Here is a 981,140-nt window from a genome sequence, read left to right as displayed (position 1 = left end):
AAGGGCCTTATCATCTAGCTTCCTTCATCCATTATTTTTCCCCCCAAAACCAATCAGAGATACTGTGAGCAAAATTTCAAGAAGCTCCTGATGGCTGAGCCCAGTATCTCCCCATCATCACCCTATCTCACCATCTCACCCAGGTGAAGTTCAGGTGTTGTTGGTATGAGCCACAGGAGACTGTTTTCAGGTTGTCTAGCATAAGCCTATTGTCAAATGCTTTTTTCCTCTTGAAATCTAGAGCCCCAGTTCCAGAAGTCAACAAAGGGAGCATTACCTGTCCTGTGCCCTTCTTGTTCCAGGCCCTTAACATTTTTTATTTTACTAAATTTCCATTATAAGAGATAATATTAATTATATTTATGTAATTAAGTAATCAATATTAATGATATCAACAATGTATAGAATTAATAATTATATGTTATTGAAAATATATTTATTGTAAATATTATGATTTATTGTAGTTAATTTTTAATTTTATCGAAGTTTCCTGAACAGGACTTAGAGTCCCACGGGCCCTTCTGAAATGCTCGGGCCTCACTGTTGAGTGCTGGGAGAGGCCAGGGTCACACTGTGAGCTGGGCTGGAGCAAGGCACTTGCACATGAGCTTCGGCCTGTCAACACTGTTTGTCCCTCAAGAAGGCCTCCTGGGATGTTTCCGCCCTATCACTGAAAGCCACTTTGTTTAGCATATATATTGACCTTCTCTGCGTCACACAATAATCTCATCTTTGTTTTTGTTTAGCACCTACCTCAGTGCTCCTCGAATGGTGGTGCAGTGTGCAAATAAACTTCTGTAAGATGAAATTTTGACTCTGGGGTGCACACAGTTGAGTCCTAGCCATTACCCTAGCTTAATGGTAAGGCACCTACTATGCATCAGGCATGTTTCATACCAGTGCTGTCTGATGGATCAGTAGCTAGAGCACATAATAAATGATCAGTTTTCTCAAGACCAGGTTTGAAAAGCTTTAATGACATCTTGTTTGATCCAACATATTCAATCTAGTGTTATTCCAACATGTAGTCACTATAAAATTATTAGACCTTATACTTTTTCTTCTTACTGTCTTCAATTTTTCAATACGATACTTCAATTTTGATTGGCCGTATTTCAAGAATTCGAGAGTCACATGCCACTAGTGACCACTGTACTAGGCAGTGCAGCATTTTTGGGTGCTCTTTTTATGAAATCCCATAAGACGCTTATGATTATAACAAAAGTCTGAGTGGCAAGTAATTTAGGAAGATTGTTCCATCTAATCCTGTTCTAAATTGTCATCATTGGATAGGGAAACACGGGTTCAGAAATGATTGCCCTCAACCTCTCTACCACCTGGCAGAATCGGATCTTGAGTTTGAGCTGTGAAGTTGCCACTAGTTCAAGTGACAAAAGGCCACTGATAGGTGATCCTGAACTGGTCACTTGTATGCCCTCAGGTTCCCTCACCTATGCACTGGACTGGGGATGAAGTGTTGATCACTGTCCAGGGTGGACACTATCATTTTTTAAAAAGTTATTTATATTGGCATTATAATACTATTGTTAATGGTTTCTCTGGACATAATTTCAACACCACACCAATCACCAGTGTACCTCTCTCTCTCACCTCCTTCACGCCCAACTCTCTTTCACCACCACCCCAACTCAATTGTGTGGGTCAGTTCCCCTATTATGTTGCCTTCGGATTTTTGTTACTGCCTCACTGTGTATCTTTAAGTCCTATGAGAGAGAGAATTTTATATCTGTCCCTTTCATTCTGACTGACTTCAATCAACATGATAGCCTCTAGCACTACCCATGTGGCAGCTAACTCCATGAGTTTGTTCTTCCTTTGAGCTGCATAACATTTCATTGTGTATATAGATCACACCTTCTCGGTTCACTCATCTGCAGTTGGCATTTGGGTTATTTTCATATATTGCTATTGTACTAAGTTCAGAGATGAAATTGCTGTGCATATATCCTTCTGAATTAATTTTTGTGTGTGGGGATAGGTGCCAAGAAGTAGTATTGCTAGATCATATGGGAGTTCAATTCCTATTTTTTGGAAAAATCTCCATATTGTTTTTCATGGAGGTTGAACTAAGCAATATTCCCACCAACAGTGGCTGAGGCTTCCTTTATTACCACTATTCCACCAACACTGGCTGTTTCCAGATCTTTTGTTATGGGGCTCTTCCATCTTTAGCCACATACTAGTGTTTGACAAGCCCAACTCTCCTGGCTGTGGACTGTGGGCTTACATACAGTTTGCCTTATCTTCACAGCATGTTCCTCCCCACCTGGACCTCCCCATGAGGCTGCCCAGCCTCTGAGCCTCTCAGCAGATGGAGTCCCCAGCCCATGCCCAGAAGCAGAGCTGCCTTTTCACTGGAATTCCTGCTAGTTTCTGCCTACAGTCCAACTTCAGCTTCTTGATGCTTTTTTGAAAGACAGAAAACTTGTCTGTGCACTCGATTTTAATTTTCTATCTTCTTTGTTCTCAGGCATGTTGTAGAAAGCGTCTCTCTCACAAGGAAATTCTACTGTGTATTTCCATAATTTTCCTTCTCTCCCTCTCCAAGAAATGCAAAGAAAATAACTGTCAACTTTTTTTTTGCATATATAAATTTTAACAACCCATACATGTCAACTAATCTTTTATCCAGGAAAAAAAGGCTTATTTCAAGTGATTGAAAGTTGAAATGCTTAGGTTTTCATTCTTGTTATATAATGGAAGCACTGTATGGACATGCTACCTTATGATTAGCTCATCAATTTCATTCTCCAAATCCATAAATCTGAATAAGTGCCTACTGTGTGCAGGACAAGAAACCCTGTCTTTTCCGCCAGGGAGGGCAAGGCAAATATTTAATCATAAATGCAGGTATATATAGATAACATGTTCCTTAAGGAGGTGAAAAGCATGAAGCCAGTTAAAACATTATTTTGGGCTACATCAGGAAATGTTCTGTAGGGGAATGGAGACTATTCCTGGAGAACAGGCAGGGTTTCAAGGAGCAGAGAAAACAGGAAGGACTAAGGGTGGGAGATCTATGCAATTGTCCCTGCAATCTGGACTCCACGCAGGAGTGGTGGACAGCAGCATGCAGTCCAGTTTTAGGACTGTGCCTGGATTGCAGTGATTCTCTAGGAATCTATGAGTTTTCCAAACTCCTGGTCAGACAGTGGCACTCCCAAATCTCCATCTAGATGAGACAGCCCTCATCAGTCATAGCCTACATCTTTCCAAGCCAACTCAGGAGTTTCTTCAGGAGCCGAGATGGCTCTGATTTGCCACCTCTAGGGCAGGAGTGCAGCAAAAAGTGAGGTAGAGCTTTGAATGCTGTGTTGACTAGTTAGTACTTAATTGGGTAGGCAATGGGGAGCCATTAAAGGCTTGTAAGCAGGGGAGTGACATGGTGGGAAATGAGAGCTGTAGTTCAGGGTAATTAACTTGGCAGTGCTATCTGGGGTGGATCAGAATGGGGACAGGACTTACGACCAGTTATTTGGAAAGTTAGTGGAAGGGCTTCAGCGGCGGGTGAGCAATAATGCCTGGCACTAGTGGGCAGCTGCAGACATGAGGGGCAGACATCAGAGAGAGCATTGAAAGTGCCAGGGTGGTGTGTTTGAATGTGGAGAGGAAGGGGCAAGAGTGAGGCAGGAGTACAGGCTAACTCTGAGCCCACCAGGATGACCTTAGAATTAGAATTTTAGAAGTGCTGCCCTCAGAGGGCAACTCCGGAGTGCAGAGGTAGGGAGAGTCTTGGTGGAATTCAGAGAATAGGGGCTGTCACATAATGCAGACTTAAACTTCTCTGAGGCCTGGGTGTTCTGAGAATGCAGCAATGTAGAATAAACCAGTTTTAAACAACCAATGTTCTTGACCTTGGTCAACAAGCAGATTCTAAGGAAGGCTCCCCTCTGCCCAGTACTAAGGAATCGGGAAAGCCTTAATTAGTCATCAGAGATGGGGCAAGAAGGAGGTGAAGAAATGGAAAGCTAATCGTGGTGCTTTTTAGGTTCCAAATGCTTCCTCAATCCAGGTATTTCACACTTTAGTAACAATGATTGACAGTCAAGGAATGTATAGAACTTACTTTTATTTTTCCCTTGGGGAAAGCACTTGAGTTCCCAATTGTTTTAAATTGCAGAAGCAGTAATTGTTCTGGAGAGTTAGGAGAAATGACTTTGTGGGGCTGGAATCTATTGCTGACAATAACAGAGTCTTCCCTAATTGAGTGGGGTCTCTTAGTCCACCAGGCATTTCTAGGTCAAAGAGAGAGTTGAGAAACAGTTGAAGGCTCAGGGGAAGAGAATCAATAATAACAAAAAAAGACCCCCAAAACGTTAAGTGCTACCAATTTCTAAAAAATGAACTAAGGATGTATTTTAAACCACTTGCATCCCAAATAGAATTATTATTGACATTTAACATGAAAGTATGTTTTAAAATTATTCTAAAGTAAATAGGGAGCCATGGAGGTATTGTGAGCTATTTGCTGTCTGCAAGGAACTTGTTTATTAAACCATACAGTTTGATATATTTGTTTACTTGGAAAAGTCAAGTGTGACAAGGTAGGTCAATTGCATTAAGAACATTATTAACAGGCTAACCACTAGTAAATGGTGTGAAGTCTGCACTGGAAATCTGTGCTTTGATATAAGGGTAAACCCACACATCTGATCTGGGATGGAAGAGACAATCATGACATTGTTTGGAGGCGCCAACAGACAAGCTAAAGCCAGAGATCTTGCAGAGACTGGATTAAGGTATCAGAACTGTTCACATCTCATTTACATCACTCAGAGAGTGGACCACAGTGTTTGCTGATGAACACGCAGACCATGCAAATAGCATTGTGCATCTGAAACCACACCAAAACCTGTAACAATAATGCAAACCACGTGTAATGCTTGGCATGTGGAAGTTCCTCTTAAACGATGATGATCTAACTAGAATTCCACCCATTTTGTTTTTTGAAAAACCCCTTTCCAAACCAGGAAGTTTGCAATACCAAAATGTTCCCCAGTTCCCTCCCCCACGACACTCCCCTAAATACACATATTTATGCCACCTTCTGGTATAGAATAATATTTTCAATGGCCAAAATTTGTGAGCCTTCTGAAAGCAAAGAGGGAAAAGGTTCTGTTAAAAATGTACTGATTTCATTAGTGTCTCCGCAGACATAAAGGAATGACAACGGGTTGAGAGAATCAGAGGAGGGCCTTGCAAGGGTGTCGTCGCCGATCTAATTTGGGATTGTGGGGTCAAGGGAACCGACTACTCGCTGCTTTCCTTGGGTTCCAGTCACCCTGGGAGATGATGGGTGCACCGGAGAGGCTGGGAGTGTGGCAGGCCTCGAAGGAGTACTTTGGTTTGACTTGTTAGTGAAGCGCGTCTCACCGTGCCCAGGTTATTCTTGCCTCTCTAGTGATCACCCTTTATGGACGAGACTACACACTCAATGGCAAAGCACCCGTGGGATTCGACCCTCGGCGGCCGTGCACTAGCTGGATGCTGGGTGGCACAGGGCACCAGACCGAGCTAGGCACTCGCCAAACAGGCCGAAGTTTTCTTCAGCGCACAAAGACCTGCCAAAGGGTTTCTGGAAGCAGCGCCAGCCGAGAAGAGCCAAAGGAGCTGCAAGCGACCTCCCGAAGCACACCAGAAAGTGGCTTTGCACGGAGAGTCTAGACTCGCAGAATGGGTCTGGTTGGCTCTGTCCCCAGTTCTCCGCACTCCTGAGAGGCGCACAGCACCGTCCTGACGTCGGGGGACAAGCGGGCGCCCAAGACACCGACCTGCGCCCCGGGCCGCACCCGCGCCCTGTGCCCGGGGCCACGTCCCCGCCACGTCCCCGCCCCCTCCGCACTCCCTGGCGGGGGCACACGAGCGGCCGGGCTCTCGCGTGGAACGCGCAGCCCCAGGTCCCGGCGGGTCCGAGGCGCGTCGGCGCGCGGGGCAGGGGCGCGGGGCCCCCGGCTGGGCCCGGCCCGGCCTCCCGCTCCGCCTCCGCCCGCCCCCAGCCGCGGCCGCCGGCTCCGGGACGCGCCCGCCACCCGCGCCCGCGCCGCCCGCGCCCGCCTCCTCCCGGCCGCTCCGGGGCGCTCGGCCGCGTCGGCGCGGACCCGCCGCGCGCCCCCTCGCGCCCGCGCCGCCGCGCCCCCCCGCCGGCGCGCCGGGCGCCCTTTTTTTCGGGTACCATAGAGTCGCTCCGAAAGCAGCAGATAGAGGGAGTCTGCGCTCGGCCGCGCCGCGATCGCTGCACTGGGAAAAACATGGAGTCGGCGCCGGCAGCCCCCGAGCCCGCCGCCAGCGAGCCGGGCAGCAGCGGCGCCGCCGACGCCCCGCCGAACCCCGAGCCGGCCCGCAGGAGCGAGGCGCCCGCCGCGGCGCGCAGGCAGAGCTACGCGGGCGCCCACCGAGGTAGGCGGCGGCCCGCGGCGCGCGGGGGCGGCGGGGCGGGCGCGCGGGGGGCGCTGCGCGGGGGGCGCGGGGGCGCCCCGAGCCCGGAGCCCCCCGGGAACGTGGCAAACTTTTGCCGCCGCTTCTCGGGCGGGCGGGGGCCGCGGGGGGCGGGGAGCTACCGGAGGGGCGACCGAGGGCGCGCTCACCCCCACCCGGCCGGGCTCCGGGGCATTTCTGCTCCGGTTAGGGGCCGAGGAGAAGGTGCCCCCCACCCCGAGGAAACCCGGAGACCCGGGGAGTGGGGAGCCCCGGGAAAGAAACTTTTAAAGCGGCAGCGTCCTTTTAACGGGAGCTGGCAAACGGGTTTCTGGGCACGCCGGTCCCTTCGCTGCTCTTGACAGCTCGGCCCGGGCTGCCGGAGCCGGGAGGGGGGCGTGCGCTCGGCCCGGCGCAAGTAGGGGTGTGCGGGGCAGGGACGGCCGCGGTGGTCCCGGGTCCTGGCAAGGAGTGCCGACTGGGGTGCGGGGGCCTGGTGCGGAGCGGGCGCCCCGGGGAAGGGGCGCTGGGTCGGGGTGCCAGCGCCCGGGGCAGGGGCGCGGGGCCAGGATGCGGGCGCCCGGGGGCAGGGCCGGGGTGCGGGCGCCCGGGAAGGGGCCGCCGCTCGCCGAGTTGCGGGGCGGCTGCAGCGCGAAGTTGGCAGCCCGGGGCCGGCGGGGGGCGTGTGCGTGCGCGGACGCCGGAGCGCACGGGCCGGGCGACCCGGACCCAAACTTGCTAGCGCCGCCGCGCCGTGCCGGCGCTCGTGCTGGGGGCACCCGGGGACTGCCCGGGCTCTGCGCTCCTCGGCGGGCTTTGCGGGGCGCGTCTGGGACAGGGAGACGACCGGGAGGGGTGCGGCGTCCCCACTCGCCTGGCTGGACTTCCAGGGGTGCTGCGCAGAGAAGGTGCTGCCGGGGCGCGGGCGCCGGTGCCGGGCGCTCCGGGGAGCCGGTGCGGGCTCTTCGGGAGTTTGCGGAGACGCGGCGGTAAATAATGTATCAATCACGCCTGTCGCTCGCGTGTCGCTCCGGAGCCGCGAGCTCCCAGCCGTGAGGCTCTGCCCGGTGCTGCCCAGCCAGGGCCCCGCGCGCCCACCGCCCCCGGCGGCCCGAGGGTCTCGAGAACGCCTCTGGCCCCCGCGGCGACACTTGGAGTGGGATCTGGCTGGTCCTTGCTGTCTGGGGTTTACGCCCCCCCTTCCCAGCCACACCCCCTGTCCAGCACTCTCCCATTCACGGAATCCGAGTACTGTAACAGCCACCGGGATGACACACGCGAAAAACATTGGCTCCCAGGCGGCTTCCCGGGAGCGCACACGCTCGGCGACCCCAGTCTGGGCAGGAGGGCGCGGGGCCGGCTGGGGTCGCGACTGCCACGGGCCCGGCCGCCTCTGGCTGCGCGAGTTTGTGTATGCAGAGCTTTTGGCTGCAAAGAATATATTTAGACCCTGAGACGGTGGATTTGGAATGCGAGCGGGTTATGTAACAGGGTTAATCAGAAACGCTGGAGAAAATCCCCTTCATGTGTTTCTAAGGCTTTTCTTTTTCTTTTTTTCTTTTTTCTTTTGGAGTTCGGGGTAGAGTATAGAAGAAGCCACACTGATATCTGATTGTCCTGTGCCCCTTCCCTTCTCCCCCCTCCCCCCCGTGTTATTAGCATCTTCAGGTGTCATTCTTGGCAGGAGGTGTTCTTGCAAGAGATCAGGGTGGCAGGCTGCAGAACAAACTAGCAAATCCGTAACTTGCTGTTCTTGCAAATTATATAACACTGGGGCCTTCAGTGCCTCTAGCCCCCTAGGCTCAGTGAGAAGGAGCAGGAACAAAGTAGGCAGGAAATGAATTTTGCACAGCTGACCTGCTGACCCATATCCCTGACCCCCTGAAGGGACCCCTCCCTCATTCTCCTTCCAGCCAGCCCTTCTTCTCTTTCTTTACCCCCCAGATGCTTTCCGGGGGTTGGTGGGAGAGGGAGAGGAGGTGAGGCCCAAACACCCAACTCAAGCCCTGTACTCAGGCACTCGGTTATATAACAATCTGAATGGGGAAAGGAAGGTCAGGGATGGAAGCATCCTTTAGCTAACACAGCAGTAGTAATAGCTTTCAGAAATTATGTGCATTTGCAGACCCGGACCTCGCAGTAGCCTCTGCTCCTCAGGAGTCCCGGTCTGTGTGTGCGTGAGCTGGACACGAGAGGAGTGAATGTGTAAGTCTGCCTGGTGGATGAGAGCGATTTGAAATGGGAAATGTTTGGGTTTTCAGATGATGTAATGGAGTTGGCAGAAGATGCGAGTCGGCTCCCAGAGTGTAAGCAGCAAGAAAATTGGAGCTGGCATCCAGTATTAATGCTGCATAAATTACAATATCGGAAAGAAATTAACCTGCACGCTAGGTGGTGACGCCGCTTTGATACCTGACACAGAAAGGCACAGGGCTTGGGAGGAGGAGCAGACACCGTCGCCTCATCAGGTGCCTGTCCCGGCCCACGGAGGCTGGCAGATCCTTGCTTCAGGGGAAGCAGGGGGTGCTTTTCCAAGGGGCACCAGGCAGTGTTTGTGGGGCCAACATCCCAAGTGCCAGGAGATGGTGGTCTGGACCCTTGTGACATTGATGTCACCTCAGGAGGTGTCTGGCTATGGACAGTTCATGCCTGAACTTCCTCCACCAGCCCTACCACCTTATGGGCCCATGGACCCATCTCCCTGCCTCCTGGAAAATTAAGTTCTGTCCTCCAGGTGGTACCAGTGATGGCTGGTGCTATCCAGTCCAGTCTGCAGGGGCACAATGAAAGGGAATAAAGGAGGCGAGAGGGAAGTGGGAAAACCCACAGCAGGTCTTGAACAGGCCCTCAGCGCTTCGGCAGGCGTGAGCCTTGGAACATGCCTGTTACGGAAATCCTTTCTCCCGAATCCCCCTTTCCTCTGCTACCCGGATCTGACAGGGATCATCCAGCCCCTGGGAGCTGCTGCGCAGAAGGTCTAGGGCACACAGGTCAGAGGGGAGAGTGGAAACTGAAAAAATGAGATTAACATGGAAAAGCTAGGATAGGTTAAGATCAGCTTAAAATTGGTGAACAAGGCCTGGAGTTTGCTCCTGAGGCCTCCTGCTCTGGGCCTTTGACTGGGTGTGCTGCCTCTGCGCCCTTCCCCCGCTCGCACTGGGCGACCCTAGAAACAGAGTCTCATCTGCCCTTCCCTAGACTCTGCTCTATGCAGCGAGCCTGTGATGCCCCATAGTTTGAAAAAAGCTGCTGGCTGGATCAAGATCCTCTGCCGCAGGGATGGAATAATTATTTTTTAAACTAAGGAACTTTAATTTTCCGGTAAATTGCTCATAAAAACATTTATAATTATACCCTTTAAAAAATGTAATAGAATAATTTTAGAAAGTGCATTTGATGATAGTTGTGATAACCTTTTCTGTCGCTTCCCCCCTCCTTTATTTCTTACAAAGAGTTGAATTATTAATCCAGAAGTTGAATCCTGAGTGGCTGAAAACATTTGTCAGCCGACTCCTTGTATGTTTGTCACCTGCTGGAATTTTCCAATACCACCGTGAGGCCTCAAGCTTTAAACAGTGTCTCCATTTCTGAAAGGGACACGTGAGGCCAGAGACCCCAAGCCTGTGTGTCCTGGGAAGTGAGGCGGAGGCACCGGCTAACTGTGCCCAGGCCTCTGAGGTGGGGTGTGGGAGGTGGAAGCACCAGGGAGTTTTGGAGGCATCTGTAGGGGCCCTGGGGACCTGACTGAGCTTTGTGCAGAGCCCAAAGGGGCCTGTGAGTAGGACCAGACTAGGGGTTCTTGTTGGTGGGCCCCGCCTGTTTTCCTCCTGTGTTGAAGGTTCTCCTTCAGAGATAGTGGTCCCCCTGCACAGGCTGAGTCCTGGACTAACACGGGATCCGTGGGAAGATCTACCCTTTGAGGCCTCTCAAAGCACCTCCCCGCCCCCGCCCTGTGTCTTAAACATTAAAGATTAATGTTTATAATGTCTTAAACATTAATGTGTCTTAATCATTAGGGGTACCTCATGCCCCATGAGAGGGGGCCTCCATGGCCTTCTGCATCTCGAGAATCAGCATCCAGAGATGGGGGACAGGTGTCTGGGGAGAGGGTGCTGCGGCCGTCCCAGGCACACTGCATGGGTGTTGTTAGTAGAAACCGTGGCATGACGTAGCCTCTTTGTCTCCCAGGAGCCAAGGGCTTGAGGTAGACAGAAGCTGCTCCCTCACACGTGCTCCTGGGGTGCCGGGCTCTGCCCTAGCAAGAGAAGCTTGGGCAAGGCCCTGTGTGCTGGGGGGAGCCCGCCTGCAAATGAGCACTGTCTCCTTCACTGACGATGGAGGAGCCCCCTGTCTTTCCTGCTTCGACATTCTCGTCTATCATTCACAAAATTTTCTTTCTAAATATCTCATTTATAATGGCAAGCGTTGGTTTGGAAATGAGCTGTTAAAATTCTCACCCGTCGTACCAAACCGCCTATTAAGGAAAATAAAATGGAATCCTTTTGAAGTATGCTTCCCAAAAAAATACTCTCCAGATAATCAGTCTTCAAGTGTTGATTAATATACAGGAAACCATGATTTTTCTGTAAGAATGCCAACGCACCCCTGATGAATGGGGTTTTTCAGGCTAGCTTATTGTGCAGAAATATTTTGCTCTCTTCCCCTCCCCTATCAAAGGTGTTTTTTAAATGTGCTGACCCCCATCTGTACTTGAGAGGGAGCATCAGGGTGTAATTGCTCCTCTCATTGAGGTCTGAGATCTTAGGTACTACTAGATCAGTATTCCAAGGACAATTTCTGAGTATCCAATGTAGAACTGTAGGTGGAGATGGAGTCAGCAAGGGGACTAACTAGGTCCCGATCCAGCTTGGAAGTTGCTTGCTTGCTTTTGTCACATCCTTGATATGCCCGTGTTTAATTATTTGCCTCCCTGTTTGCTGTGTTGCGAGTAGCAAGGCATGTGCTCTCCAATGAGTTTGCTGCAATTACTTGAGGTTCTTACATTATTGGAAAAACGTTTAACTTGTGTCTAGAGCCTTACTTCTTTTTCTAGACTTATTCAGAGCATAGAGCCATTTTCAGATGATTCATAAGTGTTGTATGCCAGTGCCGTGAGATGAGGTGTCTTCTCTGGTAGAAGGCAGGGCCAGCAGATGTATTTCTTAGATATGGTGAAAGGTGGCTTCGGTTAAGGTTCCTGTGTCCTGGCAGCTAAGAAACCCACAGGCAGGGGGCAAGACTCAGGAGTGTCAACAGGGAGCCCAGGCTCTCCACAGGAAAGGTCCCTTAGACCTTTTCATAGGACCATGGGAAGGCATGCCCAGGACCTGGCTTGGGGCGGACTTTCCTGGGGCTGCCCACTGACTGGACGAAAGTCTGTGCTCACCCTGCGAATAACTTTGAAGTTCCCATGGTAGAAACTCAGTCTTGGTGTTCTTTTGGGTAACCCACTTCTACCTCCTTCCCTTCCTTCTTTCCTCCCTCCTTCCCTCCCTCCCTCCTTCACTCTTTCCCTCCCTCCCACCCCCTTCCTCCCTTCCCTCCTTCCCTCCTTCCCTCCCGCCCTCTCTCCCACCTTTCCCTCTCTCCCTTCTCCCCATGCAGAGCCAGGAAGCCTGAAGTGGGGTGGCGGAGGTGTGGCACCAGCCTCCAAGAGTGAGGGTTTCCCACACCTCCACCTGCTTGCCATCTCTGGAGCACTGCAGAACACTCCCCCAGCCCCCACTGCCCACCCCGGTGTTGTGGCCTCTGAAGGTCAGGCCAGAAATGCACAGGAAGGATTCCGGGTGGAGGCTTCATGAACCTCCTGGCCCAGGCCCATCTCTGTCAATGTTGGGGGGGTGGGGGGGGCTGAGTTTTGCTTCTGAACCACCTTCAAAGTTTTTGGAAATTGTTTGTAAGCTCCTGTGACCATGGACAGACCAGCATGGATGAGGCGCCCTCTGGGCCCAGGCAGGGATGACTCTTGGGGTAGGATCTCTGGCCTGCGAAAGAGGCAGCGCACGGTTAAAAATACCTAGCTTGCTTCGGGGGAGGACTTGGCTGAATACTGATGAAGTTTATGAAATATGAATGTAGTGAAGTTGCTGTACGTAAGTGGTAGGCGTGTGTGAGAGAAGTAAGAAGAAATAAAATTGTGTATAAATGACATGCCGAAACTTGATGGAATTGTATACGTGACGGGAATGGTGCTTAATGGGGGGAAATAAACTGACTCGAAATCCATATGTCAGACTTAATGCGGGCCCCAAAGTTATGGAAGACGAAAGCACTGGATTCGTTTTAGAAGCCGAGAATGCCAGTGGGCTCAGCAGGCAGGCAGCAGGGACTGGAGGTGAAGAGGTGGGGTGGAGTGCGGGGGGCGGGGCACGAGGGACCAACAGTCGAATTTATAATTAGGTATGGTAATCACGGTTTGCAATAATCCCAACTATTAACAAGTGTGCTGCTAGGTAGAGAATTAGTTACAGCCAAACAAAAGGCATACATATGAATTTTAGGTTGTGTGAGAGAAATCCTCTTGATCCCCAGAGCATAAATGCGTGTACCGAGGTGCAAAGCTGCGCACAATGTAATTTTTCCTGTCTTATCCTGAGTAATTGACAGCCCCACTCTACGCCTTTTTCCCCGAAGGTGACTTTACAATCTCCAGACACAGACATGTCCCTCGGAAGTGGAGTGAAGGAAGGAGAACCACAAGCTAAAGTGTGTTTCACTGGGTGAGGTATTTTGGAGGGAAAGATAAGGCTGATGGAATGGGGGAGCGGAACGGTGTTGGGGAGAGAAGGGCCTGCTCGGGGCTGGGGCGAGGGGCTGCGGATGGAGGCAGGAGACCCTTGAGGGGACAGACTTCTGTGCAGGCGACATGAAAGCGCTGACTCCAGAATGGCTGGGAATGTGACTTTCTCATTTTAAATGATCTCTAACAAGGGCAATGCAAAGAGGAGAAGTTGACGCTGAGAAGTTACGACGGACTTGTCGAGAATACCAATGACAGAGGCAGGTAAGGGGAACCCTCAGGCAGGCAGGGGAGAGCAAGCCTGAAGGGCAGTGCTGCCCACTCCCACCACATTTACTGGCTCACCTGATCAGTTCTAAGGCGACCTGAAGGGATGGGTGCAGATGGAGACTGGAGGACTGGGTGTGGCCCCACCCTTCCAGGAGCAGAGGCGGAGCAGCTTGTCCTGTCTGACACTGTGTCTCTCCCACCCCCCCACCCTCCCACCCCCCCCCCCCCCCCGTCACATAGAGCAAGGAACATGGACCAGAAACGATGTGCCACATACAGATCATAGAAGGAATCAGGCAGGGGTATATTTAAGCAAGGCCCAGAACTCTTGACTGAACCACAGTGCTTTTTGTTTCCACTGTTCAGTTATGGAGCCAGGGGTCACAAAGAAGGCCCTTGTGTGTGCCCAGGGTGGAGGTTATCACGTCTCAGTATGCTGGCCCTGAGTAGTGGGTGTTCTGGGAGATCATGGCCGAGGGCTCTGGGAGGGTGAAGCCCCCAGAATGAGCAATCATCCAGGTATGAAGCTCTGGGAGAGCAAAGGAAAATGAAATGCTTTCATCATCAAAAACGATTCTTCTTTTCGTGATCAGATCAGTTGTACTTGAGGACAGGTGTGAAATTGTCAGCGCTGTTTCACTGTGATGGACACGTGTGGTCTGCTTCGGGTAAGCTGTACTTGAGGCAGAAGGTGGGAACCGGAGCAGTTTCTGTAGACTTTGGGTGTTCAAATCAGGAGCGGGAAAGGTGAACACCAGCAAGGTTCTTAACGTTTTCCCAGGTGCGGTGGAGGAGCAGCAGGTGTGGTACTGCTGAACGTTCTCGAACCTGCTTTCTGAGCTTGGTCGTGTAGACCGTGTAGTTGGGTTGTGCTCCAAGGGCTGCCCTGACTCTAGCTTGTTCCATCTTTCTGAATCACCTGGCCAGGCCCCTGTCTGAGGTCCTGGTCTGGTATGCTGCAGGCTGCTCAGGTATTCTGGGAAGGTATGACAGGTTTCTAGCCCCGTGGGAGCCCTGGAGGTTATTCCAACATACATAGAAGCCTAGCGTTAGACGATGGATATTAGGAAGGAGTTTTGTGGCTGTTATTGTGGAACACTGTCAACAGCTGAGACTTTATAAGATTCCTTGAGCCCAGTGTGTGTCGGGGGGGGGGGACGGGGGCGGTGAATGATTGTACAGCAGTTAGCACACTTGCCTCACACACAGCTAGCCTGGGTTGAATCCCCAGCATCCCATATGGTTTCCTGACTATCACCAGGAGTGACTTCTGAGCACAGAGCCAGGAGTAATCCCTAAGTATTTCTGGGTATGCAACCCTCCCACCCGCCGCCCCCCAAAAATCCCCAAAAAACAAAACAGAAACAAAATTCCTTGAGCCAGAGACAGAGTACAGCAGGGGAGGCATGCATGCATGTGCCCAATCTGAGTTTGATCCCTGGCTCTACGTGGGGTCCCCTGAACACGACCAGTGTCATTCCTGAGCTACACTGGGAGTGGTCTCAGTGTACATAAATAAACTCCCCCTGGGCATCTTTCCTATGAACCGAAAATGAGTGCCTGACACTCAGGAAAGCCAGGGAGCAGCACTGTGAGGAGTGCCCGTGTCTAAATGTCCCACGGGCCGTCCCTGTGCTGGAGTCTGCTGCCTGCACCACCGACAGCTGGCCCGTGTGCGTGGTGCAGGAGGGGTGCCACGGAGGGAAATACTCTCAGCTGTGCCTTGCTTGGCCTGGCGTAGGGATGCTTGGTTCATCAGGGGACACCCCACAGCCAGAGTCACACTGCCCGGCAAAGTGTTCCTTGGCAGGGGAGATGCCATGATGTGTTGCCGGGGGAGTCAGACCTTGCATCTGACACTGTTCCCAGAATGACAGTCTCCTAGTAAAGTGTGTATGTCTGGAGGAGGAGGGTGAACATGGACCCACTGTTCCCTGAATGATGAATGACCGAGCCGTCAGCTCTGCAGGGTGGGATTCTCTTCAAGATTCTTAGTGAATTTCTGAATTTTCTGAGTTTCCCGCATTATGCATTCATTATGTTTATAACTAGAGACAAATGCTATTTTTCCCCCCTGAAAGCGATGGTGCGTTGTAAGACTAGGAGTATTTTGCAGGGCTGAGCTCTGATCTCGGTGTGGTGCACAGAATTCCTCGCCGTCCCGGGATGGGCCAGTTTGCAGGTCTCTGCTCTGCTTTTGATGATCCTGTTCATCCACGGAATCCAGCGTCACTGAGCCTGAGCAAGACAAGGAGTGCCTGGTTGTGGAAGTTCTGCCCTTCCAATCTCTTTCAAGTTATTTTTGTAGCAACACACACACATAATAAACTTTTCACCTAAAGTAGTTTCCTTTATCTGTGATGCACTGTTATTTTTTGCTCTGTTAAAGACAAAATACAGGCGATTTATCTATTTTTAGACTGTTGCTCCCCACTTGAAACCCCGGCTCTGACCCTTTGCATGGTAAGGTCCCAGCATCACAGAGCAGAGAGCCCTTCCTCCAGGGGATACTGGGGTGCTGGGGATTTGGGGGCAGAGGGGGTAGGACTCACGCAGCGCGGCAGGTGTTACTCATTAGATTTTCAGGGAGGAGGTGGGGGAAGGAAAATAATGTAAATACTTATTATTTCTAATCATATGGTATCTTTGTGCCACTTTTAGCACATGTTCATTAAAATCCTATTACTCCTAGACATGCATCTGCCTAGACTGGCCTAGAATTCTGAGATTTCCCCCCAGCACTGACAGCCCGAGGTGCCTCTTTCCTGCAGTCACTGTGTACTGAGCACTTCTTCTGTGTCAGGGTCTTTGCTAGGTGCTGGAGGGTTCTCAGGTCCTGGCATGTGGGGTGGCATCTCCCCGGGCTTCGGGACCAGGCACCTCCTCAGCACCTGTCTCAGATTCGTCCTTTCTACGTCGTGCTTGTGGTTCGCCTTCCCATCCTCCAGCCCCTCCCCCAGTCCCACCCTCTGTTCCTTTCAGTCCCCAAGAAGCAGCCCTGTCAGGAAGGCTCTTTCAGTAGACATATGAAGGTTCTTGCCAGGCCCACCAGCCGCTGCCTTGTCCCTGGGAGGAGCCTGTGTTCAGTCTTTTATTCTTTTCCTGTGCAGAGCCAGTGCTCATTAGCTATGCAGGGGAGGGATTCCCCCTTCTGGCTTCCCATCTTGTTCTGGAGATTTGGCTCTGCACCTCCCAGCCCTGCCTGCAGACCTCTGACTTGCTTGTACTTAAAACCAGGCCTTGGTTTGGACCCAGCCACCCACTGGTGCCCCACATTGGCTCGCAGGCTCCACCAGGCCCTCTCTGTCCTAGCAGGCCCAATCCTGACACAGTCTCGAGCAGTCCTGATCCAGGTGGGATATGTTGGGAGACAGCCCTGCCTGGCTACGACAGGCCTGCCAGGAAGGAGGTAGATAGACTCAGCCAGAGCTTGGGGCACGCTGAGCTTGACTCACCCCCTGGACCACTCCTCCATCACCTGGAAACTGGGGCCACTGCTTTTGTGGCCTTTCAAGGTGGCTGAGAAGAAGGGCCCGTGTAGTGCCTGGCACAGACACTGGATGTAATGGCGATGGAGCCGCGTGGCAGCCTCTGCCCAGACCCCTGGCTGGAGGATCTTCTTTTGCCTGGTGAATGCTATGAGAATCCAGCCACAGGCCCAGGGCACTGGCTCGTCCTGGCTGGGAACTGAGAGGCCATTGCTGGGGCTAGTCCAGAGACAATAGTTCACTTCAGTGCAACCCCCTGAGCTCCTTTTATTTTTTAGTTAATTCATTAATTTTAAGTTGAATTGCCGTGAGATACATGGTTACAAAGCTGTTCATGATTGGGTTTCAGTCATGCAATGTTCCAACACTCATTCCCCACCAGTGTACTTTCCCAGCACCAATGTCCCCCCACCAAATTCCACCCACCACAGCCTGCCTCTAGGGCAGGCACCTCTGTTTCTGTCTCTATCTCTGTCTCTCTCTCTTCTTTTACCCTTTGAGGTGCATTAGAAGAGGGCCATGTCTGGAATCCCTGCCCCACATTGGCTGGCTGTGCCTTTCTGGGGTTGAGGGAATGAAGCACCTTCCTTGCTGCATGGGGCAGCTCTCCCACACCTCAGCTCCCAGCGCCCTGGCACTCCTGGCCCCCTCTTCCCCAAGGCTTCTTTTTTCCTGCCTGCCAAACTCATGGGGCTGGTGAAGCTTGACTATAAGAGTTCCATTCAACCTGTTCTCCATTAATGCCGTGCTGCGGTGACCCCCCACTGCGCCTTTCACTTGTAATGTAATCTAATAATTTACATGCACTTTGCAAGCAATACACTCAGAGACTTGGAACCTGCTGGAAATTGCTCTGCCCTTACAGTATTTGAACCGATGAGAGCTGCGTGAGAACGAATAGTTGTTGGAACCACAGTGGTATTGGGTAAACCCACAGAAATCCTGTGCACCAAGGTGAGGATGCAATGATGGATTAGAGTATCCTTTCTTAGTGAATCAATGAAACTTGCTCAGGGTCTTTGATGGATTTTGGCCTGTAATTGGACGAGGATGGGTCAAAGCTAGAGTCAGGGTAGAATCACTGCCTCAGGAGGGGGAGTGAGCCAGAGTGGAATCAAGTCATTCTGAGATGCTGCAGAAATGCTTTAGTTTTGATGTATTACAGGACTTTTACAGAATTAATTGGCACTCTGATTAGGTTGCTTTATTTCTTCACTCAAACATGTTGGAAGTCAATTCTAATATGCAGTAGTGATGAAAATAGAGTAATGCTATAATAATAGTGCCATTGTCAAGTGGCTTACACCATTAAGTATCTATTTTGTCTAATTTGTATTGTGTTACTGTGGGTGATACACACATACAGATTTAGATAGAGTAGCTGGTCTTTAAGAAACACTCTTACTGAGAATCCTCAATCTCCTAACATCAAGCCATCACTGGGTGAAATCAGCTATTGTTCAGTGAAAAAAATGAGTTCTATCATAAACACCTAAGTGTGCACATACATGGATAATCTTACGTACATCATGATTGTACAGACACACAGGCACCTTATGCCAGCCAGGCAGATCAGAAAGAAAGTGGAGGACTGTATGTTGCCCTTTATCAGGCTTTGGGCCTGCTGGGCGCAGATAGCAGTGATGGCAGACATGGTCAGTATGAGCCCTAAGGCCAGGACCTGAAAACAAGGTCTTGTTTATTATCTCCACCTCTCCATCCTCATTACAGCTTCTGAAAACCTCTATTAACTGATGGTTCTCAAGATAGATTAAGAGCCCGGAAACTCGTCATCTTGTTGCTTTTTTCTAGAGAAAGGACATTGACCCAACAACTTTCTTCCCAGCAGACAAAGGCACATTTTCATGTGTTCAGCTAGCCCTAAGCGCAGCCACGGGATCTAGGAAGGAGCAGAAAATCAACTGCTGTTAGTGGGAGATGGGAAGGGAGAGTGGGAGAATGTGTTCTGCTTGGAGTGGGCTCCAGTGACCTTATTTATTCCTCCACCCAGAAGGCTGGACACGGGGGCAGGTGATCTGGCAGTGAATTCCTGCCTAGGTCTCTCCAGGAGGTCTTGAAGTCAGGTGTCTTGAAGATTTACTCCCTTTCTGAGTGGGACTGTGCCTGCCGCACCCCTGCCCATGCCTCTCAGCTGTGCATTCTGGGGAGCAGGGCCCGAGCAGCCGCCTCCACAGCTCAGCCGCCCTCCGCTCCGCTCTGAGATTTTGCTTCTGCAGCAATGCCCACACCACATCTGGTAGGCTGGAACCTCAGCAGCTCTACAGAGCGGAGGGTTTTCATGGTTAGACTTACTGAACTTCCACGTTCAGTTACTCTGACGAACCAGCATGGGGAGAGCTAAAGGGTAGGTGAAAGCCTGCCCTGTTCCCTGGGACTGGAGAGATGGCATAGCAGGTAGGGCACCGGTGTTGCATGTGGTCAACCTGGGTTGGATCTGCAGCACCCCAGGGGGTTGCCCACACCCTGCTAGAAGTAATCCCTGAAAGCAGAGCCATGAGGAAGACTTGAGCACTGCTGAGTGTTCTCCCCCAAAGCAAAACAAAAGCAAAAAATAAGCCAATCTCCATAGCTCAGATTAATCACGGTGCTTCATTAAAAATAATTATACATATGAAATTTGACCAGAAAGCATGATAAAAATTGAATGAAAAGATTTCTGTCATATTTTGCATAATAAAATGTTACAATGAAAGTTGCCACAGTGTTTGACATTGTCCCTTTATTAACCGGTCTTTTCTATGATTTATTGGTAGCAAACACACAGCTTTTACTGTGCCTTTGCTGATATCTTAATTGATTTTATATTTTGCTGGTTCAGCTGGGTGTATCTGCTCCCTGGCCTCAGTTTCTTAAGGGCAGCATTGTAATTGTCTAAATTGTCTAGAATTTTCTGTCCCATATCTCTTGGCCTCTTGGCCATTCACTGGAAGGCCCCTTGGATTTTAGGGGCCTTAGACATGCACTTGGGAATCAACATGTAAAAGACAGCCAGCTGTGGGAAAACTAAATGCTCTGAAAGCTTTAGAAGTTTAAAGGTGATGCAGTTTATGGCATCTTTTCATTGATCCGGCAAGAATATATTGAGCATTTACTGTGTCCCAGGCCCTAAAACTGTCAGTGGAGGTATATGACTCAATGAAGGCAATTAATAGGCAGGAAGACATACTAATATGTGCAGAGGGTCCAGAGAGATAATGCAGGGTTAAGGCATTTGTCTCGTATGCAACTGCCCTGGGTTTGCTCCCTGGCATCTCCTGTGGTCTCCCAAACCTTGCCAAGAGTGATCTCTAAACAGAGACAAATAAGCCCTTAGCATAGTTGGCTATTGCTCCAGAATCCACCCCTCCAAAATGTGGAGAGGGTTTGAAGAAATAGTACAGGGGTTAAGGCACTTGCCTTATATGTGAATCATCCCAGTTTGATCCCTAACATCACGTATGAGCATCCTGGCATCACCGGATGTAGTTCTCGAGCACAGAACCAGGAGTAGTTCCTTAGTACCATGGGTGGGTGTAGTCTACTCACCAAAAACATTAAGAGGCTGAAGAGTGACATAACAGAGGTTCTTAACAAAATACATAACTAGGAAGAGGGAGAAAATGCTTGAGCAAGAGTCAGGGAAAGCACACCAAGGCATGTTTATTTGAGATAATAGGGAAAAGTTGTTGAGAGAGTAGAAAGAGAGCTTTTTGGCCAAAGTGCACGTGGCGGAAGTTGGTGGCAAATTCAGGTAACATGGATGAGGTGCAGCCTGGCCTACAGATGGAGTTTGTAGGCGAGGAAATTGGAGAAAGCAGACAGGATGCAGACTAAATGTTTTGGACATTTTCCTGTGGGAAAATTTTGAAGCAGTGAGATATATCTGATTTCTCTTTGGAGAGTTTCTTGGGCATCTGCTAGGGTTGGGGGTGGAGAATTGACAGTGTAGATAAGGAACCAAGTTAGGAGTTCTCTGTGACAATTCTGGAGAGGTACTTAAGGCTGGCACTCAGATGGGGTAAGGCATTGGGCTCTGAAGTAGAGTTTCTCGTGAGGTGGGATTGGAGCCATCTGGTGGAATTGAGGGCAGGAGTCCATCCTGAGGTGAGTGGGGTTCCTGGGACACGGAAGCCCGTGGAGAGAGAAGGTGTGACTTCTGTCCTGAGGGCTGGGCATGAGGTGTGGAGAAAGCTCTGATGGGCCAGGCAGGGAGTAATTTAGAGTAAGTTATTTGTGGCATGAGGTGGGAAAGAAGCAGTATTTTAGCAAGGTCAGAACCCAAGAGTATTCAGACTGGAATCTTGGCAACTTAGCTCTGCACTGCATTTTTTTTCCTTTTTTGACAGGATTGTAAAATGAATTTTAATTTTATTTTACTGGTTTTATATTTTGTGCTACACCTGGTAGTAATCAGGGCTTTCTCTGACTCTGAGCTCGGGGATTATTCCTGATGGAGTAAGGGGACCCTCTGGGGTGCCAGGGATCTGACTTGGGTGGGCTATGTGCAACGCAAGTGCCCTACCAGCTGTACTATCTCTCCAGCCCCGCTAAGTGAACTTTCAGTCCCAGGCCATATTCATAGATCTCAGAGTGATCTTTGGAGAGAATCAACCCAAATCCCAAGCAGGTGTAGCTGAGAAAGCCAAGGGAGTAAAGATCTTTCCAGGTCAGAAAAATATCTCCAAATATGTGGATTAAAAACAAAAAAACCCAGAGAGCCTACATGTATTAAAGGCATAAAAAATTAAACCAGAAGGTCTTTAAATCCAGAGCGAGGTTCTAACACCAGGGCTGATTCGGGTTGCCTTTGAGCTGTCTCTGTGCTGATGGTGGTCCGCTTGCCAGCGTGTCCAATTGTTGATTGAAGAGTCTCCGCACCCCACCCCCACCCCCATCCTTAATCTTTCTACACAGCCCAGCATTGATTGATCCTGTCTCAGAAGGGAATCCGCCGCCCTCTTGGCAGAACCTCAAGGTTGGGAGAAACGGATGAATAGTTTGTGTGGGGAGGCCCCACGCGGCCCTGGGAGAAAGACTTCGTGGGAGAGAGAGTTGAAAGAGGGTCTTGCGAAGCGCGGTGAGATCTTCAAAGGGTGCGTCCAGCCCTGGGAAAGTAAATGGGAGATTTCTTTTCTTTTTATTTCAGTTGACTCGGAAGAGAGAAAGAAACGCCCAAGTGTTTGCTGACTTGGGTGCAGGGTTGCTGGTGCTGATCACAGTTGGGGGCCTTCTCTGTGCAGGGGTGCTCCTCTGTCCAGGGTGCTGTGGCAGGGACAGCTGACTCCGGAGGGATGAGAGACAGAGAATGGGGTGTGGCTGTGAGGTTTGAGGACTGAGAGCAATGCAGACCCCAACAGGCTAACGAGCCCTTTCAGGCTCCAGTGTCTGGCAGGAGGGGGCTGGGCCCTTCCGGAGAAGGACCTGTGCTTTGGCTGTCTGAGGGGGTGGCTGCCGGGTCCCAAGATTCACAGTTGCCTCCACTAATATGTCTTGTGAATGGCCTGTGTTATCTCTGTGCTGTGGGATCACCGGCCCTGGCCCATGGGGCGATAAGCTGGTTAAGACGAAAGCCTGTTTTGTACGGTCTGGAGGACCCCAGGCACATGGCAGGATGTGTTTTGTGTGTGTTTGATCTGACAGTGGGGAGGTCTCAATGCCAGTATGTGCTGAGCCCAAGGTGCTGAGCTCTGGCCCGAGCTTCCTCCAAAGCGCCTTAGAGTTCATCCCTGGGCACTTCGGAGGCGGCAGGCAGCTTGGGAGGGACTTTCTCTCTTATTTTTTTTTTTTTGAGCTGCAGCTGGCTGTGCTTCAGGATTACTTGTGGCCCTGTGCTCAGGGATTACTCCTGTAGGGCTCTGGGGACCCTAAACAGTGCCGAGAAATCAAACCCAGGACAGTCTTGTGCAAGGCAAGTGCTTAATCCCTGTACTGTCTCTGTAGCCCTGGTGTGCACATTTTTGTCTTTTATTTATTTTTTTAAGAAGTGGGTGATTGGGGGTATACCCAGAAGTTGTGGCTTACTCCTCGTTCTGTGCTCAGGGATCACTCCTAGCATGGCTCAGGACACTCTATGTGGTGTCAGATCAAACTGGGGTCAACTCTGTTCCCCTGTGCTATCTCTCGGCATGATCGTGATGCTCTTTCATTTGTTTTTTGGGGGGCTACATCCAGCTGTACTCAGGACTTACTCCTGGCTCTGCACTCAAGGGTCACTCCAGGTTAGGCTTGGGGGACCTTATGGGGATTAAATCTGGGTCTGCAGCAAGCAAGGCAAGTGCCTTACCCTCTGTAGGGTCCCTTCGGCCCCTTGGTGATGCTTTTTTGTGGCAGGTTTTCTGTCTCTCATTTTCACTTTGCACGCAGCCCTTGCAGCCCTGTGCTCAGACCCCATTCGGGCCGTTGGTGCCCAGACAGCCCCTTTTGTTAAGTGAGTGCTCTGTTTCTCCCTGATTTGAAAGGTGCCCTTCAGCACAGCAGAGCCTTTATTCCGGCTGTTGAGAGGCAGACGCTGAAGAAGCCTGAACAGAAATCACTCTGAACCCAGGCCAGTGTCTCCTCTGCCTCGGCGGCGAAGCTCCCCCCGCACAAGATGAAATCGAACCAGTTGGTTACCTGAGAACCGTCTTGGGGCCGTCTTGGGGGTTGTCAGCCTGACTGCATGTGCTGGCCCCTTGGCCTCTGTCCCAGGACCCGTGAGAGCTGAGGGTCACGGCCTCTGGTGCAGAGGCAGCCGTGGGTGGGGGTTGCTCTGGAGGGCAGGGAGGGCGTGCCACTTCGCGGAGCCCTGTGTCCACTTGGGAAGTGCGGAGCCCTGGCTCTGTGCATTCTGAAGGGAACTGGGCCAGCGACGGAGTGATGACCTCCAGTCTGGTCATCTGAGAGACAAACATTTATTTTATTCAATTTATTTGTCTTTTTTGTTTTGTTTCTTGGCCACACCCAGCAGTACTCAGGGCTTACTCCTGGCTCTGTGCTCAGAGAGCAAACCATATAAGGCCACCCACCCCCCACCACTTACTTTTCAAAAGAAGATATCCATTAGCTTTAGGTGTCCTCTGTTGTTTCAAGTTCTGCCTTATTCTTTTATAAATTAACTCGCCAGCTCATTTGTGAAAATGGGATGGGGTAAAATTCGATCACATAAAGATGGCCCAGTTTGAACTTTTGACAGTTACAATATTATAACTATTTTTGTAACAATAGCTGTGGGATTAACTTCAGTCATTCCAAACAGAGTCTTTGTCTCTCTTTTTTTTGTTTCCCATACCGACAGTGCTCAGGGCTTACTCCTGGCTCTGTGCTCGGGGATCCCTGCTGGCAGGCCATGGGGGACCTTGTGCAGTGCTGGGGACAGAACAGGGGTTGTCTGTGTGCAAGACAAGACCCCTACTACTGAACTATCTCCCTGGCCCAGACTGTGTCTTTCTAGCAAGGCCCCGCTGATGCAGTGCTCAGACAAGCCTCACTGCAAAGTTCTGATTCCAGTTTTGGATTTCTCTCTTCCCACTTTTTCCCTGGGTTGTTCAGGTGGAAGAGACGAGCTGGCTTTGTTAGACAAAGACTGTCTAGACAAGTTTTATCCCTGAGGGTAATGTGGAACCTTCTGGAGGGTGAGGTCACCTGTATTGGTCAGCTAAGCTCTGCCCCCACCCCTCCTTAACTGTGGAGAATCTTCCAGAAATGGAGACATGTGTTGTGTGGGGAACCCCAGCCTCGTGGGACCCTCTGTCCCACTGATTCTGGTATATACAGATCAGAGAAAAGTAAGTTTGGAGATAAGCATCACTTTCAGGCTAAAGTCATACATTTTAGAAAGTTAAGGACTGGTTCTGTACAGACAGGGACGTGGAGCTAAATATGCAGTTCTATTTTAATTTTCACTTTATGCCAAGGCAAAAGCATTGGGAGATAGGCTATAAATGTATAAGTAAGTCACTACGAGAATAGCCCCTTGCAAAATGCAGATTCGGGAAGGCTAAATATTTTCTCACATACTTTTTAATGCACATGAATAACCAAACCCTGATCAAGTTCCCGAGAGACAGATGTTGTATAAGCACTTAACCTTGATGGGAGTAATGAATCGTTCACAGGTCTGTCTCACAGGTCAGCAGGCCTTCGGTGGTCTCAGCTCTGCTGCTCTGATGGTCCACAGGGACCAGGTGACTTAACTACTAACATGCCTTTGCTCTGGTTCTGGAGGCTGCAAAGTTTAGACCCAGGTCTTGAATTGAGTTTTGTAACCTTCTTGTTTTAACTGCAAACTGCTGTCCCCACCCAGCCCCAACTCATTCTTACCTAGTGGAGAAAGGAAATTTTTCTTTTTGTAAGTGCACTCATCCCTAAAGTAAGATGCGGCACCCCAAATCTTTCACACTAGTGATTAGGACTTTATTCATGATTATGGAGATAACACGGACATGCAGACCCATCACACTGCTGGTCCTCAGAGCTGGTGATTACCAGGCTGGTCAGTTGTTTCAGATTCTTTTATTGCGCTTGTGGTTGAGGGTAGTATGAGGGATTGAACCCAGGGCCTCATATGTGCAAGGCAAGTGCTCTCCTGCTGAGCCATATCCCGGGCCCTGTTTCAGATTCTTAACTTGCTCATTTGCCTATTTACACAGCATTCCATCTTTATATATGTGTGTTTTATCTGGTTGTAAATAAATACTCTGGTGCCTAGGAAAGCTGCAGTAATCCAAACCCAATGTAACTAAGGTGGTGGTATCATTTGAAAATAGTGAGCGTAAGATTCTCCTTTTTGGCACTTAACAAGTTCCTTCCAATTCTGCATAATTGGATTGCATTTTAATTTTGTGGCAAATAAAGATCTATTTTACATTTCTATTAGACAGACAAGCCCCTGTGGCTAGGTCCGAATTAGGATGTTTGCTCTTGGTTGTACTGAAGTAGTGTCTCTCAGAGTTGATTCAGTTTCAGAAAATCTCTATGAATATTTAGGGTGAGCAAAGACTCCAATCTCAAGATTACATGCAGGCATAGATTTCACATCAAAACAAATATTGAGAAGATAAAAAATGAAATGCATGAGCACCAAGGCAAGGCAGAGACTAAAGAAATTAAGGATCATCCAGTCTGGCATATAACTGGAAAGACATACCGATTTCTGATTTCTGACGCAGGTGTGTGTGCATGTGGGAATCTGTTTTATGAAGCATGGGGTCCTGCCTTGGGAGCTTGCAGGGAGCAGAATGAAGCTGAGCCATAAGGAGCATAGGCCCAGAGAGGATGAGTTGTCAAGAGGTGTGGATTGTGGGTTCTGATCCGGTTCTAGCGCAGACATCAGTCTAGCGTGAGGCACTGAGCCATTGGGGTTCACCCTCCACTCCAGTGCTGACTTTTTTCAGGTGAACCCTGTGTCTCAGGAGCACCCCAAGCTGTAGGTTCCCTCAGGCACTCCTGTTCAGTGCCCTGACACCCAACTTTTTAATGGATCCCAAATGTTTCTTTAGTCTTTCTTTCTTAAATATTCAGGCACGTTGAGGCTGGAGTGAAATACAGCGGGGAAGTCGCTTGCAAGCAGCCAACCCGGGTTCAATCCTGGCACCATAGATGGTCCCCTGAGTAGTGCCGGGAGTAATCTCTGAGCACACTTAGATGTGCCAACCCCCTGTCCCCCCAGTTAGGATGGAGAAGTATCACAGGTTTGATCCTACTGACCACATATGGCTCCTGAGCATCACCAGGTGTGACTCCTGAGCACACAGCCAAGAATAACCCCCAAGTCTCACAATGCAAAACAAAACAACAGAAAAAAAGCAACAGGTACGGGGAACAGAGAGAAACCCACAGGCTAGTGTGTGTGCCTTATATGAAGAGGCCCAGGTGTGAGCCCGGCACTGCTTGCTCTCCTGAACCTGGAGGCAGGAATAGTCCTGGAGCATTCCCATGTGTGGCCACCCAGAAACATGGGGAAAATGCCACACACAAATCCAGGCATAATTCTGATCATAGAATTCCCCTTTGAAAAGTATACAGTTTTAGATTCTCCCCCCAATAAAACTAAAACATTATTCCATTGTGTGGATCCACTGCCCTTCATTTATCCATTCATCAGCTGACATTTCCTCTTTAGTCCTTTCTGTCTGTAGAGGCCTTATTCTCACTGTAACCTACTCCATTTGGGCCAAGGGTGGGTCTATCTGGAAGAAATGGAACCTTTATCTTGGGCCTGCTCTGTACAAGAGACTAGACTCTCCTGTGCCTTCACACATAAAAGCTTCTGTGTCAGTGCACGGAGCTGGCTGCCGCAGTGGAGACAGCAGATGTAGCTCTCAGGTATTCTCCAGCCACTGTACCTGGGAGAGCACCCGCTTCCCTGGCCCGTCTTGAGCATGGGTGGAGGTTTCCCATCCACCCTGGAGCTCAACTCAGAAGCCATCCAGAGACAGGTTGCTGGTTCTTGAGCATTTGTTTACATGCCGGCCCCCAAAATACTCAGAAGCAAGTTAGGGACATGGGCTGATCTCTGACTTAGCAATGCCACTTTTAGCATTTTCCTCTGGAAGTCATCAGAATCACCACAAGCAACAGGGAATCCCGAGAGGAAAAGAGTTGCAGAAAAATTTGAGCTTTGGTTTTCAGCTGTGCATCACAGTGACCACTAAGTCTGCTTGTGAAGAAAAGAGAGCATAAGAAGCAGGCAGAGGAAAGCGTTTGATTCATCTCAAGAGAAGTCAGAGGCTTGGAATCCCTAGTCAATTGGCTCTATATAGTTTTGCATGGGGGAAGCTATTCCCAGGGTTGGTTGTGGGTTTCTACAGCCCTGGTGCTTTGTGGGTCACTCCCAGAGTTGCTTCTGGGACTGAATATTACAGGGGTTTGAATTTGGTGCTCCAGTATGCAAAGCTTGCTTGCACTTAGCCCTTGGCATTGGCTCCTGGCCTGTGAATTATCAGGGTGTGTGTGTGTGTGTGTGTGTGTGTGTGTGTGTGTGTTTCCCTCTGGGAAGCTAGGAGTCTATGGAGAGAGCAACTAGGCAGTCTCAGGACTGCTCAGCCTAGCCTAGATCTGTCCTCACCTCCAGTCTGTCCCCACCTTTCTCTCTGCCCAGCTCCTCTCATTGTCCTATAATTCACTAGTGGTGCTTGTGTCATAGAGGACAAAGGAAGAGGGCAGTTCCATCGGCCCTTCTCACCCCATTTGGAGGACATTTCTCCACTGCAGAAAACAGAACCCACAGCTAGTGTGTGTGTGTGTGTGTGTGTGTGTGTGTACGTGTACCCCTGGGTGCACACACGTATATCCATACACATGTCCTCCCACCTGCAGACTGAGGCAGGGCCAAGGAGGACCAGCGAGCTCTGAGCATGCTCATTAGAAACAGCGTGGGAATACGCTGTGGAATCTAGATGGTGGTCGCCTGTGGACTACTCCCGCCGGTGGCAGTGAGTACCAGGGCACACCCCCTGCCTCTTGGGTGCCCGAGGGCAGTGCTGTGGCTGCGCCCAGGTGGTCAGCTGTTGTAGAGGAAGAGCAAGTGGGGCCGTATGGACTGAGCCCAGGACTTGCTCCTCCCTGAGCCCTGGGCTGAGGAGCTCCCGGGGCTGGTGCTGCAAATCGTCCTGAGTGGAGCAGCCCGGGCTCGGGCATCTCACACACAGCCTCAGGGAGCACGAGCCCTCTCACAGGACAGGTCAGTGAGGAGACCAGCCCAGTTGCTGGTGGTGGCTGAGCTGGGGAGCCACTGGCCTCTTTCCTTTGGACTTTTGTCACTGTGTTGTCACTGTGTATATAAATATATAATATCATGTATACACTTTGTGCTTGGGACTAGTCCTGGCTCCGTGCCGGAGGCGGCTCCCGGTGCTGCTTGGAGACCCTGTGGAGCTGGAGACGGGTCCCAGGCTTCCTGCACGCACAGCCCGAGCTCAGCGCCTTGAGCCACCTACCTGGGCCTTGCCAGAATTGTCTGTGTGAGCTGCCGTCTGTGATCCAGATCCAGGATGCAGCTAAAGTGTGTGGTGTGTGTGTGTGTGTGGTGGGTGTGTGTGTGCACGCGTGCGAGCGTGCCCCACCTGGACATCCTCACCGTTGTGAATGAGCACTTCTACACAAGCACTGTGGAGCCATGCTGGTGTTCATGAAGGTTCCAAGGAGAAAGCGAAGTCCGGCCTCCTCCCAGCCCCCGTCCCCTTGCCTCACTCCCTCTGCCCTCCCTGCAGTGTGGGCGCTCACCAGGTCCTGTCGCTGGCAGGGCTTCCAAAGTCAAAGTGAATTTGATCGGGGCTGGAGGGAGAGTTCAGTGGGTGGGGCACGTGCTCTGTGTGCCGGAAGCCCAGGCTTACTCCCTGCCACTGCATGGCATCCCCGAGCACGAGGCATGCTCCCAGAGCACTGAATCAGGAGTGCTCAACACCACCAACTGTGGACCCAGCCCCCTGCCCCCCAATATATGCATATATGTATGCAGATATGTATATTGTAAAATATATAACCAGTAAAAATATAAATATATTAGTAATTTCTATACTGCATATTTTATAATGATTTCTAGAAAATATATCATAATTTATATCATAACTATCCTCGTCTCTCAGAGGAGAATGATGCCCAGATCGCAGATGAGAAGGCTGAGGCTTTGAGAGGGGGTGAGGCAGAGGCCAGGGTGTGGCCTCATGCAGATTCCTCTGCCCTTCCCGGCTGCCCTGTGTATGTGAATCCACCCTCCCCCCCACTCTTCTCCCCTCCCTCTCCTCTCTTCTCTCCCTCTCCCTCTCCCCTTCCTCTCCCTCAGTACTCACGTGGGCACTGGGCTCCTCAGAGCCCGACAGCCCGTCAGCGGACCACAGCCTCCTGTGTCCTGCCTCGGCCCCTCTCTCACATGCTGGCTGCTCCCATGCCACTTTTTATTCTCCGGCTGCAGGTTTGCCTTCTCTCTCTGTTGCTTCTCCCTGGCCTGAGCCCGCAGTGACAGAGTATTTGAGCTTTTAGCCTCTTCTTTGCAGTCTTGGCCAGCTTGAGGCTGAGCTGACAGTGAGACACATTTGCTGGAGAGATTGCTGCCCGGGTTCTCACAGGTCCTCAGGACCAGGGGTTGAGAGCAGCTGCAGCTGCAGCTCAGCACAGATGTGCATGCTGTTGACTGCATGTCCGGGATAAGGCTGGGCCACGAGAGGGCTCAGGCCTGGAGTGGGCAGCCGCGCCCTTCCGCTCTGCTCAGCGCTTGCCATCCCAGCAGAGGCCACCAGTCAGTTTCTACTTGACAGTGGCTGGGCCATGGTTTTATGAGACTTGTGGGCTGCGGTTCCTTTCTGGAGCCTGCTTATATCCGGAAGGCTATGAATCGAGTATCCAGTCCTGCTCTCCGATTCCCTACCTGTGCCAGAAAGGGGAAAAGTGAAGCATCACAGAAGTTGCCTTCTGGGCCCATGGAGACACACAGGTAAGTCAGGACTGGCCAGAGGAGGACAGCGTGTGTGGATGTTGTCAGACGGTGGAGCCCGAACAGAATTTGCAGCTGGGCCAGGAGCTCTCCTTTCCTCTCGCTGCTGGTTGGACAGCACGCTCAGGGCAGCAGCCGTGGTGGCAGGATCTGGGGAGCCCCACTTGTTTATTTCTTAGGCCTGCTCAGCTTGGCCTCTCTTCTCCTGCCCCTCTCTCTTCCCCGCCCCTGCCCTTTCCAAAGCTGCTCACCAGTGAGGCAGTATTTCATCTCCTTAGAGAAAGGGGCTGGAATTTCTCTGACATTGACACTAAGACTCAAGTGCTGTTTGTCAATGCAAATCTCCTTGCTTAAAAGCATCCATTGAATTCCAATTGTTCTTGGAATAAAACTCCCAGGCCTTTAAGGTAGCCTAAATTGGTCTGGTCTAGCCTTCTAGCCTCATCTTTCACCAGTCTCTCTCTCTCTCTCTCTCTCTCTCTCTCTCTCTCTCTCTCTCTCTCTCTCTCTCTCTCTCTCTCTCTCTCTCTCTCTCTCTCTCTCTCTCTCTCTCTCTCTCTCTCTCTCTCTCTCTCTCTCTCTCTCTCTCTCTCTCTCTCTCTCCTTGGTACCCAGTTCTAGCCGCTCCCTCCATTCACTCCTCCACCCATGCATTCATCAGCCCTGTAAGTGAGAGTGCCAGGGTCTGTCCTGGATCTTGGGGACACATTGTGTGTGCCCATAGAGTCCCGCGGGCCTGGAGTTGAGGATTCTCCCTCGCTGACCATTCTCTTAGACCGGCTTCTGTCTGGACCCTTGCTCCAACCCTCCTCTCTGACTTTGGCGTCTTGCTGTCGCCCTGCAGGCCACTGTTTCCAACTGTTTTCTAATCATGGCTCCCTTCCAACCTTGTTTTTTTCTATGCTGCCCCACGGTCCCCCATACTATGGGCTGTCTCTCCTACTCCTGGGCTATGCCCCTCCACCCCTGCTTTTAGGTGATTTCCCCCTGGCTTAGAACATTCTCGGGCATTTCTTGCATCCAAGCCTTTGTCACTCACCCAAATTCGTACTTAACTACACACCCTGTGGGGCTCTTGACCTACTTCTGGCTCAGTGCTCAGGGGTTACTCTGAACTGTGCTTGGGGGCAGGGATTGTGCCAGTGTTGACCACAAGTGCCTTAATCTCTGTGCTAGCTGTCTTCATCCCACCCCCACCCCCAGTCCTGAGTTTTGAGCTTTTAAAAGCAGGAATTCCTTGTCCAAGTTGGCACATAATAAATGCTGAATAAAAACTTGTTGAAGAAGTGAAAACTGCTGTTAACACAGAAGGTCTTTCTGAAAAAAAAAAAAATCATTCTCTCTGTAGTCATTTCAAACAAAACTCATTTTCTGCACTGCCAGGAGCTAGGCGGTGGCCTTTGACCAGTAGGAGGCACTGATTGTGTGGACGATGAGTTTGCTGTCAGTCAGATCTTTACTTCTTTATGGGTAATTTGTCTTCCTGGTTGCTTTTAGATTTTCTTCCCTTGCTGTTTTGCAGGATCATTAGGCTATGCCAGGTGTGGATTCATGTGTTGATTTAGTGTGCTTATTCATTCTGATAGCTCATGCTTTCCTTTTATTCTGGAAATTTCTCAGACATTATCTCCTGTCCTCTCTGAAACTCCTTTAGGATGTGGAGAGATTGACTCACCACATGTCCTATTTCTCCTTTCTTCCATATCTTTTATCTCTGTCTTTTCTCTTCACATTCTGGGCCGTTTCTCTCCTACTTTGAGGTCACAAGCCTTCTCCATGTGTTTAAATTGCCCATTGAGTTTTTGTGAAGGTGTTTGAATTGCATAGATGAAGTAGTGGTGGTTTCCTCTATGGCCAGACATGTGTAATCCTCACCTCACCCCAATCAGGAGCAGGAGTGGGGCTGCCAGTGGCACTCCCTTCCAAAGTGCTCTTGTCTCTCTGGAGTTTCGTAGAACCGGAACCTTCCCAATGCTTTCTTTTGTGTCATAGCCTTTGTATCTTAAATGATAAATACTTTTCCCTTCTGGGATTTATTTTTTATTCAGATTTGTCTATTTTTGCCATAGTGTTCTGTTACTTTATAATTTTTCCTTATTCCTTTTCTAAGCCTCTTTGATAAGTTTAGACCCGCTTACTTTATATGATCAGCCATAAGCTACTAGGGAAAGTCTGCCTGGTACTAATTGTTTTGCTCTTTGTATCACATGCATAGAGGTATTTTTCCTGTATGTAACTGTAATTTTGTGGTTGTTGTTGTTGGTGGTGGTTTGTGTCATACTCCATGGTGTTCAAATCTTCTTCATGGCTCTGTGTCAGGGATCACACCTGGTGGTGCATGAGGAGAGAATTGGAACCAAATGTGTGTAAAGCATGTGCCTTAAACCCTATATTATATCTCTGGTCCCTCTGTAATTTCTATAGCAAGCTTATCTTCACCACCTGTCTTTACTGCAGGACTCTGTGTCTGGGGTGGCGGGGGTGTCCATGTTTGAGTCCATATCTGAGTTGTGCAAACTCAGAACCCAGAGAGGTTTACTCCTTGCACAGGTTTAGAATTTTCACTTCTTCCAAAAAACTTTTGTGCTGCTTGAAATTCTGTGTGGATGAATGTTCTCTCCATCTCTCCAGGTAATGGGCGGTATTTCTCTGTTTCTTCATGAAGGGGCAGCCGTATGGATCTCGGGTTCCAGGGGTCTGGTTGTAGCTTCCGGCCTGGTGAAGCTGTTGGGAGAGGTTTTGAGCCCCTCTGTGGGTAGGTCCAGCCCATTGCCTGCTCCCTGTAATGCTCCTTCCTCCTGACCTGGCCATGCCTGCACCCCGTGCTCAGGATGTTTCCGGATCTGACTTTTTGCTTTCTCTGGCAGCTGTGTTTTATCCCGGAAGCTGTGCATTTAAGAATAGACTGTTGATGGCCAGTCCAGTCCTGCTGAACCTAAGTCCTTATTAGAAGAACCTCACCCCCTTAGTTCTCAAAATGTTCCACATGGCTATTCATATCTGCTGAACTTGAAAGAATTAAAAAATTGTCGATCCTGATCTTTTGGATTCTGATTTGTGATGTTACTAGCATTTAAGTGTCCTTCCTGTTTGGGTGGTGGCTTCCTGATCTTACCTGTCATATCACATCCCTACTCAAGGACAGTAGTCATATCTAACTCAAGGAGAGTTGTGGTGGGGAGAAGAGTTCTTTCTCATCCTCCCAATCACCTTAGCTTCTCCCAGCCTGGGCTCAGAGTGGCCGGAGGAGGAAACACTGCGGGACAGCCAGTCCTCAGCCTGGACTAGTGTCCAAGAGGTGTTCTTCACCATGGAAATGATGGAAACTTCAGAGTGCGAGTTCCTGAAAATTCCTCTCAGTTCAGTGCCCACACAGCTGAGTCCCACTGCTGGACTAAGGATGAAGTCGTGTGCCCAGAGACCCCTTGGGAATCCCAGCCCCATGGAGAGCAACTACAAAGGCACTGGGGGAGGGTCCAGGACACTGTGGTGGTTGTGATAGTTGTACTAACTGCACATTCAGGATGTAGGCGTTAACACTGTGTAAACATGTCACCTCAGGAGTGATGGTTAAAACACGGAGAGAAAACTGACTTAGAGCTCGCAGAGACACACAGGCACACACACACTCATACACACAGTCATATGCACATGTTACACACACTCACACACTCAGATACTGCAACACTCACACACATACATTCACACACTCTTTCACACACATACACATACACACAACTCACATATTCTCACACAGTACACTCATATGTGCACACATTCACACCCCCACACTTACATACTCACACACTCACATGTATACTCAGATGTACACTCATGCACACGCACACAGAGTGCTCCTGGCAGATACACACAACCTGAGGGTGGGTCTCTGTCTCCGTCTCTCTCTCCACAGCCCAGTCTGTCCTGCAGTTGGGCCAGCTCTCTGAGTGTGCCCCTAGCCTGCCTGTCCCTGGCTCAGCCCTCACAGGTTCTTCTGTGGGAGCAGCTGTCTCATCTGCCCCCTTTGCTCTGGACCCACTGCTATTTGGACGTGCCGACAGATGCTCTGGGCTCAGACGCTCACCACATCGAATAGACAAACCTAGGGCTGGAGAGACAGTACAGCGGGGAGGCATTTGCTGTGCACAGGCTGGCCTGAGGTTGATCCCTGACACCCATATGGTCCACCAAGCCCTCCAGGAGAGATTCCTGAGAGCAGAGTCAGGAGGAAGTCTTGAGCACAACCACGTTTGACCCCAAACCAAAAGATACATAAAAGAGTCGATCCCCTTGGTCAGGCTGAGTGCAGGCACCGGGACCAGACCAGTCGCAGTGACTGCCCTGCACATCCTTGGTGTGTTGTGTCTTGGAAGATGCTGCAGATTCTTCTTTGTTGCACCCAGCGGTGCTGGGGGCAGGGATTCGCTGTGATGTGGGAGCAAACCCGGCCCTCCTGCCTGGTAGGAGCTCTGAACCTGGGAGCCATGCCCCAGCCCCGGCAGAGTCTAAAGATAAGGGCGTGCGTGTGCACAGAGAGGGCGGCTCAGAGATAGTGATGGTGGTGGAGGCCGGTTCGAGAACTCATTTTCCAGGCTGCTCAGCTGCTCAGAAAGAATGTTTTCCCTTGCACTGGATTTAAAAAAGAAAAAGAAAAAAGAAAACAAGCCGGCTTCTGCTTTCTGGTCTCCCAACACACTTTACATTTTTTTTTCCCTGGGACCGTCAATTTAATTCAGGAATGATCTAATTATGAGGAAGTGAATCCAGTCCTCGGGAAGCTCAGAAGTTGGCTATCTTGGGAGAAGCCCTGGCAGATGGTTAGTTCAGTGTGAATTTACCTGGGGATTGGGGCTTTAGACTGACAGCTTTTTTCACTCAATTAAGTATAACTGCCAAAAGAGCAATGCATCGAACTTGATGCAAATACCAGTGGCTGTTGGCCTTGCTAGAGTTTAAGCTTTGTACTAGGTGTCAACCGGACTTGGGGAAGGGCTGTAGGCCCCCCATTGTGGGGAAAGTAATGCCCAGGGAGGCACCAGGCCCACTGCCCGCCCCCCTTTTGAGGCAGGTCTTTGTCCTGTTTTCCAGGCCAGCTACTTTATTTAGGCCTCTATTTCGGCGTCGTGGTGGTCAGTGATTCATTAGGCATCTCCTGCACTTTGCCTCTGTCCCGGCCCCAGTGGTGCTGGGGGACTCCATGTGCCTAGATGTTTATTATCATTTCATCTGGGCTAGAGCATGGCCTTGGTCTGTTGTCCTCTGCTGATGCCCAAAGTTCTCTCTGCACCCCACTGGCTGAGGCCTCCTGGCCAGCCCTGTGTACATGGGGCGTGCAGGCCCCCGATGCTCCAGAGGTTTCAGAACCCTCTGTGGAACGCCATTGTGGGCATCTGGCCCTGGCACAGGGCAGGATGCTCTGCAGGCTTCAGTGCTCAGCTGGGCTGCCTGACGTCCCTCCGCTCGGTGGCCTGGCCCCACCCAGCTTCGTGCTGTATACCCAGAACCAGATGATGCTTTCCTGTGATAAAGGACTTTGAGGCAGGCCTCCTGGCTCCCCCAGCCTTCCCGACCATGCAGGACACGAGGCCACGTGTCCAGCTCTGTCATTTCTGGTGACAAACCCCTGGATCCTTAGTGGGAGATGCCATGACTGCCTTGTGGAAGCCTTTGTCAGCCTGTTATCAGGGTGCTGATTCCCTGTGTCAGCAGTTTTGATAATCCCTGTCATATGTGATTGCATTTCAACCCCTGTCCCAGAACATCTTGCTGTAATTGGTTTGATAAACTTGACCTCGGTTTAGTCATTGACTGGGAATATACTTTCACCTTCTCTGTGTGGGACTGAGGCGGTTCTGAGTGGGGGCGTGAGGCCTCCGCTGGGGACACCTGTCACCCCGGCTGCTGGCCCAGGCCTGGGTGCCTGGGAGCCTCTGGGTCAGCTTCAGGAGTGGAAGTGAGATTTCATACGCTCATCTTCTCAAGTGCGTGTGTGTCTGCATTCACGGGGAGTTCACTCATCAGCATGCGTGGCTGAGGCTTAGGATACAGCCCTTCTTTGTTCTTTGTCTCTCCCGGAAGTTGGATGTGTTCGTGAAATTGTTTCATGGAGTCCTGCTCTGTTCCAGGAAGACTCAGTGAGGAAAGGGGACCTTACTCAATTTTCCCTTCCCTCTCTTCCCCACGATGCTGCTGCTCCTGAGGGCAGGAGAAGAGACTGTTGGACTTCATCAAGGGGTACATTGGGTAAATTCAGCATTTTGGTTCACTGGGGGTGAAATGGAAATGCTGAAGCTACTTGGAGCTATTTTTTCTCCCCACTGACATTAGTTTGTCTGATAGCATAACTCTCAGAGAGCTCCATGGCATCTGGGGAAGTCAGTTTCAGAGCTGAGATGGGAGCACTGGAAAGGCTGGGAAAGGAGAGAAAGTTAGTACAATGAGGGAGTGTGTCTCTGGTCCTGGGCTGTGAGATTGTGGGGAAGTTTGGGCACACTGACATGAGGTAGGGACACAGCTGCAGGTCAAAACTGAGGGATTCGTGCTGGATTCAGGATCAGGATTCAAATTTAAGCCCTGGTGTCAGCCAGGAGTCACGTAAGTTTTGCGAGCACATGGAGTGGTGTGGTCTGAGCGACACATTCCGGAAGCAAACCATAGTGGTCCATGGAGGTGTCTTTGCTGTTCTTTGTTCAGAGGGAAGTGTACTAGGGTCTGAAGGCTTGCCACTTCCTGGAGTAATTGTTTCCAAGAACACGTCTGTGATGAAATATGGTCTTGGATCACCTTTCTCTCCAGGATGCCACATGCCTGGAGGTATCCCTGTGATTGTTTTGCTCAGCTTGGTCTCGAGAGATGGAGCCAGCAGCCCTCCTGGGGACGTGGAGCCCCATCCGATCAGAAAACTTGGCCGTTCTTGCAGTCCTTGTGGGAAGGCTTTGGGGATGCTGAGGTGGGGACAGTGAGGTGAGAAGGTGGATGCGTCATCAGTCCAGACTGACCCTGGTTGTTTCTGTAGAGTAAACTAAGTCTGGGGGGACAGGAGGATGTGGAGAAAGTTAATTTCGCATGCAACTGGACCAGTTTGTCTGTTCTCTCTTGGGCTGATGTTCTGTTTACAGTTTTCAGGTTTTGTTCATTGTGATTTTTTTCTTTGCATGATCATTAAGTTTTATCTTTTGCTTTAGCTGGTGCTCTGGGTTTGCTCCTGACTCTGTGCTTGGGGGTCACTCCTGGTGGTACTCAGGGGTGGGATGCCAGGCTTGAAGTCTGGTCGGCTGCACTCGAGGAAAGAGCCTTACCTGCTGTACTCTCTCCTGGCCCACAACATTCGATTTTTAAAATATTGCATGGAATGATTCTCCAGTTTCAGTCATTGTCTCTTTTTGACATTCCCTTAAAGTCAGTGCCTGTGGGAGCTGCTTGCTTGCCTTGCACAGTTCCCAGCACAGAGGGCGGGTTCTCTTGGGGCTTTCAACCTCTGTCCTACGCCGTTTCCTCCCTGACACCACACAGAATGGGCCACAAATAAACCCAAAGTGCTCCGAGTCTCCCTTGACCTCATCTCTGGCCTTCTCCGGCCCCAGGATCCGGTGTGCTTGCTCCACCCACTCTGTCTTCCCCAGGAGTGTTTCAGCTAGGCTGGGGATAACAGTGTATAGAATTCTCTGTCCAGGCTGGCGGGCCTGGCTGGGGGCTGGGGCTCGGGGCAAATCCCCTTTTCCTACGGTTCTGCTGGACAGCCATGTGACTCGGGAGCACTGCCCAGCACATTGATCTTGCTTTGACGCTTCGACAGTGCCCCGAGAGCACCCTCTTGGCCTCACCATGAGTGAAGAGGGAGAGGTGGGTGTCCAGTGCTTTGTTTGTAAGAATAAAGACCCTGATGGGAAAGGCTCATGAGAGGGCCTGGGTGTGGAAGGTCTCCTGGAACCCGCACCCCTGCCTTAGCAGTTGCTACCCCGAGACCCAGATGGGGGAGAAGACTATTTTCCAAGCCACTGGCTGGCGTGACAGCGGCAGGCTATGGCTGAGGCCCTCTCGGTGCCCTTGTGGGTTTCAGTGGGCCACTGGCAGGGGGGCGCCCTTGCTCAGAGCAGGGATCATTTGTTCTCACTGCAGAGCAACATGTCATTAAGGCCTCCCCCTGATTCTAGGTTTCTGTGCCTTTTCCTTCTGAGCTGCATTAGGCCCCCTAAGTGGCTTTATTGCCACGCAGGGAGAGGCAGATGCGGATAGCTTTGTAATTGAACAACCATGCTCTTGTCAGTATTCATTGTTCTCAAACCCGCTATTATGGGGCGCCTGCCCTGGCATGGCGCAGGCGAGCGGCCCTGGCTTCCTGCACCTAGTCGGCTGAGCAGCACCGAGCCATGTGCCTTTAAATTCCCCTGTTTCCTGTGTGCTGCCCTGGCAGGCGAGCCCTGCCTTAAACCTGCAGAGTTAAATTTACCCAGACTGACAACTGTACATGCGGGGTTTAGTTACATAACAGTGGTTGCTGCTTTTCGTGCTAATCCAAACACAGGCTCCAGGCGGCCACGGGAAAGCCACCTTCCGTTGGGTGCCCGCATCGCACCCGGGACTGGATTATGTGTCTTTAAATGTTTTACACGCGGCAACAATTATCCCATTATCCCGACTTTGGTTCCATTAGGTGACTTTTTAATAACTTAATTATTAGGTTAGCAGACACTGTGTGCACATGTGCGATCTGGTAATTTATGCTGTTTGAAATAAAATCCAGTTGTTTGCGACGGGTTTCATAATATTATGGCGAACTCAATGGTAGTGCTTCTGGCATGGAAAAGCTGCTCCCGGGACGTGCGTGAGACTCCATGGGCCCTGGCGAAGCTGTATGCTCCGACTCTGACTTCTCCTCGGCTCCCCCGCCCTGACTCTCCTCCAAGAGGAAGCCCTGCTGATCACCATGGGCCCGTGGGCACAAGCTCAGAGGTTTTAGAAACCTGGGCTGCCACTTAGAGACCTGGGGGTGTCCAGGAGACCGGTGACCCTACCTCCTGGGTGGTGGATGGCGTATACTACAGATATTCAGCCAACCTGCCCCTTTGCTAGTCCTGTTTATTGACGTGGAGCATTGGTGACTCAGAGGGGCAGAACACGTGGCCAGGGAGGTCAAATTTAGGTGAATCCAAACTCTTTGGCTGGACTCCATTGAGACTGGACCAAGTGATTGTATAACTGCTGTCTGTTTGGGGGCAATCAGTGCTCAGGGGCAAACCCTGGCTCTGTGCTCAGGAATGCCCCCTAGTGGTACTCGGCTGGTACTCATTGGTGGTTCTGGGATTTCAAATCATGGTTGCCGGTGATGCAGTCACCTGCAAGGCAAGTGCAAATGCCTTCCCTCCCATACTTCCTCTCTGGCCCCGATAACAATCTGTCTTCAAGACATCGTTTCTCAGAGTCGAATAGAAATGTTTATCTGATACGTAAATGATAGAGACCATGAAGGGATTGCCAATGCCCAGGGCATACACGTAGGCATCCAGTAAAGCTGAGACCCTCTTTTGCTGCTCATAGACACTTGCATATGATGGGAAGACAAGTGTGGCTGCGGGGGGCTGCAGACTAGCTGCGCTGGGCATGCATCCCTCCGTGTGGAGTGACGTAAAGGCTCCAAGCACCACTCTGAGACATGCCACACATCTGGACTCAGGCCAGAGGCTGCTTCAGACCTAACGTTCATTGAGCTCTAAAAAGGGACGAGATCACTGGTAAGTTGAGGTGCATGTAATGATTCATAAAGAGATGGCAGGCCAGCTTAGCGATAGAGCATATGCCTCACACACGAGGTCCTGGGTTCAATTCTCAGCAACACACACACACACACACACACACACACACACACACACACACACACACACACAAGAAAAGGAACCTGGCCAGTGTTTAAAGGATGAATATAATTCTGGCAAATGGGAAGACTGTTTTGTGTGTGTCCTGGGAGAGGGGACACAAACTGTGCTCAGGCACGGAGCTGAAGAGGCCTACAGTCTGTTTAGAAAACAAAGAATCTACAGTTGTTTGGGAACGATGGTTTGTATACATGGAGAGTGGGGTAGCAGGCCATAAACACAGTCTGACCCCAGCCGGAGAGCGCTCCTTGATGGCCTTGGAAATCCTGGCCTTCTCTGTGTGCTGCCTTCTGTGGTGCCCTGGGTTTCTGGGGAAGCCAGCAAAGCTGGGAACCCAGGAATGAGGCTGGACCTCTAGTGGCCGACAGAGTTACTGCAAAGCTGGATGGCGGGAATCACGCTCACGTGGTGCTGCCCATGGGAAGCTGAATGTAGACAACCTCCAGGCTGAGGCTGTGCTGGCTCATAGACCTCACAGAGCCAAGAGAACTAAAGGTCTCATGAAAGAAATATATGTAATTCAGCCTCGGGCCATGTAGGGTGGAGGAACACCCTCCCCCCATCTCTGTCAATCCTAAAGAAACCAGTTTTGCATCAAATTAATGATCAGTAACTTGAAATGAACCATGACTACCTTTTTTTTTTCGGTTGTGTTTGGGGCCACACCTGGCAGTGCTCAGAGCTTACTCCTGGGTCTGTGCTCAGAGTCACTTCTGGTGGTGCTTGGAGGACCTCTGGGGTGTTAGGGATCAAACCCGCATCAGCTGCATGCAAGGCAAGTGCCATATCTACTGTACTATCTCTCTGGCCCCAGTCATATAATTTTATAGTAGTAAAAGTGGACTAACATTTTTTGAACATCATGGAGTTAAGCATTCCACTTGCATTATCTTATTTAATTCTTGTGCTACTTCAGTGAGAATGGTGCTGCCACTCTCTCTGCAGTACAGATGCAGAAAATATAGCTTAAAGGGGTTAATTAACTTGCCCAAGGTCACAAGCGCTGGAAATTGTATAAGTGGGATAGAAACCTCAGCAGCAGGGCTTGCTACCTGAGCTTCTGACAAGCTCTATATAATCCCCGATAACCTCCAACCCTTTGGCCATGATGAAACAATGTCCAGGGAGCCCTTTGTACAACATGCCACAGTGTCTATTGCTTCTTTCAAAATCTCAGAGGATGAGGACACTCACCACTGGTTCTGTTACCTGGAATGGGGGAGGTGGGGAATAATGCCTTCTTCAGCAGGATGAAGACTAGTGAGTGAGGATTATGTGTTCTAAGTCAGAACAAGAATTACATGTTGGTTTGCTCCTCATCCTTCTTCTTGGGACTACTCAGGGGCATGAATTGTGTGTCTCTGAGGGGCACTGGCCTGCCTCCTGCTGTAGAATGAGAAGCATTTTCATGAACATTCCCTTTGACCATGGGGGACATGGGTGCCCTGCCTACCTGCCATGTGCTAGATGGCTCAGCCCCACGAGTACGTGGCAGCTGAATTGCACATGTGGAAAGTTCTCTGGTTCGAGCTATGCAAAGTGGGTACTGGGGTGCCCCAACCAGCTGGCCAGCAGCCTTCCTGAGAAGCACAGAAGGGTCCATTAGCAGAGCATCTCCAGGTGAGTCAGGAGGAAGCACATTGGCAGGAATCGTCGAGGTCAGCGGTGTCATAGTGTGAAGCAGTGAACTTAGGCTTATAGCCAGTTGGCAGAGCTAATGGTATTAGTGTTGGTTTTTGGTGTTGGTCATGACTCTTAGGGACTTAAAGGATGTAGTCCCCCAACCCCCTCAAACCAGCTTTAAGAGTGTGGATTGGAAAGTGTAATGGCAACTTTAAAAGGAAAGAGTAAGAGACTGTTTCAGAGATGGCCTTTCTGTGTTCTAAGCATATGACCAGCAACGAGATCTTAGTTGAAAAGGGCCACTTGGTCTTGCTGGAGCTGCTATCATGGATGGAGTTGTCTGTCGGTTGCTGGGTTTGTCCCTGACACCAGTGCATGGCTTGGGGAGAGACCAGGGCAGGGTGGCCTCTGGCTCAGCACCTGTGTGGGGAAACATGGAAAAGAAGGGGGAGATGAAGACTATGAGTGCATTTGTCTGCAAAATGCTGGGTGTGGCGGTGTAGTTTGGACAGCCTGGAAGACCCAATGCCAGCCTTTTAGTGCCCTGGGACCTCTCTAAAGGAGCAAGAGATGGACTGCGTGAGTAAGCCGCCTCCCTCCTTCACTTTCCACACTCTTGGTACCCTCTCGATCAGAGTTAAGTTTGTGCTTTTGCTGAGGACAGAGATGGTAGCTGAGGTGAGCTTTCTGTTTGGGGACCAACAGTTTGTGAAGCAGTAACATAGGTAGCCCTGGTAGAGAGTGTGCCAGGCTGCCGGAGTCCAACTGCAGATGTTCATGTAGTGACATCTCCTGCCTGTTCTTTAACAAGGAAATAGAGGCTCAGGTTTGCCCAATGCCGCAGCGTGTGAACCCATATTTCAACAAAAGTCTCATCAACTCTAAAGATTATGTTCATTCCAATACACAGCTCTGCTCCCCAGTGAAAACCCAAATACACCAGATACCTCTCTGATGTGCTTAATCTTTGTTTATACTTCATTAATTTCTGAGCAGAAAAGCTGAGAATCTCAAAACTATAGTTATAAGCTATTGAAGATCAATCATGTGTTTGTTTTCTTTTTTTAAAAAAGGCAGCCAATGGGAAAATAGGATTTATTTATACAAACAGAAGTATTTATACATTCACTTGTATCACTTGTCATCCCATTGATCTTTGATTTGCTGGAGCGGGCACCAGTAGCATCTCCATTCGTCCCTGTTGAGTGCTAGTGTAGCCCAATGGTATCTGCTTGCTGCAGGAACAGGAAGAGCCTCAAACCATTTTTTTTTGGCTTTTTGGGTCACACCCAGCTATGCACAGGGGTTACTCCTGGCTCATGCACTCAAGAATTACTCCTGGTGGTGCTGGGGATACCATATGGGATGCCGGGGATTGAACCCAGGTTGGCCAAGTGCAAGGCAAACACCCTACTCTCTGTGCTATCACTCCGGCCCCTCACTCAGGGTTTTGACAAAGAAGTCTGACCATCTCATAGGTGAGCGGCCACACGGTCTTTTGACGTCTCATGGAATCCAGTCGGTCGTCTCCAAATTGCATTATGTGTCCGGCTCATCTGATTTTTGATGCCTTGGCAAATAAGACAGCGTCCCTGATTCTTGATCATTGACAGAGGTCAGAACTCCGGATTCCTTCTCTCACTTGTGTGAAACATGATACTCCAAGCATAGCTCTTTCGATTCCTCTTTGGGATACCCAAATAGCGTTCTCATCCTGTTTTCGTAGGGCCCAGGTCTCTGAGGTGTATGTTATTGCAGGAAGAATGGTGGAGTCGAAAAGATGTGCCCAGAGCTGGAGTTTCTTTGTCCTCTTAACCACTTCTTTGACGATCTTGAAGGTATTCCACACTGCTCTCTTCCTCCTGCGCAGTTCTGGCGCCAAGACATTCCTCATGTTGAGTTCTCGAACCAGGTACACATAACTGCTGCATTTGGAGATGTTCATTCCACTGAGAGCAAATGGAACGTCAGGGACTAGTTAGTTTTTCATGAACATTGTTTTGGTGAGATTCAGCTGCAGTCCAAACTTTCCACATTTGAAGTCAAAGTCAGCCAGCATTTGTGCTGCTTGGCTAATGTTTTCGTTATTAGAATGATATCATCAGTGCAGAAGAGGTGGTGTAGTTGCCGACCGTCTATCTTCACTCCCATTCCTTCCCACTCCAGTCGTCGCATGACGTTCTCGAGGGTAGTACTGCAGAGTTTCGGTGAAATGATATCACCCTGCTGAACCCCTCTCTTTACATCAGTGATCACTTCCTTGTAGAATGTTGAGATCCTGGTGGTGAATCCATAATACAGCTCGAGGAGCATCTTGATGTACTGAGTTTCAATGCCCTGTTTGGTCAGGGCTTCGATGACCACTTCAGTCTCAACAGAATCAAAGACCTTCTTTAAATCAATGAATGTAAGAGCAGCATCTTGAACTCTTGCGAAACTTCAATGAGCTTGGTCACAGTGTAGATATGGTCGATCATGCTGAATCCTTTTTGGAACCCGGCTTGCTCGCATGGTTGTCCTTTGTCTAGTGTTCTGCCTATTCTGTTCAGAATGACTCGAGTGAACAACTTGTAGATGACGGACAACAGGCAGATTGGGCGATAGTTGCCGATGTCATGGATGTCTCCCTTCTTGTACAACAAAGCGGTCCTGCTGGTTTTCCATTGGGACGGAACCTTGCATGCGGACAGGAAACATGTGAAGAGCTTAGCCAGTGTATTGATGAGTACTGGCGTCAGATTCTTCAGATGTTTGGGTGTTCACATCATGGCATTTTCAACACTGGAGAAGAACTGTTCCTCAGAACATGCGACAACAGAGGCATTGATGGCATCAGTGTCCTTTTCAACACGAACTTGGCCATGAGCATTGATTCATTCGAATGCCTAACAACCTGAATCGGATGATTAAGCTTGAATAGATGTGGCTCACTGCTGGCTTTTTCTATCTTCATCGTCTACGCACCAACATCCAACTACAATAAAGAAGAAATTGAGAAGTTCTACATGGAGCTGGAGAAGTTCTATAAAGAAGATCACACCTTCTACAAGATCATTGTCGGTGATTTTAATGCCAAGATAGGACTGAGAAAGTCGCCTGAAGAACTCCACATTGGGACTTATGGCCTAGAATAGAAAGAACAGGGTGAGAGACTGTCTGAGTTCGTCATGTTGACCAAGACCATCCATGGTAACTCACAGCTCCAGAAGGCCAAATCTAAACGTAGGACATGGGAGTCTCCCAGTGGACAGTTCCACAATGAAATTGACCACATCATATTCAATTGAAGGTTTGCCTGACAGATGTGGCTGTTGTCCCAAAATTCCAAACAGGATTGGACCACTGTCTCTTTCATGCAAAATTCTACTTCACAGAGCGGGGAGAAAGGTCTGCAAAGTTTAAGTTTAAGAAGAGAACTCCCAGAATGACCATCAACTGGGAGGTCTTTGACACTATTGCAGCAATGTGGGAAGATACCGTCTTTGACAACATCAACGAGGAATATGATCGACTGGTTCAGCACCTCCATGACTGCGTGAAGAATGCCTAGAGTGGGAAAGTCACAAACAGACGCTTGTCTTCAGAATCTCTTGAGCTCATTTGCCAACATGGTTTGGCACGAGCCTCAGGCAACCACAAGCTAACATCCGAGCTTGCAAAGCTGTGCAGAGAGGTGATAAAAGAAGACCTCAAGGAGAGAAGAGCAGTACTGCTGGCTGATGCGGCAGAAACCGGGAAAAGTATTCAAAATGCTTGCCTGTCCTTCGCCAACTACAAGACCAAGATGACTGCCCTCTTTCATCCTGATGGATCTATCACATTTTCCAGAAGGGCAGTGGAGAGGATTATTCACGACTTCTACTCAAATCTCTTTGACAGCCACGTCCATTTGCCCACATACTAAATTCCGAAGGATGGATATGTCGTTCCCAATGTCCTCCCTTCCTAAATCCGACATGCTAATTAGTCGGAATTTCTATGTTATGTAAATAATATGTAAAATTATATACACAACATGCAAATATTCTGTTACATATCCATTGGGTGATGCAGTGATTTTAACCCTTGAATTCTTATTGAAACAAATCTTCCATGATTTAATATTTTAATAAAACCATCTATGCAGGAGTTGTCTCTTACAATGGTGTTTTCACGAGGTGTCCAGTTTTTCCTTTGCCTGTGAGACAGACATTTATTTTTGGGTAACCTACTGGTGTTGCTTTGTCTGTTGGGAATCACTGTATTTAAAATAAAAATAATTACTGCTCATTGGTATGTCTCTCCTTTTTTAGACCTGAACACACAGATGTTTGTAATGAAAAATGTACTTTTATTTTCTTTCTTTTTGTTTTCTGTTTTGTGGCCACACCTGATGATTCTTAGAGCTTTCTCCTGGCTCTGCACTAAGTAATAACTCCTGGCAGTGCTTAGGGTACCATATGGGATGCTGGGTTTCAAACCCAGGTGGCTGCATGCAAGGCAAATGCCTTACCATACTTTACTATCATTCTGGTCCTTACACTTTGATTATCTGTCTCTCTTACTAATCAATTATAGAATCATTTTCATGTCTAGGCATGAGAGTTAACCTCAGCTGGCTTTTGGGGAAAGCAACAGATAAACAGAAAAAAATGTATCAAGGCCTTTAAGTTGATGATGAGCTTCTTTTCTTTTGATTAAGAATTACAGAATTCCCATGGAATAGACATTGATTTATTCAGCTTTGTTGATGAATTTGTACATTGTTTCTATGGTGTATTTCATTGCACAGAGTGATGGGATAATTCCAGATATCACTTCTATCTTCAGTGTCCGGGTCCCTTTTGACTGTAGCCTTCTGTCTTGCTGGCACACTGACATTGTGCTGACCTTATGAGGGTCTCTTCTTCCACTAGTCTTTGGATAAAGAAGAAGGCAAGCTGGGAAGGTCATCTCTCTAAGTGGAGTGCCTGTTTATAGATGCAGTGTATTATTTATGCCTGTGTCCTTTATTTTCTCTGCCATTAGACCATTAACACGCTGAAGGCAAATGCCAATTTCTATTCATTTTTAAATCTTCTAAAACATCAGCCATAGGTGTGAAAATTAATTCACGCCAGAAAGAGTTGAGGGCTGTAATATCAGAGCTGAAGATTAAGATGCAGTTTTTAGAGGCCAGGGAGATGGCCCAATGGGTTGAGTGCATGTACTATATATGGGGGGCCTGGCTCTTGTCCCCAGCATCTCATGGTCCCATGAACACTGAGGTGGAAATAGCACTTGAATACTGCTGGATGTGGCCCCCAAACCAAAATAATTAAATGAAAGAAAGGAAAAAAGAGAAATAGGGTGACCTGATTTTTAGGTTCACTGAATTTCTCCTTATCACCCAGCAGGTTGTCAAGAGAAGCAAAGTCTCCTGGCTTGAGTTTTCCATTCCCAGCCAAGTGCTTTTTATTTTCATCTTGCTCCAGAAAATCTGGACCTGGGTTTGTCATGCCTTTGGTACGAAGGGGCTTGCCCAGCTGTTCCCTTCTCAGAGAGCAGACCTGACATTAACTCTTCATCCTAGTCAGCATGGTGAGTCGTGGACACGCTGATTTGCACTGGTCATGTGATAGGAGATGGTGTCTTACATCACTGAAGGTATTTTGACCCACTTGAGGGACTCGCCTGGAGAACAGTGGGGAAACAAGAGGGTCACTCCTATGGGCCTCCCGTTTTAACGGATCTTGATCCTTCAGCCCTGTATTGATGATGATGTTCCAGCCTTCATTACACAGACACTATGAGCTAGTGACCACCAAACCAGATACGGTTCAGTCAAGAGATTGGGGTACTGCATGCAGGCGAAGACATCGTTTTGCTCCCACATTTCAAATACTTGTGTACCCTCCCTCGGATCCTTAGCTGGGCATTTGCTGACTCAGAGAGTGGACTATGACCCACAGAGCAAACCACCAGTTTTGGAAAAGTGAGGCCAGCGGGAATGTGGGGCCACATCCGTTGGTTGTCACATCATGGGCAACTGATCCCTGAGCAGCTGCCACAGAGACCTCAGCCCGGGAAGATTGAAGTATTCGCCCCCTGGCCCGTGAGAGAAAAGCTGCCTCACCTCTGGCTGCCGAGGGAAATCTCTTCAAAGCAGAGGCCAAGTGGGGCTGAGTTAGCAGGTAGTAGGGGCCCCACAGGGCCTACAGCCCCCACAGGAACAGTGTGTGGGACAGAGGCGCCCTCAGAGCCTGATGGAAACTTTCCCTTGGTGAGGAGCAAGGCGGGAGGCCCAGGAGGCCTTCAGGGAGGCCCCGGGGCTGGTTGGTGAGCCTGGGGAGCAGAGGTGGAGGGTTCCTTTCAGTTTCTGTGGACCTGGGCAGGCAGAAGCAGGGACGGGGGCAAAGCCAGAGAGGCAGTTGTTTCTTCTCCTCACAGTGTGTCCACAGCACCCAGATGCTTCATGAAAACCACTGGATAAAGAGCAGCTCTCCCACCCCTGCAGGCCCATGTCAACGTCGCCCCTTCCTTTATGCCAGTGGCACTAAACATGTGCCTCGAAGCCTGAGATTGGATCATACTGTCTTAGTGCTCAGAAATACAAATGTAGTTCATGATTCCCAGTAGCAAGGTGGTGGAGGAAGACTCATTCTCAATGAGTCTGTTGGAGGCAGGGGCCCCTTCCGGCTCCCAGAGCCCATCGTCCTGCTCACACCCTCCACCCTTCTCTGGGATAATTAAACCTGGGGGCAGACACTGGGGCAAAGCTGAGCCAGAAGTCTGTGCAAGAGGCCTGGTGGGTGCCTGGAGGGGCTGGGAACATTAGGCCTCAGTCGGGACAATCTTGGGTTTCAGACGTTTCGGTGCTGCTCCCTCTCCCTCTGTCATTTTGCATTAAAGACCTGCCACTAATAAAACTAATTAATAACTGCTGGCTCGGTGTGGCATGGCTGGGCTTCTGGAAGCTGGCAGGCTGCCAGGGCCGCCTTTGAGAGAAGCACTTCATCTCTGTCAGGGACGGGGCGGGGGAGAGTTCTCTACACTTTTAGCTGGACAGAGGGCCCCTCGCAACCTCACTGGGTTTTCCGAAAGAGCAGAGAAGTATTCGGCACCAGCGAGTAAGAGCTGAGCAGGGGCGCAGGCTCTAGTGCTGCTGCTGAGGGTTTGGATCTTTCCCTCTTCCTCAGCGACCCTGGACTCGACCCACCTGTGGCCCCAGAGGACAAAACTCGAGAGACCAGTTGGGTTCCCGACTTTTGGAGGAGTTTCCGTGTTGAGGAGCCACACAGTTCACAGCAGCAGTTGGGGCAGAGTGGAAAGTTGATGTCTGGAACCGCCCCCAGTCCTGGGAATCAGCGTTGCAGGGCAGCACTGCACAGGCTGAGCCCCTCCTCGAGGGTCCCAGCGTTCCGGGCCCTGGCACGGGCAGGAGCTGACTCGCCGGCTGCTCACCAGCTCACCTGTCTCTTCAGACGGCCCAGGCTGCTCCCGCCCCAGCACATGCCACTCTGCCTGGTGCTGGGGGAGGCGGCAGGAGGGAGGAAAAGGAAAGGGTGTGTCTCTGACACGCAGCACAGACTCAGGTGCCATGGTCAGGGGACAGACATAACCTGGAAAACCAAGTCACCACTGTGTTTCCCTGGGAGATTGCCAAATACATCGGGGTGACTGTGAGGGGAGGCCCAGAAGACCCCCTTCCTCTCCCAAGGCCCCCTTTCCTGCCTGGGTCTGTGTCTGGGCCAGTATGAACTGCAGCCTCCTGCGTTCTGTACCTCCTGCTGTGTAGGGAACATGGGTGCCCTCTGCAGAAACTCCCAGGGCAGAAACTCTGGGTGAGCAAGCTTGGGGAGCGTTGCTTTATTTGTGTGAGAGAGCGCGCGGTCATGGGGATCTCAGAGCCGGCCACCGTCCCACGGCACACATCCGTATGTGTGCATAGGCCTGTGCTTGGGTGTTGGAATTGGCACAGAGCTGAGGAAGGAGACCCAGGATGAGTTTCTGAATGTCCTTAGCTATGTGACCCCAAGTAAGACCCCTGAGTTCTAGCCTCAGTTTCCTAAAGCACATCACACCATTCCTGGGGTCCCCTTCCACTAGAACATACTGTGGCTTCAGTGTGAGGTTGAGTTATGGAGTGGAGATGGTGAGGAGCGAAAGGCTGGCAGAATTCAGGGCACTCTGTGACCTTGTAGTCTCTCATAATTGAAACATCTCATAAAAGGTGGTTCTAAAGCAGACTAATGGATGAACGATAAATTGCTATTTTCAAAGTCTCACAAAAGGACCCACATCAGTTCTATGGCTGGTTGGTAGGAGGGGTGGACTCTGTGTGTCCTCAGACATGTGCACATTGGAGCTTTTCCTCAGATGCGGTTGCCTTTGGTTACCCTCTCTCAGATTCCCACCCAGATTCCCCTCTCCTTTGGGAGGCATGCGGGCATGTCTCCTCCATATTATATTCTGGGCACCATCCACCATATGGCCGTACTCTTAAAGCTAAACATGGAGGCGACCTACTTTCTCCATTTCTTTGCCAAAGCAAACCCTAGGCGTACAATTCTCTCTTTGCTCCGCTAATGAAAAACTGAGTTCTTTGCTGGTGGGCATGCCACTTAAAAGGTGGATCCGAAGCCCGATTGATTGATCCTAGAGCCCCACTCTCCAGCCTTTTTTGATGTCACCCAGGCATTTCCGATTGGTAACTGTCCTCTCTTCTCTGTCTTTTCCTGCTAATTGACTGGTTTGCACCTTAGGACTGTTTTTCTGCCTTGTGAGTTTTTATCTTGGTTTAACATATCATTTGAAATCTCTGCCGGTACAATTTACAATGGTATCCTTTTAGAAGGATGAAAAGAGCTATGTGGTGTCCGGGAGCTACATATTCAGGAAAGGGCTACCTTTTTCTGGTGGTTGATCTTCATTCTTAAATGCAACAAGAAGGACTCACCATTACTACAATGTACACTGAATTTCTAGCTGGGCTGGAAACAAGGAATTTCACCTCTTATTATTTATGTGTGATTCAGTAAGCGGCTTGTGTATCTGTCAGAAGAGTAAACTCTTTGTGGGTTATAAGTGTCTGCCATGTTGGGACCCTGGAATAGGTATTAGGACACAAAGTCGGACAATTCCTGGGCCCTGCCCTTTGGGGTTCATGGATACTAAGGGAAGCAGGAAAAAATAATGTATTTCAACAACATGTGACTTAGATACAAGTCTTTTTTTTTTATCATCACGATATACACAGTTAAGTTGTTCATCCTCAGGTTCAGTCATAGGGTGTTCCAATACCCATCCCTTCACCAATGTACATTTCCTGTCCCCAGTGTCCCCAGTTTCCCTTCTGCTTCCCCACCCCCAACTCCACTTTCCTCACCCCCAACTCTCTCTCTCTCTTTCTCTCTCTCTCTCTCTCTCTCTCTCTCTCTCTCTCTCTCTCTCTGTCACACACACACACACACCCCTTCTGTCATTATAGTTTGCAATAAAGGTACTGACAAGTTATCATATATGTCCCTTTACCTACTTTCAGGACTCAGTTCTTTTCCAGAGTGATCATTTCCAACTCTTAGATACAAGACTTAGACACAGACCTAGATAAGACTTAGATACAGAGGTAGGAGAAGAAGGAATTGTTAACCTTTCCTGGTAAAGCGGATTCACGGGAAGATTATGCAGGATGAACATGACATAACCAAAGAGAAAGCGGGGAGAAGCAGTAGAACTCTGACTGTGGCACCATCAGTGGGATTAAATTGGTCTGTTAAAATAGACCAGGACTTGGGGAAGGATTCTGAATCCTTAAACTAGGCAGGATGTGGGAACAGTCAACCTATGAATATTGTTCTCATCAATTCTTTCAGAACATGCTTTTTGAATTTGCTGATGATACTGTTTCTCTGAGATTAAGAAGAGGGGTTAGGATAGATTAAGGAAGCTCATAGATAATCAGAAATACCTTGTAGCAGTGGCTTTTAAGATGCTCCTTTTCCTTGCAGGTACCTGTCCTTGAATTGTGTCTACCTGTCCTCACTCGAGCTGTGATTGTTCTCTCCATAATGTGTTCTTGCCACCTCATGAACAGTCATGTTGTAGGGGCTGGGGAGAAACTACAAAAGGGAAGGTACCTGCCTCGCATGCAGCAAATCCTGGTTCAGTTTCCAGCACCATAAACATGGGGTTGGTTTCCCAAGGACCCAGCAGTGATTTCTGAGCACAGAGCCAGAAGCAGCCCTGAGCATCTCTGGGTGTGGCTTCAAAACAAAACAAGAGAGTCAAGTTGTCCACAGAGACAGAGAATATGAATATGGTTATCCAAGGGTCTTGGCTGACAATCTCCATTCACTGAGCTCAGGAGTCTCTTAGACTCTGAGACTTTGAAGCCCCCCTCGTATCCTGTTAGACTGTCAGCACACTGGGCACTTACAAACTGTCAGGCCCATTACTCTGTCTCTGCTTGGAGTGCTTTCAGGTATCAGGATCCCTTTACCCTCTTTCAACTTATGAAGGACACTCAGCACCTTTGGTTTATGTGAATTTTATTAAAAGGCTGGGCAGTAGCTCAGTAATGGAATTTATGATGTGTGTATATATAAGTTTGTAGGTTTGATCTCTGGCATCGCCAAAATAAATGAACCCATTGCATCTCAAACACAAATCACTGTATCACTGTATCACTGTCATCCTGTTGTTTGTCGATTTGCTTGAGTGGGTGCCAGTAACGTCTCCATTTGTCCCTCTTGCATGCTAGTGTAGCCGATGGTGTATTGGGGGCTCTCTCAGAGTCAGGGGAATGACTATTTTTGGCGTTGTTACTGTTTTTGGCATATCGAGTTTGCCACAGGTAGCTTGCCAGGCTCTTCCGGGTGTGTGGGATACTCTCGGTAGCTTGTTGGGTTCGCCAGAAACACAAATAATATATTGAAATAGGAAAAAATATTTTCCAGAATAGAACCAGAAGAGTGACATTCATTTTAAGGTTTTGCATAGAATATTCTTTTAATGGAAGACAGCTGGATTTCCAACTTGACTTCTGTGCTCAACTGTTGTCTCAGACATACTGTAGCCCCTGGAAAACTCCCCTGGTTTTAATATTTATCTTGTGATCAGTGCTCTTGTGAAAATCGTTCTGAGCTTCTGGGATCCCTTGAAAGCATTTTTGGAACCTCTAGTGTACCAAAGCCCACTGTTGTGGGGCTAGCAGTGTTAAGGGATGCCTGTCAGCTCCACAGTGGGGAGACGCTGAAGAGGGTTTGAAAGAAAGCTGAGGAACTGAGGAGAGGACGGGGCAGCCTTCAGTCCACATCGCTCTCTGAGAGATCAATCTGTACATATGCCATGTGAATATGCTTCTTTAGGTTTGAATCCACATAGGAAAAGAAAGCATGCTTTTAGATCTCTGCACAAAAATGGAGGGGAGGAGGGGAGTGGGAAAATGTCGATGATGGAAAGTTCTGGAAAAACATTAACCAAGAGATTAAGTATATTAAAATGTTTTCATCTCATCAAAAGGTATTTCAAAAGTTGTGTTTACTTCTGTACAGAATGCTGTTCAGCCTTCTATGCTTTCTGTAGCCGAGACACTCCCCTTAGCAGACGTCTCAATCTCACTGCTGTGTAGTCCTGTTTCCTAGTTTAGCTAATTAATTGTTCTTTTTCTGTCTTTGTGTGTGTGTTTGTGTGTAAGTTGATCAATTGTTATTATCATCTGTAGCTTTTAAATATTTTATCATTTATTTTTAAGAGGAATTTGCAAGCAAGGGTATATATTTGTGTTAATTAAACGAAGTTCCCCAAACATTTGACTCATTGTAATAGACGGTGCTATCAGTGTTTCTTCAATATCTCTGAAATAAATGGGTATGAAGTATTCTGGAGAAAATTGACCTATTTATCTATACTTTCCAGCTCCTAAAGTGGATTTTGATCATTTTTAGATTGTATTTTGAAATATTTAGGGCAAAGTATTTAAAATGTTTTAAAAGTTAACTAGGGAGAAAAGATGAAAGACTTAATTTCCTTGGACCTGAATAATTCAACTAGAAAGCTTCTGTGTTCAATTTTCCTTGACTTCTGTTCGTTGATTTGGGATTTTTCTTGGCCTGGAATTGAATATTTTGTATTACTTTAGAAAATTTGGGGTGTATCTAGCTTTTGAAGTCATGACTCAGATTTATAGTTAATGGTTATAGAGTCAAAAAATTTGAAAAATACACATTAGTTCTATTGCTTTAAAAAAATTCTGTTAGCAGTCTAGACACAGTTTTCTATTGGGATACTCTCCTAAGGCTAAGAAAAGGGAGGAAAATTTCCCCTCTTACTTCCCTTCTCTTTCTTTTTTTCTCCTATTTTTTCTTTCCTCCTTGATTTCCTTAAAAAACTTTGACTTTCCCCTGAGAATCGCAGCTCCCAAGTGCTCCTTTGACCTGAAGCCTGTGAGGAGCGAGAACTGGCCCTGGTGCTGAGAGGGCTTTCCACGCACAGTGGCCGTGTGTGCAGCCACCAGTCAGCCTTCCTTTCAATTATGTGTAGCGATCACACAATGATTTACGAAGTTCCCCTTTCAAAACAAAATCTGGAGTGTGCAGACTGCACACATTGCAGACATATTCATAGAGGTGGGGTGAGCACCCCAGCCCATTAGTATTTTTAAAAACAGATTTGCATTTTTCTGCCAGCCCCCCATGCGCATTTGGATTCTGTAGCTCTGATTTGGCTCAGTGACTTCTCTTGCTTTGCAGAAAGTAGCTGCGTGCAAGCTGCTGAAATAGTCTGAGTGTTGTGCTCCTAGGGCCCTTCCCCAGAAACCTCATCCCACTGAGAGGGGTTGCAGGATTACTCTGCAGTATCCAAGGACAGACAGCCCTGACTTCTTCTTCACCCCCTACCCCTTGGCTATGGAAGCAAACCTGCAGCCCAAGTAGGTGATGACTGTCTCAGAGACCTATATAAATTTTCTAGTAGCAGGACAAGACTTGTAAGTGTGAATATTCATCGTAAAATCTTTCTACCTCTTTTGACAGACCTGGATGGCAGCCCTCATTTAAATAACCACAGCAAGAATAGCCCTGTTTACTCAGCACTCATATTGGGGCTCTTCGAATGAACCAAGTTATCCCCACCCCCATTTTCTGAAAGTGCAATCAATTATTATTATTTTTTTAATTTTTAAATTTTGTTTTAATAAGGTTGTTCACATTAATTGATTACATTCAATATTGCAACACCAATTTCACCACCATTACACCTTTCCACCACCATTATTTTGATTTTTTCCACCACCATTTAAGCCTGCCTGCCACAGACAGATTCTAGATAATTTATTTTCTATTGCTTGTTATGAATATCATGAGAGGTCGTGTGGCTGCAAAAGTGGCCCCGTGCTCCTGGAATTCTAAAATTTTAAATGATTGGGTTCCTGAGACATCTGCATAGGGAGCTAATCCATTTTGAGATTCATTCGTGAGTCTCTGAATCAAGGCCACTAATGTGCTTAAATGGCACCCGGAGGCAGTTCGTGGGCATGACATCCAGGAACCCCCCAGCAGGTGAGGAGGTGGGGAGGGAGGCCACTCCATGTGGCCTGCAGTCTTTAGTCCCTGGTCCTCTGTATCTGGGTTTTTCTTCTAGAAGTTTTTGGCTGCCGGGGGTTCATCTGGAGTGGATGGCGAGAGGACAGCCACTCCATCTAAGGTGCCATGGTGAAATCAGCTCAGCACAGAGTTCAGAGAAAACTTCGGCAAGCTGCTGTCTTCTGGAATTCACTGCTGAGTCTCTGGGCCAATTATTTTTATGGAAGGTTTATATCGTTGAGGATTCTTCCTCTGAACCTAAAGACATTTGAAGTGGACATTAGTTTTTACGATGGAAAACTACAGAGTGTTCTGAGAGCTGAGCAGGAACCCCCCAGCCTCACCCCTGGGATCACACCCTCGAGTCTTGCATTTCTATCTTCATTCTCCATCAGCGTGGTGTGACCTTCCACATATTCCCTGGCATGATGTTGTAGGTGTTTCTCTGGCTTGGATTGCTCCAATACTTCTCCACATACATGAATGGCCATTGCTTCTTTACTGTCTGGCATTTCGGGAAGTTTTTGTGGGAACTCTGCTTCCGGATCGTCTGGGGGAAACTGAATGATCTCATTTTGTTATAAATTGCACAGCTCTGCAATGAAGAGGGAGGGAACTGTTATGTTCCCTCTTCAAGAAGCAGCCTCAAAGACTTGCTCCACCACTGTGCCTGCTCAGCAGGTTTCTAAGCGGGTGGTGGAAGGACTCCGTTTTCAGACTGGTTTGTGCTAAGACCATCCAATGTATCTGGATGTGAGACCTGTCTTCTAAAATTAAAGTCACTCCGCTCTTGAGACCAGGTCTTCATTCCAATCCATCTGAAGTCAGATGAGGGATAACCAACTTTTTCCTGCCATTGGCAGAGTTCATTGCTTTGGGTGGCACAGTCTGAACCACAAAGGACTGTTGGCCAGCAGGAGAATGTTTGAATGTGTGTAATCTTTTCACTGGAGTGGAAAGACTTTCTGTTGGTTTGTTTACATATGGCAGTGCTCACGGCTTACTCTTGTCTCTTGACTCTCTGCTCAGGAATCACTCCTCAGTGTGCTTAGGGGACCATATAGGGTTCTTGTGATTATAACCAGGTTGGCAGCATGCAAGCATAGCCCTACCCACTGTACTATCCCTCCAGCCCCCAAGCGCACAGCTTTTTTTCTATTTATTTATTTATTTATTTATTTTTTATTGAATCACCATGTGGAAAGTTACAAAGCTTTCAGGCTTAAGTCTCAGTTACACAATGCTCAAACACCCATCCCTTCACCAGTGCACATATTTCACCACCAAGAACCACAGTAAACCTCCCCCCACCCTCCCACCTCCCCAGCCCCCCACCCCGCCTGTGTAGCTGATAAAGTTCACTTTACTTTCTCCTTACTTTGATTACATTCAATATTTCAACAAAAAACTCACTATTAGATCCATATCTATTTGACTGGTGGATTTACTCAACAAATGTTAATTAACAGAAGTTTCAGAAGAGGCTGAAAAGGTGACACAGAGGGTTGAGCATGTGTTTTGCATGCAGGAAACCCAAATCTAGATCCTTTGCACCATATGATCCCTGAGCGTCTCTAGGGAGTGAGCCCTGAGACCCAAATGTGACTTGCACAAATCAAGCATTGGCAAGAGTGACCTCTGCAGGGCAGCTGCCAGGGATTAGAATGAGCTAAGGCAAGTTTATTCGATTGTATTTTTATAAAATCTGTGATCTTATTGCTCAAGGGATGCTAGTTTCTTTTGTGATTAAACAAAAATAAAGAAGATTGGAGCAATTGTACAGTGTGTAGGGCTCTTGTCTTGCACACAGGCAAGCCAGATTCTATCCCTGGCACCACATATGATATTCCATGCCCTGTCAGAGCTAGGGGTAAGCCTGTGAGCTGTGGCCCCCAAACCAAAACGAACAACAGCAAAAATAAAGAGAAAGAGCAAGGCTGACTCAGAGCAAGAACCATGAGCTAGAGCCCTACGTTTAGTGACTCAGTAGCTGTGTGACTTTAGAAAGCCTAACCTTTAAATTGTTTTGACCTCAAGGATCACACCCGGTGCTCGGGGCTTATTCCTGGCTCTGTGCTCAGGAATTACTGCTCGTAGACCCAGTGTGCCTTATGGGATGCCAGGGATTGAACCTGGGTCAGTTATGTGCAAAGCAAATACCCTAGCTGCAGTAATATCTTTCTGGCATCAGCAGTACCTAACTACTATGCATCTTAGTTCCCTCATGTAAGATGAGAGAATGAGACCTGGTATCTCCGAACCTCCTGTTCCCTTCTCTTCTGTGAGACTTGGGAAGATCCCAGGCCTGTAGGCACAGGGCACCTTGTGGAGGCCTGTCCCTCAGAGCCCTCAGCTTCCAGGGTTGAGGACAGGGCCCTGTGGTGGCCTGACTTCTGGGTGTCCCTGGCAGACACAAACCTTAGACCACTGGGTGAGCTCTTGGTGAGTGTCCTTTGTGACGGGCAGTGTCCCTTCTTCCAGGCCCTGTGCCTGCACCCAGAGTGTCCCCACTCTCCTCGTGTTGGCGTCTGCTGACATTTTACTCAGCAGAGCAGCAAGGGTCTTCAGATTGCAAAACCAGTGTAGTTCTGAACAGGGGCTTTCCACGTGTGGAGTCTGGGGAAGCACAGCATGGGATCAGACCGTCCCCGGTGAAAACCAACCCTGGTAAGTGTTGCTGTGGCTGGAGAGTGCTGAGGGGGATGGGCTCTTGGCACTCTGCTGTGCAGCAGTGCAGGAATACAGCAGCAATATTGGTCCTGTCGTAAAAGCTGGTTAACATAAAGAAGAGTATGACAGCTTTCAGTTCAGACTCCAGCCCTGCATGGAGATGTGCCCCTGTGGGCAAGTTACTCGACCTTTCTGAGTTCAGTTTAAAAAAATAAAAGGAAAGGAAAAGAAACGGTGTTGACAGCATTTTGGAGGGCTGCTGTGAAAATGAGTGGTCATGCTCAGAGAGAGAAGCTTCAGTTGTTGGAACATAGTAGGTCCGCAGTGGACATTAGTAGTACACAGTGATACTCTGTGTTCCCAAGAAGCAGAGGTCAGTTGAAGATGTAGAATTGGATGGTTGAGGCTCAGTGAGGTGGAAAAATATCCATCTGCTCTATTTCAAGTGGGATTGAGGTGGGTGAATGATAACAAAGCCTAAAATTTGATGCTTGAGTTTATTATAGAGACTTTTGGTCGAAGTGAAGTACTGGCTCCTGAGACCAGTTGGTGAATTTTATTCCTGGATAACGTTTTCTACAGGAGCCCCACCCAAGTGGTTCAGCAGGGCCTTGGGCCACTCCGTGATTCTCAGTTGGGCAGTGCTGGTCTACCCATGGCCCCACCTAACAGTGAGTGGCTGTGGAGGCTGGGAGGGTGTACCTAACTGTCATTGTGGAGGCTGCCTGGAGGAGCTGCTGCCTACCTGGGCCCACCCAGCAGTACTGGGGGTCTAGCTTAAGGCCTCACACAGGCCCTGCATGTGCTCTGCCACTTGAATTCTCTCCCAGGTGACCAAAGAATTTTTCTTTTCTTTTGTTGGCTGGTGATCAAACCTAGATCTCAAGCATGCAAGGCAAGCACTTGAGCACTGGGCCTCAGTCCCTGACCCTTTGGATAAGTTTTAAGAGAATCATTGACTGTTCTTTTTCTCCTTGTGTGTAAGCCTCTCTTCCCTTGTCTCTCCTCAGAGTCAGTAGGAGAGCATCTGGTGTGAGGATGGTGCCTCGTCCTAGTCTCCAGTGCTGATCAGATCCGTGCATTCCCCAGACGACATCAACCAAACTGAAAAATGTTTTAAAAGTGGTGCTGGAATGTATGCCTGAAACTATTGTGGACAACTTGTAAATCATGATGCCTTAATTAAAAAACTATATATGTACATATATCATAGTATCACATATCATAGTATTACAGTCATCCCATTGTTCATCGATATACTCAAGCGGGCACCAGTAATGTCTCTATTACAATCAGCCCTGAGATTTTAGCAGCCTCTCCTCACTCGTCTTTCCCAACGATTGGAAGCTCTTCCAGGGTCAGGGGAATGAGACCTATCATTACTGTTTTGGGCATATCGAATACGCCACAGGTAGCTTGCCAGGCATATATATGGCCACACACATTTTTAAATGGCAAGGAGGTCCAGTTCAAGAGGGGCCTGGAATGTCTTTCCTAAATTGTAGTTTCACCTGATTTTTCATCTCAGGACATTCAACATTGTTTTTCATAAGCCCATTTTTTTGCAGTGGCCTAGAAGATACACTTTGGTATTCAAATACCCAGTGCTTTGAATACCCAGTGGTATTCAAAGCAGGGGGAGGGTTCTGGGTCAGTGGCTCCTGGTAGGAAGTCTGGGACAACTGGGGTCCATGAAGACCATTCTGGTCTTCCTCCTGTGGCTATTTTGAATACTCTAAAAGATCCAGTAAAGTCATGCATATAACCTTCATAAGTTTGTATCTCGTTGAATTGGTCCTTTCTCTGGCCTGGAACCTGTGGTGCCAACACACTGATGGGGTGTATTAACCCAGTTCAGCCGAGAGACTGCAGATAGGGCAATGGAGGGAAGCAGGAATTTGGGAGACAGATCTGAGTGTTCGCCGGTGGTGAAAGCGGCGAGTCCATGGGGGTGAGATGGGGAGAGTGGCATAGCAGGTCCTCAAAGGACCTTGTATGGCTCCTCATCCCTCTCTCACTTTGATGAACAGGCGTCCTCCCAGGCGGCAGTCAACAAGCAGCTATCCGAGGCTCTGCCTTCATACTCTGCCTCAGCACTGCCAGGGTCTGTTTTCAAGATCCCATCGTGACCTTGAGGACCGAGGACCATCAAGCTGGGCACCGTGGGGGGGGGGGGGCAGGAGCGCCCACAGGGCAGGGCCTGGGCCAATGCCAGCCATTAACAGAGTCCCCGTGGAAGATTGATCTCCCTGGCTCCCTGGCATCACATCTGCTGGCACCAGTCAGGAGGAATAAGAACAACAAAGGGCCCAGAAGGTGAGCTGGGGCACTGCCCTCTCGGGCCGTACTGGGCACAGCCCCCGCAGCCCTGAGAGCCGGGCTTTGCCTGAATCAGCCCCGCCCCCAGCCCAGGATGGATTAGCACCCGAGCACTGAAACTCAGCCTCTGGAGCTCGCTTTGTCTTGGAAGTGGCTCTATCGGAACATAATAGAAAATTACTTGCCAGAAGGAGAAGAATCAAATGAGAGCGTCTATTTACTTTGGGCGAATTTCCCACTGCACCGGGTTAGACTGCCAAGAAGTTAAAAATAGTGGTGATCTGCAGTCTGTGAATTGGCCCCTCGTGGGAGGCAAGGGTCAACTGGAAGTAGAATTGTTCCTCCAGGCCCCGAACACTGTTTTATCCCCTTTCGCTGAGTCTGGGAGCCCTTGTGTCTGTCTGTCCAGGCTTCCCCTCTCCGTCTCAGCTCTGCCCGACTTCCTCTGTGCAGCCTCTTAGAGCGGCCGGTTCTGCATGGCCTCATGCTTAAACATGCTATTTATAGCCCATAATTTATGTTTTCATGATACTTCATGTAGCAGCTGGTCTCTGTGCCACTGAAATAAGGGAATAATGAACTCCATGGTATTTAGACGCGGGCTGTAGTGTTTGCTGTGGTGTTATTGTAGGAAGTATGTGAAATCAGAGGTCAGTTTTTCTCTTAAGGATAAACCTTTGCTATAAAGTCTTCATCTGTTGCATAAGAGACTAGGCTTTTCCACCCTTTTTTTCTTTCTTTTATTTATGTTTTGTTCCCTCCCCCTGATTTTCTCATAGAAATATATTCAGATGTCTACAATATGTATTGTTCTCATAAAACATTTCTCCTTGCAACCAGGGTCCCCTGAGCAAAGCTGAAAATCAGTAGCAGCTGCTGGGGAATAGGCGAGTGTGTGCCCCTTGGCCCGTTGGCGCGGCTAAGGCACACACCGCAAAGGCTTGAGGTCCACGCTGCCCCACCTGGCATGAGCCCTGGCAGAGCCCTGACTGCACTGGGGGTGAATGTTGTCCGGAACCAGAAACAGTTTCACCTTGTCACCTCCTCCCATGGGGCACACGGGGTCGGGGAGCCTTTCACTGTTTGGCCCAGTGGAGACTACTGGACAGGTGACCCCCACCTTTTTTCTGAGAATGAGGCCGAAAGGCTGCAAAGAGGGGTTCCTGGGAGGCGTGGGGCTGGGGAGGGCACGTGGCTGCTTGAGCAGCGGCCTTCAGCCCGAAGAACCCCGCGTGTTCCAGAGTGTGAGGTCATTCCGTCGGAGCCCCCACGTCCTGATCCATCAGTCAGCATCTTGGGGCGGTTGGATCTGGGGCTGTGAGCTCCAAAAGCGTTTACGCCGGAGAGCAGCAAGGAACTGGTGGTACTTTCCTTCCAGGTTGCTGGCCTGGGCTCGAGTCCCCAGCAATGACTCCTGAGCACAGAGCCAGGAGAAAGCTCCGAGCACTGCCAACTGTGGCTCCCAAAGCAAAGAAATAAAGAAAAGAAAACATGTGGCACATTGTCAATGTCCATGTCACAGCCTGAGAGGTGTACTTCCTCTCTCTGACTCTCCTTTCAGGTGTCTAAATAATTTTTTTATCTGTTTCTTTCATTTTTAGCGGTGGTAAGGGGGTCGCTCCTGGCAGGGCTTGGGAAACCATGTTCTGTGCTGGAGACTGATCCCTGGCTGACTCCATGCAAAGTCTGTGCCTTAGCCTCTGTACTATCTTTCCATCCCCCAAATAAAACTTAAAAAAAATTTTAAGTGTCATGATAACTAAACAAAAACAAAACAAAAGCCAAAGCCACTCTTTGTGGGCCCTGTGCGGTTCAAAGATGTACTACTTAAATGCACAGACTCACCTCCAGCCCCTCCCCCAACTCTGGGAGCTCATTACACGCGCAGTGGAGACCTGTTCTCCTGTGGGAGAGGACAGGAGGGACTGACCCGAGTCTGGCCCCCGGCACACTCTCAGACACACTGCTCAGGACTTATCTTACCAGAACCCGAGGGTCCCCCACCCGTTTGGGTACAGGGCTGTGGGAGAAGCTGCCTTGTGCACACCTTCCGAGGCTGACGGTGCAGGTGGGGGGGAGAGCAGGCACCCTGGGGAGGCTCAGGGATTTCAGCAGCCACCGGGCATTTATCTCTTCTCGGCATAGACAGAGGAGGCAGCCAGGGACCAGACAGATGGAGCCATTCCGGGCCACCACAGGGCTGGTGAGCGCTGCAACAGAAAGTGGCTTCCAGTCTGGCCCGGAGCGCACCTTTGGAACTCTAAATCTGGAATCCTGAACTTGGAGTCATAAAATGCCTCGTGCATTACTTAATGGCGCGGAACGTGGAGCTATGGGGCCAGATGAACACCAGTCGGTGGGTAGGTGCCCAGCTCACTCACACACCTGGACACCGGCGAGTGCTTCCTGCCGCTGGTGTCGGTCCAGTGTGTTCCATTCAAAATTCCTTTGTTTAATCTGTAGTTTAAAATAGAACTCCAGGGAGCAACACTTAACACATTTGCAAACACTCACAGAAAGCTGCACTTTTAAGACCCTTGGAAGAGGTTTGCTTGAGCAAATAGCAAATATTTCTGCATATTGCAGGGCCCAGACAGCGCCCCTCCCTCTGACCCAGCCCCTGGATTTGTGGCGGTTAGTATTGAGCACAGCCTCGGTCCCAGACTGGGTGCCTCATGCAGTCATGCTGCTGCCAGCTGGAAAGAGCTGGTGGCTTCTGTCTCCCACCCAGCCCCGTGCTGATGCCACATGCATCCCGCTTTCCCTTCTCCAAAGGCAGTTTCGGAGGTTTGGTTGGGGAAAACAGAAGTGAACATCTTTTAGCGTTCCATATAGATCAATCTGCAGGTGGGAAAAAGAACCTGTCCTCCCATTTCTCCTATGAAAGTTGGTGAGGAAATGAAAAGATAACCGAGGCCTGGAAAGCCTTGTGAGAGGGCCTCGGAGCAGGAATGGTGCTCAGAGGATGTGAGTTGTTTGGCAGTGGGGATATGGTTCTTTGTCCTGTGGGGTCAGATGGGAGCCACGAGATGAGGAGGGGCCGGCAGGAGATAAGCAAGGACGCAGTGGTGGGACCCCAAAGAACTGAGCCCCAACTTGATGAATAACTCATGAATTGGGCCACACCTGGCAGTGCTCAGAGCTTACTCCTGACAGGTGGGGGACAAGATGAGGTCCTGGGAATCAAACTCAGGTTGGCCACGTGGAAGGGAAGGACTATCACCTTGTCCAGCACCTCACCTCTCTGCCATCTCTCTGGGCTTAGACAGATATTTTTAGGCATCCTGTTCGCCCAGGGCCCTAAAGAAGCCCCCGCTTCCTTTGAAACGGTCCAGGGGTATCCAAGCAGGGCAGGGAAAGGGCTGGAATGAAATGGGGAAGGCCCATCACAGCAGGTTCCGGCCTGTGCCCCATGGCAGGCCAGCTGTGGGAGTGGACTGGCTTGGCCTTGAAGGAGCCTCTTTAGCAGGAAGACAACTCCCTTCAGGAGAATGGACAGCATAGAGCCCCCAGGAAAGACAGAGAATCAGGCTGGGTGTGGGGGGCATGGGGAGACGGAATCCCCATGATGACTGGAAAAACAGAGGCCGATATTCTCAGTGAGGTCAGTCGGGGCAGCTCCATACATGCTCCTAGAAGCTCCCCTATGTCAGAGACCTGATTGCTTGCAGACAGAGGCAGGGAGGCAGAGAAATAGGGCAGCACACACAGAACTAGCATTCCAGCTCTGCCTCTTCCTCACAGCCTCTACACTTTGCCTCTCACTGCAGGGACTTCCAGGGGATCATAAAATGCCTCATGTGCTAGTCAATGGCATGGAAAGATGCTCGGAGATGTGACTAAGTGGTTGGAGCAGGTTATGTGTTCTTGATCTTCTTAACACACACTTAGCCTAAAACACCAAGATTAATGTACAACACACCGTAATACCACCAAGGGTAATCTCTGAGTTTTGAACTGGTATGTATTTTTAATTTTTTTTAGTAACCTGTATTTTATAAATACTGTTCCATGAACAACACACATCCTCATGGAAACTAACGGAACTCTAGGCTTTTGAGCTCCCTTGGCAGAGCTTTGTCTGAGTAGTATTTCTGGGTATTTTAGTTTCAGTTCGGGGGCCACACCCTCTGGCTCAGAATTTGTCCTAGCTCTTGACCCTTTGCAGTGCTGGGAATTAAACCCAAGTCAGGCATGTGCCAGGAAAATGCCTTAACCATTGGATGGTCTCTGCGGCCCCCAGATATTTTTAGAGGTACCTGAAAAGGTGGGTGAGTTTTATTTAGATATCCAAGTATGGCAGCTTAAGAGCAAATGCTGGGTCTGTGGGTTTGTTTTTTCATTGTGTGTGTGTGTGTGTGTGTGTGTGTGCGCGCGCGCGCGCCTGTGTAAACATGCAGGGAACAAGGATTCCAGCATGTCTAGAATAGGGGGCAGTGTGGGAGATACTGAGGCAGGACCATGGGTCCTGGAGGTGATATGACCTTGGGGCAGGGGGCCGCTAGAGACTTGGTGTTCTCTGATCTTCGGACTGTGAGGAATGGTTTAGATAGCTGAAGAGCATATACCATGAGCACCCTGTTAAGTGTGGTAGGGGGTGAAGTGAGGGCTATGTTTAAGAGGTTGCTATTTTCAGTTATTTTGTTTTGCTTTGTTTTCAGGCCACATCCGGTGGCCTAGATTACTCCTGGCTCTGTGCTCAGGAATCATTCTTGACAGTGTTTGGTGAACCCTGTGGGGTGCCAGAACTGGACGCTGGGTTAACGGCATGGAAGGCAATGTTCTACTCACTCTGTACTATTGGCTCCTGTTGCCATTCCACCTTTAAAAAAACTTTCTGATTGATCGAGGCTCTGTGGTTTATAATTCTGCTGATGATTTGGCCTTTTGGTAGGGGACATGAGGAGAGGCCTGCAGAACTGGCCTGCTATTGCGACACTCTATCACCACCTAGTGGTTAGAGGTTCAAATTGCAGGGCCAGTAGGCGTGGTGCCCAGGGGCTAAACTTCTCCAAGGTAGAAGCCGTCTTGCCACTGTCTGTATTCCCAAGGATTTCTAAAGCCTTGTAACTAATCTCAATCAGAAATGGAGTGATTTCATGTTAACCCAGGCCTTTAGGATGTGGACATTGCTTCTGAGTAACCCAGCAGAGAAGAACATTTATATGCTCTGGAATGTACGTAAGTACATACATAAGTCCCTGGGTTCAGCAGGAAATGGAGAGCCAACAGCTCTGTGACCTGTACTAAGAGAAAAAACCCGAGGCAATGATTCCTGCCATGTTGTCATTTGGGAAACTCAATTGCATATCAAATGAACAGTGATTTTTCACGGAAGTCTTAATTTCAGCTGATTCCATGGCTTGATTAGATATCATTAGAACAAACATGATGTGGACAAAGGGAGAGTGAGAATGTAGTGGATTTTGTGATTTTTTTTCCTACTGTGACTGCAGCCAATTTGAGACATTTTCTGGAGTCTGTGAGTTTTGTGTCCCATTCATGTTCAGGGAAAGCTGGTCTCATGGATTGGAGGTGGGGCCGGGGGAGGTAATTGTTGGTAGGGAGGTGGGGAAATGGGATGGAGGGGATGCATCTGTACATGTGAGTGAGAGCACAGGGCTGTTTCCATGTTAGCTTTTGACAGGTGACATAGTACCTGTTGTGTGGAGCACACACAAAAAGCATCTGTCTGTCTCACCTTCCGCTCCAAGAATGCCCTTCCTGTCAGATGCTGGGTCCCACCCTAAGTAGCTCTGTGACTGTGGGTCAGATGACTTTCTTGAAGTTACATGTTTTTTAGTGCAGGCCTTGGTTTTATAGATGCCCTTCTTCTCACACAGCAGTGCTGTGGGCTCAGGCTGAAAGTCTGGAGTAAATATAAATGATGAGTAAAGGGGGCTGAAGAGGAGTACAGGGGTTGAGGGACTGTGTTTGTATCTCACTAATTCTGGTTCGAATCCCTGGTACTCTAAAATGTTGTCAGTGTTATCCCAATACATAAATAGATGTCTTTAAAATAGTCATCAAGGGGCTGGAGTGATAGCACAGCGGGTAAGGCATTTACTTTGCACATGGCTGACCTGGGTTCGATTCCCAGCATTCCATTTGGTCCCCCAAGAACTGCCAGGCTAATTCCTGAGTGTAGAGTGCCAGGAATAACCCCTGAGCATCTCTGGGTATGACTGAAAAATTAAAAAAAAAAACGTCATCAGGCCCTGGAGGCATAGTAGGGCATAGATAGGGCTCTTTTCTTGTCTGTGGCTGACCTTGGCTTGATCTCTGGAATCCCAAATGTTTCTCGCAGGACTTCCAGAAGTAATTCCTGAGTGCAGAGCCAGGAGTCAACACTTAGCATCATCTACTGATCCAAAATCAAAAACAAAAACAGAACAAAAAAGGCATCAGTGGATGCACAATGTCTTTGAGAGATCTGCGGGATCTGTGCAATGTGGAGTTCACTCCTTACTCTTTCTCTGCTTTGCTTTCCTTCTGTCATTCTTTCTTTCTCTCCCATCTCTGTTCTTTCTGATCCTGGCTCTTCTCCCTAGTAGATTAGCAGACAGACGAGGAACACACATGCGGGTGTTCATCTGTCTCCTCTCGAGCACTTGCGTCTCTGATGGGGGTTCAGCAGAGACAACCATATAACAGGTGCCCAGCACCAGCCCTGCTGTGCTGGTTTCTTTCTGTCAAGTTCCTCTGTCACCCCTCAGGATAACAGTCCTCAACATGTTTTTGTTTCACAGCCAAGTTTCAGTTTTTGAGTTTGTGGTGTTGCTCCTCCACCTACCAGAGTACCCTCCTCTTGGGCTGATACGAGTAGCTACTCTTAGGATCTCCTCTGACACCAAGTGTTGGAGAAGTGGTACCTGCTGTCAGCCCAGCAGGTAGGAAGAGCAAAATTTTCAGAACCCAACCTGGGGCCTCAGCAGAGCTGCATGACTGCCAGCCTCTGTCACTGAGCCTCTGTGCACATCTCATGCTCCTCTGTGAGCTGAAAACCTGCACGCCGCAGAGCCATGGTGGGGGTTCAATGAGCTGTCTGTGAGAGCCCATGCAAAGTGCAGGATGGCTTTAGTCTTTGTGAGGCAGGTCTGTATGCACGCTAGATAAAGAGGGATCAACTAATCATTCTAGGGAATGGTTACTTTACCCTCTTTCATTTCTCTGAAACATCCCGCCCCCACCCCATCAATTTGTTTGCACAGTCAAGGATTAATCCTGTGGGCTTAGGGAGTGGGCAGTTCTCCAGGGATCTCCAGATTGGGTGTTGGTGGGAGCTGAGTCCCCAGTTTCTAGTTCCACGAAGGCCACCCAGACCCCATATATTGGACATGGAGTTTGGAATGGGATTTGTTTGGAGTAAAGGCTCTTAATCAAAAAGAGTTGGGATATCCCCACCACTGGCTTTGGTCCAGGGTCACAGCAGAGACGGACAAAGGCCGGGGCTATGCTGAGGGAATAGCGAGAGCTTCAGGGAACTGTGCAGGGCAGCAGGTCCTGAGCCGGGTGCACAGTGCCTCCGGCCACCTGTGAGAAGACAGAAGGGGATTTTATAGGGAGTTACCCCCGCATATGAGCTCTGGAGTGAGTGCAGAAGCTGCCTCTCAGAGGAGGGCATTTTCCTCACCTGAGGCTTCTGGACTTTTGTCCTGGCTGCTGCGTGGCCCCGTCCTGAGGGGTGTGGGGAAGAATACCAGCATGTCACTGCAGCACATGCGGTCCTGGGTCTCCACTCGGCATCTGAGTCTGGGGGGCTTGCGAGGAAGCCTGGCGAGGAGAAAGGAGAATCCCTCTGAGCAGGAGTCATGCAGAGAAGCTGCCGGACCCCATGGTGAGGCTCCCCTCTGTCTGCCCAGCTCAGTTTCTCTTCCAGTGTTGGCACACTTGGCATTTTGTAGGGGACGTCTTTGAAAATTATTCCACCGTCACCTACAACTATTTGATTTTTCTGCTATACTTCTAGAGCTGGCTCCATTTTCCCCAGAAGTCAGCCGTTCACTTCCTCCGTTGCATTGGTTCTTATCAGGAGCCTTCGCTGTACTGCAGACCTGGTTCTGGAGAATGTGGCACTTAGGCCTGGTGGAGTCCCCTCTCGAGACACGCTCAGGAGAAGCGTGCCTGGGAGTGTTTTAGAACGTGTAGAAGTGATGCCCCAACATACTTCCTGCCTTTTCCTGAGGCCTGAGCATGGAGAGCGAGCTGGTGTCATCTGGGTGGAGGACATGCTTTTCAGCAGAGGGATGCCACCTGCTTGTTCAGGCCAAAGCAGACTTCACTGTGCTTCCATTCTGTGGCTCCACCACCCCTCTCTCCCTATGATTCTGAAGTCAAGAGGCTTTACTGCAGATGGAGATGATCAGCCTTTGGGGACTACAGAAAGACAGCAAATGGGAGGAGGAGTTTAGTGCTGATGGAACCTGATACTCAAACTGGGAAATGAAGTTATGACTAAGGAGTCCTCCCCACCTTTGATCTGGGGTGCAGTGGGGCTTACTGAGCTGCCTGGCTCACCTGTGGTGTGGTCCATCCTAGGCACAGATAATCTTGTATTCCCTTGACAGGTGTAGTCTCTTCTCAAGCGTAAGATCCTGTTGGCTGGTGGTTGTTTATTTTCGATACACAATATATTTGAATGGAGCCCAGCCTCTGATCCACTTAACCTGGATCAGATTAGACTGTGTTACCTTGGCAAGTCCTCCAACCCCTCTTCTCACACTCAATCCCAATCTCAGTTTCTCGATGTGAGCAGAGATAAAGATCCTTTGGGGAAGGAGGAAGTCTGGGGCATGTTGAGACTCTCATGAGGATGTGCTCATGGTTGAGCTCTGAGGTGGTTTGAGTAGGAGATGACACCAGATCTCTGAGGAAAAAACTCAGTGTCGGCCACTGTTGCACCACAGCATACAAGTAGCTCTGATTTCTCTGCTCTTTCAACCATCTACCATTGCTTTTAAGGCCCACTTGGGCACATAGCTCCAAAACCGGTATCAGTGTTCTTTCTCTTCCCTTGCATCTCCCTTTCCCTGGTAGGAAGTCAAAAGCATGAATTGTTTTCACATGAAGGTCAGGTTCATGACTTTGTATTGGGTGCTCCAGCTGTTTCTCATGCCTTGTCTAATTTATCAGGTACCAGAACCTTCTACAAGCCTTTCTGATACTTGAAATGAGCAGGTATTCCTTGGTGCCCTGCTTTACGAAGTTGCTCTCCAGACTTACCCTGACTAAGTGGCATATACTAGAATACTCTTTTTTATATTTTTAACTTTCGTTTAATTAAAGAATCGTGATTTATAAAGTTATTGATAATTGAGTTTTTAGGCATATAATATTTACATATCAATTCCACACTAGTGTCAACTTCCCTCCTAGTGTTCCCACATTCCATCCCCGTGTCCCCATTCTCCCTACATTCCCCCACCTGCCATCTTGGCAGACACATTACAAAGTTCGGTTGCAGCTTGGAGCTCATATTTTCAGTGTTGTTGGGCACAACAACACTATTGTTGGGGTGTATAGCTATGCCACTCCCGTGTTATCAGGACAACCAATGCCCCGGACCCTGTTTCCCATTACTTCCCTTTCTCACCTTCTCCTTTCCTCCTTGATTTCTTAACGTCTCTGCCCTTCTCCTCCATAAGTCCTGCTGTCAGAGGTGATATGGGCATCCTCTCTCTACTACACAACATTTCCCCACCCAGTTACTCTGTACACCACAGATAAGTGAGATCATCCTTTATTTGTCTTCCTTCTCTGTCTTACTTTGTTCAACAGGATTATCTGATATCTCCCAGTTCCACGCAGATTGCAGCAAATTGCATGTATTAATTGTTCCTTGCAGCTGCCTGGCATTTGTGTTTGTATCCCACATCGTCATAGTCTAGATGCTGGAACTGCTAATGATGCCCTTGCCTTCTGCACTGGCAAACGCTGGGCCTGATTAATCTCACTGAAGTCCTTGCTTGGTGGATACTGAAGCAGCTGACGTGTATGAACATGGACTCATGAGTAAGTGGAAAACAAGGCATAGTAAATAGAACTCTTACAACCCAGCACTGACCTGGATGGGAAGGAAGCACTGTGTCGGGAGTGTTTGACTCCAGGCAGCCATGAATGCCTAATAGACTGATCCCCAGCAGACTGTGTGTCTGTGCACTTTGTGCGGACTCTTCCACCAAGCACAGAGACTGACACATGGATTTGAAGGCTTGAATCAGATCCTATTAAACAGAGCAGAAGACAATTCTATGCTCTGCCAAATTCCTTAGTCATCTGGGCTCCTATCCACTTTTATGCTGAAGAATCTTATTGTGGATTTCAGTAGCTAGAAACGAATAAGTGGAAAGCCCAGGTACAGAGATTCCAGAGTATCATATGGGCAACCCAAGGTAGCGTGTCTGGAGACCTTGTTTATGGTCTTAGCATTTTTACTGTGTGTGGGCTTGTAGATAAAACATTTAGCCTTTGTCTTTGACCTTGGTTTCTTGAGTCATAAAGAGAGGCAGCTGGTCTAGTTGAACTAGTTCTTGAATTCTATCAGGTTATAAAAATGACTTTGAAATGTCAGAGGTGAAAGACCATGGGCTGTCCACACCTTGGTCCTGCAAGTCTCTGGTAGTTGGGGGCTCCTTTCCAGTGCCAGGCCCCCCAGCCCCGTGTGGATGTGTCGGGGACCCAGACATACCCCCTGGCAGCCTTTGCTTCATGAAACCTCCAGCCCCACCCCCCACTCTGGTATCTTGTGTCTGGCCTGGCAGGCTTTTTGCCAAGACGATTTCTATAAAAATATACACATACTAAGATGTTTCCTTTAGCTCTTTAAATATTTTCAGTGTTCGCCATCTGAACAGTACAATTTGCTGTTGAAACCTATCAGCAGTGTAATGACCTAGAACTAGCCAGGTTCTCCCTCAACACACCTTTCTGTCAGCTACCTGTGACTCGGGGAGTTGCTATAGACATACATACCATAGCAGAAAGCTGCTGGCTGCGTGCCAGAGCTGGTTCATGTACATTGATGGAAGCCTGTTAAAATGGATTTTAAAGCTATCTTTAAATTCCTTCTGATTCCAGATGACATGTGCCTAGATGGGGAACAATAACTACATAGAGAAATGACCATTTCTAACGTATTTGTGTGTATAAACATATATCTCTATTTTTATAGATCCACATTCTGCCTGTTACATCAAACACTTACAGATTTTTTGTATTTCCCGTATGATTAAAAATAGTTCAGAAACATAATTTTTAGTGGCTGTAAATATAGTCCCCGGTGGCTGTATATAATCTAACTGTTGCTGCTGTGTTTTCTTTAGACCTCATCCATCAGCACTTGTTGGGGTTTTGTTTGTTTGTTTTAAGTGGCCGTTGTAGGTGGTAAGACAGCTATATCTTTGGACTAACAGATTTGGATATTGGTTGTGAGAAGAAATTGCATGTAATTAGCATCTTCAGATTTTCTATTCTAGCCACATGCTAAGATGCTTAATGTTTAAATACTCAAACAATACCCAAGAAATTTTGCTGGTGGCTCTATTTTTGTACTTGTGTGCAGCAAGACTCAATAATAGAGACTCAACTGTCAAAGCGATCAGACCAGAGAGATAGTTCAGGGGTTGAGGTGCTTGTCTTGCATGCACCTACCCCCAATTCGATCCCTAGCACCATATATGGTCCCTGTATGCATGCAGGGACGAATCTCCAAGCACGCCTAAACCAAGACCAAGTAAAAAAGTCAAAGCAATAAAGAATTAAGAAAGGCTGGGAAAGGATGAATGCTTTCCCGGTATTTTTTTATATTTATGGGGCAGCTGCTGTGAGGGACACTTGTGTTACCTTATTCCATTCCCATGATGAGTTCTGTGGGAGAATTGTCCCTTTTCCCAACTTCACTGAAGACTGAACTGAGCTTACAGAAGTTTTGCTCAAATGTATGTCACTGGACAATGGCAGAATAGGCATCTGAACTCTGATCTAGCAAATCCCCACTCCAGATCTCTGGACCTGGCCCTTGTTCTACTACACTGCTAAATAGAACTGCATGCAGGCTTGAGGTGGTGTTTCCAGTCCTCCATCACTATAGCACTGTAGCAGTGTCGTCCCGTTGTTCATAGATTTGCTCGAGCAGGCACCAGTGACGTCTCCATTGTGAGACTTGTTACTATTTTTGGCATATGGAATACACCACAGGTAGCTTGCCAGGCTCTGCTGTGCAGGCAGGATACTCTCAGTAGCTGGGCGGGTTCTCTGAGAGGGACGGAGGAATCGAACCCAGGTCAGCCGCATGCAAGGCAAACACCCTACCTGCTGTGCTATCGCTCCAGCCCCTCCATCACTATAAACATGGAAAAAACATTTTTTTTTTTAAGAAATAGCTACTGGTGTAGTGATTTTCTGCTCTTTGGAACCACTTGGCACCAGGGAGCAAAGGACTTCATTTGGGGGTCCCTGATCCCTCCTCCTTAGTACATAGCATCTCAGATTTTCCAGTTTCACAATTTGGACTTCACTCAGATCCAGAAATGGTCTCCTGATTTCGCATCCACCCCCAGGCCCTGTCCCTACCCAGGAGAGCAGATTTCTTACTGAGTGTTTCACTGCTATGAGGTGGTCCTTTCTGGGAACTTGACTCTGAGAAAATCTATCTGCCGCAGTACCGGGTGTTTTTGTTCACTTGGTGCTTTCCCCTGCAGTGGCCCTCCCCAGACCCCGTGGAAATATTCATTCATGGACAGAATTATTGGTGGGGCCTCAGTGAAAAGCTTAAAAGACTTTCCTTTGTACTAGCTCTGCATTGTGACTTTTATGTCTTCATTTGTGGAGACAGTTCTCTTCAAAGCCCCCTAAGAGTTCCCACTCAGAGAATTCTCTGTCTTTACTTTGATCAATTATGATAGCTCTAAAATAGCATGCAGTTCTGAAACCCTCCGTTCGCTGCCACCTTCCTTATCAGCACTGCATCGCATTCACTAGTCCATGTATTCATTAGTCCTTCCCGTGCCCAGCTCAGGACCCACTGCGGGCCTCCTGCACGCTCACCCTTACCCTTTTCTCCCCCTGGTGTCTCAAGGGATTTTTGCTTTATCTGGAGTAATAATAGAAACAGGCTTACGGATAGCAAAGCCCAGTAATAAGATACAATAGTCTAAAATGTGGTTCTGTCCCAAACAGCAGTGCTGGGAAAATATATGTAACTTGAACTTGTGAACTACAGAGAGGGGAAAGGTAATCTATCTCACCTCCTAGTCACTTTACCTAGAATACTTAGGCCTGATGATCGCAGAAGCTAATATCTGTAAACAGGGGGAGGCTGTTACCAGAGGCAGATTTATGCTATTTCCTGTTTGTTTCAAGTAGATCTTGTCATGACTTGGATTGGTAACTCTTGTTAGGGACACTGTCACTTATCTGATGTGGGAACTTAAGTTGCAGAGAATACTCCCGCATCTTTTTTTTTTCATTTCTTTTACTTTAATTCCAGCAACCTTCTGTGGAGGTCAGTTGGGATTGGATTTGGGACCCCATTTTATAGACAGAGATGCCAAGACACATGTCACCACTAAGGGAGCAGAACGAATTCTTCTCTGCGTCCACTGCTTAATCTGATTTTTTAAAGCTATGTGGGAGAACACCTCTTATCATTTGGAGGGCCTGCTTGCAGTGCCTCACAAAATGAAAGTCATCAGGGAACATACCCATTCTTCCAGAAAACACACACACACACACACACACACAAGCATTGCGCTACACATGAAATAGTGATCCTCATGCCACAAGTTTGATCACAAGAGATCCCTGCTCAGGGCTGCTGCCCAGCGAGTAGATGCCATGGACACACACCTCATCGAGTGTATACTGTCCAACACAGGCTGGCATGAAGGTATACTTATCACCTCAGTCAGTATGTTGCTGGAGTGTACAAAAGCAAGGCTGTGGGGTATTTTGGAACACAGCGTTAGGTTTCCTGATTGGAAATGTTCTTGAGCTAAAATATCTTCTGTGACAAGATTTCTTTTGGTGGTTATAAAAAAAGATCCGCATCTCACAGGTTACGCGATTTGCTAATGACTTGGAATTCAGATCAGGTATCTGTGGTGAAATTAGCATGCACTAGCCCTCATCGGTGACACGGGTTTCTGATGGGACAAGGGGATCATCGCGGTGGCTGAGCACACGTGAGGAGAAGTCGGAAGTGGGTGCTCCGGGTTGCGTTTTATCACCCTGATGAGGTGGTGGCTGGATGTTGTGATGTTCTGCAGGAGCTGCCGAGTGGCTCGGCAAGGCAGAGGCGCTTCCTTGTGAGGAGACAGTGCCTCCAAGGGTTGTCTCTTCCTTCTCAGAGCAGATTTCTGCATCTCTTCTGTGGGCTGGGTTATCCCTCACTTCTCGTGTGGGAGGATCTGTAAGAGTTGGTTATTTTCCAATTATCAAAGGGGAGGAGGTTGTTCTTAATATATTTACTCAGTGGCCCCGCCCGGTGCATCTATTTCTATCCCTCTATTCCCAGCGCCTCTGCCTATCTGTGTATGCATCTGTGGTACTCTCCACTGCCGTTTCTGCGGCCGGGTCCCCAAGCACAGCTCTGTGTCACTCAGGAGGCACATGCTTCCCATAGCACCCGCAGAATATCAGGGTGATGCTCACAGTGCTGAGCTTTCCCCAGGGGCCTCTCCTCTTCATCCCTGCCTCCGGCCTTTAAATGTCATCTTGAATGCAACCGGGTGACTCACCCACATGGAGTGGAGTTCCTTTCTTCTCAAGTCTTTTCACAAAATATTGTTCCAGCTGACAGGACGGCGCCCACAGCCATCCAGATCACGAGCTGTTTTGCAGCCTTTTTGGGTTGCAGTGACTGAATCTGCAGACTGGGGGAGAATGATAGTACCTACTTCAGAGGGCTGAATGGAGAGAAAGTGAGAGGGTATATATGTACCATGCACGCCTAGACTCACAGTATAGGCTCAGGAAGTGGTTCCTTCAAACAGGGAAGCAATGAACATGGGGAAGTGGGCACCTCTGCCATCCTTTAGAAGCAGAGGGTCCATGAGCTGCTGCCTTGCAGGAGGAGTGGAGGGCACCTCTCTTTCAGTTAGGGTAGCAGAAGACCTCACCCCCCAGCCCCTCCTCACACTGTGGGGAGCTGCCTGCCTATGCAGGGTCCTAAAGTGGACCCGGCATCACACCCTTGTGGAAAGCCTTATCCCCAGGACTTGGAGCAACCACGCACGTGACCTCCAGTGGAAGACCTCTGAGACCATGAATAAGCCATGTCCCACCCACCCTCACATGTGTGAGGCAATGGAAAACTCCATGCTCTGACTCCCAGCGCTTGGGAGCTCACATCTTCCAGAAGGGGAGTTCTCACCCCACACTCAGCATTGGGGCTGGGCCTCTGAGTCTGCCACAACTCACCCCCCCACACACACTGTTTGGAAATGGGGTGGTGGTGGAGTCTTTGGGAAGGGAGCTCGCTGTCTTCCTCCAAGTCACTGTGTAGCTGGTACATTGGTGCGTCCTCCCATGGACTCAGCCATAGCTCTAGAGGTCCCCAGGGGCTGAAAAGTGGCGTTGACCAAGTTCCGTTCCCTTCCTTCCTTCCCTCCCCTCCCTCCCCTCCTCTTCCCTTCACTTCTTTTCCCTTCTTTTCTCCTCTCCTTCCATCTTCTCCTCTCTCTCCCACTTTTTCCCCCCTCCCTTCCCTTTCCCTTTCCTTTTTTTTGGTGTGTTTTCTGGTTTGGGGGTCACAGCTGGCAGTGCTCAAGGCTGACTCCTGGCTCTGTGCTCAGGGATCACTTCTAGCAGGGATCAGGGGACCACAAGCGATGCCAGGGATCAAACCTGGGTTGGATGTGTGCAAGGAAAATACTCTTTCTGTACGATCACTTCAGCCCAGTATATAAACTCTGAGGCCCCGTAGATATTCTCTGCAGCTTCAGGTATTATGGAGCTGTACTGACATGTACAGGACTGGAACGATAGCACAGCGGGTAGGGCATTTGCCTTGCACACGGCTGACCCGGGTTTGATTCCTCCATCCCCCTCGGAAAGCCCAGCAGGCTACTGAGAGTATCCTGCCCGCATAGCAGAGCCTGGCAAGCTACCTGTGGTATATTTGATATGTCAAAAACAGTAACAGGTCTCACAATGGAGACGTTTCTGGTACCCACTTGAGCAAATCGATGAGCAGCAGGATGACAGTGCTACTGACATGCACAGGGGGCCTAGGCGATAGTGTTAGAGCAGTTTTCCTTTTCATCACTTCCTTCTTCCACACATATCCATATCTTCCTGCTTATCCACCTGTCGTTGAATAGTGGCCCAGCATGTGGCACTCACAGTCAAGTGCTCGTCACTCCAAGTACTGGTGGGAGGCAGCAGCACCAGCCAGTCTGCAGGACTGTCTCTCACACAGTATGTCCATGGCACTGTCGTAGTGTGGAGCATCATGCAGAGGGGGGATGCAGAGTGTGTCCCTTCAGTGCGGAGGAATGGCTAACAACCCAGTGCTGTATTACAAGAATGAAATGGAAGTTGTCTCTTCGGCCCAAATTCTAGTTGTATCCAGTATTTCCAACCTTCCTATTTGATATCTTAGTATAGCACTTAGTTTATAATGTTTGAATTAAAAGGCATTTGGGGACCAGAGAGATTGTGTGGCAAGGAAGGCTCTTGTCTTGCATACAGCTGACCTGGGTCCAATCCCTGGCATCTCATAGGGTTCCTCTGAACCCCACCAGGAGTGATCCCTGAAGACAGAGCCAGGAGTCGGCCCCCATCACTCCCAGGTGTGACCCTAAATCCAAAAATGAAAAATAAGGTAAATAAATGCAAGATATTTGTCCCCTTTTCTTTGTAGATTTAGCCCAGAGGAGCAGTTACCTTACCATTATCGCACAGCTTTTTGACTGCTGTGCCCATCCTAGAGTTTGCTTTTTTCTCATCCCTGGCATTGCTTGGTGCATACCAAAAAGGCTCTTACTTCCTCCCCTGACCTCCCAAGAGGTGGTCAAACTTAAGGCTTAAATATTCTGTTTAAGACTCACTGCATGTGCCGTGTGGGGTGTTTCGGCTTTCTGAAGCTTGGAAAAGGATCAATTACACCCCGCCTTGACAAGGTATCGATCACACGGTGGCTGAGTGATTTAGAAGGGGCTCTGACATGCTCAGGTTCTTCATTAGGAACATCCCTCTTGCCATTCATTACAAAAGAGGGTGTTGATCTGATCTGCACTAGCTGTGTTTTACATTCTTGAAAATCCCTTTCGATGGCAAAGCCTTGATGCAGAGGCCAGAATTAAGTCATTGAAGGATAATCCTGAGTCAGTGTCCGTTGCCCTCTTTGCAGCTCCAGTTAGACAAGACTCTAGTGGAGGGTCTGGAGAAAAAGCTGTTCCTAAATTTTGTCTTCAGTCTCCCTGGCTGTGGCTGGAGTTCTTGGCGCTAAGCTGGATGATGGTACCTGCTCTCCCATCCTTACCAGAACGTCCCGCCCTCCCCAGCGGCCTGTGCCTCTGCGGGAGTCAGGCATCCCCGCTTGCTTTTCACTCCCACGTGTTCCTGCTGGGCTGTTCTCTGGCGCCATCTCTCTGGGTCTCTGGAGAAGATAAAAGAGAGGAGCCGAGAGTCTTCCAGAAGCGTTTGATGACTCATGTACTGCAGGGGGTGCTGGTTCTGTGGGGTGCAGAGGTCCAGGGAGAAGGGAAATGTTCTTTTGTTTCTCTCTGCTGCGGAGAAACAAGTCAACCTACCGTCTCAGATGGTCGCCTCCGCTCCCACACACGACTGCATCGGGCTGTTTGCAGAGAGTTCCAGAACAAACAAACAGATGCTCCAGAATCATCCTTAAAATTGTATAAGGATCACTTTTTAGACTTTCCAGAACTTCACTTCCATCTAGCACCCCTCCTGGCTGGTTTTCATCCATTTCCTTTGCTTTTCACTCTTCCAAGAAGGAAGAGAAGGTGACAGGCAACTGCATTCTCCCCAGCAGGAGCGGGAGCAGGAGCAGTTCTTTGGGTTTTGAGCATGTCAGGAAACATTTTCCTCTGCAGAAGTTCCGGGACTCGCTTCTAGAAAATCATGGGTGAGGAGGGTAAACGGTTGCTGCTGACTGACACTCTGCTTGCGGGATCCCGAGGTATTGCTGGCATCCTTCTCTGAATAATTGATCCTGCTTTTCCAGACTTAGAGCCTGCCAGGCACACTGGCCTGTCGCTGCCCCCCCCCCCCGCCTTGAGAAATCCACGGGGGTCTCCTGTCACCCCGTGTGGGGGAAGGAGAGAACACAGCCACCCTGAGGTGTCTGAATTCTTGGCCCTGTGCCCAGTCATTCACCACATTTGCTGTATCTAAACACATCGTCAGGCTCTGTCAAGTTTCTGCTGTGGTTGGCTAATTAATGTTATTGGGCAAAATGATGATTTTTTTTTCCTCTCACAGCTGAAGATGAGACAGAAAGCATTGGGCATTGCACACACACGAGTCCTCTGCTTAATCTTTCCTGTTTGAATATCTGTTGTCCAGGAGCCCAAGGATGTTTCCAAAAACCTTCCTGAGTGCCTAAGGACACAGCTCCCCATTTAGACTTAAGGGGAAAGTCAAGAAACTCTTCCAGCTTTGCTGTTTAACTTCCTTCTCATTCCCTCTCTTTCTTTCTCTCTCTCTCTCAAGAAAAGGCACTGTGTGCTTTGCTTGAGTTCAGTTTGGTATAAGGTTTCCATGCCTAATGAAGACAGACTCTTCTAAGACTGAACCTGGGAAGTGAAAATATCTATCAGTGATGAGCCCAATCTCTCTCTGCCCACTTTTTAAGGCAAGAAGCAGAACCAGTATTTTGGCCTACTTCTTAGCTCACAGTCTATTCTGGGGCCAGTTGAAAACCCCAGCATGTCCTTTTTCTGCCATAATACATGGTTGTTGCGATTAGAGACATGGTTCTTGGCACTTCCGCAGAGGTGTGCCTTAACTCCGATAAAGGCACAGCTACAGTGGGAACCTGAGTTCTAATGGCACCACTTCTCCCCTGGTAGAGGAGACATAGGGGCAGAGCTGTGAAAAGCTTGCTTTTGTAATAACTTAAATCTTCTCTAATCTATGTAGAAAAGCATAATTGCTTGAAAACAGAGCCACAGAAGGCGCTCAGTTTATCTGAAGAGCCCAGCCACTTGCAGAGACCCACTTCGCTGCCGAGGTGTTCCAGGCACATCTTGCCCAGCCCAGGAGCTGGGTTGAGAGTGGAGGTTATAGCTCGTGGTGTGTTAAGAACTGGATTTTTCACCTTGAAATTGGGGTTCTAGAAGGCTTTGGGGTCTGAGATCCAGAGACCTACCTGGCATGTTAGCATTTGGCAGAGGCTGGCCTTGGGGATATGTATAAGTAGTGAACTGAGTCCTTGTAAGTACTTGTAAGGTGAGTCCTTGTAAGTACTTGTAAGGTGGTTTCTTCGTCTTTCCTCTCATGAGTCTGCTTTGAAGCCCCAAATTAGATATGCCTGGAGCAGTGTTTCCCAAAGTGGAACGATGCTGCCTCCCAAGCCCGGGCTGCTGGGGTGACCCTGGGGGGGCATGTATTCTTAGGTGCAGGTGGGCATTGTGTTGGCTTAAAGAATGACTTTTTTTTTCTGAAAAGGGCAATAGGCCAAGTAAGTTTGAGAGCCTCTGTCTTAGGGGATGAGTCCTTTGCAAAGACCCCAGAGAATGAAGCAGGTTAGACTGTGAGGGCAGTGACTTCAGAGAGCTGCGGGGACTGAGCACGAGTAAAGGAGTACATCGGGGCCTTTGTACTAGAATGTGAATAAGAAGAGGATGTTTGGCTAAAACCCTTGAGATATCCAAGTTGCAGATCCCCTCCACCCCCCCGCCCCACCACACACACACTCAGCAGGCTGTATGAGCTCACTGTAGGTCAGACAGAGGGGCCAGTGACTACAAATGGATTGACCCCACAAATCTGCTGAACAGGAAGAGACCCCCAAGATGCTTGCTAGTATGAGCAATATAGCAGCTGAGTCTCAGTCCAATCTTGCTGTTTCTTACGTGTCCTCATGTAACTCTCTGTTCTGGCGGATTCTGTGCCATGGAAAGAGCCCAGGTATGAAGCCTGCAGACGGGAGTGCACGAGGTCATGGCTGATGTTTCCCAGAGGAAGGGCTGAAGGAGACCTGCGCACTTAAAGAAGAACAGGCCACTTCCTGCAGAATAAGTGCCTGCTTTTGCAGGTGTGGACAAAGCAACGCCTCTTCCTTGTATTCCAGGGAAGACACAACCACAGTCTCTTCCTGCTGGTCCTCTGGTTTGTTCTGTTGTTGTTTTGTTTGAGGTCGCTTCCATACGAAAGGATAACCCCTGCTCTGTGCTCATGGATCACATCTGGCACTACTCAGAAGGCCCATGTATTGCTGGGGATCAGACTGGGATGCAGCCTTGCGCAAGTGTCTTAGCCCCTGTTATTGCCCTCCTGCTCATGGAATTTAAAAATTTTGGAGCGTGCCATGCCCAAATCCCCTCCTGCAAACCAATTAACAAAAATTATATAGTCCCACATTCCTGTGGATGCCTGCAATTAGCAGCTGGAGTTAGAAGGGCTCAACAAAGTGGTAAAGCCTGTGAACAGCCGCCAGACGCAGGGAATGGGTTTGAGTGGGTTAGCAGCTGTATGCCGGGGGGGCGTGGCAGAGGGGAAGAAAGAGCTCACTCTCTCCTCCCAGGGTTCTGCTCCATCCCGCAGCGTCTCCTCTCCTGGGTGGGCTGGGGACGTACACAGTGGCTGAGGTCTGCTTTACACATGAGCCTTCATGTGGTCCCAGCACCCAGCCCACCGGCACACACTCACTCCTGGAATAAGGACAGAAGGTCACCCAGAACCCTTAAAGGGTGCCTAATAGCGGCTTATTTCCAAGGGGTTAATCGTCAGAAATGGCAGCATCATTCTGCCCTATAGAAGGGCAGACTCCTGAGCTGGGCTCTGAGAGATGCCCCGGGGATCCTATGCAGCGGCGCAGCTGCTCCTCCAGTCCACAGCCTTGATCCATGCCGGGGCTTCCTGGAGCTCTGCAGCCTCCTTCACCCTCTCTGGACTCTGATGAGATGGGCAAAGGATGCTCCTCTGCCCTTCTCCCCCTCTGTACCTGGGTTCCCACTCAGCCTGCAGAGGCTCTTCAGGGGAAACAAATCAAGGAACGTGCATTCTCTTTGTCCACACCTCTGTGGGAGCAGCTGGTTATTCTGCGTCAAATGGTTTATTCCTGGTTAAGTGCATGGATCATGGACCTCCTTGTATTTTCCAGGCCTTAATCTTAATATATATATGCATATATGTGTGTGTATATATATATATGCTATGTCTCTTTCTCTGTCTATATATAGAGAGAAGATGCTGGGCTCTTTTGTTCACTGTTAAATGTCCCAGCATCTAGAATAAGAATAATACATAATAACTTTCAGTAAAAAGCTTGTTTAATAAGAAAATGAAACACATCAGAATACTTTCCTTAAGGTTTTAACTTTTTAGTATTAGACTTTTGTTGTCAATGTAATAACTGTAGAAGAAAGTCTTTACTAGAACTTAGAGATCTGTAATGATTCTTTTGTTTAACTTGTTTTTCAGTTGCATCTGGCTCTGGTTAGGGCTCACTCCTGGCTCTGTGCTCAGGGAGCACTCTGGGCAATCTTAGGAAGACCACATGTGGTGCTGGGTATCGAATCAGGATGGCTGTGTGCAAGACTAGCACCTCAATGCCTGCACTGTCTCTCTGGCCTCTATTCTTATTTATTTTTGTATCAATATACACACCTTTCCCACACATTAAAATCTCTTCCCTTTGGGTGACTTTTCTTCTGTCTTCAATGTTCACTGCTCTTTCTTCAGTGGAGGGGAAGGGAAGATTGGTCACCTTGGGCCATACCATACTGTGCTCATGGGCTGTTCCTGGCACTTTGCTCAGGAGTGACTCCTGGCTGGTGATGCTCCGGGAACCATATTCTGTGCCAGGCAGGGGCCCTGGGTCGACTGTGGGCAGTGTAAGTGCCTTCCCTGTTCTCCTGTCTTTCCCTCCCCTCAGTGACTTCTCATGATCAGTCTGCTCAGCTGTTTCTCCACCTTAGGGACTGGGGTGGTTGAAAGCACCTTGGATTTGGATTCTGGCTCCAAAAATATGCCTATTTAAATCATGTATTTAGAACGTTCGCTTTGCTACTACGGCCTTTCTCAGCTTTATCATTCTCTACCAGGAGACTGGCGGCGTGGCAGCGAGGCACAGTATTTGTTTTCAGTTTGCATAGAGAGGGGAGAAGCTATTGAGTTTCAGAGAGTGTTTGAAATAGCACTGGAACTTTTCCCAAGCTAGTCCCACAGCTCGATGGGGAAAGATGAACAGTTATTTTCACCAGCACCAAGTGGGCTGCTTTGGGACATAACTTTGGCAGGTGGTAAGATGAGCCATGTGCTGAGAGTGGACCTGGAGACTGGGGGCAGTGTTCGAATTTCATTCCTAGGTAGATATTGCCCCTGTGTACAGTGGGCTCTTCATAAAAACTGCTTTTACGGGACTGGAGCAATAGTCTGATGGGCGGGGCATTGGCTCTGGCATGCCCAGTCAATCCCTGGCATCCAGTATGGTCTCCTGAGTTCTTCCAGGATTGATTCCTGAGCACAGAGCTGGGAGTAAACCCTGAGCACTGCCCATTGTGGTGCCCAAAACAAAGAACTAAAACATACATAAATGCCACTTCTGCAGTGTCTGTGTTGTGACAGAGTTCACGGGGTCAGGTCTCCGAAACTTCCCGTTTGAAGTTGGGAGTGGTCATAGCTGGAGACTGCAGGACCAGTGGAACTCGGAACGCGTCAGTCTTGGGGACAAAGTCATTGCTGAGGTGTGGCACCTTCCTTTGGGATGGAGCTTCTGGAATATTTGTCTTGTACTGGCGAGACTGTTCTGGTGGGATGCCAGGTCTGATGCCTGATCTGGTGTTTTCTGAGTCCAGGTGTGTGTGCTTTTCATTTGGTGACCTGGAACCACAGGTCATCAGAATACTATGACTTGGTAGGTGATTGGGGCTTTGTTCCAAACATTGCTTCCCCAAAATTAAAGGGGAAGGCAATAAAGAACACAAGGAGAAGATCCTTTGATTTCTTCATTCCAATTAATAATGCCTGTGGGGAGGGAGACGTACCCAGCAGTGCTCAGGGATGACACCTACATTTTGCTCAGAGGCCACACCAGGTCTGTGCTCAGGGGCTATTTCTGATTCTGTGCTCAGAGGCTATATATGGTGCCAGGACTTGAACAGGGGCAGGGTCGCAGCTTCGTGCTAAGCAAGCCTCTTCCCTCTGCACTATCTCTGTGGCATAGTGCTGACTGAGGGCATGGCAATGTGCCTGATGGCCCAGAGCACTGGATGAGGAGGAGTGAGTTTGGGGGTTGTTGCTCTCCCAACATCTGACTTGGTTGAAGTCATCACAGAAGACAAAAAGATTTTGATTCTTTTCCTGGCATTGGTATTGACTGTCTAGAGTACTTTATTGGAAAGAAAGCTGAGGCCGCTTTTGGTCCTAGGGTGAGCATATGTTCTGCTGATGGGTGAGTGATGTCTGGTGTGCTCATTGCTGTGGGTAGGGGTCACAGTGTGTGGACACATCAGGGGACACCCTGGGCCAGGTCCTCTGGGTTTCTAGTGCCTGGATTCTGCTGCCACCTGAAGCTGATTCTTTCCCTTCTAAGAATTCAAACAGTGTCAAAATGCATAGTTTTGTTTAGCTAAAAAGAACAAAACCACCCAAGAGAAACTAAAGCAATATAATGATAACAAATTCCTACTTAGAAGGGGAGGAATGGCAATTTTCCTATAACCACATTGTTATTTTATTATTTTTTCACACCATTGGCCTTAGAACAAAAGAATGGTATGATATTCCTGTCAGTCCAGTTTTTATGTGTTTCTACGACATGTATTTAAACTAACCCAAGTGAACTAGTTTCCAAGTTGGCCTAAATGAAAGTTTAGTCATCTCTATCTCATTTCAGTGAAAACCTCGTATCTTGAAGTCACATGAAGTTTAAAAATATAAGCAAGAGCCTTTTTGTATATTTTGGTCTAGGAGGCAGATTTAACTCTAATTTGAAATTGTGTTTCATTATATATATATATATATATATATATATATATATATATATATATATATATATTGGTCTGAGCTTAAATTAAAGTTCCATACATCATAGTGTATGGAACCATGGAGGGCCAAACAAGATTGTTAAATGTAGTGTCCGTTTATGAGATCTTTTCATATGCACATTTTATTTGTGCATGTTGTGCACATAAAGACTCTGTGAAAATGAAGACTCCAAACAATTAATTTTTAAATCTACATGCCATGGCAGGTGATAAGTGGCTTTAGCAGCCCAAACAGGATCTACTGAATGAGGCTAATTAGGATTTTGCAGCTGATTTTATGAGTGTACTTCTTTTGCTTTTAAGAAATAGCTAGATTGTCCCTAGTCACATATGAGTCATTGCTTCCTAGAACCATGGACAAGAATCCCATGATACCTCAAAACGTAAATGCTCAACAGTTAATATACAAGCAAATTTAGTCCTATTCCTCTATATCTAAAATAGCTTTACTGTATGCAATATTCCTAACGTCTTTAAAGATCAGTGGTATTGTGAACTGGAGATATAGCCCAGAGGGCAAGGTACTTGCCCATTACATCTGACTGACCTGGGTCCAATCCCCTGCACTCCATATGGTGCCCTCACCTCATCAGGGGTGATTCCTGAGTGCAGAGCCAGAGTAAGGCCTGAGCACTGCAGGGCATGGCTAAATTCTTTAAAGGGAGGCATTTATCTGTAAAGTCTTGTAACATTGGAATCGGAAAGACTGACGAATTTCTGCCCCCTGGTTTATTGGGAAGGTGAAGGTCTTTGCTTAAAGGGTCACTTGCTAGTAATTGCAGAGTGAGGCTCCTCATGGGAAACACTTGTCTCCTTGTCAATGTCTGTTCTTCTCTTAAATTATTAAGAAAATTAAAATTGTTTCAAAGTGTGCTGTGGGCATTACAGAAAAGATATGATCATTAGCCAATCTTAGCCATGATTTGTCCTTCCCTAGTTGTAGTGCTGGGAGGTGCCCTGAAATTTTCTCCAGGATATTATTACTTCCTCACTTCCAATCTCTATGTATAGGGAACTAGGCCCCTAACGCGCTGCTCCAGGTCATGGCTACCTCCATACTCTTGGCCGAGGGCCCTGTCGAGCTTCAGGAGTTGCAGTGATCGTTTTAAGGTCAGTGCACTGTGTTTCTCCTCTCCTTTGATTTGATTTTCCCTACAGCTTGTCTGTCCTTGTTGGTCAGCATCTTCAAATTCTAACCAGGAGAGAGGAGAACAAATGAATGCATAGAACAGAATTGATTTAGGAGGTATGGTGTCTCCTAGCAGCTGGAATCACTTAAAAAATCTTGTTGAGATTTATTTCAGCAATATTTATAATAGTGAAATGTCACCTAGAACAGTGCCTGTATTTTTTTTGGTTAATTTATTTATTTTTAATTGAATCACCTTGAGATACACAGTTACAAATCTGTTCATGATTGTATTTCTGTCATATAATGGTCCAGCACTCATCCCTTCACCAGTGTACATTTCCCACCACCAATGTCCCCAGTTTCACTCCCCAATCCCCATCTCCTGCCTGCCTCTATATCAGGCAGCTCTCTCTCTCTCTCTTTCTCTCTTTCTCTCTCTGTCTCTTTCATCACCTTTTCAGTTGTGGGGGCAAGAGTCTGCTTTGAGAAACATGTCTGATGAAACTAGATAGAGGAGAGAAGAGGAAGCCTCAGGGGTACCACGACTTCAAACCAAGAACATAGGTGAAAAAGGACAAGAGGGAGCAGAGATGGGGGAGATAAACCCAGAGATGGGGAAGGACCGTCTTTAGAAGGACGCCCTCCATTGTATAGATGTACCAGAGTTTCTTCAACCAGTCATCTGTTCTAGGGGACTCGGGTTTTTTCCAGATTCTGGCTATTGTAAACAGTGCTGCGATGAACATATAAGTGCAGATGTCATTTCGACTATACTTTTTGGCTTTTCTGGGATATATTCCCAGCAGTGGTATTGCTGGGTCAAATGGGAGCTCAACCTCTAGTTTTTTTGTCATGTGGGGGAAAGATGATGCGGGCCCAATATAGACTAGAGACTGAACACAATGGCCACTCAACACCTTTATTGCAAACCACAACACCTAATCAGAAAGAGAGAACAAAAGGGAATACCCTGCCATAGTGGCAGTGTGGGGTGGGGGGAGACAGGACTGGGGAGGGGGGAGAGGGATGTTGGGTTTACTTTTGGTAGAGAATGGGCACTGGTGAAGGGATGGGTTATCAAACTTTGTAAGGGAGAAACATGAGCACAAATATGTATAAATCTGTAACTGTACCCTCACGTTGATTCACTAATTAAAAATAAACTATTAAATTAAAAAAAATAAACAAATCTTTATATTATGCAAAAAAAAAATAGAAGGACGCCCTCCTGTGGCATCACAGATTTTAAGTGACAACCTTGCTTGTGCCACCCCTGGAACAGTTAGCTGATGAGATGGAGCCCAGTCCTCCCAAGGTCAGTGTCTTCCACAGACCTGGCCTTGGCATTGAAGGGTCCAGACGTCCTTCTGTCTGGCCCAGACGTCCTTCTGTTTCTGAGCAACATGGAGAGGGACTGAGTCAGCTGCCCCCCAGGCCCCCTTGTCAGAGTTGGCAGAAGGTCCACGTCTGATGGACACAAGAGTCCCTGAAGCCATTGTTCTCGCTGAGCTCTGGCACAAGAGGCTGTAAGAGGCTCTGGCGCCTCCCTAATCAGCTCCCCATGGCCCCAGTGGGGCTTCCCAGCCACTTCCCCTCTTGGACTTGTCACACCCATCACCTCCTTAGGGTCTGACTTTCAGTCAGAGGCTGAGTAGGTGTCTCAGAACCTCTTGAGAATCCTGGACATCTCTCACTGAGTGAATTGGCCATGAAACAGCAAGAAAGCTGGCGGTGTCCTTAGACCCTCCTCCCTGTCTTCCGTGCTTCTCTCTCTCCCTCTCCCTCTCCATCTCCCTCTCTTTCTCTCTCTCTCTCTTTCTCTCTCCATCTCCCTCTCTCTCTCCTTTGCTCTACCTCCCTCCCTCTCCCTCTCTCTCTCTTCCTCTTCTCCCTTTTCCCCCCTCTCTCTCCTCTCCTTCTCCCTCTCTCTCTCCTCCTCTCCTCCCTTTTCCCCCTCTCTTTCTCCATCCCTTTCTCTCTCTCTTTCTCCCACCCGCCCTCAGCTGTGGAGGGTCCTGCCCAGCAGTGCTAGCTGGGAGCCACCCCACTGGGCCTCACGTCTCATCTGTTTCCAGAGACGAGGAAGCGTGCTGAGGAGGCAGGAGGCAGGGCCCCCCTCTGCTGGCACGGCGGCCAGGTGGAAGGTTAGCACTTGAGGATGTTAAAGGACAAGGCAGACCCCAGTACTAGCTAATGAATCCCTCCACTGGGGGCTTCCGTAGGCTACAGGGGGCGCAGGGGAAGCCCACTTGCACCACTCGGGTCTCAGTCTCTGCGTTTGCTCCCCTGGAATCTCCGGGACCCTCTCACAGCTCCTCATTGTTGCTCACTTCACTCAGCCCTCTTTGGCCCCAGTCGCCTGAGAGTGATGCGACAGGCTTTGTGCTGGCCACCTTCCCCGCACACCCTCTCGCATCTTTCCCATTGTTTCACAGAGTGATGGGAAGCTGGCCAGTCCCTCTGGCCATTCTTGGTTTGAGACCCCTGGTGGCACTGTAGACCCTTTCGGTTGGATGCGTTTATGGGGAGTCTCCCCAGAGTGCCCAGGGATCGCTGCTGGGTGGGACTGGGGCCCCTGTGTGGTGCTGGGAGTGGGGGGCGGGGGAATCAGGCTGCTTGCAAGGCCAGTGCCCTCCCCACCTTCCCTACTGTATCCCCCTGGTCACTTTTAAAAATGTGACGGGAAAGGAATTTGCCCTTGTCTCCAGACCTCTGTGTCCCCCTCCTCTTCTCTGGCCCATACCAGACAGTCCATGCAGAGGAGCGGTGCGCTGAGCTGGGACGCACTTCTGTACACTGTCGGTCTGCTGACCTGGGGCTTCTGTTCTGGAGCTGCCCCGGGCATGACCCCAGCTCGGTGGCAGAGGCCTCCGCAGACAGCCACTCTCCTATCTGCGACGGGAGGCTGGTTTCTCCTCATGCTCTCAGCCCTGCCTCCTCCTGTCCTGTCTCCCCTCCTGTCTGTCCTGTCCCTGAGAGCTGGAGTCTGGACTCCCGAGCCACCAGAAGCAGCCTCTTCCAGCAAGAACTGGTCGCTCACTCCCACGTTGCTTCTGCAGCAGCGACAGCTCTGCGGGGGGAGCCAGGACCCTCTCTCCTCCACCTGGGTGGGAACTGGGACTCGCTGTGTCTGGTGGTGGTGGGGGACCCTTGGCCACCGAGCTCAGTGCGTGGGTCCCTGCAGGTGGGAGGATGCTCCTTGGGGCTGGCGAGCAGTGACAGTTCTGGGGACGGGAAGCAGACAGACCCCCCAAGGCCGGACTGCGCGAGAGTCTCCTGGGGGACCAGGGATGTGGACTCCTTCTCCTTCTCCTGTGACCACCGCCCAGCACGAGGCGCCCGGGAGGGCTTGCTGGCGAGAACCTTCGCACCAACCTTCTGCCTCAGCCCCTGCTTATTGTCTCCCTCCCCTGCCGCTGCCGTTTCTCTGCCCCCACCCTATTCTCTTGCTCCGTGTGTTTGCCCGCTTGGGTGTCTCAGCCACGTACCAGCCTCAGCTAATACATTAGAATTTGAATAAATGTATAACAGCAGGTAGCAAGTGACTGGTGACAGGGTGACATATTGACTTAATATCTTGTGTAATATGATATGAAGGATGTGCCTTTTGGTGTGTATTTTCATTTTAATTATTTTTTGTTGCTTTTCTTAGGCAGACACTTGTAGGCAGTTTTGAGTAATTGTCTGAAATCATTAACATGTTTATTAAATAAGGAAGCAGAGTGCATTATCCAGCGAATCAATTATGTAAATGCACAAAAAAGCATAAGAAATTAGTCTTTAACTATTGCTGAACTGCATCCGTGGTCTAAATTATAGATGAAGCGTGTGGCATGTGTGCGTGGTGTCAGAGAAGGAGGGGCGTTTGGAGCTGAGTCCCCTTCAGCCTTCCAAGGCAACAACAATTAATTGATGGTTTTTGTTTGGGAGGGGGTGTTTTGAGGTACAGCAACTGCGAGGGATTTATGTGGTCCTGCATGTGGATACAGCAGATGGTTGGCTGTGAAGAGTAGAGCCATCACAATGGAGGGGTCTGGGGGAGGTGGTGAATGTGCCAGGGACACACGACAACTGCATCTCTCCTCGGGATGACAACTCTCTAGCTTCAAAATGTTTGATACTTTTTTCCTTTTTGAAACACGAATCATTGTTCTTTCTTATTACCCATCAGTACAATAGCAGAATAATATATCTCTTTAACTATTTCTACCATTGGCTCAGGCAGATTTTTTTTGTTGTTGGCAATGGCTGTTTTCATTTGGTAGACTCAAAATCCCCCCTCCTCCCTCCCCCGTGTACAATTATTGGTTAATATTCGTTATCTTGACATTTGGAAGAAGCTTCCTTCCTTTCTGTCTCTTAATCATAGTCATGCCTCAGAATTTTGTGGGTCTTGTTTCTGCCCCAGATGTTTCAGTAGTCCACCCAGACATCTGGAAGTTTCCACGATTTGGCCTTGAGCTAAATGGGTGAGCTGAGCACTTGCTTGGCTGGCCCCGTTTCCTTGAGTCCTGCTTCTGAGGGCGATCTGAGAGTGAAGGTGGGGCAGCGCCCCAGCTCCTTTGGACTCTCTGAATCAAGTGTGCTCTTGGGGAGAGAGGGTGAAGTGTGCTCGGAGGTCAGCAAACAGAAGGCTGCTGTTGTATGGTGTGAAATCTGAGTTTTCCTCTTAGTTTCTTGCTTGCAACTGTTTCTCAGTCTTTCCTTTCTGAAATGGAGATCCACTTGATCACACCAGCCACGTAGTTGCCAAGGACTGCTTATAAAATATTTGGGAAGCCAGAAAAGGAAAGATTACTGCAGACTGGAAGGATGTTATGTGAAAAGAAATTGACTTCTAGATCTGTACAAGACTGGGACTCTTGATTCACATTACAGAATGGGTCATTTAACCCCTGTGGAAGTTTTTTTATTATTATTATTATTGGTAAATTGGGAATGATAAAATATAATTTCTATGGTTGTTAGGATTAAATTTGAATACATATTAGAGTGCCTATTAGCATAATTGGTGCATAATATTTCAGTAGTTTAGTTTTCTTTCCAAAAGTGTTAGGAACTGCTGGGATTTGAGTAAAATTAGTGTAGTTTCTATGAAGAAAACCAATACATCTATAGACTTTGTGCAGATTGCCCTCATATGGAAGTGTGCGTTAACGTGTTGATTTCTGCAAAATCTAGGATATACATTCTCTGCAGTAGTGTGAAAAATGAAAGAGCACTCTTTTAGATTAAAAAATAAGTTAAGTCAGTAAAATACCTTTGTAGTTGTAGTTCAATTTCAATCTTCTGTTCATATTTTTGTCTTAACTGTTATTATTTCACTTGGTTTTGGGTCTTAGTTTTTTCAGGGGCCATACCCAAGGCTCTCAGGGGTTACTCCTAGCTCTGTGCTTAGGGATTACTCTGGCAGTGCTCAGGAGCCGGGCTGCTGGGGATCAAACAAGGACTGGCTGCTGGGAGGCAAGAGCCTTATCCACTGTACTATATCTTAGGCTCAATTAGACATTATTATTTCAGAAAGTAACACCTACACAGGGAAAACCCTGGAATGGCACACAGTGAATTGGGAGTCTGTTCTTCGCTCCCTAAGAGGACCAGTATTAATAGTTGTGTATAGTTGTGCTGGGGAGACATATGGCTCTGTCTGAGAAATTTCCAGGAGGGTTGGGTGGGAGAGGGTGTATCCTAACCATCCATAAAGGTGTCCTCCTGCAAGCCAAGCCTTTGCTCTCAGGATGGGCCCTGAGTGCTCTGCTTCAACAACCCACTGAATAACTGCTTCTCTAAGACTAGTGTGACTCTTTGTTGTGGAATTAGCATCCTGTCAGCAGTGACTGAAGCTGGTGTCTTTTTTATGTTTATTAGAGGTTTGTGTTACTCTGTGAACTGGCTCTTCCCGGGGCTGCTGCCTGCTTCTCCCTCTAGGACAGGAATGCTGTGTGCCCAGCTGCTGCACACGCCTGACGGGCAGCCCCATGGTGGCTAAGGTACTTCTGTTGAGGAGAGCCCAGGCTTCAGGAAACCTGGGTCCAAGTAGTGATCCATTCAGGGTTTCAGTGCGAGGAGGCGCCTTTGAGCAGCTCCAGCAGACCTAGCTGAGAGCAGACTTCTGAGAGCAGCTGGGGTCTTTGTGATTTTATCACCCCAATCACTGTGCCCCTTTTCACTCTGGGGACATTGGAGCTTCTCTAAATGACTTGAAGGCGCTCATCTTCGGAGAAATTAGCCGCCAATCTAAGCTATAAATTGCAGATCATTTTACTGCTTTGTCATTTGCCAGTTGCTGTTGGTATAAATTTGCCATTTAGAAGTTTCAAATACTGATGAGATGTAACCCTTTACTTTCTTGCTATTTTATTGTTTAAAATTTTGTGTCATTTAAAACGTTGTCTAGTAAGTAGGTAGGGTCTTCCTTAAGCTAGGGCTCATTTTTAATGTTTCATTCTTTTGTTTTAGAAACTTAAATTTTTCTGCATTTAAATTTTTAAGTCAACTGGAATTTGTGTTTCTGTAAGGCATGAAAATGGAACTAGCATTATTTTCTCCCCTAATAACTGGCCAATTGTACCGGCATATTTATTGGATCATTCATCATCTACATCTGAAATGCCAACTTTATTATATTGTAAATTTCTAATGCATGATGTGTATTTCTGACCTATTCTTTTTACCTCTTTTTTCTGTCTCTTTTGCTAGTCACAAACTGTTTTAATTGTCTTAGCCTTATAGCATGTTTTAATATACTGTAGGATTAATATCTTCTATTTCCTGACAGTTTTTCATAGGTTAATTTTCCATATACATTTTAAAATTTAATTTTCATGTTTCAAGTTTCAAGTTTTTGTTTGCATTTTTACTATGATCACAGTACATTTATAGGATAATTTAGGGGAAAATACAGCTTTACAAAAAAATTTAAATTTACAAATGAAGTATGCATTTATGCCTATTTGTCATATTTTACATCACTGTCATCACTGTCACTGTCACTCTGTTACTCATCCGTTTGCTCCAGCGGGCACCAGTAACGTCTCCATTGTGAGACTTGTTGTTACTGTTTTTGGCATATCGAATATGCTATGGGTAGCTCGCCAGGCTCTGCCGTGCGGGCGAGATACTTGCTGGGCTCTCCGAGAGGGGGCGGAAAAATCGAACCAGGGTTGGCGGTATGCAAGGCAAATGCCCTACCCACTGTGCTGTTGCTCCAGCCCATATTTTACATATATAAATATTTTAAACTATAGGATTTAACTTTTTTCTTATCAATTCTATGTGATTTTAAATTTATTCCTTAAAAATCTGTGTATGGTTTTTGCTCTTTTAAGGCGTACCTTTTATCTATATTTTAAAAACGTTTTGACTTCTTTGGCCACACCCAGTAGTGCTCAGGGCTTACTCATGGCTCTGAGTCCTAGGATTGCTTCTGGCACTGCTCAGGGAACCATATTTAGTGCTGGGGATGTAACCAAGGTTGGCAGCATGCAGGGCATGCACCTTACCCAGGTGTCATCTCTCCAGCCCATCTCTATTTTTCTTTTAAATTTAAACTAGGTGCCATGGTTTACAATTAAGGTTTCTTGCATAAAACATTCCACCACCACCAGCACCAGCATCTGCTTCCCGCCACTATTGGCTGGACCCCCCAAAGCATCCTGCCAAGACTGGTTCTCAGTTTATGTTGCCCGTGGGCATTTGGGGGCATGTGTTACTCCTTTACGACATTTCTCTATATCCCACGTGTGAGGGAGAGCATTCTGTGTTTGACTCTCCTAGTTTCTTTCAGCAGGATATGCTTTCCATGTAGTAGCGAATTGTACTATTTCATTTTTTAAAGTGGAGTAGCATTTTGTTTATGCCATAGTTTCTTTATCCGGTCTTCTGTTCTTGGACACTTGGACTGTTTCCATATTTTGGTTATTGTGAATAGTGCTGCAGTGAACACAAAGTGCAGAGGTTCTTCCCGAATGAAGTGTTTGGGCCTTGGGGTAGATGCTGGGAGCGGAATAGCTGAGTCCTATGGAAGCTCAGTTTCTAGGTTTTTGTGACATGCCATATTATTTCCCAAAAAAGCTTGGAGCAGCGGGCATTCTCATCAGCAGTGGATTTTTTCCCCACATTCAGCCCATATATTTTCTACATTTTTTACTGCCTTTTGATTGTATAAGAAAAGCTTATGGTTGCAGTAGACTAGTTTTATAATAATTTACCTTACTTGTCAGTATTTTTGTTCTCTTTCAGTTGCTTCTCTTTGTCTTTCTGGGTGCATGCTGCATGTATCATAAAAATAATTTGTCTCTCTTTGATTTTATTATTTAGGATGGCATTTCTCTGTGAGGGTTGCAGTAGCTACTGAGGCTGGGAAGCTTCAATCACCTGAATTTGTATTTCTCAGTTTTAGAGGCTGGTAGAATGTTTTTGGAGTGGGTGGGAGTGTGGAGTTAGAGCATGAGCTGGCTGGGGTCTCCCTAGATGCACTAATCCTGGGATCAGTGTCCCATCTTGTCACATCCTTTTACCTTAATTTAGTCCTTCACCAATTGCAGAGACCTGGGGTTAGGGTGAGATAAGGAAGGGGGACCCACACAGCATCCAGTTTATAGTAGTTTTCTCCAAATTGTGTTGTCTTGTGCTGCCAGTTAGAAGGTATGAAAGGGGGTTGGAGTCGTGGTACAGGTTCTTGCCTTGCATGTGGCTGACCCAGATTCAGTCCCCAGCACCACATAAGGCCCCCAGGCCTGCCAGGACTGATCCCCGACTTAGAGCCAAGAGTAAACCCTGATCATAGCTGGGTGTGGCGCCAAACAAAAACAAAACAAAAAGCTAGAAAGTTTGAAATGTAAGAGAGTGTTGGTAACTCATTCATTGGTAAGAATGGTAACTACCCATGTCTTAGTGGTGCATGGTTCTCTGGAGTTGCTGGTGGTACTGACTCTGCCTTTGGGAGTTAAGCTACATCTTTCCCATTTTAAGAAGTATTCTTTGGTGCTTATATCATGTATGTGTTTAATCTTAGTAAATTTAGATGTTTATCAAGTGATTTTTTTTCTATCTGTGGAATGCTTGGATAGTCTTTTTCTTTTTAAGTTACTAATATAATGAATTATAGAAGAAGAATTTCTGTTCTGGAATGATCTTGGTATCCCTATAATTAGTCTTTTTGGGTTGTGGCATGTTATTCTTTTCTGGTGCTGGTGGATTCTGTTTGCTGGTGTTTGAGTTAATATTTTTACATCATTATTTATAAGCTAGAACTGTATTTTTTCCCCCTTAGGTTATTTTTGTCAGATTTGAAATCAGTGTTAAAACTGTTTTGAAAAAAAATAACTTGGAAGTTTTCTTTCCTGAATACATATTTAAGTATTTTAATGTGAATCAGCATGAAGCAGCTTATTGTTAGTCTTTTCCAGTGCTTCCCTAAGTATGTTTTTTAGAAGAAAATATTTGGGTTCTAATTAATAATCATCAGGGTTGGTCAGAGAGTGGAGGCCTGGCAGGACATTGCTAAAGCAGAGGAGCAGAGAAAGGCGTGGGGCAGCTTCGGACCATAGGAGCCGTGTGCACATTCTGGTGCCCTGTAGACTGGCCGTGTGCCGTGTGCTCTGAGACCAGAGACTGCTGTGTGTTTGTGTGGTTGCTCTGAGGTAGGATGGGAGTGGGGCTGGGCTGATGCTCTCCCAGATGTCTCTGCCTCCTGCCTGAACTTGTGCTGAGCCTTAGCCAGTGTCCCGGCCTTCCTCGGCTTCCTCTCCGGCTGAGGTTCCCTTTCCACACTCCTCAGCACCTTCCCTCCTCCTCCTCACCAAAGCCAAGGCTGGCAGCTGCTTGCTAGTAACTGTGAGGCCCATCCAAGCTCAAGTGCAAACTGGGGCTTTCATTTGACTTCGTACCACCCACAGCTCAGGCGGGTGATGGGCAACCCTGCTGTCCCACGACTAGGTTCCGCCTCTGATGTGCAGGATGCAGCTCCCTTAGTAGCCAGGCCCGAGAGCCTCTCTCGGCTGGTCAGCTCACAGCCCCGCTCTCTCAGATGGCCGGTGCTGCGGTGCCCTCATCACCTACAGTAGGTTTAGGAACGAAGCATGAGCATGTTGCTGCGGCTTGTCTTGTCCTCATGCTGGGCAGCAAAATGTAATCAGATTGCTTGTAGCTTTTGTCTCTTGTCTCCTCCTCTCCCCTCTGCTCCCCTCGCGCCCTCCCTTCCCCCCTCTCCCCTCCCTCCTCTCCAGTTGTGCTGACTATAGTAGAGCAGATTACATAACAACGTGTGTATTGGCTAAAACATTTCTTTGGCACACTTTATTTTGATAAATTCTACATCCCAGTTTCTACATGGATTTCTAGCTTAAATTATGATAAACATGTACTGAAGAATATCATGGATAAGCTAAACCTATGAACATTACATCAGCCTTAGATGTCAGTATGGATCCTTTCCGAAATGATTTATGTGATAAGTGTATATGTATAAATTACACATACACACATCTACATAAATAGACACCCGTAATATGAAATGTGAATGCAGCCTTATGAAATGTGGACAGTATTCCTTGATCAGTTTTTGGCATTAGAAAATAAAGAGGATTTTGGGGGTTCAATTTACACTTTCCCATTGTGATACGGTTAAGTATATGGGTACTGCAAATAGAATGGAAATCGGTAGGATTTAAGTCTGAAAGGAGGTTTCTTGTGTGAAAAACAGCTTTTCTTGACAAGCTGCTTGTCAAGATTTTCAGCAGCCTCTCTTTTCATTTATTTATTTGGTTTGAGGGAGTTAGGAAGGTGTTTGGTGTATTTTGTGCTGGCAGCTCACACGTCAAAAACACAAGACTAAAAATACTCCTCCAATATGAATATACAGTAGCTGCTTCTTCCTTTCTCTGCTCCCAGAGTGCCACACAGCCAGAAGGGCAGGCCCTGCTGGGACCCACAGCTAGAGCCCCTGGACGCTTCTCTGGGATTCCCGGGGTGCCGGGGCTGGGGGGCACCAGCAGCCTCACTCACTCTCAGGCTCCCTCGGGGCTTCCCGTCTCCCTTCCCTGCAGCTCAGGCTGTTTCTCATCTCTTCTCTCTGTGGCTGGGCTTATCTTTCTGATGGCATGGCTAGCTATCAGGCATGGTCTAGGGACCGAGAATCCTTCAAAAGTGAAAGACAAGGAGCCAGAGAAATAGGACGTGGGTAAGCACTGGCCTTGCATGCAGCTGACTCTGCTTCCATCCCCAGTATGACTTATGGACCCCTGAGCCCCACCAGGAGTGATCCCTGAGCACAGAGCCAGGAATAGTTCCTGTGCATGCCAAGTGTGCCCACCATCACCATTTAAAAAAATAAAGTGGAGAAGGTTCATCTTCAGGGGAACTCCATGCAGTGTTTAAGGCTGAGCAGAGTTTGGTGGACTGGGATGCTTTAGTCCTGCACATCTGTTTGCGTGGTAGCCTGTGAATAGCTCCACAGACAGCAGTGGACACACAGTAGCCAGAAGCCTTGCGGAAATTGTGTTGGTGACCGACCATTAGGGCTCTGCACTTGGCCTGTTGCCCAAACATAGAGTCAAAGAAGCCAGAACCAATCTTTCTCCCCGGGTCTTTGCATCTGGGGCAGTGAGCAGACTTGGGTGAGACAATTGACATGCTGTGGTGAGCTTTCTCCCAAGAAAAAGTTCTCCATTGTGCGTTCTGTGTACTGTGACTCTCTGTGCATTTGGTGGCTGCATTTAGAGCATCACAACTGAGAATGTGCAAATGAAGCCTGGGAGGGCCAAAGGGCGTCCTCCAGCGTCCAAGAGAACCTGCCTGGTATGAGAGGAACTTCCAATCAGGGAAGACTTCCTTTTGGCCCAGTTTATTTAACTGTTTCAAATGAGAGCTTAGGGGGAGTCTCAGATTGGGGTAGAACATAATAAATAGTTTCTTTTTTCCTTATTATTTTATTTTTAGGTTCTTTTTCTCTCATCAAATCTTTCAGCTCTGTCACAGCCCTCCCTGGTGCACCCAGTGTTGTGGCCTTTGTGGAATTCATCAAGAGGCTTTCTGGAGGGTTTACTCCAATCACACTCATTGATTTTTCTCAGTATTTTGGGTCCTCATCAGGATTTTGGGGAGCCCCCACCTGCCTCCTAGTACGTCTACATCTGCTAGCTGAGGTGGCCCTGGGTAGGAGTCAACCATATATCCTCACCTGCAAATGGAAACACTTTCTCGTCATTTATCCATTGGACAATGAATCTTGACTTCCTTTCCTCCCCGGCTGGCAGTGAATGGAGTGTGTTTACTTTCTTTCTTAGCATGTTCTTTTGTTTTGATTTGTTTTCTCCTAAAAAAATAGTTAAGAATCAGGACCTTTCAGGGAAAAATGTACTGATTCTCCTAAGAGGATTCTTCCTAAAGTCACATAGTTGTTCCCAAACCTAGATCCTTCTAATACAGGTAATTGGTATCAGAAGAGCACTGTCCATGTTTGGTGGAAGACATGTCCATCTGAGGTCAGTTTAGTTTGGGAAATCCTGCACCTTTATTGCTTTATCGATTACATAGTAAAGGCTCAGAAGTTTGCAGTTAAAACCAAACGTTTGGACTTTCTTTGATCAACTTACTAAAATTTTTCCTAGAATGGTTTCCCCCTCTCCTTTTATTTTATTTCATTATTATAATGTTTGTTTCGGGGGTTGTACCCAGCGGTGCTCAGGACTTACTCCTGACTCTGTTCTCACTCCTGAGCAATAGTTGAGGACCATATGGGGTACAGGGGATTGAAGCTGAGTTGACTGCAGTCAAAGCACATGCCTTCCCTCTGTACTCTGTACTGCTTCTCAGCCTAGTTTAGGTTATGTAGAATACTTTACTCTATACATACCCACCCTGACTAGGAGAGAACCTACCTGTGGTTCACAGGTTTATGTTGCTGGTGTGGTTTGATCTCCAGGGGTAAAGGGGCTGAATTTCTTGCTGTATAAGTAGCTCACATGTTTTGTCAGAAGATCTAGGCTTAAAACGGTCACCCACTGCAATTTGGGCCTTTTCAGAGTCTTCTTTGCCTCAGGGGAGTCAGGAGGCCAACCTGAAGAAGTCGGTTTTCATACTGTGTAAAGAGTGCTCTGAGTATTTTTAAGCCTACATCATTCAGCATACACGGAACTAGCTGCGGCCCACGTCTACGTGAGTCACTTTTTTTAAATACTTCTTTTTTAAAAAAAGTCTCATGCACATAGATAATTAGAGAGAGGGGGGAAACGAGTAAAAATAAATCATGTTGTTTAATTTAAAAGCTCAAATGAATCTTAGGAACCAAATACATATGTTCCTCACTTTCTTGGATTACCAAGAATTGCCACCTTTGTTCTGGTTGTATTCCAAGCATGTGAGTTAGCATTTTTTACCATAACAGTGAATGATAAGGAAAGAGCTTACCACAATAAAGGTGATGCCACATTTAATTCTCACATATAGCATGATGTAAATAAAGTAGGAAAAGTTCCTTATAACCAGTTAATGACTCCATGTATGTGACTTTTCAGGATAAGTTCTTAGTTGTTCTTATGGGCAATCACTTTCCAGTTTACCTGTTATTCTCTCAAGAGTGTTGCTCAGAAAATGTGATGCTTAAACTTATTCATTATTGCTGAGTAGATTTACTGATTATGTAATATTTTTGCTAGAACTGTAACCTGTTACTACATTCACCTATTATTTCATCATTAAATTTAATGCATAGAATGTGTGATTTTAGAGTTGTCCATTACTGTGTTAATTTAATGCAATGCAGATTGATTATTAAGCAAGAATGGGACTCATCTAAGCACACATTTTAGGTCTTGGAAACGCTCATTGTGGTCCAGCTCTGCTCTGAGTGCTGAGAGGAGACGCATAGGCTCAGGGAGAAATGCAAAATAGGCCGATCCTACTCAGGACAGCCAGTAAAGAGGAACAAAACCATCAGAACCCTTTGATAGCCTCGTTGGGGGCCTTTTTTGAGACAGTTGTTTTTTCCCCAGCCTCCCATTTTTCACTTCTTTACCCAACCTTTTGACACACTCATAGGTGAGTTTGACTAATGTCCAAGAGTGCTGAGCGACTGAATTTACCAGGATTTTCTTTGTGATGCCAAGAGAAGTTGCCTTCTTGTAGTTTGGAGTGAGGTATCTAGTCCTGCTCACAGTGTTCCTCGAGTTCAGTAGATTTCCCATCAGGCCAGTTTATTTCCTTAAACGATCTCTTTTAGTTTAGTTCTGTGGTTCTGCACTCAGCTTTCCTGGTGCCAGGCAAAAAACATTTGTGCTAAAGGATGTGCTGATGTTTTATAGTTACTTGGTTTTAGGACTTTGTGGTAGGAGGGTTTTTTTTTCAATTTTTTTATGTGGAAATACAAGTCTCTGACGTTACAAATGTGAGAATAACATCAAAGTGTGAGAAAAGCTCTCACACTTAGATATTATTCTCACACTTTGGGGAACAAAATAGGATTTATTGGTAGGTTGTGTCTGCACTTGCTGTAAGTGGAATATATCATATTATTCCTCTAAAGTTATGATATAAACAGATTAACAGCACAAAAGTTTTGTTAAAGCAAACATTTAACATCTGCTGGAGTCATAAGAATTTTAAGAAGAAAGCCATCTCATTACTATTAGGAAAAATATAGGTAAGGGAGAGTTGTCCTTGTGGTTCCTAATGTTTCTTGATTTCATCTGCAGGATTAATTGCCTGCCCCCCAAGAAATGTACAGACAGATTGCATTCTGCCACTGGGGTGATGGAGTCCGTATAACTGAGACTGGCCCTACTAGGAACAATGCTTCTTGGTTTAGTTCATTCCAGATTAAAAGGGAATACAAAAAGCTGATTTTTTAAGATTACTTAATTGCTAGGTATTAAGTTTGAGAAAAAACAACTTTGAGCTCATTTCACATATAGTATTATTGTACTTCTGTTTGAGAACTCGTGTAAATCAGGTGTGATCCATCATTTCTCAGTTTGGGGATGGAGTAGCATGTCTCTGTCCTTTCCTTTGATTTCAGATCCTATGAAGGATTCTCATACTTAAAAGGGATCCAATTACTAACTGAGACTGTTTACTTTTAAGGGTACCCCCCAATACCAAGGAGAGAAATCAGTAACTATGAGGATATCTAAGAACAAGAGCATGCTTCTGTTGATTAAATGGGTAATTAATGGGTAAGACCCAAAGAATAATTCTTTTCCTGTGCATTTGTTGTTTGTTTGTTGTTTCTGAATCACTCCCAGCAGTGCTCATTGCTTACTTCTGACTCTCTGCTCCAGGATCACTCCTGGTGGGGCTCAGAAGACCCTGTGGGATGCCAGAGATTGAACTCTGGATGGCCGTGTGCAAGACAAGAGCTTGTGTGCTATACAATAGCTCTGGCCACTTTCTGTGCAATTTCTAATAGACCACCCAATTGTTTAAATTTTTAACTCTTTCTACCACAGAGAAAAAGAACATCTCATGGTAAGTTTTAATGAAACATCTCAGGTTATTGTGTGTTGGGAGGAGCTGGTGTGTTTGGGGACTATAATCAGCAAAGAATGGGAGAGGTTGGTGGGGGGCAGTGATAGAGGAAGATCTCACTTTCCCACTGAACTGAAAGCCTCAAGATGTGACCATACCTTTCATAGGCTGTTGTTCCATCTGCGTATTGGCCCAGCAGCTCTTTGTCAGATTTGAAAAGTATGCTCGGCTTGTGGTTTCCTTGAGAGGAGGCACATATACATTTATATGTCTCAAACTTGGGCACTGTGTGGCTCTTGCCACATGCATCCAGTGGTCAGGCAGCTTTCCATCCCAAATGGTAGATGGAGAGAGACAAAAGAAGGAGGAAAGGGGGGTGGGGGCAGGTTGGTTGGTGATCTGTTGCCATTTATTCCAATCTCATCTTCCTCTGCCTCCTTCCAGTCTCACTCACTGCCAGTATTCCTTCTCCCCCAGCCCACTCTCACAGCCTAGTCATATAGAATAATCACCAAGGACTGGGGTAGCAGTCACACATAGGTGAGATAGCACAATCGATACATGAAAGCCCTTCCTTCCAGGGAAGCTCTTCTAAGACAAATATTTCATCCTGCTAGGAGATCTGCTCAAGGGCAGAATTCCATCTTGGGCATATTTCTCCTTTCTTTAGTCTATATAATTTAAACAGTCATTTTAAATTTACCTCTTACTAACCTTTCTAGTTATTTTGTATGGACACAGTAAGAGATATAGTAAGCTTATAGGGTGACTCTCCTGGGGACATCTCACTATAGATCCCAGACGGCAGTCCTCAGACCAAGTTAGTCCTTACTAACCCCAGCAGGTTTCTTGTCCGGTTACTTCTTTTTGGGTCATGGCAGAATCTCTCCAAGACTGTGCTCTTAACTTATAAGCTTTAAGGTACTTGGCCTGTCCCATTTTGATGCCACAGTAGCTTACAGCTTGCCCAGGGTCCATCCAATCCCTTCACCGGGACCCTCTTTGGAGGTGCTAGGAACTAAGGGCAACCGAGGCTTAAGTTGAGTAAATGTGACAGATGCTCAGGAGTAAATGTTATTCTGAGTATTTAACTCCCAAGTTACAAAAGCATTAACAGACTTCCTGCATTTGCATGTCATCACTCCACCATGGACACTGACATACCCACCACACGCAGCAGCCATTTTGCTCTTTAAGATTAGCTTCTGTCTTGCCAACCCTCAGACTATGGAAGACATCCGAGAGAGCTCTCAGGAATTTCAGTGAGCCTTGCAGAGCTCAGTCATAGTCTTCATGTGCCAGGTAGAGATTCTGTGTCCATGATAAGAAGCTGGGGCTCCTTGGTCACTGCACAGCAGTGCACACTGTCTACTTGACGCCTGCTGAAATCAGGCCCAGTGTGTGAGACACAAGACAGTGACTCCACAGACATGGCTTCCTTCCCTCAGTCGTATTCCCATGGTGGGGGGGGGGAGTAGAATTTGTTACAGTTGGAGATTTATCTTCATTTATCTTCATTTAGCCCCAGTGATAGGGAAAGCGGGGCTGGGGGCCGGGGGAGCAGGGGTGGTGGTGTCAGGAAAGAGAATGTTGGATTCAGGCACAGCCCGGGAACAGCCTTGAGCATTTCACCAGAACAGTGTGTCAACTGCAGTGTGGACGGGGGCTACTTGAGGTTGAAGGTGAACAGAGAAACTTGAAGTCTTGAGTGTAGTTGTACGCAGAGCTATGGCCTGGAAGTACCCTCAGGGGAGGCGACAAACCTCATCTGTCTGCACCTTCCTGCTCACTCCCTCTGAGACATGACCCTTCCCTCACCAACATGGCACTCCCCAGTCCACGGCTGTCTCCTGCCTCAACCACTCAGCACCTCGGAACTTTCTAGAATTCTTCATTTTAGCACCTGCTTTTCCAGTCTTGACTCGCTCCAGGGTCGGCTTGGTTTTGTTTCCTTCAGAAGATGGTTATGGTAATGAACTTAATGCGTGGTTATAATTATTCCTCTCAGCCTTGAAACAGTCACACTGTCTCCATACCTGACTGTCCCCTTCCTCAGAAGTTTCCGGAAGGTGTCAGAACTTCTCTCTCTTTATATTCTGGGCAGCCTTCGCCGGGCCCATCTGGAGACCACGAGAGACTCACAGCACCTCATGCCCCTCGGCAGCTCAGACAAGGCTTCCTCGTGGGGAGGGCGGGGTAGAGTCACCTGTTGTTTCTGCTCGAGATTACGAGTTTTGACAGTGTTATTTCCAAAGATCTTATTTTTCGAAGCTATGCTTAGTTACTATTGAACAATTGTGTTCCTGTAGTCAGATAATAAGAAGATAATAAAAAGCCGGCAGTTTTTATTACCTGCCAGGTTTCTCAACAGTGCAGAGTTCCATTTGGGTACAAAGAGATACCTGGCAGGACTTAGTGGGCAAGGTTTTTATATTTATAAATGTGTCAACAATGAAAGCATGGTACTTTATACAGGTCAGTCATATAAATGTACTGAGCAAATGGAGGGACCAAACTTAGGTCTGTGTTTTCCCAGCCGGCAGCACCATTTGACCTTATTTCTAGAACAGTAGGTAAAGTCGATGTTTGCTCTTTCAGCTGTTTGCATTTCTGACAGCAATACTGCTACAACAGAATGTACCCAACAGCCAAAGGAAATTCTATTTATGTTTATAATTGCTAAAGAACAAGCCCTTAATTATTGCACTTCATTTTCTTAGAATTGTAATTATAGCACATTGAAATTTACATTTTCATTATTCATCTTTTGACATTATTTATTGCAGTATCATGAGATTATTAACGATAATATTGGAAAGAAGGAGAAATGTGTGAACTGGAGTATCTGATGTCCATAAAGCATGACCCATATGGAGGGAAAAAACTTCAAGGCAGCTATAACAGCGGAATGTGATGAACACTGGGCAGCTCTAACAATGGGACATAGTGGACACTGGTGGAGCCATCTTTGTTTTGCTGTGACGGAGGTCACGGTCTACTGTTCTTTCAGACATTCATTAAGATATAAAAAATTAATACTTTTCCTGTTGCCGTGTATATATGCAAGAATTTAACGTGGTTATACTTTAGGGAAATTAAGATGAATTGAATTTATTTTTCCAGAATGGCATGGTTTCTGTAAACGGCTCTAAATTATGCATTTCAATGAATTTTCACTTCCATTTTCTACCCAGAATAGAGAGATTAGTGAGCAAATTCCATCTTTTTTTAAAGACTTGAATGCAAATCTGATTTCTCTTTTTTCATACCAAGGCAGGAGGGCCAGGTGGCCTGAGGGGAGTGCCCAGGGCCCTGGGACCTCCCCATTCCCACCCTCTTGTTCTCAGTGTCATCTCCACCCCTGGTGCCAGGGCCAGGCTGTTTCCCATGTGAACCGTTTTCTCCCAAACCCACTTCTCTCCAGCAGAGGAGAAGTGACTGGCCTAGATCGCTGGGTAGAAGAATGGAGGGTTGGGCCCTCTCTTCTCTGTCCCTGGTGCCTGCCCTTCTGTCCCGCTGCTCTCAGGAACAGGTGTCTGCAACTGTGCTTTGTTGTTTCACCCCATCTTCTCCCCCACCCCCTTGTACCAAATTAAGGCTCAGGTTTGGGGATATTGACCTTCATTTCCTCTCTAGTGAACTGAAATGAGAACAGTGTGCAGGACACTGTCATGTGGAGAGTGGGCACCAGAACACACTTGCTATTAGTCTCGACTGTCTCTCCAGCTTCAAGACATCTGTCACTGTTATCCTGTTGCTCATCGATTTGTTCGAGCGGGCACCAGTAACGTCTCTCGTCGTGAGACTTGTTGTTACTGTCTTTGGCATATCGAATATGCCATGGGTAGCTTGCCAGGCTCTGCCACGTGGGCTAGATACTCTCAGTAGCTTGCCAGGCTCTCCGAGAGGGGCGGAGGAAACATGGGTCAGCCTCGAGAAACTCGGACACCCTACCGCTGCGCTATCGCTCCAGCCCCAAGACATCTAATTTCACTTATTTTGTTTACTTATTTTTATTATGTTTGACTATTTTGACACACCCTGCAGTGTTCAGACCTTTTTTCTGGCTCTGTACTCAGGGCTTATAACTGGTTGTGTTTGGGAGACCATATGTTAGACCAGTAAGGAAACCAGATCGGCTGCATGCAAGGCAAGTTCCTTACCCACTGCACTCTCTCTCAGGTCCCAGAGACATCTGTTTTCAAACAAACTAAACTGAATAAATAGTGAAAAGATTTTGTTGAGACATGTGTAGAATCTTGTCATCTGGAGAACTGCTGAACTAGGCCCTTTAGGGGAAGGCTAAAATGACTGCCAGATCTACATTAATGTTCTAGAGTGGCACCGTCCTGATGGGCAAACAGCCCAAAACTTTATGTTTTGTCTCTCTGGATATTACAGAGGATTGAGTAGGAGGGGGTGATGTGGGTACTAAGGACACCTGTGAATCTGATTTATATGTATGGAACACGGAGCAAATGTTTGATTGGTATCAGGGGACCTGGTGTTAGCCACTGCTGATGAGATGTGTCTTGTTGCTAACATAGCTACACTGTGAAGAAAAATGCCAACCTTCTCTTCCCCTTCTCTTTTTGCAAGGCCCCAACTGTAAACTTAAAAAGAACATTCACTTTTTGACATTTTATCATGAATATGTTGTGTGTAGGAGAAAAAAACCACAGACTGAATATCAACAGTCGTAATGCCACCGACAATTATGATGAAGTACATGCTTATATTGAAGTCTCCTCCCTGTAATTGTATACTCTGTATTTAATTCTTACATGCTCTCATAGTTATATGCATCTCTTCTTGCTGAGTGGGGACATCTCAGGCAAAGGAAGTTACATTGCTTGCTCAGAGTAAGTTTTTGTCTTAAGTGACAAAACACAGTTTGAAGCCGTCTGTGAACTCTCTATTCTGAGAGTCTCTCACCCAAGTTTTTACTTGATTCTCCCATTTTCATAGACTCAGAATGTGCAAAGCCTACCATAATGTATTCTTTTTAGAATTTCGGGTTCCTAACCTGGTTGGGCCTCTCACTTTCCATCTGTGCGATGAGATACATGTAGAAATGTTAAAGCCCTTTTTAAAGACTAAGATCTTGTAGCCCTCAGATCATGTAGGGCCAGGGTCTGTTACCAGGGACCAGCTATGTACATGTCCTTTCCCAGGGAATGTTGTGCTCTCTCTCAGTGGAAAAAATAGCTTTGTTATTTTAGCATCATGACTGATAGTATGGTACCTTTTTGGAGCCATGGAAAATATTGGCTACTCAGTTCCACATATGGCTTCTGTGAATACAGTTATCTCCCTTCTCTCTCTCCTCTTACCTTCCTAATTCTCTCTTCCTTTGGGAGATAATAATCAGGGTGGAACTGTCCAGAGTGTTTTGGACTATATGAGCAGTCATCTTTAGCATTTGATTGTTTGCAAACTCTCTTAAGTGATAAGATAGTTTTGGGGCTGGAGGGATCGTAGAGCAGTCAAGGTGCTTGCCTTGCATGTGGCTAACCCCAGTTTGACCCCTTCATACCAGAACCACCAGGAGTGACCCCCTGATGCACAAAGCCAGGAACAGTGAACCCTGCAGGGTGTGCTTCACTTCTAATAGTCACCCAGCCCCCATGCTCTGAAGAAAAAGGAAATAGTTTTGAAACTGTTAGCTGGCTCTGAGTCGATCCCCACTGAGATGAATTTTGAAGATCCTTCAGCCCCAAAAGGCGGGAAAGGTGTGTGTCCTTCATTAGTCTCTTTTTAGTTGCAGATGGGTCACAGGAGTAACAACAGGTTAAAGTAGGAAGAAATCTGTGAAGGAACTTGTTTTTTCCTAGTCTTGCATAAATCCCGGGATGGAAAAGCGCGAGCACCAGGGTTTCCTTTCTGTTGATTCCTCATGTATGCAGACACAAACTTTGAAATTTACCATTTTGAGTATTCACAGTATCATCACTTTTTAAATTTATATACATACCATAAAAGTTACTATTTTTGTAACCATTTAAAACCCACCATTTAATCACAGTGGTATTAAGTCCATTTGCAGTGGTGCCTCTATCCTCACCATCTAGGTTCAGAATTCCTTCACCCACCAAAGAGAATTGTCAACCCCAAGTGCTCTCGCCCCTCCTTCTCTGGGCACCGCGAATCTCCTTTCTGTGTGTCTTTGCTTATTCTGGGAATTTCATGCAAATGGAAGCATATACTATGTGGCTACTTGTGTCTGATCTCTTCCACTGGGCATGTTCTCAACCTCAAATACTGACATTTAAAATCAGTTTTTTTTTCTCCTCTCTCTCCTCAATTCACAAATTGTACCTGATTTCCCCCCCACAGCTCTCCCAGGCCTTCTCTAACATTCAGAGCAGGAAAATATCTAGAAGTGAGGAAGGGGTCTAGAAATAGGAGATCAAATAAAGAGTAGACATATTTCCATAATGACTTGTAAAACTGCCAAATGCAGATTTTGATTTTCTGCCCAGCTGGAAAGTCATTTAGTGTTAACGAGACATGTGAATCCTTAAATTATTCATTTAAAAAATTATTTTCAGCTATTTTAATTCACGACACTAAATTATTATCTTACAAAGGGTCGGGCACCCTTGTTGTGGGGAGTGAAGTGGGCCCGGAACATTGGGCAAGTATTTCTTCTCAGTGGGATGCCAGTCCATATGTGGGATTCAGGAGCTGGTCTTACTCTCTGGGCCAGAGTCTGCTCTTGAGCACTAGTTTATTTGCTGTGACATTCTTCTCTTTGGATCCATTGGCAAGGCGGGGAGGTGCCTGCAGGGAAAACATCCCTTGTGATCTGCTTTCACATCCCTGCAGGAAATTCAGAAGCAATTCCTCTCTTGCCTTCTCTGATACCCCTGACACCTCTGCATCCACCTGTTGAGAACCCTAGAATGAACGTTTCTACCCATCTTTAAAGCTCGAAAGGCCAACGGGGTCTCTGTGACAAAATCATTGCACATCCCAGGATTTCTGTCTCCCCGTTTTCCTGAGTTATCTAACATCGTCAGCAGTCTCCTAGGTCTATGTGTATAAGATCTGTGATTAGATTCATGTGTGTGCTCAGGGAATCCCAGGGATGAGCTCCATGAGCCTTGTCTGAAAACAGGAGCCCAAGGAATTACAGGGGGTCATTTCCTGTCCAGATCTCCAATTCAGGTGATGCTTGCCTTGATGTTTTCTGGCTATATTCATAGTTAAAAAATAAAGGTAGGCCAATAATTATCTTGTCTGTCCATCATATTTTTGGTAGTGCTTTTTAAGGGTACCCCTATACAGGGACCAAAAAAAATTCCACAGAACAGCTGTGATCTAGGGAAAATATAGGAATCAATCCAATATAAGTGAGAAATGACAGGTAAGCGGGTTCCTGAAAATGCCAGAAGCATTTCCTCTCCAGTTTTCATTTTCTTTTCCTTCAGATTTACAATTATCTGGGTGAATCTCTTTCGGGGGTTGCACACCTAATTTCCACCTGTCCTGTAGCCGCACATCCAGTGTGGGCTTATCCATGCCAGACCACTTTGAAAGGAAATCATGGGTGCCAAAGTGATACAGTAGAGCATATACTTGGCGAACCTGGGTTCAATCCCTGGCTCCCCATGTAGTCCCCAGTCCCCACAGAAATGATCCCTTCGCAAAGAGCCAGGAGTTAGCCTCGAGCAGTACTGTGTTTGATCCCCAAACAAAAACAGAACAAAAGAAAACAAAACAGTGGGGAGCCAGTATCTGACCATTGGACATTTTCACAAGTTATACATATTGAGACCAGCCTTAGTACTGTGCCCTTGGTGGAGAGGTGGGGGGCGGGGGCAGTGGGTCCCCATGGCCCATGTAAATGCTGGCAATGAACCCTGGGCAGCTGATGAAAAATATTGATGCCTGAGTTCTGTAGTTGAAATGTTCTGTCAGATCATGGGGAATCAACTTCAATAACAGCAGCACACACCTTCAAAAAGGAACTCAGAGGAAATTCTTGGTTCATCTGATGTGTAGCTTATATGATATTGCCATTCATTCTGTGACTCATGAACAAGGAATGGAATTTTGAGTGGCAGGGGAAAGACCATGCATTGCTGTGGTGAGTTTTTCAAACCACTGAGCTAAGTGTTGCTTTATAGGCATTTGAGAATGTGATGGTCCCACAAAGGCCTTGGTTGGGACCCTTAGTTTCCAGACCTCACTCTAATTCCATTTCATGATTCCACCACTTTATGTGTTTAATTTGTTTCATAATCTTCACGAGGAGGACTTCATGGTTCTCATGTGGCCTCCTCCGGAGTCTACTGTAATGGTGTTTTACAGTAGTGACTCTGCCAGGAGGAATGAACCAGATCTGTCCCCTGCCCAACAAACTTGGGTGTCCTTGGTCACATGTGGGTGGAAGTACATGGGCATAAGTACACACAGCAGCAATGGGAGCCTGGGACATGCCGACTTGCAAAGAGGGTTCCCCGGTGGGTCTTTCAAGGGGAGGTGTCTTACTCCATAATAGATCTGTAATTGGATTTTAATTGCAACCTGATTTCAGTGTATGCTTGTTGTGGTATACTCCAAGACCTTTCTCCAAATGAGAATATACAGTTTCTCCAAAGGCACTTTGTCCTCTCTCAGAAGTCAATTGCACAGAAGATGCGTGCCAAGCCATTGGGTATTAACTGGACAACCTCGTCATTCTCACTTGTGCTGTGTGATTCGCCTCTGCCATGGAGTAGGACGAAGGGAGGGCCTGGGCTGTAGAGCAGTGTTGGAATTTCAGTGGTGCTGTTCCTTTTCTGGGCTGGAGCAATAGTGCAGCGGTAGGGCATTCGCCTTGCATGCAGCCGACCTGGGTTCGATTCCTCCACCCCTCTCGGAGAGCCCAGCAAGCTACCGAGAATATCTTGCCTGCATGGCAGAGCCTGGCAAGCTACCCATGGTGTATTCGATATGCCAAAAACAGTAACAATAAGTCTCACAATGGAGACGTTACTTGTGCCCGCTAGAGCTAATCATGAGCAACAAGAGGACAGTGACAGTGACAGTGTTCCTTCCTACAAAGAGTCCTCTTCAAACCTCAGTTTCCTTATCTGTAAATTAGAAAAGTAACCTGTAAGAGGCAAGAGGTGGGAGGAGGTTCAGTAGGCAAAGGTGAGAAATGCTCGCTTGTTCTTCAAGTCCCTGGAACACATATCTTACTTTCTTGTCTCTGTATTTCCTTGCTTATTTCCTCTCTGGAGATGTTCTCTCTTACACATTTCTTCCCCTCTCTCTCCTCTCACTTTTCTAAATAAGTTTCAATGAAAACAATTTAGGAAGAAAGAAAGAAAGAAAGGAAGGAAGGAAGGAAGGAAGGAAGGAAGGAAGGAAGGAAGGAAGGAAGGAAGGAAGGAAGGAAGGAGAAAGAAAATAAAGAAAAGAAAATAAGGAAAAGAAATAAAGAAAAGAATTTACCTGATATCTACACAGGGTCAAAAATTAGTCGTTTATAATTTAGAGTTCTTTGGGTATTACTGTTTCATTTTTCATTTAGTATTCTTCACTTTAGTGCCTGTACATTAATCATTAAAACAGAGCAAGGGGCTGGAGCGATAGCACAGCGGGTAGGGTTTTGGCCTTGCACGCGACCGACCCGGGTTCGATTCCCAGCATCCCATATGGTCCCCTGAGCACTGCCAGGAGTAATTCCTGAGTGCAGAGCCAGGAGTAACCCCTGTGCATTGCTAGGTGTGACACAAAGAGCAAACAAACAAACAAACAAAAAAAAAAGAGCAAGGCATTTGGGCTGGAGATAGGACGAGACCAAGGCTAAGGCTCTTGCCTCGCATGTGGATAACCAGGGTTTAGTCCCCACTACCACATGGGTCCCTAATTACAGAGCCAAGGATAAGCCAGCTGTGGCTTTAAAGACAAAAAAAAAAAAAAAGAAGATATTTTAGAGTTTTTGTGAGATATAGAGAATGAGTGTTTGGTTCTGGATAGGAGGGTGATTTCAGACATTCAGGGTTTCTACAAAAAAACTGACCAGTAAATGTTCTCTGTTATTTTCACTCTGCTGAGAAAATATGAGACTTGAAAAAATATCACAGCATTAATTCTTGTGTCAGTTGATATTATGGTACAGATTTCTGGTAGAAAATCTTGCTGTTCTGGATCGTGTGCCATAGTTCCTATGGCTGTTACAATATTGTTCACGGTAAATGTGCCAATTTTTCACTACCTTTTAGCTAATTGATTTTTTAAATGTGCTAATGGTACTGGGTTTTCTGTTTCACATCAAAAGCATTTCATAGTAGACTTCGATGGAAAACAGGAATTTTAAGTTCATGTTAGCGGTTGTACAGCTGGAAGGAGAAATGGGAAAGGAGAGAAAAAGAAGGAAAATGTTTATAGTATTGCTAAGGAATAAGAAGCATAGTCAGTTCAGAAAATAAATCTATTCATAGAAAAACTATTGAGATTGTATGATAAAGTCACTTCTAATAGAATTTTTACTAAAGGAGATCTTTGGGATCAAATAGCATCACAACATAATCATATAATCTGACAGAACAGTTTGATATATAAATGAAGTAAGCAAGAATTTGGCAGATCTTTGTTTGAACATCTTTCATAGTAGTAAAAAATAAATATTTGGAATTAAAAATACAATAGAGATATTTTGCTGTGCAGGTAGACTGCAGCAACCCCACTCATTTTTAAAAAATTTGATAGTAATACCTCCTACTAGTAATAATAAGAATATTACCCAAATCCTATAAGTTATATAAATACAGAGTATTTTAAATGTCCTAATTTATAGTATCACAACCCTTTTGCCCTCACAAGATGCAATTTTTGCAATAATGTGGTAATTGGATTTTTATACTAATGTTAATAGATGTAAAATATGACATTTACTAAAGGAAAACAAGGCATTTAAATATTTTATAGTTAATATTTTTACACCATCATTGTTGCAATAACAGGAAAAGTTGATAAAGATTACAAAAAACAAACAAGAAAAGGGAATGAAACATTTAAATATTCTGATTCTCTTTACATGCCATATACACTGTTTCTCCTTTTTTACCCTGGGTGGGGGCAGCAAGAATGCATTGTACGGGTTTCTTCATATCCAAAATAAAACATTTTGATTTGCTATAATTAAGTAGGTTATTTTTTTGAATCTGGGAATGTTATTCAACATTAAATCAAATAAATAAAAGAAGTTTGAGTGGCCAGAGAGAGCACGTGGATTAGGGCACTGGCCTCACGTTCTGTTGGTCCCGATTCACTTGACAGCCCCACATATAGTCCCCAAAGTCCCAGAAGTGACCCCTGAGCACAGAGCCAGGATTAAATCTTAAACATCACTAGGTGTGATCGTCCCCCAGCCCAGTCTTTTTTGAGCATTTTCAGACCTCAGAGAAACTTACTGAATCATACCAAGAGGCAGCCTCCTTTCTTTTAGATTGTGGGGTATGGCTGTGCATAGGAATTGAACATTTTTGGAGGGACACACCGGCAATACTCAGGGGTAACTCCTTGCTCAGTGCTCAGGAATCACTCCTGGTGGTGCTCAGAGTACCATGTGGGATGCTGGGGATCGAGCATGGGCTGGCCACATGCAAAGCAAGAGCCCTCACCATGTGGGATGCTGGGGATCGAGCATGGGCTGGCCACATGCAAAGCAAGAGCCCTATTCACTGTACTATCTCTCTAGCCCGAGGGGAAAAACATGGTTAATACCTGCTATGGATTGCGTGCAGGCGCCCAGGCCTAGAGTAAGATTCAGGGGAATTCCAGGCAGAGTCATGGAGGATCCAAATGGAGGATGAACCTCATCCTGTAAGCAGGAGCTCTGTGTCAGTTGGGGAAACTGAGGCCCAGGGTCTGTTGTTGTTCAGTGAGAAGTCTCAGGAGCAGTCAGAATAGGACCCAGGCTTTGTCACTGCTAGTCAAGATTTGAAACTTAAAGGAATTAAGGACAGGGATGCAGAGGGAAAAGCAGGAAGGTTGAAAACTACCGACGAAGCATTTGCTTGCAGAGTTGCTCATGTCAGAAGCTGCAGGGTTATTCTCTTGTGAACCTCCTGCTGGAAAGCCCTGTTCGAGTTTGTCTCTGGTGCTGGTGGTTCTTCCTGAGCTTCTGCAGAGGAACCAGACCCAAGAGGCCACCCGACCCCACAGCCTGTTCCTGCGCGAGCAGGGCCCGTTGCTGAATCGGCTCCCAGCGCTGGCGGGAGCCTCCCCTGCCACCTCCAACCACATCCGTTTTGTTCCTGCCTGGAGGAACATGCAGCCAGGATCAGAATATTCTGGAAACAAAACCTACCAGCATGACTTATGATAAGCTGTACCCACTAGAATATAAAAATAGTCTTTTCCTGGTGTCTGCATTATCTTGGAGCCCTGATAAGGAAGGCACTTAGAGGCAGAGGAGCTGATACCTTCGTGGTGGGGGGTGCCGAGTAGCATAATGGGCGCAGAGATGGGGGCTGGCCCCCGGGAGCAGCAGGGAAATCTTCTCTGAAGGGAAGCAGCCGAGCCAGCTTGGTGCTAGGTGCTTGGGGGCCTCCTGTGGCCGTTTGCCCGCCTGCACTCACTAAAGCCGGAGACCTGATAAGCATTTGGTTTAGTGGAATAAACAGAGACATGGGGAATTTTGGGCCCGTCTGAAGTGAGGGCCTCAGTCCTGTCTCCTCACGAGTGTTCTAGAGGGTCTAGTGCTGGGAAGGCCTCCCAGTGGAGGGGGGGGTGGGCGCCCAGGCGAGCCCGGGAATGTCTGGTCAGAGACTGCTGGGAAGGCCTTGCATAGGCCTCGGGGTCAAGCAGAGCTGACCACGCCCTCGTCGACCTGGTGGAATCTTCTCAAGAGAAGGGCCGGCGGTGTCAGTGTTCCGAGTGTGAACAACACAGGTGTGGGGCACGCACACAGTGGAGCACTGTGCAAGGAGGGTGCAGTCGGGCAGTGTGCTGCACAGGGGTGGATCGGAGGGCATCACGTAAAGGGAAGTCAGAATTACAAGGACAAATGTGGGCAGTCCTCACCCGTCCGTGGTTATGGACTGACATGGCAGGGGAACGGGAAGTGTCAAGAGGGGACAAAGGCTTGGTGCTAGATAACAGAGATGGGAAGAGTAGGAGGAAAGTGGAGGGGGAGGGAGAGGAGGAAGAGGAGGGAGATGGGAGGTAAGGCGGGTGTGCTAGACATCCACCCCCCCGTGATGTCCACGCGTGGTTCATGGGTTTATCTAGACCACGAGAGCCAATGCTGCTGTAAGCATGGGACGCGAACCACAAAAATTAATTTAAAGATATAAGTTTATATATTCCTGTGAAGATGTGTGGAAGGGCGGGAGGGAACCTGGGGGCTTGGAGGGAGGGACACTGGCACCAGTAGTGGGACAGGAGTTCTGACATGACATGAACTTGTTACTGACATCTTTGTAATCCCAGTGCTTGAATAAAATGTCTAAAAATGTTTTGAAATTCTGCTTCAAGGCTGAGCCCTGGTGAGAGACTGGGGTCCAATTCTTGACAATTCAAGGCTGCCTGAGTGCCAAGGGGTGTAACCCCCAGTCTGCCACCTCCACCATCACAGATAATCCTCCCGCCTGAGTGCTGGGCAGCTGCACGGCGCCTCCGGAGGCCCCCCCTACCCGCGTTGCTGTGAGGCTGCCTGAGTGTGTCCAGTCCGCTCTCGGTGTTAAGAATCAGAGCTCTAGAATATTCTGGGCCAGTAGGCAAGCGTGACCAGTGGTGCTTCAGCGGGATTTTGCAGGCATCGCTGCTTTAGGTGGGGCGGATCTTTAGGAGGCTTCTGCATGTCCTGGTGTAGCCTGGAGGGAAAAGGCTACAGCTGCCCTTGGCTGGGGGGGCGGGGAGCACTGCAGGCCTCAGCGCTGTTTGGACTCACATCCCAGCCAGGCCTCCTCTCCCCTAGCTGCTAATCAGCCTCTGGGAATTCAGAAAAAGTCCTCACTACCTGCGTAGGGAGCACTTCCCAGCCCTGCACAGCCCGCCACCCCCGCTCCATCCATCCCACCCACACCAGAGCCAAGACAGAGCAGTGGCGCTCCAGGAAAGAGCCTCATCACGAGTCGATTAAAACCCCAGCCTCCTGACCTCCAATCATAAGTTCCTGGCCCTGGGAAATAGCGCTGTAATGGGCTTCGGGCGATAAAGCAGCAAGGTTGAAATTGAGGTTACATTAAAGCCTAATTTTCTTATAAGGAAAAATGTGCAAATGAATATGAAAGTGATGCACCTTTGTAATACAGCTTCTTGCCTGTGCCCAAATCTTCTCAGCCCCTTTGTCTCAATTTTCTCAGTACAGCGTGGCCTGAAGGAGCCCAAATCTACCTCACTCAGCAATGCCATCTCCCACGAGAGGCTCACAGGCAGACGGGAGTGGCTCCGCTCATTGAGGGGCAAATCAGAATCGAAGCAGCTTGGAACCAGTTTTGACACTTCCAGAATTGTCAGATCTGAACCCAGGCTGTTTGGAGCCCGGACTGTGAGAACTGTCTCTGACAAGCTATGTAGGCTTAGGGAAGAAATCATGTTCACTTCAACTCAGTTTTTCCATCTGCAGAAAGGGATGTAGTGGAGGTAGAAGGGTAGCACGGTGGGTCGGGCACTTGCCTCACACGTGGCCAGCCTGATCCACCCTTGCCACTCTGTGCGGTCCCCCAAGCACCTTCAGGAGTGATTTCTGAGTGCAAAGCCAGGAGTCAGTTGTCAGCAGCACCAGGTGTGCCCCCCCCCCCACCAAAATAAATAATTAAATAAAGGAATTGGGTATTTGTTGACATGACATCTGGTGAAGTATTTTGAGCAGGAAAGAACCATAGATAAAATATAAGTCATGGCTTCCTTTCACCCAGTTCTGTGTAAGGACTTTGTAAGGTACCGTACTGCCAGGAGCCACCGTACGCCTCCATCTCCGAGGCAGGAGTTTGGAGGAGGCTAGTTCAGGGCATCCTGGTGCCGAGAGTTCCATGTCTGGGCTGTGAGAAAAGTGGTGAATTTTCAGTTTCCCAGAATACCGCCTTCCCGCTGCTTCTTTGGGTTGCAATCCTTCCCTTCCCCTGTCTTCTGTCCATGATGAAGTCTTAGCGATTACGTGGGGAGTAAATGAATAAGGTAGAATAAAGCTCTCTGGAACTTTTCAGCTTGAACAGCAGAGCCTGGCTTAAGAGACAAATTCTGAGAGTGCAGAGAAGTGCTGAGACGTCAGCCGGAAACACTGTTTACTCTCTTGCAAGCACTAAGAAAGGTGATCCAGAAATACCAAGTGAATATTTTCCCTCTTACACGCACTTCTTATTTCCCTGGTGCTTCTAGACAGTATTAGCCGTTGTGCTTAAGCTACGCATCTTATATTGTCCAGGCTTTCCTACATGCGAGATGACATTATGCTGGACCCACTTTTAATACTGCAATAATTTTCATAACCTTCGTCTGCGTATATGAATGCTTATTATAACTTCTGCTTGGCCCCTTTTATATAAGAAGCATTTTTTTCTTTTGGCAGCTGCATTGCTAAGGGCACTGAGGATTTCCTTAATGCCGTCACTCAGTGGGCGGATGTTTGGAATTGTCCTTTTCTGCTTTTGTGCAGTTTCTCCGGCTCCTAGGAGCTTTGTTACCTGTTCGTGAAGAATAGGACTCTCTCTAGAAGAGTGCACTGCAGCGGCCCGGCGGGGTCCCGAGTCTTGTTAGGGGGAGCATTTCTTTTTGCCCTTGGCATGACAGATTTGAGATGATGGTGCAGACTGAAGCGGAAATGAATTGCCGAGATGAGACCCCAAAGACAAAGAGACAAGCAAGTGGCTAAAGGCTTGGAGGGGCAATTTGATCATTGCTGACTTCAGAATCGCTGGTTTGCAGAAATCATTCCTGGAGCAGCAGAAAGTTCTTGCTTTGTCAAGTTGTTAGACTCTGAGTCAAAGCAGATTGTGGACACCCCAAAATCATTTAGTCAATGTTTAGCAATGCCCTTTGGAAGGGTATACAGATACACCACAAAATTACTGTTACTGGATTGTGTGCTTTCCTTGACGGGATATCTTCTGGCCCTCAGCTTTTTCATCTTTAAAACGGAACAATTTTAACTTGGCTTATTGTACAAGATCATGTGCGAGGATCAGGAATGGAAGTTACCTTTTTTTTTTTCAAATCACCAACAGAGCCCTCCAGAATCCTATGTTTTTGATAAATTCTTTCTAGCAGAAATTGGAAAAAGAATTTTTTTTCTTGTTAAAAAAAATGGTGGCCTTTAAACGAGGGAATTGAAGCTAATTCTGCCCCAAAGACAAGGCTGTCCCTCCCTGCTTTTGTCCAATTCTGACTTAATTAGTCTGGAAGGGGACTGAGAGTTTGTGTTTTCATTTTTCCTTGGAGGTGGGGATGGAGACAGTCGTGCACACAGAGCTTGGGCCTGTGGCCGAAACTCCTCCAGCAGCGCCTCATCAGGAACGCCTGTGGTCTGCTTCCCCACGCAGCACGCAGGCTTGTGTCCTCCTCCACGGTGCCCGGCTGTGGTGTGTGCGGTCAGCATTGAGCATGTGCCATCCCACACCTTTTTCTGCTGTTCCCACTGTGCTCTCTGTTCCCACCTGCCAGCCAGGGCTTCTGTCCTCTTATCTCTGTGCCCACACAAGAACAAGCGGGCATGGGCTCCCTCGGGCCAGGAACATCTCCAGCACAAATGTGCATCTCTCTAGCTCCCCGTATCAACTCGCAAGTACACTCAGGAGACCAATGGGTCTTCTTGGGGTCCTCTTGCCACTGGCCCATGAGAAGGAGCTGGGATGGAAACGGGCAGGGTGACCCCCTTGCCAGTGCCAGGGGAAAGCCTGATGATGTCTGCTGCTGTGCCTGGTCCTGGTCTGGGAGCTTGTCCTTCCTGTACCCAGTGGCTGTTCTTCTGCCCCAGGGGCCGGAGCTGTTGCTCTCCAGGACTCCTCCTTCCCAGGCCTGGGGGCTCCCTTTCCTTGGAGGCTACTGGGAGACAAGGAGGAGCAGCCCTCCTCCCTGGGAGAGAACAGAATCAGGAACCTGCCAGGTCTACATGGGAGAGAGTCAGAGATGAAAGGAGAGAGTCTGATATATAGTTGAAAGTGGTGGGCATGGATCCCTGGGTTTCCCCCACAGCCCTGATCTGGAGAAGGAGAGAAGGGAAAGAGGGAGGGAGGGAGGGAAGGACAGAGGGAAGGAAGGAAGGAAGGAAGGAAGGAAGGAAGGAAGGAAGGAAGGAAGGAAGGAAGGAAGGAAGGAAGGAAGGAAGGAAGGAAGGAAGGAAGGAAGGAAGGAAGGAAGGAAGGAATTGAGGGAGAGAGGGAAAAGGAAAGAATATGGTTGCAGAATTACCAAACTGAGGATATGCAGCCTAATTATTCTTTATCATTTTCTGACTTTTTTATTATTGACTTTTGAAATTTTATCTTTTTCTGTTAAATATGGTGGACTGTTGCTGTGTTTCATAGCACTGATCATTAAGAATACTTACAGTCTTATTTGGTAGGATTCTATCATGCCTCAAAGTAGAAAATTTGGAATTTCAGAACCCTCTGTACAGAAGCTAAACAGAAATTATCAACTCATTTTCTTTTGTCAGGGAATGACTTTGAAAGATTCAAGTGATTTCAAAACCCAGCTTTCCAGTGTCTGAGAGAATTTCTCAAACACATTTAGCAGTCAAAACAATTCTATAGGGTATAAAAGATGAAATGATGGCATTTCTACTCCAAATTAAACTTTGCTAATTCTGTAAATGAGAAAAGGTTGAATACTTGGTGGCAAAATATTTTTAGCAGTAAAGAATTTACTTTGGGAGGTACTCGAGCATATCCTATTCTACTAATGCAGCAAATTTTAACAATTTATAGTATAGAAGTAACCTGGATTAAGGTAAAAACTTACTGTTAACACAGTAAAGTCTATGAATGTGAATGTAACCAACCAGAACAAAACAAACAGGTTACAAGAACAAACTATCTGAATGGCTTTATTTCGGAATCACTTGCTTCCATTATCAGAATTGCTGTGCCTGCAACTCAGTGGGGTTTATTTTGTTTTAATCAGATTTGTTGGTTGAGGTGGTTATGTGGCTGGAGTGGGGGGGGGGATATAACTTTTAATATCCAGCTGCTTTTCTGAGAATTACCTATCTATGAAATGAAAAAAAAACAGTGGCACCATTAACATTTATGAGAAACAGATTTAACATTATCATAAATTATACAGTAAACTATCTTGGCTTTGGATTGAAAGGTGTGTGTTTGTCTTTGAAGCTGATGTATTTTGACAGCACACCAGGAAGCAGCTCACTCTGAATAATGGGCAAGATGAGAGCCTAGGAGGAAAGAAATCACTCCCTTAAGTGAGCGTAAACCAGATAGGGGGTAAATGAACTTCCCCACCTGGACACATTGAGATTTTAGAAGCCTTGATCACACAGAGAAGTCAGTGTTTGCGGGAACCCAGGAGTCATTCAGCAATGCCTATTCTATTTACAAATGCAGAATCCAAGGCTCAGAACTGCAGAGAGCCTTGGGCAAGAGAGTGGTTCTGGGCACGTTCTCTGCATGAAGGAATCCTGGGTTCCAACCCCAGCACTACAGGGTCCTCTGAGCTTGGCTGGGAGTGACCCCTGTAAGGAAGAAAGAATAGTGATTTTCTCCAGTGTGTCAATGGTGGAGCTGGGACCAGCGGACCATGACCCACCCTCCAAGCTGGGGAAAGCACATCTCACCACTTATATTTTCCTCCTTTATCAAATGAGAACATGGTCCACATTCTGTCTCTTCTACGACATGAAAATTCCACGCTTGCCACCGACTGTTTATCATCAGCTGGGCCTTTTCTCTGTCTCGCTGCCATGTCAAATGGGTTTCCTTCAGAGGAACTTTCAGGAACGGGGAACTCAGGACCAGGCCACTGCTGGCCAGAGGAGAGATCAGGAATGGTGGGTGTCCTTCACATTTGTTATCCTTTCAGGTCCCACCTCGGGCAGCGGCTGTGCCTCGTGCCCCCTCATGGTTTTGTCTCCATCTACCTGGGTTCCGAACCCCAGATATAGTCAGCCAGTAAGTCTAAAGTCTTCTTGGGTAACGCTGTCTCTTGGCTCTCTCTGTTGTTTCATGTATTCATATGTGCCACCATCATTTTAATACCATCTGCATTACAACGGAAAGAACTCCTCAGACTTTCAATCAAGTTTTCTGGCCTTTGAGAATCTCTCCCTCCTGCCTCATCCCCCACCCTGTCACATCCAATCCTTGAAAAAGGATTTCACCTTCTGTCTTTTAACATGTCTTAAGAAAGTGTTGGAGGACCCAAGATAGGCTTTTGTGGATCACCTTCATATAGGCCTTGGGCCAGAGAGGTTCAGGCCCGCACAAGGTTCTGAGTTTGATCCCGTAGCACTGCTGGGCTTGAGTGTTGGAACCCTAAGCCCTTAGCTTCAGAGAATCACCACAGGTTGCCCTTATCTACAAGGCAGTGAATTGTAATCAGTTAAAAGATGTGGCTCTCACAGGTTATTCCACTCATGGGGGGTCTTTCTCTGACACTGAACCACCTCATCTTGTGTGGTGAACCATCCCATCCTTGTCTCCCTCTTTTCCAGCCATTCAGGTAACAGTCGGTGCAGGAGTTAGCTCATGGACCCCCAGTGAAGGTAGTGCCATACTGAAGACTTCATGGCTTAATGGTCCTTGGAGGTCCCTGTTAAAGGGTCGTTGAGTACTGCCATTTGTACTAGGGGCAGTGAGGGGAGGGTCATTTCTGTATGTCAGTGTATTTGTGGTAGTGAGACTTACAAAGCCCCAGCAGAGGACTGGAGCAATAGTACAGCTGGGAGGGCATTAGCCTTGCATGTGACCAACATGGGCTTAATCCTTAGCATCCTATACGGTCCTCCAAGCACACCAGGAGTGATTTCTGGGTGCAGAACCAGGAGTAATCCCTGAGCATCACTGGGTGAGTCCCCACCCCAGAGAAAAGAATGCCCCGACAGCTAACCTGAGGTATGGCCCTACTCTTCAGGGTGCTTTTACAAGGAGGCCACCACCTGGAGCCGTGTGCCCTGTGGAGGGAAAGGAATCTACTCAGCAGTGCCATCTCTCTAATAAAGAGAAGCCTTACTTCGTGCTAAAGCCACAAAAATCTGCCCTGGGCTTTGTTGGATGGAGTTTGTTTTGGAAATTCCATGGTCGGAACCAGTGGGGTTGTGGTGTGGTACAGTACCGGGATCAAGTATCCCAGCAATCAGCTTCTCCTGGCTCCCGGCTGAGCCAACCGTGAACTGAGCTCGTGTGGGTTTCCTTATACAGGAAGCCTTAGGATTTGACTGTGCTTGTGTTTGCTGGGGGTATCTATCCCAGAGCCAGGGAGCCCAGTATCTCCCAGGCAGAGGGTCCGAGTGAGGAGAGGTGGAGGGCAGCCTCCAGATGGACGCTCTGCAGGCATGAAAGAGGCAAGTGTGATTGCAGCAGGCTCGGGATTCCCAAGTTGTGGGTCCTAGATCCCCTCACTCCTCTGAGCCTGAGTTGGGGTGTAGGGGTCCACATGCCTGTAACTGCCCAAAAGGGTACTAGTGCTGTGTCCCCCAGGTCTCCCTGAGTACTTGTCCTCAAATTAGTGTAGATGCTCGTGGGATCCATGTGCTTTTATTTGTGTATGTATATATGTATGTATGTATGTATGTATTCATTTCTTTATCTTTTAGAGCATTCCTAAGTAACCTGGGAGAGGTTTTCATTCATGAATTTCAAATGTTGACTTGACCAGTGTTGAGAGCCTCTGGATTATGTGGGCGTCATACAGGAGACTGGTAGTAGAGGAGACGGGTTCTAAGGATTATCGTGGTTTCTGTGGCTGTGCCCCAGTGGTGAGCATTGTTTGTGGCTGTGTTCAAGTGGCAGGCATTGGGCGAAAGGGGAGGTCTCACATGAGAGCACGGACCTAATAAGAATAAGGTGTAGGGATAGTTGTCCTTCCCAAGAAGCCGGTTATATAACCACCTGCCTCCAAGGGAGGTTTCAGGCCAGCGACTGGCTGAATCATTTTGCAGGTATAGCACTTGTCTGTCGAACTTTCAAGTTGTAGAATCTTTGTTTCTCTGTTTTTGCCAAGTGGGGAGGTGAAACAGAGATTGACACAAAGGCCCAATTTGTTTTAGTTATGGAAATAAAACATTTTTGTAAATGTAAATATGGTGAAGAGAATCAGGATTACTGGTGGGGTGTTTTTCTGCTAAATATATTTATACAGTGTACACACACGCACGTGCGCGCACACATGTTGTAGGAAAAAAGTATGACTTGTATCACTTGTCATCCCATTGATCTTCGATTTGCTCGAGCGGGCGCCAGTAATGTTTCCATTTGTCCGTGCCGTGTGCTAGTGTAGCCCAGTGGTATCTGCTCACTCCAGGAACACAAAGAGCCTAAAACCATTCGTTCAGGGTTTTGCCAAAGTCTGAAAGGAAAGAAATAAATGAAATAATGAGGAAAGAAGTAAATGAACTAAATTATCCGGTCTTTTCCTCACAGTGTATTTGGAAGCCAAAATGCACCTAGAGACCAATGATATTGGAATTCTGTGCCAGCCACAGGTCAAGCTGAAATTCCAGCCCTCTGCCACGCTCTCTGGAGTTCACTTGGGCTCGGGGCTTGGGAGGAGGTGACACTGGACAGACAGAGCGGTGACATCAGTCCCCAGGAATTCCTGAAAGGCCCCTCTGGTCGCCTCAGTCTCGAGGGCAGGGAGAGCCGGGAGGCGGGTTGGCTGTGAGGAGAGTGACATTTGTTTCAAGGGCTTCTGTGGCGCCCAGAGTGCCTGTGTCGGAATTCAGTCTCTCTGGGGCCAGAAACGGTTTCAGGCTCCAGTGATTTGTATTCCCCTGGTTCAGATGGAAAAAACACTGAAAATCACTACTGGGCCCTGTATGCGGGCAAGTCACAGCCGCCTTGGTTCACTCTGTCCCCACATCTGCCCTGCCGGCCCGGCCTCCTGGCCACAGGCACCTGGACCGCGTGACGCTTGCCGTGCCTGAGTCTGAGCCTGACGGAGCAGTGGGGAGGTCGAGCCTTCGAGGAGCTGACAGTGTGGGTGTAGACAGCGCCCTCTGCCCTCCGGGCCCACACCCACGCCAGCAGCACAGTGCCGCAGACTGCAGCCTGTGGCGAGCCCCGGTGTGCCTGCGCTCAGGGTCTGCCTCTCGGCCTTTCTGCCTCGCCGGTCATCCCGTTGCTGGGCGGCGCTTGACTGTCTGGGACTGTTGAGGACATTCTCCCTGGGAGTTGGTGCGCGCTGCTTCTTCACTCTCCGCCCTCCCGCTTCCTGCGGCCTCCTGGCCGGCACTGCTCCCCAGAGTGAGGGGTGTGTGTGGCGCGCATCTGAGCTGGGTGCTGCTAGGGCATGATTCGTCACTCTCCCCTTTGAGCTGACCATGGGCAGCCTCGGGTACTCCCCCACGTAGTCCCCAGCCACCAGGGCGGCTCAGGAAGGGACTGGGCGAGAGCTGCCTGTGACTCGGCCTGTTGCCTCCCTCAGGAGGACTGTGACCACATGCCACACGAGGAACTGTCACGCCCCAGAGCCCCATGCTCAGGCCTCCCGGGAGCCTGAGAGTCAAGGCCCCTACTGACCATCACTCTTCTGCACGCCCAACAGTGCTCCTGTGACTGCCAGCCTCTCCTGGTTGGGGGTGCTGGGTGCTACCAGGTCTGAGTTGGACTCAGGTCTGCTGTGATTGGCATTGCACTTAGCTGGAAGCATCTACAGCCTCTCGGACTACCCACACTTACATCTCTGAGGTCCCATGAAGGTCTGGTTCAGCGGCCTGGGGGATGGTGGCCCTGGTGGTGCCAACCCCATAGAGCCACCTCCCGGACACTTCATGGGGTCCAAAGTGGCAGTGTCTGGCTGGCCCTGGGAAGCACATGCTTCTTGCCTCTTGGAACACCATCCAAGGGACACCAAACCCCAGTGGGCTATCCATCGGGGCCAACCCAGCAATGCCCCCGTGTTGTCCCATTGAAGATGTGGTACCCGGTTGGCCCCTTCCAAGAGGCCCCCTCACCTTGGTTTAATGCCCTTCATCTGTCTGGAAGCCACCTACTCACCTCAGTGTTGCGATAGGGACCTGTAAGGAGCCAAGATGGAGGCTCCCAGTGTGCTCTCAGCAGTGAGTTCTGTGCTGACTGGCCGTGGGTACGAGGCTGAGAGTTCAGTCTCTGGCCCCGCCCAGTCCGTGCTTCGGGTGACCACTGCTTCACCTGAAAGTCCAAGGACCCCTCTTAGCATGTGTACAAATGCTCCGCCCCGAGTGTCTGTGCCCCAGCGGTACAGCCTGCAGCCTGTATCGGTCCCTTCCTGACTCCCCTTCTCCCCTTCGCCCCAGAGGCCCTTTCTCCCTCTAGATTCTGTGTTCTCTGCTCAGGCGTTGCACCAATACCACTTTCTCCAGGTAGCCTGTCAGATTACTCCTTGTCTCCCTTCCAGCCCGGAAAGGTGCTTGCTTGCCCTCCCTTTTGCTCTTTGTCTTACAGTCTTGACCCATTTCTTTTTCTCCAGCATGACTTCTAAAACTTCCTTCCTTCAGCGTATAGTGGATCAGGAATTTCACAAATTGCAATTGAAAGGAAAAAAAGCCATTAAAAAATAGAGCCCCAAGTTTTTATGGTTTAGAAATGCCAGGCCTAAAAGACCTTCTTAGTCTGGAGAGCTGGCACAGTGGGTAAGAGCTTGGCTGGCCTACGGTAGCCAGGGCCAATCGCCAGTTCCCCGTACGCTCCCTGAAGTTGGTCAGGAGCTCCCTGATCACTGAGCCAGGAGTAAGTCCTGGGCACCAATGGCTGTGGCCCCCAGTCTAACCAAACTACACAGTGAAAAAGACACTGTCAGATTTCTGTGGACGGTCTCAGCGCCGTCTTTCTCCTGCCCACGAGCAGAGAAGGTCAGTGTGCGCCCTGCCCCACACTAGAGAAGGGCAGCGCAGGCAGTCTCCGTCTCGTCTGTCCCCATCTGCCTGGTTATTTGACACATGTTGAATCCCGTCTCTGCACCCTGCTACATCTCACATAGACGGCATTTGATAAATTGGTTAAATTTTATGAAAATAAATCTAAACAAATATTAGTTGAATTGAAGGAAGGAATGGCTGAGCAGAACATATTTAAAACTCCAAATCATCAGGAAGAATTTTCTTAATGAATAGAATGCCAAAGGGATTATCATTTTTTCAATCCTTTGCCTTTCATAGAATGTACTCATTTGCATGGCATATTAAGGCTCATTCTTGCCCCCTTAGTTTTTCTCCTCTTCTTCTCCTTTGATAGCAAAATGGAGATAAGGTTTATGCTTTCGCCAGAATATGGGATTACTTGATAATATCCCGAGAGTAACACACAGATGAGGATCTTAAGAGAAAGCATTCCTTATGCTTTAGTGCAAATCGGAATTTCTGAGTTTTCTGAATTCAATCATTGCTAATTAGAGAGCAGGAGGAAGAGATTATCTACGATATGTGTATGACTTTGACAAGAGTAGTTACAGCTCAAGAACTGAATTTGAATTAGCCAGGGCAAAAGCTTGTTTTGTAATATTGCCATCAAGCACAGTAACCCCCTCCCCTCCCCTCCCAGCTTGCTGGCCTGCTCCAGGGATGGTGCCCCCTGGAGGAATCTTTTCCAGGTGACTTTCCCGAGACTTAAGCAAGAAGCCCAGGATTAAGCTGCTCCCAGTAATCTTTGCTTCCAACACCACAGAAGAGAAACCCAGCTCTGGCCTCAGTAACCACTTACAGGGTGTTTGGAGGGTTGCGGCTAGGCTGTGAATATTCTTCTGGAGAAATCACATACTGCTGATGTTGTTTTCCCCTTGCCTTACACACTGAAGGGAACATAGCCACTTTTTTGCCTTTTTTTATTTTTCAGTTTTACTTCCTGACCACCTCCAGACAGGGGTTTCCCTGACCCCACAACCCTCTATATTCCTCAAGACCTTAGGAATCGCCCCTCTTATCACTCCACGCTGAACCCTCAGCCCCCAGCCTTTTATTTTGTGGGCACGAAGCAGGAGTATGAAATTGCTGTTGATAGGCTCAGTGGGACAAGTGGGAGGCATCTGGAAAAAGATGTTCAGTGAGTGTGGACTCTGTGGGACCAGTGTGTGAGGGGGTGTGGCTTGGTCAAGGAAGTAACGTTCAGGCTGAGAAGGATGGCTGGGGGCCAAGGGAAGTCCCGGGAGAGAGCATCACAGACTCACACATCTTTGTATTCCTCAGTATTCATCCCTCCAAGGGGTGACTGACATGAGTTTCTCCTCCCAGTCTCAGAGTTAAATCAGCATGGCTGGGGTGGATGTCGGCCTCTCTGTGTTCCGTGCTTGTTGATCTGGCTCGAGAGACCACAGCAGGTGCTGCTCTGGTCCTGTACTGAGACCCTGGTGGTGCGAGGGAGACTGTGGTGCTGGAGACAGGGAGGGACTCAGCCACTTGTGAGGGGAGCAGGTAGCTGTTCTCTCTCTCCCTCTCTCTCCCCCCCATTCCTCTCCCTCCCTCTCCCTCTCCCCCCTCTCTCCCCCTCTCTCTGTCTCCACTCCCCCTCTCCTCTCTCTCTTCTCCCTCCCTCTCTCTGCCTTTCTCCCTTCCTCTCTCTCTCCCTCTCCCTCCCTCTTTCTTTTTTTTTTAATTTTTAAGAATTTTATTTTTTTTTTATTTTTATTTTTTTATTTTTTTGCTTTTTGGGTCACACCCAGCGATGCTCAGGGGTTACTCCTGGCTTTGCACTCAGGAACTACTCCTGGCGGTGCTTGGGGGACCATATGGGATGCCGGGGATCGAACCCGGGTCGGCCGCGTGCAAGGCAAACGCCCTACCCGCTGTGCTATCGCTCCGGCCCCCAATTTTTAAGAATTTTATTTTATTGAATCACTGTGATGTGGAAAATTACAATGCTTTCAGGCTTAAGTCTCAGTTATACAATGCAGAAACAACCATCCCTTCACCAGTGCCCATATCCCACCGCCTAAAAACAAACAAACAAACAAACACACAGTACACCTCCCATCCCGCCCCCCCCCCCCGCGCCCCCGCCTTGTAACTGATAAATTTCACTTTACTTTCTATTTACTTTGGTTACATTCAATATTTCAACACAAACCTCACTATTATTGTTAGGAGTACCCCACTAGAGTCAGATCTGTTGTGAAGAGATATGAGGCCGCGCGGTTTTGGATTTCTGTACTTTAGCAACAAAGTCCAGAGAGATTTCTTCCAGATATTGGATCATTGCAAGCTTGTAAACCCCATCTGTGGTCCTCATAATATGGCGGTCACCACGCCCTTCACTCCCGGCAAGGAAGAGGCGAGAGAGAGAAATACCTTTCCCCTCCTGGGCGGGCATGGGGCCTCGGCTTAGTTCTCAGTCTGGAGACATTCTGCGAGGAGCTGCCCATGCTGAAAAGTTTAGCTGGCGTCTGGAGTCACGCTCGTGCAGCTTCGGAGAGGCCGCACAACAAGTGCAGTGGCCTCCCTCCCTCTTTCTTCTTCCCTCTCTCTCCCTCTCTTCCCCCTTCCCTCCCTTCCTCTCACTCTCTCCCTCTTCCCCCCTCTCTCTCCCTCTCTCTCCTACTCTTCCCTCTTCCCCCTCTCCCTTTCTCTCTCCATCTCTCTTGCTCTCCCTCTCACTCATTCTCTCTCCCTCCTCTCCCTGCCTCTTCCTCCCTTCCTCTCTCCCTCTATCTCCCTCCCTCTTTCTTCCTCCCTCTCTCTCTCTTCCCCCTTCCTCCCTCCCTCTCACTGTCTCCCTCTTCCCACTTTCTCTCCCTCTCTCCCTTTCTCTTCCCCCTCTTCCTCCTCTCCTTTTATCTCTCTCTCTTGCTCTCCCTCTCCCTCTCTCTCTCACTTGTTCTCTCTTCCCCCCTCTCCCTGTCTCTTTCTCTCTCCCTCTCTCTCCCTCTCCCTCTTTCTCCCTCTCTCTTCCCCTTCCTCCCTCCCTCTCACTCTCTCCCTCTTCCCCCTCTCCCTCCCTCTCTCCCTTTCTCTCTCCATCTCTCTTGCTCTCCCTCTTCCTCTCTCTCCCTCTTTCACTCGCTCTTTTCCCCCTCTACCTGCCTCTTTCTCCCTTCCTCTCTCTCCATCTCCCTCTCCCTCCCTTTCTCTTCCTCTCTCTCCCCCTCTCCCTCTCTCTTTCCCTCTTCCTACCTCTTTCTCTCTCCCTCTCCCTCCCTCTTTCTCTCTTTCTCTCCCTCTCTCTCTCCATCTCTCTTGCTCTCCCTCTCCCTTGCTCTCGCTCTCGATTGTTTGCTCACTCTCCAGAGTCAGAATTTGTACTTAAAACAGCTCTTGTCTTCTGTTTGTGACTGGTCAATGGCACCTCTGACTTCTCTCTTAGGTTTACACTGCTAAGTAAATCTACCGCTCCACCCCCCATAAAAGCTAATCAGTTAGACTTATTTTATTTAATTGAAACTAGGTGAGCTGCAGTAGGACTTGCTGCCTGAATGGTAGGAGGAAAAATACCAAGACCACCTGGTTCCAGATCTCCACGGAGGCTCCTTGCCTGATACCAAGATAAACAGTCTGGAGTTTCTGGAGAACTGGCCCTTTTCACTCATTGCTCATGAATTCACTGGATGACTGCAGTGTGCTTGCAAAACTTCTCTAAGCAAGGTGGAGGGTTCAGTGGTGACCCAGACAACATCCTGGCCTCGGGAGCTCGCACCCTTGTTTCATCATGTAAGTGACGTGATGGCAAGAGACTGTGGTGCCTGTTACTTTCACTCTCACGCAGTTGCAGTTTTGTCCTCTCTGAGAGCATTGGCACATGTTTGGATGAGCCCGTCAAACGACATGGCAAAACAGGCGTTGGAGCGGAGGAAGCAAAGGAGATCATAGGGCAGTGATGGTGACTCTCTGAAGATCCTCATAACAACCAGTTACTCGCAAAGCAGCTGGGCTCAGCTTTCCTGTAGCCAGAGCACTCTCTCTGGATTCCGACACTGTGCATCTTGGTGAGAGCATAGTGTTGTTAACACAGGTCTTTCTGTAAAAGGTCCAGTGGCGTTTTGGGCAGCATGTGGCATTTCTCTACTCTGCCTTTCTCAGTCTTAACAACGCAGCCATAAACAGTGTCCATGAATGGGCACAGCTTGTTCCAAGAAAGCTTTATTTATAATGGGCCTTCAAGATAGATGTCCTCGCTGTGTAGCCTCTATTCCAGAAGAAAGTGGAGATTCGGTCAGTGACAGCACTTTGTCACAGCATTAGCTTGGGGGTTGGCCGCACCAATTGGTGTTGAGTGGCCCAGTGCTTAGGGGTCAGTGCTCAGTGGCTCAGGGCTTTGGGGTGAGGAGGAACATATGTGGTGCTGGGTTCAAACCAGTGTTATTTGCATACAAGACAAATGCCCTAAGTCTGTACCTGCTGACACCAAGTTATTAGCTGTATCTTGCTTTTGGTTGTTTTGTTTTGGCAGGGATGAGGGAGGATGGGGTGGAGTGGGGGGAGAGGGTGAGGAGGTTTATACCCAGCTGTGCTCAGGGCTTACTTACTCCTGGCTCTGTGTTCAGGAATCACTCCTGGCAAGGCTCTGGGAACCACACTGCATGCTAGGGATCAATCTCAGGTCAGCCTTTTGCAAGGCAAGCGCCCTGCTCATTGCCCTATCTCTCTGGCCTCCCATTACCTTCCTTCCTTCCTTCCTTCCTTCCTTCCTTCCTTCCTTCCTTCCTTCCTTCCTTCCTTCCTTCCTTCCTTCCTTCCTTCCTTCCTTCCTTCCTTCCTTCCTTCCTTCCTTCCTTCCTGCCTTCCTGCCTGCCTGCCTTCCTGCCTGCCTTCCTTCCTTCCTGCCTGCCTTCCATCCTGCCTGCCTGCCTTCCTTCCTTCCTTCCTTCCTTCCTTCCTTCCTTCCTTCCTTCCTTCCTTCCTGCCTGCCTGCCTGCCTTCCTGCCTGCTTTCTTTTTCTTCTTTCTTCCTTTCTTTCTTTCTTTCTTTCTTTCTTTCTTTCTTTCTTTCTTTCTTTCTTTCTTTCTTTCTTTCTTTCTTTCTTTCTTTCTTTCTTTCTCTCTCTCTCTTTCTTCCTTCCTTCCTTCCTTCCTTCCTTTCTTTCTTTCTTTCTTTCTTTCTTTCTTTCTTTCTTTCTTTCTTTCTTTCTTTCTTTCTTTCTTTCTTTCTTTCTTTCTTTCTTTCTTTCTCCCTTTCTTCCTTCCTTTCTTTCTTTCCTTTCTTTCTTTCTTTCTTTCTTTCTTTCTTTCTTTCTTTCTTTCTTTCTTTCTTTCTTTCTTTCTTTCTTTCTTTCTTTCTTTCTTTCTTTCTTTCTTTCCCCCATTACCTTTTAAGAGAAAAAAATGAGAACTAATAAACAAAACAACATTGACTTGCTTCACACTTACAACATGACTTTTTTGATTTTGGATTCTACTGCTGCTGGTATAAATTTCCTATTTTGTATGTCCTTCTACCCAGATTGGTTCAAGATTAAGCCCACTGCAAAAAATTTTCAAGAACCTGAAAAGGGCATACTTCCTGGAATAGAACAAGAGGTGATAAACATGGAAGAGTTTTCACTACTGAGTGCTTTGTAGTATTGAAATAGATTACAAGGGAGAGTTATTGCTGAAAAAGATTTTCCCTTGCAAGACATTCTCAGTAGGTTTCACTTCGGCAGTTAGTGAAAAAAATTACTAATCACGCACTGACCAAAAATCTTGACTTTTGGGGGCTGGAGCGATAGCGCAGTGGGTAGGGCATTTACCTTGCATGCAGCAAGATTCCCAGCATCCCTTATGGTCCCTGGAGCACCACCAGGAGCCAGGAATAATTCCTGAGTGCATGATTCCAGGAGTAATCCCTGTACCTCACTGGGTGTGACCGAAAAAGAAAAAGAAAATCTTTCTCCTTATCATGACTGAGGTAGTTCCTTCCTGATTTGGCCAGGGTGCTTGTGGATGAATTTAATGTGTTGTATGTTCCCTCTGGGATTTAGTGATCTGCTTTATAACATCAGCAAACTAGAATGAAACCTCACTAAATTGTAGCAAGGGAGGAGGAAGCCCTTCTGAAAACAGAAAAGGAAGCATTTTCTAATGTCTTTCAAGAAATAAAATTGTATTCCAGAGGCCAAAAGCACCTCAGGGTAATAGGACCAAGCCAGCCAACACCTATCCCAGATAAAAGTACATTTTAATTAACATATCAATGGTTTGTAGATCTTAGGTGCTTCCAAAGTGCTTGAGGGTGTTTGACAACTTTTTCTTCCCTTAAGCTCTTTTGCTTTCTCTTTGAAGAACTATTTTAAACAAAGAGAACCCCTGTTCCAATCTATTTTGATCTCAAGGATGTCTGATTTAATGTAATTTTCTCACGTTTCTACCAGCTTGCCCAAGGTGAGGAATAATTTACTTTGTTAGAGCAAAAGAACAAAGAACTTTTGGGGAAATGGAGAATAGTGGATTTCCTTTCAAAGGAATAAAGGTGCTGTAGTTTTGTACATATTGGCAAATCTGCTGCACATCATTTCTAAACTTCTGCGTTCTTGGATGCTTTTCCTTGCATTTTCGAGGTCTTTGTGGAATTTGTTCAAAAAAGGCAGTCATGCAGACGGAGCCTGTTTTCTTCTCTTTCAGTGCTCTCCTGTGCATTGAGATTCGGTTGATGGGTGTATTAGGAACACAGAGCAGAGGTGATTCCGGCCCAGTGGATGCAGCAAGTAATTGCTTCCGTGATTCTGGAAACAGTTAAATACACACCCACTTGAGAAATGAAGTCGCCCGGCCAAGGTGGGCAGCTGTTCAGTGACCGTGGTCAGGAAGATGTGTAGGAGGGAGCTGAACAGGATCAGGACTTTCTTCTGGAATGATCAGGACTTAATGAGCCTGTGGAAAAGAAGCTAGCCAGCCGCATGGTTTCTTTCTACCCATCAAGGTTACTTTCCATCCCTCACCTTTCTTCTCTCTGCTCACAGTTGCTCTTAGAAAGACCTGTTCTAATTCTGAAAAACATACAGCTGCTGTAAGTCAGCTGCCAGAGATTTAGGGGCCCTGGGCCTCTGTAATTAAAATGAGAAAATATTTATGGAGAAAGCACAGTGAGAGTTGCTCAGTACGAGATGACTCAGCACAGATCATACCAGTGTGGAGTGAGTGGAAAATCAATGTATAAAAGAGAAGTTTAAAGGTGAGAATGGGAGGTGTTGTAAATGAGCCACAAAGTTCTGAAGGCTTCATGGTGGAGGTGAGACATGGCCAGAGCCTGGAGGATGAGCAGGCTTGGGTGGGTGGAGAGGCAGGATCACGATGCTGAGCTCCTAAGAAGCTGGCTCAGACTCTTCTTGCATTTTCTTCTCTCTCTCTAGTGTTGAGCAGGTACTTAATAGGTTGTTATGAAGTGGATAAATGATGAAATGACTGGTCTGATTTCTTTGAACTTAGCATATTATGTGTAACTAAAATTGACTTCTGTGCTGTCTTCATTTTGGGGGATATTTTTTGCGGGGTGGGGGGTGCTGTTTTGGGTCACACCCAGCAACACTCAGGGCTTACTCCTGGCTCTGCACTCAGGGATTACTGCTGGTGCTCTGGGGACCCTATGGGATGCTGGGAATCAAACCCAGGTCAGCCAAATGGACTGTCACTCTGGCTCCTGTGCTGTCTGCTTATGTCAAGGCAGTTCTGCCTCTGGCTCCTCTGAGAGCGTGTACGCTGTTTCAGCCTCTTCTACAGCATTAAGACGGATGCTGTATATGGGTAAGATACTACACAAACACCCCTCGGTGAGCAGCACAGCCAGAAAGACAGGCTGCTGAGCCTTGATGGCAACGAAAGCTTTGTGGGACATTGGAGAAATAAAGCTATGTAACAAGATTTGCTTTTTCAGTACAGAGGGCAAGTGGCCCACCCTTGTCTGGTCTGCTACTGGATCTGAGCCCTTGTCTCTATAATGAGGGACTCCTTGTTAGTGAAAATAACCCTTGAGGAGTTTCTAGGTGGCTAGTATTGTGGATGGGCTTAGCTATGCTGTTACCATAGTAGTTTAACTTACAGGCATGGGGACTTTGATTTATTTCTGTTGGGGTTGAAGAATGGAAGGATTTTCTCCTGGGGTATCACACAGAGACAATAGTTAACTTGAATTCACTTTGTGTGGGGAATGTGTTCCATGCTTGAGAAGTGACATTAAATTGAGTCCTCACGATATCTTTGTGGATATGGCTATGGTCACACAGATAGTTGTGAAGGCAGATTTTGAAAAGTTCAACTAGGACACCACCCACCATGTTTAGCTGACTCCCATCCACCTCTTCATGGATGACTGGCAAGGATCTGAGTGGGCAAAGGGTAGAAAATAAGAGATTTCCAATGAGGAACAATGAGCACGGCAATGATTTTGGCAGGAGAATACCTTTGGGAGTTGATAAGAAATAATTTTGAATTCTTATGATCTGGTAGGGTTATGAAGGGTTCAGAAAAATTTCCTATTACGTGAAATATAATATGAATTAGCCTTTTTTTTTAACAAAAGGAAATAAAAATTCATTGAGCCAATACTTACGGAGCATACATTATATGCCAGCTTCAGCTTGTAGAACAAATCATGTCTTAGGCAAGTTCTCTGAAACGTTTGCTCTTTGTGAGAAGATGGCACTTAGTTAATAATCTCATAGACACTATTAGTTGATGCTGATTGTCAAACAGGGTTCAGAATAAACACAGAAGCACTGCTATAAGGTAAATGTCAGAAAATCTTGAGGCTGAGGAGGTGACCTTGAGTCGAGAGCCAAAGCGATAGGGGCTGGTGAGCTCAAGGAATGGAGGGTTCCATGCAGAGGAACAGTATATCCCACGTTACATCATGGCTGATAGAACTTGACCTTTTCCAGAGTGACCGCGTCATTCTTCAGGGTATGTTGGTGTCAGCTGTGGATGGGAAGCAGACAAGAGCCAGTGCTCAGGATCTGATGGTCTGTCCAGGTGGCTGCACTCCCTGGGTCATGGTGGGTGGTGTCTAGACGATGAGTATCAGCGTGACGACTCTCATCCCTGAACCTTGGTCCTGCCTCTGCATCCAGTGCAAAGGCCCAGCTCAGTGTCTCTGGTTCGACCCCGTCCCACTGGTATGCTTGCAAGCTGCTGTCCACCCCAGGAAACTTAAGTTTTTTCAAGAGATGTGTTGGAGTTTGTGCTTCATGGAAATTGACAGAGCCCTTGGGCCGGGGGTCCTCATTTTCTTGGAGACAGCGTCAGTGGATTCACTCATTTTCCGCATCCCCTTGGTGCCCTGTGTGCAGAGCGTGAAGGTGCTTTGATGTGACTGGGAGAGCAGAAGGCTGTTTTGTGCATAGCCAACCGTGAGAGGATAACTGATTTGGCAATAAGGAAGTGCACGGAGATGACAGGTGAGGTGTGTGCCAGGGGGAGATTAGAACAGGTGTGGCTTTTCCCACCTTCCCCCAGCCATCACCCTGTCCATCGAAGGGGCTGCCTTCTTTCAGCGTAGAATCCACTCTCACGGACTTGGCCTGCCCCGCGTCCCAAGACAGATAGGCGAATGGGCGGATTATTTTTTAACTGGCAGAATGTGGCCATCGGAGAAGCAGAGAACAAGCCCTTCTCTCTCCTGGGCTTCTTTGGGTCTGTTGTTGTTTTCCTTTGCTGCCGTAGGAGTTGTGGCACTGCAGCAGTGCCTGGTAGCGCCAAGCCTCAGGGCACATTCGGCCCTTGTCAACGAACAGGATGAGGATGGCAGCTCCCCTGCCTGCAGATGATCTCACTGAGCTCTCTGGGAGCTGCTCTGGGGTGAAGTGCCAGGACCTTGTGAGTGCCAGGGGAATTCACAAGGTCCTGGGCCATCCGTGCCAGCGTGGCCTGTCTTTGAGCACCCGAGATGCAGAGAGGGGTGGGCACTGACAGCCACCAGGGACCAGGATTGGGGCTCCTTCTTCCAGCCTGAGTGTTGGTTGCATGGGTGCTGCTTGTAAGTGTGTTCTCATGGAAGTGCTCTGCTTCTGGGGGCAGCGTCCGCCCCTGGGGAACCGAGACCGGTTCTGGTGTCTACTGTACATGTGGAAGTCAGGCGCCCACAGCACTTGGTTCAGGGCAGCAGAGGATAGCACAGCTCTGGGTGACCCTAACTTTGCATCTGCGTTATCTGCAGTGCTAGGTCTGCCCCTTCTGAGCCCTGGCCCTGTTCTGAAGCTCAGAGAATTCACTAGAAGCAAGGCTGTCAACCAAGCACCCAGGTGAGGGCAGCCTTAATTGCTGTGTTTCCCAGCCCCTGGCACTCTGAATTTCCCTTCTGTGATCTAGTCCAGCGATCCTAACCCGGAGACCCTGGGATACTCCAGGGCAGCCCCAGGAGAGCATCTTGTAACTGGGTGACCACAGCAGGAGAACGGGGGCCACAGGGAGGGGCAGGAGGCTACAGGGAGAAATGAAGTTCAGAAGGAGGCTGAGAAATCCTAGAGCACGTGTAGGGTGAGGGGAGCGCATAGGAGCAGGGTGGCGAGTGTGTGTGGGGATGAACAGAGATATTTAACAGATGGAGTCCCCTGGCCAGCATATAAGAAGAAGCACTTTTTTTTTCAAATGTTTTTTGCGAAGATACCTTGATTTATAGTTAGTCACAGGTGAGTTTCAGGCCTATAATGTTCCAGTATCAGTCCCACCATCAGTGTCAACTTCCCCCATCAGTGTTCTCAGATTCCCTCAACCCCTCCCTGCTTTCCTGCCTGCCTCGTTAACAGGGACATTCTTAAGTTTGGTTGTTGTGGTTTAAATCTCCTGCTTTCAGTGTCCTTGGCCCCATGATTTGGATATAGAGCGCTCCCGCCTCTCTGTACCACTGATACACAAAAGCCCTTGATTCCTGCCCTCTCTTAATTCCTGTTAGCTTTTTCTTGCTACCCCCTTGATATTTTTTTTTCCCTCTCAATCCTTCTCTTTTCTTTCTCTTCTTATTCTGGGGTCAAGGGTGATTGAGTGATCCTCCTTTAATACGTTGGATTCTTTCATTCCATTTTTTCTGTATACCACAGGTATAAACATCCTATGTTTGTCCTTTTTATTCAGGTTTACTTCACTTGACACAATATTCTCCAGTCTTGTCCAAGTTGCAGCAAATTGTCATTTTGTCATTGCTTGCAGCAGCATAATCCTCCATTGTAAACATTTACCACGCCTTCATGATCAGGCCGAGGGTGGACGCAGTATTTTCTGACTGTTCCTGATGCTCTTGCCATTTCCATTCCAGACAAGCCAATGGGAGGCCCATCTGTGTCTCTCCTGGAGGAAGAGGGTCTTGTCCTGGCCTCTGCAAGCACCGGGAGCTCTCACAAGACACACCTGTGCTTGCCTGGAGGGATAGGATTTTGTAAGATTTGTCATGGAGGGCCAGGGAGGAAAAGAGAGAGAGAACTGTTTTATTAGAAAGGAGGGGGGAAGAGTGGGTAGGACGTCTTTTCAGTCCGCAGTGTCCCTGGGGAGTGGCCATTGTGAAGGGCAGCCAGGCTGTGGTATGGCGCAGAAGCAGCATGTGGTGGGCTGCTGGGGAATTTGCATCTGTCCTGCAGCAAGGGACAGGAATGTGCTGTGGACAGTGGGAGCCGTGGCGAGGGACACTGGATATTCAGGGGTGTTTGAAGAAGAGCCTCGGCTGTGGGGTGGAGCAGATGGAACACAGAGCAGAAAGGAAGAGTTGGGAGGCCAGAGGTCTTCCGCTGTGGCCTGGAGAGCAGGCAGGAGGCCTGGCGCACAGTTGGAGTCAGGCTTTTATTTGTTATTTTAAAGGACGGATGTTTATAGGCTGTTCCAGGGAGAGCGGAGAGATTCGATTCCAGCGAGTGAGCGAGCATGTGAGCAAGCACGTGGCACTTCGAAGTTGCCACTGGCCCCGCAGAGCATGTGGCTGGGGCCAAGGCAAGGAGGGGCTTCTCCTCTGGGACCTGGCAGGGCTGAAGGGTGGTAGGGGTGAGCAGGAGTGGAGGGCTGTGTCCTGTTTGGTGACTGTTAACATTTATATTTGCTGGTTTTGTTTGGGGGAGGGTGTCACACCTTACAGTACTGAGGGCTTACTTTCGGGTCTACGCTCAGGGACCACTCCGGGTGGTGCTTTGGGACCCGATGGGGTGCTAGGGATCAAACCCACTTCAGCCCTGTGCAAAACAAGCACTCTGCCCACTGTGCTTTCTTCCCAGCCCCAGGACGGTAAATCAGTGTGTGCTTCTGTCAACCACCCACTTCCTGTAGTGGGCAGGGCTTTGGCAAGGGGAGGGGGAATGGATGTGTTTTGTGCAGAGCTGGGATGCATGGGTCCATGGGACTTGGTGTGGTCCCAGCCAGACCTCTTGCCTGGTGTGTGCCCGTGTGTGTCTGAGTGATGGGGTTCCAGTGCCCTTTGTGGTCAAAGATAGCCTTGAGATGTGGGAGCCCACAGACATCCCATGATGACTCACCCCCCAAGACTTACTCCCCATGGCTGCACGTGGCCATCCCTCTTAGACTCACTGCCCACCTGTCCCTCCTCACATTAGGAGCAAGAAGAATGACTTTTACAAAATGCTTGTGTGGTTCTGTCATCCATGCCTGTAGGATTTCTCCCACTCTGAGAAGAAAACTGAAAAGGTTTATTTAGTGGGTCTTCTAGAAGGCTGCTTACCAGACAGAATGGCAGATCAGTTCTCCACATCCCCCCTGCTCTCCTTCCTGTCACTGAGTGCTAACTGCGCTGCCCTGGCATGTGTGGGCATTTCAATGGACCAGGCTTTTTCTTGTCCACTTTTTGACCTCTGCAATGCCCCACATGCCTGGCAGACTGCAAGCCCTCGTTCTCTCTCCCCTCCTCCTCCGCTTTCTGTTTTGGCTAATGCCTACCCATTCTTGTGGCTTCAGAATAGATAGAATCACTTCCTTTGTGCCTCACTTTTCTCCCAGCTGCTTTGCCACAGTTTACAAGTCGATTTTCATTGGTTCTTCTCCCTGTGCAGCGTGTAGCTTCAGCATGAACTGTGAACATCTAAGAGCAGGCCCATACCTGTTAAACTCATTTCCATATCCCTAATACACCTTAACTGTTGATTGAACGAGAGAATGAATAATTGAGTGAATGTATTATAGCAGGCTGTGGTCTCCTGTTGGAGTGCCTGTGTAGATAAATATGCACAGTTATTATCTCTGTTCCGCGTGCATTTAAGTGAATGATATGTCCAGACCATGAGGAGGCATGGTTCTGTCTGTGAGGGGATGGCAGTGGATGTTATAGTCTCACTGGAAGCGAATGCCCCCTGCATCTGAAGTGTACTGAAGGAGTTTGGGTCTGAGGGTGCATCTTGGTCTTCCAGGTTCAGACAGGAGGATAGTGTTCTGAAGCACAAGCTGACAGCACTTATGCCATGGAAATACCATTCCCCAGTCTCCTCAGAATGGGGTGGATATACACTGTGGCATGTGGGTTGAGCCATAATCGAGTGGAGGGTGACAGGGGGACGTGTGTTCATGACAGATACTATTGTGGCTGATAAGGGATATTAAGAATGAGCCTCTGGAGGAACAGGAATGAGTCTTGTCCCCTCCCCACTCTCATTCCAAATGAACAATCTTGCCTTCCAGTTCACCCTAGAGTAGAACACACAAACTGTCCTACTGGTCTCCCCAAGAACTGACTTCTTCAAGTTGTGCAAAAATGTCATTACAAATTGGAGAACATGTGAAAATGACACCTTAGAATTCAACATTGGAGAGGAGAGGAAAGGAAGCAACTTATGGCTTTTTAAATCTTGCCTGTCATTTTAAGATCGACTGCCTTATTGCATGTAGTAAATTCAAGGTGTTTCCTCCTTTGTAACTTATGTTGGTTGAGATAATAGTCCCACATCCAACTTTGCTATAGCCGGAACTATTTTCATTAACTTCTGAAAAATGACCTTGAGCTGGTGACTTGGAGAGTGTCCTCAAAAGGAGTTTGCTCACGGCAGGATCAAGGGTTTGAACTTTATTTCCTGACTTTATGAGTATTTCATGATAAACCAGTTCTGGCCCATTAGCTTCATTTCTCAAAACACCAGTTTTAGAAGAGCATTTCCTACAAGAGTTGAGACTGAAAATGGAACAACTCCAACTTGCCTGAAATAAAAATGGTCTGAGCAGATTGTGGTCCACAATCACGAGAAGAATCATTATTGGTCGTTTGCTTTTGAAGTACATGCTTTCGTGTTGCAGTAATAAGTAACATCAATAACGATGCGTATGTGTCTGATTAGCAGGCTGATGTTCAGTGACTGTTCAGAACACTGGTGAAGTATGAGCCTCCCTTCTCATCCCCTTGCACCTTTCCTAATTTGTCTCTAAAATTAAACAAGGAAGCTAATGTTCCAAGAAAGTCATCCCCTCTCCTGCTGGGGATTCAGTGAAGGACAAGATAGCCTTTCCTCTTAGAAATAATGGAAACACACATTTCTAGGGGCATCTGCCTATGTAGAGAGATTTATAGACAGTCAACTCTCTGCGTTCCTGCACCGGGAGGCAGTGAAGTAGAACTTGGTTATCGGATTCCATCTTCCACTCCTGGAGTAAACAGGAAGTGTAAACAGGCAGATCTGAATGGTCACTGGGGTAAATGATAATTAGATGTGTTCCTGAGATTTTTTAATTCTTTCCTACCGTTGTTGAAGTCGATGCTCTCCAAAAGATGAATTCTATCCACAGATGTTTTAGCTAATTGCTCCTTCTTGGTAAAGAGTGGTCCCGTTTTGGGGTCTATCTGATGTTGACTTTTCATTTTTTTTGCCACAAACTAACCTAATTGGCAAATGAAAAATTTCACTGAAACAGAGGTTAACTTCGAGGGAACCACCGCCTGGCATCTTTGGATGAGTTCAGTAGAACACGCTATTACTTTTTAAACAAAAGACGGATGATCGGAATTCACAGTTAAAATAACAATTGCTCCTAAGTGGTACTTATTATTTTGAAAAGTTTAGACATTCCAATAACAGTAATCAAGAGGAGTTCTGTTCGCTTGAAAACAAAGCAAATGAGGAATAATGGTGAAGACTCATTTAGTATTTCCTGTTTATAGAAGGTTTTCCTCAAACCACACCACATTCCCCTGTGAGGTGTTTCACTGATGGTCTTTCTAGATGATTGGAGGCTGGAAACCCTTTACAGCCTGGCCTCAAGAATCAGAGTAATCAGAATAGCAAAACTCTTCCAATGCAGCGTGTCCCTGTCTCCTGGGGAGGCAGTCAGGATAGAGACCAGGCAGAGGGATTTTGTTGAGTCTTTGTTCCTGGTTTTATTTTTGTTTTGAGGCCACACCTAATGGTGCTGAGGGTGTACTCCTGGCTTCCTGCCAGGGGTCATTCTGGTGGGGCCTGGGGGACTTTGCTCTCTGTAGGGAATCTAAGTAGGGTCAGCCACGTGCAGGCAAGCGCCATTCCCCTTGCATTAGCTCTCTGGTCCTGAGTGTCTGCTCCTGCAGTGCTGTATCCACTGCTCCCCGGTCATTTGCCTTGAGTAAATACCCTTTCAGCTGTGAAGTCAGAGTGAAATGTCAAGCGCGCATGTGTGTGTGTGCGCGCGCGTGTGTACGTGCTGAGAGGGTCTGCATGGGAAGCTACCCAGGACCCTCGAAAGAAGGTATTTGTAGCTCAGGCTTAGTCCTTCTCCTCGTCTTTGTGGCTTAGGGCAGATGAAGGCATAGACCAGACGGTGCTATTTTAAATTAAAATAAAGAGCTCTAGGTCTGCTAGCCAAGGGATGTGTCTTATTTCTTTCCCGTTTCTACTCTATTTCTGAACTTGGTTCTGTCTGTTTCATATGAAGCTACGTGTCAAGCTCTGCTACGTGCTGGCACTGGGGTGAAGCTGAAGCAGATGCTAAGGGTCTGCTCTGCAGGGGTCACTGGCCAGACAGTGGGAAGCTGTTGGTGAGGAGCCCCAGCAGCTAGAAGTGGGGTGGAGGAGGTGGCGGGGGGTGGGGGTGGGGGCATTGTGCAAGTTGGAAAAGGGACTAGATCACCTGGGCCTTGTAACTTTGCAGGACAAAGTTGTTCTTTCGTTGTTGTTTGTTTGTTTTTGTTTTGGGGCCACACTTGGCGGTACTCAGAGCTGGCTGTGCACTCGGAGCACTTCTGGTGATGCTGTAGGACTGCATGGGGTGTGGGAGATCCAATCCGGTCAGCCACGTGCTAAGCGCACTTTCTGCTGCTCTCTCTCTAGGACCACAAGAGGGGTTCAGTTTTATTTTTATTTGATTTATTTGTGGACCTTCACTCAGCTGCTATGATTTAATGATCCTGAATACATTGTTCTGAGAAGGGTTTGGGTAACTCAGAATATGAGGTAGGTTTCTTTGTTTTGCTCTGTGTGCTGAAGGGCCTTTTGAGCAGCACACTGGGGCAGAACCGTACTGCAGGTGAAGCAGCTGCCTGCTGGCACCCTGTGCCGTGACCCACTCATAATCCCTTCCTTCCTTCCTTCCTTCCTTCCTTCCTTCCTTCCTTCCTTCCTTCCTTCCTTCCTTCCTTCCTTCCTTCCTTCCTTCCTTCCTTCCTTCCTTCTTTTCTTTTCCTTTCCTTTCTCTTTTGAGGGGGAACATATCAGGCAGTGCTCAGTGCTCATGCAAGGCTACCTGCATACTATCTCACCTACCTCACCAACTCTTGTTCCTTTGCAGAGAGCTTTTGTGGGGTTGGTTTTTAGAGCAGTCTGGGTGCAGGGGAGAATTCCCTTACTTGCCTGGGCCCCACAGAGGCTAGAGGAAGGCACACACTCACAGCACATCAGAGAAAAGAATGGGAGAAAGAAGAGTGAACCAGAAAATCCTTAAGAAGAATTCACGTGGGGTTTGATCTCAAGCTGGAGGGATGGAACTAGGTGTTCATGTCTTATGCTAGCCAGTCAGGGGTGTCAAGACGGGGGAGACACCACATGACCATGAGAAGATGACTTCTGGGTGATAAGGGTGTCCTTAGATGCTTGCCCTGTTTCAGAGCTTTTTCTAATTAAAAACAAAGCAACGTGTTTCTTGAGCTCCTCTAAGGATGCAAGTTCCTTTCACATTGGGCACCAGCTCAGGGGTTGTGTCCCTGGATGTGAGGGTTATGAAGGGTTATCTAGTGGCAGTCAAAGGTCTTGGGATATGCTATGACCTGAAATTCAGGATCTCCCATGCTGTGAATCCCAGGTGACTGCTGCATTTCTAAAATTCAAAGGGGCCACCAGGGGAAAAAATGTAAGAAGACCCAGCCTCACTTCTCTTTGCTCTCTTATCAACTATGTGTAACAGTTTCTCCCGATTGCCTCTCGGCCCCAGGCTGGGTGACACAGCAGCTGTCTTTGGGACACTGTCCCCAGTGCTTCCCCTCCTGTCCACTTTCCCCTTTCTGGGCTACTTCTCTGTTCTGCCTTATTTCAGGTTGTGGAGTGGGAGCCTGGAAGGTAGCTCGATGTCCCCACTTTGCCTTTTGTGTCCATGGCTGTGCGTGTTGCCCTTTTGTATCTGTGGCTATGCAAAAGATGATGTATCTTGATTGAGGTGAAGTGACTCCTTTTAATATTGGGTGATAGGGAATGTCCTACACTTGGCATCAGAGAGAAGTGTGTCCAAGCACCTGATGGACAGTATTATGGATTCTCAGCATGTGTTGTCATGGATATGCAGCATGGGTATGCACTATCATGGATACTCAACACATTATTGTGGATACTTAACATGTGTTATCATGGTTGCCTGATCCTGACTTTGCTTTTCAAGGAACTGAGTGCATCTGTTGTAGGTTGTTTCATTTATGTGGATTTGCTTGAGAGGGTGGTTAACCTGGAAATGTTCAGAATCAAAGTCCATGTCAAGGGAGGGCGTTTTAATTCATTTTCAAATTCTGAATATAATGCATATGTAATCCAAATGCTAAATTAAATGCTTAAAAATGGAAAAGTAAAAACCAACCCCATACCCTGCATTTGAGACATGCAATATTGTCTGTTTCATGATCACCTCCCTCTGCAGAGACAATCATTTCTAAGGGCTATTGTTCTTTTTAGACAGATTGGGGAATGTTTGCCTTTACCTGGCAGTCCCACCGGGCACTTCTGGCTCTCTGCTGGTGGGGGCACTGTTGGCAGTGCTCAGGGATCATGTGGGTCCAGATTGAACCCAGACTTCCCACACACAAAGCACGTGCTCAGTTCTTTGAAGTATCTTTCCACCCTTTGTTCTTTTTCCATATTTTTTCCCACCTGCCATTGTTTCCTTTTTCCCATGTCAGGAAACACAAATAACTGCCTCCTTGATTAATGGTTGCTTATATTTTCTCCTGGGGTCGTGTGTTAGTACTTTCTTCTCTTGAGAGCGAAGTAGATTGGTTCCGTCTCTTGTTTACACTTGAGCACCGCACTGGGTGGCTCCAGTGGCATGTTTTCCTGAGTCAGAATATGAGCGGGTTCTGTGTTTGAACATAGACCTTCAGTACCTACAGTGGGACTTGCACTCCGCTCCCGTGCTCTTTTGGATCACCCGGAGAGAAGGTAGATGCTGTACTTGCTGCCAGGTCCTCTTGCTCTGATTGGGTTTACCGAAGTTATTGCACGGTGAATGAGAATTCAGGGGCATGTCAGGCATCCCCATTTCCTGAGCAAGATGAGCAGAAAACCTGTCCAAAGAGGGGTGAAAGGCAGGGGGGTAATCTGGAGAATGGCATTTTTTAATTTATTGTGGGGAACACTCCTAGATGACGTTCCTAGGGAGGTAACCTCAGTCCCTGGCACCCACGCCTGCCAGGCCTGTGCTTTGCCCCTCGACTCATATTCCTGACTCTCAGAAAGGATTTTTTTGTGTGTGTGTGAGACAAACTAAGTGCCAGCAAAACAGCAAAAACTAAGTGCTTGGCTGCAGGATGCTGTGGAGAGAGTGAGAGGAAAAAGCAAGGTGAGGAGGGCAGACCAGAATCAACCCACAGGGCTTTACACAGGTCTTGAAAGAGACCTGTAAGAGTCTGGAGCTTTTCCTGAGCCTCTTTGCATGCTGCTGTTTCATGCAAATATGCAAGATTTTGCTGCATATTCAAATCAGTGTCAGAATGAGCTGTTTCAGACAGGAGTCCCTGCTCTTTCAAAAAAAAAAGCCTGGTTAATAAGCCAGTTTAGGAGAGCTGATAGAGCTTTTCAGCAAGGCAGCCCCTGTATTGTGGTATCCTGACTCAGGGCCAACAGCCGTCTTGCTTCCTCCCCATCTTGCCTCCCTCTGTTCCGAGGCTGCAGAAAGGCCCAAACTCCTTAGTGGATTCTGCACAGAATCGGATAGGGCTGGTCCCCAAGGATGCCAGCCTGCAACCTTTAGAGTGTGAAATCCATTTAAAAAGGATTCGGGAGAAGAAAATGAGAATGAGTGGTGAAAAGCTGTTTCGATGGGGTGCTTTATACAGTTCGTAGCTTTCATTATTATTTACTGGAAAAGGAAGAAAGACATGTAAGGTAAATTCGGGAAAGTGCCTATGGACTTACCAGTCCATGGGCAGGATAACACAGCCAGAGATCTGGGGTTGCATTTCTCTGCCCAGCCCACAGAAACCTCCCAACGCCTGTTTTTCCAGGCTTCCTTTGCCAGTCGGATGGCAAAGGATTTTTTGCATTGAATTTTTTGCCATCCTATTTTTTGCAACCACCTTGCCCAGGTCCTGAAGTCTGTCTTGCTGCCTGTGGAGTCTCCATGTGTGAGCTCCTGGGGCTCAGCTGGAAGGAGACTGGCCTCGGAGTCCCTGAGAAGCCCCCACGCCAGTCTCTCCATCTCTGAAGTGGGGATTGCAGCCTCTCTTACAGGCCCGCCTTGTAACACATCATTCTGTCAGGCTATTTTGTTAAGAAAAATAAAGATTTATGGAATTCTAAATCTGCATGTCGGAAATAGCTTCCAGTGCTATTTGGCTGTCTCAGCCTGGATTCCACCATGTCTGTAAGTGAGATTCAGCGTTTTCTTGCGGACTGTGAATTGTTGTGCTAAATGAACTTGTCAGTCTCTCAACAGAACAGAATGTCCTTGGAGTCACCCCACACTGCACTGCTGTGTGTACTTCCAGGGAGCACTGGATCGGGGCCTGTGCCCAACTCGGAGTTTTCCCAGAAGAGGGAAGCCCAGGATGGACCTCTGGGCACAGACTGCCCCACGCCGAGTGGCTGCCTCGAGCCCTCACTAGTTGCCCTCCGCAGAAGTGCTGCTTCCCCGTGACCTCCCTACACTTTCTCCTCCCAAGCATCTCCTTCAGGGCCTTCTCTGGAGAGCTGCACTCTTCCGATTCCCACTTGTGCAGTAACTTCTGGAGCTGTTCTTCATGGCCTGTGATTCATAATTCCCAGCCTCCTACTGATGATAAAATAAGCAGTGGGAAGTAACAAAGCAGATGTCTTGGGGGTGCATGCCATCATGCTTAGGACCGGGTCCTTGTTGTAAAAGATGGACCAGTTGGGAAGTTTCCCTGACTTTTGGAAAGTACTTCATGTCCCTGGAAACACCAGATTGTTCTTTCCCAGTTGTTTGTTTATCTGGGGGAGAGGGGATTGCCTCTGTCCAGGGCTGAGGAGGACACCAGGGCAGAGAGGACAGCCGCACTGTGGAATTCCCAAGCCCCCTCTACTCCATATCTAACAAGAGTGCTTATTTGGACTCCTATGCTGCCAAAGGATTTTGCCAAAATTGTTAAAGAAAGGGATTGGTTAAAGAAAATTTTTAAAAGGAAGCTGTTTAAGTGCTCCAGTTTATGTACTCTGATTTTGTATCCTTGAACAACCTTGGCGCTGTCTTATCTGGTTCTCCATGAAATTGGAAAATGCATTTGTCACCCGAGCCCAACCCCCAGACACTTGATATTTACAGAGTTGCCAGGATTCTTAAGACGGGTAGCCATTGACCTTGTTTAGTTGTATGCAAAGTCTTTTTGTTGGTCATTTTATATATGGCTTCCTTGAAAATCATTACTTATATATTACAAAGCATGCTTTCTTTCCAGAAAATAAACCTTTAAAAATTGATGTCTTTTTTTCCCCAATGCATTTTTAAAAGCTATCTTTTTGGCTAAGAAATTCCTATTAGAGATGCCTAAAATGCTTTAGAAAATTGTCTCCTATGATAATCTCTGCACATCTAGATTCTCTTTTCCCTTATCATTCCTCTTCCCAGGAACCCAGGAATTCTAATTTTTCTGGGGACAGTACCATCTCTGCCTCACTCTTCTGGAGCACTGGAAATATTTTTCAATTGCGAGTCTGACTAGCAATACTTATGACTGTGGCTCTTTACCCAGAAGGCCAATCTGTCCACTCATACCCTGAGTTTCTTGGATTCATGCAATAATCAGGATTGGGTGTCCAGGATGTCTCAAGCATTGTGCTGGGCATCATAGAATGAAGGTTGATGCAGAGAAAAGGGAAAAAATGATACCCAAGGAAAGGCAGCATCTTCCCCCAGAATTCTCTTCTCTGCTTGGTGGAATGTGAACTCACTATCTAATCACCAGCTCAAATAGCATCTCTTATAAATTCTTTATGCTGGGGGGCTGGAGTGATAGCACAGTGGATGGGGTGTTTGCCTTGCATGCGGCCGACCCGGGTTCGATTCCCAGCATCCCATATGGTCCCCTGAGCACCACCAGGAGTAATTCCTGAGTGTAGAGCCAGGAATGACCCCTGAGCATCACCAGGTGTGTCCAAAAAAGCAAAAAAAAAAAATTTATGCTGGAACAGGTGCTCTTACCCTCACGTTCTTTGCACATAAATCTGTTTTTCTCCTCCCTGAGACCAGTTGTAAAGAGTTGTCCTGTGGGCATACTAAGTCCCAGCAGCATCTGTACCTCGCATCTGACCTTGCCCCAGATACCTACTAGTTGTTTAAATAATAATTGGCTTTCTTCTTCTGTTTCTTCTGTCTGGGCTGGAATAACATTTCCCTTCCCTTGATAACACTGCTCTCTTTCTACTTTCATATCAGTGCTCTGTACAGATACTTTCTCTTTCCTCTGGAATGTAAGATCCCATAGTGCTGGTCTCTTGTCTGAACCACTTTATCCTTTTTCCTACACTCATGTGGGTAGCATGTACTTAGTGCATGCAGGAGCAGTGGTGTACTGTTTGAGAGAGCTGGGGTCATTGTGGACGTTCCTCTCTGTCAGCGTGTGGGCCTTGGCTCTGTCTCTCTTGAAGGGTTATCTAGTGGTGGGCAGAAAGAAGGTGTGCTCTGATCTGGTGCTCCTTTGAGTAGATGGCACCTGCCTAGGCACTGCGGTTTTTGTTTGTTTGTTTGTTTGTTTTTTGTGGGGGGGTTCTGCTCAGTTCTCTCTTGTATGAGCAAAACATCACTTGGTTCAATGCAGGGTCTTCTTGTAACTGAAGGACACTGCCAAGAGTTCTCACAATACCTTATAACCTGAGAACACTCACTTAAAATCAATGGAAATTTCTATTTTTTTGTTTATTCACCCAAAGAAAGCATCAATCCATGAAAAAAGTCTCATCAGGAGAGGAAGTTGGATCTTCCTGTGGCTGCCACTTCTGCACCTGCCATAGTTAGCAGCATGGAGTGCTCCCCTTAGAGTAAAGTCAACAGCTGAGCATGTTCCCAGACCAGTCGTAGAGATCCGTAAACACTGGGTCCTCTTAGGGCTTTGGGAGTAGGATGAGTGAAACTTGTGGTTCTCCTGCTGAAATCAACTTTGCTGTCTGAGAAATATGTGTGGTAGGCACTGCTGTGCTTCTTTTTAGCATCTCCCACTCATACCCAGTCTCATAGAGATCTGGACCCCTGTTAGCCATAGAGCAGGGCTGACACACAGATTGCTTCTGATCTTAGGGAACAAGAGAAATAGTGAGGTTGTTATCTTCCTTACTTTCTAGTTTAAGCTTAAAGATGCTGCTCAGTTATTGGGCATGATGAAAATAGCTTTGGCACTGTGGAAAGAGAGAGAGTAAGAGAGAGAGAATATACTTCCTTCAGGAAGAGCCACAGTCCCACATGTCCAGAAAAAAACCTGTTAACTCACCTCTGTTGCAGTGATATCACGTGTGGGCCAGTTCCTCAGATGGGTTTCTGTTGTCTCCACAGTCCAAGGTAGACTCTGAGTACCAGGATGAAAAGCAAACAGTACATCCATTGGTCCTAAAGAGGAAACTGCTAGTTTCCTGAGTCTCCAAGGTTGGGAATCATCTACAGTGTGGCTTTGTGCTGTAATTCTGCACCCCTCCCCCCGTCCCATCTTCTCCTTTACTGTTGTAGCTCTGATGACCAGGAGCCAGTATGGAGTTGTGGTGCTCGCCAGATGTGGTTGCAGAGGTTGAAAATCACTTGTGATGTCAGAACACATCTTGCATGTGGTCCCAGGAGTCTCACATGTGGGGTGGTGCTGGGATGGAACTCATGCCTGTAAGGCGGATGCTGCTCCACTCAAATCCCCGTGTCCCTACATCATTTGTGTGGCCCATGCGCTGGCAAACCCTGCTTGATGACCACCTGGCAAAGAGCTTCAGCTGTGTTGAGGACATGTCTAGTTGACAGTGGTCTCTTATGTCACCAAATGCTTTCAGGTGGAAAGGCTCTTTTCTCAGGAAAGAGAATGCTTATTGTGACATAAGAAAGTGATTACTCATGGAAAATGATTGCCCTATTTGTTCACCTTTCTTATGGGATACTTGAGGGCATTTGTGTCTCATGAGAATTGTACTGGCCTTCAGCTTCAATAAGAGTGACTCTTCAGAGGAGTCCAGGAGAATGACGGGACAGTGCTTATGCCAGGGAGGTGGGAGAGAAAATATGGGGTCCCAGTAGTCTGCTCCTGTTTCATCCTCCCTCTTCTCCCTCCAAGGAATCCCTGCTTTCTGTGGACTCTACCTGTGCCACAAGAGCTGTGGAGGAGGCCCCATTCTCCGGATTCAGCTCCCTTAGCACATGGATGTAAGCCTCTGATAGTATCTGGTGACTGGTTTGGAAAAAGGTTTCACTGTGGTTAGTATTCACCATTCCATGGGCAATGCTACTATCTCCCAGGGCAATTCCTAACATTTTCATTTCCTCTGAAAATGAGCTCTTGTTCCACTTTGCAGTATTTAATACCATCAGATTGTAGAGTTTTAAGTAACCCGAGAATGTTATTTCAGTGGAATCTCATGAAAGACACACCCAGCAACATTTTCATTCATATTTTTCCATTTCTTTTGGCAGTAATAAATGCAGTATTTCTATTTTTCATCATTATGTAGCGTTGTGGGGCATATTTTTTGTGGGTTTGGATTCCAGAGTAGCATATCTGATTTATACTTGATAAAGTAGAGTTTGCCAAGTATTCTTTTTTTTTTTTCTGAAAAGCAGCCACTTGGGCAGAGAGGGGGAAAATCTTCTAAAAAAGAGTGACAGGCCACAGAGCTCCTGTGGGATACATTGGGCCAGTAGACACTGGCTTTCAAGAATGTGGGACATTCAATTTTTTTTAATTAAATTTAAATCCAATTTTATTTTACAGGGTTTTTTTGGGGGTACGTATCTGGACAGCTGTTAAATGAGTTTCCTATTTGCTTATTCTCAAGACCCTTGATTATTTCTTCCCTGGAGATTGGTCACCAAGCTAAACAATAGAGGTGACTCTACTGTACATGGATTGTAACCATGGAAACCATTGTGTATGATTTATTAAGATTCTCTCCCCGAATCCCAAACAATCTATTGTACCGGCCCCAGTTCCCTGGAGACTTGGCTTGTCCCTTATTATAGACCAACTTTGACTTTATTTATACCTTGGTTTGTTCAAATGTTTGACCATGAAATCAGCTTCTGAAACATAAAAGCTAGTCTTGGGACTACCATCAAGGGTTCTTAATGTTTCAAAGACATTTTAATATATATCATTGTATTACAAACCAAGAAAGACTGAGCCTTCATTTACTCTTTCTGCTTCTACTGAATATGGGTCCACAGAAACGGGTGGGAAGATAATGGGGACACCTATGGCCCTTGAACCACCACTTGGGCACTCAGTCTTGGCGCCAGGGCATTGCTCTTCCTGAGGAGCTTCCCCTTGTGTGAAGGTGCTTACATGGAGATGAGATTATCCGTTAAAGCTGAGGAGGCTAAGAGGGGTGAACTGTTCAGTGCCAGGATCCCTACCCCTGTGAGCTCGATGGTGGCCTTTGTTTAAGCCCCACAGCTCAGCAGTGCCCAGGGAAGCAGACGCCTGCATGCCAAACCCCAGAGTGCACTGGGCTTCCTTCATTCAGCAAGCCCTTAACTTGAGCTCTCACTGTGCAAAGTAGCAAAGCGATCGGGTGCCCGATTTGCTGGCACTTTGGCAGGGAGTCAAACTTTGGCCCTAAAGCAGAGGTGGTGCAATTAGACAGCTGAGATGCATTCTCTAAACACACACTTTTAATTGATTTCAGCTTGTTCAGTTCACAAAGATAGAGCTCTGACACATAACAGCTTTCTTAGAGGGGCTTATTTTTACTTTTCCTTTATTCAGCAGCGTAATTCAACAGCAAACAGAAGCCACAATAATACAGAGCTCTACAGAGTGCGTATTTGGCATGGCTCAGATACAAAAAGTATTATTAAGAACTAATGAGTGAGATAGTTAGATGTTAACCGGAAAAGCATTAATGAGCAGAAGAGAATTCTGGCATAAACATCTGTTTCTGAAGCAGATGTTACCTTGTAAATCTGCTGAAGGAAAGCCTGTGTAAATGGAACAGTGGACTGTTTTAGGTAATAAGGGGGCCAAAAGGATATGGTGAGGTTTTCAAGCTCTTGGTTGTTTTAAGACTCACAAATAACTTTTTGTGTAGAGGCAGTGAACTTTGGGGGTGGGGAGAGATTTGGGAGGTGACAAAAGGTGTCAAACAGAAGTAAATTATAATGGTGCTTTGTTCTGAGTTGGAGACCACTGAACCCTGCTTTCTGGGGAGTGGGGGGTGGGGGCTTGGGGCCTCGTTGCACAGCATGCTTCTGACCATCTTGTTCTCTGTGTTATAGTTGTTTCTGTATGTGTGGTTGTAACTCCTGTCATGTTCCTAAGCTAGAGATCTCAATGCCGTTCTTCCCTAACAAAAGTGACCCAATGGTTGTCTGACTTCCGGACTAACAAGTCTGTTTTTGCAGATTGCTATGTGGTTGATGATGGGTTAATGGTCACATTCCAAGATCACACCATGAATACATCTTAGAAGCTTTTAATCCTTCTTCCAAGAATCACTGGGTGGCAAGATTTTCCAGGGATCCCCAGCGGAGGCCTTGGTATTTTTCAGTCTTCAGATGACAGTGTGTTGGCAGCTGCTTCTTTCGTATTCACATGGGGACAGCTTGATTTGGGTCCTTTGGATTATTTCCATTTAGCATCATAAAACAAATGTAATACTCTAAGCTTTGGGATCATTGAGTGGGTCCAAACCCTTTATTTGAACACGTTTTTTTAAAATGAGGTCTTGAAAGTGATTCTTCAGCATCACCCAGTAGTTGGTAAAAGAGTTTATTTACCTCCAAATGCAGGCTCATGCCTAACTTGTTTCCTTCCTTCCTTCCTTCCTTCCTTCCTTCCTTCCTTCCTTCCTTCCTTCCTTCCTTCCTTCCTTCCTTCCTTCCTTCCTTCCTTCCTTCCTTCCTTCCTTCCTTCCTTTCTCCCTCCCTCCTTCCCTCCCTCCCTCCCTTCCTTCCTTCCTTCCTTCCTTCCTTCCTTCCTTCCTTCCTTCCTTCCTTCCTTCCTTCCTTCCTTCCTTCCTTCCTTCCTTCCTTCTTTCCCCTTCCTTTCTTCCCTCCCTCCCTCTCTTCTCTCCTTCCTTCCCTCCTTCCCTCCTTCCCTCCTTCCCTCCTTCCTTTGTTCCTTCCTTCCTTCCTTCCTTCCTTCCTTCCTTCCTTCCTTCCTTCCTTCCTTCCTTCCTTCCTTCCTTCTTCCTCTTCCTTCCTTCCTTCCTTCCTTCCTTCCTTCCTTCCTTCCTTCTTCCTCTTCCTTCCTTCCTTCCTTCCTTCCTTCCTTCCTTCCTTCCTTCCTTCCTTCCTTCCTTCCTTCCTTCCTTCCTTCCTTCCTTCCTTCCCTCCCTCATCTCCCTCCCCTCCTCCTTTTCTTGTGCTATGTGGTTTACAAAGTTATTCTAGTTGAGGCTCAGACATACAGTGTTACAACTCCAATCCCACTAGCTGGGTCAACTTCCTTCCATCATTATCTCCAAGTTCCTTCCCAGCCCCAGACTTCCTCCTTGACAGGCACAGGTTTAATTTTGTCGTGGTTTGTGTCTCATGCTTATAGAGCTGTTGGCTTTGTGGTTTAGATATATCATATACCTCAGCTCTGCATCACTCATGACAGACGCCCCTGTCCCCCCTGCCCATGTTACTTCCCGTCCCTCTTCTTACCTGTTCCTCAAATTCCTTTTTTCTTATCCTCATTTCTATCATATAGGGTTATAGGTAACCAGGGTATCTTTTCTTTGACACCTTGCATTCCATTGTCCTGTTATTCTGTATGAGATAATCTGGTATTTGTCCTTCTTCTAACTTCACTTAACAGGAGAGCCTCCAGTTCCATTGAAGTTGCAGTGAATAGCATGATTTCATCATTTCTTGCAGCTGCATAGTATTCCATTGTGTATCTATACCTTTCCAACTCACTCATCTGTCATTAGAAAGTTGAGTTGGTTCCATATCTTAGCTATTGTGCTAAGTGCTGCACTGAATAATAGTATGTATTTGCGAATGTAGGGCACAACTTTTTCCATCCTTTCTCCACTTAAATCAGAAATAAGGAGTCCCCTCTAGGAAGGAAAATCCTTAGGGAGCATACCACACTTGATACTTTGTTATTTAGAAGTGGAGATTAGATCTAAATTTCATTTTGCAAGCCATTTTATAGTAAGACTTTTCTTCCTGTGGCTCATATGAATTACTTAGATTCTGCCTCAGAATGGTCAGAGGCAGGGCCATGGAGATTTATATGCTTTTTTTTGCCACACATCTTTGTTTGTTTGTTTGTTTGTTTGTTTGGAGGGGCATACCTGACAGGTGTGGTACCAGGAACAGACCAGGCTTACAGCATGCAAAGATTGCTCTCAGTGCTCTGAGCTCCCTCCACATTTGTCCTTGCAGATTCTGTTCACCACCAGCATGATGCAGTGGTGAAGTAGTGACTGCACTAGGGTCACCGGTAGAGCCGGGTGCCACAGAGGGACCCAGCCAACCAGTCACCAGATGGGAGACAAGGCTACAAGGAGGACTGTTGCTGTAACTGGAGGACTCTGCCTTCATTCTACAAAAGGGACATCTCTGAAACCATGAGAAGAAATGTCTGAGGGATCTTTCCTCTGGCTGTGCCAAGATTCTCTTCCTGTTCTCCAGGGTCTAAGATGTAGAAACTAATATGCAAGAATGAGAAAGGTGTCCACCTTGAACGTTGCTATGAGTGAGGTAGCTTTCATAACAGTTTACCTTTATCTGTTGTGTGCATGTGTTTTTTGTGCTAGAAAATATTTGAATTAAGTCATAGATGAGTAACAAGTATTCTCCAAGCTAGCTGGCTGCCTCTGTGGCAGACAGCCATAGCATTTCCAGAATCTCACGGAAAGAGTGAGAGCAAGAGAAGAAAAGTGCGTGCAGCAGAGGCAGACTGGAGCTGGGGAACGGAAGGAGGGAAACTGGGGATACTGGTGGTGGGAAATGTACACTGGTGGAGGGATGGATGTTGGCACACAGTATGACCAAAACCCAATCATGAGCAACTTTGTAACGGTGTATATTACAGCGATTTAATGAAAAAATAAAGTTAAAAATGAACTCACAGAATAAAGAAGAGCTTGATGAAGTGACCTCTGATCTTTGATTTTTTTTTCTCAGCACTAAGGCATTTGTTCATAGTCATGAGAACTTATTAGCCTCTATAGGATAAACTGGGAAAATTTGAGTTAACAAAGTTCAAAATTAATTTCTTTTGTTATTATTGAGGTGCTGATTAATTTCTTTTGAAAGAAACTTTGCCCCTAGTGTATTAGAAGTGGTTTCATTATTACTTCTGGGGAAGGTCCTGTCCTATACTCTGATAATACTGGGAAAGAAGTATAAAGAGACTTTGGGTTGTATTTAAAATTTTATTTAAAAAATTATCTCTATTATTATTGTTATTTGCCATACTGTGTCATGCTCAGGAACTGTTTCTGGCTCTGTGCTCAGAGGTGACCCCTGACATGCTTGGGGACCCTTTGTGGGTACTGGGGGTCAAACAGGGGTTAGTCTCATACAGGTAAAGCACCTTACCTCCTATACTGTCTCCCCAACCTTGGGTTTTATTTTAGACATTGAGAAGGAAGCTACTATCTTGAATGGGGTTGATTGTATTTGTGATTCATCATCCGCTGATGACATTTATTTCTTTTGCATGACAGTGACCCAGAAAAACAAGATTTAAGCAGCATAGCTATGCCTTAGAGCTTTATAAAATGATTTCTTATCTTGTTATTCAGTGTTGATGGAAGTGTCTATTGATTGAAATCACTGCACTGTAGCACTGTCAGCCCATTATTCATCAATTTGCTCGAGTGGGCACCAGTAATGTCTCCATTGTGAGACTTGTTACTGTTTTTGGCATATCAAATACGCCACAGGTAGTTTGTGAGACTCTGTTGTGTGGGCAAGATACTCTCAGTAGCTTGCCAGGCTAGAGGGATAGAGGAATTGAACCTGGGTTGGCCGCATGCAAGGCAGATGTCCTACCCACTGTGCAATGGCTCCAGTCATCTTTAAAATGAAAAGAAAAGTCACCTTTTGCTTTACAGAAAGGAGTATTTTCCACCCAGTCGCCCATTTGGCTCTCAGGACCTGGGCGATATTTCCTTTGAATCTCATGCAGTTTTTGTTGGAGAGGTGGAACACCCAGAGATGTTCAGGGCTTACTCCTAGCTCTGCGCTCAGGGATCATTCCTGCCAGACGCAGGGAACCACATGGGGTGCTGAGGATTGAATCTAGGATGCTATGTGCAAGGCCAGCACCCTACCTGCTATACTATCACTTCATCCCTCGTGCACATCTTTTAAGAACTCTGAAGCATCTGGAGACTCTGGAATGCAGGTAAGGTCTCATGCTAGCAGGTGATAAAACTAGAATTGGAACCAAGATCCTGATCCTGAGCTCATTCTTCCCCATACTATGGTGTTGTGTCTCCCTAACCCTCAACACTTATTACCAGCAGACATTCCAGGGTAAGTCATTCTGTTCCTTGCAAACTTATCTCTGTTTGTGCCTTTCTCTGCCTGAAAAACTCAACCACGTGTAAACAGTCAAACACACACACACACACATACACACACACACATGCATGTGCGCACATATACATACACACAACACATACAATACACGCACACACATATACACAACATACATACTTATACACAACACACACACAACACACACATACACACACCCCCTCTTTGCTGATGTTCTCTGTGTGCTCTTCCTTCTTTCAGACATTATACCCTGTGAGCAAACTTCCATGATCCCCACTTCGCCCTCCCATTCCCTGCCATCACTGTCATGCAAACCATGACACAGAGGTCTGTCTTAACACTTGCTTTGTCCCATTGTTATATGACTGATTGCCTTGGCTAATATGTGGGTGTGTACCTGCACATATAGCTTTATTAACTTTCAGGAACCTAGTTGATAGTGGAAGGTTTCACACCTGAGTGAAAGTCATTGCTGATCTAGACCACTGTTTCTCAACCAAGGCCCCTTTCAATCTTTTTTTCCTTCCTGCTGCCCCATCCTACTGGTTTGTCCCCTAGTATTATGCTGTAACACCCCTCCCCACAATTTGCATGATTTTTATCTGTGGCCCCCTTGGAATATCCTGGGGCTCACAGGGGGCCATATGGTTCCTGGTTGAGAAACACTGATATAGACGGCCTAAATTCTGGAGCTAGGTCTAAAAACAGCCTGCTAAACGAAGACATCTGTGTCTTTCCACTTTTCAAGCACTGTTACAATATCCACAAGCGAAAGGTTTGAAAAACTATAACGTTTATGGCTTTCTGGCCATAAATTCACTATGGAGCACATAAAATATGTCATTACCACAGGGTTATGGCAAAGATTCAGTATTGCAAACATCTGCATAGAAGCAGTAAAGCTAACCTCTGGTGTGCAGTGCTTGACTGTTACCAACATATATTAACATTAGTGACAATCAAATGCGCTTATCTGAGATAGCACTTTATCTGCCAACTGCAGACTTATGGCTTCTAAAACCCCAATTTGCCCTATTTCTGGTGTTGCTTTGTTTTTATTTGACTCAAGTCACATGCAATAATTTGTGATTAGTGAGCTCTCCTTTTCTTTGTTGGTTGATATGGGGGTCTATATAAATTTCCAGTTTTTAAATTGATTTTCATACTCTGCATAGAATAGGCTCTTAAAAGTTTGTTAACTAGTTGTCTGTATAAATTTCAAAGAATGATTATTTTACATTTGAAGATGCTACTGCATGGCTGAAAAAAAGGGATAGGATTCTGATATTGCCTGACAGGATTTTGAATAGCAGGCTTGTAGTTAGCTGAAAGGTAATTGCTTGGAAGATATGGTATTAGATACTTTGTTTGTGAGGCCACATCAGCTTACCCCGGGCTCTAGACTCAGGGATCACTTCTGCTGGGGTCTGCGAGACCATATGTGGTGCCAGGCTTTGAATCCAGGCTGACAAACTTCTTGCCTGCCGTCCTATCTCTCAGGTCCACATAGGCAAGGATATTAAGGTTTAAATTGCTGTGCCATTTCCTTGCCTTCATTTGAACCAGGGATTGGTGGAACAATTTGGTAACTGGCTACATAGTAAGTAAACTTGCAGATTATATGCTCTTTATAGCAATTGTTTTATTCTGCTATCATAGAATGACAATATCTAAACAAATACTATTGGTGTCCAATAAAATTTTATCTATAAAAATTTGGTGGTAAACTATTGTTTGCTACTCTCTGATTCTAATAATTAAAAAAGTTTTCCAAATGCCATTGGGAAATTTAGGGGGGTGGTTTGTATCTTAGAGAATGGATCAGACTTCTATTTCATTTGACAAAATTTGGTTTGGTCTTATTACTAAGTGGTCAAAGGAAAACTTAGCTTATAGAATACAATTTTAACTAAAAAGTACACCTCTCTTTAACTCAGTAAATTCTTATACTAATTTGGTTTTAATTCACTCAATGACTATAATACATTCATAGTAACAGGTTCTTTGCAGAAAAAAATATATATATACTAGTTTTGGACCACCTCAGAGTTTTTCAGCCTTTGTGCCCATGGGTCAGTCCTGTGGTGCTTAGGAAACCATGTTCCTGAGGACTGAAACTTCCTGCATGTTAAGCATATTCTCAGCCCTTTGAACTATTTATCCCACAAATGCACGGTGGTGTTTACTTTGAGCTTTTCCCTTCTAAATTCCCTCTCAACTAGCTTAGCATGTGCCTTTTCATTTGAATACGAGTAATGTCAGATGGACAGAAATACAGATGACCATGGCATTTGCTTTCAAGTGGCCAATCCGGGTTCAATATCCAGCATACTATATGGTCCCCCAAGCACCTCCAGAAGTAATTCCTGATTGCAGAGCCAGTGGTAACTTCTGAGCATCACTGGGTGTGGCCCTAAAGCAGAAAGAAAGAAATTCAGATGACCAGCTAGTGAGTTTAGGGGCCCTGACCCACATAGACAAAAATCTGTGTCTAATTTCATTGCCATAATACTCTAACATCCTCTGGGGAAGGGTGTACGACACACCCTAACACCTTTCCCAGAATGCTGCTTGGAGCTGGTAAGCTGTTCATGTAGATTGGTTGCATCTGTAGATGTGCATATGTTGATAGAAAAAGAAATCCATATGTAAGTGTATCCCCACATTTCAAACATGTGTTGTTCAGGGGCCCGTTGTGTTTGGAAAGTACATCAGAAAGCAAGTCTTAAAAGCATAGTACTTTCAGAACATCATCCCTGCATCTCCCGGACCTGTGCTTTCTGCTTTCTCCACTGACCAGACCTCATAATTCGGAGCATGGCCACATGTGGGAATGTACAGCATCTGATGGACAAGGGTCAGGTTGCTGGTTGGCAGAAAATGTTCTGATTTTACAATTTGAAAAGGATTATAGCACTAGGAGCCAGGCAAATCTTTGAGCATATGCCTCATAAAGCTTCTAGGTTTTCTGTGACTTTGAAGGTATTTTTCATGTCTGTCCAAGTAATGCACAAGAGCATCAAGCTGACTTTGCATTGTTCTGGGTAATGTAGGTGGTAGGGTTCAGACTGGGCCAGCGGAGTCTATGTAGTTTTCTAGTATTCCTTCTTTGGTTTAGGTGGTACTTTATTTTTAAAATCTCATTCTTTTCGCTGGTTTTCAAATGCCCACAAAGGAGTTGCTACCACTGAACCCCTTAAGCCAGTAGCTTTCTTCACCCTCAGCTTTGCTCCCTTTCTGTGAAGATATGTGAGCAGAAGTTGTGGGTAGGAGAAGAACTGGGTTATTTGGGGGAAGGACTTGGCATTTTGAAGACCATTCTGGAATATCCATAAAACTGGGTGAAGGAGTTCTCACTTCCTATGAGCCATCAAGTAAGGGGACAGAGCAGTTGAGTATTTGAGCTGGAAGCTTCCTTGATACATAGGCCTGGCATGTGAGATCTCAGGCAGGCACTGAGGCAGCATCTGGGTTTGTTCAAAATTCAGATTGCAAGGCTCTGTGCCAACTATCTGAATCAGACTCAGCAGGTGGGCTCAGGGGTCTGTTACATTAAAACGGCCTCCAGGTGTTCTTCAGCCCAAGTGTGAGAAGTACTGTTTGACTCACTGCTGCTGTAGCTCCTCTCCTAGCACATTGTTATGGTTATGGAACTGAGGGCAGGGGCGTTGGTGGTCTGACTCTTCTCCAGGCCTGCACCAGTCCCTGCTGACATAGGAAGCTCCCTTTCCACTTTGTGGTGCTGTGGTGGTGAAGAAGCCTGAATTCTCAGGTCAGTGCAAGCACAAAAGGGTTTGTGACTGAGCTCTCCTGAGATGCTGGGCAGCCTCTCTTCATTTGAAATCCCAGCGACCCTGCTGTTGAATCTCCTCTCTCAGAGAAACAGCTCCCTAGAGCATCCTTGGCTGAGCTTAGCAACCAGGGAGGAGAGAGGGAGGAGGGGAAGGAGGAAGAATGGGCTTCCCTGTTGTCATCATGTCAGTGCAATCACTGGGAATTACGGTTGAGGATTAAGAGTCACTCGGGGATAATTTATCCAGACTGGAGAAGGAAGTGTGTGTGTGTGTGTATGTGTATGTGTGTGCACATACATACATTCACACACATACACTGCGTGCGCACACATACACGTACACACACAGCATAAACAGATTGCTCAAGCTCATGGCAGAAAACAAACAGCATAGAAAAAAACAGGATGGGTGGAACTGAAAGGCTTGAATTTTGAATAGGTGGTATAGGTTCCAGAATGATCTGTTTCCTAAACACTCTTGGTGAAGTTGTATACACAGTGACTAGAGTGGAGCAGCTGCTTCCCTGACGCCGTGCATTGCTCTGTTTCAGAACTTCCAGCATCCTTCTCCTCCAGGCATCTGTTACTGAGAACACTCGAAGTTCCTGCCAAGAGAACTCAAACTGGTAATAGAATACTTGAAATTTAGAAAACGAAGCACATGCACACATATATACGCACACGCGCGAGTATTTCTGAAGAGATACATACGTACCCAAAGAGTGTCAGCTGTTCCCCTTTCCTTAAATACCTCTGAAATCATCCACAGGTATCATCCGTGTTTGTGTCTACTCTAGGCTTGGACCTGAGCCCTCTGCAAGTTGATGTTTTGCCTTTCCTAGATATGGTATGAAAATTTTGATATCGGCCTGCATGTTTGGTACCTGGCAGTTTTTCTCTTCCATGTCAGGTGAAAGTCCAGTTTTATGAACTTTTTCCAGTATGGTATGTGGAATGTAGAAGAACCGTGTTTCTCTAGTGGACCTGGAGGAAAATAGCACATGCCCCCCCCAAGACCCCCAGTGCTCTGAAGTAAGGAGAGAAAGTAGCATGTTGAGAGGCATGGTGAATTCTAGCAGCTGAAGACAGACCTTGCGAGACCAGTCTCAACAGGAGCTCCTTCTGATCCCTCTGTGACCCACTCTTCAGGTTGGTCACAAGGGAATGCCTCTGAGGTAAAGAGTACCTTGTCTTCTTGCACCTGGCTAAGTGTTGGACCTTATGCATTGGTGAAGTCAGTGAGGAGCAGAGATAGCAGACTCTCTCTGTGTGTCTTTCTCTCTGTGTTGTGTGTGTGTGTCTGTGTGTGGTGTGGTATATGTGAAGCATTTTGGGGTATCCACAGAGAAATGAGTCAAGGTACCTCTTATTTTTATCTTCTTCCTCTATCTTTTTTCAAGCTCTCGGACATGATAATCAGGAGAGGAGGGGAGGTCTGTGTTTCCCACCTCCTGTTGGTCCTGCATAATGAGACTGACTCCACCGTAGTCCCCACGGAAGCAGCCCTTCAGCAGGGAGAGGTAGGCTGTGCAAGGGCTTTTCTTTCTCTTTCCTACTTTCCAATTTAGGCTAAGAGCACTCCAGAAGCTGTTCCCAGATGAACAAACTCTGCACCAGATGTATTCTGGGGCTCTTTGGGTTTGTTTAAAATGCACTTTACTTATGCCAAAGAATTTTCTGAAATATATTGGACTTTTGAACATGGAGAAATTGCCGCCTTCAAATTTGGAGGGGCAAAGAAATTACTCACCTCCTTTCTGAACATCTGTGGGTGTGATGACTTAGCGCTGGGAAACTCCCTGCTCAGGTCTGAACAGTCTCACACAGCTTTTCCTTTCCTGCTCTGCCCTGGAGCCAGATGTCTCATAATCGTGATCTGTCCCTTAGATTCTACCTGGAGCTTAAATGGTAAAGTTCGGGGAAACAGTTGTGGCCAGTCAGAGGAGAAGGACTCCACAAGAACCTCAGAATGGGGTCTTGGTATTGACCTGTGTGTGTGTGGTGGGGGTGGGGGCGACATTTGGAGAAAGTCTCCTGAAGGAATTGCCAGCCACCACCACCCTCCACTACCACAAACAGTTCTAACAGCTTTTCAGTACCTTTTAGAGGGTATTTTCTGCCTTTGTGCTGACTTTTTGTGAAAGGCTGAGAAACATTTTGGTTTTGGTTTTGGGCCACACCTGGTGATGCTCAGCATTTTCTCCTGGCTGTGCTCCTGAAGATCATGCTTGGCAGTGCTGAGGGACCATATGTGGAATCAGGTGTGGATCCGGGGTTGGCTGCAGCAAGGCAAATGCCCTAACCCCTGTGCTGTCTCTCCAACCCTTGAGAAGGTTTTATTGAGTCTAGGGACCTGAAGAATCAGAGTGTTGAAAATTTCCCCCAGCACCCTTCCAGTTAAACCTAGTTCTGTGCTTGTCCAGGGAATCATGGCAGAACTCATTCAGCCCCTCTCTGCCTCCCTGACTTCATGAGTGAAATGAGAGGCATGGTTCAGAGGACAGGCTTTGAAAGCTTCTTCTAATGCTCTTTGATTCTTGGATTTACTATGAAGCTGGCTTAGTAAATTATTCTTGTTTTATATCTTCTCAGATTTTTAGACTGCTTTAGCCTAAAGTATGCCCAAGAAATAACTGATAGCCGTTTACTTATAACATGACTTAGCCTTTAGAAAAAAACTGCTAGTGTAACTCTTCCTGAAGGTTACCCATTGGCATTTGTCCCTCACCCCCGATGATGGAAAGAACATTCTAGTTCCCTGGCCAGGGAGATCATGCCAGTGATGTTATCCATCCCCAGCATGCAGGGGCCTGAGTACTATCCAGGCACCCCCAGCAGCACTGAAAGTGGTCATTTTCGACCCTTACAGAAAGTAGAAAAAACAAGACTCCATTATAGCACGGAAATACAGCAGTTGAAAAAATTTTGACACAGATGATGGTCCTAGCTAACCTGTGAAGTGACTGTGTGATTTTCTCTGACAAACTAGTGGTGAAGATGAAATCTAAAGTTGTGTCTCCTGTTTCCCAAGTTTCTAGTTATTATTCCCAAGGCAGATTCTCCCATCCAAGTACTAACCAGGCCCGACCCTGCTTAGCTTCCGAGATCAGACGAGATCGGGCGCGTTCAGGGTGGTATGGCCGTAGTCCAAGGCAGATTCTAACAGTTGAAGTACTGATTATTGATTATGCTGTAATTCAGGTGGGTTTTTTATCACTGGCTATGGATATGCTCAGTTTGCTTTGAGAAATAAGGTATAATTTGGGAAAAGTATTTGGACTGAAAATTTATTAAACCAATAAGACCAGTTCACAATCAACATCTGCAGATATGTATTTTGGTCCCATGCTTCTAAATAATTTTTGAAATGACTCACCCTCTTGCCTTTTTATAAGTCATATTTAGTTCATTTCCCACTTCCAAATATAAATCCCTAAAGGCTAAGGGTACAATTATTTTTAAGGCAATAAGAAACAGTGTTAGCCACTTCAGGTATTTCTGTGTGCTTAGATGAATTCACCGAACGAATGGGCTGAGATTACCTAGCACCTCCAACCCTTATAAGACTCCCCTGAGGCTAAGATCTTGGGTTACCTGCAGCACAGGAGTTAGCAGGTATGAGGGTGTCCCTGATGCTTAGCAGAAATATGTGTTGCTATGGGACAGAACTAGAGACCTTGAAGATGGGAGAATCCACTGACCCTATTGATTATTCCCTTGATTGCATTCTTCCTGTGCAAAATGTCTCCAAACCCAGAGGGAGAGGCATTGGCCAGTGAGTCAAATGACAAATCGACAAAATAGTTGTAATTCTAGAAGCTGCATTCCCATCCCAGGCTCTTTATGTAGGGGTAAGGATAAAGCCAGAATCTGAAACAGCTCCCCGGAGAGAAAAGAGATATTGTTACTGACCTGAATTCTTTGCACATGTGTTTACGCCAGGCATTGGAAGAAAGGTCTGAAAAATATCCATGCTCACTCCCATATCTAGCAGCCATGATCAGATTTATAGTTGCTCAGACATGCAATGCCCTCTTTACCTATCGTCTGCTCATGGCAGCTCAGCTTCCTGTCACATCCCAATCTTCCCTTCTTCTTGCCCAGAGACATGACAACATCAGATAAAAGAAATACCGGATGGCAGAATCAACACCACACTTTTACCAGGAAACACTTCTGATGAAAGTAAATTTGTGGAAGTTCAAATGTCCCTATTGAATGGTTTTTAGACACCAGAGCTGCGTGTTACTGAACTAGGAACTACAGATACAGGTTGGGGGAGTGGCTCTGCCTTTCATTTTTTCACACTCTCCTGGGTGATGGGGCAAAAAAATAGGGGCTTGGCAGACAGTGACAGGTGCTGAGGTCAGGATGTGCATAGGTGCTTTGAGAGCACAGAGGAGGAAGCATCACTCTTAGGATAAGATGGCATCTTCAGGAGGAACAAGGACTGAGGAGTAGGCTAAGCTGGAAGACTGGATAAGGGTTAAACTGGGTGGGGTTTTGGTGGGACTCAGAGGGTCCAGAGAAGTTGCAAAGTCTCAGGAGCCAGAGAGGATGCCCTGGATAATTTGGATTTCTCAACTACCTGTTAGGGCCAGTTGAACAAATAGCCTTCAGCATGACTGTACACATCTTGATTTTGACACTCCTTATATTATACAGATCATATGCTGGCTTTGTTATAGGTGTGACATACCCCAGTTCCACCAATTAAAAATGTCACTGTCTTCATTTACAAACGTGGAAGTTGAGTTTTTACAAGGGTCAGTAACTTCCTCATGGTTATACGGAAAAGAAAGCACCAGTGGCAGGAGAAAAAAACAGCACAAAAGGTCTTCCTAAGCACTGCTCCTTCATGACCTGGTCGGAAAGAGCAAAGCTTACACACTGATCAGTGGATTGTGTTTGTCTCTCCCCCGACTCCCCACCCGCACTTTGAGGAAAGGAGGGACTTGTTCTTCTATACGATAGAGTAGGAGCAAGATGCCATCTCAGTCAACTAGTTTGTTTTGTTTGGGGGTCATATCCAGGAGTGCTTACTCCTGGCTTAGGGATTACTTCTGATAGGGCTCAGGGCAACCATATGACACTGCCAAGAACTGAACCTGGGCCGACCATGTGCAGATATACTATCAGTTGCCTCAATCAACTCAATAACTGTTATACCCCTTGTTCCTTTCCCCATGTTTCCTGCAGTGCAGATAGTATCTGACACTATAATTGAACTTATATACTTTTCCATAATTTTTCTGACTCAGTAAAAACTGAATTGGTCAATGCAGGAGAGAAGCACCTATTAAGAGACTCTTGGAATCCTCTTTTGCGTCTTGGTTATGCAGGTTGGGTTATAATTGCTCAAGGAACAAGTGCATATCCTGCCTCTAGGGAAATAAAGTCAGGCTTATGCCATGGTGGAAAAAATTGAAAAAACTAGATGAACCATGTGGAACCGCTTATGAAATCTGGTAATGAGATGAATCATTTCTGTCTCTCATTGAACTCTTCATACCAGTTCTGTTGTGATTTAGGCACGATGTTCTGAAAGAATGAATGGCATTTATTCTGGTACTCCCTGGGTTAAAGTTCACCTGGTTTTCTACTAGTTAGGAGGGCATGGTCATATGTCTGTGATGGGTTAATAAGGGACCTTGGACAAGTGTTCTGTGAAGGAAGGTGAGAAACACATGGCTTTTAAAAATTTTTTTATTTTGTTGTATCACTGTGAGATACAGATACAAGCTTAATGTTTGAGTAACAATCATACAATGTTCAAACTTCCATCCCTCCACAAGTGCACGTTCCCCATCACCAATGTCCCCAGCATATGCCCCCTTTCCCACCCTCCCCCTGCCTCCATGGCAGACAATTTCCCACATACTCTCTACTTTGGGGCATGGGCTGGAGCAATAGCACAACAGTAGGGAGAGCTCGGCAAGCTACCAAAAGTATCTCGCCCACACGGCAGAGCCTGGCAAGCTACCCATGGCATATTTGATATGCCAAAAACAGTAACAAGTCTCACAATGGAGATGTTAATGGTGCCCACTTGAGCAAATTGATGGCAACGGAATGACAGTGACAGTGACTTTTGGGCATTACGGTTTGCAACACAGATACTGAGAAGCCATCACTTTTGGTTCTTTATCTACTTTTAGCACACATCTCCCATCCCGACCAATCCTTCCAACCATCATTTTCTTAGTGATCCCTTCTGTATCCCAGCTGCCTTCTCCCCCCACTCATGAGGCAGGCTTCATTCCTGGCCCTTGTGTCTACTGTCCTTGGGTGTCAGTCTCAGAAACACATGGCTTTTGAACTGATTCTCCTGTTGGCCTCTGGTCTATGCAAAGGGAGCAGAGGTGAGCTGCTCTGTCCCATGGATTCCTGGCTTTGTGACTATTCAATGAGCATGAATTATCCCCTTTACAGTTGCTACAAGGGTTGGACAGCATATGAAGAACCATCTCTTCACCCAACCTGTCATAGGCATTTAAGCGCTTGGACTTTCTGAGATTAAAAAAAAAAATAAAAAATGTTCTCCCTTAGTTGTTTCTTATTGTCATGATTGCTGCATGGTTGGGAAGATGAGAGCTTGGATTCTAAGATCACATGTGGACTCAGATTGTGACTTGTTTGTTATCAGGAAGATGCCTGCAGTCTGCTTGTTCCCTCTGTGTGTTGGTTTTCTCTGAGACGTAGGGATTCACGATAGCATCAGCCTCCTACGGGTATTGTTGGAACTGAATGAAAGAAACCCTCAGACACCCTTTGTGCGGACTCACACAGAGCCTTCCCCAGTGGCTGTTAATTACTGTCAGGTCCTTTCCTTATTGTGCAGTGTTTGCTCTGCTAGAGGTGGGGATCAGGCTTTGGCTGGTTGCAGAGGCTCATGCTCGGCACGGAGGCTTGACTTGGAACCAGGTTTGCAGTTCCATGTGCTTGAGCACGTGACAGAACCCAATGCGGAGTATGGAACTGAGGACCCTCATGCCCTCTGGGTACAAGGGTGTAGCACACACAGGTGGCCCCTGCTCACTGGACTTCAGAAATGGCAGGGTTCCATCAGGACAGTGGACGCAGTGCTTCTTGGAAGAATAGAGTCCCTGAGTGGGCGTGATGGAGAGTTTCAGAGCTAGTCTAGGCATTTCTCTTTACTTCTGGGGCCTCACAGAGCTGTGACAAGGCACATTTAAAAAATTATTTTGTTTGGGGGCCTCACCCAGCAGTGCTTAGGGCTTAATCTTGGCTCTGCACTCAGTAATTATTCCTGGCAGTGCTCGAGGGATCATATGGGATGCTGGGACTTGAACCTCGTCAATGTGCTAGGCAAAGGCCCTATCCACTGTACTATCTCTCCTGCTAAATGCACAATGTTGCTTGTGAGATTTTCTGCGGAGGCCTGCTTCCTTTTTACAGAGAGGAAGGTTTGCCAAGGGCACAGTGCTGGCAGCGGGCTTCTCCAGTGCTCATCCTCTTCAAGTGCCTTCTACCTGCGCTTCGTGAGCAGACACATCCTTGACTCGGCAGGGGATGGACAGCTGAGGCAGCTTGGACAGTCACTGTGGGGGGTGGCCCTGGGGGTGTGGATCATGCAGTGCCTGACTCCAGGGCCTGCGTTTGAGCTCCAGCACCACCTCACAGTGCCACATGTGGTGTGTATGTGTGATCCCTGGCTCCCCGGTATAGCAACCTAGTGTAAGAACCCCAGTGTACCCCCGAAACTACAACCAGTTGGCTCTGGGCACACAGCAGCCAAGTGTTCGGGCCACTGGTGCAGCCCAATAATAGCAATGACCAAGAGAAGACAAAGGGGAGATTAAATAAATGAAGTCAGCAAACAAACATTTTCTATCTCTCCAAGCCCACCCCCTTTCCAGAACTGTGTGGCGTTGGCAGGAGGAAATGACTCAAAGCCCTCTTCCCCCTCCCCCTCCCTGTCCCCCTGCTTTTGTGGACATGGCATATATCTGAGACATTGATTAGGAGAGAGATGGTGAGTAACAGACATGAGGATGCACAATCCCTTCGTCTCGTCCATCAGGCATCTGCTAGGGAACCCTCCATGCGATATCCTTCCAAAGCAGTCTCTGTTCCTCCTCCTCCTCTTTGTTTTCTTCCCCCTCGCTTGGAGAAAGACACCCACTCTGATAACCCTGTGAGATCTGAGTGCCACCACTGACCCCAGCCCAGGCTGTTCCTGAAGAACTCGTTTAACTTTGCCATGTCTGGGCTGCTTTGGCTTATTTCCGTTGAAGACATGGTCCACCAGAATCTGCTTCAGAGTTTCCTTTGCTTCTTCGTGCTGAATTACTGTTCCAGCCAACGGCCCACTTGTGCACAGTTCAAGAAGCACTTAAGGGCTCTTTACTTCCAATGAGCAAGGGACGGGGGTAGGATGAAAAATGATCATTATTCCAGTGATTCCTCTGCACAGCTAAACAGTTCACGGATCTCTGCTGTCACAAGTCCTGTAGCTATAAACCCAGCCCAGGAAACACTTTCTGCTGCTCTGTCTCTGGACAGGTTGAGGATTCCTGTTAGTTGATAGGGCAGTGTTGGCCGGCTTTAAGCTTGTGATTAAGTACAGTCATGCCGGCTCCAGAGATCCCTGGCCTGATGTGGCATCCTCGAAAACTGTGGGACACAAACTCCAGAGAGCTCCATGGAAACTTCAGTATTGTGTGTCCTCCTGGGAGTATGCTATAGGCTGTGATGCTCTGATTGTCCCTGCATGTCTGCCTGACAGCGTCTGCCCTGTCTCATCCTGGGAGTCGGGAGGGAGTTTTCATCTCCTTGACCCTGCACTGGTCTTGAACACAGCTAAAGGCAGAAGCTACTTAGCTCCCTAGAACTCCATTTCCCTCTGTTTTTGTAGATGTACCACGATTTAAAATTAGTCCATGGGCATTTCACACATCCACCATTCCAACACCATGCCAAATCTTTTGAAGATGATCAGTGATGATACGGTCAGATCTGCTCTGACCAGAGCTGGCAGCTCAGCCTGCAGAAAGGAAGGTCCCTGCATGTCTGTGGTCCCCAGAGGAGGATCCAGACCCACACAGCCTCAGCAACATTGTGGAACATGGTAGAAAGCACATTCTTTGGTGTTAACCCTCCAGGGCATTCTGACATGAGCACTGGTCTGCAGCCCTCGCTGTGACCGCCACAGGCTCCTTCTGCAAAGAGAAGACAAGGGTCCTAGCAGGCACCGAGGGGTGGGGGCTGCTCTTGCAGAGTGACAGCAAGATCAGACTCAGCCTCCTGTGTCTGTGGGAGTGACTGTACTGTGGTTTCCCTCAAGCATCCTCAGCTCGTGGATTCTTTATATCATTATAAAGCATCTCTATAACTTTTCACCCCCTACACTAGGTAATTCCTGGAAATTCTGTTGATGGACAGTTTAAAAGAATTGGTGTATTGTGTCTGCTATGCTGCCTGGCATCTCCCAGTGCTGGGAAGTTGGACAAGCCTATGTGGGCACTGGTTTGGGCAGCTGGTGATCATACAGGGCCCATCTCCTCTAAATATGTGTAGCAAGGCAGAGGAGGGCATTGAATCTTGCTGGAAATTCAAGCAGCTGTGGTGTGCTGAGTTTAGAGGTTGAAGACTGGGGTCGGGTCGCAGCTCTTCATGGGAGCTTTGGGACTCTGGGCCCATCCATTAACCTCACTAAGCTCAGGTGGACCTGAGTTTCTACATCTCAGAAATCAAGCTAATTTTAACTGCCCTGTTTCATAGGACGTTCTGCTCAATTGAGATAGAGGTTGAGATGGAACTTGGAGAAGAACTTAGATACTTCTCCCCCTCACAGGGTGCCCTACCAACAAGAAGCATAGCTCAGTGGGGGCGGAGAGCTTTGTGCATTTTCTGTATTCTTTGCCAGGTGCTGTGTTGTGCTCTGACATACATATGGAGATAAGGGGCACAACCAAGTATCTTGTCACTGAAATGCAGGGGGCCATTTCTTCTGAAGTTTGAATGATAAGCCATATGGTGATTCGAGTTCATGAATGCCTCTGACTTCACCCTACAAGGTCACCTTGAAGAGTAGAGATGCTCTTAAGCCACCTGATGATACTGGCAGCATGCAAAGTCTCTTCACCCCAAATTCCTAAGGTTCTCAACTTCCTCAGCTCATGGATTTTTTGTATCTCTATAACCTTTTCATCCCTACACTGAGGAATACCCGGACATTCTGTTGATGGACAGTTTTAAAGAATCAGTCGTATTGTGCCTGCTGTGTCTGGTGGAGCCTTCTGATACCTGGACTGTCTGTTGACCCTGTGACTTTCTGGTCAGCTTCTTACAGCTTGTAGCCTGGGTACCACATCCTTAAACCTCACTCGAGGCAAAGCTGATGGAGTAGAGACATGGAGAAACATTTGCAGGCATTTACCAGCTTCTTGGCTCTTTCCCCCGGGAGAGTGCTGTATACAGTGAGAAATTTTCTTGTTCCTCTGGGAAGAAGGTAATTAGGGGATTGGTGGGGAGGGTTGGGGTGGGGTGATGGGGAGTTTAATCAAGTGAAAGAAATTAGCAGGCAGGCTCTGTCTCTGAACAGGCATCTCATGATCCATTTCAGAAGATAGGACAAAGCCACTAGCCAGATTCTTGGTCCTCTTTTCCTGTGGGTTACATGAGCAGCAAAACTCTTTTTCTAGGATAACCTGCATTGCCCATATCTCACATCAGTTTCCTTTTCTGTTCAGTGAGACTCTGAATCATTGAGAACTTCAGGCTGGTAGAGAAGGCCCTTGATGCCTGCTCTTGAATTAGCTCATTGCTGTAGGGATGGCTTTGAGTTTCCATTCCTAAGTGGACATCACTGCTGTCATTCTTAGGTATTGTTATTTTTTTCTTTTTTAAATAAACACTATCTTTATTTTCTCAAATATTTGCTTGGTTGTAACTCATTTTTCTCATTGGGAAATGATGAAATAGTCATGTTTTAGTTTAGTTGTTATAGTGTTAACTTTGATTACAAATTTGCATATTTTTTAGGAGTACAGTTCTACACCTTGTCAGATGACAATATCACACCACAAGGTCATGTCACCACTGCCCATTGAACCCCTCCTCTTTCATGCCCCTTTCTGTCTGGTATCTTCAATTCTCTGCTGAGTCCAGGGGTTGCTTTTCTTTGGCTCTTCCAGCTGCCTTACTCTGGTTATTCATATTCCACATATGAGTGAAATCATGGCATTTGTCTTTCTCCTTTGGACTTGTTTCACCTGTGTCACTGAAAACGACAAGATGTCATCTTTTCTTAGAGCTGAGTAGTATTCCATCATTTGCACATACACAGTTGCATTATCCGTCATCCACTGTTGAGCACTTGGGTTGCCTTCAGACTTTGTTATGTAAACAGAGCTTCAGTGAACATAGTGTATATACATCTTTCACATTAGTATTTTTGTTTTGTCTCAGTTTCTTTAGTGTTCTCCAGGTAGATCCCTAGGAGTGAAATTGCTGAATCATATGGTGGATCTGTCTTTCATATATTGAGAAACCTTCACACTTAGCATAAAGAATGTGCCAGTTTATGTTCCCTAACAGTGAATGAGGCTTCTTTTTTCTCCACACCCTTGCCAGCACTTATTATTTATTATACATGTGTACAAATAAGTATATAATATGTAAATCATTCTTATGGGCATGATTTGATACCTTATTAAAGTTTTGATTTTCATTTGAGTATTACAAATGATATTTTTTCATTTCCCCATCCACATCGCTCTGTCTTATTTTTAAAAAATAGATTTACTCTCAGCTCTTCTTCCCATCTTTTGAGTGTTTTCTGTTGTTTATTTGGTTTTGAGTTTTGGAAAGTCTTTACTTGTCAGGGCCCTTGGTTGGCTATATGATCCAAGAATATTTTCTTCCCTTCAGTAGGATATCTTTTTTTCCAATGGTAGTTTCTTTTGTTATGCAAGAACATTTTTAGTTTTCTGAAGTTCCATTTGTTTACTTTTGCTTTTGTTTCCCATGACATTGAAGTCACATCTCCAAAATCACCCCAGAAGCCAATATTGTGTAGTGGTTTGCCTCTGTTTTCTTCTTAATGTTTGAAAGTCTTCAACCTAATATCTAACCACCTTCAGTTTATTTGTATGTGTGGGTTGAAAGAGCGATCTGGTTTCATATGTATGCATGTTTTCCAACATCATTTATTGAAGAGTTTTCCACCCTCCTTCTATCATCGTTTCATAAATTAGCTGCACATATATGTTTTTTATGCCCATAAGGAGGGGTTAGCATACATACACCCAGCATATCCTTAAGGCTACATTAGAGTGTAGGTTTATCCTTTCCAAGAGTTTGCAAGAGGAAGTGAGATCAAAGAGTGCTGGCTTAACTCTGGGGGTTCTGTTGAATTTCGGGTTTTTTTTGTCCACATATATTGTAAGCTCACCCTTGCCTGTTTGTACTTCTGCCCCATCCTCTCAGTGGTATTGTCCAGAGTAGAATGTCTCTCAAGCTTCCTGCTCCCCCAGGTTTGATGGTTAAGTTCTGCTATGATAAAGCAACACTGGGTAGTTTGTTAAAATAGACGATGTTATTCTGGGAAATGAATAGGTGCGATACCAATGAAATGGAGCTATGAATTTAACCACATTTGACATTTGCGAAGGGAAAGAAGGTTTAGAAATTGAGTAACTCCCCCAAAACCAACAGCTTGAGGAGGCAATATACCCAGTGTCTATTAAATTTACATATATTTTCATTTTTAGTTGAATCACCATGAAATACAGTTACAAAGTTGTTTATGATTGAGTTTCAGTCATGCACTGTTCCAGCATCCATCCCCTCATCAGTGCACATTTCCTACCACTAATGTCCCATTGCCCTCCCACCCACCAGCTGCCTCCCCAGCTTGCCTCTATGGCAGACACTTTTCCTCCCTCTTTCTCTCTCTCTCACTCTCTCTTATTTTCCTTTTAGACGCTGGTTTGTAATACTGTTACTGAAAGGGTATCATGCATACCATTTTACCTCTTTGCAGCCGCAGTTCTTGTCCAGCATGATCATTTCCAACTGTTATTGTCATAGTGATTCCTTCTCTGTCCTCCTCTGCACTCCCACCTCGCTTTTTGTGGTAGCTTCCTACCATGGGCCAGATTTCCTGGCGCTTGTTTTTTAGTTTCTTTGATTCTATGGTTCTATACTATGGTTCATTTTTTTATATCCCACAAATGAGTGCAGTCATTCTATGTTCGTCCTTCTCTCTCTGATTCATTTCACATGATATTAACCATTTCCACCGATGTATAAGCAAATGTCATGACTTCATTTCCCCTGTAAGTTGCATATTGTTCCATTATGTAGTTGTACCATAGTTTCTTTATCCATTCATCTTTTTCTGGGCACTTTGTTGTTTCCAGATTCTGGCTATTGTGAATTGTGTTCCAATGAACATGCAGTGCATATGGCTTTTCTGCATTATGTCTTTTGGATATATTCTCAAGAGTGGTATCACATGGTCCTGTGGAAATTCAATTTCTAGGTGTTTTTTTAATTGTTGTCCCACCAACAGTGAATGAGAGTCCCTTTCTCTCTGCACTCACACCAGCACTGTTTGATCTTTTTGATGTGTACCAGTCTCTTTGGTGTGAGATGATATCTCATTGTTTTGATTTGCATCTCCCTGATAATATAGATAATGTAATATAGAGAAACTTTTCATGTTAATTTTGGTCATTTGTATTTCTTCTTTGAGGAAGCCTCTGTTCGTCTCTTCTTCCCATTTTTTATGGGGTTATATATTTTTTCTTGTAAAGTTCTACTAGTGCCTTAGATATTTTGGGTATTAATATCAAATAAGTGCTGAGTAAGAAATTTTTCCAATTCCACAGCCTGCCTTTGTATTCTGGTCATTATTTCCTTTGAAATGCAGAGACTTCTTAGTGTAGAGGTTTTAATGTAGCCCCATTTGTTTATCTTTGCTTCCACTTGCTTGGTAGGTGGTACAGTGCTTCATTTTTAAAAGATGCCTTTAACTTCATTGTCATGGAGAGTTCTGCCTGTTTTTATCTGGTACCTTATGAAATCAGGTCTGATGGCATTAGAAAGAAGTCTGAAATGTTTTTTTTTTTGTTTGTTATTTTGCATGTAGCTTACCAGCACCATTTGTTGAAGAGGCTTTCCTTCCTTCACTTCATATTTTTTGCTTCCTTATTATATTAACTGATCATATACTTGAGAGTCTGTTTAAGGATATTTAAGTCTATTCCATTGATCTGAGGGTCTGTCTTTATTACAAGTACCATACTATTTTAATTACTCCTGCTTTCCAGTACAGTTTGAAATTGAGGAAACTGATGGCTACCATCTTCTTTTGCCCCAAGGACTGCTGTAGCTATTCAGGGGTGTTTATTGTTGTGTATGAAATTCAGGAGTAAATGTTTGATCTATTTCTTTTTAAAAAAAATGGCATGGGTATCCTGATAGGGACTGCATTGAATCTGTACAATGCTTTTGGAATTGTTGTCATTTTTTTGTTGTTGTTTTTTGGGTCACACCCAGTGATGCACAGTGGATACTCCTGGCTCTGCGCTCAGGAATTACCCCTGGCGGTGCTCAGGGGACCATATGGGATGCTGGGAATTGAACCTGGGTCAGCCACATGTAAGGCAAATGCCCTACCTGCTGCGCTATCGCTCCAGCCCCTGGAATTATTTTCATTTTGATGATATTTATCCTAATCCATGAGTAAGGGATGTGTTTCCATTTCCTCATATCCTCTTTTACTTTATGAAGTTGTGCTTTATGCTTTTCTTTGTATAGGTCTTCTACCTCTCCAGTTAAGCTAATTTCAAGGTACTTGATTTTCTGAGGCACAAATGTGAACTGGTTTGTTTTTTTTAATATATCTTTTCTTCTATTTCATTATTTGTATATAGGAAAGCCATGGACTTTGTGTATTAATTTTGTAGCCTGCCACTTTACTATATAAATCTCTTGTTTCTAGAAGCTTTTATATAGTATATTTTTGATTTTCTAAATACAGTGTCAAGTCCTGAGCAAATAGTGAGAGCTTGATGTCTTCCTTTCCTATCTGGATACCCTTGATATCTTTTTTAGTGCCTAACTGCTACAGCTAGTACTTCCAGTACCGTATGTAATATAGGTGGTAAGAGTGGGAAACCTTGTCTAAATAAAGCCAGAGCAGTAATGTAAGTGGCAAGAGTGGGAAACCTTGTCTTGTGCCTGATCTTCGAGGGAAGGCTGTTAGTTTTTCCCTGTTGAGTATAATGTTTGCTGTGAGCTTTGGTTATATTGGGAAAAGTTTCTTCAATTACTATTTTGTTGAGAGTTTTATCATTAATGGGTGCTGGATCTTGTCAAATGTATTCTCTGATGTCATCATATGGTTTTTATTTTTCCTTTTATTGATGTGGTGTATTATATTGATTGACTTGTGTGGTTTAACCATCCTTTCATCCCAGAGATGAATCCTATTTGGTCATGTTGTATGATCATTTTGATGAATTGTTGGATTCTATTTGCTAGTATTTTGTTGAGGATTTTCCCATCTGTGTTTATCAAGGAAATTGGCCTGTAATTCTCTTTCTCTTTCTCTTTTGTGGTGTCTCTATCTGCTCTTGGTATCAGGATGATGTTTGATTCATAGAAACTTTGGGGAAGTGTTTCGTTCTATTTAACATTTGCTTTAAGGTAGATATCTGATGAGTTGATATGAGAATTTCAGTTCTGGGATTTTGTTTGGTGCCTTGGGAGCCACAGCTGTGTTCAGAGTGTACTCCTGCTGCTTACTCAGTGACCGTGTCTGGCTGTGCTCAGTGAAGCATATATGGTGATGGAGATTGAACCCAGGTCAGATGAATGTAAGGCTAGTGCCTTTTTCACCCACTGTTCTATCTCCAGTGCCTGGTATTTTCATGTTTCTCTCGCCATAAGCCAACTTCCCTAATACCCCAGTGCAGCCTTCTTCAACCACCAGCTCACGGCTGGTGCCGGTCTGCTGTTTAGATATATTGAAAACCGCTGCTCCCCATCCTGGGTTCTAGCAGCAGGTCTGAACTGTGGACCAGTATCCAGCACTGGTGCCAGTCTGCAGGAGAGAAAAGAAGGAAGAAGGCCATCCTAGGCCACAGGATAGGGAAACTGTTTTGGATCATTGCATGATCCATTGCAGCACTGAAAGTAGTGGTGTTCTTGAAACCCAGTTCACACCCGTTGGGAAATTGGGAGCCCTGAGCACTGCTGGTCTGTCAGGAAGTGGGCCTGGACTACTTTTCATGTCCATCCCAGCCCTGGGAGAGGCTTTGCCACCGAGCTGTTAATAATATCACAGGGCCATTAAGTGTCTGGGCTCCAAATAAAGCCAGAGCAACAAGGAAGCTTGTACTCACTAGTAGTTCATCTTCTTGCCACCCTCCACCTTGCCTCTGCGTGTCAAACAAGTCATTTAGTGTAGGAATTTTAGCAAGTAGCTCTGAGGAACAGCAGTCGCCCCAGAGAGGAGAAGAGGGCATTTCCCAGTGCCTCTCAGCTGTAGTCCAAACACACACACACACACACACACACACACACACACGCACACACAGTCTGATTCCTGCTGCCTTTCTGTGCTGAGTTTAGGAAAGATGCATTGGATGGGTGTGAGAAGGACCCAGGAAGCCACACCTACCACTGTATAAAGGTACCCCCTTCCTTTGCCGTAACATCCCCTGGTATCTTCCCCAACCATCTTCTTTCTTTCAAGTGAATGGAAGCAGTGACAAGAAAGGATTGACATTATACTAACACTTTTGTTCTGCATATTCTAAACGGTTACTTAGCCATTTCATTTTAAAACAGTTTTAGAGGCCATGGTAAAGATACTGTTATTTGTTTTTGAATCTTAAGCTCTCCTGAGATCATTAAGCACAGTAGAAATTTTAAGGATCTATCCACAAAAAATACTGCCACCCAGAGGAAGGCTAGACTTTGTAAGTGGCATAGTTTATAAGGAAATAAGAGATGGACCCGGGGCTTAGCTCAGAGGTAGAGAGATTTCCTGCAGGTGTGAGACCTTGAGTTTGATCCGTAGCACAGAAATAAAAGGGCACTGAAACAGAGTGTGATGATGCATCATGGCTCTGAAGTTTACCCTGGTGACAGCAACAACAGCAAGGGGAAAGGTAGGAAAGAAAAATAACAAGAATGTCATAACTTTTTTTTTTTTTTTTTTGCTTTTTGGGTCACGCCTGGCGATGCACAGAGGTTACTCCTGGCTTTGCACTCAGGAATTACCCCTGGCGGTGCTCAGGGCACCATATGGGATGCTGGGATTCGAACCCGGGTCGGCCGCATGCAAGGCAAATGCCCTACCCGTTGTGCTATTGCCCCAGCCCTGTCATAACTTTTTATTCATAGAAAGTTCTGGATAAAAGGCCCCAGTTTATACTCAATTTCATTTGTGTTCCTTGAGATTGAATTTGGATGGACTCATTGGAAGGTCAAATGTAGTTCTTGGGACAGGGATTACTTAGAGTGTGTGTGTGTGTGTGTGTGCGCGCGCATGTGTCCATGTCTGTGTTTGTGTGTCTCTGTCTGTGTATTTGGGCCATATCTGCTCTGTGTTCAGGGATTACTCTTGGTGAGGCTCAGGGATCATATATAGTGCCCAGAATTGAACCTCGTTTGGCTGCATGCAAGACATGCTCACTGTACTGTCACCAGGACAGTTGATTTCTTACATTCAAGACTTAACCGTGTCTATTCTAATGATTATGAGAGTAGCTTGGTATGTGGAAATGTAAGTGATTTTGCTGCCATTTATCTGGGTATTGTCCCTGTTCTGAGATCAGAACATACAAATCTAAACTTCCGTTATGTTTCTTGTAGGCTTACCCATGTCAATGTCCATTGAGAGGACTGAGAGAAGGGGGCATGATGCAGGTAATGAAATCTTTTCATGAAAAGAAAGAAATGGAAATGCTTTGGCTTTCTTTCAGTAACATATAATTTGTAATGTTCTTCCCCTCATTTACAATCCTGTCCATGTATAAACAGTAATTTGCTCTTATAAACATGTACTGTAGTTAGAGTTCTGCTGGGAGCAATTGGTGTTCTTTATCTGTGACATCATGAGCATTTAAAAAGCAATAATTATAAATATCCTCTCGGGTAAAAAATAGTAAGAAGAGTTAGAAAATCTGTCTGGAGATTAATTTTTATTGCATGTGCTCTCTCTGTGCCTTGCCCTTTTTCCCCTCTCTAGAATATAGGCACCCTCAAATCCTGCCAAACCCAGTGCAGATATTACTTTTTACAAACCTGTAGACATTATTGTTGGGAGAACAACCGCTAGTAACAAACAATGCTACTTTATATTGGAAACACTTTGCTGGGTCTTCCAATTTGAAGGCCAAAGAATCAGCCTAGAGACCTTGGACACTGCAAATTGTGGGGTTTTATTCTTTTTTTGTTTTTCAAGTTTTAGGGGTATCCTAATGAAATTAATGTTTGGATATTTTGAGTGGTTTGAAATAAAGGGGCTGAAGCAACAGCACAGCCATAGGGTGTTTGCCTTTCACGCCGCCGACCCGTGTTCTATTCCTCTGCCCCTCTCAGAGAGCCTGGCAAGCTACCGAGAGTATCTCGCCCGCACGGCAGAGCCTGGCAAGCTACCCGTGGCATATTGGATATGCCAAAAACAGTAACAATAAGTCTCTCAATGAGAGACGTTACTGCTGTGCTCAAACAAATCGATGAGCAACGGGATGACAGTGACAGTGACAGTGAAATAGAAGTAATTGGTTTGTTTTGCTTTGTTTTTAGTAAGAGTTAGTTTTCTGAGACTCAAGCACACAAGTATTCAGTGTATCAAAAACTCTGTTTAGTAAAACTTGGAGCTGCCACAGAGTGGATTTCAACAGAGAAGGTCCTTCGATTACTTGTGGGTATTCAAAGACGAAGGAGCAGAAGTAGAGTGGTGTCTATCTATCCATCTACATATCATCACTTCTATTACTAATGCCTGATTTATGCACAGTTTTTGGATAACTTGGAATGCAATTCCCCATAGGAAGTATATATTTAGGTAATCCCAGCTAACTTATGAAAATTCTGCTGTACCACATTTTTTAATTATAAAAATCTGCTACATACACTACATACTATGTACTGTCATGAGTTTTTAAAGATAGCACAGAATTAGGTATATGACAGCCTTGTGTTTGAATACACATCGGAGCACAGGCTGGTTGTATTTTGTTCAGAAAGATCATTATAAAATCTTTCAGAGCTTCAGTTTATACACAAAACTCAAATGCTGAAAGCCATTGTTTGATGTAAAGTAGGAGTTCTATAAATTTTTGCTGAGTGAATGAATATATATATATTATTTAGGTGTGGGGCAGGGGTGAAAAATCCACCCGAAAGTGTGGAATGAAGTACTCCTATAATACTTGTAGCTGTATGTTGAAGATTTCCGTATATGACAAACAAAAATGGCAGTTCAGAAACCTCCATGGCCGATTACATGGCATTGGGGTTTTTGTCTGCAGCTTCCCGTGCTGAATGTCTAGTTGCAGTAACTCCAGGGTGCCTTCCCCAGATTTGGTAAATGTCTTTTCAGACTGGGGGGTAAGGGGAGGCATGTGGGAGGGGTATGTGGCCTTTATATGTCTGGTTCATGCCCAATTCAGGTTTTTTCAAATCAAGCTCTTGGCATATGCTTCTCTCTGAAAAGCCAGGAGACTTTCTGGTTCAGAAAATATGTTAACTTTAGGGCTGGAGAGATAGTGCAGGGGATAACGCATTTGCCTTGCACACAGCCAACCCAGGTTTAATCCCTGGCACCCCATGTAGTCCTTAAATCACACCAGGAGTGATTCTTGAGCACAGAGCCAGGCGTAAACCCTGAGCACACCAAGTATGGTGCCAAACAACAACAAAATACCTTAATTTTGAATGTTTTTATTGACGCAGAGGAAATAAGTTACTTCCTTTAAAATTATGTGCAGGGAGACCAGATATATACTTAAAAGGGGAAATTAAATGTGGGGCCAGGATGTGGTAACAGTGAAGCACTTGGTGCTCACTGTCTGAGGCTCTGGGTTCATTTCCCTGGGTCTGCCAATAAGCAGATAAATAGATGAGTGGAACACATCGGGCTATTCCCAGAAGGGAGAAGCCACAGGATTCAAGGCTAGGGCCAGAGAGATGGTTCAGAAGTTGGCGCAGATGCCTGGAAGCCTGACGCCTCCAGTTCCATCTCCAGCACTGCAGCACAGTCTCCCTCCAGCACTGCCAAAGTGTCCTCTGAAATGACCCCAAGCCGCAATAGCCCCTGGAGTCCCAGTCCTGCCCAAAAGAGAAGCAGGGTTGGGCTTTGAGATGTTTGTAGTCTGGTTTGGGGCATGAGCTTGGGCTTTCCGAGGACACAGGTAGGAGCAGTTGCAAAGCCCACTTCAGTGTCAGCATGCTTACCTTCTAAAACTCCCTCACATTTCAAGAGGATCTTTCCCTCCCACCGCCCTTAAGCAGTTGCTGTTTTTTGAGCGCCAAGGGCTGACAGCTGTTCTAGTTTTGCTTGGGGACTTTTTCACAATGTGGATTAATCAATGTTATGAACTGGGTCCGTAGGGTTTTGGGAATGTAATTGGTTTCAGATGACACTTTGCTAGTCAATCTGTGAAACAGCCGAATGTTGACACAGCTGAGCAATTCCAGCTGTTTCCACTCGCCCCTTCCTCTTTCCCTGGACGCTGCATCCTTTGCCTTTATTTTTGTCTGCCTTCTCTCATTGTGACTTTGCTAAACTAATTTGTTATCCTTTCTGAAATTTCTTTTTGCTTTCCTCCCTTTTGGGATAGCACAACTTCCCTTTTATTATATTCTTCCCTCGATTTTATTTTGCTAAAATTTTTTTTCTTGGCTGAGTTCTTCAGGAAAGAACAGTTCTATCATCAAGTTCCACTTGTTTGTGGCCATCACCTATTCAATTTAAGGGCATGTAGCCACAAACTTAGGATTTACACAAGAACTTGGATCCCTTGAATATTTGGTTCCATGACTTCTTGATTGACCTTTTAAAAAGATTCATCAGAGGCATCCCATTGAATAAACAATACAAGGCATTTGCTTCATTCAGTGCATAGTTTGCTGCTGTATATCCCTTTAGAACTTCAAGAAGAAGAAATTTAATGCTAGTATTGCTGCTACAAAGATGTATGATGGGAAGGGAGGAACCCAACGGATATAAGCTCTGAATTATATGTAGTATATTACGAGATTATATATTGTCAGGGGAATAGCTTGTAAATTGATTTCAGTAGTTTTTCATTATCAGGCTAATTTATTTGTTTTGTTTTTGTTTTTCTTAAGTATTCCTATTTTTTTTATCGTACACAATGGCGAGATGAGTTTAGCTCCTTGTGTATCCAATTAAATTTGGTCATTTTACTGAGTGATGGGTTGTAGCTCTACAGCTAAATGGGTTAAACTGAAGAACAGTATTTCACAGCTAGAGACCTGTAAAGGTCATTCTCAGTGAGAGCAGAGAAACTGTGTATGTGGACGAAGGAATTCCATTATTGATCTTTATTGCCTACCACGTGGCTCAGATTTAAGGCACAACCATCTGCAAAGCCATCTACACTGACTGGTGGACTCAGATGTACAGCTCAATAAAATTTTCTGGAATTGAAGTCTAAGATATCAAAAAATGTAGAACAGTTGTACAAGTATCATGAAAATTTGGCAGCAAAATGAAATTGACATAAAGAGGGGGTGGAGACTCGTAGAGGAAACAATGGGTGGATGTACAATGCCATTTCTCTGAATGAAAAACTATAAACAGATCAGGCCTGCAGGCATGAGTTAGAATTGATTTCATTCAACACTTTTCTTTAATCATATGTAGGGAAACTTCTGGATGAAACAGCAAAATACTAAGATGTCATGGGCTACATATGCTAAACAGAGGCAGAAGAGTATCTGTATGAACAAGCATATGGAAAAAATTACTCAAGTTGTGTTTAGAGATGAGCAGCCAGAACTATAGTTGATAAGACAGAATATGGTTTTATAGATTACTGTAGACAACTCTTGAAAGAATGAATAAAATATAGCTATAGTCAAAAAGGCTAACAATTGACTGTGATCATGGAAGTTGTTGGAAGCAAAGTCAAAGGTATTTCTTTGATCATTCATAATATAATTTAGAGTTGGACCAATTTTCATTAAGAACAACTGGATAAAACTAGAGAAATTGTTATAGGGGATACAAGTTTTTCCCATTTTCATTCATAGAACATTTCTGTTTGGTAGGATATGACAGGGTATATCAGGGGACCAGGGACAGGAAACATTAAAAAGCATTTCCTTGTAAACTAATAGTAACAATGTTCTTAGATCCAAAAAGTAACTCACCAAATCATATTGAATAGAGATGTTCTACTTTCAGATAGTAGGGAAACCTGTACTTATGATAGTAAAGGGATTTGGACTATTACCTCAGGAGGGCAAAAAAAGGTATTTAGAGGCATTATTTAGGAAGTAGAGAATGAGCAGAATAAAGGGCTTTAAGATCAGAAAGGACAGGATGTGTGAACGTGCTTCCATGCATGGCAATAATGCATGGATTTATATATAACAAACTTGGTAGTGTCAATTTTGTATAAACAAACATGGAAGCAGTATAGACTTATATATACCAATAAACATAGATCAGTATCAATTTTATGTATACTGAAAAACAGAAGCATGATTTGGTTGTTGATCAAGCATACCATTCTTGATCTGAATTCACCTCTTCGTCTCACTGTTTCCTTGACCAGAAACAGTTTTTACATAATCATTGATTGTTTATTCTTTATCTGAAGATGGGGGAAAGAACAGTCTCACACAATAACATATAGTAACCAGTAAAGATGGGCACGTGCCATCATTCTTGAAATTTATTAAACCATTTCACAAATGGCTCCTGTCATCTTACTTCTCCTCAATATTACTAGCCTTTAAAAAAAATAGAGGTCAATATTTTTTTCTGAGATTTGTAGAGGCACATTTCAATAAAAATATAGTAGCACTGTCGTTCATCAATTTGCTTGAGCAGGCACAGTAACGTCTCCATTGTGAGACTTGTTGTTGCTGTTTTTGGCATATTGAAAACACTATGGGTAGCTTGCCAGGCTGTGCATGCTGGTGGGATACTCTCGGTAGCTTGCCAGGCTCTCTGAGAGGGACAGAGGAATTGAACCCCGGGTCAGCCGTGTGCAAGGCAAATGCCCTACCCGCTGTGCTATCACTCCAGTCCTCAATAAAAATATACAGGTTCAAATTAGAGTGCAAGTCTTAAGTTGATGTGTAGATATTATGTCAGTCATAGTTAAGCTAGGGGGAGCTGGTCACAAGAGGGCTGAATCTTTAGCTTTTTGACCTGATAATCGTGATGTTGCATTCATTCCCATTGGTGATTCAGTGCAATTGCAAAGATGAAAGTGGATTAGGTGGATTAGGTCTTTTCTATACTTTTGTTTTCTCTGACCTATTAGCTGGATATTTTCATGAGCTGTGAATCCAGAATAGGAAGATCTGGTCGCCCCTTCTCCCCCACAACTACCTCATCAGGGACCCCAGACCAGGGTTCAGTCAGGGTTGCCTTGACTGGAACTAAGTTCATAGGCTCATGTTTGTCCTGGCACTTTCTCAGTCTCTGAGCCCTCTTCAAACCTGTACTCACTGGGGGACCCTGACAAAGCTCTCAGAATGGCCTCAGACAAGTCTTGTGAGAGATGTGGGAGGCTTGAACAGATTTCTGCTTGTCAGGTGAGTTTTGAAGCCATTTGACCCTTCTTGAGGTCGAGTTTTATAGGTCCGAGAAATCACATTTTCACCTACTTGGTTCTAAGGAGACTTGTGATTTCCTGACAGTAGCACTGTACTGTCCTCCCGTTGTTCATCGATTTGCTCCAGTGGGCACCAGTAACATCTCCATTGTGAGACTTGTTACTGTTTCTGGCATATCGAAAACGCGACGGGTAGCTTGCCAGGCTCTGCTGTGCAGGCAGGATACTCTCGGTAGCTTGCCGGGCTCTCTGAGAGTATTTTAGGTATTCTGAGGAACACATCTTCTCCTACCAGTGCGGAATGCCTCCTAGAATATTAGGCCTTCTGTTTGCTCCTTCCAAGAATAATCAGCTTCTCTTGGTAAAGCTTGAATATTACAGTCAACATTTAACATCATCACTGTTTTGTTTGGAAGAATTATTGGACTCAGAGAACTAATGACAACACCACCCCCACCACCCACCCCTAGCCCTCAACCCCACCCTGCTCTCTATTTCTGGTTCCACAGTGCTTGACTATTGTCTGCCCCCAACGAATCATTCCCCTTTTTTAAAAAAAAGCTGGTGGATAATTGGTAAAACAAAACCAAAAAGGAAGCTCATGTTGGATTTGGAATGAAGATGAGTTACAGGCAACTCTTGCAAAATGCTTGCAACCAAAACAAAACAAAACAACAGCAAAAAAGCCCCACCAGACTACTAGTAACTTCCTTAGACAAGTAGACACAAGTGAATGGTCCATTCTTGCTCCTAAGGTGCTCATTGATCCAATGGCTGAATCTCTACTGGGGTCATTTAGACTAGCGACAGCACCCCGCCATGGTGGAGAGCAGACAGTCCTGCTAATTGGCTACAGCCGCAATGTCATTGGAGACCAGAAAAACTAGCGCATCAAACTAGGGTCCTGCGAGAAGAATACTGACTGTGTGATGATGAAAACAAGGCCCTAGTACAGAATTCTACCATTCTGAAAGCCCCTTTCTCTCCCAGGCTTACAATCAAATTTTTACCAACACAAGCTTTATACTGAATTATGTTAATGTTAATGGAGCAATCAACCAATACAAGTCAGTTGGCCAGAGCTGGAACTATCCAAGTATCCAGTTCTGTTTATTTTTGTCTTAGGCTCTCTTAGGCTGACATCTCGGACCTCATAAATCCCTTTATTTATTCAAGAGAAACTTCTTTAGTACTTTATTTGTTGTGTTATCCTCAGACTGCTAGTAGAGGATAGAGATATCTATCATGAAGCAGTCAGTAAAACATATGACAAATGGCAGCTGTGTTCATGGTTATGAAGGAGGGAAGATGGTGCCATGAATTTCTGGGTAAGAGATTTGACTTGGATAAATGAAGACTCTTTGGGGTGGGGATAGGGGTTGGTGGAGTGATGTCGTTCACACCCACATTAGAATGAACCAAGCTAAGTAGTGGGGAACTGCAGGTGTGAAGTTGTTGCTTATGGTCTAGAACAGTTTCTGTGTACTCTGATACATACTACCTGAGCTTGGGGGCTGGAGGTTGATGTTATCTTCTAGGAGAGAGCCAAAAGCAGATTTGTCAGGGAGCGTCTACCTTACAAGAATGCCTCTAGATGAACTCATATTTTATTGAGCTCCGACTGGTAACTCTACTGTTAATTTGGGAAGCATCCTGGAACTCTAAATGCATTGTTTGTTCAATTGCTTTGGACTCAGATTCTCCATGCTTGATGTACTGGGAACATGGGGATTCTTTTTTGGTCAGCAGGGGGGAGACAGGGAAGAGAGAGTAACTAGCTCAGGGCAAGCAGTGAGGCAGCAATAGGTAGGAAGGGACAAGGGCTGGGGTTAGGAACCTGGGGAATGCTTAATTGCTCCCAAGCTGGCTGACATCTTAGAAATGCTAGAATTCCATTTCAGTGCCAGGAAGGCAGTGACTGGATTATGCACTCTATTTTTGTGTGGGGGGAGGGCTACCTGATGTCTAGGACTTCCCAAATTAGAACATGGTCTCCTCCGAATCATCAGTGGTAAATTTCAGAGCATTTTTCATATCATGGACCTTGACCTTAGAGTCTTTCAGGGAAGTTTTCAAATGCCCATGCCATGCTGCATAATAGAACAGAAGAATGTGTGCACTTGGGAGAGGAATCTGCAGTTTTAACATGTCCCCTAGGGACTCTAATGTCCCCCATAAAGTTTGCACTGGGATTTTCGGCTGTGTGGGAGTATAGGACTCGCAGCCCAGTTATAATGGAAACCGACTGGCTGGTAGAAAGCCAGTAAGGAGGGGCCAGGTGAATAGGGCCTTTGTTTGGCATTGCTAAAATATAAAGAGCTCTTCAAATATTTGATACTAAGAAGACATAGATCAGGATTACCTGGGCAACCTCAGTAGAAATCGTGGCTTGAGCAGTCCTAGTTGTTTTTGATGCTGGAGCCATGCCTCTCCCTTCCAGCTTTTGTATGCTTGCAACTCTGTAGCTGTCCAGAGGCTCAGCGCTCATCACACAGAGTGGCCAGCACACCCCATCCCTCTGGCCTCTCGCTGTGACTCAGGTACTGTACTGTGTAGACTTTTGTTGTACCAGCTATCCTAGAGGCTGACTCCAGAATGTTATGGCTGGAAGGAACTTGAGCCTTTGTCCAGCATCTGTTCTACTGAAGCCGTGTCCCAAAGTAAGAGGGAGGCCCAGCACGGCCAAGGGATATTTCAGAGTTTTCATGAAGAGGTCAGTGGGGCCTGGGCTGCAGTTAGCCTTTTAGAACATGATCCCATTTTCACGAGCAGGACAAACATGCCTTGCCTTGATTCCCATGTCTTCCATGTACTCTGTTTGATATCTGATTGGAATCACCAGAGCTTTTCCAGCTGAACGCTGTCATTTAGCATTCTTCTTCTTTTAGAATGACTAGAGTTTTTGTTTACTAAGCCTGTGCCATAATCCAAAGAGTGCATTAAATAGCATTCACCTTGACTGCCCAGTCCTCCTGCTGGGCCAGGCAGCCATGCCATGCCAAAGGTGAGTTGATGGAGGATTGTAAAATGTCTGATAACCTTCCAAAGGAGGTAGTAAATAGAAGATCAAAGATCTTATAAACAAGGTCCAGCCTTGTTTATTTTTTGTCTGACCCCTATCAAATGGTTTATTTATGTCTATTAGAAATGATCATATGATTATTAGATCATTGCATAGCAAAGTATATGGAAATAAAATATTTACTTGTTTTTTTTATTAGTTTATTTTTAATTAGAGCGTCATCGTGAGGGTACAGTTACAGATCCATACATCTTTGTGCTCATGTTTCCCCCATACAAAGTTCGATAACCCATCCCTTTACCAGTGCCCATTCTCCACCACCAGTAAACCCAACATCCCTCCCCCCCTCCCCAGTCCCGTCTCCCCCCACCCCACCCTGCCACTATGGCAGGGAATTCCCTTTTGTTCTCTCTCTCTGATTAGGTGTTGTGGTTTGCAATAAAGGTGTTGAGTGGCCATTGTGTTCAGTCTCTAGTCTGTATTTGGCCCGCATCACCCTTCCCCCACATGACCTCCAATCACATTTTACTTGGTGGTCCCTTCCCTGAGTTACCCAGAATGAGAGACCAGCCTCCAAGCCATGGAAACAATCTCCTGGTACTTATTTCTACTATTCTTGGGCGTTAGTCTTATAGTCTATTATTCTATATTCCTCAGATGAGTGCAATCTTTCTATGTCTGTCTCTCTCTTTCTGACTCATTTCACTTAGCATAATACTTTCCATGTTGATTCACTTATATGCAAACGTCATGACCTCATTTTTTCTAACAGCTGCATAGTATTCCATTTTATAGATGTACCAGAGTTTCTTCAACCAGTCATCTGTACTAGGGCACTCGGGTTTTTTCCAGATTCTGGCTATTGTAAACAGTGCTGCGGTGAACATATAAGTGCATATGTCACTTCGACTATACTTTTTGGTTTTTCTGGGATATATTCCCAGCAGTGGTATTGCTGGGTCAAATGGGAGCTCAACCTCTACTGTTGGTTGATCTTTTTGATATAAAAAAATAAAGTTTTTTTTTGTACAGATACAAGATCCAACATCTTTACTAGGATTGCTCATTATGTTCACACGAGGGTCTGTATCAAACATTTATGCCATAAAGATTGTACCATATGTCACTTAGCACTTGGTCATATCCCATGGATAGAGTATAAAATCTCTACGAGGCCCTCAGTTTTTATGGGTGCTGTTTGGCTTCGGTCTCTTTGCCCCATGCCTTTTTGTTTTCAAGTTAGAACTAAGATAATGTGACATCAAGAGAACAAATATATAAACCTGATGCTTAGGGGTGAGGCTGTAGGTCCCTGGGGACACAGATCTCCTGTAGGTCTCTGTGTCTTTGGGAAAGGAGAAAGTGACTTCAGGAATCAAAGGCCGCGCTGTAGTGCAGACTCCGCCCAGAACTCCTTCAGGCTCTCCTGAGAGCAGGAATCACGGAGATGTTGAGCGTTACCTGGACTGTTTCCTCTGCCTGAAGCACCTTCTTGCTCCTTTCTGCTGGACCTGAGCCTTATTTCCTACAATCCCCCAGGCCTGCCTGAGCTCGCTTTGTGGACCTCACCAAGCAGGTGTGCCCCTCCCCACTGCTCCCTGTTCTGTGCCCACCTGGGTCTGCCTCACCGCTGGGGGTGGTGATCGTCTGTCAAGTTCAGACTGGAATTTCTTGTGCCCTAAGGCTTCTCCAGAGAAATCCATGCCAGAGGAACTCCTCCTCCGAGGCAGGAGGTGAATGCCACGTCCCCATCCCCCCTCCTCATTCGCATCCGGGACACTGAGGTTTGGAGCCCTTACACCCTGCCCTTCGCTGCCAGAGCCATGCAGGGCCCCCCAAAACTGTCAGCTAGACAGGAGGACTGTGTTCCCAGCAGGAGACTCACTCAGACACCTTATCTGGCCCTGCCCCTAACCAGGCCTCACTAATGCAACTTTCCTACTCTAAATAGTCCTTACTAATGAGCCTTCCCTATCCTAGCTAACCATACTGATTACCCTACTCTAACTTGCTCTTATTATTGTGCCTTTCCTACCCTAACTAACCCTCACTAATGAGCCTTACCCCACCCTAACTAACAGATACTGATTACCCAAGCACAGCGGGTAGGGTGTTTGCTTTGCATGCAGCCAACCCAGGTTTGATTCCTCCATCCCTCTTGGAGAGCCTGGCAAGCTACCGAGAGTATCCTGTCTGCACGGCAGAGCCTGGCAAGCTACCCGTGGCATATTTGATATGACAAAAACAATAACAACAAGTCTCACAATGGAGACATTACTGGTTTCCATTTGAGCAAATCGATGAGCAACGGGATGACAGTGACAGTGACAGTGAACTAACTCTCATTAGTACACCTTCCCTACCCTGTTACTGATTAGCCTACCATAATTATTCACCTTTACTAATGCACCTTACCTGCCCTAACTAACCCTTACTAATGCATCTTACCCAGCCCTAACTCTTACTAATGTACCTTACTCCACCTCACTAGCCCTTTCTAATATTCCTTACCTATTCCTAACTAACCCTTACTGATGTCTTACCCTAAGTCTCTGCGGGTGCCCAGTGATAGCAACTAAATCTGCAGTTTGGTTGCTTTCCTTCTTTGCAATTTCAAAGAGTTGTAAATCAGATTTTTTTCATGTCTTCAGATAGGGGCGTCATAAATGAATTTCAGGTCTGGGGCAAAAGGAATCTAAAAGTCTGAGATTTACACTTTCGAATGGATAAAGATACTAGAAGCTTAACTGCTTCTGAACACCCACTTCTGGTCATTCCCAGTAATGCCAAATCCCAATACCTGTCTTTAGAGTGAGGACGCATCTTTGGTTATTTATTTATTTATGTATTTATTATTGGTTTGGGGCCACACTCAGTAGTGCTCAGGGATCACTCATGGTAGGGCTCTAGAGACCCTGTGTGATGCTGGGCATCAAACTAGGGTGGCAGGCATGAAAAGCAAATGTTTTGCCCCCTGCACTATCTCTCTGGTCACTAGTATGGGATTTTAAATTGTCTTTAATGTCAGTTTCTAGTCATTTTGCTGCTTTGCATAGAGAGAAGTGAGTGGTGTGACCCAGCTCCTTTCCTGAATGGATTTGGGTGAGAAAGTAGGAACTTGAGATGGAACCCTGTGTCTCTGATTGGCTTGAATGGTCCCGGGAGGTGTGGCCAACTGTGGGTGGGTGCAGCTTTCCTAAGGGCCTCTGATGCCTCTTGCCACCTGATGTGGCAGAAAGTCCCTTGCCAGTGACCTGACTTAGGGTGTGTTGTCTAGACAACCACCCGTTGCCTGACACCAGGTAGGACTGGGGTGAAGGGCCCCAAGCATATGAGATAGCAGCAGAGAACACGCCCACTTGCCCTAACAGCATGGGCCAGGATGGGGAGGGGGGGCGGATCTGAGGCTCATGCGATCCCCAGAGTGATTGCAGAGTCACCCTGTGGGCCCAGGGTCCTTCTGAGCTAAGGGTGCCAGATCATGTACACCCGCTGGAACTTCCGGGAAAGGAACAGCTGGGCAGTCCTTGCAGGAAGGAGCAGCCGCTTCCAAATGTGAAGCCAAAGTGTTCTCATCCATCTTTTGGGTTTATTCGGTGGTAGTGGGGTGGGGACTGAGTCATACCCTGGGGTCTTTCAGGGGCTACTCCCAGCTCTGTGACTGGGTCCACCCCAGGGGTGCGCAGGGGACTGTGCAGTACTAGGGATAGGATCCAGACCTCTGGCATGCAAGGCCTGTGCTGCAGCCCACTGAGCTCACCACCCAGCCCTGGACCCATTAGTATGAGTTGCTCTCAGGGCCAGCTAGGCCCCTTTGTCCTGGTGAGAGCTGCTGGTTGCCAAGGCTGGTACTTAAAGTCAACTTCAGTTTTGCTCCTTGATAACACTTAGTTTTGTTTCGCCTTAAGACTGGTCCCTGTTAGGGACAGCATAGGGCAAGAAAATAATGAAGACTGAGTACCACCAGGTGTAGCCCCAGTGCCTAACTCTCCTTCCCCCCAAATAAAATGGAGATGAAAAATCTATAATGGATGGTCGTAAGTAGCAGGAATCCTGGGCCTTAGGAGCCTTTTCCCCTGGGAAGGGAAGGTTTTGTTTATACAAATGACAATAGTATATTGGTACCTAGTGGCTCAAGGAAGAATTCTACAAACCTCTGTTCCTTCGTAAAATATGTGATTACTAGTACAATGGTCTCAGGATAAACACCTTGGTACATTACCACAAAATCAACTACCCTTTGAAGAGTGACAATTGAGTATTCAGGGCTAGAGAGATAATATAGGTTAAGGCAATAGTCTGGCATCTTGCCAACCCCAATTCAATCTCCAGCATCAATCACATCATGTGCTCCCAAGCAATGCCAGGGGGTATTGAGCACTCCTGAGCACAGAGTCAGGAGTATTCCCTGGGTTCATCCTCCTCATTATTTATCACTCTGATGTTCAGCCTGCATTTTCTGGGGACCTTTCAGTAAGAAGGGTCTTGTTAGTTCTGACTCTTGAAACAGCAGAGAATTAAATTTCTCTTTTACCCACTGTTGACTAGGTACAGTGGACCGATAGGCGCAGTGGGCCTCTGGGTTGCTAGCAGTGCTCTGTCTTCTGCTTTCAAGAAGACTCACCTACCCACAGAACTGCAACATTTACTTGCTCTTTTGGAAGGAAAAGGTGTAACTAACTGATATCTATCGGGAAGGAAGATGCAGGAGTTGTTAATTTTGGGAGAGAATGAAGTGGTGATTAACTGGTAGTTAAAGACAAGGAGCCAGGGAGGGTAGTACTTGGGGGTTAAGGCATATCACCTACACACAGCTGACTTAGCTTCCACCCCAGCACCCCGGAGGTCTCTGGGTCCCTGCCAGGAGTGATCCCTGCGTGCAGATCCAGGGGTAAGCCTCAAGAGCATGCAGAACCAGGAGTAAGTTTCTAGCGCTAATGGGTATCGCCGAAAAAACATAATCAAAAGAAAAGTCAAGAACCGGGAACGCCCCCCCTCCCAGGACCACCTACAGGCTACGTCACTAAAGGAAGTCCTACCTCCTGGTTGAGGGGTCTTAGAGGGTGGCTCTTACCACGTGGCTGCTACCGCTGCCGCCATTTTCGCTCAGAAAAATGGGGTGGAGAGGGAAAAAAAATCCCTCCCCGGGCTGCACGAGGTTGTAGCTCAGTTCACAGTCAAAATGGATGGCTGCAAGAATCCGCTCTGGTGCCAAAATGGGTTAGGAGACCTCAGGATCACAGTCAATAGGCGCAGAGGGTCTGCTTCTCGTGCCGCGGCTCTGGTTCATCTCTGGGCGGAAGGCGCGCCGGGAACACCTCCCCTCCCAGGACCACCTACAGGCTACATCACTAAAAGAAAGTCCTACCTCCTGGTTGAGGGGTCTTAGGGGGTGGCTCTTACCACGTGGCTGCTACTGCTGCCGCCTTCCGCCCAGAGATGAACCGGAGCCGCCGAGAAGCAGACCCTCTGCGCCTGTTGACTGTGATCCTGAGGTCTCCTAACCCATTTTGGCACCAGAGCGGATTCTTGCAGCCATCCATTTTGACTGTGAACTGAGCTAAAATATTAGAAACCCAAAACCGCGCGGCCGCGATAGCCGCGATAGGACTCAGAGTCTTCACTCTTACCAATGAAGAGAAATTATTAGATGATGCCTATTCAGCAGGCCTGATTGTTGAGGAAAATTTCCAATCAATAATAGTGAGTTCTGTATGGAAATATGGAATGTACTAAAGGTATATAGAGAATAATGGGAATATCATTAGCTACTTAGATAGGGGGTGGGGTGGGATGGGGGTGTATTGGGGTTCTTGGTGGTGGAACGGGTGCACTGGTGAAGGGATGGTGGTTTAATCAATATTTGACTGTGACTTAAATCTGAAAGCTTTGTATTTTTTTTCTTTTTTTCACGGTGGTTCAATAAAATATTTCTTAAAAAAAAAAAAAGAAAGAAAAGTAAAAAATGACTTCTCCTCCCTCCCTGTCAGCATTAGTCCTGTGTAGAAATGGTTTCTCATCATGCGTTTACCCTGTTTGCCAGCCAACCTCCTCATCTTTTCAAAACAGAGCCTGTGCATATGTCCTGGCTGTTGAACACAGCTGTGGTGCTCTGAGTTGTGCTTAAGAGAGCCGCAGACAGCGACCTCAGGAGACAATGAGAGGACTGGGAGAGGTGCTCGCCTGGCCTGACCTGGCCCCAGCTGGGTCCCCAGCACCACAAGTTCTCTAGAGCACTGCATTAGTGTACCCTGGAGAATCACTGCATCTTTAAGCACCAAACCATCTGGCTATGTGGCCAAGGATCACCAGGAGTGACCCCAGGAGCCCCCAAGAACTGCTTTGTAGGCCCCCTACAGCTCCTCTCCCCACCACTCAATACACCAAAGGCTTGTCAGTGGACAGCTTTGCCTTTGTCCAGCTTGAGGTCCAAAGGAGAGTGTTGATTAATTGTAACCCTCTGTGTTTTTATCTGGTCAGAATACAAAGTGTGGATCCTGTAATGGGGGCAGAGTACCCCAGAATTCCCTGTCTGTGCCCACTCTGCCGTGGTCCTCTACTCTTGCCAGAAGAAAGACCTACATGTCAGGAATTGTGCCCTCTCTCACCTTACCCAGCTCGTGACACTCACTGGTGATGCTCTACACCTTCTTAAAATTTTGTTTTTCACCTGATGGAACACAGGATTCACTCCTGGATCTGCACTCAGGGATCATTCCTGGTGGGCTCAGGCCAGTATGGGATGCCAGGGGTCAAACCCAGTAGGCTGTGTGCAAGGCAGACGCCTTTCCCATGTGCCATGGCTCCAGCTCCCGAGCCCACCTTTCTTATCTGCCTCGCCTCTCCTGGAACGCACCTGGCCAGCGCTGCGATGTTCCAGTCCCCAGTGTTTCCTCGCAGCTCAGACTGTGTGCTCTTGTTCTGTCTTTGCTTCTGTTTTGTCCCTAGACTGGGCCATCCGGTCCCCCGAGTGGGGCTTCTTTCCCCAGGCCTCCCTGGTGGCTGGAACCTCGAGGAGCAAGTACAGAGAGGGAATACACCTGCTTCATCCCCGGGACCTCTGGAAATCTGTGTCTGCGCCCCACTCTGCTTGACCTGCCCTCCGAGCCTGCTGTTCACATTCATTTTAGGGTCTGGCTCAGCAAGGACTTCCCCTCCCCATGCCTGATGACAGACACCCAAATAATAGAGCAGCTTGGCCGTTCCAGGTACCCAGGCCCATGGCTTCTAGCTGGTGTTGGCTCTGCAAGAATCTGGGAGGGTCTCAGATATAATGGTATGGAGGGTTTGGAGGTGACCTGGGGCAGACTTGAGTATTTTGGAGGGGGCGTATCTCACCCCCACCACCCAATTTCTGATTTTAAGGGAGTGAGAAAAAGTGAACTTACCCAGGTGTACCCTTCTCCCTGCCTCATGGTGCTGGTTAGCCTCTTGGGTATGGATACATGAGTAGAAGCGTTGCTGGTGATGAGTACTCTGAATCCTGCATCTGAAAATGCACCCTCACGTCAAAGCGAATATCCCAGGTATCCACCTTCCCTGCTGAGAACACAAAACACCATCATTGGGATCTCTGCTGGCAGTAAGATCAGATTTGCAGGTGCGGAGGAGAGAGCAAGGTATTGTGCACTGATGCACTGGGGGCTTGGTAGTTGGAAACGATGCTCTTTGTCTTTTGAACCATGCTCTTGTGTGTCACCAGAGGGTTTAAAGAACGAAGCATAAAGGAAGCTCCTAAATCTGACTAGGGAAGGGTTGAAATGCCCTCATGTCATGCAGAGGGTTCCCAAACTTGATCCTGTGGCTCCCTTGCTCCCCTGGCATAACTGATGGGCAGAGCAGTCCCCTCTGATGGGCTTTGCTTCCCGAGTGTCACATGCTGCTGGTTCTGGCAGTCCCCTGAACTGTGAGAGATTCCTTGAGGGTTGATTTTAGGCCTTCAGTAGGACAGATTGTGAGAAGCGCTGACTTTTGGGGCGCATTTTAGCAGTGCTACAGCAGAGGGAGGGCACTTGCCAAGGCTGGACCCGCTGAAAACAGCCAGTAGGCTTCCCACAACCCATCACACTGTTTATGTCTTCATTCCGCAGAGAAGCTATGGCAGCTGTTTGCAGAAGGAGTGTGGACGGACAGACAGATGACTGCCTCCCGTTCCCCCACCCTCCTGCCCTTAGTAAAATAGGCCCTGTCTACTCTTGGACTGGTTTTGGTAACTATTTTGCAGTCTTTGCCTTTGTTTTAGGATAGAATTGCCCATATTTTTTAAAAAATGGTTTTTATGTTTCTATTTGTTTTGATTTCTAGGATCGTGTTTAGATGACAAAAATACCAGATTGAAAGACGGTCCATCTGGTGTCTTTGGCGTTCAGAAAAGCCAGTTTGAATCACATCCTAGTTGATCCAATGGCTGGGAAATGCGTATTTACTCAAAATATGGTTGATCGGATGTCTCTGAATAATCTGGGTTTTGTCTTTGTGGCTGGGTCACGTTCTGCTTCTCCTCATTCTCTGGTGTGATGGGCAATGTGGACAGGTGGTGGGGTTCAGAGAAGCCCACTTTTTATTTTCTCACTTAAGTGTTTTGTGCCTTGTGTAGGCTGCAGAGCCTCTCCACACCTTATCACTTCGATAGTCGGATCTGTCTGCTATAAGGGTCAAGTGCTTGCTGAAACAGCACTTCTGCGCAGGAACTAACAAGGAAAGAGTGACTGTCCCAAACTAGCACATAATAGTGATACCACTGCTGAAGAGTTTATTTTCTTAATTTAGTTGTTTTTATAAACAATTTATTTCATTTTTTTACTATGTTTTTTAAAACAAAAATCCAAATCCAAGTAGAATATGGATTGATTGATACATTTCAGCTAAATATTCATGATTAATTGAATGTTTAATACTTGTTGATTGCTTCTTAATAGTTTGGTTTTCCTCAGACATTGTATTTGATTCAAGTATGCTTTTCAATAACACTGCAGTTACCTGCAACAGACTGGAATTATAGCCTCACGTAAAAGAATATTATTGTCAAGAGACACTTACTCTACTGCCTGAAGAAAGAGCACTGTAATGTTAATTATTTAAAGGCACTTTTTCTGGAAACATTTCTAAAACACGAATGATTCTGTTTGTGCCTACAATATTACCAGTGCTATTTTCCACTTGCATAGTTCTAAAAATGTAGGAAGTACATTTTGAGAAAAGTTTAGAATGATCAAACTTTGCTACTTGGATGCTTTTTAAAAAATTCTCTATTAAAAATAAAGACAATCTTGACAAATCTTACTAACCTTATTTCAACTGGTGCCCCACAGGCTGGAGAGGTAGATGTCCAATAGACTGTGCACATACATTGGATGTGGGAGACCCAAATTGGATCCCTGCACTGGGAGGAACCAGCACTGAGCTAGAAGTCACCCCTGAGCTCCCAAACAAAACTAAATAGTAAATGAATGAATGAATGAATGAATGAATGAATGAATAGTGTCATGACAGTGGACTTGCAGATACTCTGAGCCTCTAAGACCATAAGTAGCTTTAACGCCTCCAATGTCATGCCAGTGGGTGGTATAAGAAGGAAGCAGGCTATTATTAATAGTGCAATGAACTACAATGAACATACAGGTGCAGATGTCATTTCTGTTGTGCTTTTTTGCACCCCTGAGATATATTCCAGAAGTGCTATTGTGGGATCATATGGGAGCTCAATTTCTAGTTTTTAAAGGAATGCCCATATTGTTTTTTAGAAAGACTGGACCAGTCTGTATTTCCACCAATGAGAGTCCCTTTCAATGAGAGTCCCTACAATCATCTCAGCACTGGTTGCTCTTGTTCCTTTTGCAGTACTGTTCACAATAGCCATAATCTGGAAACAACCCAAGTGCCCGAGAATAGATGACTGGTTAAGGAAACTGTGGTATATCTACACAATGGAATACTATGCAGCTGTTAGAAAAGATGAAGTCATGAAATTTGCTTATAAGTGGATGGACATGGAGAGTACCATGCTAAATGAAATGAGTCAGAAGGAGAGGAACAGGCATAGAATGACTGCACTCATTTGTGGAATATAAAATAACATAAGTCTAACACCCAAGGACAGTAGAGACAAGGGCCAGGAAAATTGTTCCATGCTTTGAAGCCTGCCTCATGAGCTTGGAGAGAAGGCAGCTGGGATACAGAAGGGATCACTAAGTCAATGATGGTTAGAGGAGTTGTTCGGGATGGGTGATGTGTGCTGAAAGTAGATAAAGAACCAAACATGATGGCCTCTTAGTATCTGTATTGCAAACCATAAAGCCTAAAAGTAGAAAGAGAGTAAGAAGGAAATTGTCTGCCATAGAGGCAGGGCATGGGGTTGGGTGGGGATGGCGGGAGGGATACAGGGGACATCGGTGGTGTAAAACATACACTGGTGGAGGGATGGGTGGTCAATCATTTTATGAAAGCCTTGTAACTGTATCTCCCAGTTATTCAATAAATAAATAAAAGAAGGAAGCAGGCAAGTAGATCTTTCTTGGAAGATGAAGGGATTTTCTGCTGGATACTAAGGTGTTCGATAATATGAGCCACAAAACCAAAGCCCTCAGTTCTTCTGCCCCTGAGGACTCAGAGGTCAGACTTTGTGAGCGAGCGGCTATAATGAAAGCAGAGCAAAAGCAGCGTGAAAACCATGCTGGTCAGCTTCAGTAGAGGAAGGGTGCCTTCGTGTGTCAAGTTAGGAAAGGTCTAGTTTGATCCCCAGCACTATACGACTGTCTCCCTGTTCCCCTCAATACTTCTGGGAGTTATCTTTGAGCACTGAGCTTGGAAAAGCCCTGAGCACCCCTGGGTGGGTGTGTCTGAATTTCCTGTCAACAGCCCCTTCCATAGAGGAAGAATGGGGAAGCGGAGGAGAAGCTTAGGGTGATAGTCACGGTGCCATCTTTTACTTCATATGAGGAGGTGGGCTGGAAGGTCAGTAGTGGTTTCAGAGTGTGGCTTGAGAATGTGGCCTCCTTCAGAAACTGCATGGTTGGGTGACATTGTTGGCCTATGCTGCCCATGGGCTTTAAGCCCCTCAAAATTATAGTAATTCATATGGTTAAAAATGGGAAATGATAGATAGTCATTGCAGAGCCCCACTGTGTGATTTTGTTGTAGAGACCATAGCCACAATGCTAGGTAAGCCCTTCACTAGGGTGGCCTGAGATGGTGGGGACAAAACTCAGGCCCCACAACTGCCAGCCATTGGCTCTGCCTCTTGAACTATGAAGAGACTGGCCCATGAAGAGCCTTTCCTGTGGCCTCACCTTGGTTGGAGCCCATGTCAAGAGTCTTGAATTCCTTGTGCCTGAATTGGACGAGAACTGGAAGGCTCATTGGATTCTGGTGTTGTATCTGTCTGTGCCCTCAGCCTCCTGTCTCCGTCACCTCCTATTTCCATCTCTGAGGGAAAAGAGCCAAATATGAGACATCATAGAAATAGAACATGTCTTGTGTGAAGAAATGAAATGAAGGTTTTCACATCTTTGGGAGGCCAGTTGCCTGGCAAGTGAAGCTCCTTCTGAGGGTTTAGCCTTCTGCCTTATTATTCTCCCTCACCTTATCTCATGTCATCAGGAGAAAGGATGTCCATGCTGAAGCAGCCTTCAATGCAGATGCCAACCAAATCCACTGTTAACCTCTCTCCCGTCCTCACCATTCTTTCCACCTCACCCTGAGTGGATTTCCTTGAATCAGCTTTAGATTTCTCAACCAACCTTTCAAATAACAGTTTGGGAGAACAATGCAATGTGGTCTCTTTTCCTTGGAAAGGAGGAATTTTGAAGAGCATGAAACAAATAATGAAAGTTGTTTCTTGTGCCCCTTTGCCATGAGCACTATGGAGCTGCTGGAACTGTCCCCCCAGAGTGTGGCAGACGCAAAGGCACCCACGAAGGGAGGGGGGCTCAAAGATTGCTTTGCCACTGAGCAGATTCAGAGCAGTGCCTTCAAGGGGCACATTTGTCTAAACACATACCCAATTCTGGTTTCTTTTGTGTTGGGGCTATAAAAATAACCATCAGCTGTGTTGCCTCCTTACATCCCTCCCAAAAGGGTGATACAAGGGGTTTTTTTGTTTGTTTGTTTCTAAGAGGCATCCTCAAAGCTATGTGTCCCCAGGCTTGATTCTGAGAGACTTGGGCTCTCTCAGGCCAGCTCTTGCCTGGACACCAGCTGCAGAATAGGGCAGTGCAGGGGGCTCAGGAGGCCAGGCCGCTCTGCCATCTGTCTGTATTGTCCTAGAGCTCCAGGGTGGCCAAACTGAGGCTTGGTCCACCACAGTAAGCCCCTGCTCTGAGCCTTGTCTGCTGCAAGGGGTCCACAGCGCATTGCCTGGTTGTATCTACATGAGGAGGGGGTGAAGGCAACCTGTGTGTTTGGTGTCAGCGTGAGTCAGGAGACCACCATTGAGTTTCGGGGAAAGAGAGGGCAAAGGTCAGAGATTTGTGTCCAAAAAAGAATGTTTTCACAGCTGACAGCTGCATGCCAACAGTAACAATACCTTGCACTGAGCCTCCTAAAATATTGGGCATGGAGGTTATTGGCTTTGGGCAAAAACCAGGACCAATCCGGTTCTTTGCTCCCAAAAGTGTGCTGCCATTGGTTGTCCTGGGGACAAAGGCGGGAGTGATGTGCCACGCTAAGTTCTAATCATGTAAATGAATGTGCATGAACAGAATCTATTTGTCTCCTTTAAAGTGTGGTACTGGCAGTGCTCAGATGTTGGGGGTCCATCAGCATACTTGTGGCAATGCATGGGGGACCATGTGTTGCCTGGGATTGAACTCAGAGCCTTGTGTATGCCCGGCCTGTGCTCTGCCACCCCTTTGAATCGTATCCTCTGTCCATGACTGCTTTTTCTCTAGGGCCCTTTGAGATACCATGTTCTCATCTGCCCCCTGGTAGGTTCATTAAAAAAAAAGTGTCCCTGTGTACCACTGTCCCAACTGCGTCTGAAGACTTCATCTTCACCCCTGCTGGCCCTGTCTTACACTCTCGTACTCTTGTCTAATTGCTGAACTGTATTTGCAGTGCTGAGTGTCCCCAAAAGCACTGGGGCCTGGAGCAGGTGCGATGGGAGGACCAACCATGCAGCTTCTTGAAACATCACCTCGAATGCCCTAGCATGGGCCTCACAGCGTGGCAGGTGATGTGTAGAATTTGACAGCCTAGGCCTGGAAGCAAGTCCATTACTAGAAACTCCACTCTAATAAAGGGTAGCCAGTGTTTCTCTCTTGGCCCAACCTTTTCTTCCCGTGGGGAAAACACACAGCCACCACTTACTTTAATAGCATTTTTGATATGAGAACCACCACGTGAAAGGAGCATGAAGAGGTCCCCAAGGAGTCAGCTCTATTTTGAAGAGAGAAAAGCATTAAGCATGAGACGTTCCCATGCAGACTTCAAGGATTCTTCCTATTCAGCAGACTTCTTGCAAGGAAGTCTGAACTGGAGGAAATGGCATGGCGGCCACTTTGACCAGCATTGCTCCTTAGCCTTGCTATAGCTTAACAGACTGCGCCCTCCTTCCCAGCTTTGCAGTAGGAGGGAGCCATCTGCTCCAAATCCTGGCTGTACTCTGGCTGTGTGCGCTGCCCTCACATGGACTGCGCTGTCTCTAGGCACCTCTCTGCCTTGTCCCTCTGGACTCGCAGCCTAAGCCTCACCACCCTTGCTGGGTCTCGCCTGCTTCTGGCTGCAGTAGCATTTCTGTTTAGGAAAATGCAGTAGGTGTGGTGTGCAGATGGCTGCCAGGATGGACAGTCATAAAATTGGGTTGTTGCATGAACAGTAAGAAGTGGGACAAGATACATTTGCTATCTCTGCTTGAAGATGCAGTTGGCACGCCTGTGTCCATGGTACAGTCACCAGCCTTTGGTGCTGTGAGGTTGGGCTGGTAGGAAGTGCCTCCCAACCTCCTGGAAAATAGTCCCTGCAGCCACGAAGTATCCTTTGAAGTCCAGAAGTGAAATTCTTTTGTACGTGGAAGGTCTGACTAGAAATATCACAAGCCAGCCTGAATCCCTGAGTGCACGTGTGCATATGCGCGCGTGCACACACACACACACACACACACACACACACACACACACGTCCTCTCTCTCTCTCCTCAGGATGAGAACAGTACACGCAAGGATCACTAGGTGGCATAACTGCCCTGGTGGATCATTATCCTGGAACCAAGCTTGCTGAGATGGGGGCATGCTTGGGTGAGGTCCCCAATCAGATTCCTCTCCTGAGGCACCAATGCAAGCTCCTCTGGTCATATCAGAGACTCCATGAGAAAGAACCAGTCTGCACTGACCCAAGAAGAAAGCACGGTGGAGGCCAGGACTGGTGTCCAGATGCCAGCCCCCGCTCCTCTCACCCAGGATGCTGCCCGGACAAAGCTGTGGGGCAGAGCAGCTTAGGTGGGTGGGTTTATGGGTCTGTATGTGCCCTGACTTTTACTGCTTCAAAGTGTCTTTGAATCTGGGTGCTCTGAATAAAAGTACATACTTAGTATGTGGCTGTACTTTTTACTGAGTGCTGTGAAGTTCAAAGTCTCAAATTCACCCTTTTTTTTTTATTCAACTCTTCACCCATTTCCCTGAATCGCACTTGTTGTCTTTCCTGTGAAGGGTTCTGAAAACTGCCCAGTGCATGAGATCTGATCTCATGAACACGAGGAGCCTTTTTCTATCCCCCGCTCTTTGTCTATGACTGATGTCACACAGCAGCAGAACTGAGGAGTGAAATGGAGCCAGGGCAGTGACCATCTGGCCCTCTACAGAGGGAATTTGCTAACCTCAGTTCTAGAAGACTGCTTGGGGAACCAGCTTCATTCAGGATATGCCTGTTGCTAGTGCAAACTTCCAGGTACTGCTTAGGGTCACTGAAACTCAGTTATTAACAATGGTGAGTAGCTTGTGGACTATCAAGGCATTGGGGCACTGGCACAGGAAGGGCCTGTGCTCTTGCAGGTGGTCCCTGTCTTTAGGGAGCACTTGAGCGAGTTTAAAAGCACGTTTGTGAAAGGTGATAATGCAGGCACAGAGCGGAGCCTTGCCATTGGATTTTGGCCAGTCTCCACAGCAGGAGAAGGTTGCCACCACCAGCTCAGACCACAAGAGGAACCCATGTGGCCAATGGTAAGAACACAAGAGCATGGAAGAAAGGTGATGAGGGCTAGAGAGCCAAGTGTTGAGGTTTGGGCTTGGCTGGGAGCCTTTTTCTGTGATCACAGCGGCACTTCCTCTGTGTTGGTTAAGCCTTGGCGGTGTGCCTGGGCCCACCCGTCCTAGGCACTGGCTTGAATGATTTCTTCTCCAGAGGGAGGGTCTCCCCCAGCAGGTGTGGAGCCACAGGTGGTGCCCTGGAGGCCAGTACTACCAGGACATCGTGGCAGCGCCTGGCCTGTGCTCCGGCTTGGTGAGCATCCCCAAGGCTCATGAGCAGTTTCCTTTCATTTTCCTTGGGATGGAGGAGGCGATTAGTCCTTCTTCCAGTTTATTAGTGAGTAAACTAAGTCTTAGGATCCGTTCATCAGCACCACACACTTGCTTAGTGCATGTGAAAGCCCAGCACATATGCGTGACTGTTAAGTCCAGGTCACAGTGACTCCTTCAGATGTCATTAAATGTCCATGCTGCTCCAGTGGTGCTGAAGTGTCACTGTACACTCTTCTCAGAGATGGAGCATGGAGAGGATGCCCAGGGAGGGATAAAACACCATGCCCTCCATTTCTAAGAATCAGGAACATTCATGAGGAAAACACCTGCTCATGTACACATGCTAACAATGTTCTCCTCTAGTTACCTTATTAAAGGCTCCACAGTTAGTGAACCTCTTTCGCTGGGCTTACTCCTATGAGCACATAATGTGTTTTTCTAGTGTTTGAACACTCTCCATGGACCAGCACTCTTCAGAGTATCAGTTAAACACTGTTTGGTTTCATTTTTCATGCTGAAGCAATACCATCAAGTGGTAGGAGATTTGCTTTTGGATGATATTGTTGCTTTCATTTGAGAACATGAGATTGTATGGTGGCTGATGTGTACAGTGTTGTATTTGCCTCCTGAAAGAATATGGCGCAATCTCAGAGATATGCCTTGTGCACCAGAACCAAGGGAGGATGCGCCCAGAGAAGGAGCTGTGCATTGCTCCTCTCCAGCCTGAGCACCGGCATGAAGGACAGTGGTGGACATTAGAAGCTGTGTGGTTTTTATTTTCTTTTTTAGTGAAATAAATTGTGGGGGGAAGGAGAGAAAGAAGAACAGAAAGGGGAGGTGAGTGAGAGAGACAGATGCGGAGAGATGGAGAGAGAGAATTATGTATTCAAGAGAAAATGCAGCTTCTCCGGAGGGGAGAGCTCAGAGTGCACATCTCAGGGCATGTCCCCAGCAGACGGAATGCACCCACTTGCCTTTCTAAATTGTGTTTATAGCAGGGCTTTTCCCAAGTGCCCAGCCAGGGCTTTGTTGCCAGGCTGTGTTGGACTCTTGAAGGGCTTTTTCGTAATCATACGACCTTTTGTTCTTGGAGCTTCTTCTTTTCTGTGGGCTCCACCCTTCTCTGGATGGTGCTTCAGTTTCTGCATCTGGGTGAGCGCTTCTTGCCTTGGGCTAATTTGTGGCTGGTGGTGACTTGGCAGCTTTACTAAATCACTTCTTGATTTTATTACTTCCTGGCAAACTCATTGCTGGAGGCCCCTTCCTGTCTGTGGGTAACATATTCCCCCCCAGAGATTTCAGCCTCTTCAACCTTTAGAGGGTCCCTAGGTGAAGGGATAGAGACTTTCCTTATCTAATGGAGTGAAATCTCATGCTAACTCAGGTTTTTTGCTTTGTTTTTGGCTTGAGGCCACACCCAGTGATGCTCAGGGCTTACTCCTGGATCTGTGCTCAAGGACCACTCCTGGGGGATGGGGAGTTCAGGGGACCATAGGCAGTGCCAGCAATCAAAGCTGGGTGGCCTGAGAAAAAGGCAGACTCCTTACCCCTGGGCTGTCTCACCAGTCTATTGACATAGTTTTAATGACTTAGTACAAAACCAGGTAATCATTTATTAGGTTACAAATTTCTCATAGTCTGAAAGAGAGATCATAACAGAATGAGATTCACAAATCCCACTAGCCCCAGGTAGGGGTAGAAGAGACTCTCTGCTCAGGGAGGTCAGAGTTTTTATTTTGTGTGTTGGGGTCACACCTGGTTGTGCTTGGGGCTCACTCTTGGATCTGTTCTCAGGAGTCACTCCTGGTGGGTCTGAGGGGACTCTTTGGGGTACAGGGGATCAACCTGAGATCAGCCTATGCAAAGCAAGTGCCTCCCCACTATACAGTCTTTTTCAGCCCTAGGATAGAGTCTTTAAGAAAATAGTGGCCACAGCCTGAACTTGGGATTCTTCTCTTGCATATTGGTCACTCTACTCCTTAAAAAAAGAGTGTGTGTGTGTATGTGTGTGTGTGTGTGTCTGTCCATCTGTGTGTCTGTGTATGTTGTAGGGGAAGTCTTTATGGGTCTGATGGTCATTGGACAGTGATGAACCTTGAAAATGAAGCCCACTTTTTAAACCCTTAACTCTGTTTGGAAAATTGTGCCTTAGCAAGAGAAGTTCTTTCTGTGTCCTCATTCTCCCAGGAACTTTGATTCCCAAACAGAGTGGCGCGTAGAGGCCCCTGGAGTTGGACAGCAGGTAAGAATATTATCCACAGACTGGAGGATGGCAGCTCCATTCTTAGCTCCCAGAAGCCATGCAGGTTCCTACTTCTGTCTGGGTGGCCGTCATGCCAGCTGCCAGTGACAGCACCCTACATCACCGGGCAGTGGAACCACTTCTGCCCACAGCAGGAGAATCGTGGCAAGAGATCTCGGCACAGTTTTCCACATATGAAGCACTGGCTTCTGAGGACATGCAGTTTCTGCAGATGAGCTGCTGGGATAGCGGTGTGTAGCTCAGAGGCTTCCCCTGAGGGCTCGACTCACGGGCTTCCTCGGGAGGGGATCTCTGATCAAAGATGAAGTCTTCTTGTTAGTTTGGATGTGTGCCAGGAGGACTGGTCAATGGCTGGAAATTACCACAAGGATGTGGGGGGTGGAGGATAGTTAAGATAGAGGAGGGTCCATTATGACAACAGTAGTTGAAAATGATCAGCCTGGACAAGAACTAAGTGTTGAAAGCAGGTAAAGGGATGTAGATGATAACCTTTCAGCATCTGTATTGTAAACCATGATGCCGAGAGAGAGAGAGAGAGAGAGAGAGAGAGAGAGAGAGAGAGAGAGAGAGAGAGAGAGAGAGAGAGAGAGAGAAGTGAGGTGCCTGCCATAGAGGCAGACGGGGTCAGGGGGTGGTTTAGAGGGGTAGGCGGGAAACTGGGGACACTGGGAAATGTACACTGGTGGAGGGATAAGTGTTGGAACATTATATGACTGAAATCCAACAACCATGAAAAGCATTTAATGGCCTATCATATGGTGATTCAATAAAATTAAAAAATTTTTTTTAAAGATGAAGTCTTGTCCACAATAGAAATGTAATTAAAAAAAAAAAAAGCTTAGAGAACCTGGAGGGAGCCATGGAGATACTTCTTGATCCTGGGGTGTGGGGACCGGTTGTGGGGGTCTCACAGCTCTCACACCCCAGACCCTGTTGATACGGAGTAGAGCATAAGAAGCAAAGGGGCTTGCTGCACTCCAGCCCCTCCTTCGGTCTTCTCCAGGCAGCTTGAGACAGCTCTGGGCTGCGGATAGGGCCTGGCAGCACATGACCCGGGTTTGAGGCCCAGTACCTCACTGTTCCCTGAGCAGTGCGGGTTGTGCCCTGCAAGGCCCCCGAGTACGCCAAGGGCATTCCTGGAGACTTCAGTGCCCAAACAGTTCCACACTGGCAGCCACTGCATTGAACCATCCCTGCCACGAATCTCCAACCCCCAAATAAGAGAAAATCTCCCCATTGGTGCGTCGGCCACTCACACAGATGAGCCTGGAGTAGGGGCAAGGCCTCAGGGATATTGCCGTTTCACTGAGTTTGGGACTGTCTCTGCAGCACACGGGGGCTATGCAGCTCGGTTATGGTGCTGACTGGGCTGCAGGACATCCAGAAGATTTGGGGCTGAGGGTCGGGGTAAGGGTCCCTCCAGGAGCCCAGCTTTCATTTGCGGGGTGATCAGTGGTGAGTGTCAGTGGCCGCAGACAAGTTAGGAGCCAGAGGAGGCCTGAGGCGGGTACGTGTGGAGTAGAGTTCAGCAGTCAGTGGCGTCCCAGAACCACTCGCTGCCAGGGGGAGAGGAGGCAGGGCACACACAGTTGCCCCTGGGCCCTGCTGCAGGGATCCTGGTCACCGTCCTCCAGAGAGCCTCTAACTCGAGCCTGCATTCCCCTCTCACAGCCAGGGCTCGTCCCCGCTTACATAAATCCCTGACTCACTCCTGCCTTCTGGGGACGCTTCAAGTTAGCTGCAAGTTATTCGCTGGTTTCCTAGGGAACAGGAAGTCCATGTGAGGCCCCAGGTCTCAGAAAATGGGTGTTCAGGAAATGCCGACTGGAGACTGTCTCTCCCCCTCTTGTGGCTGAAACATGGCCCAAGGACCAGATCTTTGTGGCTTTTGTCTCGGAGTCTGCTCAGGATCTGAGCCCCAAGGGACCAAAAAGGAGCTGGACAGTCATGCAAGACCAAAAGGAGAACAAAAGGGTACTAGGTGCATGGAGCCATGGATGCAGTCATGAGAAAGACACACAGAGATAGAGACAGAGAGACTGAGAAAGAGACATAGACTAAGGCAGGCAGAGAGACGCAAAGGCAGAGACAGAGAGACAAAGCAAGATACAAAGACCAAACAAGGCCAGAGAAAGAGAAAAAGACTGATTGAGCCAGGGAGAAGTAGAGGTACTGAGACAGAGAGGTTGACACAGGGTGAGACAGACAGACACTGAGATAGAGACAGAGACTGAGACAGAAAATGACATACGAAGAGACAGAGACAAGGACAGAACCAGAGATATTGGTACAGGGAGAAACAGAGATATTGAGATGGAGAGATCAGGACAGACAGATGGGGACAGAGACAGAGAGAGGTCTCTGGTTTCTTGTTGTGTTCCGTGGCCACTCAACCTCCATCTGATTCATTTCTCCAGATGAAGGCACAGATAGGCCTCGTATTGGTGGGGAAGGCTGCTGCTTGCTCTGCTCAGTGGAGCTAACACCGACCCTTCTAGAAGAGAAGGAAGAGTCCCAGGGTCACCCCAGGTGTGGACATTATGGCCATTGGCCTGGCTGGTCAAGGCATGCAAGAAGCCAGTGCCCTGGCTGGAGCTGACGCCTGGGTGGCCTGGCAGGAGCACATCTGGCTGCTCTTGTGGCTGTCACTGAGGTGAGCCTGGGAGAAAATGAGCCCTGGGGAAGAGCTGGGCTGCAGGCCCGTGCCCTGTGTGACCCCGTCACCAGCACACCTGCTCCTCCCTTTCTGGGGGCATCTGTGCGGGCAGCGACTCTGGCCCCAGTTCCAGGGTGGGCTCCCACTCATCAGCGCTGCCCCTGGATCAGTCATCTATGGGTGTCTCCTTAGCGATCAGCTGGCAGAGGGCCCCTTGCCCTGGTGTCCACACTCTTTCCCGAGCGTGAATATTTGATGCTGACCTCTTGGACTCACGCTGCCCCAGTGGTGCCCCAGCTGCCAGGGGCTGTGCCCAGCCTGCCTGACCATTGGCAAGAGGCTGTCAGCACTAGGGAACCCACGTGCCTCATCCCAGCTCCCTGTCCTCCTGGAGCTCTCAACTCCTGTCCTCCTGGGGGACTGGACTGTGAGCCTCTGCAGAATGTATGAGCAAGATGGACCTTGCAGAAGGAGCATCTCTGTCGGGTTCTGCATTTCTTTTGGGGCCACATTTATGGTGCTCAGGGCTAACTCCTGTCTCTGGGCTCAGGGATCACTCCTGGCAGACTCAGGGGATCATGAGGTGCTGGGATGGAACCCCAGTCAGCCACCTGCAAAGCAGGCATCTTCCTCATTGTATTCTTTCTCTCCCTCTCCCTCTCCCTCTCTCCCTCTCCCTCTCCCTCTCCCTCTCCCTCTCCCTCTCCCTCTCCCTCTCCCTCCCTCCCCTCTCTCTCCTTCTCTTTCTCTCTCCCTCTCTCTCTCTCCCTCTCTCTCTCTCCTCTCTCTCCCTCTCTGTCTCTCCCTTTACTTCTCTCTCTCCCTCTCTCTCTTTCTCTCGTCTAGCATCTGTTTTTGAACCCTCTCTGACCACACAGAGATTATTGTTCCTCCTGTGCTGCTTGGAGGGAAATTTATCCAGGACCCGCCTTCATTCCCCACCTTGTGACCACGCACACATGCTTTTTCTTCCCACCCCTCCCTGGCTGCACACCTCCCTCTGTTGTCTTTCTGCTTTCTCTCCCTCCCTCTCCCTGCTCTCCTCCTGGTCTGAGGCTGGTTGGGAGGGAGAAGTCAGGGATAAGAACTAGGACTCATCTTCTGCCTGACACAGGATGCTTTTTTGGTTTTTTGTTTTTAACATTTGCTTCTGATTTAAGATGCAAACCAACTTTCTGAGTGTAGGTTTTCACAGTTGGCATTTTCAGACATTCCATCGCTGTTGAGGATGTTCCTTCTTGGTGGAGTGAAATGCGGAGTTGAGATGGGGAGGAGGGGGCTATAATGCATGGTAAGATGCTCACTCTGCACACAGCCAGCCCTGGTTCCATCCCCAACACCACATATGGCCCTGAGTCCCACTAAGAGTGATTTTTGAGCACAAAGCCAGGAGTAAGCCCTGAGTACTGTGTGGCATGTGGCCAAAACATACAAAATAAAAAGTATGCCTGACTGAGGTCAGGCAGCCTCAGTCAGGGTTTAGATCTGTTGCTGGTTTGTGCCACCAGCCTGTCTTCCCATCCTGGTCAGACCTATCGTCTGCGCCCTTCTCTGACCACGTCCACCCCTATCTGCAGTGCTGGATGACCCAGTACTTGAAGTCCTCCAAGAAGCAGCCCTGGCTCCCCAGAGTGCCCCCACTCCCTTCCCTGGTCGGTCATCTCGCTCTCCTGAAGCCTTTGTGAGGCCCCGGCCTGGCCTTCCTGTTTCTAATCCCAGTCTAGTGAGTCTGGGATCTGGAGATCCAGAGTTCAGAATTTTTTACCAGCCCCTGGGAATCCTGAAAGTGACGCTCCCTACTTTCTCTCAAAGACCTGAGCCACAGATTGAGTGTCCTGTGCACCTGTAACTGGTGGTGCTGGTGATAGTAGTAGAGCACCCCAACAGTGCTTGGGGTCACTGTGAACCACTTTTGTTAAGACTTGGCCAGACAGGGTCAGTCCATGAGACAGTGATACAGTACTGCTCAGGCCCAGTGGGGTGCAGGGGTGACTCTTCCTGAACAGGTGAGCTGTCTTGCTGGTTCTGCCCACAAGGATTTGTGGAAGGGGGTCTTCTGAGCTATACTTAGGGGGCCGGAGTATCTCTCCCGTGATCTCAGCTAAGTAGGCGGATACTTCAGTGTGCAAGCCTGAGCATGCCGCTGGGTTCTGAGGCACCAGGGGGGCCACACACAGTACTGCTGGGGGCATGTGGCACCAGGAATCGGGCCAGAGTCTTGTGAGTGCAGTGTCTGTGCCCCGAGCACTCGTAAATATATAGTATATATATAAATATATAGCTTCCGACCATATAGTCAAGTTTTAAAATGGTGAAATTCACTTTGAAACAACATATTAATGAACAGTATATCCCAAATGCCACCTCAGCAGTGTGCCAGGCGTGGCCATCACCTGGTCTTGGAGAGCAGGTGTGGGTTCACCCTGCAGCAGGTTTCTGTGACCTGGGGCCCCAGGGTCAGACATGCAGGGCCAGAGGAGCCAGACCCTCACTGGTTGTCACTGAGACTCCAGGGAAGAGCTGTCAGTGTCCCCTGAGGCCTGTGGCTGCAGTGAGGAGGCTGGGGACCTAACGCCTGCTCCTTCCCCTCCTCCTGCAAGTGTGAATCACAGGAATTTCACTGCCTGCCATTGGGGGGCCAGATTTCTCCTGATAAATGTCTCCCTGGTCCAAGAGGAGATGGAATTGACCTAACAGCTTTAGGGAAGGAGGTCGGGGAGCCTGGGAGCAGGTGCTGGGAGGAGCCAGGAGAGGTGTTTGGAGGATCCTGAGGGCAGGTAGGGGAGGAGCCTGGGGTGCATTTTTCTATCAGTCAAACCTCCAAACACAGCTTCTGCTGTGGGTACACAATTCCACCCTATGCCTGACTACACATTCTCCTGACGCTCGAGCAGGCTCAGGAAACCAGGAGAGGAGAGCAGAGAGCTCACGAGTCACCCCCACCCTATCAGCCACTTCGAGAGAGGGACCAGGTTTAGAGTTCTGGGACATTTGAAAATAGAAGCCTTCTGCATCTTTGACCCTCCCTCCCCTTCTTCACTTCTCTTTCCCCTTCTCCTTCTCCTTTCCTCCTTTCCTTCCCTCCTTCATTTGTCCTCCCTCCCTCCCTCCCTCCCTCCCTCCCTCCCTCCCTCCCTTCCTTCCTTCCTTCCTTCCTTCCTTCCTTCCTTCCTTCCTTCCTTCCTTCCTTCCTTCCTTCCTTCCTTCCTTCCTTCCTTCCTTCCTTCCTCTTCCTTCCTTCCTTCCTTCCTTCCTTCCTTCCTTCCTTCCTTCCTTCCTTCCTTCCTTCCTTCCTTCCTTTCTTCCTTCCCTTCCTCACACTTAACTATACTCAGGGCTTACTATAATCTCACTCACACTCAGGAATCACTCCTAGCAGTCTCGGGGGGACCTTATGGGATGTTGGGGATCAATCCTAGTTATCAGCATGCATGGCAAGTGCCCTACTGTTGCTCCAGCCTGTCTTCTTTTCTTGTCTCCATCCCTAAACTCCATATTTTATGATATTTTGAAGGTGTTGTTAGTTGACATTGCCTTGGCACGTAGCCCATGTGACCACTCCTGGGACACTGCTGTGTGGCTGACATTAGCCAAGGACACGGTGCGTTTCCACGGGCTGTGGAGTCTTTGAGGATCAGGCCTGATGTCCAAGTATTAAATGACTCAATTACAGTAAAATAAAATCTGAAATAGATTTTGTGGGAGGGTATACTGATAGTAAGTTGTAGTTAGCACTGATTGGGTTTTGTGGTTTCTTCACCTTCTCTCAACTCATTTGGAAGAAGTCCTTGAGGAAAGGGGGCAGCTAGAAGTTTCATATGATGAGGGAACATGTATCTCTAGTCACATTTGTCTTCTGACATTTACCTGACTTGTTTAGTGCTTTGCAGTGTCCAGGCCCTATTGGTCTAGGGCCAAATTACCTAGGTTGGACTTTTGGCATTTCCCCCCTTAGTCTCATTTTCTCCATCCTTAAAATGGGGGTGATCAGTGCACTGAGCACACAGAGTTGAGGAAATGAAGTGAGTTGTTGACATCAAGCATTTCCTAAGTTCTAGGGGGAGGGGGTGGGGTTCCATCTTCATCTTTGATGTCTCTCTTGGTCCAAGTAGAGAGCAATGTGAGGAGAGAGATCCTAGAGGACCTGCTCCTGTGAGCTCCTGGATTCCTCCTGCAGCTTTGCATCCCATTCTCTGATTCCTCTCTTTATTGTTGAGAATGGGAAGGTTCTGGGTATCTTTGCTAGTGTTTCTGTCCCCAGCAGAAAGAAATGACTAGAGGAGACTTTAGGATACAGTCAGAGTTCCTCTAGGTAGCTAAAATTAGGGAGTACAGTCAAGGCTGTGGCCGAGTGTCCCGGGAAGCTGGCTCAAGGAGCTGCAGGATCCAGCACAGGCCAAGGGCATCTCTGGACAAGCTCAGCTGGCAGAGTGCACATCAGTCTCTGTGGCTACTCGGTTATGCACAGTCTTTGTGAGAGAACATGTTAAGAGAAGAACGTTAGGTAAATAAAGGACTAAGGAGGGGCGCATAGTGTCAGCAGAGAGTTCGTTTCACATCTCTCATGGGGCAGATCTGATCAGAATGTGTCTGAAAAGAGCTTTGTCTAAGTAGAGGTGTCCGGCACTGTATACTGGTCACTAGGGTTCCCTGGAGCGGATCTTGCTATGGCTGTAGTTCTGGGGTACTTATCAGTGGCACTCCCTTTTCCATCTACACTACACTCTGTGGTTGCCTTAGTTGCCATGACATGTATCTGTGCATATAATGAAACCCATGATTTCTGGTGCTGGAAACTTCTGATTAGCTATAGTACATGTGCTTATTTGTCTTCCTCTGGGATTATAAATAAAAGTTGTATCTTGGGAAAAATGTTGACGTTTGGGAAAAACGAACTGTATTAAGGAAGATGTTCTGGGATGTGATTCAGAGAATTGGGTTCAAGACTGAGCCATCTGGGTCCCAGCCCAAGCTCTGCTACTCACCAGTCAACCAACTTGGACCAGTTACTTAACCACTCTGGGGTTGTCCTTTGGCCTCTTCAAAACCTTCCTGTGTGGTTAAGGATGAGGTGAGTAACTATGCATTGATCAAGCCCTCAGTAAATGTTTACTATTATTTTAGTCTCTGCTTGCCTGTTCTTTGGCTCTCTCAGTGCTGGCGAGTGCCCTCTCAGTCTCACTGTTCTCTATGAAACTCTTTTCACTTCCTGGAAAGGCCTCGCGTGTCAAGTGGGAGCATCGCCTGGAGGCGTTTCTAGGGTTGGTGGATGTTCATGTCTTTTGCTTTCCTTCTTTCCTCTCTTACCCGAACAGGTGGGGATGATCTCGGGTGGCTCATGAGGGCATCAATCCTTGCATGCTTGTTGTTTAAAATTGTTCTCTGTTATCTGTCCCTCATGAGGCCTTGGGAGCCCTTGGGAGTTCAGGAAACTTCCCTGGGGTTGTTCCTGAGTGTGAGTGAAGCACAGAGGCTGTTATCTGGGGTGTAGCCATGACAGCAACAAGGAATTTGAAAGATGTCTTCATTTTCACAGGTTTCATTGTGGAATTTCCCTGGTAAGATTTTTCCCTTTACTTTTCCCCATCCCTACTTTTGATTGCCCCTTTCCTCCCTTAACATTTCCTTCTCTCTTCCATCAGTGTCTCTGAGTTTTGGGGCTAGGGAGATAGCACGGTGGAGAAGGCACTTGTCTTGCATGTAGCTGACCCAGGGTTAGTTCTCAGGCACCACATGTGACCTCATGAGCTTGCCAGGAGTGATCCCTGAGTGCCGAGCCAGGAATAAGCCTTGAGCACTGTTGGGTGTGGCTCCCAAACAGAGCAAAACAAAATCACATAAAACAAAGCAACAGCAACAATGAACGAATGTCTGTGAGTCATTTTGGACTCCAATAACATTTCTATGTTGCACGTGAACCATTTTGAAGAGTGTAAAAAAAACCTCTGTGACATAGCTAAAATGACCAGGGAGAGCTTGTTTCAAATCCTATATTTGCTTTTGGCTTTTGTGAGGTTAAACAAAAATGTAAGCTAAAATTTTAATAATAAGAACAGTCTTTGAAAAATGAATAGTCAGTGGCTAACTCTCTAAACTTTGGCTCTTCTGACCAGCTTTACCCAGACCAGTGAAGATTTTACTTGCTGTCTTTTTACCATAATTTCTTCATCTATTAATTCTCCCAATATCTATGTATCCTTCAAATATGTATTGAGTACTTAACGTGTGCTTAATTTGAGTTAAAAATCAAACAAAATGTAACCTGTGTCTAGTAGGCCCTACTCATGATTGTATGATTGTCATCATTGGGCATATTTCAGTTCCTGTCAAATATCTGAAAACATTTAAGAAAAAGAATTAGTTTCAGAAGGAAAGGCAAAAATAGGACTTGTATTGCTGACCTAGAAATAAACAAAAGCCAATATCCATTCAAGTTGGTTGATCAGTCCTGAAACAGGAGCTGAGCTCTTGGTCCTGGGGAAACCCAGCATCTCTCTTGCTCCAGCTCTAGAATGCAGCCTCTCTGCCGGGGCGGGTCGTTCCCTATCTCTGGCCTGCACTGTGTCTGCTTTGCTTTCCCAGCTCATCTGTCTTGGAAAACCATGGGGTGGCCTCTGTACCATCCCCTGATTCAAGCAAAGCCCACTCACAACTGAGAGAAAATGCTTGTCTATCAGAGGGGTGATTGGAGCCATTAAAATTGTGTTCTTGTGACACATGCATCTCATGGAGTGGAAGGTGGCTGGGAAGGAATGTAATCAGACACTACCGTCAGACATTTGTCCCGATGGTTTCCTAGATATCATCAGTTCCCAGGGTCTTGGAAAATGGCCAGCCAAGAGAATGTTCCAGAATTATCAGGGCCTCCTTGCTTACATTATGGCTCTGGCCCCACACTGCCTGCTAAGTGAGGATTTCTGGAGGTTAGAAATGAGGCATCTGCAGTGTTAGCAGTTTGGGGAGCTTCTCCCATAATCTGAAGTGTGAGAACCATTGAGTTGTTTCACTTTAGCAAGAAAGCAAAGATGGCCTTGGAGGCACAGCTATAGGGCAGCATGGTAGAAAAACCAAACCAAACCAAAACAAACAAATAAACAAAAACATACAGAAGGATCTGGGAATATCTGGGCTTTCCCAGTCTCAGCCTCTGCTTAAAGAGTATTGTGGAGCCTAACACCTCCCTCATTCTTCAGAAGCTTCAGAATGTATTTTCTGATGTTTGAGATTGACAAGAGCTCAAATGAAAATAGCCAGAAGCAGAGTATTTTCCCCTCAAATTTTACCACTCCTTCCCTGGCAATATTAGGGAAATTTTAGTCCTTGTATTCTGCACATTTATTGAAGTGTCATTTCTGTTACTGTGATTTGTTTTCCTTATATTATTTCAAAGCCCTTTTTTCCCCCTTAAAAAATGGGAGTTGAATTTGGTCAAGAGCAATCTAACCCCCAACAGAAAGAGGTTTGGAGTTGTATCCAGAAAATGAAGCTTTCAAGAATTTCGAGAGACTCACACAGACTCTGGCCTCTCTGCTCAGAAATGGAACCTACCCTCTGATCACATACAATAAAGGCAGAGAGAGACACAGACAGACAGACAAACAGACAGACAGAGACAGACAGACAGACAGACAGACAGACAGACAGAGGGGGGTTAAGCTGCATGACTTGATGGGGGTTCTGATCCCAAACCCAAAGCAACCCAAACAAACAAGCAAAAATAAAAAAAAAAAACCACCAAAGATGGAGAAGGCATTTAAAAGCTGCCGCAGGACATTTGAATAAGCCTTTTCAGGCCAGTTTGAGGTTTTCCACCAGTTAACTGGAGTGGCTTTGAGCGGATACTTCAGCCTTTGAGGTTCCCCCTTTCTACGTGTCTGAATGAAGAGTTAAACTCCATGATCTTTGGATCTAAAGTACTGAAAACAGAAGTCTTGAGTATTAGAACATTTGAAAATTGCTTTCTCTAATCTTCCAGGACCTGGTGTACTTTGATTGGCCTGTGTGTTTATTACCCTAAAAAACACAATGCAGCACTGTGTCCTCGGCTTCTTGCCAGGAGAGAAGAACCAATTTGATTGTGTTGCTTCTGGATGTCAAAACATTCCCGTCTGACCATGGCACAGAAGAAGTTTGTCCAGTGTGTGACTGACTGACATAATGACTGATTGGCTGATAACAGTGGCTGACAGTGATTGATTGAGTGTAAAATTATCCGCTCTCATTACTTCTGAAATTGAATTCAGATTGGTTCTATCAGAGGGTTTCCATGGAGACCATAACCTGCTGTAGCAGGTGTTGGTGGGTGCTGTGGCTTATTGTGATCAATACCTGTTTCCAGGACGGGTCTGAAGAAATTATTAGTGGTGGTTGTCAGATACAGTGAGACAACCAGATAGGAAGGAAAGAGAAATAAAACTCTTACCTTTCTGTTTTATTACCACAGAGAGCAAACACAGGCCTCTGCTGTGGTTGACTTTTCTACGATACATTCAGTAATTGGCCAATTTTCGTGTTGTTATTAACTAAGATCAGTGTTTCCCAGACTGCCCCCAGGGTGCTGCCATGGTTAGGTGGGGTGAAAGCATTCTAGGAAGTGAGTGGGGGCCACTTTCTTTGTTCACTTAAAGAAGATAGATTAATTTCCAGGATGGGGGGTGCTGAGTGATTCGAAGTTTGGCGATCTATGGCTTAGAAAATTTGTTTTGGAAGAGGAAAATGTTCTAGAATATTTTTTCTCCTTGCAAATGAGAACAGTAGATCAATGTTAATGCTTTTAAAAAATATGTAAGTGTGATATCACAGTAACAGCAAACATTCAATCAAGTCTTAAACATACTCATGTAAATGCAGAGACAGAGCTGGTCCCTTAGGCCTTGGGGGGTTGTTTCCATGACTGAAAAAGTCATTAAACAATTTCATAGGCTTGCCTTATTGATCTCTTACAATGGCCTGCTCTGTCTGCTCCTCAGGGAATCCTTTCCTAACTGCCCCATCAGAGTTAATTACTCCTGCCTCTGTGCAACCAGCATTCTTCCATCTTCTGTTATAACCTTCATCTCGGCCACCTCACCTGGAAATTACTTGCATCTTTTTTGTCCTCAGGATTAAGCCCTCCTTTAGGACGTGGTCATTTTCTTTTTTGCCTCTTGATATTATCTTCAGAGTGGAGCTCATGATCCATCACAGGGGTTCAATAAAATGCTTGTCAGATTGAATTAACTGGGTTTGCTTTGCCAGATCATCTATTCTGAGACTGGGGCTTAATGGGGTGCTGTGAAGTAAGGCTGTAGAAATGCATTTGCCTGGTGGTTTGGTTGTTTTGTCTCCTTTCCCATGTCTGTGCCTAAGTGGGCTGTTAGAGAATTTTATGCTTAAAGGAGGTTTATATTGTACAGGAAATATGTACAGCCTCTGGACTGGCATTGGCCGTGCTAAGATTTTGGTGGAAGAGTGCCTGGGAAAGATTCTGTTTTGTTCTAAGTTATTTTTATGCATTTGGTTCAGTGGGACCCTGTTTCCGTTTCTTCTTTCTCCCTAATCTGGCCCATCAGTTGGACCTGGTTCCAAACGCACCCACCAACCAATAAAATAGCTGCTAATATTTTCTGAGCAATCACTACGTGTTTGGTGCAGTACTGAGTACATAGACTGCAAGTCTATCCACCTGCACCAGGATTCCACTTAAAGACAGGCATTTAGCATACTGTGAGTGGCTCAGTTGTTCTAAGTCTACCTACCTTGGGGGTAGTAGGGCAGGGATTGAGCCCCTATAATCTTGCTGCGCATCTATTCAAAAACCTACTGTTTTGCCTCTGAGCAAAAGAGTTTTGCTCAGAGGCTCAATTTAGTTCCCAGGCACTTGGAGGTATAGCTCAGAGGTGAAGCACAGCCCTTGTCCATGCCAAGTCTGCGTTTGATCCCCACTGCCATGTGGCTCTCTGGGTTCTGCCGCAACTGGCTCCCACAATAGCAAGAATAGAAAAGAGAAAAGAAAAAGTTCTGAATCAGCTGCATCAAAATAAGCTAGAGTGTTCATTATAATGGACCTACCCCATATTCTCATGGTTCAGTTCCTTTTTGCTGAGGCCAGCGGATCTCACCAAGATGTGTGAGTCTATATCAAGAACTTGACGTTGGTTTTCTCTTGTGAGTAGGAGGGATATGTGATTCTGTTGCCACAAACTCACCATTGAAGGCAGGCAAGCATGCTCCTTGAGACTTCTCAAGGCAAAGCTTTTGGATGTTTGTTTCTTTGTATAGCCTACCTTTACAAATAACTAGAAGTGGTGATCTAAAAACATTTTTAAAAAGAATTCTCAGGCCTTTCTGGTAAAATGAATGTTTAATGGAGCGGTCAGGCATCTCAGCAGAGATACTCACTAAAAGGCACAGATGGCCACCAGTAAGAGTCCTGTTGATGTTCAGAGGATGTTCCACTGGACTTACACAGAGAAGACTGGGAGGCTGAGACTTGCCCGTGAACACTTTGCCCATACACTTAAGCTTCCTGACTGATGTGTATTGTTACATCAGTTCATACATCCATACAAACAGACACATACACATAGATTTACACATGCTACATGAATATGAATACACACATATACATACATATATACATTCCCACAAACTCTAGTTTTATTTTCCTCCCTGTAGTAAGTGCAAATCAGTGAATATCTAGTGCAGTGGAAAGGTAGCAAGGCAAACCTCTGTGTCATCCAAAGATGGTTGTTTCTTCCTGTTTTATCTTCATTCATGCTTTCAGTATCCATATATATCTCCCACATCCCATCATCTCTCCTGTTTTTTTTTTTCTCTTTTGCTTTCTAGGCCACACCCGGTGGTGTTCAGGGGTTACTCTTAGCTCTGCACTCAGGAATCACTTCCACTGGGCTCAGGAGACCATATGGGTTCTGGGGATCAAACCCAGACTGGCTGCGTGCAAGGCAAGTGCCCCACATGTTGTACTCTTGCTCTGGAACCTGACTATCAAGAGCTGTCTTACTGGTAACATAAAGAGTCAATCTCTATCTATTTTATATCTGTCTGATATATTGCATCCTTACAATAAAGTAAGGTAGAGAAAAGAAAATGTTAAGAAAAATCACAAGGGGCCAAAGAAATAGTACAGCAAGCAGGTGGGTCCCTGGCTTTGCACGAGGCCAACTGGGCTCTATCTCCAGCACCCACATCTTGTCCCCTAAGACTGAAAGGAGTGATCCCTGAGTACAGTGCCAGGAGTAAGCCCACAGCACAGCTGGGTGTGCGCCCCCCAAAAAAATCATAAGGAAAATAAATTCACATTGCACTGTTATGTTTATAGATATCGGAAACTTGGGTGTCTTTCTCTTATTCTTTTTACTTTTGGGGTACTTTAGGGGAGGCTCCCAAGCAGGACTCAGGGTCTGGGGACTAGTCTTGGCAGGACTCAGTGAACTGGGGCTGACAGTTCCAAGCTTAGTCCTGGCGGTGCCGTTTGAGCCTGTGATGCTACTCAGGCTTACTCCCAGCCATGTGAGGAGCTTCAGAGCACACTGTGGTACTTAGAGGTCTCCAGAGTAACACCTGGCAGCGCTGCAGAGCCGTGTGGCCCTGTGCTGCCAGGTATGTGCTCTGCCCCCTGAGCATTCTCTCAGCATCTCCTGGAAACTTCATATGTGAGTGGGTCTGTGCAGTTCAAACTGATGCTGTTGCCTGGTGCACCATACCCCACCTTCTGTTGTCCTGATCTTGTCTTTCTGCCACACACATGCTATGGCAATTTTGTATGCGGCAAACACAGTTTCTGAAGGCCATTTCGTGGTGATTCAGACACTTGTCATTCAGCTTTCCACTGTGTCCTTTTCAAGTGAGCTGCAGACCTCTGTTTTGTTCCAGAAACTAGTCACCACTGGAATGCCTCTAGGCCATTGGCCCAGGGGTTCAGCACCTCCCTGCTGTCCAGGGACTCTTGTGTGATGCCAGCAGGGAGGGCCTGGCAGGATGCTGTCCTGTTCTTCAGTGAGATGGAACAGAAAATTGCTAGATGTCTTTTGCCACGTTGATACACTGAACTGCCACTTGATTTCTATTAATACTCTTTTTTTTGCAAGCATTTTATTATTTTTAAAATTTTTTTTAAAAGAGCTCTCCTAACATTGTGTGGGTAAGTAAAAAAAATACTCTTTCTATTTTCACTTTTTTTTTTAAATGGAAGGAAGGAAAAAAGTCTAGGCATTGTCAAAATATTTGCTTAATCTTGCAGATTTGGGAAGTTGTGTAGCTGCTTGCTCTGACAGACCAGAACAATGGTCATTAAATGAGAAGCAGATGCAATAAAGTATGCAGTAAAAGCCTTCTATTACGAGCTGTAAGGGGAAAAAAATTAGTTGTTAACAGAACACAGTAAGCGTTATGGAATAAATCAGAACAAAACCATTCCCAATTACTGTACAAAGATAATTAAAGTCTACAGCGCTAATTAAGGTCTGTTTATGTCTATTTCTGTTTGTGTACAAACATATGCACATAGTTAAATATTTTCTATTGTTTTTTTATGCAATGCTAACTTCAGAGTTGAATCTCTCTGAATGTAACTTTTGTTTTTATATCACCAGGAAGTACAAGCTCTAGAAACTGAAACTCTGTCTTTTCCTCTCTGATTTTCCTTTATTTTTCTTAGCTAGCTTCAGAAAATTCTTCAAATGTGTCACTCCACTTCCTTGAAGGAAGGTTCTTGGTATGCTGTAGTTGGGCTGCATCTCCCACCCCCTTTCCCCAAAGAGAATGGATTCCCTCTGAGCTTGACCAGTGCACCGGTTTATATGCACACATTTGCATGTGCTCACAAGATTACAAAATGTCCTTTGGATATGACTCCCAAGAAAATTCAGACTTGAAGAATGAGAAATTGATAAATAATCCTCCCTCCTGGCAGTTCCCCAGGCTTTTCTTCACAGACTATAAATATCACATAAATATTCCCTGAATTGTAAGCTATAATTTTTTGGATGGATGTCAATGATTTTTGAGAGGGAACAACAATGAGCTATAATTATCACTGAGAAGTGATCAGCTAAACAATTGGAAAGCCAATAGCTTCCAACCAAGGTTCAGAATAGTCTCTGGGTATACTGTACTTGGCGCAACCTTGTGATTTAGGAGGAGCTCCTAATTCTAAATCCTCACTTATTATTGCCATTCTTTTGAAAATCATCGGCCACCAACCAGATCAACAGTCACATTTAAAATATTTTTGTGGAGGCTGGAGACATAGTATAATGAGTAGGGTGCTTGCCTTACACATGGCTGGCCTGGGTTCAACCCCTGCCATCCCGTGTGGTCCTTCAAGCCCAGCCAGGAGTAATTCCTGAGTGTAGAGCCAAGAACACCAGTGGCTGTGGCCCCCACCGCAAAATAATAAGAAAAAGTATTAATGTGTGTGTGTGTGTGTGTGTGTGTGTGTGTGCTGCTGCAAACAGAAGCCAGATCTCATGTCTTCTGGGCATACTTTTTTTTTGCATATTTTTTTAATAAAATTACCATGAATTACAAAGTGACAAAGATATTTATGTTTTGAGCGTCAGGAGTTCAATGTTCCAGTAGCACCAGTCCCTTTACCATTGTCTGTTTACTTCCTTCCACCCATGCGCCCAGTTTCCCTCCCACTCCCCAGCCTGCCTCTATGATAGGCACTTGTCCCCTCCACCACTGTCCCGATGTTCCCTTTCCATGTCCCCACTACAATGGCAAGCTTCTTTCTGAAGACCAAGGGGTTTCCCACTAGATCACATCCTTCACCAATTGTCTTTCTGTTTGTTTGTTTTAATGAAAATTCTTGATCATCATTTCCTTCCTTTTCCTTCACACCTCTTTTCTTTTTTAAAAAAATATTTATTTTATTGAATCACCATGTAGAAAGTTACAAAGTTTTCAGGCTTATGTCTCAGTTATACAATGCTCAAACACCTGTCCCTTCACCAGTGCCCATATTCCACCACCAAGAACCCCAGTATACCTCCAATCCCCCCGACCCCGCCTGCGTAGCTGATGAATTTCACTCCATTTTCTCTTTACCTTGATTACATTCCATATTTCAACACAAAGCTCACTGTTGTTGTTGGAGTTTCCCCCCAAAAAACAAGGAAGCATTTGATAATTAGTTTTACATTGCTGAGAATGAAAAGATATGAAGTCGCAGGGCAGCGATAGCGGCTGCGTGGTTTAGGATTTCTGTATTTTAGTAATTAAGCCCAGGGAGATTTATGTTAGAAATTGCATCATTTCCCTTCCTGGGGCAGCATGAGGCTATGGCTTAGTTCACAGTCTAGAGACATTGGTGCAAGCAGTTGCTGGTACCAAAAGTGGTCTAGCTGGCCTCCGGATCGTGGTTGATCAGCAGCAGAATGGCTGCACAAACATGTGGCCACCCGGGTCGCATCTTGGTGGAGTGTGTGCACTGGTACCGCCCCTGGCCCTAGACTTCCCACGCGTCCCGCTGTTTCAAGTTCATACCTGTTTTTTTTTTTTCTTTTCCTTACCACGCCACCAAGTTTGTGCCTCCTCAATAGTCCTCATAATATGGTGGACACCACACCACTTTTCCCCGAAATGGGAAAAAAAAAACAAACAAGAAAGAGGGACCTTTCCCCTCCTCGGCCAGCGTGGGGCTATGGCTTAGTTCACAGTCTAGAGACATTGGTGCAAGCAATTGCTGGTACCAAAAGTAGTCTAGCTGACCTCCAGATCCAGGTCGATCAGCAGCAGAGCAGCTGCACAAACGTGTGGCCACCCGGGTCGCATCTCGGCGGAGCCTCTTTCACACCTCTTTTCAAACTCACCGACATTCTCTTTTCCTCCTTGGTCTCAGTTCACCAAACACTTACTATAACTGCAGTTTTTGTGTAGCTCTTCATTCTGAGATTGGCCCAAAACAAAGAGAACCTGCATTTGAACTTCTGCCACCTGTGAACAGCACCCACAAACCTTCATTCCTGATGACTGCTGTCCCATGAATATAATGTAACTGGCATGTGAAATTCACAGCTTTCCTTGTGCTTCTTTAAAGAAAAGTAAAAAGAAACAAGTGATAATTTTTAAAAAATGATAGTATTTACTCAACCTAATCTAGCCAAAATAGTTAAAGTTTGGCATGTAAACAATATAGGATCAATTTAAGATAGGCCCAGTTCACACACCCAACATAGGGTAGGAGGAGAGGGTCAGTAATTGCTAAATCTGGAGATCTCTTATCTTGTTGATATGGAATACTTATGACAATGAAAATGGACTGGAGTGATAGCACAGCAGGTTGGGCATTTGCTTGCATGTGGCTGTCCAGGGTTCTATTTTATCTCCCTGTTGGACAGCCCAGCAAGCTACCAAGAGTCTCCTGCCTGCTCCCCATGGCATATTCAATATGCCAAAAACAGTAACAAGTCTCACAATGGAGACGTGACTGGTGCCCGCTTGAGCAAATCCATGAACAACGGGGCAACAATGCTCCAGTGCTACTTATTGAGGCCACTTTGGAGACAGAGAAAAAAAGGTCACTCCCTGTTTCTCACTTGGTTATTGGATGGATTTGAATAAGGAAATGCAGGATTTCTTTCACATCGAAGGGAAGGGTCTCCTCCAAATCTTGCCTTGTGTATTAAGCATACTGGGGCCCTGTGGCTTAAATATATGGGAATTCTCTCTTGTTGGGTCTTATGTACTTGTTACAAACAAGCAAGGGTGGGAGTAGGGAGATTATTAGGAAGAAATAGCTTTGTCTGAGCAATCTCAGAACAGAAGGGCCATTTGGATTAAGGAGAACTCAGCACGCCGTCTGTTTGCCCGAGGCAACTCCTGCTGCATCCGTAACTCATGTTGTCTCTGCTTCACACCGGAGCTGTGGACTAATGCCTCCATCCTTTGCATGCAGACTCTTTGGGGTGCCGTCGGAAACACGTGGACTTGTAGAATCTTGTAGCTCTGGGGATGAACAGCTGGGTGGATTGAAGCAAATTGCACATCTGAATCAGTCGCCTCCTCTATAAAACAGAAAGAATGCCTACCTTGCAGAGTGGCAGCAGCTCCAATTCCAGAGTCTGACAGAGTGCCTGACACATAGTAGGCAGTCAAGAAACAAGCATGTTCATATAGCATCACTGTTACATAAACACACAATACTCAGAGCAACATAAACAATGGTAGCAATTATCCCAAAAGGCTGCCATGACCTGTGTAGAAAAATCTCTTGTGGGGTATGGCAGTTTATGAATGGAAACTGCTTTCTGCCTGGAGGGAGGTACATTTTGTTGATGCTGTGAAGGGAATTCATAGCTATGTGCACTGTGTGAGCAAACTCCTGTGTTTGTCAAACTAAGCTCCTCTATCACTTGATTTTTGCAAAAGGATTTTTAACTGTGATGACAGAATGGTATGAGCACCCATCTGGTCTCATCTGGTATATTCCTGTGTGATTGGTTTTCTTTCCAGGGTTGTCATCTGACCAGGTGGAAATAGGCATGCTTTGGTCATGCATGCTCTGTGTCTATATTGGATATAGATGAAAGTTTTGTTCTTTACTGTTTTTTAGACAGTTGTAACTTTCTTGGCAGCCAGCTTTTTATTACAGTATTTTCAGTCTCTAATTAACTCCTAGGGTTGCACATTTATCAACTTCTTGATATTAAATGTTGCACATTTAACAACCTTGATTTGTTCTCTGCTGAGAAAGGTACTATTTACTGGATTCTCTATTGTGGAAGTTATGACTGGGGGTGAAGGACAGGGAGGGGGTTCTTTGTTCTTCTATTTAGAGCTCTTCAGATGATGTTTGGGAAACATTTCATGACTTACTTTATGCTTCCTAGTTTTGGTAGCCATGCTTGGTTAGTGTGATGAAAGTCCTCCAAAGGGATTTCTGCAGTTTTGAGCACTCTGCATGTAACTTTGCTAATCAGTCAGTTCAGTGAAATGCGCTTCATCCATCGAGCAGAGAATGAGGTTAGCATGTGTAGCTCACCTGAGTTTAGCATGTGCAATCACCTGAGTTCCATCACTTTCACAGAACACTTCTCCTGTGACACACAAAGACACTGTCTTAAGACTTTTGTAGATAATGGTAGATCAAATGACCATTCTTGGAAGGCTAAGAAGGACACGTGTCCTCCAACTCTTCTGAGGGAAGTCAGTAATAATAAGGATAGAAATCAGAACGTCTTTATATTTTAATCAGAACATCAGTATATGGAAACATCTCTATATAATGTGTTACACAAGAAGGTTCACAAACCACTTCTTGTTCCTCCCCCATGCCCTCACCCCATATTCTGATCAAATGAGTAACTGATTGCCGTCCTTTCCCATCTTTCTTCTGGCTAACATAGATGTATGTACCTGGGTGCACACATATAGGTGTCTCTCTGGGTGCTTGGAGTAAAAATAGGATCTTTCCCTTTTATTTCTCAATACATTGCATATAACTTTAGAATTCAGTATATTTCTGATTCAGTCATTCACCCTCTAAGTTACTAATATGATTTCTGCCTCATATATGCAAGTCTAGAAGACACACACAACCATATTCGATCCCCAAGTCTTACTATAACAGTCCAGGAAGCATATCACTTGCTAAGTCACATGTGAGTCCACATGTGCATCTGAACAAAACTCAAATTAAAAGAATATTCTTGTTTCCCGTAGACCAGAACAACAACTGAGATAAGTAAGCCAAAAGTATTATCTTTTGTAATCAGTATAAATTCTAGGTGCAGACTTCCAAATAAAGGGACCTGTCATCCGGGTACCATATGCTTATAAATTATACAATCTTTTGTTAATGTTGTGTTTCTCCAAGTTTGATATTTAAAGAGAGTTCTTCTTTACATAATAATGGAGTTTTAGCTAAACAGTAACTACTTTGGATTTAGTGTTTGTCTGCAGTTGTTTTTATTGGGGGAGATGGCTCCCAGGTGGTACTCAGGGGTCTTGGGGGACACTCCTAATAATACTTAGCCAAAATGGTCTGGCAGTATGAAGATCAGAAGATATAGCGCCACTTAAGTCCTCGGTTGCCAAACCAAGAGGTCTCCAGGATAATACCTGGAAGTGCTGTAAGAGCATGTGGTGCCAGGGATCTTATCTGGCTTGTCACATGGAAAGCTTGATCCCTGACACTTGTACTTTTTCTCTTGACCCACAATTGGTTTTCTCTTCTTTCCCCATTGCTCAAGTATCATCAAGTAATGTTTTGTAAATAAAATTTAGTTGTGTTCAGAAGCTATGTAATTTACACAGTTACTAATGCAAATCCTGTTGTGAAGTATTTGATTGATACTGTGAACAACTTGTTGTATTTTACTGTGAACAACTTATAGCATTTTACTTAACAATATGTGGATATACATGTTACATTCATATAGAAAAACATGAGCACATACTGAATTTCACCTTATGGTTTTTAAAGTATACTTTTTAGTATATTTCATAGTGCTAATCTGAGTTCTTTTTTCAAAATTGAGGCATATACCATCTGAAAGAATTTCAGATGATTAAAGAATCAGTTTATAGTATAATATTTTTGACTCCTTGCATGCCATTCAAAGGCACAACATTGCCTGGTCTCTCATGGCCAACTTGACATGGCCTGTTTGCCTGACCTATTCTACACTGATCAGCTCATTCAACACAATAAGGATTTCATGTCTTTTATCAAATGTCCTTCTAGAGCCTCTGTGCTATGGATTATTTTTTTTTACCTGCTATAATCTGTTCTCTATGTCTAAGTGGTCATGCCACAGGCTTACAGAAGAATAATATAAAACTTATAACCAAAGAACCTTATTTTTCTTCAATAATTTGTGAGTACATTGCTATTCCAGAAAGTCTCTTGCCCACACACCAGGCTGTCTTCCCCGGAGCCCCTCGGAGGGGATGGGCTCCAGCTTCCCTCCCCACCCCGAGTAGAGTTCCCGGCAGCCGAAGACCACCAGAACCTAGCTACAGCCATGTTCGAGGCCCCTCTCCACACCTTCGGACGGGCCTCACACATGAAGGTACCAGCAGAGGAACCCAGGTGTGTGTAATCCCATCAATGGCCAACATCCAGAGACTTAAAAGCAAGCTCCCAGAAGCGATATCTTGTAGCCTTCTTCTCCCTTTGGGAGAAGCTGGCAAGTTTCTGAGAGTTTCCTGCCCACATGGGACAGCCTTGCAAGCTTCCCATGGTCTATTCATATGCTAAATACAGTAACAAGCTGGATTCCATTCCCCTGACCCTGAAAGAGCCCCCAGTGCAACATCACTGGGAGGGCTGTGTGGAGAGAGACTTCTAAGATCTCAGGGAAAGGACGAATGAGAGATTACTGAGCCCGCTTGAGAAATCGATGATTAACGGGATTTCGTGATCGTGATCGTGACATTACTATCTCTTGTCTCATCACCCTAGAATTATTTTCATGTTTAAGCTCTGCATATCCATGATACAGCCATCAAAATCAGGAAATTAGCATTAATAAGAATGACCTTCAAATCATTTGACCCTTTCAAATTTCATTAGTTGACCTAATCTTACAACAAATGCCTCATTCAGAATCATGTTTTGTCTTCCTTTAACAAGATACAGTTCATAAGCCTTTCTGTTATTCTTACCCTTCCATGGTTAAATATTAGGAACCGCTTGTAGCATAGAAGGCCTTCAGTTTGAGTTTGTCTTCAGATTAGTTCTCATTTCACAATATCAGGCTATTGTCATTCCTCCAGGCTTCTTCTCACTGACCCAACTTCATGTCTGGCTATGGTTATGCTTGTCTTTTTGTAGGTCATTCACAAATTCACATATCAAGTCTAGGTCCTTCTATAAGCTTTGGAATCATAGTACCAAGTGTCTCTCAAAGATCTCATATAAGTCAGCATCTGTCACTTTGTCCTATTGAGGTAATGCCTTAAATATCTCTGAACTCTGGTGCTCTCTGTCCATCCTCTCTTCTTGCCTAGGACTCTTGCAGCCTCTTATCTTGTCACTAGACTTGTTGCTTGGCCCCAGTGCAGATTCCTTACTGGCAACCACATTGTCTCCTTGAACACTTGCACTAGGTTGCCAATGTGCTTATGGTGAATAGAAGCCATGGTTCATACCAGGATGCCATGTGCACACCTCATTGCTTTGGCTCATGGCCTCTGCACATCTTTTTGCTCGTTAACTGGTGTAGAGGACCGTGGCAACTCAGCTTATCATCATCTCTGTCCCCCAATATTTTAAAGTAGCTTTGATTCCTATACCATATGATTTACTTGTGTAAAGTATAAATTTCAGTTTTTCAGTATACTCAGTTCTCCAATCATTATCATTCTCTTTTTCAATAAAATTTTATTGAGTTGTTATAATGTGCAATACTGCTAATGATAGTTTCATGTATCCATCATTTCAGTACCACACTCACCACCAGGGTAGCTTCTTCCTTCCACCAAGGTTCCAAATGCCCTCCCATTTCACCTTATCCCTGTGAGCTAAGTTCTGTGGACCAACTCTCCAGTTCTAACTTTGATTATTTATTTTTCCCTTACTGTGTGGCTTTAGCACTCACATGAGAGACATTATTCTGTGTCTGTCTCTTTCTTTCTGGTCAATTTCACTCAAAAAGATATCCTCTCATTCCATTGTGTCATAGCAAATGGTATAATTTTGTTTTGTCTTATAGGTGTTATGACACAACTTCTTGGTCCATTCATCTGCAGTTGGACATTTGGGCTGTTCCATGTCTTGACTATTATATTAAGTGCTGTGATAAACTTAGGTATGCATATATTCTTTCAAATTAATGTTTTTGTAACTTGAGAAAGATGCCAAGAAGTGGTATCTCTTGATTGTTTGAGAGTTCTGGTACTACTTTCATGAGAAATTTCCATATTACTTTGCATAAAGGTTGAACCAGGTGACATTCCCACCAACAGTGAATTAGGGTTCCTTTATCAGCAGACTTTTTAATATATTCTATTCACACTGGTGTGAGATATCAGTGTTGTGATTTGCATATGCCTAATCATAAATGATGATGAGTAATAGTCATTTTTCATATGACTATTGGCCTGTCCTATGTCTTCTTTGGGAAAGTGTTTGTTCATTTCTTCTCCCCATATTTGGAGCATTTGTAACCTTTCTCTATTAATCCTGATTTGTTGTCAATATATTACTAGTGTATTTAAATTAAAAGAGTATTTCAGATATTAAATATAATTCTCATACGTATGATTCAACCTCTCGGAGACCCCAGCAAGCTACTGAGAGTATCTTGCCCACCTGGCAAGCTACCCGTGGTGTATTCAATATGCCAAAAACAGTAACAAGTCTCACAATGGGGACATTACTGGTGCCCGCTCAAGCAAATAGATGATCGATGGGATGACAGTGATACAGTGATTTTTGGAGGGGGTGGTTGGATTTTTATTGTTATTTAATTTTTTGCACCTCGGATATTAGCCCTCCATCTCAGGTATTGTTTTCAAATATATTCTCCATTCAGTATGGTATATTTTCATTTTAGCTTGAGTGTCTTCTGCTGTGCAGAAACTTTTAAAATTTGATGTAGTCCCATTTGTTTATTTTTTGTTTTCTTGTCTTTGCCTCTGTGGTTATGTTGTTGAAGATACCACCTCTGAGATCCATTTCCTGACTACAGTTCTGCCTAATTTTTTCTTCAGTATATGTAATGGATTTGGGTTTTATCCTGAGATTTTTAATTCACTTTGAGTTTACTTTTGTGAGTGATGTGAGTTATGGTTCCAATTTCATTTTCTTACATGTGACAATCCAGTTTTCCCAACACCATTTGTTGAAAAGAATTTCTTTTCTCCACTTCACATAATTAGCTTGACTGTCATAGATTAAGTACTAATAAATCTGGAGGCTTAAATCAGGACTCTAAATCCTATTCCAGTAGTCTGTGGCTCTATCTCTAGTCCAGTATGAGGCAGTTTTGCTGTTATCACTATCTGTGTCAGGACATTTTTATTGTCCCAGAAAGAAATTCCAGACCCATTAACCTGATACCTCCCCTTCCTCTGTCCCTCCTACAGCTAATAATCAATTATGTCTCTACACTTCCTTTTTCTGAACATTTAAATATAGGATATCATACAATATGTTGTAACTTAGAGTCTAGAGAGATGGTCTAGAGGATAAGGCCTTGCATGTACAATCCTGGTTCACTCCTTTTTACCAAACAGTTCACCAGCACTGCCTAGATTCAACAAGCACACCAGCTGGTGACAACCCCAGTAACTAATACATATATCATATTTTATAATATTATTCTATAGCACGGACTGGAGCTATAGCACAGTGGGTAGGGCATTTGCCTTGCATGTGGCCAACTGGGTTCAATTCCTCCGTCCCTCTCGGAGAGCCCGGCAAGCTACCGAGAGTATCCTGCCCCCATGGCAGAGCCTGGCAAGCTACCCGTGGCATATTCAATATGCCAAAAACAATAATAAGTCTCACAATGGAGACGTTACTGGTGCCCACTCAAGCAAATTGATGAGCAACAGGATGACAGTGATACAGTGATTCTATAGCACAGTATCTTCAAAGTTCACTTATACTGTGGCATGAATCAGCACTTCATTCCTTAGTATAGCTAGGTAACTCACTGTGTGGATATATCGTATCATTTTTACCCACTCTTCAGCTGAGGGACATTCAGGCAGCCCTTCTGGTGGTGAATCAAATGTCTTTTCCAAGGAATTTCCCTATCTGCCTGGCTATACCCTGCTGTATACCAAAGAGTAGTCCATAGCATCTTGCCTCACAGTTGCTGTTCTACTTTGGTTTACATGGTCGGGACCAATTGAATGTTGCTTCCACCATACATTATTGACACAGAGGGTATAAGAACCAGATTGGTTTTAACTTACCCTAGTATCCCAACACCTACTCAGAGGTGGGGACATGGGAGCCCATTAGCCATTTGTTAAACAGATGAATGCTAATTCCATTCAATAAAACAAGATTGTTTCTGGCAATTTAGATATTTAAGCCATTTGTATGAATTTACTTTGGCATGGCCTGTGATGCACTTAGTTTAGAAGGGCCCTCCATAAACTATTCAGGTCTTTCTCCTGCCTCCAGCATGTCTTTGCCCAATTGTATTTCTTAATAGGATTCATCATTTATTATCTATATTTATTTAAGTTGCAGAAATATAGAAACAACTGTGAGAAGGGAAAGCAGAGAAACATGCATTAATACATTGCAAGCCAGCAGTAGAGCTGGAAAAAAGGCAGACTACTGCCAGCAGGGAAATGAGGGGACTATTGAGAGAAACTGCCCCAGTAGCTATACTTTCTGAATCAGCCCACGTGGCACAGCACCTGGGGCTTCACATGCGCTCAGCAGCTGACCCTGACACGGGAGCAGATGGAGGCCTGGAGAAACAAGAGCATGTTCTTGATGCCACAGTTTTCCAAATTCTTCTCTCATGTTAATTACCTGTCCAGTTTCACAGATCTGGAGTCTTTGATTAACTGAAATGTTTAACATAGAAATGCAGAGGGGAAGTAAGAGGAGGTGGTCTGGAGGAAACACAGGGTAGGGTCAGAGGCCTTGTTCTGGGCTGGGGGCAAAGGTGAGGGATCTGTATATATCTGAACTGCTAGCGTCAACACTGCAGTAAGCACAGAAGTCAAACTACAATATTTAAACTGGGAAATATGTCAGTGAAGGAGGTGGGATGCATGTGGGAAGGAACTCGGGGCAGCGATGGAAGGAAGTTGACACAGGTGGTGGGATGGTGTTGGAACATTGTATGCCTGAAACTATTATTAACAGCTTTGCAAAATACAGGGTTAAATTTGTTTTTTTGTTGTTTACTTTTTTTAAAAGAAAGAGCATTACAGGTTAAAATAAAATAGAATTAGAAAAAAATAGAAAATGAATAGTTCTTCCTGAGTTATACCTGAGTTGTACCTGAGTTGCACATCTTAGTTGTCAGGGAGTGGGGGAATGCCTGGCTCTGAGCTGGGCCCCACTTCCATCATTAGCTGAGTATGTTTCTTCCCCTGAGTCCCCAGTCTCCTGATTTTAAAAGTGGGGCTAATTATATTGATCTCAGTGGTATCGTCAGGATTAAATTAAACAAAATAAACAAAACTCAGAGCCAATATCTGACTTAAAGTGGGTGCTAGAGAAAAAATAAAAAGCCTATTTCCCCCAACCCACTTTTATCTCTTACACATTTTCAATGTTAATTCAGGATCAAGTGTCAGTCAATCTTGCCACTTAATGTTTTTTGAAGTCAACACTAGAAGGAAATTAAGTACTATATGGTAAAAGGTTAATTAGAAATAAAAATTTGTATCCTAACCCAAAATAGGCTCTTCTTTTCTCAGTGACCATTGCTTCAAGGAATACTATCCAAACCCAGAAATGAATATATAGTATTTTATATATGCACCTTTTCTCACATGGCTCATATTCTAACAGAACAGGCACAAACAAGCTTTTCAACTTAACCCCATGCAGCTCTCTTATTAGGGCAAATACTATTCGAGCTGCTGGCAGAAATTGGAGAACAATTTTTGCAATCCGAAAAGGCTTCCTTCTTACTTCTGTTGTATGATTACTTCTGATGCAGTTAAAACTCTGGGAGCCTTGCTTTTGACTGAAAGGCAATTTCAGGGGAGAAAAAATTTCAGCGTTTCCAATTCCATACTACAAGACTGTAGTAGCTAGAAACTCCGACAAAGGCAAAAGGCCATCATCAGGTCTAAGAACTTCCTAAGTCAGGTTTTAAAGCATTTAAAACAGGATTAGATTAAGGATAAATTTGGAGGAAAACTGTTGAAGTTTAATTCTCCCACCTGAGTACCCACTAAACCCAGACTTGTTTAACTTCAAAAATTCAACGAAATCAGGAAGATAGTATGGCCATAGAGTATAGTTCTATGGATAATCTTTTCTCAGAGTTTTCTGTGAAGGTGAATCTGAAGGATTATCAGGCAGCTTATTTAACTTTAGCAACACAAGCATGGTAAAGTTGAGATAGGTCAACTGGAATTGCCAGTGGTATTTTTGCAGAATAGTAGCAAACCCTGGAGACCAGGGGACAAGAAGTTGAAGCTTTACTTGACTTACTTGGGTTACTGTGCTCTACAAACCCAAATACCAAAAGTTTGAACACATTTTCTTGATTCCTTTTGTATAAAGAGCAAACATAATGGTTACCTTTGTGATTCTGCTGCTCCTAGCATTTCACCAAAGAACACATCCCGAAATAGCAGATACACAAAGCAGCATATGCTTTAGTCAATCTAGTAATCTCACAAACTCCTTCGCTTCTGGGTTAGTAATCTACATAGCTTTGATGGTGAACTTTATACAATTTGGAGCCTCATGAATCAGAAGGGATAAAACAAAAGTGGACAGTTTTAACAATGATGGATGAGTTGCTAGGGAGTAAAATTAAATGGTTGATAGTAATTGTGGTAGCTCACAAAGACTGATGTTATTTACAAAAGCTCCATTTTGCATGTAATCAGATGTCTATTCCCATGAGCTGGGTCATAATTCATATTCTACTTTAATGTTCGTGGAAAATGTGCTTCTCTCTGTGTATGTATTATTTTTAGGATGTTATGTTTCCTTGGTGCATACACAATGAGCCTGAAATCCTTTAGGAATGTGTTTAATTTGAAAGTTTTATCCTCTGGGTCTGGTTAATTCAAATACATGGCTAGGAACATTACTGGGGCCCCAAAAGAATGTCGGCATGGCATATCGTGTGCACAAAGGCAACCCCAGCTCTTGCTGTTGACACTCATTTGGCAAAAGATGTCCCCTCTAGAGCGACTGGTACCCACTTAGTGAAAGTAACAGCAATGCTGTTCCCCAACTTTCTTCTCCATGGATCCATTTAACTTTCCTGTATTTCTACTTTACCTTAGTAGACTTGTTTCTCTGCTTTTGCACTCAGAGCCAGCTCCAGTGGCTGTGTTGGATGGAAATGTTCTACCTAAAAGTGCTTTGTGAGATCCTGTCTTTGCCCAGTGGCACAGATATCTCTAGTCCCCTTTATTGTCTCTGTCATCCTTGGTTATGAATTTAGTGTTGGCCTCATCCTCATCACTAAACTCTAGGAAAGATCCCACAGAATGACAGAAGGCCCACAGGTCTCAGAGATGAGTAAATTTGACCCCACCTTGGGCCGGAGCAATAGCACAGCGGGGAGGGCATCCCATATGGTCCCCCAAGCACTGCCAGGAGCAATTCCTGAGTGAAAAACCAGGAGTAACCTCTGAGCATCGCTGGGTGTGACCCAAAAAGAAAAAAAAAATTGACCCCACCTTGAGCCCCTAGAGGGGGTCCCTGAACAATATCCTGGAAGGCACTGGGCCTGGGAATGTGACCCAGGAGCCCTTTTCTGTTTCTGCATCTCTCTGGGAACCAAAAGTTCTGTCCACAGAACTTTTCACAGGGATCCATGACACCTGCTTATACCCAGAACAGATACGAGTTATGAGAAGCTGAATTTTCTCTTTTTTCTTTACTTTTTCTAATTTCTGTTTATTTTCTTCTTTGCTTTACTTCCATTTTATCTTCATTTCTCTTCTTGTTTCTTCTCTTTTCATTTATTTGTCATCTCCTCTCCTCTCCCTGCCTCCTCTCCCATCCTCACCTCTCCCTTCCCTCTTTCCTTCTGTTTTTTTTCCTCTCCCCTCTTGCCTCTCTCCCCCGTCCTCACTTACTGTCCCTCTCTTTTCATGTTGCTTCTTTCTTTTTAACCTACACCTGATTCTGCTCAGGGGATACTCATGATTTAATACTTTAGGGTCTCTCCTGATGGTGCTCAGGGTTCCCCATGGTGTTGGGATCTGACCCATAGCTCTAGCATTTCCCGAAAGGAGCTCAGGCCGTTGAGCCATGTCTCTGGCCCAAGAGGTCAAGTTCAGCCCCAGTGTGCATGCTATACCCAGGGAGTGGTGTGACTGTCTTACATCTCCCAGTTACTTGAGATGACAGTTGCAGTTTTGGTACCTCATATACACAGGTCTTAGTCTGGGCTGCTTGATTTTGTAATATGCGCCCGATCTGAGACTTCTGAAATTTCAAACACTAAGAAAAGTTTAGTAGATTGTACTTTACCTCCTCCCCAACCATGTCATGCAAAAGAATAAAGAAAGCAAAACCTTAAACTTCAACTTAATGTAAAGATTCAATAAATTTTTATTCCTGTCACCCTTGACTAAGGCAGCTTGTGTAGTGTTTTCAATATCAGATTAGTTTCTCCCAAGTTTTGCATATGCTTATGTGATACATTTGTCCTCACTTCATATTTCATTTAAATCTCATCCTTGGCACACCCCAAACCCCTCTAGGTGCTTAGGCAACAGTTGGTCATGCCCCTGTGCAGTTCCAGGCCATACTGGGACCATACCCAAGCAGCACTCAGGATTACTCTAGCACTGTGCTTAGGGACCCGGATACTGCTCCTGGTGGCACTCTGGGGACGCTGGAAGCATGAACATCCTCTGTGGTTCTCATCCCCAGAAGATCCTTGTGCCGAAATTGAACTTGAGTTGGTTGCATGCGAGGCAAACACCACAATCAGCCTTTCCACAGATTCTTTAGAAACTCGCTTAATGGGATCCCAGGGCAGTATAACTGGGCTTCAATGTCAAGCTCAGTCAAACCAGGAGAGGCCCTTGGTGTGAGATCTCAGCGTATGCAATGGCCACTCTCAGTTTTTGTTCAGGCTACTGCTAAAGAGTACCTGTGACAGAATCCCTCATCCCGTGCAAAATCATGAATAGGAATGAGGCAACATTTAGGATTGTGATGGATAAATTTGCCCCATTGTTCATGTATTTCTATTTGATATATTTTATTTCTTTTTAAGGCACTGTCATTTCAAATTGTTTATAATGGTGTTCCAGGTATGCAGTGTTCCACTTCCAATCCTACCACCAATGTCAATTTCCCTCTGCCAACGCTTCCAGTTCTCTCCCAACCCCCAGCCTGCCTCCTTAGCAAGTACAGTTTTGCTTGTTGTGGTTGGGATCTCCTACTGGCACTGTTGTTGTCTCTGGGGTTCAGATATATACCTCACCTCTATACTACCCATGTGTCCAAGGCCTCTCACTCCTGCCCCCTTTTCTCTCCCATCTGTCTCTTTTTACTTTCTTCCTTCATATCATTTATTTTGCTTGTTCTTATTTCTGTCATCAGTGGTCAAGGTAATTTAGATTAGTTACATTTTTTAATGCCTTCTTATTCCTAGGGCATTTGCTAAAGAACATATGCAAGCTTTTAACCACAGGAATGCCAAGAGAAAGTTTATTGCCACACAGATATTGGAGGGAGGCCACCTTCTTCCCAGCCTGCAGAGGTCGGGTGTCCTTTGTCATTTATTACACACTGGTTGCTACCCACAATGGACCTCCCTCCTTGCACCTCTTCCCTTAGGAGCCAAAGATGAACCACAAACTTGGACTCAGATTCCTCATTTCTTGTCTAGACAGCTGAACTATAGATATGCTAATGAACCAGTAACTCAGTTTATAACTCTGGTTCAATCTGAAGAATCTTTGTCATAATATACTTGTGGGATTATCATTTTATTCCAGTTGTGAAGTAAGAAATCAGAAAGTAATAGGAAAGGAGTCTTTTTCACCATGGCAGATCTCAGGACCTAATTCTTATTCCCAGCCCCATCTGTTTTCCCAGGGCTTTGGTTTCAGCTCATTCTGAAGGGATTGTGAATCCACACACAAGTAGACTGTGTTGCTGCTTTCCCAAGTTTCCAGCAAATGTCACAGCCCCGTATCGTGTCTGTGTGGGCACTGTTGATGGTCTAGGCATGAAAGCAGAGTTACTGTACTGAAAGTTGAGCTGTGTTCTTCAGAACACTGGGAAGACGGGCTCCCTTTTCGGTCAAGCCCCGTAGCATGCATATCATCCCTACTTCCCTCCAATGCTAACACGCAAAGTTATACAATAACTGTGCACATTTTAGCTCAGGAATATGTTCACACAGATTAGTAAATGTGTGTGTATTAATGGTTGCTGAACTTGTGTTTTTTTTTATCAGGCATATGATAGGGAATACTAACTCATGCAGTGATTCCAACCACCCTTTGTAGTAAATATCTGGGTTTTATAGATAGGGACACTGAGGCAACAGACTAACAAGATACTTCAAATCATAGATGCCACCAGTCTTGACCTGTTATTTTAAGATGGGTGATACAGCTTTATCCACACACATACCACTTTGGTCCTTTGCCTAAGCAAATCTTATCCACACTCCAGCCTTCTGTCAGGTGAGCACAAACTCAGCTAAACAGGTTGTACATACTCTGCATAGAGTACCACATGAAACCTGCAGGAAGGCATGTGCCTTTGACCTTTGTGCCCTTGTTGCCTGAGTATGCTAGACCATGGCATGTCCACAAAGATCTGCTGGGGATAAGAACCACACAGGATGTTCAGCTGGGATGTTCAGCTATGTCACCGGGGTAGCCTGGGCCAGGCCACCTTCCTTGTATAATGATTCATTGTTCCTCTACTCACATCCATGCCTGCTTTAGATGATATCTTTGTCATAGCCCTTGAAGTACGTCAGTGGGTTGAAGTATAAAAATGTGAGCATTTGCAGGGAGTTGTAGGTCAGATATCCTTCTGGGGGAAGGTTAGGCTTAGGATGCTTCTTAGAAGGCAGCTTTGTTTTGAGGCTAGGAAGGGTACCATAGCTATGCAACTTTGAGAAGAAGGGTATGAGTTCAAAATGTGTGGGAGCTCAACACATGCATTTTGTGGCCAAGAGCAGTCTCCCCAGCGAGCCACATCCACAAATGCATGAAGCAGGGAATGGGGCTGCTCATCTGATTGGTAATCAGTCTCCATTTATTCCAATCTCCACCCCCATATCCCCATTCCAGCCTCATACTGCCCTGTATTCAGTCAAACACTCCCCTTTCCAGTCTCACACTGCCCCCCATTCCCATCTCACAGTGTTAGTTATAGAGGAATACAGAAGGATTGGGGGCAGCAAATACACCTAGGTGTGGTATCACAATCAACAAATTAAGCACTTCCTTCCAGGGAAGCTTCTAGGACAAAATCTCATCCTACAAAAAGACCTATCCAAGGGCAGAATTTCATCTAAGGGCATATTTCTCTGTAGTCCAAATCCATTTAAACAGTTATCTTAAATTTACTTCTTAATAGTGTTCCTAGGGGCTGGAGCAATAGCACAGAGGGTAGGGCATTTGCCTTGCATGCAGCCAACCCAGGTTCAATTCCCATCTTTTCATATGGTCCCCCAAGCACTGCCAGGAGTAATTCCTGAGTGCAGAGCCAGAAGTAAACCCTGTGCATTTCCAGGTGTGACCCAAAAATTTAAAAAAAAATAGTATTTCTAGTCATTTTGTATGGAAACAGTAAGAGATATATTAAGCTTAAAGGGTGGCTCTCCTGGGGACATCTCACTACATATCCCAGGCTACAGTCCTCAGGCCAGGTTAGTCTTTCCTAACCCCAGCAGGGTCCTTATCCAGTTATTTTTGAGGGGGGGGTCATGATAGAGTTTGTCCCTGACCGTGCTCTTAACTTATTATAGTTTTATGGCACTTGGCCTGTCCCTTTTCGATGCCAGGATAGCTTACAGCTTAATACTTAAATCTTGCCCTGGGTCCTTCCAAGTTCCTCATCAGGACCCTCATTTGGGGGCATTAAGAACTAAGGGCAACTGAGGCTTAAGTCAAGTAAATATGACAGATGCCCAGGAGTAAATATTAATTGGAGCCAGTTAACTCCCAAGTTACAAAAGCATAGCATTAACAGTCTTCCTGTGTCTGTACAGAAAGGACATTGCTCTGAAGTAAACTGCAAAGGACATAAAGGAAAGATAAAAGCAGTATTTCACTTACAAATCTGAGTCTTCTGAAGAATCTGACTTTACAAGTCACAAGTTCTGATTAGGGGAAGTGAGTGATGAACAGAGAGGGGAAGCAGAGCACAACGTAGGAGTTAAAAATGAATGAGAGTGCCTCAAGAGCACTGTAATGGGTGTTAAAAAGCCTTAGCTCCTTGTGGTGGGGGAAGGATAGACCAATGTTATCCACCAGGGGCAGAGGGCTTACAAAGGGGGTCTTTCAAGAAATGCTAGGCAGTCCAGGAGCCCCTTGTGGGATTGATTCTTAGCCGACTCCGTAAGAGGGCTTGAGGTCCTGTGGTGCTAGGATTACTCAGTCCTCCCTGGCCATGCTCAGGGCCCCCAGGATCACACCTGGCAATTCTCAGAGGACCATGTGGTGCCAGGGATCAAACTAGGGTCAGCCACATACAAGACAAGTGCCTTAGCCTCTGTCCTATCTCTCTGGCCCCCAAACAGGATGTCTTAAGCCCTGTCACTCTCAGTGTCCTCACTTGTGAGATAGGTATAATAATACTCTTATCTCGGGGTTCTTAGGAAGATTAAAAACTAATACCCTTAGAGCATTTGGAGCTCTGCCTGGCCCAGTGCGGGCTCTTCCTGACTGTAGGCTCTAATGATGTGGGTAGACGTGGCTCAGGCAGCAAGGATGGATGCTCCATGTTTACGCAGTGCCAGCCAGAGTGTGACTCGGGGCGTGCAGCATTGGCCTGCTCTGAGCCGTTCTCAGCCCTGCTCTCTCACCGGGCTGCCTTTGCTGGACATCTCATGCCTCTGCCCTGCCTCTTGGGCTGCCATTCTCCTGGTCACATTAGTGAGACGGGAGAGGGGCATGGTCGGAGAGTGACTCTGGCAGATTCTGCCCTGTCCAGCACTGGAGCATCCTCTTGCACCTGAGGCCACCATCTCTTCTCCTTAACCGAGACTTGGAGCATAGCCAGCTGTGTCCCAGAGCCCTGTCCTTGTGTGGTCACCACACAGTGACAAAGTCACCTGCCTCCAGATTTGGCATGACATGAAGATATTATTCGCTTAAGCCCTCGTCAATTGAGTTTCTGATGCTGTGCCCAAATTCATCATAACTGAGAGGGAACAAGAAATGATCTAATTTGGCACTAGGATCAGCTCCCCCTTGGGAACTGGAGCTAGGTGAGAGGGCCTCACTGTACCCAGGAAATTAGCGGGAGCCCGTGCTAGTTCCTTAGATGAGGAATAATGTGACTTGAGTTATGTTTCCGGAGGATAGTTTTGACTTCAGGGTCTATGATGGATGAGAACAGAGTCTCTTAAAAATCTCATTGTGAACTCATAGCCCCTAAAAAACTTTTCAAAATACTGATTCAAAGACCTTTCATCAATATTCTGCATCAGCATCTCCATGGGTGAAAGTTAAGGGCCATCTAAGTTGGAATAGAAAAACTTTGGTGGATGTGACCATAGTCAAGCTTTGTCATCTTCAATCAGTGATACCAAGGAGCCTCGTCCTATGGCAGAGATGGGAAAATTGAATCTGAAAGGAAGCAAATCTGTGTCCAAAGACAAATTTGTGAAAGGAGAGTGATTGGGAATTTGAATTCTAATTCATCTTTCTCTGGGCTCTGGGTACTGTCCACAGAAACATGCTTACTTCTGAGACTGAGGCTGAAGTGAGGCACTCAACATGAGTTTTAGGCGAGAAGATATGCCCCTGAATTGTGGCAGAGAGGGTGGAATGTAAGCAGCATTTGTGAGCAGTTAAGTGGGGTGATACTTGCTACTGACCTAACGTGGGATAACCCAAAGAAGAGAAAATAAGAAGACTTACAAGAATATATCACTTGTTAGAACTCTGACAAGTAGCCTGAGAGGATTTGTAGGGAAGATGTGGCCTTCAGAACTGGTTGTGTTCATAATTTTCTAAAGACCCTCCCCCCTCCATTAGTGATGCCATGAAAAAACTTGTGAATGTAAACCTGGAGCTCTTGAGAGAATTTAGCTTTGTTGTTCAGAATTATTGCATTATAAAAGTCCCAGCAAGGACATAGGAGAAGAGGGGACATCAGATCAATCACTATATCACTGTCATCCCTTTGTTCATTGATTTACTTGAGCTGACACCAGTAACGTCTCCATTCGTCCCAGCCCTGAGATTTTAGCAGTCTCTCCTTACTCATCTTTCCCAATGATTGGAGGCTTCTTTCAGGGTCAGGGGAATGTGACCTATTGTTACTGTATTTGTCATATTGAATACGCCATGGGGATCAATCAGTAAGGATATGTAAGTAGGCTTGGAGCTAGGGCAGTGATCCCAAGCAGGTTTTTTGGGCAAAAGAAGACTGGTGTGTGCTATGTTGTGGGGCTGAAGGGAGGTCCTGAAGCCACGGAGGCAGCCCCTGGAGAGGTTGGCGAGGATGCTGTGCAGAGACCTGGCCGAGTGAGCAGATCGCCACCATGGAGCAGTGTGCACGGTTATGGATGTGAGGAACATGTGAGGGAGCTCTGAGAAAAGCTGGTGTGGGACAAGATGGCAGTGAGGTTGCTCACATCCCATCTCTTCCCCAAACAACTCCAGTGTATTCTCATATGAGTGAAGGTTATTTTCTGAACACAGCTGAACACAGCTACGTAGCACTGAGTCTGCATCTTCCATTGGCCATTAAGTGGGACATAGGCCTTGTGGCCTAAAAGCAAGGGTTCTGTGGTGCTAGGGATGTAGCTCAGCTACAGAGCACAAGCCTGTCATAGGTATGAGACCCTGAACTTTATGCTTGACACCAAATTTTACACACACACAGACACTTAGTAGACAGTGGTGTTTTCTATGTACTTGGTAATTGGTTGGCTTGATAATAGTTCAGGAATTTCTGCACAAACATGGGGAAGGAACCTAGGGGAAGACCTTTTTTCTCTTTAAAGAAACGACAGATATGGGACATTTCTGTTACTTTAAAATGTGGGAAGAATAAGCCTGAGAACAAATGGGGTTATCATGACAATGTTAGAAATGTGGGGCGAGTGATGCCGGCAATATCAATTTCAGAGTTGCTGTTCGGGAGCGCTGTGTAATGTATTCCGCTGGGCATGTTCCGTGGAGCTGTGAAGCCAATGCAATTCTTGTGCCTTGCAGCGGGCCCTTTTGTATTAGAGAGCTTTGGAGATGTTAAGAGCATTTGGGGATCTTAGCAGAACTAAAAAAGATCTTTCCTTTCAGAGGGTGTATTAGATAAGATGGAAGAAACCTCAGAGGGGAATAGAGCCGGATCAGCTCTGCTTGCTTTAAGCCCTTCAGCCTAGACACACAGGTCTAGATTTAGTCTCGGTCGACCGTAGCTACTGCTGTTGCAAAGGACACATATGAACAGCCTCTGAGACCTTCACAGTGAATGTGTATGTTGGCACATAGAGACATATGTGCACATACATATGTCTAGATATATAGATGCTATAAATGTACTTCATATAAATATAGTTTAAAGTTGGTAGATTCAAAAATATAGCTGCACTTATCCCTGGGCATCTAGATTTGTGCACATGTGTGGTATGAGCACAGCAAACACATGCCTTAAGACATATTTGTGCAGAAATACTGATGAGTCTGTATATATATTTGCTTCACTGCATGTACAACCATGCAAGTGTGGATACTTGTCCCATCTTACAGATACAAAGTACTTTATCAGATTACCTTGGCATCCTTTTCCCCTCCTGTGGTTCCCAAAGCAGTCCAGAGTCACTGATGGGAGGGGGGAAACACCTTAAAATGGAGGGATATAGAACGCCCTGGAAGCTCATGGCCCTCTATGCTGGCTCTGGCTCTGAGCTGTCCAAATAGATGGTAAGTTACAGACAAAGCCATTGCCCTGAACTGGCGGCGTGAAGGCTACTGTACTTCCCTGAGAAATCAGAAGGCAAGGCCCACTGATTTAGTGTAGCTTGGGTTATGGACAATCATAAAGTCACTCCATTGTATCACTTTTCTACTTTGAGTAATGAAATATAATGGGCTAACAAAGTATTAAATGGAAGAATTCATCTGGGAATCCATTGTATTAAATGAAAAGGCAGTTGACTAGTTTCACCAAATTTCCATATAAATAATGCCTCTGAGTGAGCAGGGTTTGTTCCATTAGTAGGTTCATATGCATCATGGTTTGGTCCTTGTTATGATATTTATTTGCTTTGTCAGCCCTTTCACCCCTGAGATAAAGGTAAACTTCTGCCCTACCCCTGTCAGAATGATCAACATTGAGAATTAGTGGAACAGGATTTTATAAGGTTTTACTGTAATAGCAATTAGGAAGGAATGCACATGTGTTTGTCTCTGGGAAGGTTAGAAATGGAAATAAATGCAAAAATATGCTTTTCTGGCAAGTCATCATTTTTTGTACGAAGATGGAAAGTACAAGACAGCTTTGTTTTGCCTTTTTTCAGGGGTTGTGGTTGATTTTCTCTTCTTGCCTCCTGGTTTTTGCTAGAAAGAAACTTGTTCATTTCCCACCCACTCCACACCCCCTCTCCCAAACTGAAATATCTGTCCAAGATCATCCTTTCAAGTGTTCGGTCTTAGAGAAGGGAGAAGAAAAAGAACTGTGATTTAAAATATATAAGTACAACCATTTTTTTCAAGCATGCAAACTGGGATTTCTAGACTCAATTTGTGTTCTTGAGACATTGGAGTCAAGTTTATATATAGTTTTTGATGTAGGACCTAATTAGGCTCTCAGCATATCTTAATACTTTCTGCTACATCTGCATTAAAGATAACATTGCATATATTTGCATTTCATTTACATAAAAAAGTTAGCCATGCTGTATGTAACAATCACTTTAACCAAGTACCGTTGACAGCAAATATTTTGAATAAGCATGTGAGAATCCATGTCTACACAAAGCCTGTCCTGGATTCTGTCGGCTCTCTCTCTCTCTCTCTCTCTCTCTCTCTCTCTCTCTCTCTCTCACTTTCTTTCTCTCTCTCAACTTGTTTCTGTGTATCACATTCCAACCAACCCTTTGTGATTAAGCTGACAAATAGGCACCAAGGAATGGGAAGGATATGTGTCTGTGGAGGAAAGACTCCACCCATGCTGTCCTGGGTACTGTTTATAATTTAGTCATATGGATCATTAATGGTGATAATCAAGGTGTGATTTGGGGCTGTGCCTTAAATAAGGAGAGGATAGCCTTGAGAAGTGTGTCCATTCATTTCTCTGTCCATTCATAAGTGTTCAAATGAGTGTACATGGGGCGGGCATCGCCCAGGTCTCTCTGAGTGTCTCTCAGCTCTGCCTGAGCCATTTAACTTCCAAAGTGAGCTGTCACTGGGGAATGCTCTTCCCCTTTCCTTGGAATGAGCTGTTTCTGTTCCTCTGCCCAGCAGTCCCAGGCTCATTCCTTATCCTGGGGTGATAACTGCCTGCTCTTTCCCCTTCCTGGGTCCTCCATGTTTTGGATGTTTTGGGCAGTTTCTGGGGATGACAGTTCACCTCAGGCGTCTCGGCTGGAGGTATAACTTCCAGGCAGTCAGCCTTTCTGGAATCTTGAGACCTGAAGCTAATTGTCCAGAACACTCTCTTTCCAGGGAATGCTGGTGAAAAATGCTTCCTGCCAGACACATCTGGGAATTGTTACATAGTTTTGCCTCCTCTTGGAGAGTGCCCACAGTGCCCGGAGTAAAACCCACCTGGCTTGATTTTCCCTAAGTGGGTGTTTCCCAGCCTTTGGCTCACAAACGTCTTTGTTGCATCCCACGCATTGGCTCTGGGTGCTGTTAGCAGCAATTGTGTGATGTGAGAAGGGGCAGTGCCTGAAGCATGCGTGCCCTCCGTCCCTAAAGTTCTCTTTTGGGGTCAGGGAAGACAGCCACCATGCTCAGAGCAGCTCGCCACCACTAGGGCTAGCCTGCTGCTCCTCTGAGGACCTCGGGTTCCTCATGAAACCCCTTTGAGCTTAAAGGGCCACGTTGGTAGGATCTTAGAAAACTGAGATCTGCAGAGGATCAAAGCATGCTCCACATTGTATCGCTAACAAAAGAAAAAGATGAGGCTGGGATGAGTTCTGTTAGGCCACCAGCCTCTCTCAGAGAGGCTGGAGCACCTGCTCTCATCCGAGTGCTCCGCTAACGGCTGCAGTTGGGGCTCAGTTGGTACACACCCTTCCTCGCGCATGATTCCCCACTTCCCCTTGGTTTAGCCTCTTCCTGGGTGAGCTGTGCACTCTGCTGAGACACGGACTTTCCGTAGATCCTGGCAGAGAGCACTGGCTCCCCACTTTCCTGGGCTCCAGATATCTTTCCCCTGCTGTGCCTGAGACTCTAAGAGATCTTCTTCAAGCTAGGGGTATTAGGAACAGGGTCCTGACTCACTTCTCTTTCCCCATGCTTACAGCTGATTTTTAAAAGCTGAAGTGTGTACTCTTTAGCAAGTGTTTCATTCTCTTCCATCTCAGCTTTCCCGTGAATGAGAAGCTGGTAACGGTGCAGTGCTGAGAACACCTGGACTAGTGAGAGGGGAACAGACAGACACACGTGTGCCCACCAGCACCTTGTCCCCACAGCCAACTGTTGGATGCGCATTAACCAGTGTAAAATCATTATTATTAGATTGGAAAATTTGATATTACAGTGGAGCAAAAGTCTTCAAAACATTTTTTCTGGGCATTTCAGTGTAATTAATCTTTCTTTACTTAAAAAATTTAGAATTAATATCTCCATTTAAAAAAGCGACTTTGTCAGTACATTTGAACTGATTCTCGCAATGCTGATTTAGGCATTTTACATTTTTTATGTGCATTTTTAGCTGGTTTCAAAAATCACAAGACTCTAAGGGGGGGAAAAAAGCTAATCCTTAGTTGGCAGGCAAGTCCCCTCCTCAAATCCTGGGATTAAAAATAGAACCTGCCGCCAGAGCTCTTCTTGTCTCTGTGATTGAGATCTGTCTCAGGTGGGAAATCATCCCGTATCAGTGCATGGCGAGCATGCTCTAGGGAGAGAGTATTTGCAACTTTAATATTTATTGATAGGTGATAATTCTCTCGATGATGGTAATTAATGAGGTGCTTCTGTCTTTATTTTGCACTAGTTTAAGGTGCTGCAGGCAAGTTGAGGGATCTGGTGTTTGCTGTAAATGCTGAGAGTCAGGAATACTGGAGGAAAAGGCAAAAGCTGCAGCAGAAAAATGAAGGGTTTTTTTAGTGGATAAAATGTCTCAGGTTCAAGCCATCTCAAAATAAACCTTGAATAAGTGGTAGCACTGAAAACTGGGTGAGAGCTTTCTGGAGAGAAAAGTCTGTTCCACTTTCTTTTTCCCCAGCCATTCTGTTCATTTCTACCATTTTATCTTTCTACCCCTTTGGTCCGAGCTGCATTAACAATACAAAGGGGAAAATTCCTATTTTCCTGTTTTGCTTCTTGGGGCAAAGATAGTTACAGCCAAAACATTTTTGCCATATTGGGTTTTGAATAATTGAGTCAAATCTACACTTAATTCTGCCAGAGACAGCTAGCCTTATAACCCGAGTTAACCTGTGTTTTCTCCTGTTCATTTGCCCTCTGGAAATGAGGTTCATAGAATACAAATTCAGAAAGACATAAATTCTAGCTCCTCAGAAGACAGGAATAGAAGTCAAAGTGACCTCAATAAATCAAAAGCAAGTTGAAGTTCAATAGGAACAAATGTAAGCTAAGATCCTTATGGCTAATATACGGACTCACACATTTAAAATGGTATGAACACAATAGTTCTAGAAAGTTGTCTTGGGGGGCTGGTGATGTGGCTCAGGGGGCTGGCATCTGCCTTGAACCATTCCAACCAGGTTTCCCAAAGGCACTGCTGAATTCCAGCTGCCCTACCACTGAGATCCCTGCCCTACTGCTGAGACCTCCAGTGACCTGTGACCCGGACATGGAAACAGCAACAGCAGACAGGGCAGGGACAGCGGGGAGGAGAGTGAGGAGAAGTTTCAGACACTGGTGGGCTCATGTTAGGATCCACTATTCACCATTTTCCTTTGGCACAAACTGGAGTGTTTACAAATATACTGTTGGAATCTTTGCAATAACTCCCTGAGCTCTAGGTAATTTGTTCTTTCATTTTGCAGACGTGAGAGCTGAGGGGGAGAGAGGTTAAATAATTCTTTCAAGTGTTCACAGTTAGTCAGTGATTTAACTGCTTGTGGATGGTGCTCTTCCCGCTTGAGCAAGAGCACTTCATCACAGAGCTGTGATTTAGAAAGCCAGCCGAGTTCTTGGCTGCATTCACTTGGATTTCACTGAAGAACCAGAGAATCAGCTTCCCAGTAAACTATATATTAAATAAAAGTTCAAAGGAAAATGAAGAGCAGAATCTGGAGCAAGGCCAAAGATACCTCACCCAGCACCAAAGTTTGTGAAAGAAATAGAATACTAGCAAAACATGAAAAAAGTAGCAAAGTAGGTGGCTGTCTTGGCCAGCTTAGCTGGGAAGACCGCAAGGGGGGGGGGAGTGTGTGTGTGTGTGTGTGTGTGTGTGTGTGTGTGTGCGCGCGCGTGCGCATGAGTGTGTGCGCGCCTGTGTAAACATGCAGGGAACAAGGATTCCAGCGTGCCTAGAATAGGCAGCAGGTGTATATGTGTGTTTGTGTAAGCAGTCCACTGATTGCCTGTGAGCACCAAAAAGTCAGGCACCAGGCCTTGCAATGAACATAACTTTTCCTTTGCAGTGCAATCCCAATCAGTCATCTCACTGGACTCTCAGTCTAGATAAAGAGTTGGTCGTCTTTCTATCCAGGGTCTGATGGTTAAATGCTTGGCTTTGGGTATCATTATGGTTTCCATCACGGCTACCTAGCCCTGCTTTTGCAGCCCTGGAATTAGCCACAGACAGCACCTAAACAAATGTGTATGGCTGGGAGCTAATAAAACTTTATTTACCAAAGGAATTGGTGGGCCATTACTACAGCTCTGGGGCTATCGTAATTCGAGTGCTTCTTATTGTTCCTACAATGCAGGTGAAAAAATTGGAGCTCATAAAAGGAGTGCCTTGTTCATCATAATAAACAATAGTTCAGCAACTAGAATTGCTTCCCTGATTCAGTGTTTGGTGTGCAGTGCATAAGTTAAAGACATGTCACCAGAAGGTTTCAGGAAAGTTTATTATCCCAAAGTACTCCTTGCCTGTGATGATGATTAAAATTTGGAGCAGACTCATCAGGAGGCTGTGATCACCTAGTGTGGTAAAAGGGTATTTTCCAGGCACTTGAGACACAGTAATTTGATCAAAAACTATTTCCTAGAGGTCATAGAGAGAGTGCAGCTGGTGGGGCACTTGCCTTGCATGCAGACAACTCAGGTTTGATCCCCAGCATTCCATATGGTCTCCCCATCCTTGCCAGGAGCCAGTGAGCCCTAAACTTAACCAGATGTGACCCCCAAACAAAAATAAATAAGCATTTTTTAGGGTCTGAGGATATTATGCAGCTACTAAGCTGCAAATGACAGGGGTTCAACCCCCAGCACCCCAGGAGTGATCTCTGAGCACAGAGCCAGGAGTAAGCGCTGAACTCCAGATGGTGTTACCCCAAGTTCAAAATGAAGTGTTTACTCCTCCCAGCTTCTCTGAAATCTCCAATATTAAAATAATTACTTAAGGATTTTTTTATATAATGTAAGAGTACTGCTATTTATTCAGCCATTGATTAAGCTGATTGAATTGGGCATGAACTCCACATTACTTTCACTGTTTTATTCAGAATGTTATTTTTATTTTATTATTTTGTTATGATTTCCCCCACCACTCCTTTTTTTTTGATTCACCGTGAGATACAGTTACAAAGCTTTCATGTTTGAGCTTTGGTCATACAATCATCAAACACCCATCCCTTCACCAGTGCACATTTTCCACCACCAAAATCCCCAGTATTCCCCTCCCCCATCCCCATTCCAACCCTTCCCCTGCCTGTGTGGCAGACAGTTTCCCCCATACTCTCTCTCTACTGTAGTTACATTTGATATTTCGACACCGTCTCACCACCACTCAACACTACAGAAAAAGCAAAGCTAAACAATTTGTTTTGTATTGCTTGTTATGGATAGAATATAATGTCCAGGAAATTCTGTGTAGTTCTCTTCCAGGAGCTTTAGTTTATAGTCTCTGGGTCTTGGCCTTAAGAATCTTCTTCAGAGATAACTTATTTCACTTGAGTTGCAGCATTTCTGTATGTGGCTTACAAATTCAATTGTCTGCTCATCGTGATGGCACTGACTTTATCTAGTAAAGGGAGAATTGAGAGGTAATGAGAAATGGGACTTGGGGGAGGGAGGAAGGTGTCAGCAGAGATTCCAGTATCAATATGGGTGACCTTGTGAACAGAGGGGAGGACATTACGATCTGCTGAAGCTAATGGGTGCCAAATACCATATCTTTGCCCAGTGTCTGAGAGCTATTCTTTATTAATTTAATCCTCTAAATAATCCTGCCAGGTACGTTAAAGGTGGGAAAACAAAGCAGAAAGACACATGTGTCAGCTCGGTGGAGTGGCACATCACTACCAAGCAGTTTCCAATCGTCTAATGACAGTCTGTTCATGCTGGTGACCAGCACAGGAGGCCAGACACTCACACATTGAGGATGCCTGCACCAGACCTCCAGATTTCCACGCAGCCGCTGGACCACTTCATTTTCCAGATCTGTCTTTTTGAAGTAGCTGTCAGTTCAGGTAAATCATGGAGAAAACACAAGGCGAATTCTCTGAAGTTAAAACATAATTTCTGGAGAGGCTCTGTGGCTTGAACTCAAGCTAAAGAATGTTTCCTTTTGTTTGCTGAAAGAATCCTTAAGTGGGTACTTGTAGCAAGTTTGGTCAAACCTAACTTGCTCAGGGTTAAACCCTTAGAGATCAGAATAGCTCAAGTGACCTTAGTAAATGCCAGGTATTCAACAATGGCTGAAATAATTCAATCTGCTTTGTGTCAAGTAGCTAATGTGTGAAAAAAAAAGTGTGTGTGTGTGTATGTGTGTGTAGAGGAAAGCTTTTGCAGATAAAATTTCAAGAAGAGTATTTACCCAATAACTCCTTTGGAATAATAGAAGGAAATAGAAGAGGACATTTATTTCGTCTTCAGATTCCAGTTTTATTTCAAGTCACTATTCTAACATACTTAAAGTAGATAAAATGTATATATATTATATATTTAAAGATGACAAATTTACAACCTTTTGTCATTTTTATTGGTCTTGACATCATTAGTTGTAGAATATCATTAATATTTGCAATTTTCCTCAAATTTCTGCCCTCTAGGATTCAAGAACTGTAATACTATACAATAGGAGAGAACAGATCAAGGGATGATACAGTGTGTGATTCTAAAGAGAAGAAGGAATAGAGTTGGCAAGATCCCGAGAGTGGGAAGAGAGGATGGGCAGTGTGGGAATGAAATGACTGGTGTGTGTGTGTGTGTGTGTGTGTGTGTGCGTGTGTGTGCGCGAGTGCGCATGGTAGGCTGAGGAGAAAAGGCAGTGCTGGGTTTGGGATCAGAAGATCTGCGTACAGTTTGCAGTGTTACCTTTGTTTTGTAACGACCTTCATCAGATCCCTTCTCTATCACGTGAAAATAATCTTATATGCCCATATGGGTGTATGGAATCCAAGCCAGTGTCTCAGAATCACAGTCAAACAGAACCAGACGATCAAGACCGTGATCTCAGGAGGATGAGAAAGAGGCATCTTGGGGTGAGGGTGGGGCGTGGGAGGGGGGGAAGGTTGTATATTGAATACTCCCAGCCAAGAGTTGTCATTTTCAAGCTATGAAAAACCATGCAACGTTATTACTGTTTTCTGTGCATCACACACCACCGCTTTCAATGTCTGAATATCACCGGGTCACTAATTTACACTTGAGCTTTATAATGCAGAAGTAGAGTCTAGGACAGGTACCTCTATAGATTACTCTAAGGAAACAGTATTGGTATCTCAGGACCTTTTAGATATGGGGCTGAAGATAATTCTACACAGAGCATCTTCCAGGCTAGCTTAAGATACATGGGCCAGTGCACCTTGGCACAAGGTTTCGATCCTCCGCACCCACATGGTCCCCCAAGCCCACCAGGAGTGATACCCTGAGTGCACAGGCAGGAGTAAGCCCTGAGTACCACCAGGTTGGCCCGACCCCCACAACCCCTGCTCCCTCCCCTCAAAAAAGACAGGAAAAAGTCTCTATAGAAAAGAATCCTGCATTTTTTTAAGTATAGGCTTTTCTCCCCAGAGCTAGGGATTTTCATAAAGTAGATTTAAATTTCATTCTCCCCACCCAGAGCCTTTTACTTTTAACTCACCATCTGACAGGGAATGTTTAGTATATAACCCAGAGCATATGTAGTAGACTTGTTCCTATCCGCCTAAATATGAGTTTAATAAAAAATAGCAGTTAAACATATGTTTAAAATGAAGCAGTGCAGTTGGGGGCAAAGACTTAGAAGAGACACAACAGTTATTAGTTGTGTTTTTCATTTTCATGTTCAGAGAACTTTAAAAGTGATTCTCGCCCCACCCCCCTGCACTGCTGCCCATCCAAGCTGAGATTAGATCTGCCTGGTTATACACTTTATTTTTGGTCCTCATTTCCTACAGATAAGCAGCTTATTGATGGTGTTGAAGTTCTCATCTAATGAACATCCATTACCCAATTAATGAATTAGGTGCCTCTCTGTGTGTCAATTGTCCAGGTTAATAATGTCGGGGCTTATAATGTTTTACCTCAAGAGAGTGCTTTGGCATCACTCATTGAAATCAATTTACAAGAGCGTTAAGTGGCCTTGGCTTCCTGCATTGCTATTCAAGATTAGTAAGATCTCAGCATTGTCAGGGCAAATCAGATGTTTTCATTTCTCATTGTTGCTAATAGCTTAATTAAGACTGACCATCTGATTTAAAGTCAGTGATTATTATGGGCCTTACAGGTCAGTAACAACTCACCAGTTGTTTTTTTGCCACTCGGGTGAATCAGGAAGATTGTCTTTCAGCTCGGCAGAACTGACTACACCAAATCAGATCAGAGAATTGGACAGTTATAATTTTATTCCTTTGTAGGGAAACTAGGACTGCAAACTCTAATTTCTCATTGCAGCATGTTTTCTCCTATAATAAATTTTTGATTTTGTTTGACATAAGTGATGACTTTCTACATGTACTTATCCACCCAAATGAGCTATTATATAGGAAAAGCAGGACAGAAAACAAATTAGACAACAACAGGTTAAGGTTGTTCTTCCAAAACTGTTAGCCCAAAAGAGCTATCAATTCCCCAGAAGTTGAGTCAATAATGGCTTAGAATTTTCTTTTGGATTCATTCTTATTTACTCCTCTTAGCTTTCATGTCTTCACAAAGTATATGATTTAAACTTACTTCACTTTTAAGAAAAAAAAAAGAAAACATAACTCCCTGAAACTCTGGAGGTTCAACAGATGGCAAGCTATAGGACCTGATTCTAACGTGTTGGTGCCAGTGTGTACCACTAGTGGCTCACACTTGAGTGTGATTTAATTAACACAGATTGCAGTGCTGGCAGGTGTTAAGCCTCGAGTGTTTCTAACTGTGTTGGGTAGGTAATTTCTGAGAGCCAAAAAAGAGAAAAGGCAGTTTGTATATCTCTGGAATTCTGTATCATTTATTTTCAAGTTGTTCTCATTGTTTGGGAGTAAGTGTTGCATGACATAAATATAGTTGTCTGTGTAGTGTTTTTATTTATTTGTTTTGATTTTTTTGGCCACACCTGGAAGTGCCCAGGGCTTACTCCTGACTTGGGGATCAAACCTGGCCATTCTCTGTATGCAGGGCAAGCAACTTTCCTGCTGGACTATCTCTTACCACCCTGTCTATGTAGTATGTTATAGGAACAGGTGTAGTTCCATTAGAACAACATTATTTCTGGTTTTTAATTTCTGTATTATAAGCCCAAAACAATAGCCACCAGTAACAGTATTTACTTAACTCTCAGTTGGTGAACTGATTAGGTCCTTCTATAAATTTGTGAAAAGCAGGGAATCGGTGGGCACCTAAATTCAAAAGCATTTGCTAACAATTCATTAAAATCATCTACTTTCTTAATGAAAAGACTGTATTACCAAGTTGTTCTCAGATATTCATTATTTAAAATTATTTGTACTTGCACTTTAGTGAAACCTAACTGTTCACCGCATCTACTTAGAAAGTGTTGATTTGGAAATATTGGTAATTTCTTTAGTTTTTTTTCTACCAAACTATTTTTATGTAACTATGGTAAAGATGCTTTAAATTAATCAAACATTTGATCTGCTGGTTTAGTTCATATAATGCATAGATAATATACCCTAATTGTTCTCATTATTTAATCAGCCAGCCAAGTCAAATTTATTTTGTGTCATATAAGTCCAGCTTCTTATTTCAGTGAGCATATTTTTCAAAATATTAATGTCATTTTGAAATGCCTTTATCACTTCTGAATTAGAAACTGACATAGAATTTACTTAAATGTGGTTCAGGGAGGATGGGTTATATGTATTTTTTAAGAGGGAATAGTAGAATCATCTAAAACTCTTTGAGAGGGGGAGAGAGAGAGAGAAAGGAAAAAGAGAGAAAGAAGGAGATAGAGAGAGAGAACTCTGGACTGTGAGTCTGTGGTCCAGGTGAGGTAAGGCTGTAATGTTTTTATTGTTTATCAAGGATTCTTTTTGCTTTCATGGAGTCTCTAAGAATAGTGGAAAACAGATGAGGAGAGTATATGAAACCACAATCCCATTCTTTCTTTCATCCTCAGTCTAAATAACTGAGTCCTAAAATAGGCCCTAGTACACCATAATTAACTCTACAGAAGACCCAAAACCCTGTCAACCTTGGGTTCATAATTACCTGCCCACCTTGAGAGACCATATAGCAAACAAGTTCTCTGTTGCCATTCATAGCCTTGGGCAATGCTCCTTGGTATATTTGCTGTGGAAGAGTTGGTTTTCCTGCCTCAAAGAGGTCAGGTAAGAATTCTGGAGTGAAGTCCTAAGTACAGATGCATACTTAGATAAATTTAGAAAAGAATATTAGGGAAAGTGAGATTCTAGACGTCAGTTTATAAAAATTTCTTGTGGCCAGGTACTTCTTAAAAGATTCGGGGTGTGTGTGTGTCTTCAATGGCATAAATTTTGTAGTTTGAAGACCCCCGTAATAAAGGAAAAATAAAAACTTAAGTAATCAGACTGTAGTTCAAAGAGGGGTCAAATATAAAGAGGGACAGGCCAGTTCACCAGTGAGCACTGACAAAAAACTTCTGGCAGAATGTGTTTCTCAGGCCATAGCAATAGTACAGTGGGTAGGCATTTGCCTTGCATGTGGCCAACCTGGAATCAATCGCCAGCATCCCATATGGCCCCCCGAGCACCATCAAAAGAAATTCCAGAGCCAAGAGTAATCCCTGAGTATCACTGGGTGTGACCCAAAAGGCCAAAAGAAAAAGGTATTTCTCTTTGATATTGAGTCAATAATCTTCTGTAAGACAATGGAAATTCTTAGAGCAAGAGGAATTAATGTATTCCAAAGATTTTTAGGAGAAAGTGGAAGCAGCTCTCTCAAGCATGTATTGTCAGTGGTATGTTTTTAATCCCTTAGCACGTGTACTTTTCAGTTTTATTAGTGAAGTTAAGTCACACAAAAGCCAGCTTAGCTGTGCCTAGTTCCCAAGTCCTCCTGGCAAACAGAGTCCTTTAGCTACTTTGGGTATCTTCTTGAGTTCTCTTGAGTCCCAAGGAGTCAGATGATCATAGAACAGTATCACCAAAAAAAGGAGATAATTTATTGTTTCCTCAGTGGGAAAAGAAACACATACTCATAATAAAATTCATGAAAAGAACAGAGAGCACACAGTAGCAAACAAAAAGTATCATTTGTCAGCCTTTCATGCAGAGATGTCTATGAACATGCATGTCCACAAAAACACACACTCATTTTGTGGACATGTATGAAAATGCATGTCCACAAAAACACACACTCATTCTCATGGCAGGGAGAAAATCGGTGTGATTCATACCCCCACCTATCTGGGTTTCAATGCCTGGCCTTTTTAATCTGTGAAGAGATAAAACTATTAGATCTTAGGGTGTTATGAGAAAATGCAAGGTTGCATCTCTAAATGCTTTGCACATAGTATGTATCATGGATGGATGCTGGGTAGGTGGGTGGGTGGATGGATAGATAGATGGATGGATGGATGGATGGATGGATGGATGGATGGATGGATGGATGGATGGATGATGGATGGACAGATGGATGGAGGGATAAAGGGATTGGTATGTAGATAGATGGAATGGATGGAGGGATGGATGGGTGTGTATGGATGGGTGAATGGATATCTAGATAGCTTTTTCACATTTGGGGAGGGTTAACAACTTTTCATGAGTATTCATTTTATTAGGTATGCTTACTCTAGTATTATAGTCACATCCAGTGAGTGAATATTACACAGCTGACTTAAGGAGTTGTCCCATTGTTGAACATGAAAATTATATACAAGATACCCTGTTTTAAAAAAATACTGTGGTGGACAGCTTACTGTAAAATTGCAAATGCAATAAACTACTACAAGTGGAAATGCTACACATGTAAGTCATTTGCAATATATTCCCTTATTTTACTTCAGAAAGACTCAGACTAATTTATATTCCAACTCTACAGACAGGAGAGTGCCTGTTTGCATAAACCCTAACCAGCATCAGTATTATCTTTCCTTTTCATCTTTGTTAATTGGATAATTTTTAAAAAGTGTAACACGTTCTAGTTTGCATTTCTTTGATTGTGAGTGAGGTTTGACATCCCTTTTTATTTCTTTGGTCTTAAAAACAACCTAAAACTGTGTGAATGCATGCATGTTTGTTCTTAGGATGTGACTATTATTTACTCCCAGTCTTCCTCTATCTCCCTTTCTTGTACAAGGTGTAAAATTAAAGCTCTGCTTTCCAGGGAGCCAGTAGTGTGTGCAGAAGGGGGTTAATCAATAGCTGGCTGAGGAAGTAGCTTCAGAGTGCCTTCTCCCATATCTGTGGATTCTTTCTCTAGGAAGCCGGCTGCTGCCCCTCTGACAGGTAAACTTCTTAGCTTCAGAGACCTGAACCACATGGCCCTAGATCTGAGACTCATGATATGCCTTGGGACTTGATATTGTGGAGGTACATGTGACCTGGAGAATATGAAAGGTCACAAGCGTATTTTTAGATGGAACAAAACATCAGGCTGTGTTGTAAGTGTAAAGAAAACTTTAATAGGACGTGCCCTCTTGCTGTATTATTTGTATACTGATATTTCTCTCTGTCTGTCTCCCCCAGGCCCTCTCCTCTCTCTGTCAGTCTCTTTAGCAAATTATATTTTTCTGCAGCAAGAAATGCTGACTGTAGACTGGTACAGTAGACTGGAGAGATAGTACAGGGGTATAGGCACATGCCCTGCATGTGACTGACCTGGGATCGATCCCCAGTAACCCAGATGTCCCCCTGTGCACCACCAGGAATGATCACTGAGCTCATATGTAGAAAAAAAGAAGCCCTGAGTACAGCCAGGCATGCCCCCAAACCCCCAATCCACTCAGTGAACTCACTAAAGAAAGCACTTGCCTAACAAGAAATTTCAATCCAGAAGAACATATATTAAGCCTGAAAAGTCTTGTTTGCCCATTGACAGGGTGAGAGGGAGTTTTTCTCATTTTACATGGAGCTGAACCTCATCCTGTCTGTTCCTTCCTCCCTCAGGGTCTGACAGTTGTGGCAGTTCTCTTGGTCCTTCCACACTGGGATTTTTATCCTCAGAGATGTTTCTGACCAGGAGAGGAGAAGGGGGGCTGGAGCTGGCGGTGCTGGCCCTTCACTCACATTTCGACCACCTCTTCCTACTGAAAACTATGGAATAAGAATAATTCCTCCTGAGAGCTGATTCTGTTTTCCCCCACCTCCCAGGTCTGACTTTGTTTTGCATGTTGTAGTTGAAAGAACAGGAAATAAACTTTCAAATGTGCTCGGTTGAATCAGTCATCACAGGTCTCATGGAGCCCCATAACCCTCACGGTCCATGTGGCCAAGCAGAGCCCAGGAAGGCACCCACTGAAGATAAATCTGGCTTCCCTTTGAATTTCAAGTCTGCTTCTCCCAGCTGGAATTCTCGAGAGAGCCCTGCATTCATATAGATTCAATACAAGCATAAACGGGATCCTAATTAATGACTTTGTTCATTCTTGTTGCCAGCTGGGACAAAAACTATTGTTGGGTTGGCCTGTGTGTGTGTGTCTGTGTCTGTGTCTGTGTGTGTATGTGAAATCTCCAGATTTCAAATTACTGCATCAGCAGATTATGTAGTCACTTTGTCAAGAATGTTTTTTTAAGTATAGACATATTTCTTAAAATGGCCAATAAACAGAAATAACTAATATAAATATATGTATATGTTGGGGCCAAGTTTACCAAGAAATTAAACAGCCAAAAGTTAGGTATGTGGGAGATACACCCACTGACCACCTCAGCTCAGCTATATATGCTCAAAGCCTCCACCCCTCTCTGAGAGCCTGGCAAGGTACCGAGGATATCCCACCTGTACGGCAGAGCCTGGCAAGCCACCCGTGACATATTTGATATACCCCAAACAGTAACAACAACATGCTCTTCATGTTCCTGAGTGAGCAGATGCCATCAGGCTACACTAGCATGCGACGACGGGAACGAATGGAGTCATTACTGGCACCCACTCGAGCAATCCATGAGCAAGGGGATGACAGTGATACAGTGATATGTTTATATAGAGAGTTTATGTGTATATCATGTATGCATATGTATAGCTATATGCTATGAAGTTTCATCATAATGGTTGCTGAGAGTGATGGATGTTAGATAGTTCTGTCCTTGTATTTCTGTGACATTGGTAAACAAAAGGTAGTTCTGGTCCTCAGCTGAGTGCATCCAATAACTCTTTCAGACTGGACACCAGCTCCAAGGATGAAAGGCTCACTTCTCAGCATTTGAACCCTCCAGCTATCTCATCGGTGAGAATGATTTCTTGCAGATATTAGCTCTCTGAGGAAAGGCTGGAGTAGTGGATGCTTTGGATAAGAGTAGAGGTGGGCTGACTCACTTTAAATTAAGAGGCAGGCTGCCTCCACACTTGCTCGGGTGCTTTCTCAGTGTGCTGCAAGCCCTTTGCCCTCCTGGCACACCATTGTCTCAGCACTGAGCAGGACTTCTTCAAGTCCACATTTAAATTAGGAGACATTCCCCTGCTGATTCTATTGAATGAGTTCATACAATGAGTTCATTGTTAAACAAAGTGGAACTTGCCACATTGAGGAAATAGAGTGAAGACTGCAGTGGAATGTCCTTCCCTTCCCACCTGGTTTCTCAGGTGACCCAGAGGTGTCCCAGAGGCTCAGGCCTCCATCTCCATCCCTCTCTCTGATCCCCTCTCTCCAGCCCTGAAACTGAGGAAAGGCTAGTGACCAAGGGAAGTCGCCTTTGAGGGTGGGGAAGATGCATATGCCTTTCCTCTGGCCCCTCCCTTATGACTGACAGGTAATGTGTATTCAAAAAATGAATTCAAAGCCATGGTGCTCTCTCGCCACCTGTGTTCGGTGGTCTCAGGATACTTCCCACACCCCAGAAGGGCTAATGGCAATGGCAGATGAAGGAGGAAACGAGGGCCAGACTGGTTGGTCATCAGTTGCAGTTTTATTCCAATCTCATTTCCCTCTGCCTCCTTCCAGTCTCACCCACTCCCTTTTTTCTCCTCTATCCTCCTTGATTCTCCTCCATGCCCACTCTTACAGCCTCAGTTTTCTCCCCAAACCATGAAGGGCTGGGGTAACAATTACACATAGGTGTGGTCATACAATCTGTGGTCAACAAATGTAAAGTCCTTCCCTCAGGGGAAGCTTCTAGGACAAATACTCATCCAGCAAGATGACCCACCTAAAGGTGAAATAACATCTAGGGGTGTGTTTCTCTTTTCCTTAGTCCAACAGCCATTTAAACATTCATCTTAATTATTTTGTATGGACACAGTAAGAGATACATTAAACTCATAGGGTGGCTCTCCTAGGGGCATCTTGTTATAGGTTTCAGACTACAGTCTTCGGCCAGATGAGTTCTTCCTAACCCTAAGCAGGATCCTTGTCTAGTTGTTTCTTTTTGGATCGTGACAGAATTTGTCCACGACTGTGCTCTTGACTTATAGTTAACTATTATGGCTCTTGGTCTGGCCCATTTCGATGCCAGGATAGCTCACGGCTTGCCCTATGTCCTCTAGGAACTAAGGGCAACTGAGGCTTAAGTTGAGAAAATATGAGAGATGCCCAGGAGTAAATATCATTCAGGGTCAATTAACTCCCAAGTTACAAAAGCATAGCATTAACTGTCTTCTTGTGTGTCTACAGAAGGGACATTGCTCTAAAGTAACTATGCAAAGGACATAAGGAGAAGAGAAAATCAGTATTTCACTTGCAGATACAAATTCAGAGTCCTTAGAAAGATCTGACCTTGTAAGTCAACAGAGTTGGCTTTGGGGATAAAGGTGATTGACAGGTTGGAGAAGCAGAGCACAGAGAAGAGGTTAAAGATAAACACAGAGGAATGGGAGCACCTCGGGAGTACTGGGATGGGTGTAACCTAAGCTCCCTGCAGCCAGGGAGGAAGAACAAACCAATGTTAAACCTAAAATGTTTAGAGCTATATTACAACATGTAATCCCTATAAAATCTTTAAAATGAATCAAAGATCTTCCTCTTCTTAGAAGCATCTCAGAAGCCATTTGCTGAGATTCCCTACCTTAAAAATGAGGCGACTGAGGCTGACGGGCTTCACGTCCTCCCCCATGCTTGTCTTTTTACTGACAAATGGCTGCTTCCAAGCTCTTCCCTTCTTCCTGGCCTCCCTCCCACGGGGCCAAATGCCTGCTTGAATTTCTCCTGCTTTCTCTTAACTTCCCTTAGGCCTCTTAAAGAAGTCAGTATTTGGGGGAAAACAACCCAGTTATCCTTTATTATTGACTTCAAAAGTCCAAACCACTCTAAGTCACTCATCTCTACTCATCTAGCCTGTTTTGTTTTTTTGTTGGCTTCGCGGTTTCGTGCCTTTATGCCATCTCCTCTGCACCCACCAGCCCTCCCTCCTTTCTGCTTTCCCAGCATCTCTGGGTCATGGTCTCACTGTCCTCTTTGCCTGATCTCCAGATCTTTTCACCAGCATCACCACTGCTTCAGTGATGGAATTTTCATTTCACTGAGACCATTTCTAGCCTTCACCCATGCCTCTCACCTTCCCTACGAGTTTGCTGATCAGAAATAAGATCTATTTCTTAAAGAATGTCAGTTCCTTAAATCGTCTAGTTAATCACCTGCACAAGCTTCATGAGGCTGATTAAGGTCCAATGTAATGTTTGGTGCATATTTTTCTCTTGAGCATTTTTATTGAATGTACCGAACACTTGAATAATTCCTGCCATCGTCATCAAGATGTCGCAAACATTAAATGTATTTTCCAAAAAGATCTTCTTTAGCTAATAATAACAAAACCCTAAATTCTAAGTATATCCTATAATTTCACATCTGTTAAGTGGCTTAAACTGTGAAATGCTCTCACTAAAAGCCATTTTGCCTTTCCAGCTGTTGACACACTCTCAACATGGACCACACGGCACAGAAGATCTTCCTGGGAGCCTCTAACTGAGAGGATGCCTTTTTTTCCCCTTTTTTGAGGGTAGGGCAGTTGAGGAGGAGAGTAATTTTTCCGTATATAATTCAGCTGCTTTCATTTCCCATTTACATGCATCTGTTTTGAATCTGCCCTTGGACCGCCAGGCTCTTCTCCATCTCTCTGCGGATCAGAGGGCAGGACACTGCTCAGCTCAGACAGGGGCCAGTCTGGCTTGCAGCTTGCAGAAGAAATCCCAGAACTTAGCAGTGATCTTGCTTCCTGCCAGTATTAACCATGTACATGGTTAGAGCAAACCTGGGTGCTTCCAAGACGATCCACCCCTACTGCGTTTCATGAGTAGGAAGGTGCTGAGAAACGGGCATGTCCAGGCAAAAGAAAGTGTGTACACCAGCTGACCATGAATGCAGGTGGAGCCCACAGCACGAGTCTGCTCCTCCATTCCTCCTAAGATCTCTTCCTAAAGAGATCTAAGGGTTTGGGGTTTTATTTTTAGCCTTCTCCCTTTTATTAAACAATTGTTTTTATATACACCTTTTAAAACTGTTTAAATTTATTTTAATTGTAATTACATTTACAAAGTTGTTCATGATTGGGTTTCGGACATACAATGTCCCAGCACCCGTCCCTTCACCAGAGTGCTGCCTCGTCTGTGGCTATATGCACCTGACCTGATCTAAGGGCTTTCATATGGCTCTGGAGCTCAGCCACCTTCCCTGAGCAGAAGCTCGAGGAGACAGCTTTCAGCTGGGTGAAGGGAGTCAGCACCTCCAAGATGCTGACATGGACTGAACCTGGCAGGAGTTCTATGGAGTGCTTCCATGTCCATATATCTCTAGGACCACTGTAGAGCACTCGAAGCAATGAGACGACTTCCAATCAGACGGGGATTTTCACTTCCCAGCTCCTATTCTTCAGACTCCTGTTTTGTGTTCAAGGGTCCATCTCAGGTTGTATTTCTAAGGAAATTCACTTGGAAACCACTGTCCCTTACCGTGACTTCTTGATCCCCTTCCATACTGGGGTATTGTTTTGTAGGATACTCAGTACGGTTGGTTCCTGGGTTCCAGCACTCCCGAAAACAGCCAGCATGGACTGATTCCACCTTTCTTTCCCAAAGAGGTTCCCTCCCTGCTGATGGCAACTGCAAACTGAGCTGGCCAAGCTCTCTCTGAACCAATTCTCGCTCTGCTCCTTCATGTATGATGAACAGTGTCTGTCTCCTTGGGTCTGGCTGGCTCAGGAGGTGTGCTGGAGGCACGCTCACAGCGACATTAAGGGTGGCTCAGGGACATTACAGGAGCATCAGCCTTTCAAAGAACTCTTAGAACTATACTTGGAGAAGCCAGCAAGCTAAAATGAACTAAAAAAGCCAAGTGAATGCATGCATGCAGGGCTTCCGGAATGATCCTCTGACGTTTTACAACTACACTGAGTAAATCCATTTGCTCTAGAAGACGCAGTGTGGCTTGGGGGGGGAGGTGACAGGAACATACTCCTTTCTCTGATCCTTGTGGGCTCCCTCATCCTCTTCATGAACAGTGTGTCAAAGACATGAAGAAGAACACTGCTTTGGTCTTTTGTTATTAAGCACAATTATTGGTTTCCATGGGATTATAGTTCCTCAAATTTATCACTGGTACACTGGAAGCTACAAAGAGAGTGATCACTCACCTAGTCACGAAAGCCAAGTCAAAGGAAACATCGAAGTCCAAATAGGAGAAAATGTGGGTTTGTGGTGATAAAAAATGCCATTGAGATTCCTCTGTTATGGGGGTGATATATCAACACAGATTAGCATTTTTCAAAGCCATAATAGTCGTGAAGATCTACACTAGTACCTTCTAAGAAGGTAAGTATAACAGGATGGTGGTATAACAGCAGACTGAATTTTGAAAGACAGCTGGCTTTAAGAAGTAACTATTCTCAGGAGAGAGCTTTTTTTTCCTGAAGATAGTTTCCAGTATCTTAGGATCAATATTACTTAATAGAGAATTGATGATAGCTATTAATATTACTTACTTTAAAATGTTAGTACAGGATGACACTTAAAATAATAACAAAAAGGTGGACAAAAGAATGATGGACTTGAAATTCTACAGAGGGCGTTTAGAGAAAATGGATGTGTGTCCTTGGGAAAGTTGTTTTCCTTCTCTGAACCTCAGTGATTTAGTAAGCAGAACTGACCATAACATCCAGTGCCTTTTCACTGCTGAATTTCTCTTCCTGAATGGAGCAAATATTCTCATTTTACCTGCAATCTGTCTACTTAAGACAAACCAATTTCATGTCCTCTCCTACAAATTCTTAGCCAGTACTACCCTCTTCAAGGTTTTTGAGATCAACTCATTCAACATATTTTACTTCTGTAGTACCAGACTAGCAATAGCTAGTGAACTGTCTTATTATCCATTACCGTGTCATGATTCCCATCCCAAAACAAATTTTTTTGATTCAGGTTGGATTTTTCTAGGCTCCTAAAGGACATTATAGCCTCCTGCAAGGATTTCTTTGGGTTCTTCTGCATGCATCCCATGGAATAATGTAGAGTAGATGAAATGACACATCTGTTCTTCCTGTATATTTTTGTTATTATACTACTGTACTGTACTCAGTGCAACTGCTTTGTATGCTGGAATCAATGCACTGAGTAGACACAATGAGTTACACTGAAATATTGTCCTTGAAAGATTTTTATCAATATTTATTCATCAGCCTTCATTTCTGAAGGGAGAAGACATCAGATATAATTAAGCTACGAGTAAACACACAGATCTTGAGTGTCCAGTTCAATCCGTTTTGACTAGAGCAAACATTTTGTGCACCTGTGGAACTGCCACTGAATAGAACATATCTAGAATAGCACTAAATATAGAATATTTCTGTCTCTAGAAGCTGCATTGTGCAAGCCCAAATTTTGATCCTGTATTCCCTTATCCTTGTTATTGTAATTATGAGACAATTCATGAGTCAGAGTCACAGGAAAGTGCACAGCTCAATTTGGAAGGGTCTTGGAGTATGGCCTTGGCGAAGGCTCTCTCTACCTTGAACTCTATGCATAGTCTCAGTTGCTTTCCTTGAATGGAATGGGCTGATAGTACTTCCTTTCCTCATGTCTCTACTCTTGAGTGAGCACGATCATGTGGGAATAAATCTGGGGCATACTATTTGATATTATCAAGAATTTATTTATTTTTGCTTGTTTGGGGGTCATACCTAGTGGTGTTCAGTGCTTACTCCTGGCTTTGTGCTCAGAGATCACTCCTGGTAGGGCTTAAAGGACCATCTATGGTGCCAAGGATGGAAACTGGGTGTCCAAATGTAAGATTGGTGCCCTACCCACTGTACTATCTCTCTGCCCAATAGTGAGTTTTCTAGGATGTCTTCAGTGATCCTGGGAGGACACCAGGATATTCTGCTATGGAATGTGCACTTGGCCATCTGGTGTGGCCATCTGGAAAGGAGCTCGTGAGGGTCCAGATGTGTGTTCCGGCGTGAGGATCAGGGTCCTCTGACCAACACTTGCTCTTGGGTAGGCTGAAAGAACATGATACTGTGGAGGCTGTTGTGGCTGGGGAGGGCAGAGGGACGGAGAAGGGAGGCAGAGGTGGGGGCGCCACCATAAAAACAAATCAGATTGACACCTTCAACCTCCATCCAAAGGGGTTCAATTGCAGAGAGTGAGCCAAAACAAACACATGAAGAGACAAACACACAAGGACTGCGTAAATTTTAGGATTTCCTGGACAGATTCCAGCTTCCCGCTTATTCAATATGGTCTCTCTCCCACACCCTGGTGCCCAACATGTGAGCCTTCGTTTGAGTCGCCAGAGCAGCAAGGACAATTAGCAAGCACAGCCGCGTGCTGTAGGTAGAGAAGGCTGGGGTATTCTACATAGCCAGGCACCAGGCACCCTTGAAGTATAAAGTTGTGACAATATTCTATTCTGTTTTTGCTAAGGTTGCCCTTTCCATCTAAAATATTCTTTCCTAAGGATGTTTTCAGTCTATGGGCTCCCTTTTGCATGCCCTCTGTAGTCTAAAATACCTACATTTTTTCACCCAGAGGACTATCCCAACCTTGGGGTTTCTGTTAGGGAAATGACTTCCCACACTTTCAAGGTCTCCTTCCTAGGACTACAGAGCCTGGAGATGGGGGGCTAAGAGGGTCACTGAGCCCCTCATCCAGAGACCAGTGTCCCTCAGCCGGGGCTCAGAAGAGCCACTGCCATACCTGAAGCTGTCTTTGAGTCTCCAGGCCATTGCACCCGCCCTGCTAACTACAGCGAGGCTGGCCCATTTCTCCACACTTGTCAGGGAGCCAGCTGCACCCGTTCAGCTGAGCATCTGCAAAAAGGAAAGCAGAGGCCTAGGGAAAAAAAAAAAAGCTTTGAAGTCATTATTCTTATTCATCTCCCTATTCTCTGCCCCGTCCCTCACAGTCTCCACTGCCGTGCCTCTTTCTTCATCTCCTTCTTTTTTCCAAAATCTTTTTATAACAATCTTTTCCTTTATGTGGCAAGAGACCTTGGCATCCTTCCAGTGACCTGTCTGGAAAGAGATGCTCCTCCCTTATCATTAGGCCTTTGTTACCCCACTTCCTCATTTCCTTCTCTCACTCTCCCTTTGAAAGCTGCTAGCCCCTGACATAGCCGCACCCCGACTGAACAACCACACATGTTCAGACGAAGGGTCTTCGAAACAGCAATGAAGTCTCCTTCCCTGGGGAGATCTGTGAGCTCGGCCAGGCCCGTGGCTCCCTGGGTTGGGCCTGTGAGGACCCAGCTGGGGCCGGGTGGTGCGATGCCTTCATCTGTGTGCAGGCTTTAGAGTGCTCCCCTCTCTTTGCAGGCTACTTGCGTGATGATCCTGGTCTCCACGTGTCTGCATCTCTGGCTCACCATCCTGTCATTTCTTCTTACACAGTCCTGTGAAGAGGACAGGCAGGGTCCTGCCCTGTTCCAGGATAGCTGGGTCTGGAGAACAGGTGGAGGAAGATAGTACCTCAACCGTGGGGACCTGGAGTAGGGGCCAGATGCAAAGGGGCAACTCCAGTAAGCTCAGGGTAGGAGCCATTCCTGGTCCTTGAACAACCTTGAACCACTTGTGCCATTTTATTCCTTTTTGTTTGTTCTTGGTTTTGCCACACTCAGCAGTGCTCAGGGCTGACTCCTGGCTCTGTGCTCAGGAATTACTTCTGGTGGAATTCGGGGGACCTCTAGGGTATGCCTTTTCCCATTGCACCATCTCTTTGGCCCCCTTTCTCTTCTTTTAAAGAAGATCACTAATAGGATCTCCCAGACCATCCCACCACCCAGCGTGGTTGTGGCAATGTGGTAAACACTCACCATCCATCCCCGAGGCTGTGAAACATGAAGAAACTTTTAGAGATCAGTCCTTCCCACTTGGAAGCTCTCATCTTCCATTTTGCTCCCTTTGTTTTGAAACCTGTTGATTCAAAAACAAATTCCAAACAGGCCAGATTGCCACCCTCAGTGACCTCTCTTTTTCTAGGGTGGATTAGAAACAAACCTGTTTGTCCAGTCCAGACTTGGACCAAATCTTGAGCTTTTGTTTGCTCTGAAATCCATTTCCTCTATCGCAAAAGGTTACCAGTGACTCAAGTGCCTTAAAATTAGAGAAGGGATCTGGAATGATGCATTTCCACCCCACCCTTCTTTCATGGGTATGAGGACTTGGGGGTTAGAGATGATATTTTATTCCTTTTAGAAGGGCTGGAGCGATAGCACAGGGGTTGGGCGTTTGCGTTTCACGTGGTCAACCCGGGTTCGATTCCTCTGCCCCTCTCGGAGAGCCGGCAAGCTACCGAGAGTATGGAGCCTGTGCAGCAGAGCCTGGCAAGCTACCCGTGCGTATTGGATATGCCCAAAACAGTAACAATAAGTCTCTCAATGAGAGACATTACTGGTGCCCGCTCGAACAAATCGATGAGCAACGGGATGACAGTGACAGAAGATTATATGTCTGGAGGAGTATCACAGAGGGAAAATGTTTTATACTTCCCCAGTCCTCAGAGCAGGATGGCAAAGATGAATGAGAAACCGTATAAGAAGTGCAGCCATAGGATCCTGGGCAAGCGGCCTCTGGGAAGGTCACTTTTTAAAGTACCTTGTGGTCATGAAAGTCTCTGTCCAAACAAGAGCTGCACTTAAATGAGTGAGAATATTATAGGCAACCAAGAATTGCTGTCTTACTGAGCAATGAAGAGAGAGGCTATGTGGGAATTAGCTGTTTACTCTTTGTCATCCCTCTGTGATCAAGGATTATTTGGGGACCAAGGGCAGGAGTGATAGGCAATGGGTACATTCTTGCCTTGCATGATGTGTCTAACCTAGATTCAGTTTCTGGCACCCCAGAATGTACCCTGGTTCTCTTTAGGAGGGAACCTGTGGTTGTTTTTTTTTCTTTTTAATAAAAATGGGTTGGGTCAATTAGTAGTGCCTTTTTGCTATCTTGTAGAATGCTGATACACTATGTTTTTCTTCAAAGTGTGAGGTTTAGAATTCTGAAGATATGAACACAACTTCCCTAACACTGGAAAAGCTAAGAATGTTGCAGTGGTTTTTAATCTGCCCCTGGCAGATGTAGCCCTTCCTATGAGCTATCATGTTTTTCTCCTGAACATTCCAAGGGAATCCACATTTGCTGGTGATTCTTATTCACAGAGGACCTGTTGGGGAAAAGGAGAGAGCATTGTTGGGAGTGGTGGCGAAGGCTCAGGGACTCAGAGTGCTGCCACTCTTCTCAGATATTCATTACCCATCCCACACCCCTGCCCAGTTCCTAGTTTTAGCTGCAGCATTTATTCAACTTGAGTCCATGAGCCAGAGGGTGTAAAAGTAACTTCTCAGCCAAAAAAAAAAAATTTCTGTCACATCAATTTGCAGATGGCTGATCATTCCCCTCCCCCTCTTCTGGAATTAGTGGTTTCAGATGCAAACCTCTGGGAAGGCCTCATCTGACAGATGTTTGAAATCCAGCTGTGAGTTTCACGTGTTCCCTGTCCTGCACCTCATGCATGGCTTCTGAGGATATATCTTAAATGACAAGTCCCCACATCAGACTCAATGTCTTCTCCAAGAGCCTGAGACCTGGGAAGCTTCCCCACCACCGTAGACTTTGGGATTGTAACTGGCCTCTCTGAGGAAGCTGCTTCTCTGTATCCTTGGTATAGAACCAGAAACGAGTGTGACCTAAACTCTCTTATTAGAACTCTTTCTCTCTAATTCTCTCTCTGCCTTTTTTTCTGTCTCTCTGCTTCTGTCTCTGTTTCTCTGTCTGTCTCTCTGTTTCTGTCTCTGTCTGTCTGTCTCTGTCTCTGTCTCTGTCTCTGTCTCTGTCTCTGTCTCTGTCTCTCTCTCTCTCTCTCTCTCTCTCTCTCTCTCTCTCTCTCTCTCCCCCGCCCCGTCTCCTTTTCCTTTTCCTGCCTATCACACACCCCTGGGCCTTCACTGTGCCATCTCCTCCAGCAGGAATCCATTTTTACTCATTGTTTGAATCTTTTGTGTTTACTAGTAAAATGATTCTTAAATACATGCACTGTGGTATGTGCACATCTTTTATTCTGACCTTTTTTTCACTGGCCACTATTCATGTCTGCTCCCTGGGATCAAATGATTGAAATCATTTGTTCTGTTACAATGAATTTTTGATTGCTTTGTTAACTACTGTTGTTAGATAATTATTAATTACTAATATTAGCAATCTACAGTTTTATTGCTGATCATATTTATGGTTAGGTATTTTATCATTTATTATAGTGAAATTTGTATTTTTAAAACTTCACTACTTTTAACTTAGTTTATCTTTTGAGCCGCTTTCAGTAGGAGACAGTCTTGCACATAGTATTACTAGGACACAAAACTCTGAAAGTGCTTTCTGCTGTTGATAAGTATTGGCCACCAGTTTAATGTCTGCATGTCTTAAGTGACCATTAATGCCCTCGGTGACCTTGCTCACTCATGTCTATTCTTCCTCACCCAATCTTAGTCTTCAAATACATTCAGCTGGCACCAAGGAGATAATGAGGGGTTAATGTGCTTGCCTTGCATGCCGCTGATCCCACCTGATCCCTGGCGCCACATACGACCAGACCTCTGGTGTGGAAAACAAAATTATAAAAAATATATTCAGTCTATGTCTTTTTTTCTATGTCCCGTCCTTCACCTCTTTCCTCCTCTCTTCCTTAGTTATTGGCATTTCTAGTTTTGTTCTTTGATCTTTGACTAGAAATCAATTTAACACAGGAGATTCTGGACTGCTCATTATATCCTGAGTATAACTCATTACCTCGTCTCATAGGGACCCGTGCCCTCATTCACTTCTTAAAAAATTAAACTTTACAGTGAATATCCAGTAGCTATTAGTTAACGAGAAGCTGCTAATAATTTGGGGGAAATGGTGTTTTCTCTTTTAATGAGGATAATAGACATTTTTTAATTCATGTGTTTATTATATAGATACAATCTACATGATGGGATTCAGTGACAAAGAGTAATGCTAGTCTATTTGTAACTGATTTAAACAAGATTTAAAGTTTTTCATTTGATTTCAGCCCTACATCCCCTGAGATTTTGTTTCACTGTTACCACATCTGGGACTTGGTACTCTCCAATACTAACTATGGTTCAAGTCATGGACCAAGCTGGCTTTGTATTCTCAGGGGCCTGGGAAATGGGCACTCGTTCTTCGGGGAGTTTGAGAACAGGTGGGTGTGTGTTTCCATACAGGTTGTGACTGTCATATATAAATCTCTCTCTCTCACACACACAGTTAAGATCATCTGCTCCTACATTCAGAGAACGCATGTTCTTCCAGAATTCACTGTCTCACAAGTTTATCCACTTGATGCATGAATGTTCAAGATTGATGTGTTGGCAGTTTGGTCACTGGGATGTTCATCCAGAAACAATGAGCTATGAAGGACCTCACCTTTCCTTAACTGTGTGTGAATCTTCCCATTGTACTTCTTTTATATTCTTGAGTTACTGTGCAAAGAACAGGAGCAGAAATTTACTCATTTCCAACCATTTCATGAATGAATTACTGCCCAATCATAATGGGAGACAAGTCTAACTAGATCTTAAAGTAAAGTCTTGTAATCAAAGATTGTGCACAAGCCTTCCGATTTGCAGTGGGCTCTAACACTTTTAGACTATTCATTGTCCAATTAAAATGTCATTTATTTTCTCATTCAGCCCTTTATGTGCACAAACTTTGCATTAGAACAAAATTGGCACTTTTAAAAAGTAAATCATATTTGATTTAACAAGATATAGTTCATTGCTATCAATTTGCCTAGGAAATAAAAAGCTCACATCTTGAGCCACCTGACACTTCTGGTTCCTGACTTCCAACCAGTGTTAATAATCATGTGACCTGGGGGTGTTTGCTTTATGTTTAAAAGCATACTGGTATTCTTTACTGGTATTCTTCCAAATAATTATTCATTAACACAAGCCCAAGGAGTCTTGGTTTTAGAGGGCAGGCTAAAGAACTGGGAGGCCGGTGCTGATCCTGGCTCCACTTGACTGACACTGGGCAGGACAGTTTCAGTTTCCTTGACCCAAAGCAGGTTTTAGATCTGTAACTCCAGGGGCATCATGCATTGTCACCTAAAAGGGAAACCACCCAAGTGTCTGTTCATCACACTGATGAATGAATAAACAAATCATGGCCTTCACAGACCACGGAACAGTATTCAGCCATAAAAAAGTGTCCATATATGACTTGGAGGAATGCTGTTTCATTTGCTAAGTGAAAGGAAACCATAAACAGAAGCTCACATATGGTAAGATTTCTTTGATTTATCCCACAGACGTCAATCCATGGGGACAAAAAACAGATTACTGATTATCAGAAGATGAGGATAAGGGAAAATGCAGAGTGGCTACTTAATAGGGACTCATAGCGATTAGTTAATAGGGACTGTGAATCGGGATGGTGAAATTGCTTTGACTCTAGAGAGACAGAGACAACTACAGCTTGCTTGTCTGACATTACAAATACATTTCGTGCTGCTGTATGGTGCTCTTTTAAATGCTTAATTGTACATCATCTGCATTGCACCTCAATAACAAAACACAATTAGAAAACCTCACTGTGAAAATTATTAGGATTCACTTAAGGTGATATGTGCAAACCTGTCACTCACCAAAGACCTCTTTATCTTTATTCTGCCTTTATTACTGCTTTCTGAGCCCCACCACCTCCCCCACTCTCGCCACATGCCCCTCCTTCAAAAAGATGCCTTCCCTGTGTGTAAGAGAGTGAAATAGAATAGTCCTTTCCTCTGAAATGTGAGAGCGGTTGGTAAGGGAGCGTTGCAAGTACTGATTTCTGTGCACCTGGAATAGATCGATCTAAATGAGCCCTTTAAAAACGTCAGTGCCTCCAAGGCCACGTTGCATACCTGGTTTAGTGTTCAGGTGTCCTTTACACCTCATTGTGGATGGGAAAGGACAGAGGCAGCTGCAGAGTCTGGGGAACTTCATCCCAAGCAGGCATTTGCCAAGGAAGCGGCGAGTCATGATTCTAATCGTTTAGTAACATAGGATTTGCTATGGTCGATAGGCTGTTTGTCAGCGAGGCAACTGTTCTGCCTTTGGCTATGACTTTTATATATTCCTTCCAGCGGGGCTAAAACAACAGAACAAAACTCCCTAAACAGTGCATTCACTGCTGAAAACAGACTTTCGGGAGCTGAGTGAAAGCAACTGACTTCTGACCTCTGAGGTTATATAAGTTGATTATGAGACATTATGAGACACTGGGGTGGCTCCCAGTAGCATGCTCTGCCTGATTATGGGTATGTTGGCTCCTAATTTTCCAGCACAAGAAGGAGTCATATCTTGGCTTATTTTAGAAACAGGTAGTCCTTCACTTGCCCCAAGCACCTCTTCTCTTGGAAAACCCCCCCTTTTGACTCCTACAACTTGCCACCGTGTTATTTCCTTGGTCACTTAGTTGTCTTGTGAAACTTGGCCTGCTGACTTGCTGGGTCCTCAGAATTGTGCCTTTTCAGGTGCTGCTTAATGCAATTGTGTGAGTGGAAACAGAGTCAGAGCAGCAGGTGCTGCCCCCAGCAAGGAGGAGGCTGCTGAGGGTGCCCTAGGGAGGAGAACTCAATCTATGAGGGCCACAGGCACATGTCAGCTAATTGGTGGGTTATCAGTGCATCAATATTTGTATTTGAACATATACCCTTTGGAAAACACTTGCTCTAATTAAAGAAGACTTAGGTTCAAGGTCAAATGTGAGATTGGCTAACTGGGTATCTTTCAAGAACTCGCCACTGACTTTAAGCTTCAGTTTCCTCATTTTTCAACAGCACATAAAACAAATCTCTTCTGGAAATCACTTTGAGAATGAAATGAAAGTGACATAGTCCTTCTCAAGTCCCTAGTCACAAGAAGTTAAGACTTGAGAGCAATATTCTGTGAGTGGATGCTGAACATGACCAAATCTCTGTTTCAGAGACCCTGGATGTCCTTCCTCACTACCTTATAGGATTCTTAGGGAGATGACACCACCGATACTTCTGAATTACCACACCATCATACACTTGCTGAAGAATATAGCTGCAGCTCATGTACACGAGAGAAAAGCTGTTGCCAGATAGATGGCTGGAATAATAAAAGTTGCCATCCCACTGGTTTTGGCACTACTGATCCTCACAGTGACTCAGCATCTTTTGGTCTTGGAATCCATGACTCAGATTAAATTTTTTGCTGACCTCAGGTCAAGCCAGTCTCAAAGTTCCTTATTTGTGTTTGTTTCCTGCCCCGTGAAACCATTTTTGGAAAGAAAACTGTGTATAGAAGAGTTGATTCTTGAGGTGAAGCTTCAAATATGAGCAGATTGGGATAACCAGGGTGGCCAAACTAGCCTCCAGGCATGGAGGGACAGCTGGCACGGAGATGGAGAGAATGACATTGCCCAACAATGAGGAGATACAGTCCGTGCAGAGTGGGAGGAAATAATGACACACCAAGACTTGACATCTCCAAGTCTTCAGTCTTAAAATCTGTTCTGAGCAGGATTTTCCCCAGCTGACCACAGTGTGTTGCCAGCTCCATCCTGTCCCTTCTGATGTGATTAAAATCTTTCCATGGAGAAGCAAGTTTAGTCTCCACTGAAAGAAAATTTGTTCTTTCTGAACATCAGAAAGTAGCAAACCCAAACTGCTGTAACCACTGTGAGGGTTGTGTGCTCTGGATGTTCTGAAGACCCCGGAGAGTCCTGTGCTCTCCCGCACTGAGAGAACATTTCTGGGAAGACTATAAATTGCTCCTCCGCTGGCTCCACCAGACTCCCCATGCAGGCAGCTTTGAGACACGTTTCCTGGACTTCGGGAATCATGTCAGTAACACATCTTCCTTGTCTTCTGTGTTGCATAATTTAAACACTTTTAGAACCTTCCAGAGACTCAGGCTTTATGTGCTGGTGGCCAAGCAAACTTGAACAGCAGTCTTTACCCAGCCCTTAGCAGTCTTGAATTGCTACCCAGTGAGCAAGTGTCAGACACTCCAATGGTCAATGGCATCAGCCAGCTTCTTTCTTCTTTCCCAGCCAGCATCCTCCCTGCCCCGCCGATGTGACGACCACGACCTTGCTTGGTTGCTGATTCAGGTTATTGAGCAATCGGAAAGGCAATGCTGATTGAAGCCTACTTGTAGATTCTTAATCCTAACCTTAGAAAACCACAAAAGTAAATGCAAAAGTAGATTACAAAATAGGTGACCTCATTGCTTTTCTTCCCAATCCAGCCCCGTCTTGATCAATTGGGTCTTGCTCCGGGGACCACCTGGAAGAAAGTCTTCAGTTCTCTTAGGAGCTCTTCATTTGGAAGCTTAAGTGACTCAACATGGATAAGAGTGTTTTGCAGTTTTCATGGGCTTCAGATGTTGTGGAAATTTTAAGTTAAAGCTTTAGATTTTTGAAGAAATTGACTTAAGTACAATATGTCAGTGTGAGCTTAGAGTCTAACCTCGGCACAAGATTAGCTTTTCATAGATGAGAAAAGCATTTTCTTCACCCAATTGCAGAAAGAATTATGACTTTTTAGTATACAAGTAATAAAGTTTGAGAAGTACTTAATCTTTCTTGATTTGATTCAATATTTTGATTTCTTTCAGTGCCAAACATACTCATTTAGTTCTTCTCGCTCTTGAACAGGAGAAAACTCTTCTCCCTAGTTTTGAAAAACAAGAAGATAGTTAATTTAGACAAGTTACAATAGTAAATTCTAAATACCTTTCTTTTTTTCTTTCTTTTATATTTTATTGAATCACCGTGGGATAGATACAAGCTTTCATGTTTGGGTTACAATCTCACAATGATCAAACACCCAACCCTCCACCAGTGCACATTTCCCACCACTGATATCCCCGGTATATTCCCCCTTTCCCACCCTCCCCCTGCCTCCATGGCAGACAATATTCCCCATACTTTCTCTCTACTTTTGGGCATTATGGCTTGGAACACAGACACTGAAAGGTCATCATGTTTGGTCCATTATCTACTTCTGGCACACATCTCCCATCCCAACTGGTTCCTTCAGCCATCATTTTCCTAGTGATTCCCTTCTTTATGCCATGTGCCTTCTCTCCTCCACTCATGAAGCAGGCTTCTAGCTATGGGGCAATCCTCCTTGCCCCTTATATCTACTGTCCTTGGGTGTCAGCCTCATGTGATGTTATTCTATACACCACAAATGAGTGCAGTCCTTCTATTTCTGTCCCTCTCTTCCTGACTCATTTCACTTAGTATGATACTTTCCATGTCAATAATAGATATTCTTTTTTTATTAATTTTTTAATTAGTGAGTCACAGTGAGAGTACAGTTATAGATTCACACATTTTCATGCTTGTTTTTCCCTCATGCAATATTCGAGAGCCCATCCCTCCACCAGTGTCAATTCTCCACCACCAATGAACCCAGTATCCCTCCCATTTGTATCTCTTCCTTGGAAAAGTTTCTGTTCATTTCTTCGGCCCATTTTCTGATGATGGGGTTGGATGTTTTCTTCTTGTAGAGTTCAACCAGTGCTTTATATATCCTTGATATCAACCCTTTATCGGATGGGTATTGGGTGAATATCCTTTCCCATTCTGTAGATTGCCTTCTAAATACCTTTCTTTTTTTTTTTTTTTTTTTTTTTTGCTTTTTGGGTCACACCTGGTGATGCACAGGGGTTATTCCTGGCTCTGCACTCAGGAATTACCCTTGGCCGTGCTCAGGGGACCATATGGGATGCTGGGATTTGAACCCGGGTCGGCCGCGTGCAAGGCAAACGCCCTACCCGCTGTGCTATCTCTCCAGCCCCCTAAATACCTTTCTTATGGAATTCCAAAGACAAGAAGGAAATGAAAGATTTAGATTCACTTTCAGATTTTACCCATAATAATAGCAGATGTCAATATCTATATAAGCGTGCAAAATCTTAAGAGAATCTGTACACCTTCCATTTATAAATCTTGATTCTGGGGCTGTCCTCTATTGATACATCATTTGTTATAATATAAAGTCCCTCTTGTTCAAACCTCTGCTCAAACCTCTGCTCTAATCCATAGGGGTCTCTCTCTTACTCCAAATTCGAACAGTAAATGTTTCTCGAACCATTCATTTCTGAAACAATTTGCATAGATTGTCTGAACCCACACACTTCTCAAAGTCAGTAGTGAAAGTCTAGTCCCTCCTCCAATTGATTTATTGCTGACTAATAACTTTTGGAAAGGATAGTTAAATTGACCAGAAAAATTAAAAAGTAAGACATCTGAAATAAAAATTCCAGATGTATTATTATTGAATTTCACAGGCAAAGCTTTATTTTGGATGGAATGTGGAATGTGCCATATTCACAAAGTGCTGTTAAGTTTATGTAATACTTTCCAAATCTATACTGATCATTTGCCTTTTTTTTTTTTTTGGCTTTTTGGGTCACACCCGGAGATGCACAGGGGTTACTCCTGGCTCTGCACTCAGGAATTACTCCTGGTGGTGCTCAGGGGACCATATGGGATGCTGGGAATCGAACCTGGGTTGGCCGAGTGCAAGGCAAACGCCCTACCAGCTGTGCTATCACTCCAGCCCCTGAACATTTGTCTTAAACCAGTAAGAGTAAATGTGAGGGTTACTAGTCACCTTTGGCCCATGAACTGTACTAGAAAAGTTCTAGTTTTACGTGGAATACCTAGTTATTTTCTTCATTGTGGCCTATGTATTGTAAAAAATATATAGTAATGATAACTCTGCTTTTTGAAAATAAGTTAAATAGTTTCATTATTGGCCATATCATATAATTACTATTGTGATTACCATTATTTTTAAAAGACAAAATTTTATCTAGATAACCTACTCTTCTTTATCCCTATTTATAGTCAACTCATAATACATAATACTTACATTTGTTATTTTAGGGTCAGTGCAAATTTTTAAAGATTGCTTAATCTTGTTAAGTATTATCACTTAATCAGAATGCCATATTTTCTTATAAAATAATTTAAGTTTCAGAAACTAAAGCATATTCTCTGATCTGAGTTGTTATCCCACTAACATATGCTTAGCAAAATTTTAGTATGGTCTGTGGATATTTGAGATCCAGGTGTGCTTAAGAGTGAAGAAAACATAGGAGAATGGGAGCTTTGCTATATCACAAATAAAACAAAGAATAAAAGAGAATGCTATTTCTCAGAAAGAAATAGAAATGAAAGTGCCACTCCTAGCTCTCCAGGATTCTGGAGTACTGATTTGACATAAGGATGCAGGAGGTGCCTTCACATTCATAACACAGAAAAACAAAATAGAAGATTACAAGAGATCAAATCACTGAAGTCAAGATCAGAAGTTCACTTTTCCTTAAAAGAAAGAAGAAAAAATATCTGGCAAAAGCTATTAGAAACATCTTTTATAAAAATACTTAAAGCTAAATCTTAAGTCTCCCAGTAACCATAGGAGTATATTTGTGTGTGTGTGTGTGTGTGTGTGTGTGTGTGTGAGGATAGCGTGCTTTTATTGTACATGGCCGACCCAGGTTCAGTCCCTAGCACCACATATGGTTCCCCAAGTCTTACCAGGAGTGATCCCTGGGGAAAGAGCCAGAAGAGTGAGCCTTGAGCACTGCTAGGTGTCATACTATAAAACAAAAAAGAGACATTTCATGATAATAAGAGGAAACTATGGTGCTTTATTGTCCTCATCCAATCTCCCTCTCTCTAAGTCAACAGTAACCTGGAAAATAGTAGCCTATAATCTCTAGTAACTCCTTAAGACAGAATAGAACTGACTGGCAAAAATTCTTATTTGGAATGTCTTTCTCATGCCTATGAGAGGGTCAGATCAAAAGGTATATCTACTTATCCTAGCTGGGACCTGAATCTCTTCCAGGGTCATAGTACAAAACTTGTGGGGACAAACAACTAGAAAGTCTTGCGCTGAGAAACACACAACTAGAAAGTTTGAAAGATGGACTCATCAATGGATTTGATAGACTAAAGAGTTAACAGATTTGAAACAGGCCAACTGAGATTTTTTTCCTATTTGAAGAAAAAAGAAGGAAAAAGAATGTTATTTGTGAAATAACATTTCACAAATGTTATTTGTGAACCAAGATGATCAGAGACCACTAAGCATACTAACATTCCTTGTAGTCCTGGAATGAAAGAAAAAAGAGACAAAAAGATGAATTGAAGGTATAATGTAGAAATTTCTCCAATTTGATGAAAAGCATTAATTTACAGTACAAGGAGGACTAAGGACCCCAAATGAAATAAACTCAAGGAGCTCCACAATGAAACATATTATCATCAAACCATTACAAATAAAACAAGTGAAACAACTTACCTTATATAAAGGATTCTCAGTCTTTGTCACAGACCATACTTGTCTCAATACACTGAGATGCCATGCAAAGTACTGAAAGTAAAACACTATGAACCAAGAAATTATAACAGAACTGACCTTCAGGAATAAAGGAACACTTGAGGCATTCCAGAAAAGTAAATGTAGAGTTTATCACTAGAAGGAACACTTGAGGCATTTCATAAAAGTAAAGGTAGAGTTTATCACTAAGACTATCTGACTTACATTTTAAGAAAATGAAATGAAATGATCTCAAATCAATAACCTAGATACTGGCATAAGTAACTAGAAAAAGAGAAACAAAAGGATTTCCAAGGGAGTAGAAGAAAAAGAAAGAAAAAATTTAAGGCAGAGAGAAATTAAGTAGGCAAAAGGAAAAACAACAACCCCCCACCCCCCCAAATAAAAGAAACCCAAGAAATCAGGAAAGGCAGCAACAAGACTAAAATTCTTCTGGACCTACAAGCCACTTTATACCCAACAAGTACTTGAAAAATAATAAAGTTGAAGGATTCACATGTCTCAGTCTAAAAATACATTACATAAATATAGTCATCAAAATGGGGTTATACTGGCATAAAGATAGACAGCCCAATGAGTAGTATTGAAAGCTCTGAAATAAATGAATACATTAATTAATCTGATTTTTAACAAAAGTCCCAAGACTGTTTCACAAAGAAAGAGTAGATGAATGTTGCTAGGATAACTAGTTAACTGTATTCAAAAGAACGAAGTAGATAACCTTGTGTGCTCTATGAAAAAATTAATTAAAAATGAATCAAACACTAAAAATGCTTGATCCACTTAAAATTAAAATGACAAAACTTCAGGAAGAAATATAGATATAAATCTTTGTTACTTTGAATTAGGTGAAATTTTCTTAAGTATGAAACCAAAACTATAGGCAACAAAAGAAAACTGATGAATAAGATTTTATTAAAATGGATACCTTTACTGTATCAAAGGGCTCTTTGAACAAAGTGAAAAGCAACAGCATATTTACAAAGTAATTAGTTTTGAGGGAAATATTTTGAGAAATTATTTGCAAATTAGGTGTCTCATAGTGATCTGTTATTCAAAAGATCTAAGAATTCATACAATGCAAAAATAAAAGACAGCCAAATCAGAAACATGAAACAAATTGGGTAAATTATATGAATAGATACCTCTCAAAACAAAGACAAAAACAGTCACTATGAGAGAGCATAAAGATCCTCAGCAGCATTATTAGGCATATGTAAATCAAAATGACAATAAGATGCAACTTCACAAGGGCTAGGCTGGTGATGATAACAATAAATGGAAAATAAGACCTGCTGAAAAGAATATGAAGTGATTTGTATCATCAGAGATTTTTGCTAAGAATGTAAAATAGTACAACCTCTGTCTAAAGCATTTTGGCAGAGCCTCAAAAACTTTAAACATAGTTACCAATTGACCCAGTAATTCAAGTCCAAGGAACCTAAGATAATTGAAAAGCATATGTTCACACAAAAAGCTTGAACATGAATATTCATAATAGCTTCATTCAGAGTAGTAAAAGGACATAAACAAACCTAAGGTCTCTCCACTGATGGTGAGGAAAAGGTGATCTCTCTATGCAGGGATCGTTCTCTAACCAGGAAAGGGGGCCACGGAATGAAACCTGCTGCGACGTGGACAAGCCCTCACAGACCCATGCTCACCCCAGCCATGAGCGTCCCATCTGCACAGGAGCTCTGAAGGTCTGCAGCAGGCGAGCGAGAGCCCTGGAGACGGAGTGGAGAAGCGGGACTGGTGACCAGGCTGGAGAATAGGGGCTCCGGAGCTGGGGGCTCAGTTTGAAGTCATGGAAACATCCTGGAATTACCACGGAGAGTCCTACCAAATGTTTAATACTGAAAATGCTGGAGTATTTTACTTTCTTATTTTTTAACTTGGCTGGTTTGGGGCCATATCTGGTGGTGCTCGGGACTTACTATGGACGTGTAAGTAGTAAGAGATCACTCCTTGTAGGTTTCTCTGAGCCTGGCCTGATCCCTGAGCACAAAGCTTTAAGTAGCTCTAAGCACCTCTGGCTGTGGCCCAGAAAGCAAAAACAATAGCAAATAGTCACTAGATCCAGATTTATTCCTTGGCTCCGCATGGTCCCCAAACACCCCTTAGGTAGCCCTGTCACTTCCTGTGTACTGCAGGACCTAATGATACCTCCGTCTTGGGTCCTAACCCCAAAATGCTGGCCCAGTTGAATGAGTATTACCAGGAGTGGCCTCAAGGCCCCCTGCTGAGGCATGCATAAATAATAGTCATAAATAAGAAAAAGAATTTTATTTTAAATGTAAAGGAAGAAACAGCAACACAGAACAATACGCCGCAGAGATGTCTCTGGACCTCAAAGTTACCATCTGGTTAAAAAAAATTAAATTAACCTCAGCTGTATAACCACATTCAAAAGTTTAGAATTGGAGCATTTTATATGTTGTTAATCTCTTATACAAGGCTTACTGGCTCCAGGGAGGGCTACAACAATCTTCACAAACTTTCCTCTACGGAAACTTTTGGGATCATTTTTAGCAGATTATTCATAATAAGCAATACCAAATAAATTATTTAGGTCCTGCTTTGGGGGCAGGGCTTGGGTGTCAGGGTGGAAACATTTGAAATTAAGTGGGCATAATGCTGTGGGATTTTGGTGTTGGAATGTTAAATGTAAAAAATTATTGTGATCAACTTTATAAAAATAAAATTAAAAAGAAGCATTCCCACTGAGGATGTCCAGTGGAAAGCAGGTGTCCGTGTTGCCCTCACCTGGGAGAGTGTCTCGGGTTCTAGTTTAGAGAAAACACACACCGTGGAGCCGCAGGAATAAACATTGCTCTCCCAGGGCACCATGGGACAGAACAGAGGTCAGAATTCCTTGCCAGCAACTTTCCTCAGGTGGTGGAAATTTTTTGACTGCAAACATGAAGTTCTCAGAATGCACAGTCAGAATTTCTGATGGCCAGTTTATGCCCCAAGTCCATCAATATTGAACCTATGGGGTTATTCCAGTAGGAGCCTGTGCCGAAGCCCCGTGGCCTTGATGAGCAGCAGTGGGATATGTGGGAAGCTTTAGAGATGGCCAGTGCCCTGATGGGAAGCTTTAGAGATGGCCAGTGCCCTGATGGGAAGCTTTAGAGATGGCCAGTGCCCTGATGGGAAGCTTTAGAGATGGCCAGTGCCCTGATGGGAAGCTTTAGAGATGGCCAGTGCCCTGATGGGAAGCTTTAGAGATGGCCAGTGCCCTGGCCATACTACAGACCTGCAGAATCAGATGCTCAGAGTCATCATTCAGGTCCCAGCTCTGTTCTTTAACACATCGTCTTTGCCTCGTATGCCAGATGTTCAAGAAACACTGGTATGAAACCTTCCTCACTTGGTTAGTTTTTACTTGGGGGTCGGTGCTCCATGCTTACTCCTGGCTCTGTGCTCAGAATCACTTCTGGCAGTGCACGGAGATTGAACGGGTTCAGCCATGTGCAAAACGAGAGCCACCCCCCGCTTCTCTCTCTCTCTGACCTGCCTCCCTCATTCTTCTGCTCTCCCTGCTCCAGATTCTTCTGCTACAGGCAAGTCATACCTCCCATGGGGCCCTGAGCTTCCTCAGTCTCAGTGTTGACCTTGGGATCAGCTGTGAGGCTCCGCTCTTATGGCTGAAGCCAGAGTGCATCTGAATCTCCCTCATGGGGCCTGGTTCCTGGTTGCCTAAGCTTGTTCCACTGGCATCTTCTGTAGGACCTGGGAGGCTGGCAGTGATGTCCCCTGGTGTCCCACATACCTCTCTAGTCTTTGGAGGCAGGAAGTGATGTGTCTTGAGCTCCAGGGAATTGGTGTGGAACTCTATGGGGCGGGAGAGGGACCGCATTTGAAAGCACATCCACCAAAACCCTGGCCTTGAAAGGAGCCTTTCACTACAAGGTGCCTGCCAGCCCCAGGCCTCGTTAATTAAACCAGATGGACGGGGCCAGAGCTGATTAGATTCCTGACTTACTGGTCTTCCTTCTATTTACTCACATAAATGTGTTGATGAGCCTGAAACCATCTCGTTCAGAGAAAGCACCTCACTGAATATTTTTAGGAAATTAAACTCTTATGGATGACCCATCCTGTGAGCCACTAAAATGCCAAAGTCTGTTTCCGATGGCACTTAATGCTGGGAGCGAGAGTCTGTCTCTGCAAATGGGTGCCAAAGCTGCAACAGCAACAAATGACAGGTTCGGCAGCCTCGGGGGCTGCAGCGAGGGGCACAGAGGTGTTGTGATTGATGCAAACAGGGTTCAGATGCCACCTCTGCCTCTTCCAGCTCTGTTTCTCCCAGTCATGTTCAGCAGATGCTGCTTTCCAGTCCCTGCTGCTCCCCTGATTGCAATATTTGGAGGCAGGGGTGAAGAAGTAGCTACTGAAAAGAATACTCAGTACATTAAAACCGGGTATTAACCAGTATGTCAAATGCAGCTACATCTGCCCATGTACAAACAATTCTGTATCACACGCATTAAAAGCATCTCCTCAAGATTCAGTTACTTAAGTCACAAGGACGTTAGGTAATGATGGGGTGGGAGGATTCTGAATTTCAGGCTCTGATTATAATGTATATCCGTACCCTGTAGACCATATGTAGGTGGCCCAAATTGGACCCGTGGAAAATTACTTTGTGGGATGCATCGCTTGAGGGCATTTTGAGGATAATTCTGCCGACATGATGGAGTAGACAGTTCTCAAGCTATGATGAGGAATTGCTGGTCCAGCAGAAATACCAGGGAGGTCGAGAGCACAAACCTCCATCCTAGGGACTGCTATGGGCTTTGCCCTGTGAAGATCAGCAACTTTGTTGAATGGTATCATTATATCACTGTATCACTGTCATCCCGTTGTTCATCAATTTACTCGAGCAGGCACCAGTAACGTCTCTATTCCTCCCAGCCCTGAGATTTTAGCAGCCTCTCCTTACTCATCTTTCCCAATGATTGGAGGCTCTTTCAGGGTTAGGGGAATGAGTCCTATCGTTACTGTTTTTGGCATGTTGAATACGCCACGGGTAGCTTGTCAGGCTCTGCCCGTGTGGGTGGGATACTCTCGGTAGCTTACTGGGCTCTCCGAAAGGTATGTATATACCTTTCGGTATATATGTATATATATATATATATATATTACTCTCTGATTTGTTGCCTACTGTCTGAAATCCATCAAATATGGTGTGGTAATCATGGAAAATGTGTAGAAAGTGTCTTATAATGTCCTGAAAGTGGCCTAGAGTGTGGTGGCGGCTGCCAGGCTAGGTCCCTTGGGGCAGGGAGGGTTCTCACCCGTTCCCCTCTGGGGCACCCCGAGTGAAAACAGCCTGGCATGGAGTCCCTTGTTGAATGGTAGAATCAAAATTCTTCTTAGTTATACTCAACACAGTGCATAGTCTGTTTGCATTGCGGCCTGTGTTTGCTTCCATAGCTGATTCAACATGTCTGAAGCATGTATGAAGTTTACCCCAAAAAGAGGGACTAATTAGGCATCCCCTGTAACAGTGAACCCCAAGTGCAGATTGATCTACCAAAGCAGGTGGGGCAGAGCTGGCTGGAAGACGAGTGCTAGCATCCATTGTGGAACTTCCTGGTCACTCATTCATCTAGTCTTTAATGCCTTCCCATCCGATGCCAGACTCTGCTCTCAGGGTAAACAGTGTTAAATAAGACAGGCTCAGGCTCTTCAATCAGGGCACTTACAATTTTCAAGTGTTAACTAACCATTAAGTGTGGTGAAATTAGAGGGGAAAAAAATCACCTCGTTGAATTTGCTTCCTATCTAAAGAGATAAGATTCTTCTTGTAGAAATCTTTTATAAAGTCATCACTATAGAATAATTCTAGCAGCAGGATTGGGAACCCCCACAAATCTCTAAGGTGAAATCTTAATCCCTAGCAGGTCAGAAGAAGATCTTGTTTGGAGGGGGGGTCTTTATAGAGAAAATGAGATCCAAGAGGGATGATTAAGACAGGCTGTGGTCCAGAGGGACCAGAGTCATTGTAAGAAGGAATTTGGAGCCAGAAGCATTGTGGATTTCCAGGGAGAGGATGGATGCGTGCCAGCTAAGGAAAGGTCTGGGACAGGCCCTTGCTTCACAGCTTCTAGTCAGAGCCAACTTTGCCAATAACTGGGTCTCCCTCTCTCTTCCCTGGATCCCTGTGGCAGACACTCTGTTCCATGAATTCCCAGTCCTGTGACCACAATGCTGACAAGCCAATGAAATTCTATTAACTGCCAAAGTGTGGACAGGGAATGGACAGACCTGACATTGTCAGGGAGGGACATTGTGGATTTCTGGTCAGGTGTGGCATCTGGAGAGCCAGTGGCCTGAGTTTTGTTTTAGGGAGAGGAAAAAAATTAAGAAACAATCAGTGCTCACTAAAAATAAATAAACAAATACATGGAAACTTCTTGAAAACAAAGGAACAGAGACAAATCTCTCTTTGTGCCCGAATCACTTCATTAGCATGAAAGCAGCAGCCACGCTGCCCCGCAGACAGGCTCCCCTGGATGGTGTATTTATTGAGCTATTTTATGTTCCAAAGAAACAAAAATCCTTGATGTGCGGCTGGCTCCTTCTTTCGTTTGAATGCATTCAGTGTAAGACTCTTTCCGCTCCCTTGCCATGACTTACTTAGACACTTTCTGAATGCTGGGATTTTGAGGCTCAGCCCAGTGGGCAGAGACCATTGCTAATTCAGCCTCTGAACTCAAACCTCAGCTACTGGGGGCCCATGGGAGGTATTTAAAAAATATGCTGAAAAGAGGGAGTTCTTCTTTCCTCTTCTGTTAGTGGGGCACTCTTTTAATCTGGTGTTGAAAGATAAACTACAAAAGAAGGGTGAGCCTTGTATCACTTGTATCACTTGTAGTCCCGTTGATCTTACTCGAGCAGGTGCCAGTAACATCTCCATTTGTCCCTGTCGTGAGCTAGTGCAGCCCAATGATATCTGCTTGCTCCAGGAACAGGAAGAGCCTCAAATCGTTCATTCAGGGATTTGACAAAGAAATCTGACCATCTAGTTGGTGGGCGGCCACGAGGTCTTCTGACATCGAGTGGAATCAAGTCGGTAACAGCTCTAGTCCAGTGGTCATCTCTGAATCACATTACATGACCGGCCCATCTGATTTTTGATGCCTTGGCAAACCAGACAGCATCCATGATTTTTGACCATTGACAGAGGTCAGAACTCCAGATTCCTTCTCTCAGTTGAGTGAGACATGATATTCCTAGCATAGCTTTTTCGATTCCTCTTTGGGATACCCTAATAGCATTCTCATCCTGTTTGCGTAGGGCCCAGATCTCTGAGGCATATGTTAGTGCAGGAAGAACAGTAGAATTGAAAAGATGTGCCTGGAGTCGGAGGTTCTTCCTTCTCTTAACCACTTCTTTGACACTTTTGAATGCATTCCACACTGCTCTCTTTCTCCTTCACAGTTCTGGCACCAAGTCGTTCCTCATGTTAATTTCTCGGCCCAGGTACACATAGCTGCTGCATTCAGAGATGTTCGTTCCATTGAGAGCAAATGGAGCTTCAGGGACCAGTTCGTTTTTCATGAACATCGTCTTGTTGAGATTCAGCTGCAATCTGACCTTTCCACACTCATGGTGGAAGTCGGCCAGTATTTGTGCCACTTGGTTAATGTTTGGTGTTATGAGGACGATGTCATCAGCGAAGCGGAGGTGGTGTAGTTGCCAGCCGTCTATATTCACTCCAATTCCTTCCCATTCCAGTCGTTGCATGATGTTCTCAAGGGTGGCACTGAAGAGTTTCAGTGAAATGGTATCACCCTGCCGCACCCCTCTCTTTACATCAATGATCACTTCCTTATAGAATGGTGAGATCCTGGTGGTGAAGATCCTGGTGGTGAATCCACAATACAGCTCGTGGAGGATTTTGATATACTGAGTTTGAACGCCCTGTTTGGCCAGGGCTTCAATGACCGTCCCGATGACCTCAGGCCCTACATTAGCTTTATGGTACCAGTCTGGTATCAGAAGCTGACCCAATTGTTATCCTGCCTCAAGACCCCAGGTTGCTCTAGTTGGCCTGGCCACTTGTCTTCCTATAGGCCCAGGACAGGGTGTGAGCCTGTGTCTGTCCCCCACCATTCTTACCCTCTTTCTTTGCACTTTATCCTTCTCCCCATTTGTGCCAGAAGGTCCACCCAGAGGTCAGGATGGTTCCCCAGGAGTTGGAGGCAGATAGATGCTCAGGCCCTGGAAGAGAATGCCCCTGTCTCTTCCCCTGTTTGCATCTGGACCTTCCTGTTCTCCCTTAGGGGAAGTGCTCTGTTTCTGTTCTTGTGGATCTTGGCTTTGAGGATTGGGTGTTGAAGGTATGGAAAGACAAAGAAAGATTCAATGTCATCATCAGACCCTCAGAGAAGTTATAGTTGAAATGTCGCTGTTGAGCATGATGTATTCTGTACCAAGTACTAGACAGGGCACATGAGCAGATGTAGATAGAATTATTTATCTGTTCCCTGGCTTCAGAAGGCACATAGTCTGCCCACAAACCAGGCATTCAAAAACTGGGAGGCAAGGATGGGGCTTGTAAAACTGCAATGAATCAGGAGAAATTTGTATCTTTAAGAAAATGCTTCCTGAAGGTAAGATTTGTGTGTGGCCTTACTAGATTAGTCACCTTTGGAGGTGATTCCTTGAATCAAGCCTCTAGGAACTGGTGATTGAGAGTGAAGTCTCTGGAAACAAGGACTCAGGCTAAAATTTCAGTTCAGCTTCTACCCATCTGTGATATCTTGGGAGGATTACTTACCCGCATTTTCCCTTAGTCTTCTAAAGTGTAAAGTGATAATAATAGCATCTGCCCAACGGATCGTTTTGAGTATTACCTGAAATAACACCTAAAAAGTACAGGGCTTAAAAGTGATGGCCAAGGCAGTGGTGCAATGCAGGATGCGAGCGAAGCACAGGAGATGAGTGGGGTGGGAGTGGGGGCACCATGCGTTGTAAAGTGGAAGGACCAAGGCCAGCTGGCCTTCCAAGGCCTCCTCTGCAGTAAGAAATAAGGAACATTTTGGTGTGTGTGTGTGTGTGTGTGTGTGTGTATGTGTGTGTGCGCGCGCGCTTGTGCACACGCACTCTCATGCACTTAGGTGAAAGTGGATTTAGTGGGTCAGCAGTTCTTTCCTGGTCATTTAAAGCTCCAGTCTCTGTCTCCTCTACTAGGATCAGCTCATCAGGCATCCCAATGGCCACAATATCCACTGGACAATTTTGGAGCAGGTGTTCTATTGATCAGATGGACAAATGCCCTGTTGTGTAGACTTCAGTGCCATAGAAACTCAAGTGCCTGCGTCCTAAGAGGGCCACTCTCTTTTGATGCTGGTTTCTTAAGCTTCAGATCCTGTAAAATGATATAATATTTGCTCCTGGCAGCTCTCTTGTCCACAGGGATGTCAGAAGGGCAATATGCTTGTAAATGCATCCACCGCAAGCTGGTAATTTTTAGGCTAAAATCCATTCTCTTTTCTTTAACATGTCTCTATGGAGTCCTGTCATTTGGAGAGGGAAGGATGTGTCTCAACAGGAATCTAACTTTTGTAGGCATAGGGTGTCAAGTGATTCCATAAGCTGGAATAAAATGTCCAAACATCACATCTTGGTTTCACTCACTTTTTCCTCACTCCACCAAAAAACAAACTATCAAGCAAAAGTCCTGTTTCCGTTTATTCCTGAGGCTTTTGAGGAACTTCTGCAATACGGTTGACTGCGGGATGGAAGTGGAGCACTGCCTGCTGCACGACCACCTCCCCTGCCAGTTGCAGCCAAGGCAGTCGCTAGTGCTTCCCTGGGAACTGAGAGAGGAATGGAGAGGACCTTCCACTAATGTGTCTAGGGCAGAAGCCCAGAGAGAACACCGGGACCCTGGAGAATGATGGGGCTCAGCAGGCAACCCCTGGGCTATTTAATCCAGCATCTCTTTGCGTTGCTGACTGTTTTGAGGCCACACCCAGCAGTGCACAGGGGCTGCTCTCAGCTCCTGTTGGATTGTTGGAGGTTGATCTCCCAGTGTCCTAAGAATCATTGGGTGTTGGAGATCAAATCCCAGGCTTCTTGCATGAAAAGCCTGTGTTCATCTCCTTGAGCTACACGGCTGGCATAGTCTGCTGTTCCTTCAGGCATGTTCTATCAGCTTCACAGAACGTTCTAAAGGGCTTCATTCTGTGGGCCACTGGATTTAAACAGAACCTTGAATAATGACAGCTCTGTTTGTGCCAGGAATCACAGAATCTCTGAAGCCGTTCTTCCATTGGCATTGTGTCTCTCCGTGAAAAGAATATGTGCATAATCCCAATTTATGAGATTTTGTGGTTCTGCTGTCTTCCATTTTGTAAAGGCTTTTTTTTAAAATTAAGGTTCCTGGTGATATCTCTGAGAAAAAGTGTTTTCGGGAGTTTCAAAACATTTTGTGTGTAATCCTTTATTTTACAGGTGAAGAAATTATAGCAAAATTTCTTTCAAGTTGGTGGTTGAACTAGCATTCAAACCCTGGTCTCTTGAGCCTTTCCTGCCAGGTTCAAGTTAGGCAGATTTAGCTGTTTGTGCTAGTGTAGTTGAATGTTTCAGGGAATGAGTATATTTAAAAATCTTTCTTTGATGCATGCATCAGTGTCTCTGGATCTCTCATCTCTTTCAGTCAGTGTCTCTGGGTTTTTTATTTCTTTGCATCAGTATCCATTACAGAGACTGACAGCCATAGAATTTGACTTAGCCCCGGGGGCATAAAGAGAAAGGATAAGAAGACTTAATTTCCTGTTTTCTTGCAAAGAAGTGCCCAGTGGGAATGATTGTACTGGAGAGCAGGGTAATCCTGGGTCTTGTAGTTTCCCAAATCCTGTGCATAATTAACCGTGGGGGTCAAGGAACAGATAGAAACTTACTGCATGTGTCAGATCACTGGCATCTCCAGTGCCCGGAATCCTGTGATGTTCTGGTTTGTTGGACCCCTTTCTCAGGGGGTCCAGGAGGGCTAGGCCTGTGGCCTCTCCTAGATCTTGCCAAGAAAGTGCTTGTGCCAAGTAATTGTGCAAACCTGAGACATCCAGGGCTGTGTCACATTCTATCCAATCAGGAGCCTCTTCCCCTCAAAGCACACTTCAGCAGTTGCATGTTTTGTATTAGCAGAGTCCGTGTTTCCTAGTGATAACACTGGCTGCTGTTTTTGGTGAGCTGGCAGTCAGCATCCTCATCCTTTCACCTGTCTCTTATGCTGTTCCTCGTAGCAAATGCTGGTCAGGCCTGAGTTATATGACCTTCAACTCTTCAACTGGTGTTTATTCCCTTTGCATTTCACTTTCCTCTTCTGCAAAATGGGGATGAAATTTCAGCTTCCCCTCGGAGTGAGGAAGACTGATTATGATGAGGTGTGATGAATGAGTGCCTGTCTTCCCGCTTGACACTGTAGGCAGCTCATCAACAGTAGTATATGGGGGCAGACTTCCGTTATGTAAGATGCAAGATACCCCACTTCCCTCTTTCCCCGGCACTAGGGCACTAGTCAAGGCAATTATGCTGTAAGTAATATTTTAGTTGGTTATATGTTTTAGTGAAGAGCCAGTGGGCCCTCAGTAGCCTGCTCAATCCAGAAGGAGTCCCCAGGGCAAGCTCTTATCAGGTTGAAATGGAATTTGAAAGCTCAGGTAATTTGAGTCTAATGTTTAATCTAGCATGAACATCCTTTGTATGAAATCTCTGCCATCGCCACTTTAGTAAAATTAATATTTATATCAAACATCTTCTGTAATGATATCAGAACCTTTGCCCACCAACATTCTAGCGTGGATCTGAGATCTACCTTCTCCTGGCATCAGATTCCTGAATAATTTATTCAGTTGGAAAAATAAAGTCTGAACAAAAGCGACATTGAATCAAAAGTGATCACTCACGCTTCCTTTCCCCCATGCTCTGGGTCAGGAGAGCAAGACTGAAATTCTTCACAGATAATTTTGAGTGCTAGTTATATTTACTTTGTTTCTTAGAGGATGGATGTGAACACAGATAGCATTATGGGTTGTATTTTGAAGCCCAGGGTTTGCGTTTGAAAGGGCAGGCTGGTGGCTGGCTGGATCCTGGTTCCTCTTTAGTGATAATTTCTCTCTCCACCTCAACTTAAGCCCTTTGCTGCTCACCTGGTTCTCAAATAGGAGCACCTTTTCTGGGGTAACTAATCTCTGAGTCCATCTGCTTCCTCAAGACTGTGCAGGGCCCTTTCATTCTGCTTACACAGAATCAGGCTGTTGCAAGTGACTTGTGTGAAGTGGGGAGGAGAAATGACAGCCTGGAGTAGGGTACCTCCTGCCTTCCTCTCTGCCCACTAAGGGAAAGGCCAAGAAACTTTAGGGTCTGCAATGAGCCCCTGCACAGTACAGACCTCACATCCACCAGCCTAACAGGTAGTCAACCAGCCACGTCTGGTTTCCACTTATTCTACCTGGTATGGGAAACCAGATCCCCATCACCTGAATTCCCAGCGAGCCAAGGAAATCAGACTAAAATGAGAAATTGCTCTTTGCAGAAAAGAAAAGTAATCCTAAATCTTGTTCAGGCTTCCCAGGTCTGTCACCTTCCTTCATGTGGAAGAATTTTTGTAGGAGATGAATAGAGAAGTAAAACAGGTTTAGAGATGAAGAGAAAGGAAAAGGAAAAAGTAACTTGTTCAAGAGAGAACCAAGGCTTCTCCAATATCAGAGATAACTGAGAATTCACGTCTAAGGAAAGATGAGGGGCCGCCCCCACGCCCCTGATAATGGGAAAATGCCATCTACTTGCCTTTGCAGAGTTGGTTTTGTAGGTTTTCTCCCAAACTGCCCCACATGGGACTTTCTATTAAGAGACTCAAGTGCTTACCCATGCACTTATATCTGTTAGAGAGTAGAATGGAGATATGAGTTCATTGCTATGGTATTGCTTGGACTTTTGGTGTCCACCTTCATGTCCTCATCACAACCTTTGTTCCTGCTGAAGCTTCTCTCTGGAGGGGAATCCAACTTCTCTGGGGAAGGGGGTTGATGCCAGTTAGTCTAATCAAGCCTCATGCTCCATATCCACAAAGTGTGTTTGGTTTTCATGCTTTTTCCTACTGTAGGGCTAGTGACCAAGCAACTTTTTAAATTCCCATCTTGGTTTTATTACTCCCTGAATCTCCATGCCTGCTTCAAAACAGCTGAAAATCCTGAGACTTTGGTCCCCACTGCTTTGGTCCTGGGAGAAAGAGCAGAAGAGTTAGTTACTGGGAGTGGTGGAATGATGGAGTTATGCGGTATGATGGAAGAAGGGCTGAAATCCACATGCATTGACTCACTCTGCTATGTAGAAGGAAGATGACAGAGAGGAGCACTTGCGTGGTTTTCTTGGCAAAGTTCCTCTTGTGGGTGTTTAGAGAATGTTAGTTTCTTTCTTTAGCAGGATTGTGAGCCGTGTTCACATCTAAAAGCACTCCACTGTGTCTGTTTCAGAAAGGCAAATTGTAACATGACCTTCCTTGACTTCATGTCATAATATATCCGTTTATCATTTTACATGTCTGTCTCCCCCACCTGCTGACTCAGTTTTGAATCCTCCCTGTTTAGATAGTGCCTGGGCCTTAGTGGGCATGCCGCCGACAGGCTCTGAATGAGTGAATAGTGATGAATGAGTGAATGAGTGAATTTACATCACACCTTGGAGAGTACTTGGTGATTTCCCTTTCATCCTTACTTCTTTAATCCTTGTAGGAACACTGCATGACTGATAGGGCTGGAATGATTATCCCATTCCCTAAATGCAAACCTCAGCCGTGGTGGAGAAACGAGTCCTTGCCCATGCTCTCGTATCTGTTAGAAGGCAGAAGCACGATTCACACCCAGGACTTTTGGGCTGGAGCCACAAGTCCAGCTGCCAAGCCACAACTTCCTTGTTTGTTCATGATAGTATCAATATGTGTTTGATAGATAAGGAGCCTTGCTGAGATACTCTTTTCACCACAGAAAGAGCAATCATAATCATGAGAAGAGCTACCACTTACAGAACCTTAAGATGTCTACTCAGTTAATATTGGGAATTTTACATAGGAATTCTAACAAGTGCAACTACCCTGGGGTAATTACCTTTGTTTCATTTAAGCAAAAAGCAAGGCACAGAATGTATTTGTGTCCTGTGCGTGGTTCATAGTAGAGGCACTATTTGAACCAAGGCAGTCTGTGTTTAGAACCCTACTCTTGGGTAAGAGAGAGAGGCTCATGCTTTTTTGTGGGGCACCGAGAGTTCAATCTCAAGTACTGCGTGGTCCCCTGAACACCTCCATGAGCAAACTTCTACCACCACAGGTCAAAGCCAAGAATAGCCCCTGAGCACTGCCAGGTCTGGCTTCCAAACCACAAGCCAACAAGACAAAGGCACACCTACTCTGCCATGCTTTCTCTCTTGAAGTTTCTGAAGTTTTCTTCTCCATTGCCTATGTTTTCTAGTAGGTCAATGCTTTATGAGTAATTTTGACCTTGGGTAAATTATCTAACTTACCAGGGCCTCTGCTTCCTGTTTTGTGAAAAGAAGAAATTAATATATGGCTTTTGGAATTTCTATGAAAATAAAATGGTAATACATGAAGAATGTGCTTTGTAAGCTTGAAAGCACTATAAAAATGAAAGTTGTTATTGCCCCGTGGAGGGGAAAAAATAGCAACAAGCCATTGTAATAGTAATTCGATTGAATAGTGTTTTGAATAGTGTTTATTCAAAGTGTGGGCAAGGCATGGTCAAACTAAGAGAAATACTTCTATTTATCCCGAACATAATGCTATTAAAGTTTCCGCAAGAACATCTACTTTCGCTGCTTCTATTTGTGGCAAACCTATTGGTGAAGTTATCTAACACGGAAACAAAACCAAACCAAACCAGGTGAAGCAATCTTGTTTAAAATTATGCCAGTGATTAAAATGCTGTTCATGATTTTCTGCTTTCAGCAATACTCCACCCCACTTAGAAACTTCCCTACCATAATCATTCCAGTTTCAGATCTTGCCTGGCCACTTAAGAGAGTATATATATATATATATATATATATATATATATATATATATATATGTGTGTGTGTGTGTATGTATATATGTATATATGTATATGTATATATGTATATATATACATACATACTCAGTATGTATGTGTATATATATATACATACATACTGAGTAGAATAAACAAGATGCAAACTGAAAATGTGTTTGCATGTGGGGTTCAAAGAGGCATTGAAACAGTAAGGGTTGGAAGTCGAGGTTCATGATAGGCTCTGATTCTTTGGCCTCCTGACTTTATACCTTGAGCAAGACCTATGGGTTGATGGATCTTCCATTTCTTCACCAGCCAAATACCATCACTGAAACTTTGTAAAAACGGTTTACTAAACCTTTTGTGCAGTGTAAGTATGAGTTCTTGTTGTATGTGGAATTTCCACACCCATCCAGTGTCATTCTGAAAATGTTTGCAGGTTTGTTAGGACCAATAATGTTAAAAGGCAAGATAGCACTGTGTTCTGCTGAGAGGGAGCGTGAACACAGGTCACTGACTGACCAGTGCCTGGCAGCTGCTGTCTAATCTTCTGGGAATGCTTGTACATGTAATATTGAATCATGTTCACAGTTCTGGGTTTTCAATTTCAATGCTCAAGAACTTATAAATTAAGATAATCTTTAAAACAATTTAAAGTGCATCTTGGTGGCAAATTAACACAAGCAATGAATTGGGGGGGGAATACCCATTTTTTCTTTCGATGATTACCTCTTGAATTAACACCCACCAAGTACTAGGAGACCACAAAGGAAAAGTGGAATCTCTTTGCTATGTGGCTTGAAACAGCCCCTTCTTCCCAGGAAGCTAGAGAAGGAATTCAGGAAGGGGTTCTCTCTCCTAGAGAAGGAATTCAGGAAGGGGTGCTCTCTCCTAGAGAAGAAATTCAGGGAGGGGTACTCTCTCCTAGAGACTTGGAGATTAGCTAGGATTTCCCCACAAGTTTTTGGCAGCAGTCTGATCTCACTTTTTATACATCCAGTAGAAATAGGTCAGTAGTTGATGGACACCAGAGCCACCAGTCTGGGGCCCTATACCATCCAGACATGGGTCCAGACAGCCCAAACTCCCCCTCTTAGGTAAGGATTGGCCTCCCTCCAAGACTTGGATGGAGATTTTCCCCTCTAAGTGTGACTGTCTTTTCAAAGTATGGCTGAAAGTCTTAACTTCTAGCTAACTGAGTTTGAAACCATTCTGGACGCTTCCGTCCTCTTAAAACCACCCTTCTCATTCTTCTTGCAAACCTAGCATTTGTGACACATGGCAGATGGTATGAAGCAGAAGCTCTGTGAGTTGCTAAGCCAAGTACAGAGAAAGAGGCACGGAGCCGCCAGGTGGTAAACATAGAGAACGTTGGAAGGAAAAGTTGGAGAGAGCATGTCTCTGCATTTTGAACACCAGACACAGGATTTTTGAGCCACAGTACAAGCGTCAGAGAGACTGGCAGAGAGATGCATCCTTGCTGCCTGAGTCCTGTTGGGAGCCCGTCTCTGTAGCTGAGAGGCTGTGACCATCTCAGAGCTGCCCTTTATCCCTACACAGAGCCTGTCTCCAGTCAGCCCCTGGCTGTTCCCTCAGAAGCCATGTGTGCTCTGTGTTCAATGGGGCAGCTTATTTCCCCTGCTGAATGTCCCCCTCAAGCTTTCTGTGAAGAGGTTTTATCCTTGCAGGGCCCAGCTGACAACCAGCCTAACTGGAGAAGCCAAGAAACATTTTGGCAGCTTTCCTCATTCTCATGGCGGAGGGCAGGAGGCAATTTGGCTGAGCTGAGGAGCACACAGGCTTCCGCTGCCTCGCTGCCTCACCCCATCAAGATCTGAGCCTCTCAAAGGAGGCTGAGTGCTTAGGTACTTGCGTGCATGCATGTGTGTGTGTGCATGTGTGTGTGTGTGTGTGTGTGTGTGTGTGTGTGTGTGTGTGTGTGTGGACTCATAGGTATCCTGGTGCTGAGCCCTGCTTGGGTGCTTTAGGTCTGTTACTGAGATGAGATTGGATGCCCGGGTGCTGCCTTTGTGCTGTGGTCCAGGCTAGAAAGAGCTGGTGTGTTTCCTCTTCATCACTATGTTGGACATAGTGCCTCTGCCTCTTACAGCCTCAGATCTCAGCTTTTCTGAACCTCCCTGAATCCCCCACTCACCCCAGTCTCTTCCTGCTTGGGTCCAGGGTCCATGCCATCAAGCCTGGGTTCTGAGGTCTACACCATCCTCTGTGAAGAGAGAAGATTATAACCAGGTTCTGATTTTTTGTGGTTTAATGCCCCAGGCTCCTTGAAAGCAGGGAGTAGAACACTGTTTTTGAATTCTACGTGGGAGGTAGGTATAGGGGTGAAAAGAATATGGAACTTAGCTTGCAAGTTCAAGTGTGTGACTGATCTATCCCTTTGTGTCTGTGTGATAGTGGCCTAACAGCTAATTTCTCAGAGCCTCAGTTTTCTCACCTCTACAATAGGCATCACTATTTTAGATGGAGGGATGGGTATTGGAACACTGTATGACTGAAACGTAATCATGAACAGATTTGTGAGGATCTATCTAACAGTGATTCAATAAGTAAGTCATAAAAAATAAAAATAAAATAGGTACCAAGAGTGCTGTCACAGTGGGCTCCTAGGACTAGCTGAGGTTGTATGTGTAAGCGTGTCTGGTCTGTGTTCAATGCTGTTCCCATTTGCTCCTGATGGAAGCTCACACTAGCTGGCAGCTTCATCCCGGTTTAGTTATGTTTTATTGAATGATTGAGGAAATGAACCGTGAAGAGTAGCTTGCCTTCCAGAAGTGACTCCTATAACTCATTTGTAAATGTTGGCATTTTGGAGTGGAAAGCAAATGTGGGTTTGTTTCTCTTAAGTGATGGGGCTGTGTGTTTGTATCAACAGGGGGAAATAAGGAGAGCCATTTTTCTGCCTGATTTTGTCCATTTTGTTTTGTTGGGGCCCCACCCAATGGTGTTCAGGGCTTATTTCTGGATCTGCACTCAGGGGTCACTCCTGGTGATGCTCAGGTGCCCTGGAGGGTTCTGGGGATTGAACCTGGGTCAGCCACATCCAAGGCAAGTGCCCTGTGTACTATCACTCTGGCCCTGGTTTCATTTCTCTTCTTTCGCACCTTTTGCTTGTGCTTCTTGGATAACAGTTCCCTGCGAGTACAAACAGGCTCTCGCAGGAGCTCCTTTCCCATCCATTCTGGGAAGAGCTCAAATTCTTGCCATTCCCACATCGTAGTGCTCTGAGCACTGAGCACTCACTCCTGCTGGCGCCCTCCTTGGCCCTGTAGCCTCCACCCTCCGTGGTTCTTTGCAGCAGTGTCTCCTAAAGCCATGGGTATGGACGGGGGGAGCAGCAGCGTGGACCTGCCACCAAAGATGGCAGCATTCACTGCCAGAGATGCCCCAGAGGCCAGGTACAGGAGCTGCTGCTGCCTGCTGTGGGTACTGAGGCTACTGCAGGTGCCCATGGGTCACCACCCCCATAGCCCTGACACCCATGTCCTGTTCAGAATGCCACCGGTCACCTGGCAGAAGTACCAGCTTCCACAAATGAGGCACCTGGTACCCTCCATGGGAAATTTAGCTGTTTTGTTTCTGATTGTTCTACTCACCCTTGAAATGGCAACTTCTCCCTCAGGGGACACAGACAGGCCATGGGAAGGGACACTGGGCCCCACCAGAACCCCCCTTCTGCCCACCCAAGTTCATTTCCTTGGTTCAAGATGGAGCCCTTGGACTCGTGCTCATTGGAATGAATCTTCCTCCCAGGGACATACGCATGTGGCATAGCATATTGCTCACCTCCCGACCTCGACCGGCCAGAGACAGGGGTGGTCCCTGTCTCTGCTCCCCAGCTCCTCTCAGCATCAGATGCTGGGGGAGCTCCATGCTCCCTCCCACCAGCTGCTTGAGAATTGCAGGAAAGGTCTGAGTGACTGTATGTGTGTATGTCACTGCGAATGTGCATGTGATCATGTGATTGTGAGTATGTGTGAATGTGTGAGTATGCAGGTGTATGTGTGTGTCATTATATGTTAGTCCACCTGTGAGAGTACACATTGACTGTGTGTATTGTGAGAGTGTTTAATTATGTGTAGGTAATTTGAGTGTGTGAGTATATTTGTGTGTGTGCATGAGTGTGAGTACATGAGTGAGAATGAGCATGTGATTCTGTGAGTGTAATTATGAATATCTCTTGTGACTGTGAGATTGTGATTATGTTTGAGTGTGTGTAAGTGTGCAGGTGTGGGAATGTGTAGTTGAGGTGTCAGAATGTGTATTGTATGAGGTGTAGGAGTTTGTATGTGCGTAAGTACATGTTAGTGCACTGTGAGAGTGAATGTTTAGTGTGTGTGTATTGTGTGTGATTATGTACATGTAATTGTATATATATTTAAGTGAGTGTGTGACTGTGGCAGTCACTTATTTTACATCTGATCTGATGAGTTGGCTGATAGTTTTATCAGCACGTTACAGATCACCTTGCTCAATCAATCCCCAGCACAGCAAGGTGGCATCAAAGACATTGCACCCGCAGACAGGATGCAGCAGTCTCTCACCAGGTGAAGCCCCTTGTTCTCATGTCCTGGGTGCCATCTGCTGAAGCAGGGGCTGAGCCATAACACTGCAAACATCAGCTCTGGACCCTGATCAGAAGGAATGTTCCTTTTTCAGTATGACCTTGATTACATCAAAAATGAAAGTGGCTACAAGAGTCGCAGCAAGAATAACAAGAAGAAGTCTTGTTATTCTGATAACAAGACGGTTATCAGAAATGATAACCGTCCACTGCTTTGAAATGTCAAAGAACCAGAAGACGGAAAAACTGTCAGGTCTCACCCTGGCGGGCCTCTGAAGGTCCCATGGAGCCTGGCACCTGGGCGTGCCCACACCCTTGGAGAGGAGGTGCCTTCTCTCTAAGCCTGTAGACGAACTAGCAAGTTACAGAATCTGACTGCTACTTTGCAGAGCTGCTCAGGGCTGGGATTAGAACTCAGCATCAGCCAGGAAACATGCTAATAACCTGTCTCTCAACCACTAAGATAGAGAATTGTTTCTTTTTTGGCTTGCAGAGGGCACACCTGACAGAACCTAGTGGGGGGCTCAGGGATCAGATGCAGGGTGTCCATATTCAGAGCATGCATTCCAGCCCTCTGGGCCATCTCCCCAGCCTCTGAAAATAGCAGCTGCTATTCAACCATTCTGCAGGGGCAGAAACAAAATCCCAGAAAGTTAATTTTCAGTCAGCTGCTGCTGCTATTTCAACTTGAACTATACTTTGTGGCTTGGCAACATTCTTGTCCTGTTTCTTTTCTAACCTGGATGGATAGCACAGACACCTGTGAGTGGTCTGTCCATGTATCTTTTGCTCTTGTGTGCTCATCTTCCTGTATTCTGGCCAAGCCCAGTGATGGCCTTGTCTTTATCTCATGAAAGACTGTTTCTGAAGCAGGGGCAGGCCATGTGGCTTAATGAGAAAACAGAAGTGCATGTATGTATATGCATATCACATGCGCACAGAATTCCAGCCATGGATTTATAAGCATCACTGATGATAGAGAAATTCTTTTACATGATGGTCCCATGATTCGATTACAGGTCACTGCCCCCAATGTGCTTATGGCTGAGCATCAACATGAAGGAAAGTGTAATTCTGAGACATTCATGGGATCCAAATTGCAGGTCTTCTTGCAAAACACACATAAATGAGCCTGGTGAATAGAACAGCAAACAGAAGACTTTTGCTCAGATTGAAATAAGCAGCAGGGCAAAGAGCCCTGAGCCTGGACTTGGTCCCTCATGAGTTCCCCAGCTCTGCTCCTCATAGGCAGGTGACCTTGGCTTGCTGACATGGAACTCACCCACCTGTCTCCACATCCATGTTAGGCTTGCAATGTCTGCCGTGTTTTTCCACCTGTATTGGAACACTATTAGGGGGCTCATCAGTAGTTATTTTTATGATAAGCTGTCCATTAGCTCATTTTCAGCCAGGGTCATTAAGTAAAGACAAAACACAATAAGACGGTGCTTTCAGCAAAACACAATCAAACAATGCTTTCAGCAAGTTAAGAGGAATTTTCCCTAGATGATGACTTCAGTTTTCTTTCAGCCTTTTACTTGGAGGGTTTGCTTGAAGACTTCTCAAGTTGTGCACGTCTGCCGTGGTGTAGCTCACTGTGTGGGAAGATGAAGTAAAGATCAGGAGTCAGCTCTGGTCTTTCAGCATCATCTTCTTGGGCACAGTTTCAGTGGCTGTCTTCAATATGAGTTCTTGTGTCTTTGGTTTTCAAGGACAAACATTTAAAGTCTGTCCTTACCTCCAGGATCTTTGAAGAGATGAAAAGGACAGATCAGTCATGAGAGGGGGATGCTAATATGCAGAATGACTCATAATTGCATTAAAAAAGGGACATAAAAATTCCTCATCTGAAAAACTGATTGGTGGGCTTGGGGCTGTCACAAAATAAGCCCTCTCCAAGAAACAGAAAATAAAATTTGAGAAGGTCACTGAAGGTCTTTTCTGGGTGAGAGCAAAGGAAAGATTGGCTGTGCGCCCAGGTGGGGGACTGTGACTTGGGGTTTCTTCCCATTGGCACCCGCTGTTGGTGACCGTGGCGGGTCTCTTCTTCCTGTTTCACTCCACCATAGGGAGGTTACTTGGCAAACGGCTGTATTCAGTGAGGGGTGGAGGAGTGAACTTCCCAGGAATTAAATGAAATCTTGACTCTCACCTCATTCAAGAAATTGGAGAGCTCCAAGTTGACACACAGTGGCCTGGGGGGCTGTTTCCCCAGAGGCTTTCCAAGAGCTCATGTGACCTGAAAGCTGGGGAGTGCAGGGCTTCATCTCAGACTGCACTGCTTCATTATTCCCTCCATTGCTTTAGCACCTTGGGGTTCTAGCTGGGATTGAGCAGAATTGGAACCGAAGTGGCATATTCTCTTCTCTGATGCAGATGGTGCACCAGCTCCTCAGTGTGTCTGGGACAGAGAGGGAAGTGTTTGCTTTCCATGTGTTCAGGTCCAAGGTGGGTTTATTGCCTCTACCAGAGAGTATAGCTCGTCACCCTCTACCATTTCAGTGCTTTTGTGGGACATTGGTCCCATAGGGGAAAAACAGACAGTGAGGTTCCCTGTTGCCAACAATCTTTGTTTTTCTGTGTTTGTTTCTTCATGTTTCCACTTATTAAGGCACAATTTATTCTACAATGGTTTGACAGTTTAAATTATATGGGAGCATAAGTTTTAGTTGTCTCGCATCACTTCCCCACCACCACCATCAGTATCTAAGCAGCTCCTTCACGTGCCAACTCCCCTTACACCTATTTGCTCTCAAGCCCCTTTCCTTGCCCCTGACCTCTGGCAACCCCAGACCTGTTTTCCATCCCTGAAGTTTTGCTTTTCTGCAGATTGCCATGGAAAGGAAGTAGTGTTTGGTCTGTGGGCTTCAGCTTTTCTCTGGAGCATAATGCTTTTGAGAGTCATCTCATTATTGCATGTATATGCAGGTGTGTTTCCCCTTGGAGAGTTTGGGTAGTATTTTGCATCACACAGGATAGAAGTTTTTGTATGTTTATCCATTTACCCCATTGATGGTCATTTGGGTTGTTTTCAGTTTAGAGCCATTGCAGAAATACCCTGAACCACCAGCTTTATCCTGGGTTTCTCCTAATTATATACCTTCCTGGTCCAACCACTAACTTATGTGTGACCTTCAGTGGTTTTTCTCCATCATGATATTGAAGCATTTTCTGCTGGAGTGAAGGTGGTGGCCCCTGGTCCACCTCCCCTCCCCCCCGACCCTTCCCCCTCCCCAGCCCTGGAAGTGATTTCCTGTCCTCTGGAAGTAGTGGGGCCAGGCCCATTGCACACACCTGTCGGTTTAGCGCTAATGTCATTTGCTTCTGTGGCGGGCCTGTAGGGTCCTGACAGAGGGTAACAAAGCACTGTATCCTGTATTAAAGTAAATTGAGTGTGGTGGGTTTTTCTCTCACAGGGCAGAAGAGTTTAGGTTCTGCCTTTAATGTGGGTTCAGTGTTGGGGAGACATGAGGGGAAAGGAAGTCAAGGGGCCCTGCTACCAGGCTGACCCCCGGGGGCGAGGTAGCAGTCAGACCTAACCTGGGAGACTCTTCTGAAAAATGTCTTGCCCCTGTTATAACTCACCGTAACGAGCGGGGAACAAAAGGTTGTGAGGGAGAGAGGTGACGGATGGCAGCGCGGCCTCCCTGCTGCTGCGGCGCCATGCCCGCCCCAGGAGGGCCTAATATATTATGGCTCCAGGTCACTGAGTGGTAAATGAGCACTTACGGCCACGGTGGCAACAGGATTGATGAGTCCCACTATTCCACACCAACCTGGCGCTGCCCAGCGCTGCTGGGAAGGAGGGGAGGGAAGAACGCTCCCTCAGGCCATTGTAACCCAATGAAATCTCTGAAGGTGGCATGCTTGCCGACGCCACAGCCCCCACAGCTCATGAGGAGTGGGGACATGGCAGACCCAGAGGCCAGGCCTGTGGGGTTAGAGTGCAGGCCCACTGTTCTCCATCCCTGAATCCCTGTGTATTATGGGAGGTGGAAAGGCCTGGCTCACTTGAGAAGGCAAAGTCAACATCTTGTGAACTCGAAGAGTGAACAGAGCCATGACTGGATCCAGGCACGCACAGGTGAGCAATCTCTGAGCTTGCACTCAAGGCCAAGGTGGGCACAGGAGCCAGCAGGAAGCTGGGGAGGGTGAGAGGGAAGCAGGGGCAGCATGAAGAATTTGCACAGGTTGTCACCAAGAATGGGACTGTTCATGTGTTTGGAAAGAAATCAGCAACATAGAAATCAAAAGGCAGTCTTCTCCTCTCCTCTCCCCTCCTCTCCTCTCCCCTCCCCTCCCCTCCCCTCCTCTCCCCTCCCCTCTCCTCTCTTCTCCTCTCCTGTCCTCTGCTCTCCTCCCATCCTCCCCTCCCCTCTCCTCCCCTCTCCTCTCCTCTCCTCTCCTCTCCTCTCCTCTCCTCTCCTCTCCTCTCCTCTCCTCTCCTCTCCTCTCCTCTCCTCTCCTCCTCCCCTCCCCTGCCCTCCCCTGCCCTTCCCTCCTCCCCTCTCCTCCCCTCCCCTCCCCTCCCCTCCTCTCCTCTCTGCTCTCCCCCTCTTTCTCTCTCTCTCTCAACTCACATATACTGGTTGGTACTGGTTGAAACCTTTTTAGAAAATTCCAGTTGTTTCCAGTCACTGAAAGAAAGGCAGAGATATCTGCATCTCCATCAGTGGATTCCATCAGAGTTGTCATAATGTTCTAAACACACTCAATCGCACCATTTCCCGCATATTTAATTTAACATGTGAAAATGGGACGCCCTCTCCCATGTGCTAGTATAAGTGAATTGATCTGTTTCTACCACCGGGGGTAGAGAGTGGGTTGGCCGAGGACTGTCTCTATCTCTGCTTAGAGTATCAGAAGAATTGCTTTGTGCTCACTAAACACGAAGGTAGTTTTACTCTTGGGACATGGCTCCTGGCTTGTCTGAGGTGGCAATGACAGTGGCCCCTGGCATCTCTGTTTGCTCTGAGCCACCCACTGAAGGTGTCTGAGGATTTTGTAATAGTGGCCACAATCACTGTGTATTATGGGGGATGGAATGATGTAGTGAAATAGACAAGAATTTCCCAAATGTGTCTTCACTATTCCTAAAGAGCCTTTTGGAGTTTCCTAATTTCCCTCCCCTTGAAAATTGAAAACCACAAGTGTACTGTATAGTTCTTTATGTGCTGCACATATGTGTGTATGTGAGTGAGTGAGTGAGTGAGTGAGTGAGTGAGTGAGTGAGTGAGTGTGTGTATACATAAAACAGCAGTATTTCCCAAAGGAGAGGTGAGAGCTAGCGAGAGAGAGAGAGAGAGAGAGAGAATAAAAGTTCCTGCTATAGAAGCAGACTTGGGGAGGGGATGGGGGGTGGGAGGGAAAGTGGGGTTATTGCTGGTGGGGAAATGTATACAGGTGAAGGAAAGGGTGTTGGAACATTGTATGACTGAAATCCAATCATAACCAACTTTGTGACTGTGTATCTCATGGTGTTTCAATTCAAAAAGAAAAAGAGCCCTCCAAGAATCATTTACTTGGTGGTCCCTTCTCTGTCTCAGCTTGTTCAGGATGGTAGATGTGTGCTGAAAGTAGACTATAGACCAAACATGATGGCCATTTAGTGCCCGCATTTCAAATCATAACACCCAAAAGGAGAGAGAGAGAGAGAGAGAGAGAGAGAGAGTAAAAGGGAATGTACCCGCCACAGAGGTGGGGGTGGGGTGGGGGGGGTGGCGGGAGGGATACTGGGAATATTGGTGGTGGAAAATGGGCACTGGAAGAGGGATGCATACTCAGTCATTGTATGACTGAAATGTATTCATGAAATTTTGTAAGTCTATAACTGTATCTCAAGGTGATTCATTAAAAGCATTTTTAAAAAGAGACAAGTTGGGGGTAGAAGGGATGGTGGGAGGGAAATTGGGGGCATTGGAAATGTACTGTGATAGAGGGATGGGTGTTGGAACATTGTATGACTGAAACCCAACCATTATCAGCTTTGTAACTGTTTATTTCATGGTGATTCAAGAAAGAAAGAAAGAGAGAAAGAGAAAGAGAAGAAGAAAGAAAGAAAGGAAGAAAGAAAGGAAGGAAGGAAGGAAGGAAGGAAGAAAGAAAGAAAGAAAGAAAGAAAGAAAGAAAGAAAGAAAGAAAGAAAGAAAGAAAGAAAGAAAGAAAGAAAGAAAGAAAGAAAGAAAGAAAGAAAATGGGGTCGGGCCAGTATCCCCCCTCCCCCACAAAAGCCAAATTTCATCCCTCTGGAGATTGTAGCAAGCATGTTAAAAAATGCATCCCTAGGGCCTGGTGTGATAGTACAGCAGGTAGGGTGTTTGCCTTCCATGCAGCTGACTCGGGTTCAAATCCCAGCATCCCATATGGTCCCCTGAGCACCGCCAGGAATAAGTCCTGAGTGCAAAGCCAGGAGTAACCCCGGTGCATCGCTGGGTGTGACCCAAAAAATAAAAATATAAAAATAAATAAATAAATATACATCCCTAGAAAACCCTGACTTCAGATTATGCTTATGTTGATTCAAAGTCTCCGCTCCGTTTCCTCAACCAGCCATGGAAATATTAGGAGCCACCTCATGGGGTTACTGGTGCATAAAAAGAAAATAAAACAGAATTATCATTGCTGTTACTTATACTAATAAAAGCAATGTTTGTTATCATTGCTGTGCCTTATACTCACTCATGCATTTGTTCTCATGCACTCTTCCTTGGTCCTGTTGTGAGATGTGAGGGTTTCTGTGACATTATTACAGATATTATCCTCTCCATCTTACTGACAAGATCACAGGGGTCAAACTGGGACAGTCCTTTATTTCCCAGGCTTATCATGCAAAAGGTCACACTAGTTGGAAGTATAATTTGAATCCCAATGTCATAGTTCAAAAGTTTGGTTCATGTAAATAGCCAAAGCCAGGCTAAAAATATAAGAAAATGGGAAGTATTTCATTACCTAATTTGGAATTGTATTATAAAACTATAGTGATCAAAATTGCTTGTACTGGAATAAAGATAGATCCTCTTATTAGGGTGTCAGAATCAAATGCTCTATGACAAAACCTCATATATATGGACAGTTGATTTTTGATAGAAGAACTAAGAATAAGAAATGGAATAAAGATAGCCACTTCAACAAATGGTGCTGGAAAAACTACATAACTGCACATAGAAATTAAAGCTGGATCCATATTTTATACCTCACACGAAAGTTAATTCAAAGTGAATCAAATACCATCTCAACCAGAAGCTATAGAGTATGTTGAGAAACATGCTAGCAGAATATTTCAAGATTTGAACTGCGAAGGTGTCTGGAAAAGGCAACATTGTCAAAAATAAACAAATGGAACTACATACAATTCAAGGGCCTTTGCATGGTAAAAGAAACAAGGATTAAAACTAAAAGACAGCTAACTGAATGGGAAAAAATATTTGCTTCAACACATCAGATAAAGGTTTGATATCCAAGATACATAAAGTTCTCACATAGATCAACAGCAATAACAGCAACAAAATTCAGAAGCCCTCTCCAAAAATTGAGAGAGGAAATGAATAGACACTTCTCAGAGGAAGACATGCAGATGGTCAGTAGACACATGGAAAAGAAAATGCTCAGCATCTCTTATCATCAGAAAAATTCAAATCAGGACAACAATGAGATATCATTTCACAACAGTGAGAATAGCAAATATCAAAAATAGTAGGAACAATCTGTGATGGTGGGGATATGGTAAAAAGGACCCTTATCCACTGCTGTTGGGAACGTTGTCTGGTACAATCCCTGTGGAAAACAGTATGGATAATTTTCAGGAAACTTAGAATTGAACTGCCATATGATCCAGCACTCCCACTTTTGGGCATAAAAAACACTCTTAAAAGGACATATGCACACCATTATTCATTGCTACTCAGTACAAAGGCTAAGCTATGGAATCAACATAGGTGTCCAACAGATGAATAGATTGTGACTAGATTATAAATAGTAGTATATTATACATATAGATGTGGTATATGTACATAATAGAATATTATTCAACTGCAAGGAATGATGAAACCATGCAGTTTGCTACAACCTGACCAGAACTGGAAGAATAAAGTAAGCCAGAAGAAGAAAGACAAACACAGGATGATCTCACTTATCTGTGGTATATAAGTGAGGAAATGTAGTTAAAGAGGGTTGCCTAGATCATCCTTGACCCCAGTGTTTGGAAAGAAAGACAGAGAAGGAAAGAAATCAAAGGAGGAAGAAGAGAAATGGAAGTGATGGGTGAACAGGCATCAGGACTTCAGTTACACTGGTGGACATTGGTAAGTAGTACAGCCATACATCCAAAACACAGAGACTCAACAAAACTGAAAACATGAGATCTAAGCTACAAGCTGAAATTTTGTACTGTGCCTGTCAAGTTGACAGGTGGGGATGCGGTGGGGGCTGGGGGTGGGGAGAGAATATGGGGACACTAGTGGACGGAAGCTGACACTGGTGGTGGGATTGGTGTTGAAATATTTATATGCCTAAATCTGAACTATCAGTAACTTTGTAAATCACAGCTATTTAATTTTAAAAAGTGATAAAAGAAGAATAAAAAATGTTTAGTTGAGTACTCTTTCCACTGTGTCATTTGTCTATGCTAGTACCAGACTCTAGTGAGTCATGGACACTGAAGTTGGGGGGAATGGAATTAGGACCCTACCTCCACCCAAGAATAGGTCCTAAGGACTTATTTTTCCTGTGTTTCCTGTCTAATATGTATACAATAGAATTATCAAGGCCTTGACCTGAAGAGTCACACCCAGGTTCAGGAAAACTGGGATATGCTTTCCCTCTGTGGCTTGGCTACATGTGTGTTTCATGAAATAATATTTCCCCAGGCTTGGAAAAATCCAACAGGATAAAGATGAATTTTAGCTCACTAAGATAAAAAGTCTTATAATCACTTATACAGGAAATAATCCACCTTCAAGCTCAGTGCTCATTCCAGCTTTGCTATTTGTCCACCACTGTGCCTCAGTTTCCTCATCTGTACATCATCCTGCTGCCATACCATGATTGACACATAGGAAGTCTGTGTTTGCAAAGACTAGCATGAGATAAAAATAAGACACACATACTTGCCTTCAGAGCTTAGGGCCTCCACCTCCTCGGTCCAGTACTGGGAGCTGTCTCCTGTAATGGTGGCTTATAGATACACATTATGTCAAGACCTTTTTATTTGGGTGTCTTCAATGGCATCTGGAGAGTTCTGCCGTCTTCCCTGCCCTGTTTATCCCTCTTCCTCCCATCTCCAGTGTCCATTGCTCTTTTTTTTTATAGTGGCTAAAAAAGGCTTGTGGACAACAAGGCCAGTTTCCCAAAAGGGGCATCTGATGGCTGTCCCTGGGGTCCCTCCACACAGTGATGGATACAGCTGCTCATGTGCCTCTGAGCTGCCAACCGGGAAGAACCCTGACTTCTGCAGCTGACTCGGGGCAACACGGGTGAGGACATGTCCTGCCCTCCACCTCGGCTGCTTCTAGAACATACCGCTGTGCTGCCTGCACCTCAGTGCTCCAGCACAGCCACACAGGTCGCCTCTACCACATATGGCTTGGCTGAGTTGGGTTGGGTTGGCCACAGCAGGGCATCCTAGGAGGGGACCTGTGTCCTCTTCCACAGAGCCTCCTTCAGTCCCCTTTTCCCATGTCAGGCGCTGTGGCTTTGTCATCCCCCCATAGCAAACAAGAACTGCAAAGATCGAGAGCAAGTGTCTCCTAGGAGGGACGCGCATGCCTTGGGTATGGCATACTCACCCGTCTCACGGTGGCCACTCAGCCCATCACTGGAGCAGTGTTGGGCCAGGGACATTTGCCTGCTCCAGTGCAGGGCTCATGTATTTTTTAAAATAGTTTTTATAAAGATGTTCACAACAATTCATTACATTTAATATTCGAACACCAATCTCACCACCATTGCATCTTCCCACCACCATATTCTTAATGTTTCCACCCCAAAACCAAACTTTGCCCCCTAAAACAGAACCAAAACAATTAATTTTATATAGTTTGTTATGAATAATCTGCTAAAAATGGTTCAATAAAGTTTCCTTCGAGGAAAGATTGTTGCATTTCATCCTGTAGCCACTAAGCCCTTGTATAAGAGATTCCTAACATGTTTGTTAAAGGTTGAGCCTTGTATGCTTTTATATATATATTTCCCCATGAGATTTGTTGCCTTTTACTCTAAATCCCATCAAATATGTGTGCTACTCTTGGCACATCAGTGGTACAGAGTAAGAGAGGTCATTTGCAGCTGTGCACTCCAGGAGTTCTAAAATTTAGAATATAACAGATTAACTCATGGGTGAGGCTTATCCGAGCCTATGGAGAACGGCCATGAGTATGGCAGCAATTGAGTTCTGGAGATTTTCGGCTGTCAGGGCTCTGTTGGGGCGGGGAGGGAAACTCACCTGTCTCCCTCCAAGTTGCCCGGGTAGAGACAGTCTGGCATGGTGTCTGGAGGCATCTCTGTGGCATGTTGTTCTATGGTGCTCTCTTTTGGAGCTTTGTTTCTGAGTCCACTGATGTCTTATTGATCTGTAGCAGGAGCTTTGTGGGTTCAGTGTTTTCTCTGTGTGAGTCTCTGGGCTGGTGAAGCAAAGGCAGAAAGCATAAATAAGTGATGGCGAAGACTGTCCATTTTAGACCTCTGAAGATGACCTGGTTTTCGGCCTCCGTGCAGGCATTACTGTGCAGTCAGAGTGCTGTGTGTCCAGAGATGCTTTTTGCCAGTGCGTTTGGTGGGGGTGATCAGGAGGGAGCTGCTTGTATTCTATTTTAATAATAGAAGGGGAGGGGCTGGTTGGCAGTGCGGGTGGTGGGAACTTCTGCAGCGCGTTCTCCTGGGATGTGTAGGCCTCCTTGGCTTCCTTTCTGCTCTTCTCTAGTTTCTTGTTATTATTTAATTTTTTTTGGAATTTAAAGAACTGTGATTTACAAAGTTATCGATACTTGAGTTTTAGGCATACGATATTTCAACACCAATCCCACAACCAGTTTCTACTTCCCTGCAACAGTGTTCCCATATCCCCGCCCCACTCCTGGTCCCCACCCCATTCCCCACCTGTCAACCTGACAAGCATATTACTAAATTTTTTTAGTGGTTGCAGCTTAGATCTCATGCTTTCAGTGTTGCTGAGTTGTGTTTTAGCTGTATGGCTGTACCATTTACCCACGTCCACCATTGTAACTAAAGCCCTGATTCCTGTTTGCCCATTCTTCCCCTTTTTTCTTCCTCCCAGCCCCTTGATTTCTTTCCATCTCTGTTCTTCTCCTCTCTAAACACTGTGATCAAGGGTGATCTAGGCATGCCCCCTCTTCACAGTACATTTCCTCATCCAGAAATATATATGCCACAGATAAGCGAGATCATCCTGTGTTTGTCTTTTTTCTTCTGTTTTACTTCACTCAACATAATATTTCCCAGTTCCAATCATGCTAAAGCAAATTCCATGATTCACCATTCCTTGCAGCTGCATAGTATTCCATTGTGTTTAATGGCATATGAATGCAGTAGGGAGTTTCTGGTTATTATTGGGAAACTCTTTGTGGAAGGTGGACCCCGTCTTCCCTCACAGTAAATATTTGCCTACACAGCACCAGACTCCTGGCAGTTGTAGAAAAACGGTGCTATCTGGTGTGGAACAGCATGAGTAGTCATCTGACAAAACCAACCGCTCACGTTTTGATGGTGCCCCTAGGCCTGGCGGCAAACTTCCACAGAACATGGTGTGAGGCTTAGCGTGTCTCTTTAGCTGTCCTTTCAGAGCATCCTTGCTGAGGGCTTACGGGGATAATAACGGCACCTTCTTGCCAGAAGGGTGTGTGCAACCCGTGCATCCGTGTGGGCTTTGTCAGCGGGAACTCCGCACAGAGGAGCTGAGTGCCATCTTCTAGGCCACAAGGAGGTGGGGACAATGGCGTAGGCATGCACGATTCGTGCCCTGGAAAGTCGATTTCTGTGTGTGAGCAGGACAGAGGCTGGGCAGGAGGCAGGTCCTGCCTCTGAAGGTGTCTGCCTTCCCCTCGGTGGCACAGGGCAGGATTCACATCCTGCCAGCAGCCGCTGAACCTGAGTCAGATCTAGGAGAGACCCGGATTCCAGCTAGCAGTGCCTGTCCTAGCAAGGCATCTGGCAACCAAGCCCCTGCCTGGCCTGCAGGGCCGGGGAAGGAGACTTCAAGGAAGGCTTCCCTGTGTGGATACCCATAGCCCGGCCCAGGCTTGCGGGGGGTGGGGTGCGGCTGGGGCCCCAGGCAGGCCAGGTGGCTAGTTCCTTGTTAGCTGAGCCTTGTTAGCACTGACCTGCAGCTTGTCCAGCTCAGCAGTCCACACCACCAGGCTCTGCCTGGCTCGCAGCCAGCAGGGCGCCTAGCCCCGCCCCAGGGCAGCAGATGCTACGAGCTGCAGGGCCAAAGCGGGGCTCAGCTCAGCAGCAGTTCCTTACCAGATACTGTGAGCTGTCCGGCCGAGCCTTTGCGTCTCCCTCCCAATGCACCTCTTCTGCCCCAGAGAGCCGAGGCCGTCAGCCTCGATGCCCACCCTGCTAAGCCTAGTCTGCTGTCGGGACCCTGGGGTGCAAACACACTCAGAGGCCAGAGGCATTTTGTAGCTGACATTTGTGTCTTCCTCGTAGGCAAAGCAGATCCTTGGGCTGGTTTGTAATGCAGAGGTGCCAGCAGCCCTGGCTTAAATGCCGAATCTGTATTGGGACTTTATTATCATCATCATTATTATTTTTATTATTTTTAAGTAAGACAAGTTTGTTTGGGGAATAAAGGTGAAAGACAGAAAGATAAGAGAAAGAACACAGACTTCCCCAGGGATGAAAAGGCAGAGAATGGCCTTAGGGAGAGGGTTAGATACTGTTTCTTTCCTTAAAAAAAAAAAAAATAAAAAAAATAAAAAAATTATTGAATCACCCTGAGATAAGCAGTTACAGACTTGTTCATGACCAGGTTTTAATCAGACAATGTTCCAACATGTATCCCCTCACCAGTGTACATTTCCCACCACCAATGATACAGCTTCTCCAAAAATTCCTAGCCTGGAGTTCTCAGAACACATAAAGGTTGATCTAGGGGGCTGGAGCGATTATACAGCAGGGAGGGTGTTTGCTTTGCACGTGACTGACCTGGATTCTATCCCTGACACTGACACCCCATATGGTCCCCTGAGCCTCTTCAGGAATGACTCCTGAGTGCAGAACTGGGAGTAAGTCCTGAGCTCTTCCAGGTGTGACTGCAAAACCAAAACCCAAAAGAGATAACCGGGGCATTATTACAGGAAAGCCTTGGCCTTCTGTTGGCAGTTTCATATTCACATGTAGATTCTCTGGGATAATCTTTCCTGAGGGGCCTACCCTTCTCTTGTTGGTGCCTCAGTTTCCCCATCTCCATAGAGCTCAGGATTTGCATCTGAAAGGGATGCATCCCTCACTCCATTTGGCCTCCTTCTGGGCCAGGCAGCTTCTTCTTAGTTTTCCTTCTCAGTAATGCATCACCAGGACCTCCTATCTGCCTGCCAGATCCAGCTTAATACTCTATATTCACTCCTTTGTTCATGAGTGCAATTCTGCACATATTCCCGTGAGCCGCCTTGGCCTCAAGTAGGTCATCCTGTCCCTACTTGTCATTAGTAGGGACAGTATGACCTCACTCTCTCCCTTTCCAAAGGACATGGAAGGAAGAGAGAGGTGACTTCCACAAAGGTTGGTGTCTTTCTCAAAACAGGGTGCTGCCGACACAGGAAAGGCAGCCAACAGTGTGTGGTCTGAGAAGCCGAGGGGGCTTCCCAAGGGTTGACCCGGTGAAGCCGGTGGGGTCAGAAATAGCACTGGGCCGAGCCTTGCGTCGGGTGCAGAATTTCAGAAAGCAGAGACAGGCTCTCTGGTGAAGGGGCACAGGGCCATGACCACAGGGGTGCATCTGTGGGCTGGTTTTCTCCCAACTCAGGCGACACACAGAGTAAGTGACTTAAGAGGGTGGAGTTTGATTCAGATATCTGATGTCAGTGATGGAGTCCACCATGACTCCAGAGTCCAGGGTGCCTGCAGAGAATAGCTGAGGAGGGGTCATCACCATGGAGGATTATTGATGGTGAAATAAGATGGGGAGCCTCGAAGCCTCCACTTAGGGACATCCTTAGAGACCCCAAAGACACAGCAGAATCAGTGCTTTTAACTCGGCACTCAGTGCCCACTTGTCCTTGTAGGGTCCTGCCTGGAAGCTTCTGGGTGAGGAGGAGGATGAGCATTTAGGTGCAGGTCAGCTAACACAGACGCCATCCAAGCTTGGGATTACAGGGAAGGACAGCGAGCACTGTTTGCTGCTCCCGTGGCCCGTCTGCCTTGCTCACCTGTCCCAGAGAGCGTTTCCTCCCTCTCTCGGTGAACAGCAGAGGGCCTCAGCAGCTCATGCCCTGATGAGCATCCTAATGGGGCCCTGGAGCCTTGGGTGGTGACTCAGAGAAGGCAGAACCACCTAGTGAGTCATCTGCAGAGCTCTCTCCAGGACGCTTCCCCAGCAGCCCCGCCCACCAGAGCGCTGGGGGCGGGAGAGATCTGAAGGAGCGGCACGCGCCCTGTGCCAGGACTCGGGCCAAGTGCCAGTTGCAGGTCTCGCTTCCTTGCTCTGCAGAGAGCGGTGTGGTGGCTGCCGCCAGCAGATACGGGTGGAGCTGTCTCCTTGCCCGAGTGCTGCCTGGGCTTCGGGAGGCTGCGCATCCCCCCACCCCCGCCCCGCTGTTCATGGCAGCTCCGACCAGTGGCCTCTGATAGATCCAGCGGGCTTTGCTCGCTCAAGGAGACCCCACAGGCCTCGGTGGCTGTTGGACTGTCTCCCTCACAGCCACCAGCCAGGAGGGGAGTCTCGGGGACTGCCGATGGCGTGCCCGTTCTTACCTGCATCTGTTCCTCTGAGGCAGTTGTGCGTTCTCGCTGGCTCCTGCTCCTCTGTCACTGTAGGTGTAGGGCTCTCAGACCCTTCGGGAGCTTCCCACCTTGCAGGGTGAAATCAGACGCTCACGTTGCTGTGCTCATCTGTCCCTCCCACCCCTCACTCCCAGCCAGATCTTGGTTTTCTGGGAAACTTCACTCAATTCACTATCTTTGTGGGGAGATGGCTTTTAGAATTTAGGATTAGAATTAGGCCCTTCCAGACCCTAATTCCAGTTCCCAGCATGGCATTTGTGTTGAGCTGGAGAGCTAAGTCAATGCAGTGAGTTAACAAGGCTCCTTTCCGTGAGTTAATAGTGATCACAGTAATAGCTAGCTGGAAAACTCAGCCAGCTGGACTGAGTCTCAGCAAAAGAACTTGGACAGAGGAGAGAGCTGTCATTTTTGCCAGACCACCTTTTCTTCCTGCCCTTATGTTTGGTTAGGAGGGACTCACCACGCCTGGCAGTTTCTCTCTATCTCCTCCGTCCTCTCTCTCTCTCTCTCTCTCTCTCTCTCTCTCTCTCTCTCTCTCTCTCTCTCTCTCTCTCTCTCTCTCTCCTCTCACTCCTTCCTCTGTCTTTCTCTCCTCTCCACTCTCCTCTCTTCCTCTCTTTCCATCTCTCATATCTCCCTCTCCTTCTCTCTTCCTCCTCCTTTTCCTTTTTCTCCTTCCCTTTTCCTCTTTCTCCTCCTCCCCCTTTCATTCTCACCTTTTCCCCTCCTTCTTTCTTACCCTCTTTTTCCTTTTCCTCTCTCCCTCCTTCCCTCCTCTTCTATCTCTGTCTCCCTCTCTCCCCATTTTCCTCTCCTTCTCTCTCTCTTTTCTTATCCCACCCCCTCCCTCCTCCCTTCAGAGAGAGGGAGTTTGGGTCTTGTGTAAGATATTTAGGAGCAGTGCATCTTGGCATTGGTTGGATACCAGGCCTGTTTTCTGGAGGCAAATGAGGCCACTTGCCGAAAAGAGGAGGCCAGAATGGTGGAGACTTGAAAGCGCCCAGGAGCCTGGCAGCTTGGCAGAGTGAGAAGTCTGGAAGCTGAAGCCAGGCCCAAGTGTCTCCACCCTGGCTGCACCCCTGCAGCTGTGCACGCAGAGGGAGCTGGGAAGAGAGGCGGGAGCAGAGTGAGAGTAGGAAGGCACCAGTCTCCCCTGAAGACCCGTGGCTCCCCGAGTAGGTTGGTGGTGTGGGGAGGCTGCTCAGGGTGGCTCTTCCAGGGCCACCCACTCACTTATTTGACTCCCAACCTCAAGCTGGATGTTTGCGGTCCCACCAAGGCAAACAAGAAGTGGACTCATTTCAGTTCCTCCTGGCTGTACTTTTTTAGTATCTTCTGGACTCAGCCCTGGGACAGAGGATGACAGAGTCCTGCTACCTCTCTGTGAGCTGTGGCCAGCAGGGGAGTAAGTGATGAAACTTGGTGCAATATCAAGTGTGATTCTAGACATGGAGCAGACAAAGGAGAAATCTATCCTGGGTGCTCAGAGGAAGACGTTTCTAAGTCTCAGTTCTCTCGGTGAATTAGATGCCTTTAGTGACAAGGCCGTGTGGTCATTCCTTTCTCATAACTGGATATGTCCCTGACATTAGCTATGAGGCTGGAGCCGAGTTCCTGGCTGCTAAGGGTGTCCTTGGTCAAGATTTCAAGGCTGTGACAGAGCCTGTAATCACTGTGCTGTCTGTTTGGGGGCCACTGGTGTTTCTCTCCTCCCTCTGTACTGGGAAGGAAGGGACCGACCTGTCCAGGACTCAGGACAGGCACCCTGTCTTGTTCTCTGAGCTTGTCCTCACGTCTTGCACACAGGATGTTTAAGTGATCCTGGACTCTACTTCACTTGCGTCTTGGGAAGGAGGTGGAAGGCCCACTGCTCCCTTGTCTAAAGTAACTCAAAAAGGACACACCTAGGGGCTTGCAGTCTTTCTTGACTGGGAAAACCTGGGTGAGTGGGAGGAGGCTAGTGTGTCAGGCCTCAGGTCGGTTGAGACTGTCATGGGCTGCTCTCTGGAACTCCCACTTGTGGAGAGATGACAGGTAGGAGCCTCGCACTCCAGATGGTAGACACCAGCCACCTATGAGGACTTGAAATTCCCTTGATCTAAAATGAAATTGATATGAAGAAATTCTGTTTTTTTTTTTTCAAACTATACTTGTATGTCGAGTGCTTCCTGGCCCTGAAGGGCTGTCTGCTTGAGTCCTGGACAGTATGACCGAGAGCACTTCTATCACTTCAGAAAGTACTAGGGGAACCTGAAGATGTCCAGCAATATTTCTTGCTCTCTAGTGGTCCCTACAAATCCTCAGCCCCTGAGATATTTGAAAGACAGGAGAGAAAGAGCTTGGAAATGAACACGAGCTCAGTCCCTGGACCAGTGTTTGGAAGAGGATGGAGTAGATGCAGGGAAAGCTGGGCTGGGGATTTTTAAAATACTACCTTGGTGGTATTCAGACAATGCCTGGGGATGCTCAAGACACGAATGTGCTGTCAGGGATTGATCTGGGGTCAGCTTCGTGTGAGGCATACGCCTAGCCTGCTGCCCTATCTCTCTCGCCCGGGAATTTGTGTTGAAGAAGCAACCTTGGGTGCAGCTGGAGTACACTCATTTTAGGTTCAGAGTTTTCAGGGAAGCTCTCTATAGAAGAGAAAACTGGAGATCCTCCTGACTTCTGAGTACTTCTGAGATGGTCCTAGCACTTTCCAGCCCAGGGTACCATTTCTCGGTCTCACCCTTCACTTTGCCTCTGGAGTATCCAGATGGGCGGCCAGGGGCAGCATCTGAGGCAAGTTTTGGCTCTTGTTGCGCTGAGGGCTCAATCATGAAGGAAGAGGCCTCAAGCTCTCTCCCACTCTCCTCCTGCGGATAACCGTCCTGGTGCCCCTGGAGCATGTTTGAATCGCGAATACCTTCCCTCTCAAATAAATTTATTTCCCGCTGCCTTCCTCCCGACAAAGACGGGCCAGTGATGAATACCAGACTTCACTGCTTATTTGTCAAAGCAGCGCACCTGTGAGGATTCTTCTGCAAGATAAATTTTGGCGGGGGGCAGAGGAGCCCGGAGGAGGAGGGACCTGGCCAGGAATAAATCTTAACATGTTGCAGCAGACGGTGAATGAGCTTGCGCCTCACAAGGCTCGCCCTCCTGACAAGGGATGATAAATGACCCTCTTTGTTGACACCTTCATTGGGTTATTTATGGCTCATTAATTGAACCAAAAAGGGGCCTTGTCGCCCCAGCAGGGGCACCTTACAATGCTCCTCCTTGGGCCCAGCTCGAAGAGGAGAACAAAGGCAGGGAGGGGGAGGGCTGCGCTCCGGCGCCTGCTTCTTGGTCTGAGATGCTCCGCACCGAAGAATTCAAGATTGGGTTTTTGTTTATTTGTTTTTAAATAAACAGTTTTGGGGGCCAGCGCCAAGGACTCTATGGACAGGACACACAGTGTCGACCGAGGAACCATGCACTTCACTGCTGCCTGAGCTCCTCTCGAGGCTTCTGGCCTCATGGCCTCAGGCTTACCCAGAAAGTCCCCTGGCCCATACTCCGTCAGCACTCAGGACCCGTGTCCTCGTGCTTTTGAGGACTAACTGGGCCTTTTGGGACTGTCCCTTAGACTCTCCGAGCTTCACAGTTCCTGACTTGGAAATAAAGGGAGCCAGTCGAGGCCTTTCACTAGCGGGTCCAAGCAGACAAAGAAGTCTGCCCTTCATGGTCTGCAGCCTCCGCTAAGCACCTCCAGTGATGATTCTCGGCCAGGTTACCCGTTTAGCAGATAGACGCAGCTGGGCGCCATGGCCCCCACCCTTTCTCAGGGCCCCAGGAGTAGGGGAGAGTTAGAGTTAGCTAGGTGGAGTGGTTCTACTGTTCACATCTGTGATTTTTGTTTGGTTTTTCAAGAGCTGGTTGGCCTTACTTATTCACCAGTAGCAGTGGTTCCCAAGCTTAATTGGCCTACAGACTTTATTTCTAATAATAATAATAATAGCGGTAGGGCATTTGCCTTGCACGCCGCTGAACCGGGTTCAATTCCTCTGCCCCCTCGGAGAGCCCGGCAAGCTACCAAGAGTATCTCGCCCACATAGCAGAGCCCGGCAAGGTACCCATGGCGTATTCAATATGCCAAAACAGTAACAACAAGTCTCACCATGGAGATGTTACTGGTGCCTGCTCAAGCAAATCGATGAGCAATGGGATGACAGTGACAATAATAATAATAATAATAATAATAATAATAATAATAATAATAATAATAATAGGAAATATTTTAAGTCAGCACAACCCCCACCCCTAAGTCTGCCTCGTTCTAGCGTCCTCTCCAGGATGACATTTTCTTCTTGGGAAGCAGGGCCACGTCTCAGACACTCAGGTGATTCCAGGGAGCCTTCCCTGGGTCCTGCGGCCTTGAGGAACATTTCAAGGGATTTTTCAAAGGAAAGAGCTGATCAGATCAGTGTTTTAGGGAGATACTCTTTTGGCACAGCAGAGACTAGAGGAGGAAAAACCTGCTAGATGACTATTGCAGTGTTCAAGACAGAGAACCTCTGGGCTTACACAGAGCTCAGAGGCGAGAAGAGTGGAAAGAGCACAGGACTGGCCATTAGGGGCTTTGGTTCAGGCCCTGTCAAACCCACCTCCAGAGATCCCTGCAGGCTGAGTGCTTCCGTCAGGTGGGGGATGGGCTGCACCCAGCGAGTGTGTGGGCTCTTAGATACGTCCGATGTTTGGAAAAATTTTTGCACTTTATTTTCTCCTTCCAAGGTTGCTAATGAAATTCTTTTTTAATTCAAAAACAAAATCTGTTTTCTGCTATTAAAAAAGATCAAGCTTGTTATGGTAAGTTCAAACTATAAAGACAAACAGAAAATATAGCAGGCTGGGAGAGCACAAGAGGTGCAGTGCTTGTAGCTGCAGTGGTCCTAACCAGCTGGAATCCCTGATATCATATATAGTCTCCAGAGCACTGCCAAGGGTCACTCCTGAGCACAGAGCTGGGAACATCCCATGGGAATTTCTTGGACCGACACAAAAGTATAAAGTAAAATTCACCCCAAATCTCAAAGTCCAGGTTAAAAGGTCCGGTTAAAATTTCAGGGCCATAGAATAGGACACTTACCGAGCATGTGACCGATCAAGGCTCAATCCTGTGCACCAGATATCATCCCCTAAGCTCCGCCAGGAATGATCCCTGGGAGTAGAGCCAGGAATCACCAGGTGTACCCCCAACCCCCAAATTTAACATTCTCTGAGATTCATCCTAATCATCTGTGTATAAAATAATCTTGATATATTTGTGTATGGGCCATATCGTTAAACATTTATTCAGTGAGTAACCCTGTGGACTTCTGTGCATTTTGTTGATGCATAAACATGTGGCAAAATACCTTGTGACCTATCCAAACATCATCATTTTTATTACAACAAAATATTGTATAAACTATCATAGTATATTCACCAAATAGATTAATGGCCAGACACATTCATGTTTAGGCTGTTTCCATTTGTTCCTTGCCGAACAAGACTAAGAAACACCTCTGCACATATGTACATACATGTTCCAAGGTCTCTCCTACAGATAAAATACTGAAAAGATGGATGGACACTCTGGCCATGATTAGAAACATAATGGCTGAGAAATTCTATGGGGATTTATTCTGGTGAGCCCACGACTGGTCTCCCTGGTCTGACCTCAGTTGGCTTAACTCTTCACATTCCTACTGGGAAGTGAAATGCCGACCCCACTCAGCTCACTGCATCCTGAGTCTGCAGGTGGGAAGATGTTGCCCACCTGTGCAACCAAAGGAGTTGTGCAACCAAAGCGTGAGTTCTCTCTAGGGATTCTCTCCATGGATCATACACCCAAGGACAGCCAGTGTGTTGGGCCAGCCCCACAGATGCCACAAGTCTCTGTTGGATCAGGAGGTGCAGGGACACAGGAATGCATGGACTGACATGATGGAGGCATGTGTGGCTTCCATCTCTAGGCTGGGCTCCAGGTCCACTGTGCTCCTGGGGGAAGTGTGGGAGCCTTTCCAGCTAAGAAGCAAGTCCACTTAGAAAAGAACAAATGTCGTACAGGGACAAAATCCCTTTAAGAAATTGACAACTTCCCCCAACTACCCCAGTATGCCCCTCCTTAAGGCTGCTGCTTCCCTGATCCTTGGAGCACAAAGGAGCATTTTCAGCTGAGAAAGCCCGGGAATCTGGGGATGACTTCGCACCTCATCATCTCCCTGGGCTCCTCTCCACGGCTCTGAAAAGTGACACTGTGTGACAGACACTGGAACTTTTTAGGAAATTTCGTAAGAGGGTCTTGTCTCCTCTGCAAAGGGCCTGGTAGCCAGTTGCCATAGTCAGACTTGCTGAGGGAGAGATTGAATGATCGGGCCTTGAGTCTGCAATGCACAAGCTGCAGTAACCCCTGAACAGGCCCCGAGCACTGTCTGATCCCCCAAGCACCCAACTCTGACTAGACCCTGAGACTACTAGGTGGACCCTTCACCCCCAAAAGGGGGAAATGATTGACTAAATTAAAAGTGAAATTTTATCTAACACTGAAATCTTTGTTTTGAGCAAACCAGTTATAAAAAGAGTTTAAAACTAATCACAGAAATTTGATGATGGTGATTGTTAGTGATAACATTTAATGATAATTGGATTGTCGTTAAAAGGTATTTCTGATTTGTATCTCTAAGATGTCAACATAGGAGTATCCAGGTAAAGCAGACACGTGCACATGCATTCCGCCGCAGCTCAGCGAATTCCCCGTAATCACATCAGAAAATAGAACAGCAGGCTGCACACGTGAACACACCTTCAGCCACCATGCATCTCAGGGAACCACTGGCTGGCCTTAGATGAGTCTTGTGTGTGTTTGAAATTTATATGAAGGGAATGATGAGGGGTGTGTACTTTCATGTAAGATTTCTTGTCTAAATCATGGTGTGTGTGTGTGGGGGGGGGTGTTACCCACCCTTGTTGATGGCTCTGATGAGTTTAGTTTTTACTTCTGGGTATTTCTTGTTTAAAAATAATATGCAACTATTTCTCCATTCTATTGTTGGACAAGGTGGGGCTCTTTCTCCTTCCGAGTCACTGTGGAACTTCTAGCATCCTTGTCCTTGTCCTTTAGCGGGTCTGTGCTCACTAGTTGATGTACATTTAGGGTCAGTATGGTGGAAAGAAGTGTGGGCTCGGGCCAGAGACTGCTTATGTTCCTCTGAGCACCACCAGGAGTAATTCCCAAGCACGGAAATAGGACTAAGACCTGAGCACCACTAGCTGTGGTCCAGTCCTCCCTCCCAAATATGGGCTTTAGGTACAGGTGGGAATGGACTCAAATCCCAAGCCTACTGATTACTCCGAACCTCTGCTTACTTATGTACTAGATTTAGGATGATGAAATGAAGTTTATAGAAAACTTAGAAAAAGGGTTAACAAGAAAGGTGAATTGTTAAATAGAAAATGAATGGATCTCCTGAGCCACGTAACGCAACATTTAGCCATCCACAAAATCTAAGATGTTTTTCATTTCTTTTACCAAGTATTGTATAGCTACCTCTGATTCCACAGCTGCATCTAGTGTGGCTGCAAGGAAAGGGTGAGGAGATGGCCTGGGGCTGAGCTGCCCTTGTACCTTTACTTGCAAACTGACCCTTCCTCCCCTCAGATTTTGTATGTGGATATGTAGGAAGGGATGTTAGCCATCACCCACTCACCCATAGGTCCTTTAAGGTTGATTTCCTGTATGTTTTGTACCTCAACATTTAAAAGTACTTGCTCAGCTATATTTATTGATAGGTTACTAGCTCCATCTCCATCCAGAAACTGGAATTAGTACCCAGCTACCCAAGCTCACAACCATTTGCATGCAGCCAGAGCAGGTTATCAACCAAGGGGAGGGAAAGAAAACACTAATGAAAACTCCTGCCGGAGGAAAATTTGAGCAAATGAGCACACAGGGTGGTTCCCAGCCTCAGAGCAGCCGGCCAGAGAAGGGGGGGGTTGTGGTGGACCGTGGCGTTCTCATTATCTCCTCGCAGGAGGCTTTTAGAGCAGGGGTAACAGCTGTCACTCTGCTCCCCATCAAGGAATCTGATACAGGAGCTCTGTCGAAGGGGATTTCAGAAGGCACGGCAGGAGACCACGTGTTCTGGTGGCTGCAGAAGCAGCTACTATTTATATGGACCCACAGCTCCTCCCCGCTGACGGAATCGCTTGATGGAAAATTACTTGCCCCGTTGAGGTGGCTCTGCATGCTTACTCTGCCTTTGCATGCCACGGTCTCCCCTCTGGGCCCTTCCTGCTTTAAGAGCCAACAATCAGGCACTTTTCCTCCATCCACCCGCATGGCACTCCCAGAGGGCCGAGCGCCCCTCACTTGGGGCAGGTTTCTGCACCTACTGCCTGGTAACCGGCTACGATGGAAGCTGCCTGAGGGTCAGTGGGCTCCCGGGGAGCGGGAGAAAGTACCAGGAAGCTGTGTTGCCAGGAAACAGCCTGGGTTGTTATTGCTGTTTGAAGCAGGTGAGGGAGGGTGCGGTGCACCATAGTCATGTTGTCTGAACAGCTGGCCTCTCCTCCGCTGACCCAGACCGTAGAGCCTGCCGTCTCTCTGCCCCGGACATTTGCTCTGCTGTCTTTTCACCCTGCTGACTTCTGTGCACCCGCTGACCTGGGCCCTCTAAATGGCCAGCCGCATGTTCCCACGGAGCTGCTGACACTGGGGCACGCTTGCCAGGAACAGCTCCGTGCTTTTGCCCTCCACTGCAGCTCCCCCACTCCGAGTGTCCCCTCTCTGTCACCAGGGTGCCCCAGGTATGCCCCCGACAGACTAACCCTGCACCACTACACACTCCACTGCCGGAAATAGAAGGGAAGGAAACATTTCCGGTCTACCCAGACTCCTGTTCCTGCTCAGCTGGGAGTGGAGAGATACATGGTTCCTTACGTAACCACCTCTGCTTGCAGGGCTGCAGTAAATCATGTTATTAATGGGTTGTTCCAAGGAAGCCAGTTGTTGGTAAATAGGCACCTCCAAACGCCTAGTTTCTACATGGCAATACCAATCATAATTACCATGGAATGATCTAACTGCTAATTATCGTGCCCATGTATTATATGAGTAAGTATTCGCCTGCTGTGGGGAAATACTCCTGAGTGGTGTGGCTGGGGAATCAGTGGCCACTGGAAATTCACTCAAGTGCTCCCAAATCAGTGACTTTCTCCTCAGGAGGGAAGGAGCTCGTTGGGTAGCTGTAACTGGCCTTGATGAGGCCTGGGAATGGCCTGTCCCTCCATTCCTCCTGGACTGAGCTGTTGGGTGGTAGAAGGGGAACCTTGGCCTCAAGCAGGGCTGGGTGCCAGCTTCCCTCTTGACCAGTAGGGAGGCTTGGGGTTGGGACTCAGTCCCGTGGGTACCTGCTTTCTGCTTTGCTCACAGACCTGGACATGACAGTTCAGGTGCCCTGGGCTGAGACCACACCACTGGAGGGACGAGCATCTGTGAGGCCTTCCCAGGGTCCACTGTGGGCATCGACAAGGGCGCCAGGAAACGCTGTACAACTTCTGCACCCCGAGGGCCGGGCATTGCCTGCTGTGTGGAAGGGTCTGTGTAGAAACACTGAAGAAGGCCCGCACACCCACTCAGAATTTATGCCACATTCTGAATTGTGGGCACGATAACTGTCTCCACCAGAACACTGGGGGTGATGCCGCAGACATACCTGACACGCCCCCAACACAGGAGCTATTCTCAGGACACTCCCCACAGGCAGGGAAATCCCAGGGCTGCGATGCAGGCTGGTTCCCGGCACACTGCAGGGATGACTACACCCAGAGAATTTTTTTTTTAATCACCATGAGATACAGTTACAAGCTTTTATGTTTGAGTTTCAGTCATACAATGATCCAACACCCATCCCTCCACAGATTTTCCACCACCAATGTCCCCCAGTATCCCCACCACCACCATCCCACCCCTACCCCTGCCTCCATGGCAGACAATTTCCCCCATACTTCTCTCTACTTTGGGGCATTACGGTTTGCAATACAGATACTGAGAGGCCATCATGTTTGGTCCTTCATCTACTTTCAGCACAGTCTCCCATCCCAAGTGATCCCCCCAACCATCATAGCCTTAGTGATCCCTTCTCTATCCCCGCTGCCTTCTCTCCCAGCTCATGAGACAGGCTTCCAACTGTGGAGCAATTCTCTGGCCTTTCTCTCTGCTGTCCTTGGGTGTCAGTCTCATGTTATTTTGTATTCCACAAATGAGTGCAGTCATTCTATATATGCCCCTCCCAGAGAATTTTTCAATGCACCTAGACAAGGCAGCCACCTCCCCTGGTCACTTCCCAGAAGCCAGGCCTCTGTGCACAGAATAGCTCTGGTCTGGGACCATGGGTTTCTCCTCCAAAGTGCTGTTAACCTGGTCTCCATTGGAGCGAACAGAGTCAGCCCATGAATTGGCTTCCCATGCCAAAGCCATGATCCTAGGGGCAGATGGGAGGGCAGAGGGGCCAGGAGGCGGGTCAGTGCAGTTGGCACCTGGGGCGTGGGGTTGACCGAGTTTGGTGGCCTTTTCCTCCGTGGCTCGGCAGGCGCAGGCCAGGCACGGGGCTGAAGTTGGGTTCGGGCCCCACCAGGTGGCAGTGTGTGGAAATCTTGCTCAGCTCCTGCTTCTCCAAACTGGATTTACAGGGCTGCCCCTTCCACCATCCAGTCGCTGGGGAAGCCCCTGTCGACACGAGCCACGTGGAAAGGGCCACATTCGATGCTAGTAAAGAGAGTGCTGCCGGAGAAAGGTCCTGGTGGCAGCGGCATGCGCTGAAGGAAACCCCCGCCCCGTGATCAGGCCTGGGTGCAGGTTTCAGAGCAGAGCACGGCACACAGAAGAGCGACCTTCCTGCCGACCCCTGCTCAGAGCTCCACCCCTCCTTCTCAGTGCTCCTGCACACTGAGTCCTCCTGGAGCCCTGCTGAAGCCCTGGCACCATTTCCGGGTTTATGTAGCTGAGTTCCCTGGGCATTGGTGGTGGAGTGGTGTGTGTGTGTGTGTGTGTGTGTGTGTGTGTGTGTGTGTGTGTGTGTGTGTGTGTGTGTGTGTGTAAATCTTCCAGATGATCCATATCATGTCTCCAGTAAGGTTAGACCAGGGAGAGCTGTTGATTAAAAGGAGCTGTTGTGAATTACTGTGCAGTGGAATCTTTGGTGGCAAAGTGTGTGTGTGTGTGTGTGTGTGTGTGTGTGTGTGTGTGTGTGTGTAGTTGTAGTAGTAGTAGTAGTAGTCTTCTGATAATTTTTTCCTCTGAGTGTGAGGGGGCAACCACGTATAGATAATGTCATCACAGGACACCCACAGGGTTCCACAGAAACCGTGGTCCTGTCCAGACATTGTCCAAGAACGTCCAAGCCCTTCCTCAGTCCCTCCTGCGCCCTGCCTGCCAGAGTGGAGGCTTCCTGTAAGTGCTGTTCCTTTACATGGCCAGGACGTGCCAGCTCAGAAGTTGGACTCTCACGCTGGCTCTGGTGTAACTGACCCCAGCCAGGTGAGGCCCATGTAAACTTGACCAAGCTCTCTTAAAAGCTGTCTTCCCTTCCACCACTCCCATTCCAGCTATGGGCCTGCTGGCTTTTCGACCTCCCTTTTTGCCATTCAGTTTTATGGGTGACATGTTGGTCAGTGGAATCAAGGCTGATCAGAGGATGCGTCCCCAGCCACACGAAGATGGAGCCCCAGCTTGTGTGAGCAGCAGCAGGCTGGGAGCTTCAGCTCACTGCATTCTCACTTCAGGTGTGCACAGAAGCTTTTTCTTTAGCTCCGCTTGAGAGACACTGGGGTTTGAGGAGATGAAAGTCTATAGCTGGCAAATGCAGCTTGAACCCTCATCCCCGACAGCTGGCACCCATACTTCTGCCTCCCTCTTCTCTCTTCTGGAAGTTCCTTCCTTGGCCTGCAGTGGCCGCACCCCTAGCCACATGCAGTTCTTATGCAGTTCTTTAAATCAGAAAGACAAAATGATAGGAGATCAAGCTCCCACTACCTAGCCACTCTGCCCGCCTTCCAGGGGTCCGCGGTGGGGTGTCCCTGTCGGATTGGACAGGGCAGCCAAGGGCACAGAGGGATTTTCAGTGTTGAGACATTATCTGCTAGATCTTATTGTAGGACAGATGAGGTACTAAGACCCCAGGAGGGACAGGGACTAGTGTGGAACCAGCACCCCTCACCCCACCCCCTTGGGGAAACCAGCTCCACGGCAGACCTTGCTGCTCACCCCTGGTTTTCCTGACACTGGATGGGGAGTCAGGGGCTGTGTATAGTGTGTGCGAGGATGAAACCTCAACTCACTGCTCTTCCAAGGCTGCGAGCCCCTACAGCCGCCAGGGCTATCAGGAGGGTCTGTGCATCTCCAGAAGCTGCTAGGGGTGCAGGCTCAGCTGCATACTGTAGCACTGGCTGGGAAGTCCGCAGGTCACAGAGGGCTCGGTCCTTGCAGTAGATGGAGCCCGGGCCTGGCCTGGCAACTACTTGACCATGCAGGGACGTGGGACCTATGCAGTGCATCTCTGTGTGGGCCCACAGCTCCTCAGTATCCTCTGGATGCTTAGAGTAGGAAAATAGGAAAGTTTGTTGCAAAGTAGAAGAGAAACTGGATCCTCAGCTAGGAGGAAGCTAGCACCCCGTAACGTGGGGCTCACTCTGTGGGGAAGGTTAAAGGAAAATTGAATCTCTGTACTTCTTATCACGTGATAGTGTTGTTACAGAGTAGGCCCCACCTGTTCCCCAGAGACATATCGCTAGCTGGGGCCTTGTGTGTGTGGAGGCGAGTCTAACATCTGCCTCCCCGTAACCCAGCGAGACAGCCTTCTTCCTTCCACATGTCCCTTAGTCAGACCTCCCGCTGTTCTCCCGAGCACAGCTGTCCTTGTTGCTCAGCCTGCTCTGAGCAGCTCAAGGCCCAGTTTAATCCACTGGCCCCAAAGTGTGGCCTGGGGAAACTCCCAGTTTCCAAGAGAGCCTGGAAAAGGCAGGGATGTGGAGAATGTAGAAGGGGACAGCTAAAGTGGAGCCACATTCATCAAAGGGAAACCGAGGTTTCTCCTTTCCCTTCCATTCCCTCCCCTCCCCTTAGCTCCCCTCCCCCCTCCCCTGCCCTCCCTTCCCTCCCCTCCCTTCCCCTTCCTTTTACTCCCCTTCCTTTCCTTTCCCTTCTCTCCCCTTCCCTCTCCTCCCCTCCCTTTCCCTTTCCTCCCCTTCCCTTCCCTACCCTTCCCTTCTCTCCCATAGCCCTCTCTCTGCTCCCTTACCCTACCCCTACCTGTTCTTCCCTTTCCTTCCCTTCATGCTTCTACCCCCAATGACCTGTCAGCTCCCAGAATGCTCTGGTGTTTCTGGTGTCACCCGGAAACAGAGCTTTACTGTGGGGCATCTGATGTTTGAGTCTTCAGTGCCTTCATTTCTAAATGGTGGAACTCCCAGGTCTTGGTTCCTAGCAAGATGTTTAATGGAAAACCCATTCCTGGACATTTATATTTTTAGATCACAAGGGGGAAACACACATTCGTAGCACAAGAATCCAGCCAGCCCCCAAGATTCATTCCCCAAATGAGCACTTACTAAAGCTGCCAGGCTCCGGGCGCTCCGGACGGGCGGGGGAAGCAGCAGTGATTCTGATCCACACGGGACCCCAGCATGTCCCACTCTGGCTCACACTTGGCTGTGGCTTGATGACGCCAACTGTGGTCTTAAAGCCTGGAGGGCCACTTCGTAAGCCAGAAACTAGGGGGCTAGCCTGTGGGTCTCGGTTGTGGATAGAGCTCTGACTGTCCACGCTTACCGGGGAGCCAGCCAGGTCCTGCCAAGGCTCCCCTCCCAAGCTGGACTTTTTTTCTGCTACCCAGGAGCCCCATTTTCACCATCTCCGTTGGCTAGGATCACAGCAAAGCCCTTCCCCAGAGCCTTCCTCACTTTCTCTTGCCATCTGCAGGCTTGGTTTCATTTGTTGCTTTTGAATCCAGAACAAGTCCTTAACTCAACAAATTGCCAGAGATTGTTCCTGAGCCCTGTAAGCCTGGCAAACCAAGGCAGCACATGTGGAAGGAGGTGTGTACTCTGCACGTGAACCCCTTGTCCTTCCTGGCCAAGCAGGTGTGGACCTTCCACTTGGACCCTGGGGTTAAAGAGACAGAGAGGCCCATCCCCTCTCTGCAGGGCTCAGGCTGGAGCAGAGACACCCCTGCGCCGAGCAGCCGGAAGGGGTGATGGGGGAAGAAAGATGAACTGTCTGGCTTCAGAGACCTCCGAGCTGGAAGGGCCGATGGAAGAGGGGGATTCTCTCCACAGAAGTCTGTGACGGCCACAGGTGCCGTTTGTTCTGGCTCCTTTTCAGAGACCCCAAATGTGGAGCCAGAGGGTGGGGCAGGTTCGAGGTTCCACCAAGTGTTTGCTCTGACCCATTCTTAGTTTCTCGGTGTAGAAGGGGATCCAAGCTGGGGCCCAGGCAGACCCACATTTCACCCCATCTCCTGCTGGCAGAAGCCGGTGGAGGGCGGCTCTGTCCTGGGGCTGGTGCCTTCAGGCAGGCCCCGTAGCCAGCCCCCGCTGGCCTCACAGGTAGCAGAGCCTCACATGTGCCCGCAGGAGAATGCTGTGCTGACTCCCCGAGAAGTGCAGAAACAAAACGGGCTCTTGGCAGCCAGAATGGAGAGGAAGCTGGTGGCCAGGCCCCCGAGGCCTTCTGGGGGAGCCGGTGAGGGCTGTGGGGGCAGAGCCGAGCACTCCTGCTTCTGGAAACTGACCTGTGGCTCGGGCTTCTGTAGCCTGCCTCTCAAGCAGCCGGGGGGGGGGGGTGATGGTGGCTGCCGTCAGCTGCAGGCTGAGCTCAGCCCGAACCCTGGCACATCCAGGGATGGAGGCAGATCTTGGAAAGCGCGTCCGAGAATAGTCATGCCCGGCAGTGGCACATTTTCAAAGAGCTTCTTCAGTTTTAACTTGGTTCTAGAGTTGAATATGGGAGACACACACACACACACACACACACACACACACACACACACACACACGAAGATAGAAATATATATGGCCATAGGCAGAAATATATGGATAATCTTGGAACTGTGCTCTCATAACATGTGGGCTTTGGGGAATGTACATGACATCTCAATAAAGTGCTTTTTAGTTTCTTTTGGACCTCACCCAACAGAGCTGAGTTTACTCCTGGCTGTGTGTTCTGGGATAATTCCTCATGGGGCTCAGGAGACCCATGTGTTCCTGGGGATAGAACCTGGGTTGGCCACGTATAGGGCAAGCACCTTAACCCTTATATTGTGTCTCCTGTCCCAGCTCCATTTTTTTGGAGGGGGATGGGCACACCTACAAGTACTCAGGACTTACTGGCTCTGTGCTCGGGGGTCACTCCTGGCAATTCTTATAGAACTCTATGGGGTTCCAGGGATCGAACCCAGGTGGGTCACATGCCAGGCAAGTGCCCTGCCTGCCGTACTGTCACTCTGCCCCAACTTTATTTTTAAATTTGCACTCAGCTGTTTACAGACCCTCAGACCTTTTCTCTATCAGCAGTGCTCTTGGCCCCAGGTTCACAGACCATGGTTCTGAGAGGTCAAGGGCAGGTCTAGAACCTGAACCCCTCCCAGCATTGCCTTCGGCAGGAGCATACAGCCACGGCTGTCCTCAGGGTTCCCGTAAGCTGCTTCTGCTCCTTCCCCACCGCGCACCTTCCCCATCAGCCCCTCCTCCTCTCTGAAGGCCCCTGGCTCCCCAGAAGAGCAGCCTCCCATTCCACGATTCGGTAGTGAACCCCTCCGCCGTCCCAGGCTGTAGTGTGTGCACTCTCACCCTGCCCTCCTTGTACAGGGACGACCCCTAAAGCCCCATCAAAGTACCTGGAACCTTAAGGGAAAGGAGAGTAGAGGATGGGACGCAAAGCACTTTCCCCTTAGAATGTGGAAAGCACAGCAGGAAGCAAGCCCTGTGTTCTGTCTACAAATAAAGCCAGCCTCCCACAGACGAGGCAGGGGTGGGAGGTTTGATGTTCTCGCACCTGGCCGAGACAGTGGTCTTGGAAGCAGGGAACATCTTGCCAGACTGGTCCAGAGCGTCCCCCATCCGTCTGTTTGTCAGTGAGTCAGCAGGAGCGCCGGGTAGGCACAGCCAGCTGTGCCTTATAGAGATGGTTTATGCACCAGGAGGGAGCAGGGCCTCTTTACGACTGACCTGGCCCATGAGGTGGGGACGAACCTGAGTTCTTATTCTAGTGCTACATGTGTAAATCTGCCTTTGCCAAGGGGCAGGTGGTGCCTTCCGTGGAGAGAGACCTACATAAGCGGCAGCTTGTGCAGCTTGGGCCCTTCTCTGTTGCTTTGCAGGGGGCGGTGCACACCGGATGATGCTCAGGGAGTCACTCCTGGAGTATCCAGGGGGCATTTGGGGTGCCAGGGATTGAGTCCGGGTGTGCTGCATGCAGAGCAAGCACTTCATCCACCACACTGTATCCTCAGCCCCCTCTGTGGCTCCCTGATTGCAGGATTTTAGGTCAGCCACACCTCTCTAACAGCGGAGTATCCGCACGCACACCCAGGGGTATGTGGTCACCACCTGTATGCAGATATCGCAGAGTCGGGGCACTGCCCAGCAGGAAGCGGCCGGTGCAAGTTCAGATAATCTGCAGCTAGAAAATGTTCTCAGTCCCCCACCTCCCCACGTGCTAGAAGACGAGAATGCACGTGGTTATTACCCATCTGCCTGGCAGCAATAACTCCATGACTTGCCTGCCCAGGACAGATGTGAGCGTGTCGTGGTAAGAACACGGGGCTGGGGGAAAGCAGCATTTGTAGGACAGAGAGTTTCCACCCGGGCTCAGGAGACCTGTCAGGGAGGGCCATTTCAGAGGCTTTTCCAGCCTCAAGACTTCAGCTTCCTCTTGGCTCAGCACAGCCCAGAGTGGACCGGAGATAGAACACAAAGGTTGAGCTGCTGCCTTGCACACAGCCAGCCCTGGTTTGATCCCTAGCACCACAAAGCGTCCCCTGAGCTCCACCAGGAGTTAACCCTGAGCACTGAGTCAGGAGTAAGACGTGAGCACCACCAGATATGGCCCTAACCAAACACGAAAATAAAAAAGCAATACAACCCAGAAAGTAATCATTGGTTGGTAATAACCAGCCCTTGTTTAGCTTCATGATCTGACTCTGAACTCTCATGTCCCATGGAGAAAAGCCTACTTGCTTTTTATTGGCATGTTGAGTGGAATGGTTCTGTGCAGCTCAGAAACCGTTTTATTTTCCCCCCTTGCAACTCAATTATAAGGCTGAAGGGCACATATAGATTTTTCCACAGGAAGCAAAGGCCTCTCAGGATGACTTTATTGGTAGATTTCTGCAGCACCTCCACCGTGAAGGGTTAGCTACTGGCTTTTAAGAGGAAGAAATGTCTGGACTGAAACCAAGAAAGGACACATAATAATACAGCCCCCATTGCTTGGTAAACAAGAGAGAGGCTTCAAAATCTCAGCCTTTCAAAGCGGCCCCTCCTGAGGCTCCTCTTGAGGCCACTCTCCTTCCAAAAGCTTCATGAGTCAGTGGAGAAACAATGACAAAGGCCACAAGGGGGTGGTCAGGACCAGGAGACTGTCCCTGGCACTGACGCACAGCGGGCATGAGTCTTTCCAGGACGTCCTGCCTTCATTCCTCAGTGTCTTCCCTGGTCAGACCAGGACAGAGGCGGTGCATGTGGCGGGCTCCTTCGGGTCTCTGCTGCAGCGGTTTCCCCGCTGTTTGCTTCGTGCTCCTTTCTGCCTGTCAGGACTGACGGCTGTCCATCAAGACCGCATTTGGGAGGGCAGGGGAGTGTGACATGCATGAGGGTCCTGGCCTCACTGTTCACTGCAGCTCACACACACACACACACACACACACACACACACACACACACACACACACACACACAGCAGCTGAAGCATCAGCTCTGAATTCCTTCTTTTGTTTCTTCTACTAAAACCCAAGAAGGCCCCTGAGGCTGAAGCAGCAGAGCAAGTTGGGTGCCTGTGGCTGAGTGGAGGTGTTCAGTGTGGCCTCTGGAGCTGAAGCCCCACCCAGGCAGAGCAAGAGGTGCTGGGGGCTGAGCGGTTAGACTTTCCATGACGATTTACTTGGTCTAGCCGTGATGCAGGGGCCTCCAGAGGTGTTTGAACTTGCTGGAAGTGAGTGGTGTGACCCCTGCCCCTCACAGAGGGGGGAATGGAGGGACTTTGCCAGGCTGCATGGGTGAAAGGCTCCCTGACACAGGGAGAGCACTAGAGAAAGGCCAAATAGATCCATGGCAGCCCTGTGAAACACAGCAAGTGACAGTAGAAGAAAGGAACCTCCTTCCCCATGCCCCATGCAGCAGCCCCTCGCTGTCACCGAAGTGGTCACCTGTTGGCAGAACCCTGCATGCTGGTACAGATGACAAGCTCGGGGTGTAGCCTGCATGCCCAGGACAGCCATGGGAAAGGGGGGCCAGCAGAGAGACTGCAGCAGGCAGGAACATTGAATCCAGAGTATTACTGTTGGTCTCTCGAGAGAAAATGCCCCCGACGCACGGGATTTTCAATACAGTTTAAAGAAGGAATGACTCTTCTGCTTTTTCCACTTATTGTCGCTTCCCGGTACTTATTTTTAGTAGCACTAATAGTGCCGCCTACCCCTGTACTCATTTTCTACAGATTTTAAGATTTGGTATTATCCTGTTTCTCCAGAGGTGCCTTCTATTTCTAAAACACGAGTGTACCATGAGGGGGTGGGAAATAGGGCATCTCAGAGAGAAAGGGGCCTGAGGTATTTGCATTTTGTTTGAATTCGTGTTTCTGCTGCTCTCTGCTCATTCTGAATGGAGGAAAAATGCCAAGAACTTCTGGAATCCAAAGGTCCCTTAGTGCTTAGTATGTGCACGCATGCGAGCACGTACACACACACACACACACACACACACACACACACACACACACACCCTGGTCTGCCTGGACCTTGGCTGTGAGTGTCCCCACAGATATAGGCCACCAGAGACTTTGCCCAGAGGGATCCTAGCCCAGAGCTCTGATGGGGAAAGAAGCCACATATGCTCTGTGTGTCGGCGAATGTGAGTCGAGCATCACCATCACCCCCTGTGCTAGAACTAGGGTCTGCATAGGCCGCAGTCAAGAAGCTGCTCAGTGAAAGGCCTGCTGTGTTCTTCGGGAGGGAAAGCAGGGTTTGGACCTCAGGGTGCCCTTTGAGGAATTGCTCCCACTGACTTCTGACCACAGCCATTACCAGGGTGGCTTTGCCGAGTCCTGCCAGGAACTGCGCAGAGAGTGGATGGCTCTGCTTCTGGCTGACTCCCACAGGGCCGGGGAGCTCGATGTGGACATCTGCTCTGGGCTCTGCCAGAGACCCTGCAGTTGCTGTTTGGGAAATAATGCTGGAAGAAGACTCCGTGGATGGCTTATTCTACATCAAAGAGATCCCAGCCTAAAAGCCTGAAATGTCTCACCCGGCAGAGATTTAAGAGAGCTTCTCAATGAACTCGAGGTTACGTAGTGGAGGTTGTGGGGTCCTGTGGGAGAGGTGTGACCAACTCAAAATCACCAAGCAGGTGTCTGGTACTGGTTGATACTGGTCGGGACCAGAAATTCTCTGGATTTATCCATCACTCTTTCCACTGAGGTTTAAAGAGAAAATACATAAAGGTTTCTCTGATGGAATATACATGCATTGGCTGAGACAGATTTCACTGACATCTCCTAATAGTTTTTTTTCTCTCCTTTCCATGTATTCCATGGTGTGTGGCCCTGGGTGGTTGCTTTACCTCTCTGCACCACAATGACTGGCTGTGTAAAAGGTAGACGATGCTGGTGGTGATGGCAGTTGATGGTGATGAGCAGGACGCAGATGGGGTGGTGGCAGCAATGGGGAGCATGCCTATGCTGGTGATTCTGACGGGGGTGGCAGGGATGGTGGTGTTGGGAATGAAGCTTTGAGGATGATGGTGGTGAGGAAGAGGGTGGTGGTGGTGATGACGATGATGGTGAGATGATAATGTGGTGATGATAATAATGTGGCAGGGATACTACTGAGGATGGTTCTTCCCAACGTGGTCAAGTGGTCCAAAATCAACAGCCAAGTCAGAAAACTAGGTTCCTTACTGCTCGGAGCACAAGAAGTAGTTGCTCTCTCTCAGCATCAGTTGCCTTAGTTCTAAAGTAGGGATAAATCATTCCTAATTCACAGAGTTGTGAGGAGGATGAAATGGTGAAATGAATCCGTCAGGTCCTCAGTCCAGGTGCTCAGTGAGGGGGCACTGCTATTGCTGACATTAACAGATGTTATCGTGAATTCAAACAAGCTTTACAATTGTTTGAAAATCTAACACATAATAAAAATATTACTGATGATTAACCAGAATGGCCATCATTTCTATCCCAAGCACTTAAGATCCCTGACTTTGGAGCCACTGGCTTGGCCTGCTCAGGGTCCCAGGGTTGCTTACTCAGAGAGATGAGATCGCTTGTTTGCCTCTGATCCCATCCAGCTATTTCTGACATGGCCCAAAGAGCACTGAGGACATGAAACTGCAGCCACGAGACTCAGGACGAGACTTCAGAGGGAGAGATTTCCTCTAATGGTTGGGACCTCCTCCCTGACACTTTGATTTCCTGTGCAGATGAATGTGCAGAAAAGATTGATGTGGGCTCGACCTTCAGACCCTGTTTGGAAATTACACGGACAAATGGTACTTTAATGGGACGTGTGGCAGTTGGGGGGTGGTGTTAATTACATTTGAACAGAGAGATGGTGATAACTCACTAGCTCAGCTCCTGGTAGTTAATTTTGTTACATCCAGGGGAAAATTCTGTTGGGGTCTATGAGTAGCTGTGGTGCAATTAGGCGGGAAGAAGGTTTTCGTCGGTACAGTTGCTATTGATTAGTATTTACTTTAAAAAGAGTAAAAGCGATTCCCTCGCGCCCACGCTGCTCCGTGCTGCTTCATCTGTCAGGTCGAGGCTCCCTGCTTCAGAGATGCATGGTGGGCCTTTTCTTACGTTGTGTAACCCCCCAAAAAGAGAGTCCAGTGGAGAGATTTCCCCAGCTGGTTTTAATGATGCTCAAATAAAATGCATAGACCACAGCCAAGCTCTCATTAAAAGAGGGAAGTCTTTTTGTAGATTTGCTTATTTATTTATGAAACACCTCTGAAATATTTATAAATGCTTCCCTGATATTTGTCTGAAAACACATTTTAGGGCTGCTTTGGTGGAAGGCGGTGGTAGGCAGGGTAGAGGGGCGGGGGGAGGAATGAAGAGGAGAAGGGGGCAGGGAAGAGGTGAATTCTGCATAGGTTTCTTTATGTAGCACTGCAGGGGCCAGGGTATAGGAATGTGTCACTAGGGGGTGCCCCAGGCACTAGCAGCCACCAACCTACCCAGCACAGGTGACCCAGCTTGCCTGGATCTCTTAAGCAGAAGCCATGGCAATCACCAGCTCTGGGTTTCATTTTACTGACAGAACCAGGACAGATCCAGATGCTCCTGAGGCCTTTATCACTTCCTTCACTTTTAAAGCTATTTATTAATTGAAATAATAGTTATGCGCCCCTTGCCTCAGCCCTACTTTCATCTGTTTAGCAACTGCTCTCTGTGAACCAAAAAGAGCTCAGCCACTGCACCGAGTCTTAATTAACCATTGAATACCTTCTGCACAGCTGTCACAACTCTTGTCCCTTAAAAGAAAGCAAGGTGGTCCCTGTTTTAAAAACAAAACAAAACCCCCAAAAATACACATACAGAAAAAGAAAAAAAAGTGAGCTAATGAGCTGTCGGCTGTATCTTCAGAATTAGACTTCTTATCATCATATTTTGCACCAGATAACTGCTGTTTCGAGGATCTCAAGCAGCTTTGGAGGACAAGAGTGAATTGACTTTTCTTGCTGCCTCTGAGACCTGGGTTGCAGGGAACTTGCCCAAGATCGGAGATGATAATAGGGCTAAGGCTGCTTGTCAGTTACAAGAGGAGGGACTGATGGAAGCTTATGTAACCAAAATGCTTCCAAGCCTTTCCAGCCCAGGGGTATGAAAGAGTCTAGTTAGAACCTGAAGCTCGAGCCTTCTCCTATGAGTGCAGGTAATACAGTCCCTTGCAGACTCATGCCAGCCTCCCTGAAACTTAGGCTTCCCACGAGGTTTTTCCTGGGTGTTGAGTGATTTGTCTGGGCTTTCACTCATCGTGGTCTTGCTGCTCTCACTTCCACCAGCGTTGGATTTATGTGGCCCAGACCACACCACTCCGTTTCTTGATGGTTACTTTTGCATTTCTGCAGAATCTCCTGCCCTTACTACCACCCATCTCAAATCTTTCATGATCTCAGCATGGCAGCAACTGTATTGTATTGAGTGAAGAAAAAGGGACCATCACTTATGGGAGCATTAAAGCATCAGGCCTCTGAGTGGGGTGGAGATTTATCAGGGGGTCATAAGAGGTTCTGGGAGAGACCCCAAAGAAAGGGTCACGTAGACTACAAGTTGGTTTCTTTCCAATATATGACTGCAGTTATTTGGTATTTGAATGTTAGAGGGGACATGAGTGCCTACTAACTCACCTATAGAATCTCCCGTACTTTGATTTAGCAATCCCAAATTTGTAGGCACCCATAAGAAGACAGGGTTTGGGTCAACCACAGGTCATGTTCTTATGATCCTTTCATCCTTCAGAACAAACACAGACTTTCTCTATCTCCAAATATGGGAGTAGAAACCTGCCTCGGCAGACAGCACCGCACCGTGGAACGTGTTCGGAGATGTCAGCAGGTCAGGCGCATGGCCGTCCTGTCAGAATCCCTGTGCATGGACTCCTTGGACTGACCACCTTTGCTCTGGCCTCCCCCTTAACCCTTGTGCCCAGAGAGGGTGATCAGTGGCAATGCTGACTGTGTCACTGTTGTTAATTCTCATCAGAGCTTTGGAAATCTGGACCAGAACACGTGGCAGTAGTCTAGGGAAATAGAAGGTCACGGTGGCTGAGGGGGTGGAGTCGGGGCTTACCCACAACCTGCCTGCCATGCGCACAGCCATGCTGGGAGACCTTTTCTGTAAAGTGTCTTGCCCAGGAGGCCAGTAGACCCCAGCATGCTTCGAAGGCCACTAATCATGGATGTTGCCACTGTGTTGCTTGATTAACTCCTAGGTTACAACAGGAAGGGTCTGCAGAAGGTCTGATAATAAGCCACTTCCGGGTCTACTTCTCCCAGGATCCCCCAAACTACTGATAGAAATCTCGGGGCCTGAGTGAGTATTGACTGGCTGGGTTGCAAGAGCAAGAAAGGGAAAGCGGAGACCTCGAGCTGGTTCCCACACTCAGACGAGGCCCGAGCCCAATTTGGCAGGCCTCGCCAACACTCTGTTCTCTTTCCTTTCAGCTTTACTGATTGTGTCTGGGAGAAAGCCTCACTTAGAAGCAGTCAGCTTGGGTGTGCACTCATCTGCCTCTCGGGAGAGAGATGCCCATTGACACTGAACATCTCTCGAAAATGGTCACATTCCTGCCTGATGGTGGGGGGTGGGGAGGCTCTGCTGCTCCTCCTGGGAGCTTTGGGCCCCCACTGGCATGTTGCAGCCAGCTGGACGAGTGGGGAGAGTCTGAGACAGTGGTGCTTAGCATCCTCCAGGCCACCCTAGCTGTGCTTCAGGGCCACATGTGACTGTGCTCATGGGCCCTTGTGGTGCTGGGGATGAAATCTGGGTCAAGTTGCTGAGCATCCTGGCCTCTGTGGTGGAGGTTTCGCCCAGTCACACTGGCCAAGGCCACAGAGCAGTCACTTGGCACTTCCCTTGAGGCTTGAACAGCAAATCTTGCCCCAGACCTCTCTCTCCTCACTGCTCTTTCCCTAGGTTTGACAGCAGGCTCGCTCAGTGCTGCCTGCTATGACTCTTGCACCCAAGAACTGCAACTCCAGGAGCTAGAGGGATAATCAGGGTGAAGGCAAATATTTTGTACACAGTTGACTCTCGTTTTATCACTCTTACCCGCTTACTCCCCCTGACCTCCCCCGACACACATACAGCCTTTACCAGGAGTTATCCCTGAGCACAGAGCCAAAAGTAAGTCCTGAGCACAGTTGGGTACACCCCTCAACAAGAAAAAAAATAAAGAAGTGGGATAGAGCAATAGTGGAACTCCGCTGTAGCAAGTCTCACATATATTCAGATTTCTCAAGAGCGTGGCCCAATTGTGTACAGGAATGGAAAGTTGGCCTTTTGGGTCCCAGATGGTGGCACCCTGAACATTGCAGCCAACTCAGTAACAGGAGTTGGCAACTGGGAAGTAGCTGAGAACAAGACCACTCTGGACTCTGTCAGACCCCACGGGACTCTCAGCTCAGATCCCTCCACAACTTTGCTACTGAACTGCGGTGTGCTGGTCACTAAAGGTGCATCTTCGCAGAGCCGGGGTTAACCGTTGTTATGAAAGAGAGCAGCACCCTGAGGGCACCTCCATGGAACAGAAGGAGGGTGCCGGGTCTGTTCTGAGCATCAGTACTGGATGGTGTGGAGTCCCTTAAGCACCCACACCTCCTCAGCGCACTCTGTACTTATGGATGGTGCAAAGAAAATATTGCTTATGTCAATTGTTTTTAAAAAAGCATGGCTACATTGTTAGGATATAAGTGCTAGTTATCTGGGTCTAAAGAATGAAAACAAAGCAGCACTTTTGCTTTAGAGTGCTATTAAAAATTACTGATACGGGGACAGAAAGATTGGACAGGGAATAAGGTACTCTCTTTGCATGCCGCCAACCATGGTTTGACCCCAGCACTACATAGGATCCCTGGAGCTCTACCAGAAGTGATCCCTAAGCACAGAGCCAGGAGTAAGCCCTGAGCATGGCCAGGTGTGACCCCAGGCTTTTCCTTTCACCTTCAATTATCAATACAGGAAAGAACCCACAAGAGAAGAGTTTTTGGAACTTCTAGGCTTGAAACTCAAAAAAGTGAATTATCAGTATGTGTCACTGAGTAAATGACAAATGCATCATGTGGGACTGTTAGATCAAAGCAGCATTTTAGAACGAGACACAGACTCACATACAGACACAGGTCTTTGCCCCCATAGAGGAGAGCTGGTATTGTTAGGAAGTAGCATTATCCCAAGGCCTGTACTTGACATGTAATCTACCTGTCAGGATGCGGGGCGCTGGGGCGAGGGACAGTTATACAACCCTCACTTCCTAGATCAGATGGGTCTCACTTCTCATCGTAGGACTGAGGAAACAGCTGATACCCGACCCAGGTCTGTTGGTCCTGACGTGATGTCAGTCTCTCTGCTTCCAGCACTTTGGACTATGTCATAAGTGGCATTCAGATCACAGGTCTGTGTATCCATGTCCCTCAAGAAGATGCTCTTTTAGCATTTCTGTAGCAATCCAAGGAACCGTGTACTCTCAGGCTATGTACTTTATACCTCTTCCAACCGGTCAGTTCTGCAGACCCCCTTTCTGCCTGGGAGCACACATTCCCACTCTTCTTTCCTCATTACATGATGGACGCACTTGACTTAGAAATATTTCATGTGTCAGGCAGTAAGTGACCCTTTGAATCATGAACTCTGTCACTGATACCCATTCCAATTAAGAAGCAGCTAACAAGGCCCGTGGTCATGTGGTCGTGAGTTACGTGATTTCGAGCTTAAGGCACAGCAACGAGAAGCAGCTCAGAGCAGCAGCTCTTTTTTTTTTTTTAAATTTATTTATTTTTAATTAGAGAATCACCGTGAGGGTACAGTTACAGATTTATACACTTTTGTGCTTATACTTCCCTCATACAAAGTTTGGAACCCATCCCTTCACCAGTGCCCATTCTCTACCACCCGTAAACCCAGTGTCCCTCCCACCCTCCCCAATCCCATCTCCCCCCCACCCCACCCTGCCACTGTGGCAAGGCATTCCCTTCTGTTTTCTCTCTCTAATTAGCTGTTGTGGTTTGCAATAAAGGTGTTGAGTGGCCACTGTGCTCAGTCTCTAGCCCTCATTCAGCCCGCAACTCCCTTCCCCCACATGGCCTTCGACTACAATGTAGTTGGTGATCGCTTCTCTGAGTTGACCTTTCCCCGGAATGTGAGGCCAGCCTCGAAGCCATGGAGTCAACCTCCTGGTACTTATTTCTACAGTTCTTGGGTGTTAGTCTCCCACTCTGTTATTCTATATACCATAGATGAGTGCAATCTTTCTATGTCTGTCTCTCTCTTTCTGACTCATTTCACTCAGCATGAAACTTTTCATGCCCATCCACTTGACTACAAAATTCTTGACCTCCTTTTTTCTAACAGCTGCATAGTATTCCATTGTATAGATGTACCAAAGTTTCCTCAACCAGTCATCCGTTCTGGGGCATTCGGGTTTTTTCCAGATTCTGGCTATTGTAAACAGTGCTGCGATGAACATACATGTGCAGATGTTGTTTCGATTGTACTTTTTTGCCTCTCTGGGATATATTCCTAGCAGTGGTATTGCTGGGTCAAATGGGAATTCAATATCTAATTTTTTGAGAGTCGTCCAAATTGTTTTCCAGAAGGGCTGAACCAGTCGGCATTCCCACCAGCAGTGAAGAAGGGTCCCTTTCTCCCCACATCCTCTCCAACAGCGGTTGCTTTTGTTCTTTTGGATGTGTGCTAGTCTCTGTGGTGTGAGGTGGTATCTCAAAGTTGTTTTGATCTGCATCTCTCTGATGATAAGTGATGCAGAGCACTTTTTCATGTGCCTTTTGGCCATTCGTATTTCTTCCTTGGTAAAGTTTCTGTTCATTTCTTCGCCCCATTTTTTGATGGGGTTGGATGTTTTCTTCTTGTAGAGTTCAACCAGTGCTTTATATACCATTGATATCAACCCCTTATCTGATGGGTATTGTGTAAATATCCTTTCCCATTCTGTGGATAGTCTTTGGATTCTGGTCACTGTATCTCTTGCGGTGCAGAAGCTTTTTAGTTTAATGTAGTCCCATTTGTTGATCTCTGTTTTTACTAGATTGCTTAGTTCCGTGTCACCTTTGAAGATACCTTTATCTTCAATATCGTGGAGGGTTTCACCGACCTTGTCTTCAATGTACCTTATGGTTTGTGGTCTAATGTTGAGGTCCTTAATCCATTTTGATCTGACTTTTGTGCATGGTGTCAGGTCAAGGTCTAAACCCATTTTTTTGCATGTGGTTGTCCAGTTGTGCCAGCACCATTTGTTAAAGAGGCTTTCCTTGCTCCACTTCACATCTCTTGCTCCCTTATCAAAGATTAGATGGTCATACATTTGGGGTTGTGTGTAGGGATATTCCACCCTGTTCCATTGGTCTACGGCTCTGCCTTTGTTCCAGTACCATGCTGTTTTAATTGTTACTGCTTTGTAGTAAAGTTTGAGGTTGGGGATGGTGATGCCTCCCATCATCTTTTTCCCAAGAATTGTTTTAGCTATCCTTGGACGTTTGTTATTCCATATGAATTTTAGGATTGCTTGATCCATTTCTTTGAAGAATGTCATGGGTATACTTATAGGGATCGCATTGAATCTGTATAATGCTTTAGGGAGTATTGCCATTTTGACAACATTGATTCTCCCTATCCATGAGCAGGGTATATGTTTCCATTTCCTCATGTCCTCTTTGATTTCATGGAGTAGCGTTATGTAGTTTTCTTTGTAAAGGTCTTTTACTTCCTTGGTTAAGCTGATTCCGAGGTACCTGATTTTCTGGGGCACGATTGTGAATGGGATTGCTTTTTTCATGTCCCTTTCCTCTGCCTCATTGTTTGCATATATGAAGGCCATGGATTTTTGGGTATTGATTTTGTAGCCTGCAACTTTACTGTATAAGTCTATTGTTTCTAAGAGTTTCTTAGTAGAGGTTTTAGGCTTCTCTAGATATAGTATCATGTCGTCTGCAAATAGTGAGAGTTTGATTTCTTCCCTTCCTATCTGGATGCCCTTAATCTCTTTTTCTTGTCTAATAGCTATCGCAAGTACTTCCAGTACTATATTGAAGAGGAGTGGTGAGAGTGGGCATCCTTGTCTTGTGCCTGATCTCAGAGGAAAGGCCCTTAGTTTTTCCCCGTTGAGGATAATGCTTGCCGTAGGCTTGTGATAGATGGCTTCGACTATCTTGAGGAAAGTTCCTCCAAACCCCATTTTGGCGAGGGTTTTCATCATGAAAGGATGTTGGATCTTGTCAAATGCTTTCTCTGCATCTATTGATATGATCATATGGTTTTTATCTTTACTTTTGTTGATATGCTGCATTATGTTGATTGATTTCCGAATGTTAAACCATCCTTGCATCCCTGGGATGAATCCCACTTGGTCGTGATGTATGATCTTTTTGATGAGTTGTTGGATCCTATTTAAAGGCATTTTGGTTTTTTTTTTTTTGGCTTTTTGGGTCACACCTGGCAATGCACAGTGGTTACTCCTGGCTCTGCACTCAGGAGTTACCCCTGGCCGTGCTCAGGGGACCATATGGGATGCTGGGATTTGAACCCGGGTCGGCCGCGTGCAAGGCAAACGCCCTACACGCTGTGCTATCTCTCCAGCCCCAGAGCAGCAGCTCTTGATCCACATGGACTAGAAAAAGCCACCTTGCTCTTTTCAGAGAGCAATGTAAAGGATTTTGTAGATGCTCTTTCCTGCTCTCGGCAGAGGGGGATGGCTTGCACCGCTTGCCTTGCTCTTGCAGATGGGCAGGATTCCCGAGTCCTAAACAGCATCTCCAAAACCAGTGTGGCTTTGTGGGCTGACATTTGTAGGATGGACATTTGGTACACACAGTTCCTTAGCTTTCGTTGATTCATAGATTACTCCAACTCTATCCTGATAAAGCTGTATTGAATGTGCACATACTCAGTCATTCTTTGGGTTCAAGTGTGGAGAGGTTGTTTTGGGAAGTGGGTTGCTGCTTGCGCTGAAAAGGCTTTCTGCTGACGTCCCTACTGCGAGGTGGTTTCAGTAGATGGTCAAGCGCTGGGGCAGATATCTATCAGCCAGACTCCCCAGCAGAGACATGCGACTCAGAATTGCGTGCTGGCCAGCCCAGGAAACTCCCCTGTCTGGGTTACTTACCTTCTATTACTAACTTTTCACCCAGTCACTCTGCTGGATTTCCCCTTTCCCCCACCAGAAAATTAGTAGTCATGTTATTGCTGATCCACATTGGGGATTTCAACCTGATGAGCGCTGTGACGGGGCAGACTATATCTGTGTGGGGAGGTGGGGCAGGAGTTTGTCTGCTTGAGCCTCTGCCTTCCACTTACGTAGGTGGCAGGATGCAGAGTTCTGTGTGCTCCATGTGGAAGAGGCTTAAAGATGATGCCTTTGACTTAATTTATTGTATTCACAATCTCTCCAGGACATCCCAAGTCAAGGTAGAAGATGAGAGGGCTGGAGACAGTTCAGTGGGTAGGGAACTTGCCTATTCAATACCCAGCAACCCATATGGTCCCTATGCTCAGAGCCAGCAGTGATACCTGCACATTGGCAGGAGTAAGGCCTGAGCATGGCTGGGTGTCCTTCCTCCCCCAAAACAACATAGAAGATGAAGTTAAATAGTGACAGGTGCCAAACAGGTCTACATCCTGGCCGCCCTATCAAGACTAGGTCAGCATTTTCCCTGTGTTGTGAGCAGTTCCTGGTTCCTAGGGATGAGGGCCTGCTTTTCATCTGAGTAGGTCTGGGGGTTTGAGTAGGGCATGGACCCCAGCTCCAGTGCTGGTTGACAGTGGCCTAAAGATCAGGCACCACATGGGACTTCTCGTGGGAGGTTTTGGGAGGCTCATAGACCACCAGCCAAGGGCTTATTAATCCACACATCCCAGATTTTGCCTTGTTCACTTTCACATCCTTCCTGCTCTCATATCAGGTCCTTAAACATAGACAGAACTTCCTAGTGATTTTTAATCATTCTTTTAGAAAAAAATGTCATCATCCAGCCTATGTGACCATTCTCAAGGATAAATAAATCCAGAACTGTTGCCTTCCTTTTGGGGGCGCTGTATGTGTTGAGGGGGGTAGTTAAATTTATTTATTTATTAATGACTCACTGTAATTACAAAGTTACAAGGATATTTGTGACTGCATTTCAGCCATACTGTGTTCCAATATCAATCTGTTTACCAGTGTATACTACTCTCTACTACGGTCCTCAATTTCCCTCCCGTCGCATCCTGCCTCTGTGGCAGGCACAGTTCCCTTCTGCAGTTGTCCTGGTGTTCCCTTCCATAACTTAATCCTCCCCCAGCCCCATTTTTCTTCTTTTATGAAGAGTTGTGTTTTACTTACATTCCCACTCCCATCTTACTCACTGCATTATCCCCAAGTAATCAAGGGGGTTGACTTAAGAGCATAACCTAAGTCCTTGCCACCAGTGAATATAACACACCTATGGTCTAGAAGTCTGTCCTGATCCCACCCCACTTGAGCTTTGGGGGTCATTAGAATTTAAACCTGACTGGAATCTGTTCTGTTGCTTCCTTAAATGCATTTTGATCGAGCTGAACCTCTTGTTCTTTGACCTGTGAAGGGAAGAAGATAATTCCTCTCCGCTTGTTCTTCCATCAGATCTCGTATGCCGAATACATATTGGGTGCTCAGGACCCAGACTTTCCTTTCCTCATCTTACAGGCTCTTGACTACAGTCTAAGACTCACCTTCATCATTTGTTCATCCCAGATAAGGAGAGTAGAGGGGCAGGTGGGGAGACACACATGGTCTTTTCTGTAACTCTTCTGTATCTTGTCTGTCCTTCCCATGGCTCCCTCTTCTCTCTTTTCTGGGCCCAGTTTTGCTTTCTTGATGTATGGATTCATTCTTAAGAAGAGCCCTGTGAAGACAGAGGTGAATGAATCAGGATGCGAGCCAATTTCTCTAGGACTAAGAAAGCATTACCCGTGGGCAGATATTGTAAAGTGGCCACACTCAGCTCTTTTGTGTAAGCCTCATATTTTTAATTTAATGTGATTACATAGTTCTACATAAATAAAATTCACAAATCACTTGGAAAATAAGTACCCTCTTTGGAGAATTGCAAATGTGACTTTCTTCCCAGTGGACCTTTCTAGTGTATGGGGCTCAGAAAATCAACATTCTTCTTTGAGCAGTAGTAAATTCTATTGATGGGGACTGTTGGCTTCACCCCATCATTCCCAACTAGACTTCTGGTCTCTCGACATGGCACCAAGATCACTGGCTTGGAGCGCCCTTTCTTATGTATCCAGGGTTCATGCCTCTCCCCGGCAAGAAGCAGATTGAAGGCTACTGTTAACTTGATCTTCAGTGAAATGGAGATCTGTGTATATATCCTGATTACTCATCTGTCCCACAGGCGAAGATCTGGAGATGGCATTTTGGAGGTAATGAGCACAGAGCCCGATATGTAATCAAGTTAGGCAGAACTGGAGGGGAGGCTGAGAGTCTGTGGGAACCCTGACTCCTCAATGATTGGTGAAGGTGGTCCTCAGAAGCTGCTGCCTATAGCCTGCACTGGGTGACTGAGGTGATTTGTCCCAGTTGCTGCCTCACATCCCTCCTTAGCCAGAGAAGGCCACCTCTCCCTGCCAACCCATGTTGTTGAGCATGGAGTCTAGCCAAATTCCACTCCCACCCCCCAGAAACACACATATGCAGACACTCAAACAGACACAATCTCACACAAAGACACACACATACACCCTCATCTACACATATACTCACAAATACATATTCACACCTACACAGTGACGCAGACATACACACATTTACCTATACTCACACATATACACATCCTCACATACAGATACACTGATGCACACAGGCACACACATACACACTCACGCATCCACTTACACACTCATATACACACGCTGACACAGACATACATATTCACACATATGTGACATTCACATATGCGTATATTCACACTAACGTACACATACTTTCACACACACTCATTCACACAGTTATTCACTCAAACACACACTCGCATTGTGCTTGTTGCTGCTTCATTTTTCCCTCACAGGAAGGCAATGTCAGTCTCTCCACAATAAGGCCACGTCTTTTGGAAGTGACATGCCTGATGTCAGTTCAGTTTGAGGAAACCAGATGAGTCTTAGATTCCAGTTCAGGCCTGTCCAAGCCCAAGTCTAAACTCTCCTGGCCATCCAGGAGAATACAAGAAAGAAAAGTCTGCAAAATTTCCCCAGAGTCTTACTGATTAAGGGGATCTCAGTGGCTACCTCTCCAAGCAATTTAGTAATAAAAAAAAGCATGTTTCTCGGCTCCAGATATCTAGAGAATTTTTCAGTGTGCCGTTTCAGACAAAAGGTGGGCACGTTGATTGGGAAAGGAACTATTTGGGAGTAGGATTTTTGGTCAGATGTTAAGGATCAGCTTAGGAAATTAATACCCTGAAACCAGGTCTGTCCTGAAGACTCAGTGTTATGAATATCAGAAGAAATATTTTTGCCTGGAAAATGGATGTTTTTAAAGAGCTGAGTGGTGGTAAAGGAAAATTTATAAATGTTTGTAGCCAAGGGGGTAATATTACCATTAGTCACTTGTGGCACTCGTCTGCCAGGGTTACTTTTCATCCATTGGGAACTGCACTGTCCAGGGGGCCTTACAGGGCTTAGGGCACAAGATCTGGGCAGCAACAGCAGAGAGTAGCTATCTGGGAGGTCGATATGGAAAAAGCTCTCAGCGGCAGCAAGGTTATACAGGGTTAAGACCTTGCCTCGCTCATGGCCAACCTGGATTCCATCCCTAGCACCATGGATGGTCTCCTCAACCTCACCAGCAGTGTTCCCTGAGCACAGAGCCAGGAGCAAGCCTGAGCACCAGCGGGTGTGGCCTACCAAGTAAAATGGTGCTGCAGGGGCTCTCATCCCGCTGTGATGGCACCTGCAGTGTGGCTGGGTCTTCTCTGCACCCCAAGCACCACAGCAACCAGCCAGAGCTGCTCTGGCGACCACAGAGAGAGACCGCAGGCTTGGGAGTGACCAGTAGAGGACAGAAGAAGCCCCTCGAGAGACGGAAGCCACTGACCTCCTTTTCAGAGGCTGCCGGTGAGGTCTGGAGAGATCCACCACACTTGCATTTTTCTAATTCCCAAACCTAGTGGCTGGTGCCCTGTGAAGGCTGAGCTGTTCCACCCCAAGGAAAGACGAAAGCAAGACGGGAGGAGGCAGGAGGCTGGAGAATGGGGAGCGGCTTTGGAGCCAATGATGCTGCTCTCAGGGGAGGAAGATGACTCCTCGTGACTCTTCTCGCAGTGGGAGGAAGGGCTCTGCATGGACACCCACTGTGTGGACGGCTTTGAACCCAGCGGCTGTCGTGGTGGCCACCGCTTGCCAGCGACGTGGCCAGCACTGAGCGGGTTGATTTTATTTGGTAAGGAAGCCACAGCCTCAGCAAGACTGAGTTTCTGCTCCATGCCAAGCTGCTCCAGGCGCCATGGGTTTTGCGAGGGTGGGGGCATGGGTGATGCATTTTCTAAGATTTTCCGATACTAAAACCCATTTACGACTGTTGAGAAAAATCTCTCTGACGGAGGGTTTAAGCGGTTGCTAATCCTTCAGTGACTTGTTTTGACAAAGCCTTTATAGGGGCTTTTCTGGGGAACTTTGCTTGGCTCTAGAGGAGCGATTACGGATTTGTCCTCCAGCACCTTCTTTTAAATAAAGTGTGTTTTTTTTCCTGTTTAATGTCTGCCAGCTAATGAACTGCCCCCATGGTCCAATAGAGCAAGAGATGCCAGTCCCAGCTGTTGACTGTAGAAGATGCTGGAAGGCCTGCGAGATGTTCCTGGGTCTCCTCGTCTCTGGTTTGTGCCTCAGGGTGGAGATAGCACACGCCAGATTTCACGTGGGTGCCATCACTGGCTCTTGAGCAGTTACTGGCTCTTGAGCAGTTCCTTGGACTGAGTTTGTAGCAAGGACACCAGCTTTCTGGCTGCCTTACCCTTGTTCATTATAAAGACGTTTTCTCTTGTGTGAGGACCAAGCATGGGTCCGGCACTCCCACTGCTAAGGGATTGTCCCCACAGCTGCTTAGACAGGCAGTGTCTATACAGAAGGGTCTAAAAGGGCACAGCAAGTGCCATCACCCTATCCTGGGGATCACCTGAGGGTGATGTGGGGACACCGAGGTGATACTTGTGTCTGCAGGGCTGACTTCTGGCCCTAGCCTTCAAACCTGGGAACTGTGCAGCTCCATGCCTTGTCCCAAATTCTGGCTCCTGCGTGCTGCCCCATACCCGCTGGCTCACTGTCCGGTGCCCAGGCCAAGGAATCTGAGATTTGCACCTCCCCTGGCAGTTTGGGTCCAGCTGACATTTGAACAGCACACACTCTCTGCCCCCCCCCCGCCCAAACCCCAACTGCACTCACAGGAAAGGCCAAAGCAGTGTCCTCAAGAGGTAGTCCCGGCTCTCTCCCAGGCTCCCTCCAGCTGTGGTGCGCGCAGTTTCGGTCTGTGAGTTAGCCAGCCTCGTTGGCACAGAAACCCTGGTTTATGTCAGGCCTCTCCCTGCGTTTTTCCTTTTTCTTAATGGGCATAAACCTTTATGGCAGCAGTGGCATCAGGGTGTGGCATGGCAGATGGGTGAGTTTCTGTGGAAGTTCATGAAAGTTTCTCATTTGAGCCCCAGGTGTGTGCTTCGGATTATGCTTAAGATGCTTTTCCGAAGTTGCTGCTCTCATCCTCTTGCTGGGTGCTGCTGCATTCAGTGGTCCTGACCCAGAGCATTCCGTGGCAAGAGCGCTTCCCACTGTGAGCTGTTCTGTGCCTGCCTGACCCATGTGGGGGAGGCTAGAGAAGGTGGGGCCCTGTGACGCCTATGGGAGATGATAGAGAAGGTGGGAACGTGGGTCCCTGTGGTCACTATGGGAGAGGATAGAGCAGTTGGACCTGGGTCCCCGTGGCCCACATGGGGTCTCAGAGAAAGTGGGACTTGGGTCCCATGGCCCACATGGGAGATGACAGAGAAGGTAGACTGGGTTTCTGTGGCTCCATGAGGGGGATGCTAGAAGTGGGGCATGGTCTCATGGCCCATGTGGGGTATGAGAGAGCGTGGGTGATAGAGAAAGGGGCGCTGTGACATGGGCTGGAAGAGAGGACCCCTGTGTGTTGCTGGGGGCTGTGTGGCCTGGTTCATTTGGCTTCTTGGGGGACCCTGGCCGCTGTGCCCCTCCCACAACAAGAAGTGAACCTGCACTCCTCGGCCAGTTCCCCTCGGATTCTGAGTCCTTTCACAAGCTGTGTGGCCGTGGAAGGGCCACCAGAGGTTCTGACTTGGCAGTTCCCCACTTCTGAATGGGAAGTCAGTCCGTTTAAGGGTTCTTCACAATTCTGGTGTGTCTGCGCCCTCTGAGTGCGGGAACAGTGCCCACATGGCTCTGTGCCCCAAGGACCTGCACCCTTCTCCAGGCCCCCATCTTTCCTGGGAGCCTCCACCTGGCAGAGCTCGGAAACACAAAGCACAGGGCTCCGAGGGGCACCTTGTCAAGCTGCCTGGAAATGTGGCTGTAGTAAGTGCTTTGACTCTGCCCAAAGGGATAGGTGGGCCCAGAGATTGCAGTGTACAGGACAGGGTAAGGAAAGGGTGTCCAAAAACCCTCTAGAGAAGCCTGCCATGAGCATCGCCTGGGAGCAGGTCTGGGTCATGTCATTCCCTCATGCCCTGTGCTCTGAGGGAGCAGAGCTGCTGAAAGCCTGGCAGAGAGGAGCCCAGTCGGGGGGGGGGGGCACCCCGGGAGGGGCCGGGCCTGTCTCCTCTGCCCTCGCCTCTGCCTCTCGTCCTGGCACTCTCTTGGCTTTGCTTAGAGTCACATCCTCAGGAACCTGGTGAAGTCGTTCATCTGGTGCTGAACGCAGGTCATGAATGGCACATGGGGGAGGCCGGGGAACCCCAATGAGTCTCTTCAAACTGGTTTCCGGGGGCTGAAGTTTAAAGGTGAGATGACCCTTTTCAAGTTCAGATCACAGCCTGAGGCACCATCTCACCACAACCTTCCAGGTAGCTGGGGGTGGTGGCTGGGGCTGGCACACCACGTTTTCCAGGGCCCAGTACAATGTGAAGAGCCCCTGAGATGGTCCCCCGAAATTTCAGTCCAGTAGGAACATGACAGGTTTCTGTCAGGTTGGGACTATGCCAGCTCTCCTTCCTCCTTGCTTTGGCACCTCCTAAAATGGAACCCGCTGGAAAATTCCTTTCACGGTAAAACAGGGAAAGAGTTCATCTAATGAGACTCATTAAGAGTTTATCTCAGGCTCTCTCTTTGTGGGGAAAGTTTCCGCTTTGGGGGCAAGGTGGGCAGATGTGTCTTCTCCCCCCAACCCTGCACATCTTTCTGGGCAAGGAGAAGGGGCACAATTTTGCTGGCAAATGTGAATTATGGGCCAAGACAGCTATGTCTGTGATGGTGTGGATCATGGCCCAGGCAGTGTCAGAAAACTGACTAGTGATAAGCAGAGACATAGAACTTACGGAGGGTAAGACTTGGAGGAAATTGTATAGGGCAGAGGGGTTCTGGCTTGTGTGTCCCAGCAAAATCACGGACATCCCAAATTTCTCTGGTTCCATACCTATGTAATTACCTTCCTCATCTGGAAAGAGCTAAAAAAACAAAACACAAACAAAAAAACTAGTTAGAATTTCAATGTCCCATGTAAATAGCTACAGCAAACAGACTGGTGAACACCAAGACAATATGACTCAACTTCTGACTCTGTGAAAACTATGGCTATCACTGGAAGTAAAGGGGCAGGATGGGAGGGTAGGAAGAGGAATCTTTGGGGAGAGGGAAGATGCTAGAATTTGTTGTTTGTTTTTCGGCAGGCCGCATCTCATGACTTACTCCTGGCTCTGCAAACAGGGATCACTATTGGCAGGACTTGGGGACCAGATGGGGTGCCTGGATCAAACCCAAGTTGGCCACAAGCAAGGCCCTACTCAATGTCTCTAGGTAGACATTGAGAGGGCCTAGGCTTTACTCTCGGTTAACTATAGAAAGCTGTCAGTGAATGAGAGTGAGGATATATATGTAGCACTGTAGCACTGTCGTCCCGTTGTTCATCGATTTGCTTGAGCGGGCACCAGTAACATCTCCATTATAAGACTTATTGTTACTGTTTTTGGCATATTGAATACGCCACGGGGAACTTGCCAGGCTCTGCCATGTGGGCAGGATACTCTCGGTAGCCTGCCAGGCTCTCCAAGAGGAACAAAGGAATCGAACCCGTGTCAGCTGTGTGCAAGGCCCTACCCGCTGTGCTATCACTCCAGTCTGGATATATATTTATAAAGAAAAAAGTGGGGGTGGTATGTTTGGGGCGCCACCCCAGAAGTGCTTGGGGGTTGTTTGAGGGACTGCTGGTGCTGGGAAATGAACCAGCATGGGTTCCCTGGAATACTAGTGATCCCTGTGCTGTCTCTCCAGCTCCCTAGAAAAGAAGGATTTAAGATAGTTCTAAAAAATAGCAAAAAGAATAGTAATGTTCCTGATTTCAAACCTTTAGAAAACCTGTCACTCGACCCTAAGTTAGGAATCCCAAGGCATGAAGTCCCGCTCAGTTTTGCGCCTGGCATCTAGCACACCTTCCTCAGTGGTGGACGAGGTGGAGGGTGGTGCGGGAGGAACCGGCTGTGGTCCATACCCGTCGGGAGCTGGTCTCCGCTGCTGACTCCAACATCCTCCATTGCGGGTGCAAATGAGGCCTCAGAGCTTAGAGGTGGGACTGGTGTCATCCAGATGCCATCCCTGCCTGAGGGCAGGGCACAGGGAAGACTTAGGAAGGAAGTGACTCTGCGGCTCAGTCTGGAAGACGGGACATTATTGGGAGAAGGGAGGAGAGATTATGTAGGTCCAAAGAACAGAGAGCTTGGAGGCCAGAGAACCATGCCAAGCAGCTGCTTTTCTGTTTGTTTTTGGTGTTTGAGGGCTGCACCTGGTTGTTCTCAGAGCTGCTCCCATCACTGTGCTCAGGGTGGTCTCCAGTGGTACCCAGGGAACTGTGAGTGCTGGGGGTCAAACCCAGGTATCCTACTTGCAAAGCCTGCGCTTCAGCCCTCTGAGCCATCCCGCTGGTCCCTAAAATTTAAATTTGATGACATGGAAACTGTCCCATGAGGGTTGATCCCAGAAATGTCCAGCAGACAAGCAGAGACCAGGGACAGGAGCTCTTAGAAACCGGGATTTAGGGGCTGGAGAGATAGCACAGCGGGTAGGGCGTTTGCCTTGCACGCGGCCGACCCGGGTTCAAATCCCAGCATACCATATGGTCCCCTGAGCACGGCCAGGGGTAATTCCTGAGTGCAGAGCCAGAAGTAACCCCTGTGCATCGCCAGGTGTGACCCAAAAAGCAAAAAAAAAAAAAAAAGAAAGAAAGAAACCGGGATTTGGGGGAGGGCTTTAACTGACCTGTCCTTCAAGTCCACCCACCCTCTCCCTGCTGCCCGGTATTTCTGAGGCTTGTGTCTCTCTTCTTCTGCCTCTGGATGCCCACCTTCAGCCCTGCCTCCCGCCAGTGGGTGCTCTGGGCTGCATGCACATGCACGCGTGCACACGCGCGCACACACACACACACACACACACACACACGGGTACACACATGTGCAGGCAGATCTGAGCCTCCCGTCAAAAGCCCTTGGGGAATGTTACATAATGACGCTTCCTTCAGAGGACAGGGAAATGGCCTCGTCTGCAAGACAGCATCTGCCTGCGCATGGGAGAGGGTCTCTTTGGAGGTTCTAATGGGCAGCGGTTATTCTGACAGCGGAATGGTGGGTCCTTGATCTTCCCAACATGTCCCCCCCTCCCCGTTTTGAACATCAGCTGTGGTGTGGCTCCTTCCCAGGGAGAGCTGTGAATGCTATTCAGCTGCCTCCTTGTGATTCGGACACGAATGCGGCGCTTGCTGTGGCTCCTTAATTCCCTTTGAAAGCATTTTCAGCCACTATTGGGCACTTCACAGGGAGCGCAGCATTAATACCGTTTGCTTCGGTTTCAACTTGGTATGGTTTTGTGATCTTAAAATAGATGGAATTACCACAGTAAGCATTGTTCTGTCTTGAACTCAGACTCTCGAGAGCGAGTCCATCTAAAACACTCCGTCCTTTGCCTATCTGTGAGGCTTCCAGACCCCATTGACAGAGAAATGTGCTAAATGATGCATAATCTGAGGTTATTGCAGTATCCAAGATTATTGCAATACCAGCTTGGCTAAAATGGCCCCAACACAACCACCACATGGCAATTGCATCTCTGGGTCCATCCGAGCATAAAAATTCGGGATCCCCCTGTGTCACCTGTCCTCATGATATTCAGCGGGCACCTCTGGGCTGGCATGAACTGCACTTCACCTCTTAGTGCCAAGCAAGGATCTTCCTCCTCACTTACCACTTGCACAGGGAGTTTTCCCCAAGAGGTCTCAGAATGGGTTATTACGGGCGAGGGACAGCAGATAAGACTCTTAGTTCGGAAGCTGCTGCCAGCCAGCCCAGCCCTACTGGGGCCACTTGCAAAGCCTCTCCAGCTGTTTCCCAGGGCGAGCTAGGCAGGGGTGTGGGTTCCCAGTGCTGCCTTCAGTGCCAAGGTGGCTTCTGGGAAGTGGTGGCACAAGGCAGGATGCTTGCATGGGTGACCTGGGCACTGGCTGTTCCTCACTGTGCTGAGATGGCCTCCAAGACCCTCCATGCCTGAGAGTATCAGTTCCCCCACCCTCGCTGTTGCACCAATGTGGGGAATCGCTCTGGGGTTTCTTTCCTAGTCTTTTTCTCCTGATAAGGCATCAGCTGCCCTCAGAGTCAGTGCCCATGCAGGAACCAGAGGCCTTTCTAATATCACCCGCTTGAGGGACACTCCCAGAGTGGTGTCTGGGGTTTCTGGGTTCGAGTCCTGCGTGTGGATGTGGACCTGTGTGGACATATGTGTGCATATGCACACGCTTGCCTGTCCTTTCTCTCCTTTGTATTCTTACTTCATGGTGTTCGCACACACTCGCTGTGCTGCAGTGACATGGCAGGACAGGCTGTATGGGTTCCCTATGATGCCGCCACTGCTTCTGCCCAGGCTGGTGTTGCCACACTCCGAGGTGGGGAGCCCAGGGCAGGTGAGGCCATCAGGGGGCAGAGAAGGGCGCCCGTCACCCGCAGTGGGTAGGGGGGGTCAGCCAGTGCCAGGTGTGTAACAAACTACCCCCAAACTTTGGTGCTTAAACGTCCAGTCTCACACATTCTATCCTGCCTCACACATGTTTTGTAGATGAGGAATTCAGAAGGGGCCAGACTGAACAGTCTTCCATCCCACACCCCTTTACAGGAGGCTCCTTATTGGGACTCACCCAGAGTCAGATAGTTCTGAAAGGCCTTGGCATGAAGGTCTGGAAGTCTCTGGCTCAGCAGGACACACTCCCCGTCATGTAATCTCAGAGTGTCTCTCAACGGCTCTGCCCCAGTCTTGGACTCGGAGGCGGCTCTTCAGGATCCAGCAAGCTTAGTGGATGCCTCCAGTGCACTTAGACGCCAAGTTCCCAACTAGGCTTGGCATCATCTCTGTCACATTCTGTCAGTCAATCTCAGACCACCCTTTGTGGCCGACCTTAGTATGCCCAGCCGTGTATTCTTTTCCTGAACTCAAATCAAAATCACCTCTGTAGAGCTCTGCCTTCTCCTGGGCCAGCTGGTGGTGAACAGAGCTAAGCACGGTGGCCTGTCCTTTCACTCACTCCCACCTTTCCTCTGGCCCTCCCGCTATGTCCCTAAGACCCCACTGGAGAGAGATGAGATGTGGGAACTCCCCTACCCTTTGACATATGCAACTGCTCAAAGCAAATGGGAAGAAATCAAGAGAGTCATGGGCTGCAGAGATAATACAGTGTGTAGGGCGTTTGCCTTGCATGAAGCCAAGCAGGAGTAACCCCTGAGCCTTGCCAGGTGTGCCCCCCCGCATGGGCAGAGAGAAAGAGTTAACTCCAGGCCTCTTCCATCACTTTTTTTTTTTTTTTGCTTTTTGAGTCATACCCGTTGATGCTCAGGGGTTACTCCTGGCTCTGCACTCAAGAATTACTCCTGGCAGTGCTCAGGGAACCATGTGGGATTCCAGGGATCAAACCCGGGTTGGTTGTGTAGAAAGCAAAGCCCCTCCCTGCTATCTTATCACCCCAGCCCCGCTCTCACTGCTTATTCAAGCCCAGGATGGTAGCTTAGGAGCTTGCCAGGGCCTCTGTTTTATGACTTCCACATGCTGCCTCTCCCACCCTCTCTTTCTCTTGCTCTCTTTTTCTTTCTCTCTCTGCTTCTCCTTACTCCTCATCTCTCTTCCTCTCTTTACTCTCTCTCTCTTTCTCTCCAGTCATATTGGTACGTTTACATTTTGGATTTACTAGGTTCCTTTATAACCCCACCAAGGTGACCCACATATAGTCAAACATAAAATCACCACAATTTTATTGCTACTTTGGTGGCATATAGTTATTACAGGCAAAGGGCAGATGACTTTTCCAGGGTTGAAGTCAAAATGAGGCACTTGTGAGGATAAAAAGAGTTCTCCACAAGACGTGAGAATTAGATCCATGGGCCTAGGTTAACCTTGGCTTTTTAGGTTGTTCCAGAAGCCTGTCATGTCTGTTCCTGCCCTCTCCACTCGCTCCCCCCTTACCCTCTCCCTAGTTCTCCCTGCTACCCTCCCTCCTCTCTCCCGATCCCTCTTCCTCCCCTCCACTCTCCCAATCTCTCTCCCTATCTCTCCCCTCTCCCTCCCTCTCCTCCTTCCTTCTCTCCCCCCCTCCTTCCCTCTCCTCTCCCTTTCTCTTTCTCCCTCTCTCCCTGCCTCTCTTTTCTTGCTCTCATCTCTCTCTTCTCTCCTTTCTTCCCTTACCCTTTTTCCCTCTCTTCCTACCCCTCCCTCTCTCTCCTTCACTACCCCTCCCTCTCTCTCCTTCACTACCCCTCCCTCTCTCTCCTTCACTACCCCTCTTTCTCTCTTCTCTCTACTCTCTCCCTTCCTCTCATCCTTCCCTCCCACCTTCTCTTCCTCTCTTCTCTCTTTCCCTCCCCCCTTTCCCCTCTCTCCCCCCTGTTCTGTCTCACTCCCTCTCTCTCCTCTCTCCCTCTCCTCTCTCCTCACTCTTCCCCCTCCTCTCTCCTCTTTTCCCCCTCCCCCCAGGATCCTTTGCTCAGTTCTATTTTGAGCACCAGGCATAGTTCTTTGATTCCATTTGTCAGCCACAGACTCATATCCAGTTGAAAGCACCCCAGCCCTGCCGCCACAGTGCCTGTGATCTTGTGGTCACTGGAGCCTCTGACCACACCAGTCTGTTGATTTGTGGCTTCTCTGTTGTTTTAGCTCTTGGTGTGACCAGAGAGAGAGAGAAAACCTCAAATGAGGGAAGAATGCTGAGAGAGTAAACCAGTGAGGATAAGGACAATTGTCCCCCGCTGGAGCCTCTCAGATCCATGCTGCTGGAGCGCCAGGTCTGTCTTGGAGCTCGGGATGGAGCTCCCTACGGAGACACACACCTTCTTCCAGCTCTTTTGCTCAGTTCTCTTGCTTGCTTGCTCTGTTTAGCATCTGTTTCCTTCTTTCACTTTTTGTGACAACACAGTTATATCACTTTTCTGCTTACGAAAGTGACACCTGCTTAACTTCACTAGAATCTCTTTCAAATATAGAAAACTAGAAAGATGCTGATGATCGATAAGACTCGTTGCTAGCCATAGTCTTTCGTTCATTTTGTTCATGCAGCGTAAGTGTTACATAATAAATAATTGTGGGAATTGTTTTGGTCCCTAGAAATGCACAAAGTATTTAAAAAGCAGAGATCCCTGACTTCTTAGATTTATTTTAGTTTAATAAGGAGATGAGAACTAAAATGATAAAAGGGCATAATTTTTAAAAGCTGTATAAGCCCTCTATCTTTTGCATAGATTGGAGATTGCAGAACCTGTGATCAACTTTATTAAACCAAATGAGACTTTTATTAAATGAATCAAATTGCTAGCTACTTATCATATTATACTACTGGAGCAATACCAAAACGGGTAGGGCATTTGCCTTGCATGCGGCTGACCCGGGTTTGAGGCCTCTGTCCCTCTCGGAGAGCCTGGCAAGCTACAGAGAGTATCCTGCCCACACAGCAGAGCCTGGCAAGCTCCCCATGGCATATACAATATGCCAAAGACAGTAACAGCAAATCTTACAATGGAAACATTAGTGGTGCCCGCTCAAGCAAATTGATGTACAATGGGACAACAGTGCTACATCATATTATAAATAAAATGTAATATATTTTTGTACCTAAATCTTTGAAAATATTTTTTCCTTCAGATAATTTTTTTTCTTCTCTTTTTTTGGGCCACACTTTTCTTCTCTTTTTTAGGTCTTATTTCCAACTCTACTCTCTGCACTTGGGAATCACTTCTGTTAGGGTGCCAGGGATCAAACCACGTTCAACTCTGGATAAGGCAAGACCCCCTGCCTGCTGTACTATCCTTATGGCCCCCCTCGAAATAAATTTTTTCAAAGGGGTTATCAGGTCAAACACTGGGAAGTCTCAGACTCTGAACACATATTTTCAATATGTTTTCTAAGAGCCCTTGGTGGTGACACTCAGTGTCCCCACCCTCTCGCTGTAATACATTACACACTTTCATGACGAGAGCTATATTTGACTACATTTCATAGTTTTTTTTAAATAAAGAGTTCTGTTGTTCTGCTTACTAAACGCAGTAAATGTTTATTGTAAAAGCAGCATACAAACAGCAAATTAAATAAACCCAGACTGAAGACCTGAGAACTGAAGTAAGGCTAGTGCATTTGTAGTTTTCAGAGAGAATTATGGGCATGCTTCCTTTCCACCTTGCATTTTTTCCCAGTAAGTTTATTATTATTATTATTTTAAAGCACTGTGATGTACAATACCACTGCTGGTAGGGTATTAAGGGCATAATGTTCTATCACACACTCACCACCAGAGTGCCTTCTTCCCTCTCCCGTCCTACCTCTCCCTCACCCCTAAGCTCCATTCTCTAGACTAGTTCTCAGATTGTATTGCCTTTCACATTTGTTGTCCCCCTACTGTATTTCTTTGCATCATTCATATGAGAGAGATCATTCCATACCGAGCCTCTCCTCACTAACTTTACCCAGCACGGTCCTCTTCAGATCCATCTTTCTAGCAACAAATTGCATAACTTTGTCTTGTCTTATACAAGAGTATGTTCTATTTTGTTTATGTACCGCAGTTTCATATCCTATCACTGTTCTGGGACGTTCAGGTTGTTTCAAGATTTTGCCTATTGTGAACGGTGCCGTGCTAAACATAGGAGTGCAGACATCTTGAAAACTAAGGCTGGACCAGTGCGCATTCTCACCAGCAGTGAATAAGATGTGTCTCCCTCAACACACCAACACTGGTTGATTTTATTCTGTGTCATGTGCCGGTCTCACTGGTGTGAGCTGGCATCTCCTTGTGTTGATCTGCATGTCCCTGATATTCAGTGATGTCAAGCAGTTTTTCAATATCACTTGACCATCTTTATGTCTTCTTTTGAAAATTTATATTTATCCCTCCCATTTTTTGATGAAATTGTTTGTTTTCTTATTCAGTTTTACTTATGCTTTATGAATCTCAGAAGCAAATACTTTCATCTGAGGGTAAGCATAGGAGAACCGGCATGCTCCAGAGAGTTCTCCTGAGCTGCTAGCCTGAACACCGTGCTGGCCTCTAGCGGAGCTCTGGGTCTTTGTTCCCATCCCACAATTCCTGGTCTGCCATGGCTTCATGTGGAAAGGGAGGGGTTGGTGCACCAATGTGGGTGTGACAGTTTGCTTTCATTTGTTTTTTTCCTGTTCTCTTTCTTTCTCTGAATCTCACATATGAGTGAGATTAGCTTCTATTTGTCTTTTCTCCTCCTGACTTATTTTACTTAGCAAGATTACTTCTAATTCCATTATGTTCATGCAAAAGACAGATGCCATTTTTTTCTTATGGATAACTGATATTTTATTTTGTATGTTACTCCTGGCTTTGAACTCAGAATACTTCTTGTGCTGCCTAGGGACTACATGGTATGCCAGGAATTGAACCCAGGTTGGCCACATGCAAGGCAACACCCTGCTATCATCTGTCCCTGGCTAGAGCATTCTTTGTTGTGGAGGCTCTCCTGTACATTGTAGGGTGTTAGGGAACATCTCGGGCTTTTGCCCCACCAGTACTGTCTCAGCCAGATCAATCAAAAGTGTGGCTCAGGGGCCAGAGCAATAGTTCATCAGGCATTTGCCTTGCAGGCAGCTAAGCCAGGTTCAATCCCAGCATCTCATATGGTCCCTGAGCACCACCAGGAGTAATTCCTGAGTGTAGAACCAGGAGTGACCCCTGAGTATAGCCAGGCCTGACTCCCAAAATATGTCTCTGAAATGGTCTTGGCTAGAAAACTCTCTGACTCCACATCTAGTGAATGTAAGAACTGGTCTATACCGAAATCTGTGTGACAGTCAATATGAAGAGCCAGTTTTACTTATTTTGTGGAAGGTACAGAAACAGCAGGGCTGGTGGGGCAGCAGGACCCCTGGGGCCTGGCCAGATGCTTCCTGGGGCATTTCAGAGCAAGTGGGGATGAGGACAATACTCTGAGTCATATTTAAGTCTCAGGTGCCCATTCATGGTCAGTGGGTCCAAAAACAAATTTCCTTTGGCATAGTTAAACTGTTGTTAGACTAGGTGATGAATGATTGAATGAGCTTTCTTTCCTAGACATATTTATCATCTTTCTTTTTCATGAGCCTCTCAGAACAAGAGAAGGCAGTGACATGGGAACAGTTTGCAAAGAAGAGCTTCAAATAGTCCCTCCCTTGGGTGAATAGCCCCTGGCGTGAGGGCTTCTTTCCTGCCTAAGCGTGCTGTGCTGTTTAAAGCCGCTTTTGTTCTGAACAAGAGTCAGCCTGGTGGTGTTTTTGTAAACATGTCCTCTTTTGCTCTGTCTCTTTTGAATGTTGTTGGTAAAAAGATGCATAGGGGGTTAGTTTAAAAATAAAAAAAAAGGATGGCAGTACCCAATGGGCTATGTTGAATTTGGAAATGTGCACAGAGTCCCAGCATGGCACCCTGCCTCATGGGTGAGAGTGTCCATATGAGGGCAGGGGTGAGGGGATGAGCACAAAGAAGCTGTTTCCTACGACTGCTAGCATGGAGGTTGCAGAAGCACAGCCTGTGTGCAGAAGCCACGGGGCCGTGGGTCATGGGGGCGCATTGGCCTGTGTCTGTCAGGGCCCTCTGGCCTAGTAAGGGTCAGGTTTGCAGCAGCAGTAAATAAAATTTGAGGCATGGCAGGAAGTGGGCTCTGAGAGAGGCCTTGAGTTTGGCATCCAGGAGAAGAGAGGCACGTGCAGACCAATACACAGAGGCCAGGTTGGCAGACATAAAGATGGATCGAGTGGCAGAATATTCCCATCAGATTCCGTCAGAAGACACAGGCAGGCAGAAGGCGGGGCACTGTTCCCAGGGAGTACCCCCAGTGAGCACTGGGCTCTGAGGAGGAGCTGCTCAGGCAGGGCCGTGTGGCCATGTGGGATGGGGCTGGGCCCAGGACTGAGCAGATGAAGGTGGTGCTTCCTTTACATTCTAGACCTGACTTCTCTTTCGCTAATCAAGGGGTTCTCACTTCATCCCCACCAGCGGCTATTTCTCTTCCTAGTTTTCTGACAACAGATGCCCTAAGTGTGACCTTTCGGCTGGATCAGTGTCCTGTCTGTAGCAATTGGCCCTATATTTATTTTCTGTAAACCTAATCCCTTCCACAGTGGCCATGCCCTGATTTCCAACATGTCTGTCCACTACAAAATGATAAAATAGGTTGGCATAAATGAAGCTGTTAAAAATTGCATGAGTTTTGACCTACAGAAATGGCAGATGCTCCCCCACAAGTAAGAATGATTGTTTAGGAAGCAGAAGGAGTTCATATGCAGAGCAAAATACCAAACCAGTATCAGGAGGAGAGAGCGTGACGGGAAACATAGAAATACACAGCCCCACTAACCCCCTGCCTCACCCGGTTGCTGATATCTGAACCTTAAATGTTCCTGGACATGGGGGTATAGCATGAGGGGCGCTGGTCAGAGGAGGGGAAGGCAGTCTCTGAGGGAGACGTGTTTGTTCCTTGAGCTTTCCCTTTAAAGATTTCCACTGTGTGTGGGTCTCCTCATGGGGCCATGGCTAACAGCCTGTGTTGCTTCTTGACTTTGCACTAACAGAAGACAAAATCCCAAGTGTCAACTCTCTCTTTCCAGACATGCCTTCAGAACTCTTTCTGCTGAAGGGACACCTGGAGGGCTCCTTCTCCTGGACCAGGCCCTACCTGTGCTCATGACTAGTGTGTGGAGTTTTCATAGGAAACAGTCATTTAAAGTGACAGCAGTGCCAGGGGATGGTACAGCAGTCAGGCCCCGTGCCCATCCCTGGGTTGCCATGTACAGCCCCAGGGGTCCCCAAGCCCTGCCAGGTGAGGACCAGGGCTCCCCTGCACTGCTGGCAGACTTGGGTTATCTGGGATGAGCAGCGCCACATCCTTAGACCCTTGCATTCAGCCCAGGGCCTGAGAACCAGAGTGCAGTTCCCTAAATACCACTTCCCTACCCCTTAGAAATAAATGACACATAGAAAGTTTAGGTTTGTGTCTTATTAGGTTTGCATTGAGAAAGGAAGTGACTTACTGTTGCCATACAACGTGTCAAAGGCATTTCTATTTAATAAATAAAAAAAAAAGCATGCAGAACCCTAACCCTAAACCCAATAGTCTCCCTCTGTTAGTGATGTCCTCTTATGCCCAGTGTCCACTAATCTCCCTTCAGATCATCTTGCAGTGAATCCTCACACAGAAACAGCTGGAACTTTTCACATGGGAGCTCAAACAGTAGAGGGATTGAGTTTAGCTGGGCTCAGAATCATGCCACCAGGGGCCAGAAGATCTTCCAAATCCTGTCCTCAAAGCTGCTAGAACAGATGGGTCAGAGACCTAGTTAGAGCTTCAAGGGGTCTGGAATCCCAGGTGCGCAAATGAAGGTGGAGAGGTCTGTTCTGGAACCTAGAGGGAGAGCTCAGGGAGGCAGTTCCCTTCGCCAGCCCCCTGAGGTAATGAGGAAAGGGGCCTTGGCAATGGGCACCCGTGAATTGATTTGAAATGCTAAGCACTGAAGCTCAGTGGGTAACGCAGACTGGGGAAGCAGCTGTGTAGGGCCTGGGTTTCAGACTGGGACAGAGAAACTCTAGGAAGCCAGGATTTCATCGCAAAGCTGCAGAGCAATTACAGGGAGCATCTGTCTTCCAAGTCAGGTTCGGCGGGACCAGGCCAGCCAGGACGTGGCTGCCCAGGATGGGTAGGGGTATGCGGAGGAAGCAGCTCCGACGTCTCTTGTCTCTTCCGTTTCTGAGCTCTGGGCTTAGTCACGGCAGCCACCAGCTGGGGCAGCCAGGCGGCCGCTGCAGTGCGTGATCTCTCCCCAGAGGGGAGAGCTTTAAGGAGAAAGTCTTCCTTCATGTCAGGAAATTCTCAATGGACTTAATTTTAGCTTTACCCTTGGGTCTTCACCAACCCAAACTCACTTCAGTGGAGTTGGTGCTTCAGGTTTGTATGTGATGGTTAACTGTTAAAGTAGGGCATTTGACATGTTTAGTTTGCCAGGAATAGAAATGAAGCCAAATCAGGTCTCCCGAGAGCACCACTAGCGTATGATTTAGGCAATTTAACCATTATCTGCAAAGAGAAGTAATCATGGGTACATTCAGATGTAATTCTGTAGCATGAAAGTGAAATCTCCCTTTTATTGCTTTGCCTGCCGGATTTTATTTATTTTCCTTGCACTTCTGCAGTAGGAAGCATCAGGAACTACAGTGAATATGAATTTAAACTTGGAATGAATGGTTTTAAGACCTTGGAATTCAACGGTTGGTATTTAGGGTGAACTTTGATCTTTTCATGAAAAGTGTTTGTTTGTTGTTCTTGAATTCAGCAAAGGCAGTGATTTGTTAGTAATAGCCCTAAGAAATTTCCTAATTACCATGCTGGCCCCAAGCACTCAGCAGAGACTCCAGAGAGAAAGAAGGTCCAGAGTTACAATGCTGTTCCCTGAACTAATGTTTCCAGAAGAAACCCACATCAGCAGTTATATAGTCAAGTGTTTTGCTGGCGTGAGGTCACTGCCCAGTGACATTTGCTGCTATAATGGTGATAATAATGATGACAATGCAGTTGACAACATTTACTGAAATATAATTCACATACTATAAAATTCACCCTGTCTAGGTTTATAGGTCTATTCTGAGTGTATAAACAATATCACTATCTCATTCTAGATCATTCCCATCCCCCACAAAGAACCCCCTAGCCCATGCCTACCCTTTGCCTCTTTCTGGCTCCCAGAAGCTACTAATTTATTTTCACTCTCCACACATTTTCCTTTTCTAGGATTTTTATATAAATAGGTTCATACAATGTAATGATTTTGCATATACCTTGCCCCCCAGTTTTTGTTAATGGTCCAGCATGGATATCAGAAAACTACTTATGGCTATTATTCAAAAGTCAGGGTTTTTTTTTTTTCTGAATTCAAGAAAAAAAAATCCTAGCCTTTATTTTAGATTCAATTCTTTCACTTAGCCTATTTTGAGGGTTCTCTTTGTGGTCATATGTGTAGAGTTTATCATTCCTTTTTTATTGACTAGTAATATCAGCCAATGGAAATTCTATTGTGGATAGCTCATATTTTATTTAATTCACTAATCAGTGGATGAACATTAGGGTTGTTTCTATTTTTTTGGCAAGCTACCGAGAGTATCTTGCCCGCACGGCAGAGCCTGGCAAGCTACCCGTGGCGTATTCAATATGCCAAAAACAGTAACAACAAGTCTCACAATCAAGACGTTACTGGTGCCCTCTCGAGCAACTCGATGAACAATGGGATTACAGTGACACTGGCAGTGACAATTATGAATAATGCTGCTGGGATATACATGAATGTGTTTTTCATTGCCACCTAGGAGTGAAATTGCTGGGTCTTCTTAGTACCACTCTGCTCAGTATTTTGAAGAACTGCCACTTTATTTCCCCAAGTGACCACACCATTTTATAGTCTTGCCAGAAACATGAGGGTTTCAGTTTTTCTATCCTCTTGAGAAGGAAAACAGAAACATTCATTATAATCTGCCATTTCAACTTCAGTAAATCCTCGCAGATGTGGCCTGGGATCACACTCTAGTCTTGGTTCGCATGATCATTTATGATTTGAGGATCTTTTTATGTACTTAATGTCCTTTTGAATTATCCCTTTTTGAATGTCTAAATTATTTGCCCATTTTTAAATTGGGTTGCTTGGGTTTTAATGTATGGATCACCTGGGTATTCCGGGAGGTGAGGTGATGGGGCTTGTAGAGCACCCCCTGCCCCCAGCCCGCAGTGCTTAGGGGTAATCAGGGCCACAGCTATTGGTACTGGTACAGGCATTTGATTCCACTGGTTAAACATGAGGACTCATGCATGCAAAATATGGACTTCACTGGCCTTTATAGATTCTGAATATGAATTCTTTATCTAGTATATGACCTGTTAGTTTCCTCCTCCACCCTTTCTGTGGGTTCTTTTTCTCAATTATTGTCACTTGAAGCAGAAACATTTATCTACTTTTTCCTTTTGTTGCTTCAGCTTTTGGTGTCAAATATGAGAAACATTGCTTTATCAAGAGTAGCATTGTCAGAGCACTGTTGTCCCATTGTTCATCGATTTTCTTGAGTGGGCACCAGTAATGTCTCCATTGTGAGACTTGTTACTGTTTTTCGTAGATAGAATATGCCATGGGTAGCTTACCAGGCTCTGGGGAATAATCCACTGTTTTCTGTTTTATCTCTTAAATTTAGGTCAATGAGTCATTTTTAGTTAATTTTTTTATATGGTATGAGAAAGAATCCATATTCTTTTTCCATGTTACTATGCAGTTACCTCAGAACCATAGGTTGAAGACACTGTTCTTTGTACATGAAATTTGTGTCTAAACCTTAATAATTTTTGCTTACCAACTAAATCAACTAGGTACCCGAGGATCATGTCAAAGGAGTTTCAGCCATATTTTCAGAGAACGTACATTCTTCTGGGGAGAAGTGTTTGCCCAAAAAAAAAACCCCAAAAACAAATAAACTATAAGAACATTCACTCATTTATTCAACATCTTTGTTGCATGCTTACAAAATACCACACACTATGCTAGCTTTCAGAGAAACTGCGGTAACTGTATAATAAAGATAAATCAGTGAAGTTAATACAAGTTTTCAATTTTTGATAAGACTGCATTAAGTCCTAAGGAGTTCTAGAATCTGCCTTTATATATTCTATTTGCACTTCATTGTCTAATTACTTTAGTGAACTACTTCTCACCCTCCTCAGATTCAAAGTTTTTTTTTTCTTTTAAAAGATCTCAACAGATTGGGTACATATACACAATTGAATACCACTCAGCTCTAAGAAAAGATGAAATCTTGCCACTTGTGATGAAACCTCAGGATATTATGCTAATTGAAAATGAGTCAGATGGAAAAATACAAATGCCATATAATTTCACTCATTTGCAGAACAACAACAACAACAAAAGAACCAAAATAAAATAAATCCTTAGCCTGTGAAAATAAAATGGCTTCCAGAAGGGCTGGGGAAGAAGATGGGTAAATAGAGCAAAGATTCAATTCTCTAGTGCTGGCAATAGTTCAATTCTATAGTGCAGTCATCGTATAAGTAAATGTTCAGTTATAATGCAGCATATCTGGAATTTATATATTGTCATAAGCCAACGCTAGTTGGGTGAGAAATTTTAAAATAATGTGAAAGTTATTTTTTGTTTGTTTTTGGCTATACCCAGCACTGTTCCTGATTCTGCTCTTGGGGATAACTGCTGGCAGTGCTTGGGACTATATGTGGTGCTGGGGATCGAACCTGAGTAAGCTGCATGCAAGGCAAGCACCTTCCTCACTGTACTGTTGCTCCAGCCCCAATACAAAAGTTCTTTATGAACATCTTCAGAATTGAAATTGCCTCTGTTAAAGCAGTTAGCATGTTGAATTATAACTCCGTTTCTTTTCTTTCATCAAAAACCATGTGTTTATCTGCTGGTGGGAATGCCGGCTAGTTCAGCCCTTTTGGAAAACAGTATGGACGATTCTCAAAAAACTAGAGGTTGAGCTCCCATTTGACCCAGCAATACCACTGCTGGGAATATATCCCAGAAAAGCCAAAAACTATAGTCGAAGTGACATATGCACTTATATGTTCACCGCAGCACTGTTTACAATAGCCAGAATCTGGAAAAAACCCGAGTGCCCTAGAACAGATGACTGGTTGAAGAAACTCTGGTACATCTATACAATGGAATACTATGCAGCTGTTAGAAAAAATGAGGTCATGACGTTTGCATATAAGTGAATCAACATGGAAAGTATCATGCTAAGTGAAATGAGTCAGAAAGAGAGAGACAGACATAGAAAGATTGCACTCATCTGAGGAATATAGAATAATAGACTATAAGACTAATGCCCAAGAATAATAGAAATAAGTACCAGGAGATTGTCTCCATGGCTTGGAGGCTGGTCTCTCATTCTGGGTAACTCAGGGAAGGGACCACCAAGTAAAATGTGGTTGGAGGTCATGTGGGGGAAGGATGATGCGGGCCGAATACAGACTAGAGACTGAACACAATGGCCACTCAACACCTTTATTGCAAACCACAACACCTAATCAGAGAGAGAGAACAAAAGGGAATTCCCTGCCATAGTGGCAGGGTGGGGTGGGGGGAGACGGGACTGGGGAGGGGGGGAGGGATGTTGGGTTTACTGGTGGTGGAGAATGGGCACTGGTGAAGGGATGGGTTATCGAACTTTGTATGGGGGAAACATGAGCACAAAGATGTATGGATCTGTAACTGTACCCTCACGATGACTCTCTAATTAAAAATAAACTAATAAAAAAAAAGAATTTAAAAAAAAACATGTGTTTATGACACACCTAAGTTCTCACACTAGAAGATACCCATATGTGTATATTTAGCAAGCAATTTGGGAGGTGGGCACCCAGTGGTGATCAGGGCTTACCTGTGGTCCTGCATTCAGGGATCACTCCTGCTGGGACTTGGGGAACCAATATGGAGTATTGGGGATTGAACCCAGGTCAGGCACATGCAAAGGAAGTCCCCTTGCTGTACTATTGCTCTGACTCCCAAACAACTAATATTTGAAATCTTCCTGAAAGGGGTAATAAGAAAAGAGAATCAATCAATTGTTAACAGGTGTATCACCCTGTGATACAGGAGTATTGTGAGTTCACATTTCCTTGACATGCTAGAAAAAGTTGGGAGAATTTTTAGAAAAATTTCCCACATGCTGGGGGAAAAGGCAGCAGAGATAGAGAAGGGAACACCTAGTAGAGAATTTTGGGAGGACCCACTCAGGTTGAAAGCTGCACACCAAAGTAGACTATAGACCATACATGATGGCCACTCAATACCTCTGTTGCAAACTACAACACCCAACAGGATAGAGAACAAAAGGGAATGCCCTTCCCCTGCCGCAGAGGCAGGTTGGGGTGGTGGGGGTTGGGGTGGGGGTGGTGGGAGATAAGCTGGAAACATTGGTGGGGGAGAATGGGCACCGGTGGAGGGATATAAACCAAATGCAAGCATGAAAGTTCATAAGTTTGTAACTGTACCTCATGGTGATTAATTAATTAAAAAAGTAAAAGAGAAAAAAAAAGTTTTAAAAATGGAAGTATGGATAGTGTGTCCAGACACTATTGTAGCACCACACAGGACATGTTGTTGGCTTGGAAAGAAGGTCATAAAATCAAATTCAAACTCAGTACATCCCAGATGTATCAAGACAGCAGAAGCATTTGTCAAAAGGATAATACTACTGGCTCTAATAGTCTCTTTCTTCCCCTTTTCTGTCAGAATCCACAAAGGATAGATCCAAAAAAATACCAACCTGGGGGAAAGCAACACTTCCTTTGTACCAACCACAAATTCATCCTCTTTGTTCTGACTGTCAGATTCACAATTAATTAGTTTAAAGTTCCTCGAGAGAATGTTTATGCTGTTGTGGCTTAATGTGCTTGAAATAATAGAGGAGTGTGGGTCTTCAATAGGGTGTTTGATTCTGGTTTTTTCACTTTCCATGGAGATAACTTACATCCAATTTGCTGTACCCCTGGAGTCTTCCAAAGAGTTTCAGTTCTCAAAGGAGAACCTGATCCTTAAGTGAAATAATCAAAAGCTTGAAAATAATGGTTATGAGAAATAACATTTCCAAGGACTCTTTGGATGGTCTCACGGAGCCATAACCAGGAGCCTGCGTGCCGAACCTTACTTGTCCAGGCCTTCTTGCTCCCAGTCTCCTGCAGGCTTTACTTCATCCATACCCAGAGGAGCTGAGGTCTCTCTGACTTGAACTCTTGTCCCCCTTCAGCCTGCCTCACAGGCTTTGTTCTCTGATGACCATAACCTTTTCATGAATAATTTCTCAGCACATGGATTTCTAACAGAAAGGCTTGGGTGGGGCCATTTCCTCAGAATTTCTCTGTATCCATCAAAGGACAACCCCAAAGTTCATGGGTGCCCTTGAGCAGTGAGGTCTGCTACCCTTTGTAGCCATGTCTGGCTTTTATTCCTCAAAGGTCCTGGGAATCAAGCAGGACTGTGACCTCAGAGGCACAGGACCTGGCTTCTCATGGTGACTGATACCCACTGTGGAACCCTGTGCAAGTCTTGTCACCTCTCAGCTCCAGAGGCATTCATGTTACCATTGGTATTACTGCCATTGTACTGATGATAACCAGAATCTGTTGTATATTGTCCTTGAGCCAAAATCATGATAAATATTTTCTCGGATTATCTCAAGGGCCTCCTAGGTATAGGTATTATTCTTCTCATCCTTTTATCAATGATAAAAGTGAGCACTCGGGTAATTAACTTGCCCCCATTATCTGTGGAAGGTAGAAAAAGCAGCATTATAGTCCTGATTTGCTGGCCCCATGTCACTTTATTTAATTTTTGGTTTTGGGGACATACCTGGCTGTGCTCAAGGCTCACTTCTGGTTCTGAGCTCAGAGTTCACTCCTGCTAGGTTCAGGAGACCATAAGGGATGCCAAGAATTGAACCAGGTCTACCGTGTGCAAGGCAAATGCCCTACCACCGTACTATGGCTCCAACCCCAGCATGTCACGTTCTTCACCATGATGCTACCCCAAGTAAGGTTGCAGTAATTGGATGTCCTGTAAGTCATTGTCTTTTTTCTCTAATTTTTAATTTTTTAAAATTATTTATTTATTTATTTTTAAATTAGTGAATCACTGTGAGGTACAGTTACAGGTTTACAGACTTTTGTGCTTGTGTTTCAGTCATACAATGATCGAGTACCCATCCCTCCACCAGTGCCCATTTTGCCTAAATCTGTAGCACCATAAGTGACTTTCAGGGATTTTTAAGAAATTTCACAAGCTAATTGGCAGATGATAGCCCAAAGGCCAAATCAGGCTCTGATCTATATCTTTGTTGTTGTTTTGTTTTTAGGTCATACCTGGGTAGTGCTCAGGTATTACTCCTGGCAGGATTGAGGGATCACATGGCTGCCTGGGACTTAGCCCTATTTCACTCATGTGCAAGTCAAGTACTACCCACTGTACTATGCCCCAGCTCCCAAGGCCTATTATTTTAATAAAGTTTCACTGAAATACAGCTTCAGCACTTCTCATACTGTCTATGACTATTTTTGTACTAATAGCCATAGCCAGGCCAAGCATTATAAAGGACATACTCATTGCAGACCGACCCCCAAGTGTTTGTTCTCCTGACCCTTCACACAAGGAATTTGCTGACCCATACACCAGAATTTCAGTTTCTACCTCTGGAACCCTCCTTCTGTTCACTGTTACTCAGAACTGCACGGGGTATTTAGTAACTACTTGATACATTGTCTTGAAAAACATGAATTGACGTAAATTCTCAGGTTGGAATGTTTTCAAACTAATGATTTTTTATCAGCTTTGAGGAGACAAGAAAATGATAGATGTAAGCAGTTGTGGGCCAGAGCAATAGAAAAAGGGGTCAGGCATTGTGTTGCATGCAGCTCGCCCTGGTTTGACCCTTGGCACTGCATGTGCTCTACCTGGCACAGTCAGGAGTGATCCCTGAGCACAGAGCCGGGAGTAGGCACTGAGCACTGCTGGCGTGGCCCTGAGACTGAAAACACAAACAATTGATTTAAGTTTTTGTATTCCTATTTTGAAGAGGTTTGGAATTTCATGCTTTGATTTGGGGAAATTAATAATTGGCATTGAAAACTAGTTTTTTGTAGATGGGGTCCCTAAATTTAGGTGGGGGACGCTGATCAGAAGACATTCACAGAAGGGTAGACAGACTGTGCGCTGGACTCATCCTTCCTTGATCAGTTACTCTGCAAAAGGTAAATTCCCTAGTATTTTACACCTGTCAGTTTCCTACAAAATTTGCTTTTCTGCTCCAGAATGAATTATTTAGGGGTGTTTCAAACAACTTCTTGGTATCTTTTGTTGTGTCCCAATTTAATAGAGCTAATCCAGCTAATTAGAGGTAGGAGTTGTTCAGTGGAAAGTACTTTATATTCCAGAACAAACTTAGAAATATAATAGCGGTGATGGCTTTTCCCCTCCGAATTCTTACAGTCATTTATCTTAGTAGTGAATTAATTAATTTTCTTTCATTATCTGCTACTTAGTCATAAAGTGTTGTCATTCTCATTATGTCGTTTTGTAAAACGCCCTGTACATACTGTTAGAACTACTGAACTGTATGAGCTGTTGTGTGAGTGTGTTTGGAAATTACTCTGGTAGAAATTACAGTTCATGTTTAATACTCAAGTCTCCCAGTCTTAGAAGTATATGCATACTTTCTGAAATAGGCCTAACTGGTGTGATCATTTTATTTGTTGATACATGTATTTCAATAACGTGCTTTGTGCTAAATACTGAATACTTGGATAAATAGATTACCAGTAAACTCTCTCTATCCTCCCTCTCTTTCTCACACACACAACAATAACAACACACACATGCCCTTTAGTCATGAATGATCACAATCTGGGGTTGACAATGGAAAGGAAATAGAACATGGGTTGCACTGTTTGATCGTGGTCAGGGTAAGGACTTAACACAGTATGAAACCTGAGAACCCAAAAGAAGAAAATGGGGAAGACGGGAGACCATCAACAGGATTAGTAGAAAAGGAAAGGAAAGGGGAGGTGAGCAGGGGTTACCCTGATAAGAAAGCAATGGTAGGAGCCAGAGACAGGAGTGCTGAAAGGCAGAGCACATTTCACAACAGTTAGAGAGAAGAGGTGAGCAAGAGGTCATCATATGTGAGGGATTGGATTGAATAAGTTAAGGCCAGATCCCTTTGACAGAGGAATAACTCATTGGGATTGCCATGTAGCTCTAATATGAATAAAGTAGATCTCAAGGTGATTCCTGGAAGCTAAGAACACCTTGGCTCTGGTACCATCCAATTTTGCCCCTGAATCACCTCAATTCCAGAGTTTAACATTGCCCTGGTGCTGGCATTCTCTTCTCTCATACCTTGTTTGAAATGTTGCTCAGGCTACTCAATTCCAGAGTCAAGACCAAGTTGACTGGTCTTGACTGTCAAGACCATCTGCTTATAGGTTTGCCCGTATCTCTTGTCTTTCTAAGTTGTCAAGATCCCTGGTGGCCTCTCAGACCATCTTTCAAATGTCTTATGCCTTTAGATCTTCAATGACTTCTCCAAAGCATTGCTGTTCTTGGTCCTCATCATGCAGAACTGTTTACACACACAGATGTACATTATACAGGTCGAATGGTTGGCCCAGGTCAACCTCTCTTGGAAACTGGGCTCGGATATGGTATTCCATCCTCCTAAATGTCTCTTCCCTGTCACAGTGGCTTTCTGCATAAAGAGTTCCTCAGACACTATCTGTGAGTTACCCTTCAAAGCCTGCATTCAGCCATCACATTTGTTGTTTAGTTTGGATTCAGTCTAGATTGACAGAGTTACAGAGATGAGAGAAAATTACTGTTGTTCTCTCAGGTTCCATCAGGACTCACATAACTACAGTTCCTTTGTCAAAATTCAAAAATTGACACTGGTATATTATTATAAAGAAGAACTCAGACTAGATTTGGATTTCACCCCTTTTGACACCAACGCCTTATCCTGTTTCAGCACTGAACCCAGCATACTGCATTGCATGCATACATTTCCTTGTTGCATAGAAACCTTAAGAACTCTTAATTATCTAGTATTATGACCTCTGGAATTGACTTACAATGCATAAATTTTGAACCAGTGAGGCTAGATTGGGAACCCACTTATGTAAAGGGAAGGAATTTTCTCTTAAAGCAGAAAAACCAGTCAGCTTTTGAGATGTTGGTGTAACATTCTCTTATCAACTGTTCTAAGTTGAATGGTTGTAATGTGGTGAAAATTAACTGGCTACATCATAAATTATCTTGGTTGTATTTATTTGATGAGTGTCATTATGGTAGTCTGAAGAAATGATGCTTTGTTTTTGTTTTTTCTTTCTTTTTCGGAGGGGAAGGAGATAGTTTGGGGTCCCACCTGGCAGTGCTTAGGGTTCACTCCTAGTTCTTGCTCAGAAAACACTCCAAGCAGGGCTTGGAGGACCATATTCAGTGCCAGGGATCAAACCTGGATCAGTCATGTGCAAGGCAAGCGCCCTACCCTTGTACTATTGTTCCGGCCTCAGATGGTGCTTCTAAAGTACTTCCAACCTCATGTTGTTCTTCTAGTCCCTTAATCAAGGCTCAATTTGCCCGGGCAGGGGTTCAATGAGGGTTATTATTGAGCATACCTTGAAATTGTAAACTGAACTCCAAATTTAACAGCAAAGTTTCCAAATACTTCTTAAGAAGTTACCAAATGCTTACTTCTTTTTGAAGAGTTTGGCCTTCCAAAGAAATGTGCACTTTGGTGTGGTTTGAAAGAAGAAGAAGAAAAACCTTTTGATCTGTTGCTGGAATGTCATTTGGGAAATGCAAGACTGTGGCCTGAGTCTTCCAAGCCCATCACCTTCCCTAGGCCCGAGCCCCTCCCCCAGCTCTTTCTGATGGGCTGTTTCCAGAAGGTCACACTCAGATTGTATTCTCTCAGAGTAGCAGAGCTTCTCCAGCTTGAATGCTTGAATATTGAAATATTCAAAACAGTCATCTGTGGTAGGTATATCTTAATAAAAGGACCAGTTGGAGGGGCTGGAGAGCTAGTCTAGCAGGTAGGGCACTTGCCTTGCATGTGCGTGACCCAGATTGATCTGCAGTGCCATGGCACCGTATGTGGTCAACTGAGCACTGCCAGGAGTGATCCCTAAGCTCAAAGTCAGAGATAATCGAGGTGTGCCCTCTCCCCAAATAAAAGGATATCTGGAGTAACTGAGAGAGCTAGAGAATTGTTTCAAAGACACCTCTTGGCCTTTGATCATATTGATCTTATTGTAAGAGTATATGATTGGGGCTTCCCTCCCTCCCAGACCTCATGTAGGCATCATCTGATGTCATGGGGACAGAACCTTGACTCTGCAAGTGACCTGTCAGGGACTAGAGAGAGACAGATTTAGTTTTCATGTAATGTGCAGAATTACTGTGAACCAGATGGTCCAGTGGCAATATGGAAAAGCCAGGCCATTTTCTGAGTCTTTGTTTTTGGGGAACCCTCAGCAGGTTCCCCCACAGAAGTATTTGAGATGCAGCATCACATGCAGAGTCACACACTGACCTCCTTAGGCACTCACAAAAAGCCTCCTTATCCCACCAGACACATTTGCTGATGGAAGACTCTGTACTCATTGCTGCCACTCCACCCCGACCAGCGTCTCATGCCTGGGTTCTTTTGTTTCCACCAAGGACCAGATGAGCTTCCTGTCCCATGCAAGCTAATAGATGCCTGTAGGATGCAGATATCATTGCCCTCCCTTATCACCTGAAACTGGCTCTTATAGGTACACCGCACTGTTCAGTTCCAGAAATCAGTCCAGCTTATTCATTTAGTCCATCACTGTGAGTTTAATTTACCCTTGTAGCTTACCACAGTGCTGCTTGTGCTCCTTGGCATGTGACATATGAGTATCTCAATAAATAGCACCGGGTTTCCATAGCCACTTGTGCAGCTGATGACAGAATAGCCTGAGATTTTGCTCATCCCCTTCTGGGTGAAATACTGGCTAATGGGAAGCTCTTGTCAGATGTCTGATTGAATTCCAGTGCACAAACCACTTTATGTGGAGCTCGTCTTTGTGTCCAACATACAAACGCCTTCATGGAGAGCTCGTCTTTGGCTGAATCAACTACACTGGGCTTTCATGGTGGGTGAGGCAAGATAATAGGCAAGGGAAGAGAATCCCAGGTCACTTCTTCTTGACACTGCTGCAGGTTCAGAGCCCCACACCATGTTTCAGCCAGGTCACCTCCTGTCTCTGGGACAATAGGAGGTGGAAAAGCCACACACGAAACAGACAGCAGGGCCTGGAGGCGGGTGCCAGTGCCATCAGAGCCTCCTACTCCTCTGGCCACCAGTGGCTGTGCAGTTTCTTGTCCATGTGATGGTTCTTCAAGAGGAAGGAAAGTCTGATTCCCAACCCCCCCCCTCTGAATTCTAATACCCCTTTCCCCTGTGAAAGGCTCCAAGAGGAGCTTGGTATAAACTCTAACCAGGGATCAGCTGAGGCAACTTAACATAACAGACTTTTCTAACACCTGGTCTATAACTAGCCACATGCTAGACTCTCCTTTCCATTCTATGTCTCTTTTCTTCTTTTCAATGGGCCTTTCCTATTCCCAGCTCCAATACTGAGTGATCCCAAGATAGTGTGCCAAAACCTCTGCCCCTTCTTTATGGAACCTCTCCTCTTTCCTCCATCTAGACCCAAGCAGATGCATCCCCATCACCTCAGCATGGGGTTCCTTGGGGTTTACACCTGCGGCCTCACCTTCTGTCATAGAAGCTCTTCTGAAATTTTTGTAAAAACATAAAATTCATCTTCAACATCATGAAATCTATTTCTGGCCTCTGTCTTTCTTGATAACTTCCCACCCAGCCATTCTCCCCTGTCCTAGTGCCTATTCAGACATTGATCAGTGGAAAACATTTACTGGGGCTGTGTTGAGGACCTGTGATTTCATGACTAGGATATGGAGCTTTTCCCAGATGGAGCACCTTTTCTGAAAGATACTCCCATCCAGATACTGTAGAATAACGGGGTTGCATCATGAAGTGATTTGGGGGCGAGTTTGACATTAACGAAATAGGAGTGGTCATCTTGTTCTAGTTCAGCATACATTCTGGGAAGTTTTATTCTTTGAAATGTGCTGTGTGGGCCTCTGTGGAAATGGTTGCATTGGCAGCCTGTGCTTGGCATGCCGAGGCAGGTGCAGCTCTGTACTTCCTGCTAGGGAGCAGGGCATGAGGCACTCCTGACGTCTCTCAGTCCTCTCCTTCCCGCATGTTTCTGCAATGAAAATGCTTTAATATTCCAGTGATCAGGCTCCAGATGAAATATACATGTGAAAGAGGAGGAAACTTCTGTAAACTGACACTGGAATTTGTTCTTTTCCCAAACCCGTACTCTACATTGAATGGATTTGAAACTCAAGTCTCACAAACTCTGAAAAAAGTCTCAAAGTCATCCTATCTATTCCCTTGGCTACTTTTCTACACCCTCCTCACAGAAGCCGTACAAATTGGGTTGTTTCAGAATTCCTTGTCTGTTATTCTTCTCATGGCAGAGAGCTTGTTGACTCAATGAAATGGTCAGATTTGGATGTGAATTTAGTCAATAAAGCAGGTTTTAAGGCATAAGCCTCCTTAATAATAGCTGTTTTTCCCAAACACACACTCTACATGTCAGACAGTGCTAAGAACTTCAGGACATGACATGCAACAACTCATGCTATTCACAACAACTTTAAAGGGAGCTATTATGACCATTCCCATTTTGTAGCTAAACTGAAGCTAGATTAGTCAAGGTTCTTTTCCAGTTTCTTCACAGATATTTTTGTGACAAACCATGCAGTTATTCTTTATTTACTCTCACATGAAGAGAGTTTTTATCATCATCATCATCATCATCATCTTCTTCTTCTTCTTCTTCTTCTTCTTCTTCTTCTTCTTCTTCTTCTTCTTCTTCTTCTTCTTCTTCTTCTCCTCCTCCTCCTCCTCCTCCTCCTCCTCCTCCTCCTCCTCCTATTCTTCTTCTTCTTTCTCCTCCTCCTCCTCTTCCTCCTCCTCCTCCTCCTCTTCTTCCTCCTCCTCCTCCTCCTCTCCCTCCTCCTCCTTTTCCTCCTCTTCCTCTTCATCCTCTTCATCCTCTCCTTCCCCATCTCCTTCTCCTTCTCCTCCTTCTCTTCCTTCTTTTCCTCTTCATCCTCTCCTTCTCCTTCTCCTCCTTCTCCTGCTTCTTTTTCTTTCTTCTTCCATTGTTTTGTCACACTAAAAGGTTTCAGGTGCACAGAGTTCCAAGTCATATCTCTATACACTAGGCTATGTTCATCATTAGCTGCTTTTTCATAAGGTTAATTGTGTCTTATCAAGCAGTGTTTATTGAGCATGTGCTAAATATTAGGCCAATTGCTAGGCATTTGAAGTTTAGAGAAATAATATTTTAATATATTTTATCCCATTTCAAATACCTGAAATATATTAAAAGGAAATGTATGATAAGCAACAATGGCAAATATAATTAAGAGAAGTAAGATAGGAGAACTGAGATAAATAAAATAAAAAACTTATTAGGACTACATAAAAAAATCTGCTCTAAAAAGTGTGGAACAAGTTAAGATTATATTTATTCATTTCATATTTGACCTAGACTTCTTGAGAATAAAAATAAAAGGGAAGACACTGTTAATTCACATTTCTTATTAGGAAAATGATTGTCAGAATGGGGTAACTATGTCCCTGAAATGAAATCTCTCATAAGTCTTTATAGAAGGATCACTGAGACACTGACTTAGCTATTGTCTGAACAAACTCCTAGAGGACATAGGATATACATCAATACAGTTAGCACTGCTGTTTTTGTGGGATCTTTTGCTAAATCTCAAGAGCAGAAGATTAAAATAAACTTGGATAAGAGAGTGATAGAGATCAAACATGTAGCCTATGACCTTTCAGTTCCATCTTCCTCAAAGCATAAAATATGTCCGACCAATACAAAAGATCTCCCTTAGAGACCTCAGATACTGACGTATACAGAGATGCCTGTATCCCAAATATAAATGATAAGGTTATACTCACCCCTTGTAGCAAGATTTCTCTCCCAAAATGGAAATGATACCCATTACTTGGATGGAGCTGGATTGAACAACCATAGGAAAAAGATGGATAGAGATGAGCCAGGCTGATTGTGACCAGCTTGATTTATTCCTTTCACTTAAACTGTGTTGAGCATCCATTTCTTGTGTTGGTGGTGGACAATCTCCCTTGGCAGGAACTGGAACGTGAAACTGCAAGGCATCCATGGGCTCTAGCCAAGGAGCCATCAGCAATCCCATTACCAGTGCTTAGAGTGAGTCTCCTAAGACAAGCTTGGCTCAAAGCAGCAACCCCAGCTCTATTTTCATAAAGTAATTTCACTTGTTTGCCCTAGTTAATATTAATAAGCCCAGGGCTACATGTTTCTACTTATCAGAGCACAAAGATAATAGGATAATGGAATGTTCAGGCTGAAATGGACCTTGGAGATCTTCTCGTTGAACCTCCTTATTTGATAGATGAAGAAACAAAGGTGCCAGCAAGCAAAGGACCAGAGAGCAGGTAGTCATTTTTCTAGACTGGGCTGAGACCCAGTTTTGTTGAAAGCCAGCCCTGTGCAGGGAAGCTCTGATCTGTCGTCACAGCTTCCTGCCTTATCCCCGGGAACTGAAATGTGATCCGGTTGAAAGAACATTGAACTGGCCATGGGAGAACCAGAATTGAAACATACCTTCACTCAAGTTGCTTGGAGTTTCTCAAACCTCTTATTTCCTCCTCACCATGGCAGCTTCACTGTGAAAGAAGATCTCTGCAGAAGAAGATGAGGTAAAACTAAGTCTACATCATATGGAAACCTTGTAGCCTTTTAAAATCAACCATGTCTTGGACAAACCTGATGCTGGTGGAGAACGCTCTCTGAACAGATCTTCTGACTTCACTGAGCCTAACTCACTGGAGTTTTGTAATTATGGAGGGAATAAACATACACAGAACACAAAGTGCAGGGCCCAGCACTGAGAAATCCAAGTCATTCTCTTTCTTGTGTCATTCTCTTGCCTTCCACTTTCCCAACAGAGCAGATGTATGCAGGTCCATGGGTATTGCTGAGGTGGATGAGTCATCCAAAATGCCATGCGGTTTTTATGTCATGTAGCTCCATTTCTTACCTTTTCACACTAAATATGTAAACCTGCAGGTTTTGTTTCCATTTCACTTCATCTAGTCAACCATTCATTTTCACCTACATGGAAACTTCTTTTGGCCCAGGGACAAATAAATCACATTCTGAGTGGTCCCAGGACAATTTCAGCATTAAAGGAAGAGAAAAGATGGCAACATGAAGGACATTTGCTGTGTTGGATTGTCATCGGGTCCCTGTTGGAACCATGAAAAATTATGGCCAATAAAATAACATTTTTCAAACTGTGACACTACCCTTAAATTTGTCTTGGGCAATAAATGGATTTTGAAGAGAATATTTCAGGGTAATTTGTTCTTCAGGCACTCAATAACACATCACAGATGAATTGCATTATTAATTTATAATAGAATAATTGTTTTGTCTCAACAGTAATTTTCACAAGATCTGGCATTTTCTCTTTTTTTTAATCATCTGCAAATATTAGCACACACACCACCCCAGTATGCCACCAAGTCCTCTCCACCTCCTCTTCCAAGTACACAAATGATTCTGACTGGTTGTCACACAAAATCTTCTAAGCATCCTTTAGTGATAACTGAAAGAAAATGAACAAACAGGGGCTGGAGCAATAGCATGGCAGGTAGGGCATTTGCCTTGCACTCGGCCAACCTGGGTTTAATTCCCAGCATCGCATATGGTCTCTGGAGCATCACCAGGAGTAATTCCTGAGTGCATGAGCCAGGAGTAACTCCTGTGCATCGGGTGTGACCCCCCCAAAAAAAGCAAAAAAAATGAATAAACATAGCTTGAGTTGGTTACGATTATCTACCAAACATGAGATCCAGTATTTTTGCTGTGTTATTTCACTGGATTGCCCCAACAGTCCTATAAAGATTGTAAATAGAAGGGAATTGAGGCAGACTATTTTTTCTGAAATAAAACACAAGCCCTGTTCCATTTAGGATCATAAGTGCATATGATTTCATTAATTGTGTTTGCTTAAATAATGCTATGTTAGAATTTTATTCTTTTTCCATAGTACAAAAAGCAACTCCCATTTTTTAACTCTCATCGTAAAGTTTTAAATAGTGAAAGAAGGGCAGAGGAACATTCAGTATCTGATAAGAGCAACCAAACACTGTCTTTGGAGAGGAAATCCTTGTTGGGAGAGAAGTCAGTGTGAAGAGGACTAGGGGACTACTTCCGGCGAAGTCCACCAGCTATGATGGTTTAATACTCAGACCTGGAGATGCAGTGTGGCCTAGGCCCTGCAGAGCCAGGGACCAAACAGAACCACTGCGGAAGTCTTGGAGGCCACAGGGGTACACCTGGTTGCTCAGGTGGCTCTAGGACCTCATACAGAGGGGCTAGGGGGCTTGAACCCATGTCTCTGCACATGCAATGTAACTGCCCTGAGCAGAGTCTTCCTTTTTAATGAAACGATTCCACTGGATGGCTTGAATATGCTTCAGTGTGAGGATGAGTGTGCCAGGACCTGCTCAGGCATCTTAATGGGTTTGTTCCTATAAATGGGACTCCTGATAACCTTTGTCACCCCAAATCTCCATTTTCTCCATTGTATTGGGCCTGAGAATCCAACCTATCCTAAAGCTGCCATCACAGGGTACAGCCTGGCAAATGTTTCCCTACAAATCCTAAAGATGGTGAGGGGGGAACCAGCCTAGCTTCCAGGACCAGCACTTGACAGAGACACCCCTTTGCACTTCAACCTATCAAAAGGGAGATCTGTGTAATGCAGCTAGAGAGAAAGAAAGGCCTGTATGAAAGCTCAGTGATAACAATAACCAAGGAAAAGAAAAAGGCCGCCGTGAAGCATCCTGACACTAAAAGCTCATTAAGCTCTCTGTCCCAGCTGTTACACTCCTAATTGAACAGTTACACAAATAGACGTACAATACAACTGTGACTCTAATTAAGGCTCCGACCTCAGAATCTAGTCAGAGCCCTACTGTCCTTGCTCTCTCTTCACAGAGCTCTTCTAGGCGGGCATTGGGAAGAGACTCAGGACTACTGGGACTTTGCTGAAATAACATGAAACTCACACGAGGGTCTCTAGTTAGTTTCTTTTCCTACCTGCCAAACCCACCTCTGCTAACTTTTCTTCCCATCCCTCCCAGGTCTACATTCTTTGGCATGAGAGGGTACACTGGCAAACTCTAATAGTGCCTGACACATCACTTTACACCTGTTCTTAAGTGCTCCCCAACAGCGTCTGAATCTGCAGTCAAGGGCCTGAGACTCAGGGACTCTCAAACAAGGTTCATTCCTTACTGGGGAACTGACTTCCTGTGTATCTTAGTTTTACTTTCTCTTATTGGTTCCCTCCCCTCTCTCTCTTGCTCTCTCTCTCTCTCTCTCTCTCTGTGTGTGTGTGTAAAATCTAAAAATTTGGACAGGTGAACAGTTTTGGCTTCTCTGTCCATTTATTTTTCTTCTTCTTGCTAGTCCTGGCATTTGCAGGGAGAAGGGATGGATGCCCGTGCTCAGAGGAGGTGACCTTAGAGGAGGCAGAACATCAAAGACTGCCCTTTAGACAATGAAGAGTCCTCTGACTTAGAAAACTTCTGAAAGATGTCAGGGGTGAGGGGGGCAGTTGAGATTAAGACATAGAAGCTATTCATAGAGAACTATTCTATCACTCTGAACTGATTGTCTTCTGTGTTAGTGAAAGGGCTTGGGAGGGGTAGGGTGGGAATGATCATGATAAAATTTAGAGTGAGCATAATGTGAACTTAAAGTCGATCATCTCCACGAATCCTTTTCCTTTCAACCTGAAACTAGGGACCTATTTTGAGGAAACCTTAGTATGCCTATGAGGAGAGACGAGTGACCTAGAATTCCTTTTGCTCCTCTTGTTGCCTTAAATCTCAGTGCTGTGGCCTTCTTCATGGTCCCTTAGATGCAGGAGCTGTAGCACACCAGGGTATTCAAGGTCAAATTACATAAAAGGAAGGTCTCTTAGAGGGGTGCTTCCATCCTTGGCATTTCTAAAATTATTTGACACGCTTAAGGTAAGGAATAGCTGTCTTTTGCCTGACCATGAACCAACTAATTTTGGTCCACACAGTACTAGCAGTGGCTATTTTGTTTATTTGCTTATTTGTTTTTCATTTATGGGCCACACCTGCCTATGATGGGCTGGAGTGATAGCACAGTGGGTAGGGCATTTGCCTTGCACGCGGCCGACCTGGGTTTGATTCCTCTGCCCCTCTCGGAGAGCCCGGCAAACTACCGAGAGTATATCATCTGCACAACAGAGCCTGGCAAGCTACCCATGGCATATTTGATATGCCAAAAACATTAACAAGAAGTCTCACAATGGAGACATTACTGGTGCTCGCTCAAGCAAAGCGACGAACAATGGGGTGACAATGATACCTGCAGATGATTAGAGCCTACTCTTGTCTTTTCACTCAGGGATCATTCCTGGCAGTGCTAGGAGAACATACGGGGTTCCAGGGATCAAACCAGGATTGGTCATGTAAGGCAAGTGCCTTAATCTGTGCTCTCTCTCTGGCCCCACAATGGCACATTTTGACTTGCCACAAGACAACTCTAAGGACCCAAAAATGAGACATTTATGAAGAATACTTTTAGACAGGATGCTTTACTCATGTTAGCCACTGGGTGTTGCTCCAGAGAGAGCTGCTTTCCAAAAATCAAGAGGAAGTGCATTTTTCCCCCGAGATATGTGCTCACCCCTCAGCCACCTCTGATGTGCATGTTCCGCTCCAGGACGGACATAGCACAATCCATGGTATCTCGAAGGTTTTGTTTTATTGTTGATATTGAAAAGGTCTTTACAGGTGCTCAAGCTGAAGCATGATTGTTAAGGATACCCCTAAGGACTGGACATACATCATTATTAATGGGTATTGCCACCACACTAGTGGCCGATGCCTTCACTTCCAGTTATAATACAACAAGGTCATGAGGAGAAAATCTACTGCCTCAGGCTTGGAGAGTTTGGGTGACCCAGTAGATGGTCACAAAGTATTTAAAAAGAGAAAGACAGTGGGAGTAAGAGGGATAGTACAGTGGGTGGGGCATTTGCCTTGCGTGTGGCTGGTCTGGGTTTGATCCCTAGCATCCCATATAGTCCCCCAAGCACCGCCAGGAGTAATATCTGAGTGCAGAACCAGGAGTAACCCCTGAGCTCTTCTAGGTGTGCCCCCCAAAGAAAAGATGTTAAATATGGTGTGTGTGTGTGTGTGTGTGTGTGTGTGTGTGTGTGTAGGGGCGGGGGGGGGGGGTTAGAAGTTGGAATATCTCATGAATCCTAAATACCCAACATGCCTCTAGCACAATGATTCCCCAGGTTGCCCGGTAACTCTATATTAAGTTAATGGCTTTTGGATTTGTAGCAGACTTTGTCAAATATTGTACTTGCCACTGATATTACTGACATATCAAAATTTCAGAGGTAAAGACGAGGAACGTTGTCTTTGTTTCCTTAGATTTCCACAGGAGCCGTGTTCCTATTGGAAGGGAATGGAGTGGTTCCGTTTGCCACAGTTAGTCTGCTGTCTTCTGAGGCAGCAGGCACCTCAGAGCTGCATGTTTTCCTTAACACTAGCAAAGTTCTGCCATTTTAAAGGGCAGGAAAGCTATGTCTGTTGTTGCTAGATATTGGGTTAAATGGATGTTGGGTTAAACCTGTTTTCCTCACAAGGTTTGACTGAGCGCCTGTATTATTGTAAGCTTGAGGTTTGGCACCATCTTGAAAGCGTCTAGTTTCTCACAACTTTTGACCTTTGATGCTGCTCTTAGGTTTTCTATTGATGAGAAATTTTGCATCTGCTATTAGAGAAATGACTATGCACTCTTGGATTGGGTCGTACAGCACCCCAGCCAGTGATCAACACATTTGGAATGGTTTGAGAACACAGATTTGGTTTCAGTCCCTATCTCAGTCTGGATGGTTATCTGAACTTGACTCATCTGCTCTCAGTCTGGGGCCTTTGACCGCGCAACACAAGACTGGAAACCTCAAGAGGGAAGTCTCCTGACATTTCTCGCCCAACCAGCTTCCCATCCGTCCAGTCACATTTCAATGAAATGTCCTTGGGCATTCTGGCACATGTTTCTGTTCCGGGTCCAGGTTGTGGTTTCTTTGAAAGATGTAGGTGTTGGTGATAGAAACATGGAAACAGGCCTCTGAGCTCAGCAGAGTTCATACCCGGTGCACTGCAGGGTGAGTGGAGGGTAGAAACATTTGCCTGACCTCTCATTTGCTCTGTCCTTCTGGAGGACAGAGAACTTCAACAGGAATAGCTGGATTCTGCAAGGAAGTACCCCATCCAACATATGCTCGACATGAATCTGGCCATGAGTTTTATTAAATCAGAACTTCAGATTCAGTGGGACTGGGGTGGAACCTCAACTGTAAGCCCCTTACAAGGTCCTGATGTGATTCTGCGGCAGCCGCTATTGCAACTGCTGTGAAGAGCTGGTGCAGCAAGGCCACATGGGCAAAGCACTTCACTGAGTGGAGGCAGCAGTGGGCATGAATTTATTCTACAAGGCCCTTCTTTTTCCTAAGAGAATCACCTTGGGGATGAAGCAGACAGGTCAACAGCCAGCCTCCCTGATGCCTAAGGAAAACAGAAGTGAGGGTATCCCTATGAGAGTTGTGTAGGAAGCAAGCAAGTCAGAGAGGAATGGTTTAGGCAGAGGCCAGAGCCTGAAAAAAGAGAAATCACAGAAAGTTTTCCATGTTTCTGCAGAGCAGACACCTTTAAAATTGCTCAAATTAACAAGATGAATGAATGAATGGATGAATGAATGAATGAATGAATGAATGAATAAGAAAGCACAGGAAAGCACAGGCCATTCCTGTGGTAATTAAGCAGTTGCCCCTCCATCCCCACCCAACCCTCAAGGGCACCAGGCCTTCTTGCTGCTGCAGAGAGATTCTTTGTTGGAAAAGCCCCAAGCTGATGCCATCATGAACCCACGAATCTGTGATCACTCTCTTCCGTCCTCAGCACCATGCACAGCCTCTCTTGTGTTTCTGCGGAGAGACCAAACCTAGATTTCCTTTACCATCTTTTAAAAAAAAATTCATTAGTGAATCACCGTGAGGTACAGTTACAGACTTCCAACTTTTTGTGCTTGTGTTTCAGTCATATAATGCTCGAGAACCCATCCCTCCACCAATGCCCATTCTCCACCACCGATGATCCCAGTATCCCTCCCACCCCCTCATCCCATCCCACACCCCACCCCACCTCTGCGGCAGGGCATTCCCTTTTGTTCTCTCTCTCCTTTTTGGTGTTGTGGTTTGCAATAGAGGTATTGAGTGGCCATCGTGTTTATCTAGAGTGTACTTTCAGTGCACATCTCCCTACAACCTTACTTTTAATGTATTTCTTTCACTCTTTCTCTTCCATCTACTCTTCCCTCCCTCCTTCCCTCCCTTCCTGTCTCCCTCCCTCTTTCATTCCCTCCCTACTTCCTTCCTTCCTTCCTTCCCTCATTCCTTCCTTTTTCCTTCCCTCCTTCCCTCCTTCCTTCCTTCCATCCTTCCCTCCTCCTTCCCTTATTCCTCCCTCCCTCCCCCTCCTTCCTTCCTTCCTTCCTTCCTTCCTTCCTTCCTTCCTTCCTTCCTTCCTTCCTTCCTTCCTTCCTTCCTTCCCTCATTCCTTCCTTTTTCCTTCCCTCCTTCCCTCCTTCCTTCCTTCCTTCCTTCCATCCTTCCTTCCCTCCTCCTTCCCTTATTCCTCCCTCCCTCCCCCTCCTTCCTTCCTTCCTTCCTTCCTTCCTTCCTTCCTTCCTTCCTTCCTTCCTTCCTTCCTTCCTTCCTTCCTTCCTTCCTTCCTTCCTTCTTTCCTCCCTCCCTCCCTCCCTCCCTCCCTCCTTCCTTCCTTCCTTCCTTCCTTCCTTCCTTCCTTCCTTCCTTCCTTCCTTCCTTCCTTCCTTCCTTCCTTTATTCTTTTTCAATCTTAACAACCAGCATGAAGCTCAGGCATGTTGATGGAATTTCCAGGCTTTTCCTTGCTTTCCTGCTATTCACACACCTTACTTAATCTACAACATTCCCTGCAGATCCATCCCAGAATGAGACCCTCTTGTAGGCAGTTTTTGCACTCTTCCTGTGCTTGAACCCCACACCAGTGAAGTGAACATTCTGATCCCAACTTGGATGCTTCAAGCACAATGGTTAGTGGGGGATATACTCTCCTGGTCTCCTGACTTGACCCTGCCACTAGCCAGCAAGGAGACCGCATTTTACTGTGATTATAAGACCAATAGTGACTGATTTGGAGATGGACATAGCATTTGTCTTCAAGATTCCACTGACCCTGCGCATAATTAGTGAAGATACTAGCGCTCTTGGGTTTTTTGTTTGTTTGTTTGTTTGTTTGTTTTTCTATTTGGGGTATTGGGGAGTTTGGGTCATTTCTGGAGTTTCTCAGGTTTTTTTTTTCCTGTTTTCAAGAGTGAGCCTGGCAATGTCCATGGGGTCGTGTATAGTGCAAAAGGTTTGAATTGAATTTGGAAGGATGCAGGCAAGTACCTTAACCCCCGTCCTGACTCTGGCCTGCTTTGGGGTTTTGGTTCTTTGGGGAGTCTCCTAAGTGGAGCCTAAAGGAGCCAGACTTCGATCCTGAGAATGCTCAGTCACCAGGCAGGAGAACTTGGTGCTTCGCCCCAGCAGGACCACACCCAGTGGTACCCAGGCCCTAGTCCCCAGTGCTCAGAGGTTGTCTCTGGGGAAACGGTTCCTACTCGGACTCCGCACTTGCCAGGCCCCTCCCCTGCCCCTGCCTCTTACTCTGTCTCTGTCTTCGCTCTCAACGCTCTGCTTCATAGTTGGAGAAGGTGTGTCCCAAGCAGGGGCCTGGCTGTTGACCCTTGTTCTGTCCCCAGCCATGGGGACACCCATGTTTCAGTGGCCTTTGGGGCATTCTGCAGCAGCCCAGTTCTGGAAGGAACTCAGGAAATTGGAGCTGAGGCTCTTCCCCAAGGTCAGCAAATCCCCACACCAGGTCCCACATTCTCAGATCATAGGGTCCTCCGTCACCCCAGTGCCTGCAGGCATCGCAGGAGACCTGGAAGCCTCTCTGGCCTTAGACTGGGCCGTGCAGGGCCTGCGCTGGGCGTCTGGGCCTGCAGGCCTGGGCTGCTCCTGCCTGGTCTCAGGCGCCTGTCTCCTTCCCCGCCAGCTTCCACCTGGTGCTAATTATCTTGCTTAATCATGTTCCATTCCGGTTGTGTTTTCCTGCAGCTGTCAACACCCTCCATCGGGCTATGCGGCCCGGGTTGGTAGGGGTGTGTGAGTACCTGGGCGCTGTTTGGCCAGGGGTTCAGCAGCTAGGCAGGCCTCTCCTTGGCCACATGCTGTGGTGCCGTGCTGGATGCCAGCTGAGCTGCTCAGCCTATGCTGGAAAGTGGGTCCCCTTCCAGTGTAGATACCCAGTCAGCTGCACCATTGGCTGGATGCAAATACTGCTTATCTTCTAGTGCCTGGTGTCTAGTGCGACAAGGGTGTTGGGGTGAAGACAGAAGAGAGTCCTGTGGGAGACAATACCCTCCACTGTCACTGTCACTGTTGTCCCGTTGCTCATCAATATGCTCGAGCGGGCACCAGTAACGTCTCCATTGTGAGACTTGGTACTGTTTTTGGCATATCAAATACACCACGGGTAGCTTGTCACGCTCTGCCATGGGGGCGGGATACTCTTGGTAGCTTGCCGGGCTCTCCAAGAGGGGCGTAGGAATCAAACCTGGGTTGGCCACGTGCAAGGCAAACATCCTACCCACTGTGCTATCGCTCCAGCCCATGCCCTCCACGGTGGGTGCCCAGGCAAAGGCAGCCTCCATCTCAGGCTTCTCGGTGACAGTGTCCTCTCTGGAGATGCATCTAGACAGTGTATCTAGAAAGCTTTCCCCGGTACTTTCTGTCTGTACTCATGCTTCATCCCCATGCCCCTGGGCTCCCACTCATCTTGGTCCCTGTCTCACCATTGTGACAATCTCTCTATTAATTTCCTGACGAGGGACAGCAGCATTGTGTCACTTTTCTGGGTATGGTCCCTCTCAGTCTTTACTGATTGAATGAAGCCATAAAGTGAATATTTTGTCTGTGTTCACATACTCTACCCAGGGATTAAGAACTAGATTTTCCTTTGCCTTTTCAACTTTCTACCCTCTCCCCCTCTACTTCCTCTTCTGACAGCTTTGCTCAGTCTATCCCGTCTCCCATCCTCTCCTCCCAGCCTTCTCCTGGGCTCTTCTATGTTCAGAGCAGCATTCCTCACTCCTTCCTCCACCTCTGAGATGCTCCTTCTCCAAGTGTTCTATGAGGGTCCAGAGAAGCCGACACTCTCTGGCCCTTGGAATGTAAATGTAGCAGGTTTGCCCTCACCCCATCCTTTCTTCCCCCTTGTTCTATACATTGTGTAAAATTTGTCACCAGCTTTTCTCCAATTGTGAAAATACCAATTCCTTTGTATCAACAACTTCTAAAAATATCCATCATGCCTAGCTATTATTTGATAACATCAAAGGACCCTCTATTTCTGAAATATGTTTTAAAGTTGATGATTCTTTAAACCATGAATGGCTTTGTCCAAAAGATCCTGCTCAGGAAATCTGACAGCAGGTTGATATACTTAGCATTCAGAAGTTTGGGGATTGCTGCCGTCATTCTGGGCCAGAGGAACTCTGATTCAGTGCTCAGCCCAGACAATAGTGTACTGGGATCACCAGGGCCATGAACAGTTATGCTCAGGAGAACATGGGACTCAGGTCTCACACACACCGAGCATGTAATCAACCACCTAACCACTCTTCCCAGCATCCTCCCTCAGGATTTATAAGTCAGTGGGTAAATAGCCAGGTGAGGACACTGTGAATTTTGCTAGGGGAGCGCTAGTGCATGCTGGGAGGCATTTAGGGCTTCCACGTGAAGCAACAAAGTTAGTATGACCCTTGGAAGTGGCCTCAGTGCTAGGAACATCCTTTCTCCTGAAGTCTTCTCCCCATCGCCCATGTCTTCCTTCCTTACTCTCTTCAGACCTGTTTGGGTCTAGGGTTACCAAGGAGAGATCAACGTGACCGCACTTAACTCTAGTTGATTTTCAAGGCTCATCTGGTACTGATGAACATCCAGATCCCCCCAGGCCTCCCTTCAGTATTTCTGCATCATTTTATTTGGTTGAAGCCAAGACGTCGACATTTAATTTCTCTTTAACTCAAATGTAATACATGAACAGTTTCTTTAATAGGCTAAGCTTGCAGAGGCATAAACCATAAAATGTAAAAACCCCATTTTATGTCCAGAGTCTACCTGTCCCATGTGGTAACCGTGGCAAAAGAGATCCAAACCCAATTGTTCCTCTAGATCTGCTTTTGCTTGCCTTTGTGCTGGACTTCACTGCTCTGACAGCTCCACCAGGGAAGTTTCCTTGTATGTTTCTAAGCTTGAGGGGTGGGGATATATGGGGGGCCAATGACAAAGACTTTTAGAAAACATGATGAAAACACAAAGCCCTTAATAAGGTCTAGAAAGACAGTTACAGCAAGGAACGTGCTTGCCTTGCTTGTGACCAACCCCAGTTCAGTTCCTGCCATTACAGATGGTCCTCCAACAACCACCAAGGGTGATCTCTGTCACAGAGCCAGGCGCAAACCCTGAGTTCAGCCAGATGTAGTTCCCCAAAAGGAAAAGCTAACAGAAAGCTTGTAGGCCCAAGCATGGGTTCCTTTGGACAGGGGAAGCCAGAGGATCCGTACTTGCCCAGGGAAAAATCTTGAGACGCATGGTCTGTCGGCTCAGTCTGGTTCTGTGTAGCAGAGGAGAGCAGCAGCACCTGGGGGTGAGTCAGAAGTCACGCAGGCGCCTGAGCCACCTGTCATGTGGTTTTCCTATTACAGTAAATGTTGATCCTACATTTCAGCTGGTCCGCTAGACTGCGCGTGTGTGTATGTGTGCGTGTGTGTGTGTGTGTCTGGTTTGCAACATAAAAGGTCTGAAAACATTGTGTTCCTTTGATACCCAGTGCTCCAGGAAGCTGTAAAGAACAGATTTCTCCACATCTTACAAACGACTGTGTCTACACTGAGTTATATGCTGGCCAATAAAGGAGATGGCACCACGCATTTGTACAACACGGTCAGTCACACAACTGAACATGGTCGTCTCTGGCCTCCCCCACCTGAGACTGAGTCAGGTACTTTGGGATTGCCCTTCTATGCTCAAAATTACTCTAAGCGGCTTTCTCAAACCTGTACATGGGCTCAGGTACAAAAATTTTGAAAGAAAATTCCAACTGCTCCACGGATAATTTTCTGTGTTTTGGTGTCCTGATCCTACAGACTAAGCAAGCGGATACACACTCAGAACGTTCAATCTCTCTTTCTTGCCTCATCGTTCTATGTGGTAGGTTCAAGCATCAGATTTTCCATTACTGGTTGAATTTAAAAATGTCAAACATCTTTTACTAGAATACACAAGGAAGGGCCGGTACCTCAACCTAATGTTACAGTGCTTTTAGGGATTATTATGCTAAGTATTTGTTATGTGTCTTTATCTGTTGCTAGGAAGCTTAGCTGAAGGGCTACAAGTTGCTAATTTTGTAGCTGGTACCCACCCACCCACCCAAGGCCATAGAAGCCACATGTTTGTGCTTGTGCCTTGGTTTACTTTTCCTTTAGCCTTTGATATATCAACCTACCTTAATACTTGTGGGTGCAGCATTTCCTAGATTCCATTTAATCATCAACAGTAGAAAAATCTTATCTTCCAGGAGACCTGACTACAAAAAAACAGCATTACCTCAGGGTACATAGGAATAGGGATTACCTCAGAGTAGATGTTATTGCTAGCTAATAACTATCATAATTTCTATTTATACTATACTTGATTCATTTACAAGGAAATTTTTTCATCTTTCCTCACATTTAATACTTATTTGTTTATCACCCATATATCTTCAGATCATTCTGACTTATCATATGCCAACACTGTGGAATCATAATGTAGGAATGAAAAACAAGATTGTATCCACTGCCTATCAATAATTGAGCAATAATTAAGATTTGAATTGGGTCTCTCTGAATGCAAGTCCACTGGCCTTGCAGTTCTTTCTGCATTTAAACTTCCTGAAATTCTGGAAATTAGATCATTGTGGTGTTGCTGGTGTGGGACCATTGACTTAGAACTGTTCATGAGTTCCCATGACAAACAAGCACTGTTTTGCCCAGCCCATCCATCTGCATTTTGTGAGCCCGATACCCCCCTCCACACACACACACACACACACACACACACACACACACACACACAGTAACTCCAGAGATGTTTTAATCACCGCTTCTCCTTCCTCTCTGATGTATTTTTATTGGTAGTGGTGGAACCATTTGTTATGGGCTCAGTTAAGCTAGTGGTCTTGTAATCTTTTGTTGAATGTGGAAACTTCTCATTTTATGATTTGTGCCTCTGCTGTACAAGATTGACAAGAGAGATGGCGGAAAAGGTTACAGTCACTTCATTTCTCTACTGGCATCTTCTTCTGAGAGTTTATCACTAATTTTGTTTGGTGTCAGAGCAACAGTCATTGTTGAGGTCTAATGGAAACCTCCATACTCCCCAGAAATGCAGACAGCTCCCGACCTTTGCGACTGTGGACAATGGCCAAGGCTGAGGCACTGTGCCCTTTCAGCCCAGATTGGGTGGTAACACATGCTTTTTCTGTGACATTAATCTTGCTTTTGCCTCTGTCCATATTTTTAATTGGAAGCATGTACAACGTGGATCTCCCTGGCATGCACACGCTGTAAACTCAGAGTAGGCAGAGTGTGTCAGGTAGGAAGGCTCTGAATGCCAAATGTTGGTTTTCACTAATTGCCACAGTTATAGACACAGTGGTCATTATGGGCAACAAGCATGAGGAAGATTCTTGAGATTAGAGCCTTGTCATACTGGTTCAGCCCAGACATCTTAAAGGTCCCCTGCAATGAATCTGGTACTTGGATTTTTTCTTTCAAATGGCATGTTTTGTTCCCCTATCTCCCACTTTTTTTTTAATTGCATGTTTTATTACAGTAGATCCCTTGTTAGTCCAGGGAAAGCACCACTACTTAAGAAATTTTTTTCAAGCTCTAGTCCAGGTTTATCTACTCATTGAAAATGTTGGTTTCAGCCTCCACCAGCCCCCACCAGCCCCTCTATGAGCTGCTTCATCTCTGGTCCATACACAAGAGTTCGTCAGTTACTCTGTTTAGTTCTATTTTATTTGCCACCTCTATGGTGTTCTCGTTACTTTCTACATGTGCACTTGATTTCCTGTGAGAGATTCTTGTGCTGTTTCTCAGCTCGGAGCTGTCCACCCACATTTCCTGAGCGCTTTGTGTGCTGGCTGGACTAGGGGCTGGGTGTCTTGCTCTGATGCTCATTTCAACTCAGGAGCTGGGACTCAGGTGAGGTGGTCTCTGCTATATAAGTGAGAAGCTGGCCTTGGTGCAGTGATGTATGTCATGAACTTGCCCTCTCCAAGACAGCCCATGGATGACTCTTTCCAACAGGACCCTCCCCTGCCTCAGAGTGGGAGGGACAGCGATGCCCCTCACACCCACTCTCTGATGCTCACGCACAGGCCAGGCATCTCTCCAGCAGGAATTTTGGAATCGAGCAAAGGTCATTACAGGGCTACTGGTTTTCAGCTAAGACACAGAGTGGAGAATCACATGCTAGGGGCAGGGGGCCACAAGAAGCACACAGGGACCTGGCCCCAGAAGGTCAGGAAACTTCCTCCTTCCTCGGAGGCATCTGAGAAACAGGTTCTCAGAACTTCTGACAAAAGCTGGAGGGAAAAGAAATGAGTTGGGGGAAATCATGCACATACACAAGCATGCATAGACACTCAAACATACACAATCAAGCACACACACATAGACATGCAAACACACACAAAGAGACACCACATACAAATATTAACACACATATTCACATATAGACATTTCAGACTTACACACACTCATCCACAGACACATACCTAGACGCGCAAACACACAGTCACACACAGAACACATTAACACACTCAACACACAGACATCCGTATACAGACACACTAACAGACATATACCTACTCATACTTTTTTCACACACACATCCACACCCTACCAAACACAATCAGATACACAACTATAGCTGCTTATAGAATGCAAAGGTTTACTTTCTGCACCTATTGTATTATTGTTTCCTTTTAAGAACAGTCAATGCAGGAGGAAGCAGAATGGCTAGACTTGGTTCATGCTTTGTACATGGGAGGCCTACATTTGATCCCTGACACTGCATGGCACCCCAGAGAAGGCAGGCCTCATCCATGAGCACTGCCAGGTGTGCTCCAAAAGTGAAAAGAGAAAACTTGATGGCTCTCGAGAGCAGAGACGTGTTTTTATTTTCTCTTTTGCATTAGGCTGCCGTATTCTGAGCTCTTTCCCCAGTACCCTAGTGCCTAGGACCTTCCCTTGTCTTTCCTGCCCAGAACCCGAGCCCTCTGGAGTGAGGAACAGTGCAGCATCATCTTCCTCCGGGGGCAGGAGCCAGGCTGCTCAGTGTTCAAGAGGATGACACAGCGCCAGAGTCTTAGAAGAGTGCTGTGCTTTCATGCTCTGCCAACTTTTGCAATCCAGCTCCTGCTTGTAAACCATCAGGTTACCATGCCTGGGATTAGTGGGGTGGTTCTCTTCATGTTCGTGTGCACGCATTGCTGTTCCCGGTGATGGTGATTCACACTTCAGTGCTAGCGGGACCCAGCCTTGGCACAAAGTCCCCTCCTTTGCACGAGGTCTGGACCCTGCAGCACACAGTGGCAGACTAGATGAGAGGTGTCTTGGCGCTTTGTTTGGGGGTGCAGGAAGGGGAAGAATAGCCACGCAGGCAAAATACGGCTTCTCAGTGCCCTGGGAAGGCAGTTTATTTTCATGGTTGTCCCTTTGTCCACTGCATGGACTGAGTCAGCCTGTTCTACACTGAAGCCTGGCCAGATCTAGGAACATCTTCCTTCTGCACAGATGCATCTGCGGGGAAGGGATCATGGGCTGCTGGCCAGGGCTGCCTGGGGGGCTGGCTGAGCTCTCAACGTTGCCTCCAGCTCAAGGGAACCCACACCAGGCTGGAAGGTCTCTGAGTCCTCCCAGAGGCCCAGGCTCTCTGCTCCTGCAACCCTTCCTGCATCATCACACCTCGTGTCCAAACCCCTGACACCCCATATCGGCTTTGTCTGACTGCCCCTGCGACTTCTCCATGGTCACCAGGAGAGGGTTCTTGACTCCTTGCATCTCTATGGCTCTTTATTATTTTTTTCAGGGTTTTAAATAAAATTTGGTTTTCAGTGTTTTAATTGGGATATAATGCTATTAATAATGGTTTCTCGTGTAGATAATTCCAACCCCACATCAGTCACAGTGCACCTCCTGCCTCTCCTAAGGACCCCAACACCCCTACCTGCCAGTCCCCCCAGTCCCGACTCAGTTGTGTGGATCAGTTCTATAATTATGTTGCCTTTGGACCCTTGTATACCTTGCTATATATATATTAGCCTATATATAGAGAGAGATAAATCATCCTGTCTGTTCCTTTCCTTCTGGCTGACTTTATTCAACATGATATACTCTAGTTCCATCCATGCTGCTGTTTGTTGCATGATTTTGTCCTTTCTTGGAGCTGGAGAGTATTCCATTGAGTACACTACCATAACTTCTTGAGCTATTCAACCATAGTTGGACATCTGGGTGGTTTCCATATTTTGGCTATTGTGCTTAGTGTGGTAATGAACACAAGTATGCATATATCCATCTGTTGCCCTTTAGAACTGCTTTGAAAACAGTAAATGTGCAGGTGCCCGCCTTCATTTTCTCACCTGGAGCATATGCTTTTCCCCTATTCTAAAATGCTGCCTCATTATTGAGAGTGAACTTTTCTGGTTGCCTATGGAGAGTCCTTTGTTCGATGAGGACCCTCTGGGGTCCTCTCTGTGAGCCTTGGTGAAACTGGTAGGTGCTGTGTCCATCAGAAGAGTCCCACCTGCTAAACCCAGCATCAGAGCACCCTGCCCCTGCCCTTCCACGCTCCCCTTCTGCTTAAGATTCCGCTATGAGAGACAACAGACAAACAAGTAAACAAACAGACAGAAGATATGGAGAGAACCTTACTGCTGATGGCATGAGATTGTATGAAACAGGGCAGAAAGATGCTGGGAAGAGAGAAACAGAGTCTCCAGCTTCCTCTGGGTCCTGAGCAGGCTGTGTTTCCTGGCATTGCCAGAACCAGGTACCACAGGAGTGTGGACCTGAAATGGGACACATGGATTGTTTTACAGGAGGATAATCAACAAAGGATAGGGTCCAAGGGCAGCTTGCTTTGTGTTCCTGTGTTACTTTTTGGAAGCTCCAAGCTATTTCTTACCTTCTATATCTTTGAGGATGCATCTACATCAATTGGCTCCTGGCTCTGCACCTCTCTGGTCTTGACAAAGTTTGTCCTCACCCTTTCACTGCTCTGACTCTCCCATTTTCTTCTTTTACTTTTTTTTTCTTTTTGGGTCACACCCAGCGACGCTCAGGAGTTACTCCTGGCTCTGCACTCAGGAATTACTCCTGGTGGTGCGTGGGGGACCATATGGGATGCCAGGGATTAAACCCAGGTTGGCTGCATGCAAGGCAAACACCCTACCTGCTGTACTATCACTCCAGACCCATTCTTTTACTTTTTTATTTGGTGTGTGTGGGGGGAGGGTTGGGTAGAGGTAAAACACCTGGTGCTGCTCAGGACTTACTCCTGGCTCTACACCAAGGGATCACTCCTGGCAGCCTTGGTGGACCCTATATGGGATGGCAGGGATTGAGCCTGGATCAGTCGTATGCAAGGCAGACACCCTCCCTGCTGTACTGTGGCTCCAGCCCCTCTCTTTCCTCCTCCTCCTTGTGACACTGGGTCTACTCAGAGAATCCAAGTTAGGCCTTTCTTCTCAACTCTATGATGTCATCTCTAAGTCCTTTGTGGCCCCCGAGAGGCAGCTTAACACCTTGTTTCAGAGATGAGGAGGTGAACCTCTTTCGGGGACCAGGGTTCTTCCCATCCCAGGAAGGAGGGGCAGGCTTCCCATGGGAGGCAGCATTTGAGATAGGACCCAAATCTCACAGACCACAGGAGGCGGAGGTGTTCTAGGTACAAGAGCCTGTCGAGGTCTGACCCAGGGAGCTGGTAGCCTGGGTGGAGCCAGCGGGTGACAGTGGTAGGTGGGGCCAGGGCTTGGGACTGGCTCAGATGGAAGGTATGACCCACCTGGTGATTGTGTGGGGAGGAGAATGTGAGCTGCCCTTGCCATGGGAAATGTGTCCATCACAATTTTTAGAAAAGTCACATTGTAAAACATGAACAGGAGCTGGGATGTGGGCCAGGGGTGAGGGGACTCCTCCCCAGAAATTTGGTCTTTCAATGAGTAACTGAATACCAGACTCATTGACAAATTAGTTGGCATTCCATTGGTTTAGCACCTTTGCTGCCTCCAGAGCATGCTTAGTGCATGAAGTGCATCCCATCTGCATTGAACATGTTCCACTTGGCCCACCACCTCCCCTAGTCCACAGCAACCAGCTTGAACACCCAGAACTGTTCTGAGTGACTCAGGCAGTGTTGGAAAAGCAGTGAACACTGAGGCATTGTGAAAAAAAGTGAAGCGTAGTCCTCCCTGCCCCCATTAGCCATCCCCAGCGGCAGCATCAGAGGAAGTTATCGGAAATGAGGGCTAGAATAGGAGCTTCTAGAAGAGATTGTGTCTCCTGCCGAGGCTCCATCGAAGATCTTGAGTGCACTTTTGCCTCTCTGGAATCTCCACTGAACAACTGTCTCTGTCCATTTGGCTTGTCTTTAAATTCGCCTTGAGTCTGACCTTCATACCTTTAATGCTCTATAAGAGTTTTAGTCAAAAGGATGCGTTTCCCATTTCTTTAGAGACAGGGCCATGCATTCAACTCATTATACCAATAGTTCTGAAAACAAGGGCAGAGGTCAAGAGCTGGGAAAATTCAGTGAAGCACTGAGAAATCAGTTGCTAGGGCCAGAAGTCCATTGGAGTCACTTCCAAGCTATACTGGTGCTCATTTGTGCTCTAACTGTGACCTCAGTATTAACCACAAAAGTCCAGTCCCCAAAACTTAGTACCAACAGAACATCCTGTACATCCATTTAGGCTTTTTCCTGCAGTGATATTAAATTAAAGGGTGTATGAGACAGAATATAAAGATTTAAATTAAACATGTAGGTCATGGTGGTTTGCAAAAAGGTCAGTTTGTGAGAAGCATTCTCAATTCTGCATAAACAATAAAAATAATCACCATGTTTATTAGACCATCCTCCTTAAAGCCTGCAATCTGTGCCACACACACAGCTTTCTGGAGTAGGACTGGCACCCACCCTTGGAGTGTGGGTTCAGTTCTGGACTGTGGGTATCAGCCATCCCACCCAAAAGCAACTTGACCATTTTGACATGTAGCAACAGAAACTCTGGTGTACAGACACGAAGGTGTCTGCAGTGAGTTTTTGGGGGCTTTTGGCATCAGTCGAAACTAGTGATACCAGTGACTCTAACAGTGTCCCCATGAACTGGAGAAATCTATACCTGCATTTCAAAAATGAGTTTTGGGCTACTTTTTTCTGATAACATATGATCAAAATACTTGCTGGCAGTTTTCTGAAATTATAAGGTCGTTATCAGGTGGGGAAGAAAGAACTATTACATGCCACTTGCTGCTTTGAAAACTCAACAATGATCTTTGCCACCCACCGATTAATTAGTATTTACCCAGTACCTACATAGTGTTACACTCAGGGGCTTAAGATATTTAGAGCTTAAGAAGTACATGATCTCTTGGGTGTCAGAGAGATAGCACTTAGGGTAAGGCACATGGGCAATCTGGGTTTCATCCCCAGCACCACATATGGCCCTCTAAGCACTGCCAGGAGTGATCCCTGAGCACAGAGTCAGGGTAAGCTCTGAGTGCCACCAGGTGTGACCCAAAAACAATATCCCTAAATTTTAGGAGTGTAAGACAGGCTAGGGGGAAAGTTATGCAAAGATAAACGCAAAGAGACCATGGTACGAATGTCACTCATGGCACCTCTGGCTCCAGCATCAGATCAGATCCATTCTGCCCTTAATCTAGTCACTTAGGATTCAGAACTGCCATCCTCCTTCTCTCTGACACCTTCAGCAGGAGCAACAGCCACGGGTCCCACTCTAGCCCTTGGGACACATCATATTATATCTTTAGACCCCAGAATCCTCTTTGAGAAGTCCAGAGGGTTTGTGTGGATTTTCATGGTGGTGAAAAAAACAATGGGTCTATTTTGTGGCTTTTATTTATTTATTTATTTATTTTTTAATTTATTCTTTTATTGAATCACCAAGTGGAAAGTTACAAAGCTTTCAGGTTTAAGTCTCAGTTATACAATGCTCGAACACCCATCCCTTTACCAGTGCACATATTCCACTACCAAGACTCACAGTATACCTCCTCCCACCCCCCCACCTCCCCAGCTCCCCACCCCACCTGTGTAACTGATAAATTTCACTTTACTTTCACTTTACTTTGATTACACTCAATATTTTAATAAAAGCTCACTATTATTGTTTGGAGTTTCTCCCCCCTAAAGTCAGATCTGCTGAAAAGGAAGCATTTGATAATTTGTTTTCCATTGCTGAGAATGAAGAAATATGAGGTCAATTGGCCACACAAGCAGCCACATGGTTTTGTATTTCTGTATTTTAGCATTTTAGTAACTAAGTCCAGAGAAATATCTGCCAGAAATTGCATCATTGCAAGCTTAAACCTCTCAGCTACTTTATATTCCACATATGAGTGCAATCTTTCTATGTCTGTATCTCTCTTTCTGACTCATTTCACTCAACGTGATACTTTCCATGTTGATCCACTTATATGCAAATTTCATGACTTCATGTTATCTGGCAGCTACGTAGTATTCCATTGTGTAGATGTACCAGAGTTTCTTTAACCAGTCATCTGTTTTTGGGCACTCTGGTTTTTTCCAGATTATGGCTATTGTAAACAGTGTGGCAATGAACATAGAAATGCAGATGTCATTTCTACTATACCTCTTTGCCTCTCCGGGATATATTCCCAGGAGTGGTATTGCTGGGTCAAATGGAAGCTCAATTTCTAATTTTTTGAGAATCGTCCATATTGTTTTCCAAAAGGGCTGAACCAGTCGGCATTCCCACCAGCAGTGAAGGAGAGTCCCTTTCTCCCTATTTTGTGGCTTTTAGAGTCCATGAGATGGTCTAGCAGTAGGATGCATGTCTGTCTTGTGTCCACGGGGCTCCATCCCAGAACCACAAGGTCCCTGGGGCATCACTGGGTGCTTTCTGAGAAGTCCCCAGCACTGCCATGGTAACCTAATTATCCTGAGCATGCTTGGATTCTTGCAGTGAACCACAGAACAGCTTGGCTGCTGTGGAACCCCGGACCTCCTGAGCACCACTTGGGAAGCCCCCTACAAAGATAAAAAGGTTACCCTTTTGGACTCTCGATTGGGTGTTGTTTTATTTAAATGAATTAATTCCTGTATTTAGAGGAGCCCACTTCTCAAGAGGATGGGTTCTAGTATTCTCGATGCATAGGGGAGAATATGGAGACCCCAAATCCCAGGACAGCAATGGGTGGAAAGGTGAGATTCAGTAGCAGGTGAGGAGCTGAACGCCTGAATTGGCCCGTTCCAGCTGTCACAACTTGTCACTTGGGGGCCCTTAAAGAATCACAAAAAGGTGGTCTGGGGACAGAAAGCTGGTAAAGACAGACAGGAGGTGCCCTATTGCAGTCAAACATGGGATAGGCCTGAGCACTGAGCTTTGCAGAGGAGAAACTCAGTTGTCTGCAGCCCAGAGAATCCAGCCAGCTCAGAACACACGACACTGGGACACTGGAGCTCAGCCTTCTGGGACACTCCACACCCTGGACCGGCAATACGCAAGCCCTGCTGGCGACAGGCCCTGGGTGGGCCAGAGCCCTTTGAGTGACAGCAGGCGTCGCCATTGTGACCTGCTCGTTGTTATTTCTGTCTCGATCACAGGTGGGAGAGCTGTGACTCTCCCCTTGCCCGAGGCTCTGGGTGAGCCCCACAGACACACCCACCGTGGCACCCACAGGGTCTCACCCTGAGGGTGCAGCCACACTTCCTCTGTTTAGACAGCTCGAAGGCTGAGGCCACAAACGGTCCAGACCGTGTTACCTAATGGCCTTTGCTTCCTGGGGCATGGGGTCTCCCCCTTATCTCTGAGCACTATTTCCCTGCGCGTCGCCCCCACCACCAATAGCTTTGATACCATCGAGGCAAGGCCGGCTTCAAACCACCCTTTGCTGTCATCGTTTCTTTCATGCTTTCTCATGTCTGTTTCATGAAAAGCTGATGTGGTTAGGTGGAAGCTGGGCCATGCCTAGGGTATCGTTTGTGCCTGGGGTTACCCACATCATCACGTGGCTCACCTCCTTCTGCAGCCCCAAGATCTTATCTCCTTGGCTGCACCTTGCCACCGAACACCCAGCTACTGCCAGTGTCCTCCATGTGCACACTGGGGGGGCCACAGGGGGACACGTCATCTTTGGTTCATCATGGTAAGGAATAAAAAGGAAAACTACTTTGACTTTTCTGCTCAGGATTGGGAGCCCACATTTCCATGAGCCTACACATTACTCTTTCACTTCAGCAGGTAGCTCTCTTCTTTCCTCTCCATGCCAGGAAGAGGGCGAGCTGCTTGGGACACAAAGATGCGCCTCTAGGAGCACTGTCTAGGAGAGATTCTCACTACCTTTGGAAAGGAGAAACATGTTACCAACTAGCCTGGCTACAACCCAGGAAGGGCAGGGAGGAGGGCAGCAGAGTTCACGGGAGGATGGATGAGGGGCGCCAAGAGAGCAGGGCCTGTGCAGGATATGAAAGGGATAGTTTTTAAACTCTGTATGCCAAACTAAGGGCAGGTTTGTTCACTAAAGAGAAAGTAAGGACTGGGGAGGTGGTACCAGGGTTAAGGCAGTTGCCTTGCAGATGGATGACCTGGATTCAACCCACAGCACTCCATAAGTTCCCCTGAGCCGAACCAGAAGTGATCTTTGAGTGACGAGCCAGGAGTAAGTCCTATGTACTGCTGGGTATAACCCAAAAACTTAAGAAAAAAAAGAACAAAAACTGAAAATAGAAAGATGGTAAAGTCTGGGCTGGCACTCAGCGAGGGGCCCACAGAGGAAACAGGAGGAATCAGATGTGCTTTGAGGATGTGTCCACGGTGGCAGCGACCCCGCTGAGCTGTGCAGAGGCAGGAGGAAAAGGCCATTCTCTGTCTCTTATTGCTTGATTCAGGTCCCACGGCCCTGGAGGTACTGCATGGCACAGTGATAGGTGGGATCTGTTTTGTAAGGTGGGATCTGTTTTTTCCAAGAGGAGTTTGAGTTGGCTTTCCTGGATTCAGTAGGACTGACTGATAACCAACAAAAAGACAGACACCTAATGCTGAGGAGGGAGGTTCCGCATTAGTAATGGGTCTCTGTGTGCAGCAGAGCTTTGCACGTATGTGACCCTGGTTTGCTTCCTAGCTCTACAGAAACCAGACCCTAAACCCCCCATTATTCAGACTGTTAGAGTTTAGAAAGATAGTATGGGGGGAAAGTCAATTGCCATGAATGTGGCTGGTCCCAAGTCCACAAGGATGACACAAGAGTTGACTTGTGTCTACCTCACAACATTTATTTTAATTTGAGTAACTCCTGAGCACAACTGTGTTGGCCAAAAACCAACCAACCAAAAACAAATACAAAAAGCATGACTATGAGAGTCAGGGGTAGACCCCAAATGTCTTGGCCCAAGAATTACAAAATTCCATCATTTCTAGGACTAGGTTTTGACTCAGTGGCTGAGCCTGTTCTGGCACATGCAATGCTCTGGACTGGTCCCACACATCATTGGTTTCCCGCAGCATTGCCAAGTATGACCCTCGTAGAACCCCCAACTGTGTAACATTTGGACCATCCACCACCCCTCAAAGAAATTCAACCACTCTTTCTCATCTGCTCCCTGAAAGAAAGCCAGCTCTTAGCCCTCTTTCCTGACCCCCAGAGTAACGGCTGGGGTCTTTCCCAGCCGAACTTTTCATCTTCCTTTTTCTCTATCCAGTGACAGGGTTTAGAAGGGATCCAGCTCCCAGAGAAGGAGAGGAGCCGGGAAGAGGGAGAGCAGCGTGTGAGCACAGAGTGCCAGTGCAAGACGGGCCGGTGGGCAGCCCAGCGCTGCAGCTGCACAGCCTCGAGCCTATGGCTTTGCTTCCTCTTTCATTCTCTCTCATAGCCCAGCATCTCTCCACCCTGGGTTCCTCGGTGTTTCAAAGCCCATGAGGCCCTTCAAGGCCTTGGCCCAGCCCCCACTGAGCTCTCGCAGCTGCAGTCTGTGTGGGTACCTGGGCAAAGACTCATCTGTGGAGGGGCTGGTCGCTGGGCGAGGAGATACAGCTGCTTCCCCAGAGGCCTCGCCCAGCGTCCTCGGAGAGCGGTTCGGCCCGCGGTGAGTGCTGCGCCTGCTCCCTCTTCCCGTGCCCACACTGCCTGGGCTTCCTCGAGCTCGCTGCGGAGGAAGGACGCGGTGTTATCAGCCCCCTGTGTGGTGTGACAGCACCGAGATAGAGATCTTGACACTTGCTCAGCCTCGTTTCGGGGGCAGCTGGACTCAAGCTGCCGAGCGGTGATGGCAGCATCCAGGGTGCAGGCCCGGGCCTGGGGGCATGGAGGGGAGGAGGCACTTGGCCCCGACCCCTGTCCCAGAGCAGTGGGATGGATCGGGCGAGGGGGGCTGGGGAGGAAAGGATGGGGTGCAGCCTACCACTGCAGTTCTGGCGCCTTCCCCGTGAAAAGCCCGAGCCCAGGGACTGAGCTTGCTCTCTCCAGATCCAGCGAGGGCAGGCTGGGGCTGGATTCCTGGTGTTGGGCCTGAACCCTGCTGAGAGGCTGCTGGGCCCAGGGCAAACTGCCTGGCTTTGCCGCCAGAGGGAGCCGAGCAGATCCAGCCCGAGGACACAGAGATTTTGCTCTCTTTCCACCTGCGCGTCAAACCCCAGGCACCCCACCCATCCACCACTACCGAGGGCCCCATACTGAAGGTGTCTGGATGAGATGGCAGGACACCTCTCGGTCCCCTCCGTCCCAGCAGGCTGCCCCGAGAGGGGCTCCCCACAGCGACACAGCAGCCCCCTGCGAGACTTCGTCCTGGGCGGCCTGCAATGCCTGCGACTCAGGCCTCCTGTCTGCTCGCAGGCACCTGCCTCACCCAGTAACTGCCCCCCCATGAAACTCGGCTTCCCAATCCCTGGCCCTGCCAGCTGACCTCATCAAAATTGAAGCCCAGCTCGCCCCCCTCCATCCCTGCACTCTCCTTCTTCACAGACCTGTTGCAAGGCAGTGACAGAAGTTGACAAATGGTAGAAATACCCCCGCACCTCTGGGTGCCGGCTGCCATAGTAGACACTCGTGGTGAGATTTTCTGCCAGACTTGGGGTGTCTCTGGCTGTTCTGTGACTTCTGGCAGCTGCCACTACCGTGTATCCTAAAGAGCTGAGTCCCCATCAATGACAGGCTCACATTACTGCTTGCTGAGCCCTCTCAGCGGGTGTCACTGAACCCTGAGCCCCTCTGCTGTGGCGTCACTGCATTCTGAGCCCTCTCTGCCATGGCTCTCTTGTTTGACAGCAAGTAAAAGGGGTTCCCAGAGCTCAGGGAGGTGACTCGAGGTAGAGCATGTGGCTCATTTATATGAGGCCCTGAGTTCACTTTCAGCAAGAATGACCCTCACATACCCCCAGCACCACCAGGAGTAGCAAAAAATATTTGTATAAGCTGTCCACAAACTCAAGCAGGTTTGGATTCAAATTCAAGTACCACTCTAAGCTCTGTGACTTTGAGAGAATTACTTGATCTCTCTGATCTTCTAGGGAGATATGAATTGCTTCGGTGTTTTGAGAGTGATTTGAGAAACTAAAAGAAAAATACAAATCAAGAGGTTATTTAGTAGGCATAGAAAGAGCCAATACATTTTATCAGTTACCATCATCATTAGGATAATTACTGCTTGGTCTTATTGTCATTACATTCATTAGAATTATGATAAACTAAACTCACAGTGCCCAAAGCACATTTAGCGAGTAGGTGCTGCCTGAGTGTTTTCAAGGCTGGTCAGGTGAAAATCCTAATGCTCTCTTCCAAGAAAGAGGAGATGACGTGGTACTGAGAAACATGGAGGTTTGTTTAGTGGTGTCCTTTGGCAGTGATGGGGGGAGGGGGTGGCGGGGAGTCACTCCTGCTGCCCTCTGGCCAGGCCAGGAAGCTCTGTGCTGCTCGGTTCTGGGGCACGGGACGCAGAGAATCAGGGGTGCTGGGGATGAAACTCAGCCTCTGCTGTGTATAAGGCAGGTGCCCGGGCCCTGAGCTGTCTCCCGGGCCTGGTTCTGTGCTTTCTGAGGTGATTTTTGTTCCGTTGTGTCCCCTGAGAACAGAAATCGGAGAGCTATCTTGCCTTCTGCACTCTGACCCCTGCAGGTAACAGGCTGTGGTTTCCGGCGCGGGTGGGTTTGCTTGAGCTGGCAGCCGTTTCCTGTCCCCTGCCCCCTACCTCTCTTCTGAGCACAGAGACAAGGTGGCTGCCCTGACCCTTGGCGCTGGACTCCTCGGCCATCCTCAGGTGCTAGCCAGCCAGGCCCTGTGAGCCACTGCAGTTCTGCCGGGACACTGTGTGTAAGCAGAGCATGCCCGGCTTTTCCCTCTGCCTCTGGCCACACTCTGGATGTCTGGAACAGGGGGACCACTTTCCCTCATGTGCTGCAGACAGAGCCGGGGAGATGCCTGGGTCGGCCTGAGCGGTGTGAGGCCTCTGTGGTTTTGCCGGTTCAGGGGCTTCCTCTGTTGGTCGGGGGCAGGCCGGAGCGAGGGGGTGGGGTGATTCTCTCACACCTGTTTTCCTGGGTTGTTGAACATCAAGTCAGTTTGGGAGGTCTGCTTGCAGAGGGCCATGTGCTGGGGGCAGAAGGGCAAGAGCAAGCAGGCCAGGCACCCCAGACAGTGCCAGAAGACCTGGAGATCTCAGAGAGGGCCGGGCTGCCCTCTCATCCCTTCAGAGGAAAGCTGGCCAACTGAACCCTGAAAGGTTTGCAGGGTCCATCTCTCTCTGCCATCCCACCAGCGTTTGCTCAGTGCTCAGTGCTCCTGGGATGCTGTGGGCATTTTGATACAGTCCAGGGAGACAGACTGTCCTCCAGAGTATCCCAATGCAGGGAAGAAACGATCAGAGATTCACTTGTTTGAGGGCAGAGGGAACCCTTTGTGATGCCAAAAGGAAAGAGCATGGTGCTTGTGCCCCCAGTTAGTGCCTGGGAAGAGTGAGTGGCATGTCGCCCCTAAGGTGGTGGTCAGCATGGAAACAGAGGGCAAGGCGAGACTGGGCCTGGGACGGGTGTGTCCCCACCTCTGCACACGCAGCCCCTGGGGGGCAGGGCAGGAGGTGGTGCTCTGCCTGCTTTTCTGTCTCCACGTGTTAGACTTGCAGTACCTGCTACCAAGCCTTGGTTGGCGTGAGTGGGGAGGGGTGGGGCTGGCAGCCAGTGCCTCATTGATTGATATACGCGCTCTCACATTGCTGCATAATCATGGCAGCCCCGCCTGGAGATGAACCTGTTAGCCAAGCTCCAGCCCACATCACAACTACGTTTATTTTTACCTGGTCTCTGTCTTTCCTGTTCCAATTCACTGAGGAAGGGAGGCAGAGGAGGGAGGAAGGGGGAAGTGGAGGGAGGAAGGGAGAGAGGGGGAGAAGGAAGAGAGGAAGGAAAGGAATGAGGCTAGGAAGGGAGGAATCAGTGGAGAAGAACAAAACTCAGTTCAAGAGCAAGTTTCAGATGCAGAGGGCTGAATTTCACCCCCGTAATGCCTCGTTCCCAGAGCACCTGCCGGGGAGACTCCCAGCCCTCTGGAAGTGACCGCAACAGGAACACGAATGAACAATAAAAGCACAGAAAGAGATGATTGTGTGCTCAGAATCCCAGGCAGGCAGATAAGTCTGTGGGCTCTGACCTGAGATCTCCTTTCACGCCTGCTATCTGCTGCGTTCCTCCTGGGCTCCCCCCCCCCGCCCCTCCCTAGTCGGGATCCACAGTGGGAGGGCACAGCACAGCACCCGGGAGCACCAGGAGGATACAGAGCCAGCACCCAGGAGTACTGCACCTGGGAGCACGAGGAGGGCACAGTGCCTGCACCTGGGAGCTATATTTACATAGTTATTCATGGTTCAGGGCTGGAGCAATAGCACAGCGGGTAGAGCATTTGCCTTGCACACGGCCGACCCGGGTTCGAGTCCTCTGCCCCTCTCGGAGAGCCTGGCAAGCTACCGAGAGTATCTCGCCCACATGGCAGAGCCTGGAAAGCTACCTGTGGCCTATTTGATATGCCAAAAACAGTAACAACAAGTCTCACAATGGAGACGTTACTGGTGCTCACTCGAGCAAATCGATGAACAACGAGACAACAGCGCTACAGTGCTATAGTGCATTGATTGTTGAGTTTTAGGCATATAATATTTCTACACCAATCCCACCTCCAGTGTCAACTTCCCTCTGCACCTCCAGTGTCAACTTCCCTCTGCACCCCTAACCCTCACCCTATCCCAGCTGTCAACTTGACAGGCACATTACAAAGTTTCGGTGGTTGAGATTAGATCTCATGTTTTTGGTTGTGCTGAGTCTTTGCTTTGGATATGTGGCTGTACCACTCACCCATGTCCACCAGGGTAGCTGAAGCCCTGATGCCTGTTTTCCCATCACTTTCTGCTCTCTTCTTCTTCCTTGATTGCTTTCCATCTCTGTCCTTCTCTCTAAATATCGGGCTCAAGGGTGACCTAGGCATCCTCCTTTACAGCAACACATCTCCTCACCTAGTATCCTATATACCTCAGATAAGTGAGATCATCTTGTGTCTTACCTGTGCGTTGCTGGCACAGGATCTTTCACTTCCAGATACACCTCCAAAGAGGCAGGTGTCAGCAGAGATGACCTGGTCTCCAGCTGCTCACTGTCCCCTGGGACAGACCCAGACAAGTGCCAGGAGGCTGCTTCTCGGTTTTCCTTTTGGGAAATTACAGAAGTACACAAGCGGCCAGGGAGGTGGCTGTGGTGAATGCAGATTAGGGACCTATGTTAGTCCCCTGAGCACTGCTGGATCAGCCCTAGACGACTCAGAGCACCCAGGGGTGGTCCTGGTGATTCCCAGAACCTCATGGCCCATGTAACAACACTTTCATGAACCATGAAGTCAAACCACTGACCCAGTGAGAATCGCTGAGTTGCCCCAGGACTCGTGAGCACTATGTGAAAGGAAAAACATTAGGACTCATACATTCCCCTAGCTTGGGGGGGTGAAGTGAACTGACCAGCCATCTCTCGGTTGCCTTGAAGGAGGGAGGGCTGAGCCAAGGCGTGGCAGTGGTTAAGCACTCTCTGGAGTTAAACTGCAAACAGGCTGCCAAAACTTTTGTGGCAAGAAGTAGGAATCCGAAGACATGGGATCAGTTTCCACACTACCACCACCCAGCCGGCCCTCTCTTTCACTGGAAAAAAAGGCAGGATAGGACAAGAGAGGCAAGACTGGGGTGAAGGAACTTGCCTTGCCTGCAGCCACCTTGGGCTCCATCCCCAGCACTGATGTGGGCCCGCAAGCCCTGCCAGGAGAGATCCCTGAACCCAGAGCCAGGAGTAAGCCCTGAACACTGCTGTGTATAACCCAAAACTGATGCTGCTGGTGATGAAATGTATGGGGACACGGACTCTGTCTCGCAGGCTGTTGTCACAATTAAACATGCAGAGACATTGTCCTGTGCTGGTCCTTGGGTTGGCCACAGGAGGTCCCCTGTGCTTTCATTCCTTGAGGGAAAGAGCTGGCTCAGATGTGTCTTGGGCCCCTGGAAGGTCAATCAGGGTAGTTGCTCTACTTTCACAACCTTCTTTGTCACACACAGTTTTCTCAAACCCTTTTCTTGGTTTGTACATCAGAAATACTCTCCGATTGACTGATAGAACACCCGCAACCCAGAGAGATAGTGTACCACGGCCCAGGGCTACGCTTCCCATTTTTATTAAAATTCTTATTAACTTGTAGCCCAAGAGCCTCTCAGTCAAGCCTCTTCTCCTCGAGGGCCCCTTGATTTGATCAGAGCAATTTATGTGCAGTGTTCTGGCCCCACTTTGTGGAGAGGCAGCAAAAACAGCTGCCAAGGGGTGTGACTCTGAAGACACCAGGATCCCCTTTCTCTAAACCACCCTGGCCACATGGACACTGAGTACCACAGTGTCAAGCTATTCCTTGGGCTCAAAACCTGCCTCTGACACTCAGAATATGCCTAAAAAAATGTCACGAGCAGATGTTTCAGCTCGGCCGCATGTTTCTATTCTAAGTCCAGTGATAGGTCCTGGGGGCAGGGAACTCTGTGAGAATGAGACCCCAGATGGCCTAGAGGATGGTGACATGTAGGGGGAAGGAATAAAAAAACGTGGCTCATGTGCTAGAGCCCCCAACCTCACAAGGTGCAGAATGCAGGAGAACTCGCTGCTATTTGGGGCAAACACAGGGACGTGCATGTCTGTAGACCAGCGGGAGCATTGGGTTGGGATGGCATCACCCATGCACTGTTGGGGCGGCCAGGGAAGTCTCTCTGCTTTGCAATGTTCTGCCTAATAATTTTCAGGCTTCACTCGGTGTCTACTTACATAGCTTCCCTCAATGGCTCGCATTTATTTTTCCATTAACAGGCAGTCCCCAGCCTCATCTCAGCCCCTTGGCAGTCTGCTGAGCTGTGGAGTCTGAAAACAGTGCCCTTCTCTCAGCTGCTTGAGAAGGAGACTTTTCTTGCTGTCTCTGGAGCCTTTTTTCACTTTTTGGGGGGTGTTGTTGAGGACATACTCAACTTAGAGTTGAGACAGAGAAAGGGGGCCCCCTCTTCATGGTAACCTTGAATCTCTATCGCTGTTGACTTAAGTTTATAAAGTCTTAAGTCTGTTTCCACTTGGGGTGCCCCAGAGGGGGGTGGGTGAGAGCCCTCCCCACCCCAAGGGACCCAGCCCCAGCAGACAACCTCCACTACCCAATGGCTGCCACACTCCAGGCCGCTTTCCACAAGCTCGGGCCGAGCCTCAAGCATGAGCAAAGTCCCATGGAACCCAGGTAATGCAGAACTTTGTGATCTTGGACTCAATGGGACCCGGGACGAGAGATCCTCTGCCTGCTTCCCCCAGTCTCTGGCCACCAAGGGGTCACACCCATAAGCCACCTCCTGCCAGCACCAGATAATCTCCTGATTGGCCACCCTCTAGAACTCATGGCTGCTTGTCCCAGAAGGGAGCATAAATTGAGGCCCCCATAACCACGCCACCGGACTCCGCGCCAGGCTGTTTTCACTCATGGTGACCCAGAGGGGGCGGATGAGAGCCCTCCCCTCCCCAAGGGACCCAGTAACGGTAGCCGACCTCCATTACTCAACCACTGCAATACTCCAGGCTGCTTTCCACATGCTCAGGCCAAGCCTCACACATATTCCTGGACCGCGTGGCTGTGACACATCATAAGGCACTCCCTACCCATTTTCCATAAAATCATAGAGGGAAATATATATATGTGTTATATATATATATACCTCTCAGGGAGCCCGGCAAGCTACCGAGAGTATCCTGCCTACATGGCAGAGCCTGGCAAGCTCCTTGTGGTGTATTCGATATGCCAAAAACAGTAACAATAACAGGTCTCATTCCCCTGACCCTGAAAGAGCCTCCAGTCTTTGGGAAAGACGAGTAAGAAGAGGCTACTAAAATCTCAGGCTGGGACGAATGGAGACTGGTGCCTGCTCGAGTAAATCGATGAACAACGGGATGATAGTAATACAGTGAAGATGATGATGATGATGATGATGATGATGATGATGATGATGATGATGATGATGATGATGATGATTGTTTGGAGGCCGGGCTGGAGCGATAGCGCAGTGGGTAGGGAGTTCACCTTGCACACGACTGACCCCGGTTCGATTCCTCCGCCCCTCTCAGAGAGCCCAGCAAGCTCCGGAGAGTATCTTGCCCGCACGGCAGAGCCTGGCAAGCTACCTGTGGCATATTTGATATCCCAAAAACAATAATAAGAAGTCTCACAATGGAGATGTTACTGGTGCCTGCTCGAGCAAATCAACGAGCAATGGGATGACAGTGATACAGTGATGGTTTGGAATCCATACCTAGTGGTACTCTGAAATCAGGAATCATTCCTGGTGGGACTTGGGGGACCATATGGGTTGCTGGGGATGGAACTCTGGTCAGCTGAGTGAAAGGCATGTGTCTTATCCGCTGTACTATCTGCTCCTGACTTAAGTTTTATCACCCTGAGTCAATCAAAAAACGTGGCTCTTAAAAAACACCCCTTGAATTAGAGGTTAGGTTCTGGAGACATGAAACCCAGTGAGTGGCTGTAGTGAGAAGCGACCTGCGTGTGCTGGAATCCCAGCAAGGGAGCAGGTGTGCAAGTGTCCTAACCCTACATACACATGGAGTCGGGAAATGATGGGTACATGGAAATCAGTTCACCACGTATACTATATTGAAACACTCTGCTATATACTTTTTTTTTTAATTTTTTATTGTGGAAAGTTACAAAGTTACAAAGTTTTCAGGTTTAAATCTCAGTTATACAATGCTCGAATACCCATCCCTTCACCAGTGCTCATATTCCACCACCAAGAATCCCAGTATAGCTCCACCCCGCCCCCTCACACCCCAAACACCCCCACACCCCTAGCCCCCCCACCCTAAGCCCCCCCCGCCTGTGTAACTAATAAATTTCACTTTACTTTCACTTTGATTGCATACCATATTTCAACAAAACTCACTATTATTGTTTGGAGAGTCTCTCCCCTAAAGTCAGACCTGCTGAAAAGGAAGCATTAGACAATTTGTTTTCCATTGCTGAGGATGAAGAAGTGTGAGGTCGAGTGACCACACTTAGCGGCCTCTCAGTTTTGGGTTTCTGTAATTTAGTATTTTAGTAACTAAGTCCAGAGAGATATCTGCCAGAAGTTGCATCGTTGCCAACTTGTACTTCTCAGTTACATTATATTCCACATATGAGTGCAATCTTTCTATGTCTGTCTCTTTCTTTCTGACTCATTTCACTCAACATGATACTTTCCATGTTGATCCACTTGTATGCAAATTGCATGACTTCATGTTTCCTGACAGCTACATAGTATTCCATTGTGTAAATATACCAGAGTTTCTTTAGCCAATCATCTGTTTTCAGGCACTCTGGTTTTTTCCATATTGTGGCTATTGTGAACAAAGCGGCAATGAACATGGAAATGCAGATGTCATCTCTACTATACCTTTTTGCTTCTCCGGGATATATTCCCAGGAGTGGTATTGCTGGGTCAAATGGGAGCTCAATTTCTAACTTTTTGAGAATCGCCCATATTGTTTTCCAATAAATAAACATGTATTCTCTTTCAGTGAAAATACATACTATATTATAATTCTAGGAAGTTGATTCATTTAAAATCACAGGGACAAAAATGTCATTTTATGTGAAGATGCTTATAAAATCCATCATTTTCTGCCATCCCAGTTGAAACCACTGTGTATTCTCCCCTTTAGGAAGTTTTGACATAGGTTATGTTGGGTTTGAGTGCTTTAGATTGCTTGCTCTTTCATTTATTCATGAACCATTCTTGGGAACTCACAATATATCAGATATAGCAAGAAAGCTTTGGAGCACCAAGCATACCTCCAGAAGCCACCAATAGGGCCAGAGAGAGAGAGAGAGAGTTCAGTGGGGAGGGCACTTGCCTTGCAGGAGGCTGACCAGGGTTCAATCCCTGAATCCCATATGGTCAGCCCCCTGTGAACCACCAGGAGTAATTCTTAATTGTGGAGCCAGGAGTGGCCCCCAAACCACTGCCCGGAAAGAATCCACCAATAAGGTACTATGTTAGTCTCCACAGTGCACCAAGCAAAGCCACATTCCTGCATCCACTGCTGCTGTGTCTATAGGAGCTTCCAGGCTCCAAAATCTCTCCAAACTCCCTGCAGCAAATGTGAGTATTTGGGGCTTGCCCTGTGGCTGCTTGCTTCCTAAAATGACAGAATCTCATGAAAGAACTGTGTGGTTCTTTCCAGGGCCCATCCCTGCAGCTAGAGAAATGCAGAGGAAAAGGAGGAGTTGACAGTGAGCCTCCAGGGGTACAGTCTTGTCCCAGTTGAATTCTGGGAATTCCTGATAGCCAGAGCTGGTGGTAGAGGGACCCTGCCAGGAGACACATGTTCAGATCTCTAGGGTGTAAGAAGCCCCATCTCCAAGGTCACAGAGGCAGTAGCCAACCCAGGCTAGCCTCTATCAAGGAGTCCAGTGAGAGATGGGTTTAGCAGACCAGTGCTGGGGGTAACGGACCTTACTGAATTCCATTAGTACTGAGGTATGAACAAGTACCTTGAGAGACCAACTGGTCCTGCTGAGGAACTCCCTGGAGCCTGGGGGTCTTCAGACTGGCAGTCACTTAGCTAGTACAGAGAGGCGAGAGCACAGCAGCCGGGCAGAAGGAAACAGCCTCTCCTCCCGGCTAGGGCTTTCTCAAGGTTTTATAGCTCTCTCTCTCTCTCTCTCTCTCTCTCTCTCTCTCTCTCTCTCTCTCTCTCTCTCTCTCTCTCTCATGTGTCACCTCCCCCAGTGGGTCTGGGGAATCTTCTCAAAGCCCTGGGAGGAGGGGACCTCCTAATATCTTCTTTGCAGGCTCCTGGAAATCCTTAAGTGATCTAAGTAAATGAGTAACTCTGGATATTGCAAGATGAAAGTCAATGAGTTGCCTGAGACCATAATGAATGCAAATGAATTCCGAGCCCTGACACAGGATTGAGAGAGAAGAGAAGAGCTACTGCTCAACTTGTCTGAACATGAGAGAGAATCCGAATCAATGGGAATTGAGAAGAGAGGGCAGGAAATGGAAAGTGGTAGTCCTTGGAGAAGCTATTAGCCAGGACTTGGATTTTATTACTTGCTTCCTGAGGTTGGAAGAAATAACCTCAAGGGACTGGACAGATAGGGCAGGAATAGGCATTTGCCTGGCATTGTTGACTAGGGTTCTATCCTCGGCACTGCATTTGGTCCCTGAGCACCAACAGGTGTGACCCTTGAGCACAGAGCCAGAAGTAACCCCTAAGCACCTCTAGATGTGGCCAAGACCCCCACTCTCCATGAAAAGAAAGCATCAACCTCTATGGTTTCTGCCAGTGCCTCTCTGGAGCTTTCTCATGGAGATGGTGCTTGCCTTGGGGTCTGGGCAGGGTTGGGTACACCCACCCACATGAAGGGTCTGCAGAGGGGATGGCATGGCATGGCAGGGCCCCAGCCGTTTGCTGACTGGAGGTCTCTCAGGGGACCAGACTTCCCAGCAGTGAATGAGTCTGGATCCAGCTGCCACCCTTTGCCCTCCTTGTAGACTCTTTACCGCTGAAGGCCTGAGTCCCGCCTTCCTCTCCTGGAACTGACAACTTGATAGGCAGAACCAGGCCTATCAACCCCCACCATATTCCTACCCCTTCCTGCCCCTGAAGTCAGAACTGGGCATTGGAAAGGGCACCCCTCTCTCTCCAGAACCCTTTCCTTCTTCAGCAAGCCGCCTCTGCCAACTGCCCTGCCCTCTGTAGTGAATGGCCCCCAGATATGGGTGTCCCCCCCCCACAACCACACAGATCTCTCCTGAAGTGCCAGCTGCCAGCCCTGGTGTCGTCATACCAACAGCAAGCTGGGAACAGGGAGTACCTGGTGATAGCTTCAGTTGGGGCTCTCCCTGTAGTCATTGGGGCTCATGGTATCAGCTACAACAACTCCAGTGGAAGCTTCCAGAAGCCTCTGTGAAACTGCTATAAAGAGGCTCAATCGCCATATCCATGACTTCTGGGGAACTACAGATCAAATGGCCAGTTCTGCATTATCTCCATGGCAGTGCCTCACCCACCCCTCGCAGAAACCCCCTTTCATCCCAGAGTCAGCTCTACACACCCACATTCCCATCCAGAGGGTAAGGACACACTGTCTCCAAGAGCCTGGTTAAAGAAGGTGATTTCGGGGTCCCCTTTAGGCTTCAACTTGAGGTATAATCTTCCCAAATCTGAGGTGCATCCTTGCCTACGTTTTAAGACAGTTCTCCTAGAACAAATCAGTCCATTTTCAGTCTTTGTTTATTTTCATTTATTTATTTTGTATCGTTTATGATTCCTCTCATGCCTATTTATGATTTTGTACTTCTGGGGGAAGCTTTCAGGGCAGAAATGAGACAAGTGAGACTCTTGTGGATCTTTTTAACATTGGGCATTCGCTCCCTGCCTTCAGCTTTGCACACTCCTGCTCCTTTGCTTTGCTGCATGCTGCCTCACTTCTGTAATCATTCGTGTCAAGGTGTCTTTGGATGAAAACGTTATTCTCCTAAGTGAGCAGCATTTTAGTAGAAGCTTCTGAGTAACTTCACTGTTACTGTATCACTGTCATCCTGTTGCTCATCCATTTGCTCGAGGGGGCGCCAGTAACATCTCATTCATACCTGTCGCATTCAAGTCAGGGGAATGAGGCCCATTAATGTTACTGTTTTGGGCATATCCAGTACGCCACAGGTAGTTTGCCAGGCTCTGCCATACAAGATTCTGCATCGCTCTCTTCTGGGAACTTTGTTGTATAGTCTCTGGATCTTGGCCATTAATGAGATTACATGGCTACAGTTTGTAGGTGTGGCTGCCAAGCTACCAGAAAATGAAGGACCTGGGTGGAGAAGGCCCAGTCCCGATCTAAGCAGTCTTGGAGATCTCAGCCCCAGGTCCCGCATACCTGGGTTCCTCTTTCGGGTCCTTCATGGGTGAGGCTTGTTTGAGCATGTAGAGAATTGAGTAACTTATCTGAGTAACTTGTAATACTTAAAATAATAATGTCTTAACCTTAAAAAAATATAGGTAATTCCTTTCATTGCAGTAATTCTTTTTCTTGCTGGATTGGAAGGAATCTCAAGAGAGACAGAAGAACAGATATATATTTACTCCTGTCGCTTTGGGGGCCACACCTGCTAGTGCCCTCAGCCTCTTAGTTTTGTGCTTGTGTTCACTCCTGGCCCTGCTCAGGACTCAGATATGACAGGGATATATTCAGGACCCCTATCTGCAAAACATGTGTTCAGAACAGTGCACTCTCTCAGGCATTTGGGGAGAATAGCTAGAACCCTCTGAAATCACAGAGTTTTTTCTGGTATCCCATATGTGTAGACACAACACAGACATTGCTTTCCTCTCAGACTAACGCCATGCACCCACGAGGTCCTGAGCTTGCCAGCAGTCTCAGAGAAGGTGCATTAATGGTATACCCCCATAGGTGAGGTGCCCCCAAATATGAAATGGTATTGCATGGTGTGACATGTCTGAGCTGACTTTCTGTGGTGAAGTTAAGTCTTGGGAATCAAAGCTAAAACAATATTTATCAGAAGTTGAAATTTGATGGTAAAGGGGAAAGGAACAGTATGTCTTTAAGAACGGGAGAGCAGGTAGAAGCCTGTCCTCGGGCCAGGAAAGTACCAGTCATTTTCAGATCAATTATCCCCTCCTCCTCCTCCATGGGAAAAAAATCATACTCAGACTTAACTGTCCCTTTGGCACTTTTGTCAAATGAGTTTTAGTAGCAGGAGCTGCTAAAAATATAAGCCAATTTCTTTCTTCATTTAAATCAAGTGCTTAAAAAAAGTGTAGCGCCTAGAACTGGTGCAGGGCGGAGCATAGCACCAGCTGGTCTGCCGCGTCCCTGGTGGTTCTGGGCACAGCCAGGTCCCTGCAGAGCTCAGGGAAGTCAGTGTTTAGGTCAGAAGTCACCTCGGCAGGGTGACTGGCTTATAGCAGCTGGGATCCCAGTTGAAAAGGTGCCCTTTGTATCTGGTTCATACTCATCATGTCAGGTGAAGGAACTCTTGAGAATACTTTCTTGTTTGGGTAATCCTTCCTTCTTCCTTCATCCCTTCCTTCTTTCCTCCCTTTCTCCCTGAATCCCTCCCTCCCTCCTTCCATCCCTCTCTCCCTCCCTTCCTCCCTTCCTTCTTTCCTCCCTTTCTCCCTACATCCCTACCTTCCTTCCTCCATACCTCCCTCCTTCCCTTCCTCCCTTTATTCCTTTTCTTCTCCTTTCTTCCTTCCTCCCTCCCATCCTTCATTCCTTCTTTCTTTAGCCTGCCCTCCCTCCTTCCCTCCCTCCCTTTCTCTCTTCTTCCCTCCCTCCCTTCCTTCTTTTCTCCCTCCGTCCCTCCCTCTTTCTTTCCTCTCTCCTTTTCTTCCCTTCTTCTTTCCTTCTCTTCTCCCCCTTTCTGATTACTCTTCTTCTTCTCCCTCTTTTCCTCTTTTCTCTTCCTTCCCCCTTCCTTCTTCCATCCTTTCCTTTTTTTCCTTTTCTTCCCTCCCTTCTTCCTTCATTCCATCTAAAAGATCAAGATATTTTAAAACACTGAGCATGTACCAACAACTGCATCAATGCAGCACTTGGGGATACCAATGAAACTATGTCCCTCAGGCAGAATGGACCCACCCCATCTCAGTCAGCTCCTGGGTCACTTCTTGGTCACACTTCCCCACTGGGACTTACCCCCTTGGTGAGACTGGTGAGACTCTTCAGAGTGATCTGCCTTTCCGCAGGAGACTTAGAATGTGCAAACATGCAGGGATTGAGTCAGGATCTGAGGCAAGGATGATGAAGTGATTTTTTTAGCACAGCCTCCTTATACTATTCTGTGTGGCAGTTGTTTTTCTATACAAGAATCACACACATTCCATCTCCAGAAAACATATCAAAGATGATCTTAGATCCAACCTGGAAAATGGAAAGGTCTGAGGAATGAGCTCATCCAGTTCCCATGTGTTGAAGATAAAGAAATTCTGGAAGATTCAGACTCATGCCAAGCAGTATATGGGTCTTTCTCCCCAGGCTGTGCCCTTTTTTGTGGGTGGGAGACGTAGAAAGGGGTACAGACATGCTCAGAGCTCACTGCAGATTATGCTTGGATTTCACTTTCATGCCTCCAATTCTTGGCCCTGGGACTCATAAATGAGGCCACCTTGACTCAAACCCCTTATGGCGCCTCAGTGATTCAAACCTCCTGAATGAGACTCTGAGATTGCATTTCCAGAGTTCAGGTTCTGGTCTCTGATGATTAGTGAACACAGTTATTAATGTCAGTTATTAATGACTTCTATGCAAGGCTGCATCATTTTGCCCTTTGCCTATCAAACCTGACTTGGATAAATGCTCTATGAGTTTGTACAGCAGAAGCAGATGGGGCTAAACACAAGCATAGTTACAAGACAACCTTCCTTCTAGTTACCTTGTACCAAATTTGAGACAGATGCAGTTTCCCTGATGCTAAACTAGTCACAGGAGGGAATCAGTGGATTCCTTGTAATATTAACTCTATGACCCTTAGTTCCTTACAATAATGATCTGGGCATCTAGCTATCAGTACTAACTGACCCACAAAATATCTTACCCCATAGTTCTATTTTTAATTTCATTTTGTTTTGTTGATGTGGGGACCATACCTGATGACACGCAGGGATTACTCCTGACTCTGCTCTCAGGGATAATTTCTGGCCTGGCTTGGGGAACCCTTTGTTGGGGACTAAACGGTGGTCGGTACATGCAAGGCAAGTACATTAACCCCTACACTATCTCTTCGGCCCCACCTTAATCCAATTTAGATTTTTTAGTAATATTTTGTATTACAGAACAGAAGTCATACTGTGACCTTTTCAGTAGGCCATTCTCCTTGTGGCCAGCCCTCACCTTGTTCCGTGGCAAAATTACAATTCTGTTCTCATGGTCTTTTGGAGAAGCAAAAAGATCTTAGCAATGGGTTGGTTAAGTTTCCAAATAGAATAGTGATCACTAACATGTCTGTAGTATTCCTTACCTATCAGGTGCTGTTTTAGTACTGTACCTAAATCTCCTCACTTCATCTTTACAACAACAAAAGTACAACTGGTATAATAATTGTTCCCATTGTATCAACAGGGAAACACGGGCAGAGGAAGGTCATGTGATTTGTGCAATGCAGCACAGCTACTGAATGGCAGAAGGTGGGATTTGAGTCCATTCGATCAGCTTTACTTAGCACAGCCATAGAGCACTCAGATTTAAGAACGTGGATTTCATTATTGAATGAAACTCTCCAGTTGTTGGATTTTTAAGATTCTTTTTTTACAGAAGAAGATGTTATTGAAAAGAGTTAGTTGGCCTATCAAAAAAACTATATTTAAACCTCGCAGAGACAATGTCTCTCCTAATTTGAACCCCCAAATTATGTCCAAGAGTGAAGTGTGTCTCAGCTTCCTAGGAGAGCCCAGTTCTCAAGGCAAAGCTAAGAACTGTTGACTGAGTCGGCTTCCAGGAAGCTTCACTGAGTCAGGAGTCTCTGAATCCCAGAGTCTCTCTGAATCTGCTTCTGCAAAAATCCCCTGCAACCCCCGCTGACCTGTTCCTCGGGCCCCTTGCCTCTAGGCCAACCTCCAGCACCCTGTTCCTCGGGTCCCTTGCCTCTAGGCCAACCTCCAGCACCCCTTGAGGTGAATTTCCAATAGACCTGCAGTTTGGAAATGAGACCCGTCCCCCCTTCTTGCCAACGTGTTACCCTTCTCATAATTTCACATCGGTAAGCTCTGTTTTCACACAAACTTAAAGGCCATGAATCATGTCTTCAACTTCATTATTTCTTTCACAATGCTTATTAATATGCTGACCTGTCCCAAGCTACATTTAATAAATATTTAGGGACTCGATCTAATAAAGCAGCAGTGTCCTAAGCAAAGTCACTCTTGGAGCCAAAATTATTCTTTTTATTTTCTTGTCTCTTGGCAGTATTTGTTATTTACTTGTTTGTACCTGACTTTTCTTTTTCCTGGTAGGTGTCTAAATCCTCATAATCAACTGCTGCATAAGTTGAATTTACTATCATTTTCCTGAAGGAGAGTAAAACCTGTATCACATAATCTGGTGTTCTGTGTCCGTTATACCAGTCACAAAGTCAGAAAAACAAAGTAATGCATGCCTAACATCCTTTAAGTCATTCACTGTATCTGTGTGGGATTTTGTTTGTTTGTTTGTTTGTTTGTTTTGGGGGGGCACATATGGTGATGGTCAGAGTTTACTCCTGGCTCTGTGCTCAGAAATTATTCCTGATGGTGCTCAGGGAACCATAGGGAATGCAGGTCAGCTGCGTGCAAAGCTAAGTAAGGCTCTACCTGCCGCTAAATCTCTCCAGCCCCCATTCTGCACGTGGTCTTCATTGGCTTCCAGTTGGGTGGCTACTGGTGGCTGAGCACCAGCTAGAGCGCCAGTCCTCAGATGTGCCATACAAGCACTAAAGTGCTCACCTAGTGTGCCCAGTTGGGGAAGTTCTGCCTTCTGCAGCGCCAACCTCCCCAACACTGATTCTTACACGAGGCATGTTGATCTTTAACTCTGCTGGATCTGGATCTGCATGGCTGTGCTGTGTGAACACACATCATCTGGGCTGCAGACTGAGTCGTGGGCCCTTAGACTGTCTCACAAGACGGCGGTGGAGCAGGTCAGCCTGTGTGTGGCGGCACAGTGCGGGTCGGCGGCAGCAGCAGCACTTCTGCCCCTGCTTTTCCGCTCTCCTCTCTCTCAGCTGCAGTCGCTTCGTTGCAGAAGGAGGGATTCTAGGAGATCCCTGTGCTTCTTCAAGATACTCAAACACTTGCAGTGCTACTTGTGGAATTAAACATGAACAAGAGTCGCCGTTTCCTCCTCCATAATATAAAGGAGGAGGAAGATATATATAATAAAATAAGACTACTTATTTTCAGCCACAAGTGCTATGTGTCCACTTACAAGAGCTAACACTTACAGGCCATATATCTGTACCAGGAATTGCCCAAAGACATTTGCATCATCTCCTTTATCTTTTTGAGCTGTTGTTTTGGTTTTGGGGCCACACCCTGCCATACTCAGGGATTACTCCTGTCTCTGTGCTCAGGGATCACTCCTCACAGGGCTCAGGGTCCCTGTGAGGTACTGGGGATCAAACCCAGGTCAGCCACTTAGAAGGCAAGTGCCCTACCCACCGTACTATCATCTCTCCTGCCCCTCTGTGATCTCTAACCCAACAAAGTAATGAGATATATTCTAGAGGTACAGAGGCCAAAAGACTGATCCTGGTTCACCCTGATAGTAGTGTGACAGCCTGTTCTGACCCAGGCCATCTTTCTCACAGAAGGAAAGTCTGAATAACCACCTTGTGTTGACTGGGTTACCACAAACACTGCTCAAACCCTCCATTCCACCAGCATAAAACAGGGTTTGGGACGAAATGCCCCTTTGAGCCCTAAATGGAGATACTTGGATGGATATTTCCAGGCGTTCATGTGTTTTTCTTTTCTGTATTTCATCAGCAAACTGAGTGAGCCCCTTGTGTGGAGGTGGAGCCAGCATGCTCCGCTTCCTGACCTGAAATGACCGTTTCTGGCTGGGCCACTTGGGTCAAGTCACTGACCTCCACAGCTGCCCTGGTCTCGCCCACTCCAGGAGGATCAGCAGGAGCCCTGCTGGGTGGGCTTGTCGGCACAGTGAAGTGGCCTATGGCTTAAGGGCACCTCTCCAGTGACTCATGAGCACCATTTAGGTTCCCGTGGGTCACTGGGGATGCAAAGATGAGTGAATTGGTGGTACTCCCCAGGAAGTACACCTGGATGTGTAGGGAGTCGAGTGGTTGCAAGTCATTTGCATGTGCCTGCACTGAAAGATGTGCGTCCTCCTGTTCTGATCCTTTGGGGAAGGGGAAGGTAGGAGGGATTATTCCAGGGGTGGGGGTGTAAGATGGGATGAAGTGCAGGGATACCTGTGGGCCACTGGGATGGCAAGAGGAAGCATCAAAAGCTCCCCCATGAGCATGCGCCCCATTTTCCAGGAAGCAGGAAAGTTTGGGGATGCCCCAGCTAGAGGCATTGGGAGGGGAAGCTAGCATGAAGTCCAACCACTAGTATCCCTGGAGTCAGAAAAGTGCAGGAGACCCAGAGGGTGTGCTGAAGAGGCAGGAGACAGGACGGTCCCACAGGAACGGGTTGGGAGTGGGGCACAGGAAGAAGGTGGAGGGGAGGGGTCGGCAGAAAGTGGAGCCTGTGCTGGAGCATCACCGGGATACACTGAGCCCGGCTGCCCTCTTGCTGCTGCCCTTGCCCTGCTTTGGGGCCCTTCCTGGAGCAGGCAGGAAACGTCAGTCTCATCCCAGGCCCTGAGAGCCCTGAGAGGTCACGGGGGCCTGGTAGAGGTGGGGTCTACCTGGGCAGAAGCAGGGGTGGCGCTGCAGCTGCTGGCTTCACACCTGTCCTGGGGCTAGAATTGCAGATGCCAGAGTGTTGGCTTGGGGCTGGGCTCAGAGACCAGCCTCTGTCTCCTCCTCTCCCTCAACCCCCTCAGACCTGCTTGCTACTTGTAGAGCTCCCTGGGGTTCTCAGGGTGACCCCGGGTTGGCAGTTCTGACATCTGTGACCGCCCTGAAGAGGCTGTAGAGCAGAGCAAGAGGCTCAGGAAAGCCACAGCAAGACTCGGCAGCCTCAGAGAGGCCACTCAAGGGAAAGGTGAATTGTTGCGTGCCTGCAGTTCCCTTGGATCTGCGCCTCTGCCTGCAGTTCCCTTGTATCTGCCCCTCTACCTGCAGTCTCCTTATATCTCACCTCTGCCTACAGTTCCCTTGTATCTGCCCCTCTACCTGCAGTCTCCTTATATCTCACCTCTGCCTGCAGTTCCCTTGTATCTGCACCTCTGCCTGCAGTTCCCTTGTATCTGCGCCTCTGCCTGCAGTTCCCTTGTATCTGCCCCTCTACCTGCAGTTCCCTTGTATCTGCCCCTCTGCCTGCAGTTCCCTTGTATCTGCCCCTCTACCTGCAGTTCCCTTGTATCTGCGCCTCTGCCTGCAGTTCCCTTGTATCTGCGCCTCTACCTGCAGTTCCCTTGTATCTGCCCCTCTACCTGCAGTCTCCTTATATCTCACCTCTGCCTGCAGTTCCCTTGTATCTGCACCTCTGCCTGCAGTTCCCTTGTATCTGCTCCTCTACCTGCAGTTCCCTTATATCTGCACCTCTGCCTGCAGTTCCCTTGTATCTGCGCCTCTGCCTGCAGTTCCCTTGTATCTGCGCCTCTGCCTGCAGTTTCCTTGTATCTGCCCCTCTACCTGCAGTTCCCTTGTATCTGCCCCTCTACCTGCAGTTCCCTTGTATCTGCGCCTCTGCCTGCAGTTCCCTTGTATCTGCGCCTCTGCCTGCAGTTTCCTTGTATCTGCCCCTCTACCTGCAGTTCCCTTGTATCTGCCCCTCTGCCTGCAGTTCCCTTGTATCTGCCCCTCTACCTGCAGTTCCCTTATATCTGCGCCTCTGCCTGCAGTTCTCTTGCATCTGCCCTTCTACCTGCAGTTCCCTTGTATCTGCCTCTCTGCCTGCAGTTCCCTTACACCTGCCTCTCTGCCTGTGGTTCCCTTTAATCTGCCTCTCTGCCTGAGGTTCCCTTACACTTGCCCCTCTGGCCCCCGACCGATGACCCCTAGGCCCAGCATGGAATCTGCCAGTCAGGGGTACATATCCAACCAAAATGTCCTGCCACACATCATGACTCACATAACTCTGTCCTTGTTCTTGCTCTTCCCACATGTCAGCCTCAGAGCTACAGCCCTGTGACACCCTCAACTCCTATAGCCAGCTCCTGACTCAGATGGGGGGACTTTCAATGCAAGGGGGCTGGCATGTGACTTGCATTAGCAGTGTTAGCCTGAGCGTCGAGAGGCTGCTCTGAGCCACAGTTGCCCCTCAATTCCCTGAGCTCCCTCGGAGGGCGGGGATGAGTGCCGGCGCTTACAGCATTGCAGGTTAGTTGGTCCTCAGATTCTAGTTCCTGGTGCCTGCAGACCAGAGGTGTGACAGACTGCATGAGTTCTGGGCTGTATGGACGTTGGCTATGTGGACACTTCCACTGAGCTGCGTGGACATTAGGCTGTGTGGATGCTGGGCTGTGTAGATGCTGGGCTATGTGGACACTGGACTGTGTGGACGCTGGGCTGTGTGGTCTCTGGGCTGCATGGATGTCAGATGGTGTGGACACTGGGCTGTGTGAATGCTGGACTCTGTAAACACTGGGCTGTGTGAAGTCTGGGCTGTGTAGACACTGGCTGTGTGGAGTCTGGGCTGTGTAGACACTGGCTGTGTGGAGTCTGGGCTGTGTAGACACTGGCTGTGTGGAGTCTGGGCTGTGTAGACACTGGCTGTGTGGAGCCTGGGCTGTGTAGACACTGGCTGTGTGGAGTCTGGGCTGTGTAGACACTGGCTGTGTGGAGTCTGGGCTGTGTAGACACTGGCTGTGTGGGGCCTGGACCATGGAGGCTAGGGAAGCACACCTGCACCCACTTTCAGCGTAGGTCAGGGAGGTGGGAGAGGTGTGCGGGGCTGGTCCCCAGAGGCTTCCCAGAGACCAGGCTCCCTAACAGGCCAGTGCCTGTAGGAAACTCTCCTGCCCTCCACAAGGAACAGCCATGGCACTCAGTCCTTGGGTGGTGCAGGGGCCTCCCGCTGAGACCAGCACCAGGGCAGAGTGTGCATTCTGATTCTGCCTGTGTGTGCACACATCCAGGCTCGAGCTCAGCCCCGGGAAGACAGCACCAAAATCCAAGGAAGCACCTTGAGGACATCGCCCTGTCCCGGGGAAGAGGAGAAGCCGCATCCTCTTCCCTACTCTCAGCAGACAGGCCCCAGCACCGACGCTGTGGAAATTTCTCTAGGGAAATCTCACAAGCCTGTAAGAAACTTGACCTCATTTGCATTTTCTGATTGAATCCCAGATAGGTTTGGGTTCTCTTCCTTCCTTTTCCAAAGACAGGCCCAAGGATGAGGAAAGACTAAGTCACCTGTAGTGACCAGCAGGGGTGTATGATGGTTGGCGGGTCCTTTTGCACACATCTTCTTGGCTTTGACTCTTTCCAGAGGTGAATTAAGTCTGTCATGTTCTTTATAAATCTGTCCCTTCCCTATACATTGTTGTTTGATGCTGATCTCAACAGCTTCAGCCCATACTCCTTAAGGATTGTCTGGCTCAGTGACTCCTCATTCTCAGCATGGATGGGAGTGATGGGAGTCTCTAGGTTCAAGGTCCCAGTAATTCCATAAATCCAAGACAAGACAGTTGCTCTTCCTATGCAGAGACTCTTGTTTTTCATCTCTTTTCCCCAAGGTGTGTGGGGGATGAGTAGAGGGTGAACATTGGAGAGTATGGCATTTAGATGCCAGTCAGTGTCTGGAGTGGGGAGTTAGTTGTCTGTGTCCCAGAGTCTTTATGAGAGCCAGACTATGGCAGACGATTTGGGTTTGGGGATGCTGCTATTGTGGACGTGTGTAAGATTTGTTTAAGCCCATTGGCAAATACGGCTGTGATAGGGAATGAATATGCTCGCTGTGCCTGCTCACACAAAAGGACTTCAGGACATGCGCCTTGTAATAGGAAGGACAAACCAGCCTTAGTTCCATCTGTTTCCTGCAGATGAGAGGAAAGAGAAATACTTTGAATGCCAGTTAGAACTGAATCTTCCAAGAGCAGCATCTAACACCTCAGTGGGTACCCAGTGTTATTCTCTCCAGGGATTTAACTTTTTTTTTACTTTTTGGGTCACACCCAGTGATTCTCAGAGCTTACTCCTGGCTCTGTGCTCAGAAATTACTCCTAGCAGTACTCAGGGACCATATGGGGTCAAACTTGGGTCAGCCATGTGCAAGGCAAATGCTCTACCCATTGTACTATTGCTTCTGCCTCACCAGGAATTCCTTTTTGTTTGTTTGGTTGATTGGTTGGTTGGTCTTGGTGCCACCCTCAGCTCAATGCTCAGGATCTACTTCCATTTCAGTGCTCATGAGATTGCACTTGGAGGTGCATAGGGGCTGTTTGATGCCTGGTGTCATACCTGGAGCTGCTGCATGCAAATCCTGTGCTCCAGCCCTCAAGCCTCTGAAGTGATTTGACCTTTGTCCTCAGCATCCCATAGGCCCTTGCTCTGCTGAGGATAGCATCTCCTACCCAGTCCTAGACGCCACTCTGAGCTGCTGTTAAGTGTGAGAGGTATATCTGTGGTGGCCTCTACCATTCCTTAGCTTCGTGGCCTTCACCTCTACGAGCTCTCTTGTATGGGGGGGGGGGCTCTCACTGCTGGGGTGATGGAGCAATAAAGGACATAAGGATTGCAGAATCCTGCAGCTCACCCGCCTCCCCCTCCTCTGCGATATGGAAAATTCCTGAAAAATAAATTCTGCAGATGGTTTTAGTTTTAGCTTCTGAACATGCAGAACAGCTTTCCCTGTCCACGTCAGGCCTCCCCCCAAATCAACTCTTCTTTCCTTAACTTTCCTTGACCCTGATCACCTTCACCTACAATATTTCTCTCCGCTCATCTCCTCTTTTCTTTTCTTTTCTCTTGGTTTACCCATTTTACTTGCTGATGATTCACAAAGGGAAAGGATAGGAAGGATTAGGATTAGGGACAGTCATAAAAAAAATAATGAGAATGATAGCTGGGGAGATAGTACAGCAGGTAGGGCATTCACCTTGCATGCAGCTGACCTGGGTTTAATCTGTGGCAGACCATGTGGTCCCCTGAGCCCTGCTAGGAGTGATTGATGAGTATAGAGCTTGAAGTAGGCCCTGAGAACCTCTGGGTTTGGCCCCCAAGCAAACAGAAATAAAGAATATATAACAGGAAAGAGAGAAACACTCTTTTCTCATGCATGTAGCAGATATTAAACCTCTCCTGTGTGCAGATGCAGTGCACAGGATTGGCACCCGCACACTGCCCAGAATGTTATGAGCAGACTTGAAAATGAGTAGGTAAGTCAAGTTTCTTCTACTGAGTGATTCGACCAGGAAACAAAGATGCAGTGGGATACTCAGAAGGGCCTGGGGGCGTGGGGGAAGGGGGAGAGGACAGGTATCTGAGTCCTAAGAGTAAAGACAGTGGGGGGGGGGGTCTTGGGGTATTGTTGGGGTGGTGCTGTGAGAAGAGACACAGAGAGAGAGAGAGAGAGAGAGAGAGAGAGAGAGCCTAGTGACCTAGTGTGTGGAGAGAAATAAAAGATAGGCAAGGAGATGGGAGCAACTGGAGAACCAGAGCCTGAAGGTGCAGCTGAGCTGGAGGGTGGTCCTGCTTTCCCTGAAGGTGAGGCTGAGCTGGAGGGTGGTCCTGCTTTCCCTGAAGGTGAAGCTGAGCTGGAGGGTGGTCCTGCTTTCCCTGAAGGTGAAGCTGAGCTGGAGGGTGGTCCTGCTTTCCCTGAAGGTGAAGCTGAGCTGGAGGGTGGTCCTGCTTTCCCTGAAGGTGAAGCTGGGCTGGAGGGTGGTCCTGCTTTCCCTGAAGGTGAGGCTGAGCTGGAGGGTGGTCCTGCTTTCCCTGAAGGTGCAGCTGAGCTGGAGGGTGGTCCTGCTTTCCCTGAAGGTGCAGCTGAGCTGGAGGGTGGTCCTGCTTTCCCTGAAGGTGCAGCTGAGCTGGAGGGTGGTCCTGCTTTCCCTGAAGGTGAAGTTGAGCTGGAGGGTGGTCCTGCTTTCCCTGAAGGTGCAGCTGAGCTGGAGGGTGGTCCTGCTTTCCCTGAAGGTGAAGCTGAGCTGGAGGGTGGTCCTGCTTTCCCAGGAGGCTTTGCAGGCTGTGGGAGGAGCCTCGGGTGGGGAGCTGGGCTGCTTGCATTGGCCCTTGGCCTATCTTCTAATAGTTGTGGATCGGCCCTTTAGAGTTCCCCAGACCTGGGCTGTGGAAGCAAAGCTTCTTGCTCCAGTCATGTGCTCATCGGTCTAGGGGCTGGAGATCAAAAGAGCACACACTCCCCCCACACACACACACTTGGCCAAAAACTGTTTGAAAGACTCCACTGAAGGTTTAAACCGACTCATTTTGAAATGCAAGACCAAATGTAATTGCCAGGCAAATGCTCCCTTGTTTTGCCAGGGAGAGACATTTATAGGTATTAAATTAGATCCAGAAGGCCTCTAATACAGTTCTTTAAATGCAATAATAGCACAGAATTATTAGGGAGAACTATTATTATTATTTCAAGTAATAACATAATGTTGTGTCCGTGGAGGGCATCCAAAGTGCCAAGAGAAATGAGCATTGGTTAATTAAGCCTTGCCACTCCTCCACGTGGTAGGCGAAGTATCATTAGACTCCTTTATAGAGGAGTAAACGCAAATGCTGCTGGGTGACTTGGCTCCCTAAGGTCAAACCGTGGGAAGAGAAAGGAGGCATTTTCATATTTAATCAACGCCTTTGCTTCAAGACCCTCATTGATGAATATAATCCCATTTGCCTGGTACCTAAACAGAGGCTTCCTCTTAAGGATGGACACCTTTGAGGGGATGAGGAGAATCTCTGTGGACCACTGCTCCCCCACCTCCTGATCTGCCTGTGTGCACACAGTGAAGGTGATTCTTGGAGATGCCAAATGAAAATCTCGGCGCAGAGCACAAATGACAAACAGCCAATGAGCATGGACAGGATAGGGGAGAGATTGCTAGGCTATGCTTCATGATCCCATGGTGGAACTATGTACCACTGAAATTCTAAGGATTTAGAAAAGCCCCTTTCTTCTCTTTTACCAGTTTTCTTCAGCTTTGGTCTCCTGCCTCTAGGAGTCTCCTGCTTCTAGGATTCAGTCATAGAAAAGACACCAGCGTTGGAGAGATAGAGATAAGGGGGTAGGTATCTCCACAGAGCTTACCCTGCATTCAGTGGACCCAGTTCAACCCAGGCACCACGCTTGGTCCCCTGAATTCCTCTAGGAGGAATCCCTGAGTGCGGAGCAAGGAGAAAGCCCTGAGCACCACAGTGTGTGGCCCAAAAACAAAATGAAGGATTACGTAGGCATCTTAGAAAGTTTTGTCTTCTCTTTCCAATCCTTTCCTTTTCTTTTCATTATTTGAACCATCAGCTTTGGTGCACTGAGCTCTAGAGACACAGAGCAGAATAAGGTTGATTCTAAACCTTAAGAAATCAAAGATTTTTGTCCTGGATGAAAGGGGGAACAAACAAAAATCTTCTCCTTACCACTGCCCCTCTCCCCCAAACTCAGAAACAAAGGTACGTGCCTCTGAGCAGCCAGCAGAGGCTGCCAGATCCTCCCTGGGAGGTGCGAGCACTGGGGATGGGAGCCCTGGAACCTCTCATGGAAAGATGAGACTCCTGGCATGGAAAGAAGAGAAAGTCCTTTGTCGGAAAAGAACAAGTTAGACAAGATCATAGACACAATGCTAAATGAGAATTGGGGGCCATTTAGAACTTTTGCCTTCTTTGTGCAAAATTTATTCCCTTAGACTAGAGGAGCTAAACTCATTCCTACTTATAGATGTTTCCCTTTTTTTTTTAGATGTTTTCCTAATTTCCACAAATAGTTTTAGAAAACGAATTGGCTGGCCCAATAGCACAGCAGGTAGAGCGTTTGCCTTACACGTGGTGGACCCGGATTCGATTCCTCCGCTCCTCTCGGAGAGCCCCGCAAGCTACCGAGAGTATCTCGCCCACACAACAGAGCCTGGAAAGCTACCTGTGGCATATTCGATATGCCAAAAACAGTAACAAGTCTCACAGTGGCGACGTTACTGTGCCCGCTTGAGCAAATCGATGAGCAACAGGATGACAGTGACAGAAGTTTTCTGTATTCAAATCGATTATAAACTATGGTAACTCTAAGACCAGAGTTTTTCTCCTGGAGCACAGGATACACTTGAGTACCCAACATCTTCCTAAATTATATAAAGGAAAAGTCAAAAGTAGGTTCGGATTAAAAGGGCACAGGTTCAGGGGTCTCTTTCAGCTCCTGCTCACTTATGACCCAGAAATAACGTTTTCATTCTCTGAACCTTGATTTTCTTACATGTACTGTTGTAATCTGGAGCAATCGCACAGCAGGTAGGGTGTTTGCCTTGCACATGGCCAACCCGGGTTCGATTCCTCTGTCCCTCTTGGAGAGCCCGGCAAGCTACCAAGAGTATCCCACCGGCACAGCAGAGCCTGGCAAGCTACCTGTGGCATATTCGATATGCCAAAAACAGTAACAGCAAGTCTCACAATGGAGACGTTACTGGTGCCCACTCAAGCATATGATGAACAGGACAACAGTGCTACAGTGTTACTGTTGTAATGATCTTGCTACTTCCTTCCCAGAGTATTTTCAATGAGAAGCTACACTAAAATAAAGCAAGTGTAATTTTTAAAAATCCTTATCAACAATATAGGGCAAAATATTATTGTTGTCAGGTCAAATCTAATAAATAATCATATTAAAGATATAGCGCTGAAGAGAAATTTCCATTCTCTCCATTGTACCCAATTCCAATCTCTAAGTTTAGCTACAAGGCACAACTAATGGTCTGAGGGGCAAGGCCTGCAGGCAGGATTCCTGCTGAAGTGAGGTTTCAGTGAGCCTCCCCGCTGAGATGACAACTCCAGTGTAAAGCCTGCCCAGATGTGCATTGCTTTCAGCCTGGGAAGGCTGGGCGTGGAGGTTGTCCCATCTGTACCATCTCCAGTCTCCATGGGATTCCGGTTCAAAGGAGATGGAAGCCCCCCACACACGACCAGAGGAACCCAGTGAAGAAGTAGCAAAGTCTCCACTGGAAAGGCCTGTCCCTGTCCAGAGGTCTCTCCCTGAGGAGGTGGCCTGAGGCAGGCTGAAACAGCACCATCCTGCCTGACATCTTGGACACACAGGTCTGACATGGCTGGTTTCTTTGAAGCTCCACTGGGGTCCAGGAGACTTGAGTTCCAGCAGATGGACTCTGAGGACAAGGAGCTTGAGAGTGGATACACTTTCTGTCCCTCTTGGCATCCTTTGGTAACCAGAGGCTTCCCATTCCATTCGGAGAAGCATGATGGGGAGAAGCCATTAGAGGTAACAGAACTGGTGCAATCAGGGAATGGAGCTTTTCTCCTGCGAAGCTACCTAGATGCAGGGATTTCTCTGAAACCTACTAGGTGCTGAATTTACAGGATAATGAGCGGTGGGTACTGCTGTTTATCTTATATCCCCGAGGGTCGAGGCAGTGATCACCATCCTGTCATTTTCATATCTCATGTCTTTTTGTTGACTGCATTCCCAAGTTTTTAGAAATCCGGGATAATAATAACAATAAAAATAGCACTCTTGAGCATCAATGAAGTCTAGTTATGTGTCAGTCCCTGGGAAAAGTGCTTAAACCATACATTATTTTAGTTTCACGAGAAACGCATAGGATAGAGGTGATTATTGCTTTAATTTTACAGAGAGAAAATCTAAAGCAGTGAGTGGTAAATCAGTTTTTCCAGGTTCAAACAGCAGAAAGCGAGATTCAGGTAGGAATGAGACAGTAGAGCCAACTGTAAGCACACACAGTGTGCTTTCCTACGGGGCATAGATGGAAATTATAGACCCCGTGATCCAACATTGGGGTTTTCTAACAGGTAAGGAAGATGCACCTGAGTGTTTTTTTTTTTTAAATAACATGCAGATGATTCAGGCTCCTTAAATACCTGTGGTAGAAAATTGTTAGCTGCCAGGAGGCAGTAAGTGGAATTACATTCTCTGGTTTTTCACTGGCTTGGTACATCCCTCGCTGTGGACTAATGGTCAACAAAAGCTCTGGACATGTACAACCAAAGGGTAGATACCAAGCCAAAGTGAGAAATGAGATAAAGGCAATAATTGATGACATAAAGAAATGATCAGATTTTTTAGTTAAAAAATTAATATTTCTGGGGCCAGAGTGATAATACAGTGGGTAGGGTACTTGCCTTGCATGTGATTGATTTAGGTTCGATCCCCAGCACTTCATATGGTCCCCCAAGGCACCTGGAGTGTTCTCTAATCACGAAGCCAGGAATAAACCTTGAACATTGCTAGATGTGACCTGAAATAACAGAAAACAAAAAAAGAAATTAAGATTTATTGGGCCAAGAGATAGCTTAGAAGGCTTGAGTGCATGCTTTGAATGTGGGCGTTAGATTCCTTAGCACTGATTCATCCCTCAAACAGGCTTGGGTGTGCTTCCCCCCCCTCTCAGAATACTTTATCAATATTTCTTTTAAGGCAGTGTTATTATTTATTAAACAAAAACATATCTGATTGCTTTTACTATGTGAAAGACAGAGTGAGGGTGCTTAGACACCATGAGTAAAGGTAGCAGGAGAAACACACTTACTTAATCTGGTCTCTTTTCCACATCCATGTCTTGTTTTGTAAGGAGTGTTTCAAAGGCTAACTCACAAGACCACCCAGTACTGTGGAAGCTGAGCTGCTGGTGAAATGGTGATTGACCTATATTCAAGAGAGAGCTGAATGTCCAGTAGCAATGTGTCGGATGAAACTGAGAACCCCACAGAACTCCTTTTAAAATAAGTTTAAGAATTGTTGATAGTAGTTCTCTCCCGGAGTGGAGTAGAAGGTGAGCTGATCGTTAAATACTGGATCAAAGTCTAAGGGCAGTTTGATCCCAGATTCCCTCTAGAAAGCTATCTTATCCCTAAGAGCATACTTGTTGTCTGGAGAATGTGAGCTAAGCTCCTTGACTGGGCCCACCATGTACAAACTCTGGTGGTCAAAGTTCCAACCATAATTTCACAAGAGACTCCCGGATCTCTTCCTCCAACTTGACTCCTACCCAGTCTTCATCAGATATGTACCTCAAAGCAGCAATGAAAATCATTGGTGGTATATTTGACTAGTCTAAGAGGAATAAAACACTCTAAGAGCTGGCGTTGGAATGATTCAGTCACCTCAACTGTTATCATGCATCCAGAAATCAGAATCAGCTTTTTAAATGCCCTTTTTTCTGGCAAGAATGATAGTTCAGCAGGTAGGGTGTTTGCCTTGTACAAGGCCAACCAAGATTTCATCATCGGGCCCATGTATGGTCAACTGAGTACTGCCAGGAGTGACCCCTGAGCACAGAGACTGGAGTAATCCCTCTGCAAGGTGTAGCCCCCTTCAAAAAAAAAGTTCTCCTCTCAAATATGAGCAGATAAGAAAACATTATCAAGTATTTGAAGAAAGTATGTGATACAAAAGTTCAAGATATTAAAAACAATAATGAAATAATTACAATGTAGAGGAAATGAAAACTATAAAGGGAGAAAACTAGGCAAGAAGATAGTACTCATTTTTAACAAACAGAAAAATTAATTGAGATACAATATTTATGAAAGAATAGAATATATTTTAAACAAATAAAATTGATAAAGAAGAATGATCTGTAACAAATGGAAAATCTTAAGAGTACAAATGAAAAAAATGAGATAGGAAGAGAAGGTAGGTAATGGAAAAGATATTTTATCTTTAACTGGAAAATGGTTCAGGAAAATTTTAAAATGAGAGATTAGTATAATGGATGAAATTAGATCCACACCAAGGTAAGAATCATTATGAAATTTCAAAACATCAAAAGCTAGAAGACTCTAGATTTCAAAGAAGATGACAGGTTTACATAAAAGATCAAGAATGACACTGGTATTGGGAACTGGGGGATGACAGAATAAGATTTCAAAATTTAAATGAAAATGTTTCTCATGATAGAATTTTGTATCTAAAACAGCAAGTTGTCAGTTGTGGGTGAGATTGGAATGAAAACGTTTTTAGTTCTATGAGGTCTCCAAAATTTTACCTTAACATGCTTCCTTCTCAGGCAATGATCGAAGGAAGCCCCCTCAAAAGGAGGACACAAATCAGGGAAGATACAGGTTCTAAATAACGAGGAAACCAATAAAAATAGAGTCTCAAGCATGGTGGGAAATAAAGATCACATGGAACAGCCAGAGAAAAGCCAGTGCAGGTTGGAGAAATTGATAAAATGCTTTCTATGTTTGAGTATATTGAAACTTTCACGTCTAGTGGTGAGTTTGGGATTCAATAATGTATCAGGAGGTAGAAAATGAAGCAAGCAAAAACAATTCAATAATGACTTTAGAGCTGGCGCGATAGCACAGCAGTTGGGAGTTCGCCTTTCACGCGGCCAACCCGTGTTCGATTCCTCCGCCCCTCTCAGAGAGCCTGGCAAGCTACCGAGAGTATCAAGCCCGAGCAGCAGAGCCTGGCAAGCTACCTGTGCATATTCAATATGCCAAAAACAGTAACAATAAGTCTCTCAATGAGAGACGTTACTGGTGGCCGCTCGAACAAATCAATAAGCAAAAATGACTTTAGGAAAAACATAATACTTTACATGAAAAAAAGATCACTCATTGGATCGATGGCCTAACAGTGAATAGCATTAATGTTATTATTAAACCAGAAACACGGATTATTGATTCAATAAAATTTTGAAAGAAGTCCATGGCCATAATGAGGGACAAGAAACTCTGTGTGTGTGTGTGTGTGTGTGTGTGTGTGTGTGTGTGTGTGTGTTGGAGGTGGGAGTTCTTAAAAGATAGTAAAAGCCTCATCTCACCTAGGAGAAAGAAGGTTAAGACTAAACCCTAAAATGGTAAGGTCAGGAAGTATTTACCTAAAGTTGTGAGGAGATTAGCATCAAAGTTATCAGCTACAGGAGTTAAAAGCAGTTACCCTTGAGACATGGGAAATGGAAAGAGGGGGAATGTTGATGTTTCTTTGAAATTTTTGGAACTATTTGCTGTTTAGATATTGTGCAGATATAACCTTTAAGCATGGATTAAAAACAAGATAGGAATTAGCAGTACACATTTACGGTTATGACCTCAGTTAAAGGTACTGTTACTATAGTTTGCCCACCCCAATATGATGTCAGTTCTGTCATTTCAAGGAGGCATAGGATTTTTAAAGGAACTTAGAGCAGAGGAACATGGTTTTAGAGAGAAGAACCTCTCTGTGAAGTACACCAATGACTTACTAGCTCAGTTCGTTCACTGTCAAAGCTGGAACCAGGATCTTTCTCACCTGGCCTGGTTATATTTCCTTGACATCTATAAGACTCCATTTCTCTGCTTTTTGTGTAAGAAAGAGCCCCAGATAGTGGGGATGCAGGCCTGACCTAGGCCCCGCTCAGCTCCAGGTCTGCTGGCCCTTAACCTCACTCAACATGCTGGTGTTTTTTCATCTGTGAAATGGGGATAATAAAGCTTGTGTTGCCTACGCGGTAGCATTGTTGTGGGGATCAAAGGAGAGGATGGAGATGAAAGCATGTTATGAAACTGAAGGCTTGACAGATACTGGGAGGTGTTATTACTCTTATTACCACGTATGCTCTCTGGGAGAGATGGAGGGAAGGTAATGTAAACACTCCCGTTAGTGATGCGAGGAGAGCTCTTGGGCAGTATTTAAAGAGTCTCATTCCAGAGGGCCTGGCAAGAGGGTTGAGCTACTCAATGCTGGCCCAGCCCTGAGTGGATCTGGTGCCCCTGCTGTCATGGCAGATTGATGGAGCCAGCACACAGGGGCAGTTTCTCATCCAAGTCTCCAGCATGACGGATTCCGCCATGTAGTCGAGTGCAACGGCCAGCCAGAGCACCAACTTCCCTCTGCCTCTGAAGTGTCTGTTCAGTTCTTTTTTCTTTTTTTGGCAGGGGAGGAGGGGAGGGTGTTGGGCCATACCCCACAGTGCTTCGGGCTTACTTCTGGCTCTAGGGGGCACTCCCAGCAGTGCCAGGGTAACTGTATGTAGTGCAAGGGATCAGATGGGGTGGGCCACATGCAAGGCAAGTGCCTTAACCCCTATGCCGTCTCTCAGGCTCCTGCGGAAGATTTTTGATTATTATAATTAGGGAGTTCTGCTGGAGTCCAGTGTGTAGAGGTGAGCAGTGTCTAACTCTATTCTATCTCATGACCCCCTGTTCATCTTATAATGCCCCTAGCACTTTTCCCCTCTTTGGGTCTTTCCAACAAACCAAGAGACTTAGCCTTAGACTCCTTCTGACAATTCTGACTTTTCTACTGGAAAGGAACATTTTAGAACAGCATGTTAGCACCTCAGATGTTTATTAGAGAATCTATGGCATTGATTTGATTACTGGGAAGGGAGGCAAGCTTGACAAACAATTTTCAGGCCCCCAGTCCAACAGCCTGCCCTGCATCTGCCTGGGAGAGTAGCAGACTTGGTGGAAAAAAACTTGCACGGCTCCAAGACAAAGATTTCCTGCGTACCTGAGGGTGAGGTGCTCTCCCTCATTGCCACTTGTGCTGAGCTCCTGATATTGAACAGAAAACAGGACTATTAGAAAAGGCAGTAAGGAAATTTGGATAGGCCAAGAATGGCATTCTGTTTGTTTGTTTAATAATTTTGGGGGGACTTTTGGGGTCATACCTGGTGATGCTCAGGGGTTACACATGGCTCTGCACTCAGGAATTACCCCTGGTGGTACTTGGAGATCATATGGGATGCAGGAGATTGAACCCAGGGTGACCACATGCCAGGTAAATGCCCTACTAGCTGTACTATTGCTCTGCCCCAATACTTTTTTTATTCAATTAAAGAACTGTGATTTAAAAAGCTGTTGATAATAGAGTTTTAGGCATATAATATTTCAACATCAATCCCACCACAATGTCAACTTCCCTCCGCCAGTGTTCCCATATTCCATCTCCTCCACCCCTATCCCCTCCACCTTCCCTGTGTCACATGACAGGCATACTACAGTTTCAGTGGTTGCAGTTTAGATCTTATGTTTTCAGTGTTGTTAAAGGGAAGTTATGGGCAAACAGGGTTGGGGCTTTAGTTTTGCTGGCGGTGTGGGAGAATGGCATAGCTATATATTCAAACACAGATTCACAAGAATGGCGTTCTTACTAGCAGAGCTGCAACCTTGCCAGAGAATGGGACTGCATCCAGTTCTTCATCTGTGGAGAGGCAAAGCAGGTTGGAGTCCAGACCTCCTTTGTGGCCTTCTTAATGATCCAGGGTACAGTTTAGCAGAGAGGCGTGCTGGGCTCTTGAGTGCTGTGGACACATGGGCTGGCAGATGCCCCACAGGATCAGGTGGTAATTATGCAATAGGACACTAGCCACTGCAGACTCCATGCCTAACACCAATACTCAGGATCTTACAACTTCTCTGTGATTTGTTGCCCATCTCACCTAGTGGAGAAAAACAGACCAGAAGACACTTTCCCAAGCTGGCATGTTGAATCCCGAGCCTTGCTCCCTGCCCCTTCCTCATGCTCTCACTGCACTTCCATGGCACAGGTGGCTGCTGGCCAGTCATGTGCAGCCACTGCATCCCCTGCCTGCTACTGTGATTGTCTGAGATCCCAGCCCTGTCCTTGTGGTTCAGACAATGCCATGTCACCTCGAGGTGATTGGAAGGTGAAGTCACATGCTGGAGAGATGGTTGGGGGCAGGGACATGAGTAGAGAGGAGCTTGGGACAATGTGGTCACCACTGGTGAGGGGGGGGGGGTGACGTGGAAGCAGTGAATCAGCCCCTGATTGCTCAGGACAGGATCCCCAGGACTGGTCTCACCATTAAGTCCCACACTCTGGAGGCTGGGAAGCTGCTTGCCCTTGACTTACTTGGGCAATAAGGAAATCACATATCAAGCTGCACCCACAGAGGGGCCACCTGGAAGAGCAGTAAGCAAATTAGGAGTTGAAAGTTTAGGTTGCTTCTGTGGAAAGGGGAGACTCTTTTCAGAGTTGTAATCACAGACTTGGAAAGAAAAATAAACTCAGCCAGGATCTCCCCATTTACAATTCAAATAGATAGATACCAACTAAAATGCAACAAGCCTTGGTGTGTGTGTGTGTGTGTGTGTGTGCGCATGCTCCTGAAATCACTCGCCCTTCTCATACATATACAGTGTTATAGTCACACCTCTCCCTCCCCCTCTCCCCCTTGTCTTTCTCTTTTTCCCCTCCTCCCTCATGAAAATTCAGAAATATTTGTCATCCCCTTTGGCTACAGTGATGTTGGTCAGCAACCAGTTGAAACATCAAAAGCTGTGGGTCACTGTCGAAAGCTCTGGACCCATTCCTTTCCTGCACTGGCAAGCTGCCCCTGGAGTCAGGTGCCCCTGGATTCTGCTCCACTCTCAGCCTTTCCTTCTGTGTTCCTGGGCAAAGCACCTCTGCGGGTCTCAACTTTCTCATCTGCCAAGCACAAGAGCTCACGTGGGTCTGCATAGGCCATTTAAAGCATGATATGGGTTGATCCTTGCTTCAAGAAACTGGCCTCACTCCTGAAGGCCACACCCACCTTGAAGGGTGCTTCTTGCAGCACAACTGAAGGAGCTTGTGCGGGGCCCAGGGTTGATGGAAGAAAGAGACAGTGAAGTAGAGAGTGGGAGAAAGCAAACAAGAAATGATGTGGCCAAAAAAGGAGCCCAAATACAGATGTTCCCTCCTCTCTAGGTGTATAAAAACCACCTCTCCAGATTGTGGTTAGAAACCTGGGCTCCCATTCCCACCCATAGATTTTAAGGTTTTGTGCCTGGAGCAAATTATTGCAGAATGGGGCTCCTAAGTAGTGAGCAGTGCCTGGCAGAGAACAGCAAGTGGCAATAGTCTTCCTCCCTACACTGTGGCTTGTTGGATAGAGGGAAGGTCTTGGAGAACTTTCCTTTTATTACCAGTGACACCGAAGCCCAGAACCACCAGATACCTGGCCAAATTGACACAAAATATGCCTGCGTCCAGTGTTGGGGGAGAAGAGAGTTGGAATAGACTAAGGCAAAAATAATTGGAGATAATCACTTTTGATAAGAATCGCAAGTTGAAAATAAGTAAAGGAATGAACATATAACCTCTTAGTGTCTGTACTGCAAACGGTAATACCAAAAAGGGGGTGGGGGAGTGAGAGGAGGAAAGCGAGTGCCATAGAGACAGGCTGGGGGCGGGAGGGACGGGAGGGAAGCTGGGGACACTAGTTGGGGGAAATGTGTACTGGTGGAGGGATGGGTGTTGCGACATTGTGGGACTGAAACCCAACCATGAATAGCTCTGTAACTGTGTATCTTACGGTGATTCAATAAAAATAAATAAGTCAGTAAGTCAATAAATTAGCAGTGAAAGTAGAACTCGAGGCCACCTCCCTCCCCGTATCTCTCACACCCTTCCCACTGGACACTCTTTGTCACCCTCCATCTCGCTCCTTTCCAGTTGCCTGTCTTAGGCCCATGGAAGCTGAAACACGTCACTGGAGCTGGACTGAATGGACCATTTTGTCCAACATTGCATCCTTGGGCATTAGAGATTAAGCCCATGAACTGGAGAGGACCACTAGGCCCCAACTTTCTTCCCCCCAGATCTCCCTCCTCCTTCTGATGAGAGTAAAGAATCACAGAAACTCTTTCCTTGACCTTTTTTAGAGGTCCCTTGAAACTGCAGCTTGAAGCAAAACCATATGCTTGGAGAGCATGTTCAGACCCTTTGGTTCAAGGCTTTGATCTATGTGCCTTTAACTTCTTCCCTGGCCCTGTGCTGTGAGGCCAGAGTGGAGCGGCCCCTGTTCCAGTAGGCAGGCAAGAAGAAAGAGTTCAGCCAAATTGGGACCTCATTTGAGGCACACCCAGATGGGTGATGTTATCCAAATGATAAAGTGCTGTCTTCACTGGTCATTTGATTTGTGGCCCCAGTTTGGAAAGGAACAGAGAAAGACTTCAAACTCAAATTGTTAGGGATTTTAGAAGTAAAGTGTCTTTTCTCACAAACCCTAAGATGCTCAGAGTTTTTCAGAGTGACTTATAAAAACGTGTTCAAGAGCTAGAATGATAGTACAGTTGATAGGATGCTTGCCTTACATGCTGCTTGCTGGGGATCGAGCCCCGGCACTCTCTCAGTTCCCTGAAGCCAACCAAGAGTGATCCCTTGGCACAGAGGCAGGAATAAGCCCTGTATATCGCCAGGTGTGCCCCCACCCCCAGCCCAAATGTTCACAGGGGCAAAACATTTGTCTTAACTAGAACACATTAGTTTGAGAGAGTTTTTTTCCTTAATTTTTCACAGAACCTAGAACTCAGAATAAAACCTCTTGGAGCTGGTACACATTTTCTTTATTTAGACTTTTTCTCATTGTCTTGTCTTTTGAGGCTAAGCAGAAAATGAAAACCTTAATTGATTTCCTGCCTTATTGAATCTAGACAAAGATTTTTATCTCTGTAGACACAAAATTTTCTGGGAAAAAAAGCAGAGAGTTTGTCAACAGCAGGTGAAAATTTTAAAAGTAAAGTGGGATAAATAGGTCACTGGGCTCTTCTCTCTCTCTCTCTTCCCCCCCCCCACACACTATTTCTTAACAAAAGCATTTCCCCCATCTGAATATGGAAGCCAGATACTTGATATATTTGTAGCATTGTAAGCCCCAAGGGGTGGAAAGAGAGACGGGCCTCATAAAAATATTAGAATTTCCACCAGGAATAGCCACACAAGTACAAATGAAATTAGCCCCATTCTAGGGCCAAGAGCCCTCTATAAAGCTAGAAATGCTGATAAATACTAAAAGCAACTCCCCCTCCTGCCCCTGTCCCTCCTGATTGGTCCTCACAGACCTCCAGAGCAGAGGGCTATTTCCACATTGTCCAGTGAGGAACCTCTCCACCAGGTGAGGGTTGACCCAGACTCACCTACATGCCCTCACGAGGGCCCAGACCGAGTCAGGTCCTGCTCCGCTCTCAGATTTGCTCTGATTTCCAGGTGCCTCTCTTTGTCCAGCTCCCGCCGCAGCCCCCCTCTACCAGGTGTCACGGAAACCACCGGTTTCTGCTGCAAGATGGTGTCTGGCCCCACACGTGCCCCTAAGAGGCCACAACTTCTCCCTCCACCTCAGTTTCCACCTTGGGGTGTGGCTCCTTTATTCCTGGCCCCACCAACATGCTGCCCACAGTGAATCAAATGACAGACAATGCCCGTAAAGTCAGGGCATGACCCCCCCACTGCCACCATCTCCTGACTCTGAATCCGTGAGATAGGAATCTGCCCCACCATGTGCTGATACTCTCAGGAACATGTAAACGTCAGCGGACGACAGTGTAGCCGGCTCCCTCGGACGTGGCGTGTTTCACACATTACCATGGCGAGGGTTTGCCCACAGACCCCGCCCTCTGCAGAGCGGTTTCTCCTGGGCTTTGGGGCAGCCGCGTCAGGGGCATTTGAGGCCAGGGAACTGCAAGTCTTTATAACATTTTGCGTTAAAGTCATCTGTAAAATGAAGAGACATTCCAAATAGCCCTTATGTTTTTCATTTTTTCATTTTGGCACAGGGACATGGAGCAATTTTCCAGAATGTTTTAAATAGGAAAAAATGGCCATTCTCAAGACAGCCGTTCTGTATCCTTGAGCCTCTGGGTCATACGCATGTTCTGAAATATCGGTGCTACTAAAGGCTGTGCTCCTTTAAATGGGCTGTTTCTTTTATTAAAATAAATGAAGGCGGCATTTGGTGCTTTATATAATATCCTCACCTCTGTCTGAGCCCCTCGAGCATGGAGGGTCCTGGATTCTGAATAATGCTGTGGAGTACCCTGGGAGTAGGGGAGGAGGGGCACAGGAGGGGGAGGAGGGGTGAAACAGGGGGAGGAGAGAAAGGAGAGAAGCAGAGAAGCAGGGAGGAGAGAAAGGAAGGGGGAGAAGATGGAGGAGGGAGGGAGATGGGAGGAGGGAGAAGAAAGAGGGGGAAGGAGGAGGGAGAGGACAAGAGGAGGAGAAACAGGAGGAGGAGAGGGAGGAGGAGGGTGGAGGAGGAAGAGGAGGGGGTGGAAGGAGTTGTAGGGAGGGGTGGGGGAGGAGAGGAGAAGTTCTGGAGAAGGAGAAGGGAGAAGGGAGAGGAGGGAAGTTGGAGGGGAGGAGGGAGAGGAGCATGGGTGGAGGAGGCCACTCCTTGCTGCATCCCTCACCAGCTCTCACCCCTAACTGCTCCTCTCCACCCCACTGCTCTGGGGGCTGAGGAACCCCCCAGCAGCTGTGCATGAAGATGTTTCTGCAGGATCTGTGCAAGTAGCAATGGTCATCAGGTCTGGCAGCCATGTGCCTTTATTCTTTTTTTTTTTTTTTTGAGTGGGGAGCACACCCAGTGATGCTCAGGGGTTGCTCCTGACTGTGCACTCAGGAATTCTAGGGGGCGATATGGGATGGCGGGGACCAAAACTTGGTTGGCTGTGTACCAGGCCAAAGCCTCCCCACTGTGCTGTGGCTCTAGCCCTCGTGTGCCTTATTTTGTGAGGAAGTTGCCATTCATTCTAGTTCTTGACATTTGCCACACCAGGGCCAGATCTCAGCACTCCTTTGCTTATAGTTTTTCCGGGTTCATGTAAATAAACATGCACAATGGGCTTCTGTGCACACCTCATAAAGATGCTGCAGCATAGCGTCTGGGCACCACTGAAGCCATCACCAAAGGTGACAGGAGCCGAGAGTGGAGGGCAGGGATACAGGCGCAGTAGCCTCTCCAGGGAAGGACTGGAGCAGTAGCAGGACACACGTGCCCAGAAGTAGTCCTTCTGCAGAGGCTCGGATGGCCACATTAGGCAGCAGAGGCCTGAGAACTGGCTTCTGGAGGCTGACGAGGGCCTTAGTGGCCCCGGAGAGATGTCACTAGCTTCTCACACTAGGATGACAGGGAAGGCCATGGCCCCTGTGAGGAAGAGGAGATGTGAGGAAGAGGAGACTGTCTGTGACTACCCGTGACTGTAGCTGCTCTCCAACCTGGCAGCCTTCCTCGCCCCACACTGGCCGCTCTCTCGCTCTCAGACGCTTCTCATTTTCACATCAAAAGAAACAAGAAACCATGTGAAATCTTCACCTCTTCCTTGTGGGTTTATAAGGTTGATATTTTCCACCAGCGCTGAGTCAGAGACTCTCTTACCAAAGAGAGTTATTGTTTTAAATCAATCTTCTGGCATTTCTTTATGTACCTCACAAATCATGATGCTAAGCCTTCTGCTGAGGAGAAAGACCAATGGGATGTGGAAGGAGAGAAGTGTTCCAAGTGACCAGATTAAATCGGACAGCTGATCACTCTTCCCTCATTTTGTTAGAAAATATTTATGGACTGGGCCACAAAGATAGTTCTGTGGGTAGGGTGCTTACCTTGCACACAGCCGAGCTAGGTTCAAGTAGTGACATCACATATAGTCCGCCAGGCCCCGCCAGTTGTGATCCCTGAACACAGAGCCAGGAGTAAGCCCTGAGTACCACCATGCGTGGCCCAATCTCTCCAACCCCCAAAACAAACATATTTAGGGTAAACTTGATGTTGGTAGCTCCTAAGTGTCGAACACTTGGCATTCCAGAAAGAAGAGAAGCCCCAGTGCTCTAGTGCTTGCCCGTTTCTGTGACGCTACGTTCTGCTTATGACCAACATCAGCATCCCTGGGTGAAAGTTTGGGAGTTGCTGCTTAGAATTGTACTGACATGGGCTGCATGTTGGAAAGAGTCGAGGGACTGTGCACTGGATTCTTGTCTTCCTCATTGGTCAAACAAGATAGAAGCACTATTTTTAACTGATCCTAGCAATGATACCACTATTGTTTTTAAAGAGAAGAGGAGAGAGAGCAGTGAGAGTGAAACATTCCAGTGTTTTGATTTCTATTTTGATTAATTCTAAGAGCTTCAGCCTTTTCATGTGTACCTCCTTCCTTATCTACCTGTCTGCTCCAGTGATACCTAGCACTTGATATTTAAAAGAGTGCGGAGGATAGTGAGAAAAGAGAGAAGAAAAAATGAGTGCTACTTCTCCGCGCATTTCAGTGCAAGAGTAAAGGATACACTTGGTATATTGGTGATGGTCCTTCGAATTTGTAACTCATTTTCCTCGCCTCAGCACCTTTGCCCCGGTACACTAGGACCTAGGCCAATTACAGTTCAATAACTGAATCAGAAGAGCAGCTCGGGTGTTCTGAGTGGATACCCGTCACTAACTAACTACGTTCTGCTGCCTTCTTCGTGCCCCAGCTCCATCTGGTATTGTCAGGCTGACCATAAAACAAACTGCTTCCAAGGCAGGAGGGGAAGATACTGAGAGGTCCCTATCATACCAAATCCTCCTGGTCTATTCCCTTTGCTAAAATGTCCCTATGGGACAGGGAGCTCTTGAGCAGATGCATCAATACCCAGGAAAGCTTGACTTGGCTTACATGAATCATTGATACCTTAGGACAAACTACTTTATCAGATCATTTATAGACTGGTTAGCTGAATGTATGATCTAAAGGAGAGAGTGAGTCCGAGCACAAGTCTGGAGAGGGGCCAAAAGAGAGGGAGATTGGAGTACTGGGGTCCTGGGGAGGGAGGAGATGAGGAACCTTGTGGGAAACTGGATCCCTGCCTTCTCCCTGAGATCACACAGACCACAGCAAACTCTCCTTGATGACTCAAATTCTGTTCGTGAATATGAATAACTAGACCACACCATGATAGCTGATGTCCTTGGGTCTTCAGAAAAAAAATAGTCCTTGGTTGAGCAATCACTAGTTACCTTAGTTAATTTTCTACATTCTCTCATTTTCACAATAACCCTGCAAAGCCAATCAGCTTGTTCCCACTCCCAAATGGGGATATATCATTCCTTGATAGAAAGAAACTGGAGGTCAGAGAAGGGAAGTAACCCACCCAAGATTGCTCAGCTAATCACATCTGAACTTAGCCGTGGGCCTGCCTGATGCCCGGGTATCTTTGCATTGTATTTGTCACATTGCCTGTGAACTGGAGTAGGGTTGGCCCTTGTCTCACAGGACACCAGGCTATTTGATTTCTGAAAACTACTGCTTACTTTCAGTCTTGGGGTCTTCTGGTGATCTGTAACCCTGCTGTACATCTGGGTACCTTGCCCATGTGAGCAAGCCATGTCTTCAGCAGCTTCTTCCTCTTCCAAGCGAGGGCTTTGGGTTGAGGACTGGAATCTTACAGTGCTTCTCGTTGCCATAAGTATTCTCAGCCCAGTCTGAAGGGCTTCTCCATTTAAGTGCTTGCTTCTTGAGGAGCGTTTTAGGTAGTCTTCCCCCCTCCCTTGTTTTCTCATTTTTGCTATTTTCTAAATAAATGAAATTATGCAGTATAAACTTTGTTGATCAAACCTTCCTTCTATTTTAGATTTAATTTTTGTAGGTATGCTACAGGTGGAAAGGGAATGTGAAGAAAGAGCTCAGGAGCCCAACTACTTGTTTGGGGCTCATGCATTAAATAAGGATTAAATAAGTGTTTGGTTTTTTTTTTTCATATAAAATAATTGGGTTAGTGACTGATGCCAGCTGAAAACAATTACGTGTCTCCTGGATGCCAGAATTCAAACTCAAATGATCAAGCTTGTCATCCACCAGGTTGGGCTGGGGCTGGGCTTATGGCTTCGCTACAGCGTGGATGATCCTGTTCCTGTTTTAGATTATCTGGTTGATTGTCGTGTCTTCGGTCTGCCATGTAGAAATGACAGGCTGACTCCCGGAAAAGAAGGCTGGAACTTTTAGTCAAGCCAATTTATGGAGGCGAGTCCTTCATCCCTGTGGGTGGGGGCCCTCCTGTGGGAAGGTAGCCTGGTGGACTAAGCCATGGCTGAGGGTCCAGATCCCAGTTTGCCATAAGTCAAGTGTGGGTGTGGGTGGCAGGCAGTGAGGCTCCAACTTTTTGAACTACATGATATCCTTGGCCAGTAAGGAGTTAATATCTCATAGGCGCATGTGAGGAGGCTTATATAACTCATTCAGTCTCATCTCCTGGGTGTTTTTCTGTAAACTCTGCCAGAACTAATTTCACGGTTTTAAAACAACTCATGGTACCAAAAGAATGTATAATGAGCTGCCATGAGATATGATTGTTTCCTGCTGTAAGGAAAAGACCTGTAGCTCCTTGGGACTTATTAGGAATAATTTCTCAATTAAGCCAACAACTTGGGCCTTTGGAAGGGAGCACACAATACCTCAGACACAGTGTTAGAAGGTTCTTCTTGGAATGAAACTCCAAAACTTCCCTTTTCTTCCTTTTTCCCACATTTGTCTGCTTTTATTTTTTTACCTTTTTATCTTACTGTGGCATGACCATACCTGTAAGATTCACCACCTCAACAATTTCACTTTCTTTTTTCAGTGAAGCATATTTTAACCTGTATAATTCAGTGACATTGATAACATTGTGAACTTACAAAGCATCCTCAATAGCATGTTCAAGAACATTTTTATCACCCCCTTAAGGATCCCCTTTCCATGAAATAGCCATCCCCATCCTATATCCTGACAGAAAACATTTGCCTGCTATGTCTGTTTATCCACTTGGACTGTTCAAAGAGATAAAATCATACATTATGTGACCTTCACATCTGTTTCTTTCTCAGAGCAGAAGCTTGTCAAGATCCTTCCATGTTGTAATGTGTTTCTTTCCTTCAGTATTTGTGTGTATGTGTGTGTGAGAGAGAGAGAGAGGGAAGGAGGGAGAGAGAGAGAGAGAGAGAGAGAGAGAGAGAGAGAGAGCAAAGAAGATCCTCTTCTATGGCTCTACCAGGTTTTGGTTATTCATTGATAAAGCATGAAGATTGTTCTTACCTTTTGCAGATTGTGAATAGTGTTGCTATGAGGAGTCATAGTTGAGTTTTTGTTTGACCTGCTTGCAGCCCTTCTGAGTCTAGACCGAGGATTGCATCTGCAGGTGATTTCCATCTCTGTTTCATTTGCTGAGAAACTCTCTTCATAAATGGTGGCCTCAAAATCCATCCCACCAACAAGGTCTTTGAGTTTCAGCTTCTCCATGTCTTGGCCAACATTATTATCTTCTTTTTCCCCCCCATCAAACAATCATCCTAATAAGTAGTAAATGGTATCTGCATGACTTTCCTTTAGAGGAATTCAATTCTCAAACAACTTAAATGTTGTGAGTCCTAGAGACCTTGCACTGGCCCAGTAATTGCCGCAGCTCAGCATGACCATTCTGACTCAGTCAGCGTCTGTGCCGCCTCCATGTTGTGAATCAGGCTCCTGCATCTAGAGAAGTCGAAAATGTGTCCTACAGAATCACAGAGTGCAACAGAACTAGACAAGGCTCAGCTAACTCCTTGCACTGTGCTGTCTGGGAGAGTTCCTCCTCAGTGAAGTTGTGTGCATGGCCTCAGTATAGCTGGAACCCCAGGCTTTCTAGGATATAGAGAAGCACAGAGAACATGGAGCCAGTATCAGCAGAGAGCTGGAGATCCCAATAAAACCTCAGTCAGAACCAGCTTTCCCCACTCCCAGGCTGCCTTTCTCTCTATCATGGACCACAGACTCATTTCACACTTCCTTTCTTGAGGATGCAAAGCTTAGAAAAATACTGTGATACTGATGATACTATTTACATAGGGGCTGGAGTGATAGCACAGCGGTTGGGCTTTCACCTTTCACGTGGCCAACCCGTGTTCGATTCCTCCGCCCCTCTCAGAGAGCCCAGCAAGCTACTGAGAGTATCCCGCCCGCACAGCAGAGCCTGGCAAGCTACCCGTGCATATTGGATATGCCAAAAACAGTAACAATAAGTCTCTCAATGAGAGATGTTACTGGTGCCCGCTCGAACAAATCGATGAGCAGCGGGATGACAGTGACAGTGACAATGACAGTGACTATTTACATAGGCTTCCTGCATTTTAGAATTCACAGAAATCCTGGGATATCAGCCAGCCAGCAGCTATATCAATCCACATTATAGTTGACTCCCATCTTAAAGCTGAGGAAATCAAGACCTGGGACCATTTGAGTAACTGCCTAGAGCTATTGTTAACTATAACATAGTCTGCTAAATAATATAAATGTGGACTAATAGAGTGCATGGTGTTTCACTGTAGCACAACCCAAGGGCACCTTCAACCTGAGGAAAAGAGGAAAGAGAAGGGTGAGGTTGAAAATAAAAGGGAAGAGTGATATGTCGGTATGTAGAGGTGTACATGAGGGTGTTCTGCTGAGATCATCTGACAAACTCTCTGTTGATAGGGAGATGTGGGAAGCTGGTGGGAGAATTCTCCAGAGCCTTTCTTTCTTGGCACTGTGTCTGTAGAAAATGAGGTCAAAGGACAGAGCCTTCCATCCAGAAACTTCCATTCTAAGCAGTTGCCAAGTTTTTATTAATGCACACACTCATACTCATACACACACACACACACACACACACACATACACACACAAATGTCATCCTGTAGCCCGCCCCTTGTTGTCAAGGCAGACTATAAGAAGAGTCATATTCCTATAATGCAAATCATGTATCTACAGGCTGAGGTTTCATGGCTGCACTTGCTGCTGCATTGGTGTGGGCACCATTTTGAATTTTACATACCTGCCCCACTATCAACCACAAGATCCAAATTAGTTCTTTAGCAATAAGGATTTTTCAGCTGGAAGACAGCATATGGGTAGAGATTTGGGATAGCTGTTATCACCCCAGGATACACAAGTGGCCAAATGGAGGTGGATTATAAATGTCAATGCTTGTGGTGATGTTTGCTGGAGACCTTTGTGTGTTAGGTAAGTGGTGAGAGATGGTGTCACATTGTAGACACTAAGAGCCAGGATTCTTTATTAGACAAATCCCTCTCGAGCATTGTCTCACCACCTCCCATATCCTATACTACTTAGCTGAAGGACTGAAAGTAGAAAAGCAGATCTGTGAGTCTATATGAACTCAAGGAATGGTGGGTGAGCCACAGTACATCTTTAGAGAAGGCAGGCAAGAAAGCCAGGTGCTCTCTGATTTGCCTTAAGTTACATCTCCACTCTGCATGACCTGACTAAAAATATTATTTTTCTGTAACCAGCAACCAGTGACTTAAAAGGTTCTGGGAGCATTTTGAAAACATACTGGTGTTGGCTCTTATGGACTCCCAGGCAGCTCCTGGGGGCAGAAGGACCCGGCTGCCTATGAAGTAGAGATTTGTGTATCAGAAAGCAGGCTCTGGCTCACTGCAAACCCAGGATTTCTTACCAGGCTTGAGTGCTGTTGTCCGCCCCACCAAAGGAAAGCATGAATGCCTTGGCTGTGCACAGCTCTGTCTGAGAACCTATGCAGACTTAACAAGTGATCTGAGTTGCACGTTTTATACTGTCTCACTGGGAAGTTGGAGCAAATTAAAGAAGGAAATCTAACCTGGGATGTGTGTGTAGGAGGGAGAAAATGTTGATCAAGAATGCCACGAAGTAAGCAGAAAATTATTCAGCATTCCTTGGTGCCATTCATTACAGCAATGGCTTTAGTTTCAGAACTGCTCTGTGCTCGTCAGACCTTTATTTCTTTGGTGCCAGTATTTGTAAATAATTATATACACGTGGCATTTGGAGTCAACCTGTTTGCAAATAGCCTGTTCTGTGCAGTGACTGTTTTCTGGGTGAGAAAAGACAGGATGTGACACACTGCAGCCAGTAACGGGCCCCTTTCATTCTCCGCCTTTTGTTCAAGCCCTCTGAGAGGCAGCTGAGCCCAAGCCCTCCTTAGGCCTGTGTCAGAGCCCACAGTGTGCAGCGCCCCCAGGCTTTGCTGGAGCCAGCTGGCTCCCGAGCACCTAGGTAGGAGCAAAGAAGCCGCAGAGCATTAGAAGGGAGGATACCGCCTCCAGATGGCTTGGCCTGGCCCTGGGGTTTACCTGGCTGCAGTCCTGCTCCATGGCAAGTCACCAGAACACTCTGAATTTGCACAATTTCTCCCCCCACCCCTAGTGAAACATGGATACGCTGAATGTTGAATGAGCTGTTCCCAGTCCTGGAGGCGTCTTGCCTGCCCTGCTCTCGGCCGCTCACAGGGGCGGGACTTGTGCAGTGAACTTTGCTGCTTGGCTAAGCACATTCTGGAGTGGTTGAACGCAAGGCCCCCGTGTTCAGGATGACTAAGAACTGGGCATCCAGCACTAGCATGACAGAAAGGTGAGCGGGAGTCTGACAGGAGAGGGAATATGGACCTCAGGAGAATGTAGTCAGGGTCCTCTTGCTTCTCTCTGTGATGCTCCTCAGTGGACAAGCAGATACATGGTGGCTAGGGACTTTCTCTTGAGTTCTTATTGAATTTCCAGACTCAGAAAGGTTCTCTTCTTGGGGTGAATTTCATGAGGTTGTCTGAGCATCGAGAGTAAGCTTCAGTTACTCTAGCCATAATAATGATGATTGAAATAATAAGAGTGAAAATTCAATAGAAAAGACTACCAACATACAGCTTCAAAATTTAGTCATGAATTCATTACACATTTGGACCCAAGAGAACTTTGTTTAGCTATAGAATCCATCTTTTCACTTTCAAAATGGAAAAACAAGTGCATGCACAGAGAAGTCAACTTTTTTGCCCAAGGTCACAGATAATAGTTAAACCAAGCTAGGTCATGGGGCCAGGAGGCAGAACATTTGAGATTTATAGATTGTGTTGAGAAGCCATGTATAATTTGGAGTAGGTTTGATCAGATAGGATTTCTTTGCTGCCCACTGGAAAAATAAGTAGTTGTTGACATGAAAAACATCTTCAGTGATTGTCATTCTTTCCTGTCGATCTGAATTACTATTTAGTGTCATTTCCCTTCAAACTTAGGAACTTCCCTTATCATTTCTTTTACCATAACTATACTGTAATGAGTCTCTCAGTTTCAGTTTATCTGAAAATAACTTTATTTTTTACTTTCTTCCTGGATATGGGAGGCTGGGAGTATAACTCAGGTGGTAGAGAACATATGTAGCATGTAGCAGGCCCTAAGTTCAATTTCTGGTACCATACATCAGTCCCTGCCAAACATACCAGTCGTAGTGCCAGTGGTCTAAATCACTGAACAGTCAGGCCCACACCAAGAACAGCTCCAGTACCTTGAGCACTGACCACTGCAGAGCAAGGAGAATTCTGGCCAGACTTTATGACTTTATAGCTGTCATTTAGTAGTCTTTTATCTTTCATTGCTTTGTTGTTGTTCGTAGGATTGGTGGAAAGAAGTTTACTCCTGCATGTAATGTCTTCCTTTACGATTTTTTTTCCTTTCTTCTTGGACATTAGAAAATTGACTTTGGCATACATCAGTATGGTTTTCTCTATGTTTATCATGTTCAGGGTATGTTGAGTTTCTTGGATGTGTAAGTTGGTGTTGAGTTTCTTGGATGTGTAAGTTGGTATGTTACATCATATTTCAAAATTTTTCCTCCACTTCTTTCAGATCTATTTCTGCTACCCCATCTGTCCATCTGGGGCTTCAGCTTCAGCTTCACCTCTGCTGAACGGTTCAGTGGTCTGTGATGTCCAAGTCTCTGAGACTGTGTTCACTTTGGATTTTTCTCTTTGTTCCTAAGAATGGATATTTTCTATTGACCATGTTCATGTCCACAGTTCCTCTCCTGCCGTGTACAGTGTGCTATGAAGCTCAAAGAAGCGTTATTTTTCATTGTTGTTCTTTTTTCTTTCCACCTCTAGGGTTACCCTCCAGTTCATTTTTATGCTTTCTCTTTCTCATGGACGTTCCACATCTGTGCCTTCTCTATGCATCCATTTCTTTCCATTTTTTAAACACAGTTATAGCATCGTTAGAGGTTCTTGCTAAATCCATTACCCGAGGACTCTTGAGATTAAATTCTATTGAGTGGTTTTTGTTTTTCTAAAGTATGAGATAGATTTTAGTCTTTTCCTTATCTCCTGACTTTCGATTGGGTAACAGTAGTTACTGTCATGAAGACTCCAGACTCTGATATTTTCTACCTAAGACATCTGGCATCTAACTCGGTTATATTCAAACCTTGTTTTGTCTTCTCTGTGATCCATAGCATGAAGAGTCTCTATTTTTCATCTTTAGCTGTGAGGCCACTGGGATCCTCCTCGTGCAGGTATAATTATGCAGCCCATCACAGATTAGGTTGGCTCCTATGCACATATTTTGTGACTCACCCCTTCTGTATTTCCTACCCTTCCAGAATGTCTCACCTGACTTTCTTGTTCCTCTCCCAACCCTGAATTGATCCGGTGACAACTAGAGCTATCTGGAGCCCAGAGCTGGCTGGACTAAGGCATATTTGTACATATTCTAAGGCATATTTGTACACATTTGCGAAGTCCATTTAGCAGAGGCCTTTGCTTTTGGGTGAAGCCTTTCTTCCAGTTTCTGTTCACTTCTTACTGCACTCCATTGTCTTTAATTTTTTTCTTGATTTTTTTTGTAGGGAATTCAGGTATTAGCTGTGGGAGAAGGAGAACCTTACCAAAAACAAATGATCCTTATATTTAGATTTTCCTAAACACAGTGGCTCCATATCACAGCTCTCTGAGACAGCACTAATATTATTAAGCTCACATCATAGATGAGAAAACAGATTCAGGGGCATTAAGTGATTTGTCCCAAGTTGACATAGCTTTGTGGCAGCTGAACCATGACTGGAACCCAGAGTCCAAGACTTCAGCCTGGACACAATTCCACAATTCATTTTATTTAATTCTAAAGTGATCCAGAATTATATTTGATGCCAGAGCTATGAATATGTTCTCTTCCGACGAAACAATACCAATACCTCCAAACAAAGGATACTTCTGGCCCTTTGAAGACTTTTCATCCAAAGAAAATATTTTGGGCTTCCCTGGGTCGTAGAGATCCATCCTCAGACACTGTGCCATGTTGATACTGAAAACAAACATTGGTAATCCCAGAACCAACTGATACCTACAAGCCTCGGCATGTGTGGTTATGAAACTGAGGCCAGCCCAAGAGTTTCTTTGGGGGGAGGGGGTGGAACTCTGCAGCAACGGTAGGCGTATTGTCTATGACAGATCCAAAAGTACCAATCGCAGCTATCAGTCCAACACCACCAACAGCTCAACCTGCATTGGGCCCTGGGTTTGGAACATGTCCTCGTCCTTTCTATGTGGGAACTTGTGCAAAGTGTCAGCAGGTTGGACGTCAAAGTCACAGGCTTTGCTCAGGTAGTTTAACGTCAAGCCACAGTCTTTTTTTTTTTTTTTTTTTGGTTTTTGGGTCACACCCGGTGATGCACAGGGGTTACTCCTGGCTCTTCACTCAGGAATTACCCCTGGTGGTGCTCAGGGGACCATATGGGATGCTGGGATTAGAACCCGGGTCGGCCGCGTGCAAGGCAAACGCCCTACCCGCTGTGCTATCGCTCCAGCCCCAAGCCACAGTCTTTTCTCCTCCTGGTTCTAAAGGCTTCTAGACCTTCTGTCTGCACTGGGCCTTCTTTAAGGCATTCTGATACCTCACATTAGCTCTTGTGCCAGTTCTAAAGAAAACAGTTAGATGGTTTCTCCAACTATCTCTCTCTCAAGTCCCTCTACCCCCTCTCATTCCATATCAGCATTTGAATGTAGTCATCGTTTCTCATAGGTTAGTCTTCAATAATCTGTAGAGATTCTAAATGCTCCTTCGGGTCCATTGTGCACCCTGGGCACTGAAATTCATAATACTGGATCACAGATGTTAGTGTTGCATGGAGAAGAGGGCTTTAATTTCTCACCATCACAACAGCAAACAACTGGTGATTCCAGGAGGAGGACGATGTGTTAACTCATCTGATGTGCTTAACATAGAGATATGCCCACAGGAGCAGGGCTGAGAGGTGGAGAAGAGCATGCATAACTAAAATGCAGGTTATAAGGCCACAGTTCAGTTAAAGACATTGGAATATCCAGTGCTCAGGTAGGGAAGCTGCCACGGAGCAATATCAGTGGTGATCTGGATGTTTGTGAAAGTGGAAGAGCCACTGACCTAGGAAATGAAGCCCACTATGATCAATTTAATGTCTACAGAGGCGACCAAGATGAATCACCCTCATTGGGGGGTCCTTCTTCCTGTCCTTCCATTTCATGGCATCAGGTAGAGAAACACAGAAACATAGGTCAGGCCCTTCACTGACCAGCTGTGACATCAGAGTCTCCTTCACTAAAGTTCTTCCCTGCATCTCACACAGAGCCTTTTTCTTTAGCTGTTCAGCTCTTGCTACCTGCTTCTGTCAGATGCTTGTCGCGAGCAAGGAGCTGTGCTCAAGAGGCCAGAGCATGCTCACATCAGAGCTGAAAAAGCTCACCCAGCACATCTCATTTGTATGGGGTCTTCCCAGATTTGGAAAGGAACCTCCTTGCAGATTCTCCAGGGCACACAATTTTGAAAAGTGCAAAAATTAGACATTTGAACATTTTGTTCCCTTAGAGAAAGGTCCTCAATATAGACAAACTTGAAGTGTCCTAATCCCAGATCTGCCCCCTCAAGACCAATGGGAAAAAGAGACATAAGTATGGACTGTGGGATGGCCACCTGGTACATGCAATGTGTAGTCACATCTGGGAATATTTGTGAGGACAGAAGGTGATCCGAGGGATCCTCCTGGATGTGGCGGTGTCCAAATTTGTCCATGAAGAGATAAAAGGCTCTTCTAGATAAATATCTTGAACAGTCACAGAAGTGAGACTGTGTGTGCATGCATGTGCATATGTGTATATGTGTATGTACATGTGATATTAAAACACTTTGCTCTTTGAAGACTTTTCTCTTCAGGTTAGGGAAAATGGTAAAGAGGTTCTTTTCCAGGGAGCTATAAGACCTTGGGTTTGTTCGTGGAGCACACTTGAACCTCAGGTATGTGGGGTTCCTGGGACCCCACTCTTCCTTCTCCATGGCCTCTAGGGGACCTACTGGTATATTATACCAACAATGTTCTTCGAGGAGGAACTCTTTCATTTCTCGATTCTTCCTCCACCCACCCAACCCTTCATCATGAGCCTGGCAAATCAATATTTCATTTTGAAGAGCCATGCTTGATGCCAGTTCTGCTTATTTGCTTTGCAGCCACTGTGGGTAATGCTTTGTAGGTCTGTCAGTATGTAAATTAAACCAAGCGTAGATAGCTTTGTGTTGCTTAATGTTCAGCTGATAAAAATTAATGTGGTGTGAAATGAGCATTTTATCTGACTGCAGATACAGTGATGGAGTTAATTAGACAGGCAGAGGGAAAATGTTATTAAGTGGGATGGGGGCTTTCCCCGTGAAGGGCCCCGGCCCGTAGACAGCAGGTTTGGCCAGGCCGTGGGTGTGGTGGGGCAGGCTCCATCCGACTCAGCACAGGAGAGGGAGGGGGCCCTCTTGCAGTCATCAGGCCTGTGGAGCTGCTGATGACACAGATCGTGCCCAGGAAGGTGAGGAGGGAGGTGCAGCCCAGCCAGACCCGCCACTGTAGCTCTCCGTCCAACCAGTCAGCGTTTGCTGCAGCAACTTCTGCTCGGGGCCACATCCCTGTCACTGGTGGACAGTCATTTCCTTCTCAAGCAAAGAAGAGCCAGATGGTGTAGCCTACACAGCGTCCAGCTGGCAAACCAGCCCCCCTGCCCTGACCCTTGGCCCTGAAGTCTGCGTTCCAGCTATGGCACGACCTCCCCTTCTGACATAGTAACTCCCCCAGCGTCCGAGAGTCTGACCTCAGAGCACTGCAGAAAGGATACAGCCACACGAAAGTGCCTTTGCCTACACCCACTGCCTGTCACACCATTGGCCCTCACACCTGCCAGCACTGTGATAACCCCATCCTCACTGTGGCAGTGTGCTCCTAATATCCCTGGTATTCTGTTTCTCGATACAGGACCTCCCTCCATATGGTCCTTTTTGCCCCACTCCCACCCCCACTAGACTGCATTCACCGTGCAGGTGGGGATTGGGCTGGTAGATTCCCTGCTGTCCTCCAGTGCCCGACAGGGCACTGCAGCCACTTGAATGTGAGAGATGAGTGGACTCTCTGAGACGGATGGATCCATAACTTTGACTAATACCTTGTTTCATAACTATTTCTGGGGCTTTCTTCATCCAGTTCCCTCTTCCCCTGAGGTTCCCCTGCACCTTGAATGTTTCTTTGACAGGTTGGCCAAAGAGCAGCTGAAATTCTGGCCTTCTTTGCCTACTGACCTATTGGAATTTAGCTCCTTCCAAAGCAGCCATGGCATCTTTTTCAGCGTTGGACTCTCCGTAGGTACTAAGGCCTGCAGAGACAGGCAGTTCAGGTCTCTGTGTCCCAGCACTGTTAAACCAATATTCCCACTAAATGAGAACCTTTTTGTCACCACTGTTGACTCCCATTGCAAAGGGGCTGCCGGAAAAGATGACAGGCTGTGACCTCCATTGCTGACCCTCCATTGAGAATCACCAGGAGTTACCTCTGGGCCTCCTGAGCACCACTCAGGGGCAGGGACAGAACCTTAGGGTTTGCTAGTTCCCTGTGTGTTACCCCACAACCCTAAGTAGGTCTCTGGTGACCCTAAGTTGGCAGCATTCATTGACTTGCTGTAAACTTCTTGCAAAGCAGGTGACTTCAAAGTTTGAGTACTGTGTATAGGAAGTTTGGAGTCTCTGCAAAAAACACTGTTGAGGTTTCCCTCAAACCCCACCCAGCAGTTCCGAAGCCCCTGGATCCTGAGCAAAGCCTTGGGGTTCTCACTGCAGGTCAAGCATGGTATCCCACACGTCTGTTCCTGAGCTGGCTCTGTGGTTCCTACCTGCTAAGGGTGGAGCCCTGGGAAAGGGAGGGGCTTCCTGTCTGACGCCAAACCTGGCCAGCTGGAACAGCTTTGGGCAGACGGGTTAGTTGCTTTGCAAGGAATCTGACCCTTTGCCCAGCACAGATCTGTTCAGAATCCCTGTTTGAAGTTAGTCACCTCTTCCCCTTTTCCCCAGAAGGAAAACCCTTACATCAGTGTAGCACTGAACAGGACCCCCCCAACAGCCAGGCCCACTCCTGCCACACTGGCTTCATGGCGTCCAGGTCGGTGGTCTCCATCATGTTTGGTTGCTTTTGTTTTAGGGCCATCTCTCAGTGATGGTATGGGGAGGAACCCAGGGAACATACCTGGCAACAAGGGCCTAATGCTTCCATACTAGGGCTTGATTGTTGGGGGCACCAGATACCAGAGCTTGATGCTAGACTCGTGCTCTTATCTTTCATCTACCTCCCTCTTTCTTTGTCTTACTGGTTTGGTTTTGGTTTGGTTTGGTTTTTGGGCCACACCTGACAGTGCTCAGGTGTCCCTCACTCCTGGCAGACTATGGGGACCCTATGGGGTATAGGGTATCAAACCCATGGTTGCTGTGTACAAGGCAAGCACCTTACCTGCTTGCCTTACCTTATCACTTTGTCTCCATCATTTCCATCATGCATTTCTAGTGAAACACAAGACTCTTGGTAGAGGTGGCCAAGGAGATGAGTACCTACAGAAGTTGTGTCAATACTTTTCTCTCCAAGTTATTTCTGCTTTTACCACTCAGCAAAGGGGACATGTCCTTGTCACCTCTTGACCAAGGGGACACAGGGATAGACAGCTTGGTGGTCTGTCCTAACAGCTTGTACCATCTTGCAGCAAGTTTTTACAAGCATGTAACATGTGCAGATTCACACTCACAACACCCCATTCCACTCAAGCCCAGTGACATTTTTGTGTGAGAGAATAGCGTCTCTGGCTGGAGACACCCCCAGAGGCATGAAGCCCTGGTTTTTCCCTTGTTCCACTGGATGCCTTGAGAGGCATGTTATTAAAAATAGATTTTGGTGAGGTTGTCAGGGACCCATTCATTTCATTTACTCAGTACTTATATGTTTACTGAATGTCTGCTATGTGAGGGGCTGGCATAAGAGGGAGTCAGATGCAGGCACAGGCCCTGTTTTCCACAAATTATGGTCCCATAAGGGAAAGAGTCCATCAAGTTGTCAGGAAATACTGGGGTGGGGAGCTTGGTCCCTGGCCTAGAGCATAACCTTTACATACAGAAGACCTAGATTCCATCTCCACCAATGAATGCATCTCTGGGGGAGGGCCAAAGTGAGTAGTTCTTGAGAACAGAAAATTGCAACCCCCAATAAAAAACAACTACAAGTAAGTGCAGAAAAATATGACTGGTGTGATGAGAATATGACTTGTCAGACATCTAGTGAAAATATATAATCAGGAATTAATCTCAACATGAAGGAAGACAGGAAGAGATGATTGAGAACATAAAATGAAATGAAGTGGGCAAAGGAATGACATGTACAAAGGTCCTAGGGTGAGACGGAGCATGTGTTTGAGCAAACAGAGGAGACTGAGTGCAAAAGTGTGCAGCAAGAGCCCGGAGCTGGGGCTGTAGAGGCCAGAGCTTCCTCACAGCAGCAGGAAGAGCCTCAGCTCTGTGTGCCCCTGCAACACCATCTGCAAATGAACTGGCTCATATAGATGCACAATCCTGATGCTCACTGTGTTTTGGTTGTTTTTGTTTTTTTCCCTCATCCTTGGCAGAAGTTACAGTGGATTCTATTCTCTATACCTGCCTTTGTGCATGTAAAGTGTTTGTTACTGGAAAGGGTGACAGGAAGTCTCCATCCTAAGTTTTGTCAGTGCCCACAGGAGCCCCGATGGAGGACTGAGCCAGGCTGAGGGCAGGGATGACTCTCCAGGAGGTGTTCCCCTATTCGTATGTGTGTGTGTGTGTGTGTGTGTGTGTGTGCAACCAGACACTGAAACTGGGCAATGGAAATTCCTGTGTGTGAGTGAAAGAAAAGTCCGTTCAGAGGCCCTGTTATGAGAGTGCAGACAGGGGTAGGGATCCTGTCAGACACCAATAGTGTGAGTAAACCCAGCAGACTCTGCTTGTATTTAATTGTTGTTGGCTCAGGCTGATTGCTACCACTCATGGACCCCGCTCTTAGAAGGGGTACCATTTGGGATCTTGACTGATCGTGTGGAAGTCAAAGTAGAGCGTCCGGTTGGATAACATCAGTCTGGTTGGCTGCTAGTGACTAAAATCCACACATGAAATCTACACAGATCCACACACACATGCAAGCAGGAGCCTACACAGTGACACGTGTGCATGTATGCAGTGGTTTATACATAGGTGCGTTCACAAGTAGACATGTACACACAGGCACATACGCATATACACATACCCAAAATAGGCAAACAAATGGTACTTTGGCAGTGGCATTTTCATTGTAATTCATCCCCCTTTACCTTCTCTGAGCCTCTGCCCGATGAGCTAAGGTGTATGGTCCAGCACCACATGATCCGTTGGGTCCTGTGGCCCATCCTTGCACTATCCCAGCTCAGATGCCCTTAGAAGCCATTCCCACCATGCTTCTACCTGGCAGAATGCTCTGCACTGTGGCTGTGCAGTCAGAGCTGGGAACGGGTGGACAGAGCACTTGGGGATCGGCCTCTTCCTATGTCCTTCCTGCCCCACACCGCTACCCATGCCTGTTCCAGGGTCATTGGGGTTGGGGAAGCATGAAGTTGGGCACGGGCTAGGACAGAGAGTGCGTGGGTGTGTGAGGGCCGCACACACCAACAGCCAGACTCCGACACGGGCCTTTTCCCAGGACCTACAGGAGGAGCCCACGAGACCCAAGAGGTGTAATTCCACGAGAGCAACCAGAGCCCCCCATCCACGGGGGCCTTGGTTTGATGTGGATCACGAGGTGTCAGCGCACCTGCCAGGACTGTATGCGGCCTGTATGTCACTGTGAAGGAAGATGCCTGTCTTGCCGAAGCTGAACCAGGTCCTTTGAGCCTGGCCAGGAGCGATTCTTGAACACTGATGGGTGTGAACCCCCCCACACACATCAACACCACTCAAACAATCCCAGAGAACAGGAACACAGAGACTCTTGTTACTACCACCCCCCGCCCTCCTCACTACATACACACTGGAGCCTGATGTCTAACCAAGGACCGCACTTGCAGTAAGGACTGGTGCATACTGACTTCAGGAAACTCTCATCACTATTATCCTATATCCCAAGGGGACACAGCTGCACACAGCCACCTGGGCCTACTGGGGCCACTGGGGACAGAGGGAGGGGAGACATCACCGTCACACATAAAGGGTCAGTACCTGCTGGCCTCTTATGATGCACCCGAGCCTCCTGGGTAAATGACACAGAGGGTGATACTTGGACAGTTCTGACACCCCAGCATCGAGAGCTTCTCAGGCTCCCCATGTGGATGTGTGCCTAGATCTGAGTGGAAGTCAGCTGATGGATTTTGCTTTGGTTTTTGGTGGTGGGGTGGCAAGTGGCACAGAGTCACACTGTAGCCTCTTCCATGCCTTTCCTGTTTAGAAAACCCAATTTAGAAGTCAGGGTTTTTTCACAAAGGAGGCTCACAAGCCATAGAAAATTGAGGGGTGGGGGCGGGGGTGGGGCAGTCAGTCCTCCTTAGAATCCCAAATGGTCTCAACAACCCTCTAGATCTCCTTGTAAACTCTTCGTAAGAGTCCTTTGGGCAGTTGGTTGACCAGAGCAGGAAAAATAATTGTTCCACAGACTTCCTGGCATGTTCTCCAGAATATTCTTCATTGCTTTCCTATATTAAAAATGAGAAGAGAAGCATTCAAGCAAATCCTAACATTCTGGTAATATTGGATCCTCTGTTTCCTCCCTCCTTACCCCCATGTTGATGTTTAATGGCTGCATAATATTCCGTCGTCAGTAGCTACTGTTTGTTAAGCTATCGCCAATTACTGAGCATTAGGCTCCTTCTGGAATTCTGTGTGCCCGTGTATGATTAGATTTGATCATTAGAGACAGAGCTTCTGTTTGTGCAGCTTTTTGCTTCTGTCAGATTATTTCTTTACTATGAGCTCCCAGGAGAAGGATTACTGGGACAAAGTAAGCACATCTCCATGAGTCTGGTTACATATTATTTCTCTCAAAAAGAGTCATAATGATTTAATGCCATGCCCATAGCATATGAGTCTTTTGGTTTCATTGCAGCCTGAACCAGTATGGAGGTATTATTTAGCAATTCTGAAATCCTGCCCTTTTCTGTGGTGGGACGCAGTTAGTGGGGAGATAGGAAAGTCCAGACACCTTCAATGGCCCCTATAATTTATCCCTAGCCATTCTCTGTGATGGTCAAGGCTGTGATGCTGCTTGGGTTGATGGTGTTGGGAATTACACAGACCACCTAGCTTGGGACTCAGGAACTCATGCAGCATGGGGAGTGTTGAGCTGGAGTTGGCTGCATGAGCTCATGTGCCTTAGCCCTTGTATTATCTTTTTATCTCCAAATGCTACCTTTTCAATACTGCTCATATTTGCATTTCTTTCATTATCAGCAGGAATGGAAACTTTGTCACATGCTCACTTACCTAATACCATTCATCTGAAAAAATTTCGTGGAGTTTGGAGTCAAGAGATAGTGTAGGGTAAGGGCAAAGTATTTGTCTTGCACACAGGTAACCTGGGTCCCGGAACCACTCATGGTCCCCAGAGCCTCACCAGAAGTGATCCCTGAGCACCGAGCCAGAAGAAAGCACTGAGCACCTCCAGGATCAGGTGCTGCTTTTGTAGAACAAAAACAAAAACAGTTTGGGGCCACTTTGGGGAAAGAGTAGAGCTGGGAAACTTCGCTTCCTGTACCTGAAAGAATAGACTCTGGCTATGGATGAGTCCAGCCTGAGTGAATTTGTCTGCTATGACTTGATGCAGATCATTGCCACCTTTCCAGTTTAAAGAAACAAATAGATGGGGGGATTGGGGGGCTTTTGTGACCGACAGAACTCTCAAAATAAAACAGTTAATGGGAAGCCTCATGTTTATTGGAAGGGAAGGTTTCAAGGCACTTCTGAGGAGCCATTAATGCCCTGTTCTCTTAAGCCTTGCACTTGCTCATGTTAAGACTGAGAGCAGTTGAAAATCGACGGGGCATTCTTTCTCAACTGTGATGACGCAGTGCTTTCCGTAAACACTTTCAGGCATAAGGTTTGGTCTAGTGGAAAATCATTCTGCAGAGTGTCTGTGTATACAGACACACACTTTAATTTTTTCGCACTGCCAAGGATTGAACCCATGACCTCAACTTGCTGGAGGTATGTCCAACCATTGAGCCACATCCGTAACCTGGCAACAAGATGTTCTCAGACGACATCAGTTCCGTGCCCAACTTGCTGTGCTCAGGGCTCTCAGCTGACCAGACTCAGCCACTCGGGGTTAGAAGATTGTAGAACTGAATGGGAAGCAAACAGTCCAAAGGCGGGAGTCTCTGCGAGATTCCAGCATCTGTTGTCTTAGCCTTACTCCAAGGCCTGCCCTGTTCTCCCCGCCCCCAGGAGGCACAGGGCCCAGCAGTTATGTAACTGTGACTTGACACCACAGCCAAGGTACAGGGAGCTGGGAGCCGGTTCTCTGAGCTGTGGCCAACCGGAGGCGCGTTCTCCTCCCCTGCACTTGCCAGGAGGAGCACAGTTAGAGGATAAATGGGTGACTTCAAGTTACAGATCAGCTGCCCTGAGCTGTGGCCTGGCCGGGCTCTTTGTGCCACGGAAATGGTGGTGAGCAGGCGTGGAGCCTGTCCTGGGAAGGACACAGAAGGACTCTCCCAGGGAAGCCTCCCGAGAGAAGCCCACACTGGGCTGGGCTTTGTTCTTCCCCCTCCAGAGTGGCATTACCCACCTGCAGAGCTTCCCTGCTGGAGGGAGGAGGAGTTTCAGAGAAGGAGAATTCCTTAGCCCTGGTCTTGAAAGCAAGCAGCAGGCGCCCCATGAGTTTGCTCTGCTCTGGGTTAGCACCAGCGCAACAAAGGGAAGGGTGTGCTGAACGGGCCCTACTCAAGCCGGAAAGACAGCCAAGCCAAGCACATCCATCGTGCGAGGGCAACACACGCCCCGCCACACACACACACACACACACACACACAGATGCACACACACACGCACATGCACACACACACAGATACACACACACAAACACACACAGATGCACACACACAAACACACACGCACACACACACAAACACACACGCACACACACACAAACACACACGCACACGCGCACGCACACACACACACACACACACACACACACACACTGTCTGTGCCCCTGTGAAGCAGAGTACGATGAGTGTATGGCCTGCTGAGCTAGAAGGACCCAGCTCTCTACTCCTTACAGGTTTGATGCCCTTGAAGTCTCAGCCTACCCATTTGTGAAATGGGTATAGTATTACAACCAACTGAATAGGATTGTTGTAAGGAGGAAATGAGTGATCTGGACTAGAAAGCATCTTGAAATGCGTAGCCCACTGAAAAAGGAAGATAAACAACAGATTTTAGAACAGTACTTTTTTATTTGTGTGTGAAGAAATCAGATTCAGGCCTTACACATGCAAAACATGTGCCTCACCTCTGACCCTATGTCCCCAGCCCTAGGACACCACTTTGGGAGGAGGGATGTTTGGGCCAGACCTAATGGCGTGTCTGTTCCTGGCTCTGTGTGCAGGAGTGACCCCTGCCAGTGCTCAGGAGATTATGTGCAGTGCACAGATGGATTCGGGGTGAGGCTCGTGCTATGCAGTGCTTCTACCTCCTGTCCTCTCTTTCTAACCCCGACAGCCCTTTCTATGCCTTTCTTTGAACCCTCTCCTTTCTTAGTAGAGCCTCCTGGTGCATAGCAACCATACCCACTGCTTCCCAGCTCTGCTAGTATCAAAGACAGTTCCAAACCTCACCAGGCCTGCAGTCTGTCTGGGGCGCGCGCATGTGTGTGTGTGTGTGTGTGTGTGTGTGTGTGTGTGTGTGTGTGCGCGCGCACGCGCGTGCGTGCAAGCTCACTAAGGCGGTCTGGCCACAGGGAGCCTGGATGCAGTTGTGTGGGTTTGGGGGTTTTTAAAATACGTTTTCCATTTCATGTTATTTTTGGGTCAGTAATGTAATCCCTAATTCTGCTCATCGATCAAGAAAATTGTTTCTTTGGAATCTATTTAAATGAAAATAAGAATGAAGGATTTCTGGTTTTAAAATAGTTTCTCACATGAAACATCAACGAAAACTAAATTCCTAATTGAACAATGATGCTGGATGGAAGCAGTTGCCCACGTAGCCCAGCCTGATTGTTTTAGAAGAATCTCCCTTGCCCTTGCTCCAGGCCCCTCCCCTCCTCCCCCAGCCCTTCTCCCTCATCCCCCCAGCAGGACAGAACCAAGGTCTGTGCTTACTGCCTATACTGTGTTACCTGGAGAGCCCAGGGGTTCTGACTCTGGCTCTGCTTCAGACTTACTTGGAGCTGTGTTTCCAGAGTCCCCAGCCAAGCCCAAGTTCTGGAGAAGCAGGTTCAGTCAGACTGAAACAGATCTGGGAGTTCTGAAACGTTTTTCCGTGGGTTCAGCTCAGCCCTTCTATGCCCAGCATGAGAATAGAGATGAATTTCTCTCCTTTCTGCTTTCTTTAAATCCCCATAATCGCTCCGGCTCAACTCAAACTCTTGACCCATCCCCCATGCCTCCATCCCTGCTCCCCCCAATACCCCCCTCCCAGGCACCTAACAGACACACTTCATGTGCATTCCATGAGGGCTGAATGTGGTTGCAAAGTCCTTCCAAAGGACTTTTCTTATGAAGCACATTGAGATTTGCCAAACAAGCAAACAAAACCAAGTGCTTTAGAACATTTGACTCAAATGAAATCAGAGCGTCCCGAACTCCTAACTGAGATACCGTCTCCTGGGTGCATAGAAACACAGCCATTATTCCTCCTGGGCCCACAGCAGAAGGCGCTGTGTTGTTTTCATCAGCAGAATCTCATGCTCAGGAGTTTCAGGCAACTCTAGTGAAAACATAGAACCATTAGAAGCTCTCGGAGGTCCCGTTGCCAGGATAGTCCTGAGAAAATCTTGTGTAGTTTCTCACAAAGTGAGAGGAGCCTAGGTTGGCCTTGGCAGGGGCTGTGTGGGTGAGCGAAATGGCCAACAGTTTATATAATGAAAGAGCACCTGCTGACACATTCAGTTTGCCTATGATTGTCTGTCTGTCTGTCTACTTGAATCAAACAACAGGTGCAAGCTGGGATGGTCCATACCTTTTGCAGCCGAGCAAGGCTAGTAAAACTCACATTGGTTGTTGCAAGACTCTTATTAGGAGGAGCTGGACAGGCTGGGGCACTTAGATGACCCATTGGGGAGCCTTTGATGTGAGCTGCTCTGAGCTGGCTGGAGGAAAGCAACAGGAAACGAGCCCAGGAAATGCCAGCCGCCTTGTGGAGCTGGGAGATGCTCTCAGCCCACAGCAGGGAGCTGGAGGAGAAGGGCTGCTCCCCTGCTCTTGGCTGAGGGTCTTCACCTGTGCTGGTGAGAAGTTGTTCAAGCCCCGCTGCACCTCTGAATCCGATTGGCTGTTCACTCACTGCTGTGAGTCCATCTGACTCAGGAGGAGCCATTCAAGCTCCTTGACTAAATGTTCTCATCTATAAAATGGGACCAGTTCATACCTCACACGGGGCTGGGGGGAGGGGGAGGAGAATTGATAAATTAATGTTTACAATCTGCTTTGAACTTAAAAAGGGTTCCCTGGGAGTTGTTATTAAGCCTCTATCGTTGTTACTTTGAGTTCTGGGGTGTGTCTAAACCTGAAACTCAAAGGAAACCTCACAGTTTGTTGAACCTGCCAGGGGAAATGGCCTGAGATTAGAACTGGCTCCCTGGAAGTGGCCTCCATCTTCCCAGAGGGCAGTGTATCTCTCTCAGATACAAAGGCAGAGCAGTCCCCACAAAGAGGAGCAGAGAGGGATCCTTGGGACAAAGAAGGGACTGGAGTAGCAGTATTTGGTTCTGCTGTGAAAGGCACTAGCAGTTCTCAGAAATATCCATTTTTGACCCCTTGTGCCTCTGCCGGGTCCTCAGGAACCAGGTAGGAAGGCGTGCTCAGAGGGCATTCATGCCAGTTCAGTGAAACTGAGCTTCCAGATCTCCCTGCATATCCAGTTGTGAGTCTGCAGCAAAATAGTGAAATACAGAAACTCGTCTATTGCCGGGTAATTGGACTACATTATGGGGTAGGTCTGACCATGCCCAGCAGAGGTCCTAGTGGGTCTGGGTCACTGGAGCCAGGGCTGGTTAATGCTGCTGTGGGTAGAAGACAAAAGTGTGATAGCTTGAGCCCATCCAAGACCCCTAGTGAACCACCAAGATAGCAAGCCCATGCCCAGCTCATCAGCCAGATGCCAGAACTTTCTCCCCTCTTTATCCCTGATTGCAGACTGTTTCCACCAAGTGTAGTTTGGGTATCACTGTTCGTCATTGAAGAAATAACTATCTGTGATATATATTAGTGCTAGGCCTGCACGATCACATTAGATTTTTTTTAATTGCTGAAGGCAATAGCTTGAGTTTTAAGTCAATTGGGCCTATACAACAGAAGTTTTTATTGACTCTTGGATTAAACAAGTCAGTCTATTTTTCTGGGTTCAGTATTCAAGAATGCCAGAGAGCAGAGGCCCTCATGTGCTTTTGTGAGATGGTGGTGCCCATTCATCACGATGTGATGCTTTTTTAAAAAAGCTTCTTGAAATAATGTATTTTTCAGAGCTCTTGCTCAGTCATTGGGGTGGACCTGTGCCTCTACTGTAAGCATTTCATTCATTCCTTGAGAGGTGGGACTGAGCTCAAGTCCCCATCCTCTGAGGAGACTCTTTAAGCCAGTCCCTGGGGATCCACTGCATCCTCCTCTCAGTGCCTCACCTCTCAGAGAAAATGCCTGCACTGCCGAGTGAGGCTGTGTAGATGGAATCAGGCTGTGTAGACCTGGGGCCACCACCCACAGCTCTGGGGGCCGGTGCTAGATGGTTCTCTCTCCAGCTGAGAAATCATTGGATTCATGTGCAAGAGGCTAGTTTTGACTCTAAACACCGAGACTGGCTGACACCATTTGTGAGTGAAATGGGCACTCATGAGATGCTAAAATTAAATCAAGCTTAAGTTCGATGGAGAAACTAAGGCTCAGAAAAGCAGTGATCTGCCTGAGGTTACCCCACAGGTTTGTCGAAGCCTTGAGGGTCTCTGGATGTCAGGCTGGTTCCATTTCCCTAGCAAAGGAGGTAGACCTACCCTGGGTAGCTGGGAGGAAACACAGACTTCTCAGACTGGCCAGCCTCCTCCAGATCATATGATGTTCTGCCTTTGTTTCTTTGTTTTCATTTAACTAACAGGAAAAAAATGGTTAGAGAGAACTAAGCTATACAGATGAGATACTTTGTTTTCTATGTTTGTTTTAGTTCTTTTTCTTTCCAGTGTTATCTTGAAGGGTCTCTGATGGTGTAGGGTTTGAGAGCTGCTTTGATGAACTAACAATAGTCATTCAGCTCTTCAGTAAATATTGATTCAGCAGCCCCTAAGAGCCAGGTACAATGCTAGGTAGTAGGAATGCATCAGCCAACATAAACAGACAAATATCTAAGCCTCTGAATTGCTTATATTCCTGCAGGAAGAAAACAATTAGCAATACATTTAGAACACTGAAGTTATAGAGCCAGAGAGTAGGATGGGAAATGCTAAGAGCTAAGAGAAGAAGGAGAAAAAGTGCAGGAGGGAGCAGGTTTCAAGTGGATATTTCAGAATGGGAAGGGCTGCATAAACCCGGAGACAAAACGGCTTTCTTACACTGCCGTGTCTGCAGAGTGGTTGTTGCACATCACGATCCAACAACTCTTTAAAAAGAACTCCAAGCCCTGACCAAGTCTGCACCTCCAGCTCTGGCTACCCTATGTCTTGACTTTGCCCATTCCTCCCAAGATACAGTCATTGAGACATACCTTTCCCATGTCCTTTTTCCGCTGTGTGGAATCTAAAGGGATTCTCTGAAGCCTGTGGTACTCACTGCTTCCTCCCCAACGCTCAGGTTCTTGTCTCCTTGTCTCGTTGGTGCCCTCACTCCCCACACCTCACTCCTTACTCCTTACCTGGGAGTTATCGCTTCTTCCCAAAGCAGGACAGGGCTGTGTGGTTCCATCTCTCCTATTTAAGACCAGGCCGGGAGAATCCCTGTTCGTGTGGATGGTCTGCAGGAACACATCCATCTCTATGTTTGCATTTGAGCACAGATAACAATAGCAAACATGCATGTCCCTTTTGATGTGGGCTGGAGAGTATTCTGAGCATTTTATGAAAATACTAACTCATTTAAGACTTACAACAATCATAGACTATAATCAACCTCATTTTATAGCACCTGAGACTGAGAAACAGACTCACTTGCCCAAAGTCAAAGTCCTTTGTTTTTTATGGTGGTTGGAGCTGGGATTCCATCTCCGCCTGTCCAGGTACCACTCAGGATGTAAGTAGGGTTCAGTTTCAAGATCAGCTTCAGTGGATGTACCAGTTAAGGGGGAGGGAGGGGAAGTGGGGGGTGGGAAGTGCATCTGTGAGCAAGTCCGGGAGCTGTGCTTAGGGTTAACTGGAAGGTACTCTGTGATGGATCAGCACGGTCTGCTGTGGGTCCAGGATGTGGGTGAGGGGAATTTCCAGTGGTCTTGACTTAACACAAAGCATCATTTAAGAGGCCCAATGGTGGAGATTTTCAGAGAACTAGTCCTTATTAAATCATCAGGTTAGCTGGTTAATTTGTCAGTTAACTCTAAGTCTTAATCTCTTCCTATGGCCTTTTATTTTTTCCCATTTGCAGGTGTGTGGTGGGGGGAGGGGGGTTGAGGCCAGGAATGTGCAGGTTGGGTGTGACTTAACCCTCTGAATATGGCACAGGATGGCATATTGGAGCAGACACTTGTAGTCTCTCCTAGGTGCTGTCTAAACTCAAGTTTAATGGAACCAGTGATATTCCTTCCCCTCTAACCAAGGTTTAGGTTCCCTGAGGGAGAATGGTCAAGATGCAGCCATGGAAGCTGAGGTTGAGCTAGTGCACATATGGCTATTGTTGACCTCTTCACATGCCTCCTGCAGCCCCGAGAGATGGAGGGACTAGAGGGGACTGGTGAGAGTCCAAGCGCAGTTGTGGGGAACTTCTCCATCCATCATTGTGTCTGCCCCATAACAACCGCACTGTGATGGATCAGGGCAGGGGCAGGAACATTGCCAGATCCTTCTTCTGTGTCAGTGATTTTAAACCTATGGAGGGCTGATGTCCCATGAGCATGTGCATCTCACCATGTTTATTAAATTGTGCCCTCCATGAATCTGAAGCAACATTCTGTTCATTAATAGGAAAGAGACCGTTGTTCCTCCCATGGGAATCTGTTGGCTCATATCTGCTCCTAGGTAGTCAGAAATGAATGTGTGTATGTGCATGTGTGTGCATGCACAGACAGACAGACAGATACACACACACACACACACATACACACACCCTGAATGGGATAGAAAAGGAGGGGAAATGAGGAAAAGAAGGTTTCAACCAGAAATGTCCAAGAAGAGTTTTATCAGAGCTAAATCTAAGCACTCCTGGCAGAGTGCCAAGCAAGATATTAGTTTTTATAAGAAGAAACTGAACATGGAATTGTAGTGTCTCTATAGGAAGAAAACTGCAGTTCTGCTCAGGAGAACCCCCCCCACCATGCAGATTTGAAAATAGCTTACTTATAGGAAAATCAGTTTTTTAGTGCTAGCAACATTAACATGGGCGAACAACTGAAAAGAGAATTCGATTAACGAAGTCAGTCCCATCAAGTCAAAGCCTACTAATACCGCCATCGGGGCTCAGTGGGGAATCTGCTCATTTGCAGCTTGGACCAGAATAACGTGGAAATCCCATTCGTTCAGAATGTTACGACTAATGTTACTACTAATGTGAAGGCAGATCCTGGGAGCCCAGTGAAAGTGTGGGGATCTGAAGAGCGGAGGACTGAACAGAAAGGAAGGATAGAGATGTGTCGGCAGCCTTGTGAGGAGCCTGGGGAGGGGGTGGGGGCAGGGACCATTGGAGATCCCCCTGTGACTGGTTTCAGGACCACATGCTTTATACAGAGAACGTAATGATAATAAGCTCAGAATATCAGTCACAAAGGAAGTTGAGGAAATGTGTTGAGTAATCATGAATTGATACTACAATTACCCTAAATTTCCAAGTTTCCAGTGAAAGCCAATGGTTATTTTGCAATAGGCTCTAAGGAACATGGTTATCATGTGGGTTCAGTGGAGAAAAAGCATTCATCTCCCATCCTTCTGCTGGCTTTAAGAAGAAAAGCAGATGACCAGGGGACAGGGTGCCATTCACGCATTTAGAAAGAGCCTGCAATGGGCTTCTGTCTGCTCAAGTTCTGGTGAGAAACGTGGAGCTATCTCAGGAATTCAGTGTAAGAAAGGCTGAGGACAGGGAGACATAGGGTGTCCTCAATATGAGTGCACCCATTCAGACTCAAATGCTTCCAAGACTGATGAGTCAAGAGTAAGGAGGTGAGAGAGTTACTCTGTCTTTTCTGGCAGACTCTGTTCAGAAGAGAGGAAGCAGATATGTCATCCACCACGTGAAATAGAGTTTTTGCAGGGCATCTAGAGAACAGTCTGGGGCCCCGGTCTCACTTTCTGGTCTCTAGGAATAGGCTCTTGGGATGAAGATGTCACTTTCCTAGGTCAGAACAGACCCTCAGCTGAAAGCACAGGAAGTGGGGCAGAATGTTGGAGACTGCTTAGTAAGGCTGACTTTGGCATTGAACAGCATTTAACAGACTCCTTTGATCCAGATGCTCTGATCAGAGCTTATCTATCCCAAGCTATTAATTAGAATTCCTGGGGGTCTACCACTGGGGAGTACCTTATTAGGGGTCTCAGCTCAGACCTTGAATTCAAGTCAAACAAAAGGCAGGTACTGTCATCAAAGGCCTTGTGGCTGTATCCTCCCAGGGGACCCAACACTCCTGGTTCAGACCTCCCCAGAGAGTCATTCCATATTTCATTAACAGTTCGAAGTCTATATCTGGGAGCCAAGAAGGGTGTCATGACACAGGTTCAGCCATTATTATCACAGCCCTCAGCCCAGATGCTGAGCCCTTGGCACACTCAGAGAGGGCCCTGGGCCCCTGCCCTGGGGAGGAGCTATCTCTAGGAAGGGTTGGGCATGACTTCATAGGCAATAAGCTCTGGATGCTTCCAGAGTCCACATCCTCCTTGCCTTCCTGAGTGACTGGCTTCTCCAACCCCAGACCTGCAGCGATTCTGGCTAAGGAAAGATGGTGCACCCTTCTTCCACCCTGTGCACTGCCTTTCTCTGCCCCCACCCAAAGGGCCTCTATGATGGTGTGAGGGTGCATGGTTTAGAATCTCTAACAGGACTGGTGGTTCTCACTGGAGGTTCTGTGAATTTCTGCCTGAGTTCCTAACCCTGTCTTTACCTTTATATAGATTTTGTGGTTGACAGTACTGCTAGCAATGTTTTCTCATGCATATGATTCCAACACCACACCCATCGTCAGTTTATCCACCTCCCTCTCTCAAGTACCCCATTTCCCTCCCTCTCAACCCACCCAATTCAGTTGGGTGGGTCAGTTCTCCCTTTATGTTGCCTTTGGCCTTTTGTTGCTACCTTACTGTGTATGTATAAGTCCCACAGATGAGAGAGATCATTCTGCATCTGTCCCTTTCCTTCTGACTGACTTCACTCTGCCTGGGATTCTCTAGCTCCATTCATGTTCTTGCAGATGGCATGATCTTATTCTTTTCTTGAGCTGCATACTATGTACCACAACTTCTTGATCCAACTCATTTATAGTTGGGCATTTGGGCCGTTTCTATATCTCAATTATTGTACCAAACACTACAGTGAATATAGTATGTCTTGGTGTGGAGGGCAGGGGAGTGGGTTTTGCAGTGTGACTGCCACCATCTCTTCTCTCTGAGCCTCATTTCTTGCTGTTTTAGTGAAGAATCATTTCCCTTGCTCTTTCTGGGAAAGTAAATTTCTTCCTCTCAAGAAATCCCTGTCCTTCTCTTAATGCTAGATGCTAACAAGCTGCTCAGGGACTATTTGATGGCATTGGTGTCATGACCGTGGCAGGGAATTCAGTGCATTGATGACGAGTAAGGGTTAGGTGAGGGCAAAATTCTGTTCCTGGGTGTTATAGTTTGAAATATGCAGAGCGAAGGGACCACACGGTGCACAGCCTATCCTCAGATTACAGAAATCCAGGGATGTGTATTCATCTAGAAAGAAAGAGGAAAATTGAAACAGAGCAAGTCACTGAAAAAGAACAAAGACCGCCATGAATGTGTCCATAATATCATTTTTCAGGTCAAGGTTCACCATACAGCTTGGAAGCCAAAAGTTCCCCTCAAAGTCTTTGGTATCTGGGTTCAGGCTTGTGTAGACCTGTCAAAGGGATTCATTTGCTACCACCCCACTCCCATACTTTGGGTGCAGACGTGCTGTCAGAAAGGTTTTCAGAGAGCTCCAAAGGTTCTAGCAGAGTCGGGGCTCCTTATTTTAGTGGAAGAAAGTAAAAGAGAACTTGCAACCCAAAAGATGTCATGATTCACCCCTTGGTAATAGAAGAGCCCTGGAAACCTCCCTAGAGGGATTAATCTTAATCGGCAATTAAGATAAAGTCAGGGCACATGCTAATCCAGGGCTTAATCGGAGACATTTTAATGTGCTGCTGTGGTGTAGATGTAAGACTGGGATTCCACTAATTGAGGCTGGAATGTGTGTGCAAGGAACAGGAGTGGAGGAGGAGGAGGAGGAGGGAAAGGAGGAAGAGAGGTGAAGGGGAAGGAGGAGGCGGTGGCACTAAGTTTGGCAGGACTGTGTTTGCTGCTGGGTTGTGGGCTTGCAAGAGTGCTGGGCATTTGGGCCAGCCCTGCTGTGAGGCCAGCAGGTGGAGGAAGTCCTCACCATCTTTATCTCCAATCCCACAGAGCACAGGGGAATGTGAGTTCCTGGTGAGCTGTGCACAGTGAGGCCCTACCTCACCAGCCTGTTCTCAGCTTTAGCTCATGACACAGAGCCAGCTCAGAAATTGGTGGAATAGAAGCAAAGGACAACTCAAAGCAGGGCAAGTGTCTAGAACCTTCCCACCCATATCTTGTTTTCTTCCTGGAATTGGCTTCTCTTTGTGTCTCTCCACTCAGGCTAGAAGAGATTTGCAAATTTCCAGTGCAAACTTAGTGCCCAAGGTTGGCAAGAGAATCCTGCCCCCAACTTTCATCTGATTTTGTTTCCACCTGTGTTATCTCTAAATCCGACTGAGACACCAATGTTGTGATGGTTTGGAGTGGTTGGGTTTGGGTTTGGTTGGTCTTACTCACAGGTCACTGTCAGTGGTCTGGGGACTATGTCCAGCTGGATCTCTGTTTCGTGGACTCCAGGTGAAGAGCCTGTACCCCAGCCCCAGAGTTATCTTCTAGGTCTCTGAGTTGAGCTTTTGAGACTGACATGGGCCCTAAATTTCTCACGAGAAACCCACATACTCTGTTTCAGCAGTTTATGCTTGAGAGAATTTTACATGATCCCATGTAACTAACTGCATGCCAGGCTCCAGATTTTCCAAGGTCTCATGTATCCTGATGGTCCTGGCAGGTTGGTGAGTATAAGGTGAAAGACTAAGAGTGAAAGAGAACCAACACCTTGTTCACCTTACATGGGGCTGTGTGTGGCTTTCTTAGATGTCTGATCAGGGGTCCTGGCCATGAAAGTTCCCTTCTGAGTGCATGGAGGCAGAGGGCAAAGAAGGGCTCCTGCATGGTCCCCCAAGTTGATCTTGTGGAAGAGAAATTGAGCCTCCACTCAGAACTGTGAAGAAGAGAGCACTGCAGCCATAGAAGAGAGAAACTGGGTGACAGTGGACAGTGACTTTTATATCAGTGAGTGCCGCTGGGATACCTGGGTAACAGGCCCGGACTGTTACAGGTGCTCAGCGAGGAGGTGCTCACGGAGGAGGTGCTCATCGAAACCACATGCACACAAGAGCAGCTGCCTCGTGGAAAGGAGCGCATGACGCCTGGGAAATGGCAACTAAAGCTGCTGGGCAGGCTGGCGTGCCCGGGAAGGGCTCACGGAGAGCAGCGCTCTGGTCTAATGGGAGCACCAGATCCCTTTCCATGGAGTGTCTGGAAGCCTCGGAAAGAAGTGTGTTTCTGTGACCCAGCAAGAGAGAGGGGAGGGGGGCATTCCAAACGGAAAATCCACCCAAACTCAGACTTGCAGGGCTGGGAGTAACAGAGAGGTCGGCAGGGTCTCGGTATGGAGGAGAGAAACTCTGGCTTGAAAGTTAAACCCTTTCCTCATCTACACTGCAAAGAGAGTTACCAGACAAAGACTGCTTTTTTTTTTGGACAAAAATATATTCCAAATACTGCTTAGGTCAAAATTATACCCCAAATGCTCATTGTTTATCTGAAATTCTTGAGTAACTGGGTACCCTACATGTTTGCTGCAACCCTTACTGTGGATCTCTTGAAGACTTTGTGGTCCAAAGCTCCAAGGATGATATGTCTCTCCCAGAAAGAGGTCTGAGAGTCCAGTATTGAGAATGTGAGCCCTCACTCATAATATGCTTTTCCTTATCCAAAAGTTGAGAGGAAATCTCTTGCCTCACCTAAGGGGTTCCCTATAGCTGAGATAAACAAATTGCCTGGACATGAGATGTAAGCTTCATATGAACTGTTACTTCAATAGTGTCACAGAGATGTGGTGGTCTGCAGGAAAGCTGGTCAAAATGCAGCAGAGGTGGGCTCTGAAAGCCTCAGTCCTGGCGCCCTGGCTGTCCCCTGGCTCTCAGGCTTTCTGCACTTGCTCTGTATGCTGGATGGTTAAGAATGGAGCATAAAGTAGGAAGGTATAATAGGCATGACAAGAAGAAAAGGAAAATAATACTGTGCACTACAATTTCTCATTCAAATCATTCATTTTTGCTCCGAGAAAATGACTAATGTATGTTTTGAACATTTATAGTTTTCAGTATTTAAACGAAAAGCATTCAGAAGCAGAAAGCCCCTTCGTGAAGGTGTACATGGAGCCTTTTAAAATGACTTTCCTTCCCTATCCTGGTGGTACCCACAATAATGAACACTCCTACCCAATCAAAATATGAAAACAAAATTGGAGCTGTGTCAGCATCTTGGCTGCAAATAAAACTCAAAACAGGTTATAGCACATGCTAGGAATACAAAATAAGGTTAGAAATAATGCCTCAGCTGTGAGTTCTTCAGGCTGTGGAAATAATAGAGCATAATTTAGTAGAGGGGGATCTTGGGAGTCAGCATACACAGGGGGAAACGAGGGGGGGTGAAAGATAAATGCAAGAGGGTAGAAAACAAGATTGGAATAAATTTGAGGGGGACCTGAGTGGCATGTCCTTGGATGACAAGCTGGCCCAACCTGCTTGGAGAAGGCCCTGGATCTTAGAGTCTAGACCAGTGGCATCTCAAGACAAACAGCTTGTCCTAGGATTACAGGTGGTTCCAAACGGAGCTCAGACTGCAGAGGGACACGCCTGTCAGTCTGCCCTGGAACACTGATATCTAACTCCCAACATCAGCTGAAGGAAGAAATTCACTTTCCTTACTGGGGCCAAGAACGTTTGAGAACTGTTGGTTTTATGAGGCTAAGATTATCTACTAAACCTTCACCAAATTTGTAGAGCCACATTGTAAATATCTTGGTTTCAGGAGTCAGGTAGCAGTGCACAATGTTCCACCAAACCAGTTTTTTTTCTTCTTTGGTGTTTGCATCTTCATCAAGATATCCCTATCCAGATTTCCCCTCTCACCCCCTCTCGGCCCCCTCCCTGCCCCCAAGAACAACTGGACCCAGTGAATCTAGAGACACAAAGGTTTTCAATCTCATTTTGCTCTTGCAGCAGCCTTATCAAATCCGTTATCTTAAATAGTAGTCTGAACATTTACTTTCATTATAACTCAAAGAGTATTTTTCTTAACAAATATTGATCATGGAAGTTACTTTCCCTTTGTACCTTACTTCCTGCCACTAGTGATTCAGAAGCTGTTGAGGGAAGGGATATCTTTCTGTCCTTGCTTTCACAGCAAGAGAAAATCATTTACAAAATGTGACCTAGGGTCAGAGAGAGTGAATGCAAGAATAAGACACATACCATGCACAGAGCATCCTCAATGTAGTCCCTAGCATCACACAAGGCCCCTGAGCATCCACGGGGGTGACGTTTGAGCAGAGAGCCAGGAGAAAGCCCTGAGTACAGCCAAGTATGGCCCCAAGTCCCCTACCCTGCACACAACCATAAACATGCAACTATCCTGACCAGGTTCCCGGGAGGGGAAGGGGAGCCAGGACAGGCCACTGAGACTCTCTCTGAATCCTGCACGTGCCCCGCGAGAAGAGCCACTCGCCATCCGGTCAGTCCACGGTCCACGTGCCCTGAGCTCAGCAGGCCGGAGACAGCGAGCTCAAAGCACTGAACACATGTGCTGCATGTAGAGGCTCCATCAGTGGCACTACCTGGTCCCCTGAGCACCCCCGGGAGTGACTCCTGAGCACTGCCAGGTCTGGCCCCAAAATAAAACAAGAGAAGGTAGAGAACTGTGTTTTCTCCCATGTGCTCACGCTGGTCTGCTGGAGCACCTGCTCTGGCATTGCCGCCTCGTCTGGGGCTGGTGCAAGCGGGGCCCACTGCCTTCTGTGCTTGGGTTTAGTCTCCAGCGGGTGCTGTTCCCTGTTCATTCTGATTCAGCGGCCAGCTGCAGCACCAGTCAGCCCAGAGAGTGAAGGTGGGGATGGGACCATGAGGAAAGAAGTTGCTCCAGTCTCCATGCCTCCATGACCCGCCTGAGAGAGGAAGGTCGTTCTGACCTCAGGGGAGTGACCCTGCCATCCATCCGAGTCTTCCAGTCACTCCCCTGTCAGTCCCAAGCCTGTGGTGGCCGTCTGCCTGCCCCTCAGTGCCTGGGCCTGCCCCTTGAGCTCCTCCTGGGCTTCAGCAGAGTCACTAGTGGACGAATGTGGGCGCTGAGTGTAGTGAGCAGTCAGACACCTGGGAGGCACTGCCAGTGGCAGAGGGTTGTGAAGTGGCGGGTGGGCTGAGCTAGCACAGTGACAGGGCACAGGAAGACAGACCTCCCCACGCAGGGAAGTCTGGGGGACCCACTGTTTAACCTCACTTCCAGTGTGACCCTGGCTCGACTACCCGTGCACCACAGCCCGTTGCTGAGTATGTCCTGTGTGCCCAGGCTGTGCTGGGCACAGTGGGGGTAGGGTAAGGGGTGCCAGGGGGTGCAGGGGGAGAGTAACCAGGAGGACAAAACTGGCCTCCAGATGGAGGAGATGTGTACTTAGATCTTGGATGGTGGCTCCTGATTCGAGAGGGACTTCTCTGCTCTCCAAGGTCAGAGTGAGTGACTCAGATCATGAAAGTCTTCCCAAAGGTGCATTACTCAGTCTGGGTCTTGCAGGATAAGCCTGGGTTGGCGGGAGCCGGAGGAATGGTCCAGAGCGAGCACGCAAGGCAGAAAGAGATGAATGTGCCATGCAGAGAGTGAACCTGGGGTTCGCCTGTAGAGGTGTAGCTGTGGTTTGCTGGACTCCAGCTCAGCCAGGGCTGAATGAGGGCAGAGGGCAGAGTGGGGTCCGGCAGCCTGGTGCAGTACCTCTTGGGCCTGGCTGATCAGAAAGCTGGCTGATCCAGTCACAGCCAGTTGCTCTGCGTCCACCCTGCTCATCTGCTCAGCCACTGTGTGTCATCAGTACCAGGTGCCAGAAGCAGAGAGCCTCAATTTTTCTATGTGGGTAAGTGGGTACTGAGGCCCCTGCCTTTGATGTGTTGGGAGGGACATGTGAGCCGACGCATGCACTGTCTCTGCAGTGTTCCCTGAGTACGCACCTTCTCGCTGCTGCTAGCAGCCAGCATGAGTATCTCACAAAGATGGAGGGTGTCTCGGTCTCAGGAGGACCCCAGTGAGCACTAGAAGAATCCCCCGCCCCTCCACACAGTCACCTCTGCCATTCCGCAGGAGAAGCTGCACGTCGAGATTTCCTCATGGGGCTCCTGCCTGGTCTGTGCCAGCCGAGAATGCAGAGTGGAAACCAGTGCTGGCGAGGCAGTGTGTTGTCCAAGGGCCATTCAGGGCCCGGGACGGCCAGGGTCTGCCCTTTGGTCTCTGCCTTCTCTGAGGGCTTGGGGCCCGGTGACTAATGACGCTGCTCAGCGCCGGCTCCCGGGGGCCGCTGGGTGCTGGGAGGGCACTGACTGGAGGCACAGAGAGACGCTGGTGCCAGGGCCCAGGCAAAGGCAGCCAACAAGGAAGGTGTTCAAAAGGGACACATTCAAACAGTGACCCCGTGCCACAGCACAAGGCTGGGAATGAAAACTTTTCAAACTCGGCCCCAGCAAGAAGCTCCTGGGAGACAAGCCGATCCTTGGGGGCTGAAATGAGCTGTCTGTGCAGGGCAGAGTTGGGCAATCTATTAAACAGCAAGTTACAATAGGCGAGTGCGGAAGATCACAGAGGCTGGCATTCATGCACACACATCTCTGCCGGAGACTTTGATGCTTTCAAATGTCTGCTCGCCATCTGAACATCAGGCGGCAGGAGTCACCTAGATACCTCACAGCGGTCTACCTGCTGGGTGTTTGGGTCTGCCAGCAGGAAGCACTTTGAAATGTGCCTGAGACATTTCAAACACTTGTGCTTGAATATCCAGTTTGTATATTCTGCTGATGCCTTTAAATTTTATTTCATTTCTTTTTTTTTTAACTAATTTTGGAATCACTTATGAAGTCGGGAGTCTTCCAAAGTGTCTGTTCCAAACCTAAGACACCTTTGACAATCTCAAGTCAATCATCAAACACAGGCGCTCCCAGGCCCACACACAAACCCGAGTAATGAGGAAGGAAAGTAGTTTTATTCGCAGATCAGAACTATTTCCAACAACAGTCCAGTATAAAGTGCCAAATGTTTGAACCATTTGACTCCTGCCCAGATAATTTCATAATGGTTTAGGGAGGGATGTTTACAGCTTTCTATGAGTAATAAATTATTTAGAAGCTGTTCATTAAAACCTGCTAAATTACAGGCACTGCTGGCAAATTCCTTCTTTTAAGAAGGAAAGAAAGACCTAGGAATTTTCCCCCTGTCTCTTTCGTTCTTCTCTTTGATTCTCCTTTTCTCTCATTCATTCTTCTGACCAGTGGAGTGAGTGAAATGCTGGTATTAGACGTAATGGTGCCAGTGACAGTGAAGCTGGGCAAGTGGACCAGGGCAGAAATCTGAAGACCCCGCCATCAACCCCCAGTACATAGATGCACCGTTCCTCCTTGTCTGTGAGCTTTGCAGAGGAGGTGCCAGCATTAAGGCTGAGAGAGGGAGAATGGAAAGGTTTACATAGGCAGGTTCTGTGACTCAGGTTTTCAAAGCTGCCACATGGAAAGTAGAAAATATTATCCTTGTCCAAATCACAACGGAGGTGTGGTAGCTTGGCTATCGCTTCTAAAACTGCATCGCAAGGTCTGAATTGTGGGGTGTGGGGATTTTACGCAAGACCTGACCAAGCCAGAGAGGATTAGTTTTAATTTTGTTCAAAATCTGTAAGGAGGAGAAAAGGCTGTCAGCACCCGGAGGCAGTTCTGAGGAACAGGTAACAGTGGGGATGGTGGCGCTGAGCCTGGCAGGAAGCCGTGACCATGACTCGAGCCCCCAATGCTTTAGGGACAGACTCAGTGGATACACAAGTTGAATTTGTTTTCCTTTGGTTTCTGGAACCTCATGGGAACAACAAGGCATTCTGGTTCAGTGCATAGATAGAAAAGGTAAAAAAACCAACATTGACTTGAGCCACAGTTCTCCATTTCAGAGAGAGAGAGAGAGAGAGAGAGAGAGAGAGAGAGATTAGAAATGGTCCATGAATTCCAGAGTCTCCCAGATAGAGTCATCTCTCTCCATGATGTGGGCATTGCTAATTCCCACTGCTGTATCACCCTTCTAGAAATTGCTTCCTGCCCCCCCATACACACACACACACAATCACACAGAATCGAGGCGACTCAGGGTTTGTGCAGTCTCGCCTTTTGTTCAGATAGTCACTGTGCCACTGGCTTCTGGTTCTAGGCTGGCTGAGCAACCACCTCCAGCTAAATGATGAACACATTTATTTTCAAGATGTCCTTTTTATGGGTGCTTCAGTGACAAGCTGTTTTAAACACAATATGATAAAGGAGCACGAGCAGAAAGTGATGTGGATGGGAAGAAGGTATTTTTTGTGAACAGGCGTGTCAAAGCGGTGCTTTATCAATGAGTGGAATTTCCTGTAAGTAGAAAGATAAATGAATTAGTAACTCAGAGTAATTTTTAAAAAATACATAACCAGATGAAAGCTCGGATAAGTTTGATCCCTTTTAGCCAATGAAGTATGATCTCTAATTAGGTTTCCACGCAGGCGGTTCAGCCTTGGAGTACATTTCTGAATCTAGTTGACCTTTTCAGCTAGAGAAGCCAAATGATTTCCATTCCATGCTCTTTAATTCTGGAGGAATTTCAATTTGTTGCCAGAGATTTAAAAAAAAAAAACTCCAAACAGGAAAAAGAAAAGTTTTTAAGAACTCAGAGACCCATTTTTATAATATTAAAATTTTAGAACTGTGCAGTACTTGGAGACCATTCTATACAGTCTCCTTAGTTTGTGAAGGATCAAGCAAACCACAGGCTGGTTCCGGGTCATTCTGGGATTCAGGATCCAGCGCTGACCCTAGGTCTTGGCAACCCAGACTGCCCTACTCACTGTTTTCTTATCCACCCATCAGAAGTGCCCCAACCGATTTTAGCATGAACCGGCGGGAGAGAAACATCCACAGGCCAACGCCTACCCTCTTGCCTTTCTTAATTTCTTTTGGAAATTCTCTATTCTCTCACCTTATTAATGTTAAAACAAAACGGGTTCTGTTATTGCCACGGGCAGCGAGAAAGTGAACTTGGTGGTGGAGGAAAGTGTCTTCCCTAGCGAGAGCCAGTAAATTAGTTCTGAGGTGCTCTCCCTTGCTCTTGCCGTAATGAGAGACACCAGCCCTTCATTAATGAGATGCCAATCACAGAGGGAGCTGCCTTGGGGAGGGGGTGGCAGGGGGGAGCCATGATTGGCACCTTGGAGAGAAGGGAGGAAGCAGAAAGGAAAGGCTGTGGGCGGGAGGGGGTGGCCACATGGCCTCCCCACTGTGGATTCAGACACAGCCCTGGGAAGGCGGTAGTGCTGTGAGTGGCCAGTGTGTGCGTTCCGGGGAACATCTGGGAGCAGGAGCTGTGCTCGAGTGTGTGTGTGGGGGGGGTGGGCTGGGGGAGGGCGGCTGCCATAGGCCTGTTTCGCCACACCTGCTCCCTGGGAGTGGTGGCAAATGCATCGCAGTGGCAGTTGGTGTGAGTGGCTGGTGCAGCTGTATGCAAGGGCCAGCGTGCTGTGCACCTCCTTCCTGCCTTGGAGCCAGAGGCCGTCGTGCTGGGTGAGGTCATCAGGAGTAGAAGGAGGGACAGAATGATCTCTGGCATACATGGGACTTGAAGATATATGGGGTAGGGCAGGAAACTGACCCACACAATGGAGTTGGGGGGTGAAAGTGAGAGGGGCTGGGCTGGCTCCTCTGGGGAGCGAGACAGGTACTCTGGTGACAGCGGCCTATGCAGAGGCCTCTTTCAGGGCTAGCCTTTCTGTAAGATGGCACCGCCCTTCCCTCACTGCCCAGCCCGGGTCAGGTCTTGGAGGCACCTGGAGGGGAATCTCGGTGGCACCTGCCCACCCGTCACAGTCTGCAGCATGCTCTGCCCTTGGTGGACCCACAAGTGTCGGCATTTGAGGGAATGCCCGAAGCTTCCACTGGGAATTCAGTGCTCCCTCCCTGGTCCCTCCCCTGCCCTTTTTGTTTCTTCACCCATTGTTTTTTTTTTTCCTTAAAACACATTGGCTTCTTATGGCCCTGGGTCTCTATGAAGGTTAGGAGACTTTCAGCACGCAAAACAACTTAATAAAGTGTCTGAGCACACAATTAGGCATGCTTCTGTCCTTCAAGACTCAGGTAGTGCGAGTTCTAATTGGCAAAGCAGCATCTTGAATGTCATTTTCTAAACCCATTAGACCATGTCTAAGCGAGAAAGAGGAGCAGCCGCTGCCGTTTTACAAGATACCAGTAGTGTCCCTCTTGGAGACATGATTTCAGGGCAGCGTGATGGGAAGGGATTTGTAACCGTTACAAAATGTAGCTACAAAGCCACAATCTCTTCAAGCAGAAGGACAGCTGTTAAGATCCTGTCTAGTAATGGGAATGAATGTGTGTGCAAGCTACCTGGAAATAGAAATCTCCCTCCCCTCCCCTCCCCTCCCCGCCCTCCCCTCCAGTCCCCTCCCCTCTTCTCCCTTCCGGTCCCTTTCCCTCCCCTTCCCTCCCCTCCCCTCCCCTCCTCTCCCCACCCCCCATTAGGTAAGTCCTGAACTTGCCATTTGACAGACAGACAACACATCTGTCTTCAGTTACTCAGGCCTGATACCATCACCTTCATCCGGGTTTACCACCATTAAAATTAAATTAAGAAGAACTGGAATGTTTTAATATGTCCAGAGCAGAGTGTCTCCTTGAGATTTTAATTTGCCTGGAATCCCCACCTCTAGTTCAGCCTTTTGGAAAATCTGATGAGCCTGGTGGAGGAATCCCAGTGTTTGGTGAGGCCAAAAAGAGAACTCGCCACAGAAAAGAAAGATTCGGAAAACCAAGTGAGTTTTACTTTTGGCATTTTGTTTTGTAGAAACCTGTTTTTTCTACTACTTGGTCGACAAACCCTCATTGAGACGTTTCTCTCCCTTATGTGGGAGCCACCTGGTTTCTGAAGATAAGATCTTTACAGATGTTTCCCTTTAATTTGTTTTCCATCGTGTTGAAAACGTGATTCCAAGAGGACTGGATGTTTCTGCATTCCCAATCATTTTGGTTTGTGAGGAGGGAGGAACGCCGCGACTGAGTCAAGCCGAATCACATCCCCTGCATTTTAGGAGTGTTCGTGCCACTTGGGTCTACTCTGTCTCTGATGGGGCAGCAGTGCTTGGGAAACAAGGGGCCACTCTGGGCGATGTTCCCCCAGACAGGTGCTTGGGCTGGTCATAGTAAGGTCCCACAGGGCCACCCCAGGGAAGCTCAGAGGATTATGTGATACCAGGATATGAATCCAGGGGTCTCAAATATGCAAGGCCCCTCCACTCCCAAACTAATGTTTCCAGGGAAAAAAAAAACACCAAAAGAACCCCAAATTTGTTGATTCTGTCAGACCTAAGCACTTACCTGCTGACTCAAATTTAATTAGAAGCTTATTTCAGTGGTCAAGGAAGGATAGGCACATAAGTTCATAGAAGAAATGAGGAAATTTCACTTTGACTTCTTCAGCCATACCATAAATAGGCTTTTTCCAGACTGATTAAAGGATTTTTTTTTTTTTGCAGAGAAACAAAGCAAGAGTTTAAAAGTAGACAAGGGCGAGAATATTGTTTTTAAAAACCACAGTCAGAGAGGATTGGCCAGGACTTTCTTAATGAGTTTTTCTAGTGAACTGACTCGTCCACACTTACCATAAAATAATTGATGTTTGCAATGCTGCCCCTCAGGCACTGCCGGATCCCCAAGTGCCTTTAAATCATCAAAGAATGATTCATTGCATTCTGGGTGGTTTTCTTGTTGAGTCTATTTTATTGTATGCTAATCCCTTTGAAAATTGGTAACACACCTAGGACGGGTACCAGAGCTTTGCCATCAAGAGCGAGTGGGAAGTTTTTCTGGTTGCAGACTGAAAGGCCACCCCCACATCCTCATCTCTGGAGAGACAACACTTACTGGGGAACGGGTGTCAGTCTCTCTGGAAGGTTCCAACCAGATGCTCCTCTCTCCTCTGTTTTCTCCATAATTTGCTAGCTGGAACCCATAGGAGTCAAAATTTCATGTCCCCATCCCACCCCATGTTCCAGACACTGGGGCATGGGGGTCGGATAGCATTCATAGGTGGAACCATATGCAAATTAAGGTATTTGACGTCTTCCCATCTATAAAAACAGCCACTTCAGACGCCTAGTTTCCAGGGTATCAGATGTGTCTACATGCATGTATGTGTGTATGTGTGCCTATGTGTGTATCTCCCTGCATAATCCAGTGCATTATTCAGTGACTCAGAAGGTTCCATGAGGACCAGCCAAGCCCCACCAGGTCACCCGATTTGTTTCCCCCTGGTTTGTTGAGCAAATGCTTTTTCCTTCTGTGCAGCTCTGTAGTCATTGTGGCGATGGAAGCCCAGCGTGTCCTGTGCTTGGCAAAAGCGGCCTTCCTATTTCTCCGAGTGTTCTGTTTATATTTTAATGCTGTTTACAGATGGAGTGAGCTATAAATATTCATGGAGTGCCTGTACAGAGGAAAGGCTCCGAAGAGCTCTTCATTAACAAGCTCCCTCAAGTCTGGGTGGCTGTGGGAGAGGGCGCTTTAATCCACCCTCTGGAAGCCCTGTCACAAAACTGCACTCCCCTCTTTACACGGAATGTTGGGGTGACCTGGGATTTACCAGCTAAATTCACAGCTAAAAGTGTCAGCTAATGAATTATTCCGAGTAAAGCAGCAGACCTAGGGAATCCTTTTTCAGTCCCCTACCAATGTTCCCTTCGTTAGCAAATACTCTAATATAGGAAACCGATCTGCAGGGTGCCTGGTGACCTTCACCCCACATTCAGTCCCCCACAGTAGCCCCTCCCCAACAAACTCTGAATTTTATTTTACTGTCAGTTGAGCAGTGGACTTTGGTAAGAAGCGGTTTTTGTTCTCCAAAGGAAGGCTTAGAACAAGGAAATTAAGAATAACGAAACTCAGAGAGAGAGAGAGAGAGAGAGAGAGAGAATTCCTAATGAACTAGATCATCTTTTTAAAATATTTTTGTGCTTAAAATTTTAAAACATTTAAAAAACAATTCAGGGTAGCACATTAAACATTTTTGAATGTGGGGCGAGTGGCTAGCAATCTAAAGCATTCTTGGTACCAAAAGAATTCATGCAACAAATCATTTGGTAGCTGTTTAAGGGGGGGTGGATAAAATATCAAGCTACAACCCCCCTCTTATTGTTTTCCCTTTCTGTTCAATCTGTGTGTTCAATTGGTGAGCTAATATTTTGGGGGAAGAGTAGTTGGGAGGTGGGAGGGAGCTGGTGACCTCTGGGTCACATGGCCCCAGTGGCGCCCCATCCCTGAGGCCCCCAGCAATGGTTAGAGACTGGGAAGCAAATCCATTCCTCTGCAGAGTCCTCTGTGTTTATGGGCACATCTGAGACAGCCCGTCCATCAGGTCTGCAAGTGTGGTTACACACGAAGTGTGATCCTAAAAATGAAGCAGCCAGTATTTAATCCTTGCAGCAGCTCAGCTCCCTCCTTATTCCCTTGTGGGAACTGTGATTGCTAACTACTCAAAGCTGCTGCCCCACACCCACACCCAGTTTGGTGATGGATTAATTGCTAGAGGTGACTCCAGTGCTCACCTCAACCTGGATTCCAGCGGAGGGTCCTCTAATGAGAATTCAGTTATTCTCCAGATAAAATCCAGCCACAGGGGCCTGGAAGCTTTGCAGCGTCCCCTACTGCATATATGTCCTGCATGCTCTGATGGGTGCTCATCTCACACCTAGCCCAGGTCGGCCTCAGTGGGCCAGAACTTTCCGTGTGTTCTCTCCGGCCCTCCTCGGGAAATGTTTCTTTTTTTTTCTTTTTTTTTTTGATTTTATTAATTCTTTTATTGATTCACCATGTGGAAAGTTACAAAGCTTTCAGGTTAAAGTCTCAGTTATACAATGCTCAAACACCCATCCCTTCACCAGTGCACATATTCCACCACCAAGAATCACGATATACCTCCCCCCTTCCCCCCACCTCCCCAGCCCCCCACCACGCATGTGTAACTGGTAAATTTCACTTTACTTTCACTTTACTTTGATTACATTCAATATTTAAACAAAAAATTCACTATTATTGATTTGGAGTTTCTCCCCCCTAAAGTCGATCTGCTGAAAAGAAAGCATTTGGTAATTTGTTTTCCATTGCTGAGAATGAAGAGATATGAGGTCAGGAGGCCGTACCAGCAGCAGCATAGTTTTGGATTTCTGTATTTTAGTATTATAGTAACTAAGTCCAGAGAAATGTCTGCCAGGAATCGCAACATTGTAAGCTTGTACCTCTCAGCTACTTTATATTCCACATATGAGTGGGAAATGTTTCTTAGTAGAGCACATTTTTGTGACATGAGGCCATAGCTACATGTGGCCACTGAATCAACCCTTTTGACGTCAGTTAGTTCTTTCCAGTTGTTTTGATGGCTGTTCATAGAGCATTTGATTCTATCAGGGAAGGCTGATGCAGTTCCACTGAATCAAGATGTAGGAAGGAAAGAAAAGGGGGAAAGACATTTGTGGGGGCTGGAAAAAGTCCAGTGGGTAGAGCACTTCCCTTGCACACTGCTCACCAGGTTTCTATCCATGGCATTCCATGTAGTTTCTCAGGGAAACATCAAGGTTAATTCTTGAGTGAAGAGCCAGGAGTAACTGGCAATTTAATCCTTGCAGCATTGCCAGGTGTTTCCCCCACCATCACCACCCAAAGAAGGTGTTGGGCTTGTAAAGCTAACGAATGGCTTCAGCCTCAGTAAGCTCCTAACTTGCTGTATGATGCACAGATGTCTTGATCTCACTGCACCTGTTGCCTGCTGTATAAAGTAATCTGTTCTCTCCTCTCTTATCAATTTTAAGGATTTTTAATGAAGATTAAAAGACTCAATGACTATGAAAGCTCTTAATCTTTTTGCCTTCTCATCCTGAATTTTATAGCATTCATTGGGTGTCATGCTGCCAAAGATGATGTGAGGATGGTTTTGCAGGAAGCTCTATACCCTTCATAACTCATTTCTGTATTCTGCACCTAGGACAGTGAAAACGAAGAGAGTGGCACATCATGGGACCCAGTTGGTCACAGGGAGGCATGTGGTGGTGTCAGGGGTCTGACACCCATCCCCTTAAGATGGGTGGAGCTAGAGTAAGAGCAAGTTACAGCAGTCACCATTGAGAAATACATAGAGAGGAAAGTCCACACACACGCTGCAGTGGCCTTTGAAAGCAGAAGGTCTGAAGCCCTAGAACGCACTGTGGGGGATGGACAGGACCTCCTAGAAGGTCCCTGTAGGCGTAAACAAAACGCTTACCCTTCTGACATCTGCCGAAGAGTTCTGAAGGAACTCAGGGGTGAAATTGTGGAACTGTGACTTGTTTATACATGAGTTTTGTGCTCAGGATATGGCAGTGCCACCACAACTGAGAGGAGAGCAAAGAGGGGAGTCCCGCCTTTATACCCGCCAGGCTGCTAGGAACTATTTCTTAATATGTGTTCATCATTGCACAAAGAATGAAGCGTTTACTGAGTGCACTGTGCCCTAGGAACCGTGATCCATGATGGAGAGGGACAAATAGAAGACTCCACGAGACAGTTTGAGAGCAGAGGGGATGTCTGGAAACCCAACCCACCAGTGCTCCAAGTAGAGACTTGAATGTGCCAGCACCTAGGCATAAGGCTTTGGAAAGAGCCAGGCTCTGTGAGGGACACTTGCCCTGTTCTGTCATGAAGGTCTTGATAAGTCAGGCCTCTGCACTTATTACCTTCGCAGAGATGGTGCTCCCGCACTGAGGAGCACTGAGCCCGTCAGTGGAAGGTATAAAGAGGGAAGGGAAAATGTAGGAAGGCAGATTCCTGCACAAATAAGCATTGGAGGTGTGAGTGAGAATGAAAGAAACCAGAAATAAAAAGACTGAGATGGATCATCATTTATTCATCTGTTCATTTATTCCACAAATAAATCTTGAAGCACTCTCTATATGCCAAGCACTGTGTCATAACCTAGAGACACATTTCTGAGTTGACCCAAAACAAGTAAGAAAAATGTCAGGTAGTAATCCACAGTAGATCAGAAGCCCGTGATGTGGTGGGAAGGGACTAGGATTAGCAAGACTGGGACTTGGCATGATTGGGAATCTGTTGGAGGAGCTGAGACTAGAGTGACAAGATTTCAGTTTTTAGTGTCAGGATTTCTTTGGCCAAGAATTTTAAGAAGTTGGTAAAGACCAGTCCAGGCAGAAGGTGCTGCTTGTGCAAAGGTCCTGAGGCAGAGGAAGTTGCAGTGAAAGACTCTTCCCTGAAGGTTGGCAGCAAGAGAGGAAAACTGGGCTGAAGTTTCCTACTGCTGGTTGGAGCCAGTTGTCTGCTAAAGACAGGGAACTTAGATCATATTTGTAGACAGAGGAAAAAGAATGTGGAAGGGAAACATGGAGTGTGGAAGGGAGGTAATGAGAGAGATGGTACCAAGAAGGGGTGACTCACCTTACAGAGGAGCAGAAACAGTGAGAGCAGAGACAGGATCTAGACTCGTGTTCTTCCACCACTTTCAGACTTGCAAACTCATTTAAAGTAATATATATTATTTGGGAATTTTTTTAATCATCTGATCATTTTACATGCAATGCAAAATGAGGTGATTTAATGTTTTGAAAGATATGTCATTTTAGATCAGTGTATATTAAGCTTTTATTACAAAAATAATTGAATACAATGTTTACTAATATTCATGGATTACAATAATAAATTCTGAATGAGTTCCATCTAGCAAGTGATACACATGGTTTAATTTACTTTAATTATGTGAGAAACGACAATTTATAAAGCACACATTAAAATGACACTTAATGGTATGCTGAGGATAGAAACTAAATAAAGTGAAACTGTCACTTGGAATTTAACTGTAGCATCAAATGTAGACAAACTCCGCTTTCATAAGTACTTCTGGGAAACCTTTCATTTGGGATAACAAATATTTTTACTAAAATGTTTATTTGGGGTGGTTGGAGAGTTGTACAGTAGGTAAGAAGCTTGCCCTGCTTGTGGCACCCCCAGGTTCTGTCCCTGGTACCCCAGTGAGTCCCGTAAGCCCACGGGGGGTGGTCCCTGAGCATGGTCAGGAATAAGCCCTGGGAACCATCAGACTTGGCCCCCAAATTAAAATAAGTTTATTGTTTGTTTTATTTATTATTACTATTATGTATTCCTGATACCTCTGATACTTATATTCATGTAAAATTGGGTAAAATATACTGCTGCCAAATAGGGTAGAAGCAATATGGATTTTCTATCATTAAGGTGAATCTCAGTTGTGAGTACTCAGTCAGAGCAATCATGACCTGAAGCTAAACCTCCTCTCCATAAATGTTTCTAGTTTATGGAAACATTTAGCAGTTTATAGCTGCTATTTGCCTTTTCCCAAAGACCCAAGAGGTGAAAAATCGGACACTTTTGTTGAATAAGCAACCAATAGAAAGTAAACCATAGGAGCCAAATTAGCAGAGTGTTGGGTGATGTTCACCTCACCACTAGGCCCTGGGAAGCCTACCTACCCTGCCTGAATCTGCACTCTCGAGCCCAGGCACTGCTCTTCTCTGGGAAACATAGGAAAGTAACCAGCACAGGAGCCCAGGTGTTTCAGCACGATGTAGAGACAGACGCCAGCATCGCCCTGCATGGCAGGGACCCTCCAGGAGCTAGTTACAACCCTCTTGGGCCTCTCTTCAGTTTTGGACTGTGACTTGGAGGGGAAGGTCACACCTGGAAGATGTGGGCGTGCCCCATCCACACTGTACTCCCCACATGCTCAGATGGGGCCTATCCCAGAACGGGCCCTTGGCAGATGTTGCTAAGCAAGTGAGTAAAACCTGGGCAAGTCAGAGGCCAAGCTGAGCCCAGGTGTGCAGTGGGGCAGAGGAGGGATTTGAGAAGGGAGGCACTGTGGTAGGGACGACGGGGGCGGGAAGGGGGACTGAGAGGGGACAGCTTAGTAGACAGCCTTACAAACAGGCTAATGGCTTCCATAAAGGGTGCCAAAATGGCGTCTATAAAGGGCAATTGTTCACCCCTAGACTATCCCTGAAACAGTTGCTGGAGGTGACAGGATCTTTGCTATGATGTTCCAGAGACGGGAAAGTCTTAGCCCTTGCAGTTGAGAAGTTGAGGTAACCAGAGTGGGGAAGTGGGGGATGAGACAGGCATTTTAGACGTGCCTGGGAGGCAGCTGGCAGTGCCCCAGACAGCTGGCAGAGGCAGCGGGAGTCTGCAGAAGTGCAGAAGTGTTGTGGCAGTACAGGTGCCATGCATGGAAACCTTGGAGTCCCCTTCCCACTTCAGACCTGCCCTCTCCCATGCAGCAAGGACTCCGGGCTCATCTGTGTGAGAATGGGGGTCCACTGGGGTCTCCTCCAAATCCCTAAGAATCCTCGACATGATGAGCTTTGGAAATCAGCACAGGGAAAATGTCGGATCTGGAAGCGGTGTGTAGATGTGTGTCCAGGGCAGTTTGGGGAGCACTGGGAATGGTTGCCAAGCATCTCGGGGAGCAAGACCAGCCATGAACTAGGTCAGGAGGGTGAACCTCAGTGAAGAACAGGCAGGGTCTAGTGAAATGAAGGAATCAGAGTTGAACCTGATGACATTGTTTTGGTGACATCCAACAACAAGGTGATGTCACTGGAGCAATGGAGATTTTGAATGTCACAGCTGATGGGGTGAACAGACAGATATCCCTGTCTGTGAGTGGAGGACATACTTTACATTTTGTCAAGAGAAAAGCTCTGGGTTTCACAGGCACATGTGACAAGGAGCCCATGCTGTCTTTCCCCTGTCTTTCACCTAAACAGGGGCTAGGTGGCATTGAGGCAAACGACTGTCCCGTTTAGGAGCACCCAGAAACCCCTTGCAGCCAGAACTGGAAACCTTCAATGAATGCAAATGCCTGTGGGTGGCTGGCCCCAGGGCAGTATTTCTGTTCTGAGCCATGTCCAGCTATTCCCTGACCTTGTTCTCACCTGTCAAGTGGGACCATACTTGCCCTCTGCTTCTTGCCATGCCACTACCATTGCCAAGACCAAACACAATCATGCGGATGAATCTGCTTGAAAAAGAGCAAAGCGCCATCATTGCTGAGTTGAGGCAACAGAGAGCATTTATGGTACAGGATAACTTGTGCAAACACACTTCACATCATTCCTTGTGTTTCCGGAATGCTTTTGAATCTACTAGAAGACTCTAGAAACATAGAGAGGGGCTGAATACAGCTTCGTGTTTAGAAAACCTGGGTTTGAGTTCCAAGTCTATCACTTACTAACAGAATTTAGCATCGAGTTATTTCAACCATCTCCACTTTATTTATCCATTTGCAATAATGGGGATGGTGCCCCTCCCTCTTGCCCATGGGTGATGGAGAGAGTTAAAGATGAGGATGGAGGTTGGGTAATAGCTCCACACAGGCCAGCAGAGACACACTGTCAGAACTGTTTGTGTCCCATGATCCTAGGGCAAGACCTGGGGCTGAGACCAGTCAGCTGGTCTGGGTTGTGGCCAGGACCTGTTTCTGAGACTGAATGGGTCTAGATGGGGAAACAAGCAGAAAGAACGGATGGGTGCACACCAGCTCAGCAACAGCAATGGAACAAGGCACATCTGCTTTTCCAACTGGGAGCTCTAAGACTCGGAATGAGTGAGCGCAAACTTGGCTGTCTAGAACTGGGCATTGCAGAACAGGACCTGGAGCTTGAGTGCCTGGTCTAAGCCACAGTGCATGCCCTCTGTTGCAAACACTGGCCCACACACGCTGTGATCACTAGACAAGTGGAAAGAACCAAGGCCATTTGTCACTGCTTTATGTGGGAGACAGGAAGAGGGGGAGTGTTCTATTTGGGATTAGGCAGGCATCAAATGAAAAACTTAAGTCTCCACTGTGTTCTTGAAAAGGGCCAAGGGAGAAAATTCAAGAATATAAGCGGAATCTCAAGCGTCTTTGGTTATGTCAGCCCTGGGGTGTCTGGGTGAAGCCCGAGGAGAAAGAATCATCTTAAGACTGAGGTTCTGTGTGCTCTGGAAGGGTGTGTGTCTGTGGGGCGGGGGAGGGCAGATCGCGGGGCCTTGCCCTCAGCCTTGCCCCAGCCCTCTTCATTATTTACTCTGTTCCTCTTTCGTTTACAAGGTCAGAGTCGATGTTTTGGTTGTTTTCCCAGCAGTGCCCTACTGACCGACTTTGCTCTAATCCCTTGATGTCACTTAAATAAACTCAAGGCGGATGGGGGTGGGGGAGCGGGTAGGGGGGTGAGCAGTGATTTCCTGCTGCTGTTGTTCTCGGCGGCAAATTAATTTGATGCTGTTATGTAAGTGTAATCATCCTCTCTAATCACATCACAGGATTGGGAACTGCCAGAAATAACAGAAGGGAACATTCGAGGTATCAAAGGGGAGCCACTAAAATAGATTGTTTATTTAGGTACCAAATTGAAACGCGTTTATTGGGAGGTGGAGTGTGCCACACTTGGCCCGCGCCCGGCCCAGCGTTAGACATACTGTATCTGTCTGTGGGCATTGTCCAGAAGGAAAGCAGAAAGAAGATGAATCAGAGCTCCCAGCGTTTGCAGAAGAAAAGGAGGGAGGATGGCTGGGGAGGGAAGGGGCTGGGTGGCTGGGTTTCTGCTCTCCTCACACTCTCCCTCAGCCTGATGCCTTCCTCCGTGTGCTTTTCCTCACGCACCCCAGTCTGCCTCTTGCCTTCTCTCTTCCCACCTGTAATTTCCCCTTGCCTCGGGTGCTCTGTAGTGGCGCCAGGATAGAGGGGAGAGTTCAGGGCCCTCCTGGACTTAGGTAAGAACTGGGGTCACCATGACCATGGGGTGGCAGAGGCACGTGTGGCTCCCAGCTGTCCTCTCCACCCGGCTTTCAGGGCCTCGATTTCCTGCTCTGTATAAAGGGGGGGGGCGCCATCTTGCTGCTCTGAGGACTCAGGGCCGTGAAGAACCCCAGAAAGCCCGGTATAGACCAGCTCAGAGTAGACTCTGTGGTTGCCGGCTCGTCAACCCAGTAACCTCCGTCAGAGAGCTGACTCCTTGCTACCTCCCCATGCTGCGTTCTGTAAAGTGGGAGAACACAGCCACTGAGCACAAGAGCAGAGGCCAAGCAAAAACACATGTTATCAGTGCTTGGCAGAGTGCCTGGCTTACTAAATGGGAGCTTGTCGGCATTATTATCTCGCTCATTATTGTTATTTATTGTTATAATAGAAAACTGGGTGAAATCAAAACAATAAAGATCATCCTCACTCACTCCAGCCCCACTTGTCTTCACACAGTCGCAGATAACTCCTGACGTTGTTTGCAGGAAGAGGTGGAGACGTGACTCCACGGTGCCAGGCGGTGTAGGATGTGGACGTGGAATCTGCCAAGAAAAGAGACACTCAGTTAAAGGATCTAGGGGACACTTTCCTTGAGCCTCTGCCCATGGTCTCTGATATGGTGCCCTGCTTCTTGCCATCCTGTTTTCTTTCATGTTGGGTCCCTTGTCCCTCTGACTTAACTTCTCCTGCCTCTTTACTGCCCCTTTAACCTGACTTCCATCCACAGAGCTCGTGTATCACAGCCAAGTCGGTCTTTATCTTGGTACAAGGAAACTGGTACCCATCCAGGAGGCTGGAGCCTCCCAGCCCCATGCCCCTTGGTCTCTGAGCCTAGAGAGGCATCAGCTGTAAGCTTGCACTGCAGGGGATGACGCTGTGAGCCAGAGTACCAGCCAATAGACTGAGAGCTAAAACACAAGAAACAGGACCAGAGAGAGAGTACAAAAGGAAGTCACTTCCCTTGCAACATGCATTAGACCCAGTTGCAAATTCCGGCACCACACATAAATCCCTGAACCCCTCTAGGAATCAGACCCAGTTACAAATTCCGGCACCACATATGAATCTCTGAACCCCTCTAGGAGTGACCCCTGAACACAGAGACAGGAATCACCCCCTGAACAATACTGCATGTGACTGAAAGGCCAAATAAATAAAATATCAAAAGCTGCTTTCTCTTCCTTTCCTTAAATGGTATGTTGGTATTTTTAAAGTCAAAATTAACATTTCTATTTTAAGCTAGCTTCTATATGCTGTTCTACATGCAATAATCAGGGACAAGCCTAACAGCCTCTTGTTGGTAGCCGGAAGTCCGTGTTTCCCTTGTGGTGTGATGTGGTAGGTTATTGTATTATGTGTTGGGGCAGGAGGTGGTCTAGGGGATGCAGTTACTATTCATTTTTGTGGAAAATGTTTTCAGTGTTTGGCTTGTCAATCAGGCCAAGTGATGTTATTCCAACAAATATAAAAAGGAAGCTTTTCCTAAAGAAAATTACCTGGGACGTCATTTTCTTAGAACCACCTCATTCAACATGAACTTTTGATTCTGTGATTCTACAAGTTTCCACAAGCTTGTCCATGTCTGAAACAAGGGACTGTGTGGAGGAGACCAGTAGCAGTGGGTATAGACATGGCTATAATCGCTCAGACTTTGCAGATCAGACTCTAGCTGTGCTCCCTGGCAGGCTGGATGGCCTGAGGGAGCTTACTTACACTCCCTGAACCTCAGTTCCTTCACCTGTAATCTTAGTTCCTTCTCTTCATCTGTACACATCCATAGGGAAGTTGTGATGACAATCAGGAATGTTGGTAGGAGCTATAGTTCAGCGGGTAGGGCACTTGCCTTACATGCTGCCAACCCAGGTTTGATCCTTAGCATCCCATCTGGCCCTTGAGCACCACCAGGAGTAATTCCTGAGTGTAGAGCCAGGAGTAGCCCCTGAGCATATAAGGTGTGACCCTCCCAAAAAGGAACATGAAAAATATCAGGAATGTCAAAATGCTTGGCACATGTTGAAAGGGCTTGAATAATATTAGTAATTATTATCATTACTCTGGCTAAATCTTTAGATACTAAAACTCATGGGCAGATTTTCTCTCTGGCATACCCCTGATAACAGGAACCATCATCAGATATGCTAGTGGAACCTTGACACATTTCTCCTTGCTGGTCCAGCCCATATCTGAAACTCTTTCCTTCAAAAGTTGGTCCATGAAGATAGGTGCTACTTTGACCATCTCTGGTTCCCTTTTCTCATTCTGGGCTGTGGTAAAAATAGCTTTTCTAATCCCCTAAAATGCAGAGGGAAACTTCACCATTGGACTATATATCATGATTCCTCACTGTAGAATATTAGTTAGATAAGAAACACAACCAACTTTTACAGAAATCTCATTAATTTACATTTTCTTCATTCAAAAAGCAATTTGTGGTAATTCAGTCTGGATCAGGCTATGTTAACTTTGACATCTGCTTTACAGAAATAATTTGCTAACAGAATTAATGGTGCAAATAGGATTGTAGACAATTTGCTATATTTTTTAAAGACAGCAAATATTTTTCTAACAATAACGGTCTGCATAAACATTATGCTTGTAACTGATGCATAAGTTCCATTCAATCAGTCACCTTTCCTAAAGTGGGAGATAGCATCCCGGGAGGACCAAGGGTGAGTGTTGCTGAAATGATTGAGGAGGTGGTAACAGGTTTGCGGGCACTTGAGAGATGTTCTCTGTTTGTTCCCTTAAAGTAGACTTACAGACAACACTGAGTAAATTTTTTTCCAGAAAAGGGGTTGGTGAACCCAATATATCTGGAAACCTCTGAATTTAAACCCAGCAATGATTAATTCTCAAAATTTCATCTGAAGGCAAGAACCAGGGGGAGAGAAAGTCTAACACTTCATTCCCAGACCTCTGAGTTTGGAACCTAAGTGTGGGGCAACCTGAGAATGTGTATTTATCCCGCTTTGGGTTTGTGGCCCTCCCCTCATAGTGCAGAGGACTTCCTCCTGGCTCTGTTTCCAGGGATCACTCCTTGCAAGGCGCGGGAGACTGTTTGGTACCAGCAATTGAATCGAGGTTGGCTGTGTGCAAAGTAAGTGCCTGACCTGCTTTACTATTACTCCAGGCCAAGAATGTATTTTAACACACTTCCTTGGCAATTCTCAGAGTTACTGAAAGATAAGAAGAGCCATTTTATAGAATTTTTCAGAAGTTGCTGATTTCCTTAGTCTGATTCCTCACTGGAAAATACTGGGATCTCTTTTCTCTCAAAGAATTCAGGAGTTCAAGTCCTGCGGATGGAACGTCCCCTACAGTTGGGAGAAAAATGTGCCTCCCACCCCTGAGCTTAGTGCCAAGAGTTCCATACACTGGCACTCAGAATTCCACCAGAGCTCATGGCCTGAACATCAGGATGCTTGACCAGGCTCCAGGGAGCCGTGATGAGAGGGCCTGCAGGGAGAAGCCGCCTGAAGCCTGGCAGGAGCTTGGTCACAGGACCAGGCCAGGACCCCTGAGGTCCCCTGCCCAGGAGCCCAGCCCCGTCAGCCCCCCACAGAAACACTGACCTCACACTGACTGCACACTCAGCCCCTAAACCCACAGAGAGGCCTGAGCAAGGCAGACTTTACACCCACCTGAGGAGGCAGGGTCTAAGGAAGATGCTCTCTCTCTCTGCTTGTGCCACTGGGTGGGGTGGGGGAGAGTGATGGTATCTTGTCTGCAGTGTTAGGAGTCAAACCTAGGGTTTGACTTAAAACAAGGTGTATTCTTTGCGGGCCCTGCCCTGACTTTTAAAAGATGACTTGAACCCACTCACTTGTCAACAAACTCACCCCAGAGTTAAGGTGTGGCCTTGTTCCCTCCTAGAGCTTTTGCTTCCTAATTGCCCATGCTGTTGGGTTGCAGCCAGTCCCCAGTTCACATCTGTACACAATCTGTCACGGACAAGTATGTGGCATGCTGCTGCCTCAGACCAGCCATGTTCATAAGCAAATATTTCAGGTTCCACTTTGACTCAGAGCCAGCCCTTTAAATCTCATCTTATAATGGTAAAGCATGTGCAGCAAATCCAGAATTGACCGAGAGGCTCATTTATGCCACTCTTTGCCACAGATTAAGACCATGGGGCGAGCAGGCTTGCTTGTAACTAAAGCACAGACTCTTGGCTATTTGCTACATTTTAAACTTTAACAAGTGGGTGATGCAATATAAATGATGCTTTAAACATTTATGCACAGGGTGGGAATCTATATTAATTATAAAACAAAGGGCCAAGTCCTAGAAACAAAGAAACACTCTCCCCCACCCCCTTCTTCCTGCCTTGCTTTACTAAGAATTAGATCCCTAAAGGAAAGGCAGAGAAGCAAGGAAGGACCCACCTACTTAGCCGTTCTGGATCTGTAGCTTGCAAGGGAGCCCACGAACTAGTCCTCACACCCACGCTCTCTGCAGATTCTGGTCTTGGCGCAGGTCCCTCGGGCCTCACATGGGCCATGTCTGCACCCAGCCACCCCCCTTCCTCCCACTCCCCGCCACTTGCAGGTGCACAGGACGCCTTGTTCCCTTCCTCCTCACGCTGCAGCCTGGCCTGTTCTGCAGTCCTGAGGGGCAGGTCCCCAGGAAGACGGGCTGAGGAAGACCCTCTGGCAGGCCTGGGTCCTGCTAGCGTTTCTCTTCTGGATGGAAGAGCTGTGTGTGTTTTTCTGCAGCGGGCCAAGTTCAAATCCTGAGATGCCCGTTTCTGCAGACCTAGCCGGGCCCTGGTTTCTGCCCTGCCAGCTCCACTGCACACAACAACACAATCGAGCGGGTTGGGGTTTGTCCTCACTCTGCCCTCTCTCGGGGAATGTTCTGCTCAGTCCCCTGAAGCTGGTGCATGAGAAGGGCTGCGCAAGCCCAGCTCCAAGCTCAAGCTCCCTCTCACCTGCTGTCTCGGTGCCAAGGATTCTGACTTCTGTTTCTGTGGTTTTTCTTTTTGGGGGAGGGGGGCATGGAGGTGCTCAGGGCTTCCTCCTGGGTCTGTGCTCAGGGTTCACTCCTGGTGCTGCCCAGCAGACCCTGTGTGGTGCCAGGGATCAAACTAGGGGTCACCGTGTGCGAGGGAAGATACTCGCCCATGGTCCTATCTTCCTGGCCCAAGGACTCTGACTTCTGCAGGGGTGCTTCCTCTGGGACACTGAGCCACTGCTGAACTCTGGGGCCAGAATGTTTTCATTGCAATGATGCTACTCGCTTCTCAGAGAAGTAAACTCCTGGGGAGATGCCTAACAGGAGGAGGACCACCGCCAGCGAGCCACCAAGCTTTCATAGCGGGGCCCAGCAGTGGGAGCGGAGGCTGCAGCCGGGGCAGTGCTGCCCGATGCCTGGGGCCCAGCAAGGCTGTGCCCAGTCTTAGATTCCCAGGGACCTGGTGTCAGAATCCAACTCTTCCTCCCTAGAGATGCAGCCCCTCCGCCTGCCGCTGCCGGTTGGTCTGAAGTGTGTGGCCCAGTGTGAGTTCAAACAGCAATAATCAGGATCATCTTTTTCACTATCCCCTCAAGGTCGGGTATCAGCAGCTGCCGTGCTGAAAACACCTGGGTGGGATTATGTGTGCAATAAGGGGTACCCCCCACTCCCTCATCAGTCTCTTTGAGAAACTGTTCCATCCCAGGCACTGAGACCAGAAGCATCCAGTTCTGGAAAAGCTGCTGAGGGTTCTGTCTCCTTCACTTTCTCTCTCCAGAGGTTTTTGTTTTCTCCCGGGAAGCAGGCAGGGTCTGGAACCTGCACCACAGGTCTCTTAGATCAGCTCATTTTCCCTCTCCCTTCCCCTTCTCCAACTGCACTGGAACCCGGAGCCCTAGAGAAAGTCTTTCTCACCTCTCTCCACCCGCCCTGAGGCTTCGAGGCAACCTGGGACTTCCCCATGTTTCTGAGAGGCAGCCAGTGACACAGGCTCCAGAATCCAGAGTCCATTTGCTTAAAAAAATAATAATAATGAAAGAGAAGAGAAGCACATGCCCCTCCCAGGCAGCTGGCAACCCCTGTTTCTTTTTTCCAGCTGGGTTTTAGCTTAACACCTTTTAGGGCCGCTGTCTTCCAAAAGGATGTGTTTGTGCTTTTCCAATCTGACTTTTAGATTCAAAGAAATGGGGCCCAGAGACAGTCTTGGACCTGTGCTTACAAATCTGTGAAGGCTTAGCCTAAAGAAGCCACAGGAAATACTATGATATTTTGGAAAAGGTCGAGTTTCATAGATTCTGTATGGCACTCAGCAGGTTGTAATTATTGTTATTTTATTTCAAGTCCCTCCAGATCTCTTTTTCAGAGGGTCTCTGCAATTGAGGGAGTAGATGGTTTTCTTTCCTCATACTATACATTCCTTTTGGCCACGTACTGAAAATACATGGGGAATCAAGTGGTTTTGGAAGATTCTGCTGAGGCGCGGCCAATGTTTACAGCCGCCAAACAGAAGGGGAACCTCTGAGTCAGCAGCCCTGGGTTGGGACTGGGGAGAGAAAGGGATGTGGCCCCCTCGTTGTATGGAGGGCGTGGGGTGGGGGTTAAGTAGGTGAGTATCCACATCTGTGGTGTCCAGGCAGAAACCAATGGCCTCCAGTGCACCCACCTCACTGTGTGGCGAGGGTCACCCAACAGGCTGACTTAGACCCCGGCTGAGGAGACAGAGGCGTTGAAGGCAGTGTCTGTGGAAGGGGAAATGGGCTGCCTGCATCTGCGTACTGCTTTGGGTCCCCGTTTCTCTGGGCCTGGCTGTGTGCAAGAGCAGGAGAGGCCTGCCATGGCCAAGGAAAGCAAGCTGGTTCCTTGTCGCCTGCTCTCTGAGCTGCCTCTCAGGAAAATCACTTCTGAGAGCACTTGCCTCAGAGGGAGTAAAGCAGAGTTCAGAGTTTGGGTCACAAAGCAGAGATAGTACAGTGGGTAGGACACTTGGCTTCCTTGCAGTGAACCCTGGCTCATGCAGGGCCAGGAGGAATCTGAGCACAGCTGGACCTCAGAAACAAAATACAAAGAAGCCAGGATTGAATTCTGAGGTGGGAGGTGGACAGGCATCCCGACAGGCCCGGGTGGAGGAGCAGGGCCTCTGGGGGATCTTGGGGAAGGTGGGCTCTGGGCTCCAGCCAGGTTGTTGCTTTGGTCCAGCATGGGATTCACCCGGAAAGCAGGACTCTCCCGGGATCAGGCTCAGGACAGGGCCACGTCCACTCGTCAGGGTCTCTCGCTGCTCCACTGGAGGAGGCTTACCTTTGAGGCAAACAAGGAGCCATTTCTGCAGGCAGGACTGACGCCCTCTCAGGACAAGGCGGGGAAAGGCCTTCAGTGAGTCACCAGCAGTGGGGCAGGGCGTTCTGTCCCCAGTGGTCCTGAGGTCCAGCCCACCCCCCAGTGTTTCCATTGAATCAGCACAGGAAGTGAGAGGCTGTGCGCGGGTGTGAGGGTGTAAGCAAGGGTGAGTGGGTATGAGAGAGTGAGCAGGTATGAGGGAGTGTGAGAAGGCATGAGCAGTGTGTGAGGGTGTGAACAGTGTAATAGGGAATGGGAAGGTATGAGCAGGTGTGAGAGGGTGAGACAGGGCAAAAGGCGGGAACAGTGTGAGGAGTGAGCAGGCACAAGAAGTTGTGAAAGGGTGTGAGAAGGTATGAGAGGATTTGAGAGGGTGTGAGAGGGTGTGAGAGGGTTGAGCCATGTGGCTGTGTAAGAGGGTATGGGCTTGTGTGAAAGGGTATGAGTAGGGGTGAGAGAGTATGAGAAGGTGTGAGCAGTATCTGAGGGTGTGAGCAGTGAGAGATGGTGAGAGCAGATTTGAGAGGGTGTGAGCAGGTATGAGTGTGTGTGGGCAGTGTGACAGAGTGTGAGCAGTTTGTGAAGATGAGACGTGAGAGGTCTGTGGGTATGAGTGGCGTGAGCAGTTGTGAGAGTGTGAGCAGGTATGAAAAGGTGTGAGCAGTGTGAGAGTATGAGGGTGTCAGCAGCTGTGAGCAGTATGAGAGGGTGTGAGGATATGAGCAGGTGTGAGCAGTGTGAAAGAGTGTGAAGGAGAATAGGAGCAGTGTGAGAGAGTGTGAGCAGGTGTGAGAGTGTGAGCAGTGTGAGAAGGTGTGAACGTGTGTGAGGGTGTGAGCAGGTGTGAGAGTGTGAGCAGTGTGATTGGGTGTGAGGGTGTGAGCAGGTGTGAGCAGTGTGAGTGGGTGTGAGGGTGTGAGCAGGTGTGAGCAGTGTGAGTGGGTGTGAGGGTGTGAGCAGGTGTGAGCAGTGTGAGTGGGTGTGAGGGTGTGAGCAGGTGTGAGCAGTGTGAGAGGGTATGAGCAATGTGAGAAGGTGTGAGCACGTGTGAGCAGTGTGAGTCGGTGTGAGGGTGTGAGTAGGTGCGAGCAGGGTGAGAGGGTGTGAGTGTGTGAGTATGTGAGCAATGTGAGCGAGTGTGAGGCTCCCAGCATATCTCCAGCAAACCTGGATGCTCTACTCTGATGTATTCTTCAGTAAGGACTGTGGCACATGACATAGACCCAATTGTCACCATTGGCCATGGTGACAATGGTCTGTTTGTCACAGTTCTGTATCCCTGGCACCTCCCAGGGGCCGCCGTACAGAAGTCCCCAGAACAAGTTTCCATACCCAGCTCCAGGCCTCGCTGAGGTCACAAGACTCGGGGGCAGACAGGCCCAGGGCTCAGGGCTAGTGAGAAGGGCTCCCAAATGCAGCTCGGGGCTTGGGGCTTCTGTCCACCCTGCATCATGATGGGGTGCAGTCTGAAAGCTGGGGTGCAGCCAGTCCTTGCCTCCCACCTGTGTAGTTGCTACTACGTTGGTTGTATTTTGTTTTTGGTTTTTTAATTTCCCACCACCTCCAATCCCGGACTCTGTTGGGAACAAGGCCCAGGTTCCCTTTGACCTGAGGTTACCTCCTTCTTGGAGGGCAGTGGAGAAAGGCATGCGGTGACACCTCATCTATCAGCCACAGGGCTCCCGGCACAGCTGGAAACACGCTGTGAGAATTCTCATCCCTCTGAGAATGAGACTCAGGGTTTCAGGACGGATGCAGGGGCCCATGGTTTAACCTGTGTTGTCAACCTCAGTCGCTCCTTTGGTCAAACTCATGTTTCTGCTGTCATCACTCTTGGGAGCCTCGAGACTTAGACTCAGGCCTCACTCTCTGCTGCTTCACTCCACTTCTGCAAGTAAGACCGAGGGTTCCACTCAGGTGAACAGGGCTTTCCTGAGAGACGTCTATACAGAACTGCTGAGGGTTGCTGCTGACTCCTACAGCGGAAAGTTGTCTTCTCTTTTGCCTGGATCCACAGGCAGTGCCCATCCCAGCTAAGGGCATTGACATAGCATAGTGCCTCCAGTAAAAAAAAGTTCTAAAAATAAAAAAAAATTAAAAGTTCTGGGCGGCGGGGTTTAGGGGGCTTTCACATTCTACAGAGCCCTGATGTTTAGTGTGAGCATTTGGCATGGCTAGACCCTTGAGTATCAAAGTGACTTTTCCATTTCTAAAGAGTCATAGCATTCCCTGTGGGTGGCAGAAAGGGGACGCTGTGTACTTGGTGGCGGACGAATCACTAACTCCTAAAATTGTGCAAGCGTTTGTTTGGTGGCTGGGGCCCCTGGGAATCATTTGCATTTCTCCCTAATCAATCTAGACTGGCTTCCTGGAGGAGGTCGGGTTGCAAAAGTTACATAAATGCTGTGAGAGCCACTTTTGTTCTGCCCGGAGGGCAGGAACTGCAAGGGCACTTTCTGAGGAAGCTTGGCAAGGGGTGGCACTTGGGTTCCCAAGGAGATTTGTGCTGTGGGTCTGAGGCATGTGCTGGGCCCAGGGATGGGGGACAGGGGTCAGCTGTGGTCATGCAGGAAACAGGGAAAGAAGACAAGGAAAGACAGTGGCGGGGGCCATTCCCCGTGAGTCAGGGAGAGGCCAGAGAGGGGGGTTGGCCTATAGTGAAAGAAGAGGCAGCTGGGCCGGCACTGGACCCGGTTCTGAGTTCCTAGAGTCCATTGGGTCAGTGAAGCTGTGGCCTGGCCTGGACGAAGCTAGTGCCAGCGCCTGCGGTGGGGAATTCTGGGGTGTCTCTCAAGACCACCCTGTCATGCCCCCCCCCTTGGGGGAGCACCGGTCGCAGTCGGAGACGCCTGCTGCGCAGCGCAGATAATTCCCCAGTCCACCCCCATCTTCCACAGCCCTTGTCCAGAGTCTTGACGGTTCCCTGTCACTCTTTGCCCTGACCCTGGTCCCTACAGGAGAGTGAGGGCTGATGCAAAGCCACCTGTCAGGGGTCAAATGGGCAGGGCAGCTGCCTCCCTTCAAGGACAGGAAAGCCCAGGGCAGCCGGCTGCTGGCTTCTGCCAGGCCGCTGTGTGCCACCCAGAGTTCCTGGCTGGAGTCATTGGGTATCTGGACTTTCACTTCCTGCCCAGAATTGTTTGCTGACGGTCCAGGTCCTGGGTGACAGGTCAGCTGAGGTGTCGAGAGGCTGCTGGGAGGCTTCACGCAGCCTTGCCTCCCTGGGCCGCCAGCCGCAAAGCACCCTCTGCCACCTGAGCCTGGCTGGCCCTCGGCACTGCCAGACACCAGGCAGGAGGCACAGTGGTCTGGTGACAGCGCAGCAGCGCAGCTCTCTCTCACGGCTGCTGACCTGTGGGCACATATGCCGGGCAGACAGAGTCTGCTAGTCTCCTGACCTGCGACCTTCCCTAGGTCAACAGCAGTGTCACAGGAAAACTCCCCAGACCCAGCCAAGAGGACCCTCTGCCACTCTGTTATTTTAGTTAAAGCAGAGATAAAATACCTTTCTGGGCTTCTGTGTGTGTGTGTGTGTTTGTGTGTGTGTGTGTGTGTGTCTGTGTCTCTGTGTGTCTCTGTGTGTGTGTGTGTGTGTGTTGGGAGTAAGGGGAAGAGAGGGGGTGTGCAGGTTTCCGTTCCCCTCTGCTGCCCAGCCTGTGGCGGGCTTGGGCCCGCACAGCCTCAGAGTGCTTACTGTATTTCCACGGCCCTCTCTGAGAGAACTAGCACACAGACACTTGAGCTTTCCGCCTAGTCGCACCGGCAGGCATTGTGGCTGCTGCCTTTAATGATGTCCTCAGCTCCAGTTCACATCCCGCCTCTGAATGCTCTTGCCAGACCTGATTGTGTGTCTGTGAGTGAGCTGGGGCTTTTGGAGTCAAATGGACAGCCATGTTCAGGGCTAGGGAGCGGCTCTCACCTCCGCGCCCCTCTGGGCTGTTGGCTATATTTGGCCGTTTTTGTGGGAGGTGATGTCTCTCCTGAATGTGTGTGTGGAGTGGAGGTAGGGACGGGGTGGTTCCGGGAGGGTAGCCTGGACTTTGTTTGGGTTTCAGGAACCCTCTGGGAATCAAACCATTGAGTTACAGGCTGGGAAAGAATCTGGAAGCTTTTGTTGCAATGGCTGGTAGTACCTTTTAAAAACTGGAAAAAAGGGGGGGTGTATGTAAGAGAGCAGCTCAGCTTTCCACTGCAATCTCTCTCTCCCAATCAATCAATCAATCAGAAAGGAAAGAGGCCCTGTGGTGGGCAATGGGCAGCTCCCCTTACAGGAAGCCCCTCCATTTACGGTTATCAGAGACCCGGGGCAGGTTGGATGGTTCTTGCAGGGGAAGAAGAAAGTCCACACCAGGAGAATAGCACGAAAAGTACATTGCCCCTGTAAAAAGCAGATTAAAAAAAAACAACCCTGAAACTGTGTCTTCCTCAGTTCATAGGGGAACTCATCTTCTAAAGAGGCGCAAAAATGTGGGATGGAGAGCTGGGCAGAGGGAGTTTGGACCCTGGCTTGAAGCCCAGGAGCCTCTGAGCAGGCAGGCAGAAGTTGGACACTGTGTGACCTTAACTTTCCTTCAGATTTGGTTGATACACACATGTACATGCACACATACACATGCATACACATAAAACACACATGTGTATATGTTGATATGCTTACACACATGCACATGTACACATAAGCCTGCACATGCACACATGTACATGCATGCACACACGCACACATCTTCCCTCAAGTTTTACTGAACCTTAATCTTTAAAAACAAGATAAAATATAAAACTTCTCCCTCTCTCATGCCACGGCTCCTTCCTCTCTTTTGCTTTGGCTGTTCCAGATCTGCGTCTGCCTTTCAGATGTGCAGTGAAGGCTCTGCAGAATGACATCTCTAATGGATGTCATTAGAGGCATTTGAAGGGGGCCCTCCAAATGCCTGCATTGAAATACTGGCCCGGCCCCTCAGCCTGGTTCTGGGTTGGACCCCTCTGAGCACTGCAGAGGGGTTGAGGGGTTGAGCTACAGCAGGGGAAGGTGTTTCGTGATCACATCTCTTAAAAGGTGGGGGGGCTGTTAGGATATTTCTTTGTTTTGTTTGGAGACCATAGGGTTTACCCCTGGCTCTGCACTCAGGAATTACTCCGTGTGGTGCTTTAGGGACCATTTGGCATGCTGGGGATTGAATCTGGGCTTGCCATGTGCAAAGCAGCCGTCCTACATGCTGTACTGTCACTGCAGCCTCAAAAGGGAGGGATCTCAAAACAGACATCTAAATACGGATCATGAAAGCACAGGAGACAGGATTCAGCTGCCCCAAGTCAGGAACTGAGAAGCTGGGAGAGACTCCATGCAACGGCAGGTCCTATTGCATCCTGGACACAAATACCTTCTCTTTCTGACACTTCCTAGACAGCATTTGGTGCAGCAGCCAGGAAAGCATCCTATAAGACCCCCAGGACTTAGAGAGACCCAGTAAAGCATTTTAATTAGAAAAACTTGTCAAAGGAGAAGAAAAGGTACATGTAACAACAGTGAACATGGGTCATGTTTGTCTTTATACTCAATCATAATTCCACGTAGATCATTTTTTTGTGTGTGGAAGAAAGAGCTTGTGATGCATAAAGTACCCAGGGCCCACAAAAAGTATCATATGGTCCTGACACCCAGAGTTGCTCTGGACCGGGTGAGAAGTCAGAGTCTCGACTGTTCGAAGAAGCAGCTGAAGTGGAGTTATCCCTGGTCAGAAGGAAAAAGAAAATGCCCAATCTCCTGCTTAAGGTGGCATTCCCCAGTTGTGTATGTTGAGTTCTTTGACTTTTGACCTGTGTGGTAAGAAAACAGTCCCAAGGATGACTCCTCTAGGTCTTTGTCTTGGTTGGGATGTTGCTGACGCATGAAGTGTGAAACAGAACCCTTCACAGCCTCAGCTTATGCCCCATGGAACTGCCTGCCATGCTCAGTTGAGAAAAGAAAGCTTAAAATTAAGTCTAACTCTCTCATTTAGCTCCCAGTTGCTCTTTCTTTTCAACCGTCACTTCCCATTCACTTTCCAGTGCTGTATTACTTATTTATGGCCTGATCTAGTAGAACTCATATGCACTTAACTTGCACTTGTAGCTGTTATCCTATTAATTACTCGGTTAGAATCCATAACAGTGGACAACTGTCACAGAAGGCTCTGTTGAGGCTGAGGTTTCACAATGGAGAATGGCCCTTGACAAACTCATTAATTAGGATCTGTTATGGACAACTTCAAGGTCAAATACCCTGAACATCCGGAAGCCCAGTGGCCTATGAAGATTGTATCTGGGTCCTCTGCAGCTGAAACGTCAAACTATGGAGTTAGACTTGGAATCACTGTCTCCTGACAAGGGTCTATGAACAGAGTTAACTAAGACAAAACAAGTGAAACTGAACTTAAAATGCTCCACCCCCTCATCCCTTGCTGTATGCTAGTGATCAAACTATCGGGAGCCTCAGAGTGTCCTAGTCACCTCATTCAGCTGCAGGTTGCTAATTCCAACTACCCACCCCTATTCAGCTTCAGTAGATCTGGGATGAGGCCTGAGAGTTTGCCTTACCCAAGCTCCCAGGGGGATGAAAGGCTGCTGCTTTAGGGACGACATTCTGATTGGGTGAGGTAGGGAGGGGTTTCCACATTTGGCTATTCTCAGAGCTTACTTCTGGCTCTGCACTCAAAGATCACTCCTGGCAGTATTCAGGGCACCATATGTGATGCTAGGGATTGAACCCAGGTCAGCCACATGCAACACAACACCTTACCTGCTGTACTGTTGCCCTGGCCTCAAGGGGCCACACTTTGAGCACTGGTTGTCTGTACATTAGCTTTTTCTTAGTCTTCTCACTATAGGCAAAAAGGATGCTGCCCCACAGTTATGAGGGAAGGCAAAAAAGTTTGAACATAAGCCTGGACTGCCCAGAAATCACAGGCTTTCCTTTCCTTTGCCTGGTTCAAGTGAGCCCCTGGCTTTCCCAGATGGTTTCCATGAAGTCTGTCAATAGTACAATGACCCCACGATGGCTAGTAGCCTTCTCCCCTTCCAGGAGCTGCTCCCTGCTACATTGCCCCATAGGTACCCCTACAGTGCATGGGCATTGTATGGGTATTGTAGGATAATCCTGGCTGTAGGCACTTGTGAGGTTCGGCCTTGAAAGTGCCCTTGGAGGCTGAGGCACTGAAGAACAGTTCTACTGGTAGGATCTAAGAATGGCAGAGAGTGTGTAGGAAGGGGATCTAAAGGGTGAGCATGGCGTTGGTCTTCCGGGAATGAAATGTTGGAAAGGCTCTGAATTCTCTCACTGTGCTCCTTCAGTCAAGGGGAATATTCACTGCCTGCTTTCCCTGGGAGTGCCTGACATAATCAAAGTGTAAATGTGATGATGCTTCAGCTAGGGGAGCCGATATCCTGTGGGAAGAGACCATAATACACATAGGACAAGGCACCACAAAATCAGACTCACAGTCTCTGAGAGAGCCTTTGGACTCATCATCCTTCAAATGCAGTGTCTTTCAGGAAGGAAAGAGAGTAACTGATGAGACTGTGTTCAAATCAGAGAATATCACGTTAGAGTCCTGAGAAGTAAAGATGCAGACCCTACACTGAAGGCTGACACATGCAGAGGCCGTCTGCAATAGGACACCCTTCTCTAACCATATGAAATGCCAAATGGCCTCTTGGGAGAGGGAGAGGGAGGGTGGGGTTTGAATGTTGCTCTCACTGACTCTGATCTCTGGTTGATGGGGCAGCACCTCTCTCATCTGCTCTAGGTCCCTATACTGATCAGAATTATTACTATGAGGCAGTTAGGACACTGAGGGACCAGGGAAGAAAAGGAGATTGACCCTGAGTCCTCAGTGTAGCTAGCAGTGACGTGCCATTCCCACTCTCAACTAGCTCATCTTCTCCTTTATCCTCAGCCCTAACTTCTAATAGCATCTGCTTGATTCCTAGATGACTTCTTAGAGGTGACAGGTATGCAAAAATATTAGAAGAGGTGACAGCTGAAATGTGATAGATAATATGGAGGTCATGGATACTTCTAATGCACTGTGTGTTTCATGTTAGGAATTAAATTTGAAGCTGGGATTAGAAGACCACTATATATTTTGGCATTATGTCTTTCTATGATGATAACCTTGATGTCCTTCCTATTGATGACTTTGTTTCTGATATTTCATCCCAACTGGAAGGGAAGAGTTGAATTTTATATTTAAAAAACAAAAAACAAATAACAAAAATATGCTAGACCTTGGCCAGAGAGAGAGAGTACAGGGCCTAAAGTGCTTGCTTTGCATGCATATGACATCCCTGGAATCATATATATATATATATGTATGTATATATATGCACACACATATGTATATATATAGGTATATATGTGTGTATATACATATATACATATATATATATGGTCGCCCCATGAGAACTGCCAGGAGTGATCCCTGAGCACAGAACCAGGAGTGATCCCTGAGCATCATCAGGTGTGGTCCCCAAAAACTTAACCAACAATCACTAAACCTTGACTCAGTTGTACTCCTCTACAAACATCCTTGTGATGTTTGCCCATGGAAGAAAGCTTTTATCTCCCACTGAAACTCCTCCTGACACATTCTAATATGCATGGTCATCTCTAGGCACAAACATTTCAGTAGTGGACTTCTGTTTACCTTGTCTCTTCAGGAAACTAAAGTAGTACAGATTGTTGATTGTTATTCTTTTCCTCCTTTAAGCTGACTGGCACATTTGGAAGGTGGCAGCCCTCAGCAGTGCAGTTGCTTTTGTTTTCACTTTACCTAAATAGCATTATTTTCTGTCTCTGAGCAGATCCAGCAGGTGGAGTGTAGGTGTCCTGTGCTTTCCCAGACACAGATTAGAATGATGTCTGCCACTGGTTCAGTAACACTAACAGGCCTTTCTCTTCTTAAAAGAGCTACAGAAATAGTGTTTGGCAATATTATATAAAAAACAACCTTTCATAAAGCAAGCTATGTTTAGTTAGGGGTCAGAGGAGGCTTTGTTCAGTAGGCCTTATCACTGATGTCTTTTATCATAAGCAAGCAGCCTTGCTGTGTGACTTCACATCTCGGAAGTACATGTCCTGTGACCCAGGGAGGGGGTTATTCTTCATTCTGTGATATATTTGCCGTCTGGAATTGCAGGCTCAGTGACTCAGCCACTTTCTCTCTTCCAAAGAGAAGGCAATGACTGTTGTTTCCCTCTCTGATGCCCTAAAGCTCACTGAGATTGCTTCTGCACACTCCTCGGCAAAAGCACACCACTTCTCTGACACATGGAGTGCTTTCCTTTATACCCAGCTGTGCTGCCCCAGGATTGTCTGCAAGTAAATTGGATTACACGTAGCATAGAAGATAAAACAATAGAACCAGTGCAGAAGCAAATGCTAGATCCATGTTTTGGATAGCAGGAAAACAATTTGGCTACTGCAAAAACTACCTGAGAAATGTGCAGTGCCATCTGTCAGCTCCAGGTGTCCATATGCTGGCCACACATTTCACTGAAGCATGCTTAGTCCCTTCCTTGGACCTGGGTCAAACTCTGGTGCTTCCTAAAATCAGGGAAACTTGAATTTTTGTGTCTAAAGATGGAATAAAAGCGCTCAGGAGTCACGAGAAACTCCCCGTAGACCCTTACCTTGATTGTTCTCCCTTTAGCAAAGAACTACTCAGAACCCCAAAGATTCCCAGACTTGTTTTCACAATGCCAAGAAATGTGAGGACAATCTCTGAAGCTCCTAAAACTGCAGTAAAATACCAGAATGTGTCTGTATTTATTTAAAAGCAGAGATGTCTCCAGCTGCTTCTTTAATGGAGATCCAGATGCAACAGTCAACTTGTGTTTAGGGCAGTGGTTCCATAATGTTATCATGCATCAGAATCTTGAGAGAGAGCTTGTTAAAACACAAATTCTGGGGCCTCACCCACTTACTAAATCAGTTTCTGACAGGGGTGGGACCCAAATTTGCATTTTTAATAAATCCCTCAGTGATACTGATGCTGCTGGTGCAAGGACCGTGCTTGGAGAACACCGGATTAAGGGTGCTATGGATTAGACAATCACTATGATTAAGGCTGAAAGTCACCCCAACCACCAAGAGCTGCTCATAGACTCAAAAACTAGGCTAATGAAAGATGGACGCTCATGCCTCAGTCTCCCTCTCGCTGTTCTTTTGACTATGTTCTCCTGTCTTCCTCAGTCCCTATTCAGTCTCTGGTCTCTGTCTCTCTTTTTCTCTCTCTCCATCTGACTGATGTGAGTTAGATACAAGCAAATAAGACATAACTCAACTTCACAATGGTCCTTGGGAACATGGGAATATCTGGGTTCTTGATTCTGAATAGCCTTAGCAGAATTTCTCCCCTGTGTGTTCTCTGCCCCTTCCTTCTCTTTATTTCCACAAGCAGTCTACATTTTCATTCTTCCTCTTGATGCACTTGTAAATTCAAGTAGGTCTCAGTCAAATGTATCCTTCGGGGATGCCCCCTAAACTTAACTTTACATATCTTCCCATAACACTTTCTGGGCAATGATAGAATTTAACTTTCAGAGCACAATATTTTTTTCCTTCTAGTACTCCTTCATACTCCTTTTGGGGGATCACCCTATGACCCTCATTACTGTTGGCACTATGGTAAAAGTATAAAGAGCTCCTTTGCTGTTGTTGCTTCTTTGCTTCTTGCAGTAACACTGCTTTCTGCAGTCACCATCACTTTTAGTGAAGTAACTTGGCCCCATGGAGGTCCCTACTTGCCCACAGGGCCGCCAACATAATTTCATAGTATCTAAGTCTGGACTTTGTGTTCTTACTTGTTCCCTTTGCCATCTCGATATGATACTCTGTTTATGATTATGGTAATTTTACTAATTTAAAAAAACACCCTAAGAAAACAGGATGGGATACTGAGAAATGAGTCGAGGAGGAGGTTGGGAAGGACATTGACTAATGTATTTCCTTATTTAGCTCCATTTCCATATTTAGGGAACTCATAAGACATGTAATTGAGTCTCCTACTTATAAGAGTTCTGAGCTAGAATTCCTCCAGAGGTACAGGCTAGCTCCAGCTCACCAGAAAGGGGCCAAGCAGCACAGGAGTACACGTGTTTTGTGCAGGGACCCGGGACTGATGTTTAGATATGTCCCATTAGAAGAGGGGACCTGGGACTGATGTATAGAAGTGTCCCACTAGAAGAAGGAATTAGAAAGAGAGGAGTTTTTGTTGGTCTCTCTGTTTGGGGGTGGGGGGAGGGAGGGAGAACACCTGGTGATGCTCAGAGGTTACTCCTGAGTATGCGTTCAGGAATCACTCCTGGCAGTGCTTAGGGGATCATATGGGATGCTGGGGATCGAAGCTGGGTCAGCTGTGAGTAAGGCAAGTGCCCTCCCCACTATGTTACCACTCTGGCCCTGAAGGAGGGGCATTTCATGTAAGAGGAACGGAGGAGAAATGGAGGAGGGCCAGGGTGTGAGTCTGCGTTTCTGAGAGGTGATCGTAGGACAGTGAGTGGAGGCGTTGTAGAGGTGTGGGAGTGAGAGTGGGTGTGAGCGTACTCTCGTGAGAGAGAATGAGCATGATGAGCCTGTCTCAGACATACTGGGCAGGCTTGCTTGCCCTCTGGCGTAGGCGAATCTGGCCAGATCAGTGATGGTGGCTGTATTAGCTTCTGTCTGCTGATTGGGACAGTTCTGTGCTGAAGTGTGGAGGCAGACACTTCAGTGAGCCCTGAGTGTGGGTTGCTGCTGCCTGCTGAGTGGAGTGAGTGAGGGATGTGGAGTGTGCACGAGTGAGAGGAAAGTTGTGGCCTGCGTTCTGCTTAGGCAGTCAGGCTTAGCCACCACTCAGGAACCACTCACCCCGCTGCTGTCTTATGTAAGTTTGACAAGTTTGACGCTGAGACCCCCCCAGTTTGTTGTTTCCCTTTCCTCTTCTCCTTGCTGGTTCCCACAGTTGAAAATGTGACAACAAGTTTCCACCTAGTAGGTTCTTTGAAAGTTATCAAATTGGGGGGAGGAAGTTACATATATAGATAATGTATTATTAAAATTGAACTTTAGGGGGCTAATTTTATTTTTATTTGTTATTGTCTCATTTTGCTTTTGAGCTACAGCCAGTGGTGCTCAGGGGCTATTCCTGACTCAGTGCTAGGGAGCCACTCCCAGTGATGCGCAGGGGACCACGCAGTGCTAGGGTCAAACCACAGCTTGCAGACTGCAAAGCTTGTACACCGGCCCATTGAGCTCTCACTCTCTGGTCTCAAACTTTGAGCATTCTAATTCTCTAGAACTCTGTTATCTTTCCATCTGCTGGAAGTATGTTCTGTTCCCTTCTGTGACTAACTTACTTGACCACGAACCCAGAACCTGCTGTCAGGGCTCAAGGCCATCACCTTCACCTCCACAGGTGCAGGCTAGATGGGAAAGGATCCTCATTCATTCACTTGGAGAGACTTGGGTCTGCCCTGGAATTTAGCCTTCCACAGATCCTTGCTTGAAAAGGATCCCAACAACACTTTCAACTTACGTAATTCCTGTCTGTGAAATCCAAGCCCACAGATGATCCTGAAGATGATGACTCCTGTGATTGAGAGACAATGAGAAACTGGATTCCCTTTCACATAGGGCTCTGACATCCAGTATTACCTAGGGCATCACCGTCCAATAGTGGTGGCTGCCTGGCATGCCAGAGACAGAAGGATTCTGACTTGGGTTGGGTGGGAAAGAATGCCATCCTAGATGAGTGATGCCTATCGCGGGAAGGACTGGGGTAGCAGCCATGCTGTTTACCATCTCTGTTCCAGCTGACAAAAGCAAACTCCGCCTTCATCAAAAGCTGGTTCTGTCGACTTGATGAAGCTAATATTGGTTCTCAGCAGCTGGGCCATCTCCAGATGGGCTTTCCGAGCTCATTTGGAACTTGTTGTTCGTCTGTTTTCCTCTTTCTGAACATCCCACCCTCTTCAGTTTCACCGTCCCCACTTTTCGAACTTCTTCCACCAGAAGCACTCAACATTTTCAGGTTGAATCATACCTTCTGGGAAGGAAAACACCTGCTGAACGAAGTGCTTGTTCATTCCTGAAAACATGTGCGTGTTGAAAGAGAACACTTCAGAGTTGTCCAGGTTGAGACCAGAGGATTCCAAGTGGGGTCATCCAGTGGGTCTGGGTCTGGCCCTTCCCATGACACAGCTCATGTGACCTTAGTCACCATTGCTGGTCATTGATCAGTCAAGGTGGCTGCTCAGAGTTCTCGAGCCTCTGGGGAAGAGATGTCAGGTTACCTCTTTCAATCCTTGCTACCACCTGGCTTGAATTTACACATACTGATTTCAAGAGTCAATAAAAACACTCTTCTTTATGTTAAAAGAATTTATCCATGTTCAGTATAGAAGTAGCTAACTTGAGGCTTAAAAATATGGACTATACTCCCCCTTTCTACATCTCTCTATGTCAACGCATTTTAAAGCCTATATTTAAATCATAAAGGGTGGCCTAAAAGAAGTTTAATTTTTTAAGTCTTGCCTTAGAAGAGAATAAAGGGACTAGGGTAATTGGGATTATTGAATGAATTATAATATAATATATTAATAATTATTGTATAATCAATAATAATATGATATATTAATTATTATATTTAAATTTTTCTATCTCACTTTACATTTTTACCTTGCACAGTCATTCAATTTAAAGAAAGAATGATTTAAATTAAGTGGAAAATTAGCAAAAGAAAGCAAGACATAAGGCTTTGAGGGCCAGAGAGATAAGATGGTGGATTAGACTCTTGCTTTGAATGCTGCTATTAGAACCCTGGTTCTATCCCCATCACCACATAAGGTCCCATGAGCACTGCCAAGGGTCATTTCTGAGCACAGAGTCAAGAGAAGCCCTTTAGCAGCACCAGGTGTGATCCCACCCTTCAACCCCTAAAAAGATTAAGGCTGTTGGCCCAATTATGCTTACTCAGGGTGAAGGAAATGTTGTTCCTACTGTCCTCGAGAAGGTGTGTCGCCAGGTGCTTCTCCCAGAGCTCTGTGCACCTGTGTGGGGTGGGGGTGGGGGAAGCCTCCTTTCCCTGGGAGAAAGGCTGTGGCTAGATGAAGGAAAAGAAGTTGCTAGAGCTTCAGAGTGGCAAATGACAACACAGGCCACTTGGATTTCGAGCTGCTCATGTTGCTATTCCCAGAAACAGAACTGGAAAGGAGGAAGTCCTTAATGCAGTAACTGAAGCCATTGCCAGCAGAGAAGTATAAGGTCAGAGCAGAGATACTGTGTTCTTACCCCTTGTTCTTACCCCTTCCTCTGACTGTGTAAGGTGTGCATGGGATTAGAGCTCGGACGTCAGCAGTTAGCATCTGACTGGAGTGGATTTGGCACATTAGTCAGCCAGTGGTACGTTCCTTCCCGTGATAATATAGACAATGTACTATTGAAAGGGTTCCCTGCCAAAGAGACAGTGAGCAGGCAGGGTGCTTGCCTTGCATGTTCCTGGCCTGGCTTTCAATACTTGGTCCCCATGTGGTTCCCCCAATCACTGACAGGAGTGATCCCTGAGTGCAGAGCCAAGAGTAATTTCTGAGCATGGTGGGTATGGCCCAAACTACACCCCCAAAAAAAGGAAAAAAGAAAAAAAGTCCCATCACCTGATGAAATCCATCCCCTTAGCCATAAATAAATACATATATTTATGTAACTCATGAGAATGTTGCATAGGGGTTACTATTGCTGAGCTTTGACTGTGACAAAAATGGCAACTCAGAGAAGTAAATGGGTTTGTATAAGCCACGGTGTCAGTGAATAACCTGGGACAGAACACAGACTCTTGACCCTGTTCTCTACAACACTCCTAGTATGGAGTGTCTATTGGTTCAGGAGTCATACCCAGAAGACTTTATTTTATTTTGGGGGAAGCAGGCTACACCTAGTCATGCTCGGGGCTTACACTTGGCTCTGTGTTCAAAATTCACTCCTGAATAGTGCTGGGGGAAACACATGCAATTCTGGGGATTGAACCTAGGTTAATAGCATTCAAGGCCAATACTTTAATCCCTGTACTATCCCCGTGGCCCACAGACAATCTTTTTAAAATACATATTATTGGAGGTAGAGTAAGGAAAGTGACAGGATACTGGGCCTGTCAAGTTAAGGAGGTAGACTCTTCATTGGCATTCAAGAGATTCTTTAGCTCTGAAGTGCTGATGGAGAGTGAAGGGAAACAGTACAAAGTATGAGGTGGGGAAAGGAGGTGCTGGGAACGAATCCAGTATGGTGATGTGTCCCCAAATAGTGGTCCACAAAAATGGGAGGTGAAGACTAGCATTTGCTTTGTTCGACGTTCAGCTCTTTTTCTGTTAAAATCGATTTAACCCAGAATAAATGCCCCATCAAAGGGATTGATGAATATTCTCATTATATAGTGTGACACTTGGTTCATATAGAATGACATAAAAGAGACATTGCATGATGACATGAATGATATCTGAGACTGAAATTGCAGCTTCACCAATTCATTGCTTTCTGAACATCTCTTGAACTTCTCATGCTCTACACCTGTGATGGACAGGATCAGTGACTGACCTGTCCTTATGGAGTCAGTGAAGACCCACACTCTGTGTGTACTTGTTGCACTAATGAATGCATTGGAGATAAAACCAGAATTTTTACATTTACCTTAGTTCATTATATTTACAAATGCAGAACAAAAAAGTTTGTTGCTTTTTGTTTCAATCTGCTTGTTTAATACTATGAGTGAACTGTGTGACCTCAGAGGTCTTGGCATGAGGACGAAGATGACTGAGCTCATAGTAATATTTTAAAATGCCAATGGATGTTCTATGTGTTCTTGTGTTAATAAGTTCCAACTTGCTGTTCAATAAAATTGATATCTGAGTAGGAGATACAAAATGCCTGCATATTCAGGATCCCCGCCCCCCTGTTTCATACTGCCTGGCTCTGAGGGCAGAGAGCATATTGGAGCCCTCCGTCAGCATTGGTAAGAGAACCTTTAACTCTCAGTTATAGATTCTGGTTTCAAAAAGCACAAGATCTAGGAATGAGTGGCTGAGCTAGAATAGTGGCTGAGTGGAAGAGCTGAGCCCCGTGTGAAGCCCTGGGTTCAATCCCTAGCACCTTGTAAAACTACAGGGCAAAGAAAGCGTTTGTTTGTCCTGTGAAATGCTGCAGGAGGACTAACTGTCTGGACTTTCTTTCTGAGAGTATGCAAGGGAAACTGGCAACATTCCTGTGGCACGTGTTCTGTCCACGTGAGGGGAGAAACCAGACTCTGTATTTCATGGGCCTCGGTTTCCCCATCAGTGGGAATGTGGCCTCTAGCAAGCTGTAGGCTTTCAAGTGTTTGGTGAGTGTTTGTAGGGAGAAAGGTCCGTTTAGAGAAGGAACAAATACCTTGGGGCTGTTGTGAATGTCAGAAACCCTGAGCACCTCTGCTAGGGTTTCACTTGGCGGCAGGCACCCCATTGACAGTATCTCCCTGGGGATCTCATGAGATCCGGCTCCTTCTCTTACAGGGTGGGATGGGAGCTGAGGCTGGGTCATGTGAGGACAGAGGCAGATTCTTTTCATTATCCTGACTTAAAAAACTAATCCCCTTCGATGTCTACCAGGTCCTTCTCCCTTCAGCGTGCAGGTCCAGTTGCTTCGCTTCTGCATCTCTCCTCCCTGGGAGCGCGCCATCCACCTGCAGGGGCCAGCTGCCTGCATTCCTTCCCTGCTCTTTTGTGCCTAGACTTCTCTAGTTGACAGTCAGGAACTTTGGTTCTTAAAGGATCAACTGTCAGAACAAGGAATGTGAGGCTCTCATTTGAGACAGGCTTTGGGCAGTCTGCATCTTGGCTTTTGTCTGGAAACATCAGGACTCCAGCCATATGTGCCCAACACCAAGGAGTGGGCACCTCTCACAGGGTGGGGTGGTTGAGGAAGGTATGTTGAGAATTTGGTGGGTTTGCAAGCAGCAAAGCAGCCAAGTCCCATTCCTGGCTGAAAGGGAGCAGAGGGAAGCAATTACAGAGATGAGAAGGGAGGCGCATGTAAGGCTGTATTTCAGGCTGTTTCTGCCAGAAAGGAAAAAGAAAGGAAACAGCCATGGGTTGAGTTCTGCAGCACCACCGAGTTTGCTGAGGGTAGAAATCTCTGTCTCTGGGGTTGAGAATGGCCGTGATCGCCATGGGGGAGCTCACCAGCGAGGAAAGCTGCTGGCCAGGCGCTCACAGGAGTTTGCCATCACCACGGTTGTGAATGTGAAAGTTATTACTGCTCCAAACACACTTTATATCAGGGTTAATTATAAGGAGATTCTGGAGTATAATTAGTGTTCTTTCTATGGAGGATTAAGGGGCTCTCCTAAATGGCCTTTTTGATTGCCTTCTTCCCTTTTTTAATTTCCTCCTTGTCCTTTTTGATTATCTACCCCACGACCCTCAGGGCTCCTCAGTGTAACACAATTAAAATAACATTTTTGTGTTAGAGGGTTTTATTTTATGAGCTATTAACCCCCTGCTTGCCCACAGTCTGGCTCCATCTCCCCCATGCCCGCCCTGCACCCCCAGATGCCATGTGGGTGGTGGCACGTCTGTGCCCCTGGCGACGTGGGCCTCGGATGAGCAGCTGAACAGACCCACTGGAGCGAGCCCAGGGACTCCTCATGGGTCCTGCAGGAAGAGATTGGAGGCGACTTTCCAGCAGAACTGGAAAGGCTCTGCGACTCAAAGGCACATTTGGGCTGGCATAGAAGCTCAGGAGTTGACCTGAGTCTGCTTCGCTCTGCAGGTACTGATTGTCAGCACACAGTAGCTGCTCAAAGTGACCTTAGGATCATTGGCTCCCTCTGATGTCGCCTCACTAATGCAACCAGGAAGCTAAAACAATACACCTTCCCCAGGTGCTGGTAGTGAGGTGAGGTATTCAATCGAAACCCTAACCTCGGACAGTGTTGTGAACATGTGAGAATACTATAAGAAGACTGAAAAGAAAGAAGAAAGAAAACTTCCCTTCACTATCAGCTCTGGGCCATTCCTCTAGCAGACTTGCTGAATTGAGCTCACCAGTACTTCTCTTCTGGGGCCTTGAAGAAGGCCTCTCTCCAGTGAGGCATTTGGGAGTGATGTTGATCCTAGAAAGCAGCCTGGAAGAAGAAGAAAATTTCTAGAATTAGACCAATCTGGAGCCACACCTCATCTCCACCTCCAGCAAACTGCATGGTCCTGCTAAGTCTCCTAAGATACTCTGTGCCAATTTTAATCATGACTGGAAGGAGACGGTCACTAATTTGGTCTCAGAGGCTTATACTGATGAAGGAGCATGCAAAGAGTACATCTGAGCAGGGAATGTTGCAAAGGCCGGGGATGTGGCTCAGAAACAGAGCACACGCCTCACAGGTGTGAGACCCTGGTTCAATCCCTGGCATCTGGCATTGTGGAAAAATAAAAGAGAGAAATTTAATGCCTCCCTGTACTTCACCACTCCTATTAACCCCCTGCTTCCATCTCCTCATACCCTTCTGTCCCATTTACCTTGACCAGAATGTCAACAGTGGTGTTTGGCACTGATCTATAAAACTAATTTCCACATCACTTATGAATGACCCAGTAGTGGAGGGCATTTATATAACTAATCCTTGAATAACTAAACTGGAGAATTTCAGAAGGCATAAGTCACACAGGTGTCTTATCAAGAAATTTCTGCCAGAGATAGAAACATAGGTCTATGGATAAAAAATGCAAGAGTCAAAAACAATTAGACCTAGGACCCAGGAGTTTGAGGATCAGAGAGTAGGACAAGAGGACAAGAGGTCGTGCTCCTTCCTTGCCTATGACCAACTTGGGTTCCATCCCTGGCACTACATAGTGTCCCCATGTCCCACCAGGAGTGATCCTTGAGCACACAGTCAGAAGTCATTCCTGAGCATAGCCGAGTATGAACCCAAAACAAAACAGAAAAGTAAAACACCATTGGGCCCAATAATATACATCACTAAATCATTATCTTCCAAATATGGTTAACTGTCAGGTAAATAGACCAGGTTGTAAGAACACAGAAAGAGACAAAGATATGACCATGGGAAGACCAGGAAAAAGGAGGGAGGCTCAGGGCTGGAAGCCTTGCTTGGGTAAGCTGGCAAGGGAACGGGGGAAATCTCTAAAATATCTGATCTCCGAAAACACATGGAAGTCTCCATTCCAATTTTGAATATGGTACATTTGAATAAGTTAAGTTAGATAGAAACTGCTTCCATATTATAATCACTAACCAAGACCTTTTCCCCTTAAACCAGAGAGAGAAGGACAAATACTGGATGATCTTACTCCTCTATAGGCTAGGGAGAGACAAAACAAGGGAACAGACTGTATTGAATAATAATAAACTCATGGTATTTTGTGGCAGGCAAATCACCAAGCAGTGGGGAGGGGTAAGAAAGAAAGAGTGGACTTGAGAAGACATAAGGCCAGGGGTGGCAGGTCTCTTGCACTTTGGTGATGGTGAAGGTGCTTTGTACATCAAAGCCAGGAGAGTTAACACTATTATAAGCATGTTACCTAAACTGCAATTGAAAAGAAAACTTTACCTTTGAAAAACTCTATTTTCTTTCTGTTCCATAAAACCAGGCTACATATACTTTATGACACATAGGCTTATTGCTATTTAATTTTTGTTTAATTTAGTATCATACTTGTTTGACTTTAGAAGTCTCCCCTTTCAAAAAAGAAATACAAATGGCCAAACAGCACATGAAAAAATGCTCCACATCACTAGTCATCAGGGAGATGCAAATCAAAACAAAAGTGACATATCATCTCACACCACAGAGACTGGCACAAGTTCAAAAGAACAAAAGCAACCAATGCTGGCATGGATGTGGGGAAAAAGGGTGGGAATGCCTACTGGTCCAGCCTTTCTGGAAAACAATATGGACAGTCCTTCAAAAACTAGAAATTGAGCTTCCATATGACCCCGGATACCACTTCTGGGAATATATCCCAAGGATGCAAAAAGAGCACAGTAGAAATGATGTCTGTACCTATATATTCATTGCAGCACAGTAGCCAGAATATGGAAACAACCCAAGTGCCCTAAAACAGATGACTGGTTAAAGAAACTTTGGCACATCTACACAATGGAATACTATGCAGCTGTTAGAAGAGATGAAGTCATTAAATTTGCTTATAAATAGATAAATATGGAGAGTATCATGCTAAGTGAAATGAGTCAGAAAGAGAGGGACAGACATAGAGGGACTGCACTCATTTGTGGAGTGTGTGGTAGCATCACATGAGACTGACACCTAAGCACGGTAGATACAAGGGCCAGGGGGATTGCCCCATAGCTGGAAGACTGCTTCATGAGTGGATGGGAGAAGGCAGATAGAATAGAGAAGGGATCACTAAAAAAATGATGGCTGGAGGAACCAGTTGGGATGGGAGATACATGCCGAAAGTTGATAATGGACCAAACCTGATGACTTCTCAGTGTCTGTGTTGCAAGCTATAAAGCCCAAAAGTAGAGAGAGAGTATGGGGAATATTGTCTGCCTCAGAGGCAGGGGGAGGGTGGGAAAGGGGGGTTATACCTGGGATATCAGTGGTGGGGAATGTGCACTGGTGGAGGGATGGGTGTTTGATCATTGTGAGATTGTAACCAAAACATGAAAGCTTGTAGCTATCTCACGGTGATTCAATAAAATTTAAAACATAAAAAAAATAGAAGTCTTCCCCAGACAGGTGTAGCTAATCCAAATACAAGTAGGTGGAGCGATAGAGCCATTAAGGACTGTGGGGAGAGATGCCACGACCAGGGCATCTTTGTGGAAAGGGTCCACAAGACAGTGATTGAATCTTTGTTTATTCAGTCAACATGTTCCAACCTTTAATAAACATCCATGTGACCCATCTCTGTTGCCAGGAACTGAGAGCATTAAAGTAGTAGTTCTTCCTCCGAAATGGGTATGGGATAGAAGAAGGGGGTAGTAGACAGGCAACTGGGCAGTCAGAGAAGATGGACCAATTTTAGAAGAGCTCCAAAGACTAGCTAGGGTTCAGTGTCAGAGTTCTGAATTCAAATGATAAGGGAGACCTGGAATTAAGAGCAGAACCCAAGGGTCACAGCAGATTCCAAGATTTATACCAGATTCCATGGTTTGGACCAGATTCCAAGGATCAGACCAGATTCTAAGGGTCTCATACCCATCAGAAGACCTATATTGCTAAGTGTCTAGAAAAACAAGAGAACAATCCTGCAATCAAATTCAAGTCTTGGTTCCACTACTTACTAATTACAAGACTGTTTGTGTTTCGTTTTCTCCTCTGTGAAAGAGAGGTGATAACCATTACCAGTCTCAGACTATTTTGAAGAATAAATGAGAAAATATGTATTTCATGCTTAGAATGATTCCTTACCATAAGTCTGTGGTGAAAGGTACTTGTAATTATACAAATTTATGTCCTTGTTATTATTATGATATGACCCACAGGGTGCTTGCACTTATTGTTTAAACATTTATACACCTTCAGTTACCAAGAAAGGTTTTGCAGTAGCTTATAATACATACAGGACACAAGAGGAAAATGAAGACACAATGTCAGGGTGGAAAGAAAATAAGATGATAAAAGATGCACAGGTAAAGAAGGCATATTAATGACATGCTATCAGATCTGGTGTACTTGTGAACCTTAGGAGAATCACCATGTTTGCCTGCGTACAGAGTTAGTCTATATATGCCAGGGAGCTGGAGTTATTTGTGATAAATAACCTGACCCATCTAGTCTATGCCTGAGAATCCAACACATTCCTGCTCCAAGTTCCTGCCTCCTCTCACTCTTGTATGACTGAGAGCTTGTGCTGATCTTTCTTGTGGTTCCAAGTCCTTAGGACAGGAGAAGGCCTATGGTGAGCCCCCGTTACCCGTGTCTGGTTTGTTATTTGAACAAATGCATGTTTGGGTAGCAGGATAACTGGAGTTGTAGTTAAATTCTGACCCTGATAACCTTTATCTTGCCAGATTTTATGCTTTCTTTCTGGTGTGAAAAATCTCCAATAAGAATTATTGTTATTATTTTTATTATTTTTTTATTATTTAGACAGATTCAAATCATGTTTTCAAATCACTTCCATTGTGCTTTGAAATCAAATTACCAGAATGCTAAAAATCTAACTTATATCTTTACCTTTGTTTTTCCTCTCCTCCAGGCCAGAGTAGATTGTGTTTTCTAAACAAAAACTTTAAATAAAATGTGTGCATGTGTGTCTATGTGTACAGATGACTGAATACGGTCACATATGTTGATTTCCTCCAGTTTTGAGGTAACAAAAGGCCTTTATTTTTCTCTTTTTTCAGTAAATTGGTATCGCTATTCTAATGGACAGGTTTAATTTAATGTAGTAAAACATCCTATATCCAGCCACTTATTTATGCATACTTGTTGGAATTTATGAGATGTAGTCTTGATATTATCTTCTGAGTCTCCTGTGGTTCAGAAAGACTCTGCTGTGCTTGAGAAGATCATGGGGCCACCAGTCTGTTCCATCTTGGCCAAGATCTGCCAAAGTGTATAGCTCAGTGCTCTAAGTGACAGGCTCTCAGGTAGGCTTCACCATCCTGCATCTCAGTGTCCTTGTCCTGACTAATCCTCGGAAAAACGTTCTTGCTGTTTGTGAGACCTGGAGAGGGAAGGCAAGGAGAGGAGAGGGCAGCTGGAGCCCAACACTTGAGACGCCGTCCAGATGAGAAGGCCTCCAGCAGAGCAGGGTAGCCTCTTTTCCTATACTCTTCCTGGATGCCTGCAGGGCCAGGCTGCCTCCAAAGAGACCTGGGATTTGGCATAGGTTGAGGACAAGGAGGAGTGGGTTGAGGGGAGTCAGCTGAGCAGAGAGGACAGGCACATGGTAACCATGGTGGGCAGGGCTAGAGTCCAGGAGGTCGGCAGGTGTCAGGAGCCAAGAGCTGAGACTTCAGACGGGCGGTTTTCTGTTGTGGTATCCACCATGGTGTGTGGCGTTCTGGTCTCTTGGGAATTAAGCAGAGACAGAAGAGGTCAGAAAGATGCAGGTAAGTTGAGGAGGCAGAAAAGGCAGGACAGAAACACTATTTATTTGGCCATGTTAAAAGACGAAGCTTCTCTAAAATAGTGTTGTGGATGTATCTGCACCTTGGTTTGTGAGACTTTCTTTGTGATTTTTCCCCTCTTCCATCTGCTAACTGCAATATAAGCTCAGTTCTTTAAAGATATGTGGAAAATCACAGGCACTTGCATTGATGATGGAATGTGGCTGATGAAGAGTCTATGTTTTCTTGGAATTCAGGTCTTAAAGAAAAAAATTGTGTTTAACCAACTGAAAGAGAAGAAAATCAAACTTTAAAAAAAAGGAATCAGGGGCTGGAGTGATAGCACAGCGGGTAGGGCGTTTGCCTTGCACGCGGCCGACCCGGGTTCGATTCCCAGCATCCCATATGGTCCCCTGAGCACCGCCAGGGGTGGTTCCTGAGTGCAGAGCCAGGAGTGACCCTTGTGCGTCGCCGGGTGTGACCCAAAAAGCAAAAAAAAAAAAAAAAAAAAAAAAAGGAATCAAATCCAAACAGTGATAGCATGAGCTGATGTTATTTCCTTGACAGGTTTTGAGTCAAAGGGGTTTGGGAATAAATGGAAAAGGTTTTGTCTATGTAATGTCACCAACTGTGATCGCTTAGACTGGGCTAAATTGATAACAAAATAATTGGGTTAGCAAATGAATGCAAGGGCAGTTTGTATAAATAAGAGGTGCTCCTGAAGTGACTATTTTACACTTTCTCTACAGAATCCTTCAGTGAAATCAATCACCGACAAGCCATGGACAACCCCCAAAACTGAGCCTCTCCGAGTAGGTCAGGCACTTCTTACCAGACATGAAGAAATTATCTTTGCTTAAACTGCAAAGGGTTTAGTCTTTGATTTTAGTAAAGAGTACTGACCCCCAAGTCTCTGCTCTAGAAATGCTTAGTTTATGAATGTTTTATGTATCTGATATGTTTAAATAACCTGGTATAGAGAGAGTGTAAATAAGATTTGCAACAATTATTTTTTCTACCATAGGAGTGACATTTTTTTTTAAAATTAGCACTTAAGAAATAGCTATTTACCAGATTCTTCCAAGATATCAGTATCTAACTTCCCCAGGGTACTTCATACTGTAAATTGCATGTAGCGGTACTCAACAAATCTGGTGTGTATGAATAAATAAATATCCCCTTAAACAAAGCATGTAAGAATGCATAAGTAAGAGTATTATTGCAATGGAAGCAAAACCTCACTGTCCTCAGAGAGGTGCTTGGCCATTGTGGTTTCTATTTCCTCTTATCTGTTTGTGAATCAGAACCAGGCAAATGTACGCGCTGAGCTCTTGAAAGGGTGTATCAAACAACGAAGCTGTTTTTTTTTTATTATTTAATGTTTTTACGAATTTGGATTGTCCTCTCCCCAGTGACAAGTCCTTCAGAAAGAGGTTCTTTTTCTGCATAGGTTGACCACTCTGAGACCCATGGCCTCTTTTTCTCTTTTCTGCCCCTGACTCATTCCACAACTTTCACAGCAAGCATCATCAACCCAGAAAAGGTGCTTGTATTGATTGCAGTTGAGACCTGAGTTTTCAGCGTTTCTCTGGTTGTTTGATGGATGGGGTGCATTGCGGGGAAAGCAGGCGGGTGAGGGGGTAGGAGGTAGTAAGTTCAAGAGTGCCACAAACTTCTCCCTGCCAAACTGAGAGCTGTCTGGGGGTTTTGGTTAAATTGTGTTTGAAAGCCGTACTGAGCCCCCAGATGAAGTCTGGCAAATTCAAACTCAGGGAAGGTTGTTGCCTCTGGGGATTTCAGCCTACAGTTATTAATCATTCTTACGGGCAATAGAAAGTATTGGTTTAAAAAATATTTCAAACATGATACCATGACTAAAGAGTGATTCTTCCTGGACCAGTAATAATATTGCTGAGATCGATTCAACCCATCTGCTCTGGGCTGCCCCTGAGCCCCGTTTCTTGTCAGGCTACCCTGCTTGCGGATGTCTGTTGGGTGTGGGGAACCGGAGATCCATCTACTCCCATGGCATGAACTGATTTAGGCCGAAAAGCAGAGTTCCTGGGTGGAGAGGCTGCAGGAGGGCACGTGTCTGAGTGGAGGCAGTCATCAAGAGTGTATTTACATCGGACACAGGCAGACCTGCTCATTTTCTGCCCAGAGCCGGGGACATGGATGGTTGCTTAGTTTCAGGTCATGCAGGGTTCTTCTCTGCCATCTCTTCGCCTTCAGTGTCACAGCCCACACAGGATGCTCGTGTGCTCACTAGTTCCCAAATAGATCACAGACCATGCACTCAGGGCTCTAGGATCTCCCCCCACCCCCGCCCCGCTTCCAAGGTGGAGGCTGTGTGATGTTCCCAGGTCCCAGAGAGTGGGGTTATGCTTTGACCTGGTTAGCTCTGCTGCCTCCTTCAAAACGCCCATCTCTTTGTCTCGTGGGGCTTCCTAGCAGTGTCCAGGGGAGCTGGGGGGCCCTCCTAATAATTCTTGGCCAACCAAGGCAGCAGATCAGTATGAGGGCCTGAGGAAGCAGTGCTACTCAAGCCCTGAGGTTTCTGGAAAGGAGGAGACCTGCCCGGGAATGCTGGGGGTTGTTGGGGTGGCCTTTGTGGTGCCAGGATGGATTCCAGGTGGGGGCTTGCAAGGCCAGTGTCTCTGCCTTTAAACTCCCTCCTGGCTCCTTTCTCCATATGTTCACACACTGTGGGGGCAGGGGGCAGCTAAAGAGGGAGAGACTGTGTTAAGAGGGTCCCCTTAGCAAGAGGCTCTATTTTGCATTACTGAAGGGCCCTGCTGGGACGCAGCTGGGCCCCAGACCTCAGTGCTCTCTTTTTCTCCTTCTTAAACAAACAGCACCATCCTTTTACCAGCAAACAGCCACCTGGTCCTCAAGTCAGCTTTGTCAGTACCCAAGCACCTCCGCCCATCCTCGCCCATCCTCGAAGCGCCCATCTACAAGGTGAATTTCCTAACAAGCTGACTTTTCAAAGGTTTTCCAGCTCTCAAAAACATGAAAGTCATGTTTAAAAATTTAAGGGTCTGATATGTCCCGGTTCTGTGAGCAGCAGCAGGACGCAGCTTTGCAGAGCCAAGAGTCCCTAAACCCCAACTCTTTAAATTAAGATGTTTATGACAGCTGCTGGTACGTAATGGAATGCACATCGGATTGGCCATTAATTATTGCTCTTCAGGCTTGGCACTCACTCCCTGCTTCTCACTGCTAAGTCTGTATTGTTGTGTAAACTATTTTTAGTGCTTTATTTTTAGTAGAAACCCTCTTTATTTGCGGCTGGATTTTCTTTTGGCCTCACTTTTATTGTAGAAATCTCTAAGCATACTCATGAGTTGAGAGAAAATGCAGCCCCATAACACGCTCCATCACTCATCTTCAACAGCCCTTGGCATTGTTTCATAGGTACTTTGCTTTCTCCCCCCACCACACACACAAACACACTTTCTAATTGTGTTGGAGACATTAATAAAAATTCCAGACATCATCTCATTTATCAGAAAGTATTTTGAGGAACAGGGATGCGGAGATTGCTCAAAGGGCTGGAGCAGATGTCTAACCTGCTCGAGACCCTGAGTGCAATTCCTTGCACCTCATGGGATGCCATGGTTCATCTCCAGGCCCAGTAAACAAGCCAGACAGGTTGGATGGAAATGGTCTTGAGTGACTCTTGAGCTTCCCTGAGCACTGCTTGTGAGGACCAACACAAACAATACTTCAAGTTGTGAATTTTTTTTTATTTTTAATGTTCTTTTTCAATAGATTTGGGGCCACACAACATAGTGCCCCTGGCTTATTTCTAGTTTTGCACTCAGGGATCACTCCTGGAGGAGTTCAGAGGACTCTCGGCAGTGTTGAGAATTGAACCTGGGTCTGCTGCATGCAAGGCAAGCATGCTAACACTGCATTTTTCTGGTCCAGTCAATACTTGTACTTTTAAGGTATTTGTATGTAACCATAATCCTATTCTCATAGAAAGGAAAGAAAATTATTAATTCTTTAATAATGTAAAATATTGGATCCATTTTAAAATTTACAGTGGATTTGATCAAATAAAGACCCAAACGAAGAAGAAAAAGCATCAAGTCATAACTGAAGTATTTGCATAAAGGTCTTTCAGTACCTTGAGCTAAGTTGTTAACCATCCCCCAAAAATGCCCTTCCACTCATGTTCTCTAGTGTGTTCCTCCCATCTCCACCACACTGCTAATCATTTTGTAAAGTTCAGTAAAGGTCATCCTTGAACTCTGACCTCCACAGTTGACTGTCTGGAGAACATGGAGTTTGTATTAAACAGGGAGACGACACAGGATCCTGTTTCAATTGTGGAACTCCCTCTGCTTTGTGGCAAAATTTATTATTTTCTTGTGGTAAACATTTTGTACAATTGATTTTGGTTTTCATCAGCAAAGGACTGGTCTTGAGGAGTCTCAGAGAGAACCATTTCCCACATATGAATGACTTCCTTACCTGCTTACTTCTGTGGGCTGTATTTTGGGTTAAGAGAAAGTCCACATGTGGATGTTTAGATGAATTTCCAGCTCCTAAGATTTTGGTTGTTTTTTGGTTGTTTAGGTTTTGTCTTATTTGTTTGATCTTGGGTCACACCCAGCAGTGCTCAGGACTAACTCCTGGGTCTGTGCTCAGGGATCCTTCTAATGGGCTCACGGAACCGTATGAACTCAAGGGACATGCCAGGAATTGAACCTAAGTTGGCAGTGTGGAAGGCAAACTCCCTACCCACTGTAGTGTCTCTCCAGCCTCCCAGCCCCCTAAGTTTTATGCATTAAGTTCTTGCATTCCACTCTGACTTTAGTTATATTTTTCAAATCTATTACTTGGTGACAAGTATGACAGAAAAGGCCAGCAAGACTTTGCTATTCAAATGTGACTAAAGCATCTTAGATGATAAAATGTGACTTCTATCACTAGTCAGAAATCCCTCTTCTGACATGCTTTTTTTCTATTTGGCAAACCTGTTCATTTACTGGACTTGGGCTTACAAATGAATATCACCTTTCCTAGGTTAATGTCTCTGTTTCTTTGTTGTCACACTTGCTGAGGATTGCATGAGAGAAGACCCGTTAGGAAGCTGTGAGATACACTGGCAGCATCTGAATGTAGCATCAGGATCAAGCTGAGAAAGTTAAGCATTCTAGAATGATTCTCTGTTGGAAAACCAATGGATGAACAGGATAAATCTTTGCCTAGTGGTGTTCAAACCACTTTTTTTAAATCTACCTTATGTCAAACTATTTTCTATTGGGTCAACATATGGACAAGACATGGTGATGTATCTTCACAGATCTCAAGGTCCAACAATGTAACACCTGATTTTAGAATGGAAATACCATGTTTTTGAACAATTAGCCAAAATTTTTCTACACTAAGTTAAAATAATCTGAAAGCTGGTTACATCTGGTGGCTTCATCTGGACATTTGATTACGTGTCTGGCACATATTGGAACTTAATAAAAATGTTAATTAATAGACAAAGTCTAAAGAGGAAAATTTAGGAGTGATGACATATTTATTACTCACTGCCAAGAAAGAAAATATGTTCTTGTACTCCCATCCACCTTGCCTTCCAACTTCCAACATCCTGGGCAGACTTTATTACAAACCCCATTTCTTCCACAAGTCTCTGCTGTTAGGCCGCATCTGGACTCCTAATTCTGAGCAGGGCTCTTTAAAGGAAGCCTGAGAGAGTAATCAGAATCCTGACCTGGAAAAGACACAGTGCTAAGTACTGGTCATTCTTTTACTTATCCCAGACTACAAGTCCTGTGTCATAGATGTGTCTGGCTAGTAAGCAGTGATGCTAAATTGCAAGTTCATGTTTACCTGCTTCTCTCCCTGGGATACTCTAATAAACTGCCTCCTTTAGGGAAGTAATAGCAAGTATAATCAAAAGATAAGGAAGGAAGATGGTAGCTGAGAAGGATCTAAATGAGGGGAGATTACACAGGTGCAATGATAACTGAGAGAATCTGCTGTCATTGTCAGCAGTGATTGCTTGATGACCCATTTCCTGACCCAGTGAGAACAGTGTTAAAAGGGCTTGTTCAAGAATTTTTGTCCCTCCAAGTTGAGCCCATGAATGAGAAGTGTTGGCCTCATCTGGGAACTTGTAAGAATCTCAGAGCCCACTTCAGACCTACCGAATCAGAATCAGCATTTTTAACAAGATCTCTAGGCAATTCTTATGCACATTAAACTTTGAGAAGCACTGGCCTAGAGGCTTGTGAGAAATGATAATTAAAGATGCTGACTGAGTAGTTCTAGTGGAGTGTAAGATCATTTCTGGGTAAAGACAATTTTTCCTGTATTAGACTGAGAGGAAGAGTCATAATTTTTTTATTTAACAAAAGTGCAACAGACTTTTTTCTAACTGTAAATCTCAGTTTTAGTGACAAACTAGAAGATTGATCCCCTCCCCCACACAAACAGATTTCAGAATTTCGATTGCTTGTGGACTCCTAAAGCAAACTTGCATGTGCGCATGGGTGCATGTGAGCATGTATGTGCACACACACACGTGCTCTCTCTCTCTCTCTCTCTCTCTCTCTCTCTCTCTCTCTCTCTCTCTCTCTCTCTCTCTCTCTCTCAGGAAAAACTAGCCTAGAAACCACTGTTGGGCAGAGTTTGTATGGTTAATGGGAGTCCAATTACATTTTTATTATGTTCCCTTTCTAAAAATATATGTGACTTTTGTTGTTTTCAATACACGTAACAATTTGCACAATTGATGTGAAGACAAACCTTAAGGAATGAATAAAATTGTGGTTTTCATAGCTCCATTCACCCAGGCTGCTTCTGCTCGACTCAGACAATCTCTACCAAGCTCTTTTTTCTGTAGACCACAAGGCACTCTTGGGACAGTTTGGGGAAGACAGTGTGAAACTTGACCACCCACCTGTTGCCAGGAATCTTTCAAGAAAGAGAAGACAATGTTTCACTTGATTGTCTCATCTTATCATTGATGGGAGTCCTCAGTGTTCATTGGTTTCAAACTTGCAGTACAACTGAAGCCCTTTTCCCCCTTTCTTGTTCTTCTCTCACTCACAGTACCCTTCTCAACCTTCTCTTGAGAATGAGTCTCACAGGAGGCATGACTCCACCTCAGAGTGCTTGTCTGAGAGGAGATGAGCTGTTCTGTGTCAGTGTTACAAGAAAGAACAGGATTGGACGTGGGGGGGTCTTATGAGGCATCACACTTTCCAACAGCAGTGTAGGGCTGCCCAGCTAGGGGAAAAGGCTTGGTAAGGTGAGAAACGCAATTGAAAGGAAGTCAAAGAAATTGAATTCCTGTCCCACTGGGCCCCTAACTAGTTAAGAGATTTGGGTCATACCCCCTCAGCTCTTGTGGGCTGGGTGTTTTGTCTGAGAAAAGAAAGAACCTCCTACTGTCTATTCTCACTTCCTAGTTAAGATTCTGTTTTCTGGTCTACAGAAAAAGAACACATGCTGAAAGCAGCAATGGGCTCCTGCCATGTTCTTCTCTGTCTGGTCATGTCACGTCTGCATCCTCTGAGACAGAAAAGGCCAAAGTCCAGTTTGATATATCAAGCTTCATAAAAACGTTTTTTATGTGGGAAGAGTAAAACAGTCCTTCTTTTAAAAATAGGAACCTTTTGGAGATGCTAATCCGGTTGCACTTGGGTTTCTTTGGGCCCCTGTTTTGCCAAATGGGAGAGCGTCACTCATTTGAGTAGAACTTTGATTTAGAACTCTGTGAATTCTTGACAGGCTGGGGGCTTGAGGTATGCCAGCTGGTAGCTGCTGCTCTCAACTGTAAGTGCTGTTGTGAACTTCGAGACTTAGAAATCGAGTGCTTGGCTTGGACTGGATGATAGCAGCTCCTTAAGTATTGAGCTGCTATCTAGTACCTTCATGGCAGGTACTAGAGCTAGGTACTGATACAAACCTCACTTTACTGACATGGAGACTGTGGCCTAGAGAGATATCCAGTTCTTTATCTCAATATGCATGGCTATTTATAAAGGATGTTTGACTTGAATACTTTGTGTGTGTGTGTGTGTGTGTGTGTGTGTGTGTGTGTGTGTGTGTGTGTGTGTGTATGTATTGGAGTGAGGGACACATTGCATCACCTCACTCCTCTGAGAATATTTCTAGGGAATGAGTCTGACTTGAGTAGAGAGAACAGAAAAGCAAGGAGAGCAGAATAGATGGGAGAATCTATTTTAAAATGTTCTTTTAATTCTGGATCTTTTCCTCCTCATTGCCACTGTTCAGTCTCAGTTTCACAAAAACTCTTCAAACATCCATTTGGTGTTCTCTGAGATCTGGGAATGCTGACAGTAGAAACCAAGAATTTTAAGTGCAGAATGAAACATTCCTTTTGTCTTTTTGCCAAACTGATAAAAGGCGCCGTGGGTTTTCTCAGTGGGCAGAAAAGGAGAGAAGGAGGCAGAGGCATTTCGACAGACCCAATGATCTCTTCAGCCTGGTGGCTGTGACTGCAGGCAGAATGTACCCGCCCTGGGGTGGCTGGACACCTAATCAGACTTGACATTCTGGGCTTCCCTGGCAGGGATTGCTGGCTTTTGCACATTTGTTTTCTTATGGAAGATGATTGTATTAATAGCTATCATCTCCCTTTAGAACAATTTACTGTGATCTTCGATTACCGATGGAGGAACCCTGGCCAGAGTCTAAAAAAGTCAATGAGGCTGAAAAAAAAAAAAAGCAAAAAAACGAAAAACAAACTGCTTTGCCTCACTGCTGAATGTAACCCAAACTAGTATTTCTCTCTGTGTTTCTCCACATCCTCCCTGACTGTTGCGTAGTTTAAGTTCAGTGTTTAGGACAGAGAGGTATAAGGCCATCTAGTCTGAGAGACAGGCCCCTTTCTCCCAAAAAGCAACTGGATGACAAGGGGAATTCTTGCTTAGATCATTAGCTCGAGTGGCAGGAAATGTCACAGCAGGGAAAGAGGCCAAGCAGTCAAGAGGGGGAATGGAAGTAGGTGTGGGATGTGGGGGAAAGTTGGTTTTGTTTGTTTTGGGGGGCCTCACACCAGGAAATGCTCAGGGAATTCCTAGCTCTGAGTTTAGGGATTATTCCTGGCGGGGCTTGGGGGACCATATGTGATTCTCAGGGTTGAACTGGAGTTGAGTGCATGCAAGGCAAATGCCCAAACCACGTACTATTGTACTATTACACTGGCCTGTGCCCATTTCCCTTTATTAAACCTTTTGATACCCAGAGTCCTAAATGCAAGAAGCTCTGAGAGTAGGTGGGAACCTTACATAGGACTATTAAAACGTCAAAATAAAGGGAATCTCAGCCCTTGCATAGGCCCGATGATGATGAATGACAAGTGACCACATGACCTCTCTTCCACCAGAGAATGAAAAGCTGTGTCCCAGCTAAAGACAGCCTCGGCCCTATAGATCAGGTGTCATGGTGTAGTTTCTTAGTCTATATGGGATTGGATAGCAGAATTTTATGTGACCGTGGGTATATAAAATAGCTCTAAAAATCAAACTTTACTGATAATAAACCATAACATCATTTTAGAACAAATTTTTCACAGAACCCAAATTCTGTTACAAATCCCATAACCTACACAAGGCATGACTGACCCAGGTTTGATCCCTAGAGCCCTGCCTGGAGTGATCCCTGAGCACAGAGCACAGAGCCAGGATCCCTGCCATGTATGGCCCCAAAACAATAACAACAACAACAAAAAAACTTTCTCAAGCAATAAAGGTGCTGCAAGTGGAAAACATTTGAAAGTCCCTGATCTTGTGCTTGTAGTGGTGTAATAGCCACTATTTTCAAGAAATACACATCTTTAAAGGGAACATCCAGATGTTCACATAAATATTAGAATATAATTTCCTAATATAATTGAGCTTCTTAAAGCTTTGAGTTTCTGGACAGAGAGATCCAAGTAAATAGAACATGGGTTTGTCTCCACTGAAAGACATCTATACGCTTCGATCAACATAGACTGTTTTTCTGCAGGTTCCATTTAGGGAACAAATCCCATTTGAAAATAGCAGATTTCTAAGATCACTAAGCTCACTTTTAAAATCTGTAGAAGAAAAATAAATTATCATTGACATTTAAAATTTCTTTTATAAAAAAATCAATGTAATATTAGATCACTTGTCATGAAATAGTTTTATTGTACTGTTGCCACAAAAAGAATGGATACCAGAGCTGTTAATATTGACAACATCTTAAAAATAAGCAGCGGTAGTCTCAGGAATCTGGTGTTTTATAGGCATATTGGGTTGTTCTCGTATTTTGTGTCAGTCTACAGGTCATGGATGGAGGGTATGTTTCTAGTAGGGTAGCCCAGTGGAGCAGTGTGAGAATAATCCCACTGGCCTAAAAGAAGTGGTTGACTACTCATTGCGTTGGACTAGACTGGATCTCTCAGACCCAGGGGACACAGCAGAGTCAGACTAAAGGGGGAAGAACAAGGATATCTGGAACAGAAAGAAGCCACAGTGCGGGCTGCTTCTTAAATGATAAGCATCTCTCCATTGAACTTCCTCACCACAACAGAGCTCTTGCCAGTGCATCCTTCTCATCCACACACACACATCTGTGTGCAGGCCTGAAAGGCCGGGTCCAGGCCTGGGGAAAAGTCTCCTTCCAGCTGCCCTTTCACTCCTAATGAAACGCTGTCTGTCTTATTGAGAACTTTTCGACATTGGCTCATTATACATTATTCATTTTTAAAAATATGCATGGATCACCTGCTCTGTGCTGGCAGCTACTGGGGTGGGAAGAAGCTGGCAGGGAAGACAGAAGTCTGTGCAGGAGCAGCTGCAGGAGTCTGTGCCTAGAAGAAATGAAAACAATAAAGCCAGGGCTCCTTTGAGGGGAAAATAAAAGTGAGTGTCTGGGGTGGGGAAACCTGTGGGATAGGAGAGTCCCAGATTGTGTTAGCGCCCTACTTTTGGGGCTTCACTCTGGGAGCAATTAGTCAAGGTTCTTACACCTGCCTCAGTTCCCACTTCCAAGGGTTAGACATAAAGGAGCTTACTCTGAGCCCCCTTCTGTTTCAAGGCTTGCAAGCCCAGGCTGTACATGTGTCCTGGAGCTTAGGGGTCAGGGGTCGAAGGTGGGCCCACCTTGCCCCTCTCGGGCCCCTGACCACTGGGTGCCCTGTGGGAGCCGGGCAGGGAAGAGCTGGACTTCAGCAACAGCTCTATGAGGAAATGCACTGCAACCCACACCCATCCCCAGCGAATTCCTCACCTCACAATTCTGGCCCTGGTGAAGACCTAAACGCCTTGCTCAGCACATCCTAGACAGGCACCTCGCCACAGTCAGGCTGGGCACTTACAGCAGAAGGCTTTTCCAGTCTACTTTTGTGTGGCAGCCAAGTGTCCGCACCTGGGTTGGAGTCTCATCTCCAGGAGCCAGGTAACGAGCCCCAGAGAGTTTCCGAGACAGTGAAGCCAAGATGAAAAACTCCAGTGTATTTCGCACTTGATAGTTTAGGCTCTTCTTCCCTCCCCACCCAAACCCACAGACCCGGCCCTGGAGAGGAATGGGCTGCCTGGGCGGGGGGCCTAGAGGAAAGCCATGGATTTGAAACTCCATGTCACCTGAATTTGGACCCTTGGTGTATAGCTGCAGAGGTGTGAAATTTTAAGACCTTGCTTTGTCTCTGTTTCTTAATCAGTAAAATGAGAGATATGTCTCAGAACTGTGAAATTTTTTGAGGTCTGCATAGAAAAATACCTGCGTGCAGAGTAAAATCCATTGAGAATGGTAGAGGCTGGTTTCCCCAGGAAACCAAAATATGCTTAATTCAAAGAGGAGTTTATATGATATCCATCAAGTGAGAGTAGGAAATATTAGGCGACGGTGTAGGGCAGAACCCAATTAGGGTCTTTCTGAGGAAAGTTAGGGGTGAGTAGGGTTGAAGGAGGGGTCTGTGGCTCTTTGGTTCCTTGAAGACCCATGTGAGTCTCTCCATCCCCATAAGGAACTGCCCAAGTTTCTCCCTGTTGCCACCCCTGGGTCAGCTGCGCTGAGGCCACACACCCTCCTCATGGTATGGCCTGTGCTCTGCCGGGTGCAGGCAGAAGCCTTCGGGAGAGCATGTGCTCTTATCACCAGCATATGTTTGTCAGTCTGACCCCTGGATGCCCCTTCAGGGGAGAAATCTCTCAATTCACTTCCTTCTCAGAATTCTGAGGCACAAACAAGGCTGAGCTTTAAATAATTCTCACTTTAATACCAAACAGACACAGCCACTGCTGCTATACTCTGGGAATAGGCAGGGTGAAAGTGGAGGGAATTGAAGGCGCCTGGGCGGGCATGCGGGAAGAGGTTGGAATTTCTATGGTGAGTCTGGGATGTTAGGTGAAAGAATTTTTTTCTGAAAATAGTATGGAAAATTCCTTTATGATCTTTATATAATAGAAGCTATTTCTCAATGTTTCTCCCACCCATCTTGGGACACACACAGACATCAAATGACAAAGAAGCTCAACTTGAAATGCTAAACCACAGTTGAATGCCACTTGGATGAGAAGGGGGTGACATTTGTTTTTTAAAAGAAGGTAGGGACAGAGAGATGGCTTGGTGTGCTCTATCTATGCTTTGAAGATTTGTTCCTGATCCCGCATGGTCCCCTGGCAGTGCCAGGAGCAACCTTCAAGCACTGAGCCAGAGGTAGCCATGAGCACTGCTAAGTATTACCCAAGACCAGAAATCTAAATATATAAAAAGTAGGTGCCAATGGAAGTCTGGGTAGGGTAGAAAGCACAAATAATGTGGAAGAACTTCTGTGGTCAAAGAGTATGGGAGTGTTCAGAGCACCAAAGTAACCTTCAAGAAGCCAGATGGTGGCTCCTTTGTTGCCAGAAGTCAGGTTTGCTTGGAAGGAGTAAACTGAGCAACTACCTATCAAAATGTGTGCAAATAGATGATAAACATGACATCGACCACATGCATGTCGTTGATTATGTGTAAGCCAAGCAGGGCTACTCTATCATGGGAATAAGAGAAGATCCAACAGAACTGAGTGTGAGCATCTAGTTTCCAAAGAGGAAAGGCTGAGACTGGAGAGCGAATGATCTCCCCATCTATGTTGCTTGAGGTCCCACAGAACACTGACGACCATGCTTGGGGAATGGCCAGTGTGCATGCTCCAAGCTGGTCAAAAACTGGAGGAATCAGGGGCTAGAGCAATAGCATAGCAGGTAGGGCGTTTGCCTTGCACATGGCTGACCCGGGTTCGATTCCCAGCATCCAATATGGTCCCCTGAGCATTGGCAGAGGTAATTCCTGAGTGCAGAGCCAGGAGTAACCTCTGAGCATTGCCTGGTGTGACCCCAAAAAGCAAAAAAAAAAAATGGAGGAACTAAAGAAGAGGAAGCAATCAAGGAGAAGGTAAACAGAATATAAGTGGGAGTGAGAAGAGGAGGTGGCTATAGGGGCCCAGAGGGTGATTTCAAGGAAGAGTTCATGGATGCTTCCAAACAATTCACAGTGTTTCCATAGGAAGCAAGCTAGTGTCCAAGAGATGATACTGGGGTGAGGTGCAAGGTCTTCACAAGCCAAGAGTCAGCTGGAAGCTCATCTGCCTCTTATAGGGGCTTCGATTGTTTCCCCCCTTCTGGAAGCAAAACAAAACCTAGCTCCAGCCACCAGCTGAGGACCCCCCTATTGACCTATCACACTCTACCGGGAAGCAAAGTGTTCTCTTGCTACCAAACACCCTGGATACCTCCATTGGCAAAGCAGTGGCATTAGTCATCTTTCTTTTTCTTCTTCTTCTTCGAAGGAAAAAAAAAGAAACAACCAAGTAACATCTCCTGGTAAGTAAGAATCAGACACTATTATCCCAATGTGTCAAAAATGTAGCTCACATCAGAGGCAACAAGTTTATTAATTTGAACTTTTCTCTGGGGAGATTATCTTTTTGGGGGGAAGTGATTTCAGCTGAGCCCTAGGTCCCCAGAGAGCATGGTCCTGAATAAGTTTGAGGTTTGAGGGCTCCCTGCTCTCTGAAGCAGAACCTTCTTTTTCCCCCCTTACAGAGAGAAGACAGAGGCTTCTTTCTCTGCAAAGGGTGCTATGATGGAAAGCCATCATATATGCCCATATTCCCAAGGGTAGAGGCTCCAAGTGGACCAACAAATTAGGAGAAACAAAGGTAGTCACACCACTGAAGTGCTTGTGGAGTGAACTGTGCCCAAAAGCAAAGGGACCATTGTGACTTCTCTGTATTGCCAGTGCATCCCTATTCTCTTCTGAAGAGACCAGCAAGCAAAATGTGGGGAAATGTGGGTTCTTTTCTTGGCAACTCCATTAAAGTTCATGCTCTGTAAGCACTTGTGGAGGAAGGCAGAGGTCCCAGCCTCATTGACCCATCATTCAGTTTATTTGATAATGACTGCAAATTTAAGAGATGCTTCTTTTAGTAATTATTTTTCATTTTCTTTGTTTACTTTTTTATTTATGGGTTTGGGGCCACACCCAGCAGTGCTCAGAGCTTACTCCTGGTCCTTAGTTCAAAGATCCTTCCTGACAGCTTTGGGGGAACCATATGTGTTGCTGGGATTGAACACAGGTTGGCTGCATGCAAGGCAGATGCCCTGCCAGCTGTACTATTGCCTTAGCCCTATGAGTGAGGCTTCTTCTCAATGAGTTGGTCGGGTGCTTTGAGGTAAAGCAGCAGGATCCTGAATGACTGAGCGGGTGCCCTTATTACCACACTCTCAAGAGCCCTGTCTCCTCACCTGAGGTCTGCGGCGGCTGCTGATAGGCCTTCGAATGCCTGCCACCTCCCTCCACCTGGGGACCCTAGGAGGATTAATTAGATGGCATCTGTAATATACTTGGCACTCCTTGGAGAAAGATTCTACATAAATGCAAAGTATTATTATTTCTAAGAGGAATGATACTTCTTAGCTCCTTGTAGGATCATTAAGCAAATAGATTATGTTTCCCTTTAGAGAAATTATCTCTCCATTTTTCTCATTCTTACAGTCCACCGAACAGAATATATGCTTTTTTAAAAGGCAGCATGGTGGTAAAAGAGATCAGGGTGGTTCCTAATCATAACTTCAGAATCTGGATTTTTAACGCCTTGGTTACCAGAGAAAATGAATATGCTATTGCCGTCCCTCTGCTTTTATCAAATGTCCTGTCTCTGTCACAAGAATGACATGGAAGAGACAGTTCTACATTTCCATTTGTTCCTATTAATGGCCTATTGACCCTACGGTTATAGAACACTTGGATTAAATCACACTGTAGTTAAGTAAGTTCAGAAATGACTGGGTCTCCCTCACACACATTCTTGTGGTAATATTTTACAAATTGATAATGGAAGTTATGAGTGGAAAATTTTAAACCCAGGCTCCAATCCACAGAAATTTCAGAGAAAAACTCAAACTGGTATTCAATTCAACATTTGCCTCCTTTTCCAGAATGTGTCCAAATTCCCTTATTTGGCATTTCATGCCCCAAGTTTGCAAATGAAACCAGTCCTCAGGATCCTGCCTTGTGGCTTACTTATGACAACGAGGTGCAAACTCATCAGGGTCTTTAGTACCCACTTCCTTTCTCTTTGCTTCTTGTACACAAATACCTCTGCGAGACTGTGGGGGTTGCTGGGGGACGATCAAACCAAACATCAAGCAAAAGCAAAAGACTTGGGACCTGCAAGTGAATCGTGGAGTGAATTTCAGAGAAGAAACAAACCCATGAGCCAATAGGGCAGGGTCCTCTGCCTGCCCGAAGGTGTATCCTGCACACCCCCGCCCCCCGCCCATCAGCTGGTGAATCTGTTAGATTCATTCTCAGCGAAGTGGGCTGTAGTCAGTGAGATGAGCAGGCAGGCTCATCCACCCTCCAGAGCGCTCGGGGTCTGGCACTCACGATGCAGCAACTGAACCCATGTGATCTAGGACCAAAGTATGAGCCACAAGCCATAACCCAAACTTCACAGCAGCAAACACAGCCTGGCACCAGGGGGGGCCCTTGCTAGCACACATCTGAGGCTCACCTTCTTTGATACCCACAATTTCTGTGTTAGCTGCTTCTCTTCCCATTTCCTTTGGCCATCCTTTTAGAGTTTTGTTCTGCCGCATGTTTGTGTGTTTGTTGTTTTGGAGGATGGAGCCATATCCAGTGGTGCTCAGGGCTTAGTTCTAGCTCTGTGCTCAGGGATCGCTCCTGGTGTTGCTCAGAGATCTATATGTGATGCTAGGGATCAATCTTGGTCTCCCACATCCAAAGCAAGCATCCCACCTGCTATACTGTGCCATTTCCTCAGCCCCTCTCATTTTCATTTTCTCCCCCACTTAAAAGAATTTTTTTTTAGGTTTCTTTAGGAACCATGTGGTGCAGGGCTGGAACCAGGCCTCTTGTGTGCAAAGCTTGTGGTCTTTGAGCTATCCCCATACACCCCCACTCCAACCCTCTCATTTTTTTCTGAGAAGGCTAATGCTTCCCTGAGGTAGTGAAGCAAAAACCTGTCCAATTCTGTGGACAGTTGGGGCAGGGAGGAAAGAGACAGCTTACAGCCGAGAGATTCAGCCAGTTGTTACTTCTTATGCCTCTCAGCCTCCTCTGCCCCACTCTCCAGGAGTGGGCCTGTGGCATCTTGGGAAACCACACAAGGTCTGTGGGCTGAGTCCGTTTCTAGGAGTGGTACGATGGCACCCAGCCCTTTTACTCACATTGGACCCTTCCACAATCTTTGGCCACAGAAGCAGGAGAAAGCACCAGGAGAGGAAAGCTTTGAGCCCTTCTGGAAAACTGTCTCCACTTTATTCTCTGCCCATTCAGATGTGGAGCTACCCCGCACTGACATATCTCAGTCACTTACCATCAGTGGTAAAATTCCTGGACGGCAGTGAGGATTTTCGAAGCAATAGAAAACATTCATGAATGTTTTGGGCAAGAGAGCTTGCTGAATGATCAAAATCAAGTTTGATCGCTCTCCAAATAAAGCAATACTCATAAAATTTTTGGAAAAGAAACTAGAGCCAAAAAGGGAAAAAAAATACAATCACATTTAGAAGTTGATTTCCTTCTAGATAGACCCCTTCTTCCCTTCCCCACTTTTCTTCTTTCATTTTCTCTTTTGGCTTTCTGTCTTCTGTCTTTTCTTTTTTTTTTTTTAGATTTGCTTTTATATTCTTTTTTTTTTTCTTTTTTTGGGTCACACCCAGCGATGCTCAGGGGTTACTCCTGGCGTTGCACTCAGGAATTACTCCTGGCAGTGCTTGGGTGGCGATATGGGATGCCGGGGATCGAATTCGGGTCGGTCGAGTGCAAGGCAAACGCCCTACCCTCTGTGCTAGCGCTCCGGCCCCCTCTTCTTTCTATTTACATGCAAAAATTTTTCTTAGATCCCAACTAGTAAGTTTCTAGGCTCTAGAATGGTATTTGGAAACAGATACACTAATCACTAATCACAGCGTAGAACTGTGTAAGGCTGGATCTCAAATTTCCCTGTCCAATTTCCCTGTCCAATCCCATTGGCCAGAAAGGATATGTGATGTGAGCTGGCATCTTCCTCAGTCCCTGAAGCAACTAGGAAACATTTTTAGGGTGGCATCCACCTAATTGTCCTTAAGCTGCTTAAGCCTCCTGGTTCTGGTGGTAAAACCTGCTTCTGACTGTCCCCATCTGCCCCCTTCCAATGTTGATATCCGCTGTTGATGAATTACAAAGCTACATGCTTTGGAAGGGAGAAAAGCTTTGTCCCCCTAATGGGCTCTCTGTGTGTTCTGTGTCCATCACAGGCGGCCATCAGTTCCCTGGTTTTCAGAGGTGTGTCTGTGTCACATGGTTCAGAACTCCATTTGGACGTGGGGCTACAGAGAACTTTCCAAAGTGAAAACCTAACATCACTTCCATGGACATGGAGGGCAAAGCCCTCAGCCCTGAGACTTAATGAGAATGAAATTAAGTGCTTCTTTAAGCAGCTTAGGTTTATCTTGTCAATATAAGTAAGGGGAGGTTTCTTTGTGTGCTTTCGAAAGGAGATTGTGTGTGTGTGTGTTGTGTGTGTGTTCATCTAAAGCTTCATCTCCTTACTTCATTATGTCACCATCCATACTGTGCCTTTATGATAGACAGGGTTCATCTATTCCCCTGCTCTGTACTTAATTACTTTGCAATTAATTCTTTGTTGAAAATAGCAAGGCTCCTAAACTAAGAACATCTCATTGTGAGAAAGGCTGTTTATGGATAGAGGTCAAGAAGACGTATTGGAATATTCCGCAGTGCTGCCACAGCTATTCTGAATGAAAACGGCAGGAGAGAAGGTATTCATTCTAAGCAAGGTGGTCCTGGGAGGCTTTCCCCCAGCAAATGACTTTAAAGTTTTTTAAACAGAACACATAGAACATCTGCATTTCAATAATCATCAACAATCAACCATTTTTGAACATTTTTTTAAAGGCTGCCACTTACACAAAAACTACTTTAGTTAATTCTGTTTTTTAAAAACTCCCAAATAGGGGGCTGGAGAGATTATACAGAGGGTAGAGCACTGTCCTTGCATGCAGCTCGCCTGGCTTTATGCCCAGCATCACATATGGTCCCCTGGGCACTTCCCAGAAGAATTCCTGAGTACAGAGGTAGGAGCGCAGCATCACAGGGTGTGGCCCCAAAACAAAAGAAAATCTTCCAAGATAGAAAACATCAAGACTATCTTGGGACTAATGTGATTTCTACAGGTTACACAGATACCCCTAAACAGCTCATCCCTCCTGGCCACAAACAAGGAGAGGTGTCACAGGGATTGTGGATCCATTAGACCAGTCTGACAGGTGAGAGCACAGCACAGGTATGATGCCACAGACTCGGTGCTAGTCCCGACCTGCAGCTCCATCACCTACCTCAGCTCTCTGCTCTCACCCCACAGCCTCCCTTGAAGGGAGGCCAGCAGACTGGGAAAATGGTCTTTAAGGGGTTTTCCATGTGCTGATTTTCTGAACTGGCGCTCCTCAGAAGGGACTGAGTGAACTACAGAGGGTGGCCCTTATGCAAAGCTGCTGTTGTCTGGTAGTGATTAGGGACCTCAGACCTTTGAGACTGCTGAGGTTCTCTTCCTGCTCAGCTCCCTGCCCCCTGCCACCCTGTCTCCTCACACTTCCTGCCACATGCCTGTGGGTCACCATGAGCTCAGTAGCACCGTGTAGAGGAGGCCCCAATCTTCCCTCTGAACAAAAACAGATCCATGGCGACATCTCAGGAAAGCCAGAGTATTCCCTGTGACCTACACTGAGGAAGAGGACTGTGCCTGCCAGAATGTTGCACATGGAGGGGATTGGTAATTATTTTTATGGGGTGAATGAATAACTTCTCACAGGCCATGGGTCAGGGCACTGGAGGAGACTAAACACTTTGCCCACTTCATCCTATATTTAGAGAAATAAATGTCTAAGAGAAGCTGTTCTGTGGGACCCCATTGGTGAGCAATACCAAATCACTCCTGCGAGACTTCTGGCTTCTTCAAGTCCCTCTTGTTGGACCCCTCATCAGAAAAGTCACATATGAAGCCAGACACATATTCCAGAGTCGGGGAAAGAGGCCCACAGAATGGCATGTTTCTTAGAGGCTTTCACCTTTGATTAATCCTCAGCAAATCTTTGAGATATTTTCCAAAGAACTACTACTGGATGCCAGGCACAGTAGGAGGGGCAGATTTGGGGTAAGGATGCTGGGGCTAGGAGATGGCACAGCAGCTAGGGCACTTGCCTTACTCACATCCTACTAAGACTCGATCCTCTGCACCTCCCCCACCCCCCCCCCAGTACTGCCAGGAGTAGTTACTGAAATCAGAGCCAGGAGAAACCCCTGAGCATCTCTAGGTGTGGGTCAACACCAAAAACTTAATAATAATACCAACAACAACAACAGATAAAAACATGTGCCTGGGCTGCCTTGGAAGGAGTGACGTTGCACGTGCTGGGAGGAAGGACAGTGGAGGTTTCCATGTGCTTGGGATGGGTGGAGAGGAAAGCTACAAAAGTAATGTAGCCAGGCAGCAGCAGTGATGACACACACAGTGACAAATGCCCTGTGGGGGTGCTTAGGAAAGGTGACCCTGGCTGGTGGTGGCACAGACATGTTCCTGAGCACTCGAATCACTTGTCCCTTCCCAGGCCAGCTGCCCAAGAGACCATGTTGTTTGTCGGCACCGCCTATGGGGTAAACTGGAGTTTGCACCCATCTGGAGGATAGGTGAGGATGGGCACCAGGGAAGAAGTGAGGTCTCATGCTTGTATAGAGGAAACAGAGTACTAGACGCCACTGGGGTCTTCATGATGATGGATCATGTGGGGAGCTGTAAAAACTGAGTAACAAGGTGCCTCTCTTCGTTGAATAATTTGCTTGAGGCTTTGAATACATGTTCTTAGCAGGATGAAGAATTTCTCTTAAGCATTCTCATGGAGCTCTGCCTCCTCCTGTGTCTGTGAAGCTAAAGACCCTGGGGTGAGAACTGGTCAGACAGAATCAAGGTCAACAGCTGGCTCCCTTTCCCTTTCATAGGCTTAATCTTTCATGAGGAATGCCTTAGTGCTGGAAATGGTCCTGCCTCTGATGGGCATTGTCCTGCAAATGCAGCTGTGCTTGAGACCCTTTGGGGCTGTCACGCAAATCTCATCTGATGGCCAGCACCTGTCTTATTCTCCCAAATGGTTCCATCCAAGATGGAGTCTCAAATCTCTACCTTTCCCCTATCGACCCAGATGTCCTCTGGATAGGATAGCTTTTTCTGCATAGTCCCTCCTGTCTTTGGCCTCTCTGGATTTCCCCAGGAAATGAAGCAGAGTAGCTGGAGTAATTACATCCAAGGGGTCACCTTCTTTTCTGCTGTGTGTATGGTTTGTTTGAAATCTTTTTAGTCCTGGTATATATTTCTAGTCTAAGCAAACAGGTAACCAACACATGGGGCCTCATTTATGGATTTGGCTCTATTAGGAAAATTCCAATTGCTTATTAAAATATCACCATTTTCCCCTGCACAAATATTCATTATGCTAAAGATGAGTGTGAACCTTCTGTGATCTGTTATAAAAAGTTATGCATTGATGCTACAATTCAGTGCTCCTCTTTTTATACTTTCTCATGACAGAAAAATCAGGAAACATGCCCAGATTTACTCAGAGAAAACAAGAATTAAGCTCTTAACCACAATACGTGAATAATTTTCCAGGGGTACTCAGGGGTTACTGATGACATAGTGTTCAGGGCCATAGTAGGTGCTCAGGGCATCTTGGACGCCTGCATGCAAAGCAGGAGGCGTCTCTGCATACAAACCTTTTAACTATCTCTCTGGTTCAGCCCTTGTTTGTTTTAGTTTTGTTTTTCTGAAATGACAGTGACACTGTGCATTTGTAGGAGAATAAAGAAAGACCAAAAAATATAAAGTAAATTACAGGCCAAAGATATAATACAGGAGTTAAGACACTTGCTTTGCACCCAGCCAACCTCAGCACTACATATGGTCCCCCAAGCAACACCACGTGTGTCCCAAAATCCAAAAACCAAACAAAACTAAAAAAGGAAATTGTTTGGACTAAAAAAAAGTCATCAAACAATGTATCTACCAACTAAGTTAGAGAAAGTTTAACTCTTAAACTTAAAGTGTAATTTAAGAAAACAGAAAAAAAAACAGAAAGAGAGCTTAAGTCAATTCTGTTTTAATTATCAAATATGAATAATAAAGTAATTAAATAAAAAATTAAATATAAATGAATGTGTAGGGAATAGACATTATGTATGGATATATATGTAAGCAACCTCAGAAACTATAAATAAAATTTTAGAAACCTTAGTTTGCATATTTGAAACTAATTTAGGAAAAAGAGCAGTATATGATTCATTTTACAGAATTATCAGTTGTCAGTATCACTGTATCACTGTCATCCTATTATTCATCGGTTTACTCGGGCACCAGTAACATCTCTTCCTCCCAGCCCTCTCCTAACTCATCTTTCCCAACGATTGGAGGCTCTTTCAGGGTCAGGGGATGAGACCTGTTGTTATTGTTTTTGGCATATCGAATATGCCACGGGTAGCTTGCGAGGCTCTGCCCATGCGGACGGGATACTCTTAGTAGCTTGCTGGACTCTCCGAGAGGTATGTGTGAACTCCATCAAATATTGTGCGGTAATTATGGAAAAGGGGTAGGAAGTGTCTTATAATGTGTCCGGAAAGCGGCCTGGAGTGTGGCGGCGGTTGGGTAGTGGAGGTCGGCTGCCGGGGCTGGGTCCCTTGGGGCAGGAGGGTTCTCACCTGCCCCCCTCTGGGGCACCCTGAGTGAAAACAGCCTGGCACAGAGTTTCCTTTTTCAGTTGTCAGTATAAAAATAATATTATAAATCCAAAAATGAATAGTTTATGGACAGTCATTTAACCAAAGAAGAATTACTAAGTTCAGTAAACAATCTCTTACATAAAGATTTTGAAGTGGAGAAAATGATATTATAGTGATTAATGTACTGACCTTGCTCAAAACAGACCCCAAAATGGCGCCAAATACCATGTTCCTCCATCTCCACCAGGAGTGATTCCTGAGGACAGGGTCAGAAGTAAGCACGGCCAGGTATGACCCCAAAACCCAAAAACAAACAAGCAAAATGTTAAAGTAAAATATGTCACTTTTTCAAGATAATATTCAATGTTGGAGAGAGTATACATTACTACCTTAATAGGAATAAATCCTTCAATAGGATATGTTAGTAATATGTAGTCAATTATTTTTATTGTTAAACTATCAAGAATATACTTTTTAAACGCTTATAGGACTGGAAAGGTAGTAAAATGGGTGAGGCACTTGCTTTACACATGGTCTACCTATATTAGATCCCCAGCACCACATATGCTCCCCCAGACACTGCCAAGAGTGATCCCTGAGTACAGCTGGGTACCCCCAAATAAACTTAAAATAGTATTAATTAATTATACTATTAATTAATAGTATTAATTAATTAAACGACTATAAAGACACCCATCTGTATAAGAATACGGTTATGGTTGAAGTATTTCTTATCACAAAAAAGAAAGACTTAAAAATGATGGTTATCAATAAGTGGGGGTGTTCTTGAGAATTTTAATTCTGTAAAATTCAAACAGAATGCTTCAGTGGTCTCAGGAATGTTATTAATTCAATTTTTAGTCGATACTATAGCTGCCTAGGAAAAGGGAGAGAAGAACAAGTTCTAGGCAGCTTTTCTCAGTAGGAGGGGTGGGGTGGCCTGCCTGGGGGCAGCAATATTCTATCTCTGACAGTCATCTGTGTGTCAGCCCTGATGAGCATCAGAAGCCAAAAGCAAAGCAGCTTCTCCTTGGGCTCTTTGTTGTTTTTCAAATCACTGAACTCAGACCATGTGCCCACGTCTTTCCCCTCTCCCATTAGGCCCATGTGGCTCCCCACACTTGGGGAACTTAAAGAAAAGGCCACACTCCATCCTATCGCTGTTTCATCAGCAAGTGTGTGCAAATGTCCTGGAACCAGGTCTATAACCATTTCCACAGTGAAACACAGAATGGCTTTATGGCTGCTAACAGGAAGCTTCCAGTGGTCCTGCGACCTCAGCACCTACCCTGCTTGCCAGCTCTTATGTCCAGTGTCTCCCTTGTGTGGGTTGGTGAGAGGATCCCACAGCCCAGTCTCTCTTCACAGACACAACTTCTCTGTGATTCGCTGGCTGACGGGGTGGGGGGAGGCCCGCTGCTGTCTCCCACAGGAGCTGGGAAGGAGATACCATAAAGTATGAGTGGATATCCCCCCGGGCACCCAATAAATTTATCATAAGCCACTGTATTTTGCAATAACAAAAATAAACTCAGGAAATTCGAAGAAAGTGTAAAAATGAGAAATGTGTGTCTCTTTGGGGTCATCACTCAACCACTAATTCTCAGGCCTGCTCTGTTCCACAGTTAATGGGCCAGATTTCAAGAACACAAAAGCAGAGAGTAGACATGAGTCAACCAGACTTTCTGGAAAAAAAATAGTGAACAAGAACAACTCTATGTGGGGGGAAATAGAACTGCGGGTTACCTGGTCCTTGATCCTTTTCTACCTTCAACTCTGGGATAGAGCCTTACAAGACCACTTGGTTATTTGACTCAGAAGACTTGGGAAGGGGCTTTCTTAAGTTTGTGGCTTTGGGGAAAATCTTGAGGTTTGGGGCAGGAGGGGGGTCTTGTAGCTTAGCTCATCATTCCAACTGGCTTGGCCTTTAGTCATCTTATATAAGTCTGTGGAGGTAAACTGTGAACTGTGGAAATGACTCCGAATCCTACAAATTGTAACCAGTACTGTAGTCAGCATTTGAGCTGAAAAATCTTTTGCACCATTTATCTATCATGTCAGCCTGTTGGGAGCAAAAACAACCCCCCCTCCAGCAGTCAACCCTGCTTATTTACTCACAGTCAAACCCTGGAAAAATGCAGCCCTCAGGTTCTAGCCTCCCTATCGCCACTACGCACAGGGCATTTACTCTTTCTCTGTTTCCTCAGAGGACCATCTTGCACTCATTAAGTGATTTTTTTAGTGATCAGAAGAGTCTTGGCTGTGTCCTTGGGAATGGAGAGACTGGGAATGCCTCCAGGGATGCATCCATTTTGGGAACACCTTTGCATTTGTTCACCTCAGCATTCTCTTCTACAGCAGAAGGAATGTGTTTTGTCTCTTTGGAAAAAGGATCTAGTGCATTAAAGATGGTGGGTGCTGTTACTTGGGCGGCGTGGGGTGGGGGTCATAGGATGGTGTGCCCAGGTGTCAATGATGGGCTGAGAAGTAGCAGGGAAGGGACTCAAAAAGTGGAGACTTGAGGAAGCCAGGCCCCATGGCAGGAGAAACAGAAGAGTCCCTGACCTTCCCCCATATAATTCATGCTGTGTGGACTCTGACTAAGGGAGAGAGGGAGGGAGTGGGCAGAGGGTCACTGGAACAAAATGAAATCTGAGATGTGGGTTCCTCGGCTTCTGGAATTAGGCAGCTATTACATAATCCAAGGCAGCCGTTTGAGGGGATTTGGCTAATAATTCACTTAATTTTTCTGGAGTGTTCTTTCTTTTTCCCTATGTACATCAGCTTAAGTGAAAAGAAAGTGGTACTCTCATCAATGAATCAAATGGTGCAGGGCCCGGCTGTGATCCCACACATATTGTTTCCTGGCTTGGCTGTACTTTCAGTGCAGGTTAATGAATCGCTGCCTTTGGCAAGCTCAGAGGACAGCCCTTGGAGATGAAGGAGCCGGTGCCCCAAATGTCACCAGAGGAAGAAAACTGCTTCTTTCTCACTGCATCACCTTCACTCTCATGGCTGCAAGGAAACTCTGAACATGTACTTGATTTTGGCATGTCCCTTTTTTAGTAACCATAGTTAAAGCTCTCTTCAGTGAAAGTCAGTGGAAAAACATAAAAAACTGAGAGGATGATGAGTTGGTTGTAAAGGTTCCAGTTGTCTGAGTTCAAAGTCACCTGACTTTTGCCATATTAGTGTCAGGGGGATTGTTTGTTTGTCGCCTTGGAAATGGAAGCACAAGTTTCATTTGAGCACTAAAGCGCAATAGCATGAGCTACCTTCCTTCTATAGCAATTGTCAGGATTTTTCAGAATATTTAGACCAGATGTAAGGATTGCTAAATTAAGAATAAAATTAAGATATTTATAGGGGGTGATATATGTAAATATAAAGGAGAGAGCATCTGTTCTCTGCGCCCTTCCATAGACACCTGAAAGAAGTCTGGAAACTTCTAAGTCTGTGAAGTGTAATGCCAAATTTCTGTGTTCTTCTGTGCTCTCTACTTCTTGTTCTTGAAGCTCATGGATGTGCTTCCTAGGGAGCACATCCCTAGGGAGAAGATGACTTTTGGCAGTCTGGTTGGGGTCCATAGGAAAGGGATGGCTGGGATGGAGTTGAGACCATGGGTTGTCAAGGCTTGTCTGAACTCTGATGACACTGTGGTCTGTTTGCTCTAAGCACCATGAGGACAGCGCCCATTGCTCTCTCACTGGCTGCTATGTCCCCAGACTCTACCATAGTGTCAGACAACATGGGCAGGAAGAGACAAAAAGAGCAGACAGACAACCAAGGTGGCAAAGATAGCAAGTCTGACTTATAAGACCACATCTCACTCAGAGATGAAAGATCAGAACTGAGAGATCAGATTATCTCTCAGGGTCTATGCATGAGATGATCAAAAAAGTCTCAAGCTTTCCTCAGGTTCTGGGACCAAATAATGACAGTTCTGAAAGTGCAGGTAGCAGACATACCTTCACTGGACAGGAATTGATTCCAGGTTCATAGAAACATTTTTGTTTATACACACATATATATACATATATATGTGTGTGTGTGTCCATACCATGAGAGAGAGACTATAATTTACAGTATTGATGGTCTACATATACATAATTTCAACATCATACCCATCACCAGTATACCCACCTCCCTTCCCCAAGGTTCCTAGTGCTCCTCCCTTTCGCCCCCTCCCCTTCCACCACCACACCACAAATTCATTTCTCTGGATCAGTTCTCCCACTGTGTTCCCTTTGGCCCTTTCTTGCAACCTTGTTGTGTATCATTAAGTCACATATATAAAAAGAGATCATTCTGTATCTAACCCTTTCCTTTGACTTACTGATCAGGATATTCTCTAGTTCCATTAGTGTTGCAGCAAGTTACATGATTTTTTTTATTTCTTGGAGCTGCATAATATTCCATTGTGTATATACACCACAACTTAATCCCTTCATCTGTACATGGGCATTTGGATGATTTCTGTATCCTGGCCATTGTACTAAGTGCTGCGATGAACCTCAGTATGCATATATCCTTTAAATTAATGTTTTTGTGTTTGGGGGATAGTTACCAAAAAAGTAGTTTTGATCAGTCACATGGGAGTTCTATTCCTATCTTTTGGAGAGTCTCCATATTGCTTTCCATAGAGGTCGGACCAAAGGACTTTCCATCAGCAGTGATTGAGGGCTCCCTTTTCACATAGTCCCTACAACACTGGAAGTATTCCTTGATGATGTGTGAATAAAGGAAAAAGTGGGTCCAGTGTATGGCGGAATGTATCCACATGCATTTGAACATGACTTGATCCCACAGCCCAGTCTCGCCCTGGCATGGAGGGGTCTCCAGCTTGGACAAGGCTGCTCCCATTCTCATTTGCAGATGCAGAGGGAAGAACAGAGAGCTACTTAGTTGTTCAGCAGAAACCACCTAAACTCTGTTTACCAGAGTCACACTGTACAAAATGAGAAGCCACCGCCAGCTAGGAGCTCCTTCATGTATACAAAAAAAATGTCAATATTGGTGGATAGGTGGAAAGAAGGGAGGTCGGTGATCACACATGAATTCAAGTTTTCATCTCTGGATGCCTTTTGCGGTTTGGGGTGAATGTGGAAGCAGCTCTTCAGGGATTCAGAGAAGGAAGTAAGTTTGTGAGCCTCTGAAAATGTCGCCTGACTGTGCTCAGGCCCCAGCGCGGTCAGGCGGGAGCCAACTGCACATAAAGGCACCCCTCCACCTCTCTGACACTGTCTCCTCACAGAGAAATGCTTTAACAATGTCTTAACTACTTGCTTCACAGAGGGAGCTGAGAAAATCAGAAGATGGGTTGAAAAGACCCTGGCAACTCTATGACAATGCATTGTTACAATGGCTAACTGCAAGTTGCCCTTGAATAATCTTCAAATGCATTTAAAAATGCATGGTTCATAAAAAAAAAGCAGGAGGGTGGGTAAATGCTACATCTTATTTGAATGAAGATCAGGTTGCTTGATTCTGAATGATGAATTGAAACTACCTGCAGAGGGACTGAACTAACTGGAAGTTAGAAACGACCATTTGGCTTAAAATAACCATGTAAGAGTGTAGCTCCTGTTTCTCAAGTTCCTGTTTGAGCTCATTAACCAAGAGACCTCTGCTGATTTTATTTAAATTTCTGTGTTGGAAGACTGGAAAGGTAGTGCAGAGGATAAAGTACTTAGTCACTATACAGCCATTACTGGCTCAATCTCCAGAACCCCATATAGTCACCCCAGGCCTGCCAGGAGTAATCCTAGAGTAAGCCCCGACCATAGCTAAAAACAAAAATCAACAAAAGAAGTTTCTGTGCTGATCTTATTTATGTCTTTGTTTTAGGCATCATGGCTGAATGACTGACAGTGCTGTTTATGATAGGGTTTCGTGGGTACAATGTTCCAACACCACACCCTCCACCAGAGTGTCTTCCCTTCATTTGCTTTTCTTTCTCGAATGTCCCTCCATTTCAACTCACCCACCACCTTGTCTCCCCACCACGGTAAGCTCAGTTCTGTAGCCCAATTCTCAGGTTTTGTTGTCTCCAGTCATTTGTTAGTCCTCTACTATGTTTCTTTATATCCCACATGTAAGAGAGATCATTCTGTGTCTACCCCCCTCCTTCTGACTTACTTTATTCAACAAGATACTCTCCAGATCCATTTATGTAACATCAGAGTGCACGATTTCATCTTTTCTCTCGCTGAGTAGTATCCCATTGTACAGATGTAGTATAGTTTCATTACCCAGTCACCTGTTCCTGAACACTTGGATTGTTCCAGTTTGGGGATATTGTGAATAGTGCTACAGTGAACATAGGAACACAGTTGTCCTTTTAGAATGGACCTTTGGGCCTTTGGAGTACCTACTAATAGATAACCTACTAATTTTAAAGCCTATTTGCTATTCTGAAATGCCAGTGGTGTGACAGAGCCAACAGTGACAACAAAGCACAGGACATTGAGAACAAAAGAGACCATGGGGAAGTGTCACCTAGAGAAACCCCTCTAAACTTTAGTGGAAAGGTTACAGCAGATCAGGGGAGGGAAATGCAGGTACAAGATCCGGTCTCCTGATTTATTTTCCATTCCTGGCTTCCCCCAACCTGCCACATCACATTCCATTACTTCCTCAGCAGGCAATGAGGTTACGTTCCTAAAATATGTCATGGCAGCCAACATCATGATTGGAAAAATTATGGTCTCACTGAGAACAAGATGAAGGGAGGAAGGGAATAAAGAGAATTACACATTTCTTTTAAAAAATTTAATTAATAGCTAAATGAACAAAACCCCCAAAATTAAAGGTATCTGTACGCCACTACAATCAAGAGTACCCTAGCAACACCTTTCTTCCCCTCTTGAAGAAATAACAATTGCTGCCTATTTGCCTATGTAAACAGAAACACACTTTTTCAGAGGGAAACTGAGCTTCTCTATAAAGCTTCTCAGTTTTTCCTTCTGGAGGTAACTTTTAATGATGAGAATTTGAAATGTAAATATGGGCGGAGGCATATTGTACCCTAAACTCCCGTACATTTGAGGCCCAGACTTCTAAGTTGGGACAAGACCACACTTGCCTCATCCAGCCCTTTTCCCTTGGTGGAAGCATTTGGAAGCCTGTCTCAGACACCGTCTCATCACATCTCAACATTGTTCAGATTTCAGTAGGAAATGCAATGCCTGATATGTTCATAGACTCATTTTTCGAGGCCACCTGGAAAAGCAGTGATTGTCCTGTTGTTTTCTGGGCTGTGCAAGCCTTTCCTCCTTGTGGCTTTGTGTAGCATAAACTCAGTTTCTTTTCTGCACTATACCCTAGATAAATTTTGGCAGAACAGTCCAGAAGAATATGAACCATGAAATAATGCCACTTTACTGTTATGTTTAAGAAAAAGGAGAGACGGTACAGCTGGAAGGGCTCTTGCCTTGCATGAGGATGACCTTGGTTCAATCCCCAGCATGCATTAGGGTCCCCTGAGCCCCACCAGGAATAATATCTGAGCACAGAGTTAGGAGCAAGCCCTGAGTACAGCCTGGTGTTGCCCAAAAAACAGAAAATAAAATGAATTTTAAAAGAAGGCTATTAAATACAAGAGGATTTAAAATCTCTTGTCTTAAGCTCATATATGTATATATAAAAACAAGTAATCTTTTAAAAATAAATATACGTGCTGGAACAATAGTACAGTGGGTAAGTTACTTGCTTTGAATGTGGATGACCCAGATTTGATCCCTGGCACTCCATGCAGTTCCCTGAACCCCATCAGGAGGTAAGCCCTAAGGACAGCAAGATGTGGCCCCAAAACCCAGTGTTTTAGGCAAAGAATGTTTACCAAACTCCTCTTTTCCTTTGGTTCTAGTTTAATTCATAATTCAATGGCAGTGGCATCCTGGCTTTTATTTTTAAATCACTCTGAATAGAAGGGAGATTGCTAAACCCAAGTTAACCTCGGCACTGTTATGTCTATGAACCCTGGGTGCTGAAGTCATTGTTTCTAAAATAGCTTTCTCTGCCTCAGACGTGGGGGAATTAAAGTATTTTCTTTTGGATTGCCATGTATGAAAAGTCACACACGTCTCACTTCTCGCAGTAGCATATAGTTAAGCGGGAATTTTCTGTAGGTTCTTTATTATCCCAGAGCCAATATGAGATTAGCTTTACAAGTTGGGTTATAACCTTTACAGCTTCTATGTTGGGGCTCTGTTAACAAGATCATAAGGATCTTTCTAACAGATGAGGTCTAAGTGCCCTGTGTTCAGCTCTGGTAATGACCAAATTGATTTTATCGGAAGTGCTTAGAGGCACCATTTTAACTTTTCTATTGATTGCCTGACCTCTGCTGAGTGGCCTGGAGCTGGCACTATTCCTCCGCCTTGGCACCCTTGGTTTGCACACTTTGGTTTCTCTTCATCTGTGCAAACAGTTTTTTCTAGGTGCCCCTGTCACCTCGCCCACCATCTCATGTAGCACCTGCTTCAGTGTCAAGGCACCCCTTCAGATTGCTGCATATTTCTGAACTTGATGCTAGGGTCACAATCCATAAACCAGATGTGTGACTTGAGAGTCAGGGGTGGCGGGGAGGGAGGCGCAATTTTCATTCATTCATGTGACACATTTCTTGAGCTCTTTCTCTGTCCTAATTCTAAATCTAATTACAATTAATCCTAACTCTAATTCTAAGCACTAAAACATACATTGCCAAACCAGGAGCAAGAAATTCCTCTCTTCCAGACTTGACATTGGTGGGGGCTGGAGATGTAGCTCAGTGGTCAAGCATGTACCTTACATGCATGGTATCTGGGCTCCTTTCCTGCCCTCCCTCCACCCCCCAAATAACTTGATATTGCTGGGAAGGTTATGACAACAATATTATTGACTGTCAGCTGGATATAAGTATTATGATGAAAACTAAAGCAATGTAGCAAATGGGGTAGGTGGCATAATCATTGATGAGCTGCTTGGGAAGCATCTGAAAGTGGAGAACTTTGGGTGAATATGAGGGTGGTCTGGAAGATTCAAAGAAAAATCATACCACGTAGAACAAGTGACAAGCAGAAAGACTTTAAGTCCAGAATCAGTGTTCCTGTGACTATAGATAGTAAATGGCCACAGCTGGATGACTTGCAAACCAGAAAAGTACATTCTCATAGTCCTGGAGACTGAATGTCTAAAATCATACTGTCCTTGACCAGGATTTCTCTGAAGCTTCCATGGACATGTTTCTAGAAACTTCTCTCCTTGTTTCCAGGGCTGCTGTCAATCTTAGTCATTCCTTGGCTTGTAACTACATCCTGCCCATCTCTATGTCTGCCTTCATTCGACCTTCCTTGTGAGTCTTTGGATTCTCTGTATCCAAATCTCTCTGTCTCTCTGTTTTCTGACAAAGACAGCATTCATTGGATTTAAGGCCCCCTGACCCAGTATGACCTCATGCTGATTAAATGAGTAAAGATTCAATTTCCATATAAGGTCACAGGTATCAGAGTTAGGACTTGAGCATATCTTTTGGGTGGATGTGACTCTGCCCATTAGTACAAAACAAAAAGAAAATTTACAAGAGTAGAGCCTGTTGAAATCCAGTTATGACAAAGTATATCAATCTCCAAAAGAGCCCAGAGTTTGCTCTGAAGTTCAGTTCTACCTTAATACCACGCTCCAGGGACGTGTAGACATTTCCCCCTTACCCTTTCTATGTAAGCCTTTTCAATGCATGACTGTTCAATGTGCTGCTGAGGTAATGGAATCCAAAGACAACTTCCAGCTTTGCACAGACTATCCCAATGGTTTCCAATCTATTGGGTTTCATTTGTTTGTTGTTTGGTCTTTGTTCGTTTTTACTGGCAGTCCAGCACCAATACACTAAAAATCACTGGGTCACAACCTTAAAACTAGCTCGTCTTGCCCCATCCTACCCAGATGTCACCAGATTATCTTAACAGTGGCCAGCTGTGCATTACATTTAGCTTAAGTCCTCAGACTCCAGAGTTTCCTGGAACGTGTAAATGCAATTGTCAGTGGCTAACATTGGAAGGAGGGTCTTATTCCTGCCAGTCACATGTAAAAAGTGTTCATGATAATAACACTGGTATATTGTCAATTTTCTGTTCATTCTTTCATATTATCCATACTGAAACCATATGAGATAGGTCTTGGGGGGAGGGGGTTTGGGACTGTGTTTTAGTGGGTTTGGGCCACACAGGTGTTACTGGGAACTGGTCTCCGCTAGGTGAGTCAGTCATTCCTCGCCATGCAGTGCAGGGGGTTGAGCCCAGGGCAGCTGCATACAAAGCAAGCACCTACCCACCTCTAGTATTTCTTTAGCCTGGAGATAGGTATTTTAATATTAACTTTCATTCCTTATTAAAGTTGTATTGATGTAGTATCAGAAAATTCAGAAAGAAAAGAAATTTTAGATGATTCATAATTATCTCACCTAGAAATAATCACTCTCATTCATTAGGCATGATTTTTTATACATTTTTACATGTATAAAAAGTATACACGTATACTTTTCCACACATACAATTTGTTTCATTTGCTTACTTGCTTGCTTGCTCTGAGCGGGAGGTCTCCCAAGCAAAGCTCATGGGGCCAGAGAGACATTCTCAGCAGTCCCTGAACAAGCTGATCAGATGAGTCACTGCTGGGGCTCTGCAATGCAGCTCTGCACAGGCTTGGGGTGCTTGGGAATCTCAGGAAAATGGGTGTGGGACGTGCGATACCAGGTGCTGACAATGAAATTTTACAGTATATAGACATGCCTTGATTCATCAAACTCATCCTAACTTGCAAGACAGAGCCAGGACTGATATTCGGGTGCTTTGGTCCTGAATCTCATTTAAGAAAAAAATTTCTACTTCCAATCTAGTTCTTGTACTCTGTGAATGCAAGGAGTTCACTTTCTTATGATAGAGTTCTTCCTCAGTGCTCACTTCCTCTTCTGGAAATGTTACCTGGCAGCAACCAGCCTAGACCAAATTCCTAGCCTCTATCCTTGGAAAACAGAGAGTTTACAAAGAGTTGATTATGGTTGAGTTTTCCTCTTCCTTCTTCATGGTGATAATAATTTGACATTTTTAGACACCCTTCAATCATGCTGGCATGAGATGTGTTTAGGGATAGCTGAGCTCTCTGCCTCTAAATACTTGTGTGATAGCCCTATTGGATGCTGAGGCTTCCTATGTTCATGCAGGGTTCCCACAGGGGCGCTAATGCCTTGCAACCACAGAACCAAAACCCCAAGGCTTCCACTTCTTCAGTTCCTTTCCTTTCTAGGCCACTGAGAGCAGGAGTGGGCACATGGTCTCGGTTCACCCTTTCTGTTGCTAGGGTTTCCACATCTACCTAGATTCCTTCCCTTAGAAGATGACTGTGGAACAGAGGTCAGGATACATTTGTCAGGTGATATGATTCAGGTTGTCTATGCCACTAGAAAGAACTTCTTATGTGACAAATAGCCTTAGTGCCTGGATAAGAGGCTCCAGAATCTCTGGGTCATTCTCATTCATCCAGTTCTGGTGGCTTTCACTGCAGGAATATGTAGCCCAGACCACATGTCTACCAGGATGAGACAAGTCACCAACAGACCTTTCAAATTCATACAGTTCATGTGAGTGGCAAAGACAAATGATGTCAATGGATTTCAACCAAATGAAAGAATTGCCTAGAAAAGCATGGTAAAAGCTATTGGTTTTTCACCTGTGTTGAATTATTCACTTGTGAGATAAAACTGCTCAATTCCAAAGGGCTGTGCAAGAAGTGCTGATGGTTATGAGTTCCTATCTCTATCCAGAGTTCCAAGATCAATCTGAAGTCAACCAAATAATAGCTAATGGGTAGCTCCATTTTCAATATAGTGACATGATAAAAGAAAATCAATCTGAAAGAATGGGAAATCTTATTATTCAGACTGTGCATTATTACTAATCATTCATTTGGCACCAACAAGGCAGAAGAGAAAACATGGCCTTTTTAGGTAAGGACTTTTCAAAATGCATCGAGATAGTGATCTCTCAGAGAGAAGATGGACATTACCCCCAGTAAGCTTGGTCTCAAGATTTCTTTGTAGAATAGACTGATGCTTGCTTTATGTTGCTTTTTGCTGGGGGACCTGGGAATGTGGTTTTGTCCTTGGAACTGCTTTGTCGAAGATAAAGGCAGGACTTGAAAGAGGGTACATCTCTGGCCTGCCTGCTCAAAATTAAAAGATATTTCTGGGCACAGATGTCAGAAAATGTGACCTAGAGATGGGAAGGCAATCACACACACATTTTTTTTAATTCAAAAAAACAGAAAAAAAATCCTCTTATCTATCCCCACAACCACTTTTCAGACTGAAGCGGAATTCTTTATGTTGTCAGAAGCACCTTAATTGGGAAAAGAGCTCAAAAACTATTACCAAAACAGTTCAACCTAGGCTCAAATGTAACATAAAAGAAACCTCACATTAAAGTAGTATTTATCTTCATAATTAGCATTTTTAAATGATTTTTAAGGCTTTTATGCAATTACAAAATGTTTGATTGTCGTTAACTTTGCTAATGCTTTGCTGTGTTCCATGTGTTGTCCTTGGTCCCCACAACCCTGGCACATAATTTATTTCTCTTTTGCGTGAACTCTAAGCATTAGTGTCCATTAAGAATTTTTGAAACAAAGTCCAGAGATTACTTGGAGCACTTTCAGTAATATGCACTGATTATCATTAATGGCTCTTTTGTCCTAGACAAGGACATTGTTTTGTAACGTTTTGTTTGGCAAGTCCCTGCTTTGTTGGGGTCCTGATCCTCCCCACTCTGTGCATTCCCCTCTTGGCTGGTGTGGACAGAGCAGCCCATGGGCCATCTGGGCACCGGGGCCTGGAAAATCCAAGGCAAGCGCATAGTGACGTTTCTTAGCTATGGAGAAGATAGTAGCCATTCCCCCATGCGCACCCCTCCATGCAGGTCCTTTGTCTTAGCTGGTGTTCGTGAGCTGTTCCTGATTCATCTAAATACCCGTGCTACCTCTATTCCTTAAGAGACCATCAAAAGTAGCAGGTGATTCCTGGCAATTGCAACATTTTTTTTTTTTTGCTTTTTTGGGTCACACCTGGGAATGCTCAGTGGTTACTCCTGGCTTTGCACTCAGGAGTTACTCCTGGTAGTGCTCGGGGGACCATATGGGATGCTGGGAATTGAACCCGGGTTGGCTGCGTGCAGGGCAAACGCGCTACCTGCTATGCTATCACTCCAGCCCCGCGATTGCAGCTTTTGCTCTCTGCTTGGTATACAATGGTCGGAGAAGGCTCATCGTTACTGATTTCATTTTGAAAGTTTACCTGAAGCCCTCCAAGGCTGTTACCAGAGTATCCTTTTGTTCACAGTGCCCTGGTTAATATTCTCTGTGCTGGCACTTGCCACTCAAACTGCTTCTTCTCTACTAAGTGCCTGAGATTAGAAGCCTCTTCTGTAGAGAAAAAATGCTGTGCTAGGTACCACATATGAATGGTCTCCTTTGGCCTTACCATAAACCATGCACCAAAACTTTTATTCCCATTATATGGATTGAGAAACAAAGGTTCATGGGCTGGGGACATAGTACAGGAGTTACAGTGCTTGTCTTGCATGCAGCTGATCCTGGCTTTCTCCAGTAACACATTATGCCTTCCACCCTACCAGAGCAAGCAGTAAGCCTTGAGTACTGCCGGGTATAGCCCCAGAGCCAAAAAGACAAAAGAAATGCTCAGAAAGGGAAACCTATTTTTCTAAAACCTCCCAGCTTGACTAGTAGGCATATTTAATTCAGCTATCTGCAAGGAGGAAGAGGAAATCTTGGGAAGGTCTTCAGATTTTGGTTGCCTTCTTTTCTAGAAAACAAACTAACTCAGTGCATGAGGTGGGCGCAACTCAGGATGTCGGCCAGCTTAAGGTTCTGTTCACTGTCAGTTGACTATGTCAGCTCGTTTTGGCCATATGTTGGGACCTCCAAAATTTTTTTTTAAAAAAGGGGGGAAAGAAAAAGAAAACCTCTGGAATTTGTTCCTTTATTTGTTGTGTATTTTTGTTTTTCTTTCTGTGTTTTAACCTGACATAGAACTGCTCCCAGTTATACACCTTTCTTTCCCACAAGTGCAGAGCACTGTGTGTGTGTGTGTGTGAGAGAGAGAGAGAGAGAGAGAGAGAGAGAGAGAGAGAGAGAGAGAGAGAGAGAGAGGAGATGGACTAGGTGCTGGCCCTAACAGCATTGCAGGAGCTGAGGTTGCCAGAATGCCAGGCTTCTGCAAATGCTGGTGTTGTCATGGGCATGTCTGGAAAGAAGAAAAAACACCAGATACCATCTCAACCACAAATTTAAAAGAAGATGAAATAAACTTCATACACAGACAATTGCCTCGAAACCAAGAGACAATAAGAAGTCCATCAAGGAAGTTAATTGGTCCAAGATTTGGCACTGATTGGAAATATCAGATCACATTCCTGAAGTGCTCTCTCTGTGGTAACTATGACTCTGAAGCTACTGATAACTGTGACAGTGATGAATTTGTGGTATTTTCATGACATTTCCTTTGTTTTACTTTGAAGCATGGCTGACAAATAGTCAGGCAATCTTAGGGCTTAGAAGCCCTACTTTGGGTAGAATCTTTGTGGATATTTTTCCTGTTAGCTTTAATAATATTAATTGGCAATTTCAAACTGTTGTCACTTATTTTTCATTTAGAAATTACTCGAAAGCATATCTGGAAATCTTTCTGTGTCTCTGTTTCTTTCTCTCTCTCTTTCTCTCTCTCTCTCTCTCTCTCTCTATATATATATATGTGTGTGTGTGTGTGTGTATATATATATATATATGAGTGAAGTATAAGAAGTCTCACAACTTTATCAAAAGGTGCCATTTTTCTAGCCCAGGTAACTTTAAAGTATCACCCTAAAGAAGTAATCTTTTACTTACATAACCTTTTGTAGACACTGCCTTCTTTCTTCTTTGGTTTTTAAAGGCAAAAAAAGAAAAATGTTTCAAGGGGTTACCTTTGATTGTGAGCTACATTAGGTTTTGTACAGTGAGAAATAGAGCCTGTTGTTCCAAGAAAGAGGAGGTTTGGTTTGATAGCCAGAAAGCGAGACAGAAACTTTTGATGGATGAACGTGAAGGGAAATTAAGGAACTGTGTAGTCGACCTAACTCACACAGCATTTAATAAAGCTAAGGCCCAGAGAAGGGAAGGCATTTGCCCCAGTCATGCTACAAGTCCACTCTGGGTTTGTGAACTTGACTCAAGACAGTAATCCACCTTACTGGCCTTCAACTCCATGAACTACCGATCTTTGTAGAGAGCATTATACTGCTTGTTGCTCTGTTTGGGAATCTCTGGGTAATGATCTTGGTCTCTTTCCCAATCGTTTGGAAGAAAATCAAAGACTTCACCACTGCTAGGCTTGGTTGACAATCTGGTGGTGGTGATCAAGTGCTTTTCCCTTACTCACAATAGCTGAAACATAGAATCAACCTAAATACCAAGACAGTTGACTGGATAAAGGAGCTGTGGTCTAAGCACACCACACAACAAACTACTCTGCTGTTTATGAAGATAATATTGTGCCTCCTGGGACAAAGGGAATGGAACCTGACATACTTGTGTTAAGTGGAATAAGTGACAAAGTGAAAGAATTGGATAGCTTCACTCAGATAATATGAATTGCTAAAGCAAATAAACTGACAAGAAATAAGAAAATTACCCCTTACACTCAGTCAAAACTATGATAGTCACTAGAGGAAAGGGAGGGACAGGGGCAGACTGGAAAGAGGGTCTTTTTGGTGGTGGAGTTTCACAAAACTTAGGCTGTGGGGAATATGATAATCATGTGCATATAGGTATAGACATAGACAGATCAGATAATATGCTTCCATTTAATGATTTGGGTTTGGATCTCATGCTCTTCATCGTCACGATAAATTTTTAAGTCCCAGCCTAAAAACCAGAATCCTAAGCCATGAATTACTGTAAAACCTAGGGACAGCATCAGTAATTCCAATGCAGCTGCCAAGGGAACATTCTCATTCAGTGTTATTAAAATAAGGATGGTGACAATCTACAGAATGGGAAAGGATATTCACCCAATACCCATCAGATAAGGGGTTGATATCAAGGGTATATAAAGCACTGGTTGAACTCTACAAGAAGAAAACATCCGACCCAATCAGAAAATGGGGCGAAGAAATGAACAGAAACTTTTCCAAAGAAGAGATACGAATGGCCAAAAGGCACATGACAAAATGCTCTGCATCACTAATCATCAGGGAGATGCAGATCAAAACAACTATGAGATACACTTAACACCACAGAGAACGGTGTACATCCAAAAGAACAAAAGCAACCGCTGTTGGAAGGGGTGTGGGGAGAAAGGGACCCTTCTACACTGTTGGTGGGAATGCCGACTTGTTCAGCCCTTCTGGAAAACAATATGGATGCTTCTCAAAAAATTAGAAATTGAGCTCCCATTCGACCCAGCAATACCACTTCTGGGAATATATCCCGGAGAAACAAAAAAGTATAGTCAAAATGACATTTGCACTTATATGTTCATCACAGCACTGTTTACAATAGCCAGAACCTGGAAAAAACCCGAGTGCCCGAGAACAGATGACTGGTTAAAGAAACTTGGTACATCTATACAATGGAATACTATGCCGCTGTTAGAAAAGATGAAGTCATGAATTTTGCATACAAGTGGATCAACATGGAAAGTATCATGTTAAGTGAAATAAGTCAGAAAGAGAGAGACAGACATAGAAAGATTGCACTCATCTGTGGAATATAAAATAACAGAGTAGGAGACTAACACCCAAGAATAGTAGAAATAAGTATCAGGAGGTTGGCTCCATGGCTTGGAAGCTGGCCTCACATGCTGGGGGAAAAGGCAGTTCAGATAGAAAAGGGAACATCAAGTAAGCTCTGGTTGGAGGACCCGCCCGGGAGGGGAGATGCGTGCTGAAAGTAGACTATAGATTGAACACGATGGCCACTCAATACCCCTATTGTGGACCACAACACCCAAAAGGAGAGAGAGAGAGAGAACAAAAGGGAATGCCCTGCCACAGAGGCGGGGAGGGGGGTGAGGGAAGGGGGGATGGGACTGGGAGGTGGGAGGGATACTGGGTTCACTGGTGGTAGAGAATGGACACTGGTAGAGGGAGGGATGCTCGAACATTGTATGAGGGAAACACAAGTATGAAAATGTGTAAATCTGTTACTGTACCCTCATGGTGATTCATTAATTTAAAAATTAATTAATTAATTTAATTAAATAAGGATGGCGAGTTACCCATCCTTGGTCAGAGTAAAGTAGCCTCTGCATCTCACCTCCTGGTGTGCCAAACTCTTCACACATCCTATTTCATCTTAGTTTTTTACAACAATCCTTTGAGTGTTATGATTGCATATGATGTTAAATATCATGACGTTTATGCTCAGAGAAGGAAAGTAGCTTTCTCTCAGCCAAGAAACAGGAAAGCTACATGAGCTCACAATATAAACTCAGGCCAACTTGTCTCCGAAGTCAGTTATTCTAAGAGCTGCCTTCTCAAACTTCCTTCTTTGCTCTTGAAGCTATTTGCCTCATAATAGTCATCATAATTTATCTTTAGAAAACCAAATTTTCTAAATTTCTGATCTTAGAGCTGCTGTTGTTGATGCTTGTGGTCACATTAGGTTTAGATACAGAGTTCTCAGAATGCCTTTCTCCTCCTGGTACAGGACAAAACAGACACCTTTGCCTGCTAACTTCTATTGAGGATACGCCCTTGGTGGGCAAGATAGGATTCTTGCTGTCTCTGGGGAAGTGAGAAGAAAGGAGACCATATCCCTTTCCCTGAGGGGTGAAGATCTAACTGCTGGTCACAAACCAGGAACCTGTGTGAGTTCCTCTGTCACCTTGGCCAAGGTGGGGCTTCCTGGTTTAGATAAGGCTGGAAGAACAGGCCCTGTCAGTCTGAATTATTCACAAAGCTGACAGCTGACTGGGAGGCTCTACAGGGGAAATCTCTTCTTGAGATGGGTGTCTGTGACAGGTTTTAAAGTACATGCCATGGACACACTTCAGTACAATGTTAACTTTTCGTAGGAATTTTTCTGTCGGGCTAGTGAAACACCCTGTGCCTCAGTTTCCTCTCTGGGAAATGAAAATGACAACATTTTGTTCCTTTTACACTTCTGTGGAGTCAGTACTTAAGTGCTAGACCAGTGTTTCTGACCCGGGGACTTATAGACCCTGGTACGTCCCCCCCCCCCAGGGTATTCCAAAGCCAAGGCTAAACTGGGAACCAGGCCAGAAGGAAACAAGGTGGGCAGAGGGCCACCAAAGGTCAGAGACAGAGAGCACGGCAAGAGAGTCTGTGGAGAAAGGGTCAACAAATCTCGGCATGCTCAAGATCGTTATTTTTCTAGGAGGAGAAGGAAGAGGAAGAGACTTCCAGTAAAATTTCTGATAATTCACTGAATTTGTCTTACGTGTGTTCACATTATTTTCGTTGACACTACTTTTCTTAGAAAATAGAATTTTATCTTTATAAAAATAACTTATTTTGGCACATATGCTGTCTGAGTCTATGTGCTGCTTATGCTCACATGTGGTGTCTGAGCACATGTGTCGCCTGCATCTCCCCTCTTGAGATGTGTACTTTCATGCTTTAATATATAATACTGGGATGTGTGTAGGGGCTCTCTCTGCCCTTGGAGAAGCTGTGGTTCTCTCTTGATTGTGTTACTCTCCCCTCCTCCCACTTTCTTTTCTTCCTCCCCTTCAAAAACCCTTCAAAATAAATCTGTTCTACTTCAAAATATAATAATAAGTTATTTTATGTAATAAAATTGTGATTAACATACATTTTTATAAATCAAAATTTATTTTAGGTACAATTCTGTACTAATAATTGGTATCTAATGCATTTTTAAAATATTGTTTTTGTGAGTTGCTACATTTTAAAACTTTTCTCTCTAAAATATATTTGTTAATTGATTGGTAAATTCTTAAACATACATAGTAAGTGTAATTTGTATTATATTTATTTAGACTAGGATTGTCAGATAAAAGACAGGATACCTAGTTAAATTTTAATTTCCAATAAAGAACAAGTTAATATCTAAAACGTAAATTTAATTGGGCATCCCAAGGTTTTTTAATCTGCTAAATATGGCAACTCTACTATAGTTCTTTCCCCCAATTACTTATAATGATTGCCAATTGGCAGTTCAACAAAACTGAGAGACAGAGTATGTATGGCTGTTAAAATCAGGTTTTTGCCTGAAGACACACATGAGGAGTTTTAACTCTGTACTACTCAATCATCAGGCAGCTTTCCTGGAAAGATTTTAAAAAATCTATTATCAGTGTAATCATCATGAAAATAGTTGATAAGAACACTGCTTCGTGCACCATATAATAAATTTAAGCAGAAAAGTCAAAGCAGTGGTATTTTCATCAGGCCTTTGGATATCAGGAGAAAAGAGTTCCTCACTCAGCGAATATAGATAGGTCTGTTTGGGACTGTGTTAAATCCAATTGTGTGGAGGTTCTGAATTATCAGGAGTGACAGCGTAAGCACTTTCTCTTCAAAGTGATTTTACGGAAAGCATTATTTCCTAAGGAAAGTACACAGATAGCTCTCATAATGCTGAAGGAGCACTAATGGGTTGATTTATTGGGGCCAGTGTCCTGAGTTGAAGTTGTAAATTGTATTCAGATCTTAAACTTGACTTACTGTTGCTGGATGGAGCGGAGGGTACCGGGGAAGGGGGTTCTCTTTCCATGGTCCAGATTTATTTTAAAGGATTCTAGGACACATTTGTATTTTCTTTGTGAGAGAGAGATCTCAAGATTTTGCAGAAGGTTGTAACTTTACTTTGCGAAGCCAACTCAAACTCAATGAAAAACAATAGTTTAGTTTCCCTCAATGACAAGGAAAAAATAAGGAATTTGAGTTGGGCTATGTAATTTCAGCCTCCCTAAGTAAGTCCTTTTGGAAAGTTATTGGGGGAGTTAGTGTGTGATTTTGGTCTTGGCCCTCAGTGGTGGAACTAACTCTTTTTTTTCTGTCTACCATGGATTTTCATAACGGATTTCTTCCTTGTGTGACATGTTCCATAGCTGAGTGTGGTGTGGGTGCCAGTGTTTCGACAGTTCTGACTTTCCAGAGGAGGGTTAAATAGTTCTCTTAATAACTTAAAAGAAAAAAATGTCAAGGTTTACCACAGTTCTTAGTCATCAACTAAATGTTTTCGACAGTTTTATTATTTTGAGCCTCTTTGGTCTTAAGAACATCCCCCAAGAATGCAGTATAAAGTGTTCAAAATGGAGCTGCTTCTAAAACTCTCAGCCAAGTTATCTTTATAGTCTCATACTTATCACCTGCTCTCTGTAAATCATCTTGGAAACATCCAGAGCGCTGACTCATGAATCCCTCACATTTTCATACAGTTCGTGCTCACGTTGGTGCCATCTACAGAGAAGTCAGAGTCGTTTCATTTCTAAACTTCATATGTTCAGACAGATAGGTACATTCTGGGACTGTGTTTTCCCTCATCATTAAAAGTTATGCCTCGTGAAAGCAAAAAGAGTCATCTTGGTTTAAAAATAAATAAAAAGTACAGAATCAATGACTGCAGCAAATTAATTGCTCTGTTCTTGGTGCACTCTCGTCTGGTTGAGTGGCATTACTCACGTGTGCCTAAAATCTTCCCCACGCTGCCTATTAACCTGATCACTGCCCTTACTAAATCTTTTATTGCACTTTTCAATAATTGTCCCTGCTACTTATGTTTTTTTTTATCACAGAACACTTTACACAGTAGACACTGCTCACTGTCCGTATTGTCCCTGGCTGCATTGGTCTGGGGAAGGGACCATACATTGGCACTTACCATGAAGACAGGTCTTGCCTCCATGCCTTCCTCTGAGCAAAGGAGCTGTGTAAACTCCTGGCGATATAGCAAGTAACAGATATTTCAAGATGCATACCCAGAAGCTCTCTGACCTTTGTCTTTTTTCTTCTGTTCCAGGTATCTCCGTAACGAAGAAGACGCATACATGTAAGTAAGATGTTATTTTTTTTCTGTCCAAAGTTTTCTGAAGAGTTGGAATTCGCAGATGTCTGGCTGCTGTGACCCTCAAGTATAAACAAATGTTTCAACTGTGATCCGTGGTCCACAGAGGCCATACTTTGTACCTGTAGTGCTTGGCCGTGGTGCATCTTCACCTGTTTGTACTGAGTGTGTGTTAAAGAGACTCTAGATACATCCTGATGAATTCTAGTGATTTGAGTCATTATGCTTTAGAAAAACCATAAAGTCTAGCCAGGAGGATCAATTAACTGACTTACTGATCACCCTTATGCTGGATCCTTCTTAGCGGAGCTGGTATAAGAAACATCACCATGATTCCTTTTAAACGTTGGTCTTCTCCTCACCATGAGTTCATGATTTAGGCTGTTTCATACTTGTGTCTGTAAAGCAGAGGTTCTGACTGAACATAGATGCTGTCGTTCGCTCACGACTATTGCCCAACAGGGCCCTGATAAATGGCATTGGGAGTCTGATGTGGAAATGTGCGCTGGATTTAAAATCTGTATTCAGTCCCAGTTCTCGGGTTCAACTGCTTTCATCTAACTGCCTGCATTCGAACACCATCATAAGTTTGCAAGCTCACGTCCATGTAAAGTGTTGTGATTTACATCTGAGCAATGCTGTTTGATTGTGCTTTGAACTCAGGATGAAACCAACACGTCATTGATACAGGCAGTCAACTTTCACTGTAACTTGGCCAGCATATTCTTTAGACTTTGAATTAATAGTGTCACCAGAATTGCATGACGATTGTAGACCACAAGTCTGTGCTACCTACGAGGTGTGCTTGGGCATCCTTCTCCATCAAGCAGATGAGATACTTCTGGCACAATTTAGGGCCAAAAAAGTCACGTCCCCCAATTTTTCCTAATTATGCTTTAATTTTTTTTGTTTATTTTACGTGAAACACTTGGGGGAAAAAATCCATGGAACATCAGAGTAGTTTACCTTGTGCCTCAGTTGATTCTTGAAATCTGCTCTTGGGTTTGTCTGTCTGTCTATCTGTATTTGTAGAAGAGAGAGAGAGAGGAAAAGCGAAGCCACCAAATTCAATGGTTGCTTGACTGTTAGGGCCCCTCCTGCAGTCTCTCCATGTGGCTCTCCACGAGCTCTAAGGAAAGAGGAAAAGGCCCATTGTGGATGCAGGATCATGGCAGCACCTCCATCTCTCAGTGCACAGTTCCAGTCGGCTGTCTCTCCATCAGGGTAGTGTCTGGCCCTTAGCTCTGGGGAGTTGTTTTGTCCTCGTCCTCGTCATCGTTCTTGCTGTTGTCGGTACATGATTGAGCTCATGATAACTGAGAGATTGACAGTGCAGGAGACTGAAGTCCTCTGTGTATCCGCAGGGCAGGCATGGTTCAGAGCGCTTCCTTGCACAGCCTTGCCCATGAGCTCGTCCCTGGCCTGGAGGGACCCACTCTAGAGGTGGTAAGTAATTCAGTCTTTCTGCTAGCTCAGTCCTGGGCCTCTCCTGAACAGGGGCGGATGATTATGCCTGCTGTCTATGGTCGTTTGGGTGATGGACTCCTAGCTACCTGGCAATATACGAAAGCCACTGACGGTTTGCATTATAACTTGGCTCTTGGGTAAGTGGGCAAAACCACTAGCTCAACTCCATCGTTGCAAAGGACACCCCTCAACAAGTGAAACAGAGAATATAGATGTTGATTAGTAGACAGACTCTCCATTCCTCAGGACTGTCAAGAAATTGTCATCCCTGAGAATAATTTCACTGGTCCTTGAGCAGAAATAATAATCTGTGAAAAGATTTAAATTCACGGAAGGATTTAGGCAAGTGAGAGTGTTGGTGGCACTCCAGCAAGAGGCCATGTTAACTAGGTTGCCTGATAGCAAAGGTTTAACAAAGTCCATCTTCTATACCTGCTTTAAAGACAAAGCTATTTACTTAAAACCAAGATATTGTCTGGGTAGATTCTAAGTGTCTACCTATATGAACATCAACAGGAAAATTTTAGTCATTGAACATAAAGTAAATAGAAATAATGTAAAGATATTTTTGTTGTAATTTAAACATAAAATTAACAAAAGATTCAGATCAAGTATCATCTTGGTGATGATATCAAATGAACTAAACATTGAGTTTACTTTCATGATTAGAAGAGGGCCCAAAATAAAGTGACCCAAAGAAAAGTTGGAAAGACAAAGCAATTGAATAGATAGTTGTCACAAACTTAGTACATCCCAAGGAAAAATTGAATTGTCCAAATTGCAAATTAGTAAGCGTCTTCTATACCACTGAGTTATGGGTAGTGCTTTGTCACCCAGGTCAACAGATAATGCATCATCTTTCTATTCTCCATATCTTCCTATCTCCACCAAGTCCACAACTTATGAGAAAAAATAAAACCGGCCCATTCTTTCTCTAATAATGGTCACCCAAATGACTTTCTCTTTTGCATCTGTTGGGTTTTTCTTAAGGATTAAGCAGTTGATAGCTTGCCTATAAGTTTTCCGAGGATGTGCCATTCCAACTCCTCTTAAATCATCTTGACATCTGTTCCTCAAAAAGTTTTCCTTGGTGTAAAACATCTCTCAGGGAAGTAAGTGTATGACTTCATTTCTGTTACTGTCCCCAGACTTGCAATTTTTCACTAGACTTTGGTCAAGATTTAACTATATTATCATTGACTGCCAGAGTCACCCCACATTAGCTATTTCAATCGAGGTCTCCTAACTGCCCTTGCAGACAGAGTGTTCACCTTACAAATTAATATGTACAGTTGCAGAATCTATTATCAGACCTGAGTGTCAGCTCACTGGTACACCAGTCACAGGTGCAAGAAAGACAAAGTGAACCTGAATAGTTATGACACCTGATAATATTTTAGGCCACCTTGTTATCTAGAAAGTACAGGTACTGCTTTAAAAAAAAAACAGTGGGGTCGTAGATAAATTAAGCCACAAACTACCAGAAGAGGGATTAGAGTTGTCTCTTTAAGAGAAGTCCATCAGCATAGTCTTTAAAGAACCTGGATTCTTCTGAGTTCCTGAGGATGTCACCTTTAGAATCTGTCATTAACTTCTTTGGTGAATGAGCACCATCAGCATCTGAAGGCTTCTGGTCCATAGTTCTTGAAACCAGATTGGTCAAAAGATCTGTGCTCTCCTTTATTTATGATTAGGAAATGTCAGTGTCAAATGTTGGCGTATGAACTTAAAAGGGAGTGTTATTATTGTTGTTGATGCTGTTGTTGTTTTTATGTCTGAGATAGAAAAATATCAGATAAAATTTACATTTTGGTGTAGAACTTTTATTGAATTTTTGTGGTGAATCTATAGTATTTTTTTTTTTGGGTTGTATTCTTGCAAGATTGCTCTTGCTTTGGTGTTTGACAAATTTATTCTGGTCTCTTTCCTACTGAAATACTACCATGTGGATAAGTATCTTTTTCTTGGAATCAGTTACTGTCTTGGTTTTATTATTTGCCAAAGATAACTGGCAATTTGCCCCTGATTTCTTAATCTAATTCCACTTGCATAATTTTTCATTCAATAAAATGTTAGAGGATGACAAGTAATAGAGGAGAAAAACTAAAAAGTAAAACAGATATTCTTAGTTGTTGCTGGCTACTGGGAAGTGACATCATCAGGAGGTCATAACCTAAGGAATATCTCAGCCAATGGAACATAAAGATACCCAGTCACCTCTGAATTGTCTCGAAGGGAAAAAGGTCACTTCTTTCTGTTCTCATTCTTGTTTGTGTTCTTTATCCCTCCTCTTTAAGCATGTTCTCCTTATTTTCTTCCCACTGACAAACATGAGGAAATTGCAGATTCTTTAGTAAATGATTGGGAAAATGAATCAATTTTACTACATTTTAGTGTCAATTTCTATAATAAATAAACAGACTATGCTTCTAAACCTTTCTAAGTGTTTTAATTTTAATCCAAATACCCATTAAAAGACAATATTTGCTTGCGGCAAGCTAATATCTTAAGCATAAAATTAAAGTACTATATTTTTCAGTTCTCAATAATCAAACTATTTTAGCATGAATCCTAATATTTCTTTGAGCAAATAATCCATTTGTATATCTGAAGAGAAAACATGTGAATGCAGTTGCTTCACATGGAACTGGTTAACGGATTTATTTTTCACCCCCTTGAGACTTGGCTTTGAGTTTGACTTACAGGAAATTAACTTGAGGACTCAAACCCCTCTCATTAAGTATTTGTTGGTATCACAAAACCAACCACCAAATTTGTCAACACTGAGACCATTTACTCAAGAAATCCAAAAACTAGAAGAAATTTAGGTTTTCTTTCTCTTTTTATTTCTTGGGGACATTTCTTTTGATTATTGACTCTTAGCAACCCCAAACTTGGGGCTCACCCACATTATTTTCACAGTCCAGGAAAACTTGGGAACCATTTTTGGCAAAGCTAATGGAAGGTGCTTTGGTTGTATGGCTAATAAGTTGCCGTGACAACTCATGTGAGTCATGGCATGACTCACAGCAATTATAATTTCAATTGCTGGCGGAAGATTTCATTAGGATGGACTTGAGAAGAAGCCATGCTGAAGTTCTTTCCTCCAGATCCTATCTACCCATTGACAAACAGTCAAAAAAACAGATAGCCTGATGCTCACAAAGTTAACAGGGCCTTGGTTTCTTGGTTGCTAAGATTGCTTAATGTTGCTTGCCATCTTAGATCTGAAGCTTGTCCATAGTGAGACAAGACTAGATGCTTTTGGAGGACTAATCAATGAGCAATTGTTTATTGAAGATCTACTATGAACCAACAGGGGCTTGACCTTCAACTCACAGGCTAGTCTTAAACTAGACACACAGTTACAGAAAACCATCTGAAGATGCAAATACCATGTGTTCTGTTTCCAGAAGATTTCCAGCTTGTAGCTGGAAAGCAGAAGCAAAAAGTTAAATAACATCTGAGATTTTGACCCTGTGATTTGAGTCTGCAGTAGCAGTGACAGGAAAGACAAAGAATCCACTCTGAATTCTAAAACCCTCTCTGTTGATCATCTCCTTCTGTTCCCACCCAAAGCATCTGTTGGGTACCTGTAAGATCATCCCCTTCAAGGACAGAAAAATCTCTGTACTCTGGAAATGTTTGCCTTGTTTCAGTTCAGCTTGTGTAACTAGAGCCAAAGCCTCTGGTGCTTTACAGAACTTCTGGCTCATCATTTAAGATATAAATGAACTGCAATTGGGCCTGCCAGTCAGTTCTTTCAAGGCAGAAGGTTGGTCTACCAAGTTCATGGTGGATACCTGTGGATTCTGTGAGAAAAAAGAATAATTAGCTAGGTGTTTCTGGTAGGGCCTCCAATTCACTCATTTGCTCTGTTAGTGACTTCAGGTTAAAGAATTTGATTTGACCTGAGTACTTACATTCCCATTTCATTACATAGGTGCAAAAAGATATATGAAGATGGTAATTACTATCTCTTTGCAACGCATGATTACTACTGAACAGAAAACCTCACCAAAAACAAACCAACAAAATCATGTGAAATAAAAAAATGCTAAGAACTGGAAGCAAGTGTCAAAAGAGCATATGAAAACTAAACATCTGGGGCTGGAGTGATAGCACAGTGGGGGGACAAGGGCATTTGCCTTGCACATGGTCACCCGGGTTCGATTCCCAGCATCCCATATGGTCCCCTGAGCACCACCAGGAGTAATTCCTGAGTGCAGAGCCAGGGATAACCTCTGAGCACCACTGGGTGTGACCCAAAATGAAAAAATAAATAAATAAATAAACATCTTGGTGTGAATGTGTATTTGACAGATCTACTATGGTGTGCAGTCTTATTGAGATCAAACCAAACTAAACATTCAGTTTGAGTGCTCTTTAGAGAAGGATTGGGTCTCTATCATAGAAGGTGCCACTATGTCTAGCTCAGTAATGGCAACAGCACTGATGGGAAAAGGAGAAGCACCTGTAGGTGTTGCTCCAACAGCAGTGGCAGGAACTACCACCTACTGTGCAATTCGAATATCCCAGGCATCCTGTTTTGCACTTTGCATGCATTATCTTATTTAATCTTCACAGGGCTTTGTACCACATACACCCCCTTTGTAGATGAGAAATTTTATCTGAAAGATCAGCAACTTAACATAGAGAAGAGAAAAAAATTCTCGCAAACTCATCCAACTGGTAATGGGCAGAGTCAGAACTCAAAATAGAGTCAATGGACTCCTTGCATGCATAAGTGCCACTGTTATCTTCAATCTGAACATTCAGTAATAGTAAGAGAGGACTTTTAAGTGCTAGATAATTCTAAATTCATTGGTATCCATTGATTTAATCTTTACCTCGATCTTGTGGGGTATGTACTGCCATTGTTCTTCTCTCCAGAAGGAAGTGGAGGCTAGTTTCCCTGCCCTCTAGCTAGCTAGTAAATATTGGGATTAGAATTTAAAGCCAGTATGCAGAGCCTAAACTTCTCTACAGTGAAGAGCTTTCTCCCTTAGAGTGATTCTTTTGTTCTAAATTATAGGAGGAAAACAAAGTATAAAGTTATCATTCCAATAATTTATTTGAGATTTTATCTCTTTTTTTTTGACCCTACAGCTATTTTACCTAAAATGGCTTATTTTTCAAAATAAGCTTGGTGTACCAACTTATGTGAAAGGAGAGGGGAGAATCATTTAAATGAAGTTGTCTCTGTAGAAACTGTATAGCTTCATACTTGGAAGTGATATTTTTTTAACAGTTGACTGAATTCTTCAAAAAATCACATTCATTTGACATCTCTGTTCATACAGCTCAATTGATTCCATAATAAAATAATATTTCAAAGAGATTATATTTCTAAGAAATTATGTTTTTCACACTGGAAGTAATACTAATTTCTTAAAATATGAACCCATTTTCCATTATAACAAAGTGTTTGATGTACATTAATTATATTTATAATAAATGTAGGCATTTTTCTTTTGACAGATCAACTTGATAATTCATGTAAAACTTTTATTGCTACTAAGAGCTAGCATGAACTGGCAAACTGTTATTTCCTTAAATGCTAACCAAAATCAAAGCAGAAGAAAGCAAAATAAAGCATGAAAGCTAAAGAATATCTATGAAATTGAAGTATATACAGCTAAAAAGATGAATAATAAAATAAAATATTTTGTTTCAAAATCGGTTGGGCGTTCGCCTTTCATGCGGCTGACCCAGGTTCAATTCCTCCACCCCTCTCGGAGAGCCCAGCAAGCTACCAAGAGTATCGAGCCCGAGCGGCAGAGCCTGGCAAGCTACCCGTGTGTATTGGATATGCCAAAAACAGTCACAATAAGTCTCTCAATGAGAGACGTTACTGGTGCCCGCTCGAGCAAATCGGTGAGCAATGGGATGACAGTGATACAGTGATACAGTGATATATCTGATTTAGAATTGGCTTCACTATGATAACAAGTTAAAGAAGTTGAAGAGTTTTTCTTTTTTGGGGCTATTATTTGAGGAATTATAGCTTAGGAGAAATAGAAGATGCAATATATCTGAAATATGAAAAACTTACAAGTGTACAAAAATGCCAGAATTGTTTCCACTAATCTTATCAGCCGCACTACCAGTAATTTAGTGTCTATAGAGTTGCATGGTCTTTATAATTGTTATGCCTCTGTGCACATTATGGAGTGAAGTTTTCATCTCCATGCTAAATCAATGGCCTTTTTTCTTATGAGCAAGTACTCATAATGAAATTTTCTCCACCTACTTCATTTTTCTTATATAGAGTCTTAACTTTTTTCCTGATTTACGTAAACATGGATCTCCTAGGTATCCACTTGAGTTCCTAATATTTCAGGTAGTAAACAGCAACGTATGCAGAACGGTTAAAAGGTACATTGAGGGATCTAAAATATTACAATGGACAAAGTTAAGATTTGTATTCAGTGAAAAATGTTTAATACATAAATATTTTCTTTTAAATTTTCTCCTGAAGATTATAAAGTGAATAGTCCAGATTCATCCAATCTCATGACCAAAGCAGGAAGTAAGGAGAGCAGATGGGGGCTGGAGCACAGGTTTCGCATGCAGGGCTCCCGGCTCAATTCCCAACATGACACGGTTCCCCAGGCACTGGTAGGAATGACTCGCAAGCATGGCGGGGAGTGGCCGTCCGGAACAGGAAATCAGATCACATGCAATGTCTGTGAAAAGAAGATAGGGCTGTGTATCAGTCAGGCTTTATTTGTTTAAGGTTTCTAATTCCGACTTGAGCTGCTGTTATGTGAAGCACAGAGTCACCATTGAGAAAGCACCACTTGTCAGCCTCAGCACTTGTTGGTTTTGACTAAGAAGAAAGGACGGTCCCTCGCCAGGAACTTTGGACAGTGGGAGACTCCGGGGGGAATTGAAGACTCTGATTCCAGTTGCATTTCCTCTCTGTACTGGACATCCTGGTGGTGAGCGGAGCATGAGCAGAGGCGTGGTGAGGGTTTGGTGTGATGGGAGAGCCACTGCCTATCGTAGAGTAAATGAGGAAGAGATGCCATGAAGACCAAATTGCCGGTGAGGCCTTTGGTTCCCTGAGCAGTGGAGAATCCATGCAGTGTGTGGCAGCATGGAAACAGCAGTCCAGGCAGCCCTGGGAGCGTCGTGGATCACAGGCTCTCAGCTGAACTCTCACAGATGCTTACCCTGAGTCAGATGGCCTTCTCTGGCCTTTCTCTTCCTCAACTGTAAGGAAAGTGCTTGTTGGGCAGAAAATATCTAGGGTGAGCTGATCATTAAAGAAATGGAAGGTTTGACTTTTTCTGCCATCTTCCTGGATTTTCAGTCTAATTGTAAGACCAGATATTACCATCTCATTAAAATCAGAGGCAGGAACTCAGGAGTGAAACTTGAAAGATCCATATGCTCTTTGAATCGTGTGGCTAATAGCTCTCCTGGCCAGCTTTCATTCCTCTCTGCTAATTGGTCAGAGACTACTGGAAGATGCTTAGCCCCACATACCTTTAGAAAAAAAATGTGATCTCAAACCTCCATCTCTCACTCATGCTTTAGCTAGGCCAAGTCAACTGCCTGGACCATTATTTTGTCCTCAGTCCACAAAATTAGTTTCTTCCTGGAGCTGGACGGTATAGTAAAGGACCCAACCATCCAACTTCCTTTGCTCCTGACCAGTTCCAAACAGGAGCAGTTAGTGTTTCACTAAAGGAACCCTTCATTCCATGAGAGGCGTTTTTACTGGCTGCATGTTCACAAAAGCCTTGAGATTATAACGAACCACATCACCTAAATTTCTCTGTCTCTCTCTTGCCAGTGCCTTTTTATATCAACAAAACTGAAAGTTCCCTTTCTCTTCCCAAGTCTGCCATTGGGATAATTGACTGTAACCAGTCTCTGCAGTTAGTAGACAGAGTAACACCAGTCAGTGCCTCTAGAGAACAGGTGAAAACTAAACTCTGTCCCCCGAGGCCAGTGAAATAGCTGTTTGGTCCCTTGTGTGAAACTTCCTAATAACTTAACTGGGCAGCCTGTGAGTCCCTGGAGGGCTTCTCCACCAGAGTATTCCCTGCCTTTGTTAAGATTGCTTATTAAAAATGATTTTATAATGAAGTTGCCTCAAATAGCAGCTCTTTTCCTGGTTGTCCTTGAAGCTGTGGTAAAGAATCTTAGCGACAAGTGTCTAGGGTTTTCCTCCTTGTTAAAAACTTCTCTTACCGCTGTTCCTCTTGATTTCTAAGGTGACAAAGTCCAACTGACATAAGTCCATCTCTGGCTGATCATGTCGTTTGAAGCCCATACACGGCAGTATTGGTATGTTCACTTGTCATTCGGGTCCAGGAATCGAACTGATCTCCGCAGATTAAGGACTTTGAAGCCTGTGCTGAGGCTGGCCCAAGAGAGCAGATGATGAGCAATGCGCTTGCTAACTCTGCCCCTGACGCCATGCAAACCGTGATTTCCAATTATTTTCTCTTTGGCCCTACAGCTCTCTTCTCTGCAAACTCCTTTCCTGTCACCAGGGACTATGGTGAAGAGGAATCATAATGGAACAAATAGCATTGCATTCTGGCTATCTGCACAATGTGTCAATGTGAACCTTCCTCATAACTGTAGGTGCTGAGGAGAAAAACTGGGATTTTGTTGCCAGCCTCATTGGCTTTGCTTGTCCACCTTGTCCACCTTTCCAGCCTGAGAGGGGTCCAGTGTGTGTGATAGAAGGGGTGTTGCCACCCCTTCTATCCAAGCTGTTGGACTTGACCTCCCAGTGGCCAGGAGACTCAGGGAAACAGCAAACCAGATGAAGTTGCTAATGACTGAGTCAGCTTGCAATAGTTTCCTAATGCAAATATTCGCACAGCAGGAACTTGGCACTGCACCACCTTTAGTCCCGCCTCCCTGGGCTCTTCCCTGTCAATGCAGTGCAATGCTGATAGGCAGGGGGCACTGCCAAGAGCTCTTGTGTCCTGAGATCAGAGACCTGTTGGAGTGCACAAAGAAATCTTGGGTGCTAAGAATGTGCCAAGAGCATAATGGGGCTAAAATCTGTTCCCTGACACCTGAATATTTTCTAAGACTACCTTTGCATTTCATCAATGTCTGCTCCTCTGTCTTCCAAATTAGAGTGGGGGAAGGTGGAAAGGAGGGAGGGAGAGAGGGAGGGGAAGGAAGGAAGGAAGGAAGGAAGGAAGGAAGGAAGGAAGGAAGGAAGGAAGGAAGGAAGGAAGGAAGGAAGGAAGGAAGGAAGGAAGGAGCCAGTAATTATCTGAGGGAGGGAGGTAGGGAAAAGAGGGAGGGGTGAGGGAGGGAGGAAGGAAGAGGGAAGAAACAGGAGATAGTGCTGAAATTTCACTATCAATAGACCTTTTTCTACATTCTTAATGGCCCTGTATGATTCTCCATTGTCTGAGAAGTCTAAGCCTTTTTGATAGCACTCAAGATTCCACATCATTAGATCTTAATTTTCCTTTCCTCTCTGCTGGCCAATTATGCTTTCCTGCTCTCGGTTACTTCTACTCTGCTGGTTGGTTATGCCTTCCTCAGTGATCTGTTCCTGGAAGACCCTACTTGGGTTTAGCTGAGTGACTTTGCTTCTTCTGTATTTCCTTTGTCCTGGAGTCTCCTTCCCCAACTTCTGCATCTGTAGATGTCTTTTGGCTCCTCCAAGATCTACTCAATGGAATCTTTCGAGCCTCACCTTATTCATTGCTGCATCTAATTGTGAAGGTGATAGTAGAGAAATACACTTTAGAGTAGTGGATATAGTAAGCAGTGTTGTACACTAGATAGACTTTACTTCCCCGTGGGGCTTAACCCCAGACTAGTTGGCATCTACTGTGGACACACTTAACATCTGTATTGTTTTATGATGTAAAGTGCTGTTTGTATGGAACTTTGATACTGTACTGAAAAAGTTTTGACTCCTGAATCCCCAGGTTGGTTTTTTTTTTAATTTTTTATTAGTGAATCACCATGAGGTACAGTTACAGACTTACAAACTTCCGTGCTTGCATTTCAGTTATACAGTGGTCGAGTGCCCATCCCTCCACCAGTGCCCATTTTCCACCATCAATGATCCCAGCATCCCTCCCTCACCCCCACCCTGTCCTCCCCCCACCCACCCCGACTCTGTGGCAGGGCATTCCATTTTTCTCTCTCTCTCCTTTTGGGTGTTGTGGTTTGCAGTAGAGGTATTAAGTGGTCATCATGTTCAGTCTATAGTCAGTCTACTTCCAGCCCCTGTCTCCCATCTTGAACAGGCCCTCCTAGTTTCAAATATGTGAGTCATGTGCTCTATCAGTGGGCAAATACCCCTAGTCTTACCTGTAAATTAGATATGTGTGATATGTGTGTGGGCCCAAACCTCACTTGGTCTCCCAAATCTCCCCCAGAAGCCCTGATCTTAGAGCCAGGAATTATCCCTGAGCACTGCTGGGTGTGGCCCCTGCCAAAAAAAGTGTGTGTATGTGTGTGTGTGTACATGATTTTACAACTAGATATCTTCTTGCACATGTGATTCTAGGGGGAATAATAATTTCACTGTTAACAGCTGTTAAGAGGAAACAGATGTTATTTTAAATGATATTGTGAGGTTTCTACTACTTTGAAAACGAATTCTACAACTCAAAGGACTCCCTGAGTCTGTTTTAAGAGTGAGTGTTTATAAACATTACCAGTTTGTGAAATACATGTCAGAATCTTATCAAGGTTTTAAAATATTTTTATCACCCCCTAAAGATGGAAAAATTCTTTTCTGAGTTCAAAGTGGTGTTTTCTGCAACACCATTTGTTGGCATCATCAGTATAAAAGTTTATTGACCATACAATCACACTAAAGAATGCATATTCAGTAACAGTGGTATCTATTTAAATGCAAAATAGAAAACTACTTTCTAAAGAAGAAAATTGGCTATCTTTCTAAGATGGCGTTATATTTTCTATCAAGGGAAATTTCCTGTATCTGTCCTGTCTAGACAAGAAAATGTTATTCTAATATATTAAATTAAAAACTGGGGAAGGTACTGGAGAGTTATTACATGGGTAGAGCACTGTCTTGCACTTTTCGAACCCAGGCTTGAGTCCCTGCACTACACCTGGTTCCCCAAGTTCCACCAAGAGTGATCCCCTGAGCAAAGGCAGGAGTAATCCCTGAGCACCACCAGGTGTGGTCCCTCCATGCCACACCCCCAAAAAATGAGAAAGTAGAAATTCTGATCATGCTATATTACATACTGATTCTTCAGGTAAATTGTAGAAAGAATGACATGATTTGTTCAAGGTCAGATCACATGACATGGCTGCGTTTTTCTGGTCTGATATGTTTCTTCAACCTTAGCAATGATTTCAGAATTGATAGCCACCTTCTAAGATAATTGCATATTCCATGGTTTCTGTCCCCTTATCCTCAAACTTCGTCTCTTCAGCTTCATTTCTTTTCTCCCTGCTCCTGTTTATAACTTTTCCTTGAGTGAAAACAAGACAAAACAAGAGCAGCAAAATTATCCCCTAAAGAATCAATTTCGTGAGTGGAAATCTTGCTTATACATGAGAGGATGAGATGTGACCCAATAAAAGAATCTATTTTTATTTTCATTTTAATTTATTTCCTGGTGGCCTTTAATGCCTCCTTAGGCAATGACCTAACCAATTCTGTCATAACAGTAACTTTTTTTCTTCCAAGGTCGAAAAGCACTTTGGAATTATTAGAAGAGGAGAATAAATGTCCTCCATTCCTAACAAGAAGCCCATATCTTGATAGGAAATTTAAATCTGCATTTCCTCGTCATCACAATAATTCTCCTCTCATTAGGCATCTGTGAGGAGGTTCATTGTGGACAGGATGAAGTCAGATCTTTGGGGATTTTGAAGCTGATTTTTTGGTAGAAACGTCATCTCCTATAACCAATCTTTACCATTGTGCTTTCTCACAGAGGAGTTTGTTTTTTTTTTTCAGGACACAGTGAAAGCAGTTTTCTTTCTCAGTGCTGCAGTATCATAGTATAAACTACAGTCCCTGTTGAGACTATTCCAGAACTCACTCCCTGTGGTTTTTCCCATCACACTGTCATGCCTGCACCACCACTCTCCCCACCTCCCCCCACAGAAAAAAAAATTTTAAATTTTCACTTGTCTCTAAGTCAAAGAACTTTCCACGACCTAATTTGCGGAAGTTACCTAATCCTGCGTATAATTGGGGTGATTTGAGATGAGAAGTTCTCATTTTCCTTATGGTAACCTAATGGGGCAGGGGTGGAACAGTATCATTGAGAAGAATATGCTTTTATTGCCCTAAATCGCTTCACCTGAGATTCTATTGATGTGGTTCTCTTAAGTTAGATTTCTAATGAACAAAAAGACCCACACAGGCTCCATTTTCATAGAGCCTCCTGGAGTTGAAGCATCTGTCTAATGCCATGAGTTCTCCATTCATCCCCGAGTCTCCTATCTGAGGAGGAATTCTAGAATGACCAATACTTTCTCTGTATGACCAGAGATTCTATCCCTGATTCATTTCCATTAGCTGAATAGTAAAACCTCTTCATCAAGTTTCCTTTTCACACAGTCACCATGAAGGGAGCTCACCTTCCCGTGGCCAGACACGGTAAACATCTAGAAACATCCTGTTCATATAAGGTTTAAGCTGGGTCTTCATCAGCCTGAATGCAGTTCTACTGTGTTCCCACCTGAAAAACTCCTTGTTTTCTATTACAGCATCTTTAAATCAATAGCTTTCTTAGACTAGGCTTTGGGAGAACAGACTCAGACCATGATGCCTACTGACAGGAAGTTGGTCGGAGTATGGGCATGTAAGAGGCCATGGAACCCTGAGGTGGACAGAAGGAGATATTGGTGATACAGTGGTAGCTTGAGGTCGGCTGATGGCACTGGGGGAGCAGATGCAGGAATCACCGTCAGAGAAGTCTGGGACAGGCATCAGAGGGGAGCACCTTACCTTCCATCAAGCAGCCACTGGTTGCCAGTGCCTCCCTTGGTGGGGGGCAGCTTTCCTGGGAGCACTCAGCCATGAGTTATTGGCAGTGAGGGCCTCGGTCCTAAAGGGAGAATGCTGAGTGCCACAGTACAGAAGTGCCCTGGGACCCAGGTGAGCACAAAATGACATTAGAAGTTGAACTTTAGACTTTTTAAAATTTTTATTCCATTTATTGAATCACCATGTCATAGAAAGTTACAAAGTTGCTCATGATTGAGTTTCAGTTGTACCATGTTCAAGCACCCATCCCATCACCAGTGTCCACTTTAAATGAAAGTTTACCATTTGACATTAACATTTACCATTTGACATTTCACATTTAACTGTAGAAAACATCTTTTCTGCATTTGAAACCACATTTTTTGTTGCTTAGCTAGAATTTAAACTAATAAAATGTATCTTTGGCTTCAGCATTTATGCTACATCAGAATTGTAAATGCTATAAAAACAAGAGATGCTTTTTTTTCTGTTAGCTAAGACTTTTCCATAGAATTTCTAGTTTTGAATATGTGGATTAAAAATCATATGTGTTGAAAGGGAATACCCTGCCATAGTGGCAGTGTGTATGGGGGTGGGGAGACGGGACTGGGGAGGTGGGAGGGATGCTGGGTTTACTGGTGATAGAGAATGGGCACTGGTGAAGGGATGGGTTCTTGAACTTTGTATGGGGAAAACATGAGCACAAAAATGTATAAATCTGTAACTGTACCCTTAAAAAAATAAAATTAAAAAAAATTTTAAAAAATCATATGTGTTAAGCAAGTCCTATAATCTTTTTTTCCCACATGAAAATTTTTTTCTCAATCATAAAAATTAATAAAACATTTCAAACCACTTGGACTTATGTAAAATATATTTATCTAGGAACAAAGGAAATGCATGCAGAGGATAAGTTGCACAAATTACCCATTACTTTTTCAATTGTGACAATCTGCTAATAATCTTATAATTAAGCCGTAGTATCTGAAATCTTGTGCTGGACCTATTTATGCACACAAGTATCTATGTACTTGTTTCTGGGATCCCAGCCTCACTTTGCCTGTTTGCAACTCCTTGCAAATTAAGTGGGAGATTAGCAGTGACTGTCAGAGATGAGAGCCAACTTGAGTAGGTCCCATCCCCAATAGTTGTCATTGTTAAAACTTCTCCTTTTATAATAAAACACACGATGGATGTTTTGCTCCTTAGAACCCCAATATAACCTCTCCATTAGTGAAAATTGACTTCAGGTTTATTTGAAGAACAAGAGGCTCTATTATAAGAAAATCAGTCTTTCTTCATGAAGTAGTAAAAGTGCAAGAAACACATTTCTACTCTCTTCACCTTGGTTCAGAGTGTACCCACTGCCACATTCTGTGTCTTTCTTTCTGTGTTTCTTGGATCTTTATCGGTCACAATCCCCCTTTCCTCTAGAACTATAAGCTGAGATACCTTGCAGATGTGAAAAAGACTTTGAGCAAACAGATGCTTAAGGGGTAGGCAAATAATCAAACTTGAAGAGTTCAAATAGAGTCAGGGTTTTCTGGAATGGAATTCAATCTTCATGACTTTCCAAGGTTGATTTTCGTCGCTGCCTCTGCCTGGAAAAAGAGAGGTCCTTTTAGGGAGATAGTGAAGTGAACTCAGATCGTGCTTTCCCTTAGTAAAAGAGAATTCAGAGACTGGAGAAATACTTTACGTGATCTGAAAGCTTTTCTGGTTCCAACTGCCCCTACCTGGAAGATCCCCAACCATTCTTTGGAACATCCCTGTGCCTGAGTATGAAAGGCTCCTGAAGCTGCCTTGCAAGGCAGTGGCAACCTGCTGTGGGAATTAGCATGAGAATGACAAGGTCCCAGCCTGGCCTGCCCCCAAGCAGCTTTGCAAGCAGCAAAATCATTTGGGAGACAGTCTCCTGTAACTCATTCTGGGAGAGGAATGCCATGTGCACTGTATCAAGTAACCCATCTAAATTAGCCATTTCCCAGATGATGTCTGCGCCAACTCCAGCCCTGCCCCTGGCCTGCTTGGAGCAGCCATGCCACTCAGTCGCCCATAAAGGGTGCAAATTACAGTGACTTTGTTTTCAAGCGTAGAAAGGTAACTAATGAGTTGAAATGTAAAGTAATTGCTATTTTCAATAAACAGAATGAGTCTACTCCTTAATTTTTTCTTGAAAAAAAAACAAAACCTTTTTTTTTTGCCTAAATTTCAGTGAGTGATTCACATTACTGTCAATTACACGCCCTTATTATGTATTACAGCCACCAGGCAGCTGTCCAGGAAAACACAAGTCTGAAAATGCTTCTGTTTTAAGAAAACTGAATTCATGGCTGTGCCTCTGTGGGCATGTGCAGCCACAGGAAGCCTCGACTTTCTTGCCAAAGAAATGGATCGGGCCTGGCCTTCTTGATCTGGATTAAGTCGCCACTCTGCCATGGGTCTTCATACCCATGCCCAGATGAAAGGCTGGCTTGGGGTTTCTAAACTCTCTTTCTCTTACATTTCTCCCTTTTTTAAAATATGTGATTTGTTTGTTTTGTTTTGGTGTTTGTTACAAAACAAAGATGGGTGTTATAAAACAGCATTTCTAGTTACTTGCTTGCAGCAGCGACTGTGTTAGCAGTCAGGCCTGAAGACAGCGCACAGATAAACTGTTCACCTCCCTCCTAACCAAAAGTCAGTGCCAATGTCTTGTTTTTGAAATGCAATTGAAGCTACAATTGGAAATGCTGCATTTGCAATCAGGCTGCTCTTTGGTCTAGAAAAAAACAACTTTTATGTGGGTAAAATGAAGGCTGTGAGAATTTGTCAAATGAATCCTTCCTTGGAATGTGAAATTTAACAAATGTTAAAGTTACCTAAACCGTTTATGCATTTATGAAAATGGTGGAAAATTCTTGATGTTTTAAGTGCTGAGCTTTTAACTACATTTGTAGCTGATTCATAAAATCAGACGTTTCAAATAACCAAATCTTTAGTAGTCATGAATCTGGCTTTTACTTTATCTGTATTCCGGAAACAGTGTGTCTAAATAATGTTCAATCTGAAAGAAATATTTAAAAGACAAAGGACTATGAATTGGCTGAAATCAGTGTCACCTCTCCTAGTTAAGTTGTTGATTCAACCCCCCCCACCCCCCCCCTCCCGTCCCGTCCTGTGCCCGCCCACGGCTGCGGGCCAGCTCAGAACACCCCAGCCCCGCCTGGCAGGTCTCAGTCATTCGCCCACCGCGCCTGACCCCGCCCTCCCGTGTCCGAACTGGTTAGGGGCGTGTCCTCTCGTTAGGGGGCGTGGCCTCAAAGTGGGCGTGGCCTCTTTTTTTTACCATTCCATGCATTGTCCTTTGGCCACAATTGATAGAACCCATTCCTCCGAAGAACTCCCTGATCATCTTAGTTACTATATGTTAATACTCAACTAACCTAGCCTATCCTAACTTCACGAAAACTGTCAATGAACACATCAACTTGCACAGAAAAGTCCTTTGTCAAAAGAGCATAGCCCCAAATCTTCAGTTGAGGTTCCTCCCAAGCTAAAGAGAGCTCCAGATAGTAAAGCCCATAACAACATGAAGAAACAGAAAATCCCCACCACCAGGAGAGAGCCAAGAAAATATCTCACTAACCTCAGCAGCGACCTCCCAGAAATACACCCTCCTCTCAGATAAAGAATTCAGAGAGGAAATTGTGAGGATGGTTCACGAACTCAAAGAAACTATGGAATGAACATCCAATAAATTAAGGGAGGATATGGATGCAGCATTGGAACGCTCCACCAAGATAATCCAGGAAGAAATGAGAGCAGAAATTTCAAAGCTACGAACAGAAGTCACACAACTAAAAGAATCAGTAGATGAAATGAAAAACTCCATAGGAGCCCTCAGTAGTAGAATGACTACAGCCGAAGACAGAATCAGTGAGCTTGAAGATGAGCTGCACAAAGCATACAGGGAACAACAAATAATGGCAAAAGACCTCAAACTGGCTCTAGAGCGAGTTAGAGTCCTAGGGGATGACCTCAGGACTCTAACAACATAAGAATCATGGGAGTGCTGGAATCACACGGAACCAATCCCAAAGAAAAAAACACCATTAAAGACATCATTGCTAAAAAATTCCCAGAGCTAGAGAATGCGGACATGCAGATCCAAGGAGTCCGAAGGGTGCCAGCTAAAAGGGACCCAAATAGAAAATCCCCAAGGCATATCATAGTCAGAATGAGGGATGCCGTGGATAGAGACACAATACTGCAAGCAGCAAGATCAAAGAAGGAGATCATATACAAAGGCACACCCCTTAGATTCACAGCAGACCTATCAGAAGAAACCCTCCAAGCCCGAAGACAATGGTGGGATATAGTGAAAAAAACTTCATGAAATGAATGCCTCACCAAGAATACTCTACCGGCTAAACTCTCAGTTAAACTTGAAGGAACCATACACTATTTCATGGACAAGCAACAGCTCAGGAACTTCATAGACTCAAGACCAAATTTAAAAGAAGGACTCAAAGGGCTACTATAAGACAAGGAAAAAGACCTATAAGAACAACAAACCCTATAGAAAAATGGCACAAAATCCCATGACAATAATTTCTCTTAGTGTTAACGGGCTAAATGCACACCAATCAAGAGGCACAGAGTGGCAAAATGGATTCGGAAACTAAACCCAACTTTCTGCTGCCTACAAGAAACACATCTGAATAGTCAGAACAAACACAGACTAAAAATCAAAGGATGGAAAACAATTCTGCAAGCAAACAGCCCCCTTAAAAAAAAAAGCGGGGGTGGCCATACTAGTATCTGATGGCATAGATTTCAGGCTGAAAAAGATCAGAAGGGACAGCAAAGGTCATTTTATATTCACCAAGGGATATATACAACAGGAAGAAATCACACTCCTAAACGTATATGCACCTAAAGAACGACCAGCTAAATACTTAAAAGAACTCCTAACAGAATTTAAGGAGGACATAACTAGCACCACGATAGTAGTTGGAGACTTCAACACTGCCTTATCACCTCTGGATAGATCGACAAGAACAACACTCAGCAAGGAAACGATGGCTCTGAAGGAAGAAATGGAGGAGACAGGGCTAATAGACCTATACAGGGCTATACACCCCAAAAAGAAAGAATACACATTCTTTTCCAGCACACATGGAACGTTTTCCAAAATAGACCATGTTCTGGGCCACAAATTATACCTTAATAGAATCTGGAAGATAGAAATTGTATCAACTATCTTTTCAGACCATTATGCACTGAAGATGGAAGTTAATCATGCACAGACGCGGAGAACCAAATCAAACACTTAGAAATTAAACAACTCACTATTGAACAATGAGTGGGTCACGGAGGAAATCAAGGAAGAAATCAAGAGATACCTCGAAACAAATGAGAATGAAGACACAAGCTACCAGAACCTATGGGACGCAGCTAAAGCTGTGTTAAGGGGAAAATTTATAGCTCTGCAAGCCTTCCTCAGAAAGGAAGAAAGGCCCTATATAGATAGCTTGACTTCGCAGCTCAAGATCTTAGAAGAGGACCAGCAAAAGGAACCCAAACCAGATCGAAGGAAAGAAATAATAAAACTTAGAGCAGAAATTAACAATATGGAAACCCAAAAAACAATCCGTAAGATCAATGAAACAAAGAGCTGGTTCTTCAAGAAAATAAATAAGATTGATAAACCGCTAGCAAGACTCACAAAGAAAGAAAGAGAGAAAACCCTAATAAACCGAATCAGAAATGAAAAGGGGGACATCACAACAGAAACCAAGGAGATTCAAAGGATCATCAGAGACTACTTTGAAAGTCTGTATGCCATGAAAGAAGAGAACCTAAAAGAAATGGATGAATTCCTTGACTCCTACAATCTCCCAAGACTGAGCCAAGAAGACGTGAAATACCTCAATAGGCCCATAAATATCAAGGAAATTGAAACTGTAATCAAAAGTCTCCCCAAAAACAAAAGCCCAGGTCCAGACGGATTCACTGGCGAATTCTTCCAAACATTTAAAGAAGACTTGTTGCTAGTTCTCCTCAAGCTTTTCCAGGAAATCGAAAAGACAGGAACCCTTCCGAACAGTTTCTACGAGGCACATATCTCCCTAATACCAAAAGCAAACAAAGACACCACTAAGTTGTTGATTCAAGTAAAGAAAAATAAATTAAAAATTTTAACCTGATTGATGAACTTTGAACATGAATTGGCATTTTAGATGAATTGGGAAAATTACTTTGTAAATATTGCCAGGCATAATAATGGTAGTTGTTTGTTTTTGTTTCAATCATGATGCTTTAGATGTAAAGACAGATGTAGTTATTATGGTTAAAATAACTAGATACCTAAGATTTTCTTTCAAATTCACCAGGAAAAAAATGTGTACAGGGACAGAGCTAGAAATAAGTGAAGCCCGATGGGCAGAATGTGGTTGGGATATTTATGATATAGTCTCAATTTTCCTAACATAATTTTTTAAATAAGTTACCTTTTTATCTTCTTGTTCTCTGTAGTTTACGAGAAAATTATTTTTACATTTTCCTACCTTTAGTAATAAATATTTGAAAAGAAGGAGGTGACAAGCAAGGATGAGCATTTGATATCCAAATTCAGAAGTCATTAGTGATCTCCTAAAATATTAAAAATATGTTCATTGCTATATAATTATGCATGTGTTGTTAATATACAAAAAAGTTACCTTTATACTGTTCTTTACAGTATACCTTTTCCAGGTAGGGAAAAGGTGTGAGATTCTCAGATCCTTGTTTTTGGTTTATTTTAGTTTGGGGGTAAAACTCAGAAGTCACACCTGACTCGGCACTCAGGAATTACTCCTGGCAGTGCTTGTGGGACCATATGGAACACCAAGGATTGAACCCAGCTGGGTCATATGCAAGGCAAATGCCCTGCCCACTGTGCTATCATTGCTCTGGCCCCTCCAGGTCCTTCTTTAAAGACAATGAAAGAAGAAGCTTAAGGAGGGAAACTTGTGCTTAAGATGTCTTAGTACACGTGCTACACAGGATCAGTTTTTTTCCATATGAAGGAAAATGTCTCCATGGGAGTTGAGAAGTTTGGATTTTCTGCTTCACTTTCATTTGAGAATCAGGAGACTAGAAAATTAACCTGTGTTTACCACCTCCAAAATTCCAGATAAAAACATCTTATTTTGCTAAATTTAATTTCTTTTTTTTCTGTTTTGGGGCCACAGCTGATGATACTTGAGGGATACTCCTTGCTTTCTCAAGGGTTACTCCAAGAGATACTCAGGGGACCCTGCAATGCTAGAGATCAATTCTAGGCTCCCCACATGCAAAACATGTGCTTGGCATTTGTGCTGTCTCCAAATCCCAGGGGACATTTTCTCAGAGGAGTGTCAAGTATCTTATTGCAAATCAGTTCCACTGATACTTTCAAATCCCCTTTCCACTCTCTTAGGTTTCCTCAGTCTCCTGCTTTCAAATACTCATTAACAATCTGCTCTCCAAAGGGCAAAGGTGTTTTCTAGTAGGTAAAGGAACAAACATGATAACCTCTTTTATTTATTTATCTGTTTGTTTGCTTTTTTGTTTGTTTAGAGCATCACAAAACCATTCATGATTGGGTTTCAGTCATACAGTATTCGCAACACCCGTTCCTCCACCAGTGTACATTTCCCAGCACCAGTGTACCCAGGATCCCTCCGTCACCCCCACCCCCCACTCCCTGCCTGCCTCTATGGCAGATACTTCTCTTCTCTTCTCTTCTCTTCTCTTCTCTTCTCTTCTCTTCTCTTCTCTTCTCTTCTCTTCTCTTCTCTTCTCTTCTCTTCTCTTCTCTTCTCTTCTCTTCTCTTCTCTTCTCTTCCCTTCCCTTCCCTTCCCTTCCCTTCCCTTCCCTTCCCTTCCCTTCCCTTCCCTTCCCTTCCCCTCCCCTCCCCTCCCCTTCCCTTCCTTCCCTTCCCTTCCCTTCCCTTCCCTTCCCTTCCCTTCCCTTCCCTTCCCTTCCCTTCCCTTCCCTTCCCTTCCCTTCCCTTCCCTTCCCTTCCCTTCCCTTCCCTTCCCTTCCCTTCCCTTCCCTTCCCTTCCCTTCCCTTCCCTTCCCTTCTCTTCTCTTCTCTTCTCTCTCTCTCATAACATAACCTCTTAGTATCTGTATGCCAAACCATATTATGATAGAGAGACAGAGAGGGACAGAGACAGAGATACAGAAAAGAGACAGAGGGAGGGAGAAGAAAAGTGTGCCATAGAGGCAGGTTGAGGGTGGAGGTGAGAGAGCCAGGGTCATTGGTGGTGGGAAATTTACACTGGTAGAATGATGGGTGTTGGAACATTACATGACTGAAGCCAGAGCATGAACAGTTTTATAACTGTGTATGTCATGGTGACTCAATAAAAAATTTTTAATTAATTTAAAAATGTTTAAAAATAAATCTAAGCTAAAAAAAGTTATTGCTGTTTTCTAAATCCAGACCAGTGACTGCATGTCAGATGTTCATTCCTGTAGTATAGCCCCAAATTCTATTTCTCTTATTGAAGCCCATCTCTGAGTTATGAGATAAGTCCCTGGAGTGATGGTTTGGATTCTCTCCCTGCCAGTGTTGCACAGCAGCTCTGCGGCTTGGCCTTCCTGCCCAGGCACCCGGGGGATGTTGGGGATGGATTAATGTCCCTAAGTGACAATGTAGGCCAACAGGGGACATGCCACCCACTGAGTCCATAAGAACCATCAGCCATGTATCTGGAAAGCCTCTCCCCAGTACTTTGGAAGGTGAATCTGAAATTCCAAATTTCTCGATTGGCATAGGGGCATTTTTCTTCAGGTGGCAAACACACTGATTCTGTTTAGCAGGTGTCAGTAAAACCTCTTGAGCATAAACTTCCCTCCTAAATTATATCTTCTCTCCTTACGAGCAACTCATTGGGAACAGAAACTTTCTCAAAGAAGAAAGCCGGATGGCCAAAAGGCACATGACAAAATGCTCCACATCACTAATCATCAGGGAGATGCAGATCAAAACAACAATGAGATAGCATCTCACACCACAGAGCCTGGCCCACATCCAAAAGAACAAAAGCAACCGGCGTTGGCATGGATGTGGGGAGAAACAGACACTCCTTTACTGCTGGTGGGAATGCTGACTGGTTCAGCCCTTTTGGAAAACAGTGTGCACGTTTCTCAAAAAAATTAGAAGTTGAGCTCCCATTTGACCCAGCAATACCACTTCTGGAAATATATCCAGGAGATGCCAAAAAGTATAGTATAAATGATATCTGCACCTGTATGTTCATTGCTGCACTGTTTTCAATAGCCAACATCTCAAAAAGACCCTAGTGCCCAAGAACAGATGACTGGTTAAAGAAACTTTGGTACATCTATACAATGGAATACTATGCAGCTGTTAGAAAAGATGAAGTCATGAAATTCGCATATAAGTGGATCCACATGGAAAATATCATGTTAAGTGAAATGAGTCAGAAAGAGAGGGACAGACATAGAAAGATTGCACTCATCTGTGGAATATAAAGTAACAGAATGGGAGACTAACACCCAAGAACAGTAGAGATAAGTACCAGGAGGTTTGCTCCACGGCTTGAAAGCTGACCTCACATGCTGGGGGAAAAGGCAGCTCAGATAGAGAAGGGAACACCAAGTAAAAGGTGTTTGGAGGACCCGATCGGGATGGGAGATACAGACTGAAAGTAGACTATAGATTGAACATGATGCCCACTCAATACCTCCATTGCAAACCACAATACCCCAAAGGAGAGATAGAACAAAAGGGAATGCCCTGCCAGAGAGGTGGGGTGGGGTGGGATGATGGGTAGGGGGTGAAAGGAGGGATACTGGGACCATTTGTGGTGGAGAATGGGCACTGATGGAGGGATGGGTACTCAATCACTGTGTGACTGATACATAAGCATGAAAGTTTGTAAGTCTGTAACTGTACCTCATGGTGATTCACGAATAAAAAAATTATTAAAAAAATTTTAAAAAGAGCAACTCATTGGGATAAACTGGAGGATCCAATGCATATTTTATAAAATATTTTTTACCAAGGGTTAGAGAGATAGCACAATGGGTAAGGTTCTTGCTGACATTCATTACATTGAACCTGGGTTCAATGCCTAGCATCACGTATGGTCCCCTAAAGTACCTAAAATGAGTGATCCCTGTGCACAGATCCAGAAGTAAGTTCTGAGCACCACCAGGTGTAGCCCAAAACATACATATGTTTATTTTTAATCAGTCTTTCCAAGAACTTTATAAAGAGTGACCCTATGAATTCTGAAAACCTACTTATACAAATAGATGGGAAAATAGAAACAGAGAAAAAAGGGCATTGCCATGTTGATCTTTCAAGGAGATCTTTCATGGAGATGTCCTCTTTTACTCCTGTCCAATGCTCGAAACTCTTGGTTCTGTTGTTTGTTGAATACCCAAGAAAAAGAGGTTTTAAACACTGGTGTTTATTTAGGAATCTTTCTAGCCTTCCTGGACCATCTAGTAATGTGGAAGCCACTATAATTGGGGATACTACTCTTTTGTTTGGAGGAAGCAGAGGTAAAGACAGAGAAGTAGTGAAAATTCACAATTAATGCATTTTGATGTGTTATCTTAGGAAAAAATTGAACTAGGACCCTCCCACTGCCAACCTTTCTGGGGGCCTGGAAATTAGCATGGATGAGGTATTGTTAAGCATGAAGAACAGTGAAAGGAGGACTGCAGTCTTGTGTTCAGGGATGCCTAAGCTGCTGTGTGGTCTGAAAAACATAACTATTTGTCTGTGTCCAAGGGGTATTCAATCTGGAAGATTAAAAAACCCATTTCCTTTTTGACCCGTATTTTCTAATTATTCTTTCAAAATGATATTTTCCTAGAACCCTTCTGCAGAGGGGTATTTGAAGGAATAAATGCATCCAGAAGGACCTGGGGTTCCTTTACAGGCTTCCAGGAGATGTGTCAAGGGTCTTCACTCTGACATTTCACAAGAAATGGCTCTGTGTCTATCGTGTGAGATTGGGTCCTTTTGTGGGCCTGGGAATACCACTTACTCCAACTGGGGAGTGACTTCTCTAGTTTTCCAAGAGTGAAAGAATCCACCGTCAAGAGATTTGCTTTACGGAAACATGTTCTTCTCCCCCTGTTCAAAGCTGCCTGTGGAGTTCTCAGAGAGGATGATTGTCCCAGAGAGGATGGTTTCCCCCAAGACCTAGCAGATGCTCCAGGTACAATTTTATGCCCATTTCCAGCATGAGAAGGGGAAAAGAAGGAACAGAAGAGGAGGTGGAGGAAGAGGAAGAGAGTGAAAAGTGGAAAATGCACAGTTAGCTCTGCAGTTCACCCAGGAGGGTTCTTCAGGAGCTTTTGTCACTCTTCAAAATTCATAGTCAAGGATTATCATTTGCCCCAGAAAACTCTGGGAAGGGAGAGATTTTTCACATCCACTGTGCCACGTGCTAACTCCTAGAGTCAGCTTTGTGTTGGCAACATACAGCCCATATTTATTGCAAACTCCACTCTTCAATGGTTTTTCTGTTCTAGTTATTCCAAAACAGAAGTCTTCTGTGCATCGTCATCTCTCCTGCTAATACTTTGCAATTGAGTTCCAAACCAAGAAAGTTCCCCGTGCTGTTTTCTTCTCAAGCCAACAGTGATGAATGGGGAAGAGAGAGGCACTGGGCCTCAGAGCGTGATGGTCATTGGGTTTTCCCTTCATTCTTTGACAACTTCCCTTTGGCCCCAGCGCCTTGTTTGGTTTGGCCTGTCTAGAGACAGCAGTGGGTGATACCTGCTGTAAGCTCTCCTCACTGTGCACATGTGGTCTGGCTCTCTTGTTTCATGCTTTCAAGTCAGATACTTAACTAGTGTTTGTGTTGTGAAATTCTTAACCAAATTATGGTTCAAGGACTTGGTTTCAAGGAATTTAAAAAAAAAAAATCCCACTATTTCACAAGTGTGATTACTAGTGTAAGAAAGAAAGGAAAAGAGGGGCCGGAGTGATAGCACAGCGGGTAGGGCGTTTGCCTTGCACACGGCCGACCCGGGTTCAGTCCCCGGCATCCCATATGGTCCCCCAAGCACTGCCAGGAGTAATTCCTGAATGCAAAGCCAGGAGTAACCCCTGTGTATCGCTGGGTGTGACCCAAAAAGCAAAAAAAAAAAAAAAAGAAAGAAAGAAAGGAAAAGAATGTGGAAGAGGGAACTAAACCCAAGATTCTGTCTGATAACATGCTTGGATTCATAGCACCACAGAATCCCAGATTGGCTCTTGCACAAAACCATATGTGCCGCTCCGTCCCCCAAAATGCTAAGGAAAAAATACATAATCCAGGGGCCAGAGATGTTCAGGTTTTCTGTGGAATCTGAACTCTCTTTGTGGAGCTTATCTGAGTTCTTTGTGTCGGAGGGTTTTACAGGTATGTGTTATCTCCTCCTCCTCTTTGGAAATGCCTTGAAGGCAAGACAGGTGTCTGTTTTTCTGTTCTTCTGACTCTATTTACTATCATCCAGCCAGCAAGGCAGCTAGCAATGCACATTGGATTCTGGATTGGAACTTGGAGATTTAGGTCCTTGTCCTAAATCCACAGTTTTCCAGCTGATGTGAGCTGGAAAACTCCACCAGGCCCTCAGCTCATCTGTAAAGTGAGAAGCAGGATTCTGATCTCAAACCCATTTCCTTCTTAAATTACGATTTTCAGAGACAACCAGATCTAGGATGGGAAAAATTGGAATTATTTTCAGTCCTGATCATTAACTTTTCTCTGTTCCTACATCTCAAAAATAAGTCATCTGAATTTCTCCAGCATGGTAGAAAGTATTGATTTTATCTCGATGATAAATCTGAAAGAATCCTAAATGGGAAGTGACTGAAAATCATGAGTATAACCATTCAGTACAAGTTGCTTAGAGTAAAAATTCTTGATTCAACCAGAATATCTTTGTTCTTTTTCTTAAATTAAAACATTTCCCATAAATGAATATGTGAGATGGTCTCAGAAAGTGGGAGGTATATTGCCATGGTCTGTTTTCTCTGGCCCAAATATTGATGCGTGTGGATGTGTATGTCTGTCAGATCCAGAGTTATAGATTGCTCTTCTATGCTCTTCTTCAGTTTTTCTGAGTAAAACTTGATAAAGGTTAACTTCCAGGTGACAGAGAATCAGAGATGATGAGAAAATAATACCTTCAAAGGCTTTGGGAACAAGGGGGAAATGTGGTCTTTTGAATGTGTCTGCTTTTGGTGCCACTCATTTAGCCTTTGACTGGTTGTGTGTCCCTTCTGCACAACAAACACAGTGATATGTGGTGTTGACTCCTTGGGACTCAGGCTGCATCTTCTTCCATCTTCTTCATGCCTTTGTCCCGGAGATACTAACTGGGTACTAAAAAAGAAATTCACCTGCAAATGTTATTTTCAGTGCTCTCCCCTCTCCTACTTATTGTGTTCCTAAGAAATAGCTTGCTATACTTGAAATGCAAGTACATAGTTTCATATCACGGCTACCAGAAAACCATATACCCAGTCTAAGTCTTAAAGTAGTGTTCTTCTCATCCTCAGAATTATCAGTGTTTCAGACAATAAAAAGTTGCTATGAGGTCTTGGAGAGATAGTACAGCAGATAAGATGCTTTCCTTGCATGCAGCTGTCCCAGGTTCAATCCATTGCACCACACCCCTGAACCTTTTGAGTAGTGATCCATGAGCACAGAGCAGGTACTAAGCCTGAGCACAGACAAATATTCCCTCCACCTCCAAAAATAAAAATGGCTGTAAATTTGGTACATTCCAAGTATGTGTTCAATTCATTCAGTAAATAGTAATATATGGATCCACTTAAGTCAAGTGCTAAGCTAGACATAAGACAAGCAATAAATGGTAATAAATGTATTAGTTCCTTATTGCTTCTTCAGCAAATCACCACAAATTTGGCACTTAAAACAACACAGATTTATCCTCTTAATGTTCTGGAGTCAAAAATCTGAAATTCGTTTCACTGGCCCACATTCGTGACCTAAGCCTGGCTAGTATCTTGCAGTGGCTCTGAAGGAGGCTCGTCCTGACTCTCCTAGCTTCTGAACTTCCTGTATTCCATGGCTTCTGGTGTCCTTTTCTCCATCCTCAAAGCAAGAGTTCACAGAAAGCCATCAAGAGTGGACAGTCATGAAGTCTGAAGGTCTCCAGGGCATTGCCATGGGGACGGCCTCTGCTGCCCTTACCACTCCTAGTGACAGGCTCCTTGGCATTTCTGAGCCACACCTGCAGGGAGTGTTTTAGCCACACCTGATTGAATCAGTGCAGCTATCGGGTACATCCCAGCATCGCTGATGCTTGCTGATCAATGTGAGTTGACAGTGGACACTCATTTTGGATGTGGGCAGGGCTGTGCTGTCTGTGCACTCCTCATCCTTGTTGCTCTATATTCTGTGTGCTGTGGCCCTTGGCCATGACCACCATGTGGGGCCCTCACCTTGGCTACACAGAAGACACTCTGAGTAAGGAACTCCCATGGACTGTTCTGTGTTGTGTGCTAAGGATGCTCACCATTCTCCCAGGGTGAGCCTATATCTGGGACTCAGACACAGAAGCCAATTTTCCCAGCAAATTCTGGCACTCTGATAAGGGTGTGGGGCTGTGCCCAATCACTTGGAATTTGTCTATAGGTACAGAGGTCATTTTCTTTGCAAGCTCAAAAAGTCCTTTCAAAGTGACTCCTAACCCATAGAAATGAAAGTGCACAGTACCACATCTCTAGTTAAAAAAAAAAAAAAAATCAGTGTCACTCAGATCAGGCTTCCAGGCTGAACTCTGGCAATTAGAAGGCAAAATCTGTTGGGGGGTACCTGCATGAGCATCAAAGTCTATCATCACTTTTCCTGGCAGCTGCCAAGGACTGGCTTAGGCTGAAACAGGGCTAGATGGGAGAGCTCAGCTGAGTCAGGCTGGCAAACACAGGGAGAGAAGAGAAGCAGGAGGAGGCTGAGAGAATTTGTGATTTTTGTGTCCTACAAATAGAATTATTTGTGTAGTGGGAAGTAATTAAAACCTCTGTCCATGTGATTTGTATTAAATGTTAAGTGTTTCAAAATGGTTAAATGTGTTCTCTGCACTTGGTGGAAATGTGACTCTAACCGACTAATTGAGTGTGTGGGGGAAATGTGGAGGGGGTAGTTTTCTAAATGGAAAATGGAAACAAGGAAGATAAAATGCCATCATACGTTTCCGTGTCCCGGGGGGATTTTGAGAGGATTTATCTTGGTTTTTCTGGAAGGACATATATGCAAATCATAGCATAGATGAATTGCAAGATTAGTAGGGAGATTTGCAGTAGCTGGTCTCTGCCCACTCTGATCCTGGGCACTCCACTGGGTGTTGAGCCTTGGCTCACAATCTGTAGGGCCTTTTTTTGGTTTTATTTTGTTTTGTTTGTTGGGGGCCACTGTCAGCGGTACTCCAGGGTTACTCCTGGCTCTTCGCTCAGGAATCACTCCTGGTGGTGCTCAGGGAACCAAATGGGATGCTGGGGATTGAACCTGGGTTGGCTGTGTGCAAAGTCGATGCACTATCCGCTGTAGTATCATTCCTGAACCCTGCAGGACCTTCTTTCCAAGGCCACCTGTTCTATTTTCCCCTTTGGTTTTGTTTATCTAGTGCCAGAAATGAAACCCAGATACTTTCCCTTTGAGCCTATAGTGCACCCCTGAGGACTCTCTCACCTAGAGCCCCCTTCTGTTTTGTTTTAGTAATCTGGCTTCTAGAAAATTCTTCTCTCTAGTCATCCTGAAATCTGCCTTATAGCTCTGTCCACTGGCTTCAGTTTTACCTTTCTTATGCTGCTAATTATCCTTAGTAAGTGTGCAAAGGGAGAGAGAGAGAGAGAGAGAGAGAGAGAGGGAGGGAGGGAGGCAGAGGGGGCACTTACCTTGTGTACAATGAACCTGGGTTTGATTCCCGCACTATATATGGTCCTCCAAGATGCCCACTAACGGTCCCTGAATACAGAGCCAGGACCAAGTGCTGAGAGCCACTGGGTATGATTCACTTCCAGTTAAGTGTGCAACTGGAAAAGTTAAGTGTGCAGCTGGAAAAGCTAAGGATATGGTAATACAGGGCTTTATTCCACGGCTGCACAAGGCAGATCAGAGTTGGAATCCAGGTCTGTCTCACTGCAGATCTCCTGTTCGTTCCCTGAGTCATCCAACCTTCCTTTTGGGGAGCTGGCAGGCAGCCTCCACTCCTGCTTACGGGGCAGCTGGTGAAGACCCCAGCGAGCACTGAGCTGGGCAGCAGCAGGAGGGCCCAGTGAGTGGAGAGAGCCACAAAGAAGCCCTGCTCCTTGACAGGAGTGCCCCTTTCTGAAGCCAGGCTGACTGGGTTATTGCTGCAAAGCTGCCCACTAGCTATTGACAGCTCTCCCCGGTGACATGCTTAATCGCCCATGACATTCTAGCCCTCGGGGCTCCAGCCTGGTATTTATGGATCCCCACATAAGCCTAAAGTGGATTGTAAATTTATCTCTCTCCCATTTAGGTGAGTGAAATGACTGTTGGAAACTCTGGGAGGGATTGCAACTTTATGGACATGTTGTACCAACTTTATAAAAGATTAAGAGGATGGGTCAGAGAGAAAGTCGAGTTAGGAAGGTGCTTGCCTTGCACACAGCCAACCCAGTTTCGATCCCTGGTACAACATAGTGTCACCTGAGCCCTGCCAAGAGTAATTCCTGAGCACAGAGCCAGGAATAATTCGAAGTAATGATAATAATTATTATTAGATTATTATATTAACCTAAATAATAATGAATAATTATATAATAATAAAATAACATATTTAAAAAATATATTAGGTGGGGCCAGAGCGATAGCACAGCGGGTAGGGCGTTTGCCTTGCACGCGGCCGACCCGGGTTCGATCCCCGGCATCCCATATGGTCCCCCAAGCACTGCCAGGAGTAATTCCTGAGTGCAAAGCCAGGAGTAACCCCTGTGTATCGCTGGGTGTGACCCAAAAAGCAAAAAAAAAAATATATATATATATATATATATATATATATATTAGGATGAGAGGAGGACAGGAAGTGACTGCTCCTCTGCATCCCCAGGAGTGGAAACTGCGCACGTCCCTGAGGGTGTTGGCGGGAAAGCAGTACACAGGATGCCTGTGCCGATGGGAGTCTTGGAAGAGTTATATGTCTGTGTCATCAAAAGCTATTATACCAGGACAAGAAGGGTTAGACTGTTCAACAGAGGGAGCAGCTTTTTCTTAACTCGATTGAGCCAAGCAGGTATTTGTAGAGCTCGGCCCCAGTGTAGCAGTGGACGGCCTTCAGGGAAACCCTCTGCTGATGGCAACAGTCTGCCAGTGCTGAGACTCCTCCAGAGAGAACAGAACTTTTGTTTAGGTGAGTTTAGCTGTGATCGGCCTTCAGCTTAAAGGTACTGGAGGCCGCAGCTGTACTCATTTCTCTGATATGAACATGAACCGTTGATAGATATGATTTAAATTTCACCAGCAAGTTCTGACTTGCATATTTGAAGAGGAAATATTTGTGCATTTCCATAAAAAGATGGGAGACTTTCATAAGGAGTGTCATAGTTCCCTCTTATGACCACTCTGCAACCAAACTCGTATATTCTTCTTGGGACTACAGCAAGAGAACAGGACTAAGGGTTACACCTTGCATGTGGCCAGCTCTGGTTAGATCCCTGCTACCACTTGATCTCCCCAAGTACCACTAGTGTGACCAATCATGTAATCCCCACATTGACCAGGAAGCAGGAATCATCCAAGGAGACAGACGCCTGAGCACTCCTTGAGAGCTCCTCCTCCCAAATAAAATTAACTCTCTGTCATTCTTATTTTTAATGAAAATAAAATGCACAGCTACTGGGATGAAAGGAAGACTTTATGTTTGAGAGATGAAAGTTTGGGTCTGCCTGGAGAAAGGAAACACAGAAATTTCTCTTGAGCCACTTTCCCACCCCACTCGGGCCCCTTATAAGCAATATGCGATTTTGATGAGCTGAAGGGTCATTCTCAGAGATAAATTTTCTATTTCTCGAGCTTTACCCTGAGGAAGTGCAAACTAAGACATAATAATTAATTCACTGTAAGGCCCATTGTTCATTCTGTTCAGGTGGTCACTGCCTGGTTACTCATTGTGGGACTGGGCTAGAGTGCAGGTGGGCCAGCCTGCCCCAGGCTTTATAACCATCAAGGAAATGCCTAATTTCCTCTTTTTGTGGGGGGACTAAGACTTTAGTAAATTCACCTTTCTACCCAAATTTTATTCTGTAGTCTGCAGAAGTCTCTCTCTTCACACAGATAATGATCTGGGTGCTTCTGAAGGTTGTAACCAGGAGCTGATGTGGCATGTTACAAAGGGCTCAGTCCTTAGATATAGAAGGATCCAGCTTTTAATTATTTTGTATTGTTTGAGTTTGGGGGGGGCACACTTAGTAGTGTTGAGGGCAGAGGGTCACTCCTGGCTCTGTGCTGAGGGTCACTTCCTGTGTGCTTGGGACTGTGTGGTGCTGGGGATCAAATCCAGGGCTTCCTGCATGCCCAGATCATTGACCTCTTTCTCCAGCCCCCAGATTTGAATTTAACTTCTTTCTCTCTATCTATCCTTTCCTTCCTTCCTTCCTTCCTTCCTTCCTTCCTTCCTTCCTTCCTTCCTTCCTTCCTTCCTTCCTTCCTTCCTTCCTTCCTTCCTTCCTTCCTTCTTTCCTTCCTTCCTCCCTTCCTTCCTTCCTTCCTTCCTTCCTTCCTTCTTTGAGGATTATACCTGGAATACTCTAGGATCACTTCAAGCTGAGTTTGGAAGACCAAACATGGTGCTGGGGTTCAAATCCATATCAACTGTGTACAAGTCAATCCCCTTAACCTTCATACTATCTCTCTGGCTCCTTAAGCATTAATTTCTACCTAGCTACTGACTATCTTTAGGTTTATTATTGAATCTCTAAGAGTCAATTGTTTTTCCTTTGGTTGGCTTTGCTTTTTTGTTTGGGTGTCACAACTGTTGATGCTCAGGACTTACTCCTGGCTCTGCAGTCAGGGATCACTCCTGGCAGTTTCCAGGTGACCATATGGGGTACCAGGGATCAAACCCAGGTTGGTACAAGACAAACACCCTACCTACTGAACTTTCGTCCCACCCCCCCAGTCTCAATTTTCTAATCCATCAAATGAGGATTTAATAAAATTAAAACAAAACAAAAAAAGCATCATCCTAAGCATGAATAACTAAGTAAGTATAAGTAACATTAAGGAAAAGAAGATGGTCATATAAAAACAAGAATATTGTTGGCAAAAGGTTAGCCTAGCTCTTCCTTTCTTTGTAAATACAGTTTGCTTGGAAATCCAGCCATCTACCAAATCCCTTCTTCAGGGCCCAGCAATGCCCACAAGCCTTTTTGGGCAAAAAATAAAAGCCCCAGCACTCCACAAAGAGACTCCATTATGAAGATATATCCCACCTTCCCAAATAGAAACCTATCCCACACAGGCCTGGTCATACCAGGGGCGAGATTTTTCACCCTCTCTGTGAAATCTCTTTCAAGAGTGAGGACCTTTAGGCCCTCTGGTGTGAGGGATGATGGGAGGGACCTGACACAGGTACCCTCAGAGTTGGGGATGTAGATGCCCACAGCACAGGCAGGGACCATAGTGAAGCCAACACACATTCTCTGCTAGCTTCAGCTGAGAAAGACCTTCAGAGCCTCTCTGAATTCCTGAGAAGGAGCTTGACCTTGGTTTGTTTTGTTTTTTTCAAGCCCTTTAGTGAACAGCTTTGGGTTTCTCTGTTTAAAAGGAAAGTATTTTTTTTTCTCCCTAATGATCCATACATTCTACGCTGGATGAGACTCACCACTAAAGGTCATTTCATCCTAAAGATCAAGTGCTGCTGACTCTTGGGACCCTCCAGGTAAAGGATGTGGCTGGCTGTCCTGCACCTTGCTCATGCCCTACAGTAGGACGTTAGGCACGCACACTTACAGCATGTGTCGACAAAAGGTTTCCAGATTCACTTTGCCGTGAAGATCTTGATCCCACCAGGGGAGAATGTGGATGCCAGTGACTGTGCACAATGACAAAATGGCATGTTGACCTTCCAATTGCCAAAAAAACAAAAGGCCAGCTAAGGTGAGTTTGCTGTTGGATGGCTTCAGGGTAGCCTGTTGGTAATGAGCCCTGTTGTTTATTATTTTACTATTTGTGGGACTTCAGGGTTCAGCCAGACCTACCGGACAACCCAGGGCAAAAAGGCCCTGGAGTCAGGCAGCAGGTGGTCTGCACAGACAGAGAAAGGTGAGTCACTGCCTTTGACTTACTTCCCTGCGGGTAGGTGCATGTCAGCAACACAAAATCAACGTTTGATGTGGGAATGATTGACAGCTCCTAAGACAGTTCTCAAGTAGAAATCTAAGACAAGGCACATCAGGGCTAAGAAGCTTGGCACAGTTTTCAGCTATGCAGAGCATTTTCTTAGTGTTTCATCCTCCAGACACAAATGCCCCCAGTTTCTGAGGCTCCCTCTGGGTCAGGGAGACAGCACTGCTGCTGTTGGCCATGGCAGATCTCCCTGTGCCCTGGGAACTCGCAGGATACTTGCCAGATGTCAGAAGCAACACATCTTGCCGTGGATTTGTTTTTTCTTGGAAGCAACTAGAAACCAACTTAGTGACACTTAAGTCCTTCACCTGCTGCATTGCTGTAGCCAGTGAGCATGAGCCAGAGCAGTACCAAGAAGGGCCCTTGTCAGAGTGCTGGCCTGGGCGGGGACTGCCATTCTACCTTCAGAGTCATGAAACGTGGACTGGGCAGATGAACCTGTGTCTGAGATCACTGCTGACTGTGGCCAAGCACACCTGCAAGATGAGTCTGCCTCTCAGTGGGCTGTAGATTGGGAAACCTCTCTTGTAGCTCACTGCGAGTTTAGATTGCTCTTACTGCTGCATGGTCATGGGGCAGTTTAAGGGCGTCAGGGTTACCTGGTCTTGCATTTCATCCTCCAGACAGTCACCTAAGGTGCCTAGGAAATCACTATAAGCATCTCTGCCCTTCAAGCCCCCTCAACCCTGCAAAAAAGAGAAAGGGTGCTAGGAATGAAAAGGATGTTTTTATCATGCCTTTTGTTTTCATCATCAAAATAGGGTAGACTAAACCCCCCACTGAACCCACCATCAGCTAACATAGTCTTCTTTGCATATTTACACTCAGAACACACCCTCATATGCGTCCATGTGCTGTGATTAGCTGGTTTCTGCATTTGATCTGTAGCATGTGTGATTTTTCTAATCGTGGTACTTCTGCAGAAACATTTGTTCTAGATATGTGGAATACCAGTTCTCCTGCTTTGGCATGAAATATAATCTGCTCCCATCCATTCTCCTCCACCACATTTACCAAAGAACAGGATCAACAGCACTGAAGGTGCAATTTCCAGAAATTATTTCTGTGCTTCCATTAAGGGTATTTTGAAATAAAATAAAAAATGACATAAATAATGCTGGCGGGATCAGATTCTGGCATATTCTACTTATACTCTCTTTCATTTGTTAGTCTTTATTAAAAGTAGCATGTGGTTCTCTGCGGAACAGATCTCCCAGTAATGCTCATATTCTTCAGGATTGCTTTTAGAAGGTGCCATTCTGCCGGTGGCATACAAATGAGGCCTTCTCAAGCTTTCTAAGGGTCCTCCTCTCACCCAGCCCGTGCCCATGGGCCTCCTGGGAGAAGAGCCAATCCAGCTGGGCATGGTATGCTCCCTTGGCCTGTGCTGTCCCTCCTCCTTCTGGAGGAGGCCCCAGACCTTTCTACAGACACTGTCACCCCTGACGTAGCTCTCTCACTCTTTTTCTTCCTCACCTGATCCCAGCAGCTGACCCGCCACCCCTGGGCTATGAGTCAGCTGTAGCAGGACCAGGGCCTGGGGAACTAATGGGCATCCTCTGGCTCAAAATCTGGCCCAAATGATGTTTTGGGGGATATAAGGCTCTCTATACACAGTTCTGGTTCCTGAATCCCCCAGGTGCATGGACAGTCTCTGTGATTACAAAGAGAAAATAGGGCCGGAGAGATATACAGTGGTTAAAGCACTTGCCTTGTACACAGCCAATCATACTTGGATCCCTAGTACCACAAAAGACCCCCCAAGCACTGCCAGGAATCATCCTTGAGCACAGAGTCCAGAGCAAGCCCTGAGCAATGCCAGTGTGACCTCCAAAACCAGAATAAATAAATATTTCAAAGGGTAATATAATGAGACTTTTTAAATTAAAAAACAAAGAACACAGTTGAATATAAAAGTAAATAAAGACACATTAAGGCGGTAACTCCACCTCACTACTTGGGACTTTGCATCCATCTTTCTCGTATCTTCTTGCTCTTGCTCAGATCAGCTGTCCTTTCAGTTTACTCAGCAATTTGAATGAGACATCAGTCTCTGGCAGAGATGGACACAGTGAAATCTCTGAGGCTTGGCCAGAGGAGGACATCTGTGTCAAAGTATCCTCCATGTAAAACTTGACAAATACCTGTCTTCTGGTCTAGGGGAACAACCCCTTTGGGTTTGCTCACAGACTTTTGTGGGCCATGGGCCCACCGTGTTTGGGAGCAGAGTTTGAAAAACATCACTGCATACTTGAACTTAAAGGAACTCTGGTAAGAAAACCTTGGAGTATAAGAAACTGAGGCCGAAGGGGAACTAGCTGGACATATTTAGCCAGCACAGGGGCCACAGAATGGACTAGAATAAAAGAAATTAAAATAGAGACCATTTCTCAATCTATACCCAGATCCAAGTGGCATTTAAAATGAGAACAGCAGGGGCTGGAGAGATAGTCTAGCAGGTAGGGTGCTTGCCTTGCTGCCCGACGCAGGTTCAATACCCAACATCCTAAATGGCTCAGGAGAGATAACAGAGACAGGAGTAATTCCAGTTGTGAGCATCACCAGTTGTGGTCCAAAAACCAACCAACCAACCAAACAAATGGTTCTAACTTTTTCTCATCTATTTTTCTGGGTTATAAACACATTCTACCACTGGTAATTGGGCCCCAAACTAAAGATGGCAGCTAATCCTCTGCGTGTGCAGTGCCTTGTCTGTCCAGCCTCCTCTGGCTCTTAATTAAGCTCTGTAGTCAGTTATTAGCACCGGGTGAGGAAGCAGAGTGCCACGGGAGCTATGTGACTTGCCCAAGCTACGAGCCAGACAGGCTGGGTAGGGTGAGCCTTTCCAGTTTCTGATGTCCACACCCCATGCGCAATCAATCCAGCCGTCACCCTGGGTCTTGGCCAAGGAGTAAATAAACAAACAGAGGATGATTACATTGCATTTACTCCAGGGGAACTCTGGGTTCTTAATCAAAATTAGGAGCAAGGGGCAAGACTAATAGCACCTCATGACCACACTGTGAGGAGAATGGGCTGCACTGGTGGGCATGGACCTTTCTGAATCTCATTACCGGCTGCCAAGTTTCCCTCCATCACTACAAATCCAGGCTTCGCTCAGAAAAGGTACCACCACACATCCTGCTGGACAGGAGGGACTTAAAGGTGGTTGGGGAGAGCTACTCTGAGCACTCACACCTGATTTCATGGGACCTGTGCTGTCGTGGATTAAGAGGAGGGAAAGAAGTGAAAGAGGAAAATTACTACTCCTGGAGGTTATAAAAAGGGCCATAGATAAAGCCAAATTTAAATAGACTCCAAAAGATGAGGGGGTGTTTTCCAAGTTGGAAACAAGGGAAAAGAGCGTTTGGGCAACAGAGGAAGAGATTAGATAAAGAATGACTTCAGAATCCACCCCCGTATTCAAATTGTGTTCCCTCTAACCTACAGGGTAGCAGAGAAACAGTAGCTCAGCTCTCAACCCAAAAGTGCTCTGTGTCCTTGGAGATGGCTCCTGATTCACTTTCCACACACCAGATGCACGGCCAGGACCTTGTCAGGATTTCTCAGAGTTCCACGGTTTGAGTGTTTAAGCAGAAGTCATCTGGGACTGTTTTCATGGTGGAATTTCTGCTTTCTTGGAGTCATTTCAGTTTACGTGAGGTCTCTCACAAAGTTATGTCCATGTATATAGACTCATAAGTATATATGTATATATACCACCTATACACAGGCATATGAAATTCATCTCTTCCTTGATTTAAAAATATATTTATATGGGTTATATATATACATATATATGTGTTTCATGTTGATCTATGGATCTAGCATCAGAACCACCAGAGATTTTGTTCAGTTGGCCACGTTTTAATTTGCCCTTCCTCCTCAGTCTTACTCCCTACTCTCATCACTCTTCTCTCTCTCATCCCCAGACTCCCATTTTTTCCTCTTCTCTTCCTCTGCCCTCATTCCACAATTTCTGCTTACATCTATCTCTGGGTTCTTATTGCCCAGATATTCAAGCTCTTATTGCCCAGATATTCGGGAGCATGGGATTTTTCTAAGCAAAGTTCCTTTTCTAAGAGAAGTCAGGCATTATGGTGGCTTTAGGTTTTATTTGTTCTTCTGTGACTCACTCTATCTTCACTATAGCTGGGTGGTAAGTGGACAATCAGTAGTATTTGTTCTGTTATTTGATGAATCCATTAAATAGTTTTAAGGGGATCTGTCTTGTCCCAGTGTTTGATTGTACTGTAATTCTACCCTGATAGAGTGGTGATGGCCCCTGGTCACTGCTGCCAAAGAGCTGGAACTCTCGAAAGGCCACATTCATTGAGCCATATTGTCCATTGGTCAGATTTACATAAAAGCCAGCAGACAGACATGCACTAGCAGGAAGGCACTCACCTTCTGCAGGACAGAATCTTACTCCTTGGGAAAGAGGAAGGTATAAAACTGAGAATGGGATGGACATCGCTATAGCATCTCATTTTCTTTAGAAAGAGCTAGGGTGGGATGAGGGCAAGACTTGGATCAGGGGTATATTCACGTTTGAGTAAGACTCCAGTTTGATCCTTGGCACCACATTATCCTGGCAAGTACCTCTTGGTAAAATACTAAAGGCCCCCGAGCACCCTCTGGTGTGATGCCACTGTGCCCAAGCAACTCCACATCACCAGGCCTGACCACTGAACAGTCCAGCCTGGTTGCTAAGTACAGGTAGGAGCAGCCACAGAGTCTCCTGGCACAACGTAGAAGGCCCCTAAAAATTTAAGCAACTCGAGAAGCATTTGTGACATCTTGATGTGAATTTACCAAGTCTCTGTTCTTATATGATTTTATATGATTTCAAGTCTGTAATTGAAAGGAGATTTAGTAATTGAATAGAAATTAAAAGAAAATTCCATATGAAAGATGCGAACTAAATATAAAATCATTCCTACAAAAGAAGAGGCATTTCCAAAACATGATGGTCTACCTAGAAGGAAGTTCTCTGGAGCTCATATATGTGTATCCCGACCCACTAAATGGAAGATGTTCCAAGTCGCCTAGAGTCCTGTGGCTGAGGTCTCCGTATCTTGCCATTGTTATATGATCTAGCCCCCAAAATAACCTAGGGTAAGCCTGTATATCTGTCTCTGTTTTCCCTGGGTGTCCCCAAGGCTGTGAAAAGCTTGGGGAAACATGTTATGTTACTCTATACTCCACAAATGAGTGCAGTCCTTCTATGTCTGTCCCTTTCTTTCTGTTGCAAGCCATAATGCCCAAAAGTAGAGAGTATTGGGAATATTGTCTGCCATGGAGGCAGGGGGAGGGTGTGAAAGGGGGGCGGGTATAGGGTATACTGGGGATATTGGTGGTGGGGAATGTGCACTGGTGGAGGGGTGGGTGTTTGATCATTGTGTGATTGTAACCCAAACATGAAAACTTGTAACTATCTCACGGTGATTCAGTAAAAATTTTTTTTAAAAAAAGCTTGGGAAGACACCTCCCTATGCATTACAAGTCACAAAGGCTGTAAAGGAATTTTTCTCAAACTCATCCCATCCCCAAGTTCTTTTCAAAACAAAACAGATCTTGAAAAGATCATTAATAATTCTCAGCGGCTTCCCTGCAATCTACTAGTTTCCTGGGTCTTCCCAAAGCCCCTGGGGTTACCGAGCTGTCTCCAGAAGCCTGGGTCACAGTTTCTGTCCAAGATGCCATACATTCTCCCGGGCCTGCCTCCTTTGGTTTATTTATTTATCTTCCCCATTTGAGATCAGCCAGCAAATGATTTCACACCTTTTTGTTTAGCTGCTAAAAGCAACACAATAACTCCCCTCAGGGCTGCCTCTGTGGGTTCCAAAAATAAAATGGGCTCATTTTCATGCGAAGCATGTAGAGGCTCATAGGGATTCTAATGAAAGGCAGTGGAAGGAAAGGAGAAAAGAGGGGTCAGGGTGGAGGGTAGAGGTCCCTGAGTAAGGTCAGTCTCTGCCAGGCATGACCAGTTACCCTAGCAGAAAAAGATGAGTAAAAAATAACAGAGAGTTCTTCCGCTACAAATTAAAGGGTGATCTGATTGAACCCTTCAGCTCTCGGGCCTTTCCTCTGAGTCTGAAACTCAGGGTTATTTTTGGAACAAAATCTACTGCTAGCCAAGAAGCAGAGTAGCCTGGTCCAGCCTCCCAGATAAGAAATCTCTTGAGTCGGAAACAGCCAGTAATTTGCTTCCAGGTCAGAACAGAAAATCACGGCTCTGTGAGATTCTTCTAGGTTAACCTCTGAGAGTCAACGTTTTCAGGGCCCAACTCACTGTCAACCCATTCCAAACCAGAAAGAACACCACGGGATGCGGGTCATGCCATGGGCCCCAGGCATAGGCCTGGAAGGTGTGGAACTATTTGCTGAGAACTGGCCGGGAGCATACTTGTTGCTTCCCTGCAACAGGGCAAAGCCTTGGAGGGCTTTACCTGCCCCAATTTCAAACCCAAAGTAGCCGATACTGACATCATAGGCCAACTGTGAAAGGGCCCCTCCACCATTGAGCTAAAATCTGCTTCCCAGTCACCTCCACTCTTGGGCCCATGGCAGGGCCAGCCTCTTCTCCTCTGAGAAATGGACAGAGAACTGCCCACACTGTCTTTACCATCTTCTCCTGCCATGATGTGTCATCCCACTTTGCTCCAGACCTGGTTTCAAGGCCCTTCCCTCCCAAGGTGTCCAAATGTTCTGGTCTGCACAACAGAAGGATGACAGTCCTTGAGCTGAAGAACATGCGATTCTTGCAGGCTGAGCCATTGCTTTCTGCAGATGCGTTAAGCTATGGAATCCGATTCTTTTTCAAGATCTCTAAAGAGAGGTTGTGCTAGTAAATCCACTGTAAATAGGATTGCTTATAAAATTTAAGTACTACTCAAAGGAGCACAATTTTTAAACAGTTTTAAAGGATTTCTTTAAATACTTGCTTCCAGGTTTGTATTTGCTCTATTTTAGAGATAGCTATACTTACTCAACATGCAAATTCTAAGTCTTATTATTCATTATGAAAAGAGATTTCAAAGTGCCTCTGCTTGGTAAACCTAACACAAATTTCCATGTGTTAAATGTTTGAAAAATTTCTAACTGCTTTTCTTTAAAATTATTCTTGGATTCAGATTTTCTGTTAAGGAATTATGGAATGGAAGGGCAAATTTTCAAGTCTACTCACAAACTTTCAGGAAGATGTTATTACTCCATTTTCCACATTTATTCACAAATCCATTCACCGAATACTTCCTTCCTCTGCAGCACACATTGCAGTAGGTTCGTTTCTAGGGCCTCCTTATTCATGAAATTTATGTACCCCTGGGGTACACAGAAAATCAGGCATTTCAATAATTTCACTCAGTGATGACTGCTGGAGAAAATTAAATGGGGCTATGATAAAGACTGTCAATTTTAGGAGAAAACATTTGTTCTAAGGGCTCTGAAGTTTTCTAACTACAGCAAATATAAAAGGCACTTTCTCTATACTATGGAAACAGCAAATACAAAGACCTTGAGATAGAATAACATAGGTAAATGAAGTGATTCTAGAACTGGAAAATGTTCAAAGAAAAAAAAAAGTCATAACAGATAAAGTCACAAAGGGAAGAAGTAGGCAAGGACTAGATCACATGGGGCCTTAAATGCTGTGGTGAGGAATTTGAATTTGAATTTAAGTACAATAAGAAACCATTGGAAGTATTATATAAGGACCTGGCATGACTCAGTTTGCATTTAAAAAAGTCAGGAATGGATTTTATATTGCTTAAAGAGAAGAAGGAAAGGTATATTACAGATTTTAAGCAAGAGGAGACACTGGTTAGATACCAGTGGGCATTAAAGTGGTGAATAAATTCCAATTTTACTCATTATTTTGGTTGGGGGGTCTTATTAAGTAGTGTTCAGGACTTACTCCTGACTCTGCACTCAGGGATCACTCCCAATGGACTTGGAGGACCATATGGGATGCCAGGGATCAACCCCGGATCTGCTCGCTGCATGTGAGGCAAGCACCCTACCCTCTGTATTATCACTCCCACCCCCAAATTTATTTTAGAAGTAGATCTAATTGGAGTTCCTGAGAGAGATGCCATTGACTTCCTGAGAAGTTGAAATGATTCAACTTAAAGAGAAGAACATCAACAAAAGTTGAGTTCTTACCAAGTCCTTCAATCTTAAGAACATTGTGATAGAGGATATGATTTTACCTGCATTTAATAAGGATCCTGAGGCGGAGGGAAGGTAAAGAATCATTCTGAGTCAGGGTCAGATCAGGCTGAGATGCAGACTCAGGACACTGCAACTGTGCCTCATTATCTCCCTACCCCCACCTCAACCTTCCATATTGTTTTCCAGAGATTTCTGGGCTAGGAGAGGTTGCTTGCATAGGAATCTATAGCTTTTCTTCTCAATGATGGATATGTATGAGATTTTAAGCATCATCATCATTTGCTACAGCTCCCGCAGTATGGCACTGTAGGTAACTAAGTTAAGGCTTTGTTCTAATTTCCCTCCTCTGCGCCTTGCCCTTGCCCCTAGGATCTGGAACAAGGCCCGCTGCTCTCTTAGCTTGCACTGTAGCTTGCACCCAGGGCATACGCTTCTGCACCCGCCTCCTTTCACAGAATCTGTCTCTGGAAATGGCTTCTACAAGTTGATGATGACTTAACCTATATTTAGCAGAAAAAGTGGTGGCAAAGATCTGTCCAGCTCAATTTTCCCTCCTCTCGATATCCAGAATCTCCCAGACACTCTCCTGACAGTCTCCAAGTAGACGTTCCTTCCATCGCGCAGGGAGCACTCCCAGCGAGCTGGAGCATGGACATTGGCCAGGCATCCCCAGGCAGGGCTTACTCTGCCGCTGCCATAGAGACCTGTGACCGTGCTGTGGGCACTACCATGCAGTCGAGTGTTGTTCTAAGGCAGAAAAACAAGCGAGAAAGGTTTAAGGGGGAAACGGACTATTTCCTAATTGTTTATGTGTTAAATGAGCACAACTTTATTATATTTTTTTCTTTCCAACGTGTCATGGAGAAGAAATCCAAAGTGCTCCTACGGTTTAAGAGCAAAGAGATAAACTTGTGTGTGTGTGTGTGTGTGTGTGTGTGTGTGTGTGTGTGTGTGTGTTTGGGTGGAGGGACAGCAGGTAAATTGTGGGGCGGGGGATAGGCATTGAAGACACGAGCAGATAATTCCAAGTGCTTGTTGCTCTGACAAAATAATTGCCACCAAACCTGGAGATCACTGGACACTGCCGAGAACAACTAACTAACTCATTTAACACTGAAAGGGACCCATTTCAGTTTTTGTCCAGCCAGAGGGAACCAGAAACAAAATATTGCCATGATTCTTACCCCTGACACTGCTGGCTAGCCAAAGAGACTTGGCTACTAATAAAGACTCGGGCAATTAAGAAGTGTTTTAAAAATAAAATTAAAAGGAAAGAAGAGAAAAATGAGAATCTTTAAGACAGTAAAATAATACCAACTTTATCATGCAAAAAGGTAAGTTTGTAGGGAAAAGAATTGACTCCAGCAAGAACAGCCCCCACAATTTGACTAGTAAGATGTATCAACTCTCAGTTGTCAAGGGAGAAAAAAATAAAATGATCGCCAAAAAAAAAAACCCTCCAATTCAATTTATAAATTGAATTTTTAAGAGTTAGTTTTTTTTAGTTTTTTCATACTTCCTTCCAGTTCCACCATCATTTGGGGTTAAATTTTATTCAGAGGAAAAGTACTTGGTTTAGAAATGTCCTCTCTCATTTTCACAAAATCTCCTCTAATGAGATGAGTTTCAGTGTCGCTGTGTCTATTAAGTAAGGTAAGAGGTGAAGAAATAGAAAATCTACTTTTTTGTATCATTGCACTTCTTGGGACTAAAGCTTCTAGCTGTATTCTAGAAGTTAATTAACAGGCCATTATTAAGAGAGGGGAAAAAAACCTTTTATGCAATTTGGGGGAAATAAAAATACCACTGAAGTTTTTCAAAAATGAAAAAAGTCACTTACAGCCCTGTCACCCTATGATACCCACTATTAACCCTTGAAGCCCAGTCAAAGTGATTCATCATCGACCCAGGAGGACCTCCCACAGGCCCATCGTAATGCAGCTTTTTCTCATCTTTCATTTTTTGACAGTTTCTGGCATTTTTTTTACAGATGCAGGGGTTGATATCTTTACTGGTGCCCCAGAATCCCAAGTTGACACGGTGTTTCGGTATTAAATGTCTTCATTTCCTCACTGGAAATTTTCTTTTCTTGAAATGAGCAGACTTCACGCTTTGTATTATTGTTCCTGTAACTATGAAAAAACCAAGAAAGTCTTATAGTTCTAATATTCCAGGTCAACACATGGACCCACAGCTTTGCAGACAAAACTCACAGAGACTCAAAAGTTGAAAGACAGAGAGTGTCTTTTTCTAACAGGTTTTGTTGTTGCTGTAGTCAGTTTGTTTGCTTGGGGGGCGGGGGATGCAGTGGGTGGAGATGGATCTCAGGGCTTTACACTCATGAGACCCAAATTACCACTGACTGAGCTGTTCTCAGCCTCTGAGTTTTATTTTGTTATTTCATTTTTAGGCTCTACATTTTAAATGATATTCTTTGCATGTCCTCCTGCACATCTTTTTAGTTGAAAGAATCTATTAGAGGGACCAGAGTGATAGTACAGCAAGTTGGGCTTTCACCTTGCATGTGGCTGAACCAGGTTTAATCCCTGGCATCCTAAATGGTCCTCCTCTGCCAGGAGTAATTCCTGAGTGCAGAGCAAGGAGTAACCCCTGAGCATCACTGGGTGTGACCCTTACCACCCCAAAGTATGCCACTCTGGCAGAAGGTTTATTTTGAGCTGTAGGCAGTTGAGAAAAAGCAGACCGGAGTCAACTTTCCATCCCCCTCTGTACCACCAGGGACAAAAGGCTCTTCAGCCTGGAGGCACCTGGAGACTTAGAGACTTGGTGCCTGAGGAATTGATTCCTTACTGCTCCAACAGTCCTAGCTTTTCACTTTCCACACATTGCAACCTTCCTCTCATCACTTTCCTGCAAATGGACCGTTCTTGGCTGAGGAGCTGAAAGAGCCCATCTCTGACCTCTCCTTCTGCTGAGTGCTCCATGTGATCTGTGCTACACAAATTCATTGACTTGTTTTCTTCTTGTTAGATGGTTTCTTGTTCATGGAATTTGAAGGACCCTAGTCAATGAAGCAAGGCTGGGTAGAAGGAAAAGAGCCTTTTTCTCCCCTACACACTATTTCAATTATAAAAGAGAGGAAGTAAGAGGCTCTGTTTTCTCCTAGTATCCTGAGATTGTGTTTTAACTGATGGGGGGAAGGTTCTCTGGACTCCCACCTCGCAGGGCAGGTTACTGGTGACCTGGTGGAGAGGGAAGGGACCTTCTTTCCCTTCTTCCACCAAGTGGCCTTGGTCACTTCACTTTCCTCCTTTCCAGGAAAGATCAGGTAATATGGATACGCCAGCCTTGCCCCTTTCCAAAAATTGTCAGTGAGGCTGTTCTTGCCTTTTCTTCCACTACAGAGAAGACATACCTGAGTTCCTGGCGGGAGAAAGGGATCCTAAGGATGGGGCAAGCATCCCTGATTCCTCTGCTTGTGCAGAGTATGCTTTCACCTGAAGCTCCGTCAGGAGACAGATGGAACATTTAACCTATAGCAGCTATGGTTGTCTTGGTGCTTCTCTTGAACCTTGTTAGGACACTACTTCATTATCCATTAGGTAGTCAGCAGGAAAATAGAAAACAAACAGCTGATATCTTCACCTCTGGCCTTCTAGAATCTGAGGGTGACAGCAGCCCTAGCCTCTGACCACCAGCATCACTGCGGGAAACTAGATCCAAACTTTGAGGAACTGAAAAAAACCTATTTTTCCTGGAAATGACTAACTTGGGCACAAACAAAGGTCCTCAGGCTCAGGTTGTGATAACTCAAAGGGGTCAACCACATACACCGCCCCTAAGCACCCCAGCTCTGCCGCCAAAGACCCAGAGAAATAAAGAGATACAGAATTTTTTCACTGAAACTAAAAACAAAATGCTGAATATAGTTTGCCTGATTTATTGACCCTACTTTTAAAAACAGATTTTTAGTTTTTTGGGGGGACACACTGGTAGTGCTCAGGGCTGACTCCTAGTTCTGTGCTCAGGGATCACTCCTGACCAGGCTTAGGGGGTCATATAGGATGCCAAGCTATGGAACGCTAGCCAGCCACATATAAAGCAAGTGCCTACCCACTGTCCTATCACTCAGACCTCTTAAATGAATATTGGTTATACATTACATTTTTTACCTTTCACTGACTTATTTTGGCATTTTTAAACTTTTGGTTAAAAAATATCCAGCAGTGCTCAGGGCTTAGTTCTGGCTCTAGGCTCCAGAATTACTCCTAGTGGGATTCAGGAGACGCCAGGAACTGAACCTAGGTCACTGCGTGCAAGGCAAGCACCCTGCCTGCTGTACTATCTCTCAGGCCCTCACTCACCCTACTTGAGTTATATTTCTATTTCCAAAGAAATGAAGGGCCCAAGTCACTGATTCATTTCTAGGGTCACACACAGCATCCTTGTACAGGGCACCATGTCTAAGAGGTTTTGAATGCTTCTAAAGAGCCTCTGTGTGTGCCTTTGCTCCTTCAAATGTCATGCTGACTTATGCTGGCGACACTATCCTATCTTAATGAGGCCGGGCGCCATTAACATCTGAGTGCCCATGCTTTGCCTGAGAGAAAAGACCTAGTTAATGATGACAAGGTCATCATCAACACCTTGAAATTCTTAGATTATTTGTTGCAGCTAATTTTTCCTTCCATCTAGAACCCACGACGAGGTCACTCACTTTTTTGGTCTGATTTTCTCTGGATGCAGTTTTCTCTTTCTTCCCCTCTCTCTCCAGCAAAACCACAGAGAATGAGTTTATTCTAGTCAGGCTAAAACACAGAATTCAGCAATATGCCACTGTCACCCGAAGGTCTAATGTTCTTTCCACTAAAAATAAGTAAAAATAGTACATGATCCTCAAAGCCGGCGGTTAGGGAGAGAACTAGGTGGGAAGTGTGGAGAAGCCTCCTTAAATCGCAATTTGGAGCCACAAGATTTGCATCCTCCCACTTGCCCTGTGCAGATTTGTGGCTACAGCCCCAGCCTGGTGACAGAAATCATTACGGAGAAGCCGAGGGCCAACAACGTCCTAGGCTTCCTGGGCTGGCCTGCTGTGGAGGAGGCAGACGGCATCGAAGGGCGCTGGGCTCGCTAAGCAAAACATTCGTCGCTGAGAAACAGTGAGAAATTAGTGAGTGAGATGTTTATCAAGTACCTGGAACAAGCGTTGACTTTCTGTGAAATACCGTTCTGGAATCAAAGCCAAAATCTCTCTCTTCTAGTCGGTGGAGCCTGAAAAACAGAATCATGTCAGAATTAGTTAGGTAAACAACACAGAAAAAGAAACGAAAACAAGCTGATATGAAATAGGGCTTGAGGGAAATACCAGGGCTTCAGTACTGACAGACGAGCTGGGATTCTGAGAGGTTTAAAAAAACTTGGCTTACTCTGCTTCTCTAAGAAAGACAAATGTCTGACACAGCGAGGGGTATTAAATATCTCATGGATGTTGGGTATGAGGGTACAATGGTAAAATTACGTTCAACCTTCTTAAAATTCAGGTTGAAGTGACTTTTAATGACAACATAAGTGTTTTGTATATTTTTTTACTTATAAAAGCAATAAAAACTATAAGTATGTTTAAACACCATCATTAGAGAAACTTAACATCTAAAAATGGCATTTCTTATTTAAGGGGGGTAAATAATTTTTCATATTATTTGAATTCTGTGCCCTTTTGAATAAAATTATGAACAGTTCTAGTATCATAAGAAATATAGCCATGATCCTATTAAGTTTAACATCTGAAAAAAAATCCTTGTATATGACAAAGTCAAAGTATAGTGAGTATCTTATGGCTAGAAAAAGACTGCAATGAAAATTATATCAAAATATTTTTAAAGTTGGGGTATTTTCACATGTTTTTCAGCATATGCCAATATATTAGAGAGAAAGGGAGTAAGGGAGGAGAGAGGCAAGGAAATATGTATGATTAATAGCTACTTCTTTGCCTCAAAGAGTCAAGGAAAAAGATACTCAGTTTTCAGCTTCACAGTCATGTGAAAAAAGAAAATTTAGACATCACTGGTAAATAACTCTTTGAATTTCTCTGCAGCATTTTAAATTAAATTTTAGTCCTATTTAAAGAGAAGTTACCCCCACTAAGTGAATAATAGTTGGAGGGATCACTCGGGATGGGAGTTCTGTGCTGAAAGTAGACTACGGACCAAATATGATAGCCTCTCAGTATCCACATTGCAAACCATGATTCTCCAAAGTAGAGAGAAATAAGGAAGGTGTCTGCCATCGAGGCAGGGGGTGGGATGGGTGGGGTGGTGAGAGGGATACTGGGGGCATTGGTGGTGGAAAATTATACATTGGTGGAGGGATGGGTGTTTGATCATTTTATGACTGAAAATCATAAAAGCTGTGTAACTATATCTCATGATGATGCAATAAATTTTTTTTTTAATAAAGAGAAGTTCCCCTTTGTAAAAAGTCTTATTACATGTTTCTCAGGAAGAAAAGGGCTAGAAGAAACTATGTGCAAGAATTGGGTTGGGCAATTGATTTTAATCATGGTTTCTATTAATTACTCAGCAATTTCAGTCAGTTCTCCACTTTCGCACCATAGTTTTCCCTTGTGTAAAATGGGAAGGGTGATAAAAATTTGAACTAAAAGACCTGATCTCCAAGTCCTGCTAGCAACTGTCCCTGCTTCCTGGCAAAAACCCAAGTCTTCCCAGCCGAGGTCACACATTCTGCCAGCTCACTAGAGCCAGGAGGCTTAATTACCTGTAGTTTCCAATGCCTCTGAACTCTCTCAGGAAGGGGCTGTCTACATACGGTGTCATCTTAGCCACTTCCTGAAGCTCATCTATGTGAATGTAAAGATTGCACTGTGCTCTAAAGGAGGTTCAGAAAAAAAGATTCTATCTTATACATTGAGGAAATGCTTCCTGGTTTAAGAGGAGAAGCTATTCTACTTCTACCTAAATAATATGTTTCTCAGGGAAAAAGTACTTAAATTAGATTTCAGTTCAAGGTCACCAAAATTCAGACTAGCTGTGTTACCTCCTCTTCTCTTTATGGATGTTTCTCAGGTTTGTTCAGTTTCATGATCTGGATAATGTGCAACATTGCTGCTATCATTTCAGAGGTACCGGTTAGGGGGTTCCAATTCCAGCACCCCGATGTAATGAAGTTTGCACAAGATAAAGGGTAACACATTATAAGACAGAACTTCTATTTGAGGAACAGCATCATTTAGGGGGGCTTTTGCCCATACCCAGCTGTGCTTATTCCTGGCTCTGTGCTCAGGTGTCACTTCTGGCAATGTTAGGGGGAACTATGTACAGTGCCAGGAATCGAACTGGGATTGACTGTGTGCTAGGCAAGCACCTCAATCCCTCTGATATCGCTCTGGCTCTTCAGAGCAAGAACCTGTATTCTAAGAGCATACCTTACCTCTTGGGGGTATTAAGATATTTTTATTTCCTTTTTACAAATGAATGATGGTTGTATATGGTAGCTGTAGTAGTGGTAAAGTAGATTGATAATGGTAAATTGTAGTTGCAGTAGTAAACAATAAATCATGGCAGATGATCGTTTTTAACATCCTTACTTGATCAAATTTAAATTTGGCCTTTGCATTCGGATCATCTCACAATCTCACCACTTTCTCATCTTCATTTTCTCTTTCTTCTTTTCTTCTGACTTTTCACTTGTCTGCAAAATTCAGACTCTGGAAAACATTAGTCTGTAGCTAATTCTGTCTGTTTGGTAATAGGGAAAAAGCAGATAATCACCATTTTTAACCCAAAAGTATCAAATCTTCCCCTAACAAGGAAGCTAACTCATGAGATTCAGCTAATCCTAAATAGGCCACCCAATGTGATCAAATTGCCTTTCTCTCTCCCCTCCAATACGGTTCCTAAATTTAGGCCACTGAAACATCAAGTCAGAAAGAAGGGGGGGAGGGTATAGTAACAATGAATGATAGAATACTAATATGACAGTAAACCTTGATACCTCAATTTTTTAAAAAATAAAGAGGGGGAAATTCCAAATTGTAACTAACCAGTTGGTTAATGAACCTGGTGTCAGTTAACAATGAATAGTTTGTCCCATCCAGTTCTTATAAAAGACAAATATTATTTTTTGTTTATTTTTTTAATTCCAGGGAAACTAGATGTTTTGAATTTTTCCTGGCAGATCAACAGAGAAACTAAGTGGACCCTTTAGAAAACCTGTAACTAGTCAAGCATGAATTAGAATAGCACCGCACCCCCCCTCATAAAATGACTATGAATGAAACCCATAGTGACTCTTAATGATACCTTATTGGGGTTGTATTTGTTAACTTTCTTGTCTAAACATGAAAGAGTTAAATGATTGGGTTCTTATCAAAGTAGAACAACCCTCAATTAAATCCAAAGACAGTAAGAGAAGTTAACTTGCCCCCAGTGGGCCTATTTTGTCAGTGCGCTGATAACCAGTGTTTACAAGTGGGTCCTGCCAACTCACCTCCTAGGTCCAGCTCTGAGCTGGCCTCACAGGTGCTGCCGAGTAATTCCCTCCAGCCCACACCAATGTTTCAGGATCTGAAAGTTTGTGAGTGGGAAGTGGAGAAGAATGCCAGGATCCAGTGTGGTGCCCTTAGCCATACTCAGCATGCAGCCAACACATTTGTTTTCTGTGTCTTGTTTTTCCCTCTGCCATTAAAATGAACATGGAGAAAAAAAGTATACTTTGTCACTCCACTATCTGGCAAAGATAGGCTTCCCTACCTTGACTTGAAACAAAAATTAATTAATACTGGAATTATCTGGTTGGGCTGGTAACCTTTCTGGCAATATATTTACAGGGAAATTACTTCCCATCTACCCAGCTGCCACTACTTTTCTGTTAGGGAGATGAATTGGTAGAGTTTGGACATGAGAAGAAAATAGGACGGCAGGTTTGGTTTGATGCCTGGTGTGTATGTCATTGAACTGAATGCCAATGTGGGTGACACATTGGGCTTCTTTTCTCCTGATCACCTGAGTTGTTACAAAAGTAATGTGCAATAGAGTAAAAATATGGTGAATTGCATGTGTATATTTAAGTCACAGAAAGTGAAAAATTAAAAATGTGTGTTCAGAGTCAGAGAGATAGCACAGGGGAAGGTATTGCCTTGCACACAGCTCACCCAGTTTCCTATCTCTGACACTCCAGGAGTCATCCCTGAGCCCAGAGCCAGGAATAAGCTCTGAGAAGAGCTGGCACAAAGGCCAGCTGGGAAGGCCCCAAGCCGAAATTTAATTAATTAATAATACTGTGTACTCACAGCTGATTTTGTGCTTGGTTCCTAGATGGGCTCTTGGGATTGAGCCCGGCAAAAAGCCCCCCACCCCCAAGCCCTACTTTTACCCGCGGTTCCAATGTTATCCATCAGGCTGACAGTGGCCACCAGATTATCTTTTCTTCAATAACAATATTGTCTAAACTGACCCTTCTAGTTTCTTGTTGCTTCTAGTCACAGGAGGTTTGTGGAAAAGGAATTCCTGAGTGATGGCTCATGACTAGGACCCACCCACCTCCCATATGCATGTCCATGGGCTGTAGATTTAAAATACCAAAGACGCACTCCTTGGTTCCCTGTCTCCATCTTCATACGGAGTTGAGGCTATTATTTGTGTTTCTGCTGCCCCACACTACCCAGTCATGACCTTGTCTAGGGTCTTCTGGGGAGCCCAGCAAGCTCTGACCCAGCAGCTCTTTTGGGTGGACACTCACTCATGCAGGCATATTCATGTCTCTTTTTCAGAATCGTTGGGGGCTGGAGAGATAGACAGCAAGTATGTTTCCAGCCTTGCATGAGACCCACCTGGGTTTGATCCCCTGCACCAGATATGATCCCCTGAGCTCACCAGGAGTCATCTCTGAGCACAGAGCTAGGAGTAAACCCTAAGCATTTCCAGATGTGGCCCCGTAACAAAAACCAACCAAAAAAAAATTGCTTACATTCGATTTTTAGCCAGAGTTCAAAGTTACTCATTCTTTTTATCCAGGTAACAAAAAAGGCATGTCCCTCGTCCCTCTTTTTTGTTTCTAGATCCACACCCTAAACTATAAGTGCTCTTGGCCATGTGCCTTCCAGGTCTTCACCCACTGGACTGAGTCCAGTCAAAATCTGTACAAAACACTGTCCTGTGAACCCAAGTTTCAAAATGGCACTCAGGTGGGAAAACACTTCTCTAGGTCATCTTGATTCCATTTTTTACAAGCAGGTAGGAAACATGTGGGAAAGATCGACAATTCTATGCGACCCTTTCCATTTAGATCCCTGACAATTGCTGTTTCATTCATCTAGATTTCTCTTTACTTCCAAAGATGGCTGCCCCTTCTCCAGTCCAAAATCATAGGGTAATGGCACACATCTTTCTCATCTTACCAGAAGCACCGATGAAAGTGCCCCGTTTCTTCTTGGGCTTGTACCAGTGTTAAAGAACTTAAACTGGTAAGTTCTTGCCTCCTGGATGCCTTTGTATTGCTCTCATTCCAGAATTGATTCTCCAATTATACAGTCCTTCTGAGAGCCTCTGTTCTCCAGTTATCCCTGTTCCCCATTCTTTGTCCTGTGAAACTTTTATTAGCCTTCCCAAGATGGAAAATTACTGGATAGCCTGTACCTTCGTGCAGCCCACACCTTTGCTGGCCTTTGCCCAAATTATGCCACCCCATTTGTGATCACCTGACACTACTGTGATCAGTCGCATGACCTGGCAGCATCCCACCTGCCTACCCAATTCATTCTTGCTCCATCCCAGGGCCTCTTACAGGAGTTGCTCATATATTTTCTTGTCATTGTCTTATGTCTTGTCAGACTCAAGTGACATAAACCCTTTTTATTCATTCAGCAAGATCATTTGAATGCCATTGTGTGGTCTCAGTACCTGTATTGAGTCAAGTAATGTGCTCTACAGAGTAAATAAAGGTATAGCACTTGTCCTCAGAGATACTCTGATCTTGTGAAGGAGATAATAAAAAAGAAACCATTCACCCCTATAAACATTGGCGAAAGCGATGAAGAAAACAGCATTGTGAGAGGAAGTGGCAGGTGGGGCCTGTTTTAGATAATGTGGTCTGCAGGGTCACAACCAAAATGTGGAACTTAGGTAACAGCCTAGACCAACTCTATGAGAAGAGAGGGTGGAAGTGCCTTTGGGGATTAAGGCTTAGCACTCAAGACAGCAAGAGTTTGGTATGTTTGAGAGCTGAGGGAACTAGAAAGACCTCCCTCACCCTTACCTCACCACCACACACACTTAGCCAGTCCTTCCTTGCTTTCACATTGAAGTTGCTGACTTCAACCACTCATATAGATCCATTCCTCTCTAGAGCTGCTGCCAGGCATCCTCTCATTTCCCCTGATTGTCACTAAGTTGTGTACTATCTTTTATGATTCAGCTGTGTGAGAGTGATTTTTCACGACTAAGAGTTCCATACTTCCTCTCTCTGCGAGCATCAATCAGAGTATTAGTTACATGAAAGGCATTCAAGAAATACATGAATTCTCTTCAGTTTAATAACCATTCATCAAATGCCTGACCTTTGCTAGGTGGCCCATTCCAGATATTTAGCTCATGCCAGTGTTTTAAAATAAACACACTATAGTCTAACCATGAGAAAAACATCAGATAAACTTAAGTTGAAGGACATCCTAAAACATAAGTGTCCTATATCTCAAAACTATGAATGTCATTAAAAAAATTAAGGAACCATCAAGAAGCTGCCACAGATCACAGGAATCTAAGGACAACCCAGATAGCATCCTGGATTAGGAAAAGGAGTAGCAAAATTATTTTACAATCAGGTAAACTGGGACAAGTGGTTAATTGCCACATTCCATTCTTGACGGCTTAGTCGAAACAAATGTGCCAGAGTAAAGTAAGATATAGAAACAATAGCAGGAACCTGTGAGAGCTCTCTATACCATTTGCAACTTCTTTGTAAATCTAAAATTAAATAATTTAAAAATCAAAATATGGTCTCTGCCCCCGATGAGTTTATGTTGTAGTCAAAGAAACACATCTGTAAATTAAAATTCTCAGTAAAGCATAAAGAAAACAATAGAAATGCTTACCAAGAAACCCAAGTGAGGGCATAATGACCACTAAGAAATCAGGGATAGATTCATGAGGAGGGACTAGCCTGCATCGGAGTTTTAGAGGATGACTAGGAGTATGAAGAATGTGGAAGGCACGCCTGGAAAAGGTTAATTCGAGCCTAGGAAGGCCACTTGATGGGGCATTGTAACCTCTCAAGCACTGTCAGGCACAAAGAAAAAGAAAACAGAGGAGACTTGGTCAAGTCTTGGATCACCCACCATGGTAGAATAGTAGCTTCATTCTATGTGGCCGCTGGCTGAGGGGACCTCTGCACAATGTTTATTAGGACTCCTCCCATTGCTGTCCATGCCATTGTTTGTGCACACTAGACTCTTCAGAGTACTGGGGCAAGGCACATCCCGGGGTCCTGGAGGTAGCTGGATCATCAGGAAAAAGCAGGGAACTACATGAGGTGGAGACTGAATTACTGAGGCAAGAGCTCAGTGGTCAGTCACGGGCCATTGTCTCCAACCTGGACAAGCAAGAATGTCTGCCACACCCATAACTTCAGCAAAAGGAGGTAAGAGGTAAGTCTATTTAGACCAAGGGTTTGCTCTGGTCATCCCATGCCTCTAGTATTCAGATGCCAGGCATGAAGTTGATTCTCAAAGAAAAAAAAATCTGATGGGTGAATAAACTAAACCTAAGGGAACTAAAAGCCAGAGCTATAGGAATCACAAGGTGTGGTATGGTCAAACCACAGCCCAGAAGTAGCTCTCAGGTTCTCCTGCATGGGAATAAGGATAGGAGAACAGGAGCAGGAAAGGTCATGAGGGCAGCTAATGCATAGAAGAGACCTGCGAGTGGAGGTTGGCCTTAAAGGACACGAGCCCAGCAGAAAGGAAATCAGTCAACTGGTGTCAGGCAGAGTGCCCATATGAGTGAGAGTCATAGGGTCACACACCAACCGTGCCCCACCTCACAGGACCTGGACACTCTTAACACATCACTGGCCTCTTTAAGCATGCAGGCCCTATAGCACAGGCTGATGCATGACAACCAGGTTAGCTATGATGGGGTTCATGGGAGAGCATCCACCCGAAGCAACTAGCATGGGAGTGAATACCTGAGTACTCTGTCATTGTTATGTTAGGGTTTCTGGGGAAGCACGGAGAGATAGTACTGTGGCTAGGATGCTCTCTTGCTCATGATTCCCGGCAACTCTGTGGTCTTCAGAGCCCCACCAGGAATTATCCCTGAGCACAAAGCCAGGAGTAAACTCTGAGCACAGTCAAATGTGCCCCTCACCCCAAACAAGGAGTTATTTTATTATTCATATTAACTGCCCCCAAGAGCACCACTATTCTCATTACTTTATGTGTAGTGTTGCAGAGGAGTTTCATGAATTTTTGTTGACACCAAAATAGAAGAAGATCCAATTCCAACACTGTTGTTGGTTGGAGGAGTTGCTGCAACATGTCTGGGATAGCCCAGGTAAGTGCCCGGCATGAGGGAACCACTTCCCTGGGAAGTCAGGCACACAGTGTCCCTCCCTGCACACTCAGGTCTGAGCCAGGCCAGTGCAGCTCATTCACATGGTTCCTGGTTGGAGACCATAGGCTTCTGGTTCTGTGCCTCCTTGCTTTCTCACTGTGCTCTGGGCTGAGCTGGGCTGCAGGGAGGTCTTAGGCTGTGACACAGCTTGAGAGAGGAACACGAGAGAGCTCAGAAGGCACACCTCATCCAGTCTCACTCCCAGAGAAATGGTGCAAAGTTCACTATTTTACTTCACTGCTGAATCAGTGGTTTCATGCTATCTTATTTAGATTTTTAGAATTATTTATTTATTTTTTAATTATTTTTTTATTTTTAATTAGTGAATCACAGTGAGGGTACAGTTACAGATTTATACATTTTTGTGCTCATGTTTCCCCCATACAAAGTTCGAGAACCCATCCCTTCACCAGTGCCCATTCTCCACCACCAGTAAACCCAGCATCCCTCCCATCCTCCCCAGTCCATCTCCCCCCACCCCACACTGCCACTATGGCAGGGTATTCCCTTTTGTTCTCTCTCTCTGATTAGGTGCTGTGGTTTGCAATAAAGGTGTTGAGTGCCCATTGTGTTCAGTCTCTAGTCTACATTCGGCACGCATCACCCTTCCCCCGAATGACCTGCAACCACATTTTACTTGGTGTTCCCTTCTGAGTTGCCCAGAATGAGAGACCAGCCTCCAAGCCATGGAGTCAACCTCCTGGTACTTATTTCTACTATAGAATTATTTATTTTTGGAATGTGTCATTTTAGATGACTATATATGAGATTATATTGGAAAGAATAAGTTAGAAGTAACATATTCTTTAGTCACAGTTAACAGTTTCTCATGCAGCTTTTCAGGAATAAGCTATTCTATGATTATATGATCATGGCATATTTAAGCATATGTGCTTAAACATACATATTCAAATATAATAATATATATACATATGTATAGTACCCTGCATATATCTTGAGAGTTAATTCCATAATTGTTCCTACCACTACCGTTCTGACATTCTTTTTAACAGCTGTGTGATCTCCCATTTTACAGATGGAGGTGTTTAATCTCCTAATAATTAATGTTTATGTGGTTTCAAACTTTACTAATACAAATAGTGCCTCCATGAATAGCCTCAAAGACAGATACCATTTGCCCATTTACAAACAGATGGCCAGGATAAATTCCTAGATGGGGAATTGTTAAAAGAATGGGAATGTGCTTTTGTAGCATCAATGAATGGTGCAGAGTGATCCTCCACAGAGACTGGGCTGGTTTTTCTGCCCAGCATTATGCATGTGTTGCTGGCACACATCTCACCAGTACAGCATGCATGAGGGTTTCATTTAAAAAAAAAAAAACAGTTGGTTTTGTTGCAAATATAAACTTACTGGGAAAAATATTTTCCATATTTTGTTTTGTTTTGTTTTCTGAAGCCTAGTCTATCTTTCCAAATGCTTGTTCTCATCTCCTGTGCATACATAAGAACTTGATTTGAAAACTTTCATTCTTTCTTTTTCATACTGCAATGAGTGTTCCTCTTTGTTGGGTTTTGTTCCAAAGTCATTCTTGGGCAGTATTCTCACATTCCCAAATGCAGGTGGTCTCTCAATTCCCAGGGCAATTGCTGTTACTATGATGCTAGAACCCATTTCTTCATTAATTTTTCTCAGGGCCTTAATAATACTAAGGAGAGTGAAACTGGGGTTGGTAATTCTCAGTACTTTTCAGTATTGACACAGCTTCTTTGTCCAAGAGCTCAATGCACTTGAGCATTGAATCATCATTTCCTGAGCTTTCTTCAAAACTCCTTTGAATGTAAAGGGATAAGGTGGGAGATGAAGATTTTGCTTGCTATACAGATTGTTAGAAAGGAGCCATCACACTTCCTAGCCATTGTAGCATGTCCTTTGGTTTACTCCAATTTTTTGCATCTCATGTGGATGTAATTCCAAGTGAAAATCATCTGTGTCTAAGTAGCAAATAGAAAAGTATCCCTTTGGTGCATGTGGCAAAGGGGTTGAGTGAGAGCAGGAGTTGTGTTTCTGGATGCAGAGTAGGACCATATTCTGAGTGTAGACCTGTCTTTTCTATTGGATAAGATGTAGAAATATGACTAAGCATTAGATGCAAGGGCCCAGAAAGACAAAAAGGGAAGTATAAAGGAAAAAAGAAAAAAAGCAAAATGAGGGTGTACCTGATTCAGAACTGAGGTTTCCTATCCGTGTTAGACAAAACCAGGTGCCCAGGCCAGCCTTGTGAGTGCTGTCTGTTTCTGCTCGTGAGTCACTGTGCTTATAAAGAGGTTTTTGGATTAAAAAAAAATTATGGGGGTGGGAGGTGGAGGAGTTAAGTGCACAGGGGTTAAAACGCTTGCCTTAATCTGATCCCCAGTACCACATACAGTACCCTAAGTGTCCAGGTACTTACTTGAGCACAGAGCCAGGAGTAAGCTCTGAGCACAGTCAGGTATGGTCCCAAAATACAACCAAAATGTATCCTAAGCAAATACAGCAGAATTGTCTAGAAGATGCCCAATGCACACTGAACCTATCACCCACTTGGAAGAGATGCCCTTTCCTGGGTGATGGGCTAGGGGTCCCACGGTTCTCTATCACCCTATCCAGCTCAGGACTGAGCTAGGCGCGGCTGCCTTCCTCGCCCTCGCACCCTCTAGGTTCCTCCAGTGGTTTCGGAGGAAAGAAGCTGGTGGGGAAGAGGCAGAAACACAGCCCCAGATGGGAGCCGCGTGTCTTGGAACCAGCTGTGTTCTGAGCCTTGTGGATGCCTTTCAGAACTAAGGAGATTAAAGACATTTCAACGCAGGCTTCTGAGAGCTAATTTGGAATTTTGGTTAGGAGAAAGGGTTTCTGCTAAGTTTCTGTGGGCATAAGGGGAACCCCCAGCTATTCCATCTCTCCTCTTCCTCCCACCCTCCAGAGCCCTGTACCATCTCTGCATTCAGCTGATGCTGGATAAGCATAGCTAAGGCGTGGAGGAGACGCTTCCTTTTGTTAACCCCTCTTCTGGGCAGAGATCCGAAGGGCGGTTTTTTTCCTCCGTGAGCAGAGAGCAATCTCCTGATGAGGGAAGGCGATGTGGAGATAGGGCTGTTCTCCCACTCACAGTCTCGAGAGTCTTACATTTATAAAGCCTCACTCGAAAAAGCAGGTGCGGGACAGAGAAGATTAGAGATACCTGCTGCTAATGAGGTCACTGGCTGGAGTCCTGCCTCAGAGCACAGCCCAGACCCACCGGTCCGCCAGCCTTCCGCGGCGTAGGCATCCCTGTTCTGCAGTCCGCGTGTCACTTTTAAAAAAAGTAGCCATTTGCTGTCCCTGTCCACACAGACAGGGACCAGTGAAGTAACAGCAGGTCAGTAGCAACCTGGCGCTTAAGAATTGCTGGTGGGGGCAATGAGAGAGCAAGCAAGCGACGATGGAAACCTCTGACTTGTCACACAGTCTTGTTTTGTTGCAAACCTGGGAGATGGATGCGGATGTCAGTGGCACCCGCCACCGTGGGTGACATTTCGCGCTCAGCTAAGAGTATCTTTGGGCCAGAAAAACAAGACGCCTGCACGGGCTCCAGGACTCTTGACTTTCCTTGCCACTCCCTTAAACTCCCTTCGCTTTGCCGCCCCCCCGCCCTCCCCCCAAGCCGCCGCCGCGAGAGTGCGCTTAGGCGCAGGGGCATGCAGAGACTCGACTCCGCGGGCCGGCCCGGGAGCCCTTGGCGCGGGGCGGCCGAGCTGCCACGTTTGCACGCAGTAACTTTCCGTGCCGGCCCGCGCGCCCGCCGGGCTGTCCCCGCGCCGAGCTCCGCCCCGTCCCAGCCCCGCAGCTCCCAGCTGACTCCAGGCCCAGCCCGCCCGCCGGCCCCCAAGGCCCTGGAGCTGCAGCTCCTAGCCCGTCCCGCGCCGAGCATTCCACCCGGAGGGCAGCGTGCCCCGGACCCTGGCAGCTTCCGCCCCGGCTCGGGCTGGTGCAGAGGTCCCTGAGCAAAGACCTCGGCGAGGGGAGCCCTGCCCGACCTTCGGGAGAGCAGGTCCCCGGCGCGTGAGGTTGGATGGGGCTGCACCTTTGCCCTCTGGTTTCAACTTTATTTTCCACGAACAAATGCTCACGTCACTGTTCCCTCTGTGCCTGCAGGGTTCTAAGCATTTTACAAATGGGGTCTTGGTCACTCCAGGGAAGTACCCCGACCTGGGCACCATTATTTCCAAGTGTGTGTGTGGGGGGGGAGGGGGCTGCGGGAGGGGGAGAATGAGGAAACTGAAGCACACAGAGTTTAAGAAATATAGGAAGGTCAGATGGGAAGTTGCCTTTTCTCTCTTTCACATTTTATTTTCCACATTATTTTCACTTTACCAAGGGGTTCATCAACAATCTTGTTTGGATTAATCGATCGCTCCTCAGTGCTAGATTTCCTGACCGGGATTACTGCCCCAGAACAGCAGTGTTTGGTCAGGGCATCAGCTCATCAGTATGCTAACAGCAGGGAGAGGTGAGGGAAGCAGACCATGGAGGCTTCTGGAGTAGGAGGAGGGGGGAGAGCTGCAGGGAGGGCTGGGGAAGCCCCCCAGAAGGTGGGCAGTTCTAGAGTATCCAATCAGCTTTGGATGGATGAAAGCAAGAAGCTGTGCTTGGTGTGGACAGTGCTTCCCTGTCCTTGGAGACCTGGAACATAGAGGAATGTCATGTGCAGAAAGAGCTCCAGTCTTGCCTGTAGTTGTGCACCTAAAAATCAGAAGAGCCCTGACTCTTGCCCAGGGGGTTCTGGCAGCTCAAAGATGTTTGATCCAGCCCAGGGGGGTTCCTCAGCACCCACTGGTGTTATCTACAGGCCTGGACACCATAGGGTGCCCTCCCACCCCACTCTCGCCTTTTGGCCACAGCAGTGCCCAAGAAGCAGAGCAGAGCAGAGGTTGGAAGCTCCGGGATCAGGAATGAACTTCTCCGTGTCTGTTTACAGCACCTTATTCTGATGAATAAAATGTTAACATTTTAGCAACACAAATATTCCACTACCCTACTGACTCTGAGTAACCAACCCTAAGAGAGTCATCAGGACATATGAATGTGTGTGTGTGTGGGGGGCACGGGGAGGGGGTAGCCCCAAGTGCCGAATTTGATAAAATAAAACTGAAATGGCTGCTGACCAAGCATAAAACTGAATTCCATCCTCACTGAGGGAGAGCATCCGAACTTTGTCTCCAGAGAAGGGTAATCTGCTGAAGAAGACATGTCCATTTTTGCCCATTCTGGGGGGTATTTTTTTATTCCCCTAATCTTGCCTAAAATCAAAGAAGTCATTGCTACATGTTGAATTCTGGAGTGTACTCTTCATTATGAAACATTACAATAAGCAGCTTATGTCCAACTAGACCGGACTTAACAACCTAGTAAGCCACGAGAAGGGCCAATCCATCGAGGGCACCCCTGCAGAAACCCGTTTTCCAGGTACAAGTTTTAACCTTTGTACAGCTGTCGCAGGAAAGGTTCCAGTATTCCCAGTGTGAAGACCTGTCAAGTTTTCATTTGAACAGGGAACACCTAGTTTATGTTTTTGAAGACCACTCCCTTTTGGAGCTGAGCACCTTTGGGCGTGTATCAGCAAGGAGGTGTTGAGACAGATTTTTTTTTAAAGTTTGTTTTGTTTTGTTTTGTTTTAGGAGCTTTAAACTCAGCCGATTAGCAAGGTTTGGGAAGATGGCAAGGCAGGAAAAGTTCCAAAGAAATTGCCTGTTCCCATAACATAAAAATCTGAGGAAGTGCCATTTGGGGAGAATTTTTGAGAGGTGAGGGAATATGTTTCCAGGGAGAAATTAGCAGGAAGGATGACCTTCTGCTCTTGCAATGAGAAGTTCAATGATTTTTTTTTTGAGACCAAAGTACGAAGAATATGTCACCTCTGTACACTGATCTTCTCTAAACCTCCTTTACAGGGAATAAATGCATTCAAGAAAGCTACGCCCATATGACTTTGTAGTGAGTTGAAGTTTGGGAGGGGCAGTTACAGCAGGGATTGAGTGACCCAGGCTCTGTTCACCTTCCTGTTCCCTCCATCCTATTCCTACAATATGCCTGGATATTTTAATTCATTCAACATCTGCTGTACATATTGGACACTACTGTATATATACAAAAGGACAGACGCCAGTGTAATGTGTATGTGTATGTGTGTGTGTCTGGGGTAGGTGTGTGTTGTGGGTATCAGTGTATGTGCATGAGTGTGTATGTCTGTGGTACACCTGTGTGAATGTGTATAAGTGTGCATGTGTTGTGCAGATGCAGTGTATGGTGTTTGTGGTGGTGTTTGTGAATGTAGGTATGTGTGTGAGAGAGTATAGGGAAGGTGAGTGTGTAATATATGGGGGGGGGGTGAGTGTGTGTGTGAGTGCATGTCTGTAGGGCTGTGTGGCAAGCAGGGAGAATATAACAGTTAGTTTAGACTGAAGGGCCCAATCAGTCCCCACACTTCAGCCTCCCTCAATTTTTGCTTCTGAAGTGTGAGGACAGCCCTGAGTGAGATTCTGGGAGCTGCCTGTGCCTCATCTTAAGGAACCCATGGAAGGAAATCAACCATGCTGAGTGTCCATGGCAAGGAAAGAAAACTGTGGTAGAGGAAGATCATCTCAGTCCCCTGCAGCCTCTCTCTGGGCATTCAGACTCGCCGTTAGATACAAGACCCTGTCGCTTCTTTGGGATTTAGGAATCAGAGTCAGACTCGAATCATCACTCTGCAGGGCAGACACCCTCGTGCAGCTGCTCAGATCCCAGTTCTCTGTCTCCCTGTCTCCCCCTGCGAGAATCCTCTGCCCATCTCCAGGTCTGAATAAGGCTGGACTGACGAACACTTGCCATCAGTGTTTGCTTTCCTTTCTTTTTCTGAATAATGTCACTTGTTAGCCACTGTGCTATGTCACAGCAAGCCCTAAGATTGGCCAGAGATTCTTCAGGTTTCAAAAGTGCCCCTGAAAGAACCCATGGACTATCGTTCCCCAAGACAGTGGCTCCCTCTTGATACCAAGAGGTTCTGCTTTGATTTGCTTGCTGTCTGATACCTGTCCTTTGAGCCTACAGACAGAGATCACCTCTACTTCCTGTATTTCTGAGGTAAAAATAGAGACTCCAGATTTCACAGAATCATGTGCCTGGTAGGTGCACACTCACGAGAGACCTGTCACTGCCTTCCCTGCATGGCTGATTGATTTCTGCATAAGCATGACAGCAAAAAGTGGCACCTATTGTGTGCCAGGCAGCGTGGTGGACACTAAGCCAGACAGACACATCTGCACCCATGCGTGTCACCCCAACATTCAACAAGGTATGTGAGGGAGGGAAAGTGGGAGCTGTGCTGGGAGAAGCTACTGTGTGCCTGACCTGAGTTCAGTTCCTGGCACCACATAGTCCCCCCATGGGGATCAAGGGGCACTGTCAGGCCCAAACAGCATCAAAATCTCCAGCCCTCACAATGACACCCCTCGTGTGGTCCCAGGCATCCTGAGCTCCCCTTGGGATCCCCTGCTCACCAGACAGTGGGGAATTGGGGGGAAGCCTGGATGTGGCAAGCTGAGACAGGAGAGCAGTTCAGTATTATGGGACTATCTCCCCAAAGGCGGCTTCTTTCATTTTCCCTGAATCATGCTGAGGGGAGAATGTGGGTGGGGGGTGGGGGTGAGGGGAACGGTGTGTGTACGGGAGGGGCAGGTGTGGGGAGAATGTTTCGAAGCCTTGACAGGGAACAGGCACACCACTGAACCAGTTGGCTGAGCTCGGACAACCCCATCCTAGCCTGGAGAGGAGAGGGCTCACCCACTCAGGGTGTTTGGTCACTGAGAGAAGCCGGCTGTATTCTCCTGACCAGCTTCCTTCCCCGTCTCTGCCGAGCATCATTGTGATGCTAGATGGAGTCAGTCCAGGATCAGAGGTAACATCCCAGAACCCAACTGGGATCCTTCTACTGCCCCCACCTGCTCCTTCCTGGCACCTCCAGTCTGGCTCAGCCTTTCTAAGGTCTACAAGGTGTGTTCTTTAATCTGAGTTAACAACAGACACTAGTCAAACAGAAGGAGAAACTTCTCAACCCTTGCCAACCAGGGCCAGTTTCGTGCCCTGGGAGGGTGCCTAGCCAGCACGGGAGAAGGATGGTGATAGAGAACTGGAGCAAGCATGGCAGGGGCGCTTGTGCTGGCCGTACCTCCTGCAGGCGGCAGACACAGGCTGGCCCCACCCTGGAGCACAGACCCGTGGGTTTTGACTGATGCTTTAACTCTTTAGACTCTTGGGTCACATGTTCTCCAACTTACTTTGTTCTTGCTGATCCTCAAACCGCAGTACACACGACTGTCTGTTTGCATGCATACACATAGATCGGATGTGTGATTAGTTGCACTTCAATGGGACACACAGGGTTTGATGTCTGGGAGTATATAGATATCGCCAAATATTTTTAAAAAATATTTACAGATAAATACTTTTCATATGCTTCCTGTTGTGTTTTTAATTTATTTGTTTGTTTATGGGGGGGGTTGAGGGCCACACTTAGCTGTGCTCAGGGTTCACTCCTGGCCCTGTGCTCAGGGATCACTCCTGGCAAGGCAGGAAAATCCTATGCAGTGCTAGGGGTGACACCCCAGTTTACTGCATGCAAAAGCCTTCCCACTGGAATCTCTCTCCATCCTTTCTCATTGTGTTTTATGAGTCTCATGGAGATGTACTTACCAAGGTACTTTTTTTGCACACACAAAAAAAATAAGCATCACACATCCAAAGGATATTTATCAGTCTTCTTCCATAAAGCTGGTGGTTTGCCCACACAGAGCCACAGGATGAGAAAGACAAGAATTGGTTGCAAAGCAACTTCTCCACCTCCATTCCATGAGACTCCAGGCAGTTCAGCTTTTGGTGATGGTGGGGCCTCAGCAAGCACTCCTTGCTCACTCACAAAAGGACTTGTCACCTGGAGAACCGGTTGCCATGTGTTTATTGCTAAGAGTTCAGGACCAACAGGTTTCAGCCCTGTACGAAGGGTTTTGTGGACAACATAAAACTTAAACAGTTTCCTCACGATCTAGACTAGGAGGGGATGGTCTCCTGAGTCCTGGCTGTGCACGCACTTTTTGCCTTCCCTGCAAAGCCATGGAGGCCTTGCCAGGTGAATTCAAATCCCATACTTGCCTTCTTCCCAAGGCCTGATGGAGCCCAGAGACAGAGTTACCTGCCTGTTCCTGCTAAACCGGGGGAGCCCCCCAGCTTCTGAGGCTTGAGGGAGAATTGTCCCTCCCTTTCTCATTTCATACAGGGTGCAGGTGCGGATTAGAGTTGCTGACTGGGGTGTTCTTTTCCATGACTAGCTTCCAGATGAGATGGACAAACCTTCAGGACACAGACATGGACCTGTGTCAGGGTTCAGGTGAGAACAAGAGTCTCCTGGTTTCTTCTGACCCTGAGCAGAAGATTCAGAACACATTGATACTTGTGTTCTGAAGTATCATTAGCTTCAGCAAAGCATCACCAGCTCGGCCATACACTCTGGGCCACCTGGACAAATGTGTCAGAATGTTTGGACTGTGGAAAGGTGAACAATGTCCCATTACCCTCCCAGGAACAGAGGGACCTGTGAGTTATAGCAGCTCTGACCGGTGCCTGTGAAACCCATGGTTCTCTGAGAAAGTTATGGTTCCTCTTTGTCAGAGAAACCTACTTGCCACTGTGACCTTGATCTTCTTAGTGTCCAAGGATGGAGGTTCTTTTCTGCATGCAGTGGCAGGAATAGGCACATTATTGGAGAGCTTGCTATGTTCCAGATATTTTGTATGAGTGTGTAATCTGATTTAAGCCTGTGATGACTATGAATATGAATCGAAGAAACTGAGTTTCAGATGTTAAGCAATTTGCTCAACCCACATAGTAAGCAAGTGGCTATGGGGGTCTTGAGCCAGTTTTTCCAGACCCAAGCCTTTGCCTCTCGCTGTCCTACCCCACTCCCCACCATAGCTCAAAAGTGTGAAGACAGAAGTGTTACCTGTATAAGTCAGACTGTTGGGAGATATGTTTCAAACATGTGAAGGCTTTCCTGGAAGCTTTGTGAAAGACACAATGTGATAATGTACTTTGTGGATATCTTTCCTATGAAAGAAATACATGCATGTAGACCCACATGTTCCCCCCCCCCCCCGCCCCAAGAATCAGCATTGTAATGCTTCTCCCTTTATGCCTCGCCTTACCTCTCTGGCATGCTTGCTTGCATTTACTCTGCTGTCTCCCTCCCTCCAGCCTACTTTCCCCAAGCCAGGTCACCTTAGCCCTGGGTATCCTCCAGAATTATCCTTCCTTTCTCATCCTGAACTCAGCCCACACACACTTGCTTCCTCCCTGCTCTATCAGGAGGCAAGTCTTCCACGAACAAATTCTCTTTGTCTTCCACCTCTGAGATGAGGTGAGCCCAGCAACTTATGACAATGAATCTCTAACAGCAGAATCATCTGATGGTTGCTCCCACGATCCTCCTAATGTTCAACCATCTAAGAATGATAAAGGATTTTCACCCCACGGAGGAGAAAAGAAAGTAATGTCAATCAAGGTTTTTTCTCACTCATCAGTTAAAAAGAGTGCTTAGGTTTTCCTTTCTTTCTTTATCCATGTGCCTAAGTCAATTGTGTGTCTTTGTGAAGATGTTGCAACACTCAGTGTTATGTGTTGTTTCCCTGCATAGAACAATCCGCTGTGTATGTGTGCAAGAAAAACTGAGTGGGGTAACAGCCACTGACTTACTGGCTCCCCATCGTTGATCTAAATGAGGCTTTGAGGGAACCCCTCTATTTTTGTTTGCTTGTTTTTCTTTTTGGGTCACACCTGGTGATGCACGGAGGTTACTCCTGGCTCTGCACTCAGGAATCACCCCTGGTGGTGCTGGGAATCGAACCAGGGTTGGCTGCGTGCAAGGCAAACGCCCTACCCGCTGTGCTATTGCTCCATCCCCCAGAGAGAACCCCTTTATTAGACTGTAAAGACAAGGTGAGATGCCTCCATTGGCAGGTGTCTATGGGGTTCCTAATTCTAATCCAAAGCCTGTGGTCAAACTAGAAATATTTTGCTCATTAGTTAACCTCATATGCATATTAATGTCTTTAAGGCTTTCAGACTGGTATCCTGGCTTCATGTGCCTGACGCCAAAGCTCAGTCAACTTTCTCCCTGACATTCTTTCCTCCTAGAAAACCTTTACCAATTGTCATTCCCCAGAAATCCCAGAGCAAACATGATCAGCAAATGGAATTGGAAGAGGTTTTATGGTCAGTGACACCCATATATTACAGGCACAAAGAGACTATAAAACAAATGTAAATTTATTCAAAAATTATGAGAGAGGCTGTTGTAGGGACACATGCTAACAGGAGACCTATTACTCATAATTGATTTTACTAATATTTTAGCATCTGACCTGTTTCTCTTAATTGAATTGAAATGACTTATGCAACACATTTGTTTTACTGACTTTGGAAAGATATAATCACCTTCACCTAGACTCTGAATTTTAAAATAGAAGTTGGAATTTTTTTAATACATGTCTCAACAGTGGTCTTTAAGAGAATAAGATATGGAGTTTTTCTCTAAGAAATGTCTGGAAAATTGCAGTTACTCTTTATACAGAATGATTAGGGAAGGATATTTACACATTTATTATTGAGGAATCCTGAATGAAACAAAATATTTTCATTCATTTGTGGAGTATAGAATAACATCACATGAGGCTGACACCCAAGGACAGTAGATACAAGGGCCAGGAGGATTGCCCCATAGCTGGAAGCCTGCTTCATGAGTGAAGGAGAGAAAGCATATGGAATACAGAAGGGATCACTAAGAAAAAGATGGCTGGAGGAATCAGGATGGGTGATGTGTGCTGAAAGTAGATAATGGACCAAACATGATGACCTCTCAGTGTCTGTGTTGCAAGCCATAATGCCCAAAAGTAGAGAGAGAGAGTATGGGGAATATTGTCTGCCATGGAGGCAGGGGGAGGGTGGGAAAGGGAGGTTATACCGGGGACATTGGTGGTGGGGAATGTGCACTGGTGGGGGGATGGGTGTTTGATCATTGTGTGATTGTAACCCAAACATGAAAGCTATCTCCTAGTGATTCAATAAAATTTAAAAAAAAGGTCCATGAAACTTTTCCCCAGAACCCTAGATCAAATTAGCTAGGAGATACTATTCTGCCCTGTTTATCTCTGATGAAGTATGTTATTCTAAAGACCTTAAAATATAAACTAATTTTATGTTTGCAGAAAATACCTTATCCCTGGGAGCAGGGTAAATGAGAGACACAGAGAGAGATTCTTCTGGGAGTGGGCAAGTCTTAGGCCTCAGCTTCTCCTAGACATAGGTTGTTGTGCCAACCTTTGCTAGTGCCCGAGCCAGCAAGAATGAGAGGTCGAGAACATATCCAAGAGATTGTTCACTAAAGCAGGTGAAAATTATGGCTCTGACCTCAGGCTACAGCCAGGCAACCATCCACCTTTTTCAGGGTTAGTTGAGGCTTGGAGGAACATGCCAGAAAACAGGAGAGGTTCTTTTTTTTTTTTTAAGCTGACAGGACTTGTCTTGGAAAAGAAACAGAATCAGTATAGCAGCTTTCATGGATTATGAGAGATGGAGTGTTGGGCGCGAGCGGAGCTGGGGAAAATGGCAGGTGAGAAGCAAAAGGAATCATTTAGAGAACTCGTAAGAAATAGGCCCTGCGGCCAGTGGTGGCCCTCAGTTGACAGCTGTTGTATGTTAGTCTCAAATGCGTCTGTTTCCTAGTAAATGATCTCAGAACTTCATTGAGAGCATCCAAAGGAAAATTACAAAATGAGCTTGAGGAAATCATGCTCTGGGTTCCTTCTCCCTGAGCCCAACGGGGGAAAGAGCCGACAGAAGCCCGTCTAGTCTAACTTGAGGCCACCCATTGGCTGGTAGGACTAGGATGAAACATCAGCACCTTTAATGTGGGGTTGAAAAACGGAATGCCAGGAAGTTCAAAGGACTTAGGGGAAAATGTCCTTTGGCCTTCCGCTGCGTGACAAGATTCTGAAGTGGCAGCTAGTGAGCAGAGCAGACTCAGTTAGTCCAGTCAGAGGAAAAAAGCAGCAAAACCAGAGGACCAACATCAGTAATATCTTTGAGTACAGTGATGAAAGAGCGAGGAGGTCTCTCCCAGAAAGGCGGCCCCTTCATCGGGCTGTCCAGAGCTATGCGCCTCACGGGCCTGCCGTTGGGGCAAGGGCCGTGTCTTCCAGGCCTCGCTGGGCACCTGGTGACACCTCAGCACCCTCGAGGCCCTTCTTGCCCAGGAGACCTCATTCTGTCTGATGTTCGCCACATTGCCACGTCGGGTCTTCTGCAAGGAGAGCAAGACAGGGAGTGGGATCCTGAGGAAACGAACAAACCCTGTTTCCCTCAGAACAGGAGTCCAATAGTGAACACAGGAGACTAGCAGGAGGACCTGCGCTCTGATGAGCTGGATCCTTCATTCCTTCCAAGGGCTCATTTTCATGCTGACCCCGGACTGGGCCTGGTGGGTGTGAACTGAACGGCTGAGGTGGGAAGGAGTGACAGCAGGCTCCACTGTGCCTTCTCGGAGGGTCTGGCAAGATCTTCTGAGATCTGACAGAATGAACCTTCTCAAGAGAATCTTTAATTCCTCACAACCCACGTTCTAATACCCAGCCCTGCAGAATGAAGAGGATCTTGTAAGTGAAGAAAACTTCTGTCCCTCCTCATATAAACTCCCTCTGATTTGTTTCTAAGGAGTGCCTGCTCCTTCACTTTTGTCTGAAATGAGGCAGAAGGTGAGAACAGAGGACACCAGTGTCCCACTTGCTTTATAGGACTGGCTTGAAGCATCTTCCTTTTTATCTTTGATGATTTTGTAGCTTAACTTGAACCTAAATTCTCTCAATCCAAGGGTGTTGTGGACATTTAGCTCCATGAAAACAGAATAATTGTTGAAAAATCTATGTAGATTTTTTCCTCGCTACAATTTAATCTCATTGTGCTTGAATGAAATTGGAACTTATTATTCGGATGATTGCCCTGGATTGGCCATAGTCTTAAAGCACCCACTCTGATCCTTTCATATTCTCTCTCTTTTTCTCTCCTCTGTCTGTCTCTCTCTCTTTCTCCTGGGAAAAGGAGCCTTAAAAGTGATAACCCATCATATTTTTTTAACCTGATGGTATTGTAAAATAATAATAATAATAATAATAAACCCTCCCAGTCATTTATTTTCTTATATTGTTATTCAGTCCACATTTCCCCTCTTTCCCGTATTTTCTTTGTGCTGTGGTTCCCAGCCACTGCCCGCTCTCTGCTGAATGCAACCCAGACAAAACCAGAAAGCACAGCTCTTCCAAAGGCCACTCTGAAGGTCACCCCTGGTGAGACGGACCTTGCAGATGTGCTAGAAAGATCAGAGGCTGCTTTGATAAAACCTGTGTCTGTTCTTTGCTCCTGGTCCTCAGAGTGGACGATCGGAAGGACCGCTCGCCTTACATTATTTAAGAGTTGTGACAGACAGCAAAATCCCCTATATGCTGGCCTTCTGTGTGAGGGTATGGGGGAGGGGGGCACTCAATAGCACTTTAGAGAGATCGAGGCGTTCAAAAGATGTTGCCGGGCATGCTGCTTGCAGACCTCACGTTCCATCTATTCGGGGGTCCTTCCTGGAGGTCTCTTGGTGGCCATTCTGTCTTATGGGATGACACATTCTGTTCATTCCAGGTTGTGTGAAAGCGCTTTAGCCACTTCAAACAGCTCTTGCACCGCTGTGTTGCATGTGGGTGCTGATCACATCGGGCCCGGACTTTTGTCATTTTCCCCTTTGATGTTTCCCTCCATGCTTCTGTTTTCATGGGCTCCCACTTTCATCGGCACTGTCTGCCCAGCAAAGGTGGCAGCTATTGATTGGCCAGAGTTGGGCCATTCAGACCTCTGAAGAAAAGGCCATTCCTTCAGTTCTCTGTCCCCCTGGCTCGTCTGTCAATGCTTGGGATCTTTCATCACCTAACTATGGGGGCTCCTTTGGGGACAGCCTCAGTGGGGATGGGGTACAGGCAAGTGTCTCCTGATTTCATCTCCACCCTCTCTTCTGTGTCTTCCCATTTTAGCTACATGCAGCCGCCTTCACGGTTAGCAGTGGCATTTTTATAAATGGTTTCATCTTCAATCATTGTGAATAATGAAAGGTGGGTCTCCTCTTTTCTATCTTATGGTATCTCTATGGGAATATATTTATTGTCTCTCTCTTGAGAGTGACCAAACAGTCAGAACATTGAACAGGACTGAGGCTTTGAGGATATGATTCCTGAGCCAACCAGCCTCTCCCTGGAGCATTATCTAAGCTCTTTGCCACATAGGCTATATCCCATTTTTGTTCCACTGAAAATCCTGGCTATTGGCACTGGCAAAGATCATTGTTATTTTGCCCAATTCAATATTTCACTTTTTATTTCAAAAGCCCTTGTGTCAAATAATGGACTTTTTACTAGGTAGAATCACCTACAATGGTTCTTTTGTTAACAGATTCAGTAATTCCTGCCAAGCAGTGGTAGAGCAGGGGTCCGGGGAGAGAGATGCCCCATGATCACCTTTCAGGTAATTAAGGATCCCTCTGGAGTGAATCAGAGGAACCATTCCTTCATGCTCTTGGTAAACATAAGTGATAGAGCTGTCCATAAAACCCTCCAACCACACCTGAATGGACATTATGTGTAAAGGGATAAGAAGAGTTTAAATCAATTAAAAAATTTTTTGGTTTGGGCCATAAATGGCAGTGCTCAGGGCTTACTCCTGCCTCTGTGCTCAAGGATCACTTGAGCAGTATTCAGTGCACCCTATGTGGTGCTGGGGGTAGAACCCCTAAATTAATCAATCTTTTTAAAAGGGCACTACTGGGGCTTGAAAGATAGTACAGAGGTTAAATCACTTGTCTTGCACACAGTGAAATCCCTGATCCCAAGTGTGGCCCTGATCACCCCTAGGAGTATTCCCTGAACACAGAGCCAGGAGGAAGCTCTGTACACATGAGCACCACAAGAAGTGACCCATTAGTAAGCCTTGAGAACAGCCAGGTGTGACCCAAAAATTCAGAATGAAATAAAATCATAAATGAAAAAGAAAAGAGAGCTACAAAAGCAGGAGCTAGCACTTTAACATATTGTGATCTTCTGAGAGCAGGGTCACAATAGACTGTCACAACTGCTCTGTCTGTCTGTAAGACAAAAAAAGATAACTAGAAATAGTGGAACAGCCGTCCCAGGCAAGGCTTGGTTTGGCCACTGCACCTGGTTTTCTGCAGATCACCCATAACCCTGGTTCATTCACAGTTCACCAGTACCGTGCAGGTGAATGTTGGTGAAGAGACATGCTGATGATTTCTTGTGGCAGGAATGAAGAGGTGACAGGAAAATAGGCAACCCGAAAAGAAGCTGTAATTAGTGGCTAAGAGCTGAGGAGATCTATGTCTCCCTCATGCTTCACTTTCAAAATTCCTCCTGTGTAAAACTTACCTTCCATGTGCCAGTCTGTGCCGCTCAGAATAGAAATGCTTCAAGAACCAGAAAACCCATTTGTAATAATTGACATGTGGGATTAAACAGAGAAATAAGCTGGTCCAAGTCCCCCAGGGGAACAGGAAAAGGTGCCCCAAGAGCATTTCCCACAAGTCTGGATGATTCCTGCTTTCTTCCGTCTGGTTCTCACAGTCAGCATCAGCATCAGTTGAACAGCAACTTGGTCCAGGTGATTGTTACAGCAAAAGCATTATTCTAGAGCCCAGGGAATGCATAAACAGAGAGTGGAGGGAAGAGGAAAGTGTGGCCTCACGGCTGCCGTAGTAACTCCTCTGTCCTCCAGCCAGCCTGAGCAGGGCTGGTGCTCTTTCTGAACTGCAGGGTCGAGTCCACACATGCTGGATCTCAACAGGCAGGTGTAGCAGGAGCAAGTTTCCCTGACTCCAATCAATTAAGCTGCACTAGCAGCTGCTTGGCAGCTGCCCTCGACACAGGCTGGCAGCTTCTGAAAGAATTCTTGCAGCCGTGAAGGAGGTGTTGGAATCCTCTCTCTCTCTCTCTCTCTCTCTCTCTCTCTCTCTCTCTCTGTGTGTGTGTGTGTGTGTGTGTGTGTGTGTAAAGTGCTTTTAGAAACCAGGCACTTCCACTGACTGGAGGAAAACAATGCCAAGTCGTGCAGATGATATCCCCCACTTTTTTTCTTTACCCCATTGAACTTTCACTGCTGCCTTTTCCTTTCCCCAGACTTTCAGCAGCTTAAACATTGCTCTCCACATAGGTGTTTTCATAGGTGGCATGTATTTAAGCCTCAGTCCTGAATACTCCTGATGCAGTAAACATTTTTAGGAGCATTGAAAATTTAAAAAAGAGGGGAGTTTGGATGGGTTTTATTTTAAGGGAGGCCTTTCAAAATAGACGATGTAAGATCCTTAGTCATCATATCAGTGCTTCGAATTCTTGTTCACTGTCTTCGTTCCAGAGTTAGTCTTGATGGTCATTTTTGTGCTGTGTGGAGTATTCCATGATTTAGCATAGGTGCTGGTGTGGCACATGGGGCTCCTGATTTGCCCTCCGCCCAATAGTCTGTGCCATTATCTTCAGTGATCATGCCTAACTTTTGTTGCTTGGGAGATCTCCTCCTCTCCATCCTCTCTCTTCCTTTCTTGTGCTTTTAATATATGCTATATAGGCCAGGAAGTAAGCTACAATGGTTCTTACTTGACATGAAGATGGTCAGAAGACTCTCACATAAGAGCAAGTAGTTTTTGAGCCATGCTAGAAGAACTTTTTAAAGTACAAATAGAAACTTCAGTTCTTGGAGTTTTACTGGTATTTCTGTCAGTCAGCCTCCCTCCATCCCTTCCATCTTTTTTTCTCCTCCCTCCCTCCCCAACCTCCTCCCTTCCTCCCTTCTTCCCTCCCTCCCTCCCTCCCTCCCTCCCTCCCTCCCCTCCCTCCTCCCTTCCTCCCTCCCTCCCTTCCTTCCTTCCTTCCTTCCTTCCTTCCTTCCTTCCTTCCTTCCTTCCTTCCTTCCTTCCTCCCTCCCTCCCCTCCCTCCTCCCTTCCTCCCTCCCTTCCTTCCTTCCTTCCTTCCTTCCTTCCTTCCTTCCTTCCTTCCTTCCTTCCTTCCTTCCTTCCTTCCTTCCTTCCTCCCTTCCTCCTACCTGCCCCCTCCTTTCTCTTCTTACTCCTTTCCTTTCTCCCTCATTCCTTCCCTCACTCTCTCTTTCCCTTCTTTGTTCCTACCTCCTTCCTCCATTCCTCCCTACCTCCCTCTTTCTCAGTCTTCTCTCCTTCCTCCATTTTTTCTTTACCCTCCTTCCTTTCCTTCCTCCCTCCCTCCCCTTCCTTCTTTATCCCTCCATCCTTCCTTTCTTCCTTTCTCTCTCCTTCCATTTCTCCTTTTATCCTTTCCCCTTCCTTCCCTTCCCCCCTTCTTCCTTCCCCTCTCCTCCCTCTTCCTGCATTTTTCTTCATTCTTCCCTTCCTATCCCCCCTCATTCTCCTATTTTCTTTTTCTTTCTTCCATGTTCTACTTCAGAAGACTCTTGAGAGCTCTGTAATTCAGAAGCATTATGCTAATTTTTTCCCTCATTGGTAACTCCTATTTAGCTGGTTGTCAACTGAGATTTTCTTTAAAAATCATTTTTGAAACCATAAAAATCTCTGAGTAGTGGAATTTGAGCCCCTTTGACTGGTTTGATGCAATGGTGCATAAGCAAGGGTAGGACTCTTTTAACTTCCCTTTTCAAATATTTCACATAATACCTCACCCACAGTCTGCTCCTAGAAAAAAAATATGGTGATTAACTGAGATTTAAAAATAATTATCACACACAAGCTATGTAAAATGAAACTCTCTAAGAACTACTTGTCTTTCATGTTCTGGAAAATGCTTCTGTGCTTTTCACACCTTGGTTTAAAAAGAAAATCAAGACCAACTTGAGCATACATGATAAAAAATGTTAACGGAGCTGAAAATAGAAGTTTTCATATATATGAACTCCAAATACTCCATAGCTTTCCTATGGGATTATTTTGTTGATGAAGGAATTTGTAGCTCATAATTAGAAACCCTTTGATTCATTCATTCATCCCAGCAATGGCATTTATTGAATGCCCGCTGGGCCCCACTTGGGAAACACAGACATATCACACACGGTCTGAGGAAACACATTTGGGCCAGAATTTGAAGTTTGCCTCAAGTCCGAGCCCGGCTGCCATATGTTAGAAACATTCTCCCATTCAAACTGAAAGCTTTCAGCGGAAGCTCAACATGTTCTTACATCGGCTTGTTCTATCAGAAGACCCGGCGAGCTCATGTTCTGAGGAGGAATCTGGAGAAGCAATGTCATAATGTTTCCCTCGTTCCTTGACAAGTCATTCAGCAGCCCCATCCAAGATCATTCAGCCTGGAAGTCATTGGAAGCGAGGGCCTCTGTGGAAAACATTTGGAGGAAGCCTGTCGGCAAGCCATGTTTTAAAGCTGAGGGTTTAATTTAGCCCTGTTGTGAGGTTCCCTATGAAAATTTATGTATTTAAAAAGTGTCATCTCCAGGAAAGTTAACATGAGGACAATTTAGGAAACAGTGAGTATTTAGTGGCATATAATGGCTACAGATCCTGAGGTTTTACCTTTCTGATCTGCTTTGTAATCAAATGCAGAGTTGACATCTCTCCCTCCCTCCCATTAGCTTACTTTGCCAGTGAATCATCATGTTTGCATGTACTAAAGACCAATAATCTTAAATAGTGCCAATTAATCATATCTGATCATCACAATTTTGTAAGGCAATCTTGTGTATAAATTTTGAATGATGTAACCATTGTTTTGTTTATGCAACTCCTTTTCTACCAGGTTTTAGAATTTCATTTTTTCTTTTTGTTAATCTTTGTTACACACCAGAGAATTTTAATCATTTTATAGAATTTTTAAAAATTTTTGTTGCCTTGAGAGTTTAAGGAGCATAATAGATATTTATAAGAAAACATGTCTGACAGAATCAGACATGTTGTTAATTAATTTTTTAATTTAATTAAATTATTTAATTTAATTACATTTTTAAGAATGTAAGAAAGAAAAATAAACCTTTTTTCAGAGAGTGCCAATGATAATGATTTTATGAAGAGTCTCTTAAATAATTTGAAATTGTTTTCTAAATTGACTAGACAAACTGTTCTTATGAAGCATATAAGAAGTCATTTCAATCTGTAGAGAGTTGCCACATTGATAGATGACAAAGCATCGACTTCTAAAGCAAAATCATCCCTTAATTCTATAGGTTCATTGAATACCAAAAAAATAGCCTATCTGAAGAGCAAATTAAAGCCACTTCCCATACTTTTATCAGAATATCTCACATTGCTCAGGTAGGGAGAAACACTGAGTTGCGGATGGTAAACCACATCAGCCCGAGACTGTTGAATAGCAGCAGTAGACTGGATAATAATAGTTTTCATGTGTATTGTCTGCTTTCAAAGTATTAAAAAGATGAGGATAAGCATTATTTTTCCAGTTTTACAGGGAGGAATACAAATATAAGTAATATAACCAGTCAAACAGCCACTAAGTTTTAAAAGTGGATGGAAGCCAGGTATTCCTATGTACATTATGCTGCTCCTTAAAAGAGTTCCTGTAGTCAAGAAATATTTGCTGGGGTCAGAGCAACAGTACAGTGGGTATAATGCTTGCTTGCCTTGTGTTCTATTCCTAGCATCTAATATGGTCACCCAAACCCTGCCAGGAATGATCCCTAAGCAGAAGTGTGCCCTGAGAACCACTGGGTGTGGCTCTAAAACCAAAAACTGAAAAGATAGATAGAAGGGAGGGAGAGAAGACAAGAAAGAAAGAAAGAAAGAAAGAAAGAAAGAAAGAAAGAAAGAAAGAAAGAAAGAAAGAAAGAAAGAAAGAAAGAAAGAAAGAAAGAAAGAAAGAAAGAAAGAAAGAAAGAAAGAAAGAGAGAAAAGAGAGAGGGGGGCTGGAGTGATAGCACAGCGGGTAGGGCGCTTGCCTTGCACGTGGCCGACCCAGGTTCGAATCCCAGCATCCCATATGGTCCCCTGAGCCCTGCCAGGGGTGATTCCTGAGTGCCTGAGCCAGGAGTGACCCCTGTGCATCACCGGGTGTGACCCAAAAAGCAAAAAAAAAAAAAAAAAGAAAAAAGAAAAGAAAGAAAAGATGAGAAAGGAAAGAAAAGAAAAGAAAGGAAAAGAAAAGAAAAGAAAAGAAAAGAAAAGAAAAGAAAAGAAAAGAAAAGAAAAAAGAAAAGAAAAGAAAGTTGATCTCTAAGCACAAAACCAGAAGTGTGCCCTTAGAACCACTGGGTGTGGTTCAAAAACCAAAAACTAAAAAGAAAGAAAGAAGGGAGGGAGCGAAGGAAGGAAAAGAAAGCAAGGAAAGAAAAAGAAAGAAAGAAAGAAAGAAAGAAAGAAAGAAAGAAAGAAAGAAAGAAAGAAAGAAAGAAAGAAAGAAAGGAAGGAAGGAAGGAAGGAAGGAAGGAAGGAAGGAAGGAAGGAAGGAAGGAAGGAAAGAGAGAAAGAAAGAAAGAAAGAAGAAAAATATTTACCCAAGAGCCAGTATATGGCAGCCAGTAGCTAAACCTTTTATGTTCTAGGAGATACAACGATGAATAAGACGAATCTATTCTTTGCCTTTTCATATGCAGAGTGCAGACAGAAAATGATTTTTTAAGTGTAAAGAAACAGATTTATAGAAAGGGAAGAAGCAAGTGTGCATGGGAGCACAGAGATTATGTAATGTAGTCTGAGTTTGACCAGAATCCTGAAAGGCAGTGCCATTCACAGGGACCCTGTTAGGTAGGAAAGTGGAGAGCTGGGGAGAGAGAAAGAGAGAAATTTAATTCTTATTAATGGCACATTTTCCACCTCAACCAGACATGCCCTGGGAAGTACAGTTGAGGTCTGCACCCTTTCTTCCTTCCTACCGTCAATCAGCATCCCTTGCACAGTCTATGTGGTGTCATCTTTTCCTAACAGTTGACTCTGTGCTGGTCATCTGGCTGTATGACACTACCTCCCCCTCCTAGTATAGTGATAAAATGTTGGCTAGTATTTTTATATGCAGGAAGACTGTGCTATAACTTATGGAAAAAATACATATAAAATACATGTGTTTTTTTATTCAGTGCTGTTGACTTTGAGCTCAGTGTTAATGAATCAACAGTTACATAGTATATAAGATTCTGTAAATAGAAGGACAGTGTTATAAATAGGTAAATTGACAAAAGTGTTACAAGCACACACTAACTGGAGCTTGGCCTTGTGTTTCCCCCAGGATCCATGAATTCATTCGCTCCCAGTGACTTTGTAGAACATAACTTCATCAAATAACAGGAACCAGAGAAAGTATCTAACAGCACCATATACCCATGTACTGACAAACATCTGGAACTACTTGAACTCATATATTGCTAACAGAAATGTAGATGTCATGATCACTCGACAAAACCTTTTGACATTAAAAAAATACTTATCTCTTGGGCCGGAGCGATAGCATAGCGGGTAGGGCGTTTGCCTTGCACGCAGCCGACCCATGTTCGATCCCCGGCATCCCATATGGTCCCCCAAGCACCGCCAGGAGTAATTCCTGAGTGCAAAGCCAGGAGTAACCCCTGAGCATCACTGGGTGTGACCCAAAAAGCAAAAAAAAAACCAAAAAAAACTTATCTCAAAGGAGCGGGGGACAGAGAGAGAGAAAGAGCGAGAGCAAGAGAGTGTGTGTGTGAGAGAGAGAGGGAGGGAGAGAGAGAGAGAGAGAGAGAAAGGAGCGGGGGACAGAGAGAGAGAAAGAGCGAGAGCAAGAGAGTGTGTGTGTGTGTGTGAGAGAGAGAGAGAGAGAGAGAGAAGGAAAGCGCCTACCACAGAGACAGGCTGGGGTGTGGGGGGCATGGGATCGGAGGAGGTGGAAACTGGGGACATTGGTGGTGGAAAGTGTGCACTGGTTATAGGGATGTGTGTTGGGATAGTGTGTGACTGTAACCTGATCTTGAACAGCTTTGTAACTTTATATCTCATGGTGAATCGATTAAAAAAAATACAAGTTAAAGAAAAAAACAAACCCAAACTTATATACTCAAGCAGTCCCATTCCTAGATATTTACCCAAACAAAATAAAAATTTATATTTCTACACAATAAACCTGTGTGTAAGTGTTCATGGCAACTTTATTTGTAATTGTTTTAAATGAGAACAAAATGTCAATGTCTTTTAATTAAATAACAATAAATTGTATAATGGGAGGCCAAAGAGATCATCCAGGAGTTACAGCACTTGCTTTGCACATGTTGGACCTGGGTTCAAGAAACTAGGACCACATAGGGACCCCTGAGCACTGTCAGGACTATCCCTTGAGCATAGGCCTATGAATAGCCACTGAGCACCTCCAGGTACAACCCCAAACAAACGAACAAAAAGTTCGGTTTGGGTTGGGTTTTTTCCTTGGGGCTAAGGAGAATGAAGTAATATTCAAAGCAACAAGACAGTAAATTTTTGGGGGGTAATGAAGTGCATAATTTTTTTAAAAAACAGTAACAAATCATTGATTAGCTTAACAATGTGGATAATTCTGAAATATGTTAAGTAGAGGAACCAGAGCCAAGAAGCCACATCCTGTTTCATTTAAACGATATTTTTTAAAGGCAAACAAGAGGGGATAGTAAAACAGACTTACCATTGATTTGGGGAGAGAGCAACAAATTTGGGAAGATATATGGGGCTGTCTTGTATCTTGTTGGTGGCCGAAAAGTTAAATTCTGTTGTCAAAACTCAAAGAGCTGTATGCTAAAACAAGTGGCTTTTACCCTAAGTCAGTTGTATCTTAATAGATTTAAAACTGAGATCCAAAAGATGAATCAAAATTAATTTCTTTTCATTTTCTACAATAATAGCAGAAAATACTGTTACAACAGTGAGCACACGTTGTGTCTTAAAATAGAACATTGCCCATTTGAACAATATTGGAAGCAGTGTTACATTCTGAAATGAATAGTAGATGCTGTGGATATACCAGACATATTTCCCTTTCTCTTGTAATGTGTAAGTTTTTACCTGTTTACAAGAAACCATTGCTTATTGGGTTTTTTTTTTTTTTGGCGGGGGGAGGAGCATTGTTTTTGTCACAGAGAGAAATTTGCTCTGTAAGTCCAATGTACTCATTGTTCACAGGAGTACAACATTTTTGGTGGATTGGAATTGACCGGTTTGTTGGTGTCTTGACCTTGGGTTTAACAGAGAGTTCAAGATAGGAACAGAGGCACAATGCAGCAGCTCACCTTATGTCCACTTACCTTGTTTCCAGTGTGCTTATTTAGTGAGTCTGCTACCCAACGTGCTGGTTCAGCTCCTCACATTCCTGGAATGTTCCCTCTCTGAATATTCTCCCAGTTCTGATATCGATTTTCATTTTTCATTTTTACTTTTGGATAATTTTTTTGCCATATTACCGCTTTTAGATTTCCAGGGGTAAAGATGCTGTCAATCATATCACCACTACCTTTTTGTCGATGGCATTCATTTACACCAGGCATTATGTACCAAATTTTTGTAATCATGGACAAGTAGGTTTTCTGAGATTATTACTATCCTGTGTCTTTCAAAGACAGCCAAGAGTTTCTCAATAATGTGCACCAATAGCTAAAACAAGCAAGTCATTCTTTCTCCTTTTCATTATACCCTCTTAAAAGTTACTTTATATTTCATTTAAAATATGTTAGAAAAAACATCTCAGATTCTGTTTATGTGTACAAATAAAAGGTCATGCATGACTTTAATCATTGAAATATAGACAACAGTTTATCCAAAGTGCATTGGAAATTAAGTGGCTCTGCTTCAGATTATTATATTATCAAAGTTAGGTGATTAAAATTGGTGAAGGGAGTGCTATATCATATTGTATGCTGTCAAAACTATCAGATTAGCAGCTGCGCTCTAATTTGGGGAAAAATTACAATAAATATCTCTGTCTTTCCTGTAGACTAGCTTTAATAATGAAATTATGTTTTACATCTGAAATATATTTTTAAAAATTTTTATTTGGAATCTTTTAGAGATGCCAGCATTTACTTTCATAGTCTATAGTTTCTTGGCCTCCTGACATTTCATAATCAATACTTAGAGTTTTTCAATTATTCCAAAATAGGAAAGAATTACTCTTGAGTTACTTTAATATGTATCAAATGTTTCTAAAATATACAAATGGCAACATTGTTTTCAAACAGGATAATTACAACCGTGTATGTTTCTTCATTAGTAAGTAATTACATAATTTACTAAATTGTGCAATAATTCATAATGACACATGCCAACCCCACTCAATTATAGGAGCTAGTGAGAAAAGAATTTCTTGCACACATGCCTACATTTTATGAGAGCAGTAATTTTCGATTCCTGAAGAAGTCAGCTCACCATTTACAAAATATTTGGGTAGTATTCGATTCAAGAAAAAATTAACAGAATTTTTGTTTATTTTTTTGCTTGGGGGCCACACCCAGCAGGGCTCAGGAATTACTCCTGGTGGGCTCGGGGAACTATATGGAGTGTTGGGGATTGAACCCAGGTCAGTTATGTGCAAGGCAAAACCCCTGCCCCCTGTACTATAGCTCCAGCCCCTAAAATGAACAGAATTTTTGAAAGTTGTGGCATAATCGCCAAGCATGCGCACCGTAGACCCTTATTTTATGCTTGTCATTCTAGTCCCACCACCTCCTGCCCTTGTGTTTTTGAATGAGTTACTGAATTTCTCTGTGCCCAATTTTGTTTAACTGTCCAAAGAGAATTTTAGTGAATTATATGAAGTTGGACTGGAGCGATAGCCTTACACGCGGCCAACCCAGGTTCGATTCCTCCATCCTCTTGGAGAGCCCGGCAAGCTACTGAGAGTATATCGCCCACACAGCAGAGCCTGGCAAGCTCCCTATGGCGTATTCAATATGCCAAAAACAGTAACAAGAAGTCTCACAATGGAGACGTTACTGGTGCCCGCTCGAGCAAATCGATGAACAATTGAACGACAGTGCTACAGTGCTATATGATGTTGTTTTTTAAAAGAGTATAAATTAATTGCCTGGTACAAAGTTAAGTTCCGAGGAATTGTTAATCAAGAGGCTAGGTAAATGCAAAACATAGCAGTTTTGTTTAATTATGGCAAAGCTATTCTGATTTTTAAAAATTATCTTTGAGGATACAAGATTTAACTGGATGTTCAAAATCGAATGTGAATTTTGGGAACTGTAAATGAATGCCTAACATAATCTACCTCCATCTTACAAAATGAATGAGTAGTTTTTAGTGCAAAAGAGGAATAGTGATTAGGTTTTGAAGTGGGAAGGTAACAGATTTAGAAAAATTTAGCACTTTAAATTTAGGAAAATTTAATTAAAGCAGAAGAGCTTACCCAAGTCTATTCTTGTTTTCGGACTTAAAGTGTGCTTTCCTAGTGCAGGATGTGCTATAAATAATAGGGGCGTTTCTATGAGCAGAGAATAGACTTCTGATCAGACACTATCAGTCAATGAATCCCATCCTATAAGCTGGAGCCCAGGTATGAGCGTCACTTTAGAACCACTATTGACATGTGGCAAAACTGTCTGAAATCTTGACAGTTATGAGTACTTCATAACATAGAATAATTGATTACTTTGCTTGACTGAGCAAAAATGTGTTTTCTTGGGGAGAAGAAAACAATGCCAGCATCGGCTTCTGGAAGGCCCCTCACTCCCTGTAAAGGCCTGGATTTCCCCATGTAGCTCCCGTTATTCTTCAGCCCTTGGCCCTGCATGACAGAAATAAAAAAGCTATCTGTAAATGCTTATCTTTTCTCCATTATCTGAAAATACCTTTTTAAGAGAGCTCCTAAAAAATAAAATATGGCCTATATATGCAGCATCTACATTAATAGAGCTGTCTCTGATAATTTACAGAGCTGAAATGGATGATGATACAAAATCAAATAGTATTCAATTTATCTTGTTCATCCTAAAATGCTCTGCTTAGCTTTTCACTCTGATGAAATAACATGCATTTCCAGTTTTATTCTTCCTGGGTGTGCTGTGAGGTGGAACTCTTTTGCTCTGTGTGTTTTATTAAGTGTAATTTAACTTTATGACTATCAAACCTACTATTAATCCTTACAATAAGACTATGAAATAGGCAGGCTGTAAAGAGATTGATTTTCTAAAGCACAGTTCCCTTCTTATGCCCACAATTCATTTCCCAAAACATTCTTCAATGTCTATAGTTTGCAAACTAGACACTTGGTGGGAAGGAGGAAGAAATTGCTACAACCCACATTTTGGGTTTTGAACTTTCCTTGTCTGCATATACATTCTGCCATCAGTGCCAGCTGTTTCCGAGGGGAGACGTGCAGTTTCCACCTCAACTTCTATCTTGCCATTTCTCTAGGATATCTTACGTTCTTGGTTCAGCACTGGATTTGATTCATCCTTCAGGATTTAGCTTAAATGATACTACCTGCATGAAGGGCTCTTCCAAAAGATTTCAATTAACTCTGCATTAAGTAACCTTTCTTACTCCTGGCTTAGTTCACCCTGTTGTTTCAGAGACCATGTCACTTGGATGCTGTCTATTATGGTGAGCGAGCATTGCGTGCACTTCATACTGGATTGTGAGTCCCTTGAGGGAAGCCATGAGGCTTTCTCCTCCCCATCCTGTGTCCTAGCCCAGGGGAAGGCACATGTTTCGTCATTGCCCGTTGAGTGGGAGCCCTTATATTGGAAATAAGACCCACAGAATGTCTGCTGGGCCAATAAGGCTTTTTCAACCAAGGGATGCTTCCATTTGGATTCATCTTTGTAGGCCCAAAACTTAGTAGATAGTTGGTAATTGCTTACTTTCCATTTGTGAACATTTCAAAATTGTCCAAAGCTTAGCAAAATTGCCTACTAATGCTAATTTCAACTATCTATATTAAAAGCTGACATTTAGGTCAACGAAAAACTGTGCATAAAAAACAGAGGTCCTAGAGGGGTAATGATGGTGTTCACTATGTAAAATCCCTTCCCATGCACCCTAGTCTGTCTTTAAATCATTTCAGTTCATATACTCAGTAGCCCTCCCAGGCACTACTATCCTTATTTCATAGATGGGGAAACAGAGGTTTGCTCAAGCACCCTCATCAAGTAAGTGTAATAAAGGTTGGTTTGGAGCCCAGGTTTAGCTAACGCAGGAGCAGCTTCTGCCCGTCCTATGGAGTTAAACAAAATGGCGTTTGAGAAGTTATAGAGCCCCAGAGCAGCAGAGAAAAAGGCATCCTGCAAGTGGATGGGGCATGATCCTCATAAGGGCCACTGAGATTTAGGAGTGCTCTGTGGTCTGTTTTTATTCCTTTTTTCTGAAGGCAAGGAGCCTCAGGGTCAGAAGGTACAAAGATTTCCCAGGTCCTCTGGAAACAAGGGCCAGTATAAAATGGGAACCCCAGCATTCAGGTTCTGACTTTGCTTCTTATTACTCATATTCCCTTAACAACAACAAAAATTATTTCTTGAGCAGCTCTAGGAGTAGGGTAAGGACGTGACAGAGAACATACAGAGCGGCAGGATCCCTGATCTCTCAGAATTTCCTTCTTTGCCCTGGCAGGTGCTTCCATAGTGACACACTTGCTTTCTACCTGTTCTCTTCAATTTTCTCTGCCTTGCATGCCTGTGAACTTGACCCCTTCCCTCATTGCGATTGTTTCAACACATCTGCCACTTCTTGGATTTCCTAATAGATGAATGAGATATGCGGTTCCAGAAATCCCAGAATCCTTTTACCATTGACTCAATGCAGCCAAAATCTTTCACCTCCAACATCCCATTATCCTAATCGCCACACTAATGATTTGCAGCCATCCATCAATTATGAAGAGCAAAGTGCTGTGCAGACACCTTTTCACTCGGCAAGAGACTACCAGACATGACCAGCCCTGAGGATTACTCGCCTGACTCAGAACTGATTCCTCTCTGCCAAGGGCAGTTGAGTCGTGAGCTACTCAAGATCAGTACTTCTATTTTGCCTTGACTTCCAGTTTTCTCCAGTTCAGTGCCAGGCACATTAGAGGTATTTGGTCATTGTGGTCTGTGAGCATGTAAAATTGAAGATGTCTCATCGCCAAAAAAAGAAAAAAAACAGAAAGTTTATCTCACTATATTTCACAGATTCTGCATATGCCTGCACAAATGAACATTTAAATCTGATATTTGTTTTGAAATAGTGAACAAGACTTACAAACTGCATTACCCTGCTCACCTATTCCACCATAACCCTCATAATTAGTGGGATCCCACATATCTTTGTTTTCAATTCTTGCCAGTTTGATTCTGTTTGTAAATGATCCTTTCTGTGACATTGGTTCCATGTGGACTGAAAATCAAGCAGAGCTATGATCATTCGAGGTAACTGTGCCTTCTTTGTAGCTTACCAGAGATTTCTTCTGAGACTCCGTGGGTTTGACCCTGTTGACTGTGCAGGTAGGCAGGTCCCTGGCTCTCTATCAGCCAGAAGGAGCAGTTCCTACTGATCACAATGTGATGGTGGCAAAGAATTACATTGAATCAGGCTGCTCATGACCACATTAACCTTTTATTGATCCCTTTCTTGTTCTGCCAGAAAGAAATTAATTGAATTAGTGAGCTGCCATGCACTAGAGAGAATCAGAGCACAGGTGAGACAGGATCACAGAGCTAAGTACTCTCTCTCCTAAGTATCAGCAAACTGAAATCATCTTCATGCTAGGAGTCATTTTTGTCCGCTGGTTGACCATTCTCCCAAGTAGTACTTTGTGTGTGTGTGTGTGTGTGTGTGTGTGTGTGTGTGTGTGTGTTTATTTGGCATGGTATTAGAGTAGACCATGTGTGATAGAAAATCAAATACACTCTCTTAAAGTTAAGTGTCTTTTTCTTTTAACCCCTCGTCATGGGACACTCAGTGCCCGTTTATGAATTATACTTCTGCAGGGCATCTAACCTGCAGACTTCTTACAAGGACATTGTGCGGCAGCCTAGTCCACTTCGTGATCAGTGACCCATCCACGTGAAGCCCAGAGGAACCAGGCCCATCTATAGAACCGACAACTCAGTCATTTTCAGTATACGGCACATCTTTCTGTGAAATTAGCCAATACTGATAGTTAAGTAAAAAAATGTTGTCTCATTTGTGGTCAAGAATTCCCATTTTACGGCTGAAAAGGTAATATAGTGGGTAATATGCTTGCTGTGCATGCAGCCAACTAGGATTTATCCCTGACACTACATATGGTCCTCCTCAGTTCCACCAGGAGTGATCCCAAAGCACAGAGCCAGGAGCAAGTTCTGAGCACTGCTTGGTGAAGAAGAAAAAAACTGAATTCCCATACTGTTTAATTGTATTTATGCACACAATATTCTCTTCTTCTAAGTTTTCTGAATACTTGGTTAAAAATATGAAAGTGCAAGGAATGTACTGCTTAACACCATGCCCCTCCCTCCCTGTACGTGTCCTGTGAGTATTGATTTAATATAGCCCAAAGAACAATTCCCACATTTTAATATATAGTTGGTAAAAGTTTGCACTGAAATAAATGTCCATCACTTATAGCTCCTATATGGTAGTATTGAAAGATATGGACCTTTTCATTCCAGGGTATTTGTCTGAGGACTTGTAATTCCATAGAAATTTTGTATTTTAAGAGGCATTTTTTTAAAAAGAAAAAAAAGCCTCTTATTTTTACTTTTAAGGTTTAATGAAGGCTTTTTGCTAATATAAAGAACAATAATATGACCTGGGTTAAAAGTGGAAGGCAGTGAATAGAGGCATGTATTACAAATAGCATAGAGCCACCGAGGAAGGTTCAGACTTAATATCTGAAATTCTGTTGCTCATTAGTTGTGGGATGCGAATGAAATATATCTCTAAAGGGCAAGGTCAGTATTACATTATCCTGGAAATGTCTTTGTTGAATAAATGTGTAAATATTTCAAGTATTATGAGATTATATTTCTTTCTAGTGGGGACGTGTCTCCAGGATGAACGATTCTACCCCTTGTAATTGCAGGAGCACGCATCACATTCTTCCTTCCCGATTACGGATTTCATTTGAAATGGTGTGGAAATAAGTACTGATTACTAGGCCTGTAAGAGTATTTACCTTGGAGCCAGATACCTGACAGACATTTCCAAACAGTTATTTCCAGGGTAGTGTACATTGTACATTTGCAGCATTGTACATGTCCACATTGCCTGGCAGTGATGTAGGAAACACAGACCTCTGAGACGCTGTCGCCCCTGCTTGCCTTGAACAGTACCAAGGACAGCACACTGTACCTGGGACCTGCCAGGGTAGTCTGGTCTCACTCTTTGTTGATGAGCAGTCCATGGAAATCAAGAACCAGAACTGAATGATGGTGGCGGTGTAGGTGAGGGGTGTTGCCACACCCAAAGAGGCAGTTGCACCATGGGAATGTGGTGTGATTTCATTTCATAATTGTAAACATCACAGTGGGTATGGCTGACACTTCTGAAACCAGTGTCCACTTCGCTATGGCTGGACAGCTGAATTAACATGGGTAGGTTTTGGCTTTGCATTTGCGTCCTCTCTGTTCATGGTTTGTGGTTTTATTGGGGGGAGTATATGATAAGGAAAAAAAAGCTGTTGGTTTTGAAGCTTGCTTTAAAATCAGCTTTTAAAAGCTGATTAGCTGAAAGCAAACTTGTAGAAAGCTATGATTTGGGCTCAGGTGTGAGGCATTTTCTTGACCTTCTCAATGAGAGCATTGTGTTGATTTTGTTTTGAACATGCTGCGTGGATGGGGGGAGTATGAATCTAAATTTTCTTCAGTTCTATTGGTCTTCCTGTGCTTTTATTTATGGCCTAACTGAGGAGCAAAATCAACTGGGTGATATGGAGAGAAATGTTAGAACTTCCATGTATTTATTGCCATGAGCTCAGTAATAAACATATAGGATTTTAAGTTGGAAATGGAAACGCCAAGAATCAGATAATTGAAGTGGTGTGAAGACATAGACTGTGCATAGCTGACTTTTGAGAATTTTGTTTTCTGCTATGCTCGATACTATGGACATACCCGCAAATCTTTTTTCATAATGCAAACCCTGGTATGTAGCATTCGAAATTCTTGGAATAAGAGATAATAGTCTGCTAATAGTGTCCTAGTTTAAGTGTTCATAAGGCCAGTGAGAAGGAATTAAGCTTCAAAGTTGGGAGGAAATTGTCTTAGTAGCTGGGTCAGATTCACAGTTGGGCCTTTTCCTGGACCTTTTCTTACTCTTTTCCAATTCAGAATGCCACAACTGAAAAGGCTTGTTTGGTGGGGGGGGGGGAGATTTAGGTACAAAAACTGGATGGAGCCGCATAGGTGGTTCTCTGGGAGGGCCCCTTGAGGGCGGGGTGGGCGAGATGGTGGATATGGAAGGATCTGGTCACTGGGGAGCTCAAGTCAGCAGGCAGCGGGGATCTGTGCCAGGGGCCTAGGTTTTCTACTCTGCTCCCAAGGAAGTGGGCAGGAAGGTGCAGACCAGGGTCTTGGAGGTCGGGTGGCAGAGTCAGCAATTCGGGGTGGTTTCAAGCCTGGACTCGAAAAAAACGTGGAGGTTTCTCAGGGAGTAGGGACAAGAGGGTGACTCGCCCCACGTCCCGCTTTCCGGGCACCGAGCCAGAACGTCGCTGACACCCTGAGGGTCCCTTAAAGGGCCATAGAGTTGCGTGTCTCTGGCTGCAGGATGGGGAAGAAGGGCGGTCACAGGTGCTGGGGACACGAACGGGGACCTGGGCAGAGTCGCTGGCAGGGGGCGCGGGAGGGCCAGGGGGCACCGGAGACCCCGGAGGAGGGCCGGCCGTGGCGCGGGGCCGGGGGAAGGGCCAGGGGCGCCGGCCGTGCGCGGGGCTGGGGGCGCGGGGCCGGCGGGGCCGGGCTCACCTGCCCGCGGGCCGGGGCGGGGCCCGGGGCGCGGGGCGCGGCTGTGGGGCGCGCCCGCCCCGCGCCGCCCGCCGGGGAGCAGGGCGCGGTGTAAACAGAGCGGCGGCCGTGATGTCAGCCGGTCACATGGAGCCTCTTATGGCTCGGGATGGCTCTCGGCGGGCGGGCAGCTGCGGCAGCTGCTGCTGTGGCTCGGGCGGCGGCGCGGGGGCTCCGGGGTCGGACCGCGGCTCTCCCTGCGCTCTCCGCACCGCGGCTTGAATGATGTATTTTGTGATCGCAGCGATGAAAGGTGAGCGCCGGGGTCCCGCCGCGCCGGGGGGCGGGGGGCGGCGCCGGGGGCGGGCGCGCCTGCCCGAGCGCACGTCCGCGGGCCCCGCCGCGCCCCCCGCGCCCCCCGCGGGCTCGGCCGCCTCCCGCGGGGCGCGGGGCGCCGGGCCGGTCCCGCGCTGCAGCCCCCCGCCGCGGTGGCGCGTCGCGGGGCACCCGGGGGCTGCGGACACAAAGTTTGCGGAGAGTCGCGGCACTTCTGGGGCGTGGGGGGAACCTGGGGGCCCGGAGCAGGCCGGGGCCCGGCGGCCGCTCCCCCGGGCCCGCACCCGGACGGCTCCGGCCTACGCCGGGGAGGCCGGGTCGGGCCGGGCCGGGCCGCGCCGGGCCGCGCCGGGCCGCGCCGCCGCTGCCGCTGTCACCCGGGCCCGGTCCGCGCTCCGGGCCTGGCGCTCCGCTCGGGCCGGCTCGCTGGCGGCGCGGGCAGGGCCGTGCGCGGGGCCTCCGCGGGACGCGCTTCCCGCCGGGCGTGTCGCGACTCCCGCGCCGCCGCCGGGCGCCCCTGGCCCCGCGCGGGACTCGGACCGCGGCGGCCGGGCCGAGCCTCCACGGCGCGGCGGGCGGCGGGCCCGGCTCGGCTCCCCTGGCGTGGCGGAAGGAAAGCGGGGCCGGCCGGGAAGTTGCGAGTTGGGAAGCGAAGTTCGGAGGCGCGTTCGGAGCCTGTCCCCGCGTCCGACGGGCGGCGGCGGGCGAGCCCGGGACGGCTGCGCCCGCGTGTCCCCGGGCCTGCGGGGAGCGTGGCCCGGGGAGCCGCTGGGGTCCTGCGGGAGCGGGGTCCGAGGTGCTCCAGGGCACTGCAGGCAGCGGGGTCGGGGGAGCCGCGGGGGTCCTACGGGGGGCGGGGTCGGGGGTTCCGGGGGTCCTACTGGGAGTGGGGTCGGGGGTGCTCCAGAGGACTTCGGGGAGCGAGGTCGGGGGTGTCCCGGGGTCCTGCGGGGAGCGGGGTCGGGGGTGCCCCAGGGGACTGCGGGGAGCAGGGTCGGGGGAGCCGAGGGCTGCGTCCTGGGGGGGAGCGGGGTCGGGGAAGCTCCAGTGGACTGCGGAGAGCGGGGTCGGGAGTGTCCGGGGAGCTGCGGGCAGCGGGAAAGGGGGAACCGCGGGGATCCTGCGGGGAGCGGGATCTGGGTGCTGCGGGGGAGTGCGGGGAGCGGGACCGCGTGTGTCCGGGGGTCTCGGCGCCGCCTCTTTACGAACACTCGGGGGACGCGCGCCAGGTTGGGGAGCCGGAATTGTGCGCCCCAGGCCGGGGACGCGCCGCGGTGGCTTTGGGAGCGCCGAGCTCTGCCTCCCTCGCCCGGGGTCGCCACGGATCGCCCTTGGTACGCGGGTCGCTGCTCGCGGGGATCGTCCTGGCGACGCGCCCGCCGCAGGTTTTCCGCCTTGTCCCCCGGCGGCGTGCAGGACACGGGGTCTGCATGTGTAGCGGGGACGCGAGATTGCAACGGCCTCCCTGCTATCCGCCTTCCCCAGGACTCCAAGTCATTTTGAGAAGGGAAAAAAAGGTTCAGATTTTTTTTTTCGGACTTCTGATGTGAAAAGCAAGCCGTGCTCCTCCCCTCCCCCAAAAAACTTTCATGCTATTTCCTGTGTTCCCTAATCCTTCACGAGTAAAGCGACTCCAATAGCTTGCGTAGTTGTGGCAGTGCTCGCACTTTTCTCTTTAAGTTGTAAAGTTAATGTTGCAATATTGCGATCGGGGAAGCTCCAAACTGGTTCTCAGGCATTTAAATTAGTATATAATCTGTGTTCATGAGCGGGGGTGGGGGTGGGGGTGGGTGCGTCTGACAGGCTGAGAGTATTTCGCTCAAGAGCAGTTCCCATCGAACCATGTATAAGGAAAATTACATTTTTAAAATATTTAATTTGCTATGTGTATCTCCAAGTATTTTGGCTGTTGATTTGGTAGTTCTGGTACACCATAAAGTTGCCTGCTTTCTGATATAAATCATGAGCGTCACATCGCCATCAGCCCCCCTCCTCCTAAAAAGAAGTTCTAGCCGCTCATTTTTCTTGGGGTGACTGACCTCTGGCTACCATATGATAATAGATCTATGGCTTCATGCTCACAGAAAAGCAGCACAGAAGTATCTTAAATGTAAGGAGAGAGACGGAAGTAAGTCCAGATATTAGAATATGTCGTTCTCAGTACCATACTGTCTTATATTTTAATAGGATTATCTTACTTTACTGAAAATTTTAACTGAAGCATAATAGTTCATGGGGAAAATTAGGAATGCTGTGTTTTTCCATATCAGATTTAAGGGAGGGGGGACTGACCCTGAATTATATTAAATACTTCCTACTCCTCTCATTTTAATGGTTAAATTGCTTTCATATGTAAGATACTTTGTGTAATTAGATTCTCTTTAGGTAGAAACACTCTCTACAATATGGCTTTATGGTTTGTGTCCGCATGTGGACAGGGAGGAGAGAACAAGCCATCATTAAAGAGAAACATTCTCTTTGTTGGCAGATTTGTTGATTTAAAAAAAAAATCAGTAAATCGGGCCTTTTGAACTCACCAAAGAAGAAAATCCTTCCTCTACATTACTTGTCAAATAAGTTTAGACTTAAAGTGGTTTCATGCTTAGAAGTAATAAATCTTCATTTGAGCCACTCTAGGTAGGCTCCTCCTTCTGCTTCTGTTTTTGTTTCATTAACTACAAAATTCCGATAGCATTTGAACTGCCTCTTGGGCAAAAGGCGAGAGTCTACGATAATGTTTATAATCATGGGAACACTTGTTCTGCTCATCATAAAAAGTGCATTTGCTAAATGTCAGGGAGCAGCAATGTCTGAAAGGAAATGCAAGTGTGTCTTCAACCTCTGGAGATTTTATTTCGCTTTGCTCTGGTCTGGTGTTTAGCCTTTGCCTACATAAATGAAGTTTTGGACTAAGGCTCTCAGGGAATTTGCCCCAGGATGGAGCTGTCTGGGCACAGTTCATGGCCGCAGTGGTGGGCCTGATAGCTCTGAAAGGGCTGGCCCTGGTAATGGGCATTGGCTAGTATTTCTAACTCGAAGCAAGGTGGGGCTTATGTTTGTTTTTAAGAGCTTGGAAGGATTTGGCCTTTCTTGTTAGCAAATGCAATTTCTATGTTCACCCTCGTTTTCTTTTAAGTACCTTGTGGGACTCAGGTCCCATATGGGGAATCTTCAATGAACAGGTATCAGAGATGTGGGCTTGGTCTGGAGGAGAGAAAAAACCTAAATGGCTGCTCCCCGAAGCAAGGAAAGCCAAGAGTCAGTTGTTCTCCAGACAAAGAGACTGTTGGTCCTGTGGGGCTGAGGCCAGGTGGTGGCTCATAGTAAGTATGTAAAGACTCCGTGTTTTTCTGATTAGTGCCTTGCTTGCTTTTGTATATTTTGAACACAGAGCCCGATGAGACTCGGCTCACCCATTCTGCTCTTGAGTGTGTGGACTTGCTCAAGTGACTGTGCCTACAGAGAAACCGCTCTTGATGTAAATCACTCGGTTTCATTTTGGAGGGGGGAGGGGGCAGTCACACAGCCCTAAGGACAATTAGTAGTGAATACCTGAAGACTCCTAGGCCCACTAGTTTCTCCCACCTTCCCCTATAGTGCCCCTTGATTCACAATTAAATGGATGAGGTCAGCAAAAGTACTTGTGTTTGCCCTTAGCCACTGGGAATTCATCCCGGGGCACCCACAAAACTAAGGTATAATGACGTTTACTGGGAGGAAAAATTATCGGCTGGTTGCATCACTATTTAGATAGATAGATAGATCTGCTAAGAAGAGTCAGATTTCTGCTTTCTGAAAACCCCCTAAATTATTTTAGTAATCAGTAAAACCTATTGTATGTGATGAGATCTTCTAAGAACACTGTCACAGAAATTCTCTAAGCATGCTTTCTTGATGCTCAGTTTATACGGTTATCCAGGCTGCCTTCATATCATATTTAATGATTCTTTTCTTTTTCTTTCTTTCTTTCTTTCTTTCTTTCTTTCTTTCTTTCTTTCTTTCTTTCTTTCTTTCTTTCTTTCTTTCTTTCTTTCTTTCTCTTTCTCCCTTTCTTTCTTTCTCCCTTTCTTCCTTCCTTCCTTCCTTCCTTTCTTTCTTTCTTTCTTTCTTTCTTTCTTTCTTTCTTTCTTTCTTTCTTTCTTTCTTTCTTTCTTTCTTTCCTTCTTTCTTTTTTTTTGCCACATCCAACGATGCTCAGGGCTTACTCCTTGGTCTGCACTTTGGGGACCCAATGGGGTACCATGGATTGAAGCCAGTAGGCCATGTGCAAGGCAAGTGTCTGTACTATTTCTCTGGCCACTCATATTTAGTAAATTTTTAAAAGTAGAACTAGATTCTCAGAGTCTTCAGTGCCTAACCTGTGCTTATGGTTCTCTGCCTTCCAACATTGTTTAGAGAGATTCAGTAGCACAGTTAAGGTGGGGGTTACCATCTGATAGTATGTTGAAGACCTCCGAATGCATCATTAATTTCAGGGTTTTCTTTATTAAGCACATTTGTGAGCCCCCTTCTTGTCCACCACAGGTAAAATGATAACTCACATCCTTGCTTGATCAAATAAGGCTTATCCCCCAGACTTACCAACCATATCATAACTTGCTTTGGGTTGTATGGCCTCAAAAGTTTACTAGACATCAGGTAAATGAATGCAAGGGTGATATGGATTTTTTCTTGTTGTGTGTGTTCTAGTTTATGAACTATCTTGTCATATTTTATGCTCCCTAGATAGTCACTGATATACTCACTTGTGTGTTTCACGTGGAGAAACTGAGGCTAAGGGGATCAGGTGCTGTTTCTGGGCTCTTAAAACTAGGAGGCAGGGAAGTGGGAGTCACAGCCTCATTCCACTCAAAGAAGCTGTGAGAATGTCCTGGATATAACTTTGTCTCTGGTTAGTGGAAATTATAACTCTGGCATTTATAAGGGGAAAAAATAGATTCAATTATGTAATGCTTTGCTGAGTCTAATATCTTTAAATTACTATTTAATAAAATCAATTTGGTACAAATGGGGTTATTCTTATTTGCTTATCATTAGCTCTCTTCATCCATGATTTTCATTAAGTCCGCTTGTTATGAGAGGATCTGGGTGAAATGGAGGAATTATTTTCCTAAAGATTACAGAATGCAGTGAGGTCCACCTCACCTGTGCAAACCTCTCTCCATCATGATAAGATTGAGATAGAGATTTAGATGGCCCCCTTGTCTGTAGCTAAAGGAAGAATTCATAAATGCATCTTGTGATTTTAAAATGTCTTGATGTTGCAGAAAGCTTCTGAATCCTTGGCTTATGCATGCTGTCCTATTATTCCATGACAGCTAAGGTGCATAATTGTGGACACACTCTTGAGAGATCTATTTTAAAAATGACACAAGTAATAACAAGGGTCAAGGTAGAGACATTAGCACAAAAGTTTGTTTCTCACTTGATGATGTTTACTTTACTGGTGCCTGGATTGAGAGAGAGAGAGAGAGAGAGAGAGAGAGAGAGAGAGAGAGTGTATGTGTGTGTGAACTTTATTTTACAGAATCTCTGGGAGAAAAGAAACTATAAAATCAAAACAAAGGGACATGACCTTTGTTCATTTGGGTCTTAACAACACTCCTACTAAATGGGTGTCCAATAATTCTTGAACACCTTCTGTGATAGGGAACTATCACTATCATTAGATAGCTCGTTTTCATCTTAAATTAGGAAGTTTTTATATCATGCATGAATCTAATCTTTCCTTTGTAATTTTTGTTCCTCGAGTTTCTGGGCTGCGCAGAACACATTTAACACATATTTCAAATGAAATATTATCAGTTATTCGAAGACTAATGAAAGGATGTACAAGCACATGCGTGCGCGCACACACACACACAGACACACACACACACAAAAGAGACACACACAAACCTCTAATCTCATCCCTTTGTGCCTAGTTCCCCTCTTGGTTAGATTCTCCATCAAGGGAATTTTAATTTGCCTAGAACCTCTTGAAATGTTTGGTACAAAAAAGAAGGGCTTGTTGGGGTATTTGGGCTAGACCCTCACTTACCCTACCACGTACTGAATGTGGAGGTTTCAAAATATTTTTAAGATGTATATATGAGGCTATCTCATGACCAATCTTTGTGATGTCATTGTTCGTGAAAGGTGTATTTTGACCTATTTAGGAATCCTGTTAGATAAACTGGAGTTGGTTATTAAAATATCGAGGAATATCAAAGATACTGCAAAAATAATTAAAGGAACATTAGAAGCACTTAGAGCCGGTTCTCCGTGTCAGGTCTGAGACGGGGCCGCCCTCTAGTGGCCGGTTCGTCACAGTCGGCTCAGCCGCGCCGGGCTGCTGCGGGTGACTTTACCATCAGGCTAGAGGAGGAGATGGAGGGTTGACATGGCTGTGGGCATTCTGCATCAGATTCAGAAATATAATTCCTTGTCTTACATACATACTAGAAAAAATTATGTGAAAGTTATAATGTAGCTTAAAAGTTTGCTTGGAAGTAAAGGGATTAAAATATTTTGTTAGAATAAAGTTGGTAAGTGAAGTTCAATTTGACTTTAGATTAAGCTGAAAAATTTAAGTGAGATTTTGGTTTATGAGTAAGCAGTTTTTTGTTGTTTTTGAGTTAACTTGGTGGTGCTCAATGTCACTCCTGACTCTGTGTTCAAGAATCACTCTCAGTGGTGCTCGGGGGATTGAACATATGTCCACCACCCGAGAGGCAAGTGCTTGCTTCTGCCCTCTCTCTCCAGCACTATGCGTAATCAATTTTTTAAACTTTTATATATGTGGATGTGTTTACATATTATGTTTCAGTCTCAGCAGTAGAGAACATGCCTAACAGGTGCAAAGCCCAGCACCGAAGAATGCACAAGTTAGTACAACTTAGGAATAAAGCTGAGAAGTAAACGTGAATGCGAAACTGTAACCCCTGAGTTTCTGTGGTGTATGGTTTGATCATTTGGCTTAGCGATGCACATATACTTTGCCAAAGAGTTTGTCACAGGCTTTTTAGATCACCTGCAGAAAGTGGAGCTTAGGTTCACATTTTTGTAGTTTTAGGGAAAATGTAAGGCACATAAATAATGAGTCCGAAATTGGCTTAAGTGTGAAACAATCATAAAAGAATCTGATTTCTGTGTTGGAATCAGAGAAATAAATATTGATTTCCCTGTATTCCTTAAATATCATTTCTCAGTGCTGCCACACAAATGCTCCGGGGTCCAGGCTGAGCTGAGCTGAAGCAGACAGGGAATAATAGTGACAGTCCTCGCTCGTGCCCACCAGAAAGATGAAGTGCTTCTTTGGGGGAACCTAGGGACGTAAGAGAAGGAAGCCCAGCGCTCTGCCCTTTCCACTAGATAAGTAGGGTCTGAGGGGAGACTTGGGGTTGTATTCAGACCTTCTCTTCAGACAGCACCACCCAAACTGTCACTCTTCCTCCACATGAAAAATTCTTTCTTCAAAGAATGGACTTTTCATTTTTTTTTCTTTTTGGGTCACACCCAACGATGCTCAGGGGTTACTCCTGGCTCTGCACTCAGGAATTACTCCTGGCGGTGCTTGGGGGACCATATGGGATGCTGGGGATCGAACCCAGGTCGGCCGTGTGCAAGGTGAACGCCCTACCCGCTGTGTTATCGCTCCAGCCCCTGGACTTTTCATTTTTAAAAAAAAATTCAGGCACTTTTTTCTTTTTCATTTGTTTATCTCATATCAGATCTTCTCGGTAGAAAGGACTTGCTCAGCAAAGACTGGGGTGCCTTCCTGTGCCCACTGTGTTCTGTAGGAGCCCTAAGACACCAGCGCTCCCCTACTTGTACCTGGGGCCAGGAACCAGGACCTAGCCCATGAGAACTCCGAGAGGTCCCCCAGACTCCCAGACTCACGGGTCTGCGTTTCTCTGAGCTCTGCGCCATTTACAACAAAGGAGATTTTACAACATGCAATGAAATGTTAATATACTCGGGTAAAGCCAATAATTACACTCATTGGAACATGATTTTTACACTACATTTTAATCCTAGAACCATTTATTACACTACGTTTGAACCTAATTTCCTTCCAGATAAGCCATGCGTTGCTTTAAATTTCGCTCAAACTCCTGGTGCTGAATGAAACTTCAGACCAGCTTTCTCAGTTGGGTACCCCGCGGACCTCTGAGATATTCTGAGGAGAGGCACAAATAAAACACACATAAATGAGGTCCATGAGGGGTGGGGAGTTTGTAACCTAGGAAGAAAACAAAGTCAGATGGGTCACTGTGGAGAAGAATGGAGAAATAGCTCCAGAGCAGACCTCTAACACAGGGACAGTTGAAAGCCCGGACCAGGTCTCATGGAAGAACCTGGGTCTTTGCTTTCCCGGCTCAGGACCCTCTGATCCTGCTTGGTGAAACGTCACCCTCGCTTTCCAGAGTGGGACAGCTGGCTGAGTCCTTAGCCCTTCTGGGACCCCAGTGGCTTGGATCTATGTCACCATCCTTGCAGTCTGATTGAGATCACAGACCTTGAATGTGTAGGAGCTTTCTGGTGACTGGGGGCTCACACAGACTTGGGCCCCTCTCTCTGGTCTCACCCTCTTCCCTTCCTAGTGAGGAAGGTTAAGACCAGTGAGGCCAGCAAGGAGAAACAAAGATGCAGGGGAAGAGAGGCCAACAGGAGGTAGTTCCACCATTGTCCGGATGTCAGCGACACCTGTGAGGTTTCCAGCTGATTCTTTGGGCCTTGCTGTTGACCGTGTGGTGGGAGAACAGAGTAGACTCCCAATCCTTTGCCCCAAGTGGCCCTAATAGAAGAGGACCCTGTGTGTGTTGGTGCCAGAGGTGCCATGGTACCTTCCTAAGCCCATGTTTTCTGCATACATTTAACTGGGGCTCTCTGGCCTTCCAACCCTCTCCATGCCCCCAGACTAGGACCAGATATCGGGATGGGCCTAGTGCTGTGTCGCAAGATTCAAGAGTACCATGGTGGGAACAGTGGTATCTTTTCTGTGTGACCTTTATCAGCAAGCGAGTCCAAGTTCTAGGGCCCCGCAAACTCCTGTGTTTCTTTGTGGGACAATAGATGTCTACAGCCCTGAGTACCGAGCTTGTCTCTGGCCCTGCCCCATCCACCTGCACCACCCACCAAGGTGGCAGAGTGTAAGCATGCAGTGTAGGTTCCAGGCTGGGGGGCCATGGATGGGAGAAGGCCCTTACTGAGGACGCTGCTTTGCTGGTCCCTGGGTGGACAAGCCAATCCAGAGGACAGGGCATCTGGTCTCAACGGAACTACCTGCTGGTAGAGGAAGAAGACAGAACCCGGGCACAGCCAGACACGCACTGGACAGAGACAGAGTGACAGCAGCCAGGCCACAGGAAAACTGCACAGTGGTCTCCCAGATGCAGCTCAGGGAGCAGACTCTTGGCAGTGGGGGGCAACAATGGGGGCACCTCCCTGTCAACTGTGTCTTCACCTGCCAAGACCATGAGATCCCCGAAGCTGACTCCTCTCCCCAGGCCTCCGATTTCATGGGTCTGAGGCACTCTTCAAGAATTAAAAAGCGCTGATTCTTTGTAAGCTGTAGAGGATTCTGTGAAGAAATCCCTCACCCCCAACTTCACATATGAGTCAGCGTGCCCCAACACAGCTCCACGATGGGCGCCGGAAACCCCCTCTGGCGGGGGAGGGAGAGCTGCATTCTTCCTTCCGGAGCCACCTGCTCACTTTCCCCACGGCAAGACTCAAGGGTGGGCCCCAGAGCCCCAGAGCCTCCCAGCACCTCACCCAGCCTCCCTGCCCCTTGCCCATGTTTCTAGTAGGACAACAGGATGGTCTGGTGTCTGGCTTGAGCCTTGGAGGAAGGGACACAGATGTCTTCTGTTCCCTGAAGTTCCTCTCTCTTCCAACCCCCATCCCCAGCTGCCGGGCATCATTCCTTTTGGAAGTGAAAATGTAACGTAGAACATGGTGATTACTTTTTTGCTAACTATTTCCATTTAAATTGAGGAATGAGTGAGCTTTCCTTAATATTAATAATAAATATGCTTAGACTTGGTTTTGGCAAATTGCAGTCATACCTTATTTATCGGCATTCAGCCTGAAGCCTTTTCCATTTTTGATGGCTGTGTTGGATGCAAGGAGCCTGGAGGAGGGGGCAGGGAAGTTGCTGGAGGAACGGAAGAAAACCTTTCAGGAGGCTTCCCCTTGGCACAGAGCTGTCATTTTAGTCCGTATCACATATCCCAGGTCAGAGAGCCAAAGATCCCCGTCTTTCCTAGTATATTGTTGATGTGGCATTAGCACATAGAACCTGTGTCTTTGGTGCTGCCAGCTTCTGAAAGGGAAATGCAGAACTAAACTCTTTGATGAAATATATCATTGTTCTTCCTCATTTGAGACTCAGTGTCTCTAAGAACTAGGGTTTCTGCTGAAACACTTATTCAGAAACCTGACAGTTCATTATAAACCAGCATGGTGTGATGGAAGTATACTTAACTTCCTTTCTTTTGTGTGTATGTGAAATCTTGCAGTGGTGTTTGATAATATTCAGCAGCTCTGGAAGGGATAAAGGAGTTTGTAAAAGTAAGTCTAGTGAGAGCTGTGTCCTTTCTTTTTGTTTCTTTAGTTTTTTAATTTTTTATTTAAAGATCTTTGATTTACAAAGTTATTGATAGTTGAGTTTTCAGTTGAATAGAGATTTCTAAAGATGAGCAATTGGCCATTTTGCATGTATGCACTTAAGAAATAGCACACAAATAATATACATATCCATATGTTTTGCCTTTGACATACAGTTATGAAGAACTGTTTTTCTCTACCATGGGCCACACCCTTAAGCAGTGGCTTCTGAAACAGACACTGTTATGGTCAGAGTGATGGTATAGCGGGTAGGGTGCTTGCCTTATGCAAGGCTGATCTGGGTTTGATCCCCAGTACCCCAGATGGTCCCCAAGCACTACCAGAAATGATCCCTGAGCACAGAGCCAGGAGTAGGCCCTAGACACAGCCAGCTGTGATCCAAAGCCCCAAAAAATATATTAAAAAAGACATGGTTCAGTATTGTTTAATAGGCAATGTTTCTATCACAAATAAAATCATGTAGAACAAATGTGTTCTGTTTCCACCATTGCAGAGAAGTGAAGTTGTTTTAAAATGAGTTAAGATGTTTCAAAGCGCTGGCAGACTTTCCTTCCCTACCCCTGCTGCTGCTGCATTCTTTTGAATTCAGAACCTCTTTTACTACGGCTTGGAAGTTTTATGTGATTTCAATGGCTGCTTGGGGAAAATATTGGCCAAACTCCTCATTTTGACTGTGGAGATGGCCTGTGTGTTTTCAGAATGTTTTCATTTGCTAGAAATGTGTTTTGCACTCACGCTTCTCTTGTTGAAAGTTGGTTACCAACCATCTGATGACGCCTGAGGGTGTTTACAGAAAATGTGGGTGCTTTAGTTATATTTGAGCTCGGCCCTCCCTCACCCTCCCCACAGTGTGGTAATCAGCAGGAATGCGAGAACATGTATTTAAGGACTGATGCTTGTAAAAGAGGTGCCGTAAAGAAACATGGTTGTTCAGATGTAGGAAATGACTGACAGCTCTCCTTGTAGGCATGCTAGTAACAATCAAGTCTCCAAGTTCAACATCAAACCCATCACAGCCTTCTCCACCAGTGACTTGTACATCAAAGAAGGCATGCAAGACAAAGGAAGTACTCTGAGGTACGGATCTGCCTCGTGGCCGATGCTCCGGGTGCTTCCAGAGCTCCTTTTGTGAATACAAAGTGACCTCTTTGTAGATCCGTGTCCTCGTTATGACCAGGAATAGACATGCATGGTGTGTGTGTTTGGTAGCAGGGGCCGGGAGAGGGAAGGGGGGTTAAGTTAATGAAGGCGGGAATGTCTCCCCATTACTTTTCATTTGGTTGGGAAGGATTCATTGCTATAGAGATTGTTCTCTCTGGTTTCCTTAAGGAGCAAATTCTGCGCCAGCCTAGGAAGCTCTAACTTCACCCAAGACAGTATAGGGAATTATTCTGGAAATAAGAGAGTATAAATTGGCTACATTTCAAGTTGGTTGTTTTGAATTATGGTGGACAACAGAAAACTGGACTCTCATGTAAACTCACAGTTACGATTGTCTGACTCTCCCTCTCCTTCTTCCCTCTCTCTCTCTTCAACTTTTTTAAATGAACCTTGTGGGTGGATTTTTGCTGAATCAGGTATGCATTACTTAACAGGTGTGTATGATAATGAAGTTTAGACCTGTTAAACCGGCTCATAATTAATCACCAGATCTGTGCTTCACCTCAAACAGAATACACTGCAGAATGCCAGGAGTAGCAAAGGAAGAGTTTGTTTGACTGCCACCTCCCCTCGTGATATTAAGTTAAAAATAAAATTAATCATGCAAATATTATGGGTGGTTTGAAATAACGTAGTGGATTTTTTTTCCTTGCTTTCCTTTGAAACTTGAAGTTCTTTTATAGTTCGTCTTCAGTAATGTGCTCATTTTTAAGTGCTATTGAAAAATAGTAGTGCTGTGCGTAGTCATTAATAAATACAAAGCAGCTTTCTCAAGACTCTGGGGAGACCTAACAAACACAAGTGTGTTACTAATTGATGCTATACTGAGCTGCCAAGAGTAGTGCATCAGTAAACAGAAGTTAGAAAGCAAGAAGTTAAAGAACTATAGGGGATTATGGAGACATCAAGGGTTGGAAATTATAATAAGGCCTCTTCAGGGGAGCGTTCATTTGCATTTGGCTGAATTAGGACACCCAATTATTTCTGAGGACACCACTACGAGTTTGTCCCAAATAGCCCCAAAGTGAAAGGTTTGGGTGGGCGTGAATTAGGCAGGATAAAAGGGGGATCCTGTAATCCTTAGTGCTTCCCCCCAGTAGCTCGCTAGAGTAGCTCTCTTTGTTAAGGAGGGAAAGGCTGATGAAATTAAGTGTAGCGCAGTTTCTTTGTTCTAGACACACAGTTTGTGCTGGATTATCACAATGGAATTCTTTAAGCGGGGAGGGCATGAGGATGGAGACAGAAATAAACCCTTTAAATCTTCTTGTCGTGAACCGGACAAGGACATGAGCAGCTTAGATCGTGGGTTTATCATGACTCTGCCTGAGCTGTGGCCCTCAGGATGGGATCTGGGGCTCCCCTGGAGGGCCCCCATGTCCCTTTCTTTCTTGGGTTCCAAGAGACAAAAACCACATGTCGAAAAAACACGAAAACAGTATTTGCCCTTTTCACCACACTGTCCATTTGCATGAGTAGCGTCAGCACATGGGTGAGTGCGGCTCAGGGCAGCTTTGCGGGAGGCCGAGTGTGGCAGCAGGGGGTTCCAGTCAAGGGTGGCAGCAGGGGGTTCCAGTCAAGGGTGCGCCCGTCACCCTGCGCGCTCGCTGCTAACAAAACACACCGCCAGGTTCACTTGAGAATGGCCTTGATGAAGCAGTAAAAATTATTACATTTATTAAATTTTGACCCTGGAGTACAAGTCTTTTTAATATTCTTTATGACAAAACAGGAAGTGCACATAAAGGACATCAAACACTTCTGCTCCTCACCGATGTCGGAGGTTTATCTCCTGGGACCAGCATCTGTTGCCAGGGTCCGACTTCAGAGCTGAACTGGCTGCTTTTTTGAATGGAATACCACTAAACTCACTAGAACACCAGACAGTGGCCACTGAGACTGAGGTGTCACCTGTCCATTTTCTCAACAATGAACCAGAGGAACATGTCTTTTCCAGAGGGCTGTAATTTCAGGTTTCTCAGGCAAATATTAGGATTCTGTCAGTACTGTGGACTTGGCAGAGTCCCAGTACTTACAGGCTTGCCTGATGATGTCGGTGGATATTTTAATCGATGTGATCAGACAGAGATCATGCTTGGTAATGGAATATGTCAACATCTGGAAATCATATTGAACAGCACTGGATACAAAAATGTACCGCTGAGGTTTTAAGTTCCAGAGTTTCAGCTGTTAAGAAATAACCTGTTGTAGAATTTGGGTGGAATATCAAAGAAATACACCCAAAATTACCCAAAAGGGCTGTTAAAGTGCCCATCACTCTGCCAGCAATATACATATGCAAGGCTAGATTCATTTTGCACACTTTACCCAAAATAACAGAGCAGATGAATGTCAAAGCATATATGAGAATCTACCTGTTTTCCAGTAAGCCAGAGATTATGAAAATTTACAGAATTAGAAGAAGCATTCGTCATACTGAAATTTTTATTTGGAAAACGTATTTTTTTCAAAAATACACATTATGTTAGTGTATAATAAATTTAGGGTTGAATTTTAAAATTGATTTTAAGTAAATATTTCTAAATGTTCTGTGTTAATTCCTTAGTAGTTATTGTATAAAGAACATGTGAACAAAAGGTCTTTTGTATTTTCAGGACCATAAAAGGATTCAGGCATGCCAAATGATTGACAACTGCTGCTCTGCAGTTTACATCGGGAGATTTAGAAACTTTTATATCAATGTCCAGAATAATAACAGAAAGAGCTCTGGGTTGCTCAAATGGCCACGGAACACCAGCATCATGGCTGGTAGTACATTTTCAGATATGTTTTCTTTCTCATGTTACATTTTCAGTTGTTGATGTTTTCTTCACTGCAGCAGAGATTTGGCATAAAACTGTGGTTTAAGAGGGCTTTACAGTTTATCTTATTATCTGCAACCTACTTTAAGCAAAAACAGTAGTAAACTACTCCAGTCTATTTTTTTCACTTGTACTTGCATGGGTGGAGGTGGGGGATGGGAGGGAGGGGTGGTAAATATTTTGTGTTCTGTTAATACCCCTACCAGAACAATTCCAGCTCCTGGCAGATGTGAGAATACTTCCCTGCATGTGGATACTTGGGGGGGGTGTTGCTGTTTGCAAACCTTCCTAGATCCACCTTCTTCTAGAGGGAAAATAGCCAGGGGTTGCTGTATACAAAGAAAATGAACACTGGGCTAGCCACTAACTTGCCACGCACTTGGCCATGTTGGTTCCATTACACTGATTAAATGGCCACACGGTCAACCCTCTCTGAAAAAGAACATACAGCTAGAAAGCAATGCCCATCTCCTTGTCCTTCATTTTATAGTCACCTTGTTGGCACCCTACAGACAGATTTGGACATTGTTCTTTGCATGCACACTCAGCCTCTTTGATATTATCAGAGAGTGAGCATGCGAGTCTGGCTTCCATTTGGTTTCCTCTGAGCTTTCTCTCAGTGGAGAGGGAGCACGGGCATACTGGCACCGTCTGGGCTTCCAGGGTCTTGATCATGGTTTTTGTAACTGCAGGAGTTGATGGCTCTGGAGCAGGGAGACCTCAGAGTTTTGGGAGATGAAGCAGCCTTCCTGCTTTTATTTATTGGCCAGTGGAAGGGTCAGGCTGAAACCAACTCACTGTGTAAACAAGAGTTTATACAGGGCGTTTAGCTCACTGGGCTGTGAGAAAAAAAGCACCTCAGTTCCTCTCTGGATCTACCCAAATTGGAAGGGTTGAGGGGAGCGAGCTGGCCTACTTTCAGAACAAGTTACACTGATGATGTGGGGGCAGGATGGGAGTGGAAAGGAAGGAAGCAGAGATAGCACCGGCCCTCGGCCGGGGAGGGCCCGACCCTTTCTGAAAAGGGTTTGAGAAATACCGATGTGCCCACGCAGGCTCAGAAAGAAAACAGAACCTTCTCCAAATTTCCAAGATAATTATCCTCTCTGAAGTGAAATGGCTCATTGTAGGCATTGCAATTTTATTACATTTCTAGCATTTTCCTATGGACGGAACTCAAAATAATACATTTTGTGCATTAAGTTCTGAATCTGTTGTTGATTTTGAGCCAAAGAAAATTATTTAGAAACCAAAAGGCTATTTTGCCCTTTTAATCTGCGAATTTACTGCATGAAAAATTCTCCAGGCTTACATTTATGATGGAGGCCTGTTGCTGTACATGCGCTGTACGTGGATTAAAAGCTTCCCAAAGTGCTTGCTAAATCGAACACATAAGGCAGAGGGTTCTTGGGCTTGGCGTGCTGAGGAGGGGGCTCCCCAACAAAACTCGGAGGTCTGGGGCTTCCCACTCAGCAGCACCGGCCCAGCTGTGCAGGGCCGATCATTCAGTGCTGAGACCCAGCTATTCTGGGGGGGCCTCAGGGATACCTCAGTCTTGGCTGGGGGGACCATGTGTTAGGGGGTAAATTGGGGGCCCTCTGCCAGAACTGTGCTCCAGCCATGAGCAGTCTTCCTGCCCCACTGAGCACCTTCTTGTAAAGCAGCACACACTCTGGACAGAAATATCCTGAGGCCTCGAGGCTTGGAGTCTTTCTCTCAGTCAAGGATCATTTTGCTCGTTGTCAATGGGGCCTCTGTCACCTTCAGAGAAAAGCCACAGGCGCAGGTCGCGAAGGACATGTAGCTCTGTCACGGAGGCCGCTAGCAGCCACCGCCTTCTCCTTCTTCCCGGCTGGTTTGTTTTGTTTGGTGGGTTGTTGAGTTCTGGGTCACGTTGCCATTTGAGCAGCCCACAAGGAAGGTGGGAGGGAGAAAGTGAATCCGAGGGCACACTGCTAGTGTTCCAGGAGTAGGAATTTCTTTGAAGACCTTCTGCTGTCTGCACTTTCTAGTTCTTTGCACAAGGTTCTGCCCTGGCTCGAGACAGCTTCAGACAAACTGGCCTTTTCCCAGCCCATCCTCCTGTCTCGGTCTCTTCTGCTTGGGTAGGAGAGGGAGGCCAGGAGGGAGCCCTCTCTGTGCTTCTATGTACTGCAGAGAGCAGGAAGGCAACCGCCAGCACCTGTTTGCCCCCCTCTAACTCAGCACTTAGTCATGAGTCTTCTTCATTCCGGCCTCTTATGTGAGAAAAATGCGTCAGGAGGAAGATAGGAAATTTGGCTTTGATACAAGAGACTGTATGAGTTTGAACATTTTTCCCCAATGAAAGGTTCCAACAATACCACTTGCCAAAGGATTGTGGGCAAGTCACCTACCTAACCTCTTTATAGTTCAACATGGTCACCTGTACAATAAAAATATATGCAGAGCAGGGCTGTGGCTCAGTGATAAAGCTCATGGCTCACGTGCATGAGACCTGGATTTGATCCCTGGCACCACACACACACACACACACACACACACACACACACACACACACACGCACACATACACACACACACACAATATAAATGAGAAAATTGCCTTGTGGGGCTTTGGAGGACAGGAAGTACCACTGAGTTTCACCCATCACAACCCATGGTAGACTTGGCCTAGCACAGTGGCCCAGTCCCAGCCGTGCTCCCTTGGGGGATGGGATTCACCAGCCATCCAGTCGAAGGCTGGTGACAGCTTCCTCTTTTCTGGTGGGATACTCTGCTCACATGGGGGCTGAGGAAAGAGATGCAGGGTCTGAATTTCTCATTGTACAGCACCAAAGGCTCCAGAACCTGCACTGGCAAACCCTGTTTCTGCCACCTGTCTCTTGAACTCTGAGCCTGGCACTTTAACACACTTGGTCTGTCCCAGACTCAGAGGGATGGAAGCCTTGGGTCAATGCTTTGCAGATCCATGGGACTGTTCCATGTCCTTTCAGAGGGAAACAGAAATGGACTCAGGCCTGGACTATAGCATAGCGTGAGGCTCCTGCAAGGCCAAGCCTGTTGTCCCCCCCAGGACCAGCTCCTCACCTCCCTGCTATTCCTCCCAGGCCCCACACAGAACCACACACTCTGCACACTGCTGTGGGTCTCTGTGCAGATGGGCTGGGGGCCCTTTTGAAGCCCTCCAATGGCACAGACCAGGCAAACACAGGCAGGTATTTATTAGGCACCTGCTCTGGGCCAGGCAGTGGGCAGGTGCTAGAAGGAGAGAGGATGCGGGCTAGAGTGCTGCCCCCAAGGAGCTGCCAGGCTAGTGCGGACCCAAGTGGAGGTGAGATCAATCTGCGGTATGAAAGCCTGACTGGACTAAGAAACTGTGCTCAGGGCTGACTCCAAGCTCTGCATTCAAGAATCACTTTTGACAGTGCTTGGGGCACCATCTGCAGTGCGAGGGATCAAACCCAAGTCAGTCGTGTGCAAAGCAAGGGCCTCACTCACTGTACTATCACTCTGGCCCCAGGGATAGCTGTTTTGGAGGAAGTAAAGGCTGAACTGAGTTTGGAAGTCCCAGAGGTCTCTGCACACCAAAGAGCTGGACATGACTCTGACTCGGGCCCGACTCTGGTTCAGCGTGACCGTTGGAATGGCAGGATGGAGGCAGCAGAGGGCCCCATGGGCAGCGTGGCCAGCACTCCCAGGGCTGTCCTTTCTGCTGAAGGTAGTGGAAGTCTCTGAGGGAGGTTGCCCGCCATTTTCAAGGCACACAGGATAATTCGGAACAGTTAGATGTCTCCTCAGTATTCCCTTTTCCTGAGTTGTTCCGGAGCAAAGCCTTCAGCATGGGAAGTGGGTCCTGTGCAGCAGGGACAGGGCTTTTCTGCGTGGGCACCGTGGCCCTCACGTGCTGCTGAGGGGATGAAAGGCTGGCACCACGAGTCTCCTTCAGCGGGTTCTTTGCACTTGGCTGGTTATAAATCAGTGCCAGGGACTTCATTATGATGTTGCTAGGATGAATGGGGCCCCAGTGTTTTCGGCATGTGTTGCCAGGAGGAGGGAAAACAAGCTTCTACCATGGGGCGCTGCCACTCAATCACTGCTTGCTGCTCACAAGAGGAGGGCTCTGAGAGGCAGGAGGAGCCTTTGATACGCAGAACTCTGGGCCTGTTGGTGCTCAGAGCAAGCACTTGCTCCAATTAAAGGTTGGTGCTGACTTTGAAGTCGGGACTATGGTGCAGAGAAAGCACAGCCCCTCGTGCACACAAAGGCTGGCTAAAACAAAAAAGTAGTCCCTGAACGGCGCATGTCATCACAGACAGTTGTCAGCATCAGAGTTGTTGGAGCACACGTGCTTCAAGGTGTGCTTGGCAAGTTAATACCTTTGTCAGGACGAGACGCAGACCATGAAGAAGGAAGGGTCATTGCCACCTGCCCCTGGGCCATTACTCTGTTAAGTATGTGACATCAACATTTGGCACTTGGCAAGTTTAGCCAGAACAGAGGGGGTTTGACTGTCTCTTCTTCAGGCCAGTTGCTTTTTTCATTTGGCTTCTATCTGCCCCTGGAGAGCAAAGGTATCATTCAAGGGTGTGTTTGCAGTATTAAGTGAAATATACAGGAAGGGTGCTTAGCTCAATAAGGGTAGTCTTTCTATTGCTGTTGTATATGGACCTTTTTTTGCGGGGGTGGGGCTAGAGGGTATGGTTTGACACTTCTGATGGTACTTAGGAACTTGGGGGAACATTCACTGCCAGAGATGGAGCTCACTTTCCATAAGCAGAGCCTGCACCCCAGCCTCTTGAGCTATCTCGCTGACTTTGTGTACAGGTGTGTGTGTGTGTGTGTGTGTGTGTGTGTGTGTGTGTGTGTGTTTTAATGGCGAGAGAGAGGAAGTTTCTATGTCATGCTTTGAGCCTGGTTGCCAGTGAGAAAAGCTAACTGAGCCAGTTATCTTCTCTCAAGAATATCTGTGACTCATCACCACTCTCAGTTCTGTGCCCTGTGTTACTTGTGGTTGGATGGGCCCAAATGGTTCCAGCATCTGCGAAAAGAGCCCATGCATATTTGCATTTTGAGCTCATTTTGAGATTGGCTTTTCACAGAGTTTCTTTTCCTACTCCTACACTGATTATTTGAAGTCTAGCACAATACCTTGTCCAACAAATAAATCCATCCCAGAGCCACTGAAAGAGCTGGTTTTGAGATATAAGGCTCTGACTTGTACATGCAATTATCATCCTCCAAATGCAGGCCACAGATATTGAAGACGAGCTGAGGGCATGCCTGGGCCCTTTGCTGCAGAAGATCAATCACGGAGCATAGAGGCTGAAGTCAGGAGTATGTTTACATCAGGCCCTGTATCCTGGCCTCAGCATCTCTCTCTACTTTGCAATATGTTAGAGAGGCAGAGAGGTCTGTGTTTACGTGGACACTGTTCTCACGAGAACATTTTATCAACTTTCTAGTTGGGAGCAGAATTTGGTCACAGAAGGTGACAGTAGTCCCGGAAGTTGTCAGGCATTTTATAGTTCTTCTACCAATAAGTCCCTTCCTGTCTGTCTACTTTGCAAAGCATGTAGAGGATGAAATGCTGCTGAACCAGGTTAAAAACTAGAGCTTAATCCTTCCGTCTTCTGCCACAGCTTTCCCAGTCTCATACTTCATTTAAGACTGCTGCACTGAGTCCTTCTGTAACATTATACTCCTAGAGCACATGCCGTATGTCGACCCTATTTAACTCTGTAGTAATTCAGCCTTGCATCTTTATCAAAAGGACTGTTGGATAATTTTTTTTTATATTTTAATTTAAAAGCAGGGGGAGAAAATTCATTCTCACTAAAAGTAATGTCACACACACACAAAAAAATATAGGCCCTCAACCTTTAATTTAGTTTTTGAACACACACACACACACAAACACACAAACACACAGAAAACCACTTCAAATACACTATAACAATGAATTCAAATTGTCAGAGAAACCAACAGAGCAATGTCCCTTCATGCTGAGAGTTGTGAAAATATCTCTTGGTTGCTGTGGTATCCCTTAGAGAGAAACATGGAAATAAATTCTTTTGCCCACCTTCTTCCTCCCCATACACACATACATCACTGTATCACTGTATCACTGTCATCCTGTTGCTCATCAATTTGCTCAAGCAGGCACCAGTAGCGTCTCCATTGTGAGACTCGTTACTGTTTTTGGCATATTGAATACTCCACGGGTAGCTTGCCAGGCTCTGCTGTTCAAGCAAGGGACTCTCCTTAGCTTGCCAGGCTCTCCGAGAGGGACAGAGGAATTGAACCCAGGTCAGCTGCATGCAAAGCAAATGCCCTACCCGCTGTTCTATCACTCCAGCTCACACACATACATTTAAAAAAAAAAAAAGCAGGACCAGTCCAGAATAAGCCTAAGACATTAGAGATAGGTAAATATTTCCAGAACTGATTCTATACAGTTCTCTTGGCAAGACACTAACAGGCAAAATGAGGAGAGAGGAAAACAGAACTTCTATCTGCTATTCAACTTCAGGCATCCCAGACCAGGCAGAAACAGTGAGAATGGGATTAATGTGCTAATGAGTTTCCTTGCATGCCTGGGACTCTACCAGTCACTCAATCTAGCCACTCCTGTTACTCCATAGAAAACAGAAACTCATGAAGGTTAAGTGACTGACCCAGGCTACCCACTTCATGGCAAAGCCAATTTGGGGGCCCAGTCTCTAGTCTAGGTCTTGTGCTCTATTCACCTCCTGTTGCCTGACCTCCTAATTAAATCTGACAGGACCTGCATCCAGGGAAATAAGAGGTGGCTCTGAACATTTCTCCAAGTGGATAGCTGCTTCAGAATCCTCTTTAAAGACATCCATAAGTTTGAGCATCTCCAAAGATTAAAAAACATGTTAATATATTTTAGGAGGAAAGACATTTGTTTTGTTGTGTTGTTTCAGGGCCACATCCACCTATGTCAGGACTTACTCCTGGTGAGACTTGGGAAACTGTGTAGTCCCAAGGGTTGAACTGGGGCCAGATGTGAGCAAGGCAAGTGCCTTTCCCCTGCACTGTCTCTCCAGTCTCCAAATCTTAAGTTATTCTCATATCCTGAAAGGAAGGAACTTTGCTGACATACTTGGGTTTTCAATATTTGCTAGGGGTGCGCGCAGTCTCTTTGGGATGTGAAATCCAGGACCAAAGCTCCTCTGTCTTTTCTCTGACTCTAGTGAAAGGGGAGTGGGAGGGTGCACTGGCCCCATCCCCTGACTCGCCTCTGTCTAAGGGTGTCATGCGCACTGGGCCTCTGGTTTCCAATTTTCCCTATCCCTCCCATCTGCTCTTTAAATGTCAGTCTGTTCCCGACTCGCTTTTTCACCAGTGTGGGTTTCTCCTGTTTATCTCTGCTCTTCTCTTGCTGATATATTTGCATGACTGTAGCTGCAGTTAATATCTGCTCAATCGAACCATATTGACTTGAATAGCTTCCATTGATTCCTGAATAAAAGGATGCCTCAGCTGCCCGGCCCTCCTCTCTGTCTGTCTTTGTCAACAGCAGTTTTAACTTACTCAGAGCCCTCCTTGTCTGCTTCTCTCTTACCCATTGTGTGCCTTCCCCTCCTGTCCCCCATCCTTTGGAACTATCCTCACTGCAAATATGATCTCTGTTTGGGGGTGAGTGAGTGTCTCACTGACTCCACTTACTGGGGGCTTAGTGAATGAGGAGACCCATTGTCGGCTTTCTTTGCCATCGTCCTACTGCCACTGTTGACCTCCAGTCTCCCCCTCATCTCCACGGGGACCAGAATCTCTGGAGTCATTCACTGCACCGGGCTGGTCATCTGCTATATCATGGCTGAGCACCATGGACAGGACCCTCATTCTGTAGAAATGGAGGCTTCAGTTTCCTTTGGGAAGAGATGGGCAGTGCAGGAAAGTCCTCATTCCGTCCTGCTGTGGTAGACATGACTCTCTGCTCCCCAGTGCTTCTTTTTGGAATCCTTCAGGAGTGGACCTTCAGGAACCACAGAGTAGTGGTTCCCCGTGTGGGGACCCTTGCAGACACCCACCACATGCTTTTGCAAGTGTCAGGAAACATTCTGGATAATCACAGCTGGGGTTGTTACTGGTCCCTGTGCACAGGTAGGAACCAAGTCCTACTGAACTGATGCCTTCATTTTGACATCCCTCCAGTAAAGAATTTTCTAGCCCAAATGTCAGTTGTGCTGAGGTGGAGAAATCCTGGCATTGATAAAGCCTGTTATTTAACCCCATGTTCATCACCCACCCCACACTCATGACATCTGCGTTTACAACCTAAGTGAATTTTACTTAGAAGAATGTCATTTTTGCTTTAAAATAAAGAAATACATGGGAAACCTCCTTGGCATTAGGGACAAAGAGGAGGGAAAAAAGAGAAAAGAATACATTGGCAATTAGAAGCTGGAGATCATCAGTATTCCATGATCTCATTTGTGTTAATTTATGTGCCTTCAATAGGAGCAATAATACTCTAGCTGGTGAGAGGGGACCTCTCTCAAGAAAAGCACCAGCCAAATGCTTCACCACTTGTGGCCAGTGCTCTGAGCCTAGAGGACAGCAGCAACACCTAGACATTGGACAGCATGTCCACCACTAAGAGGAAGCTGCCCCTGGGGATTCAGACCAACTATCACATTAAGAATACCTGGCTCCTAACTCAGTCATGGAAACTTGTAACTATATCTCACGGTGAATCAATAAAATTAAAAAAAAAAAAAGAATACCTGTCCCCTGTTGCCAGGTCTTTAGATTGTGGTGCTATTTGGATAGTTAGGCAATGCTGATAGAGCCCAGGGCCCCCTGCACACAAGACATCTGGTCTACCACTTGGACAATGTGCTCAACGTCTTGATTTTTTTGTTTATTTTGGGAGGCCACACCTGGCTGTGCTCAGGACTTAATCGTGACTCTGTGTTTAGGATCACTCCTGCTGGGCTCAGGGGACATATGGGGTGCCAGGGGCTGAACCTGAGTTACAGGTATGCAAAGCAAGCTCCTTCCCTACCGTACTATTTCTCTGGTCCCAGCCCTTTTTTAAGAGAACCTGGAAATGTGGCCTCTCCTGTGAAATTCACTCCTTGGTAATAACTATAAATAAATTTTAATGCATCAAAGCTTTAAATGTACTGAAAATGAGGCAGAAGAAACAAAATCCCTGTTCTAAGACATGAATATGAATAAGCTCTCCTCTCTTCCCCAAAACTTGGAGAATAGATTGAAAATCCTTTGCAGAGTACTGAAGATGCTTCGAGAGGAGGTCTTGCTGGCTGAATTGCCAAGCTTCCTACGCCCTGCCCCTTTGCGGCTTCCACTCTGCCTGCAAGCACAGGAGTGTCTGAACACAGCGCACGCTCACACTCGGAACCTGCCTGCCTTCCACGCGCCACCACCTCGCTCCTGCTACCTCCTCGATCCAGAGTCCCTTCTTCCTGACCCAGATCAAGTGACCAAAGATCTAAATCCTGCAGAACTTTTGGTTTGATCAATTATGCTATTATAATCTTTACAGTTTAACAGGCATTCGTCTAGTCTTCTTCCCACCACAAGTAATTTTTCAGATTTAGCAGCTGGAAGTTGGCTTTTAGGAACTGCTCTCTCCCTTCTACACGAACCATGTTTTCAGCACACTTGGAGAACCTTCTCCATCGCCCTCCAGGAGGCACTGGGACTCACAGTTCTGCATTCTACATTCATAGTGTTCTACATGTAGCGCCAGTTTCCCCCTCTTCCCTTCTCCTATGACCACATACCCCCACCCGCCCAAATTAAAGGAATGTTATTAATAGCAAGAAGACAATTATTATTTTTTGCGTCATCTGAGACTTTCTATTAAGAGAGAAAAATAAGGTCTAAGAGATGACTAATACTTATTAAACATGTGGAATAGCATTAAAATAAGTATTTTTATACAGTTAAATATTTGCGTCTATACTTAGATGTATAAATTACTATTCTTTGAACTTGAAGTGGATTTTGAACTGTGATCTCCATAATTATAATAATCATACATTTTTATTTATATATAGTGGGGCTATATAGACATTAACCAATTAATTCTTGATCACATTGCCTAATAAGAAGACTTTCCTTGGTACCCTATTTTTAGAGTGCACATATGAGTGTGTGTTAATTATAGACCTCTGTGATTAACTTTGCTTCACAGTAGCCAAATGCTTACTTAACAATTTCCCAACATCAAGGGGTTAGGTGGGCAAGAAACTTGTGTCAGAGTTAACTTCTGCTTTCAAGCCAGAAGGCCAGTGACTTGAACGGATTCATCAAATCCCTGGCCAGAGTCCAAGGACAATTCATTTCCTCAAGGGTTTGAGTGGTTATTCAGGTAGTGTGTTGACTTTTTAATTCAGGTCACATCATAATGAGCTTTTTTTTTAAGTGGGGCTGACAGGTAGATGTTTGAGTTGAATTGAGTTTTACTGTAATCCTGGTTTTAGTAAGCAATACAGCTAATAATTAAGTTACCCCCATCAGGTTATACTTTCAGAAGCTGCTGTTCTCTGCTGTCCCTACCCCATAAAAAAATGACCTTTATCACTTTAACAGGAAAAAGACTCAGCTGAAGAAAATCCATTATGAATGGACTAGAGTTGCTTGTTGGTATAGCTTAGGTTTGGGCTCAAAGCCAAACATAGATGTGATAGAAATGGAAATATACTGGATAAATACAAATTCTTGTGTTATTCAGCAATGAAGTCATCCAAATGACTCTGATAATGAATACACAAAAACAGATTGCATATCATGTATACTCTTGTCACATTTACAGAATCATTTTTGCTGCTTCAACCACTGGTTGAAAACAACTCTGAACAGGAATCAGATCTGAGCATCTTGTATCAAGAAACAGCTCCCTTAAAGCTAAGCAAAGGAAAAAGGAAGAACAGTCCTTAGGGTGGAATTTACCATTCTGGAAGAATTCTTAGGAATACACTACTTTTCTCTAAACCTGATAGCACTGTTCTCAGTTAAAGCTCTGTTGTCCTTTGAAATCAGCCCCCAGGGCAAGAAGCCAGTGTTCACCCAAGCTCTGAGAGACTAATATAGAGACTCAGGGACACTCTGTTAGTCTGCTGAGATATTGGCAGAGCACATAGATAATATTCTCCCAGCTCTGAGGGATGACACTGCTTGTGTGGAGCAGTTTGGAAACAGTGGGCTGTAGCATAAATCTAATTCCCCAAAGTGAGAGGCAAAGATGCATCCTGATGCTATTATTGCACATGGGAAGCCTGGGTTCACCCCCCAGAGAGCAACCTCCTCTTCTCTTCTCTTCCCCACATAAACCCAGCAATCACCATTGTGCACCCCTAGGTTTGGTCCCCAAACTAAGGTGAAGTAAATGTCAGTACTTTTATGTTTTCACAGAATTTTTATTAGAATAGTTGTTATTTCACACTGAGAAAGAATTTTAATTTAGGATTAATTCCAATTGCCCAACTCCTAGATTTGTTTGGCCAATAAAGTTGTTGAAAGTTTAATAAGTCAGAAATTACTTGAGATTGGGGATGTGGCTCCACACTAGAACATATGTAGAAGATCTTGGGCTTCATCCCCATCGTGTCCCCCACCAAAAAGATAACTTGTACTTATGGGTCCCCATACTTCTTGGTTAGGAGGCTATTTTAATGATAAAAATAATTTCTTATATCCAGGAGGCTTAAAACATGGGAAAGCAATGTTTTGCTACTCCTGGTATACCCTAATCCCAGCCAACTCCTTCATAAGAGAGACAAACTGCCTAGATGAGAGAATGTGGGTGATTTCTCCAAATTGTCCTCAGAACAAGTGAAAGCACAGCTCCAAGTGAAGATCGTATTTCGTGGGCGAAATGGAAAGAAAAGCCATGTTAGGATAAAATCAAGAGCAGCAACTCCCCAAGCTGACATGTAGTGAATCTTCTCTATATGCCAGGCACCAAACTAATCAGTCAGCCTGCCCATCCCATTTCCCATGCAACATGGTTTCAGCAGGAACTACTCTCATCCCCTTGAACCAAGACCCTTGACACAGCTGTGTTGGTGGGACTGGGGAAGGACATGCAGATAGGGTGCTGCCTGGGCCCTGAGTTACTGGGGGTCAGAGAGAGCAGAGTGGCTTGCTCAGGCTCCTGTGGTAGGATGAACTGAGATTGGAACAGGAGTCGCTCCTGACAGGCATGAGGTCTGCCCATTGCAAATGTCCACACTTCTCAGACTTCTGTTCCATTGCCTGCACGTATGAGTTGCAGGCTGAAGAAAAGAAGGGTGCAGTCAGGATGTACATGAGAGAACAAAGTGAATCTCAGCCAGACTCCTGAAACACACAAGTGTGGCGTCTGAAGCAGTGCAGTTTCCTCTTCAACACAATGGCCCTCACAGCTCTGCGTGTGCTTGTCTGAGAACAAATCTCCCAGTGACTGCTCAGTGTGTACAATAGCGAACATGAACCAGTATTGTCTGATAGCACCATCAGTGATGTAGCCGTGCGGGAATGGCTCTGGCTTCACCCTCAGGAAACTCTCCTCAGCAGACACTCTGGGTGTGATTTAGTGAGAGAACCTCACTAAGCGCTCCCAGCCTCCCAGCCTCCCAGCCTCTGTGTGGTCTGATGAGGTGTCTGGAGGCCAGGGAAGAGGGGAGATCTCTGTGGTACAAATGAAGAAACAGAGCTGACTCTGGGGCACTTCCCTAAATGCATCAGTGGCAGAACTGGAATCCTAAGTGTTCTTTCTCACTCCAGTTAAAGATACACAAAAGGGCTGAGAGTTCAGGAGGGCTCTCAATTAAAATGTGAAAGGTACAAGTTACTTGATGAGATGCTCTCTAAGCTTTGTCCATCTGGGACCCTGTTTCCTGAGGCAGTGACCCAGACTCCCTGGGACCATCCATGGGGTGGAGGTAGCCTTGGGTTCTAGTTGCTTAAAGAGTCTATGGCCATATCACCCTGTTTGCTTAAGGAAGGTGGTGGGTGGGGAGAAGCGGACACTGCTTGTTTGTTTCTTGTGAGAGGGGGGCAATAGGCCAAATATGCTTGGGAACCTGTGATTCAAATCAACGCCTCTTAGAATGCCATGTAGAGAGTAGCATGGAGAGAAGTGTCCGTGTATTGATAGGCGAAGAAGTGTCAGAGGTTGGACCAGATATACCAGGTATCTGCAGAGTCAGAATCTGGCACAGAGCAGGTGCTAAGAAAATATTTGTGGTTTGTTTCAGTAAACAGGGATTTTTGTCTAGGTATTTGAATATTCACTTTGTTTTAGGGTTTGCTTTGGCAGGCTGGCTCTGTATTCACTAGGGGAGAATTTAAACTTAGATGATTGTAGTTTAGGACTGACATTTGCTTTCCTTCTGCTTTTCCTGAGCTGCCTAAAATGCATTTGTGATTTACAGCATAGAGCCTGTCACCTTTGAGAACGGCTTTGTCATGGTGGGAACCAGCTTAAAGTTGGAGGATTTTCCTTGGTGTTCCTAGATCTTTGGCACTGGGTTGAGTTTTTTTTTCTTCCTTCCTTTCACATCATCACAATGGCAGTGGTTTCAGTTACTTGTCATAATTTGTATTTTCCAATATTTAATGCCTCCCATGTAAATGAATGCCTCCCTTGTAGAGATGTCTGTATGTTTTAAAATAGCCCACCCCGTGTGTTGTGTGTTCATGTATGTTCTGATGTGTGTGTAGAGAGTATATAGACACACTTGTGTTGGTGGGTCTGGGGCACACAGATGTGGTGCTTGTTAGCTCCTAGGACACTGGGGATAGCACAGCCCATAGTGACAATGCTCAGGCACCTTCCAGGCTGCCTCTGTCTGTCGGGGACCATGTGGTGCTGGGGTTAAACCAGGGTTGACCACATGCAAGTCAAGTCCCTTAGTCTCTGCCCTATCTCTCAGGCTCCTAACCTGCACGGTTCTCGGTGTGTGTGTGAATTTTATTTTTAAGGTTTGTTTTGTTTTACCAGGGGTCACACTCTGGTGTTTGGGGCTTACTCCTGGCTCTAAACTCGGGGAACACTTCTGCCAGGGGTTCAGGGGACCCTGGCGGTTCCAGGGATCGACCTAAGGTGAGAAAACTGTATGTTTTTAACTATGATTTTCTCCAGGTGGGAAGATGGTGAATTTTTTTTTCCTTATACTTCTCTGTTTTTTTCTGAGTTCTGGGAAATAAGCCTGTGTAACTTTTAAATAGGGGGGGAAAAAGAGCTTAAAATTACAGTTAAATATTAGCAGCTGCTGGTATGGACAGATCAACAGATTACCCAAGCAGCCACACTGGCGAGAGGAGAGCCACTTGAATACACATATTAAACATAAACCTAAAAATGGCCTGGCAGCCCAGTTCCTGTGTTAATGAAATATGAAGGGAGTGACTGGAACAGGCCGGCCCTGGTTATGTCACTTGAGCTTGACTGTTGCAGAAGGCGCTCTTAAAAACAAAAACAAACAGGAAAAAAATCCTGTAGAAAAAGCACTTTTGCTCTTTCGTATTGTTAATGCAACATGCATTTTTTAATATGCAGTGGGTTGGCAATTTGTGTCTTTGTGATAGATTCCAGCTAAACCTCCTTAAGAAGTCAGTCAGATACACAGGAGAGATCAAGATTTAATACAGCCACATAGGAACTACCATAAAAAGTTACTCTGATCAGCTTTCTGCTTTGCCAGAAATGGCCTCTGCTGCAAGACTAGTTTGCAGCCCAACTGAGTTAAAAGCGCAAGTTCATATCACTCATGGACTGCTTGTTATGAGTTGAATGGCTTCTTTGAGGAACCGTGACTAGAGTTACTTTTGTCTGTCTGCAGTAAAAGGAAACAAAAGCACGGTGGCAGAATTTATCAAGTATGCATGTTTGACTTAGAATATTTTGAGGGGCAGAAGATGGATCTCTAATTTAGTAAATATAAAATTAACTTGCATTTCAAAAACTACATGACCATATAGATATTACCGAGTGTATTCCTCACATTTACCTGGAAGGCATTGAGAAGAGGAAGATACTTTCTCAAACTGAGTGTCCTCCTAGCAATGATCAAAACAAGCCCATCATAACAGAAAAATCCATGTCCTGCTCTCACCATGACTCCTCTGGCAATCTGAAGCCCATGACCTTTCAGTTGCCACCTCTTACTGCTGCCTAAGAAATGCCAAGAAGCGGACACCAGACTGATAAATTTTGTCTCAAGACAAACTGTCCACTAAATCTTAGAATGCTGCCTAAGCATCATAGCAACTTGGAGAATTTTGTACTTTGGGGGTCACTTTCTAAAAAAGTTTTAAAGTAAGCTTTGTGAGACTTTTTCATTAGGAAGGAGAAATTTCTGGTTCGAACGCTCAGAGGAGAGGAAAAGTGCCATCACTTCAGAAATGTTCCTGGAACCTAGCTGCAGGAACTGCTCCTTGGCTTGGATGTCTTTGTTGGGCTAGAACTGGCGCTGCTCTTTGAAAATGCCAGTCTCCGATTCCTACCCAGGTTGGCCTCTGCTGTTTGCTGGGGTGAGGGTATGAAATACTTAATGTTCACAAAGGTTTCTGGGTTTGCATCCTTTGAGAGCACTCTCTAAGAAAATAGCTTCTATTTGGTTCCAGTTTGCAAATGTTTGTCTTGTAGCCCAAGGAATGCGCTGCAAAGGGACCAAGGGGGAGGAGACTGGGGGGCTGGTGGGCAGAGGGCAGAACTTCCTGTGTTTATCTTCCGTCCCCAGCTTCTAACAGTTGACTCTGGTTATAAAACACCACCAAAGGCTGAACTTGTAGCTCATTACATAACAATACAAATAAATCCAACTACGTTCCTGCCTCGGACACTTCCTGTCCTGTCACCTCTGATTTTTGCTGCTTTCAAAGGAAGGCCAAACTATGTTAACTTACACTTTTCCAGGGCCCTAAAGCTGGAACCTATTAGCACTGGTTCCAAGCTAATCAGAGGAGTTGTATGCCTGTTAGATCTTCCGTAAAACAGGAGAATCATGTTTGGTAAGGCTGTTGGGAGGTGGAGGATAGGTGGGGATCAGTCACAGCATTCCCTGGCAGTAGGAAGCTCAGCCTTCTCCGAACTGGAGTGTAGGAGTAGCAGAAAGCCTTCCCTGTAAACAGGATGGAGATGCAGAGAGGCTTCTTTAGTGGGAAACAAACAAGAAAAAGGACATATCTAGTGACTTTGGAATAAAGCCAGATGGCCAGGGGTGGGCTATTTAGAGAGGACATGTTGGGGACTTGCAATTTTGTAAGCATTCAAAGGTGCTTGGACATTCGAGAGGAGCCAGGAATTTATGTTCCAGGCAATCTGCTCAAACTGGGATGGGCCGGCAGAACTTTCCGGGGGCAAACCTGAGAGCAGGAAGTTCAAAGGAGTGAAGGAAAACCTGTGTCCAACCTGCAAGTATCTTGATCTTCAAAGAAAGTAGGGTGTGAATCTGGATGCAGGGCTCCCTCGGAAATGGACTGAGCCAGAGAGAAGGCAGCCAGCACCCACCTCTGTCATGGGCCACTGACCTGGACTCGTGGCCACGGGCTCTGTCAGCCACGCATCTCCAAAGCAGAGCAGAGAGCCCGTGCCGCCTTCTCTGCCCAGTTACATGGAAACCGTCCACCACCTGGAGGAGGAAAAACGTTTTCCTCAACTAGGTGGATGTGCAGCACAAAACTGGCTTTCCGCTAACTCACTTTTTTGTGTCATCTTTTCTGTGCCATCTGTTCACCAGAGGGCAGGACTGCCTGCAGCCAGGATGCTCAGCAGACACACTGCGATGACTTTCACTTAGATGTTGTCACTGCACAGGTGTCCCCTTTCTGGCACTAGCGAGGAAACAGCACAGCACCTTGCAGGGTTTGGAGGTAGAGTGGGGACACAGAGCACCTCTCCCAAGAGGGGGTCAGGAGGGCTTTCCATACAGACGGGACAACTGGCCTGCCCGCCTGCGCACCCCAGAGTTAGCCTGTCCTCAGTGGATCCTTTCTGTGATCCCGTCTGGTGTCAGACACACCTTGTACCCAACCAGAGTTCAAAACAAGCTCCCGATGTTCTGGACCAGGATGCGCGGGGGAGCCAGGACGCCGGGTGAATGTTGGCAAGCACTTCTGGAGTAATTACAGGGTCCTCAGATAGTACAGTATCAATAATGGCCGGTTTGAAAGCGTTATTGGGATCGACCGTTTCTCCTAATTATTCCCTTTTGCTCCTTGAAACCAATATACATCCAGGGCAGCTCACTCCCGCCCCCTCCTTCCCACCTGGGGGTCTCCAGGGCCGCCAAAGCTTTTGATTCCTTTCCCTATCTAAGTTGGCACGGGTGCCCTGGACTGCAGTGAAAGTCAGAATCACAATGGGATGGACAGGCAGGCACCGACCCACAGACACGCTCCGGCTCTGAATGCTGTCACAGGCAACGCTGTGCAGAACACCGAGGCAGTACGCCCTCTGTAGACTGTCATCCCCCTCTTGGCCTACAAAGTCCGGACCCAGAGTCGGAACACAGGGAACCTCGGGGCTGGTGCCTTTCTGAAATAGCAGCCAAGACTTCTGAAATCCTTTTCCTTCTCCATGGAAAAGTTCACTCTCTCCACTTTCTCATTAAACATGGGTAGGTAAGTCAGAGTTCCAGGGGCTGCGGGGAGCGGGGCAGAGAGGCCTGGGGGTTGGGCAGGGTGGTTTGTGACAGATTCTCTCCTTGGGGCGAAAGCTCTATTGAGGCAACTTCTTTGCTTCCTGTCTGTCCTGGTGGTATCTCTGCCCTGTGGCACTGGGGATCGCTTACCCTGGACATTTCTCTCTGAAGGTCTGAGAGAGTTTCTGCTTTCAGCCCCTCTTCCTGGTTTCTGCTCTCGGAAACCCTTTGAAGCCATATTTTCCATGATTGTTCAGCACCGGCTTTGGTATTTAAATAAGCCTTTCAATGGGTCATTAGCTCTGTAATTAATTCCAGCTATTTTTACATGGGGCCTTGGTTATTAAAGAGCTGCCACATTCGCAACAGCTTTGTCGTTCTGGAGCCTCCCTAAGCATTAGCTGATTTTTCTCCGGTGCCCAAAATATTGTAACTCTTTTTCTCCTTGCAAATATCTTCCTGGTTGGGAGGAAGACACAGAGTCTTGGAATGAGGGCAGGAAAAGTTTAACTGTTAAGCTTCCGCATGATAACTTTATACTTTTATTTTTATGTAAATGGTCAGAACAAGTATCTGTCAAGGTCCTCCTCGAGGTCACATGCTGATCTTGCCATGCTTTCCTTCCATTTTATGATTAATTTTGCTCTGGGGCCTCACCCTGCTGTGCTCAAGCATCACTCCTGGTGGTGACCATACGCAGTGCTGGGGATCTAACTTGTGCTGGCTTGGTGCAGGCAATAAATCCCAATCCTGCAGTAAATCTCTAGGCTCTTCTCTTCTCTTAAAGATCCACATTGGCAGTCATGGGATTAGAAATTAATTTACAGAGAAATAGGGACAGGATGAGAGTTACGTATCCATTAGTGGCAGAGCTGGAAATTGAACCCAGGCCTGTGTCTCTTGGCCTAACTTTTCCATTTCTCTAGATTTGGTCCTATGGTAGTGGCGTAACTGTTGGCCTCGGAGTCACTAGAAGAGGTTCACCAGGTATCATACTGCCACCACGAGCCCTGCCCTACATACCCTTCACCACTTGCAGAGTTAGCCCCAGCAGAAGGGGTGCCAGCCAGTCTCCCAAGCACCCACCATCGAGGCAGCTGACTTGAAAGATGAGCTGAAACCCACCTGGCTCCCTGGCCCTCTGATAATCCCAGGATAAATCAATACTTTCTGGTTCAGAAAAGCACATGGAGATTAACTTTGATTATTGAGAAATAATTCCGATCAGAAGTGGGGAAAAAAAGAAGACCAATAGCTCTGATAAGAGTAGTAATAGTAGGCTAGAGGGATAGTACTGGGGTCAAGTACGAGCCTTGCATGCAGCCTATCCAGGTTTAATTCCTGGCATGCTGAGCCCTACCAGAAGTGATTCTTGAGCACCGTGGCAAGAGTTAGCCCTGAGCACCACCAGATGTGGCCAAATATATATGTGTATTTTTATACACACATATATAATGCACATAATACATATTTATACACAAATTTATTTATCTTTATACACATTTATTTCTGGACTGGAACGATAGCACAGCGGTAGGGCAGAGAGCCTGGCAAGCTACTGAGAGTATTGCGCTGCACCGCAGAGCCTGGCAAGCTACCCGTGGCGTATTCTATATGCCAAAAACCAGTAATAATAAGTCTCACAATGAGAGATGCTACTGGTGCCCGCTCCAACAATCGATGAGCAACAAGATGACAGTGACAGTGACACATTTATTTCTATTATATATTTTGGACTGGAGTGATAGCACAGCGGGTAGGGCATTTGCCTTGCACATGGCCAACCTAGGTTCGATTTCTCCATCCCTCTCGGAGAGCCCAGCAAGCTACCAAGAGTATCCCATCTGCACAGCAGAGCCTGGCAAGTTGCCCGTGGCATATTTGATATGCCAAAAATAGTAACAAGTCTCACAATGGAGATGTTACTGGTGCCCGCTCAAGCAAGTAGATGAACAATGGGATGACAGTGCTATTATATATAATATATATAATTTATATATTATAAATTATTATATATAACATATAAATAATATATCATAATATATAATATAATATAATATAACATTATTACATTATTATATATAATAATTATATAAATAATATAATATATAAATTATATATAATTTATATATTTATTATATAAATTATTATATATAATTTATATATAGAATAATATATAATATTATATATTTTAAATATATATTAGTGATTTTGTATGTATATGATTTTGGGTGCCAGACACTGAGTGAAGTGCTGGGGTGTGTGTAGTCCTGGGATGGGCAGTCTCCTGCCTTGGAGACCTTCTGCTCGAATATGTGGAGACAGCAAATAAATCAGCCGCACTCTGGGAGGAGTGAATGCTGGGAAGACCGAATCCACACATTCTAAGTAGCAGATGACAAGGCCAAAGAAACAGTACAGTGGGCAAGGCTTACATGCCAGCAGACCGGGGTTCAATCTCTGGCATCCCATGTGGTCCCTGAGTCCTGAGCATCACTGGGTGTGGCCTCCCCTTTTGTTTTGAAGAAGGATTGACTTGGGGGAGTGGGTGAGGGATGCCTCTGGATTTTGATTTTCTGTGCCATCTAGACCTTCATTCTCTGTCACTTCTTCCAGGCTCCGCTACCCAGCATTCCCCAGCAGAGCTGAAGCTCCCACGCCCCCAGTGAGCCCTGACTGTCTTGTGTCCTGTTCTCAAAGTCAAGCCTGGCCATGGCCCAGGTCTGGGCTGACACCTCTGCTCACTGCTCCCCAGTGCGGGTGCAGCAGCTGTGCCCACTGGCTGTGTGATTCTTGACAGAGAGCAGGCTGAGCCCACAAGGGTGGCACAGAGGAGACCCAGCAGGAGGGCCCCAGGGCACTCACCTTGCCTCTGGGTACAGCAAAGGGCTGACGGAGCAATCTCCGGTTGTTGCAGGTCTGGAATTCCATGACTCGAAAGATGGAATCAGTTTAGTTATTTCAAATATGCTAAACAAATAATAATAATAATAATTTTTTAAAAGTCATTTACCAGAGGCAACACCTCTACCATTGTCCGATGCAGGAAAATAGATTCTAAGGAGGTGGGAGAATGGCCAGATGCGTTCTGGGGAAGTGGAAGAAATGGTCCAAGGTCTTTTACCTTCCTTTTCTGAGAATACTTAGTGTGAGATTTGGACTGTCAGCAAGATTGTTTAGGATATGAATGTAGAGGTGATTCTTCGTAAGCCCCAACTACATTTACTATTTTAGACATTAAAAAGTAGCAGGTTTTAACTATGTCACCTACATCTGCTAACCAAAATGTGGGAACTGAATAGACCCAAATGAGCCAAAGCACCCACATCTCTGACTTATGTATAAGTAAGTACCAGCTTCTGCTTCCTTGTTATCTGTGGTTTTGCTCCATATTGAGGTCAGAATGGTAAAGCTATTGTGCAGTCGACATTTCCTTTTGCCTTAAAAGATATTAGATTATCAGGACTACTGACAAAAGCCTGGAAACTGCTCTCACACTCATTTCCAAATGCTGGATGACAGAGTGCATGAGTCTGTTCCAAGGGTTTCTCCACTGTTCCACGTTTTCTCTGTATTAACGAATTGTAGAACTGTTACCTAATTAACTTCACTGGTAGACTCCCCTGCAAAATTCTGCAAGAAGAAAAGCTCCCATTTAGTTGGAGGCTGCCTGGTCTTCTTCTAAAAGTGTTGGTTTGACGTGATGAAGAGCAGGTGGGTCACACAGTAGCCCACTAAATTACAAACAGTGCAACAACCATCCTGGCAATGCAGAAGACTTCTTTTGTTTTCTGTAAGTGTGCTACTGATTTAATACAATTGAGAACTTATTTCTGTAAGCCTGCGTTTGGTGTGATTTTGAGGTACAAAGCCAGCCGTTCATTTCTTGAACTTCTATTATTTCAGAATTAGGTGGCATGATTGGGATTATTTCCTCTTTTCCTTAGAAAGTTATTATTTGCATGCTAATATGTACTTCTTTGTACATCTTCTTCTGATAGTGCTTGAAGAAAATAAGCCACTTGAAAGAGATGGATTCTTGTCCAGTGAAAGTGTGTTGGATACTGACAATATCTTTAATCTCTTTAATGTCCAGGTGTGAATGGATAGTGATAACACTTCTATTGATATTTTCCAGATCACATTGTATAGTGAATACTTAAAAAAATATCGTTTGGTTAGCACTGAAGGGGATTTCTTTAATATTATAGGCTATAAATTACTTGGATTTTAAATATTCACTTTTTAGCCTGGGGTGGGAGAGATCAGAAGTACATGCCCAGCCCAGCAGTGCTTAGATACTCAGATGTGCCTCGCAGGGACACTTGGTTTATATGTGCTGAACAGAAGGTTCCTGCAGGTCCAGGCCATGCATTGGCCACCAGGCCACCCCAGTGGCTGAGGATTGATGTTTCAGCCTCTGTTTGCAGGCCAAGCACTCGGCCTTCCGACATCTCCCCACCCTACAGTTCTATTTTTGAGACAATTATTTCTTGTGTTGGGTATTCAAGTTCCAACCCAGATTTCAAATTTTAGTTGTTCCTTGTCTGGATTTTATATTAGGTAAAAATATATAAACAGTTGCATCCTTTGGCCATTTATTTGCAAATATCACTTCTATTTTTCCTGTGTAAGATATATATTGGTATATTTATAAAAACAATATTTTATACACATTTATAAGCAGTTGCCCTTGTCATTTAGCTTGGCTACAAGAAAATCAGATATTTTCTCTGAAACTGGATTTCTTTGTTCGCACCTGAATCTTGGCTAATAGTTGCTTCACAATACAAATGGTGAGATACAAACTTTGTTTAATGATTGGAGAAGTGATGAGAAAGAGGGTAGAGAGTGCTTTGTAGTTTTAATTTATAATTAGGAAGCTAGAAAATGAAGGAAACAAAAAGATTGTCATGTATGTATTTCTGGATAACTTGTCATAATTCCCCCCAGCATCCAGGAAACCTCTTTGTAATAAATCACTCACCCTGGGTGATTGAAGATGATTGCAAGAGGGGTCAGAAAGATAGTACAGTACCGTGGGTAAGAGCTTATCTTGCACACATCCAAACCTAGGTTCAACCCTCAATACCTCCCAGAGCCCACCAGGAGTAATTCTTGAGCTCAGAATCGGGGGTAAACCTTGAGTTCCACCTACCATGAGTGTGACCCAAGACCCCTCCAAAAAGATTGCAGTGTAAAAGTCATATTAAAAATGGTTAATGGCCATGATAGAAAGTACAATAAAATAAGTGCTACCCTGAAAAATTGTGAGCTATATTTGTGTCCAAAGTTTGGTACCAGAATGGAGAGAAGTTCAATGGGCTGAACACATGCAAATCCTGCTTTTCATGAAACCTGGAGACCCAGGTTTTATTCCCAGCACTGCATGGTCCCCCACCCCACCCCACAAACACCTCTGGGTGTGACTCAAAACTTAAAAATTAATTAATTGAAGTTTGGGACCAGAGAGATAGTACAGCATGTAGAGCCCTTGTCTTGCACATGACCAACCCAGGTTATATTTTCGGCACCACAGATGGTCTCCCAAGCCCTTCCAGGAGTGATCCCTGAGGTCAGAGTCAGGAGTAAGCTCTGAGTATAGTCAGGTGTTCCTACCCCCCCAAAAAAGTTTGGTACATTTGCTCTTAGAATATCTGAAACCCAAGAATATAGCAAACGACTGTTTCAAAACATTCAACCTATTCTTTGATACCTTGCTTGCCTCTTTCATTTGTGAGCAGTAAATGGGAGGGGAAGAGACCAGCCCCGCTGCCTAGATGAGACGATAGTGCACACCACTTCCTAACTCGCAGGCTCAGAACAAGGGGCCTGCAGCTAAGGGCAGTCCATGCAGGCTGGTGACTCCACCCAACATAGAGTGCTCCCTTCCTCGGTCCTCCTCACCTGGGGATGAACTATTGTGTTTGTTGGCTTGTTTGCAAGATTGGCAGCCAGGGACACAGTACAGAAAATGTGGAGCATTGCATCAAGCTGAGCAAGAAGGCCAGAGATTTTTCTGTTTTCATTAACAAGAACACTGTCACACTGTACTTATCAAGATGCTCTGTGAGAGCAATCGGAAGCTTCTCTGGTGGTTAGTGCTTTTTCCTATCACATTATTTTAAACTCCCCCTGTGTACTTTTAACTGTAATATTTATCCTTCCTGAAATTGGGGCTCTCATCAACTTGCAGTGTTTTTAGAGAGAAGAACATTCTCCCATGGGGACCAGGATCCAATTCGGGCAAATCCATGCTCTCTTGCCCCTGAGAGTGTGGCATACATTGAATTTTCTAGACTGGCTGGCCCAAAAATTATCTCTAAGGCAAAGAACCTACACAGTGCTCAAAATGCCAGCTACTAGGTCCCAGTTTCTCTAGGGAGGACTGTGGTGTTGGGGTCCAGTGTTTCCATGGCTGATGCTAATGACAGCCCCAGAGCTGTGCCCTCTCTGAATGTGTTCATTTCAGAGGAGCATCAAAACCACCCAGTCCTTTCAAGTCATCTTTTACTGCGAAACCAGAAACTGTGCTGATGACTGTTCTCAGTATCAACCCAGTTCAGGCGGTGTAGATGCCTGGTCCTAGAATTTCGTAACTTGGGTGCAAGCAGCTCCGTGTCCTTTAGAGTGTGGCCTCTGAGGGCACCCCGTGATGCTGCTGATGAAGGGAGTCGGTGTTCTCACCACGTCCACTTCTATGAGCAGTGTTAGGGCAGAAATCAAACGTGGCACGGGGGGTCTCCTCCTGACGCTGTTGATAGTAACATGATTTACTTTAACAAATGTTCGAGAAGAAGGCTTGCCTGTCACCTTTTTCTTCCCAAGCAGCAAGCTGGGCAGGCCGACCCTAAGTGCCGGCAGCGGCATCACTGGTTGCCAGGCTGGAGCTTGTCCAGGCACCCGCGGCACTGTCCACAACCCCACTCACAAACTATGCACATTCTCCACTGGCCATTGCTCTCCTGGAAAAGTGAACTTAATTTTTTACAAAATTGTTTTAAAACACTAGTAGTTCATGCTGTGAATAAAGGACAAAAAAGCAAAAACAAAACAAAACCAAAAAAAAACCCTGGCCAGACCATTCTCCTAGATGTGCCCAAACCCCAGCTGCTCCTAGCTGTGCACCAAGGTTGCTCCAGGGGTGCATGGGGGATGGTTTGGTGTTGGGCACCCATTGAACCATAGTCAGCCTCATGCCAGACAAGTGCTTTACTCCCTGCACTATCTTTTCAGCCCCTATTTCCCAAAAAGTAGCTATCCTGAGACAGTGAGAACAGTTGAAAATGTGGCAGGCATATATCCAGCTTTGAAAATCACTTTTCATTTTGGTACAGAGACTGGTGGCAGTGATGCTGCTATCAAAGAAAATTTTCTGCTTGTTATTTTCTTCCTGAATATATCAGATATAGCGGCAGCAGCAGCAAAGGCCATGACCCTCTGCACAGCCAGAGCGTCCCCACATATTCGGTCCACAGCCAACATCCACAAGGACCCATTCCTGGTGTCATGTTTGTGAGCTGAGTCAGAATTAGTCTTTGAGTAGAGCCGCTGGTGAAATTGTGTGGTGAGCAGAGTAGTGGCAGCTGGCAGTGGGGAGCCAGGCAACGCCTGCCCGAAGGGCCTGAGTGGGACCCTTCGCTGTAGAATCCGATGTAGTCAGAGGAGAGCTCAGAGAGCACACAGGAGAGTGCGGGTGGCTCAGAGATAATTCAGCGGGTATCAGTGCTTTTGCTGCCCTGGGCACACCATGCCCTCTCTCCAGCCAGGGCTGGTCTCGCTTACCCAATCCCAGGGTGAAGACCGGGCAGAGCACTGGGAAATGGATGGAAAGATTGGCTGGGCCAACCTGCTGCCTTTGAAGTCCTCTCGTGCTGCCATGCCATCATGGCTTGCTTTTTGATGTGTTCAGGATGTCAAATGGGTTTTCTTTCAAGGTTGTTTGAAAGGCATGTCCAGGCCTAGCTGATGAGTCGCTGGAGCTGCTGCTGGGCTGGCCTGTGCTGGTGTCCATGGGTGGGGAGAAGCTGCCTTCTTGGTGGTCCACACTGACTTGGAGCCCTGACCTCAGACCCCTGCCCACTGTCCATTAGCATCCACTGCTCAGAGCCTGGTGCATGACAAATCTCCTCCATGCCCTGATTATAGGCAGATCAGTCATTAATACAAATCACAACCATATACATTTAAATTCCTAGAGTATGAAAAGATGTCATGCCTTAAGCAAATGCACTAGCTAATTCACAGGGTTTCCCATTTTGTTCTTTTTTATCCTTCCGTTTTTTGTTTGTTTGTTTTATAAAAAGTGTGGTCTGGAGTATGCACAGGACTGGAGATGCATTTGTACCTCAGGTTTCCAAGAAAAGAGAAACTGAGGGCCTTAGCCAGCCAGCCCCTGGGGTCCCTGGGAAAGGTGAGAGGAATGGCAGGCTCACCAAGGTTTGGTTTTCTGCATTTTTCAGTTCTTTCTTGAAGAACTTTAGGGAAGCTGTGAAGTGACAAGATAGATACTCACACAGATTTCTGTAACAGAGCTGCCTCCTTTCAGAGACCTCCCAGCCATACGGTTGGCCTTCTATTTTTGCAAAATGTTTTGACCGTAGAAGTCCTCAAAGAATATATGCGAAAGTATGCCTTAAGAACACATTCTGTGAAAGCAGTTAGTAATACACAAAAGACAAAAAGGAAGGGAAATGAGGAGAGAAGGGATCACTACACAGCCACTCCAACATGAACAGAATTGTCTGATTGGGTGACAAATAAGGCAGATCAGAAAAGAGATAAGACTTGCTCTTTCACAGATGGCAAGCTTCACTTTAAAGACACATCGAATTGGACAGATATTTCTTTGCTGGACTTACCTGCTTTACCATTGACAGCAACAAAGCAATCAGTTCTTTAAGTCAAACTAACAACTCAAAAGGCTGATTCCAAGAACAGGAAATTGACTTCAATAGAAATACTGTTTGTTTACCACAGAGGGTGGGGATAGGTAAGGACTGGTCCAACTTATTCTTGCTTGTGACATGCTTTATAAGATGTTTTAAATGAATGTAATTCCTTGTAGGTGCTAGCCATTATTCTGAGTATTAGTGGGTGTGTCTGAGGCGTGACTGAGTTTTAAAACACAAAGTTAGGCAACAACAAAAGTCCTGTCCCATTCAGAATTTCCATTTGGAAATCTGCACACTTACTCAAGTGACTTTTCTCTAAGCCTAAAGTTTCTTGTCACTTGCTTGTGTTTTGTTTTCACGCCATTTCTGCTTTCAGTGAGTTTTTGAGTAACAGCAAAGGCAAAATCAATTTAAATCATGGTGAATGATTCGGTTCATTTGCGAGGAACACCTCAGTAATTCCAGCTTGTCTGATGATTCTGCATTTACCAGCAGAACATTCCTATGTCCTAATGAATCTTGACGTGCTCTTGGATTTAATTCTGGACAAAGGAAACCAAAGACACTTGTAGCTGAGAATCTTGTGGCTTAAAACTTACAGTGCTTTGCTAATGTTTCAAACATAAAGAACAGTGGGACATAGATTACGTTTGTTTCAAATGTAAAGAATAGTGGGACAGAGATTTTCGTATTACTGGTGCTGCCCACTTAAGGGCTTTGCCTCTCTTGATTTAAAACAAAAGTGCCCAATTTTAGCAATGTTCAAAGAGAGAGGAAGATGAAAAACAACATAGTCCTATCCCGACATGTTCAACTCAAATTATTTACCTCTAAAGAAAAAATAGAAGACTTTATTATACATCACTGCCAGATCCTCAGTGTATTGCCTTGCCTCATACCTCACAGGTAAATGTGATAGTGAAAAGAATTGGTGTTGATGGCAGTAGACCTTTTTTAATAAGACAAAGGTTGGAAAGGTAATACGGGGGTTAAGGCACTTGCTTTGCATGCTTCCAACTCCAGTTTGTCCCCAGCACTACAGGGGACCCTGGGTTCCACCAGGGGTCACTCCTGACCACAGAGTCAAGACTAGCCCCTGAACACTATAGGGTGAGGCTCCAAGCCAAAATAATAATAATAATAATAAAATAAGGCAAAGAGGATGACTCAGGTTTCTACAATCAATATATTCTAGCTCCAGAGAATTCTCTGCCAGAACTTTTACATTGAACCTTGACAAGAGCATTTTAGAGTTTTCCCTGAACCAAGTGCAGGGGATATGATTTCTCTGTCACTTTCTGCCACCGCTTCTGCCTGCTGCATACTACCTGCTGGCGCCAACCATTAGGGATGTCCCCGCTGTGGGGGAATGGCAGAGCCACCCACCCCTGATCGTCGGTTGCAGTGGAAACTGGCCAGATGGGGTCCTCGGATCAGCTAAGGACAGAAGGAGGGAGCTGAATTCTGGAGATGGAGGGTCGCTGATTTCCCAGGAGCTGGCAGATTTGGCTTATTCCATGGGCAGTGCTGGGCCCATCGAGTAGGCAGTCCAGGCTTGCACCCACTCACCTCCTCACTCCTCCCCTCTCTGACTGCCAGGCCTGCTGCCACCTAGGGCTGGCCCACAGCCAGCCTCTGACTGCCTGCCTCAGACCCACCTAGTGCCATGTGGTGTGGCAGGAGGAGGGAGGTGGCTAGACACCAGGCCTGACTGAGAGAACACAGTGACCATTCTGTCTCGGCCTTTCTGTCATCTTCACCTACTCCCGCTCCAGGAAGAAGGCTGCGGTGGTGAGGAGGACACCGGACTTTCACTGAGCCGTCATGTGTGAGACACGATTCTACGGGCATCTTGCTTGTGTGACCTATAATGATTAGGGAGGGATTATTTTTGAAGGCCAGGATGCCTAATGCAGGGAGAGTTTCAACGCAGCTCAAGTTCGAGTGGCTCATATGTGTGACTCGTAAGGATTCAGCTAGAACTTACACGTTCGGCCTCTCTTCGGCTTTGCTTTCAAGGTTGTACCCAGCACTCCCCATTCTCTTTCTTTCCTAGAACTTTTTACTTTCATCCTGAATTTTCATGCAGTAAAATGGGTTCGTAGACTTTTTTTTTTTCCCCCCTGGTGCCTACGCCTGTGTGCGCCCCCTGGTGGTGGCAAGGCGGCTGGCTGGACTTGGTTGTGATGAGGTAGAATGTGGCCTTTGCTTCCAGATGGTAGCGCAGCGTAAAAGGACCTGCTCTTCCACACTTCAGTGTGGCAGTGAGTTGTGCCTGCAGCTGCAGGCAATCAGAGTGGGTTTCCCTTCAGAGGGGACTGTGCTGCCAGCACTTGTGAAGTGTATGTCACTGCCCCCTGCACTGACCAGATTGTGTGAATGGTATGCTTTGCAGATTAGCAGCAGTCACTTACTCACGCCATCAGGAGTTATAGAGATACACATGCGTGGTCACACATCGGGTCGGCAGGGCACCCACGCTCAGTGTCTAGAGCACCAGGAATGGCCTTTACAGTGTTGGTCTCTGCAGGCAAAAGTTTCCCCGCTCAGAAACTGAAAGTGAAAGTGCAGATGAGTTGCCTGCTATATTTTCCTGTCTTTACATAACTCTGCTTTCTTACCGCCTTTCTAGCTCCTGACTTAAGTGAAAATGGTTAGCTCCCTCAGGAACGCCTGGGGTGCACAATTCCTTTCACTTGGATAAATTATATTTATTCGATATTAGATATAGTTCATGAATTGATGCTCAGAAGTCCGATCTTAAAATAAAGCCAACAACCTTAGCCTGCTCCAAAGCATACTTTATCCTAATATCTCACAGCTACTTATTAACCTGAAGACTGGCACCTTTTCCTCTATTTCCTGTCAAGAAATTACTGAGAATTTGTACTGCAAACCATAAAGTTCAAAAGGAGAGAGAGAGAGAGAGAGAAAGAGAGAGAGAGAGAGAGAGAGGAAGGGAGAAGGAGAGAAAGAGAAGGAGAGAGATAGAGAGGGAGAGAGAGAGGAAAAGTGGAAATGTGCCTGCTGTAAAGACAGACTGGGGTGAGGCGTGGAAGGGGGAAAACTGGGGACACTGGTGGTAGGAAGTGTACACTGATGAAGGAATGGACGTCAGTATTGTATGATTGAAACCCAGTCATGAACAACTTTGCCACTATGTATTTCACTGTAGTTTAATTTTTTTAAAAGAATAGTAAAGCATAAATAAATATTTAAAACTCAAAAAAAAAGAAAGAACTGTGAGCTCTTGCTTGCTCCCTTTTGGAAATAGTTATGATTGCAACAGTGCCTTAACTTCCACAAAGATCATTCCATTTTCTGATTGATCTATATATTGTAATTAAAATTGGAATGAGGGGCCAAAGACAGAATGTAGGGGATAGGGTGTTTGACTTGCATGCAATTCACCCGGTTTGATCCAGGCACCCCATATGGTTCTCCGAGCCCCGTCATGAGTGATTCCTGAGTACAGAGCCAGGAGTAAGCAGTGAGCACTGCCGGGTGTGTTCCCACACTAAAACAAATGGAAATAATGAACAAGTTGAGAGCACATGCCTTTAGAGCAGGAATTTGGGAAAAAATATCAAAACTCTTTGGGTCATTTTCTCAGGTTATTCCTAAGATTCACTTGTAAAAACTGGTTGTCCTACAAAAGTATTCTAAAAGAGAATTTTGTTAAGCATTATTGAACTACTCTCCAGTAGGCATCATTGACTAGTGGCTGAAAGTTGTAGGTAGAAAACCTAGAAGACTTTTTCTTCTTCGAGTTGGTTACTATTTCTTCTAGATCTTGAGTCTTAAAATGTAGTATGATAATATCTACACTTCTGCTTCTGGCAAGTTTAAGCAATTTGCTTGTAACTTTGTTTTTTTTTTATTTATTTTTATTTTTTTTAAACTTTTTATTAAATCACCATGTGGAAAGTTACAAAGTTCTCAGGTTTATATGTCAGTTATACAATATTCAAACACCCATCCCTTCACTAGTGCCCATATTCCACCACCAGAAACCCCAGTATACCCCCCGCCCCCACCCCCTACCCCCTACTGTATAACTAATGAATTTCACTTCATTTTTTCTTTACCTTGATTACATTCCATAATTCAACACAAAACTCACTATAGTTGTTGGAGTTTCCAACCAAGAGAGACAGACCTACTACATTTGATAATTAGTTTTTCATTGCTGGAAATGAAGAGATATGTAGCCCCACTGCTACAAGTACATAACTCTCTCTCTCTCTCTCTCTTTTTTTCCTTTTTCCTTTTCCCTTTTTTTTTTTTCTTTTTCCCCCTCATCCCCCTTCCTGCGCCTCATAGTATGGTGTACGCCACGCCGAGTCGGCCAGCGTGGGGCTTTTGCTTAGTTCACAGTCCAGAGAGGTGACTGCTACATTAAAAACCTTCAATATTTCAACAAAAACTTACTGTTATTATTTGGAGTTCCCCCCCAAGTCAGACCTGTTCAAATGGAACCGTTTCACATTGCTGACAATTATAAATGTTAAGTCGCGCGGACGCTGCTGTGTCCGCGCGGTTTTGGATTTCTATATAAAGTCCAGGGAATATTCTGCCAGAAGTTACATAGCCCAGCTCACAGTCCCAGTGCATTGCTGTAAGAAGTCTCTGAATTCAAAGTCTTTAGGCGCAGAGGGTCCGATTCGAGCTCAGCGGCTCCGGATTTATCTGGGCCGAGGGCATGCCGGTTATGCCCCCTTCCCATGAGTTCCTGGGAGCCCCAAAAGTAAAAACCGAATACCTGTGGGTTTGGAGTCACAGAAGATGGCGCCTGCCACGTGGGTGCCGCCAGGCCGCTGCTTTCCGTGCAGGAAGACAGGGTGGGGAGGAAAAAAATCCACCCCCGGCAGCACAGAGTTGTAGCCCAGTTCGGTGTCCCAGTGCATCGCTCTCGGATGCTGCGCTGGATGCCCGAATGTGTTACATCTCTGGAATCAAAGTCTTTAGGTGCAGAGGGTCCTTGCTTGTAACTTTGAACAGAACCCAGACCCTTCCCTGGCCTCTCATCCCTGTCAGTTTCTAGGAAGACAGTAAAGAGGGAACGGCCCAGAGGTGAGGTGAGGCTGTTGTGGGAGCATGTGTCTGACCATCCTCACCACCACAGTGATCTGTAGACCAAGAAAATTACAGTGTTGCTGGGTGATTTTTCCATAATTAAGGATCTGTGGCAATTTTTAGTTCTCTGTGACTTAATTTAGAAAGATGCCATTTTATTTTCAGGGTTTTAAATTTGCCAGTTATTGCCAATCTTTTGCCATGAACTCAGAGTTAATTTGGTCAGGGAATATTTCTGCAGTGACAGCAGCTTCTTTACCGTGAACCAAAACTGATCCTTAGAACATCTTCCAAGCTTATGCAGAGTCATGAGCTTTGTCCCCTGAGCTTTGGTGACTTCACCTGGATTCAAAATGGATGCTTTGATCCATTTTGCATGTCTTCGTGTGCTGTTAGTCAGGATGACACCGTCCAAGGTTAGAGAAATTGGGCCTTGAAAATTAGGAATAGCTACTGGTTGTTTCAGGCCAGAGGTGATGACCCTTGAAGAAGTATCCTTCAGTCAACTGAGTGTTTTCATTGACCCTGTGAACTCTGGTGGTAGATGCTAGCATACAATGGGCCATCCTCGAATGCAGCCACATAACAGAGAGATTTGAACAAAGAGCTTCTGTGTCATCAGACCCATTTCTGTGTTAAAACATCTTTCTGTCATTGGCTTTGTACTTGAATCTCCAGGTTTATCTATTTGGGTAACACTATATGTCCCCACTTAAAAAATAAGAGCTGCTAAACTAAAACCCCAAGATGGTGCCATGGATGTAGCTTTGGGTGTGCATAAGCTGGTGCAAAAAGCACAAAAAGGCAATGGTTATCTTTGAGACTTAGGTGTGAGATTTCTGGGGTAATTATGGAAAGTGAGGTTATTTCATGAGCGCAGTAAGAGTAATTTTGAAGGGTTTGGGTTAAGCAGAAACCAGATAAGATCTCCAGATTTGGTTTGGTTTGAAAGATGTTCCTTTCTGTTGTGGAAAACAGACTTTGGATGATGAAAGCAAAGAGCTGACCCCTTTACTCTCAACTGCGCCCAGGGAGACTTTCCCCCGTGTGGCCTGGCGCCTGTTAAGGGGGAAGGGGACTGGTACTTAGAGCTAGGTTGATCGATAGAGAAGATTAGCTGCACTTCTGTGAGTCAGATGACATTTGTTGGTTTAGCACGTACCTGGATTATATAAAGGACACATACCTCTTTAGGGGTAGAAGAGAAGTCACAGTTTCTAGGCTCTTGTTTTTTCTTTTTGGGTCACACCTGGCTATGCACAGGGGTTACTCCTGGCTTTGCACTCAGGAATTACTCCTGGCAGTGCTCAGGGGACTATATGGGATGCTGGGAATCGAACCTGGGTTGGCTACGTGCAAGGCAAACACCCTGCCTGCTGTGCTATCACTCCAGCCCCTAGGTTTTTTTTTTCCTGTGCATATTTGAACTACTTAGTACAAAAACAGATTCTTTCCCCCCTGCTGATATGAGATGACAATTAACCCACACTAAGATATTCAAGAGAAGAATATTAAAACAATTTTGATCTGAAGGCCCTAGAAAATCTTTGGTAAAATAAGATGCAGTTAACTCTTTAAGAAAAAAATGTAGTTCATACTAAATCAAAAATAGTTGACCAATAGCCAGTTATCTTTGTCTTGGTCCCTGATTGCACAAAACCCCACAAATTCTTTTTTTTTTCTTTTTAGGTCACACTCAGCGATGCTCAGGGGTTACTCCTAGCTCTGCACTCAGGAATTACTCCTGGTGGTGCTTGGGGGACCATATGGGATGTCGGGGATTGAACCCGGGTCAGTTGCATACAAGGCAAATGCCCTACTCGCTGTGCTATCGCTCCAGCCCCAACCCCCCAAATTTTTAATAACAGATATACTCTGTGGTTTACAAAGGCAATAGAAAGTGACACAAGAAAGAAGAGTAAGAATTAGATCTGTAGAGTATTGCTGATCAAAGTGATGTCATTATTGGTGACTGAGAACTTATTTGTGTTTTGCTCACTGGGGAAACTTCTTTCCCAGTGAGGAAAACACAAATAAGCAGCACAGCCCCCGATAGGCTGCTTCTCTTCTGTTCAAGTGTTCAGGGCTGAGTTCGTTGCCAGAGAGTCATCAAAAGAGGCGCTGTCAGTTATATCCATTGGGGCGTTTTATGCCTTTCTGTGTCATCACTGCGTTCTAGAGGAAGCTGGACCTAAAAATCAAAGCCATTCACTGTTACCTTATATGAAAAATGTTTCTGGGGGGCCAGAGAGATAGTACAGTATGTAGGCACTTGCCTTGCACTCAGACAACCCAGGTTTGATCTCCGGCAGCCAACCAGCAGTGAACCCTGAGCACTGCTGGGTATGATCCCAAAACCAAAAAATAAAGTTTTTCTTTTGGATTAGACAAGATTTATTTCCCTGTCCAGGGGGCCGAAGTGTTCATCTGCATTTGGCTTTCAGCAGAGATTCATTTGTACAGGGACCATGAGTTAGTGTGTCTGGGAAGCCTGATCTGGCAGGGGTGGGGACAAATCACAGAGAACCAAGATTCCATCTCTGTTGTCAGCACTGCCACACAGTCACAGAGAGCCCGGGAGATGTGCCTGTCTTCCCAGTCATCAGTGATTTCCTGATGAATGATGAATCGCGTCTATAGCTCAGCCTTCTCTGACTTCATAGATGGGGATTCTGGCTAGGAATTTTCACTCATAGGCACCAGAGTCGCAAGTGTATAAAACACTGAAGGGAAATAGTCCAAGTTGCAATTCTTCATATTTGTCTTATTTTTTATATACTTTGCAAGTATGTGTATATTGACTAAGTGTTTTTTAAATGTCTGCATGTGTATAGCAGGTATGCACAACATTTTGGAGGGCGCAGGGGGAGTGCACCCAGAGATACTCAGGATTACTCCTGGCTCTGTGCTCAGGAATCACTCCTAGAGGGGTTCAGGGGGCCATGGATTACACCAAGGACAGCTGTGTGCTAAACAAGCACCTTACCCATGTACTATCTCTCTGCCCCCCTGCACAACACTTTCTTAAAATGAGATTTTCAAAGGCACTAAGTTTCCAGCACACCAGAATCAACTTAAAGCTTTTAAGAAGTTGTTTTGGGGTGAAGGAGAGAGCTCATTGGGCTGGAATACATGCTTTGCATGCTGGATTCCAGTCCCTTTGTCAGATTCAGTCCCTGACAAAGCATGGTGTCTCAAGCCCTGCTGAGCACTGGGCCAGGAGTTACCCCCAGTACTGCAAGGTGGGACCCAGAAACAAACCACAGCAGCAGAGTGGCTTTAATAGAGATGGGCTGGGACTGGGAGCATGACTGAGTCAGGTCCAGGACACTTTTGTAGTGGCAATAATTCCGTGGATACAGTGAGGGCCTTAATACTGAGGTTTGGGGCACCCACATGGCACACGTGCCCCTCGTGTTTGGGAAGTGGGCTTATGGTGGCGAACTGAGCACTGTGACTTGGCTTCTGACAGCCGATCCAGAAAGGTCAAAGGGCCCTTTTTCTCTCAGGCTGAGGCTAAGAGAATAACATCTGGACCCATTATTCCTTCCAGAAGACATTTTGAAAACCAACAATTAAAAAGGAAAAAAAATACTTGAAGTTTAGCGAGCCAATGAAAATTACAAGTTCTGTGTTTTTTCCTTTATTCTCTTTGTGGCCAAGTCTGTTGTGGGAAGTCAGGGCTCGGCGTCCTGCTCCTTGCCAAGAACAATATTCCAGGCTTCCTACAGCCTCCCATTTACATAGGCTTTTCATCTTCAAAGAGTTTTATGAGCATTCATTGCCTACCACCTGCCTAGCAGGTAAGAATTATTCCCATTTTATAGACGGCAGAAGTGGAGGCTATGTGACTTGGGGAGGCCACCTTGGGGACTGGAGTTCGGGATAACACAGAGCCTCGGAAGGGCTTTTCTTAACCGAATCAGCCTCCAGCTCTTGCCCTTGCTCTCCGGAGCCCCAGACAAATGGCAACAGGAGTCTGAGGGCAGCAAACACGCTAAAATAAGAAAGAGACGTAGACTGTCTATTTTTTTTCCTGTGTGTGCCTGTGGGACTTGCCTGTACAGTTAAACCCTGGGAAACCCAGACATAGTGAAGATGTCATTTAGCTCTCCCGGGGTTCATTTTCTGCATCTGTAGAATGGGGGTAATCATACCCATCTGCCTACTTCTGAGTTGGTGCAAGCACCAAAGTCACAATGAGTTAATGAGGACCAAAACCTTAAAAACCATTATGGAACTCTGCCAACATCAGCCTTTGTGACTGTTGCCAGGAATGGCCACCAGGCGACTCCACTAAAGGGGAGGATTTTCCAGTCAGGGCACTGATGGCTTCAGTGCCCTTCAGCGAGGACCAAGCCCTGTCATAAAAAGACTGGGAGTGCTGGCAGGGGAGCGCGGGGATGTGACTTCAGCAGCCAGCGTGGCAGGACGCATTGGTGATTCCCATGTGGCCTGAGGTTGACCCTCCCCACTGTGCGCACCCTGGACCAGGTGATAGAACCAAGCTGTCACACGATGGCCAGGAGCACAGGTGGGAGTGTTCAGCCTCTGTGCCCCCCTGGGGGTGGAGAGCAAGCTCTCCGCCAGCCTCGATTGGCCTGGGATCCCCACCTTCTCTGGAGGTAGCAATGAAAGACTGGGGTTGGGAGAGAGTATTTACTCACCCAGCACCTCTGCACACTGCAGCAAAGAGTGCCACAGCTGCGAGATAGTTTAAAAAGTAAAAAGACCCTCGGCTCCAGTTGGTGGCAGCCCCCTGTGTAGGACAGCTTGGGGCCAAGTGGAAAAAGCCCCCCACTTTGGGCCCCAAACAGAGGTCTAATGGCCTTGGAGATCTTGGAACTAGGAGGCAGCCACACCCAAAGAGACCACAAAACTCTAGAAGGCACACAGGGCACTTGCCTTGCATGCAGCCGACCAGGGTCCAATGCCTGGCATCCCACATGGTCCCCTGAGCATTTCCAGGAGTAGCTTCTGAGCACTAAGCCAGAAGTAAGTCCTGGGCACAGCTGGGTGTGGCCTAAAAACAAACAAACAAAAATCTCTAGAAGCCCACATCTCCCCAAGTCCAGAGAGAAGCGGGCAGAGATTTGGGGGCTGTGCTCAGCCTGCATGCAGCAGCCATGGAGCCTTCAACCACTGTAGTCCTTCTGCACTGGGGATGAAAGAAAGTGACTAATCCAGGAAGGACTTGAGCCATTTCACTGGACGTACAATCAAATGCCTGTGGGTCTTCCTTCTTAATCTTTATTGGTTTTTCTGCTGACAAGAGTCAGACTGGCCAGTTAGAAACCTTCAGACCTTTGAGAAATATGTCACGTGCCGAGTGGATTACTCGGCTCTCCGAGAGGAGGGAAAGAGCTCCAGCAGCAGAGTGAGGGAAGGAGAGGCCCTGCTGCTGGTTCCCAGGCCCTTCCCTTTGCAAGGTACACAAAATGATTGGACATTGGGCTGCAGGATGAAACCTGTAGGTGAACCCCAGGTCTGCTTATTTCCTGGCAGACCAGAGCCACCTCATCCTGTTTGGTCCGGCGGGAAAGCGTAGAAGGTTGTGTAAGTGAGGGGAGAGTGGGGAATAAGGCAAGGGTGGTTCTGGGTCCAGATTAGCTTTTCATATGAACCTATGAAAACTTTAATTTCTTTCTGCTATTATTAGTAACAGGGTCCATATGAGCCTTTCCATGGCGGATTGTGACAGGCTGCTTGTTGCAGCAAACAGTTAAGCACCAGGGCTATGAAGGATTGTGCTGGGGGCGGGCAGGAAAAGCCTGCCATATTACAGGGACGATAAGCAGCTTTGCTCTATCCCCACTTTGGAGAAAGCTTAAAGTCTGGAGAAAAGAATTTCATTTTTCTACAAGGCAGGACTTCTTATCCACAATGGCAATAATAATAACTACTACCGAGGGAATGCCAACTATGTCTGAGAACTGGGTGCAGAAGTGGAACATACACATAAGAGATAATCATGTGGGTGCTGCATCATTTTTATTTTTGTTTTTTTTTTTGCTTTTTGGGTCACACCCAGCAATGCACAGGGGTCACTCCTGGCTCATGCACTCAGGAATCACCCCTGGCAGTGCTCAGGGGACCATATGGGATGCTGGGATTTGAACCCAGGTTGGATGCATGCAAGGCAAATGCCCTACCCGCTGTGCTATCACTCCAGCCCCAAAAGGTTTTTTTTGGTGTTTTGGTTTTTTTTACATCATTTTTAAAGTGGAGTGTCTGACCATGTGGTGGAGCCTCAGCAAGGTCAAGTAATTTGCCCCTTGTCTTAAGAATTGTTCAGCCTTGATCCAGAGTGATAGTACAGCAGGTAAGGCACTTGTCTTGTGTGCATCCAACCCAGGTTGAATCCCCAACATATGGTCCCCCCACCACCCCGACAAGCTACCAGGAGTAAATCCTGAGTACAGAGTTGGGAGTATGCCCTGAGCACCACCAGGTGTAACCAGAAAAAAAATAAAAAATATATATATTTTTTTCAACCTTATTGTCAGTCACCCTAAGGTGACTTGGATTTAGATAGAATGGAGAATGCCCCAGAAGGGTGGTGGCTGCTTCCGGTTGTAAACTTGTCCAGTAACTCCAAGTGGCACCTGGACATCAGTCCCAAGCAGGCTGTAGGTTTAACCAGATTCCTGCAAGGCGTCTTTTGAGCCACAGAGAGGTCAGTGTAGTGTGATTTCATTGGGCCATGCCCTATGGTGACTAGAACCTTAGTTTTGCATTAGACCAAAAAGCTACATAAGAGGCTGGAGTGATAGCACAGCAGGTAGGGCATTTGCCTTGCTCTCAGCCGACCCAGGTTCGATTCCCAGCATCCCATATGGTCCCCCAGCACCGCCCGCCAGGGGTAATTCCTGAGTGCATGAGCCAGGAGTGACCCCTGTGCATCGCTGCTGGATGTGATGCAAGAAAGAAAGAAAGAAAGAAAGAAAGAAAGAAAAGAAAGAAAGAAAGAAAGAAAGAAAGGAAGGAAGGAAGGAAGGAAGGAAGGAAGGAAGGAAGGAAGGAAGGAAGGAAGGAAGAAAGAAAGGAAGGAAGAAAGAAAGAATGAGGAAGGAAGGAAGGAAGGAAGGAAGGAAGGAAGGAAGGAAGGAAGGAAGGAAGGAAGGAAGGAAGGAAGGAAGGAAGGAAGGAAGGAAGGAAGGTCGGTCTAAAGCCCAGCCTGGCCTCGCCCCAACTCTCAGACGTGGGGCATATGACAAAGCCACTCTGAGCTTCACTTTCCTTTTCTACAAAATACAGAGACTGAGACTGTGGTGCCACTGCCTCTGCCCTCACTGGAGAGTGACTGTGGTCTTGCCTGACCCCGTAGAAGCCCACACCCAGGGTCCTACTATGGCTCTAAAGTCATTCTGTTTGCCCCAGAAGGAAGCCAGGGATTAGCTCTTGTCCCATTGTCTTTGGAATTCTTCTGGAGAATGGGTGTTTTTCTCTGGACTAAGAGCCTCCCAAAACTGGCTCAGAGGAATCACTCGGTGCTAGGGAAGGCCCACATCCTCGTCCCTTTGCTAATTAGAAGCAGAGAAAACATTGTGGGGCAGCACCCTGGCCCATGACAACCCACGCCAGAGACTGGCTGAGCTCATTAGCAATGTGTCCTGTCGGTCCCCACTGCCGCTTGTCGTCAGCTCCCTGGAACAACATCCCGCAGGTATGGGGGGCTGCGAAGTTGCACAGGGTACAGAGACAACAAATGATTCTGGCAACCGAGCCAGGAATACGGGTAGATCTGAATTTTTCATAGCAAAATTGTTCATTGTGAAGCCTATTCATGATTCTGTGTGCATCTTGCTTAGCTCCTCCATTGTACAATAAGCCTCTTGCTGTAATGAATATGTATATGGACTAATTTAATCAATATACTTGTGACAGTCATGGTGTCTGACAGAACTCATCCTTGGAAATACTGGCTGAGCAAATGCATGCAGTGTGCATATGGGCCAAGTCTCATAATTTGTGTAAAAAGAAGATTATTTCCAAGAGACCCAGCACTGCCAGTAAAAAAATGGAAAAGCATGAGGAACAGAAAGCAGAGGGTCAAGGGATCTGTGTCCTCTTATTGGATTGAAAACTCACATTTATAGAACTAAGCTGTCTGCCTTTGGGAAAAATCTGCAAGACACTGACTACACTTTATCTTTATTTTTTATTATTTTGTTGTTGTTGTTGTTAATACACTTGCATTCTGGAAATGAGTTGGGGGGTCAAGTTGAAAACTTTGGGGCATTGTTGGATTAAGTGGAATGCCCTTCTCCAATCTGCAAATGTTTGCTTCTGGAAATCCTATCATGTGCTATGATATCTTATTCAGAGAGGTGGGTTCTTTTATTTTTATTGTTTTTGTTTGGTGAGGGGTGGGAAGGATCAGGTGGATTTTAATCATTTGCGGAAGAGTGCTTATGCTGAAGCTGTCTTTTGAGATCAGAGAACCACTGTGGGGTGCCCTGATAAGTGAGAGTCTGACCTGGACTCCGTTTTACTGAAATGAATTCAGGGAAAGGATCTGAATACACCCTTCCTCATCTCCTCATCCTATGTCAAATTTTATGATTACAGATGAAACATAAGCAGAAACTTAGTGTGGGTCTTTTAATTCACATGTAATATGTTTCCTTTGTAGCTGGGGCTGGGCACTCCCAGGGGCGCTCAAGTGACTGTGCAGTACTGGGGACTGAGCCTGGGGCTTCCACACACAAGAGTTCTGCTGAGTGCACTAAGCCTCTCCCCAACTCTGGATCTTCTAAAATAGACTTTGGCCCAAGTACTTCGTGTTGCCTTATGTGTTAGGGATAGGGAATGCAGTTCTCCTTGTAGGCTAGTTAATTTAGGAATTAATCTGGGAAGGTTCCAGCCCTCCACTGGTTCCCCCTTTCAGAATCTCTGCCTTCCCTTTCATTTCGTATAAACATCTGCAGTGAGTGTTGAGCATAACTTTCTCCTTTGGTAGAGCGTGGCATGGAAATGTGCATTGACTGCATAAAAACATTGGAGGAAACATGTGCAAGTTCAAATTTCATAAATATTTTTTCTTGAAGAAATCAAGATGGACACTGAGATGAGGAGTCAGATGATAATTTTTGTTAAATTTTTATTAAATACCACTATAACATTAAGTTGCCTCATTCAGAATAAGCATTTTTAGATGGTTGACCACTGTGATATTAAAATAGGATCTGAGAAAATATCAGGATTAGGGGGAATATACTGGATGTGAGATTATGAATTCTCTGGTCTAGACAAGCTAAGAAACTCTATCGGTCAACAATACAGAAGGTGGATACGGTAGGGACTGTCCCCTTCAAGACTATAGCTCACCATCCATAAAGTCAGCACAGAGCTTGTGCTGACCTCTTTGAAAGAAATCAGGAGGTTTAAAATGGTTTAAAATGGGACTAATGCTAGTAATTTTATGTGTACTCTTTCTGAGTCTGGACTAAGCCATTACATCATGTTCAAAGTGACTGGTTGTGGAAATCATGGGGTCAGATTGGAGGAGTGAGGCGTGGGCTGTGCATATCCGTGTTTCATACCATACAGCAAATTCTAAACTCCATCAAGTCATTGTATGTGTAAAAGTTGTGATGGCACTGCTCACAGGCCGTGCAAAAGTGATGAAACACACATGAACACTCACAGTTGTGTGCATTTAGTGGTGAATATAACATGGTATCCAGATGTGAAAAATTGAAGCTAGAAAAATAAAACTTTGCAGGTAAACTGGTGAACATTGCCATCCACTTTAAGGAGCTTAGTATTCTCTTCACATTTAAATTCTTTTTAAGGGGTAGTTCAAGTTCTTTGTTTCACCTAATTATTCTATTCCTTGGGTTGTTTTTTTGAATCCTTAAGTATGTTCTTTCCAGCTCTGCCCAAGATATAATGAGTTTTCTTTAAAATGGGCATTGTCATTTTTTAAACTTTGGTGTGATATATGCTAATTATTTGGTTAGTCTTCTAGCTTGATGCATCTTTAAGTCATCAGTAGGAGAGAAACACATGTCCATTGTAACAGGAAATCAATTTCCAACATAAAGAGCTCAGAAGCAGCATATTCTGTTGGTCAGGATGCACCATTATCACATTCAGAGAGGATGCTGGCTTTATGGTTGAGAGGTTTAGATCGTGCACAAATGGACTGATGTTTAACACATGGCAACCCCATTAATTAAAGAAAGATGGAAAAGGAATTCTTAACTTGCCATCATATGTAACTTACTAATATTTTGAGTTGAATCATTTTCCTAAGTAGACCTGACTTTCGGGAGTATATTTCTCTCTTCCAGTCGAGCTTCAGTGCTCAGCCAAGACGGATTTATGACCTTTTAAAAATAATGATGGAAAATGAGATCGGAGGAAACATTTTAGTATCTGCTTTGCTCTGAGGCCTAAAATGCGAACTCTCCAGTTCTTGAAGGCTTTGAAATGCTGATTCCAGTCTTCTTGTGGGTTCTTAAACACCTTCTCAAATGACCCATTTTAATAACCCGAAAGCTATTATATAACGAGCAGCCATAATTTAGTCCAGGACTCTAGGGGGACCCTCACAGTTCAGCAATGAATAGTTAATGCAGTATAATGTTTAGCAGGTTATTAGTTTTCACTATACAAATGCTGATCAGGGAGCGCTTTTATAAGGTGTTTAAAAGAAAATGTAATTAACTGGTTGCGTGCTTCTGTTGCAGCTCAAATTGAAATTATTCCATGCAAGATCTGTGGAGACAAATCATCAGGAATCCATTATGGTGTCATTACATGTGAAGGCTGCAAGGTAACCCTTTTTAATTGTTGTTGTTTCAAGTATTGTTAGAATGAATCTTTGTGATTTCTAGCTTTTACTTCCATGTCTGAAAATTTAGCTTCTTGGAATTTTGAGTGACGGAAAATGACAGGCAGAATATATTATTGGAGTGGTAAGTTACAATTAAAGAAGTGAGTTATGTGCAGAGTTTGGGCTATGCATCAAAGTAACGGGAGGCTAGAGAAAGGAACTTGAGCATCGCTTATGTGTATTGCTTCCAATCCAGATAGCTGAAGTTAATGTATATTCTCTTAAAAATATATGTGTGGTTCTAGACTGTGCGATGTCCTTGTGAGGAGCTTTATAAGAAGGCATTTCTGGTAAGTTTTATCAGAAGATGATTGAAAGGCTTATTGTTGGCCGCAGAGGCTTACCCATCTGGATAAAGGAGGGCCAGGCTTTAGCCAAGAGCCAACTTCTTGTCCTGTTCCCATCTGGCTCTCTGTAATCTTTGGGGGACTGTTTCTTCATCTCTAAAGTGGGTATACTCCTAACTGCCATTTAAAAAGATTCCAGGAATAAAACAAGAAATTGCTGCTAAACGTTCTTTCACACTAGAAAGGCTGCTGTGTCTAGACACAAGCTGTGCAGCTGTGCAGCTGTCTCGGCTCCGGCAGGGCCACTGTAGGCCCTGACTGCCAGCTCTGTCCACTGTGGGCAAAGGGGTGGTTCAGTTCCCTGTAACCGAATTCCACATGGCACCCTGCATTGCCTCTGTCACTCGTTCTGATTTATTAAGATTGAACCCTCCTGCTCAAATCGGAACAGCCCTGAGACAGGTGATGGGATGAGACAGTGCAAAATAAACAAAAATAAGCCAGAGTAAAGTGACTTAAAAGGCAGGAGGCTTCTGAGCCAGCACCAAAACTGGCTAGAATTAGCCAAATGTGTGTGAGGGGGTCTTAGGCTTACCACAAACAAAACAAACAAACAAAAATTCCATGCACTTGATACGTCATCATAAAATATCAAACCACAGACAGACAAAGATAACTGCTAAGAAGCTTGAAGGGAATTTGCTTCCTTATACTCCTGAGTCTCTGTTTTGCTGAAATGGTGGTAACACTTGCCCCTTTGAATGCATTCAGGTGCTTCCTTTTGGTCCCATCTTGGGGGTGCTAGAGATTTCTGCACACCAGGTGTGGGATCTGGTGTGAAGGAGTACAGGCACACCTGTCTGTCAAGCATAAGGAGTCTGCTCTTTTTTTTATTTAATTAATTTATTTTTAAATTAGTGAGTCTGCTCTTTAAGGAGGGGTGGGGAGAGTTCTTCATCTCCACATTAATCCTCAAGGCCCTGGGTTCTAGACTAAGGGAAAAAATGAGAAGAAGTTTTGTGCTTTTATCTCCTCATTCTCCTTCCCTCAAAGTTAACTAAGCCCCAGTACTGTGGCTCAATGTTTGAGCACATGCCTTGCATGGCTGAGACCCTGGGCTCCATCCCTGACCCCACAGCATCCACAAAATGGATCCACCAAATCAACAGACTAGAAGAAATCAGAGTCAGCTGCAAGGAGGAGGCTGCCCAGCAGCCTGTGACTGCTGCTGCCCCAGTGACTGGACCTGTGTGGGTGGACAGCCGCCCCACTGGGACTCCCCCATCTCTGTCCACCCCTTGCCCAGCGCTGCCCCTGCAAAGCCCACACAGAGGCATTGCCCACTGTCAGTTTCATTTCTTTCTGTCCCAGTCTATCTGCAAGGACACTGGAAGACTTTTTTTGATGAGTTGGTTGATTTAGGGTGTCAGTTTCCCCAGCAGTGCTCTGTGATTACTCCTGAATTAGTGCTCAGAGACCATGCGGTATCAAGGATTGACCGCTGATCTCTCTACCAGGCCCCCAACCCCTTGCATTTTTATGTCAGCTGCCCAGGAAGGAGCCAGCCCTGGAAAAGACTTGTGAATGCACTGTGTAAGGAACATATGCCAGCCTGCTCCATCTGTCAGCATCAACTCTGCACATCTGTGCACTAATCTATTTTCTGCCTTCATTTATTGTTTATGAAATGAATAGTTTTTCAAAAGGGGCAGCTATTATTTCAGTTAATTTTGTTTGTTTGGGGGCCACACCCACCGGTGCTCAGGGCTTACTCCTGGCTCTGAGCTGGGGATCACACCTGAGGGATCAGGGGACCATAGCGGGTGCTGGGGATCAAACCCAGGCAAGTGCATCCACAGTGTCCATGCCAAGTGATTTTCAAATGATCTGTTCCTCTGATGCAAGTCACAGCAAAACTGCATTTTTATTAATATACTGTGCCTTATGTAGTGGGATATCCTTATATCTGATACATGCAGGGTTTGCTCTGTGTATGCTGTGTATGTTTGTTCCTATATGCTTAGCTTCACCAAGAAATTTTATTTTCTACCAAGAAAATAATTTAATTTTGAACAAGCAAATTTTTATTTCTTATTGTGGATGGAAACACTCTACTTTGCCATGGTTGATAATGATTTGTTGCGTTCTAACCAGGTGAAGATAGTTGCATCATGATAAGCTGTCAATAATTTATCTCTGTGGTAGTATCATTATATGTCAGGAATTAATGTCTAGGTAGTTACGTAGCAATCTGATAGGAGGGAAAAAAGTGCCTTGTCATTTTCTGAGCTAATCATTATGGCTATAGTGTGTGTGTGTGTGTGTGTGTGTGTGTGTTAAATTGCATGAATCATGAATGTGTGTTAAATTGCATATTAAAGTCAACAATCTGAAACTAAAGAACCTGTTTTATCACTGAAATGATGATTGCTTTTGCCGCACATGTGCACAAGTCAGGATTTCACCTGGAAAGCCATCATGGTGGAGGTTTGGTGGTTCCCTCTGCTTCCAGCTCACTCTCCAGCCCTCTGCCACCACAAAGAGAGAATCAGGGCCAGAGAGAGCACAATGGGTAGGTCACTTGTCTTGTGTGCAACCAACCTGGGTTTGATCCCTGGCTCCCCATAGGGTCCCCCAAGCCCACCAGGAGTGATCCCTGAGTTCAGAGTCAAAAGTAAGCTTGAGCACTGTCCCGTGTGGCCTCAAATACCCCCAATAATAAATTAAAAATAAAGAGAGAATCAGGTCATGCTTTACAGACTTGGAGTCACCTTGAGGTTAGAATCTCAGCTTTGCTCAGGACCAGCTGGAACAGTCTGTGCCTCAGTTTCCCCATCTGTATAGTGAGGGCCAGGGGAGTGCATTACTGACTGCCTTGAGACTCCGTCTCCCGAGGCTCCTTAGCCCTGACTGAGGCTGCTGTTGGCCAGCAGATACTGTGTCCAGATCTCACCTGGAGACTATTGCCAATATGCTATGTAGACCATGCCCAGGGAAGAGCAAAGCTCTGAGCGCCATCCCAGCCCTGGTGTGAACCCTGCCCAGGACCCAAAGCCCCCTTAGGACTCATATGTCCCTGGGCTAGGAGTGGAGGCCAGGCCTGGGAAGGAGCAGTTAAAAGCAATACGAAAAGCAGGTGTGTGACCAAGAACATAGGACCTGCCTTGAGGTGGTCTGCACAGGGCACAGCCTCAGGTGGAGGGAGTGGTGGTCCCAGCTGAGGTGAAGAAATGGGGGGCTCTTGGCTGTGTGTTGGAGTGGAGCGAGCATCACTAGCTGGGAGCAGCAGGGGCGGAGCTCGGGACAGGCCCTGATCAGTGAGGGCCCTGACATCTGCCAAACCTTCCTCTGAAGCCTTTTCCTTATTTCCTGACAGCAAAGAGAGAGGCCTGGCAGCCTTCTCAGACCCTAGCATTGCCCTTTAGATGAGTATGTATTAGGAGCCAGGCTGCAATGGTTCAGTTCTACCAGTCAAGACTTCTTCCCGTTCTCAGAACAGAATCTAATGCCAGGGCAAGGAAAGCGAGGGCAGGGGTGTGAGGTCAACAGGGGTCTGGCGGCTGGTGGGATCCAGCCAGGTTACTGCAAGCTCAGAGAGACCTCACACAGAATGAGACTGTAGCTGTCAGATTCCATCCCAAGCTTCAGAGTGAATTAAAACGCTCAAAGATGTGCCTAAGTAATGACCTTGGGTTTAGTTTTTTTTTTTTTGAGAAATGGTCTTATTTTTCAATGAACTTCAGTTCCCCTCCATCCTCCTCCCCCCCACCACATACACACACACACACACACACACACACACACACACACAAACTTTATCATTAATTATAATGTTCCTATGCTGGTGCTGAAAACTCCATCTTCAGTTTCAACATGCACACACAAGTTTCAGTCTGTACTGCTCTCTCTCTTTGGGGCTCTCTTTTCAATGGTTGACTTTGTGACGATAGTGTATCATTGAGTACAGCTGTCCTTGAGAATGTTTTATGAAGCATTCTCTTCTCGAGTACTTATTCATTCATCAATGAATTTATTTTTTTGAGTCACCATGATTTACAGTGTTCAAGTACTGCATGAATCCAGCGTTTCAACACCACAACCCCAGCAGAGTGCCTGCTACCCTCCACTGTGGCCTCGCGATCCCCACTATGAAACACCAGCTCTCTGCTCCCCACATCTCCCCGCCAGGACAAGCTCAGTTCTGAGAGTCTGTCACTCTTGGCTCTTGTTATCCTCCAACTGTGCTGCTTTGCATGCCACATCTGAGAGAGAGAACATGTTCTGATGCCTCCTCCTTGCCCCTGCCCAACTGAGGGAGGAACTGTCTTTGCTCAAACACATAGACGGTATGAAACGAACACAGAGGGTGGTTTCATGGTTTGAGATAGAGTATATGCGTTGGTACTGTTTGTTTCCTGAAAGAGTGAAAGCAGTTTCTAGAGGTTCATGTGTACATAAACATGCCCTCCATGGAACTGAGCTTGGGGACGGGGGTGGGGGCAGCATTGAAAGGGAGGGTGATTAGTGATTGTGAGGCGCAGAGTACTCTGGTGTTGGGGTGGTGTTGAAGTTATTTGCATGGGAGGCCATCACTAACATTATTGTAAATCACAGAACCTCAATCAATAAACAAGTTACAGAATATAAACAAGAAACAGGCCATATTATGGTCCAACTTGTTAGAGGACTCTAATATTTCAGATGTAAAATTTCAGATCTAATAAGAATTCCGGGTGTAGTAATTCAGATGTAAGACATCATAGGCCATAGACCAGTTCTGTCTACCTTCCAGCACTGATACGTTCCTGTTCGACATTTTGTTAGTGTTCTGTGCCCCTTAGCCCTTGTGGTCAGTTCGCATGAACATCAGACTTAACTGTTGCTGTATCCAGTGATGTCAGCATTTCACTTCTCGTATACAAAGGGGAAAAGTGTTGTTGAGCTAAATCTTGCCTCTGTCAGTGAATACCCAGATTGTCTGAAATTCTGATGGGCACCAAGGTGATTCAGATCTGAAAAAAGTGCAGGTTGCTCTCTTTTTCTTTGTTTTGATCGTAATCCTGTTTTAAGAACAGTGTCTTTCTGCTGGCCTAGTGGCCCTGGGGAAGGGCGTCAGGAGTGGGTGGCTGGGGCCCTCGGCGGGAGTCAGACTGGTGACTGAGGCCCCGGGCGGGGGCGGGGGGTCTGGGGGGAGCCAGAGCTGTGTGTGCATGCCAGTTCAGGGAAGAAGACGCTGTCTCTGAGCACCCCAGCCCAGAGGAGTTGGGTGTGGCGCATGTGGGGTGCAAAGCAGGACACTCTGCCCCCCACATCTGCCCTGCAGTGTCAGTGTGAGCAGTTCCTGTCACAGGCTGTTCCGAGAGGCGAGTCATCACCAGGTGACTGTGCAGTTCAGGAAATTCAGGTCTTGGTGGTGCCTCGCTGCCACCCGGGCCTGGTGGGGCTCGACCAGCCAACGTGTGCGAGTGAGGTTGCTGCTCTGATGGGACGGATTTCCTTCTCATTTACTGCGGGGCCAGAAGGGCTGTGGCTCCTGACCCATTTCCTATTTTAATGTGACTGTTGTCCCTGCCTCTTCCTCCCCTGGTGTTATGTTGGTGGCTCTGGGGTGCTGGGGGTGGGGGGAGAGAGCAGACTTGGGGCCTTGCAGCTGCCCAGCCTGGCCCTGCCCGCCGCTTGAGTCTCCCCATGTCCTTCCTCCTCGCTTCTCATCGAGCTCTGACCTCGCTTTAAAAGCATGAAACTGACAGTGATCTTCTTTCCCCCTTTACCCAGTTATTTAACTCTCTACCCACTTTTATCCAAAGATATCTCATCTTTTCTACCTGATGTTTCGGGACACCCTTTATAGCCTAGTCCCCCAAGATACATCAAACTGTGTTTTCTCTGAGCCCCAGGAATGCAGTGAGAGGGAGACCTCAGCCCCCTGCAGGAGTTCCCCGAATGCCCAAATTGTAATCGTATTGGAAAATACAGGAATCCAGGCAGGCATGAGAACATCCGCAATAAATCATAGAGTTATGAATAAATCTTGGTTGTCAGAAGCAAACGTGTAGCCCTTCCAAAGCGCCTGCCGTTAGAATGCAACAAGGCAGCTGTCAGCTGTTTTCTCGTAATTAAACAGCCAATGAGCAGCTAATTAAGACATATGTGTATACAGAAGTGGAAGTGGGTATGTTAATGAACTGTAGGAATCAATTCATTAAGTGAAAATTGTCAAAAGACCAAACATCAGATCAGCATTTCAGCCCCTGCCTCGCTGAGATCATCTACAGGCAAAGGGGATCCCCCAGAGCAAAGCCCAGCCATGCCGGCCATTCTGTGGTCAGCCCACCCACACATAGGGGGCAGAGCTGTGATTGACCCCCTCACCCCCACCCACCATTGGAAATGCCATCTGTATTTCAAAGTGCCTTTATATGTTGACATGTCCAAGGACAGTTTTCCTTCCTATACAGAAGCCTGGATCCAGTCATATGTGGGACCTTTTTTCTTTTTAATTGAATGGATACAGAGTACAAAGCTGTTCAAGGTCAGGTTTCAGTCATATGGTGTTCCAGCACCTGTCCCTCCACAGTGCGTATTTCCCACACAGATGCCCCAGTGTCCCTCCAGCCACCAGTCTGGCTCTATGGCAGGCACATTCCCTCTCCCCTCCCCTCTCTCTCCATCTCCCTCTCCCTCTCTCTCCCTCTGTCTCTCTTCCTCTCTTCTCCTTCTCTCTCCCTCTCTTCTCCGTTTCTCTCCCTCCCTCTCACTTCCTCTCCCTCTCTCTCCCTCTCTCTCTCCCTCCCTCTCTCTTCTCCGTTTCTCTCCCTCTCTCTCCCTCCCTCTCACTTCCTCTCCCTCTCTCCCCCTCTGTCTCTTCCTCTCTTCTCCCTCTCTCTCCCTCTCTTCTCTCTTTCTCTCCCTCTCTCTCCCTCCCTCTCACTTCCTCTCCCTCTCTCTCCCTCTCTCTCTCCTCCCTCTCTCTTCTCCGTTTCTCTCCCTCTCTCTCCCTCCCTCTCACTCCCTCTCCCTCTCTCTCCCTCTCTTTCTCCCTCTTTCTCTCTCCTTCTCTCTCTCCTTCCCTCTCCCTTCTCTCCCTCTCTCTCTCCTTCTGCTCCCTCTCTTTCCCTCTCTCTCTCCCTCCCTCTCTCTTCCTTTCTTCTCATTCTCTCTCTCCCTCTCTCTTTCTCTCCCTCTCTCTCTCTCCCTTTCCCTTCCTCTCCCTCTCTCTCTCTCTCTCTCTCCCTCTCTCCCCTTTTGGGAGTTATGGTTTGCAATACCATTATTCTTTTGGGAGAGTGAGTGGGAGGAGGCACCTCTCAGCAGAGTTCAGGAGCCCTGGGGCCATTCCTGGTGGCTCTGGGGCAGGGCGCCCTACTGCTCTGGTGCAGAACCCAGACCAAGAGCAGGGTTTCTTAACTCACTTGTAAGGTTTCGTTTGTGTCACTGTGTCTCAAGTATTAGCCTCTAGCCTCTCAGGATGGTGCTTCAAAGATCTGCAGCGTTGAAGTTGGTAAGATATATCACAGATTTGAGAGAGACACAAGATCTGAGGGGGGCTGGGGTCATGCCCATTCCCGGGCTGACGGGTCTCCTGAAGGTGAAGAGACACCAACAAGATGGCTGATGCCAGCGAGATTTAGGGACCTAGATTTAGTGGCTGGTGCTGTGCAGGGCTGAGATGAAGCTCACTCTCCTGCCCACAAAGACAAGGATAAAGATGGACCCTTCAGAGGGCAAGACAACACAGGAGGAACAAGACTGGATACATGCATGTGTCTATTGTGTGTGTGTGTCTGTGTGTGCATGTGTGTGCATCTGTGTGTGCATGTGTGTGCATCTGTGTGTACATGTGTGTGCATCTGTGCATGTGTGCATGTGTGTGTAATTGTCAAAGGTAGAAGTTATCATATAGTAAAGGCAAGCGGGAATAGAACCAGTGGGATATGTGTGTGTGTGTCTGTATTGTGTGTGCCCTGTGTGTGTGCACGAGTGTGTGCTGTGTATGTACCTGTCTGAAGCCATAGATTTGGGGACCCAGCCAGGTCAGGGTCCTGGTAACACATCTGCTGCTCCTTTTATAACTGCCAGCTGTCTGGAAAACAGGCACAGTCTGGGTGGGTCATGTCAGCGTCAAGCACTTCACAAACAGTAAATAAGCTACATCCAGACTCGGCACTTCCTCGCACACTTGCGTTGATCTGCCGGACTCTCCTGCACCCAAGTGGCTGCAGCTGATGGACAACGAGGCAGGGCCAGGGTAGCTGTGGTTTGAGATTTTCATTTGCTCTGATGAGTTAAAGGAAAGTGAAACAAGACAACGTATTTTTGTTGTTGTTGTTATTCCTCCAGCCCTGAGACAGAACATTTTGGAACTCCTCCTCATACATTAGTGGTGACATGAATGACTTACTTGTCCAGTCCACTCACGGGCTAACAGCTCCTGGAAGAATATGTCCTCATTTCTCCTGTGCTGTTGTTCATGGCTGGACAGTTCTGAAGGCGCAACATATATTTAAACTTAAACTACACCATTCACCTTTTCTTCCTGGTGTTCTTTCTAGATCCAGACAATAAGCAGAAGAATAGTTCAGTCCCCAGCTCAGAAAATGTTCAAATTTCCTTATTATATACATTCCCACCACATGGTCAGAAGCAGTGCCCCCCAACATGCTCCCTCAATAAATGGTGAACAGAGTAGCAAGCCTGCTGGACCTCTAAGTGGACAGTGACCTCAAAAACATAGAGGTCATGAAATCTAAAAGTTACCTTTGAATAATGATCACATTTGGGAGTGGGAGTGATAGTGCAGCAGGCGGGGCGTTTGCCTTGCGTGCTGCTGACCCAGGCGTATCCCTCAGCACCCCTTGTGGTCCCCTGAGCCTGCCAGAAGTGATTCCTGAGCATAGTGTCGGGAGTAAGTTCTGAGCACTGCCAGGTGTGGCCCAAAAACCAAAATAATAATAGTGATTATGCTTAACAACTGGTTGATGAGCCTCCAGAGATTTTCATGCTCAGCTCTTGGAATCTGGTACAGGCTTTTTTCCATGTGCGGGGGGGCTCCCCCCCCCCACTGCAGGCCCCACTTTGAGGGGAGCCAAAGCAGCTCTTTAGGGCCGAAGTGCCCTTCTGCGGATTTTCTGTGAGACGAAGGCTGGTGTGGGGCATCTGTGTCTGGGGGACAGACTGCGGCCATCAGCCTAGTCTGAATCAGGAGAATGAGGCATGAATAGTAAGGACCGAGACTTCAGGGAGAGGACGCTGAGCTTTGTTATTGGGGCCCTGGGGTCCAAGTCCCTGCATTGGTACTTCCATGGGACAACTTGAACAAGTCTCCTGCCACCCCGGTGTCATTTGGGCTGTCTGAAAAACTCATAAAACTGGAGTGGCTCCAGAGCAGATTCTTGGAGCCATGCATTTTGACTGCGAACTGAACTACAACCTCGTGCAGCCCGGGGAGGGATTTTTTTCCCTCTCCACCCCATTTTTCTGAGCGAAAATGGCGGCAGCGGCAGCAACCACGCGGTGAGAGCCACCCTCTAAGACCCCTACACCAGGAGGTAGGACTTTCTTTAGTGACGTAGCCTGTAGGTGATCCTGGGAGGGGAGGTGTTCCCGGCGCGCCTTCCGCCCAGAGATGAACCAAGAGCCGCGGCACGAGAAGCAGAGCCTCCCGCCTACTGACTGTGATCCTGAGGTCTCCTAACCCATTTTGGCACCAGAGCAGATTCTTGGAGCCATGCATTTTCACTTTTACCAAGGAAGAGAAATTATTAGATGATGCTTATTCAGCAGGCCTGATTGTTGGGGAAAATTTCCAATCAACAATAGTGAGTTCTGTATGGAAATATGAAATGTACTCAATATATAGAGAGAATAATGGGAATATCATCAGCTACTTAGATGGGGGGTGGGGTGGGAGGGGGGTGTATTGGGGTTTTTGGTGGTGGAACGGGTGCACTGGTGAAGGGATGGTGGTTTAATCAGTATTTGACTGTGACTTAAACCTGAAAGCTTTGTATTTTTTTTGTTTTCACGGTGGTTCAATAAAATATTTCTTTAAAAAAAAAAAAAAAAAAAAAAAACTGGAGTGGCTCATTGTGGACCAACAACACAAAGTTGGCAACCTTCCTTCTCTTTTTCCTCGTGAAAGATGGCTATTCCCTCTTGTTCAAACTGGTTTGTATGTCCGGACAACATACACCAAAGTTTTGGTTCAATATATCAAGGATGATTTTTTTGAAGTTCCATGGGTGATACTGAAGCTCTCTCTGTTTCAAGTCTACGGAACCTGATGGTCATTCGCCATCCGTGGAAAGGTGGTGACTGGGGTTTACTCTTTGCGGCCTGTGCACGTGCGTGTGCCACCACTAGGTGGCGGTGCTGTGCTGCAGCCATGCCACACTGCCCAGTCCATCATCAGGGCTAAGTTGGCAGCAGCTGGCTGCCACGTCCGTAAATTAGGCTCATCGTCAGCTGCTTTCTAACCACCAGGAGAGGCGGATGCTTGGGACCGTCAAGGAAGTGGTCCACGAGTCTGTTCCTAAGAAGTGATAGTCCAAAATTAGGGACTTAATGTTCCCCGGCTAAAACCAACTGAAGGCATCCCAGTGCTTTCTTGGTTCATCCAGCCCAGTGGGGTGCAATGGTTTGCTCTGCGTCTGCTGGCTGAGAACTTGAGTCTCAGCTCCCTCATTCCAACAGGGGCTGCTGTCCTGGGCGGCTCAGCACCCTGCTTGTGCCGGGAGTTAGGAAGGCCCCTGCCATCTCTGCTGACTCCATGGGCTCCTTTTCCTTCCACTCCTCAAATCCTCCTCCTTCCTAGTGCACAGGCTTTGACACTTTAGCGGGTCAACTTCCAAATCCGCAAGACTCTGACAAACACTGTGTGATGTGAAAAGGGGGTTTTGTTGCTCGTTACTCTTTCGGTAAAAGAAGAGCAAGAACTGTGAGGTCTGAAAGTGCAGCATTTGGTTGCAGAGACCCCCCACAAGACACCCCATGACCCTTCTGTCTTCTGTTTGATAACTCTCCTGTGACTCCTGTTGACTCTGGCCAAAGGAAACAGTGCTCCTCCCATCCCAGCTGGACCACTCCTGGAACACTTAGCAGTGCTCACCCCACTGAGTTCAGGCAGAATGAATGAACCGGTGAAGAGGATGCTGTACTCTACTTTCCCGAGTCTTCAGGGCAGGGGCATCTGCAAAGACATCAAGTCCTTTGCCAGGATGCTAGCATGGGCACAGGCATTGCGTCTCATCTGCCGATGCTCAGAGCACATGGCGATGCCTTCTAGATCTGCCCCGCCTCAGAGAGCATAAAGACTTGGCCATCTCTGGTGGCGGGGCTGTGTCCCTGGAAAAGGTGCATTTGGGGGTCCGGTTTTGTGTGGTTGCTAAATAAGCATAAGTGACAGCATATCTTTAGAAAGATAAAAAGTGACTAGACAGGGACAAAGACTTCTGGCCAGAAGTGAGAGGAAGTCACAGTCAGTGAGATGGTTTCTCACTCAGCTAACCCATGCCTGGAGGCAGCTGGAGAAGAGGAATCTTTAAAGCATAGGCGTGCCGGTGCTGGGCCTGTGTTCGCTAAACCACAGTCAGGCGTGAACCATGGGTTATGCACCCCGGGGTCCACATGTTGAACCCCTGGGCGTGGCAGGAGAGGGCTCCTGTCCAGGTATTCACCCCTTACTTCTTTGGGCAGCTGACAGGATACCCAGTGTTGGAGTACTGGGGGCAGCCTTTGACTCACGGGAAAGGGAGAACGAAAGTTTGTTCTGGAATTAAACTCTAGTCTGGCCTTACCGCAGGCCAGATGTGGGGTTCAGAGCACCTGCCCGTGCTCCTGTTACCTGAGTCCAGGACACTCTGGGCAGCTGCCTGCGAACACGCTCAGCTATGCCCCCTGATCTACGGGAGCTGACACCTGTCAATGTAAATGACACCCACCAGGACAGTCAGGGGCTTTCTCCAGGCAGCTGAGAACCAGGAGTGCCAGTGAGTGTTAGGAAAAAGAAGTTTATTCCTCTCTTGGGGCTTTAGAGAGAAACACAGCACCCCCTCACAACCCTCACAAAGCCACAACACAGCCTGAAGGAAAGACCCAGCCCAGTCCGTGTGTGGGTGTGTGTGTGGGTGTGTGTGTGTGTACCTGTGTATAATAGGGGCAGAGATAGATTGGTAGAGTCAGAGAACCATGCTTAAGATGGGCAGGTCTGGGGCCAAAGAAAACATGTACCACTTAGGCCTTTTACAAGTTTCTTCAGCTGGGAACAGCAGCGTTTGGGAGGAGTTTGGCTCTCTCTCTCTCTCTCTCTCTCTCTCTCTCTCTCTCTCTCTCTCTCTCTCTCTCTCTCTCTCTCTCTCTCTCTCTCTCTCTCTCTCTCTCTCTCTCACTCTCTCTCTCTTCCCTTGTGGAGTTAAGGGCACTGGTCTCTAAGTCCTAAGCACTTACCTTGAATGAGGTCAACCCGGGTTCCATCCTAGACACCCCTTAGTGTCCCCTAAGTCCCTCCTGGAGTGATCCTTGAGTGCAAAGCCAGGAGTAAGCCCTGAGCACTGCCAAATGTGGCCCCAAAACCAAATAAATATATAAGAGCTTCATTAGTCTGATGTATTTGGTCATTAGACTAATGGCTGAAACCTTGTTCTGAGATGGTCAGTGACAGGAAAAGGGCTCCCGAGGGTGAGTCTCCTAGAGTTTGCTCCTGAAAGATGCCTGCCAGGATGCTGGTTCACTATTTTCCAGAACCACACAGCCTGGAAACCACAGTCCCCTGCGGCTAGGCCTCTAGATGTGAAGGCGTCAGAAATATAGAAGAGGGGCCAGGGAGAGTGCTCAGAGAGCTGGGCTCGTCTGCGTAGGCCCCGGCATCTCGTCCCCATGCCTTCCACACACTGTGGCGGCCCCGGGAGGCCCCTGCTCCCTGAGGGGCTCTCCAGCACCAGACCCCACCACACCACAGGCCCCATCATCGAGCCACTAGGGCAGAGAGTTCCAGAGAAGGGGAAGACACAGGAGAAGACACACTCACAGATGGCACTGGGCTGTCTCTGCCATCCTCGTCCTTGTTGCCCCTGCTAAGGTCTCTGGTAGCAGGACTAGCTGGCAGGACTATGGGCATTTGAGATCACCCTATGGAGCTCTTTGGTCATGTGCTGGATGTGAGAACTGAGATGCCAACTGAGATGTCCAAAGCCCCAAGCAGTGTCTGAGAGGTGTGCCTGCTTCTGGGTTTTACATTTTGGAGGAAGGTGGGGAAAGAGGAGAGACTGGAGAGAACCCAAAGAAGAAGTCCCACTGTGAGCGCAGCTGGGGACAGAGGTGCTGCGATTCAGTTCTGCTCTGCAGTCATGGGATCCAGGCGGGAAGTCCGCCTGGCACCTGCGGCCAGGCCGTGGGAGCTGCGGGGCGTGGTGGTGTCTCCCGGAGGCAGGCCTGCCGTTCCCGGGACTGTGCGGTCCTGAGAAGGAGCAGACCACCCAGGGCAGGCCTTGCATAGCACACCCTGCTCCAGAGCCCAGACCCCCACAGCCTCCTCCATCAGGCTCTCATACTCAAGCTCCCTGCCCTCTGTCCCTTACTATCCCAAGACAAGGTCCCCGGCCACTAGGGACAACCCCTCGGCTTCAGAGCCTGTATGAGGACTCAGAATAACCCCTCTTAAACCTGGTGCCCCATTTCACTCTGTGTCTCTGACTCAGTTTACTCAACTGAACACTGGTGATGCGGGTGCTCACTGAGGGCTATCTACCTTTCTCGCCTGAGTGTTGCCATCCATTCTCCCCATTTTGCTCCGAAGAAAGCATTACTTCTCTTTTTTTTACTCATAGGGAAAACACACAGACACACAGACACACAGACACACAGACACACACACACACACACACACAAATGTCAAAGATTCAGGTACTGTGAGAAAAGGAAGACAGTGAGACAGCTTCACAGTGAGAGCCGGTCTGAGCCTGGGTGGACTTAGAGTGTGAAGGAGACCATGAGAGGCCTGGTCCCAGTCCCAGCGCCACCCCTGTGTCCGGCCCTGAGCAGCTTGGCAGTGGGAGGTGGAGGGAGAGGTCAGTGCCCGGCCCTCTTCCTGCCCAGCCTGATTTCCAGCAGGCAAGGATTGACAGATGAGGTCATGTGCATCGTATCTCTGGACTGGATGAGTCCCCCTGGCCATCACGAGACAAAGCAAGCGTGTACCAAAGAGTACACACTGTTTCACCTGCAGGTGGCAGAAAACTCAGAAACCAAGAGGGACAAAGAAAATTGAAATCTCCTGTGATTTCACCACCCTGTGTCTGCAATTCTTGTCATCTGGGGCATCATTTTTCCATGTTCTTTCAAGAGTGACAGTTTTGCCCCATCTGCAAATAACTGGTCTCTTTAGTTCTTTGGCTGCTTTCTTAATGGACAACCAGTCACACCTGTATCACCTTTCCCCATCAATAACTGCATTTCTAAAGTAATGTTCCAGCAGGTGGATAGCCAAGAGGACTTCCGGGTCACGAGTCCTGAGTTCTAGGAATTTTCTAAAACTGTTGAGGCTACAGCCATGTCTGTGATGAACAGGCTTGCAGATAAACCTTTGTACCCTTCTGACTGCTCTTTAAAATGTGTTGCTTGCTGGTGGAAGGAAGTTGATAGTTGATCACTGGTGGTGGATTGGTGCTAGAGCATTATAGATGTCGAAAACTCAACCATAATAATTTTGTAAATCATGCTCCCAGGAAGAATCTTTGTATGGGAGAGGGCCCTTGTCACTTTGCCCAGCATTTCAGTTCTTCAGGAATTTTGTCTCACCTCCTTGTTCTCTTCACTGCGGTCATTTGCATTGCCATGAAAGACCTAAAGACACAAAATACTCTTTTGGACTTCATTTCACGGAAATGCCTGTTACCTTCTTTCTCTCCTGAGCATATCACTAGCTTGCAGAAGCACAGAGACATAGGCCACTAATAAGATGATAACCCAAAATATCCCATTGCTAGCAAATAAGAAATGTGTTTCTAAGCAGCATAGGATTAAAGACGAAATCATTTTTAAAACACCGGAGAATGTTTTGTACCAAATGATAATGAAAATGCTATATAGCAAAACTTGTACATTGCTGGTAAAATGTAACTAAAAAAAACTTGCAGCTTTAAGAAAAGAATAAATATTGTGAGTTAACGGGCTAGTAAAATACAAGCCCCAAAGTTAGCAAAATTAAATAAGTGGATGCATAAAAGAATGAAAAAATCATTGCAATCCATAGATCCTATGCATCTTTGTACACCATCTTATTTCCAAAATGAGTACTCATTTTGTAAATAAGGAGAACTAATAGGACATCAGATTGGGTTTGTAAAATTTAAGGGCCCACAGGCCAGAGCAATAGTACAGCAGGGAGGATGCTTGTCTCTCACGCAGCTGACCTGCATTGGACCCTCAGCATCCATTATGGTCCCCCCCAGCAGAAGTGATCTCTAAGCACAGAGCCAGGCCAGGTGTACTGGGTACCCAGGGTGTGACCCCCAAACAAAACAAACACAAAGAAACTTAAAGGCTCTGATGCAGAACACATGTGATCAATTACCAAAGGGTTCCCAATCTGATTACTCTGTCAAGATCATCCATACTAGTGTCCTTCAACTTCTTGGGATCACACATTCGAACCTGGAGTGCGCAGAAGGCCTGAGGAGTGGTGGGTTCAAGTGAGGAATCAGAGATCGTCAGCAGTGCTCGGACTGCTACCTGTCCAGGCGAGGCTGCCTCTTCCCTTGTCTTGGGGCATTCTAGAGGGGGGCTTTGTATTCATTTCACTAGAAAGATTTTGGAGTTAGGGGTTAAAGTCAAGTCCATTTGTGCTGTCCCATCACGGATGTTGCTTTTGATCACCAGAGATCACAGCAGGGCCTGATCCTGTGTTGTGGCTATGGGCAAACTTCTGTGGGAGTTCAAGAAGGTTTTGCCTGTGTCAGGGACAGAGGATTAGACTCTGGGGATCCATTTGACTCAAGGAAAAAGAAGTGACTTTAATTTCATTAATGGTCTCCTGGACGATTCTGCTACCAGTTTAATTCCCCATTAAATATTAATGCTACTCATTGCTTAGTATACTGCCTTTAGTAGCCTACCACTCACTCAGACACTAACCTGTTTTATATTTTATGACCAAATTGCAGGGCTTTTTCAGAAGAAGTCAGCAAAGCAATGCCACCTACTCCTGTCCTCGTCAGAAGAACTGTTTGATTGATCGAACCAGCCGGAACCGTTGTCAGCACTGTCGGTTACAGAAATGCCTTGCCGTGGGGATGTCTCGGGATGGTGAGCATGCAAGCCGGGCTGGTGGGGTTTTGTGAACGTCCCCCAGATCTGTCCCATCTGCCTTTGCAGCCTATACTTCCTCTAGTAGATGTCTGGACCTCAGCAAGTCACCTGCCACGCTGGCGGGGTAACGTGGAGCCAGGTAACCTCTAGTTGACGCTCAGACATGACTGTAGGTAAAATGATTGAATTGACTTGTCCTCTAAGGCAGCATTTGTCAGGGGCCTTGGAGGACAAGTCGATTCCTGGAACTCCAGCATTATGGAACTCGGGCTACTTGGTACCTTTGTTATACCAAGAAGCTTATGGGTAGTTGAGATGAATTTGCTTTTTTAAAATGCTAATTAGGTGTTTTGAACCACATGCCAAAGTCAAATATTTGTACATGTGGAATGTGAAAATAGTGCAAGGTCTGGCTCTATGATGAATATTCTTTTTATTAAAAGAAACTTATTTTAAGATATAGAGGCCATCTACCATTCAGTGGTGAAACATTATGAGATCTTCCTGGAAAACTATCTTAAGAGCCCTGAATAATCAACACCAGGTTTTAAGAAGTCTATTCTTATACATGGAAACGGGGCAGAAAGTACAGTGGGTGCTTTTTTCTAAGGACTTTCCCAAATATCCTGGCTGGAAGGCTCTATTAAGAGAAACTTTGAAGAGAACATCTCTTCTGATGGAGCTCCAGCCTGTGAAAAATACTCTGTAATGCTGCGCAGCACTTGACAGCCTGCCTTCCCCATAAATTACGTGTTCTTGGGCCTGCAGACCTACCAAAGCCTGAGTTACAGCTTCCTTCAACAGTGGGCAAAGGGGGTCTCTTAGAATATGTCAAAGCAAAGGCCAGTTTTTTTTCATTCTTGTTTTGTTTGTTTGTTTTTGTGTGGAGAGGATTGGGTCACACCCGCTGGTGCTCAGTGATGGCTCCGGTGGGGCTTAAGAACCATACGTGGTGCCACACATAAGAGAAGCAACTTAATCTTCATGCTATTTCTCCAAAAATCAGCCTTTTGGTATCAAAAGATGCAAACCACAGAGCCTATGCCAGATCTTCCTAAAATATCTTGATATGCTTTTCTGCACATTTCCTTTTTCATAGACCATTTCCATGAAACCAGCAGTTTTATATATATATGTATATATATATATATTACTTATGAACTTGAAAGTTAAAATGACACATTGTATGTTCAATTCCTTGAGAGCCGATACTTGTTTGAGGACCACACTGGGCAGTGCTAGGGGCTACTCCTAGCTCCATGCTCAGGGGATGCTCCTAGCAGTGCTCAGGGGACCATGTGGTACCAGAGATTAAACTTGGGCCTCTTGCAAGTAAAACCTGGGCTCAATCTATTGAACTTTCTCTGGTCCTATGAGTTGATAGCTCCATTTAACTTACAGAATGTATAATTATTCTTAACATTGAGGTAAATGTTTAAAACACAATTCAGGGACCAGAGAGGTGGAACAGTGGGTAAGGTGCTTGCATTGCATGCAACTCAGGTTCAGTCACTCACCAGGAGCGATTACTGAATGCCAAACCAGGAGTAAGTCCTGAGCACCATCAGGTATAGTTTCCAAACCAGCAAATAAATAGAAAAACCAAAATTCAGACTCAGAGTTGGACAAATATCATTCATAGAACCCAGAGCTGTGTTTTCCAACTGGACACCATATGGCAGCTAGGGGAACTCCACGATAGAGGTGAAAACACTTAAGTAGAGGCTCACGAAATGAGACTGGGGGGCTGCTGGTAGTACAGGCGGACCACAGGAAGGAAACCATAGGTGACCATGGCTGGAAAAAGGTTGAGAAAGACTCACCAAAGAGATTTAAAAAAAAGTGGGTGCTGTGTGAAGCTTTATGGAGTGTGAAGTATGGTGTTTGTGTTTTTTCTGTGTAGGGTATAGAAGGTATTTTTTGTTGAGGGTGTGCATGAGTATGTGTGTGTGTGGGATGTAGGGTATCTTTTATATGTGCAGTTTGTGTGTTCTGTGGGCAGGTGAGACTATGTGGGGTGTCCCATGGGTGGTGAGAAAGTGTGAGGTGTTCTGTGGGGGTGAGAATGTGTGGAGTGTCTCTGTGAAGGTATGAGAATGTGTGGTGTTTTCTGTGGGGGTGAGAATGTATGGGGTGTTCCATGGTGGATGAGAATGTGTGGGTGTTCTGTAGGGTGAGAATGTGTGGGGTGTTCTGTGGAGGTGAGAAAGTGTACAGTGTTCTGTGGGGGATGTAAGAATGTGAGGGGTTTTCTGTGGGGGTGAGAAAGTGTTGAGTGTTCTAGGGGGGGATGTGAGAATGTGAGGGGTATTCTGTGGGGGTGAGAATGTGAGGGGTATTGGGGAGGGTGTGAAAATGTGAGGGGTGTTCTGTGGGGGTGAGAATGTGAGGGGTGTTCTGTGGGGGGTGAGAATGTGTGAGGTGTTCTGTGGGGGTGAGAATGTATGGGGTGTTCCATGGTGGATGAGAATGTGTGGAGTGTGCTATGGGGGATGAAAAAGTATGGGGTGTTCTGTGAGGGATGAGAAAGTGTGGAGTGTTCTCTGGGGGTATGAGTATGTGAAGGGTGTTCTGTGAGGTGTGAGAATAGGTGGGATTTTCTGTGGGGGTGAGAACGTGTGGGTGTTCTGTGGGGGTAAGAATGTGTGGGTGTTCTGTGGGGGATGTGAGAATGTGTGGGGTGTTCTATGGGAGTGAGAATGTGTGGGATGTTCTGTGGGAATGAGAATGTGTGGGTGTTCTGTGGGGATGTGAGAATGTGTGGGGTGTTCTATGGGAGTGAGAATGTGTGGGTGTTCTATGGGGATGAGAGTGTGAAGGGTGTTCTGTGGGAGTGAGAATGTGTGGGTATTCTGTGGGGGATGTGAGAATGTGTGGGGTGTTCTGTGGAAGTGAGAATGTTTGGGTGTTCTGTGGGGGGTGAGAGTGTGAGGGGTGTTTTGTGGGGGTGTGAGCTTGTGGGAAGTATGTTCTGTGTGAGAGTATGTAGAGGCTGTGGGAGAGATTGGGAGGGTGTGGGTGGAAATGTGTTTGAGAGTAGGGCTGTGTTCTGGGGAGGGGTATTCTCTGAGGTGTTCGTGAGAGTGCGGGAGTATGTTCTGTGTGAGAGTGGGGATTGGGTGGGAATATGTGAGAGTGTGTGTGTGAGGGGGGAACTCTCTGTGTGTGCTGTGAGTGTAGAGAACGTAGTTGCCTGTGTTCTGTGTGAGTTGGGAGAGAGTGGGGAGGTGGCCCTTGACAAGACTGTGAGTTGCCAAGCTGCCTGTCTCCGCGAGGTTCCTGAGGAAAAGCGTTGTCCATGCGTGTTCTGGCCTCTCTCCGCAGCTGTGAAGTTCGGCCGGATGTCCAAAAAGCAGAGAGACAGCCTGTACGCAGAGGTGCAGAAGCACCGGCTGCAGCAGCAGCAGCGAGACCACCCGCAGCAGCCAGGAGAGGCAGAGCCACTGACGCCCACCTACAGCATCTCGGCCAATGGGCTCACGGAGCTGCATGACGAGCTGAGCACCTACATCGACGGGCACACCCCGGAGGGCAGCAAGGCCGACTCTGCCGTCAGCAGCTTCTACCTGGACATACAGCCCTCCCCGGACCAGTCAGGTCTGGACATCAACGGGATCAAACCGGAACCCATCTGCGACTACACGCCCGCATCAGGCTTCTTCCCCTACTGCTCCTTCACTAACGGAGAGACCTCCCCAACGGTGTCCATGGCAGAGCTAGGTAATGCTTTGGGCGCCTCTTGCCTGAGGTGGAATGAGCGTGGCTTTGACCTAGAGCTTCTGGGGAGGGGCCTAGCAGGACAATCACCTGCCATGTGGACCCCTTACATCCCTCCTGCCTAGGCCAGTGTGAGCTCATAAAACCACCCCCATTTTTGCTCCTTTGTATTCCAGTCTGGTTTTATGCACAAGGATGACAGCCCATACAAGAATGTCTTGTTGGTTCCCATGCAGAACTATAAAAAAATGTTAGGCTCTTGAAGCCATAGTACAGCAGGTAGAGTATTTGCCTTGCACATGGCTGATTCAAATCCCCCAGCGCTTCTCTATGGTCCCCTGAGCCTGCTAGTGGTGATTCCTGAGTGCAGAGCCAGGAGTAACCCCTGAGCACTGTCCGGCATGGTCCAAAAAAAGCAAAAAAATTTGTTTATCCCTGAAGTCAAGAAATAATACAGCAGGTAAGGCACTTGCTGTGCATGTGGCCAACCCAGGTTAGAGTTCCAGCATGACCAGGATGGCTCCCCCAGCATGACTTGTAATGACCCCTAGATGAATTCCTAGGGATCCCTCGTCATCCCTAGATGATTCCCCAGGAGATGGTTGCCCCAGTACCACCAGGACTGAGTGCAGAACCAGGAATAAGCCCTTAGCACTGCTGGGTGTGGCTCCCAAACAAAAAGGGAACAAGAAAGGAAGAAAAGAAACATTTTGTCCCTTGTTAAAATTTAAACCTAAGTAAACACCTGAAATTTCAGATTTTCAGTTCTTGTGGTGGGGGGGCTGGACTTTTGAAGGACACAATTTCCTGATCTCATAAAACATCTCTAGGGCAGCACTCTCTCTCCCACCACCCCCTCAATCTCTCTCCCAGCCCCTCTCTCTCCTGCCCCCCTCTATCTCTCCCACCCCGTCTCTCTCCTGCCCCCTTCCACCTCCCCTTTCTCTCTCACCCCCTTTCTCTCCAACCCCGCCCCCACTCCCACCCCCAATGTCTCCCCTTACCTCTCCCACTCCCCTCTCTCACTCTTCACTTCTCCCTGTTAAATCAGCTGTCCAACCCCTGTATACTGAGTATCACCACCCTGAAATCTTAAAGACCGAATGCTTCTTAAAGGAAAATTGGCTTCTTTACATACCAAAATGTATTAGCGATGAATATTGTTGACAAAACAGAGAGATGCCAGGGAAGATCCTCATGCCAAGAAGAAAGCCTTATTTCCTGAGAGCTCTGGTCCTGCTGCTTCCAGAGCAACATGACCTAGAATTGTTGATAGCGCTGAAAATGGGGAATCTTTCTATTTGCAGGATGTTGTGTTAATCCCCTCTATTATATTTAATCGATTTTTAAGTACAGCACTATTATTAGGGAAACTTTGATAAGAACCTTTGCAGTTTTTGCCTTTGATCTGGCCCTCCCAAGGATTCCTCACACAAGGTTATAATCTCTTGGGATATTTCAATTAGTGGCTGTGGAGATGACTCGCTTAATATGAAGAGAGGCGAAGACTTCAGAGGGAAAGAATCTGCAGGATCTGACTTGAGCACAGAAAAGTCTCAGTTCACAGAAATAATGGTTGTGGTCTTTAGATAACTCCTCCACCTCTGTCCCCCAGCACAGGGCTTTAAGTGAAATTTATATTTCTGGTAAAATATTTCTCCAAATAGAACAGATTGAGTGCACCTTACGTTTTTTCACACAAGCACCTCTTTATGGGTCTAAATTTAAATCCTCAGGAGCAGGGACATTTTAAGTTTAGTCTTTAACCACTGAGCAGCATTAAAGGTACACTGCCGCTCTTTTGATTAACAGAAAAACCTCTGAACTAGAAGCCAAGCTGAGCAGAGGTGTGTTTGATTTTTTTTTTTCTTGAACTAGAACAAAACCCTTCCATTTTTGTCCCGAAGTCTTGCTTGGTGGAGGCTTAAGCAGGACAGTCATGAAAGTGAAATTTCCAGAAATGAATAAGGATTTGATTGAAAACTGATATGGTCTCATGAAAATGACCTGTCTCGATTTAATCTTGTCTCCACCACATCAAAAATACTGGTGGATCTGTCCCAGTTGCCTGTTCAATGTTCTAAACCCTGAAATGAATCTGCAGAGCTGAGCCAAAGTATTACCCTTAAACATGGCACTTCGCTCCATGTGCACTAATGCCTGAGTGGGCTGGAAAAACCATGCTGACCCCTTCCTCACTGCCCTACAGATGAATTTCCTCTTCTTTCTTCACACTAAATTTGCCCTCTATTTATGCACTTATTTTCTCATACTATCTCCATGTTCTCCTAAGTTAGGGATTTTCACATGCATTATAGTGTTTCCCGGGATGAATAAAATTTAGGATTCCTCCCCACACTAAATAAGAACTATTTATTCTGTTACATTAACATGTACAGGTTGATTCCAGAGCCCATACAGCAGGCCCAGAATTGCTGCCCACATTCTGCCAATTCTCTGAAGCTGCTGAGTCTCTCTGAGGGTTGAAGTCCTGCTCTCTTTCTCTCAAACTCAGAGCCCTGGCTGCATGTTAGGCTAGATTTCATCCTCAGACTGAAAACAAATCAAGCCAGTTTTGCTTTTGATATTTTTTATTACCTGGCTCTTACATTCCAGAGGAATAGTCTATGTTCATGGAGAATAAAAAAGAAAATGACAACTCTAACTGCATGGATTTTATTGTGCTCAGCAGATACAAACTGGCAGATTGGACTAAGCACAGTGAGCCAGTCTATGTGGATTCTGATCCTCATTTGCCATCGGCTATAGCAGCCAGAATAACAGTATAAGTCATGTGAACTCTGTGGCAAACGGTCTCCCTGTCTGTAAAATATAAAACACACACACACATGCACACTTGTGAGTCTAGAATAGAGGTTTCCTATTCTAGAAAACCTCTATAAGCGCTATCAACCGATTTGACCTATTGGTACTGGCTCCTATTCAGAAAAAAAATTCCTCAGCACCCCTCTAGAAGTTCACCTTTTTTAAGGGAAGAAACTGAAAGTGCAGCCCTTGTCCCACCACCAGTGACATCTAAGACCACTGTAGCTCCCCACTGGTCATTCCAGCAACACCCCACCAGGAGGCGCTCTAGGAAATGATGTAGTAAGTACTATATTGTTTCTAATTATTATCATGTATATCATCACTATTAAACTAAGGAGAGTTTGGACCAGATGATATATAATGTTCCCCTCCACTGGGAAACTCTGTGGTTAGTTCATGTAGAACTCAGAACTTCCCGACTGCAGTCTGGAGATCTTGACTGCAGAACTCCCATACTACTTAAGTTCTCTTCAGCCAGATCATGTGTCCTTGACTTAAACAGAGACTTAAAAATAGTAGTGTCTCAGGTCTTATGCTTCCAGACCCCTGGGGCTGGGCTCAGAGCCGCAGTCAGCAGTGGCAAGCATGTAGCTTGCCTCTACCGTTCCTTGGGGCCTCGGCCTCCCGTTCTACTTGCACATGCCTTCACACCTGGCAGGACATGGTGAGACAGTGGGGACCATGGAGAGGGGGACATGACATGGGTTCTTACCACATTACTAAAGAGAAGCATGATCAAAAGAGAAATGCTCCGAGCCCCTCCCGCCTCCTCAGAGGATCCCCCCAGAGATGAACACTTCGTCATCACTTTCCTTACCTGTCATTTCCTACGCACACAGGTAGCTGCTTGTCTCTGAGATGTTATTTCTCTTTCCTCATCTCTCCATAAGCATCATCGATCCTATAAAGACAGGAGTTCTGGCTCCTTTCAGGTTCTCTGTTTCCTTGTCTTCTGTGTTTCTTTGTTTGTTTGCTTCTGGTATTTACTACATCTGTTTCCATGTGTCTGTTGCCAAGTAGACTCGTTCCAGTGTGTTGCATGCCTCTGAGAGCCTAGTCTCTCAAGCTTCCTGTAGGTGTACCTGACTGTTTTCATACAGACTATCCTGATTCTTCTTGACAAAGCAATAACAAATCACCAGATAGCCATGCTTATTCATGTTGACAGTTTGCATTCAATATGATTCTTTTATTATTTTATTTAATTATAGTGTTTGGGGGGCCATACCTGGTAATGCTCAGAGGTTACTTCTGGCTCTGTGCTCAGGATTTTCAGGATTTACCCCTGGTGGTGTTCGGGGGACCATATGGAATGCTAAGGATCCAATTTAGGTGACCCACGTGCAGGGCAAGAACCCTACCTGCTGTATTATCTGTCTGTCTCAATAACAAGATCTTTTTTTTTTCTTTATTGGGTCACACCCAGCGATGCACAGGCATCATTCCTAGTTTTGTACTCAGAAATTACTCCTGGCGGTGCTCAGGGGACCATATGGGATGCTGGGAGTCAAACCCGGGTCGGCCGTGTGCAAGGCAAACGCCCTCCCTGTTGTGCTATCATCTCTCCAGCCCCAACAACAGGATCGTTTGAAATGACTTTCCTAGCCTCTCTTGTAGGAGAATCATTTGGGGATGGGGTCCTCTGTTCTGCCCCCTCCCTCCGTCTTGCCAGTTTACTCCTCACTGTCCTCCCTTCTAGGGCAAGTATTCCAAATAAGCTCCTGGCTTAGTTGCTCCCTCCTCAATGTGGCCCTTTTGTAGGCCCTCCTGCCTCTCTCCTCCAAGCAGCCAACCACAAAGTTTACTCCTTTTCTCCCTCCAGAGACAGTGTGCTGTGCGGCATCACCCTCTAGAGGGTTCCAGTCCAGATTCTCAGTCACCTTTCAGGAGTGGACTTTGACCTGCTCAGACTTCTACTTTGATGCTCTCACTGTCACGTCTCTCTCTTTCTCAAAGGTCATCTTGCTCCTCTTCACCAACAATCCCTCAAAAGGGGAACTAGCCATCTGCCCACACCACTTTCCCCCTGCCTGCCAATACCTACCCATCTTTTGGAATCCAGCTCCACATGCTTGACTTTTGCCAAAAAGCATCCTTCTGCCCCTTCCCCTAAGATAACACCCGTTTTGCCCTTTTCTGACAATGATCTGTTATTCTTGTTCTTCTGCTCTAATTCAGTGACATGCGTAATTGCCTGGTATGCTGAATCATTCTTTTAGCATGTCTAGGCTCCAGATTCTAAGTTCCTAGAGAAACATCTTTGGCATCTGTTTCTTTAGTTGACATCTATCTCAGGATTCCAACTCTTATACATGCCATATACTCTCATACATAATATGACAAATGTTTACATAAGCTGTCTGGGATCCTCCCCATTCTCAATTTATTCTAAATGCTAAAGTCATCGAATTCTCAGAGAAGACTTTTGGAATACTGTTTTACTCACTTTACATGTGAGGAAATTAAAAAATCAATACAGAGAGTTTAAATAACTCATCCAAGAGCACTAGCTAGTAAGTAGTAGTCCTGATTTTCAGACCCATGCACTAGTATTCCAGAGTTAAGCTCTTAAACACAGACTTTCAACCATGCTTGTTCTTCTATTTGTGGAAAAAATAAAACAAGAGTTCTCATCAGAAAAGGGTATCATTTCTTAACTTTTCCAGAGTAATCCTCCTTATGGCAGTGTAATGAAAAATGTACCTTTCTAAAAATGCCAGACAGAAGCTATGTCAATCATTTTCCATAGCTATTGAGGTCAATATTTTTTCATTCCCAGCCTTTATGCAAAGGCACAGATCCAGTCTAGGTCATTCGGGTTGGCACAGAACAAGGTGAAGGTTAGTCAGGATAGTCTTTTTAACTAGTCCTTATTGTAAAAGTCATGTTTTGCACCTGTAGACTCATTCCAAACTGCTTAATTAAAGGTATAGAAATAAAGACTTATTCCACATGTTCTTTTACACTCACTACTTTTAAAATCAGTGACTAACCAATTTTCCAGACCTGACTTTTTATGACCATGATTTCCTGTTTTCTCTTTAGAACACCTTGCACAGAATATCTCTAAATCACACCTGGAGACTTGCCAGTACTTGAGAGAAGAGCTCCAGCAGATCACGTGGCAGACTTTCCTTCAGGAGGAGATTGAGAACTATCAAAACAAGGTAAACATAAAGGGGGAAAAGTTTTTTTTTGTTTTGTTTTGCTTCTGGGGGCCACACCCAGCATGCTCAGGGGTTACTCCTATTCTTTATTCAGGAACTACTCCTGGTAGCACTTGGGGGCCCATAAGGGATGGTGGAGATCTGCCCCAAATCAGCTGTAACCAAAGCAAGTGTCCTACCTGCTGTACTATCACTCTGGCCTCCTCTTACAGGAAGTTTTATGGAGGATTGAGGCAGTGTGGGGGAAGAGAGTAGAACATTTAATCAAGAGAACAAAGAGAACAACCAGTCTTCACTGGTCTGTCACCAGAAAACAAATTTCTGGTTAAAAAAAATCTGTCTCCCAGAGGTCAGAGATTGTACAAGAGGTATGGCACTATGTTGTTTTTTTTCTTTTTGGGTCACACCCAGTGATGCACAGGGGTTACCACTCTTGGCTTTGCACTCAGGAATTACTCCTGGTGGTGCTCAGGGGAACATATTGGAATGCTGGGAATCAAACCCAGGTTGGCTGCGTGTAAGGCAAACTCCCTACCCACTGTGCTATCACTTCAGCCCCTTATGGCACTTTTCTTGCATGCAGCCAATCCTAGTTCAATCCCTAGTCACCACCGGATCCCCTGGCTTCATGGATTGCAGCCCTGGAGGCTTCCAGATCCACCAAATGTGGTTTCGTTGCCTTTTCTAAAACTCCCAACCCCTATCCCCCCAAATTCCCTATCACCACTGGGTCCTTGTATAATTCCAACAATACAGAACCTAATAGCAATGCCTCATGGGGCCCTGGCATAGGACTTTTGACCCAGTGACTGATAATTACTAGGAGGGACCCTAGGGTCCCTTGAGCAAGCCCACCCCACCCTTGTCCCAAAACAATCTTTTCTTCCCAACTGTTCATGCACTTGGAGCTTTGTCCCCTTATTGAGATGCCAGCATGTGCTTTCTGCAGAGGCTAAAAAAGAGTTTGGAGGGTGTGTATCCAGATCAGTTTGGAAGATGGAATCACAACTTCAGGCACAACCCAGAACGAGAAGCTGACAAATAACACTGCTAACTTGGATTTTCCCAAGAAACAGGGAACAAAGAGTGGCCTGGGTGAGAAGGTGAAGGGCTGGAGAAGGGTAACAAGTATCCATTCTTCTTTTAATGAAAGAAAAAACTATAACTTCTATTTGATCATAGATATTCCGGTTTAGGAAGGCCATAGAGATCATTAAAGCTAATCCTTCTGGGCTGGAGAGATAGTACAGCAGGCAAGGCAGTTTGTTCTACCATTAGCAGCTTATATAGTCTGCTAAACCCAACCAGGAATGATCCATGAGTGCCACCAGGTGTGGTGCTGAAACAAAATTTGACTTTACACATGAGGAAACAGATATCCATTGGTCTGTGTTGGTCTCTAGCGAGGGAGAGAAGTCATCAGACTAGACCAAGACTCTTGGTTCCTCATTCGAAGCCAAGATTGCTGGAGTGGGTGAGCATCCCACCTGGTCTGTTACCCTCTAACTAAACTGCAGTGGAACAATCTCAGAATTCAAAATCATAAACTAGGGCAGGTTCTGGAATAGCAATCTATGCCTTTATTTGCCCTGGTGGCAGCAGGTAGCTCCGTTACTTTTGTAGGAGAAGCTGAAGCTCAAAAGCTGTGAGAAGGAGAGGCCACTGGGAGCAGGGCCTGTGAGAGGCCACTGTGAGTGGCAGGGTTAACCCCCTGCCCTGGTCCTGAGAAGCTAGAACCCTCTGAGCATCTGCATCCATTTACAGAAAACAGGGACCTGTTCTTGGGAAAACAAAACAAGACACGGATGTCCCAAGCACCCAACTCACCGCAGCAGATGTCATTGGTTACCTTTTCTTCCCTTCCCCCAGTAAAGCATGCTGAACTTCCACAGGCAAAAGTCACTGCTTAAGGGAAGATCCCCCCGCCTTGATTCAGTTGTGTGGCCTAGAGTCAAAGCAGAGGCAGCATTTCATCTGACGCTACACATCGGCTCAGAGCATCCATCCTCTCCCTTTGCCTCCAATAAGGCACTGGAACTGGAGAAGGACATGGAAGCCAGAGTTGTGATCTAAGTAATTTTAGATCAATTTAAAACCCACCACCATGGAACAATAGTATAGCAGGTACCTTGCACGAGGCTGACCCGGGTTTGACCCACAGCACCCTGTATGGTCCCCCAAGCTCACCAGGAGTGATCCTGGGTGCAGAGCCTGAAGTAAGTCCTGAGCACCGTCGGGTGTTCAGTAAGCCCCTTCTACCCCACCACCATACAAACCTCTCGCCCCCCCCTCAAAAAAAGGGAAAAGAAAAATCTGCCAGCCTTTCTGAATCCACTTCTAAAGTTGGATTTTTCCAGGCAGGAATATTGGGGCAGTTGTGCCAAAACTATGGGTCACTGTGACAGTTTGTGTGCTTTCCCTGACACAGCAGCGGGAGGTGATGTGGCAGCTGTGTTCCATCAAGATCACGGAAGCGATACAGTACGTGGTAGAATTCGCCAAGCGCATTGATGGGTTCATGGAGCTGTGTCAAAATGATCAAATTGTGCTTCTCAAAGCAGGTATGTGCTTCACCAGTGAGTCTCGAGTTCACTTTCTGACCTGCTTTTTATCTGCTTGTTAAAGAAATGCTTGCTAAGGAACGTGTCCTAAGTGGTTAATCTATCGCCAATGAGAAGAGCTCAGGTTTCTCTTAGCAGAAACTGAGTTCTTTGGAACAGTTTTTGAGCATTTTGCAGGAAAAACTTCCCCTCCATTGCATCTCCTCCAGGTAAAAACATTGGTTGGAAAAACTCAATCTGCATCCCCAAGTCTTGTCCTCATCTTTGTTTTATTCTATCCTCCAGGGCCCCCAACGCAATGAGAAGTTGTCAGGAAGAAGGTTATAGAACTTAAACATTAGTTGTTTGATTTTCATATAATAAATAGAAATGAATGTTTTCCTTGGCCTTAGCTTCCACAGCAATCATTAAATGTGCTCCAAACATTTTCGGATGGAGAGTGGGTATAGCTGAGAATTGCTAAAACCACCATCTGCCCTTTTACAAAAAGAAGGCACTTTCAAAATAAACAACAATTGGGCCATTTGGATCAGTACAGGAAGTAGGGTGTTTGCCTTGCATGCAGCTGACCTGACGCTTCGGGGTCTCCCCAGAGCATTGTCAGGAGTGATTCTTGAGCACAAAGTCAGGAGTAAACCCTGAGCACCAAACAAGCCGAAGAAAACTCACCAAGATACAATTACCCAAGTCTTGTGTCATTGTTCAGGTTCTCTGGAGGTGGTATTTATCAGAATGTGCCGTGCCTTTGACTCTCAGAATAACACCGTGTACTTTGATGGGAAATACGCTAGTCCTGAAGTCTTCAAATCCTTAGGTAAGGAACCTGCTGGATATTTGTCTTTCTGTCAGGGGTCTAGGACAAGATGGGAGTTGGATGCAAGCTAGTGATGAACAAAGTGAGAACTGCTTATAGAGAAATAAGAATTATGAGCTCTTGTAGCTGCTTTACTTGATAATAAATCAGTATAACATTCATATAACTCAAGTGCTTTTTTGTTGCTTTTATAAGTATAGATCCAGTATGCCTTTTTCCTGTTGATAGTTGAACTAGGTATTATATATGTATATATATATGAGATATATATGATAGTTTATATATATGTATGAATCCTCCCAGTTTCCTTCCAGATTTTAGGAACCAGATTTTCAGGGGATATATATTACTCATATAAAGCACAAGAAATGATTTGATCCAGAAAACCAAGCCATGAACTACAAGTTTACCTTCCCTCAAATAATAATTGAAACAGAATGAAATGCAGATCTCAAGGAAATAAAGTATAGTTTGGTGAAACTGGGGCATATACTTTAAAAATAACTTATTTTGGAGTCCTAAATTTAAATAAAGTGATAAAAATCTTTAAGAAGAATAAGACAGTATCTGAGATACATTGGTAAGTGAGTTTTTTAAATGACTAAATGATGGAAGGAAGGTTGTAGCTTTTTGTCATGTCACATGAATATATAACACACATCTGAAGCTGCAAAGCTGTAGCAATGTTCTTATTATCGCCTCAGAACTTCAGCAACTTGCCTCTTCCATAGTTTCGCCTATGATGATAACCATAATCTTGTATTGTCTTTATTTGGGTCATGGCAGGTTGTGAAGACTTCATTAGCTTTGTATTTGAATTTGGCAAGAGTTTATGTTCTATGCATCTGACTGAAGATGAAATTGCATTATTTTCTGCATTTGTACTGATGTCAGCAGGTAAGATAACCAAAGAAAATGGCTTTTTATTGTCCAGTAAAGAGTTTTTATAAACTTTTTGTCACTACAGAATATATGAGAAGCTGCCAAGAGAAATAGCAACCCTTATTAAATGTGCTTTTCTCAACAAATAACTTCCCTCTACCACTTCACACACACACACACACACACACACACACACACACACAAACCCATAATACTCCTTCTTGTAAATCCTCCTGCTCTTCTGAAAAGGCAGCTTGAGAACCGAGTGAGTTAACAGTTAGCTTCCTGATAACCGCAGGAGCAGAGGAGGGTTGCCCTATTCAACCTCAAAGCTTTTTTTGTTTGGTTGGTTGCTTGATTGGTCTGGTTGAGCTTTAGCGGCACACCTGATGGTGATGCTCAAAGCTTATTCCTGGGTCTGGCTCTGCACTCAGGGATCACTGCTTGCGGGACTTGGAGGACTAGGGTGTCAGGGATTAAACCCTGGCCAACCATGTGCAAGGCAGGTGCCCTGCCCACTGGACTATCTCCCTGGCTTCTTAAACTCATGGGTTTTAAAGACATTCTCCTTTTTTTTTAGTAAAATCTGTTTGGACCCCATCTTCGAGTTAATTTGAATTCAGTCCATGTTTTTAGCACTGTACTCTTAGAAGTTTGAAAATTTACCACCTTCTGTTTATATTTATACACAATAAAGTCTTTATCCTGAATGACTAACCTTTAGCTTATGTGGAATTCTGATTCTTTTTTGTTGCCCTGAACCATAAGGCCTATTCATGTTTCCCATAAAAGGCAGCAATATTGCTATGAGTATTCATAACAACTTCTCACCAGAAAGGGTTAAAGGGGCCCAGATGGATGACCCTGGATTTAACTGACTGTATTTTCAGAAAGTGATGGTGAGGACTCTCCCAATCATAAACTATCCATTTAAGTGGAAATGTCTAGCTTTCTGTTTTACGGCCACCAAAAGTTTTCTACTGATAGGAGCAGATTTTCAAAAGAGGAATGAAGCCCCTGTTAACCTCTAAAAAGCATAAGTTGTATAATAAGCTGTGTCTCAAAGTCACTTGGGATGTTCTGAAACCATATTAAAGGAAAACTCTCATATTTAGATCGCTCATGGCTGCAAGAAAAGGTTAAGATAGAAAAACTGCAACAGAAAATTCAACTAGCTCTTCAACACGTCCTACAGAAGAATCACCGAGAAGATGGAATACTAACGAAGGTAAGAACAGACAGTCCGGCTGCTGCCCCAGTTTTATAACTGGTTGCTAGCTGCCCTTATAAGGTATCTGACCAGCCACCACAATATAAATTAGAGCTACCAGCAAGAAATGACTCCCTTTCAAAAAATTCTTTTCGGCCAAAATTTTGCTTCAATTCTGTCTATAACAGGGCAATAGATTTTTTAAATGTCTTTATGAATTCTGGAAGTCCTCTTATTTCACCAGACTTGGATTTAAAGCAGAGATAATGTTCTGCCCTGATGTAAATTAGAAAAAGAATCTTTGAATATAGGAGTAGGGAGTATGAAGGATGCAAATAAGTAACCAAGATAACTATATATTCTAACTGGAGTTCTATTTTTATGAAATTCATTAGTAATCAACAGTAAATTACTATTATATTTTCTTCATCAATTTCCCATTACTACCCTGTATTCAAAGCAAAAAAATCATTTTTGATAATGATTATCTTTTGCAATAAAATTATAATTTGATGTCAATTTAAAGTATGCTAATATACTTTAGTGCTAATGCTAATACTTGTATTTGGACTCAGGAAATTCGACTCTATTCTTTCTTGGGTTTTTTAAATATATGTGTTTCATGCGTTATGTACGTATGTTTGAGAGAATGATTTGAATATGTGTGGTTTTCTCTTCTGCTTGTTTCCTTTCTCCTGGTAGCTGGGTTAGGTCAGAGAACAGAAGTTGCAGGTTAATTGCTGCTTCAGTTTTTACTCTGCACTGGTTGAGAGAGCTTGAGGTAAGAATGGGAGATAGAAGGATGAAGAAATCTCAGGTACTCTCCTCTCTCCAACTTACTCAAAAGCAAGACATGGATACTTTTATTATTAAGAAGAGCCTTTTATTTTAGGGAGCACAAGATCTGTGATCTGGAAAGGTCATCTCTTAGAGAGGATCACAAGTGGTCCCTGATTTAAGACGGTTCAACTTACCCTTTCTTGAATTATGATGACATGGAAGCAGTATGGGCTCAGTGGAACTTGAATTGCGTTCTTTTCCTGAACAAGTGACTTACAGCCCAGCATGGTGTCATGAGTTTGGGCTTACTGAGGTCCACCAGGAGTCAGCGACCTGCCCTGCCTATTTCTTACTCTCTTTATCATATTCACCAATTGCAAGGGCTGTTCAATACTTGGTTATCAAGCAGGCTTTATGTCAGATGGGTTTTGCCTAGCCATTGTGTGGGCATAAGTGTTCTGAGCATGTGTGTGATGGCAGATAGCTTAATGTACATGTGCACCTTCATATACATGATGGTATTTCCCTTTGTGATGGATTTATTGGGAAGGAACCCATATATTGAGGAATGTCTATGCTTAGGGTTAAATAACAAGGTCTATGCACTTATAGAGTACATAAAACTTCTAAAAAGACTTTTGTGTGTTTGGTGCTCAGGTATTACTTACTCCTAGCTCTGAACTCACCAATAATTTCCTGTGTTGCTAGAGGGACCATATGGGATGCCAGGGATCAGACCTGGATCCATGTGTGTAAGGCAGTTGTACCCACTGTACAATTACTCTGGTCCCAAGACTTTCAAAAAGACTTTTACAAGTAATGTTTCCTGGTTTCAAAAACCAAGTATGCCAAATACAGTAACAATAACAGGTCCCATTCCCCTGACACTTGAAAAGAGCCTCCAATTGTTGGAAAAAACGAGTAAGGAGAGGCTGCTAAAATCTCAGGGCTGGGACAAATGGAGACGTTATTGGTGCCCGCTTGATGAATTGATGAACAGTGATACAGTGATACAGTGTTTCCTGGTTTATCAAGTTTGTTATTGAAATTCTCAAACTCTTCCTCAACTGGTCTGTGCTGGGACCCCTGTCCAAGCCTTCTGATTCTGTCTAGTTTTGCTACACAAGATCTTTTGCTTAGACCCCATAATTGATTTTTGTATCCAAAGCTCTTTGTTGAAAGGAAGTTTTGCCCTGGAGTTGAGTAGGACAGTTCTGATCCAGAACAGAGAAGTTTCCTCTGGCTGTGGGGAGCCCCTCCACCTCCTCTCCCACCAGAGAGGACTCTTCCTAGTGCTTCCTAGAGAGCAGGGGAGAGGGAGATGAGAAACATGAGTATCATCTCGACTCTGCCACTTCTGCTTGTGAAAATCTTTGGGAGCTATGTAACTGTGTCTTTGGAATCATAGGATTGCATGATATGACTGTCATTCTTTTAGCAGTCCTCTGCCATTGGATGTGTGGGCATTTTGCCATTCTTCAGATCTTGTCAAGATCAATCCTGATACCCTGCCTTTCGATTCTCATGTCTGTCCTTTCTGACTCCTGTCCTTTCTTCTACCCACAGTTAATATGCAAGGTGTCTACATTAAGAGCCTTATGTGGACGACATACAGAAAAGCTCATGGCATTTAAAGCAATATACCCAGACATTGTGCGACTCCATTTTCCTCCATTATACAAGGAATTGTTCACTTCAGAATTTGAGCCAGCAATGCAAATCGATGGGTAAACGTATCACCTAAGCACTTCTCGAATGTCTGAAGTACACACGTGAGAATCAACGACAAAAATTAACCGAGACACTTTCTATGGCCCTGCACAGACCTGGAGCGTCAGCACACTGCACATCTTTTGGTGATGGGGTCAGGCAAAGGAGGGGAAACAATGAAAACCAATAAAAGTTGAACTTGTTTTTCTCATGCATATGATTTCCATTCTGCCTACAGATATGGACCCTTTTTGTCTCAGCTTCTTGACCGTTGGCCTCTGTTTACAACAGAAGGAGGGTACTAAACTTGGAGGATTTCCTTTCTTGTAGCTCACTGCCCACAGACTTTCCACAGAGTCACCAATCTGTCGGTCATCACAGAACCCAGCGATAACTGGTGGCTGGTGTGCAGAGCGGAGGCTGCGGCGTCACTTTGCACAACTTGCTCTTTGGTTCATGAAGGAAGTTTTCGTTCTTTTCACCGATTATTGCCAGTCATCAGGATGGCATGAAAGGGTCCATAGCACTAGCAACAATAGCATTATAATATATTACAGGGTAAATGGGCATGAAGACTATATATAGCTAAAAGAGATATTGTTTATATATTGTTTTAATTAATATAAAAATGTAGTTACTGGTGTAGCTTTTCCTGTTGAATTGATAAGGCACTTTCGTTTTGCACCTTTTTCTTTAAATTAAATGCTAGCGTGCTCACTGTCATGTTGTATGTGCACCAGAAACACAAGTTTAACTGAGAAGGCTTGGAAGGTACATTGGGAGGTATTTATGCTGCTGTTTACAAAATCACTTTTAAAAGTCTGGCTGGTCATATCTAGAAATCCCAGTGTTGGATTTTGTTTTTTAAGCCCATGAATTTGGAATGAAAATGAAAACTAGAACTCTCCCTAAATTTGCTTTGTGGTCATTTAAAGGATAGATGTGTTTATGCTTCATCGTGCACCCGATTTTTGAAAAGCTTTTGAAAATGCTGCCTGGTGAGGGCCGCGGGAGGGCTCCTCCACACCCTCTGACCTTGCAGGGCCCTAGCTCCACCTAGAATTCTTATGCTTTGGAAGCAAATCAGTAACCAGAATATTTGTGGGAAATCTGACTTTCATTCTATAAAGGACTCAAAGATTGTATGAGGGGAGGGGAGAGGGCAAACCTATGTGAGGACTGAAAGCATTTACTTGCATGGATGTTTGTGTTCTTGGCATAATCTGGGAACTCTGAGAGTTCATCTCAGAGGGAAACTAGTTCTAGACTAGCTGCCTGTAGAGACTTGACTCCTAGAAGTTCACTCTCCGAACTTCATGGACTGGGTCTTGGGCTGGGGGTGGGGGGCGGAGGGAAGCCCCCAGTGCTGAACCAGTTTATCTTATTTAAATATTGACTGTGTTAAGCCTCTGAAGTGAAGTTGATGCTAGCTGCGAAATTGACTATTGTATTTATCTTCACTAGAAAACTGTGGACTATAATTTATTTTAAGTATTTAGAAGATTGTTAGGCCTTTGTATGCAGGTGAGAAATATGGAGGTTTTTTGTTTGTTTGTTATTTCACTTGTTAAATTGTCTTGTTAAGTTGTTTTGATTTTATTTTCTAAAGAATTCCCAGTGAGGAGAGAGAAGGAGAAACAGGTTGGTGTTTTAATGGAGGCAGCCTTTGTGCAGGGATGGGGGGTGTTCATCCCAACGGCTGCTCTGACATCAAAGAGACTCTGTTTATACACAAACAGGAAACTCTTAGGAGGTAAAGGTGGGGGTGCCCAAGCTTCCCCACGAACGGTGAGATTCCTTTACCACAGGGTCCCCCATGAATCTTGCATGGAATGTGCCCCCATGTCTGATCCCCATGCAGCTCCCCAGAGTCTTACTTCTAACCCCACTGGCCTTCCAACGTACTGCCTACCGAACGTGGAAGAAGGGATGAAATTAGTTATATAGAAGTGTGTATGAAGCCTAAATAACATCTAAAGCTTTTTCTTTTTTCAAAAAATATATAAGGGTTTAACCATCAATAGATGAGAGTAATATTTACTTAAATTTCTTACAAGGACAGAAAACTTTAATGTGCTTATGTAAAGAGGCAAATATCAGCATATAGTATTTATATGTGGGCAAGAAGGGTTGAATCAGATTTTAATTTAAATAAGCAGAGGTCCTTCAAAGATCAGTAGTATTTATATTCAGTAAGAAGCACCAAGCTTATTTCAGTTATTTATTTGTGCTCTTTCCCCACTATTGTTTCTTTGTAAGAGGAAAATGGTGTGTTTTTTTTCCTTGGGTTTTATGGGAGATTTTCTTGGGGGGCCGGGGAGGGAGTCATTTAGATTCTCTAAATTTGGGATGCTTTTATTAAAGTCTATTAACTTCTTTTTAACCAAAGCTTTCTGAATATGACCAGCCTCAGGTGCTAGTGCATTAAAGAGCAACTAAACCTAATTCCAGTGTCCATTTGTGAGAGAAGAGCTCCTTGAACTTCTCTTAAGGGTGAGAGAGAACACAATGCAGAACTTAAAATAAATTATTTTTTCCCAAGAAAAGAATTTGCATGTAACCCAATGCAAACAAACAAACAAAAAAAAAAGAGCAAAAATTCAGAAAAAAAAAAAACGCTCTACTGCCAGCAATAATAATGTTGTGGTGGCATTGCTCTCAGAGTAAACCAAGATGCATTGACATGATGCTGCTGCCAGGTCTTTATGGAAGAGGAGCAGGGTGCGGACTTCTAAGGGCAAAGCTCACAGGTGTGAAAGAATAGAATAGTAGATGTGTGCTCAGTGATTTGAGGGAACAGCGATTATTTGGGTGAGGGTTGAAGTCTGAAGTTAAAAATAAATTCAATTGCAAACAACATGGGGTCCAGAAAAGGAGGTAGGGGAAAAATGGCATTTTTATTTTCCTCTTTATTCTAGAACTTTGTGATGACATGGATACCGGTGAGGCCAGAACAATCATTCTTAATAGTTTTTATAATTAACCTTTCCTAATCTTAAATGTCCAGTAGGCTTTTAATGATTGGTATCACATCATTACTATCCTGGCCGCTATAACGCCTTTTATACAATATTTTTACATAGGGTAAATAAGGCTTTTGTATAAAAAGAATGCTTTTAGTCACAATGGTGTCCAAATGGTTGCATTGTTTCATGAAGAAACTGGCCTTGGTCACAATGAAAACAAAAGTGCAGATGAAAGTGCTTTTTTGGACAGTTTGCAAATTGTGTTAAAGCTATGATTTTGGGTTTGTTTTGTTTGTTTTTGTTTTTTAAGTATTCAGCATCCAATTTGAGTTAAAGCTATGGATATTTTTTAAAAGTCTTCAGCATCCTAATTCACCCTTCCTAACTTAAGGAAAACTTGACTTTTAAGACACTGCTTCTAAGTTTGGTTGTTCTTTATAGTGGGGATACCCAGATTTCTGTGAGCATAGGGGGTGGGCTGAGGGTCAAGTAAGGACGGAGCGAGCGGTGTGTGTGTGTGTATGTGTGTGTGTGTGTGTGTGTGTGTATGTATGTGTGTGTGTGGTATTCATATGTACAAGATGTGTGTTTCAGACCGCTTCTAGGCTACTAAGTGTCAATGGAAAAGAAAAATGTATTCAAAATAAGTAAATCAAAACTAGAAGATGGGAGAAAAAAGATTTATTCTATACAAAGCCTTGTCTGGACCACTTTAGAGAGACTTCTATTTTTTTAACCCTTCTATAAATATTTGATGGCACTTGAAATATTCCTGCAATAAAATGTGATTTGTGTAAAGAAAAAAAAAGATTTTGTAATGTGAAACAAAGAAAGAAAGTAATGTAATTTTCTAAAAAAAAAAATACAAACAAACAAACTTTGTATTATTTTCTTGATGGAATTTGTCTATCTGTCTTTAGGAGACTTTTTATTTCATTGAATGTGCCATAGTAGAAATATATGTTTTTAGTTTTAGAGTAAGGAATAGATATTTGTGTTCCGACATTCCAAAATGCAAAACAACCTAGTAGAATCTTAAATGAAAAGGTTTCAGTAGGATGTAAGCTTCTCTCATCGTTGCTTTTTTGCACATGTTCTGCATTCCTCTCTAGTGCAATATGTACATAGAGCACTTGCGGGTGTACCTTGATCCCTCAGGGAAAAAATACATATTTGTATAGTTGTTTTGTTTTTTTTTTCCTTTTGTTTTTTTGGCTAAGGAATGTCGATTGAATCACGTTGATTGAATCACTTGTTCTTGTTGAGGGGCAGCCAGATAATAGTCCTAAAGCCACTGTTTCCAACATTGATTGTTGAAATCATGTGTCCTTCCAGCACTATTATTTAAAAATAATGATAATAATAATAATAAAGCTATTTTCTGACAGTTCTTTGTGCTGATTGGTGAACAAAAAGGGTAAATAAGCACCTTATGATTGACTTACTGTGAATGACAATCCATCTTGATATCAACAATAGAAACCCTATCATTTTGGAGTTGGGGTTAAGAGTCAGAAATGATGTGCTCAGGGATCTCCTAAAACTCTTCAAACAGGGTGGCCAGTACTACTGGGACAAATTGTGTTTTTTAGTGTTAATGATAATAAAACTATCCCGCCAAGGCACAAGTGAACTGTAGAGCTGCACATGTGTGTCTAAGATACTAAGATACTCCTAACTAACATCTCATTTTGTTGAATCTGAAACATATTGTTTTCCAGTCTCATATGGTTAAAAACCCTGAATCACTTCTATGGCAATGCCAACTTATATCAGTCTGTTCAAAAGTTTCCTAGCAATAGGGCAACCCCGAGAAATTCTGCACTCGCCACTTACCATGTCTCTAATGACTAAACAGCCATCATCAATCTGTGCTGTTCTCATTCAAAACCTCTGTCACATTCCACATATGATGGGCAAAAGTTTAAAAATCCAGTAAAGATGAGAGCCTTGCCTACCAGCGCAGTGAGAGAGGTAAAAACTTTTTGAATGTTTTTGGTTGTTGTTGTTTCTTTTAATACCAGCAAAGAACTGTTAATTTCACATGTTCTACAAAAGTAAACCAGAACACAGACAAAAAAATCCCTGATGTAAAATAATGCTGCTTCCACCTTTGTAGTTCACATAGGTCCTAGGAAAGCTAATGTCTACAGATTCAACTGCCTGTGTAACAGCAATGTGAGCTGGATTTTAGGGTTCATTTTACACTTTTGAAATAAAGTTTTGCTCTTCTATTTCCATATATTACTTTCTATAAAGTCAGTGAATCTCACTGTAATTGCTGACTTTGATGCTTCCCACATGTGGAATACATTATCAGAAGAAGCTTTTACATATTTTCTTATTCCATAAAGAAGCATGATTTGGAAAACTTTCCATTTCTATTAGATGAAAAATAAATCGTTACCTTGGTTTTTAATATATTCACATATAAATGCATATATATCGATTACTAATCTTTATATAATACATACTATTATCACTCATTTCTTACAAAGACATGACACAATAGAACCCTATTTTAAAAAATTATACTGTAGACCAGATTCTGTCTAGAAAAGCAATTGCAACAATAAATCTTTATGTACTACTAATAGTCTATGATACATCTTTATTCTATTCCCAATCCCTTATATAAGATTCCTCCAGGTTTATTAGAGAGATCAGCTTATTTTTATTTGTTTTAAAGAGATGAGAAGGCTTCTCATCATTGTCTTTATAAAGCAATTGATTTTGTTTCTGGATATGTTTCTTGGTGGGAGGTCAGTTTTGTCAGACTCTCAGAAGTGTTTTTAAAGTAATCCGGAAGCTTGACTTCATACCAAACATTGTAGGAATCTATCTCCTTGTGTCACCACATCCTCAGAACATAGAGCAATAAATACGTTCTGTCATTGATTTCTTTATAAATGAATGGCAGAATATCCGATCCAAATAGCAGTGCTTTCCCAGCAATGCTATATAACATGGAGTCTTGTGTTAAGAAAGTGAATATGAACATTTTAACTAGATGCCTAGATTCCATCTTTTCTGTTTACATTTAGTGTATTTGCCACATTAGCACCTTCACACATTTTTCCTTCTGAGAGCTAATGCAAGGTAGCTCGCTATCAGTGTGACAGTGCCACACATGCCATTCTGTTGCTATGGAGCAACTCAGTTCTCTCCAGTGTTCATTCTCACTCATCATTACTTTGTGTGGATAAATACTATTTCTGAGAACTTGGTTATCATTAAGCAAATTACATGTGTAAATATAGATTCTTCTTGAGCAATAGAGTGAAAATTATTTCACACACACACAAAAATCTGTATGTACTGTACACATCTTCCTGAATCCAAAAATTCGCTTTTTATCCATGGTGGTCTGAAATCTCCTCTAAAACAGTGGTGTATTTTTAAACATTAGGACATTAGCTGGCTGCTTCTTTAAATGTATCTGTGTTGTCTGCCTGCTCCTTTTATGGAGATGTGTTTTTGTATTGGATGTTTGAGCCAATGGGAGGCTTCAAGCTACAACATATTTTCCCAGTTTAAATATATTTAACATATGACAAACCCCAGACAAGGCTTTTAATATGTATAAAGAACTGCAGTGTTAGGTGGTTTATTTGCAAACCGTTTTCAATGTTGTCCATTTTTATGGCACCTTTAACAATATTCTTGTTTCCAAAGTACAAAAAAATAGGTTAAATAATCTAGCCATAACTGAATGTCAAGCAATAAAACAAATGACTTTTGTGCATAGACTTAAAAAAGATACAAATTTTAGACATCTGCATGTAAATGCAATCTCTTGTTTACTGCTTTCTTCAACTTGAGCAATTGATTCCTTATTTACTATTAACTTAAGAACTTGTAATGGCCTGTAAACATTTTCTCTCTTACTCTTCTTTCAAATTTACCTTTGTCCCTGCTTTTGAGTCATAATATTTAATGTCGTTCTGCACACCTCTATACAGTTAACTTTTTGGCTTTCATTCTGTATAGATAAGAAGATGTTATATTATAAACAGCCTACTCAGTGCAAATATTTATCTGTTTATCAAATTCACAATATGCTGTATAATACTGGTTTTACTATATAATCTATTTTAGACATAGCTGTTTAGAACTAGAGTGTGCTATTTTTGTGTTTTTCTGATGTGTGGTGCTAGATAAGTTACTTTTGTGAACAAAAGAAAATCCCTTTTATTCCTAGACAATACCACCTTTGGGTCTTGTTAATTTCACTGAGTATAAATATATATTTGTATATATATATATACACACACACACATATATATATATATATATATATATCTACCTGTGCCCAACTGGCAGCTGTATCAGAGTGCTGGTTTTGGGACATGCTTTTCTCTTTAAAAACATACTCTCATTATATAAATTATTCTAGAGCATATTTAATTAGGATAAAATTACTTCCTTAGTTATAGATATTTGACATCTATAAGGTAAATTTGTTTTATAAATCTGAGTATGTGCAAATGTATTCACTTTTACATATATTTTCCTTTAGGCCTTCATCTCATATTTCCCAAGTTGAAAAAATAATTTTCCAAAATTCAAGATCCTAAAAAAGATCTGAATTTAATGGGGCAATACCTTTTTAAACAAAGAAATAATATATTGGCACTTGACAGTGTTGTATACTTAGCTCCTATTATAGAAATAGGCAATTGTATAAAATATCCCTGATGGCTTGATGACATAGTAAGTTTTCCCCCTCCTACCTGAACCAGGAGAATTAAGGAGACTGTTGGGTCATAAAGCAATCTCAATAAAAGTTGTCCTGTTTTAATCTGACATCAACCAGTTCTGTGAACTGAGTGAAGGGCCTTCGTTTTAAAAGTATTTTAATAATGAGTGTAGTTAAACCTTTTCACCCATCCTCCCAAGACCTATTGACATTGCTAAAGGTACATCAAATATCTAACTAAGGATGTAGTTAACCTTATTAAATATTGATTAGAATTGTTCTGTAATATTACTGAATTTATAAGATCTTTAGCAAAGATTTTTGAGCAATTTATAAATATAGAGCAAATGTTTCTGTTTACTGCACTTTTTGTAATTGAAAGCGATAAATTCTCAAGCCACGATTCTTGGCTTTCATGCACTGCATATTTACCCACAATTCTAGACATTTTCCATTTTTATGGAAGAGTTTCTGTCACCTTAATTATAAATGTAATCATGTGGTTAATGAGAGCTAATGCTAATAGTTAACCTTTTAAAGTAAATGGGGTACAGTTTCAAGAGAAATATCTTTTAATACAAATCACATCATTCCTTAATCCTTTGCTTAGAGATTGGAATCTTTTTTTTTCCTTAAGAAAAAAAAAATGAGTACCTAAGCTTCTTGAGGGTTTGTGTCTCTTTGCTCTGCACAATGGCCAATACATGTCACCATTTGATCATTATTGAATGACAAGTCTGTCCCAATAAAAATTTTCCCTGGGTTGTTTTGGTAAATTTATAAAGTATGCCAAGCCTTATGGTTAACACTTTCTTCTACAATCAACTATTAAAGCCACATCTAAAAAGACCACATGAAATGCTGATTCTAATTGTGTGTCGCTCTTGAGAATTAAGCACACAAATTTCACAAAACTCTGTGAGTAACAAACTGCGCCTTCTGTAAATGTACATGCAAGTTTGGAAACAGTAATACTGTACCTATAAATATATACTGTATGTTTTGTGTACAGTATGTAAAACTCCTTTTCTGCCACACTAAAAATGCAAGCCATTTATGGTAATCTTAAAAATAGTATTGTACTAAAACTTTGCTAATGATCTTTATTAGACGATCATCCAACTTTTCACTTACATTGGGTTTTCTTTTCAATTCACTCTGACAGTAGTCTGCTTATTTCCAGCTGTTTGTTATTTTATCTTGTCCTGAATATAAAAAGATATTTTGATTCATTTTGTAAATACAAACTGTAAAAAAGAGAGATTTAATGTTGTCTTTTAAATACTCCAATTTTCATTCTAATATGAATGTTGTTATATTGTACTTAGAAACTGTACCTTTAATATTACATTACCTTTATTAAAAGTGCATTGAACACATCAATTTTAGATGTGCTTTATGTACTGTTATCCTATAATAAAATTTCAGCTTCTAATGGAACATTCGCCTTGTTTTTCTTCCTTTTCCTTGGTTATTAACTGCACTGTTTTCTGACTTACGGTTTCTTAAGTGCTTTCCACTTGTGATCCATTCCAAGTGTGATCTATTTCTGCCCAAGAAATTTTCATGTGACCCCAGGAATATGGGTATATAAAGTAGGCATAGAGATTAAACATTATATTAAACACTATAATAAATGATAAACTCATTTTGATTGTTTCTTTGATTTTGTTTTGGGGGCCACACCTGAAAGTGCTCAGATTTTACTCCTGGCTCTGCACACAGGGATCATTTCTTGTGAGGCTTGGGTGTTGGGAATAAACGTGGGTCAGCCACTTGCAAGGCCAGTTCCTTTCTTGTAGTACTGTCTTTTCATCACCCCACCTTCAGCTATCCTTTGATCAGAGAAGACAAAGAATGTTGAGATAAAGCCTGCCGATTGAAAATGAATGCCAGAAATGTAGATTCAGGATTCTGAGGTTGCTGTTTAACTTCAAAAAGAGAAAACTATACTTTCTAGTAATATCTGCTCTGAGTGTAGGCAGGGGAAATTGTGAACACATACCATACTTTGTTAGTAATGATACAAATCACTTTTCAAATAATGAGCATTTTTTATTTGTTTGTTGGGAGGTGCACAAGTGTTTCTCAGGGCTTACTCCTGGCTCTTCGTGTGGTGCCAGGTGTTGAACGTGGGTCAGCTCCATGCAAGACAAGAGCCCTCCCTGTTCTACTATAGCTCTGGCCCAATCCTATTGATGAACTTCCAAAAGCCTCTCTTCTGCGTTTCACTGCTATGCTCAGGGCAACCCCAGATTCCTCATTTGTTTGGAGGTCGATGACCCCCTCTCTGTCTTTGCACCAGTTGTGAGCTGGAAAAAACCTTTTTGGTTCTAATATCATTTTTCTTGGATGTTGGAAAGAGAAAACAAACTGCGTTTTGTGTATGTACTTTGATTCTGGACTTTTGTTCCTTTGCTCCTGCAAGTGTTGACTGCAGTGAGAAGTACGCATATTCAGCAATCAACGTGTATTTTATCCACTTGATAGGCTTCTCAAAAAATAAAAAAATTTTAAATTCCAGGATTACTTCCTTTAATTGGGGAGTAGTAATTGGGGATGGGGGGTTGTTGGGGAGAGATGCTGTCTCATCTATCTCTTGCTCTGTTCTTAGAAAACAAAAATTAATTCAATATTAACATCACCCAAATCAATTCTGACAGTAATCTTTTTTTAAGTCTCACTTTCCCCCTTTACCAGTCTGTTTTTATCCATTAAGCAAAATTTAAACAGACCTGATTCTCAAGCTAAAAAAGTGTTTGTTTCACTGTCATACTTGGCAGTGTTCTGTTATCATCAGCCTCTCTCTGCAAGTACATAGGAAAGGATTTCAGAGAGAAGACTGACATTCAGATAAATTGTCATTTCTTCGTCTTTTTTTAAGAAAACGCCCCAGGGACATAGTTTACATAGCACAACAGAAGTAGAGTTTAAAAAAGTATTCTGAATAGAAAAATTCAAATACTTCAGAGTTTCTGTTCTGGTACAGCCAGAATATTGTGCTGATTTTTGGGATTAATGATAATTTCCTCCCTGTTTAAGGTACCATTTATTGCTGATAACCTGGTTTAAACAAACTGCTCTGGGCAAAAATATTTCTCCCAAATATTTTTGAATCAGTTCCTAGATTGAAATTTCTTTGCTAGAGAATCATTTCTGAATTCTACTTTTGAAAGAACTGTATGGATTGTTGTAAATTCATGAAGCAAATCCTGGAATAAAGTAGTTACCAAACTATAAATGCTCCAAGGCCAAGTTCAACTGCAACCAAGAAAATAAGCAAAATCTTAGGGTGGGAAAATGACCCTGTAGTAATAAAAATAAAAAATTTTGCACATTTCTCCAATTTTGTCCACTAAAAGTATTACACATTTAATAACCACTATGATCACTTAGCTCAATGCTCTTAGTTTGAAGAGTTGTTTTGTTTTTGGTAAAATTTGAAAATGAAATGAATGCATACTATTTATAATATTTTTTTAAACAAAGCCAGGCAGTTCTTTAATTCAATTTCGGAGTGTGTGCTTCTTTATCAGAAATGGCAAATGTGTATCCTACATTCAAATCCACAGAATGAAGTGGTTCAATCACTTGAAAAAAGATTTTGACAGTTTTAGCCCTGTACAGCAGATGAAGTTCTTGCCTTGCACATGGCTACCCTATTCAATATTTTTAATCACATAGGGAATCCAGAGTCCCAGCAGGAGTGACCCCTGAGCACAGCTGAGTCTGATCCTAAAAAAAAAAAAGTTAAAGAAGAACTATTTTGACAGTTTCTTAAAAGGTTAAACATAAACTTATCATACAAACCAACAATTCCTCTCCTGGTACATTCCCAAGAGCAATGAAAACACAACTTTCACATGGATATTCATAGCAATTTTACACATATTAGTCCAAAAAAGGAAGTCATCTTATGTCCATTAACTATTGGATGGAAAAACAAAATTGAGCACATCCGTACAAAAGTTACTATTTAGAGGTAACAACAACAGAAACCTTACTAATTCTTATTATAGCATGGCTAATCCCTAAAAATATTCTGCTGAGAACAGGAATCCAGATGCAGACTGTAAAAAACTAAGGCTCGCCGAGGGGCGCGAGCACTCGCGGGCTCTCCGGGCAGTTCTGTCTCACCGCCCACGTTCGGTGCCCCGGAACCACTATGTGTGCTGTCGGTCGAGGGCAGGCGACAGGAAGGAAGAAGGCCAGACTGGTTGCTCAATCAGTTTATTTCATTCTCTCTCCCTGCTTCTCTCCCGGCTCTCGGTCTCTCTCTGTATCTGTGGATCTGGCCCTCGTGGATCTGGCCCCCCAACTCACTCTTACAGCCTAGTTAAATCTCCACAGCATGCTGGCGGGGGGCGGGGGGGTTGGGGTGTACACATAGGTGTGGTCACCATCAATAGGGTAAGGATCCTTTCCCTTAGGGGATGCTTCTCCTAGGACTTAATTCTCTTTCAGCAGGAGGATCCACCCAAGGGCGGAGTCCCATGAATGTGTTTCTCTTCTCCTCAGCCAGCAAACATATGAGAATTCATAATATTAATCATTTTGTGTGGACACAATAAGAGATGCATTAAAGCTTATAGAATTGCTCTCCGGGGCCATCTCAATCTCAGACTACAGTGCTCAGGCCAGATCAGTCTTTCCTATCCCTGGCAGGGTCCTAGTCTCATAATTACTATTGGATCATGACAGCATTTGTCTATGATCAAGCTCTTAACTTATAGTTAAGAATTAGGCACTTTGGCCAGGCCCATCTCGACGCCAGGGTAGCACATAACTCAATGCTTGCCCTGGATCCTTCCCGTCCCTTGTCGGGACCCTGCTTTTGGGGTGCTAGGAACTGAGGGCAACTGAGGCTTAAGTGGAGAAAGCAGATGCCCGGGAGGGAATAATATTCGAGGCCAATTAATTCCCAAGTTATAAAAACATAATATTGTCTTCTTATGTCTATACAAAACAGACATAGCTTTAAAGTAAATTATTCAAAAGGCATAAGAAGAGGAGAAAGGCAATATTAACTTATATAATATAAATTCAGTATCCTAGGAAGGTCTGACCTTGCAAATTAGCAGAGTCAGATTAAGGGAAAGCCTCGGATTAACTCTTTTGGGGAAGAGAGCATGGAGAAGTGATTATAGCTAAACAAAGGGATGGGAGAGATTCGGGAACACCTTGATGGGTGTGACTGGGGTAAGCCTAAACTCCGGGGAAAACCGGGACAAGCTACTTGTGGCAAGCGGGGAGAGGACAAAGTAATGTCAGCCTACACAGACAATTACACATCGTGTGATTTCTTTTATAGGAGGTGGCATTAAAAAGCAACTCTGTAGCAGAGAAAGCTGAGTAATGTTTGAGGATTCAGATTGGAAGAGGAGGAGCAGCAGGTGGGCATTGTGGAGGAAAGAGTGCCTTAAACTCGGATAATCACCAAACTATTTTCTTCCCTTTAAGAGTCTGTTTTTGTTTCACCTTGATAGATCATTTACTCAACTTTTTTTTATCCACAAATGAATGAAATCACAGGGTACTGGTCTTTCTCTAACTCTACAAATTCCACTCAGGTTTTTCCAAAAGGCAAGATTTCATCTTTCTCTAAGCAATATTATACTTTTTCTCTTCCTCCTCCTCCTTCTTCCTGTGAGATAGTTAGAAAGTTGTTCAGGATTGGGTTTCAGTCAATGTTCCAACACTTGTCCCCTTACTAGTGTACATTTCCCACCACCAGTGTCCTCAGTTTCCCTTCTGCCAACACCCCCCCCAGCCTGCCATAGAGGCAGGCTCTCTGTCTCTCTGTCTCTCTCCTCCCTGCCCCCCACTTTTGGGCATTATGGCTTATAATATAGGAACAGAAAGGTTGTCAGGTATAACCCTTTACCTCCTTTCATCACGCAGTTCTTGTCCAGAGTGAACATTTCCAACTATCACTGTCATTGCTGTCTCTTCTGTATCCTAATTGCCCTCTCTTGCCCTCTTGGGGCAAGCTTCCAACCATGGGCGAGTTCTCCTGGCTCTTGTTTCTACTGTCCTTGAATACTTCTATGGATATTTAGCTATGGTGAATAATACTGCAGTGAAGATCTGTTCTTCAGATAAATACCCAGAAATGAAATGGCTGGATTATGTTAAGTCTAAATCTTGACACATAAAAATACATAAAAGTAACATTGTGTCAAATGATATGAAACATCTTAAGGACTTTATTTATGATCATGTAATGTTGGAAAAGTCACTTAACAATCAGGGTCTTCATTTATTCAGGAAAGCAAGAGGGTTGAATTCATAATTTTCAGTTTTTCTGGCTCTAAAATTTCTGATTCTGTGTTATCTTAAAACCACACGAACCAAGATACACCAGAGCATGCTATTTGATGATAATCTGGAATCTCAACATAAAGTATGTTGTGAAGATTTACTGTAACACATAGTCATGAGCAAACTCAGCTTGGCAGCATGCACAAACAATTGTGAAGGAATCATTGAGAATCAAGCAGGACATCCCACCCTCCAGGGCTGCATGCTCTGGAACAGTACTGGACACATAACACATCTCCACTACTTTGATGTCCTAGCACAGACCATTAACATTACTAAAAGAAATGCTACATGCACCTACAGTGCTAAATGCATTCACTGTCTCCTCACTAGTCTCTTGCCTACAACCCGTTCAATCCATTGCCATAAAGGGTTTCCTGACACATAGAAGCTGTGATTCTGTCATTCCTCTGCTTGTAAACTCTCGCCTAGGCATTTCATCTCTCAGGTGATAAAATCAAATCCTTCCAAATTCTTCTCAGGCTTATAGGGTTGTTGGTTTTTCTGTTTGTTTTTGTTTTGGTGGGCTCTGATCCAAACTTATTCTCCCAAACTTCTGTCTTCTACTAGTGTTTATAGAGCTTGCTACTCCAGGCAAAATAAAGCCCCCGAAGTTTCAGTATTTGAAGGCCATTTTAGAAACATGAAAGTCTAATTTTTGTAGGATAATTCATGTTTTCCTGACAGCATACAAGCTTCTCTGCATGCAATGATAGCCGTGTTCAGCTCTAGGCCTGCGCTGGCCTAGAACGTTATTTAGTCCCCATTATCCATGGACTTCAAATTCTTCAAAAAAGTGGAAGTGTCAAGCGCCAGTGTGCAAATGACACAAGAGGACAAATATCTATCTCTATTCCAAGTTGCATTCCGGCCCCACTCTCTTGACCTCACGCCGTCCACCTCCGTCTGTGGTTTACCACTCCTACTCCGAGCTGCACTGCCCTGCTCTGCGGGCACCCGCCGTCCAGGGCTGCGCGCGCAGCGAGCGCCGGGTGCCCGACGAGGGCGAAGGCGTCGCGGCGGCCCTGGAGAAGCTGTGCGCGCAGGCCAGGCCAGGTCCCTCTCAACCGTCCGTTCAGCGCCTTCCTGGCCCCCCGGCGAGCGAGGAGGAAGAAGAGCGCCGCTGCCGCCCCGTCCCGGGTCTTCGCTTCCCGCGCGCACGGCCCACGGCGAGGGGCGGGGCGGCTCCAGCCCCGAGCCTGTGACGTCATCACGCCGTGCCGCGGCGCGCGGTGGCCCTTAAAGGGGCCGTTCCCGGCGCGCGCGGCGGGGAGGAGTGGGCGGAGCGTGCGCGGCGCGGCCTGGGCCCGGGCCGCCGCGGACGACGAGGTGGGCGGAAGAGGCCGCTGGGAAACCGGACGCCGCCGGGACGCTAGTGTGGGGCGGGACGCGCTGCGGGTGGGGCGAACGGGGCACCTCCCCGCCAGTCCCCTCTCGCCCCGCCGCGGCCTGAGAGGCCCGGACGGACGCCCCCGGGGCTCCGCGCTGCCCTCCCACCGCGCACGCTGTCTGCGGGCGAGGCTGCGGGACCCGGGGCCGGGGGCCACGTGCACTGCGCAGCCGCCGCCGGCCCCTCCCGGCCCTCCCCGGCCCGGACCCCGGCCTGAGCCCGCGCGCGCGTCAGTCCGGGCCGGGGGGCAGCGCGGTCCCGCCCCGCGCGGACAGCCCGGCCCGGCCGCCTCCCGCCCCCTGACGCTCCTGCCCCCCTCCCGTAATTGCGTGGATCCTGCGGACACCCGGCCTCCCCTGGCGCGAGTCACACGTGCAGGAGCATGAGCCCCACGGTGACCATGGGGGAGCCAAGGCTGAACTGGTGAGTTCGCGGGGTTCCGGCGGGCGTCCCCGGCCGCTGGCTGGACCAGGCGAGGCCTGGGCCCCCGGAGGGCCTGCGAGGAAAGCCGAGGAAGAGTGTCGGTTGAGGGGCTCGGCCTGTGCTCCGTTGTCACGCTCCTCACCGGAGCACTGTGAGTTAGCACTGATCTCAGACTGACCGCACTTGACTCAAGCGACAGTCCAGCCCCAAGTTCCGTAGTGCGGTTCCGTGTGCGCTTACCGGCCTCCTGAGAGTGGCTGGGATTCTCAGTGTCCAAGAACCGGACTCATTCCTGCAGCATGTCGTTTAAAAGACCCTGTTTATGAATATGTAAGCTTTTTGCAACGTTACCAGTTGTATCTACGTTAATAAACGGACAAGGCAGTTTTAGAGGTGTATGAAAGCGCCACCAAAGAGGACTCCGTTAACTGGTGAACGCCCACTTGCTTGCCTAGGATACAAAAGTCACGAGAGAATACAAATTCTGTTAAAGCTGCCTGAGTCAAAGAAAATTTGCTTTTTGCAAACAATACTCCTTTGAGTCAGTGCCTCCCGAGGCCATGTCGTTTTGGTATGAAGTGCTAAAAGGTAATGCGATGTCATAGATACAAACAGCAACATGACAAGTAGTAAGAAACTATACTGGTGGGTAAGAAGATAACCTCATTTTACCTTTTCTGCCTTAATTTTAAATTTCACTTTATGAATGCTTTAAAAAGCATAAGAAATAAGTATGAAACAGATTTGCTGGGATTAGCCATTTGGGCAATGGACCAGGCAAAAATTACCATTTGAGGCAGATAGTACAGAGATTTGGGTGCATGATTTGCAGATGGTGAACCCCAAGTAGATTCCAACACCCCATATGACCCTCTTGAACACAGCTGGATTGGCTCAAACCAAAAAAAAAAAGTTAACTTGATTATTTTAAGCATTAACAAGTGCACATTTATGCTACTGGACTTAAGAATGTGTTCACATACTCTTTGTTTTGTTTGGGGGGGGGGAGGGGGAACTTATTCCTGTCTCTGCTCAGGAGTAACTCCTGGAGGTGCTCAGGGTACCTGATACAGTGCTGAGGATTGAATCTGGGTTCACTGTGGGCAAGGCAAGAGCTACTATCTCTGACTCCCTTTTGCTGTTAAGATGTCTCTGACATACGGAGCCAAATGTGGTTTAGAATTGGACAGTATTGGAGCTAGCTTCCTACCGAATTATGCTAGTCTTTGTCCTTAGGTTAATGGATCTCAGTGTAAAAAAGGTTTTGATTTCTTTTTGAAACATCTGATTCATGAAATGAAAACAATTCAGAGGGGAAGTGGGGGTGTAGAAAGAATGTAATTAAAAATTACAGCTGTAGTTAAAAAATTATGCTGCTTAATGTAGTATGGGATTTGAGTTTTCAAATGCAAGTGAATTATTTTGTTTTCACAGGGATATTGCCCCCAAAAATGGCCTTCAGACATTTTTCTCTCGAGAAAATTACAAAGATCATTCCATGGCTCCAAGTTTAAAAGAACTATATATTTTATCTAACAGGTAATATGTCTATTTTTGTATTTGATTTCTTTTTGAGAAGTGAAGTTTTACATCTGCTAGACAGATTATAAAAATGCAAAAATCAGAAAATAGAAGACCCCCACACTTAGACAGCTATTCTTATATGTCTACTCACCTTTCTCCACACATGGACATACATATAAAAACCAAAATGAGGGCACACTGTAATGCAGTAAAATTTTGCATTTTCCTTTTATTTAAAACAATATCTTGTCTCTTTTTTATGCCCCTACATATAGCTCAATCTTCTTACTAGTTGCTTACTACTCCACTGTTATAGATAAACTTCAAAAATTAATTTAGCTCTTCTGGGGATGGACAGAACTCTGCCTGCCTAGTCTGCCTGCCCCATGACCCCTAGCACTGCTGGGTTAGGCCTGAACCAACTGACGCAGCATCCTTAGGATGGCCTGGACCTACTGAAGAAATGCTGAACAGGTCACATGTAAAAGTGAGTCAACCAAAAATAAAAAATATATTGATGCCATCAAACTCAGGGCCACACACAAAGCAAGGCATTTCCTTTACCACTGAGTCACATCCTCAGTCCCTGAAATACATTAAAATTAGCTTGTTCTACATTATAGAATGTTACATTACATTATATTACTATAATTTTATAAGATACAGAGATTGAACTGTTTGGTTAGATGTTGTATATTTTGTTTCATATTTTAATAGATATTACCAAACAGCCAGAGGTTATAGAAGTGCCTCATCGTAGTTTTCCCTCCTTACCATTCATACAAGCTGCCTGTAGCTCTTCTTTTCTGTATGATTTGCTGTTTCTCCTCTATTCTGGATGACTCTAGAAACCACGCGTTTGGGCATACTAGATAGAAGTATAAACATGCTGTATTTAATGTATCAGGAGTTCTCGGAACTTTTTTCACCATCGTTTGTAAAAACAGACCTATTTCCTGGGTCTTCTCCCCTCACTACCCTTCTGTTCATCAGTATCCCCAAATCAATTGTATCTCTGTTTTTTTTTGCTCAATATTTAAAGATTTGAGTATACTCCCTCTTAATCCCATTATTTTAGTTGAAGTAATATTGTCTTACAAGATGAGGATGTTTGTATGTTTCAAGGGTACACCTCCATAAGAATGTTAATGTCCCTTCACAACTATCAGAGACCCCCTTCCTCCTGCCTCCTCGATAACCTCAATTCTGTCTTCAGAGTCGGAAAGTTTGCTTTTACTTAGTTACTTTTGTCTCTTATTTCAATATCTTGTTTTTTCTCTTCTCTTACTCTCTTATTTGTTGCTTTTCAGTTACTTGTATGTGCTTGCTCAGAGGAAACGAGACCAGAAATCTCTAAGACATATAGAGGACAATGAGGTGATAATACTAAGTCCTTCCTTATTAATCATTACTTACATTAAAATTTCTAATCCGAAAAACTATAGAATGGATTTTTCAGGGGCATTAAAAAGCTTTCCTTTGTTCTACTGCCTCCTCCTGAGCCAGTCTTAGCTGCTCCCGAGGGTCCTTCATGAGCTTTTGGCTTGACATTCACTCACTGACCTAGATTTCTGGTTCTAGGGTATTTTCTCAGGCTCTTCTGCCAGTTTCTTTTTCAGGTTTTCCATACTGGCCCATTAAATCTTAGGACAGCTTTTTCAAATGCATTTACTCTCTCAACTCAGGTTTTTGGATCCAAATCTCTGTGTCTTTGGATGTTTCCATGTCTTTGGATGCAACTTTGATTTCGTATGCATATAGAAATCTGCCCATATATTATTATACCCCTCTGATTGCATAGTGGGGAAGGCGTACATGGCATTCTGCTGTATGTGCCCTCCCCCAATCCCAAACATACCTTGGTCACCTTTTGTTGCTAATGCATATAAGGTAGCCTTATTCTCTTCCATAACTGTATAGTATTCTATTGTGGAATACATATTTTAAATGGACTCCATTATAATCATTTAAATTGTTTGTATTTTCTTACTACTAGAATAGGAACATGGCTGGTATAACTTGGACATATTCTTAAAACTGAAGGACATCTGTATATTGCTAACTTTGATAGATGTAGTCAAACTTAAGAATGAAAGTATGTTCTGAGAAATGCTTGGTTTGGCGATTTCATCTTTGAATAGCACATAGCAGCGGTTTTCAACTTTTTTATGTCAGTGGACTGGCACCAGTGGGCCATTGGTTGAAAACTTGCTGTGAACTGGGTAAGATAGACTAGTGGTTTTCCACCTCCTCCCCTGAGACAGGCAGTACCTTGAGGACTCACTTAGACTGTGAAGCTGTGTGGGTCAGCCTGTTAGGAACACTGCAGTTTATATGGTCTTATGTTGATTGAAATGCAATTAAGCAATGTATATACTGCCAGAACATTGTCATATAAGATACTTGTTGATTCCAGTTATAAATAACTTCACACAAAAGCAAATAAAAGTTGTGTTAGAGTTTTTAAATAAGATAGGTGTTTTAAGGTTGTCCGCTCTCGCCACCTTATTCAACATAGTACTGGGAGTTATATGTACTACAGCAATTAGGCAGGATATAGATATCAAGGGCATCCAGATAAGAAAGGAAGAAGTCAAGCTTTCACTATTTACAGATAACATGATATTATACTTAGAAAATCCTAAAGAATCTACAAAAAAAAGCATAGAATTGTCTACTATAGTAACAGATTACAGTATTCAACAGTCCATGGCTTTCCTATAAACAAATAAGAAAGAGAAGAAAGAGATGTTAGAAAAGCAATCCAGTTCACAATTGTGCCCCAGAAAATCACCTCAGAATAATCTAACTAAAGAGGTGAAGGACCTATACAAAGAAAACTGTAAAATACTACTTCAAGAAATAAGAGTAAAAAAAAAAAAAGAAAGAAGAGTACACGAGGAAATGGAAACACATCCCCTGCTCATGAATTAGGAGGATTAACACTGTCAAAATGGTAATACTCCCCAAAGCACTATGCAGATTCGATGCTGTCCCTCTAAGGATACCCATGATATTTTTCAAAGAAATACATCAGATACTCTTAAAATTCATATAGAACAGTAAACCCCCATGAATAGCTAAAGCAGTCCTTGGGAAAAAGAAGATGGGAGACACCACTTTCTCCAACTTCAAACTCTGCTGCAAAGCTTAGTAATGGTATTGGAATAAAGACAGATCCAAAGATCAGTGGAATAGAGTTGAATATCCAGACACTGACCCTCAGATATATCAAATATTAATTTGATGAAATAGCAAGAAATATGAAGTGGAGCAAGGAAAGCCTCCTCAACAAGTGATGCTGGAAAAACTGAATGGCTACATACAGAAAATGAACTCAGACTGTGTCTTAACTCCAGGCACAAAAGTCAAACCAAAATGGGTTAAAGACCTCAATATCAAATTATGTATCTGAATCCTTAAGATACATGGAAGAAAATGTAGGCATAACCCTCCATGACACCAAAGCTAATCTTCAAGAATGAAACACTACTGACCAAGCAAGTGCAAGCAAAGATAAACAAATGGGACTATATTGAACTAAGAAGTTTCTGTACCTTGAAAGAATTCGTGACCAAGATACAAAGAACAAAGACAGCCCACAGATTGGGAAAATTATTTATGTAATACCCATCTGATAAAGGGTTAATATCCAAGATATATAAGACACTGGTAGAACTTTACAAGAAAAAAAATCCAAACCCATCAAAAAATGGGGAGAAGAAATGAACAGAAACTGCCTCAAAGAAGAAATATAAATGGCCAAAAGACAAATGAAAAAAAAAAAGCTGTATATGGCTAATCATCAGGGAGATGCAAATTAAAACAATAATGAGGTGTCTCACACCACAGAGACTGGCACACATCAAAAAGAACAAGAGCAATCAGTGCTGGTGTGGATGCAGAAGAAAGAGACTCTTCGTTGTTGATGGGAATGCTGACTGGTCCAGCTTTTTGGAAAACAATATGGACATTCCTCAAAAAGCTAGAAATTGGCTTGCATATGACCCAGCAATACCCCTTCTGGGAATATACCCCAGGGGCCCAAAAACAAGCAGAAATGCTATCTGCACTTCTATGTTCATTGCAGCACTATTAATAATAGCCAGATTCTGTAAACAACCCAAGTGCCGGAGAACAGATGACTTGTTAAACTATAGTACATCTACACAATGGAATACTGTGCAGCTGTTAAGAAAAATGAAGTTAATGAAATTTGCTCATATATGGATGGATATAGTATCATGTTGAGTGAAACGAGTCAGAGGAAAGGGATAGACATAGAATGATCGGACTCATTTGTTGGATATTAAAAAAAAACCATAATATGAGACTAATATCCAAGAACAGTAGAAACAAAGGCCAGGAGCATTGGTCCACAGTTGGAAGCCTACCTCAGGTGCTGGGGGAGAAAGCAGTTGGAATAGAAAAGGAACACTTTGACAAAGATAGTTGGAAATGATCACTCTGGATAAGAACTGCATGGTATAAGTAAGTAAAGGAACAAACATCATAACCTCTTAGTTATCTGTGCTGCAAACCATAATGCCCAAAAGGGATTGGGGGCGGGGGGCCTGGGAAAGGCTGGGAGTAGGAAAACTGGGGGCATTGGTGGTGGGAAATGTACACCAGTGGAGGAATGGGTGTTGAAATATTGTATGACTGAAACCCAACCATGAATGTTTTAACTATTTCATGGTGATTCAATAAAAATAAGTTTTAAAGAGGCAGTTTCAGAAGAAACTGTTTGGGGCCACACCTGGTGGTGTTCAGGGCTTACTCCTGGCTCTGCTCCCAGGGATCCCTCTGGCGAGGCTCAGGTGCTGCGGACTGGACCAGGGTTGGTGTGTGCAAGGCAAATGCCTTCCCACTCTCTCAGTCCTAGAGGAAACTTTAGGGGAAAACAATTTTTTTTTTTCCATACCAAGTGGTGCTCAGGGCTTATTCCTGACTTTGTGCCTCAGGGATTATGCCTGGCAGTGCTTGGAGTCTCTGTGTGATGCAAGGATTAAACCCAGGTCTTCCACATTTGCTTTGCAAAACAAAACACCTTCCCTCTGTACTTTCCAGTCTTTTTTTATTTTCCTCCTCCCCTCCCCTTTTCCAGCAGTGGCATCTCCACTGTCTTGCCAGTCTCAACTCTGGCGTCCCCTGAAGCCACACCTCAGTTTGTGCTTGCTCTCTTAGTACTCACCTCAGTCTGCTCCATCAGTGGCAGTACTCAGATGCTGACCAGGGCTCTACTCTGTGGCCATTACACTCAGACATAGTTTTAGTTGTGGTGCTGGCACAGCGGCAGGGGGAGAAGAGAGGGCACAAACACCTGACTGTAGTTTGGCTCTAGGAATTGCAAGATTGAGCTGGGCACACATGGGATGCCTGGAATTTTTGGTTTTGTGACCATAAGCTTTTAGTGCCTCAGAGCCTGAGTGCAAAGCATGTTTGTTAATGATAGACTGCTGTAGGTTGAGACAATAGTTCCTTTGTGAGTATGCATCTATGGGTATTTTTTAAGGCTGTGTTTTGTTTTGTTCAACTTCTGTTACTCCCTGGCGATAATGAGTTCCTTTAAGATTGTTGTCACTTAACTAATGAATTGCCTGGTTTACTTGAGTCAGAGAATGAGTGTCAGTTCTATTGTGATGGGTCTTAATAAACATGTATTGTTTTGGAGAAAATGTATTTTATTGACTTTTACTTCAACTTCCATTTTTTCAGAGTAGAATAAAATTGGGAGGGGGGGCTGATCTTTGAGCAGTGCTTAGGAGGCACAGGCCTCTCCCGGGGACCCTGGGTCAGCTTGGAGTCCTTCAGTGGGGGGCCTGAGATTGTGGAACTGCTGGAGCTTCCTGGGCAGTTCAGGGACCATCAGCACACTGCTCCTTGCTCCGGTCCTCCGTGCCAGAGGGGATCACATTGGGGGTTGACCAGATGCCTAGTCCCTGTGCTATCTCTCTGGTGTCTATTCATAATTATGAATTTTGTGCTCTAATGTTTTGAAAAAATTTTGACTTCCTTTTGGAACTGGAGAAATAGAACAGTGAGTAGAACATTTGCCTCACAGGTAACCAATCCAGATTTGATTATCTTGACTTCCAATATGTTTCTCTGAGCACTGGTAGGAGTAACTCCTGAGCATCACTGGGTGTGGCCCAAAAACAAAGCAAAAAAACAAAGGAAGAAAATATATAAAGAAATACTGACCCTAACTAATGCTGCCGTGCTGCTATCAACAATATAAGGTTTTTATTCAACCCTTCTCCCCTCTTCCAAAGGGGAATAGTCTGCCTTTTTAAAAGAAAAAAAAAGCTTCTGTATTTATAATTGAGTTTTGCACTAACAGGGAGGAAGACATATTTAAATAGGAAAAAAATCAATGTGTTTAACAGAAAAGCATAAATTGATTTCCAAGAAGGTGCAGGTAGGTAGTTGATGAGACCAGAAGGCTGGTTCCACTATACAGTTTAAACTGCTCAGACCTGTAGACTTAGAATTTAGGAAGCAGAAAGTTTGAATTCTGCCTTCTTTTTTTTTTTATAGAAACTTTAAGTGAAAAAGAAGACAGGGTAGTTGACAAAGTGAAGGGGGGGAAACTTCAAACCATCAAGTGAAATAAAATATAATGCTCTAAGTGTGGATAGAGAAGCCCTGTCAGATGCTTTTGGCTCGCAGCCTGATGAAGACTTTGACAGCGCTGCACATGGAAATGATCTTGAAGTGCTGCCATTTCATTCTTTGCTGAATGTAGCTAATTTAAACCACTCCGTTTCTTGACATCCCTACTCTGGCATATCTGAGTCAGCATCTTGTTGCTGCAGCAACTTAATTAAATTTGCCAGTTTGTGCCACAAGGACAGACAAGTTCTCATATTCAGAGAGACAGCTGTGAAGCTGTATTGTTAGGAGTTGAGGACACAATGCTGTGAGGCTTGAATAGCTCTCAAGACATTTTCTAGTAAGAAATCAATTTGCTGTAATACATTTCTTCCAAGATCAGCAGTTAATATTCATTTTGTTCACCTAAAATATGCTTATTTTTATACAGTTACTGAAGAAACTTTAGTAGCTATGTACATCTTTTTGTACATCTTTTTTTACCCTGTATTCAGAGCCAAAAAGAGTATCCTTATTTTAACATCTAAAATTCATTTCCCTCCTACCCAGATCTTTAAATTGTTTTTCATCTGTAGTTTAGCTCTAAGTGACTGATCTCAAAAATTTAGTTTTACTTAGGGGCCCCTAACTCTTTGAAACATTATTGAGTATTTACCTTCTTGAGTATTATAAAAATGCTTCTAAACAAGTCACTGGTAGTTTTGAGTAGAACTTAACTTACCCTTTGTCCAGACACAGATCTAGTGTGATGGCTGTGAACCTTATAGGGTGTGACCCTTCAGCTTTTCATCCAGGTATGAATTAGAAAGAAGACATCTCGTTTACTAGTCTGAATTAAAATTTGAAGATAATAACCACATACAGACTACTATACTAGTGAGGTAAGATAAACAGGAAAGAAATAAGGGTGGACTGAAGAAAAGTAAAACTATCTAAAATAATGATCGGTGGGCTGGAGCGATAGTACAACGGGTAGGGTGTTTGCCTTGCATGCGGCTGACTCGGGTTTGAATCCCAGCATCCCATATGGTCCCCTGAGCACCTCCAGGAGTAATTCTTGAGTGCATGAGCCAGGAGTAACCCCTGAGCATCGCCGGGTGTGACCCAAAAACCAAAAAAATAAAAAATAAAATAATCATAGGAAAAGAAAGAGTATGTTTGTAGTATAAGCACTACCTGGTATTTGTATATTAGAGGAAGCTTGAAGGGATCATTGAAAGTTGTGCAGGCACTGACCACCTTACAGATTATTTGCTATTTCTTACTTTAGATGCCTTTGATTTGCTCCTTTCAGTGAAAACCCAGATTCTCCCACAGGCTTCTAAAGTATACTGAGGCCATCAGTACTGTAGGATTAAGAATCACTGCTCTGAATATTTCTTGTCCCCTTTCCCCCAGGCCTCAATGGTACTTGCTCAGTAGTTCACTGTAGAGCACTGAGGGTTAATGGTCGCCTATGTTTATACATGTATCTATTTTCCTTTCTTTTACCCAAGGTTATTGGATTGACTGTGTCCTAGACTCTGCCTCACCTTGATGTATCTCCTCCCTAGCGCATGATCATCACCCATTGAACATCCGTGGATGGAGAAGTGCAGAGTGAATCCCCAGATGTTCTCTCTCCTCTGTTTCCTGTCTTATTCCTTGTTAAATTTGTAACCAAGTTACAGGGAATAGTTATAATGGTGAAACAGTAGTGGAAGCTAGGGCAGTGTGAGGGTACAGTATCTTGAACTGTACTAAAGACATAGGTCAGAGCACATAAGTAACAAGAAGAAGGGCAGGGTATGAGCAACAAAGACCAGAAACATGGCTCAACACCCAGCACCATGTGGATCTGAGCATCTGTTTGTTCTTCTCCTGTGCGTTAATTGAGATGATAAGATGGATTTTTAATTTTATTTTTTGATTCTTGGGCCACACCTAGCAGTGCTAAGCGCTTACTCCTCCTGGCTCTGTGTGCAGGGATCACTCCTGTTAGGACTTGGAGGACCATCTGGGGTCCCGGTATTTAAACCTGAGTAGACTGTGTGCAAGGCCAGCATCCTACCCATTGGACTATTGCTCTGATCGTTAAGATGACTTTTAAAAATCACTTCATGAACAAATATGAAAACAGGATGGCTGGGTACTCACTGCTTTGTCCTCAAGTTCATTTCATTATCAGTATGCCAAGATCGTGCTTGTGTCCCTTACAAAGATTTTGTCCTGCAGATATTGCCATACGTTCTGCCCTGTACATACGTAATAGAGGATCATGCAACTTTTCTAATACTACTGTTGCTTCCAGAAAATATGGTACACAGTGTCGAAATTTTTTCTTTAAAATTTTGAGATAATTAAAGCAGAGGAAACCAAATATTTAGAATCTCGGTGAATTTGTTAACTCCAACTTTGTGACCTAATTGTAACTTATTTCGTGGCCTTTGTTCACCCTGTTGCTGGTATTTTACTGAAAAAGCATTGAAAACAACCTGTATTCTAATAAGGTAGAAACACAGTACCTCTCTGTATAATTGGCAAGTGTTTTACCTCTCTCTTCAGTGAGAAGGACAAGCTTCCAAACTAAACAACCTGTCTAAGGACATGCCTCTTCCTCTTCCATCAGTTACAGGAAGGTGAGCTTGTAACGGGCTGCTACCCTACAGAATACTTAATTTACACTAAATGGCTGGCCATTAAAATGCAGGTGGCAGAGTTAAATAATCCCAAATTTACTGTTTTAATCACACTGTATTCTCCCTGTTGATTGAAAATCATGAAGTTCCATGATAGTAATCTTCATGTGAAAAGCACATATTTGTAAATTGTATTTTTTTTTTTCCAGACGTATAGGAGAAAATCTGAATGCCTCAGCAAGTTCTGTAGAAAATGAGCCGGCAGTTAGCTCAGCAACTCAAGCAAAGAAAAAAGTCAAAACCACAGTTGGAATGGTTCTTCTTCCCAAACCACGAGTCCCTTACCCTCGTTTCTCTCATTTCTCACAGAGGGAGCAGAGGGCTTATGTGGACTTGTTGGTTAAATATGCAAAAATTCCTACAAATTCCAAAGCTGCTGGAATAAATAAAAATGATTACATGCAGTTCTTGGTATGTATACTGTTCTTCAGTTTTAGTAAAAAATACAAAGTCAGGAAATATTTTAATTTATTGTCATGTTTTAAGGTGTACTCATACTAACAAAAATAAAAACTAAGGGATTTAATTGATGATGCAGTCATAGTTTCATTCTTTTGTTGCTTCTACATTTTGCACTAGTTTTGAGAAATTTCACTCCAGTTTAAGTGCTGAAACTAGAACTCTGTGTAGCTACTGAATCAGTTCTACTTATTATTTGTTTGTTACTTTAGGTTCCAGATTCTTGATTATATAAATAGTGCAGTGCTGAATATCTGTTATTGCAAATTCTTTGTATGTATTTTTGAGATTTAAAATTTGAGATTTATTTAAAATAAAGTCTAGATCAAAAACTGTTCCTAAGGTTTTTATCTGCAGTTTCACATGGGCATATTGTACAAAAGTTTATAACAATCTGTGCCACTATTTTATAAAATTTAAAGAAATCTTCATTAATACTAGGCATTTTTCTTTTTGCCATAATTTGATATGGGAAAATTGGTGATCCTTGTTTTTTAGCCTATTTTGTTATGACTGTCAATAAAAATATGCTTTCTTTCACATGATTATAGCCATTTCTATTTAATTTGTAACTTGTTACAATATTGTTTGCTCACTTTTCCATGAAAGTGTTTTTTTAATATTAAGCATTTTATTTAATAGCCTTATTCATATACTGAATTATAGATTCAAACTTTTGATTTTCTATTTGATGTTTTTAATGACAAGGGTGTCATTGTTAGTAATGCTTGTTTAGTCTTTATGTTTTTACTATACACTTTCATTATTCCTGAGTTTAATTATAAAGGAAATGATTTTTTTAAACTAAGCTTCTTATTCTAAGACATGTCTTAATTTTCTTTAAAAAAAAATCAGGATATGAAAAAACTTGTGAACCAAGAAGTTACTGAATTCCTAAAGTTTTTGCAGAATTCTGCTAAGAAATGTGCCCAGGATTATGATATGCTCTCCGATGATGCTCGTCTTTTCACAGAGGTAAAAAAATCCCCTTCATGGAGTCTGCCAGCAGTGATATCTGAGTAGTGGTGTTGTGAAATGTGCTGCTTGTGCCAGAATCCTATACAAATGTCCACTTTGACTGTATGCAGCGTTTTTTGCTTTTGCCCCTCCCTTCCTCTTTCCCTTTGTTACTACAGTCACTAGAACGCACTTACCTGGTTGTGATTCTTGCTGGACACTTAGGTTTAGGTTGTGGTGTTTATCAGGGGTCATGTGCTTGGCTGTGGGGCTCCCTGACTCTCCTGGAGTCGTGATCCCCAGTGGCAGTGCTAGCAGGGTCACATTCATCAGGTGCCAGGCATCTTAGAGGCAGGCAGGACCTTTCCAAGGAGCTATCCCCAGGCCCCACGGCATGAAGTTTTTCGTGTGTGTGTTTGTGTGTGTGTGTGTGTTTGTGTGTGTGTGTGTGTGTGTTTGTGTGTGTGTGTGTGTGTGTGTGTGTGTGTGAGAGAGAGAGAGAGAGAGAGAGAGAGAGAGAGAGATAATGGTGGTGGTTGTTACTTTGGGGTGTGTGTGTGTGTGTGTGTGTGTGTGTGTGTGTGGTGGTCATTGTTGTTTTTATTTTGTTTGGGGGCCATACCTGGCTGTACTCAGGGCTGTACTTCTGGCTCTGCCCTCAGGGATTAGTCCTGGTGGTCTCTGGAGACCGTATGGGGTGCTGGGAAGCAAACTTGGGTCTGCCACGTGCAAGGCAAACACCATCCCCACTTTCTGGCTCTGGCCCCTTGCAGTGTCTATTTCAGTTGTGAGAATAGCAGCCCTCGAGAGCAGGACTGTAGTGGTCAGGTGAATCCAACACAACTGTATTTGGAAGCTCTAGCTTGCTTTGATCGTTTGATCTGATGCCTTGATTGCTTTTTGGAGCGAATATGTCAGGGTGGAGACCACTGATCCAGAACCCAGCTTTTCTTAGACCTGTCCAAAGCCGTTCAGGGAAGAGAGGCTCCTCCCAGCACTGCTCAGCCCTCCGGGTGCTCTCTCAGGCAAGGATCTGCGATTCAGTGAGGTTCTGGTCCTGACTGTTCTGACTAAGCACAGAGCACACAAGTTGAGTGAGGCCCAGTCCTGCAGGATGGCTCCCACTCAGCAGTGCAAGTCCTAGGTTGTCACTTGGATTTCAGACTCACAGCAGATAGAGAGTTCCTGGGACCCTGTGTCTACTTTAGTATTTTACTAGAATGGTCGACAGAAATGAGGAGAGTGTTTCCTGTAGGATTTGTAGCTTTCTACAGGGAATGCTACTCAGAAACAACCAGGGGGAAGAGAGGTGCCACGGCCCTCAGGATTGTCATTCAAGACAGTGGTCAGCTGCTGGGGACTATTGCCCCTTCTCACAGGTGAAGAAAGACTGGAAGAGCTCTATGGAGGTTTCCTGTCCAAGGCCTCGTTAATCCTGATATTGGTGATTAGCTGAATTTTCTCCCTCGATTCTTGCAGGTCAGAGGGTAGGTATGGGCCTTTTGATTGGTCTGATTCTTTCTGTCCTGAAGCAGTGTAGAGGCCACCTGTCATTTTGTCAGTATCAGACACTGTTGCCACTCTGGAGATTCCCGGATATTAAGACCTCTGGAACAGAAAACATACATGTCTTTTGTTTCCCCCTTTCCTTTGTTTTCCCTTGGGATTGAATGATGGCCACACCTGACAGTGCTCAGGGCTCCCCCCAGCACTGTGCTTAGGGATCGTCCTGGCAGGGTTGGGGGCCTTTTGTGGCCTGGTGTGAAACATGCACTTTAAACCCGGCCCTGCCTTCCCGACTCTCAGTTTTTCTTCTTTCTCCTGCTGCCGTGCCAGCACACACATGGAGGCCAAGCAGCGAGGGCAGGATGCTGGGCCATTGAACCATCTCCGGACCCCAGGAAGGTTTTTCTTGCTGTTTCAAACCCATCAAACAGTATCTTCCAGTCCTCTTGTAACTCCTTGGGGAGCCATCAGTGTCTTTGCTCTGAGAACCCCACACAAGTGGAGCCACACAATATAGCTCTGTGACTGGCTTGTTTTACATAGCTCTGTGTCTTTGGGATCCCTCTTTTTTGATGGCTCTGTCAGAATCCTGTTTATCTGCTCATAAGGTAGAGTAAGTCTTCCAATGCCTACACATGGCTACTGTTTGGCCATTCATTCATTCATTGACACTTGGGTGCTTCCACTTTGGGGCTGTTGTGAATCACCTAGTTGTGAATCTATGTGTGCGGTTGTTTCATGTTTCTGCATTTCGAGCCTTCATTCTGCGCGTCTTACTTCCAGCTCTCTGCCTCTGAGAACTAGGGGAGTCTTTGCTCTTTGCACACCTGACTTCTAGGTTCACTTACTGCCCACTCTGCTGTTCTCTTCACTTTCACTGTGTCAGGCTGGTTTCTGTGTTTATGGCCATGGCAGATTCTTCTTCCTTTTTGTAAGAGGGAGGTGCTCCCAATCAGTGCCCTCCAAGCAGTTCTCAGTCCTTGGCATCTCTCTGTGAGGGCCTAAGGTTTGCTGCTCTTAGGACCTCCCTGGTTTATGAGCTCTCAGGCTGCACCTGAAGGTGTAGGGACCGTGTGGTTTTGAATGGAACCCAGCATGTTCCCATTCTTCTTGGTTTTACCAGGCCAGCAGTGCATGGAAATTACTCATTATAGTTTGTTCAGAGTCTTGTGTTGGGTGGGAGTGAACCTTATGATATCAGCCATACAGGCCACTCTCCTGGCAGTGCTTGGAGTACTGTACGGGGTGCCAGCGATTTAACCCCAGCTGTCTGTGTGCAATGCAAGCGCCCTGCCCACTGTACTAGCTCTCCGGCCCCTCATTTTTTTAAGTTTTAAAACATGATAAGAGTTTTTTTCCTTTCTGGGACAGAGTAAAATTTAGGATTCAGTTATTTCACTTTCTTTGTAATGATGGATGTGTGTTATTTGGGGAGGTCCAGGGCACACCGAGTGATGCTCAGGACTTGGTTTTGACTTGTGCTGGGAGTCCTTGTGGTACTCATAAGGTCATTTGGTGCCTGGAACCAAACCTGGGGCAGCTGCCTACAACTGACCCCCTGCACACTCTCAGGTAATGACGGACACATAGTGTGTGATATGTGTGCTCTGATTTTGTTGTATTGAACTCTCAAGGCATCTGGAGGATTATTAGTGTTTAATACAGTGGGTGATAGCATCTCTTAACCTTGTTCAGTGTCAAAGAAACTTTTTGGGGGGTGCTCCTTCCCCAGCGGTGATTCTTGGGGGAACTTGTGGGTGCCATGCAAGGTGGTGCCCTAGCTCTTGTACTACACTCTCTGGCCCCTCTTTGTCTTTCTGTAGTTGCTTAATTAAGTGAAACTCCACTTCAAAGCAACTGTGTCCTCCATTAGACAGATGCCTGGAAATAGCTAACTAGAACATTCTCTGTGACACCTAGTTCTAATACACAGTTTTTCTTTATGTGATCAAATTCTTTTAATGGTTACCTCAAATGGGAATGTCAGAGAAACAATTAGTAAGAAATAAACTCTTATGTAGGTATGAGTTAGCAGGTGTTAAAACTTCCGTAATTTCAAGTAGCACTGTCGCACTGTCGTCCCATTGTTCATTGATTTGCTCGAGCGGCACCAGTAACAAACGTCTCCATTGTGAGACTTCTTGTTACTGTTTTTGGCATATTGAATATGCCACGGGTAGCTTGCCAGGCTCTGCCGTGCAGGCGGGATACTCTCGGTAGCTTGCCGGGCTCTCCGAGAGGGACGGAAGAACCAAACCCTGGTTGGCTGCGTGCAAGGCAAATGCCCTACCCACCATGCTGTTGCTCCAGTCCAATTTCAAGTAATATCCTTAATTTAATATCAAAGTTAGCATTGGAGGGGCTGGAGCGATAGCACAGCGGGTAGGGCGTTTGCCTTGCACGCGGCCGACCTGGGTTCGAATCCCAGCATCCAATATGGTCCCCTGAGCACCGCCAGGAGTAATTCCTGAGTGTAGAACCAGGAGTAACCCCTGTGCATTGCCGGGTATGACCCAAAAAGCAAAAAAAAAAAAAAAAAAAAAGTTAGCATTGGAAAGGGTGGATGGAAGAGAAAGTGTTAATGTTAGTATAGAGTAACAAAGAAGGAAAGAAGGGGATATAAAATTATAGATGAAAGGATATTCTAAAGTTAATTTATAATTTCACACATTTTTAGAGGTAACTGGAAAGATTTTAGCTATACTACAAAGATAACGTTCATTGCTAATAGCTGTTGTAGCCTAAAATGTATCCTGAAAGATTCAGATTAGGTTTGTCCACAGAATAAGAAAAAATGGGTTTGTTTTGTCTTTCTGTGTGGGATAGAACCCCGGATCTCACACATGTGAAGCCTGTGCTCTGCCACTGAGCCACATCTCTGGCTCCAAATAGGGATCTTCGGGAAACCTCTCCCACTTTCTACATGAACCCTAGTACATTTACTGATGAATTTGTCTTAAAACAAATTTTTCATGAGAACCTCCTTCTGTCCCCACATTCCGTTATCGAGTATGAGAAGCTTGGATTTAGAAGGAAAGGTATGTGCTGTGGGGGTTATGAACATGTCATCACAAATGCTGCTTATTCTGGTTGGAGAAATTGTCAACTTGTTTCTGATTGCTTTTCCTTGTAAGTTATTAACATTTTTAAGTAGTTGGAGAGAAATAAATATTAAACATTCATCATTTGAATGAGTTCTAACATTTCTCCTTTATTTTTTAGATTGTAGGTTAGAATAACCTGTGAAATGACCTGCTTCTGTAACTCATTGTGCTTTGGAATCTTTTAGGGATATTAAACTTATTTATGGGGGCTGGAGAGATAGCACAGCGGGTAGGGCGTTTGCCTTGCACGTGGCCGACCCGGGTTCAAATCCCAGCATCCCATATGATCCCCTGAGCACGGCCAGGGGTAATTCCTGAGTGCAGAGCCAGGAGTAACCCCTGTGCATCGCCAGGTGTGACCCAAAAAAAAAAAAAAAACTTATTTATGCTCATTCATGTTACTGCTTTTATTGAAATAGATAGTGTATTGAAATTTACACGTGGATTTATTTCTTTGACATTTTCTTGGGATATACAGTTTCTTCATAATTTAATTTCAAACATAGTAGAATTGCTAATTTTAGTATTATTATCAATATATATATTTTTTTAATTAGTGAGTCACAGTGAGGGTACAGTTACAGATTCAAGATTCAAACTATTCGTGCTTGTTTTTCCCTCATGCAGTGTTCGGGAGCCCATTCCTCCACCAGTGTCCATTCTCCACCACCAATGAACACAGTATCCCTCCCACCCCGCCTCTGTGGCAGGGCATTCCAATATGTTCTCTCTCTCTCCTTTTGAGTGTTGTGTTCTGCATTAGGGATATTGAGTGGCCATCATGTTCAGTCACTAGTCCACTTTCAGTGCGCATTTCCCTTACCACGAGGGATCTCCACTCACAATTTACTTGGTGTTCCCTTCTCCATTTGGTATGACTTTCCCCCAGTGTGTGAGGCCAACTTCCAAGCTATGGAGTCAACCTCCTGGTATTATATACTACTGTTCTTGGGTATTAGTCTCCTACTCTATTATTTTATACTCCACAGATGAGTGCAATCTTTCTGTGCCTGTCCTTCTCTTTCTGACTCATTTCACTTAGCATGATACTTTCCATGTTGATCCACTTGTATGCAAAGTTCATGACTTCATCTTTTCTAACAGCTGCATAGTATTCCATTGTATAGATGTACCAAAGTTTCTTTAACCAGTCATCTGTTCTGGGCACTCGGGTTTTTTCCAGGTTCTGGCTATTGTAAACAGTGCCGCGATGAACATATAAGTGCAGATGTCATTTCGACTATACTTTTTGTTTTTCCAGGGTATATTCCCAGAAGTGGTATTGCTGGATCAAATGGAAGCTCAATTTTTAATTTTTTGAGAGTCGTTCATATTGTTTTCCAAAGGGGCTGAACCAGTCGGCATTCCCACCAGCAGTGCAGGAGGGTCCCTTTCTCCCCACATCCTCTCCAACAGTGGTTGCTTTTGTTCTTTTGGATATGTACCATTCTCTATGGTGTGAGGTGGTATCTCACGGTTGTTTTGATTTGCATCTCCCTTATGATTAGTGATGCAGAGCATTTTTTCATGTACCTTTTAGCCATTTGTATCTCTTCCTTGGAAAAGTTTCTGTTCATTACTTCAGCCCATTTTCTGATGGGCTTGGATGTTTTCTTCTTATAGAGTTCAACCAGTGCTTTATATACTCTTGATATCAACCCTTTATCAGATGGGTATTGGGTGAATATCCTTTCTCATTCTGTAGATTGCCTTTGTAATTTGGTCACTGTGTCTTTTGCGGTGCAGAAACTTCTTAGTTTAATGTAGTCCCATTTGTTTATCTCTGTTTCTACTAGATTGCTTAGTTCCATGTCATCTTTGAAGATACCTTTAGCTTCAATATCATGAGGGGTTTTGCCGACCTTGTCTTCGATACACCTTATGGATTGTGGTTTGATGTTGAGGTCTTTAATCCATTTTGATCTGATTTTTGTGCATGGTGTCAGGTCGAGATCTAAGCCCATTCTTTTTCATGTGGTTGTCCAGTTATGCCAGTACCATTTGTTGAAGAGGCTTTCCTTGCTCCACTTCACATTTCTTGCCCCCTTATCAAATATTAAGTGATCATACATTTGGGGTTGTATGTAGGGATATTCCACTCTGTTCCATTGGTCTGCGGCTCTGCCTTTGTTCCAGTACCATGATGTTTTCATTGTTACCGCTTTGTAGTAAAGTTTAAGACGGGGGAGGGTGATGCCTCCCATCATCTTTTTCCCAAGAATTGTTTTAGCTATCCGTGGGCATTTATTGTTCCATATAAATTTCAGGATTGCTTGATCCATTTCTTTGAAGAATGTCATCGGTATCCTTATAGGGATCGCGTTAAATCTGTATAGTGCTTTGGGGAGTATTGCCATTTTGACAGTGTTGATTCTCCCTATCCATGAGCAGGGGATATGTTTCCATTTCCTCATGTCCTCTTTTATTTCATGGAGTAGCGTTTTATAGTTTTCTTTGTAGAGGTTCTTTACTTCGTTAGTTAAGCTGATTCCGAGGTATTTGATTTTCTGGGGCACGATTGTGAACGGGATTGCTTTTTTTGTGTCCCTTTCCTCTGTCTCATTGTTTGCATATAGGAAGGCCATGGTTTTTTGGGTATTGATTTTATAGCCTGCGACTTTACTATACAGGTCAATTGTTTCTAAGAGTTTCTTAGTAGAGGTTTTAGGCTTCTCTAGATATAGTATCATATCGTCTGCGAATAGTGAGAGTTTGATTTCTTCCTTTCCTATCTGAATGCCCTTAATATCTTTTTCTTGCCTAATGGCTATTGCTAGTACTTCCAGTACTATATTGAAGAGAAGTGGTGAGAGTGGGCATCCTTGTCTCGTCCCCGATCTTAGAGGAAAGGCCCTTAGTTTTCCCCATTGATGATAGTGCTTGCCATAGGTTCGTGGTAGATGGCTTTGACTATCTTGAGGAAAGTTCCGCTAAAACCCATTTTGGTGAGAGTTTTCATCATGAATGGATGTTGGATCTTGTCAAATGCTTTCTCTGCATCTATTGATATGATCATATGGTTTTTATCTTTTATTATCAATATTTTGAGAAATTAGGCTAATAAGAATTGTTGTAAAAATAAAGTTAAATCAAATAGATATATAGAATGCCTTTCTGATTTGAAATTTGATTAATGAAATAAGACTAATATTTGGAATGAATAAGTACATAGTCATATATGTCTAAATTGTTTTTGTTACATTAGAGATACAGAATTCAAATGAATTTCTCTTAATTCTTCTAGCAAATTTTAAGAGCTTGTATTGAGCAAGTGAAAAAGTACCCGGAATTCTATACTCTGCATGAAGTCACCAGTTTAATGGGATTCTTCCCATTCAGATTGGAGATGGGATTAAAGTTAGAAAAAACACTTCTTGCATTGGTAAGGTTTACTGTATAAAAGGATATGCTTTTAAAAAGAAAAAAAAACCTATTTTATTTTATCTGAATGGCCATCTATTTCATATACTCATTATTTTATATTTAAATGAATTTTGAGCAGTAATGTCATAGAACTTTTAAAATATGCATTACACATCTGTCTTATTTCATAAATAGCAGCGTTTAGTATTTGTAAAATGCCACAATCAAATTTGTTTCTTAGTATTTTTAATTTTGTCTTAATGTTCCTGAATTCAAGCAGGAGGCTTTTTTTAAAAAACTTTTTGAGGGATTTTATTTAGAATTATATAGAAAGTAGGTATAGCGAAAAATCATACAGAAAGTAAGTGTAGAGAGGACTTTTATAGGTTCTGCTATACCCTAGTATGACTTGTACTTCACAAGATGACAGAATTTAAAGTGGAAGCAGAATTTTTGTGGCACTTTTCCTTGGAATCTTCTTCAAAAAACAAATGTGATTGTCAAGCAAAGTCATCAAAGTTTTGGTTGAAGAAAGCGCTAAATTTGGCATCTGCATTTAGAAAAGTGAAAAATTTTAGGCTAAAAATTTTACATGATTTTTTTTTTCCTTAGGGGAAAAAAACCAAGATTTTTGTAATGATACTTTTTTTTTTTTTTAATTTCTGGTTTAAGGGCAGTGTAAAGTTTGTAAAAACAGTGTTTTCCTCAATGCCTGCAAAACTGCATCTCTCAAAAGACAGTACGTCTGCCGTTGAAACACCAGAACAAACAGCTGCAGCAGTGCATGATGTAAGTAAGAAGATGGTTTCTCAGATACCTCAGTGATCTTTTGTACATATTCTAAAGCAACTCTGAATTTTCCATTTTATTCTCTATCCAAGAAATTTTTTTAACAGATAACAGTAGTTAACAAGTTGTGTGTTGTTTTTCAGGATATTAGTAATGATCCAAATGCAGAGAAGCTTGTTTCAAGATACCATCCTCATGTAGCTTTAACTAGTCAGTCATTGTTTACTTTATTAAATAACCATGGGCCAGACTACAAGGAGCAGTGGGAAATTCCAGTGTGTATTCAGCTAATACCTGTTGCAGGTTTGTGATTTTCCTTGTCAATACTCTAAAGAGAAGTTGCTATGTTTGAACTGTTTAAGCATAGGTAGTGGTTTGTCAAATGCCAAAATCTGAACTTTGATTTAAGAAGGCTGTAAATTTGACATTTACACTCAGTAGAAATGTCTAACGGAGAGTTCCTATAGAACTCTCTGTTAGAAATATTTAAGTTAGATATTTTTGTATTTAAATATTTAAATGTTTAAATTAGAAATATTTAAATTATATTGTTCCTATAGAACACTGTTAGAAATATTTAACATTCACAAATGTGTTATTAGATCTACAAAACCTGTATTTGTGTGGTGGGAGTGGTGAGAGGGTAGAGAAATAGTTGTGGTGCGGGGTGGCCAACAATACACAAAAGTTCAGTCAACTATACAATGCTGGGAATACACAATGCACAATCACTGAACTGAAAGATATGTAAGACTCTATTAGATAACCCAAATAGATGAGTTACCAAGACTGATTTGTCTTGCTTCATTCAGAATAAAAATATGTCTATGCTTATAAATGTGTAAGAGACTCTCTGATAGTTGTCTACTAAAATTATCATTGTGGCATAAATTCCTCTGTGCAAAAGATTATTGTTGTTTTATATTTAGTATTTTTCATATCTACCAGAATTAATATGTAACAACATATAATGAAAGACTTTGTCTAATGAAACAAAACTACACATTTAGAGTTAAATATTCTTTGCTCTAAAAGTTTCAGCACTTTTTGAAAATAGAACCCTATGAGAACTGAATAATAAATATAGTAAAAGTATGAAGTATTGTTTATGGAATTCTTTTAGAGCATGTTTTTCTTAACAGTCAGGTTCTCTGGTCCTTATATCTTTCTTTTTTTTTTTTTTTTGGGTCACACCTAGCAATGCACAGGGGTTACTCCTGGCTCTGAACTCAGGTATTACTCCTGGTGGTGCTCAGGGGACCATATGGGATGCTGGGATTCGAACGGGGATTGGCTGGGTGCAAGGCAAACGCCCTATCCGCTGTGCTATCGCTCCAGTCCTATCTTTTTGTTTTGTTTTGCCTATTTATTTAATTTATTTATATTTTCCAATTTCCCCCTTACACTTTATGTCAACACTGTGGTTTATAAACTTGTTCATGATGATTTATTATAGGCATGAAGTATTCCAACACAATCCCTACATTACACCTTCCCTCAACCATTGTTTCCAATTTTCTCAGCCACCTCTTAAGCCTGTCCCTATAGGAGGCCCTTAGTAATTTATTTTTTATTGCTTGTTTTCAATAATTCACTGAGAGAATGATCAAAAAATATTTCCTTAGAAGAAAGTGAGTGAAGATTGTTGTATATCATCCTGGTGCCATTAGGTCCTTGAAAGAGATTACTAAAAAGTTGTTACAGGTGATGCTTTCTGTGTTTATATTTTGTTAATCGAGAATGGTCTCCTATGTTAAATCCATTCAGTCTAGTGTGCTATTAGTAGTTTATCAGTATTGTAAAGACTGAGATGTTGCATGGCCGAGAAAGCTTCAGGAAGTCCAAAATTTTTAACGGTGATAGAGGTGGAGTTACAGTTTTAACTGGGCGTCAGCTTTGGGGTGTGTGCATGGCTGCTGGGGTTTCTGGAAGTACAGGGAAATGGGAGGAGGTAGCCCTTCCTGACTGCATGGAAGCCTGGAGATTTCAGCCACAAAATCTGCATACCAGAGTTTCTCAGCAGGTTAATTTCTGTCTGAGGCTCGTTCCAAGCAGTGGGTTCTGGCCAGGAGCATGGCAGCAGTTGTGGAGTGTGGGAGTTTGGGGCTGCCAGAGTTCTGTTTCAGCAGGTCCTGGGCTGACCTTTTTCCCTCTGAGGTGCCTTGGACAGCTCAGCCTTGTACAGGCATCCAAAAGAATATTCTGATTTGTCTTTATATCTTTAAGGATTGTTAAAAATACCATAGTTCAGGGCTGGAGCAATAACATAGTGGGTAGGGCGTTTGCCGACCCGGGTAGGCCGACCCGGGTTTGACTCCCAGTATCCCATATGGTCCTCCAAGCACCGCCAGGAGTAATTCCTGAGTGCATGAGCCAGGATTAACCCCTGTGCATTGCCGGGTGTGACCCCCCCCAAAAAAAAAAAAAAACATAGTTCAAGGATGGCAAAAATATGGTACATGTGCTATCCTGTCCTCTAGTGATTTTTCTGCCATTCTTTTAAAAGATACATGATAAAAATTAATCACCATTCCCTCTGTTTTAAGGTTCTAAACCAGTTAAAGTTATTTATATTAATTCCCCACTTCCACGAAAGAAAATGACAATGAGAGAGAGAAATCAGATCTTCCATGAAGTTCCATTAAAATTCATGATGTCCAAAAACACATCTGTTCCAGTCTCTGCTGTATTTATGGACAAACCTGAAGATTATGTATCTGAATTGGATGTATGTAATGCTTTCTTCTTTTTCTTTAGAGAATGTACCTGTTTATTCTTTTGAAGCATTAATTTTTATTGGAAATCTCTGTGTGTTAAAAATAGAACCTCTAGATGGAAACTTAAAAATAAACACCAGGTTACTACCGAGTTTGGACAACTAATTTTACTCCCATCGGCTTCACTTTCTTCCTTTTCATAAGAGAGACTCACAGTGTTAGTTGACAATTACCTTAGATAGTGGATGTGAAATGCTGCCTATATGTGCACTAAAACTCACTGATGGTGGTAGTCATGGTAGTGACTTTGATTAGTCGAATAGTTTAGGACTTTTATGTATAAAAAGAAACCGATGAGTTTGATGCAAAAAGGTATTTGGTCAAAGTGTTCATTCTTATTAGTATGCTTAATGGCTGTGTGATTTTAGGAATATTATACAGTTCACCTTCTAGTTTGCTTCTCAGTAACATGGGTAACAAATGAATACATGAAAAGCTTCTAGAGCAGTGTTTAACACTCTGTGGATATTAACTCTTATCATTTTGTATATTTTAAGCATGTTCCATGTTTTTTCAATGCCAGGCATTGTGTTTTTTCAAAACTTTATTCCCCAGATGTTTATTGAGCAGATAAGTTCTGAGCACTGATACAGCAGGCAATAGCACTGTAGCACTGTCATCCCATTGTTCATCGATTTGCTCAAGCGGGCACCAATAGCGTCTCCATTGTGAGACTTGTTACTGTTTTTGGCATATCGAATACGCCACGGGTAGCTTGCCAGGCTCTGCCGTGTGGGTGGAATACCCTTGGTAGCTTGCCGGGCTCTCCGAGAGGGATAGAGAAATTGAACGTGGGTCGGCTGTGTGCTATCGCTCCAGTCAATAAAATCGTTTATTTTCTTTTGGTGTTTACGTGAGTGCAGATAATAAGATAGTAGCAAAAACGTGAGTAGTGGACCAGAGAGATGGCTCAGTGAGCCATGTCAGCATGTAGGAGGCCTGGGTTCAGTCCGTGGCACAGCATTGGCCCCTGAGACTGCCAGGACCCTCAAGCACTGCTGGGTGTGTCTTCCCTCACATTAGCCCCCCAAAATCCGTACAATTAGTGATATGTGCTGTATAGGACAGTGAGTAGTTAAGGAGAGATGGAGACAGGACTAATTTAGATTCATGGTCAAGAAAAAGAAGTGAGAAGGGGCCAGGGGGATAGTATAATGGGCAAGGCACTTGCCTTGAATGCAGCTGAACCCAGTTTGATCAACGGTATCCCATGTCCCCCCACACCCTCCAGGGAACTCTTCTGAGTAGAGAGCTGGGAGGAAGCCCTGACACAGAGGGCTGGAATGAAAGAATGAAACAGAAATAGAAATTTTAATAAAATGAGAAAATTTTAACAGCCAAATTTTTTTATCTGTTTATAAAAACGTACTTTAAGGATGCTCCCTTTGCTCTCATACTTAATGTTCTACTGTTGCCTCGATATCTTTATGATATGGTTATGAAGTACTTACAATTTTTCTAAAGTCACCTTTCTTTTATGCTTTTTTATCTACTGAAAGTTCACAGTGGTGGATATGAATGTCAGGAATCACAGTTTTCAGAAGAAACATGAAGTTGGTTTAAGAGAGACAAAAAGTGACAGCGAAACTTTTCAGTAATGGCAGAGCCCCTAATCTGTGCCTTCCCCATTGCTAAAGACAGCTTGGAGAACTAGACAGTGTATACGTAAAGCATTCTGCCTTGGGCTCATTCAAGAACTCGTAACCAAGGAGCGGAGCAGTGGGTCTGGGATACTAGCAAAGACCAGGGTACAGGGGTGCTCCACCTGAGGAGCACTGGAGGCAGACTGTGCTTCGGGCATGTCACTGCACTACTCCTGTCCCCATTGTTTTGTTTGTAACCTTTTTGTATAATATTGTCTCCTGTTAACAACATGTAATTTAACTTCTTTTTCTCCCTATTAAATCTTTTAGGTCATTATTTTAGCAAAACAATAATTGTTTTGAGAAGCTTCTTCCTATGTGCCAGGCACTGCCATCAAAATTTCTATAAACAGTTTTTCATTTAATGCTTAAAGCAATTCTAAGAAAGTGGCCTATTTTGTTAGTATTATAGAGATGAAGAAATGAAGGTCAGGATGGAAAGGACATCGTGGGGTGATTGTTTTTACTGTGTGATTGCTGTTGAAACTCCTCTTCCTCAGACCCCAACTGTTAGGTTATATATGAGAGTTTCAGTGCCTTTATTTGAAGTGCTCTACCAAATTGAGGTGAGAGGAAGGTTTATGATCGAATAAATTAAAACTGTTGGTATATTACCCAACTGGTGCATGAGATGCTACCACCTCAATGTCTCATGTTCCAGAATGCAGTAAAGTCACTTCCTCTCTGTTTCTCCTTCCTTTCATGGTGAGGGCTGTTTTTCTTGAGTGGTTGGGGAGTCGTTAGTCAGGAGGAGCCGGTAGCGCATCCCAGGATGCAGTGCGAAGTTCTTCCCCACAGGCATAGTTGCTTTCCTCCTGATCTGCTGAGTCCCAGACCAGGAGATCACATGGAGTGGGCGTGTGTGGAAAGACTCTCTTCCTGTCTAGCCTCTCTTCTCCGGGGTTCTGTGTACGTCTGGATTAGTGGAAATTCCACTTGGGTCACAAGCATACTCCATTTCCTGTATGGTTGTATTACAACTTGACAGTATGTCTGTTTCATGACTATTCCAATGGTAAAGTAGGATTAAATAAATTATCCACTATTAGTTAAGATAGTGATCCTTTTTCAGAACCATCAGACTCTATTGGGTATTTAACGTAACATTGTGGTGTGTAGAGACATGAAGACAGGTGACCTGGAATTGTTGCTAATGATTTACCCCCAAAAAATTGTTTTAAAGGTGTCTTATGAAGTTAATGAGAGCCGAAAAATTGAGACCCTTGAGAATTTGGATCTGGATTTTAATGATGATGTCACCGAACTTGAGACTTTTGGAGTGACCACTACCAAACCTTCTCAGTCGCCAAGCCCAAAATGCACTAACATGGCGCCCAGCAGTGCAGACGCTACCCCGGCCCCCACCACAGCACACGCTGCTGTGGCTCCAGGTGCGCCAGACGGTTCTGCTAATTCTAGGCGTTTGTCTCAGATCTTGCTGGAGCAGCTGCAGAAGGAGAAACAGCTGGTGACTGGTGTGGATGGTGGTTCTGAAGAGAGTCAAGAGAAAGACGGGCCAGGGTTTGCCTCCTCTGGTTTGGTGCAGGATTGTGATCCCAAAGCCTCTGCTCCCTCGCAGTTAGAAAGCTCTATGGAAACTGAAAATGCTAACAAAAGCCATGTGCTTGCTGACCAGGCTTGTGCCCCGGAGAGACTCGCTATTCCAGAGCATGCAGACAGTTCAAAGGAAAAGACCCTCACATCGAACACGGTGAAACCTGAAGGTGTTGCTTGCAGTAGTGATACAGATGAGGATTGTTTAATCATTGACACAGAGTGTCAGAACACTAGCAATGGAAAGACACCCAATGCAGACTCTAATTTAAATTCTAAATCGGTGAGTCCAAATTCTTCCGCAGCACAGTCTTCCGTAGGAAACCAGACGGACTCTACTTGTCCTGAGGAATCATGTGTTTTAAAAAAACCTATCAAACGAGTTTATAAAAAATTTGACCCAGTTGGAGAAATCTTAAAAATGCAGGATGAACTCTTGAAACCAATATCCAGAAAAGTACCTGAATTGCCTTTAATGAATTTGGAGACTTCTCAGCAGCCTCCTTCTGAGCAGCCCTGTACCCCTTCAGACACCTCAGGGTGGCCAAAAGCTTCCTGGCCTTCTGCATTCCAGAAGCCAAAAGGACGTAAGTAAATCAGAGCGTTTCAACATGGGTTGTGTTGCCTGTTTCTTGTCCTTAATTTTCTTCTTTACTTTCTCATTTTCTTTCTTTTTTTTTTTTTTTAATTTTTTATTGTGGAAAGTTACAAAGTTACAAAGTTTTCAGGTTTAAATCTCAGTTATACAATGCTCGAATACCCATCCCTTCACCAGTGCTCATATTCCACCACCAAGAATCCAGTTTTTGTTGTGCTCCATTTTATATTTTATTTTTGGTGCAGGAAGTAGGGGAGGGGTACATCCAGCAAGACTCATACATCTCAGAAAATCACTCCTGGTGCTTGGGGGATCATATGGGATGCTGGGGCTGGGACCCAGGTCAGTTGCGTGCAAGGCAAAGGCCTTACCTGTTGTACTATCTCTCCATCCCCATTTTATAATTTTTAGGTAGTCATTGATAATTTTCAGCCTACAGTATTTCTACTTACACAACCTCTCTCTACATATATACTCATAGATAAATGGGTCTTGTAACCTGTGTGTGTCCAGATATAAGGACTGCTAAACTTAGGTCAGATAGTTCACCAAATGTGGGGAGGAAATGTAAGAAACAAGCCTAAATATTTATTAGTCCAAATGTTTTTACTCTTGGCTTGAGACTACTGTTTTATGCTTTCTTATTTTAGAATGAAGATTTTAATCAGCTTTGCCTCAATTTGAATAACATTACTTTCTTAAAGTTCTTGTTTCCTCTCTCTTCATAAACTGTGTCACTGATGCTGCTTTGCCTAGGGTTCATAGTTAAAAGGAAGCAAGCTTGGTGCAGCTCCTGATGCATTGCCACTGACAGCAAACAAATGCCAAAGTAGACAGCAAACAAATGCCAAAGGGCCAGCTCAAAGGAGGTAGCATTGATGGGTGTTTAAGAATAAATAATTGAATGATTTTATCTTGTGATGAATCAAGGGCAAATGTATTTTAAGGTAAAAAATAATTGAAATATAATTATGTTTAAAGGATTGCCATATGAGCTTCAAGATTATGTTGAAGATACTTCGGAATATGTAGCTCCTCAGGAAGGAAATTTTGTTTACAAGTTATTCAGCCTGCAGGACATGTTGTTGCTTGTGCGATGCAGTGTCCAGAGGATAGAGACCAGACCACGTTCCAAAAAAAGAAAGAAAATCAGAAGAGTAAGTTGTTTGGGAATTTGGGACTCGATGACATAGTAATCAGCACATATTTAACATTCCATTATTTTGAAATTTACTTTTATTCTTGATCACTGTTGCAGTACTATTTCCAGATTGAGTTTGTTGGCTTTATTTAAGGTAAAATACTGAAAATATTTTAAATAAGGGCAGGGGAGGGAAAACAACAGTATTCAGTTAAATGAAAGAGTGAAGAGTGCCAGGATGATTTTTTTGGCGGGGACATAGAGGGAGCACACCCACCAGTGCTCAAGGCTTACTCCTGCCTCTGTGCTCAAGGATCACTCCTGGCAAATTGGGGGACCATATGGGGTGCCAGAGGTCAAACCCATCCAGAGTCGGGGCTTACTCCTGGCTCTGTAGTCGGGTCAGTCCAGGTGGGGACATAAGGGGCACTGGGGACCCATTCGGAGTCAGCCATGTGCATGGCAAATGCTTTAACCCAGGATTGTCTTTCTGACCCCTGAATTTAAGGGGATTTCTGTTTGAGTTTTTTCCATATCTCACCACATATTCGTGATTTCTGTTTGCTTGTGGAGGCTGCTCTCCACCTCCAGCAATTCGGCACTTGTGTCTTTAAAAACTTCATATAATGACTGCTCTACTTTTTGCTTTTTCAGAATGTCGACAAAAATCTGTGACAGTTCTGCAGTCAGATACAGTAACCAAGTAAATATGAATAATTTGATATTATCTCAGCCAACTTTCTTGGGAGCTGTTGGGAGTTTTCTTTCCTCTGGCTTCCTGGAGGTGGCAGTAGAATACATAGAGAAATAAAAACCAGATTTAGGGTTTGCTTTTATACATATGGTGAGACTATCAAGGAAAATCCCCCCAAATATTTTTCTCAGAAAAGAAATTTTAATGTTAAGAAACTTGGAAATAACTGGGTCCAGAGAGATAGCAGAGCAGGTAGGGTGCTTGCATTGCATGCAGCCGACCTGGGCGTCATCCCTGGTGATCTTACACCACCAGAAGTAAGTCCTGAGCACAGCAAGGTGTGCCCAAAAACAAGCACTTGATTTCTGTTAATCGGATATGACTCTCCAGAGGGTCTTAGTACTTAAAAGTTTGATCCTAAGAATGCCAGTTATTCAAAATGCAAAACCAGTTCTTTACCCGAGATTGTGCATTTTAAGAAGATAACCAGTGTATTCATGTGCACATTGGAGATTTCAGCAGCTCGTCTGTTCTCATGGGAGAGAGAACGTAATTGTCTGAGCATAGTAAGCTTTGCATGAGAGGGTCTGGGGTTCAGTCCCTAACACCACAGTGTTCCCAGAGCGCTTCCAGGTGTCGCCCCAAAACAACAACAAAGCTTTATAATAGTTATATAACTCTTGAAGTAATCATATGAACCACATATTTGTGGAAGTTTTACTAGATTTCTGTTTACTACCATCATTGTGCCAAGACCACTGAATTTCCCATTTTGTGAAAATCAAGAATTCTGAAGTGTTTTCAAGAGTATTAAGTAGTGCCTGTAGCCTTGTTTGATTTCAGAAATATGACTGTCATCTTGCATCGCATTCCCTAAGTCAGGGCAGCCTCTGGAGGGGCAGTGAAGGGTGGAGTTTGCTTGGTCAGAAGGGAGCTCGCACAAGCACAAGTGCGTTCTGTGACCATGTGGCTCTGTGCTTCCTTCCATCCCTCCTGCTGGACAAGAAATGGACATGGCCATTCTGTTACAGTCCCGACCGAGATCTCTGAAGGGGTTCTTGCTGTCAGGCTCCAAGCCTTTATATGTATGCAGATAATGCCTTCCACAGATCGTGGACTTCGGTCCTCTTTCACTGGATGATGAGAACAAGAATCTCTGCTATTTTAACCTGAGACAATGTGACTGATGTTTGGACAGAAGCTTGAGTGCTTTTTGCCTAGTTGAGAATAACTAATGCATAGTCGATAACTTATACATGCATCAAGCTTTGGAACATTGTGCAGTAAGGAATTATACATTCTCTCCTCCAGATTCTGATGTCGGTCACATTTCCCAACAGGTAAAATATGTGCATAGGATTGGTGATGGGCTGAATTTTAGGACTGATTTTTGGTGTTGGGTGAAGAGGTGTTTGGTTCAGGATCTCTTAATCCAATCTCCTCTGCCCCCCTACCAAGGGTTCTCTATCCATGAGGCCCAAACGTATTCATCTTTCTGTCTGAATCCCACCGAGTTTGAGAAGATGAAATAAGATGACTGTAAATCATTTTCAAAGTGTTAGAGCAATCTAGGCAAATATATTTGCTATTAACAGTAAATTGAGCTTTGAAAAGGCATAACCTTCTATTGCAGCAATTTCCAGTTTACGTATTACCAAAAGTGGAGTATCAAGCTTGTTATGGAGTTGAAGCTCTGACTGAAAGTGAACTTTGTCGCTTATGGACTGAAAGTTTACTGCATTCCAACTGCTCGTTCTATGTTGGTGAGTCAAACAAGACTAATTTCTGTTATCCGTTTAATTCTCTCATATGTGCTTTTAAATAGGATTGATTACCTTCATTCTGTACACTTTGTGGGGTTTTATTGGGGGGGTCGCAGTTGTATTTAGGACCACACCCTGCAGTCCTCAGGGAACCATGTGCAGTGCTGAGATTGAACCTGAGTTGGCTGTGTGCAAGGCTATACCCTCTATTCTCTGGCCCTAAGCCTCTACTCTTTCAACTTAATTCTACTTTCAAATACCATCCCTACTCCAGAGTTCCCTGGAGATGACAGATATTACAGAGTTCCATGATGGGCTGGGGCTTTGAATTTCACCTTTCACTTTCACCTTTGATGTCAGGGGTTCAAATTTCCACCATTCTCTTTCAGTTTAATTATACATGACTATTCAACTTTACAATTTTGGTACCATGATTCTCAATTCTTAATAACAACAGTATCACTGTATCACTGTCACTGTCATCTTGTTGCTCATCGATTTGCTCGAGCAGGCACCAGTAACATCTCCATTGTGAGAATTGTTGTTACTGTTTTTGGCGTATCGAATGCGCCACGGGGAGCTTGCCAGGCTCTCCGAGAGGGGTGGAGAAATCAAACCCGGGTCTGCCGCATGTAAGGCAAACGCCCTACCCTCTGTGCTATCACTAATAGTAATCTGGGCATCCTCTGTTTCTGCACCAGAAAGTCCTTGCCCCTTCATGTCTCTCATGAGGTATCATTCTCTGCTGCCCCGTCCCTCAGCAGACTCACTTCTGCAGGTGGCTCTCAGGGTGTATTATGGCCATTGTCTGTGGAGCTGCTTCATCTCAGTACATCCTGGTCACTTCGGAGCCTCCCATTTTAATGTAACTAGGAGGGTGTATTAGCTTTCTTTGATGACTGCTGAGAAGAATGTTGCATAGTGGTGGGTTTCTTTGAGTTTATGTTTTTGTGTGGGGGTATATAGTGCGAGTGAACACATTTTGAAATGCTGATTTAGAAGCATAGATTTGGGAGGATTTTGAAGTGTTTGATTACTCTTAACTTCACATCAGGAAAAGAATATAAAAGGAAAGGCTGCTGTATGTGTTTTTATTACATAGCACAGTGGGTAGGGTTTTGCCTGAGTCGCAGTCGACCCAGGTTTGATTCCTCCACCCCTCTCACGGAGCCTGGCAAGCTACCAAGAGTATCTCACCCAATTGGCAGAGCCTGGCAAACTACTCGTGGCATATTCGATATGCCAAAAACCATAACAACAAATCTCACAATGGAGACATTACTGGTGCCCGCTCAAACAGATCGATACGCAATGGGATGACAGTGACAGGATAGTAAGCGGAAAGCAAAGAGTCTGCTTGGGGGGCAGGAGAGATAATAGGGGCAAACGTACTTTGCATCCAGGTACCCCAGCTGGGTCTCTAGCACCTCTCTGTCCCTGTGAGCACCCCGGGGTGGCCCAGGCACTCCCCACCTCGGGGCCTGAGCAGCACCACAGCCGCTAGCCTGAGCCTCGAATTGCTGGCCTGACTGACCAGGGGAGCCGAGGACCTCCTGAGCGCTGAAACACAAAATCAGTTTGCCATACATATGGACTGAGTAGAGTTCATTAAATTCTATCAGATATAACAGATATGTATTCAAGAGAAATATGGTGACTCACTGCTTAATCTCTGTATTTTGTAATTTTATGTTATTTAAACCTAACATAATTTAGGTGGTGGTCCTGGTCATATAGGAGGGTGTTATCATAGGTAAGAATTAAGGAGCTATGTTTAAATTACTTAGGCTATCTCACTTCAGAAGCATTTATTATTGCCCATTCACATCTAGATAGCAGGCTGATCAGAAATTATGTCTACCTTTTAATGTTTTGCTATATGTGTGTTTTATTATAGACTTAAAAGTAGTAGTGAGATTATTTGCAGATACTCTGAAATACTTGATCCTCCCTCCAGAATGCCAGTCTTTCTCCCTGCCCTACTCTGCTTCTTCCCAGTTTCAAAGTAGAGCTTGTGGGATTATTTAGAGGTATTTATTTTTTCTTATTTTAGCTTATATTATAGCTATTGGTCACCAACCAAATTACATATTGCATGATACAGTGAAGTTATCTCAAATTCTGCCTAAAGCTGCTGTGTGTATGTGCTTCATGTATATAAAATAATAAGTACAAGATACCTTTCGTTGCTGATTGTGTATGACTATAGAGAATTTATCAGTCCCTTGTTTTATGTGCTTTTAATTTTTGTTTTAAGAACTCTACTGTATCAGCGGGTAGGGCTTTTGCCTTGCACGAGGCCGACCCGGGTTCGATCCCCGGCATCCCATATGGTCCCCTGAGCACTGTCAGGAGTAATTCCTGAGTGCAGAGCCAGGAGTAACCCCTGAGCATCGCTGGCTGTGACCCAAAAAGCAAAAAAAAAAAAAGAACTCTACTGTATCAGAGGTGACCTTCCGTGTTTTCATCAAACTTCTAGGTTAATGGATATTTCTTAATACAAAAACGTACCATTTAACTGCATCATTGCCTGTAGTCGGCTTATCAGTTTGTTGGGTAATATCTCGTTGTTCTTTTTATTTGCTTTCCTTTAGTCATTATGAGATTAGACTCCTCAGTGACATTAATCATTCAGTGTTCAGTTGTGTATTCTAGCCCTTTGTTTTGTCTGATGGTTTTCTCTGTTGGTCTTATAAAACAATGTTTTTCTCCTACCTTTTGCTTTTCAGCTTCTTGGTGGTGTCTCTTGAACTTAATTAGGAATGGTTTATCAGTGTTCTGTAATGGGCAATGTTTCTTGTCCATCTGAAATAATCCCTAAAGCCTGGGCATAAAGACAGTACCTCACATCATTTTCTACACCTTCTATCATAATATGTACTTCTTAACTAGGACACTGATTTACAAAGTTTTTCAGGTGTGCTTACAGTGTTCTAACACCAGTCTCTCCGGTGTCCACTTCCCTCCACCAGTTGTGTGTATTTTTAAATATGTATAAATTTAATTTGAATTTCATCATCACTGTTGTCCTGTTGTTCATCGATTTACTCAAGCGGGCACCAGTAACGTCTCCATTGTGAGACTTGTTGTTACTGTTTTTGGCATATCGAATACACCACGGGGAGCTTGCCAGGCTCTGCCATGCAGAGCTACTCTCGATAGCTACTCTCGATAGCTACTCGATAGCTTGCTGGGCTCTGCGAGAGGGACAGAGCAATCGAACCCAGGTCAGCCGAGTGCAAAGCAAAAAGCCCTGCAACTGTGCTATGGCTCCACTTTTAAATGTGTTCTTAGAATATGAGAACTTTCTATGGTGAGCACCATTTGCTGAAAAGACACCTTTTCTTGGTTGTGTAAATGTCTGTGAACTAGATTTTGGATTTTGCATATTTCTCCTTGAGGGAGTGCCTGTCTAGCTAGAGTGATGACTTTAATTACTCTAGTTAGACAATCAATATTGTCTTAATTTCACTAGTACTATGAAGTGTTTACTGTTTGGTAAAGTAAATCTCATTAATCTCATTTTTCTCTTTTTCTTTTATTTATTTAGTGAATCATTGTGAGTTACAGTTACAGACTTATAAAATTTCATGCTTACATTTCAGTCATATAATGATGAAGTACCCATCCGTCCACCAGTGCCCATTCTCCCCCACCAATGTTCCCAGTATCCCTCCCCCGCCCCCCCCGCCCCCCCCGCCTCTGTGGCAGGTGCATTCCCTTTTACTTTCTCCTTTTGGGTGTTGTGGATTGCACAGGTATTAGGTGGCCATCATTCTTGGTCTATCATCTACTTTCAGCATGCATCTCCCATCCTGAGCAGGCCCTCCAAGCATCCTTTACTTGGTGGTCCCTTCTCCATCTGAGCTGCCCTTACCCCCAGCGTGTGAGGCCAGATTCTAAGCCGTGAAGCAATTCTCCTGGTCATTATCTCTACTATCCTTGGGTTGTCTCCCATTCTGTTACATTATATTCCACAATGAGTGCAGTCCTTCTATGTCTGTCCCTCTCTTTCTGACTCATTTCACTTAGCATGATACTCTCCATGTTGATCCACATTTTTCATCTCCAGGATATATTCCCAGAAGTAGTATTGCTGGGTCAAATGGGAGTTCAATTTCTAATTTTTTGAGAAACGTCCATATTGTTTTCCCAAAAGGCTGAACCAGTCGGCATTCCTACCAGCAGTGAAGGAGAGCTCCTTTCTCCCCACATCCACGCCAACACCAGTTGCTTTTGTTCTTTTGGATCTGGGCCAGTCTCTGTGGTGTGAGATGATATCTCATTGTGGTTTTGATCTCCATCTCCCTGATGATTAGTGATGAAGAACTTTTTTTTCATGTGCCTTTTGGCCATTCGGATTTCTTCTTTGAGAAAGTTTCTGTTCATTTCATTGCCCCATTTTCTGTTGGGAGTGGATGTTTTCTTCTTGTAGAGTTCAATCAATGCCTTGTATATCCTTGATATCAACCCCTTATCAGATGGGTATTGGGTGAATATCCTTTCCCATTCTGTAGACTGTGTTTGTATTCTGGTCAGTTTTTTTTTTTTTTTTTTAGGTTCAGAAGCTTCTTAGTTTAAGATAGTCCCATTTTTTTTTTTTTTTATCTCTGTTTCCACTTGCTTGGTCAGTGGCCTGTCATCTTTGAAGATCCCTTCAATGTCCTGGAGGGTTTTGCCAACCTTGTCTTCAATGTACCTTATGGATTCTGGTCTGATGTTGAGGTCTTTGATCCATTTTGATCTGACTTTTGTGCATGGTGTTAGGTCGATGTCTAAGCCCATTTTTTTGCATGTAGCTGTCCAGTTTTGCCAGCACCATTTGGTAAAAAGGCTTTCCTTGGTCCACTTCACATTTCTTGCTCCCTTATCAAAGATTAGGTGATCATATATTTGAGGGTGTGTGTAAGGATATTCCACCCTGTTCCATTGGTCTGCGGCTCTGCCTTTGTTCCAGTACCATGCTGTTTTGATTATTACCGCTTTTTAGTAGAGTTTGAGGTTGGGGAAAGTGATGCCTCCCATCTTCTTTTTCCCCAGACATGCTTTAGTTACTTGTGGGGGTTTGTTGTTCCATATGAATTTCAGGAGTGTTTGATCCATTTCTTTGAAAAATTTCATGGGTATCCTTTTAGGGATCGCGCTGAATCTGTATAATGCTTTGGGGAGCATTGCAATTTAGACAATGTTAATTCTCCCAATCCACGAGCAGGGGATATGTTTCCATTTCCTCATGTCCTCCTTTATTTCAAGAAGTAGCGTTTTGTAGTTTTCTCTGTACAGGTCCTTTACCTCCTTAGTTGCGCTGATTCCTAGGTACTTGATTTTCTGAGGCATGATTGCTATTTTCATGTCACTTTTTTCTCTCTCATTTGCATATAGGAAAGCCATGGACTTTTGAGTATTGGTTATAGCCTGTGACTTTACTGTACATAAAGAGTTGCTTGACTATTCTTGGACCTTTTCACATTCCAGTTTTAGAATAAGTGAATTTCAGTTTTTATTAGCAATGTCAAGAATATTGGAATTTTTTGCTAATTTTTTTTATTGACTTAGATTCTGCAGTTTACAATATTGTTAATAATGATTTCTCATGCACATAATTCTAGCACCATACCAGTACCAGAGTACCCACCACCCTCTCCTACGGACCCCAGTGCCTCTCCCCTTCTTACCCCTCCTCCCCACCAACTCCATTGTGTGGGTCACTTCTTCCATTGTGTTGCCTTGGCCGTTTGTTGCTCCCTTACTGTGTGTTTTTTTTTTTTAATGCTTTTAATACTTGCCTCTATCCTCATGTTCTTTTTCTATCTTTTTTTTCCCTTTTTCGGGTCACACCCAGCGATGCATAGGAATTACCCCTGGCGGTGCTCAGAGGTATGGGATGCTGGGAATCGAACCCAGGTTAGCCGCATGCAAGGCAAACGCCCTGCCTGCTGTGCTATCACTCTAGCCCCCATTGCTGTGTATCAAAAAAAAATCCCAAAACCTAAATAGATAAATAAATTTTCTAGTTTGTGAACTTAACATATTTATTTATTCATATATTTTAAATTTCTCTAAATGTTTTTCTATGTAGAGATCTTGCACTTCCTTTGTTAGATATATTGTTAGTATTTGATATTTTGGACTAGAGTGACAGCACAGTAGGTAGGTGTTTGCCTTGCACGCGGCCGACCCAGGTTTAATTACTACTCCGTCCCTCTTGGAGAGCCCAGCAAGCTACCGAGTGTTATCCCTCCCTCACAGCAGTGCCTGGCAGGCTCCCTGTGGCATATTCGATATGCCAAAAACAGTAACAAGTCTCACAATGGAGATGTTTCTGGTGCCCACTAGAGCAAATCCTTGAACAACAGGATGACAGTGCTATAGTGCTATTTGATATTCTATTGAAAATTGTATTTCTGGTGTTTTATTTTTATGTGGTTTGTTTCTACTATATAATTTTTGCATGTTGATTTTGTGTATCTTTATATATAGCAGCTTTACTAAACTCCAGTAACTTAGATCATAAGTTATATGATAATTTGTAATAACGATTATATGATAGTCATTATATGATATAATATGATTCTGTGATAATCATATGATGATTATTATCTAACAGAATAAGCCATCGTGTTCTTTGCAAATAGTAATCACTTTATTTCTTTTCCCGTTTCTTTTTTTACTTTAATGACTTCGTTTATCTTTTTTTATGATTTTTATACATTTTGTTTTCATAAAGTAGTTCACAACAGTTCATTGCAGATAATATTCAAGCACCCACCCAACCAGTGAGCACCTTCCCACCACAATAAGAGGGAAGTGTGTGAAGGTTGTTGTATTTAATTCTGGGGCCATTTAAGCCTGTATATGCAAGAATACAAGCAAGTGTGTTAAAACCAAACACATCTGTGCTGCTTTAGGTACATCAGTGGGCTAGAGTATTCTCAGCCACACTCTCCAATAAACACTGCATCACTCTCTTCTGGGAGTTTTATATTACGTTCTCTGGATCTTGGCTGTTGATGAGATTGCATGGCATGTGGGGGGAGGGGGTACAGTTTGTGGGTGTGACTGCCTAGCTACTGGAAAACTGGGGATCTGGGTAGAGGAGGCCCAATCCTGATCCGAGCAGGCCTGGAGATCTCAGCCGTGGGTCCTGCATACCTGGGTTTCTCTTCCAGTTCCTTCATGCATGAGGATCGTCCAAGGGTGGAAAGTGGCCTTGAGTGTGGCTGTGGCTGGGTTCTAGAAGTTTTTGGCTGCCGGGGCTCTGCCTGGGGCGGGGAGGGAAACTCAACCTGCCCCCTTCCGAGGGGGCTCTGGTGAAGACAGCCTGTCGCAGCGTCAGGAGATTCTGCTTTGCTCTCTTTGGGGAGCTTTAGTTTATAGTCTCTGGATCTTGGCCACTGATGAGATTACATGGGTGGGGACCAGGGAGCAGTTTGGGGGTGTGACTGCCAAGCTACTGGAAAACTGGGGATCTGGGTGGAGGAGGCCCAGTCCCGACCTGAGCAGGCTTTTCTTTCATTATTTCGACCTCAGGGTGGGGCGTTACAATGCTTTGTTTCAGATGTGCATCTTTGTACATAGGCACGTTCCTGCTGTGGCAGGCTCATGTGTCTGCCTACACGTGTCTCTCACTGTGCACTGAGCCCTGCTGGCTGCCCACCTCTGCTGCAGACCACTGGCTTCGTCTGTAACTTGAGTAATCATTGGTGTTTTGTTTTGTTTCTTCATTTCTATTTCTCTCTGTACCACATACGTGAAATGCTGAGCTATATGAACAGAAGATGTGACAATGTCATTAAACACCATTAGAAATGATGATCTTGTCGTGTATAAGCTGCAGCCTAGAAAGGTAGCCGGGAATAAATCTACAGGGGAAGGGGAACGGAACCAATCATCAGAGGAAGGAATCAGTGCTGTCGGCCTGTCGCTTGAGCTGCGTTTCACTTAACAACTATTAAACCTACATAAATGTATAAATATACTATATAAGTACATATTTTTTCCTTTTTAAACAGTCGCTTATAGAGTTCCTAATGCAATCAGCTTGTGGCAGTTGTTATATCTCACGAGAGTGTTGCTAACGTCACTGTCAGCATTGGGTGAGCCGGTTGGTGCTGGCTGAGCCTTCTGTGACTGTTTGCTCCCTGAGCTGGTGGGCCCCACACGGCTTTCCCGTCAGCTGTGCTCCGGCTCCGGCTCCGGCTGTGCCATCAGTGCTGTGGGGGAGGAGGAAGGGGCTTCACGCTCAGGGCTGTGGTGGTGGCGCTGGCTTGTTTATAAGTAAGGGAGGTCGAGTGTAGCGTGAATATGTAAATTTTTAAGCACCTATATAAATGAAAATCTGGTTAGTTGTATTCTTTCCATTCAACAAACTTAAAATTTTACCTTTCCCCCAGTTTTCAACAGTTTTCTCCCAGTGGTGAAATTTGCCTTCTCGGAACCTCTCAGTGAGCCTTCCCTCCCAAGGCCTTGGTTAGGTTTTCTTTAGAAATTCTCCTTTTGAGGTTCTTTTGCTCCCTGAATATATGGCTTGATGTCTTTAAAGAGAGAAAGGTCTCAAATTCTTAATTGTGAGAAATATGCTTGGCTCGTAGCACTGTGGCATTGTTTAATGTTTGATGTATGATTCAGTGGCAGGAAGAACTTCCTGGTGCCCTGAGCCCCAGTGCTGTCCAATCCCAGAGCCCTAGTACCTCCCTGGCGTCCCACTAGAAGAGTCCTAGAGCTTGCAGTACCATCCTCTCGGTTCCAACCCCTACACCTTTTCCTTTTGCGGGTTTTTCTTTTGTCTTGTGGCCGTTTGTTGTAATGGATCATACCTGTGAGCACCACCGTGCAGGAATCAAGAAATCCTGTGTCTTCTTCCAGACCTGACAAACCCAGGGATTCCTCACAGGATCTAAAGCTGAACTTCAGTGTCAGATCTCATCGACGAACCCTAAATTCCAATGACTGTTGCTCTGATCCTGAAAAAATTCTCAGATGCTATGTTCCAATTCCCAGACTGCTGTCTGTCCCCCCACCCCCGTGTTTAATGGGTGTTATTAAGTGAGAAGTGACCCAAACACCATGCCCAGAGCCCTGGATTTCTTCATCTGATTGTTGACTCCGCTACCCCTTCCCCGGCCTCCTTTCCTGGGTGCAGCTGACACCTGACAGGATTTCATCCCTAATGGTATTTATATCTTAATGTCTTGTGTTTACTTCTATATCTCAAGCACCTAGAAAAGGACCTGATGCTCAAAGGTACTCAGATGTCTTTAGAATGAGTGAAGTTGTCTTAGATAATGTTGGAACTGTAAATACTATCACTCTCATCCCGTTGCTCATCGATTTGCTCGAGCGGGCACTAGTAACATCTCCATTGTGAGACTTGTTACTGTGTTTGGCATTTGAATATGCCACAGGTTGCTTGCCAGGCTCCGCCGTGCGGGTGAGATACTCTCGGTAGCTGCCGGGTTCTCTGAGAGGGGCAGAAGAATTGAGTCCGGGTTAGCCGCATGCAAGGAAAATGCCCTACTGCTATCACTCCAGCCCATACAGTTTTCTGAACTGCAGAAGTTCAGAAAAAAGGAAAGTGGTAAAAAGATCAACCACTAGATTTATATACATTATTCTTTTTACCAGTGGCCGGCCTGGGTTCCATCCCTAGCACAACTTATGGTCCCCTGAGCACTGCTGCATGTGGCCCAAAAAACAAAATTAGAAAAGAAAAGAGAAAGAAATTAAATAAAAATTGAACATTATTTTTATTACATAGATTGACACCTCTTGCTTGGGTGTTGAATCCAGTCAAATGTGATATTGAATGTGCCCTCTTCATCTTAACATCACACACTTGCAGGCAGTGTCCTTAATCTGTTCCATATCAGTGACCACCTTTGTCAGATTAGACCAAGAAGCATCACTGGGCTGATGAGGAAAATGTGGGAAAGATTGGCAGAGTGCTCTGAATTCTTGCAGTGAAATCCCCAGTTGTACAAATCTTGAGAGAGGTGAATTTTGTTAAGGAAAAAAATTACCTTTGGGCCGTGAGATAGCTAGAGTTGAGCATGTATTTTATATACAAAGGCCTGGCCTGAGCCCTTGGGTCCCACCGAAAGTGAACCCCCTACCCCCTATGCCCTAAGCACTGCACCCAGATGTAGTTCCAAAATTAAAAATACTACTCATGATAATAATACAAGCTTTAATACTTTGATACTGAGTAGGATCAAAAATGCTTTGTTGTGTTTGGTTTGGGAGCCATAATTGGTGATGGTGCTCAGGAGCTACTCCTGCTTGGTGGTACTCAGAGATCATGTGGTGCGGGGGATCAAACCTGAGATCCTCCCATGGAAAGCAAGTGCTCCATTGTTTTGGGCCACCACCTTGGTGCCAGATCAAGAAACTCTTATGTACAGTATAGTAGGTTTGTGGTTGTTTTGTAATTTATAGCTATATTTTTTCTTTCTGTCTTTTTTTTTTCTTTTTGTGTCACACCCAGTGATGCACAGGGGTTACTCCTGGCTTTGCACTGAGGAATCACTACCAGCAGTGCTTGGGGGACCATATGGGATGTCTGTGATCGAACCCAGGTCTTGGGGGACCATATGGGATGCCTGTGATCGAACCCAGGTCGGCCTCGTGCAAGGCAAACGCACTAACAGATGGACTATCACTCCAGCCCCCAGCTTTTTCTTTTTTTTTTAAAGAACTTGTAGGTGGATTATTAGTAAGACTTGTGGTTTTTAAACACACACACACAGTCTGTTTCTGCCAAGCAAAAGTGATGTTTAACTTGGACAGGCAGAGAGGGTGAATGTGCCCAACAGTGCTCAGGAGCTGCTCCCTGTGTTGCTGGGGGCTGCGTGGTTTCTCACCAACACTGGGCACCATGCAGCCGCTTGTGCACTCCTGCCCATCCACCTGTCTCCCTGCACCTGAGATCTTGAAACTGGAACCCAAAGACTGCCGGCAGTCTGAGTTCTCTGTTTCATGGATTCACCCGCTGCTGTTTCTTAGCTTTCCTCTGGCATTGCTAGCCTCTGTCCTTTTCCTTAAACATTCCTTTGTCACTTTGCCAGCCCTGTCCCATGACTCCAAGATTTCAAGGAGCCATAAAGTAGTTTCTCCATATAACTATAAGGAGCTGTAAGGTAATTTCTCCTCAGAGAATGAGCTTTGCATGCTAGAGGCCTGTTTTGATCTCGGGGTGCTCTGCACACCACCTGAAGTGACCCAGAAACAAGGAAGGAACTACGTCATAATTGGAAAAAGCATAAGAAACCCCACTCTGATACATACCCATTCTGTACAGTGGGCACACACTTCCTGCTTTGCAGTTTGTGATATAAACAGTCGTAAGTCATGAAATGATGTTAACTATGAGTCATTGCATCAAATATCAGCATCACTTCTGACTCATCAGGACCAGGGACAATGTCCCTTCATTCAAAGGCTGCAGTGATTGGTCACCAGGTGCCTTTCGCCTACAGATCTCATACCTAGAAAGCAGAGTATGTAGTTGAGTTTTTCCAGTGTTAAGTACCTGACTTGTTACTGAAGTAGATAATTAAAAGAGGGAACCGGCTCACAAAGGTCAGAGCACAGGAAGAAGTGATACGCTGGAAGTGAGATGGGTGGAGATACTGACATTGCTGCTGAGGAGCTCGGTGAAGGCGACCTGGACACGGGAGTAGGGAGGTGGCGGCCACCTAAAGGGTGGAGAGGCAGCAGGCAGTGTTGGAAGCTGCAGTGTGATAAGGAAATCGTCGTTTCAGGGTATACTTATAATTAGAGATTTTGTATTATTTTGACAAAAATATTAGAGTTATGGATTAGTCATAATTTTCTCCATCAATTATTAAAATTGCTTGCATGGTTTTTGCTATAGTCCCACACTGCAAAGCAAGAATTGCCTGTGTGTATCCACATGTGAGAACGCATGTTTATACAGGCTTAATCTAACTATATGAAAAGTACTTTTCAACCTTAACTGCATAGAAAGTATCTGCAAGGCACTTTGACTCCTCCAGTGCCTGCGGCTCTGCTGCCCAGCTCTTGCTCAGGTGCCCCTGACTTTTGGAGACCTTCTTGCTGAAATAGCTGAAAAGGTGAGCTCTCAGAGCACTTAGTACAATGCTCTCTGTTCAGTTCATTTTAACTGACCTGACTTAGTGTAAACCGTACCTTTCCTTGAGATTTCATTAAAACAGTAATGACTGAGTCTCCTCAAAAGTCTGTCTAGTAAATGCCTAAAGATATTTTATTGTGCTCATTCTCTTTCTGCAGTTGTTAAGCCGTTAAAATATGTCTTATTGGAAACATTACTGTATAATGAAATGTTAGAAATGTAGAGGCAAAACTAAAAGTCAGCATAGGAAATAGGCAGGCGTGGGTAGAAAATAATATGTTGTCTTTGAAGAAAGACATCTGGTAAAAATATTTTGACTTTGTTTTACAAACACAAAGTCAGTGACATGAAAGAGGCCAAGAAATGAGAAGTTGCTATAGGGCAGGTTGTTGTTCCAGCCGTCCGTGTCAGCTTTCCAGGTCATGGGTCTTGATAAGTGAACATTGGACCTGAAAACAATAAAACACTCTGGGTTCAGCCCTTGGTATCACAAACACAGCAGCCTTCTGTTCTGCATCAGTGAGTGATTCTATCGTAGTTTTAGGCTAGTTGTCATGTCGACTTGGGGATGCAGAGTTTGAGTCAGCACTGTATTGACATCACTCACATAACATTTCAGGGTCTCCCTATAGGTTTCAGCCAACTTCATTGTCTAGACTATACTCAGTATTTTGTGCACTTGGTGGGAGTTGGTGGGTGGTAGGTGGGTACAGGCCCAGGGGATGGGGGGGTGAGGAGGGGAAGGCCTTACACCAGGCTCAGGGATTGAGTAACTCCAACGTGGTTCTGGGGATAATATATTTGATGCCAGGAATCGAGCCCAGGTTGGCCATGTGCAAGGCAAGCAGCTTACCCGATCTGTTATCTCCCTAACCCCCACAATACTTTGTTTAAAATAGCAGTGTCCTCTAGCCTGTATAAAGCTGGTATTGAATTTTTGTTTTGATAATGGGAACTGTTAGGGTTTGTTTTGATTAGAAATAAGCCACATGGACTCAGGAAGATAGCTCAGAGGGCCAGAATGCATGTGTTGAGTTCCATCCCTGATAATTTGTGCACCTGTATATACGTGCACACACACACGCTCACATGCATATACACTCCTGCGCGCCCCCCCCCCCCCCCGCAGCAGCACACTGCTGATTCAAACTGAATCACCAAGCTGACTGTCACCAGGAATGTGCCCCAGACCACCGAGACCTCTGGGGAACTCCCTGACCCCACAAAGTAGTAATAAACTCAGTGATAGATTATGTGCCTCATGTGTTCCAGACCTGGGATTCAATCCCTGGTACCACCCCTTAAAATGTATTCTCAACCTTATTAAGGAGTGGTTGATTAAATTGTTAAGTAAAAATCTAAAGTTTCTCTCATACTTCAGTTCTCCATGGTTACCAGCTCTAATCACCATGTTCTGCTACAGCTTCTCTGATCTTCCTTCTTTGCTCAGTTTCTACCTTTGCACCTGCCTTTTCTCCCCCTTGGTGATGATGCTGGTGATCAAAGTCGGGATCTCATATGCAGAAGCTGGTCTGCCACTGAGCTCGTTGCCTGGCCCCACTTGGTTCCCTTTCATCAGCCTCTCCCTATTCCCCAAGCCCAGACCTTAGCAGCCATTTGTTTTACTGTTTCTGTGAGTTGTTCTTTCTTTTCTTGGATTTCCCAGAAGTGACACTCTGAGAGAACGCTCTCTTTCTATCTGGCTTATTTCCCCTGGTACAGTACCCTCAGGTTCCATCCATGCTGATGCAAGTGGCAGATTTCCTGTCTCTCTTGTTGCTGAATAACACTCATTCTTATATCGATGGGGACAGGCTATTTTTATATCTTGGGTATTGTGAATTAAGCTGGCTTTTTGTCATGGAATGTTCCTGTAGTGACTGAGCGCCTTAGAGATGTGTAGAGAATGTCCAAACTCAGGTACAAATCTGACTTTAATAACTAACCTTGACAGGCACATAGTTCTCTGAAAATAGTCTCCAGGAGAATTGAACTTTAAGGGGCAAGAGAGATAGTACAGGAGATAGGGAGCTTGCCTTGCATGTGGCTGACCCCGGTTCAAGTCCATAGCACTGCAGATGCCTCCCCGCAGCAACACTTAGGAGCGGTCCCCGAGCACAGAGCCAGGAGTAGACCTCAGACAACTGCTCAGTGCGCCGCCGCTCCCCCCAGCACACACACAGTCAGCTTTAGTCAGAGTTAGAAACGTCGATGTTCTAACAGTTTATGTTCTTCCTATAAAGAACTGTGGCGGGGGAGCAGGCCGGGCCTGTGCTGAGGATTGAGTCTCATGTGGTTTCTCAGAGACCCCAGCAGCTTCTCAGAAACTGCCGTTCAGAGACAGTGTTTTCTGTGCACACGGGAAAAATCCTCTTTATGTTTAGCAAATACCTTAAAATCACTATTTTTTAATGATAATTTGACTTAGTGCCATTTAAACTACAGCTTTAATAAACTTAGCAAAATGTGCATTTTTCTTCTCTTTAAAGTATATGGCTCCTTTATGAATAAATTCACCCTTGTAAAAATATCTTTACAGAGATTTCTGATGTTTTATTTTAGGACATATTGATGCATTTACTTCAAAGCTTTTCCTGCTAGAAGAAATTACCTCAGAAGAGTTAAAAGTAAAGCTTTCAGCTCTCAAGTAAGAACATTTACTTTGCACTGGGACATTAAATATTGTTAATATGGTTAATATAATCTTATTTTCTTTTATGTTGCTATATACTAGTTATGGTTAAGTCATGTACTTCAAAATATTTCATCTTTTTGTTTGTTGAAGCTTCCTTCTCCCATCTTATGGTGCGTCTGTAGTAAGCTCTTTCTCTCTGGATCAGCTGGAGAGCTAATGGAACCACTTCTTCCCATCTCAGACCCGTAGGCTGGAAGAGCACAGTAGCCGAGGGCTGCTGGAGCAGGGTTGGCCCCCTGAGGATGGGAGAATCAGTCTGTCCTAGACAGCGTTCTCGGCTTTCAGAGTTGCTTGCAGTCATTTGCACATCCTGATTCTAAAACTTGCCCTCTGCCACGCATCACTGGACGTCAGAGCGCTGTTGATTTATATTACATAGAACCTCAAATTCCTGAGTACAGAGGACAGTGACTTATTCTGAATGTTATCTGATCTGTGTCTCACAACTTCACAGGAAGAACTGAGGAGAGCGTTATCTCCATTTTGTGTCCAAGGAAACTTGGACTCAGAGGCCAGGGCCAAGCTGGGTGGTTAATTAGGTCAGACTAACCCATAACAGGAGAAATTGTCCTTTTACACTAGTTCTTTAACCACATGCAAGTTCCAGCACTGGGGTCACACAGTTTTTTAAGGTTCCCAGGTTCAAACTTGAACTTTGCTTGGACTTAAGCTCCTCCTTGAGGCATGTGCGAGCAGGAGGACTGGCTGCATGCTGTGCAGGCCTGCCCGCGTGGCCCCAGACACACAGCCCCTCTGGGAGGAGGGGGTTTCTCTTTCCATTGGGAAAGTAAAAGTTGACCCTAAACTGCTCATCACCAGCTCTGCCTTTCCCAAGCAAAGCTATTTTTAAATGAAGAAATAATAAATGAGCTTTAAGTGGTCTATTTTCTTTCCCTTTAGCTGTCCTGGCCAGCCATTGGCTTTTCTGGTTTTACGTTTATAAGAATGTTTGCAGTTCTCCATTTTGAAAAGCAAAACTCATGTTAGACCAATACTTTATTATTTTGAAGAGAAGTCAGGAAGTGATGGTAATTAATAAATAAATTTTACCATGCACTCCAACAGGGTAAAGGCATTGTATTCTGTTTTTCATTATATCATCTATTGTTTTCTTTATTAATGAGGGCATTTCTCTTCCTGAGGAGTGATCATTATTAAGAGTAAGGCTTTTCCTGCCTCATGAGCTGGGGGAGAAGGCAGCTGGAATAGAGAGGGGACCACTAAATCAGTGATGGTTGGAAGGATCTGTCGGGATGGGAGGTGTGTGCTTGAAATAGATAAAGGATCAAACATGATGGCCTCTCAGTATTTGTATTGCAAACCATAATGTCCCAAAGTAAAGAGAGGGTATGGGGAAATTGTCTGCCATAGAGGCAAGGGGAGGGCCGGGATGGGGGTGGGTGGGAACTGGGGACATTGGTGGTGGAAAATGTGCACTGGTGGAGGGATGGGTGTTCAATCATTGTATGACTGAAACTCAAACATGAAAGCTTTGTAACTGTATCTCACGATGATTCAATTTTTTTAAAAATCCATTTAAAAAAAAGTCAGCCTTTTTTGAAATTTGTCGTTTAACTTTACATGAATTTCTTCTCACTAATAGGATTTCAAGTTTATTTAACATCCTGCAACACATTCTAAAGAAATTAAGTAGGTGAGTTAATTTTTGAATATTTTGCCTTGGTGCATCTGTTTTTATATGAGCATTTATAGAAACTTTGAACATATGCATTTTGGCAGAGATAGAAAATAACCTGCAAATGTAGTTGAAATTAAGCTTTTTAAAAATGATAGTACCTGGCTTTAATTAGCTTGACATTTACATTTTTCTCTAAAAACCATTGTATTGACTTTCTATTTCCATCATAACAAATTACTACAAATTTAGTGCCTCACAACAATACAGGATAATTTTCGTACACTTCCAGAGGTCAGAGCTCTTCAGTGAGGGCAGGAGAGACAGCTCAATAAGCTCAGCACAGGCCTTGATGCATGGGGTCTGAGATCAGTCCCAGGGCTCCTTGGTCCCAGAGTGCACCAGCAGTGGCCCCTCCCAGGCTCTGAGTTAGAAGTCCCTTCTGAAGACTGCTGGGTGTGGCCAGGAAAAGGTAAATAAATAAACACCTGTAACTCACAGGTCATTGTCCTGCACTGCAGATGTCAGTATGCCCCCTTCTGGAAGGAGTGGCTTCCTTCTTTCATTCTCCAGAGTGGCCCATTCAGATCTCTCCTTCCTTGTCACACTGTGTCCTTAATCACGCTAACAAACCCATGGAAGGGAACATAGGGGCTGGAGAGAGCTCAGAGGGCTGACATGCAGGCGGCCTAAGCTACCCCTCAGAACCTTATGGTCCTTTGAGCACCCCAGGGTGTGACTCAAAAACAAAAAGATACAAAAAAAAAAAAAGATACAGATCCAGAAATTGATTTGTGGGCCGGGGCCACATCTAGTGGTACTCAGGTTGTTCCAGGCACTGCTCTCAATCTCGGGCATTATTGAGGATAGAATCCCGGCCTCACATCCAAAGCACGTGCTTCAGTACATTGAGCCGTCTCTCCAGTCCCATTTATATAAGTACTTAAAATATTTCTTTTTTTGTTTTTCTCATTCTTCATACCAAGCCAATCATTAGTCATTTTTTACATGAAAATATAGGATTGTGGGAAAAATTTCAGAGAAAAAAATAATTCACAGGGCCAGCACCTATAATGGTTAGGGCATTTGCCTTGTAAACTGCCGACCTGGGTTTGATCCCGGCATCCCATCACACACAGTCCCCCGAGCCTGAGCCCATTGGAATGATTCCTGAGTGCAGAGCCAGGAGTAACCCGTCAGCACCACAAGGTGTGGCAAAATAAAAGCAAAAAAAGAAAAAGAAAGAAAAAAAAACAAGAATTCTCTGAACATGCCTTATGAGTACCTATTAATTTTCATCTTAAAATTTTAATGAAAATGTAACTTACAGATTTGTAGGATTATCCATGTAACTGAACTTCAGTACTTTCTTTAATGATATATTTTAGGAAAGGGTTGATATTCTCCTTATTTTTGAGCTTAGAGGAATATAAAATCTTAAGAAGATAAAAAGTATGTTAAACATACCTATTTAACCCTTGTTAATATGTGGAATTCCTTCAAGCTTCTGTGGGAGAAAGGAAAAATACATAAATATTCAGTGCTTATCTGTTGTTACTGCCGCTCTAGCTCTTACAACCCCTCTTACTATACCGTGATTGTTCCATTTTTACTGCCTTCTTCTCGAGTAGTAAATACAGCATTCTCTTCTGTATCTTTACCTTGCTATTACTGGACGCAATATAGTTGGTGTGTTTGTTGAATGTGTTTAAATGCCTTACTTAGAAATGCTAGGTATGTACATGACAAAATACTTTTTGGCATATGCTGTCTGTGGGTTAGAGAATTAGGCAGACTATTTTGTTTCCCGTTAAATTATTAAAAACTTAAGAGGCAGGAGAGATGATTCAATGACTAGGGCTCTAAAGGCCTTGCAAGCCGCTCACCCAGATTCAATCTCATTGACTTCAGAGGACAGAACCAGGAGTAAGCCATGTGCACCATTGTGTGTGACCCAAACAACAACAATAATTTTTTTGATGTTGTTCAAAACTTAAAAAATAATTAGGGGCTGGAGCGATAGCACAGCAGGTAGGGCGTTTGCCTTGCATGCAGCCGACCCGGCCGGGTTCGATCCCCAGCATCCCATATTGTCCCCAGAGCACCACCAGGAGTAATTCCTGAGTATATGAGCCAGAAGTAACCCCTATGCATCGCCAGGTGTGACCCCCAAAAAAATAAATTTAAAAAATTAGATGGATGCAGGCTTTTTCTTCTCCAGAAAAGTCTGTGTTCTTTCCTGAATACATATTTATCTCTCTTTGCATTTCTCTGAGTTAATCTTTTTTAATAAAACAGTTTGCTTCACTTAAAATAGACTGGTACAAAAGTAAAACAAATAATTGTATACTTTAATGTTATACTTTAGGAGGGGACTGCTGTTCTCCCTTTTTTTGAGCTAGAGGAGTCTAAAATCCAAATCTGAACTTTCTAGTAATAATTAAAGTTATTCTTAGTATCCGTAATAGAAAAGTTTGCCTTAATCTTACTCAGTTAAAAAGTATTTTTAGAGGTGGCGTTTCGTAGTTGTCCCCATAAAACCAATACTAGTCAGTGTTTTCAACTTTGTTACTGGATCATGCTTAGGAAATGCTGTTGACACGGTCTCAGCCATTGAAAGCTGAGGCTCTCTGTGCGACCCTAGCTTGCAGGAGGGCTCCTACTTGCTGTCTCACGCAGCGGAAGACTCCTCACTCCTGATATACAAGACGTCTGACGGGAAGCTCACTCGGACTGCTTATAATCTGCACAAAACCCACTGCAGCCTTCCTGGGGCGCCCTCCAGCCTCTCGGTGCCCTGGGTGCCCCTGGACCCCAGCCTCCTGCTGCCCTACCATGTCTTCCACGGGCGGATCCCTTGCACTTTCCCCCCCAGGCCACTGGAGCCCACAGCACAGCAAAAGGTGAGCTGGTTTTTTCAGCCAATTCTTTGGTGTGTATTTGCTCTTAGCCTGTTTCAACTCACTGTGAAACATGTGCTGTATGTCTATTAGACAAGAAACATACCCCCTGATCACTCAGTGCGCCATTCTAGACTGCCTGCCCATTGGGAGGGCAGATCAAGCTCTGCCCTGCTGAGTCCTGGTGTTGGGTCAGTGGGGCTTTCCATTTTGGCAAGGTTTGTAAGTCAAAAAAACTGAAGAATCTTAGCTTGCCTAGTGGAGGCATGGGTAAGGCATTCCATAGTTAGATTTGGGTGTACCTATGGAAAGCAAAGTAAATTCGCAGTAATTTTATTTTATGTGCATGTGTACTGTTTCATTTCCTTAACTTTGAGATAATTTGCATAATAGTATACAATAAATAATACAGGGAGCTGGAGTGATAGCACAGCGGGTAAGATACTCGCTTTGCATGCAGCCAACCAGGTTTGGTCCGCACCTCCTGTCTGGTTTCCTGAGCAACTCCCAGGAGTCATTTCTGGGTGCAGAGCCAGGAGTAACCCCTGACCATCACTAGGTGTGGCCCCCCAAAACAAAACAAAACCCCAATAAGTGATACAATTAAAATTGGTAAGTAGGATGTGAAAATTAGAGAATGCAGTGCCTTATTAAAAGGCAATAAAATGTTCAAGGACTAAATTGTGTTTTGCTAAGTATTCTGTGACTCTGTTGATTGGATAATTCATGTTACTCTCTATAGAATCCTTCCCAGAAATAATAGTTTAATGACATTCATCTGTCTGAAACTTTTATAAACCTTATGGATAGGAATACTTTTCTTCATTTCAGTCATTCTTTACATTATTTGAGAAACTGCAATTTAAATAAAGAATAGGGATAGATCTCAGTGGTGAAGCTTTACCTTTGCCTTGCAAGTCTAGTACCCGAGTTTGATCTTTCACACCACAAAAAGGAAAAAATATCCAATTTAATGAGTTCGGTTGTAAGAAAAGTTTTATTCTCTCTAAATGAATCTAAATGTTCAGGGATCAAAATCCCATGTACTTCTCATTCCTGTTGCCAAAATTTGTTGAGTTAAAATTATCGTCTGAGTTCTGTCATCTTTTTTTTTAATTGTTTTTTTCCTGAAACATTTATAATTTATATACCCTAGTGTCAATTATATGAGTAATTCTTGGTCTCACAATGGAGACGTTACTGGTGCCCGCTCGAACAAATCAATGAACAGCAGGATGACAGTGATACAGTGCTGATGTGTTTTCAAACGCATGGAAGGTTTTTGGTTCACATCTCACTACAATTTAGCCTAACATTTGGTGGGAATTAAATGTTTTTAATTCCCCACCTTTCTCCCTTCCTTTCTTTTAGACAAGCCACGGGTCTAGGATTTTGTAGTCCAAGTAGGCTAAACACAGATAGGGATTCTGTCCGTAGCAGCAACGGAAGAAGACAAGGACTCCATGGAAGCCTGTGGGAAACAAATCATCTCATTTCTCAGTGTGAAAACCTAATACAACCAAAGCTTCTGCCTCTGATAAGAATCTTTGTTCCTAATCCACTTGAACTCAGGTCTTTCCATGGCTCTGGGCCTGCGAGGTAGACCATAGAACCTGCATATCTCTGTGCCTTACTGATGCTGGGAACCCCAGTCTCTCTGGTACCCCTACTTTCCCACCCATCCTCTTACAGCAGCTCTCTGTGTCTTCCTTTGCTCCTTCCGCAGGGCTGGTAGTAGACATCTGTTCTCCAAGGGAGGGTTGAAAATGCTCGCCTTGCTCGGTGATGTAGATGAAATGAGTCTGGCCAGTGGCTTGAGAGTCCAGGGTAAATGACTTGCCTTGTGGGCAGCTGGCCCCAGTTTGATCCCCTGGCACCAACTGATCTCCAGAGCACCATGAATGACCCTCATCCCCAGCACAGAGTCACAAAGCTCCCACCACCCCGCATCAGTGGATGTCACCCCAAAACAAACAAATCATGTGTTCAGTATACTTCTGTTGAACAACAGCTGAGCAAAGAGTGGTTAATGCAAAAACCAGGTTACCATGATCAGTATGTTCTAAAAGCTCATCAGATTAAAACTGGCAGAGTCAATCCCAACTGAGTTTGTCCTCCTAGTCGTCTGATTGCCAACCAGAAATCACCTCTACAGAGAGATGTGACGTGAGCAGAACTAGATTCTGCTTCGCTCTTAGTGAGCCGGTCACCCTGGAGCAGCAGAAGCAGTGTCCATGTTGCATTAGGACTGGGGGTATCACCTGTCCCTTCGCTGAACCAGGTGTGAGGAAACTAAGAGTGTGAGGCGGGAAGAGAGATACCCAGAGGGCTGGTTTCTGGGGGGTGGTTTCAGGCTCTTCAGTATTGGTCTTCCCCTTCAAAGCCCAGGTTTCTTGATGTCCTCATTTTAGAACTTGATATTCTCTCAGAACTGAGGGCGTGCATGTCCCAGATCTCATCTTCACCACGACTTGGACTGCACTAGCAGGAGGGCTGTGTTCTGAAAGTGCATCTTCTTCTTCCGTAGACGGGGAGCCTGAAGGCGAGGCCAGCAGCAGCGCCCGGTGAGGAAAAGTAGATTGAAGGTACCTCGGCGCCAGCAGTCTCCCCACCGCCTCTCCATCCGCTGTGGCGGCCTCTTCCTCCTTCCTCCTGTTACTGAGATTCTCTCTGACTCTGAGTTTTCCTTCCAGGCTTGGGTGCTTTTCCCTTTTTCCCCGTCCTTTCACGCTCACTGGACTTTTTCCCCTTACTCCTTTGGACTTCTTTCCCTTACTCTTGCTTTCTTCGTTGTGTAATTTCTTCTCCCCTTTTTACCAGTTCTTGATTTTCATGTGTTTCTTTCACTCCCTTGATATTTTTCTTCCATTTCTTCTGTCATTAATGTAAACATAATCTCCAAAAGCCCACTGTTCCCTCACTTTCAAATTTAACCTTTCAACCTCCTTCTAATGTAGCCCAGAGAGTGCTTTCCCTGTATCCGTCTATCCTGATTTATTTCCTTCCTTACTCTTACTTGAAAGTTTAAAACTGTGAGAATTCTTTTTTAAAGTGTCTTTTGATATAGCCAGAGACCTGGAGATTAAAAGTATATAAAGGCACATTCACAGAGAAATTAGCACCTGTGAAAATAATGCAGTTAACTGTATAGAAGTTTGTTGGAAGCATGTTAAGCTGTTCTGTTCTTTGCTTCACCTATAGGTTGGTGGAACAAGAGTGCCCGCCCGGCGCCGCAGGAATGCAGTTTCCATGGGAACCAAAAGCCTGCTTTCTCGGCCAGCTGAAAATGAAGGGGCAGCTCCCAGTAAAAGAAAGATGACTTAAGGACTCGACCGTGTAAAGTGAAGAAAAAGCAGTGTAACAGTATTCACTTCGGAAAAGTTTGAGGGAAATGTGCCTGAAAGATCAGTAGACAAGGGGAATATTTCAGTGTCCTTGACCCCTCAGAGTGCCTTGAGAAAAGCATGTTGGCTGCAAAGGAATGTTTCTCTCGAATGCAGTGTATGCTTTTAACACTCAGTGTTGAGGAGGAAGAACCTGGGTTTAACATTATCGTGGCAGGGAAATTTATAAGGAGAAAATATTTTTATAGTTGATCTTTTTCAAAAATGGTTAATAGGAAAATGATTTGCTTTTTTCAAGAGCTATATTTATCATTATATATTATGTTAATAATTTGAATTATGTCTCGAGTCTCTTGAGATTGGTTCCAAAGGTAAAGATCTTTCCTCAGTCAGATGATTTTGAGCAATACACACCTTGTTTATGAACCATTGTGGCAAGTTTTTATATGCTACTTTAGTATGATCATTGTTGCCTCTTAATAAAATTAGTATCTTTAAGACTGTGGTGAAATTCTCTTGCCGAAGCCAAGAGGTGGAAAACTGCCTTCATCTGAAACACCTTAATAGGGCGGAAGTGAGTGTCTGAAGTGGTGGGGGACAAGCCTGGGTTCAGGCCCTGCGCTACACTCCCACAGCCCCACAGGCAGGGTCTGCACAACAAGGAAGAAGTCGAGGCTTCACAGGGCCTCTGGGGGTATCCATCAATTTTTTTTCTTTTAATTTTTTTATTGAATCACCATGTGAAGTTACAAAGCTTTCAGGCTTAAGTCTCAGTCATAGAATGATCAAACACCCATCCCTTCACCAGTGCACATGTTCCACCACCAAGAACCCCAGTATACCTCCATCCCACCACTCAGCCCCACCCCTGCCTGTGTGGCTTGTGATTTTCACTTTTCTTTCTCTTTACTTTGATTACATTCAGTATTTCAACAGGAAACTCACTATTATTACTTGGAATTTTCCCCCAACAATCAGATTTGCCAAAAAGGCAGCATTTGATAATTAGTTTTCCATTGCTGAGAATGAAGAGAATACAAGGTCACGCGGCTGCAGTAGCAACCACGCGGTTTTGGATTTCTGGTATTTTAGTAACTAAGTCCAGAGAAATTTCTGCTAGAAATTACATCATTGCAAGCTCGTACCATTGTTTAGTGGGCCTTATAAGCTGGTGGTTGCCATGCCGCCGCCCACCAGGGAAAGAAAAAGCCGAGAGAGAAAAACCTTTCCCCTCACGTGGCGGCATGGTGCTCTAGCTTAGTTAACAGTCTAGAGGCATTTCTGCAAGAAGCTGCTGGTGCCGAAAGTAGTGGGCCTCGGGGATCATGGGCATTCAGCAATGGAGAGGCCACATGTGTGCGGCCGCTCAGGTCAAATCTGGGTGGAGAGTGGCACCAGTAACGCCCCCCCATCCCGAGATCTCCCAGGAGTCCCATTGCTGCCTTTTTTTTTTTTTTTAGTGGATATTTTTAAGGGACCTAGATTTGTTGACCAGTATCTTTTTCTTGCAGTATAAATGCTAGCTCAGATTTGAAATACATTCCTAAAAATAAGAAGATGAGTGTGTTTATCTGAAAAATAACATTTTTTCAGTTAAATATGAGTGATTATTCCGTGCCCTTGTCTGTACTGATTTGAGGTTTCAGGACTTCAGAGATGAATCTGGTATGACGGTAGCCAGTTTGAGCTTTAAAAGGTGTAGGTTCATTATTTTTTGTTTTCCTGTTCTTTATTTTGCTTTTTTATTTGTTTCTTTGGCACCATCAACACATCACTCAGTGTTTGGGGTTGCTCCCAACAGTGCAGGGTGAGCCGAGGTGTGGGTGGGGCAGAGGTTGTGCCTGAGGCCCAGGACTTCCTCGTGCAAGCCTATGCTTTCTCCCAGCCCCATTTTCCTGGTCTTCAGTATGTACTCATGTGTTCAGAAATGCGCACATAATTTTTTTGGAACTAAATATTTATTTGGGGGACGATTTATGTGTTTTGTATTACTGTTAGAAATTCTAAAAATCCCAACTCTTAGAGTGAAAATTTAGTATATTTTCAACTACCAAGTGTTTTGATTGGGAGAGTTGTCAATTATAAAATATTTGTGAGTTATGATAAAATTTATTGTGTAGTTGAATATGAAATTGTTTTTCACCATGTGATTCCCTTTTTAAAATACCGAGGTTTGATTTTATTATTAATTCTTTTATTGATTCACCATGTGGAAAGTTACAGTAACAGCTGAGATCTCCTGATATCTAAGATAGTTAGCATTTCTGCCCTCACCATCTTTCTCTACCTGCTATTTTTATTTGTATAATTCTATACAATATTCATCACTTGTCAGGATCCCTAGGTACTTGGGGAAAATATATGGAAGGAATTGATTTTTCATGTCTGCTTTTTGTTGCTTTTGTTAACTTTTTTTGGGGGGCCACACTGGTGGGTACTCAAGGGTTACTCCTGGTTCTGCACTCAGAAATCACTATTTGTGGGCTCAGAGGTCCATACGGGATGCCAGGGATCTAATCTGGGTCGGCTACATGCAAGGGAAGCACCCTACTTGCTATGTTCACATCTACTCTTAAATGTAGTTTGATAGCTCTGTGACCAGTGAGGGTATAAAAAAAAAAAATACCGAGGTTTGGAGCTGGAGAAATAGCACAGAGATTAAGATATTTGCCTCACATGCAGCCAGCCCTGGTTTTGTCCCTAGGGCGCAGAACATCCCTCAGGCACTTGAGCATAGCCAAGAGTAAACCCTGAGTACTGCAGGGTGGGACCCAAACACCCACCCTTCCCCAAAAGTTAGAAATAAAGTACTCAGTCTTTTTATGGGCTCATTTTTTTTAACTCATATTACTCACATATCAGAAATATTTTGGTGTGAAACATTTGGCAGCAAAGGAGAGGCCAAAATTCCTGGAATTTGCTTCTTTAAAAAAAAGCTAGGCAACTGCTTTAAACAAATTCTAGAAAAAGTTGACCTTTTTATTTTCCTAATATCTTTATTAGATATGTAATCTTATTAATTTATTTTTGTAGTTGTTTTAGTCATTATTTGAGTAACTCACTCTGCTAATACATGCACAAAGCTGGTATTCATTTTTCAACTTCAGTTATCAAGCTTTTTTTTTAGCATATTTAGTCATATCTTAAGTTCCTTTTCTAGTTTTTAAACCTGAGATGTCTAAGCATCACAGTAACACTGACAACCCTGAGCAAAGTTGTGCCTTAAGAAAACAGATATAGGACCAGAGAAGTAATACAGCCTTGCACGTGCCTGACTTTGGTTTGATCCCAGTACCCCATATTGCCCCTTACCCCTCCAGGAGTGATCTCTAAGCACGGGACCAGAAAGCAGCCCTGAACACCACTGGGTGTGGTTTTCCTCGACCCCCCCCCCCAAAGTTCTAAAAAGAGCAACACTGAGAAATATACTTGGGTAAAAGATGTTTATGGGGCTGGAGCACACATTTTGCATGCAGGAACCCCGACACTACTAGGTATGCACGCCCACCCCCTACCCCTCGCCCCCCACACACAAACAGTAGCTCAGTGTTGAGCCTGCAGTGAACCTGAGCCTTATTCTCTTGGTGACTGGTGTGATCTGAACATTCATACCCTGGGAGAACCCTGAATTGAAGGAGGGTTTGGATGAAGCTGTGTGCTGTATATGATTTGTTTGTTGGCTACAGAGTGAATATGAACTACACAGGTGGGGTGTTCACCATTGTATCACGTGTGCTTAACATTGCATCTGATTTCTTCGTGGATTTAAGTGGAATGTGTAACTGGATGTCTATCAAAGTTTAAAATAACTTTTTTTTTTATCTTTAGGAGCTCACATTCTAGGGCAGGACAATTCGATATATATGATGAGTGAGAGATTTGGCACAGGGCTACAGAGTAGGTCAGCAGGCATGTGAGCACCCTCTAATTTGATCCTGACACCCGTGACCCTCTGAGCATTGAGCACTTGCTGGGTGTAGTACTCCAGCTGGTTGTCATCTAACCAGCTGATTTAGATTGGGTTTTTTTTTTTTTTAATTGTTTTTTTGTTGTTGTTGTTCATACCCAATGGTGCTCAGGGCTTTTGCTTAGCTGTGAGCTCAGGATTACTCCTGGTGGTGCTCAGGGACCAACCATATGTCGCATTAGGGTTCAAACGCAGGTTGACCGTGTACAAGGCAAGTACCTTACCTGCTGTACACTGAGACTCCATTTTTTAATGCGGCTAATTTTACTGCATTTGGGAAACAATTTAAAAATAATTTTGTAATATAAATGTATTATTCAAAAAGAATGATAAAGGCCCTGAGTTTTGGAGGGGTGGGGGTGACTTCTAATCAATGCTCATCGGGCCCTGTGGCCCCTGTCAGAGATTCTCAGCCAACCAGGCGGGAAGTTGAATGTGAGGGCCTAAGGATGCGATTCTGCTCAAAGCTGGTAGTGCCAGGCGCTCTGGACCTCCAGGACCATGCCTGGACATACTCCCAGAACTATGTGGTGCCAGGGATTCAACTTGTGTCTGTCACATGCAAGGCGTAAATCTTAACCCTGTACTATCTTATCTCTCTGGTCCCAAGGCCCTGAATTAAAGATGTCAGTCAGTCAGGTTAGGTTGCAGTGCCCAGAAGAAAATGTCAGTAATGGATTGTTAGGCAGAGTGAAAAATGGCTTCCAGCCTTCTCACTCGGGATGCAGCTAAAGGATGGTGTTCCCTCATGGAGAAAGAGAGGGCTGTGGTTAGAATCGGAAAAAAAGTTTCATTCTATGTTGATTTCCCTTTGTCACTTCTGTTCCTTGGAGTTCAGTACTGGATGCAAAATTGGTGTGGATTACTACACAAAAAATTACCCCCAAACTTAGCTACATAAAACAGCAAACGGAACCTGGGTTCTGTGATCAGTAAGTGCTGGTTAGCAGGCTCTGGTGGAGCAGCCAGGTGCCCAGAGCTGCAGGCATCCAGGAAGACTCATGCTATGGTGGTCAGAGGCCTCGTCTCCTGCTGTTGGTAGAAAGCCTAATTCTCATCCCCTTTGCCTCTTTGCCATCCTGCTAGCATGTCCTCAGAACAGCCAGCTTACACCAGAGTGAGCTGGTCAGAAGAGAGCAACGAGGAAACCTTGTCCTGAGTAGCCTGGAGTCAAATTTATCAGTTCTGCCCTCTTCTCCTTGAAATGTCACTCAGGGCACACTTGGAATCCTCAAGGGGAGTCCTTGAAAGATGGTCATCATAAACCACCACAAGTACCATGAGCATTTTAGGGACATAGAATATTAGGCTGAGGGTAGAGGCAAGACTACAGTGACTTGACCAACATGTTCAACCTGAAGTTGGAGAACTGATAGCAAAGGTAATTGTTGAGTTTGAGGAGTTGTTTTTTATTTGGGGGTGGGGGGGCACACTTGGCAGTGCTCAGGGATCACTTCTGGCAAGGCTCAGGAGACCCTACCCAAGTATTGGGAGATCAGTCCCACGTCAGCTATAGGCAAAGCAAGCTCCCTATCCCTTGTTCTTCCACTCCAGCCCCAACTGATGAGTTGTGAAGTTGAGAAGAACAATCTTCTCTGCAAAGAGATCTTTGTGAATCCCTGTGTCTTTGTTGTGACAGCAGGGAAAAGGACACAGTGACAGCTAGGGAATCAATGTGGAAAAGGTCATGGGTCTCCAAGGAAACTAAGAACTCAGTCCAAAGAGAAGCTTCATTAAGGTGACTTGTGCAAGTTAGATTTATAAACATTAAGAAATAAGCAGATGCTACTTAAACTCCTTAATGGTCGCGATTCAGAGCACACAAAAGAATCTGAACCAAGCAGCTCGCTGCAGAGATGCCTCCGAATCTTTGGTTTCGGTGAAGGAACCTTTAAGCCAGGCTGACTTCACGAGGGTGTCTCGGACAGGGGCAGGCGTCATCCCTCCACCTGTCCCCTAAAAACCCCGGTGGCTGCCAACTTTCAGAAACCAGTGAGAAGAGCAGGAAAGCAGGAACGTGAGTCCAGTGAAGGCAAACTCCAAGCCTCCAGGGATAGGGGATGGGCCGGTCCCTCTCATCCTCCCCTCCCCAAGGACCCTGGAGGTCATGCCCACAAACTACCCCCAGCTGCTACTTAAGCTCCTTAACGGCCATGATCCAGAGACACAAAATCTCTGAACCGAACAGCTCGCTGCAGAGATTTCTCCAGACCCTAATTTTCTAAGATTTTAGAATTCCAGGAGCACGCAGCCACTCTTGTAGCCACATGACATCTTGTTCTATTTATAACAAGCAATACAAAAGAGTATGGGGGAGATTGTCTGCCATAGAGGCTGGGGGAGGAGTGGGATGGGGAGGGATACTGGGGACATTGGTGGCGGAAGATGTGAACTAGTGATTGATCATTGTATAACTGAAACTCAAATTGGAAGACTTTGTAACTATCGGTGATTCAATTAAAAAAATTAACATTCTGAATTTTAAAAATGTAATGTGGAGTTCATACCCAGTTCAATCAACTTAATCAATGGCTGAATAAATAGCAGTACTCCTACATTTAAAAAAAGAAAAACAAGCAGAAAGAGTGAAAATTCTTTTTCAGGCTGAAGAGATAACAGTGGTGTAAGCGCCGGTGTCAGCTGGCTTAGGACACTCCAGCAGGCTTGCAAAGGCACAGGCCGTGAGAAGCAGGCTTCTACCAACAGGAGACAGGGTGCTTGCCTTGCAGGGGGCAACCAGGGATTTGTTCATTGTCCAGCACCTCTACGGTCCACGGAACTTAAATAATCTATCAAGTCTCCAGAGAAGTGATTTTCACCAGTGTTTGTCCACAGATGAAAAAGGTATCGAAAACCTTTGCTCAAAGAAGAAGGGATGGGAGTAAGTTTGGCTGATCAATTGCTGTTTTGAAAGTGAAGGAACCCAAAGATTTTTGGGTTGATGGGCTGAATTCCTCCTCCTCTTTTCTTGAGAATAGGCTTTTCTTTTTTTTTTTTTTTTTTGGTGGCAGGGAATATAGTGTCTTTCCCTAGACTTTTTTCTTACCCCAAAACAGCACAGGATAGTGCATGCTTGTTGCATTCTCACACGCCAGCGGGCACCACCACACAAACATCATCATTGTTCTAGCCATGCCCTGTTGCTACCTCTGCCATGGTGGCCTGTGCCATCAAGCTAGTGGACTGTTCTTTCTGTCTGCATGCTTTTGTTCCCAAAGCTTTATTTGGTTTTGTTTAGTATCACCAACCCTCTTTGAATTTTCCATCACTAGCTGAGCATAATGTATCTTCAAGATCCAAAGATAAATGAGATTGGTTTCTGCCTGCATGGTATTTCCTAATCTAGTCATGGAAATAGATAAGCACAAATAGCTATCATACATAGCAGAGTGTTTAAGTAGTATGGGAGTGTGTTGTACTAAAACCAAAACATGAATACTTGAAAGTAAGAGAAACCCTTTAGGTTGCGTTTGAAGGGGGGGAGGATAAATGTAAACAAAACATGATTATAGCATGAGGGGACATTGGAAGAAATACTAGCTCTAGAAAATAGTAAATACACTTCTATAAGCAGCATGAGGCACCAGATGAGAAAGCAAGAAACTGCTCAAAGAGTGATGAATGTGTGTCAAAACATGGATGGTGGCTTATAGGAGATAGAGGAAATTTGAGCATCAAAAGATGAGAGTAACGGATTGTAAGCCTTTGAGTGAAAGAGCCATCTGCAAACCCTTCTGCCATGCCTGAATGGTGGAACGATGAAAAGATCCCCAGTTCACAATTCTAGTACTTATTGAGTCACAGATCAAAAAGAGATGGGTGGAGATTTGGTGGCAAGTAGAAATATTTGCAAGGCTTTAACATTTCCACACTAGACCATTATTAATAATTTTTCTTAAAAGAATAATAGGCTTACTAGTTTAGCTGTAGCAATCTGGCTGAAAACAACCGAAAAGAGTTTCTGTCACTAGTGATAAGACACATTAACAGTGTGATGGGTTTTTTGTTTACACCAAGAAAAACATTTGTGCTATTTACCTGCCAAATACACCAAAACTGTGAAGAGATATTAGAGAAAATTTCACAGTAAGGAATTAACCTGTGCCAAGTAAGCCATCAGCAATCCTTGGGAAAGTCGAGTTCTGAAAGGCAGGGAAGAGTTAACAGAATTCTCTTTAAGGACGAGTGTGGGCTGGAGCGACAGCCCAATGCACTGAGTGTCTGCTCTTTGTGCAAGAGATCATTGAATCCCCTGACCACCTTTGGGAGTGACCCTTGATGACCACTGGATAAAGCAAAGCAAACAGAAACATTTCCAGAACTTGGCTGGACATGGATATATACTCTGATTCTTGCTAGGCAGGAGTGGGGAGATGGGGGAAAGATTATTGGAAGGTGGAAGGGAGGTACTGTTTCAGTCACTGGGGTGCTGGAAACACAAGCCAGTTTGTTTGCACAACTCTTGAGGCTGCCTCACCTACAGGTAATGCTTCTCCAGTGCCAAGTAAACCACAAGTCCATACTTTCGCAAACTGGTCTTTCAACAAAGATCTTCCCAGCTTGCCCTCCTGCAACTGAATGGCAAGATTATTGGGCATTTTTTTTCAATTTGTTTTTTTTTCTCCTTGAACCCGCTGAAGGGTATTCCTAAGATTCTGCATCATCATTCATGAGACAGTGTTTGAACTTGTTCCTAGAGTGACTGAAATGAGAAATAATCAACATGTATTTGTGTAATGAACTGATGAGTCGACATTTCTTTCCCACCAAACAAGGTTTTATAGGATTTGGGTTTTATTTGTAACTATTTAGCCCTGAGTTCCAATAATAGGCAAAACTGGGTTTTGTTTTGTTTAGCATGAAAGATAAATAATTGAACACATTTTGCAAGCATAATGTCTGGCCTCTGCCCCACCAAACATGATGCAAATTCTGGCCTCCCAAGGGCCTCGCTGGGCAGCTGTGGACAGTGTGTCCAATTACAACATGTAGGCTTGTGGAATAGACCCAAGTCCTTGTGAGCTCAGGAGAGGGTGCAGAGAATGGAAATCACCCAGCCTTCGACTGGAGTGTTTCTGTATATGTGAGCATGTCAGGAAGTTAATGAAGTGGTAGACCAGTCCCTAATTCACTTTGGCTTCTTTTTATGCTACAAGCCCGTGCTCAAGCACTTGCTCTCCTAAGGAGTAGGAGTAACGTGTAGCTCAACGAGTGCCCAAGGCCAGATGTCATTTTGCATAGGAGGGAGCACTGAGTGCTGTCAGCCAGGCAGTCTCCCTCCCCAGAGCCCATGCTAGAACCTATTTCCCGTCCAGTATCAGAGAGGGTTTCCTAGGCCGTGAACTGTCAGCAGCAGTTTGGACCAGTTACAGAGGAAAGCTGTGCGTTGGACGCAGCCAGCTGGAGCTGGCATCCGGGAGGAGAGCAGCAAGCGAGAATCCACTGCACCCTCGACCTTCACCTTCCCTCTCTCTCCTGGAACCCTGGCCTTCTCATCACCCAAACCCATACCTCCCTGTCTTTCCAGCATCGTCTATGAGTACGAGAGGCCGTCCCGTCAGTAACAGAGAAGTTGTCAGACTTGAGCTCTGGATGCGTGGGGAGCCTTCAGATCAAATCAAGGAGCGATGTCACTTGAGACAAGGACATTGCTGGAGTAGAGAGGAAACTGCTGGCCGCAGCCAGTGTGACGGCTGCTGCTGGCGCCAGGTGGGACATGAGTGTTGGGATGAAGGTCATCAGTGGTGGCCTAGACCTGGCCCAGGGACACTGGGAATAAAAGGAATCTATAACTGTGTGCCAGGGAACTTTAATAGAGGCTCTGCGCTGTCTTGAGATGGGGAATAATCAAAAGCATTTTTTTTTCTGTTCTGGGGCCCCCCAGAGGTGCTGGGAGGCTGCTTCTGACTCTGTGCTTGGGTGCTCAGGGCTTGCTTCCTGTCGTGCCAGTAGGACTGTGCAGTGCTGTATATTCAACCACAGCCTCCAGCCTGCCACGTGCAAAGCCTGTGCTCCAGCCCTTTGAGCTATCTCCCAAGTCTCAAAAACGTTTTCTTAGGGCCTAGTGACAGTAGAGATGGGCAACAGTTAGACTTTAAGAACGAAAGTGCAGAACCAGAGAGATAGCACAGTGAGTCGGGCATTTGCCTTACATGAGGCCTACTCAGGTTCCTCTCTGGTCCCCCAAGCACCATCAGGAGTAGTTTTTGAATGCAGAGCCAGGTGTAACCCCTGAGCATTGTTGGATGTGACCCAAACACCAAAAGATTTTTTAAAATGGAAGATATGAGGGTCAGAGAGATAGTACAATGGCTGGGGTGCTTGCATTGCATGTGATCAACCAGGTTTAATTCCCCAGCATCCTATGTAGTCTCCTGAGCACAGCCAGGAGTAAGCCCAAAGAAAGCAAACCAAAAAAAAAAAAATGGACAGTGTGTTAGGGCTGAAAAGATAGTATAGCAAGTAAGGTGCTTGCCATGCTCATAGATCTGGTTCTATCCCCAGTACTGCATGCCATCCCCAGATTCCTGCCAGGGAATACGCCTGAGCACAGAGATGAATAGCTCCTAAATGCCTCTGGTGTGGCCCAAAAGCTAAAAACAAAACCAAAGAAAGAAAACCAAAACAATCCAATACTGTAATGTTCATGTGCCTCTTGTATACAATTCACCTTGCCACGCCTGTCGCCAAAGTTCCAGTCCATTTCACCTTGGAAATAACCCCTGGGCTGACTCACACCCTGCCCCTTTTCCTTGGTAACGGCCATTGTTGGCAGTGCCTAAGAATTGGTTTTGTTGTTTTTGCCAACTCACTTGCTTTGGTTGTTTATATTCTACATTTGAATGGAACCATCTGATTTTTTTTTTCAGTTTTGTGGAATTGTCTTTCACTTCTAAAGGTAGTTTACGTAGTGCGGTCATCTCTAATTCCAACTATTTTGCCCCCAAATGCATGGTTTTCCTCATTTTCGAAAAGCAGAGTACTGTTCCTTTGAGTTTATACATGGCAGCTTCTTTATCTAGTCAGTCTGTGGGCCTTTCAGTTGATTCTGTGTTTTGCCTACTATGAACATGAGTGCCTACGTTCTTTCAAATGAGCATCTTTATGTCCTTCAGATAAGTGCTGAGGTGTGGCATCACTGGACCATCCCAAGTCCCATTTTACTCTTGTACCAAATCTCCACCCCATTTCTACAATGACTTACAGGTGTTTACATCATCATCATCATCATCATCATCATCATCATCATCCCGTTGATCGCCGGTTTTCTCTAGCGGTCTCAGTAACGTCTCCATTCGTCCTAGCCCTGAGATTTTAGAAGCCTCTTTACTCGTCCTTCCCAACAGTGCCACATTGGAGGCTCTTTCAGGGTCAGGGAATGAGACCCATCATTGTTACTGGTTTTGGCATATAAATATGCCACGGGGAGCTTGCCAGGCTCTCCTATGTGGGCAGGAAACTCTCGGTAGCTTGCCAGGTTCTCCCAGAGGGAGAAATAGGCTATAAGGTGTTTACATACCCCCAGAAAAATACCAGAGTTCCTCTTTATTCACTTCCTTGCCAGCTTTCATTGTTTTCAACCTCTGTGACCATGGTCATTCCTCATCAGTGTGAGGTGAGATCTGCTGATAGGTTGCATTGCACTTCTCTGATATCAAACATTTCCCCGTTCCAGTGGGCCATCTCTGAGACTTCTCTGGAAAAAGGTGTGCTTAGAACTTTTGCCCATTTTCCCCCCAGTTTGGCTTGCTTTCTGTTATGGAATTGTGTGAGTTCCTTATATACTCTGAGTTCTTTATATATTTTGAGTAGTAGCTCATAAACACTAAAGGTTTAATGACTGATCACTATCTTCACCCTTAAATACTGCTGCATCCCTCAGACCTGGTAATCACATGAGAGCCTGACCTTAGGGTTATGTGTTTTTAACCCTGGTTCTTTGGTATTCTCTCCGCCTGTGATCCTTTGTCCTCTTAGTCATAGTGCAGATGGAGAATAATCTTCCCTTGTTCCTCAAACCCACGCTCAAGAAAGCAGGATCTGTGCTAGACCCTGAGGGTAAATTCTTAGGATGTTTCAAAATTTTTTTTCACCATTTGACTGGTTCCACTAATCAAACAAACGTTCTCCAGTGACTAATCCTCATGACCTCTTTCCCTAGAATAGTTTGTTCAAGCATGAACACTCACCCTCTGTATTGGGCATTTCCGGGGTCACAGAAGACTCCAGTTTGTGGTAGGATTAAGCAATGATATAAATTGCTGTGTGTGGCTGAATTGGCCTGGGCAGAATCTCTTACTTCCTTTCTCCAGTGACTAACGATGTCTGACATAGTCATTCTCTTATCAGGGTCCCCGTCTCACTGATTCTAGTCAGATTATAATTACTATTCACCCCACTCCTCCGTAAGGTTGATGTTACCTTCCCTTTTCCTGCTTTGCATCTGCTGTACTTTCTGCCTGAATGCTTGGCTTACAGGAGACACTCAGTGTCTCTTAAAGAATTTACTTGAGAGTTCCTTTATTTTTTTCCTTTCCTTTGTGTTGTAGTTTAGCTGATAGGGTTACAATAATGTTCGGGTTTTGGGCATGAATGTACAGTCTACCCCCTACTGCCCTGTCCCCCAATGCCTCATGATTTTGTTCCTGTGTCACTTCCAGTCCAAGAGAGTTCCTTGATTTTATTTTCAGGATGTTTTTGTTTGGGATTTTTTGTTTGGTTTGGTTTTGCTCATCTGCACTCAGGGACCAGCCCTGAGTGGGCTCAAGGAACCATATGGGGTGCCAGGGATTGATTGAATCCGGGTTTTCGGCAGCAAGGCGAGTGCCCTACCAACTTGTAGTATCTCTCTGGCCCTGAGAGCCCCTGGATTTTAGCTTTTTTTTTTTTCTTTTTGGGTCACACCCAGCAATGCTCAGGGATTACTCCTGGCTTTGCACTCAGGAATTACTCCTGGCGGTGCTTGGGGGACCATATGGGATGCCGGGGATCGAACCCGGGTCGGCCGTGTGCAAGGCAAACGCCCTACCCGCTGTGCTATCGCTCCGCCCCCCCCTGGATTTTAGAACTAGGATGCTGGCAGCCTTTTTGGTCACATGTGTGAGCAAAGCCAACTACAAACCAAAGGAAGCAAATGACAGGAAAGTCTAGGTTAGAGTTATGGATGATTTGATTGTGTCACAATCTCACAATTCTTTCTTATACTAGGACAGAGTTTGTATTGACATTAATATGTGTAGAGCCCGAGAAATACTACAGCATATCAGTGTCTGTCTTGCACATGCCTGGCCAGGCTCACTCTCAGACACCTCATAACCAGGCCCCGGGCCCCAACCCTGCCAGGACTGATCCCTGAGCATAGAACCAGGAATGACCCTTATCACAAATGGCTGGGGCCCCAAACAAAACAAAATAAAACAAATTTTTAAAACATTTGATAATGAGGGGCTGGAGTGATAGCATAGCGGGTAGAGCGTTTGCCTTGCACGCGGCCGACCCGGGTTCAAATCCCAGCATCCCATATGGTCCCCTGAGCACCGCCAGGAGTAATTCCTGAGTGCAGAGCCAGGAGTAACCCCTGTGCATCGCCAGGCGTGACCCAAAAACCAAAAAAAAAAAAAAAAAAAAAAAACCAACATTTGATAATGAGACAATTTTTTGTAATTAATAAAGAGGAAAAGAATCACCAGGTGCAGAGAGGTCAATTAGGTTTGTGATTTAGATTATTTCCCTTTTTTTACAATCTTAAGAGTTTTCTAAGGTTTCTTCCTTTAGAAGAGCAATAAATCAGGATAAGAGAGTTCAGTTTTTTTTCCCTTCAACCCCACCCTAGTTGCCATAGGTGATGAATCATAGAAACGCAGGAAAGACCAGTGATGAAATCCTATTTCATGTCCAAATTAGGGAATGAAGCCTGGGACTGGGGGGAGACAACCTCTCACTTGAAAAGAGAAGGAAAGAAACCAACTCCCACTTCAGCTCATTTAAGTTTGCTGGCTCCAGGCGTAATTCCCAGCCCTTCCCTATCAGCCAGAGTCGGAATCTTTGCAGCACTCCAGGAATATCAAATGCCACAGCATTAGGGAGCTGGAGTGAAATTTGGCTGCCTGAGCAATCAAGTTGGAGTATGAATCTTGCAGTGATTTTTTTAAAACAGATAAATTTGAATCTAAGACTGTTACAGCAAACCCAAACATGGGATTGTCTGTCACAGGAATGTCCAGCTCCTGATTGAGATACCAAGAAATGACAGAAGGCAGTGGAGGGATAGTACTATGGGTAGGGTGCTTGATTTGTATGTGGCTGACCCAAGTTTGATCTCCAGCACCACATATGGTCCCCTGGGCCCCACCAGGAGTAACCTGTAAGCATGGAAACAGGAGTCATCCCTGAGCGCCGTCGGCAGGAGTCCAAAACAAACCAAAGGAAGCAAATGACAGGAAAGTCTAGGTTAGAGTTATGGATGAGTTGATTCTGTCACAATCTCACAATTCTTTCTTACAAACCCCCTTTCTGTCTTCTCTTCCTATTCCTCCTCCTCCTCCTCCACTTCCTCTTCCTCCTCCTCCTTCTCCTCTTGTTTTTTCTTGTTTGCATTGTTTGAAGAAATCACAGAAACGGTTCAGTGCTCTGAACTGTATGGATACAGATACGGTGCTTCCCAGCAGGTCAACCTGTACCTACAGGGCGAGTTCATCAGCAGCCTGATGGTGCCTTCAGGCTTTCTGACACCCAAAGTCGTTGGATGGACCCCAACCACTCAGGACCAAGTTTCTCAAGAAATTAATGGCCAAAAGTTAGGTATGTGGGAGTCATGCCCGCAAACCACCTCCAGCTTACCTCTACAAGCTCATTGATCAGCCTTTCTTCAGACACCCATAAACAAATCTCAGAGAGATCAAAGAAGTTCATTTAAGTGCATTAACAGCCATGATTCAGTGACTCAAAAATGAACCTCAGAAGAGAGCAGCATGCCGCAGAGATGCCTCCCCACGCCGTGCCAGGCTGATTTCACCAGAGCACCTGGGAGGGGGGCAAGTATGCCTGTCCGCCTGCCCCAAGTGAACCCCGGCAGCCACAAACCTCCAGAGCCCAATGGCTGCCACACTCACAGCTGACCTTCACAGGCTCATCCTGAGCCCCCACGCATGAGAATGAATCGCTGAAAAAAACAGGTATGTGGGACCAGTGACTGAAAACTCACTAAGTCAGGGATAGGCAACCTCCCCCCCATCTCCCCACCCTCTCGGTTTCCTGGCAGTCATTAAGTGCATTAATGGCCATGATTCAGAGACTCACAGATGAATCTTGGAAGAGAGAAGCATGCTACAGATATGCCTCAGGACCCCAAATATTTAAAAAGTTTAGAATTCCAGGAGCGCAGCCACCTTCGTGGCTGTATGATACCTCATACTATTTATGGCAAGCAATACAAAATAAATTATTTAGCATCTGCCTAAGGGGCAGGCTGGGTGGTGGTGAGAAGATTCAAAGTAATGGTGGTGGGAAGGTGTAATGGTGGTGGGATTGGTGTTGAAATATTGAATGTAAATAATTATTGTGAACAACTTTATGAAAAATTTAAAAAATTTTAAAAAGTAACGTGGAGTTCGTGCCTGCTTAATCAGTTTAATCAGTGGCTGAATAAATAACATTACTGATACATAAAAAATAAACAATACGAAGATTTCTAAAAAAAAAAAATCAGGCTAGAGTTTCCATATGACCCAGCAATTTCACTTTTTGGCATCTAACCCCAGACACAAAAACAGTAATTCAGAAAGATCTATGCACACCTGTGTTCAGCACAGTGCTTAGGATAATGGCCAGGATGTGGAAACAACCATCTGTCCCGCTACAGACAAATGATCAGGAGGTGTTGTACATGAGCACAATGGAACACTATGCAGCTGTAAGAAAGATAAAATCACGAAGTTCACTGCGGTGTGCATGGATCTGGAAGACATTATGTTAACCAAAATAAGTCAGAGAGAAACAAATAAATGCCAGATGCTCTCACTCATCTGTGGATTTGAGAGGGACAAATCCACAGGGAAGACAGTATGATAGAATGGCAAACAATGACAAAATCTTGGCCCTGGATGACAGCTATAATCACCAAACCTTGTGGGCCTGGGGGCCGGGCGGGAGGAGCGGGGTCTAGGGTGAGGGTGGGTGGGGAGCGGAATGTAATCTAGGCTAGATGGGACATAGGGACAAGGGAGGGCACTTGTGGGGTGGTAGCTTTGCACACCAATACCATGTACTTTGGCACGAATGTGAAACTATAATAAGATAAAAGTTAGAAAGAAATGACTGCAATGTGTAGGCACTCCCGACCATTCAGGCCAGCAGGCCTGCCCGGGGTGTCCCATGACTTTGGACCACACCAACAAGTGGATGCTTCTTCTTCACCTGCAGCCCATCCACTAGGCTTGGGGGTCAGGTGCTGGGGTTGCTGAGACAAATGGGGTGCCCCCAATCCAAGCATGCAGCCTAATATAGAGCAAGATCTAGTACAAATAATGCAAAAGTTCTGTGAGAGGCCAGAGAGACAGGACAGCAGGTAAGGTGCTTTCCTTGTATGTGTCTGGCCTAGGTTCCATTCCCATCACTGCATATAGTCCCCAGAGCTCAGCCAGAGGTGACTCCTGAGCACAGAGTCAAGAGTAAGCCCTGAGCATCAGGCTATGGCCTTAAAGCAAACAAACAAGCAAATGTTATATGATGAAGGACCTCAGCTCTACCCTTCCAATAGCAGCATGCTCAGTTATTTATTGCACTAATTTGCTTAGCAAACTTTTTTGTGCTGTGGGAACTATGCAAACTTTGGCCCCACCTACCTCATAGATCACAATTCAAGGCATCAAACTCAAACACAACAGCATTACTCAGTGTTGTCTCTGGCAGCAGAGCATGCTATGATGTCCAACTTTTCCTTGCCAGACATTTTTATATGTAAAAGAAAAATACCAGCAAGAATCCTAATGTTTTTCCAAAGGTTTGACACATAATGTCAGTGTGTAAGAAGGAACCCTTTTGCACTATATCTATATTTTTTCCAACTACATTTTTGTTTTTGGCACTGCTGAGTTGAGAGAAAAATGTTTTCCTGGGACAACCGTGTCACAATCAGCAATATTTAACCCAGTGGTGAAGGTATGACAGCTCAGCTGGGGTCCATAATGCAATGTTGCTCTGTCCCAGGGGTTTGGAGCCCTCCTGAACTATAGGATATGGAGTTGGGGGGCCATATGATACCAGAATCCAATTCAAATCTCAAACATACAAGACGTAGGCTGTACCCCTTTGAGCTGTCACCCAACCTTTTCCCCCACTATTTGTAAGATGACAGCAGTAACCTGTGTTCATATTTAACAAACATCAAGTAACACAGTGAAATGTACATATATGTATAATAAAAAGGTGCATTCCCTTTCCCTCGTATACCACAATCTTCTGTCCCCAAGGAAAGCCAGTGTCATTCTTCCATGAATGTTTGTGTACATACACATAAACATGAACAAAAACAGAATCAAAGTAGTCCTATTATTCTTATAAACCTTTGTTATATTAGCCAATATATGATGTTCAATGAATTTTATTTATCTATTTATTTTTGTTTGGGGGCCATACCCAGTGGTGCTCAGGGCTTCCTCCTGACCCTGCACTCGGACCACTCCTCAAAGGAGTTCAGGGGGACCTACATCAGGGACTGAGTCCAGGTCAGCTGCATGCAAGGCAAGTGCCTTATCCACTCTACTCTCACTATTTTTAATAAATTTTGAAAAGATTAAAAACACGCAAAATGAATTTAGCAGACATTTAGGAGGAAGATAATCAGTATGTTACTATCTTCATGTCTTATTTATTTTTGTTTTATTTTGGAGACACACCCAGTGATGTTCAGCAATTACTCCTGGCTCTACACTTAGGATGTCCTCCTGAACAGACTTTGGGGACTATACAGGGTGCCAGGATAGGACCCAGGTCAGCAGTGTGCAAAGCAAGCACTCTACCCACTATACTATCTCTCCAGTCCCATATTTGTGCTTTAATATACATTAACTGTACTTTTCCCCCCAAAATCACAACCCTATCCAAACAAATTCTTAGGTTCAGTGGAAAATATTTCAGAATTAGGATTTCCACTGGTAGCAGATACTTAACACCTAAGATCTATTCAGATTTTTCATGAAATTCTATGATAAATGCTGCTAGAAGAACTAGAGTTTTAAATATTCATCTTCTGATTTTCAAAACCCTTATAAGGAATCACAGATAGATGCTTCTAACTATAGATGTGTCCCAGCCACTCAGCACACTCGTGCTGGTCTGACTCTTGGACAGAACCTGGAAGCCACAACTGACTCAGGCCCGTTTCTCATCCCACTTGTGTGTGGGTTGACCACACTCCATGCCTATGTCTCCTTGCCCTTCCACTCAATGCCATATTTTGAAAATCAGCCCGTTAGAAAATATCATTCTACATTCTCATTTAGGCAGCTTCATGGCTTAATATAGATACCACATAATTTAATTTAGCATCACTGATACATGCTTAGGATGTTTTGACTTAAAGTGCTACAATAAATGCCCTAAAATGCATTATTGCTGTGGCCATATGTGATGCTTTCTTCAGGATAGTGTTCTAGGAGCAAACACAACAGAATCAACGAACATGAATATTGACAAATACTAATTGGCATGGAGCCAGGGAGACAGCTCAGTGGGCTTGAGTGCATGCTTGGCATGTGAGGGACCCCTATTCCACATGGAGCCAAAACCACCACTGGGAGAGGCCCCTGACTCAAAGTCTGGAGTGGTGTCCAAGCACCACAGCACCCTCAGTTCCGACAGCGTGGCACCACCGTGGCAGCACAGAGCAGCAGCCACCTGCTCCTGCCAGCGTCTCCCGCCCAGGACAGAGACCCACCAGCCAAGCAGAAAAGTGCACGGTGATGTCTCTGAGGGCTGGAGCTCTATGTGCGGGAGACCTGGGTTTGAGCCCCAGCACCAAATGATCTTTCCAGCCCTGCTGGGCGTGGCTTTACCTCCCCGCACCAGACCAGCACACACACGCACACACACACACAGAGGCACACACACACACACACACAGAGATTACAAGATGATCACTGAGGCAAATGTGAGTCACACCAAGAGAAGCAGATCTGAGTGAAGGATTTGGAGTTTTCTCCCCCGCTCCCCTCCTTTCCTTTCCCCTTTCCCTCTCCTCCCCTATCATCCCCCTTCCCCTCTCACTCTTCTCTCCCCTCTCCTTTTCCATTCTTTGGGCCCTACTCAGGGGCCCGTGCAGAGCTGAGAATCAAATCTCTTGTGCAAAGCATGGGCTCCAGCCCAAGTCATTTATCTGACCCTACACCACAATTTATGCTCCTCAAGGTCAAACTTTTTTTTCAATTGTATCACCATGAAATGCACAGTCACAAAGTTGTTTATGATTGGGTTTGAGTGGTCAAACATTTTTGTTTGTTTTTGACCCACATCTGAGGATATTTAGGGGTTACACAGGCTCTACACTCAGGAATTACTCCTGGCAGTGCTTTGGGGACCATGTGGGATGCTGGGAATTGAAACGGGTCAGCCGTGTACCAGGCAAGTGCCCTACCCACTGTACTATCTTTCTAGCCCATGTCAACATTTTCTCCTGTAACTTTTTGCTGGTGTTGATTCAGCCGTATTTCTATGGATCATAACAGCTTATTGCTTTTTCAGTTTTCACTAGTATCCATTGTCTCCCATGGAAAACAAGTCTTCCACTGTTCCCAAACACACCTGTACTGTCATGTGCTCTAAGTGTTGCCCTGGACTGTGATTCAAGCTGCGTATCATGCTGTTCACAGGCCTCCTCTCATGACTGTTTGTTCACATCTTGCTGCATAATTAATTCCCCCTAGCACCTCCCTACACACACACACACACACACACACACACACACACACACACACACACACACACACACCACATACCAAATCTAATTTCTTGCAGGTGAGGTTCTACCAAGCACTGCTCAGGGGGCCTGGGCATGACTTCCAGTGGCCGGTGGGAACCCTATGGAGACAGCGTTGGCCCAAATCGAGTTTCCTCGAGCAGTGGCGGGTGCTGTACATGGGTCTACAGTGAAGGTGAGTCTCCACTCTGACGAGAGCCTGGATGGGTGTTCACAGGGCCCTCCTTTGCTCTCAAGACTGTCGTTTTTGTGCCAGTGGGCGAGGACCTTAGCTCCCCTGCATGGGACCTCACCTCCCAGCTCTTCATGGGTTCCTAACTCTAGGGTGTCACAAATCAACAGGCTCCCACACACAGCAGACACCCCTCAGTCTTCACTGCCGCTGTCTGCTATGCTCTGTGGTCAAGTCCATCAGCTCCTGCAGATTCTAAGGTTGTCAGGGCTCTGATATTCTTCTGCAGAGAAAGCTCTAGAACACATGGGCTGGGCAATGGTATCCTGTCCTATTGGGGTGCACAAAGGCCCGGAAGGACTGCTCACCATGTTATCACACCTGACTGAGGAAGTCCCTGTCACTGTTTATCTAACCCTGTGGAAATGAAAACCAAGAAGAACGGAAACTAAGTGTTCCTGGCCCTTCCCAGGCCTCCCTCAGGAAGTGGCCCTTGAATCCAGGACAGGAAACGGGGAGCACACGTGGTCAATGGCTTCAAACTGGGACCACAAAGTCTAGTCTAGTGAGTACTGGCTGTTGTGCCTCAGTACGCACCAGTCAATCCTGGGCTTACATGGCATGGCCAGACCCCAGGTGGCTCCTGGTAAGGCCTCGCTCTCTCCTGCTTTCAGACAACGGAACCTACTCCCTCCCCAGAGTCCTGTGTTCCAGGACTAGCCTCAGGCCACAAGGTGCTGGAGCTTCCGAGTCAGTCATCTCTGGAGAATGTGGTAGGTTCTGTCTCTGTCTGTCTGGGTTGACACAACAAACTCCCTTTTAGTGACTCAAGATCAACAATTGAGTTTCATAGAGTTCTGGATTCAGGGACGCCCAGGCCAGGGGCGGAGAAGCTGGTTCATAGATAGTGAACCATCTTCTCATCCTGCCCGCCCATGGAGCAAGGTGTGGGTGGCCTGAGTTCTCCTTTTACAAGCTTGATCTCAGGAAAGGGCTCCACACTCAGCTCCCAAAGACCCTCCAAATAATCTCTGACACCGGAGAGAAGCCCATCTCCGGTGTCACTGGCATGGGGTGGGGGAGTACACATTCAAGCCATAGCACGATGGGTAGGGCACTGGGGAGATACACTTTCAGTCCATGGCACACTGCCAAAATTTTGTTTGTTGTGTGGAGCTTTTTATTTTTTAAGTTTTCTCTCAACTCTCACTAGTTCATTCCCAGACCACACAAGCTGCTGACTTCTTCTCAATGCCTGCAGACATATTCCATATGACCTCATGGTTAGAGCCTAGAATTTTCTCTGATCTGAATGGGCTATTCTCTGTGCTTACACAGAAGCTGCTATACCAAGCTTTTATTTTCCTTCTCATTTTGGGAATTCTGTTTATGTATTTTTGCATTCATTTTCTGGATTTGTTTTTTGAAGGGGAGGGAAGGTCCAGTGTTTGCTGTGCTTGCTTAATTTTTCTGTTTTGCAAGAACTCAGCATTCATAAGTTTCCCAAGAGAAGGCATGTGGCAGGATGAACATACACTCTCAACCCCAATATATGTAAAAAATCCTTTATTTGCATAAAGGGTCTTTGCAGATGCAGTTAAGCTATACAGTCAAGATGCAGTCAAGATGAAATCATCCTGGCTTAAATGAGGTTGGTCCTAAATCTAATGGCGAGTGTTCAGAGACCAAAATGGAAAACTGCAACAACAATGGAGCTGTTCCAGTGAAAAAAAGGCAAATATTGGAGATGTGTATCCCCAAGAAGCCAGGATAGTCACAAGACACCAGAACTGCAAGAGACAAGAAAGGATTCCCCTTTAGGGCCTCCATGGGGAGTGTTGAGCTGCTGAGAGCTACATCTAAGACTTTGGTATCTGGAACCGTAAGAGAATACATTTCTGTTAGTTCATGCCAACAGCTCTTTAATAAGTTGTCAGAGTAACTAACATTGCCCTGGAGGCTAATTTGGGGTACATGAGGGCATAAATAGAATTTGAGGAAAATGTTTCTTATGTTCTCATCTTTAGCTTCTAGCTTGGCTAGGTATGAAATTCTAGTTTATATTTATTTTTACTAACAAATTATTTTTAATTTTCTTGGGGCCACTTCAAATGATGCACATAGGTGTTGGGAACAGAAACCAGGAATTTGTACATGCAAGCATGTACTTTTCTACTTGGACCACATCCCTGGTCCATCCAGATAAATGTTCAAGTTAGGGGCCAGAGTGATAGTACAAAGATAAGGTGTTTTCTTTGCATAGCTGACCCAAGTTCAATCACTGGCACCACATATGATTCCCTGAACTCTGCCTGTGGTGATCCCTGAGTGCAGAACTAAGATTAAGACATTAGCGTCAATAGGTGTGGTCCCAAAACCAAAATAATAATAGTAATAATAAATGTTCAAGTTGGCATTCTATAAACAAAAACTTTACTTACCCCCCTTTTCTGTATATTGAAACATCATCAGTTTAGACTATTTAGAGATATAATTGATTGCCACACTTTTCATTATGGTACCCAAATTATACCAGTGAGAGCCCCTAAACCTAACATTTGTTTGAGTTAGTTGGAAGAGCTTGGCTTAATTGGTATTTACAGAGATTTTGTCCCAGCAAAAGCCAAATACATATTCTTCTCTAGTTACCATGGAACGTGTTTGAGGATATGCTGGGATATGAAAAAAAAGTGTTCACAAAACCATGAAGATGGAAAGTATATCAAGTATCTTTTCAGGCCATAATGCTGGGAAGGTAAAAGTCAATTATAAAGGAAAGCTAGGGTGCAGGAATGGGATGGTGCAGAGACAGCCAGTAGGGTACCTGCCTTGCACACAGCTGACCCAATTTGATCCCTGACATCCCCTGTGCTTCCCCCAAGCTCTGTCAGGAATGATCCCATAGTGCAGAGTCAGGAGTAAGCCCTGAGCAAACCAAACAAACAAACAAACAAAACTCTAAAGCAGGGAGAAAACTCAAACATCTGGAGACTACTAACTCCAAATACTTGGGTCAATTAAAAGATCAAATAAATTCTTTAAATTCTGGAAACAAATAAGAGTATAAATATAGGGTAGTGAGAATAAAGTTCATAGCAATCCAGGTTTCCATTATCAAACAAGAAAGAAAAAGTTCATATAAGCACTCTAGCCTCACATTATTTTTTGTTTTGTTTTGGGGCCACACTTGGTGGTGTTCAGGTCTTACTCCTGGTTCTTCACTCAGGAATCACTCCTGGTGGTGTTCAGGGTGCCTAGGTGCTGAGTATTGAACCCAGGTTGGGCATGTGCAAGGCAAGAGCCCTATCTGCTGTACTATTGCTCTAATCCCTACCCTCACATCTTTTTTTTTCTTGCTTTTTGGGTCACACCTGGCGATGCACAGGGGTTACTCCTGGCTCTGCACTCAGGACTCACCCCTGGCTATGCTCAGGGGACCATATGGGATGCTGGGATTTGAACCTGGGTCGACCGGGTGCAAGGCAAACGCCCTACCCGCTGTGCTATCTCTCCAGCCCCCCTACCCTCACATCTTAAGGGCTCAGAAAAGGACAAATTATAGACCTAACACGAAGGCCACTCAATAACTCTATTACAAACTACAACACTCAAAAGGAGAGAGAACAAAAGGGAATGCCCTGCTGAAGAGGCAGGGTTGGGTGTTGAGGGATGGGGTGGGGGTGGTGAGAGGGATACTGGGATCATTGGTGGAGGTGAATGGGCACTGGTGGAGGGATGGGTAAATGATCACTGTATGACTGAAATGCAAACACAAAGGTTCATAAGTTTGTAACTGTACATCACAGTGATTCTCTAATAAAAAATTAAAAAAAGAAAAGGACAAATGATTTATTACAGGGATCATAGGTCTGGAGGGTGTCAGGCTGAGTGAAATAAGTCAGAAGATCATGAATTGCATGATCTCATTCACATGAAGTATATAAAGAAACAAAGTAAGGAAGTAGATAATGGCCTGTGAAAACAAGCCTTAGACTCTGATAACAGAACTGATGTTATAGTAGAGGGGGACATGGGGGTTCAGCTGAAGAGGGAGGGTATGAATAAGAGGAGACCTGAGGACAGTGAGGAAGGGGCATTGACAAACTAATGATCAGTGTGGGGTAGATCAGAACTGAAGGAGAAAAAAAAGCATAAAACACTGTATGCCTAAAGTACAAATATTAACAGGATTATAAACCATGTTGCTCTAATACTGATGGTGATAAGAAAAAGGAAAAACAAAAGACAAAGTCAGGAGTAGGAAGGAAATAATAAAAATTAGAGTGGAGATAAAATAGAAACAAAAAGATCAATGAAGCACTGGGTTAAGATATGTGCCTTTCCTGTGGCCAACCTCGGTTCACTACCTGGTACCACACAGTTCCCTAAACCTCACTGGGTGCAGCCCTGGAGAGCCCTGAGCAGTGCCTGTGTGCCCTAGTCATCCTGGCACTCAGGGCCTGAGCAGCTCCGTATCTGAGTCTCGCATTGAACAGAGAGCCCGCGTGGCTGAGAATCACCAGATGGGAACCTCGGGGATCCTGAGCACCACATGGAACCAAGAGCTGGTCCTTTGAAAGAATAGAGACTGACAAACCTATATTTAGATTATTAAATACAAAAGAGAGAAACATCGGGTGTAACAGAACTGAAGGAGAAGCTGGAACAGATATCAAAGAAACACAAAGAATCACTGGAGACTAGTAGGAATAACTTAATGCTGCCAAAGTGAAGAATCTAGAAAAAAATGAATGAATTTAGAATCATAACAACTTCCCAGGACTGAATTGAGGGAATAAATAAAGTCTGAGCAAGCCAATTACTAGCAAGGAAATTGAAATATCAATCAAAAAATAATTTCTCCATAAACAAAAGTCCAGGTCTAAATGGTTTTGCTAGTGAGCTCAACTATATCTTCAAAAACCTTCCCAAACCCTCCAAAATATTGCAGAAACGGGAATTCTTCTAATTTCTATGGGGCCAGCATCACCCTGATATCAAAAGCAGATAGAAATATCACATGAGTAAAGAAAACTATATCACTGTACACTGTCATCCTGTTGCTTATCGATTTGCTCAAGCGGGCACCAGTAACGTCTCCGTTGTGAGACTTCTTTTTTTTTAATTAATTTATTTTTAATTCGTGAATCATCATGAGGGCACATTTACAGATTTATACACTTTTGTGCTTATGCGTCCCTCATACAAAGTTCGGGAACCCATCCCTTCACCAGTGCCCATTCTCCACCACCAGTAAACCCAGCATCCCTCCCACCCTCCCCGATCCCATCTCCCCCCACCCCGCCCTGCCACTGTGGCAGGGCATTCCCTTCTGTTCTCTCTCTCTAATTAGCTGTTGTGGTTTGCAATAAAGGTGTTGAGTGGCCACTGTGCTCAGTCTCTAGCCCTCATTCAGCCCGCAACTCCCTTCCCCCACATGGCCTTCGACTACATTATAGTTGGTGATCCCTTCTCTGAGTTACCCTTTCCCCAGAATGTGAGGCCAGCCTCCAAGCCATGGAGTCAACCTCCTAGTACTTATTTCTACAATTCTTGGGTGTTAGTCTCCCACTCTGTTATTCTATGTACCCTAGATGAGTGCAATCTTTCTATGTCTGCATTGTGAGACTTCTTGTTACTGTTTTTGGCATATCGAATACACCACAGGTAGCTTGCCAGGCTCTGCCGTGTGGGCGGGATATTCTTGGTAGTTTGCTGGGCTCTCTGAGAGGGATGGAGGAATTGAATCCGGGTTGGTCTCATGCAAGGCAAACTTCCTACCTGTTGTGCTATCTACAGACCAATATTCCTAATGAACAAAGATTCTCAACAGAATCTTAGTGAAGCAAATTCAACAATATATTAAAATCATTAGACATCACAGTCAAGCAGGGTTTATTTCAAGGCAAGGATAGTTCAACATAATCAGATCAGTTACTGAGATACACTATATCAAAAAAAGGGAAAGGTAAAAACCACGATTTTACTCATGAATGCAAAAAAACTTTTTACAAAATGCAACAACCATTTATGTTAAAATTCAACAAGATGGGGATTGAAGGAACTTATCTCAACATACTATTGAGTATATACCACAAACCTATGCTGATATCATACTCAGCAATGGAAAAATGAAAGCCTTCCCCCCAACAAGACAGGGAGCTACTATTATTCAACATAGTACTGAGCAATTAGACAAGAAAAATAAATAATAGGATTCCAAGTTGGAGATGTTGGACCATGACTGCAAAAATGACACGATAACGTATATATACAACTATAGACACCAACAAATATCTCTTTAAAGTAATGAAGTGAGACAGACTAAGCAGTAGTTTATTTCATCTCTGATGATGCATAGGAATCTGAATTTGGGCTCCAGTTTCTTCAGCTGTGAAAGTTAAGATTGGGAAACTTAAGCTTGTAAGGTCTTTTCCTACTCTGACAGTCTCTTACTCTGTAAGTGTATCAGTCTATATCAGTGAATACACAGAATCTTATCTAGGCTCTTGCAGAGAATATGCACAACAGACATAAACCAAGACATTAAACTTTATCCCAACCCCCCCACCTCTCTCTCTCTCTCTCTCTCTCTCTCTCTCTCTCTCTCTCTCACACACACACACACACACACACACACACACACACACAGAGTGTGTGTGTGTGTGTCTGTGAAATCTCTGCCTTAAGAAATTCCAAAATTCTTTGCTACTAGCAGAACTGGCCTCCTCACATCCTATGCAAATAGTAAACCATGACTTTTTTTGGTGCGGGGGAGGGACGAGGCAGGTAAACCTGGCTGTATTCAGGCTCACTCACTCTCATCACTTCTGATCACTCCTGGGGGACCAGAGACCTTACACGGTGCTGGTGCCTGGGCTGGAACTCCTGCATGCAAGACAAGCACGCTGCCACTGAACTATCTCTCTCACCACACAAGAGCTCTTTCTTTTCCTTTTCCTTTTCTTTCCATTTTGGGGCCATATCTGGCGGTGCTCAGCAGGTGCTCAGTACTCCTGACTCTGCACTCCACTCCTGCTGGTTTCGAGGGACCATATGGGATACAGAGGGTCAAACTGTATGCAAGACAAGGGGACAGAGCACTCTGAGGCCAGCTAAACAGCGGGGTGAGCAAGGCAGCCAACCTCTCTGGGTCTTACTAGCAAATTCTGACTCCCGAGGAGTGCAAAGACACACGACGGAGAAGCTGAAAAGGAGATGGGAGCTGGAATATGGAAAGAGAGAAGCATGCGGGGCCTGCGTGTGGGAGGGGACGATCAGTGTCTTGGGGTCTCGGGACAGTCCTGGAGCAGCTACCAAGGTGCGCGTACGCGGAGATGAGGCGAGGAGAGAACCCCCTTGGGATTCAAAGTTGGCGTCCCCCTGCCCACGGCTGCCCCACTCAGAGAGAGCCGAGACCTGGGAGCTGACTGGGTGGGTGGCCAGGGAGGCCTCAGGGTCTGGCCTCTCTCCCTTACCCCCTACTCTGGAGCAGGAGCCACGCCTCCCTGCGGGCCCTGAGGCCCTTGCAGGGCAAGACTGGAAAGTGTCCAGGACGCCGGCCCCGAGCTCAGGCTGCAGCACGGGGCCCAGGCGGGGGGTCGGGGAAGGGGGCAGAGCGCCTCAAGCAAGCCCTGGACGTGAAGGCGCGCTGGCCCCAGCCCTGGTGCCTGCAGGGCCTCGACGTGGCGGCCGTCAGGGGCGAGGGGCTAGCGGCAGGCGGGGGCTGGGAGGCGGCTCCGGGAAGCCTCGGGGCGCGGCGGGTGAGTCAGCGGGCGGGGTGGGCGCGGGGCGGGGCGGCCGTGCCGCCTATAAAGCCCCACCCGGCCCGCGGTCCCGCTCGCTCCGCTGCCAGGACGTTCTGCCGCCGCGCCCACACGGCCCAGGTAAGGGGTGCAGCCTCGGGGGCGCCGCCGCGGGGTCGTCGGGGACCGGGACGCCGTGCCCGGAGGGCCGTGCAGGGGCGCCGGGCGCGGGGCCCGCCAGGGTCGGCGCGGGGGAGAGGGGCTGCGGGCCGGGCCGGGCCGGGGGCGGCCGAGGGGCTCCGCGGCAGCTGGGCCGAGCCGCGGGGCCGGGGCAGCGCGGTGCGGGGCGCGGCGGGCGGGGGCACTCGGGGCCGCATTCCAGACGCGCCCGGCGGCCGCGCGGGGCCTGGGCGTGGCCGCGGCACCCGAGGGGCAGCAGCGCGGGCTCCCACGTCCCCCGCACTCCCAGGACCCGCTCAAAGGTCCGTCCACGTCGGCTCCAAGTCACTTTACACCACGCTCGCGGGCGCGAGGGCTGCTAAGTAGGCTGCGGGAGAAAGCAGTGGGCGGTGTCCCCAAGGAACCAAAGAGTGACCAGAAGCTCACCCTGTCCAGGGCAAACGGAGGGGCGCAGCCCCTGATACTGAAACCCCTCCCCCCAAATCTTCGGGTCTCTACCTTCTGGGCCACTTTTTCGACCAGGAAGGAAGTGGCCCCTGTACTTGCGGGGGCGGGGGGGGGGTTGGGGCGGGGAGTGTGGGGCACAGCATGGCTATCGTGCACCGTTACTGGAAAGATTATTGAAATGATTGTGACACAGAGGACCGAGGTGTGGCCAAGGGCGGAACCCACCTTCACCCAGCTCCTGGGACTGCATTCCATTCCCTGAGCTACCGGGAGCCTTCATTTCCTTACGGACCTAGAAAATGGGCTGGACAGGCTGGTAGTTGCTACCACACATGGCAACGATTAATTAGCACAAACTGCAGTTGTGGGGGGCGGGGTGTCTAAGGACACCCATTCTCACTTTTGTCCAAATAGCGTTATTTTATGTTCATTTTAATTGCCATGGTTTTCAGTGCTGTTCTTGGTAGGGTTCCGTGCTTACAAAGTTCCAACACCACACCCCGCCAGAGCGCCCACTTTCCTCCACCCTGTTCTCAGGGTGGTTCTGTTGCACTGGCCCTTTGTTATTCCCTTGCTACCAGATACATTATGATCCAAGACTTAACACAACATACCCGACCAGAATGTCATAGGGAAGGTGCACTGAAAACTTGGAGCATGGCTGTCTTCCAGTAGGACCTGCCACACTCGGGCTCTGGCTGTTCCCAGTCTGCACAGAGCAGTGATCTTGGGCATGTACATTGGGTGTGTACCAGCAATTCCGAAGTGCTGTTCTGCAGGATCTCCCAAGTGGACTGTGTGTCCAAGGCAGTGTTCTCTGCCCAGAACTTGGTGGTTTGGATGACAGAATGCATTTTCCATGGAAGCCGTGTTACAGATTGGGTTCCCAGAGCCTTCTGCTTAAAGCACACCCTATCCAGATCGCCAAATACTGATAAGAGTTTGTGGGTCATTGTGGGAGTGTGCGGGGGCAGGTTGAGAGGGAAAGGCTATAAGGGTAGGAGGAATACATCACTGGATACATTTCTGCATATTTTCCTAATCTCACAGGTTGGCCCCATTACATTCTTTTAACTGGACAATCACAGCTTAGTCCTTCCCTCTGCTTCCTTTCCTCCTTTCTTCCTTCTCCTGAGGGACCTGCTTCTCCTGCCCTCTCACAAAAGCCCTGCAGCCTTCCCCCGTGCCATGGCTTTCCCTTCCAGAGCACGCATAGCCAGCCAGCATCTGGCAAATTAACTCCCATCTGAACTTGGGAATGGTTGCTGGGGGTCCCCGGAAACACTCAGCATCCTGAGGAATGGACAAAAAGAGCCAGCCCTGTTCACGCCAATAGGCCTGTCTGTCGAGGTCGTGCTATGGAGGTAAGGAAGCTTGGGGTGGCCAGACCTTTAGAAGTGCATTTCCACGAGGCCGCCCTTAGTGAGTGTCCCGCCCTCCTTGGCCAGGGGTGTTGAGACATTGTCAGTGAGCTCCTTCCACCTTTCTTCAGAGTTAAGATGGATCTCCAGGGCTTCATAGACCTGAAAGGGGTCCCCACAGGGGTCTATGGTTTGGAGTCCGCATGGCTTTTGTAAGCTCCCATGGTGCTCAGCGACAGGAAATGTTGCTGACTCACTGGCTTGCCTCAGGAACATAGCCCAGGGCTGGCATCTCCTAAGTGACCCTATTGTGTCCCTGGGCTCTCAGAGAGCTGTATTGATTAACATTAGGCTAGCAGCCTGGCCATTAGTGCCCTAGATAATTTCTGGCTTAAGTCAGTTTCCTGGCAAGGTGGATACCTTTCTCTAATTGCTATTGATTTTGAGGCTGTAGGCCCCTCCCTGCCGCGCCCCCCCCCCCCCCCCCCCCCCGTGCTTGCCGTCTGGTACCAGTGCCCCTGTGCTGGACCTTTTGTTCCCCATGTTTGCTTGGAAGGTGGAGAGTGGCTGGGGGCTCTTCATAAGTTGAGGATGGGTGTGTCTCAGAGAACCCAGGCTCCTCTGTGCTGCTTGAGCCAGGGATTTCTCCAGACTCAGAGGGTACCTGCTCCTTCTACTCACTGGCCTGGTGCTGGGCACCGAGTAGTGAATAAGAGACCCAGCAGACAACAAACCCGGGTTTCAGACTGAGCAGAGACAGACAGAAAACTGACAGTGTAAGTGAATCAAAGAGCAGAAACTTGATTCTGAACATTCCTTTTCTATAAATTAATGTTAGCTTCCTTGTGTGGCTGATCTCACTCACCCTTTGGTTCAGTTGTTCCGGCATGATGTCATCATGCTCACTCTGCCTCGTGAGTGTGCTCAGCGCCAGTGTGGCTTACCCTGCCTTGCACCGCTATGGTGAGCCCTCGGTGGCTCCTCTCTTCTCTGGTTTGGTTGGTGGTTTCCTCCCTTCTTTTCTTCAACATGGCATGGACAGACCTCACTTTTCCTGGGGCCTTGCCCTGTTCTCATTATAGGCGGCATCAGAGGAAATTCCAATCCTTTAAAAAAGCTCTTTCCGCCCATTCACTGTCTGGGGTGTATTTTCTTCTATCTCCATGTCATCTGCTGACGTGGGGTGGTGGGGCAGGTCAACAGTCAGGATTCAGGAGACACCCAGACTTATTCTGGTGGCCGCACTGAAGCTACTTCTGGACCTGGATCTTCTTTTTAGTGCACATCACCAAGCTGCAAAGCTGCTGTGTGCGTGTGCGCGTGCGTGTGTGCGTGTGTGTGTGTGTGTGTGTGTGTGGTGTGTGTGTGTTGGGGGGGGTATGGAAAAGTGGCACACCTAGCAGTGCTCAGAGGGACTGCAGGGGGTACCAGGGATTTTACTCAGGTTAGCCTTATGTGGGGCAAATGCCCTGGCCCTGTACTATCTCTTTGGCCCTGTACCCCAAACTATTAGACCCGCTGAGCTCAGCGCTCGCTATCCCGTTAGGAGCCAGCAGCCGTGCTCTGTAGGTTTGAAGGCACGGCTGGAAAGTTGTGACTCATGGGGTTTGTTCTGAGGTGGAACCTCTTGCTCTTTGTTCCCTGCCACACCCAGATGGTGCAGCTTTGATGGATTTCCAGTCCCAGGCCACGTAGGAATCCTCCCCTCCTCCCTGCTGTCTGGCCCCTGGAAGTAAAGGTTTCAGTAGAAGGCCAGCCCCTTGGGGTGCTGAGGGTGCTGAGGGGTGCTGGGTGGGGCCTGTCTTGAGGAGGAGGAGTCGATCCGGGGTGATGGCCTTCGCTCCCCCCAGTTTTGCTCAGAGTCTGGGAATAGCAGCCTGACCTGATTGCAGGGAACTCATCTGAGGTGTCGGTCAGAGGGAAAGAAAGAAAATGGGGGGAGAGAAGAGAAGCAGACACACTCGGCCTGGAGAGATGGCCCCAGCAGTTAGGTGCTTGCTTGCACTCTGCGACCCAGGTTCCATTCCCGGCACTCCCTGGAGTTCCCAGAACCCAGCCAGGAGTAAGCCCTGAGCACAGAGCTGGGGGTCAGCCTTGAGCACCACTTTGTGTGGCCACAAACAAGTGAGCCAAAAACTCAACCAAGAAAAAAAAAGGAGGTCGGCAGGAAGGAGCTAGTATGTGGGAACTAGCCAGAAGTGGGCTCGAAGCGTGGATCAGGGATGGGAGACAAAGGTGGCAGCTGGGTGGGTGGGAAGAAGCAACTCTTCTTGGCTCCCAGCCATGACACATGGATGCGCAAGTTAGGACACAGAGAGCCATGATACAATGGAAGTGAGCGCATGGAGAAGTACCAGACAGAGAGACAGAGACAGGGAGAGACAGAGCGGGAGAGCGAGAGGGAGAGAGAGAGAGTGAGTCTGACTGACGCAGGGACTGTGTGTGTGATAGAAAGGTGGTTCAGTGGAAGATCTCAAACACTGACTTTCTAGTTCTCTGCAGGCATCGGGAGGTGCCCCTTGTAAATACAGTGTGGGTCAAAAGAAACACTGAAATTGAGTTGCGCACACAGAGGCCCAAATTACCCACCCCCTCTTCATGCCAAGTGAGCTCATTCTTTATGTCCGCCTCTTTCACCCACTCCAACCTGGAGCCGGCCAGAGGCCCGAGAGCTGCAGCAGGCTATAGTTAGCAAACAAATATCGATTCAGATCCGGGCAGAACGGGACGAGCCAGAGCAAATGCCAGGGTGTCCCTCCTGCTCAGCAAGCCTGCGGCCCCTGGAGGGCTTCCAGGAATCCCGGGGAATGACTTGGCAGTGACTCAGGCATTAATCAGGACCAGAAAGCCAGGGAGGGAAGTGTGTGCTCTGAGGAAGAGACTGCCAAGTGAAAATGCTTTGTGGGGGTGGGTCTGGGGAGTGGAGAACAGCGGGAACCCCACCCAATTCTGTTCTGGCTCTGCTTTCTGGCTGGGAGTTTCCCGGGTGGAAAGAGGGTGATGGTAGGACTTTAGTGGTTTGTATTGGCGTTGGCAGGTAGCCAACCTCCATGTCCCCACCCCCACCAGATTTTTCCCCCTTAAAAAAAAAATACCAGTTTGTGGCCTGTTTCCTGATTGATTCACCATGGTTGCTAGGCATGTGTTTTGTGGCAACGAGTCAACACAACATTCCACAGTCCATGGTTAAGGTGTCTGGTGGGTGTGTCCACACAGCGATTGGCTTAGCCCCCTGCTGTGCCGACGGTTGCAACACGTTTTGGGGGGTGAGTTTGTGTGAGAGTTCGAGTTGAGTTTTGTGAGAGAGCCTGTTCTTCATGCAGTGCAGCAATACTTGTTTTTACTACCCAGAGCACTGACTTTTAAGTTTCCTTTTCTTCTTCTTTTTATTTATTTTTTTTTGTTCCTTTCAACTTTTTGCATCTCAAGGTTAAAATAGTTTCAGTTCTATTTTGGTTGCCGCTCTAAAGTGAAAACAATAAAATACAATTACAAAAAAAATCTGCAAGGGTCTTTTTTATTTTGGGGAAACTTTGAGTTTGGGGCATTGTGGGAGTGTGATATTGAATGGACGCTTAAGACATTGTTTAGATCATCCTGGTGTTAATTGTCAATTATTTGCTTTTAAGCAGCTACGTTGAGGCCACTAGGAGCCTAGCTTTGTCATATAAACTTTTTTTTGGGGGGGGCCTGGGGGAGGCAATGGTAATGAATGGTCTCATTGATTAAAAATTTTCAAGCTCAGGGGGCCGGAGCGATAGCACAGCGGGTAGGGCGTTTGCCTTGCACGCGGCCGACCCGGGTTCGATCCCCGGCATCCCATATGGTCCCCCAAGCACCGCCAGGAGTAATTCCTGAGTGCAAAGCCAGGAGTAACCACTGAGCATCGCTGGGTGTGACCCAAAAAGCAAAAAAAAAAAAAAAAATTTTCAAGCTCAGAGGAAACCGTTTTGTTTCTTCCCTCCACCCCACTCTCGGGTAAATGATTACAGACCTGTTTGAAGGTGTGGCTTCCAGGCTCCAGCTCTGCACCTTGCTGATTTGTTTCCTTAAACTTAGACCTTGCCCTGTTGATAAAGGGCCCTTTGAAGCATCTTGTCTGCTTGCCCAGCCCAGCCCTGGGAATGGAGCAGTGTCAACAGATTGGATCTTCTGATATGTGTGAGTGTGTGTGTGTGTGTGTGTGTGTGTGTGTGTGTGTTTTCGATTTTTGCAAGTTAAAACCAGTTGGAGCTGTGGGTGAGGCTGGCTTTGGAAGGAATGAGGCAGGCAACCGTTTCTGGAGAGAAGCTGGCCAGAAAGGAGGCCTGGTTCTTTGAATACGCGGATGAATTCCACATGGCGTAGGGGCGTCCATGGAATGGTCCCAGCTGGCTCCCAGACACTTCGTTTTATTCTCATTCAGCAATAGGGACAGGTCTGAAGATAGAGCTCTCCGCACGAGGAAACAGACACCCTCCCCTACTCCTCCCCCGAAAGCCCCAGAGCCTTAAATTGGCATCATCCAGAAACTTCTATTTGAGGCTGCCCCCCACCCATGCCACCTGGAGCCACACTTAGGCATGGCTCATTTTAAACCTGCATTTTTCTGTCTTTTCTTTTGAAAAGAATAGTGTTAGCATGCTGGAGAGATGGTACAACTGGTAAGGCGTTTGCATGTGGCTGACTTGGATTCGATTCCCAGCACTGCATAGGGCCCCCGAGCCCCAGCCTGGCGTGATGCCTGACTCCAGAGCCAGGAGTAAGTCCCAAGCACTGCTGGACGTGGCCCTGAAAACCAAAAACCAAAAACCAAAACCAATCTTGTTAATGTTTATGGTTTCGATGTGCTCAGTTCCCTCAACTTGACCAACATGCCCGAGACCCCGACCCATACTTGATTCCTCTGCCACTGAGATGTGACCTTGGCCCTGGCCTTTCTCCCATGTTTCCCTGCTGGAAACTGCCAGGCGGGCATTGCTCTCCTCGCCAGTCCTCAGGCCTGATCTCCAGGTTGTTATCTTGCTCTTTGGGAATGGCAAGTCACGTGAGCCAAGTTAGGAGGACCGTGGTCCAGAGTCAGCCCAGACTGCCTCGCCTCTGTGGGCAACCTGGAAGAGGGTCAGTGTCCCAGGCCGGGGAGGAGAGCTGGGAGAGCTGATGGAAGCGGGATCTTCATCTGGTGCTCTTGTGTCTCCTGAAGTGTGCAGGCTGAATTGTGTGCTTCTTCAGGCTTGTTGACCGACTCTTGAGTGTTCCCTGTGCAGTAATGCTGCCAGAATGTTCTTTTTTGCTTCTTACGGGTAGCAACACCTGGACACATTCTCATGGATGAAATATACTATAGGACTCTGATGTGTTAACTAACATCAGGAGTACCCAAGCCAACTGTTCTAGATATGAAATCAGTGATGACAAGAAGTAAGGGGACTTCCCATTTTGTTTGTAAGGTGCCTTCAATTTGCGGATGCTAAAAGTATATGGCTGCAAAAAGAAGGTTGCATGGAATAATAGTAAGATTCCTGGATATTGCTTCATACTATGAGAGTTTTGCTTTTTCTACAGAATGGTAATAAATAATATAAATATAAGTGCTATTTATGCAAAGCATATATATCAGCTCTAAGAGTTAACTCCTAGCGAATGCTAAGGCATTTATATTTTTATTTTCCTGTTTATTTTTGTTTAGGGGGGTCAAGTTGAAGCCGCAGGCTTTATGCATGCAGAGCAGGTGTTCTCCCCCTGAACCGGGCCCTTAAGGTGCCTTCAAGACATTCTTAAATCTGGAAAAAAACAGGGGCTCTGGGGTAGGGGCCAGGGGGCAGGTAAGATATCCTCCCTGCTACCTTCAGTTGTACATAAACATTCTCTTTGAAATACTGATGGATATCAGGCACACGGTATTCTAGCTCGGTGCAACCTCTTTTGTCTGCTGGTTACTGAGTGGGCAGTTCAGCTACAGAGAGACCTCAAACATACATATTATAGATACTTCTTGTTTTTTTTTTTTAATTTTATTTTATTGAATCACCGTGACAAAAGTTACAAAGCTTTAAGGTTTAAATCTCAGTCATATAATGATCAAACCCCCATCCCTTCACCAGTGCCCCTTTTCTCCCACCAAGAACCGCAATATGCGCCCCTCCCATCCCCCACCCCCGCAATTGAGTGGCCAATGATCTTCACTTTATTCTCTCTATACTTTGGATACATTCAATATTTCAACAGAGAACTGACTACTATTATTTGGAATTTTCCCCCAACAATCAAACCTACTGAAAAGGCATCATTTGATAGTTTGTTTTCCATGGCTGAGAATGAAGATTATAGGAGCTCAGTTTACAGTCTAGATGCATTTCTATAAGAAGTCTCTGGGTGCCAAAATGGGTTAGTAGACCTCTGGATCATAGTCTTTAAGGAGCAGAGGGGCCGTGTCATGCTCGGCTGCTCCGGATCTCATCTGGGCGGAGGGCATGCCGGTAACACCCCATCCCATGATCTCTTGCGCGTCATGTCACTACAAGCTAGTACCTCTGGGTTGTGAGTCCTAGAAAATGGCGGACGCCACGTGGGCGCTGACATATTATAGATACTTCTTGGGGTTTTTGTTTTCTCATGTGTTCTTGGGCCTGCAGTGCTTAGGACTTACTCCTCACACTGTGCCCAGGGATCACTTCTGGTGGGACCCTGGGACTATACGTGATACCAGGGGATCAAATCTGGGTTAAGACATTTAAGACAAGTGCTGCTATACTGTTGTACTGTCTCTTCATCTGCCTTTTTCACTTTTTCACTTAGATGAACTTTTTTTTTTTCACTTAGTAACATGCATTAAAGGTATTCCCACATCTCTGTGTATGGCGTGATGGTTTATTTTCTTTTAGCACTGAGCAATACTCCATTGTCTTACAGTTTATTTATAGAGGAAGATGGGCACAGATGAGGTTTCTGTAACAGTTGTAGACCTTGGGGAAAGGGAGGCGCAGAGCCTGAGTGATGGGAGCAGGGCCATTGCAGTAGCAACTTTTTCTTGCCATGCTGAAACAGCTGCCACAAGCATGGAGTGTAAGAGGGAACAGTTCAGGCTGTGAATCTTGCAGAACAAGAACCTGAGTCACAAATAAAGACAGATTCTCTCCCCATATCGCCCACCTCCTCCAGACACAAAATTGGGAATATGCTTAGTCCAAAGTCTCCTGATAAATTCTCAAGAGTCTGTGTCACATCTATCAAGAAAGCCTTATGAAAATATTTAAGTAAACTGTTGCAAGAGAATAGAAAACTGTCTTTATGTGAACACAGTGTTCTTGAAGAATACGAAGCAAAAAGATACAAGAAAAATATGAAGTGAAAAAATCAGAGCAGGCAGTGCTACTGTTTCAGAGTCATTTTCTGTGGCCGTGGCTCTGCTACTTTCTTTACTTGGGGGCTGTTGCTGTTTTGTCTCAGCTGAGCCCCCCAGCTCCCCACCTCCCGCCACAGGACATACACCCACCACCTCTGGCAGAGTTCTATAAATTCTGAGAGCTGTGTGTTCGCAAACTTGGAACGCTAGTTAGTCAGGCACATCTGCTACCTGGAAGGCAACTTTATTTCAGACACTCTGAACCCTACATCTAAGTTACCTTTCCTTTGTGGAATGAGTTAGTGCTACAAACTCTGCAGGTTGTTTTTCTCGAAGTTCTCAGTCATCAAACTGAGAAAAGAATGGTGTTAAATGGCAAAGAGTCCATTTCAGAGTGAGCCAGCATGAGAAAACTTTGACTTCAGTTCATACTCATGGGGCTCTTTTCAACCTTGTCAATCACTGGTGAGAAATGCAGAAATAGTACCTAGCTTGACAAGCATATCACTTTGTGAGAAATGGAAGGCTCACATTTATACTCTTGTACCAAGTTGCTTCGGCCTTGGGAAACACCTTGGATTCTGTATTTGCAAATTGGTGTCCCTGGGTTATTTCTACAAACAGAGCAACAGAAAGATTGGCTAGGTCTGTGGTCCATTCTACAATCAAGACACAGCACCTTCCAGCTTTAATTTTCCCAGTCTACTTGCAAAGATTACTTCAATATCCTCAGATGAAATGGTCCAAGAAATAGAGATTAGTATAATGAATTGCTGTGCTTCCAGGGAAAGCCTCTTCATAATATTGTTTTGGTTTTTTTCTCTTTTTAGTCTCGTTTTCAAGATGTCTACTGTTCATGAAATTCTGTGCAAGCTCAGCTTGGAGGGTGATGTAAGTATATGTTTCCCTTTTTATAAGTTTGGTAAATTTGACATTTTGGGGGATCTGTGTTGCTTCCCTTTCCCTCTGCATCCTAGGCCCTCGAAGACAAAGTTCAGGCAATCATCACTCCTCTTGCTTTTCCTCTCATCTTCATTATTTTAGCTCTTTATTGTAGATTTTAATTTTTTTTTGGGGGGGGCAGGAGGTGAGGATACCCAGCAGTGCTCAGGCCTTACTTCTGGCTCAGCACTCAGGGATAACCCCTGGCAGAGCTTGGGGGTCCTTATGGGATGCCAGGGATAGAACCAGGGTCAGTTGTGTGCAAGACAAGCACCCTACTCACTATATTATCCCTCTTGTGTAGCTGTATTTGAAAACTATGGCATTAGAAACTTTTGGGGCACCATGTTAAAATTGGACCATGGCTGGGGAGAAAGATCAGTGAGTAGCTAGAGTGCAGGCTTGTCTGATATGTCTGCTTATTTTTTTTTATAGTTTAAGATATTAAAAATATGTAAATTTTAAGTTAGCACAAATATTTTGAAATCAAGTAGTATTTAATCAAGTGCATATCAATGATGAATATGTAAATAATACTATAGGTGTTTCAGGTCATTTGGGTGGAAATTTATAAAAATTTTTAAAACTTTGTCTTTTCTTTTTTCTTTTTGGGTCACACCTGGCAATACACAGGAGCTACTCCTGGCTCATGTACTCAGGAATCACTCCTGGCGGTGCTCAGGGGACCCTATGGGATGCTGGGAATTGAACCCGGGTCAGCTGCGTGCAAGGCAAACGCCCTACCCGCTGTGCTATCGCTCCAGCCCCAAAATTTATAAAACTTTGACTGTTGGCTGGGCATGTAACTCGGATGGTAGTGCCCTAGAGTGTGTGAGAATCTGAGTTCGACCCCCTGCACTGAATGTGGCCCTTTCCTCCCCCTCTCTCCCACACATTACTGGGCATAACTTAGGCTTCCAAGCACCTAAGTGTGATTTCTATTTAAAAAATATCAGCAGTGATTGCATTTGTCAGCGGACCTTTTGGCAGTGCTGGGGATGGAACCGGGGTTTGCACATTGCATTCTGTCCTACTGTGTCCCTCCCGGACTCCACACCTCACCCTCAGCATGTGTTTTTCTGCTCATCCTGTCTTACCAACAAATCTCAACATTTCCATAGGGAAATGTCATAGAAAATACCCTGCTATTCCACTGTGTTTCAGGCTAATAAATATGAATTAGTTTACAGTGTAACCGTGATGTCCCAGAGGGGTTGGGAATGTTGGGTCTCATCCTGTGCCTGCTTTTCTGACTTGCCAGGAAACCCCAACTGCTAGTAGAACAGGAGGCATCGCTTCCATGAGGCTCCTTCCAGAACTGGCCATGGCACAGCTTTGGCATTACAAGAGCATCAGTGCTGGGGAGCAGAGGGGCCTTGATATGGAAAACAAGGCAGCAGTGGACAAGGTCACCAGCCCTCAGCTGATGCAGACCACATGGCTTTCTTCTTTTCTCCTTTGTTTCTGATGACAAGGCAGTGGACCATCATCACAGTCTGTTTTCTTTTTGTCTTCGTGCCAATCCTAGCAATGCCCAGGGCTCCCTGAGTCCTGCTCTGCACTAAGAGGTCAGTCATGGCAGGACTGCGGGAGACTCTCTGCGGCTCCAGGGTCCAGCTGGGTCAACTGCCTTGCGCACTTGCTGTGCCTCCCTCCTGAAGGAGGAAGGGAACCCTTTGGGAAGGAGGGTGCACACAGATGCACCCCATCATCCTAACCCTCTGGATGGGGAGGGGTGTCCCGCAGTTTGGGAGGGTGCTGGGCTTCGAGAGGCTGGGAGAGGCATATGGCATTGGGGGCCCTGGGGGAACCCCAGGAGAACTGAGAATGAGCTCGGGGGGCAGAGCCAGTCTGCAGCAGGGGATGTGGCTCTTGACCACTGTCCCCCGTGGTAGCCAGGGCAGGAGGCTTGGCTCTGTGGGCCACTAGGGACTCCTGGGCCTGTGGCAAAAGCCTGGCTGTACTGCCTAACAAGCGCCTCCACATGCTCATTTCCATTCCAGTGGTTTCCACCCTGCCACTTCTCAGGGCCCCTCTCAGCCCCTGTCCACGCCCCATCACTTTAAGTTCAGTCCTGTGGGCCAGTCCTCAGTCCTGTTGCCTTTGGGCGTCTGCTACTTGCCTACTCTCTTTGCTTATGTCCCTCCCACGAGAGAGGTTCTGAGTCTGCCCTTATTCTGCTGGCTAACTTCACTCTCCAGATGCATCCATGTAGCAGCAAATTTTCTTATAGTCTTAGAGAGTATTCCAGTGTGTAGACATCCTGTCCACAGTTCCTTTATCCTGTAGCTGTTCCTGGACATTTGGTTGTTTCCAGATCTAGGCCATTGTGAATGGTGATAAATGCATAGGAGTGCAAATGTTGTTTTGAATAGATTTTTTTTTTTGAGCAGTGAAGGTCCTTATCCTATTTGGGAGGGCATGATGCCAATTAACTGTTCCTAGAATGATTTTAGGGCTCAGGGAAATGATGCAGGAGCCACCCACTTTGAGCCCTAGCACACGTGACCCTGGTGGTCCTCTGCTCGAAGACCGAATGGCACCACATCCTCGCATCCCTGCTTCCGTGCCCCCTCTCTTCAGCCACCCAGCTCGACTGGCTGAGTACCACGAGCATGGAGGGAAAGGTGGGTGGGTGGCAGCTGAGACTCCGGGAACAGTGTTTGTGACGACCGCCTCCTCCCGCAAAAAGAAATACCTGAATTGTTAAAAGAAACAATAGAAAGAGGAAAAACATCGAGGAATCAGTATTTGCACCCTTGGGTTTGTTTTTTTTTTGTTTCAGGGCCACATCCAGAGGTGCTCAAGGCTTCCCTCTGGCTCACTGCTCTGAGATCACTTCCGATGGGGTCCCGGGGACCCTGTAGGGTGCTGGGGATGGAGGGAGCCGGGCCTGTGCAAGGCCAGCTCCATGCTTCCTGAGCCATGACCTGGGCCCAGGGGAGGGTCTGAGTCTGACTGACGGTCTTGTCTGCCCCACAGCACTCCACGCCGCCCAGTGCTTACGGCTCAGTCAAGGCCTACACCAATTTTGATGCCGAGAGGGATGCCCTGAACATCGAAACGGCCATCAAGACTAAAGGTGGGTCAGCCTGTGCCCTCTGCCCTCCTTTGGGGCCATGCACCTGGAGGCACGCCCAGCATCTGTTTCTCTCATCCATATCCATGTGGACATCGGCCTTTGAGCGTTGGTGAGATGAGTCCAGCCCTGCTCCACCTCACACATGCTGCCTTTTCTTCTTCCTTCCCTTCCTTGCTCTCTCCCTCCCTCCTTGGAGAAGGAGCCTGGGGGAAGCTGCTAGCATGAGCTGGTAGAGGACCCTGGGCGTGTCGGGCTCTGCTCTGTGCTACAGAAGAGGACACTGGCCAGACTGTGACTCTGAGGGGCCTCCGGCCCCAGCTGCTCGGCGTTTCATGGCATTTGTTGGAAGAGTGCTCGGAAAACGTTCACAGCTTTGCTCTCAGGGCTGACGACATCAGTGAAACATCTCGGGCCTCTCCCGCTCCCCCCCTCCACACTGCAGGGCTCCAGGCCCAGAGGGAGCTGAGATTAGCTGTTGGCAGGAGCGTTTGTCTGAGTTCCAGATTGAGTGAGAGGAGCGGGTGGTATGGACGCCTCCTTCTCAGAGTCGAGCCGAGACGGGGCTTCCAGGGCGGCTTCTTCTTCCCGTCACAATACGCTGCGTCTGTAGGAGAGAGAGCCCAGGCCTCTCTCAGGCCCGTGTCTTGGGTGCCGAGTCCCTGGTATCATAGTGTCATAGTGATGTCTGTGCTGTACTTGCTGCTTAGACAGAGGGGATGCTGCAGCCGCACTGGACTCGACCCCAACCAACGTCACACCCCACTGGGGAGCCGGGGCACAGCATCCTCTTACCTCCCTGAGACATGTGCAGTCCATATCCGGTCACTGGGAGACCTGGCACCTCACCCCAGATGAGGCTCAGGGGACCACTAAAAGTGTCCCTTTCTTGGGGCTCGAGAGATAGTACTGCGGCTAGGGCACTGTCTTGCCAGACATGTGGTTTCCACCTCGGTGGTGGTTCAAATCCTGCCCACTAGGTCTCCCAAGCCAGGAGAGGTCCCCACATGCAGCTGGATGTGCCCTTCCTACCCCAAAAGTACCTCTGGTGGCTCTGAATTGTCCTAGCAGGTAAGTCTTACCTTTCCTCACTCCCTAGAGAAGCTGCTGGCTTTGTTTCCAGAGGAAGGAAGGACAGCAGAAAGATTCTTTATGTCCTGGACACCCCCCACAACCCAAGGGGTTGTGTCTTCTGTCTGGTATTTTCTGGGGACACTGGGCACTCCCATTTTGCTGCTTCGAGGGCTGAAGGAGGATGCAGTGTCCAGTCTGAAACTCTTCATTTCATTTAGGTTTAGGGGGCCACATTCAGCAGTTCTTTGGGTTTAGTCCTGGCTCAGAGCTCGGGATGCTGGAACTCGAACCCATGTCTTCCACAGGCCATGTGTGTGCTCCCATCTTGGTTTTCACTCCGGCCTACAGATGAGCCTTTGCTATCTTCTGTGTCTGCGCTTTGTCCCTGCCTGTCCTTGTGACACATTGCAGTGGGAAGTCTGAAGTCATGTGACAGATGAGACTACAGTTTGTGAGGGTTCGAGTGGAGTGAGGGGATGAGAGCTGGTCAGTCGCAGGGTCGGATCTTGACTCTGCCACGCGCTGAGCTGCCTCTCTAGCACTGAGAATGTTGACCTTCCTTTTTCTGTTTGTTTTGAGGCCACACCCGGTGGTGCTTAGGGGATCATCAGAGCCAGGGACAGAATCTGGGGCCCTGCCTGTGAGACTCCCGCTCTCTCAAGCCACTATTTCCCAGCTGAGTCGCATGGGGCCTTCCCAGTGTCCAGCAGAGACACACACTACAGCATGCACACACAGACACAAACACACACAGACGTACAACACAAACAACTCTGACACATAACAAAGACAGCATGTACACGCAGAATCACAATACAGACAATATGTACAGACACAGAGATGACAACATGAACACACAACACAGACACACAACATCAACAATCTGCACACATAGACACAAGCACGCACAGACACAATGCAGACAGCATGTACATACAGACACAAACACAGAGACACAACACAGACCGTATTTACACACAGACACACAACACAGAGACACACAGAGATACACAACCCAGATGATGTGCACATGCACACATACAAGATAGGCACGTACATAGACAACATGCATGCACAAACACAGAGAGACACACAACACAGGCAAAGACATACATCTAACATAGACACACACAGACTCACAGAGCGCAGACAGTGCACACAGTGCATGCACACACACAGGCACAGAGACGCCAGTCAGCATGCCTGAAGTGCACCCCCTCTCTGTTTGGGTGCCCGTGTTCCTGGAGGCTCCCGACTGCCTTCGGAGAAACACACTCAGCTCACAGTGCAGCTCGGGGGAGCCAGGAACAAAGGCTGCTTTGATCCCCGTGGGAGGATCACCCAGCACCCTGGAATGTAAAGATTGTGCAAGGGAATCTGCCGCAGCTGGGAGTGCGTGCTGGCAGTGAGACCCCTCCCGAAGCGCTGCTGTCTCCACCAGCAGCAGCCGGAGGCTCCAACTTGGAGACGGGCTTTCCAGCCAGGTCAGGAGCAGCTGCTCCTTGGGGATGGGCAGGGCCCAGCGGGGTTCTCCAGGAACTTTCATCCCAGGGGAACCTCGGGTGCTCCTTGCGAGCCTCCTGCCCCCCACGTTGTGGGAACACGTGCTCCAGTGCCTGGTTCAGCTTCTGCCCAGCCAGGCCTGCGCTCCTCCTCCAGATCTAGGTTCTTGGCTTTGCCCTGAGTTGAAGAGTTTTCATTTTAATTTCATATGGGTTGTGGTGGCGGCAGGGGTGGGGACAGGGACATGGGGACATTGGTTGGGGCCACATGGGGTGGTGCTCAGGGATTACTCTTGGCTCTCAGTTCAGGGATCACTCCTGGCAGGACTTGGGGGAACAGGGTGTTGGGAACAAAACCTGGGACGGCTGCGTGCAAGACCAGTGCCTTAACCCCCATGCTGCATCTCCGCCTCTGCCCAGAATTTTGATGAGGCTCAAGAGGTGTTTGTCTATCAGACACTTGTCATCCTTGTGGGCTAGCTTCTGGCTTCCTCCTGGTTTCTCTCTGAAGCCCTGGGGGCTTCACCTCAGACCAACTTCTTTTTTTGGTGCTTAGTGAATTTTCACTTTTTTTTTTAGTGTGAGGAGTTTATCATTGGTTTGTAGCTTAGTGATTTTCCAAAACATAACTTTCTTAAGTCTGTGGATCCTTTAAAGTAACTCCTCAGGGCTGCAGAGATGGTACAGAGGGTAGGGCTCTTACCCAGCACGCAGCCAACCGGGTTCGATCCTTGGCATCTCAAGCGCTGACAGGAGGTAGGTTCATGAATGCAGAGCCCAGGATAAGCCCTGAGCACTGCCGGGTGTGGCCCAAAGACCAATAAATAAATAAATAAATCCTAGTTGCCAATATTCAGTATGTTTGAATTAAGTCCTTCTAAGCAATAATTGAGAAGAAAGCTCGTCTACCTATGCAGAGCTCAGTAAAGTCGCTCTGCTTTTTATGTGAGAAACCCAGAGCTACCAGGTAGTTGGGCAGAAACTCAGTAATTACGGTGATTCCTCAATATTGGGCTGAGACATTTTTCACAGAGACATGAAAATGAAGTTCCTGAACAGTTTTTTGTGGGATCTTCCAAATGTTGCTCAGAGGACTTGGGGACCCCTGTGAGGGCCTGGGGGGTTGGCAGTGCTCAGGCCATGGGGTGCAAGGGGTTACCTGGGCCACCCCAACCGAGTCTTGGGCACCATGAGGTATCAGGGATTGAATCAGGGTTGACTGTATGCAAGGCTTGCACTATAGCCCCTTCCTGTCTCTCAGGCCCCCAGAGCAATTTTTAACATTTTTAAAATATTATTCACATTCCATACACACATCACTTATGTGAGACATCATTCAGCAACAGTAGATTGACATGATAACTTTAAAATAGCTGTAATATACATTCATCCTAAATGTGTCAGTCCATAGAAAAGTGGGTATTGAATGCATGCAGTGTGAGTGCTGTATCCATGTCAAAAAAGAAAAATTATGAACCGATATACATATAATTATGGCTAATTGTTTTCCTTTCTCACGCTTTCAGAGTATTCTGTTGTTTCCAAATTTTCTGCACTGACACTTACTGCCTTCACAATGGAAGACAATGAACTTAATGGAAAACAAAATGAGGCCATTATTTAGAAAAAAATCCCTTTGTTTCCTTCTCCTTCCCCTGGTATTTTTAGGTGGCCAACACCACTTTAAAAATAGAGCCGGGTGCCAGAGAATTAGCACAGACGTTCAGATGCTTGCCTGGGCCTAATCCCCAGCCCCCATATGATCCCCTGAACCCCACCAGGAACGATCTTGAGTGCAGACCAGGAGTAAACTGTGGGCACCACTGGGTGGGGGCCCCAAACAAAAATACCCTAGAAGCAAGCTAGTTAAGATCTTTCCTCTTTTAGGTGCTCAGTGGGATTTCAAACCTGGGCTGGGCCAAGGGAGATGGGTTGGAAGGTGGGCGCAGCTGCTCTGCTTAGGAATCCGGCCTGGTTCTGTCCCAGCGAGGGCTCCGGTCCGGTGGGTATGGGGTGCGACCTGCACCAGGACTGGAGTTCAGTGGGGTCGTGGGTTCAATCCCTGGTGTGTGCACACATGTGTCCTCACAAACTCCCGCCACACCTGGACCAGGTCCGAGCACCCTGTGTCAGGAGAACACACGCTCAGCCACCAGATTGTCCCTGGCATCAGAGCGAGCCCAGGGCCGGGGAAGCTGGGACAGAGGAAGCCAGAGAAGGAGGCAAAGAGGATGCGGGCCCCAGCTCCTGCCCGGGGGTTGAGCACCTGCCGTGGGCCGAGTGTGAGACTGGACTGGGTGTGTGCCGGGGGGTGGGGGGCGGGGGACAGGGCAGGCTCGGGCACCACGGGCTTCCCACTTCCTCTTTCTTGTCCTTGAGCAGGTCTGCTGATGGGCGTGGAGCCCGGCCCACACGCCCTTCCCAGGCCTCACCCAGGCTCTTGGACTTCCTGTTCCCTCACGGCCACAGGTGCTCCCCTTTCTCGGGTGCCCAGGCAGCCTTGCTTCCTGCAGGATTTGCAGCCCCCCCTTTGAGGGAGAGTAACAGTTTGGTCTGATGCCCACTGCTGCCCCCACATCTCCGGCTGAGCAGACATCCCATGTCTCCTAGCTTCTGCAGAGGGGACAATGAGTGACACCTCGTCCGGTCTCCTCATGCTCACAGCTCTGTCTAGCTCTGGGCACACGGATGCAGTTGCTGCTGGGTGCATCCACCTCTTGCCGCAGAGCCCGACTTCCTGTGGGCTGGACTCTGTCAGTCACAGCAGCAGCTCCTGGGACGGAGAGAGAACACACGGAACCCAAAGAGTTCTCAGCGCAGTGCTCCCAGAAACCGGCTCACCCCTGAATGCAGTGCCAGGTGTCAAGGACACCCCCAGAAATGGACCTGTCCTCTCCCAAGCTTTCAGCCGTTTCTGTCCACGGCCCTGGTCTGCTTCGTTCCTGGCGGGAGAGTTCCCGCTTTCCTGAGTAGGTTGCTGGGACTAACGTGTTGTCCACCACACCCTGCTGTGCACAGGGCTTTCTCCTATAGGAAACCTATGTTTAGGGGAAACCCGTGTGGTGCTGGCGGTCAGATTGGGGTCAGCCGTGTGCAAGGCAAAATGCTGTAGCCCCTGGTGCTCTCTCTGCAGCCCTGCATGCTTGTTTTGAGCGACAGTACAGTGAGTAGGGCGCTTGCCTTGCATGTGACTGACCCAGGGTCAATCCCTGGCACCCCATGTGGTCCTCTGAGCACCACCAGGAGTAATTCCTGTAATGCAGAGGCAGGAGAAACCCCTGAGCATAGCAGGGTGTGGCCTAAAAGCAGACTGAGAGAAAGAGACAGAACAAAGCCGTGCACAAGTCCTGATCCTGCCGAGGGCACGGCAGGGGTGGAGACGTGGTGCTGTAGGAGTCTCTGGGTCTGGCTGTGGGTTAAATATACACGGAGAGTGCGCAGCACAGCTGCGAGCGGCTTCCCATATGGGTCCAAAGAACTAGGAAGGAAAGTCAGCTAAATTAGAAAAGGATGAATCTAGACTCCGTAAAATAGATTGTAATTAGAAGCAGCACAACCCCAGAGTTAGCGTTAAGTGCCAATAAACGGGCACAGCTTTGGTCTCTCTCTGGAAGGGGAGGGGCATGAGTTGCCCTGTTATTATTGCCGCTTTTGATTTGAGCATATTTGTGTCCTCCGGAAGGGAGGCAAAGCGGGTGATTTTCTGCCTTCTCCTAGGCACAAGTATAGAACCGTAACTACAGCAAGTTTTTGGGCCCCCTGATACTTTGGCAATGGGAGCGCTCCTGATTCACAGAGGTCGGAAGGCTGAGCGCTTTGTGCCCATGCCTTGGCGGGCACTGGAGCCTTTACCTGCGCACCCACAAGCAGCTGCCTCCCCCGACCCAGTAGTGTCAGGACTCAGTGCTCCTGTTGTGGGGTGCTGGCCACCGAGCCCAGGGCTTTACGCATGAGAGGCGCTCTGCCGCGGAGTGGGTTCCAACCCAGAGACTGTTGTCCTGAAAATGCCAGGAGGCCGGTGGTCCTCAGAAAGAGCCAGTTTCCTAGGACGGGACTGCGTCAGAGGGGGCTGGTGTGGGGCCTTGAACCCCTGTCCCCTCCCCCCAAGAAGCAGGAGGGAGCAGGAAGGGGCTGGAGTGGCCTCGCAGGTGTCACCCTCCAGCCCTGCTCTGCTTCAGGCCGAGCCACCTCCCCTTCCCTCTGGGCACACGCTTCTCACTTTCTTCAAGGTCCTTGTCTGCCTACCAGTGGCCACCACAAAGCCCCCCCACAAAGCCCCCCCAGTTCCAGGCTTGCTTCCTTGCTTGGTTTTCTTTTTCCCTGGGGTGGGAGTCACAGCTAGCGGTGTTTGAAGTGTCTATTCCCAGCTTGTTTCTTGGGGGTCCATGGGCACTGGGGGAGGATCCCCGTCTCCTGCATGCAATATGTGCTTTCCACATGGGCTTGCTTGCTCTCACTTTGGTGAAAGAGACTCCGCCCGGGCCAGAGTGGGAGCTCAGAGGGCTGGAGCACACATCGGGGGTCTGGGCTTTATCCCCAGAACTCGAGTTGTGTCCAGTACTGCTGCCCGCAAGCCAAAGTCCCCTTCTTCCTGCCCCACAAGAAAGAGAAAAGGAGACACATCCCAGGCCACACCCAGCAAACGGGAGCCCTGATTCTGCCTGGTCTCAGCAGTGCCACGGGTGAGGAGTCAAGATCTTCGCTGAAGGGTTTTGTTTTTTCTTGCACCTGTTCACCCTTCTTCCCGCTGTCTTTCTTTGGTTTGTGGGAATGTGGCAGTTCTGAAGGGCTACTCTCAGCTCCGTGCTTGGGGTCCCCCCTGGCTGTATGGAGGGGACCATGCAGTGTCTGCTTGCTGGGCAGGCACCCACCCCTTGAGCATTCTCTCCACTCCGTTTCAATTTCAAACACTGTCCTGTGAGGCTGATTTTGTGTTTGTCTTGTCATCTGCACGTAGGTCTGGCTTGCCTGAGCTGAGGCCTGCCTGTGTTTCTCCTGCTTCTGTAGCATTTCAGAAAGGGGAATGGGTAGGATGGCACCCTGTGACGAACCAGAGAGTGCTGCCATGTAAGCCCTCTTCTAGAGGCTCTGCCGAGGAGAAACCAGTGCAGGATGAAAAGGGAAGTTTCAAGTCTGGGTCCCACCCTTCTCAGCATGGAGTAAGCCACGCTTCCCCCGACCCTGAATTGGGCCGCATGCCCCAGCCATGCTAGACATTTGGCAGGGCTGCGATGCACCTGGATCCCTTCCCCACGTGTGGTGCTTGGTTTCTATCCCAGCTTCCAGGCCATGGAACTGCACCAGCAAATCAGATCAAATATCCACCACTCCTCCATGCCTCCTTTCACTGACCGAAACCCAGATGCAGCTGCAGCCAGGAGCAAACAAAGGTCACATCCACATTGCCCGCTGCCGTGCAGGCCTCCTCGCCTCCCTGTGAACCCGCTTCTCCTGCTCTTTCATCCCAGGGTGAGGAGCAGGGCCCAGATGCCACTAGCCATCTGCTCTCTGGGCCGTTCTGAGTCCGGGATGGTTTCCATGTCCCCATTCCTGCCGCCTGATCCAGCGCTGGAGATCCGTGGGTGCTGAGTACAGGAGGGCTGCTTTGTGCAGTCAGGAAGGTGCTCGCCAGCCTCGCCGCCCCTGACGTCACCCCCATCTGCCCGGTGACTTGTTAGCCACAGGAGGTGGTTACGAAGTGCGTTGCCTCTGGCCATGTCTTTGATAGTTATCCAGGGGAGATGGTTCTTCCTGCTCTTCCGGTTGGTCACACTACAGCTGGGCCAGCTCTTGGGCGGCCACACCTTCCGCCTATAATGTGTGGGCTTTCTTTATCCTTGTTTTTTATTTCTTGGTTTGGGGGCCACACCCAGCAGTGCTCAAGGCTTACTCCTGATTCTCTGCTCAGGGCTCACTCCTGGCAGGGCTCAGGGCCATATGTGGAATGGAACCCAGGTCAGCTGTGTGCACAGAGAGCTTTTTAGCCCCTGTATTACTTCTCCAGCCCCTAAATGTGTGTGCACAGCACTTCTACAGAAGTAATTCTACTTCTACAGACATGTAGATACATTTTTATTTTTTATCTTTTTTTTTTTTTTTGCTTTGCTCCTGGTTACTCCTGGTTCTGAACTCAGAAATCACTCCTGATGGTGCACAAGGGAACATAAGGGATGCCAGGATTTGTACAAAGGAGGCTGTACTCTCTCTCCAGCCCCTAGACATATTTCTGTCCTGGAGTCTTATTAGGAACCAGATAGAGGCCTGAAAATCTCATTTCCAAATGGGACAAGTATGACTCATGTGAATGAAGGCTGAACACACGACAGACATTGAATTGATGAGATAAGAGTCTGAGGGGATGTTTGAATGATGGTACTGCTGGGCCCCAAGCAGAGAATGTTGGTATAAGATTGCTGGGTGGGAGCAAAAACTCTGAATTTCCCACCAGGCTAGAGGCCGCAACTTTTCAGCGTCATCCTTCTGTTGGACCTGCATCCTGGTTGTTAGTGGGGGGCCTAGTAGATCTGGCATCGGCCCATTAGCCCCATTGATGGGCACGGTCTCTCCCACCTGCCTTATTTTCCATGCCAGTGTAGTTTTCTGTGATGGTGAGCAGGCATGCCCAGGGCAGGGAACTGGGTCTTTAGCCCTGGTCTCTTCTTAATGGACCTTGCACGAACTCCAGTGAGACAAGAGAAATGGCCGCTATGTGGAAGCGTGCTGAGATTTTCAGGATAGAACTTTGTGAAGCTACTTTCCTGTCTGGCAGGAAAGTTCTGGCACTCAGAGAAGAACTGCTATTACAATAGATAAAGTATGTCCATACATCTGTGCCAGGCCTGTGGCCTCACATCTCGCTCTGTGGCTGTCTTTCTGTGGGTGATTTCTTCTGAGGTGGGAGGCCCGGGGAAGCCTAGTCGTGGCATCCAAGCCTCAAGTTTCCTACTGATGAGATAAGGAGGAATCCAGCAACCTCGCTCTCACCCGCCCGCAGCCTCCTGGCTAACCCTGCCCAAGCCAATGAAAGGCTTTTCCTTTGTGCTGTCGGAGTCTGAGCGGCTGTGAGTCAGCGTCCTGTTGGGAATGGCCTTTGGGTCCTTGCCACGATCAACAGAGACAAGGATTTTCCATGTGTGGCCAGGGGGTACACCTGGGCCTCAACCCGGGGGGCAGAAGGAAGGGGCTTGATGCCGGGGCTGTGGATTCAGCTGCTACTTCAGCCTCTGAGTGGTTTCTTGCTTTTAAAAGGGTGCGGGTCGCACAGCGAGTTGAGCGCTTGCCTTGCATGCAGCTAACCTGGGTCCAATCCCTGGCATCCCATATGGTCCCCTGAGCCTGCCAGAACTGATTCCTGAGTGCAGAGCCAGGAGTAAGACCTGAGCACTGCCGGGTGTGACCCGCAAAATATAAACAAGCCATAAACTTAGAAGTGTCAGGGTGGGAAGGACCCTCGCCCCAGGGTTTCCGCTATAGCCCACAGTGCTTCTCGGCAGGGCCAGGGAGGGCAGGGGGTGGGGCGGTTGCTGCTTGGTTGGAGCTCTGGCTCCACTGAGGACCCCTGGATCCCAGAGCAGAAACGGTGCAATTAGCCCCTGAGATGAGCAGACTCGAGGAATTTCATAGGCATGTTAACACTTGATTGCATTTCACCCATCCTCAGCTGGGTAAGTTTGTGTCTTTAGAGTAAAATCTTATTTGTTTGGTGGGGTGGGGGATGGGGGCGCAGCAGTGCCGGGGGCTTCTTCCTGGAGGTGGCTGGGGCGGGGCGGGGGTGTCTCTCCTGGGTGCTTGGGATCCCGGGATGCTGGTGTCCCTCTGAGGTCTGCCATACGCAGAACAGGCCTTAGCCCTCTGAGCTCATCTGCCAGGCCCCTAAACCTCTGTTTGATTTGAAAGGAAGTTTTAAAAGTTGTCTGAGGGCTCAGAGAGGGTATGGGGGTTCCCTGGCAGGTGGGCAACTCCACGCTGAGCCCCCGCACCGAGGAACCCCTTGCTGCCTGGGCCAGATGGGCAGGAGCTTACCTCGAGGCTGTCCTGTTGCCCATACCGGCCTGGCCCACTCCGGGGCTCTGGCAGATGGCCGGGAGTGTGGTGAAAGGAGCCGCTCTCCAGGGGCTGCTTTTCCTCCAGTCAGCTGCGGCTTCTGCCCGCAGTGTCCTAGGCACTGGAGCCGTGCCAGAGGGTCGTGTGGGCCGAGGGACCCTCAGTCCTGGCATTCAGCTGCGCCCTGGGCAGAGTGGGAGAGCCAGCCGAGGCTTCTCAGCCTAGCCTATGCGCTGGACACAGGGCGTCATGTGGGCCATGGGAAGTGCCGTGTGCTGAAGGGGGGCCAGTCGCATCCCTAGAGGAGAGACTCGCCCCACCTGGTGCACAGTCCCTGGCCTCTTTCCTCTCTCAGCTCTTTGGAGACGTGCAGGCAAAGGGAGGGCGCAGTCGCTGTGGGTCGAGGCGCGGGGGCAGTGGGGGGGCTGCCTCTGGCTGAGCGCTGTTCAGTGACGTGACTGTGTCCTGTGTGCTGGCCTCTGCATCCGTCCCCGGGTGCTCTTTGCTCACTCACTCAGTTATTCGCTTTGTGTTTGGGGGCCATCCATCAAAGCTCAGGGCTCACTCCTGGCTCTGTGCTCAGGGCTCACTCCTGGTTGGCTCAGGGGCCTTCTTGGGCTGCTCTGGGGTGGGATCTCCTCTCAGTGAATTGAGTTCCATCTCTGTCGGCCGGACTCTTCTAACTCGGATGAGAGCAGAAGGCTGTTGGTGGCAGCTGGTAGAGTGAACAGTTCTGGGCTCATTTCTAGTTGCTGTTTTTCCTTTTGGGGTCACACCTGGTGATGCTCAGGGCCAGGACTCACTCCTGATGGGTTTGGAGGACCATATGGGGTGCTGGGGATCAAACCCAGGTCAGCCATGTGCAAGACAAGTGCCCTGCAGCTATACTACCTGGCCCTTGAGGGTCATTTCTTAGCTGGCTTATCAGACAATGGTGAGCTGAGGGTAATAAGTCCCGCTAACCCCTTTATTTAAAAAAATATAATAGGGGTCTGGAAAGATGTACAGAGGATAAAACACTTGACTTACAGGTGACCAACCTGCATTTGTTCACTGGTACCAGAGAAGGTCTCCCGGGCCCTGTCAGGAGTGATTCCTGAGCATGAGCCAGGGATAGGCCCTGAGCACTGCTGGCTGTGCACCCCCCACAGTAAACATAGTGACCCCTCCTGCTGAGGTATAACAGGATGTGAGCAATTTTCAATGTCAATTATACCTCTACTTGGAATGAACAACATCTCATTAGATGGCCTAGATAATGTTTATTTTATCAGTTTCTTTTTGGATACAAGTTTTTCTGTTTCTTGCTCTTTCTTTTTCCATATATATGCAGTGCTGAAATAAGCACTTTTCAAAAAGTGAATATCATTGGAGCCATTCCTGACTGGGCCAGCAGTGCTGGGAATCAAACCCAGGGCCTAGAATGAGCTAGTCATATGTCCCCCCACTGGACTTCCCCAGTCCCTTGGAAACTGAGTCATCTCTAGTAATCGTGTTTTTTTGTCAACTATGTCCATTCAGAACCTCAGAGTTCCAGACGATGCAGTCACATCATCGACTAGCATATGTAGATTTAAATAAGATTTTTTTTATTTTTTAAATTTTGGGGCCACACTGGCAGTGCTCAGAGGTATTCACTGCTTAGTGCTCAGGAGTTTCTTCTGGCTTGCTCAGGAGACCCTGTTGTGCCAGGGATTGAACCTGGGCCTCCTGTGTGCCCAGTGTGTGTTCAGCTCTGTGAGCTCTTTCTCTCTCTCTCTCTCTCTCTCTCCCCCCTTTCTCTTTCTCTCTCTCTCTTTCTCCTCCCTCTCTCTCTCCCCTCCCTCTCTCTCCCCGCCCTCTCTCTCTCTTTCTCCTCCCTCTCTCCCTCTCTCTTTCTCTCTCTCTCTTTCTCCTCCCTCTCTCCCTCTCTCTCTCTCCCCCCCTCTCTCTCCTCCCTCTCTCCCTCTCTCTCTCTCCCCCCCTCTCTCTCCCCTCTCCAAGATGTCATTTCTGACCCAGGAATGGTAGCTTATGTCTTTTGACCTTTGTAACACACGTGAGCAGCGCAGCCTTTCTGTGTTTCTGCATGTCTCTCCCCACTCCCCCCTCATTCCTTCTGCCCAAGCATCTTTGTTTGTTTGGGACCATACTCTGCAGTGCTCAGGGCTTGTTCCTGGCTCTGTGCTATGGGTTCACCCTGGTGGGTCTCAATGGACCATATGCAGTGCTGGGAATTGAACCTGGGTCGGCCGTGTGCAAGGCAAGTGCCGCAACCCCCATACTAGCCTTCTGGCCCTCCGAGCGCCTCTTGCCTCTCTTGCAGCCTTGCCGGCTCAGCTCAGCTCTCTCACCGAGAAGCCCTTAGCATTCACAGCAAAGACTTTCTTTGTTCATGAACCAGGTCCCTACTCAGTCAGGAGAGAGACCTTTCACTTCCCAAATCCTTAAAAGTGTGCTCTAAGTTAAATGGCATATTAGGAATATAAAATTGGAAACCCTCAGACACCAGAAAGCCTTGCTTATCTTTGTAAACACACATGTTCCAATTAAAATAGGTACTAAAATATTTTGGTGGCACTTCAAAACTCCCAATTTAGATTTAATTTAGATTAAAACACTTACTCTTTTTAATAAAGTTATAAAATTGATTATTAAAATGGCCTGTTGAAGATTAAAAGCAGTGAAACGTTTATTTCCCTTACAAAAACAATTTAGCCTTCAGTAAGTACGATTGTATTAATCAATTATGCTATTAAAATACAACTGCCATGTTAAATCCAACTCATTTGTCAAAAACAGTTTCTATAATTATAGAAAGTATACCTAGCTGCTTATATAGCCATAATCCGGCAGTAAATATAAATAATTGTCTCTATTAATTCAGCTCACATTTACTGTCTATTAAATCCCCAGTTAAATGGCAATTTGGGCACCTTCATTTAAAATCCCCCTAGCTCTTGGCAGCTCCATCTCACTGACAGAGTCCCACAAACATACCTCCTGCTGTTGACTTCGAAAACCAATTTATGAATAAAGTCATTTCCTGAAATAACTGCTCTTTATTCATTATTTATTTATCAGGTGTTTTGGTTCTTGGGCACACCCAGTGGTGCTCGGAGTTTGTACCTGCCTCTCACTCAGAACCGACTCCTGGTGGGGCTCGGGGCTCTCTTGGTGCCGGCCAGGGGGGCCTCTCACCGTGTATCTCCCGCCCGGGGCTGTAGGTTTGAGGCTGTCAGGGAAGGAGACGAGGGGACACGGGCCCGGGAGTGGAGGGCCCTGACGGGAAGGAGGCGGCCAGGCCTGAGGACGACAGTGCAGAAAATTCTGAGCTAGTGGTCGGTAACTTGGCAACTTGTGTTTCCCTAGGGGTGGACGAGGTCACCATCGTCAACATCTTGACCAACCGCAGCAATGAGCAGAGACAGGATATTGCTTTCACCTACCAGAGAAGGACCAAGAAGGTACAAGCAGGGTCAGGGGTGGGGGCGGTTTTCCCTGTTGGATTTTGAGTGGGGGAGTGATTATTCATGGCAGTGTTGGGGTAGACGTCAGGCTTCCTGCCTGCAGTACGTGTGTGCAACCCACTGAGCCGTCTCTGTGGCCCCAGGACCTTTCTCTTCCGATTTCTGGCTATTACCAGCCATTTTATTTGGGGGGGGGGATCACACCCAGCAGTGCTCAGGGGGTTTCTCCTGGCTCCGCACTCAGGAATCACTCCTGGAGGTGCTCGGGGATGTTGGGGATGGAACCACAGGCCAACTGTGTGCAAGGCAATTGCTGCTGTGCAATCACTCGGGCCAGTACCAGCTTCTGAACACGGGGTGGTGTGCGAGAGTCTCCACTGGTGTCCAGGTACAAGAGTTTCCAGCCCCACCCACGTGACCCCAAAGTGCGTGGAGCTCATGCACAGAGCTGTGCCCTCGTCCTGCCGAGTGGGCACCATCCTGAGCCAGGACCAGCGCACCTCAGCGGTGGGCCTGTTTGGTGCCGCCTGCTCTGTGCCCGGCCGGGAGCTGAGTGGGCGTCTCCACGCATGTCACCTAAGCGGCTTCTGCAGCCTTTGGGAGTGACTTTTCTCACTTCCTCTTGGGGACCTCTGAGTGACGCTCTCATTTCATCCTTAAAAATACACCCTCGAGCCCTCCAGAGCTGGGTGATGAAACAGCGTATTAGTTCCTCAGGGCTGCCAGGCTCTCTGCAGCGTGCCACGCGCCCCCATTTCCATGCACCCCCCCCCCCCATCTTGTCCGCAGCAAGCAAGGGACAGCCCAGTGTGTGTTCAACCTTTTATTATGTTGCAGTGTTGGGAGATTTTATTTTTAAGGACAGGCTGCTTTATTTTTAACTTCCTGCTATTAAAAGCATTTGATTTATTCTTGGACGGCGGCGGTGAGTGCGCTTCCTGCGGCTCCCGTTTGACTTAGGGCTTGGGGGCGGGGGGGGGGGGTGGTTCAGAGGGGAGCTGGGAGGGCTGAGGAAAAGGGCATTTCTGCCCTCGGGGTTGGCCTGGCCACCGACAGGGGAGAGACACGCCTGCTGTTGTCCCTCTCCCCTCCCTCCCTCCGCCCCCCCAAACAGCAGGCAGCAGAGAGGAAGCAGCGGCACCTCCTTCGTGCACATCATGGTTTTCTCCAGCAGATTCGTCAGTCCCGCAGCAAGGCCACGCTCCTTTGCCCCCAGCTGCGAGCACGCTGGCCTTGTGCTCCTCGTGTGTGCGGAAACACAGCACCTGCGCCGTGCTTTCAGCTGTCACAGTCCCCAGCCCGTACTTCGGGGTGCTCCCACCAGGACTCGGTGGGGGTCATAGTGTCAGGCATTCTCAGGGGTTGGCGAGGTCCAATGCTGCGGACCCTTTGCCTCCCGCTCCCTGGGCCAAACACGGACATCTTGTTTGTTTGGTTGGTTCCAGGCCACACCCGGCCCGACGGTGCTTGAGGCTTACTCCTGGCTCTGTGCTCAAGCACCATTCCTGGTGGGCTCAGGGGACCATGTGGGACTCCGGGCATCAGGCCCAGGTTGGCCAGGTGTGAGGCAAGCACTGTGAGGCTCTGTCCGCGGCTCTGGCTGGAACTCTGGCATCTTTTCCAGAGAGACACATATACTGTCTGATATCAGCCTCAGCATAATCACTTCTCTCTCGTCTGTCTTTGTTTTGTTCTGGGTTTTCCTTTTGGCCATACCTGCTGGTGCTCCAGGGACCATGAGTTGCGGGGACTTAGTGCCCGAGGCCTCCTGCTTGCGAGGCCTGAGCCCAGCACCTTGAGCTCTTTCTGCCTGCAGTATGTTTCTGATACCATGTTTTCAGGAAAAAAAAGAGAGAGAGAGAGAGAGAAAATTGGCTGCAGAAGATGTAGCCACGGGACTAGCATGGGCAGAGCTGATGGGCGTGGAGGGAGCTGGGAGCAGAGGGGTCTGTGCCCCCACCTATGACGTCTGGCTTCTCCTTATGAAGAGGAGCTGTGAGTCATTGGCCAAACTCTCCCATTCATTGTGAAAGTCCCAGTGAGGACACCCATGGGACACTGGGCCCTCGGGAAGGTCACGGCAGGTGCAGAAGTCAGCAGGGGCTGAGTGTTCGGTGCGGTTTGAGCCGAGGGCAGAGGGTGTCCCGGGCAGGGCTGCATCTAAGCATCCTGCACTGGAGAGCCACAGTGTGACTGGGAAAAGCCGCTGCTCCGGCCCTCAGAGGGGCTGTGCTGGACGCAGAAAGCTGGAGGAGGGGCAACTAGGTGGTTTTTCTGGAAGCTCTGAGAAGCTTCTCTCTGAACCCAGCCTCCTTGCCCTCCTATTCCCGCCCCAGCTCTGGTGGGCTGGATTGTACCGAGGGTGTGGGGGCCAAAGTGGGAAGCAGGCGGGGGGCATTGGGAAACGTGGAAATAAAGGAGGAAATTTTCAGGGGGAGCCGTCCTCCCTGTGGTCATCATTTACTGAGCGAGGAACCCTTGGTAAAAGCCATAACGGGCTGCATTGCCCTGCCACGGTCCCGGGCGCTGGCTCTATCCTCGGGCTCGGATCTGTGTGTGAGTTGGGAGAGCTCAGGCTTTGCACGCAGGAGGCCCCGGGTCTCCCCCTGGCCGGTTCCCTGCCTGGCCACTGCTGGGGAATGACCCCTGAGCACGGGGCTGGTTAGGCCGCTGAGAACCGCTGGTGTGGCCCTGCCCAGACCCAGAGCCGAGCACGAGAGAAGTCGCAGAGCAGGCTCAGGGCAGAGATGGCGGCGGTGCCATCTGGTCTTGGCTGACCGGCAGACACGGTTGTCAGAACAGGTGTTTTCCCGAGGAATGCTTCATGAACCTCTCCAGCCACAGTGGGGCTTCTGGTTCCTTCTGGAAACTCCCAGCAGCCGCCCAACCCTCCCGGCCCAGCCGCACCGCGGCACACAGGCCGGCTTGAGCAGTAGCAAGGCCGCTTTGTTCCACTCGGCAGGGCCCGGCCTGGGAGCACGCCTGGCCTTCACGAGCTGCTGTCACGCGCAAGAGTGGCAGGACACTTCCTTCACTCGCAAAGCCCCCTCCTCCCGCACTGCTCAAGGAGCCGGGGGGCTGGCGCGGGTGGCTTGGGTGACCTGCTGAGTGGTGCCGTGGCTTCGGTGGGCGGGCGGGCAGCCCCGACCTGCTCTCCAGACCCCCGCCTGACTCTGGTCTCCCACGGGTGGGACGCGAGCGGGGGCTCCCCACCCACTCCCACCTCTTCTTCTCCTGAAGGAACTTGCTTCCGCGTTGAAGTCAGCCTTGTCCGGCCACCTGGAAACCGTGATTTTGGGCCTATTGAAGACACCTGCTCAGTATGATGCTTCCGAGCTGAAGGCGTCCATGAAGGTAAACACAGTCTCTGTCAGATCTGCCATTAATATTGGGGAATTGCAGTCTTCTGAGTGTAATTAGGTGATTTTCAGTTTCGTTGAATTCTCATTTAGAATTTTTTTTTTTTTGGAATGAACTGATGCTTCCAGTCTCAGGATTTGTACCAAAAATATTTCAATTACTTTTTTTTTTTTTAAAGACTGTAAAGAAATTTCATGATGCTGAGAAGTCAGTTACCAGCTGCTTGGCACCTGGGCAATTGGAATACCATTTGGGAAAAACGACTTCCTTGATTACACTTCCTCCTTAGAAAAGATTGGTTGGGATATTAAGGCAGAAGTGAAACTCAGAGCTTTTGTGAGGTGAAGCTTCAAAGTTCTGCTCTTTCTCTCTTGGCTGTTCCTTCTTCTGACCTTGGCAGGACCTAATTTGGGTTCGAGGAGAAAACTGACGGTCACCTTGCTTATAAATGGGTGTGTAAGCACCCACTGCGCCAGGTCTGGGCAGGGCATCACGGCATACGGTGGCTCTTTGGGGTTTTTTGGCAGTTGCTTTGGGCAAGGCCATTAGAAACCAAACCACAAAGATTCCAGGTTGGAGCGCCCCTCCCAGGTTTTTGTGTCTACCTGTAACAACAAGTGTGTATGTGAAAGCTGCACAGGAGAAGCTTGAGCGCCTGTCCCAGCAGATGGGTGAGCTGGTCGCCCTTTGACTAGTCAGATACTGCCCTCTGCTGGTACAACTGGGGAACGCCTCGGATGGAGGGCGGGCCTGATTCTCAGATTTTTAATTCCAAGTCCGCATGTGCCTTCCTTCCTTCTTCCTTCCTTCCTTCCTTCCTTCCTTCCTTCCTTCCTTCCTTCCTTCCTTCCTTCCTTCCTTCCTTCCTTCCTTCCTTCCTTCCTTCCTTCCTTCCTTCCTTCCTTCCTTCCTTCCTTCCTTCCTTCCTTCCTTCCTTCCTTCCTTTCCTCCCTCCCTCCCTCCCTTTTTCTTCTCTCCCTCCCTCCTTCCACAAATGGTGATGCTCAGGGGTTACTCCTGGCTTACTCCTTGGGGTGCAGGTGGGGCCATATGGGATGCTGGGGCCGGAACCCGGGTCGGCTGTGTGCAAGGCAGGTGCCCTTCCTGCTGAATCCTCGCTCCAGCCCCCCACATGCGTCTTCTGCCATGCTTTGTGCCCCGGGCATAGAGACACAGTTGGGAGCCTGCTGCCAAGTCACGGAGACCGGAACGTGCTTTAGCTTCATGCTCTCCTGCAGAGCTCTGAGGTGGGGGAGCAGGTGCCCAGCGCAGGCACCTCGGGGCTGAACTCAGGGCTGCTGAAAGAGTGACTGAAACCTTTTTCCTCTGTGCCCCCACCGTCTCCCCGGTTCTGTGTTGTGACCTTGTTCTGGCTTTCTGGACCAGGCAAGAATGCTGGCACGGCCCCGTTAAAGAGTGCTCAGATGTCAGCACCGCTTAATGACTCTGCCTGGAGATTAGCCTGGGACTGTCCCTTGAACTCACGCAGGACCAGCTTCTCTTCTCCAGAACTTTCCTTCTGACTCTGACTGCTTCATGTCAGCGCATCTCATTTTCTATCAAGAATCTGTTTAGCTGTGACTTTCCTGGGATCTATCACTAAGTATTAGGAGCTTAAAATGGGCCCATCTGAGTTGTCACCACCGTGTGGTTTTCGCTATAATTGGACCTGGTTATAGCAGGAAAGGAGCTTTCCCAGCTCAGCCTTTGAGCCAATGCCAGCACTTCCATTAGTGGTCCCAGGCCAGGGTCCTTCTGAAACTCATGAAAGTGACACGAGATGGGCCGAACCCGAGAGAGGACGTGTTTTGGCCCCTGGCGATACCTGTGGAAGTAGTTTCCATGTGTTACTCAATAAGTTGTCCCTGTGATGAAAATTGTGGCCAGGCTGAGAAAGCCTGGACCCAGTTCTAGGACCTGCCAAGGTCACCTCTCAACAGAGAGGCAAAGACATGGAGGGAATCCTCGGGTGATGAAGAAACCCACCTCACCAGAGAAGGCCTCTCCGATGTTGCAGCCACGTTAGAATGTAGCATTTCTTCTAGCACAGGAGTGTTTTCTAGACTATATTTTTGTGTTTTGTTTATTTGTCTCTTTGCTAGAGCTGCAACCAGTGGTGACTCCTGGCTGACTCTTCGCTCTGTGCTCAGGGATCACTCCTGGCAGGGATCAGGTGTCGGGAATCAAACCCAGGTCTGCCACGTGCAGGACAGGCGCCCTATCCTCTCCACTAACTCCATGGACTTTGTATTTCTATCTTTGAGGTGGAAAAATTTGCCCCTTAAAGTATTTAAACACCTTGGTAGTCAGTCTCTGACATTTGTATTCAGTGTCTAGATAGAGCTTATGCTCAAAGGGAAGACATTTGGCTTCCGCAGAACCTCTACAAACCATGATTAAAGACTCTGGAAGAGGCATTAGTTCATAGATTAGATTAAGAATGAAATTCAAAATTAGCCATTAACCCGAGGCTTAGCTTGTATTACTCAAGTCGCCTTTTTCAGAGGCATATAAACTCTAATAAGTTTAATTAATAGCAGACACACTTTTCATGTGGATAAGTAAATTTCTGATTGTATTAACACCTTCTAATTGATCTACATTTTTAACAGTTGTAATTCTGTTTAGTTCAAAGTGGTTTTGCCACATTGAGAGACAAGCATTAGAGAATCCTGATCATTAAATCCCGACTTTGATCGTGAACCCCACTTTGAAATACATGTTTCAGGGGATCCTTTCAAGCAGTCCGGCACACTCAAGGTGTATTTATTAAATTTGAATAGGTCACCCATCAAATTCTTATTTCTTAATAGAACTTTGGAGTCTAAATTATTTGGCCCTTTGTTATTTCCTTTTGCTTTCCGACTGACCAAAGAATCCTTAGAAATCAAGCAAAAACTGATGCATTAAATGAAATTTTTAACAGTTACCCACTTTAACACTTCAAAGACATAAAGCTAATTTTTCCCCCTTACCTTTACCTTTCCCTGATAAAAAGTCTTATTCTCAACTCATGACACTGGCTGCAAATGACAATATAACATTTATATATTCCTTTATTTTGGCATACTGGGCCAGAGAGAGAGTTCGAGAGTTAAAACACTTGCCCTGCATATGGCTGACCGGGGTTTGAGCGCTGGCACCAAATGAGCCCCCGCGCAACAGCAAAAACACACAGTTGTGCACTGCCAGGTGTGAGCCCAGCCAGGCCTGTCCCCCATGTAAAATCCTAGGCAGAGATGGGTTTGATTTGTCATGTGGTAGTTGCACCTGCCTGTGTCTGAGGGTACTCAGGGCTCGGTGTTCTGCCCCTAGAGCCTGGGCCTCCTGCTAGGAAACCTGCGCTCAGCCCCAGCAGAATTGTTTAATGAGGGACATTACTTTCTGTGTACTAGAATAGTGAGTGCTTTTCAGGCGGTGGGAATGGCTACTCAGAAACCCACCTCCCCGGGTCGCTCTCTCCCGAGACTGTCTCCTGCTAAGTAGTAGCTCAAAGGAATCCCTTACAAGTGTGTATTGATAGTGAAGAACTTCTTCCTTTGTTTTTAGGGGGCTCGCAGTTTGTGTTCAGGAGGTCCTGGTGGTCACACGCAAGGGTTGGAGGGCCAGTGCTGCCGCTACAGGGGTCACCGCAGCAGTCCTGGGGGTGTCCAGGTCCCACTAGGAGGAACTCAGGGACCAAGTGTTGCGAGAATGGAACTTGACCACTGTCCTCTCTCCAGCCATGGAAGCACTCCCCCCCCGCTCTCTCTCAATTTTTTTATTGAATCACAGTAAGATACAGTTACAAAGTTGTTCATGATTGGGTTTCAGTCATATAAAGTTCTAAAATGGAACATTTCAGAGCAAGAGAAAATCAGCTCCTGTGTGTTCCGGGGTTACGGAGCAGCTGCCCGTGCCCTCAGGGCCCAGCCTGCCCGCCCTGTGCTCAAGGGCAGGGAAGAGCCGAGGGTCACCAGGACCACGTTCATGGCTGATGTCTCTGCTGCCGGTTACAGGGCCTGGGAACCGACGAGGATTCTCTCATTGAGATCATCTGTTCCAGAACCAACCAGGAGCTACAGGAAATCAACAGAGTCTACAGGGAGAGTGAGTCCTCCAGGGGCGGTGGCCGCCTGGTCACTGTGGGCGGGGACGCGGCTGTGGGGATGCGGCGTGGGTTTGCTGTGGTTCTGTACCTCATCCCTCTCCTCCACCTCCTTACTTACGTTTGGGTTGCCGGGCATTGTGTCCATTAGAACTTCTACAAAAGAATAGGCAAGGAAGGAAAGGAGAGAAAACAGTAACGGATTGTTTTTGTTTTTGATTTTGGGACACACCTAGAGATGCTCCAGGGTTAGTCCTGACTCTGAGCTCAGGGATCACTTCTAGGGGTACTCAGGGGACCATCTGGGATGCCGGGGGTCAAACCTGGGTCAGCCGTGTGCAAGGCCTTACCCGCTGTACTATCTCCCTGCCCCCAAACAACAAAATTTTTAACATGTTGATACCAGAATTGCAATATGTGTCGACTAGCCCACCGTCAAGTGTGAGCCACTGTGGATGTGTACCAACAGCAGCAATCTCTACACACCGGCTGGGCCCACCTGCTGGGTGCACGGTCTCTCCTGGAGGGGCTCTGGCTCTGTGCCATGGAGCTGTGCTCTGAAAGTATTTGTGCGAGTATCAGTGGCTGTGCTTCTGCTCTGGCAGCTTCTCTGCGTATCTAGGATTCCTTACATTCGGGCCTAGATGCAAGTAGCAACAACACATGCAGGTTGTTTCCAAAGTCCTATTTAACTCGTAGTAGTCTTCCTCTGTGCATTTTCTGTCTGGATAACAGCATGATGATGTGGGCGTGTGGCGGTGCTGAGCCACGTGCCGGTGCCCTGGGCCGTCACAGGCCAAGATGTGAGCAAGCAGAGCCAAGAAGGGTGCGAGAGCTTCCCTGCTGGGTGGGCGCGGCTGCTCCCTGTGGGACCAGCCCACCTGCACCCTGTTGCCATCCAGCCTGCTCAGATGTGGCGAGGGTGAAATATTCTGGAGGTTTTGCTCCCACTGGGGTGATTTATCTGGGCTGCCCCGAGCTGTGCTCTGCCAGGTGGGCTCTGGGGCGGGCTCTGTGTAGGGCGGGACCCTCGCAGCCAGCTGTGCTGTTTTCCAGTGTACAAGACGGACCTGGAGAAGGACATTATCTCTGACACTTCCGGTGACTTCCGCAAGCTGATGGTCGCTCTCGCCAAGGTTGGTGCCAGCCCGTTTCTGCTTTCTCCTAGGCATGCCCCCCGCTCCCCCTGTTCTGTACTGGGCATGAGCTCAGCCCATCCTCCATGTCAGCTTCAGAAATCCCAGCTGCATTTCCCATGGTGCCTCTGCACTGCCAAGGAGCAGTGCGGGGCCGGGGGCCTTGGAGGCCGGCGGGGGCCAGTGGCTCTGAGGCCCTGGGTGGGCTTATGCCCTGGCCGTTGGTCTGCGAGCTGGGAAGATGCTCGGCCTTTCTCTCAGGACTCCAGGACTCAGTGCGATGACCTCTTGTTTCTTCCCCAGCTACTGACATGGCAGTGTGCCCGCCTTACCCAGTACCTGGGCAGGGGGGCGCTTATTCCCCAGTGTCCACTCGTCAGTGGCGAGCAGAGGCCCCTTCCCTTCTGGGCATCTCCATGCCAGGGGCCAGAAGTGAGCTAGGCTTCTCTCAGGCCTTGTCCGCAGACCACACGCCCTTCCCCTCTCCTGAACAAAACTGACTTCTGAGCGGAACCCAAGCTTTCACCACCTTCAAAGGCCACCGTCCCTGGCCCTGCTGCCCCCACTGGTCTCCCCGCTGAATTCCCTCCCGAGTCCCTGCTCAGATCCTGCCCCGCATCACCTTCCCCCTCAGCCCCTCTTGCCTTTTCCTTCCGGGTCTCCCCTTGGTCCCCGGCCACTGCCACTGTCGACCGGCCCTGCAGCCTTCTCCTCTCTGCACTCCACGCTCCCTGGAGTGCTCAGGTTTCTGTGCTGCATCCAGTCCATGCTTGTCTCTGGTCTGGAGAAGAAGCCGGAGAGGATTTGCTTCTTTGGGACCAGGGGATTGTTCTACAAGATACTTATTTAGCTCCCTTCTCAGCGACGGGGGGACAGCAGCAGGTGTTCAGCCCCCAGCCCCCGCTACAGGTGTTGTACCAACCCTGGGTCTTATCTTGGCTTCAGAGAGAAGAAATGTAAGCAGTTATTTCTTCAGCAATTAAAACAAGGACACACACAGAGAGAGAGAGAGAGAGAGAGAGAGAGAGAGAGAGAGAGAGAGAGAGAGACAGGGAGACAGAGAGAGAGAGAGAGACAGAGAGAGAGGGAGAGAAATTGTCAGCTTTTTAGTATATGAAGAAATACATTTTGTGTCTTAAATCTCTTCCCCCAGGGCAGGAGAGCGGAGGACGGCTCTGTCATCGACTATGAGCTCATTGACCAGGACGCTCGGGTGAGTGTGGGGGCCCCATGTAGCCTCTGCATTTGCTACCCTGGGTGGCCAGTGACCTGCAGACTTGTTGGCCTAAAACCTCATGCATCGAGGCCACTCTTAGACCTGCCCTTCATGTTCTGGGAGGACATGCGTGCGTGTTTGTGTGTATATGTGTGTGTGTGCACGCGCATGTGTGCATGTGTATGTGTGTGTGCATGTGTGTATGTGTGTGCACATGCGTGTGTGTGTGTGTGTGTGTGTGTGTGTGTGTGTGTCCCCATCCAGGACGTTGTGGCCTCAGATGCCACCTGGCCTGAGCAGGACGCAGGAGGCTTCTCCTCCTCATAGCCAAGCACTGTGGCTCTCCCTTCGTTGTGGCGTCTCAGTGTTGGCATCTCAGCACAGGGGTAGGGCATGTGCCTCGCATGTGCCCAGCCCAGCTTCAACCCTTGGCACCGCATATGGTCCCCTGAGTGGCCGTGAGTTAAGCCCCGAACACAGCCAGATGTGGCTCCCCCTCAGCCCCTCGAAAGAGTAGGTGTCGGGGCTGGGGGCATGCTGGTGGGGTCTACCCTCACTCTGCTGCTTGTGTCTAGGACCTGTATGATGCAGGAGTGAAGAGGAAGGGAACTGACGTGCCCAAGTGGATCAGCATCATGACCGAGCGGAGCGTGTGCCACCTCCAGAAAGGTGGGTGCTGGGCCAGGGTGGGTCCCTCCCTCTCTCAGTGGTGGGAGCTGGGGGTCAGGGCTCTGCAGTGCCAGGACGTTCTCTGCCTGCAGCACACAGATGTTGCGTACCCTACGCCCCTCTCTCCCCTTCGGGTGTCTAATGTTTTTGCTGCTTTGTCTGTCTGCCTCCTCCTTCCTGAGGACCCCGCACCTCGCCCAGCAGGTGCCTTCCCAGCCTCACGGCTTCCTGAGGACCCCGCACCTCGCCCAGCAGGTGCCCTTCCCAGCCTCACGGCTTCCCGACACATGGGGGATAGGGGTGGTCCAGCTCTGTGGCCCTGGCCATGCCAGTCACAGGGGCCGTGACACTCAGGCCCCCAGGACCACCCTTAAGTCCCTGGGATGCTGTGGGCCACACCCCTCCCCCCCACACATTGTTTTTACAGAATTGCAGTGGCTGACTGCAGTGTCACTGGTGGTTCTCACCTGTCCTGGGATAGTAACTCTGTGTCTTCTCCTCAGTGTTCGAGAGGTACAGGAACTACAGCCCTTACGACATGGAGGAGAGCATCAAGAAGGAAGTCAAGGGAGATCTGGAAAATGCTTTCCTGAACCTGGGTGAGCAAGGGCGGCCCCGTCCCCACTGAAGCCCAGGTCCTGGGCCGCCACTATGGTAACTGGCCGTGCTCTGAGGCTTGGCTGTTGGGTCAGCATCTGCACTGTCAGCGTTTGAGATCAGGGGCCACGCAGGGCTTACACTGCTGCAGAAGAGAGTTGCTCAGGCAGCATCAGCAGCAGGAGCAAAACCCGTGCTCTATGGGGCTGGGGAGCACAGGTGCTGGACATCTGGGGAGGGGGCACCAGGAAGCACGTTTCAGGGGAGGCCAGGGGCCTGGGCGTTTGTGGGGAGGTCATGGGGGCTGCACATCTTTTGGGAGGCGGGGGGCGACATAGACCATGGGGACTATTCATTTATGGGGACCTGGTTTCTCATTGAGCCCTCCTCACGTTGCAGCCCATTCCTACCCTGTTCTGTGGCTGGGCTCGAACCCTCACCCACTCTGGGGAGCGGGAGGGGATGGGCTCAGCCTCAGACCCCCTCCTTCTCTCCACAGTCCAGTGCATCCAGAACAAGCCCCTGTACTTCGCTGACCGCCTGTATGACTCCATGAAGGTGAGCACTGCTGGGAGGCCCTTTGCTCTCCTGTCCCCTGAGCTAAGCACCCTTCACTGGGGCGTGGAGGAAAGGCCCCTCGGGTGGGGGCTGTGCGCTCTCTGTCTGTGGGGTCTGGCAGTTGAGAAGACCCCAAGTCCGCCCTCTCTGGTTTCTGCTTCCACTTCCTGCCTGGCTCTCCCCGGCCTGCCTGTCTCCTGTCCTCTAATGTGGGCACACTCAGAACAATGGCAGGAAGTGGAGGGGGCAGGGTGCTGGGGGCTGTGCTCTGAGCCCTGGCTGGCCTCCTTCCAGGCACACTCCGGAGCTGGGTGGGGGTGACCCGATGCAGAGTCGGCGTGTCTGTGGACTCTTCCTGGGAGGCCTGATTCTCTTCCTTTTCTTCCCTCCTTACTAAGAAGTTGGAAGGAACCCAGTGCTGGGCATCGGGCCTGGGCCTCTCGCAGGCAGAGCCTGTGCTCCGCCTGTGCTCCGGCCCCAGTCCCAGGGCTCAGTGTTGTTTGTCCAGAGCCACACCTGGTGGTGCTCAGGGCTTACTCTGACACTGTGCTCAGGGATCACTCCTGGCAGAGCGGGGGGAGCCAGATCTGGTGCCACGAGTGAGCCCAGGTCAGCAGCATACAAGCCTGGTGCCCTGCCCACTGCGCTATCTCACTGGCCCCCGTGGCTCAGTTTGTTAAGGAGCCAACTCCCGACGAGCTCTGCAGTCTCCCAGAACCCAGATCAGTGCTGTGGGCAAGGAAACTTCTAGGTCTTTTCTTTTTAATTAAAAAAATTATTTAAACATATTTTTATTATTTTTGATGAATATTTTTATTTAGTATTATTAGCAAGAACACTTTTCTACTTTTGGGGTGCCATACCCAGTGATGCCCAGGGTCTGTCCTAGCGATGTGGCATAGGAGTGACCCCGGGACAGTGCTTAGGGGACCCTGTGCGGTGCTAGGTATTTCGAGCCAAGTTGGACACGTGCCTTCCCTGCCATTGTCCCTCGGGCCCTGTGTCTAGTTCCAAGCCATCAGTGTGCCTAAGCCATGTCCCCTCGCCAGCACGGTTGCCTGGAACATTCTCTGGTGTTTCAGGGCAAGGGCACGCGCGATAAGGTGCTGATCCGGATCATGGTCTCCCGGAGTGAGGTGGACATGCTGAAGATCAGGTCTGAGTTCAAGAAGAAGTATGGCAAGTCCCTCTACCACTACATCCAGGTACGCCCGGAGCAGACGCAGCCTGGGCCTCAGGGGCCCGGGTGCTTCCCCGTGTGCATCTCCTCTTCCCCGAGACTCGCTGCCACCCGGGGAGGCTCAGCCCAGACTCGCGCTGTGTTCCAGCTCTATTTCTGGAAAGTTCCCTGGGAGGGGCCTGGCCCCCATTCACCACTCACAGCCCTCCTGGCTCCCGTCTCTTTACCCTGAGGCCTGGAACAGGAGAGGGGATTGCTTCCCCAGGCCCCCTGAGTCCTCCCTGCACGCAGCGTCCCCTCTTCTTTAGGTGACCCCCTCCATTTAAGGATGAGCAGTGACACCGGAGCCTGTGGAGGGTGGTGCTCAGTCACTGTCCTCATTTCCACCAGCTTCATCTTTTTTTTCCGGTCTTTGAGCTCCACCCAGCAGTGCTCAGGCCTCCCTAACTGCCCTAAGCTGTCACTCCCAGCAGGCTCAGAGGACCATACGGGCAAGCACCTTACTCACTGTTTCATTGCTTGAGCCCCATTGCTGGTTTTTTTTTCTTTCTTTTTTAGTTTTTTGGTTTGGGTTTGGGGGGGTGGTCACACCCGACAGGACTCAGGCTTACTCCAAACCATGTGGTGCTGGGGCTGGAAGCTGAGTCCCCTGCATACAGAGCTTGCATTCAGCTCACTGAACAGTCTCTCCCACCCCTGACCAGCTTCTTTCCACACGATCAGAGGTTTGCACAAACGAGGGGCGTTAGGTCCGTAGTGGAGCACAGATAGATGTAAAGCTCAGGGTTCAATCCCTGACAAATCTGCTCCCCCCTCAAAAAACAAACAAACTAAAAAACCAGAAATCAGCACAACAGCAAAATCTATTCCCCTCCAGCAGGGGAGGGCTGGAGACAGGCCCTCCTCCCCTCCCCCACCAAACCCCAGCAGCTGTCTCTCCATCCCTGTGGAATGAGACGGACTTGACAATCACCCCTTAGGTCACATCATGGGGACCCCGGCCATGACTTGGGGTTGTCCTTCTGGGCTCCCTCTGTAATCTCTTTTCAAATGCCCCAGTCTGGCTGCGCTGGGGCTGGGCCCCTGGGGCCCCCCCCACAAGATGAGTGCGGCCGCAGGGGCTGAACTTCTCTCTCTGGCTTTGTAGCAAGACACCAAGGGCGACTACCAGAAGGCGCTGCTGTACCTGTGCGGGGGAGACGACTGAGCCCAGCCCGGCCCTGCAGCCCGGCCGCTAACAGCTGTAGGACGCAGCTTGCAGCTAATCCCCGCAGCTTGGCCCCGCCCGCCCGTTCCAGCTGCCCCGATGCCTGCCTTGCCTGGCTTCTCTCTTAGCCCCAGAGCTGATCTCCCCACGGCCTGGGCGGTGAAATCTATGATGTGAAATACGTTGCCTCCTATGTACTGTCAACAGGTGAATAAATGGAATTTTTACTTCGGAAACGAGTCCTCTGTGGGCCTCTGGCTTGGGCAGTCACACACTCGGGGAAAGCTGGGCGGGAGTGCTCACGGAGGGGCAGGGAGGGCGGCCCAGAATGGAGCTGTCCCAGGTGGCATCCTTAGACAGCTGCAGCCATTTACACTGAAATGAACGTACACGAACAGTTAAATCAAAAGTTCATTTCCTCAGTCATGCTGTTACATTTCAGATGCCCCACGCCAGTCCCTGCATCTGGCAGCAGAGCAGGGATCGATGTAGAAAGTGCCACTGTTTGTGTCACCCGGGGTCTGAGTCATGTATGGGAGGGGCATTTACCTGCCCATTTCCACAGAGAAATCAGATGGAAATCAGCATCAGAGGTGGCCTCTGCCTGGGCAGACCACTGAGGCTGGGTGCTGGACTCAACTTAAGAAACAATTTTCTTATTCTTGTTTTTGAGCAGTGCTCAGGGCTTACTGCTGGCTCCGTGCTCAGGGACCACTCTGGTGGGCTGGGGGGACCCTGTGGGGTGCTGGGGGCGTCCAGGTTGGCAGCCTGTGCTGCCTTCTCAGGTCAGCAGGCTTCTTTTGGCCAATAGATTTCTGGAAAGAAGTGCTCTCGGCCGGCCTCTGGAGGACTCGGCCTCCGCAAGGAGCCAGCCTCCAACTTTCTTGTACCTGAGGCCCAGTGAAGGTCCAGAGGGAGCTGGAGAGGGAGCCAGAGGAGGGGGGCACTGGAGAATAGAGTGGAAGGGTCCTTCGGCCACTCTCTGAAGCCTCGGTCACAGGCACAGGCAGTAAGAGCCCTCAGGCTGAGACTCTGAGGAAGGGCTAGTAACAGGTGATGCAGGCAAGGCACAAAGTGAGACTCAATGTGAGTGCTGGGCCACCTGGGCTACAGCACACAGGCATCCTTGCATGCGGGGCCCAGGGTCTGGGGGCCACACCACATGGGAGCCCTGAGCACAGAACCGGGAGTGTCCCCCAAGCACCACTGGGTGTGGCCCCCTAATTCAAAACTTGGTGGGGGCCTCTCCAGCTTCTTTGGGCACTTGAGGTCACTGCCTGGCAGTGAGGGGGTCAACAATTGATGGGGGTCAACAATTGCTTGGGCTATATGGGGGCTGCAGCTAGTCCAGGCCCTCCTGCAGCGGTATGCGGTTCCGGCCCTCCCTTTCCCCACAGACACTGCCCCGGTGCGATGCGTGTTTCCAGGTCTCTGCCCACAGCAGTTAGAGTCCACGAGTCGGACCCACGGAATCCAGTTTCCAAGAGACTGAAAAAGTGGGGTGTAGGACCTGGGGCTGCCCAACCCTTCCTCTGCATTTCCAGCTCAGACGCTGCGGGTGTAGGGCAAGCACATACTCCCACTCTGGAGTCTCACAGGTCCGGAGTCCGATGGCAGCAGCATCAAATGCATAGAACAGGGTGGGCTGGGGATGGCGGGGAGGGTGCAGAGAACCTGGAGTCCTGGGTGAAACTGCTGTTGGCCCCCAAAATCCAGGCATGGGCCCACTGTTTGCTTTTGATGCTCAGAAGAAGCCCAGGCAGAGCACCTGAGACAGAGTTTCTAAAGCTGTGGGCCAGGACCACACACGGGATTTCCTAACCAATGTGGAAAGGTCACAAAAAGTTAATTTAAAAATAAATTTAGAGGAACTGGAGTAATAGCAGAGTGGGTAGGACATTTGCCTTGCACCCGGCCTACCAGGGTTCAATCCCAGCATCCTGTAGGGTTCCCCGAGCACCGCCAGGAGTAATTACTGAATGCAGAGCCAGGAGTAACCTCTGTGCATCACCAGGTGTGACCCAAAAATAAATAAATAAATAAATAAATAAATAAATTTACAAGGGGCTGAAGAGACGGAAGATGCTCGCCTTGCATGCTGCTAGCCTGAGTTTGATCCCCAGGCACTGCAGAGGGTCCCTGACGTCCTGGGAAGTGGCACAACCCTGTCCTCCAAGGAAACTAAGGAGCCAAAGCCACCTGCTGGGCAATCCGTGTGGTAGGCTGGGCAGGTGGCCGAGACTCAGGGTCACCTCTCCAGGGACATCTGTGGACAGTAGGGAGCCAGAGCGGGGCCTAAAGGGAGGGAGAAACCAGTTAAACATCTTTTAGAAAAACATTCCTGGGGATTCTGGTAGGTGGGACTGTGGGCTGGGAGTCCCACAGGGAGGCTGACATGTGTAGGTCCAGGAGAACAAGAAATGGGTCTGCCTCGGGCAGAGCAAGGACAGTTTGTGTGTTTTCAGAACTGACAGAAAAGACACTTGGAATTCAATCTCCCGATCTTCTGGACTCCAGCCTGTTCTCCTAGTCCCGCTGCCCAAGCAATTTTTCGAAGCAAAGAGAACCATCTGGCAATGGAAAAGCTTCTCCCAGACAGTTTGACTTTGCGAAGAGAAGGGGTGGGGGCACAGGCAGGCCTGATGGTTTGGGGGCTGGTGGGCTTGGTGTGGCTTGCTGAGGGTGTGAAAAGCAGGACAGTGCCGAAGTGGCCGTGCTTGCTGTCAGTAGCCATGGAAGCAGCTGTCTAACCATGTCTGAGTTAGAAGGAACCGACTGCCCCAGACGGGGTGCTGGGCTGGGCAGGGCTGTCATATGCCAACCGCAGAATTTGAAGAAACAGAGGAAGTAGGCAGTATCCAGTGAAAACGAATCCTGAGACTTAATCAGCAAGAGTGGGAGCTGAGGTGGCTAAGGACAGGGAGGGAACTTGGAACAAAGGCAGCAGGACCATGGCGCTGTGTGTGCAGGGGTAGCTCTGAAAACATAAAGCCATCTCTGTGTCACTGTCAACTAGGACACCTCAGTGCAAACTGATGGAAAGGAAAAGGAATTGACTTCCTATACTAAAAAGATTTGGAGGACACATTTACACACACACCACACACACACACACACACATGCACACACACACACACACACACACACACATACACACAAACCTCCCCAAACCCGGTGTTTCCACGACCTTGGTCTTTGCACCTTTTTGCCAGGCTCAGTGCTAAGGGCTGTACACTTGCCCCTTCCCTGGGCTAGGAGGCTGCGATGCTCTGAATTATTAGTCACAAGGGCGAAAGCAAGGAAAGGTAGGCCCACAAAGTGCCCACATTTAGCAAGAAAAATGATTTGAAGACAGAAACCTTTTAAATCAATTTTCAGTCTTTAAATGACTCCAATCTCTTGGTCTCTCCCAGGTTTTGAAAAACGGTTTAAGGCTTCTTATCCACATCAGTTTATTTGACCTCTTTCTCCATCAACAACCAAAATGAAAACTCCACCGCAAAAGAGAAGGAGCGAGAGAGCAATTTTAAACATCTCTTAGCAATGAGGCAGAACATGCTACAGCCATCAACTTCTAGTTGTTCATTCTATTTATTGAAAAAAGCCTGTAGCCTGATTTCTTTTATGTGAGTACATTTGAGCAAGCAAAGTTTATAGAGATGACTTATCTCATTACATTAGAAGAGTGATTTGCTATCTCAGCATCTACAAGCAATTTTAACAGACATTTCTGGATGAAGAAAAGCTTTTGTAAATATATGCGAAAGACACGATTTCATCAAGCATTAAATTGGAGGTGCCCTGGAAAAATATTACATTTGTGCATTCAATTAGCTTGATTGTGGCTGAATTTTGTCCACTGAAGGCAGCATTTCTGCAGAAAAACAGCAGCATTCCCTATGTCAGCAGCTTCCCTAAAACAGAAGGGCTCACTTCCCGCCTTTGTAGTGGAGCTGCTCCCAACTATGCAACCAAATCAGACAGATTAGTCTTTTGTGTGTGTGTGTAGTAGTGGGTTAGGGGAAGAGAACCTGAACTTAGCTTGAAGACTTCTAGATATTCAAACCCAATAATTCCAATGGTAACTAAACCTGTTTTTCTTCCCCTCAAAGCTAAGTAAACTATGGGCTAAACTGGGCCTGATGAAGACTAGACTGAGGATCTTTAAGTTTCTCCATGGGCCTGCTAGGTGCTGCTTAAACCTTGCTATTATTGTTGACTAGAGTGTAAGTCAGTGAGGGAACATTTGCCTGCTTGTGTGAGGCCATGTTTAAGCCCAAGTCCTGCAAAAATAAACAATGATATCATCCTTTTTATTAAGGGTCTTCCTGGCAGTCCCCAGCCTGAGCTGGTGGGTCCTCAGGCTTTGCTGGTGGTGCTTAGGGGACTCGGCGCCAGGGATGGAACCAGGGTCAGCTACATGCAACACAAGTGCCTTAACTTCTGCACTGGCTCTCTGACACTGATATTGCTATATTGCTGGGACTTTTATTTCCTGGAAACAAATGTATAATTTTAGTCTTGGAATGGAAACTTTTGCTTCTCATATAAAAATGAGAATGAGGGGCTGGAGCAATAGCACAGTGAGTAGGGTATTTGCCTTGCACGCGGCTGACCCAGGTTCGATTCCCATCATCCCATATGGTCCCCTGAGCACCCCTAGGAGTTAATTCCTGAGTCATGAGGCAGGAGTAACCTCTGTGCATAGCCGGGTGTGACCCAAAAAGCCCCCCCAAAATGAGAATGATTAGTGGGGAATCAGGGTGTAGGTGGGGTGTGGGGGAGCTTTCTTGGACCCTTGGATTTACAGAAAAGAAATGAGTTGAGAGTTTAGGTTCATCACGTGTGTTCTACTCCCTGCAATAGTCTGTAGTTGAACCATCAGCATTCCCTGCAAAGAAATGAATCAGGAAAGATGTCCTGTGAGATGGCTGCTCCTTTGAGACAGTAGGTCAGGACAGATCAGTACTTCCCAGCATCCTAACCCGGGATTATTACTATACTTTGAATACATTTCTAAATATTAATTTAAGGGCTGGAGAGATAGTACAATGGGTAAGGTGCCTGTCTTGTACATTGATGAACTGGGTTTGATCTCTGGCATCCCATATGGCTCCCTTTATGTCAGAAGTGATCCCTTTCAAAATAGGAGCCAACCAACCTTAGATGGAAATATGATATTATTTCAGTTCTGCTTGGGGGCAGCGATTGAAGTTCAGGATGGAAATACCCAAAATATGTTGGTAGGAAGATGTAATGGTGGTGGAACTGGTGTTTGGGTCACACCTGGTGATGCACAGGGGTTAGTCCTGGCTCTGCTGTCAGGAATTACTCCTGTTGGTGCTCAGGGGACCATATGGGATGCTGGGATTCAAACCTGGGTTGGCCTCGTGCAAGGCAGACGCCCTACCCGCTGTGCTATCACTCCAGTCCCGGACTGGTGTTTAAATATTAAATGTAATCAAATACTGTGAACTACTTTATAAAATAAAAACGTTAAAACAAAAGAAGTGATCCCTGAGTGTAGAGTAATCCACTCAGGCACTGCTGGATATGGCCAAAAGACAAAAATAAAATTGAAACAAAAAAGATCAATTCAACAGTCAGCAAAAAAATCCTAGTTAGGAATAGAGGAATATTTAAAATAAGTTTTAGATTTATTTATTGGTGATGTTGTCAGATGTGAAATTTTGCCATTAGATCTTGAGCTTTGGAGACCCAACTTAGTATTAGCAGGTCAACTTTGACTAGATATGTACTCATATAATATATAAAAATGGGTTTTGTGGGGAGAGACATGCACAACTGGAAGTGTGAAGGGTTATTCCTGTCTCTGCAATTAGGGATTATGCCTGACAGCGTTTAGGAAAAAGGATGCCAGGGATTGAACCCGGCTTAGCCATATGCATGGCAAGTGCCCTACCCACTATTCTATCTTTCATGCCAATGTGGAAGATTTTTAAAGTCTAAAGTTTCCCAGATAATGTTGGACCTTGATCGTCATTTTTTCACTCTTTGGTTGATTTGGTGGATGAGACTTTTATGTGCCAGTGACTGATCCCAGCACCTGGTCTGAAGAGCAAGGCAAGCTGTACTGTGCATGACGATACGGCGTGGGGTGGGGTGGGGGACGGCATCACGCTGGGGCCACAGCCCCCGAACCTCACCCAGCTGAAACTCCTGGGAGAGTTCTGGGTGAAGCAATCTATAGAACAGCAGTGAAATAACCTTTTATTTAAATTTAAAAAAGTATATTTATTATAGAATACGGAATTTTTATAGTATTAAAATGTATGATATTGACAGAAGAATTCTTACCCAGCAGCACCACCAAAATGCCCCCAGCCCTCCGCCACTGTCTTTGTCTCCACTAGTCTGACCTGTCCCCGTCCTCCCTCACTCTCTCCTCCCCAACCCCCACTGGTTTGATCACTGGTTTTATATTCAAGTGTCAAAGGTTTCCCATTGTTTCATATTATGCTCTTATCTTGACTGCCCATGTCCCACAGATGAGTGGGTCATCCTGTATTTGTCCTCCTTCTTACTTTAAATTTTTTTTAATTTTTATTTTTTTAATTTTTTAATTAGTGAATCACCATGAGAGTACAGTAATAGATTTACACATTTTCATACTTGTGTTTCCCTCATACAATGTTCGGGCACCCTTCCCTCTACCAGTGTCCATTCTGCACCATCAGTGAACTCAGTATCCCTCCCACTTCCCAATCCCATCCCCCTCCTCGCCCTGTGGCAGGGCATTCCATTTTGATCTCTCTCTCCTTCTGGGTGTTGTGGTCTGTAATAGGGGTATTGAGTGGCTATGTGTTCAATCTATAGTCTACTTTTAGCACGCATCTCCCCTCCTGAGCAGGTCTTCCAATCAGAGCTTACTTGATGTTCCCTTCTTTATCTGAACTGCCTTTCCCCCCAGCATCTGAGGCCAGCTTCCAAGCCATGGAGCCAACCTCCTGGTGCTTATTTCTACTATTCTTGGGTGTTAGTCCCCTACTCTGTTATTTTAGATTCCACACATGAGCGCAATCTTTCTATGTCTGTCTCTCTCTTTCTGACTCATTTCACTTAGCACGATACTTTCCATGTTGATCCGCTTATATGCAAAATTCATGACTTTATCTTTTCTAACAGCTGCATAGTATTCCATTGTATAGATGTACCAAAGTTTCTTTAACCAGTCATCTGTTCTCGGGCACTCAGGTTTTTTCCAGGTTCTGGCTATTGTAAAAAGTGCTGCGATAAACATATAAGTGCAAATGTCATTTCGACTATACTTTTTTGCTTCTCCAGGATATATTCCCAGAAGTGGTATTGCTGGGTCAAATGGGAGCTCAATTTCTAATTTTTTGAGCAGCATCCATATTGTTTTCCAAAGGGGCTGGACCATTCAACATTCCCACCAGCAGTGTAGAAGGGTCCCCTTTCTCCCCACATCCCCTCCAACAGCGGTTGCTTTTGTTCTTTTGGATGTGTGCCATTCTCCATGGTGTGAGGTGGTATCTCATAGTTGTTTTGATCTGCATCTCCCTGATGATTAGTGATGCAGAGCATTTTTTCATGTGCCTTTTGGCCATTCGTATCTCTTCTTTGGAAAAGTTTCTTCACCCCATTTTCTGATTGGGTTGGATGTTTTCTTCTTGTAGAGTTCAACCAGTGCTTTATATACCCTTGATATCAACCCCTTATCGGAGGGGTATTGGGTGAATATCCTTTCCCATTCTGTAGATTGTCTTTGTATCCTGGTCACTGTATCTTTTGCGGTGCAGAAGCTTCTTAGTTTAATATAGTCCCATTTGTTTATCTCTGTTTCCATTTGGTCGATCAGTTGCATGTCATCTTTGAAGATACCGTTGGCTTCAATATCATGGAGGGTTTTGCCGACCTTGTCTTCAATGTACCTTATGTATTGTGATCTGATGTTGAGCTCTTTAATCCATTTTGATCTGACTTTTGTGCATGGTGTCAGGTTGAGATCTAAGCCCATTCTTTTGCATGTGGTTGCCCAGTTATGCCAGCACCATTTGTTAAAGAGGCTTCCCTGTTCCACTTCACATTTATTGCTCCCTTATCAAAGATTAGATGATTGTACATTTGGGGTTGTGTCTGTAGAGATATTCCACCCTGTTCCGTTGGTCTGCAGCTCTGCTTTTATTCCAGTACCATGCTGTTTTAATTGTTACCGCTTTGTAGTAAAGTTTAAGGTTGGGGAGGGTCATGCCTCCCATCATCTTTTTCTCCTCCTTCTTACTTTTATCTCTTAACATGATCTCCAATTCCATCATGTTGCAGCAAATTGCATGCATTTGTCTTTTCTGTTGGCTGCATAGTATTTCATGTTGCACATTTATCATGAAAATCCCCATCCCATCTTTCCCTTGTTATTGTTGCTAGGGTTTGAGGGTGTTATGCGTCTTGGCTGTGATGCTGTCATCTGGATTCAGACACTTGGTTTTGTGGCTGGGCTGTTTTGCTGTCATCCTTGCCAGGCCGGCCCCTTTTACAGGGATGCTGCATGTGTCTGCACTGCAAATGGTGCTCCCCGGGTGCTGGATGTGGGCTCCGGCTCGTAGTTCACACATGCCTGATTGCTGCGTGCCAGGTCTTACGCTACTGTGGGGCTGGTGATTGGGCTGGTGGCATCAAGCCTGCCAGGTGGGTGCTTGCCACCAAGTCTCTCCCTGGTCACTTAAAGTCATGCTTTCCCTCCCTCCAGGTTCTCTTCGGCAGGAAGTTTCTGGTTGACACTCTGGAGTGGAAAGTCTCCCTGTGTTGTTAGGGATTCCGCATGAGATCTTTTCCTTTCCCCCAGTCATTCATTCAGTCCGTAGGGTATGTCGGTGTGACCTTATGGATATTTATGGACTTTGAATTTAATACTGTTTTATCTTGTTGCTGACCTTTCCCCCCCCAGCTTTAGCCTCAAGGAGCCCTTCCTGCTAGCTCCTATCAGTGTCAGTCTTGACATATCCACTGAGGGTTTTGCCTTAGTGCTTCCTTGACGGCAGATGGAGATGTTCCAGACTTATCTTGTGTCTTTCTGAGCCCTGTTCTAGAAACAACCAATTCTTCAGGGAGTCCTGGTTATATTTGTTGGTGCCAGGAAGCAAGATCTGGGCACCTGTGTTCTTAGAATGCTGGGGTGTCATTTCCTTGCTGAGAGTTAGGAAGCATGTATGTGTAGACTCACCTGTGCCATCCACATGACTATGAGGTTTCCCACACATGACCATCAATTGTTTATGCTGTTACCTAAAATTCTATCCCAAGACCACCTCAATCATTTAATTTTATTTTCCTGGGTCATTTTAGTCTCCTGCCTTTGCAATCTGTGTTTCAACTCAATACATTCATGGCAGGAGAGCATGTGCCCTACCCACTTTCAGCTCTTCACTTAATTGTTGAGTCGGACTTCCTAGTAGAACAGGACCCCAATCATCGGCAACCTATATCCCCAAGGGAAACAATGTATCCACAGGAGGACAATGCTCTCTGGTTCCTTTGTCCATTAGGGCGGCAAACACATCCACAGGTTTCCACTGTCATTTAACACCAAGTATGGCTAAGATTTCTCCCACGAGGCTGTTTCTCTCTTTTGCAAAACAGTTGGCTTAGCACATTTGGCATTTCTTCCGGGATCTCCTGTCCTAAAATAACTTATTTTATTCTGTTTGTTTTGGGGGCCACACCCAATGTGCTCAGAGCTTACTCCTTGCTCTGTTCTCAGGGATCAATCCTGGCAGAGTGCAGGGACCTAACATCTGGGATGCTAGGGATTGAACCTAGGTCAGCTGCATGCAAGGTGAGTGTCATATCCCTCTGATCATAAGATACTTTTCCCTCTAATTTGTATCTGCATGTCACACAGAAGAATTCCCATGAACACCACCACCTCCCCCGCTAAGTCCTCACCAATCCATAGCTCCTTCACCTCTCCCTACCTGTCCCAAGACTCCTGAAAACTGACAATCTGTTCACCAGATTTACAGGTTTTTTTTTGTTCCAAGAATGTCTACCATGCAGTTGGTAATGTTTTTATCCGTGGCTATTGGTGGCTTTTATTTTTTACTGGGTAATTTTCCACTGTATGAATATACCACAGTTTGTTTATTCTTATACCACTTAAAGACATTTTTGGTTGCTTTTCAGGTTCTTTTGAAATTATAAGTAAGTAGAGCTATAGTAAACATCTGGGCAGGTTTACTGAAGACCTGAGAAATTCCTAGGAGTACAGTTGTTGCGTCATTTGGGAAGACTGCGTTTCATGTAGCAAGAAATTGCCAAACCATCCCCCAAAATGGCTGTACACTTTATATTTCTATCAGCTACAAATGGGTATTTCTGTTGCTCCTTATTCTTGATAGTACCTGCTATTATTAGTCTTTGGACACAGTCATTCTAATAGTTGCATAGTTTTAATGTTTTTATGTGCAGTTCCCTAGTGACAAATGATGTTTAATATGCTTTCATATTTGTCACAGAGCCTTTTATATTTTGACCCCTTTTTATTCCTTTCTATTGCTGATTTTAAAAAGCGTGTTTATATTTTGTATATGAAACACTTTATCAGATAGGGCTTCCATGAAATATTCTGCTAGTCTTTGGCTTGTGTTCCCCACTCCAGCTTTTTCTTGCTGCTGTTGTGTTGGATCTCTGGGGGCTCACATACCTTTGGTTGTGGTGCTGAGAGTTCATACTTGTCTCAAGAATACGAGGCAGACACTGAGATACAGTCCTGGGCCCAGTGACTTGGCTTTTTATTCTCATGACAGTGTCTCTCACAGAGAAAAGGTTTCTATTTGAACCAAGTCCAACTTAACATTGTTTTCCTTCATAGAAGGTGATACTGGTGGTGCGTTTCAAACTCATCATCATCCATCACATCTATGAAAAGAAAGATAAAAACCTTATGAATAGAGACAGAGAAAGTGTTCAGCAAGATCCAACACCCATTAATGATATAAAATCTCAGCAAAGTGGGGATGAAGGAACTTACATCCATATATCATACAAAACAACCCGCCCCTCCTCCCAAATTGAAAACCTTTCCTTTAGGGCGAGGCATAAAGCAAGGATATCCTGACTCACCGCTATTATTCAACATGGTATTGGAAGTATTAGCCACTGCTAATAGGCAGGACAAATAAATGAAAAAGATTCAAGTTACAAGAGAATTCAGACTATTTATAAATGAAATATTATGCATAGAAAACTCTAAAGAATCTTAGAAGCAATAAACCTATACAGATAGTAAAGTAACAGGCTACAAAATCTGTTGTATTTTTGTCGTTGCTATCGATTTGGTTTGGGGGCAACACCCAGTGGTTCTCAGGACTTACTCTTGGCTCTGTGCTCAGAGATCACTCCTTGTGAAGCTTGGGGATCCCTATAGAGTGCTGGGGATTGAATCCAGTTGGCCATATGCAAGGCAAATGCACTGTCCACAGCACTATCTTTCCATCCCTAAAATATGTTATATTTTTTACATGCGATAAATAATATAGAGAAAAACAAACAAAAACCCCCTTTATGATTGTGTGGGAAAAAAATAAAGTGCTTAGGAATCAACTCAACAGAGAAGGCCAAAGACCTATTTAGTGTAAACTATACATCAGCATTAAAAGAAATAAAGGAAGACAAAACAAATACTTTAAAAGTGTGTGGAATCAAAACTCTCTGAATAGCCAAAGCAATTCCGAATTAAAAAAAAAAGATGGATAGTATCACACTTCCTGACTTTAAACTATACTGTAGAACTACAGTACTCAAAACTGTGTGCTACTGGCATAAAGACAAACTCATAAATGGTTGGAATAGAATTAAGAGCACCGATGTATAGGCAGCTCACTTACCAAACAAAGAATTTAGGTCCATGAGGGAGAGAAAGGAGTCTTTTAATAAATGTTGCCGGGAAAACTGTTGAATCATAGGCAAAAATATTAACTGGACCCCTATTTCACATTATAACATGAGTTAATTAGAAATGAATCAGAGATCTCAATATCAGACCCAAATTTATAAGATACACCAAGGAAACATAGGCAGACCTCTCCACAGTATTGATCTCAGAAGCATCTTCAGTGATTTGAATGCACAGGCAAAACCAAAACAAAACAAAAGCAGAAATAAACACATGGGATCACATCAAATTAGAGTCTCTACAGAGTGAAAAAACACCTTACTGAATGGGAGAAAGTATTTGCACACCATATATGCAGCAAAGGGCAAATATCAAAGACACAAAAATCAACAATAGATTAACAATCAATTTCATTGAAAAATGGGGAGAGGAGATGTGACATATCCTTAATTAAGATACACAAAAAAAAAGATACACAGATGGCCAGCAAGCATATGAAAAAGTGTTCATCATCATTGATGATTGGGAAAATGCAAATCAAAATGATAGCAAACTATCTCCTCACACCTCTGAGGATTGTCTGTTTCAAAAAGTCTGACAGCAGTCAGTGTTGATGGGGGTGGGGGGGTAAAAGGAACCTTCTTTCATTGTTGCTCTGAATGTTTTTTGGTCAAGACTTTATGGACTACAAAGTCTTCTCATACTCTTAAAAACAGAACTTCCATACAACCCAAGAATTCCACTTCTGGACATGTATTCTTAGATAAGAGCATTCATTTTTAATTGCACTCCTATTATTGCAGCATTATTCACAAAGGCAAAGACCTAGGAGTTACCCAAGTGTCCAAAGTCACATGAGTGAATAACAAAGTTGTGGCATCTAAATGCACAATAGAATACCATTCAATTATGAAGCAAGGTTAAGTCTTTGTATTTTGAGACAACTTGAATGGATCTGGGGAGGGGGGTCATTCTAAGCAAGAGGAGTCAGGAGAAACAGTAGATTATTTAATTCATACGTGGAGCATAAAGAAACGAACCGAACCAAGAGAACAGGCAATAGCCCATGAAAACAAACCCTGAGATTCTGCCAGCAGAACTGAGTCAACCAAGGTGTGTGTGTTGGGCGGGAAGGAGGAGTTGTCCAAACCCCTCACTCAAGAAAGTGGATAGAAAGAAGGAAGGACCAGGAGTCAGAGATGGAGGAATGTTCACACCTCTGGCAGCAGCCTTGTAAGCCTGAACCATTGATAGTAATTCTATTTAGATCACGAAACTTCAGTACAGTTTTAAAATTAGAAGAAATGTTATTTGATTTGGGTCGGCAGTAGATTAAATGTAAATATTCATTTCTGGGGGAAAAATGACTTTCCACTGAGTCCCAGGACATGCAGATTGTAACCCAAGAAACCTTTTTTTTTAAGTAGAGATCACTGTACCACTGTCATCACTGTCATCCCATTGTTCATCAATTTACTCAGGCAGGTGCCAGTAAGGTCTCCATTCGTCCCAGCTCTGAGATTTTAGCAGCCTCTCCTTACTCATCTTTCCCAATGATTGGAGGCTTCTTTCAGGGTCAGGGGAATGAGACCTGTTATTGTTACTGTTTTTGTCATATCAAATATACCACAAGAAGCTTGCCAGGCTCTGCTGTGTGGGTGGGATACTCTCGGTAGCTTGTCAGGCTCTCCGAGAGGTAGGAGAAGATGTTTCCCCTTATTATGCTGTGTCACGCTTTGAGGCTGCACAGCCCAGGAATATGTTCACTCATGCGTGAGGCTCAACTCGAGCATGTGGAAAGCGGCCTGGAGCATGGTGGCAGTGGGGTAGTGGAGGTTGAATGGTTGAATGCCGGGACTGGGTCCCTTGGGGCGGGAAGGGCTCTCACCTTCCCCTCTCTGGGCGTCCCTGGTGCAGAGACGGTGGCATGGTGATGGGATCCTCATTTTATGATCCCTTCTGGTAGAAGCAGCCATGAGTTCTGGACAGTGGCCAATGAGGAGATTATCTGGCAATGGCAGTAGGTGGCTTATGGGTGTGACCCCTGGGTGGCTGGAGACTGGGGGAAGCAGGCAGAGGATCTCTGCTCCCGGGTCCCATTGAGCCCAGAGTCCAAGATTACAAAGTTCCACGTTTAAGTAGAGACACCCTTGTTTAATTTTTGAAGTTACTTAGGAAACATAGGATACACACATGAAACTGCGAAGACCCTAAACACACAGCTAAAAACACATTTGAATGTGCTTCCATGTAGCTGAAACCCAGATCAAGAAAATAGAATATTACCTGTTGACCCTCAATCCAAGAAACTTTCATAGTTTCGCATTTTACATGTAGGTCTAGGTTCACTCTTGGTTTGTTTCTTGTTTCCATCTGATTTGGTGGGTGGGGGGTGGTTGGAGGAAGGCTCTGGCTCTGTGCTCAAGGATCTCTCCTGGCAGGATTCGGGGGACACTGCAGTATCAGGGCTTGAGTTAGAATAAGCGTGTCCAAGGCAAATGCCCTTCCTTCCTGGTCCCTAGCATTCATTCTGAGTTAAATTTTTTGGGGGTCTCCCAAGAGGTACTCAAGGGACTTTCAGGTACGTTTAGGTTACACTATCGAACACACACATACACATGCACGCACACACACACATGAGCACATCCCGTCCTCTCCAGGGGAACCTGGCAGCAACTTTCCGTTATCTCACTCTGGCCCAGAAAGAGCTCTGGCATGGTGATGGTGTTACAATATGAAACATGGTAGTACAGGGAAACAGCTCCGTAGGCACTGGGCTGTGGTGCCTCAACTACTGGTCTCCCTTAGGTGGAATGGAGGGTGAAGAACAGCAGCAGCCTGTGGGCTTCTCTACCTCTGTCACACCCCCTCAGATCTGGGACCCAGCGACCCCAGAGAGCTGCTCTTGAGTTTCACAGAGGAAAGCAACAGAATCACCGCCTCCTCAGTTCTCTCAGTAAAGTGAATGATTCTGTTAATTAACCACTAACTGACACGTCCTGATACCCTACCCCCTCCTATGGAGGTGTTTTAAAACGGACATTTAACATTAAACAAACAAACCTGCCCAGCATGTTATCTGACCTCTTCCTGCTTGATTTCCTGTTGTTCCAGAGATTTGGCCAACAAGCCCCAGTCACGAATCCACGGGATCGAAGTCTAGAAATTCCCTGCATGCGCAAGTCACATCAACTTGGGCTGTCCTGAGAGTCTTATTGGCAACATGCTTGTCATTTATTTGTCACCAAGGGGAAGCATCAGTAAGAAAGACGGAACTATTTCATAGCAGTTCAGGGACCACAGAGCTTGGCTGCACAAGAGGACAGGGGAAGGTCATGCTGTCAGAGTGACCAAGGAGGGTGGGGCAGGTGACTCCCGGCCGGAAGACTTCCTTCTCTACCTCAGCTGCTCTGGATGGGGAGACCCGGAAAAAGTGCTTTTGTTTCGTTTTATTGTTTGTAATCCGCAGAATGACATAGATGATTTGAAATCTATATATAACCCATAACAAAATATGAGATTTTGAAGTAGCTCATGTCCAGGTCCCTTCCAGACACTAATATCTCAAAGAATAAAGCCTCATTTCTCTCTTTCTCTCTCTCCTTCCTTCCTCTCTTCCTTCCTTCCTTCCTTCCTTCCTTCCTTCCTTCCTTCCTTCCTTCCTTCCTTCCTTCCTTCCTTCCTTCCTTCCTTCCTTCCTTCCTTCCTTCCTTCTTTCTTTCTTTCTTTCTTTCTTTCTTTCTTTCTTTCTTTCTTTCTTTCTTTCTTTCTTTCTTTCTTTCTTTCTTTCTTTCTTTCTTTCTTTCTTTCTTTCTTTCTTTCTTTCTTTCTTTCTTTCTTTCTTCCTTCCTTCCTTCCTTCTTTCCATCCTTCCTTTCCCCTCTATTTATTTATTTATTTATTTATTTATTTTTGCTTTTTGAGTCATACCCGGGGATGCACAGGGGTTACTGCTGGCTCATGCACTCAGGAATTACTCCTGGCGGTGCTCGGGGGACCATATGAGATGCTGGGAATTGAACTCGGGTCAGCTGCTTACAAGGCAAAGGTCCTACCCACTGTGCTATCATCGCTCCAGCCCCTCTCTCTTCCTTTTTTTATTGAATCACTGTAAAATACACAGTTACAAAGCTTTTCATCATCGAATTTCAGTCATACAATGTTCCAATGCTTGTCCCTTTACCAGTGTACATTTCCCACCAAAAATGTCCCAGTTTCCCTTCAGCCACCCCTCCCCCCATAGCCTGACTCTATGACCATCACTGTCTCTCCAGCTCCCTCATTTCCTTTAAGCACTGTAGTTTGCAAAACTGCTATAAAAGGGTGTCATGCACATCATTTTACCTCTTTTCAGCGCTCAGTTCTTGTCCAGATTGATCATTTCCAACTATTGTCTTAGTGCTCTTTTCTCTGCTCTGTTTGAGAAGGCCTCACTTCTTATTCCTCTTCTTCATCTTGGCTTCTGGGGTGGAGACAGAATTTCCTACACTTGTCACTTGTATCACTTGTCATCCTGTTGATCTTCGATTTGCTTGAGCGGGTGCCAGTAACGTCTCCATTTGTCCCTGTTGCGTGCTAGTGTAGCCCAATGATATCTGCTCGCTCCAGGAACACGAAGAGCCTCAAACCATTCATTCAGGGTTTTGACGAAGAAGTCTGACCATCTTGTAGGTGGGCGGCCACGCGGTCTTTTGACGTCCCGTGGAATCCAGTTGGTAACAGCTCTAGTTCAGCGGTCGTCTCTAAATCTCGTTATGTGTCTGGTCCATCTGATTTTTGATGCCTTGGCAAATGAGACAGCATCCCTGATTCATGACCGTTGACAGAGTTTGGAATGCCGGATTCCTTCTCTCACTTGAGTGAAACGTGATACTCCAAGCATATCTCTTTTGATTCCTCTTTGGGATACCCGAATAATGTTCTCGTCCTGTTTTCATAGTGCCCAGGTCTCTGAGGCATATGTTAGTGCAGGAATAATGGTGGAGTTGAAAAGACGTGCCCAGAGCCGGAGGTTCTTCATCCTCTTAACCACTTCTTCGATGCTCTTGAACGTGTTTCATGCTGCTCTCTACCTCCTATGCAGTTCTGGCGCCAAATCATTCCTCATGTTGAGTTCTTGACCCAGCTACACATAGCTGCTGCATTAGAGCATTCTATAGTCATGTATATACCTGGTTTATATTTCAAGAACCACTACTTGAATGCCATTACTCTATTATTTGTATCATCCCTGGTTTCTTACAGTCCCTGGAAGAGCTTTCAAAGAAAAGCTTCAGCTGAATTACATTCAATAAAGGACTCTGCAGTGTACACTGCTCCTGTGGATCTGTATGCCCACTGCAGGTCATGTAGCGGTATAGCACAGAGGCTTTATCCAGTGTCTTGCAGCTGTTCATCAGCCTCATGCCTTTGTATCTGTCAGTGGTACTGATGCCAGGGGACCTACCACGCCTGATGAAGCACGTTTGAGAACAGTTGTCATGGTAGTAAGGAAGGAAGGGGATTTTCTGTGGTTCCAAATCACTGCAACATGACTGAACTGGTGTGCCATCTGAGTGTGTGTTTTAAAGAGGTCCTTCAGGATGATCACACTATATTTACTTGACTAAAGCTATTTAATGTGTTTTGGGGAAGAGAAGGCCCCCCAATTCAGCAATATTCTATAAATATTCAATCTTGATTTGTGGTTGAACTTTGTCCAATTTATGGTACTGCGCCTGCAAGTAAATAAAAGGGAAAGATGGTGTTGCTAACATTTGACCACGAGAGGGCGCTCGGACAAAACATCTCACGCCTCAAACATCCACCTCCAGTTTCCCAACATCCACAGTTGTGCACAGGCTGCAATTTCTCTCTCTTCCTGACTGAAAGCTGGCTTTTCCAAATATTTCAAATTTTGTAAAATGAGACTTTAAAAAAAGTTTTGAAACCTTGAAGAGTGAATTCTAAGTATAAGTTAAACTGCTTTGTGTATGGGTGTGTGTGTGTGTGTGTGTGTGTGTGTGTGTGTGTGTGTGTGTGTGTGTGATGTGTGGATTATGTCTCCTTCAATTTCCAAAGAAGGAGTCAAGGATTTTTAAAAATCTGTAACAACAGAGCAAAAACAATTTCCAAACACTTTAGGAACATTTCTGCTTCCAAATTGGGGCTTTCATGCATGATCCACCCAGGGATTCTAAGTCTTTTTATATGATTAAGAAAAACCATCCGAACCATCATTTCGCCTAGACACAACTCTGAGAAAATGCTGTATTACTCCTTCCCGGGCACAAAGAATTGAAAAGGAACATGACTTTCTCTGAAGCCAGTGTCCAAGTCACACTTTCTTAAGGGCATCTCTGCCAACAAATACATACCCATTACACTGACACAATCTTTACCAAAAGGAAAACAGAAAAATAAAGGTGCAGCTGAGCTATCATTCCCATGGCTTTGCTTCAAGGAAACTGCTGATTATTCACGGATATTATGAAGCACCCCCTCCACCTCCCAATCCCCCTTGCAGTTGACATGTTTATACTCAGGCAGCACTTCTAAATTTTTAATGGAGACGAATAGATCCCATTTAATTAGGTAGAGTGACTTGCTTATGCACAGGTTATGCATTGAGAGTTTTAATGAAGAACAGAAAATACCTATGGCTCAGCCATTCTGGCGTCACTTGTTTAGGGATTACGGTAACCCCCTCAATGGAACAGCTTCTTGATGATCAGTAATAGGACCTGAGCATGTGGGAGTTCATGTTGGGAAAAGAACTGCAAAAGCAGTGTTTCGGTCAGTGTGCAGTGAATTTTTGCTCCTCCAGATCAAAACTGCCCCGTCTGATCTGGACTGGAATACTGAAACTATTGAAGCTCTAGGGAAAATATGTTAAGGAGGTAGCAGATAACTGTTTATAGATAACCTTTTTCTTTTCTCTTTCCATTTCACTTTATATATTCTGCACAGCCTCTTTTTTTCTTTAGAGTTAATAAATATGTTACTGTCAAAAGCATCTTCCACATCTATAAATCCTTTCTGAAAATGAGAAGTTAATTTTGTTTCAAACTCTGACCTAAAGTGAAAATTTCAAATATTTGCGTGCCTCAGATGCAGTGCAAAAAGGCCACCTAAATTAATGAGGTTTCTTGAATGGGTGTACAGAAATGAATTACGAAGCTTAAGAAGTATAAGAGATTCCGCATGCTGTTTTTAAAGCGCTCTCTATGGTCAGATGGAATGAGAAATTGAGCTTTGTGTTATTACTACAGGATTAGTTTTTAGTTCCTGAAAACTGGCCTATTTATGAGTGTCTCGGCTAGAATTAAACTCTGAAAAGGTTAATTTGGACAAAAAAAGGTGTTCTGTAGCCGGTCTATTTCCTATCACCTTTTCTAAGTTTCCCTTTGAATTGTAGTTGCAATCTGCTTTTGGAGTGAGTCCAGGAACGTGAATAATGATGCAGTCCCCAGTGGGAATTCTCTAACAGGGAAGGAGGATAAATGAAATACTACCGAGAGTTGCCTGACAATATATTCATCTTGATATCATCACAGCTGATGGGTTGTGGCAAGGAGACTCCTCCGACTTTATTTTTCCTCGGTCTTTAGCACACTTCTATAATTTCAATGTGAAAAGCAGAACCCTGGCTTGTAGGAGAAATAAAACCACCCCTCATTAAAAAACTGTGCCTAAAAAATATTTATTGAAAGAAAAATATTTGCCTTGTTTCAGGGACTATTTGAGTATTGGGGAATATAAGATCAGAGAAGAAAGGAATAGAAATACAGCTTGGGGCTTCCAGGCTGGCTACAGCCCAGACATGCTCACGCCTGTCCAAGTTGTCTCTTCTGGATGCCTGTCCGACATATTTTCCTAAGATAAATCAGCTTCTCTGCCCAGAACCAGAACTAAGTAGCTGAGATCTTAGAGTTTGCGTGTTTAAGATCAAGCAGGGCTTCATAAGATGGAACGCGTTTTCCTATTGATCTTTTTTCTTGCATGAGTCCTGGTGACAAGTGATTGACTGCGGGAGGAACCAAGGCTGTAGCTCTTTTGAGAAATGCATGTTCCTGGTTGGGAGAGCAGGAGAGCCAGATAGCTCAGAAGGAGGTACTTGCTGCTTTGCAATGGGAAGTGGGTTCTGTGTGTGTATGGGGGTGGGGTGGGGAATGGTCTTCCCATGGCCACTGCTGGTGGAAGGAGCTCGCTCATTTGTCTTGACTGGATTGTAGGTTCTGGTAGGGAGCTGTGTCCTTGGTTCCTGTTGACCAAACATGCCAATTCAGATATGGAGTCAGAAGCAGCGTTTTCATGGGGAAATACTGGCAAAGAGGCAGGTAAATGTCTGCGCAAATGAAAACAGAGACAACAAAGCCTTGAAAGGAAAAGTTTACATAGGAGCAGAAAAATGTACTGGGTTGCTTCAAGGAAGCTAAGAGCAATTAAAGCAAAAAGAAAGAACGGACAAAAGAAAGACAATGGAAGGAAGAAAGGAAGAAATATAGAGAAAGAAAAAGGAAGAACAAAAGAAATAAATAAGAAGAAAGAGAAAGAAAGAACGAATAAAAGAAAGAATGAACTTAAGAAAGGAAAAAGAGAACAAAAAAAAGAAAAATTTGTGGACAAATTTTGTTAACAGAATCTGGAAAGGAGTAGGAGAAAAAGGCTGTTTGGGGGCCAAAGAGCATGAGTTTTAAAGACGTAGAGGGCTGACGAGCCGGTCATGGTCTCATTTGGTCACTTTGTTAAACCGGGCACTTCCGCTGGGGAAGATGAGGTTTCTGCCAGGGGCGCTGCAGCACAGAACTGTAGCTTCTCATCCCAGCAGCGCCTGCGGGCGGAGCCAGGCTCTCCTGCCCACCTGCGCCCGGGAGCGAGAGGGAGAGCCAGGACAGAGGGAGTCACGGAAACGCTCTGACTCCTCACAGCTCTCTGCCGAGAACCCACAGGCACGACCTTCCTGCAGCTTCCTCCCTGTCCCCACCCTCTGTTCCTGGACGGGTGAACTGGCCGCAGTCCCGGTCACCACCAGGTCTGGAAACAGGAGGTGCTGTCCATTAGCCCTGCGGGGAACTGCCACCTGGGGCAGGGGGGCATCTCTGTGCCACCTGGGGCAGAAGGGGCATCTCTCAGTGCCACCTGGGGCAGAAGGGGCATCTCTCAGTGCCACCTGGGGCAGGGGGGCATCTCTCAGTGCCACCTGGGGTAGAAGGGGCATCTCTCAGTACCACCTGGGGCAGGGGGGCATCTCTCAGTGCTTTGCCCTGGGGAGGCCGCCGCTTGGCCGGCCCTGCCCTTCTGCTGGGATTCTTGGGGTGAAGAGATGTCCAAAACTGTCCTCGTGAGAAGGAATCTGGGACGCTTCTAATTATCCCTGGACAAAGAAAGGCTTCCTTTCTACTCTCGGGAATGGGAAAGAACACCAGGCTTTTCATTTCGCAGATGGGTAAACAGAGGCCCTCGATGCTTGGCAGTTCCGACTGCAGAAGCCTAGGGAAGGAGGCGCCGCGCCTTGAGGAACACTGGCTGGGGACAGGAGGGACTTTGAGGGGACAATTGTGCTTTGGAGTCCGGAAGTGTGTCTGGGGCAGGACAGGTGTCACGGAGACACTGGTCAGAAAGTCAGCGTGTCAGGCTCAAGCCCAGATTTGCATTTCAGAAAACCCCCGGGGTGGCGGTGGCCGTGGGGGAGGGGTTCTGAACTGTCCCTGGCCCAGATGATCACCACAGGGCAACTCAAAGCTGCCTGAGTTTTAGCAGGTTTCATTACTAGTTCTGAAAATCATGTTCTTTTAAGCAAGATTTCCAGCTGAGGTGAGAAGGCTAAATTAAAAAAGCTGCGACTGATCCTGTCCTGTCCAGGAGAGAATGTAGGAAAATGGTATTTTAATGGCACGATATTTCTGGAGGGCAATTTGTTAGCACCTGTTAAAGTCTTCAAAATGTGCTTATGATTGGACCCAGCACTTATACTTTCTAGAAACTTATCTGGAGAAATAATTGGACCTGTTTGTAAAGATGTGTGAATAAGAATGTCATAATGTTTATGACAGTAAAAAAAAATCACTGGAAGTGAATTACAGACTAACATCAGAGAATAGATAAGTGATGATATCTATAGTGAAAAACTATTATTTGTTGAATATGATAAATTTAGGAGCAGTAGTTCATAGTCCAGAAATTCTCCTATCTTACACACACACACACACACACACACACACACACACACACACACACACACACTCTGGAGGGCAAGCAGCTCCACTTTAAGAGTAGTTATTTCAAGCATCAGAGTGCAGGCTATAGTTTTCTTATTGCTTATTTCCAAATTTTCAAAAGAATTATGTCATGTGTATGAATTACAGAATCAAGCAAGGCAGTATAGCTACTCCTTTGGTATTGAGCATTTTCCCTCTTAAGCATGTAATGTGTTGAATTCCCAGGAAAAACATCAGAGCATCTTGCATGCAACTTTCCCATGATCCTGACAAGATTCCTCTCACAGCGGTTTCCTCAGCACATTGGCATCAAAGGCAAGGCCTCTCCCTCTGAATTCCCAGCACAGCCCTGGGCTCAGCAGGCAGCAGCCCCGACAGCTGCTGGTGGGTTCATGGCAGGGTCTTGGCCGCCTGTTGAAAAACCCCTTTTGCTTTCTGAGTGGCATGTGAGGTGTGAACTGTGAGCCCACAGGCTGGGTTGCTCTGGCCTTTGCTCATGTACCCAGGAAGAGTGTAGAGTACAAGGCTGGGCTGAGAGTTGCTTAACTCAATCTCTGAAGCTCCCTGGGATGAGGGATGGGACTGGAGAGGCCCTGAGGGGCAGTCAGGGTGGGGGCCTCCTCAGGCCCAGGGGAGGGGAGCTGCGTCCCAGCAGCCAGCCACCCTCTGCTCTCCTGGTGACTCAGGGGTACTACCCTCAACCCCCGAGGACTGAGATGCCCAGAGGAAACTCATGGGCAGAGAAACTGGGTTCCTGGCACCAGCATTTGTGTGCTTGTCACTCTGGGCCTTAGTCCATCAGGAGACTGAGTCCTGAGAGGCCTGCACACTCTCTCGACCGGGCCTCGAACTAACGCTTCTGCCGCCTCCTCTTGCCTGACTTGAAGTGGTCCCGTCAAAGCCTCTTAAAGAGATGTTTAGCTTTATCTCCATGTCAAAGGCCTTCCAGGCTGAGACCCTCATTGCTAAAATAATACAGTGCTCAGGAGACTCTGGGGGCCCACCACTGCCCCGTTCTGCCCCACAGTGTCCAGGACTAGCCTGGCACCCCGACTTTACCAACTTGGCCCAACAAGAAAAACATTCTATGCCTTTGCCACTGAAATTCCTAGAACTCACCCTTCCCAAGATAGACTAAAATTATTTTATTACCTTTATATGATTGGGTAAAAGCATTTCATAGTTTCTGGTTTGATCTCAAGTTTTCCATCCACTTTGAATTGACCTTTCTGTAAGGTGTGAGACACAAATCCAATTTCAATTTTTTTGCATGTGACTATCCAGTTTTTCCAGTATCATTTGTTTAAGAAGCATGTGACTTTACTTTGTTTCATGCTCTCAGCACCTTTGTCAAAAATTAGCTGACCATGTATGTGCAGGTTTATTCTTGAATATTATATTCTGACCCATTGGTCAGAGAATCTGTCCTTATTTCAATACTATGCTGTCTTGATCACTACAGCTTTACAGTATAGTTTCAAACTAGGTTATGAGATACTCCCCAGTTTCTAATTTTTCAATATAGTTTTGGCTATTAGGGGTCTTTTATGGTTCTGTGCAAACTTTATTATGGACAAGAATTTTGTCTGAATTTGGATAGGGGTTGCATTGGATCTATATGGTAATTTAGGTAAGATAATAATTTTGACAATATTGATTTTTCTAATCCAAAGAAAATTTTTATTTTCTTATCTTTTTATGCTATTGCATTTCTTATCTTTTTTTGTGCTATTGGCTTAGAATATTTTATAACTTATAAAAAATTTACTTTCTCCCCCAAATCTGGTCCGTGTCTCCTGCTTGCCCCCTCTCAGGACTAACTAATCAATAAAAAGCTGAAGCTTCCTGCCTGAATGCCTGAAGCAACCCAGCTACAAAGTGCCCCCAAAAGATCTCGATGGGCCCTTTCTGGAGGCCTCCACAGTGCCAGTCTGCCCGGTGGATTGTCATTTAGAAAACTAACTTTGCTCTGCCGAAAGTATCCATCCTTTGTTAAATTCTCTGACCACCCCACAGCTTGGACCTTGCAAATTCTGGGTTTCAGCACCTCCTCTGAGCCCTGAATGGCCCCCTCTGCTTCAGGAGCCACAGTTCTCCATAGCAGGGGGTTGAAGATGGAAGCATGGTGTTTTTTTGTCCCAAGTTCAGACATGAAGAGGTGGGACTCACAGGGGAGCCTGGAACCAGAGCCTAGGCCCAGCTATGAGAGCAGCCCAGGCTTCTCCTGAATCTCCTTGTTCTAACTTAAGATTGTTTCTTCTGTAATCTCTAGGCTTGCTCTTCGCTATTTGCTGTGTTGATAAAAGCAATCTCATGAGACTCTCAGAGTGTTCTCTTTTGCCCTGGTTCAATCAAAAGAAAAATTTTGGATTATCATGAAGAACTGATGAATTAGACACTTTTAAGAGAGGTATTCCTAGGGGCTGGAGCAATAGCACAGTGGGTAGGGCGTTTGCCTTGCATGCGGCAGATCTGGGTTTGATTCCCAGCATCCCATATGGTCCCCCGAGCACCGCCAGGAGTGATTCCTGAGTGCATGAATCAGGAATAACCCCTGTGCATCACCGGGTGTGACCCAAAAAGAGAGAAAAAAGAGAGGTACTCCTGTCTTTTTTTATTTTGTTTTTGAGCCACACTCAGTGTTGCTCATGGGTTATTCCTAGCTCTAAGCTTAGGAATCACTACTGGGGATGCTTGGGAGACTATATGAGGTGCTGGGGATTAAACTCAGGTTTGCTTCATGCAATGTAAGTACCTACCTCCTGTGCTGTCTCTCTAGACCCTTGCTTTCACATCTCTTAAACAAGTCTTTCAAATATACTGAGTTGTAAGGATCTTAAGCTTGAGTTTGAGACAGTTCAAATAGTCACAAATTTTCTAAATAATCAGTGGTCTTCTGTAAAACTTATTTTTTCAACAGAAAGTTTCTAAGAACCAAATTCCTCATAATGAACTAGAAGTAAAAATTTTGAGTGCTATGTAGATCAAGGAAAATTAATTACTATAATAGTGATTAATATTAACATAGTAGTCAGTCCACATTGTACCGTTCCTAGTATTCACATAATGCTAATTGCTCTATTAATGTGATTGCATTTAGAGTTTCCTCATTCTTTTTCAGTTTTCATCAAAACTCTGATATTAAAATCAACAAGTATAAAATCAACAAGTATAAAATATCAAATTTTCTGTGTAAAAATTGTTATATCTGATCACAGGGTAATTAAGCATTTGTCTGAGTTAAAGTTGTTTGTTGCCAGTTGAGGCTTCAGTATAATTTTTTTGTCTGTTGAGTTTAGTTGGCTTCTATGTTACTTCCCATCTAATTTGGTGTTCACCACTAGAGTTTCGGTATTGGGGAATTAGGAGGTGTCCAGAGACTTCAGGATCTATGCTCTTGTCAGTGAGTTGACCTGGTAGCAGCTGTAGGATGTGAGGGTGGCTGCCAAGGTTCTGGAAATATGGAGGTTGGTTGAGGAGAGGCTGTGCACCCCAACTCCAAGAGTTGTCCAGAGTTCTGTGAAAACCCCTCTCCCATGGCTGTGTAAACTCTTTCGCTCAAACATTAAAGGATGTTTGTGGGCTCTCCAGGCGGCTCTCTCTCACGGCCCTCCTTCTGTGCTCTCCAACCGCTTCCCCACCTGGGACAGCTGTTGCCTTGGACGGACAAAGGAACAATGAGGGCCGAGCTGGTTGCTGATTAGTTGCCGTTTATTCAATCTCTCGTCTCTCCCAGCTCTCTCCAACCCTCTCTCTACCTCACTCTACAACTCTTTCTGTGACTCCTCTCCAATCTCCCCAGTCACTATTACTCTCAGCTCTCAGCCTTCTCTCTAACTCACAACCTTCTCCTCTAACTCTGTGTCTCTTCTCTCTGTCTTTGTCTCTGTCTCTTCCTCAGTCTTCCTCAAACTCTCTGTCATTCAATCTACTTCTCTCTTTCTCACCATCTCCCTCTCAATCTTCCTCAAACTCTTTGTCTCACTCATTCTTCTTTCTTTCGTCTCTCTCTGTGTCTGCCTCTATAACCATCTCCTCTCTCCCCCCAACCACTCTTTTCCTTCTCTCTCACCATGACCTCCCACAGGAAGCGCAATCGAAATGATTTTCCAGCCTTCCCGACCACCAGGGCAAAACAGCCCTTAAGGTGTGTTTCTCTTCTCCCTAGACCTGCAACTTGATTAACATCTTTAATTCCCCTTCCTAATATTTACCATTCTGTGTGAACACAGTAATAGACACTTTTAGGCTTATAGGGTGACTCGCCTGGGGACATCTAACCACAGACTCAGACTATAGTGCTCAGGCTGGCTCAATCATTCCTAACCCAAAATCTAGTTATTACTTTTTTTTATCATGACATAATTTGTCCATGACCAAGCTCTTAACTTATAGTTAAGCATTAGGGCACTTTGGCCAGGCCCATTTTGATGCCAGAGTAGTTAGCACACAGCTTGCTCTGGGTCCATCCAGTCCCACTTCAGGACCCTGCGTTTTTGGGGATCTAGAAAGTAAGGGCAATTGAGGCTTAAGTCCAGCAAGCAGATGTCCAGGAAGTAATATATTCTGGAGTCAATCAACTGCCACAGGTTTGTCTTTTTAACTGTCTTCCTGTATCCATAAAAAAGCAATTGCTCTGAAATAACTAACCATGCAAAGGACATTAAGGAGAAGAGAAAGACAATATTTATAAGTCAGAGTCTGATCAAGAGACAAAAGTAATTGACAGGTTGAGGGAGCAATCAGCAAACACAAGCTCCCAGCGGCCAGGATATTATCCTACAGAGTTCTGGCATGAGCACCAGGGTACCTGAAATTATTCTCAGTTTTTAATGTCTGTATAGAGAATATATATATTTTTAATGTTGTTCACAATAATTTATTACATTCAATATTCCATCACCAATCCCACCACCATTACACCTTCCCACCACCAATATTTCAAATTTTCCCCACCACTGCCCAAGCCTACCCCAATAGCAGACCCTAAATAATTTATTTTGCATTGGTTATTATGGAGCATCGCGGCTGCTCCATTACCCAGGTGCGTGTAATCCCATCAACGGCCAACATCCAGAGAGAGACTTAAAGGCAAGCTCTCAGAAGAGAGTGATGCAAAGAGTCTCTTGCCCGCACGGGGGCCCCTTGGAGAAGATGGGCTCCAGCTTCCCTCCCTACCCCGAGCAGAGCTCCCGGAGGTCGAAGACCACCAAAACTAGCTACAGCCATGCTAGAGGCCCCTCTCCACACGTTCGGACAGGCCTCTTGCATGAAGGTACCAGCAGAGAAACCTAGGTGTGTGTAATCCCATCAAAGGTCAACATCCAGAGAGACTTAAAAGCAAGCTCTCAGAAGAGAGTGATGCAGAGTCTCTTGCCTGCACGCCTGGCTGTCTTCCCTGGGGCCCCTCGGAGGGGATGGGCTCCAGCTTCCCTCCCCACCCCGAGCAGAGCTCCCAGAGGCTGAAGACCACCGGAACCTAGCTAGAGCCATGCTCGAGGCCCCTCTCCACACGTTCGGACAGGCCTCATGCATGAAGGTACGGGCAGAGGAACCCAGGCATGTGTAATCCCATCAAAGGCCAACATTCAGAGAGAGACTTAAAAACAAACTCTCAGAAGATATCTTGTAGCCTACTTCTCCCTCTGGGAGAAACTGTCAAGTTTCTTGCCCACATGGGACAGCCTTGCGAGCTTCCCATGGTGTATTCATATGCTAAATACAGTAACAAGCTGGATCTCATTCCCCTGACCCTGAAAGAGCCCCCAGTGTGACATCATTGGAAGGGCAGCAGAGTGGAGATAGACTTCTAAGATCTCAGGGAAAGGACGAAATGAGAAGTTACTGAACCCGCTCGAGAAATCGATGATTAACGGGATTTCATGATCGTGATTATGCTTATTATGGGCTGGAGTGATAGCACAGAGGGTAGGGCATTTGCCTTGCATGCAGCCGAATCAGGTTCAATTCTTCCATCCCTCTCAGAGAGCCTGGCAAGCTACTGAGAGTATCCCCCTGCATGGCAGAGCCTGGCAAGCTACCCATGGCGTATTCAATATGCCAAAAATAGTAACAACAAGTCTTACGATGGAGACGTTACTGGTGCCTGCTCGAGCAAATCGATAAACAATGGGATGACAGTGCTACGACAGTGCTACAGTGCTTGCTTATCATGAAAAATCCACTAAAAGTGGTCAGTTTCCTCAGAAGAAAGTGTGTAAAGATTGTTGTATCTCAGCCTGGAGCCATTAAGCCCTTGTATAAGAGACTTACTAGATGCTGTTACAGATTGAGCCTTATATGCTAATAGGTGTAGGGGTGTGGGGGGGGTATATAAATCGAGATCAGTTGCCTTCTACTTTACATCCCATCCACTGTGCTGTGCTACTCCTAGTCTATCAGTGGTGTATAGTATTGAGATATCTTCCAGCCATGAATGCAGAGGCATGCTCTAGAAATTCTAAAATTTTAAAAAGGTTGACGCAGCTGGAGTTGTTTTTAACTGCATGGTGACTTTTGGGTCAGGAGGCGTCTCTGCAGCTTGTTGCTTTCTTCTGAGATTTGTTTGTGAGTCTCTGGATTCTGGCCATTGATGAGCTAATATGACACCAGAGACAGTTTGTGCGCGTGACTGCCAGGCTCCTAGAAGCATAGGGACATGGAGGAAATTGCCCATTCCCCACTCCGTGTGGGCCTGGAGATTTTGGTCACAAAACCCACATCCTGAGGTTTTCAGCAGATTCACTTATGAGTGAGACTTGTCTGAGCTTGTGGAGATCTGCAATGAGCATGGCGGTGATTAAATTCAGGAGATTTTTGGCTGCCAGGGCTCATTTGGGGCAGGTGAATCCTCTTACCTGAGCCCCTCCAAGTTGCTCCGGGGAGGAGGTATAGCCTGGTCGGGGTGCAGAGGCATGTCTGTGTGCAGAGAGTATTTGTGAAGTGGTGGAGTTGAGCCCTTGGTGTGGCTGCAGCAGTGGGTGTGGGTGGGCTGCTGGGGCATCAGCAGGGGTGGTACTTGGCCTGCTGCCTCCTGAGAGCACCCAGAGTTTTCAGCCATGTGGACTGGTGTTTCCATGAAGCTTCGCTGCTGGTGTGCATCTCCTTTGGTGTTTATTGGGAATCAATAGTCAACCTGGTGGCAGCTGTGGGAGGTTGGCCAGCCCCCTAGTTCTCAGTAAGCTGGGGTTACTGAGAATGGAACTCTGGGGTCAGGGAGGTGGCTCAAAGGACCGGAACACAGGCTTGAACCTGGGTGCCCAGGGTTTAGCCCTGGCTCTGCATGGTGACTGTGGGGAGCAGTTCCCTGAGCTCACCAAGCATGGCTCAAAAAGGAAAATGAAAAGAAAGGACTGGAACTCCAGGATTGGGAGAGAGCTGAGAGCGCTGGTGCAAGCTTACCCCATCGGGCCAGGGAGAGAGTTCTGCAAAGGCACGTGTGTTGTGTGTGCAAAGGCACGTGTGTTGTGTGTGCAGGGCCCGAGTTTGATCTCTGACTCCACTCCAGTGCCGGGGCCTTGAGACGGTTTTGGGAATCTCTCTCCACTGGGAAAAAAAAAAAGACAATGATCCTTCACATTCCATGTGCATAGGTAATTTTTTTCTTGCTCTGAGATCTACTGGAAGTCCCAGGAAGCCAATTTTACAGCCTATAAAAAAGAAAGTTAAGGGATAAAGATATTTTTATAATGACATATTTATAAGTAGTCATAAATATCTAAAAATTATTTACATTCTTAAAAGTATTTCCTATATTTCACATTGCTTGCAATTCAATTATGAATGAATTTAAATTCCTAAAGTTCTGAGATAATTTAAGGAAGAGTCATTGACTGAATCTGAACTCAGCCTTGCATCCTGGGATATGCCAGTTTGGAAATTTAATAGTATAAAAATATGTCTACAAAATTGAGCAAATGCTTCTAAGGTAGAGTGGAAAAGTAATGTAATATGAATATTTGTTTACAAATCCTCTTAGCTTCTTTACATTCAGAATTTTTTTCTTTCTTTTTGCTTTTAGAGCCATGCTTGATGGTGCCCAGGGCTTACTCCTGCATCTGTGCTCAGAGATCACTCCTGGCAAAACTCAGGGGCCCATGTGATGTGATGGAACCCAGTGGTCATGTGCTCTGCTCACTGGATTATCACTCCAGCTCTATTCACTTGGAAGTCCCTCTACAGTGCAAGGATCCACAGGGAAAATAATAGCTGGGGAAGGCTCATAATTTGATCCAAATCATATACCCAAGAAGTTTCAAAATCGTGAACCTATTTTTTTGGTGGGGAAGGTCTGAGGGCCTCACCAGATTCTTAGCCAACCAGGCCATCAGTTTAGTGCAGGAGCCCAGGGATGTGATGCTGCTTGGATCCTGTGCTGTGGAGATACCTAGGCCACCACCGCAGTGCTGGGGGCTGCCAGGTCTGCACCTGGCAGTGATGGAGGGACCGTATAGTACTGGGAATTGAACACTGGGTCAGGGAAACTTTAACTGCTGTGTAGCTCCTATAACCTACATTGTGTGTGTGTGTGTGTGTGAGTGAGTGTGTGATAATTTGATTGGTATGTACCACCAGCTTATGAGCAGGGACACCCCACCTGCTTTGTCACTGTATGTATTTAGCCCTGAGCAGAACATAGTGGTCACACCTCACAACAACTGCCCCCACCATGCTTGCAAAGTAAGAATGAGAACTATTACCTCAGAGCCTTGTTGTGCTCTGGGAATTTTTCTTCTAAGTGCCCACCATGAGTTCAGTCTTTGACTAAGACTTATGGATGACTCAGTATAAATTAAACCTGAAATTTGGGCCTATGTATCTGGTAACTGTTTAGGGTAGAGGAGGCTTGTGAGACTTGATTATAGCAAGAACTGGAAGATGTTGGAATTAAAAGTGATGTGGTCCACTGTAGCTTTTCTTTTTTTATTTCTGACAAATATTTAAGTTTTCCTGTTTTTGTATCTTTTTAGTTTTGGCCGCTAGAACAGATTTTTGAAATGCAAGAAAAAGGGCTTGAGGCTGTCTAAGTACTTGAAGAAATAGAACAGCAATCCCGTTGAAACCAAGCTGTAATTTTAATGGGGAAAGCTGGCTGGCAGCTCCCAACTCTGCTGCTATCAGGATTGTCTTTCTAGAGTATTTCATGCATATGGGTATGTTGTGACTTCACTAACCTCTGCTTAATTTATTGTTTAGTGCAAAAATTGATGAGAACACAACCTTTCATTGTTTTATTGCCTATAAAAGATGGAGTAAAGAGAAGCAAAATAGTATTTTGTTCGGTTGGAGATGGATTTATGCTTTTACTAACAGATAGAATGATCAGAGGGCCATAAAGATCAGGGTCTCTGCCCTTACCTCTTCTCGTTTTTTATGTGTGCATTTAACAACTTCTTTTTTTCTTTTTTTTTAATTTATTTTTAAATTAGTGAGTCACAGTGAGGGTACAGTTATAGATTCACACATTTTTGTTCTTGTTATTCCCCCATGAAATGTTTAAGAGCCCATCCCTCCACCAGTGTCCATTCTCCACCACCAATGAACCCAGTATCCCTCCCACCCCCCCAGTCCCATCTCCCCACCCCACCCCGCCTCTGTGGCAGGGCATTCCAATTTGATATCTCTCTTCCCTTTTGGGTGTTGTGGTTTGCAATAGGGGTATTGAGTGGTCATCCTGTTCAGTCTCTAGTCTACTTTCAGCATGCATCTCCCTTCCTGCGCAGGATCTCCAATCACATATTACTTGGTGTTCCCCTCTCTATCTGGGATGACTTCCCCCTAGCGTGTGAGGCCAGCTTCCAAGCTATGGAGCCAACCTCCTGGTATTATATACTACCATTCTTAGGTATTATTCTTGTACTCTGTTGTTCTATATTCCACAGATGAGTGCAATTTTTCTATGTCTGTCCCTCTCTTTCTGGCTTATTTCACTTAGCATGATACTTTCCATGTTGATCCACATATATGCAAAGTTCATGACTTCATCCTTTCTAACAGCTGCATAGTATTCCATTGTATAGATGTACCAAAGTTTCTTTAACTAGTCATCTGTTCTTGGGCACTCGGGTTTTTTCCAGATTCTGGCTACTGTAAACAGCGCCTCGATTAACATATAAGTGCAGATGTCATTTCAACTATACTTTTTTGTTTCTCCAGGATATATTCCCAGAAGTGGTATTGCTGGATCAAATGGAAGCTCAATTTCTAATTTTTTGAGCAGCGTCCATATTGTTTTCCAAAGGGGCTGGACCATTCAGCATTCCCACCAGCAGTGTAGAAGGGTCCCCTTCTCCCCACATTCTCTCCAACAGTGGTTGCTTTTGTTCTTTTGGATGTGTGCCATTCTCTGTGGTGTGAGGTGGTATCTCATGGTTGTTTTGATTTTCATCTCCCTGATGATTAGTGATGCAGAGTACTTTTTCATGTGCCTTTTGGCCATTCGTATCTCTTCTTTGGTAAAGTTTCTGTTCATTTCTTCGGCCCATTTTCTGATGGGGTTGGGTAACAACTTCTCATTGTGGCTGGCAGACCCACAGGAGCTCGCTCAGACACCAGGTACCCTTTCTCCAAGGTATTAACTCAGAATATCACAGAGGCTTCTGTTGCAGGCATTAAGCAATTGGGATAAGTCTAAACAAATCAGGTACTTGACATGTGTGAATGGGATGTTTGTTCACAAGGGACTTCAGGCAGCATTGTGACTTGAATGAACAGGCAAAAAAATGTGTGTGAGTCCAAACCATAAGGTACATTGAAGACAAGGTCGGCAAAACCCTCCACGATATTGAAGATAAAGGTATCTTCAAACGTGACACGGAACTATGCAATCTAGTAAAAACAGAGATCAACAAATGGGACTACATTAAACTAAAAAGCTTCTGCACCGCAAGATATACAGTGACCAGAATACAAAGACTATCCACAGAATGGGAAAGGATATTTACACAATACCCATCAGATAAGGGGTTGATATCAATGGTATATAAAGCACTGGTTGAACTCTACAAAAAGAAAACATCCAACCCCATCAAAAAATGGGGCGAAGAAATGAACAGAAACTTTACCAAGGAAGAAATACGAATGGCCAAAAGGCACATGAAAAAGTGCTCTGCATCACTAATCATCAGAGAGATGCAGATCAAAACAACCATGAGATACCACCTCACACCACAGAGACTGGCACACATCCAAAAGAACAAAAGCAACGGCTGTTGGAGAGGATGTGGGGAGAAAGGGACCCTTCTACACTGCTGGTGGGAATGCCGGCTAGTTCAGCCCTTTTGGAAAACAGTATGGACGATTCTCAGAAAACTAGAGGTTGAGCTCCCATTTGACCCAGCAATACCACTGCTGGGAATATATCCCAGAGAGGCAAAAAAGTACAATCGAAACAACATCTGCACATGTATGTTCATCGCAGCACTGTTTACAATAGCCAGAATCTGGAAAAAACCTGAATGCCCCAAAACGGATGACTGGTTGAGGAAACTTTGGTACATCTATACAATGGAATACTATGCAGCTGTTAGAAAAAAGGAAGTCAAGAATTTTGTAGTTAAGTGGATGGGCATGAAAAGTTTCATGCTGAGTGAAATGAGTCAGAAAGAGAGAGACAGACATAGAAAGACTGCACTCATCTATGGTATATAGAATATCAGAGTGGGAGACTAATACCCAAGAACTGTAGAAATAAGTACCAGGAGGTTGACCCCATGGCTTCGCGGCTGGCCTCACATTCCGGGGAAAGGGCAACTCAGAGAAGCGATCACCAACTACATTGTAGTTGAAGGCCATGTGGGGGAAGGGAGTTGCGGGCTGAATGAGGGCTAGAGACTGAGCACAGCGGCCACTGAACACCTTTATTGCAAACCACAACAGCTAATTAGAGAGAGAGAACAGAAGGGAATGCCCTGCCACAGTGGCAGGGTGGGGTGGGGGGGAGATGGGATTGGGGAGGGTGGGAGGGACGCCGGGTTTACGGGTGGTGGAGAATGGGCACTGGTGAAGGGATGGGTTCCCGAACTTTGTACGAGGGAAGTATAAGCACAAAAGTGTATAAATCTGTAACTGTACCCTCACGGTGATTCTCTAATTAAAAATAAATAAATTATAAAAATAAAAATAATAATAAAAAATGTGTGTGAGTCAAATTGAATTTTTTTCAGAAACTGCACTAAGAGACCCAGATCTTCACCACTCACCAGTGATTGTGGTATGAGGTGGGGAGGGGGTGGAAGGAGCCTGTAGAGGAGGCGGACCACCAACTCTTCCAGCACAGCCTCCCAAGCTTCCAAAGAAAAAAAAATCGCAAACAAATTTCCAAGAGTTATGTTTGGTTGAGTAGACCGACGACTCTCAAGTGTGGGCCCTGGCCTTGGAATCACTCAGAGAACACATGCAATCTGCAGTTGCTGTCAGCTTCCATCATCCTGAGTTTCTGATTGGGTGGGTCTGAGGAGTCAATAGCTCTACCAGCCCCTGGGTGGGTGGGGGGCACAGAGGCTAGTGGGCTGGCCTGGAGTCCCACTGAAAGAACCCCTGCTCTAGGGACTCACTTTCTGAGGTCTGGGTAGGTACACAGGCCTCAAGGAGATAGAAGGAGCCACAAAGAGTCTTCCTGCCCTGAAGGACATTCAAGGGGAAGTGTTTTGTTTGAAAAAGCAGAACGGCCACGCTGTTGTGTCATCTGAGGGAGCCAGTGTCCACTACCTGTGCAGGGCTCCTGGTTCAAAGATAGAGCAGCAAGTGACAATTGCAATGTGACTCTTCAAAACTGGACCTGTATCTCTGACGGTAGTGCCCAGGAAGTTCAGATGACACGAGCAGAAGTCTGTGTGTCTGAAGCTCTTTCACCAAAGAAGAACCAGTTGAAGATTAAGATTTCTTTGTCTGTATGTGTAGGGTGTGTGTAAGGGCAGGGTGGGGGATGGGCTACAAGTAGAGCTCAGGCAATTCCCAGCATCCTCAGCCAATAGGGCTGGGTGGTACAGTCTTGGCTCCAGGAGCAGCAGGGATGGAACTCAAATCTGTGTGTGCACAAGGCAGTTACTCTCTACCCTGAGCTATCTATCTCATCTCCCAGGAAGAACGAGAGACCTGAACTGACACCTTTTTTATTGGCAGAGGCAAGAGCTGTCATTTTCTTTGCCTTGTGGTTATCCTGCTGGATTCCCTTCTGTCCTTCAACCCCTACCCCATGTTCTGATTTATTTGTGGGTCTTGAGGTCCACTCACTGTTTTCTGGGGATGTAAAACTCTTTACTTACTGAATATGAAGTGATGTGAGCTGTGATTAAGGCCATAATTCTGCCTCTTACTTGCTGTCTGAGTTTGTTGGTGACTCAGCCATACTTGAGCTTCTTCCTGCCCTGTCAAAGAGAGATGAGGTCATCCTACAGTTGGCTGTGAAAGAAAAGCATTGTTTATGCAGTATGACCACAAAGCAAAGAAAATGACAAACAAGTGTGACAACACTTGCTTCTGCTAACAAATAAAAGAGTGTCAAAACAGGTCTCTCATTCTTCTTGGAGGCTGGCAGACTACTCAGGGCAAAGAGTAGCTGCCTTGCACACACACAGACCTGAGTTCCATCCCTGGCATCGCTAGCGGCAAGATTTCACCATCCAACCCTGTTGGTTGAAGATTCTGGGAGTTGCCTGAGCTCTGATTGGAGCAACTTTGGAAATAGCATGAAGTGTGTGTGTCTGTGTGTGTGTTGGGGGGGGGTGCTGGAGAGGGCCAAGGGGGAGTGAGGATTGGCACCAGACATTGCTCAGCCATGGACAAAGTTTATTTATTTTCTTCTCTGACGCTTGTCTCATGTGTTCCTCTCCTCTTTGGGAGGAGACTGTTTGTCTTTTCCTGTGCTACATCTACATTACAGAACATTCAAGATTTCAACCAGTGGAGAGGATGGGGTTACTCCGGTTGGTGAAGGCAGTGGATGCTTTGAAGCATATTTGGGGGCATGTGTGTGGAGGGCATCTAAGAAAATCTTGACCCCCATCAGCAGCTGAGTGTTCTGACCAGTGAGTAGATGAGTGTCCACATGAATATATGTAGAGCATGTGTGGACATCAGTACTAAAACCTACCTGCCACCCCTGAGGTTCCCAATCTTCCTGAATCCTGATATGGGCCTGGTTGGTGGGTTCTGTGGTCGTACAAAGCTTAGGGGAAAGTTCCATTTTATGTGCTCACTAAAGCTTCTTGTTCCCCCTGTTTCTTCTCTTGGTTCCTCGTACTTGGAATGAATGCAAATGTTTATTTGCCAAGAACTCAGGTGCCTATCCATACTATTTTTAATCAGCTAAAATGTGATATGAATACCAGGAATGACATGGTAATGGAAACTCATTCCAGAGGATCTTCACTGATGGTGGGACTGGGGAGGAGCAGATGCAGGCTCAGTATCACAGAGCTCTAGGGAACCTTACAGACCTGCTTGTCTGGTCTATCCCAGCTTCCCACACCTGTGTAGGAACCCGTGGTACAGCATCCTTCTTGGCTGCTCACCCTTCTACCAGAAACAACCCTGTGCCACCACTCAGTCCTGAAAGTGGAGGTGTCGTGCTTTAGAAGCTCACAGATTGATAGTTAGTTTTGTAGATTGAGGTTGCATGGCCAGATCTGAGCTTCACTTCAAGCACTAAACAATTTACTCCCAGTGCCTAAGGAATTCTCTACACTCTTGTATTTATTAAGACCCACGGAATCAAGACCATAGCTTGGTATAGTGAATTTGATGACTTCATGGAAAGAGATGCAATGTTGGCTCATAGAGAACACCACTTTCTCTAGTGTTCCTGGTGAGGCTTGTTCCGTTTCCTCTAGGATTTTCTATCCCAGAGGGCAAGGCTGGCACAGATCGCACAACCTGATACAACCCAAGAATGCCTTTATTGCTCTGGGTTCCCAGCTCTTCTCCCATGGTATCTAAAGAGACAAATGCCACGTTTTTGTCTTCTCTCCATGCTGTATATCACCCATGTGCCTCAGCTAGGTACTTCCACAAATGCCAAGTGAGTCACTAGGTACAGATTTGGTCTCACCAACTCCTTCCTTTTACCTTTCTCCATATAAAAGCCCTGTCTCCTCCTTCTCCACAAACATCTCTGTTTTTTCCCTCTGAATTCCTTATTTTCCGTTTGAATTCCTAAACCAAACCAGACCGCTGAAAAGCATCCTGAGCCCTGAGCCCCTTCCTCACCTAACATGGAATGGCTGACTGAATATTGTTGACTGAGCCTCTACATTCTCTCTAGCCCCTCTCTCGCTCGTTCAACCTTACTAAAGTCCCTGCCGGGGCTCAAGCATGCCATGGCTGGTCCTCTCTCTGCTCTTCTCTGTTCTCTCTAAAAAATCTTCATACTGCTCCCAATTTCTGGAGAGAATCAATCAGCTTGATGTTGGCTGAATTTCATTGCTTCAAAGAATCAAGTCCAAACACCTCTTTGAGTAAGGAATAACATACTCTTACTAATGCTCCTGCCTCTCTAGCTATGTCTACGGGTCCTTCAAAACCATTTGGGAAATGGGCCATATTTCCTTAACCATCTGGCCCCTTTGAGAGCTCTTCCCCCTTTCCTTATCTGACATTCTGCCCGAGTAGTTTGTCCCAGTTCAGTGGTTCTCCCTACAATCTCTCAGATTGTTCAGAGAGAGTTAACTCTTTACTCCTCTCAGCTTTGTATAAAAATGACACACTTATGGGCCAGCGATTGACCATATCCACACAGTGACCAAACTCATTGAAGTTTCGCAAGAGTTCAAGATGCCGCTCTGTCTACCATTCATTGATTTAAAGAGGCCTTTGATTCTGTTGAGACTGAGGTGATCATCAAAGCCCTGGCCAAACAGGGCGTTCAAACTCAGTACATCAAGATCCTCCACAACCTGTATTACGGATTCACCACCAGGATCTCACCATTCTACAAGGAAGTGATCATTGACATAAAGAGAGGGGTTTGGCAGGGTGATACCATTTCACCAAAACTCTCCAGTGCCACCCTCGAGAACATCATGCGACGACTGGAATGGGAAGGAATGGGAGTGAAGATAGACAGTCGGCAACTACACCGCCTTTGCTTTCGCTTTGCTAATGACATTGTTCTAATAACACCAAACATTAGCCAAGTGGCCCAAATGCTGGCTGACTTCGACTGTGAGTGTGGAAAGGTCGGACTGCAGCTGGATTTCAGCAAAACGATGTTCATGAATAATGAACTAGTCCTTAACATTCCATTTGCTCTCAATGGAATAAACATCTCTGAATGCAGCAGCTATGTGTACCTGGGTCAAGAACTCAACATGAGGAACGACTTGGCACCAGAACTGTGCAGGAGGAAGAGAGCAGTGTGGAAAGCCTTCAAGATAGTTGAAGAAGTGGTTAAGAGAATGAAGAACCTCCGGCTCCAGGCACATCTTTTCAACTTCACCATTCTTCCTGCACTAACATATGCCTCAGAGACCTGGGCTCTACACAAACAGGATGAGAATGCTATTCAGGTATCCCAAAGAGGAATCGAAAGAGCTTTGCTTGGAGTGAGAGAAGGAATCTGGCATTCCGAACTCCGTCAACGGTCAAGAATCAGGGATGCTGTCTCTTTTGCCAAGGCATCAAAAATCAGATGGGCCAGACACGTAATGCGATTCAGAGACGACTGCTGGATTAGAGCTGTAACCGACTGGATTCCACGGGATATCAAAAGACCGCGTGGCTGCCCACCTACAAGATGGTCAGACTTCTTCCTCAAAACCCTGAATGAACGATTTGAGGCTCTTCCTGTTTCTGGAGCAAACAGATAATCATGGGGCTACACTGGCATGTGACAGGGACAAATGGAGACGTTACTGGCTCCTGCTCGAGCAAATCAAAGATCAACAGGATGACAAGTAACAAGTGACAAGTGATGGGCCTATAATATATCTCACAGCAGGGATTGAAAGACATTAAGCTCATCATACCAATAGTCTATTGTAGCAGTTAACATTTTCCACACAGCACATTTTATTTGGTTTTGTCTTGGTTTTTTAGACCATACACAGTGGTGCTCAGGGCTTTCTTTTGGCAATGCTTGGGGGACTGTGTGGGATGTCAAGGATCAAACTGGGGTTCACCATGTACAAGGGAGGTGCCTTAACCCTTGGACTATCTCTGCAGCTCCTTGTAGCTTGCTCTTTTAAAGTATATTTTATGAACTGTAGCACACATTAAAATTGTTTAAAATCACACATGCAATTAAAGAACAATTGCCAAAAAATCAAATACTCATGACTACTAAGCAGGCCTTAGACATAGACCTTTGACAATCCTAGAATTCTCTGGTCTCAATTTCTTTTCTCACCCCCTTTAGATAATGACTATTCTGAATTTCATGTTAATTATTAAACTTGCTCTTTGCAGTTTTATAAAAATATGCCACCTAAGTATGTATCTCTAGGCAATATGTTGTTTAATTGGGTCTGTTTCTGAACGGAAATAAACGGAATTGTTCTGTTTGTATCCATTTATGATTTGCTTTCATGATTCTGTTTATGAGATTTATTCTGTTGATAGGTACTGTCGTGGTTCATTCATTTTTTTCATGGCTGTATAAATTCATTTTATGAATGCAGCATACTTTATTTATTGAATCATTATTGATGGCTTGTTTCTAGTTTTTGCAGTTATATACAAGGCTCCTTCCAGTATCTTTAGTATGCATGTGACAAAGACTTTAGGATCTATCTATCTATCTACCTACCTATCCATTTACCTATCTAGAGGTCAGATATCTGGGTATACGAGATGAAGGCAGGATTGATTTTACCAGACTTTTAAAAACAGTTGCCAAAGTATTTGTGTACCAGGGAATGTATTCATTTTAAATTTTGGTTTCCCACATCCCTGGGACTGTGAACAACTAATCCTAGTTGCTCACTCACTGAGTGACAGCAGGGAAGTAAGGAAAGTGTTAAGCCACTACTTTAGTCCCATAGTTCTCGGAATGGAAATCCAGCAAAATCTAAGTATTAAGCAGGAGAAAGACAAGTGACTCCTATGTGCAATATAAGGAAATAAAGCAAGGGAGTAAACAATGTCCAGTTATGATAAACCCAAATACTCTGATTACAGAACTGAGATGACTGAGGTGGGTGAGGACAGTAGAAGTGAGGGTTCTATGGACTACAAAAGGTTGTCGACATTTTTTTTTACTCTAGCCCCATTTTTATTATTTTATTTTTTATTTTTATTAAAATTTTTTATTAGTGAATCACCGTGAGGGTACAGTTACAGATTTACACATTTTGTGCTTGTGTTTCCATCATACATACAATGTTTGAGAACCCATCCCTCCATCATTGCCCATTCTCCACCACCAATGAACCCAGTATCCCTCCCCCCCAACCCCCCCATCCCAACCACCTCTGGGGCAGGGCATTCCCTTTTGTTCTCTCTCTCCTTTTGGGTGTTGTGGTTTGTAATAGTTGTCGACGTTTTGATAGTGAAAATGGGTGGCAACATTGTACTCCTAAAATATAAGACTTTATATTCTCATAAACCATTATTACCTAAACAAACTAACAAAATAATTTTTTTATTTTGTTTAATTTTGGTTTGTCAGCTCACACCTGGTGCTGCTCAGGACTCCTGGCTCTGTGCTCAGGGATCACTCCTGTGCCAGATGGGATGCCAGGAATTGAACCTAGGTCGGCTGCATGCAAAGCCGTATATGTACAATAGTACAGCCGTATGTGCTGTACTAATGCTACAGTAGATAAGTAGCTCGTCGACCTGGCTGTCATACCCACAATGTGCCTCCAGGCACCCTCTTAGCCCCTGGTCCAGAGACACCCAATTGAATCCCAAAACACATTAGTGCCCTACAGAAATGTCTCTGGAACCCAAACATTTATAATCTAGGATTCCAGAAGCACGTGGCCGCGGCACCCAAGATATTCAATATGAGCAATGGACAATAAATGATCTAGCATCTGCCCTTAGCAGGCAGGCTTGAATGGTAGTGAGAAAATTCGAGCAAAACATAATGCCCCAAAGTAGAAAGAGAATATCTGGGAAATTGCCTGCCATGGAGGCAGGGTGAGGACTGGGATTGGGGCGGGGGGGATATACTGGGGACACTGTGGAAAGTCTGGTGGAGGGATGAGTGTTCAATCATTGTACGGCTGAATCTTGAACATGAAAGCTTTCTAACTATCTCACGGTGATTCAATATAAAAGAAATGTAATGTGGAGTTTATGCCCAATTCAATCAGCATGATCAATGACTGAATAAAAAGAAGTACTCGTACTTAAAAAAAAGGCAGAAGAGGAACATTTGGAACCCTAAGAACAAAAATTAGTTGTAAAAAATTCTTTTGGGCTCATCTATTTGCTTGAGCGGGCATCAGTAACGTCTCCATCGTGGGACTTGGGCATCAAAAATCCTTTATTTTTAATGAATAGATCAATAGTGGGTGAGCATTTTTAGGTCTCTGATGAGATATCTCTGGGTTTAAAACTGAATATTTGAAATCCATATTATAGGAAGAATGTAGCAAAGAGTTTTCTCTTTCACCAAAGTCTATTGATGACTTCCACTCATACCTTTTTTTTTTTGCTTTTTGCTTTTTGGGTCATATCTGGAGATGCACAGGGGTTACTCCTGGGCTCTGCACTCAGGAATTACTCCTGGCAGTGCTCAGGGGACCATATAGGATGCTGGGAATCAAATCCAGGTCAGCCGCATGCAAGGCAAATGCCCTACCCTCTGTGTTATTGCTCCAGCCCCATACCTTTCTTTTTTCTGTTTTGGAACATTAAGTACTGGACTTTACCTTGGAAAAACAATCTGAAGCCTTTCACAAAATTGAGAGTAGAACTTTCATGTGACTCTGTGGTTCTACTCCTGTGCATCTATTCCAAAATACAAAAAACATTAATCTAAAAGGACATATACACACCTGTATCCATCACAGCATTATTTAAAGTAGTCAAGATATAGAAATAGTCCAAGTCCCCAGCAACAGGTAAGTGAAAGAGACTATGGTGTATATGCACAGCAGAAGACTACTCAGCCATGAGAGAAGACGAGAGCTTGCAGTTTGCTGTGACCTGGATAGAATAGGAGGAAATAAAGCTAGGGAATCCAGCTAGAAAGAAAAAGACAAACACTGGATGATCTTGCTCATAGAAAATATAAAGAAATAAAGTGGGTTGACGTTATAGTACAATGGGTAGGGCATTTCCCTTGCACGTGGCCAACCCGGGTTCAATTCCTCCATCCCTCTCGGAGAGCCCGGCAAGTTACCGAGAGTATCTCACCTGCATGGCAGAGCCTGGCAAGCTAGCCGTGTCGTATTCAATATGCCAAAAACTGTAACAACAAGTCTCACAATGGAGACGTTACTGGTGCCCACTCGAGCAAATCGATGAGCAGATGAGCAGCGGGATGACAGTGACAGTGATAGTGATAGATATATTAACTTGTCTTTACTATCTTGGACAGCAAGATAGTAAAGACTTTTCCCCTAGTCTGGAACAGTTGGAAGAGTCTCATTCAACATAGTGAAAAGTTTTATAACATATTCTTGAAACCATAAGAGGTAAGAATAGTTTGAAGAAAAGTGAGACATTTTCTGAATTTGGGAGCTTGCTTTTCTTCTCCCACTTGACTTCCCAAATGCTGGCAGTCAGCTTCTACTGACTATAGGCATAAGATTAGGAATTTATCATCTGATCAGTACAATCTGGCTAGAAAGGCAAAAGAGAAAAGAAAGGCCATTAAGAAATGATTTTTGCATTTACCACAGAGTAAAAGATGTATAATAAGAGATTCACAACAAGAATTAGCCTCTTCAACACTCAGTGGGGTGTGTGCACTGGTGGAGGGATGGGTGTTTGATCATTGTGTGATTGTAACTCAAACATGAATGCTTGTTACTATATCTCACAGTGATTCAATAAAATAAAAATTTTAAAAAAGAATAAAACCTCAAAAGATGTTGGGGGGGATGACACAAATAACAAGCTCAATATCAGATTCATAAAATGAGATTGCTGGGCCCGGAGAAATAGTGCAGTGAGTAAGATGCTTGCCTTGCATGCAGCAGACCCAGGTTCTTTCCCTGGCACCTCATATAGTCCCCAAAGACCTGCCAGAAAATAGTCTCTGAGTGAAGAGCCAGGAGTAATCCTTGAGCAGAGCTGGGTGTGAAACTCTAATAAGAAGGTACAAAAGTAAAACAGGAGAAAAAGAGGTTAGAACAGATGAAAGATCTAACATCTGCACAACATGAATCTCTACACTTCAGAATTGAGTAAATGAAGAAGATAACATTTTTGGATAAATAACTGAAAGACATTTCCTAGACCTAAGGAAAAAAGAGAACAGATCCCAATTTATTTTATAATATTATTTATAAACACTGAGAACCAAAAGTCAGGCCTAAAATCTACCACAGATCCAGAGGAAGGTGTGTGTGTGTGTGTGTGTGTGTGTGTGTGTGTTTGTGTATGTGTGTGTATATATACCCACATATATTTTATGAATATATGTATATCCATAAATTTATATTTATATACATATATATATATAACAGCCTGGCGTGGAGTCCAGGGGCATGGCTATGGGGGCCTCATTTTATACTCCCTTCTGGGAGGAGCAGCTGTTGAGAACAGCCGCGAGGCCACCATGCTCCAGGCCACTTTCCGGACATTACAAGACACTTCCTACCCATTTTCCATAATTACCACACCGTAGTTGATGGAGTTCAGACAGTAGACAAAAAAATCATAGAGAGTAATATATATATATACATATATATGTATACATATACATATATATATTAGCTTGACTTAAAAGCAAGCTCTCGGACATCTTATAGCCTACTTCTCCTTCTGGAAGAACCTGGAAAACTACTGGGAGTTTCCTGCCCACATGGGAGAGCCTCGCAAGGTCCTCATGGTGTATTCATATGCCAAAACTAGTAACAAGCTAGGTCTCATTCCCCTGACCCTGAAAGAGCCTCCAGTACAGCATCATTGGAAGGACAAGTAGAAAGACAAGTAGACTTTAGTAGAGGCTTCTAAAATCTCAGGGCTTGGACGAATGGAGATGTTACTGAGACCGCTCGAGAAATTTGACAATCAACGAAATGATGATGATGATATGTGTGTGTGTGTGTGTGTGTGTGTGTGTGTGTGTGTACCTTTCAGAGAGCCTGGCAAGCTACCGAGGATATCCCACTCACATAGGCAGAGCTGGCAAGCTACCCATTGCATATCCGATATGCCAAAAACAGTAACAATTGGTTCATTCCCCTGACCCTGAAAGAGCCTCCAATCATTGGGAAAGATGAGTAAGGAGAGGCTGCTAAAATCTCAGGGCTGGGAGGAATAGAGATGTTACTGGTGCACGCTGAAGTAAATCGACAAACAATGGGATGACAGTGATACAGTGATACAGTATGGATAAATAAATCAGGAATCTGAATCACTTGGACTTACCTAGAATTCTATATCCAGTTGAAATACTGCAGGATTTTAAGGTTTGAATAGATATAGTTTTCAGGTACTTGGGGGTCTTAAACATTTTCTCTCCCTTGCATCTTCTTTTCACGAAGCAACTTGAAGAAATGTTCTATAAAAGAAAAATTAAGAAACAATGATGAAATATAAATTTTAAGAAAAAAAGAATTAGCATAAGAGAAAAGTGAAGAAAAACATAGTGTTGGTGAAATATATTCCAGTTGAATCTGTGGAACAGACCAAATGAGCATCTAAAAGACTGGAGCAAATTAAAAGTTTCAGGAAGAGCTAACCTGCAAGGGCAATACTAAAAGTGCTGTAGAGTACTGAAAAGAATGTTAGATTATCAGAGAAGTTTCTAGTTATCTATAACCTGAATTATTTCTTGTAAAACTCATCCTTGTAGAACCACATGCCTTTTAAACTATTTGCACATCAAATTTCAATTATGGTTAAAAGTAACAGCCTTCAGCATTAAAAAAAATTATTGGAAGTGAGGTCTCATGAACTGGAAGGGCAAACATCTTATTTGATGCCTTTTTATGAAAGGCCAACAAGCAAGCAAACAAACAAACACTTTCAAGAGCCAAATACTCGTGTTTCCTTTTCCAAGTTTGTAGAAACAAATTTGTTCATGTTCAGCCCACTCAGGTCTCTTTCCTGTCTGCCAGGCAGCAGCGCCAGCGTGCTCCTCGCTGGGAGAAAGCCGCTTCCACCAGCCAGTGCTAATGGGCACCTCTGGATTCTCTTCTCTGGGCTGCAGAGATGGGCATAGAAGCTGAGAAAGAGAGCGTGAGAGAGACAGAAAAGGGAGACACAGAGAGACAGAGAGAGAGTAAGAGAGAGAGAGAGAGAGAGAGAGAGAGAGAGAGAGAGAGAGAGAGAGAGAGAGAGAGAGAGAGAGAGAGAGAGAGAGAGAGAACACTGGGTTTAAGGTTAGGAGGAAGGCTGTGGAGATTCTGTCTCTGGCTGGCCCTAAGTTGTCTCTGCCCAGTTTGAATTCAGAAGCCAACAGTTCCCTCCTCCTTTTTGGATAAAATTATTTAGATTTGGTATTTTGTTACACTGCAGCCGAAGGATTCCAACTAATACAAATAGCCAGCATGTTTTGTATCATTAGGCAAGAATAAACGGTTTTACATATTTGAGAAAGAGAGCACTAAACATGCCTATTGAGTGACTTCTTTACCTCTAACTTTCTCCAAAAGAAAAAGGCTCTTGGAGAGTTGGGAAAGAGATTAAAACCAGACCTGCTGGTTTGACCAGCCTATATGTAGCTGGTTCTATATCAACCACACTAGGAAGGATGCCTCAGTTTTGCTTTCTGTTCTAAGTTTGCTTTGGTCAAAATAGCAAGCCCTGAGTTTTATATTTCATGAAAAAGTACATAGCAAATGTTATAAACCATGTTTCCAAATTCAGAAGTCCCCTCCTGAACCCCGTGTTCAGTTTGTCTTTTGGACAAACGCAGCAGGAGGATAAGGACGGTCTCTGCTCATCTCTGGCTGGGAGACGCTTGAAGTTGCTCAGGCAGGAGGAAGGAGCTCTATGGAGGCAGCCCCGGACAGCTTCGTCTAGAGCCTGATTGCAGGTCTCTCCTCCGCGGAGACAGGTCTAGAGCCTGATTGCAGGTCTCTCCTCCGAGGAGACAGGTCTAGAGCCTGATTGCAGGTCTCTCCTCTCGCTCCCTCTTCCCCGAGCCCAGGCATGAGGCAAGGAGTCTTGGCTGCGAATGACAATCAGGCAGCAGGGCTGTTTGCTTCTTGCTTCTGTTGATGTTGTCACAGAGCCCCCTCGTACCCGTGTGGAAGCCAAAGGACTCCAGTGCTTTATTAGGAAGGAAGGAAAAGGCTCAGCTGTTCTGTAGGCCAAAAATGCTGAGCCTGCAGGACCCTCTGCAGAAGGAAAAGAAGCTGCTTCCCCAAGTGCTGGGTGCCTCCAGGTTGCCCCACTCTCTTCAGATGCTTTCCTTGCTCCTACAGGCAGGGATGGCCCGAGGAGGAGAGGATGGCAAGGTGCCAGCTGTAAATAATGAATAGGCCCTCATTTACATCCTTTTTTAGTGGCGCCTCTTTGCACCGCAGCATTGCAAGAACCTGCAGCCCGAGGAAATATGACTTGGAGCCCGCCTGGGCTCCCTCCCTCCATGGGGCCGAGCTCAGGAAAAGGCAGAGCCCTTCCCGGCAGACCATCTGGCTCTACTGAACATGCTTATTAGTAAAAGTGAAGGTGGGCCTGCGAGACTGGGAGAGCATCTCCAGACAGATGCTGAGTTTATGTGTAAAATATGGCTTCCAGCCAAAGCACTAATCATGATCGCCTCTGAAGTGGTTCCAATCGTCCGGATGAGACGCTCCGACTCTGATGTTGTTTGTACAAGCTGGTAGTTAGAGGTGTTGTGTACAAGATATTTGTAGTCATAATTTCTCCAAACAGGTTAAGGCAAACATTATGAGAATCAGCATATTAATGTGCTGTGTTTCAAATTAGAATTATAAACACACTTTCCTCATTGGAACCTAATCTGCTAGGAAGGAGCCAGATGTTTAATGATGAAACCATTATTTAGGAGGACCTATCAAGGAAAAACAAATCATCATGGTTTAAGTGGTGGGGGAACCTGCCATACACAGGGGAGCTTAGAGAAACTGCTTCGATTTCTGCATCATGAGGATTTCCGTGCACCTTTTGGGTCGAAAGCCAGGGCTTCTTCTAGAAACCTCAGTGTGGGGCAGTTGGGCCTCCTGTGACACATCTGCAGGCTGGGAAAAGGCATGATGCTAGGTAAAGGTGGTAGCCTACATGCTAGAGTCATAGTTCAGGCCAAAGAAAAAAAAACTGGTCTAAGGGAATTTTCAGTGTAAGCTTTGACTTGAGCCCTCTCCTCTTTGTTCCTGGGTCTGAGTCAGGAAGTGTGTCTGTTGGCTATTGATACTGTGTTCTCCTTTGTCACCTGCGTTCCTTATGGACAACAGGCTCATCCTCCCTACTGTTGGACCACGTTCTTGATCCTGCTTTATCTCTGCGGGCTGCACCTCCACACCCCTGCATCTGTCTGTGAATGTTTCTTTCTCCTTCCTCCCACCTTCTCCTCCACACTCCACTCCTTCCCTCACGTTCCTGTCCTTGTCTTTTCTCATTCCTCCCCCTTCCCTTCTCTCTCCTTTTTGGTAGGAAACACACCTTAGAGAATATATCCAGCTGCTTCTTTAAGGCCAAAGATCATATAAGAAACAGGAAAAAGCAAGAGAAGGGTGTAGCAAATGGTGTCCTATGTGACCACATGAATTGTCCTAAATATCCACAATATTCCCACCACTGTATTATTTTATTTTGTGGGGACCACACCCAGAAGTGCAGGGCCAAAGGGGGAACATGTCTTAAGGAATTGAACCCAGGATCACTCAATGCAAGACATGTGCATGCCACATGGCATTTCCCAGGCCTCTACTGTCGTATAGAGTTTTCCAAAATGTGTTCACTTGAGCACAGTTTTTGTTGACTTACCAAGTCCTTTGAGATGACGAGAATGTTTGCTAAAAAATGAACTGCAGCCATTTTCATATATACACATTTTAAAAGTATGAACTGTGAGAGGAATAACAACTGGAAGTGGTGGGAAGCTAGGGGGTTGGAGTATCTTTTATGCTGCTTTCCAGAATCTGGAAGCTCTCCAGTCCTCATTGCATCCAAAGACACCTGCAGTTCTCCTGAAATATTTGCACAAAATCGAGAAGACATGTGTAACCAGACCGAATTTATATTTTCACCATTAGCATTATAAGGGAGCATAAGAGAAATCACCTTATAGATGTGAGAATTTGCTTTGCTATTGAAGATACCATGATTTTGATTTCTACTTCTTTTCCTTGAAATGATTTATGACGCCTTCTTATTTGTTTCTTGTTCTTGTTTCATTTTTCAAAAGCTTGTTTTACTTGTATCACTTGTGTGACTTGTCATCCCATTGATCTTAAATTTGCTTGAGCAGGTGCTAGTAATGTCTCCATTCATCCCTGTCACGTGCTAGTGTAGACCAATGGTATCTGCTCACTCCAGGAACACGAAGAGCCTCAAACCATTTGTTCAGGGTTTTGACGAAGACTCTGTCTCGTAGGTGAGTGGCCACGCAGTCTTTTGATGTCATGTGGAATCCAGTTGGTAACACCTCTAGTCCAGTGATCGTCTCTGAATCACATTACGTGTCTGGCCCATCTGATTTTTGATGCCTTGGCAAACGAGACAGCATCCCTGGTTCTTGATCATCAACGGAGGTAGGAACTCGGGATTTCTTCTCTCACTTAAGTGAAATCTGATATTCCAAGCATATCTCTTTTAGTTCCTCTTTGGGATACCCGAATAGTGTTCTCATCCTGTTTTCATAGGGCCCAGGTCTCTGAGGCATATGTTACTGCAGGAAGAACAGTGGAGTCAAAAAGATGTGCCTGAAATTGGAGGTTCTTTGTCCTCTTAACCACTTCTTTGAAGCTCTTGAAGGTGTTCCACGCTGTTCTCTTCCTCCTGCGCAGTTCTGGCGCCAAGTCATTACTCATGTTGAGTTCTCGACCCAGGAAGGAATAGCTGCTGCATTCGGAGATGTTCGTTCCATTGAGAGCATATGGAACGTTATGGACTAGTTCATTTTTCATGAACACTGTTTTGTTGAGATTCAACTGCAGTCCGACCTTTTCACACTTGCGGTCAAAGTCGGCCAGCATTTGTGCTGCTTGGCTAATGTTTGGTATTATTAGAACAATGTCATCAACGAAGTGGAGGTGGTATAGTTGCCGACCATCTATCTTCACTCCCATTCCTTCCCATTCCAGTCATCGCATGATGTTCTCGAGGGTGGCACTGAAGAGTTTTGGTGAAATGGTATCACCCTACTGAACCCCTCTCTTTACGTCAATGATCACTTCCTTATAGAATGGTGAGATCCTGGTGGTGAATCCGTAATACAGATCTCAGAGGATCTTGATGTACTGAGTTTGAACGCCCCGTTTGGCCAGGGCTTCAATGACCGCCTCAGTCTCAACAGAATCAAAGGCCTTCTTTAAATCGATGAATGTTAGACAGAGCGGCACTTGCGAAACTTCAATGAGCTTGGTCACTGTGTGAATATGGTCGATCATGCTGAATCCTTTTTGGAACCCAGCTTTCTTGCATGGTTACCCTTTGTTTAGCATTCTGCCTATTCTATTCAGGATGACTCGAGTGAACAACTTGTAGACGACAGACAACAGGCAGATTGGGAGATAGTTGCTGATGTGGTGGATGTCTTCCTTCTTATACAACAGAATGGTCCTGCTGGTTTTCCATTGGGAGGGAAACTTGCATTCAGACAGGTAGTGTGAAGAACCAAGCCAGTGTATTAACGAGTACTGGTGGCAGATTCTTCAAGTGTTGGGGTCTGACCTTGTCTGGACCAGGTGCTGTATGCTTCTTTACCAATGAAATGGCGTGCCAGATTTTGGAAGGGAGGACATTGGAAATGACATATCCATCCTGCGGAATTTAGTATGTGGGCAGGTGGACATGGCTGTCAAAGAGATCCGAGTAGAAGTTGTGAATAATCCTCTCCATTGCCCTTCTGGAAGATGTGATATATCCATTAGGACGTCGGAGGGCAGTCATCTTGGTCTTGTAGTTGGCGAGGGACAGGCGAGCGTTGCAAATACTTTTCCTGGCTTCTGTTATGTTGGCCAACACTGCTGCTCTTCTCTCTTTGAGGTCTTCCTTTATCGCTTCTTTGCACAGCTTTGCAAGCTCGGATGTTATCTTATGATTGCCTGAGGCTCATGCCAAACCACGTTGGTGAATGAGCTCGAGAGTTTTTGAAGACAGGTGTCTGTTTGTGGCTTTCCCACTCTCGGCATTCCTTGTGCAGTCATAGAGATGATGAACCAGTCGATTGTATTTCTTGTTGATGTTGTCAATGACGGCATCTTCCCACATTGCTGCAATAGTGCCAAAGAACTCACAGTTGGTGCTCATTCTGGGAGTTCTCTTCTTAAACTGAAACTTTACAGTCCTTTATCCCCACTCTGTGAACTAGAATTTTGCACGAAGGAGACGGTGGTCTGATCCCATTTGAAATTTTGGGACAACAGCAAATTTTGGGTCAGGCAAAATTGTTGATTAAATGTGAGGTGGTCAATTTTGTTGTGGAATGGTCCACTGGGAGACTCCCATGTCCAGTGTTTAGATTAGGCCTTCTGGAACTGTGAGTTACCATGGATGGTCTTGGTCCACATGATGAAGTCAGACAGTCTCTCACCCTGTTCATTCTATTCTGATCCATGGGACCCAATGTGGAGTTCTTTGGGCGACCTTCTCGGTTGTCCTATCTTGGCATTAAAATCACTGATAATGATCTTATAGAATGTGTGGTCTTCTTTATAGAACTTCTCCAGCTCCATGTAGAACTTCTCAATTTTTTCTTCATCGTAGTTGGATGTTGGTGCATAGATGACAAAGATAGAAACTGTCTGCAGTGGGCCACATCTATTCAAGTGTAATCATCTGATTCGGGTTGTTAGGCATTTGAAGGAATCAATGCTCATGGCCAAGTTCATGTTGACAAGGCCACTGACACCACAGATGCCTCTATTATCACATGTTCCGAAGAACAGTTCTTCTCCAGTGTCAAAAATGGCATGATGTGAACGATGCCTTCTCATCTTGGTCAAACCAATGATGTCATACTTGATCTTCTGTTGCTTGCACCATCAGGTCCTTGATGGATGCTTCTGAATGCCAGCATACGTGCATTGAAAGTACAGACAGTCATTTTGGTCCTTCTTCATTTTGGCAGTCTAGTTCATCCCTGAGATTTTATCAGCCTCTCCTTGTGCATCCTCCTTAATGCTGCCGTATTGGGGGTCTTTTAGTGTCAGGGGAATGAGGCCCATAGTTGTTACTGTTTTTGGCATTTTGAATATGCCACAGGTAGCTTGCCAGGCTCTGCTGTGTGGGCAAGATACTCTAGTTAGCTTGCAGGGCTCACTAAGAAGGATGGATGCTTTTAGGGTGGCCTCTAATCACCCTTACAGGTGTTCCCATGGTTCACGCCATATTTGAACCCCATCAAATATGGTGTGGTAATTATGGAAAATGGTTATTAAATGTCTTATGATGTGTTGTGTGGTCCGGAAAGCAGCTTGGAGCATGGCTGGGTAGTGGAGGTAGTGGAGTTGGCCGATGAGGTATTTATCTGGTGCTGGTAGGATGGGTCCTCTGCGTGTGATCCCTGGGGGGCCGGAGATTGGGGGAAGCAGGCAGAAGATCTCTGTTTCCAGGTCCCATTGACCTGGAGTCTAAGGTCACAAAGTTCTGCTTTACCTGGTTCTGTGGGGCTTCACTCATACGTGAGGCTCCGCCCGAGTGTCCAGAAAGCGGCCTGGAGCATGGCGGTGGCTGGGTAGTGGAGGTCTCCTTGTTTACATTTCTTTTAAATTCTGGCAAGTCCTAGAAAAAACTTAATGCCATTCAATTCTTGAATTCTCTGTATAACACACTCTTACTATTGTTTTCCAGAACAAACCTTTCACTGCTGGGTGGCTCTCATTATTAGAATCTTCTGTTGCCTATTGGCTCTAAACCTATTTCTTGATAACAACCACTCTTTTATATCAGGATTATTCTAGCATTTGAATGAGATAAAAGCTATAATAAATTTATTGTGGTGTCTAGGAAAACACAATCAGAAGGATTCTATGTTCTAGCACAGAGCAGAACACAATTGAAAGGAGATTGTTAGACTTTGAGATTGTCGTGACAGTCTCCTTCTTGCATTGTATAGCACAAAGCAATTCTTCCACAGGCAAGTCCTTGGCATAGCTGAATGCCCTAATTATCTCTTCAACTCTCTGCTCCCTCCCAAGTTTTCAACTAAATATTCCCATCAACTTGAATCAGCTCTCACATAATAAGGCTTGAGTCTTCTCTGTTGTGGTCACTTACCTGGAACATTTTGTAACTGTTCTTCTAGGCATAGCTCCTAGAAGGAAAACCAATATCCTCCTAGAAGGAAAAACAATATTCACACTGAGAGTGGGTTCTGATTCATGCAGACTACGTAGCTTGTTAACAAAGCTTACATCGCATAATTTTCTCTGGCACCTGCATGGCACTGGTAAGTCCTAATGGATCTATTGTTGACTGAAACTTTGATTTTTTTGTATTTCATAGGCTAAAACTATATATCTACAATTTTTTCAAAGTAAAATCACCGATTACCATATTCTTAAATGTCATCAGCTTATAGTTCTAGCTCTCAGAACAGTCTTTGGTCTCCATCTACATTGCAATTTTCTATTACACCCACATAAGTAGCTTCCTTTGATTTATGATTTGAGTTTTTGTTTGCGGAATCTGGATTTGCACAAGACAATGTTTTAGTCAGTTTATGCAGCTTTAACAAAACTACCGAAGACAAGTGACTTATAAACAACAGAAATATATTTATTGTGATGCTGGAGACTGGCAGCCCAAGATTATGATGCCATGTTGTTTACATCCTGGCAAAAGCTCTTCTGGGTTGTATACGGCCAACTCCTCCACACTAACATGGTGAGAAGGGGAGGAAGCAAGCTCTCTCCCTACAAGGACACTTATCCTGTTCATAATGACCTCACCTACTTCTGATCCTGACTGACTAGAGGAGCACCTCCTAATGTCTTCACCACTGTGGGTCTGGGGAGGGTGTGAACATAGAGTATTTTGTTGGGGAAAACAAGGACTCCATTTAGGAAGTTACAGATTCACTAGAGGAGAGAAGTAAGTCCAGACCAGCTTCTCGTTGATGCCCCATTTAGAGTAAAAGGGTGGAGAGAAATAGGGAAAACACAACAGCCATGTAACTCTGAGCATAAATTTGAAGACATCACGGAAAGTTACAGTATTGTAGCTGCTATTCTTGTGGATGCCGTGCCAAGCTCTGGGTTTATGTGGCTAAACTTTAGAGCAGCTGTTATAAACTCATCACTCTCCCTGGTGTCACTGGATGACAGGGATAATTGGGAGAAACCAAATGAATTATGGGGGCTTGGGGGAGCTTGCACAGATTTAGAAACTTGTGTGAATCATTGAAAATGTGCCTGATAGACATACATTCAATCCACAACCCCTTTTTCCTGTTCCCATTTTTTCTCTGTAGCTTGTTTAGCGAAGAAGCCCTCACGCTACTCTCCCCTTGCTTATAATTTGATAGCCTTTGGTCAGTCCTCCTTTTGTTTTCCATCTTCCCAGGCTAATAAGTGCTGAGATTTAGCTCAGAAAACTCCCCATCCCTCCCTTCTTGCAGTTGCTTTTCTTGGGACTTCACCTAACTCTCTGCATATCTTTAAATGTTCTTGTAGACCTCAGCAAACCTGCCCTATTCTCCTCCTCCTGGTAGTCAGACACTTAGCTGCTTCACCCATACACCGTGTGCCAGGAAGTCAATGATGGCCCCAAAGAAGATGATGAAAGCCAGGTGGATTCAGGAGTCAGGCCTGAGAAGTCCCTCAGGGATATCAGGCTTTAGATTTTCCTCTTTTTTCTAATGCAATCTCCATTTTTAATTTGACTTAGAAGAAGTAAGTGTGAAATAGGCACTTTCCATAAGAAATCAGTGTAGTCTTCTGACAAACGAATGGCTTTTCTAACCGATAATAGTTTGAGTTGTTGTAGCCTTCTAGGAATATGCCTTAGTCACGTGTATGGAAAATTCCTACAAAGTTTGTTCTTCCCTCCACTGTCCTCTGAGCCATTACTTGGGCAGTGGACAGATGCCGGGAGCATAAATGACAGGTTCACAGGCTAATACAGGAGCTCACTGTTCTTGTGAACCTCTCCACCCTCGACTGAGTAATGGTGGTGATGTTTATTTGGAAGAACAGGTGAGTTATATCCATTTTCAGACCATCTGTTACATGCCTGGTGCTGTACTAAGGCCCTAGGATTAAAAGGCATGAGCGATAATGAGCAATATGGTCATAGATCAGGAGTCTTTGCAGAGCGTCTGTCTCAATACCTAGCACAGTGGAGATACTCAGTAAACATTTGGTGGAAAAAGAAAGTGATGATCAGAGAGCTTCAATGATATCCCATCAGTCTCTTCATGCACCTCCTTAGTTCCCTACACCATTCCATGGAGCACAGCTCTGGACCAGTGCTAGCAAAGGGTGCCACAGAGGTGAGAACCAAGGGCTCTTATTGCTTCTGGATACTTTTTCTGAGTGTTCATGTCAGCTAGACCTTGAGAAGACAATGCTTTTCTCTTCTGGTTTGTTTTTTCCTCATCTATGCCCCTATTTACTAATGCTGAATAAATGCATCTTTTGGTAGGGCATTTGCCTTGCATCCAGCCGACCCAGGTTCAATTTCTTTGCCCCTCTTGGAGAGCCCGACAAGCTACTGAGAGTATCTTGCCCTCAAGGCAAAACCTGGCAAGCTACCCGTGGCGTATTCGATATGCCAAAAACAGTAACAACCAGTCTCACAACGGAGTTACTGGTGCCTACTCGAGCAAATTGATGAGCAACGGGATAACAGTAATACTGACAGACTTATTTTTATTGAATCACAGTGAGATACAGTTACAAAGTTGCTCGTGATTGGGTTTCAGTCATAAATGTTCCAATATCCTTCCTTCACCAGCCTACCTTTCCCACTACCTTCACCAGCCTACCTTTTTCACCATCAACGTCTCCAGTGTCCCTCCACACCTCCTGCCACTGCCTATCTCTGTGGCAGGCACTTTTCTCTCTCTCTCTCTCTCTCTCTCTCTCTCTCTCTCTCTCTTTCTCTCTCTCTCTCTTCTTTTGGCATTATGGTTTGCATTACAGGTATTAAAAGGATATCATGTATATCCCTTTAGCTACTTTCAACATTCAGTTCTTGTCCAAAGTGATCATTTCTAACTCAAATACATCTTTTTAATAGATTTCTCCTTGATCAATAGTGCCAGATACCTTTCAGGATTATAGATTCACACCTTGATAGATAGACTAGATAGATAGACCACACAGTACCCACCACTGGAATTTTAGTTCCACCCAACACTATCAACTGACCCTTCGACCTGGTCCTCTCACCCTCACTCTCTGTATTCTCTGGTCAACACCACTTTATTTTCAGAACTGAAGGGTAGCTTTTGTTGTGTCATGTTAGGTGGTTTGCTAATGAATGGATCTTAATTATTTTTTTGAAATAGCTATTTTAAAGTTGCTTTGAAAATAATACTGCCATCAACAAACTGGTCTTATTTGTTGCAAACAGCAGGGCTGGCGCTAGTGCTAGGACTATGTGCCTTGATGTGAAATACATATGGTATACTTTGTAAATATTATTGATTAGTTTAATCATGCTTGCACAGTGCCTCGTGGCTTTAATTTCAGCATTAAATGACATTTAGTGGTGAATATGTCAGGTAGATAAATTCTTTTCACATGTGAGAGATAATTTATTAAATTACCTATTTTCCTACACCTGATAGATGACCTCTGGGTGCTAAGGAAGTTAATGCTCCCCTTGAAAATGAGCAACTTAACTCCTGAGCCTTCCACATTAGAAGGATCATCCCCTATGTTTCTGAATTACTTAAGGATGTGAAAAATATCTTTATTTTCTTTTGATGACACTTCTAGGTAATGTGAGGAATTATAGAATAATACCTTAGCTTGGAAAGGATTTGACTCCAAAATAAAATCAAGTCAGATTCTCAGCTGTTGACTGTTAAGTGCTGGTTTGACATTCGAAATAATCTAAACTTAGTGATTTGGAGAACTCCACAACTAGCAACTATAACTTCCATCCACTCAAAAGCCATTTGGCCATGACTGATGAAGGAGCTCATTTTGTTTGGAGGATTGAAAGGAAGCAATGAGAGATGAAAACATAAGACCTAATGATGGTATATTGAATGTGAAAGCTTAAGGTCCAAATTTGTGTTCATTTAAAAACAAACAACCTTAGCTTTGTGCTGCTCTTCCTTAGGAAACTTATGATAGAATACAAATAAGTTAATGCTGAGAAGTCATAGAAGCGAGGCAAATATTCTTTTGGTCTTAGGAGGCTGCATGGTGTATGGGCTGATTGTGGGGTACAGAGATGGGTCCTGATGCTGTCTTTCACACTTTCAACCTTTCTTGGTCTCAGTCTCATCCACCGGAGGAGGAACCTCCCAATAGTTTCCATCTGAGAAGGCTTCTGTGGTGACAAAATGCAGTGCCTCCTTGTATGGAGACAACAGGGTAGGGGCTTATTCTTAGGTGGCCTTCAAGGTGGGAAGCAGATTACTATGAAGCTTGTGAAACTTAAACTTCAGGATTCCTAACCTGTTCATTTTCATTTTAGATGATCAATTCCTCCCTCTCTCCCACCCTTCCTTCCTTCCCTCTATCTCTTCTTTCTTTCTTTCTTTCTTTCTTTCTTTCTTTCTTTCTTTCTTTCTTTCTTTCTTTCTTTCTTTCTTTCTTTCTTTCTTTCTTTCTTTCTTTCTTTCTTTCTTTCTTTCTTTCTCTCTCTCTCTTTCTTTCTTTCTTTTTCTCTCTTTCTTTCTCTCTTTCTTTCTCTCTTTCTTTCTTTCTTTCTTTCTTTCTTTCTTTCTTTCTTTCTTTCTTTCTTTCTTTCTTTCTTTCTTTCTTTCTTTCTTTCTCTCTCTCTTTCTTTCTTTCTTTTTCTCTCTTTCTTTCTCTCTTTCTTTCTTTCTTTCTTTCTCTCTCTCTTTCTTTCTTTCTTTCTTTCTTTCTTTCTTTCTTTCTTTCTTTCTTTCTTTCTTTCTTTCTTTCTTTCTTTCTTTCTTTCTTTCTTTCTTTCTTTCTTTCTTTCTCTCTCTCTCTTTCTTTCTTTCTCTCTCTTTCTTTCTTTCTTTTTCTCTCTTTCTTTCTCTCTTTCTTTCTTTCTTTCTTTCTTTCTTTCTTTCTTTCTTTCTTTCTTTCTTTCTTTCTTTCTTTCTTTCTTTCTTTCTTTCTTTCTTTCTTCCTTCCTTTCTTTCTTCCTTTCTTTCTTTCTATCTTTCTTCCTCCCAAATTACATGGCTATATTAATCCTGGTTTTTTCCTTGTCAAAGATTTTTCATAAGTTTGTCCTATTATTCCTCCTACTTGTATTTATACTTCTGAATTGGTAGATTTAGAAAAAGCTTTTAATAACTGCTAAAAATAAGACATTATTTTTAGAGCATCTGCATAATGTGTGTTATTATAGACTTTCAGGCAGAAATTATTTAGAGGGAGATAAATTAATTTGTCTCCATACATATATTAAACAATGGATTTATTTTTGATAAGGAAAGCAATGGCATAGAAGCTCTCTTGATATATTTAATAATTTGTAGATTGGCCCTCTGATGAATGTCGCCCCATGTTCGAACAATACAACAGAAAAAATAAGAAACATAGACCTCATTGAACACCTCTGATCAGAACCCTATTTATATGAGCATCTTATTATATTTGGTTAATCTGCAAGTTTGTTTTATTCAGTCTTGCTTGTCCATCTATCAGACCTAGGAGAGCTGTGGCTTCTTTAAGGAAAAGGAAGGTCTGAGCTATTTTAACTAGGACAGAAAAGGACTTGTGTGTGGGTAGACCTGCCTGAGGTTTTGGCATGACTCTGAGAAACATGCCATGTGGTCAGAGCGTACTGCTATTCCTCTAAGTATGCAGACTTCATCTGGAGGAAAGATTTCAGCTGATTATTGATGATTTTAGTTAACTCAAAATTAACTGGGAGGTGCTTCCTATTAAAAATACAGCTTGTGACAAAGGAGACATTCTGATTAAGAATGCACATGTATGCACAAATATATACTCACACACATACACATACACATAGACACACATACTTCACATAGACACACATTGACACTCACATACTCACACATAAACACACATAATCCCACATACACTCACACATACACTTGCACACATTCACAGTCACATGCTTGTACACTCACACAACCACACATACCTACACGTACACATGCACACAAACTTGCACATACATTTGCACATACTCTTAGACACACCTATACTCAAACAAAATAACACAAAAACACACCTACTCACACATACCTACACTCAAACAAACACACAGGGACACACTCACACAGTACTCAGATTGTGAGAGGTTCTGACTGAGGGGATGTGTGATTCATTAGGGGAGGCTGAGAGAGATACAGTGAAAGAAGCTTGAGCAGTATGAAATGGAAGCACTTTTGCACTGTCTGTAGCACTGTCGTCCCATTGTTCATCGATTTGCTCAAGCGGGCACCAGTAACGTCTCCATTGTGAGACTTATTGTTACTGTTTTTGGCATATCGAATACACCACGAGTAGCTTGCCAGGCTCTGCCGTGCGGGCAGGATATTCTCGGTAGCTTGCCGGGCTCTCTGAGAGGGATGGAGGAATCGAACCTGGGTCGGCCGTGAGCAAAGAAAACACCCTACCAACTATGCTATCACTCCAGTCCAAATGGAAAATGGAAATAGAAAACAGAAATATAGAGGTTTCCTTTCAGAGGAAAACAATAAAAACTGAGTCTGGAAGAAAACAAAAATGAAACTAAAATTTTAGTCATATAGAGGTTGATTTTTACTATGTGTAAAGAGCAAGAAATAGAACTTTGCTTTTGAATACTGTCTGAGAAGCTTGAGCTTTGGGGAACAGGCAGAAACCCAGACCACCAGTTCCCACCTATTCCTTTAGCATGAGGGAGGGAAATCTTGAGGAACTTGAAGATGAGCAGGATTGTTGGGAAACACAAGGCTGGGAGTCTGTGGAAAAGAAAGTGTTTCCCAAATGACTGGTTACACTGCCAATGTAACTGGACATTGTGAGGATTTGACAAGAGTTCCAGTGCTTCTTTTTTTGGGGGGGGAGTCACACCCAGCAATGCTCAGGGGTTACTCCTGGCTCTAGCACTCAGGACTTACTCCTGGTGGTACTCAGGGGACCATATGGGATGCTGGGACTCGAAGCTGGGTCGACCACATGCAAGGCAAATGCCCTACCCGCTGTGCTATTGCTCCAATTCCCGAGTTCCAGTACTTTTGTGACTACTTCTCTTGAGTATATACACCCACGTCTCATTTCTAGTCACTGTCAGCGGCATACTAGGCCACAGTATGATTTTTATGGATAACAGTTGATACTTTTTAAATTTGTACACACAGTTTGCCTATATCTGCTAGTAAAAAGTTCCTGCTGAACCTATACTTAGTAGTATCTGGAAGCAGTGAAATCTGAGAACGAGGTAGAAGTTAGGATTGGGAGAAACACCTATTTGTTCTACTGAGCATTCAGAATAAGTAGAATGAGTGCAACCCCTGAAAACCCCCTCATGCCTGCCTCTTCTGGCCACAGTCTATAGACATATATGGTTTGGCCCTATTTTTAGTTATGTAATTAGCAACTGAGTGCACCCAGTGGCAGGCTGGAACTCAGAACTAATTATGTGCCTCTCTCCCCAACTTCACTTTCAGGCACTCCATCTTGGCTGTATGAAATTCTGTCACTAGACCTTAATAATCCCAGAACGCAAGAACTATGTTTATCTAACCTCCCACTACCTGGCAGTTTCTGATGAATCAATAAATATTGATTGCCATAAACACTGGAGCTTCAGGGACCGATCTGTAAGTTGGCAAGTTTTGTGCTTCTGGTTCAGGTATATGAATTGCTTAAGAATGTTAAAGAAAGAAAATCATGTTCTTCTCTGCTTATATTTTGTGCCATTTCTTCTTTAAGACAGCAGGTGGGAGGAGATGAGGCGGAAAGCACTTGTTCTAAGGCTGTGCAAAATGAAGCCAGACTGAGCAGTTCTGAAAATCACCTTATTTGAGTCTGAATGTCCTTCTGTCCTTCTGCCTGGCCACACTTGCTAGCTGATCAGTGAAACTCCAGGGTCGCTCCTGCCTGACCTGGCATTAGCCAACTCCCTGGTTCCTTGGGTGCCTACGAGTTGGTGCCCTGTGTGATTCACATTTCTAGATGGGACTTTAGCGCCCCCTTGAGGCCACACTGCCCCAGATAGTCTTATGCCTTAGACAAAAACAATGAACTTTTTTTTTTTAATTTTAAAAATTTTATTGAATCACCGTGAGATAGAAGCTTTCATGTTTGGGTTACAATCTCACAATGATCAAACACCTATCCGTCCACCAGTGCACATTCCCCACCACCAATATCCCTGGTATACTCCCCCTTTCCCACCTTCCCTCTGCCTCCATGGCAGACAATATTCCCCATACTCTCTCTCTACTTTTGGGCATTATAGCTTGCAACACAGACACTGAAAGGTCATCATGTTTGGTCCATTATCTACTTTCTGCATGCATCTCCCATCCCAACTGGTTCCTCCAGCCATCATTTTCTTAGTGATCCCTTCTCTATTCCATCTGCTTTCTCCCCTCCACTCATGAAGCAGTCTTTCAGCTATGGGGCAATCCCCTGGCCCTTGTATCTACCATCCTTCGGTGTCAGCCTCATGAGATGCTACCCTACACTCCACAAATGATTTTAGTCCCTCTATGTCTGTCCCTCTCTTTCTGACTCATTTCACTTAGCATGATACTCTCCATGTTTATCCAACAATGAACCTTTGAGATGAGCGCAGGCCAGGAGCTTGAACTTACTTTTCTCCTGTCAAATGAATAATGCAATCAATAAATGCACAAATTTTCTGTCATCCATTGTTGTGATGTTTTGTCTCTTTTTCTGGTAAAGGTACTCACCTAGTTTGTATAAAAGTCTGGATATAAGGAAAAACATGGACTCTCTCTGACTGCCAACTGTGACTGACTCAAGCAGTTCAGATTTTCATGAGCAAGCAAGACTAGGTAGACTATTCTACAACTGATTGTCTTTTACACTGAATAAAAAAACCTACTGGAGAAAGCACTTTGCTAGCTCCTAATCCTGGTTCCTTCCAAAGTGGAGTGGGAAAAGAGTGGGTGCGTTTGTAATTATTTACCTGACCTGTGTAACTCTATGGAGTGAGCATGCCCACTAATGCTATTTAAACAGCTTGACAAAATCCTATGATCCTTGACCCAAGAGCCATGCATCATGTATCTTACAACTCTCTGCAAATTTGGGGAGGAACCTCCTAATTTTTATATTTCTTCTCAGTGTTTTTTTGAGTAGTGGAACACCCTGTCTCAAGTGGACTATCCTCAGCCTGTGGTGCTCGGTGGGCACTTCTGGTAGTGTATAGAGATATCACATCGTTCTAGGGATCGAGACTGGTGCTCCCATTTGCAAAAGACCTGCTCTGATGCTCTGACTCATCTACCCACTCCCATCAATGATTTAAAAAAGCAAGAATGTGCCTCTAGTCACTAACACATGCACCTTGTATCTGTGGGCCTCTGAAACTTCTTCTTCTTCTTTTTTTTTTTTTTTTAGGAAAATCCCTTATTAGGGAGAACCTCAGGGAGACATTGGGCTTTAGTTAAGAGAATGAATGTATTTATGTTTCGGGAAGTGTTCTAGTTCACCACAATGCCCTGCGTGTTCTGAGCCTGTTAGGTAGAGCATTCAAATCTTACTCATAAATCATCCTTAGTACATTCCTCAAAAAGTGAGAACAAGAGAGGTTCAGGGTCATCCTATCTTTGGAGCAAAGGTGTTTTTAAAAGTCTTTGACACATTTCACTCTCTTGGGGCATCTGAGTCATATATCAGAACCGAAGGTTTTGGGGAAATGATTTTCATCCAAGTTGCCTTGCTGAGGAAGGCAGATAAGTCAGCATAGGTCTTTAGACTCAAACTTTGAACTGTGGCATGGAAAATATCATGAGAGATATTCTGCTGGTGGAAATATATCTTATTCCCTAAGTATTTGCTAGGATTGCAATTGGGATTGCTGCTTGGAACCTTCATTTTACTCCACAAACCAAGACATTTGCAAGTAGGATGTTTTATTCATTTGAATTAGAAATATACCATACTTGCTGGGATGAGATCAGGAGACTATCTAAGAAGTAGGTCAGGAGACTACTTTAAAACCTCAACTTGATCTATGTACTTTGTTTGTTGAAAGGGGAACGTGTTAACTGCAAGTGTTTGGCTTGAACAACGAAAGGAAGAGTTCAGATTTTGCTTTGGAGCATTTATCAAGAAGGCATTCTTTTCTTTCCTTCAAGTTCCCTCCTTGCATTAATGTAAACACGTTAATTGAATATGATTTCTCTAATAGACAGCACTGTTAGTAACAGGAATGGGACTGAACCTAATGGTTTCTTTAACATGTTTAATTTCTGATGTTGCTGTTAAATGTTGAGGAAAATTAGTCACATTCAGAACCATCTGTTTCCAAAAGTGGTTAAAGAAAGTGGGTTGCCTCTTGACTAGCCACTTTATAGCTTATGATTATAGTTGTTACTTGAAATGATTCCTTTTATTCCCTTCTTTTCTATTTTCTTCTCTAAATATACACACTAAAACTTAAAAAAAGTATTTTAGGCACTGTGATTGACAATACTGTTCATGACAGAGTTTCATGCATACACCGTTCCAACACTCTTCACCTGACAGGCTGCTTCTCTTCAGCATTGGCTGAGGTTGCCCCTCAAACACTCCACGGTACCCTTCTTCCACCGTCTCCCTGCCATGGTCAGCTCAGTTATGTAGAACAGTTTTCAGGTTCTGTTGCTTGTGTCCATCTTTTATTTCCTTACTGTGCATCTTCATAGCCCACACATGAGAGAGATCATTCTGCATCTATCTCTCTTCTGGCTAATTTAATTCAGCAGGATATTCCCCATTTCACCTATGTAGCAGCAAATTATATGCACACAGTTCAGGTGGCATAGAACTGGGGTTAAAATAGCAAAGGAGCAATAAGACATTCGCCTTGCATCTGGCTGGCATGGGTTCAATTCCTGGCATTCCAGATGGTCACCAGGACTAATCCCTGAACACAGAGTCAGGGGTAAGCTCCAAGCACTGTTGAGTATAGTTCCCCCCAAATAAGATGCCCCAAATCAAAGGACATCTTTTAGAAGGCATTTTGTCCACAGTGAATGTGAAAAGAAATCAAAATTTGCTTCCCTTACCTCCTCATCACAATAGTTTCTCTCACCTTAGGTGCAGTTACAGATTGGAAAGAACGGCTAAGAAGTGTTCTAACAACTTCTCTAGCAATAAGCACTGCATGCTGTAATAAGTGACTGAAAAACAAACAAGGAGGACTGATGTGTGATTCCCTAGACCGTTTCATCTCCTGGGTGCATTGGCACTGTAGGAATCAGTAGTGGTATGGACAGCAGGAAGAACCCTTTTAGTGTTTAGATGCTTCTCAAAGGGGGGGAAAATTCTTTCAAACACTGGTAACTACTTTGTCCAGTGTTTCACTAATTTTTCTACCTTCCAGAGTGCCTTGGTCACTTACATAGCATGCACATAAAGCTTAAATACATGCCAGAGTGTATGTATTTAAGACCTAGCATCCCATATGGTCCCCCTAAGCACCACCAAGAGCGATCCCAAAATCAGAGCCAGAAGTAACCCCTGAGCACTGCCAGGTATGGGCCCCTTCCTCACCTCTATCAAGAAAAAGCCCCACTTAAATATAAATGAGTTTAGATTTAATTTTTTTAATTAAAATTAAAAAGAATGAAAAATTAAGGAAATTTTTTAAATCCTTAAATATAAATGAATTTTCTGTCAAACTTGCTTGGCTTATTTGTTATATTATTTAGAATTTTCACACGGAGTGTTCCCAGTGCATGAACATTTCTTTTTTCTTTTGCATTGCAGAATGGAAGCCAGGGTCTTGTCCCCACAAGGCAGGCCTCCATCACAGAGTTACCTGCCCCACGTGACATATAATTTTAAAAAATTATGTAAGCTCTCAATTATACAACCCTCCTAGAAGCAACAAGAAAAAGAAAAAAGTCTACTTTAGGAAAAAGGAAGAGAAAGTCTATTATTCCAAGTTGTGTTGCAGCATTGTATTTTGGAGAAACCTCTGGGGTCTTTGGAAATTTTCCTCATTTTCTATTGTTTTCAGATCCGATCTTAAAAAAGAAGCTGTCCCGGATGGAATCTTCCAGCCTGAATGTCTCTGGGCTTACCCAGTGCCCTTGCAGTACTCCAGGCCGCAGCACTACTCTGCAGCATGCACATGAAGTGGGGTTCCAGGTTCCGCCTGCAGAAAAATTCCATGGGCTCACCTCACATAAAGCGAAAATCTGTTTTGATTAAAGACACTGTAAAGGGAGCTGGAGTGATAGCACAGCGGGTAGGGCGTTTGCCTTGCACACGGTCGATCCGGGTTCTATTCCCAGCATCCCGTATGGTCCCCTGAGCATCAGCAGGAGTAATTCCTGACTGCAGAGCCAGGAGTAACTCCTATGCATCGCCGGGTGTGACCCAAAAAGAAAAATAGAAAGAAAAAGATACTGTAAAAGCGGGGGAAAGGTCATGGGAGAAGCCTTAAATAAAAGATCAGTTATATACTAAATTACATAGAAAGTTTTGCTTTCCCCAACCCCAATGCCCTAAAACAGATTACTGGTTAAAGAAACTTTGGTACATCTACACAATGGAACACTATGCAGCTGTTAAGAGAGATGAAGTCATGAAATTTGCTTATAAACAGATAGACATGGAGAGTATCATGCTAAGTGAAATGAGACAGAAAGAGAGGGACAGACATAGAAGGACTACACACATTTGTGGAGTATAGAATAACATCACATAAGGCTAATACCCAAGGATAGTAGATATAAGGGCCAGGGGGATTGCCCCATAGCTGGAAGACTGCTTCATGAGTGGAGGGGAGAAGGCAGATAGAATAGAGAAGGGATCACTAAGAAAATGATGGCTGGAGAAACCAGTTGGGATGGGAGATGCATGCTGAAAGTAGATAATGGACCAAACATGATGACCTCTCAGTGTCTGTGTTGCAAGCTATAATGCCCAAAAGTAGAGAAAGAGTATGGGGAATATTATCTGCCATAGAGGCATGGGGAGAGTGGGAAAGGGGGGGTATACCCAGGATATTGGTGGTGGGGATTGTGCACTGGTGGAAGGATGGGTGTCTGATCATTGTGTGATTGTAACCCAAACATGAAAGCTTGTAACTATCTCACAGTGGTTCAATAAAATTTTTTAAAAAGTGAAATAAACAAATAAATAAATATTTTATATATATAAAAAGAAAGTTTTGGTTTCCCACAAATTAAGAATCAGAGTAATTGGGCCAGGAAACTAGTATAGGGGTGAAGGTGCATGTGTTGTGTATCTTTGACCTGACTTTGATATCTGCCATCACATGGGCCCCCAGGGCTCTGGAGTTGCCAGCACTGCAGATATAGCTCTGTGGCTTCTGAGTACCACTAGGTCTAGTCCTGAAGGCCCTCAAGAACCATGGGTGGCCGTGGTAGTCCCCCTTAGCCATATCCTTAACCAAAGGCCCTGTGGTGGAGAATCCCCAGAAGTAGTTCTGGAGGCCTTTGAGCATGCCTGGGAGGACCCTGCACCCCCCACCAGAATGAAAATGAAATGAAAATGAAATGAAACGAAAAGAATGAGATGAAAAAACAAAAACCAATTTTGTATGATGAAGTGCTCTTAGCTCCCAGATGTGTGAAGGGACAAAAAGGTCTTGAGAGTAGGTCAAATCTCCCTCTGCCTGTCTCTGCTAAGGGAGCGGTTGCTTGATCAGTTGACTAGAGGTGGGGGAGAGCTAAAATCTTGGATTTCTTGGGGAAATCCAACTTCTTGGGGGAGAAGTCCTTCTTCCCAAGCATCTAGGACTGTGAAATGAACTTGAAATGGACTGCTGACAACTCTCTCAAAACCCTGCATGACACTAAACGACTCCTTCATTAAATTTTCTTTTCTTCTAGGAGGGTTGTGTAATTGAGAACTTACATAATTAAAAAAATGATAGTAATTTTTTCATACAGTTTGAATGGAATGGATGTGAATGAAAACACTTTCATTCGGCTACAGCAGAAAGGAAATGGCTTGCGTGCACGTGACACAGAATCCTCAAACAAAACTCAGCTTAGAGAAGCTCTGATTTGCTGCAGTGGAGTGCAGGGGAAGAGCTGATCACTAGTTGTCTGTGGAATCGGTAATAAAATGGGTAGAATAAGCTTCAAAGAAAATGAAAGCAATTAGCTTCACCTCTATTCTGTGGGCATTTTCCGAATCACCTCCTCAGTCTCTTTCCACCTTCCTTTTATTCAGAGGCAAACCAGCTCTCCAATAACAGAGTCATTTATTCATGCTTTATGCATAAGGGATTTGGCATGGCATTCTGGCAGTCTTTTCTTGCTAAAAAATGAATATGGATATTAGCAGAGTTCAATGTTTTCTCCCTTAGACTATATTCTATACCAAAATTGGGATAGTGTAGGAAAGAAGGTCACAGTATAATTTTATGTTTTGTCACTTTGCTAGACAAGCCCTTTTTGTGGGCGGCTAGAAGCATCTATGTTATTTGGCTGGAGACCCCTGATCACAGAGACAGCAATGATTAAGATGACCAGTTAGTGAAAATTTGGTTTAAAAAGATCTATTTCTTCAACCCACCTCATGAAATAGCTGAACAAGAAAAATCTCTGACATTTTCTTGTCTTAATAAAACAAGTTGTCGTTCTTGTTGGATGCTTATTATCTATTTTTCACTCACTTATTCACTTCAGTTGGTATTTATTCTGCCCTCCTTGAAGGCCAGCTCTGTGCAAGGCATCAGAGATAAGGGATCAGTCAGGGGGATTTCTAATAATGAATATTATAGAAATGATTATAGAAATGATGGAAGTTTGAAGGAGAAGAAAAGTGCATTAAGGGAGTTGTATTCAAAGGTGATCTGTAATAAAAAGGAAGGTTGGGGTACTATGTAGAAGGTGCATTCAGTCTTCCTCAGTAATTATAAAAATGCATGGATTAGCAGGTGTTATAAAATTGCATTTCTAGAAAGCTATTTGCAGACATATGTAGCTTCATGTCCTGAGAGTAAAGGGTGAATGACCTTGGAAATTCCTGTTGAATTAAAGCAGCAAGTCATAGAGAAGATCACCTATCCCACATCCCACACAGTTTTATTAAATGTAGCCAAGCCACTGAAAAATAGATTTGGGCCTATATTGTTGATTGGACACTTGCAGTGCTCTGCATAAAGTTTTCCAATGTTATAAGAATTAAGTGTTCTAGGTAGCAAAATTTTATTTATTTGAACAATTTTATTTGCAGATTTTTCCATATCATTCCATTTCCTTTTACATAATTGAAAATGTAATGCTGCATATGAATATATTTACATCTCTCTGAATTCCCACTAACATGTTTAAATCAGCATTTTCTGTCTTTGTGTCTCCTGGAATAGAGGTCAAGGTATGGCACCTGCCTCTGTCTTGTCTGATAAAGCTTCTAAACGTCACAACAACCAGAGTGCATACATCCTCTGTAGGTCTCCCACAGGCCCACACTGCTGGACAGAAAGGAGTTTGACTGGATGGGAGGGATCACATGTACCTACACACATACACACACACACACACACACACACACGCACGCATGCACAAACATGTGCATGTGCACACACCAGGAATGTGGAGATGCTCTATCTACTCCTCAGTCTTGGAGGATCAAACCACAAACAGAAGCAGAAATGAGTGCGGGTCCATACATATATTTTATTCCTTTCTGAAACTGCAAAAGGAAGGAGGGGTGCACCATGGAAGTTCTCTAAGTTCTGCTCCAAACTTAGACCTCTGTGTCCAACCATATTTGTTGCTGTTTTGAGTGTGCCCCTACAGTAGGCATCTCAAACAAAGCAAGTCAAGAATGAGTCATTGACCTCATTCTTCCTCATTTCCCAGAATGGTTTTCTTGGCTCTTATTTCCTATGATTACAAACAGCTTTTTCCTTCTCCATCCTGATCTGTCTTCCACCTGGGGTATATGCTCAGGCATCAACGAGTTAGTGCTTGCAAGTTCTTCACTTTATTTTTTGAGAACTACTGATAGGTAAGAATCAGTTATGTTTAGCAAATGTCTGTAAGATGGGGAACCAGTGATTAAAATAGCGTCAGCAAGTTTTTATCTGTGGAGTACAAAAAATAAGATCCCTACTCTCAAAAATAACACAAACAAAGCCAAAAACCAACCAACCAACCAACCAACCAACCAACCAACCAACCAACCAACCAACCAACCAACCAAACAAACAAAAAAGGGGGTGGTGAAGCTATCATACAGCGAGTAGGGCCTTGCATGCGATCTGGGTTCGATCCTCAGCATCCCATATGGTCCCCTGTTGGGGCTGGACTGAGCTATCAGGGTGAGCCCATGTAGACTGTACCATATGACGTGCAGAAACATGGGGACCCATAAAAATGGGCAAGATTTCTCGTGTGCCCTGACTGGTTTTGATGAAGCTGAACATCTTTTTCCTTTAAGCTGCCTTAAGTAAATAAGTTCATAAATTTCAGCATATTGAGTCAGTTTTTCCTTTTCTCACAGAAGCCCAGCCCTGCCCCAGTTTGTTTTTTGGGATGTAGATTTCAGGTTCCGCACACTTTGTTTTTGGGATGCAAACCCAAAGACTTGTAGCCCAAGAAAGGTTTTGTTTTGTATCTCTTTCCTTAGGGCAAAATGCACTGGCCTGCGGATATAAGGACATATCTTGCTGCTTTAATGCTCTTTTTATAACTTTTTAAAAAAATTTATTGATTCACCGTGAAATAGTTACAAACTTTCATGTTTGGGTTATAATCACACATGATCAAACACCCATCCCTCCACCAGTGCACATTCCCACCACCAATGTCCTCGAGATAACTCCCTTTCCCACCCTTCCCCGACACCCAAGGACAGTAGATACCAGGGCCAGGAGGATTGCCCCATAGCTGGAAGCCTGCTTATGAGTGGAGGGGAGAAGGCAGATGGAATAGAGAAGGGATCACTTTTTGTAACTTCTTTTGATGCTTTTGATGATGTCACTGTATTACACCCTTTAGAGGTACCATGATCAATAAAAGGAGATTTCGGGGCTCTCTACCTTTGTCACAGGTTTGACACAGAAATTTATGACATAAATTTCTTTCGCATTCCTTGTCTCAGAGCCTCTGACTGAAAGAATATTCAAGCAACAGTCTCCCCAGCATTACCAAGAGTAATTCCTGGGTACAGAGCCAGAAGTAACCCCTGAGCATCGCTAGGTATGACCATAAAGCAAAAAACAAGACAAAAACAAACAGAAACTAAAATAAAAAAAAAACCTCTACTCTCAAGTATTCATTTTGATGTTTGCCCCCTGTGACCTTCTGGAGCAATGAACATCTGTAGAATAGACTAACAGAATGCAAAATTGACTTTGTAGTCAGGGATCATGGTGATTCAATATAAAAGAAAAAAGGGACAGTCCTCATATATTCAGCTTCTTGCTAACAAAACCAAAATCAATAGATTTCATTTTTGTATTGCTTTTTAAAAATTTTTATCATCAAAGAGTTGGTCACAGTAATTGATTACATTCAATATTTCAACACCAATCCCACCACCATTACACCTTCCTTCCACCATTATTTCGAGTTTCACAACCATCACCTAAGCCTGCCCAAAAGGCAGATGCTAAATGATTTATTTTTTATTGTTTGCTATGGGCTGGAGTGATAGCACAGCGGGTAGGGTGTTTGCTTTGTATGCCAGCGACCCGGGTTCAATTTCTTCGTCCCTCTTGGAGAGCCCGGCAAGCTACCAAGAGTATCTTTCCCACACGGCAGAGCCTGGCAAGCTACCCGTGGTGTATTCGATATGCCAAAAACAGTAACAACAAATCTCACGATGGATATGTTACTGGTGCCCACTCAAACAAATTGATGAACAATGGGACGACAGTGCTACAGTGTTTGTTATGTATAATTGACTAAAAATGATCAAAAAGGTTTCCTTTGAGAACTACTTTTGGCACCCAGTGGCTTCTTGCTGAAATGCCTCTAGACTGTGAACTAAGCTGTGGCACGATGGCATTCCAGGAGGGGAAAGGTTTTTCTCTCTCGGACTTTCTTTTTGGTGGCGGCATGGCGACCGCCATCTTATGGAGGCCACTAACTGGAGGTATGAGCTTGCAGTGATGTGACTTCTGGCATAAATTTCTCTGGACTTAATTACTAACATGCCAGAAATCCAAAACTGCAGCCATGCAACCTCATATACTCTTCATTATCAGCAGTGAAAAACAAATTATCAAATCATGTCTTTTTGGCAGGTCTGATTGTTGGGGGGAAATTCCAAATAATTAATAATGAGCTTTCTGTTGAAATATTGAATGTAATCAAAGTAAAGAGAGAGTAAAGTGAAAATCATCAGCCACATAGGCAGGGCGGGGGGTGGGATGGGAGGTATACTGGGGTTCTTGGTGGTGGAACATGTGCACTGGTGAAGGGATGGGTGTTTGATCATTGTATGACTGAGACTGAAACCTGAAAGCTTTGTAACTTTTCTCATGGTGATTCAATAAAAATAAATAAATGAATAAATTAATTAAAGGTTTCTTTTGAGGAATGTGTGTAAAAATTGTTATATCTTATCTTGGAACCATTAAGCCCCTGATCATTAACATGTTGTTAGAGTCTTGTGTTTATATATATATATATATATATACATATATATACAGATGTATATATGTACATATATATTATTATTTTTTTAATCAAAATTGGTTGTCTTCAACCTGACATGGCATCAAATGGGGTATGCTACTCTTGGTATATTAGTGGCATAATTATATAAGAAGTCGAGCAGCCGTGAAAGTGTGATTGCTTTTTTGACCACACCAAGCGGTGTCCATACCTTACTTTAGGCTTTGTGTTCAGGGATTACTCCTGGCAGGACTCAGAGGACACTATTTAGTGCCAGGGATTGAGCCCAGGTCAGCTGGTGTGTAAGGCGAATGACTTACTCACTGTGCTATGGCTCCTGCTCCAGCAGATTTCATTTTTTGTTGAACATTTTGACTATTTTAAACTACATGTATTAGTAAAAAAAATATGTATAAATCCCTAACTCTGTTGAGGGGTTTAGAAAGAATATACGCAAACCTATTTTCATTGCTGTACCAAATATGATAGCCAGGATAGAGAAACAACCCAAATGTTCACCGACAAACCAATAGATAAAGAAGTTGTAATATGTACACACCATTGAATACTATGAAGTAATAAAAAAGATGAAATCATTTAGTTTGTTGCTATGTGGATGGGACTGTAGAAGCAGAATAAGTCAGAAACTGGGTAGTCTCATTAATCTGTCAAATATAGAAAAATAGGACAATAGTATCAAACAATGACTAAGCTTTGGTTTTGGATTACAAGACTCATATTATTAAGCACTAGTGGGAGGAGAAAGGGAAATAGGATGGAATTAAGGTGACAGGGAAGAGGTAGAGGGTCTGGGCACTTTGGTTGGTAGGTGCAGTAAATTGTACATCAATACCATAAACTCTAACACAATTGTAGCCATGTTACAATAATAATAATAAATGTGTTTTACATTAAAAAATTAAAAAAACATATTCATTACTTAGTTTCTATAATTAACATTTTGCTACATTTCCTTATTCATCTATTCATTATATTGACTTATTCATCTTACTTTTTTATTGTAGAAACATGTACATCACATAAAATGGGACACTTTAACCAATTTTACACTATAGAGTACAGAAGCACTAAGTACAATATCGTGTGATATTGCAGCAAAAATGTCCAGTCTTCTTCAGTGCAGTGTGTGCATCTGTGAATGTGTGCATGTAAGGGAGGAAGAGAGTCTAAATCATGAAATACAGGCAAAGCTGGACTCCAGAAAGATAAATGAGGAAGATTATTGAAGAGAGAAACAGAGAAAAAACCAGATGTTATTAATTCCAACCCAGGTTTGATGCCCGGCATCCCATATGGTCCCCTGAGCACTGCCAGGAGTAATTCCTGAGTCCAGAGCCAGAAGTAACCCTTGAGCATCATGGAATGTGGATCCAAAACCCTCAAAACAAAATAAAATGATTTATTGTTTTTGTTTAATAGTAGAGCCAACACTATTGTCTCTATTGTTTTATACATAAAATGCTGCTACACCAGGCCCAGTACCGGATGCCTGGCCCCTCCTCTGTGCCTGCAGGATCGCCTCCCCTGCACACTGACCTTCACCCCTGCACCCTCAGATCACAGTTCTACCAATGTATCTTCACCAACAATACATATTTTTTGTTTCCACTAGGAATTGTCTGACTTCTTGTTTTATTTGCTTATACTTTGCTAATGAGTGACTTTATCTTTTCCTTTCTGACTCACTTCTCTTAATATGACTTCCTCCAATTCCATCTAAGTTGCAACAAACTGCCTGAATTCATTTTTTTTAATAGCAGAATAGTATTCCATTGTGTATCTATGTCAACTTTTCTCAATTTTGGATCTCATTGGAAGAAGAATATCAATCCCTCAGTTACAGAGCTATTAAATTATTGGTTATATTTCTAAAACTTATTTGTGTGAGACTTTGTTAGTGATAAAAGCCAGAGTGGACCAGAAAGATAATGCATGGGTTCAGGTGCCTGTTTTCATGCACTCAACCTTGATTTGATCCCTGGCACTACGTGGTTCTCAGAGCCTGTTAGGGGGTGAGGTCTGGGTGGGGGAGCAAATATAGAGCTGGGAAAAAAGTTCCCAAGCACCATCAGGAGTGAAACTCAAACCCCAAAAACTAAAAAAAAAAACAAACCAAAACAAAAAACAGAGAGATCAAGTGGATGTTAATGCAGCTCTTGGTGTTTCTGAAACAATGCTGCAGCCATGTTGATAGAATATTCTAGCAAAGAAGCAACAGCAGATTTTACTAGAAATCTAAAATGTAAAACTAGATTTTACTAGAAATCAAAATTACTAGAATGAAATATTGCTTTCTCAAAAGTTCAAAAGGTTGTGGGGCTGGAGAAATAACTCAAAGGATTAAGTGAATGTTTTGCATGCAGAAGGCACCAGGCTTAATCCCTGATGCTGTGTGGTCCTCTGAGCACCAACAAGGATGACTCCCAAATGCAAAGCTAAGAGTTGTCCCCTCACATCACTGATTCTGGCCAACTTCTTCCCCAAAAGTTCAGAATGTTCTACCAGAAATTTTACTTACTGTCACATACCCATGACATGTTCATTTTGATTATTAGATTTTAAAACCAACACACAAAATATTAGTATCACTGTATCACTGTCATTCCGTTGTTCATCGATTCACTTAAGCGGACACCAGTAATGTCTCCATTCATCCCAGCCGTGTGCTAGTGTAGCCTGATGGTATTATTGGGGACTCTTGCAGAGTCAGGGGAATGAGGACCGTTGTTGTTACTGTTCTTGGCATATCGAGTACGCCACAAGTAGCTTGCCAAGCTCTGCTATGATAGTATAGCGGGTAGGCATTTATCTTGCATGCGGCCCACCTGGGTTAAATCCCCAGCATCCCATATGGCCTTCTAAGCACCGCCGGGAGTAATTACTGAGTGTAGAGCCAGGAGTAAACCCTGAGCCCCTTTTGGGATAAATAATGATTTATATTTATGCCTTAGTGGTCTGTGAAATGTTTCTTCTTTTTCACTGACCTATAGATGTAAAAAAGCTGAAAATCACTGGAGTATCTTACTTAGTTTTGCCTAATAACACTCTACAACATTTTCACAACAATGAAATCTCCTAATAGCACATTTCCCAGAATGGATCTTCATGGCTAAGGAATGCATGACTGTATGTATGTGAAAATAGAGATGATTTTCATTTCAAGATTTTTACATTTTATAAACATTCATTACATAAGAAAGCACACAGCATAAACTATGGCCTATGACAGTCAGAGTTTGTTGAATTCTAAAACAATACAAATCAAAACATTCTGCTTCAGTAGGCATTGGTTGGGAAAGTCTCCAGGAGAAAACACCCATCTTATCATGCATCAATAGTTAATTTCTCACTTTCTTTGAGTCCACTTTGGAATAGGAAGAAGAAGTTTGTTCACAGTCTCTGCCAGTGTCCAAATTGATGGCACACGCATACTTTATAACATTTTCAGATTTCATGGCAGTGCAAAGAGAACTATAGAAGGCTAGAAAATTTAATGCTCTGACCTAGTATTTCTACCTGGCATTTCTTTTTCCAGCTTGGATGAGAATGTGACATAGACTCCACCCAATCACAAGTGTGTGCAATCTAATGGCCAGCCAGCATAAACCAGGAGTATGGGATCTCTGGCTAACAACTCTGGTAACCACAACAAGCTCAAACCATCCCTCTGTGAAACCACCAAACTGCTAAGCCAGTGATTTGATTTCTATTTGGCAAATTTTGTCAGGATTGATAATGAGAGCAAATAAATTATCTTTCTTAGGAGCTTTATTTTCTGCAGTAAATTTAGTGAATTTCTCAGCAATGCTAAAAGAAAGCCACTATAGGGTTGTTTATCTTTCCACACACAAGGGAATGCGGAAGAACACACAAAGGAACAAGCAGGACACAGTGAGAAGGCCGTGGTAGGCATGTGGTCACAGGGACATTTGGAGTTCTTGCTCTGCCCAGCCCATCTAGAACCTCTTCCTGCCTGAAAGGACCAGCGCAGGGCTCCCTGTGCCTCTCCCCTCAGACTCTACAGAAGCAGAGCAGAGCAATATTCTGCTCCCCCAGCCCACATTCAAAGCGCCAGGTATTCTAGCCCAGGGATGAAACAGCAGCAAGCTTCCTGGAATGGCTCACACTGAAATGTAAATGAACAAGGACATTTTTTAAAACAAGAAAGAAAATAGATTTAAGTTCTTGCCTTTTAAAATTTTTATCATTTCCCATCCCAGCTTACTGTTTTTGTTTAATCTTGCCATTCCTTTTCTTCTTTCTCATAAGCTCTTTTTCTTAGGGATATGCAAACTTTATTAGTCAGCTTCTCTTTCAAGCTCTGTGTGCTTTTGTGTTTGAGAATTGGGAATCAGGTACTTTTACTGTTAGCCCCAGGGCAGATCTGTGCAGGAGGAAGCTTTCGGAATAATCAAGGCTGACACCTCCAATGTGGTTCCTTCATTATAAATATTGCGGGAAAGGCCGTGACCACCATGTGCTCTCCCGATGAGGGGAGTGCACAGGGCAGGCAGGCAGAGGAGCCTTTGATTTCAGCTCTTCGCTGCTTATCACTTCACTGATGACCCTGGAGTTGACAGCCCCTTAGATTTAGTTGGCTTTTTTTTTCCCTGAAAGTTTTTCTTCAATGAGCATTCATGTTTGGTCTGCGGGAAGCTGGGTTCATCTTGTCAACTCCAAAGGCTAAGAACCATAGTTAATATTAGTGCATGTGCTTTGCTTCAGCCCAAGTCCCTAAAGGATGCTGAGCTTCTCTGTGACTTTAACCATTTTCCTTCCACGTGAATTAGCTACAGCTTCTTCACCTCTTCCAGGGCGAAGGCAAATTACAGTGCCCTGAAACCGAGGCTTCACACAAGGTCTGGGAATACAGCACAGATCAATCCAGAGTGCCCGAATCACCGTTTTATCCGCTAATCTCAGACCATCAGATTATTGTTAAATTGGGCTCATTATCTTGATATTAGTTTCATTTTCAAAATGGAGGAGCCAGTCAAGCTGGAATTTATAACACATAAGTAAAACTTGGCAAATTTCCCTGCCTTCCCTTTCCTCATATTCACTGTCTTCTGTCCTCCAGTCAAGATGTTATTGATAGTGTATGATACCCCCAAAGGTGTTACAGAATGTATTATGTGCTATGTTGTGTAATCAGGAAGTGCCCGGAAACCCGCGGCTCTCTCTCGCCACCTGCATTCGGTGGTCTCGCGCTGCTCCCCCACTCAGGATGGCCGGTGCCATGGGCAGATGAGGGAGGAAACAAGGGCCAGGCTGGTTGGTGATCAGTTGCCCTTTATTCCATTGTCCCCAGGTGCCTGTTCCAATCTCACTAAGCCCCCCATTCTAGTTTCACACATCCCCTCATTTCCGTCTCCTACTTTCTCCCTCACTCATTTCTCTGTGCTCTGACTCACTACCTTGGTCTCTCTCTAGTCTCTCTCTCTCTCTCACCAACTCCGAACCTTGGTGGTAGCAACCACACACCCAGGTTGAGTAGCACCTTTCAACAGTTGAAAGCCATTCCTGATCGCAGATCAGGCTCAAGGGCAAAATACCACCTAGGGTGTTTTTCTCCTTTCTTTAATCTAATAACTTAATTGACATCTTTATTTTACTTCTTAATATTAGTTATTTTGTATGGACACAGTTAGAGATACATTAAGCTTGCAGGTGGCTCTCCTGGGGACATCTTGCTATAGACCTCAGACTAGAGTGCTCAGGCCAGATTAATCTTTCCTAACCCTAGCAGGGTCCTAATTCAGGGTCCAAAAAGTTGTTACTTTTTGGATCATGACAGAATTTGTCCATGACCATGCTCTTGACTTATAGTTAAATATTATGGCGCTTTGGCCTGGCCCATTTTGATGTCACAGCTTGCCCTGGGTCCATCCAGTCCCTTGTCGGGGCCCTGCTTTTGGGGTGCTCGGAAGTAAGGGCAACTGAGGCTTAAGTTGAGAGAACAGCCTCATTTGGAGTCAATTAATTCCCAAGTTACATTAACTGTCTTCTTGTATCTATACAAAAAGGACATTATTCTGAATTAACTATGTCAAGGACTTAAGGGAAGAGAAAAGCAATATTTGCAAGTTAACAGAGTCTGATTAGGAGATAAAGGTGATTGATTGGTTGGGAGGCAGTAAACAAAGAAAGAGGTTACAAATAAACCCACAAAGGAATGGGAGCACTGTGATGGGAATAACCTAGGTTCCATGTGGCAAGGCAGAGATGTTGTCCTACACTAGGTAACATATTTAGTGGGCCCCGCTTTGGTGTCTCAGCAGCTCTGTGAGGAAGATGATTTTCCTGTCCTCACTTCCTTGTAGGACCAAGTAACCTACATTTAAGAGTGAAGAGACATTCCAAAGGTCGCATAGCAAGTCATGGTCAGAATCTGCAGCCAGAAAATTGCCTTTAATTCAAACTCAAATACACTCAACCTCCTAGTTCACATTTATGAGCATCATCTGTCATTCACTTATTCTTACAAGATATAAAATGCTTATTTATGTTAGGCGCTGAGATTTCAAAGACAATGGCATAGTTTTCAAATCCTGGTGAGGGAAAAAGCTCTGTTACAATTGGTGAGAATCATGCTACATTACTAAAATAGTTGACAATTTGGTGGTTGAAGTTGGGAAACTGGGGGGCATGAAGGAGAGTCCTTTCACTTATTCTCAGAGACTGAAGGAAATTATGGAGGAACTGTCATGTGGGGGTGAGTCTTGAGGTGAAAAGCTAGGTCTTATTAAAAAGAAGCTAAGGGGGGCAGAAGAGATAGTACAGCAGTAAGGACCTTGCCTTGCTCACAGCTGACCTGTCTTCAATTTCTGACATCCCATATGACTCCCTGAATCACAGAAGTAATTCCTGATTTGCAGAGCCAGGAGTAACCCCTGAATACCTTCTGGTATGACCCCAAAACTAACTAAATAAAAAAAGAGAGCTAAGTGCTGAAAGGTAGATGAAAAGAGGATCAAATTATTCCTTTCCTAGTTATTAAAAAAATTTACTTTTGTGTAAGCATGTCCAAAGATTTTGGTGTGAGTACAAACAAGTGTACTTTTGAGGTTCAGTATCATACATAAAAAAGCAATTGTGCTTGACCAGATGTGGGCAAAGGGAAGCCAGTAGGAGTGGCAGGTTTGGAGAGGAAATAGACAACTTTGGCTTTGAATGTGCATATTTTGCAATGTTTTGGTTTGAGAACTTAGTACATCAAAGTCATAAGGGTGTACTTGATTACTTTTAGAAAGAGTACAGGAAAAAAGGGTCTAATTGTTCAAAAGTTTTCTCCCTCTCTTTTTCTCTCTCCTCCATCCCCCATCCACACCCCTGGCATTTGTACAAACCTGGTGTCTGTTCTCAGTGCTTTTTGACTTACAGAAAATATTTGCAGAGAACAAAGTATTTCTAACTTTTACTGGTTAATGGGTGTCATCACAAGATTTCACATGGAATTTTCTTTTATTTTTAAAATTTCTATTATATATTTAATATATATTTAATTTCTATTATTTATAATCTATAATATAGATATTATTGAATCACCATGAGATACAGTTACAAAGTTGTTCTTGATTGGGTTTCAGTCACACAATGTTCCAACACACATTCCTTTATCCAGTGCACATGTGGTGTGTTCGATACGCCAAAAACAGTAACAACAAGTCTCACAATGAAGACGTTACTGGTGCCCACTCAAGCAAATCGACGAGCAACAGGATTACAGTGACAGTGACATTTCCCACCACCAGTGTACCAATATCCCCAGTTTCCTCCAGCCAACCCTCCCTGTGGCCTCAGTCTGAGTCTATGGCAGGCACTTCTCTCTCTCTCTCTCTCTCTCTCTCTCTCTCTCTCTCTCTGTCTGTCTCTCTGTCTCTTTCTCTCCTTCTGAGTATTATGTTTTGAAATGCAGGTACTGAATACACTCCTGGGAGTGCTCAGGAATCATATATCCCTTCTTTCAGCGCTCAGTTCTTGTCCAGAGAAGTCATTTCCAACTATCACTGCCATAGTGGTCTCCATCCTAACGGCCCTCCCCAACCCTCAACCTGAACACATGCATTTGTGGCAAGCTTCCAACACAGTGAATTGTGTGGAATTTTCTGCCAGAGAAGAAGGAAGTAGCAAATTTCATAAGAATTGGCTCTTTGGAGTCAATGAGATACATAGATTTTGCACACCAAAGCAAATTTTGATTAAATATTAGATTTTCTTAACTGTAAGAAATTCTTGAAAAAGGAACAGGATCTTGGGTGTGTAGAGCTGATGGCTGCTGAGAAAACATAGTTGCGTAGATAACATATTAGAAAAGTAACTATTTGAGGAATATTTTATTTTTAACACTATTTCAATCTTCTATTTATGTATCTCCAACAGTTACCACAATTACTTGAGTGTGTCTAGTAAGCATTCAACCAGTGCTAGGGGATGAATGACTTTCGGTTAAAGGAAAACTGCTCTAAATGTCAATTATTTCTTTTACTGAGGGCATGTAGCTGTGATTGATTGAAAGTGAAATTTCAGTCATCATCCAGTTGTTAACTATTTAGGCTGCCAAATCACTGATGTGATTGATGCTTATAGTCCTAGAATTGACTGACTGCTTTGGCTCTGTGTAGTCATGGCAAGAGTCATGTGCTGCCATTCTTGTCAGCCAATGGTTGCATTTACATGTCTAACCAGTTGACTTATGCTGGTCAATCAAACACTTACATAAATCATGACAGCCCAATAATTGGTACTTGTGCCTTTCCTGGCTGCAATCATTCCTTGGCCATCCTGGCGCTAACGATACTGAATACTCAGCAATGGGAGAGCATTGGAAAACTTATAAAAAAGTTTTATAAGTGCTTTATATATATGCTTCTGAGATTGTCAAAGAGAAAACAAAATGGAATTGGCCAGTGTGGTGGGTTCATTAAAAAGTGAAGAATTTTGCATTACAACATGGCAGTGATTGATTCCTTTGAAAGAAACTGGTAAAAGTGTCGTAACACAAAAATAGGTTTTCAGGTTTCAAGTTGTTGGGAGTACAGGCTTTAAGGTGGTCTCTGCCTTCCTAACACTTATTCCTTTATGTAATTCCCCCCCCCCGTGTGTGATGGAAAAGTATGCAAAATATTTCTGAGTAATAAAATGTAGCCTACATGATGGAATATCATTCTTTTCATTGCATTATTTCATATAAGGCTAAAGCATTTTACAGTAACAAAACTAAATTATTATTAAATAATAGATAATTATTAACTGATTACCACCAAAATAATTTACCTTACTCTCTGGATAACTTTGATGACAAAAGATACCATGAAGCTATAAGTACAAGCTAGTAAATTCTGCCAAAAACCTGGGTGAGCCTGAATGCAAACCCTTTTCCCAGTTGAACACCCACTTTGCAGGGGACTTAGTTAACTGGGGTCAGACTCCCAAACATAGAAAAGGTGAGATGGTGTGTGAGTGTGTGTGTGTTTGTGTGTTGGTTTGACTTTGGGGCCACACCCAGTGGCACTCAGGGGATACTCCTGTGCCTGAGTTCCGGAGTCACACCTGGCTGTATTCAGAGAACTGTTTGTGGTATTGGGAATCATACTGGATTGCTTCATGCAATAGAAGTGCCTTACCAGCTGTACTATCTAGCCCAAATGTATGTTGTACTAAGTACTGAGTGTTGTTCAGGAAATAAACCCAGGAGTCAGCTGGAAGATGCTATAAGACGCTGATGCCCCTGAATTATCACTCATAATTACTGAACACTGGCTTGTCCAAAGTAGGAAAAAGAAAGATAAGTATGGGGACCTGGAAGCTTAGTGCAGCGGTTTCAAGCACCTGCCTTGCAAGCATGGGTCATGACTTTAAATCCCGTGTCCCACATGCACCCTGTGGGACCCTGGCAGCTCCTGCTATCTCCAACCAGCACAGGTTACTTAGGGTGTTTATGTGCGACCAGCAAGGAAAAAAAAGGTCTATATTCATGAAGCTCAAAAGAGGACTGATAGGATTGATTAGCTCTAAGAACTTCTGCACTGAATAAAGAATTTCAATTAGACTTAACCCAATATTTTCTCATTTATTTTATCGTGCATACTTCTTCCCCTTCCTGGCCTTCATGCTAATTTACACTAGGAGTATAGAATGTCTCTTTTGAATAAAAAAATTAAACATACTTGTTATACAATGACAGTACAGCAGGTAGGGCATTTGCCTTGCACATGGCCAACCCGGGTTCTATTCCTCCGTCCCTCTCGGGGAGCCCGGCAAGCTACCGATAGTATCCGCCCGAATGGCAGAGCCTGGCAAGTTTTTCGTGGCATATTTGATATGCCAAAAACAGTAACAACAAGTGTCACAATGGAGATATTACTGGTGCCCACTTGAGCAAATCAATGAGCAACTGGATGACAGTGATACAGTGCTACAGTGCTACTTGTTATAGCTTGGGTAACATAATTACTTTTATGGTTTTGATGTACTGTACCTTTATCACCATAAAGTGCCCAAGATCCAACTCCATGGTCCTTCCATGGCCTCTAGTCCTCCTCTTCCTCCCTTTTCCCTCCCCCACTCCTTAGTACTTTCAATTCTGCAATCAAAGGCCAAGAGTTTATCACCATTTAATATTATCTATTCCCTTGTTTCCCCTCCTCCTCTATTTATCACATATGAGCAAGACCATCTGGTATTTATTCTTCTCCCTCTGATTTGTTTCTATTCTTACTTTTCAGAAAAATCTCCAAACGGTTTTCCACATAGGCTAAACAAGACAACATTTCAACCAATAGTAATGAGGGTTTTCTTTTCACTATGTATTCTCCAACACTGTTTGTTTTCAAGTTTTTGATACATGAAATTCTCACAGATGTGAGATGACATCTTATTGTGTTTCTGATTTTCATTTCCCTGATAGAAAATGAATATGTACTCTTTTCCTATACTTTCAGGAAAGTGCCTGTTCATTTTATCTTCCCATTTTTGTATAGGGTTATTGGGATTTTTGTTTTTGAGCTTTGTGAGTATGTTATATGTCTCAAATTTTAGCTCTTAACTTGATGCGTGGCATTCAATTTTTTTCTCATTCAGTTGAGTGTCTTTTAATTTCATCCTGTGTTTCTTTTGCCATGCAAAATATTTTTAGTTTAATGCATTCTCATTTATTTATAATTTTTTTTGTCTTTGCCAATGGAGCTAAACCAGTGGAGACACCTCTAAGGTCCATTTCCTGGAGAATTCTGTTTTTGTCAATGTATTTTATAGATTCTGGTATTCCCATGAAGGTTTTAACCTACCTTGAGTGGACATTTTTATATGATGTGAGGTATGGCACCAGTTTGATTTTTTTTGTTTTTTGCAAGTGGTGATTTTCCAGTTTTCCCACTACCATTTTTCAGGGAGCCTTTTCTTGCTCAACTTTGTACATGCAGATCCTTTGTCATAGATTAACTGTCTAGAAATCTGAGGGTTTGTCTTCGTGAGAGCTCCAAACATCTTTTTTAACCATCTTTTGTTTGGAATTCTCCCTGTGTGTGAACAATTTGTTTCTTATTCCATAAAATATTCTTAGACATCTTACTGGTTTCTTTGGACACTCTTTTCTTTAACAGGAGTTCTGGTTCCTTCGCTTCAAGCATTTGGGAGCCTAACATTCTGTTCCACAGCAGGTAGCAGCGGCTTGGGAAGCTATGGAAATAACAGCCTTAAAAAATGGTTTTGATGGAAGAATAAGATTAGCATATTAATTAAGGTCTTCATATCTACTAATGATCTCATTTGCTTATATAAACAGATGAGAACATTGGGAGGAATATCTTCAATCCCTTTCTTTCAGTACTTTATGAGTGAGTTTGGGTGAAATATAGGCTTGGTGATCCTAGAACTCAGGAAGCTAAACCCAAATGTCCTGGACCCGTTCTCTTGTATGTTACCATGTGTCAGTCTCTATGCCTGCCCCCTTGTTTGTTGTATTTTCTCATCTACAAAACAGGGAACTGTGACGGGAGACTGGTCATAATGCTTCTTGATAAACCTTCGTAAAGCAATGTGCTGTTGCGAGTAATGGGCTCCATTCATTATTAGCCCAGTTGATTTTCATTTAGACTCGACTCTAACAATTAGCTTGAGCAGGTGTGAAGGTGATGGAGGGGCTGGGACACCCAGAGGTCAACCTCAGCTGCATGTGATAAATTAACCATTATTATCAGCAGTGAAGTGGTTCTTTACACTTGTCAGCAGCAAACAAAGGGGCAACATATCTCACATAAACTCCCTATTTAGAGCAGGGTTGGCTGAAGCATCAGTTTCCTTTAGCCCAACACACAGACGGATCACATAAGTGAAAATATTCAAGTAGAGATGAATGTGTCATGAAATGGTGACTTTGGTTGGTGGGTGGCTTATGGATGTTCCAATTTGGTTTTGCTTTGCAGTTCCAACCTGCAGCCCTCAATAACCTTATTTGGTGTGTGGAAGCCACTCTTTTCTTATAGGGGTGAAGAGTTTTAACATTAACAAAACACAGTTATTTATACAGGTATAGATAGATGATGGTTCCATGAGCCAAATAATAGGACATTTTGAACACACCTATTAATTGAAAAAATTGATTTTCTTTTATTTCAAACTTTTATTTAAAACAATTTTAAAAATTATAATGTTGACAATATGACTGTGATAGTGTTAAAGTTTGATATATTGATGTGAAAAATTAACTGTAATCCATTCATCAATACCACCAAATTTCTCTACCCCACTGTCCCTAAAACACATTGATTTGTCTTATTTACTTGTTTGTTTATTTGGGGGCCACCCACGGGTAAGCTTAATAAATACTGGCTCTGTGTTCAGGGATCACTCCCATTGAGGCTCAGAGGACCATGTGTGGCACTGGGGATTAATCCTGGGTTGGCCACATGCAAGGCCTTACCTTACACACTGCATCTTATCCCCCATACTGTCTCTCTGGTCCTGAATCAAAATTTTAGCTTTTTTTTCAAAAAACACTGTATTACTGTCTTCCATTGTTCATCGATTTACTCGAGCAGGCGCCAGTATCCATTCGTTCCAGCCCTGAGATTTTAGCAGCCTCTCCTTACTCATCTTTACCAATGCTGCCATATTGGTGGCTCTTTTAGGGTCAGGGGAATAAGATCTGCTATTGTTACTGTTTTTGGCATATCAAATATGCCATGGGTAGCTTGCCAGGCTCTGCTGTGTGGGTGGGATACTCTTGGTAGCTTGCCGGGCTCTCTTAGAGGTATATATATAAAATATAAATATGTAATATATAAAAATATATATAGTATATATATATTTCCCTCTATGATTTGTTGCCTACTGTCTGAACTCCATCAAATATGGAGTGGTAATTATGGAAAATGGTTAGGAAGTGTCTTATGATGTGTTGCAAGGCCACAAAAGAGGCTATACGGTCCAGGAATATGTTCACTCATATGTGAGGCTTGGCCTCACACATGAGTGTGTGGAAAGCTACCTGGAGCATGGCAGCGATTGGGTAGTGGAGGTTAGCTGCCAGGGCTGGGTCCCTTGGGGTGGGGAGGGCTCTCACCCATTCCCCCCCGCCGCCGTTCAGAAACTGTAGTATTTTTTGCTTCCTAGTTTGGATAATTAATAAAGCTGCAATAAACTCCTCCATCTGTATTTGGGGGTTGGGGGTGGGACACACCAGGAGGTACTCAGAGGTTACTCCTAGCTCTGTGCTCAGGGATAACTTTTTTTGGAGGGGTTTTTGGGTCACACCTGGCGATGCACAGGGGTTACTCCTGGCTCTGCACTCAGGAATCACCCCCAGAGGTGCTCAGGGGACCATATGGGATGCTGGGATTTGAACCCGGGTCGACTGCGTTCAAGGCAAATGCCCTACCCGCTATGCTATCACTCCAGCCCCTCAGGGATAACTTTTTAATGAAAAGAATTCATTGACATTATTAGTTCTCTATCTCTACCAGTTTTACTAGCCTTTAAGAGACTTTAAAACATGAAAAAGGAGGTTAAAGATAATGCAGATCCTGACTGCATTGGACCCAATAATTCTAATTGTCCCCCTACCAAAACAGGAAGAATTCCCCCCTTAGTCACACTTTGCTGTAGAAAATCATTGAGAAATGCAGGGAAAATAGTCAAGCAGAAAGAGGTGATGGTTGGAAATCACTATTCATAGATTGGAACTCTAGATTAGAGCTGGTTTGTTTTGACAATGAATCAAACCTGAATACTTGCCACTGATCCTAATGTTAATCTTAACCCCTGACAGGAATCTTTGAATATGGGGCCTTACAAGAAAGTAACTAAGATGCAATGAGCTAAAATGTGGGTCTTTGACTCACTGAGTTTAGCTTTGGATGGGAAGGTATGAGAGAGAGCTTCCTGTTACACTCTCTCCACACACTCAAAGCAAAAGCAATAGGATGGTGTTATCTGAAAGCCAGTACGAGCTCTCATGAGAAAATGGAGTTTTGAGGACACACAAACAAATCTTGAACCCACAACTTGCTGCAGAGATGGCCCTGGACTTTGCAATAGGCCATTTCCTCTGGGCTACTCCAGATGGGGCAGGTGTGTCCCTCCGCCTGCCCTCTAGGAGCCCCAGTGGCCACCATTTTCTAGAAGTCAGCGACAAGCTCCAGGTATGAGTGGCAGTGGCGGCAAACGCCAGGCCTCACAGGACAGAGGAGGGGTCAGTCCTTCTCCTTCCCCCTACCCCGATGGAACTCTGAGATAACGCCATATTCGGCCACCGGCTACTTAAGCTTCCACGTGGCTATGATCCAGAGACACACAAACAAATCTCAGACCCAAGCAACTTGCTGTAGAGATCTCTTCAGACCCCAATTATTAAAATATTAGAATTACTAGAGTGTCAACATTATATTGTATCCATAACAAGCAGTACAAAACACATTGTCTAGCATTGCCTTTTCTGCAGATATGAGTGATGGTGGGACTGCTCTCAAAATATTGAAGGTAACTAAAGTAGAGAAAGAGATTGTTGTGCAAATGGTCTGCCACACAGGCAGGGGTAGGTGTGGAATGGGGAGGGGAGAATACTGGGGATTTTGGTGGTGGAAAATGTGCACTGGTGAAGGGATGGATGTTTGATGACTGTATGAGCAAAGCTCAAACATGAAAGTTTTGTTACTGTACCTCATGATGAATCAACAAAAAAAAAAGAAAAAAAATGGAGTTTCAGGCACCTTGACATTAGTGGAAATATAGCCATCAAGTAAAAATATAGGAAAATCAGCTAACAGTCTGTGATTTAGTGTGTTGATACTGGTGCATAGTACTGGTGTCTCACACTTGAATGTGGTTTAATGAACACAGATTGCAGCTCTGGTATCAATGTGTTAAGCTTGGGTTTCCTAAACATTTAAACATTTTCCACTCCTCTTCTCTCTCTCTCTTTCTCTCTCTCTCTATCTCTCTCTCTGCTCTCTTTGGCTTTTTTGGGTCACACCCTGCGATGCATAGTGGTTACTCCTGGCTCAGTCACTCAGAAATTACTCCTGGTGATGCTCAGTGGACCATATGGGATGCTGGGGATCGAACCCAGGTCGACCGAGGGCAAGGCAAATCCCCTACCCGCTGTGCTATTGCTCCACCTTCTCCTTTTTTCTCTTGAGATACGCAACCTGGATAAGAACTGCCAGAAACACCTCAGATTCCTTACCCAGTAAACTTTGAACTACTTTTTGGTAATTATATATTCAGAAACCTTTCACTCTCGCTAATTTTTCGCAATCCCCACGTTCATTTATCCTCTATGGGATTGTGACCCCCAAATTCAAGAAGCTAAGGTTTAAGTCACTGAGTCCTGATATTTTGTTATAGTATATGATGACAAGAACAATAATCTGACTAGAAAGTTGGAGCCCACAAGTGATCTTGCAGCTCTTGAGTTTTGTTTGATGACTTTCATAAGAAACATCTGATGCAGTATGTAGACATCTGCTGTTGGGCTGCCAAGATTGTACAGCACTTCCCAAACTTCTGCCTGGGAGTTGCTGCTTGTCTTCAGGGTTCTCTAAGCTAGAAAGACAAGACTTGGGGAAGGAGGATCTTTCTTTGTGAAGAATATAGTCATCATCAATTGTATGTGCTTGTTTTTAAGTCTGAAACACAGAGACTTTGGGCCACATAAAGAATCATGCAAAATACAAAGAAGCAAGGACTTGAATTATGAAAACCAGTCTGCAATTTTCCCCCTATATGGAAATTATGTGCAAATAAGTGGCCTATCCCATTCCAATGCATTTATTTATATAATCACAGAAACAATGATGGAGAAACTAGAACAAAGTTTATAAAAAGAACTACATAAATAAAGGAGAAAAGATGAAACAAAATGTATTAGCAGATGATTAACACTCACCAGAACAAAGCCAGGAGACAGATGAAAATGATGAAAAATTTGATATTAGTTTTAGAAAACACTCAATTGCTTATATTTATAAGTATCACTAGTTAGAAAAGCAATATTAGAAGAAGAGGCAGTAGATAGCAAAAAAAAAAACCCAAACAAACCTGTAGGATTCAAGAAAGAAATAGAGAAGGAAAGGGGTAGATCAACACTGAGATCAAGACAAAAATAGAAGAAATAACAGTAGGAATGGAAAATGCTGTAAGTACATAGTTAATAGTGAGGCCAAAGTGTTGATACAGCAGGTAAGATACTTGTGCCTTGCATCCTCTGTGGCTGACCTAGGTTTTGTCCCTGACACTCAATATGGTCCCCTGAGTGTACAGTCAGGTGTAAGCCCTGAGCACTGCCAGCTGTGCGCCCCCCCACCACCAAAGATAATAGTAATTACAGTGAACACAATGAAATAAAAATAAAATATTTTTTTAATCAAAAGGATAGACATTGAAGACACACAAAAAAGACTCAACAAGCACTCAAGGAGAATACCCAAAGAAATTAAATCTGTGGTATGGAACAAATATTTTAAAATATAATTCAAGAAAGAAAAAGACTGGAGCCTGCATAATGAAAAATCATTACTTGTGCCAATATAAAAAAATTAGAACAAACTCTGTAACTGACTCCCAGTGATCAACATCAAGCCAGATGCTTGGAGAGCTATAGAACTTTGTGAGGAAAGAGATGTTCAAATAAAGCAAACCCTTCAAATTTGACCACAAACTAAGATTACCAAGAAAGTGGGAGTGAGTTAAAAGGATCCAATAGACTGTGATAACGGCAATTTGGTGATGGGTCTGGTATGATAAAATCATACCCATAAAACAGGCCATCTTGCTGCACTCAGCAGTGAAGAATCCTGGCCGGCAGGCAACGCAAGCCAGAGAATGCTCTGAACCTCAGACCAGGCTGACAACACCAGGGTGCCGAGTCCCTTCCTTCTCCAGATGGGATCCTGGTGACACTGAGCTTCTACTAACACTGCTCCAGTATGTGGGGACCCGGACTGTTTCTCCAAACCGTGCAGCTGCTCATGTGGCCAAGCATCGTTTTCTGATACACGAAAAGCCGCTCAGGAATGGCTCCTCTGCTCCTGAGCAGCCATGATCCCAGAGGCACACAAACCAATTTCGGAACACAGCCACTGCTGGCAGAAGTACTCCTGGACTGTGAACTAAGCTAGGCCCCATACAGCCCCGGGAGGGGAAGGGTTTTTGTCCTTCGGCCTCTTCCCCTTTGGGGCAGCATGGCAATCGCCACCTTTCAGAGCCAATTGGACAGAGGGGTAGGAGTTTGCAGTGATGGGGCACGTGGGAAATCTCACAATGGGGGGGGGCAGAACTGGCCCTGCCCCCTGCCCAAATGAGACCCCGAGTGGCTGCCCAGGAACAGCTCCTCCATTCCTAATAGCCATAATCCCAGAGGCGCACAAACCAATCTCGAAATGCAGTGGCTGCTGGCAGAAATACCTCTGGACTTAATTACTAAAATACCAGAATTCCAAAACCACGCGGCTGCTTTTGCAACCATGTAATATCATATCCTCTTCATTATCACTGTCACTGTCATCATGTTGCTTATCGATTTGTTCGAGAGGGCACCAGTAACATCTCTCATTGAGAGACTTACTGTTACTGTTTTTGGCATATCCAATACACATGGGTAGCTTGCCAGGCTCTGCCGTGCGGGCTTGATACTCTCGGTAGCTTGCCGGGCTCTCCAAGAGGGGCGGAGGAATCGAACTTGGGTCGGCCACGTGAAAGGCGAATGCCCAACCGCTGTGCTATCGCTCCAGCCCCCCTCTTCATTATCAGCAATAGAAAACAGATGGTCTAGTGATGTCTTTTCAGCAGGTCTGATTGTTGGGGAAAAAATTCCAAATAATAATAGTGGATTTTCTGTCAAAAATTGAATGGAATCAAAGTAAAGAGAGAGTAAAGTGAAAATCATCTGCCACACAGGCAGGGTGGGGGGTGGGATGGGGGCATATTGGAGTTCTTGGTAGTGGAACATGTGCATTGGTGAAGGGATGGGTGTTGGATCATTGTATGACTGAGACTTAATCCTGAAAGCTTTGTAACTGTTCTCACAGTGATTCAATTAAAAAAAAAGCATACCCATAAAACATATAAACATCTATAGTCTTGCAAATAAATGGTAACCTCAGTTGAAACAAAAGTCTTGAACTAGAAGATGGCTCAGAGTAAGTACATGCTTTGCATTCAGGGATCCCAGGTTTGATTCTTGGCACCACATGGTTCCTGTGCATCTCCAGAATTGACCCTTGAGCACAATGGACCCAAACCCCCAAAATAAAAAAATAGTGTGTTAGTACAGAAGTAGTTTGTTCATTACTTTGTTCCCAAATTTGACACAATAATGAATCAATGATAAGTAAATAAATGTGACTAATTTGTATAAAGGTTATTGGACTTTAATTCTACAGGAAAAGTTGTTGGTAAAACTTAAAAAAGATTTTATAAGTAAAAGTAAAATCTTTTACTTATATAAGTAAAATCTTTTCCTAAGGGAAAGAAAAATGCTGGAATAAGATTTTATACAGCATTATTTTTGTTTAATTGAATCATTGTGGGATAGAATTTTTCATAGCATCTTTAAACAACAAAATATTATATTGAACTACTACTAAGAGTTCCTTCAGGAAAGAGTGAATCAGCCATGTGGACCTCCAAAGATAAAGATGGAACATGCAGAAACTCAAGAAATATGAGGTCCATGGGGAATAAATATAAGAGAATGGCAAGAGTTCAGTAATGAAGAATAGTATGTAATGTAATAGTAATACAAATTAATGGAAAAACCATGGTAGATGACATCAAATTTTTAAATGAGGACAGTTAGATGATTGCTTTTCCTTTTGATTTTAATACAATTGGACACATTAATGTCCTGGTTCCTTTCTAAGGAAGTAGAAAGATACAAAGTAGAAGCTACAAACTATAGTGCAATGCATATACAATACCAAAGTAACTGATACTGTGCCAAGGTTGCTGCACCTCACCACCACCAAAATTTCCATAATCCTCCACCACTGTTCCTATGTCATCTCTATTCCAGTTTTTCCTTTCCACTCTTCCCCAGGATTTGGTAATCAGTATTGCAATCCAGGATCAAGGGCTCGCCATTGTTTGATTGTCTTTTCCTTTGTTTTGTCTCACTATATTACAATGATGAATGAGAACATCCAGTATTTGTTCTTCTCTCTCTGACTTTCTTTGTTTAGAAAGTCTTCTAGTTCCATCCATGATGCCTTCTAGTTCCATCCATATTGAGAGAATTGCATGATTTTATTTTTTCTTAAAGCTGAATAATTTTGGGGTTTTGTTTGTTTGTTTTGGGGGCCACACCCAGAGCTGCTCAGAGATAACTCCTGGAAGTGCTCAGGGGGCCATATGGGATGCTGAGAATTAAACTGAGGTCAGTTGCATACAAGGCAAATGCCCTACCTGCTGAACTATTGCTCAAGCCTCAGAGTTGCATAGTATTCCATTGTCTGCATATATACCACAACTTCTTTCTCTCTGAATCTGTCTTTGAGCGTTTAGGTTATTTTCCATACTCTGGCTATTGTACTAAATGTAATAAACATAGGTGTGTGCAAATCTTTTTAAATTAATGCCTTAGAGTTTGGGGTATCTATCAAAATGTGTAATTGCTGGATCATATGAAAGTTTAATTCTTACCTTTTTTTGCCGAATTTGGCAGTACTCAAGGATGACTCCTGCTGCTGTGCAGGAGGACACTCCTGCTGGGGCTCAGGGAGCAACACATGGCCCTGGGGTGGAACGTGGGTCAGCCACGTGCAAGGCGACTGCCTTGGCTGCTGTACTGCCGCGCTGGCTTCTTGATTCCTGCATTACTGTGTAATCTCCAGACCACTTTCCGTAGAAGCTGAATGAGACAACACTCACAGAAGCTGTGAATTCCTTCTCATCATAGCCCACACACACTGGTTGTTTATGTCTTTTTGACATGTTCCATTCTCACTGGTGTAAGATGATATCTCATTGTTGTTTTGATTTGTTTCCTGAGAGCTTGTAAAGACTGTATCATGTGCCTACTGACTGGATATTCTCTTGGGCAAAGTGTCTGTTTATCTCTCCACATTTAAAAATATTGGATCATTAGTTTTTCTGTGGTTGAGTTTGTGAGTGCTTTTTATATTTTGGATTATTAGACCTTTATTTGACATATTGTGTGCAAATATTTTCTCCCATCTGGTACAGTGTCTTATTTTAACCCGAGTTTCTTTCACCATGCAAAACCTTTTTAGTTGGATGTAGTACAATTTGTTTTTATTTGTTTTTATATTTGTTTTTGTTCTTTTTCCCTTTGGAATCAAATCGATGAAGATACCTTTGAGATCTGTAACCTGTAGTTTTGACTTAGTCAATTTTAGTCTATCAAAACATGATTAAGTTGATACTAGGAAAAAGATGAGCTAAACACAAATTATATTTAGCAATATAATTAAGACTAAAACAAACATGAAGATAATAGAGGAAAATGAAAAATATAATTTTTAAAATTAAATTTAAAATGTGGTAATAGTTGCTCTTAAGCAGCAGCTACATGAAAGAAAGTGTACACTAAAAATTTGGGATAGCTAAAAAATAATGAGTATATGAATATTACATTACAGGAACAATGGGATTATAGTTAAACTTAGACAAAAATTTATATATGCATAAGTATATATATTCTTGCTATCCATCTATCTAGACGCATATAATAAAATGAAAATATATATTTCAATTCAAATATTAAAAAGGCAAACAAAATAAGTGTAAGAAAAAAGAAATAAATGAATATAAATAGAAAATGAGATTAGAAGACCTATTAAATCCAAAAGCTTTAAAAAGATAGACTACTGGAGCTGGAGCGATAGCACAGCGGGTAGGGCGTTGTCTTGAATGCGGCCAACCTGAGTTCGATTCCCAGCATCCCATATGGTCCCCTGAGCACTGCCAGGAGTAATTCCTGAGTGCATGAGCCAGGAGTAACCCCTGTGCATCTCAGGGTGTGACCCAAAAGGCAAAAAAAAATATAGACTATTGATTTACTTATTTAGTAAAAAGGGAAAAAGTGTAACTACAAAAAATAGGAAGTAGCAATTATAAATTATAAGAAACTTTTATCAATTTAATGGAAATTCATTTCAAAGCAGATGAAGTTGATAATGGTCTATTAAAATAGTTTCTCAAAATACACTTCAAAAACATAAGGAATCTAAGCATATCTGTCACAGAAATTGAGATAGTTCAAGAACCAATGCTCGAAAGTTTTATGAGTTTCACAAGGAAATTCTACAAATCATTAAAGAACAGATCATTTTAATGACATTGATCCAAAAAGCAAGAAAATCTCCAAAACATTTTTTAAAATTTATTTATTTATTGAATCACCATGAGAACAATTACAAAGCTTTCAGGATCAAGTCTCAGTTATACAATGATCCAACACCCATCCCTTCACCAGTGTACATGTTCCACCACCAAGAACCCCAGCATACCCCTCCCAGCATACCCCTCCCACTGCCCCCCTGCCTGTGTGGCAGATGATTTTCACTTTACTCTCTCTTTACTTTGATTACATTTCATTTTCAACAGAAAACCCACTATTATTATTTGGAATTTCCCCTCCCCCCCAACAATCAGACCTGTCGAAATGGCATCATTAGATCTATTGCTGATAATGAAGAGCATATGATGTTGCATGGCCATGAAAGTGGCCGTACAGTTTTGGGATTCCAGTCTTTTAGTAATTAAATCCAGAGGTATTTCTGCCAGCAGCCGCTGCATTCCTAGATTGGTTTGTGTGCCTCTAGGATCATGGCCGTTCAGGAGCGGGGGAACTATTCATGGGCGGCCACTCAGGGTCTCATTTGGATGGAGAGCAGGGACAATTCTGCGCCCCCCCACCCCACCCATTGCTGATTCCCCGCATGTCCCATCGCTGCAAGCTCCTACCTCTCTGTCCAATTGGCTCGGAAAGGTGGCAGTCGTCATGCTGCCACAAAGGGGAAAAGGCCGAGGGACAAAAACCCTTCCCCTCCTGGGGCTGCACAGTTCAGGAGTTTATCTGCCAGCAGCTGCTGCATTCCTTGGTTGCTGCATTCCTTGGTTTCTGTGCTTCTGGGATAATGGGCACTCAGGGGCGGAGGAGCCGTTCCTGAGCAGGAGCAGCTTTTTGTGTATCAGGAAAGGTCTCTCAGCTGAGAAAGCGGCTGCACGGTTTGGAGAAATAGTCCCAGTCCCACATACCGGAGCCATGTTAGTAGAAGCTCAGTGTTGCTGGGACTCCATTGGAGAAGGCATCCAAAACATTTTTTAATGTTTCAAGATATCTTTTAAAGATACTAGTGGAAACTGATATCAAATCCCAATAGAGATTATACAAAAGGAAAAGTGCAACCCAATCTCATGCATGAATGTAGACGTAAAACTTCTTATTAAAATATCCACAAACATAATCTAGGAATAAATAAGAGAAACAAATCATGTGAGAAATTTAATGCAAAAATACATATTCTATTGTGAAATTATCTATTGTCATAAGTCGTAAGTCAAAATCGGTGGAGCAATAGCACAGCAGGTATGGCGTTTGCTTTGCACGCAGCCGACCCGGGTTTGATTCCTCCTCTGCCCCTCTCGGAGAGCCCAGCGAGCTACCAAGAGTATCTCACCCGCACGGCAGAGCTTGGCAAGCTACCCATGGCATATATTATACGCCAAAAACAGTAACAAGTCTCACCATAGAGATATTACTGGTGCCCGCTTGAGCAAATTGACGAGCAGCAGGATGACAGTAACAGTGACAGTGATTGTTATAAGTCACAATATTGGTTAATATAAAAAATAAATGATAAGATTATACTTATAAATACTGGAAAGATTTTTGGAAAATGTCCTTGGTAGAAAAATTAGGGCGTATTTTTTAAAATTTTTTTTATTGAATCACTATGTGGAAAGTTACATAGTTCTCAGGGTTATGTCAGTTATATCATACTCAAACACCCTTCCCTTCACCAGTGCCCATATTCCATCACCGACCACCCCAGTATACCTCCCACCCACCCCCAGTCCCCGCCCTTGTAAGTGATAAGTTTCACTTTGTTTACTCTTTATCTTGATTACATTCCATGTTTCAACTCATAACTCACTATTGTTGCTGGAGTTCCCCCCCCCCCAAAAAAAAAAAAGACAGTCCTACTGCCAAGGAAGCATTTGATAGTTTTCCATTGCTGAGAATGTAGAGATATTAAGTCCCGCTGTTTGTTACATAACTTTTCTTTTTTTTTCCCCCCTCCTTTCCGAGCCACCAAGTTCATGCCTACTTAGTAATCCTCATAGTATGACTGATGCCACGCTGTAGGGCGTATTTTTTAAATATAAAATATATTTATTTCAGTTACAAGCTAGCATATTTTTAATCGGGAAACCTTGCTTCAGACGTATAGTCAGGAATAAAACAAACATGTAGAGTTAAACAGAGTATAAAAGGCTGTAACTACACTTCAGTTTTTTAAAATAAGAGAAACAGATTTACAATGACTAAGGAGCAAGCATCTCTATGATAAATCTGCCTAAAACATGTATGAGAAAAAAAACTAAAAAATCTAAAAACAAATAGTTCAGAGACCAGAGAGAGAGAGAGTACAGGGGGTAGAGTGATTGTTTGGCTTGTGGCCTACCCAGGTTCAATTCCCTACACCTTTTATGGTTTCCCAGCACTAAGTCAGATCATTCATAAGCACAGAGCCAGTATAGCAAGGAGAAAAGGCAGGGGTGGCACCAGGTTAATTTTTTCCGGATTATATACCCCATTGTGTCATCATCGTTTTCTGAAAAGTTTATTTCCTCCTTCTGATTTGCATTTCCACCTTTTTATCAGTTAAAGTTGTGTTTATTTTTTAAGTTTCTAATCTATGCCTTTGTTATTATTATATTCACTAGTAACACACTAATATAGTAACTAGTGAGTTATAGCATATATTGATATTTGGAACATTTAGCACCCCCAATTGTTGTCATCAACCCCCAAGTGTTTTCTATTTTTGGAAAAATTATTTGTGGTTGTAATACAGAGCCAAAAAATCAACAACAATAAACTCAACTCCCTTGATTTCTTTGGTTGTTGCAATCATAGAATATTAATGCCATTCACTGCTCTATTGCACTATTTCTCTATTTAAAGAAAGATTTTAATGCATATCTGAGCTGATAGTCAATAGCAAAAACAAGTATATTCACATGCAGTGACCAATATTTAAATACTGATGTAGACATTTTATAGGGAAGGGAACACATGGTGGAAACACTTTTAATACATATAATAATAAACTCATAATTGTAAAATCAATTTATAAATAAAAACCACTTTAATAAGGTTTGAAGAAATATCACAAAAGCAGATATATAGAACTCTATTAGGAACTTACTTGATTAAGCTAAAAATTAGGTTGAGAAAATAAAAAGTGGAAGAATGCAGAAGGGAATAAGGGAAATAGCATATTTAAAACATGTCATTTTAAAAATGCATGCAGTGTATTTGCTCTAAGTGAAAAAAATTAAAAACATCTATTGACAGTGACTAGCTTTAGTTTTCAAAGCTCCTCAAGGCATATGGGGAGCATTCCTTTGGAGAGGGCAACAAAAGTTGATTTGTTTGTTAAAAAGCAAGATTAGTGGATGGAGAATAATGAGGTCAGGCAGTGTGTTCTAATTAGAAGTTGAATGAACAAAGCAATAGAGTTGAATTTTACATTAATTTTCATGGCAAGTAGAAGTTAGCTTGATAGCAAATACTGCAAGAGATGGTTTTTTTTTTTTTTTTTTTTGGTTTTTGGGTCACACCCGGCGATGCACAGGGGTTACTCCTGGCTCTTCACTCAGGAATTACCCCTGGCGGTGCTCAGGGGACCATATGGGATGCTGGGATTAGAACCTGGGTCGGCCGTGTGCAAGGCAAACGCCCTACCCGCTGTGCTATCGCTCCAGCCCCGCAAGAGATGTTTTAACTCGAGTTGCATCAATTCCATTTTAGGGGTTGCTCTCTCAATTACTCCACCCATCAGCTAGTGGAAGTTGTCTGAAAATGTAGACCCTCCTCTAAAGGGTTGAAGATCAAATTAGGCAAACTCTCAGTAGCTTATTTGTTCCTTGTTTGGAAGATGGGTCTTCTCATTTCTTAGTAACGAGAAAGTAATGGTAATGGAGCAAAACTCATAGATTTAGTCTTTGAAGAGGGAAGCAATTTGGCGAGGGGTTCAATTTAGCAGTCATCTCCTGGAATCCATGGACCTACTGTCTCTTTTCAACCTTCTTAAAATCAAATTCATTCATGAGTAGAGGAGAAGAAACTGGGTGACTCATAAATCCTGGGAAAGCAACTGAAATTACATTGCCTGATTACTAGAGTCACTTTCAATGATAATTAATTAACCCTTTGTGGGTCTCCTATGCCAAAGGACTTTCATCCTGCTGATCATGTTTTAAAAATTTCTGTGCTGGAAATCTTTTCATTCCATATTGAAATAATGCAGATCTTTGTGAATATGCTATTCTAAGAAGCCTCCCAGAGTAACAGAAGACAAGACAGCAGTTGGAAAAAGAGTACGGGGGAAAAAATCCAATTGTGACACTGTCATTAAAGCAGTACTTAAATTGCATCGCCTTATCATCTTTCACCTTCATATCTCACAGATTGACACTAGAGATGAGTGAAATCCAAGAAGTAATGCACTGCAGAGTTTGCACATCCAGAAATGATCTCACGGAGCTGACTTTAAATGATGTCTTTTAAAGCGCTAATTTCTCTGACACCTGTGAAGTCACTTGACAAATATTTCCTAACAGCATGTTGGTGTCAGAAGGTTTCAGAGGACTACTTAACATCTGGTTGAAAATAAGTGGGTTTGGCTGTGGATCGGTCAGCCAACTGCCGATGCCAGCATCAGGTAGCAGCTTTTAATCCTAGGGAATCTGAATGCTTTGGCTTTCACAGAGTTTTATTGTCTCTGGACCCAATAGATTATGGCTTCATTGTTTTGTGTATGATATTGGCTAATTGCTTCAGTATGTTCTGTATGTACACAGGTTCTTTTCTCCTACCCGAGAGCAAAGGTCAAATTTTATACCTGTGTGTACTCTATCTCACACATCAGTCAGTCACAATGCAATTAAGCTTCATTGGCTTGCAAGGAAGATCTCTTGGGTTGGTGTGCTCACTTTAGGAATCAACCTGCTTCCCATTGACAAACTCTGAGTAGTTAGTCATCAGTAGATGTACTCCTCTTATTGGCTCAAATTCTAATTGTCTGATATAATTGTCTATGAAATTCCATTCAAACTATCTGGACAATATGGGATGGTTGTATTCTCATTTTTATGGAGAATATTAACAGTTTTGTTTTATGTACATGACACTCACCTGTTAAAGTGTCTATTCCATGCCTTTAGTGAAATGAAAAAGCAGCCATATTATTGCCATATTTCAGATTCAGTATCTTTTATTATTTCTGGTGGGGCTCAAAGAACCGTAAGTTCTAAGGCCATAAGTTCTAAGGGCCAAACTGGGGTCAACTTTTGCAAAACAAGCACTTTAACCTCTGCAATATCTTTTTGATCTGTGAATTAATTTTTGTGCAGGTGTGAGGTTTGTGTCTGGGTCAGTCTTTTTGAATGTGGGTATCTAATTGTTTCTGTACTATTTGTTGAAGAGACTATCTTTGCTTTTGTTCCTTGGTCAAAAATCAATTGACTATATTAAAAGGACTCTATTTCTGAGCTCTCTGTTCTGTTCCATTGATTTATTTGTCTGTTCTTTTGCCAGGAACACATTGTCTCAATTACTCTAGCTTTATATTAAGTCCTAAAGTTAGGTAAAGTCAGTTGTCCCATTTTTGTTTTTTCATTATACCCGCTGTTGTGGGTCTGTTGCCTCCCAATATAAACTACTTCATTATCCACAAAATAACTGAAGTAGAATTTTAATGGGAATTATGTTGAATTTATCAACCAAGTTGAGAAATACAGATATTTTTGATAGTAGTCTTTCTTTTAAGGATCATTAGACACAAAACACTACTCCATTATTAAGTCTTCAGAATTTTAGTTTTCCAGATACAGACTTGTATATGTTTTATTAAATTTATACCTAAATGAATTTTTGTGTATTTTAATGTAAATGTTAACATGTTTTAAATGTCATATTATGCTTGTTTGTTACTAGTATGTAGGAAAGCAATGGCCTGTATAGTCACTATGTTATAATCAATTACTCATTGTCAGAGGGTTTATGTTTTAATTAGTTCTTTCAAATTTTACACATAGATGACCATGTACCATGTAAAAAGAGAACATTCTACTTTTTCCTTACTCATCTCTATATCTTTTAATTTTCTTTTTTGCTTCATTCTATTAGTAACGATTTTCAGTAGAAAGAGGAAACATTTTTACATTGTGTTTGATAATAGCAGGAAGGCATTAAATTCTCATGATTCACGAATTATGAAATCCCGTTAATCACTGATTTCTCGGGCGGGCTCAGTAACCTCTCATTTCGTCCTTTCCCTGAGATCTTAGAAGTCTATCTTGACTCTCGGCCCTCCCAATGATGCCGCACTGGGGGCTCTTTAAGGGTCAGGGAAGTGAGATCCAGCTTGTTACTGGCTTTAGCATATGAATACACCATGGGAAGCTTGCAAGGCTGTCCTATGTGGGCAGGAAACTCTCAGAAGATTGCCATTTTCTCCCAGAAGGAGAAGTAGGCTGCAAGATATCTTCTGAGAGCTTGCTTTTAAGTCTCTCTCTGGATGTTGGCCATTGATGGGATTACACACACCTGGGTTCCTCTGCCGGTACCTTCATGCATGAGGCCTGTCTGAAAGTGTGGAGAGGGGCCTCGAGAGCATGGCTGTAGCTAGGTTCTGGTAGTCTTTGGCTGCCAGGAGCTCTGCTCAGGGTGGGGAGGGAAGCTGGAGCCCATCCCCTCCGAGGGGCCCGGGGAAGACAGCCAGGCCCCGGGGAAGACAGCCATAATCATGAGGCGTTTCTCATGATTATACATACTATTAATTTTAGAGTTTTTGTAGATATTTTTTATGAAGTTGAGAAAGTTCTACTTTATTTCTAATTTACTGAAAGCTGGGTGTGTGTGGTGTTGGAATGGTGAATACATGAAACTATCTTTGCGGTATTATAAAATATGATATCTCAAAAATGGGAAAAATAATGAATGAGTGAACTTTTTTCAAATGAACTTTTTTCAAATGCTCCACCACACCCATTTTATTTGGGACTCTAATTTGCAATTCTGTCAATAATAAGAGTTTCAGTCACATAATGTTTCTGAATCCACCCCAAGAGTGTCAGTGTCTCTCCTCCAATGTCTCAAGATCCCCTGCCTCAAATGAG

The 981,140-nt window shown here is 45.5% G+C and overlaps 3 protein-coding genes across 10 annotated transcripts; all 3 read left to right on the top strand.

Moving 5' to 3' along the window:
- The first annotated feature begins 6,200 nt into the window (after positions 1 to 6,200).
- Positions 6,201 to 751,263, top strand: RORA (RAR related orphan receptor A). Of its 4 annotated transcripts, XM_055118527.1 has the most exons (12): positions 6,201 to 6,417; positions 176,998 to 177,051; positions 560,989 to 561,018; positions 707,754 to 707,839; positions 724,344 to 724,485; positions 727,813 to 728,208; positions 734,080 to 734,201; positions 736,630 to 736,762; positions 737,469 to 737,576; positions 738,363 to 738,473; positions 739,574 to 739,686; positions 742,015 to 751,263. In XM_055118527.1, exons 1-12 carry the CDS (start codon positions 6,270 to 6,272, stop codon positions 742,177 to 742,179), a joined length of 1,608 nt encoding a protein of 535 aa, XP_054974502.1. In that variant the 5' UTR covers positions 6,201 to 6,269; the 3' UTR covers positions 742,180 to 751,263. The 4 variants fall into 4 exon arrangements, with proteins under 4 accessions (XP_054974502.1, XP_054974503.1, XP_054974504.1 ...); XM_055118528.1 differs by lacking the exon at positions 176,998 to 177,051 and having other exon boundaries at positions 6,202 to 6,417; XM_055118529.1 differs by lacking the exons at positions 6,201 to 6,417; positions 176,998 to 177,051; positions 560,989 to 561,018 and adding an exon at positions 650,686 to 650,861.
- A 4,394-nt stretch (positions 751,264 to 755,657) lies between these two features.
- Positions 755,658 to 814,640, top strand: ICE2 (interactor of little elongation complex ELL subunit 2). Of its 5 annotated transcripts, none has more exons than XM_055118286.1 (16): positions 755,658 to 757,957; positions 759,392 to 759,496; positions 768,924 to 769,185; positions 770,089 to 770,208; positions 778,045 to 778,182; positions 778,836 to 778,952; positions 779,096 to 779,255; positions 781,499 to 781,680; positions 784,556 to 785,513; positions 786,506 to 786,681; positions 788,993 to 789,122; positions 803,797 to 803,881; positions 805,533 to 805,583; positions 808,210 to 808,468; positions 810,993 to 811,050; positions 811,667 to 814,640. In XM_055118286.1, the coding sequence occupies exons 1-15, from the start codon at positions 757,917 to 757,919 to the stop codon at positions 811,041 to 811,043; spliced, it is 2,835 nt and encodes a 944-aa protein (XP_054974261.1). In that variant the 5' UTR covers positions 755,658 to 757,916; the 3' UTR covers positions 811,044 to 811,050; positions 811,667 to 814,640. The 5 variants fall into 5 exon arrangements, with proteins under 5 accessions (XP_054974261.1, XP_054974260.1, XP_004602688.2 ...); XM_055118285.1 differs by having other exon boundaries at positions 810,993 to 811,029; positions 811,667 to 814,639; XM_004602631.2 differs by lacking the exon at positions 810,993 to 811,050 and having other exon boundaries at positions 811,667 to 814,637.
- Positions 814,641 to 839,654: 25,014 nt separating this feature from the next.
- ANXA2 (annexin A2) lies at positions 839,655 to 881,313 on the top strand. The gene is made up of 13 exons (XM_055118264.1): positions 839,655 to 839,807; positions 849,809 to 849,869; positions 852,903 to 853,002; positions 866,970 to 867,064; positions 870,308 to 870,421; positions 874,426 to 874,516; positions 875,571 to 875,650; positions 876,804 to 876,863; positions 877,442 to 877,535; positions 878,039 to 878,134; positions 878,632 to 878,690; positions 879,773 to 879,895; positions 881,018 to 881,313. The coding sequence occupies exons 2-13, from the start codon at positions 849,822 to 849,824 to the stop codon at positions 881,075 to 881,077; spliced, it is 1,020 nt and encodes a 339-aa protein (XP_054974239.1). The 5' UTR covers positions 839,655 to 839,807; positions 849,809 to 849,821; the 3' UTR covers positions 881,078 to 881,313.
- Positions 881,314 to 981,140: the final 99,827 nt, after the last annotated feature.

This window comes from Sorex araneus, chromosome 10, assembly GCF_027595985.1.
Source record: "Sorex araneus isolate mSorAra2 chromosome 10, mSorAra2.pri, whole genome shotgun sequence".
Taxonomy (NCBI): Eukaryota; Metazoa; Chordata; class Mammalia; order Eulipotyphla; family Soricidae; genus Sorex; species Sorex araneus.
Note: the sequence above shows the minus strand (reverse complement) of the source record. Positions and strands in the feature narration are given on the sequence as shown.

Bases quoted from the DNA above. Each gene is read 5' to 3' on its own strand.
- RORA (XM_055118527.1), top strand. From the start codon at position 6,270: ATGGAGTCGGCGCCGGCAGCCCCCGAGCCCGCCGCCAGCGAGCCGGGC. The intron at 561,019-707,753 runs GTAAGTAAGATG...CTTCTGTTGCAG, and splicing joins AACGAAGAAGACGCATACAT to CTCAAATTGAAATTATTCCA. The intron at 707,840-724,343 runs GTAACCCTTTTT...ACCAAATTGCAG, and splicing joins TTACATGTGAAGGCTGCAAG to GGCTTTTTCAGAAGAAGTCA.
- ICE2 (XM_004602631.2), top strand. From the start codon at position 757,917: ATGAGCCCCACGGTGACCATGGGGGAGCCAAGGCTGAACTG. The intron at 759,497-768,923 runs GTAATATGTCTA...TTTTTTTTCCAG, and splicing joins CTATATATTTTATCTAACAG to ACGTATAGGAGAAAATCTGA. The intron at 785,514-786,505 runs GTAAGTAAATCA...TTATGTTTAAAG, and splicing joins ATTCCAGAAGCCAAAAGGAC to GATTGCCATATGAGCTTCAA.
- ANXA2 (XM_055118264.1), top strand. From the start codon at position 849,822: ATGTCTACTGTTCATGAAATTCTGTGCAAGCTCAGCTTGGAGGGTGAT. The intron at 853,003-866,969 runs GTGGGTCAGCCT...GTGTTTCCCTAG, and splicing joins AACGGCCATCAAGACTAAAG to GGGTGGACGAGGTCACCATC. The intron at 878,135-878,631 runs GTGAGCAAGGGC...TTCTCTCCACAG, and splicing joins AAATGCTTTCCTGAACCTGG to TCCAGTGCATCCAGAACAAG.